The 1,153,433-nt window shown below is 41.3% G+C and overlaps 5 protein-coding genes, 2 non-coding genes and 1 pseudogene across 16 annotated transcripts; 3 read left to right on the top strand and 5 right to left on the bottom strand.

The window, feature by feature from the left end:
- Nucleotides 1-9,661: 9,661 nt before the first annotated feature.
- On the bottom strand, nt 9,662-60,267 carry MN1 (MN1 proto-oncogene, transcriptional regulator). The gene is made up of 2 exons (XM_049866273.1): nt 56,544-60,267; nt 9,662-11,298 (listed from the first exon to the last, which is right to left on the bottom strand). The coding sequence occupies exons 1-2, from the start codon at nt 60,265-60,267 to the stop codon at nt 11,117-11,119; spliced, it is 3,906 nt and encodes a 1,301-aa protein (XP_049722230.1). The 3' UTR covers nt 9,662-11,116.
- Nucleotides 60,268-106,630: 46,363 nt separating this feature from the next.
- PITPNB (phosphatidylinositol transfer protein beta) lies at nt 106,631-181,190 on the bottom strand. Of its 2 annotated transcripts, XM_049865441.1 has the most exons (12): nt 181,128-181,190; nt 175,077-175,107; nt 171,757-171,902; nt 159,577-159,668; nt 158,895-158,902; nt 158,330-158,404; nt 156,350-156,433; nt 129,684-129,761; nt 114,107-114,217; nt 112,245-112,367; nt 108,706-108,791; nt 106,631-107,476 (listed from the first exon to the last, which is right to left on the bottom strand). In XM_049865441.1, the coding sequence occupies exons 1-11, from the start codon at nt 181,145-181,147 to the stop codon at nt 108,744-108,746; spliced, it is 816 nt and encodes a 271-aa protein (XP_049721398.1). In that variant the 5' UTR covers nt 181,148-181,190; the 3' UTR covers nt 106,631-107,476; nt 108,706-108,743. The 2 variants fall into 2 exon arrangements, with proteins under 2 accessions (XP_049721398.1, XP_049721397.1); XM_049865440.1 differs by lacking the exon at nt 108,706-108,791.
- LOC126066165 (U6 spliceosomal RNA) lies at nt 125,063-125,171 on the top strand. Its single transcript, XR_007515020.1, has one exon. It is a non-coding gene; the product is annotated as a U6 spliceosomal RNA (small nuclear RNA).
- Nucleotides 181,191-311,513: 130,323 nt separating the features above from the next.
- On the bottom strand, nt 311,514-1,084,961 carry TTC28 (tetratricopeptide repeat domain 28). Of its 3 annotated transcripts, XM_049865174.1 has the most exons (23): nt 1,084,705-1,084,961; nt 1,038,420-1,038,698; nt 716,715-716,862; nt 706,949-707,221; nt 705,868-705,998; nt 534,272-534,779; nt 468,924-470,265; nt 467,114-467,637; nt 463,106-463,215; nt 461,195-461,324; nt 459,013-459,231; nt 456,882-457,047; nt 372,287-372,427; nt 346,706-346,850; nt 332,640-332,819; nt 329,951-330,671; nt 327,113-327,237; nt 325,230-325,461; nt 324,453-324,529; nt 322,974-322,997; nt 321,846-321,975; nt 318,148-318,255; nt 311,514-317,020 (listed from the first exon to the last, which is right to left on the bottom strand). In XM_049865174.1, exons 1-23 carry the CDS (start codon nt 1,084,804-1,084,806, stop codon nt 315,393-315,395), a joined length of 7,443 nt encoding a protein of 2,480 aa, XP_049721131.1. In that variant the 5' UTR covers nt 1,084,807-1,084,961; the 3' UTR covers nt 311,514-315,392. The 3 variants fall into 3 exon arrangements, with proteins under 3 accessions (XP_049721131.1, XP_049721133.1, XP_049721134.1); XM_049865176.1 differs by lacking the exon at nt 322,974-322,997; XM_049865177.1 differs by lacking the exons at nt 1,038,420-1,038,698; nt 1,084,705-1,084,961 and adding an exon at nt 850,076-856,065.
- Nucleotides 907,541-911,125, bottom strand: LOC126066053 (60S ribosomal protein L39-like; annotated as a pseudogene).
- Nucleotides 1,084,962-1,087,936: 2,975 nt separating the features above from the next.
- Nucleotides 1,087,937-1,135,233, bottom strand: CHEK2 (checkpoint kinase 2). Of its 2 annotated transcripts, none has more exons than XM_049866451.1 (16): nt 1,135,168-1,135,233; nt 1,132,521-1,132,911; nt 1,122,240-1,122,364; nt 1,121,974-1,122,121; nt 1,117,672-1,117,762; nt 1,114,243-1,114,351; nt 1,112,301-1,112,354; nt 1,104,538-1,104,599; nt 1,101,806-1,101,905; nt 1,101,246-1,101,329; nt 1,099,287-1,099,373; nt 1,098,254-1,098,417; nt 1,097,930-1,098,045; nt 1,096,692-1,096,777; nt 1,092,220-1,092,300; nt 1,087,937-1,090,523 (listed from the first exon to the last, which is right to left on the bottom strand). In XM_049866451.1, the coding sequence occupies exons 2-16, from the start codon at nt 1,132,903-1,132,905 to the stop codon at nt 1,090,434-1,090,436; spliced, it is 1,782 nt and encodes a 593-aa protein (XP_049722408.1). In that variant the 5' UTR covers nt 1,132,906-1,132,911; nt 1,135,168-1,135,233; the 3' UTR covers nt 1,087,937-1,090,433. The 2 variants fall into 2 exon arrangements, with proteins under 2 accessions (XP_049722408.1, XP_049722409.1); XM_049866452.1 differs by having other exon boundaries at nt 1,135,181-1,135,221.
- On the top strand, nt 1,127,852-1,127,958 carry LOC126066159 (U6 spliceosomal RNA). Its single transcript, XR_007515015.1, has one exon. It is a non-coding gene; the product is annotated as a U6 spliceosomal RNA (small nuclear RNA).
- A 247-nt stretch (nt 1,135,234-1,135,480) lies between the features above and the next one.
- HSCB (HscB mitochondrial iron-sulfur cluster cochaperone) lies at nt 1,135,481-1,152,146 on the top strand. 6 transcript variants are annotated; one of them, XM_049866497.1, is made up of 6 exons: nt 1,135,481-1,135,773; nt 1,136,946-1,137,042; nt 1,137,763-1,137,852; nt 1,138,446-1,138,587; nt 1,141,817-1,141,864; nt 1,147,069-1,149,686. In XM_049866497.1, exons 1-6 carry the CDS (start codon nt 1,135,535-1,135,537, stop codon nt 1,147,209-1,147,211), a joined length of 759 nt encoding a protein of 252 aa, XP_049722454.1. In that variant the 5' UTR covers nt 1,135,481-1,135,534; the 3' UTR covers nt 1,147,212-1,149,686. The 6 variants fall into 6 exon arrangements, with proteins under 6 accessions (XP_049722454.1, XP_049722455.1, XP_049722456.1 ...); XM_049866499.1 differs by lacking the exon at nt 1,147,069-1,149,686 and adding an exon at nt 1,145,114-1,147,061 and having other exon boundaries at nt 1,135,482-1,135,773; XM_049866498.1 differs by lacking the exon at nt 1,141,817-1,141,864.
- Nucleotides 1,152,147-1,153,433: the final 1,287 nt, after the last annotated feature.

The raw sequence follows: 1,153,433 nt of genomic DNA, 5'->3' as shown, positions 1-1,153,433 counted from the left end.
TTCAAACAACCTGAGCTTAAACCCAGCTCCTCTGTTCCAAATGACCTTGGGCAGCTTATATCAGCTCTCTAAGCTCTCTGTAAACCAATAGGTTTTAGGTGAGGATTTGGTTAAAGATGCACAGGTTTGGCACAGTGCTGGACACACAGCCAGATGGATAAAGAAAACAGCTGACATTTTCATGCAGGGATTCGGCTAAAGGACTTCCCAGGCTCCAGGTGTCAGGGAGAGAACAACTTCTCTCATTTTCCTCCACCCTCAGAGAAAGAAAGAAAGGAGGGAATAAGAAGGGAGAGATGATGGAGGGAGGAGGGAGAGGGGAGGGAGAGAAAAAAGGAGGGAAGGAAGGAAGAGAGAGAGAAAAAGAGAAGAGAGGAAGACTGACATATCTAGGCCATGAGCAGGGCCATCAGGAAGTCTCCAGCTCCTCGCCAAGAGCCAAGTTCTAAGGAGAAATCTTGGCTGGGGTCCTGGCCCAGAAAACTGATGGGGGTAGGGGGTGAGAGTTGGAGTCACAGGACTCCTGAGCATCTCCTTTGTGGGCTCTGGATCAAACCCCCACCTTTGCTTTCTCAAGGTTCTAGGCTTTGACAATGTTTCCCCAAAACCCTTTCTGACTCCTAAGCCTCTGCCCAGGCTGCACCTTTTTCCTGGAATTTCCTTTCTCTAACTGTTGAAACTCAACTAATTCACAGTCCATCTCCAATCACACCTCAGTCTATGCTGTCGTTAATGACCCACCCTCTGGCCACTAAGGCAGGGTCAATCAGAGTCATGGCCTCTGGTCTCAGGCTCTGGAAGTTTCTGGAAAGTGTGTTCAGGCTTGAAATGGAGGGCCCTGCCCACCAGACCAGGAGTCCTTGGGTGGTGCAAATGGTTAGCAGGCTCAGCTGATAACTGAAAGGTTAGAGGTTCAAGTCCACCCAGAGATGCCTTGGAAGAAAGACCTGGTGATCTACTTCCAAAAACTCAGCCATTGAAAACCCTATGGAGCACAGTTCTACTCTGACACATGTGGGGTCACCATGAGATGGAATTGACTCAAAAGTACTTGTTTACTGGCCCACCAGGCTGAATGTTCTTCAAGGACAAGGGCTCGGTCTTGCCCAGTACATAGTAGGTCCTCAACTAGCATTTGTTGAATGAATAAATAAGCAATGTTTGAACAGCAGGAGGCAGGAGAATGATCAGCCTCTGAAAATTCAATTCCACTTCTGTTCCTTCCCAGCATCACATCCCTGGGAGCCAAATCTTATCTTGAATCTAACCATCGGGAAACTGAGGTCCCGGGAGGTCCTGGTTTGGCCATCTGTGACCTTGTCTTAGTGCTGCCTCATTCTGTGACTCAGTTTCCCCATCAATAAGGAAAACAGTGCTCTTCAAACGGTGCTGGCTTCATAAACGTGCCACACATGCCTTCCCCAGGGCCCCAGGCTCACAAGGACCCTGTGGCTGGTTTAATGCTTTGCTGTCAATGTCTTGAAATTCTTAATCATTTGTTTTACCTTTGAAGACACTTTTGTAGGTGAAGTTCAATAGGACAGTGGAGCATGCGCTTAAGCAGAGAAGATACGGGCAATAGGCGTGTCTGCTGCTGGTCCTTGCTATCTCCTTCCCATATAGCTTCCGTGATGCCCTGTAAGCACAGAATCCTGGTGGTCCCAAGCAGGTTACATCTAAGAATAAGTAAGCGGGGGAGGGGGGCATTGAAAGCTCCAAGGGGCTCCACTTTTGGCCAAACTTACTTTTAATGCAGAAAGAAGGAAATGGCATTCTAAGAAACACCAACAACCTATCATGTCCTCTCTTATTCGTGTCTACTTACGCTGAAAACGATGACAGAGAAAGAAAGGGAGAGATAGGGCAGCCCAGGGTTCCTTTTCCTCTCTGTCTTTCCTCACGCATCAGTAAGTGGAAGGTAGAGAGAGCGTTGGTAGACTGTGCCTGCACCAAGAAGTAAAATAAACAACAGTTGAGTTCATACTGAGCAGCATTTCCACCGCTCCAGTAAAACCGAAATATACATACATGTGCTAACTACAAATACAGATCCTGTGATTTCAGTGAGCCCTCATGTGAGCTCAACGTGCTTACCTTTGCACTTCAAACTGGCAATGCACAATAGAAAGATGAGCAGTAAAATTCGTGTTCATAATGCAAAGTCTTAATTTTTCTTTGTTTAGAACGATGAATTAGCATATGACAAGATAAAGATCATGGAAGAAAGGAAAGGGTTTTCTCTTCTAGTACCTTTTACCCGCTTTTTGAACTAGGGGCCCCACATTTTCGTTTTGCCCTGGGGCACCGTAAATTCTGTGGGCAGCCTGCCCTGGAATGGCAAGAAGCCCTTGGGCCTCCACCACAACCCAAAGGCGGGCTGGCCACCCATCCTTCTCTCCCACTGCAAAGGGTTGGAAGTCACCAGGACAGGGCAGCTGGTGGTTGGAAGGGCCTCTTGATTCAGATTGCCCCAGAAGTCAGAATTCCAGACCCTACTTCTGGAGGTCAAGTTGTTTTTATTGTTGTAGGCCAGAGAGTCAGTTCCAAGTCATAGCAACACTATAGGACACAGTAGAGCTTCCCCATGGGGTTTCCAAGGTTGTAATCTTTCTGGAAGCAGACTGCCACATCTTTTTCGCTCAGAGTGGCTGGTGAGTTCAAACTGCTGACCTTTCTGTTAGCAGTTGAGTCCTTAACCACTGCTCCACCAGGGCCCAAGGTCTGGAGGTCCAGTCAAGGGTCTGAACTGTAGTCTTTCATCTGCGTCCCTCCCCAAGTAGTACAGCTTCTTGGAAGGAGGAAAAGCCCTGCTCCAAGCCCCAGAAAGAAAAGTCACTGGTTTCGGGGGGTTGGGCAGCTACAGGTGCCATCCATAGCCATCAGTTCAGAGATTTAGTCCTTCCAGAAGCCTCCTGGGGGGCTCATTGAGTGTGTTTACAGTTGAGGAAACTGAGGTCTGAGGGGCAACTTGCCTTGCCTAAAGTCACAGGTTGAGCTGGAGGTTTGGCAGGATTTGAACCCAGGCCTATCAGACACCTCCAATATCCCACACAACACTCCTCCAGCCTCAGGCTCTGGGGACCACAGGAGACCCAGTTCTTGCTTCACCCACCTGCGGGCACCAGTGCTGTCTGCCCATCTGCAAGCCAGCCACAGCCGTGGCGTCCAGTCTCAGAGGCTGATCACCCCCACCTATAACACAATAAACCAGTGGCCGTTGAGTCAACCCCGACTCATGGCACCCCCATGTGTGGGCAGAGTAGAGCTGTGCTCCACAGGGTTTTCAATGGCTGGTTTTTCAGAAGTAGATCACCAAGCCTTTCTTTCGAGGTGCCTCTGGGTAGACGCAAATCTCCAATCTGGAGTGTGTTAAGGAGTATACTAACCGTTCACACTTCCTTAACACAAAAGAGGAGGAGATTCCCAAAAAAGTACGGGCATTAAGGGCAGATTTAAAAAAAAAAAAACTAAAACCATTGTCATTGAGTCATTTTCAACTCATAGCTATCCTATAAGGACAGAGTAGAACTGTCCCATAGAGTGTCCAAGGCTGTAAATCAGCAGACTGCCACATCTTCTTCCCACACACGAGCTGGTGGGTTCAAAACGCCCACCTTTCGACTCAAATCCTGGCTGCACCAATCCTTAGCTTCTGACCATGGGCAGACCCTTCCCCTCCAGACGTCCCCTCCTCGTCTGTAAATGAGGTGTGATAACTCCACAAACCCCCAGTACATGTAGATGCGGGTGTAGACGTCACCCCAGGCCCCAGCGTAAGCTCCACTGGCAGGGACTTTGCTCTGCTCCCCACTGAGTCCAGCAGATCTGAAGCCAATTCTGGCATGTAGTGAATGCTCAATAAATATCGGCTGCATGAATGAATGACTGAAGGAATGATAACAGTAAAGGATCACACTCTCTTATCTGCAATCCTGCAATCCAAAACAGCTCTAAAATCTGGAAAGGTCTTCCCCAACTAATTGGGCAGCAAAGCCTATCTGAAGAGTCTTTCTTTATCCCACCTAATATGAGTATTCCGAGGGTTTCCTGTATTTGACAGTGAAAAAAAATTTTTTTTTCTCACCGTGGGGAGGGGAGGGGAAGGGTTACCCAGCACATGGTATAGATCCTACCTGGCCCGCCTTTCTATGTTCTCCCAAATTCTGGATTTGGAGACACAGCTGGCCCCAGGGGATTGGGTGCAAGATAGTGGCCTCTGTATCTACAGCAACAATATTTAGCCTGGACATTATAAATATAACAGTTGTGGGTCATAAGCAGCCACCTGGGACTGAGCACTGAGTACCCCCATCTGACAGATGGGTTAATCAAGGCTTCCAGAGACACCAAGGTTGTGCAGAACTTGAGTGGCAGAAGCAGGTTTCAGACCTGGTCCCCAGGGGCTCCAGCCTTGTCAACTCTTCAGTCGCTCTACCCTTCCCCCTCCCCCCACAGCCTAGCTTTGGCGCCTCAATGAGCCCTTTGTCCTCTGAGGGGCTCAGAGTTCCTGAGGGTCCCTCCTTGGTTGGCTGGGACAAAGGCACAGAGGGGTAGGGGCTGCTTGGGGTGGCCAGCAGGGGCTCCGGAGGCACTGGCCAGGAAGAATGTGCTTCTGTGGGTGGGATTCCTGCGCAGTCAGGCTCCCCCAGCCCATTGGGAGGGGCCGTAATCGTGGGGACAAAGGTGGTGACCACACCATGGGCTCACGCTGATCCAGGCGGGCCCCAGGATCCAGCCCCCACCCCACCAATCTGACCGTGGGGCAGCGAGTTCTTACCTCCCCAGGAGAGGGGAGGCTGCCAGGAGCTCCATTCTGGGCTCAGGCCCTCAGCCCCCTCTCAGGGATACACACACAGCAGGAGCCTCCTTCTCCCGAGTCTGTCCTCCTTGCCTCCTTAGCTCACAGCAGCCAGAGGACCAGAGAGGAGTTGGCAGTAGCTGGTCCCGGGAGGGGAACTGCGCATTTATCTAGCGCTAGCTGCATGCTAGCACAGACCAGGGCAGGGAGAGCAAAAATAACCAGATCTCTCAGACCCTGAAAGTCCTAAGATGAGCCATGCTCTGCTACTGGCCTGCTGTGTGGCCTCAGGCAAGCAGCTTCACCTCTCTGAGCCTCATTTGTAACATCCAGTGAGGGCTGGCTGTGATTCAGTTGAACCCTCACAGCCCTGGGAGGGGAAGCTGCCACCAATGCCCCAGTGACCTCTGCCAAGCAGCCTCACCTTTCTGTGCCTCAGCTTCCTCCTCTGTGAAATAGGACTGATGATAAAGTCTGCCTCCTATGACGTTATGCGACTCATCAGGGTTTGTAAAATGCTTGGATCAGGCCTTGGCACCAACACACAAGTGTTTCTTATTATTATTAATTACTAGAACCTTCGTTTGGCAAAGGGGGAAACTGAGGCACAGCCTCAGAGTCTGAGTCATCAGCTTGTATCCCCAGACTCAAATCCCATGTCTCCACTCACTAACTTCAACAGTGCCCAAAGGTGGGGAGGGTAAAGAGCATTGAGCAAGAAAGGGGGAACGACCAACGGTCCCTCTCATTCAGCCCACGTCTAGTGAGGACCTACTGTGTGCCAGGCCCTCTTCCAGCTGCTAGGGTTACTGAAGTGAAAAAAAAAAAAAAGATTTCCACCTGTGTGGAACTACCCTGCTCCCCAGTCACCTTGGAGCTGAATCTGAGACAAGGGACAGTTAGTAGAAGGGAGAGGCAGGGTATTTGACTCTAGCCCCTGCTTTGTTGCTGACCTGCTGTGTGACCTTGAACAAGACACTCGATTCTCTGAGTTTCAGTTTCCTCACATGGAAAATGGAGAGATTGAGCAGTATTTCTCAGAACTCTAGGGCAGGCTGGCACACAAGTGTACAAATGGGGCCTTAAGCAATTCCCAACCTCCTGGCAATTTAAGCCGCTCCTTTTTCAACTCTTTGCAAGCCTTTCTATTACTACAAGGAGAAAGTCTCAGTTCGGTGGTGTTAGGTCTTTAACACCTCTCTCAAACCTGTGAATCTCATTTTCCAACTAAGAGCAGGCATCAGACTGGGGCAATAATGACATTGACATGTTTTCCAGGTGTTCATTTGAGGATTGTTGTTGCTAATTGCCACCAAATTGGCTCTAACTCATAGCAATCCCATGTATAACAGAAGGAAACATTGCCTGGTCCTGTGCCATCTTCGTGATTGTTGGTATGCTCAAGTCCATTACTATGGCCATTGTGTCAATCCACTTCATTGGTGGTTTCATGTCCTTCTCCAGCAATCGGTCCCTCCAGATGATATGTCCCAAAGTAACCAAGTCAAAGTCTCAGACAATGTTTTGTTGTGATATATAGGGTTGTCACTGGCTAGTTTTTGGAAGGAGGTCATCGGGCCTTTCCTCCTAGTCTGAGTTGGGAAGCCCTGCTGAAACCTGTCCACCATGGGTGACCCTGTTGGTATTTGAAATACCCGTGATATAGCTTCTAGCATCATAGCAACATTCAAGCCACCACAATATGACAAACGGGCAGACGTGGTAGTGGTTTTTCGGACTGTCTTCAAAATCGAGTATGCATTTCATACTGACATGACATCTAAACTTGGACCAACAATTCAAATGCTCAAGAGCTGCAAGTAGCTAGTGGCGAGCGTATTGGACAGTTCCGGTCTAGATATTTAGTGGGCATTTACTGTATGCCTGCATCACCCCCTCTATATTCTCAGTGTCCAGCACACAGTAGGTGGTCACAGGAATTCGTGATGGCTGCTGTTACAAATGGCAGGTAGTCACTGAGTACCTACTGTGAGTGAGGCATTGTGCAAAACCCTCCACACGGTGACCTCAGTTGAGCCTCACAATATCCCTATGAAGGGGTTGTTACTGTGACCAATCTCCCCACTCAACAGATGAGAAAACTGAGGTGCAAAGAGGTGAGGGAAGCTTCAGGCTCCAGACCCTGTGCTATGGCCCATGCACTACCCATCCACCTCAGGAATCTGAGGCCCACCCTAGCTGGAGCCCACCAAGGGTCCTCGAACACATCCTGGTGATTCTCAACCAGAGTGACCTTAACAAACTTGCATTGAAGGCTCTGCTGGACCCCAAGAGGAGAAGCCATCTTTACTTCCCCACCCCCTTGCTTCTCTTTCTCTCCTAAGCAAAGGTTCTGATTCAGTAGTCCAGAGCGAGGCCAGAAATCTACAGTTGACAGGCGCCTTGTAGGCATTTCTGCTGCTGGGGTTCTGTGGAACACACTTTGAGAAACACTGAGAGGTGAAGGGTTAAAGAGAAGGGGCAGGGGAAGGTTCTGCAAAGACCTCGAGCCTCAGGCTGTAGGTGTGTTTACAGGGGCCGAAGAAGGGTAGTGCTCACAGTAGCCCTTCAAGCTAGATGATTTGTTTCATTTTAGAGACAAGAAAATAGAGGCTCTAGGGCTAAACCACTTACCCTAGGCCCACAGCTGTTAGGCAGGGGAGACAGATCCATGCCAGCCAGCCTGACTCCAGAACACTGCCAGCTGCACCACACTCCTATGATGGTGACAATATTAGCAGCTTGCCTATAAGGAGCCCTCCACGTACACTGCCTCCTGTAACAACCCCATGAGGAAGACCCATTTCACAGATGAGGAAAGGGAGGAGCTGAGAAGCTACGTGACTCGCAGGAGGTTACAAAACTCAGTTAGTGGTAAAGCTGGGATCTGAAATTGAATGTTGGTAAGCCAAAAGAATAACCGCCATATGACACGGTCACCTGGCAGCCTTCCCTTACCACCTCCCTCCACTAATCAGATACCAGGGGTTCTCAGAACAGGGTGATCTTGCCCCAGGGGACACTGGGCAATATCTGGAGATTTTTTTTATTATCACGACTAGTGGGGGAGAGGAGGTTCTGCTGGCATCTAGTGGGTAGAGGCAAAGGATGCTGCTAAACATCTTACATGCACAGGACAGCCCCACGACAGAGAATTATCCAGCCCAAGATGTCAATAGTGTCAAAGTTGAGAAACCCAGAGACAACCCCACTTAAAACAACACGGACACATGCATGAGCACACACACACACACAGAGTATCCAGACCTATACCTTCCTCCCCCATGGGAGCCATGGTGGCACAACCATTAATTGCTCTGCTGCTCACCAAAAAGGTTGGCGGTTCAAACGCACCCAGCTATCTGCTTCTGTAAAGACAACAGCCAAGAAAACCCTATGGGGCAATTTTTCTCTGTCACATGACACTGTGAGTCAGAATCGACTCGATGGCACCCAATGATAACCATGGAAAAGGGAAAAGTGGAGGAAAAAAATAATAAAGCCAGCCCCACCCACAAAAGTACCGCAGTCACCATTAACGTCATATTTATTGTTATTTAGCTGCTCAGGAAAACATATACAGGTATATACAATATGCATGAATACAGAAGACTGCACTTTACATATTTTTTTTTAAAAAAAGAAAGAAAAAAAATAACACTCAATTTCATGAGCTATTGTCACAGTCTTCCAACCAAGCATTTCAGAAATGAAATTTTTTTTTTAAGTCAAAAAAGGTTACAGGATTGCTTAACACACAGCAGAGTTAAGTTTTCATATTTTACATGTGCAATAAAGGTTTTCTTTTCCTTTCCAGAAGACTTTGCTATGCAGTACCGATTACCAGTGTTTGGATTCTCGTGTGGTGGGTGTGTTTTTAATTTGCTTTGATTCTTTCCATTAAACCAAATTTAATGAAATAACATCCTTTTGCTTAAGGCTATTTTTAAAGCTGTTCCATCCTGGGGTCGTGGGGAGCGAGAACGTTGAAAACATCAGGGGTTTCCGAGGTTGCTAGGACCATGAGCTGATGGCCAAATGGTGATAGGCTCAAACGCTGGGCAAGTCAAAGACAGAAGTCGGGACACTGTGCTCCCCAGCCTTAAGCAATTAAGGAGAAATCATTCCTGTTTCCAAAATAAAATGGTGAAGCTCTCAAACAGTTGTACATTGGGGAATCAGAAGGGGCGTTAAATTTCGCCTAGAATATGGCCGATTCCCCCATAGTCAATGGCGGGGGATTTTTCTCCTCTGTTCTTTCATTAGGTAGCAGAATGCCAGGAATCACATCAGTATACACCTTTGCGCTGAGAAATTCATGCCACCTGCTGGCTGAGGTCTGCCCCTGGTCAGACTGTCCCGGTAAGGACCACAGGCTGTCCAAACTCAGACCCAAGCCCAAAGGTCCAGCCAACGGAAAGAAGAGGCCGAAGAAGGGGAAAGAGCAAGGTTTCCCTGGAAGCTCCTCTCCCTCAGCTGAAAAGTTCTTTGAAATCAACAAGGGGGCACTGTGGGAGAAGCCCAAAGCCCTCAGGTCACTTGCTAAAAGATCTACGAACTTTGGGGCCTGGACAGAAAGGCGGGCTCGGAATGGACCATTCAGTAAGACATGCTCGTTAACAAAGATCAAAATAAAATCTCAGCGTTGTCAATTTGGTTGAAATGAGATCAGTCACTTCTTGTCTGACCCACCCTGAAACCTTCATGTCCCCCACTGCCCCCATGAGCCATCAAAGCCCTCTGCAGGCATCTAAAGCACCCAAAGGCGCCTGTCCCTGCCACCACTGGGAACAGGCCTTGACTGGGCCGCTGAGCCCCCCCGCCCCCGCAGCCCTGCTTGCCCAGCCACCCCCTCATCTCTGCTCCAAGCGGGAAGTTATTCCTTTTGTGAGACGCTGAGACGCGTGGGATGCAGCCTCTGGGTTTGCAAAAGGTGAGATTAAATCAAAGAGAGGTTGGGTAGGGAGGGGGGGAATTCCAGGTTTAAAAAATAAAAGGCCCAGGAAACCAAGTTATCACTTCTATTCCCTTTTTCCTTTCTCTGTCCCTCAGGAGTCTGCAAACCTCTACAAAAGAAACAGACCCAGGTTCCGAGGTAGGGAGCTTTGCAGGCTGAGCCCGGGGAACCCTTCCCCCAGTGAGCCCCTCGAAGAGACGGGTGCCTCTGCAGATTGCCCAGCTTGGGGTGGAATGGGAGCGGTGGAGGAGATACGCCCAGACCCTCCTTCTTCCCCAGCACTGCCTGGCCTGTAACAGCTGTCAGGAGAGGTCAAGGGCCAAGAATTCATCCTCCCCCCAACTTCAGGGCTCGAGATGGGAGCTGGGAGCCCCCAGAGACTCCCCAAGCTGGACAAACACCATGCCCCGTGCAGACCAAGGCTGCTCAGTGTAGCCTGAAAATTCAGAGCCCAGGCCTTTGCAAGGAGGCTCAGAAAAGGGACAAAAACACCACTGTCGAACATTCCGGCTCCTTCCCACAGAGCCAAAGGGCCTTGTCGTCACCTCCACTCCAGAGAGCAGCCGTCTCTAGCAGGAAAAGCGAGAATGGAACCGAAGGCTGTGCGTGTGTTCAGAGGAACGAAAATGTATCTATTTTCTTAGGGAACAGACAAAACAAAGTCCCAGGCGGAATACCTAAGGGGGGCATTCATTGTTTGGCTCCTGCCTAACTGATGACAGTTGGGTGTCAATATATAATATTGTGATGACAATTTTACTTTCACCCGGCAATATTCCAGAACTACTATTCTCCAGGATTTCCATTTTAATAAGCAGTGAACAAAGAAAAAAAAAAAAAAAAAGCACAGCGGGTAGGGGCTGGGGGTGGGGGGAGAAAAAGCTGAAGAATCAAAGAGAATAAAAAAGGAACGCAAGTCTTGTCTTCTTCTGAAATAACAATACTTGGACATACAGCAGCATGAAAATAAAACAAGAAGAGAGGTCATCTAAAAAAAAAATATATGCCCAGATACAGAAAAATGGGGAATTATCTGGCAGGAAAAAAAGCTTAAGCAAAAGTTTGCTAACTGCAGAAGGGTTAACACTGGTAACATACTGTGGCAGACAAGTTCCTTTTTTAAAAAAATTTTTTGAGGGGTTTTTTTTTTTTTTTCTTCTTTCCCCTTTAAATTAACCCTTTCCGGTCCATATGCCACTAAGCAGGTACCAACCTAGGGAAAAAAAAATCATCCACTCAGCAATAGTGGCCCTTTCAAATGAACAAGGGAGTGGGGGGTCAGGCTGGGATGGGGAGGGGAGGGGAGGGGAGGAGGGGAGAGAAGGGGAGGATTTGGTGGGGGATGGGTATTTCTTGTTGATTCAAGTCAGGGCAGCCACGAATGTCCCGAATCTGTTGGAGATGTCGGAGTGCAGGGACCGCCACGTGGGCACGGAGGTGCGGGCCTTAGCATCGCCTACGTCGTCTGTGCAGTGGACAGACAGACACTGCAAGTGGCTGCCGGGCTGGGTCGCCGAGGCCTTGTTCGCGGGGAGGTCGTGGGCTGCCGAGAGAGAAGGAAGAGAGGGCGTTAGCGGCAGGCTCTGCGCTAAGGGAGGCAACCATGGGGGTGAGAGGGGTGTGGAGTGGCAGAGGCAGGAGGAGAGAGGAAGTGTCCAGGCTTGCTTTTCATGGCTAGGGATGGTCTGAGGGATATAGAGATGCTTGGTTCAAATTCCCCTGCTGTTGCCTCTGACTTGGCTGAGAGGCCTCCACATCCCCCCTGGGTGATACGACAATTGGGCAGGATAAACTCAGGATCTGCCTACCTCTGATGGATCAGGGTTCTGGGAGACATTTCAAGCGCAGAGAGGGAGAGATGAACCAGATCTGAAGTAGGTCAGGGAAGACTTCCTGGAGGAGGGGCATCTAAGGTGGGTGTTGAAGGATGTGTAGGAGTTTGCCAGATGCAGCGAAATGAAAGAGGGCAAGCTTGTTCAGAGTGTTCTCTTTCAACCTCCTGCCAGGCATTTGCTGAGGGCCTGCTATGTGCTGAGAACATGCTCAGAGAGTGCCAAACCGCACACCAAACCCAGGAGGAAGGGATGGTCATCTTGACCTTAAGAAAACCTAGACCAAAGAGGTAAAATGTCTTGTCCCGGGTCACACAGGAAAAAGTTTGCAGTACCCTCCTCAGGGAACAGTGAGGGTGGAGAAGGAGCCTGTGGATACCCAGCTGAGCACAGTTGGAGGGTGGCAGGGGGCCACAGTTCCCCAATCCCTGGCTGAGAGTGCTTTCCCAACACTCCCCTTTTGGCCCCTTCCTGGCCCCAATGGTCTCTGCCTCTCCTTGGTGGACAGAGGCTGAGACTCAATCAGGGCAGCTTCGAGGGCAGGGGGAGCAGGAAGGTTGTGTGCCCTGGAGTACCTGCTTCAGTCTTTCACTCCCTCCCACCCTCTGAGCCCGGACTTCTAGTCCTTGATTTTATAGATGAGTAGCCCAAGGCCCAGAGAGGCACTAAAACTTTCCTAGGGTCACACAGCTCCAAACTGAGGGCCAAGAGAATTGAGTTCTAGCCTCACAAAGGGACCCAAAGGTCCACCAGTCCCATAGATTTCCTCATGAGGGTCAGTCAATGAGGCCATTAATGTGTATGAGGGTGTTTGTGTAAACTGTAAAGTGCTGTCCACATGAGGACAAAGGATGAAGTGCTCAGGGCAGAAAACACTAAGAGTCTAGACTCCCCAACCAGACCAATGCCCTTCGTTCACCCCCAGCTGTTGTGTGAAGGGACTTTGGGTGTTGGGTAGGAGGGAGTCAATTTTCTTCTCACTCAGTCACACAGTACCAGGAACACCTCAGGTCACAGTGATGTATGCATTGGACACCCTTGAGGGATGGGACTCTGACAACCATTCACACTTTAGTAAAATCAGACCAGAGGAGTGGCTGGCAAAGGGAAGGACTTCACTCCTCACGTCTGCAGGTAGCCAGAACTGGGAGTTTTGAGACATGGAAGAAATGGAACCATCATTTTGAAGGGCTTCAAATTTACTGCTGCGAAGGATACACTGGTTCCCTTCTCAGACCGACTATGTATTCTCTATTCTCATTATTCCTCTTTGTTGAGGCCAGACTCTCACAGAGAAGAGGTGACCTTCCCAAGGTCACACAGCCAGAAAGGGGTAGAGCAGTGTTTGAAGATGGACTGACAGTGAATTTCTGAATTGAAGGTAGGGGGCCCAGCTCCAGCCGAGGGAGACACCCAGATACTGAACTCCATGACCGGCCCACCCTTCTTAGCATACCTTGTGCAGGCCCAGCCAGGGCCCTGAGCCAGGCAGGAGCCACCCACCCACTCCACCCACTGGGATTAAGTGGGAGGCCTCCCCTGGGGAGCTGAGCCACGGCCTGCAGAGAAAATCCTCCCAAAGGGATGGGCCCAGGCAGCCACTAACTGGGTTTGGGGCTCCCACCCTGAAGCCAGAGACACCCAACTTTGGAACCTGCATGCTAGGAGGAACGAGGCTGAGGAAGAAGTTTGTCTCCTTCACACCTTCTCTCATTCATTCACTTAATAAGCCTTTATTGAGGCCTTACCATGTGCCTGACTACTGGCCGAAAGGTTGGCAGTTCAAACATACCCAGAGGCACCTTGGAAGAGAGGCCTGGCAATCTGCTTCCGAAAGATCACAGCCTTGAAAAACCGATGAAGCAGTTCTGCTCTGCACACATGGGGCCCCATGAGTTGGAATCTACTCAACAGCTACTAAGAACAATAACCATGTGCCGCGCGGCGCTAGCCCTGTGGACTCGGCAGGAAACAAGACAGGTGTGGTTCCGCCCTCTGTGGAGCTGACGGTGAGGGCTGGAGACAGTGTCAGAGCACTGTTCCTTGGGAGTCACACACTGGGGCTTGAATCCCAGCCCCAGCACTGTGTGACCAAGGGTCTACCACTTTCTCTCTCTGAGCCTCAGTTTACTCACTGGTAAAACTGGGATGATGCCATCACCCGTGGGACCTCGTCATGGTCTGGCAAACAGAGGGAGCCCCAGGCAGGGCTTCCGAGACTGTCATTAGTATCTGAGGGCCTGGGGGTAATTAGGAGTAATTGCAGGAGGCCCCCAGGCCATCGTAAAGCAGCCCCCTCCCAGGGACTGATCAGGTGGGCATGCTTCTACCCATGAAATTTGAGACTTTACCCCACTTCATGGAAGGGGAAACTGAGGGTTCAAAGTGGGGTTACAAGTGGTAGAGCTGGGATTCTATACCAAGTCTCTCTAGCAACGCTGCATCCAGGGCTTCCTGGGGTGAAAGTACCCCTAGGAAGCCCAAGTATCAGGTTCAGGGTCCCCAAGCAGACAGCAGGCCTTGGATTCTAGCAAAACTGACCTGTTGTTCTTGAGCCCAAGCTTGCCTCACTCCCAGCGACATCCCATTGCTTAATCTCCCCCAAAGGAATTTTATTCCAAACACTGCAAGATTGGCATGGGAGGGCTTTAGCACTGGCCAGAGAGAGAAATTCGGAAAAGGGGTTTCTTACTTTGTTTTACAAGAATTATCTCAAGGAATGGACACTGCGATACTTGTGCCCATTTTACAGATGAGAAAATGGAGGCTCAGGGGTATGAGATCCCTCGCCAAAGGTCACACAACTAAAGAGACAAGACTCAGACCCAGGAGGGTCTGACCCAAAGCCTGAGCTCCTGACGGCTGGTTCCTTGCACTGTTGCTGCAAACAGCAGGAAGGTGAGTGACATTGCTGGGTCAGGTGTCCCTGGATGGTGCAAATGACTAAACGCGCCGCTGCTAACTGGAAGTTTGGAGGTTCCAGTCCACCCAAAGGTGCCTTGGAAGAAAGGCCTGACGATCTACTGCTGAAAACTCAGCCACTGAAAACCTATGGAGCACAGTTCTACCCTGACACACAGGGTTGCCATAAGTTGAAACTTACTCCATGGCAACTGGAATGCTGGGACAGAGGCTGAGGGGTTTGCCTGGGAGCTGGGTTTGTTACGTGATCGTTACAGACAGGTCCAAGTAGCTAAATTCCCTAAAGATGCTTTTATTCACAAATTACAGACAACTGATAAACTCTTCTTATTTGGGGTGGATTTTATGAAGGCATGCCAGGCACACAGCTGAACGTTTCCATGTATTATCTGATTTCACCACCACCCCCCACAAATCCCAGCATCTGGGTGACCCTCTCTCCACTTTTGAGGGGGAACTGGGGGCTCAGAGAGGGTGAGGGGCTGGCCCCCCATCGCAGACCACAAAGGCAGGGCTCCCCAGCCTCTGCCTCTGACAAGCAGGAGAGCCAGACTGGCTGGTATCCACGGAGATTTTCAGAGAGAATATTATTCTCTGGTTCTTGACAACCCGAGCATGACCAAACTTATCCTCCCGCCGGATTCATTCCAGCTGGGGGGACCCAACACGCCCTGGGACTGTGGTTCCCTCAGGCTGCCGAGTCGCTGCCGATAAATCAGTCCCACGGAAGCTGGCCTCAAGTCAGGGCCTGCCCAGCTCGGGGGAGAGGCCCGCGGTCCCCCACATTAGGACCTAGTGATAAACACCCCCCTCCCCGAGCTCGTGGGGTGAGTGAGGGGGCCCTGGAGTGATTCAGCGCCCGGCACTGGCAGACACCACAGAACCCGGGCAGTGCTGTCTTTTTTTCCGCTTGTGAGGTGTCTGTCTCCCCCATCAGACTGTGGCTGCTGCGTGGGGGCGGGGTGGGTCTGCTCAGTGCTGCCTCTGCACACAGCAGGCACTCAGGCAGGGTGTGGGGCCTGTGCATTGCTGTGAGTGACCCTCATGCCTATTTGACAGACAGGAAAACTGAGGCCCCAAGGAATAGGGAGCTGCCCAGGTCACCGGCTCTGGGCCTATTCCTCTTCTTTCAGCACAGGACTTCAAGCTGGTCAGCTGGAAGTCAGGTCCCAGTTTCCCCATATGGGGGCATCTCACCCATCACAGCCCCCCCACCCTAGTCTACTGGACCTCCATTTCTTCATGGGCAGGTTTCAGCAGAGCTTCCAGACTAAGGCAGACTAGCAAGAAAGGCCTGGTGATCTACTTCGAAAAATTAGCCAAGGAAAATCTTATGGCTCACAATGACATTATCTGACTCACTTGCTTCAGACACATCATCAGGAGGGATCAATCGCTAGAGGAGGACAACACATTTGAAGAAGCAGAGGGCCAATGAGAGCGAGGGAGACCCTTGGTGAGATGGATTGGCACAGGAGCCACAACGATGGTCTTGAACATGCCAGTGATTGTGAGGATGACACAGGACTGGGCGATGTTTTGTTCTATTGTACATAAGGCTGTCATGAGTTGGAGTAAAGTTGACAGCGTCTCTCTCTCTCTCTCTCTCTCATCTATCAGTCTAACCTGGGAGTGGTGATTGCTGGCTGGTGGGCCCAGCTCAGAGCAGCTTGGGGGAGTCCTCAGGAGGGAAAGGGCTGCTGCTGCTGCTGCCATGAATGTGGGGGTCAGTCCCAGAGACTGCCACATCATCATCCCCAAAGGGACCCCGTCCGTGTGTGCCTCGCCCCATTCAGACACAGAAGGGGCCAAGGTGAGGGGTCTGTGGGTCACAGGATGGGATGGGCGTACCTCCTAGCGAGGAAGCACCACACAGCAGTTTTGAAGGACAACCTCTATTGGCCAGGACAGAGCAGCTCACTCCCACTGGGGCCGCCCTGCTGTCCCTTCTCCCAAAGGCCCTTCCCGCTTTTTCTTCTCATGCACAAATCCTCACTGATCCTTCAAGCCCCTTCCCGGTACCCTGCGCCACCCCCCTCTTTGAATGAGCACTCTATTCTGTCATCTTTTTGCACCCAACTTAGTATCATGCTACCAAGATACGTGCTTACCCCACTGGGAACATGAGACCCGCAGCAGATTTTGTCTTTGTGCTTCTCAATCCACAACAAGAATGATACATTCCATTTATGGAAGGAGAGAACCACAAGCGGATGCCCAAAAAGCGATGGTGTGAATAACGGATGTCACCTCACTTCTCTTACAGGGTTCAACGTGATTGTTAGAAGCCACTGAGTTGACCCCTGACTCACGGTGACTCCACAAAGCATGGAATGAAACGCTGTCCTGCGCCATCCCCATGATCGGTTGTAGATCAGATCGTTGTGACCCGTAGGGTTTTCACTAGCTGATTTCCAGAAGCAGATTGCCAGCTCTTTTTTTCTAGCCAGTCTTAGTCTGGAAGCTCCACGGAAACCTGTTCACCATTGTGGCAACACGCAGGACTCCGTGGACAGATGGATGGTGGCTGTAGATAAGGTACGTTGGCCAGGAACTAAACCCAGGTCTCCCACATGGCAGGTGAGAATTCTACCACTGAATCACTACTGCCTCCCTCCAGCTGCCCCTCCAACAATGATAGCAGCTGCCCCCTCAACAACGTAGCTACCATGTATGAAGCATGAGACTTCAGTTCATATCACTGCAGCTCTCAGAAACTCAGTTCTAGAAAACGGAAAGAGTAATAGGACTGGCCCGCATGGAGGCAGTTAGGAGGACTGAATGAAATGATCTGTGTAAAGTGCTTAGCATGATGCCTCCCACGTGGGAGGTTCCCGGCAATGCTGGCTATGATTACTGCCCTGTGTCGGCGATGTTGTTGACCAGCCTGCACAAGCAAATGAGAAGGAATTTCAGCCGGGACCCCTAGTGACCCTTTTGTGCCCCACGACTGGGGTGAAAGGCAAAGGAAAAAGATACGTGCGTTTGTTTACCTGGGGAAATTTTCCTTTTAATTTCACTTCTGCAGACGCTGCCCATGAAAGAGATCAAGTTTTCTGGATTTGTTGTTGCTGTTTGTTTGTTTTTTGTAACTCAGCAAACAGGCCTCATCACCACCCTGCTCTATACTGAAAACCTCCAAAACTGGGTTCCAGTTTCTCCAGAACTGAGATCTGATGTCATGGGCTTGGTAGGGGCGGCTGCTACCTGCTTCGGCAGCCAAAGTGCGGCCTTAGTGGTTTCTACCAGCCACCATTCTGCCTCAAGCCTTCGAGCAGGGGGCTTCTGGTCTGGCCACCTCATAGTCCCGCTGCCTACCAGGGGGAAGGCCAAGGACATGGGGGATAGAGGAGAGCTCCCTGGGGGTCCAGGTGGGCTCCGGCTGGTGCCCAGATCAAAGGCTTCCTGGGTGCTAGATCCCTCCCTCGCTTCAGAGCTGTGCTTCTTTAAGCAGGTTGCTTACCTCGACTCTAAAACGGGGACAAGAAGAAAGCCTACCTCGCAGGCTGCCATGAGTGTTATATGAATAGAGGCTTTAGCACATGGCGAGCCCTCAAAAGATTAGCTGCTCTTAAGATTATTTACGGGGGCAGTGGTGGTTCAGTGGTGGAATTCTCCCCTTCCGTGCAGGAGACCCAGGTTCAATCCCCGGCCAACACACCTCATGCACAGTCACCACCCATCTGTTAGCGAAGGCTTCTGTGTTTCTATGATGCTGAACAGACTAAGACAGACTAGGAAGAAAGGCCTGGCAATCTACTCCTGGAATCAGCCAATAAAAACCCTATGGATCACACAAAGGTCCAGTCCACAACGGATCATGGGATGGCACAGGACCGGGCAGCATTTGTTCTATTGTGCATGGAGTTGCCATGAGTTGGGGGCCGACTCAGTGGCTGCTAACAGGATTATTACTATTATTTAACATCCCAGGGATCTGGAAGTGGCCAGAGCTGATATACATAGGGGCAGTTTCCGGTATCCGTGGAGGATGAGTGGGGGTGCTCCAGGGCTGCCGAAAGGCCTCCCCTGTTCCATGCCCACCAAGGCTGTGGGGCTGGGGTGTGATCCCCAGCAAAGCAGGCAAATTAGAATTCCGTGCGTATTTTTAACTCGGAGCTTATATAAGGAACAGTGTGGGCCCCAGAACACAATAGCGAATGACTCTCGCCCGACTCACCCTCACGGGTTTCCGACAAAGGAAATGTATTTTGGTTTTTCCTTTATTTGGACCCGGTGCGGGGAGATGCTGGTTCTGTGACAGCTGCCGCTCAGCTGCTGAGCTGGGCCTGGGAGGCTTGGCCACCCTCCTCCTCTCAGTGTCCTTGTTCTGCAGCCCAGAGTCCCTTACATCCCCCCACCCAGATGCATCTGTGTCCCCCAGATCCTCAAGGCTCCTGTTCCCCAAAAGGCCTGGCCATCGTACCCAAGCTAGCATCCCAAACGAGGGAAGAGGCTGCCTCCAAAATCCACTCGCTTCTCTCCTATCCCCATGCCTAGCCCAATCCAGGCCACCACTGTCCCCTACCTGCAGAAGCCACTTCACTGCTCTCTCTACTTCCACACTAGCCCCTAAAGGCCATTTTCCCTATAAGCTGGGTGAGCTTACTGCAGCACCAACCAGAGCAGGCCCCTTCCGGTTTAAACTTTCCATGGCTCCCCAGTGCCCCCAGGATAAAGTCCTTGGTCTCGCATGACTTGGCCTGTTTTCACCTCAGGCCCGTGACCTGTCTCAGCACCCTCTCCTGTGTTGCGTGTGAGCCCCAGCTAGAGTCCCCCAGTGCGGCCAGGATCCTCCTTCCCCGCTGCTTCACACCTTTGCTGCTGCTGCTGCTTCGGCCTAGAACACCATCTATTCCTCACCCCTGCTGACTCCTACCATCCTACTTGGCTGTGAAGTTTCTGCAGGGCTCCTACTCTGCGTTCTCCTGTCAGGTGGGTGAGCTTACCACAGCATCAGCCAGAGCAGGCTCCTCTCCTGCTTAAACCTTCCATGGCTCCGCAGCGCCCCCAGGATAAAGTCCTTGGCCTAGAATGACCTGGCCCGCTTCCCTCTCCTGTGCTGTGAACCGCTCCTCCCTGCTTACAGATGGCATCCCTGACCCCAGCCACCATCCTGACAATGATGCCACTAGTTACCACTGGCTGGCTGCAGGGAAGAGCTGACACTAGCTGGGAAGGGGAGTCCTGAGTTCAGGGCCCCTTGCAAACAGGCTGCCAAGGATGGAAAACACCATGGAGAGACTCTAGAGTCAGGTGAACCAAGGTCTGACTCTCAGCCCCTGATATTCTTCCCAGCTGGGTGACCTTGGGCAAGTTGCTTTCCCTCTCTGTGCCTCAGCTTCCATCTCCGTGAAAGGAGACAAGAAGAGCATCCAGCTCCTCACCAAGTTATCATGGGTTATATGGTGCCTGGTAGGCAGGAGGTGCTTAGGAGATGCTGTCAGCTCTCAGAGCAGACGGAAGTCGCAGGAGTAGAGTCTCATAAGCAAAGTCACAAGGCTTTTGCCCACATGGGATCGGGGTGGGCATGGGGGGCTGCTTTTGAAAGGAGCACTAAGGCCTGTCTCCAAGAACTCACCACTAGGGATTTGGGGGCCTGACCCCAGTAGAGTTGGCCCTCCAAGAGGCCCCAGAATCCAACAAGAGTCCTCCTGCAGGGCTGCAGGGCCCCAAAGAGGACCCCACCTTGGCTCCCTGTCCATATTCAGCCCCTCAGCTGTGTCCGCTCCAACAGGGAGGTAGGCAGGCCTGGAGACTCACTAATTCTGGGCTCAAGGGTGGGGAACAGCAAATCTAAGACAGATACCAGGCGCCAGAGAAGGTCTCCACCACTGCCAAATGAGCAGGAAAACAGCAAACCCAAACCCTACGGCAGGCTCCCACCCCACCCACCCTCACCCTGGCAGCTTGGGGGAGCCCTGACTCTGAGCTCAGAGGCATGAATTCAAATCCCAACTCAGTTTCTCAACTCTGCCTCTCCTCAGCCCTATGATCTTGGGCAGGTCAACCTGCCAAGCCTCAGTTTCTCCAACTGTAGAAGAGGGTAACAATCCCTCCAGTGAAGGTCAGAGGGGCCCAGCCTGGAGGTCCTGAGGGCAGCCTTGCCTGTGCCAATCTTGGAGGCCTTGCCGTACCCCTGGGATACCATAGATGCCTGATAAGTGTTTGTTCGGTGTTTTAAGGAATAACTCACATTCTCATCCCAGCTTTCCTTGCTTTGTGGCCTTAGGCAAGTCACTTGCCCTCTCTGGGCCTATTTGCTTCTCTCTAAAATGACAGTGGTGGGTGGATGTACAATCTCACCACCCCCGGATCCCCTCCATCCATTTGGGGCAATCAAATTTTACATTGCATGTAGGCTGGGGCAGGAGACACTCCAGCTAAGCAAGGAGCCCAAGGAACCACCTCCACACCCCCTACTAATCAGGGACTGGGGACACTGGTGGGCAGCCTTAGTGACACTGCACCTAGCATCTTAGAAGTGCCAGGCAGAGGCTGAGGCAGCCCAGGGGAGTGGCTACTCTTCAGCCAGCTCTCTGCCCGAGACCCCTGACCCTTCTTTGCCATCTCATCACCTCCTGCCTTGAGGACATGGTGTCATCACAACAACTGAGAAAAGGAAAAGATGACTGTACACGTCTAAGCCCATCAAGTCCAAGGATACAAAAGCAGACATTGACCACAGGCTCCCCATGGGCCAGGCTTCAGCTGAGCTCATCAGAGAGGGAGAGAGGGAGGGCCCGACTCTTCAGCCCATTTTACAGGACAGGAAACTGAGGCTCAGGGAGGGAGCAGCACACAGCTGCCCAGCGGCACGGCCAGAGTCACTTCCAGGTCTGGCTGATGCCAAAGTGGTTTTATCAGAATCACACAGCAAACTCAAAGGCACCACTTCTCCCTCATTCTCTGTCTCTGTTGGAGCTCAACATGCTCACTGTTAAGAAAAGGACCCTGAGGCTCAGAGTAGGGACACAGCAGCTGAGACAACCCCCATGCCCCGTTCAATGCTTTCTCCACTGACTGTCAGAGAGTCCCAGGCGCACCAGCAGCCCATCAGAGGCATAGACAGGGCTCCTGGCTGGAAGGAGGACCAGCAGTCCCTTTAGCCTTCAACACTAATGATCTGGGGACGGGCCCCAAGGGCTGAGCCAGAGGGTGAAGAGGGGCTGGCCCCAGTCACTGCAGTGGCTCAGGCTGGTGAGAGGCTCGGCCGCCCACAGAAGCCTTTGGAAATTAATGTGAGCTGACTTGGCTGAGGAAGGCTGTCATTTAGATTGAGACCTGGCTGAGGGCTCCACTGAGGAGACGCAGCAAGGGCTTCGTTGGCACGCGACTGTGGAAGGAGCCGGGGTGGGACCAGGCGATGAGGGCTAGCTACATTATGGGGACTTTCCAGCCCCAAAGGACCCATCTGCCCCCAAGGACGAGGAGGGCTCTGTGCCCCCCAGCCTAAGCAGCTCTGATTGGTTCCTTGTCTTGGCACCTCTAGCCATGCAGCCAGTGACCTATGACAGACGCAGCCCTGTATGCCTCCTGGGCCACTCCTGGCCTGGGTACTGCTGAGACATGACAGGTCACAGAGGCTGGGGGTCGGCCCCTCAGCCTGTACTTCCTTCTGGCAGTATCCACAGTAGGGGCAGCAAGAGGGCTGTGGTCACAGCAGGAAGAGCTCTGGAATGCCAGTATCAGCCTCAGCTCTGGGGAAGTCACTGCACTCCTGGGCCTCAGTGTACTCAACTCTGAAATGGGGATGGGAATGGCACCATTCTCATGCGGCTGCTAGGAGCACCCACGTGATAATACATGCAGAACACTTAGCATGGTGCTGGCCACAAAGACGCACCCAATAAACAGTAGCTTCTATGAGTATTATTGAAGGAACCCTGGTAGCACAATGGTTAAGCACTCGGCTGCTAACCAAAAGATTGGCATTTGAATCCACCCAGCCGCTCCACAGGAAAAAGACCTGGTGATCTGCTTCCATAAAGATGGTAGCCAAGAAAACCCTAGAGGCAGTTCTACTCTGTCACATGGGGTCACTATGGGTCGAAAATCAACTCAACCGCACCCAAGAACAACATTAGTGTTATCAAGAGTCCCTGGGAGCAGCAAATGGTTAATGTGCTCAGCTGCAAACTGAAAGGTTGAGGCTCGAGTCCCCCCAAGGATGCCTTGCAAGAAAGCCTTGGCAATCTACTTCTAAAAAATCAGCTATTGACAATCCTATGGAGCACAGTTCTACTCTGACACACACGGGGTCTCCAAGAGTCGGAACTGACCCACCAGCAACTGATTTATTAGTCTTATTATATTATCATTATATTTGAGATTCTCTCCAGCTCTGTCTCAGATACAGCCCTTCCCACTCTCAGTTTTCTCACGTTCTCGCCCATAATTCATCACCATGGTGTTAGACCCAATGCTGGGTGGCCCTGAGCAAGACGCTACACCTCTCTGCCCCAGCATTCTCACCTGTACACTAGGTTGCTAGCTGCCATCAGGTCAATTCCGACTCATGGCAACCCCATGTAACAGATTAGGACTGCCCCATAGGGTTTCCTAGGCTGTAATTTTTATGGGAACAGATTGTCAGGTCTTTCTCCCATGGAGCAGCTGGTGGGTTCGAACCACCAACCTTTGGGTTAGCAGCCCAGCGCTTAACCACTGCACCACCAGGGCTCCTTGTAAAGGAGGTACAACCTAACAATGAGACCCACACCTTCCTGAGCGCCCAGCATTCTGCCTGTGGTACAGTAAGCTGTTGAACTAATAATTATTTTTATAAAATAACACATATATGCACATACATTTATGTAGGACGAGAAACTCATTGCTTTCAGCTTAATTAGAGGAAGGACTAGATTCAAGGATGCTATCAGCTGAATCCTAAAAAGGTGTACTGAAATCCTAACCCCCCCAAACTGCGAGAGTGATCCTGTTTGGAAACAGGGTCTTTGAAGATGTTATCAGCTAACATGAGGTTATACCAGCAAAAGATGGGTCCTAATCCAATCTGAGTGGTGCCCTATATAAGAGGAGAAGAGACACAGACTCAGAGGGGAGACCGCCATGTGATGCAGTTGCTGCAAGCCAAGAATGTCTGGGAGTACCAGAAGCTAGGACGGACAAGAAAGGATCTCCCCCTAGAATCTTCAGAGAGGGGATAGCCCTGCCAGCACCCTGAATTTGGACTCCTAGCCTCCAGAACTGTGAGACAAGAAGTTTCTGTTCTTAAAAGCTTGTGGTACTTTGTCACAGGAGCCCTAAGAAGCTAATGCAAGTGATAAACCTAAATTAAAAAAAAAAAAATTTCAAAACCTGACCCTTTGGGTGGAGGTATCGGGGGTGTTTGCCAGGAGCTTTGTGATATTTCTGGGCTGGAGGGGGCTGGGGCTGTGGGAATGGCAAGCAGCCTGCTTGATCACACAAGGTCTCCATAGTGCTGATCCGTCCCCAAAGAAAGGGTCTGTGTGAGGATCAGTTGTGGGGCAGTTGTGCATGTTGGAGACAGAGGCCTGGGTTGAAATCCCATGTGACCCTGGATCAGGTCTGACCAAGCCTCCATCTCTTCATCTGTAAAATGGGTTCAGTTCTTCCAGCCTTGCTGAGAGGGAAATGAAATGCCTGGTACCTAGCTGGTCTTTAATATCCTGTTACTATAGTCACTTCCTCAGACCCTGGGCCTGTTGCAGCCTAGAGGAGGGGGATCCTTGTGACGGCAGTAACAGCAGGGCCACGGGCTAACACATCACAACCAAACGTGTGCCCCCTGCCAGGTGCTGGGCTCAGAGATCCCAACACAGGCCTGGGGAAGAGATGGTCTGGTGAACAGGTAACTATAAACACAGCTCATCCCTGCCAGAGTTCAAGGCTGCCCTGTGCCATGGGAGCCTGGGGGAGAGGGTTCTGGAAAGACTTCACAGAGAGGGGGTGCTCAAGGGGACTAAGGATGAGTACACAGCTTTGTAAGGTCCCTGGGTGGTGCAAATGGCTAAGTACTCAACTCCTAACTGAAAGGTTGGGAGTTTAAGCTCACCCAGAGGTGCCTCAGAAGAAAAGCCAGGCAATCTGCTTCTAAAAGGTCACAGTCTTGAAAACTCTATGGAGCAGTTCTATTCTGCACACATGGGGTCGCCATGTGTCGGAATCAACTTGAGGGCAGTGGGCTTGGTTATTGGTTTAAAGCTTTGCACGGAGAGAAAGCGAGAGGGACACTCCAAGCCCTGGTGTGACTGTTTCGGAAGAATGATAAGAGGCCCAGTCCATGAGGCCCTGCTCTGGGGCCTGATAGGGGAGGGGGGTGAAGAGAGGGAGAGGAAGCTGCAAAGTTTGCACGTGGTCAGTCATGGGGGGACGCTGGAGGCCCCAGGAAGGAGTTTGGTCTTGTTACTGAAAGCAATGGGGAGCCAAGGAAGGCTTTTCAGCAAGGGAGGGGCACAGACATGGCATCACCAATCTGTCAACACTAACAAGAACCCAAATTCTCATAAAAAGATCAGACTTAATGGTCTGACTGAGACTAGAAGGACCCTGGTGGTCATGGCCCCCAGACCTTCTGTTGCCCCAGGACAGGAGCCATTCCCAAAGCTAACTCTTCAGACAATGGATTGGACTGGACAATGGGTTGGAGAGGGATGCTGGCGAGGAGGGAGCTTCTTGGATCCGGTGGACACTTGAGACTATGTTGGCCTCTCCTGCCTGGAGGGGAGATGAGAGGGTAGAGGGGGTTAGAAGCTGGCGAAATGGACACGAAAAGAGAGTGGAGGGAGGGAGCGGGCTGTCTCATTAGGGGGAGAGTAATTGGGAGTATGTGGCAAGGTGTATATAAGTTTTTGTGTGAGAGACTGACTTGATTTGTAAACTTTCACTTAAAGCACAATAAAAATTATAAAAAAAAAAAAAACTAACAAGAAGCTTGCACACCATCTATTAGCATAGGACAGCTGACTTAGAAACACTCCCTTATTCAGGACAAGGTCCCCATATTCCCCAGCTCCAAGCACGTGGGGGTGGGACGGGGTCAGTCAAAGTCCCACCTCCAAGGGAACAGCAGTCTGAGAGCTCTAGTCTAACAGACCCGGTCATTCATCCTGGACACACAGCTCCAGTGGGCAGCTGTGGGCCGGCCAGGTACCGCAGGCGGCTTCTGAATCTGATGCCTGTAACTCGAGTCCGCAAAAGACCTGCGCTCAGGACTGTGGGAGCACAGGCTCGGGTCCTAATTGCAGCCCTGCCCATCCCAGCCGGCGACCCCTGCAAAGCTCTCTGAGCCACCACCTCAAACCCTGCCCAGTGGACACGGTCATGGCGCCCTGTGTATTTACATCAAGTCTTCTGTGAGGTTACAGGTGGGAAAACTGAGGACTGAAAGGGGCAGTGACACATCTTAGGCCATCCAACAGTGAGCAGAGAGGGTGAGGGCAAGTCACTTAACCTCTCTGCACCTCAGGTTGCCATCTGTGAAATGGGACCATATACCTTCTGGGCTGGGCTGCTGGGAGAATGAAATATGACAATATTAACATTAATAATAAAACAGTTGCCATCAAGTCAGTTCTAATTCATGGCAACCCCATGTGTATCAGAGTAGAACTGTGCTCCATAGGGTTTTCAATGGCTGATTTTTGGGAAGTAGATCACCAAGCTTTTCTTCCAAGGCGCCTCTGGGTAGACTAGAACCATCAACCTCCCAGCTAGCAGCTGAGCACGGTAATTGTTTGCACTACCGAGGGACTCCAATATTAATAAGAACAAATAATAATAATAGTTAACACCTATCACATGTTCATTCTTTTGAACTCATTAATTCCTTACCGTAACCCTGGAGGGCAGCCCCATTTCACGGACGAAGAACCTGCCACCGGTGTCAGTTGATTCCAACTCACAGAGACCCCACATTTTGCTCCATAGAGCTTTCAGTGGCTGAATTTTTGGAGGTAGATCACCAGGCCTCTTCCAAGGTGCCTCTAGGTAGACTCGAACCTCCAACCTCTTGGTTAGGAGCCAAATGTGTCAACCATTTGTGCCACCCAGGGACTCTGAAGAACTTGCCAGGGCTGACCAAATCCAGCCTACCTCCTGTTTTTGTAAATAAAGTTTTATTGAAACATAGCCACACTCATTTGTTTACATTTTGCCTATGGCTGTTTTCATGCTACAATGGCAGAGCTGAGTTGTAACCAGGACCACAAAATCCACAAAGCCTTAAATGCACTATTGACCCCTTACAGGAAAAGTTTGCTGTGAGGTGCTATAAAACTCTCCAAGTCCACACGAGCAGAAAATGGTGAATGTTCCACCAGGTATGCAGTTGGTGCTCAACATATGCTCCTAGCAATGTGTTTCTAAGTGTAAACAAACACCACCAATCTGCGAAGACTTGCACGGTGACCCTTAAGGAACCAGAAATGTCCTCTTTATTCACAGCGGGCTAGTCTTCCATCTTAGGCTACTGTGGAAACTTCCCTGTCTTCTTACTAAAAATCAACAAAACATTAAAACATTGGGAGAGGGGTTGTTGTAAAAATATACATATATATTCCAGAAAGTGTCCACAAATGCAACGAAAGAGGAGAAAAATGGGTTCTCCAAGGCAGAGGTGAGGAGCTAGGTGGCAGAGCCTGGAGATCTCCCAGTGGTCACTCCTTTATGGCCTGAACAGGCTAACAGCAGCTTGGCCTCAACCCGTGGAAGGACAAGGTGATGGACAAAGTGCATAGTAAAGGCTGAGAGAACGGAGACCGAGCAGACAATGGAGGACAGAGCATCAACCCGACGCCTGACCCAGGATTCTCTCGTGGGTTAACCTCCTTTATCCTCTTGACAGCTCTGAGGCCCAGAGGCACATAGCCAGAAAGTGGCAGAGCTGGGATTTGAACCCAGGTCTGTGTGAGTCCTGGGCCTGTATCTTCTGAACCACCCCACGGAATCTGCCAGGCCTGGGGGAGAGAGTCGGGCGCAGCAGAAGAAGCTGGTCTGAGCTTGGAAGGAGCTGGTTGGTCACTCCCATTGAAACAAAGCTCCCAGCATGCCCTGAGCCTGGCACGCCCCATGCTCAGCTCCCACATCCTCAGGGTTCTGATAGGCCCCACCTGTGACCTTCTAGCAAGGGGTGCCCAGAGCTTCTGGAACAAATAACCTCCGACGTGCTTTCACTCCAGGTTGGGATCTTGTCTCCCACCCCAGGAAACTGGGAGCTGGCTGTGTGACCTCAGGTACGTCACTTGCCCTCTACTTTGTAAAGGCATGAGTCCCAGCTGCCAGGACTGGAACCCCACGACCTGAAGAGGCCACCAAACAGGTGCTCCCTACCCCAGGCTATCCTGTGGACTGATGGGAACTACTCCTCATCTTTACTTTGGGGGTGGAACTGAGCAACGCAGTTTGCTTCAGCTCTGGGTGCTCTCGCTGGGCCTACAAGGCCCACGGTGCGTCTCCAGCATTGACCTGGGGAAGGTGGGGTATGGGCACAGTCAGGCATGGGCATGGGGGGGTAAGTGACTAAGTTGACCCCGTCCTCACCTTCCACCAAATTTTCCTCAGACACAACACATTTTTTGCAACACTAACACCCCACCTCTCAGAAGGATTTTCTGGATTTGACCTGCGTCTCTGGTATGGAGGAGTGGGATTAAGACCCAGTACCTCTCCTCCTGGGGCAGAAGTCACAGTGCCTTGTCCCTGTGGGTTTCTGAGGAAGGCAGAAGTGGACCCTGGGAAGACTGGACTGGTGGGTGCTGGACACTGGGGAAACTGAGATCAAAGAGAGGCAAGTCAGGGGCAGAACTGTGACCAGATGCAAGGATTCTGGCCTGCCTACCCAAGACAGCACTTGATCCCTCCTTATTCAGAAGGCTTGCCCATGGAGTTTTCAGCATGCTGTCACCAAGGGGTGGTGACTCCATTCCTGCAAGCTGTCCCTCTTCCTGGACACTATGTCCCTTCTCCTTTTACCTGGCTAACTCTTACAATCCCCCTTCCTCAGGGAGGTCTCTCCAAGCCCCTCTGTGGGCTCCAGTATCCCCCATGCCCCTGTAACACCCACTGCTAACCCTGACTTCTTATAATTGCCCTGCTCTCTGCTATGGCCTCCAGAATGTGAGTTCCATAAAGTCGGGGGCCTAGTCCCTCCCATTCACTACTGTGGCCCTGGTACCTGGCACATAGTAGATGCTCAACCACTATGTGCTCGCTACATGAATTCCTAAAGGCAGGAACAAACTCCAAAGAATTTTAGCTAAAATGAGAAAGACTCAAACCCCATCACCTGGGCCTCCAGAGAGACCTGAGTTGTAACTTTGCAAGGCTTCCTGGTGCCACTGATACAATCTCTTCATGGGGGGGCTGCCCACTGCCTCATCCCAAAATTTACTGAGAAAGGCCACACCCCCCCCCCCACAGTGAATTCTATCCACTCACCCCCCCCAGGACCCAAAACCAGGCAGCAGACACCCTTCAAAGTGTGGGGGTAGAATTTTCACTGTTTATTTTAGCCCCTACCAATGCATGAACCCCCAAATGCAGGTGACTTTAATATAAGCCAACTCAGGGGGAAAAAAAGATACTTGTGGGGGAAGACCTTGAACTGTCTCAGCCGCCAATCCCTTACTGGTGACAAATGTCTGCAATTTCTTCCTGTCCAGGGATGATGACCCAGGAGGGCCCTTCTCCCATCTGACACCCCCATCCAGCCCACCTCTCCTCCCAACTGACCCCAGAGCCTGGGTCCACTAGAGTAACCACCAGGTAAGTTTTAAGTCAACACGAGGCACAGAAACGGGTTGAATTACCCTCCGACAGTCCAACACCATCTCTGTTTTTTTTTTTTCCTTCCAAAGAAGAGAACCATACTTTGGATGCCATGCTAAATGCTTCATGTATATATTGCCATATCAAGTCATCATGATAAACTTCAGAGGGAGGTGCGGCAACTGGCTTTCAAAGAGCAAAGGGAGAAGGGACAATAATGGTCCAAGAAGAGGGACAGCTGGCTGGAGTGGTATGGCCACCCCTTGGTGACAGCATACTGCAAACTCTATGGCCAATCCTACTGAATGAGGAGGGCACCAAGTACTGTGTGGGCAGGGCAGAATACTTATATCTGGTCACAGTTGGCCCCTGACTTGCCTCTCTTTGACCCTGGTTCAGAGCCATAAGGTGACCTGCCTGACACCACAGTTAGACAGCGGTGAAGGCAGGATGAAGCCAAAGCAGCTTCCAAAGGCCCCTCGGCTTTTCCCCGACACCAGGAAGAGAAGGAGGGAGAGCATGGGGGAGGAAGGGAGAGAGGAGAGGGGAAGGAAAGAACAAATGATTCCCACTCTCCCAAACACCCGTCACCCTGCTTTCCCTCTTGGCCGCCCACTTAGCGTCTGCAAACACCTGCCCGTTTTCCAGGGTACTGCAGGGTGACGGGGGCCCAGAACACACGCCATCTGATGGGGTGGGGATCTGATGCAGGCCAGGCCTCGGCCACTCGCAGGGTCTGAGCCCTGGGTAAGCAAGCCCCTGGGGAGGTGTGCAATGCAGAAAGGAACAGTGTTCACCCCCCTGTGCAGAGCTCACCCACCTGAGCAAACTCCCGCAGAGGTGGTTTCCAACTGCCTGGGAGCAGAGCCACAGAGAACACAGCCTCCAGCCTGTCACCAAGCAACATGCTTTCACCCACTGGCCCCAGCCAGAGTTCATGGCTTGGGGTTCAATAAGTCGATGATCTTGGGGCCTCACCAAGCTCAGGAGCTCTGAGTCTAAAATTGTACTGTCTACTACAGTAGCCACTAGCTACATGTGGCTTCTTAAATTTAAATGAATTAAAATGCAGTACAATTCAAAAATCAGTGTTCAACAGCCGCATGTGGCTAGTGGATACCGTACTGGATAACACAGGTACAGCATATTTCCAACGTCACAGAAAGTTCTATTAGACAGTGTTGGTCTAGTTTTAGGAGCCCTGGTGGCTCAGTGGTTACAGCTCTCGGCTGCTAACCAAAAGGTTGGCAGTTCAAACCCACCAGCCACTCCACAAGAGAAAGATGTGGCAGTCTGCTTCCATAAAAACTTACAGCCTTAGAAACCACATGGGGCCATTCTACTGTGTCTTATAAGGTCAATATGAGTCAGAATCGACTCCACGACAATGAGTTACAGGTCTCAATTTATGATCTACAAAGTCCCTCTCAATCCTTGTCAGCAGCCACCACAACTAGTTTTTTTAAAAAGGCCAGCCCCAACATTTTCACACAGAAAGTTCCTATAGACTGAGGTAGAATTTCAGCTGGAAGAAGCTGCAGGGTCATCTTTTCCAGATTTATCAACCACCCAGGACTTCCACCAAAATGTCTTTCCTTTTGAACCCATGGCAGACATTGCTAATCAACCACAGTACTCTCTTCCCCCAGACCCAGAGAGACCCTCAGAGTCTTTCTCAACACAATGCTCCAGGCAGCCAGCACTAATCAAACCAGATTAGCACTTGATATTGACCCTGCCAAGTCTGACCTACTCCAAGCACGGAGAGGAAGGAACTGGAACCCAGTCAAGTAAAGTGACTTGCCCGAGGCTGCCCAGTGGGTCAAGCCAAGGCCAGGACTAAACTCAGGTCTCCTGCCTCCTGTTCTCCTCCTCCTGCCTTCCCCATTAAAGCTCTGGGTGGTGGAAGTTCAGAATCCTCAGAAAAGAGCCCTAGAAACACAGTGACTGAGAACTCAGAAGAGAGGAAAATAACAATAACAATAACAACTATGACAATTTATTGATCACTTGCTATGTGCTCAGCCCCAAGCCTCGGTTTTCACCAGTACATTCCTTTATTCTCATGACAATATAAAATGTATGCATTTAGTAATCTCATTTTCTAGAGAATGAGTTAAGGGGGATTCATAGAGCCGGGGGTCTGGCCCATGGTCTCACAGTCGCTAACTGGTGATCCAAATCAGATGTCAACAAGCATCAGGATCATTCAACATGAACCACACAAGATTTCATGTAGTCGTCACTCACCAGGACCCAGGGAACAGTAATCCTAGCCTCACCCTACGAGAGCTACAGAGACTCTGGTAGACAGACGGGGGTTTGGAGGATGACTATCTCCAGATGGAGAAACTGAGGCTTGGGGAAGGAAGGACTCCAGCTCCCAGGCCAGTGTGCTTTCCAACACATAAGTTGCCAGAGGAGACCCTGTGACCCTCCCAGGCAGAGACCTACGTGGGCCCAGGTCCCACCTCAGCTGTTTCTCAGCTGTGTGACCTTGGACAAGGCACTTTCCCTCACTGGGTCTTGATCTCACTGCAGTGAGAATAGCTCCCGCCTTGGTCAAAGAACACAACAAAGTAAGGTGCTGTGTAAACAATAAAAAAGATGGCTATCACCATCATTCAACCTTCACGATGCAAACCTGTTTCTAGCTCAGGCTTAAGTGTACCCCAAAATGGTCCAGGAGTTTGAGTGCAACAGTTGTTAGCATGTATTGAGCCATTTTCCTGCCCGGCACTGTGCTAAGCACTTTCTATGCATTAACTCAGGGGTCGACAAACTATGTCCCACCAGCCAAATCTAGCCTACTGCCTGTATATTTTTGACACCCATGAGCTAAGAATTTTTTATATTTTGAAATGATTTAAAAAATCAGAAGAATGGACTTGATTTGTCAACTTGCACTTAAAGCACAATAAAAATTTTTTAAAAATTAAAAGAAGAATATTTCATGTCAAATAAGAATTATGCGAAATCCAAATTTCAGCGTCCACAAATAAAGTTTTATTGGAACAGAGCTACATCCATTTGTTTGTATGTTATCTGTAGCCACTCTTGCCCTACAAGGGCAGAGTTGGGTCAGTGTGACAAAGAACTTATGGCCCACCGAGTCCAAAATATTTACCATCTGATCCTTTACAGGGAAAGTTTGCTGATCCCTACAATAGCTCACTGAACTGTCAAAATTACACCCATTTTACAGATGAGGAAAACTGAGGCTCAGAAAGGGGAGATGACTTGCCTAAAGTTCCACAGCTGGGAAGGACAGTTGTTGGGATTTGAACTCCGGGGAGAAAAAAATCAAACCCTGGATTCCATCCCTGGAGGTCGACTGTTGGATCTACTGAAGAGGTTAGATACGCAGATCTAACAAAAGGCAAGATAAGGATCAGGTCACCTGCTGGAAAAACTGGGCCCAGTCCTGTTTGCTGAGGTTCCTCGAATATACAATGAGAGGAAAGGGGCTGTGGGTGTCCTTCTGCCCAAGCACTCTGTCTCGGGACGAATCGCTATGGCAGCTTTAAGTCCTGATGACAGGACATTCACAGACAGTGCACCCCCAGCAGCCAACACACCCAGGACCCAGCTCAGCGGGTGCCAACTCCACCTATTCTCACCCCACTGCCTCTCCGCCTCTTGGTAGAGAAATTGCCCAAGACTAATTGCAAGTGATAGTTAATTTTATCAAGGATAATTACATGAAATTAATTCGGCTTCTACCCGGAAGCACTTTGTTACCATTTGCCTTTGAAACTTAAGGCACGAAGGTGCCACTTGGGTGGGGGCAACAAGGGAGAGGGCCACCAGCCTTGAACTGAACAGGCAACAGGCGTTGCAACGTAATCAAGTAAAGATAGTGGCTCACACTTAAATGAGCGGTCCGCTATATGCCTGTGCTGAAGGCATGATGTCACTGAGCCGTGGGACAACCGTGAAGTGGGCATGTAAGCCTCCTCTCCCCATTTCAGAAAAGGTCACCGACCCTCAGTGGATCAAGGGCAGATGGCTGTAGCCTCAAGGAACACGCTGTGGTAGTGAGAGCCGAGCTGTGGGTTAAAACCCTGCTTGGCCACTTCCTAGCTTCATGATCTTCAACAAGCCAGCTCATCTCTCAGGGCCTCAGTTTCCTCACCTGTCAAATGGGAATAATGGTAGGAAATGGCCCCAGTGGTTTCAAGGAGTCAATAAGATAATGCAGAAAAATCCTTAGCACAGTGTCTTACAAATGCTCAGTGCTGCTAACATTATTGTTATTAGGGTTATTATTTTGAAACCTGGAGTCTCCTGCCTCTCCCCAGCCCAGGTGGAGGCTGGGTGTGGGGGAGGATCTGGAGAAGAATTTGGGGAAAGCCTAGCTTGCCCCAGGCCCTTCTCAGCTTTCCCATGGAGACCCCACACACAGAACCTCTGAGCCAAGACGCACAAACTAGACCCCGAACAGGCCAGAAAGCCCAGGCTGCCCCTCCCCAGGCCCTCCAAGGGCCCCATTTGGGGGCACAGGCGCCCCCAGGGAACCAAGAAGAAAAGGGGGCCCCTCTCCCACAGCTGCTGCTGTTGCCAGCCTCCCCGGGCCCGAGGGGGGTCCAAGGCGCTCTGAAAGGCCTCCAGGCGCTGGGGGTCCATTCAGCTGTTTTCGGGTAGCTCCAATGAGTTCATTTTACCACGGCAGAATATTAAACAGCTCCTGGGGAAACACGCTGGGCTTTGGTTTCAGCATGAGGGAGGAAGGAAAGCCTTGGGCCAAGCCTTGGGCCGGTGGGACAGATGAGAATTCAAGTTCGGTTTCAGGCAGCTCAGAAGCCCATTCTGCGGCCTGAGTCATCGCCATAGTGACAAGTGGCTTTGATTCAAGCAGTTCTCACAGCTCCCCCCCTCCCCAGGAGGTAGGCGCTCTGCTACACCCATTCTATAGACGAGAAAACTGAGGCAGAGTGGTGACATGACTAGCTCGGGGCGACACAAAGAGGGAGTTAGGATTTAAACCCAGGCCCCAAAACATCATCTTGTCCCTCTTATCTACTTGCATGACTATCTCTCACTGTCCCCATGGTGTTTTCTCAGGGGCAGACACTGCACAAACAGACCCCTGACAGACCTGGAACTGCCGATGGCTGTGCCCTCCATGTTCTCAGATGTCCCTGGGCTCTGCCAAGAAACGATCTCATTTTCTATTATTCTGTTAATGATCCCTGTCATCTGAACGTCTTTCTTGGAGGCTACAAAACATGTCTGGCCATATCACTTTCTCAAAGCCTTACCACAGCTCTGTGGGACAGGCAGGGGCCCCATTCCACAGATGGGGAAACTGAGGCCAGGCAGGATGCAAACCCAAAGCCACCTTCCAGTTAAAAGCAGTGAAGGCCATGACGAAAACCTCTGCCCCAGGCAGACTTGCAAGCCAGGCTCATCCCAAACCCTACTGAGGAAGCCCACCAGAGCACAGAAGTGAGGACACCTGCCCAGGGTCACAGAGCTTCGGGTTAGAGGCCACTCCTGGGGCTGTACTGGGGCAGAGCCTCTGTGCCCAGCTCTCACTGGGCACCCTCATGCTCTTGGCTATGCCTGGAGTTGCGGGTCATAAAAAGAAGCTTCTTCCCTTTGGGCCATGATCAGTGCCTACATTTTTTTCTCCATTAGAAATTGTTATTGTTGGGTGCTGTGGAGTCAATTCTGACTCATGGAGACACCATGTGAAAGAGAAGAACTGCCCCATATGGTTTCTTAGACTGTGATTGCCAGGTCTTTTCTCCCACTGAGCCGCCGGGGGGGATTTGAACCACCAGCTTCTTGGTTAGCAGTGCTTAACCATTGCACCACCAGGGCTCCTCTCAATAAGGAATAAATAATAACAAAAATGGCAATGGCAACTGGCGGTGGTGGTGGTGGTGGAATGTGTCTTGAAGCTTACCAGGTGTGAATCACTGATCCTAAGGCTTGATGTATACGAACAGGTTTAACCCCCACAGAAGCCCGTGAGGGAGACACCACCACCATCCTCATTTGGCAGGTGAGAACATGGAGGCTTGGAGTTAATAAGATTCGTGATAGCTCTGCAGGCACAAGTTTCATGCTCTTTTTCGAAGACCTACTCCCAAGACCTGGCATCGCCCCCAAGCCGAGGGCCACCTGGCCCAGTGGGCAGGAAGAGTTGGGAGCAGATCTGGCTTTCCCCACTGCTGGCCGAGACTGCAGGCAGGTAGCTTCCTCCCTGCACCTCACTGTCCACATCTATAAAATAAGTCTATAGCAGTAGCTGCTTCACCAGGGTGTGAGAACGTGGTGGGCGAGGCTCACTCTCCACCCTCAAAATGGTCCTGGTGTTCTTTTAACGGCTTCCGAGTGGTCTGAGAGTCCAAACACCAGACGTGAGTCTGCACTCCTCCTCGTACTGGACTCTGCAAGGCTCTGGTACACAGAAATCTAGGATTCGGTACAGGGAGAGCTGGACCTCAGTCCCACCCCTACCTGTTACCAGGTGGGAGATCTGAGAAAGTCACCAGGACTCTCTGAGCCTCAGTTTCCCCATCTGTAAAGCGGGCTGTCTCCTGAGATGTTGACAGAGTTAAAGCCGGTAAATGTGGCCAGGCCTGTGCCTTCAAATGGGTGGCCTCTTGAGCCCAGAACTCAGCACACAGTAGGTGCTTAATATATGCTGCTGGGAAACAAAAGTCCAATGTGACACTCCTTCTAGTGACGCTATCACTTAGACTGCCCCCACCACCATCACTGCGGCAAACTGGTTTTTAGGCCTCCAACCCTAAAAACAGAGTCCCCCGGGGGGCCAGAGTCCTACTCTGGTGAGGAGGGCGGGAGGAGGCGCCCGCAGACAGGGGCTGGGCCCCAAAGGGTTAACCTCAGCTCTGCTTTCTCCGAATGGCACCAACTGCACTAAGGCTGCCCCTGCTCCCTGCTGCCTGTTGTCTGACCCCTGACATTTCCACTCCCAGCCTCACTTGCCTTGAAAAAGGGGAAGGAAAAAAAATGTAACCATCCACACAGCACAAACAGGTTGAGGAGGGGGGATGGGGGCAGGCAGTAAGGAAAGAGGGTTCTGGAGATTTCCTTTAGTGGAGCTCAGATCACCCAAAAAAATTAAAGATGGAAAAAAAACAAAAAGGACCTAGAATGTTTGGCAGACAGAGGGGAACAGGAGAATGAAAAGGTGACAGGGAAGTTCTCCGGAATCACGGGCACCACTAAATGTTCTAATTAACCCTGCAAGAGGCCTCTCTCCCAAGCCCTTGGATGGGGGGGCGGGTGTTCCGGCTGGAAGAGCCCCGTTTACAGAGCAGGGGGCTTCTCTGGGGGGATTCACTTAGAGGCCCCCAGGGGAGCTCAATCCCATCTCGAGGACTCGAGCAGTAGTTAAAGCTGAGGATGATAAGAAATTTATCAAATGAGATTTACACAGGGAAACCCTAATTAAGAGGTTAGTCTCCAGTTTAATTGCCTTCAAACCTAGGCAGGCAGACGCAGGCAGATGGATTTTCAGTCTGACCTCATTAAAAAATAATAATAACCAAATAGAATACAGAGGAAAATACAAAATCTACCATGGGGCTAACAGGGCAGTGGGAGGGGGGATACCATTAAGAAGGGCCAGGCCCTGGGCTGACCCAGGAATCCGCTGCCCCCGCCAAGGCTGGCCTTGAGCCCCTCCAGACTTGTAGTCCTTCCCTTACCCTCTCTCTCTCCTCTCTCGAATTTGGTGGATCTGGGCTCCCCTCTCCTCCAGGAGGCTTTCCCCCAGCCCTCGCTCCCCTTGAAGCTGGCATAAAAAAAAAACCGGAATATAAATTGGAAGCATGCGTGGCCCTCCCCGAGGCGGACGCCACATACCAGACAAAACGACTGCAGGCTTGGTCATCTGGGGTTAAGAATGGTTTTTGTTTTTTGGCAGGGTATGTGGAGAAGCCCAAAGGAACTCGGCTGGGACGATTGTTCCAGGAATGAAAGGGAGAGAAGGAAAAAAGAGGAGGGGGAGACAGTGGGGAGGGAAGGGAGTCAAGCAAACACCTGGGGAACCACAGCTGGAGATATTTTTCTATCCCCCAGGGACTGGTGTGCTAAAAAGTTTTTTCAAAGGTCCTTAAAACACACACACAGACACAGTTGCCGTTGGGTCAATTCTGATTCATAGGGACCCTACAGGACAGATTAGAACTGCCCCATAGGGTTTCCAGGGCCTTCAAATATAAGAGGGGCGCTATTTATATACACCAGTCCCTGCAATAGGATTTTGCCCCTTCCACACCTTCCTCAGGAACCCCACCTTTGTTTGATTAAAACCACAAATTAATGCTCGAGGCTGAGAATCCCAGGAGGTTTTTTTCAAAGGGAAAATCCTGAGGAAACCTCCAGCCAGAGGGACTTGCTCCACATTGCAGGGACTTGGGGAGAAACAGAAGCAAGAAGAAAAGTCCTGCAAGGGACATCTTTATGTCCCAAGTCCATGACCCAGGCCAATGACAGAGAAGCAGGTGACAATTATTGGGGCTTCTTATGAGGCTGGCACTGTTGTTTTTTTTTTTTTTAATTTTGTGGGGTTTTTTTTTGTTGTTTAATTGTGATACATATATATGTAACAAACCATTTGCTTTTTCAACATTGTTCACGTGTACATTGGTTTACACGAGACACTGGTTACATTTATCATGTCGTTCAACCATTGCCATGTCCTTTTCCAAATTTTCCCATGACTCCTAACGGAAGCTCAGTGACCGCCTAAGCATCGAGTACCCCTCTTCCCCTCCCTCCCACTGCTTCCAATAGCCACAAACAAACTTTGGTCTCTATACACTCCAGACACCGTGTTTAAGGGCTACACACAGCTTGTCTCATAACTGCCCAGCATGGACATGTCACCTTCTACATACACAGTAGAAGGTAGCTGGTGTGATTAATGTTTTTTTTTTATAATATATCGGCATCACTGTCATTATTTTTTGAGAAGTTTCCTAACCTAGCAAGGGACTGACTTTCCAAAACTTACATAGAGTCTGAGAAGCTGTATACAGGGCCAGGGTATTTAAAGCGCTAAGGGGTTCTGGAAAATCCGCCACTTTCATCTCAGGTCCATGGTCTTTTAGACTTGCATTCTAAAAACATGGTCTTTTAGACTTGCATTCTAAAAACTCTCACTGTCTGGGGAATTTCTGCCAGATGCACCAGCCACCATCTTGCCCTCCACGGCACCTAAGACCACCCTTCGAAACTGGGCCAGGCCTGCCCACTGGGGACTGGCGATCAGTGAGGGGCACCTGCTCCCCTACTTTCTGCAACTCATCACCTCTCCCCTTGGAGGTTCTTGATTCCTCCTGCCCAGAAGGTGGAAACTACCCATATTCAGGCCAGGGCTTAGTGGCATCTGTGATATAACCAAGGAGTCCTGGTGGCACAGTGGTTAAATGCTCAGCTGCTAATCAAAAGGTCAGCAGTTCAAACCCACCAGCTGCTCCACAGGAGAAAGACGTGGCAGTCTGCTTCCGTGAAGATCACAGCCCTGGAAACCCTACAGGGCAGTTCTACTCTGTACTATAGGGTTGCTTTGAGTTGGAATCGACTCGATGGCAATGGGTTTGAATTTTCGGTGATATAAGAGATGTGGGCTGAGTGCTTTTCCTTATCTCCCTTAATCCTCAAATCCCAAAAAAGCAGATGGGTAACTGAGGACCAGAGCAGTGAAAGGATCTGTCCAGAGCAGCTACCGCTGCGGCCCTGACTTCCTGCACCATCCTCCTTCCGGAGGCCTGGGATGCAAAAGCCAACCTCAATGGCTGGCAGTCGGGAAACGGATGGAGGAAGTCCAGGCATTCTCTCGTAGGCCACCATGGTCAGGTGATGCCCAAGGTCTGTAACAAGCCTCAGATGACCCAGTGGATGTGTCTCAAGCCACTATACTGACAGGAAGGGACCTGCAGAAGGGAGAGGCTGGCCGAGGACCAGTATTGGGAATGGAGAGAGGCGGCAGGTAGAACTGGGACAAGGAATTCCAATGTAGAGGCGGCCATCTGTGTGCAGGGCACTTGCCCCCCCAGCCCTAGGACCAGGATCAGGAAAGGGACTCACTTTGCAGCTGACAATGCTCCCTCCTACATCCCTCAGTTGTCACGCACCTACTGGCCACCAAGCCAGTGCCAGACTCTGGGTAGAGCTGTACCTTCTCCTCATTCTGGTCTCAACTCATAAAGTAGAGCCACCCACCCAGGCCCTCTCTTCCAACTCTGGCCAATTTCCCATGCAACATTAACGCAATTATCCTTTCCAGCTATATGTTTACTGGTTAATGACCTCCCACCACTAGCAAGGTGTCTGTATTATTTACAACTACAGTCCTGGTATGGTGCCAGACACACAGGAGGTGCTAGATACATGGACAGACGCCTCCCTGCTCACAGGGGCATCCTAGGAAGTACCTGAATCATCCCATTTAACAGACAAACAGACCAAGGCTCAGAGGTGGCACAGCCTTGTCTCAATCACACCACTGGGCCTGTCTGGGTTTGGAGCTCAGCCCACCTGCCACTCCCGCATGATTTCCCAGCCCCCCGGCCTGGGGCTCTGACCACTGTCCCTTCACCAGTGGACACTGAACAGTGAAATGCCAGGAGGGCAAGGCCGGGAGTCAGTCTTTACCCTGAGCATCTGTGGGTGGAAACTGCAGCTTCCTGTTTCAGGTTCCTCAGTAGCTCAGGACACAGACTCTCGAATCACACAGGCTGCCCCCTCCCAGCTGGGTGACCTTGGGCAGGTCACTTTGCCTCTCTGAGCCTCAGTTTCCTCATCTGTAAAATGGGGCCTAGCATCGTTGGCACTCAATAAATGTGACCTGTTATTCCTTTGCACCTCAGGGAGTTGGGGAGGAAAGCTTCTAGAAGGTGGACACCAGGCAGGGGTCACCCTGAGGCCCAGCCCTCCACACCTCCTCAGGCTGGCCCTGGCTGGGCTTGTGCCTTCTTGTCAGGGTGACCTCTGTCAGGGCTGGAGAACAATGCCTGGGAAAAGGAGGAAGCTGAGTCTCCTTGGGCTGGGACATAAATCGTGACCTCTCCAGCTCAGGGAGAGGATGGACATCCCACCACACACGCCCCTACCTGTGGCAGGCCGAGCCCCTGCCATGGGGCCTGAGCACCCTGTCCTAGGGGAGGAGGACCAGAGTCTCTGGTCAGGTGCTGACAAACTATCCGGAGAGAGTTTCTGCCTCCTTGGAAGGGGCCAGAACCCGGAGGGACGGGAAGGGAAACACATTCTCTCACAAACTTTCGGTTCAGATTCAACTACCATTAATTGTTCATCTACTATGTGCCATCCAATCCCATTCCTCTGATGCTTGACACCCTCCCCTGGCTTCCTGCTATACTTAGAATAAAACCCAAACTCCTGACAAGCCCCACACAGCTGGGGTCCTGCCTGCCTTGGCAATGTGACCTACCACACTAGCCCCTCCCTGTTCCTGGAATGTGCCAGCTCACGGTACCTGCCTTAGAGCCCTTGTACCTTCTGTTCCCTCCACAGGGAACAGCCTTCCTGAAGATCTTGACATAGCTGCCTCCAGGGGTATACTGGAGCTGACTCATACCTCCTGGGAGCCCACTGTTAAACATTCAAGAATTTTGCATGTTTGCTGACGGCCGACATCAGGTTGGTAACTTGAAATTGGCTGCAGTGGGAGTATTTACACCATGGAAATGAGCAAACACTACAAATCAGAGCTGTCCTTCTCAGGAGTTGGTTGTTCATCAGTTACCAGCACAGCACTGGCTGGCTCCTTCTCGTCATCCATCTCTCACCTTAACCAGCACCACCTAGCCTAGAAACCCTCACGCACATCTGCTCCTTCTAATTCTCTGCCCAGCCCTGCTCACTTGTGACATTCTTGTTTGTTGTTTATCTCTTGGTCTGTCTCTTCTCCCCTAGAATGAGAACTTCATGAGGGCAAGGGGTTTTGTCTGTATGGTTTCCCACAGGATCGCAGAACCTAAAACAGTGCTGCCACATGGCAAGTGCCTGATACATGTTTGTTGAATGAATAGGTATTGAGGTGCTTTTAATTTAAATTTGGCTACAACTTTTTGATGATTATTTTGAACCTAACCTCAATCCTTTCCCGTATTTCAGGATTTTTTAATGCTGGTACTATTGACACTTAGGGCCAGTGAGTTCTTTGTGGTGGGGCACCATCCTGCGCATTGTAGGATCCTTTGTGGTGAGGGGCCGTCCTGCGCATTGTAGGATCCTTTGCGGTGAGGGGCCGTCCTGTGCATTGTAGGATTTTGCCGTGGGGGCCATCCTGTTCATTGTAGGATGTTGAGCAGCATCCCTGGTCTTTACCCACTAGTTGCCACTAGCACCCCCTCCCCAAGTCATGATAACCAAAAATGTCTCCAGACGTAGTCAAATGTCTCTTGGGGGGCAACATCAGCCCCACAATGGGCCCTGTTGGAGGTGTTTTACTCTCCCCATTTTGCAGCCAAGGACACTGAGGCTCAGAGCGGTGCCATGACTTGGTTGAGGTCCCACATGGGCACAGAGAATGGACTCCCCTGGTGGCTAACTCCAAAGCCAATGCTCCCTGCTGCACCCGGGGCACGGGGCAGGCTGGCCCTCACAGCAACCCTCTAAGATGAGCACAGTGATTATACAGGTATATATGGGAGTTATAGGTGAGGACACCAAGGCTCAGAGAGGCGAGCCACCTGCCCAAGGTCACACACAGCATGCAAATGGCAGAGCCGGAATTCGAACCCAGGCCTGCCCAACTCCTAAACCCTCCCTCTCTCACCTGGGGCCAGGGTGCTCATCTGTTCTCAAGCTCACTCGCTCTCACACTCTCTTCTCTGCTCAACCCAAATCTGCCAGGTTCCCAAGGCGCCAGACACAGGGGTTTAATTTTTCTATTGCCAGCTCCCAGATTGTTTATGGCTGGCGCAGGCTCCTGGCAAAGTGCTCAGAGGTCGAAGACCAGCTCATCTCATGAATTCCTTCAACGAGAAGGCTGACCATTACTCACGCATATCAGGGAACTGTTCCTTTGGAACGCAGGGAGAGCTGTCAGGCAGAAGAAAAATACCTCAGTGCTGCTGTCCTGCCACCAGTGACCTGTGCCTGACTACGCCTGACTGCACCTGGCCACACCAGGTGGATGGGCCCATCTAGGTCTGTGCAGGGCCTGAATGCCCCAAACAAGGAGAGGGTATGCACACGACCCTCAACCCCAGGCCCAACCGTAAGACTTAGGGGGGCCTGCTCTATGACACTGAAATATTTATGAGCAAGTCCTCAGTGCCAGACCCCATGCTAAAAGCCCAGCACATAGCCTGGCACAGTTCCACTGTAGCCTACAGTACTGTCTCACTGAGGACACGTTACATAGCCTCTGTGCGCCTCAGTTTCCCCATTCCTAAAGTGGGGCAAATAATAGCAGCAACACTATCATGCCTTCAAAGGTTCGTCAACACACCGCATAGGAAACGTTTGGCATACAGTAGGCAGTCGATAAAAGCTGATACTGGCATAACGTTTCTTCTGTGTCAGGCAGTCTTCTGAGTATTAACTCCTTTATGTATTAACTCTCTGGATCCTCCCAGTCCCATGTTGTAGAAACAATTATTATCCTCTTCCATGGGTGAGAAAATGGAGGCACAGAAAGGTTAAGTAACATGGCCAAAGTCGCACAGCAAAGAAATGGAGTTGCTGGTGTTTTAGCCCAGGTAGTCTAACTACAGAGCCTGTGCTCTTAACCACGTCATTATAATGCTAGCTAGTATCCTACTTAGTCCTCACAATGCTTCTATGGAAAAAAAAAAAAAAAAAAAGAACCCTTTGCCCACAAGTCAATTCTGACTCATAGCCACCCTATAAGGACAGGGTAGAGCTGTCCCCATAGGATTTACAAGTAGTGGCTGGTGGATTCAAACTGCCAACCTTTTGGTTAGCAACCAAGCTCTTAACCACTATGCCACCAGGGTTCCATATTTCTTTGAGGTAAGCATTATTCTTTTACCTTTTTACAGCTTTATGGATGAGGAAAGCAAGCTGTGGTAGCTTATCTTAAGGTCATACAGCTCCTCAGAAGCAAAGGGCCAGGCCTGAAACTCAGACCACCTGCCTGGTAGAATACGGTGCTGCCATGTCTTCCCCAAGGTCAAGCATTGTCTGTCTCCTGAACATGGCTCCACCCATCTCCATAAGAGGAAGGGCAACAACTGCTGCTTTCATCAGGGTTATCAGTATCATGGTGCTTTCCAAACGGTCTAGAAACTTCTGGTTTAAGGAAAACCCAACTCTGGGTCTGTGCAAGGCTTAGAGAGACAAAATCAGATCCTAGCTCTCAGGTGAGAGGCTCAAAGGGAAGGAACAGAAGACCAAGGTGAGGGTCCACTATAGTCCAATCCTTGCTCTGTGGCTGTGCTGTGTGACCTTGTCTGAGTTGCCTGCCCTCTCTGGGCCATAATTCCCTCAGCTGGAAAATGTTATGGGGAGGAGGCGCAAATAGGGAAGAAGGTCTTCCGCACTCTAAAATTTTACCTAAACTTTCACTTTGCTGCTACCTGGATGGTGAAAACTATAAGCATGTGTTTCTGAATGTTTCTGTGCTGCAACACTGCAGAATTAACTGCCCTCACGTCTGACACCTAAGTTGCCAGTGCAAGTCTCCCAAGTATCTCCACGTCCACATACCCAGGCAGGGAACACTAGGTCAGCAGACACTGGCCCACGGCAGCCAGCGCAGCAAGCTCCCAAAGTCTTTCCACAATATTCCTCCACTAGCTTCTGCTGGTATGCATGAAGTCAGCCTTCTAAGAAGTTTGGAATTTCTACTCCCCCCAAAATGACCACATATGTTCTGGCAGAGAGTCAGCCCCTGGAGCCGCCCCTCGATGGGTACTCAGGGGCTGAAAGAAACCCCTTCCCCAGCCATCGCGTAAAGGATAATGGGTACCTGGATTTCCCTGCAGCAGTGCAGGGGCCAGGGAGAGAGAGACACACCAAGAGGATTATGGGAAGTTCCCTGGGACAAGGGCAATGGGGTCCTCCCCAACCAGGCCCAACCAGTGCCACGCACATCTATTTGTTGAAACCACGGAACACCCCAAAACCACCCCAGAAAGAAGGAAGGAAAAACCGAAATGCGGGCAAACCCAGCCCCCTTCCCGATTTTAGGCCTTAACGTGGACAGTTCAGTAACAGAACCACCATTGACTATCCCCTGCGCAATCGAACTTCAAAAATCTTGGGCACAGAGCAGGACGGAGGGGTCCTCCTGCGGAAAACTGGGATACCAGCTTCTGCAGGCTTAAAAACAGATCAATTTTACCCTAAAGTTTAAAATGAAACATGCTTCTGTTTGGGAAAAGAATTTCATTAGGGGGAAAATATAATATAAAAATACCCATTTAGAAAGAATGTGCTATTAATTCTTAGCACTCTATGCAGAAAGGAAAATTGCATTTTTATCTAAATGGTTTTTCTGCTTAAGCCATTTACAATATTCTTTGCCTCTCTGTAATAGGCCCTGCTACCATTAGTACTGGGACAACCAGGCTGAGGGTTGAAATCGCCCTCAAACACATTTAATACATAACCCCTGAAAATCTATTCCAACCGGGACCTCAGCAAACAGGCCAGCATTCCTTTTTTTAAGGAAGAAATAAATATTGCTGAGGGAGGTTCGGGGTGGGGGCGGGGGGAGGTTGGAAGTGGTGTGCTGATCCGGGAGGAAGGGACAAGATGGTTTAAGTTAGAAGCAAATGCCCTGGGTCCCTTTAGCCAGCTGTAAAACTGCAACTGTTTTTGGGTTGCCGGGTTGCAACCATCTAACTGTATACATGTATAGAGATACACGTGATAGTATCCATCTCACTCATACACACACACACACACACACACGGGTTTCCATCAAACAAGGAAAGAATAAAATTCGGGATATGAAAACAAACTATTTTTAAATGCTAAGGCAAACACGCCAAGCTAGTAATACCGCTATTTTCCCATTAAATCGAGTTTCTCTCCATTTGAAAAGCGAGAGTAATCTAAACAATAGTCCCTAACAAAACGGCATGGAGTTGGGGTGTTGTGGCCTCCACTGTCTGTAACAACGGAAAAAAACCCTCCATGGAGAAGCAAAAACACAGGCTGGAATGGGGCAGGCAGCTCAGCCACGGTCTGCCACGTCGCACCAAACTCGTCCTCCCCCACAACAACGCAAGCCTGGACGCTGAGGCGTCGCAAACTTCAAAACGCATTACTTCTTTCTTCTAAAAAGTTAAAATAAAAAAATAAAAAAGCCTTCCAGCTCTTTCTCTCTTACAGTCTCAAAATAACCACTTACTTAATACCAAATGTCGGGGAGCTGAATTAATTCATTAAAGAAATGTAGGGGCTGTGTTGTGCACCAAGCGTGGCGCTCCTGTGATTTCTCTGCCCAGAGCCAGAACGCCGCAGGCCGCTCACTTCCGGCGTGGCCAACCCATAAATTCTTCCTTTAAAACCAGAAGTCCAGAAATGTCATAATTATAGCTGATATAGGTAACAGGTGTGCCCCTTTTCATGTCCCCTCCGCCATGGTCCTCCTCTGTAAGATTTAGTGGCCTGGCCTGGGGTGTTGTAATCACCGGAAACGACCTCGGTTTTAAGGGTTAGATAAAGACCCTCTCCAAATTTAAGGCCAGACACCAATATCCATTAGACTTTAACAGGCCCACATAAAAAAAGAAATTGTATCCTCATCTCTCCAAAGGCCTGTTTCCTCAGTGCCTCAAGTTCGTTTCAGGCTGGCTCAGCGCCGAAAATACCCAGGCCCTTGCTAGTAGAAATGGGTGTGCAAAAGAAATTAAGCAAATGGGGGGAAGGGGGGTATCAAGGAAACCGTTGGCTCTAAAGCTGTTAGGGCCAAACCCTGGTTTCTAAAATAAATAAATAAAGGTGGAATTTTAACCCATCATCTGGAAATAGAGACAAGAAGACTGTGGGGAGCCCAGAGAGGAAGAGAGGGGCACTGGAGAAGCCAGGCTGAAGAGCCTGAGCCGTCAAAATGACGCACGCTCCCCTTTTGAGACTCGGTACTAGGAAAGGCCAAGGCTGAGGGCTGCTTTGCTTTGTTGTTCCTTTTCCCTGCTTTCAAGGCTTACACATACTTTTTTCTTCCTTCTATGGAAGTCAAACCATGCGTTTCTCTAAAAGTTAGAACTCCTCCCGCCCCCCGCCATCCCCACCACCGCCATTTGTCAAGACGGTGGAATGGAAGGTGCTCCAAAGAGGTTTAAGATTCCCAGTTCTCCACCCTCCACTGGTGTGACGAGATGCTTCCCCACGTCAGCACTCAGCTCCCAGGCAACTGAGAATTAACCCTCGGAAAGTTTCAGGGGTCCGAAAAGGTAGGCTTCAGAAGGAAGCCCATGTTCTCTGGCTGTTGCTGAGGCTCTGGGAGACTGGGTGTGCTAACCGAGTGGGCTTTTTCCTCTTCCTCCCTGACAAGTGATGACTGGAGGCGCCATGCAACATCTCTTTCTGTCCTGGGGAGGTGGTGGGAACCACGTCTGGGGCCTTCATTCAGTGCCAGTGAGCCAGCCGTGAATGCACACACTCACACGCGTGCACGCACACACGCACGATCCTAACCCAAGCAAAATGTTTCATACACACTGAGCACAAAATAAATGCTTATTCACTAAACTGACCCAAAATAGTGAAATGTACAAGTAAATTAATCCTGTCTCTCCCGAGGGTCTAACAGGATTACAAATTCGGTGAAAATGAGCCACACTGAGATCAATAAACCTCTACTTAAAACTGAAAGAGGCCCAAACTTTATACAAGCTTCTTCTTGGGGGTAAAAAATATATATATATTTTTCATTTCTTCTCAGGCCTGTGTGTGCATGCGTGTCTTGTGCACTCGAGAGCAGAAACCAGCAAAAGGCATCCAAAGCTTCATGCCCGGACAATTTAGAAATAGTCACGGTGTAAGGATCGTGAAATTGCTACTGTTTAAAAAAGCCAAATTTTGGTCCATAGCCTCCTTCCCTCCAATACTAAACAATCACCGAAAGTTCCACTGCAGGAGATGAAAATGGTCCATTTGTTTTTAGCCAATTAAGCCTCGGTACAAAAGTATTAAGGGCTCCTGATGGGGAGGAAAGAAGAGACTAATTTCACCAGTTCCTTTCCGCACTTGGTTTCTCGTGAATCTGGGGAATCTTCCTTTTGCTAATTCATCATTTAACTTTAGTTCCCTTTTTTGCTTGCCATTCAGAAAAAGGAAAAAATCCTATAACTGTATGGGAGAGCACTTGGAGGCACACTGGCATTTCCAGGCAGAAGGGCCTGCCTGTAATGTCTATAAAAGCTGAGATTATCCCCCAAGGGGCTAGGGGCTGGGAGGGAGTCCTCAGGGGCCACCTTACAGGGTCACCAGGGGAATGGCCACTCCTTTTTCTCACCCCCTAGCATCCCTCTTGTATGGAAAGAGGTACATGGGGTCAGCGCCTCTGCAAAAGAAGTTGGCCACAGGCATGTTATTCAGCCTGGACCCATCCATTTCCTGTCTGGGTCTTCATCCCCTGTGCTGGCCACTAACTAAACGGAAACAGCCCCTGACTGTGAACAGCCCTACGATACATTCATCCCGTCTCAGGCTGGGTCCTCCATGTATATTTCTTCCATACATCTGTGGTCATCTGGGAGGCCCAGGCCCAGCAGGAAAAGCACAGCCAAGAACTTTCTGTCCTTGATGATGGCCGACACCCGCCCCCAAGCAATTCACTCACCCCCCAGCCTTCTCCAGGAGGTGTTGTTATAAATGACTTCTACATTTATAAATTATTTTCCACTCCGTAACTCCAAGAGTCGGTAAATAACATTTCAACCCATGTGGACGTACCTCTCCCCGGCTCTCCATCCATCCCCTTACCACCCCTCCTCCAAGAAAATAAACCGCACCCCAATCTCCATCCAGTCATCCTCACTGGGGGTGTTTCTCTCTCTGCCTTCCACCTTGTAGAAAAGGAGGGCAGGGTGCTCGTATCAGGAGTCAAACTCTAGAATTTTCAAGGACTTTTTCAAACAGCCCACATGGATAGCGTAGAACACACTGACTTCTTTGCAAATCCTCAATCAACCCTTGCTTTCTGCAGAAGTCTGGGCTTCAGGGATTTCGAAACCTGGCTAGGTTTTCTGCTGACTGCACCCTACCCCTCTCTGATGGTAAGATGGTCCCTCAGAAGTATCTTATTCCCTGTGGTCCTTGCCAATCATCCGACAATGCTTGTGTTCCAAGATCCAAAGGCGTCTGAAAACACCGCTTCACAATAACTGAAAAGGGTCATATCTTTTTGACACCTCACCCTGCACCGGACGAGCAGCTAGCGGTGTGCGTGCATGTGTGTGTGTGTGTGGATGGGTTCACTTCATTTACTGTCACCTCACACTCCCCAATCCCCCAAATACAACCAGCAGAACCAGACGAAGCACCCGATTACCCTCAACTTTGGGGCAGATGGCTGTCCCCAGTGACACCACACAAAAGCCAACAGCATCAGAAAAACAGCCGAGACTAGGTTGTTAAGGTGAAATTCTTGTCCCCAGCTTTAAGGTCAAATGAAAAACCCTTATGCCCAAACACTCTTCAAAATTAGTACCAGCAACAAGAAGGAAAAATGGATTTTTAAATCCTCAGGACTGAAGGCATCTGTAGGCCACCTAGTTCTCATAAGACAGGGTGCTGGGAGAAGGAGCAGAGGAGAAATCAGGCTGCAGACATGCCTTTGCACCAAAGTCAGTTCACGTTTCCTCCAAAGGCATGACAAAGGCAGTCTATTTCTGAGTAACTGTTGAGATCACTTTGAGAGAATCTACTTCCCTGCCGGGTGTCTTCAAAGCACCCAACTTCCCAAAGCCCTTCAACAGCAATGGAACCCAAATATGCCTTTACCAACGGGTCTTGCTGTTTCCCTAAACCATGTTCCAACACAGCTGCCTTCACCCAAACCATAGCCCACACAGATAAGTCAGACCACACCCATAAAGTCAGAAGCCACTGAAAGAACAGGAACCCCAAGGCCAAATGTTTTGTGAGGAGTCCAAGATTTTTCCACAGACATGTCAAGAACAGGCTGTAAGATGGAGATTTCAGGGAAGGGGGGCAACCTGAGCTGGCTGGATCTGTGAGCTTTAAAGATTGAAAAACCTGCTTCCTCTCCAATAATGTGAGTTTGTATTAGAGTGGTTATTGGGTTTTTCTCCAGTATTGAACAAGCCCCTTCCATGTAAGGTATTCCTTCTGGGACATTCAGAGAGAGCCAGATTGTTGGCATGGGTGTGCTAAGACCTCCAAATTGTTAAATTCAATTGCCTTGTGTTTAAAGGGCGTTTGGGTCCCTACGATGATGTATAAATCGTGAAAGGATACACACATGACCACTATAAAGTTTTCTCTCTGATCCAAGCTTCGCAAGCAAGCAGGGATTATGAAAATCTACCAGCTTTCTCAGCCAAGACAGAGCACGAGAATTGGGATGCTGTGGCTACCACAGACCCCCCACTCCACAGGTACCTGGGGGAGGGGGGGTAGTCCAATGTGGCTTTGTCAGGGCCAAAACTCACTGCTGTTGGTCACCTTCAAGAGCCGCCTTGGATTTTAAGAGGCAAAGAGGCCTGTGATAACAGTTTCTCCCCCGTGCCCTTTCTGGAAAAAACCACATTGGGCACAGACTCCCTCACCTGCCACCCGAACCTCTGAGGCTGGCTGATTAAAATGCAGACCAGTAAACAAAGGGGGCCACCGCAGCGCCCTATAATCATTACACCCCAAGAGAATGATGTCTTTCAAATGTCCCTCCCCACTGAAGTAGACCGAACTTAACTCGGCTTTTCTATCCTGGTCACAAAATAAGTTCGAGGTTTTTTTTCCCTTCTGAAGCCACATCCACAAGGCAGGCATCTTCTCACTAACATCCTACAGAATAACTGATTCCAGTGTGAGGCCACCAGCATGGCTGCTATGGGTGTGAGCTGGCGTGTTGGCCTGTTGGCAGAAGATGGCAGGGAACGATCCAGGCCGCCTCGGCACTGGGTGACCCATGGAGCGAAATGTGCCATGGTTCCAGGATCATCTCTTCCCCTCAGGTCCTGTTCCCAGCCCTTGGGGTGCCTGAGAGGCACTGATTTGGGGGCTGCCGGCTGAGCTCTTGTGCAACGGGACACAGAGGGTCCATGCAGCCTTGGCGGCCATGACTAATTTGAAAGCCCAGCGTTGTCTCCACATCGTTCGTACCAAAAGATTACAATAGAGGAGAGGGTTTTTCCATAAATGAGAAGCAGCGTCCGCTTCTCACAACTGGGGGGTGATGGGGGTAGACTCATTCAAAGATTCCACTCCTGGCTGGAAGGTGGTCTCAGCTGAACTCAGCCAGAGAGACACCTCCACACACCACACGCTCACACACAAAACCCAGCAAGGGGGAGACGCATGTCTGCTCCTTAAACACTCCCAATCAAAGTCACCCATGGCCTAGGAGGCCCGGGAGGCCAAGATTTTGTAATTAGGATCTTCAAAATCCTCCCTCTATTTTTAGGACTTGAGATCACTCAGCCCCTGACAAAACCAGAGCTTGTCAGCGAAGGCCACTGAGGAAGGTTTAGCAACTTCCCCACTCGCCTACAGAATGCAGATTGAAGGTAAACTACAGGAGTAATTTGATTATTTGGTGGAAATACTCGGGGCCATGCATATGTTTATGTGCATGTACTGGGGTGGGGAGAGGGGGCACGAGGGGGGCTCCGTCACATGCTGAATTGCACAGGGCCCTGCTTTCCTCCACTGCCGGCAACACGCTGAGACCTCACACCCACCCCACCATCCTCTTGCAAGCCGACCCCCAGACCACTTCATTTTGCTGCAGTATATGTGAAAAGGCAAGGAAACTTCACGAATGTCCCCCAACTGGCTCTCTTCTCAATCACACACTCCTGTATATATCAACATCTCCGCCACAAGCAATCAAAGCCCACACTCAAATCTGTCCACCCAAGACGCACCTAAAAATAGACAGCGTCCTCAAACAAACACATCCACAGCAAGGCAAAACCCTGACTTGACTCAAGAGGATGAAGTTGGGCGATTCCAGCCCCTCTAGACTAAAGAACTGGGGGGAACAAGCAAGAGGGGCAGTGAGGGAAGGATGAAAGGTACACCCCACTGGTTATAGGGGCCCCAATAAACCCGGGTCCCCTCTGACCCAAGGGAGTTTGGTGTTTTTCTGTCGGGATGCACTTGGGCGGCCTGCCTGCCCTCACACACTCCCCTGACATTTGATCCTATTACATAAAGCTGTGCGGCCTTTTAATCTCTAAAATTAACCAAAGAGAAGTAAATACAGTACTCCTTGCTAGAAGCATGTATCTCCCTAAATGCTGTAGGCAAAGAAGATCACTCCCTGAGCAAAGAACACGATCCTGCGTTACTGTTACCGGAGTGGAGTGAAAAGAGTCACCAGCGATTTTTGCTACATTTCCCAGCATGGAGGGAGTTTCAGTGATCCTGTGAAAACCCAGCTATACATTCAAGTTAGCCCTTGAACAGTGGGGAGAATTCCCCTCCTCCAGTTTCACCAAGCCCTCTCGGGCTGTTTATTAAAGGTGTATATTTTATAACAGCAGAGGGTATCAAGTAACTTCTTGGCGAGGGCAAGCTGTATTTTCAGTACCTATTAAGATTCTTGGTGGAAATTTAACTACCTCTGTCAGGCAAACAAAGTCGTATCAAGAATCATAGAACTGAATTGCTAGAAAGAGAAATTAGATGAATCAACCCTCACTCCTTCCCTAGAAAACGCCATAAAACAGAAGTAGTTTCAACAGTCTCTTACTTTGGCTGAAGGGCCCTACCAGAAATCTAAATGAATTTACATTAAAGAAAGTTATCCTCAAGGAAAGCCCTTTCATCTTTAAAAAAAAAAAAAAAAAAGTATATATCTTAGATAGGAATACAGAACTATCTATTACACACGAGAAGGCAATGGGTATTTAAAATCAAAAAATCAAAACAGCTAGGAAAAATCCAGGGGCAGAAACCATTACAAGTTCAACACCACTAAGCTGCAGCCCCCTTAAAACATCTTTGTCCTTTATTAATATTTAGGAGAAACGTATAATTGCAGACGTGGGCTAGGTTGGGGTTTTATGTGGGGAGGCGGGCAAAGAAGACAGGTTTATTACAGCCATGAAATATTAAACAAGCACCAAACAACAGTAGTTGTATGTCCTGGACTTGCCAGGGAGCAGGCAGCCCCGAATGTCAGCTGCACAAAGGGGCCCTATCTGTTTACATTACCCCTGATTAACACCTGTGAAGTTTTGGGTTACATCTTCCGGAGGCGCAAAAGTCACAAGGAGGCATGCATCCTGTGCTGGGCGATTTCTCCGGGAAACAGGACTGCAAGGATCCTTGCTTTCCCAAAACAAATGTAAGGGAGACTGGAAAATTCTCTTCACAGTGTGGGGAGAAGGGGAAAGCCAAGCCAGAAAATCAGTGCTTTGCTCTGAACCTAGGACCAGCCCACCACCCCCCGGCCAGCCCCATGTCTAAAGAAATGCCATGTTCAAGTCCTGCCTGCCTAGTATTTCTCAGCCCTGCTTACTGTGTTCCGACTGGAATACTGTGAGAAGCATGAAATTCCAAAAATTTCACCCACATCACTGTAAAAATATCATACTTCCAAAAAGGGTAGGCTTGCAGGCAGAGCATATACCGAGACCTAATCCCATGTCAGGGTGTGTGAAAAAGCATTTCTAGATTGCTCTGGATTTCAAGATTGAGAGCGACCCACAGGAAGTTGGGCAAGGATAAACTTATTACAGAATGAGGCTAATTCCAGTTTGGCAAACTGTAAGGGGCGGGAGGGGGGTAAAAACACTCTTTGGGACTTACTATCCATTATCTATAATTATCATTACTTCTTCTCTAGCTGTCTTGAAATTCCTTCATAGGCACACATCTATTACAAAGATAGGTGGCCAACTTTCCAAATTATTTTTAAATTCATGTAATCCTTACTGATTTAATAGATAGCGGAATAGGCCTAAACTGAGGCTAGGTTTTTTTTTTTTTTTCCCTTTCCATACCTCACGCTTTCCCCACCCCAACTTTGTGCAGATAGAGCACCCTGATCAGATGTAGAGTTTCATTATATAAAAGTTGCTTGGTGGGGTAGATGAAGTCAGGAGACACGTAATTTGGAGAGGCTCCTTTCCTCGTCAAAAACTCAACACATGTGACTCTGGCCTAGACTTTGCTGGGATGCAACTTGCCAGGCGAGTTCCCTCCCCACCAAAGGACATCTGAAGCCCATAAGACAATCAGGCATGTCCCAGTGGCTACATGCCTCCTGTAGTTCTGAAGACTTATCCCTTTCCTCCAATCCCAACACGGATCATTTTGTTAAATACCGACTAGTATTTTGTCATCAGAGCGAAGAAATTTCAGAAACAGTGTTAATATTTAATCACATTAGTACTGGCATGTTTTATGGCGTGACAAAATAAAATATCATTACCCCAACGGGCTGTGCCTGAAAGGGGGGAGGGAGGTTATGAAAAAAAGTGCTTGCTGGGACTGGAACCTGGAGAGAAGATAAATTTCAAGCCTCTGGACACCACGGGGGCCATAGCTAGTGGGACCCTGTGCGTTTGTTTACGGAAAAGCAGAACGTTTTACATTAAAAAAATCTTTCGACTGTTTCGAGGTGGTACACTTGACTCTGATTTTCAGCCAGGGGACTCGGGGGCTGGTAGAAGACTCTGTGTACCTATTTATACAACGTGTGCAGATGGAACCGCAGGGTGTTATCATAATGAAAAGTTTAATCATCCTTATTTACTACCAGTGAGGGAGCGGGCGTCAGATGCGGATACCTTATAAAGCCTTAACTAGCAGCCACGGGGCTGCAGCGTCTGCCAGTGACCTCAATTCGGGGCTTTATCTAGGAAACCGTTCTTCCCACATCACAGAACGGAAAACAAAGGAGGTCAAGTGAGTGTCCCTGCCTATGCTTATAAGGCGGCCAGCCCCTCCACCCTTCCCTGAAGGAAGTCCCAGGCCTCCCCTGTGCTTTTAGCTTGCAGGGGAAATCAACCCTGAAGTGGCTAGCATCTGCTCCCAAAATTATTTTCGATCATCTGACTGTGATAATGAAACAAACAAAACATTTCTTTAATGACATTTCTTCATTCACAGCCTGTGTCTTTCTTTTCATTTTTTCTTTTTTCCAGTAAAGGAAGATAAGCTGGACTGCTAAAGGGGTGGACAGACACGTTTAAAGAAATCCCATTAAACAAACACCACCCTGAATCTCTCCACCTAGTCTATGAAGGCCCTTGGAAAGAGTCAGCCTGCAAGCGCTACTGGCTTTTTTAAAAATTATTATTCATTTCCTGAATTGGGTCGGTTTGTTTGTTTTTAACTTTTCTCACTCCATTTAGGCCGATATATTCTTAATTATTTAGGGGAGGGAGGGTCAGGAAGAAGGAAGGTGGAGGGGTAGACAGGCCAAGCCAGGTAGAAGTGACAGGGGCTGAGATTTGTGCTAACCAGCTATCGATCGGGCAGGATCGAGATGTTGTGTACAAGAAAATAAAAGAGAAGGGGGGCCAGGCAAGTAGGATGCTGTGTCCAAGTCCATTTTAAAAAGGAGGGGGAAAAACAGGAGAAGAAGCTGAGGGTCCCAAACTAACCAATTTATGGCCTTCCCTGGGAGAAGCTTGGAGAATGCTGATGCAGGCCTGGGTGTCTGCTGTGCATGCTAAACACCCAGCTTCAAATGAGAGAGAGCATCCCAGGCTGGGCAGTAACCACGAACAAAGAGAAAAGCAGCGGGCCACATTCATGAATTAGAAAACCTAAGCGGGAAGGCTACGGGAGACTGGGAGCCTGAAAAAGCCCCTAGTTCTGAGCCACCCAACTCCTGCCCCATGCCTCCTTACCCTCCTCCTTCCTCCCCACCCCTACCCCACCCCCATGCCCAACACATTCTCCTAAAACCTACTCTCACCTTAAATCCAGGGTCAAGAGATGGTGGGACGTGGGGAGGGCTAGGAGAATCAAGGCAGAGGAGAGAAGTATCAGAGAGGACAAGAATCAGGGGACACATTTCTTAAAAGCCAGGGTTAAATTGCCAGCCAGAGGCTCCTAGTGAATTCTGCCTAGTGAAACCCAGGGAATTCAACTGTAGTTTATAAGAAAAAGGTAGGAAAGGGGGAAATGTTACCTAATTTTAAAAAGACATGAACTGCTCAAAAAAAAAAAAAAGCCCTTGATATCTTTAGGTTAAAAAGAACTGTTATCACTTTAACTGGAATGGCGGTCCATTTACTAACTCGCCCACACCCCTCCCACCTGAAAGGCCTCCAGGGTGCTTAGAATGCAAACGAGGGCTGGGACTGGACATCTGTCACCAAAGCCAAGCGAAATATTGACAAACGCGGGTCCTTTGTGTCTTACGAATATGTATCCATATTCCTGTACACAAATGATGCATGGTCTGGACTTTGTTAAGCAGACCCCTCCCAGTCCCATGGCCCCATGGCTCCCCTCCCTCAATGATTTGGAGACTCACCAGGGGAAAAGGCTGGTTGCCTCCTACAACCCCGACAGGTCTCTAGTCTTTCAATGAAACTCTAATAGTTAAGAAGAGACAAAACCGCTATTCATTAGGAACAAATGTCAAATCAGGTGTCGCCTCTGAGTGATGCTGCTGACACTGAGCCCGTAACTTTTTTTTCTAAGGATGCTCAGCACCTAGGAGAACTCAAGCTGAGGGATGGCGAACTAGGAATGGGGGATGGGTAACACAACTTCCCAGGTGTCCCTGCCAGGAAGGGGAACACACAACTAAAAGGTGGCAGTGGGTTGAATGTTGGGGTGGGGGGGGTTCTGAGTGTGAAATGCAGGAAGCCTAGTTTTCTGAGTGCTGCGCAGCGCCAGGAGACTCAGCTAAAACTCTGGGGAGGGGGGGAACACGGGTATAAAGCTCTACAATGACCACCCCCACCCCCACTCGGCTGTGCTACCATTTAAGTTCTTACTGTCCTGTAGAACTAGGATCTACCTGGCAGCACCTGCGGGGTGGGGGGAGGGGGCGTCCAAGTAGGGAATTAAGAGGGCCCCCAGGGCCCTCCTAACCCCAGGGGACCCACCCCTCTTGAGCCTTCAGTGCAGATGCTAAAGCCTGCCGTGGGGGAGGCGCGGGTCACGGGTGAGGTGAAAAGGAGGACGCGCGCACATATACCTTCTTTGCTGTTGGGGTTCTGGGGTTTGGCCTTCTCCCAGGGCGCCAGAGTCTTGTCGTCGTCCGCGCCGTCCACCAGGGCCTTGTCAGCGGGCATGTACCAGGTGGCGCTGTGCTCCGCCATCAGCGAGTCCAGGTCGATGGTGCTCATGGCGCTCTTGACGGCCTCGGAACAGCAGCTGCCCAGCTCGCTGTCACCATTCTGAACGCCCGAGGCCCCGACGGCGCACTCGCCCTTCTTGCTGCCCTTGAGTCCCAGGGGCTGGTCCTCGGAGATGCTGAACTGCTGCCTTTGCAGCTGGATCTGCGCCTGGAGAATCTCCAGGGGGTGGATCTCATCGGGGGGCGGTGCGCCGCTGCTGCTGGTTGGGGTCCGGACCTGCTCCAGGCCCGGCGTGCCGGGGTGGCCCGTGCCCCCGCCGCCGCCGTAGCTGTCCGGGGTCGAGGTAGAGGTAGACATGATGCCCAGGCCGAGCGGGGGCGGGGGGGCCTTCGGTCCGTGTTCCCCTGCACCCACCCCACGGGGCGGGAGTTTGGGCGAGCCGGTCACCAGAGGACTCCGGCTCGCTTTGGCCAGGGCTGGGGGGTTGTCAGAGCTGGAGGACACCTCGTCCTCATTGGCGTAGCTTGTGCTCACCTCGTCCGAGGCGAACTCTCCCACGTGCGGGGAACTACCATCCGACTTGGCCCCGCCGTCCAGGGACGCCATGAGGTCCGGTTGGTCCCCCAGGAGCAAGTCGGCCCCCTTCCCCCACGATGGCGATGTGAGTGCCTTCTCGTGGGCCGTTGGCGCCCCGCGCGCTTCGCTCGCAGAGCCTCCCCCGACGGCCGCGCCTGGTGCCTGCTGTTGCCCTGGGCTCACCCCTGGCGCGCCCCCGCTGTCTGGCGCAGTCGAATACTTGTCGAAGAAAGTCCCAGGGCTCACGTGACCACTGTCCCTTTTTCTGCGACCCCGTCCCCGGCCGCCGCCCCCGGGGACAGGCTTGCCATCGTTCCCCGACGTGGATTCCAGGGTGTAGTTGGGAGAGAGGCTGGTGCCGTCCCCCGAGGCGGGTGGGTTGGGCGGCCCCGAGGCTTTGGAGACGCTACTACTGGTCCCCGACGGGCCTCCGGGCCCCGGGACCCCAGGGGCAGTCCCTCCTGGGAAGTAATCCGAGCCCGGGTTGCCGGCCACGGCCGCGCCGTCGGTCTCGTTCTGGCTCAGTTTCCTCTTGCCCTCAGGCGGGTTCTTCTTGTTGAAGGTCACGTTGAGGTTTGGGGCCCCGAGGCTGGCGATCATGTTCTGGCAGGCGGTAGAGAGCGCAGCCAGGCAGCTCTGGCCGAACAGGTTGTCCTTGGAGCTGGGCTTGTTGAAGGAACCTAGCGAGAGCGCGCCCAGCTTGCTGGCGGAGGCGCGCTGGCTGGGCTGGAAATCCGGCTGCGGAGGGTATGCGCCCCCTCCGCTGCCGCCGCCCGCGCTGCCACCGCCCCCGCCAGTGCTCGGGGGCGAGTTCACGCCCGGGCCGCTGTGCGGCGTGGCCTGCCGGCTAGTCGCGCCAAACGGAAAGCCCGGCTGGCCCCCGAGCGCGGGAGCCGCGAAGTCAGGCGGCGGAGGCCGGCGCTCCGAGGGCGCGCTGGGAAGCCCCACCCCGGCCCCGGGCGACTGCAGCTGGCCAAGGCTGGCCAGACTGCCCCCAAACTGCAAGCCCGGCGAGGGCAGCGCGGGCACGTGGCCCTCTCCGGGCATCCTCAGCGGCTCCTGCAGAGGGCCCCGGAACAGCACCCCCGAGCCGCCAGGCGGAGGGGGCGGCGCCAGGCCCGGGTCGTGCGGACCGCAGTCAGCCGGCAGGCCGGAGCCGCCCATCCTGCGGGGCAGCAGGTCTCCTGGCGGCGGGTGCGGGCCTGGGAACCACGCGCTCTCCTGCGCCAAGTGCGGCGCCGGCTGCTCGAAGGTGCCCAGACGCCCAGAGCCCGCGCCGCCGCCTTCGCGCTCAAAGTTCGGCTGGGCCAAGCCGCCCACGGGGCTGCCGTGCACCAGGCCGCCCTGGCCCACGTCCCCGGGGTGGCCTAGCTGAGCCAGGTTGGGCTGGCGCAGCCGCTGTTGCTGATTCCGCGACGCCATCTGCTTGATCATGAGGGCCGCGTTTTGGCGCTGCTGCTGCTGCTGTTGCTGCTGCTGCTGCTGCTGCAGGGACTGGTGGTCCTGAGCCGGGTGCTGCAAGGGTGGCCCCGAGGGGAAGCTGTCGGGCACAGGCGGCGTGAACTCACCGGGCAGGCCCGGGTAGGCGGAGGGCGAGAGGTGGTTGTCCAGCGCTCCGTTGTGCATGCTGCCGTTCCACGAGGCGCAGCGGTCCACTCCCGCGCTGCCCGGGAAGTCGAAACGCGGCCTTTTGGCCACGTTCATGTAGGGGGGAGCGTCGAAATGCTGCAGCCGCTGGTTGGGCGCCTGCTGCGGAGGGGGGTGCTGCATATTGAACACAGGCTCGGAATATGGGTGCATGCTCCGGTTCTCCAACCGGTGGATGGGGTACTCGAACTGCGCGTGCTGGCTAGGCAGCATGGGGCCCCCATCCTGCAGGCCGCCGCTGGGCGTGCCTGCCTCGCCCTGCTGGGGCCGCGGAAGTGCAGGCGGGCACGAATTTTGTCGTACCAGAAGCCCTGGCGGCGGCGGCGGCGGCTGCTGCGGCTGCTGAGGCTGTGGCTGCTGCGGGGGCTGCTGCTGCGGTGGTGGCGGGGCCTGCTGGGGAGGCTGCATTAATGGGTGCCTGGAACCCACTCCAGGCTCTAGGCCCACAGGCATTTTGCGGGCCCCGCCGAACCTCTCAAAGAAAACGCTGTGTTGCTGCTGCTGCTGCGTTTGTTGCTGCGGTTGCTGGGCGTGCATTTTGGACAAGCCCACCATGCCCGCGGCTCTAGGCATGGCGGAGGCGCCCGGGAAAGCGCCCCCGGGAACCTGGCGGCCCGCCGCGTAATGAGGCAGCTGCCCCTCGGAGTCCGAGGGCGAAAACATGTCAAAATGTCCCGAAGGCGCCTCGCCCGGATAATTGTATTCCAGCGAGTCGACGGCTCCTTGGTTCGCCACCCTCCGAGGCTCCAGACTGTGAGAATCGGAGCCGCTGGAGGCAGGCAGGCCGTGGAAGGAGGCGGCCCGGTTGGGGCTCTGGTCCAGCGGCAGGCATGGGGCTGGCACCGCATGGCCCGAGGCGCCCGAGCTGTGAAAGTCCGGGAGGTTCCCCGGCCGCTGCGGGCCGAAGCTTTCGGGCCCCTGGCTCTCCGCCATGTGCTCGTAACCCTCGGCAAAGGGCGGCTGGCTGCCCAGGCCGCCAGCGGCGCCGCCGTAGCCTAGCAGGCGCCCCCCGTGCAGGCACGATGCCCCCGGGTCCGGGCCGCCAAAGTTGCCCCCAAAGTGGGGGTGATGCTGGTGCGCATGGTTGCTGCCGGGGTGGCCGTGGTGCGGCTGTTGGCCACCGAAGAAACCGTGCACCGGCTGCGCTTGCAGCCCCCCCGCGTGCAGCTCAGAGTGGCCGCGCGCGTGGAAGCCGTACGGCTCCATGTTCATGCCCAAGATCGGGGGCTCGCCCAGCGCGCTCATGGCAGGGTCCACCGGGCCAGAGGGCCCCCCCGCATGGAAAGCCGGGGCCTTAAAGTGGGCGTTCATGCTCAGTCCGGCCTCGTTAAAGTTCCTCTCGCCGTGGCCAGCGTTCCTGCTGTTGATCTGGGGCTCGAACTGGTCCAGCCCAAACATACTTGGCGGGGGGCGGGGGTGATCAATAGGGCATGACAGCCTGCTCTCCGCGGCGCGCCTCCGGCCAGCTACTCGTTCCGGCCCTGGGTTCCGCGCTCCCGGACGCTCAGCACCGCCGGGGCGCAGCGCGCACCGACACCTCTCCTGGCGTGGGGAGTCTGGGGGCTATCAGCACCTCTTCTGAAGCTCTGGCTCTGCCCAGCGCGAGCCGCTCTCACATCTTGCGGGGCCGCGGAACCTCCAGGAGCTGTACTGGGGGGCACATGCCTCCGGCAATTGACCCAGCTGAGGGTGGGTTTAAGGGGAGGGGACGAAGCCGCGGGTGAGTGGAGACAAAAAGTTAAGTAGCGGGAAGCGGACGGGAAGGGGAGAGGGAGAGCGGAGCGATCACCTTCTTAAGTCCGATCGGGTCGGGTGGGGAGCCCCAGGACGCCGCCCGCAGCCTCCCGGAGTCCGTGACGGAGCTGCGAAGGGGTCGGGGAGGGAGACCCTTCAAAGCCGCGGCTGGAGCCCGGGAACCGTCAGAGCGGTCCCTCCCCCCTCCCCCCGGAGTCCCCGCGCTCGGCAGCCCGAGCCTCCGCCGAGCACGATCCGCTCGCACAGTCTCCTGAGGCCCAAGGCGAGTGGCTGCTGAGGCTGCTTCTTCAGCGGGTCGGAGGACTGGAGGCTCCACTCGGCATCGCCCGCGCCGGCCTCTGAGCCAAGGGCGCAGCGGAGCTGGGTAGGCGGCGGGCGTCCGGGATTGAAGCGGAGGGTCCGGGGGAAGACGAGGCTCCCCCGCTCCCGGACGGGTGCGCTGCGCCCCCGGAGCGCTGCTTCGCGGCCACGTCCACCGGCTGCGTCTCCTGTCCTCCGCTGTTTGGTCTCTGAGTTAGCGGGAGACTCCGCGCCCTGTTCCAGGCGCCGCTGGGCAGCGAGACGAAGGGTTGGGTTGCTCCGAGGCTTCGGTTCCTTGCCTCCGCGCCGAGGTGCTGCGCGAGTCCCCTCGGACCCGGAGGAGGGGGGCGTCCGCGAGTTGGGAGGCCACGCTGGGCTAGCAGGTTAAGGCGTTCCAGCTGCGCTCTACGAGCCGGGAATGGGGGGGGGCAGCTCTGGGGGGGGTCCACGCACCCCTCTCCCGGCTGGCGGGGGGGGCTCCGCGTGGGGCGCTCCGAGGGTCTCGGCTCCCCTCTCGGTGTCTGCCTCTCGCCCAGCGCTGGGAGAAGCAGCAACAAGTTTTGCATTTCAGCAATCAATTTCAGCCATTACATTTGCACCAATCAGCGCTGCCGGAGCTCTGGGCCCGGGGCGGGGCTCGTTCTTAAGGTGGTCCTGGGGCCTGGCTGCTGAGGCCCTCGCCAAGATGCCGCACTTGCCCAGCTCCGGAGTCACCCTCGCCCGCCTCTCCTCGAAGTCCGGCGCCAGTGCTTTGGGGGCGCGCCCTGGCCTCGGGGCGCAGCGGGCTGGCGAGGGCGCCGGCGGAGGAGAGAGGCAGGAGCTCGGCTTTGTTCACCCCCCTCCCCACTCACACCGTCCCCAACTCCCCACCCCCAACTGGAGCGAGACCCGCCGGGTGGGCAGGGGGCGGGGAGGTGGGCGGTGAGCGGTACCGGGCGCTCAGACAATGGGGTAGCCAGGCAAAGCCCCTGGACTAGCAAAGGAAAGTAGCTAAGTGTCGGCGCGCTTCAGCCCTGGGGCGAACCCTTAGCTCTCCAGCTCCGTTTGCTTCTTAGCGGTGCCCAAGTTAGCTGGCCTTGGGATTTTCCTGGAGGTGAAAACACACTGGGAACCCTGGAGTTAGGGTTCTACCCTAGGGACCCGAGGGCTTGCTCGCTCCTCCCTCCGAAGGGCGCGCACGATTGTTCTTAATTCCGCCTGTCTAGGGTTCTCGGCTCGCGATCGCCGGCTTCCGCCCTGAGGAGCCACGACCACTTGGCCCCTTATGCGTGTGTGTGTAGGGGGTGGGGAGAGAGACTTCGGCTGAGCCCAGCGACAAGGCGAGGCGATTGGGAGCCCCGAGAGGATCCGCGCGCAGAGGGCGCACCGGGCGGCCAGAGCACCCTGCTCCGGGGACACCGGGCGCTCTGGCCAAGCCCCGGGCCCTCTGCGGGCGCGAGGGTGGGTTCCTTAAGAGATCAATTAAGCTGAAGAGGCCAAGAAACGGAATGGGGTTGTGATACCAAAATCAATAGGAGTAATTTAATATCTGCCCTGCTCTTTTATGAAATATTTATCCCCCATAATCTTCGTTAAAATGTTTAGATCTTCCTGATTCCCACCGAGGCTGAAATCTATCTTGCAATTAGAAGTTGAGAATTAGAGGTGCTGGGGTTTGATGAGCGTGAGTGTGTGTATTTTCCTCCCTAAAGTGTGTGTAAGGGAGGAAGGGGAGAAGGCCTTTAATTCTTTGCCATAAAATAGCGCGAGGCGATTTTGCTAGGGGGCTGGCATTCTTAGAAAGGGTGAAAAAAGAACTTTCTTTGAAGTGCCCCTGATATCGCTATTAAATCTAAATAAAATTAAGCATGGTGTATAAAAATGCCTTCCCCCCCCCAACAAAAGAAAGTGTTTATTGCCCAAGTCTGTCTAGCGTTTGCTAAATTGCGCATGAAATCTGAAATGAAATAAACGTTATAATAAAACCAACCCCTGAGCCCTTTTTATGTAAAAACCTCAGATTACGCACTCCACCGTCGCCGGCTCGAGTTAAAAAGTTACCACGTCGTGCGCTCGGATTCATTGCTCCCCGGAGTTGCTGCTGAGAAGGCAGACGCCGGATGTTCCCAAACCCAAGCGCCAGGAAAATGGGTTCAATTTAGGGCGAGGGGGCCAGGAAGAAAAGTTTTAAGGCACTTCGAAGAAACCATCTCTTCCCTCCCAGCGCCCCCCCCCCCCCCAAAAAGACAACAATAAAACCCAGCAACTTTAAAACTCAAGGAGCTGGAGCCAGCTCAGATCCTAGGTCCTTTCTGAGGCCCTTCCAGAGGCCTCTGTGTGGTGGATGTCTACAGATATATATTTTTTTCTTTTGAAATTAAAAATGAAAATTACTCCCACCAAAAATGGGGTCCATAAATAAACAGCAGGAAGAAGTATTTGTACAGGGCGGTGGAGTTTTAAAAGGATTTTTCTGCAGGATCAGGTTGTTGGTCTGTGATTAAATATTGATTTTGTGTAATTAGTTTTCATGTGAACTATCCTCTTGCTGATAGCTTAGAGGTTTCAGAACTAGAAAAGAAATGGAATTGGACATGGAAATTATTACTTAGCAAAGTGACAGGGAAGTGAGAGCTGGAGAAAAGACTGAGGCTTGGCTGATTTCAGCCCAAAGAAATGAAGGGCCAGGGTAAGCCCCCAGGGCCCCAGAGCTCTGGGGGCCTGGAGCAGGGGAGACCATGAGCCCCCCTGGGCAGAAAGGGGAGTTGGTGGGGGAAACGTTGGCCAGGCAGAGGACCCTGCATGGGCAAGAGCCTGTGACTCTGGGTCACATATATGGTCAGCCCTGCATCTCTGGACTCATGGACTGTGGGTGTTTCCAGAAGTACCCACGTGCAAGAGCCTGTGTTCACGTGTCTGTGGGGAATGGGGAAAGGCTTGGATGCACCTGGGGCCCTGGGGTGGGCACTGGGGGATGGAAAGAATGGCCCACAATCCTGCAGTCTGGGAGATCCTGGTTAGGGTGTGCACAGGGCTGAGGCATGACTTCACTCAGGGGTTGGGTGGGGGTCCCCTGCACACCTGGGCAGGTTTCCTGTGGAATACTTCTGTGCACTCCAGGTAGGGGGGTGTGGGAGTATTTTTCTGGGTCCGCTTCCAACAGTTAGGTCTACAAGGGGTGTGAGTGTCTGAAAGGAGGGTGTGTTTGGCCCGGTTGTGTCTCTGTTAAGGATGTGTGTCTGGTCACCTTTCCCTCACACTAGGCACGTTGTGCGGGAGTGTAGCATGTGCCTGTGTTCTGTCTTTGGCTGTGTGAAGGCAGCAGGGCAACTGGGTGTGTTTCTGCACGTGTGTGTGTGTGTGTTCCGGTTGGGGGCTATCTGTTCCTTCCACCCGCTTGTTTTTCTGGGCCTGTACGTTTCTGTTTGTGCCTCCGTGTGTGTGGTGGCCTCGCCCCGGCGTGCTTGCTTGCTTTGTGAGTGTGGAGTGTGCGCCTCTGCCGGGGCCATCCATACCCGTGCGCGCGTGGGTGTGGGCGCCTCTACAGTGCGGGCGCTCCTGCCTGTGTCGATGTGTGCACTCCGCCTGCACAGCCCGCCAGAGTTTCTTTGAAACAGACACACTGCCCCCTAGCGTTCAGACGAATTCAACGTCTCGGCCTGCGCGGAGCCAGAGCGGCGGAAGCCTCAGGGACCCCTCTGGCCTTTCTCCTTCCTCCTCCCCTTCTTTCAGCCCTCGGCACAGGGGCACTGAAGGTGCCAGTCACAGGGGGCCCCCTGGGCGACGGAAGGAGGGGACAAGCTGGACTAGATCCCCTTGCACAAGCCCTGGAGGGGGATGATCTGAGCTGGTGACAAGTGGGGAAGTGTCTGGAACGGCAACCCCTCCCCCGCCCCGTGAGCGGCCCAGAGCACCCCCCTCTGTCTGAGAGCCTGGCAGCCGCTGAACCAGCCCCAGAGGGATCCTGCCAGGAAGGGGGCCCCCCTATGAATCTCCCACTCAACAAAACACTCAACACCCAACGCCTCGCATAATGGACACAAGTGCCCATTACAACCATCAATCAGGCCCCAACACCAGCACAGGTGCACACAGTCACCCACACCTCCATAGTGGGTTATCAGCACGCTTGCACACACTCCTCCATAGTGGTTGTGTCAGCACACTCACACACAGGCCCCTGCATAGTGGTTGTGTCAACACACACACAGACCCCTCCATCGTGGCTGTGTCAGCACACTCACACACACACTCACACACAGACCCCTCCATAGTGGCTGTGTCAGCATATTCACACACACACTCACATACACAGATGCCTCTATAGTGGCTGTGTCAGCACACTCACACACACAGACCCCGTCATTGTGGCCGTATCAGCACACTCACACACACACTCACACAGACCCCTCCATAGTGGCTGTGTCAGCACATTCATACACACACAGACCCCTACATTGTGGCTGTATCAGCACACTCACACTCACACACAGACCCCTCCATAGTGGCTGTGTCAGCACACTCACACTCACACACAGACCCCTCCATAGTGGCTATGTCAGAACACTCACACACACAGACCCTCCATGGTGAGTGCATCAGCACATTCACACACACAGACGCCTCCATAGTGGCTGTGTCAGCACACTCACACACACAGACCCTCCATAGTGAGTGCATCAGCACACTGGCTCCCAGCATTGAAGGCCCCCCCACCGAGTCTGGCTCTGTGCTAGTAAATGCTTTACGTCCATGGTACCATTTCATCTTACAACAACTTCACAAGTCCGAGACTTAACCCATTTTACAGATGAAGACGTAGAGGCTCAGTCAGACTGGTCAAGTGACTTTCTTGAAGTCCAATCCTGGCAGACCTGGGATTCCAAACCAACCCACCTGACACCGAGGCCTGGCCCTTAACCACTGCCCACTCCACCTACATGTGATAGTTCAGGTAAAGGACACAGCACAATCCCGGGAACAGTGAGTAAGCACCCAGAAATGTTGGTTACCATTGTTACTGCTGTTACCATTATCACTGTTCATATTAGTGTGATTACCATTAGTATTTTTCCGTGTGTGTATCTCTCCTGCATAAACATAAGAAACTAGCGCACACACACCCCAACACCCATACCTACGATCACAGCAGTCTGAGCCCCTCCTGCAGGCAGAGTCCCCCAGGAGGGTGTGGGGAGCCCACGCCTGACCTTAAGGGGAAACTACTCCCCTGACATCTGGGCAGAGGGTCCATGGAACAACATTCCCCCACCAAACGAGTCCATGGTGGAAACAGTACAGCCTATGGCACCACAGACCAAGATTCAAAGCTTGTCTTTACCACTTAAGAGCTGTGTGACCTTGGGCAAGACCGTTTCCTTCTCGGCACCCGTTTCCACTGTTGGAAAGGTGAGTCACAGCCAGTTCATGTGAATTGTGAGGACTGGAGACAATGTTCATAATTGGCACAGAGTGTAGCATATAGCAGGCATTCATGAAATGCTAAACCAAAAACCCTACCCACTTGCTGTCAGGTCGATTTCCACTCATGGCAACCACGTGTGTATCAGGGTTAGAACTGTGCTCCACAGAATTCTCCATAGCTGATTTTTTGGAAGTAGATCACCAGATCTACTTCTTCTGAGGTGCCTCTGGGTGGACTCAAACAGCCAAGCACGTTAAACATTTGCGTCACCCAGGGGGTCCCATTAAATGTCAGCTCCTCTTACTACCATTATTATCATTACTGTTTCTTCTACGGAAACCCTGCTGGCGTAGTGGTTAAGAGCTATGAGCTACGGCTGCTAACCAAAAGGTTGGCAGTTCAAATCCACCAGGCACTCCTTGGAAACTCTATGGAGCAGTTCTACTCTGTCCTATAGGGTCACTATGAGTCGGAATGGACTCTATGGCAGTGGCTTTTGGGTTATTTCTTCTACGTTTGGATCCAAGGAGGTGAGAATAGAACAATGACCCCAGAGAAATCTGGTTTGTTTAACAAATCAGACTTGCCTCACTCTCTTAGATGCTTGCCTCAACCTCCCACCCCAGTGCCGGTGTAGATGGGTGCAGGCCCAGGGCCTGTCCAGGGAGCACCCTGGGCTGAAGCCTCTGGGGAAGTCCCAGGACAGGAGCGAGCAGTAGGCTGGGGGTTGAAGGGATCCAGGCCCTTAAGCAGCTACAGGCTGCTGATTGCTCGGCAACAGCACCTCTCCCTCTCTCTATGCGTGATGCCTGATACCTTTTGGGGTCTCACTTCCACCCATCCACTGAATAAGCACATATTGAGTGTCAGCCGTGTGCTAGGGTCTGGAATCCAAACTCATAAAAAAGCAGAAGCAGCAGGAACAGCACTTAAGCCAAATCAAAGAAACCTAATATTGGTGTGAAAGGGACACACCCATTCACGTGCAGGGGAAGCATGGATAGAGAAGGGTTCCCAGACCTGGGTTTTGAAGGTAAAACAGGAGTTTGTCAACCAGGACAAGTTCAAAGGACTTCCCAAAGAAAAGAAACAGGTCAGATGGGACATGAGAAGGTTCAGGCAGCAGTGAACTTAGGTAGGAGTGGGAGAGGGCAGGATCTGAAGCTCAAGAGGTCAGCAGGACTCAGATCAGGAGGACCTCAGAGGCACATGGGCATTGCTCTGGGAAGCTATAAAAGGGTTTTAAACAAAGCCAAGTGCATAGTCAGAGGCGAGTTTAGAGAGGACCCTGGAAACCTGAGACCTGAAGATCTCCCGTTTCTTTGCCCTGCTGCAAGGTGGCTGCAGAAGCCACCTTCACTTGCTTTCCCTGGAAACAGGGCCAGGGAGAAGCCAGCAGCCAGCACTAAGCAGAGCAGTGGGCTGCCTTGCTCTCCTGCTTCGGAGCTATTTGCGTGGATCAGGGTTCCCCCTTGCCTCAGCCACTACAGATTCTGCTTCCCATTGGGCAGGACTTCTGCCCATCCCTCAGCTGGGAGAGGCTGAGGGGCACTTACAAGAGAGACAGACAGACCTGGGTTCAAACCTCAGTTCTGGCTTAAGGCTAGAAGGGGGTCAGGGGATGAGGGTTGGGGTGATAGCTAAAGGGTATGTGATTTCTTTTTGAGGTGATGAAAATATTCTAAAATTGATTGTGGTGATAGTTGCTCATATCCGTGAGTATACTAAAAACCACTGAATTGTATACTTCCAATGGATGAATTGTTGGTATGTGATTTACATCTCAATAAAGTAAAAAAATAAAATAAAAGGAAAAAAAAAAGTTCCATCACCCCCTGACCACGTGACTGTTGGCAAGACCCAGACTGCAGCTCCAGCTTCTGTAGCTGTGGTAATACCTGCCCCCAAGGGTGTCAGGGAGGCTAAAAGGGCAGGGGAGCACCCAGTCCACATACTTATTATTACTATTATTTTATTGTATTTATTATATTATAAAGCTACCCTGTGAGGTAGAGTCTATTATTTTTCCCATTTTATAAAGAAGGAAACTGAAGCACAGAGGGGTAAAGGAAGTTGCCCAAGGTCACACAGCAAACCAGAGACAGAACCAGGGCATAAACCAGGCCTGGCTGACTCTAGAGCTCATGTGCACTGCAGATACCACACTGCTGCTGGCTACAGCTCCACCATCAGCCCACATCAGCTCCACCATTAGTCCTGTTACAACCCAGGGCTGCTGTCTGGAGGGAAGAAGCCTGGCCCACAATCTCTACAGCTTGGGCCTGGGTCTGAGCCCTGGGGGAGGCCAGGGAAGAGCCTGAGTAACATATCCCCCTGTCCCCTGGAGACTTCCAGCCTTAGGGGAGGGGCCCCCTCCTTCTCCACTGCTGCCTGGATTTCCCGATTTTCCAGAGGCCTCTGGGTCCTGACCACAGGGTTTAATATGGGAGAGCCATTGAATTTCTCCTTGGAGGACACCTGGAACATGAAGTGGCTGCTTCCCAGTTCATGTGGCTGGGAGAACCTGGGCGAGTCACCTGGCCTGGTGGGGATACCTGCACAGGAAAAGAGCTCTGATGGGGCCTAGGACATTTCAACTTCCTCTGGGAAAACAGAGTTCCAGAGACACCAAGGACCAGGGCTCCACAGCTGTGCTTCCAGCTTCAAGCTCTTCTCAACAACCCAAACTTCCCTTGGGCGTGCTGCATTTTCACCCTTCTTTTTAGGAGTGCCTAGGAGCCCTGGTGGCACAGTGGTTAAGTGTTTGGCTGCTATCCAGAATGTCAGTGGTTCAAGCCCACCAGCTGCTCCTTGGGAGAAAGATGTGACAGCAGGGACAGATTACCCAATAAACAAGGTACACACAGGTTGACTGGTGCTTACTCACTCATCTGTAGTGCACGAATTCACCTGTTTTTCACACTATGCTGCTAGCTGAAAGGTTGGAGGTTCAGTCTACCCAGAGGGTACCTCGAAAGAAAGGCCTGGCAATCTACTTCTCAAAAATCAGCCATTAAAAACCTTATAGAGCCGTTCTACTCTGACATACATGAGTCTCCTGGATGGTTAGCTGAGAATCAGCATCAGTGGTAAATTTCACACCAACATGCTTAGCTGTGACCTGGATGATCTGAAACCATTGCTTGAAAGTATGAATACCAACGCTGATGAGAGCTTCACCTTTCCTGAGCTTAGACACTCCCCTGTTGTTGTTAGGTACCATCACGTCGATTCCAACTCATAGCAACCCTATATGACAGAACAGAACTGCCCCATAGGGTTTCCTTCCTAGGCCATAATATTTATGGAAGCAGATCACCATGTCTTTTCTCCCACAGAGCAGCTAGTGAGTTTGAACTGCCAACCTTTCGGTTAGCAGCTGACTCTTAACCATTGCACCACTAGGGCTCTCATTTAATCTTGGAAACAATCATGGGAGGACGTTACCCGTTATTCTCAGGCGCCAAGAAGTGCAAGGGCTTGCTCAGGGCCACACAACTAGAACATTGCAAGGCCTGCTTTCAACCTTGGGTTCGTATGATCCTGAGGATACCCTGCCAATGTCTCCCTCCATGGATTTCCCTCCCCCAGATGACATCCAGCTATGCGCTTCTATTCTCCATTCTCTAACTGGAGTGTGCTGAACACAGCCACTGGTCCCACAATAACTCAAACCAGTCCACTGGCTGAAACCAAGGCCTTGGTGATTCCAGGGCTCCAACCAGCCTCCTCTTGAAAAAGTTCCCACTCAGCAAAAAAAAAGGAAAAAAAAGCATTACCCGCCCCACAATTAGTCAGAAAATGCAGAAGTTCGACAGGGTTCATAATTATTCAACGAACCTCTTTAGCAGGATCCCCCCCTCCCTCTTCCCACCGCCTCTTCTCTCTCCCTGTAGCAATCAGCTCTGCGGGCTCATCACCACCGAGAATCTAGCTGGAAAACCAGCCCCATAAGTGGAACCAAACTTGCACAGATGATGGGGGAACTTAGGACCAAATTCGACCAGATGGTGGAACTTTGGACCAGCCCATCATTAGCACAAGCCTTTCATATCATACCATCCATTGTCCTCGCCCCTCCCCCCCCGCCCCGGTTGCTGAAGGCTAGCTGGTGCTGGCTGTCACATGGGTTAAAAGGGCGTGCTAGCGGAACCCGCCCTCAAGGTAAGGGAGAGGTCACCCAGCTTGGCACCACAGAGCCTAGGGTTGAGGACTTGTCTCCCAAGAAGGAAGCCCATGTGGTCCTGGAATCTGAAGCTGGACTTCCCTGTAGAGCAGCATCCAGAGCAACACCTGGTTGGCACGCAGGTCCCTGTTTGTTCAGCAATGTCCCGTATCTCATTGCTTTCTACCACAGAGGTGGGTGCTGGTGTGGTGCAGAGCGTCACACAGATCTGAGACCTGTGACCTTGATCAGGCCAGGCTGTCGTCCCCCCCTCCCCCCCTCCCCCCACCGCCTCCCTACCTTGGTTTCTTCATCTGTAAAATCAGTTCACAGCATAACCTTCGACAAAGGGCATTTGTGGGACTGGGCTGAAATGAGGTAGGTTAAGTGCATACCACTGGGTTTGGTCCAAGTATGGAAGAAAGAAAAAAAACAAACCAGTTTTAATTGAGTTAGTTCCAACTCGTGGCAATCCCGTGTGTACAGTGTAGAACTGCTCCATAGGGTTTGCAAGGCTGGGGCTTTTCAGAAGCAGATCACCAGGCCTTTCTTGCGAGGATCCTCTGGGTGGCTTTAAACCACCAACCTTTCCAGTTAGGAGCCCAGCACTTAACCATCTGTGCCACCAAGTCAGCCCGGGGTAAATTTGTAGCTGCCAAGTATAATAAAATCATTATTATCATTACCATTATTATCACCCCTAGGAGGTGAGTACTGTAAACAAAACAAACCCATTGTCGCGGGCTTGATTCCGACTCATGGAACTGAGCTCCATAGGGTTTTCTTGATTGTAATCTTTACAGAAGCAGGTCTCCAGGCCTTTCTTCCGAAGTAGTGCTGAGTGGGTTCGAACTGCCAACCTTTTCGTTGCAGCTGAGTGTAAACTGTTCATGCTACCCAGAGACTTGTAGGAGATAAGTAAAAAAAATAAAATAAAATAAGTAGAGGGGGATTGGGGGGATTATTATAAGGAAACGGAGGTTGAGAGATTTACTCTTCCTGGGTAGGAAATGGGGGGTGCCTTCTGGGGTTCTGTGCAGCCCCATAGGAGGGAGGCAACTCCAGTTCCTAAGTGTCCACTGTGTGCTGGGCTTGTGCTGGGCATTCTGCATAGACTGTTTCTGGTTCTCACACCAACCTTACAGTGTGGGCGTATGTGCGCCCGCTATATGGAAGGGAACTTGAATGAGGACACACGGCTTTGGGAAGGATCGTGGGGACAATCATCCAAAACGAGAGCCGCACCTGTCACCCAAGGAACCCAGGCAAGGAACAGAGCTTCTCAGAAATGGCACAGGCCCAGGCCCAGGCTGTCCAAGGGAGTGCAAGGGGGTGGGGGAGGGCTTTGAATGCCCCCTCTCGCTACATAGGTGAGGAAACTGAGCCCAGAAAGAGAAAATAACGTGCCTGTTTGCTTCAGATCCTTGGAAAATTTCACAAATGATCACTGTTCAGCCCTTGACAAATACAACTGCTCTTTGTATAAACATTGTTTTGCATGTAGCAGGAAGAGAGTGTGGCCTACTGGTGAGCAGGCTCAGCCTCAGGCTCAGCCGCTCATAGTCACTTTGCTTTTCTGAGCCTCAGTTTCCCCATCTGTCAATGGGGAGTATAGTAGTTCATGGGCTTGTCAGGAGGGTGAACCGGGCCCAGAACACTTAGCACGTAATTAACACTCAATAAACGGCAGCTACTACATGAATCGCGCCTGCAGGGCGGGCCTGGCTCCCTCAGGGCAGCCTTGAGAAGGATTGATGAGGTGCCTGCATCATGTATTTGTTCCTCCTCCCAGCCTGGCTGTGCCGTCTCGTCTCGAGTCTCCCGGCTCTGGTCCGGAGGCCCAGCCATGCCAACACGCTGCCAGCCGGCTGGAGCTCCAAGCAGGGACAGAGGAGGCACCCCACCCCTGGTTCTCTGGGCCAGGCCCCAACTGGGCAGGGCCCACCCTCTCCAGCTGAGTCCCAGCCACCCCCGACGTTTGCCACCGGGCCACCTGGTGAGCTCATGGCAAGCTCCAGACGCCTGCTGCCCCCACCTCTGGCTCCGATGAGCTCATCTGGGTTTGGTACCCTCCAAAGCAGCCAGCAATGTTTGCTCAAATGTTCCAGACCCAGGGAATGGAAAGAGCAAAACGGTGCCCTCCGCCCCCCTTTCCCAGGCAGAAAGCAATCTGCTATAACTCAGACAGGCCAGCTTCACCAAGCCCAGGAGATGGATGCAGCGTTTTGGAATCTATATCACCCAAAAGGAACATGCCTCTTAAATCACAGGTTGCTGGGAGAGAGCAGGAGTGGGAGGTGCAGGGGCCTGATGATGCTCCAAAAGGGGGCCACGAGGAGGGGCCTCCTCCTGCACCTGAGCCACCAACACTCCTTCTCCAGGGGAGTCTCTTGAACACTCACTGGAAGTGCACACACATACATGCACACACACAAATGCACACATGTGCACGTGCACACATGTCCATGCACATATTGTGGGTGTGTATGAACATACATGCACACCCAATATACACACATATGTGCACCTGCATGTGTGCACACATATGCACCCCCATGTACATGCACACATGAACATACTTGTACACATATGCAAATGCATGCACACCCATGTACGTGCACACAGGTGTACACACATGTGCACACATACACACTGACACCAGCTCCTGTTGGAATCTCTCCCCAACCATCCCTCCCCTGGCTCTGGCCACCACCCTCCCTGTCTGGCTTGCCTGCATCTACTCTTGCTTTCTCTTGACAGCAGCCAGGATCTAAATCTGATCAAGTCAGGTCACACACATTCCTTCCCTGTGCACACATGCGTTGTTAAAGCAAGTCAGTGGATCCATCATTTGAGAATAGAGATCAAATTCCTCTCCACAGCCTGGAAGGCTCTGCTTGCCTGGCCCTGGCCAGCTCTACAGTCTTGCCTCACTCCAGACATCCCCAACTCTATCCAGCCCAGCCTCCAGCCGCCAATCTCAGATCCAACCGTTCTTGTTTCTCCCACCACAGGCCTTTCAGGCATGTGCCCATGGCTGGAGGGCTCTTTTCTGTCTGAACCTTCTTTGGCTGTTAAAGCACAGCCATCCCTCGGCTCAGCTGCCACACCCTTAGGGAACTCATCGCAGCCACCCCAACCAGATAACTCCAACTTTGGGATGCTCTTCCAGCCCCAAGGACTGGGTAGTGTGACATCAGCAGCATTATCTTGTGGAGCTCTTTAATGGCTCTGTCTATGCCACTCAATAGTGAGCATGGCTGTTTGCCAGCACCATGTAGGTGAACAATATAAATTTGCTACATGAATGGATGAGAATGAATGAAGAAAGGATGGAAGGAATGAAAATGTTGTGCCAGCTGGAAAAAGTGGCAAGGTTGGGAGTCTAAGACCTATCAGATCAAGCCCAGCAGTCTGCCTGACTAGCAAGGACCTTTGCAGTCTGGTCTTCCCTATCCAGTCCCCACTCCAGGGCCCTCATCTCTGGTCTCATTATGATTTGTCCTTCTCAGCCTGGTAAACTCCTATCCATCCTGCAAGGCCCCACTTAAACAATACCTTTTGAACTGCAGGTTGTGGCCAATTAGGAGGTTAAAAATCCATTTAGGAAGAACTCAACCAGAGTTTTATTAAAAAATGAAATCAAATAGAATAGTAAATATTATTGCACAGATCATAGTATGAAGATAAGAATTATCTGGCAAAACTTTTGTCTCATTTGTGTGTGTGTTAGTGTGTTTGTGTAAAATACATTTCCAGCTTTGGGTCAAGGTTAGCTGATTTTGAAAAACACTGCCCTCAGGGGTCATGGATCTTCAGAAGCCTGCCCCAACCTCAGGCAGAATGACACCTTCTCCGTCTCTATTCCCATTTCCCTTTGTGCCGCTCACAGCCCTCGAACAAATTCCACCTCATATTCTCACTTCAGGTTTATCTGTTTATCACCAGAATTAAACCGTAAGATCATCAGGAATAAGGTTGTATCCCATTCATCTTTGTGACCCCAAGGTGACAAGCTCCGTGCCTGGCACATGGTTGCTGTTGTTGCTAGCTGCTGCCAACTTGGCCTGTGACTCACGGTGACCCCAGGCACAACAGAGCCTGCTGCCCAGTCCTGCGCCATACCCATGATGGCCTGCGGATTGAACCGTTGTGATCCACAGGGTTTTCATTGGCTGATTTTTCGGAAGTGGATCGCCAGGACTTTCTCCGTAGTCTGTCTTAGGCTGGAAGCTCTGCTGAAACCTGCTCAGCATCATAGCAAACCTTCACTGATAGATGGGTGGTGACTGCAGATGAGGTGCCCTGGCCATGAATCAAACACAGGTCTCCCAGATGGAAGGCGAGAATTCTACCACTGACCTACCACTGCCTCCACTGGAACTTGGTAGGCACCTAGTATCTGTTAGAACTGATCAAGGTGTGAGAGTGAATCCAGCAATCCCAGATTTGGACTCACCCTGATTTCAAGCCCCAGCTCTGCCGCTGACAAGCTCTGGTAAGCTTGGGCAAGTCATTTCACCCCTTTGAGCCTGTTTCCCTTGAATAATTACAATATTGTTGTTATGTTATTATGTGCCATCAAGCTGATTTCGAGTCATGGTAACCCTGCGTGACAGAGCTACCCCATAGGGTTTTCTACGCTGTAATCTTTATAGGAGCAGATCACCAGGTCTTTCTCCCACGGAACCGCTGAGTGGGTTTGAACTGGCAACCTTTAGGTTAGCAGCCGAGCACTTAATCATTGCGCCGCCAGGGCTCCTAAATAACGATATTAACCACTGGCATTTATTGAGCACTTGCTATATGCTTTATAAACACTGACTTGTTCATTCAATAAATGTTTTGAGTATCTATTACCTGCCAGGGCCTGTTTGTCACAAAATTATTGCCTCATTCCTAAAACTACAAGGAACACCTGCTACGTACCAGGCACAGGGCAGCCCCTGGGGATTCAAAGCTGAGTAGGACCAGTGGGTCACTGCCTTCATGGATTTTTATCTCATGAAATCCTCAGCACACCCTTGCAAGTGGACACGTCACTCCATTGTGCAGACAAGGAGACTGAGACCAGAAAGTTCTGTCTGACTCTGAGCCTGCCCTCTTGGCTGCCTCCCATCACCCTAATGGGGGTCATGAGGTCGCAGTGCCCAGGACCTGCATCAAGTTCTTCCCTCACTCCACAAGGTTTCATGAGCCCTACTGTGCACCAGGCCAGCTCCGCCCTGGCTAGGGAGATAAACACAGGAACCATTGCTAAACACCTGTGTGTGGGTGTGGAAGCTCTGGGCCTACAACAACAGCAAAAAGGGGATCCTGGAGGGGAAGGAGTCAGGGCAGGCTTCTTGGAGGAGGTGACACCCAAACAAAGTGTTGCAGGAGAAGCAGGGAAGGGCATTCCAGGCAGTGGAATAGAATGCAAAGAGGGAAGAGCCCCAGATGGCTCTGGGGTTTCCTGACTGGGACACTGGGATGGCAGGGCTGGTCCCCCTCCCATTTTGCTTGGAAGAAAGGCCACATGTGTGTTCTAGATACTCTGGCTGGTCTGAAGACAGGAAGATACAAGGAGAGGTGGGTAAAGGGATGGAGACAACATGGAGGAGCCAGGGAAACTCAGTGGAGCTGGAGCGAGGCAGGGAGCCCCCAGGCCCCAGGAGACCCAGCATCTGCATCCAAGATGTCTACTGTCTGAACTGAAGAGAGCAAAGACCCCCTTCATGCCCATAGCTTCCTGTCCTCAGGAGGATCCAACATAGCCATAACTACCCATGGAGACCACCCTCAGGCTAGACGTGGTGTGACTTCCCAGGCACCATGCTAACTGGGTTTTACCGAGCCCCTGCACATGGGGAAATGGAGGCCCAAAGAGGGGAGGGCCCAGGTTAGGACTGCTGCAAAGGGCAGTTCATTTCAACAGACTTTAACTGAGTACCTACTATGTGCCAGGCACATGCTGATGAGGTAAAACAGATGTGGTCCCAGCCTTTAAGAAGCTCACAGTGCACTGAAGGAGAAGGGGATTCATGCAATAGTCACAGGACCAGCCCATGAGTACAAAGAGATCAGGGCCCAAAGGGGAAGAAGACAGCAAGAGCCTACAACAAAAGGTCTGACTAAAACTAGAGCACAGGGTGTGCCTAGAGGAGTTAAGCAGGCAAAGATTAGAGAAAGGGTGCTCCAGGCAGACAGAGCAGCAGATGCAAGGCCCTGAGGCCAGAAGCAGCATGGAAAGTGCAAGATCTGAAGTAGCCAGAGAGGCCACAGGTGGTGGCAGGGACCAGGCCTGCAGGACTTTGTTGACCAAAGAAAGGAAGGCTTAGGAGATTAAGGGACGGTGATATTCATTCATTCATTAAAAATAAATACACATTTTAGCAGCCACTGTGGGGACCTCTTCGCCCAGCTCTATTCTAGGCACTGGAGATACAGCGCTGAATGGCATTGACACGGGGCCATTCCTTACAGAGCTGATTCTCTGGAGATCAGACCTGTGACATCACCTAACTCTCTCTTTCCCTCCCTCCTTTCCTTTTTTCTTCCTCTTTCTCTGTATCTTTCTCTCTTTCCTTCTCTCCTTTCTTTCACCTAAGCCATTCTTCTCCACCAGTCTCAATCTTCATCCCCAACTCACGTCACCAGCTGGAGAAACCTTGTCTTCAAGCAGCTGAAGCAGGATGGGTAATGATCCTGGTTCTTATAAATCTACTGGAATGTATCCCAGGGACACCAGTTTTCCAAGATGCACTGGATAAAATTCACAAGCAAAAATTTTAACGGCATTTTTGTCCAGGTTCAGTGTGTGTTGTTCTATTAAGGGTTAAAATACGTTTGATCAGGTAATATCACAAAAGATTTCATTCCAGTTGCAGTCAATCTGCATTTCATCTCACACGACTTTTAATAGGTTCTACCACCTGCTAAGAGGCCAGCGGTGGTGGTTGAGTGGTAGAATTCTTGCCTTCCACGTGCGAGAATGGGTTCGATTCTTGGCCAACGCACCTCACGTGCAGCCACTACCCGCCTGTCAGTGGAGGCTTGCATGTTGCTATGATGCTGAACAGGTTTCAGTGGAGCTTCCAGATTAAGACACACTAGGAAGAAAGGCCTGGTGATCTGCTTCCGGAAATCAGCCATTGAAAACACTGTGGGTCCTAATGATCTGATCTACAACCAATGATGGGGGTGGCGAAGGACCAGGCAGCATTTTGTTCTGTTGTGCCTGGGTCGCCACGAGTCATGGGTTGAGTCAACAGCAGCCAATGACAACCACCACCACCACCAATCAACAAAATGTCAAAACAAAAATAGATGATACATTTGTATTTCTGTTGTTTTGATCGATTGTATACCAATGGTAACCCACTGTAACCATTGGAGTCTTATTATAGTTACAGAAAGAGACAAAAAAAATTTTTTAAATCTGTGTTGCAACAGTTTGTCTTGGAGAAGAGGAGGGCTGGATCTGGGTGGTGACAGTAATAAGTCTATAGCAGGTGACATTGGTTTAAAGAACAGGTAGAGATTATGCTCATCTTCTAGATCTTTCTAATGCTCTGGCCAGGACATGGCACAGTGGAGAACACGCAGCTCAGAGAGCTGAAGCAACTTCCAGGGTCACCCAACAAGTCAGAAACAACTCCCAACCTGGCTACAGCTTGGAGAAACTGACCCCTGATTTTGAGATACTTCAGTCCCAAAAAGGAGTTCTTGGATGGTGTAAACTCTTAAGTGCTTAAACCCGAACTTACGCAGAAACACCTCAGAAGACAGGCCTGGAGATCTGCTTCCAAACCCCTGTGGAGTAGTTCTACTCTGCACATATGAGGTTGCCATGAGTTGGAATCAACTTGACGGCAACTGAGGTTTTTTTTTTTTTTTAGTCCCAGAAAATGAGAATCCCCTTCTCCTGACCCCCCATGCCTCGATGTCCAGAGAAACGTGGATCCCCCAGGCCCAGACATCTGAGTGTCTCCTGGCAGTTAGAGGCACAAGTGAGGGCAGCTGATGAGGTAGAAATATGTTCCAGTAACAACAGGCCTTTCAACTTGATTTGAAAAGCTCCCCCTCCCCTCAACCTCCCTGGGGTCCTCATTCTAAGCTCACGAACAGAATACTGCACTCGCCCTGACCTTGGCCATTGGGGGAATCACACAGAGGCCTTGATTTGGACTTGGAGGTGATGCAAAATCCATTCCAAAGTCTGCTGCAGTGGAGCCTAGAAAAGATGGCTAAATAAACCCAGTGCCAAAGACGGCTAGCACCTCCCAAAACCTCTACTTCTTCATCTGTAAGATGGGGCCAACCAAGTCTGTAAGGGCGAGGCAACCCAATAGAGTTGCTGCGAAAAGTCACTTTTTTTTGAGCCAGGCCTGGTGCTGGACACTGGGAAGACAACAGAGAAGAAGTTAGGATCGTGGCTGCTACCTTGAACTCTGGGTCTGTGCAACACCACGTGCAATGATGCCTGTGAACTATGAATTGTTACCTCCTGTTGTTGTCGGTGTTAGCTACCATCCAGTCAGCAGTCAGACCCCAACTCATGGCAACCCCATGCACAACACAACAAAATGCCCCCTGGTCCTGTGCCACCCACATGATAGGTTGTGGATCGGACAGTTGTGATCCATAAGTTTTTCATTGGCTGATTTTTGGAAATAGATCACCAGGCCTTTCTTCCTAGTCTGTCTTAGTCTGGAAACTCTGTTGAAATCTGTTCAGCATCAGAGCAACCTACAAGCTTCCACTGACAGACTGGTGGTGGTTTACATGAGATCCATTGGCTGGGAATCAAAACTGGCTCTCCCACATGGGAGGCGAGAATTCTACCACTGAATTACCATTACCTCCTATGTAGCCCCTCTTTCAGTTCCCCAACTCCTAGTACATAGTAGGAGCTCAACAAATATTAGTTGAATGAATGAATGAACAAATCAAGTCTTTGTCTTATTCATTGCTGGATCGCCAGCGCTCAGAGCAGGGGTCAACACATAGTAGATACTCAACATACATTTGCTGATGATTGGACCTAAAGGGGTTAAGGCCCCGCCGTGTTGCGTGTCTGGTGGCCCTCCTTGACAGGACAAAAGGTCCAATTTAATCCAGGCGCTGTAGCTGCCGCCACAGCCGCCACCGGGGCACAATGCAGCAGGTTTGTGGCCAACGTCTGCTGATCGGATTTCGGGTAATATCCCCGCCCAGCTGCCCAACCTAGCAGACAAAGGCCTCTTTGTTGCAAATATATTTTTAAAATCCCTGAAGATATTAACAGGGCAGGGGAGTGCATACTGTGAAATGGCTCAGAAATCATTTAATGAACATGTTCCAAACTCAGGCGTGATCATTAAATGAAACCTGCCCCGCGCTTTCTTACCAGGAACAAGGTTAGCTCAGGGTAGACTTGGGCCTCGAATCTGGGCTGGGAAGTTTCCAAGGCAAAAGAATCCTGATACCCATCATAATAACAGCACCAGCTGCAATTTACAGAGCCCTCAGCGGATGCCAAATGGTATTTCTCACTCCTAACACTTACATTTAGACTAGGGCTCCCCATTCTACAGATGGGAAACTGAGGTTTAGGGATATATTGGTTCAAGTGGCAGAGCCAGCCTTGAACCAGGTCTGCTGGATCCTCTGAACTTCCTCCCACGGGCCTTTTTTCTGCTTTTGAGGACCACTAACTTTGAGCGTATTCTCACTTCTGAGCTTTTGCCCCATTGGGCACCCAGGAGGCGATCCTAGCATCACTTAGTCCTGTACACACCCTACTTCTTCAAGTTCACACCAGCACATCTGTCCATCCTACTAGTCTTCCGTCTTCTGAGTTCCACCATCCGTCCCAGACTGTGCCATACACTTGAGTTTTTAATAAACGATAGTGACAGTTCTTCAGAGCTATGTATTGCTTTGAAACACACAGACATGTTCATACCCTCCAGAATCAGAAGACCACTGTGGCAAAGAACCTGGACTTGAATCAGAAATAGCAGCTGTACCTTGATTTTCACAAGCTGTGTGACCTTGTTGTGTGTGTGGCCAAAGGCAAGTTCAAAGTTAATTCAGGTTCACCAACAAGTTAAACACAGAGTTACCATAAACCAAAACCAAACCAAACCCACTGCCGGCGAGCCAATTCCAACTCATAGTGACCCTATAGGACAGAGTAGAACTGCCCCATAGGGTTTCCAAGGAGCACCTGGTGGATTTGAACTGCCAGCCTTTTGATTAGCAGCCATAGCTAACTGCCCCACCAGGTTTTCCAGAGTTACCATACGACCCAGCAATTCCACTCCTAGATATATACCCAAAAGAATTGAAAACAAGTGCTCAAAAGAAAAATTATGCAGGTATGTTCATAATAGTTCAGAAGTGAAAACAATTCAAATGCCTGTCAACTAATGAATGGATAAACAAAACATGGTATATCCCTACAGCAGAAAGTTATTTGGCCATAAAAAGGAAAGAAATTCTGGTCCATGCTGCAAGATGGCTGAATTTTGGAAACATTATGCTGAGTGAAAAAAGCCAGCTACAAGAGGCTACACATTGTATGAGTCCATTTATACGAAATGTCTAGAATAGGCAAATCCATAGAGACAGAATGTAGATTAGTGGTTGCCAGGGGCTAGGGGTAGATGGGGAGTGACTGCTAATGGATACGGGGTTTCCTTTGGGGTTGATGAGAATGTTCTGGAAAGAGATGGTGGTTGCACAACATTGTGAATGTAGTATCACTGAACTGTACAGTTTAAAATGGATAAGATGGTAAATGTTATGTAAATTTTACTACCATTGTAAAGAAAAGTTGATTCACTTCTCTGTGCCTCAGTTTCCCCTGCTTCACACAGCTATCGTGAGAACCCAAAAAGATGACCTATTTAAAGAGCTTGATGTCGAGTGAATGGCAGCAGCTCTTTTTATTTTTTAATTCTCAAAAGCATTTTTTGGTCCCCTCTACAGAACAGGGAGCTGAGAATCAGAGGTGAGGCAGCTTTGCTGAAGTCACACCTCAGGCAGTGGCTGTGGCAGGCCTTGAACCCAGTCCTGTCTGGGTCTTAAGGGTGCCTGCCCATGTCAGAGTTTCCTGAAGAGAAGGGACTTCGCCAGGAAAGAGGACGTTCAAGTAAAAGTTTGCCGTCAACTCCCCACCTTTGCTGGGTACTTTATCAGGAGTTTGAAGCCTACAGAGCTTCAACGATGCATCAGATCTTGTGCTGGCCCAACGTAAAAACTTGCAGGTTCCTCACCAAGTTAAATGTAGAGTTCCCGTATGACCCAGCAATTCCACTCCTACGTATATGCCCAAAAGAATTGAAAGCAGGCGTGCAAACAAAAACTCCTGGCCTGAATGTCCAGAGCAGCACTATTCACAATAGCCAAAAGGTGGAAATAACCCAAATGTCCATCAGTGGATGAGTGGATAAGCAAACGGTGGTCTATCCACAACACAGGATATTGTTCAGCCATAAAAAGGAATGAACTACTGAAACATCCTATGACATGAATCAACCTCAAAAACAGTAGGCTGAGTGAAAGAAGCCAAGCTCAAAAGGCCACATATTGGGATTCCATCTATAAGAAGTGTCCAGAATAGTCAAATTCTGGACAATTAGTGGTTGCCAGGTGGGTAGGGGGCAGGAAATGGGAAGTCACTGCTAATGGGTATGGGGTTTCCTTTTTGGGTGATGAAAAAGTTCTGAACTAGATTCTGGTGATGCTTGTACAACATTTCAAATATACTAAATGCCACTCAATTGTACACTTTCAAATGGTTAAAATGGTGACTTTTATGTTATGTGTATTTTTCCAAAAAGCAAAACAAAACAACCCTGCCTGTCACTCCCCCTGTAGGCAAGCAGCAGTGTGGGGATAGAAAAGAGCATCCATCGGGAGACACAGGTTCCAGCTGAGCTCTACCCGACATGCTGGAGACTCTGGGCACAGTGGTGCACCTCTCTGAGTGGCTTCGTGCTCCTCTGTATAACGGGCCTCTTGGCTTTTGCCCTCACAGGGCTCAAGGGAGACTCGTGCAGGAGACCAAGGACAAACCATAAAGTGCTATATAATTAAAAAAAAAAAAGATAAAAACCCATTGCCGTCTAGTAAATTCTGACTCATAGTGACCCTATAGGACAGAGTAGAACTACCCCATGGGGTTTCCAAGGCTGTAATCTTTACAAAAGGAGGCCTGGTGGTGAAGTGGGTAAATGCTTGGCTGCTAACTGAAAGATTGGAGGTTTGAACCCACCAGCCACTCTGTGGGAGAAAGATGTGACTGTCTGCTTCCGTAAAGAGAACAGCCTTGGAGACCCTATTGGGTAGCTCTACTCTGTCACACAAGGTCGCTATGAGTCGGAATCGACTCAAAGACAACAACAGGTAATCTTTATGGAAGCAGATGGCCACGTCTTTCTCCCACAGGTTGGCCAGTGGGTTCAAACCACCAACCTTTTGGTTAGCCGCCAAGTGCTTGACCACCGTGCCACCAGGCCTCCTGTATAATCATTTAAAGAAATAGTATTAAGACAATGAGTGCAATGACATATGTCCTTGCTGAATACAATATTCTTCAGTGTGGAAAATCACCCTTGAGCTTATGCTGACAGCCCTGTCCCTCCTTGGAATATTCCTTAGATTTGTCAAGCTTTCCTCCTTTTTCTGAAGGGCCCTACCTCAAGTTGTCCTTACAGAATCCCTGAAAAGAAAGCAGGCCAGGGATGAGAGGAGGTTCTTGAAGTGCCAATGTAGCTGCCCTGGTCAACTTTCTAGAACCTGCCCCTGAGTGTGCAGATGGAGAGCCACAGGGAGCCTCAGGTGTCTGCCTCCAACAGTAAGTGCCGACTAATTGTTGCATAAGGGCAGGGAACAACAGCTATAGCACCAGCCTCAGCTCCCCCTGCTGTGTCTCTGCATAAAGTGCAGGCCATGTTCTTTCACCTCCAGGCCTTTGCACGCTCTGTTCCCTATGCCTGGAACTCTGTTCCACTGTATTAGTTCCCTATCGCTGCTGTAACCAATTACCACCAACTTAGTGGCTTAAAAAACACAGATTTATTATCTCAGATGTCTGTAGCTTAGAAGGTTCAACATGGGTCTCACTGGGCTAAAAGTGTCAGCAGGGCTGCATTCCTTTCTGGAGGCTGTAAGGGTGAAGCCTTTTCCAGCTTCTAGAGGCTGCCGTATTTCCTGGCTCATGGCCCACTTTCTCCATCTTCAAAGCTAGCTGTGTTACATCTTTTTGAACACTCCTCCATAGTCACCTCTCTCTCTGTCCACAGCTAGGAAGGGTTCTCTGCTTTTAAGGACCCATGTGATTACACTGGGCCCAGGCAGGTAACCCCAGATAAGCTTCCCCATCTCAAAATCCTTATCCTTAACCATGACTGCAAAAGTCCCTTTTGCTATGTAAGGTAACACATGCACAGTTTCCAGAGATTAGGGTGTGGACAGCTTTGGGGACTGTTATTCTGTCTAGGAGCCCTGCTGGCACAGTGGTTAAGCACTCAACTACTGACCAAAAGGTCTCTGGTTTGAACCCACCAGCCACTCTGTGGAAGAAAGATGTGGCAGTTTGTTTCTTTAAAGATTTCCTGCCTTAGAAACCCTGTGAAGCAATTGTACTCTGTCCTATAGGGTCCATATGAGTCGAAATCAACTCAACGGCAACGGTTATTCTGTCTACTACATCACCTTCTCTTACCTTGACTAACTCCTACTTGTTCAGTCATTCAGTGCATATACTTTGGATGCTTACAATGTCCCAGGCACTGTGCTGGTGACCAGGACAGACATAGCCACTGCTGTCATTGGTTTCTCAGGTTGGGAGATCTAAGTACAAATATCGTTGTTTCCAGGAAGTCTTCCCTGACTATTCAGGGGGCTCCTATTCAGGGGCTCCCCTGAACTTCTGTGTTGTCCCCATCTGAGCACTGTCACCTTGTGTGGCCACTGGCCCATCTTTCCAGCTAGACACGGTGAGGACAAAAGTGTCTTATTCACCTCCATGTTGCCCAGGCCCCTACCTAACACACAGTGAGTGCTCAGGACACCTCATTTGAATGGGGGAACCTGGGTTTGGATCCAGCTTCACTGCTCCCTGGCTGTGTGACTTTGGGCACCCATTTCCCAGTTTCCCCAGCTGAAAAGTGGGTATGGCAGCACCTGGCTTCTAAAGTTGTTGCAAGAATTAAACCAGACTAGGTCCATAAAGCGCATAGTAGGTGCTTGACCACGAGGTGGTTCAATGGTAGAATTCTCGCCTTCCATGCAGGAGACCAGGGTTCAGTTCCCAGCCAATGCACCTCACAAGCAGCCACCACTGGTCTATCAGTGGAGGCTTTCGTGTTGCCACGATGTGGACCAGGTTTCAGCAGAGCTTCCAGGCTAAGACGGGCTAGGAAGAAAGGCCTGGTGATCTACTTCTGAAAATCAGCCAGTGAACACCCTGTGGATCACAACGGTCTGATCTACAACCAGTCGTGGGGATGGTGCAGGGCTGGGCAGCATTTCATTCTGTCATGCATGGGGTCACCAGGAGTTGGAGGCTGACTCAACATCAGCAGCAATAACAATAGGTGTTCAACCAAATGGCGGCTCTTCTCTTCTTTGGATTGTTTTATGGAGGCACGTCCCGAGTTCAGCGACCCCTTGGGGTTGATCCCAGGCCTCAGATTTCTCCATCAAAGAACTAGGTTATAGGGATATTTGCCATAGGCCCACTTGTCCAGACAACACAGTGTGGCTACACATGGTGCTATCCCAAGCCTAACACCCACTTTTGAAGCAGTGGGTAGAAGACTGAAAGCTAGGTCTTAGCTGTATATTCACCCATTGCTGTTGAGTCAATTTCAACTCATAGCGACCCTACAGGACAGAGTAGAGCCGCCCCATAGGGTTTCCAAGGAGCAGCTGGTAGATTCGAACTGCTGACCTTTTGGTTAGGGCTATGCGCTTGAATCCAGTATCACATGGTGGTGAAAATCTGGGCTTTGGAGTCAGGATTCAAATCATCGCTCTCCGTTAATCAAGAAACCGTCCTGTGACAAGTCCCTTCAACTTTTCGGAACTTCATTTTCCTCCTCCATAAAATGGGGATAATACGAGTACCTTTTATGAGGAGGAAAGCAGAAAATAAAGTGCCTTGCCCAGCGCCTGGCACACAGTAAGGACCAGATCACTGTGAGCTATGACAGTCAGAGAAATGACCGTGCAGAACCCAACCCCATTACCATCCAGGAAGTGGCCAGGAGACAGGGCCGCTGGAAACCGTGCAAGTCCAGCCTCTGATTTCCCGTAACTCAGCGACTCCTACTTGCCTCGTAATTTTGGAAAATATTCTTGTAGTGTTTGCCATTCTTGATCTGGGCCCAACGCTGAAATTACTGCAGACTTTTTTTTTTTTTTCCTTCTCTCCTTCTTTTAGACAGCTTGAGCAAAAGGAGCTGTTTCTGAATTTCAGGGGGGGAGAAACACACAGGCGCACGCACACACCCCAAACAGCATCATTTTGCAGGACAAAATGTCCCCTGTCCTCCAGAGCAGGAGGCCCTAGCCCCGCTCCCCTGGCCTCACAAACACTTAGTGTCACTGCAGGTTATGTAAGTGCGGTTTGGGCCTGCAAGTTTGGACGTGGCCTTGGGTTTTGAGAGGCAGAGGAGTTTGGGTGAGGAGCCGTTTGGCTCAAAATAAATCCAGGAACTCAATGGAGGGAGAAAAATCCTTAAGACCAAATGGTGGGAACATTTAGATGTATAGTTTGGAGCGTCCAGAACTCAGGAAATGCAAACCAGAGTTTGGCCAATGTGGCTTTCTCGGCCCCATCATGCACACGGGTGGGGCCAAGAGGACAGGGGAGGGGAAAGTCACAATTTGACCCCTCTGGTGGGATACAAGGCATCGTGCAGACCACATCGCCACTGGAGGAGAAAACTCTGAATCTTAATATTTTCAGAAAGTGTGTTTAGTGATTCCTACTGGAAACCCGGAAACCTTGGTGGTGTAGGCTTAAGTGCTACAGCTGCTAACCAAAGGGTCAGCAGTTCGAATTCCCCAGGCACTCCTTGGAAACTCTATGGGGCAGTTCTACTCTGTCCTATAGGGTCGCTATGAGTCGGAATTGACTTTACGGCACTGGGTTTGGTTTTTTTTTTTTTGGTTACTGGAAACCCTGGTGGTGTAGTGGTTAAGAGCTATGGTTGCTAACCAAAAGGTTGGCAGTTCGAATCCACCAGGTGCTCCTTGGAAACCCTATGGGGTACTTTTACTCTGTCCTGTAGGGTCGCTATGAGTCGGAATCGACTCGACAGCAACGGGTTTGGTTTTGGTTTACTGGCTGCTGCCACCTACTTCCAAAAAAACCCATGGAGCCATTGAAAACCCCCTGGAGCACAGTGGTACTCTAACATGCATGGGGCGACTATGAGTTGGATTCAACTCGACAGCAACTGTTTTTGGTTTTTTTTTTACTGGCTACTGGGGCTGTGGCAGGCAAGCAAAGTCTTTGTCCCAGGGGAAAGAGAGCAAGTAAGGTAGGGTGACCAACTCATCTTGATTTGCCTGGGAAATTCCTGGTTTTAAAACACAAAGTCTCACATCCAAGGAAACCCTTCATTCAAGGGCAAACCAGGATGGCTGGTCACCATACAAGAGAAAATAATAATGATGATGGTCATGTCCAACTATGGAGCACCTCCTAAGTGTCCTGCCCTGCTGGATCCATTACTTGTTGCCATCGAGTCCATTCCGACTCATAGTGACCCTGTAGGACAGAGCAGCACTGCCCTATAGGGCTTGCCAGGCTGTAATCTTTATAGAAGCAGACTGCCACATCTTTCTCCCATGGAGCAGCTGGTGAGTCTGAACCACTGACATTTTGGTTAGCAGCTAAGTTCTTAACTACTGCACTACCAGGGCTCTTCTCTGAAGATTACAGCCTAGAAATCCTATGGGACAGTTCTACTCTGTCACATAGGGTCACTATAAGCTGAAATCAACTCAACAGCACCTAACACAACATCCTATAGATATTATTATTGCCACTTTAGAGATGAGAAACTGAGGCCCAGGGAGGTGAAGGTGTTTGCATAGGGTAGATGCTCTTGCAAACCCAGCAGTCAACTCTGAGCCTGCACACTTAGCCCCTGCATGGCCCTGTATGCAGTTCCCACCTAGGCCTACCCCTGACCACTCTGTGCCCTCTCACTGTTCCTCTAAGACTTGTTCTCAAGTTCCCCCATCACAGACGGAGACCAAGCGGCAGCTGGAGAAGCCTCCATGGCAGACAAGAATCGCCTGGAAAATATCTGCACTGCCGCCGCCTGACCTTTACATGGATCTCAGGAACAAAGGCCCCTGGGCTTACCGGGGCGGCACTGCCAGGCGGGCAAACAGAGCAATGTGTCGGAGCCGCCCGGCGTGGCCATCTGCTCTTTAGTATGCAATTAAATCTGACCCAGCAATTATGACTTCGCAGTATGTGACAGACTCATAACCGCAGTGCGTTCCCTAGGCTCCAGGCTCAGCGGAGAATTCTAGAGCCTCAGGCACTGGGCAGAGCCGCCTCTTTTAAGGAAAGTGAAAGAAGGAACTTCTGTCTGCAGATGGAACTGCCTTGTCTAGGCTGTTGAGTTAGATTATCTTATTTACTCTTCCTGACAACCTACTAAGGGTCCGGTTGCTCTACTGTTTTACAGGTGTGGGCAGCGCCCCCAAACTTGTAAGACTCAGAGCTGAGCTTTGAATGCAAGCCCGTCTGGCCCTACGTGTGGCCCTTTCCTCAATCCCAGCCAGACTAAACAGCTGAAGTAAACAAAACGTTTTTCCCTCACCCACTCCAGCCTCACATTCTTTGCTTTAAGTCACCACTTCAGGAGTTTTCTGTATACCCAAGCCCCCCTACTTAGGCATTCACTCAACAGCATTGACTATTTGCCAGAATCTGTGCTTGGAGATAGAAAAACTGTTGTGAACAAAAAGACATGGTCCCTACCCTCATGGAGCTTACAGTCTAAAGAGAGAGGTGATATCAACAAGCATAGGAAACTGTACACTCAGAGCCATGGCAAGCAGGTGTTGTGATGCCATGAAAACCTGGGAGCCCTGGAGGGCTTCCCTGAGGAAGTGTCACACAGGCTGAGAGCCGAAGGGGTAATAACAAAGCAAACAGAGATGGGAACAGCATTCCAGGCAGTGGAACAGCATGTGCAAAGTCCCTATGGTGGGACTGAAAGAGACCAGGAACATAGAGAGTAGCAGGAACACAGAGAATGTCCAGGGAATAAAATAAATTTTGATGAACTCCTGTTGTTGTTGTTGGGTGTTGTCAGTGGATTTCAACTCATAGCAACTGCATGTTACAGAGCAGAACTGCCCCAAAGGGTTTTCGAGGCTGTAATTTTTACAGGAGCAGATCACCAGGTCTTTCTCCCATGGAGCGGCTGGGTGGGTTTGAACGGCCAACCTCTCAGTTAGCAGCTGAGTACTTAACTGTTGCACCACCCAGGAACTCCATGGTGAACTCCTAACGCCAGAGATTCCAGCTTACATTTCCATCTGCCAAATGGAATATTTGCCATGCACACCAACTCTGAGCTTCTTGTACATAGTCTTTTTATATCCTCCCAACACCTCTGTGATGAAGATATTTTTACCCCCAGTTTAAACCCGAGAAGGAATGAAGGTGCACGAGGGTACTGGAAGTTACGAAACCTGGCAGCAGCCTCTGAGCCTATCCACTGAGCCACTGCGGTGGCGGGTTCTTCTGTACCTGGCTCTTTTCATAGTGCTTTGACACATTATTTCAATGAGTTCTCTCAGCAACCTGTGATGTGGGGACTCTCATTAACCCATTGTACAGATGAGGAAATTGAGGCTCAGACAGGATGGGACCGATCCAAGGTCACAGAGCTGGGAAGCTGCAGCACTTGGTTGGGAACCTGAGGGCTCTTTCCATGGTGTCACAGTTGCTGCGAGCTTTAAGTGTCTGCCGGGACTGGCACAGGGCTCGCCCTGGAGTGGGCCCCACCTGTGTGCATAGAAGTGGGCGAGGGATTCACGCTTGATTCCTGTCTTTTTGCTGCTGTGGCTTTGATCTGCGGCCTCGGCAGATCCATTGACTTATTAACCTCTAGCTGCAGGATTGGGAGTGCCCTCAGTGACCTACGGCATCTTGCTGTTCGTTATCTCAGGCCTGGCTTTTCCTCCTTGTGGTTTCCTATATTATCACCCGATTTCTTTGACACCCCAACACCTTGCCTGGCGTCAGGGCAGAGCCAGGTGAAGTCCACACCACCACTGCCTCAGTTTGGGTTTCCCTAAAAGCAGAGCCTGAGGCAAGGATTTGGGTGCTAGGCAGGTGATCCCAGGAGTCTAGTAGGGGAGAAGGGAAGTGAGAAAGAAAAAGAAAAAAGCCAATAACCACCATAGCAACTGGGGCACAGTCCTGCTGGGGACCTCTGGGAGACTGCGGATTACACCCCGGCTGCCTCAGCTGAGGGATGGGGAGCTGGGGTATGTATCCAACAACACCCATCCCTCTCTGGCTGAGGGTTGCTCCTGGGGTGGGGGTGGGGGCAGGGCTGGGGGTAGGGCTGGGGGTGTTAACTCTGCTAGCCAGCCTGCCTACTCACTTGGTCAGAAAACACAGGAGATGTCTGCAGGTGACGTGGGAAGGCTGAGATATGGCACATCAGTACGTTTGCTTCACCCACATGTACAGGTAGTTCATCCACCCACCGAGTCCCCCAGGCAGCAGGCAGTGTTTAAGCGCCCATGTGCCCACCAGTGCTGTACTTTGAACAGAGACAGCCTGGGAGGGTGGAGGGATCACACACCTAGTATGTGTCCGGCACTGAGCTTCCAAAAGAAATATGTTATTTTTTCAAAGAATGTGCCGTGTTGTAACTGTCAAAACCACTTCACACTTTGTGTCCCCTATTTACTCACTGTGGGACCTGGGGCATGTGAACCATCCCTTAAAACTGCAGTTTTTCCATCTGTAAAATAGGGATGAAAACAGTACCTACCTGATAGGGTTGTTGAGAGGATTAAATTTTAAAGTCCTTGAAAACAGCACCGGGCCCAGAGTAAGCACTCCATAACAATAGTAGCGAGTCTTCTCTTGTTTTCTTCTTAGCACCATATTCCACCAAATCTAGGATACTATCAGTTATAAGCTGCATCCCAGTTTTACCAGTACCAGTTGCTGTTAGAAGCCTGGGTGGTGAAAGCAGTTCGCGATCATCTGCTAACCTAAAAGTTGGTGGTTCAAATCCACCCAGGGGCTCTGAGAAAGAAAAGGCCTGGAGAACGACTTCCATGGGGATTACAGCCAAGAAAACCCCAGAGAGAAGCTGTACTCTGTAACACATGGGGTCACCATGAGCCAGGGGCTGGCTTTAAGGCAGCTAATAACAACAGTTGCCATTGAGTTAATTCCAACTCCTGGCGACTCCATGTGTGTCAGAATTATGCTCTGTAGGGTTTTCAATGGCTGTGATCATTCAGAAGCAGATTGCCAGGCCTTCTTCCAAAGTGCCTCTGGGTGGACTCAAACCTCCAACCTTTCATTTGGCAGCCAAGTACATTAACTGTTTGCACCATTCAGGGGCTCTGCATTCCAATTTTAGAAATGATAAAATGTGAAGAAAAAAAAAAAAAGAACTTCTTAAAACTGATGTAATAACTCAGTATTCCCATTTTCTAGATTAGGATATTGAGACTTTAGGTAGGGATACAATACATCTATTTTTCCCCTACATTCCCCACTTCCTGCTCCCAGGAAAGGGTCCTTACCAGGTCACCCCGGTGTCAGGTTCAGGCATATTTTGCTGTTAATGCCACACTGCAAGGGGAGCCTCAGTCCTTTTCCAACTGTGGATTAATGTTTTCTACTGTCAAAGGGAAGCAGAAGTCTGGAGCAGTTATCCTGATGAGGCCCCCACCCACCCAGCACCCTCCTCCTGGCCTCCTCCAAGATGACTCAGCCGAAATTATCCCCCTAATTGTCTCAACCTGTGCGGACTTCCAGCTGGGGCCCTCCTTTACCCAAGCCCGCGTTACTGGATTCATGAAGGCTGCAGACAGGCAGAGAGATCCGCTCTCTCTGAAATAGAATGTTGACTTCCAGGCCCTCCCATCATTCCTCATAAACCTGGTTTTCACTTCCATCTCCTTTCTGCCTCCTCTTCTCTGTACACACACCTGGTTATTGATAGAATTTTGTGAAAGTTCAGAATAGATCTCTCTCCTTGGAGATCCACGTACCTCCACCCTTGGACTTGCCTTACACTTGTTGACATATATGGGGAAAGGAGACCATTGAATTCTAAATCACTTGAAGGGAGAAACTATCTTGCGCTGACACCTGGATCTTATCTAACAGAGATGCCATTCAAAACAAGTGGGGTGAATGAAGAAATAAAAAATAAAAACAAATGAACCAAAGAAGAACTGTGGACATGGGAGAGAAAAGCAGGCCTCAGAGGAAGAGGAGTGCTATAACTAAATCAGACTCCTTTAGCAAGAGTAAGCAGACACAATGGTAAGAACAAGCAGACACAAAGATGTTTCATGCAAACCAAAAGATACACAGAAACTCTCTGGGGAGTGGACTTTTACATTCAGGACTCGGTAAAGAATCTTTTGTTGCCCAAGAAAGCTCTCCTAGTATATTGGTTTTATGAACGCAGATGTCCCATATATTGAAGACCCATTAGGGAGGCAGATTGTGACACATGGGACCCTGGCCCTGTCTATGCCATCAAGACCTGGGAGATACTGGAACCTCACTTATTTATTTTTAATTAGCAAGTGCACAGGAATGAATCGATTCTCTCAAGGACACTCATCCATGAGTGGTTCAATGTCATTATTGGTCTAGACACACACACACACACACACACACACACACACGTCTATTCCCTTGCACACGACCACATACATGGGCCATCACATATTTAATGTAGATTTGTTGTTCTGGTCCACCTGCCACTCCTTTGCTTGCGTATTTGTCTATCCACGAATAACATATAGCATTGCCTTGAGTATGTGAATTCCAAATGAACACAAGTTATATCATCCTATGTGGCTCATTTGCAACTTCCTTTCCTCATTCATTATGTTTTGAGATTCATCCATGCTGGTAAATTTAGATGTAGTCCATTCCTTTTAACTGCTGTATAATATTTCACCTTATGAATAACCCTTATTTTTTCTATCCATTCCCCCACTGATGGACATGTAAGTTGCTTCTAACCCTGCCCTTCTAGACGCCTCACTTTTCTTCTGTAATGACCTCATTTGTAAAAATGTGGTGCCACTAATTACCTCTACCTTTCCACAAACTGACAATCTAAAACGCAGACCTCACTCCAGGGAAATTCGAAGTCCAGTCAGAAGGGCGTTATTTGTAGATACACAAAAGAAATTTCACTACACAGCTGAATTGGGTGCCAAATGGGTATCTTAATTCTTGTCTCTGTGGTTGTCATCTAAATACTTCTCACCCTGCGAAAGCTTTGCACAATGCTTGGCACAACTGGAAAAGCGGCGAGGCCATGAGTCATCTGGCATGGACAGGAAAGAAGGGGAGCAGGGTGCAGCTCTGCTGTTTCCATTGTGGAGTCTGCCTGTTCCCTGCCTGGGCAACACTCTTTCCCAGACTAGCAGGATGCACTTCGTGTCACACTGCAGGAATCCTCTCGCCATTATTTATGTTGGTGGCAAAATCCAGGAAATTGCCACTGGATATATAGCCCAGTGTTTCCGGAGTAAATTCTGTTCCCGTGAATCTCATTCCCCAGTATTCCCCTGTGATCCAGACCACAGGGCCCGTTCGAGGGTAGATCCGGGTTTGGTGTTAGAGGAAAAAGGAAGAAACCAGAGCCCACGTCCGGGAAGTTCAGAATCAGATCTAGGGCCTGGTGGAAACACTGCCATATGCTTAATTGTGCTCCAATTATGCAGAATGCTCCAGAATCACTGCTCTGGGGTGGAGAGATGCTAATAGCCATTATTACATTTGGACAGCGCTGTTCAGTTTTATGTGATCTTTGCAACTACTATGTGGTTCACTGAGAGTCGTCAGCCTATTTTAATAGAAAAATGGTGGAGTTACTAATTTGCAGTGCTTACTGAGCCAAACTCCATTCCAGGCACTGAAGAGAGGCAGAATAGGGTCTCATGGAACTTCTAGTCCACTGGGGAGAGACAAGCAACACACACGCACAATAAGGGGTTAGTGATAAATGCTGTGACAGACAGATATGACAGGCTGGGGGGAAGCCAATTTACACAGGATGGTCCAGGAAGGTCATCCCGAAGAGGGGATATTTGAGCATCCAAGAGCTCTGTGGGGATCTAGTGGAAGAGTGCTCCAGGCAGAGGGAACAGCCAGTGCAAAGACCCTGAGGGGATGGTGTGCTGGAGAAACCGCCTGGTGTGTTGGAAAAAAATCAGGAGGCCAGCGTGGCTGGAGCACAGTGAAGGAGAGGAGGAGTCAAGAAGGCGAGAACAGAGAGGGCATCTAATGGTTCACAGTAAGAAGTCCACACTTCACTAGGAGTGAGATGGGCGCCACAGGTAGCCTTTGAGCAGAGGAGGGATGTGACCTATTAGATGTTTAAAAGAATTACTCTGGGCTTCTCTATGGAAGAAGGGGCCAGTTAGGAAGCTCTCAGGCAATGATCCAGGTGAGACAGGATGGTGGCTCAGCTGGGTCAGAGTCGTAGCAATAGAAGTGGTGAGAATAGTCAGACTATGCACATATTTTAAAGGCAAGGCTGACAGAACTTGCTGACACATCCAATGCGGGGCATGAGAGTGCACTTGACCCAGTCATGGAGCTGGGGGTTAAGCCAGGTCTCCTGCTCAGCCATCCCCAAGACTGACTCCACACCAGTCTGTCACTGGGGGTATTAGTTTATCCACTTGAACAAGCATGCTGACTGCAGCCAAATCCAGTAGGTTCAAGCCAGAGAGTTCAACGTCACGTGAAGGTAGTCACATGGCTCCTTTTTGCTTCCCTCTTGCCATCAAGGTGATCCTGAGCAGCATGTGGGACCAGAACCCTGGGCCAACTGCAGTGTGTTTCCATGGACAGATAAATCTCATATAGATTACACTTTATGACTGCACCTACTTTAAAGATACAATCCAGAGAAGGGAGACTCTTTGGCTGTCCATTGCACAGATGAGGCAACTGGACTCAGGCGGTAAGATCAGCTGCCCAAGGCCACAGGACAACTTGAGAGTAAAGCTGGGAGCTGAGCTCAGGGGATCAGGGAGACAGTAATCGCTTGACTAAACCCTACCCTGGCTGAGGAGTGAGGGGTCATGGTGCTAGGATCCAGCTGGGGCCAGACCCTGGTTCCCACTTCCTCCCTTGGCTTGGCCTGCCTCCCAGGTTCCATCGTCCCCACCACCCAGCCTGGAGACTTCGTATTTGAATCTGTCTTCATGCACAGATGTGAATATTTAGGGGAGCTGTGGATCTTAAATTCTTTAAAGTGCTAAGGGATTTTGGGCTCCTTTCCTCAGGTAGAAGGGGTCCAGCCTCTTGTTCTTTCTGCCTGCAGAAGCTCCCATGGCGATTAAGAAAGAACAATTCCATCTTAGCACGATCAAGGTTCTAGTCCATCCATTTTAGAATTTCTTAGATTTAATTCCTTATTTGTTCCATCTTAGAAGTTTCAATCCTTTAAAAAATATCCTAGATTGAATTCCTGCCTTACTAGAATTTTCTTGATCTAATTTTCCTCCCCCAATGTTGAAGGCTATGAGTCAGAATCGACTCAATGGTAGTAGGTTTTTGGGGTTTTATGTCGAAGGCTAGAGGGAGCTGGAGTTGGGTACTTCCCTTCCCCCAGGTCGGTTAGGCTCTGGTAAAGTAGTTTCCCTTGAGGCCAGGCCATTGATAAGGACAGCAGGGTGCTCCAGGCAGATTTCAAAATTGTTAGTCCCTACCCCACCCCTGGTGGCATAGTGGTTAAGAGCTACAGCTGTTAACTGAAAGGTTGGCAGTTCGAATCCACCGGGTGTTCCTTGGAAACCCTGTGGGGCAGTTCTACCCTGTCCTATAGGGTTCTTACGGGTCGGAATCGACTCGATGGCAACAGGTTTGGCTTTTTTTTTTTTTTTTTTTTTTGGTACCCCACCCCTAGAAGCATACGGGAGCCACCCTAAGACTGGGCCTCCAGGAGTTTTTATCTCTCAAACTAGTCCATGCTCAGTCTTGATCAATTAGTCAATGATCCTGTAAGTATTCCCAGCCCACGGTGGGCCCAGCAGCCGTGTCTTCTCCAGTAAACAGGGGCTGTCTGTATCTCCTGTCTCCAGTTTTCATGGTGGTGGTTTGCCCTTTGACTTCAATACTCTGATGAATCCAAGAGGCATTGTTGATTTTCAGCTCTTTTCTTGCTGTGACAATGGAAGTGACAACTTCCAAGCTCCGTACATGTTGTCCTTGATCTAATTTCTAACCTAGCGTACCCCAGAACTTTGGGTCACTTTCCCTTCCGTGAGTATCTGTTTTTATCTAACCATTCCTTTATTCAGGCTTTCCTGAGGGTTGACTGTAAGGCAGATAGAGCTGGGCACTGAGAATCCAAAAATGAATTGGGCAGAGCCTCTTCCCTTGAGGAGCTCAAGGTCCAGAAGAGAGCAAACTCTATACAGTTGTCCCTCTGTATTCATGGGGGATTGATTCCAGGACCCCCTAAAGATACAAAAAGATGCTCCAGTCTCTTGTATAAAATGGAGTAGTATTTGCATATAACCTAGGCAATCCTCCTGTATGCTTTAATCATTTCTAGATTACTTCCCATACCTAATACGATGTAAATGCCCTGTAAACAGTTGTCTCGTCACAATTGGAGACTTGCTCTGGAAGGCAGCCTTTCTCTTCCGGGAGTTTCTGGAGTTCTGGAAACGCTGATGCTCCCTGGGCATTTGCCGATACGATTTGCCTATGATCTTGACGTTCTTGAGGCTGTAGTGCTTTCCAGAGCTAAGCAGCCAACCCTTACTAGCCTGAGACTCCTTTCTACATAAACAATGTGTATACCTACCCATCGTTTCATTCGTAAGGATTCAGCAGAGTACTCAGCACGCAGCAAATTCAAGTTGTGCTTTTTGGATTTTTTTTTTCCTTGAATATTTTCACTCTGCGGGTCGTTGAATCTGCGGATGTGGAACCTGCCATAAGCAGGCCGACTGTATATAAATAAATGATGGTATTATATGCTAAATTCACCCAACATGTTCTATGGTTCTACTGTGTGCCACGCACAGATGTGAGATGGTATGGGTCCTGGAGGCGCTTAGAATTTAGTGCTATGGTTCCCAAGTTCATGCATCAGAATCACTCATGGGAACCGATCAAAAATGCAGATCCCTAGGCCTGAGCCCTCAGGGGTTCTCATTCTGTGGATCTGGGTCAGGCCCAGGTACGGTAACCAACTGTCTTAGTTTCCTTGGGAATGAGTGCTTTCCGGAGATGTGAAATTTTCAGTGCTAAAACCGGGATAGTCCTGGGCAAACTGGGTCAATAGGGCCCCTAGGCCCAGGAATCTGCATTTTAAACATATTCCCCTGGTGATTCAGGTGCAGGTGATCAACAGGGCCCCAAGGCACAGAGAGGAAGCTCTGAGTCCCAGTGGTCCCTGGGGCAGGCAGGGAAGCTGACCAGGCTCTGAAGTCCAGGAGGTGTTTGCAGGGGTCCAGGTAGCATGGCAGGGGTGGGGAATCTGGGCTGAGGAGACAACAGTCAGACTCCCTGGAGAAGTGGCAGTGGGGCCGAAGTCCTGAAATGCGCTGACCTAGATGTGCTTCAGAGCACTCCCATCATGACGGGTGAGTATGAGGAGAAGTAAAACTGAGGAAGGATTGATTAGCCCAACTGACAGGAGACGTCCGAGGTCGTCGATATTTGCGGGGCCAAATTTCCCAGCAGCCCCCAGCTGGGCACAGCCGAGCTATGGCTTCCATGAGCTGCAGGGTATTTGGAATAAAGGCTCAGCCTTGGAGAAGTATTAATGAAAATGTCACAGGCACTAAAGTCAAAGCAGATGCGGAGCCGGCTTCACAGGCAGACATAACTGATAAGAAACAGCCCAGGAGAGAACAAAACCTCTGGAGATTAGGTCAAGGGCAGACCAAAAAAAAAAGACATCCAAGGGTCCCCCATGGCAACTTGGAGGAACGCTGTCGCTCCTGTGGAACAAGCTGACGTGTTTGTGCTGCGGCATTATATATTGACATCCCGACAGGGCAGCGTTCAGAGGCCTCCACCTCAGCAAAGAAATATTACGTCTCCATCTTCAGCTAAGCAGAGCTGTGCTGCATTCCTATTACTTCATGTGGATTAACCATCTGGAAGTTGAATCAAGCCACAGAGTAAAGAATGGGATCCAATTTTACATTCACCAAAATAAGCCGTACTAGTCTCAATTTATGGCAGATGGTTATGCAGTCTCAGCGGGCCAAAAAATCTCTCCGCGAAAGAATAAAGTTTATGCCAATTACTGTAATAGGAACCAGCACAACAACTGTGTGGGGTTGACTAAGATCGCAGATATTGCTGTACAGCTCATAAACCGCGGGGGGCCGGGGGGAATGATGGGGGCCCAGTTAATTCATTAAGATAACGCGAGAGAAATGAGCAGCTGAGTTAGTCATAAAGCAGAAATATTTCCTCACAAAGGATGGGCGTGAGGTGAGGCAGAGTGGATGGGGCCTGGCCTGGGCTTCGCTGCAGACAGACTTGGGGAAATGGTGAACAGTCGCAGGGGACGCCGCCTGGCTGCTGGGTGGGAAAGGCACAGGAGGAGAGGGGTTAAATTCTGGGCTTCTCAGTTCCATTCATTCAGAACAGATCTGTTGAGGCTCTTCTGCTCCGTGGCAGACAGTGGGTGAGGCCCCCAGCCTACAATGGTTGCTGTCTTTTGGAGCTCTCAGCCTAGCTGAGAGACCAGTGAACAGTAAGGGCTCTGGCCTAGTCGGGGAGGTCAGGGAAGGCTTCCCCAAGGATGTAGCCCCTGGGCTGAGGTTGAAGAATGAACAGGGGAGGGAAGAGGCCTTAAGGACACCATGGACTTTGGTCTCAAGAGGAGCTGAAACAAGGCCAGTGTGGCAAGAGGGCAACGCATGAGCAAGAGGGGAGAGGGTGGCCAAGCCAGAGAGGCAGGTCTCCTGGCACAGAGAGGTTTGTGTCTGTCTGTCCCAAAAGCAAAGATGGAATGACGTGAGCCGCCTTCCTTTTGGAGAGACTTCTAGCTAAAGGAAGGCACTGGTTCTTCTCAGCTGAGGGCCTGAGGGTTAGGTTCTTGACCTCTGTGAGCTCGTTTCCTCAAGTAGGTGGGAGTATAACTCCCGCTCCCAGGTCTGGTGTGAGCAGCTTGGGTGGAGGAGGCACCGGCCCCTCCTTGACCAAACATCCAGCATATTCAAGCCCTGCTGGGACCTCCTGGCCAGCCAGCAGCTCTGAGACAAGCTTCCACACGGCCCACCCCTCCCACCCCAGGGCTGGAGAGAGGGGCCGCACAGGCAGCCAGTTTGGGGCACACCAGATTCCAAAGCAAAGTTGTCCATTTCCTTTGCAAAGTTGGCTCAGCTTTTATATTTGTTTTTAGATGAAAGTGGCTGGCTTAAAGAATGCTGACATTTGGGACTCACAATAGGGTGGCCAACCACCCTAGTTTGTCAGGGACTTCCTAGTTTTAGCACCGAAAAGTCAGGCTTCCTGGGAAATCCCTCCATCGTGGGTAAACCTGGATGAATGTTCACCCTAGTTGTCTAACAGGCCGACCTGGGGGCAGGTCCGGTGTTGTAGAGATTTTCACGGATTATTTACACATTTCTTGTCTCACGGCCACCTTCTGTGTTAGTATTATTACCCAACTTCCACTGGCAGGAAACCGAGGCTCGGAGGGGCTGAGGCTTTCTTGTGGGGCCGTTGCTCAGTCAGCTGAGGTGGCAGGGTTGGAATGCAGGCCTTGCATGCCAAAGACCCTCTGCCCAGCCGTGGCCTCTCGGAGTGTCCATTAGTAAAACCCGATGGTATCAAGTCATGACATTCTCTGGGTAGGTTCTGCATAAACAACAGTCACCCTACTGTTCCTAGCCTGGCCAGACATCTCTCCCTGCTCACACAAAGGCCTGAGCAAACACAGGGGTCGCATCTTATCCCTGTGGCCGAGAGCCAGGGCTGGGCCAGGCTGTCCCTAAGCCACCGACGGAGCTCCCCCAGGATATGAGTGCCATGTGGAGCACTAACAACCCTGATAAAGGGGCCCAACGTGGGACAAGAATTCCATGGCAAGTGGGAGAAGCCCCTGCTGAGGACCGACGCTCACACGTATGGGGAACTCACCAACAGGAATGCAGGCGTTGGCCTCAATCACACAAGTGGAAAATCTGAGCCTGTCGGGCTGGAAGGGGCCGAGGAATCCTGAAATTCCCCCTTCAGCTTGCTGGCAGGCGCCTAGGAAGAGAAGTGAGCTCATGTGCCTCCAGATGCCGAACCTAAAGATCTCATGTGGCAGAAGCTGGGCATTCATGTATGGGGAAGTGTTCTCAAGGCCTCGTGCGCTACAAAAATCATTCTAAGGTTCTCTTGTAAGGTAGAACATTGAAGATAATTCTGGGAAAAAATACCCACAATCTCAGCGTGATAGGCAAAACCAGTGGCTCCCTTCCAGGTGTCCACAGGCCTCAAGGTTTCCTGCGTTCAGAGCACCTGCAGTTATTCTGACTTCCTACCTTGACATATCAGACGTTGCTCATCTTTCCACATATGCCTTAGTGTTATCATTAAACCTTTCCCAAGTACTTTGAGGTGATCTACAATAGAAGGCATGGATAAAGAACCACAAACCCTCAAACTTCATAGAGCCATCACAAAAATCAAGAATGAGGGGGCTACGGTGGGGGAGTAGGCACTGGGGGCAGTGAAGGAGTTACTCCAGGAACCTGCCTGAGGTTGCCTCAGTTGGACATTAAATGCAACATGGGAGTTTCCTGATGCCAAGATGGAGGGGGAAGTTTAACATCGGCTAGGAGAAGTGTTTTCTTGGCTCTGAGCTCTAGGAAGAATCTGTCACAGGAGTTTGCTCCCGAGTGGAGCTTAAGAATGTAGGGAGCCCTCAATACAACTTTTTCAGCCTTACATCAACCTCAGTAAATGCCACAGGCATGGAACTTTGTGGTTCTGAAAGACAAGGCGGGCAGGACCAGCAGTGGGCCATTGGTCCCACCACTTCCAACAATATGACCTGGGGCAAATTTTACTTCTCTGTGCCTCAGTTTCCTCATCTGTAGAAGGGGAATAACACCATCTACCTCATAGGGTGGTTGAGAAGATTAAACAAGGCCATTGATGTATTGTGTTTACAACAGTGCCTGACACATAGTGTTACTAAGTGTTGGCTGTTATTTTTCTTGCATTCTGATATGAGGAATGAATGTGGGAAGAGTAAAGGAGGGGTTGCAAACTACGGCCCTCAGGCCTAATCTGGCCAGGCCCATGTTTGTGTAAATAAAGTTTTATTGGAATACAGCCATTCACATTCATTTATCATCTGCCTGCTTTTACGCTACAAAGGTGGCACTGAGTAGTTACCTCGGAGGCCTTACGTCCTGCAAAGTCCAAAACATTCATTATCTGGCTCTTAACAGAAAGTTTGCCCACCCTGATCTGAATGAACCGCTTCTGTGATGTTCACGTGTAACTGATCCTATGCCTCCTTCCTGCATTTCTCGGAAGAAGTCACTCATCTTACACAAGCGTCTCTCGACGGCATTTTTGGAGTGATGGCTATGAACACCTTGGCTGGAGAGCAACTCCAGCGCCTCTTGGAAGGCGGAGAAGCTGTTTTGGGGCCTCCTATGTGGGCCATGGGAAAATGAAGACGGCTGAGAGAACACACATCAGTATTCGAGGCTGCAGGGAGCCAGTGTGCAACGGGATGCCCAGAGGCAAACCTTTTGTTTAGCATATACATTAATAAACACTAAGCTACTCCTCCGTTCCACTTCATGAACCTCCCTCAGTCTGGGGCGCAGGGCAATGCTGTTATCGACTGATTAGCAGGTGGTGTCAGCATATATAAGGAATCAACAAGGAGGAGACATGTCACAGCACCTTAATGCTTCTCAGCAATCCAAGAAGCAAACACTCGGTGATTTAGGGACACTCTAGCCTTCCCAAACCCCATTAAGGAGGCAGGATGCTAAGCCCAGGTCAAAACATTAGCAATGGCAGCTACGGAGCCAAATTTCAATTGTGGAAAATGTACAGGAAATCTACACGCTTTTTCACAAGTACAGCATTTAGTCTAACAGTCACAAATGGTATTTTCTGGACAACAGACGTACAATGAAATAAAATATGCCAATTGAGAAGACTTTAAGCAGCATCATCTTCATTGTATTTCATACATCAACAGCTTTTGTTAGCACATCTTAGTTCTACCCTTCAGCTTTCAGTTGGTGTTAGTTTAGAGTCAGAGAGAATCATCTCCCTATGCTTCCCTATAGTTCTATGGACCACGCAGGTGTTAAGGGCAGCAGAGAGGCAGCACGATTCCTTTCACTTCTGCCTGACTCTCCAGAGGCCATGAGGTTGAAGGGCACCAGGTCTCCACTTCACAAAAAGCAGAATGAGGCTCGCATTGGTCACTGGCTTTGGTGACACCAGGTCCTTTGGGCTTCAGGAAGCCAGGCAGGGTTCTGTTCAAGCAGAAGCGCAGCATGATCAGGGATGTTCTAGAAAGTCATATGATTAAGGCGTTAGCATGCAATGCCCTAGACCAGGGGTTGGCCAACTATGGCCCCATGAGCCAAACCTGCCCACTGCCTGTTTGTGTAAATAAAGTTTTATTGGAAAACGGCCATGCTCATTCATTGTTTACGGCTGCTTTTGAACTGCAAGGGCAGAGCTGAGGAGTTGTGACTGTATGGCCTGCAAAACCTAAAATATTTACTATCTATTCCTTTACAGAGAAAGAGCATGGTTCTTCAGGGCATGGCTCAGACCAGGAAATACAAGAAGGGAAGGAGTTTATAGACTTCCTGTGATAAATTAGGATTTCTGGTTCAGGAAACCAGTGATGGCATTAACTAAGGAGAAGTTATCAGTTGGTGTCAGTTCCAACTCACGGCAACCCCGTATGTTGGAATGCAACTGTGCTCCACGGGGTTTTCAATGGCTAACTTTTTGTTAAGCAGATCACCAGGCCTTTCTTCTGAGATTCCTCTGGTTGGTCTCAAAACTCCACCCTTTTCGGTAAGCAGCTGAGCGTGTTAACCGTTTGCACCTCCCAGGGACTACAGTAAGAGGAGTATTTAGTATGTTTTGGGGGAGGAGGAAGAACTAGTAAGAGCTTGGTTTTAGACTCCTTCAGTTGAAGAGTCTCCAGTTTGCATGACTGGGAAGCAAGGAGGAAATCCGGACCTGGAGCTCCCTGCTCTGTCTTCTCATCGTACTTCATATCGATCGCTACCAGAATTACTACATCTTGTAGTTAGTTGCTAGGTTTTCATTCTCAAGGGAAATTAGATCTTACTATTTTTGGTTACCCTTCCCCGCTCCCCATCCCTCTAAACTCCAGGGCTCAAAAGAGAGCTTGGTACAGGGTAGGCAAATATCTGTGTGGGGAAAAAGTGGCAGTTTCAGAGCTGAAGCTTCCGTCAGGGGAGGTAATTTCTGGATACAACTGTGGCTCCTGCCCCAAGCAGTTCCCAAGCTAACTTGGGAGACAAAAGAGACATAAAGATAAGAACAACTATGAGCCAAGGTGGGGTAGTCTGTAAGAGCCAGAGGAGGGCACATCACTCCAGGTCAAGGAAGGTTTTGTGGAGTGGAGAAGTGGCACTTAGCCCCCAAGGCTTTGAAGAAAGGGTAGGAATCTGATTACTTGGAGAGAAGCCATTCATCTCAATGATCTTCCATGAAGAAAAGGTGGGAATTCTCTTAGCTTGCCTTTCCTGTTGTTTGAACAGGGGACACTGAAAACAAGCCACAGAAAGGCAACTGGTGGGCAATCAATATTTTCATAGGCTCACCATGTGACCCTAATGTGCAGCTATGGTTGAGAACTACTGGTTTACCTGAGTATGCGCACAACAGCACACACACTCAAGAGATCGCAACCCCAAGACAGTCTGGGGACAACGACGATAATCTGTTTGGAATGGAGGAGACATGCTTTTTTCATTCAGAGATAAATCTTAATTCATGATTTAACTCAATGGAAGAGAAAAAAATATAACTGCACACAGACATCACAAAGCAGTGGTTCCTGACATGTGCTGACCACCTCAATCTGCAGAGTGCAGACTATTCTGAGGGAAAGGGGAAGCTAACCAAGTTAGACCTAATGTGCTTCTTGAAACAATAAAGATGCCATGTGACATGGCACTTTCAGAAGGAAGAAAGACAGACATCAAAGAGTCAGGTGCTTAAATCGCTGAGCAGTGCTTCAAGTGCTTAGCTGGGCCTTATAACTTCTGTGACAGGCAGCTTGAGAACATCTGTGATTTCTATTTTTCCCAAACCAATCCTGTTGAACAACTGATTTTGAAGGCACCTGCTGTTGCTTAATATTCCCCAGTCAAAAAACATAACCCCAAGTGACATGGCAGGATTCCTAAGAAGCATTCCCTTTTGGCAGCAGACACTTCAGGCTCAGCAGGATAACCTTCAGGATGTTCTCCAGGCTCCCTCCCTCCTTCCCAATCATGCCAAGTCTCAAACTCTAAAATAGCCGAGTATAATTTGAAAAATCAATTTTGGACTCATGGAACTTTATCTCAAAACATTTGGTGCTTCTCATGATACTAGATTTGAGGGTCTAAGAACAATGTGAGAACCCCACACCATCCCCTTGCCAACTCAGCTGCTGACAGAATATGGGCAAAACAGATGTTAACACATGTCTCTTACTTCCTCAGAGATAAGATTTGAAGTGGCAGCAGCTGGGCTGCAAAATTCTACTACCTGGTAAGCTAAAGCAGGCAGAGAGGTGAACTTAGTAACAGCTAGGTTTTAGGTCTACAAAGACAGGGGAGCCAAATGATTTTAGATCAACTAGGAGACAGTTTGGTAAATGAATGAACAGGAAGGGAGAAATTACACTGAGGAGGATACATGATCTCAAATGACCCTGTCTACCCCTAAGCAGGGTATTACGGCTTCCACTTGCTAGACAAGGAGTCCAAGACTCAGGAGGAGACAGAAATGGCACCCAGGTGCTCCTGACCCCAGGCCCACACTCTTCCCGGCACTGGTCTGAGAGCTGGCACCCAACTAAGCTCCTCTTGTCCAACTGCCCAGGTGCCTTGGGCCTGGATGTTTGTTTTTCCATCTCTACAACGTGGAGGACATCCGAGACCCTTCTCAACCAACTCTCAACTCTTAAATGCTCTCACACTGAACTGTAATTTATCTGCCTGCATGTCTGTTTTCCACACTGGACTGTGTACAGCTTCTAGTTACCTTGGTACCTCCAGCGAGACTTGCATGCTGGGCATAGAGATGCTCAGTTTGCTGAATGTGTGCACAAATGACAGACTGTCAACATGGATGCAAACATTAAGTCTGAAATAAAATGCTGAGAACATTAGCTGAGAAAACAAACAAAAACATAATGTTGTATCTTCAGTTACTGAGTTTTAAAAAATCCTGAGTTTTCTACACTTTTCCCCTTTAAAAGTGATTAAAAAACAAAACAAACAACAACAACAAAAATCCTGAGACCGTATAATTCTTCTTAGTTTACTGTTTCGCCTTCAAAGACAGAAAATTATTTACAAAACCAAATCTAACACTGCAGCCTAGGTGGACTTCAAGAATAAGAATCTGCAATAAAAAATAAAAAACATTTTTTCTTTATTTTTCCCAGAGTGGTAGTGCTGCAAATCAGCAAATTCTTGAAAAGTGAGAATTAAGCCTGCAAAATTCTGAACCAGACGTGGCATCAGGAAAACAACCACTCAAGCACACAAGTGGCATTTTGTGATCAAATTTATTTTTTGTTTAAATTTCATTTACTTTGTTTTACTGTAATTTACACGAGAGACTGCCAAGTAAACTAGGTATTTTACATTCACCACACATTCCCTCAAATCTCCACAGTTGTTAGAAAAACATTAAAATCCATGTGCCGGGCTCTCATTTCCATGTGCGCCCGTGCTCCCAATGATGCTAGAAATGCCAGTGAGAGTTAAGTTCATTAAAGGGGAGGACTAGACTCTTCTTTTCACAGATTAGCAGTAATCTTCCTCGCACCGAACACGTTGCAGACAATGATTACGCTTTGACGAGACCTACCTCACAACAGTGCCCAGAGAGTAAACACCAGTTTTTACCCTGAGTACGCAGAGGACATATGAAACGTGGGGTTTGCTGCTGAGGATAACAGGCATCCCAGTGCAGCAGTGATCCTAAACATCCCTGTCCAAGTCACTGCCGTCACTTCAGTGGGGACACGGGACACGTGGGAAAACGAGCAGCAGGAAGGGGTGGGCGGTCAGTGAATCAGGTTACTAACGCGATTTGACCACAGGGGCTGGTGTGTCTTAGGAGGGACGAGAGGTTAAAGAAGACAGTTTGTGACCTGAAGGCTTCAAGAGTTATCATTCTACTCAAGCTTCCAGGACTGACAGGAGAAAAACTGGATCCAGACAGAGAAAGCCAATAAAAATCTTACCTAGCTATTGCTTCTTTCTTAAAAATAAAGAGAAGGTGGCGGCGGTGGCTTCTAACCAGCATTTCCACAATGCTTATCCAGGGTATATTCCATGGACGTCCTATTGGAGAGCACATCCAACAGGCAGGACGGAGGAGCATCAGCCCCTCGGTGAGGCCTCCTACCCGTGCAGGCAAGCCTTGTGCTGCGTCTTAAATTCTTCCTATCTCAAAGTCAGCATCTCCCCTTAAGGTATATTTTCAACATGAAAAGAGTGAAATGTCACCACTATATCCTATCGTGTAAGCTGTGAGGAATCTAGACCATTTGCATAGTTTCCAAACTATAATTTCAGAAGACAGTCATTTCAGAAACAAGACTCCAGAGATGTGCTATATGTCCAATTTTTCTACACAGCCTACAGTGCTATTAAGATTAATTTAATTTCCTTGTCTAACAGGTGCCTGAAAATTGTATAGTGTTTATTATAAATCACAAACTGTCATCTCCGTTTTTGCTAGGTCTGATGTAGAAAAATACTTGAAATTTAAAATACAAAAATCCAATAAAAACCAGAATTTTTTTTTTTTTTTTTTTAAAGGATTTTTCCTTCAGGGCAAACAAGTAAAAATTGGCATGTAAATTTACTCCTTCCTATTAGATATTGTCAAATTTGGCTGTAAGATAACGACCATCCAGAAATAAATAGTTATAAATACATTTAGAGTTTACATTCCAGATTCACTGGGTTACCAAAAAATTTAGACTATATTTTTCTGTGGGAGTCCATTTGCTGATGGGCCCAGAAGAGCAATTTCTAAGAGACTGATTCAAAAAAACAGAGAAATAATAAAAGGCTATATATATATATATATTGGTCCACAACTTGACATTTATGAAACATACCAGCTAGTATTACATTGCAGTCAATCTGTCCATTAATGGTATTACTCTGATAATTATTAAAATCTGTTCCAGGTATATATATTGAAAATATTTTCTTTTGCATTCTTGCTGAAGATAGGTACAGTACTTTGGAGAAATTGTACTAATCCCTTCAGTATGTTTGTATGTACATATATATACACAAGTGTGTGTACCTTAATCTGTAGCTCTACATGCATTTTATATACAGCTACAGATACACACACACATACATATATACACATGTGGCTGAGAACCTGTGCGTGTGTGGACATAATCACAAGCACACGTCTGGGAAACGTCAACACTGCAAGATACTGGTCAGATTCTTCACTCGTCACTGGCTGCACTTGTTCCCCTCACTTGACCTTGGTTACGTAACTGTAAGAAAGGGAGAGACAGCACAGCTTGTTAAAATACAAGGAGACACAAAAAATATTACATTTGTCATACATATCCTCCAGAAAAAAAAAAAATCCCAACATATCCAAACTTCCAGCAGCAAACATGCCCCAACGACGATACCGTAAAGATTTAATCTCTCTTTAAGATTCTGGTCTTACTAATGGCAGAGCGTTTTGTTTCACCAGAGGGGAAAGATAAACCATATGCAGAAGTAAGTCATAGGGATGCGGAAAAACTTAACCAAAAGTAACAATAACTTAAAAAAAAATTACAAGAACACTGAATTTAAAGAAAGGCCTTTAGAGGACTCTTGGGACAGCTGATTCACTCATAGTTGGTACAACTACTTCTCTTGACTACTGGACTCTTCATCTATTCCCATGTTCAATAATTAAAGAGCAGGTAGTTCATGTTAAGAGGGCAGCAAAGAACCACAGAGGAACAAGGGAGAGTGTAACATCTTGTTCTTTGCTAATAAACACCTTAGTTCTTTTTCAGTATTAACAAAGGATGACAGAATACACAGTTTACTGTTGATTTTTGGTTACTCACACTGGTTTCATTTAATATGTGGGGTAGATCTTCACACTCTTTTTTTCCCTCCAAGAAAATCCTTATCAGAGTACACAAATTTGTCTTAGAGAAATTTTAAGACCATAGAAATGTTTTATATTATAAATGAAAAGTGCATTTACACATATTAAAGCTAATTGTATGGATAACTGAAGATTCAACTTGAAAGAAGACTTTCGGGTGTATAGAAAAAACTTCAACTAAAATGGATTACTGAGGTTGGCCCTCATGGTACGGGATAAAGGCTTTCCTTCAGTGTGATTTAAAGTGCCTTTACATATTTCCTTAAACCACAAATGATCCTACTGAGAAATAGGTCAATTAACTGGCTATGGATGAAAAATCAGCTGGTGTCTAAGACAATGCTACATGATGAATAAGTACATTTGGCAGCTAGTTCCTAACCCATAATGCTAAGAACTGGCCTGGGATTACCAAATTCGACCTGTTCCACAGATAAAATTCTTACAGAATAATAATTCAAGTGTTCACTGTCAATTTCTAAAATACGTATCCTTTAAATTCTAAAAAATAAAACCACATTAACAGAACCTCTGCTCAGCAAGTTAACTGCCCATCACCAGAATGGTATTGGTTTGTAAACATTTCTTTTTACCCAAGTCTTCACTTACACAGTTTGATATTGTCTCTGACCCTACAGGGGACTCATCTAGACATCAGCAGCCGACGTGCCTCGGACGGAACCCTTCTTACGCATCTAAACGTAAAATAAAATCATGAGCTGCTGAAATCACAGACTCTATATAGGCGTTAGTAAGCAAGGGGAAAAAGAGATCTAAAAGAGGTTGTGAAGTGATGGCTGCCTGTTTATAACCATAACCACAGTGAGAATGAAGTTTGTAGGCCCCTTGGTCTAAAGACAGTCTTGCAAAAGGCTTTTCTTACACAGCATGAAAAATATTTCTTGAATCTAGGAAACAAGAGCCTACAGACTGATGATACAAAATTATCAAAGACAGCCAAGGGGTAAATGAACAGCTCCCCATATAATGTGAGGAGATAGCCCAATGGACTGGTCCATCTTTTCATAGTTCCTACTAGACCAGGACAGAGCCATGAGGTGTGGCCCTCTTGGCTGCTTCTAAAACCAGGGCCTCCCGGAGGAGTTGTTTAGAGAAGTTTACTGAAAACAGGGATGAAGGAAGAACGAAACATAGCACAGGAATAACGGAACAGGGAAGGACACAAGGCTATACCACAAAGGATGGGCATTCATAACAATAGCCTACAGACAATTTAAAAAACTCATTGAGAAAATCAAGAAAATAATGGAGAAAAGGAATAAATACAATGAATCTATTCTAAAACTCAACACCCCCTCTGCACCCAAGAGAAGTATCATTTGAGAACAAACAGGTATTGCACTTATCCCAAGCATGCCTTCGGCTGCTAAGCCGAACCCCAGGATTTCCCTGCAGAATTATAAGTAGGGGCAGTCCTCTCTGGCCAAACCTCTCAACAGGCTGTTCTTTCACTCCAGGGATAAAACCCATTTAAAAGAAATCCAATTTTTAAAATATTGGCAAACTGAGAGGAAAATTATGATGCATCAAATTCTATCCTCAGATGTCAGGAAGTGGGGAAATTTCTCAGTGGTTAAGAGGACTTTAACAGGAGGTGAGTGCTTTCTGGTAGGTGTTTGGCCCACAGGCATGATGCTGCCCAGATTCTGAAGATGGTCACAGACCGACTGTTAGGACTCAAAGCAGAAGCAATTCAATGTGGAATAAACAAAAACACCAAACCCGCTGCTATCCAGTTAATCCTGAGTCTTGGCGACCCTATAGGACAGAGTAGAACTACCCTATAGGGCTTCCAAGGGGCGGCTGGTGTATTCAAACTGCCCACCTTTTGGTTAGCAGCCTGAACTCTTAACTACTGCGCCCAGGGCTCCTCCCTAAGGACCTAGAGATCATGATAACCTAAATGGGATTTAACATCATGAGGACCAGCACTTAACACTAGAAATTTGTCTTAAATTTCTCTGAAACATTTAACAAAGAAGAGGCCATCTACTCGTAGCAAGAACCAATGACAGAGCTCTACCAACACTGTCCATTTATAACATGTGGGTACAGTATCTTCTAATAAAATGGGCTGCTGTGTAATAACTTGTCTATCTTCCATATTCTTACTGTGTGCAATTCCTAACTCATGAATAACTGATCTGTATGGAAAAGCAGCTGAGCCTCCAGGCCCAGTGCCATAGGTGGGACCAAGAGTCACCACTTCTGTGTCAGAGGTCTCTTCACGTTGACACTGGGACTGTTTTGTGTTCAGGGATCCGGAGAGGACAAATTGTTGAGGGAGGCAAGAGCACTTCCCTGCGGGAAGAAGAGGTCTCAGCCAAGTTCTGTCCAAGGGGTCCAGAAGCAGGCAGGGCTGAGTCCAAACCAGGAAAGGCTACATTCCCCACCAGATCAGCAGTGACTGCTCTTCCTCAGGTTATGGACAGTTCCTCGGCATAAAAATCAGAACCATGAGAAGGGCTCCTTCCTGAGGGTCTAACTAAGAATCTGTTTTCTGTTGTGTTTGGTAAATCCTTTTTGGAAATGCCAGCCTGTACCATGAGCCTAGTATGAATGAGCACAACCACGCTGCTGTCTTTTCAATGTCCAGCTGAGACCAGCTGCTGTGAGAGGCTGAAGGGAGAGCTGGCAGGTACCTCTGCAGCCTGAAGCACTTGGAGGGAGGGAAAACGGGCAAGGCAGGGGTAAGAGGATTAAAAAAAGGGGGGGGGGGGCGGTGCTTCTCAGAGAAGAGCACCTGGCTCTTGAGCAAAGGAAAACGGAAGTGGAAAAGAAGGCAAGAGGACCCACGATACGCTCTTGCCTATTTCTTTTGCCTGGGCGCTGCCTAAAATTAAGGAGGTGGAGGACAGTCTTCTAAGCTCCCCACTCCTAAGATCCAGAACTCAGAGCCATCTGATTAGTGTGAGAAATTGGGGTCAAAGAGGTTTCTATTGGCTGGCCTAGAAACTGAACCCCTATTTAGAATGTTGTTCCAAATTTCAAACAATCAACTTAATTTTTGGAACAAAATCCATTCATAAGTTGGAGACTGCCTATAGTTTACTTTATGTATAAGATAAGGTTAAAACATTTTATTATCTTATAAAGAAAATATGTCCTAGCTCTTTCAGAAGGTTTGTATAAAACTAATTAGAAGCAGATCTGCTGTAATCACCAAAAGTAAGCAATCTTAAACACAGATTCTTTACGATGCAATGTGCCAGAGAAATAGATTTCCTTCTGTGCCAAAGACCCTGATTGGCCGCCATCCTCCTGTGATTACATGGAGCTCCTGCCGCACACACAGGCATTCGTCAAACGCTTGCGCCTGCAGGCCTTCCGACACTGGGACTGCTGGCAGGACTTACGATGACTGCATGGAAACCGCTATCCTGTGCTGCACATTCCTCAGGTTCAGTCCCCCAGTGAGGTTTTACTGCCAACTGAAGAGAAGTGGGGCCCAGAGCAAAAGCAAAACCAGGCACGTGCAAGACGAAGTCAGAGAAGAACACATCCCTGGGAGAGAGACGGGAGAAGCCCCGTGCACACACACTGCGGGGTCTGCTCACTGTGGTGGTGTGGAGCTGAGGGGTACTTTAACTCTGAAACATGGCATGCTGACATCTGGCCCACGGATCACTGAACTTCTGCCTAAAGCTTGTGAAGAAATAAGGATTCATCACTAGTTGGGGGAGGGAGAAGGCATTTCTAGATCAATGACAATACCACTAGATTTAACAGTCCTACAGAAGAAGGAAAAAGGACTTACTGTGATAACGAGTATGACCCCTCAAAATGAACTTAAAGGCAGTTTGGTCTGCCACGGTGAGTATCTATAAAAGTACTGTGTGAACTAGGTAACATCGGAGAGAAATAGCTCATAAAAAATAATACAAAACCACTGGGCATTTTACAATGAACAAATTCTAAATCAAGGAAGCTCTAGTCACCTTTCACAGAAGATGTTCAGAAATCAGAAAGCAGGAGGTTAGTGTCTAAGAAGCTTGATTTTGATGAGGATAAACAGATCAGAGAATGGCTTTTAATAACACTTGTCTTAAATTCTAAGCCTACACTTACTAAGCGTGCAGTTTTAGAAAAGAACAATTAGAGAACTCCCATAGAATGGGAAGTCTTACTGTTTCTAGTTCTTTCTGAGTTTCATCTTCCATTCTCCTAATGTCTTCCATTGTCAGATCAATCCACTTGTCAATCCAACAAAAAAGCTGGCGATGAAAGTTTGTAAATATCCTTTTTTCTTGCTTTTAAAACAAAGAAGAAAAGCAGTATAAGATGGCAAAAATCTAAGATTAGTGACAGATTAACTTTAGTAGAAGTTAATCTATGTCCCAATTAATTCCATGAAATTTATACATACTTGGTTTGAAAAGACCACTCCACTATTAGTGAAAACCCTACTTCCATCCTATTATCATTTTGTCCAAGTAAATAAAAAGAAAAATTTCCCTCTGAAAAGTGAAACAATCTTATCAGGCAAAGGTAGCATGGTTTAGCAGAAACTAAAAAAATGCAGTGTATACATTCTGATCTAATGTAAATTCTTGCTGGACCTTATTTATTTTTACCTTCTTCTAAATGTCAATGACCAGAAGTCTACTTGATTTCTTCTGCTATAAAATCATACATTATCATTCTTAACTTCTCTGCAATTCCAAGGAACACTGTTGAGGTGGAATGTAAGAATTACTTAAAGAGTCCCAGGTTCTTTGGAATGTTTTGTTAAATTAGAATTATTACTTATTCTCACCTCCATTGTTTTTTCTACTCTACATGTTACTGCCACTGTATAAAATCATACTTACAATTAGTGGTTTTAATTGCTGGATTATTTAAGTATTACTAAACCTTCCCAAGAAGAGATAAAAGTGCATGGCATAGTGAGTACTTCTGGACAATCTTCAACTTTTTAATTTTTTTCCATGAACAGAAGGGACTTCATCAATTACATGTATGACTTCTATTTTAACAGAACTAGATTATGAATCTAATTATGATCCAAGAGGAAGGAAGGAAGCCAGTATTTACAGAGTGCCTAGTGTGGGCCAATTGCAAGCAGGCCCAAGGCTAATCAAGGCTGCCAGCACTCTGAGATCATTTTTTTCTTTTTAAAATTGTGGTAAAATATATATATATATCAAAAAGCTTGGTGTTTTGACCAACTTTTAAGTGTACCATTCAGTGACTTTACATTCGCCATGCTGTGCTACCATTCCCCATTTAAAAGTTTTACATCACCCCAAAAGGACTTATTATTATTTTTTAAATATTAATGCAGTTTAAAAGTTTAAAAGTAGAAAAGTTATGGTGAAACTCAGACATGACTAGCTGATATAATGGGGGTTTCTTTATGATGACAAAGGAATAAACGTTCACACTGTGGAAAAAGTAAACACCAAAGAAACGTGCATAGTCCTTGTATATTTATAACCATGTGTATTTATACAAGTGCAATCCTCCCCTCTTGCTAGATCTGACTACCCACGTTACTTTCACTTTAGTGTGAAGACATGAAAAAGAAGCAATTAGAATTTGGACTCTCAGATAACGTCACCCTAGGTTCAGAGTGTAGAACTATTCTCAGTGAGAGCCTTTAAAGAAGACATTCTGTGTGAAAGTGCCAGGTGTGTGTGTCACAAGAGATGTGTGTGGGTGTAAGGAGCCCCTCAGTGGGCAAGTCCTGGGGACCTGCTGAATGTGGAAAGGGCCCTCTACAAAAGAGCTGGGCAACCTAGCCAGGAAAGTACTTTGAACAACAACAACAACAAAAAAACTGCAAGGCCTTTTCCTCAAAGAAAGGCCCCTTAATGCTGCTGACATTTGTTTTTGCTGTGTCCAAGGAGAAAAAGGGTAAAAAGAAATTCAGCAGGGGCAGTAATTCTCACCTCACAAAGGAGAACAGAAAGTGGTAACACAGAAAATATTAATAGCTATCTTAAATCTGAATCTAAATTGAAGTCACCATGTTTTGAGCAGGTTTTACCTTCTGAATGAAGTTTTCTACTTTGCTCTGCAGTCCCCACCACTTGAATTTGATGGTCACCAGCTTATACGCACACATCTGAGGACCGTCTGGGTTGTTTGCCAGCTCCTTCTAGATGAGGAAAATTGAAAAGAAGAAATCGTGACTTAAATGTTTATGTTTTGATTAAAATTGACTGCTGTGTAACAACATCACAGACATACACGAAGAAAATTACAATCTCAGATGTGTTTAATTCAGATGTTTGGAAAATCTAAATCATTTTAGCAAAAGGAGCAGTGTTCCCCTGCTGCAAACCCTCCTTCCACAGACGAGGTTACTTCCTAGCTCTAAAGTTTAACAGACACATCGCTCTGCCTGAAATTACACTATTCAGATTTCATATTAAATACCAAATACTATTCACATCATATCAACAGTGAGTCTTTAATATGTAAGGGTTCTCCTAACACCATTACTGTGCTGCCTTTGTGGATCTGGCGAGGCACAATAAAAAATGACGAGGGAGTAGAGTCTTCTCCTGTGTCTTCAAATGCTGGCAAATGGAGTCGCACTGTTCATTAACTGAGGTGTTTTCCATAGAAGTGGGATACAAAAAGTAATGCAGTGGCAAAAATTATCTGCAATTTTCAAGTGCTCAAAGGAATATTCCATACATATCAACTTTAATTTCCACAACTGATTACACCTCATAGATTAAATGGTGTAGTCAAGGAATCAAGTCAAGACTTGTTCTGGTAAAAAAAAGAAAAATACTAAAAAAAGGAAAAAAAAAAGGGCGAGATGGAGAGGTGGGGGGACTATCCTAGATTAAAAGAGACTAAAAAAAGGACTAAATAATGTAACGTCTGCAATTTACTTTCAAATAACTCAACCTTTAATTAAAAAAATATTTATTTATGTAGATGGAATGAGGGAAAGAGGGAGACAGCAAAGAGGGAGAAAAGGAAAGCAAACACAGCAAACTGTTAATAGCTGTTGAATCTAAGTGGACGTACTCACTGTTACTTCAGTTTTAGGTATGTTTTGGAAGTTTTTGTTATATAAACTTGGGAGCGATTACAACCTATTACATTACTGACTGTAAAAATGGTGGAGTGGCGGGGATGTTAGACCTCCTCACCTAACTTCCCAAGGGGGAAGGAGAATCATCGCCAGGACAACATCCCAAGGCTGACTGCTACGGGGTGGAGGGCAGACATACCTCCACCCTCCAACCTTTTTACCAATTCTGACACCAGCCCAACCTCCTATGGCACTCTCTACTTCTCCACTGGGTTCGAGAATTTGTTGAAATGGCCACATAAAACTCACAGACCGTACTCACGATTATGGGCTTAATTAAGGAAGTAACAGGTTACAATTCAAGGTCAGAAACAAGTCAGGATACAGTTTTTTCATCAGGACAGCATCTTCTCAGCCATGCCCACAGGCAGGCCTCTCTCCAGCCCCTCAGGCCTCTTGGGCTGGCCCTGCCTCTGCCCTGCTCCACCAAGTGTTACAAAGCTCTTCAGCTCCACCATTAAGTGCCCAGAGGCACTCCACTCTACTAGTAAGCCTCGGCCTGAAGGTACTCAGCTCTCTCACTCTGTGGGTTGGCAAGCTTAGCTCCTACAAGTAGCCTGAGGCACCCCACTCCGCCAGGAAGCCTCCCACCTGAAGGTGCTCAACTCTCTTGCTCGGTGGGTTGGCACACCCACTGTAACCGCCTTACTCTGTGGGCCACGAACCCCACTGCACTTTCTTGTGCTGGTCTTCTGGTTCTGCCACCACTGTTTCTCTGCTGCCGCTTTTCGCCATCTTGATCTGTCTCTGGTGTTATGGCTCCCTGTCTGTCTCCTGGGTCTAGGAGGTTTTTAGACCAGGGATCCCGGGTCCAAAGGATGCACTCTGGTCCCATCTCTTCTTCTTGGTGGTAGTAAGGCCCCCCTTTCCACCTCTGGGATGGCTCATTTTAAGCCTACTGGGATGGCAAAACTGACCAATCCCCTTGTTAGGGCTCCATACACCTTATCTGCATGGTCCCGGCCCCGCACGGGTGCAATACACCTCATACGCATTATTAGCAAGCTGTCCAATGCCCTTGGTGGGCCACAAGCACCCTTTTGGCACAGTCCCACCCAATCGTTTGATGGGAGTTACAAGATCACGGCTAGAAAGGTCATATAAAAGTGATCCCTTGCACTGCACTATTTCTGTGCAATTTATCAGTGTAGGCTTCTGCACCTTTATTTTTGGGGAGAAGTGAGCGGGTGTGAACCAGGACCTTGCAGCACACCTCACTGTTTTCTCTATGGATCCACTTAGAATAGGGCTCTTCCAAGGTGATGTGTGCAGGAGACGGAAACACTCCTAACCTGACCCAGAACACAGGCTAGAACCAGTTCACAGTGGTGAACAAACAAAGGCATGGTCCCTGCCCTCGGGTGCTCACGGTCTAGCACTGAAAACAGCTGTCAAAAAATCACAGATAGCAGAGGGCTTAAAGCAGGTGTGGGTTAAGTGAGTCTCAATGTTCATGCTTATAAGATGATGATGAAGCTACTTCTTAGGACTGTGGTGAAGACTAAATAAAGCAGTATACGCCCTGTGCTTAGTAGATGGGACTAATACATACTAGTTTCCTCTCTCTCCTTTATTCTTTAACAGAGTTGTATTTACGACTTTGAATCTATAAAAAAATTTAAATAAATTTTCTCATAACAGTAGAAAGTCGTGCAACAAACACTATGGGGATCCCTTTTAAAAAAATTAAATCACTGGGCCAAAGGATAAAGTAGCCTTTTTAAGTGCTTGCCCCTTCTTCACCACTGTCCTTGGCTTCACACAGCATTCAAGACATCACAACACCAGCATCAGTCCCACTGTCAGCTTCCACTCATTTTCATAGCCCACTTTCAACAAGTTTGTTCTGTGTGAGCAAATATTCTTTCCACTGAACCACATAAACGAATTCAGAAAAATGATGAATTCCTAGGTCTTATTCTAAAACCTCAAGATTATTCTTCATTTACGCAATCACAACACCAGACCACTTTTTTTTCTGAAGTCTCTATAATATTCCAGTTTCAAGTGAATTCTAGGGATAAGATATATGAAAGAGTTCTACCTCAGTATTATTAATGAGACTGAAAGTTCTGTAGAGTCCTGCATGATTGATCAACTTTTCTCAGGTAATCTCTTCTGTAATAACATTTCATCTTCTGAATAATGGCCTGGTACATGGGTTACATCAACGAGGTAATACCAGCAAGCATTTAAATAAAAATATCACACCAAACTGCCCTTTTGCAAGTGAGTTTACATCCACTGAAGGACTTGGCTAGCTTAACTCTATTTTTCCATGATTTTCTTGTCCATAAAGGGTGCCAATGTGAAAACTTGCCATTCACTTCTCACTTATTGACATGGTTAGGTTCCAAAGACCAGGTCATTATGTAAAAATCAGGGTCATGCAAAAATGGACGATAGCCACATCAGATCACAAAAATGGAAGATGACCACATCATTTCATAACTGCCAAATTATACCATTACATAACTGCCAAACCACTGAGAATCATGGCCCAGCCAAACTGACACATAACCTTAACCACCACAGCCAGAATCACTCTTGCCTCGCACCCCAGTGTTCACTACTGCTAGACATACGTCGTCAACACAAAATAGTAGATTTTTTTTACTATTATTGTAAATGTGATATGTCAGATAACGAGACAGTCTCTAAGTGAGGAGTAAGTGTATACACATTAGCCCATACAAGTCTAATTCAGGAAGTGTTTAGTGGGTACCAATTACATACCCTAATTCTGTGCTAGGTATTGTCAGGGAACACAAAAGTGGCTGGTAGGGAGAAGAGTAATTACATACATAAGTAAGGATAAAACAATTGCTGTACTTGGGCCAACAGTCTCTTTCAGAAGGGACCCTTCTTTTGTGGATGCTGTGGTGCTATGCTAAAATCACATATTTATATACTGCTCTTCCCCTCCCTGACCTGTAGGCCCCTAGCACTTAAGCTGAGCTCCTGTGTGGAAGCCATCAACCACACTTCCACAGGATATAACTAGGTTCTAAGTGGCCAGCCTTACTGAAAAATGACAAGATTGGTCTTTCACAGTTCATTTTTTCAATAAGCAATAAGCCAGTGTTGAGGTACTCTCTAATCCAATGAACGTCACTGAGAAGCCCTCACATGAAACACAATTTGGGTATACGTAGAATATGGCACTTAAAATTGTCAGTTAAACTTGCCAAACAGTAGCGCTAGCCTAGGAGTAAGGGGACTTGGGTTGTAGCTCCCATTATGCAATGTAACTTCTTGTGTAATGTGTGCACGATCTTTCATTTCTCTTGGCCTTACTTCTCTATCTGTAAAAGGAAACACTAGACTCTACCAGATCTATTGATTATGGACTGATAACTGTTCTGAAACTCCCAATCACTGGACATCTAGTTCTAAATAAAAGCCTTGCCTGTTCCTAGTATAATGCCAACTCTTCAGAATTCTTCAACAGTTTTATAAAAACAAGATGATGAGGCATGGTTCTAATTAAAGGGTAAGCTAAATGTAATACAAACATGCTTACACCAAATTTGGGCTCCAAGAACAGAGTACATACATGTGCCTTCAACAATTAACCAAGTTTGTTTCTCACATTCTTTCCAGTGACTCTGTCAGGCTGCTCAAATCAATTAAGGTAACGCTGGTAATTTATAAGGAACAGTGGTCTATAAAACTATTTAAAAAACTGCAAACAATGGTACAAAAAGACAGAACTATCTCCCAGATCTAAAATATATACTCAGTCTATCTGTTTTCATCCAACTTGCAATTTAAGAAAAAAAAAAAAAAATCTTTCAGGGAAGAACAACAAGTATACATACAAACAACCTGCGGCATATATTTCTTGGCCTAATTCTCCAAAGCATCAATACTTCACAGTGTGAGGCACAGAAGGTGATCCTTATAGGAACGTAATCTCACTATCCCCAGGAGAATGCTGAGAACATAGAAGTTATATATTTCCTTAAAATTATTATTATTAACATATTATAATATTTAAGGCCTCTTCCAACTTTAAAAATGATTTATGTGATCCACCTCTTAATTTGAGGTATGGTCTTAAGGCCATATGATTAAGAAATGGCTTAAAAATTCTCTACTTACGATGAAATAAAAAATAGTGAAATTGCTTAGATGTATTAAATAAAACTAAAATAATCCTTTTGCTATCACCTTTCTAGAGTGAGATCTGACATTATGTAAGAAAAATCTTAAAGCTGTTCATATTCCGTGTGCACATTTAACCTGGTAATTCCATGTTCAGAAATTTATCCTTTTTATGGTATAAGAAAAAAACACTATATATTTACAACAGCAAAAACTGGGACTCCAACACCCACAAATTAGAGAGATTAAATATCTCATAGGCCTTCCAAGCAATGCATACAACCGTTAAAAACCATCTTTTCAAAGAAAATCAATAATGTGGGAAAAAAGAGTAAGTATTTACAAAATAAACTACATGAATCAGGGAATATACCAAAAAACAGTAATGATCTCTAAATGGTGGGACTATAACTGATTTCTGTTTTCTTCTGTGTACAGCTCTTTATTTTTAAAACTTAACAACAAATGTGTATCATTTTATAATCAGAAAAAGAACACTAATAGGCTTAAAAAAGTAGACTTTAAAAAACATTTTGCCCTCAGTTGAGTGTTTTGGGATAAAGATTTACTTTGTCCTACACTATCCAGATAACTATTTCAAATCTTCATTCTTCTTTGGCTATGAAGAGTCTAAACTTCCCTGCTTCTTTTCTTTTCAGTGTTTAACAGATCAAAGCTAAGCAAAGCTAAATAAATCAAGCTGTATGCTGAATTAAGACCTTTAATATATAACTTAAGTTCAGATCATATTTAATTTTTCCTAATCTTAAAACTTCTACTTCTTGTGGTGTCTGGGGTCTTAAACACTAACAAGCAGCCATCTAAGATGCATCAATTGGTCTCACCCACCTGGATCAAAGGAGAATGAAGAACACCAAGGTCACAAGATAATTATGAGCCCAAGAGACAGAAAGGGCCACAAGAACTAGAGACTACATCATCCTGAGACCAGAAGAACTAGACGGTGGCCAGCCACAACAGATGACTGCCCTGACAGGGAGCACAACAGAGAACCCCTGTGGAAGCAGGAGAACAGTGGGATGCAGACCCCAAATTCTCATAAAAACACCAGACTTAATGGTCTGACTGAGACTAGAAGAATCCCGGCTCTCATGGTCCCCAAACCTTCTGTTGGCCCAGGACAGGAACCATTCCCAAAGCCAACTCATCAGACATGGACTGGACTGGACAGTGGGTTGGAGAGAAATGCTGATGAGGAGTGAGCTACTTGCATCAGGTGGACACTTGAGACTATGTTGGCATCTCCTGCCTGGAGGGGAGATAGGAGGGTAGAGGGGGTTAGAAGCTGGCAAAACAGTCGTGAAAAGAGAGGCTGGAAGGAGGGAGTGGGCTGACTCATTAGGGGGAGAGTGAGTGGGAGTATGTAGTAAGGTGTATGTAAGTTTATACGTGAGAGACTGACTTGATTTGTAAACTTTCACTTAAAGCACAATAAAATTAAAAAAAAGAAAACAAAAAGACTTCTACTTCTAAAGCAATCATAAGGCATACATGCATGGTAAAATACAATTTAACTCCTCAGATTTATCAGAAACATTCTTGTGAAGGGATGCGTAACTTTCAAAAATGAGAAAAATCTCGATAGGATATTTACGACCTCAGACGCAGAGCAATGTTCTAGGCTCCACAGGACCCAAAGAAGTTCCAGAATTGTTGCCCCACCTCCAGAGGCTGACAGCCTGGGCTGGGCAAAGCTATCTCTTTGGACATCACAATACAAATGTTTTCTGGCTTTCCTCTTCATCAGGTAATATAACCACCACAGACTAAATAAAGCCAAAATGTGAATTAAAATCTTCCACGTATAACTCCAATCCAGTCCAAAACCTACCTAACATTTCCTAATTTAAGGCAAAACAGAATTAACTCTTGACTGGACTTGATCAAAAAAAAGGAAAAAGAAAATCGAAGAGTAATGGAAATAAAATTATTTTGCTGACGCACATCAGTTTCATATAGATTAAAGCATGATAATTTAAAAGGGCAATTAAGAAGAAAAAGAACGTGAAACCGGCTGGCTGCAAAAAGACAGTACAATCAAAGTTTTATAAGATGAGGGTCATGGGCTAACAGAAGAACCCAAAATTATGATTCATCTCTACGTAATTTAAATTTCATCTGAAATATACCAAGCACTAGCTATTTGTGAAATGCTTCCAAAATTTTATTTAAATAGCTTGTATATTCACGGAATTCCTTAAATTTCATGTTTCTAACTATATAAATGAAACCCCAAAGCCCAAATCATGTTTTTAATTTAACAATGCATATTAGGTTACTCTGAGGTATGTGGACAAGGCCTACGGGGGAGTAATGTATACTAGAGCCACACAACGTAACTAAACAAAATGGAGTGTGTTTAGCTGGAATGGTGAGCAATCAGTCCATGTTATCCACAAGAACTAGTTTCTTGTATCTGTGACAAACAAATATATACAAACGTTAAAAGAGAATTAAAGAAAGAAAAAGAAACCAAAGGCATTCTGGAAACTCATTTTCAAAAAATGTAGTCCTCTCATAGTCTCATGCTACATGTCAAGTCTACATACACGTTTTATATTGACAAACGTGTTGGCGTGAAGATGGAATAAGGCATATGCAACATTTAACTAGAGTTAATACTTTGGAAGGACATAGCAGTTTCTATAAACCTTGCATTCCATATTTTAATTTCTCAATTTTAGGCAATCTAAATGCTCAATTTCAGCTGCTGATTTTGTAATATAAGTTTCCAACCCAGATTTCACTAAGAGGGTTAAAAATAAGCACAGCACTGGGGCAGCTGCCAGTGCATACATCAGTAAATATCAACACAAGATTACAGAATATACGTGAAGTATGTGTACTAAAATTTCAAGCAAAACCCGATCCACTGACTTGCAGCCCGTTCTCTCAACTTTGGTAAAATTTTGGTACCGTTTGGACAGGTCTACACAGGACATTATATTCTCTTTAAGTACACGACAAGGTGAGTAAGTCCAACGTTTAAGTGATTTTTATTCGGCTCAAGATAGTTAACTTGAATCCAGTAAATGCTTATTAAGCATTTACTACGAGCAAACCTCTGTGCTAAGCACTGCCACATATCAAGGTAAATCAGACAGAGACCCTGTGGTTTAACATTCAGTGTCACAGAGGACAGAGGAGGTGGGGAAAGAAAAGCAGAGTGAACAAATAAACCACCACCCTAATGTGAGACACATCAAGTGCCATGAGAAGGTCAAGTACAATAGATGCTAGGTGGGTTCAAAGACGGGAGATTCCCATCTGGATGGGCAAATGGGAAATGCCAACTGGAAGAAGTACATGTGAGATCATGCTCAAAAGGTAAATCATAGGTTAACCTAATTTCACAAAAAGAGGCAAAATGAAATTAAGCCAAGAAAGCTTACTATGTGTGAGAGGATAACCAGTCACATTTTCCATGTGTCTGAACTTTATTTTTTGTAGCTCACACCCATTTACTAACTAGCACTATGACACGTACTCCACACTTGCCTCCAATCACTCCAGGAGTAACACTAGTACAAGTGACACCACAAGTTCACCTTCAAATGAAACACATGAAGAAAACTTTGTTTCCGAGTGTCAGTAGGACGCTCTCCAAGAGGCTCATCCTGCCACATCACTTATCCAACCAGAGTAAGACACTTCATTTGTCTTTTAGCTCTGCCTGAAAATACAGGCATTCAGAATCTACAATAAGGTTAGAAGTCATCACGTGTCGCTTCTGGGGCATTTAGTTCCTTCAAGACATGGAACTGCTCCTTTTGGGTCCACTATAGGAGTTAGCATAATTAATACATAAAACAAACAAACCTGTTGCCATCGAGTTAATTCCGGCTCATAGCGACCCTATACGACAGAACAGAACTGCCCCACTGGGTTTCCAAGGAACGGCTGGTGGATTCAAACTGCCAACCTTTTGGATAACAACCAAACTCTTAACCACTGAGCCACTAGGGCTCCAATTATTTTAAAAAAGAAGAAGGAAAAAAAAAAAAAAAGGTTGCCCTCAAGTCGATTCCGACTCATGGCGACCCTACAGGACAGAGTAGAACTGCCCCATAGAGTTTCCAAGGAGCACCTGGTGGATTCGAACCGCTGACCTTTTCTTTAGCAGCCGTAGCTCTTAACCACCATGCCACTAGGGTTTCCAATTATATACTAAGTGTTAAATAAATAAATAAATATTTTAAGTGTTAAATAGGAGCACTGGTGGCACAATGGTTAAGCACTCTGCTGCTAACTGAAAGGTCAGCAGTTCGAACCCACCAGTCACTCCATAAGAGAAAGATGTGGCAGTCTCCTTTCAGAAAAATCACAGCTTTGGATGCCCTATCAAGCAGATCTACTCTGTCCTACAGGGATGCTATGAGTTGAAATCAACTCGACAGCAACAAAGTGTTAAACATGTGCTTTTAAATGGAATTAAGAACCTAATCTGAGCCAGGTAACTCCCAAAAATCAGCCATGTTTTAAGGTCTGCTTTATTATACATAATCCAAAATGAAGTCTAACCAGATACTAATTATTAAGCCTCTTTATGCCACCCATTATGTGGTTTCAAATGTGAGGTTACAGGAAGGGAACATATCTTAAAATGCCTGCCCATGCTTTCTGGGACTCAGACATGTCTAGACTGAGAAGCAAGAGAGCACTCATCAGTCTTTCTACAAGGGTGGTTATCAAGTACAGGATACTGCTCATTAGGCATATGAGGATTTTCTGGGTCACTTTCTAGTCAGTCTCCATCTTGAAGAGGTTTCCATGGCTGGATTTCAACTTCTCCCTCTTGCCCCACTTCCATTCTTCTGATCCCTGGCCAACAGAGTCTCAGGAGTATCTTTACGTCAGGCAACTGACAACCAATGCCACCACCTTCTCTTCACAGTTGTGGGGTAGAAAGACAAGGGAACCTTGGCAGCATGGCAGTGAAAATTAGTGTCACTATAATCTACAATATGGCTGCCCTCCACTGGATCCAGAATGGTCCCTCTGGCTATTCTAGAATGACTCTAAAGCATGGACCGAGCAGGTAAATGGTACCTGCAAGATAAGATACTGCTCTTCAAGGCCAAGCTCCCAACTGCCAGAGCTTCTGCTCAGACTGGAGTTAATTAATATAGAAGACAAATAGGATATGCTTTTATGATAAGAAATAGTATACATACTTGTATGGATAATACAAAACCACCACAATTTCTGGATCAACTTCTTTATTCAATCTGATCACCTTATATCCATATATTTAGAGCCCTGGCTGAGACTCCAGAGGTACATCAAGCACTGTAAGGGATAGGCTTTGCCAAAGGCTCCTACAAAGACCTTTACAGGCCTAATTTTTAACTGCTGTACGTATGTAGACACGGAAGCTCAAGTATTCACAAGGCATCTGGCTGAAATGAGGAAAGAAATGAAGCCTTGCCATAGGATAAAAATGACACCATAATCTTTAAAGGCAGTGTTCCAATTTGTTAAAATGACAACTCCTCACCTAGATCAGAGGAGGCCAATCTGGAAAGCTAAAGGAATCCATGTGTAAAATGTTTCTGATAAACCATCGGAACAGTGAGTCATACCAGTGTCACAACACAAAGCCGCTCAAAACACAAAATGAAAACATGTACACATATGTACACATGTGTACACACACACACGGTGATACAAAGAAGCAAGACATTTCTATTCATGAGACAGTCACACTTCTATCTTGAAGCAAAAATCCTAGTCAGGTTCTAAATTGCTCTCCTATCACCATGTGTGCTTGCTTTGGCAGCACATATACTAAAATTGAAATGATACAGAGAAGATTATCATGGCCCCTGGGAGCAAGGATGACACCCAAACTCATGAAGTATTCCATATTTTGGAAACCCTGGTGGCATGGTGGTTAAGAGGTATGGCTGCTAACCAAAAGGTCGGTGGTTTGAATCCGCCAGGTGCTCCTTGGAAACCCTATGGGGCAGTTCTACTCTGTCCTTTAAGGTCACTATGAGTCAGGATCGACTCAACAGCAATGGGTTTTATCACCATGCAGTCAGTTGATAAAAGTGTTGAACCCTAAATATAACAAAATATAATTCATGTGCTCAGGTTTCAAAAATTCTTCAGAGGTAGGGTTTGGGTTTTTTAAAAATAAAAGGTATGTACCAGAGTTGGAACTGACTCGACTGCAATGGGTTTTTGTTTTTTTTTTTTTTTTAAATCATACTATAGGCTAAAAAAGAAGGTTCATGCCCCTAAAAGTGTGGAAAATATAAAAATTCCTTAGTAATTCTATCACCCCTGCCAGTGAAGGCTTTATGGTGGGTCTACTCAAGTCAAGCACTCATTAAACATACCACGACAGTTAAGGACAAGTGAGCCTAGACGTGTTTAACAATCCCCAGATACTAGAAGCAGGGGAATCCCGGGGACACTGGACAGATACAAGGAATAGCTGTGTCATAAACAAGGTCCCATATGTATAGATCTCATCAACCTCAAGAAATCATGAAGGCTGAAAATTCTTTTTACTTTCAAAGGAATTTAGACAAAAGAACGATTACAACAAGAGCTAACACTTATCATACGTTTCCTCTGTGTTGGGAACTTAATACTTACTCCTCACAATCACTTTCTGAGGTAATTACTAACATCATTCCCATTTTAAAGATGTTGAAACTGAGGCTCAGAGGGGTTAGAAGTCGCTTAAGTCACATGTACAACACTCAAGGGAGTCCTGGCGGTGCAGTGGTTAAGCATTTGGCTGTCAACTGGAAAGTTGGTGGTTCGAACCTACCAGCATCTCCGTGGGACAAAGATGTGGCAGCCTACTTCCATAAAGATCACAGCCGTGGAAGCCCTATGGGGCAGTTTTACTCTGACCTATAGGGTTGCTATGAGTCTCAATCAACTTGATGGCAACGGGTATGGTTCTGGTTTGGTATGACAGTTACAAGGGGTTTTTAATGCATCTACCTTAGTGCCACGTCATCTACAGATTCCCTGAACACTGGAAATGTATCACTGTTAATAGCACTAACTATTAAACTGTCAAATACCATGAACACAGAGAACCACACAACTCTCAATACAGCAGGGCATAAAAGATGCAAATCAGTGGACTACAGGCAATAACCTGCTATGTCTCCACACTGTAACACCTCTGTGACTAGCACTAATTGGGTGCTAAAAAACAGTGGACATGATGCTGTTTCTCCTACAAGTACTGTCTACATTTCTCCAGCCAAGTTTCTCATCTACAAAATGAGCCAGGTCTACTTACTCCAGGGGAAGAGTATGACGATTAACTGTGACCTTGCACAGTGCCTGGCACCAAGGAAAAGTTTCTTTTTGCCTATCCAGTCTGGTACAGACAAACAGTAAATACTGCCATAATTCAGCAGGACAAGAACACTGTGGGATAAGCAGGGAGAAGTTTCCAGGAGATTGCGGAATTGTGCACTTAGCCCTGAATATACTTTAAAGTTTGTACTGGTAAGGTGGGTTTCTGCAGAAGAACAATGGAAAACGAGACTGAGAGGCAAGGGAGGGATAGCTCAGAAAAGGCCTTGCGAGACTGTGGAATGACAGGCACCACTTATAAGATGCTTCCTTACACACAACCCTGGGCAAGTGTGTCCAGAACAGGGTATCTTCTTCCTTTTTTACAATTACCATGTATTTCTTCGCTATTCTCATATTTCATCATCCCTTCCCAGTGCTACCCTCAGTGCCATGATAAAAAATGTTTATTTACAAATACGGCCTGCTAACACATTTCCGGGGGGGGGGGTGCTGATAAGATCGAGTCCACAGATATCTATTTTTCTGTAAGCTGTTCTTATCAGCTACTGTCACCCTTCTTACTCTTTATTTTCCTTCGCAGCAGTAAGTGGATGGTTTAATTATTCTCGATTACCCTAGTTACTACCCCAGTTATGGTAATTCAATGGAATGCAGTTACGCAGTTGTCATTAGCTGCCGTCGAGTTGGGCCCAAATGCATGGCGACTGCATGTGCAACAGGATCAGACCATTGTGACTCACAGGGTTTTCACTGGCTGATTTTCAGCAGATTGCCAGGCCTTTCTTCCTAGTCTGTCTTAGTCTAAAGCTCTGCAGAAACCTGTCTAGCATCACAGCAATACACAAGTCTCCACTGACAAGACGGATGGTAGCTGTGCTTGAGCTGCACTGGCTGGGTATCGAACCCGGGTCTCCTGCATGGAAGGCAAGAATTCTACCACTGCCCTCAACAGCTAAGCAGCAACACAATTTATGAGAGTAGCCACACCCACCATCATTTGGTGAAAAGCAAAATACCATGGGAGAAATAGGTACAAAGGTATCAATACTATCCAGCATTCTACCAGAAAAATTATAAGCTATCATTTAACATACACACACAACAATGTGGAAAACCATGAAAAAGATGTAAAGTTCACATATTTCTATAAACTAAACCCGTTCTATAATTTTAAGGCGTTATAAATTGATAATATGTAAAGACAGAGCAATGTTAGTTTCAAAGATAAATATCATAAACATATATTCCAAGTTCCTGAAAGGCTGGCTATCAAGTAGAAGTCAGAGAGTATCAAACTACCTTTGCTGGCTGTTAGAGAAGTTCCTAGAAGGAGAGATTTGAGCCTGAATAGCCACCTCCATGGAATATAGCACTGTTTTTAAATTTGGAGCCCTCGTGGCTCAGTGGTTAAGAGCTCAGCTGCTAACCAAAAGGCTGGCAGTTTGAATCCACCAGCTGCTGCTTGGAAACCCTAAGGGGCAGTTCCAATCTGTCCTATGGGGTCACTATGAGTCAGAATCAACTTGACGACAATGGGGTTTTTTTTTTTTTTTAAGTTTATACTTGAAAAACTGATAATATGAAAGAAATCCAACATTTAATACACCTCTGGTGGTGCAGTGGTTAAGTGCTCAGCTGCTAATCAAAAGGTAGGCGGTTTGAACCCACCAGCCTCCGTGGGAAAAAGATGTGGCAGTCTGCTTTTGTAAAGATTACAACCTGGGAAACCCTGTGAGGCAGTTCTACTCTGTCCTATGGGGCACTATGAGTTAGAATCAACTGGATGGCAATGGATTTTTGAGTCTCAACCTCACGCCCTTCTATTCCCTGTCAAAATGCCATCAGCTAGTGAGTGACTACTTATTGGAGCTAAGTGTCCTTTTCCAAGTTAAGGCAACCTTAGAAGCAGCCTCCTGCCTCTCTCCTATCATGGTGTTCCCTTTTAGAAAGCCAATGTCAAATCTTAATGGAGAAAGACTTCCACTCTGACTCAGAAAAAGTTCTGATGTCCACAGCTAGAGATCTGGAAAAAGGTGGGGAGATGTTTTAAATCCATTAAAGCAAATTTAGGAAGATGCCTACTGATCCTTTGTAAGTGACAGATAGCACTTTCTGGGCATTAAAAGCCTCCTGCTATGGTCATTAAATTGGAAGAATTTTGAATGGAACAAATGTGCAAGCAAGACAACTGTGAATCATCTCTTACAAAACAAAGTCAGGCTCATTATTCCTTTTAGGTGATGTACAAGACAATCCTCAAAACAGTATGACATCCATGGAGAACCACTCAGTGAGTGTTTGTGGGGCTGTTACAGTGACTCCACATTTGCAAACAACAACTAGCACCTGGACACCATTTACAGATGACCTATGACTGGCTTCAGAATAAACAGACTGGTATCAAGTGAAACCCTGTTGCTGAAAAATCTGCTCTGGGCATGTTCAGGTTTGTATGTGCCTCTTCTGTCAAATTATCTGTTAACAACTTACCATCAACACATTAACCCTTCTGTAACAGTGTGTCACTTAATCTAGTGGATGCCTTTGAAATGTACTATGTTTCTATAACAGTTAAAATTGTTACCTTGACATTGCTTTTCTTACTTCCATGAATAAAGTAAGGGTGTGTTCTGTATTTGAAAATAATTACTTGCCACAAGAATTGCTCTCTGGTGCCTTACCTTCCAAAATATAATTATTATAAGTCCAAAAACACGGGCTTGTGTAAAGGGGACTTATTCAGTTTTTACTAAGAGTAAATTTAAACTATAAACCTTCTTTTAACATGAACTTTTGTACTGCTTCAAGTCTCAAAAGAGAACATTACAATCCCAAAAGACTAAATCACTTGCGTCTTTAAGAGTCACCTGAACCGCATTACGCTGAAAGTGACAGTCTGGCTATGTTCTGTTGTTAATGCAGCACAGACTTGCTGGCCAACTGCAACTGGCTTTAAGTCCTTATCACAAATAAAATTGTTTTTGTGCCATTTCTATTTCTCACTTAAACGTCACCAGCTCTTCAAGACTCAGGACCTGTCAAGTGCTCTGCTGCCAGGACTCTGCCTATGAGAGAGGTCAGCATCCAGTACCTTCCAGTTGGGTCCCAAAGGGCCTCTCTTGGTCTTGACTGACTGGAATAATGCTGGGTCTTCATCAGCTTTGTAGTCCTGCAAAGCAAAACAAAGTCAGAAGTAGAGAGGAAAACCAGAGAAAATTCTTTAACTCTACCAGAACAGCGCTCTGCAGCTACAGAAATGCACAACAAAAACTGATTATGCTTACTGTTTTTGCATAGAAGTATGAAAATGCTTCTACAGGACACTAAGCTTTCAGCTTAATTCTCTTTGCTTTAAACTTTTCTTTTAGGCAAAATGACTACATAATAATAAGTAATAAAGTCATGACTAGCAGTCCACCACGACTGGTTATGGGAAAGCTTGCTCCAAGATTAAATCTTCCAACATTTTCCAACACTTTCAGCATCTTGATATATATAACCACACTCAAGGAATAAAATGTACCCTTCCCAGTTCTGGCGATACCCGTAGATGACAGGAGACTATTAACGCCTGCTTCAGAGCGACTACTGTGACTGGGAGCGCAAATCAGAACCACTAATTTTGACCAGTCGTCAGGTGTCTTCTATGGTTGGATCTGCGGCACATGCCTTCATTTCTTGACCAGTTTCTCCATACCCTCCTCCAGAGAGCCATGGGGTCACAAACCTTGGCTTTCTCATGGAAGAGAGGGTGCACTCGGGACACCTGCACCATCAGGCTCAAGCTAGCACAACCATTCAGCCCCGCACTGTCAAAGAAGGTGAGAGAGGGGACTATAATTCTGTCATGCTACCAGGGAATGGCTCTAACATTTGAGTTTGATTCAGGATTCTGGAGTGCCTAAATTCTCTGCTTCCCTTAATATTATCCTCTTCCTGACAGGATGAAGGAAATGAAAGGAGTATATAAAATTCTTTTGTCATTACATGTATGCATACAGACAGACACAAAATCTACAGATAGAAATAAAAATATTACTTTTAAAGAACTGAAGTCCAGACTTAGGAAAATAAGAAATGCGTTGTAACGGTGACAGTGGATAGAGTCAGGTGGTCAGTTTAACACACTGCAGAGAGCATTCTGAACCAGGGGTTCTTCACAGTATTTGTGGAGGACCATATACTTTGGGAAAAACTCCCAGACAAGTCAGATATAAAACCCTGGCTGAAAATCACTGTTCTAGAGATAAGGGCAGTGCAAATGCAAAGCAACCACTAAATATATTCCAAAGTATAATAAAAACTTTCACAAATCAAAGGGAACACGCTGAGAAGCAGCCAACCCAGACTCAAGAGTTGGTCAGAAAAAGCTTATTACCCATTAATAATTCCTAAAAAGAAAGTTAGAAATAAATTAGGAGAAGAAGGAAAAATGTGAGGTTCAAGTAGAACACAAAACATTAAGGAAAGCCAATTCGGTAAATACGCGGTCCTCAATTCAAAGCTCTCTAAAAGTCATCTAAGAAGCTATGAAAATGCCCAATGACAGGCTAAAATCATTAAGCAAACCAACTCAGCCGACGACGCCAGGTCTCACTGCGTTACAATATGCAGCCTGGTGTAGCCCTAGGCATTGGGTCAGCCAGTATTATCCAGGGAAGTTGTGAACTAGAATGAGCCAGGATGAATCGACTGCAAGAAGCTGGACAATCGGAGTTATCTCATGCATCTGGGCACATCAGCAGAAAAGTTCAATTACTGTCAGTTAATATGAATTCTTATATTCCAATTGCAAACCACAACCTAAAAATGAACAATTTCACTTCTGAGAAAAAGAATCACCGCACAGATGGTCTCAAGGCCCGGATTCACGGTGAGAAATAAGCTACTCTACTAACATAAATAAACATGTAACTCCATAATACATTTTCCTCATGGTCAGAGGCTTGAGATTAAAACTCAAAGACAAGCACACTTTTCTCCAAAACTGAATACACTTTACATCATATCAAATAATCACTTTCTGCATCATTTCCTTCACTCGAAAATCTATTTAATGAACAGCCACCATGCAGAGGTAGTGCAGAGAGGTTAAGAGGTAGTCCAAGCAGTCTGAGGAGGATAAGGAGAACCAACAGATGGCCTGACTCCTAAAAAGTCAGAGTATGGCTGGGAGAGAGGCAAACAAAAAGAAGGTAACAAAAACCCACAGGAGTACGTGTTTAACTGCCAGGAGAGAATAGGGGGAAGAACTCTAGTCAGAATCAAAGTCAACAGCGTTCACCAGTTCATTCCATTTGAGGGTAACAAAATGATTTTTTTTTTCCTTTTTACTACTAACTGGGCTGTGACCTCAGCTGGGCATGACACTCAAATGTTTTGTATAAAGTCTGAGAGATTAGGGAGACTGGCCTATGTTGAACAGTAAAAAACACATTTCCTGGATATAAGAGGCATCAGCTATAGAATATTTCATTATTTTAATGTATTATTAAGAAGAAAAATACTCTGCCAATTAAACTATGATATGCTATAACTCGTAGACAAATCCTGGTTTTGGATACACGAAAATATGACAAAGGGAGGGGGGACATTTTAGAGCTCATGTAATAGAGCTAGCACAACTACCTCTGCAGATTCTAAACTTTCCCCCTCCAAGAGAGAGAAAGAAAAAACAAAATCCACAAAACAAAGTGTGTACACATATCACTAGGGCTAAAGGAATAAAACGGATGACATATAGTAACGTTAGTACACTTACCAAAAAACAACCAATTTAAGAAAAGAGAGCTAGGTCTAAATTGTGGCCACCATAAAGAATTTTCATGTGGGGGTAAACCAGGGAAGGGGTGGCGGCCCCAGGAGATCAGCCTAAGGATGATTAGGGCGCCTGCTGCTGCACCAGTAAAGGTGAAGTGTGAGCAGAGGGATTAGGTGGACTTCCTCCACAATACTCCCTCCCAACCCCGGCTCCACACCAGGCCACCAGCTTCAGGGACCATCAATACCTATTTGACAGACTGATGTCCCCGAGTGGTGCAAACAGTTAATGAACTTGGCTGCTAATAGATGCATCTCAGAAGGAAGGCCTGGTGACCCACTTCCAAAAAAACCAGCTGTTGAGAACCCTATTTAACACAATTCTACTCTGACACACATGGGGTCGCCATCAGTCAGAAGAGGCTTGGTGGAAACTGGTGAAAAAATTTAACAGATTAACTGACTGAAGAAAATAGAACACTTCAAAACTCTGCTCTGAACCTAATATACTGGTCTATAAAATAAACTCCCAGGTCCTCATTATCAGTGTTAGCTGGTCACTGAGATACTTTTCTGAATTGTAGATTCAAGAGGTGAGCTGGGCCTTAAAGACCATCCAAGTCCCTCATTTTATAGATAAGGAAACCATGAGGTGGCATGTCAAACCTCTCCTAGGATTTGAATTTAGGCCTTCTTAGTGCCTCCCTCCTAGGCTCAATCTAGTATACCACACAGGATGAAGGCCGAGGGTGTCCACAAATGCCAGATAAGCAAAACACACTGCAAAAACACCAAGAAGCTGCAGCACCAGACACCAAAGTGGGTTTTCCTATAAGGCATGAGTGTGACTATATATTATACACATACCAGACACACAGATAAGCCTTCCTTCTCTGCCTCTTTCTCTTGAATATAAAGCAGTAAACATTAAAGATTATTATGGTGAAAATGTAACCAAACCAAAACCAAACCCACTGCCGCCATGTCCATTCTGACTCACAGTGACCCTACAGGACAGAGGAGAACTGCCCCAGAGGGTTTCCAAGGTTGTAAATCTTTGTGGAAGTATATTGCTACATCTTTCGACTGCAAAACGGTGGTGGGTTTGAACTGCAGACTTGTGGTTAGCAGCCAAGTGCTTTAACCACTGCACCACTAGGGCTCCTGAAAACGCAGCAAAATCCAATTATTAACAATAGCCCCTTAACCCTGACAGGTGACGATAATGCATCTTGTCAAAACCTAGGAATTTTTGTGCTTTTAAAAATACGTAAATGTTTAATCACTTCAACTTAAGCAGCAAGATGTTAAAAAGCATGAGGCAGGTGGAGGAGTTTCAACAACCTCAATTTGTATCTCTATAACAAACATTTAATTTTTTGAGCCGTACCTTCTTTGCTACCATTTCATTGTTGGGTATCTAGTTTGGTCTTTCTGTATTTGAAAACTGGCCGATTTATATCCTTATCACAATGAACAAATATATTCCTTCATGTATGACAGTTTCAGCATACAGAATGCAACCTCAGCTACCAATTATAGCTGCAAATGAGCAATAGTGTGGAATAAGACAGCCTGCTGGCTTTGTTAGTATTCTGTCTCCTTTGGGATCCCATGGGGAAAGGGGAGGCTGTGATGAAGGGAAGCCCTTGGCTCATGGTTTATCGCGCTTGCCACCAGCTGCAGACTTCTCATCTCATTAGTTCTTTTAGAATACTGTGGGTGAAGACAGCTGTAGCCTACTGAGTCTTCAGCTCCTGGGTATTCTGAAGGCTGAATCTGCTATGTACTTTCTGTAATCCTTGGGAAAAAAAGAAAGCAAACTCACTAGGCCAAGGAAATGTATTTTTAAAAAGAGTTTTACAATCATGTTTAAAAGTAGAAAAATGTTATTGCTAAGGTGCATTGTGTCTAAATTTCTTTATGATCAAATTTTAATTATCTGTATAATGCCCAAAGGCCTGGCCAGGATAAGGGCTTAGTAAAATCATCATTATCAAGTTAGGTGTAATGTCCCCAGACATTACTTGCTGCACCAATGATAGTGCCTGAACAACAGAAAAATATAATGGTTATCAGCATAAGGTAGACTTAGATTATTGTTAATACAACTCTATTCAATTGAAAACTCTTATTTAGGTGAGAAAGAAGGCAAGGGAAAGTCAAGACACCCTTTGGAGAACAAGTAAAATATAACATGGCAAATAAATGGATTATTGAGTCTCCACACTGGAGCCACAGAATACATTCATTAAATTCTTATAAATAACTGTTTTCTGTCACTGGAATACAAAAGCTGTGCGACCTCTTGGGTGTACGTATGTTATCCACTACAGCTCTCAAGAAATTCTCAATAGAAACCAGATTCATTTTGAAAACAAAGAATATTAGTTTTACAGATCTTTTAGCACAGTGGCTGCCCCCCAGATTGTAAGTACAAAAGCTGTGCTGAGCCTAACCTAAATGTCCTTGAGCCTGGATTTAACTCATGATTATGAATAAGGAAGTGAGGAGGTGATAGGGACAGGCTGGCAGGAGTTTCCTGACAGCTAGTGGGAAAGTCAAGTTGGGCTCCTGCCACCAGAAACTGGTTAAAAAACTATGGCTGGGTTAGCACAGGTGAGGCTAAGTGTGAACCGAGGAAAAGATGCCCAAGCCACAAACACTAGCAACTCTTTGACACCTACTTATGAAAAGATCATTCTGGAAAAAGAGAAACAACTATACAGAGTAAAAATAAAAACTTGAGAGGGATAGTCAGATCCTACAACATGCTGTAAAATGTTTTCCTTTAGCATAAAATGGTTAATTAGGTGTGTACTCAAATAGCTCAAAGATAACCACTAAGTTTAAAATGCGTAGTACTGTTGCTCAGTATAGCAAAGCTTATTTCTCCAACCACATCCTAAAACTGAAGCCCTGGGTAGGGGGAAAAGCTGAATTACTTATGAAAAAAAGAAACAAACACCATTTATTAGCACTGCCCTGCACTTTTCAGTATTGTGGTAGTTTAAAAACAAGGAGTTCCTGGATCTTATCACCATTAACCTGGATGTCAAATGAACAACTGTCTGGAGCTGATGATAAAAGTCAACCCAGCCTCCAAAGGTGAAACTCGTTTAAAAAAAAAAAAAAAAGTTACATTACATTTTGCAATAGCAAATAACAGAGATGTAAAGAGAAATAACATTTATTAACTTGTTTAAGAACCTGACTTCAACAGTTATTTTCAAACAAGCAGCTTTCTTTTCTATAAAAAATTACATCTCCCCAATGATTCCTCACCCTTTCAGGTTCCCACAGAGTACCATTAATATAGTATAAGTAAATCTCATTAATTCAGGCCATACCACCTTGGAATTCTTAATAATTTGGACAGGGGCTGGGCTGAAGTTTATCTTTGCATGATCTATGAAAAAAAGATTTGCTACACAAATTAATAGAGTAACAAGATCTCAGGAGGGCTGTTTAAACAGTTCAGAAGTGTTTTAGAGCAATTCAGAAGCATTCATTTGCATATAATTATTATGCTAATTACAAATCATTCTTATCTATTCATTAAAGCAGATTCTCAAAGGACCACTAATTGTCAATAACTTGTTGGCCTAGTTTCTGTTACTGAATGTACCTCAGAGGAACAAAACTGCATTAAAAAATATTCTATAATTCACCCCTCTCATTAATCCTTACTGGCTTCCCACCAGCGAATCATAGAAGCTGAGTATTTAAGCAACTGTATTGAGAACTGAGAAATGCAGCCAGATCTGCACACCCACACAAAAGACACTTTTTTGTAATCTTTCTAATCTCAACCCTCCATAGAGATCTGCAGGTGAGGAGAGTGGAGGTGAGGGTGCCAGGCAGGGTGTGCAGAGGCGGGCAAGGGGGCTCCATGCTAAGCGTGGGCTCTCAGGCCATCAGCATTGAGGTGGGGCTGCAAGCACCATACTTCTCATTTTAGCCATACTGTAGCCAGAGATCACCAACGATGTCATGAGTTTGAGTGCAGGCCCCAGAGCCTTTAGAAGGTTACAAATTAATAGAGAGAAAGAGAGAAATTAGAAGACTTCAGCCACGGAAAAAGACCCAATGCCTGACATGACAGACAGCATATCCTACAACACAGCCAGGAAACCCAACAGCTGTGCTCCAGATGGAGATGGGCAGGTAAGGCCAAAGGGAGCAAGCCCTTGGAGGGTAGGAAGGGGCTCCTGTATAGCCCAGGGCTGGTGGGCTACCCTACTCGCTAGCACTCCCCTCAGGTGCGGGTATGTTTCAAGCACAAATATGCAATATATTTATTACTGTAACAAACTATTTAAACGAAGATACTCAAACTCCAAAGACCAATGACTTAGGTTTTAACATATTAACAAGTCGATTTCATTAACTGAGATGTTTCAACAAATGGATGCAGCACTGCAAGTGCTCACTCGTCTATACCAAGAAATTTTGAAGACAGCTACCTGGCCAACCGACTGGAAGAAATTCATATTTATGCCTATTCCCAAGAAGGTGAATGTGGAAATTATTGAACAATATTATCAATATCATATGCAAGTAAAATTTTGCTGAAGATCATCCAAAACCAACTGCAGCAGAATATCAACATGGAGCTGCCAGAAATTCAAGCTGGATTCAGAAGAGGACTCAGAACCAGGGATATCATTGCTGAAAGCACATGGATCCTGGCTGAAAGCAGATAATTCCAGAAAGATTTTTACCTGTGATTTATTGACTATGCAAAGGCATTCGACTATGTGGATTGTAACAAATTATGGATAACATTGTGAAGAATGGGAATTCCAGAGCACTGAATTGTAATCATGAGGAACCTTTACATAGATTAAGAGGCAGTCATTTAAGGAGAGACTGCGTGGTTTAAAGTCAGGAAAGGTGTGCATCAGGTTTGTATCCTTTCACCATACCTATTCAATCTGTATGCTGAGCAAATAATCCAAGAAGCTGGTCTATATGAAGAAAAACACAGCATGAGGATTGGAGGAAGACTCATTAACTTGCAATTTACAGATGACACAACCCTGCCTGATGAAAAGTGAAGAGGACTTGAAGCACTTACTGATGAAGATCAAAGACCACAGCCTTCAGTACGATTTGCACCTCAACACAAAGAAAACAAAAATCCTCACAACTAGACCAATAAGTAACATCATGATACACAGGGAAAGGACTGAAGTTGTCAAGGATTTCATTTTACTTGGATCCACAATCAACACCCATGGAAGCAGCAGTCAAGAAATCAAACGATGCATTGCATTGGGCAAATCTGCTGGAAAAGACCTCTTTAAAGTACTGAAAAGTACAGATGTCACCTTGAACACTCAGTAAGGTGTGCCTGAGCCGAGCCATGGTGTTTTCAATCACCTCCTATGCAAGTGAAAGCTGGACAATGCGTAAGAAGACCAAAGAAGAATTGACGCCTTTGAGTTGTGGCGCTGGCATAGAATACTGAATACACCATGGACTGCCAATAGAACAAACAAATCCGTCTAGGAAGGAGTACAACCAGAATGCTCCTTAGAAGGATGGTGAGACAACATCTCACTTACTTTGGACATGTAATCAGGAGGGATCAACCCCTGGAGAAGGACATCATGCTTGGTAAAGAAGATGGTCAGCAAAAAAGAGGAAGACCCTCGATGAAATGGATTGGCATAGTGGCTGCAACAATGGGCTTAAAGCATAACAACGACTGTGAGGATGGTGCAGTACCTGGCAGTGTTTCGTTCTGTTGTACACAGGGTTGCTCTGAGTGGGAATTGACTCAGTAGCACCTAACAACAATGGAACATAAATAGTATGTGTAGATCATCAAGACACATTTATTTCCTTAAACAATGGTAGATCCACGAACACTGTTGTTGTTAGGTGCTGTACAACAGAGCGAAACGCTGCCCGGTCCTGTACCATCTCACACATCCAACTCCTTATACTAAAATGGGGTAAATCGTCACACTGGAAATTCATGGGCTGTGCTCTCGCCAGTAAGAGGTACACACTGGTTCACGATTCAGCCTTCAGACACACAGCTGCTCTTAAGCCTCAGGATCCACTTTAACCCATGAGCACCAACTTAAACATTAAATAGGAAATAACTGCTAAAAAATATTAAGCCTTTTTTACAGTAAGAGCAAAACCACATAAGCAGCATCCTTCTTGCTTCTATTTTTGAAGCACCTCTGCACCAGGCACACTGTGTTCCCCCAGCGGAGCCTCACGAGCCTGGAGTAAAGGTACTATCGTCACCACTGGGGTTGGGACAGTGACAGTCCTTGTCCAGGTCTGCTGTTCCTAAACAGAACAGCAGGGACACAGACTCTGCTCTGACGCCAAAGCCAACCACAACTGTTTATTCCAAAGGTGTGATTTAAACCTAATTTTATAAGACTCGTATACCTGAAGTGATCTTTGCTCCCTCAGCCTACAGAACTTTCCGTAAGAAAGACTTTACATTGCTGAAAAAGGGCTTTTATAAACTATCACCACCAGCTGTCGCTGACTCATGGCGATTCCATGTGTGTCAAAGGACAACTGTGCTTCACAGGGTTTTCAACGATTGTGACCTTTCAAAAAGTAGATCACCAGGCCTTTCTTCCAAGGCACCTCTGGGTGAATCTGAACGGCTAACGTTTCAGTTAATAGACGTGTGCTTTACTGTTTGAGTCACCCAGGGACTCCATTACAAAAAAACACAACACTCCAAAAAACTTGATTTGGAGGTTTTTATACTAATTTAAGAGAAAATCTGCCATTAACTGCTCAAAAACATTTTCTGGCTCTTACCCAAGTATGGCGCCCTGGTGGCGCAGTGGTTAAGAGCACAGCTGCTAACCAAAAAGTTGGCAGTACGAATTCACCAGCTGTTCCTTGGAAACACTCACTATACGGCAGTTCTACTGTGCCCGATAGGGTCACTATGAGTAGGAATCGACTTGACCGCCACCAGTTTACCAGGGAATTTTCCCCCACTCAGAAACTGCAGTGATTCTATTTCATACCTCACCTCTTCCATCACCCTCCCCACTTTTTTTTTCTTATAAAACATGGTGGAAATTAGAAACAAACATTAAGAATGAGTCCTATAGTTAAGAATGTAGTTTGTGCCAAATATACTTACACATGTTGATTTTTAACAGAAAGAAAAAGATCCTTGCTGAGATCTGAGAGAGCACGATAATCAGTATGTTATTTCTCCACAAGAGGGCACTGCCATCCAACTGTATATCAGACTCTATAGTCCCTGCGTGGCGCAAACGGGTGACCAGAAAGTACTTGACCATCTAAGGCAGCAGAATAAAGTGAGAAACACTTTCACATTTTTTTTTAATACGAACTATGTTTATATTTATTTATATCTTCTTTGGGGACAGGCAAAAAACTTCTATACAGGCAGTCCCCTGGGTTAGACACGTCTGACTTAAACAAATAACTTGTACTTAAGAATGGATTGCTGTAAAGCCTGTTACATTAAAAATTTGAGTTAAATAAATACAATGGTTCCCAATAACAAACACATGCACAACTTTGTGACACTCAGGAAAACATTACAGGGTTTGGAAGTGTTTCATATGCACATCGTTAGGTGCCATCCAGTCGGTTCCAACTCATAGTAACCCTGTGTACAACAGAGTGAGATGCTGCCCAGTCCTGTGCCAGCCTCATAATCCCTGTCATGCCTGAGACCACTGCTGCAGCCACTGTGTCAATCCATCTTGATGAGGGTCTTCCTCTTTTTCGATGACCCTCTACTTTACCAAGCACGATGTCCTTCTCCAGGGACTGCTCCTTTCTGATAACATGTCCAAGGTATGTGAGATGAAGTGTCGCCATCCTTCATTTTAAGCAGCATTCTAGCTGTACTTCCAACACAGATTTGTTCGTTCTTCTGGCAGTCCACGGTATATGTAATATTCTTTGCAAATACAATTCAAAGGCATCAATTCTTCAGTCTTCCTTATTCATTGTCCAGCTTCCACATGCACATGAGGCAACTGAAAACATCACACACTGGGTCAGGAGCACCTTAGTCCTCAAAGTGACATCTCTGTTTTTTAACACTTTACACAGGTCTTTTGCAGCAGATTTGCCCAAGGCAATATGTTGTTTGGTATCTTGACTGCTGCTTCCATGGGCCTTGACTATGGATCTAAATAAAATGAAATTCTTGACAACTTCAATATACTCTGTTTATCATAATGTGGCCTATTGGTCCAGTTGCGAGGATTTCTGCTTTCTTTCTGTTGAAGTATAATCCATACCGAAGGCCGTGGTGTTTGATCTTCATCATTAAGGGCTTCAAGTCCTCCTTGCTTTCAGCAAGCAAGGCTGTTTCATCTGCACACCGCAGGTTGTTAATGAGTCTTCCTCCAATCCTGATGCTGCGTTTTTCTTAATATAGCCCAGCTTCTCAGATTATTTGCTCAGCATACAGGTTGAATAAGTATGGTAAAAGGATACAACCTGATGCACACCTTTCCTGACTTTAAACCACACAGTATCTCCTTATTCTGTTGGAACGATTGCCTCTTGGTCTATGCACAGATTCCTCATGAGCATGATGAAGTGCTCCAGAATTCCCATTCTTTGCAATGTTATCCATAATTTATTATGATCCACACAGCCAAATGCTTTTGCATTGTTAATAAAACACAGGTAAACATCTTTCTGGTATTCTCTGCTTTCAGCCAGGAGCCATCTGACATTCACAATGATATCCCTCACTCCACATCCTCTCCTGAACCTGCTTGAACTTCTGGCAGGTCCCTGTCGATGTATTGCTGTAAGCACTTTTGAACAATCTTCAGCAAAATTTTACTTGTGTGTGATATTAATAATATTGTTGGATAATTTCTACATTCTGTTGGACCACCTTTTTTTGGAATGGGCACTAATATGGATCTTTGGCAGTCAATTGGCCAGGTAGCTGTCTTCTCAATTTCTTGACATTGACCAGGGAGCACCTCCAGTGCCCCATCTGTCTGCTGAAACATCTCAATTGGCATTCCATCAATTCCTGGAGCCTGTGTTTCATCATTCCCTTCAATGCAGCTTGGACTTTTTCCTTCAATACCATAGGTTCTTGATTATACGCTACTACTTCCTGAAATGGCTGAGCACTGGCCAATTATTTTTGGTATGGTAACTGTGTATTCCTTCCATCTTCTTTTGATGCTTCCTGTGTTGTTCAATATTTTCCTTAGAGAATCTTTCAATGTTGGAACTTGAGGCTTGAATTTTTTCTTCAGTTCTTTAAGCTTGAGAAACGCCGAGTACGTTCTTCCCTTTTGGTTTTCTAATTTCAGGTCTTTGTGTATTTCATCGTAATACTGTTAGGAACTGAATTGTGTTCTCCCCAAAATGTGTGTCAACTTATCTAGGCCATGATTGCCAGTAGTTGTCCACCATTTTGTGATCTGTGATTTTGTGATTATCCTGTGTTGTAAATCCTAACCTCTATGACGTTAACGAGGCAGGACTCAATCAACAGGATTAGTTTGTATCTTGAGTCAATCTCTTTTGAAATATAAAAGAGAAAAGGCACCAGAGAGAAGTGCCTCCTACCACCAAGAAAGCAGAGCTGAGAGTGTATGGTCGCCATTTATGTTGTTGAAAAAAGGTCTCTGCAATGAAGAAGTCATTGCTCTTGCAGAATTCTATTATGCGATCTCCGCGTTGTTTCTATCGCCAAGGCCATATTTTCCAACTATTGTCTCTGTTTCCAATCACCAGTAATTATCAATGCATCTTGATTACATGCTTGATCAATTTCAGACTGCAGAAGTTGGTAAAAATCTTCAATTTCCTCATCTTTGGCCTTAGTGGTTGGTGTATAAATTTGAATAACAGTCCTATTAACTGGTCTTCCTTGTAGGTGTATGGATGTTATCCTACCACTGGCAGCACTGTACTTCAGGACAGACCTTGAAATGTTCTTTCTGACGATGAATGTGATGCCATTCCTCTTTGTCATTCCCAGTACAGTAGACCATGTGATTCTCTGATTCAAAATGGCCAATACCAGTCCATTTCAGCTCACTAACGCCTAGGATATCGATCTGTACGCAGTCCATTTCATTTCTGATGACTTCCAATTTTCCTAGAGTCATACTTTATACATGTTCCAATTACTAAAGGATGTTTGCAGTGTTTTTTTCTCATTTTGAGTCATGTCATATCAGCAAATGAAGGCCCTGAAAGCTTGACTCTATTCACATCATTCAGGCTGACTCTACTTTGAAGAGGCATCTCTTCCTCAGTCGTATTTTGAGTGCCTTCCAACCTGAGAGGCTCATCTTCCAGCACTATACTAGACAATGTTCCACTGCCATTGCTAAGGTTCTCACTGGCCAATCTTTTTTTTTTTTTTGTTGAAGTATACCACCAGGTCCTTCTTCCTAGTCTTAGACTGGAAGCTCAGCTGAAACCTGTCTACCATTGGTGACCCTGCTGCTATTTGAAATACCGGTGGCAAAGCTTCCAGCATCATATAAGCACACAAGCCATCACAAACTGACAGATGCATGCAGTTTTATATGTATACTCGTACCCATCGGTATTTTATATGTATACCTGTACCCGTTGCCATCACATCAAATCCGATTCATAGTGACCCTACAGGACAAAGCAGAACTGCCCCATAGGGTTTCTAAGGAACATCTGGTGGATTCAAACTGCCAACCTTTTGGTTAGCAGCTGAGCTCTTAACCGCTATGCCATCAGGGCTCATGGAAAGGTAAAATATATATTATACAGTAAAACAAACATTTGACTAACTGATGCTAAATAAGAACCATACGTATCTGTTCCAACTTAGCTACAAGTGTGATTTAAAGACAGGCTTTGGAACAGATCTCGTTCATAACCGGGGGACTGCCTGTAACTTACTCCAAAAAAAAAAAAAAAAACCTTGAAAATGGTTTGTTTCATAGCATGCCAAAGGTGAGATGAGGCTAGCATTTGACAAGTGGGGCTTTCTTAAGCAAAGGAATATCACTGATTGCTCCAAACTTGTATCTGAGTTGTTTCATCTTCACTTCAAGGAGGCTACTATTCCATGCATTCATCGTTTAAGTTAGGAGCTGGGTCACAATTCTCACCTCTTTATTATACACAGACTTTAATAATATGGTTCTGGAGCTCTTTCACTATACCAGTGAAAAGTTACATACTTTTAAGGTAGAAATGAATGCCCAGTTTATCTTAACAACAAAAGCAAGAGTTACTGTACTGAGAATAAATGGCTGTTCACGCCAAAGGGAGACATTCAAGCATTTGGCAACCATAGACCCTCCTAAGATGGCTGAATCTCAGCCACTAAATTCTAATAAAGTTCTTTTCAGAGCTACAGCACTGGGTGGCCATGGCTCTGAGAAGCAGAAAGCTCTTCTTAGGAAATAAGAGGCAACAGTTGGAACAAATATCTTAAATGCAGGAGCTTCCTGAAAGCTGATGAGAGAACAAGCTGGCACAATCATCAGTGCTGGCTATTTAGGGATTTGGAGGATATACAGAGAAACCCCGGTGGCATAATGGTTAAGTTCGAAACCACCAGGTGCTCCCTGGAAACTCCATGGGGCAGTTCTACTCTGTGCTATAGTGTTGTTATGAGTCAGAATTGACTCGATCGCAACAGGTTTTTTGGTAAAGGGTCACTATGAGTTGGGATCGACTTGACAGCAGTGGGTTTTTAAGTTGACTCGTAAGAAACTGTCATTTTTTCTAGGGCAAAAGCTAACAAGTAGTAACTATTTCATGTAATTTGATCTAATATATAATCTCTTCTAGTCAAATTTCATCATCTTTTATTTTGAAGAGGAAAAAATATTACAAAGTGTATTTTATGACTTTTACATTTCTTTAAAATTACAAAATGTTTTCTAAAGGCAGTGCAGTGAAGCATATGGTACCAAGACTATCTACTCAAATATACAACATCTGGGCACTGTCTAAAGAAGGAACGCTCAAAAGAAAAGACATGCCCAAGTCCTTCCAAGAGCACAAGAAACAGGCATTGCTTAAGGTGTGACCAAAACTTACAGGCCTCGAGGACTCAACCCAAAAAAAATTAAACCAGGTTTCATCAGCTCTCCAAGGCTGACATTTAGGGAAACATTTTTAAAAAGAACAATAACTTTCTTAAACAATACACACTTATGGTTTAAAACAAAGTGTCAGACTGTTCACTGAAACACTGAAATAATGGAATGATGTGTTCAAAGTGAAAACAGCTAAATGCAGGGAAAAGCAAATCATATATGTCCATTTCCAAAGGTGACCGGAACTGCAGAAAACCAGGTCCCGATTTAGTGTATTTCTGGCATCTAAAATGGGACATTGTTCTGCCTACCAAAAGGATACTCACTAAACGAATGGATCAGAACCAAAGAACAAACGGACAGTGGTACAAGCAACAAGCAAAAAAGCACACACTTAAAAACCAACTCATTTTCCCTGACATCACAATCCGTATCCTGGAACTTCTAAAGCTGCTCAAGCCATTTAGATGAGTTCTGCAATCCCATTATTTTCTTCTGATAGGCAGTTAAAATGGCTGGGGGCTGTTTTGTTTAGTAAAGTGCAGACTCCAAACCTCCCAGCTCAGGTTAATCTATGAAGCATGGGGCCATCAGTCTCTATTGGCGGTGAGAAAAAAGCCCCCTGGTAGTCAAACTTCCTGTGGTCTTTTTTGGAAGGACAATCAACATCACTACAGGTCCACCAACAACTGTTGGAACAAACTAACAAACACTTTTAACATGTTCACTGATTAAGAATGCTGCCCTCTCTTTAGGTAGATACAAGTATTTTTTTATCTGGAAAAATATTTACCACACCAACAAGGAGCAAAGAGCATGTCCCAATAAATATTTGTTAAATGAAAAAATGAGAATATGTTTGAGTGGTATTCCCTATAGGTACACCAAAACACATATTGGGGTCTGTAATCCTTTTATTCTATTGCACATATGGAAATTTCAAAATATGCCAGTGTTTAGCAGTTATGGAAAGAGTGACCAGGGCGACTGATGAAAACTGGTGTTTTAGGGGACGGGAGAAGGTGATTGGAAGAGCAGGCTGCTGCTTTTTTTTTTTTAAGTACATTAAGAATGCTCTTAACCAACATACTACAAAGGAAGGAACACCATACAGGAGATGTTCTAGAAAGGCAAAAACAACTCAGCTCAGCAGAGCTGTGTTTGAGTCTGGCTGCCCTGCCACTGGTGATGTGGCTCCAGAAAGTTACAGGACTTCTCTGCGCTGCAAATTCCTCAACAGTGAAAACAAAGGTTAGACTGAGTGTTGTTGAATCATGACCTCCAAATGAGACTCCTTCTGCTTCTGAAATCCTAACAGGGTGCCCATTCTGCAGCCATCACCACTTGTGGTGTGTGTACTAGGGCTGAGCTTCTGGAAACTGGGCCTGCCCAGGAATCACCTAGACAGCTTGATCCCTGAGCCCCACCCCAGAGATTCTGAAAGGGGCGGGGAGGGACACAGAGAATTTGCATTTCTAATAATGTGCCAATGGGCGGACTGAGCTTGAATGGAAAGGTTTTCAAGTGTTTAGGGCTGGGTCCTAGCTAAGGGCCCTGTGAGGCAAGGGTGGCCTTAGCTACAAAGTTCCCTAGAGGCCATCAGGGGCTAAACAACAACCTCTTAATTTCCAAGGAATGCTCAGAGAACATGAGGTTGAAGAAATCCACGGGCCAGATTCCAGCTGACAATTGGGAATCATACAGGTACAGATCAGCCTAAGAGCTGTGGCAGGGGTGTTCTCCAAAGGAGATCAAGCAATAGGAGTGGGACCTCATGGCAGAGACAGAAATCCCTAAGTGAGGTGGACTGAGCAGAACGGCTAGAGGGCCCAGGCAAGCAGGGATTCCAGGCACAGCAAGGGAGGCTGAGTTTGATCACCTGGCCCCACTCTCTCACTTGTGTCTTTTGGGGTATTAGGGAGAGAACTGTGACTAGTGGATCCACAGCTTTGCTGGAGGAGCTCCCTCTGACAAGAAATTTTTCTGCCAGAAAGAGATGGTACAGAGTGATCCAGAGTCCAGCAACAGCAACAAGCCAAGGGCCAAAACCCTTGTAAGTGTGACTACATGGGGCAGCCATCAGGGCTGCAGAGGGGGCTTTTAACACTCTGAGCTAGCACTGTGAGACGGTAACCCCCCTACCATGACCCAAAGGGGGAATGGGACGGGAAAAAAGGAGACTTGGGGTAAAAATGACATGGTAATTATTCCCATGGGCAAGTAAGGGCAAAGGGCAGGGGTGTAACAATTAGGGCTCAGGGGGGTTAACAAAGACAAAAAGAAGTATGAATGAAATCTGACCTTCATCTTATGAGCACAACAAGTTTACTGACTAACCCACAAAACAGAACTCCCAAAGCTCTGCAATGGTGTCACCATGAAGGACCCTCTCAATCACAGCACACTCTACACATCCTTACTGTGACCCAGAAACAATGTGGCACAGGAGTTTCTAGCTGTGTCTTCAAGAATACACTCTTGAGCTATGAAAACGTGCAACTCTTGGTTATGAAACGGCCTGTTTGGAAAAACTTTTCACCACAAATGAAAACATTATGCTCTGATATGCCAGAACACAACGAGAAAAAAATTCAGTCCCTCTTTAAACTTGCTGCATCTTAATATGGAATACATTTATATTTTAAAACTACACCTCTCAGTTTTTTATAGCATTAATATTTGCTTAGTACTGACGTCTAAAAAACAGGCAGATGTTGAGCTGTATCATTTTTAGATGTGTCAACCTTAAAAATTTTAATTAAACATCATCTGTACTTAAAAAAACAAAACAAAAACCCTTTGCAATTCTAAAATAAAGTCACACGGCATGTACCGTGGAGGAAGCACGTACAATTGAGGAAGGCTGAAAAAATCCTTTCTTGCTACACATAAATACCTAAAAATGTGGTTCCAATTTTTTTCTTTTTTAAAAAATGGTGCTCATTTTCTTTCAAATTACTTCCAAAAACGAAGGTTCCTCTGATGTTAAGTGTGTGTACACTTCGGCTTACACTTTAAAAGAGTCTTCCTCTCCTGGGAAGTGACTTTTGTATACAAATCATGGAAAGCTACTTAGACAAAGTGCTGGAGATGATTAAAAGGGGCCAAATTCAAATTTATACCTTAAAAAAAAAAAAAAAAAGCAGAAGCAGATGTCAACTGACTCATTTGTGTATGTTTTTTAAATGAGTTGGAGATACATGTGCATTTCATCAGGACATTTAAAGAATTCCCAACTTCTTATTGTGGTCAGGTATCAATGACAACTTTAGAAATTAACAACAACAAAAAAAAAACAAACAACTTTTAAACTTACATTCTGGTGTTTTATGATGGATACCTTGACTCATGTTACAATTTGATCCAACTCAAGTACATTTCAATCTGACCGAAAGGTACAACTACACTCAGAATTTTTAGAATTGAAGACACAGTATATATACTCCATCGTCTAGGGTTAGTAAAGAAGGAATTTACACAGCATTCTGTTCATTTAATAACTGAACGATAAAAACTTCAACTCCTCCAAACTGCCCTCCCCCTTTAACACTATAAAGAAATGTCTGTAATTCTCTTGGATTTACCAGACCTTCTCTGAGAAGCTCACTCAATGTCACAGTCTATGTCTTATTAGGTCCTGGAAACACACAGTTGATGAATACCATACAGTCCCAGCCCCAAAAGGACTGAGGAAGGCTTTTCAGGAAAGGTAACTACCAAAGGCAGGAGCAGGAGTATGGAAGGGATAGGGGAGATGAGAGGTTAGAGCAACAGCATGGTGTGTTCTGCTAGAACACAGTGTGCTCAGTGACTGCTGGAAGGCCAAGCAGAAGGGCTCTTCCTTCTTGAAGGAAATGATACCCTAATAATACTTTGGTACAAAACCTCTTTTTCCTGAAATAGGAAACCTGTTTTGTATGGTGGACACATTCTAATGGGCCAAAAGAAGTTGGGTAAGGGCATTTTTGCAGAATTCCAGACTCTTCGGCTTGTTTCATTAGGCAATGATACATCATCTAGAAAATTACAGAGGACTGTGTCTATAGCAACAGTTGTATACAGTCTTCCAATAAGTCATCAACAAAAAACCCCATAACTCATTTATTTAGACGTATGATTTCTGTAGCAAACTATTCTGTGACCCCGGGTCACATCTGACAGGTTTTTACCACAAATCCTTGATCCTAGAGTCATTCTGACAATGTCACCCTTCTTATACGTAGAAATGTCAAGCATTCACCCGAGTATTGAGTTACGCTGTGGGTCAAATCACATCCCTTTTATCGTGGTGAAGTGCGGTTCATACGCACAACCATAAAGCAGGAGGTCTACAACAAGACTGGCATATCCGTCTGACACCAGCAATCCAGCAGAGAAGCCCTAAGAATAATCAACAGTCACTCTGAATTAAAACGTTTGGGACTGTGTTTGTGTTAAGTCCACCAGCAGGGACAGAAAACCTCCACCAGGTGGAGTTAAACAATTCAAGACTCACTTCCAAACTGACTTCTTGAACTCCCGACTACTTCACATTTGTCCTAATTCTGAGAGGCCTTGGCTATTTGTCCACTGAAAATTACTAATTTAACCGTTTATTTTAAAGCAAATGATATTCAGAAAGAAACTCAGCAACTTAAGTAGTTAAGAACAAATTAACTTATTCAAGGAATACCAGAAGTACTGTTTTGTTGTTAGGTGCTGTCAAGTCAGCTCCCACTCAGAGCTACCTTATGTACGATGGAACAAAACACTGCCCGGTCCAGTGCCATTGTCACAATCGTACTAGAAGTACAGTTCATTAAAAACAGAATGAAAATCACTGAATGAAGACTGAGACTAATACCTCTAGAAGTAAAGGTGCCATCACACCTTTAGGTCTCCCAAATGAAAATCCACCTTCTCAGCTCATTCATTGTTACTAAGTTCCCAACTCCAGTGTCATTTCAGTTCTTGAAGAGCAGATTCTGGGTACTAAAAATTGACTGCTGGATGGCAGAGATACCCTAAGGTGACTCCCATGAGTCATACTCATCATACTCTTGTGCAATCCCTCCACCCTGAGTGCAGGCCGAACTTGTGACTTGCTTCTAACCAGGTAATGAGGTGCCATCCCTTGAATGGGTTACATTACATGACAATCGAAACTACTGATGATTTGTTATGCAGCTAAGAAAACTAACACAGTTAATAAGAGGATCTCCTCCCCACCTCTATCCTTTGCACACATCACTGCCAGCTCTCCACTCGTGAAGAACTGACTGATAATGCTGATGACTTGAGACTGGATGGGACGTGGAAAGTCCCATGAGCTGGAATGGAGTGCTAACAGGCCCATCATCTGTCACTCTGGGATTGGGGTAGAAGAGGCAGCAAACTAGGATAACATCTTCAACGACCTTTCTTTAACTATGTAATAAATAGTATAAATTTTCAAAAGCTACAGGCGGGTACACTGTCTTTCCTCCACCCCTGTTCCCCAGCCACCTAGTTTTCCCTCTCCTGAGGAAATCACTACTACTACTGTCTTGCAGGAAACCCTGGTGGCGTAGTGGTTAAGTCCTGTGGCTGCTGACCAAAAGGTCGGCAGTTCGAATCCGCCAGGTGCTCCTTGGGAACTCTACGGGGCAGTTCTACTCCGTCCCATAGGGTCGCTATGAATCGGAATTGACTGGATGGCAGTGGGTTTGGTTTTTTGGTTTTAGTGTCTTATGTGGAGCCCTGGTGGCACAGTGGTTAAGAGGTAGGCTGCTACCCAAAAGGTTAGCAGTTCAAATCCACCACCAGCTGCTCCCTGGAAACCAAATGAGGCAGTTCTACTCTGTCCTATAGGGTTGCTATGAGTGGGAATGGATTCGACAGCACATAACAATAACAACAACCCACCCAGTGCCTGATTAACAACAGTAATGTCTTATGCATTCTTCCAGAAGTCTCCGCGTAAATAAGCAAAAACACGCCTATAAATGAAGTTTTCTCCCCCTTTTAAAAGGCACACACGGAAGCACCTTATACGTACTCTTCTTTCCGTTCCTCCCTCCGTGCTATCTTGGAAAAGAGTCCCTATCGGTACAAACAAAGCTTACTTCCTTTGAACAACTGCATTACAGGTAGTCTCCAACTTACGATGGGGCTCTGTTTCGACCACTCTGCCTTAGGTCAACTCTGACTTAAATTGAATACTTCATTTTTTTTTTTTTTTTTTTAGTTTTCATTATTACTGCCTTTTATTATCAGTATCTTTTATTATCAGCATCTTTCTAAATCTGATCTTTGTATTTGGGGGTTGGAAACATTACATACAAATGTACAGATATATTTTAATATTGTATTTATTGTAGTATTATTAACAATAAAATGTATTAAAAAAAAAAGACAGTCGTACGTTTAGTTCATCATAACTCAAATACATCGTAAGACAGGGACCACCTGTATATGCCATCATATGGGTGCACCACAATGTTTTTAACCAGTTCCTGATTGATGGAGAAACATTTAAGCTTCAGACTGTTTCCAGTCTTAGACTTGTACACTTGTTATTTCACACACTGAGAATGTCTGTAGAATCAATTCCCAAAAGTGGAGTTCTGCTGAGTCAAAGGGCATATACATCTGTAATCCTGCTAGACTGGTTGTACCAATTTATACTCCCAAGGGGAATGTATGTGTGTGCTCATTTCGTCAACACTTGCCATCCTAGGTGTTATCAAATGGGTATCAAACCATTTTTCCAATACAAACTCTTAATTCACAGTAGGTTAGTTTCATCACTGTCCTCAAGCTAATCAGGCTCGTTCAACAAGTATTTATGAAGTACTCACTCTGTGAAAGGGGAAAAGGTTCCAGAACCTAGAGACCAAGGCACATCAATGAGATGAAAAAGAACTCCTGAAATTTAGCAGAGGGAGAAATGGATTCCAGCTTGGGTTAAACCTCCCTGGAGGAGTGGAAATCTGACCTAGACCCTAATGGGCAGGCAGGATGTGGACAGAGAGGAAGGAGCTCCTGGGACAGGAAAGAACAGGTCCTGGCCAGTGGTACTCTGTCTTCTTTTGAGGAAGATAATGCTCAAGTGGCAGCTGGAAGGGTGATAACATAGGGGCTTAGCTTGGAAGAAATCAAGAGTCAGTGGAAAGAACCTTGGATTGAGGAAATTTCCAGTTCTGGCAATTAGCTAAGTGATCGTGAGAAAACGCTAGTTTATCTGGGCTTCAGTTTCCTCACTTGAAAAACAGGGAAGTTAACCCTGAAACCAAACTTTCTATAGCTGTAGAACTGTGTGTTCAAAGCAACTCTTAGGATAAAGACAACGTGATGAAAGAGGGCAGCAGGGAGCAGGTCAGCTTGTGCTCTAGTTATTCCATCCTGACAACCTCCAGGAGGCTCCAAGAAACCCTTAGGGTGTGCAAAACACACTTGGAAAGCAATGACACCTAGGCAACTAAAGTCACTTTCATCTCTATAAACTGCTCCAACCTTTCCCTCACTGCTAGAGAATGCATCTGTACCTTCACTTCTATTCGGCCTGCCTACAATTTATTCGTTAATTTAACATGCATTCACTGAGTATCTAATATATGCCAGGCACTGCTCTAGGAGCTGGCGAGACAGTGGTTAACAGTACAGAGATTCTTCCCTCTGAGGTTCAATTTCTATTCAGGAAGGAGACAAAAAAATGTATGAACAAATGAATGGTGTGTCAGAACACTAAGAGTACGAAAAAAAGGTGTAATGAGGATGGGGTGGACTGCTCCACCCATCAATATCCTCCCCACCATCCTTCCTGTGACAGCTCTTCCATGCAGACTTTTCTAGTGTCCCCACAGATCATTTGTTCTCTGAACTCCTGTAGCACTTTGGACTATACACAACTCTGTCATTTGTTAACAATTTCACTCTACTGGCGTTATCTCACCTTGACTGTCAGCCTCTTGAGGGATACTATACCAATCTTCGATAGCTACCACAATGCTAAACTGGCCATACAGACCGAGCAAACACTCAATACCTGCAGACCACTTGACAACACTGCCACTTTTATAACTGCAAATGTGCTCTTAAAGTTTTCTTCTTTATCCCAACACTGTGGACTAAAATTTTCAAATAAGATTACACAGAACAGAATCAAATGAACAAACTAACTCAACAGAAGCTAAATTGGTCTTGGTAAAAAAGTAAGAATGGCCTGGTGAGGGGGAAGGAGGGGGAGATTCACTAATTAGATAGTAGACAAGAACTAATTTAGGTGAAGGGAAGGACAACATGCAATAAAGGAGAGGTCAGCACAACTGGACTAAACCAAAGGCAAAGAAGTTTCCTGAATAAACTGAACACTTCGAAGGCCTGCGCAGCAGGGGCAGCTGTTCGGAGACCACGGTTTCAGGGGACATCTAGGTCAACTGACATAATAAAATCTATTAAGAAAACATTCTGCATTCCATCTTGGAGAGTGGTGTCTGGAGTCTTTAGCAAGTGGCCATCTAAGATGCAACAACTGGTCTCAACCCACATGGAGCAAAGGAGAATGAAGAACGCCAAAGACACAAGGTAAGTATGAGCTCAAGAGTCAGAACGGGCCACATAAATCAGAGACTACATCAGCCTGAGACCAGAAGGACTAGATGGTGCCCGGCTACAACAGATGACTGCCGTGACAGGGAGCACAACAGAGAATCCCTGACGGAGCAGGACAGCAGTGGGATGCAGACCTCAAGTTCTTGTAAAAAGACCAGACTTAACAGTCTGACTGAGACTTGAAGGACCCCGGAGGTCGTGGTCCCCAGACCTTCTGTTAGTCCAAGACAGGAATCATTCCCAAAGCCAACTCTTCAGACAGGGATTGGGCTGGACTATAAGGAAGAAAATGGTACTGGTGATGAGTGAGCTTCTTGGATCAAGTAGACACATGAGAGAGACTATGTGCGCAGCTTCTGTCTGGAGTTGAGATGTGAAGCCAAGGTGACAGAAGCTGGGTGAATAGACATGAAAATACAGGGTGGAAAGGAGGGTTCTATCTCATTAGGAGGAGAGCAACTAGGAACATATAGCAAGGTGTATATAAGGTTTCATACAAGAGACTGACTTGATTTGTAAACCTTCAGTTAAAGCACAATAAAATTATATATATGGGGGAAAAAAAAAAAAAAAGGAATGGCCTGGTATCCAGCTGTTTATAACAGAAGCTAATCCTAAGGCAAACATTAAGTCCTCAAGGCCAAATCGGTGGGGTGGAATTTAAAGGGAAAGAGCGTCAGGGTGACAGTCTGTGCCAGGAGACTGGACACATGAAGACCTGAGGAAGGGCAGTCCCAGAGTCCCTGCCCCATGAGGTCTCCCTCTCACTGCCTCCCTGTTATGGGGACTTGGTTCCCCAGGACACCCTGCTCTCAGGCTCTCCTCCCACGCACCCCCCCCCCCCCGCCCCCCAGCCTTTACGCATCCAGGCAGCTGGACGCTCTGTTTCTATCACTGGCAGGCTTAAAAATCCACAAGGGCACCCTCCCCTCCCACCAGCCAGAGCCCTACTCCCGCCCCTCCCCCCTTTTATGGCAGAAAAATGTACTCACTGGAGTTCCTTTTTTAATGTCAAAGATCTGAGAATCTCTGTATCAGTTACACTTTTAGTATTCACAGCTGAGAAACCATATAGACAAAAAGCCACAATAAATTCAGTAGCCTTTATGATAAATTTATATTTTAATAATCTCTAATACGTAACTTGGAAAACAGGGGGTACAAACATTGAAAAACAAAACCACACATGTATATGTAAACATTTATTCACTCTCCAAACAAAGCTTGGTGTGACTGCAGATTGTCAGAGCTCCTGTGCTAACTGGAGTTAATAATAATAATAATGGCTAACATCTACTGAGCTAGGCACTACTCTAAGCACTTCCATGAATTAACTCATTTAATCCTGTGAGATGATTAGCCTCACTGTACAAGGGGAAACAGGCACAGAGAAGTTAAGTAACTTGTCTAAGGTTACATAGCCAGCAGGTGGCAGAGCCAGAATTCCAATCTGAGGCAAGTCTAGTTTCAGAATGTATGTTCTTAGTCACAGCTCCACAGTCTTACACTGCAGACCTTCCTCGTTTGGGCTGATCCATTCTCTCACTACCCACTAACCCCAAATGTCACACCACGCAGAGAACCACCTGCTCAGCCCTTGCACATGCCACACCTTCCACCTGGAGCACCTATCTAAAGTGCTGTCATCGTGCATCCTTGGGGCCAGCAGTGTCTGTTCTCTTGAAGGCCTGCTAGGGTAGCCCGCCCAGGAGCCAGGGCCTCTGAAGCTCTCCCAAGATCTGCCTCACACTGTTCTTTCCACGGGCATTCATGCTTGCAAACATCTACTGAATGCCCGTTTTAGCCTGAGAGCAGGAATAAAGAATTACTTTTATGCCTCCAGGAAAACCAAAGGCATCTTGTCCTCTGCTGGTGAGCAACATGGCTTGCAAACCTATGAGCCAAAAGAACTGGGTCAGTGGAACCATTCTGGTTGGCCAGCACAGCGTTTTCACCCACTGACAACATAATCTGAATGCCTTCTGGCAGGGCACCTGGTCCAGTGTCCTGTACTCCTACTTGGCTACTGTCTTGTGACCTGCTGCTTCTGGCAGGTAAGCTATCTGTCTGACCTAGACATTAGCTGAGTAACTCATTACTCACTCTCAATTATTTTTCTTCCTAACATCATTCTTTCACATACTGCAAATCATGACTAGAAAAGATACCAAGAAAAATAAAACGGTAAAAAAGACGTATCATTGGAATATTGTTTTTTTTTTAAACAAAGCATACATTCATTTTTTAGAATAAAAAACTTCCTATATAACTTCAAAGGTGGAACTACCCTTAAATTGGAGTAACCTGAAATCACAGCACAACTAAAATTTAAGATTATCTAGAACAAGGGTCCGTTATCAGTAAGAAAGAGCACAAAGACGGAGTCCCTAGCTTCCCAGGGAGGTAGCTGAGCCAGCTGCCACCATAGTACTCCCACTTCTAAGCGGGAAAGAGGCTCTGGCAGAGTGGTCACTGTTGGCAGTGCCACCCCTAATGATTTCTGGGAAAAGGTCAGAGATCTTTATTTTAGAAGATTTACCTTTAAATTTCAAAAGCAAAACCAGACACTTAGTGCTTGAGAGTTATTTCTGTTGAGCTTACAACATTGCTCGAGTTGAAGGGATAAATAAACACCAAAAATAGAAATGGAAGGGAATGCTGAGTGAACGTGCTCTGCCACTCCAGTTCCAAAGCTTTAGCTCTCTACACTAGCAGTAACAAGATCAATGGTTGTCTTAACATGTACAAGTCTACAGTTATGCCCTATAAGCCAAGGCAGCACAGAGCATATTATAAAGAACTGAATATTATTTATGAACAGCTACACAATAAGATGGGGGAAAAAAAAAGTAGTAACACTCTCTACTTTTGTGGGGGAAAAACCTTTAAGTCAAATGCCTGGAGTACAAATATTTGCATCTAGTAAGAAGCAAAATCAAAAGCTCCACGGCTTTTCAGCCGAGATAGTCTACCATCAACCATTTTCCACAAATGACAATTTCAGCCCTAGCTGAGCTGCTGTAAATTTGCATGCAAATTATATTTTTGCTTTCTTAATCACCCTTTAAAAGTACAAGGGATCACATTACTTAAAAAAGCTCAAAGAAAAATTTTTGTGAAACATTTTTTTCAATGAAAATAAACACCTATATACCCCCGTGTACCGGGATTCTGAAGAAGAGACAATTTGTACGAAGCTGAAATAGACACAAGAACCAATCAGCGTCTCTCCTACTCTGACGCACAGATCCAGACCTAAGCGCCAGGCATTACGTTTCCAGTGTAAAAACGCAGACCACACGGGAGAGAGAGAAAGTAACTTCTAGATGTTACGAAGCAAGAGATTAAAATGTCATCAAGCATTACTTACTGCTGGTTCAACTTGACTTCGATCTGCAATGTCTATGTGGACAATTTCAACAGTTTTCCACGTGTTAGGATCTAAACCATGTACCTATAAGTGACAAGGTAAAACAAAACAAACTGCGATTTATTCTTGTTAAGCAAAACTATTTCACTTACATATATAATATTTATTTTGTATCTCCTGGGGTACCTTATGGGGAATAAAAAATCCAAATTACTATTTCATCAAATTAGATAACTGGCTGAAAACTTGAGGGATCTAGAAATCTTTTGTTACCCCTTACAACCTCAAATAATGGGGGGAGGGAGGAGGAGGAGGCTGCCAAATGAACAGAAATCTGTCATTATCTTCTGGTTGTCCTTAGAGATGATTTATATGCCAAACATACCTACCCTACTGCAACTAAAGTGATACATAATAAAATTCTTGTAACCTGTAAGCCCTGTACAAACATAAAGTGCCATTATAATCAGGTTTCAAGAAGCTGTATACTATAAGGTCTAAAATCTCTCCTGAATTTGATTACTCTAAAGCCACTCAACTTCAGTATGTCAATCCTTCTCTATACCTCATGTTGGTCAATCATTTATTTCTGAAGCTCTACCTATGAGCCAATTAAGAATTGTTTAAAAACTGACAAAGCTACGCCCACTAGAAAGCTGAAGCATACCAAATCACCTCATTTAGACCCTCAATTTTAGAGAGTTACTATGAAAAGCAATACCAAATGTCAAACAATCACTGGGAAGAAAAACTCAAGTACAACAAATGATACTTCAGAAGTTAACTGACATCAATAATGTGAAAGCACCAAGAAATCTGCATACAAAGATGATTGCCACACAACTACAGGAAGAATACACCCTACTATAACTATCATGAACTGGCTCTCCTATAACAGCATATCAAAAGGTTGGAAGAGTAGTTCTCAAACTGAAGCAAGCACCAAAATACCTGGTGGGCTTGTTAAATCACAAATCACTGGGCCTTACCTCAGAGATTTTCATTCAGTAGGTCTGGGGCAGAACCTGCGAATTTGCATTTCTAACAAGTTTCCAGATGATGCTGATTGATGCTGCTGGCCCAGGACCACGCTTCTGTGGACCACTGGGCCAAAAGCAAAGGAGCCCTGAAGGCGTAGTGGTTAAACACTTGGCTGCTAATCAACAAGTTAGTGGTTTGAACCCACCAGCTGCTCCACAGGGAAAAAGATGTGGCAGCCTGCTTTCATAAAGATGACAGCCTTAGAAATCCTATGGGGCAGGTCCACTCTGTCCTGTAGGGTCGCTATGAGTCAGAACCGACTCAACAGCAACGGGTTTACGCGGCCAAGAGCATCAACCTGTAACAGATGCCCTTCCAAGTCCCCTGATAAACAGAAAGTTAGTGATGACAGTTCTTTGAGTCCTAGCTGACTTTCTTTAGAATTACTTTAGGGATAAATGTGTACCAACTTTTAATAATATAAATCGAGAGTCGGACTACCATTTTTTAAAGTACCTTCTTCTCCCCCCTGCCTTTTGGTTATTTCTCTGGCATTCAACAGGTATACGAGCAAAGTGAAATGGAGATAAAAATTAAAACTTAATTGTGCTACGTAAAGCAGCTCTGGTAAATACACAGAGATGAAAGCAATCTAAAACTAAAGGCTAAAATTAGGCTGGGCATTATCTGTGAATTTTGTTTAACTATGCTGTCCCTGTCCCAGTTACCATGAATAATGGGAGTTGCTCATAGAAACAGAAACCCCTCATCAAAGTCACTCAAGAGTCAAGGCAGAGGGAACTGATACAGGAAAACCCGCTGGTTTCTGGTTCTGGTAGGTGTGTTTGCTCGCTTCCTTGCCTCGCCTCAATCCCACGCAGCCAGGTGTGGCCAGGTACTACTCTCACGTGGATGACATCACTTTGCTAATGGCAAAGGGTACTATAGCACTCTCATTTCCAGGGGCTTCTACACTGAATGCACAGAGGTGAAACTTACATTTTCTAATGTTCCCAAGTCTGGTTTGTGCCATGTTTCAATTTTAATGAAGAAATCATCTTTCATATATTCATTCTGCAGAAAACACAACAGCAAAATGACAATGATCTTTCACCAGGTTCTTTGGGGCTCGTGTCTGCAGGAGCCTCCCCAAGCACAAGCATCCATGCAGACTAATCGCCAAGTGACAAAGTTCTCTGTTTTTACAGGCTTGTTGGAAAAACCAAATGCTGCATGCTTTTAAATAATTTAAACAATCCCACTTGTTATGCAGCATTCGGGGCTAATGTTAAAGAAGCCATGAGCAAATCCAGCACTCAAAGAAAGCAGCAGAAACAAAATAAAGTCAGTAGGGAGATTCTAGAGACAAAGCTGGAAGAAACATGCTAACACTGGCAACACGTGGTGTCATGTGGACTGGTGAAAGGAGCACAGGGGGGAGGAGCCATGCAGCGGTGGGCATTTTTCATACACAAAAAAAGCAAAAATGGTTGAAAACAGTAAGTGTAAAAACAAACTTTAAAGAGAAAGAGAAAGTATGGGACACAAAAATGGTTTTACTCACCGTTACAACTGAGGTACAGTGGAGAGCAGGCAATGAAAGGGGAAAAATTTCAGATTATTAATCTGAGTCAAAGCAATCTGTCCCAATATTTAATGTCACAAACATTAAACTACCTGAGAACACAGAACATTTAGCAGTTTCTAGCTGCAAAACACAGTGTACTATACAAGAACACTATAATTTGGATAATGGAGTACAAATAAAACACAAAAAATAATCTAACTTTTAAATGTTAAGAGGAATGTCACAAAATCAGAACATCATTTATAAAGCTTTCTTAGCAAATGACAGAAAATGGTTTCAGAAGTCGGTCACAGTCTTTCTCTATTATGTGACAATAGAAATAGAAATACTGTTGAGACCATACCAAAAGACACTTCTATAATAAGTGAGTGTGGGCAGTATTTTCTTAAGGTTTCTTTCTTTCATCTGTACACCCCCTGGAGCCAACATGGTCAGCACGGCTCTAAATGTGGCGTCTGGGAATGGACCTATGCCCTTCACAAAGGTCTGGGGGCAACAACCCAGGTAGCCTCTCCTCTGCCATCATTCAGGTAGTGACTATCCGAGAACCACAGAAAGGCCTTGTTGAGTGAAACCTTCCTCAAAGGCATGGACACCAGGCGTCCCTCCCTCATTAGTGGGGTAGAGGGGTGAAATGGCTGCTGGGAACCAGGCTTACTTGTTCTACAGTAGGGGTATGCGTTCCAGGCTTTTTCATGAAACACCAAGGAGCCCTCAGGAGCAATCATCCTCACAAATGCTGGAACTTTACTGTGAGAAGGAAAACATTGCACATATTTTCAACAGCACCAACTCTTAAATGGCATTTATTGGATTACTTCAGAGTCCTGTTATCAAAGGTGACCATGTTCCAAGCCTGATGAACTAGAATTCAAGGGTGTATCGAGTTTTATTTTCAATTCCAAAGTAATCAAGTGGAAAAACTAATGTAAAAACAGTGACATGATTAAAAATATGCTTAACTGTACAGAGGATTTTTAAAAATAGAAGCAATTCTTTCTTAGGGTTATCTTGCCTTTGATCCACTCTCCTAATTTGAAATCTAAGAGGCTGAAAATTGAGGCTACTCCACCTATGCATTAATGCAACACAGAAGTTCCCCCCTGTGGTTAACTGCACTGTTTCTTAACGCGAAACAGGGGCACCAGCGTAAAGAAACATACCTGAGTAAGATTCCTTTCATGCATTTTACAGAACAAACCTAAAGAAAAATGACAAGGAGAAGGACCCTGTAGAAAAAGAGAATTTAAACCACATCCAAGTGTAAAATCTTGTCGGTATGGAAGACGAATGGCATTCACTGCCTCAAGTATGATCAGTGGGGGCAAAAGGTTAAATATGATTAATATATGACCAGCTCATGCAAATTCATAAGATAATCACGACAGATCCCAAAAACAACCAGGAAAAGAACATCAATAGACACATTACAAACACAAAACACAACTGGTTAAAAAGCAAATGGAAAATTTAGTTTTATCAGTTCTCTAAGAAATGCAAATAAATGGACCACTTTAGCTGATTCGGGCCTAATACAAAGAAGAGAGTTTTACATGGACAGGCTCCTCACAGAGGCGTGGACTCAAATCCCAACATCACCACTTAGAAGTGGTGTTCCCTTGGACACATTACTTGGCCTCTTGAACTTCCTCATGTGTTGAATGGAGTTCATATTCCCTGCTCCGCGACAGTTCCTGGGTAATGCAAATGCTTGGCTGCTAACTGAAAGGTTGGAGGTTCCAGCCTACCCAAAGGTACCTCAAAAGAAAGGCCCGGACATCTACTTCCAAAAAATTAGTCACTGAAAACCTTATGGAACACAGTTCCACTCTGACACATATGAGGTCACCATGAGTCAGACTTGACTCAATGGGAACTAGTTAGGATTACTGAGAGGAGTGAATCAGGTAATGTCTGTAATGTGTTTAGCACACGCCCAGTACAATGAGAGGTCAATAAATGGCAGTTACTGCTTTTTAATTATAATCCGACATGGAGCTCCGTACTTCCACGTGCGTTTTTTTTTTTTTTTTTAATTTAAACCCCCCAATAACACTGGGGGGCATTATCTCATCATTTCGTACAACCAGCATTTAAGTGCCTCAATAACTGTATGCCAAAGTTATGTCCTCCAACTTCAAGCCCTATATGTATTTTTTTTTTCCAATATTATAATCAGTTCTCTGAGGACTATCAAGCACAACTTAATTTCCCAAACTAAGAGAAAAAAATAAAGAAATCTGAGACCAGAGGGCTTCTGAGCCCCAAATAAGAAAGAAGAGCTGGCCAGAGCTATCTCTATGTTGAATTTTGGAGGCTAGCAAGATAAATAGGTGGTAGGAAATCCCACATGGGTCAGCCGTGCACAACAGAAGAAGCAGTGCAGCATAGAGCACCTTCACCTGCCATCTCCATCCTCGGACCCACGGTTTGGGGCTTTTACTCTGGCAAATTAAATCACTGGAAAAGTAAAGCTGAAGTACTCCTGTTACATAAGGCAGAAGAAGTGTTAACTCCAAGGGCATGAAGAGATTTTCACTTGCCTTCACATCCTTAAAAGATAATAATGACGGAGGACTAATTATCTGAGCCTTATTTACTCTGTTCAGATCTTAGAAGATTCTTGCAGAGCGATATAACTTCAGAGAATGGAAGCTACTTATTAATAATGTAAAATATCACATTAAAAGTCAAAGAATATTTAGAAATCCAAACAATGTCTCCCATTACTAAAGAACTAGAACCAATATCCCTTTAAATACGGGTGAAGTCCAATCACAGTACATGTAATTCATATGGGTAATTTTTAAGACAAGACAGACTACTGATCTCTCTCAGAGTATGATAAACACATCTATCAACGGTTCAGTTAGTCAACTTAGAAAAGGCAGGAGAAAAAGATCTATGTACTAGCTCAGAAACATATTTTAACTACTGTGTGTTGCCAGAATGCTGGAAACTATAGCACTGGTATTTCAAATACCAGCAGGATCACCCATAGTGGACAGGTGTCAGCAGAGCTTCCAGACTAAGAAAGAGTACGAAGACAGGCCTGATGACCTACTTCTGAAAACTAGCCAATAAAAACCTGATGGATATCAAATAGATCATGAGGATGGCCCAGGACCAGGCAACATTTCCTTCTATTATACATAAGGTGGTCACAAGTCAGAGCTGACTCGATGGTAACTAACAACAACGTTTATTCCTACAGTGTGTAATATTCTAAAAACTTTCATATTCATAAAACAAAATTTGCTGACTCAAACAAAAGAAAACCGGCAGTCATTAAGGACCAGCAAGAGTTAAATCTACATAAAAGTTTTAATATTGCTTTATCCTGTTCCCAAATGCCTACTATCTTACTCCTACTATGTCAATTCCAACAATTCATTTTATGTTTTGACTTAGTTAATAAAGTCCAAACCTTTAAGTTAGTTAGTTTTGTTTCAAATTTACTAGAAACCCTGATGGCATAGTGGTTAAGTGCTATGGCTTCTAACCAAAAGGTCGGCAGTTTGAATTCGGCAGGTGCTCCTTGGAAACTCTGTGGGGCAGTTCTACTCTGTCCTGTAGGGTTGCTATGTGTTGGAACTGACACAATGGCGATGGGTTTGGTTTTGATTTTTTATACATTTATTGGAAGCCTGGTGGTGCAGTGGTTAAGCGTTGGGCTGCTTACCAAGAGGTTAGCAGTTCAAATCCACCAGACACTTCATGGAAACCCTATGGGGTAGTTCTACTCTGTCCTATAAGGTTGCTATGAGTTGGAACTGACTCAAACGGAATGGGTTTTTTTTTTCCTTTTTGGTTTTTACATTTATTTTGAGAACATTAAATACATCTCACCTCATGAACCTAAGTAACTGACTAAACTCAGGGAAGATGCATAAATAGAGTAAATAAAATTAAATTTCATTTCTATCTTAAAGGAGAGGAACTGTCATGAATGGCAACCTTTTTATGTCCCTAATAAGGCAGCTGATAATCCTTCCACCTCAGGAACACTTAAACCAAACCAAACCTGTTACCGTTGAGTCGATTCCAACTCATAGCAACCTTATAGGACAGTGCAGAGCTACCCCAAAGCAATAGAAAAAAAAAAAAACAGGTAAACTGAACTTCATCTAAACTAAAAACTTTTGTACACCTCAAAGGACAACGAAAGCCATGAAAATGAAAGCCAACCCACAGTACGGGAAAAAACATAAATTTTACGTATCTGATAAGGGACTAGAATCCAAAATATATAAAGAACTCTTGCAACTCAACAACAAAAAGACAATACAACTATGAAATGGCAAAGAACTTGAACGGACATTTCTCCAAAAGATATACAAATGGCCAATAAGCACATGAAAAGATGCTCGACATCACCAGGGAAGTGCCAATCAAAACCACAGTGAGATACCACTTCACACCTGCTAAGATGGCTATAATTAAAAGACAGATAATAACAGGTGTTGGTGAGGATGTGGAGAATTTAGAAACCTTTTACACGCACTCTGGAAAACAATCTGACAATTCCTCAAAAAGTTACACATAAGAATGCCACTCCTAGCTATATACCCAAGAGAACTGAAAACTAGCATCCACACAAAAACTTGTACACACGAATGTTCATAGCAGCATTAGTCATGATTGCCAAAATGTGGAAACAACCCAATTGTCCATTAACTGTTTAATGAATAAATAGTGGTATATCCATACAATAGAATGCTATTTAGCAACAAAGAGAAATGAATACGGATGAACCTCAAAAACAGTATGTTCAGTGAAAGAAGCCAGTCACAAAAGGCCACATATTTTAGCAGTCCCTTTATACAATATGTCCAAAATAGGGAAACCCTGGTGGCGCAGTGGTTAAGAGCTACAGCTGCTAACCAAAGGGTCGGTAGTTCAAATCTGCCAGGTGCTCCTTGGAAACTCTATGGGGCAGTTCTACTCTGTCCTATAGGGTTGCTATGAGTCAGAATTGACTCGACGGCACTGGGTTTGGTTTTTTGGCTTTGGTCCAAAATAGGCAAATCTATAAAACCCGGAAGTAGAAAAGTGCTTGGCAGGAGCTGAGGGGAAACAGGTATGGGAAAGTGACTTCTAATGGACATGGGGTTTCTTTCTGGGAGTGATGAAAATGATCTGAAATTAGGTAGTGGTGATAGCTGCACGACTCTGAATTTACTAAAAGCCACTGAAGCAAATACTTTAAAAGGATGAATTTTGTGGTATGTGCATTATATGTCAAGTTTAGGAAAAAAATAGAATGGATATCAAGATACCAGGCTAAAGGCAATTAGAGAAGTTCGAGAGACAATAGTCATTTGGATTAAGGCAGTGACGATGAAGATGGAGAAAAAAAAAGAAATGGATAGAACTAAGGGGAAACATTACAAAAATGATATAAAATCCCCTGACTTGTAGGAAGGGAATAAGATAACCAGACACAAATTGGCTAGTTGCAGAGAGATACAATAACGATCTAAAAGTACTGGAGTAGTAAAGAAACAAAAAGGAGTATTTTTCACACAACCAAAGAGTACCAATTGAGAAATAAAAGATAACACAAAGAGGAAATGATATATTTCAAAAAATCATTCTGACAGTCTACCAGAATAAAATAACTCTCAGTTTAGAAAACTCTGAACTGTGCAAAGCTTAAGATCTTGAGGTATATGCAAAGACAAGATGACATGTGTCCTATGATGGTTAATTCTTGTACTATGTTTGGTTAATATTTACTCATTTCTTACTTGCTCAGCATTAAGTATAAGCAATCTTTGTATTCCCAGGTGATTTAAACTTCTCATTTTCAAACATAAACATAACCAAAAAGTTCCTGGTAAATGACTCCTTTTGCTTACAAAAATGAGTTCTTACGTTGAACCACATGAAATCTCAAAAAGATTTTCAATAAATCCTCTGCTGTTTCAAACCCTTGGGAGAACAAGGCTGCTTGAGTTGGCAAAGGTGTTCTTTGCCAAAACTCTCTCCCAGATTTCTTAAATGGAGTAGAATATTGAACTTGATTAAACATTTCTCAATGACTCAGATCATGATGAATATTTGTTACAGATACAACAGCAGGGATACCAAAGGTTGGAAAGACACTGATAGTGGCTGTAGCCTGCTTGCTTTTAAGACCCCATGATCTCAACTTGCCTTTGGGTCATTTGTTTCTTTTCCATAAGTCAGAATCATGCAACTGTAGGTATAACAGAGCTACTTTTCAGCAAAAGCGGGGTACCAAGCTTTCCTCCACTTCTGGGAGGTGATCATCTTTGCCACTACTGCAGCCAGTATTCTTGACTTCTCACCCCACTCACAACACTGTCGGTGGTTTCTACATTACCAAGACAAGGAATTTTCGAGAGGCATCAATCCTCACTGTCCTGCACCCACTTGTTCATGGGGTATGAAAAAGTGGCATCCCTGACCATTTAAGGCATTTGCACATGGTGTTCCAGAGAGGCCTCCTCTAAAAGTGATAAATTTCCATCATCAAGGACTGAATGAAGATGGTGAAGATATGACGCTTATGAGGAGTAAAAGCGTAAAGCTGACCTTCCTCAAGAAGGGGGAGTAAAAAAAGAAAGAAAAAAAATTGGTTACTGTGTTCCTACAGTGAAGTCTCAGGAGAGCTGGACGTTCTGCTGTGAAATATTATCTCAGAAGTTTGAACACTTTTCCTTGCCTTGCTTCAAAACTCTTTGCCCAGTAAATTCTGTCCTCCCTCCTCACCATCTACTACTAAACCAAAACCCCATCGTCACTGAGGTGATTCCAACTCATAATGATTCTACAGGACAGTGTATTACTGCCCCATAGGGTTTCCAAAGCCATAAATCTTCAAGGAAGCAGACTGCCACATCCTTCTCCAATGGAGCAGCTGGTGAGTTCGAACCACCAATCTTTTGGTTAGCAGCTGAACACTTAAGCACTGCACCAGCCAGGCTCCTTCCATCCACTACCAGGTGTGTATCAAAGAGCTTAAGGAAACATACTCAAACTTTTGTGGAAAATGGAGTACAAGGCAAATATGATAGCTAATCATATGGAAACATACAATTTACTAGGTGTCAAAATGAGAAGAGGTGACAAAAAGTGATGGAGTTTAGAGGAGAGGGATCAATATGAATAGAAGCAGCCAAGGAATGCCTCTGTGCAAGACAGGTCCGAGCTGTGTTCAGGATCTGAGCAGGGTGGTAGACACCTAACAGACAAATAGTCTAAGGGGTTGAACGGAGGCTCAAGGTGGGCTGAAAAGGTCACTTCTGGAGAACAACAAAGGAACTGGCTTGCTGAGAGCCAAGTTTCCATGTTGGACAGTTATAACAATTGGGGTATTTTGAGTACATACCTCGTGAACGCTGGTGGCACAGTGCAGCTAACAGAAAGGTTGGCGGTTCACACTGCAACTAACAGAAAGTTTGGCAGTTCAAACCTACAAGCTGCTCCGTGAGAGAAAGATGTGGCAGTCTGCTTCCATAAAGATTATAGACCTGGAAACCCTATGGGGAAGTTCAACTCTGTCCCATAGGGTCACTGTGAGTCAGAATCGACTCAATGGTAATGGGTTTGAGTACTTTGTTAAGCTTAATGTTATTTTTGGAAGAAGACTTGAGACTTTAAAGACTAATGAGAAAATGGGATATGGTGAAACCTGTGGTTTTGGAAAAATTTCTCTATAAACTCCCTTGGAGTTCACTTCAGAAAATGGAAATGGAAAGTATTCTAACTCTCCCACAGGGCCCAGCAGTAGAGCAAAGTGGTCAAGAGCGCAGGTTCTGGAGTCAGAATGCCTGCCTGTGTTTGCGTCCTACCTCTGTTTACCAGTGGTGGGATCCAGGGCCAGTTACGTAAGTCTTTGTGGAATCCAGTTTCCACAGCGTAAGAAGCCGCTGTGGGGGATGAATGAGCTCCCACCTACAGCACTTAGCAGTGACTGGCACACACTAAGAATACAATAAGTACTAGATTCTCTGTTCATAATTACCACAGAAGACTAAGTTATCAAAGGGTATGCGGAGGCTCATTATTCCAAAAGGTCAGACATCTGAAATGTCCCTTGCAAGGGTCACCAACTTTTAGATTTTTTAAGAATACCTTGTCAAGATCACTTCTCAATCTTCTGGTTGAGATTAAGCATGTACATCTTAATCTACCCAACACATATGACCCAGAAGTACTCTGCTGAAATGGGAAAGTGTACTAGCCAGGAAATCTAGGGACCTTGGTTAGTTACACTGGCTAAAGTGGACCTCAGAATTTCAAGCATCTCAAATTCAAAATAAGGTGTTGGTGGCCTTAGCCAAGTTTGCAATTCTACTGATACTAACCTGTGATTAAATGCTGGAAAAGGGGACATATACACAAATTTAACTTCCTCAGGGGGGAAGAGCTATAAAAATCTCTAGGGACAACTGAATTGACACCCTTGCAGGATACTGAAGTCTGAAAGGGCTGTATTGCCAGCCCTGCCTTGTCATCAGGGTATCTTTCCTAAGGCACAGTGATGTCCTCAACACTTAACTGCTAAATGTTTCCTTGCACTTCCATAATATAGTCATATTATGGCTAATGTGCCTTCTGTGTGCCACTGATGCCTTTGAGTATGGATATTTGATTGCCCTTGCCCCAGGGAGGTTCTCTCCACCAGACTACAATGAGGATTGGTCCCTGTTTTGTCTTTATCCATGGACAGACTTTTGGTCATTTTTCATTACTAAATCTATTTGCCACACTGCCTGAGATCCTCTACTTCTGGTTTCTTTCCTATCTCATGCTTCTCCTGTGCTTCCACCCACAGTTCTCATCTTTAAGTGATAAGGCCTGCCTTCTATAGGCATCGCATAGCCCTCACCAACCAATGAGATACCCACCCTCCCTTTTCACGGGAGTTCTGTGCTCATCAGGCTCTGAGTGCTTCTGCTGGGCACCTGGGACTGCCTCTTGGTGACCAAAAGAGTGTAGGATTAGAAATCAGAGAACAGGAGTCTCAACCACCATTCTGCCATGTAATAGCTGTGTGACTTTGCGAAACCATGTGCCTCAGTGCTTTCTGATGTACTGTATGTATCTTACCTATTCTCAGGACTGCAATGAGGAGTGAAGGAGTGCAGGAAAGGGTAAAACCAAAGGGTACTGTGGAATGATTCAGCTAATCCGAGGAATGAACCTTTTCCAGAAGTCTGAGTGTGCTGGAAGGTTAGCTTCTAGGGAGCCAAGATTTTCTTTTATCTAATCCCCTAAAGCCAGGGACAAATTCTGAACCTCACCCCCCAAATAAGCTCTCAGGAATAAAAGTATCTTTTGCAGTAACCATATTTATACAGCATGCTTCAACTTAAGAGATTCAGTATTTATAGCTGGAGCATCACCTAAATCAGATGTTTCAAAAATAATATTTATTATTCTTTTTCTTCCTCATAATAAAACACACTTGCGATGTTTTAAAAAAAACAGAAAATACAGAAGAGCAAAAAATTTTAAGAATCACCCACAATCCTACTACCAAGTGCTAAATATTCTTAACATTTTAACGAGCTTCCTCCTAAGCTTTTTTGATTAATTTTTTTAAACATACGTAACTGAGATCGCATTGTACGCATTATCGAGCAACTGGTATTTTCCATCAGGCGCTCCTTGGAAACTCTACGGGGCAGTTCTACTTGGTCCTATAGAGTTGCTATGAGTTAGAATCGACTCGATGGCAGTGGGTTTGGTTTTGGTTTGGTGGCATTTTCCATTTAGTAATAATATGTTAAACATTTTCCCAAAGCGGAACAATGCTCTAAACAGGAATTTTTATATATCAAACCTTTTGGTTTATTTTAGAACCTGCAAAAAGAGTTGAATGTTTAAAATAAAGAGGAGCTTTTATGTGTTGGTAGCATTCAATTAATTGGTGAATACAAAATTATAGTAAAAGCTCTGTATACCAAAAAACCAAACCCAGTACCATGGAGTCAATTCTGACTCATAGCGACCCTACAGAAGAGGGCAGAACTGCCCCATAGAGTTTCCAAGGAGCGCCTGGTGGATTCGAACTGCTGACCCTTTGGTCAGCAGCCATAGCACTTAACCACTACGCCACCAGGGTTTCCAAAAGCTCTATATATACAGGTAAAATTTAATATTACCAGTATTAGACTAAATGCATCGTCTAGGATGTCAAAATGTTCTCTCAATTAACACATCTCTTAAATATATTTAGAGTGCTAACAAATTAACAGTCACAATTTATAAGACAGTCTCTAAAAGGAGACTGGTGGCACAATGGTTAAGTGCTTGAGTGATAAGCTAAAGGTCAGTGCTTTGAGCCCACCAGCTGCTCAGAGGGAGAAAGACCTGGCAATCTGTTCTCATAAAGATTTCAGCCTAGAAAAACCTATGGGGCTACTCTGTCATATAGGGTTATTGCCTTCATTATTTCTGAAATCAACCTTAGAACAGAAGCAAAGAAATACTATGTACTAAGAGAAAGTGATGATAAAAATTAAGATTCTGTACAACGATAGCCTATTTTATATTCACGTGCTACTGCAAACTAAGCAATAGCGGTAACCTCAGAACATATAAAAGATACTGACCAACATAGCTCATCTACAACTTTAAGTTCTACAGAACATGGGCGTGATTCATTTCAATTACGAAGAGAATAAAGACAGGAGTAAAGAATCACTCCCACGTTTAATGAACTGAGGAGACTACTGACTCTTAAAAGCCATTACTGGTCTTTTGCCCTTAGAGAAATACTGGTATGCCTTTTTTCTTTTACAATATTTACGCCAAGGATAAGATTAGACTGCCAGATTTAGGGAAACGTACAAAAGAACTTCTACGAACCAAAGAGAAAACAAAAACAACGAATAAAGGATTTGAACAGAAATTCAAATGGTCAATTAACATGAAAAGACATTCAACCTCACTAACAGAAATGCAAATTTCAACAAGAGTTTATCGTCTATCAAATTGACAAAAATTAAAATGAAAAATATGGGGAAATGAACACTCACAGAATCTTAGGGGACAATTTGGCAGTAAAATCAAAATTTAAAATAAGCATGTCTTCCCAGCAATCCTACTTTTACATGTTTCTCCTAGAGAGTAACCTAAGGCATAGACCTATGTACAACCATGTTTACAGAAATATTTTTTGTAAAAGACAAAAACTGGAAAAAAATGAAATGGAATTATCATCTAGAAAGTGATTAAATTATCTAAGCTAACGTCTGTACTAAGAAATTCTACTCAGCTTTTAAAAGAATGACATGGATATAAAATAATGACATGGAAAAATACTTATGACCTATCACTGAATAAAAAATAAAGCTAACTTATAAGACCACTATTATAAGATCTTGAGAAATAGTAAAAACTGAGAAGAACACATACTTTTGTGGTTACGAGGGGGGGAGGGAGGGAGGGAGGGAAAGGGTTTTTTATTGATTAATTAGTAGATAAGAACTGCTTTAGGTGAAGGGAAAGACAACACTCAATACATGGAAGGTCAGCTCAATTGGACTGGACCAAAAGCAAAGGAGTTTCCGGGATAAAATGAATGCTTCAAAGGTCAGCGGAGCAAGGGCGGGGGTTTGGGGACCATGGTTTAAGGGGACTTCTAAGTCAATTGGCAAAATAATTCTATTATGAAAACATTCTGCATTCCACTTTGAAATGTGGCGTCTGGGGTCTTAAATGCTAACAAGCGGCCACCTAAGATGCATCAATTGGTCTCAACCCACCAGGAGCAAAGGAGAATGAAGAACACCAAGGTCACACGACAGCTAAGAGCCCAGGAGACAGAAAGGGCCACATGAACCAGAGACCTACATCATCCTGAGACCAGAAGAACTAGCTGGTGCCCGGCCACAATCGATGACTGCCCTGACAGGGAGCACAACAGAGAACCCCTGAGGGAGCAGGAGATCAGTGGGATGCAGACCCCAAATTCTCATAAAAAGACCATACTTAATGGTCTGACTGAGACTAGAGGAATCCCGGCGGCCATGGTCCCCAGACCTTCTGTTGGCCCAGGACAGGAACCATCCCCGAGGACAACTCATCAGACATGAAATGAACTGGACAGTGGGTGGGAGAGAGATGTTGATGAAGAGCGAGCTAATTATATCAGGTGGACACTTCAGATTGTGTTGGCATCTCATGTCTGGAGGGGGGATGGGAGGATAGAGAGAGTGGGAAGCTGACAAAATTGTCACGAAAGGAGAGACTGGAAGGGCTGACTCATTGGGGGAGAGCAAGTGGGAGTACGGAGTAAGATGTATGGAAACTTACATGTGACAGACTGACTTGATTTGTAAACGTTCACTTGAAGCTCAATAAAAGTTAATAAAAAAAAATAAATAAAGCTAACTGCAGAGCTGTAAGTATAATGATCCCTTTTTTCTTTTGTAGAAAACTAAAAATGATACATGCGGTATCTCTCTGTTTTATAAATTTATTTGAACACGTACAGAAAATGATCTAGAAGGGCAAATCTTAAAGTGTTTCTGGCGTTTCTCTCTGAGGTTACAGGACATGGGCTGGCAAGAGGTAGGAACTAAGATTTTATTTTATAGTCTTCTAAAACTCGACAGCAGTGTGGATGTTGTTTCAATTTTTTTGTTAAAAGCTGTATTACTTTTATAATCTAAAAACATATAATACAGAGTACTCTCAAAAAATTAAACTGCAACATAGTATCACATTAAAATAAAAAATGTACCTCAGTATGTCTATCAGTAAGCCAAGCAGTTACAAGCTTAATAAGTAAGGTGGGTAGTTAAAGCATAATTATCCAATTTAACTGCTAAACGTCAAACGAGAACACCCTGCTTACCTCTTCAGGTGATAAATTTTATGTGTATACTGTCCTTTTTCTCCATCCTTCTCATAAGGTTCATTCTTTAAGACTTCGATTCCTTCGCCACCACCAGTTTCATTCTTACTAGCTTCTGCAACAGAGTAAAGCTGCCCAACCTGATACTGAAATTTCAAATAGTATAGAATTGCAAAGTCAGTAGTAACTCGGAAACTTCCTATGCAAAAAATCTTACTGATAGAAGATAGAAAAGCAGATCTAAACCATTCGGCACACAGCTTCTATACGGTAACATGACACAAATGATAAACTAATATGTTTAGGAAGACAAACACCAGATGATCATACAGCATTAGAAACTCTAAAATGTTTCACTGAATTTCCACTGTGCAAGAGAATTGTTAGGTACAAATAAATACCCTGGTGCTTTAATATGTACTATTCACGTACCATCAATAAAATGTCTTAACACTTGCTTCATCTTCTTGGACAATGAATATACATTCGTACTTCCCAAACCGATTTCACATCTATTGTTTCTCATTTAATCTGCATAAAATTCTGAGGTTATGACAGAAATTTTAATTGTCACTTTGCCAAATAGAAAAGTTTAGGCTTCCAGGGATTATACCGATTTTCCCTGGCCACACAAATAGCAGGTAAGCAACCAGAATACAGTTCTCAATAACAAAGACGAGAGACAGAAAAGTGTAATAACAAATGAAGATCCAAATTTTAGTAGACCCACAGGAGCTTTTTCCATGATCTATGTATGACACGCCCAATTTGGTCCTCGCCCACCTAATCAGAAACAGTCCTGGGAGCCCAGGATCAGAATTATCAATTGTGGAGTTCTTCAATCGAGAGAATCTGTTTTAAAAGTATTGTAAACACACATGCATTACCATAAAAGGTAGAAACTGCTGACAGTAGTTTCCATTTCATTTTAAAATGATCCAGAATTCTCAGTGGCCTGCACCAATACCTGTGAGTTGGCAGACTTGTCCTATACCAATCTGAAATCACTAACAGTTCCAACAGACGATAAAAATCAAAGATAAAACCGTGTGTTCTAATTTGTTCCAGTGACCCACCATGACATTATCTCCAATCTCTCGAACGTGGCTCAATTTCCTCTCTCCAACGAAGACAGGTGAAGAAGTTTTTTTCTTCTTGTAAGCATATTTTTCAAAGAAAAACTACAAAAATCTACTCCTAAAAACTAGCAATTCAAAACCAACATTCTAAGTATATAGCAAGATGTAAATAAATTTTTATATGAGAGACTGTAAACTTTCACTTAAAGTACAATAAAAATTAAAAAAAAAAAAACCAACATTCTATCTGAGGGACGAAAAATAGGGGTAGTTGTTAGCTAAGTAAATATTTCCATCTAAAAAGCTGACAGGAGTATAATACTACCTTGCAGGTTAATTTAAAAACACACATACCCACACACATAATCTTACTTAATTTGGAAGGGTTTAGAAAGCTGGAACCAAACGCATTTTGTAAATGTATCACAGGTTAAGTTTCTGTAGGAATTTTGGACTGTACAGAGAACTGTGTTCCTTTTTGGTTTTATGTGCTACAACACCCAGGGTTAGTCCAGTAATGCCATAATCCTTAAGTCCTTTAAAATGTAATGTTCAACAGTCAGAGCTCTGGTAGAGCAGTGATTAAGCATCTGACTGCTAACCAAAAGGTCAGCAGTTTGAATCTACCAGCATTTCCTTGGAAGCCCTATGGGGCAGCTCTACTCTGTCCTATAGGGTCACTGTGAGCTGCAATCAACTCGACAGCAACGGGTTTGGTTTTGGTTTTCAACACTCATATTTTAAAAACAGGATTAAAATGTGTCTAAGTCAAAATGTAAATCTGATCTTGGTCAGGAACACAGAAGTAATAAAAATTTACATAGAAACAATAGCGACCTCCAAAAAAAATAATGGACTGCCATTCTGTGGCAGGCTACTACATTTTCTCTCATTGTCATTTTCAAGAATAACTTGAATAGAAACAGGGAGCAAGTTTATTAAATCTGGACAACAAATACAAATTTGCACTTTCCAAAGTACTTCCAAAAGATCATTTTGGATGATAATACTAAGGAACGGAAATATTTTAAGAAGCTTATTTAGCCAGCTGAAACCAAAAGAAAAAAATTAACAAAAACAAATGTCAATTTGCCCATTTAAGTCCAAACGATCAACTGTGCGAGTAAGGGATGAAGGTGCCTGGCATGTCTGGAGTACATTTTAATATAGTAAAGCCTCAAGTACTACTACGCAGAACTCTGTTCAAGTTTACAATGAACAGTCCCAGACAGCTATGCTTTCTTAGTTCCTGCATTTTATTTTTTCTGTCTTTTGTCAGCTGTCACTTCTTAGGTTATCAGTTTGTTTTGTCCCACTTCCAATTTGCTGCTAGGAAAACCAGATAAATGAGTAAGTACAAACTGTGTATATGTTATGGAAGGGGCCAGAGGGGCCTTTGGGGTTTTGCTACATAAATCCTGATTTATTGAAAGCCTTTTCTTCTTTTATCCTCATTCTTGGCTACACTACAGATAGCTGTGACAGCAGGGAAGGCGAGGTCTGAATAGGTGAAGTATTTCTATATCATGTGTAGATCAAGGGAGACAATAATCTCCCACACGTTACGTGTGCTGGTCAGACCACGCCTGGAACACTGGTTTCAGCTCTGAGTAACAACCTACGGCACATGCAGGAGTGACACCAACTGGTAGGAAGTCTAGAGGTCATGTTATATTAGGGCAAATGAAAATGCTGGCAATGTTTAACCTTGTGACCTCATGTAGAAATAATGGAACAGAACGGTTTGGGGGAAGAGAAAGGACTCTCATCAGAAAACCTGAAGGGTTACCATGTACAAGACAAAGACAGAACACACTTACTTCCTATTGCTGAAGTGGGATGAACAATAAACAATGGTCAAGCACAACAGGAAAGCAGATTTTGGTCTAAAGTAAAGACAAATGTTTAAAATGTCTAACAGTAAAACAGGCTGCTTCTCTAAGCAGCAAGCTACCTGACCTTAAAATACTTAAGGCTGGAGCTTCATTTCTCAGGGATGATATAAAAAGAATTCCTGCACTGGGCAGGACACTGAATTACAAACGTTCCTCGGACCTTTGCAAAGTAAGGCAGGGTGTAATTGGAATTCACTTGTAATTAATTATCTGTAACACACCATAATTCATTATGTCACATACTCTGGAATGAATAGGTACACAAATATGATGAAAATAAAAGTTTAGATTAACATATCAAAATAAACTGTATCAGTAAGGTAATGCAGAAGCAAGCAAGACTTACCTCCTGAACAGAACATGGCAAAACCACACGGCTAAAAAGAAAAAAGAACATACATATGAAATACTTGGCTTTAAAACACAGATCTCTACACTTACAAGAACATTTACTTTAAATCCAATGATATCATAGAGAAGACTCTTAAATCGGAAATACAGGGATGTCATTTACGGAAGAAGGTCTTTGCAATAGCCACAAAAAAAAAAAAAAACCTGTTGCCATCGAGTAGGTTCCGACTCACAGTGACCCACAGAACTGCCCCATAGGGTTTCCTAGGAGCGGCTGGTGGATTTGAACCACTGACCCTTTAACCAGGGCCCCTTGCAATAGCTACAGCCCTAAATATGGATTTTTTAAGTGAGGAAATAAAATAACGGTTCCTGGATCTCAATGATCATTAGCATTTACTGTCCTCATTATGGAGCCCTGGTGTACAGTGGTTAAGAGCTATGGCTGCAAACCATAGTTTGAATCCACCAGGCACTCCTTTTAAACTCCATGGGCAGTTCAACTCTGTCCTATAAGGTCATTTCAAGTCAGAATTGACTCAATGGCAGTGGGGTTTTTTTTTTTTTGGGTCCTCATTGTACCAGGACCCCAAAGACACAGTTGTGGAGATTCCTGTGAGGGGTAAAGAAACAAGGGAAAACATGTAACTGAAATTGCAGGGCACAGGAATGTATTATAGGTAGTCCTCGATTTACAGCGTATTCGAGTTACAACGAACTGTACTTATGACTACTAATTTCATTACTTTGTATATCTTTAGTAACATGTACTACATACAATGTTGCATTGTGTAATTTGTTGATGTTATCATTCTCAGATGTTCACTCACTAAAAAATAAAGATCGACTTTATAAAGATACTAATAATAAAAGGCAATAACACTGAAAGCTAAAAAAAAAAACAGGGAAATAATTTACTTACATCGGAACCGACTTACATCTGAGTCGCCGGAACAGAACCCGGTCATAAGTGGGGACCACCTGTATTTGTAGATTGCTCTTGTAAAATTTCTAGTATGGTTTCATTTTCCTCCTATATAGTGTGTATTCTGTATTTTTATAATACTTCTCACAGAATACATGTCTTGGATCTCATGAATGAATGCTTCTCCACTGCTCAATTATTCCTCAATTTTAATAAGATAAAAATTACTAAGTAGTCTTTCAGGCTTAATAGAAAGAAAAAAATTTTACCATTAGAAAGCTACCTTGAACTTTATAAATATAATAACCCTTCCTGGGTAGATACGGGGTAGCTATGAGTCAGAATCAACTTGATGGCAAAGGGGTTTCATTTTGGGTAGATTCAATACAAGGTTGATATGTGTTTGAGCCTGTCCAAGACGGTATTTTTGGACACACCAAAAGACCTCATTATAGCTCCATTTACCTACAACACAATCCTGACAGATGAATGCCAAGGACAATATTATGGTGAATTATTTTATATGTGACTATTGCATTTTATCTTCAGATTTTTACAAGGAAGCCCTTTCATTTATTTTCACCATACGCTTTGAAAACCAAGGCCATCCCTATGTATCAACTGCCTCATGGTAACAGCTGGTTTCCAGGAGTACCAGACTCATTTTTTTTTTTAACCTGGTCCTTCCCTCAGGATTTTCCCTTCTAACCATTAAGCTACCATAGCAGTGCCATGTACAATCTGATTTCAACTCTTTCTATAATGACAGAAAAAAACAACTCACAGTGGACACCTCAATTTTCATTATATAGAAAAGTCCCAAGTAGTTTTCCTCATTCCAATTTTTCTTCAGCTGCACTTCTCACCTACTCCTCTCTCCGTATTCTCTTCAAACATCTATGCCTGGCTGTTCATATCACCTTCATCTCCAACACATGCAAAGCATACCTCCTATAATCTGCATCTGTGCCCTCCACTACCGGGCTAGCTCATCATTCTGTTTTTCTGCTTATGGAGATCTAAAGATGACCGACATTCTCAGAGTCACAAGGGTTACTAATTTCTAATCTCACCAAGAATAAACTTGTTATACAAGGTCCTTTGATACCTCATCGTCTTAGATGTCTCCTCAGGGTACACACTAACTTGCTCTGTCTCAATAAACAAAGACACTAAACTGCAGGGTGGGGATGGGGGGAGGAAGAGGGCAGGCAGGGGGAAAGGCTGGGAAGATACCGGTCGGGAAGGTATTTACAGGGCCTGGAATACTATGGTAAAAAATCTATTAAATTCATTACATAGTAAGGAATCCTGGAAGGTAACTGATATGACTACAAATGCCCCGTCCAGAGGCAGGAGAATGGGGAAAAGCTATCTTCTGGGGAGCTAGGCAAGGGTTAACAAAGGCCTGAACCAAGATGACATTTGGTAGAGGGGATGGAAGGAGGGGATCTGGCAACCAGAAGTGTGGGATAGAGAGGGAAGAGTTAAAGACTTCCCTGAAGTTTCACGAAACCAAAGAATCGCTGCTGAGTAATTTTAAAAACTACTCACTAGCAGGAAGATCCTGTTTTTATATAACAACACTTTCAGAAAGGCTTATTTCACGAAACGAAAGTTACTGAAAAAGACATTCTGAATGGTGAGTCAAGTAAATTCTTCAAGATTTGCTTAATAAAACATAGTAAAAGGGAAAGGGAAGAGATAGGTTCTGATTTCTCTGAAAATCCTCAGGAAAATAATTTTTCAAATAGAATTTGCAATTCCATTTGGTTCTTTAAAACCAGAATTTTACACTAACGGTAATGTCATCTATTGCTTCGTACTTGCACTGAACCCTCCCAATCATTTCTAACCTTTTTTTTTCATGGTCAAAAATAAATGGCATTTTGTAAAACAACAAACATTTGCCTAAGTAATTACAGTTTACCAACATCTTTACATAGAAATAACCCATTCATTGCTCCTGCCCAAAAACAATTTTAGAAAGTTGACCTGAGAGCAAAAAGAATCATTTTTCATTCAACAACACTGAGTACTTACAGTATGCTACACTAGATGTTGTGGTAGATACTGGGAATGCTTAAAGAAGCCCTGGTGGCACAGCGGTTAAGAGCTCAGCTGTTAACCAAAAAGGTCGGCATTTTGAGCCCACCAGCAGCTCCTCTGAAACCCTATGAGGCAGTTCTACTCTATCCTACAGGGTCACTATGAGTCGGAATCAACTTGACAGCAATGGGTTTTAAATAAGAGACAGCCGATGCCTTCAATAACTTGAAGGGTGAAAAAAAGGCATCGAGGAAAGCAGACTTGAGTGAACAGCAAATAATCTGATTTATAGCTCCTTAGGAAAAAAAGTTATACTCTGGGCACATTTCAAACATTTGTTATTTCAGCGCATTTTTATTTTTATGATAAAATTAAAGGATAACAAAAAATATAGTGTGCAAATTCACTACAGTTATAGCTTTTGGTGAGTTACTTTATACTATTCACATAACTGTCAAAAGATCCACTGAACACTTAACTCACCTTTTAAGAAGGAAAAAACTATTAAAAAAAGGTGACTACATAATCTGTAACCTAAATTCAATTCTGCAACTCAATTGCTACGGGACTTAGGACAAGTCAAATTCTTTGCCTCATTTCCTCCATTTGTATTAATATCTGCCACGTATCTACTTAACAAAGATGCTAGAGTAATAAATAAGACGTTTGCACAATAAGCTGTACAAATGCCCTGGTCTATATAAACCCAATTCAACACTGTTGTAAATAAGCTTTAACTGCATTGTCCGAAATGTCACTCTACAACAAAAGGCAACTGTGTCTTTTCTCAGGATCCCTATCACTGACCAAAGTTACAATTTTTCATTAATTCATTTAACAAATATTTACAGTACTGAGCATCTATTATATGCAATGGACTAATCTAAGAGCTAGAGCTATGGAAGTGAGCAAAAGAGAAAAAAAAGTCCTCGCCTTCTTGGAGCTCACATTCTACCTGGAGACTAGAAAAATAGTAACAAATTGTGTTATATTAGATGGTGACAGATTTCCTTTGGGCAAATTTGCTGCAAAAGGCCTCTTTGAAAAGCAAAGATGTCACTTGGAGGACTCAAGTGGGCCTGACCCAAGTCATGGTATTTTCAATTGCCTCATATGTATGCAAAAGCTGGACAATGAATAGAGAAGACAGAAAAAGAACTGATGCCTTTGAATTATGGTGTTGGCAAAGAATACTGAATATACCATGGGTTGCCTGAAGGAACAAATCTGGCTTGGAAGAAATACAGCCAAAATACTCCTTAGAAGGGAGGATGGCAAGACTTCGTTTCGTGTACTTTGGACATGTTATCAGGAGGCACCAGTCCCTGGAAAAGGACATCATGGTTGGTAGAGCGTCAACGAAAAAGAGGAAGACCCTCGACGAGACAGGCTGACAGAGCGGCTGCAACAACGGGCTCAAACACAGCAATAACTGTGAGGATGGTGCAGGACTGGACAGTGATTCATTCTGTTGTACACAGGATCGCTATATGTCGGAACCGACTCAACGGCACATAACAACATGTCCTAATGAGAACAATAAAGCAAGGACGGCAAATATGAAACGGGAGTTGCTATTAGGTCATCAGAGACGGATTCCCTGAGAAGGGTGTATTCTAGCAAAGACCTGAAGGAAAAAGATGAGTAGTGAGCTAAGGGGAGCACATCCTGAGCAGAGTGGAAAGGTTCATAACTGACCTTATTCCTGCATTGGTGGAGAAACAGCAAGGAAGTGGGGGAGGCTGGAGAGAAGGGCAAGGTAGTAAATGAGATTCAGAGCCGAAGAGAAGACAGCATAAGACCTTGTCAAACCCACTGCCATGCACACAACTCCAATGCATAGCGACCCCGCAGGGGAGAGTAGAACTGCCCCAGAGTTTCCAAGCCTGTAAATCTTCACAGAAGCAGACTGCCACATCTTTCTCTGTGGAACGGCTGGCTAGTGGGTTTGAACAGCAGACCTTTCCGTTAGCCGTCCGGTGCTTTAACCACTGCCCTACCAGGGCTCCTTTAAGACCTTGTAGGCATTGTAAAAGCTTTGGCTTTTATTGCCAGTGAGACAGTGAGTTTTTGGAGTTTTAAGCAGAGAAATAACGTGAATGACTTTTTAAAGGAGGTTTGAGAACTAACACCAAAATACGATGTCTTGAGATAACTAAATTAAGCCATAATACACATATTTTTTAAGAATTTAAAATGAAAAGAGCATTTGAGAAAACAAAGAATGGGCAATACCGGAAATCCCTAGCTGCCCAAAGGATGCTGACACCACCAACCAGCTGTGACAGCGGAACATTCCCCGCCAACCAGATTTCTTGTGATATTCAGTCCTTCCCGGCGTGAAACGCCCCAACTTTTCAACAAACCACTTCTCAGGTCTGATAACTCTGGAAATCCCTCTCTTTGGCAGACTACCTTTGAAGTAGGGGGTCCAGAGCGTCACCCATCTTGAAGATGTGAAAACTAAGACTAGGGATATGGCTCTCCTACTGAGTAAACTGAGCTCCCAGCGGAGCGCAGTTTTTCCGGTCTTAGGCTCCTGTACGAACTTAGGGCGCAAACGTCCCACCTCGTGTCCCAATACCAGGGCTGCCTTCAACTGGCAAGCCAATCTCCCGCCGGTTACGGGCAGGCTCCGACCCACAAGACAAACCAGTCGGACCCACAGCTCCCTCCAACCCTCGGGCCGTGACTTTGTCCCACCGGCGGGCCTGGGGGTGGGCCCAGACCCAGACTGGGTGGGGGGGGTGGGGAGAAGGCGGGTCCCAGCAGAAACTCCCGGCCACACCTTCCCGAGCCACGCGCCCCTATCGGGACCCAAGAGCTTCCGCACCAGGAGGTGGTGGGGGGGGGGGGGCGCAGGAGCGTTACCATGGCAACACCTGAGCGAATGGGGCCCGCAGCGGAGGGGCCTCGAGTGGGCCCGGGGCGCGTGCGGGGGGAGGGGGCGCGCGCAAGAAGCGGCAGTCCCGGGGTTCACTCCGTCTTCGGAATGATTCCGCCACTCCTCAGTCAATGAACCTCCCACCACCGCCGCCCCAGAGCCTCGCTGGCGCCCACCAACCCACTCACAATTCCTTAATCAGCACCATCTTCCCCTCACAGCTGCCGCCGCCGCTACCGCCTGTCACGGCGCCTGCGCGGCCCCGCCTCCCTTCACCGCGCCACACCGGCGCCTGCGCGTCCACGCTCTTCCGCCGCGGCCGGGCGCGTCAGCGCGCGAGGAGGCCTAGCTCCGCCCCAGCCCCGAGCCCCACCCGGGGCGCACGAGGCCGTCACGGCAGCTGCGCGGCCCGGCCGAGAGCGTGCACGTTCCACTGCGGCTGCGCGAAGCCCGCGCGCGCCCGCCAGACTACTTCCAAGTTCCCTCAGGGCGTTTTCGCAACCTTGCTTTCTCTTGGGGCTCCCAGTTAGTTCCCTGGAAGTCGTTTTGCCGTCACCAGTACTAAACTTTCCTCCACTGCTTGGAGGGGTGGGAGACCTGCCTCTTGACGGACACTTCATTTAAGAAGTCTACCTTAAAGGTTTATGACGGATTCGAGAGGCTGGTGACGCCCGGTCCCGTTACCCTCGCTGGTCCTTTCAGTTCAGGTTCCACAGGAAGATGTTCACCTGGTTCACGGCTCACGTGGATGTTCCAGAAACCCAGAACAGGAGAAGCCTCCTGAGTGCAGCCATCTGTTACCTTGCTGGAGCCGGCTGTGGGGCCACACGAGTTAAATCCCACCACTGCCCCAGAATCCTGAATTTCACAGTTGGATGAGCGCCCAAGACCCCTGAGAAAGACCCCCTTGGGGAGAAGAGGGGCTTGACCTTAAAAACCCAGGAAAGGGCCTTGTTCTGAGAAGATGTTTAGCCCTACTTGAAGTTGTCCCTACAGAATCCTTGAAAAGAAGGCAGGCCAGGGATGAGAGGAGGTCCTGGAAGTGCCACCTCTCAATGCAGCTACCCTAGCCGACTTTCCAGAACCTGCCCCTAGGTGTGCAGATGGAGGGCCACAGAGAGGCTCGGGTGGCTGCCTCTGACAGTAAGTGCGACTAATTGGTACAAGGGCAGGGAACAACAGCTGTAGCACCAGCCTCAGCGCCCCCTGCTGGGGCTCCCCATAAAGTGCAGGCCATGATCTTTGACCTCCAGGTCTTTGTACATTCTGTTCCCTCTGCCTGGACCACTCTTCCACCCTATTAGTTCCCTATTGCTGCTGTTATAGGAACTTAGTGGCTTAAAAACACACAAACAAACAAATTTATTATCTTAGAGGCCTGTAGCTTGGAACATTCAATATGGGTCTCGCTGAAATAAGTGTCAGCAGGGTCGCATTCCTTTCTGGAAGCTGTTGGGATGAAGCATTTTCCAGCTTCTAAAGGTCGCCACATTCCCTGACTCATGGCCCACTTCCGCTATCTTCAAAGCTAACAAAGTTACATCTTTTTGAATGCTCCTCCATAGTCAGATTTCTCTCTGACAACAACTGGAAAGGGTTCTTTGCTTGTGAGGATGTGTCTTATCTAGTGCCGCTATAACAGAAATACCACAAGTGGATGGCTTTAATGAAGAAAAATATGTTCTCACACAGTTTAGGGAGCCAAAAGTCCAAATTCAGGGTGTCAGCTCTACAGGAAGGCTTTCTCTTTGTGTCAACTCTGGGAGAAGATCCTTGTCATCAGTATTCCCCTGGTCTAGGAGCTTCTCAGCATAGGGACCCTGGTTCCAAAGGGCATGATCCCCTAGTGGCTCTTCTTTCTTGGTGCTGACGAAGTCCCTCTCTGCTCCATTCTCTCTTTTATATCTCAAAAGAGATTGAAGCAAAATACAACCTAATCCTATAGATTATGCCCTGCCTCATTAATGTACCTGCATCTAGTCCCTGCCTCCTAGAGATTAGGGTTTACAACACATAGGATAATTATATCAGATAACAAAGTGAAAGACAAACAATATGGGGAATCATGGCCTAGAGAAGTTGACACAAGTTTTTGGGGAACACAATCCAATCTATAAAATTCCACCCTTTGGCTCCCCCAAAATCTATGCCTTTGCCACGTGTAAAACACATTTACCCCATCCCAAAAGTCTTAAATCAACTCCAAGTGCAAAATCCATCCTGGAACATAATTCCTTTTCATCTGTGAAATCTAGAATACAAATTTCAAAGTACAACGGTGGTGGAACAGGCACAAGGTAGACATTTCTATTACAAATGGGAGAAATTGGAGGGAAAGAAGGAATGACAGGCACCAAGCAAGTCAAAAATCCATCAGAAAAATTTACATTAACTCTTAAGGCTTGAAAATAATCTTCTGATCTCCAAACTCTGGGTGTTGACCACATTCTGCAGATTCTAGGTGGAGGCCCTCGGCCCTGGGATGGCAACTCTGCTCCCGTGGTTTTGGGCGGCCCCATTTTCCTACACTGTCTGAGTGGCAAGCCTACCCCCTCGGCAGTGGCAGGCCTGCCCACTTAGTTTTGGGCAGCGGATCAGGCCCCATCTTGCTGGCACTCGTGAAAGGCAGCCCCACGCTCCAAAATTGAGTAGGTGAAGTCCTGACTCTGAAACCTGGGAGGCCATGACCCCACCCTTTAAGACGTAGCAGGCCATGTTACACCCTTTGAGGCCCTAGAGATTGTGGCCCTACCCATTGAGGCAGCTCTGCTTCCTGTGTCCCTTGTCTCTTCTGCTTCCTGGTTCCTTGGCCTCTCAGGCCCTTGGGCCCTCAGCCCCTCAGGCTTCTTGGGCTGGCCCAGCATCTGCCCTGCTTGGGCAAGTGTTCCAAAGCACTTTAGCTCTACCAGTAAGTGCCTGGAGGCACCCCACTCCACCAGTAAACTGTGGCTGAAGGCACTCAGCTGTCTTGCTCTGTGGGTCGGCTCCCATGCAATATCACGCTGGTCTCCTGGTTCTGCTACCGCCGTTTCTCTGCAACTGCTTTTCATCATCTGTACCATCTACTGTGTGACAGCTCTCCTTACTTCCTTCTGAGCCTTCACCAGAATTGTCTTTGATGTCCATAATTCCGCTAACAGTCTCTTGAAGGCAACCTAGGCTTTTACTGTTAGGCAATTTAAAACTCTTGCAGCTTCTACCCATTGCTCAATTCCAAAACCACTTTCGTAGGTATCGATTAGAGCAGCACCCCACTCTTGGTATGTTTTAGTTATCTAGTGCTACTGTAACAGAAATACCACAGAGGTATGGCTTTAACAAAGAAAAACTTTTCTGTCACAGTTTAGAAGGCTAGAAGTCCAAATTCAGGGCACCAGCTCCAGGGGAAGGATTTTTCTTTTTGTTGGCTCTGGGGTAAGGTCCTTGTCATCAATCTTCCCCTGGTCTAGGAACTTCTAAGCACAGGGACCCCAGGTCCAAAGGGTATGCTCTGCTCTGCTCCTGGCTCTTCTTTCTTGGTGATAATGAGGTCCTTTTCCTCTCAGCTCAATTTTTAATATCTCAAAAGAGGTTGACTCAAGATACGACCTAATCCTGTAGATTGTGTCCTGCCTCATTAACATACCTGCCCCTAATCCTGCCTCATTAACATCGTGGAGGTTAGGATTTGCAACACATAGGATAATGACATCAGGTAACAAAACAGAGTACAACTACACAATACTGGGGATCATAGCCTAGAGAAGTTGATGCCCATTTTGGGGGGAGATAATTCAATCCATAATAGGACCCATGTGATTACATTGGACCCATCCAGATAATCCCAGATAAGCTTCCCCATCTCAAAATCCTTAACCTTAATCATTACTGCAGAAGTTCTTTTTGCTGTGTAAGGTAACACATGTGCAAGTTCCAGAGATTAGAGTGTGGACATGTTTGGGAATCATTATTCTGTCTAGGATCCCTGGTGGCACAGTGGTTAAGTGCTCGGCTGCTTACGGAAAGATCAGTGACCTGAACCCACCAGCTGCTTTACAGTAGAAAGATGCAGCAGTCAGCTTCCATAAAGATTTACAGCCATGGCAGCTGTATGGGCAGGTCTTCTCTGTTTTATAGGGTTGCTGTGAGTCAAAATTGACTTGAAGGCAATGAGTATGGGTTATGTACAGTTTAACGAATAATAATATAACCAAAGCCAGATGTGTACAACCCAGCTTAAAAAACAACATACCAGCACCTTCGAAGCTTCCTGTGTGCCCAGACCTGCTGGCATCCTCCTACCACAGAGGTAGTGAATTTTGTAATAATCACCTGTTTGGTTTTTAGAGAAAGGCTTTCTTCGGAGGCCATGTTTGAGCTGAATGTTATAAGTAACCCAGCCCGCGATGACAATAGGGTAGAGGCTCTGAGGCTGGATTAAGCTGGAAATATTTGAGGTGCAGCTGGAGGATATGTATGGCTAGAACATGTCCTAGGTGAAAGGGGAGGATTATCTGGGATGTACTAAATCGTGGAGGCCATAGTGAAGAATTTGAATCTTACTCTAAGACCCATGGGAAGCTGTTGAAAGGTTATGAAAAGAACAGAAATATCATTAAAACACTTTGATATAATCCCATGATATATCTGATGCTGGAATCTAGTCTGTGGATTTAAGGTTACCTCAGTAAAGTAATAGAAGTGAAATATCATTTACCAACAAGCTAGAAACGTTCTCCTAAGGCAGTACCTGGGATTCCCTGAGTTTCTGCTATGTATGAAGCATTTTGCTAGTTATTGTGACGGTGGGATTCAAGGAAATATAGGCCCTTATTTTCAGGGAGTTTTAGAAGCTGGGAGTAACTCCCCCAACTGGATACGTGTTTTATGCCAAGTTCTATGGTAGGTAATGGAGATACTTTTTCTCATTTAATCCTTGAAACAGCATTATGAGATTGGTATATTAGCATGCTTTGTTGTTGTTGTTAAGTGCCATTGAGTCAATTTCAACTCATAGCAACCCCATGTGACAGAGTAGAACTGACCCATATGGTTTCCTAGACTGTAGTCTCTATGAGCCGCAATCAACTTGACAGCAACAGGTGTGGTTTTTGGTTTTGAATCATTACAGGAGCAGATTGCCAGGTCTTTCTCCCATGGAGTCAGTGGGTGAGTTAAAACTGCTAATCTTTAGGTTAGTAGCCATTTAGGTGTAGGTTTAACCATTGTGCCACCAGGGCTTCTTAGGAAAGGGGGGAGTGATGCTCAGACAGCCATGTTGAGTGATTTGTGCAAAAATCACTCTTTGGCAGAGCCAGGTTTCAAATCATGTGGGGTAAAGAATTTAACTTTCCCCAAAGAATTTGGTCTTTGTCCTTGGTTCCTCAAAGAACCCCTAAAACCTGGGTATAGAAGTGTCGTTAATGAGGCCCCTGAACCACACCTGAGGGTTTATTTGAATGAGGTACCTCTTGGGTGGGGGGCAGCCAGGCTAGAAAGAGCACCTAGTGATGTCAGGCAACCTCAGAGGAGGGGGACATGAGTCAGTCAATCATGGTTATAGAATGGGTCCCCAGTAAAGGCTCTGGATGTGAAAGTTCCATGGGCTTTCTGGTTGTGAAAGGCAATGTGTGTGGAAGGGTAGCATTGGAGTTCCACATTAGGAACCCTCCCAGACCCCGGCCTATGTGTCCCTTCATTTGTATAATTTTTGCAAGAATAAAACTACATTCTTAAGTGTAGGACTTTCCATGAGTTGTAGTGAATTATCTAACTCAAGGGAGTAATGGGAGCCAACAGGTCAGAAGTGAGAGGGCCCTGGGGACCCCCAAGCTTAAGGCTGGCATCCTGAAGGGGTATTGGGAAACTCCCAAGTTTGTAGCCATCAGTTCAGAAGTAATGGGGTCGTGGGGACTCCAAGCTTGTGGCTCGCATCTGAGGTTTTGGCCAACCTGGCAGCCTGGAAAACTGTGCACTTTGACTAGTGAGATTGGACCTTGCTCCAGTTGGTTAGGGTCAGAGGAAGAAATGCTGCTTGTGCAGCTGGTGTCCAAACAGAAGTGGAACAGAATTGGTAATAACTTGATTTGGATTGACGAACGCATTTGGTGTCAAAAATGGCACTGAATTTCCTGCTACCAGGCTTTAAAGACTTCAGAATCTGGTCTTTACGCTACACTGGTTTTTTTCTAGGTAAAAATAAAGTTGAGACATGCAGACATTATTAAGACAAGTAGTTGTTCTCAATTATGGAAAGAGGAGGATTATGGTCAAAATTTAGAATCTATTTAGAGATAAGAATAGAGAAATAACAGATATTAATGTAATAGCCCTGAACATTAGAATTAGAGGATGTACTTGAAGGGTGAAGAAGGTGATGTTAAGAAGGTTAAGTGCCAAATTTATATACTAAGTGGTCAATTTATGTCATTATTTCTCCCAAAATGTTATATACCCTGAAAATACAGTTTTTATACTGTTGTGGATAAATTTGTAGAGAGACTGTATCAGGCATTAAGAAAAATTAAGATATTTCAGAGTGAAGTCTTCCCATGAAGTGTCCACTGATTCCATTGTCTACATAGCACAATTTCTGCTCACAGTTAGCACTCAAAATGTTTGTAAAATAAATGGAGAGGCATGGTGCTGGGTGATTAATATGAGTCATTAATATAAAATGATTTATATTTAAAAACTCAATTGAGAACCACAAGGATAAATTAAGAAACTAACCTATTTTAAATGTATTTATTGAGAGAAAAAAACATCCTAATTCAAAATTAGCTAGGTTGGTAGAAAAGATTAAATGTATATAACTAAATTAAATAAAAGGTGTATTTTAACTTGACATTGTATCTACTTTCAGGGTAAAAATGACAGAATGACAGGGAATTATGAAGAGATTGGAGAGTAGAAAAAATGTGAACTGATACCTCAAAATGATAAGAAGGACATATAAAGAAAAAAATACAAATGAAAAATATAGGCTAATGGATTAACATCTCCATTGTGTGGCATTTACTTGTATTACAACTAAAAACGTTGAATCCTGTAGTACATTTTTGCAAATATATAATTTATTAGTAATTGTCTCTGAATATAGAAAAGACCAACCTCTTTTTAAGTCTAATGTTGCTTGTCCCTTGTTCTTTCAGCCCCCAACAAAGATAATCTTTACACACAAGATGTCCAGTTGAATTTAGCTAGTTATACAAGCCTCATATAGCCACCAGGCTCATTCCAAACCACTGCCGTTGAGTCGATTCTGACTCATAGCGACCCTATAGGACAGAGTAGAACTGCCCCATAGGGTTTCCAAGGAGCGCCTGGCAGATTCAAACTGCCGACCTCTTGGTTAGCAGCTGTAGCCCTTAACCATTACGCCACCAGGGTTTCCTCTCCCTTTATATATAGCTCTGAATCAAAAGACATCTCTGCTCATCACAGTAATAATGATGGTAGATTTTACTGAGGCAAACAAAAAGATTCTGAACATGAGTGAATAGAGTGTTTGGAGCACTCGTTTTATGCACTATATTACAACTGTCAAACCAGAACCTATAAATATTGTTGTTGTGTGCCACAGAGTTGGTTCCGACTCATAGTGACCCTATAGACAGAGTAGAACTGCCCCATAGGGTTTCCTAGGCTGTAGTCTTTCATGAGGAGCCCTGGTGACACAGTCATTAAGTGCTTGGCTGCTAACCAAAAGGCCGGTGGTTTGAACCAGGCAGTCTGCAAGAGAAAGACCTGGCAATACCCTATAAGGCCATTCTGCTCTGTCCTACGGGGTTGCTATGAGTCAGAATCAACTCGATGGCATCTGGGGCAAATCTTGTATGGGAGCAGATCGCCAGGTCTTTTTTCCCATGGAGCCACTTGTGGGTTTAAACCACCGACATTTTGGTTAACAGCCTAGTGCTTAATTTTTGTGCCAACAGGGCTCCTTTTTAAATATTAAGTTCTTTAAATATTAGGTTAACAGTCCTTTTAATATGATAGTTGAATTTGGGCTCTGCCTTTTTTTTTGTTCTTCCTAAAGCAGAGGTTCTTAACCTGGGATCTAAAGGTGGGGCTTCAGGGAAATTAATGAGCCACTGAATTTTTTTTTTTTTTTTCTAGTGCCACTGAAATTATATACATAATTTCATGTTTGTGTACATTTTGGGGGAAGAGAAGTCTGGTTTTTTTTGCCTTGTTACTCTGCATTTTGCCATCCGTTTAAAAAAACCTTCATTGAGAATATTTTCATGAAAACTGGAAATATTTGCAAGAGTGCTTTAATTTTATCAAATATAAGGGCATAGGTAAAGATATTTGTCTTAGGCTGGGTTCTCTAGAGAAGCAAAACCAGTAAAGCTTATAAATACGTATATACCCAGTACCATCGAGTTGAACAGAGAGATTTATACTGAGGAATTGGCTCACAGGATTGTAGAGGCTGGAATGTCCAAGTCCATGGATCAGTATCTTAGGCTGGGTAACCTTAACCATTATAATCAGGATAGAGGCTTCTCCTGATTCACGTAGCCGGACGGGCTGGCAAACCTGAGATCAGCAGGTCAAAGAGCAGAGCACTTGTTCACAGCCTGTGGAGATCAAGGAATCCCAAGATCAGCAGGCAGGACCACAAGGCTTCTTCTGATTCATGTAGCCGCGGGGGCTGGTGAAGCCAAGATCGGCAGATTGGAGAGCAGTGCTCTTGCTCACAGGCTGTGAAGATCAATGAATCCCAAGATCAGCAGGTAAGCTGCTGGCTCAAGTCCCAAGAACTGGAGGTCAGACTAACAGGAAGCAGCTACAGGAGCCTGAGCACGCAAAAGCCAGAACGTCTACTTGTATTTGGATGTAGGCCACACGTCCAAGGAAACTGCGTTTAAACTGAATGGCAGCTCACAGCAGATCCCAGATATAAACACTGAGAATCATGGCCCAGCCAAGTTAACGCGCAATCTTAACCATCACAATGTTGTACCGTGTAGTAGAGACAGGATTGGGCTGTGGAGTAGAAAGACCTGGGCCTGAATCCTGACTCTGCCACTTGCTCATTGTATACCTTGAGTAAGTGACTGAATCTCTCCGAAACACCGTTTATTCATCTATAAGAGGAGACTACTGATGTTTACAGCATAGATTTATTGTGAAGAATAAAAGACATATCTAATAGGTAATAGTAGATGTTAAGCGAGTGGGAACCATTTAAAAGCATAGGCTTCCGGAGCAGAAACGGTAACTTAAATTAAGACGTAATTAAATTCCTCCCCTTCCTTCCCTCCCACCATCTTTAGAGGTAACCACTATCGTAAATCACTGTTCATCATTCTAATACATGAATAGGAGTGTGAATATGTAGATACGCATTCCTATATGTATCTGTATATATATATATATATATATAAAATAGTGCTTAAAGGCACAGCCAAAGGGGTGCTGTGCTTCCTGCTCAGCCTAGAGAGCAATGAAGAAAACCTCAGTACGTGGAGAAAGAAAGACCAAAGCATTAGAAGCAACTGGTGAGAAAACGGAAGCAAATTTACATCCGTGAAAGAATGTGGAGGTGAGAAGTCAAAATCCCCTTTGGGAATTGCAAGGATCAGAGGAGAGTGAAAGGTGTATCTGCAGCATCCAGCTTCCAGGCTTCCAGAAGTCACTGACGTTAGGACTATCACAGCACATCCGTCTCTCACCAAGTGGTGAACACATCAGCCAAGCACCCAGAAGGCTCCCCTCTGTACAGGTGAGACAATTACCTTCCTTTTAGGCTGCTGCAAAATACACCACATTTTGAGAGACGTATTCCTAGGCAAAACGCCCAAGCCTGCATCCAAAAATCTGTTTGCGCTACCTACAGAGAATATCGCCATCAGAATTTCTCGGGTGCAGCAATGATAAATGGGCCTCTCGTTTGCCAGCTGTTTAGCTATAATAATTTCCCCTTCCACCTGTAGTACATAATACAGAATTACTGTTCCTCTGTATCCTTTCTGACATTTGGTATTGTCAGGATTTTAAAATTTTGCCAGGTTATTGGTTTTAAAATGCTATTTCATGTATTCAGTTTGCATTTCCATTATCATATGTTTACTGGCCAGGTTCTTATACTTTGCCTATTCTTTGCACATTTTTCCATTCTTTTTCTATTTTTAGGAGAAATATAGCATTCTAGAGTTCAATTCTGTGTTGATTATGTGAACTTTAAATATTTCTACCCTGTCTGTGGATTGTTTTGTCGCTTCGTTTCTGAACTTCTGCAATTTGGGGCCAGATATTTATGTGTTGTTTGGGACTGTTCTGTGCATTTTAGGATGTTTAGCAGCATCCGTGATGTCCCCCATTAGATGCCAGAAGCACCACTCCAGTTATGACTATCAAAAATGTCTCCAGACATTGAAGGGCAAAATTGCCCCTACTTGAGAACACTATAAACCACAGTTGGTTTATAGTGATTCTGTTGTACAGTTATTTATTTTTAAATTAAAATACATATATATCTCACTAACATTTTTTGAAACTTTTATTATATGCCCTAAATGTTTCACATGAGTTAATCCTAACCCTAGCTCTTTTAATCATCACAGCAACATATGAGGTAGATACTATTATTACTCCTGTTTTATAGAGGAGAAACCTTCTTTATGATGTCATCTGAAGTGCACAAGATGGTAATCAACTTTACTGAGATATAATTTATGTACAATAAAATGCACCCATTTTAAGTGTAAAGTTTGAAGAGCCTTATCCAACGTATACACCTGGTAGTATTCACAGTCAAGATGTATGACATTTCCCTCACTCTAGGAGGTATCATTGTGCCCGTTCCCTGTTAATCCCCCCACACTCACAGCCCCAGGCATGCACTGAAATAATTTCTTTGATGTCTTAATTATCTAGTGCTGTTACAACAGAAATACCACAAGTAGATGGCTTTAACAAAGAAAAATTTATTTCCTCACTGCAAAGTAGGCTAAAAGTCCAAATTCAGGTATCAGCTTCAGGGGAAGGCATTCTCTCTCTGTCAGCCTTCTTATCATTGTTGCCCAGGACTAGGAGCTTCTCTGCTTCAGGGACCCGCAGTTCAAAGGACGTGCTCTTCTGCTCGCACTGTTTTCTTGGTGGTATGAGGTCTCCTGTCTCTCTGCTTGCTTCTGTCTTTTATATCTGAAGAAATTGCCTCAAAACACAATCCAATCTTGTAGATTGAGTCCTGCCTCACTAACACAACCCTGCCTATCCTTCCTCATTAACATCATAGAGGCAGGATTTACAACATAGAGGAAAATCACACAATACCACAAATCATGGCCTAGCCAAATTAATACACACATTTTTTGGTGGACATAATTCAATTCATGACATTTGACTATAAATTAGACTTTCCAAGAGTTTTCCTGTCACTGAGTCATTGTATTTCTAGCTTCTTTCACTTAGCATAATATTTTTAAGATTCATCAATGTCATTGTGTGTATCAGTAATTCAATCTTTTCATTGTTGATTGATATTCCTTTGTGTGGCTATACCAAATTTTTTTATTCGTTTACCTGTTGATGGGCATTTAGGTCGTTTCCAGTTTTTGGCCATTATAAATAAAATGGCTATGATTATTTGTGTACAAGTCTTTCTGTGGGTATATGTTTTCACTTCTTGGGAAAATTTCTCTTGGATTACAAGGTAAGTGCACATCTACCTTTAAGAGAAACTGCCAAACAGATTTGTAAAGTGGCTTTACTGTTTTCCATTCCCACCAGCAATGTATGAGAGTTCCAGTAACTCCACATCCCCATTGACACTTAGTGGCCATTCTGGTAGATGTGTAGTGTTACCTCATTATAGTTTAATTTGCATTTTCCTGAATATTAATAATGTTGTAAACTTTTTCATGGGCCTTTTGGTCATTTGTATCTGTTATGTTGTGAAGTGTCTGTTCAAATCTTCTGCCTCTTTCTATATTGGTTTGCCTTCTTCAGTTGTAAGAGTTCTTTATAAATTCTGGATATAAATCCTTTGTCAGATATATGTATTACAAATATTTTCTGTCAGTCAGTGGCTTACTTTTTATTTTCTTAGTGGTATCTTTAAAACAGCAAAAGTTTTAAATTCTGATGAAGCCTAACATTTTTTTTATTTTATAGTTCATGCATTTTGTGCCCTAAGAAATCTTTATTGACTTCGAAGTCAAAAAGATTTTATTTTACTATGTTTTCTCCTAGAAGTTTTAAAACCAGCTTTTACATTTAGGTCTGTGATCCATTTCAAATGACTTTTTGTGTATGTGTGAGTTAAGGGTCAAGGTTCATTTTTTTTTACTACATATGAATATCCAGTTGTTGTAGCCCCAGTTATTGAAAAGACTTTTCCCTTACGCACTTGTTGTTACTTTTATTTCAATATAAAGATGTTAGTAAGCTGAAATGGATTGGTATTAGCCATTCTGAATCGGATGATCGTATGGTCTACTACACCGGGAATGACAAATTGAAGAGTAGTGGAGTTGCATTTATCATCAAAAAGAACATTTCAAGATCTATCCTGAAGTACAATGTTGTCAGTGATAGGGTAACATCAGTATGCCTACAAGGAAGACCAGTTAATATGATTGTTATTCAAATTTACACACCAATCACTAAGGCCAAAGATGAAGAAATTGAAGATTTTTACCAACTTCTGCAGTCTGAAATTGATCAAGCATGCAATCGTGATGCATTGATAATTACTGGTAATTGGAATGTTAAGTTGGAAACAAGAAGGATCGGTATTTGGAAAGTATGGCCTTGGTAATAGAAATGATGCCAGAGATCGCATGATTGAATTTTGCGAGACCAATGGCTTCTTCATTGCAAATACCTTTTTTCGACAACATAAAGGGCAACTATACACAGGGGCCTTGCCAGATGAAATACACAGGAATCGAATCGACTATATGTGTGGAAATAGATGATAGAGAAGCTCGATATCATCAATTCAGAGCAAGGCCAGGGGCTGACTGCAGAACACACTATCTATTGCTCATATACAAGTTAAAGCTGAAGAAAATTAAAACAAGTCCATGAGAGCCAAAGTACGATCTTGAGTTTGTCCCACCTGAACTTCGAGACCACCTCAAGAATAGATTCGATGCGTTGAACACTAATGACCGAAGACTAGACGACTTGTGGAATGACATCAAGGACATGATACATGAAGAAAGCAACAGGTCATTAAAAAACAGGAAAGACCCTGACAGGCAACAGGGCAGAGAGCCCCTGAGGGAGCAGGAGAGTGGTGGGATGCAGACTCCAGATTCTTGTTGAAGGACTGAACTTGATGGTCTGACTGGCACTGGAAGGACCCTGGTGGTCATGGCCCCTGGACCTTCTGTCAGCCTAGGACGGGAGCCATTCCCAAGGGCGACTCTTTGGACAGGGATTGGACTGGACAATGGGATGGAAAAAGGTGCTGGTGAGGAGTGAGCTTCTTGGTTCAGGCGGACACTTGAGACTATGTTGGCATCTCTTGTCTGGAGGAGGGATGGGAGGGTGGAGGGAGTTAGAGGCTGGTGGAATGCACACGAGGGGAGGGAGTGGAGGAAGGGAGCAGGCTGTCTCATTGTGGGGAGAGCCATTGGGAGTGTATAGCAAGGTGTATGTAGGTTTTTGTGTGAGAGACTGACTTGGTTTGTAGACTTTCACTTGGAGCACAATAAAAATTAAGAAAAAAAAAAAGAACCAATTCACTATTCTTATTATGTATGGAAATAGATATTGTTTGGCAGCTTGTGACAAAATCATTGAAGAATTTGTAAGAGCAAAGAAAGAAATGTTTTTAATTATAACATGTTAGAGATGAAAGATCTATCTAAAAATAAATCTACCGAATCAAAAAAAAAAAAAAAAAGGAAAGAAAGAGGAGACCAAAATGCACATCGGAAGAGACTCTGAAACTTGCTCTTGGATGTCAAGTAGCTAAAGCGAGTGGAAGAAATGATGAAGTAAAAAAGCTGAACAGAAGATTTCAAAGGGCAGCTCGAGAAGGCAAAGTATTATAATGAAATGTGCAAAGACCTGGAGTTAGAAAACCAGAAGGAGAAGAACATGCTCAGCATTTCTCAAGCTGAAAGAACTGAAGAAAAAATTCAAGCCACAAGTTGCAATATTGAAGAATTCTATGGACAAAATATCGAATGACACAGGAAGCATCAAAAGGAAATGGAGGAAGTACACAGAATTACTATACCAAAATTCAGCCAGTTCAGGAGATAGCATATGATCAAGATCTGATGATATTGAAGGAACAAGCCAAAGCTGCACTGAAGACATCGTTAAAAAACAAGGCTCCAAGAATTGACGGAATACCAAGTGAGATGTTTCAACAAATAAATGTAGTATTAGAGGCGCTAACCCATCTATGCCAAGAAATTTGAAAGACAGCTATTTGGCTAACCAACTGGCAGAGAACCTTATTGTGCCCATTCCAAAGAAAGGTGGTCCAGCAGAATGTGGCAATTGTCAAACAGTATCATTAATATCACATATGAGTAAAATTATGTGGAGAGAATTAAAAAATGGTTGCAGTAGTACATTGACAAGGAACTGTCAGAAATTCAAGCTGGATTCAGAAGAGGTTGTGGAATGAGCGAGAGCATTACTGATGTCAGATGGGTCTTGGCTGAAAGGAGAGAATATTAGAAAAATATTTACCTGTGTTTTATTCAACTGTGTGGATCATACAAATTATGGATAAGACTGTGATGAATAGGAATTCCAGAACGCTTAATTGTGCTCATGAGGAACCTGTACATAGACCAAGAAGCAGTCATTCGAATAGAACAAGGGGATACCATGTGGTTTAAAATCAGGAAAGGTGTGGGTCAGTGTTCTATCCTTCACCGTACTTATTCAATCTGTATGCTGAGCAAATAATCTGAGAAACTGGACCATGTGAACAAGAACAAAGCATCAGAATTGGAGGTCGACTCATTAACAGCCTTGCTTGCTGAAAACAAAGAGGACTTGAACCACTTACTGATAAAGATCAAAGACTGTAGTCTTCAGTACGGATTGCACTTTAACATAAAGAAAACAAAAATTCTCACAACTGGACCAGTAAGCAACATCATGATAAACAGAGAAAAGATTAAAGTCTTAAAAGATTTCATTTTACTTGAGTCCACAATCAGTGCCCATGGAAGCAGCAGTCAAGCAATCAAATGATGTATTGCATTGGGCAAACCAAAAAAAAAAAAACAAACCCGTTGCCATCAATTCCCACTCATATAGTCTCTATAGGACAGAGGAGAGCTGCCCCATAGAATTTCCAAGAAATGCCCGGTGGATTTGAACTGCCAACCTTTTGGTTAGCAGACATAGCTCTTAACCACTATGCCACCAGGGTTTCTGCAAAAGGCCTTTAAAGTGTTAAAAAGCAAAGATGTTTCTTTGAGGTGCGTCTAACCCAAGCCATGGTATTTTCAATCACCTCATATGCGTGGGGAAGCTGGGCAATGAATAAAGAAGACGAAAGAAGAATCGATGCCTTTAAATTATGGAGTTGGCAAAGAATATTGAATATACCATGGACTGCCAGAAGAAGAAACAACTCTGTCTTGGAAGTACAGTCAGAATGCTCGCTAGAAGCGAGGATGGTGAGACATACTTTGGACTCGTTATCAGGAAGGACCAGTTCCTGGAGAATGACATCATACTTGGTAATGTAGAGGGTCATCAAAATAGAGGAAAACGATCAATAAGATGGATTTATACAATGGCTGCAAGAATGGTCTCAAGCATAGCAATGATTGTGAGGATGGTGCAGGACCAGGCACCGTTTCATTTTGTTGTACATATTGTCGCTCTGAGTTAGAACTGACTCAGTAGCACCTAACAACAAAAACATTTGTTGAAAATCAATTGACCATATACATTGAGTCTATTTCTGGACTCTTTGTTCTGTTTCATTGGTTACTATATTTATCATTAAGCTAATACCACCGTGGGGTAAAGAACCTAGTTTTACTCTAAGTAAAGTGGCCTTTGTCCTTGGCCTCAGAGAAATAACCATTGGAATAATTGGGATGCCTAAGTGTGGAATATCCAGGCCACACCTGAGGATTTGTGCTGGCCAATGGGGGCTGGCTATACCAGAAAAAACTAACCTGTGAGGCTGATACCAACTAGGCTCAGAGGCATGATTTAGCCTATCATGTGAGACTGGCCAATAAAAGCCCTGAACACTATGGTTTGGAAAGCTTTCTGGTTAATAGCTTCCTGGTTGTCAAAAACATCTGCTCTTGAGAGGGTAACAAGTCCCTAAGGACAGGGAAGCTTTGCATTGAGAACCTTCCCAGACCTCGCCCTATATGTCTCTTTGTTTGTATCCTTTTTGCCTATAATGAATCCATAGTCTTAACTATGGTGTACTCTGTGAATTCTGTGAGTTCCAGCTAATTATTGAACCCAAAGGGGTAGTAGGAACCAGCAGGTCAGAAAGTCATGTGGATTCCTGAGCTTGCAGCTGGCATTCTTAAGGGATAATGGGAGATCAACCCTGAATTTGTGGCAAGCAGTTTAGAATGTTGGGGTGTAGTGTGGTGTCTTAGTTAACTAGTGCTGTTATAACAGAAATACAAGTAGATCACTTTAACAAAGGGAAATATATTCTCTCACAGTCTAGGAGGCTAGAAATCTGAATTCAGGGTGCCAGCTCCAGGGGAAGGTTTACTGTCTCTGTTGGCTCTGGGGGAAGGTCCTTGTCATCAATCTTCCCCTGGTCTAGGAGCTTCTATGTGCAGGGACCCCAGGTCCAAAGGACGTGCTATGCTCCAGGTGGTCCTTTCTTGGTGATATGAGGTCCCCCGTCTCTCTGCACACCTCTCTTTTATATCTCAAAAGAGATTGGTTTAAGACACAACCTAATCTTATAGATTGAGTCCTGCCTCTTCAGTTTCCAAATCCAACCTATTGCCGTTGAGTCAATTCTGACTCATAGCGACCCTATATAGGACAGAGCAGAACTGCCCCATAGGGTTTCTAAGGAGTGGCTGGTATATTTGAGCTGCCGACCTTTTGGTTAGCAGCCAAGCTCTTAACCACTACACCACCAGGGCTCTGCTGCTAATCCCATCTCATTAACATAGAGATAGGATTTACAACACATAGGAAAATCACATCAGATGACAAAATGTTCGAGTTGTAGCATTAATGTTTTTGATTTTTGGCCCTTTCTTCTTTTTGGATGTGTGTATTTGGCGGTGGGTTTGGGTTATTTATTGCTATAAATTGACCTCTGAGTACCAAAAATGTGTGTATCAGTTTGGCTGGGCCGTGATTCCCGGTATTGTGTGATTTTCCTGTATGTTGTAAATCCTGCCTCTATGATGTTAGCGAGGGAGGATGGATGGCAGTTGTGTTAGTGAGGCAGGACTCAATCTACAAGATTGGACTGTGTCTTGAGGCAATCTCTTGAGATATAAAAAAGAGAAGTGAACAGAGAGGCAGGAAGACCTCATACCACCAAGAAAGCAGTGCCGGGAGCAGAGTGCATCCTTTGGACTCGGGGTCCCTGCACAGAGAAGCTTCTAGTCTGGGGGAAGATTGATGAGAGAAAAAACCTTCCCCTGGAGCTGACATCCTTAATTGGACTTTTAGCCTACTTCACTGTGAGAAAATAAACTTCTCTTTGTTGAATTCCTCCATTTGAGGTATTTCTGTTATAGCAGCACTAGGTAACTGAGACAGAATTTGGTACCAGGAGTCGGGTGCTGGTCAAACAAATACCTAAAATGTGGAAGCAGTTTTGAAACTGAATGGGTAGAGGAGCAGAGGCAGTAGCAGCAGAGAACTTGCAGGGGCAGAGAAGCAGCAGCAGATGAAAAGCAGCAGCAGCAGAACCAGGAGACCAGTGCCAGACAGCGCTGGAGCTGACCCAGGGAAAAAGAAAGCTGAGTGCCTGTTCACTGCAGGCTTCCTGGCAGAGTGGGATGCCTCTAGCCACTTATCAGTGGAGCTACAGAGCTTTGGAACACTTGCCCTGGCAGGGCAGATGCAGGCATTAGGCCCAAGAAGCCAAGAGGCCAAGAAACCAGGAAGCAGAAGCTGAAGAGACAACATAAGAACTTGAGCTGCCTCAGTCTGAAAAGATATGGCTATGACCTCAGAGGTTTCAAAGGGCAGAGCCATCGCTTCTGGTGTTTCTAAGGGTGGAGTTGCCACTCAGATGGACTAGAAGAATTGTGTGCCTAAAGCCCAGGGAGCAGAGTTGCTGTTCCAGTGGGCCTGGAAGGCAGAGCTGAAGCCTAGAGCTGAGGAGCCTTCGCTCAGAATCTAGAGAGTGCAGCCAATACCTGGAGCCTGGAAAGCCGGGCCATTGTGTAAATAGTCTCAGAGAACAGACGATTGTTTTCAAAGCCTTGAGGGCTAATGTAATGTGTTTTGCTGACTTGCTTGGTGCCTGTTACCCCTTCTTTTCCTCCAGTTTCTCCCATTTGTAATGGAAATGTCTTTCTTGTGCCCGTTCTGCCATTGTACCTTTGGAAGCAGATAACTTATGTTCTAGATTTCATAGATGAGAGAAATTTTTGGATTTTGGATGTGGAGTTAAGACTTTTGCTATGATATGATAGGTTGAATATGTGATTTTCCTATATGTTGCAAATCCTGCCTCGATGATGCTAATGAGGGAGGATGGACGGCAGTTGTGTTAGTGAGGCAGGACTCAATCTACAAGATTGAATTGTGTCTTGAGGCAATATTTTGAGATATAAAAGAGAGAAGTGAGCAAAAAGACAGGGGGACCTCATACTGCCAAGAAAGCAGTGCCGGGGGCAGAGAGCATCCTTTGGGCTCAGGGTCCCTGTGCAGAGAAGCTCTTAGTTTGGGGGAAGATTGATGAGAAGACCGACAGAGAGAGAGAGAAAACCTTCCCCTGGACCTGACACCCTGAATTTGGACTTTTAGCCTACTTTACTGTGGGAAAATAAACTTCTCTTTCTTAAAGCCACCCACCTGTGGTATTTCTGTTATAGCAGCGCTAGATGACTAAGACAGTGTCTTTATTGAGCTTCCTTCTGCATGTTCTGTCCTTCACTGAAAGTGGCGTGTCGAAGTCTCCCACTATTATTGTGGAGCTGCCTATCTCTTTTTTCAATGCTGTCAGAGTTTGTTTTATGTATTTTGGAACCCTGTCATTGGGTGCGTAAATGTTTATGATCATCACATCCTCTGGGTGTGTTGACCCTTTGATTATTGTATAGTGTCCTTTCTTATCCTTTGTGGTGGATTTTAAAGTCTATTTTGTCAGATGTTAGTATCGCTACTCCTGCTCTTTTTTGATTGTTGTTTGCTTAATATATTTTTTTCCACCTTTAATTTGCATCTTTCAGTCTAAGGTGCATTTTTTTGTAGGCAGCATCTAGGGAGATCGTGGGTTTTTTTTTTCGTTTCTTTTTAATACATTCTGCCAGTCTCTGTCTCTTTATTGGTGCATTTTGTCCATTTACATTCAGAGTAATTACGTTGGGTATGAGTTTAGTGCTGTCATTTTGCTGTCTCTTTTTTTTGTCGTTGACAGTTTCTTTGTTCCACTTAATTTTATGTGCTGAGTCATTTTTCTTTATATATTTTCTTCTCTTTTTCATTGTTGTTGATTTTGTATTTGCTGAGTCTTTATGTTTTTCTTGTTTTTTATTTTGATGTGTAGGATTGTTAGTTTCCTTTGTGGTTACCTTAATATTTACTCCTATTTTTCTAAGTTTAAACCAGTTTTTCATTTCTTTATATTGCCTTGACTTCTTCTCCATATGAAAGATCTATGACTACAGTTTTTAATCCCTCTTTTCTGTTTTAATGTTGTCATCTTTTACGTAATGACATCTCTGTTTCCCTATTTTCAGTGTTTTAGCTTTGATTTATTTTTGTGATTTCCCTATCTGGGTTGACACCTGGGTTGCTCTGTCCTGTGTTCTGGTCTTGAGTTGTTATCTGATGTTATTGATTTTCTAACTGGTGGATTTCTTTTAGTATTTCTTGTAATTTTGTTTTGGTTTTTACAAATTCCCTAAACTTCTGTTTATCTGGAAATGTCCTGATTTCACCATCATACGCGAGAGTCAGTTTTGCTGAATATATAATTCTTGGCTGGCAATTTTTTTTCTTTCAAGGCTTTATATATGTGATCCCATTGCCTTGTTGCCCGCATGGTTTCTGCTGAGTAGTCTGAGCTTAGTCTTATTGACTTTCCTTGTAGGTGACTTTTTGTTTATCCCTAGCTGCTCTTAAAATTCTTTATCTTTGGTTTTGGTAAGTTTGATTATATGTCTTGGTGACTATTTTGGGGATCTGTCTTGTATTGGGTTCGATGAGTTGCTTGGATAGATACCTTCTCGTCTTTCACAATATCAGGGAAGCTTTCTGCCAACAAATCTTCAACACTTCTCTCTATATTTTCTGTTATCCCTCCCTGTTCTGGTACTCCAGTTGCTCGTAGGTTATTCCTTTTGATAGAGTCCCACATAATTCTTAGAGTTTCTTTGTTTTTCAAAAATTCTTTTATCTGATTTCTCCTCAGATAAGTTGGTGTCAAGTGCTTTATCATCAGTCTCACTAATTCTGACTTCCATTGCCTCAATTCTGCTCCTTTGACTTTGTGTTGTCTAATTCTGAAATTTTATTGTTAGTCTTCTGGATTTCTGTTTCCTGTCTCTCTATGGATTCTTGCAGCCTATTAAGTTTGTCTGGTGGGGGCTGTGGTAGATATGGTCCATTAGTCCTTTGGACTAATCTTTTCCTTGTATCTTTAGTTTTCTTCATTCTTTCTTAAGTAGCATTTTACATAGACCATTTTACATGTACATGTGTAACTGCAAGAGAAAGAGGAGCCTTTGTGGTGTAGTGGTTAAAGCCCTCGGCTGCTAACCCGAAGGTCAGTGGTTCTAACTCACCAGCATGGGAGGAGGATGTAGCAGCCTGCTTCCGTAAAGATTTACAGCCTTGGAAACCCTGTGGGGCAGTTCTACGCTGTCCTGTGAGTCAGAATTGACTCAATGGCAGTGGGTTTGGTTTTTTGGGTTGCTGAGAGAAATTCCTGGAAGTGGAATTAAGTAAAAGGGTGTATACATTTGTAATTTTTTATAGATTTTGCCTACTTGCCCTTCGTAAAGACTGAAGATGTACTTTTCTACCAGCAATGTATGAGAGTACCCATCTTCCCAAAGTCTTACAACATAATGTTTTCACACATTTAAAAAAAGAAACTTTTTATTGTAAAATGTAGTGTAGATACAAAGAAATATATTAAAAATAAATTACTGTAGGAGGAAGAACTCTTATAATCTCCACCCAGGGTAAGCCATAAAATTTTGCCAGTCTCCCCACAGGTCCCCCACATACCCTGTTTCAGTCACAATTCCCTCCTCTTCCCTAAAAGTAATCACCTACTTGGTTTTTACAGAAACCACTCTTTTATCTTTTTAATCATTAGGTATGGATCCCCCAAATTCTGTAGTTTAATTTTACTTCTTCTAATATACAAATATAACCCCTGTATTTTTTCTTTTTTTTCTCCCATGCAATTTGTTGAAGAAACTGAGTTGTATGACCTGTGGAATTTTCTACACTCTGGATTGTGCTGGTGCTAGACCTACAGCCTTGACCAGATTCAGGTGCAAGAGTTTTGGCAAACCCACTTCAGAGGTGGTAGTGTGTCCTTCCATCAGGAGGCATATATTGCATATTGTCTCTTTTTGCGGTGATGTTATTGATAGTTGCCGTCGAGTCATTGTGACTCACGGTGACCTAATGTGTTACCAAATAGAACTGCTCCATAGGGTTCTCATTGCTGTAATCTTTCTGAAGCAGATTGTTAGGCTTTTTCTTCTTCGGTACTGCTGGGGAGGGGGTGGGGCTCAAACTGCTAACCTTTAAGTTAGTAGTCAAGCACAAAGCAGCCATTAAATACATGTTATTGTTGTTAGGTACGGTTGAGTTGGTTCTGATGCAGAGTGACTCTGTGTACAACAGAACAAAACACTGCCCATTCCTATGCCATCCTCACGATTGTATGCTTGAGCCCATTGTTGCAGTCACTGTGTCAATCCATCTCACTGAGGATCTTCCTCTTTTTCAGTGATCCTCTACTTTATCAAGCACGAAGTCCTTCTCCAGGGACTGGTCCTCTCTGATAACATGTCCAGATTATGTGAGGTGAAGTCTTAACATCCTTGCTTCTAAGGACCATTGTGGGTGTACTCCTTCCAAGACAGATTTGTTCATTCTTCTGGCAGCCCATGGTATATTCAGTATTCTTCGCCAACACTGTAGTTCAAAGGTATCAGTTCTTCTTCTACCTTCTTTATTCATTGTCCAGCTTTCACAAGCACATGAGGTGATTGAAAACACCATGGCTTGAGTCAGACACCCATTAGTCCTCAGAGTGACATCTTCGCTTTTTACCACTGTAAACAGGGGTCTTTTGCAAGAAATTTGCCTGTTGCAGTGTGTCGTCTGATTTCTTGACTGCTGCTTCCATGGGCATTGATTGTGGATCCAAGTAAAATGAAATCCTTGACAACTTCAGTATTTTTTCCATTAATCATGATGTTGCTTATTGGTCCAGTTGCAAGGATTTTGTTTTCTTTATGTTAAGGTGTAACCCATACTGAAGGCTATAGTCTTTGATCTTCATCAATAAGTGCTTCAAGTGCTCTTCACTTTCAGCAAAGAAGGTTGTGTCATCACAGGTTGTTAATAAGCCTTCCTCCAATCCTGGTGCCTCATTCCTCTTTACATAATCCAGTTTCTCTGATTATTAGCTCACTCTACAGATTGAGTAAGTATGGTGACAAGATACAATTCTGACGCACGCCTTTCCTGATTTTAAACCATGCAGTATCCCCTTGTTCTGTTGAATGACTGCTTCTTGGTCTATGTACAGGTTCCACATGAACACAGTTAAGTGTTCTGGAATTCCATTTCTTCATAATGTTATCCATAATTTGTTATGATCCACATAGTGAAATGCCTTTGCATTGTCAACAAAACACAGGCAGATATCTTTCTGGTATTCTAGGCTTTCAGCCAAGATTCATCTGATATGAGCAGTGATATCCCTTGTTCCCCTTTTCTTCAGAATCGTGCTTGAATTTCTGCTATTTCCCTGTTGATGTGCTGATGCAACTACTTTTGAATGACCTTCAGCAAAATTTTACTTGTGTGTGATATTAACGATATTGTTTGATAATGGCACATTTCTGTTGGATCGCCTTTCTCTGGAATGGGCACCAATATGGATCTCTTCCAGTCAGTTGGCCAGGTAGCTGTCTTCCAAATTTATTGCATAGATAACTGAGCACTTCCAGCGCTGCATCCGTTTATTGAAACATCTCAATTGGTATTTTGTCAACTCCTGGAACCTTGTTATTCTCCACTGCCCTCAGTGCAGTTTGGACTTCTTTCAGTATGGTTCTAGATCATATGCTACCTCCTGAAATGGTTGAACGTCAACCAAATCTTTTTGGACAGTGACTATGTGTATTCCTCCCATCTCCTTTTTTTTTTTTAAATAATTTTTATTGAGCTTTAAGTGAACGTTTACAAATCAAGTCAGTCTGTCACATATAAGTTTACATACACCTTACTCCATACTCCCACTTACTCTCCCCCGAATGAGTTAGCCCTTCCAGTCTCTCCTTTCGTGACAATTTTGCCAGTTTCTAACCCTTTCTACCCTCCTATCTCCCCTCCAGACAGGAGATGCCAATACAGTCTCAAGTGTCCACCTGATACAAGTAGCTCACTCTTCATCAGCATCTCTCTCCAACCCATTGTCCAGTCCCTTCCATGTCTGATGAGTTGTCTTCAGGAATGGTTCCTGTCCTGGGCCAACAGAAGGTTTGGGGACCATGACTGCCGGGATTCCTCCAGTCTCAGTCAGACCATTAAGTCTGGGCTTTTTATGAGAATTTGAGGTCTGCATCCCACTATTTTCCTGCTCCCTCAGGGATCCTCTGTTGTGCTCCCTATCAGGGCAGTCATCGGTTGTGGCCGGGCACCATCTAGTTCTTCTGGTCTCAGGATGATGTAAGTCTCTGGTTCATGTGGCCCTTTCTGTCTCTTGGGCTCATAGGTATCATGTGACCTCGGTGTTCTTCATTCTAGTTTGATCCAGGTGGGTTGAGACCAACTGATGCATCTTAGATGGCCGCTTGTTAGCATTTAAGACCCCAGATGCCACATTTCAAAGTGGGATGCAGAATATTTTCATAATAGAATTATTTTGCCAATTGACTTAGAAGTCCTCTTAAGCCATAGTCCCCAAACCCCCGCCCTTGCTCCGCTGACCTTTGAAGCATTCAGTTTATCCTGGAAACTTCTTTGCTTTTGGTCCAGTCCAGTTGAGCTGACGTTCCGTGTATTGTATTCCCTTCACCTAAAGTAGTTCTTATCTACTAACTAATCAGTAAATAAGCCTCTCCCACCCTCCCTCCCCCCCCAACCACAAAAGTATGTGTTCTTCTCAGTTTAAACTATTTCTCAAGATCTTATAATAGTGGTCTTATACAATATTTGTCCTTTTGCCTCTGACTAATTTCACTCAGCATAATGCCTTCCAGGTTCCTCCATGTTACGAAACATTTCACAGATTCGTCACTGTTCTTTATCGATGCATAGTATTCCATTGTGTGAATATACCACAATTTATTTAACCATTCATCCGTTGATGGACACCTTGGTTGCTTCCAGCTTTTTGCTATTGTAAACAGAGCTGCAGTAAACATGGGTGTGCATATATCTGTTCATGTGAAGGCTCTTATTTCTCTAGGGTATATTCCGAGGAGTGGGATTTCTGGGTTGTATGGTAGTTCTATTTCTAACTTTTTAAGAAAACGCCAGATAGATTTCCAAAGTGGTTGTACCATTTTACATTCCCACCAGCAGTGTATAACAGTTCCAATCTTTCCACAGCCCCTCCAACATTTATTATTTTGTGTTTTTTGGATTAATGCCAGCCTTGTGAGATGGAATCTCATTGTAGTTTTAATTTGTATTTCTCTAACGGCTAATGATCGAGAGCATTTTCTCATGTATCTGTTAGCTGCCTGAATATCTTCTTTAGTGAAGTGCATGTTCATGTCCTTTGCCCACTTCTTGACTGGGTTTTTTGTCTTTTTGTGGTTGAGTTTTAACAGAATCATATAGATTTTAGAGATCAGGTGCTGGTCGGAGATGTCATGGTTGAAAATTCTTTCCCAATCTGTAGGTGGTCTTTTTACTCTTTTGGTGAAGTCTTTAGATGAGCATAGGTGTTTGATTTTTAGGAGCTCCCAGTTATCTGGTTTCTCTTTGTCATTTTTGGTAATATTTTGTATTCTGTTTATGCCTTGTGTTAGGGCTCCTAACGTCCCTATTTTTTATTTCATGATCTTTATCGTTTTAGTCTTTATGTTTAGGTCTTTGATCCTCTTGGAGTTAGTTTTTGTGCATGGTGTGAGGTATGGGTCCTGTTTCATTTTTTTGCAAATGGATATCCAGTTATGCCAGCACCATTTGTTAAAAAGACTGTCTTTTCCCCAATGAACTGACACTAGGCCTTTGTCAAATATCAGCTGCTCATATGTGGATGGATTTATATCTGGGTCCTCAATTCTGTTCCATTGGTCTATGTGCCTGTTGTTGCATGAGTACCAGGCTGTTTTGACTACTATGGCTGTATAATATGTTCTAAAATCAGGTAGAGTGAGGCCTCCCTTCTTCTTTTTCAGTAATGCTTTACTTATCCGAGGCTTCTTTGCCTTTCATATGAAGTTGGTGATTTGTTTCTCCATCACATTAAAAAATGTCATTGGAATTTGGATCAGAAGTGCATTGTATGTATGATGGCTTTTGGTAGAATAGACATTTTTACTATGTTAAGTCTTCCTATCTATGAGCAATCCCATCTCCTTTTGATGCTTCCTGTGTTGTTTAATATTTTCCCATAGAATCCTTCAATATTACAACTTGAGGCTTGAATTTTCTTTTCAGTTCTTTCAGCTTAAGAAATGCTGAGCGTGTTCTTCCCTTTTGGTTTTCTAATTCTAGGTCTTTACACATTTTATTGTAATACTTTTTCATCTCAAGCTGCTCTTTGAAATCTTCTGTTCAGCTCTTTTACTTCATTATTTCTTCCCTTTGCTTTAGCTACTCACCATTCAAGAGCAAGTTTCAGAGTCTCTTCTGACATCCGTTTTGGTCTTTTCTTTCTTTCTTGTCTTTTTAATGGCCTGTTGCTTTCTTCATGTATGATGTCCTTCCACAACTCGTCTGATCTTTGGTCATTAGTGTTTAATGATATAGATCTTTTCTTAAGATAGTCTGTAAATTCAGCTGGAATATACTCATGGTCATAATTCGGCTGTCATGGACTTGTTCTAATTTTCTTTAGTTGCAACTTGAGCTTGCATGTGAGCAACTGATGGTCTGTTCCACAGCTGACCCCCCTGCTCTTGTTCTGACTGATGATATTGAGCTTTTCCATCATCCCTTTCCACAGATGTACATGATTTGATTCTTGTGTGTTCCATCTGGCAAGGTCCACGTGTATAGTCCCCGTTTATGTTGTTGAAAAAAGATATTTGCAATTAAGAAGTCATTGGTCTTGCAAAATTCTATCATGTAATGTTCAATGACGTTTCTATCACCAAGGCTATATTTTCCAACTACCAATCCTTCTTTGTTTCCAACTTCCATGTTCTAATCACCAGTAATTATCAATGCATCTTGATTGCATGTTTGATCATTTTCAGACTGCAGAAGATGGTAAAAATCTTCAATTTCCTCATCTTTGGCCTTAGTGGTTGGTGGGTAAACTTGAATAATAGTTGTATTAACTGTTCTTCCTTGTAGGCATATGGATGTTAGCCTATCACTGACAACGTTGTGTTTCAGGATAGATCTTGAAATGCCCTTTTTGACAGTGAGTGCAACGCCATTCCTCTTCAATTTGTCATTCCCGGCATGGTAGACCATATATGACTCTCTGATTCAAAATGGCCAATACCAGTCCATTTCAGCTCATTAATGCCTGGGATATTGATGTTTATGCATTCTGTTTCATTTTTGATGACTTCTAATTTTCCTGGATTCATACTTTATACATTCCACCTCCTGATTACTAATGGGTGTTTGCAGCTGTTTGATCTCATTTTGAGTCTTCCCACACCAGCAAATGGAGGTCTTGAAATCTTGACTCCACCTACATCATTAAGGTCAACACTACTTTGAAAAGGCAGCTATTCTCAGTCGTATTTTGAGTGTCTTTCATTGTGCATGGGTCCATTAATTTATTAAATAAACCAGAAAAACCCAAACCCCTTGCCTTTGAGTTGATCGTGATTCATAGTGACCCTATAAACAAACAAACAAAAAGTTGCTTTCGAGTCTATTCCAACTCATAGCAACCCTATAGGACAGAGTAGAACTGCCCCATAGAGTTTCCAAGGAGCACCTGGTGGATTTGAACTGCCAAGCTTTTGGTTAGCAGCCGTATCACTTAACCACTGTGCTACCGGGGTTTCCAGTGACTCTATAGGACAGGGTAAAACCGCCCAATAGGGTTTCCAAGGCTGTAAATCTTTATGGAAGTGGACTGCCACATCTTTCCACCATGGAGCAGTTGGTGGGCTCTAACCACTGACCTTTTGTTTAGCAGTTGAGCACTTAACCATAATGCCACTAGGGCTCCATTAATTTATTAGGGACTGTAAAACAGTGATATTCCTATTCAATCATTTCTTCTTGATTTGTTGGCTGGAATACTTATATAAAGATAAACTGGTCACCTAGTGGTACAATTTACATAGGAAAGGCACAATAAACCCTCAGTTTTTTTTCCCATTATTTAAGTTTTCAGAATAAGCGTAATTTTCTGTCATTCTCTAGAGGTGATCATTTAATATTTTTTATTGTAGATTTAAACAAATTTGAAATACTGTTATCTGTCTCACTATTCATATTGTTGCTTCCATTGACCTATCTTTGGCTAGTCAGGCATCTTCATGTCATTTCCTGAGTCGTTTTGATGTGTCTCTAGCAGTCTTTGATAGCTTCCTCGGTATCTGGCGTGACAAGATCTAGCGTGAAAAGGCTGATGTTATTCATGTTTTGCTGCCCAAGACCAAAATCTGCCATTTTTCTGAGAAACCTTGGTTTCTTTTAGTGGTAAACGTGGTAAACAGTACTTCAAGAACACAACCTGGTGCTAGGTGTGTCATGGCTTTTGGGTTGGTTGTATTTTTAGGCATTTCTAGTAGTTAGAGCTAGAAAATTTTGTATATTTAAATATAGAGGTAATGTTTAAATATACAAAGTATATAAATATGGCATGAACATATAATTATAAATTATATGATTATATGATTTAACATATATATGTATTATTATTTTTTTATGTATTATAAAAAAAATTTTTATGTATTATGTATAAATGATAGAATTTCTATGCATACAAACTATAAATTATAAAGTGTAGGAAAAACTTTTTAAATGGACACTGTTTAGAGTAGTTTTAGGTTTGTAGATAAATTGTACAGAAATTACAGAGTGTCCATATACCCTTTCTTCCTCCTGCACACTGTTTCCCATGTTATTAACATCTTGCATTTATGTGGTACATTTGATACAATTGATGAACCAATAGTGATACGTTATTATTAACTAAAGTCCGTAGTCCCCCACATGTCTGTCAGTTTGTCGTGCTGTGGGGGCTTGCATGTTGCTGTGGTGCTGGAAGCTATGCCACTGGTATTTAGGGTTACCCATGGAGGACAGGTTTCAGCTGAGCTTCCAGACTAACACGAGGAAGGACCTGGCAGTGTACTTCTGAAAAGAATTAGCCAGTGAAAACCTTATGAATAGCAGCGAACACTGTCTGATATAGTGCTGGAAGATGAGCCCCTCAGGTTGGAAGGCACTCAAAAGATGACTTGGGGAAGAGCTGCCTCCTCAAAGTAGAGTCGACCTTAATGACGTGAATGAATGACGTGAATGGACTCAAGCTTTCAGGACCTTCGTTTGCAGATGTGGCATGGCTCAAAATGAGAAGAAACAGCTGCAAACATCCATTAATAATTGGAACCTGGAATGTACGAAGTATGAATGTGGGAAAATTGAATATTGTCCAAAATGAAATGGAATGCGTAAACATCGATATCCTAGGCATTAGTGAGCTCAAGTGGACTGGCGTTAGCAATTTTGAATCACAAAACCATATGGTCTACTATGCCTAGAATGACAAATTGAAGAGTAGTGGCATCACATTTATTGTCAAAAAGAACATTTCCAGATCTATCCTGAAGTATAACGCTGTCAGTGATAGGATAATATATCCATATGCCTGCAAGGAAGGCCAATAAATACGACTATTGTTCAAATTTACGCACCAGCCAGCCACTAAGGCCAAAGGTGAAGAAATTGAAGTACAACCAGAATACTCCTTAGAAACAAGCATGGCAAGACTGCATTTTACATACTTTGGACATGTTGTCAGGAGGGATCAGTCCATGGAGAAGGACATCATGCTTGGTAAAGTACAAGGACTGCAGAAAAGAGGAAGACCCTCAGCAAGCTGGATTGACACAGTTGCTGCAACAATGGGCTCAAGCATAACAGTGATTGTAAGTATGGTGCAGGACCAGGCCGTGTTTCGTTCTGCTGTACATAGAGTCACTATCCACTTGATGGTACCTGACAAGAACAACAACTGATGTGGGGGAAAAAGAAAATATTTGATGTAGCTCCCTCTAGCCTGCCTGTTTCACCTAAGGGGTGGAGGTGGGGTGGGGTGGGGAATAACCTGAGAAGTACTTGTGAAGGTCCAACCCGTGGGCACAGGCTCACCCAAAGACAGAGAATTATACAATTGTAGGAGAAGACAGACTGGAAAAACGGGCAATTCAATGGAGAAAGGATAGTCTTTTCAACAAATGGTACTAAATGGTACTAAAACAACATGGACACCTAGCGCTTCTATAACAGAAATACAAGTAGATGGCTTTAACAAAGATAAATTTATTTTCTCTCAGTCTAGTAGGCTTACCATTACCATTACCCATTGCCGTTGAGTTGATTCCGACTCATAGCGACACTAAAGGTTAGAGTGGAACTGCCCCAAAGGGTTTCTAAGGAAAGCCTGGTGGATTCAAACTGCTGACCTTTTGATTAGCAGCCGTAGCTTTTAATCACTATGCCACCAGGGTTTCCTCCGGTAGGCTGGAAGTCCTAATTTGAGGTGTTAGTTCAGGGGAAGGCTTTCTCTGTCAGCTCTGGAGGAAGGTCCTTGTCATCAATCTTCCCCAGGACTAGGAGCTTCTCCTCACAGGAACCCTGGATCCAAAGGACGTGCTCTGCTTCTGGTACGTCTTTCTTGGTGGTATGAGGTCCCCAATTCTGCTTGCCTCCTTTTCATTTTATCTTTTGTAAGATAAAAGGTGGTTCAGGCCACACCCCAGAAAAACTCCCTTTACATTGAATCAGGGATGTGACCTGAGCAAGGGTGTTACATTCCACCCTGATCCTCTTAAACATATTCCAAGCTTGCCTCATTAACCATAAGCAGAGATTAGCTTTTACAACATATAGGAAAATTATATCAATCTCAAAATGGAGGACAGTCCCACAATCCTGAGAATCATGGCCTAACTAGGTCAACACGTAATTTTGGGGGACGCAAAAGGATGATAATATCCTTTTCCAAGAACCAATGCCTACTGATAACATGTCCAAAGTATGTGAGATATGGTCTTGCTAGCCTTGCTTCTAAGGAGCATTCTGATTGCACTTCTTCCAAGACAGATTTGTTCATTCTTTTGACAGTCCATGGTATATTCAGTAGTCTTCGCCAACACAATTCAAAGGTGTCAATTCTTCGGCCTTATTCATCCTCCAGCTTTCCAATGCATATGAGGCAATTGAAAACACCATGGCTTCAGTCAGGCACACATTAATCTTCAAGGTGACATCTTTGTTATTTAACACTTTGAAGAGGTCTTTTGCCGCAGGTTGGCCCATGCAGTGCATCTTTGATTTCTGCACTGTTGCTTCCATGGCTGTTGATTATGGACACAAGTAAAATGAAATCCTTGACAACCTCAATCCTTTCTCCATTTATCATGATGTTGATTATTGGTTCAGTTGTGAGGATTTTTGTTTTCTTTATGTTGAGGTGTAATCCATACTGAAGGCTGTGGTCTTTGACCTTCATCAGTAAGTGCTTCAAGTCCTTTTCACTTTCAGCAAGCAAGGTTGTGTCATCTGCATAACGCAGGTTGTTAATGAGTCTTCCTCCAATCCTGATGCCCTTCTTCATGTAGTCCAGCTTCTCAGATTATTTGCTCAGCATACAGATCAAATAAGTAGGATGACAGGATACAACCCTGATGCACACCTTTCCTGACTTTAAACCAGGCAGTATCCCTGTGTTCTGTTCGAATGACTGCCTCTTGATCTATCTACAGGTTCCTCATGAGCACAATTAAGTATTCTGGGATTCCCATTCTTTGTAATGTTATCCATAATTTGTTATGATCCACACAGTTGAATGTCTTTGCACAGTAAATAAAACCTAGGTAAATATCTTTCTGGTATTCTCTGCTTTCAGCCAGTACCCATCTGACATCACCAATGATATCCCTTGTTCCACATCCTCAGCTTGAACTTCTGACACTTCCCTGTTGATATACTGCTGCAGCTGCTTTTGAATGATCTTCAGCAAAATTTTACTTGTGTCTGCTATTAATGATATTGTTCGATAATTTCCACATTCAGTTTGATCATCTTTCTTGGGAATAGGCGTAAATATGGATCTCTCCCAGTCGATTGGCCAGGTAGCTGTCTTCCATGTTTCTTGGCTTAGATGAGTAAGCACTTCCAGTGCCGCATCTCTTTGTTGAAACATCTCGATTGGTATTCTGTCAATTCCTGAAGACTTGTTTTTCGCCAGTGCTTTCAGTGCAGCTTGGACTTCTTCCTTCAGTACTATCGGTTCCTGATCATATGCTACCTCCTGAAATGGCTGAACATTGACCAGTTCTTTTTGGTATAGTGACTCTGTGTATTTCTTCCATCTTCTTTTGATGCTTTCTGCATCATTTAATATTTTCCCTGTTCTTTTTGACATTGAATGCCACCACATTCCTTTTCAACTTGTAATTCCCAGAATAGTAAACCATATGATTGTCCAATTCAAAATGGCCAATACCAGTTCATTTCAGCTCATCAATGCCTAGGGTATTGATGTTTATGCATTCCTTTTAATTTTTGACTATTTCCAATTTTCCTAGATTTGTACTTCGTACATTCCACATTCCGATTATTGTTGGATGTTTGCAGCTCTTTGTTCTTGTTTTGAGTCATATCACTTCAGCAAATGAAGGTCACGAAAGCTTGACTCCATCCACATCATTAACGTCGACTCTACTTTGAGGAGGCAGCTCTTTCCCAGTCGTCTTTTGAATGCTCATCTTCTGCCACTGTATCAGACAGTGTTTGCTGCTATTCATGAAGTTTTCACTGCCTAATTCTTTTCATAAGTAGACTGCTGGGTCCTTCTTCCTAGTCTTAGTCTGGAAGCTCAGCTGAAACTATCCGACATTTGTGGCCCTGCTCCTATTTGAACACTGGTGGCATAGCTTCCAGCATCACACGAGCCCACACAATATGACAAACTGACAGATACATGGGGCCACGTTAGGCTCTGATAAAATCCAGCTTGGTTTGGCTCTTGTTAAACAGACCACAATTTCAAAGTGATTACGTTTCCTGTCACCCTGCCAGAAGCATGAGGGAATTTTTCTCAGAGCTTCACAGTGAGAACCTGGTAGGGCTCCTGGAGTTGAAACCAGGAAGGTGTGGGTGCCCCCCCCCCACCAGGGCTGGGCCTGCTGGAGTTTTTATCTCTCAATGTAATCCACCTCCAACAATTAGTCCATGACCCTTTAAGTATTCTTAGGCAGTCCTGGGTCCAGTAGCTGATGTTTCTGCTCCATGTAGGTGGTGATTCTCTGTATCAGCCTGTCTGTCTCTCTACATTTTGAGGAGGCAATTTGGCCTGTGACCTCAATTTTTAGAGGAATCTAAGAAGAATTGTTGATTTTACATTTTTGAACATTTTTCTTGTTCTGAGGGTAGGAATGATAACTCAAAGCTGTTTACATACTGGACTGGAAAACCAAAATTTCAAAAATAACTTCTTTCGATAAAATACCTCGTGAATTTATGTTGATAACTTCTAACTCAAATTCAGGACCATGGAGTTTTTGCTAACTTCCTTTACCTTACATCTTTATCTCTTTTCCTCAACACTGAGAATGCTGGTTTCCACTAAAGAACTCATTACCTTCTGGGTTTCTTTATCCCCATCCTGATTACAGTTCTCTTCCAGCAAATTCTATAAATTTTCAGTTTCATTATTTTTGTGATTTAAAGGATATCAAATTTTTGTTGTGAAATTATTTGATTCATTTTAAATATATTTTGAGATGTACTGACTTAAAAAAATCATGCAGTTAGAAGTTATAAGAGCCTTGGAAATACCTGCCTCAGGTTTTCCCAATTTAGAAGAGATACTACTTAGAAACACCTGAGTTCAGTTGTCATATTTTATATGTATGCATTCATTTACTTTTTAATTCTTTAATTCAAGAAACATTTATTGAGACCTTCATGTATACTGGGTATGGATGATAGTCAGTGACAGGCAGAAATCTACAAAAACAGATGCAAATAACTCTATTAAGGGAAATTTTGTTATTGCTGTTGGGTTTTCCCCATTTCATCCTTTATTGCAGAATGTGGTTTAAGAAGATAACTGGTAGCATCATGAGATTCACATAGTGCTTTACAAAGAAGATCAAATAATACTTAAAATAGGAGCTTGAGAAGTTTTGTTGGCAGAACTATGCTGGGTTGAATAACTCCCATAATCTTGAGAATAATTGGTTGATGCTGGTTTTGTAACTAGATCCAGGTGAGGCCACTACCACTACTAGACTAAAAGACCATGGTATTTTTGTTATATGACAAACGTCTTTTAAAGACTATTTAATGATCATCCTCTTGATCAAGACGCAGCTGTTCAGATAGAACAAGGGGATACTGTGTGGTTTAATGTCAGGAAAGGTGTGCATCAGGGTTGTATCCTTTCACCATACCTATTCAATCTGCGTGCTGAGCGAGGAATCCCAGAAGCTGGATTATATGAAGAAGAATGGGGCATCAGGTTTGGAGGGAGACTCATTAACAACCTGCATTATGCAACCTAGCTTGCTGAAAGTGAAGAGGACTTGAAGCATTTACTAAATAAGATCAAAGACCACAGCCTTTAGTATGGATTACACCTCAACATAAAGAAAACAAAAATCCTCACAACTGGACCAATAAACAACATTGTGATGAACAGGGAAAATATTGGAGTTGTCAAGGATTTCATTTTACTTGGATCCACAGTCAGCACCCATGGAAGTAGCAGTCAAGAAGTCAAAAGACGCATTGCATTGGGCAAATCTGCTGCAAAAGACCTCTTTAAAATGTTGAAAAGCAAAGATGTCACCTTGAGGACTAAAGCGTGCCTGACCCAAGCTGTAGCAATTTCAATCACATTTTTTTTTCATATGCTTGTGAAAGCTGAACAATGGATAAGGACGACCGAAGAAGAATTGACGTCTTTGAATTGTGTTGGCGAAGAATATTGAATATACCATGGACTGCCAAAAGAATGAACAAATCTGTCCTGGAAGAAGTACAACCGGAATGCTACTTAGAAGCAAGGATGGTGAGACTGTGTCTTACATACTTTAGACATGTTGTCAGGAGGGATCAGTCCCTGGAGACGGACATCATGCTTGGTAAAGTAGAGGGTCAGTGAAAGAGAGGGCGACCCTCAGTGAGATGGATTGACACAGTGACTACAACAATGGCTTCAAGCATGGCGCAGGACTGGGCAGAGTTTTGTTCTGTGGTACATGGGGTCGCTCTGTGTTGGAACCAACTTGATGGCACCTAACAACAACAACGATCACCCACATATGTATTTGTACTAGCTTCCGTTGTGAACTATTTCTTTTAATTCCATTGTGCAATAATGGAAAGGGTATTGACTTTGGAACCAGGAGAGCTCTGGCTGTACCACTTACAGTATTGGAGCCCTATCTGTGATATAGTAACAAATACTTTCGAGTGTTCATGAAATTAAATGGAAGCTTTTTAAAAAAGTATATAGCAGATGGCAGGTACTCTGCAACGGTTGGTTTTCTTGCTCATCTTCTTAGGTTCCATATCTGAAGAAAGGTTTTTAATTATTCCGTTTACTCTACATTCTAACTAGGATTTTTCTTTGTTTCTCACATCCTGTCATTTTCCGTTTACATGGACACCATCTAATCCATTTCACCCTAATCCTTAATCTCATGATTGAACTGTTGTCATAGTGTATATTGCAGTAGTACGTATATGCGGTAGGACAAGTTTCCCCACCTAGTTCTATATCAAAATTGTCTTAATATAAGTCAGTTGTCTTGGTCCTTTGCTTTTCCATATGAATTTTGCTACATTTTGTCAAATTTCACATACACATACACACGCAAACACACACACATTTCATGTAATTTGCGTTGAATTTATAGATGAATTGAGAATTGACCAGTTCGCAGTTTTAACTGCCTCTGAACGTGTTTCTCTTTTGCCTTCTCTAATATCTTTTGACAAAGTTTTATAAATTTTGTTATGTTATTCTAAGGTACCTCATTTTTTATGTTCTTTTGTATTACATTTTCTTTGCTGTGTATAAGAATGCAATTTATATTTGAATATAAGTCATATTTGGCAACCCTATATACTCACTTGTGGAAGATAGTTGTAGCAGTCTGTGTCTGTAAAGATTTACAGCCTTGGAAACCCTATGGGGCAGTTATACTCTGTCCTATAGCGTCACTGTGAGTCAAAAGTGGACAATAGATTTTGTTTTGTTATATACTCAATTAATTTTAATATTTGACTATAGAATCTTTTGGATTGTCCAGGTAGACAACTATATCATATCTCGATATGAAAGTTTTATTCCGTGCTTTCTAATCTGTATAACTTGTCTTTCTTTCTTTTTTTTTAAGACCTACTTGTTGGCGAGGACTTCCAGTGAAAGGAGTGTTGAGGAGAAACAAGGGTGGTGAGCATCTTTATTTGTATATTTTAGGGGAATGTTTCTATGGTTTTACCATGAAAAATATCTGCTGTAGGTAACCACGAGATAACCTCTCAACAGGTTAAGGAAATTACAATCTCTATTTTGCGTGTTATTAGGAGGGACCAGTACCTAGAGAAGGACATCATACTTAGTAGAGGGTCAATGAAAAAGAGGAAGACTTTCAATGAGATGAATTGACACAGTGGCTGCAACAATGGGCTCAAACATAACAACGATTGTGGGGATGGCTCAGGTCTGGGCCATGTTTCATTCTGTCGTACATAGGGTTGCTATGAGTCAAAACTGACTTGACAGCACCTAATAGCAGAATAAGTTTATTAAAAGGATTTAAAACTTTTAAATGTTACTGGATGTTTTTTCTGCATCTGACTGCTACTTCCATGGGTGCTGACTGTGGATCCAAGTAAAATGAAATCCTTGACAACTCCAATATTTTCATAGGTTTTTCTACTTTAAAGTGTTTATATGGTTTTACCTTAGTAGACTTTGTTATGGCAAACTATCTTTGCATTCCTGAAACATATTTATTCATGCTTTTTAAAAATACATTGCAGGATTTACTTTACTAATATTATAGTTGGAATTTAAACATGTGGGTTCATAAATGAATTTAGCCAGAAATTTTCCCTTTTTTATATTTGTATTTTTTATACAGTTCTATGCCAGCCTTATAAAGAGAGCTGGAGAATGTTCTACTCTTTTATGTTCTCTGGAAGAATTTATGTAAGACTGGAATTGTCTATTCATTGAATGCCTGGTAAAACTCAACTGTAACCCCATGTGGGTCTACTAAATTATTTATGGCAAGATTTTTAAAATGCTGATTTAATTTCCTTAGTATGTTACAGAGCCATTCAGATTTTCTAATAGTGAGTCAGTTTAGATAAGCTGTGTTTTTGTAGGACTTTTATCTTTTGTATGTAATTTTTCAAAGTTATCTGAAATATTCTCGTTATCTTTTAAAAATTTCCGTTGTCTTCAGTGATGTGCTCATTTTTATTCCTGGTATTGGTTTTTCATTATATTTTTCTTCATAAATACTGTTAGATATTTGTCTATTTTAATTTTTTCAAAGAACCAATTTTTGACTTTGTTGGTCTCTATTTTTTATTTGTTTTCTATTCTTTATTATTTTCTTCTTTAGATTTATGGAATTTTTCTGATGTTCTTTTCCAGCTTCTTAAGTTTGTTGCTTAGATAATTAATTTTTAAGTTTTTCTTTTAAAGTGAGCATTAAAGCTATACATTTCCCTCTAAGTATTTCTTTAGCTGCATCTCAAAAGCTTTGCTGTCTTTTTTAAAAATCATTCTTTAGTTCTAAATATTTTGAATGTCAACTGAGATTTTTTTCTTTTATCTATAAATTATTTAAAAAAAAATTTTTTTTTTTAGGTGTGTGTTTTTAAGTTTTTCATCAAATAGTTTTTTTTTTTTTTGTATGTGTGTGAGCTTTAGGTGAAAGTTTACAGAGCAAATTAGTTTCTTATTCAAAAATTTATACACAAATTGTTTTGTCACATTGGTTGCAATCCTGCATTGTGGCAGCACTCTCACCCTTTTCCTTTCCATCCTGGATTCCTTGGTTCCATTCATCAAGTTTTCCTGTCCCTTCTTACCTTCTCGTCTCTGTTTTTGGGCAGGTGTTGCCCATTTAATCTCATATGCTTGATTGATATAAGAAGCACATTCCTCACCTGTATTATTGTTTGTTTTATAGGGCTGCCTAATCCTCGGCTGAAAAGTGAACTTTGGGAGTGGCTTCAATTCTGAGATAGAAGGATGTCTGGGAGCCATAGTCTCCAATTTCTACCAGTCACTGTCAGACCAGTATGTCTGGTCCTTTTTGTGAATTTGATTTTTTGTTCTACATTTTTCTCCTACTCTGTCCAGGACCCTCTGTTGTAATTCTAGTCAGAGTGGTTGGTAGTAGTAGCTGGGCACCATCTAGTTCTTCTGGTCTCAGGTTCGTGTAGGTTGTGGTTCATGTGGTCCATTAGTCCTTTAGATTAATTGCTCCCTTGAGTCTTTAATTTTTTTCATTCTTCTTTGCTCTGGACTAGAAAAGACCAATAGGGTTATCTTAGATGTTCATTCACGAGCTTTTAAGACCCCAGACGCTACTCATCAAAGTAGGATGTAGAACATTGTCTTTGAGAACTGTGTATCAGTTGATGTAGATGTCCCCTGAGTCTATGGTCCTGGGGACTTCATACTGTGAGCTGTTTAATTATGTCTAAGAGGTTTCCCTGCACATAATTTTGTCTGTATTAATATATGAGGAGTACCTACAGTCATGTATTTAGAAATTTCCACCACTGAACCTGTATCTGCTGGTCGGTGTGCTCCCTTACCCGCTCCCTCACTTCATGGCCTATCTATCTGTCTGTCTGTCTATCATCTATGTATCTATCTATCATCTATCTAATCTAATATATCTACCCATCTAATCTATGTATCTAATTGTGGATTATTGTTTGTTGATTCTGTTGTTACAGGATTGTCTGCTATAGTAGTAACCATCCAAAAAAACCAAACTCATCACCGTCTAGTCAATTCTGACTCATAGTGACCCTATAGGACACAGTAGAACTGCCCCATAGAGTTTCTAAAGAGTGCCTGGTAGATTCAAACTGGGGACCTTTTGGTTAACAGCCGTAGCTCTTAACCAATACGCCACCAGGGTTTCCTAATTGTCCTTTATTCCTGTGTTCCTCTCAGTGTCTTCTTTTGCCTTGGTCATGTTGTACTGACTGCTCCCATATTATGTATTGCCTTTTCCTTTACCAGTATTAACAAGTCTACTATCTCTTTGGAAACCCTGGTGGTGTAGTGGTTAAGAGCTACGGCTGCTATTCAGAAGGTTGGCAGTTCGAATCCACCAGGCACACCTTGGAAAGTCTGTGGGGAGGCAGTTCTGCTATGTCCTGTAGGGTCACTATGAGTTGGAATCGAGTCGACGGCAATGGGTTTGGTTTTTTGGTTTTACTATCTCTTTGGTAATTTCCCCTCCCTCCCCCCCATCCTTGGTAATCACCAAAGAATTTTTTCCACACTATGTGTAAACCTTTTGTTGTTACTGTATAATAGCAGTCTCATATAATATTTGTCTGATTGACTTGTTCTCTCAGTACAATGTCCTCCAGATTCATCCATGTTGTGAGGCGTTTCATGGATTCATCACTATTCTTTATCATTGAGTAATATTCTGTTATGAGTATGTACCACAGTTTATTAATCCATTGATGGGTGCTTACGTTGCTTCCACCTTTTTGCTATTGTGAATAATGCTGCAACGAGCATGGGTGTGCATATGTCTATTTGTGTCATGGCTCTTATTTCTTTAGGGTACATACCTAGGAGTGGGATTGCTGGATCATATGCTATTTCTATTTCTAGCTTTTTGAGGAAGCACCATACCGTTTTCCATAATTGTTGTACCATTTTACATTCCCACCAGCGGTGTATATGAGTTCTAATCCCCCCACATCCTCGCCAACATTTGTTATTTTCTGTTTTTTTTTTTTATTAGTGCTGGTAATTTTGGGGTGAGATGGTATCTCATTGTAGTTTTGATTTGCCTGTAGGTTAATTGCCAATGATTGCAAGCATTTCTTCATTTGCTTATCAGGAGCCTGAATGTTGTCTTTGGTAGTATCTGTTCATATCTTTTGGCCATTTTTTTTTTTTAATTTTTATCGTGCCTTAAGTGAAAGTTTGCAAATCCAGTCAGTCTCTCACACAAAAACTTATGTACACCTTGGTATATACGCCCAATTGCTCTCCCCCTAATGAGACAGCCCACTCCCTCCCTGCACGCTCTCTTTTCATGTCCATTTCATCAGCTTCTAACCCCCTGTACCCTCTCATCTCCCCTCCAGGCAGGAATTGCCAACGTAGTCTCAAATGTCCACCTGACCAAGAAGCTCACTCCTCACCAGCATCCCTCTCCAACCCATTGTCCAATCCAATCCCTGTCTGAAGAGTTGGCTTTGAGAATGGTTCCTGTCCTGGGCCAACAGAAGATGTGGGGGCCGTGACCACCAGGGTCCTTCTAGTCTCAGTCAGACCATTAAGTCTGCTCTTTTTAGGAGAATTTGGGATCTACATTCCCACTGGTCCCCTGCCCCCTCTGGGGTTCTCTGTTGTGTTCCCTGTCGGGGCAGTCATCTGTTGTAGCCAGGCACCATCTAGCTCTTCTAGTCTCAGTGTGATGTAGTCTCTGGTTTATGTGGCCCTTTCTATCTCTTGGGATCGTAATTACCTTGTGTCCGTGGTGTTCTTTATTCTCGTTTGATCCAGGTGGGTTGAGACCAATTGATGCATCTTAGATGGAGCCTCTCTCCAAGGTGGGATGCAGAATGTTTTCTTAATAGATTTTATTATGCCAACTGACTTAGATGTCACCTGAAACCACGGTCCCCAAACTCCCACCCCTGCTACGCTGGCCTTCGAAGCATTCAGTTTATTCCAGAAACTTCTTTGCTTTTGGCTTAGTCCAGCTGTGCTGACCTCACATGTATTGTGTGTTATCTTTCCCGTCACCTAAAGTAGTTCTTATCTACTATCAAATTAGCGAATACCTCTCTCCCACCCTCCCTCCTTCCCCCCCTCATAACCATCAAGGAATATTTTCTTCTTTGTTTAAACTATTTCTTGAGTTCTTATAATAGTGGTCTCTTACAATATTTGTCCTTTTGCAACTGACTAATTTCACTCAGCGTAATGCCTTCCAGATTCCTCCATGTTATGAAATGTTTCACAGATTCATCACTGTTCTTTATTGATGCATAGTATTCCATTGTGTGAACATACTATAATTTATTTATCCATTCATCTGTTGATGGGCACCTACCTTGGTTGCTTCCATCTTTTTGTTGTTGTAAACAGTGCTCCAGTGAACATGGATATGCCTATATCTGTTCGTATAAAGGCTGTTATTTGTCCAGGATATATTCCAAGGAGTGAAACTGCTGGATTATATGGTAGTTCTATTTCTAGCCTTTTAAGGAAGTGCCAAATCGATTTCCAAAGTGGTTGTACCATTTGACATTCCCACCTGCAGTGTGTAAGTGTTCCAATCTCTCCAGAGCCTCTCCAACATTTATTATTTTGTGTTTTTTGGATTAATGCCACCCTTGTTGGAGTGAGATGGAATCTCATTGTAGTTTTCATTTGCATTTCTCTAATGGCTAATGGTCGTGAGCATTTCCTCATATATCTGTTAGCTATGTGAATGTCTTCTTCAGTGAAGTGTCTATTCATATCTTTTGCCCATTTTTTAAATAGGTTATTTGTCTTTTTGCAGTTGAGTTTTTGCAGTATCATGTAGATTTTAGAGATCAGGCGATGATCAAAAATGTCATAGCTAAAAACTTTTTCCCAGTCTATAGGTAATCTTTTTACTCTTTTGGTGAAGTCTTTAGATGAGCATAGGTGTTTGATTTTTAGGAGCTCCCAGTTATCTGGTTTCTCTTCGTCCTTTTTAGTAATGTTTTGTATACTGTTTATGCCCTGTATTAGGGCTCCTAACATTGTCCCTATTTTTTCTTCCATGATCTTTATCGTTTTAGTCTTTATGTTTAGGTCTTCGATCCACTTGGAGTTAGTTTTTGTGCATGGTGTGAGGTAGGGGTCCTGTTCCATTTTTTTTGCAAATGGATATCCAGTTATGCCAGCACCATTTGTTAAAAAGACTATCTTTTCCTCAATTAACTGACACTGGGCCTTTGTCAAATATCAGCTGCTCATATGTGGATGGATTTATATCTGGGTTCTTAATTCTGTTCCATTGGTCTATGTGCCTGTTGTTGTACGAGTACCAGGCTGTTTTGACTACTGTGGCTGTATAATATGTTCTAAAATCAGGTAGAGTGAGGCCTCCCACTTTGCTCTTCTTTTTCAGTAATGCTTTACTCATCCGGGGCTTCTTTTCCTTCCATATGAAGCTGGTGATTTGTTTCTCCATCACATTAAAAAATGTCATTGGACTTTGGATCGGAAGTGCATTGTATGTATAGATGGCTTTTGCTAGAACAGACATTTTTACTATGTTAAGTCTTCCTATCCATGAGCAAGGTGTGTTTTTCCATTTATGTAGGTCCCTTTTAGTTTCTTGCACTAGTACTTTGTAGTTTTCTTTGTATAGGTCTTTTACATCTTTGGTAAGACTTATTCCTAAGTATTTTATCTTCTTGGGGGCTACTGTGAATGGTATTGATTTGGTAATTTCCCCTTCGATATTCTTTTTGTTGATGTAGAGGAATCCAACTGATTTTTTAAAAAATAATTTTTATTGTGCTTTAAGTGAAAGTTTACAAATCAAGTCAGTCTCTCACACAAAAACTCATATACACTTTGCTACACACTCCCAATTACTCCCCCCCTAATGAGACAGCCTGCTCTCTCCTCCCACTCTCTCTTTTCATGTCCTTTTCGCCAGCTTCTAACCCCCTTCACCCTCTCATCTCCCCTCCAGGCGGGAGATGGCAACATAGTCTCAAATGTCCACCTGATCCAAGAAGCTCACTCCTCACCAGCATCCCTTTCCAATCCATTGTCCTGTCCAATCCATGTCTGAAGAGCTGGCTTCGGGAACGGTTCCTGTCCTAGGGCAACAGAAGGTCTGGGGGCCATGACCACCGGGGTCCTTCTAGTCTCAGTTGGACAATTAAGTCTGGTCTTATGAGAATTTGGGGTCTGCATCCCACTGCTCTCCTGCTCCCTCAGGGGTTCTCTGTTGTGTTCCCTGTCAGGGCAGTCATCGGTTGCAGTCAGGCACCGTCTAGTTCTTCTGGTCTCAGGACGATGTAGTCGCTGGTTCATGTGGCCCTTTCTGTCTCTTGGGCTCGTACTCACCTTGTGTCCTTGGTGTTCTTCATTCTCATTTGATCCAGGTGGCTTGAGACTAATTGATGCATCTTAGATGGCTGCTTGCTAGCGTTTAAGACCCCAGATGCCAGTCTTCAAAGTGGAATGCAGAATGTTAATAGATTTTATTATGCCGATTGACTTAGGTGTCCCCTGAAACCATGGTCCCCAGACCCCTGCCCCTGCTATACTGGCCGTCGAAGCATTCAGTTTATTCAGGAAACTTCTTTGCTTTTGGTTTAGTCCAATTGTGCTGACCTCCCCAGAATAGTGTGCTGTCTTTCCCTTCACCTAAAGTAGTTCTTACCTACTATCTAATTAGTGAATACCCCCTCCAACCCTCCCTCCCTCCCCCTCTCATAACCACAAAAGAATGTTTTCTTCTCAGTTTAAACTCTTTCTCAAGTGCTTATAATAGTGGTCTTATACAATATTTGTCCTTTTGCAACTGACTAATTTCACTCAGCATAATACCTTCCGGGTTCCTCCATGTTGTGAAATGTTTCACAGATTCCTCACTGTTCTTTATCACTGCGTAGTATTCCATTGTGTGAATATACCATAATTTATTTATCCATTCATTCGTTGATGGGCACCTTGCTTACTTCCATCTTTTTGCTATTGTAAGCAGTGCTGCAGTAAACATGGGTGTGCATATGTCTGTTCATGTAAAGGCTTTTATATTTCTAGGATATATTCCAAGGAGTGGGATTGCTGGATCGTATGGTAGTTCTATTTCTAACTTTTTAAGGAAGCGCCAAATCGATTTCCAAAGTGGTTGTACCATTTGACATTCCCACCAGCAGTGTAGAAGTGTTCCAATCTCTCCACAGCCTCTCCGACATTTATTCTTTTGTGTTTTTTGGATTAATGCCAGCCTTGTTGAAGTGAGATGGAATCTCAGTGTAGTTTTGATCTGCATTTCTCTAATGGCTAATGATCGTGAACATTTCCTCATATATCTGTTAGCTACGTGAATGTCTTCTTTAGTGAAATGTCTATTCATATCTTTTGCCCATTTTTTAATTGGGTTATTTGTCTTTTTACAGTTGAGTTTTTGCAGTATCATGTAGATTTTAGAGATCAGGCGATAATCAGAAATGTCATAGCTAAAAACTTTTCCCCAGTCTGTAGGTAATCTTTTTACTCTTTTCTGGAAGTCTTTGGATGAGCATAAGTGTTTGATTTTTAGGAGCTCCCAGTTATCTAGTTTTTCTTCTACATTCTTTATAATGTTTTGTATACTGTTTATGCCCTGTATTAGGGCTCCTAACATTGTCCCTATTTTTTCTTCCATGATCTTTATCATTTTAGATTTTATGTTCAGGTCTTTGATCCATTTTGAATCAGTTTTTGTGCATGGAGTGACGTATAGGTCTTGTTTCATTTTTTTTGCAGATGGATATCCAGTTATGCCAGCACCATTTGTTAAAAAGACTGTATTTCCCCATTTAATTGTTTTGGGGTCTTTGTCAAATACCAACTGCTCATATGTGGATGGATTTATGTCTGGATTCTCAATTCTGTTCCATTGGGCCATATATCTGTTGTTGTACCAGTACCAGGCTGTTTTGACTACTGTGGAGGTATAATAGGTTCTAAAATCAGGTAAAGTTAGGCTTCCCACTTTGTTCTTCTTTTTCAGTAATGCCTTATTTATCCGGGGCCTCTTTCCCTTCCGTATGAAATTGGTGATTTGTTTCTCCATCTCATTAAAGAATGTCCTTGGGATTTGGATTGGAATTGCATTAAATGTATAGATCGCTTTTGGTAGAATAGACATTTTTATAATGTTAAGTCTTCCTATCCATGAGCAAGGTATGTTCTTCCACTTATATAAGTCTCTTTTGGTTTCTTGCAGAAGTGTACTGTAGTTTTCTTTGTATAAGTTTTTTACATCTCTGGTAAGATTTATTCCTAAGTGTTTTATCTTCTTGGGGGCTACTGTGAATGGTATTGATTTGGTGATTTCCTCTTTGATGTTCTTTTTGTTGGTGTAGAGGAATCCAACTGATTTTTGTATGTTTATCTTGTATCCCGATACTCTGCTGAACTCTTCTATCAGTTTCAGTAGTTTTCTGGAGGATCCCTTAGGATTTTCTGTATATAAGATCATGTCATCTGCAAATAGAGATACTTTTACTTCTTTCTTGCCAATCTGGCTGCCCTTTATTTCTTTATCTAGCCTAATTGCTGTGGCTAGGACTTCCACCACAATGTTGAATAAGAGCGGTGAGAAAGGCATCCTTGTCTGGTTCCCAATCTCAAGGGGAATGCTTTCAGGCTCTCTCCATTTAGGATGATGTTGGCTATTGGCTTTGTATAAATGCCCCTTACTATGTTGAGAAATTTTCCTTCAATTCCTGTTTTGCTGAGAGTTTTTATCATGAATGGGTGTTGAACTTGGTCAAATGCCTTTTCTGCATCAGTTGATTAAATCATGTGATTCTTGTCTTTTGTTTTATTTATGTGATGGATTACGTTAATTGTTTTTCTAATGTTGAACCATCCCTGCATACCTGGTATGAATCCCCCTTGGTCATGGTGAATTATTTTTTTGTATGTTGTTGAATTCTATTGGCTAGAATTTTGTTAAGGATTTTTGCATCTATGTTCATGAGGGATGTAGGTATGTAATTTTCTTTTCTTGTTGTGTCTTTACCTGGTTTTGGTATCAGGGATATCCTGGCTTCATAGAATGAGTTAGGTAGTATTCCATCCTTTTCTATACTCTGAAATACCTTTAGAGTAGTGGTGTTAACAATTCTCTGAACGTTTGGTAGAACTCTGCAGTGAAGCCGTCCGGGCCAGGGCTTTTTTTTTGTTGCGAGTTTTTTGATTACCTTTTCAGTCTCTTTTTTTTTTTTGTTATGGGTCTATTTAGTTGTTCTACTTCTGACTGTGTTAGTTTAGGTAGGTAGTGTGTTTCTAGGAATTCATCCATTTCTTTTAGGTTTTCAAATTTGTTAGAGTACAATTTTTCATAGTTATCTGATATGATTCTTTTAATTTCAGTTGGATCTGTTGTGATATGGCCCATCTCATTTCTTATTTGGGTTATTTGTTTGTTCTCCTGTATTTCTTTAGTCAATCTGGCCAATGGTTTATTAATTTTGTGGATTTTTTCAGAGAACCAGCTTTTGGTCATGTTAACACTTTCAATTGTTTTTCTGTTCTCTAATTCATTTAATTCAGGTCTAATTTTTATTGTTTATTTACTTTTGGTGCCTGAGGGTTTCTTTTGTTGCTCTCTTTCTATTCAAGCTGTAGGGACAGTTCTTTGATTTTGGCTCTTTGTTTTTGTACGTGTGCATTTATTGATATAAATCGCCTCTGAGCACTGTTTTAGCTGTGTCCCAAAGGTTCTGATAGAAGTGTTTTCAGTCTCTTTACATTCTATGAATTTCTTTATTCCCTCATTAATCAGGGTGCTGTTCAGTTTCCAAGTATTTGATTTCTTTTCCCTGGTTTTTCTGTTGTTGATTTCTACTTTTATGGCCTTGTGGTCTTAGTAGATATTTTATAATATTTTGATGTTTTGGATTCTGCACAGGCCTGCTTTATGACCTACTATGTGGTCTATTCTAAAGAATGTTCCATGTGCACTAGAAAATAGAGTATGCTTTGCAGCTGTTGGGTGTAGTGTTCTGTTTATGTGTGTGAGATCTAGTTTGTTGATTGTGGCATTTAAATCTTCCGCGTCTTTATTGAGCTTCTTTCTGGATGTCCTGTCCTTCACCGAAAGTGGTGTGTTGAAAGTCTCCTACTGTTATTATGGAGCTATCTCAGTTTTCAATGCTGATAGACTTTTTTTTCTGTACCTTGCAGCCATGTCATTAGGTGCCTAAGTATTTAATATGGTTATATCTTCTTGGTATATTGTCCCTTTAATCATTATATAGTGTCCTTCCTTACCCTTTATGATGGATTTTACTTTAAAGACTATTTTGTCAGAAATTAATATTGCCACTCCTGCTCTTTTTTGATTGTTGTTTGCTTGATATATTTTTTTCCATCCTTTGAGTTTTAGTTTGTTTGTGTCTGTAAGTCTAAGGTGTGTTTCTTGTAGGCAGCATATAGATGGATCGTGTTTTTTAATCCATTCTGCCACTCTCTGTCTCTTTATTGGTGCATTTAGTCCATTTACCTTCAGCGCAATTATGGATAGGTATGAATTTAGTGCCATCATTTTGATGTCTTTTTTTGTGTGGTGTTGACAGTTTCTTTTTCCCACTTGATTTTATGTGCAGAGTGGATTATCTTTAGGTATTGTCCTCTCCTTATATTCGTTGTTGTTGATTTTCTTTTTGCTGAGTCTCTATTTTTTTCTTGTATTTTATTTTGATGAGTAGGATAGTTTGTCTTCTTTGTGGTTACCTTAGTATTTACTCCTGGTTTTCTAAATTTGAATGTAACTTTTATTTCTTTGTATTGCCGTATCTTCCTCTCCAAATGGAAGATCTGTGATTACATTTCTTAGTCCCTCTTTATTATTTTAATGTTGTCTTCTTTTATATAATAACATCACTGGTGCCCTGTTTTGAGCTTTTTTTTAATGTTGCATTGTGTTTTTTATTTCCGTGTCTGGGTTGACTTCTGATTGCTCTGCCCAGTGTCCTAGTCTTGGATTGACACCTGATATTATTGATTTTCTAACGGAAGAACTCCCTTTAGTATTTCTTGTAGATTTGGTTAGGGTTTTACGAATTCCCTAAACTTCTGTTTATCTGGTAATGTCCTGATTTCACCTTCATATTTAAGAGACAGTTTTGCTGGATATATGATTCCTTGCTGGCATTTTTTTTCCCTTCAGTTTTTTAAATAAGTCATCCAATTGCCTTCTTGCCTGCATGGTTTCTGCCAGGCAGTCTGAGCTTATTCTTATTGGCTCTCCTTCATAGGTGGCTTTCGTTTATCCCTAGCGGCTCTTAAAATTCTCTCTTTATCTTTGGTTTTGGAAAGTTTGATTGTAATATGTCTTGGTGACTTTCTTTTAACCTCTACCTCATGTGGAGTTCGATGAGCATCTTGGATAGATATCTTCTCATCTTTTTCTGCCAACAAATCTTGAACAATTCTCTCTGTATTTTCTGTTATCCCTGCCTGTTCTGGTACTCCAGTCACTCATAGGTTATTTCTCTTGATAGAGTCCCACATGATTCTTAAGGTTTCTTCATTGTTTTAAATTCTTCTATCTGATTTTTCTTCAAATATATTAGTGCCAACTTATTTATCTTCGAGTCCAGAAATTATAGCTTCTACTTGCTCAATTCTCCTTCTCTGACTTTCTATTGAGTTGTCTACTTCTTTAATTTTATTGTTAATCTTCTGAATTTCTGATTGCTGTCTGTCTATGGATTTTTCCAGCTTATTAAACTTTTCATTATGTTCCTGAATAAACTTTCTAATTTCTTCAGTTGCTTTATCTGTGTGTTCCTTGGCTTGTTCTGTGTATTGCCTCATTTCCTTCCTGATGTCCTGAAGGGTTCTGTACCCTCAACCTTTGTATTCTGTATCTGGTAATTCCAGGAATGCACCTTCATGTAGCAGATCCCTGGATTCTTTGTTTTGAGAGCCTGTTGAGGTGATCAGGGTCTGTTTCTTTATGTAACTTGATATTGACTGTTTTTTCTGAGCCATTTCTATAAGTTATTGTATTAGTTTATGCTTGCTTACTGTGTCATAGCTGCTTGCTTTGTTTTGTTTTGGTATACCCCTATGGGTTGCTTGAGTGAGCTAGCTTGATTATTTTCGCCTTTGGAGCTGGCTAGAGCTGTTATCATGTATGTCAGTCTAGGAGTCCATTCAGTTTTCTTGTATGAATTCAGCTCAGGTTTCCAGTCTTAGAGGGGCAGGAGTGATTGGCATATATACTGGTATCTGATTGCAGCAGGGGGTCACGCTCTGAATAAGGCAGGGGGCTGAGAACTGACCCCCAAGTGTCTGTGAGGAAAATGCATGTCTGTTCTCTAAAGCGTGCTGGTGGGTGGTTTCTGCAGAAGGACCATGGACACCCAGTGTTTTTGGTTGTAAGGACTGGGAGGTACCAGTTATCTTTGGACCCCTGTCATGGGTGGCTGTGTGACTTGAGTGGAGCTACCAGTCCTTAGGTCCCTGATGTGAGTAGGCGAGGACCTTGTTTAATAGGCAAAGCAATGTCGAAATCAAATACCCACCTCTCCACTGTACAATTGAAATGGTTGGAGTTTGCCGACAAGGGCCTATTCTCCCGAAATAGGCCCACACAGGTCCATGCAGAAGGGAAAGGTGCTCAAGGTCCATGAACGGTTTATGCCTGGACAGGAGCTGCTTCTGTCCTGAGCTCCCCCACTTAATGTAGCTAGCAAATTATTTTTTCCCCCTAGTTGCAAAATTTTTCCTTCATCAAGGCCAGGAGGATGGCTCTAGGTGCTCGCCAGGGTCTATCTCAGGCCCAGGGATTCAGCTGCTGAAGCCGGCTTGGGGGTGGGGGGGAGCGCAGTAAAATATACGCAAGTACTTAGCTTTTGCCAAGAGCGCCATTCTTCTCAGGTTCCAGAGGTGTGAGTAGGCTGTGTGGCTGCCTGCTTCTCCCTGAGGAAACTGTAGCCGAATGCTAGTACCAGCCCGCTGCCGCCATTGCTCCGGGAATGGTGCCTGAGGGCTCCCCATGATTAAGGTCCGGTAACTCCTCTCCACTTCTGAACAGTCTCTTCCTCCCCCTGCCCCTCAGTTCATTGTCTAAGCTTGCCTTTGATGCTCAGGGCTCCCAGCTTGTCACAAATATACTCGTTTCAGTTGTTTTCTCAGGCCTTTGTTGTAAAGAGGGCTCACCGGAAACGTCTGTCTATTCCGCCATCTTGGCTCTGCCTAAAAAATCTCCATTCGCTTTTACTGTATGAATCCTGCTAAGGTGTCCAGGTAGCTGATCATCAAGTGTGTGATACAGTCTCTGTCCTATAGTCTTGGTGCGGCAGGGGTGATTAGTGTATGTACCAGTATCTGATTGAAGCAGGGGGTCATGCTGTGAACAAGGCAGGGGGCTGAGAACCGACCCCCAAGTGTTTCTGAGGGAAACGCATCTCTGTTCCCTAGAGCGTGCTGGTGGGTGGGTTCTGCAGAGGGACCATGGGCATCCAAAGTTTTTGGTTGTAAGGACTGGGAGGTACCAGTTATCCTTAGACCCCTGTCGCAGGTGGCTGGGTGACCTGAGTGGAGCTACCAGTCCTTAGGCCCCTGATGTGGGTAGGTGAGGACATTGTTTTATAGGCAAAGCAATGTCAAACATCAAACACCCGCCTCTCCACCGCACAGCTGAAATGGCTGGAGTCTGCCAACAAGGGCCTATTCTCTTGAAAGGCCCACACAAATCCATGCAGAGGGGAAAAGTGCTCAAAGTCCACAGACCGTTCATGCTTGGACAGGAACCGGTTTTGTCCTGATATCCCCTGGTTAGTGGAGCTGGCAAATTATCTTTTCCCCCAATTGCAAATTTTTTCCTTCTCCAAGGCCAGGAGGACAGCTCTAGGTGCTCAACAGTGCCCGTCTCAAGCCCAGGGAATTCAGCTGCAGAAGCTGCCTTGGGTGTGTGTGAAGCTGCCTTGGGTGTGTTGGGGGGGGGGCGGGGCGGTAAAATATATGCAAATACTTAGCTTTTGCTGCGAGTACCGTTCTTCCCTGTTTCTGGAGGTGTGAGTAGGCTGTGTGGCTGGCTGCTGCTCACTGAGGAAACTGGAGCCGAATGCTAGTACCAGCCCACCGCCGCTCCCGGGAATGGTGCCTGACTCTTCCTGGTGATTGAGGTTCAGTAACTCCTCTCTGCTTCTGAACGGTCTCTTCCTCCTCCTGCCCCTCAGTTCGTTTTCTAAGCTTGCCTTTGATCCTCAGGACTCCTAGCTTGTCATAAATATACTCATTTCACTTGTTTTTTCAGGTCTTTGATGTAAAGAGGGCTCACTGGAAGCATCTGTCTACTCCGCCATCTTGGCTTTGCCTCTCTTTTTTGGCCATTTTTTCATTGGACTATTGCCCTTTTTTGTTTTTGTTGAATTGTTGAAGTTTTCGGTGAATTGAAGAGATTAGATCCTTGTGGGATATGTTGTACCCAAACTTTTTTTCCCAATCTGTAGCTTCTGTTTTTACTCTTTTGGAGAAGTCTTTTGATGAGTAAAAGTCTAGTTTTTAGGAGGTCCCATTTATCTAGTATATCTTCTGTTTGTGGATTTTTAGTTATGTTTGGTATTCTATTTATTTCATACATTAGGGCCCCTAGCATTTTCTCTATTTTTTCCTCCATGATCTTTATAGTTTTAGGTTTTATATTTAGGTCTTTGATCCATTTTGAGTTAGTTTTTGTATATGGTATGAGGTATGGATCCTGTTTCATTTTTCCACAGATGTTGTTGTTAGGTGCCATTGAGTCAGTTCCGACTCACAGCAACAGTATGTACAACAGAATGAAACACTGCCTGGTCCTGCACCATCCTCACAGCCATTGTTATGCTTGAGCCTATTGTTGCAGCCACTGTGTCAAGCCATCTCCTTGAGGGTCTTCCTCTTTTTTGGTGACCTACTTTACCAAGCATGATATCCTTCTCCAGGGACTGATCCCTCCTGATAACACACCCAAAGTATGTGAGACGTAGTGTCACCATCCTTGCTTCTGAGAAGCATTCTGGCTGTACTCCTTCCAAGACAGATTTGTTCGTTCCTTTGGCAGTCCACAGTATATTCAGTATTTTTGCCAACACCACGATTCAGAGGTGTCAATTCTTCTTCTGTCTTCTTTATTCATTATCCAGCTTTCATATGCATGTGGTGATTGAAAACACCATGGCTTGGGTCAGGGGCGCCTTAGTTTTCAAGGTGACATATTTGCTTTTCAACACTTTAAAGAAGTCTTTTGCAGCAGATTTGCCCAATGCAATGTGTTCTTTTGACTTCTTTACTGCTGCTTCCATGGGTGTTGATTGTAGATCCAAGTAAAATGAAATCCTTAGCAACTTCAATCATTTCTCTGTTTATCATGATGTTGTTTATTGGTCCAGTTGTGAGGATTTTTGTTTTCTTTATGTTGAGGTGTAATTCGTACTGAAGGCTGTAGTCTTTGATCTTCATCAGTAATTGTTTCAAGCCCTTTTCACTTTTAGCAGGCAAGGTTATATCATCTGCATAACGTAGGTTTTTTTTTTCTCTTTATTTATTGGGTTTTAGGTGAAAGTTTACAAATCAAGTCAGCCTCTCATACAAAAAGCCATACCCACCCCACCATGCACTCCCAGCTACTCTCCCCTTAATGAGACAGCACGTTCCTCCTCTCCACCCTGTATTCCCCGTGTCCATTAACCCAGCTCCTGTCACCCTCTTCGTTCTTATCTCGCCTCCATACAGGAGTTGCCCACATAGTCTCATGTGTCTACCTGAGCCACAAAGTTAACTCCTGACCAACATCATTGTCTATCTTTTATAGTCCAGGCCAATCCCTGTCTGCAGAGTTGGTTTCAAGAATGGTTCCAATCTGGGGTTATAAAAGGGTCTGGGGGCCATGACCGTCAGGGTCTCTCCGGTCTCAGTGAGACCAGTAAGCCTGGTCTTTTTATGAGAATTTAAGATCTGCATCCCACTATTCTCCTGCTCCATCAGGGATTCTCTGTTAGGGCAGTAATTGGTGGTAGCCGGGTACCATCTAGTTCTTCGGGTCTCAGGCTGATGGAGTCATTGGCTTATGTGGCCCTTTCTGTCTCTTGGCCTCATATTTATCTTGTGTCTTTGGTGTTCTTCATTCTCCTTTGCTCCAGGTGGTTTGAGACCAGCTGATGCATCTTAGATGGCGGCTTGCTAGTATTTAAAACCCCTGACTCCTCTCACTAAAGTGGAATGTAGACATTTTCTTAATACATTTCGTTATGCCAGTTGACCTAGATGCCCCTGAAACCATGGTCCCCAGACCCCCGTCCCTGCTACTCTGGCCTTCGAAGCTTTAGGTTACTAATGAGTTGTTCTCCAATCCTGATGCCCCATTCTTCTTCATATAGTCTAGCTTCTCAGATAATTTGCTCGGTATACAGACTGAATAACTATAGTGAAAGGATACCACCCTGATGCACACCTTTCCTGACTCTAAACCACATGGTATCCCCGTGTTCTATTCAAATGACTGCCTCTTGATCTATGAGCACAATTAAGTGTTCTGGAATTTCCATTCTTTGCAAAGTTATCCGTAATTTATTATGATCCACACAGTCAAATGCTTTTGCATAGTCAATAAAACACAGGTAAACATCTTTCTGGTAATCTCTGCTTTCAGCAAGATCCATCTGACATCAGCAATGATATCCCTTGTTCCACATCCTCTTCTGAATCTTGCTTGAATTCCTGTCGATATACTGCTGCAGCTTCTTTCAAGTGATCTTTAAGAAATTTTGCTTGTTTGTGATATTAATGATATTAATAATTCCTCATTTGGTTGAATCACCTTTCTATGGAATAGGCATAAATATGGGTATCTTAAAAAAAAATTTTTTTTTTTTTTTTTACAGTTGCTTGGCCAGGTAGCTGCCTTCCGAATTTCTTGGCATAGACAAGTGAGCATTTGCAGCACTGAATTTGTGTGTTGAAACATCTCAATTGGCATTCCATCAATTCCTGGAGCCTCGTTTTTCACCAGTGCCTTCAGTGCAGCTTGGACCTGTTCCTTCAGTACCATCGGTTCCTGATCATATGCTACCTCCTGAAATGTTTGAATACTGACCAATTCTTTTTGGTACAGTGACTCTGTGTACTTCTTCCATCTTTTGATCTTTTGATGCTTCTTCCTGCATCGTTTAATGTTCTCTCCATTGAATCCTTCAGTATTGCTACCCGAGGCTTGAATTTTTTCCTTCAGTTCTTTCAGCTTGAGAAATGCCAAGCATGTTCTTCCCCTTTGGTTTTCTAACTCCAGGTCTTTGGACATTTCATTATAATACTTTATCTTCTTGAGCCAGCCTTTAAAATCTTCTGTTCAGCTCTTTTACTTCATTATTTCTTCCTTTCCCTTTAGCTTCTGGACATTCAAGAACAAGCTTCAGAGTCTCTTCTGACAACCCTTTGGTCTTTTCTTTCTCTTCTTTTGTACTATTTTGTTATGATCCTTTTTTATTTCAGTTGGTTCTGTTGTAATGTCACCCATCTCATTTCTAATTTGGGTTATTTGCATCTTCCGCTGTTTTTCTTTTGTCATTTTGCCCAGCGGTCTGTCAATTTTATTAATCTTTTCAAAAAATCAGCTTTTAATCTTGTTGATTCTTCCTGTTGTTTTTCCATTCTCTGTTATTTCTGCTCTAATTTTTATTATTTTATTTCTTCTGGTGACTGTGTGTTTCTTTTGCTGCTGTCTTTCTAATTGTTCGAGTTGTAGGGTAAATGTTTTCATTTTTGTTCTTTCTTCTTTTTTGATGTGTGTGTTTATTGCTGTGAATTGACTTCTGAGCACTACTTTTGCTACGTCCCAAAGGTTTTGGTATGTTGTGTTTTATTCTGATGTGATTCTAGGAATTTTTAAATTCCATTTTTGATTTCTTCCACTACCCAGTAGTTTTTAAGCAGGGTGTTATTTTAGCTTCCACTTATTAGATTTTTTCCCCCTTTGTCTTCCTGTTATTGATTTCTGCTTTTATAGCGTTGTGATCAGAGAAGATGCTTTGTAGTATTTTGAAGTTTTTGAGTTTGTTGAGGCTTGCTTTGTGGCCTAAAATATGGTCTGTTCTGGAGAATGATTCATGAGCATTGGAGAAGAATGCGTACTTTGCTGCTGTTGGGTAATGTGCTCTGTATGTGTCTATGAGGACAAGTTGTTTGAATGTGGTATTTAGACCTTCTTTGTCTCTGTTGAGTTTCTTTCTAATTGTTCTGTCCTTCACCAAGAGCAATGTATTAGTTTCCTAGTTTTATTGTGGAAGTGTCTGTTTCTCTTTTCAGTGCTGTTGGAGTTTATGTATTTTGGAGCTCTGTCATTGGGTGTGTATGTATTTATTATGGTTTTGTCGTCTTGGTGGATTGACCCTTTAATCATTATATAATGTCCTTCCTTGTCTTTTATAGTGGATTTTTCTTTAAAATCTATTTTATCAGAGATTAATATTGCCACTCCTGCTCTGTTTTGGTTATTGTTTGATTGATACATCATTTTTCCATCCTTTAAGTTTATTTATTTTATTTATATCTTTGTGTCTAAGGTGTGTCTCTTGTAGACAGCATATTGATGGATCTTTTTTTTTTTTTTAATCCATTATGCCACTCTCTGTCTCTTTACTCGTGCATTTAGGCTATTTATATTCAGTGTGATTATCAGTAGGTATGCGTTTATTGATGTCATTTTCTGATACTTTTTTTGTGGTGTTGATGGTTTCTTCATTCTGCTTAATTTTCTGTGCTGAGTTTTTTTTTTTTTTTTTTTCATAGTGGCTTGTCTTCTCATTTCCTTCATCATTTTTGATTTTGTGTGTACTTGAATTTTTATGATTTTCTTCTTTTTATATTTTGGTGAGTAGGTTTGTTGACTTTCTTTATGGTTACCCTGAAATTTACCTTTATCTTCCTAAGTTTAAAGCAGTAATTTATTTATTGATATCGCCTTGACTTCCTCTCCATATGGAAGTTCTAAATCTATACTGTTTATTCTCCCTTTATGTTTTGAAGTGGTTGTCAGTTATAGGTTGACATCTGTGGTTCCCTGTTTTCAGTCTTTTAGCTTTATTTTATTATTATTTTTTTTAATAACTTTTATTAAGCTTCAAGTGAACGTTTACAAATCCAATCAGTTTGTCACATATAAGTTTACATACATCTCACTCCCTACTCCCACTTGCTCTCCCCCTCTTGAGTCAGCCCTTTCAGTCTCTCCTTTCTTGACAATTTTGCTGGCTTCCCTCTCTCTCTATCCTCCCATCCCCCCTCCAGACAAGAGTTGCCAACACAATCTCAAGTGTCCACCTATTATAATTAGCTCACTCTTCATCAGCGTCTCTCTCCCACCCGCTGACCAGTCCCTTTCATTTCTGATGAGTTGTCTTCGGGGATGGTTCCTGTCCTGTGTCAACAGAAGGTCTGGGGAGCATGGCCGCCGGGATTCCTCCAGTCTCAGTCAGACCATTAAGTTTGGTCTTTTTATGAGAATTTGGGGTCTGTATCCCACTGATCTCCTGCTCCCTCAGGGGTCCTCTGCTGTGCTCCCTGTCAGGGCAGTCATCGATTGTGGCCGGGCACCAACTAGTTCTTCTGGTCTCAGGATGATGTAGGTCTCTGCTTCATGTGGCCCTTTCTGTCTCTTGGGCTCTTAGTTGTCGTGTGGGCTTGGTGTTCTTCATTTTCCTTTGCTCCAGGTGGGTTGAGACCAATTGCTGCATCTTAGATGGCAGCTTGTTAGCATTTAAGACCCCAGACGCCACATTTCAAAGTGGGATGCAGAATGATTTCATAATAGAATTATTTTGCCAATTGACTTAGAAGTCCCCGCAAACCATGTTCCCCAGACCCCCGCACTTGCTCCCCTGACCTTTGAAGCATTCATTTTATCCCGGAAACTTCTTTGCTTTTGGTCCAGTCCAATTGAGCTGACCTTCCATGTATTGAGTGTTGTCTTTCCCTTCACCTAAAGCAGTTCTTATCTACTGATTAATCAATAAAAAACCCTCTCCCACCCTCCCTCCCTCCCCCTCTCGTAACCACAAAAGTATGTGTTCTTCTCAGGTTTACTATTTCTCAAGATCTTATAATAGTGGTCTTATACAATATTCGTCCTTTTGCCTCTGACTAATTTCGCTCAGCATAATGCCTTCCAGGTTCCTCCATGTTATGAAATGTTTCAGAGATTCGTCACTGTTCTTTATCGATGCGTAGTATTCCATTGTGTGAATATACCACAATTTATTTACCCATTCATCCGTTGATGGACACCTTGGTTGCTTCCAGCTTTTTGCTATTGTAAACAGAGCTGCAATAAACATGGGTGTGCATATATCTGTTTGTATGAAGGCTCTTGTATCTCTAGGGTATATTCCTAGGAGTGGGATTTCTGGGTTGTATGGTAGTTCTATTTCTAACTGTTTAAGATGACGCCAGATAGATTTCCAAAGTGGTTGTACCATTTTACATTCCCACCAGCAGTGTATGAGAGTTCCAATCTCTCCACAGCCTCTCCAACATTTATTATTTTGTGTTTTTTGGATTAATGCCAGCCTTGCTGGTGTGAGATGGAATCTCATCATAGTTTTAATTTGCATTTCTCTAATGGCTAATGATCGAGAGCATTTTCTCATGTATCTGTTGGCTGCCTGAATATCTTCTTTAGTGAAATGTGTGTTCATATCCTTTGCCCACTTCTTGATTGGGTTGTTTGTCTTTTTGTGGTTGAGTTCTGACAGAATCATGTAGACTTTAGAGATTAGGCGCTGGTCGGAGATGTCATAGCTGAAAATTCTTTCCCAGTCTGTAGGTGGTCTTTTTACTCTTTTGGAGAAATCTCTAGATGAGCATAGGTGTTTGATTTTTAGGAGCTCCCAGTTATCGGGTTTCTTTTCATCATTTTTGGTAATGTTTTGTATTCTGTTTATACCTTGTATTAGGGCTCCTAGGGTTGTCCCAATTTTTTCTTCCATGATCTTTATCGTTTTAGTCTTTATGTTTAGGTCTTTGATCCACTTGGAGTTAGGTTTTGTGCATGGTGTGAGGTATGGGTCCTGTTTCATTCTTTTGCAAATGGATATCCAGTTATGCCAGCACCATTTGTTAAAAAGGCTGTCTTTTCCCCAGTTAATTGACACTGGTCCTTTGTCAAATATCAGCTGCTCATACGTGGGTGGATCTATGTCTGGGTTCTCAATTCTGTTCCATTGGTCTATGTGTCTGTTGTTGTACCAATACCAGGCTGTTTTGACTACTGTGGCTGTATAATAGGTTCTGAAGTCAGGTAAGGTGAGGCCTCCCACTTTCTTCTTCTTTTTCAGTAGTGCTTTGCTTATCCGGGGCTTCTTTCCCTTCCATATGAAATTGGTGATTTGTTTCTCTATCCCCTTAAAATATGACATTGGAATTTGGATCGGAAGTGCGTTAAATGTATAGATGGCTTTTGGTAGAATAGACATTTTTACTATGTTAAGTCTTCCTATCCATGAGCAGGGTATGTTTTTCCACTTAAGTATGTCCTTTTGAATTTCTTGTAGTAGAGCTTTGTAGTTTTCTTTGTATAGGACTTTTACATCCTTGGTAAGATTTATTCCTAAGTATCTTATCTTCTTGGGGGCTACTGTGAATGGTATTGATTTGGTGATTTCCTCTTCGGTGTTCTTTTTGTTGATGTAGAGGAATCCAAGTGATTTTTGTATGTTTATTTTATAACCTGAGACTCTGCCAAACTCCTCTATTAGTTTCAGTAGTTTTCTGGAGGATTCCTTAGGGTTTTCTGTGTATATAATCATGTCATCTGCAAATAGTGATAACTTTACTTCTTCCTTGCCAATCCGGATACCTTTTATTTCTTTGTCTAGCCTAATTGCCCTGGCTAAGACTTCCAACACGATGTTGAATAAGAGCGGTGATAAAGGGCATCCTTGTCTGGTTCCCGTTCTCAAGGGAAATGCTTTCAGGTTCTCTCCATTTAGAGTGATATTGGCTGTTGGCTTTGCATAGATGCCCTTTGTTATGTTGAGGAATTTTCCTTCAATTCCTATTTTGGTAAGAGTTTTTATCATGAATGGGTGTTGGACTTTGTCAAATGCCTTTTCTGCATCTATCGATAAGATCATGTGGTTTTTGTCTTTTGTTTTATTTATGTGGTGGATTACATTAATGGTTTTTCTGATATTAAACCAGCCTTGCATACCTGGTATAAATCCCACTTGATCAGGGTGAATTATTTTTTTGATGTGTTGTTGGATTCTATTGGCTAGAATTTTGTTGAGGATTTTTGCATCAATGTTCATGAGGGATATAGGTCTATAATTTTCTTTTTTTGTAATGTCTTTACCTGGTTTTGGTATCAGGGAGATGGTGGCTTCATAGAATGAGTTGGGTAGTATTCCGTCATTTTCTACGCTTTGGAATACCTTTAGTAGTAGTGGTGTTAACTCTTCTCTGAAAGTTTGGTAGAACTCTGCAGTGAAGCCGTCCGGGCCAGGGCTTTTTTTTGTTGGGAGTTTTTTGATTACCATTTCAATCTCTTTTTTTGTTATGGGTCTATTTAGTTGTTCTAGTTCTGAATGTGTTAGTTTAGGTAGGTAGTGTTTTTCCAGGAATTCATCCATTTCTTCTAGGTTTTCAAATTTGTTAGAGTACAATTTTTCATAATAATCTGAAATGATTCTTTTAATTTCATTTGGTTCGGTTGTGATGTGGTCCTTCTCATTTCTTATTCGGGTTATTTGTTTCCTTTCCTGTATTTCTTTAGTCAGTCTAGCCAATGGTTTATCAATTTTGTTAATTTTTTCAAAGAACCAGCTTTTGGCTTTGTTAATTCTTTCAATTGTTTTTCTGTTCTCTAATTCATTTAGTTCAGCTCTAATTTTTATTATTTGTTTTCTTCTGGTGCCTGATGGATTCTTTTGTTGCTCAGTTTCTATTTGTTCAAGTTGTCGGGACAGTTCTCTGATTTTGGCTCTTTCTTCTTTTTGTATGTGTGCATTTATTGATATAAATTGGCCTCTGAGCACTGCTTTTGCTGTGTCCCAGAGGTTTTGATAGGAAGTATTTTCATTCTCGTTGCTTTCTATGAATTTCCTTATTCCCTCCTTGATGTCTTCTATAACCCAGTCTTTTTTCAGGAGGGTATTGTTCATTTTCCAAGTATTTGATTTCTTTTCCCTAGTTTTTCTGTTATTGATCTCTAGTTTTATTGCCTTGTGGTCTGAGAAGATGCTTTGTAATATTTCGATGTTTTGGACTCTGCAAAGGTTTGTTTTATGACCTAATATGTGGTCTATTCTAGAGAATGTTCCATGTGCGCTAGAAAAAAAAGTATATTTTGCAGCAGTTGGGTGGAGAGTTCTGTATAAGTCAATGAGGTCAAGTTGGTTGATTGTTGTAATTAGATCTTCCGTGTCTCTGTTGAGCTTCTCACTGGATGTCCTGTCCTTCTCCGAAAGTGGTGTGTTGAAGTCTCCTACCATAAATGTGGAGGTATCTATCTCGCTTTTCAATTCTGTTAAAATTTGATTTATGTATCTTGCAGCCCTGTCATTGGGTGCATAAATATTTAATATGGTTATGTCTTCCTGATCAATTGTCCCTTTTATCATTATATAGTGTCCTTCTTTATCCTTTGTGGTGGATTTCAGTCTAAAGTCTATTTTGTCAGAAATTAATATTGCTACTCCTCTTCTTTTTTGCTTATTGTTTGCTTGATATACTTTTTTCCATCCTTTGAGTTTTAGTTTTTTTGTGTCTCTAAGTCTAAGGTGTGTCTCTTGTAGGCAGCATATAGATGGATCGTGTTTCTTTATCCAGTCTGTGACTCTCTGTCTCTTTATTGGTGCATTTAGTCCATTTACATTCAGGGTAATTATAGATAAATAAGTTTTTAGTGCTGTCATTTTGATGCCTTTTTATGTGTGTTGTTGACAATTTCATTTTTCCACATACTTTTTTGTGCTGAGGCATTTTTCTTAGTAAATTGTGAGATCCTCATTTTCATAGTGCTTGACTTTATGTTAGTTGAGTCGTTACATTTTTCTTGGTTTTTATCTTGAGTTATAGAGTTGTTATACCTTTTTGTGGTTACCTTATTATTTACCCCTATTTTTCTAAGTAAAAACCTAACTTGTATTGTTCTATATCGCCTTGTATCACTCTCCATATGGCAGTTCAATGCCTCCTGTATTTAGTCCCTCTTTTTGATTATTGTGATCTTTTACCTATTGACTTCCATGATTCCCTGTTATGTGTATTTTTTTTTTTAATTAATCTTAATTTGTTTGTTTTTGTGATTTCCCTATTTGAGTTGATATCAGGACGTTCTGTTTTGTGACCTTGTGTTGTGCTGGTATCTGATATTATTGGTTCTCTGACCAAACAATATCCTTTAGTATTTCTTGTAGCTTTGGTTTGGTTTTTGCAAATTCTCTAAACTTGTGTTTGTCTGTAAATATCTTAATTTCGCCTTCATATTTCAGAGAGAGTTTTGCTGGATATATGATCCTTGGCTGGCAGTTTTTCTCCTTCAGTGTTCTGTATATGTCGTCCCATTCCCTTCTTGCCTGCATGGTTTCAGCTGAGTAGTCAGAACATATTCTTATTGATTCTCCCTTGAAGGAAACCTTTCTTTTCTCCCTGGCTGCTTTTAAAATTTTCTGTTTATCTTTGGTTTTGGTGAGTTTGATGATAATGTGTCTTGGTGTTTTTCTTTTTGTATCAATCTTAAATGGGGTTCGATGAGCATCTTGGATAGATATCCTTTCGTCTTTCATGATGTCAGGGAAGTTTTGTGTCAGGAGTTCTTCAACTATTTTCTCTGTGTTTTCTGTCCCCCCTCCCTGTTCTGGGACTCCAATCACCCGCAGGTTATCCTTCTTGATAGAGTCCCACATAATTCTTAGGGTTTCTTCATTTTTCTAAATTCTTTTATCTGATTTTTTTTTCAGCTATGTTGGTGTTGATTTCTGGTCCTCCAGATGTCCCAGTCTGCATTCTAATTGCTCAAGTCTGCTCCTCTGACTTCCTAGTGCGTTGTCTAATTCTGTTATTTTATTGTTAATCTTTTGGATTTCTACATGTTGTCTCTCTATGGATTCTTGCAACTTATTAATTTTTCCAGTATGTTCTTGAATAATCTTTTTGAGTTCTTCAACGGTTTTATCAGTGTGTTCCTTGGCTTTTTCTGCAGTTATCCTAATTTCATTTGTGATATCATTAAGCATTCTGTAAATTAGTTTTTCATATTCTGTATCTGATAATTCCAAGATTGTATCTTCATTTGGGAAAGATTTTGATTCTTTTGTTTGGGGGGTTGGAGAAGCTGTCATGGTCTGCTTCTTTATGTGGTTTGATATGGATTGTTGTCTCCGAGCCATCACTGGGAAACTAGTTTTTCCAGAAAATCCGCTAAAAAAAAATGCAGTCAGATCCCTATCAGAGTTCTCCCTCTGGCTCAGGCTATTCGTATGTTAATGAAGCCGCCTGGGGAGGGTGGGGGAGGGAACAGAGAGATAGGAGAGTAGCACCTCGGAATATAGCCAGAGTTGCTTGTCTTGCTTGGAATGACTATTATATCTGAGATTCCCGCGGGGCGCGTCGCCTATGTGTGCTGGCTGTGTGGAGATTGCCCCCGGGGGGTCTGGCCCGCTGGAGTCACGGTCAGATCCTCCGCTTCCAGCCCCACGCCCAGCGTCAAGGCTCCCCTACTGGGACGGTGCACTCTCGACTCCAAAATCAGTCGCTGCCTCCCGGGGACTTCTCGTCCCTCCAGCCGTGTGGCCGTGCCACACCCGAGAGCCAGTTGGGCCTCCTCCCGGGGTTAGTTCAGATGGGTGGAGCAGCTCCCCGTGCTTGTGCCGTGACCGAGTGTCCCGGCTGGGACGCTGTTCTCCCCGCTCCAATACCAGTCGCTGCCTCCCAGGGACTTCTCCTACCGGCTGCGTCCCACGCCGCCCGCGCGACCCGGCTGGTCCCCTTCCTGGGGTTAGTTCAGGGGGGTGGAGCAACTCTCCATGTTTATGCCGTACCTGCGTCCAGTCCTAATCCCTGAGGGACGGTTCCCCGGCTCGGACGCTGCTCTTTCTGCTCCAAGACCAGTCACTGCCTCCCGGGGACTTCTCCTACCGGCTGCGTCCCACGCCGCCCGTGGAACCGGCTGGTCCCCCTCCCGGGGTTAGTTCAGGGGGGTGGAGCCGCTCTCTGTGCTTGTGCCGTACCTGACTGGTACGCTGGCTCCAGGCTCTGGAAACAATCGCTGCTTCCCCGTATTAGTTCGTTCTCCATCTCTAAATCTGTGTTTGTTGTTCAGGGTTCGTAGATTGTTATGTATGTGATCGATTCACTTGTTTTTCCGTGTCTTTGTTGTAAGAGGGATCCGAGGTAGCGTCTGCCTAGTCCGCCATCTTGGCTCCGCCCTCTCCATTGCTTTATTTTATTTTTGTGAGTTTGTTGCCTGGGTTGATACTTCAGGTTAATGTCTGGTGTGTTGTTAGTTTTCTGTCTGAAGGACTCCCTGTAATATTTCTTGTAAAGCTTATCTGGTTTTTAGAAATTTCCTTAATTTCTGTTTATCTGGAAATATCCTAATTTCACAATCATATTCGAGGGATGGTTTTGCTGGATGTATAATCTTGGTTGGCAGTTTTTTTTTCTTTCAAGGTTTTATATATATTATCGTATTGCCTCCTTGCCTGCATGGTTTCTGCCGAATAGTAAGAGCTTAGTCTTCTTGATGCCCTTTTGTAAGTCATCTTCTGTTTTTTTTCTGGAGCTACTTTCAGGGTTTGTTTTTGTCTTTGGTTTTGGAAAGTTTGATTATGATATGTCTCACTATTCTTCTATTGGAATCTATCCTGTATGGAGTTTGTTGTGCTTCTTGTATGGTTATCTTCTCATCCTTCACGATATTAGGGAAGTTTTCTATCAGCATATCTTCAGCAAGTCTCTGTGCTTTTTGGTGGCTCTTCCCCTCAGGGATTCCAATCACACATAAGTTACTCCTCTTGACGATGTCCCACATAATTCTTATTTTTTTTTTTTTAATTTTTCTTCATTTTTTTTTTTTTTTAATTGTTCCTCTAGCAGATTAATGTCAAAGGATTGGTCTTCTATTCCACTTACCTTGTCTTCCATTGTTCGGTTCTACTCCTATGACTTTCCATTGAGATGTCAATTCTGCAATTTTATCAGTAAACTTCTGGATTTCTAGTTGCTGGTTCCAATTGTCTGTTTTATCATTTTGTTCTTGTATAGTTTTCCTCAATTCTTCTAGTGTTTTGTCTGTGCTTTCCTTGGTTTTGTCTGTGTTTTCCATAGTTTTATCTGTGTTTTCCTTGATTCCTTTGAGGACCCTATACTTAAACTAAAAAAAAATTTTTATACTTAAGCCATTTTAATTCCTTATCAGGAAGTTCCATTACCATTTCTTCCTCAGGAAAGATTTCTGGTTCTTTATTAAGGTCACTTACTGGTCCCATCTTGCCTTGCTTCTTTAGGTGGATTGCTATTGTCTGTTGTCTCTGGGACATTAATGGGTTACTGTATTTATTTTTTATTTGTGTAATTGTTTGCTGGGTCCTGTTTGGCTTTGCTTTGGTGATTCCTGGCAGGCATTGCTGGAATGATGCTCTGGTCACTGAACGGGCTGTGCTGCAGCACTCTCTACCTGTCTTTGGGCAAGTGGAGTGGTGGGTAGGTGTGGGAGCTTGGGTCTCTGTTTACTGATCTTGTGGGGCAGCTGAGAGTGGTTTGGTTGGGCTTTGGCCTCCATCTGTCTTTGGTTTAGTGACTGAGGAGCAGAGAATTGTGTTCTTCATGCAGGTAGATGGCCGATGTGGTGAGTGTGGTGGGCAAGTGGGGGTGTGCTCCTTACCTCTCGCTGATTGAGGGGGAAGTGACTTACTATGTAAGGTGGGATAGCAAGCAGATGTTCACCCAGTCGCTTTACCTCCACCTCCTCCTAAGCAGGGGAAGGAGGAACGAATAGCAGGCAGATGTTCGCTTAGTCTTGCTACATCTATCAGTGGCAGGAAGAGGGAGGAAGTTGTAATGGGTAGATACGGACACACTCACTCCTCTTCTGCTCTGTGCTGGGCAGGGAGAGAGAGGAAAGGGCCTCGGGGAATATGTGCATGTAGTCATAGCTCCTCTGCCTCTTGTTGGGTGGTTAAAGGGATGGAGTCACGCCTGGCAGGTGCACGCACAGTGGTGCCACTTTGCTTCCAATGAGGGGAAGGAAGAAGGGGCTGCAGGAGGATGCACGTGTGATCATGTCTCCTCTCCCCCTTGTTGAGTGGGTTAAGGGTTGGAGTCGACCCTGGTGGATGCATGCACAGAGGTGCTGCCTCCCATCAGGTGAGAGGGGAGAAGAAGGGCCTATCGGGGATGTGCGCATTCACGGCTCTTCCACCCGTCCCTGGGCGCGTTAAGGGAATAAGTTTCACCTGGTGGATGCACACACAGTGGTGTCACCTTGCACTGGACAGGGGGAAAGAGGAGGGAGCAGTGGACAAGCTCTCTTGCTGTCCCACTGCCTCTGCCACTGCCCTCCACCAGGCCCTTGGCAGGGGGCACATACACAGTGGTGTGCCTAGTCTCACTTGTCAAGTGGGCAAAGGGGGATAGTGGATGGGGTTGGGTGGGGTAGGAGGGAAGAGGATAGGCTCGTGTTGTGATCGCCCAGTCAGGCAAGGCAGGTGGGGTATGGGACCTCTGCTGCCTCTGATCAGGAGGATGGGTTGAGGGGGTGTATATTCCTCTGGCTTGGATACAAAGGTGCCAGGTTACCTCAAGTCCACTGCAGCCATTGAGTGGGACTTATCTTCTTTTGAGTGCGAGGAGGGGGAGTTGCCGGGGGACCAGTTGGGTGAGAGAGCTCTCGCCAACACTCCGCGGTCCACTGCCTTGTGCGTGCTACTCACCCCTGAGGTCAAGGGCTGGCGCCTCTGAGTATCCCTCCTTCTGGACCTGGCACCCTTCCTGTCTCTGCTTCTTTCCATGTGCGTCTCTAGAGGTTTTCTGTCACTTTTGGGAAAATCGTGAAGTTGCCTTGCTGTTTTCTTTCATCAGCGTTGCTGCTGGCTTTGTCCTAAATTAACTGCAGTGGGCCAGACAGGTAGCTGAGCTCCTCTGTTCTGTGTTACTCGCTTTCTCTGCTTTCCTTATTCCTTGCAACTGGTGTTCGGTTCAGTTCTTAGACCTTCTTTTTTGATATTCGGGGTTCCAGGATTGTTATCTGCTTCTGTTTTGCTTATGTTTTTTGGGTCTCTGGTGCAAGGGGATATTATGGTACATGTGTAACTAAGCCATCATCTTGGCTCTGCCTCTCCTCAAATAGGGTTTTTGTAGAAATCTTATGTTACTGATGGTTAACTTAAGTGGGTTGTGACAAACGTAGTCTGTTGGATGCTGATGAGTTTGAAATTTGTTGAGTCTGGGTTTTGACCTAGTATGTAAGTCGTTTTTTGTAAACGCTCCTGTTCTTGAAAAATCTGTGTTTTTCCAGTTGGATGCAGTGCTTCATTTATGATTATTAGGTCAAGTTTATTAATTGTGTTGTTCAAATTTTCTGCCTTCTTTTTGTCTGTTTGATACAACAATTACTGAAGGAGATGTGCTAAAATTTCCCAATATAGTGGTTGATTTTTTTCCCTCTTTTTAGTTCTATCAATTTTTTGCCATGTATTTCTGAGGCTATACATACAATGGTGTATAAAAAAGTAGAACTTTTATATTTTTCAGGTGAATTGATGCTCTTATCATGTGTAATGTCTTTCTAGCAATGCTTTTACCTTACATTTTATATTCATATAGCTATCCCAAGTTACTTTGGGTTAGTATTCTCCTGAGATATCTTTTTAAAAAATATTTTTATTATTAAAATTTTTTTTTATCGAATGGAAATTTGGAAAAGTATAATGAACCCCATGAATCCATCACCTACCTTCAATAATTGTGAGTTTGGTAAACTTGCTTTATCTATTTCTTTTGTGGGAACATTTTAAAGCAAATCCAAGCCACCTATAATTTCTCCTGTGTCATTATTTTTCATCTCCTGGTTTTCAACTTTTTCTTATGTTTTAAGTGTGGCTCTTGTTAACAGCTTGTAGCCAGAATGTTTGTTTATTTTTTCATTCATCTTCTGATTTGTTTATATAGTCTGATACACTGCCTTATAACTGATGTATTTGTACATTTCATTTATTGTGGACTTATTTCTACAGTTACAGGTTCATCCTGCTGTTTGTATTTCTTTTTTTCACCTTGTCTGCTTTTAGTTTGAAGGATTTTTTGTTTTATTTTCTCATTCTTGTTTATCCCATTTTGCTCATCTACTTCTTTGGAATTTGTATGCTTTTGTCTATTCTATGATTATTATTATAACATTTATAACTTCTGTGTTTGAAGTTAAGCAATATTTTTACCTTCCCCATGAACAATAAGAGGACTTAGAATGCTCTAACTTTGAATAAGAGTTTGAACACTATCTTGAAGTTGTTTTATGTTGTTAGATGCCATGGAGTTGGTTCCAACTCATAGTGACCCTGTGTACAACAGAACAAAACACTGCCTGGTCCCGTGCCATCCTCACAATTGTTGCTATGTTTGAACCTACTGTTGCAGACACTGTGTCAGTCCATCTTTTTGAGGGTCTTCCTCTTTTTCACTAACTCTGTACTCTACAAAGCATGATGTCCTTCTCTAGGAAATGATCACTTCTGATAACCTGTCCAAAGTACATAAGACGAAGTCTCACCATCCTCACTTCTAAGGAACATTCTGGCTGTACTTCTCCCAAGACGGGTTTGTTCATTCTTCTGGCAGTCCATGGTATATTCAGCATTCTTTAGAACCACAATTCAAAGGCGCCAGTTCTTCTTTGGTCTTCCTTATTCATTGTCCAACTTTTGCGTGCATTTAAGGCGATTGAAAATACCATGGCTTGGGTCAGGTGCACCTTAGTCCTCAAAGTAACATCTTTGCTTTTTAACAGTTTAAAGAGGTCTTTTGCAGTAGATCTCCCCATGCAATGCATCATCTGATTTCTTGCCTTCTGCTTCCTGGGGTGTTGACTGTGGATCCAAGTAAAATGAAATCCTCGACGACTTTAATCATTTCTCCATTTATCATGGTGTTGCTTATTGGTCCATTTGTGAGGATTTTTGTTTTCTTCATGTTGCAGTGTAATTCATACTGAAGGATGTGGTCTTTGATCTTATTCAGTAAGCACTTCAAGTCCTCTTCACTTTCAGAAAGCAAAATTGTGTTATCTGCATATCTCAGGCTGTTAATGAGTTTTCCTCTAATCTTGATGCCATGTTCTTCTTCATACAGTCCAGCTTCTCAGATTATTTGCTCAGCACTCAGATTGAATAAGTATGGCAAAAGGATACACCCCTGATGCACACCTTTCCTGACTTTAAACCACTCAGTATTCCCTTGTTCTGTGTGAATGACTGCCTCTTGATCTACGTACAGGTTCCACATGAGCACAATTAAGTGTTTTGGAATTCCCATTCTTGACAATGTTATCCATAATTTGTTATAATCCACACAGTCGAATGCCTTTGCATAGTCAATAAAACACAGGTAAACATCTTGCTGAAAACATCGCTGTTTTCAGCAAGATGCATCTGACATCAGCAATGATATTCTTCATTCCACATCCTCTTCTGAATTCAGCTTGAATTTCTGGCATTCCCTGTCGATGTACTGCTGCAGCCTCCTTTGAATGATCTTCAGCAAAATTTTACTTGTGTGTGATATTAATGATATTGTTCAATAATTTCTGCATTCTCTTGGATCACCTTTCTTTGGAAGGAGCACAAATATGGATCTCTTTCGGTTGGTTGGCCAGTAGCTGTCTTCCAAATTTCTTGGCATAGATGAGTGAGCTCTTCCAGCATTGCTTCCATTTATTGAAACATCCCAATTAGTATTTCTTCAATTCCTGGATCCTTGGTTTTCACCAGTGCCTTCAGTGCAGGTTGGACTTCTTCAGTGCTATCAGTTCTTGATCATATGTTTTATACAATCAGTATTTACTTAGGAGTGTTTACTTAGGTTTTCCCACATATTTACCAATTTATTGATTACTTTTCCCTTTTCCATCTCAGCCGTACCATCTTGGATAATTTTACTTTTGCCTAAAATCATCTTTTAAAATATCCCTTAATCAGGATTTGTTGGTGGCAAGTTGTGTGTGTTTGTTTGAAAATGTCTTTTTTTGTCCTTGTTTTTAAAAGATACTTCGATATAGAAGTCTAGGTTTAGAGTTGTTTCCTCTCAGCATGTTTCAGATATTGCCCTGTCATCTGACTTTTTTAGTCAATCATCTGTCTAATTTCTGATCCTTTGTAGGTATTATATCCTTTCTATCTAGTTTTTTTAAAGGAAAGAAACAAAGTAAATATGAAAAGTGCAAAAATTGTAAGTATAACTTGGTGGATTTCAAATGATAAAAGTATTCATGTAACTATACCCAGATAAATAAATAGAATGTTACCAGGACCCAGAAGTTCCCTTTGTAGCCCCTTTTAGTAGTTACCATCTGAAGATAATCAGTGTCTCATCTTATGTAACTATTGATTAAATTTTTCCTGGTTTTGCGCTTTTACATGAATGAATAATACGATCCTTTTCTGCCTAGCTTCTTTTGTTCAATGCTTTATTTGTGAGATTCATCCACAACTCTGTTCATTTTCATTACTATCAAGTGTATTTTACTGTTAATAACTTTCGAGCTGGTTTCAATTTTTGTCTATTACAAATACAGTTATTTGTCTTTGAGTAAACATTTGCACTCATTTCTATTGTATATAAACCTAGATGTGGAATTGCTGGTAGTAAGAAACTGACAAATAGTTTTCAAAGAGGTTGTTATATTCTGCTCTCACCACAAATATAGGAGAGTTCTGATCACTCTATATACTCATCAATTTCGGTGTTCTTAATCTTTTTAATTTTAGCCATTCTGGTGGATGGATAGTGGCATCTCTCATTTTGGCTTTAATTTGCATTTTCCTGGTGACAAATGTGCTTGTTGACCATTCATGTATCTTCATTTGTGGAGTATATGTTGAAATCTTTTGCCTATTTTTTAATTGGGTTGTTTGTCTTCTTGAATTGAGTTGTAAGATTTAGAATATATTTATATTCTTGATATGAATCCTTTGTCAGAGATACATGTGCAGTATTTTCTGCCTATATATGTGGCTTGTCCATCATTTACTTCATGGTATTTTTTGGAGAACAAAAGTTTTTAATTTTGATGAAGCTCATTTCATTAGTATTTTTAATCTTACAGTCCAAGCTTTTTGTGTCATATTCTAATCTTTTCCTACCTCAAAGTTACAAAGGTTTCATCCAGTCTTTTATTCTGTAAGTTTAGTAGTTTTGCTGTTTTATTTAGGGCTTCAGTTGCTTTCAAGTTAATTTTTATCTATGGTGTGAGGTAAGGGTGAGGTTCATTTTGTTGCTATGGCATATCTTGTTGTTCCAGTCTTATCTATATGTCTGTCCTTACACCAATAAATGATGCACAGCTTTTATTACTATAAGTAAGTCTTGAAATCAGTCCTTTATCTTTGTTCTTTATCAAAAATATGTTGGCTATCCATTTCCACATAAATTTTAGAAAGAGCTTTCAGTTTCTACAAAATAAAATCTGCTGGATTTTTTTTAGTGAGATTGCATTAAATCTATTAATCAATTTTGGAAGAATTGACATCTAAACAATATCGAATCTTCCAATTCGTGAACACAGTATATTTCCAATATCTTAGGTCCTCTCTAACATCTTCTGACCGTGTTCTATACTTTCTGTGTAAGGGTCTGAAATATATTTATCACTAAGGATTATATGTTTTTGGGTGCTGTTATAAATGGTATTTTGAAATTTCAATTTCCAGTTTTTATTAGGCATATAAATGTTTTCACCTGTTATATCTTCCTGGTGAATTGACCTGTTAGCATTATGAAATGTTTCTCTTTATTTCTAGGAATAGTTTTTGTCTTGAAGTCTACAGATTCTGATATTAATATAGCTACTCCATTCATCTCATTCATACTTCTGCATTTTTGAATGATACATCTTTCTATCCATTTATGTTCTACCTATTTGTGTCTTTATATTTAAAGTGCATCTCTTACAGACAGTATATAGTTGGATCTTGCCTTTTAAAATCTAATTTGACAGCCTTTGCCTTTTGTAGTGTTTAGTCCACTAACAGTTAATGTAACTGTTGATATGGTTTATTGAGTTGTTGTTGTTCTTTATCTCATTTGTTTTTTTATTCTTCTGTTTCTGCTTTTTAACTATTGATTTTTTAACTATTCCTCTTCGTATTTTTTAAGTTGTTGCTCTAGGAGTTAAAATATATAAATGTATTTTTAACAATCTGTTTAGAGTTAAGATTATATACCACATCACATAAAATGTAAGAAACTTTCAACCAAATAGGTTCATTTACTCCATTCCCTTTATGGTATAGTTGTCGTACATAATACATATGGTATATGATTAACACTCCCATTATACAATGTTATAATTTTTGCTGTGTGATTGTTGTTGTGTGCCATTCCAACTAATAGGAACCCTATAGGATAGAGTAGAACTGCCCCATAGAGTTTCCAAGGAGCAGCTGGTAGATTCGAACTGCTGACCTTTTGGTTAGCAGCCTGAATTCTTAAGCACCTTGCCACCAGGGCTCCATAATTTTTTAAAATGATATTTCTGTTAATGGCAAATAGTAGTCTTCTTTATTTACCCCCACAATTTCTGTATGTGGTCCTCTTCATTTCTTTGCAAAGTTTTGTTTGTCTTTGTGGTATCCTTCCCTTCTGTATAAAGATTTTCCTTTAGCTTTTCTTGTAGTGCAGGTTTGCTGACAATGGATTTTCTTAGTTTTCATTTATCTAAAAATATCTTTATTTCACCTTCATTCCTGAAGAGTATTTTCACTGGATATAGAATTTTGGATTCATTATCTCTTATTATTTTAGTAGTTTTAAAATGTTGTTCCCTTGGTACTGGGCTTTGGACTGGGAGCGGAGGAACTGACCACGGCTTCTGAGACAGCACAAGCACAGGACACAGGCCTGACCCTCGGGGGCATTCTCGACCCAGCCAGCACGCCTTGGGAATCTCAGATAAAACAGTCAGCACCAAGCAAGATAAGTAACTTTGTCTATATTCCTGGGTGCTGCTCTCTCCTATCTATCTGATCCCTCACCTCCCTTCCCAGACAGCTTCATTAACATTGGAATTTCCTGGGCCAAAGAGTAGAGTGCTCTGCAGGGTTTTTTTGTTTTTGTTTTTGTCTTTTCCTAACCCATTCTCCTGGCCTGAGAGAAGCAGCTACAAAAAACCCAGGGACCAAAAATCCTTTCCTGACTTCCCTAAACTGGAATAAAAATACAGAACCAGCTCCAGCCAAGCATATGAGATCCACAGTCTTGGGCTTTCATCCCTACAGGGAACAAGGTGGCTACTATAATGCAAAGGCAATTCTGATAGTGATCTGACTGTAATTGTTTAAGGGGATTACTGGAAAGACAAGTTTTCCAGGTCTGATATCTCTACCTATTAAACAGAGCCCTCACTGACCCACAATGGGGAACTGAGGGCTGAAGCTCCACCCAAACACCTAGCCTCCTGCCATAGGTGTCTGAGGATAGTGACACCTACCAATCCTTAGAGGTACATGCATTGGGTGCCTAAGGTGCAGCTGGAGAGCCCACCCACCAAAGTGCTTTAGGAATAGAGACAGCGCAATCTAGTAGCCCATCTATGTATATTGAAAGAAAACAAAACAAGATAAGACTCAGTGAGCAAATATAAAATAAATCATTACATTATCTTATAGATGGCTTGGAGACAGCAGTCGATATCAAACCACATAAGGAAGCAGACCATGATTGCTTCTACAACTCCCCAAATTAAAGAATCAAAATCTTTCCCAAATGAAGATACAATCCTGGAATTGCCAGATGCAGAATATAAAAAACTAATTTACAGAATGCTTCAAGACATCAGGGATGACCTCAGAAATGAAATAAGGCAATCTACAGAAAAAGCCAAGGAACACACTGATAAAGCAGTTGAAGAAATAAAAAAGATTATTCAAGAACATAGTGGAAAAATTAATAAGCTGCAAGAATCCATAGAGAGACAGCATTCAGAAATCAAAAAGGTTAACAGTAAAATTACAGAATTAGACAACTCAATAGGAAGTCAGAGGAGCAGAATCGAGCAATTGGAATGCAGAGTGGGGGAGTTGGAGGATAAGGCAACTGACACCAATATAGTTGAAGAAAAATCAGATAAAATAATTAAAAAAAATGAAGAAACCCTAAGAATCATGTGGGACTGTATCAAGAAGAATAACTTGTGTGTGATTGGAGTTCCAAAACAGGGAGGGATAACAGAAAATACAGAGAGAATAGTTGAAGATCTGTTGGCAGGAAACTTCCTTGACATCATGAAAGATGAAAGGATATCTCTCCAAGATGCTCATCGATCCCCATATAAGATTGATCCGAAAAAGAAAACCACCAAGTCATATTATCATCAAACTTGCCAAAACCAAAGATAAAGAGAAAATTTTAAAAGCAGCCAGGGATAAAAGAAAGGTTTCCTACAAAGGAGAATCGATAAGAATAAGTTTAGACTACTCAGCAGAAACCATGCAGTCAAGAAGGCAATGGGATGACATATATTGAGCACTGAAGGAAAAAAACTGCCAGCCAAGGATCATATAGCCAGCAAAACTCTCTCTCAAATATGAACGTGAAATTAAAACATTTACAGATAAACACAAGCTAAGAGAATTTGCAAAAACCAAACCAAAGCTACAAGAATTACTAAAGGAAATTGTTTGGTCAGAAAATCAATAATATCAGATACCAACACAACACAGGGTCACAGAACAGAACATCCTGATATCAACTCAAATAGGGAAATCACAAAAAACAAGTTAAGATTAATTTTAAAAAGAAAAAAATGCTCAAAACAGGGAATCATTGAAGTCATTATGTGAAAGATCACAATAATCAAAAAGAGGGACTAAATACAGGTGGCATAGAACTGCCATATGGAGAGGAATACAAGGTGATATAGGACAATACAAGTTGGGTTTTTACTTAGAAAAATAGGGGTAAATATTAAGATAACCACAAAGAGGTCTAACAATTCCATAATTCAAAATAAAAACCAAGAAAAACATAACGACTCAGCAAACATAAATTCAACTACTATGAAAATGAGGAACACACAATTTACAAAGAAAAATGTCTCAGCACAAAAAAGTAAGTGGAAAAATGAAATTGTCAACAACACACACAAAAAGGCATCATAATGACAGCACTAAACACATACTTATCTATAATTACGCTGAAGGTAAATGGACTAAATGCACCAGTAAAGAGACAGAGAGTCTCAGACTGGATAAAGAAACACGATCCGTCTATATGCTGCCTACAAAAGACACAACTTAGACTTAGAGACACAAACTAAAACTCAAAGGATGGAAAAAAATATATCAAGCAAACAACAATCAAAAAAGAGCAGGAGTGGCAACACTAATTTCTGGCAAAATAGACTTTAAAGTTAAATCCACCACAAAGGATAAAGAAGGACACTACATAATGATTAAAGGGACAATTGACCAGGAAGATATAACCATATTAAATATTTATGCACCCAATGACGGGGCTGCAAGATACATAAAACAGACTTTAACAGAATTGAAAAGTGAGATAGACACCTCCACAGTTATAGTAGGAGACTTCAACCCATCACTTTCAGAGAAGGATAAGACTTCCAGTAAGAAGCTCAATATGGACACGGAAGACCTTTTTGCTACAATCAACCAACTTGACCTCATAGACTTGTACAGAGCACTCCACCCAACAGCTGCAAAGTATACTTTTTTTTCTAGTGCACATGGAACATTCTTTAGAATAGATCACATATTAGGTCATAAAACAAACCTTTACAGAATCCAAAACATCAAAATATTACAAAGCATCTTCTCAGACCACAAGGCCATAAAAGTAGAAATCAATAACAGAAAAATCAGGGAAAAGAAATCAAATATTTGGAAACTGAACAATACCCTGCTTAAAAAAGACTGGGTTGTAGAAGACATTAAGGAGGGAATAAGGAAATTCATAGAGTGCAACAAGAATGAAAACGCTTGCTATCAAAACCTCTGGGACATGGCAAAAGCAGTGCTCAGAGGTCAATTTATATCAATAAATGCACACATACATAAAGAAGAAAAAAAAAAAGAAAGAAGAAAGAGCCAAAATCAAAGAACTGTCCCTACAACTTGAACAAATAGAAAGCAAGCAACAAAAGAATCCGTCAGGCACCAGAAGAAAACAAATAATAAAAATTATTGCTGAATTAAAGGAATTAGAGAACAGAAAAACAATTGAAAGAATTAACAAAGCCAAAAGCTGGTTCTTTGAGAAAATTGACAAAATTGATAAACCATTGGCCAGACTGACTAAAGAAATACAGGAAAGGAAACAAGTAATCAGAATAAGAAATGAGATGGGCCACATCACAACAGACCCAACTGAAATTAAAAGAATCATATCAGATTATTACGAAAAATTGTACTCTAACAGATTTGCAAACCTAGAAGAAATGGATGAATTCCTAGAAAAACACTGCCTACCTAAACTAACACAATCAGAAGGAGAACAACTAAATAGACCCATAACAAAAAAAGGGGTTGAAAAGGTAATCAAAAAACTCCCAACAAAAAAAAATCCCTGGCCCAGACGGCTTCACTGCAGAGTTCTACCAAACTTTCAGAGAAGAGTTAACACCACTACTACTAAAGGTATTTCAAAGTATAGAAAATAATGGAATACTACCTAACTCATTCTATGGAGCCAGCATATCCCTGTTACCAAAACCAGGTAAAGATACCAGAAAAAAAGAAAATTACAGACCTGTATCCCTCATGAACATAGGTGCAAAAATCCTCAACAAAATTCTAGCCAATAGAATTCAACAACATATCAAAAAAATAATCCACCACGACCAAGTGGGATTTATACCAGGTATGCAGGTTTGGTTTAATATTAGAAAAACCATCAATGTAATCCACCATATAAATAAAACAAAAGACAAAAACCACATGATCTTATCAATTGATGCAGAAAAGGCATTTGACAAAGTCCAACACCCATTCATGATAAAAACTCTCACCAAAATAGGAATTGAAGGAAAATTACTCAACATAGTAAAGGGCATCTATACGAAGCCAACAACCAACATCATTCTAAATGGAGAGAGCCTGAAAGCATTTCCCTTGAGAACAGGAACCAGACAAGGATGCCCTTCATCACCGCTCTTATTCAACATTGTGGTAGAGGTCCTAGCCAGAGCAATTAGCCTAGACAAAGAAATAAAGGGCATCCGGATTGGCAATGAAGATGGAAAATTATCTCTATGTGCAGATGACATGATCTTATACACAGAAAACCCTAAGGAATCCTTCAGAAAACTACCAAAACTAAGAGAAGAGTTCGGCAGAGTTTCAGTTTACAAGATAAACATACAAAAATCACTTGGATTCCTCTACATCAACAAAAAGAACATCAAAGAGGAAATCACCAAATCAATACCATTCACAGTAGCCCCCAAGAACTTAGGAATAAATCTTACCAAAGATGTGAAAGACCTATACAAAGAAAACTACAAAGTACTAGTGCAAGAAACTAAAAGGGACCTACATAAATGGAAAAACATACCTTGCTCATGGATAGGAAGACTTAACATAGTAAAAATGTCTATTCTACCAAAAGCCATCTATACATACAATGCACTTCTGATCCAAATTCCAATGACATTTTTTAATGTGATGGAGAAACAAATCACCAACTTCATATGGAAGGGAAAGAAGCCCCGGATGAGTAAAGCATTACTGAAAAAGAAGAGCAAAGTGGGAGGCCTCACTCTACCTGATTTTAGAACCTATTATACAGCCACAGTAGTCAAAACAGCCTGGTACTGGTACAACAACAGGCACGTAGACCAATGGAACAGAATTGAGAACCCAGATATAAATCCATCCACATATGAGCAGCTGATATTTGACAAAGGACCAGTGTCAGTTAATTGGGGAAAAGGTAGTCTTTTTAACAAATGGTGCTGGCATAACTGGATATCCATTTGCAAAAAAATGAAACAGGACCCATACCTCACACCATGCACAAAAACTAACTCCAAGTGGATCGAAGACCTAAACATAAAGACTAAAATGATAAAGATCATGGAAGAAAAAAAAAGAGACAACGTTAGGAGCCCTAACACAAAGCATAAACAGAATACAAAACATTACTAAAAAGGACGAAGAGAAACCCGATAACTGGGAGCTCCTAAAAATCAAACACCTATGCTCATCGAAAGACTTCACCAAAACAGCAAAAAGGCCACCTACAGATTGGGAAGAAATTTTCAGCTATGACATCTCCGACCAGCACCTGATCTCTAAAATCTATGTGATTCTGTTAAAACTCAACCACAAAAAGACAAAAAACCCAATCAAGAAGTGGGCAAAGGATATGAACATGCACTTCACTAAAGAAGATATTCAGGCAGCTAACAGATACATGAGAAAATGCTCTAGATCATTAGCCATTAGAGAAATGCAAATTAAAACTATGATGAGATTCCATCTCACTCCAACAAGGCTGGCATTAATCCAAAAAACACAAAATAATAAATGTTGGAGAGGCTCTGGAGAGATTGGAACTCTTATACACGGCTGGTGGGAATGTAAAATGGTACAACCACTTTGGAAATCTATCTGGCGTTTTCTTAAAAACTTAGAAGTACCATACAACCCAGAAATCTCATTCCTCGGAACATACCCTAGAGAAATAAGAGCCTTTACACAAATATATGCACGCCAATGTTTATTGCAGCACTGTTTACAATAGCAAAAAGCTGGAAGCAACCAAGGTGTCCATCAACGGATGAATGGTTAAATAAATTATGGTATATTCACACAATGGAATACTACGCATCGATAAAGAACAGTGACAAATCTGTGGAACGTTTCCTAACATGGAGGAACCTGGAAGGCATTATGCTGAGTGAAATTAGTCAGAGGCAAAAGGACAAATATTGTGTAAGACCACTATTGTAAGATCTTGAGAAATAGTTTAAACTGAGAAGAACACATTCTTTTGTGGTTATGAGAGGCGGGAGGGAGGGACGGTGGGAGAGGGTCATTTAGTGATTAGATAGTAGATAAGAACTACTTTAGATGAAAGGAAGGACAATATTCAATACAGGGAAGGTCAGCTCAACTGGGCTGGACCAAAAGCAAAGAAGTTTCCAGGGTAAACTGAATGCTTCGAAGGTCAGTGGAGCAAGGGCAGGGGTTTGGGGACTATGGCTTACGGGGACTTCTAAGTCAATTTATTTTAATTCTATTAAGAAAACCTTCTGCATCCCACTTTGAAGTGTGGTGTCTGGGGTCTTAAATGCTAGCAAGCAGCCATCTAAGATGCATCAGTTGATCTCAACCCACCTGGATCAAAGGAGAATGAAGAACACCAAGGTCACAAGATAATTATGAGCCCAAGAGACAGAAGGGGCCACATGAACTAGAGACTTACATCATCCTGAGACCAGAAGAACTAGATGGTGCCCAGCCACAACCGATGACTGCCCTGATAGGGAGCACAACAGAGAACCCCTGAGGGAGCAGGAAAACAGTGGGATGCAGACCCCAAGTTCTCATGAAAAGACCAGACTTAATGGTCTGACTGAGACTGAAGAATCCTGGCGATCGTGGTCCCGAAACCTTCTGTTGGCCCAGGACAAGAACCATTCCCAAAGACAACTCATCAGACATGGAAGGGACTGGACAATGGGTTGGAGAGAGATGCTGATGAAGAGTGAGCTACTTGTATCAGGTGGACACTTGAGACTGTGTTGGCATCTCCTGTCTGGAGGGGCGATGGGAGGGTAGAGAGGGTTAGAAACTGGCAAATGGTCACAAAAGGAGAGACTGGAAGGGGGGAGCGGGCTGACTCATTAGGGGGAGAGTAAGTGGGAGTATGTAGTAAGGTGTATATAAGTTTACATGTGACAGACTGACTTGATTTGTAAACTTTCACTTAAAGCAGAATGAAAATTATTAAAAAAAAAAATGTTTCATTGTCCTCTGGGCTCCATTTCTGATGAGAAGTCAGAAGACATTTAAATCGCTGTTCCCTTGTGTATAATGTATTGTTTTTCTCCGGCTACTTTCAAGATTTTTCTTTTTCATTTTGATTTTCATCACTTTCACTATGGTGTGCTTGGGGATAGTTTTCTTCATGTTTCTTTTTCTTGTGGATCACTGAGCTTACTGAACTTATAAATTTGTATCTTTTATCATATTAGGACAGTTTTTTTTTCCATTATTCATTCTTTCAGATACTTTTCTTGTTGTATATCCTCTCTCCTCTCCTTCTGGAACTTCAAATACATATGTGCTATACCTTTTCATATTGTCCCACAATATATTCCTTTAAAAAAATCTTTTTTTCTCTCTACTCTCAAGATTGGTTACTTTCTCTTGATCTATCTTCAAGTTCACATACCCTTCTGTTATCTTCAAACTGCTGTTTAGCGCATACAGTGAATTTTTTTATTTCAAATCTTACACATCCACTTTGTGCGTGTGTGTGTAGTTTTTATTTATCTGCTGAGATTTTCTATCTGTTCAATCCTTACATGCATATTTTCTTTTATGTGCTTTGAACATAGTTTTAATAAAAAAAAATCCTTGTATGTGAATTTCAACCTCTGGGATCCTCTGAGGGTCAGCCTCCATTGAATGTCTCTTAAGTACAGGTCACGTTTTTCTGTTTCTATTTATATGGGAGTACTTTTGGATTATGTCCTAGACATTGCAAATAATACATTGCAAAGTCTTTGGATTCTGTTATATTCTTCCTAATAATGATTTTCTTCTTCTTCTTTTTGTTTTTAATCAGGCCATTCAGTTGGCTGAAGTAGAACTGGAAACTCTTACCTCCTCCATAGTAGGCAGGAGATGAAATTTTAACTTGGCTAAGCCTTAGCTGGGATACTTAGAGTCTGCCCTTTACATGTGTGCTTCAGGGACTAGCCAGAGATTTGAACAAAGTTCATAAGCACAATTTGGGACTCCTCCTTTCTGGTTTACTCATGTGCAGTATTTTCCTCCTTATCTGCTGCTATGTTGGCCCTGAAATCTCTCCTCTGGTTCTTCAAAAAAGTAAGACTATGTTTTGTTTGTTTGATCTAAATTTTAACCTTCCTGTATGGTATAGGGAAACCCTGGTAGTGTAGTTGTTAAGAGCTACGGCTGCTAACCAAAAGGTTGGCAGTTCATATCTACCAGGTGCTCCTTGGAAACCCTGTGGGGCAGTTCTACTCTGTCCTATAGGGTCGCTATGAGTGGGAATCGACTCGACGGCAATGGGTTTGGTTTGGTTTGGTTATATGGTATGAACTGGAGCTTGCCCACAGTAGAAAATGGAAAGCTCACCCCACTACTCAGCCCCTTTTCCCCACTGCAAAATCTTCCTGCTTTTGGTTGCTCTCCAGTATCTTTATGTAGTTGGTTTTAAAATATTTTTTCAAGACTTTGTAGTGGTTATATGTGGGATCGTTATTCCAATAGGAGTGACTCTACCATGATTAGAAGCAAAACATCTGGACTCTTTTGTAATGCGTGCAATTTTATGGCTACTCATCCTTTTGGGCCCTCATGAGTCCTTATTTTTAAATGTGAATCACATGATAGGCAGCAATAACATTAGCTATGACTTCACGTCAGGGTTTGGCTGTTAGATTTGGCAGTAGTAACTGGACCAGGAGCCTTATATTAGGGTTAGGGAGATTATGTCAAGGTATTCCTCTAATGTGTATGTAGTGAGTATGCTGCAAATATAGGCTGATAGTTTTTTTTTTTTAATAATTTTTATTGTGCTTTAAGTGAAAGTTTAGAAATCAAGTCACTCTCTCACAAAAAAAAACTTATATACACCTTGCTACATACTCCCAATTATTCCTGCCTTAATGAGACAGCCCGCTCCCTCCCTCCACTCTCTCTTTTCTTGTCCATTTCACCAGCTTCTAACCGCCTTTACCCTCTCATCTCCCCTCCAGGGAAGTGATGCCAACGTAGTCTCAAGTGTCCACCTGATCCAAGAAGTTCACTCCTCACCAGCATCCCTCTCCAACCCATTGTCTAGTCCAATCTATGTCTGAAGAGTTGCCTTCAGGAATGGTTCCTGTCCTGTGTATAGGCCAATAGTTTTAACAGATTCTTTGTTTCATATTAATGTAGAGCACAATAAGGGAAAGGCCCATTTCATGTGGTCAGTAAATGTTAAATAATTATGATTAACAGCTTCAGTCCTTGTAAATGAGTCCAAAAATAATATATAATTTAGAGTAGTGATGGATTTGGGTGGACCCGAGGAAAAGAAAATGGCCTATAATATTAGGGAGTTTAAGATCCTTAACCATCTGTGACTTGATGGAGGGGGGTTGTAACATAAAGATGTATGATGCCATTTGTAAAACTAATTTCTCTTTCCATTTAATCTCTTGTTGCCTAAGAAAATGCAGCTAGTAATTAAGATACCATTTTGGTCTTGCTTGTAAATGCTGCTGTCTTCATTAAATTTCAGGAGCTATTAAGAGACAGCCTAAGGTAACGCTTTTGAATAGCTGACTTTGTTAAAAAATACGTTTTCCAAATTTCTTGCAATAAAATGTAATTGCATTTTCTGTTTTCACTTGTGTAGGATCTTCTCACATCTTATTAGCGATAAGACTAAGTGCTAGAGGGAATATTCTGTTAAACTGGAGTAGTACAGTGACTTAATTTCTCCTTTCCTTGCTGTTCGTAATAAATAAAAGTTTTCTGGTTCCTCTGCTAGTTTCTCTTACAGTTAACTTCTCATGAAGTTAAGGGGTGGCAGGGGAGAGAGTCCAGAATACACATTATTTTGAAAGAGTGTCAAATTTTAATAGATTTGTCATTAAATTATCTAAAGTGGTTAGGTTAGTAAATAATTATTAAGCCTGTATTGCAACACCAGAGTGCTTTGGCACACCTGTAAATCTAAGAAAAAGAGAAAAGAAAAAAAAGGGGGTGGAGGGGAGAAGGAGAAAAAACTAGTCTTTTGTCGATAATCCTACAAGATGAAAACGTTCTACTTTGTACAAGTGGATGCATGGTAGAATTGTTTCTAGCGTGTGTGTGAACAGTGAATGTCTCATTATGACGTTTCTTTTTTATCGTTTCACGTATTGTGATTTTTTCCATTGAATTCTAAGTACTCATCTCTGTGATTGGTCTATAATGAGTGTGATATAAGCGATGAAAATATCTTTGGATTAAGTGTTAAGACAACCTTTAAGCACTTTACTATTTAAAACAGATCTTAATTCATATATCTTTATTCATAAGTCAGTCGTAGGCAGAAGTACTTACGAGTGCTTCTTTCTAGTTTTTACATGTTTTTACAGTATTTCATGCTTCTGAAGTTCTTTTTCCAAGCTGATACTGATAAAAGCATTCTCTTCTATTATTTATTGACTTTTACCTTAAAGGGCCATTTTGAAGAAAAAATATTTAGTTTTATCTTTTAAGTTTGATTTGTCCTTTGCCTCTTCCTAGGACCGTTAATAGAAAATGCAGTTAGTGTGAATCAATTTTGTGGTACAGATACTTCCTACAGAGAATAAGACCAAGACTCTAAACTTGCTTTGAACTCAAATGTAAAATGCTTTTGAATCCAACAAGTTTTAATCTAGACTGAAATCAAATTACTATAAACTATACAATCGAAACTGCTTTCTTCTTCATATTAGCACACAAAAAATCTATGACCTTCGTGTACGTACAAATAGTATCCTCCTCTTAGATATAATGGAAGAAAAATCTTCATTTTCAGTGACAATAAAAGAACATACCTAGGAATAAAGTTAATTAAAATGTTCAGAAGTTACATGAGGACACCCTTATACTCAAATATGGACTTGAACAAAAGGAAAAATATTCTGTGTCTTTGAAAAGGATATTTCAGTATCCCAAAGATACCAGTTTCTCCCTAAGTTAAAAAATAAATACAATCCCAGCAAGTTCCACCCCCCACCCCCGCCGGAGCCAGAAAAATTTATTACAAAATTCATACGGAAAAATGAATAAGGAAGAATAGCCAGGAAATCCTTGCAAAAGAAGAGCAGTGGGTGGAGTGTAATTACCCCATCAGTATGAAAAAGTACTGTAAAAAAAAAAAAAAAAGTTTTCTTCACATTATAGACAAGTCAGTGGAACAGAACAGAAACTTTGAAAATAGATTCATGTACACATGGAGATTTGGTATATGGATGTTGCCATCTCAACTCACTAGTGAAAAGATGACATTTTGAAATAAATGCTATTGAGACAACTGGCCACTTGGAAAAAAATAAAATTGGATCTAAACCTCGCACTGTTAGCCAAAATATATTCAGATAGATCAGAAATAATTATGTAAAACATGACACCATGTATGTCCTAGAAGAATAGAAAATTGGTGAATTCCTTTATAACCTGAGAGTGTCAAAAGCTTTTCTAACTCTGACTCAAAAATTACAGAAAATATTGATAAATGTGACTAAAAAAAAAAAATACATTAAAAAAATGTATACCAAGAATATTGTTCTTAGCTGCTGTTAAGTCAGCCCTAGACTCTTGTTGACCCCAGGCACAGTAGAAAATAATGCTGTCTGGTATTGTGCCATCAACATGATCAGTTGCAGTTTGGACCATTGTGATCCGCAGAGTTCATTGGCTGATTTTCAAAAGTAGATTGCCCCATAAATGAATAATTTCTTTTATAAGGATCAGCACAAAGCTGGTTCCTGTGAGGCAGAGGTAAAGATATCCCACATGTCCAACTTTTCCAAACTGCTATACCACTCCATTGTCTCTAACCTCAACTACTCTGTCTCCCCTCAGTGCTCTATCGCCCATCTTTGGGTTTGGTAATTCGCTGCAACATCTCACAGAACTCACGAACCATACGTACAGTTAAGTGGTTTATTAGGGAAGTAACAGGGTAGTACAACTTGGGATCGAAATCAACTTGGAAGTAACAAGAATAACTGAGGATGCAGTTCTTCCATCAGGACAGCTTCTTCTCGCCCTTTGCCTCCCAGCTGTGCTGGTGGCCTTCTAGGGCAAGTGTTACAACTCTTAGCTCTGTGGGTTGTCTTTCACTGTCTTCTGTGTTACAGCTTCTAACTTCTCTCTCTCTGTGTCTCCCTTCAAGGCTAGCCGGGTGGCAGAACTGACTAATTCCTTCATTAGTGTTCCATATACCTTATTTGCATGATTCCACCCCCACAAGGGTGCCATGTACCTTATTTACATTATTAGCAAGCTATCCAATCACCTTGGTGGGCCACAAGTACCTCATTTGCACAGTCCCACACAGTCATTTGGTGGGAGTTACAAAAACTATGGCTGTAAGGGCCATATTAAGTAATTAAATAAAACCTTTCCTCCTAGTCTGGAAGCTTTGCTGAAACCTGTTCAGCATCATAACAGGCAAGCCTTTACTGACGGGTGGTGGCTGCACATGAGTTACTTTGGCTGGAATCAAACCCCGACCTCCCATGTGGAAGGCGAGAATTCTACTACTGAACCATCACTGACCCCATGCCAAAAACACTATACGCAAAATCAGTAGCAAACTTGGAAATAGCATTTGCAACCTGTGTCACAGGATGTTAATCTCATTAATATATAAGAAGCTCCCTAAAAATTGAGAAGAAAGATCAAAAACCCAGTAGAGGACTGGGCAGAAACATGAAAGGTCAATTCACAGGAAAAGAAAGGCAAATGGCATTTGAACATACGAAAAGGTGCTCAACCTTGCTCGTAAAATTAAAGTATAAATTAAAACCACACTATGATGTGACAGAGCCCTGGTGGCACAGTGGTTAAGAGCTCAGGCTGCTGCTGGCAGTTTAAATCTACCAACTCTTCCTTGGAAATCCCATGGGGCAGTTCTGCTCTGTCCTGTAGGGTTGCTGTGGGTCAGAATTGACTTGACAGCAATGGGTATGATGTAATACAATAGAGTACCACTCAGGAATAAAAAGGAACAAACTATTGGTACTAGTATTATGCTAAGTGAAAGACACCAAACACAAAAGGCTACATACTGTGATTCCATTTATATGATATTCTGGAATAGGCAAAACTATAGGGTCAGAGATGAGTGGTTTTTAGGGGCTGGTGGTGGTGGGATGGGGCCCGAGGGAACTGTTTGAGGTGATGGACATATTCTATATCTTGGCTGTGGTAGTGGTAAAAGAAATACACAAGTTTCTCAAAGTTGATTGAACTGTGCACTCAAAAAAGGTGAATATTATTCATGTAATTTACACTTAATAAACCTGAATTTAAAAACAATTAAAAAGCACCCAGTAATATTATCTTTTAATAATCAGCTTAGCAAAAATCCAGAAACTTTATAGCACTCTGTTGGAGATGCTGTGGAGAAACAGGCACTCTCAGGCACAGCTGTTGGGAGCAGAATAGTGCAATCCTTGTGTAGGGGCACACGTGCATTCATGTCGTGACCTAGCAGTGCCATTTCTAGGAACCTTCTGTTTTTATTGCTGCCTAGGTCCCACCTCACCCCACAGAGTTAGTTGCTGTGTAACTCTAGAGATTTGGTGTTATGCATATACATGTAAGTAAAACTAAATACTCTTCTCCTTCCCCCTTTTACACAGATAGATGCCTGCTGTGCAGTGTTCTGTGCTTTGTACAGAAAGTACTTTTGTACTTTATTTGTATCTCAGAGATATTTATATATCAGTACGTAAAGAGCAGCCCCCCCCCCTTTTTTTTTAATAGTCTCAGTATATTCTATTGGGTACATAGCTTATTATTTAACTAGTCTCCTTCTGGTGGATATTAAGGTCATTTACTGTCTTTTGATATTGTGAACAATTCTGCAAGGCAAAACTATTACATACACTATTTCACATGTGTGCAAGTGTATCTGTAGGATAAACTCTGAGAATTAGGTGTGCAGGGTAATAAAAAAGCAGCTGGTCTTATCTTTATGTTTTAGGGAGATTAGTCCTTTTTTAAATGAGTTGCAAATATTTTTCCCAGTTTGTCAAGTGTGTTTTGAGATTGCCTATGGTGTTTTTTTTGTTTGTTTTATGATTTAAATGTCTTATATGGTTTGTGGATTTTGAATCCAGCTAGAAAGGCTTTTCCCACTCTCAAGCTGTTAAAGAACATTACCGTATTTCTTTTAGTGTCTTTATGGTTGTATTTTTTTTACATTTAATGCTTTGATTCATATGTTATGTATCATGATGTGTAATGTGAGGTGTAGATCCAATTTTATTACTTTTAAAAAGGATGAATTGTCCTCACACTATGTATTGAATAATCTGTTTCCCCCAATGACCTGAGATACCATCCTTACCATGTATTAACTTCCCATGTATTAGGGTCCATTTCTATTCTTTCAGTATTTTTTCATTATTTTGCCTATTTACATGTTAGTGGGACACCATTTTAAATGAAGCTTTTACTATGGTAGAGATATTCTCCCCGTTACTTTTTTTTTTTCTCTTCAGAGTTTTTCTAAGTTAACTTTAGAGTCACTCTGTGTAGTTCAAAACAACAATAAAATTATCCAAAGCAAACATACCTAGTATTAACCGAAAGCCTGTTTTTTAAATTAAAATTACCTTAAAAATATACATTTTCAGGAGAATTTATGTTTTCTTCCTAAACAAGAGCATAGCATGCTGTATATGTTGTATAGTAGAAATTAGGCTTTACTTTTAAAGGATTAAAATACTTACAATAACATTAGACAAAGCAGCAATAGCTACAATACGATCACTACTATGCTGTAATAGTGTCTCACAGTATCTGTAAAAGCATTCACAACTACATTCACTAAGTGTCCGTCTTTGGGTACAGCTATTTTCTGACTACACATGTTCTCATGAAGCAAATTATCTCTTCATAAGCACTCTTAAGTGTTGATATTATGATAAAACTTAACCTCCAACTTATAGCATATTGTATCACTTTAGCCCTTATCATACAACTTGTTTAGAAGAGACTGCATTACTTAAAACAAATGCTTTATAGATATTTTGAAAATCCAGGAGAATCAACTGAAAAATAGCCAGATATAAATGAAATTTTTTAAGAAATATACTTTCTGTATACCAGTACTAACAGTTTGGAAAATACCTAATTTACAACAGCAATACAACCGTAAAATGTCTAAAACCAAAACCAAACCCCTTGCCATTGAGTCGATTCAGACTCATAGCAACCCTATAAAATGTCTAGGAATAATAAATTTAACAATATTAAAGAATCAAAGATATATTTGAAGAAAATTATAAAATTTTAATGAAGGAAATGAAAAATGTTTGAATAAATGAAGAAACATACCTTATAGGAAGATAATATCATAAAACTTTACTAAAATCAAGTTTATGTTTAATGCATTTTCAATAAACATGCAAATAGGATATTTGCAAGTTTGAGTTTATTGTAAAAATTCACTAGGCTTTTTTTTTTTTAGCTTGATAAATTTATTTTAAAGTTCATCAAGAAGAAAAGTGCCTGGAAATGTTTGAAAAGAAAGAAGCATGAAAGGGACTTGCCCTGTAAGATACTAGAATGTACTGTAAAGCTGTAGTACTTAAAATAGTGTCAATCTGTGGCAGGAACACATTTGATTTTAAAAATGAAGAAACAACAAAAGTACCAGAAGAAAATGTGTTTTTTCCACCACTTTATCATGAAAATTTTCAAACATATAGAAAAGTTAGAGGAATTTTACAGAAAACACCCACATATTCAGCACCTAGATTCTACCGCTAATTTTTTAATGTTATTTTTTATCACATATCCGTCCATCTGTGTATCCCTCTATCAATCCACCTTATTTTTTTTTTAGTTCATTTCAAAGTAAACTGCACCTATCAGTGTTCTTTTCCCTAAAGACTTCAGCATATATAAAATTAAGTGGAGTTCAAGAAAATGTGGCTTTTACGTTTGTAATTTTGGAATAGAATAGACCTTTGTAAGCATATAAGAAAAAAATTAATACTTAAAGAAATAGAAATTCATAAAATGCTATCAGATTGCTAAAGATTTAATAGATGAACAAAATCCAGTTTGGGAAAGATTTGGGGGGAACCATGCACCTCCTATAATTGTTGGTAAGAGTATAAATGAATTGAACTTCCTTGGAAAGTAGTTTGGCAGTATTTATCAGTGTGTAAAATATGCAAGGCTTTTGATCCAGAAATCCCACTTGTAAGAATTTCTTTCATGGAAATAGATACATAAGGCTATATCTCAACACTCTCTATAAAAGTTAAAACTTTAAGAACCTAGGGGTCTTAAGAGCGTGTGAGCGGTCATCTAGAATACTTCACTGGTCTCACCCCTTTGGGAGCAAGGAAGAATGAGGAAAACTAAAGATACAAGGGAAAGATTAGTCCAAAGGACTAATGGACCACATCTATCGTGGCCTCCACCAGACCAAGTCCAGTATAACTAGATGGTGCCCAGCTACCAACACTGACTGCTCTGACAGGGATCACAATAGAGGGTCCCAGACAGAGTTGGAGAAAAATGTAGAACAAAATTCTAACTTAAAAAGAAAGACCAGACTTGCTGGCCTGGCAGAGACTGGAGAAACCCTGAGAGTATGGCCCCGACACCCTTTCAGCTCAGTAACGAGGTCACTCCTGAGGTTCACCTTTCGGCCAAAGATTGAACAGGCCCATGGACAAAATAAGACTAAAGGGGTGCACCAGCCCTTTGGCAGGGACTGGAAGGTAGGAGGGAACAGGAAAGCTGGTAATAGGGAACCCAGGGTTAAAAAGGTAGAGTGTTGACATGTCATGGGGTTGTTAACCAGTGTTGTGGAACAATGTGTGTACTGTTTGATGAGAAACTAGTTTGTTCTGTAAACCTTCATCTAAAAAAAAAAAATCTAAAGTACAATAAAAAAGAAAAAAAAAAACCAAAACCTTAGAACCTAAATGTAAAAATAGAGAACTGATAAAGTAAATTATGGTCATGAATATTGTGGAATTTGTACACCCATTAAAAATGATAATGTTAAGTCATATAGAAAACAAATAGAAAATTGGCAAATGTAAATCCAAGCAAATCAGTAATTACATGAAATGCGAATGAATTTAATACTCCAAAGAAAAAGTTCGTCAAACTGGATAAAAAGCAAAATCCAGATATATGCTATGTCTAAGAGATGTACTTTAGATTCAGACACAAATAGGTTGAAAGTAAAAGCATAGAAAAAGATATACCATGCAAACAGTAACCAGAAAAGAGCTAGATTAGCTATTTTACTGTCAAGCAAATTAGACTTTAAGAAATACTACTGGAAACAAAGAAGGACATTTCATAATGATAGGTCAAGAAATCAGGGAGATATAACAATTATAAATGCACTTAACAACAGAGCCCTAAAATATATGAAGCAAAAACTGGCAGAATTGAAAGGAGAAATAATTCAGCAGTTGTAGTTGGAGATTTCAGTACTCTTCTCTGAGTAACTGATAGAAAAACTAGACAAAACCATTAAGGACATAGAAAACTTGAGCAACACTATAACCAACTTGATCTAACTAACACGTATAGAACTCTCTACCCAACAACGGCAGATTACAGTTTCTTTTCAATTGCATATGGGGCATTCTTAAAATTTTTAAAGAATTGAAGTTATACAAATTTTGTATTCCACCCACAAAAGAATTAAAATTAGAAACAAACAACAAATTATATTCTCCAACCAAAACAGTATTGAATTAGAAATTAACAACAGAAATCTGGATAATCCCTAAATATTTAGAAATTATAACACACTGCAAAATAACCCGTGAGCCACAGAAGAAATCACAAGGGATATTAGAAAATATTTTGAACTGAGTGAAAATTAAAACACAACATAAAAAATTCTATGATACAGCTAAAAGTGTGTTTAGAAGGAAAGTTATAGCTTCAAATACTTATTTTAGAAAGGAAGAAAGATCTAAAAGTAATAATCTAAACTTCCACCCGAAGAAGTTAAAAACAGAAGAGCAAATCAAACCCATGTAACTAGAAAGAGGAATGTAATAAAATTCAGAAGTCAATGAAATAGGAAACATAAAAACAAAAGAAAATCAGTGAAACCAATAATTGATTCTTCCAAAAGATTTTAAAATATTGTTGTAAAGAAATGGCACCAACTGTAAAAGTGGCATGGCAGCATCTGACCTCCTCTAACTTCACGAGGGGGAAGGAGAATCAAGAACAGCACAAGGCCGATTCCTATGAGGTGCAGGTCAGACCTACCTCCTCTCTCCAACCTTTTTACCTGTTCTGACACTGGCCGTCTCTCCCATGGCACTCTCTACCTCTGCTAAAAAAGAGGTTCAGTAATTCATTGCAAAGGTCACACAGAACGTACAGACCATACTACAGACCATACTCACTGTTATGGGGTATATTTGGGAAGTAACAAGTTACAGTTCAGGATCAGAGATGACTCAAGATGCAGTTTTTCTATCAGGACAGCTCCTTGACTGTGCCTGCAGGCAGGCCTCTCGTCCCAGCTTCTGCCCTGCTCAGGCAGGTGTTACAAAGCTCTTTAGCTCTGCCAGTAAGTGCCCAGGGGCACCACACTCTGCCAGGAAGCCTCCTGCCCAAAGGTGTGCAGCTCTTTAGCTCTGTGGGTTGGCAAGCCTAGCTCCTCCACGAAGTGCCCTGAGGCATCCCAATTCTCCAGGAATTCTCTTGCTTGAAGTCCCTGAGGTCTCTTGCTTCATGGGTTGGCACACTTACTGTAACCACCTTGCTCTGTGGGCCGGAAAGCCTACCACACCATCTCGCGCCTTTCTCCTGGTTCTGTTGCTACTGTTTCTCTGCTGCTACTTCTCACTATCTTGCACTGTCTCCAGTGTCACAGCTCTCTACTCTGTCTCCTGGGTCAAGGAGGCTCTTAGCGCAGGGACCCCAGGTCCAGAGGATGTGCTCCACTCTCATCTCTTCTTCTTGGTGGTAGTGAGGTCCCCTTTTTCTGCCTCTAGGGTGGCTTATTTTAAGCCTAGTGGGATGGCAAAACTGACCAATCCCTTTGTTAGGGTTCCATATACCTAATTTGCATGGTCCCGCCCCAACAAGAAGGAGCCCTGGTTAAAGTACTTGGCTGCTAACCTAAAGGTCAGTAGTTTGAACCCACCAGGTGCTCCATGGGAGAAAGATGTGGCAATCTGCTTCCACAAAGATTTACATCCTTGGAAACTCTATGGGACAGTTCTACTCTGTCTTACAGGATTGCTATGAGGTGGAATTGACTCAACAGCAATGGGTCACCCCTACAAAGGTGCCATGCACCTTAGTTGCATTATTAGCAAGCTGTCCAATCCCCTTAGTGAGCCATAAGGACCCTATTTGCATAGGCCCACCGAATCATTTGGTAGAAGTTATAAGACCATGGCTAGAAAGGTCATATAAAAGTGATCCATTTCACTGCAATTGTCTTTAGCTAGATAAACAAAGAAAAGAGAAGACACAAATTATCAAAATTAGGAATGGAAGAAGAGGCATCATTACAAACCATACAGAAATTAAAAGGCTTGTAAGGGAATATTATGAACTTTATGTCATAAATTAGACACCTTATTTGTCTGATAATAGACAAATTCTTAGAAAGACATTTATTACCAAAATAATAGTTATATCTCACCGCAAAGAGAAACTCAAGCCTATATGGCTTCAATGATTAATTCTACCAAGCATTTAAAGAATTAATACCAAATCTTCACAAACTCTTCCAAAAACTAGAAGAGGGAATGAGTCCCAACTTATTCTATGAGGTCAATATTACCCTGATACCAAAACCAGACAAAAACATAAGAAAAGGCACCTACAAATCAATACCTCTTACGAATACTGATGCAAAAATTTTCAACAAAATACTAACAAACCGAATGCAGCAATATACAAAAAGGATTATACACCAAGACCAAGTGAGATTTATCCCAAAAATGCAAGATTGGTTAGACATCTAAAAATCAGTTAATGGTAATACATCATATTAATAGAATAAAGGACAAAAACCACATGATCATCTCAATAGATGCAGGAAAAGCATTTGCCAAAATTCAAAACCCTTTCATGATAAAAAACACTCAACAAATTAGGAATATAAGTGAACTTCCTCATCTGATAAAGGGCATTTGAGAAAAACCCACAGGCAACTTCGTACTTAATGGTGAAATACTGAATGCCCTCCCTCTAAGATCAGGAACAAGACAAAGATGCCCACTATCACCACTTCTATTCAGCATTGTTTTACAAGTTCTAGTCAGGACAATTAGGCAAGAAAAAGAAATAAAAGGCATCCAGATTGGAAAATAAGAAGTAAAACTATTTCTATTTGCAAATGACATGATCTTGTCTATAGAAACTCCTGAGGAATCCACTAAAAAACTATTAGAACTAATAATCAAGTTCAGCAAGATTGTAGGATACAAGCTAAATATGCAAAAATCAGTTATGTTTCTGTACGGTAGCAATGAACAAATCAAAAATGAAATTAAGGATAGAATTTACAGCAGCATCAAAAAGAATAAAATTTTTAAAAGGAAGTATAAAATTTTAAAAAACATTGTTGAAAGAAATTAAAGAAGACCTGAATAAACAGAAAGACATTCAATTTTCATGGATCAGAAGATTTAATATTAAGACGGCAGTACTCCTTAAATTCACCTACATAACTAAAATCCCAGCCAGTTTCTTTGCAGAAATTGTCAGTCTGATCCTAAAATTCATATGGAAATTGAAGGGACCCAGAATAGCCAAAACAATCTTGAAAAAAAAGAACAAAGATGGAGGACTCACATGTCCTGATTTCAACACTCACTACAAAGCTGCAGTAATCAAGACAGTGTTGTGCTGGCATAATGGTAGATACATAGATCAGTGGGATAGAATTGAAAGTCCTAGAATAAATCTGTAGTTCCATGGTCAGTTGATATCTTACAAAGGAGCTAAGTCCATTCATAATGGGGAAAGAATAGTCTTTAACAAATGGTACTAGGACAAATGGATATCCATGTGAAAAAGAGTGAATTTGGATCTCCTACCTCACATCACATAAAACGTCAACTCAAAATGAATTAAAGACCTAAATGTTAGCTAAAATTATAAAACCTCTTATAAGAAAACATAGGTGTATGTTTTTGTGACTTTGGATTGGGTAGTGGTTTCTTACATATGACATCAAAAGCATACATAACAAAAGAAAATAGATAAATTGGACTTTATCTAAGATAAAAACTTTGTACTTCAAAAGATGCCATCAAGGAGAAGAGTGTGGCACAGAACTCAAAGTCATGTAAAAAGACTGGACTTAATGGTTTGAGACTGAGGAACTCCCAAAGCCATGGCCCCTGGATGCTCTGTTAATCCAGAACTAAAACCATTCCCAAAGCCCACTCTTCAGACAAAGATTAAACTGGATTATAAAACATAAAATAATGCTCAGGAAGAGTGTGCTTGTTAGTTAAATCAGATACATGAGACCAAATGGGCGGCTCCTGTCTGGAGACATGATGAGAAAGCAGGAAGGGACAGGAACTGGTTGAATGGATATAAGAAACCCGGAGTGGAAAAGGGAAGTATGCTGTCACATTATATGGATTGCAACTAATGTCACATAACAATATGTGTATAAATTTTTGTATGAGAAATTAACTTGAGCAGTAAACATTGACCTAAAGCACAATAAAAAAAAAAAATGCCATCAAGAAAGCGAGAAGATAACCTACGGAATAGCAGATAATATTTGCAAATCATATGTCCTTATATATCTAAAATACATGAAGTACTCCTACAACCCAATGATAAAAAGACAACCAAAAAAAAAAAAAAATGAGGAAAGAATCTGAATAGACATTTTCCTAGGAAAAATATAGAAATGGCCAATAAGCACATAAAAAGATGCTCAACATTATTAGCCATTAGAGAAATGCAAACCAAAACCACAATGAGATACCACTTCACATCTACTGGGATGGCTATAATAAAAAAGACAGATAATAACAAGTGTTGAAAAGGATGTGGAAAAATCAGAACTCCCATATATTGCTGGTGTAAATGTAAAATGGTATATCACTTTGAAAAGTAGTCTGGCATTTCCTCAAAAGAGCTACCTATAATACAGCCCAACAGTTCCATGCCTACATACATACCCAAGAGAAATGAAACATATGTCTGCACAAAAACTTAATATGAATGTTCATAGCAGCATTTTTCATAATAACCAAAAAGTGAAAACAATTCAAATGTCCATTAACTGAAGAATGGATAAATAAAATATGGCGTATCTATACCAAAACCGAAAAACCAAACCCGCTGCCGTTGAGTTGATTCCGACTCATAGTGACCCTATAAGACAAAGTAGAACTGCCTCATAGAGTTTCCAAGGAGCGCCTGGTGGGTTTGAACTGCTGACCTTTTCGTTAGCAGCCATAGCTTTTAACCATTGCAGTCGAATATAATTCAGCAATAAAAAGAAATGAAGTACTGATATATGACACAACATGTTTGAGCCTTGAAAATATTATGCTAAGTAAAAGAAGCCAGTCACTAAGGATGACATGTTGTATGGCTCCATTTATTTGAAAAGTCCAGAATTGGCAATTTACAGAAAGTCAATGGATGGTTGTCTAGAGCATGAGAGGAAAGGGGCTGAGGGGAGAAGGCAAATGAGTGAAGATCTTGGTTACAAGGTTTCTTTCTGGGTGATGAAAATGTTTTAAAATTGATGTGACAGTTGCACAACTCTGAATTTAGTAAAAACTAATTGTCCACTTTAAATGGCTTAATTATTCGGCTTGTAAATTGCATTTCAATAAAACTCCTATTTAAAAAATCAATACATAAGTCACCATTTGTTATGGTTAAGGTTTTGTGTCAGCTTGGCTGGGCCACGATTCTCAGCGTTTATATGTGATCACCCCCACGATGGGATCTGCTGCAAGCAGCCAATCAGTTGAAAGGGAGTTTCCTTGGGTGTGCAACCTACATCTGAATATAAGTGGACGTTCTGGCTTTTGCACTCTCTGGATCCTACTGCTTCCTCTTGTTCATCTGACCTCCGGTTCTTGGGACTTGAGCTAGCAGCCTATCTGCCGATCTTGGGATTCTTCAGTCTTCACAGCCTGTGAGCAGGAGCCCGGCTCCCTGACCTGCCAGTCTTGGGTTTGCCAGCCCATGTGGTTACATGAATCAGGAGAAGCCTCTATCCTGATCCATGGACTTGGGACATTCCAGCCTCTACAATTGTGTGAGCTGTTTCCTTGATGTAAATCTCTGTCCATATATCTATACGCCTTACTGGTTCTGCTTTTCTAGAGAACCCAGCCTAAGACACCATTTTAATAGAATGAAGGAAAAAGAAACATCATCTCAGGTAAGGAAAAATTCTTTGACAAAATCTGATATTCATTTTTATTTTGTTGTTGTTGAAAATATTCACAATAGAACATAACGAATTCAACAATTTCTACATGTATAATTCAGTGACATTGATTACATTCTTCAATTTGTGCAACCTTCTCACCCTCTCTTTTCAGATTGTTCCTCCCCCATTAAGATAAACTCACCACCCTCTACGTTTCCTATCTAATCTTTCAAGTTGTTGTTGTCAATCCAATCCCATATAGATAGATCTTAAAAGAACACAGTGTTCAAGAACAACATTCTTTGCTAATTAAGCTAAACTATTATCGAAAGAAGATTTCAGGGGATACTTTCTGGAGCCATGGAGAGTAAATAAACCCCTGAAACTATTGCTCTGAGGTAATCTTTGAACCTTAAACCAAAAATATCCCCTGAAGTCTTCTTTAAACCAAACAATAGTTCAGCTCAACTAGTAAAAAAGGTCTGCCTTCAGCATTATGCTCTTTTAAGAAATACCTATATGGGATAAAATTTACAACAGCAACTCAAAAGATTAGATAGGAACCCTAGGGAACAGTGAGTTTATGTCAATGAGGGAGGAACAACTCAGAAAAGGAGGGTGAGAATGATTGCATGACTCAAAGAATGTAATCAGTGTTACTAACACGTACGTGTAGAAATTGCTGATTTGATATATGTTTTGCTGTGTGTATTCTCAACAAAATAAATAAAATTTAGAGAAAAAAGAATTCATCAAAAAAAAAAAACCTCATCAACCAATGTCACAATATGTGTATTAACTGCTTAATGAGAAACTAATTTGCTCTGTAACCTTCATCTAAGTACAAAAAAATTCTCATCAAACTGTGTGTGTTAAATGGGTGAATTTTATGGTTTTGAGGTAAAACCTATTACATGTCAATAAAGCTGTTAAAAATGATACAGGTAATCCCTGACTTACAACGTATTTGAGTTATGACGAACCGCACTACAACTGTTTATTTTTGTACATCTTATCATTAAGAGCATGTAATTTGCTGATGTTATCATTCTCAGATGTTCACTCACAGATGTTCAGTTTTATAGTTTACTGTTCAAAACACTGCCAGATTTATAGAGATATTGATGATAAAAGTCAATAATAATGAAAAAAATGAGGTATTCAACTTACGTAAGAACTGACTTAGGAGATGAATTTGTCGGGTCAGTTCCAACTCATAGCAACCCCCTGTACAACATCACAAAACACTGCCCGGTCCTGCACCATCCTCACAATTGTTGTTATGCTTGAGCCCATGGTTGCAGCCACTGTGTCAATCCATGTTGTTGAGGGAGGGTCTTCCTCTTTTTCACTGACCCTCTACTTTACCAAGCATGATGTTCTCCTCAGGGAACTGGTCCCTCCTGATAACATGTCCAAAGTATGTGAGATGAAGTCTCTCCATCCTTGCTTCTGATGAGCATTTACGCTGTACTTCTGCCAAGACAGATTTGCTTGTTCTTCTGGCAGTCCGTGGTATATTCAGTATTCTTCACCAGCACCAAAATTCAAAGGCATCAATTCTTCTTCGGTCTGCCTTATTCATTGTCCAGCTTTCACAGGCATATGAGGTGATTGAAAACACCACGGCTTGGGTCAGGCGCACCTTAGCACTTAAAGTGACATCTCTGCTTTTAAACACTTTAAACAGGTCTTTTGCAACAGATTTGCCCAATACAGTGTGTCATTTGATTTCTTGACTGCTGTTTCCATGGACATTGATTGTGGATCCAAGTAAAATGAAATCCTTGACAACTTCAATCTTTTCTCTGTTTGTCATGATATTGCTTATTGGTACAGTTGGGAGGATTTTTGTTTTCTTTATGTGGAGGTGTGATCCATACCGAAGGCTGTGGTCTTTCATCTTCATCAGTAAGTGCTTCAAGTCCTCTTTACTGTCGGCAAGCAAGGTTGTGTCATCTGCCTATTGCAAGTTGTTAATGAGTCTTCCTCAAATCCTGATGCCCCATTCTTCTTCATATAGTGCAGCTTCTCAGATTATTTGCTCAGCGTACAGATTGAATAAGTATAGTGAGAGGATACAACACTGACGTACACCTTTCTTAACTTTAAACCACGCAGTATCCCTTTGTTCTGTTTGAACTGCTGCCTCTTGGTCTAAGTACAGGTTCCTCGTGAGCACAATTAAATGTTCTGGAGTTCCCATTCTTTGCCATGTCATCCATAATTTGTTATAATCTACACAGTTGAATGCCTTTGCATAGTCGGTTAGTAAAACCCAGGTAAACATCTTTCTGGTATTCTCTGCTTCCAGCTATGATCTATCTGACATCAGCAATGATATCCCTGGTTCCGTGTCCTCTTCTGAATCTGGCTTGAATTTCTGGCACTGCTGCAACTGCTTCTGAATGATCTGCAGCAAAATTTTACTTGTGTGTGATATTAATGATATTATTTGATAATCTCTGCATTCTCTTGCATCACTTTTCTTTGGAGTGGGCACAAATATGGATCTCTTCCAGTCGGTTGGCCAGGTAGCTACCTCTAAATTTCTTGGTATAGACAAGTGAGCGCCTCCAGGGCTGCATCTGTTTGTTGAAACATCTCAGTTGGTGTTCCGTCAATTCCTGGAGCCCTGTTTTTCTCCAATGCCTTTAGCGCAGCTGAGACCTCTTCTTCAGTACCATCGCTTCTTGATCCTGAAATGGTTGAACATTGACTAGTTCTTTTTGGCGCAGTGACTGTGTGTATTTCTTCTATCTCTTTTGATGCTTCCTGCATCATTTAACATTTTCCCCGTAGAATCTTAATATTGTAACTCGAGGCTTGAATTTTTTCTTCAGTTCATTCAAGTTGAGAAATGCTGAGCATGTTCTTTTCTTTTGGTTTTCTATCTCCAGGTCTTTGCACATTTCATTATAATACTTTGTCTTCTTGAGCTGTCCTTTGAAACCTTCTGTTCAGACACATTGTGGTATAATGTCTTCAATAGATTGTTGAATTGAAAAAGTGGCGAATCAGCATATGCAGTTCCTCATTTATGTGAAAGTGTATATTCATATCTATACATATTCAGACAAAAAATGCTTGGAAGGATATTCAGCAAATGTTAGAAGTGGTTTTTATCTAGGCAGTTGTGGGATTTGGGGTGATTTTCCCTTTTCTGTGATTTTATGTATCATTTGTGAATAGAAAATATATTTTCTATGTAGCAACCCTAAAGAAGAGCAGTCCCAAGAACCCATTTCTCTTCATTCAAAGTTTGGACTTTAGTGGAAAAAGAAACCTAATGAGTTGTTGACATCTACTTTGATAAGACGAAGCTTGGTGGAACTTCTTCCACCCTGAAATGTTTCTTTTTCTTTTTAAGGTGTCTGGATGTTTGTAATTCAAAACTTTGAATGTTTAAAATCAATTCCTTCTTTGAAATGAGAAGAACCTTCTGCTAGATGTTAGTAGGGCTGCCAGTTCTATGGTCTAGTTTACTATGTTGAAAACTTAAACAACCTAAAGATCATTTCAAAATTAGGTTCTCTTTTTTTTTTACATTTAGGAAATACTGAGGGAAATGCCAAATTTCTTTCATTTTAGTTATGATAAATCCAACCTGTGGAACAACTACTTTGTGCTTGAGTGTGCTAGAGAAGCTTTACAGAAAAATGTTATGGTTTTCCATTGCCAATTTTTCAGATACAATTACGATATTATAATCAGTGGGTTAATGAAAATGTGACTTAAGGCAACATCGTTTTGATTTGATTAGATTGGTCTTTCTACATATGTTTATTTATAAATGCCGTTTGATTTTAAAAAAAAGGAGTAGATTATTACTTCAAAGGACAGTGTTATCCCTTTTCTTTTTCATGATCAGTTGAGGAAGATTCTCTTTTTTTTCCTGAAGTACTTAAGTAGTTTAGGTTTAAGTAAGATTTCTCCTTTATGTGAACTGTGGAGACGAGGCCAGCCAATCCAGTGTGCTTCTCAGGTTTAGGGATTCAGGCTCTCCAGGATGTTTCCTTAAGCCATGTTGAGTGTTCTTGTTGCAGATTATTCTATGATATTATGCTCTGAGAGAGGAATTCTAAATTTATCTGGAAATTAAAAGTAGGGAAATCTTCATCTATTAATCCTATTCTAATCCTGAGGAGTTAAAACTTTACCTTCATATCTCACGTTTAAGGTTCTGCTTAATTTTTAGAAAACGCAAAATAAAGATACTATTCATTGGCATTTTCCCCTTTAAAAACTTCTTAATACAAGAGTAGCAAGATATTAGGACTGTGTAATTGGATGTCTTTCAGGGCAATAAACCGTTAAAGTTTATGAGTCAAGTTAACAGAAAACGCTCTCAGTTCCACCATATCCCTTTGTCAGTTTATTGTACAATAAACATAAAACCCACTGCCTGGAGTTCAGAGCACAGTAAGGGAGAGGGAAAAAGCCAAAACAGAGAATCCAGAAAGTAATAAGTTGGAAATGTTCAGTAACCTTCTAATTCTTGAACTTATAACAAATGTCCAGTACATGGTGCAACTGATGGGCTCAATAGTGCTCAGCTGTGCTAAGATTTCATCTCAGGGAGGTAGCGACTATTCCGTGGTCTCAAGGATTTGTAGACTCGCCAGGTATGTTTTCTGGAAGTCATCTCAAAGCCTCCTTAGTAATAAAAATACAATAATAATACGGAGAAACACGCACATACACAAACAGAACAGAACAACCCTGAGGGCTCTGGCCCTTTGTGTGGGAGTCACTTGATCATCCCTTGATGCTAGGGGACTACTGTAGGACCCAGGGAAGGAGCAGGGCATGGGCAACACGCCAAATCTCTGAGCACAGAGTGGATGCCGCTTGCTGACACTCTTCCTTCCGTGTGGGCTAAAAGTGTTTCCCAGGGAGAACAGTACCATGTTCTGCCTTCCGCACTTCACTGCCCCTGCTAAGGAGCGTCCTGTAGAGGCCGTGGCAGCAGCTGTGTGAGAGAATCACAGACCACAATCTGATAAGCCCCCTGGTGTAAGTAACTACCTTATTTTCTTTCTTTGTCCTCATTACTTATCTTTGACTTTATTTTTATTCTGATGGATTTTATTCTGTACTTTTATTTTGAGCTCTTCAAAACCTTTTTGGAAGTTGAAGCATATATGTGTATATGTGTTTCTCTGTGTGTTATTATAACAAGAATATCAGAATTGATATACACAGATAAACAGGTTTTCCATGATGTGTGGAAAGCATTATGCAAAGCCTGTAGTATGTGGATTTTCTTTCAAAAGAAATTCTTTGATTACAAACTTTCAATGAAAAAAAGCCACCATTTGCTACTTGTTCTTTGGAAACAATGTGCTAAATGCCAAATGCTTTTTTGTGGTCAGGAAAATATATCAAAACACATCCTTCTGTAGAAACCGCAACATCCCTCCATGAATTCTAAAAGTTTGAAACGTCGCATATGCAGTTGTGTATGTGTCAGGTCTGGGTAGGAATGGAGTATAGAGGGCTGGGAACTCGGACGATACAGAAGGCCCTCTGGCATCTATTCAACTAGTTGCGAAGTCACTGGCATTTTCATAACTCTGTACACATAACCAATTTTACTGATTCTTTTTGAGATTAAAGTCAAAGTAACCATTCTTTAGCCTACTTAGCCAGCCTAAAGGAATTTTTCACTTCTCAAGGAGTTGTTTTTGCCCCTAGACTAAGAAGGGAAACAGCTATATCCTCTTACCTCTCCCAGGAAACCTTAGACTCCTGGCATGGAGAATATTTTCTTATCCTATACACTCGTCTCATGTGTGCATGACTTCTGGTTAAAAATACTGTAATTTTTAGGTTGATCAGCTAATTTTCTTTGATGCAGTTGAATATATAAAGTTGTCCACAACTGCATAGCAAATCACGTGGACGCAAGGCAGCACAGCACATTCATCCCTGGGAGAAAGGAAACAAATGAGGTAAGTCCCATGGTTGCCCCAACTGACTGACCGCTGGAGAGCGTTTCCAGGCCACAGCACAGAGTAGTTGTTGTTGGGTGCCATCAAGTCAATTCCAACTCAGCATCCCCTTGTGGCAGGGTAGAACTACCCCATAGGGTTTTCTAGGCTGTAATCTTTACACAAGCAGATCACCAGGTCTTTCTCCTGGCAGAGCCACTGGGTGGTTCCAACTGCCACCTTCTCGGTTAGCAGCCTAGTACTTAACTTCTGCCCCACCAAGGGCTCTTCACAGCACAGAAGGGGAACCCAGCAGAGCTCAGCAGTTTCTGTGAGTAGATGAGACAGCTGAGGATTTGGAGATGCCAAGGTGGCTAGAATTCACAGGACAGAGTATCAGAGAGGAGAGAGCAGCACAAGGAGTGAGCTCTGGAGATCCGCAAAGACTTCTCAAGTCTTCAGCACAGATGTGAGGAAACTACCTGAATTAGGGCCAGAACCAGCAAAAGGAACAAGCAGAACAATTTGTGGAGCTTACAGGGAGAGGAATAGTTCATGTTCCCAACAGCCAGGGTTCTCATAATATACAGCACTGGATAGAGTATTCAGAAAGGTATCATCTCAGCGGTAGGACTAAAAGCTGCTTGGGCCTACCTAACAAAAATTAAAAGCAAGCTGTGAAAAGATTATTTCCGAGTAACTTAATTATGTCCCAGAATTAAGCTGACAAATAATTAAGAGAATTAAAAAAAAAAAACCCAGCACCCAATAATGTAAAAATTTCGGTGTTCGACGTCAAATACATAACTACCAGGGTGCAAAGCAGTAGGAAAATATGACCCATGATGGGTAGAAAACTCAATCAAAACTGATGGAGAAATGATGAGGATGCTAGAATTCATAGACAAGGGAATTAAAAGAGCTATTATAAATATACTTAATATGTTCTAGAAGGTAGAGTAGAGGCTGAGCATGGTAAGGAGTGACATGGGAAATATAAAAAAGGCTCAAATATAATTTATGCAGATGGAAACTATTCTGTTTGTATCCAAACTTTTAATTTATTATATCAGTATGGACTCATGGTTTCCTATTTTATTCACTGGGCTATGTTATTAGCATTATTTTGATACTCAAACTGTACCTGATTTGGCCAGTAAGAGCCCCTTCAAACCACACTGTTACCTGTGCCATTTTGACACGTCCCAACATTCACAGAGCACTTGTTAGCCTTCTGGCACAAGAGATGCCCTGGAAGCAGCTGTTTTTCCAAGGAGCCCTGGTTCCTTTTAGTGGAGAATGATACTTGGGAGCCAATATGTGGATGTTAGGTGTTTTCATTACGGCAGGGGCATTGCTGCTGCCAGGCCTTCCTAGTCCATAGAGTTAAGGAATCTGTTAATGTTTCCACCTGCCTACCTACCTGCCTACTTATCTGTCTGTTGTTGTTGTTAGGTGCCATCAAGTTGGTTCCAATTCATAGTGACACTGTGTACAGCAGAATGAAACACTGCCTGGTCCTGCATCATCCTCACAGTCATTGCTATGCTTGAGCCCATTGTTGTAGTCACTGTGTCAATCCATCTCATTGAGGGTCTTCCTCTCTTTTGTTGACCCTCTACTTTACCAAGCATGATGTCCTTCTCCAGGGACTGGTCCGTACTGATAACATACATGCAGAAAAATACACAAATTGTAATTGTACCAACCAAACCCATTGCTGTTGAATTGATTCTGAATTATACAGTGTGATAAATTTTACCAAGTGAACCCATCCAGGTAAACAGTCACCCAGTTATTCACCACTCAGTAGTGTACTGTTGTTGTTGTTAGGTGCTGTCGAGTCGATTCTGACTCATAGCGACCCTATGTACAACAGAACAAAACACTGCCTGGTCCTGTGCCATCATCACAGTTGTTGCTGTGCTTGAGCTCATTGTTGTAGCCACTGTGTCTATCCATCTCATTGAGGGTCTTCCTCTTTTTCACTGACCCTCTACTTTACCAAGCATGTCCTTCTCCAGGGACTGATCACTCCTGATAACATGTTCAAAGTATGTGAGACATAATCTTGCCATCCTTGCTTCTAAGAAGCATTCTGGTTGTACTTCTTCCAAGACAGATTTGTTTGTTCTTTTGGCATTCCATTGTGTATTTAGTATTCTTCTCCAGCACCACAATTCAAAGGCATCAGTTCTTCTTCAGTCTTCCTTATTGATTGTCCAGCTTTTGCATGCATATGAGGTGATTGAAAACACCATGGCTTGGGTCAGGCGCGCCTTAGTCGTCAAGGTGACATCTTTGCTTTTCAACACTTTAAAGAGGTGTTTTGCAGCTGATTTTCCCAGTGCAATGCATCTTTTGATTTCTTGACTGCTGCTTCCATGGGTGTTGATTGTGGATCCAAGTAAAATGAAATCCGTGCCAATCTCAATCTTTTCTCCGTTCATCATGAGGAATCGGACAATAGTGTATTGAGTAAACAATAACTTTAACACCATAAATTTGTTTTGCCAGTTTTTAAACTTTAGACAGATGGAAACATGCAGTATGTACTCCCTCTGGCTTGTTTTGCTCAACATTATATTTGAGTTATCTATTTATGTTTTAAAAAATTTTATTATTTTTATTTATGTTTTAAGCAGCCCTGGTGGCACAACAGTTAAGCTCTCTGCTGCTAACCAAAAGATTGGTGGTTTGAAAACACCTACTGGCTCTGCAGGAAAAAGACCTAGAGATCTGCTTCAGCTTAGGAAACCCAGTGGGGCAGTTCTGCTCTGTCACATGGGGTTGCTATAAGTCAAACATCTACCTGACAGCACCTACCAACAACATCTATGTTGTTACATGTAGTTGCCACATAGCATTCCTTTTGTATGAATACAAAACCATTCATTTATTCATTCTGTAGTTGAGGGATATTTGTGGCTTACAGTTTGGTCCTCTTAGACACACTACTGTTGTGAGCATCCTTGTGCCTTTTGGTGAACATGTGTATGCATTTCCCTTGGCTGTATGGTTAGGAATTGGATCACTGTGTCATAGGGCATGCATTTCTTCAGCTTTAATTGATATTGCCAAATTGTACACAGGTATGAGAATTTCTTTTACTCCCTATCCCTACTCTTCATATGTTTATTGGCCATTTGGATGGCCTCTTGAATTGCCAACAGGCATTCTGGCATAGATTTATATTAACTAGACTCATTGTATCGTAGGCCCCCCAACCACACACACAGGTGCCTTATTATAAATTTATAAGTGTAAAGTGTGAAGGACTGTTTTAAGATTAGAGTCATTTTTTTTTCCCATTCAGTTGTAGTAGTTATTTCTGTATTATGAATAAGAGACCTTTGTTCAATATATGTATTGCAAATACTTTCTCCCACTTTGTGGCTTAATGGTTTATTCCCTTGGTGATATCTTTTTAAAAATTTATTTTTAGATCCATATTTTTAAATAATCTGAATGACTTGTATATTTTTTTCTTGCTTTTATTTTTTTCACTCCCCTTTGCCCTTTCCCACTAGCCCCTGGTAACCACTATCTTTTGTCTGGATAGATTTGTCTATTCTAGATAGATTTCATAAAAATGAAATCATAAAATATTTGATCTATTACGTCTGGGTCATTTCACTCAGCATAATGTTTTCAAGGTTTATCCATATAGTGGCATACACCAGGACTTCATTTCTCTTTGTAACTGAGTAATGCTCCACTGTGCGTGCATACCACATTTGATTTATCCATTCATCTGTTGATGGGCACTTGGGTTGTCTCCACATTTTGGCTGTTGTGAATAATGCCTCAATGAACGTTGGTGTACATGTGGTTGTTTGAGTCACTGCTTTCAGTTCTTTTGGGTGTATACCTAAGAGTGGAATTGCTGGGTCATGTGGTAGTTCTATAGTTAATTTTTTTAGGAACCATCGAACTATTTTCCACAGCGATTGCACTATTTCATGTTCCTATCAACAACGTACAATGTACAATTTCTCTGTATCTGTAACACTTGTTATTTTCCATTTTCTTGCTGTTTTTGTTTATAATAGCCATCATAAAAAAAAAAAAATTTTTTTTTTTTTTTTTTTTTTTTTTTAATAGCCATCATAGTGAGTGTGAAATGGTATCTCATTGTGGTTTTGATTTGCATTTCTTTCATGTCTAATGATGTTGGGCATTTTTCTTGTGCTTGTTGGTCATTTGTATATCTATCTTCTTTGGAGAAATGTCTGTTCAGGTCTTTTGCCCTTTTTTTATTGCACTTTAAGGGAAAGTTTACAAATCAAGTCAGTCTCTCATATGAAAATTTGTATACACCTTGCTATATACGTCTAGTTGCTCTCCCCTGATGAAACAATACATTCCTTCTCTTTACCCTGTAGTCCTTGTGTCCATTCAGCCAGCTTCTGTCCCCCTCTGCCTTTTCACCTCCCCTCCAGACAGGAGCTGCACACATAGTCTCAGGTGTCCACTTGAGCCAAGAAGCACACTCCTCACCAGTATCATTTTCTATTCCATAGTCCAGTCCAATCTCTGTGTGAAGAGTTGGCTTTGGGAATGGTGCCAGTGATTTTTTTTTTTTTTTTTGTGGTTGAGCCGTAGTACTTTATATATTCTGGATATTAAACCCTAAACAGTTATATGGTTTCCAAATACTTTCTCCCATTCTGGGGGTTGCCTTTTTCACTTTCTTTATGGTGTTTCTCGATGTACAAAAGTTTTTAATTTTGATGAAGTTCAGTTAACCTATTTTTTCTCTTGCTGTTTGTCCTTTTGGTGTCCTATCTAAGAATCTGTTGCTTCAAAGAAGGTCCTGAAGAATTACCCCTATGTTTTCTGTTAAGAATTTTATGATTTTGGCTCTTATGTTAGGTTATTAGTCCATTTGACTGAATTTTGCATATGGTGTGAGGTATGGGTCCAACTTCATTCTTCTGCATATGAAGATCCAGTTGTCCCAGCACCATTTGTTAAAGAGAATATTCTTTCCCCATTGAATGGATTTGGCAGAATTATTGAAAGTCATTTGGCCATAGATGTGTGGGTTTTATTTTTAGATTCTCAACTATATTCCATTGATCTGTATGTTCACTTACTAATACCACACTGTTTTGATTACTAGCTTCGTAGTGTATTTTGAAATTGGGAAATGTGAGTCCTCCTACATTGTTCTTTTTTTTCAAGATTGTTTTGGCTATTTGGAGTCCCTTTTAATACCACATGAATTTGAGGACTGGCTTTTCCATTTCTGCGTAAAAGTCTCTTAGAATTTTGGTAGGGATTGCATTAAATCTGCAGATTACTTTGGGTAGTATCAACATCTTAATATTACCTCTACCAATCCATGAACATAGGATGTCATTCTATTTATTTAGATCTCCTTTGACTTCTTTCACCAATGTTCCATAGTTTTCAGTGTACAACTCTTTTACTTCCTTGGTTAAATTTATCCCTAGGTATTTTATTCTTTCAGATGCTATTGTAAAAGGAACAATTTTCTTAATTTCCTTTTCAGATTTTTTATTACTGGTTGAGTTTTAGAAAAATTGGTGTTAATTTTTTAAATGTTTGGTAGCATTCGTCAGTGAAACCATCTGGTCCTGGATTTTTCTTTGTTGGGATTTTTTTTTTTTCAATCTTTTTCCTTTTGTATTTATATTCTTGAGTCAATTTAGGTAGTTCGTTCCTAGTATTTTTACCCATTTCCACATAGATCTTCTAGTTTGTTGGTATACAGTTGTTCATAGGATTCTTTTAATTTCTGTAAGGTCAGCTGTAATGTTTCCACATTCATTTAATTTTAGTTATTTCCTTGGTCATCTAGCTAGGGGTTTGTCAATTTTGTTGATATTTTCAAAGAACCAACTTTTGGTTTCATTGATTTTCTCTCTTGTTTTTCTGTTCTCTCTTCTGTTTATATCTGCTCTTGTCTTTAGTATTTCATTCCTTCTTGTTGTTTTGAACTTTGTTCTTCTCAAGGTGTAAAGTTGGATTATTGATTTGGGTCCTTTTTTTTTTTTTTAATGTAGGCATTTATGCCTATAAATTCCCCTCTGAGTACTACCTTCACTGTATCCCATGGGTTTTGGCATATTGTGCATTCATTCTCATTTCTTTCTAAGTATTTTATAATTCCCTTTGTGCTTTCTTCCTTGACCCATTTGTTGTTGAGTAGTGTGTTGTTTAATTTTCACATTTTTGTGAAATTTCCAGTTCTTCTATTATTGATTTCCGGTTCCATTTCACTATGGTTTAAGGAGATATTTTGTATGATTTCAATCTTTTTAAATTTATTGAGGCTTGTTTTGTGACCTAATATGGTCTATCCTGGAGAATGATCAATGTGTCTTGAAGAAGAATGTATATTCTGCTATTGTTGAATGAAGTGTTCTACAAGTGTCTGTTAGCCTAGTTGGTTTATACCATTGTTCTGATACTATCTTTCCTTGTTGATCTTTTGTCTAAATGTTCTCTCCATTATTGAAAGTGGTGTGTTGAAGTCTCCAGTTGTTATAGTAGAGCTGTCTGTTTCTCCCTTCAGTTCTATCAGTGTTTGCTTCACATGTTTTGGGAAACTGCTATTAGGTACATATATAATTTTTATCTCTTCTTGATAATCAATCCTTTTAACATTATATTACATCTTTCCTTTCTCTCAGGAGAGTTTTTTACTTAAAGTCTGTTGTATCTGGTATTAATATAGCCACCCCAGCTCTCTTGTGGTTTCTATTTGCATGAAGTATTTTCTTCCATCCTTTAACTTTCATCCTATTTATGTTTTTCATTTAAGATGAATCTCTTGTAGACAATATCTAGTTGGGTCATATTTTCTTATCCAGTCTGCCAATCCATGCTTTTGATTGAAGAGTTCAGTGCATTCTCATTAAAAATAATTACCAATAAAGAAGAACTTACTTCTCTATTTTGCTGTTTGTTTTTTTGTATGTCTTATGCCGTTTTTGTTCCATATTCCCTCAAATACTGCCTTTTTGTGTGTGTTTGGTAGAGTTTGTCTTTTTTTTTTATTAACTTTTATTGAGCTTCAAGTGAATGTTTACAAATCAAGTCAAACTGTCACATATAAGTTTATATACACCTTACTCCATACTCCCACTTGCTCTCCCCCAATGAGTCAGTCCTTCCAGTCTTTCCTTTTGTGACAATTTTGCCAGCTTCCAACTCTCTCTATTCTCCCATCCCCCCTCCAGACAGGAGATGCCAACACAGTCTCAAGTGTCCACCTGATACAAATAGCTCACTCTTCATCAGCATCTCTCTCCTACCCACTGTCCAGTCCCTTCCATGTCTGATGAGTTGTCTTCGGGAATGGTTCCTGTCCTGGGCCAACAGAAGGTTTGGGGACCATGACCGCTGGGATTCCTCTAGTCTCAGTCAGACCATTAAGTCTGGTCTTTTTATGAGAATTTGGGGTCTGCATCCCACTGATCTCTTGCTCCCTCAGGGGTTCTCTGTTGTGCTCCCTGTCAGGGCAGTCATCGGTTGTGGCCGAGCACCAGCTAGTTCTTCTGGTCTCAGGATGATGTAGGTCTCTGGTTCATGTGGCCCTTTCTGTCTCTTGGGCTCTTAGTTATCGTGTGACCTTGGTGTTCTTCATTCTCCTTTGCTCCAGGTGGGTTGAGACCAATTGATGCATCTTAGATGGCCACTTGTTAGCATTTAAGACCCCAGATGCCACATTTCAAAGTGGAATGCAGAATGTTTTCATAATAGAATTATTTTGCCAGTTGACTTAGAAGGCCCCTTAAACCATGGTCCCCAAACCCCCGCCCTTGCTCCGCTGACCTTTGAAGCATTCAGTTTATCCCGGAAACTTCTTTGCTTTTGGTCCAGTCCAGTTGAGCTGACCTTCCATGTATTGAGTATTGTCCTTCCCTTCACCTAAAGCAGTTCTTATCTACTAACTAATCAGTAAAAAACCCTTTCCCACCCTCTCTCCCTCCCCACCTCGTAACCACAGAAGTATGTGTTCTTCTCAGTTTATACTGTTTCTCAAGATCTTATAATAGTGGTCTTATACAATATTTGTCCTTTTGCCTCTGACTAATTTCACTCAGCATAATGCCTTCCAGGTTCCTCCATGTTACGAAACATTTCACAGATTCGTCACTGTTCTTTATCGATGCGTAGTATTCCATTGTGTGAATATACCACAATTTATTTAACTATTCATCCATTGATGGACACCTTGGTTGCTTCCAGCTTTTTGCTATTGTAAACAGCTGCAATAAACATGGGTGTGCATATATCTGTTCGTGTGAAGGCTCTTATTTCTCTAGGGTATATTCCGAGGAGTGGGATTTCTGGGTTGTATGGTAGTTCTATTTCTAACTGTTTAAGATAACGCCAGATAGATTTCCATACTGGTTGTAACAATTTACATTCCCACCAGCAGTGTATAAGAGTTCCAATCTCTCCGCAGCCTCTCCAACATTTATTATTTTGTGTTTTTTGGATTAATGCCAGCCTTGTTGGAGTGAGATGGAATCTCATCATAGTTTTAATTTGCCTTTCTCTAATGGCTAATGATCGAGAGCATTTTCTCATGTATCTGTTAGCTGCCTGAATATCTTCTGTAGTGAAGTGCATGTTCATATTGTTTGCCCACTTCTTGATTGGGTTGTTTGTCTTTTTGTGGTTGAGTTTTGACAGAATCGTATAGATTTTAGAGATCAGGCGCTTGTCGGAGATGTCATAGCTGAAAATTCTTTCCCAGTCTCTAGGTGGTCTTTTTACTCTTTTGGTGAAGTCTTTAGATGAGCATAGGTGTTTGATTTTTAGGAGCTCCCAGTTATCGGGTTTCTCTTCGTCATTTTTGGTAATGTTTTGTATTCTGTTTATGCCTTGTATTAGGGCTTCTAAGGTTGTCCCTATTTTTTCTTCCATGATCTTTATCGTTTTAGTCTTTATATTTAGGTCGCCACGCCGCCTGGGCGAATGGGCTGGGCCCCCTCCCAGAATGAGTTCGGGGGCTAGGGCTGGGCCCCTTGTTTGTGCCGTCTGCTCCCCTGGGCTCTGCCCTAAGTCGGGCGCCGAAGGTTACCTGACTGGTACGCTGGCTTCAGGCTCTGAAAACAATCGCTGCTTCCCCGTATTTGTTCGTTCTCTGTCTCTAAATCTGTGTTTGTTGTTCAGGGTTCGTAGATTGTTATGTATGTGATCGATTCACTTGTTTTTCCGAGTCTTTGTTGCAAGAGGGATCCGAGGTAGCGTCTACCTAGTCCGCCATCTTGGCCCCGCCTCCTCATTGTGGTTTTTGATTTGCATTTCTCTATTGGTTAGTGATCACGAGCATTTCCTCATGTGTCTGTTAGCCACTTGAATGCCTTCTCTGGTGAAATATCTGTTCATTTCATTTGCGCATTTTTAAATTGGATTATTTGTTGTAGAGTTGTTGGATTTTCTTGTAGATTTTAGGGATTAGACCTTTGTCTGATTTGTAATAGCCAATTTTTTTTTTCCCCGTCTATAGGTTCTCTTTTTACTCTTTTGGTGAACTCTTTTGATGAGTATAAGTGTTTAATTTTTAGAAGATCCCAGTTACCTAGTTTATCCTCTGGAGCTTGTATGTTGTTGGATGTGATTTGTATACTGTTAATGCTGTGCATTAGGGACGCTAGCGTTGATCCTATTTTTTCTTCTATGAACTTCATAGTTTTGGGCTTTATATTTAGGTCTTTGATCCATTTTGAGTTAGTTTTTGTATATGGTGTGAGGTATGGGTCCTATTTCATTTTTTTGCAGATGAACATCCAGTTTTGCCAGCACCATTTGTTAAAAAGTCTGTTTTTTCCCCATTTGATGGACTTTGGACCTTGTCGAAGATCAGGTAACCATAGGTGGATGGATTTACATCTGGGTTCTCAATTCTGTTCCATTGGTCAATGTATCTGTCATTGTGCCAGTACCAGGCTGTTTTGACTACCGTAGCTGCATAGTAGGTTCTGAGGTCAGGTAGTGTGAGTCCTCCTACTTTATTCTTTTTTTTTTTTTCAGTAGTGCTTTACTTATCTAGGGCCTCTTCCCTTTCCATATAAAGTTAATAATGAGTTTTTCCATCTCTTTAAAGAATGTTGTTGGTATTTGGATTGGTATTGCATTGTATTTGTAAATTGCTCTGGGTAGAATTGTCGTTTTTCCAATGTTGAGTCTACCTATCCATGAGCATGGTATGTTTTTCCATTTATGTAGATCTCTTTTGGTTTCTTGCAGTAGTGTTTTATACTTTTCTTTGTACAGGTTTTTTACATCCCTGGTTAGATTTATTGCAAAGTATTTTATTTTTTTAGGGGGTATTATAAATGTTATTGTTTTCCTGATTTCCTTTTCGTTGTTCTCTTTATTGATGTATAGGAATCCAACTGATTTTTGTATGTTTATCTTGTATCTTGCAACTCTGCTGAATCTTTCTATTGGTTCCAGTAGTTTTCTCCTGGAGTCTTTTGCATTTTCTTAGTATTATATAAAAAATAATAAAATTTTATTTATTTATTTATTTTTATATCATCCACAAATACGGACAGTTTAACTTCTTCATTACCAATTTGGATGCTCTTTATTTCTGTTTCTTGCCTTATGGCTCTAGCTAAGACTTCCAACACAACGTTAACTAGGAGTGGCAATAAAGGGCATCCTTGTCTTGTTGCTGTTCTCAGGGGGAATGTTTTCAGCCTCTCTCCATTGAAAACGATGTTGGCCTTTGGTTTTGCATAGATGCCCTTCATTATGTTGAGAAATTTTTCTTCTATACCTATTTTATTGAGAGTTTTTATCAGGAATGGGTGTTGGACTTTGTCAAATGCCTTTTCTGCATTGATTGAGATGATCATATGATCCTTTCCTTTTATTTATGTGGTGGATTGTGTTGATTGATTTTCTACTATTGAACCATCCTTGCATACCTTGTATGAATCCTACTTGGTCATGATGTATTATTTTTTTTTTTTTTTGATATGATGCTGAATTCAGTTGGCTAGAATTTTGTTGAGAATTTTTTTTTAATAATTTTTATTGTGCTTTAAGTGAAAGTTTACAAATCAAGTCTGACTGTTACATATAAACTTATATACACCTTACTTCACGCTCCCATTTACTCTCCTGCCAATGAGCCAGCCCGCTCCCTCCTTCCAGTCTCTCCCTTCATGACCATTTTGCCAGTTTCTAACCCTCTCTACCCTCACATCTCCCCTCCAGACAGAAGATGCCAACACAGTCTCAAGTGTCCACCTGAGATGTTCATCAACATCTCTCTCCAGCCCATTGTCCAGTCCCTTCCATGTCTGATGAGTTGTCTTCAGGAATGGTTCTTGTCCTGGGCCAACAGAAGGTTTCGGGACCAGGACCGCAGGGATTCTTTAGTCTCAGTCAGACCATTAAGTCTGGTCTTTTTATGAGAATTTGGGGTCTGCATCCCACTGATCTCCTGCTCCCTCAGGGGTTCTCTGTTGTGCTCCCTATCGGGGCAGTCATCGGTTGTGGCCAGGCACCACCTAGTTCTTCTGGTCTCAGGATGACGTAAGTCTCTGGTTCATGTGGCCCTTTCTGTCTCTTGGGCTCATAGTTATCGTGTGACCTTGGTGTTCTTCATTCTCCTTTGATCCAGGTGGGTTGAGACCAATTGATGCATCTTAGATGGCCACTTGTTAGCATTTAAGACCCCAGATGCCACACTTCAAAGTGGGATGCAGAATGTTTTCTTAATAGAATTTATTTTGCCAATTGACTTAGAAGTCCCCTTAAGCCATAGTCCCCAAACCCTCCATAGGGTTTTTTTTGTGTGTGTGTGTTTTAATAATTTTTATTGAGCTTTAAGTGAACATTTACAAATCAAGTCAGTCTGACACATATAAGCTTATATACACCTTACTTCATACTCCCACTTACTCTCCCCTTAATGAGTCAGCCCTTCCAGTCTCTTGTTGAGACTTTCTGCCTGTGTATTTATTCATGAGAGATATGGGTCTGTAATTTTCCTTTTTTTGTGGTGTCTTTGCCTGGTTTTGGTATCAGGGTTATGCTGGCTTCATAGAAGGAATTTGGAAGTATCGCTTCCTTTTCTATGTTCTGAAATAGTTTGAGTGGTACTGGTGTAAGCTCTTCTCTGAATGTCTGGTAGATTTCTCCAGTGAAGCCATCTGGGCCAGGGCATTTTTTTGGTTGGGAGTTTTTTTTTTTTTTTTAAATTACCTGTTCAATCTCTTCTCTTGTTACGGGTCTGTTCAGATTTTCAATGTCATTCTGTGTTAGTTTGAGTAGGTAGTGTGTCTCTAGAAATTTGTCCATTTCCTCTAGGTTTTCAAATTTGTTGGAGTATAGTTTTTCATAATACTCTGTTATGATCCTTTTTATTTCAGATGGGTCTGTTGTAATGTCCCCCATTTCATTTCTTATTTGGGTTATTTGCATCCTCTCATGTTTTTGTTTTGTCAGTTTGGCCAGTGGTTCGTCAATTTTGTTGATCCTTTCAAAGAACCAAGTTTTGGTTTTGTTGATTCTTTCAATTGTTTTTCTATTCTCTATTTCATTTATTTCTGCTTTGATCTTTATTATTTCCTTTCTGGTGGCAGTGGGCCTCTTTGGCTGTTCTCTTTTGATTTGTTCAAGTTGTGTAACTAATGTTTTGATTTTGTCACTTCTTTTTTGATGTGTGCATCTAGTGCTCTAAATTGACCTCTGAGGACTGCCTTTGCTGTGTCCCAAAGGTTTTGGTATGATGTGTTTTCATTCTTGTTTGATTCTAGGAAGTTTTTTATTCCATCTTTGATTTCTTCTGTTACCCAGTGGTTTTTAAGCAGGGTGTTATTTAGTTTCCATGTAATTGATTTTCTTTCTTTACACTTCCTGTTGTTAATTTCTACTTTGATGGCATTGTGGTCAGAGAAGATACTTTGTATTATCTCAGTGTTTTGGATTTTGTTGAGGGTTGCTCTGTGGCCTAAGATGTGGTTTGTTCTGGAGCACGTTCCATATGCACTGGAAAAGAATGTGTGCTTTGCAGTTGTTGGTTGGAGTGTTCTGTATATGTCTATGAGATCAAGTTTGCGGATTGTGCTCTTAAGCTCTTCCATATCTTTGTTGAGTTTCTTTCCAGATATTCTGTCCTTTACTGAGTAGAGTGGTGTGTTGAAGTCTCCTACAATTATTGTGGAACTGTCAATTTCTGTTTTCAGTGCTGTTAGAGTTTTTTTTATGTATTTTGGAGCCCTGGGTACATAGATGTTTATTATGGTTAAGTCTTCATGATGAATGGTCGGTTTAATCATTATATAGTGCCCTTCTCTGTCTTTTATGGTGGATTTTGTTTTAAAGTCTATCTTATCTGAGATTAGTATTGCCACTCCTGCTCTTTTTTGGTAGCTGATTATTTTTTTTCCATCCTTTGATTTTTAATAAATTTGCATCTTTATTTCTAAGGTGTTTCTCTTGTAGACAGCATATTGATGGATCCTCTTTTTTTCATCTATTCTGTCACTCTTTGTCTCTTTATGGGTGCATTTAGGCCATTTACGTTCAGTGTTGTCATTGACAGGTGTAAGTTTATTGCTGTCATTTTGTAGTGCCTTTTTTTGTGCTGCTAAAGTTTTCTTTGTCCCTCTTACTCTCCTGTGCTGAGTTCCTTTTGTTTGTGGATTTCTTTTTCATTTCTTTTGTTTTCGTAGATTTTGTTTTTATTGAGACTTTATGTTTTTCTTCTTTATTTTCATGAGTAGGTTTGTTAACTTTCTTTGCGATTACCTTGAAATTTACCCCTATCTTCCTAGGTTTGAACCAGCCTATTATTATTTGGTATCACCTTGCCTTCCTCTCCATTAGAAAGTTCTATACCTCTACGATTTATTCCCCTCTTTTATTGTTTAGATGTTATTATCATTTACAGATTAACGTCTCTGGTTCCCTGTTGCAATTGTTTTGGTTTTGGATAGTCCTTGAGAGTTAATTTCCTAGGTTGGTATTTCGCTGGTATGATCTTGTGTCCTAGATTCAGGCTGTGGTCTGATGTTGTTTGTTTTCAGACCAAAAGACTGCCTTTAATAATTCTTGTAAATTTGGGTTGTTTTTACATATTCTCTTAATTTCTGTTTATCTAGAAGTGTTCTAATTTCACCGTCATATTTGAACGAAAGTTTTGCAATGTATGTAATTCTTAGTTGGCAATGTTTTTCTTTCAAGGTTTTATATATGTCATCCCATTCTTGCCTGCATGGTTTCTGCTGAATAAGCAGAGCTTAGTCTTATTGTTTCTCCTCTGTATGTGACTTTTTGTTTTTCTCAAACTGTTTGCTGAATTTTTTCTTTGTCTTTGGTTTTAGTGAGTGTGACTATGATATGTATGCCTTGGTGTTTTTCTTTTGGGGTCTATCCTATGTGGGGTTTGTTGAATTTCTTGGATGGTCAGAGTTTCATCTTTCAGGATATTAGGGAAGTTTTCTGTCAGTATTCTTCAGTGATCCTCTCTGTGTTTTCTGTTTTCTCTCCCTGTTCTGGAACTCCAATCACTCACAAATTTTTGCTCTTGATTTTATCCCACATAATTCTCAGGGCTTCTTCATTTTTCTTTGTTCTTTATTCTGATTTTTCCTCAAGCAGAGTTGTATCCAAGTGTTTGTCTTCAATTTTGCAGATTCTGTCTTCCATCATTTCAAACCTGGTCCTGAGCCCTTCTATGACACTGTCCATTTCTGAAATCTTGTTCATGTTTTGAATTTCTTATTGTTTTTGTATAATTTCTAGTTGTGTGTTTATTTTGGCATTTTGTTCCCGTATTATTTTCCTGAATTGTTCATTTTTTTGTCTGTATTTTCCGTGAATTTGTCTGCCTTTTCCAAAAATTTTTGCTTCAACTCTTATATTGCTCTGAATATTAGAGAGATGAATGCCCTGTGAGGTAGTTCTAGTGCCTTTTCTTCTACTGGAAAGTCATCTGGTGTTTTATTTTGTATGCCTACTGGACCCATTTGTCTTTTTTTTTTTTTTTTTTAATACATGTTTTGGTATTGTCTGTCGTCTTTGGAACATTCAGTAGTTATTTTCTTCATTTCTTGGTTGTAGATTTGTTTGTTTCATCCAGGTTTTTTTATTTGGTTAAGTCTAAGCAGGCGAGCTGTGCGCTCTTTGCTTGTCTGAAGTCATGATACTTTTCACCTCCTTGTCCAATGGGCAGTGCCAGTCATTCAGTTATGGTGCAGCAGGCTGGTCCAGCTCAAGGGGAGCGGCTGGGATGGGTTGTTTGTGGCACGTGCTAGGGCTGACAGGTGGGTCAGGAATCAGTGCTGGGCAGGTTGCAGTAGGCTGTGCCTGAGCTGCTCAGGGGTGTGATGTTCAATGCACGATGCAGGTTGGCAGGAAGGAGGGGGGAGGTTGTGATGTGTGGAGCTAATAGGGGTATGGGAAAGAGGAGAGAGAAATAGGAGCCAAGAACAAACAAGCAAAGAGAGAGAGAAAAAAAAAAGAGTGCTAAGGGAGCTTGCTGTTGGAGTAGACAGATGAGAAACTGAGAAATGCAGAAAAGCAAAAAGGGAAAAAGAAAGAAAAAATAGATAAAAATTTGGAAAAAAAAAAAAAAAGCCCCCAAGAGTCCCAGAGACCCACCAGTGGGGCTGCTATGACTAGGGAAGTGGCTCCCAGGCTGCACAGTATAGCCTGACTAGAAGGGGTATGGATGTGACACAGCACCAGCTATTCAGGAGACAGGAAAAGAAGATAAATATAGAGAGATGAAAACTGAGGAATGAAGATAAACAGAAAGGGAAAAAGAGAGAGCAAAGAGAAAGAAAGAAGGAAGGAAAAAAGAAACGCCCACAGGGATCCCACCTATGTGGCTGCACAGATTGGGGGAGTAGCCCCTAAGCCATGCAGTGCAACCCGGCTAGAAGGGTATGCAAGCTGCAAAAAGAAAAAACAAACAAAACAAAACAGAAGAGAGCAAAATGGGGGGAAAAAAAGCCCCAGTGATCCCACCAGTGTGGTGTCACTGGCCGGGGGAATGGTTCCCCAGTTGAGTGTGGCTTCACAGCCTTTCAAGAAGGAGAGAGGGCACATGGAGCCAGGTGTTCCAGAGAAAGGAGGGGGAGGTGGTAGGAGGCACAGAAGAATCCAAAAGATACAGAAAGAACAAACACCAGCTCATGGGCCCGGCCAGTGTGGGCAGGGCGAATAAGAGCAGCCAGAGGCCAAAGCATTTGCCTCCCAGCCAAGAGACTGTGGCTGGTGGAAAGCAGAGGAGGTCAAACCAGGGGGAGTGGGGGTGGGGGGGAAGAAGGGGAGTTAGAGGAAGAAGGGGAGTTAGGAAAGTGTATATTGCTAGTTAACCGGTGCTCTGTCTCCTGGTGGGAACTTTGTGAAGCTGCTTTCCTGTACTCCCTGTCCGCAGATCTCTGACATGGGTGGGACGAATCCAAGCAGCATGGATGCTGCATTTCCTGGCCCGCCGAGCCACCGCAGTCAGCCAGGAAACTCAGAGATAGAGCAGTGGGGAGAGAACGGGGGATGGGAAAGTGTGTCTCGCTGGTTACTTGATGCTCTGTCTCCTGCTAGGAGTTCCATGAAGCTGCGTTCCTGTGCTCTGTGTCTGTCATCCCTGACAGGAGCCCAAGATGGCGGATCTGTGCTGTTTTAGTGGATGGGGCCATCCACACTTCTCTCTCCTTGCTCTCTGTTCTCTGTCAGTTTCTTATTCATTTTGATGCTTGGCTGAGTTCTCTTTCTATTCATTTGGCACTTAAGGTTACAGGAATGACGTTTATCTCTGTTTTTCTTGGTTTTTCAGGTCTTTGCTGTTCAGGGACAGTGTGGTGCTTCTATCTATCGTGCCATGCTGGCCGGAAGTCTTAAGTAAGTCTTGAAATCAGCTTTGTTTTTTTCAAGTTTGTTTTGACCCTTTTAGTTACTTTGCATTTCCAAATAAGTTTAGATTTAGCTTGTCATGTCTACTAAAATGCTTTCTAAGGTTTTTTTGTTTTGCTTTTGTTAAAATTTTCATTGCAATTTTTCATAATCTGTAGGTCAACTTGGGCAGAATTAAGAATTTAACAATATTGAGTGTTCTATCCATGAACATGGTCCATCTACATCTATTTATGTCATTTAATTTTTCTCAGCAGTATTTTATAGTTTCAATAAAGAAGTCTTGTATGTCTTTTTTTAAATTTATTTCTGAGTACTTTATATTTTTCATCAACCATATCGAGGTATGATCTACATATTATGAATTGCATCCATTTTAAGTATACAGTTCACTTATACTTTTTGTTTTAATGTGTTTTAATCAATTGTATGCTTATTGATTTTGCAATAAACAGAATTTCCATTTTATTTTTATAGTGTTTGTTGCTAGTATATAGAAATATAATTGCGTTTACATATCATTATAATATCTCTTACTTAAATTTCTTTTTTCATGATATCAGCTTGTTTAAGAGACCAGACCAGGAGTTCTGTTCACTAGGCACATGTGGGTATGTACATTTAAATACATTAAAATTTCAGTTTCTTAGTCACTCTAACCACATTTCATTTGCTCAGTAGCCACATGTGGCTTGTGGCTGCCATATTAGACAGCACAGATTTTCATCATTGTAGAGAGTTCTATTGAAAAGCAGTATGGGAGAGTGGGGAGTCTCTCACCTTTTGGATTTGTCTATTTCCTCATGGTGTTGTGTAACCCATTCTGATAATCCCTGTATTTGTGGTAAATTGAAAGTCCTGTATACCTAAAAGCTTAATTAGATGTGGATTAAATTCTTTTCAAGACTGCCTTGTAGGTGATGCTATATCTTTCGCACTACATTACACAGGACAAAGAGTTGACCACTATATTTTGCAGCATAGATGTAGCCTGTGCTGAGGGTAAAAACTTGATTTGAGGAGGTGGCTCAAGAGAGAAGGGGAAGAATAGAATTGAAGATACCAAGTATAGCCCAGCCTGGAGCTTTGTTCTGAAAGCAGAGGAGAGAAATGGAGTGCTAGCTGGAAGGGGATCTTGGGTTAAGTTGCAGAGATTATAGCATGGTTATGTGCTGATAGGAATGATTCATCAAAGAGAAAAAAGTGACAATGTGGGAAAGAGGGGTGAATTCTCACCACACCGCCCTTCAGTAATCAAGTGAAAATGGGTTCTGGATAAGTGGAGTTTTTTGCCACAGAGAGGGTCTCAACGCCTCCACTTACAATAATAGGAGGGAAGGCAGAGAGTGGGTGGTAAGAAGGAACATGGGATTTCTCTTCTGATTGATTCTGTTATTTATTTTATGGCAAAGTCTCCCCATCTACAGAGGGATGTTGTAGTGACCTTCATGCCAGTAAAGGGCTCAGTGTCTTCTCTTATTTTCCGTATATACCTCTTCTTTCTTTGCTGTCATTTCTGTCTTCAGTTTGCCTGACTTTAGAGCCTTCTTCCCTGCCTCATTCCTGACTTGCTTAATATGGCATGGATTCAAACACCCGTAATTAGGGCTATTAAATTGCCAAAAAGTTAGCTCCAATGGGAAGTAACTGCACTTGCAAACGTAGAGTGGCCTGGAACTGCAGCTAGGGTAGGGGTTTTCTTTGTCTCTTGCAGGGGTCTCTGCATTTGTTCTCTTCTCCTTTCTCTACTGTTGGTTTCCTCTACTTACTCATAAAGTTGTACTTTTGTAACTTCAGCCTGCACATGGCCAGCCACTTGTGGGGTAAAGAGCCTAGTTTTACTACAAGTAAGTGGCCTTTGTCCTAGGCTCTGGAGAAATAACCCTTGAAGTAATTGGGGTGTCTTGGTCTGGGACTTCCAGGCCACATCTAAGACTTGGTGTTGGCAAGCGGGGGCTGGCCAGACTAGAAAAGACTTACCTGGGAGACCATTATCAACTAGCAGGACTGGCCAGTAAAAGCCCTAAACACTAAGACTCAGAGAGCTTCCTAGTTGACAGGAACATCTGCTTTGGGAAGGTAGCAAATCCCTTGGAACATGGAAGCTCTGCATGGAAGTTGGGCACCTCACCCCCCAGACCTTGTCCTATGGGGCTGTTCATTTGTATCCTTTTTGGCAATAATAAATCTGTAGTCCTAAGTATGGTATGCTCTTCATGAATTCTGTGAGTGTTCCCCCAAATTATTAAATCCAAAGGGGTAGTAGGAGCCAGCAGGTCAGAAAATAAGGGTGTCTTGTGGAGTCTCGAGCTGGTAGCTGGCATTTTGAAGGGGTATTGGGAAACCAGCCCTGAATTTGTGGCCAGCAGATCAGAAGATTGGGGTGTTGTGTGGACTCTCCAAATTTGCAGCTGGGATCTGCCTATTTGGCAGTCTGAAGAATGGTACACTTTTAACTTGTGAGTTTTTACCTAGTTCCAGGTGGCTAGGATCAGAAAGAGAGAGTACCACGGGGGCAGCTGGCGACAAGGATGGAAAGTGGGAATGTGAGGACTGGATGACTTTCACATTTTGGAGTTTAGATTCATGCTGATCCTTACTGCGCACCACTGACCTCTCCTTACAGCATTACGTTTTGACTTTAGCTCTAACTGAGGAGACCTGATCTTGTCCGTATTTCCTAGATTAAATTCGTGAGAAAAGAAACCTGATTGGCCCAGCCTACAGGGCCTTCTCCTAAGGTACTGACCACCTGCAGGGCCGGCCTCCTGCAGCCATTGCCTTGCTCTTGTCTACTAGGAGAGAGTAGTGTCCTGTGGTATGAAACACGACCACCTAGTGCACCATCTCTGTCCTCAGGGCTGGGCCATGTAGTTCTTAGTAGGGCAGTGGGGCACAAGGATTATCATTTTAATTAATCAAGCTGTGGAATTGCGTGTAATACAGGAGAGAATGGCATCTAAGTAAGTGACATGCAGAGTTTTATTTTATGGACTTTTTAACACCTATTTTAACTTTCAGCTTATTTTTTATTGGCAGTGTTCTATGTATCATAACATAAACCCTCAGCAAATATTTGTGGAATGAATAACTTTTGAAGGTAGGAACTACCTTTTTTCCTTTAAATTTTATATCAATTTTATTTTACTTTTGCACTTTTGGTTCAATGAGAAAATTACTGTATATCAGAAAGCTCTGTATATGGGGGAGAAAAATCAGAACTTTTGATGAATTCTGCCAGGCAGATCAGAATTCCAATTCATTTATCTGTCTCAGTTAACTGAAGGGTAGACTTTGAGTTCTGATTCTGGGATTTACAGTTATTTTAGAATTTTTAAACTTTTTATTTAATATAAATATATTGAGAATATTTGTATATTTAAGGTTGTTATTGTTCCCTGAAGCCCAAATACACAGTTGCTACAAATTTAATAAATATTTTGAGATCGGATGCATATTCATTTGTGAGGCAAAATGTTTCCTTAATGCCAACGTGTCTGTTGATGTATTTGGATCCAGATGTTGCGGCCTTATTTGCTGGAGTGGATGCAGCATTAGGCTGTCAGTTCCCTGCTGTTGGCCATTATTTAGTGTTATTAGAGGCTGTAAGCATATGTACTCATTGGGAAAGTTGAAGAAAGGCTTTAAATTGAAAAAGTACTGAGCTGATGTTCCTGTCCAAAACATCTGAGGTTAAAAACAATGAAGCATTGTAATCCTAAAACTAAAAAAGTAGCTGCAGTAGCTAAGAACAGTTTTCCTTGTACCTGTCTTTTGTATGTTATCAACTGAGGTCCCTCGAGCACACAATCAAATCTTCATTTAGGGCCTTTCTCCTCTCCACGGAAGCACCCGATAAAGCATACAAGCCACAATTGGATATGCAAATTCTTTAGCATTAACAGAGAGCATAAATTCTATTTCCTAAGGTAATAGGGACTACACTCTAGTGTGCTTATAAACCCTTCCGTAATGCGACGTTAACCTTTCGTACTTAGATTTAATCTGTAGATTATTGTACTAAATTAAATTAATAGGAGAGTATAGTTCTTATATTCTTAAGAAATGCTTGAACAGCTTGGATTTTCCTTTACATTGACATACGTATTTTATTACCCCTATAATGGGAGTATAATAGATTGTACTTCTTGTGTAATTGCAGTCTAAACCATTAAATTCAGCCACTTTAGCTGGATTTAGGGTAGGAAGGCTCTCCACAGTCTTGTTGGTTTTCAATATATAAATGTGTTCATAGAGACCCCCTTAGGGCCATAGCTCTACATAGAAATGCCCATTGCGTTTACATCAACAAAGACTAACGTGCCTAAGTTGCTAACACATAGATCCCCTTTCGATCTAAATTTTCTTAATTAAAAACAAACAAACAAACAGATTTAATTGGCCAATCAGTATTTTATTTAGAATTTTTATATCTGCCAGGCAGATCAGAATTCCAATTCATTTACCTGTCTCAGGTAAATAAATAAATAAATAAAATGTTTTCATATTATTTTCCTTTCTTATACTCTGTTTGGAAACCCGGTGACATAGTGGTTAAGTGCTACAGCTGCTAACCAAAAAAAAGGTCAGAAGTTCGAATCCACCAGGCACTCCTTGGAAACTCTATGAGGTGATTCCACTCTGTCCTATAGGGTCGCTATGAGTCAGAATCGACTTGATGGCAGCGGGTTTGGTTTTTTTATATTGTCTTTATTGGTTTTAGAATTAAGAATAGCATCGTGAAGTAATTTCGATATCTTTTCTTATTTTTATATTTTCTTAAACAATTTGAAAAGATAAGAGTTATCTGGTTCCTGGAAGTTTGGTAAAACACTTGTAAAACCATCTGGGCCTGTGATTCTTTGGAGAGTTGGATAGGGACGGGGGGTTGTGGTGACCACTTTAGTTTAATGGTCATTGGTTTCTCTAAATTTTCTCTTTCTTGTACCAATTTTAGCATTTTATGTTTTTTTCTGAAACTTTTAATATTTTTTTTCTGAAAGTTTAACTTGTTGTATGCAATCGAGTCGATTCCAACTCTTAGTGACCCTATCACACTAAATAGAACTGCCCCATAGAATTTCCTAGGCTGTAATCTTTACAGGAACAGATCGCCAGATATTTTTTCCTGTGGAGCCACTGATGGGTTTGAACTGCCAACCTTTCAGTTAGCAGCCAAGTGCTGAACCATTGATCCACCAGGGCTCCCGCAAAAGTCCTACTAGGCTTTGTAAAAAAATTTATTATGTGGTACTGAATCATCTAACGAGCCCTAGTGGTGCAGTTGGTAAGCCCTCAGCTGCTAACTAAAAGGTCAGTGGTTTGAACCTACGAGCCGCTCTGCAGGGAAAGATGTGGCAGTCTGCTTCTATAAAGATTACAGCCTCTGGGACAGTTCTGCTCTGTCCTATAGGGTTGCTGTGAGTCGGAATTGACTTGATGGCAGTGGGTTTGGTTTTGGTTTTTAATAAATTACCTTACCAAAAATTAAAAAAAGAAAAACCACCACAACAAAAAAACTATTTGGCCTTTGTCCTTGGTTCCTGAGAGAGAACCCTTGGAATTTCCTGAGAAATTGAGGTGTCTTTATTACCTAAAACCTCCACACCACACCTGAGGATTTGTGCTAATGAATAGGGGCTTCCCAGAGCAGAAAGACTACCTGGTAGCCCAATATCAACTAACCTCAGGAGGCATGACTGTGCATATGCAGTGCATCCCAGTCATGACTGGCAAATGATTAAGGGCAATAAAGGCTCTGAACATGGAGGCTCCAAGAGCTTCCTGGTTAGGGAGGGGAGGGTGATATGCTCTCTTTGGGTCATGGAAGCTCTGCTCTGGGAACTCTCCTAGATATTGCTCATATGTCTTCCTTATGATGATCCTGATTTATTTCCTTTTGTTATAATAAATCTATAATTGCAAATATAGTCCTTTCTGTGAGTTCTCTGAGTCATTCCAGCGAGTTATTGAGACCAAAGGGGTAATGGGAATCAGGAAGTGAAAGTGAAGGCATGCAGGGGAGGCCCCAAGATTGCGGCTGGCATCCCAAAAGGGTAGTGGGAAAACTCTAAATTTGCAACCAGCAGGTCAGAAGTGAGGGTATCAAGTGGACTGTCAAGTTTGTGGCTGGCATCTGCCTATTTGGCAGTCTATAGGACGTGTCCTTTCAACTTGCGAGCTATGACCTAGCTCCAGATAGCTAGGGGCAGAGAGAGAGAATGTGCGTGGGCAGCTAAGATATCAGAGTGTCAGAGATGGTAGGAAAGTGGGGATTTGGTTAATCTCAACATTTTGGAGATTGAATTTATACTGATTCTTATCCACAAATTTATCTAATGTATTGGTGTGTAGTGGCTAATAATACTTTTGACTTACTTGTTCTTAAATTCATTATCCACCATGTGTCTGCCAGTTTGTTGTACTGTGGTGGCTTGAGTATTGCTGTGGTACTGGAAGCTTTGCCACCAGTATTTCAGATGCCAGCAGGGTCACCCTTGGTGGACAGATTTTGGCAGAGCTTCCAGAAAAAGACTAGGAAGAAGGACCTGACAGTCTACTTCTGAAAAAATTTGGCCAGAGAAAACCTTATGAATAACAATGGAACATTGTCTGATATTGTGCTGGAAGATGAGCCTCTCAGGTTGGAAGGCAGCCAAAAGATGACTGGGGAAGAGCTGCATCCTCAACGTAAAGTTGACCTTAATGATGTGAGTGGAGTCAAGCTTTCAGGACCTTTATTTGCTGATGCGGCACTACTCAAAATGAGAAGAAACAGCTGCAAACATCCATTAATAATCAGAACACGGAATGTACAAAGCATGAATCTAGGAAAAATTAGAAGTCGTCAAAAATGAAATGGAACACATAAACATCAATATCCTAGGCACTAGCTGAAATGGACTGGTATTGGCCATTTTGAATCCAACAATTATATGGTCTGCTATGCCTCTAATGACCAATTGAAGAGGAATGGTGTCGCGTTCATTGTCAAAAAGACCATTTCAGGATCTACCTTGAAGTACAGTGCTGTCAGTGATAGGATAATATCCATATGCCTACAAGGAAGACCGGTTAATATGGCTATTTTTCAAATTTACCCACCAACCACTAAGGCCAAAGATGAGGAAATTGAAGATTTTTACCAACTGCAGCAGACTGAAACTGATCAAACATTCAGTCAAGATGCATTGATAATTACTGGTGATTGGAATACGGAAGATGGAAACAAAGGATTGGTAGTTGGAAAATACTGCCTTGGTGATAGAAACAATGCCGAAGATTGCATGATAGAATTTTGCAAGGCCAATGATTTCCTCATCACAAATACCTTTTTTCACAACATAAACAGTGACTATGCACCACCCACCATATACTTGGGCCTTGCCAGATGGAATACAGGGGAATCAAATCAAATATATCTGTGGAAAGAGACGATGGAAAAGCTCAATATCATCAGTCAGAACAAGGCCAGGGGCAGACTCTGGAACAGATCATCGGTTGTTCATATGCAAGTTCAAGTTGAAGAAAATTAGAACAAGTCCACGAGAGCCAAAGCAAGACCTTGAGTTTGTCCCACCTGAACTTAGAGACCATCTCAAGAATAGATTTGATGCATTTAGCACTAATGACCAAAGGCCAGACAAGTTGTGTGATGACATCGAGGACACCATACAGGAAGAAAGCAAGAGGTCATTAAAAAGACAGGAAAGAAAGAAAAGACCAAAATGTATGTCAGAAGTGACTCTGAAAGTTGCTTTTGAATGTAGAGTAGCTAAAGTGAACAGAAGAAATAATGAAGTAAAAGAGCTGAACAGAAGATTTCAAAGGGCAGCTTGAAAAGACAAAGTGAAGTATTATAATGAAATGTGCAAAGCCCTGGAGATAGAAAACCGAAAGGGAAGAACACGCTTGGCATTTCTCAAGCCGAAAGAACTGAAGAAAAACTTTAAACATCAAGTTGCAATATTGAAGGATTCTACAGGGAAAATATTAAATGACCCAGGAAACACTGTACAGAGTCACTGTACCAAAAGAATTGGTTGATGTTCAACCATTTCGGAATCATATGATCAAGAACGAATGGTCCTGAAGGAAGAAGTCCAAGATGCACTGAAGGCATTAGTGAAAAACAAGGCTCCAGGAATTGATGAAACACCAATTTCAATGCTTCAGAAATGGTTGCAGCACTGGAGGTGTTCACTTGTCTATGCCGAGACAGCTACCTGGCCAACCGACTGGAAGAGATCCATATTGGTGCCCGTTTAAAAGAAAGGTGGTCCAACATAATGCAGAAAATATGGAACAATATCATTAATATCACACACAAGTAAAATTTGGCTGAAGATCATTCAAAAGCAGTTGCAGCAGTACATCAACAGGGAACTGCCAGAAATTCAAGGCAGATTCAGAAGAGGATGTGGAACAAAGGATATCATTGCTGATGGATCATGGCTGAAAGCAGAGAATACCAGAAAGATGTTTACCTATGTCTTACTGACTATGCAAATGCATTTGACTGTGTGGATCATAATAAATTATGGATAACACTGTGCAGAATGGGAATTCCAGAACATTTAATTGTGCTTATGAGCACCCTGTACATAGACCAAGAGATAATTGTTCGAACAGAACAAGGGGATATTGCATACTTTAAAGTCAAGTGTCAGTCAGGGTTGTGTGCTTTCACCATACGTATTCAACCTGTATGCTGAGAAGAAGCTGGACTATATGAGGAAGAATGTGGCATCAGGATTGGAGGAAGACTCGTTAGCAACTTGTGATATTCAGGTGACACAGCCTTGCTTGCTAAAGGGGAAGAGGACTTGAAGCACTTACTGATGAAGATCAAACACTGCAGCCTTCAGTATGGATTACACCTCAACATAAAGAAAACAAAAATCCTCACAAGTGGACCAGTAAGCAACATCATGATAAACAGAGAAAATACGGAAGTTGTCAAGGATTTCGTTTTACTTGGATCCATAATCAATGCCCGTGGAAGCAGCAGTCAAGAAATCAAACGATGCAATGCATTGGGCAAATCTGCTGCAAAAGCTATCTTTAACGTGTTAGAAAGCAAAGACGTCACTTTAAGGACTAAGGTGCACCTGACCCAAGCCATGGTGTTTTCATTTGACTCATATACGTGTGAAAGCTGGATAATGAATAAGGAAGACCGAAGAAGAATTGATGCCTTTGAATTATGGTGCTGGTGAAGAATATTGACTATACATGGACTGCCAGAAGAATGAAAAATCTGAAAAGAAGTACAGCCAGAAAGCTCCTTAGAAGCAAGGATGGTGAAACTCTGTCTCACATACTTTGGACATGTTATCAGGAGGACATCATGCTTGGTAAAGGAGAGGGTCATTGAAACAGAGAAAGACCCTCAACACGATGGATTAACTTGGTGGCTATAAAGATGGGCTCAAGCGTAACAATGATTGTGAGGATGTCGTAGGACTGGGCAATGTTTCATTCTATTGTACATAGGGTTGCTGTGAGCTGGAACCGACTGGACGAGACCTAACAACAACAACAAATTCATTATGAGATAACTCGGATATATGAAAAAGTAGAGTTGTATGTTATAGTGCTTTGTAGTTGACATCGCCTGTGTACTGCTCAGGATTCAATCCCATGGCCTCCCTTCCCTTCCCTTGCCTTCCCCACAGCGTTATGTTGTCAGGGGCCACAGAATCAGTTCCGACTCATAGTGACCCCATGTATAACAGAACAAAATATTGCACAGTGGTGCTACTCTCCTGCATTTGAGGTTTTTCACCTGCATTTCTAGATACCTCAACTATCTATGTATGCCTAAATCACATAAAGTGTTATTTTGCATTTTCACATCTTTTGGCATAAAATTATTCATAGTATTTTCTTACTTTTCTATCTCTGCTGCATCTTTAGTTATACCCTTTTTCTTCCCTTTCCTATTCTTTCTCTCTCACATGCACACACATACAATCAGACTTCTCAGAGATTAATCTGTTTTGTCTTTTCAGCAAACTTTTGCCCATTCTGATTATATTGTCCTCTTTCATTAATTTCTGATCTTTCATGTTCCCTTCTGTATTAGTGTCCTAGGGCTGTCGTAACAAAATACCACAAGTTGGATGGCTTGTAAGAGCAGAAATTATTGTCTCAAAGTTCTGGAGGCTAGCAGTCCAAATCAGGGTATCAGCCATGTTGATTCCTTCTGAGGGCTCTGAGAGAGAATCTATTCCATCTCTCTTTCCTAGCTTCTGGTGGCTCCTGACAATCTTTGGCATTCCTTGACTTGTACATGCATCTTCATGAGCCTGTCTTTCCCCTTTCTCCCTGTCTCTGTGTTTCATCTCCTCTTTTATGAGGATGCCAGTCATAGAGGATTAGGACCACCTTTACTCCAGTATGACCTCATGTGAACCTAACTGATAACATCTTCAAAGACCCATTTTCCAAACAAGATCACTTCAGGTACCAGGGGTTAAGACTTCAGCATATCTTTTTTGGGGACACAATTCAATTCAATTCATAATATCTTCTTTCTTCTCTACATTTGTTATTTTCTTCTTGACTTGGTCCCCTGGCTCTGTAGTGTTTATTCTTTCCTACGTATTCCAGTTCACACTAGTATCATAGTACTTGTTGCTTAGGACCAGCATCCCTCCTGGTTAGTTGGGGCTCATGCACTTACATAATTTGGTTATTACCCATAACTATAAACATTTGGGGCTGTAAATTTTTCTTTAAAATACCACTTATGGAGCTATAAATAAAATTCATTCTTAAATGAGTATGTAATTTACAAATTTCCTGAAAGTGGCATGTAAGCAGAAAAACAATAGAAATAAGTATATACTTCATTTACTCAGTGAACGTGAGATTGTTTATAGCCCATTGTGCAAACTTCTAGTCTTGAACAGAACAAATAAAAACACTTCTGTTATTAATAAAAGTAAACCCCAGAAACTCCCAGAGTGGCTCTAGAGGCATCCACCAATTTTGATATGTGCTCTTTATTTCTGTTATGAGTTCTGCCATGGCTCACACACTGTTCAGTGCATTCTAAAATATCCAAGTGATTGGGAATGTTTTGGTTATCTTCTTGTTATTGATTTCTAACTCAGTTATATTGTGTTCAGATTATTTGATGGGAACAATGATTCTTTGATGTTTGCTGTGACTTGCTATGTGGACTGTATGTGGTTATTTTCATAAAATATTGCCATGTTTGTGAAGAGTGTCTATTCACTAACTATCAGAGACTGGTTATTCACCAAGTGTCAGAGACTGGCTCTCCATAATTGTTTCATAAACCTGTTTGTTGTTTTGTCTAAAACTTCCATATGCTACCTTCTTTGGAAGTGTCTTTAGATATGGGGAACTGGTGGTAATGGACTCTGTTTTTGTCTAAATGTTCTTCGTCTTGCCCTCCCTGCCCCTATCTGGCAGGATATATAATTCCAGGTGAGAATTTTCTCAACACATTGAAAATTAATCCTGTCTTTCAGCTTCCATGGTCTTGTTGATAAAACTGCTGTGAGTGTGATCCTTGTTCCTCTGTAAGTAATATGCCATTCTCTGGTGGGGCATAAGACTTTGTCTCTGGTAGTCAGCAGTTTAATTAGTCTGTGCCTAGGTATGGTCTTTTTATTTATCCTATTTGGCATTCATTATCCTTTCTAATCTGTTGAGTTTTATCTTTCGACAAGCTGAAAAGAATCTATTATACTCTCCTTTCTTTCTGGAGTACGTTGGACCTTTTCATTTTATTTTCTGTGGCCCTTAACCTCTCTTTCATATTTTCAGGCTTTGTGCTAAATTCTGGATGATTTCTTCGGCTCAATCTTTAATTATACTAATTCTCTAGTCTGTTTTATTAGTCAGCTCTCTATAAACTCAATGGTTGTATTTTATTTTAGAAGCTCTTAGCGGTTCTTTGTCCAATTCACCATCCTTTTTGATACCATCTGGTTCTGCTGCTGCTTGGTCTGCTGTCCCCTTGCTGAGGTCCTGCGTCTCCTGCCGACGCACTGAGGGGCTTGCAGTGTAAGGGCAGACAGTGTTACACAGAGAGAGCTGTCCACCGGCCTTTGCCATCAGTAATATGATAGCACTTGCCAGTGAGTGGGTGGGAAACAGAAGCCAGTCCAGAGTGAGTGAGTCCTCAGGAAAGCAGTCTCCGGAGGGGGTGGCCCTGAGGTGTGCCCTAAAGGATCAGGTGAGGCAGCCTAGTGAAGGGGGGGGGTGTTCCAGGCAGAGGGAGGAGTACAAGGATTGCACAGCAGAGCCAGGTGAATGGGCTGCTGGCCATCCTGCAGGCAGGCTTCTCAGCACTGAGGCGCTCAGCCCTGGTCAGTGGTGGTTATTTAGTTGGTTAAATGCTTACGATCTGCCATCACACTCGGAGGGCCAGAAAATCCTGCAGTTGTGTGGGTGAGGAGATCCATGCTCATGAGTGACACATGACCACCGTGCTCTGCAGAGAACCTAGAAAGCGCAGGACGTGTATCGGAAGTGATTCAATGACACAGCACTTAAAACCCAGGGAACTCATGCTTTAATAGACACTGACATCACAAAGGAAGAAGGCCAAGTGCCTTAGCAATCTCAATAAAAATATGAAGTTCTTTTTACATGGTAAATTTTGTAGTATAAAAAGTTTTAATGCTGTCTGGAAACTGTGTAATTTACAAAAAAGTCCATGAAGGCCAAAGATGGCTAACACTGCATACAGGGCAGGGTGCCAAGTGGGGAAGGCGCCCGGGGAGGGGAGGGACCACGGAGGTCCTTGCATGAAACGTCTTTGAAGGATCTGGCACAAACAGCCTAGTTCACAAACCACATGTACAGTCATTTTAGATAAAACAACAAAGTATGTGATGAAAACTACACAATCTTTACTTTTTGCCTACTTATTAAAAGCAAACCAGATTATGTGGCATTTTTTTCCAACCTGAACTGAAACAAAGTGATAGTTCTCCTTGTGGGTCTGCCAGTGTGTGTGGTAAAGACAGTGGGACAGGTTCATGGTACCAAGGACCCAATAGGATAGTCACCGGGACAGATGAGTAGGCCAGGGCAGTGTGTGCAGCACTTGTCTCTGGCTGAAACCCAGCAAGTGTTGGTGGGGACCATTAATTTACTTTGAAGACTGGGCTGGAGGTGAGAACGCTTTCATTTTTCTACATAGCAGTGTGGATCAAAATGTGAGTGTTATACGCTAATTTTTTCTTGATGTTTTGACTGAGTTAAGCTCACCAGAGTAGTTGAGGAATTCACCAGTAAGAATCAGGACTGAGTCCAGCACTGTGCTGCGAGTCTATCCTGAGGGCTGGGGGGGATGGCGGCTTCGTTGCTCATATTCAGTGTGTTTGTGTCTGAGAGTCAAGGTGGGCGGGGCATGTCAGTTTCCTGAGCTGAAAAAGAAACGTATCCAATGCTGTCTGCAAATGGCAAATATTTTTATAAATTTTACCCACATCTATTCACTCTTCCCAAGTGAGCAGAGAGCCAAGGGCTAGGCAGGAGTCCCTTGTTCCTTGGCCCACATGGCCCAGGCATGCTCAGGGCTTCCCTGCAGGCAGGCTGACCCCAGTGTGCCACTCACTTGCCCTAGACTGGAGAAACGAAACGTTATTTCAATTGTGTTTTCTCCCTTCTAGGCCAGGAATCAGCCACCTTTTCCTAAAAGGGCCAGGTATTAAGTATTTCAGGCTTTGTGGGCCAAGAGGCAAAATCAAGAATATTATGTAGGGACTTGGTAACCATTTAAAACTGTGAAAACCGTTCTTAGCTTGCGGGCTGTAAAAAACTAGGCAGCCGGCCAGATTTAGCCTGTGGGCTGTAGTTTACTGACCCCTGACTTATACAAAGAAAATCTTAGTGAATTATAAAACCTCACATAATTTTAGATGCAGATTTTTTCAGCATAGCCTAAAAAATTGACTTTGATTTTATGATTTTACATCTATTCTACTCATAGAAACATCAGGAATGACACTCAGCAAACAACAAAGTGGCGACTCTACAGTGGTTTTCAAGTCGGTCCTATTATGTCGTCTTTGTTTTTCCCTTCATTGATGCTTGTATCTAGGACCTCCCCCCCAAAATCTGGGGGGAGGTCCTAGATACAAGTACCATTTTGGCTCTGCAATATGAAACCTAACACAAAAATGTACTTAAGACTAAAACCAGGTTAGAGTCCATGAGTTTTCCCAGCTGGCTTGAAAACCACAAGAAGATGTGTCCATGGGAATGGTCCGGGTGATGGCGGAAGTTGACTAGAAGGTGGACAGCCTCCTGGGGACAGCACTGAGCCCAGGCCTTTCCTTTATGATACCATGGCACTTGGGAAAGAGACTGGGACAGACTTGCTGAGAAAGGGCAGCCTAACTGTCGTGTGTGCTTTGCAGTTTAGCGTTTGTTGTTGAGGACCTGATTTTACTATCCAAATTAAGTGAACAGTGCTATAAATGTGGCTTTCATTTGCATCACTGGTACTTTTATTACCATTTATTTTTTTCTCTGCTCATATAAAGACATCCTCATAGTGGCTTGCTTCTTTATAAAGTATTTCTCTTCCAGTGTTGGGATCAGGATTGGCATGTGACATCCTTATTGTCTGCTTTCATCAACATGGCTGTTGGGTTAAAGGTATAAACCTCTATGACATAGCTCAGGAGACTAACACAAAATGGGTAAACATTCTCCTTTCAGAGGAGTATACTAAAGAACGGACAGGTGGTCAGTGTGTGTTTATAAAGTGAGATCCTACCCAAGGTTAAAACTCTACCTGGCTGTCTTGGTGTTAGTCCCCTCCCTGCCAGCTCCTCATGTCCTGGGCCAGGTGACTGCATTACCTTTGTGGGACATACCCTCACAGTTAGGATGGTCAAATCTCAATTTTAGAGTTACCTAAAAGATGCTTACTTAAATTCTCCAACTAAACTTAATACTAATACGATTTTCAGCATTTCATTTCTTTATTAAAATAAATTAATGTTTACCCCTAACTAGACTATTCCCTTTTCTTGTCTCAGCCAATGGCAGTGCAAGTACACTGTCATTGTATGGGAAAAGCCTGCCTTCATTTTTGATGAGTATCTGTTGCCCTGTTGAGCAGTAATTCAGAGGTACATCCCAGCAAAAGGCTACACCTGCATCTCAGCATATGGATATGAAAGTCTTCTGTGGTGGGGAGGGCCCTGTCTTTCAGACAGCAGGGGTAATGAGAGGACGGCCCCAGCTACGGGGAGGCTGCTGGGACTGCGTGAACCTGGCAATGGATTGAGATAGAAGAGGTGTTTGTTAGAGGCCCGGGGGTAGGAAAAGAGACTAAAATTAAGCAGCTGATAAAAGGGAATAGGAGCTGGAAGGCTAGATTCTGGTTAAATCTAGTTAACTGTGGACATTGCTTTCTTTTTTTTTTTTTTAATTTTTTGCTCATAAGGAAACTGAGTAATTTCAACCTTTCCCCCAAACTTGATAATTACTTGTTGTTGACTATTCAAAATTTGCCATTTTTAAAAAACTTTTGAGTTTTTAAAAATAATAGCTATAAATGCAAAGTACTATTGATAATAAAACCAAGTTGTTTATCTGTGTACAAAAAAGGTCGATAATGTTTTAAAAGCACAAAGTTGCATTTTAAATCACAATTGCATAGTTCTAAGATGCCTGGATAAGAGTTACACACATGTTTTTTTAAAAAATTCAAGTTTGGTTGACAGAGGGGCCCAAAAGGACATTTGTAGAGCCGGAAGAAGTGTTCAGGATGGAAGCACTGTTTCAACCTGAATTATTGCATTGTTACTGTGGTGTCACAATGTTATGAGATCAAAATTGCTACAATTTAATTACAAATCATTGGCATTTTCTAAAACCATTATTCTGTTTTTGGTGACTATAACACTTCCAACTTAGAGAAATTTTTTTATATATACCACCCCAACCAGCACCTGAAAGCTGTAAAAAAAAAAAAAAAAAAAGCTCTATTTGTATTTCTGTATAAAAGGTGCTGTATATCCACCTCTTAGCAAAATACCTGCTCCCTTTCCTCTCCCCACCCCACAACCATGACCGTTTTGTACAAAAATCCTGGCGAAGAATCACATCAGAGATGAGAATTGGGAGTTCAAAGGTAAACATTTGGTGAAGTGTGTGGAAAATTCCATGAGCTTCTTGTACCGACCCCACAGAAGTTCTGGCTTTTGGTGAATCTGGCCCAGAGTCCTGGCAACAGAGCCACTGGCTGTGTGCTTGGTAGCGTTTGGACACGGTGACGCCGGGGAAGGCATCCATCACGAGGCGGTGCTGACAGCGGCATGGCGGTGACTTGTGCGCTCAGGCAAGGCAAGTAGGCAGAGTGAATACTGAGACCCTCTCTGTGGGCTGCTGCTCTCGGATTCAATGGGTAGAAAAGACACTTAGCATTTGGAGGAAGGAAAAAATCTTCCCGGGGATAGAAACTTATAGCCGTTTCCAGAAGGAAGTCTGAGAGGGCGCGTAGGAGCTGCAGGAACGCCGGCAGGCAGCGGGAGTGTGCTCAGCCTGGTGGTCTGTGTGTGCCAGTGTCCATTGGGAGGGGGTTTTGGGGGTGCTTCACCATGCTGCTGCAAAGACAGCTCCTTAAGTTCAAGCTTATCTACTCCTTCATCCTTCTTGTTGTGCCGAGGTGACAAATTCAATAGACTGAGGACATCTCTTTTGGAAGTCATCGTTCCAGGGGTCCCGCGGAATATTTTCATTGGTCCTGTGGGATGCTGGGGTGTGCTCTGCCAAAACATCTTCAGGTTATGGATGGCCTGCACCTTCTCATCAATGGCTGCCATTTTCAGTTTGTCTATGTCTGGCGCATCTGCAGGGCTCGAACGAGCCGAACCAGCTGAAGAATATGAGAGAGCTGGGGATGGTGCACTACCAGCAGGAGACTGGTGGCCTGAGCTTGGGGACATGTTCCTCGGGGACTTGGAAATGTGAGCACTGTAAGGAGAGCTGGGGTACTTCAGTTTAAAGACAGGCTGGTCAGTCAGGGAAGTCTGGGAGTCAGAGCCGGGCGAGGGCCGGCCGCTGTGCTGGCTCTGGCTGTCTTTGATGGATGTCTCCGAGGTGGTGGGGCTGTTATATCCCGAGCTCACCTTGGGCAGGGATGAGCTTCTGGCTGGGGGCTTTGGCTTAACAGTAACTGGTGATTGTTGGCTCTTCTGATGGGAAAGGACAGGCCTGCTGAATGCACTCGTTTCTGACGCTCTGAAGACGGTAGTGCTGTTTGGCACGGAAATGCCATCATCTGAATTACTGTTCTTGCTCGCTTGATTGCCACTCCTCTGAAGACGCTCTACTGCAATGAGATGACTTTGCGTCTCCTCTAGAATTTTCTGGGCCAACTCTTGTGGATCAAGCTTTGGGTTGCTTTCTTCTTGGGATTTCACGGTACTATCTGTTTCTGTGCTAGACTGGTCTGATTCTCCTGTATCTGAACTTGCTAGTTTTCCAACCTTTTGGAAGGGTGAGTTTGGGCTGGGAATCAGAGTCATTTTAACTGGAGAGTTTGGAGTGCTGATGCTCCCCTTGGAGCTGACAGAAACTTTAACACCTCCAGGTGTCCCGACCCTGGACTGATTGTGATCTGGTGAGAATCGTGCCTTCTTGTTTTCTTGGTAGGCCGCCAGAGGCTCGGTGCTGATGATGGAGAACCCTTCGTACTCCTCCTCATCTTTGCTGCCTGCAGTGCGGGCCTGTGGGGACATCTGCCGCCGAGGCAAGGTGGATCTCTGCGGGTAAGCATTTTTGGACCGGTCATAGTCCTGTCGTCCTCTGGGGCCGCCACCTTCCAACCCAACCTCAGTCTTGGAGACAAAGCTCATGGAGGAGGCGATAGAGCTCAGGCTGTACACGGAGATGGCGTCCGAGGTGATGCTGTCTGCACCAGTGGGAGAGAAGGGAGGGTGCTGGTAGCCCAAAGGCAGGGCGTTGGAGACGGACTGAGCTGATGCCAGAGACTCGAGGGAGGACGAACTGTCAAGGCTGAGGCGCTTGGGCAGCTCCGTAGAATCTAAGCACAAAAACACAAGTGCCCAAAGGGCAGTTAGAATTCTGAATGGTTTTGATTTTCTTTCAAAAATCACAAGCATCCTTATATGCATAGAAGCTGGCAGAGAATTATGCAAGTGCTACTTAGATACAATTTGAATTAGCCTTACAATTCTGGAAAACACAGTAAATCTTAAACAGGGACAAAAGCACCCCAGGAGAGCTCCCGGACTCAGACCTCCACCTCAATGGCAGGGCCGTCTCCACTCTGCTCCCCATGGCATGGGCCAGCAACCCGCTTCGGCCCTCCTGCCCTTACCAGGGCCGACCCTCAGCTCGGGCCCAGGGCCTGTGAGTAGTCTGTGATATCTCCTGTTCTAAACTGCACAGAGACAAGTCACCTGCCCACAGGACGTCCCCTTGGGCCCCACTGCCCTGCGCTCCAGCAGACCTCTGCAGCAGAGTGGTCCTCACTCACCCTTCACGCTGTGCCTCTCTAGTATCTAATGGATGTTTCAAAACTGAGCATGTCTAAGATTAGACTCAACCCATTCTTCCTGCCACGTTCCTGGTCTTGGCTACCAGCGGTTCCATTAGTTGTTCTCCTCTTTTTCTGTGTCAACGCACATCCCTCAGCAGATCCTGTTGGTTCTACCTTCGAGCCATGACCACTATCCCAGCCAGCATTACTCTTCCCAAAGCAGTCAGCATGGGCCTTTCGGAACATTCCTCAGACCAGGTGTGTCCTCCAAGCCCTGACCATCGCCTGCCTATGGGATCTGGCACCTGCTCCTGTCAGGCCTCATCCCGCCCTTCTCCGCTCCCTCGCTAAGCTGCTCCGCTGCCACTTGTCTCACTTTCTTTTCCCTCCCCAGTTTTGGTTTTCTTCACAGCACTTGTCACTGTCCCCAGTTTTGGTTCTCCTCACAGCGCTTGTCACCATCTCACGTACACTGTATGTATCTCCCTCTACTGATTGCAAGCTCCATGAGAACAGGAGGTTTCACTCATTGCTATTGAGTTGTCCCTAACACACACGTTTATTTCCTTTTCTTCCCTTCATGAGAGTGTAACCAGGTGTGTGGCAGTGGCCTGCCCTGGGGTGGAGCATGCGGGAGGACGCATGGGTTGGCTGAGCGAGGCACCTACCAAAGAGGGACAGCAGGGACTGGAGTGCGAAGTGCATAGTCCGTCGGTTGGCCTGTTTCCCAGTTTTCAGAATGACTTCCTCCTGACCAACTTCACAGAGGTCAAAACCTAGAGGATCAAAGATGTAAACATGTTTTCTTAAGGAAGATTCTGTATCTTGAAAACAACTGGAGCTGTAGGGCTCCTCATACAATTCCATCGGCCCAGGCTCCAGGCCCCTCAGCACGCCCTTCTGGCTGGGAGCCTCTCACTCAGAGCCAGGCCTCCGAGGGCTGTTGATCAGTAGTGCCAGCTGCCTCACCCACAGCACCCTCCCTGTGGCTCCCCCTTCGCCTGGGTGCAGAGCTTGCTGCTGGGATCTCCTCTGTCCCTTTGTGGCTGCTCTACTGCCCTACATTGTGTCCTTGAGAGCTGAGGCCTAGGGCTTTAAAGGCCTGTTAACATCCTGTCATTGTTCTATTTTCTCACAGAAGAACAGCAGAAATGCACCTTTACTTAAGGAAGAACGTCCGGGGGAAAAACGGGCCACTCCATCTGGCATTGAGTCTAGTATTTAAAGTTGGTGTGTGGGAAGGTGGAAGCGTCTCAGGGCAAGGACAGCGTCTTGTATGTGGTCAGTGTCTGCCACCCTGGGCCTTCATAAATGCTGAAGGTTTAGTGAAGGCTTTGCTGGTGATGGAGAAACTGCTTTCTTGGCTGAACTGCCCTGCAGGGACTTCACTTTCCCAAAGCCCAGGGGTGCCACTCCCTGGTTCCGATGATTATAATGAGACTCAGAGCGAGTACAACAAAGGATGCAGAGCTTCCTGAGTGAGGGCTGGCTAAGGAGCTGTTGACACAGCACTAAGACTTGTTAAGAGCCATTCCAGAGGCACCCAGTAAATACACCTCCCAGGGAGGAGCTCAGGAGGAAGAAGCCACACACAGACACCACAGCCAGCAACGGCACCACATGCAGGAGCCACCGGGCGGGGATTTAGGGACTGCAGAGCCTTTAGCACTAATAGCCTCTCTCAGGGAGTCACTGCTCCAAATGGTGGCAAAATGCTTGATGCTGAAGCTCCCAGGGGACTGGCACCTGTGATATCACCCCCTCTCCTCTGAGATAGCACCCCCTTCTCCTGATCTCACCACAGGGAAGGTCAGGCCCAGCCACCCAAGGCCTGCTGTTGTCAGCATGTGCACCTCATGCCTGAGAGCGTTCACAGAGGAGAAATTATATATATATTTCTTTTTTTAACTTAAGGATTCTGGTACTGGTCTGAACACCCTCATTCCCTTTGGAATTAGATTCACTTGAGCCATCTGGCAGCTACGGGAACTCTCCCCCTCTGATCTTGAAAATAGAGAGTCCCCGAAAGCAACAGCAAGGCATTATATTCTGAGAACTCAGCATTTAAAAATGAATAATGAATAATAACATAAACCTAAGAGAGAAGCCTCCACTTTCACCAACGTGACTTGAATTGGTTACTCCAGCAGAACTGCAGCCCCTAAATACCCGACACCCCCGCGATTGCTTGTGATGCGAGAGCTCGCACTTAGGGCTGGGAAGGGAGTGTGGGGCCCTCTGGTAACCAGAGCCCGTCTTCCTCATAGCCTCACACGCACACGCCCGGCCTCGCCCCGTCGCGGGAGTGTCAGTGGAATTTGGAAAGTACAGAAAAGTATAGGAACATCAGTGAGAATCACATAATCCTCACACCAGAGACAGCCAGTCTAAGATGTTCTGGGTTCTCTTCTGGACTTTCTCCTTGATACACCTGCAAAGGGGCAGCAGACATCCAGTTCACGGAGGAGGACAGCTGGCCAGCACCCTCAAGCCCACAAGGGAAGGCCTAGGCCCTGCACACAGAAGTGAGCTTTTCCTGTGTAAGGAAAGGCCCTGGTGTTCTCACTGACTCACCACAGTTCACTATCGAAGTGGACTTGACCACCTGTGCCACTGCCCCCAAGGCTGGTCCCACTGCGTATCACGGAAGTGAGAGGAAGACCGTCTTGGGTATGGAGCTGGCATTTCCCACTTTTGCTTCCACAAAACATACAGTTATCATGTTTACACCAAGCAGACTGTGTTTTAAATCCACAGGAAAAAAACAAGTAGTACAAATGGTAAAGGAGTCCAGAAGTCTAATGAAAGGGCTTCACAGGTTTCCCCCTTTACCTTCAAAAGAAACAGACATGTCTGAAAACAAACGGAGCCAGCCCTAAGTTGAGGCGGGTTGGGAAGGTCATCTATAACACAGCCAGGAGAAGACGGCCCAATACTGAACACCCAGGCTGAGGTGACAGTTTGTAGTCAAATACTAACCGAAAGGTCGGCACAGTGGTACCATGGAAGAAAAGCCCTGGTGATCTGCTTCCCTAAAGATTACAGCCAAGAAATCCCTATGGAACAATTCTATTCTGTAACAGAAGAGGTCACCATGAATCAGAGTTGATTCAGAGGCAACAATATGCAGGCAGAAAAGCCCTTGATGAGGACTGACTGCCCTGTCAGATGGCTGGTCACTGTGACAGTGACAGTGGATCACGTCATTCCTCCAAAGGCTCCCCACTTCCTTCAGGTTAAAGCCACTCCCTCTGCTCCCCCTCACCTCCCTTGCTCTCCCCTCAACCCTCGCTTCCTCTGCTCCCTCTGCATGGCTGCCTGGATAGCTCTCTTGCTCAGCAAAGCCATGCCTCCAGGCCTTAGTCTTGGCTGTTCCCTCTGCTTGGATCACACCCTGTCAACATTTGCATTATCTCTTGTTTCTGAGGCCCGTGCTCCCTGCTCCCCACCCCTCCAGCCAATCACTTTGACCCTGATGCTTTTGTTGGTCAGAGTGCACCTGTGCCTTCTAAGATGTCTCCCTTGAATAATTTATTACTTACGGTATTTTTACGCAAACAACATGTACCTTCTACATTTGTTTGCCATTTGTAAGTGTGCTATGCTAAGTTTTTTTATAGCAACATGTAAAAAAACTTGGCATAGTGGAGCTCATGAAAATAGTTCGTGGGGGAGGGCACCCGTGGCAAACAAATGTAGAAGGCCTGTCTTATTTGCATAAAAATATGGTCTCTTGTCTCCTCCCCCCACCAACCAGTATAATGTAAACTCCAGGGGGGGCAGGGTTTTGTGTCTTTTGCTCACTGCTGTAGCACTGTGTTCGATAAAACATTTGTTGAGTGAATGGCTCACAAGCAAGTCACACGCACAGGTAGGGCATGAGGAGATTTCAAACGACTTCTGATCGTGTTTTATCAACAGAGGTACCTGTTGGAAGTAAATAGCAATTATGTCAGGAGCTGCTTTAGCCATGTTAACAATATGAAAAAGGGAAAAGTGAGTGTCCTGGCTTGAAGAGGATTCTGGGATGTGCCTTTCTAGATGCCCGTGGTTTCCACAGTACTTTTTATGCCAGTTGCCAGTAGCCAATGATCGAGCCCAGCACTGAACCCACCATTTGACAACTGTACTTCTAACTATTCTTTAGCTCTTCATCATGGCTTGGATCCCAGCAATACCGGAACCTAGCAGATTCATATAAAGATAATGGTTACAAATAAGAAAGATTAAATCATCATGTAGGGCAAATGGGTCGAAGCTGAAGGGTCATTTGGGAATCTTGTTAAAGCACTAGAACAACCAGGAGGAAAATAAATTTTAAAAAGTGACTGAAGGAACCAATTAAGTCAAGGATGCTTTGTCCTACCTAGAGCTGCCAGGAACTCATGACATCCCGGGAGCCGCCATAGCTGGACGCTGATGGAGACCTGGATGGGTGCTGATGCAAAGTCCTGCTCCTTCTCGCCAGCCTGGAGCTGAACCAGCACCTGGTGGAGCTGAGGGAGGGAGGGCAGAGGTGAGCACGCTCTTCTTCCCAGCATCTCCTTTCCCTCCGGCCCTCCTCAGGGTTTGTTCCCAGGTTATTCCTATGTCACCTCTTATTGTCATCACTAATGACTCTTTCACCTCACTGTATATAGCATTTGAGATTCTTTTTAAAGTGCCTTTCTACCTATTATCACGTTATCCTCACTCCTTGGGAAGGCCAAGCGGCAGTGGGCTCAGAGACGCTAGATGGTGTATTAAAGGTCATGCCTTAGCCACGTTAACAATGCGGAAAAGGGAAGCGAGTGCCCTGGATTGAACAAGATTCTGGGATGTGCCTTTCTAGGTGCCCAGGGTCAAATCAAAGATGGCCAGTAGCCATTGATAGAGCTACTTGGGCCTGGGCTGGCCCCAGTCTGGGTCTGCTGACTCTAGCCATTGCATCTTCCGTGGTACACACAGAGTACAGGAGAGGGCCTCAGGGAGCAGAGAGGGGTGAGTTCTAAGACTGGTCATCTCCTGCCTTTCTTTAAAAATTAAGGTCATTCCTTATGATCTTGGGGTAAATGGTGAAGAGGAATCTAATGTCCCTCAGCACTCGAAGAAAAGCCCATGTAACCCACTCAAAGGGTCTGTGGCGTTGCAGGTTTCCTGAGTCTGAGCTCTCTCAGGGCCGCTGTGCAGTTCACAGTGTTGCGTACTTAAAGTTGGTTCTGCCCTGCTGTGCAGGTGGCACTAGAAGGCCAAATCAAGAGCACAAGAAGGCTGGAGTAGGAAAGGGGGAGCCAGAGCAGAGGGGGACAGGCCACCAGCCAGCCAGCGGCCCTGGTCACCCAGCCTGGAGCTCTGTGGCCCAGAGCCTGTTGGCATGTGCCTCCGTCTCCGTTACAGACGAGAGTCAGTCCAGCAGCGCCTGCATGCTGAGTTCAAGGCACCACCAACGGTAACTCGGGAGTGTGGCGGGGTGAGGGCTCACCTGATGACAGCTGCTACTTAAAGTAGTACTCACCATTCCAACCATATTTTTAACAGCCTTCGGCCAGCAGATTATAAGAAAAAGAAAGAAAAAGAGAGAAAGAAGAGAGTTTAGACTCAAGCATAGGTTGTTATGCAACACGAGCTGACCACTGCTTTAGGAAGCGCCACACAGACCTGCGGCTCTGACCGGGAGGGGAAAGGAGCGAGAGTCAGCAGGGACACACAGGAAAATGAACAGCCATGCCAGGCGCTCTGGGGGTCAAGGGATCACGGCCAGGCAGGCCCTGCCCTTCCTTGAAAGTAGAAGAGCCGGGCAGGCCGGACCCGAGTGGGGAGGCCCCGGAGGGGTTCCAGAGTGACTCAGGAAATGTCCACCATCCGCCAGTCCCTGAGGCAGCCTCAGGACACTTCCCTGGGGCCAGCCAGCATATCAGGCAGACAGTCTTTGTGCTCCCACAAAAGAAAGAAGTTAAGCAGCTGGGACTCCCAGCCTTGGCCTGCATATGTCATTCTAGCTTTGTCTTTTCTTAGCGCTCAAATGTCTAGCCCTCCTTGCTCTAGGATGTTTTAATATGCAGTGCTCTGGAAGAGTCTTCCTGAGGGTATTCAACAAGCAGATGCAAAATGCTGATTATACACTGAGCAGGAACTCAGTGGGAGGGGCAGTCTCTGTGCAGGGCCACATTTCCAAATCTGGCTGGAAGCAGCCCCCGGTCAGAGGAGGGCTCAGGGTGCCACTCAGAGTTTCGGAGGCTCATCCTAGATGATGGGGCAGCTTTGTTTCCACCCAGAACTATGTCTGCTGAAAGTGAAAGCTGCTGATAGGCATCTCTAATAAGAATGAACATGGTTTTCCAGAGATTACTGTCCAAGATGACCAGAGAAAAGTGCTCTTCAGGGGTGGTTGGGCCCTTGCAGAAGCCCTGTGCAGCCAGGAGGATTGGTGGGCACAGTGAAGCTCTGAGTTAGAAATCCTCCAAGTCCCTGAGTTAGATCTAGTCTGCTAGAGGGAAGCACGCTTTTAAAAACTGCCATGCAACGTGACTTTCTGTTTTGTATTAGAGTTGACTTTGTGTTCACCACTATTTGTTTCAATAATTCCTCTCAGAGTATAAGTACTGAGACACCTGTCACCACCCTGGCGGACAACCTCACATTGGCTTGCTTAGAAGGGGTGGCTGGAATGCTTGCTCATAGCTGAAAGGCTGGGGGAGGACAAGGTGACAGGAGGTCACTGAATGGAGAGCCAGGACAGGGCCCCATGAGCATCATCTGCATCTAGAGGGCACTGCACTGCAAGGCTTGCCGCCTCCCCCAGCCCGCACCTGAGGACACAGGCCGGGGAGGGCTATTCTGTGGCTCCCCACCCTTGCCCTTCCCTTCTCGTCACAAAGGCTGAAGAAAGAAACGATGCTGCATCACTTGCAGGGTCCTATCTGGGGCCACACCACTTCTGTCTTTACAGCTCGGCAGAGCCTCAGGCAGGGCTCCGGCCCTGCTCAGGACTCACCCGGCTGATGAGCTGCTCGCCAGTCTCCGAGGCGGTGATGACTTTGCAGAGCGCCTGAAGGGCAGGGTTGGGCAAACCTAAACCAAGAAAGGGGGCGGGCATTATCCGAGAGGCCGGTGGGCCCCCGGTCCTGCCTTCCCCAGGAAGAAGCCCGGAAACACTCAGCAATGGTGGCATTCAAAAGCCCAGGATGCACAGGCATGTGCTTCTGGGCTTGACTTGGAAAAGGAGAGTGTTGTCTCCAAGAAAGGGAGGTCAGGGGCAGCAGGGCAAATCCTGGCCCTGCTGTCCTCCTCCAGGGGCGCGGTCACATTCCCAAGATGCAGTCTCAAGTTGCATCAGCCCCTCTGTGTCTTGCACAAAGGGCAGCCCCGAGCACCTGCACCAGCTTCACCCAGGGGCTGGCCCCATAGCTTTGTCAGATGGCAGCTGCCAGTTACACTGTGAATCACAGCTACTGTTGACCTGCATTACCTTGTGTTGTCCCAGGAAGAGGCAGAGCCAGGACCCCACTGCTGCTCTCGGGGCACAGGGCATGTGCCACCACAAATCAAGAGGTCGGGGAGAGTACTCTGTCCTCCAAATTCAGGAGGAAAAGTCTGTGCCTCTGCTTCCTTGCCCTTTCTCTGGACACTCCCTTCCCCTTCCCAGCTCTGAGGTCCTGCATCTCATTAATGCAGGGACCACGGCCACCAGCTGGGTTGTGCTTTTCCCCAGCCCCTCAGTTGGTGCCAGCTCTGCCCAAGCCTGCTGGCACAGGGCCATGCCCCAACTTACCCAGCAGGGACTGGATGGTGGTGCTGCACTGCTGGAGCCGATCACCTGGGTCGGAGGTTGGGAAGAAAACGGCCGCCGGCAGGCCGCTGGCTGGGGGGTCCAGTCGGAAGCCCACGGCGGTGAGGAGGGCCTGCCAGCCAGGAATGCCAGCTACTTTGTTGTCCACACTCTGCTGGGACGTGTACATGGCATTGCGCTGTCCAGTCTGGATACGTTGCAGGGACTTCTCCACCTGGAAGGTGACGAAGTGAGGCCACCACTCTGCCCACAGGTGCAGCCTGGTGCCCTCCATGTGTCAGGGCTGACTAGTGCCGCCCTCTGTAGACCACGTGGCCAGGCCTGAGTGCTATAGCACCCCCTCAGTGTGAAGGGAGTGTGGGAGGCTGCAGATGAAAAGGATGCACAGAGCCGACGAGAGGTGGCCCATCTTTGGAAAAGGCTCTATGCCTTCCCTAACCTACTGGCCCACTCCAGGCCCTCCTCCACATCGAGTGAGTTGTCTGAAAACAAAGCTCAGGGGCCTGCCCCAAACCATGGAATGGCTCCCATCGCTGCAGGATACACCCTTAGGCCTCAAGCCCCACTCAGTGCCCCTCAACTGCCCCACCCTCCAGCAGTGCCCACCCCCACGTCTGTTTGTGCTGGCCCCTTGGCCAGCAGTGCCTCTCCTCCCTGGTACCACTCCCCCAGCTTCCCTCTGCACTGGCCTCTGGAACCTACCTCCCTCCCAAGAGTCCCCCTGTGTTTCAGGGCCAAAACTGGTGCTTGGCACATGGGGGCTGAACTCGCCCAGAGAGCCATTAGTTTCCTGCCCGAGTGAGCATTTTTCCCAGTGCTTCAAACAGCTTCCAACAGGCAAGGTTTCTTCGGTGGAAACCTCGGCTCCTCCTGAGATGCTGCATGCCCTGAGGAGATGTACTATCACTGGAACGAGTTGTCCAAGATGTCACCTGAGACTTCTTACAGTAAAATGTTGGGGTGTTGGGGGATTGGATGTCACAGGCAGGAGGAAGTGCAGCTCATACTAGCCATGAGGAAAAGGCAGGACTGATCATAGGCAGGACACCCAACCAGCTGGCTGTCCCTCAGGCCAGAAGGGCCTTGGAGACACACTACCCACTGCGGCCAAGGGGCACCGACTATTGGGCCAGGATGGCACCAAGGTGCAGTTAGGAGTTAGGCGCTGTTGAACTTGACCTATGGCCAGCACACCCACTGAAAAAAACCAAGACGGACGAGAAAACCCTTACAGGTGCCTGAGGGGCCTCACGGAGGAATGGGGAGCAGCCCAGCAGTCTGGGTGCTGCAGCAAGGGAGGAGGGTGGCTTTGGGAGCTGACAGGCCCTGACAAGGCCCAAGTGCTGAGCTCCTTAAAGGCCCCTGGGCAGTTTGCAGACACTGGGTGGAAAAAGCTGAGACACTGTCTCCAAAGGCTCACCACACGCCAGCACATCCACCCTGCACAGGTGGCAGGAGCTTCCTCAGGTCCGGCCTGAACACAGGAGGGTTTCAGGTTACAGCCTTCTTCATTTGTTTGGTAATTTCCTTCAGGCCTGAGGAAGCCTCCTTCAAGCAGACCCTAAGCTCAAGAATTTATGTGACTGACCTACCGTCAGAAATGCCCTGAGAGCTACCACCCTCTGACCAGGCACAAGAGGTCTAGAGGGTCTGCTCTGGCTCTCCCTGTGGGCCAGACATCTGCAGGGCTCCCCGAGCATCATGTTCTGGATACCCAGGACCCTGATACCCACCCGCTGTCATCCCCTGTCCTATGCCAACCTGCCAGCCCCACCCTTCCCCTCCAAGCCTTTTTAGTCAACTCGGGGTCCATGCTTTTAGTGAAGCCCTAAGTAAGGGGCTCCCCGGGCTCCCAGGTCCCCTACCAGGTGCAGGAGTACTCGCAGGGCGTCCCGTGCACGCTCAGGGTGCTGCAGGATCTCTGTGAGGGCCTGGCCGATGAGGGACGAGGGACTGTTCAGCTTTACGTCGCTCCCAATGAGCAGGAAACCTGTGGGGAGCACAGGAAGGGCACCTCAGACTCTCAGCCCCACAGCTCCCAGCCGGTTCCACAGCCTGCCATCTCTGCCGCCCGCCTGGGAACACCGCTGGAGCTGGGGCGCCTGGCTGGTGAGCGCTGCATGGCAGGTGGGACTGTGCAGCAGCTAACTCACTGGGTGGCCGTCTGGTGCCCTTTGTCCCCTCTGTTTAGGACTCTATATTGTTCCGTTTTTCAGGTAAGTGCAGCTACAGGGGCTCCTGAGAGTGCCTCTGCCTTCCTCGTGCAGCAAGCGCCACCGCCCTAAGGAATGACTGGGCTGGTTTTCCCTGAAATCCATCCTGTATCTGTTTGTACTTAGGTATCCTTGAGGAACAAGCCCAGGGGCTCTCACCCTTGCCCCTGAGGGAGGGGTGTGTGTGCGGGGTGTTCACTGTGCTGGCCTGTCACCTGCTCTTGGCCTCTGGGGTGGGGAGGCGGGAAGGGGCCACGTGTCCAGTGCTGAGAATGAGATGGAGCCGGCCTGGTAGAGGTCACTGTCCATGCAGCACCGAGATCCTGGCTCCCCGTCCATGGGGCTCCTTGCCCAGCACTTGCTTCCTAAGCTGGGAAGCATAGAGAAGCTTCCCCCAGCCCCGAGCAGCTTTAGACCAGGCTGCCTCCGAGGGATAGGGAACCGGTTTTCTAAGAGTATTTTTAAGGGTAACTAGGCAGCATCGGAGCCCTGGTGGTGCAGTGGTTAAGAGCTCGGCTGCTAACTAGAAGGTTGGCAGTTCAAATCCACCAGCTGCTCCTTGGAAACCCTACAGGACAGTTCTACTTTGACCTATAGGGTTGCTATGAGCTGGAATTGACTTGACAGCAACGGGTTTGGTTTTTTTAGTTCTGACACAACATCATTAGAAAGTGTTTTCCCTAGCACAAAGTTACGACTTTTACGTTACTGTGAATAAAACTAAACAGGGCCCCTTTTCAAAACTACCATATCTATAAGCGCATTGGGAAGACAGTGGGGTGGGGGGCCTTTGGCAGTGGATGGCCAAGCGTGGGCCTATTCCCACAAACCCTGCACTATGTTCTGTGGGGCCAAACCCACTCCGCCTGCCAGGAGCTTGTGCGAGCCCGCTGTCACGTGAGGAGAACAGTGATGGAAACCACAAGGGTGTCCTCCCATCTCCGTATCCCTGGGAGCAGAAGCAGTTTAGTGCAGAGCGTGGCCAGAACCCCTGTGCCTGCCACCACCCTCCACCTCGCAGGATGAGGGAAATGGCCAGAAACAGGTTACACGTGTGCTGTGGGCACCACTGAAGGTTTTGTCCTTAGCTACAGGAGGAAACAGGATAGATCCCATTTGTTTTTTGAATAGACAATGTAAGAACACTACAGCTGTGTTGTCGATGAGTGAAGTGAACAACCCGTTTCCGCGTCTCAGCAATAGGCTCATCCATCACACAGATGGCAGGCAGGTGGCAGCACCGCCTGGGCTGGTACTGTAGGGCTCCACCACGGGGCTCCCCCACCTCTGAGAAACGACACCAGCAGCGTTGGGACATGCTAACTGAATTTATTTTTAAAAGGAGGAGCAAGTTGAAAGTCCAATTTTTAATATAGATGGATGTGTATATATCTTTTGCCATTAAAACAATAACATGTTTTTGGAAATGGCATTTCTGGTGTTTTTCTGATACTCTGCTTTATGGGTTGGCACTGTTGTTACAGCATTGGTGGGACTTTGCTTTGCCCTGGGGTACCTTGGGAGTTGTAGGGGTCATTTCTGAGAGAATGCCACAGACTGAAGGTTGAGACAGGATGGTGAGTGAGAGGCTAGGTGGGGGCAGGGCCTGGGGCTGGGTTTGGACTCTGGGAATCCTGGGCAGGGGAGGTATGAGTGCCAGGCTCAGCCTGTCAGGAAGGGCCTCCTGCACTGCAGTGTTCTCTGGGGGGCTGTTGTGGGCACGATGCACTCAGGGACCCCGGGAAATCAGGTGTGGTAGGGAGCTGAGACATAGGTGCTCTGCACACAGCTGGGTGCGTTCCTCTCCCCTTGCCCTGACCAGATGCCGAGGTTTCTCCCTTCTCTCCTAATGCTTCGTGTCTCTGAGGCAGACCCACTAAGAGCACACACTGTTGGTCTTCCAGAATGTGCAGGCTTCACACTTTGTAAGACATTCAGTCTCCTCCTTACAGATCTTCTCAACCGTGAACAGGACAAGCATCAACATCACCACCACCGTCTTGTTATTAGTGAGGCCATTGAGCTTCAGAGAGGGTAAGGCATTTGTCCCAGGCCACACAGCCAGGACAGGGAGCTAGATCAGCCCAAGCCTTCGGGTTACCAAATCTAGGGTCTTCCTACCCCATCGTTCGTTTTTAGAGTCAGGATTATAAAGGGGGGTGCCAAACAACAGACCACCCAGTCCGCACTAACGGAAAGATGAGCTTTACATTCACATTTTGATGGCAAATGGTTCGACTGCTCCCTGGTGAAAAAGACTATCTTAAAACCTGGTAAAAAAGAGTATTTTAAAACCCTCGTATTAAAAACTGATTTGGTGGAGCTGAGAGTCTTAGCAAACAATGTTCCCTCCCTGAATCAGCCCATGTCCTCCTCTTCCCAGTGCCCCTGGCCCCATCTCCCCCACCCCTGCCTGCAGAATGAAGTCTGAGGGCAGTGGGGACTGAGCCCGAGCCCACAAACAGGTGCCTGCTGGCAACCACCTCCTACCTGCCCAGTTGGAGGGGTGTGTGAAGGGCTTGCTGCTCTGCACCACCTTCATGGCCTCGCCTAGGGCGGCGCTGGCCTTCAGGCCATTCAGCAGAGATGAGTAGAAGGCATGGATGAACATCTTGGAAGCAGCCACTGGCACAGGCCACAGAGACACGAGGACACACTGTGCGCCAGCAGCCAGGAAGGCCCGTGTCAGCGCAATGACCCCGTCAGCTGTGACTTTGCTGTTAGACTCCTGAGAGGAGCCAAGGACCACCAGCTTCACAGGCAGCCGCAGGTCCAGGACATCTGCAGCCGTGAGCAGGAGCTCCTGGAGGGGCGGGCAGTCCGAGATGCTCTCCACATCACTGGCGTCGTCCTGTACCCGCAGGGACTCGGGGATCGTGTAGGAGTGGCCAAAGGAGCTCTTGCTGCTGGCAGGGTTGCCATCCACATTGGGCGTGAGGACCAAGGCTGACAGCTTCCAGGAGATGTGGGTGGCAAAGTGGACACACTCAGCCTGTGTCAGGGCACTCATGACCCTCTCCTTGGTGGCCACGCTGCCCACCAGGGGCTGGCAGCCCAGCAGCTCTGACACCATATAGGCTTCCTCCTCAGCCGACGGCATTGGCCCCCACAGCCACCTGTCCATCACAGCTGCTGGGAGCTTGGGGTTGCCGATGACGGCTGCCATGGACGTGGAGCTGGCATATGCGGGCGGGCTCTTCCTCAGATGAGACTGTGAAGGGAAACACAGGCACAGGCCATCAGTCAGAGCTCCAGGTCCCCAGCTGCGGGGCTTCTTAGAAGCATGGGCCAGCCTGCCCTCTGGCCTTCCCTGGTTTCCCAATAACGTCATTCTTGACCCAGGTGTATGATTTACTGAGACTCAATCTGCTGTGACAAGCTCTTGAAAAGAATCAGGATGGGATGGTAGGAGGACACTTCCTGTTGGTCAAACATTTGGGGGTGATGGGGGAGGAAGGCAAGGATAAGAGGAGCGAGAAGCTGTGGTGTCTGGGACGGCCCACCCTGGAGAAGGGAACAGTCTGCTCCCGGTGAGTCAGGGGCTTTGAGGGGTGGCTTTGATTAAAACTGTGGAAAAAGCAAGGCAATCTTGGCGAGACTAAGGCCAAATCATGTCCTTTAGAAGCTCTACACCCTAAAAGATTATACTCCCCTCATGCTTTCTGTACTTCAAAATAGAAACACCTCTTGAATACAAAGTCGGCCTAAAGAAGCCCAACAAAGTTCTGATTTTTCCCCATGATGGCTTTTGGTGCTTTTGGGGAAACATCAAGTATCGAATAATTTCAAGATAACTTTTGGGACCTCTGCTTGGTGGTGCCCTAAACGCTGGGTAAGAGAATTGCCACGTGCCTGCCAGGAAACGGGTTCCTCCAAGTCCTGGCTAAGGTGGAAACGGTTTATTGTTGTCATCAAAATAAAAGCTTTCTTACCACTGGCGATATCTAATACCCAGAGTGCCCCTGTTGGTGGTGTCGTGAGCAGCTGATGTGCAGTGGCTGTGGCCAGCTCACTTTGTGCCTGGGAGTCAGAGTCAGCCATGGAAATATGAGAAACTCGGAGAAGATAACTTCTTTCGCTTTGAACTGACTCTGTCTCATGAGAACAGTGATTCAGCAACAAAAACAGTCATAACTAAGATGCCCCAAAATCGGAGAGGCAGAAACCAACCCCCTTTGAATCAGCCCAATGACCAGTGTAGACAAAGAGGTCAAGGTGGGAGGCCGCCCATGCACAGGGCCAGGTGCTACAGGTCAACCCGGCTGTACCCTTCCTATGGGTTGTGAGGGGGCCCATCGGGGTGGAGGGCTCTGAGAACATGGGCGGTTGTTTGAAGACAGAGAAACCCAGGTCGTCTTGTAAAGATAGTTTTGCAGCCGGGGCAAGTGGGGATGCTGCAAGTAGAGTGCTAGGTGGTGGGGAGCCTTGTTTGGGGACCATGACGGGTCAGAAAGAACCAGAGCCTCGGGGTCTCTGAGAGAGTTTGGCATAGGGAAAGAGGAGTCAGGGTTGGCTCAAAAATCTCTCCATAGGTGGTCTGGGCCGCGAGTGGATGTGGGGTGAAATCACAACTCCATGGACGGTCTGTTGCCATCTTGAGTTATACAGGCCTTTCCATACTGAGTTTTCATGCTGAGTGAGACCTGAGACCCTGCCTGTGCCCTCAAAGCCACCTCATTTGCTTTCAGTTCTTTCACTGGCCTGTTGGGAATTTTTCCACTGGGCACTAGTCTTACCGTTTGCTGTCCCCCCGCCTGTGGCCCCTCAGCTATGCAGCATACATGGCCCAGGTGGGGTCAGCCTGATGGATGATGGTGAGCATGGCATCTGTGGTCTCCAAGTGCCTCGCAGAAGGTAGGGAGGAACATCACCAAATGGTGCTCCGCAGCAGCCCCCAGAGATACTCTCCTGGCCTGACGCCTGACTGAGTGCATCTGAGCAGCTCGCCACCCTGACGTCACAGCCAAGAAACTTCACGGGGAGAAACAACAAAAATCACGGCTGCCACAGGTCATGAGGGCCATCCCCCTGCCTCCACTCTAAAGTCACCCTACCCAGCTGCAAACTATAAAACATTTGTGAAGAGATCACATCGTATCGCCGAGTAGCATGGCCCCATCTCAGGCATGCTGTGCCTCAGGACCCCTGGAGCAGGCCCCTACATGTGCGTGAGCGTTACCTTGGCCTGTGGGCTGAGGGAGCGGATGGAAGGCACGGCGATAAGGGCGAAGCGCTCATACAGGTACTCGTTGGAGGAGCTTCCCTTCAGGAGGGCGAAGGGTATGAGGTACAGCTCCCCCTCCAGGACCAGGACCAGTTGCCGGTGCCGTCCTACGGGGCCGCTGGAGTGCATCAGGCCCTGCAGGGAAGCACAAGAGCTGACGCACGAGTCTGAAGAACACACTCAGGTAGTTGTAGGCCATGAGGCTGGGTGGGAGACCAAGGCCCCACGGCATGAAGGGGGAGAGCCCAGACAATTGCAGGCCCAGGTAAATCCAGCCAGTCTCTATGGGAGTGGGATTAATGCAATGGGCAGTACCCCAGAAAGACATCTACACAACTCACGTGTACCCCAAATGAAGGGCAGGGACGCTCTGTCATTGTGGAGAACCTAAGCACAGTGTAGAATAGGCAGCAAGCACTTGATCGGAGTGGGATACAGAGGCTGGAAAATCAGAGGGAGGATGGAAAGTTCTGGAAACCAGGATGACATCTCCTGGAGAAGTGTTTCCAGGAGGAGGAGGAGAAGCCGGCCCCAGGACCTTTTGTGACTATCAGGGCCTCTGGTCCTCCTCTGCGGAGAATGGCCCCTGGGCCCTGGTGGTGCTATCCCCACTGGCTCCCTCCCAGGATGTGGGGGACCTAACAGGAGGATGTGACACCCATCACTCCTGCAAGGCCCAGTGTGAAGACATGAGTCCTACAGAGGACAGACAGATGGAGACTCACTCCCTCCCGGTCTCTATACACGCATTTCTTTTAAAAGAACTACCAGTGAAGACTGAGGTCCTAGGAACCTTGATGAAATAAACAGACAAGAACTGTGAAAACTGGACTAATACAGGCTGAAGGGTGAACACAGAGATGCCGCAGAAGCTGCTGGCACTGAGGAGCTACAGCAGGGGACTCACTGCCCGGGGCCTGTGGGAGGGTGGCTCAGAGGGAGGTCACAGCAGCTCCCTTCCCTCACCCGTCTGTGGGCCGACTGACAAGTGCAGTCCTGCTACGCTGCTCTGCTCTGCTCTGCTCCAGGGAGCAAATGTGCACATCCGCTCGTCTGACCCACTGCTCTGGGCCTGGGGCTGTGGGTGGCAGAGGTGCTCCACTAACCCACAGTGACACTGCCTGGCGGGTGTTCAGTCTGTGCAAACCCTCTGTGTATTCATGTATGTATTTATTTTAATTTCAGCTTCCTCTAAAAAAATAAATAATTTTTTAAAAATTTATTTTAATTTCAGCTTCATCTAAAGCAAGCCAAAATAAAAATTATTAGGTCAGTTTGCTTCCTGTTTCCCTTAAGAGCAATTTTCCAAGAAGGGTGTTAGGGTACAATCCAAGAAGGAAAGACTTGGGGTGGTGTTGCAGGGAGCCCAGCACTGTCCATGGGTGACTTTCAGGTCAGCACAGGAAGGTGGACGGGCCAGGTGCTCTCAGCCCTGCTCCTCACTGGCCGTGGGCACCTGGACATGGCTTCACCCCTTGGGCCACACCTAAGGCCCCTGCCCAGCCTCACAGGTGGAGGGCAGCTCTGAAAGGGCCACTGTGGGAGCAGCTGCTATGCTGCCTTGGGTGTCTCAAGGGAACCTGGGAGCTGGGTGAGAGTGGCAGGGCTGATGTCCCCCAACCTCAGTGATGAGGTCAGCAGCTGTGACTGTGACGATCTGCTTGCTGCTCAGAGAAAGCCAGGCCACCAGAGATGTGGGCAGTGAGCTGCCAGCAACTACATGGGGGCTCAGGCCCCTGCCATGTGCAAAACTAGACACAGGCTCAGCTGACCCAGGGTCACCAGGTGCTGCTGTGACACGATGCTAGCCCATCCCAGGGAGTCCCTGCCAGCTGTCACCCCACAGGCACTGACTTCACAGGACACAAGTCCTCAGTCATGGCATCACACATCCATGTGATCAAAGGTGTTTGGCAAGGTGTGCTGGGTAAGGGAAGAGGCTAGAATCTACTCAGTCTTTGTAGGAATCTGTGATTCCCCACAAAACCTTCAGATCTGAGGTGCAGATCTAAAGTCTGGTGCTCACATGCCTCCTCTGCCATTATTTCTGATCACTCCACGAGGGATGATCATCTAATGGGACTTGCTACCTTCCTGTCGAAGTTGTTCTCCCAAGCCCCCCTCAGCTTCTCCCACTAGCTGTGTAACAGCGTCTATCATGTGCCTACCATGTACTGCTCAGGAGCCGAACAAGTTTAGGACGCCATCCTCGCTTGCAAGTATACGATGTGCATGTAAAAATACAGCATGCACAAGAAAATATTTAAAAAAAAAGTATTAGCAGGTATTAAATATAACAGCACCACATAAGTATAAAGTGTCAACCCCAGCCTGTGTGACAGCCTCCTCTGGACAAGAAGCTGGACCCTCGCCCAGGAAGCTGGCACATGTGGGAAAGGAAGACTCAGCCTGGGCAAAGGAGGCCCATCCTGTGGGCCTGAGGCAAGGCCGGAGCGGGCACGCAGCCAGGCAGTGGAGTCCTAGAGGTCAGGCAAGAAAGCGTGGGCCTCATGGCTGCAAGGCTCTGCCCTGCTCCAGGCTGCGGAAACACCTGGTGAAGGCATTTGGAGGCAGACACCCTCCCCTCCTGGGGCAGCACCTAGTGGTGGGAATGGAGCCTGACCCCTGCAGACCACTCTGAGTGAGGACCCTGAGGGTGGCCCTTGTCAGCAGCGTAAAAACAGGTAGTGCCACAGCAGCTGCCCTCTGTAGCACTGGGTTTGTGGGGAGACTGCGTTGAACGGTTCACTGACAGCTCCAGTTAAAGGGCAGAAGGAAGAACTGATTGAAATTGTGGGGAGAGAGGCCTTGGACATGATCTTCTGATTCGGCCTCCAGGGTATATGAGCCTTGCCCTTGTAATGAAAGAGATTAGCTCTAATCCACTGTGAACCTGAAAATGGAAAATAAAGTGATGTCTCCATCCAAATTACCATCATGGGTGAGATGAGAAAGGAGAGACAATCCAGGGACCCGCTACTCTGCGCCTCGGTGTGTCAGTCTAGGGAAGGTGCTCACTGCTGCTCATGTCCTGGGTTTAAAGATAAGAGGGCTTAGGCATCAGCCCTGCACTGAGAGTCCAACACGTTCCAGCAAAGACTCAGACTGTCTGACCCCTAAAGTTCCCAGACATGGGATCTTTTGAAGAACAACACAAGGAGGCCAGGTCCTCGGAAACCTGTTTATTCCCAGGGCTGCTTCCTCTCATTCTCACTGAGCAGCTGTGACCCCAACCACCACAACGTCATTCCAGGCACAAATTCCAGGCTTGAGAGCTTACTGTGAGCCAGACTTAGTAATCTGAAAGGAGAAGGCTGAGTGCCCCAGCAGGGAGGCCATCATGCCCGTGCTGTAGGCTGGGCTGTGGCCGGTGTGAAAGCCTCGCGGTGAAGGGACAGTCCTGGCAGAGAGGGTGGGCAGTAGGCACAGAGACAGCTGCACATGGGGTGGGTCTTGTGTTACCTTGGCCCCAAACGTAGTCTTCAGTACCCACACTGCGATCATGGACGGGCTCCTGTGAGCAGTGCTGCCGTGCACAGGTACAGCGTGGAGCTTTCTCAGTGGAGGGCACTGGAAAGGCCCAGTCATTGGAGTGTGTGAGGGCAGCCAGTGGAGCCTGACCCAGATATGGTCGCTCTGCAACCCTGCAGCCTTGGCCTGGTGATAATCTTTCTGCAGCCCTCTCTACAACGGAACCAGAGCTCCTGTGCAACCTGCGTGCTGAGGTCCCAGGCTCCCACCAGTGCCCTGCCTCCCACGACTGCCCTTGCCACCAGGAGCTCTCTGGAGGGTGGCCTACTGCTTTTCCAGCCACCCTGGACTTGCTCCAGCCTGGCCAAACCCAAGAACATCTCTGCTATCTGTGGGCTGGACCACACCCTCCAATGTTTGCTTTGTCTTGGGTGTGTTCCCTTAGCCTTAGAATATCCCAGAGTTTCCTTCTATCTTACAGTTCGTCTTTCATCAGAGTTAACAATCCTTTATGTTAAACGTTTATATTAAACGTTCCCTGGTTTCTGTCTCCTAACTGGGCCCAGACTCTCTAGTCTGAGCTGGGCTCAGAAGGATGGAAGGCGTGTCCAGTGGATGAGGGAAGGAGGGTGTGGCTTAGGCCAAGGCATAGAAGTTGGGGTCATCCTGGTGTATCAAGGGCTCTCAAGATCTGGAACTACTAGACCGTGAGGCGTGTGGTGAGGAGGCTGGGGCGGGGGGCTCTGAGCATGTCCACAAGACACTCATCTCCCCGTCCCTCAGCTTCTACACCCAGGAGAGAGCAAGAGTGCCCTTCGCCTCCCAGGGTGTGAAGACTAAGCAGTGCAGCAGACATGGAGCCGAGCACGTGCCTGGCACCCAGTGGGCACTCACTAAATATTGGTCATGTGTGAATTATGGCTGTTGTCAGGTGCTTGGGAATAAGTGGAACACAGCCCCTATTGTTTATACCATTCTTTTCTTCTGGGCCTCAATGATTTTTCCAGTACAACTCATTCCCTTTCCTGACAGTGTCAAACAGTCATGTGGCTAAAACATGGGAACACCCTCTGGAGCATCCCACTCCAAGCTGTGACCCAGGGAATAAGAGAGACAATGTCACCACAATCCTCCCACCCCATCTTCACATCACCATCACTCACAGCTGTTTACTAAGCATCCCCTCCACCTGACACGTGAAACATGCCACTGATGTCGAATGCTATGTGTCATGTGTCCTGCCTGAGTTTTGGCTCCATGTGCATCACCAACATTCAAAGGATCAGGCTGCAGCCTTGCACCCTTTCCTGTTGCACCGAGGGAGTCCCATTCTCACTGGAGGACACGGAGCCCTGCACCCCTTCCTGCTGCATCAAGGATGTCCCGCTCTCACTGGAGGACGTGGAGCCTCACACCCCTTCTCATTGCACCGAGGGTGTTCTGTTCCCACTGGAGGACACAGGAGGGCTTACACCCCTTCTCGCTGCACCGAGGGTGTTCCGTTCTCACTGGAGGACACGGAGCCCCACACCCCCTCCTGCTGCATCAAGGATGTCCCTTTCTCACTGGAGGATACAGGAGCCCTACACCCCTTCCCGCTGCACCGAGGGTGTTCCCTTCTCACTGGAGGACACAGGAGCCTCACATCCCTTCTCGCTGTACCGAGGGTGTTCCATTCTCACTGGAGCACACAGAGCCTCACACCCCTTCTTGCTGCACCAAGGGTGTTCCGTCCTCACTGGAGGACACAGGAGGGCTCGCAGGGTTCCACTGCATTCCCAGGCCGTGGAATGAAAGTCCCTCATCTCCTGGGTCTGGGAGATTTCAGACTGACTAGATTTGGAATGAAATTGCAAAGGACTGCTGGGAATCTGGATACTCCAGGGACATGTACGGGGCTTGGAATCATTCCTGACTCATATTTTTGACTGAGTGAATTGATCAAACAGAACCTTTTAAGGTGAAGGAAACTTTTCTGTGATGCTTCTGAGAAATCGTGTTGTCACAGATGCTGTATACAGTTTTAACAAATATCACATTGTTGTTCTTATTGTTTGCTGCCATTGAGTCAGCTACAGCTCATGGTGACCCCATGTACAACAGAAACAGATGTTGCCTGGTCCTGTGCCATCTTCATGATCATTGCTGTGCTCCACTGTGGCGACCACTACGTATTATTAATGCCTTCTAACCGAGGGGGCTCATCTTCCAGCACTGTATTGGACAGTGCTCTACTGTGATCCATAAGGTTTTCATTGCCTAATTTTGGGAAGTCAATCACAGTCCTTTCTTCCTAGTCTGTCTTAGCCTGAAGCTCTGGTGAAATCTGCCCACCATGGGTGACCCTGTTAGTATTTGAAATGCTGGTGGCATGCATGCATGGCTTCCAGCACCATAGCAACATGCAAGCCATCACAGTACAACAAACTGATAGATGAGTGGTGGAAATAATCATGCCCTATTGGACATAACCCTCAAATGAGGACTAAAAGCTACCGAGATTGTAGATACTATTTTCTAACCAGAAAGGGAAAAGTAAAAATTCAGTCTGTTTCAGCGTATTCTTTGGCCAGCAGACCGCATGGTCGGAGGGGCCTGTCTGACACTCAGTGTCTATCCTCAGCCAAGGCTGCCAAGAGGACAGCTGATGGGGCTACAGGAGCCTGCGGTGGGGCCCTCAATCTTGGTGGCCTGGTAGAAATGAGGCCACACACCGTCTGTGGCAGGAGTGCCTCAGCTGGCCCGGGACCCATTTGGGTGAGGCTGGGATGGCAACTAGAACAGAGCCAGCACCCAGCTAAAGCTCATCCCATAGCAGTGACCCAGGCGAGGGTGCTGCTTGGCTTGTGGGAAATGGCAGACCATTTTGTGCGCTTGCGCCATCAGATTCAATGGTACAGACCACTTGTAACTGCTGCCATTTTTCCTCCTTCTAAAATTTTTTTCTTTTTAATCATGGCGTAGTGGTTAAGAGCTAAGACTGCTAACCAAAAGATTGGCAGTTTGAATCCACCAGCTGCTCCTTGGAAATGCTATGGGGCAGTTTTACCCTGTCCTATGGCTATGAGTTGGAATCAACTCCACTGCAACGGGTTTGGTTTTATGAAATCAGTTATGGAAATGCTCATTGTCCTTGGGTGATGCTTGCCCTCAATTGAATATTACTACAGATGTCTCCATCAGAAATCAATTAGACAGCCTGGTGGTGGTACCATCAGCCCAAGCACGCCAGTCAAAAGGGCCTTCTCCTCCACTCCACACTCTGGAATCTAGGTCTGACTGTTCTGAGAGACGGACGTTCCCTGTTTGTCTCCGAACACTGTAGTCTATTCAGAAGACAGGTACCGGATGGCCAGTCTCATTTCACATTGCATCTGGTCTGGCATAAGCTGGTTTGCCATGCTATTTGATTTTGCAAAGTGCATTTTAAACAACAAGGGAGCCTATTTGCCCCAGAGTGGTAATTAAAACCATGACCCAGCCACACGCCAAGCTATCCTCTAAACCAAGCTTTAGAAGCGGTTTCAGGTGAAGTCCCCAGCTCCAGTGTTGAAGAAGCTAGCTCACCAACATAATTGACATGAACATCAAGTTTTCTAGATGTTTCTGGGTCTTAACCTGGTAACTCAGCAGCTTCATCCATCAGGAACACAGGTGAATGAGGAGTACTTTTCTTTCTGAGCAGCCACTCACTCTTGTCAGCTGTTTTATAAACTTAGCTTTTAAAACTATAAGTACAGGGAACCCATAAAACTATAAGTACAGGGAACAGAGAATTTAAATAAACAGAAAGAAAGACAAGGACTATAGAGACGCTATAACTAGGACAGGTCTAAACACCAACGATCCTACAAAGTCCCCAAATCTGGACCCTTGAAGAGGGAGTTGAACAAACCCTAGGGAATTTCCTACTTTAAATTCGGTTCCTTCATTATAGCAACTCCTGGCTTCTGACCAAGCCCCTGTCTGCACACAAGGGGGCATGTTGGGGTCTGAAGTGACAGAGCAGCTTCCCCTGAAACAGGCTCTGCAGTGCGCCTCGTCCCACGATCACCGCACAGGGAGCAGGAAATCAGAGCCGGCGCTCTGCTGTGGCTGGAGGAGCTCACCCAGAGGATGCTGCTGTGGGTATGTGGCTCTGTGCTTTCGGACTGTGGGACCGGACTGGTTCAGGGCCCGTCGGTGCCAAACAAGGTGAAGGTCCAGGCTTAGAGGCACGGTGACCATCCTTCACTCTGTTTCATGAACAATGAATGCCAGGGACACTCAGGGTCCCATCCCCTTTCACACAGGACACTTGCCACTTGTCTTGGATGACATTTTTCCTGTGGGTATCAGACAGGATTTGATTTAATGTTTGATGATTAGCTCATGTGCAGATGGAACAGGGCTCTCCTCAAAGACGACTGGACACCCTCGTTGCATCCTGACAGCAAAGGACAGCAGCTGTGAGGGAAGAGTCGGGTCATGCCCCCCTTCCCCGAAGCCAAATTAAATCAAACAGTGGTGCGAGGCCTCCGGTGAAATATTCTGCAGTTCCACTTTCCCTACTGTCTGACCTAGTCCCTTAGCAAGAGGACTGCAGCTAACCAGAGGCAGTTGTTCAAACAATTAAAAGCCTCATGTGACGAGGTTAATCATTTTAGTCTTGAAGTGTCAGTGACTCATAATCCTGGGCTTTTTGGCCTTGATCTGGATTTTCATGGAGATGTGGAGAAGGGTCTGGCTGTCTGGCAGCTGACAGTGGCACTGGGAGCTGGTTGACGGTGTCGTGTCGCCCTCTAGTGGCCCTGGGACAGGGTGAGTGTGCTGGCTGAGAGAAGAGGGAGAAAGGCCCAGGCTCCCTCTCCACCTGGCACCTGATTCACTCTGCAGCCCTGTGAAGAGCAGGGGCCACCCAGGAGACTCTTCACAACTCCACGTGGCCCACCCACCTCAGCACAGCCTGTGCGTGACTAGGACACTGCAACACCGTCTCCCGCTTCTCTGCTGAGCCCCGTGTTGGGGACAGGCTGCCCGGCACATCAGGGCTCCATAAATACTGGCTGAATGAGTGGATGAAACTAGGGATTAAAATTAGGGGGCTACTAATCAGATTGCAACTTTTCAATGAAGTGTTTTTACTGAAACACAACGGATCAGCTTAGCTAAGGGAGAGCGGCCGCTCTGAGCGTTGAAAAGGTCTCACTGTTTGTCTCACTTGAGGCCACCATGCTCCTTTACTGTGTTCAAACACCTGAGTCACAGACAGTATTTTTAATCATCAGGAGCTAAGGCTGGGCGTTTGAATGAAATGCCTCACTTCTAGATAGGGCCAGGCTGTGGGTTTCTGCTGCATTTGTTCAGACAGCGTCACTCCTGGATGGCGACTGTGGAGGGAACACGTGCGATTTTAAGAGGTCGCCACCCACATCTGGTGGCATGGCTTCTCCCGTTCTTTAGTAAACTTCATAAAGACCTTAATTTGGTCATTGTTCTAACTTGTTTAAGGCTTGAGTTCATAGACCGTTCCCCTTCCTAGCACCCTGAAGGAATGTCAGAATGTCCAGACACAAGCGAACACTGATCTATTAGCATATTTTTATTCTTTAAGTCACAGAAGAAAATCCTCAGGGGGAAAACCGTGTCAACATCAGCGCAGACTTGATAGAACCACAGAACTCCCTTCAGGGAGGACTGGTGTTGCTGTGGCAGCTTGGCTCCAGGTGGGGAGCAGGGCCTCCCCTCCTCAGCCCAGCTTCCTATTCTTGCTCTCTTACCCAGGGGATCTCTGCCCCTGGCACAGAGCCCCACCGACAGCCACCATCGTCAGCCTAGCTCCACGTGGAGGCATGGGCAGGTGTGACACCCTCAGGTGGGGGCCCTACCCCAGGCATGTCAATGGAGCTCCTGATCTTATCCCAACATAACCCAGGAAGTTGGCAACGTGCTGCTTGTCAGGGGACAGCTCATTTGCTGAAAACTCCTCAAGGGCAGGCCCAGCATCTTCCTTCTGCTTCATAACCTCTTGGAAACTTACAGCTTCTACCCAGAGATCTCTGGCTGGAGTTCTTGCCATGTCTCTGCTTTCTGTGCCCAACTAGGCCAGAAAAGCAAATGCAGGTCCACAAACTCTGCCAAGTGCCATCATGTACCACGCAGGTGCCAGCTGCGGGCACACAGAGAGAAGGGGCAGTGCTTGCCTTTGAGGGGGTGTGGTGGCAGCAAGGTGGAGAAGAAGAGCATGTAAAGCATTGGGTCCTGAGTCCCGCTCAGCTCAGCATCAGGTACCATGGACGCGGGCCAGCTGGGCAGGGAGAAGTGGATAAGGAAGGCTTCAGAGAAGGTGACACTGGAGAGTCCAGAGGTGGGAGGGACCTGCCGGCTCAAAATGGCCCAAGCCTCTGAGTGTATGCAGGGGTCATAGGGACTAGAGGCTCAGAGTCACAGGGAGTCCTCTGTTTCACTCCTCAAGCCCACCACCGGCTAATCTCTGTTTTTGCCTTCTGCTCCCCTCCCTCGACCCCTCTCCACCAGCCGATGTGACACTAATGGAGCAAAGTAATGGGCGGGGGCCCTGAACGCAAACCAGTGAATGCACAAGAACTCAGAGGGCCAAGTGATCGGGAGAACTGAGGTCCAAATGCCCTTCAGAGGAGCTGGGAGATCCATGGGAAACACAGCGGAGGAGAGGCGGGCATACGTCACCATAATGGTTTGCACGATGCTTAACGGCAGTAAAGAAACTGACAAGTCAGCTCTGAGGGCACAGGTATCTACTTCTTCCTCTGAGGAAAGGCACATGAACCAGGGTAAACTGTATGGCATCGGAGGCGCTCTGAGCCGAGTGCTCTCTGCAGACTTGGTCACCACGTTAAAGCAAGAAAGGTGGGGAGGACAGAGCTCCTAAGAAGGGCAGGGAGGCCGAGGGCAGCATGGACTCGCATCATGGGGTGGGAGGCCTCAGCCAGGGTTCTGCGTGTAGATATAACCCAGAAGGTCTGGAGTGCCCGGGGCAGCCTGGCCAGGGCAGCCACTGTGACCTAGCACTGGGGGAGCTGTCTGGATACAGTCCCTCTCTTCATACTCCACTAATCCATCCCTGCTCTGACCTGATGTGGTTGGCCGCATCACCCTCCACTCCAGGTGAGGAAACATATACTCAGGAAGGGGAGCAGCTTGGCCAAGGTCACCCAGAGAGGAAAGGGCAGTACCACGTGCAAGTTGGTCTGTGGCTCATGCCCCTATCCCCTGAGCGAGGGGAGGTTCGCGGGGGGCTAGCAGGCAGTGCAGCCTCTGAAAAAACCTCAGGCAAGTTGAGACACAGGCTCGGACGGCAGGTAGGGAAATGCATCAATATTTCCTAGAGACAAAGGAATCATTGTCAAAATGTGGTTTCCGGAGGGTGTGCTGTCAGCTGGCTGGAGCAGAAGGAAGGGCTTCTAAGGGGTGACTTCAGCGTCTGCAAGACAAATGTACTACAGGCATACCTCAGAGATAGTGCAGGCTTGGTTCCAGACCACTGCAATAAGGTGAATATCACAATAAAGTGAGTCACGTGAAGTTTTTGGTTTCCCAGTGCATATAAGTTATGTTTACACTGTACTGTAATCTATTCAGTGTACAGTAGCATTATGTCTAAAAAAGACAACGTACATACCTTATTTGAAAATACTTTAATGCTAAAAAATGCTAACCATCACCCTCTAAACCCTGCCGCTGCTTTATCGACTAAGTTTACGTAATATTCTAAATCTTCTGTTGTCATTTCAGCAACGTCCATTGCATCTTCACCAGGAGTAGATTCCATCTCAAGAAACTGCTTTCTTTGCTCATCCATAGAAGCAACTCCTCATTGGTTAAATTTTTCTCATGAGATTGCAGCAATTCAGTCACATCTGTAGGCTGTACTTCCAATTCTAGTTCTTTTGCCATTTTCACCACATCTGAAGTTTTGAACCCCTCAAAGTCTTCCATGAAAGTTGCAATCACTGTCTTCCAAATTCCTGTTAATGTTGCTATTTTGACCTCCTCCCATGAATCATGAATGTTCTTAAGGGCACCTAGAATGGTGAGTCCTTTACAGAAGGTTTTCAATTTACTTTGCCCAGATCCATCAGAGGAATCACCATCTATGGCAGCTATAGCCTTACAAAATGTATTTCTTAAATAATAAGACTTGAAAGTCAAAATTACGTCTTGATCCATGGGCTGCAGAATGGGTGTTGTGTTAGCGGGCATGAAAACAACATTAATCTCCTTGTACATCTCCATCAGAGCTCTTGGGTGATGAGTGCATTGTCAATGAGCAGTCATATTTTCAAAGGAATCTTATTCTAAGCAGTAGGTCTCAATAGTGGGCTTAAGATATTCAGTAAACCATGTTGTAAACGGATGTGCTGTCATCCAGGCTTTGTTGTTCCATTTACGGAGCGCAGGCAGAGTAGACTTAGCATAATTCTTAAGGGCCCTAGGATTTTCGGAATGGTAAATGGCATTGGCTTCGACTTCAAGTCACCAGCTGCATCAACTCCTAACAAGAGCGTTGACCTGTCCTTTGAAGCTTTGAAGCCAGGCATTGACTTCTCTAGCTATGAAAGTTCTAGATAGCATCTTTTTCTAATATAAGGCTGTTTTGTCTACACTGAAAATCTGTTGTTTAGTGTAGCCACCTTCATGAATTAGCTAGATCTTATAGATAACTTGCAGCTTCTCCATCAGGATTTGCCGCTTCACCTTGAATTTTTATGTTATGGAGACGGCTTCTTTCCTTAAACCTCATCAGCCAACCTCTGCTAGCTTCAAACTTTTCTTCTGCAGCTTCCTCACCTCTCTCAGCCTTTGTAGGATTGAAGAGAGTTAGGGCCTTGTTCTGGATTAGGCTTTAGCTTAAGGGAATGTTGTGGGTGGTCTGATTTTCTATCAAAAACTTTCTCCTTATCAGCAATAGGGCTACTTCGGTTTCTTATCACTCGTGTATTCACTGGAGTAACAGTTTTCATTTCCTTCAAGAGCTTTTTCTTTGCATTTACAGCTTGGCTGTTTGGTGTAGGAGGCCTAGTTTTTGGCCTTTTACAGCTTTCAACATGCCTTCCTCATTAAGCTTAATCATTTCTAGCTTTGGATTTAAAGTGAGAGAGGAGTGAGTCTTCCTTTCACGTGAACACTTAGAGACCATCATAGGGTTATTAATTGGCCTAAGTTCAATATTGTGGTGTCCCAGGGAATAGGGAGGCCCGAGGAGAGGGAGAGAGATGGTGGAATGGCGGGTTGGTGGAACAGTCAGGACACACAAAGCATTTATCCATTAAGTTCACCATCTTATATGGCACCGTTTGTGGTACCCCAAAACAATTATAATAGTAACATCAAAGATCACAGATCACCATAGCAGATAAAATAATAATGAAAAAGTCTGAAATATTGTGAGAATGACCAAACTGTGACACATAGACGAAGTGAGCACATTCTGTTGGAGAAATGGCGCTGATAAGATCTACTCGACTCAGGGTTGCCACAAACCCTCAATTTGCAAAAAAATACAATATCTGCGAAGCACAATAAAGTAAAGCACGATAAAATGAGGTATGCCTGTACCTGGCAACAGACAACTGCAAAGGCAGGAAGACAGCTGGCTGAGAGGGCGAGCGGTCTACTCCCCGCAGGCCTGCAGGGCACAGCCCCCTGCTGTGGCCCCAGCTTCCCACAGCCCATGTGCAGTGGCCTGGACAGTCTCCAAACTCAGATTCACAGAGATCCTGAGCCCTTGGCATTGCTCACCCTGTCAGAGAACAGTGTCTGTGTTGAACAGTGGTAAGTCAAGACCAGGGCAGATGAAATGCCACAGAAACCTAAAAGCCACAACTTCTAGCCTTCTCCAGAAATCTCAAATGCAAGAGTATCTTAACACTACACTCCATGTGATGAACTCTGATTCTGACAACGTCAGAGGCCAAGGAAAAGAGAGAGTTGGAGTTTGATTCTCTGAAACTCCCAGCCACCGTTCAAACCCTGGCTTGAGATGGCTGAGGCGAGATTCTGGAAGGAGGGGCAGAGAGGGGCAGCATGCAGCAGGTGGAAGTGCAGAGTCTGTGGGCTTCTGGGAATGGCAGAGCCATGGTCATGTCCTTTGTGGAATCTGCCGGGGGTGGGGAGCAGGGCAGCCACAACCACCAACAGCGTGGCTCCACCAACAATGGTTTCGATGCCCATGGCCCTGACCTCCTGAGCCTCCCAGTGAGCTGCTGTGCAGGCTGGGACGGAGCACCATCTCATTCATACATGGGGTGACTGTGGGCAGGTTTACCTGGCTAGTCAGGAGCAGAGTTAGGACCTGAACCAGATCAGCCAGCTTGAAGCTCAAGGCTTCACCTACTAGCCAGCCAAGACCCAAGTCCATTTTAGCTTTCACATGCACACTGAGAAACTGGACAGAGAAGACTCGTGTTCTGGAAAACGTCTGGTTGTCTCAGCAGCGCATGTGTGTATCTAAGGGGGACACAACTGGGGCACAGGCCAGGAAATGGTATATTCTGACATGAAGATACCCCATGCTGTGGGGAGGCACTTACCCCTTCCATGGGCGCGATGAGCAGATCGTACAGAGCACGGAGTGGGGGCTTGGCAAACGATGTCTGCCTCCTGGGAAGGGAGGAGGTCCCGTCCTTGATGGGCGACATGGTGTTACTGAACAAACTCGTCATGCTCTGGCAGCTCCTGGGGACAGAGGGGCCACACAATGAATCAAGGCACGATGGATGGGCAGGCAGGGCGCTCTCTGGTCATCCGCCAGCTGTGCTCCACAGCGGTGCCCTACCCAGCCTTCCTGCCCAGCTCTGTCCTCTTCACTTTCCTTTCAGGTAATTTTCACACTACAGTGAGCACTGACAGAAACCGCAGGGTAAACCAGCTGCACACAACAGCTTCCATTTCTATGGAGTTTTTCTACATAATCAAATGTCCCACAGTGCTGTTCACGGATTTAATTACATCCTCACATGGAGTGACTGTGCACAGGCAAACACGAGGACCATTAGGAATCAGCTGCAGCCACCAAGCTGAAGAGAAGACAGTGCACAGTGCCAAGTCATCTACGATGCGGGGCGCCACAGACAAAACAAGGAGTGCCTTGGCCCCAACCCTGGGCTCAGGTCTGCTACCAAGCATCCACCTGAGTCGCACACAAGGCAAGGCTCTGCTGCAAGGTACTGTTGGCCCCCAGCCCCGACGGCCAGGCGGTGGGTACTGCAAGAGGGGATGCTGGGGGCTGGACAGTACCTGTAGAGTGGTCAGTTCCAGCATGGCTAGGTTATTGTTTTTATGTTCCAATGTCTCCAAGCAGAGTTTTGTTAGTACAGATGGTATTTTCAACCCCAAAGACCACAGGTTTCACACACCCAACACAGGACGAGAACATTCATTCATTCATATATTCACTCACTCGTTCATTGATCTTCAGAGGACAAAGCACAGAGGAGAGCTGAGGAGCGTCAGCAGGCAGAGGACAAACTGGTTTCCAGTGCAGGGACCAGGCTGCCCAATGCTCTCTGCACCTGCCTGCCACCTGGCCTCAGCACAGCCTTCTTGTGATGTTCTTCACACAACTATTAAATAGAGATCTCTGAACCTTGATTTAGACACTGCATATATCCTTGGAGTTTCCGCCATGTATCCTAGGATCCTTGAGGGTAGAGACCATGTCTTATACCAGACACACTGCAGAGGTGGCAGCCTCTGAGTGTTGATTAAAAAAAACCAAGGAGTCCACTTCCTCTCCTGGGTGAGCCCAGGATACCTGACCATCAAGAGAAATTATTCAAAAGATCCATGTGTATTTTCTAGGTATGGCATCTCCTCCCTGGCCCTCCCTGACCCTCCCTGACCCTTTTTCTCTGTAGCATCCCACATAACCCAAATCCTAGGTCGCCTGAGCCTGAGCTCTGAGTAGCTCTCAGCCAGGCCCTGCCAAAGAAGAGCAGCAGGAGGGGACACCCGAGAGCCGCTCACTCAGGAAGCATGTAATCACCAGCGACGGGGCCGAGTTGTGGCTTTGCTGCAGAGACCCTGGGGTGACACTCTGAGGCTCACTTAATTCCAGAGAATGTGATGCAAAGAGCGGTTCTCCCCTGAAGGAGAGGTTGCTCTCCAGAGAAGCCATCTGGCATGACACGCAGTGTCTGTCATGCCGCTGTTTATGACACAAGCGCCTGCGTGCCCCGCAGACAGGGACCTCGGCCTCTCAGACAGCTGTGATTCAGGAGGCATGGCAACTGGCTGGGGGCAGGGCTGCCCTGATGCCCTTTCACTCCACACACAAGACAAGTCTGCCTGACAGAGTATCAAGGTTCCCTCGAGACCCTTTGGCAGTGGGCACCTGGGGGTGTCCCCAGTCAACACCGGGGCTGCAGGTGCGTACAGTGACTGGTGGGGGCACACCACAAACCCCAGGGCTCTTTGAACTGGAGAAAGAAACCCCAGCTCTAGGGCACTCCCCACAGTGCCCCTTCCTGCCTCCGTGGTACAAGGACACCTGGAGAACCCAAGCTGCACAAGGAAGGCACAGGGAGCTCCTCCCAGCAGGCCCAAGGCACAGCGCCTTCTCCACACACAAGAGCTCAGCACCCTGAGGAGCACGGCCCTGAGGCACAGGAGTCAGGAGAGGCCTGCAGGTCCAGGCGGGCACTGCTGTGGGCAGTGTGAGCTGCTGAAACATGGTTTCTGGAAGCAGCGTCCCAGGAAGGGAAGGGCTGGAGTCCTCAGTCTGACATCAGCCACCAATTCAAAAGAGGTGATGCCTGCAGGGTGGTGGTAGGAGGGCCCCAAGGGCAGAATCTTGATTTGGGCAAGCCATTCCCCTCTGGGTCTCACTTCGGAAGTGGGTAATAGTGTCCACAAGCAGTGAGTGTAAGGATTTGAGCACACGAGGCATTAGGAGTGTTAGCTAATGACCTGGGACAGGAGGGTGGGAGAGAAGCCTAGAACCCTCTTAGTGCCCAAGTGCTGAAGGCAGTAGTACCTTTGTATTGAATGCCATGAGGTGCCCCAGGCATCCAAAGGGCCCAAAGAGCTAACCTGTTCTGCACACATGGTGCCCGCACTGTGCCAGGCAGGGCCAGTCCACAGAGGGGCTTTCCATGGGTCCTTGCAGCAGGTCACAAGAAAGGGAACAGCTTCCACAGAGGTCAAGGGGCACAGTGGCTCCAGACAGGGACTCAATCTGGTTGTGAGGCTTTTGGGAGATCGCCGTTTGAGTTGGGTCCCAAGGGATGATTCGGAGTCAACCTGCCTTGTGGGCAGGGCGGGGAAGGTCATTGCTAGCAGAGGGCACAGCACAGGGAACAGCCCAAACAATGCTGGGGTCCTGGGGTCAATGTTAGGGAGCTTGTAGACAGAGGCCCGGGGGCTGTGTATGTCAGGCGCAAGCTCAGGTGCTCTGCTGTTGGGGGGAGATGAGGACCAAGGGCTTCTTTAGACAACCAGACTTGCCTGGAACAGGGAGCTCCTCTCCCTAGGCTACTAAATCCTTCCTAGGAGATAGCCAGAGGGAGGCCACCTGCAGTCTGCACCTTTCCTGACACCTGCCCCCATCCCAGGGCTGGGCTATGCAGAGAAGCTTCGATCAGATCCTGTGACACCATCCCCTGCCCCTGTTGTTGTTAGGTGTTGTCCAGTCAGTTCTGACTCATATCGACCTGGCCCCACGTACAACAGAACGAAACACTGCCTGGTCCTGCGCCACCCTCACAATCGTTGTTATGCTTGAGCCCACTGTTGCAGCCACTGTGTCAGTCCATCTCGTTGAGGATCTTCCTCTTTTTCAATGAGCATGTTGTCCTCCAGGGACTGTTCCCTCCTGATAACAGGTCCAAAGTATGCGAGAGGAAGTCTCTCCATCCTTACTTCTAATGAGCATTCTGGCTGTGCTTCTTCCAAGACAGATTTGTTTGTTCTTCTGGCAATCCATGATATAGTCATTGCCAGCACCATAATTCAAAGGCATCAATTCTTTTTCGGTCTTCCTTATTCACTGTCCAGCTTTCACGTGCTTGTGGGGCGATTGAAAACACCATGGCTTCTAATGGACCACAATTACTACAGCCTCCACCAGACTGAGTCCAGCATAACTAGATGGTGCCCAGCTACCACAACTGACTGCTCTGACAAGGAACACAAGAGAGGATCCCAAACAGAGCTGGAGAAAAATGTAGAACAAAATTCTAACTCACAAGAAAAGATCAGACTTACTGGCCTGACAGAGACTGGAAAACCCCAGAGAATATGACCCCTGAACACCCTTCTAGCTCAATAATGAAGTCACTCCTGAGTTTCACCCTTCAGCTAAAGATCAGACAGGCCCATAAAACAAAACAAGACTAAAGGGGCATACCAGCCCCAGGGCAAGGACTAGAAGGCAAGAGGGGAAAGAGAGTGTTGACATATCGTGGGGTTGTTAACCAATGTCATAAAAAAAATATGTGTACTATTTAATGAGAAGCTAGTTTGTTTCTGTAAACCTTCATCAAAAGTACAAAAAAAAAAAAACCATGGCTTGGGTCAGCCTTACCTTAGTTCTTAAAAATGGTATCTTTGCTTCTTAACACTTCAAAGTTGTTCTTTTGTAGCAGATTTGCCCAGTGCAATGTGTCATTTGATTTCTTGACTGCTGCTTCTATGGTCGTTGACTGTGGATCCAAGTAAAATAAAATCCTTGATAACTTCAATCCTTTCTCCATCTATCATGATGTTGCTTCTTGGTCCATGTCTTGGTCATCTAGTGCTGCTTTAACAGAAATACCACAAGTGGATTGGCTTTAATAAAGAGAAATTTATTCTCTCAAAGTCTGGGAGGCTAGAAGTCCAAATTCAGGGTGCCAGCTCCAGAGGAAGGCTTTCTCTCTCTCTTGGCTCTGGGAAAGTCCATGCCATCAACCTTTTCTGGTCGAGGAGCTTCTCAGTGCAGGAACCCCGAGTCCAAAGGATGTGCTATTCTGCTGGCTCTTGCTTCTTGGTAATATGAAGTCCTCCTGTCTCTCTGCTCGCTTCTCTCTTTAGTATCTCCCAAGAGATTGATTTAAGACAAAATCTAATCTTGCAGATTGAGTTCTGCCTCATTAACGTAACTGCCACTAATCTTGTCTCATTAACATCATAGAAATAGGATTTATAACACATGGGAAAATCATGTCCGATGAAAAAATCGTGGACAATCACAGGATACGGGAATCATGGCCTAGCCAACTTGATACACATATTTCTGGGGGACACAATTCAACCCACGACAGTGCAGTTGTGAGGATTTTTGTTTTCTTTATGTTGAGATATAATCCATACTGAAGGATGTAGTCTTTGATCTTCCTCAGTAAGTGCTTCAAGTCCTCTTCACTTTCAGCAAGCAAGGTTCTATTATCTGCAATATCACAGGTTGTTGATGAGTCTTCCTCCAATCCTGATGCCCCATTCTTCTTCTTATAGTCCAGCTTCTCAGATTATTAGCTGAGCACTCCGACTGTTAAGTATGGTGACAGGGTACAACCCTGACGCATACCTTTCTTGACTGTAAACTGTGCAGTATTCCCTTGTTCTGTTTGAATGACTGCCTCTTGGTCTATGTACAGATTCCTCATGAGCACAATTAAGTGTTCTGGAATTTCCAATGTTATCCGTAATTTGTTACGATCCACACAGTTGAATGCCTTTGCATAGTCAATAAAACACAGGTAAACATCTTTGTGGTAACTCTGCATTCAGCCACGATCCATCTGACATGAGCAATAATATCCCTTTTCCACGTCCTTTTCTGAATCCAGCTTGAAATTCTGTCAGTTCCCTGTGGATATATTGTTGCAACCGCTTTTGAATGATCTTGAGCAAAATTTTACTTGTATGATATTAATGCTATTCAAAAATTTCTGTATTCTGTTGGATTATCTTTCTTTGGAATGGGTACAAATATGGATCTCTTCCAGGTGGTTGGCCAGGCTGTCTTCCAAATTTCTTGGCATATACAAGTGAGCACCTCCAGCATTGCATCCGTTTGTTGAAACATCTCAATTGGTATTACGTCAATTTCCGGAGCCTTGTTTTTCGCCAGTGCCTTCAGTGCAGCTTGGACCTTTGCCTTTAGTACCATTGTGCTACGTCCTGAAATGGATGAATGTTGACCAATTCTTTTTGGTACAGTGTCTCTGTGTATTCCTTCCATCTTCTTTTGATGCTTCCTGTGCCATTTAATATTTTCCCCATAGAATCCTTCGATATTGCAACTCGAGACTTGAATTTTCTCTTCAGTTCTTTCAGCTTGAGAAATGCCAAGCATGTTCTTCCCTTTTGGTTTTCTATCTCCAGGTCTTTGCACATTTCATTATAATACTTTACTTTGTCTTCTCAAGCTGCCCTTTGAAATCTTCTGTTCAGCGCTTTCATTTCTTTTTTTTTTTTTGCTTTAGCTACCCTACATTTTAGAGCAACTTTCAGAGTCTCTTCTGACATCCATTTTCGTGTTTTCTTTCTTCCTTGTCTTTTTAATGAACTCTTGCTTTCTTCCTGATATCCTTGATGTAATTCCACAGCTCTTCTGGTTTTTGGTCATTAGTGCTCAATGCGTCAAATCTATTCTCGAGATGGTCTATAAATTCAGGTGAGATATACTCAAGGTTGTACTTTAGCTCTTGTGGATTTGTTCAAATTTTCTTTAACTTCACCTTGAACTTGCATATGAGCAATTGATGGGTCTCTTCCACAGTTGGCCCTGCTTTGTGATGACTGATGATATTGAGCATCTCCATCATCTCTTTCCACAGATGTAGTTGATTTGATTCCTGTGTTTTCCATCCAGTGAGGTCCACGTGTATAGTTGTTGTCATTGAAAAAAAGTATCTGCAGTGAAGAAGTTGTTGGCGTTGCAAAATTCTATCATGTGATCTCTAGCATCATTTCTATCACCGAGGCCATATTTTCCAACTACCAGTCCTTTTTCTTTGTTTCCAACTTTTGCTTTGGCCGGTAATTATCAATGCACCTTGATTGTATGTTTTATCAATTTCGGACTGCAGAAGTTGGTAAAAATCTTCACTTTCTTCATATTTGGCATTAGTGTTTGGGGCGTCGATTTGAATAAGAGTTGCATTAACTGGTCTTCCTTGTAGGCATACAGTATTATCCTATCACTGACAGCACTATATTTCAGGATAGATCTTGCAATGTTCTCTTTGACAATGAAAGTGATGCCATTCTTCTTTAATTTGTCATTCCTGGCATAGCAGGCATTATGATTGTCTGATTCCAAATGGCCAGTACTGGTCCATTTCAACTCACTAATGCCTAGGATATCAATGTTTATGCATTCCATTTCATTTTTGATGACTTAAAATTTTTCGAGACTCATACTTCCTACATTCTGTGTTCCTATTATTAATTGTTTACAGCTGTTTCTTCTCATTTTGAATCATGCCCCATCAGCGGATAAAGGTGCCGAAAGCTTGACTCCACCCACGTCATTAAGGCCGACTCTACTTTGAGGAGGCAGCTCTTCCCCAGGCGTCTTTTGAGTGCCTTCCAGCCTGAGGGGCTCATCATCCAGCATTATATCAGATAATGTTCTGCTGCTATTCATAAGGGTTTCACTGGCTGATGCTTTTCAGAAGTAGACTGCCGGGTCCTTCTTCCTAGTCTTAGTCTGGAAGCTCTGCTGAAACCTGTCCACAAGGGTAATCCTGCTGATATTTGAAATACCGGTAGCAAAGCTTCCAGTATCGCAGCAACACACAAGCCACCGCAGTATGACACACTGACAGACACATGGTGGCTGCCCCTGGCCAGCCTCAACTGAAGGGCATCAGATGTCTTGGCCAGGCTGGTAAATCTGCAACCATTCAAGGCACCTGTTTATTCTGTGGAGGTGTCCTGGGACACCCTCACTGGTCTCTGGGCATGTTTCCAGGTGATGCAGTGGGGGTGGGCAAGGCCCCCAGGGCATGCAGAGCCCACCAGTGGAGGCCCAGCATTCAGGTGTTGACTGAAGCAACTCTCTTCTGTACTGATCTCTCCCTGGTTGTCAGGTGCACCTGTGCCCCATCTGCTGTTCACCAGCCTGTCCCACTGGATGCCACACCACACACTGGCTCTCAGCTTCCCACTGGGCTCTCTTGCAGCCAGGCAGGTCCACAGACCTGGGCATTGAGCCCGGGCTAGCCTGGGAGGGGTGCACCAGGACCTGGCCATAATGGTCTCTTGCACTGGTCAGGCAGGAAGCCCCTCTGACCTGTGTTTCTATTCAGGAGAGGACACCTTCCCAGAGATATCTTTTTCAAAGTAAAAATAAAAGTCCAGAAATAATTTCAGACCAAAGTAAAAACACTCAAGGTTTTCCCTTTGAGCAGAAGGGCACTGGTTGTGAGCACCCCCCCTCCAGCCACACGGGAGTGGGACCCTTCACTGGCCCCCTGGCTGTGGAGACTGGACGGCCCCAAGTGCACACTTTTCTTCAGCAGCTCTTCAGCAGAAGCTGGCATCCTGTCTCTCCACAGTGGTACCATGTGCTCTGCTCTGCCTTGACACAGCTGTGCGCAGCCGGTTTCCACGGGGGTGCCATCCCAGGATGACAGATCCAAGGGCAGAGAATTGGAAGGCAGGAAATCAAAGCCAAGGGCATGGGAGGGTTTGTGTGGACTCAAAGTCCAGTCCATGCGTGTTTTCTTCAGAGACACTTGGGGGTCAGTTCTCAGCCCCCTGCCTTGTTCAGAGCTTGACCCCCTGCTGCAATCAGATACTGGTATATACGCCAATCACCCCTGCCCCTCCAAGACTGTAGGACAGAGCCTGTACCACACACTTGATGATCAGCTACCTGGAAACCTGAGCTGAATTCATACAAGAAAACTGAATGGACTCCTAGACTGATATACCTGATAACAGCTCTAGCCAGCTGGGGACAGGACACCAGAGTTCCAAAGGTGAAAATAATCAAGCTAGCTCACTCAAGCAACCCATAGGGGTATACCAAAACAAAAGCAAGCAAGCAGCTATGACACAGTAAGCAAGCATAAACTAATACAATAACTTATAGATGGCTCAGAGACAACAGTCAATATCAAGTCACATAAAGAAACAGACTGTGATCACCTCAACAGACCCTCAAAACAAAGAACCCAGGGATCTTCTAGATGAAAGTGCATTCCTGGAATTACCAGATGCAGAATACAAAAGTTTAATATACAGAACCCTTCAAGACATCAGGAAGGAAATGAGGCAATACACAGAACAAGCCAAGGAACACACAGATAAAGCAACTGAAGAAATTAGAAAGATTATTCAGGAACATAATAAAAAGTTTAATAAGCTGGGAAAATCCATAGACAGACAGAAATAAAAAAATTCAGAAGATTAACAATAAAATTACAGAATTAGACAATTCAATAGAAAGTCAGAGGAGCAGAATTGAGCAAGTAGAAACTAGAATTTCTGAAGTCGAAGATAAATCACTTGGCACTAATATATTTGAAGAAAAATCAGATAAAAGAATTTAAAACAATAAAGAAACATTAAGAATCATCTGGGACTCTATCAAGAGAAATAACCTACCAGTGATTGGAGGGATAACAGAAAATACACAGAAAATCGTTGAAGATTCAGTGGCAGAAAACTTCCCTGATATTGTGAAAGATGAGAAGATATCTATCCAAGATGCGCATCGAACTCCACATAAGGTAGATGTTAAAAGTAAGTCACCAAGACGTATTATAATCAAACTTGCCAAAACCAAAGATGAAGAGACAATTATAAGAGCAGCAAGGGATAAACGAAAAGTCACTTACAAAGGAGAGCCAATACGAATAAGCTTGGACTACTTGGCAGAAACCATGCAGGCAAAAAATTGCCTGCCAAGAATCATATATCCATCAAAACTGTCTCTTAAATATGAAGGAGAAATTAAGACATTTCCAGATAAACACAAGTTTAGGGAATTCGTAAAAACCAAACCAGAACTACAAGAAGTTCTAAAAGGAGTTCTTTGGCTAGAAAATCCATAATATCAGGTATCAACGCAAGACTAGAATACTGGGCAGAGCAAACAGAAGTCAACCCAGACAGGGAAATCCAAAAAAACAAAGCAAGATTATATAAAAAAAAAAAAAACCCAAAACAGGGTAACAGCAATGTTACTATATAAAACAAGATAACATTAAAATAATAAAAGGAGACTAAGAAATGCAATCATACACCTTCCATATGGAGAGGAAGATACGGCGATACAGAGAAATAAAAGTTAGTTAAAGTTAGTTTTAAATTAAGAAAAATAGGGGTAAAAAGGTAACCACAACGGAGACAAACTATCCTACTCATCAAAATAAAATACAAGGGAAAAATACAGACTCAGCAGAAACAAAATCAACAACAACAAATATGAGGAAAGGACAGTATATAAAGAAAATCTACTCAGCACATAAAGTGGGAAAAAGAAACTGTCCACACACAAAAAAAGACATCAAAATGATAGCACTAAATTCATACTTATCCATAACTACCCTGAATCTAAATGGACTAAACGCACAATAAAGACAGAGTGACAGAATGGATTAAAAAACAAGATCCATCTATATATGTTGCCTACAAGAGACACAAACTTAGAGACACAAACAAACTAAAACTCAAAGGATGGAAAAAAATATATCAAGCAAACAACAATCAAAAAAGAGCAGGAGTGGCGATATTAATTTCTGACAAAATAGACTTTAAAGTTAAACCCATCAGAAAGGATAAGGAAGGACACTATATAATGATTAAAGGCACAATACACCAAGAAGATACAACCATATTAAATATTTATGCACCCAATGACAGGGCTGCAAGATACATAAAGTCTATCAGCATTGAAAAGTGAGACAGACAGGTCCACAATAATAGTAGGAGACTTCAACACACCACTTTCGGTGAAGGACAGGACATCCAGAAAGAAGCTCAATAAAGACACAGAAGATATACATGCCACAATCAACCAACTTGACCTCGTAGACATGTACAGAACACCCCACCCAACAGCAACCAAGGATACTTTCTTTTCTAGTGCACATGGAACGTTCTCTAGAATAGACCACATATTACCTCATAAAGCCAGCCTTAGCAGAATCCAAAACACTGAAATATTACAAAGCATCTTCTCTGACCATGAGGCCATAAAAGTGGAAATCAGTAACAGGAAAAGCAGGAAAAAGAAATCAAACACTTGGAAACTGAACAATACCCTGCTCAAAAAAGAAGGGATTATGGAAGACATTAAGGATGGAATAAAGAAATTCACTGAATCCAATGAGAATGAAAACACTTCCTATCAGGACCTTTGGGACACAGCAAAAGCGGTGCTCAGAGGCCTATTTATATCAATAAATGCACACATCCAAAAAGAAGAAAGGGCCAAAATCAAAGAATTATCCCTAAAGCTTGAACAAATAGAAAGCAACAAAAGAGACCCACAGGCACTGGAAGAAAACAAATAATAAAAATAAGAGCTGAACTAAATGAAATAGAAAACAGAAAAACAATTGAAAGAATTAACAAGACGGAAAGCTGGTTTTTTGAAGAAATCAACAAAATTGATAAACCACTGGCCAAACACAAAAGAAAAACAGGAGAGGAAGCAAATAACCCAAATAAGAAACGAGATGGGTGATATTACAACAGACCCAACTGAAATTAAAAGAATCATATCAGATTACTATGAAAAACTATACTCAAATTTGAAAACCTAGAAGAAATGGATGAATTCCTAGAAACACACTACCTACCTAAACTAACACAAGCAGAGGTAGAACAACTAAATAGACTATAACAAAAGAAGAGATTGAAAAGGTAATCAAAAAACTCCCAACAAAAAAAAAAGCCCTGGCTTCACTGCAGAGTTTTATACCAAACTTTCAGAGAAGAGTTAACACCACTACTACTAAAGGTATTTCAGAGCACAGAAAAGGACGGAATACTACCAAACTCATTCTATGAAGCCACCATATCCCTGATACCACAACCAGGTAAAGACACCACAAGAAAAGAAAATTACAGACCTATATCCCTCATGAATGTAGATGCAAAAATCCTGAACAAAATTCTAGCCAATAGAATTCAACAACATATCAAAAAAATAATTCACCATGACCAAGTGGGATTCATACCGAGTACTCAATGGCAGTGGGTAGTGGGTTATGCAGGAATGGTTCAACATTAGAAAAACAATTAATGTAACCCACCACATAAATAAAACAAAAGACAAGAATCACATGATTTTATCAATTGATGCAGAAAAGGCATTTGACAAAGTTCAACACTCATTCATGATGAAAACTCTCAGCAAAATAGGTATAGAAGGAAAATTCCGCAACATAATAAAGGGCATTTATACAAAGCCAACAGCCAACATCACCATAAATGGAGAGAGCCTGAAAACATTTCCACTGAGATCAGGAACCAGACAAGGATGCGCTTTATCACCGCTCCTATTCAACATTGTGCTGGAAGTCCTAGACAGAGCAATTAGGATAGATAAAGAAATAAAGGCCATCCAGATTGGCAAGGAAGAATAAAAGTATCTCTATTTGCAGATGACATGATCTTATACACAGAAAACCCAAAGGAATCCTCCAGAAAACTACTGAAACTAAGAAAAGAGTTCAGCAGAGTATCGGGATACAAGATAAACACACAAAAATCAGTTGAATTCCTCTACACCAACAAAAAGAACATCGAAGAGGAAATCACCAAATCAATGCCATTTACAGTAGCTCCCAAGAAGATAAAATACTTAGGAATAAATCTTACCAGAGATGTAAAAGACTTATACAAAGAAAACCACAGTACACTTGTGCGAGAAACCAAAAGAGACTCACGTAAGTGGAAGAACATACCTTGCTCGTGGATAGGAAGACTTAACATTATAAAAATGTCTGTTCTACCAAAAGCAATCTATACATTTAATGCGATTCTGATCCAAATCCCAACGACATTCTTTAATGAGATGGAGAAACAAATCACCAACTTCATACGGAAGGGAAAGAGAGACCCCGGATAAATAAGGCATTACTGAAAAAGAAGAACAAAGTGGGAGGCCTTACTTTACCTGATTTTAGAACCCATTATACCGTCACACTAGTCAAAACAGCCTGGTACTGGTACAACAACAGAGACATGGATCAATGGAACAGAATTGAGAATCCAGACATATATCCATCCACATATGAGCAGCTGATACTTCACAAAGGCCCCAAGACAGTTAAATGGGGAAAAGACAGTCTTTTTAACAAATGATGCTGGCATAACTGGATATCCACCTGCAAAAAAATGAAACAAGACCCATACCTTACTCCATGCACAAAAACTAACTCGAAATGGATCAAAGACCTAAATATAAAATCTAAAACGATAGAGATCATGGAAGAAAAAATAGGGACAACGTTAGAAGCCCTAATACATGGCATAAACAGTATACAAAGCATTATAAAGAACGTAGAAGAAAAACTAGATAACTGGGAGCTCCTAAAAATCAAGCACCTATGCTCATCCAAAGACTTCCACAAAAGAGTAAAAAGACTACCTACAGACTGGGAAAAAGTTTTTAGCTATGACATTTCTGATCAGCGCCTGATCTCTAAAATCTACATGATGCCGCAAAAACTCAACTGCAAAAAGACAAATAACCCAATTAAAAAATGGGCAAAAGATATGAATAGACACTTCACTAAAGAAGATATTCAGGTAGCTAACAGATATATGAGGAAATGTTCACGATCACTAGCCATTAGAGAAATGCAGATCAAAACTACAATGAGATTTCATCTCACTCCAACAAGGCTGGCATTAATCAAAAAAACACAAAATAATAAATGTTGGAGAGGCTGTGGAGAGATTTGAACACTTCTACACCGCTGGTGGGAATGTAAAATGGTATAACCACTTTGGAAATCGATTTGGCTCTTCCTTAAAAAGCTAGAAATAGAACTACCATATGATCCAGCAATCCCACTCCTTGGAATATATCCCAGAGAAATAACAGCCTTTATACAAACAGATATATGCACACCCATGTTTATTGCAGCACTGTTTACAATAGCAAAAAGATGGAAGCAACCAAGGTGCCCATCAACGGATGAATGGATAAATTGTGGCACATTCACACATTGGAATACTATGCATCCATAAAGAACAGTGATGATTCTGTGAAACATTTCATAACATGGAGGAACCTGGAAGGCATTATGCTGAGTGAAATTAGTCAGAGGCAAAAGGACAAATATTGCATGAAACCATTATTATGAGAACTTGAGAAATAGTTTAAACTGAAAAGAAAACATTCTTTTGTGGTTACGGGGTGGGGGACGGAGGATGGGAGAGGGGCATTCACTAATTAGACAGTAGATAAGAACTACTTCCGGTGAAGGGAAAGACAGCACACAATACAGGGGAGGTCAGCACAATTGGACTAAACCAAAAGCAGAGAAGTTTCCTGAATAATCTGAATGCTTGGAAGGCCGGTGTAGCAGGGGCAGGGGTCTGGGGACCATGGTTTCAGGGGACATCTGAGTCAATTGGCATAGTGGGGTCTGTTGGAAAGGCGTTCTGCATCCCACTTTGAGGAGTGGCGTCTGTGGTCTTGGGCACTGGCAGGCGGCCATCTGGGATGCATCGTGGGTCTTGGCCCGCCTGGATGGGCGGGAAGGGGGGGGGGAATGGAGAGCACTGGGGCACGGGGCGATTGCGGGCCCGGAGGACGTAGGGGGCCGCGTGGACCGGGGACAGCATCATCCTGGGACGGGGCGGGGGGCGGGGTGGAGGCTGGATGGTGCCTGAGTGCCCTGACGGGGAACGCGGCGGCGGGCCCCTTGGGGAGCCAGGGAGCGGTGGGATGCAGACCCCGGGTTCTCATAGAACTGGACTTGGTGGTCTGAGTGGGGCTGGGGAGACCCTGGCGGTCGTGGCCTCGGGCCTTCTGTTGGCCCGGGGCGGGGGCCATTCCCGGGACGGCTCTTCGGACATGGATTGGACTGGACAGTGGGTGGGAGGGGGATGCTGGTGGGCGGTGGGCTTCTTGGATCGGGTGGACACTTAGGACTGTGTTGGCGACTCCTGCCTGGAGGGGGGAATGGGGGGTGGAGGGGGGTGGAGGCTGGCGAGATGGACGCGGGAGGGCGGGCTGTCTCATTGTGGGGAGTGTGGTTGGGATTGTGTAGCCGGGTGTGTATGGGGGACTGGCTTGGTTTGTGGACTTGGAGTACGGTGAAAATTAAAAAAAAAAAAAAAAAGTCTAGTCCATGGCCCTGCTCAGCGCAGTGATAACCCTGCGGTGTCCTCACCTCCACCACCATTAGGGCCACAGCCACCTGGTGCAGACCGCTACAACTATTTTACTGGGGTATGTTTGCCTAGAGACCTGTATAAAGAAACCCAGAAAAAGCCCAGTGCCGTCGAGTCGATTCCGACTCATAGCGACCCTATAGGACAGAGTAGAACTGCCCCATAGAGTTTTCAAGGAGCGCCTGGCGGATTCGAACTGCTGACCCTTTGGTTAGCAGCCCTAGCTCTCTTGTAACAATTTAAACAGCATAGCAGCACACTCCTGAGTCCTGGAGCCTGGGGACCAGCGGATGTTTACAGATGATGTGACTTAGCCAGCAGGCCACATCCATCACCAACTGGCTGTGTGACTCTGCACAAGGCAAGGCACTTCTTAAAACAAAAACAAAAAACACCAAAACCAAAAAACCCCGTTGCTGCGGAGTCCATCCCAATTCACGGACGCCTCCCTGCCAGCCCCGCCCCATGTGTGTCAGAGTACAACTATGCTCCATAGGGGTTTGATGGCTGATTTTTTGGAAGTAGATTGCCAGGACTTTCTTCCAGTGTGCCTCTGGGTGGGTTCAAACCTCCAGTTTTGCAGTTAGCAGCTGAGTGCAGTGACTGCACCACTCAGGGAACTCCTGTTTTCCTCTTGTGTAAAATGAAGAGGCTGGGCTAAAGTCCTCATAGATCTCTTCTTGTTTTAAAAAATAAAAAATCTATTCAAAGCAAAACACAGGCAAGCTATCAAAGCTGAGGGTTCTATCAACCCTCTGGCTGAGCGACAGGACCCTGCCACAGCTCTTCCCAAGCTGCCCTCCATGCACCTCAGCTGAGGATCAGTCCATGTGGGAGCAGTTTCAAGTGCTGTCAAGTGTTGTCACCTGCCTGGGGTACCTGGCACCCCTAACATATGCCTTGTGGTGAAGGGCTCCATGCCTGGGACTCACTCACAGGAGTGAGATCGAGGGTTTCAGGTCATGGCTGAAGGGCAGCAGTGTACTTGGCTGCAAGTCCCCAGGACCAACAAGTGGGATATGTGCAACAGACTGCTCCTCACAGGCACACCTGCCTGCTCCCTAGCACCGTCATTGTGGCCAGTGCAGCCACTGGCTGTAGAAGAACCGCATGATGGGGGCCGGTCCTCCATGGTGGGACCTCAGTTATGACATACAGTGCTTCCATTTCTGTGGCGCCCTCCAGCCTGGCACTGGACTGCTCTCTGCTTCAGCTGACTGTATTAGGAAGAATGGCACTTTTCCCTTCTCAGGATGGGCACTAAAGGGGGCAGAAAACATGCCCCCACATGGCAGGCTCTTGCTGCAAGAGGGGCTGCTCTATCCCTTTAGGCTGGAACCCGGAAAGGCACACGGCGTATGCCCCCTCCTGGGCACTTGCCAGGACCCACCTTGCCCCCTTAGGGGCCCGTTGAGGCGGCTGTTCCTTGTTTAAGATCAGAAACCGAGGGTCAAATAAGACAACAGACTTGCATGAGGTCACCAGGCCCCCAGATCAGGCCACACACTGCGGTCCCCCCAGCCCAGGAGGGGGCAGGCTGCTCCGGAGTTGGCCCTCAGGCTCCGGAGTTCACACGGTAGGTGGGCAGGGCGGGGGGTTGCACCGCCACGGGACGCCAGTAGGTGGTGCTGGCTCACTGTCCGCTAATCTGTCCCTTTACTGCCAGGGACGTGATGGCGCTAATTGACAGCGTGTTCTTCAGATGTTTTTTAATCTACTTCTAGAGAAATGTTAATTTTCTCCCTTGCACAGCAGCCTGTGAGGTAGCAGGAAAAGGAAAGACAGGTCGCCAGGTGGAGAGGGCGCTGTTGAGCTCTCTGAGCTACAAAGTGGACATCTCCAGGAGAGATGAAGGACTGCGGAGGCGACAGCGGCATCAGGGGCTGTAGTTTACGTCTCTGGAATGATGACAAACACCAGCCGGCCGGGGCTGCACGCGCTGCTCATGAATCTCCTCTCCGGGATGAAGAGATCTTTCCCCGTGGCAGGAGAGGATTTATGACGACCACAGGCCTGCCCAAGACGACACTGCCCGAGCTCGGTCAGGCTGCGTGCGCACATGCGCACGCGCGCACACATCCCGGCTGCACCGAGGCCGGTCGGGGGCGCGGCCTGCCGGGGGTGTGCCTGCCAGCGGGCCCTGAGCTAAGTCCACCAGGGGCAGCTTTGGGCGTCTTAGTCCAGACTGCAGCTTTGTAACCTTCCCGTCAAAGCTCGGGTCAGGTCACTGCGCAGACAGCAGCCGTGCCTCCCCGCCCCCCCCCCCCCCCCCCCCCACACATTGGTTTCTCACACTTTCAAGTCCAAGGATGAATCGGCTCTGCTTGAGCCAAAAGAGCTCTTTCTAGTAGCTGGGACTGGGATCCCTTCTTGAGTCGGCCCCTGCATTCTGGGGGATGGGCTCACCGCAATTTAATACGGCTCTGTTGTTGCCCAATTTGTCTGTCAAAGGCAGCGTATCTCAGTGTCTTGGCTTGAAGTCTCAGGTCTCCCAGTGCCGAATGCAAGACTGCACCACTGCGCCCACAGGGAAGTGTCTGGATATGGGGTTGGAGGATGGCTCTGAGCAGGAGCAGCGCTGAGACTAAGTTCCTTCCCACCTGTCTCCACAGCAGGCTGACTGGCAGGTGTGCAGAGAGAAACTTGCAATCTGGAGCTTGACACCATCCCAAGGAATCCCATAGGGACAGAGCTCGGTACACAGGCTGGTTGGGACCTTCCCCACGCTCCCACCCACAAGGGGCAGGCCTGTTACACATCCTGGTCTGGGAAGGGCAGGGTGTCCTGGCTTGGGGCAGGGTGTCCTGGCTCGGCACAGGGGAGCAGCCAGAAAGGGGGCCATTTTGTGAAGCACAACAAGGCGATCCAACTAAGTACACAGCCAGCTGTGCCTGGGGTTTGGTCCCTTGGAGTTTGATCCCCTGGGGTTTACTCCTCTGGGGTTTGCTCCCCCAGGGTTGCTCACATGGGGACTGTTCCCCTGGCACTGGGAAGGAATGCCTCAGGGAGAAGAAGTACCTGTTCACTCCCTGGCAGACACATTTCGTGAGGGCCTCCTATGCAGTGGTCCTGGGTGAGCTGCAGGGGAACACTAGTGAACAGAGATTTGGTGCTGCCCTCCCGGAGCTGACAATCTAAGGAGGATGAAGCGAGGTCTGAGAGAACATGTGTGAGCCCAGGACCGTGTGTGTCCTGAAGTGTGAACATAGGTCTGAGTCCAGGCCTCCTTGGAGGTCTTGTCCTTCCCTACCTCTCTCCTGTGTCCTACACTTTTGCTCCACTGGGACTCAACTCCCAGCAGGGACTCGGGTCCTCTCGGTCTACTCCGTCTACACACTGGCCGTAGGGTGAGCTGGGCCAGGGACACTCGCCTCCTCACACATGTGGCCATCATGTCTTCGTTGTTGTTGGGTGCTGTTGAGTCAATTTTCAATTCAAAGTGACCCCATGTGACACAGTAGAACTGCCCATAGGGTTTTCTAGGCTGTATGGAGGCCTGGTGGTACAACAGTTAAGCACTCCATTCTAACTGAAAGGTCAGTGGTTTGAACTCACCCAGCAGCACCACAAGAAAAAGACCTGGTGATCTGTTCCCATAAAAAATATAGCCTAGGGAACCCTGTGGGTCAGTTCTGCTCTGTCACATGGGGTCACTGTAACATCAGCAACAATCTATAGGAACAGATCACTCGGTCTTTCTCCCACAGAATTGCTAGGTGGGTTAGAACCACGAACCTTTTGGTTAGCAGCCAAGTGCTTAAGCGCTGTGCCACCAGTACTCCTTATAACATCTTTAAAAAAGATCCGAGAAAGGGCCACATGAACCAGAGACCTACATCATCCTGAGACCAGAAGAACTAGTTGGTGCCCGGCCACAATCGATGACTGCCCTGACAGGGAGCTCAGCAGAGGACCCCTGAGGGAGCAGGAGAGCAGTGGGATGCAGACCCCAAATTCTCATAAGAAGACCAAACTTAATGGTCTGACTGAGACTGGAGGAATCCCGGCGGTCATGCTCTCCAGACCTTCTGTTGACACAGGACAGGAACCATCCCTGAAGACAACTCATCAGACATGAAAGGGACTGGTCAGCGGGTGGGAGAGAGACGCTGATGAAGAGTGAGCTAATTATATCAGGTGTACACTTGAGATTGTGTTGGCAACTCTTGTCTGGAGGGGGGATGGGAGGATAGAGAGAGAGGGAAGCCGGCAAAATTGTCAAGAAAGGAGAGACTGAAAGGGCTGGCTCAAGACGGGGAGAGTAAGTGGGAGTAGGGAGTGAGATGTATGTAAACTTATATGTGACAGACTGATTGGATTTGTAAACGTTCACTTGAAGCTTAATAAAAATTATTATAAAAAAAAAAAAAAAAAAAAAAAAGATCCGGTTGCCGTCAAGTCAATTCTGACTCATAGCGACCCTACAGGACAGAGTAGAGCTGTCCCATACAGTTTCTGAGGAGCACCTGGTGGATTTGAACTGCCGACCGTTTGGTTAGCAGCCTAGCAGCCATAGTTCTTAACCACTATGCCACCAGTGTTTCTGTAATGTCTTTAGGGTCAACCAAAGGGAGGGGCAGAGAAGGGAAGTAATCAATATGGGCATCTCCTAGGGGTTGGCCAGAGCTAGGCTTTGGTGAGCCTAAATCATTCACATCCTCACCACAAGTCTGGGGGTCTGGTTACCTCACAGCCTCCTACTGCTACAGAGGAGGAGACTGACTGGGTTAAGCAACTCGCCTCAGGCCACGTGACAGGACAGGTCCTGCTGCTCAGTATAGTCAAGCAACAGGAAGCCTGCGGGGGGCCGGGGAGGGGGGGAAGGGCACGGGACCCTGAGGCCTTGCGCTGTCACATCAGGCCCCATCCCTGTATCTGGAAGATGCCTGCCCCCTCCCCAGGAGGGCAGACCCTGACAGAGCCACCAGTTCCCAGGGGCCTTAGCAAACAGAAGAGTTCAGGCCCTGCCCCGGGTCAGAGTCCAGAGGCGGGGTGGGAGGTGGAGGGAGCCAGCTTTGCTGGTGGTGGGCGCCCCGGATAGGGAACAGGCTGCAGCAGCCCATGTGAGGAGTGGCCCCTTCTCTCAGCCATGTCACTTCCTCCTTTCTTGACACCTGGCTCCTCACCTTCTCAGGATGCCTTCGCTATGCAAGGCCATGGTGTTGGTGGGATGGGGGTACACTGGGCTACACTACTGGGCCCAGGCGGATGGGGAACCCTACCTCTGCCCCTCCCTTGGCTCCCCTCGACTTCCCTCCCAGGTGAGGCTTGCCCTGGGGAGAGCCCCTGGCAGGCAGAGTGGAGCTCTCCCTTATTGGCATCATGCCGCTGTAGTACCACTGGGTGCCTTCCTCCCTCCTCCCCCTCGGCTGTGACCTTGATGCTCCAAATCCCCTCTGGGGTTTCTGGACTCAGAGCATCTTCCAAAGGCCAGGGAGCCAGCCCGTTATCTGAATGAGCCTGGGCTTTCGGGTACCAGCAGGAAAAATTAATTGGCAAAATCCGTTATACTCAAGTAGCCAGAGACGCCTCAATTCAATTAAAAAAAAAAAAAAAAGAATTCTGATGCCATTCAGTGAGTCTCCTCCATGAACATCCTTGTGCGAAGGGCTGTCTCCTCCGGGAGATGAACGCTGTCAAATGCTGCATTTAAGCACTTATTCAATAAGCTGTCGGCGCTCTCTGCCTGCTCACCTCCTTAATTACCAGGCGCCTGGCTCACTGGGTCTGGGGCTCCCTCCTCGGGAAGAACTGAGGCTTGGATAAGTCCCCACCCTTCAGAGCACCTGGCTGCTCCCAGGCTAGGGACGAGGGGGCTGCACATGCCTGCTCCCAGCTCCCAGCCTCTCCTGGGCTGGTGTGTGGGGTCACTGCCAGGAAATAACAGTGGTGAGGGCCTCACCAGGAGGGTCTGGCCCTGCCCTCCTGCAGGAACCCCGGCTTCTGCCCACTTGGGGCACCTTGCTGTGGCCAAGGCGCTCTCCTGTTATGTGGATGAGGCCTGGGGCCAAGCCAGGCCTGGCCTGAGCTTTTTCTGGTGATGCCATTTAGGGGTCAGGACCAACAGTGTGAGCTGGGCAATCAGTGGGGACAGCCTCATCATGTGCTCAGGAACGGAGGGAAGAAAAGACAGCTCTGGGGGTGGCAGCTTGTCCAGCAAGGCAGCGAAGCCCTTTCCAAAAAGCCTTGTATCCTCAGACAATTTGTGGGTCCAAACCTGTCCCCCAAACAAGCATGTGAGGTCTCACTCACTGGGTCATAGTCTCCAGAGCTTTACCAGCCAGAGCTGTCCAAAGAGAACACACTGCCTCAAGGGGTAGTGAGTTCCCTGCCACTGGAAGAGTTCAAGCAAAGCCTAGGGATCACTTGGTAGGGGTGTTAGATGTAGGGAAGTCAGGGAGCAGACAGACCTGGATCCTAATACTGGCTCTGCCACTTACTAGCCTTGTGACTGTGGGTAACCTTTTTTGAGCCTTCGTGTCTTTATCATTAAAAATTGGGTGGTAATAGATCCCTTCCCGCTCATTGTAGGAATTAGATAATACATGCAAAGCACTTAGCACAGCACTGGGTGCATGGTGAGCAGTCAATTAATGTCATTGCTATCATCATCACTGCTGTTATAATTAGTATTGAATGTCTCTCTCAGTCCTGACATTCTTTCCTTAATTCCTTCCTTCATTCAATAAATGGGCAAGTACCTGCACCTACTTAACGTGAGGCACTGTACTGGGCACCTCGGGGGCTAGAGAGAGATCAGAGGTGATCCAGACTCTAGCAAACACGCGGTCTGCGAAGGAACTACCATGCCAGGTGAAGGTGGTGGGTAGCCCTTTATGCAACAAACAAAGTGCCAGGTAAGCTGGGAGAAGGGAAGAACCATTTCTGGTGGGCAATCTAAGATGGGCTGGTGAACCAGTCTGTGTTTAAGCTGGATACCTCAGGGGAAAGCCCTCCTTGGCTGTGTCCCTGTGCTTAATAAAAGCCCCTGAGGTGGGCAGGAGCAGGGCAAGGAGGCCCTTTGGGTTAGGACAGGGGCAAGGTGGGTGGATGGGGAGCTGGAATTGCAGGGATGAATGCCAAGCTTGGTGACCCCAGCTTGAAGCCTCCAAGCAAGAGAGTGATGGGGTCATAATTATGCCACAGCCTAAGATGGGCACAGGAGACCAGAGGCTGGTGGCTGCTGGAGGCCAGGTGGGAGGTAAGCTGCAGCCCCATTGCTTCAGAAAGCAGTGCAGGGGATGGAGTCACCCCCGGCAAGGGGCAGATCCAAGTTGGGAGACCTCAGGCAATTAACCCCACTGAGCTTCTGCCACTGTGTAAGGCTGTTCCTGGGATTACATTAAATAATAACTCAGTGAGCACCACAAGCTCTCAAGGAATGGTTGCAGCCATGGGAACAGAAGGAATGTGGACCAAAAATATTCCAGGGCTGAACTGGCAGGTCTCAGCAGCCAACTGCACCTGGGGAGGGAGACAACAGGGAGTGGAGGTGCCTATTTTTGTAGATAAAATTTTATCAGAACACAGCCATGCCCATTCTTTTAAGTACTGTCTAGGGCTGCTTTTGTGCAGAGTTGAATAGTTGTGACAGATACCACCCGCCTGGTCAACAAACCCCTCTGCGGTGTACGCACACTCTGTGCCTCCCTCTACCCACACTAAACACAATGAGGCGCAGGTGGGAAACGAGGAAAAAGCCACCAGATGCCACTTTAAACGCAGGTGCATCGGGTGTTGACGCATTTATTCAAAATGCCAAATGATCCCCACAGGCTGTCTCTCAGTATCAAGCTGTAGATCACGTAGCTATACACACATACATACATCCACACATTCCCATACACGCATACACACAGATACACCCCCACACGCATCGGCCCTCCAGTCCTCAGCACAACTTCCAAAGGGTTCGGCGGGAGAAGTCGCCTCAGAGTTCAAACCAGGATCAGGATGCTAAAGAAGAAAAGGGTCCAAGTTTTTCATTTATGAGTGAGTGGTACTTGCCCTGGGCTAGAACTGCAAATATATTTTCTGCCTAAGTGCATAGGCAAGAAGAAAAATAGTGGCTGCAGAAACCCCCTAAAACTAAGGCAGAACAAGCGCATCCCTGGGGTGCAAGAAAAAAAAAGAAAACTCTGAAGCCAAGTCTCACTTGACTCACTTTGGCTACACTGCCTCATTGCCAGATGAGCCCAGCAAACTGCCCAGGAACAAAAGGGCCAAGGGATCCATAAAATCACTGAGCTGGGGAGACCCTGGAGATGGGCCTGGTGCTGCTCCAGTGAGCAAATGTCCTTGCACACAAGACTGCTTCTACTCCACCTCTGCGGCTCCTGGGGACTTCGCTCTGCGGCCGCATTTGGCATGAGGAGTGTGCAGGGAAGCTACTTACTAGGGGGTCTGCTCAGCGACAAGCCAGGACTGGTCTTAGCTGAGATCCCTGGTGTGGAAGGGGCAGAGCAGGCAGGGCAGCGGGGAGTCCTGGCCTGAGTCCTACTCTGGCACCTATGCGTGCACGGCCGGCCTAATGGCCGGATGGACGGATGGCTGGATGGACAGAAGGATCTCCAGCCCCCTGGAGTGTGTGCTCCATCTCTGTGAGATGTGAGGCACATGCCAAAGGCTCGAAATGTCCTAACTGACAAAGACACCTGAGCCTCTGAGGCCACCGCCGTGGTTTTCTCTGTGGAAGCCCTGCCCCCCCGGGGTGGACGCCAGTGCTCCCTCATCCTGGGCTTGTCGGGAGGGTGGCAGAGAACACATAGCCTGGCAAACTGTTTGGGGCCTCTGGGTTCACTGCACCAGAACTATGAGAAAGCAGGCTGTTTCCTCAGCAATCTACCCCTCGGTGGCCTCCAGAAGGTCAGGACTAAAGGGTCTGCAGAGACCACCTCAAGCCCCGTGGCTTTCCCGAGGCTGGGCCTCAGGCCCTGAATGGGGTCGGCCCTTGCCAAGGGAGCTGGGTGTAGGGCACTGGGCAGTGTGTCCACTACAGTGCTCTGGGTCTTGGGACCCTCCTCTGGGCCAGGCCCAGTGCTCAATACTGACGGGGGCACAGGCCGTGCTACTTAAATGAACTGACAGCATAATCCACAGCATTGCACTCACAGGCCTATCACAGGTGCTCAGAAGTTTTCCTAAGATGAGCAACTCCATGATGGAAAACTCATGCCATCTCCTGCCCGGGGCCAATAAGCTAGCATCTCAAGTGCACCTGACTTGACCCCCTTCCTTTTAGAGTGCCCGAGGCCCCAAGAGAGGGGACCCCATGCTGGCTACCCAGGCCTGGCCCCTGACTGCTGCAGCGCTGGACTGCGTCAGTCACAGATGACCCCTCCCACTGTGCAAAGGACTTGAGAGAGACAGAAAAATAGAGGGAGGGGCAACGTGCTACCCCAAGGTGGCCACTACCTTCTGCACGGGTACATACATGTTGCATCCACCCACGAGTGTGAGAACTCAGGTTTAGCACTGTCCCTCTCACTTTGCTTCAGTTGAAAACCACCAGGTGCGTGGCTCCTTCCAGCCGTAGCAAGCCTGTCAGGGGAGCCCTGCAAGGTGGGAAGCTGGCCCTATTTCAGAGATGGAGGCAGTAAGGCTGGCAGTGGTAAAGTCACCTGCCCAGGGCCCTGCAGCTAGAAGGAGGGAAGGCAGATCCGAGTAAGCTCATGCTCTGCTCTCTGGTTCACAGTCATAGACCCGGCGCATCTCCTGGCAGAGTCCGGAACCTTGTAGGCCTCACAGGCCAAGTAGCTACAGAGCCAGGATGTGACCCCAGACCTGATCCCCATGCCTCCTCACACCTGCTCATGTGAGATACTTGGCAGGGCAGTAAGGGAGACCAAGCTTTGGCTTCCTTTCAACCACAATGCCAGTTGCCCTGTCCCCAGCCTTGGCTCCCTTCCTACTGCCTTGCCCCTGGGAAAGTGCACACACGTTTGTCACTGTGACAGCACAGTAATGAGAGGAAGCTAGGCCCTGAGTGCAGGCAGATGGCACACACTGCTCCCCAGCAGGGCTGCCAGGCAGAGGCTGCCCCAACCCAGAGCGCGGGTCCTGCCTTCTCCCACCAGGTAAACCTGCTTCCCTTCAGAGCAGAGACCCAAGAGTCTGTGATGTCTTTCTAGGGAGGCCTATCACAATGTGACTTCCAGGTTTTCCAAGCAACAGCAAATGACAGAGGGACTGCTGCCTGCCCCACCCCCGCCCCATTTGTCTGGACCCAGGTTGGGGGGTAATACCCTTGAGACCAAGATGAAGGGTGGGCTGGCCTGGCAAGTTCAGCCCAATTGATCTGAAAACCGCTAAGGCCTACTTGGTAAATAGGGAAACAGAGTCTCAGGGCGGAAGGGTGAGCCTGGGTTTGGCTGAAGTCATTCCTAGGCTCAGTTTCCCTCTCCAACAGTGCTAGCATCTCCACTCTACATAATCCCTGAATTTCTGGCCAGGAAAGTCAGTGCATGTGCCTGGCCCACAAGTTACCTGCAGAAGCTGACAAAGTATGTAAAGCTACTGTGGCTGGCTTTTGGGAAGTTAGCTCTGAGACAATATGCAAAAGCAGCCAACGGTCCCCTGGGCCTCCTGTCCCAGCCACATGAGGACTGTCACATCAAGCCTGCCTATTGATTTCCTCACTTGAATGGGAGGTGCTGCTGGGAAGCTGGAGGCCCTGAGGAGCACCAGGCGTGGGAGCATCACCTCGCCTCCATGAACCTACGCCGCCAAGCCCGATCCTGACAGTTGGAGAAATGTCAACCAGAAGCACATCACTGTCACATGATTGGGGACTGGGCCCAGAAAACAGATCCCACACGCACCTGTTAAAGAGGTTATTGCGGCTGACCATCCGCAGAAAGCCCGTTGGGTCAGTGACCGAGTTGAGTTTGTTGTTCATCTCTTCAATCTGCTGATCCATGATGTCACCGGCCTCGCTCTCTGTCTCGCTGCTGGCACAGGCCCTGCAGGACAAGCATAGAAAAGGCCAATCAGAGAAAGAGAGTGCTGAGCTGGGGATGTCAACCCTGGGGTCTCAGGACATCCTGCCACCCAAGACCCTAAGTGAGTGCCACGTGTGCCAGCATCACCGCGCCCTCCTCTGCCCACAGTGCTTCTACGAGCAGCTCTGCCTGACTGGCATGGCAATGTCCCCATCAGCTGTGGTCTACAGAGGCGTGCTGCACACAGGCAGTCTCCAGCATGTGTCCCACACATTAGGTGCTCACAGAACATCGGCTTTAGGAGCATAGTTACCTGTTGTGTCTGATGAGCCAGGGGCACTATTCTCAGAGGAGGGCTAATGTGGACCTGGCTGTGTGGCAGCCCTCCCACCACTGATTCCAGCCCATTCCATTCCAGAAACTAAGGAATTAAGCGCCTACTAGGTGCAGGCACCATGCTAGGCATGGGGGTGGGGAGAGGAGGGTAGGTAGCCTAAAATGGCATTTTCCAGATGAGGTGACAAACACACACAGGGGCTGCCAGGCCAGGCAGAGCGGGCGCTGTGTGAAGTGCAGGCTGAGAAATGTGGCTGACCGGGCCCAGCTTCCTAGCTCAGCAGAAGGTTACCATTTTTGAATTAATTAACTCATATTTCCCCTATGTCAGATTGTACTAGAACATCTTACAATGGGTTTTAAATAAACAGAAATACCCAGGAGTGCTTTGATACATCGCAGTGGCAGTGATTAAAATGACAAAAGGCTGATTAAATGGAAAAGCTAAGCAATTGCCCTGAGGAGAGCAAGAAGGGTGTGGCAGGAGCCAGCATGTCCAAGGAGGGCCTCCTGCACCATCCTCCTCCTCCAAGTCACACCTCATAATCTATCATGGGAAAATATTCAGGCTCCGCAAAGAAAAACCTCCAACTGGAGCCCTTGTATTCCTTTTGCGTCATAATCACATTCAGGCTTAGTTGAAATGCTGAGTGATATCTAGTCCACAGATAAACCTCAGCCCACAGGACAACTTCTTGTCCTGTTTCCTAGTGATTAGAATCAGTGTGGGAGAGAGGAGAGTGCCAGGGAATCAAAGGCAGAAGACTCGCAGACACCAAGCCTCTCAGTGGCTGTGGACGGAGGCTCTGTAAAGGGTTAGACTTCCTGTCCTGACAGGGAAGAGGCTTAGGGCATCAAAGTTTGGGTTTAAGGAAAACATGAGCTGCTTCTGAAGGCCAGGCTGGTAAACCCTGTAACATCTGGGTTACATGGCAGAGAACTCAAGAGACCCCTCACTGGTAGTTATGGAACCAGATGAGACTTAGTGAGTGAAGCTGCTTGCTCAACTTAAATGCTCCGTGTGATGCCAACCCTGGTAATTAGGCACCAGCACCCCAAGATTCAGCCATGTTCCTTCCCGAAGGCCAAACGAATGCCCTATCACTGGGAAAGGTTCCAAGCAGTTGAAGCCCTGGAGCAGATGTGTCGAGAGTGGAGCAGTCTCCTGGGCCAGCACAGAGGCAGGACTTCTTGGCCTCCCTTTTGCTCCAGAACCATGCTGGATGGCTTGCAGAGGCCTGGCCATTAGCCTGCTTTTCTTCCTGGCCACACAGCCTTTTCTTCACACGCACATAGTAGCCAGCAGGCAGTAGGCAGGCAATGATGAATTGCTGAATGAACGAATGACTTATGTGTAAGGTATTTTTACACATATTTAATTTTATCTGTGCAACAACCTTGTGAGGTGGCTTTCATTATCTCCATCTTACATCTAAGGAAACTGGGGCATGGAGAAGCGAAGGAACCTGGTCAAGGAGCTCTAAGCGATGGAGGCAGGACAGAACCCAGTTTCTCAGGTCTTTGGTACCAACACTCCCCCTCCCCAAGGCGGTACCTTCTCTCAGATGCCAGGTCTTGCCCTGCTGGGGTTTGGTAGAGGGACAGAGGGATGCCTATGGGAAGCAAGAAAAATCAGGAAACTTCTCAGTGTCTAGACAAATCCCCACGCTGCCATCCCGTGGAGAGCAAGAACGAGGTTTATTCTTCTCCTTGCCCACAGGCTTCAGCTGAACAGGAGAGCAGCAGAACCTGGAAAATGCCCCCTGGGGAGCAGACACCCCTTGCAGAGACCCTGGTAAATATCACTCCACAAGCCCCCCAGTCCAGGGACACATCTATCATCCTGATGCAACGGCACGCTTGGCGCTGAGAAATCTGCTTGTCAGTCAGCGCCGCGCAAGGGGAGAAGAATCGGCTGGAACTGGTATCGGCTCCGTTATCTTGCAGCTCTACTCTGTTAGCCGTAGCCTGTGCCCTCAGAATCTCATGCTAAATGGGTTTGCTCCCTATTTCCTGACCCTCAAAGTCTTACTACTGAGGGGAAAACAAACAGGCGATGTCACAGCTAAGGGGCTCTCCCATTTGCAAAGCAGTCCTCACCTACAGAGCAGTGGTCCCAAGGGCACCTTGCTACCAGTTCTCATATCACAACCCCATTCCCCGCCGCCCCCCACACCGCATTCTGAGATTTTCTAGAGATGGCACATCACAACCAGAACTGGTCACCACAGGCTCTGGTTCAATTCACTTTGACTCGACAGGATTACTGAGTGAGACCTACCTGCAAGAACTGCTACAGCTGGCAGTTCTACCTGCCTTCACGGTCCTTACAACCTCGTACAAGAGACAGAAAGAACAGTGGTTACAGGCTACGGTGCATTAAGAAGGAGTATAAGGAGGCTGGCAGTTAATGACCAAGATTTGAACATACTCAGGGGGTGCAGAAAAGCTTTCCTGGAGTTAGTTGCACCATAGAAGGTACTGGAAGGATACAACTTTGACAGGTGGCTACAAAAGGGGAGGGCCTTCCAGGTAGAAGGAATGATATAAACAAAAGTGTGGAGACGAAACAGCGTGGTGTCTATTTGGGGGGCCCAGGGAGTGGCCCAGTAGAGTGGAGGGTGAGGAGGAGAGAAGGAGGAGGTAATGGTGGAAGGCCCTGAACTTGGAAGGCAGCTGGGAGCCATCTGTCCATATGAGCAGAGGGGAGGCAGGCTCAGGGCTGCTCTTTAGGACATACTAAAATGGCTGAGAGTAGAGAATGCTGTTTACACAGGGAGGAGGAAGAACAGGTAGGTGGCGATTACCAGCACCTGCTCAGAGGCAGCCCTGAAGACTCAGGGTCAGGTTCTGTGAAGCCTGGCCAGGCCCCCACACCTAATTGTAGCCCCATTCTGTCAGGAGTTATTGTCATCTTTATATACTGATGTGCATGGGTTTGAATACACCAGGTTGGGCAAGTTTTCCACAAGCACTTGGGCTCTGAGATTTGGAGAGTGACTCCCTTCACTGCCCTGACCCCCCAGCCCCTGGCTGGTGGCTATAATCCCACCTTCCTGATTCCTCCCTATGTTTTGTTCTCTATTGTCACCAACAATAATTCTGGCTTGTCCTGTGGTTGGGCCAACTATCCCACTGGACTAGGGTGGCAAGGCTGAGAGTGGAAAAGTAGAAACAATGGGATAAACATTACAGAAGAACTAATTTGCCTGGAAAACTCACTGAAGGGGAGGGGCAAATGACAGAGGTTCCTGCAGGCAACTAGAGGTCACGATGCAGCTTATGGGCAGCTGGTGGCAAAGAGAGAAACTAAGGAGAAGTTGGTCTTAGTGGAAGAGAAATGGGTTCAGCTTGGATATGGTGAATACGGGATATTTAGTTGGAGATGTCACGTGTGCAGATTGTTAATTCAATCATTTTCTACCCCTCCTTACAGAAGGCTTGGAGACTATTAGATATGCAGGTCTGGTGTTCAGGAGAGAGGTCAGGACCAGCTGCTCAAGTCTCATTCATTTGCTCTTTCAACAAATGTCATTGAGTACTTGTTATAAATACTCTCCTAGACCGAGTTCTGGTTCTGGTAAAACTCCACTCAGTTGTTCCCATTGAGTACAACTATAAACCCTGGACAGATCGGAATTCAAAGTGCCACCAAACTGATACTGAGTGTCCCATTCTTTTCCCTCTGGAACCCCTCAGACAGACCCCAACACTCCCCACAATGCAGAAGTGGGCATCAGTGCTGGCAAAGAGCTCCAGGAGAAAAGAGAGTAGGGAAAACTCCAGTTGCCTTTTTTTCTTTTCTCATGTTCAAGCACACAAACAATTCCATGGTGGTATTGTCAGTGACAGGAGCAGCAAGGACCTGAAGGAGTCTAAAACTGTCCCACAAAATAGAGACCACTATTACCCTGATACCAGATACAGACAAAAACAACTTGGAGAAAAAAAAAAAAAAAACCCTATAGAACAATAATTCTAAATGAAAACAGACACAAAAATCCTCGACAAAATGTTACCAAATAGAATCCAGCAACATATAAAAAGAATTATACACCTCAGTCAAGGAAGGTAGGGAGGGGGAGGTTATTCCAGGAATACAAGGTTGGTTCAATATTTTAAAATCACTCAATATAATCTACCACATTAACAGACTAAAAAACAAACAAGCAAACAAAAAACCCGTGATCATATCAATTGATACCAAAAATAACACCTGAAAACTCCAACACCAATTCATGATAAAAATCTTACAGCAAATTAGGAACAGAAAAGAACTTCATCAACTTGATAAACAGCATCTACAACAAACCTACAGCAAACAGCATACTTAATGGTGAAAGACTGAATGTTTTCTTCCTAAAACTGGGAAGAAAGGAGGTATGTCAACAGTCACCACTCATATTCAACACACAGTCAACAACTTGGGAGACTCTCAGAAGCTTTAGGTTGTGTGAAAGAAGCCAGTGTTAAAAGGTTATGTACTGTAGACCAGAGGAATAAAAATCTCGCCATTTTATGGACAAGTGATTTTCGACAAGGGGTCAAAGTCCATTCAATGGTGGCAAAAACAGCCTCTTTAATAAATGGTGCTGGCAAAACTGGATATCCACTCGCAGAAAAATGAAACAGGACCCATACCTCACACCATATACAAAAATTAACTCAGTGGATCAAAGACCTAAATTTTAAACCTAAAACTATAAAATTCTTGGGAGAAAACTATGGAATCTAATCTTTTGTAAAAATAGGATAAGAAACATAACAAATACATGAATAGAAGATAAAATAGATAAATGGGACCTCATAAAAATTAAAAACCTATGCTCATCAAAAGACAGCATCAAAAGAGTAAAAAGAACATACAGAATGGGGAAAAATCTTCGGAAACAACATAGAAGGCTTCAAAGACAGAAAGACAAACAGCTCAATTATAAAATAGGTAAAGGACATGAACAGAACATTTACCAAAGAAGATATCCAAGCAGCCAACAAACACATGAAAAGATGCTCACGATCATTAGCCATTCCGAAACCAAAACCAAACCCAGCGCCGTCGAGTCGATTCCAACTCATAGCAACCCTATAGGACAGAGCAGAACTACCTCTTTGCTGGTAGGACTGTAAAATGGTACAACCATTATGGAAAATAACACGGCGCTTCCTCAAAAAACTAGAAATAGAATTACCCTATGATCCAGCAATCCCACGCCTAGAAGTATACCCTAGAGACCTAAAAGTAGTGACACAAACAGATATATGCATTCCTACGTTCATTGCAGCTTTATTCACAATAGCAAAAAAAAAAAAAAAAAAACGGAAACAACAGAAGTGCCCATCGGCGGATGAATGGATAAGCAAAATGTGGTAGATACACACAATGGAATAGAACGCAAATCTACAGAACGGTGATGGGCCTGGAGGGCATAATGCTAAGTGAAATAAGTCAAACACATAAGGATAAATACTGTATGATCCCTCTTTTATAAGAAGACAAGAATAGACATAAATAGACTAATGTTCATTCGTGGTTATCAGGGGAGAGGAAGGGAGGGGGAAGTAAGCTGTAGATAGTAGAGAAGCACTCATGAGAAAACGATGCCTATACCAAAGAATGCGACAAATACAAGAGGGCAACAACTCCAACAAAGAACAAAAGAAACGAGTCTAGGATCACATATGGATGGGTATAGGCATATAAGTATGTGGTTAGGTATAGGTGTATTTCTATGGGAGAACAGATAGAAGTATCTATGTTGTTGTTGTTGTTAGATGCCGTCAAGTTGGTTCTGACTCATAGCAACCCTATGTACAACAGAACAAAACTCTGCCCAGTCCTGTGCCATCCTCACAATCCTTGCTATGTTTGAGCCCATTGTTGCAGCCGCTATGTCAATCCATCTCATTGAGGGTCTTCCTCTTTTTTGTTGACCCTCTACCAAGCATGATATCCTTCTCCAGGAACTGGTCCCTCCTGATAACATGTCCAAAGCATGTGAGATAAAGTCTCACCATCCTTGCTTCCAGGGAGCATTCTCACTGTACTTCTTCCAAGATTTGTTTGTTCTTTTGGAAGTCCACGGTATATTCAATATTCTTTGCCAACACCATAATTCAAAGGCAACAATTCTTCCTTGGCCTTCCTTATTCATTTGTTCAGCTTTCACACACATATGAAGTAATTGAAAGCACCATGGCTTGGGTCAGGCATGCCTTAGTCCTCAAAGTGACATCTTTGCAGAGGTATCTATAACCAAAAAAAAAAAAAAAAACCAAACCCAGTGCTGTCTAGTCAATTCTGACTCATAGCGACCCTATAGGACAGAGTAGAACCACCCCATAGAGTTTCCAAGGAATGCCTGGTGGATGTGAACTGCTGACCCTTTGGTTAGCAGCCACCAGGGTTTCCATAAGGTATCTATAAGTATGTGTAAATGAGAGATATGTGTGGGCAGGCACATATATTCATTGCAAACAACTACAGATACTCTTCCGACATAACCAAACACCTTCCAAGATTGGTTTTCTAGGCTTGAAAGTTTAGGACCATAGTCTCATGGGACAACTCAGTCAACTGGCATAATACAGCTCACAAAAGTTCATGTTCTGCATCCTTGTGAAATGTGTAGCATCTGGGGTCTTAAAAGCTTATGGCGGCAATCTAAGATACAACCACTGGTCTCTACTTATCAGGAGCAAAAGAGTAAGAAGGTATGCAAAAACACAGAGAGGAAACAAGTCTACAAGGCTGAAAGCCTACATGAGCCATAACCTCAACTACCTGTGACCAGAGGAAATAGATGGTGCCCAGCTACCATCACTGACCTATCTAACCAGGGGCAAATAGATGATCATGGTTAAAATGAGAGAAAAATGCAGAATAAAACTCAAATTCTTTTTCAATTTTAACTTTTTAAAAAGTTGCACTTTAGACAAAAGTTTATAGAGTAGATTAGTTTCTCATTAAACAATATACATATGGTTTTGTGACACTGGTTGCCAACCCTACAGCCTGTCAAGACTCTCCCCTTCTTGACCCTGGGCTCCCCATTTCCATTTATCCAGCTTTCTGTCCCCTCCGACCTTCTCGTTCTTGCTCCTGGGCTGGTGTGCCCATTTGGTCTCGTATACGTGGTTGAGCTACATGTATTAATGTTTGTTTTATGGGCCCATCTTTTTTTTTTTTTCTAGATTGGCTGAAGGGTGAACTTCAGGTGTGACTTCCGTACTGAGTTAAACGGGGGTCCAGGGCACACTCTTGGGTTTCTCCAGTCTCCGTCAGACCAGTAACTCTGGTCTTTTTTGTTTTTAATGAGTTTGAATTTTGTTCCACAGTTTTCTCCAGCTCTGTCTGGGACCCTCTATTGTCAGAGCAGTCGGTGGAAGCTAGGCACCTTCTAGTTGTGCTGGACTCAGTCTGGTGAAGGCTGTGGTACTTGTGGTCCATTAATCCTTTGGACTAACCTTTCCCTTGAGTCTTTAGTTTTCTTCATTCTCCTTTCCTCCAAATGGGGTGGAACCAGCGGCATATCTTAGATGGCCGCTCACAAGATTTTAAGAACCCAAACACTAGTCACAAAAGTAGGATGTGTTCTTGTTGTTGTTGTTAGGTGCCATTGAGTCGGTTCAGACTCATGGTGACTCTATGCACAACAGAACGAAACACTGCCTGGTCTTGTGCCATCCTTACAATTGTTGTTATGCTTGAGCTCGTTGTTGCAGCCACTGTGTCAATCCACCTTGTTGAGGGTCTTCCTCTTTTCTGCTGACCTGTACTCTGCCAAGCATGATGTCCTTCTCCAGGGACTGATCCCTCCTGACAACGTGTCCAAAGTATCTAAGACGCAGTCTCGCCATCCTTGCTTCTAAGGAGCATTCCGGCCGCACTTCTTCCAAGACAGATTTGTTTGTTCTTTTGGCAGTCCATGGTATAGTCAATATTCTTCGCCAATACCACAATTCAAAGGTGTCAACTCTTCCCTGGTCTTCTTTATTCACTGTCCAGCTTTCACGTGCATATGATGTGATTGAAAATACCATGGCTTGGGTCAGGCGCACCTTGGTCTTCAGGGTGACATCTTTGCTCTTCAACACTTTGAAGAGGTCCTTTGCAGCAGATTTGCCCAATGCAACGCATCTTTTGATTTCTTGACTGCTGCTTCCATGGCTGTTGATTGTGGATCCAAGTAAAATGAAATCCTTGACAACTTCGATCTTTTCTCCGTTTATCATGATGTTGCTCATTGGTCCATTTGTGAGGATTTTTGTTTTCTTTATGTTAAGGTGTAATCCATACTGAAGGCTGTGGTCTTTGATCTTCATTCGTAAGTGCTTCAAGTCCTCTTCACTTTCAGCAAGCAAGGTTGTGTCATCTGCATAATGCAGGTTGTCAATGAGTCTTCCTCCAATCCCGATGCCCCGTTCTTCTTCAGATAGTCCAGCTTCTCGGATTATTTGCTCAGCATACAGATTAAACAGGTATGATGAAAGAATACAACCCTGACACACACCCTTCCTGACTTTAAACCAATCAGTATCCCCTTGTTCTGTCCAAACAACTGCCTCTTGCTCTATGTAAAGATTCCTCATGAGCACAATTAAGTGTTCTGGAATTCCCGTTCTTCGCAGTGTTATCCATAGTCAATAAAACAAAGGTAAACATCCTTCTGGTATTCTCTGCTTTCAGCCAGGATCCACCTGACATCAGCAATGATATCCCTGCTTCCACGTCCTCTTCTGAAACCGGCCTGAATTTCTGGCAGTTCCCTGTCGATATACCGCTGCAGCCGTTTTTGAATGATCTTCAGCAAAATTTTGCTTACATATGATATTAATGATATTGTTCTATAATTTCCACATTCGGTCGGATCACCTTTCTTGGGAATAGGCATAAATATGGATCTCTTCCAGTCAGTTGGCCAGGAAGCTGTCTTCCATATTTCTTGGCACAGACAAGTGAGCACCTCCAGCCCTGCATCTGTTTGTTGAAATATCTCAATTGATATTCCATCAATTCCTGGAGCCTTGTTTTTCGCCAGTTACTTCAGAGCAGCTTGGACTTCTTCCTTCAGTTCCATCGGTTCCCAATCATATGCCACCTCTTGAAATGGTTGAATATTGACTAATTCTTTTTGGTATAATGACTCTGTGTATTCCTTCCATCTTCTTTGATGCTTCCTGTGTCGCCTAATATTTTCCCCATAGAATCCTTCACTATTGCAACTCGAGGCTTGAATTTTTTCTTCAGTTCTTTCAGCTTGAGAAATGCTGAGCGTGTTCTTCCCTTTTGGTTTTCCATCTCCAGCTCTTTGCACATGTCATTATAATAGTTTACTTTGTCTTCTCGAGAGGCCCTTTGAAATCTTCTGTTCAGTTCTTTGACTTCATGAATTCTTCCTTTTGCTTTAGCTGCTCGACACTCAAGAGCAAGTTTCAGAGTCTCCTCTGACATCCATCTTGGTCTTTTCTTTCTTTCCTGTCTTTTCAGTGACCTCTTGCTTTCTTCATGGATGATGTCCGTGATATCATTCCACAGCTTGTCTGGTCTGCAGTCATTAGTGTTCAATGCATCAAATCTATTCTTCAGATGGTCTCTAAATTCAGGTGGGATATACTCATGGTCATATTTTGGCTCTCGTGGACTTGCTCTGATTTTCTTCAGTTTCAGCTTGAACTTGCATATGAGCAATTGATGGTCTGTTCCACAGTCGGCCCCTGGCCTTGTTTTGACTGATGATATTGAGCTTTTCCATCATCTCTTTCCACAGATGTACTCAATTTGATTTCTGTGTGTTCCATCTGGCAAGGTCCATGTGTACAGTTGTTGTTTATGTCGGTCGAAGGAGGTATTTGCAATGAAGAAGTTGTTGGTCTTGCAAAATTCTATCATTTGATGTCTGGCATTTTTTCTATCACCAAGGCCATATTTTCCAACTACTGATCCTTCTTTGTTTCCAACTTTCGCATTCCAATCGCCAGTAATTATCAATGCATCTTGATTGCATGTTCAATCAATTTCAGACCGTAGCAGTAGGATGTAGAACATTTTATTTATAAACTATGCTATGCCAACTGGAAGCATGAAAAGAAGATGGAAGAATCCAAAGAAGATTTAAAGAATACAGAGTCATTATACCAAAAAGAACAGGTCAAAGTTCAACCATTTCGAGTGGTAGCATTATGATCAGGAACTGATGGTACTGAAGGAAGAAGTCCAAGCTGCACTGAAGGCACTGGCAAAAAACAAGACTTCAGGAACTGACGGAAATCAATTGAGATGTTTCACAAATAGATACGGCACTGGAAGCACTCACTCGTCTATGCCAGGAGATTTGGAAGACAGCTACCTGGGCAACTGACTGGAAGAGATCCATATTTGTGTCCATTCCAAAAAAAGATGATCCAAGAGAATGTGGAAATTATCAAACAATATCATTAATATCACATAAAAGTAAAATTTGCTGAAGATCATTCAAAAGTGACTGCAGCAGTATATTGACAGGGAACTGCTAGAAATTCAGGCCAGATTCAGAAGCAGATGTGGAACCATGGATATCATTGCTGATGTCAAATGGATCCTGGCTGAAAAAACAAAATACCAGAAAGATGTTTACCTGTGTTTTATTGACTATGCAAAGACAAATTATGGATAACATTGGGAAGAATGGAAATTCCAGAACACTTAATTGTGGTCATGAGGAACCTATACGTCAATCAAGAGGCAGTTCTTAGACCAGAAAAAGGGGATACTGTGTGGTTTAAAGTCAGGAAAGGTGTGTATCAGGGTTGTATCATTTCACCATACCTGTTCAATCAGTATGCTGAGCAGATAAGCTGAGGGGCTGGACTGTATGAAGAAGAATGGGGCATCAGGATTGGAGGGAGACTCATTAACAACCTTCGTTATGCAGATGATACAACCTTGCTTGCTGAAAGTGAAGAGGACTTGAAGCACTTACTGATAAAGATGAAAGACCACAGCCTTCAGTATGAATTACACCTTAACATAGATAAAATAAAAATTCTCACAACCGGACCAATAAGCAGTGTCATGATAAACAGAGAACAGGTTGAAGTTGTCAAGGATTTCATTTTACCTGGATCCACAATCAACATCCATGGAAGCAGCAGTCAAGAAATCAAAAGACCCAACGCACTGGGCAAATCTGCTGTGAAAGACCTCTTTAAAGTGTTGAAAAGCAAGATGTCACCTTGAAGACTAAGATGCGCCTGACCCAAGCCGTGGTATTTTCAATAGCACCATATGCATGTGAAAGCTGGACAATGAATAAGGAAGACTGAAGAAGAATTGACGCCTTTGAATTGCAGTATTGTTGAAGAATATTAAATATACCACAGACTGCCAAAACAACAAACAAATCTGTCTTGGAAGAAGTACAACCAGAATGCTCCTTAGAGGCAAGGATGGCGAGACTACATCTTACATACATGTTATCAGGAGGGATCAGTCCCTGGATAAGGACATCATGCTCGGTAGAGTACAGGGTCAGTGAAAAAGAGGAAGACCCTCAATGAGATGGACACAGTAGTTTCAACAATGGGCTTAAGCATAGCAACAATTGTGAACACGTTGAAGGACTGGGCAGTGTTTCATGCAGTAGTACACAGGGTCGCTATGAGTCAGAACCGACTTGATGGCACCTAACAACAACATGCCGACTGAGCTAGATGTCTCCCGAGACCATGGTCCCCCGCCCTGAACCCAGTAACTGAATCCTTCAGGGAGTTTGGGTGTTTCTATGAAGCATTTTTTTTTTTTTTTTATAATGAAGCTTCTATGACTTTGCCTTGGTCAAAATGTGCTGACTTCCCTAGTATTGTGTACTGTCTTACCCTTTAACAAAGTTACCACTTATCTATTGTCTAGTTAGTGTTTTTCCCTCCCAGCCCCTCCTGTCCCTCGTAACCATCAAAGATTGTTTCTTTCTCTGTGTAAATCTTTTCACGAGTTTTTATAATAGTGGTCTCATGCAGTATTTGTCCTTTTGTGATTGACTTATTTCACTCAGCATAATGCCCTCCAGATTCATCCATGTTGTAAGATGTTTCACAGATTCATCATTGTTCTTTATCATTGTACAGTATTCCATTGTGTTATATACTATAGTTTGTTCACCAATTCCTCTGTTGAGGGGCACTTAGGTTATTTCCATCTTTTTGCTATTGTGAACAATGCTGCAGTGAACATGGGTGTGTATATGTCTATTCGTGTGATGGCATTTATTTCTCTAGGATAGATTCCTAGGAGTGGAATTGCTGGATCACATGGTGTTTCTATTTCTAGCTTTCAAAGGAAATGCCATATCATTTTCCAAAATGTGTGTACCAGTTTGCATTCTTACCAGCAGTGTATAAGAGTTCCAGTCTCCCTGCAGCCTCTCGAACATTTGTCATTTTCTGTTATTTTTGATTAACGCCAGTAATGCCAGGGGTGAGATGGTATCTCATTGTGGTTTTGATCTGCATTTCTCTAATGGCTGGTGATCCCGAGCATTTCCTCATGTGTCTGTTAGCTGCCTGAACGTCTTCTTTGGTGAAGTGTCTGTTTATTTCCTTTGCCCATTTTTTAATTGAATTATTTGTCTTTTTGTTGTAGAGGTGTTGAGTTTTCCTATAGATTTTTAGACCTTTGTCGGATTTGTCATAGCCAAATTATTTTTCCCAGTCTGTGTGTTCTCTTTTGACTTTTTTGGTGAAGTCTTGATGAGCTTAAATGTTTAATTTTTAGAAGATTTCAGATATCTAGCTTATCTTCTGATGTTTGTGTATTGTTAGTTATGGTTTGTATCCTATTTATGCCATGTATGAGGGCTTTTGCAAAAACAATGCCATGTATGAGGCATTGGTGAAAAACAAGGCTCCAGGAATTGATGGAGTATCAATTGAGATGTTTCAACAAACAGATGCAGCACTGGAGGTGCTCACTCATCTGTGCCAAGAAATATGGAAGACAGCTTCCTGGCCAACTGACTGGAAGAGATCCATATTTATGCCTACTCCCAAGAAAGATCAAACTAAATGTGGAAATTATAGAACAGTATTATTAATATCACACGCAAGCAAAATTTTGCTGAAGATCATTCAAAAACGGCTGCAGCAGTATATTGACAGGGAACTGCCAGAAATTCAGGCCGGTTTCAGAAGAGGACGCGGAAGCAGGGATATCATTGCTGATGTCAGATGGATCCTGGCTGAAAGCAGAGAATACCAGAAGGATGTTTACCTGTGTTTTATTGACTATGCAAAGGCATTCGACTGTGTGGATCATAACAAACTATGGATAACACTGCGAAGAATGGGAATTCCAGAACACTTAATTGTGCTCATGAGGAATCTTTACATAGAGCAAGAGGTGGTTGTTCAGACAGAACAAGGGGACACTGATTGGCTTAAAGTCAGGAAAGGTGTGCGTCAGGGTTGTATTCTTTCACTGTACCTATTCAATCTGTATGCTGAGCAAATAATCCGAGAAGCTGGACTATATGAAGAAGAACGGGGCATCGGGATTGGAGGAAGACTCATTAACAACTTGCGTTATGCAGATGATAGAACCTTGCTTGCTGAAAGTGAAGAGGACTTGAAGCACTTACGAATGAAGATCAAAGACCACAGCCTTCAGTATGGATTGCACTTCAACATAAAGAAAACAAAAATCCTCACAACTGGACCAATGAGCAACATCATGATAAATGGAGGAAAGATCGAAGTTGTCAAGGATTTCATTTTATTTAGATCCACAATCAACAGCCATGGAAGCAGCAGTCAAGAAATCAAAAGACACATTGCATTGGGTAAATCTGCTGCAAAGGACCTCTTTAAAATGGTGAAGAGCAAAGATGTCACCTTGAAGGCTAAGGTGTGTCTGACCCAAGCCATGGTATTTTCGATCTCATCATATGCATGTGAAAGCTGGACAATGAATAAGGAAGACCAAAGAAGAGTTGACGCCTTTGAATTGTGGTGTTGGCGAAGAATATTGAATATACCATGGACTGCCAAAGAACGAACAAATCTGTCTTAGAAGTACAACCAGAATGCTCCTTAGAAGCAAGGATGGCGAGACTGCGTCTTAGATACTTTGGACACGTTGTCAGGAGGGATCAGTCCCTGGCGAAAGACATCATGTTTGGCAGAGAACAGGGTCAGTGGAAAAGAGGAAGACTCTTAATGAGGTGGATTGACACAGAGGCTGCAACAATAAGCTCAAGCGTAACAATGATTATAAGGATGGCTCAGGACCGGGCAGTGTTTCGTTCTGTTGTGCATAGGGTCACTGTAAGTCGGAATCGACTCGACGGCACCTAACAACAACAACGAAGGCTTTGAGTTGACCCTTTTTTCTTCTATAATCTTTATGGTTTTGGGTTTTATATTGAGGTCTTTGATCCATTTTGAATGAGTTTTTGTGTATGGTGTGAGGTATGGGTCCTGTTTCTTTCTCTCTCTCTCTCTTTTTTTTTTTTTTACAGATGGACATCCAATTTTGCCAGTACCATTTGCTAAAAAGAGTGTCTTTTCCCCGTTTAATGGACTTTGGGCCTTTGCTGAAGATCAGGAGACCATAGCTGGATGGATTTACATCTGGGTTCTCGGTTCTGTTCCATTGGTCTGTGTCTGTGGTTGTACCAGTACCAGGCTGTTTTGACTACCGTAGCTGTATAGTAGGTTCTGAGGTCAGGTAATGCGAGTCCTCCTACTTTATTCTTCTTCTTCAATACTGCTTTACTTATCCGGGACCCCTTTCCTTTCCATATAAAGTTAATGATTAGTTTTTTTCATCTTGTTAAAGAATGCTGCTGGTATTTGGATCGGGATTGCATTGGATTTGTAGATTGCTTTGGGTAGAACTGACATTTTCACAATGATATATTTTTCCATTTATGTAGGTCTCTTTTGGTTTCTTACAGCAGTATTTTGTAGTTTCCTTTGTATAGGTCTTTTATGTCCCTAGTTAGATTTACTCCTAAGTATTTTATTTTTTTAGGGGCTATTATAAATGCTATTGCTTTCCTGATTTCCTTTTTGCAGTTCTCTTTATCAGTGTGTAGGAATCCAGCTGATTTTTGTATTCTGCCACTCTACTGAATCTTTCTATTAGTTCCAGTAGTTTTCTTGTGGCGTGCTTTCTGTTCTTTACAAATAGGGATGAATTTTACTTCTTCCTTACCAATTTGGATATCCTTTATTTCTTTTTCTTGCCTTAGTGCTCTAGCTAGGATTTCCAGCACAATGTTAAATAGCAGTGTGATAAAGGGCATCCTTATATTGTTCCTGTTCTTAGGGGAAATGTTTTCAGCTTTTTTCCATTGGGAATGATTTTGGCTGTTGGTTTTATACAGATGCTTTTTACTGTGTTGAGGAATATCCCTTTTATTTCTATTTCATTGAGAGTTTTTAACAGGATTGAGTGCTGTACTTTATCAAATGCCTTTTCTGCATTGATTGAGATGATCATAAAACTCAAATTCTTAAAAAAAAAAAGCTCAGACTAACTCGAACACCTGAGACCAGAGGACTCCCTGAGACTATTGTCCTGAGACACTCTTTAAACCTTGATCCCAAACATCCCAAGATCGCCTGTTAGCAGAAAAGCAGAGTGACACAAAATAAAGGATATTACCAGTTAGATTGGTGCTCTACTAAAAAAAAAATCCGTATGAGTCCAAAAGGTCAACATTTAATCCAAACCAAAGATGAGAAGATAAAGGAGCAAGGAAATTAGAGTATTGGAAATGGAACAACCAAAACACAATTAAAGAGAATGTTGACACAATGTTGGAAACATAACTAATATTATTGATTAATTCGTATAGAAATTGTCAAATGGGAACCTAACTTGTTGTGTAAACTTTAACCAAAAACACAATAAAATATTATTTAAAAAAAAAAAAAAAGGTTATGTACTGACTGAGAAGTATACGAAATTGCTGAAGGAGATAAAAAACCCAATAAAGGAAAAGACACCCCATGTTCATGGATTGAAAACCTAATATTATTAAGATGTCAATACTGCCTAAGGCAATATACAGATTTAATGCAATCCCTATCAAAATTCCTAACAGCCTTTTTCTTTGCAGAAATGGAAAAGTCAATCCTCAGATTCATATGGAATTGCAAGGGCCCCCAAATAACCAATGCAAGAACAAAACAGAGGACTCACATATCTCAATTTCAAAACATACTACAAAGCCACAATAATCAAAACAGTCTGGTCCTGATGTAAGGATAGACATATAGACCAATGGAATAGAATTGACAGTCTAGAAATAAATTCATACATATATGGTCGAATAATTTTCAACAAGGGTACCAAGTCCATTCAATGGAAAAAGAATAGTCTCTTCAATAAATCATGCTGGAACAATAAGATGTTCACATGCAAAAGGACAAAATTAGACCCATACCTCATACCATATATGAAAATCAACTCAAAATGAATCAATGACCTAAATGTTATGAACTAAAACCATAAAACTGTTAGACCAAAGCATAGGAGGAGCACTTCAGGACCTAGTTTTTGACAATGGATTCTGAGATATGACACCAAAAGCATGAGCAGCAAAAAATAAAATAGATGAATTGGACTTCATGAAAATCAAGAACTTTCACACATCAAGGGACTTTATCAACAAAGTGAAGAGACAACTTACAGAATGGGAGAAAATATATGGTAAGCATATATCTGATAAGGGTTTAATATCCCGAATACATAAAGAACTTCTACAACTTAACAACAAAAAGACAAATGACCGAATTAAAAAATGGGCAAAGTACTTGAATAGACATTTCTCCAAAGAAGATATACAAATGGCCAACAAGCACATGAAAAGATGACATTCTCAAGAAACAAAAAGAAAAAAACTACAGTAAGAGAACTGATCAGTGCTTGGCAGAGGTTTGGGGTGGGAAGAGGTATAGCATATGACTATGAAGAGATGGGAGTTATACGGGGCGAGGGAACTGTTCTGTATCCTGACTATGGTAGCAGTCAGAGAAATTTATATATGTGTTAGAATTCACAGAATTGACATCAAAAGAGTAAATTTTATTATGTGTCAGTTACCCATTTATTGCCCCTCAGATCCAAATTTACCCCTCATTGCCTGTTCTGAGCAAATGAATCAGGACTCTTTAAATAGTATTTCTTTAGTAGCTGGCACGATGTTAAGCTTTTTTAGTAGAAAGCACTGGAGAGCCATCACAGAAGGAAGAGGCTTGCCTTCCTGGTTCTGGTGCACTTGCTCAGCAGGCTCCTGAAGCACTCAGCTCCCCAACACTGGCTCCTACAGCCCGTGGAGCTTCCCTAGTGCCTGGTTCCTATAGCTTTGGTAGCTTCTTCAGAATCCAGCTTCCGCAGTGCATGGTAGCCTGCAGCACCCAGTGGCCCTCAGCTTCCCATGGTACACCCTCCTTACGTGGTTATATAATGGAATGAGCGCAGATTGCCAATAAATTCCAAGGGTGGACTTTTAGTAAGTTCTACCAGCGTGATACCACCGTGACTTCTCTACCATTCAGTGAGCAGTGGTCATGCCTTCAACAAGGTCTGAACCTCATCCTTGTGGGGGGGGGGCATCTCCCTGGGGCATACTATCTCAGTTTTGGGGGTGATGGCTGCTCCTGATATCTGTTTCTCCCATATTTGTTAGAGTTCTCTTTAGTTCTTACTAGCTAATCCCTTGTTAGTCCAATCTCTGTTACAGTGAGCAATTCTTTATCTTAAACTAGTCCTGTTCTAATTACCACGTGGTTTCTTGCTCTTGATCGATCCTAATATATATGATATGCTAATTTAAAAATTGAAATAAAAAAAAAAAACACCCAAACCTGCTATTACCAAGCCCAGAGAGGGATTCTGAAAAGTAAGATAAACTTTGGTGCCACTCATTCATCCATCTGGTCACGTGGTCCACCAACTCTCAAAAACATGCATTGTGCAATCAGTATGTGTCAGGCCCTTGGCTGGGGCCAGGATTACTCAAAATGAGTAAGGCCTCTGCCCTTGAGAAGCTCAGAGAAGGTGCTAGATGGGGATACTAATGGCTGCAACACAAACAATGAATTATTACATAGTGGTGGGCATACGTGTTTACAGAGAAATTAAGTTAATAAATGGGGTGTCAGGGAGAAAGAGATGGGAGAGACAGAGATAGAGAGTAAAATGAATATGAGAAAAATGAGCGAATAAACAAACAGTGGTCATGCAGAAAGGCACCCGGAGCACTTGGACCTGTGGCCTGATTTTGACCATTCTTCTTTTGCCCGACAAAACTGGTAGTCATAGATGGGCAAAGAGGACACCGGAAGGCCTTGGAAAGAGACAGGATGTGAGCCGGGGGGCAGGTAGAAGGAGTGGAAAAGGAGGGCACTACTGACCCAGCACTGGTAAGCGGGGGATGTCCCAAATACTCCGGTCACGCCTGTCCATTCTCCCCCTCTTGCTCCCACTCCATCCCTGACTACCCAGCTCTAGGCCCTTGGCCCTGTCTACCATTTTCAGTACGTTCTGCCCAGTGGACTCGACCCCCACTTGGTTTCCCCTTCCCTCATGGCTCTCCAGTCTGAAGGATTCTGGCTTGGACCTGCCTCCCTGTCTCTTTCTGCTCCTGGCCCATTGGGGGCAGTAGAGGACCCTGTTCTGGCTCCCAGCCCCTGACTTGGCACTTGCCCACCTGGCCTGAGGCCTGGCTGGATCCACCCCAGCCCTCTGCATGGGGCTGATGGAGGCTGAAGCTTAGATCATTTCAGTCACAGAGAACAGTGAGGGCAGAAGAGTAGGATCAGGACCAAGCAGGCTGTGTTAGGGCAGCAGGGTCTGGGTCCTGGCAAGGGCCGAGAGGGGAGCTGGAGAGAGGGAGCCAGTCCCCAAGTGGGCTGCAGCTTCTCCAAGGCGCCCAGCTGCCCCACTAGCATCTGCTTCTGGGCCTGTGAACAGCCCAGCCCTCTGCTCTGGGGCATATCAATCATGCTGTCACCAGAGGCAGGCTCTAAAATGCTGCTCACAGGCAGCTTCCCCCGAGACAGAAGATGGCCCATGAATTAAGTGCATGGAGCCAGGCCAGAGCTCATCCTGTGCTGGGAAAAGGACTTGGCAAGAGGCTCCAGAGAGGATTTTTATTTGAAAGTGTGGCCTCCTGATCTCTCTGAGCACACGCTCTCTGTCATGCCTCTGACATTGAGACTCCGAAACTCCACAGAGGTGCGCTCTAATTTATGTCTCTCTGGCCCCTAGCCCCCATCTCTGGGCTTCTTGCACACTGATAACCAGTTGCTTGCTGAAGACCAGCCACTTGCAATCCTGAACCCAAAAACAATGGGTGATGAGCCCCATCTTTGGGATCAGATCAAGGATAGTCAAATGCCCCTTCTTGCAAAGCACAGGTCTCTTTACAATGGATGAAACCCAAGAAAGCAAGCGTTTATTTGCTGCCCACTGCAAATAACCATTTTGAGCCTGGTTATGAGAGGTCAGGTCAGACTGTGCCAACACCCTGGATTGTGGGATTCCAGAACCAGCAGTAGAGCACGGTGTGGAGGTATGAAAAAGGCACATATGATGAGACCATGGCATTTACTGAGCAGTGCCTAATCTGCAACAGCTGAAAGGGCCCCAGGGCCTCTTAGCGAGGGGGTCAGAAACTGAAGTCCTGGAACCTTGGGAACTCAAGATTTCCAAGACCTTTGAATTTCCCATGTGAATTACTTGCTAGCCTCTGTCTGTTTCTTCACAGTGATTAAACCAGTTGAAAAACCAGTTGCCATTGAGCCCATTCCAACTCATGGTGACCCCATGTGTATCAGAGAAGAACTGTGCTCCATAGGATTTTTCAATGCTGATTTTTTTGGAAATAGATCAGCAGGCCTTTCTTCCAAGGTGCTTCTGGCTGGACTCGAATCTCCAACCTTTTGATTAGCAGCTGAGCGTGTTAACCATTTGTACCACCCAGAGACTCCAGTGATTATTAGCAAAGCTTTAAAATGAAAAAAGCCTGGGGCTTACTTTTAGGGACAGCAAGGAGAGGGGACCTAGAAATAAAGATCCTTATATAGGAGAAGAACCCCAAGAAAGAAAGAGTTGATGTGTGCCCTTAAAGTAGGAAAGCAGACTTTGTCTTGGGGATGAGGAGAGAGGAGCCTAGTAGACACATCTTTGGGGCATCTGCCATATCATAAAGCTTCTGCTTCTAGAAACCGCCTCTCTGATCCACAAGGTCAAGGCCTGAGTCCTCAGTGCTGACTGGATTGGAGGTGGACATTTGCTGCATGTTGGGCAGATCAGAGTCCTTACCCCCAAATCTGCACACTGGAACTCAGAGAGAGCCAAAGCTAGCTCTGCAGGCTGTCTTTGAGCACAAGGGCTGCTTATGGGGCCGCCTCTCTCCTCAGGAGTGGGAGAAGAGAGGGCCAGTGTGTAGTTGATGGGGGGAGGAGGGGGTCGTTGGAGGGATGGCGGGGCAGTGAGAAGCCAGATTGCCTCACACGGCCCGGGGATCCCACAGCTTCCGCTTTCTTGCCCTTGCATTTCATGGGCTCCTTGGCTGTGTAACTTTGTTATAAATCTCTTCTTGGGTTTAAGCAAGCTTGACAGGCCTTCTGCTACTTGCAATAGAGTCCTGTGTAATGTAAGGGGAGAGGAAGTGGAGGCTGAGAAGTGTCTTTGGAGACCTGCCCACAGCTGTTCAGTTGCTCCAGGACCATTCAAACTTGGGGGACCCAGTAGAGAACAGGCCAGTAAGAGCCAGTGGATAGGAGACAGCAAGATGCGTACTACAGAAAGGTGTGCAAGGATCACCCACAAGGGCAGGCCAACGTGAAGGCTAGCATCCCTCCCAGGGAACTCACTGATACATGTCCCAGACTTCTCTACTGGAGGGAGATGGGTGCAGAGCACAGACTCTCACCTAAAGCCACTTGTTCAACCCCACGTCAGCAGTGGGGCCTCTCCCGCATTCACGGTGGACACTGCCCAGGGGGTATTACCGGTTCTCATTAGGAATTCAAAGTCACTGCCACACATTAACTTTTGTCTCTCTGGAAACACTTCCATTTGGATGAAACTAGATTTAATTCCTTGTGGTTGTGTATTACCCCAGAAATTGCCTTTCTCTCAAGACTGTAATCCCTACTATTATCTAACAGTTACCATTTATAGGACAAATCTTCTGTGGACCTGAAGTCAAACGATTACATTTCTCTGCCAGAAATGTATACACACAAACATACCAACAATGGATGTGTGTTTTGTTTTGTTAAACTGATAAAAGAATGAAAACCCTTTTCCAAAATGCCTTCTTAAGAAGTCTATTTGAATTTACAAAAAAAAAAAAAAAAAAAAAAAAACCGCCAGCCTTTCAGATCCAGAACAATTGTGCGATTTTAACTCCAAAGCATCTTGTGAGCACCCTGCTTATTTCCTGGCCTGGAATTATTTAGCCTGTATTTAAGTGCTTAGAAGAGGAACATGGTTTTTTTCCCTAGCATTTCTCCTTTCAGTAAACACAGTGATCAAACAAATGAGAAGGTTTCACTTCCGTTAGCTCAACAGCCTGTGTGCGTGAACACAGAACGACTGTCATCAATTAGAAGGCCCCATTACTTGGTCTCTTATTTTTCAAATCTTTGCTTCAGAAGTATTGGCAGTGGATTGGATCTCTGACCCTCTCCACCACAGACGTGGCTTGGCTGCATCAGTTAAGTCCAGTCCACCCATATAACACTAGGTGTTGTAGTAGAAAGAGCCAAAGCCCTGGTGGCTGGGAGACATGGTTGGAATCCCATCTCTCTGGTTACCACTTGGGTGATTTAGGCCAAGCACGCCTCTTGGAACACTAGTTTCTTCTTTACATGTCAAATAGGGATAGTTCCAGCCTTAATGGAATAATGTAAGTAAAACACCTGTGTAGAACATGGCACCTGGTAGGCACTCAGTGGAAATCTTTTTTCCAATACTATGAATATATGTGTAAGAGTAACTGAACACACACACACGCACACACACACACACGCACACACACACGCACACACACACGCGCACACACACACACACACACACAGAGGTATATGCAAACATGTAAGGAAAGTCATTCCAAAAACACAGGATTGTTTTGAAGATCAGATGAGAGCATATCAGATGAGGGTAAAAAAAAAAAAAAAAAAAACAGTGTAGCCGCTTAATCTTGTTTACTTTCTTTTAGTTCTAAAAAGTAAAATATACTTGTGGTAAATATTTAAATTGGTTCACAAGGTAACAAAGTGAAAAAGCCAAAGCCCCTCTGTCCTCCCCCAAAGTAAGCACGGCTACCACAGCACGAATATACACTTCTGTATGACAGATGGATAGATGTATGTGTGCCTGTGTGTGGACGTTAGTATATGTGTATGTACAGAAACAGAACATCAGAGGGGGACTTTTTTAACAGAAGCGCCAGTACAATAAGTATCAGGCGCTAGAGGGACAAGCACTCTCCCTGGCTCCCCCAGGTAGCTGCACAAAGGAAATGCTGTGGAGAGCCTGCTCTAGGGTTCTCAGCCAGATCAGGAGTCAGAGAGCAGGCAAGAGTACGGAGCCAGTAGACAGCTGAAGAGAGTACTTTGGAGAGCTCCCATCACACAGTGAGGCTCCCGGTCCCTTTTGGGAGAGCAGTGAGGGGTGCCATCTTCTACACCTCAAGCCTAGTGGTGGGGGAAGGGTCTTCGCATGTGCCACTCACAGCGTTTGGAAATGTGCACCCTCAAGCTGAGAGTGACACTGAGGGCTGGAGCTTGACTTGTGCTGAGTGGGGTCTCACCATCCCAGCCTTGTCCCTGCTTCACCAGGAGAGCGAGGCCAGGGAGGGACCAGCCTGCATTTCTAGAGTTTTCTGGGGTCAGAGATGCAACATGTTTCCTGTGGACCAGATGTGGCCCACAGGGAGGGCACTGCCAGTGTGGCTCCTACCCAGAGGCCAGAGGAGGTGTATCACTGTCTGCAAAGGGTGGCAAAGTCTCATCTCCCATCATTGTCTGAAACAAACCCACTCTGTTCAAACAGGGTCTTCTCTATTCCCAGAATACATCTCAAGGGAGTCCTCAGAAGAAAGATGCTGGACTAGAGGTGCCTCTGCCCAGGTCTGGAAAGCTGCAGGGAACCTCCAAAGAGCCCACGGAAGCATTAGCCACGGTTAGGTCCCAAGTTCACAAAGCCACCCGGCCAAGCAAGAACTGTCCTGTCTGCTTACCTGTCCTCCCTCCACCCTCTTGCAGGAGCAGTGAGTGAGTGGGGTAAAGAGATGGTCCGTCCCCTTCCCCACAGCAGGCTTCCAGCCCAAAGCAGACCCAAGGTGAGTAATGTTCTCTTCTCCTTGGCAGTGATGGGCCAAACCTTGGCTGCCCTACATGACCACATTCAGATCAATGTGAAGATGAAGTGAAGTGGTCTCATAATTTATCTGATAACAGGAGTAGGCCCGAGGCTTGGTTTGCCCTTACTGCCCTTAGGCCTGCAGGGAAAGGGACAACTATGTTGCCTCTCCTGCTCCCGGGTCCCCTGGCCTCTCTTGCCCCCAGCTCCCTGCAGCTCCTGACTGCATATCAACTGCCCCCCCCAACCCAGACTGTGAGCGAGAGAGGCCAGGGGACCCGGGAGCAGGAGAGGCAACACAGTCAGGAGAGACCACTGTCTGCTCAGGGTCGTGGCCCTTGAGAGGAGTCCTGAGCAGTGTTCCCGGGCGAGGGTAGGTGCGGACGATGGGTAAGATATTTTGGTGGTGGAAACACAAAAGCAAACGAATCAGCGTGGCGTGGGGTAAAATGCATAAGTAGTGTCAGATGACTCTTCTGGGAAACAGCACGCCGATGTGGCATAGCTGCCTGAGGGCTGTAGGAGCTGTTCACCACCCGGAAGACAGAGTGCAAAGCTGGGTGTCGAAGACCAGGCTCCTCTTGCTCCAGTGCCTTTGAATTCTCATCTCACATCACTGCCTGATGCACCGCGGCTCAGTCAGAACAAGGGCCTCTCCGTTCCAGGAACACCCCTGCCTTTGCTTACCTCTCTGCTTGGCTGTGGCCATGCCATGATACGGCACCCCCTTCACCTCAACCCTGTCCTCCTGCACATGAGGAAACTATGCCTCTCCCCAAGACAGCCAGAGGCCTCCTCCTCCAGAAAGCCTCCCCTGAAACGCCTGCCCTAAAGCGAGCTTGCCCTCCTCTGCACGCCTCCAGTACCTACCAGGTGACGGACGCCTAAGACCCTGACTTATCTCTGCCCCTTGCTGAATGGACAGGTGTGAGTCAGGGCCATGCTCACACCTCTTTGGTCCCCATGAGGCTGACCACAGGGCCTTGGCTACGGCAGAGCTCAGCACAGGCAGCTGGCTGTGTCAGGACTTTTGAGGGCTCCCTTGAGCTTATCACCAGTGCCTGGGGAGGTAACCGGTGATGGCCAACCAGGGGAGAGGTGCCATCGTGCCAGCACAGAACACTCAATACAGCAGTGAAATGGTTCTCCGGCACAAATTCCCACCACCCAGGGAGGTCTCAGTCCTCTCCCAGGAGAGCCAAATCCGGCCCCGGAGAAACAAAGCACGCGCCCTGAAGTAAGCACTGGTGTTACCGCAATTGTACAATGTCTTTCTTCCACTTCCTTCCTAGAATTCTGAACTTTCTTCTTGCGAGGTGAGCAGAGAAAGAGGATTGTTAAAGAAAGCTTTTTTGTTGTTGTTTTAAAGCAGGGTTGGGTTTTGTAACGGGTATCTGGAGGACTGAGAATATTGTATCCTTGGAGTCTGGCCCCAAATTCATACACTTCCTAGAACAACAGGGTGTGGCTACCCCCCACCCGGGGACTGTACGTGGGCTCAAGGTGGCCCTGCTTCACTCCATCACAGGGTCTGTGGGTGTGAATGTGCGTGTGCATAAAGTGAGGCTGTGTTAAGGGTGTGTGTTTGTGTGTGTGTGTGGGGGGTGTCTATGGTGTGTAGGAGTGAGGGCATAAGGTGAATGAGTGTGTGTGTGTGTGTGTGTGTGTGAGGTCATGTGTGAGCACATTAGTGTGAGTAGTGTGGGTGCAGTGGTGTGTCACACGAGAGCTGTACGTGTGAGGTATATGTAGTGTGAGGGGTGCTGGCTGTTTGAGGAAGAGAGACTCTGTAGACAAAGCGTTCTATCAGATGAGCAGCTCTGGGCCCTTCCACTACTGGGCATCTGAAATAAAGTGCCCATTCTGGCCTGTTGTTGTGTGCTATCAAGTTAATTCCAACACACAGCAACCCTATATGACAGGGGAGAACCGCCCCATAGGGTTTTCTAGGCTGTAATCTTTACAATGGCAGATTGCCGGGTCTTTTCTCTTGCAGAGTACCTGGTAGGTTTGAATCGCTGACCTTTCGATCAGCAGCTAAGCACTTAACCATTGCACTAATACGGCTCCTTGTCTTAGGTCTATACCCCAACCCCACTGCCATCAAGTTGTTTCCGACTCATAACGACCCTATAGGACAGAGTAGAACTGCCCCATAGGGTTCCCAAGGCTGTAATCTTTACGGAAGCAAACTGCCACATCTTACTTCCGCAGAGCAGTTGGTGGGTTTTAACCACTGACCTTTTGGTTAGCAGCCAAGCACTTAACCACTGCACCACCAGGGTTCTTGTCTTAGGCGTGTTGTTGCTTTTAGGTGCCATCAAGTCAGTTCTGACTCATGGTGACCCTACGTACAACAGAATGAAATGCTGCCTGGTCCTGCACGATCTTCACAATCATTGCTATGCTTCAGTCCATTGTTGTAGCCACTGTGTCAATCCATCTTTTTGAGGATCTTCTCCTTTTTTGCTGACCTTACCAACCATAATCACCTTCTCCAGGGACTGGTCCCCCGGTAACATGTTCAAAGTACGTGAAATGAAGTCTCGCCATCTTCGCTTCCAAGAAGCATTCTGGCTGTACTTCCTCCAAGATAGATTTGTTTGTTCTTCTGGCAGTCCATGGTATATTCAAGATTCTTTGCCAACACCATAATTCAAAGGCATCAATTCTTCTTTGGTCTCCCTTATTAACTGTCCAGCTTTCACATGCATACGAGGTGAATGAAAATACCATGGCTTGGGTCAGGGGCACCTTAGTCCTCAAAGTGACATCTTAGGTGCGTAGGGCACCACAATTCCAAATCCAAAGGGCAAGAGAGTTGAGATACATTAATTATAACAGCTGAAGATAATTACTTAGAACCAGGGCCCTCCTTTCATAGACTCATCAATCCTTGTGGCACAGCTAGGAGGTAGATCCTTTTATTTTTGTTAAAGAGGCTCAAAAGGAGACTCAGAGGACAGGCACCTGTCCAAGGCTGGACAGTAATAAGTGGCCAGACTGGGCTTGGGAGCCAGGCAAGCTTGAATTCACGGCCCGTGCCCTCTCCAGTCCACATTCCAGCTTTTCGGGCCCAGAGGCTGCCTGATTCAGGGCCATGTGTTCTACAGGCAATCAGGAGCTGAGAAGCTCAAGTTCATAGTCACAGCTTCCCTTATCTTAACGCTTTTATCCACTGCATCAGCTCCCATACGCATGCCTCTTAATTTCATTTGAGTCTATGTTCTTGTAGAAAACACAAGTCGGTATAATAGAAAATGGTCTTCAAAGCTGACCACGAGGCCCATTTCCCTTGCCCACTCAGTGGGAAGGCCTCTGGCAGGAGCACGTGCATAGTTTGTCTACCAGGGCGTATTGTTTAGGAGCATTTATACACCAAGGGGTCTGAGCTGCGTGCAGATGAGTGTACGGAGCATGTGCACACCTTTCACCAGCTGTTAAAGGGAGACACGCCTACGTCAGGATTTCAAGATTTTTGTGCCCTGTGCTGCACTAATATAATTTATATTAAAAAGCCAAATGACCCCTTTAACAAATGAAAAAGAGACAAGGTTTAGGAACGAGAATATCATAGCAAAGCACGTACTGGGCCTGCTTGTAATGGGAGTCCTGCAGCCAGACCTCAGTGGAGTGCTGTGAGAAGGTCCCCCCCAGAGTTGTTACAAATACAACAAACGCGGATGTGTCACAATGAAAGTGCATATTCCAATACAACATGATCCTTTAATGAGGAAAGCTGGGGGACGGGGTGGGGGTGGGGGGGTGCAGTAGCCTTATTGATAATCCTCTAAATCTAGGTAAATTGCACACATTTAAAATTTCTGTACAAATAATGTCACCGAGAGCTACCAAACAGTCTATTTGGTCTGGATAATGAGACCACTTAACAGAGAAACCTAAGGTGTGATCAAATGCTAGGCGGAGGCAGTGGGGAGGGGAGCTATTTCTCCTATTGGGTGTAGTCCCTGAAAGCTGGGGTGACTTCTGGAATTGCTCTTTTCCCCAGGGTTTGTGTGGACCATTTAAAAACAGACATGAGACTTGGCGGTGGGAGGAGCTTTGCTTCGAGGAGGACTCGTGGAAAGTCCTTTGGTTTCCCCCTCGACTGTGATGCTCTTTGCACAGTCAGGCTTGTAATTCCTTAAGCTGAACTTTGGGGGGAAACCGTACCTGGCTCGGTGTTTTTTTTTTTTTTTTTTTTTCTTCCTGAGAAGATACCAGAAACATTGCCTTACTTGAAACAGGTTAAGGTAATACAGTATTTTCCTTTGTTAACTTTGAAGTCTTTCACTTCCAGGGGAGAACCTGCTCTTTCTTCTCTCTCTCTCTCTCTTTTGTAAAGTAGCAAAGCATATTTCCTTCTCTCTGTAATTGGATTTTCTAAAAAGGATCTGTTTCCTCTCCTCTAGCCCAAAAGCTCTTGATGTAGCACTGTACAGAAAGCCGCTGGCTGGTGTCGTTCTTGTCGTTTTCTGCCGCATTAACCCAGTAGGGGGTTTAACAGCCTGAGATTTTGAAAAGCTGTTGTCAAGTCGTGAAAGCCCCCAAATGCAACTTAAATGGTTATTAGCTAGTGGGAAATGTCCCCTGCATTCTAATACCTGCATTTAAATAACAATAATAAAGAAAATAATAGCAATAAGAGTAAACTCCATGCCTTCACAGCCATGATTATACCCTACCGCCCATAGCCCATACAGTCTATAGCTCATTTATATAGGTCCTGGGGGTGAGGGTGTGGCTTTTGGTTTGGGTGGGCATGCCTGCTTTTGCAGGCAGCCAGCAGGGGTCGCCCAAGTCATCTAACAGCTAAACCGGCACTTCCAAGACATTGTGGCTAATCCAAGGCATACACAAAAGAGCCAAGGGGGTTCCCGGCTCTATTAAAAGCCCTGAAACACATATGTATTTGCCAAATGGAAAGGTGCAGAATTAATTGGAAAAGAGATGGAATTTGGACTCCTGAGCTCCCTTGGGGTTTTCTAATTAATAAATATTTGTAAAGGATTTGATAAGTAAGAAGTATCATATATGTGCTAAACAAAACAAGCTTTTGCAGGCATCAGTGTGTATTTGTGGTAACATCCATATCAGAGCAAAAGACAGAAGTTAAAAATAAGGGTAGCAATAATGACAACAGTGCCATATAATGGCTCTATTTCATGCCAGATATTTTCCCTAAATTATCGCTATTCCTCACAATAATCCATCAAGGTAGATATTATTATTATCCCCATTTCATAGTTTTTTTTTTTTTTAAGTCCAAAGCTCCGTGGGATTCAGTTACTTGCCCCAAGCGGCCCAGCCAATAAGTGGAAGAGCCCAGATTTAGACCAGTCATTAGACCCAACTGCCAAACTGGCGTCCTGTCTATAGTCCTATTGTAAAGTCAGCATAACAAAATTTATGAATTTCTTGTGCCAAAGATTCCCTAAAGGAAAGCCCACCACAAAAGACCAGCCATTTTCAAGAATAATTAATGAAGCACAATTGTGTAGGTAATACACAGACACAGACACACAGGGTTGGCTATGGGGCTTCTAAAATAATGTCTCAAGTGTTTTTATTTCCTTATGTATAGTCAATACTCTAGAAAATGTCTATAGATTTGAAAATTATAGTAAATATGTTCTGCAACCTTAATTGCTAAACGATTATGAAGTAACTAAACAAGAGGTGGCGGATTGCGCTGTGGCTTTATTCATCTTTTTCTGGAGAGCAGCAAAATCTTAAAGTCTTCTCTGGCCAACTGGTTTCTATGGTTACGTGAGACGTAAATATGTTATATGTCCTGAGCGGTGTGAAAGGACCAGCCTGGCACTGTGTATGCAGAGGGCCCCAGCGGGGGGAGCACTCATTGGATGGCACCCCACGACCTGCTAAATATTTGTTTCTAGGTTTACAACGAGGTAGGAGCAGAATAAAAGCTGTTGGTGTTAGAGCAGCCACCTCCGTACCTTGGCGAATGTGTTGGCTTGTTGGCCACAAAGAAATGAAAAGAACTAAATGGCTTCTGCGTGTCTGGTTCAAAATCCAGTGCTCAGTGAGCCATGCGGGGCAGAAGCTTTATCCACCATCCCTTCCGAAAGCAGCAGGGCCTAGCTTCTCCCTTGGGGCACCTACGCAGAGTCTACACATATCCAAATTACTCTGCTGGTGGGCTGCATTACTGGGGTTTTTCTTTTTTTTTTTTTTATTTAAAGAAGCATAACTGGATAGCGGCTGCTGAGAAATCAAATAAGAAAAGTAGCTTCATTCCATGTAGGAGGATAGGGTTGCAGACTGCTACCTCTGAACCCGGGATTTACAATTTGCATCATGAGAAGTGGGGAACTGCAATAATCTGCATTATTAAGACTCAGGATGAACACTGGAAAATCTAAATTTGAAGAGCAAGGGTAATAACGGCCTAGTTTTCGTCACAGAGTTCTTTCTATTGCATGAATGTCAACACCTGTAAAGCAGCGCTGACTGTTGCCTGTTAAAGGAAATCCCGAAAACCCTGGACTATGTCTGTTCTTTGCGTAACCCTGAGGTGTTTCACAGATCACCTGCCTCAACTGCACGTATTCCACGAGCCCTGGATTTCGGGAAAGCAGTTACTGGGGCTGCTACTTTTCTTTTTTTTCCTTTTAGTGATTAGAAAAAGGAAAGGAAGGACAGGCCAAAAATTCTCAGAGAAGAAAGAAGACAGCTGTTCTGAAGAGGTGGCTTTTACCCAACAAAGTGCTCATTGGTACCCTCTGGAACAAAAAGTAGTGCCTGCAGCTACGCATTTCTGCTTTTAAGGTTTTAAAGAAGACTTTAAGCAGTTCTTTTTTTCCTAATGTAAATGCATCTTGGTGCTTGTTAGCCAAAGGAACAAGCCCCTGATACATTACCCAGTCACAGGGACGATCTGGGTTAGGCAAATGGCAGAGAGGTCCCTTCAGGGAAAGAAAGAACATGTGTGCTGGGTTCTGGCCCTCCTGGAGAGAAAGCCAGGAAGCTGATTTCCTGCAGCTGCCTTTCAGGATCCAGAAGTGTGATGAGGGCAGGAATGGAGGGGGAGTGATGAGATGGTCCGAATAGAAGGCTGTGGTGTCCCTGGACAGGCCTGCATACAGCAGACTACTTGTTGAAACAAGGCTTCCTCCTAATGAGCAGCCTGGATTGATTGGAAGACAAGGAACTATCAGGCTGAGGCTGTGCCAAAGGTCCCTCCTGGGTTTGGGGCCAACTCAGCTGGCTGCTATGTACATCAAATACAACACAAAACCAACACTTACAGGCTAAAACATAGGGTTCCAAATGTGTCATTTGGATTTCATTTTAAAATAGGGGCTTAAGCTGTGTCTTTGGCCCAGATAAAAAGACGAAGAGGTCAGGACCAAATCCAGGATGAGATAGGGGTGTTGCAAAGGACCGGGCAGTGGGGGAATGGCAATGGCTTCCAACTCAATCTGCCCACTATTTTGTCCCCTTCATGTAATGTGATAATCCTGATGTGCAGCCAACACCCTGCTGTGGGCTCCCCTCCAGCACGTGGCCCACCTATCTGCTGCCATCTCCAATCCCTGGCTGATGTCACTCTACACTCTTGGAATGTTCCACCCTCTCTTTAGACAACCCACATCTCTCCTCCCACCAATAAGCTCTGCTTAATATTTACCTCTTCGTGAAGGCAATCTTCATGACTAATTCCAGTTGGCTTTGAACATCCAAATCCTTTCATCTATCTCTTGACATTCAAGGATTTGATTACATAAAGTCTAAGATCACTTCTAGCTCTAAAAATGGTCAGAGATTAATATTAATATCACCCATATTTTAACAGAATAGGTGAAACAGCACCCACAGTAAAGTCAGGGTCCCTGTCTTTGAGTCCAACATGTACTTGGAGCCATATCCTATAGCCAGTTTTGGTTGAGCTCATGCCATTGCATCTGTTTGTTTGGACAAGTTCAGCAAGGCTGGTAGTATTTGCAGGGTGGGTAAAAGCAATGATAAATCAGTGTGTTTATTACACAGCACTAAGTGACAAAAACAGTGAAAAACAGGTAATGTTTATTCTTTCATTCATTCATCAAATATTTGCCTAGCCTTTTCTTTGTGGAGACAAAATGGGAAGTAATACGGATAATGTCGCTGACTACTTGGAGCTATCAGTCAGGGTGGGGGGGACACACAAGTAACACACAACAATGTTCCTGGGTGACAACTGGGTAGAGGGACACTCAAAGATACACTTTGAGCCCTCGAGACACAATGGAATAGTTAGAAGGAAAGATAAGATATATAGATAAATACCTCAATTCTAAAGCAACTCTACACATGTGATATAAAATGGTATAGAATGGAAAGGGCTGTGAGTTCCAAAGACTTCAAAAAAGAAAAAAAAAAGTATGGTGTTGTGGAGTTAAAAAAGGCAAGCCCTCTAAAGGACGCCCCCCCCCCAAAAAAAACGAAACCCACTGCCGTCGAGTTGATTCTGACTCATAGTGACCCTAAAGGACATAGAGGATTTAAATGAGTGGAAAAAGAGAGGCGGGGCCAAGATGGCGGAATAGTCAGATACTTTCTGTGGTCCCTCTTACAACAAAGACCCCTCCCCAAAGAAAACAAGTGAATCGATTATATATGATAATCTAGGAGGCCTGAACATCAAAGACAAAGCTGAGTGGCAGGCAGAGGGACAGAGAGTTCAAAAGCAGTGCAGAAGTGCCAGGCTTGAGCTAGCTAGCACCCTGTAGGCTGGACCAGCTGGTGTAAGCCAGCTGAGGTAAATGGTAGCACTTGGGATGTATTTTTACCACATTGGGAGAGAACGGGCAGTGGAGAGCCTGCAAAAGCCAGGCGAAAGTGGCATTGGATCCGCGAAAGTTAAGTGCAAGCATCTAACCTACCACACAGGATCAAAATAACCCCTTCCCCTCTGGAAATTTTTTAGTGGAGAATACCTCTTTTCCCCTCACCTACCCCCTTTCCCAGCTTCGCTCCAATACCAGTCCAGCAGTATTCAACAACTGCCACGCTCCCTAGGCTGGAAACATGAGCTATCACACCCAAACCAGTCTCACGGCTTTAGGGAAAAAACAAACAAACAAAACCCCTTAACTCCCCTAAGCCAGGTACTCAGGACAAACTGTACCCAAACCAGTCTCATAGGTTTAAAAAAATTGCCATAGCCCCTAAACCAGGAACTCAGGGCAGGCACTGCCCCTTTGCCTAGGCACAGGCATGAAGAGTCCATGAACTTTGAACGCCTTTAACCCCTGCTTAGGCCTGTGGGGGCCCATTCGATAGTGTAGGCTCTTATTAGCATAGTACAAGAGGGTATATATCTGAAGCCTATTTTCAACTGCAACAGCTAAGGGGGAGTGGCAGATTGATGACATTTGACACTGCCCTATTCATTAAGTAGGGTCCTCAACCACTCACATCAGTGGCTGAAGGACTGGCAGCTTCACCCATTACACCTAGCCACCCAGGACAGGGGTCTGAGAATAAGTGGACTGAATAGTATAGTCATAGAACTTTCATATGGAGAAGTTAAGGCAATAACAAGAAATAAAAGATTGGCTTACACTTAGAAAATACTAGTAAATTTTAAGGTACCACAAAGGAAACTAACAAATCTACCCATTGAAATAAAAAGCAAGAAACACATAAAGACTCAGTAAATACAAAATCGACAATAATGGAAAAGGTAAAAAAAAAGTAAAGAAAAATGACTCAGCAGAGAAAATTAAGTGGAAGAAAGAAATCATCAACACCATACACACACACACACACACACACAATACATCAAAATGACAGCACTGAACTCATACCTATCAATAATTACTCTGAATGTAAATGGACTAAATATGCCAATAAAGAGAGAATGGCAGAATGGATTAAAAAACCACAATCCATCTATATGCTACCTATAAGAGACGTGGAAACCCTGGTGGCATATAGTGGTTAAGTGCTACGGCTACTAAACAAAAGGTCAGCAGTTTGAATCCACCAGGTGCACCTTGGAAATTCTATGGGGCAGTTCTACTCTGTCCTATAGGGTCGCTATGAGTCAGAATCGACTCAACCAGCAGCATACCTTAGACTCAAAGACACAAACTAAAATTCAAAGGATGGAAAAAATATATCAAGCAAACAACAATCAAAAAAGAGAAGGAGTAGCAATATTAATCTCTGACCAAACAGACTTTAAAGCAAAATCCAGCACAAAGGAAAAGAAAGTACACTATACGATGATCAAAGGGTCAATACACAAAGAGAAAATAGGCATAATAAATACATACGCACCCAATGACACACACAGTATGCCAGAGCTCCAAAATACATAAAACAAACTTTAATAGCACTGAAAAGAGAAATAGCTCCATAATTACTGTAGGAGATTTCAACACATTACTTTCGGTGAAGGACAGAATATCTAGAAAGAAGCTCAATAAAGACAAGGAAGATCTAAACGCCACAATCAACCAACTTGACCTCATAAACATATACAGAACACTCCACCCAATGGTGGCCAAGTATACTTTCTTTTCCAATGCACATGGAGCATTCTCCAGAACAGACCACATACTAGGTCACAAAGGATACCCTGGTGGCGTAGTGGTTAAGTGCTACGGTTGCTAACCAAAGAGTCGGCAGTTTGAATCCGCCAGGCGCTCCTACAGGGTAGTTCTATTCTGTCCTGTAGGGTTGCTATGAGTCAGAATCGACTCGACGGCACTGGGTTAGGTTTTGGGGGTAGGTCACAAAGCAAGCCTTAACAGAATCCAAAACATCAAAATATTACAAAGCATCTTTTCTGACCACACAAACATAAAAGTAAAAATCAATAACAGAAGAAACAAGGAAAAAAAAATAAATGCATGGAAACTGAACAACACCCTGCTCAAAAACTACTGGGTTATAGAAGAAATCAAGAACAGAATATGGAAATTCACAGGATCAAATGAGAATGAAAACATATCTTAACAGAACTTCGGAACACAGCAAACGCAGCGCTCGGAGATCAATTTATAGCAATAAATGCACACATCCCAAAAGAAAAAACGGCCAAAACCAAAATCAAAACATTAATCGTATAACTCAAATAAAAAAGAAAGCAAGCAGCAAAAGAAGTCCTCAGGCACCAGAAGAAAGGAAATAATAAAGATCAGAGCAGGAATAAATGAAATAGAGAATAGAAAAACAACTGAAAGAATCAAAAAGATCAAAAGCTGGTTCTTTGAAAAGATCAACAAAATCGACAAACCATTTGCCAAACCGACAAAACAAAAACAGGAAAGGAAGCGAATAACCTGAATAAGAAATGAGATGGATGATATCACAAGACACCCAACTGAAATAAATAGGATCATAACAGAATACTATAAAAAATTGTACTCTGACAAATTTGAAAACTTAGAGGAAATAGACAAATTTCTAGAAACATGCTATCTACCTAAACTAACACTGAGGTAGAAAAAACTAAATAATCCCATAACAAAAGAAGAGATTGAAGAGGTAATAAAAAAAAAAAAACTCTCAACAACAACAAAAAAAAACCCTGGCTGTGATGGCTTCACTGGAGAATTCTACAAAACACTCAGAGAAGAGTTAACACCAGTACTACTAAAGGTATTTCAGAGCATAGAAATGGAGAGAATACTTCTGAACTCATTCTATGAAGCCAGTTTAACCCTGACACCAAAGCCAGGTAAAGACACCACAAAAAAAGAAAATTACAGATCAATATCCCTCATGAATTTAGATGCAAAAATCCTCAACAAAATTTTAACCGAAAGAATTCAACAACATATCAAAAAAATAATTCATCATGACCAAGTGGGATTCACACCAGGTATGCAGGGATGATTCAATATTAGAAAACAATCGATGTAATCCATCACATAAATAAAAGATAAGAACCACATGGTCTTATCAATTGATGCAGAAAAGACATTTGACAAAGTCCAACACCTATTCATGATAAAAAAAAAAAAATCTTAGCAAAATAGGAATAGAAAGGAAATTCCTTGACATAATAAAGGGCATTTATACAAAGCCAACATCATCCTAAATGGAGAGAGTTTGAAAACATTCCCTTGAGAATGGGAACCGGAAAAGGATGCGCTTTATCACCACTCATATTCAACGCTGTGCTAGCGGTTCTAGCCAGAACAATAAGGCAAGAAAAAGAAACAAAGGGTTTCCAAATTGGTAAGGGAGAAGTGAAAAAATTCCTAATTGCAGATGATATGATCTTATACACAGAAAACCCCAAAGAATGCGCAAGAAAACTACTGGAACTAATAGATTTCAGCAAAAATCAGTTGGATTCCTCTACACCAACAAAGAGAACTTTGAAAAGGAAACCACCAAATCAATACCATTTACATTAGCCCCCAAGAAGATAAAATACTTAGGAATAAACCTAACCAGAGATGTAAAAGACCAATACAAAGAAAACTACAAGACATTACTGCAAGAAACCAAAAGAAACTTACATAAGTGGATGCTCACAGAAAGGAAGACTCAAAATTGTGAAAATGTCAATTCTACCCAAAGTGATCTACAGACACAATGCAATCCCCATCCAAATTCCAACTACATTTTTTGACGAAATTGAGAAACAAATCACTAGCTTCATATGGAAAGGGAAGAGGCCCTGGATAAGTAAAGCATTTCTGAAGAACAAAATGGCAGGCCTCACACTACCTGATTTTAGGATCTATTATATTGCCACAGTAGTCAAAAATCCTGGAACTGATACAACAACAGATACACAGACCAATGGAACAGAACTGAGAATCCAAATGTAAATTCATCCACCTATGTGCAGCTGATATTCGACAAAGGCCCAAAGTCTGTTAAGTGGGGAAAAGACAGTGTCTTTAACAAATGGTGCTGGCATAACTGGATATCTAAAAAAAAAAAAAAAAAAAAACGCAAAAAAATGAAACAAGACCCATAACTCACACCATGTACAAAAGCTAACTCTAAATGTATCAAAGACCTAAATATAAAATATAAAACAATAAAGATCATGGAAGAAAAAATAGGGATAATGCTAGGAACCCTAATATGTGGCATAAACAAATACAAACCATAACTAATAATGTATAAACGGCAGATGAGAAAGTAGATAACTGGGCACTCCTAAAAACCAAACACCAAAAGAGTAAAAAGAGAACCTACAGGCTGGGAAAAATTTTTTGGCTATGACATACCTGATAAGGTCTAACCTCTAAAATCTACAAGATACTGCAACACCTCAACAACAAAAAGACAAATAACCCAGTTAAAAAATGGGAAGAAGATATGAGCAGGCACTTCACCAAAGAAGGCATTCAGGGGGCTAACAGATACATGAGGAAATGCTCACAATCACTAGCCATTAGAGAAATACAAATCGAAACTACAATGAGATACCATCTCATCCCAACAAGGCTGGCACTAATCCAAAAAACACAAACTAATAAATGTTAAAGAGGTTGTGAAGAGACTGGAACACTTATGCACTGTTGGTGGAAATGTAAAATGGAACAACCACTTTTGAAATTGATTTAGCATTTCCTTAAAAAGCTAGAAACAGAAGTTCCATACGATCCAGCAACCCCACTCCTTGGAATATATCCTAGAGAAATAAGAGCCGCCACAGTAATAGATATAAGCACTCTTATGTTCATTGCAGCACCGTTTACAATAGCAAAAACGTGGGAAAAACCTAGGTGCCCATCAACATATGAATGGATAAACAAATTATGGTGCATATACACAAAGGAATACTACACAATGATAAAGAACAATGATGAATCCACAAAACATCTCAGAACATGAATGAATCTGGAGGGCATTATGCTGAGTGAAATTAGTTGCAAAAGGACAAATATTGTACGAGACCATTATTATAAGAACTCAAAGAAAGGTTTAAACAACAGAAGAAAACATTCTTGGATGGCTACAAGGGTCGGGAGGCAGGGAGAGAGGAATTCACTAACTAGACAGTAGACAAGAATCGTCTTAGGTGAAGGGAAGGACAAGACACAATACAGGGGAAGTCAGCACAGCTGGACTAAGCCAAAAGCTAAGAAGTGTCCTGAATACAACCAAACACTTTCAGGGACAGAGTAGCTGGGGCTGGGGCCTGGGGACCATGGTTTCAGGGGACATCTAGGTCAACTGGAATGACAAAGTTTATTAAGAAAATGTTCTGCATCCTACTTTGGTGAGTGGTGTCTGGGGTCTTAAAAGCTTACAAGCGGCCATCTAAGATGCATCAATTGATCTCAACCCACTTGAGGCAAAGGAGAATGATGAACACTAAAGACACAAGGAAAATATTAGCCCAAGAGACAAAAGGGGCACATAAACCAGAGACTCCATCAACCTGAGACCAGATGTTGCCCAGCTATCATCAGTGACCACCCTGACAGGGAACACAACAGAGAGTCCCTGACGGAGCTGGAGAACAGTGTGGAGCAGAACTCAAATTCATGTAAAAAGACCAGACTTAATGGTTGGACTGAGACTGGAGGAAACCCAGAAGACATGGCCCCTGGACTCTCCGTTAACCCAGAACTAAAACCATTCCCAAAGTGCACTCTTCAGACAAAGATTAGACTGGAGTATAAAACATAAAATAATACTCATGAAGAGTGTGCTTCTAAATTCAAGTAGATACAGGACACTAAATGTGTGGTTGCTGTCCAGAGGCAGGATGAGAAGACAGGATGTGACAGTAACTGATAGAATGGACACAATAAACCAAGGGTGGAAAGGCAGAGGGTGCTGTCACATTATAGGGATTGCAACTAATGTCACATGACAATATGCGTATAAATTTTTGTATGAGAAATTAACTTGAGCTCTAAACTTGTACCTAAAGCACAATAAAAATAAATTAATGAAATAAAATCTAGTATTTAGATGAAAAAATAAATGAGTGGAAAGAAAGGGAAAGAAGAAGAGTAGACATTTGCTGAATGTCTACCATAGGTCAAGCACTATGCTAGGAACTTCCTAGACATTATCCAGTTTTAAGGCTCACAACAACTATGTGAGAGAGAGATCATAATCCCCATTTTACAGATGTGAAAAGTGAGTGTATTGGACCCATACCTCACACTATATACAAAAATTAACTCAAAACAGATCAAGGGCCTAAATATAAGAATTAAAACCATAAAACTCTTTCAAGAAAATATAGGGGTAATGCTTTGGGACCTAGCTTTTGACCATGAGTTCTTAGTTATGACAACAAAAGGATGAGCAGCGAAAGACAAAACAGATAAAATGGACTGCATCAAAATTAAGAACTTTTGTACATCAAAAGACTTTATCAAGAAAGTGAAGAGACAGCCTACGAAATGGGAGAAAATATTTGGTAGCCATATATCTGATAAGTGTTAAATATCCAGAATATATATAGAACTCTGATGGCTCAACAACAAAAAGACAAACACCCAGATTTCAAAAAAGGAAAAAGACTTAAATAAGTATATCTCCAAAGATGGATACACATGTGGCCAACAAGCACTGGAAAAGATGCTCAATGTCATTACGGAAATGCAAGTCAAAATAACAATGAGATACCATTTCACTCCCACTAGGATGGCGATGATCAGAAAAACTAAAAATAACAAGTGTTGGAGAGGATGTACAGAAATCAGAACCTTATCCATTGAGGGTAGGAATGTAAAAGGGTACAGCAACCGTGGAAAACACCTTGGCAGTTTCTCAAAAATTAAAAATTAAATACAGAATTATGTGTCTCAGGCTGGATTCTCTAGAGAAGCAAAACCAGTGAAGTGTGTACACATAAAACACATACACACACACAAACACACACACAGAAAGAGAGAGTTATCTCAAGGAAGTTGCTTGTGCGATTGTCGAGGCCGGAAAGTCCCAAGTCTGTAGGTCAGGTGTCAGGCTGGAGGATTCTCCTAACTCACGTAGCTGCAGGAGCTGACGAACCCAAGATTTGCAGGTCAGATGGCAGGCCGCTGGCTCACAGGATGCAGAGGCCAGTGAATCCCAAGATTGGTGGGGAAGCTGCTAGCTGAAGTCCCAAAAACCAGAGGTCAGATGATGATAAGCTGGATACAGGATCCAGAGCAAGAGCCTTGCTAGAGCCTCCATTTACATACTGGAAGCAGGCCACATCCCCAGGGAAACTCCCTTTCAACGAATCAGCTGCTCATAGCAGATCTCATCATGGAGTTGATTACATCATTACATAACTGCCAAATTGCATCATTACGTAATAGCCAAAGTACATCATAACTGCCAAACCACTGAGAATCATGGCCCAGGCAAGTTGACATACAACCTTAACTATCACACCCTGTGAGCCAGCAATTCCACTCCTATGCATATATCCCAAAGAATTGAAAGCAGGGACTGAAACAGATACTTGCACACCAGTGTTCACTGTAGCATTATTTACAATAGGCAACAGGTAGAACCAACTCAAATGTCCATCAACAGATGAATGAATAAACAAAATGTGGTATACACACGGAGCCCTGGCGGTGCAGTAGTTAAGAGTTTGGCTGCTAACCAAAAGGTCAGTTGTTCGAATTCACTAGCCACTCCTTGTAAACTCTATGGGGCAGTTTTACTCTGTTCTATAGAGTCGCTGTGAGTTGGAATTGACTTGATGGCAACGGGTTTGTTTCTTTTTTTTGATTGGTACATACATGCAGTGGAGTATTATTCAGCCATAAAAAGAAATGGTGTTCTGATACATTTCATGAAATGAATGAACCTTGAAAACATTACGCAGAGTGAAATAAGTCAGGCTCAAAAGGGCAAATACTGTATGATTCCACTTATATGAAATACCTAAAACAGGCAAATACATAGAGATAATGGTTATCACAGGATGTGGGAGGGGTAAGCAGAGAGTTATTAGTTAAGGGGTACTGGGATTCTGTTTGGGGTGATGAAAAACTTTTGGAAATAGTGGTGATAGTTGTACAACATAGTGAATATGATTAATATCACTGAACTGTACACTTAAGACTGGTGAAAACACATTCTGCGTCCCACCTTGGAGAGAGGTGTCTGGGGTCTTAAACGCTAGCAAGCAGCCATCTAAGATGCATCAGTTGGTCTCAACCCACCTGGATCAAAGGAGAATGAAGAACACTAAGGACACAAGGTAATTGCGAGCCCAAGAGACAGAAAGGGCCACATAAACCAGAGACTACATCATCCTGAGACCAGAAGAACTGGATGGTGCCCGGCTACAACCGATGACTGCCCTGACAGGGAACACAACAGAGAACCACTGAGGGAGCAGGAGAGCAGTGGGATGCAGGTCCCAAATTCTCGTAAAAGGACCAGACTTAATGGCCTGACTGAGCCTAAGAGGACCCCGGTGGTCATGGCCTCCAGACCTTCTGTTGGCCCAGTACAGGAACCATTCCCAAAGCCAACTCTTCAGACAGGGATTGGACTGGACAGTGGGTTGGAGAGGGATGCTGGTGAGGAGTGAGCTTCTTGGATCAGGTGGACACTTGAGGCTATCTTGGCATCTTCTGCCTGGAGGGAAGATGAGAGGGCGGAGGGGGTTGGAAGCTGGCAAAATAGTCACGAAAAGAGAGAGTGCAGGGAGGGAGTGGAAGGTCTCATTAGGGGGAGAGCAACTGGGAGTATGTAGCAAGGTGTATATAAGTTTATACGTGAGAGACCAACTTCATCTGTAAACTTTCACTTAAAAAAAAAATTTTTTTTTAAAGCACAATAAAAATTAACAAAAAAAGTGGTTAAAACAAATTTTTTGTGGTACGTGTTTTCTACAATTAAAAAAAAAAATTCTAAAGAATGTTAAACAACTTGCCCAAACATAACTAGTAACTAATGGTGTCAAGATTTAACTCTAAGTTCAATGCTTTCCCATATACAAACCACCTCCCCGCTCTCTTTCCTCGTTATCATCATTAGGTCATGCAGGGCCTCTCTCTCTAACCAGCCATCTGTCACCCATCCATCCATCCACCTCCTGCCACACCCAGACACCACTCACATTCCTTTTCCCCATTGGCAACCATTCCTATTAGTTTACTGTATATCGTTTTGCCTGAATTTCTCTCCCCCCGCCCGAATCTGTTGTTGTTGCTGCTGTTGTTAGGTGCCGTCAAGTCGGTTTCGACTCATAGCGACCTATGCACAACAGAACGAAACACTGCCTGGTCCTGTGCCATCCTTACAATCCTTGTTATGCTTGCGCTCATTGTTGCAGGCACTGTGTCAATCAACCTCATTGAGGGTCTTCCTCTTTTCCACTGACCCTGTACTTTGCATGATGTCCTTCTCCAGAAACTGAACCCTCCTGACAACATGTCCAAAGTATGTAAGACGCAGTCTCACCATCCTTGCTTCTAAGGAGCATTCTGGTTGTACTTCTTCCAAGACAGATTTATTCATTCTTCTGGCAGTCCATGCTATATTCAATATTCTTCACCAACATCACAATTCAAAGGTGTCAATTCTTCTTCAGTCTTCCTTATTCATTGTCCAGCTTTCACATGCATATGATGCAATTAAAAATACCATAGCTTGGGTTAGGGCACCTTAGTCTTCAGGGTGACATCTTTGCTCTTCAAAACTTTAAAGAGGTCCTTTGCAGCAGATTTACCCAATGTAGTGCGTCTTTTGATTTCTTGACTGCTGCTTCCATGGGTGTTGACTGTGGATCCAAGTAAAATGAAATCCTTGACAACTTCAATCTTTTCTCCATTTATCATGATGTTGCTCATTGGTCCACTTGTGAGGATTTTTGTTTTATGCTGAGGTACAATCCATACTGAAGGCTGTGGTCTTTGATCTTCATTCGTAAGTGCTTCAAGTCCTCTTCACTTTCAGCAAGCAAGGTTGTGTCATCTGCATAACGCAGGTTGTTAATGAGTCTTCCTCCAATCCCGATGCCCCATTCTTCTACATATAGTCCAGCTTCTCGGATTATTTGTTCAGCATACAGATTGAATAGGTACGGTGAAAGAATACAACCCTGACGCACACCTTTCCTGACTTTAAACCAATCAATATCCCCTTGTTCTGTCCAAACAACTGCCTCTTGATCTATGTAAAGGTTCCTCAGGAGCACAATTAAGTGTTCTGGAATTCCCATTCTTCACAGTGTTATCCATAATTTGTCATGATCCACACAGTCGAATGCCTTTGCATAGTCAATAAAACACAGGTAAACATCCTTCTGGTATTCTCTGCTTTCAGCCAGGATCCATCTGACATCAGCAATGATATCCCTGCTTCTACGTCCTCTTCTGAAACTGTCCTGAATTTCTGGCAGTTCCCTGTCGATATACTGCTGCAGCCATTTTTGAATGATCTTCAGCAAAATTTTGATTGCGTGTGATATTAATGATATTGTTGTATAATTTCCACATTCGGTTGGATCATCTTTCTTGGGAATAGGCATAAATATGGATCTCTTCCAGTCAGTTGGCTAGGAAGCTGTCTTCCATATTTCTTGGCATAGCCGAGTGAGCACCTCCAGCGCTGTATCTGTTTGTTGAAACATCTCAATTGATATTCCATCAATTCCTGGAGCCTTGTTTTTCGCCAGTTACTTCAGAGCAGCTTGGACTTCTTCCTTCAGTACCATTGGTTCCTGATCATATGCTACCTATTGAAATGGTTGAACACTGACTAATTCTTTTTGGTATAATGACTCTGTGTATTCCTTCCATCTTCTTTGATGCTTCCTGCGTCATTTAATATTTTCCCCATAGAATCCTTCACTATTGCAACTTGACGCTTGAATTTTTTCTTCAGTTCTTTCAGCTTGAGAAACACCGAGCGTGTTCTTCCTTTTTGGTTTTCCATTTCCAGCTCTTTCCACATGTCATTATAATACTTTACTTTGTCTTCTCGAGCCGCTCTTTGAAATCTTCTGTTCAGTTCTTTGACTTCATCAATTCTTCCTTTTGCTTTAGCTGCTCAACATTCAAGAGCAAGTTTCAGAGTCTCCTCCAACATCCATCTTGGTCTTTTCTTTCTTTCCTGTCTTTGCAATGACCTCTTCCTTTTTTCATGTATGATGTCCTTGATGTCATTCCACAACTTGTCTTCTGTCACCGGTGTTCAATGCATCAAATCTGTTTTTCAGGTGGTCTCTAAATTCAGGTGGGATATACTCAAGGTCATATTTTGGCTCTCGTGGACTTGCTCTGATTTTCTTCAGTTTCAGCTTGAACTTGCATATAAGCAATTGACGGTCTGTTCCACAGTCAGCCCCTAGCCTCTTTCTGACTGATGATATTGAGCTTTTCCATCGTCTCTTTCCACAGATGTAGTCAATTTGATTCCTGTGTGTTCCATCTGGTGAGGTCCATGTGTATAGTTGCTGTTTACGTTGGTGAAAGAAGGTATTTGCAGTGAAGAAGTCGTTGGTCTTGCAAAATTCTATCATTCGATCTCTGCCATTGTTTCTATCACCAAGGCCTTATTTTCCAGCCACTGATCCTTCTTCGTTTCCAACTTTCGCATTAAAATCACCAGTAATTATCAATGCATCTTGATTGCATGTTCGATCAATTTCAGCAGCTGATAAAAATCTATTTCTTCATCTTTGGCCCTAGTGATTGGTGCATATATTTGAATAACAGTCGTACTAACTGGTCTTCCTTGTAGGCATATGGATATTATCCTATCACTGACAGCATTGTACTTCAGGAAGATCTTGAAATGTTCTTTTTGACGATGAATGCAACACCATTCCTCTTCAAGATGTCATTCCCAGCATAGTGGACTATATGATTGTCTGATTCAGAATGGCCAATACCAGTCCATTTCAGTTCACTAATGCCTAGGATATCAATGTTTATGGGTTCCATTTCATTTTTGATGATTTCTAATTTTCCTAGATTCATACTTCATACATTCCAGGTTCCTATTACTAATGGATGTTTGCAGCTGTTTCTTCTCATTTTGAGTAGCACCACAACAGCAAATGAAGGTCCCCAAAGCTTTACTTCATCCACGTCATTAAAGTCGACTCTACTTTGTGGAGGCAGCTCTTCCCCAGTCATCTTTTGAGGGCCTTCTAACCTGGGGGGCTCGTCTTCCAGCACTATATCAGACAATGTTTCGTTGCTATTCATAAGGTTTTCACTGGCTAATGCTTTTCAGAAGTAGACTGCCAGGTCCTTCTTCCTAGTCTGTCTTAGTCTGGAAGCTCAGCTGAAACCGTCCTCCATGGATGACCCTGCTGGTATCTGAATACCGGTGGCATTGCTTCCAGCATCACAGCAACACGCAAGCCCCCACAGTACGACAAACTGACAGACACGTGGGGGCCCGAATCTGTAAACATGTATTTTTAATTATGTAAATGATATTGTATATATAGTTCATCCTCCTTCTTACTCTTCTGCTGCGATCTGTATTTTTAAGTTCCATCTGTCCATGTTGCTACTGTATATTTTCCAAAAATTTTGTTATGAAAAAATTAAACATATAGAAAAGTTGAAGAATTGACAGGGAATACCCTTATGCCCAATGCCTAGATTATATCATTAAAATTTTAGTAAAATTATCTTACTACATATCTGTCCAAGTATTTTGCCTCTTTTCATTCATCTACTCATTTTGTTTTTTTGGATGCATTTCAGAGCAAATTATAGACTTCAGTTAAAGTTTCCAGAAATACTTCAGAGGAGGGGCTAACATGGCAGTATAGACAGAAGCGCCACACCATCCCTCCACAGCAAAGACCGAAAAACTAAGTAAGTATCAAATGAAGAGATAACTCAACCAAGCATCGAATGGAATAAGAAACTGACAGAGAACAGATGGCGAGGAGAGTTACGAGCAGAGGTTCCCTATGAGCCAACACATCACGAGTTCACCATCTTGGACTCCTGTCAGAGATAGCAGGCAGGGAGTACGGGAAAGCAGCTTCATGGAACTCCCAGCAGGAGACAGGGCACCTGGTAACCAGCGATATACGCTTTCCCATTCCCTGTCCTTCTTCCCCCTGCTTGGCCTCTGCCACTTCCCCATGGGCTGAGTGACCATGGCCTGGGAGACACTGGCTCTGTGCCACTTGGATTCACCCCGCCCACACCAGCCGGCTCCTTCAGTGCTATTTCATTGCTGCTGGCATTGGTTTTTTCAGCTTCTTTTGGTTTCTTGCCTGCCTCTCATATCCCCCCCCTCCTTTCTCTTGAACACCTGGCTCTGTGTGCCATCTTTGCTTTTTGACAGACTGTGAAGGGCTACTCATCTGGGGAACTGCTTCCCCTGATCCATGCCACCACGTTGGTGGGAGCCCCAGGGCCTTTTGTTTTGCTTGTTTTCTTTTTCTTTTCATGGCTTGGGAGCCCCTTCTAGCTGGGCTGTATTGCACAGCTTGGGAGGCATTTCCCTAATCTGTGCAGCTGCACTGGTGGGATCCCCGGGGCTTTTCTTTCTTTTTCCTTTTATTTTTTATTATTATTATTTCTTTTTTCCTTTTTTGTCCTTCTTCATTTCTCAGTTTTTTGTCTCTCTCTACTTACCTTCTTTTCCTATCTCCTGAATACTTGGTGCTGTGAGCCATCTCTGCTCCTTATAGATGGGCTTTACTACATGGTTTGTGAACCATTTCCCTGGTCTACACAGACGCCCCAGTGGGATCACTGGGGGCCTTTTTTTATTATTATTTTTTCTCTTTTCCTTTCTTCCTTTTTGTTTTTCTTCATTTCTCAGCTTCTCATCTCTCTCTGCTTTCCTCTGTTTTCCTGAATCCTGAATACCTGGTACTGTGTGCCATCTCTGCCTTTTTAGGCCAGCTGTGCCCTGAGGCCTGGGAGCCACTTTCCCAGTCACTGGTGGGATCCCTGGGGGCATTTCTTTTTTGTTGTTCTTTTTATTATTTTTTTAACTCTTTTTCTTTTTTCCTTTTTGTTTTTCTTCATTTCTTCGTTTCTCATCTCTCCACTCCAAAGGCAGGCTCTCTCTCAGTACTTTTTTTGTCTGTTTTTTTGGCTCCTGTTTCTCTCTTCTCTTTCCCATGCCCATCTTAGCTCCACACATCACAAAGTCCCCCTTCCCTCCTGCCTACCGGCACTGTGTGCTGAACATCACATTCCTGAGCAACACAGGCATGGCTTACTAGAACCTGGCCTGCACTGACCCCCAGCCAGCCCTGTTGGCCCCAGTACGTGCCACAAACAACCCATCCTAGCCCCTTCCCTTAAGCTGGATCTGCCCTGCTGCACCATAGCTGAGCAACTGGCCCTGCCCACAGGACAAGCAGGTGAAAAGTATCATGCCCAAAGACAATCAAACAACAAAGATAACGAAGAATGCACAGCCCGCCTGCTTAGAAATAACCAAATAAAACAAAAAAGCAGGATGAAACAAACAAATCTACAATTAATTAATGAAGAAAATAACTACAGAAGACAGGAGACAATATCGAAACATATTAAAAAAAAAAACAGGACAGGATAGTTCCAGTAGACATCCAAAATAAAACACCAGATGACTTTCCAGTAGAAGAAAAGGCACTAGAACACCAGATAGGGAATTCAAATCTAATATTCAGAGACATCTAAGAGTTGAAGCAAGAAGTAGACAAAAAATGAGGAAAAAATAGACAAATTCATGGAAAATACAAACCAAAAAAAAAAAAGAGGAAGAATTCAGGAAAATAATACAGGAACAAAATGTCAAAATAATCTCAAAACTAGAAATCATACAAAAACAATTAGAAATCTAAAAGATAAACAACAAGATTTTAGAAATGGACAGTGTCATAGAAGGTCTGAGGAGCAGGCTCGAAACAATGGAACACAGAAGCAGCAAAACTGAAGACAAATACTTGCATACAACTTTGAGGAAAAATCAGAAAAAAGAATGAAGAAAAATGACGAAATCCTGAGAATGATGTGGGATACAATCAAAAGCAAAAATTTGTGGGTGACAGGAGTTCCAGAACAGAGAGGATCATTGAAGAATTGCTGATAGAAAACTTCCCTGATATCATGAAAGATGAAAGTTGGCCATCCAAGAAGCTCAACGAACCCCATATAGGATAGACCCCAAAAGAAAATCACCAAGGCATATCATAATCACACTTGCTAAAACCAAAGACAAAGAAAGAATCCTGAGAGCAGCTCAGGAAAAATGAAGTCACCTACGGAGGGGAAACAATAAGACTAGACTCTGGTTACTTGGCAAAAACCATGCAGGCAAGAAGGCAATGGGACGACATATATAAAACCTTGAAAGAAAAAAATTGCCAACCAAGAATAATATATCCTGCAAAACTGTCCTTCAAATATGATGGTGAAATTAGGACATTTCCAGATAAACAGAAATTAAGGGAATACGTAAAAACCAAACCAAACTTACAAGAATTATTAAAGGGAGTCCTTTGGTTTGAGAACAAGCAACATCAGATGACAGCCTAAATCTAGGATACAAGATCACATCAGCCAGATACCAACACAGGAAATGAACTCTCAAGGACTATTCAAAACCAAAAGATTTACAACAGGGAACCAGCGAGGTTAATCTGTAAATGCCAGCAATGTCAGAACAATAAAAGAGAGAATAAACAGTGTAGGTATAGAACTTTCTAATGGAGAGGAAGGCAAGGTGATACCAAGTAATAATAGACTGGTTAAAACCTAGGAAGATAAGGATAAATTTCAAGGTAACCACAAAGAAAGTGAACAAACCTACTCATCAAAATAAAGAAGAAAAACATAAAGTCTCAGTAAAAACAAAATCTACAAAAAGAAATGAAAAAAAAAAAATCCACAAACAAAAGGAATTCAAAAATACTTCAGAAGGCATATTATTAGCTAAAGTAAAAAATGTGCTTATCTTTTAATGTAAAATTTACATACAATAAAAAAATTCCATAAAATGAACGTACAAATCTTAAACATACATTCAGTGAGTTGCGATGAAGGTATGCACTTGGGTACACAACGCCTATCAAGGTACAGAACATTACTTACACCCAGAAAGTTCCTTGACAACTCTTTCCACTCAATCTTTGAACATGTTATCCTAGAGGCAATGGCTGTTCTTTTTTCCACCATACATTAATTTTTTCCCAGAATTCATACCACCACTTGTCTGTCAGTTTGTTGTTCTGTGCTGTCCTGTGTGTTGCTGTGATGCTTGAAGCTATGCCACTGGTATTTCAAATACCAGAAGGGTCACCCATAGTGAACAGGTTTTAGTGGAGCTTCCAGACTAAATGACTAGGAAAAATGATCTACTTCTAAAAAAACTGGTCAGTGAAAACCTTCTGAATAGCAGCAAGACATTAGTGTTAAAAGATGAGCCCCTCAGTTGGAAGGGACTCAAAATACAATTGGAGAAGAGCTGCCTCCCCAAAGCAGAGTTGACCTTAATAACATGGATAGTGCAAAGCTTTCAGGACCTTCATTTACTGATGTGGCATAACTTAAAATGAGAAGAAACAGCTGATAATTGGAACGTGAAATATACTAAGTTTGAATCCAGGAAAATTTGAAGTTGTCCAAAATGAAAATGGAATGCTTGAAGACAGATATGCTAGGCATTAAACCCACCAATCAGTGAGCTTAAATGGACTGTTATTGACCATTTTGAATGAGACAATTATACACTCTACTAAGCCGGGAATGACAAATTGAAGAGGAATGGCATTAAATTCATGGTCAAAAAGAGCATTTCAAGATCTATCTTGAAGTACAACGCTGTCAGTGATAGGATAATATCCAAAGGCCTACAAGTAAGACCAGTAAATTTGACTATTATTCAAATTTACACACCAACCAATAATGCCAAAGATGAAGAATTGAAAATTCTTACCAACTTTTGCAGTCTGATATTGATCAAACATACAATTGATATGCATAGATAATTACTGTTGATTGGAATACAAAAGTTGGAAACAAAGAAGAAAAATCAGTAGTTGGAAAATAAGGCATTGGTGAAAGAAACAATGTTGGAGATGGCATGACAGAATTTTACAAGACCAACAACCTATTCACTGGAAATATATTTTTGAACAGTGTAAACGGCAACTATACATGTGGAACTCACCAGAAGGAATACATAGGAATCAAATCGACTATATCTGTGGAAAGAGAAGATGGAGAGCTTCTATATCATCAGTCAGAAGAAGGCAAGGGGCCGACTTCAGAACACACTATAAATTGCTCATATGCAAGTTCAAGTTGAAGCTGAAGAAAATTAAAACAAGTCCATGAGAGCCAAAGTATAACGTTGAGTATATTCCACCTGAATTTAGAGAACATCTCAAGAATAGATTTGACACACCGAACACTAATGACTAAAGACCAGACGAATTGTGGGATGATATCAAGGATATCACACATGAAGAAAGCAAAAGGTCATTAAAAAGAGAGGAAAGAAAGAAAAGACCAAAATGGGTGTCAGAAGACTCTGAAACTTGCTCTTGAATGTAGAGAAGCTAAAGCAAATGGAAGAAATGATAAAGTAAAACAGCCGAACAGAAGATTTCAAAGAGTGGCTCAAGAAGACCAAAAATATATATATATATATAATAATGACGTGTACAAAGACCTGGAGTTAGAAAACCAAAAAGGAAAAACATGCTCAGCATTTCTTAAGCTGAAAGAACTGAAGAAAAACTTCAAGCTTCAAGTTGCAACACTGAGAGTCTATGTACAGATACTGAACCATACAGGAAGCATCAAAAGAAAATAAAAGGAACACAGAGAGTCTCTGTACCAAAAAGAGTTGGTCAACATTCAGGCATTTCAGGAGGCAGCATATGATCGAGAACCAATGGTACTAAAGGAAGAAGTCCAAGATGTACTGGAGGCATTGGCCAAAAAAAAAAAAAAAAAGTTCCAGGAATTGACAGAATACCAATTGAGATGTTTCAACAGACAGATGAAACACTGAAGGGCTCACTCGTATGTGCCAGGAAATTTGAAGACAGCTACCTGGCCAACTGACTGGAAGAGATCTGTATCTGTGCCTATTCCAAAGAAAAATGACCCAACAGAACACAGAACTTATCAAACAATATTATTAATATCACACACAATTAAATTCTGCCAAAGATCATTCAAAAATGTTTACAACAGTACATGGAGAGAGAATTGCCAGAAAGTCAAGCCGGATTCCGAAGAGAGTGTGGAATGAGGGATATCATTGCCAATGTCAGATGGATCCTGGCTGAAAGCAGAGAATACCAGAAAGATGTGCACCTGTGTTTTACTGACTATGCAAAGGCATTCAACTGTATGGATCATAACAAATTATGGATAACATTGCAAAGAATGGGAATTTCAGAACACTTAATTGTGCTCATGAGGAACCTGTACATAGACCAAGTGGCAGTCATTTGACTGAAATACTGTTGAATGTATAAATCAACTTGGGGAGAGTTGACATCTTAACACTATTGAGTCTTCTAATATGTTAATATGGAAAGGTACATCGACTAACTTTTGAATGTTAAACTAACACTGCATTCCTGGGATAAACCCTACTTGGTCATGCTGCATTCGATTTGGTAATATTTTTGCACCTATGTTCATGACGGATATTGGTTAGTAATTTTCTTTTTGCCTAATATTGTTGTCAGGTTTTGGTATTAGGATTATGAGTAGTGCAAACAGTTTGACTCAACTACTAACCTAAAGGTTGGCAGTTCAAATTCACCCAGTGGTGCTGCAGAAGAAAGGCCTGGCAATCTGCTTTAGTAAAGATTATAGCCAAGAAAATCCTACGGAGCAGTTTTACTATGTAATACGAGGGGTCGCCACGTATTGGAACTGACTCAATGGCAGTGGGTTTGGTATTGGGATTTTAGCCTCATAATACAGTACAAAAGTGTTTCCTCGTCTTCTGTTTTCTGAGAGAGTTTGTATAAAATTGTTTTTTTTTTTTTTAAATACTTGACAAAATTCATCAGTGGAACCATTCAAGCCTTATGTGAGTTTTTCATTGTTGTTGTTCTTGCTAGATTTTTGATAATAAATTCAACTTTTAAAAATAGATGTAGGACAGTTTAGATTTTGTTTCATCTGGTGTCAGTTTTGGCAAGCTGCATTTTTAAAGGAAGTTTTCCATTTCATTTTAGTTGTCGAATTTATTGGTACAAAGTTGTTCATCATATTCTGTTACCCTCTTAATGTCCATAGTGTCTGCAGTGATAATGCTTCAGTCCTAATATTTATAATTAGTGCTCTATCTCTTCTTTTCTGAGCCAGTCTTGCTAGGGGTTTATTGATAGCTCTTTTCAGTGAACCAACTTTTAGTTTTGTTAATTTTTCTATATTGTTTTCTGTTTCCTATTTCACAGATTTCTACTTTTTATCATTTCCTTCTTTCTACTTACTTTGGGTTTATTTAAGGAGCCTTGGTGGAGTAGTGGTTAAAGCACTCTGCTGCTAACCAAAAGGTCAGTGGTTCATACCCACCAGCTGCTGCACGGGAGAAAGGCGTGGCAGTCTGCTTCCATAAAGATTTATAGCCTTGGAAACCCTACAGGGGCAGTTCTACTCTGCCACATAGGGTTGCTATGAGATGGAAGAAACTCAATGGTAGTGGATTTTTGGGTTTATTTAGCTCTTCTTCTACCTACTTTAGGTGTAACCTTAGGTCATTTATTTTACACCTTTTTGTTTTCTAATATAACCTTGTAAAGGTATGAATTTCTAAGTATTGCTTTAGCTATAGTCCACAAATTTTGATATGCTGATTTTCATTAAAATTTTTTGGAAAGATTTTATAATTTCTCTTTTGTTTTCTTCTTTGATCTGTGAATTATTTAGAAGTGTGTCAAATTTCCAAATATCTCGGTTCAAAACACGTACACTGTAGTATTTCATTTCTTTTAGTTTATTGAGATGTGTTTTATGGTCCAGCATATGGTATGTCTTGTTTAATGTACCATGGATACTTGAACAGAATATGTATTCTTCAGTTTTGTGATGCAGTGCTCTACAAATACAATTAGGTCAAGATGGTTATTACCATTTTTTGTAATATCAATGTGTTACTGAGGAGCCCTGGTGGCACAGTGGTTAAGCTCTCAGCTGATAACCAACAGGTCAGTGTCTGAACCCACCAGCTGCTTCGAGGGAGAAAAATATGGCAGTCTGCTTCCGTAAAGATTAAGGCTTTGGAAACCTTATGGGGCAGTTCTGCTCTGCATACGTGGGGTCTCTCTGAGTTGGAATTGACTGGATGGCAACTGGTTTTGGTTTATGTTTTGAATTTTGTTGTTGTCTGATTGTTCTATCAAATGCTAAAAGAACAGTATTAAAATTCCCAATTGCAACTGCAGGGTGTCTATTTCTCCCTTTAATTCTATCAAACTTTGCTTTCTGTAATTTGGTAAATTATGCAAATATACATTTGATTTTTATGTCTTTTGGATGAATTGATCCTTTTATTATTAAAAAATGTACCTATTTATCTTTGGTAAAACTCTTTATCTTGAAGTCTATTTTATCTGGCTGAAGGCATGTTTGTATGGTATATCTTTTTCCATCTATTTATTTTCAAGCTACCTGTAAAAAAAAAAAAAACCTGTAGATATCTATAAATACCAGATGGTTTGGTTCTCCTCTTCAAATTCATTTTGACACTGTCTGTTTTCTAACTAGCATGTTTAGCTTCTTAATATTTAATGTCAGTTACTGTGGGGGCTTGTGTGTTGCTGTGATGCTGAAAGCTATGCCGCCAGTATTCAGATACCAGCAGGGTCACCCATGGAGGACAGGTTTCAGCTGAGCTTCCAGACTAAGACAGACTAGGAAGAAGGACCCAGCAGTCTACTTCTGAAAAGCATTAGCCAGTGAAAACCTTATGAATAGCAGTGGAACATTGTCTAATATAGTGCTGGAAGATGAGCCCCTCAGGTTGGAAGGCACTCAAAAGATGACTGGGGAAGAGCTGCCTCCTCAAAGTAGAGTCAACCTTTATGACATGGATGGAGTAAAGCTTTCGGGACCTTCATTTGCTCATGTGGTGCTACTCAAAATGAGAAGAAACAGCTGCAAACATCCATTAATAATCAGAACCTAGAATGTACGAAGTATGAATCTAGGAAAATTGAAAATCGTCAAAAATGAAATGGAACACATAAACATTGATATACTAAGCATTAGTGAGCTGAAATGGACTGGTATTGGCCATTTTGAATGGGACAATCATATACTCTACTATGCTTGGAATGAAAACGTGAAGAGGAATGGTGTTACATTCATCGTCAAAAAGAAAATTTCAAGATCTACCCTGAAGTACAATGCTGTCAGTGATAGGATAATATCCATATGCCTACAAGGAAGACCAGTTAGTATGACTATTATTCAAATTTACTCACCAACCACTAGGGCCAAAGATGAAGAAGTAGATTTTTATCAGCTGCTGTAGTCTGAAATTGATCGAACATGCAATCAAGATGCCCTGATAATTACTGGGGATTGGAATGCCAAAGTTAGAAACAAAGAAGAAAGATCTGTAGTTGGAAAATATGGCCTTGGTGAAAAAAACAATGCCGGAGATCGAATGATAGAATTTTGCAAGACCAATGACTTCTTCACTGCAAATACCTTCTTTCATCAACATAAATGGCGACTATACACATGGACCTCACCAGATGGAACACCGAAATCAAACTGACTACACCTGTGGAAAGAGACGATGGAAAAGCTCAATATCATCAGTCAGAACAAAGCTAGGGGCCGACTGTGGAACAGACCATCAATTGCTCATATGCAAATTCAAGCTGAAACTGAAGAAAATCAGAGCAAGTCCACGAGAGCCAAAATATGACCTTGAGTATATCCCACCTGAATTTAGAGACCACCTGAAAAATAGATTTGATGCATTGAACACCAGTGACCGAAGACAAGTTGTGGAATGACATCAGGGACATCATACATGAAGAAAGCAAGAGGTCACTGAAAAGACAGGAAAGAAAGAAAAGACCAAGATGGATGTTGGAGGAGACTCTGAAACTTGCTCTTGAACGTCGAGCAGCTAAAGCAAAAGGAAGAATTGATGAAGTCAAAGAACTGAACAGAAGATTTCAAAGGGCATCTCGAGGAGACAAAGTAAAGTATTATAATGACATGTGGAAAGAGCTGGATTTGGAAAACCAAAAAGGAAGAACACGCTCGGTGTTTCTCAAGCTGAAAGAACTGAAGAAAAATTCAAGCCTTGGGTTGCAATAGTGAAGGATTCTATGGGGAAAATATTAAACGACACAGAAAGAAGATGGAAGGAATAAACAGAGTCATTATACCAAAAAGAATTAGTTGATGTTCAACCATTTCAAGAGGTAGCATATGATCAGGAACCAAGCTGCTCCGAAGGCATTGGTGAAAAACAAGTCTCCAGGAATTGATGGAATATCAGTTGAGATGTTTCAACAAATGGATGCAGCACTGGAGTTGTACACTTGTCTATGCCAAGAAATATGGAAGACAGCTTCCTGGCCAACTGACTGGAAGAGATCCATATTTATGCCTATTCCCAAGAAAGATGATCCAACCGAATGTGGAAATTATACAACAATATCATTAATATCACACGCAATCAAAATTTTGCTGAAGATCATTCAAAAATGGCTGCAGCAGTATATCGACAGGGAACTGCCAGAAATTCAGGACAGTTTCAGAAGAGGACGTAGAAGCAGGGATATCATTGCTGATGTCAGATGGATCCTGGCTGAAAGCAGAGAATACCAGAAGGATGTTTACCTGTGTTTTATTGACTATGCAAAGGCATTCGACTGTGTGGATCATGACAAATTATGGATAACACTGTGAAGAATGGGAATTCCAGAACACTTAATTGTGCTCCTGAGGAACCTTTACATAGATCAAGAGGCAGTTGTTTGGACAGAACAAGGGGATACTGATTGGTTTAAAGTCAGGAAAGGTGTGCGCCAGGGTTGTATTCTTTCACCATACCTATTCAATCTGTATGCTGAGCAAATAATCCGAGAAGCTGGACTATATGAAGAAGAACGGGGCATCAGGATTGGGGGAAGACTCATTAACAACCTGCGTTATGCAGATGACACAACCTTGCTTGCTGAAAGTGAAGAGGACTTGAAGCACTTACTGATGAAGATCAGAGACCACAGCCTTCAGTATGGATTGTACCTCAACATAAAACGAATCCTCACAAGTGGACCAATGAGCAACATCATGATAAATGGAGAAAAGATTGAAGTTGTCAAGGATTTCATTTTACTTGGATCCACAATCAACACCCATGGAAGCAGCAGTCAAGAAATCAAAAGACGCATTGCACTGGGTAAATCTGCTGCAAAGGACCTCTTTAAAGTGTGGAAGAGCAAAGATGTCACCTTGAAGACTAAGGTGCCCTGACCCAAGCCATGGTATTTTCAATCGCATCATATGCATGTGAAAGCTGGACAATGAATAAGGAAGACCAAAGAAGAATTGACACCTCTGAATTGTGGTGTTGGTGAAGAATATTGAATATACCATGGACTGCCAGAAGAATGAATAAATCTGTCTTGGAAGAAGTACAACCAGAATGCTCCTTAGAAGCAAGGATGGCGAGACTGCGTCTTACATACTTTGGACATGTTGTCAGGAGCGATCAGTCCCTGGAGAAGGACATCATGCTTGGCAGAGAACAGGGTCAGCGGAAGAGAGGAAGTCCCTCAACAAGGTGGATTGACACAGTGGCTGCAACAATAAGCTCAAGCATAACAAGGATTGTAAGGATGGCTCAGGACCGGGCAGTGTTTCGTTCTGTTGTGCACAGGGTCACTATGAGTTGGAACCGACTCGACGGCGCCTAACAACAATAACCACAACATCAATAGGCTTGGATTTAAGTCTACCATTTTATTTTTTTCTGTTTGTTCCCTGTGTTTTCCTTCCTGTTCCTAACTCTTTGCTTCCTTTTAAATTATTTTAATATTTTTTAGAATTCCATTTTAATTTATCTATTGGCTTTTAGGTAAACATCACTATCGTTTTTTAAGTGGGTGCTCTAGGAATTATAACATACGTCCTTAACTTTTCAAAGTATTACTTCAAGTTTAAAAAGAAGAAACCTTACTACCAATTGGTCCATTTACCACCACCTTCAAACTTTATTTTTCAAACTTTATTGTGTAGTTGTTGTATGTATTGCAGCTACACACATTAGAAAATCTGATGATCTTTGTTTTATGTAGTCTTATGTATTTAAAAAATGAAGGGAGAACTACTCCTTTGTTTTTATCCATACATTTTTAATTTCTGAGGCTCTTTATTTCTTCCTGAAGAGTCAAGTTTCCAGCCAGTATTTCCCTTCAGCCTATAAAAACGTCTGCTAGCACTCTTCAGTGCAGGTCTTCTGATGGTGAATACTCTGTTTCATCTTAAAACATCTTGATTTTGTCTTAACTATTGAAAGATTCTGTTGCTGTCTAGTGGGCTGATGGTTTTTTCTTTCAGCATTTTCAAGATGTCATTTCACTGTTTCTGTCCTCCATCCTTCCTGATGAGAAATCCAGTCATTTGAAGCATTATTCCCTTCTACGGAGTGTGCTGATTTTCTCAAGCCGCTTTCAAGACTTTATCTTACAGAAGTTTGGCTATGATATACCAAGACAGGAATTGTTTCTTATTTATTCTGCTTGGGGTTCTCTGGGTTTCTTGAATTTTTAAATATATGTCTTTCACCAAATATGTAAATGTTTTAGACAGTAATTCTTCAAAATTTTTTTTCGGCCTCATTCTTTCTCTCCTTTTTCTCCTAGACTCTAATTATATGTATGTTAGACCTTCTGATATTGTCCCACAGATTGGTGAGACTCTATTCATTTTTTTCCAATATTTTCTCTCTGTCCATAAGATTAGATACTTTCTATTGACCTGTCTTCAAGTTCATGGACTCTTTCTTCTGTCATTTCCATTCAGATGTTAAGCCCATCTTGTTTAGCTACTACATTTTTCAGTTTTAGAATTTTCATTACGTTCTTTTGAAAAGTTTCTAGTTCTTTAATTGAGATGTATTATATTTTCATTCATCATGAATATAGTTCAATGAGCATAGTTATAACTGTTTTACAATCTTTGTCAATGCTAACATCTGAGTCATCTCAGGGTTGCTATCAGTTAATTGCCTTCTATCTCAAAATTGAGTCACATTTTCCTGGTTCTTTGTATGTCAAATAATTCTGCAATGTATCCTGGATATTGTGAAGGTTATGGTGTAGATTCTGCTATATTCCTCTAAAGAGTATTGATTTTTTTTTTTTTTTTTTAAGCTGGCAATTAACTTGGTTGGATTCAAACTGAAAATGCTGCCTGTCAAGTGGCAATTCAAATATCACTTCAGTTTTTACATTTTTAGCTAGAATCTGTCGCACATGTTTGTGGTTTAGGGGTCAGTCAGAAATTTGGGCAGTTTATACACAATATTTGGACACTCCACTCTCTCATGCTTTCCATTCTGGGATATACACCCCCTTTTTCACTTTCCAGAGGCTGGGGTTTCCCCGAATGTTGCCATCTGGTTCTCCAGACTAGAAAGGCTGTACTTTTTTTATTGAAGCTTTAACTTTTACATGTGGCCACTGATGAGGCCTGACTCTAGCCTAAAAGCCATAAAATTGGGAAACTCACCCTGAGATACTTCCTTCTTCCACATTTTGACACCCTGCCAGAATATGCTGGCTTTTCTTTACTCTCTAGCACCTTTGGGTAGCTGGGTTTCCTTTGGTTTCTCTATTTTTGCTTTGTCCACAGTAGTTGTTATTTGCAGGACTTGCCTGGTTGGAGCTGTTTTCCCCACCAGAAGTGGAACCACTGCAGTATCCATCACTGCTGCCTACATTCCCTGGAGGGCATCTCCCACACCCCGCCTGTCCATTCTACCAGTGATGGGTGCTCAGGCTGCTTTCGACTTCCCTGAACATAGATAGCATGGCCCAGCACCCTTTCTACCACATCTCTGTGGTGGGAGGCATCTGGATGAAGAAACCACCCCAAACTAAAGCAAAGAGGCAGGCATGTGGAGCTGGTATGTGAGGAGATGGAGAGAGACTAGCACAGCTGTGGAAAGGCAGAGGAAGAGTGAAAATAGAGACCACAAAGAGAGCTGCTGCAGCCTCATCAGGGGAAGAACAGGAGCATTGTGGCTTAGGAGGGTTCTTGTGGCTACAGACTGTCTGTTTGACTAGAATATGAAGAGGCTGGGGTCCAGAAATCGAGTTTATTGTCCTTTTTTTTTTTAAGCCTAGACTTGATGAACCAGGATAAGCATAGTTGGTGGGGTTGAAGATAAATGTAGAAGAACTGGATGGGCTTACTAATTTTTCTGGGGATGAGGGAGAGGTGTGATATTGACAGTCATTTAAATTTGGTTTGCAAGGCTAGCTCAGGAGGCTGGAGATGAAGGAGTGGAAAGAATGTACTAGAACTCCATGTCTGTGGTTTTGGTGTCTTGGGAGGCTGGTGGTATCACTGACAGACAAATTGGAGAAAACGATGACTTCAGGCTTGGAAGAAGTTTCTAAATAACCTCCTGGGCCTCTCTAACTTCAAGCCTCCCTGATTCTATGTTTCCGAGTGTGGGTTTATGATCGTGTTATTTATGCTCTGATACTTATTTGTATTACTTCTTTGCCTTCAACTTGATGGCGATGTTTTGAAAGCAGGGACCAAGTTTTGACTTCTTTAGATAATGCTCCATGTTATTTTTAAGAGGGTTCAGCATTTGATTTTTACACTCTTTTAATAACTGCTAATAATTTTGAGACCCCTAAGCATTTTTTTTTTTAAGTATTTGCTAGATCTTTAAATACATGAAATATCTGAATTACGGAGATAGTAAGCATTTCTGCTTTGGACACCAAATCCAGGGAGGCAGCACTACTTCGCAGACATAGTCACAGATCTGGGTTTGAATCCCAGTTTCACTGCTTTCAAGTTGTGTGACCATTTCTATATTACTTCTTCTCTCTGTACCTGTTTCCTCAAGTGTAGAATGGGCTAACACCACCTATATCACAAAGGTTGACGTGATATTAAAAGGCTTACATAAGGTCCCTAGCATGGTCTTGGTACAGAGAAGGACTCTGAAATCATTTATAAGATATTTTTCTTGATATGAGTCTTCTTTAATGACCACCCATAATATTGTTTTCTTCCAATATTTTATTGAAGGTGAGAGGCAAAAGTATTTCTAAAATCAGAACAGATTCTATTTAAGACTCAAAATAGACAATAATGGAGCGTTCCCCCATAATCTCTACACTGGAGAGAAGTATAAATACAAGAGAAATCCCTAGAACACCTTTAGCCTCATTCTGCCACTAATTACCTATAGGACATAATGAAAGGCACTTACTTTCTCTTCACCTCAGTTTCATAATCTGTAAAATGGAAATAATAATATCTGCTCTTATCTATTTTCAATTGTAATAAAAGTAAAATGAGACATGGAATTAAAAAATTTTACTACTATAAAATATCATGTATAATAATATTTTATCATTAAAAAAATTAGGTAGGCTACATTACCCCTTCCTCCAAATACCTTTATTTTTTCAACATCAACTATGTTTAGAACAAGGTTGCAAAGCAGCTTTGCCATAGTTAATGTCAACCACAATCGCTGCTCACAAGAAGCAAGGAGACAGACATAACAAGAGTAAACGGGTGAGACTCCCTCTGGAAAGGTTCCCAGGAAACGTAACATTGGCAGCTCCAAGGAGAAGAATTGGGTGGTGAGAAAAGGGATGGAAGGGAGACTTTTCACCATCTTCTCTTTTGAATCTTTGAATTTTGTACCATGTGCAAATATCATTTATTCAAAAATTCAAATAAAAATGTAAATAGTGAATGAGTAGGAGACACATAGAAGACAGCTGTCAGGGCATCAATGTACCCTGTGGCACAATGGTTGCACACTCGAATGCTAATCAAAAGTTTGGTGGTTTGAACCCACCCAGCAGCTCTGCAGGAGAAAGACCTAGCGATTCTGCTTCTGTAAAGATCTGTCACATGGGGTTGCTATGAGTGGGAATTGACTTGACGGCACCCAACAACAACATACATACAAAGGAGTAGCTTTCCCTCTAGCTTCCAGAAACCAGCAATGCCTCTGGTCTGCCTGCCAGGCCACCTCCTTTGCAGGGCGTCTTGGAAGCAGCTGCTAACCCTTGCTAGGTCAGCCAGGACGGACTCTTACCATGCTAGGGTATTTCCATTCAGGGATTATGGGCACACATTCTCTTCCCAAAGTGGCATATGCAAGGATAATTATACTTACCACCAAGACGAGATTCTTCCAAAGAAGGAAGTGAAAACCCTTGGATGCTGAAGAAAGTGCCAGTTCCTGTGCCATAGTTGGCCATCTCCATACTTAACCCTCAATTCTTCTTTCCCCCTTGGCTTAGTGCGTGCGCCAAGGTCACTGAGAATCTTTAACCTAAGCAAGCTGATGTTCTTTCCAGACTGCTCTGCCATAATAACATTATTCTTTTTCAAAAAATGATTGGGGCAACAAGGGTCAGGCATGTTGACTGCGATCATTTTTCATTTAGGAAAATATCGTATAAGGCCAAAATAATGGAAAAAACATGTTTTCCTGGTTAAATCGAGGGCCAGCAAGCTCCTTCAACAACCCTGCTTCTGCAGTATTTATAGGCAGCTAAGGAGCCCTGGGGAGCCCTGGTGGCACAGTGGTTAAGTGTTCGGCTGCTAACCACAAGCTTGGCAGTTCGAATCTACCAGCCGCTCCTTGGAAACCTTATGGGGCAGTTCTACTCTGTTCTATAGGGTCACTATGAGTGGAATCAGCTCAACAGCAAAGGGTTAAGGAGCACTGGTGGTGCAAAGTTTAAAGCATCCAGCTGCTAACCAAAAGTTTGGTGGTTTGAATCTACCCAGCAGCTCCATGGGAGAAAGACCTGGTGATCTGCTCCCATAAATATTACAGCCTAGACAAGCCTACGGGGCAGTTCTATTCTCTCATGTGGGGTTGCTGAGTTGAAATCAATTCAATGATACCTAACAACAACAACGTGTCACAAGGAGCCCCTGGGTGGTGCAAATGGTTAAGCATTCAACTATTAACTGAAAGGTTGGCAAGTCGAACTCATCTAGAGGCACCTTGGAAGAAAGGCCTGGTGATCTGCTTCTGAAAGGTCTCAGCCTTGAAAACCCTATGGAGCAGTTCTACTCTGCACACTTGGGGTTGCCATGAGTTGGAACTTACTCCACGGCAACTAAAAACAACGACAATGTGTCACAGCCTCGTGTGCGCTTCGGAAATCAAAGAAGCACATTTCTTTCTACTGTTTCTTCTTCTTTTTTTTGTATTTATTTTCATTGACACCCTGACAAAAGTGTTGTTCTTGTTAGGTCCTGTTGAGTCGGTTCTGACTCACAGCAACCCTGCCTACATGCAACAGAACAAAACACTGCCCAGTCCTGTGCCATCCTCACAATCGCTGTTTGTCTTGAGCCCATTGTTTCAACCACCATGTCAATCCATCTCCTTGAGGATCCTTCTCTTTTTTGCTGACCCTCTACTTTATCAAGCATGATGTCCTTCTCCTGATAGCATGTCCAAAGTACGCGAGATGAAGTCTTGCCATCCTTGCTTATTAGGAGCATTCTGGTTGTCCCAGACAGATGTTTGTTCTTCTGGCAGTCCATGGTATGTTCAGTATTCTTCAAAGGCATCAATTCTTCAGTCTTCCTTATTCGTTGTCCAGCTTTTGCATGCATATGAGGCAACTGATAATACCATAGCTTGGGTTAGGCGCACCTTGGTCCTTAAAGTGACATCTCTGCTTTTTAACACTTTTCAGTGACAAACGTAGTTCAATTTTAATTCTAAAATGGGGTATAAAGAGAATTTGACGCCATTCCAGATTGTAGGCTTCCACTGCATTAGGCCCTGTCATGCCAGGTGGGATTAAAACAGAAAGGATTTTGGTTTGGACTGCACACAGCTAACACCTTGCTTGTCCCCGACAGTTTATTCCAAACAGGCAATTTTCTGCCAATACAATCAAAAACATTACCAGGAAATGTACATGCTTTATACTTGATTTGCTCTTACAGCGTTTGCTGGACCAAATCAGAGTACTACTTTTCTACTTTTTTCCAGGACTAGAAAGTAAGCCTTCCCCTTTGTAGGCACAGTGTTTCTTGCTTGATGACGGATGCTCAACATGACTTTTAATTGCCCAGCAGTTTTTTGAAATGGTTCCCTTAAGCATGCGGCTCTTCACCCCATACCTCTGTGTGCTGCTCCCTCCCCCTGCCCGTCTCACCACCTGGTAGGCTTGATTCCCGATGCAACTCAAGCAGCACCTCTTCCAGGAAGCTTGTCCTGACTGAGCACTCCCCAAGGCACAGTGGCCCCTCTGACCTAAGCGGACCTCACGGAAGCCCATACTTCTCTCATAATAACGAACAGTGGCAACTTCTTCAGGGCTTCTTATGTGCCCTGGCTCTGTCCTACTAGTTTCCGGCCATTATCTTTTTATTGTTACAAAAACCTCATGACATTAAATTGCTTGCCAAAGGTCATGTGGCTAGTAAGTGGCAGTCAGGATTGGGCATATTTGTGTATATTTTTCTGTTGGACTGAGAGCTCCTTATGGCAGGAAACATATTAGCTTCATCTCTGTACCTCTAGTCCTTAGCAGGGACCCAGGCACACAGCATGCATTCAATAAATATTTGCTGAATGAACAGATGAATCCAGTTCCTCACAAATTAGACTGATTTCAATAACTCTTGTAATATGAAATACTGAAAATTTCAGCTATAAGAAAATAAAAAAGATTTAATAGTGTTGAGGGCAGGTAAACTTGGGGCACATCGTAAGACGAATGTCATCCTTTGTAAAGCTTGCACTTGTGTGGTACAGTGTTTCCATCTGGGACACCTATTGGCCTCCGAGCTCCTCAAGGGCAGGTACTCTGCCTTTCTTCTGGATCCTTGGGACCCATACAGTGACTGGCAGGATGAGGGTACTATGCAAAGAGTTGCTGAATGAGTAAGTGGGTAAAAGGATGAATGGACAAAGTTTTCAAACTCTATTTGGACACAAGGCTGACTTCCTTTGAAAAATACTTCTAAAGTAGTCCACACTATTTTCATTCTAAATACTTCAAGCTGTTCTTTTAACCAGAGTTGCATTACACTAATGTTTATCTCCTCTTCACTATGTGCTTGTTTCCCCGCTTCAACTGAAGCACCTTCAGATTTATCCTGGAAACCACATACCCAAGCTGTGGAGAAGTGAATTACACCAGTTTGTTCATATAATTCTTGACTAACATTTAGCTCATCGGCAACCTTAGCTCTTCTGCAACCTCAGCATTACAGCAGAAAACAATTCAGAACTTCATTATAAAAGGTAAAATTCCATTTCCATCAGTCCTGTTACAAATCCCAGGCAACACCCACATATTTCAAGCATCATTTGATGGGGAAAACCCCAAGACTTTACATGAGCCATGGCAAGTCTTTGTAAAAAAAAAAAAAAAAAAGAAGCTAATCCACGGTAAATGCTTGCCTCTTAACACAGACAAATGGCTTGGTGGAAAGCCTGGAGACCTGAGTTCAAGTGCTGACTTTAGTTTGTGAAGTTACATAAGTTGGTTGTTTAGGGGTTCAATTTCCTTGTCTCAAAAAGAGGATCGTTGGAGTCCTTGGGTGGCACAAATGATTAAGTGTTGGACGACTAACCAAACCCACCCAAAGGTGCCTCAGAAGTAAGATCTGGCAATCTGCTTCTAAAAGGTCACAGACTTGAAAACCCTCAGGAGCAGTTCTACTCTGTAACACACGGGGTTGCCATGAGTTGGCACTGACTGGCAGTAATGGTGTAACAGGAACACTTTTACTGTTGAACAACAACAACAAAAAGAGGGTCACTATGAGTCAGAATCGACTTGACAGCAACGGGGTTAGTTTTTTTTAACAATTGTCCTGCCTACCTCAAAGGGCCACCATACAGATTAAGTGAGGCACTGTAAACAAAGATGTCTGGAAGGTGTTATTCAAAGCACCATCTATATAGTGGGTGGTACTATTATTATTAGAGCTGATGCCTCATTGCGTTCTTGGCTCCACACACTCCTCCTTCTCTTTTCTTGTTCCCAAGGGCAAAGGATTTAAACCTCCGAGGTCTCTATGTCTTTAAAATGGCTTCTCTTTTTCAAATGAAGTCAAACATACTGAACAGATCCAAGTCTGTTTCAAGGTTGAGCTAAAATCACCAAAGCAATTATTTAGGGAGAGTTCAGGGAATTGTATGTAAGATTAAATGATCACTTTAATGTTTGCATGGAAAACAGGAACATTCTGAAGGGCTGCAGAATTTTCTTTCATGGTATGGTTTGATATGAACTATTTTCAATTCAAGAAATACCTAGGGTAATGACGGATTTATTTTTTGAACATACTTCAAGCCAAAGCACTTTCATTTCTCAGTGAGAAATAACTCTCCTTGCTTTGCTCTTTAGCCATAGAAAGAGGGCTTAAAGGACGCGTCAGATTGCACTGACCGAGTCGCTCTACCTTTCCATGTTGTATATTTTCCTACATTTTTCTTTTCTCCATTGTACTACTGACCTCGGTGAGACTGGAGAATGCACAGTACTTGGAGACCCAATGGAAATTTCCATAAAGGGGGTGGGGAAGGCTACCAAAACTTCCAAAGGGATGGCAAAGGTCTGGAAAGGCAGCGTATGAGTCATTTTTTGTTGGTCTTGTTCTCATTCTCAAATAAAATTATTTCAAAACACAATTCTAGAGCCCCAGAAGGCATGTTGGCCTTCTCTGTTTTTGAGAGGCCCTTTCTAAAGCCCACTGAATTCCAGTTCTACTATTTAACTAGCTGTACATGTTGGGGCAAGTAGGCTGTCTCATATGTAAAATGAGGACCACACTCACCACCTCTGAGATGGTTGCGAACGTCTGGCAAGTTCACACGCCTATGTCTGGCACAGGAAAAAAAAATGCTCAGCAGAAGCCATTTCTCTTTTCTTTGTCTAAGAAGAAGCAAACCAAGGGGTCCTAACAGGAGGCAGTTAAAACGTGAGCGTTAACTTGGCATAAAAGTACCCAGCAAGGCATCTTATGTATTTTGGTGCTCATGCTGAATTGGTATTATCTATTTTTTTTTTTTTTTTTTACTATTGTAAAATGAAGTCAGAGTTGGGCCTATCTACTGAGAAATCTTATCTGTCATGGGAAACTGAAATGACTAATATTTACAGAATCTGGATTCTTTTGCCTGCTGGACTCATTTTCAAAGATAAGTTGGACAAACAGATTTTCCTCCTTGCAACTTTCTCTCCAGCTACAATTCTCTGTCTTCTGCATGGAGTCATTTCTAACATTCAAACACACCATATTCCAAAGGCTTTATTCATTATAAGCTTGGCTGAATTTTTATCTCAAGGTCTTAAACTCAACTTTCAACCAAAGTAGGAGGAAACTACAATTGAGCATTAGCTTAACCACTGATCAAAACAAAGTTTGTACACACACATACACACATACACCCACTCCCCTTGTTCTTTTTCATTTCACTCTAGTATTGGCCCACTTTGCTTACTCTGTGTCGTTCTTGGAAATAATGGCTTTTTCTTATACATAGCCAGACTGATTCTAGCACTGATCATAAACTTTCCTTGCTGAAGCTTTAACAGAATTATGAATACACAGTGTCTATATAGAAAAACAAAAGGTAGGCCCATTTCATTTAGTCATTCAATGAGCATCCTGAAAGTCAACCGTGTTCTGAGTACTGCACTGAGGGCTGTTGTTGGATGCCATCAAGTCAAATTCCAACTCACAGCGACTCCACAGGACACAGCTGAACTGCCCCATAGGGTTTCCTAGGCTGTAGTCTTTACAGGACAGATGGCCAGATCTTTTATTCTGCAGAGCCACTGGTGGGTTCAAACTGCCAACCTTTTGGTTACCACCGCAGTGCTTAATCACTGTACTACCAGGGTTCCTTTGTACTGTGTAGATGAGTATACGACGACAAATCAGACAGACCTAAACCCCATTCTCATTGCGCCTCCAGTCCAGTAGGGGAAAGAGACAGTACAAAACCAATCTCCACATAAATAAATAATATTGTGATTATGGACAGTTACGAGGTACTGAGATTTAAGAAAAACAAAAAACAGTGGAACCCCTCAACAGCAAAACTATCCAGACTGAACAAACTGGTTTTTTTTTTAAACAATCCAAAGAGATTTCCTAAGTTCTCTACAGGATGTGGCCCCTATAGGATCATTCATAAGCAAGCCTAAAAGAAAGAAGAGTCAGTTAGAAGTGACAGCTAAAGGAAAGGAAATCAATGCTGTGTATCACTCAGTCTTTCCATTTAATCTTCATCAGGAAAGGCTGTCTCCAGCCTCGAGGTCATAATCAACACAGGATGCATACAGCTTCAACCTCATCAGTCTAAATAAATAAAAACAGATATTAACTTACAGTGTGCTTTGAAAGCTACCCATGGCTCTGTCCTTTCATGGACAGGATATGTCACGCCAACTTCTAGTTTTAGGTGGAAGCGTCCATTGCGAGGCAGGGGGTTAGGGTGCAGGACATCTCTATCAGCAACAGGTTCCACGGAGCCCTGGCACTGGGGCGTGGGAAGGGAACAGACAAGTGCAGGCCAGCTATCTGCCTACTGCAGGGTGGGGATACTTGGTCCTTGCTAAAAGCAGAACTCTTTTATTAGGACTGCCAGAAAATGAAGTGTTATCTTCTGATGTCTCTAATTAACAGGAAGAAAAAGACAAGTTTATAATGATAACTTCGTCTTCATCAACCAGATCCTTAAATCAACGCTGCCTCTCTCGGCTGATCAGTGGCAACCTCCCGCTGTATTAGCATAAGTCTATCAAAAGCCAGGAAAGAACATCTCATTACTTCTGAAGCCTTAATGAGTCTGATGTGTTACGGCAATCAGAAGAGTTTCTTGTGCAGGCCTTGAGGTCAAGTTTTACAATGTGGATATCAGCTCAAGGTCTGTCATCAACCACCTGGTCTGGGTAAGCACACCTCTTTGAGCATCCAGAATACTCTACTTTCACGGTACTTCACAAGGGTAGAAATGGAGAGGGAAAGGCTTGAAAAATACAGGAAGTAGCTATCAAATATATGATATGACTTGTCACATGCTTTGTTACATCGATGACCTGTTGTCATCTAGTTGATTCTGACTCATGGTGACCCCATGTGTTACAGCAGACCTGCTCCATAAGGTTTTCTTGGCTGTATCTTTTACGAAAGCAGATCACCAGGCCTTTCTTTCACAGCACCACTGGGTGGGTTTGAACCATCAACCTTTAGGTTAGTAGAAGAGCGCAAACCGTCTGTACCACCCAGGGACCTTGATGACACACTCATCATACACTGATGGTGCTATACTGACTGTGTGTTCAGGAGTGTGGTTTGCTCTCCTTGTTCCCGGCAGTCTGTTCTTTCGCTCACTCATTCATCCACACATTGAACAAACATTCACTGAGTACCTCTTACATCCTAGGCACTCTGAAGAGCTGGTAATGTGGAGATGATGCGGGGTCATTGCCAAGGCCTTGCCCTGGCATTCAGGGACATTCATCATTGGGACTGAGCTTGTTTGACCAGTTGTATTATTCAATTCTAGATAACTAACAAGTGTACATCAGAGTGCTACATGCTGCACACCCAGACTTTCCTAAATTCTGGTTGGGAGGTAGAGAAGAGGGAAAAGCGTGGGTGGGTAGTTCAGCTCCACAGCAGGTATCCTCCATGTCAACCAGTCCAGCCTCCTTAACACCTGCCTCCAATTCTGGCTCCTACCCATCTGTGTAAGCAACTCCTGCCTTCAGGGTATGCTGAAGGCTTAGAAAAAGCCAGGCCCTGGGGAACAAACACCAGGGGATCCCCTGCTGGTGGGAGATCAGAGTGAATGCAAAGTCCCAGGAATGTACAGGTATGGAGGCTGGCACCAAGAAATAGAGCAGGCTGTACGGAACAATGAGGCTAGTGCCCGACTTCTTCCCTGGGCACTCCTTGGCCACCAGCATTCCCTGTGGGACACGAGGGGGTGGGAGCACTTGAACGGCAGTGGTGCATTTAGTAGCGGAAGGAGAGAAGGAAGCACAGGCTGGCTGGTCACTTGGACATGTGCTTGTAAGAACATGGCCCACAGTAGGAGAGAAGAAAGAGCGATTCCAGGAGCAAATGTGTAAGATAAACAGCGTTCAGTGGTTCATTAAACAAACAACAATAAAAAACAAAAAAGGGATATTTAAAGATAAAAGACTCAAAGACCTCAAAACTAAAGAAGTTAGGGGAAAAAATGATGGTGGCTTTCAAATAGGTTTTAAAAACGGGAATAAAGATGTACCCGATTGAGGAGCTGCCTGGGGAAAAGGTATGACTTTGGATGAGCTGAGTTTGGGTGAATTCCCTGGGAACAGCCTATGGAGGAAGAGGCCAGGCTTAGAAGTCACGCTACACGCTGGGCAGGGACTTTGATCTGGGTTGGTGGGAAGGTCAGTTTTCCAGGGAAGGTCAAACAGCTGAGTGGGAGCTACAAGGCAGAAGCCATCAGGAGGAGCGCTTGCAGAGCCAACACGGGCATGTGCTGGGTTGAGGGGGGAAAGGTCAGCAGAAAAATGATCAAAGAGCATGGAAAGCTCAGTTTCATCTCCTCCAGGTGGCCATGGCGGTGGGTGTGAAGCAGAGGTAGTATTATTGTTCAGTACACATTCACTCTCCCTTCCCCACTCTGTGAAAGAGCCCTGGTGATGCAGTGGTTAAGCGCTCTGCTGCTAATTGAAAGATTGGTGGTTCAGACCCGCCAGCCACTTCATGGAGAAAGATGTAGCAGTCTGCTTCCGTAAAGATTACAGCCTTGGAAATCCTATGGGACAGTTCTACTCTGTCCTATAGGGTCACTGAGTTGGAATCGACTTGGTAGCAATGGTTGGTTTGGGTTCCCCTCTCTGTGGAGGAATACATTCCTTACCTCCTGATGTTGGGCTTGAGATGTGACTTACGTTAGCCAATGGAATGTGAACAGATGAGAGCTGAGGCTCTAAATGTGCCTCCTGGTTTTGCCTGGTCTTCTGTGACCCTGACTTTGGCCATGTGAAGAGTATTCTCTGTAGCCACTGGTCACAGAACCATGAGACACATGGAGCTGACCTAAACCCAACTAGCAGCCTAAAGCGGATCCACCCCAAGTGACCAAAGACCCTGGACAAGAAATAATGCCTGTAGTTATACGCCCCTGAAATTCTGGTGTGCCACCTGGCATATCAGAGGGAAACCTGACTAGTCAGTGCGTTGCGTTGCGGGTCTGACACAGTAAAATGTGCTCCTTTAAGACTGGCACCCCTGCAGGACCTCCTTAACACTGTGCCACTGTGCTCAAGGTACAAAAGCATGAACAGAATGAAAAACAATGTCTATTTCAGCCAGCTCAGAAAGGGACTTGGTGACGATACTGGGGCTATTTTCCTAGAGCAAGAGTTGTATATTAAATCTTAAATATTGATTGTGGAGTAAAGCTGTACACAATCAGAAAGAAAAAGCAGAGGGAATTTCACCGGGGCAAAGGGCAGTATCTGTAAAGTCAGGGATATTGAAATTCGATTAGTTCAAAGAAATCTTACAGAAGTGGTTGTGGCAGCTGTCTGCTTTTTTTTCTTTAGGCTGATTCTGCCGTCTGCCAGATTACCCTTTCCATGTACAATGGGAAAACTCAAAAACAAAAACCAAACCTGTTGCTGTTGAGTCAATGCTGACACATAGTGACCCTGAAGGGCAAAGTAGAACTTCCCCATAGGATTTCCAAGGCAGTAATCTTTGTGGAGAAAAGACCATAGAGTCAGCAGTTCAAATCCGCCAGGCGCTCCTTGGAAACTCTACGGGGCAGTCCTACTCTGTCCTATAGGGTCACTATGAGTCAGAATCAACTCGACAGCACTGGGTGGGTAATCTTTACGGAAGCAGGCTGCCATATCCCTCTCCCGTGGAACAATTGGTGGGTTAAAACCGCCAACATTTTGGTTACCAGCTGAGTGCTTAACCATTGTGCCACCAGGGCTCCTTAACCCAGCTATTTCAAGAATTCTGCTATTGAAAGAAGTTCATGAGAAACACAAAAGGAGATTCTACTTAGGCTATCACGGAGGTCTTATATAAAGACAAACTATGGCGACTTTTCTTGCTAAGCTGTTGATTTACACTAAGAAGCTTACCAAAGCCTTCTGAACTCATTTTGGGCTCAGCCTTTTGGAAGGAATCCAGATTCAGTAATTAGGGACAGAAGACCGAGTCTACAGTGTGCTCCACTCATTCCTGCAACTGTGTCTCTTCAGTGCCCTAGTCCCTGATCCTCCATAATTTTTTTTTTTTTTCTTTTTCTGAAACGGCTACAGCTGAGCTGAAGGATTCACTTTGTGAATGGTTCCTCTTGGGATGCAGCCAAGTCAGAAGTGGAGGGCCACATCAAGACAGGATGTATGAAGGCTTAGCCAGAGCAATCCTGACTTTGGATCTTGACAAAGCTTGTAGAAAACCACAATTCTTGCAGCAAAGGACAGCTGGTCTACCTTTCACAGCTGCCAAGCATCATCTGGAAGCCCTTGGTCCTTTCTTTCCTCCATGTCCTCATGTGAGGAACCCCTCTGCCTAGAATGCTTTTTCTCCCCTCATCCTTCAGGACCCAGCTCAACTGTCACCTCCCTGGGAGCCTCTAGAACCACTGCCTTGCCCCAAGGAGGCAGACAGGGGTGCTGCCTTCTTTGTCCAGACCTTATCACAGCCCTTTTCACATGGTGGATTAATGATTTTTGCATTTGCTGCATGCTTCACACTGTGAGTGTAGGTGAGGCCAAGAAACCCAGCTATTTTTCATGCACATATCTCCAGGCTCAGCACCAGTTCTGGCACAGACTACATCCTCAAAAAATATTTTCAAAATTGTACTACCCTAATTTAGAATGAAATTCAAAGCTCTTTGTTTTAAGGGAAAAAATAAATGCCAAAAAAATACTGCATCCACTTTTATTCCACAGAGTTCTGGAAATGATATGAGATGAGAAAAAAATATTTGACTTGTAAAATAAAACCTTACTAGTTTGGATGCTTCAAAGGTCAGCAGAGCAAGGGTGGGGGTTTGGGGACTATGGCTTAAGGGGACTTCTAAGTCAATTGGCAAAATAATTCTATTATGAAAACATTCTGCATCCCACTTTGAAATGTGGCGTCTGGGGTCTTAAATGCTAACAAGCGGCCATCTAAGATGCATCAATTGGTCTCAACCCACCTGGAGCAAAGGAGAATGAAGAACACCGAGGTCACACGATAACTATGAGCCCAAGAGACAGAAAGGGCCACATGAACCAGAGACTTACATCATCCTGAGACCAGAAGAACTAGATGGTGCCCGGCCACAACCGATGACTGCCCTGACAGGGAGCACAACAGAGAACCCCTGAGGGAGCAGGAGATCAGTGGGATGCAGACCCCAAATTCTCATAAAAAGACCAGACTTAATGGTCTGACTGAGACTAGAGGAATCCAGGCGGTCACGGTCCTCAAACCTTCTGTTGGCCCAGGACAGGAACCATTCCCGAAGACAACTCATCAGACATGGAAGGGACTGGACAATGGGTAGGAGAGAGATGCTGATGAAGAGTGAGCTACTTGTATCAGGTGGACACTTGAGACTGTGTTGGCATCTCCTGTCTGGAGGGGAGATGGGAGGGTAGAGAGGGTTAGAAACTGGCAAAATTGTCACGAAAGGAGAGACTGGAAGGGCTGACTCATTAGGGGGAGAGTAAGTGGGAGTATGTAGTAAGGTGTATATAAGCTTATATGTGACAGACTGACTTGATTTGTAAACGATCACTTAAAGCTCAATAAAAATTATTAAAACAAAAAAAACCTTACTAGTTTAGATTAGGAGCCTTGATGGCACGATGGTTAAGAGCTTGGCTGCTAACCAAAAGGTCAGCAGTTCAAATCTACCAGCCACTCCTTAGAAACCCTATGAAGCAGTTCTACTCTGTCCTATAGGGTCACTATGAGTCGGAATCGACTTGACAGCAACAACAAAGGTTTGGTTTTAGTCTGAATTAGGAAGAGTCATTAACAACCTGTGATATGCAGATGACACAACCTTGCTTGCTGAAAGCAGAGAGGACTTGAAGTGCTTACTAACGAAGATCAAAGACTACAGCCTTCAGTATGGAGGACACCTTAACATAAAGAAAACAAAAATCCTCACAACTGGACCAGTAAGCAACATCATGATAAATGGAGAAGAGATTAAAGTTGTCAAGAATTCCATTTTGCTCAGATCCACAATCCACGCCCATAGAAGCAGCAGTCAAGAAATCAAACAACATATTACATTGGGCAAAACTGCTGCAAAAGACCTCTTCGAAGTGTTAAGAAGCAAAGGCTTCATTTTGAGGACTAAGGTGTGCCTGACCCAAGTCACGGTATTTTCAACTGCCTCATATGCACGTGAAAGCTAGAAATGAACAAGGAAGACCTAAGAATTGATGTTTTTGAATTACGGTCTTGGTGAACAATACTGAATATACCACAGACTGCCAGAAGAACAAACAGGTATGTCTTGGAAGAAGTACAGCCAGAATGCTCCTTAGAAGTGAGGATGGTGACGAGACTTTGTCTCACATACTTTGAACACGATATCAGGAGGGACTAGTCCCTGGAGAAGGACAGCATGCTTGGTAATGCAGAGGGTCAGTGAAAAAGACGAAAATCCTCAACGAGATGGATTGACATATTGGCTGCAACAATGGGCTCAAACAGCAATGATTGCGAGGATGGTGGAGGACCTGGGAGTGTTTTTTTCTGTTGTACATACGGTCACTGTGAGTCGGAACCAACTCTATGGCACCTAACAACACAACAACTGTTTGGATTAAGGTGCTTCGATGGCACAAATGGTTTGCACTCAACTACTAATCTACAGATTGGTGTTTTGAACCCATCCAGTGGTACCACGGAAGAAAAGGCCTGGCTATCTGCTACTGTAAAGATTATGGCCAAGACAACTCTATGGAGCAGTTCTACTCTGTCATATTATGTCACCACGGAATCGACTCAATGGCAATGGATTTTTTTTTTTAAGTTTGAATTAATTGAGAGGTCAAACTCAATTAGAAAAAAGCCAGAATTAGGAAATATCTCTGAAGATAGTTTTAACCTTTTGAGTACCTGCCATAACGTGAACTAGGCTGACGACACGGCAATGACGTAGCGGCCAGTGGAGGTGACGGGTGTCTGCTTTAAGGGACAGATACAAACAGTTTGAGTCAATCTATCAACTGACCACTTACATCCATAGCTTCAATACTTCTGCCCTATTTGCAATCTTGCTTTTGCAGTTCATTTGCTTAAAAACCCCTGCTTTTTTTCTATTTTTAGGGGGGCGGGCGGAGATCTCTTTGAGACTGGATCACCGTATTTTTATGTGAATAATGCGTGCCTTCTACGTTTGTCTGCTAACCCTGCCCTCTCCCCAGGAGGTATTTTCCTAAGCATGCTATGCTAATTTTTTTTTACAGCAACATGTAAAATAAAATTAGCATAGTGGCACTTACGAAAATACCTCACGGGGGAAGGTACAGTTGTCAAACATAGTAGAAGCACATTATTTGCGTAAAGATATGGTAATCATAATTCATGTTTTGTCACACCCTTTCATCCCTGGCCCAGGCATCACCTGCTTTCACTTATTTATTTAGTAATTTGTATGCCTGTGTGCTATGAGTCGGAATCGACTCGACGGCACTGGGTAAAAAGCCTTTACAAAACCATTACCCAAAACAAAAGCCAGGACAGTGAGAATAATGTACATATAACCAGAGGGCAGTGGTGATCAACAGTAGAATTCTCACCTTCCAAATGGCTGACCAGGCTTTGATTCCCAGCTAATGCACCTCAAGCAAGTCCACCACCGATGTGTCAGTGGAGGCTTGCATGTTACTATGATGCTGAACATGTCTCAGCAGAGCTTGCAGACTAAGATGGGCTAGGAAGAAAGGCCTGGTGATCTACTTCTGAAAATCAGTCAATGGAAACCTTATGGATCCCAATGGTCTGATCTTGTTGTGCGTGGGGTCGCCATGAGTTGGAAGCCAACTCGATGGCAGCTAACAACAATCATTTGTTATCTATCATCAAGCCCATCCCCTGGCTCCCCAGCTCCAGGTAAGCACCGTCTGAATCCCATGGCCATCACTCCCTGGCTGAACTTTCTATGTTTTATTGCATCTATCTCCATTCCTAGGAGCATATTTTTATTTTAGTTGTTTTTAACTTTATTAAAAAGATGTCAAGGAGCCCTGGTGGTACAATGGTTAAATACTCAGCTGTTAGAGCCCACCCAGCAGTCTGCGAAAGAAAGACCTGGCAGTTAGCTCCTGTTAAGATTACAGCTTAGAAAACCCTATGGGGCAGTTCTACTCTGTCACATGGGGTCTCTATGAGTTGGAGTTGACTTGACAGTACCCCTTCAAAAAAAGTGTCATGCCGTAATAAAATCTATCAACAAAACATTCTGCATCCCCCCTTGAAGAGTGGTGTCTGGGGTCTTAAACGCTAGCAAGCAGCCATCTAAGATGCATCAATTGGTTTCAACCCACCTGGATCAAAGGAGAATGAAGAACACCAAAGACACAAGGTGATTACGAGCCCAAGAGACAGAAAGGGCCGCGTGAACCAGAGACTACATCATCCTGAGACCAGAAGAACTAGATGGTGCCCGGCTACAACCGATGACTGCCCTGACAGGGAACACAACAGAGAACCACTGAGGGAGCAGGAGAACAGTGGGATGCAGACCCCAAATTCTCATAAGACCAGACTTAATGGTCTGACTGAGACTGGAAGGACCCCAGCGGTCATGGCCCCAGACCTTCTGTTGGGCCAGGACAGGAACCATCCCCGAAGCCAACTGTTCAGACATGGATTGGACTGGACAATGGGTTGGAGAGGGATGCTAGTGAGGAGTGAGCTTCTTGGATCAGGTGGACACTTGAGACTATGTTGGCATCTCCTACCTGGAGGGGAGATGAGAGGGTGGAGGAGGTTAGAAGCTGGCAAAAAGGACACGAAAAGAGAGAGTGGAGGGAGAGAGCAGGATGTCTCATTGGGGAGAGTAACTGGGAGTGTGTAGCAAGGTGTATATGGGTTTTTGTGTGAGAGACTGACTTGATTTGTAAACTTTCACTTAAAGCACAATAAAAATTATTAAAAAAAAAAAAAGTGTCATGCCGCAGATAGTATTTTGGGATCTACTTTTTTCATTATATTTCTAAGACTTGCTTTGGGTTCACTACGGATTATCTGTTTTGACTGCTGCATAATATTCCATTTTGTGAATATACGATTTATCCATTCACTCTCTCATTGATGGCATGGGGTTGTTTCTAAGTTTTTGTTATTGTTTACAATGCCACTCTGAACATTCTTGTTCATGGGCAAGAAATCTCTTAGATATTATACCTAAGGTGTATACCTGGATCTAAGGGTACGTGAATGTTCAGCTTCAGGGGGTAATGGCAAACTGCCTTTTGATGTGGTTATACTAATTGACTGCCCCATCAGCCACATATAAGATGGCCTGTGGATCCATACCTCCTCTGACATTTGTATTGCTAATATTTAATAATTAACACTTGCCACTTACAGTCAGCCTAGAACCAAATGGAGTCATCAGCATTTATAAATTAGTGTAATCAGTGTTTTAAAATAAAACATACTTGATTAGAAAATAACTTTCCCTGTAGAAAATTCAGAAATACAGGAAAACACCAAGAAAAAGTGGAAAAAAAGACCTAACAGCTCTAGTTGATCAAGGTTTAATGTTCATTTACATGAAGGAGCGTTTCTCCCACTATGAGGGTGGTCTACGATTGCAGTTTACTTAAAACCCTTTGGGAGACTCTGTCTGGACCTGACTGACTGGTGGACACTGCCTGCCAGTGTTCCATCAGTCAGCCCAGCACCCGCAAAGTGCCACTGCACACTCCCGGATGCCAGAGAGCAACCCACCTACTGCAGGACTCTGGCTAAATAGCAGAGTTAAAAGCTGAAGATGTGTTTTGAAATTCATAACATCACCCTTAAGGGAGGTTCATGTTCTATGTGGTGGTTTCAACCTACGCCTCTTCTGATGTGGGAGGAAGGGATGGGAAGTTCTTATTAAACGCTTAATAAAAGCAATTCTTTTATTTTTTAAATCCATTTTCAGAAACTCCTTTGTAGCATTTTACTTCCCTTCTGCAGCAAGATGCCATTAAGGGGAGCAAAAACAGTCTGCAGAATAACAAGGACATCACAGCCAGGCGATGGATAATTGAATGATGGCTTCCCCCAAGGCCCGGAGACTCAATTTCTATGGGCAGAGTGTATTTTACATCCACTAGAGAAAGAGAGGAAACCCTGGTGGTGTAGTGGTTAAGTGTTATGGCTGCTAACCAAAGGGTCGGCAGTTTGAATCCGCCAGGAGCTCCTTGGAAACTCTATGGGACAGTTCCACTCTGTCCTATAGGGTCGCTATGAGTTGGAATCAACTCGATGGCACTGGGTTTGGGTGGGTAGAGAAAGAGAGTCAGTAACCAGCCCTGCAGGAAACAGGACACTGCTCACATGGTACTTTCTGGTGACCATAGTTCAAATCCATGGATGTCTCACTAGGTGCCAGGCCTGGGTTAAAAAACAAAACCAAAGCATTGCCTGTTGAGTTGATTCTGACTCCTAGCGACTCTATGGGACAGAGCAGAGCTGCCCCACAGGGTTTCCAAGGAGAGGCTGGTGAATTTGAACTGCCGACCTTTTGGTTAGCAGCCGAGCTCTTAACCACTCTGCCACCAGGGGAACGCACATCTTGGAGAGACCCCTCTGGCTGATGGGGACTGGAAGGCCATAAGAGGACAAGTAGGAGCAGGGAGGTCAGAGAGGAGGCATAGCAATGGTTCAGATACAGGCAATAGTGAGTGACCTACACTGCACTCATAGCAGAGGAGACAAAAGTGGATGGATTCAAAATGGATTTTATTGGGAGAATCTGCATTTACTTAGGACTGAGGGAGAGAAAGGATAAAGGGTGATTCTTCAGTCTTTGGTGGAACCAATTAGTTATATGATGGTGCCATATACCAGGGTGAGGATTTGGGCAGAAATGAGGAAACTCAAGAGTTGGGCTTTAGATATTGTAGACTACAGATGCCTAGAAGATGCTCGGGCAGACACGTTTAATGGCCGGCTGCACACACAGATCCAGAGCTCAGACTCCCCAGATCCATTTAAGCTCGGAGGGGGAGAAGTTCACAGGGTATGCTTAGAGAGTGGAGAGGAAGGCACCGCAGCTGGAGCCTCTTGGTGTTCCCCGGGAGACAAGAATGTCAAATAAACACAAATGCCTTCCTGGAGCAGATGGTGATGCCAGGCTCCGAAATTTGGATTTTATTCTCCACAAGATGAAATTACAGAAAGAGATTTTTTTTTTTCCTTTCGAGTGACAGAGCTGTTTGTTTGTAGTTACTTATTTCTGATTAAAAAAGCAATATAGGCTCATTGTGAAAAAACTGAAAAATAAGGAAAAGTATAAAGAATAAAATAAGAAGCATCAATAATTCCACCATCCATCCACCTATAATTACCATCAACACTATGGCCTATTTCCTTCCAAGATTTTTTCTTACTTTTCACACAGATAATTTGCATAAATTACAAAATTATACTTCATACAATAATTCCATATCCTATTTTTTCACTTAATATTTTGTCACACATTTGGTTATGTGATTAAAAATCCTCTGTACACATAATTTTATTGATTGATTATATTTTAGATGAAGTTTTACAGAGCAAATTAGTTTCTCATTAAACAATTAATACACATACTGTTTTGTGACATTGGTTGCCAGGCCTACAGCATGTCAACACTCCCCGCTTCTTGACCTTGGGTTCCCCATCACCAGCTTTCCTGTCCCCTCCTGCCTTCTCATCCTTGCCCTTGGGCTGGCGTGCCCCTTTAGTCTCGTTTTATGGCCCTGTCTAATCTTTGGCTGAAGTCACCTCAGGAGTGACTTCAGGAGTTAAAAGAGTATCCAGGGGCCATACTCTCAGGGTTTCTCCAGTCTCTGTCAGACCAGTAAGTCTGGTCTTTTTTGTGAGTTAGAATTTTGTTCTACTTTTTCTCCAGCTCTGTCCAGGACCCTCTATTGTGATCACAGCCAAGGCAGTCGGTAGTAGTAGCTGGGAACCATCTAGTTGTGCTGGACTCAGTCTGGTGGCGGATGTGATAGTTGTGGTCCATTAGTCCTTTGGACTAACATTTCCCTCGTGTCTTTGGTTCTCTTCATTCTCCCCTGCTCCAGATGGGGTGAGACCAGTGGGGCATCTTAGATGGCCTCTCACAAGCTTTTAAGATTCCAGACATTAATCACCAAAGTAGGATGTAGAAAATGGTCTCCAGCCCTCAGCCCAGCAACTTGATCCCTCAGGGAGTTTGGATGTGTCTATGAAGCTTCCATGACCTTGTCTTAGTCAAGTTGTGCTGACTCCCCCAGTATTGTGTACTGTCTTACCTGTGACCAAAGTTACCACTTACCTATTGTCTAGTTAGTGTTTTTCCTTCCCTGACCCTCCCTTCCCTAGTAGCTATCAAAGATTGTTTCTGTGTGTAAACCTTTTCGTAAGTTTTTATAATAGTGGTCTCATACAGTATTTGTCCTTTTGTGATTGACTTATTTCACTCAGCGTAATGCCCTCCAGATTCACCCGTGTTTTGTGAGGTTTCACAGATTCATCATTGTTCTTTATTGTGCGTAGTATTCCATTGTACACCTGTATCATAGTTTGCTTATCCATTCATCCACTGATGGGCACTTAGGTTGTTTCCATCTTTTTGCTATTGTGAATATTGGTGCAGTGAACATGGGTGTGCATATATCTATTTGTGTGATGGCTCTTATTTCTCTAAGATATATTTCTAGGAGTGGGATCGCTGAATCATATGGTATTTCTATTTCTAGCTTTTTTAAGGAAGCACCATATTGTTTTCCAAAATGGTCATATCATTTTACATTGCTACCAGCAGTGCATAAGAGTTCCAATCTACCCACAGCCTCTCCAATGTTTGTTGTTTTCTGTTTTTTTTCATTCGAGCCAGTAATGTTGGGGTAAGATGGTATCTCATTGTAGTTTTGATTTGCATTTCCTTAGTGGTTAAGCGCTACAGCTGCTAACCAAGAGGTCAGCAGTTCAAATCCGCCAGGCGCTCCTTGGAAACTCTATAGGGCAGTTCTACTATAAGTCGGAATTGACTTGATGGCAGTGGGTTTGGTTTTTGGTTTGAATGGCTAGTGATCACAAGCATTTCCTCATGTGTCTATTGGCCACCTGAATGTCTTCATCAGTGAAGAGTCTGTTCATATCCTTTGCCCACTTTTTAATTGGATTATTTGTCTTTTTTGCTGTAGAGGTGTTGATTTTAGTGACTAGACCTTTGTCTGATTTGTCATAGTTAAAATTTTCCCCCAGTCTGTAGAATCTCTTTTTACTCTTTTGATGGAGTCTTTTGAAGAGCAAAAGGGTTTAATTTTTAGAAGATCCTAGTTATCAAGCTTATCTTCTGGTATTTGTGTATTGTTAGCCATGGTTCGTATCCTATTTATGCCATATATTAGGGCCTCTAGAATTGACCCTATTTTTAATTCTATGATCGTCATAGTTATTGGTTTTATACTTAGGTCTTTGATCCACTTTGAATTAGTTTCTGTGTATCATGTGAGGTATGGGTCCTGTTTCATTTTTTTACAGATGGACATCCAATTTTGCCAGCACTTTTTGTTAAAAAGACTGTGTTTTCCCCATTTAAGGGACTTTGGACCTTTGTCGAAGATCAGGTGAATGTAAATGGATGGATTTCCATCTGGGTTCTAGATTCTGTCCCATTGGTCAATATGTCTGTCGTACCAGTATCAGGCTGTTTTGACCACCACAGCTGTATCATAGGCTCTGAGGTCAGGTAGTGGGAGTTCTCCTACCTTACTCTTTTTCTTCAGTAGTGCTTTACTTATCTGGAGCCTCTTTCTTTTCCATATAAAGTAAATGATTAGTTTTTCCATCTTGTTAAAGAATGCTGTTGGTATACGGATTGTAATTGCATTGTACTTGTAGATTGCTTTCACTAGAATTGATATTTTCACAATGTTGAGTGTAGACATAATTTTAATTGCAACCTAATAGTATACTGGATAGATATAAAATAATATGTCTGCTATTCAATTAGCATTGAACATTTAGGTTGTTTTCCATTTTTTTCTATAATAAATAGACCTATGATAAATATCTCTATGTATAAATATTCCGTTTTCTAAAATGAGAATTTTCGGCTCAAAGGGCATGAATGTTTTAAAGGCTTTTGATACCACTGGCACATTATTTTCAGAAAATCCAAACCAATTTATAAGGCGCTCTAGTGGCACAGTGGTTAAAGCACTCAGATGCTAACCAAAGGGTCAGTCGTTTGAACCTAATGGGCACTCCATGGGAGAAAAGATGTGGAAGGCTGCTTCCGTGAAGATTACAGCCATGGAAACCCTATGGGGCAGTTCTACTCTGTCCTATTGGGTTTCTATAATGTTGTTATGAGTCAGAATTGACTCAAGGACAATGGGTTTCATTTTTTGGCTTTTATTCAATTTATATTTTTGGTATGTGATATTGCTCCTTCGCTGTATCCTTACCATCACTGAACTTTATGGCATTAAAAATTTTGCTAATTTTATGGATGAAAAATATCTGCCATTGAAAATTCTCAGTGTTTTCATGAAGCCATTAGGAGAGAAATCAGAGTCTCATAAAAATTGCAGTCCAGTAAATTAAAAGCATGCCACTAAAGTGTTTGATTTTAATATCATAATCAAGAACGTGGGTTTAAGCTCACACATACACAAAAAAAGAACACATTTCTAACAAGTCTTATCCAAAGCAACAGCAATAACCTTATTACTGGCGATCTGAGCTGGGAATCGAAGCTACTGAAGGCATCCCAACCACATGATGTTGAGTACCTGACCACACAGCATCCTAGAAATCCCCAAGGACTTGTCCAGGACAGAGCAGAAAGATTAACCTGGGGAACACAAGCAAGTGACAGTCCATCTCTCTCTCTCCACTAATGAAGAGATGAACTATAACCCAAGCACCGTTTTTCAATTCAAAAGGCATCTGGGAGCAGAATCACTCAGCCTCCAGTAGGACATAAAAGAACTGCTTAGGTGCGTGCAAGTGTTTGGAGTTAAACCACTGAGCCCAGTGAGGAGGGGGGCAGGGAAGAGTGAGTCAAACGGAAATCTCCTTCCTCTTTATGGTGAGTTTTAATCTAGACATACAGGCTGAACCCTATCCATGGTTGGTTTGGACTGAGATGACTTGGGTGTTGCTGTAAGGGAGATGGCGCACAGGGACACCACCTTTGCACATGCAGAGGTTTCAAGTGGCAGGTGCCTCACACTGGTTGCCTTTAGGATTTCATCTCAGTTCCAGCTCTGGACTGTGGCCTTACACACTTGAAAACCTGATGTTTTCAGCATGCCCTAAGAGGCTTTGTCTCTCTAGAGCCAACTTGCATTGCCCAAGCTTACAAAGAGTTATGCAAACTGTAACGCCAATTACATACATTTTCTACCTGCAAGTAGATTGACGTGTGAAACCAAATGATAACTGGAAAGGCTGACCAAGAAGCGTGGGGCCTTAACAAGGGAAGGCAGGAGGACAATCTAAGAGGTTGTCCAATCAGGGTTGCTTAAGGCTATATGAATACTGCCTAGGGTGCCCTTCATCTAGTTTATTTCTCGTCATGCTTCAGAGCTCAGCTCAAATATCCCCTCCTCACGGAAGCCTTCTCAACTCTCAGTATGGGTCTCCCTCCTCCCCACTCCGCTTATACATTCTCAATACACCCTGAATTTTTGTTTGAGCACCTATTGCAGTTTTAATTAAAAGAATGTGTAGACTCTGTTGGCTATCTGTCAGGTCCGTGAGAACATGGAGTATGTTAGTCTTGTTCATCACTTCAACCCCAATCTCTAGCAGAGTGCCTTGTACATAGTAGACACTCAAATACTTGTGGGAGGCAGGGAAGACGGGGAGGATAAGAGAATATGCTGACCTCATGTCCACTGCAGGAACAGCCTTGCCAGTGGAATGTCAAGATGCTTCGCCAAGATTCTCTCTTCCTCTGACAGTGTCAAAGATGGTACTACCAAAGTCTGCCTTGCCTTTTTGTGCTTCTGCTGGCCAACCATTCCCCTCTACCTCCTGCTTGGCATATGCAATACCCTCACTAAGGTTACAGTCTAATCACACTGGCCTGAGTGCCTGTCTCTTGAAGCACCTTTGCCTGCCCCTATTTTATGATCATCTATGCTTTAAATCACAGTGGGAAGACTTACTTACAAGTGCCTGGGTTGACACACCATCAAGTTCCTGTAACTGCCACACCACCACCTAGAGTTAAGGATGGGGATGCTCCAGGACGCACAGCAGTCATCACAGAAATAAGACAGCAATGTGTGCATGTGGCTGACGCCTGTTAACACTTCCTAAAAACAGAAGCTAGGGATGACATCCTTGTATGAGTTGGCTATTTTCTCAAAATATGATATTAATTTTGATAATTAAAAACAGAATGAGCACTGGCCTGGGAGTCTGGGTGAGATGTTTTTGATCCCGGCTCTGCCACTAATGTGGATGTCAGCAAGTCCCATGTCCGTGCTGGCTTCTGTTCAATGAGGGGCGGGACAAGACAACCACTCCAGCCCCTTTCAATCTCGGCATCACGTGATTTAATGATTATCTTCACCTAAGAACTCTCCCACCCCGACTTCATAAGCACCCCAAAGATTAGGCCAGCTGCTGGCGGGGACCATCAAACACTCAGGAGTCTGAGTTCAGCATCTCTAGAGAAATCATAGCAAGGCCTCAGGATTTTCATGATCACAAACAATATCATTCAGGAGATAAGCAGATGTTCTGAGGACTTGACACCCACTAACACAACAGATTCTCTGACAAACGGATATTCTCGACATTTGTTAACCACTGGATGAAGGATTGAGATGCCTGGGAAATCTGCTCATGCTCCAAGGTACCTTCTTCTCTCAATTTTCCCCAGAAGCAGGACATTTGCGGAAATTATTTCCTATGTGTAAAATAGTCAGCCACTATGATAAAATGCAGGCTGTTTTCCTAAGCTTATAACTTTAGCAAAAAGCAGTTCCCTGCTCTGTTCTTGATATTTGGGAGCTCAACTTCCTTTATCTCAGGCCCACAATGCACAGATCTGTGTCCAGATCCAGTCAGTAGTGCTAAATTAGCCTCTCAAAAGTGTGTTCAATTTTCGCATGAATCTGTTTATAACCAAAACCTAATCTCAATCTTAATTAACTGGTATATTAAATTCAAAATCATGCTTATGTTTAAACAGTCTATGAACCTCCTTAAAGAATGGGCATCTTTGGTGAGGCCCTTCCCTGTCTGCAGGGAAATTACCAGAAAGCATACAGACGGCCCACTAAGGGGCTCGCACTCCAGAGACACGTATCTATTTTGGCTGCAGAACTGTGGATAGACTGAGCACAAAAGTGTGCATTTCAAAAGATTTCTCCTATTAGTTCAAATAGAATATTCATATATATATATGTATATACAAACCCTCCAAGATAGCATCTAAAGATAGGCATGGGACGTTTAATACCTGGAGTAGTAAGACTCCACCCCCAGGGCCTCCCGGACGCTGGCGATGTGCTGCTCAAGGGCTGAGCTGGTTGCTGTCGGAAGGGTCGCACTGTTGCCGACCTGGAAGTCACCGGAGTTTTCCATCATATTATCACCCAGATGGTGCTCGTGAAACTTGAGAATTCCTGAAACACGACAGGCACAGCCAACATTATACACAGTTGGGGGGCAGGGACGCAAGGGTGGGAGTGCCAATGCTATACGACTTCTTTGACAAGCATGCCACTTCCCAAATGAAGAAACCCTGAAACACAAGGTCTCAAGGGGCCTTCCAGAAGTGTGAAGAAATCTTGAAATACAAGGTCTCAACAGGGCTTCCAGAAGCTTGGTTAGAATCCTTTTCACAGTTTTTACCATCAGCTTTGGTGCTTGAAACCAGGGAGCTCGAGATTCAGCTTTTGCCTTTGGCGACACATCCAGAAGCTTCTGGTATTGTGACTACTTCATATATATTTCAAGACAGATGCTTCTCAGAAGCATCAACTAGGGAAAGCCTCCTTTCAGGAACAGTGCATGAGCATGCCAACGTATATTCTTGCAGAAATAGAAATTCTGAACAAAAATATAATTAGCCAACTGGAAACTGTATGACTCAAACAGCCTTCATTTCCAAAAAAGTAAACCAAAATAAATAGGTAATTGAAAGGCCAGATAACATTTTAAACCATTTTTAAACAAGACTAACTAGTCAAAGATCACGAATGGATTAACCCAAAAACCCAGAATGGATTAAGGGAGCAAAAAACTGACGGCTGGATGAAACGGAGGTTTACTGGCAACAAACACAGGACATATTTTCAAATGGAAATGAGGTATGTCAGCCCTGGAAAAGGCTGGTCCTCTCTGATTGGATTAGAGCCTCAGCGAAAGCTTTCGAGCCTCATTAAGAGCAAAGAGGAATGGAAAGAGAGACAATAGAAGCCTCATTATACACAGCTCGTTATTACAGGGATTTGGATCCACCACCTGTCAAGTCATGTCCCGAAACGTAACAACCACAGCGAGAAAAAGCTTGATACCCCCCAGTTATCAACCTCGTCCTCACGGGTGTCTGTGCCATCTGTGGGAGCTCTGATAGTGATACACGGGGGTTCCACTGTGGCGACCATTAACCAAGTCCCCAGGAAAATCATGATTTAAAACCTTTAGCATAAGAAGGTAGAAACTAAGAGTATTCTTTGTGAGAAAGCCCACAGGAACATGAAATTGAGGGGGAAATGATTATGGCAAATAAATCGGAGGCACAGAATGCAGAGCTGTGAGTGCTCAGAACCTAAGAAGCATCTGGGAGCTGTCATCCAGCTGTCACTTTTTTTTCTTTTTAAATGAAAGAGACAGAAACATAATCAAGACAATCTTGTCAATTCTCTCTGGCAGTTGAACTTTGTGAAATTGGCTTACAGATAGATAGTCAAGGAGCCCGTTCTTCAAGATTCCCAATTATCAGATCCACTTCCCCAGTCAATAAACTCTAATTGGAGCTGGTATGTCTCCAAACATGGTAAAGCCATCAGCATTTTATTATGCAAAAAATATGGCCCTCACAGCTAATTAGTGGGTCCGAATTTAGTGAAACTCTTACAGCCTGAACATTTTAATGTCAATGTAATCAAAGGGGGTTTTTACATCTAAACTCGATTTATAACAGAACTGGTTAAAAAAGGGTTCTGTTAAAGCCAGAAATTTCCAACATAAGACTTCATTTAAATACTGAGAGAATGGCCATTATAATTTTAGTCTCTTTAACTTTAGCATGACAAAGGGTCACGACTATGAAATCATACACAGAGAGAACTCCTTAGGATTTGCCAACGTCACTTTATTAGCTAATGAACAGCTGCCTACAAACAGGGCTGCTAGTGAAATTAATCCCCCTGCTTTTAGTCTTCCTTCATAAATGCTTCCACACTCACCGGTAAGGCGCAGAGATTTCTCAAGGGACTGAGAAAGCTGGGCTGTCTTATTAACCGAATTCCCCACTACGGAACACCCAGGCTGATCTGTGATAAGGCGCCTCTTCCACCTCTATTCATTAGCAGTTCACAGGTCTGCTGTCTTAATTGCCCTGTTCCCACAGAGAGAGATCTCACCTGCCCCGGGAGCAAGCAGCCAGCTGTACAGGTAGCCTGCGGCCAGGGAGTAGTAGAGCACTAGGCCCCTCTGGCCATTAACCATCTCCAAGATTTGATCGATGGTGACCGGGGAGTAAGGGTCAGAGTCCTGTTGTCCTGTTTGTCGCTCCACCAGAAGGTCAGCAAATGCCCTTGTCCGTCCTCTCTCAGCCACGGCCAGGGCTTCATCATGATGGCCTAGGAGACATAGGCATAGACTGAGGGCCACGGTGAATGTGCCTACTCAGGATAGAGGACAGTAGGTACAGAGATCGCAAGAGAAACCTCGCTGCCGCCATACTCCTAAGTGTGACAGGTCCTGGTCCCTCTGTTCCACATTCAACTCCCTGTCTGAGATGAGGGTACAGTGTATACTCTCACAAAACCCACCTTTTTAGATCCAACAGGAATGACTTCGAGCCGCCCTGAGCCATCAGGCCTTCATCTTATCTGCAGCCAGCACCACGCGAGCCCCAGCCTGGTTTAGAGGCCTCCTCCTAAGCCTGCCCCATCTCTGCTTCACATCCTGCGCTGCCCCCAGACCTGGCCTCTGACCCACATATCCCCTTGGCTCGTTGGGCCCGACGCTTTGTACTGCTTCTCTCGTTACCTCACTTCCCTGCTCTACTTGGATTCTGACTGCATGGACAGATGGGAGCTATGTGGCGTGTCTCCTGGCTGTCTTTCCAGTCCCTCCACAATGCAGGCCCTCCATGTGTCACACTGTCCAGCCTACCCCACTCCACAATTCCCCCAACCACACCTCTGTGCCTTTATATATGCTGGCCTGCTGCTGGTCTGCCCCTTCCCCTTTCACTGACTGGCAAGCTCTGCCTCAGCCTTTCAATTCAGCTTCGAATCCCACTTCCTCGAAGAAACACGTCAGGAATCTAGTTTAAAGGCTGATACACAAATATAAAAGCACGAACAATACAAAACCACAGGGTCTAAAGTGAGGATGGTGTGTAAGTGCCAAACGAATGTAATGCAGAAGATTAATCCGTTTGCTTGTGTCATATATGGAAATACGGAAGAGGTGCTAGAACTAGGGTCAAAGTGGACGGCAGAGGCAGGGGCCGGATGCTGCAGCTCCGCCAGCACTTCCAGGGCGCCTGGCTTCCCTGCAGCTCTGGTATTAGGAGAAAGTGAGGATTTCTATATGTGTATGCAAATGTCTCCTTTTACTCTATTAAGTTATTAATTGAAACAGCAGGCACCATCTCTATGCACATTGGAAAATCGGCCCCAAAGTGTTAGACAGACTTAACACTGTGATTATAATAGATAATAAATTGTTATCTCAGGCAATGAACACATTTAATAGATACATTTTTCAAGGGGAAGCTTGAGTATTCACATAGATACTGAATAGGCCTTAGCATCCACCTTCAAAGACATCGTCGGTTCCAATGAGCGCCTCTGCAAGCCAGGCTGGGTCAGGGACAATGGTCTGGAGAGATGAGGAGGCCCAGAAAGAGGTGGAGGATGGGGGGCTTCAAGAGGGCAGCTTCAGGAGTGGAGGCCCAGATGCGCACTGTGCCAGGGCTGCTGTCACACAGGCCTGGGAGGGTCATCACAGACGATGTCACAACCCAGAGGGCAGGCGGCCTAGTAAACCCATTTACCAGACAGCAGTATGAGCAGATGTGCAGCTGAGGAGATAAAGAAGAAGCCAGGCGTCTTCTCAGGTATTCCTCCTTAGTCAGGGAGAGCTGATGGTCTCCTGCTTGCTTCCCCCTCCCCTGCCAGGTTCCCTCTCACCACTAACACCTGGCTTTATGCACCCCTGTCTCCGGGTCACCTTCTCTGCTTTCTGGGTCTGCCTGCCAGACCACTTTGCTTCCTCTGCGTTTGAGCTTACTTTACCCTAGCACCACTTGCACTGTTGTAGACTCAATGATCTATGTCTCTCGATAGGCTCAGAGCTTCTTGAGGTCAAGAATCAGGCCTTCCTGACTTCAAATCCCCAGGGTCGGCGTTTGGCATGTAGTAGGTGCTCTGGAGAGATTTACTGCACAAATGACCAAATGTTAATGACTCGATTGTGGTTGTGGCTTCTCAGTCTGTTGTAACGAGTCCTATCTCAACACAGCAACCACTGAGCCCCTGAGACACCCAGGCACACACGCACACACCAAGCCAGAACCCCAGCTGTTCTCACCGAGGCTGACCAGCACCCGCTGCAAGGCCTGGTAGGAGGACGTCTGCAGGTCGAAGAGGGAGAGTTTGTAGTCTGTGCTCAGCTGCACCTCATGCCGGATTGTTTCAAACAAGGCCGATGCCCTATAGAGCTGCAAGCAGGGGACAAAGAAAACCACCATTACCCAGAAACCTAGGTCCAGGTACTTACAGACTAGAGACAACTTTTGCTCACATCTTGGTGTACAACCCAAAGACTGTTGCAAAAGTTTTGAAAGGATTAATCTTTATTTTCAGATAAGTCTTTGTGGATCTGAAAAGATCATACCCCGCAAATTCTAGTTTATATAATCAGTTTTTGACAGACGTGGGGATCTAAAAGACAGAGGTTACAGACTTATGGTTTGAAAGACGGATTTAAGTTTTAAAAAAAACAAACCAGCTATTAATCCAGCCAAGTGCTAAGTTTTACTGGAACAAAAAAAGCCATCAAATGATCATTATTTACCAGCCCAGGCCTCACTACACCTGAGGAACAGAGTGCGACCCAGTGTGGTGGAGGCACTGGGAAATGGGTGAAGCTGGTGCGAAAGAGGACAGGAAGTCACTCTCAGGAGGGGAGGCTCTTTGTCGTAGGCAGCTCAGTGCTATGGAGCCAAATCGTAATTGGCCCTCCACTGCAGTGCACCACGGTCAGGTCTTCACTGGAAAAGCTCGACAGGAGCCCTGGCCACACTAGAAACTACAATGCCACCTCCACCACCACCAGCACCCCCAGGACTGGATGCTTGACATTCCTAATGGAGACACTCGCTGCTGTGCTAACTGGCTTCTCCTTCAGCGAGCACACCAGACTCTTCTGACTCTGAGACGTCTGTGCTAGAAGCACAGTGTCCAATTCTCAGTTTACGCAAATTAAAAAACAATAGAATTGTAAGACTGAGAGACTTAGACTAGGATCCAGGAGTCTATTCCTAGCCCTGCCACTAATTTGCTGTGTGACTTGTGGCAAGACTTGGAACTTCAGCTTCTTCGTCCCTAAAAGGGGGATGGTCGGCATTCTACCTTGCAGGGTTATGTCGAGGAATACGTGTAGTGAGTGAAAATACTTTGAAAATTGTTAATCACCATATTATTATAACCTGGACATTAGAGCGTTAATTTCTCAAAATGGCCTTTAATGGCTTAAAAAGTATGGTAAGATACTATAACTTTCTAGCATGCTATGGCACGAATTCAGTCATAGCACTCCCTAAATTCTCCTGAGCCAGGACGGAAGCCTTGATTTACTTCTCCTTGTTTCCCCTTTACCTAGCACCATGTCCTTTGCAGTAATTACCCACACACTGACTGAATGGACGAGTGTGGAATTTTAGAGGTCGCCATCTCAGAACTTCTCCACCCTAACAGAGCAAGCCCTTAGCTCCAGGTATCTTTCGAATCTCCAGAGCCAGCAGGCTAATGGACTGCAACTATTTGTACATATGCAGGAAGATGAACTTACTGCAAGAGAAAACCAGGGAAGGAGGGAGGAAGGCAGGGAGAGAAAAGAGAATGAGGTGGGAGAGGCATGTCTACTGATATAACTAGAAATGTACAAGAACGTTAAATGCAGTGATTATGAATTCTTGGATTACTTACTTCCATCATAAAATGCAAGTTATTTCCTAATAAGGTTTAATGAGCAACGGCAGCACGTAACACAGGAATTCCAGAGAAATTTTTGAAAACTCGATCAGACAAGTAAGCAAGAATCTTTCCTTAATGGTTCAGGACTTCTGGGCCTGGACTGGATGGAAACCCTGTACATCAGCCCAAGGGTGGAAGGCAGCACCCTCTGGCAAATGTCATCACCACGGAGATAGTAATCCCAAGTTCTCCCCTGCCTCTGGAAACACCACCGCCCACTGGGGTCAGGGCTTCTCCTGCTCACCTGGTGCTGGGCCTCCTCCAGATTTCCGCTAGCCCAAAGAGAGAGGCCGAGCCCGTGGCGGATTTTGGCCTCATCCTCTCTTCGGCCCAGTTGCTCAGCTAGCCGTAGACCTAAAAACAGATGGAGAAATTTTAAGGAAACACAGGAGACAGACAATTCCACTGTGCCAAGGAGGCCTGCAGAGTCCTTCTGCTTCAGGTGGATGTAAAGAAGGTTAACAACACGGCTGGATACAATGCAGGACGAGAGCTGAGTCAGCCCAGGCAGAGGAAGCATTCTCCTCAATCTCTGTGCTGGCGGCGACTTTTCCAGGCCGCTCCGGGATGCAGCAGCAAGCTCAGAGATCGCTATCAGCAGGAGACAGGTTTGCAGGGCAGGCAAAAAGGTGGAAACAAATGGAACGTAACCTGGCTGCCCTCCCTGTTGGGAAACCTTAGCTTCGCAAATGAAAACTCCTGGCCTATAAATTTATCAAACCTGATTCTCTGGCTGGCAAAATCTGTTCCCGACAGTTCCACAATGCAGAAGCCAAGATAATACAATAAAACCTGCAAAAGCCAGAATGTGTGTAAGGCAGCAACCTGTCAGAAATGGAAAACCTAAATATTTTCCACTAAAATGATCTACAAAAAAGCACTAAGACTGCACCCTGTCAAAGGCAGAAAACTTGCGAGACCCGGAAAAACAAGGCAGTCCCGTTGAATTTCAGCTCTCACGGGTTTAACTGCATTTTCCTCATCACATGCATGTGCACAACAGGCAATTGGTGTTGGTGGGGAGCACACGTGATGCCCTCCAGAAAGCAGAACACTCGCACTGCCTGACCCTGCTTTCTGAGGGAGGCTACTGAGGTGGCTCATATCCAATCTGCTTTTCCTTTAAGTCAGAGGCTTTGATCTGCCTCCATGGGGTTGCAAAGCAAGTGCTATTATGAGTCAGAAGCCTGACATGAGACTGTCCTCACTCTAATGGCCTTCAGATAGGCACCTGCCGTTTGGGTCACTTACCCACAGCAAGCTTCTGGATTTTGTGGCACTAGCAACCTCCGGGGTTTTGTGGGAGCCAAATCTGAGGGCAACCACTTATTGCACTGGGCCCTAAGATGCTCTCCGCATCACTTTCCCCTCATTATCTTTCTCTCTGCAGACAGACGTGCACTTGTGCAGAAAGGCAGCATGTGTGTTCCTATGCCACAACTGAACACGCAGGGAAAGGGCCTCCTTCTAATCCCATTCAGGGTGGACGGGACCCTGCCTCTGAGTGTGGTGGGCCTGTGCTATTTTAGACTCTGGAAAAGGAACTGAGTCAGTTGAGAGCATAATAAAAGTAATACTCTGGTCCAAGGCTCATGAAATATGCTTTTAAAAATGTACATAACTCAGAAATAGCATTTTAATTTTAAATCATGTCACCGAGTAACAAAAATAATACTTGCAAATTATTCATATTTTTAAATACCTCACAGAAAAAGAACACAAATGAAAGTAGACGGTTCTTGGGGAAAACCCAGGAGGATACTGGTTGTTTTAACCTTCAATAAGCTAGCCACATTAATTCTCCAAATCAGACAACCCTGCTGGTTTGGGGTCTGTGAGTCAGGAGGAAAACTCAGTGAGGTGAGCTCCCTTGGGATGTCTGCTCTGTGTGAGTGGAGACTTTGCTTTGCTCCTTGCTATCTCTTCATACTCAGGACACACCCTGGTCCACAGTCAGGGCTTCAGCAATGAACAGTTCAAAGCCCACTGGACAGACATGGCATCTGCCCTGCCCCAGCTTCTATTGGCTTCCGCCTCTTAGGAATCTAATCCACCCATCCAGCAATCCTGGAGCCTGGATTGCCAGGAACTGGTTGCATGTTGTTGTTAGTTGCCGTGGAGTCAATTCTGACTCATGGCAACTCCATGTGTGCAGAGTAGAACTGTGTTCCATTGCGTTTTCATGGCTGTGATCTTTTGGAAGCAGATTGCCAGCCCTTCCTTTGAGGCACCTCTGGGGATGTTCAAACCACCAACCTTTTGACTAGCAGTCTATGCTTAACTGTGCAACCCAGGGACCCCTCTTTTCATTTGGAAAAAGAAAGAAAGCTGAATAAGAACGGGAGTTTTAACCAGGAGTGTCCATCTGAATCCCTGGAGCACCTGTTCCAAAGACTCAGCCCCACCTGTGAGACTCTGTGGCACAGGGGCGGGGGCCATGCCGATATCAGGCCCATCTGAAAGCCAGGAGAGACAGCACTGGGTGGCTTCCGGCTGAACTGTTTGGTCATTTTGATTGGCTGCAGACCCAACTCAGAGCACTGGGAAGGGACCGGCCAGGTGTCCTGTTCCAGGCTCCTGAGAAGTGGGCATGGCCCACAAGAAAAGGTATCTGCTGCACACTGTCTGGTGGAGCCCATCCGTGAAACAGGCCCGTGGAGACACTACAAATCACATTTTAGACTGCTGCAAGACTTCAAAGAACAAGAAACAATAAAAATGAACTCCAGAGTTTTTAATAAATACAGAATTATGTCACAGTGTCTCAAGCAAAGCAGCTGCTTCCTGGAGACAGTATTGTAGGAATTAGAAAAGTACACAGCTGAGAGGTTGTCCTCTGCCTGGCCTGAGTTTTAGTTTTCACCAATTCAACTGAACACCACCCCTAGTCTGTTAGAATTTTACAACAGTCAAGTTTCAGGAAACTGAAAGCAAACAGTCATAGTTGATGCATTGAGGTAGAGCCCAGCCCAGAGAGAGCAGGAGCCAGATGAGGCCTGGGGAGTGGTTCCGGCCTCTCAGTAACTTCTCAGCCTGCAGGCCAGTCATCCCCGATTCGTGCAAAGGAAACAGTGACCCATCAGCTCCTCTCCCACTCTCCACCTTGCTTCCTGCTCCCCTGTCCCCCACTTCCCCCCTGGGGCTCAGGAGTAGTAAAGGATAAAACTGCCCCAACCCTGCTCTGTTCTTTTGCGGTTAGGACCCTGCATAGTTCCTGAGGTCAGAAAGCCCAGGTTGAGCCCACTCCACCACTGACCGATTACATGGCCACAAACAAATCACTGTGCTTCTCTGAGCCTCAGTTGACTGAGCTGCAAAATAGGGAAAAAAAGGTACACTTCTCAAGGTTATTGTAAGAATTCAGATTAAATCAATTCTATCTGCAAAGCTCCTTGGGAAGTATAAGTGAGTCTGTGCCTGAATCAGCCCCATTGCCTCTCACGGGTGAGCTGAGAGGCAGCCTCTCCATCCTTCTTCCCTTCCACTGTGGAAGGATCCAACGTGCCCAACTGAGCAGAAGTGCTTTCAGGAGCAAAAAGTCCTACACAAAGTAAAGAGGTGGACGATGAATGCATTGCTACAGGGACTTCTGCTTCAGGGGAAGGAAGCTTCAAAGGACTGCCTACACCCAGGTAACCGCATGGCAGAGAAGCAGCCAACTCCTGGGTCAGCCTGGAATAAGACTTCACCGTGGCGCCCACCCAAGCACTGTGGGCGATCAACCCTGGGGAAGAAGCCAACTCTGCTGCTTAGACTGAGGCTTCCAGATGAGACCTCCACTACCCTATCAGAATTGCTTTCTATATTTGATAGTTTTGATAGTTCAGATATCTTCTAGAGGGATAACTGGGCTGGGAGCACATAGCATTTTCCTCTGATTTGGACCCTGAAATTGTACATGATTAGCTCTTCCTTGATTCATCTGTGTGAGAATGTGTTGTTCACCCAGCAGAGGGCTGGGAAAAGCAAGGAAGGTATCAGCTTCTTGTGCATCTGGCTGGCAGCAGACACTGTCCCAGAAAGAGTAAGCCAGCCTGGGTCAAGAGAGAGCTAGGTAAGGCATTCTGGACAATGAAACACCTTAGCACTAGCAAGGGACACCCAGTGGGAGCACCATGATTTTGGGAGTTGGACTGCTGATGTGGTCTCAGAGGTACCCCTCAGTTCAACTCAAACTTGCATACATCCTTCTGAGTGGACCTGAACTTGATCTTGAGGAGACCAAAGGCCCACAACAGGCATTATGACCTACCTTCCTGTAAATACATGACTGCCTGGGAATAGTTCTGCAAGGCATGATGGGTCCTCCCGAGGCTGCTGTATGATACCGTCTTAGCCACCAGGTCATTCATCTGGGCGGCAATGCTCAGGTGCTGCTCTTGATAGACCACAGCCCTCTCAAAGGTGCCCAGCGATTCGTACGTTAGGCCCAGGTTCCCATAGGCTCGGCCCTGGCACGTGGGGTTGTTGGTTTCCTCTGCTATCTGCAGGTCGAGCTGGTGGTACTGGAGGGCTGTGTCATACTCCCCCATCTGCTGGTAAACGCCCCCCAGGCCACAGGCCGCGTCGCTCTCTAGGGCTCGGTCTTTCATCTCTCTGGCAATGTTCAGCTGGCGTTCCAGGCAGGAAATGGCTTGTTCATAATTCCCTAATTGGCTGTGCAGACTGCCCAGCTCTCCGTAGGCCTGGGCTTTATTGAAGGCCTCCCCGAGCTCATGGGCCACCACGAGCCTCTTTTCGAAGCACACGAGGGCTTGCTGCAAGCTCCCCATCGCCCTGTGGGGATGTAGACAGAGAAGCAATGATATTACTTCGTGCAGGTGCAGACACGCTAAAGCCCCTGAGAAAATGAAAAGCATTTGTCACTGTCACTTACTATAGAAGCTCTTAACTCCTCTTCTAGCTAAAATCTATCATGTGCCCTTAGAGTGAGATGCAGGGGAATTTCATAATCAGGGAAGCAATTCAAAAGGTATCCCTTAGTGACCTTCCCAAGAACTTGAGAGTCAATGGGATCTACACCCCAGAGGAAACATAAAATATATTAATAGGCACAATGATAGCAAGTGAGCTGTTTGGTTCTTTGGGCCTCCCAATTTCTACTACCGCTTAGATGATTTTTTTGAAATCACTTTACAATGACTGTAAATCTTTCCTCCTGTGCTTCTCTGAGCACTCTGTGGGTGATGATTTAGTCTGCCCCTTGCCCTGCCTCCACTCCTGGAGCCCTCATCCCCTTCCTGTCTGGAGAGGCCATATATCCTGCAGACACACAGGAGCAGACACAGACACCTTCTTGGGTTCCCTGCATTCAGGAGAAAAGCATCCCCTTGGCTAATGGTGTGTCTTTCTGTGCTAAGAAGTGACATGATAAAGAGTGGGAAGAGCGTGGATTCTGGCAGCAGACCAAACTAGCGCGTGGGGCACATGAACGCCTTTCCCCAGGCCTCAGTTCCTGGAAGGTAAATCCCACACCCGCAGCAGATGATAGTGGAGGCATGATAATAAAGGAGTACTACAAATATTCTGTGAGCTGTCTATGCCAGGCACCCAGCACGATGCAGGGTGCAAAGTATGTGCTTATCCATGCCCCCCATTACGGCTTTTCCTAAAGCATACAATGGGGTCCAAGTAATTGGTGGGTGCAGACGTTATATGAAAAAACAAATTCACATACTGTGGAAGGCATTCAGAAAAGATCAGTTCGACTGATTCATGCACCTTTCCTATTTCCTACTACCTCTTTTATCCTGTCTATTACGATGCAGTCAAAGGCATTATGTTTGGAGTCAGAGAGCCCTGGCTTTGACTCTCAGCTGCCCTTGTTAAGCTGTGTCATCTTGGGCATCAGTCTAAACTCTCTGGGTCTCAGTTCCTTTCTCCATAACCTAAGGGTAATAATACCACCTGCTTCATTCACAGAATTGTTGGAAGACTCGAATGAGATGACGTGTATGAAAATGCTCTGTAGTCAATAAACTACCACACAGACACAAGGTTGCCTTTACCATCACAACTGCTCTATTTGCAGGTTTTTCAACCACATTCGTCCTCTTTTTTACCTGTGTCCATTTCCTAGGCCCCGGTAAGCCTTGGCTTGGTCTTGCATGCGATTCAGACTCTGGGCAACAGATAAATACTGTTCATAGTATTTGATAGCTTCCTCGTAATCCCCCAGGGCCTCGTAGCAATCCCCCAGGTTGCCGTAGGCCCGGCCCCTGTCCAGCACAGACTCATTTCCGCTGAGCTGTTGCAACATGGCCAACTGCTGCTCGAAGTAGCCAATGGCTTCTTCCATCACATTCATGTTCATCTTTGTGATGCCCATGTTGCCATAGACCTGGGCTTCTAGACTTGGATCCTTCAACTTCTGCCCTAGATCCAGCTGCTCTTCATAACACTTGAAGGCCATCGTGTATTTCCCCAGGGCCATGTAGACAGCCGCCAGGTGCCCATGAGCTCTGCACTCCCCTGGCAAGTCGCTCAGCTCCTGATAGACCTCCAGTTCTTGTGTGTGATAGCCCAAGGCCTTATCATATTTCTGGACCATTCGATATGCAGTGCCCAGGGCGGCATATGCACTGGCCTCCAGTCTCCTGTCCTTCACGTGGTGAGCCAAGCCCAGTTGCTGCTCGTAGAATTTTATTGCACCGTTGATATCTTTTTTACAGACGAATATATCACCCAGGTTCCCTAGGGCTCGAAATTTCGCCTGGGAATTATTCAGGGATTGGGCTAGGGACAGTAGGTATTTCTGACATTCCTCAGCTTTGCCGAAATTCAGCAAAGCCTTGAACGCTAGGCCCAAGTTGCAGTAGGCTTTTGCTTGGCTCAATTTGTCATGAAGATCTTTGGCCAGTGCCAGATCCTGCTCATAGTACTTCACTGCCTCCTGGTAGTTCCCAAGGCAGTAGTGGGCATAGCCGAGATTGTGGCAGACCTTCCCTTCTCCTTCCATGTCCTGAAGGTCGGGAGCAAGCCGGAGGTACTGTTCATAATAGGGGGCAGCCTGGACATACTCTCCCCGGGAACAGTGGAAGTTGCCTAGGTTGCTGAGGGCCCGGGCCTCACTCTGGATGTCCCGCAGCTCTCGGGCGATGTTCAGGTGGTTCTGGTAGTGCTGCAGGGCCCGGTCGTGGGCACCCAGGGCCTGGTAGGCCACGGCCAGGTTGCCATGCGTGGAGGCCTGTGAGGCACGGTCGTTCACTTCCATGGAGATCTGTAGCTCCTGCCGGTGGTACTTGACCGCCTGGTCATACATGCCCAGAGCATTGTAGGCGTTGCCCATGTTCCCGTAGGCCCGCCCCTGAGCAGCGTAATCACTCAGCTCCTGGGCGATGCACAGGTGGGTCTTGTGGAGTTTCAGTGCAGTGTCATAATCGCCCTTCATCTGGTGTATTATTCCTGCAGAAGAGAATAAAAGAGCAGGAAAAGGTTTGAATACCTGATTAGGAGAACATTTTAATTTGCCACTCAATTTATACTAAAATACAACTCAGATGAATTAAAGAATTTAAAAGAACAGAAGGTAGAATTAAATATCTATCAGCTCTCCAGAGGGGGAATAGCTTCCTATGCCCGAAGCAACAGAAAAAAACACGGACAGATTTGATTACAGAAATAAAAATCTGTTACAAATACATACCTAAAATTAAAAGGCAAACACAACAGTGGGAAATACATGAAACACAGATGAAAAAGTTCAATAACTGTTGTATGTAAGGATTTCACCCGATTTGATTTAAAGCAGTCAAGACCCCAATTGACAGAAACAGGCCAAGAAGTGGGAAGTGGAGACAGACAACTCACATCCAAGGAAATACAAAGCGGAGCCACAGGGCAAAATGCTCATCTCTTTTACTAATCAAAGAAATGGAAAATAAAGCAACCTTCAAGTACCATTGTACATCTACTAAATTAGCAAACAACCAATCGAAATGATACCCTGTGTGAGGAGATTGCACTGAGATTGGTAAACACACAGACTGCTGGGGACGTAAACTGGGACAACCTGTCCAGGAGGAAGCAGCAGGGCGAGAGGCACAGACACGATCAAGACTCTGTCCTGCAGTCCTATACACAGGAGGGAATGCTTCCTGAGCAATCGTCAGCAGACACACAACTATACGCATGACAATCTCCACTGCAGGGGCGGATTAGTGAAAAATCTAAATGCCAAACACCAGGGGACTGTATAAGTAAATTTTGGTACATCAACTCAACAGAGGATTATGTAGTCATTAAAAATGTAATTATGAAGTCTACGCTGAAAATGGGAAAAAAATGTTAACTGGAAATAGCAGAAAACAACACTGTGCTCCCTGAGACAACAACATGGAAATCAGTGTGTACGCGGACAAGGCCTTGAGGGAAGTATGCAGAAGCAGAAAATGGTTTCCTTGTTAGATGATGCGATCTGAATGATCTTTGTTTTAAAACCTCTTTTAATTCTGTGATACTGTTTTACAGTCAACAACAAGAACACTTTAAACAATCCTAACAAACTCTGCTATAGTGGCTAAGCCGAGCTATCGTTTTTAGAAGCGGTTCAAAATAAGATATAGCATAAATAGAAAACCAAAAAAACCAAACCCACCGCCATCGAGAAATTCCTGAGGTGGTAGAAGTTAAACTACACGTAATTTTTCTGTGCATGTTTTTGCATGAGCAAAATATTTCACAATTTAAAAATAAATACATCTTGGTACATTCTATATAATGTAATAACATGGTGTCATTAAAAATGGTGAGCACAAGTTTATTAACATGGGAAGAAGCTTACAGCATATTGTTAAGGGGATACAGAGTTACAAAACAATACATTTTAATTAAAAAATAGGATCTGTGTATATGTACAGTTTACATTTATACATATACATATCATATAACAATTTAAAGGTTTACAGTAGTCTTTGGGTGGTAGAATTACAGTTTCTTTTTGCTTATCTGTATTTTATATATTTGTCTATGATGAAAACATACTCTTGGTTTAAAAGTTACTAGAAGTATTTTTGAACTTTGATACAATAAGAGAAATAACATTCCTAGGGATGGAGTCTGGTCACTTCCCTGGGTTGGATATGTCACTGGTATCCCAAGAGTCAGCTCAAAGAATTAGAGTTTTTAAGAACCTATCTCAAGATTAGAAACTCTGTGGTGGCTTGCATGTTGCTATGATGTTGGAAGTTACGCCACTGATATTTCAAATACAAGCAGGGTCACCCATGATGCACAGGTTTCAGTAGAGCTTCCAACTAACACAGACTAGGACAAAAGGCCTGGCAATCTACTTCTGACAATTAGCCAATTAAAACCTTATAGATAACTACAGAACATTATTCAACTTGCTTGCTTTAGATGCACCATCAGAAGGGATCAATTGCTAGAGGAAGACATCGTGTTTGGTGAAGTAAAGGGCCAATGAGGGCTTGGAGACCCTCGGTGAGATGGATTGGCATGATAGCCACAATGATGGTCTTGAACATGCTGGTGGCTGTGAGGATGATGTAGGGCCAGGCACTGTTTCATTCTGCTGTACATAAAGTAGCCACGAGTTGGAGCTGACTCAACGGCAGGTAACAAACCACTACTAATCTACTTTTGTCTCTATGCACTTGTCTATTCTAGATCTTTCAAATAAGTGGGACCCTACAATATTTGCCCTTCTGTGACTGACTTATTTTACTCAGCATTACATTTTCAAGGAGCATCCATGTTGTATCATATATCAGAACTTCATCTCTCTTTATGGCCAAATTATATTCAAATAATGGATAAACCACATTTTGTTGATCCGTTCATCTGTTGATGGTTGTTTCCATGTTTTGGCTGCAGTGAAGACTGGTATACAAGCAGCTGTTTGAGTTCCTCCTTTCAATTCTTTTGGGTATATATCTAGAAGTGAAATTGCTAGATCATATGGTAATTCTTTCACAGCAGCTGCACCATTTATATCCCCCCAGAAAAGCATGAGGATTCCAATTTCTCCACATCCTCACCAACACTTGTTATTTTCTGTTTTCTGTTTTTTTTTTTAATATTATTAACTTTTATTGAGCTTCAAGTGAACGTTTACAAATCAAGTCAGTCTGTCACATATAAGTTAATATGCATCTTACTCCTTACTCCCACTTGCTCTCCCCCTAAGGAGTCAGCCCTTCCAGTCTCTCCTTTCGTGAAAACTTTGCCAGCCTCCAACTCTCTCTATCCTCCCATCCCCCCTCCAGACAGGAGATGCCAACACAGTCTCAAGTGTCCACCTGATACAAGTAGCTCACTCTTCATCAGCATCTCTCTCCCACCCACTGTCCAGTCCCTTTCATGTCTGATGAATTGTCTTCGGGGATGGTTCCCGTCCTGTGCCAACAGAAGGTATGGGGACCATGACCTCCGGGATTCCTCTAGTCACAGCCAGACCATTAAGTATGGTCTTTTTATGAGAATTTGGGGTCTGCATCCCACTGATCTCCTGCTCCCTCAGGGGTTCTCTGTTGTGCTCCCTGTCAGGGCAGTCATCTGTTGTGGCCGGGCACCAACTAGTTCTTCTGGTCTCAGGATGATGTAGATCTCTGGTTCATGTGGCCCTTTCTGTCTCTTGGGCTCTTAGTTGTCGTGTGACCTTGGTGTTCTTCATTCTCCTTTGCTCCAGGTGGGTTGAGACCAATTGATGCATCTTAGATGGCTGCTTGTTAGCATTTAAGACCCCAGACGCCACATTTCAAAGTGGGATGCAGAATGTTTTCATAATAGAATTATTTTGCCAATTGACTTAGAAGTCCCCCTTAAACCATGGTTCCCAAACCCCCGCCCTTGCTCCGCTGACCTTTGAAGTATTCAGTTTATCCCGGAAACTTCTTTGCTTTTGGTCCAGTCCAGTCGAGCTGACCTTCCATGTATTGAGTGTTGTCCCTCCCTTCACCTAAAGCAGTTCTTATCTGCTAATTAATCAGTAAAAAACCCTCTCCCTCCCTCCCTCCCTCCCCTCCTCGTACCACAAAAGTATGTGTTCTTCTCAGTTTATACTATTTCTCAAGATCTTATAATAGTGGTCTTATACCATATTTGTCCTTTTGCCTCTGACTGATTTCGCTCAGCTTAATGCCTTCCAGGTTCCTCCATGTTATGAAATGTTTCACAGATTCGTCACTGTTCTTTATCGATGCCTAGTATTCCATTGTGTGAATATACCACAATTTATTTACCCATTCATCCGTTGATGGACACCTCGGTTGCTTCCAGCTTTTTGCTATTGTAAACAGAGCTGCAATAAACATGGGTGTGCATATATCTGTTTGTGTGAAGGCTCTTGTTTCTCTAGGGTATATTCCGAGGAGTGGGATTTCTGGGTTGTATGGTAGTTCTATTTCTAACTGTTTAAGATAACGCCAAATAGATTTCCAAAGTGGTTGTACCATTTTACATTCCCACCAGCAGTGTATAAGAGTTCCAATCTCTCCGCAGCCTCTCCAACATTTATTATTTTGTGTTTTTTGGATTAATGCCAGCCTTGTTGGAGTGAGATGGAATCTCATCGTAGTTTTAATCTGCATTTCTCTAATGGCTAATGATCGAGAGCATTTTCTCATGTATCTGTTAGCTGCCTGAATATCTTCTTTAGTGAAGTGTGTGTTCATATCCTTTGCCCACTTCTTGATTGGGTTGTTTGTCTTTTTGCGGTTGAGTTTTGACAGAATCATATAGATTTTAGAGATCAGGCGCTGGTCGGAGATGTCATAGCTGAAAATTCTTTCCCAGTCTGTAGGTGGTCTTTTTACTCTTTTGGTGAAGTCTTTAGATGAGCATAGGTGTTTGATTTTTAGGAGCTCCCAGTTATTGGGTTTCTCTTCATCATTTCTGGTAATGTTTTGTATTCTGTTTATGCCTTGTATTAGGGCTCCTAAGGTTGTCCCTATTTTTTCTTCCATGATCTTTATCATTTTAGTCTTTATGTTTAGGTCTTTGATCCACTTGGAGTTAGGTTTTGTGCATGGTGTGAGGTATGGGTCCTGTTTCATTTTTTTGCAAATGGATATCCAGTTATGCCAGCACCATTTGTTAAAAAGACTATCTTTTCCCCAATGTTTTATGTTTTTTAATACTTATCATCCTAGTAGGGGTGAAGAGGTATCTCATTATGGTTTTAATCTGCATTTCTCTAATGACTAACAATGTTGAACATCTTGCCATGTGCTTTTTGACCATTTGTATATCTTCTTTGTAGAAATGTCTATTCGAGTCCTTTGACCATTTTTTTAATTGGGTAGTCTTTTTGTTGTTGAGTTGTAGGAGTTCTTTATATATATAAAAAAAATATATATACTGGATGTTAAACCCTTTATCCAATATACAGTCTCCAAATATTTTCTCCCATTCTGTAGGCTGTCTTTTCCCTTTCATAAGAAATGCCCCTTGATACACAAAAGTTTTTAATTTTGATTAAGTCCAATTTATCTATTTTTTTCTTTTGTTGTTCATGCTGGAATCTTTTTAACGCTGAAAAACTGTTAGTGACAGAAACATTTCACTTCCAAAAACCTGAATTTAACATGTATTCTTAAACTGCTTTCAGCTAAAGAGAAACCTTTTAGATTTCAAATTTCCAGGTGTCCTGAGAGGAAATGAATCATTTACTCCCTCTCACCTAGGCCTCTGCATTTCTAAAATGGGGATCAAAGTGTCTGTCCAGCCAGGAGTCCATCGTTATGGACACAACCAGTGACGGCAGCAGGAATGTTCGGCAGCAGGAATGTTCGCGTGTCAGAGCCTCTGAGCACTTTCTTCCACGGGTGATGTCTTTGCATTTTTTTCCATAGATTTGCATTTTATTGCAATGATTTTTTTTTAAGCCAGTATGATCACTTGTTGGTTGTTAAGGTAAGAATGAGAAGAGATAAGATGCAGCAGCATGGAAGCTGGGCAGTGATACCCTCAGAGAAGGCAATCAGATAGAGCTTGGTTTTCATGTATGCCCCCTCCCACCACAGACACAGGCCTCCTGGCTATCGCCCTCCGCCCTCCTCGAGCCCCATTCTACAGGATGCTAGCTAAGCATCTGGAAAGCACACTATAATGGAAAAGGCACAGCATTCAAAGTCAGAAGTTCTGTTTTACAAGCTTGGAGCCCGCCTCATTCAGCTGAGTGTCTTTAAGACAGTCAGGCTCGGAGCCCTTGTTTGCTTATTTTTTTTAAATGGCAACTTTTTTGGTTTTTTTGTTTCCCTATTAATAAGCTTAGGTTATACTCATCTCAAAGAAAAGGTATGAGAAACATAATAGTGTACATCAACATACTTTGTAAACTATAACATGCTATCTAAACACATGGTATGAGCGGGTATTTAGAGAAAGGAAAGGAATTCTATCTCTTACTCTTATGGCCTAAGAGTCTGGGCTAGTTAATAGGGAGCAGTTGGGATGATAATGGCTACCCAGGGTTCATTGATTTGTGAAAGAAACTCCCTGCTGGGTATGACAAAATGATCTGAACTCCAGCCAGCTTACCCAATGCACTCCCCCCTTCTCCTCCTCTTCCACTTCCAAGGGCCTATAAAGAAACATAGGACAACTGATTATCCCAACAAAGACTTCTCCACACAGACGAGGGTAAGAAGAGCTGGACTTGGCTGAGAGGGGATTTTTTTTTTCACCTGCCCTTGTGTGTCTGCTGCTCCTGACACTGCCAGCCTGGAGGATTCTGAACAGAACATTACACTCTCTTGGCAGCCTTTCTCTTTGTTGAGACAACATAAAAGCAGCCCTGAGAGCTGCCAGCAAAGTGAGTGCACACGCTGAGGAGATAATCTGCAGATCCTCCTTCCCTTTTGAGACCACAGCTTGATTTTCCAGGGCCATCACTCAGATGAAGACTTACAGAGGGCCTGTCAGCAGAGGCCCACTAGGTGACAACGTGCTGCAGGGAGGGGAATTAAATGAAGATTAGTGGGGCAGAAGATCCTCACAAAGCCTAGTTCTCACAGGACGTGTGGAGAAGGGACACACGGGTATGAATTTATACATCACCACAGGAGGCCTCCACCTAGGGGTCAGGAGTGGCCACCGCCATGGGAATAAAGACACCTACTTCAAAGGGCTGTTATGAGGGCCAAACGAGATCATGCTTATGAGAAGTTGGCACAAGTGCCTGGGACATAGTAACTGCTCAGTACGTTTTGCTTTTATTATTAACCATCACCAACCAAGACCAAGGGAGCTGTGGACAGGAATTAGTAACACAAGCCAAGCAGAAGGAATTCTATTAAAACTAAAAAGTTGAGCATTTTAGCAGTGAATTCTTGCTGCCTTTCATTTTGTGAATTCTCTGAGAGTAGGGCCTCAGCGTAACTCCACAAATGATGGGAGCCCTCTTCTCTTTTATTTAAAATATTATTGTTCTGTTTATTAACACTATAATATTAGTAGTGCGCAATCCAAACGGGGCTTTAAGAGCTCATCTATTCTTTCCCTGTTTTCAAACAAAGTGAGTTCTGCTCCATCCAAGCCAAATCACTAGCTATTCTCAGAGAAAACATAGGATGTGGGAACTGGAAGAGGCCCTCCCACAGGCTGACTTTATAAATGACACAAGCAAGGTCCAGGGAGAGGAAGTGAGGCATGGCAAAGCTGAGGCAGGGATTTCTCAACCCCAGTGCCCTCAGCTGCACAGTCCACCTGCTTTCAAGATAAGCAGGAGACATGAAGGATTGTTATTAGTCTTTTTAGGTGTGATATGGGACAGTAATGATGCTGTAAAAATTTCTTATCTGTTAGAGATACATATGGAAGTATTTACAGATGAAATGGCACGGTGGGAGGGGGTAGGGGGAGTGCGAGTGTGTTTATGAAAATAAATGAAACAAGATTAGCAAAATGTTGATAATTGTTGAAGCTTGGTTATGGGTATGAGGGGGTTCATTTACACTATTCTCTCGACCTGTGTATGTGTGTGTATGTATGTAATTTTCCATAATAGAAGATTAAATCAATTAATAAAGAATATGGAGAGAGGTTTGCACTGAGTAGTCTTCAGTAGCCCCTTCTGGAATCAGGAAACTTCTCATAGCTAAGTCCTGACTATGCTAGTGTAAGTCCTTATTTCTGTCTTTGGGATCTAAGTAGAGAAAGATCTATAGCTCTACTTATCCCTCTCAAAATTGGGAGGTGACATGTGTAGACTGAAAACAACACAGCACTTTGTTGCACAACTTTGATTTGTTAATAGTCATGATATCTAGTTTGCCTTTAATAGGGTGGTATTCTATGTCTTACAAAGAGGCAAGGTGCAAGGGGATGGTAAAAACAGCTGAGAAAACTGCTCCATAGAAACAGCATTGCATAATCTTGGCTGCTTCTCCCAATCTTTGTCCTCACTTGGAAAAGTGGCCCCAGTTCTTGCCAGAGGGCCCATTATTCCAAGCCTAGAACATCTTTAGGTGCCCTGGATCCTCTCCCTCTCAAGGATATATATTTCACACATACTTCTTCTACATTGTACTTAAAATCTTTCAAAGCTTGGGACGAGGAAGAGCCGACATATCTGTTCAGTAAACAGATGGCTGCAGTCAAAGACATGAGAACAACTCTACGTTAGAAGCATAACCAGTTGGATGTCTTTTCTAATTCATTTTCAGGTTACCTGACATTTATGTACCATTATTTTTGCCAGTGGAGGACAGCAAAGGTTCAGATATTTTAAAATGACTGATAATTTCAAAATTACTTATCATATGACGTCAGCTACAAGCATTTTCCTGAAAGGTAGGGTTTTCCTGAGAAACTCTCTGTGCCTGGTTCTCTACTCAGTGATCTTATTTATGCCTGGAAACATTCCAGTGAGGTCAGTATCATGGTCTCAGAGACCCAGAAGCTTCAAGGATTTACTCAGGCTTATTGTTGTTGTTGTGTGCCGTTGAGTCAATTCTGACTCATCGTGACCCTATATGTCAGAACAGAGCTGCTCCATAGGGTTTTCCAGCCTGTAGTCTCTATGGGAACAGATTGCCAGGTCTTTTCTCCTACAAAACCCCAAAAAAAAACCAAACCCACTGCCGTCGAGTCGATTCGTGGGCTCAAATTACCAACCTTTCAGTTAGCAGCTGAGTGCTTTAACCACTGCACCACCAGGGTTCCTTACGCAGGCTTACATAGCTCTCAGTGGCAGAGTTGGTACTGGAAGCCAGGTTCATCTGACTCAGCGGTCTATACTTCCCTTAGCTGGAACATCTATTGAAAGGCAGATGTGATTTTGTGCCCATTCTTCTTTATTAACATTAGTATACTTTTGTGACAAACCAACCTCATTGCAGCTATATAAGAATGATCGATGGTCTGGCTAAATTCATATCTAGAGAGTAGAGAAGTATACATTTGAGGCCAGCAAATCCTGAGAGCCTCAGCAAGGTAGTAGAAGGAACCAGATGTAATCATCTATGTGGGCAACACCTTTGGAGAACTCTTGGGCGATCACGCATCTTGTCTTCAATCATTTATCTTAATTACATCTGTCTACTTTTTCTGCCAAACCTACCAGGCTCTTCCTGCTCCTCCAAAGGATAATTGAAGTTACTAGCCTGTTATCTTCTTTGCTTCAATAGCAATTTAGGATGTCTTCAGTGACATTGAGAGTTCAGTGGCTCTTCTGTCCCAGACCCCAATTAGCCCTCCCCTTCTGTTGCAATTCTAAGAAGCTCCTGTAATAAGGTTGTGAGGAAATCCCTGCCACATCACCCCTCTCTCCCACCAACACACTCCTCTGGAAACTGTCTTTTTAACCTAACTTGGCGGGAATAAAGTACATTCGACAGAGAAATAGGTCTTAATTGCTCAATCCCTGGACCCTGGAGACACCCCTTGAGGCTACACGGAACCAGACTAGTCCTCCTCTGCCACCAACCAAAGCCCTGGGTAAAATGAGTAGTGATAAGAAGCCAGTCTGGAGTCCAGGAGCCTATGGGTATTTCACTGCTTTCATTCATATGTAGCCCCACTTTCTCTTTGTCTTGGATAGATAGTTAAAGACCAAGTCTGCAGGTAAGTAGTTCAGAAATTCCCTGGGCCTGTGCCGCTGTAAATCCTGAGGCAGTGGGAAAGATTAATTGTGCCATGAAGTAGGGGAAGTAATAATTAAAACTATTAAAAAGGACGTGGCTAGAAAGAGAGCCCTGCTGATGAATGAGGTAGGAAGTGCTAGCCACAGCCATCCCTGATGGCTCAGGCCAGGCCACTGTGAGAGAACTTGGGGGGAAGCCCAGAGCAGAGTGAAAAATACGCTGGGCCTGCCTGGCCAAGCCCCGCCATTAGTCACTGTTTGGAAAAGGCACAGTGTGCCTGGTTTTAGTCCTGGACCACAATAAGAGAAGGGAGGCACCCTCATATGTTCACAGCACAGAGAATATAATAGGGGGTTAGATTCAAAGTGAAACAAACATTTCTTTTGTTCCCAGTGCCTGGGGTTAAATCACTGAAATGCCGAGATAGCTGCTTCTGCTCCTCCCTGGAGCTGAGACTTGGAAGGTGGGTAAGTCCCTCCTCCCCAGAGCACCTTCTGAAAGTTATTCCAGCCTGCAGGGTAAAGTGTAGACCAAATAAAACAGCATTTATGGACTTTCAGGATCCAGCCACCATCACAGCTGCCCCCTCTTGCCCCATGCTCCCTCTACTGCTCCAGCCAGGCCCGAAACAGCTGGCAGCTCAGAGGCATCCTGTCCTTTTCATCCTGTGGCTGTCTCGTCTCACTCAATCGGCTTGCCTTGCCTTTCTGGCCCTGACTGGCAGACTGTACTAATGTTCCCCACTATCTGGTTCTCTTCTACATCCAGATATGTAGGCAATGTATTGCCATATGTCCAAAAAGTCAGGTATGGCCAAGTGACTTGTTTCGCCCAATCAAATTTGAGTAGAAGCGAAATGTTATATCCAGGCAGAAGTGTTCATGAACTGGAATGCAACATCCTATGCTCTCTCTTCCCTTCCCCATGGACTGCAGAAGCTGTGGATTCCAGGTGGTGCAGCTACAGGAAGATGGAGCTACAGCATGCCTGGATCAAATTGTTGCCCTGAGGGTTGCATGAACCCACCATGGGCTTCGTATGAATATATTATTTTGTTGTTTTAACAACCACTAAGATTTGGGAGCTGTTGTTACTGCAGCAGAACCTAGCACATCCTCACATCCAATCAATATCAACCCTCCAAGCCCTTGTTACAGCCTGCATTTCAAAAACTGTGTCTCACCAAAATCTGCGGGAGAGGAAAGACATTAGCTAACGGAAGTTTCCTGAGCCATCTATGCCCTGGATCAAGTGAGACCACTAAAACCTGTAAACCTGAACCAAATGACTCTGGACCCACAGAAAACAGGTTTCAGCAAACTGAACTTTGTCATTATGTCCTAGGTTTTGTTTTGTTCTTCGTTAATACTTTATTTTTTAGAGTACTTTTGAGTTTATAGAAATTGAGCAGATAGTAGAGAGTTCTCATATAGCCTTAAATGACAGATTTTAGATCTCTCTTCTAATACATGCATGCGATGTTATAAATTTCCCTCTAAGGACTGCTTTTGCTGCATCACACAAATTTGATAACTTGTATTTTCATTTATTTCAAAATATTTCTAAATTTTTCTTGAGGCTTCTTCTTTGACCCACGTGTTAACGTAGAAGTGTGTTGTTAATCTCCAAATATTTTTCTGCTATTGATTTCTAGTTTATTTAATTCCTTTGTGGTCTGAAAGCAAACTTTGTATGGTTTCTATTATTTTAAATTTGTTACGGTGCACTTCATGTGGTCTGTCTTGGAGAATGTTACATGTGAGCTTGAGGAGAATGTGTGTTGGATGAAGTATTCTATAAGTGCCAATTAGATCCAGTAGACTGATGGTGTCGTTGGCTTCAACTATATTCTTACTGATGTTTGCTTCACATATTTTGATGCTTTGTTGTTAAGTGCATACACATTCAAGATTGGTATGTTTTCTTGGAGAATAGACCCCTTTATCATTAAGTAATGTCTCTCTTTATCCCTGCTAATTTTCCTTGCTCTAAAATCCGCTTTGTCTCAAATTCATATAGCTATTCCACCTTTCTTTTGATTTGTTAACATAATATATCTTTCTCCATCCCTTCAATTTTAATCTATTTGTGTCTTTATATTTAAAGTAGGTTTCTTGTAGACAACATATAATTGAGTTTTTTTTTTTAATCTACTGTCAGTCTCTCTCTTTTAATTGGTATATTTAGACCACTCACATTTAAAGTGAGTGATTATTGACATAGTTGTATTAATATCTACCATATTTGTAACTATTTTCTATTCATTGTACATGTTCTTTGTTTCCTTTCTAGTCTGCCCCTCTTCTTCTGCCTTCTCGGGTTTTAATTTAGCTTTTTATATAATTCCATTTTTCTCTTCTTTCTTAGCATATCACTTATACATCTTTTTAAAAAAAACTTTAGTGGTTGCCCTAGAGTCCACATATACATTTATAACTAAGTCCATTTTAAAATAACACTAGCCTACTTCATGGGTAGTGCAGGCACCTTATAATAGAGTATCCCCTTTTCCTCCCTCCAGTCCTTTATTACATTTCTGTCATGCATTTCACTTATCCATAAGCTACAATCACCCTACTCATCATTGCTGTTATTATTTTGAACAAAGTTATCTCTTAGATCAATTAAGAATAAGATAAAAAGGCTTTACCTTCGTTTTTTCTTTCTTGTATGTCCTTCCTTTGTTTATGTAGATCTGAATTTCTGACCTATACTATTTTCCTCTGTCCGAGGAATTTCTTTTAACATTTCTTGAAAGAAGTCTACGGGCAACAAATTCCTTTGTTTCCATTTGTCTGAAACTCTTTATTTCTCTTTCACTTTTCAAGGATAATTTTGATGGATAAATAACTCTAAGTTTGTGGATTTTTTCTTTTAACATTTTTAATATTTCACTCCACTCTCTTTTTGCTTGCCTGGTACCTGAAGAGAAAAAAAAAAACCAAACCAATTGCCATCGAGTCGATTCCGACTCATAGCTACCCTATAGGACAGTGTAGAACTGCCCTCATAGGGTTTCCAAGGAGTGCCTGGTGGATTTGAACTGCCTACCTTTAGGTTAACAGCCGAGCTCTTAACCACTGTACTACCAGGGTTCCACTGTATTAAAGGCTGGGCTGAATGACCTACAATATTTTTCCTATTTCTAAATTTCTGTGATTTCTTATTCTATTCCCAGAAAGAAATAAGTCACCAAACTATGCAGAAATTCTGGCTTCTAGTAAAAAGAAAAAGCAGTTGGATTTCTATCTCTTGATGGTAAGGGAGAGCAGAATGGTCTGGGCTTATTTCAAACAGGTTACTTTTCCCCTGTGTGTGTTTCAGAATGATTACTGTCCTTCCCCCTGCTCAAGGCATGTGAGAATTTTTCTCTTATTTCTCTGATCTTCATCATGAGAACCCGGTAGGGCTCCTGGAAGTAAAAACTCATGAAAGTGTGGGGGCTCTCCTAAGACTGGGCTCCCAGGAGTTTGTGTGTATGTATGTGTGTATGTGTCTGTGTGTGTCTGTGTGTGGTTTAGGTGAAAGTTTACATAGCACATTAGGTTCCCATTCAACAATTTGTGTACAAATTGTTCCATGACATTGGTTACAATTTTTGCAATACGTCAACATTCTCTTTATTTCCATTCAGTTTGTTCTGTTTCCATTAATCTAGCTTCCTTTTCCTTCCTTGCCTTCTTATCTTTGCTTTTGGGTAAATGTTGAACATTTGGTCTCGTATAGTTGATTTTTGAAGGGAACACATTCCTCGTGGGTGATATGGTTTATTTTATAAGCCAATCTATTAGGAGAACCCTGGGAGTGACTTCAGTTCCAAGTTAAAGGGGTATCTTAGGGCAATAGTCTCAGGGGTTCCTCTAGTCTCTATCAGTCCAGTAGCTCTGGTCTTTTTTAGGAATTTGAATTCTATTCTACATTTTTCTCTCATTCTATCAGGCACCTTCTATTGTAAATCCTTCGTCAGGATGGTTGATAGTGGTAGCTGGGCACCGTCTAGTTCTCGTGATCTCAGGCTAGAGGAGGCTGTGGTTCATGTGGGCTATTAGTCCTGTGGACTAGTTTCTTCTTTGAGTCTTTGGTTTCCTTCATTCTCTTTTTCTCCAGATGGGAAGAGACTATCTTGGATGGTCGCTTGCAAGCTATTAAGACCCCAGATGCTACTCACCAAACTTTAAGAACTATGTTATGCCAATTGACTGAGTTGTCCTATAAAACTATGGTCCCAAGTCCTTTAACCCAGTAAACCAACCCTGTGAGGTATTTGGTTATGTCTAGGAGGTCTCTGTCTCCCAGGAATTTTTAACTTGCAAGCTATATCAAGCTCAGCCTCCAGCAGTTCATCAATTACTGTTTTTTTTCCTATCAATTCCTGGCATCAGTTGCTTCTGTAAGCTGTAATTCTCTGTATTTGCCTATCTTTATAGTTTTCAGCATGTTGGTTTGCTTTGTGACCTCGATTCTCTGATGCAGCTAAGGAGAATTGTTGATTTTTAGTTTTAGTTCAATTTTTTTCTTGATGCTAGGACAGAAATGATGATATCAAAGCTCTTTACATGATGCATCAGAAACAAGAAAGTTGGTTGTTTTTATTAAAGGTTACTGTTAGAAAAATCACACAAAAATCCATTATAATCTTTGTTTTAACATTTTTACTGAGGAACCATGCATTTTGTCACCAGAATCCTCTATAAAAAAATCCCTCTTGAAGACTTTCTTTAGAATTCAGCTTTCCTTCCTCTGAGAAACGCTAACTTCTTCCATCTTTTGGGTAATGAGAATTATGTATTTTTCTTTTTGCTTGAGCCACCAGGAAACTCTGAGTCAAATATGAAACGCTACTGTAACAACTACATTAGCCTTCTGAGCTGTATATTTGGGCTCTTTTCCCTGGTCTTGGTTTCCTATTTTTATTTGTATTTTCCTGGTCTTGATTTTCTATTACATCATCATTTGACATTGTAGGTAAAATAAAATCTCTTATGGAATGAAAGAAATTATAAGCAAGCAAGCAAATAACCCTGAAACATCTACTGCATGTTCAGCTGATTTTGCCTTAGTAATCTGCCTACCACGTTAGCCTGCCGCTTCTCAACTTTTCTGCCTAAGCTCTGTAGTTTGTTTAGTGGGCTCTGTTCAACCAGCTTACTGACCCAGAAGTGCCAGTTACTTGCAAGTAGTAGTCACTGCTTTATGGTAGAAAAGCAATGCGATCGAAATCAGAAGATCATTATTCCTAGGTCTACCACTTCACCATCATTTGCTCTTAGGAAAGTTACTATTTCTCCTGGCCTTGTGTTTTCATCTATCCTAGAAGGTTACTATGGAGATCAAATGCAACAGTGAATGCCAAGGTGTGATGCTCAGTTTTCTACGGTACTGGAATTATTCCAAATAGCTTCAATTACCATAGTCCTTGATATTACAAACAACGAAATCTAAATCTGCTTCTCCCTCTAGCATTGTTTTGCAATAGAGTGGAATTCACCATAGGTCTTAGAGGTCATATTTCCTAATAGAGTACCAAAAAGAACTCAACACTAGATCATCTCACCTAAGGAGAGTGCCAACTTATGGCCTCTGAGAATATTACACCCAAACTCTGCATGTGATGTGAGAATGGGGCCCATTTCCTTAAATGTGTCCTCAAGTGTGTGTTTAAGGGGTGGGGGAAAAAAGGCCCGCCTAAGGGGCATTTGTAAATGTAGAGGAACAGTAATGTCTGGGAGATTAAATGGCAGTTTATGGGTGAGGCCAGAGATATTAAACAGCATGTACCATGTGAGAAAACAGTCCCACTAAATTAATTGCTTTTGTATACACACACACACACACACACACACACAGAGGAAATACACTAAAATGGGTGGTAGGATTATAGGTAATTTTCTTTTCTTTATGCTTTTCTTATTTTTCCAAACTTTCTACCATACGCAGGTATACTTATAGCACAGCATGATGGTTAAAAGCACAGACTCTGGAACAGATGGCCTGGTTCGAATCCTGGATCTACCACTTGTTGTTAGTTGCTGTCAAGTCAGTTCCGACTCATAGTGACTGCATGTGGACACAGTAGAACTGCCCCCATAGGGTTTCCAAGAGTGTAATCTTTACTGAAGCACACTGCCACATCTTTCTCCTGCAGAGTGGCTGATTGGTTCAAACCACTGATCTTTTGGTTAGCAGCAGAGCATTTAGCCAGTGCACACCAGGGCTCCTTAAATAATAAAAATAGTAGTAGTAATAATTGTGACAATAATATACAACTCCTCCTGTGGTAACCTCATTGAATACTATCACACCAAGAGCTGTGTGACTACCAAATATACAGTTCCAGCTCAGATTCCTCACCTAGGTTTTAGTCCTATAAATTCAACTGTCACTGGATGAATCTTGCCGAATATACATCAGATAACCTGAACCTCAATGCTTCTAAAATATGTCTGTTGAATTACTGAGCCAAATTAAGTCTTATATTTATGGCATTGGTCAGTTTTCAAAGTCCTTGGACTTCAATTAAGGCAGGGTGGCTGGGTCTGTTTTGGAGGACATACACAGAGGACATGAGGCCACTAAGTTACAGAACTTGGGCCTGACCTCAGGCCCACCACTTCCTGGCCAAGCATCTTCCCCCTGAGTTACTTTGACCCTCCCTCTAAGAGCCCGAGGCACAGTAACTGCTGTAGAATTCAGCTGCACAACCTGGGACGAGGACAAAGCTCATCCGACAGGGCAGCAGCCTTCCAACCAGGGAGGATGAGAGGGTGGCACAGCTTGCACAGATCAACAGGGCGCCCTGGAAATGGACAAGAAAAGGGAACAGGAGCAAGAGATCGCCAAATGGCCCTTCAAAAGCATTTCACTTTGCAAATTCAACTGCAGTGACAGATGGATTTTCTAGCAAAGCTGGAGCACAAATTATGAAAATCTGCTTTCTTGAGGCAATTAGGTCTGAAAAGCTACATTTTAAAAATTTACATTGGGTTGAAAACTCAAACTGTGTGACTGTGTGAAGGGTTCTGGCTAGATTAAGTGTAATGCTATCAAAACAAGTGATTCACATATTCTGCTCATTTTTCTATTAGCACGCGGGCTTTTGGCTAGGGCAAATCTAAAAACATGGAAAAGAGCAAAACGGGATCGAAACTGTGAATCCACTTACTGTTCTCAGCTTTTAGTCCCTTTTTGTTTAATTGAGAGGGATTCTCTTAGGAAATTGGAGGCTTCTGAGGCTGCTTCGCTTATGCACATCACAGAGATACTTTTTAAACATGTCTTTCTAGAAAGCTCCTGTGAGCCACTTTAAATCTGAAATTCCATTTTCCTCCTCTATTCAAGCTGTAGACTCACAGGATCAGAGAAACCTAGAGAAATCACCTAAACTTGGGCTTCCCAAACATTTATTGATTCATGACACATCTCAACCTATTTGTCTATCCTGCCAGCCTAGTCACCTGTCCATCTACACTCATGTCTCAACCAGCCACTTCTTCCACATATATATAAAGGAACCACCCAATCTCTCTGCCTCTGATCACATACAGCAGCCAGTGGGCAATTCTAATGAGGAATACCATTAGCCTCAAGACCCAGAGCAGACAACTTCCGTGTTTGAGTGGCTTTCCTTTAGTCCTTTCACTGCATGTATTTTCACATTGTTGAGATCTCATAGTAGATTAAAAAATTACATAATAATCTTAAAAATATTTTTCAATTATAAAAATAGTACATGCTTATGGCAAACAGGAAAAGTTGGCTTACCTAGCACTCATTTTCAACCCTCTTCTCTAGTGCCTGCCCTCTGCTTACAGGAGCTGGAAAGCTAAATATTCACTTTCCCTGCCTCCCTTGCAGCTAGGATTAGTTGAGTGACACTATTCTAGTCAACGAGACAAAAGCAAGAGTCTTCTGGAATTTCAGGGAAAACTTTTGTTTTTCTGATAAAAGGATACAGAAGCAGCTGGCTCACTACTGGCTCTGTAACTCAGTAACCACATGCTGTCTGTGTGTAACCTCCACATGCCCTTCTCCTGATTTGAAAAAGTCATGATGTCTGGAGCTTCAGTAGCCATACCTATGAGGTATAAGGGCCCAGCAGGAAGGAAAGGCCAAGAGGATTGCAGAGACATAGTCCCTGTATCCTTAAGCCACGGAAGCAATGTCAGGTGCCTCACACTTGATGTTTTGTGAGAAAAATAAACCCCTATCTGTTTAAGCCATTATAAACCAGATTTTCTGTCACATATAGCCAAAGATTCCTGTTAGAATATTCAGTGTATAAAATAAGAAAAAGTCAGAGAAAACTATATCTATCTTATCTAATCTCACCTAGTAACTGTCTGAAATAATCATTGCTAACACCGTAGTATAGTTTCTGGCAATTTTTTTAGTTTGTTTACATTATTTAGACCATACGAAATATGTGCAGATTTTAAAGCATAATTAAAACAAGACCAAGTTACTGAAGGAAGATAATAATAAAAAGGATTTTGATGACAGACATCTGCCAGTAGGTATTTGATTCAACTGTCCTAATTAAAAGCTCAATGGTTTAGGTCATACAATATGAGTTTAAGGGATATAGACAACCATTTTAAAGCTCTTAACCAGTGCACTCAATAGCATTTAAAGACATCTGGACAATAAACTAGAATATAGGTAGAGGAGGTGGAATTTAAAGTAATACGATCTATGTCCAATGACTTCAAATCATCTCTACATTGTTCAGCTGAGATCTAGTCATGGGTCTCCGGTTGTCTCAAGCTATTACTTCATGTACCTGGGGTAGGGTGAAGGCAGAGGTAACTCTTTAGGACAAAGTCCCATCAACTTCCCCAAACTGAACAACTGAGCTCTAAACTGGGCTCACCCTGCCTAGTCAACCACATCTTCCATGTTTCACCAGTATGAACTCTCCACTCCAGCTAGTTCTCCTCTGTGGATGTGGTAAACTGAATACATTGTACACCCTAGAGAAATAACAGTGGTAATTACGATGAGTGAGTACTACAGACTATTCCTCTAAAGAGCTCACCATGCTCTCATCTCTCTTTTCCCTTTATAGTATTACTTGAAGGGATGAAAAGTTATTAATCATTCATTTTCCAGATGGAGAAATTGAAGTACAAAGTGAAGCAACTTACTCAAAGTCAGACCACTTGTTAGTGTTAGTATGTACCTATTTCCTGTATCATCTCCTTAGGATCAGGTTCTCTGAGCCCTCCAGAGTGAAGAATCCTTGGATTTATTAATCTTTGTTGGTTTGGACACACTTGGCTAAAACGCCCTTATCATTCTCTCAACAAACATTTACTGTAGGACTCTAGTGCGCATGAGGGATAAAAGATGATGAACTCAAGGTTCCTGCTCACAATCTGGTGGGGGAGGTACAATCCCAACATGGAGCAGTAGGGCAGGAGGTATAGGAATGGAAGCCTGCAAACGAGACACAACGTCCCCTAGCTGCTACATGCTCTAATGACCACCAATGCTGCCAAGGCCTCCTGTCAGCAGGACAAAAAAAACACTTTCACACCTTAAACTTTGATAAGACAAAACAGTACAGATCAATACGATGTAAGCTTGCAACAGGAAGATGCATATTTCTTTTGATACCGTGCTTCTTATCTGCAATAGTTAATAAAGGTCTGTTTGAAAAAAGGATTATCACCAGTCACTAATAAGAAAGGCCAACTGGCTTAACAGTGATTTAAAAAAGATCATTAATAAAATTTATTCAGTGTAAGAGTAAAGTCATAAGTAATTTACAAATGCTTCAAACATACCCATCCGTTAAAGAAAATGTTGGGTAGCTAGTTACAAAAAACTGGGTATGGGACAAAAGGATGAGTTTTCTCTGATGAGGCATCTGCATAAATTAGGTGGAAAACAAACACCACACTGGAAGATTAGAAACTGTGCGTACCCATCTACAATTCTTAGAGGATCTACGGAAATGGAAATTAGAAAGCAGCAAAGTCACTGCATTCTCTATTACTGAAACACACTGTACCCCTGAGGTGAAAAACAACATATGATGCAAGAGAGAACACTTTGGTCTTAGAATTGCAGAGGAGTGAAGAGAGAGAGAATGAATGAGTTTGGCTTTCTGCTCCAAGCAGTTATGGAATGATTTACTGTAGCACTCAGTGGTTTCAACAGTGGCCAGAGCGCCCCAAGGGAATGAATATCCCACCCTGAGAACAGTTCCTAATCTACATGGTGCCAAGGGTTGCCAGTGAAGGACAGGCAGAAGAACAACTGACTGTTCCTTAAATGATAAGGAAACTGTTTAATTCTTGGGCTAGACCCTGGACATTCAGATTGATCAAAATCAAAATGGATTGGGCTTGGCCATGGGAACTCTGGAGTTGCTAGTGTTTTGTAACCCAAGGTTGGTGAGCATTTCCACCATCTTGTGGTATTTGAGGTCATTCCATGCCCTGCATTCCTCTTCCAGTGCTGCTGTCTATAACGGTTCACTTAAATACAGAGTGATCTCAGTTTAAGAAGGTGCAAAGACCACAAAAATAACACCAGTTCTCAAGGCTTGAAGAGCCACTCTCTAGTCCCCACTGTACGAATTTAGGTAGAAAGAATCAGCTCTATCAGCTAGCTCCTCTAGTGGGAAGAACAGCCATTATGGCAAAGTAACAGAAGTAATCATCTAGTTTCATATTTTCCAAACAAATGAAATGCTAAAAATAGATGTCGAAACACATGTATTTCCCATGGTCAAGTGAATGTGAAACATTGGGTTAAACAAAGTTAATACAGGATTTCTCCCAGCCTTTCATATCGTAATGTGCAGGATGGATTTCATAAAAGGAATCTAGTATCTGAAATTATTTGACCACAGACAGAGAGCCTTGCTCACATCTCCTGGAAGAGGGATTCTGTAGAAGACAGTTCGTGTTCTATTTTTTTAAAATATCCTATTAAAGGGAAACCCTTATTGTTTAGATAGACTCTTAAAAGGTTCGATATAACTACTATCATTACAAAGTCAGGTCTATTAAGTAAAAGTATCTGTTACTGACAGAAGGAATCAGTAGGTCATGGGGCCTGGGAGAGACAAGTAGCTTTTCTCTAGGTTGGGCTGGGAAGTGCTCACTGTCAAGAATTGAAATCTCAGTTGTTTTGTTGAAATTTTGATACATGAAAGCTTTTGCAACAGGGATCTCTAAGAAGCACAATATATTAATTCACAGAGCACAGGAATACACCCTGAGGAACACAGCATTAAACTTACTCCAACGTGAGACTTTTGTTGTTGTTAGGTGCCCTCAAGTCTGTTCCAACTTATAGCGACCCTATGTACAATAGAACGAAACACTGCCCGGTCCTGTGCCATCCTCACAATTGTTGTTATACTTGAGCTCATCGTTGCAGCCACCATGTCAGTCCATGTCATTGAGGTCTTCCTTTTTTTAGCTGACCTTCTACTTTACCAAGCATGATGTCCCTCTCCAAGGAATAATCCCTTCTGATAACATGTCCAAAGAACTTGAGAAAAAATCGTGCCATCCTTGCTTCCAAAAAGCACCCTGGTTATACTTCTTCCAAGACAGATTTGTTCATTCCTCTGTCAGTCCATGGTATATTCAATATTCCTTGCCAACACCATAATTCGAAGGCATCAATTCTTCTTCCATCTTCCTTATTCATTGTCTGGCTTTTGCACACATATGAGGTGATTGAAAATACCATGGCTTGGGTCAGGTGCACATTAGTCCTCAAAGTGATATCTTTGCTTTTCGACACTTTAAAGAGGTCTTCTGCAGCAGATTTGCCCAATGCAATATGTCGTTTGATTTCCTGACTGCTGCTTGCATGGGCGTTGATTGTGGATTCTTGTCAACTTCTATCTTTTCTCCATTTATCATCATGTTGCTTATTGGTCCAGTTCTGAGGATATTTGTTTTCTTTATGTTGAGGTGTAATCCACAATGAAGGCTATGGTCTTTGATCTTCATCAGTAAGTGCTTCAAGTTATCTTCGTTTTCAGTAAGCAAGGTTGTATCATCTGCATATCACAGGTTGCTAATAAGTCTTTCTCCAATCCTGATGCTGCATTCTTTTTCATATAGTCCAGCTTCTTGGATTATTTTCTCAGCATACAGATTGAATAAGTATGGTGAAAGATACAATCCTGGCCCACACCTTTCCAGATTTTAGACCATGGCAGTATCCCCTTGTTCTGTTTGAACGACTGCTTCTTGGTCTATGTACAGGTTCCACATGAGCACAATTAAGTGTTCTGGAATTCCCATTCTTGGCAATGTTATCCGTCATTTGCTATGATCCACAAAGTCGAATGCCTTTGCATAGTCAATAAAACACAGGTAAACATCTTTCTGGTATTTTCTGCTTTCAGCCAGGATCCTTCTGACATCAGCAATATGAGGATTAAACACTTATGTAAAGCACATGGCCAACTCCTGGCTCCAAATAACGGTGCAAGGTTAGAACTTTGGCATCCATTTTCAACCATTTCTGTGCCTAATTTGCAGACCTACACATAAGAATTTAAGTGAGTGGTACTTGAAGATGGGGCCACAGGCTATGTAGAAGTAAGACAGCTGAAGAAGTCATCACGCTAGGAGAACTGTATTCATCATGAAGAACGCAAAAGATGCCTCTCTGCCCTGTAACATTTAGTCAGATCTGGATGGTGGTAATCAAGTTCTCTCTCCCTGAGCTCAATGCAATTGTTTCATGTAACGATATATCAAACGCTTTAGTACTCATGCCACTGCTTCCATCTCTGGCAAGCCCAATGACTGCAGTCAGCCATCTCAAAGTATGCCCATGCACCATGTCAACCGAGGCAGATGAGTTGTTCCCAACGGAGGTCTTGTTAACAGGACCGAAGAGAGAGACATTTAGTCAGTCGGTAAACCTGCTAGTCTGTAAACCAGCGATTCTCAACCTTGGGGCACACATTAGAATGTCCTGGGGAGCTTTTAAACATCCCAATGCCAGGGCCAGATCCCAAGCCAATTAAATCAGAATCTCTGGGGGTAGGCACAATGTTTTCTAATGCTCCCCCGGTAATTCCAAAATGCAGCCAATGCTAAAGTTCACTGCGGTCATCTCTTCCTCATTCTCATTCTACCATTAAATCCTTAATGAGCAGGGGTTCTGAGGTCAGGGAACTGTCCTGGCTCTAACATTTCTCAGCTGTATGATCTTGGCCAAGGTGCTTAGCCTCTTGAGCTTCATTTTCCTTAACTGTAAAATGGGGATAATACCTCCCTCAGGAGGTATGTGTGGTGAGGACAAAGTAGGCAAGACTGCCTACATAGAGTGCCTGGCACGCAGTGGGTGCTTATGGAATGGCATTTGCCATCATTATCATTATGCCTCTCAGCTCAGGAGCAATGATTGATGTGTGCAGTATAGTTGCTAACACTTTCTCCTAAGCTCATACTACACAGGCAAGGGAGATGATGCATGTAAGAGTGCTCCTCAAACGTTAATGTGCCTAAGAATCACAGGGGATCTTGTTAACCTACAGACACTGATTTCCTAGGTGTGAGCTGGGGCCTGAGGGTCTGTTTTCTAACAAAATCCCAGGGGATGTGGATGCTGTTGGTTCAGGGGCCACACTTTGAGTACTAAGACTGTGAACGATAAAACTCTTTACACAAATAAAGTACTACTAGTATTTCCTTCACATATTCTTAACAAGTACCAGTCCATCTTGTTGGATTAACACAGTGGCTGTGAAAATGGGCTCAAACACAGCAATGCTTATGAAGGTAGTACAGAACCAGGCAGGATTTTGTTCTGTTGTACACGGGTTTGCTAAGAGTAGGAGCTGGCTTGATGACACCTAACAACAACCACCACCTACTTTCTTTAACTCTCTGCATGTTTGGAATTATTTTGTGAGATTTTATAGCAAAATTAACACCTATAAAGCAACCCGTCTGAATCAGAAATCCTACATAAAAAACCCAAAAGTTTTAAGCTATTTTTGCCTTGTTATGCTTTTTATGCATGTGAAAGCTGAACAGTGAATAAGGAAGACTGACGAAGAATTGGCATCTTTGAACTATGGTGTTGGAGAAGAATGTTGCCAAAAGAACAAACAAATCTGTCTTGAAGGAAGCGTGACCAGAGTGCTCCTTAGAAGCAAGGATGGCAATGCTATGTCTCACATACTTTGGACGTGTTATCTGGAGGGACCAGTTCCTGAAGAAGGACATCATGCTTGGTAAAATCGAGGGTCAGCAAAAAAGAGGAAGACCCTGGATGAGATGGATTGGCACAGTGGCTGGAACAATGGGCTCAAACGTAACAACAATTGTGAGGATGGCGCAGGACCGGGCAGTGTTTCTGCTGTACATGGGGTCGCTATGAATCGGAACCAACTCGAGGGCACCTAACAACAATGACAATTTTTCACCTTACAGTCTTTTCCTTTTTGAATCAACATTTGATTGAAGTCAATGCACATATGTCTGAATCACAAGAGTGTGGAAAACACACTTGCCCTACTTTACCCTAAGAATTAAAGACATTTCTCATGAGGAAGAGCAAAAGATCTATCACATCCTGTAAGTAGCTCTGGGTTTCTTCCACCACTCTAAGAAAATAACAATAAGCTGCACTCCAGAAACTTCCCTAATTTTAAATTCATAATAACAATAGTGGTGCTCCACAATGTCAGTAGCTTTATTTTAGCATAATAATCTTACTCCTGTGTGCTCCCTATCAGAATGATGGAGGGGTTTTTGTTTTATACATATGGATCCAGCTTTACATATAAATATGTTCCTCAAAAAAACTGGGTATGATAAACTTCTGGGCCAATGAGACCCTATTTTAGATGCAGAAAGATAACTGGCTATATAAAGTTTTCTATGGAAGATAATTTTGAAAACCCTCCATGAAAGTCTAATTTGTCTTTTGGAAAATCTGGATTTTCATTTTGCTACTTCAGTGGGTTAGGTCACTTTAACTGGTGATCATCTCTACAAAGGTTCCTTCTAGCCATGTGGATTCTGATTTGTTCGTTTTTGCGTTCTTGGGCAACAAAACTTTATCTGTCACCAGAGAGGAACAAACAAGATAGAAATACATTTAGATGCAATTTGCCCAAATTACAATATGTAATTTTAAAACACATAAAGATTTTGCCTGCGGAGCCAAAGGTCCTTTCTGTCAACCTCTCAGAAGATGCTCAGTGGTCCCCTTGATCAAGCTCCTTATACCAGGCACTTGGGTGCTTTTGGATACCAATGGCAATAGCCAGAATGCCCAACAAACACTGGCAGTACCTACTATGTAAGTATGTAACTCAATGCTAGGTGCTGGAGGTGCTCAGGAAAGGACTGTTAGTCAAAAATCCAATAAGGCCTTTTTTATTTGAAAGATTTACCTAATAGCTGGCTAAAATGCTGAGAGGCTAGGTTCTACTTTTAAGCTAAAAAACTTTCCTAAGGTAAATACTTTTGGCTGAAGATCAGTTCCCTGGTCAATTTTGTGCTAACTATATCTACCACGTCCTAACTCTGTGACCTTGGGTAAATTGTGTACCCTTTCTAAGCCTCGGTTTCCTCACCTATAAAATGGTAACACAGCTACCACAAAGGGTTGCCATAAAATTAAATGAGATAGTGCATATTAAGACTTAGTACAGTGCCTGGTGTGGAGTCAACGCTCAACAAATGGCAGCTATTAGAATTTATATTATGTAACAACAAGAAGAAGAAAACCTGTTGCCACGGAGTCAATTCTCACTGCATAACAACCCTATAGGACAGACTAGAACTACCCCAAAGGTCTTCCAAAGCTGTAAATCTTCACAGAAGCAGACCGCCACATCTTTCTCCTGTGGATCAGGTTGGCAGCTGAGCGCTTAACCATTGCGCCACCATGGCCCCTGTCGCTTTACATAACACTGAGTATTTATTTCATTTTTTTGTTCTGACTAATTTCTCCTGTCCCTCAACTAATCCCTAAAATAGCACTGGATGAAGACACCATCCATTAGTCAAGAGATTCAGAAAATTTGACTTCAGAAACTCGTGATCATTATGCCAAGCAAGCTAGAGGCAAACCATTGGTGTTGTGACATCTTTGTGAGCACAGTCTCCAAGGTTCACACTTGAGGGAAAAGGAAAATGCTCAGTAATATGCTATATAAAAAATCTAGAAAGACAGGAATGAGAAGATATATAACAACCAACTATAAAAAGTTGGGATCTTGGAGTCCAATGTATGAATGCCACAGATATACATCCCTGATACCCTGGTAGAAGTAATCACGTGCTACCAAATTTGATGCTCCATAAAATGATACATTATAATAAGACATGCCATTTGAGATGGAAAGACTGAATGGAGAGAGGGGTTCATAACAGCCCATGTAGCAATCTCAATATACTTTATAAGCACAACCCTCAGCCTGGTGACTTCAACAGGGCCTTACAGTACAGTGACATACTAACAGCCAGGAGAAATCTGTTCTTCTCTTGGCTCAGCCGTGAGCCTGTTGTGTGATCTCAGAACAGTCAACAAATCTCTCAAAATGTAAGTTTTCTCATCAGTAAAGTGAAGGCATTAGACTGAACACTATCTGATAGCTTTTTCAGCTCTAAGATTCCATAATTCTAAGATCGTTTTAACTCTAGGAGGCACGGATGTTCTGGTCTTCTAACACGACTCTGACCATGTTAGGCGGCATCCCACTGACAGTTTTATTCAAGTTACAAGCTAACTGCACCAAGGGCAGAAGCCACCTCAAATCTTTCATTAAATACAACTGTAGTAAACTATAGAACATACCATTGGCTCCAGGTGCTTCTGGAGGTCAAGTAGGTTGAAGAACAAGATGTGTCCCCCAGATTTGGCACCTAGATTTTGTATTCTGAGATTGTAAAAGCAATCTCAGTCAGGCTTATTGAGGGTTCAGAGTGGCAACCAAGCTTTTGACCTTGTTCTCAGTCCTCACCTTGATGTTAGCTGGTTGTGCCATTTCATTCAACTGTGATGATAACAAATTATGGATAATATCGTGAAGAATGGGAACTTCAGAACACTTAATTGTGCTCAGGAGAAAGCTGTATGTAGACCAAGAGGCAGTCGCTCAAACAGAACAAGGGGATACTGCATGGTCTAAAATCTAGAAAGGTGTGTGTCAGGACTGTATCCTTTCACCATACTTATTCAATCTGTATGCTGAACAAATGATCCAAGAAGCTGGACTATACGAAGAAGAATGGGGCATCGGGATTGGAGGAAGGCTTATTAACAACCTGTGTTATGCAGAGGACACAACCTTGCTTGCTGAAAGTGAGGAGGACTTGAAGGACTTACTGATGAAGATAAAAGACCACAGTCTTCAGTATGGATTACACCTCAGCATAAAACAAAAGTCCTCACAACTGGACCAATAAGTAACATGATAAAAAGAGAAAAGACTGAGGTTGTCAAGGATTTCATTTTACTTGGATGCACAATTCAACACCCATGGAAGCAGCAGTCAAGAAATCAAAAGACGCAATGCATTGGGCAAATCTGCTTCAAAAGACCTCTTTAAAGTGTAGAAAAGGAAAGATGTCACTTTGAAGACTAAGGTGTGCCTGACTCAAGCCATGGTATTTTCAATTGCATCATATCCATGCGAAAGTTGGACTATGAATAAGGAAGACTAAAGAAGAATTGATGCCTTTGAATTATGGTGTTGGCAAAGAATATTAAATATACCATGGGCTGCCAGAAATATACTTGGAAGAAGTACAACCAGAATGCTCCTTAGAAGCAAGGATGGCGAGACTTTGTCTTACATACTTTGGACATGTTGTCAGGAGGGATCAGTCCCTGAAAAAGGACATCATGCTTGGTAAAGTAGAGGGTCAACGAAAAAGAGGAAGATCCTCAACGAGATGGCCTGACACAGTGGCTGCAACAATGGACTCAAGTATAACAATTGTGAGGATGGCACAGGACCAGGCAGTGTTTCATTCTGTTGTACATATAGGGTCGCTATAAGTCGGAACTGACTCAAGGGCACCTAACAACAAAAGTCTCACATTGGAGTAAGTTTAATGCTGTATTCCTCAGGGTGTATTCCTGTGCTCTGTGAATTAATATATTAATTAATGTATAATTAATAAGGTGATTCAACTGAATGTGGAAATGATCAAACAATATCATTAATATCACACGCAAGTCAAATTTTGCTAAAGATTATTCAAAAGCAGCTGCAGCAGTATATCAACAGGGAACTGCCAGAAGTTCAAGCCAGATTCAGAAGAGAATGTGGAACCAGGGATATCATTGCTGATGTCAGATGGATCCTGGCTGAAAGCAGAGAATACCAGAAGGATGTTTACCTGTGTTTTATTGACTGTGCAAAGGCATTTGACTGTGTGGATAATAACAAATTATGGATAACACTGCGAAGAATGGGAATTCCAGAACACTTAATTGTGCTCAAGAGGAACCTGTACATGGATCAAGAGGCAGTGGTTGAACATAACAAGGGGATACTGCATGGTTTAAGGTCAGGAAAGGTGTGCGTCAGCGCTGTATCCTTTCATCATACTTATTCAATCTGTATGCTGAGCAAATAATCCAAGAAGCTGGACTATATGAAGAAGAACAGGGCATCAGGATTGGAAGAAGACTCATTAACAGCTTGCGTTATGCAGATGACACAACCTTGCTTGCTGAAAGTGAAGTGGACTTGAAGCACTTACTGATGAAGATCAAAGACTACAGCCTTCAGTATGGATTACACCTCAACATAAAGAAAACAAAAATCCTCACAACTGGACCAATGAGCAACATCATGATAAACGGAGAAAAGATTGAAGTTGTCAAGGATTTCATTTTACTTGCATCCACAGCTGCCCATGAAAGTAGCAGTCAAGAAATCAAATGACGTATTCCTGCAAAAGACTTCTTTAAAGTGTTCAAAAGCAAAGATGTCACTTTGAGGACTAAGGTGCATGATCCAAGCCATGATATTTTCAATCACCTCACATGCCTGAAGAAGCTGCACAATGAATAAGGAAGACCAACGAAGAATCAATGCCTTTGAATTATGGAGTTGACGAAGAATATCGAATATATCATGGACTGCCAGAAGAATGAACAAGTAGGACTTGGAAGAAGTGCAGCCAGAATTTTCCTTAGAAGTGAGGATGATGAGACTTTGTCTCACGTGCTTTTCTCATGTACTTTCGGCATGTTATCAGGAGGGACCAGTCTCTGGAGAAGGACATCATGTTTGGTAAGGTAGAGGGTCAGCGAAAAAGAGGAAGACCCTTAACAAGATGTATTGACACAGTAGCTGCAACAACGGGCTCAAGCATGACAACAATTGTGAGGATGGCACAGGACTAGGCAGTGTTTTGTTCTGTTGAACAAACGGTTGCTATGAGCCGGAACCAACTCAACAGCACCTAACAACAACAACAATTTTAAAATAAAGATTCACGGGAAGTTGCAAAGAGGATACGGAGGGTTTTTATTTCTTTTTTTTTTTTTTAGGCTAAGTAGGGTAGTAGGGTAAATACCTAGCAATTGCTGGGTCATAGGTTTTCCAGAGTGGCTGCACAGTTTGCATTCCCAGCAGCAATATATGAGTTCCCATCACTTGGCATCCTGACCGGCACTTGGCACCCTCATTTTGGGTGTTTTTACCCTTCTCTGTCAATTAATATGGTCGTTTGAATTTCTTCCTTATGCTGTTAATATGGTGGTTTACACTGATTGATTTCCAAATATTGAGCCAGCCCTGCATTCCTGGTATAAACCCCACTTGTTTCCATTTTTTTCTGAATCTCTTTAAGGTTGTTTTATATGTAATGTCCAGGACTTTTGGTTGTACTTGAGGGGGACGAACGCCTTGTTACTGTTGGATGGGGGTGGAAGCCCAGGCTCCCCATGTGGTGTCCACTGACACTGTTGGGGGATGGGTGGCCTTGTTACTGCTAATCAGTGATCAAAGTCCTGACCTTCCACTATGTCTTCTCTGACATGACCTCAGCAAGCAGGGGAAGGGGTATTCTGTTACCACCAGGTGGAGGTGGAAGTCTAGGCTCTCCACGTAGGCTCTGTTGTTATAGTGGTGGTGGGGGGGACTCATCAGTGCTTCACAGGCATGAAAGTTCCTGCACACTACCCAGCCTTCTGTGACACTATGCCAGCAGTGAGTTGGGGTACCTCATTACAGTCTGACAAGGGCTGAGAGTTTAGACTCTCCGCTTAGTCTTTGCTGGTGGGGATGGGGATGAGGTCACTGTTTTTTTCTGCAGCCTTAGGAGTTGAGAGGTATTGTCTGAAAGTTGTCTGTCCTGCTAGGTTGTCTTTTCCTTATTCCTCACTAAAGAGTAAGCTTTTCTTGGAGTTTTTTTTTTTTTTTTTTTTTTTTTTGCCTGCCCCCATTGGTGTTTCTAGGGTGCTGGCTTCTCTAACAGCCAGTCTGGGATAGGTGAGGCAAAAAGAAAATGCAGGGAACTCACCACCATGTTGTTCCTTGGGTCCTGAGGCCTCTAGCTAGTCTGTCTTCTACTTTTCTGAATATTATGATGTTTGTCTTATGTACATATGTGTATATATATGTATATATATTCCAAGATTTTTAGCTGTATTTAGTGGGAGGAAGAGGGAAAAGTACACTTTCCCAAAAGTGGACATTGGCTGTGCAATGCAATCTTAAGCAAGTCACTTCACCTCTCTAATGGACAATTATTGTGTCCAGCGCTTAACAAAAGGAAAACACACAGTAGATGATGACCAAAATGAAATTGAAATGACTTGAAGACACAGTGTCATGATGCTTTGGGAGACATTAAGAGTGAATCAGCTCATGTTACTCTGCGTGTGTGCTTAATTTCCAGTATTACCTCTTTAAGAAAACAAAAAAAAGCAACCTAGAAAAAAAAAAACCTTCCCTCTTAAAACTAAGAAAATGTTTATTCACATTATAAAAGGATTCTGTATAAAATAAGCTCAACGGTTTATGAATTCATTAATTAATTAGATCTCAATAACTTTACTCTCCAAATAATTCATACACACTTTTCACTAAGCAGGGTCTTTGAGGAGTAAAATCCCAGGGCTGCGAGAAGCACCACCCTCCGTCAGTTTGTTATACTCCGAGGGCTGGCACGTTGCTCTGAAGTGATGCTGGAAGCTACATCAGATCTACAGCCGAAAATTAGCCAGTGAAAACCCTATGGACCACAACAGACTATTGTTCAATATCATGCTAGAAGATGAGCCCCCTAGGCTGGAAGGCACTCAGAATACACAGTGGCTGCAAAAATGGACTTGAGCACCCCAACAAATCATGAAGATGGTGCAAGACTGGATAATGTTTGGTTGTGTTGTATGGGGTCACCAGGAGTGGGCAGCCGACAACAAGAAAAGTACTGGAGGTCAAGTGAAAGAGGGACCCAAGGACGGGTGGTTAGGAGGGGGCAGACAGGGCAGGGAGTTCAAGTAAATGAAGTATGAAGAGAAGCCAAAGGATTTGGCATTTAGAAGATCACTGTGACTTTAAGAATTTAAAAGAGTGGTGGGGTTGGGGGGGTGGGGGGTGGAGAAGAAGCCAGATTTCAGATGGTTGATAAGGAAATGGGAGGTGAGGAAGTGGAACTTTGGAGAGGAGGATCTAAGAGGAGGAAGCCTGAAGAGGTGAAACCAAGTTGGAAAATGAAGGGGAGGAAATACAACGAATTTATACCTAATGGCTTCTATTATAGCTATTGTGATTGTTATTATATTATGGTCATTCCAAAAGAAAGATTAAGACACCTTGAAAACAGAATGCATAAATGGAGTAAATACAAAGAAAAACTAATTCCAAAATTGATTAACTTTTTAACATGACCTCACTAAGAATTATAATGGATTGAATTGTGTCCCCCCAAAATATGCATCAAATTGGTTAGGCCATGCTTCCCAGTATTGTGTGGTTATCCTTCATTTTGTGATTGTAATTTTATGTTGAGAGGATTAGGGTGGGATTGTAACACCACCCTTACCCAGGCCTCCTCCCTGATCCAAGGTAAAGTGAGTTTCCCTGGGGTATGGCCTGCACCACCTTTTATCCCTCAAAAGATAAAAGGAAAGGGAAGCAAGCAGAGTTCGGGACCTCATACCACCAAGAAAGCAGCACCAGGAGCAGGGCGTGTCCTTTGGACATGGGTGGGGGGGTGTCTCCACACCTGTGAAGCTCCTTGACCAGGAAAGATTGAGGACAAGGACCTTTCTCCATAGCCGACACAGAGAGAAAGCCTTCCCCTGGAGCTGGCACCCTGAATTTGGACTTGTAACCTACTAGACTGTGAGAACATAAATTTCTCTTTGTTAAAGTCAACCACTTGTGGTATTTCTGTTATAGCAGCACTAGATGACCGAGACAGACTGATCTGAATACACTCTAAAGCGGTACTTCTAAATCTATCTTGGTGAAGGGCCTGTTTTTTGCTTTTCACAATCCATTGCAGGCTAATATTATTGTAATATACAAATGAAATATCACAGCAATGTCCAGTTGCTACAAAGACTGCGGACTGCTTCTTCTTGATTTCTGTACTGATCTTACCATGAGAGGCAACAGATAGTTCACTGACTGGAACTGGCCCACAGACACCCTTAGAGCAGCACTGCTTCCTAGAGCTGAAGGCAGGCTGTACAAACCTCAAATTCAAAACCTGACTTCTCAGCGGAGCCACAGATGTTCTGGGAAGCACCTGGCATGAAGGCATCGATTTCCACTGTTCGTGTTAATCAGGGTAGGCTGGGCTATGCTGCTCTTGCTCACTCTGCATGTCCAAGGTGAGTCAGCAGTGGGCTCTGTTCTACACACACCCCCACCTCAGTGGCTGCCACAAGGGAACAAAGACTGAAGAACTGCACATGCCCTTTCAATGGCTTCATGTTTTATTGCCTAGAATGAGTAACATGTCCCTAAGGAGGTTGGGAAACTTGGACACTCCACCTTAACCATAAGCAACACAAAGGAAGGGCTACCAAAGCTCTACTGCCAAACAACTAGTAGAGCTACTCTCTTTCCCTCACTCCTCCAGTGTGTTGGAGTAAGGGATATGGAAAAGGATAAGTGACTCCTATTTAACTGGTAGTCTTTTGGCCATTGCTGGTTTTTCCCTCAAGACTGGCTACTGATGCTGCCTTTGTGGCAGTATGCCTCTGGCCTCATTTGTGGGAAGCTTGTATAAGTTCTTTGGGCCCCTGTGGGGAGACCTCCCCATTGCACAATCCCCTGATATGGGAACCCCTGTCTCAGATCCTTTCCCTAAGGTTATACTCCACAGCCTCGTGCCCTGGGGTGTCCTCATCCAGAGGCAGTCCTCTTGTGAGGGGTTCTGAGAACCGTCTCAAGCCAACTTCCATACTGACTATTTGGTCCACAGGAAATTCACGCATCCTTGAATTGCCATACGGGGAAGTGCCAGTTCTCTACTCCTGGCCTTTCTTTCCACCTTTCTCCTCTCCCTGTTCAGCAGGATACAGGTTGGAGACCAGCAAATTCACTTCATAATCAAGTCTGTCTGAAGAATGAGGCTCCTATTCCTTTTGTTTTGGAAGGGAGTACCCACTTCTGTCTCCCACTGGGAGGTTAGGCACAGGCCAGGCCAATGATTCACGACTCTAAGAAGTCCCCTCTCCCTTGCCCACAGGACATCCTTCCCCTTCCCTCTGCCTATCTTTGGCTCACAGAGGCAGGAGAGAGGAACACTAGACTGACGGATGGAGGACAACCAGTTTGCTGCCTTTTAATAAGCTCTGAAGGAGTGAGTGCCTGGTCCCAACTGTTAGTGCTCTCTTTATAATATGGAATACATAATATCTCCTTGCACTCAGCATTGGGCCCAAAGTTGCTGACATGGACTGAATTATGTCTGCCAAAAATATGTGTCAACTTGGTTAGGCCATGATTCCCAAAATTGTGTGGTTGTCTTCCATTTTGTGATTTTCCTATGTGTTATAAATTTTGTGATTTTCCTGTATATTATAAATTATAATCTCTGCCTGTGGTTAAAAAGGATTAGGGTGGGATGTGACACCCTCATTCAGGTCACATCCCTGATCCAATGTAAAGGAAGTTTCCCTGGGGTGTAGCCTGTGCCACCTTTGATCTTACAAGCGACAAAAGGGAAGCAAGCAGAGAGTGAGGGACCTCATACCAAGAAAGCAGTGCTGGGAGCAGAGCGCATCTTTTGAACCTGGGGTTCTTGTGGGGAGAAGCTCCTAGTCCAGGGTAAGATTGATGACAAGGACCTTCCTCCAGAGCCAACAGAGAATGAAAGCCTTCCCCCGGAGCTGGTGCCCTGAATTTGGACTTACTAGACTGAGAAAATAAATTTTTCTTTGTTAAAGCCATCCACTTGTAGTATTTCTGTTATAGCAGCACTAGATGACTAAGACAGTTGCCAATTCTAAAACAATAGGAAAATCCCACTTAACATCACTGTACTGGCATCTTTTCTTCTCTGAATGTATCATAACCAATGACTTTGCAGATATCACATTTCTCTCTTCTTATATGTTATCTATTGCTGTGTAACAAATTACCCCCAAACTGAGTACCTTAAAACAATCGGTATTATTATTTCTCAGTTTCTGTGGGTCAGGAATTCAGAAGTGGCTTGACTGGGTGGTTCTGAAGCCTCTACCCAGACTCCCCCGCCCCCCCCACACACCCTGCACCGGTTCCCTGGCCCCCTCGCAGCCTGCCAAGCTACAGTTTCTAACTGCGGTTGGGCCCAACCATGCTGTGGCCCTAACGGTTTGAATTTGGTGCCAGAATCCTGCGCGTGCATGAACCAAGATTTTGGCGCATGTGCAGGGCCTGAAGAGCTGTGTCCTCAATCTATCCTTGTACCTGAACATCACCGACATGATTCAACATCAGGACCTCCAAAGGTGGACATGGGAAGGCTAAGGGGGGAGAGTTCCAGGCACCAAACCCAACCCCCACCTGCCACTGGAAATAAAAAGCTCCCCAACCCCCTCAGATGGTGAGCACATGGTCTTATGGTCACTAGACCCCTCCTTGCTCCTTGTCTGCGCAGACAATAAATTGCCACTTTCTGTTTCCCCTGCAACTGGTGGTGTGGCGTCCGTCTTATTTCGATCGGCTAATAGGACAGGACAAGAACCCTCGTTCGGTTACAGTTCTGGCTTGGGGTTTCTCATGAGGTGCTGTCAGATGCTGGCTGGAGCTGCAGTCAGCTGAGGATTTGACTAGGGCTTACTCATATAGTTGGATGTTTGTCAGTGGCCTCAGTTCCTTAGACCAGGGCCCCAACAGAGGGCTGCTTGAGCATCCTCACAACAAAGCAGCTGGCTTCCTCCAGAATGAGTGATCCAAGAGGGAGACAGCCAAACAGAAGCTCTTGCCTTGGGAGTCACATAGTATCATGATTAGAAGGGAGTCAGTAAGTCTGGCTCACATTCAAGGAAAGGAGAATCAGGCTCTACTTTTTTGAAGAGAGGAGAATCAAAGTATTTGTGGACATATTTTAATCCACTACACCCTTTAAATACATCCTAAATCAGCCTGTGGGATGGACTATAGTATCAATCAGTCAGGGCATGAAGCAAACAAGTATCTGACACTGAAATCATTATAATCTCAAGATACTATCAAAAGCTGTTATAACTCTTTGCTTTTCTAAATGTTTAATAATGGGTAAAGACATGTACTGCTAGACTCTTGGGGAATGAGATCCAAAAATCTGCAAATGCTCCAATAAATCTCTTTCTGCCACAAATTTCAGAAAACAACATCGAGCAAATGTTTACAAGAGAAGCTTTTATAACTAATAAAGTAAGGGAGTTGAAAGTGTGAGATTTCATACCTTCCTCCTACCTGATATCATCATCAAGATGCCTACTTTGGCAGAAGCCCATCTCTCCATCTTCATCAATGATCAGAGCAGAAAATAATCCAGGAATATTTCGTTGCTTAGAACTGTAATCATACTGATTTGGTCGATATTACTCTGGCTTTAGCAGTTTGGGAAAATCCTGAGGCTTATTAAGGACAAACAACCTGCCCAGCGGTAACCCCCACAGGCAAGATGTGACTGTGCCCCTCTGACTCCAAAGGCTGAGCTCTTGGTCACTAGGCGGCGCTGTCCCTCCAAAATGCCAACCCATAATTCAATATGCAGGAAAGATCTGAGGTGACTTGTATTCCATTAAAAGGAAATCAATATTGTTGAGCTGAACTCAAAGATATGAACAAAGAATAGAGGACAGTTCAAATGAACGCAGAAAATAACAATCACACTATTCCTCAAAACACAGACACTTAAAAAGACAAATAACGAACATGAATCATGAGGCTCCAGATTTTCTTGCCTGTTAACTATCAGGGTTACAGAGCAACTGTTTTCCTTCTGAGTTTGGGGAGGAGTGGTGGAGTCGAGGGGATTGAGGAAGATGGAGTGTAAACATGCTACCAAACCGAACACATTTAATGAGTGCTTTCTGTGGGTCATACACTGTGCTAGGGGACATGTCCCAGAGTTGAAAGGCCTGGTACAGGACTTCAAGAACCTCATAGCCTCGACAGGAAAAGACATGGAAAGAAATAACAATGCGCTGTGGTAACAGGAAACAACAGAAAGCAAAACAGAGTTATATGAAATGAGCAACGGTCTCTAATCATGCTGGTGAGCTCCATTTCTGTAGTACATTCTCAAATCAAGGAGGATAAACCCACAGTAACAAGGACAGGATGGACTTCATTCTTGTTCTTATTCTGATTAAGGCCATTTTATTCAGAACTGCTTTTAGGAACCATAAGCACTAGATAAAATTTTAAATGTGAATCAATCAAAAATTGAAGAGCTTTCTATGACAGGAGGGAGGATAAGGAGAGTAAGTCTGATAAAAAAAAGTCTGATATGAGAAGGAAAATACTACAGAAACCTGCTTGCCTGGGCATTAGAGACATCAGGCCCCCACAATGCTTCACCAAGAACCAGCTTTGTGACTTGGGCAAATCCCTTAACTTCTCTGAGCTGTGGTTTTGTTTCGTTTTTCTGAACATTAAGGGGACTGGACTGTACAGTCCCTATGATCCCTCTCTAGCTCTAAAATCTGTGACCCTAATATTCCAAGGAAAGTCTCTTTCTACTCTTAGGTGTCACCTCTCCCTGCACAGCTGTCTTCAGCTTCAGGCTCTGAGTCCAATCTCCTGTCTCTTCTTTCCTGGTTCAACGCATACAAATGACTAGGATCACAATACCAACTATAACCACCCTGATGATTTCTGTAGAAAGGAACTGCCACATGACAACACCTCCAAAGTAAGAAACATGGTCTTTCCCAGTGGGGTGGCCAAGGACATACCCTTGTTCCTGGCTGTGAGCCTGGGTACAGTCTTGGCTTCCTGGTGATCATAGATGTATAAATTCATCACCCATCAGGGAGAGAGGGTCTGCCCTGACTTTCCACAGGGTGTCGTGTGGACAGAAACCCTGGTGGTGTAGTGGTTAAGTGCTATGGCTGCGAACCAGAGGGTAGGCAGTTCGGATCTGCCAGGCGCTCCTTGGAAACTCTATGGGGCGGTTCTACTCTGTCCCTGTAGGGTCGCTGTGAGTCGGAATTGACTCGACGGCACTGGGTTTGGTTTGGTTTGGTCGTGAGGACAAAATGAATTGATTTGGAAAGCACTGTACAAACACAGAGCATCATTATGATGGCTGTGACGACTGAACAGTTGGCTTTAGAGGCTTCGTCAGCTGGAAGTCTTGTGAGGACAGGGCTGTGTGCTGTGTTGCTCCCTGAAAGGAAACCTGATGTAAAACAGACACAGCCTTGAGGTTGATGTGCCTCTGAAGCGCTCCCCTGAGCACCTGACAGTTCTAGAACTAATAAGGTCTCAGTGGACTATTTCTCTAAAGAAGCTTTTAATGTTACCAGGAACTGACGGCAACAACGTCCCCATCAATCCCACTCAGATCACAGTCTTTGGTACACATTGGCTTAGAAACTCTAACTGCAACTTTTCCATCTTTACCACTTAGGACAACATTAACGCCACCCACCGTCCCATGAAAAAGTCCAAGAACTTAAAATAGAGTTCTAGACTCCTAAAAAGCACTGATTCAGAGTTGACTTGACAGCAATGGATTTGGTTTTTTGGTTTAAGGTATTCATGAGCCTGACATGGCCAATTTCATGTAACGTTCTACTCAATAAAGGCAAAGATTAATTATATTTATAACTAAATGTTACTGATAATAATTAACCTGTATAACTCTTGGACATTTATTCATATAAATAAACCCATAAATAGAAATAAGTACTTTTTCAAATCAGATTCTAGAGTCTTGACTTTTTATTTTGAAAATACATAAGTATCATAAACTCCAGGTTAACCAACATGATCAGAGAATATAAAGTTATATTTAATTTAAAAATGCAAAAGAAGAAGTAAAAGAGAAGAGGAGGAGGAGGAGAAGTAATAACAATAAACACCAAACATACTGATGTGAGTAGGTTGTTTTAACCTTGAACAGATGAAGAAAAAGATTCAGTGAGGTCTCACAGAGCAAGTAATTTAAAGTGTCTGAATCTGAACCCAAGCACGGCTCTTTGAAGCTCATTCCCTTCTTCCTTCAGGTTATCTGCTCAAGTGTTACCTCCTCACAGAGGCCTTCCTTGACCAAAGCCAAAAAACTGAAGCATTTGAGCAGATTCTGACTCACTGTGACCCCGTGTATGTCAGAGTAGAACTATGCTCCATAGGTTTTTCAGTGACTAATTTTTCAGAAGTAGATCGCCAGGCCTTTCTTCCGAGATGCCTCTGGATGGACTCGAACTGACAACTTTCCAGTTAGCAGCTGAGTGTGTTAACTATTTGTACCACCCAGGGACTCCCTTCCTTGACCACACCACCTAAGATATTCCAGCCATCACCCATCCACTTGCTTGGCTTTATTTTCAATCATATCACTTATTTGTTTGTTTAAAAACATGCCTCTTTAGAATAATTTTTGTCTTAAGCACTGCTTTATCTCCAGTGCTTAAAATAGTGTTTGGGACATAGCTGGTGCTCACTACATATTAACTAGACAGATGAATAAAAGGCCCTAAAGTGCGTGCATTTTTCATTCCACCTCATGAAAGAGTATAGTGAGAAAGCAGATACACACATATGTACACGGCCTGGGTGGTATGATCATAGACTAAAGGTTCAAATTAGTCGTTGAGATGACTCATCAGTATTTTCACATATGTCACACAAATCGGAGGCACCCCTTCAACTGCAGCAGCACGCTCTTCTCCACGCTGACACTCTGTCTTCCCATCAGCTCTGGCGCAAGAATGAATACACAGGACTCTCCGTGAAAAGTCCAAGAATTCAGTCAGATGATCTTAGTCTTATTTTTACCAGCTGAACAACAATTTAATACCAAAACAATCCTCCCAGATCCTTTATACAGTTAATTCCACCACCACTAAGCCTCTTCTGACTCACCAACAAAAGCCACGTCAACACAGGGACCAGGGATTTATTATTACACCAAAACAGTCTCTTTAATGCTTCTGAAATAACTGCAACTTTTGGTCCTTTAAATGATTCAAATTTAAAGTAGATTTTATTTCCAGATCTTTCTGAAACAGTTGGGAGATGTGCCTGATAAAAGGCATTTTGACAAAAAGGAATTAAACAGATTATGGAGTTTTTAGAGAGCCCTGGTGGCGCAATGGTTAAGTGCTCAGTAGCGAAACAAAAGGATGGTGGTTCCAACCCACCCAGCAGCTCTGTGGGAGAAAGACCTGGTGATCTGCTGCCATAACGATTGCAACCTAGAAAACCCTATGGGGTTCTACTCTGTCACATGCGGTCCCTATGAGTCAGAATTGACTCAACAGCACCTAACAACAACAACATGGAGCTCATCTGGGTTTTTGTGAGACTTGCTATTGACTATCTCATCAGACATTTGCCCCAGGAAAGTAGCACTTTCATCAAAAAAAGCAATAGCCCCAAGGGTACCCCATGAGACCAGACGCCATGCTTTATAGGTCCCCGACGAATACTGCGGCACCAGAGCGTGCGTAACTTTCCCATACGTGAGCTCCGAATCAACACGGAATATTCAGCAGTTCAGCCCCGAGCAGGGGGGTGAAACCACGCCTGTGGGAGGGGGAAACCACGCCTGTGGGAGGGGGACGGCTAGAGAGGAGGCAGGCTCTTCTTTCTGATACGCCTAAGCAGAATACCGTTGCACCGACCCATTTTGTGTTTTTATAATTAGTCGAATTCTCTCCTTTTGTCAGAATTCATTCTCAGTAACAGCTTGAGCAGTGTAGCAATCGTGCTCTGAAATGACTTATAAACCACAGACACAAATATTTGGGCCAAGAATGTGGAATCCATTGCTGTCACATTCCATTATTTCTGGCGGAGCAATTCAGTAACATTTTGGAATCTAGATCATAAATTATGCAGAGCCTCAGCAAAAGAGCTGAGGACACAAACTGCTGTAATAAAACTCCTGTTCCTGGAGCCATAAAAACAGAACAAAGGAAAAGCAAAGAAGAAAAATCATGGCTGGACTTTCTGACATGCCTTGTCCACCATGGTTAATACTGTCACAAAATGGAAATGTAACATCCTGGGAACCATCAGACAGGTCAGAAATTATATGATGAGCACGCTGTCACTCATAAACACCATTACATCATGAGACTAGCCCAAATAAGATGAGCTTTTTGAAGAATGCTTGAATGCTGACATAAAGTCCTAAATATACAACAGAGCCACCCGTATATTTTTCATGATTCTCAAGGGTTGTGAAATGCCTTTCAGCCATGGCACTTGGGCAGTGGTCGCATTTACTACTGGGAGGTATTACCAAATGTCAGAGGAAGAAAGAGCTCTGTGTCACATGTGACCTGGAGCAAGACACTTCCCCTCTCTGCAGAAACTGAGTTAATGGCAGGCTGGGGCCAAAACCCACATCTTTTGAATGCCAGCTCAATGGGTTTTATCTTGTAACGTGATGCCTCTAGAATGGTAAGTGTTCAAAAATCCTTTGATGGATGGAGAGATGAGTGAGTGGGTAAATGGACAAATGAACAAACAATAGAACCATCCTTTCTGGGTCAATGTTCATAACCAGAAAAGGTCAAAGAGGGCATATCACTGAAATACTTTAGAAGTTAAATACAGAACTGAAGAGTCAGATGGACTATGCATAGCAACCATTTCCCCAAAGCCATTATTTGATTCTCAAGAATTCTTTCTTGTCAATTATAACTTTGTGTTGGAGAGCAATGGTAGACACCAAAAGAATAACGAGTGTGGGCACAGACATGGGCTAATTAACATGTTTCTTAAATCAGGACTGCTACTATTTGACGTCTATTTGGGAGGATTCCCTTTTCTAAAGGTGCACCATAAATGAGGGAGAACAGAGGTGCTGAGGGGCGAGCCTCAGTGAAGAGATGGGACTCTAAGTAGGGCATGGACTTTATGAGCACACCGCTGCTTCTGCAATTTTTACAAACACATTTAGAAGAAAACAAAACGCCCTTCCAGATCGCATACGAGGTCTAAAATGTTGAAATGGGAAAAATGGCAGAGTGAAAGTGAAAACCATATAAGGGAAGAAAGCTATTTTTTCACCAGGAGAGGAGGAAACTTTTCCTCCAGGGAGTCCACAGCACAAAAGGAATGAGTGGCAATCATCTGTCTAGGTCGGGAGTCTTCAAGTGTTCTATGAAGAGAAACGACTTTAGACTTCTCCAGAACCCTGGCATCACTCAGAGAGGAGGGAAGGGAGTAGAAAAGAAAGAAGGAAGAGAATGTGTAGTGCCAGCTGTTTGCAGAAAATTCTCAATCCACTACCAGCACTGTTTCCAGAGCCTGCACTGTGTGCCAGGCACTGTTTTAAGTGCCTTAGGCACTGTCTCATTGAATATTCACAATAGTCTCCCCCTAGCCATCTGCCTCCACCTTCTCCCTCCACCACCAGTACCAGGTAGGGTCTCTTCTTAACTCCATTTTACAGATGAGGAAACTGAAGTTTAAAGAGCTTACATAACTTTCCCAAGGCCACCCACTCAAAAAGGAAGAGCTGCAATTCAAACATAGGCTTGTCTGCCACAAGACTGGCTTTGCTGTCTCCTCGGAGAGGCTTAATAGTGGAAGACGGTTTGGAAATCTACTGGGCACACACCTTCAAGTTCTTCCAAACTACGATCTAAGATCCCTGGCCAGAGTTTCAAAAATCTGGGCTTGCCATTATAAAACAACTAGCAGTTGTCTTCCTTGGTTTAAAAAAATAGCTTCTGGAAAGCCAAAATTGCTGTGCTATGGTCATTCCTTACCCAAGTCTGCATTTTAACACTAGGCTAATTGAGATGAGTGGAGACATCTGTAAGCTTATGTTAAAAGAGACAAATCTCTGCAGTATAATAACAGCAGTCCCCTTTACTGAGTGCTTGCTATATGCTAAGCACCACTCATCAGTTCACAAGACATCAAAGATCAACAAGCAGCGAGCAAAGCACTGGGAATTCAAATGCATTGGATGGGGAGCCTGGAGCTTCTCCAGGGGCCTATAGCCTGAAGGAGAAGCCAGATAAGCAAGTCAATCGCTGCAGGACAGTGGAGGGAGCCCATGAGGTAGGCACAGAGTACCTCAAGAGTGCAGAAGAGCCCTGATTTGGAGCCTGAGAAAGCTTCTTAGAGGAGATGGTGTCCCCTATTGGGTGTTTTCCAGTCCTCACAACAACCCTATGAAGTTGGGATGAAACATGGCGGGGCGGGGGGTGGGGGGCAGTGTCAAACAGATTAAGTAGAGCAAAGGTACACAGCTATGAAGTAGATTTAGTCCGGGTTTGCCTCACTTTAAGGCCATACTGTGTCTCTCATACACTGTGGCCTCACAGGAAAATATCTTCCTTGCAGCCTCTACCACAGGCATACCTTTTTCTTATAGGGAAAAGCAGAAAACCACTTTAACTCCAAGGTACTTGGCAGAGTCATATTAGTATGACTCTTATTTGTTTAATACCTAACAGTCATCAAAGCATTTTCACATTCTCATTTGGGCCTAATGCTCTTGTGATGGAAACCCTGGTGGCATAGTGGTTAAGTGCTACAGCTGCTAACCAAAGGGTTGGCAGTTCGAATCCACCAGGTGCTCCTTGGAAACTCTGTGGGGCAGTTCTACTCTGTCCTATAGGGTCGCTGTGAGTCGGAATCGACTCGACGGCACTGGGTTTGGTTTTTTCATTTTTACTCCTGTGAAAAACAAATATGTTATTATTGCCATTTCCGTTTACACATCAGAAAACTGAGGGCTTGGAAGGTGAAGTGATTTGCCCAAGGTTACATAAAAGGTAAGATTCCGAGCTCAGTTTGGGGCTCTTGAATGTCTAACTCCCAGTCCAGCCATTTCTGCTCCACAGGGCTAGATACAATACCTGCTTGGGTTCCGCCTTTCTTGGTATCCAAGACTGATGACCTTACTCCAAAAATCACCAAACCGTGGTAGCAGAGGTGGAATCTGGGGTGAGTTCCCCCCAGTCAATGTTTCGATTTGAAAGTTTTTTATGGGTCTCTTTCATTTGACATATTTCCTGTCAGAAGGATTTCAAGTCAGTGATAATGAAGAGTTTGTTGGTAAGACGAGATCAAATAATATCATGTATTGCTGGCCCCCGATAATCACTTTCAACTTTCAAAGGATCAGAATATTTTGGAGAGTAAGAAAGGCTACGTATTTTAGTAGCATTTTCATCTTTTTTGTTTAGTATCTTAGTTTGTATTAACAAATGATATATTCCTTCCACACATGATGCAAAACTATAATGATGAAAATCTTTTTTTAATGTTTACTATGTGCCAGGCACTGTTTTTAGTGCTTTTTCCATACATGAACTAATTCAGTCCACACAGTCATCTTATGAGATGGGTATATAAATATCCCCACTTAAGAGATGAAAGAATAGTGGCAAAGAGCCATTAAGCACCTTGTCCAAGGTCATAAAACCAGTAAGTGGTAGAGTTGGATTCGCAGCCAAGCCTTTTGACGCCGGCACCCATATTCATTATAATTATGCTACACGTAGGGTGATCCTATATCCTAGTAGTCACTGGGGCTGTCCCAGTGACAAATTGTATGGTCACCCTAATGAAACACCACTAAAAAGCTCCTTGGAAACTCTATGGGGGCGGTTCTACTCTGTCCTATAGGGTCGCTAGGAGTCGGAATCGACTTGATGGTACTGGGTTTTTTGGAAGTGAAGTTAAGCCATTCATGGATGAGGCTTCTTAGTGATCAAAACAGAGGGAAATTAGCACAGATCAGAGTGGTCTCTTTAGCATGAGAAGGAACTAGAACAGCCCAACAGGGAAGAGGAGGGCAACGGGGGCAGGAAGATGGCAAAAATGGTCAGTAAAGGATTTGGCACATAGATGCTTCTTATTTCTTTTGTCATACACAGAGCGTGCAAGTTCTTCAATGCTGACAAAGAGATGTCTTTCTCCATAAGGCACTTAAGAAGTACCAGGAGTTGTAAAGACAGACATGCCAGCTCGCCTGATGGTGCCTCGAACTGAAGAATGCCATCTGTTTTGTTAAGGTTGACAGTCTGAAATTTCTGGTTAAACTTCAGATCTCCTTGTGATGGGCTTGATAACTTTTAGTTCATTACCTTCTGCTTACTGAGTCTCAGAGCATATTATATCTCCCTCCAGAGCACTCCAACAGCTGGGCCATGTTATAAGCTGTCTCTGTCTTATTCAGTATTAGATATAATGGATTTGGAAGAAGCTTCCATGTGAATCAGGGAAACAGAATTACAGAATTGCTGTTGTTTCAAGTAAGTGGCTAACTCTGACTTTCTGGCTCAAGAACACAAATCAATTACTTTTTGCCACTGGGGTTGTTCTGATGAAGGGTTTGCTTTACAAGCACCTTGGACACGTAACAACAAAGCATTTGCTTCACTTTTTAATTGCTCTTGGAAACATTTTAAATGGCACCAGTGCAATTTTTACTAGAAAATGCAAGTGTTCATTTCCCAGAGTAACTTAACTCTTCGGCAGGAGGGTAGAAAGGGCGGCTTTTAGAAATCAGCTGAAAACTGAGAGCCCGTATTCAGGAGCTAACAAAGCTGTTTGAAAGTCAGGCAGGGACAGGCTGAGTCGGCGATGCCAGCCGACAGCTGCGTTCGGGCTTTAATCCAGTTCAACAAATGCGTTTTCTGCTGTGTCAGAGGCAGCCTTAAGAAGAACTTCTGGAACAACATGCTGCAGACGGTTCTCAGTGAAAAGCTACTCTTTGAAAAAAAAAAAAAAACTCTTTGAAGGTGCCATGAAATGACTAATTACTAAAGATAGTCTTAACACCTAAGCTCCTTGTGTGACCCTCCTGTGGATGTCATGTGGGAAAATGGGGGACCCTTGAAGTTGTGGTGTGTGTGGTGTTTTGGTCCGCACCCGGTCTGCATGTACTCCTAGTGCTGCCTGGTGTGAGACGGGGATGAGTGTATGAGGGAGGCAGAAGGTGTGGGTAAAGAGAAGTGTCTATTTCCAGTTTTCTCCAGTTACAATGTCAAGTCGTCCTTGTCACTATGAGATGCTAGAGCATTAGCTCTTTTCAAAGTACTAGTTTCAGCCACTCTCTTTAGGGAGGCCATGTGACACAGTATAAAGAGTGCGGTGGACTCTGGATTCAGACAGTTCTGGGCGCAAATCCCAGCTCTGCCACACACTTCCTATAGGACCTTTGCTAACTTCTCCATTCTTTAGGGTTGTCACTTTTAAGTGGAGATAATAAGCCTCATCTTTTGGAATTTCTTAATGAAATAATGAAACAATGCCCAAGAAGCTACACCGAGGCATACTGTGGCATTCAGTGCCATTCCTTCTATTGTTATTTTCACTTCCATTCCACTGCAAACATGTGGAAGAGATCACAAAAACCTTTTCACACATTCTCTATGAAACCTGTTATTTGAATAACTAGAGAAGCAAAGCTAGCATCAGTTTTCTAAGGCTACAAGTTAAATGCAGAGGAGAACAGATGACTAAGTTCATGTGCTTAAAAGAAAAAACTGTGATATCCTGGTGATTCTCTTGTTCAAAAGTCATAAATATAGGGGTTCTTCAAACCAGGGCAAAGAACCTCATTTTAGTCATGCTTTGTAAGCTTCTTGGATAAATATCCAAAAAAAAAAACCAAACCTGTTGCCACTGAGTCGATTCCGGCTCGTAGCAACCTTATAGGACAGAGTAGAACTGCCCCCATATGGTTTCCAAGGAGTGCCTGGTGGATTCAAACTGCTGACCTTTTGGTTAGCAGCTGTAGCTCTTAGCCACTATGCCACCAGGGTTTCCAAATATCCAAAAAGGTTAATAAATGATTTAGTTAGGCAGCTAATCAGACTGTCTCATTTAGCTATAGGGCAAAGGATTGTACAAAGGAAGGACAATAAATTGCTCAATTCAGTATTCCTACCCACTATAAGGATGAAAGTTAAAATGGTATCATAAAATCTAATCACTGCCCGCTAGTTTAACTATTTCTCAAGCAGATTATATTTTTGGTTCATTTAAAAAGTTTCAGGAATCAAGTTCCAGCCTCCATATGCATTGTCTTTCCATGGAAAAATCATAGAATCTCAGATTTTTAGAGTAGTAAAGAGTCTTGGTGATTGCTTACACCAATGAGCATGTCAAGATACATTATATGGTCTCACTGAGACTGGAGGGACTGACAGTCATGGTCCCCAGACCCTTTGATAGCCCAAGATTAGAACCATTCTCCAAACCAACTCTACAGACAGGGATTGGCCTGGACTGTAAGACAGACAATGATGCTGGTGAGGAGTGAACTTCGTGGCTCAAGTAGACACATGAGACTATGCAGCGACCCCCGTCTGGTGGTGAGAGGAGAAGGAAGAGGGGGACGGGAACTGGCTGAATGGACACGGGGAATACAGGGTGGAGAGGAGGAATGTGCTGTCTCATTAAGGGAGAGCAGCTGGGAGTGCATGGTGGGGTGCGTATGGCTTTTTGCATGAGAGACTGACTTGATTTGTAAACTTTCACCTAAAGCACAATAAATAAATTTAAAAGAAAAAAAAAAACATTGTAAATTTGAAATAGCAGAGCTAATTTCCCAAGGCTCTGGAATCAGAAGCAGCAAGAATGATGTCTGCACTTAAAGAAAAGAGAAGGTACAAATGGGTAAAAATAACAAATATGAAAGAGGTTAATAAGGATGGGTCACATAAAATAATTATTGGAAATTTGTCATTGTTGTTAGTTGCTGTCAAGTTGATTCCAACTCATGGTGACTCCATGTAGACAGAGTAGAACTGCTCCATAGGGTTTTTAAAGGCTGTGACCTTTCAGAAGCTGATCACCAGGCCTATCTTCTGAGGTGTCTCTGGGTGGGCTCAAACTGCTAACCTTTCGGGTAATAGTTGAGTGCTTACCCGTCTGCACCATTTTGTTGTTGTTGTTAGGTGCTGTCGAGTTGGTTCTGACTCAGAGTGACCTTATGTACAACAGAATGAAATTCTGCCTGGTCCTGCACCATCCTCACAAATCGTTGTTACACTTCAGCCCACTGTTGCAGACACTGTGTCAATTCATCTTGTTGAGGGTCTTCCTCTCTTTTGCTGACCCTCTACTTTACCAAGCATGATGTCCTTCTGTAGGGATTGGTCCCTCCTGATAACATGCCCAAAGTACGTGAGATGAAGTCTCGCCATCCTCACTTCTAAGGAGCATTCTGGCTGTACTTCTTCCAAGACAGATTTGTTCGTTCTTCTGGCAGTCCATGGTACATTCAATATTTTTCACCAGCACCATAATTCAAATGCATCAATTCTTCTCTGGTCTCCCTTATTCATTGTCCGGCTTTTGCATGCATATGAGGCAAAAGAAATACCACGGCTTGGATCAGGCACACCTTAGTCCTCAAAGTGACATCATTGCTTCTGAATACTTTAAAGAGGTCTTTTGCAGGAAATTTTCCTAATGTAATACATCGTTTGATTTCTTGACTGCTGCTTTCATGGGCATTGACCGTGGATCAAAGTAAAATGAAATCTTTGACAAATTCAATACTTTGAAAATGTTGAAAAAATGTTTTCACCATAAAAAAGAAAAAAAAATTTTTTTTTTCACCATAGACTAAACTTATTAGTTCCTAGCATTTTTCATGGTGCTTGGCTCTCATCACCCTTCCTGCAGTCAAGATACACTGACCTACCGTGGCCCAGGCATTCCAAAACCAAACACACTGCTGTTGAGTCAATTCCGACTCATAGCGACCCTATAGGACAGAGCAGAACTGCCCCATAGTTTCCACGGAGCGCCTGGTGGATTCGAACTGCCCACCTCTGTTTAGCAGCTGTAGCACTTAACCACTACGCCACCAGGGTTTCTAAATTTAGCCACTAGGTAATATGGACATAAAAAAGCTAAGATACAGACCCTACTGATTTTCCAAATTTATGATCTAGTTGGTAAGTACTTATAATATTTAATAAGTACCATGTACAAAATGCTAAGGGAACACAGATGAACCACTAAATCTGTTAGAAGAGTCTGAAAGGCTTCAAAGTAATGTGACATTTGATCAAAGTACAAAAATAATAAGTAGGACCTCAATGGTTTGACAGAAGGAGAAAAAACTCAGGACAGAATAAATGGCATGAGGAAAGCCATGGGGGGTGAAAAAGCCCAGAGGTTTGGGCAACTGTCAGTGTGAGGGGTGAGAGTGGCAGAAAATAACATTAGTCAGATAAACTGGGGTGGTGCCTCAGAGAAGAGTCCTCTGATTCACAATTTAAATGACACCCATGTTATACTTCCTGACATCACTAAGTACTTTTCCCTTCAAGCACATAAAATGCCTGTTTCGTCCACCACTGTAGGTAGGAACAGCTGTTTCTGGCATAGTTCCCAGCATATAGTAAGTGTTCAATAAATCTTTTTTGAATGTTGAAGGTTACTGACAAATATGTATGCTAGGCCAAGGATTTTGAACTTTATCCTGAAGGCAATGGGGAACCACTGCAGGGTTTTCAGAATAGAAATGATATGATGAGACTGAATACGCTGGGGTTTCAAAAAGGTTGTCAGGGAAGCAATGTGGAAAAGAAACTGGAGGAGAAGCTGGGAGACGAGTATGGAGGAAGCTGTTGCAATGAACCAGGCAAGAAATGACAGGGATGGAGCGGGTAGAGTAAGCAGCCCTGCAAATACAACTGAACTTGATGTGGGAAGCAGGATTTTAAGGACTTTTGAGCAACTAGATCTCGGATGTTAGCAAAATAGGTGATGACCCCAGGATAATTTTAAGGTTTCTAAGTTGGGCACCCCACCACTCGTTTGTCAGTTGGTCATACTGTCGTGGCTTGCATATTGCTGTGATGCTAGAACCTATGCCACTGGTATTTCAAGTAACAGCAGTGTCAACCTCACTGGACAGGTTTCAGTGAAGTTTCCAGCCTAAGACAGACTAGGAAGAAGGACTTGGTGATCTACTTCTAAAAAAACTGGCCAGTGAAAACCTTATGAACAGCAGCGGGACACTGATAAAGTGCCAGAAGATGAGGTCCTCAGGTTGGAAGGCACTCAAAATATGACTGGGGAAGAGCTGCCCCCTCAAAGTAGAGTTGACCTTAACATGGATGGAGTCAAGCTTTCGGGACCTTTATTTGCTGATGTGGCACAACTCAAAATGAAAAGAAACAGCTGAAAACATCTATTAATAATTGAACCATGGAATGAAGCGTGAATCTGGGAAAAATTGGAAGATATCAAAAATGAAATGGAATGAATAAAGATCGATACCCCAGGCATTAGCGAGCTTAAACGGACTGGTTGGTATTGGCCATTCTGAATCAGACAATCATATGGTTTACTGCTTAGAATGACAAATTGAAGAGGAATGGCATCACATTCATCGTCAAAAAGAACATTTCAAGATCCACCCTGAAGTACAATGCTGTCAGCGATAGGATAATATCCATACGCCTACTAGGAAGACCAGTTAATAAGAGTATTACTCCAATTTAACCACTCAGGCCAAAGATGAAAAAATTGAAGATTTTCATCAACTTCTGTTGTCTGAAATTGATCAAACCTGCAATCAAGATGCATTGATAATTACTGTTGATTGGAATGCGAAAGTTGGAAACAAAGAAGAAGGATCAGGAGTTGGAAAACATGGCCTTGGGGATAGAAATGACACCGGAGATCGAAAGATAAAATTTTGCAAGATCGACAAATTATTAATTGCAAATACCTTTTTTCAGCAACACAAACAGCAGCTCTATATGTGGACCTTACCCGATAGAACACACAGGAATCAAGTTGACCACATCACATCTGTGGAAAGAGATGATGGAGGAGCTCAAAATCATCATTCAGAACAAGGCTGTGGGCTGACTGCAGAACAGACCATCAATTGCTCGTATGCAAGTTCAAGTTGAAGCTAAAGAAAATTAAAACAAGTCCATGAGAGCCAAAGTATGACCTTGAATATATCCCACCTGAATTTAGAGACTGTCTCAAGAATAGAGAGAACGCACTGAACACTAACGACTGAAGACCAGATGAGTTGTGGAATAACATCAAGAATATCATATATGAGGAAAGCAAAAGGTCATAAAAAGACAGGACAGAAAAAGACCAAAGTGGATATCAGAAGAGACTCTGAAAGTTGCTCTTGAACATAGAGTAGCTAAAGTGAATGGAAGAAGCGAAGTAAAAGAGCTAAACAGATTTCAAAGGGTGGCTTCAGAAGACAAACAAAAGTATTATAATGAAATGTACAAAGACCTGGAGTTAGAAAACCAAAAGGGAAGAACATATTTGGCATTTATCAAGCTTAAAGAACTGAATAAAAAAATTCAAGCTTGGAGTTACAATACTGAAGGATTCTATCAACTAAATATTGAAAGACGCAGGAAGCATCAAAAGAAGATGGAAGAAATACAGAGAGTCACTGTACCAAAAAGAATTAGTCTATATTCAACCATTTCAGGAGGTAGCATATAATCAAGAAACAATGGTATTGACGGAAGAAGTCCAAGGTGCACCGAAGACACTGGCAAAAAACAAGGATCCAAGAATTGATAGAATTATCAATTGAGATATTTCAACAAACGGATGCAATGCTGGAACCGCTCACTGGTCTAGGCCAAGAAATGTGGAAGACAGCTACCTGGCCAACCCAGTGGAAGAGATCCATATCTGTGCCTATTCAAAAGAAAGGTGATCCAACAGAGTGCAGAGATTATCAAGCAATATCATTAATATCACATGTAAGTAAAATTTTGTTGGAGATAATTCAAAAATGGTTGCAGCAGTCCATTGAAAGGGAACTGCCAGAAATTGAAGCAGGATTTACAAGAGGATGTGGAACGAGGGATATCACTACTGATGTCAGATGAATCTTACCTGCAAACAGAGCACCAGAAAGATGTTCACCTGTGTTTTATTGACTACACAAAGGCATTTGACTGTATGATCATACAATTATGGACAACATTGCAAAGAATGGGAATACCAGAACACTTAATTGTGCTCATGAGGAACCTGTACACAGACCAAGAGGCAGTTGTTTGAACAGAACAAGGGGATACTGCATGGTTTAAAATCAGGAAAAGTGTGCTGTCAGGGGTGTATTCCTTCACCATACTTATTGAATCTATATGCTCGTCAAATAATCCAAGAAACTGAATTATATGAAGAAGAACGAGGAATCAGGATTGGAGGAAGACTCATTAGCAACCTGCGATATGCAGATGACACAACCTTGCCTGCTGAAAGTGAAGAGGACTTGAAGCACTTACTGATAAGGATCAAAGACTACAGCCTTCAGTGTGGATTACATCTCAATATAATGAAAACAAAAATCCTCACAACTGGACCAATATGTAACATCAGATAACAGAGGAAATGTTGAAGTTTTCAAGGATTTCATTTTACTTGGATCCACAATCAACATTCATGGAAGCAGCAATCAAGAAGTCAAATGACATATTGTATTGGGCAAATCTGCTGCAAAATACTTCTCTGAAGTACTAAAAAGCAAAGATTCACTTTAAGGACTAAGGGTCGCCTGACCCAAGCCATGGTATTTTCAATTGCTTCATATGCATGTGAAAGTTGGACAATGAATAAGGAAGATGGAAGAAGAATGGATGCCTTTGAATTATGGTGTTGGTGAAGAACATTGAATATACATATTATGGACTGCCAGAAGAATGAACAAATCTGTTTTGGAAGAAGTACCAGCCAGAATGCTCCTTAGAAGCAAGGATGGAGTGACTTTGTCTCACGTACTTAGAACATGTTATCAGAAGGGACCAGTCCCTGGAGAAGGGCATTATCCTGGTAGAGGGTTAGCAAAAAAGAGGAAGACCCTCAATGAGCTGGACTGACACAGTGGCTGTGACAATGGGCTCAAACATACACTGTTTTGTTTTGTTGCACATAGGGTCACTATGAGTCAGAGCTGACTGGACTGCACCTAACAACAACAAGAAGTTGGGAACTGAGGGAAATGTGCCACCATTTTCAGAAATGGGAAATACAAAATGTGCAATCAGAGACTCGGAAAGAGGACCATCTGGGACAGATGGAGGTGTTTAGAAGCAGGAGTACAGATAGGTATTTCAAGGAGAAGTCAGGTCTGGGTTTGATGGGCTGGTATGTGGTGGTGGAAGCCATGAGCATTGAGAAGATTCAGAAAGGCCTACCATTCCAATTCTACTCTGCAACACAGATTACAATGTATTTTTAAATGTAAACTTTTAACTGACGTATCACCTATATTCAGAAAATTATAAAAATCATAAGCATACAGCTCAATAAATTTTCACAAAGTGAATACAGCTTGGGTAACTACCCCTCAAATCAAGAAGTAGAACATTACCAGAACCCCTGCAATGCATTTTTTACTATCGAAGGCATTTACTGTCACAATCATGATGCTTCAAGGCTTAGAATCTTCACTTCTAACAGTAACCCATTGCCATCCAGTCAATTCCGACTCATAGAGACCCTATAGGACAGAGTAGAACTGCCTCGTAGGGTTTCCAAGGCTAAAATCTTTACAGAAGCAGACTGTCACATCTTTCTCCCATGGAGCAGCTGGTGGGTTCGAACCACCAACCTTTTGGTTAGCAGTTGAGTGCTTAGCCACTGCACCATCAGGGCTTCTTTTTCTAACAGCTATCCTTAAATAGAATTCACCATGAAGGAAAACCACAGAGTTGATACAAATAATCACTCGCTATCATCTCAAAATATGTATCTGAAAATATAATTCTGGTGCTTTGCATTTATCTGCTGTTATTTCGATTTTCTTAAAGAAAAAAAAAACTCAAAAGCAAATTCCTCCAAAGTCACCTTAAAACAGATGGATTCTTTAAATAAGGGCAGTTTAAATAAGGAACATGAGACTAAAAGCAGAGCCAGATGATTCCAAAAGAAACACCCCAAAGCTCAGGCAGTCACATGGAATAGGTCCAATGTGCCGTGTCCCGCACAGATGGCAGAACCCAGGCCACACCTGCACCCACCATTACTGGCAAATCAAGGGGCTACATAGGAGTTGCTGCAAATGGATGGACAGGGACAGGTGTGGGAGGTGCCAGTGCCAGGTGTGGGTGGAAGGAGCCAGTGACTAATAGCATTGTGAGGCTCCTACTATCCCAGCATGGTGCCAGGCAGCACTGCTCATAGAAAATGGCCATGGAAGAGGGCCTGATGGCTGGGCAAGTACCCAGGTGATGGTACCCCCAGCAGGAGTGCCACCAAAGTCTGGGGGAAAAAAATTGCTTTCAGAAATCAATTTTCTCTGAAGTTCTCATTCAAGTGTTCCTTTCTGAAGTCCTAACAGAAGTGTTTTCAATGCTCAGGACGGGGCTGCCTAATGGGAAATGCCCCCATGGGGGCTTCTGACTCATAAACCTATTCAGCCTCACATGTTCATAATCATTTGTGTAAAGAAGAAAAAACCTCTGAACACTAATTAGAAAGATAGAGCTGTTGTTTTCCTCCTGATCACCTTATCTTCTTTACTCAGTTCTTGAAGACTCAGCTATTAAAAGAAATTAAGTAATTCATCAAGCCCATTTCAATTACCTGCTGCTGATAACATCAGATTACAATTAGCATCTACAAATGAACCAAGTGCCAACTGCCAAGCTGAAACATAAGCTAATTTACTGCTAGACTCTGCCTGCTGGAGATGGAACTCTGGGACCTGGCAGCCAGCACCCACTTCATTATTTCAGCAACAGTTTTGCTGCCTCTCCTACAGGACCCCACAGTGCAGCTCTGACCGAGATTGACTGCCCTGGCTGCCTCCGCAAGCAAATCAGAGCTCCTCCTAAACAGCAATGTCTAGACAAGCCGGCTGACAAATCTTGACCTAAAGGAGAGAATAAATATTATTAATATTTATTAGGCACTGATGGGCATGGGGCACAGCATAGGATGTGCATGTCATAACCTTAATGAGGGTCTGAATCATTTTCTGCAAGGCCCCTGGTGCTTGATCAGAACAATCTCCTGCTTTGGTTGATGTGCTCCATTCCTCATGTCTCCTTTCAAACAGGGAAAGGACATTCTTGTTACTTTCTTCTGGATGTTGGGAAAAATTTGTTTCTGGCTCTAGGGCAACATTAATTTTTTTGCATCTATATTTTCCCTTGTTGTGAAAGGCAGAGGTATGTGGGTATGTGGGTTGGCTTCCTATATCATGGGCATTATTAGACTTTGACAATCTGTGTAGTTTCGTCTGACTCCCAAGCAGAAGAGCTAAGTGTATGATAAATGTGTAAGGCTTAGAATGGGGCTGTGGGTGGGGGCAGAAGGAAGCGTGCAGATCTGGGTTTAGACCCTGCCTCTGATGCCTAGAAACAGTATGAATTTGGGCCAGTTTCTTTACTTCTGTGCCTACCACATATGTTTGGAGTGAGAATTAAATGCGATAATCCATGCAAAGTGCCTGGTTCAGTGCAAGTCATCAATAGCTTCTCAAAGAAAAGAGAAGGGTTGCTCTGTCCTGATGATGCCCACTTCTCCAGGAATGTTTGCTATCCTGTACCTGGGCACGATTAAGGAGCATTGCGTCAAGAAGGTCTATAACCCTACTTTTGGTGCTCTGTCTTGAGGCCCTTGGGTGGTGCAAATGGTTTGCACTTGACTACCAACATAAAGGTTGGTGGTTTGAACCCACCCAACAGCTCTGTGGAAGAATGGTCTGGTGATCTGCTTCCATAAAGAGTGTGCAGTGTCAAGAAAATCTGCAGCCAAGAAAATCCTATGGAGCAGTTTTACTCTGTAACATATGGGGTCACCATGAGTTGGAATCGACCTGACGGCAATGGGTTTTTTGGTCATGGATGGTGGATGGGAGCGTCTTTAGCTTTTAGCCCTTAGGCCAGGTAGTCCTAGCACGGTTCCCCCTTGGATCCACCACACTAGTGGGAATGTTTCCTAGTGGAAGGTTCTGCGGACATGGAACCACAGACCTAAATTCCAGTCCCAGTTCTCTTACTCTTGGGTAAATCACGAATGTTCCTTAATCTCTGGATCTTTGTCAGTGAAATGGAATGATAACAGTTTACCTCATAGGGTTGTTGGAAGATCAAATGAGTACTGTAAAACACAAATGTAATGGATTCACATTGCTATACCGAGAACTTCTATGTGAGCTCTCATAGACCTTTTAACATCTTGAGAAGTTATCTTAAATATGGCCACATAGATCACTCACAGGATTTCCAAAGCAAAATACTCAGTTAGTGCAAATTGATTACTACCTACAATTACACACATTTTATCTGTAAAGCTAGACCTTTCTTCACTTAAAGAAAACCCAACATATGAAAACAGAAATGTATAAAACAGATAAAAGAGTGACTGTTCTATTATAGAAATCTTTTTTTCTTTTGCAAAAGGCATTTATTATAAGATTCTTTAGTATGCCAAGTTTCACATGCACTCCCAGTAATGGTTTAATATAATTAGAAATAATAAATGACTAAGGTGTGAAGAGTATGTGTGTGTATTATATATATAGTATGTAATATTGTTCTACCTTTCCTTGGGAATTCAGAATTTCTGATGCAAATTGCCAGAATTTAATTTTCAAATATGATTTTTATAAAAGCTATTGAGGTGACAGTTCTTGGATCCTAGAATTAGAACAGCTTAAAGCCACCACTTCTGGTGACTCTCATTTTGCTGCACTGTAAATAAGAGGAGTGATGTAAGCTCACTACAACTGCTAAAAAACTTTTACTCTGACACAGGACTCAAGGATGGTTTGAAAACACTGGGGAAAAAAAAGGTCAAGCATTATTTTATGATATTAATGAGTCTTCCATGCTTTGAGTCTCAGGAGACTCAAAGCATCAAGTTTTTTAACCCACCTGGGCTTCAATTTTCTCATATTAAAATCAATTAATACTCTCTTCCTCAAAGTTTTGTGGGGATAATTAAATGTGAAAATGAATATAAACATGTGGCACAGAGCAGGTCTCCATATACACTTGCTGAACAAAAAACTGTAAGCTCCTCGGAGGCAGGTACTCTGTTGGTTTTATTCATTAAAAGATAGCACAGTGCCTATCACATGACTGATGTTTAAGAAATATGTGTTATGGAAAAGAATGAATGATTAAGTGAACAGATGAGTTAATAAACACTAGTCCCATTCTCTTCCCTTTCCAAATAGGCTAATTTCTAGATTTAAAACATCTTTCTGACTAAAAAGGAACAACAGTTTTTAACTTTCCAATTATTTTTCATATATAATTAGGTATCTTGAACCCAGGCCTTGGTGGGAAGTACTTTCCATCTCTCATATTTGGCCCGATACTTGAAACAGAAGGAGCCCTGACACTGATGTGAGTTGGAAGTAGTTCCTGACCTGGATCTATTCCAGGGGTATGTAGCAAACTAAGTGGTTGCCTTCTACTCAAAATCAAAGCAAGGAAGGAAAGATTGAACAAATGAATGAACAAATGAAACTGAGCCATCCTTCTAACTGTCTCTCCTTCTCACTTTAATTCCAGTTTATCTCCAGCTGAGATGACAGGCAAGTCGGCCTGGTTTCCTGGTGAATAAGAAGATGTGGTATTATTGGAGTGAGAAGACTGTAACTAAGCCTTTAGTCTAGAATATTATTTTTATAAGGAAGATGTACTTAGAAAATAGTTAAACTATTCTTTATTGTTCATATGAAACCTGAAGAGTCTAAATCATTTCTGTTTATTTTATTTTAAGATTAGTAAAAGGTAAATAACAAATATTGGACCACCCTGGCTACCAAAAGACAATGATCATCTATTGCCATCTTCACTTTCTCCCTCTTTCCATCTCTAAAAGTTCTGTTCACTTCGCCTTCAGATGTGCACAGGAAACTTCTATTGTCAAAAAACCTTAGTGACCCAAATCTTACTTCTTTTGGCTTCTTTGATGTAGGTCTTCCTATATCCATGTCTTGAAGCTCTCTTCTCCCTGAGCACCACCTATATCCCTTCTGCCCTCTGTGAGCCTGACTCAGTCTCCTGGCTGGCTTTCCTTTGTCATCTCATAGATGACATTAGAATGATGTCATGCTAATATGTGTTTCCAGTTCTAATTACGTGACAGAAATACATATTGTGAAAAATCAAACTTATCACCTCCTTCCCCAATCTAGTTTCTCCTCCCAGCTTTCCTGTTTCTTTCTGATCACTGGGTCACAAACCTTGGTAAAAGCTTTAACTTGTTCAATTTAGCCACACATTTATTGAGTACCTATTACACTGGTGCAGCAGTTAAGAGTTTGGCTGCTAACCAAAAGGCTGGCAGTTCAAATCCACCAGCCACTCCTTGGAAACCCTGTGGAGGGGTTCTTCTCTGTCCTATCGGGTCACTCTGAGTCAGAATCAGCTCAATGGCAACAGGTTTGTTTTTTGTTTTTTGGGTTTATTATGTGTAAAGGGTTATACACACTGATACAGAGTAGGATGTAGTTCATACTTCCAATGAGTTTTAATCCAGTACAAGTGACAACACCAGTATACAAATAACTATAATTTATGATCATATATGGAAACCCTGGTGGCATAGTGGCTAAGTGCTACGGCTGCTAACGAAAGGGTCAGGAGCTGGAATATGTCAGGCGCTCCTTGGAAACTCTATGCGGCAGTTTTGCTCTATCTGTAGGATCGCTATGATTCAGAATTGACTCGATGGCAATGGGTTTGGTTTTGGGTTTATGATCATATATAAATAGAATATGAGAAGTTTTAAAAGTGTTACATGGTTCAGACAAGGGGAAGAACTTGTTATTAAGAGGGGCTTCAAGTAGTGAATGGTATTTGAGATAAGCCTCTAACAATGGGTAAAATTTAGGCAACCCAGATGGGAGGCACAAGGGTTCCAAGTGGAAGAAATACCTTGGTGAAAAATGAAAGCAGAAAATCATGGGCTAATGTGGTGAGATTAGGGAAGGTGGAAAAGGGCAGTTTCAGGTAAAGAGTATGCACACAGGAGTACTGAAATTAAAGAATGAAAAGTTAAGTGTGTCAGTAATCATGACCCCAAGCCTCGGACTCATTGCCTTTGAGTCGATTCCTACTCATAGTCACCCTACAGGACAGGGTAGAACTGCTTCACAGGGTTTCCAGGGCTGTAATCTTTATGGAAGCACACTGCCACATCTTCTTCCCACAGGGTGGCTGGTGGGTTCAAACCACTAACCTTTCAGTTAGCAGCTGAGGAATTAACCACTGTGCCACCAGGGCTCCTCTGTAGTCATGGCAGGCCTTGGTTATAAGGTGAGGACTCTGACCATAATGTGCTATGCAATGGGCGGCTACTAAACTTGGCTACAGCTTTAGGAAGATCAGTCTAATATTGATGTGTGGGATGGAGGAGATACAGGAGGGGACAGAAGGGTGGTGAGGGAAAACCCAATTAGTAGGTTAATGCAACAGACTGGACAATTAAGATGAGGGCAATAGAAAAAAAATGTCTATGAGAACATTTATTTGGCAACAATTATGTTGGAAACTACTAAAAAAAAAGAAGAAAAATCAATGATGACTTTAGGATTCTAAACCAGGATGGTATGGGAGGTTGAATAATGGCCCCCCAAATATGTCCATGTCCTAATCCCTGGAACTGTGAATGCTACCATACATGTTAAAAGGAACTATGTAAATGGGATTAGGTTAAGAATCTCAAAATGGGGAGATTATTCTGGATTATCTGGGTGGGTCCTATGTAATCTCCGTGGTCCTTGTAAGAGAGACTCGGGGGAGTCAGGGGCAGAGGGGAAGGTGATATGATAATAGAAGCAGAAATTGGAGTGATGCACTTTGAAGATAGTAGAAGAGGCCACAAACCAAAGAACACAAGTAGGCACTAGAAGCTGAAAATGGTAGGAAACATTTCCCAGTGATAGCCTTCAGAAGGAACCAGCCCTGTTGGCACCTTGACTTTCACCCAGTTGATTTCAGACTCCTGACCTTCATAACTGTAAGAGAATAAATCTGCATTGTGTTTAAGCCACTACGTTTGCTAATTTATTACAGCAACAATAGAAAATACAGCTGGCTAGAGGAATGGTGACATCATCAAGAGAATTAGGAAATCCGGGAGAAGCAATTAATTTAAGAAAAAGATATTTCATGTTTAGTCTTATTAAATCAGACAGATCAGCATGAGAATCAGATGGGATATCCACTAAGGAAATGTGAAAATGATGCTTAGGCAAGAGGTCAGAGCTAGTGAATACAGATTTGGAAAGAGTGTGCACTGAGGCAGTAGTTGAGGGTATGGGAGTAAAAATGATAAAGGCAGAAATACAAACAAAGAACAGAAAAGAATCAAGGAACAAAACCCCGAAACTCCCACATTTAACAAGTGGCAATACAATGGAACGGAGCCATTAAAAATAATGTAGGATATCTGGATAATGGCAGGGAGGGAAGCCCTAAGGGAAGGTGAAGTGGAAAAAAAGCACACTACAAAGAAGTGTATCTTTTAGGAAAGAGGTAAATATCTATGTCATGTGTGTGCATATTCACATACAAGTCCACATTGGCATGTATTTAAGTACATAGCAAAAAGGTCTGCAAAGATTCTCATCAAACTGTAAAAGGTAGTTAACTCTGAGGAGGGAGACAAGGGGAAGGTAGTAATGTGAAGAGGTAGACCTCCTTTTCCTATATACATTTTTGTACTGTAAGAATTTTTTTTTTTTTACAAAAGAAAGTACTGTTTTTGTAACTTCTATGAAGTGGTGCTTTATAGAAACCAAGAGAGGGGAGAGCCTCAAGAAGTTAGCATAAAGCATGTCAAATGCTGTAAAATGACCAGGGAAATTTAGGACTGTCAGAGGATCTCTAACTCAGCTGTGAAGAGATCACCGTTGCTTTTTTGTCAGGGGACTAAGGATGCAAGTTGAATTGCAGTGGTTTAAAAATGAATAGGAAGGATTCTGCTTCTAGAAGTGAAGAAGTAGAGTAGCTCCTTTCAGACCAAGCCTCGTGCAGATAACAGCTATATAAACACTAAACAAAACCAAAAACTGAAGGACAGAGTAGAACTTCCCTGTAGGGTTTCCAAGGCTGTAATCTTCACAGAAGCAGATTTTCACATCTTTCTCCAGCAGAGAGGATGGTGGGTTTCTCACTGCAAACCTTTCGGTTAGCAATTGAGCCTTTAACCACTGTACTACAAGGGCTCCTTAGGCTCCTTCTAGGGAGGGAAAAGCCGACTTAAAGGCACTAGAGGACAACCAAAGGCAATGAGAAACCTTACGAAGGCTGGAGTTGGGACTTTGAAGATGGGGGCAACATTGGATGAGCTTCCCATTTTTCAAATGCCCTTGTGCCAGAGGACAGGCCCCAGTTAGTGCCAAGTGATAAGGCTAAAACTCACGGAGAAACACCGTTTTACTGGCTTAAAGAACCAGAGGAAAAAATGCCAGAGAGAGCCACGACGGGTGCCTCAAATCCTGCGTACCAATTCTGTCTGACTCCTGAAACACGTGTGTGTAAAGAATTTAAGCAGCCCAGTTAAAGCTAAAAGGCCTGAACATAGATTTCTGCTGCTACCCATCACAGTGAAGACTGAGTTTGAGCTTAAATTTAGCCAAGTTAACTTCCTGGTAAAACAACAAGAAAAAATTAATTCCTTTCAGAAATATATCAGAATCCAGAGTCTCCATAAAGCGTAACTCACAATGCAGATATAACCCCAAATTATTGGACATATGACAAAAAAAAAAAAATTAAAATGTGACCAATAGTCAAAACAAAAGGCGATCATTGCACAACTTGGTGAATATACTAAAAATCACTGAATTGTACATTTTAAGTAGATAAATTGTGTGGAATGTAGATTGTTTCTCAATAAAGCTGCTATTGGAAAAAAATAAAAGGCAAATAAGAGGTCTAATGCTAAAATGACCCACATGTTGGAACAAGCAGACAAGGTTTTAAAAATAGCTATTATAACTAGGCTCAGCTATGTAAAGGAAAATATAATGAGTAAACAAACCTTAGCAGAAAAACTGAAATAATTAAAAGAATCAAATGGAAATTCTCTAGAGCTAAAAAAAAAAAAAAATCTGAAAAAAAAAAAAATTCATTTGTGCAGAAAAGAGTTAATCTTGTCCAAAGAAAGGTCTAGCCTTTGCCCTCTCCTCCTAGGAGATAATCTCTAAACCCTTGGAATGTCCTACCGGATAAGAGTGTCTTTGTTTACCCGAGAGCGGTGGGCCATGCCCGCTAGTCTATCCTTACGATGTGATTTACTGTGGGGGCTTTGAACTGTCAACCATGTTTATGCGACTGAGCCCCAGTAAAACTCTGGATACTAAGGCCAGGTGAGCTTCCCTGGCTGGCAGTACTCTATGTGTATTTTCATCCATCATTTCTGAGAGGTGTTAATGCTGTCCATGACTCCACTGTGAGGACAACTGGAAACTTCAAGCTTGGAAATCTCTTGGACTCTGCCCTATGTGCCTCTTCCCTGGATGGTTTCAGTCTGTATCCTTTAGCTGTAATAAACCACAATTGTGTGTGTAATAGCTTTCAGTGCGTTCTGTGAGTCCTTTTAGTAAATTATCAAACTTGAGGGTGGTCTTGGAGACCCTTGAACTTGGAATTGGTGTAAGAAGTGAGATTGGTACTGGGGACTCCTGAACTCTGCCTCACTGGAGTTTAACAGCAGATTGCAGATGACAGAAGAGTTAGTGAACTTGAAGACACATTAAAAGAAATTATCAAATCTGAGAAATACAGAGAAAAAATAATAATTAACAGAACCTCAGTAATATATAAGACAATATCAAAAGCCATCCTTTAGATATGCCAAGCTATTATATCTTAGCACCTTCTTTCATAATTCTATCAATGCCATTCCATTCTTGACCAAATCTCACCTAGTCCTCAAGTTCCACCTGGGTCTAACCTCCTCCAGGAAACTAAGGTCAGCCAGGCCATTCACAGCCTTCGGGGTCTCCCTTCTAGGACTTCCATGGCAACACAGCATCATTAACACTGTCTTGGAGGCCACTGCTGTCTTAAGTATTAGTCTTATTTTCTCAACTAAAGTAGAAGCTCTTTGGGGGCAATGATTTTTTTTTTTTAACTTCTGTATCTCTCAAAGCAATCATTCAAGGTTTAAGCACAGAGTAAAGATTCAGTAAATACTTATAACCTGCTGAATGAATACAGAAAACCAAGAGCTTATTCCTATGGGTCTTGTCAGACTCTCCAGGCTCGCATTCTGATCATACTCATCTTCAGAGCTACCTCCAGGGATGTGCGAGATTTTCGCTAACCACCGTATTCAAGACACACATGGTGAAAATAAGCACTGAGGGCAGAGGGGAGAGGGGGTAGTGCTAAAGCATAAATAGAGATGGCTGTGCCTTGGTGTGGTAAGTTGCACAGCAGAAGGAAACTGAGTTTTATATTCTGTTGCTACTAATATCTGATACCGAATACCAATAAGGCCATCTTCTCCTTGTCCTCTCCCCACTCTGAGTTTCTGTGGGCACGGACCCAACCTTGGGGCTCTGGGGCACAGGGGTGAGTTCAGTTTGTACTTGCAAACACATCTGTACCTTCCACTCATTATGGTTACCCACATCTGTTACACATATTTGTTGGATACAGACTCAAAATAACAGTATCTTCTAAAAAGTAGCCAAAGTTACCAATTACATATTGTCTCCTACCATTACATATAAACATCCCCAAATTTATAAATGTCTTACTTGTAGCTAAGTACTATCAAAAACAATGAGTGAACCCCTGAGGGAGCAGGAGATCAGTGGGATGCAGACCCCAAATTCTCACAAAAAGACCATACTTAATGGTCTGACTGAGACTAGAGGAATCCAGGCAGTCATGGTCTCCAAAACTTCTGTTGGCCCAGGACAGGAACCATTCCCGAAGACAACTCATCAGACATGGAAGGGACTGGACAGTGGGTAGGAGAGAGATGCTGATGAAGAGTGAGCTACTTGTATCAGGTGGACACTTGAGACTGTGTTGGCATCTCCTGTCTCGAGGGGGGATGGGAGGATAGAGAGAGTTGGAAGCTGGCAAAATTATCACGAAAGGAGAGACTGGAAGGGCTGACTCCTTAGGGGGAGAGCAAGTGGGAGTATGGAGTAAGGTGTATATAAACTTATATGTGACAGTTTGACTTGATTTGTAAACGTTCACTTGAAGCTCAACAAAAGTTAATAAAAAAATAAAATAAAATGGAGTGTGCTAAAAAAAAAAACAATGAGTGAAAAATCGGTCTTATTTAAATACATCTTTCGCAAAAATAATCTTGCATTTATACTGAAATCATCAATATCATTGGTGATATCATAATTTCAAAAGAAAAAAAAAAAACACTTCCTGTGGGGTTAAATTCACCAAGAAAAGAAATTCCTTTAAATAAAAACCCTCTCAAATTTCCTTCCATTGATGACTTCTTAGGGGCTTCTCTTTCATTTAAACCAAACATAGCTTTCTATCCTCATTTCCCTTCTCTCTAATTAGATAAATCTGGTAGCTCTTCTCTCTAGACAGATTAAAAGGTTGGGGTGTTTTGTTTTTCCAGTATTTCAGAGTTCTAATCGTTAGAGTACTGTGATGACAGGAAGGACTATGTGATTCAGAGCAGGCAGGCTCCAAGGAAATTTATCTGAAGGGAAAATATAACACACACGATGAGGCGAGTCTTGTGAATACAAACACACAGATGCCTGTAAAACAGTGGGCTGCCCCAGCTATTTCCAGCCCACGGCATGGGCTCTGGATCTTGCAAGCAACCCTGTTCTTACCCAGGTTGGAGGACGCTCGCCCCTCAGCAGCCCGGTCCTTGAGGTTCTCAGCAATGCTCAGCTGCTGCTCATGGTACTGTTTCGCTCTCTCTAAATCCTGCATGCACCTGGCAGCATGGCCCAGGCCGGCATAGGCCCTCATCTCAATGGCCTTCTCCATCAACTCCTGGGCCAGCTCCAGCACATAGTTGTGGTAAGACATGGCCTTGTCAAAGTTCCTTCGGTAGTGATAGGCACTGCCCAGGTTGCTGTAGGCCCGGGCCTCTTCTCGCTTGTTGCCCAGGTCCTTGGCTATCTTCAGGTGCTGCTCGTGGCACTGCACAGCATTCTCAAAGTCACCCATGGCAATATACACGGCTCCCATGTTGCCAAGTTCTCGGGCTTCCGAAAGTTCATCTTTGGATTGTTTGGCGAGGAGAACACACTGCTTGTGACTGGCCAGTGCATTGGGGTAGTCTCCGATGGCCGTGTACACATGGCCCAGACTGCTCAGGGCTGACGAAGCTGCCTGGGGAGAAAGGATAAGGCAGAGAAATGGAAGCATATCAGAAAACGGCTTTTGGTTTGTTTCTGCAGATAAAATGTTACAGAGGTTGCCTGGAACTATGCAATCCAACTCCTAATGGTGTTTCTATCAGTGGTCCACAGACCTCTGCAGAACTGATAAAGAGCATGCCCAAACCAGAAGCTTCTAATAAAAAACAATGGTAAATTAATCAATAACTTTCACTACCTAATCTCATAGGAACAGGCTGTATTCTATATAACCATCACATTAGTTTAAAGATGTGTTGACATTCCTAATAGTAATTATGATACTGTATCTCCGTGAACATCTATTAACTTCTGTGGTATAAGAAAATGCTGAAGAGAAATCAAAATAAATTACTAGATGTAATATGGTACAGGAAAATCATAGGAAAAACCCATGTTTGGCTCTTGGCATTCCTTGGCATGTCTTCTCCCAAAACAAATGGATACACTGATGATAAGGGAGAGGCTTACAATGCTAACTGATAATTTTGTGACCCAGGACCCATTGGACGGTCATGTTCTCTTATCTTTGTTCTCACAATGTGACTTCATCAGTGCTGGCTACTGAGGGGGCTTAGATTTGGACAGGTTCCAGTGGAAAAGAATGGGTGGGTTATACTCTATACCTGTGAATAGGGTGGTCTCCATTAAACCTCACCACCCCTTTTCAGGGCTTATCTTGGTTCTTTAAACTTTTCTTGCCTAGAGGCTCTTCTGATCCCAGCCTCTCTTGGAGGGAGATGCTGTCTTCCCAGGCCCCTCATACTGCTTGCCACTCATCCATTTCTTGCCCAAAGAAAAGTACACAGGCCCTTTTTGTCTGAAAGGTTTTAATGAAAACAACTCTGTACAGGTGTAACCAACCAAACAGGAATAACAAAGATGTCAACATGGGTTCTAGAATCTTACTCAGTGCACACAGTCTTAGATTCTAATCTTCAGTTTATAATAGGGGAGTTATGCTGTGCTTTTTCTGCCCTTTTTATTCTAGAAGTTGGAGGCTTGCCTGCCCTTCCGCTCCTTTATACTGTGCCTATAGTTACAGCCACGTAGCCCCTTTTTTCACGCTCTCCCTCCTCCTAAGGTGAACATGCGGTCCTAGCAGAACAAAAGGTGTGCCCCCTCACAAGGAGGTAAGTTATCTATCTTTCCAAGGGCCCCCAGGCTAGGGAAAAACAACAGAGCTGCGGTCCCTCCAGGAGTAAGGGCATTTCTTTATGAGATGCACTCTGCGTCTGTGTGCTTCAGAACATTTTTATTAATATTTTATAGATGTGAGTGATTTGCTACCTTATTTCTTCGCCTGTAAAACAGCAGTCCTTGATCAAAATAGCTGAAGAATGACCATCTTTATGGTGCTTGGAAATAGTGTATTTTAAGTTGCTTTTTTTTTTTTTTTTTCATTTCACAGATGTTCTAACAAAAGATTTAGGAAAATAGAGAGGAAATAAATGCCTAGAAATGTACTTTTTTGTTCTGTTTTTCTGAGTGGTGGAGCGCAGAAACCATTCCTAGGATATCATGCGGCTGGAGCAGTGTGATTCTGGCAGAAGCAGCAGTGATGTCACCTAAGAGCATGCTTCCTGGACATGTCCCAGCCTCAGGTTCCCACTTGACAGCCTCTTTGGGGCTATTTGTACATGGGCCTTTCTACTGCCCCCTCATTTGCTTCCTCCCCTGCCCCCCAGGCCCCTGTTGACAATCTTTTCCTCCTTTTCTGCAGCCCCTGTGATCCAGCCTCTTTTCTCTGCTTCAGTGGCTGTCTCTTCCCACCTCACTCTTTGGGGTTCTTCTCCACCCAAGCCTGACTGGAGCACATAACACAGTCCACAAACCCTCCCACGCACACAGCTTTGTTGCCTTCAAAGTAGAACATACAGGCTCTTCCACAATGGAGTGAGTGTAGCTAAGAGTCAGATACACCTGTCAGGACTGCATTGCCCTTTACCAGCTCTGTGAGCTTTAGCAAGTTACTTAACTTCTCTGAGCCTCAGTTTCCAGACAGACATTTCTAAGTTCCAGTGGCAAGCCAGGAATAGAGTGTTTTCAAACCCAGTCATGAGCCCCTGTCAAACCATAAATAATTCACTAGATAATTTCAAATAGTAGATCTGGTGGAGGCAATGAGCCCTTGAACACTGCAGGAGATGGATTTATAAGGTTCACACAGCGCCCCAGGCAGTGCTGTTCTCAGGAACTTCTGGTTTATGGCAACTCCCAATGACAGCCCTGGGATCTTCTGCCTCTGGTTTTTTCGTTTCTCTAAGTGCTAGGGAGACGTAGGAACCCGGCTTCTGAAGTGCTCTGAACTTAAGGAAAGGGAGTATTTGGGCATTTCCCTTGTGGGTGCGGGGAGGAGAGGGAGACTGCTGTGCTAGCTCGTCCCTGGCTTCCTCCCGTTACCAGGCAGCGCTGTCAGGCAGGACTGCTCATGGCGGGTGCCCTGGAAACCAACATCTCTAAAAAGGACGGTGTAATTTATGGTGCATACACCATATCCTCTGAAATTCAAGAGGCAGCTTGATGCCGTATAAGAGCAGAATAGAATTTAGAGTCAGAGGCTCTGGCTGTGGAACCTTGATAAGTCATTTTACTTCTTCACCCTCCTTTTCTTTATTCTTTTATTCTGATGATAATATTGCACACACTTCACAGGGCTGGGATGGGGTCTGATGGAGCAGTGAGTGTGAGGGCCCTCAGTAAACTGTACAGTGCTCTATGAATGCATTGCTAAATTGTGGATGGATGTTCTCTGATTGCAAACTGGCTGTGCCGAGCTCTGTTACACCAAGAAAAACCTAGTAATGGCAACTGAAAATATCAGTCATCATGACCAAACGTCTATAGTCCTATCAGTTGCCACAGGAAATAAAGTCCAGTGTTTTCCAGCCCATTGGCAAATAACACGTGATGATATTTATCAGCTAAGTGAATTACAAATTAATCCCTTGTCTTTGTTCCTGTAGAATAAGCTTAGATCTGAAACATGGTTTCAGGCTGTTAATGAGAATCTGAAGAACCGCTCTCTGCGGGGAATGGCAGGCCCCACCTCAAGCAGATGCTGCATTTGCCACTGAAGTTCACGCTGCCTTTGTATATTAATCTCTCCGAGATTTTTGTGCTAGAATAGCAGCAGCTGCTTCCCACAGTGGAAACATTCCCGAACATCTGTATTTGAATACTAAAATGCACACAAACAGTTATGACAACAAACTATCTGGTTGGAGTAAGACAATGCTCTTCTCTTTCTAAAAGATATATATTACTGGAGTTCTCGCCAAAGTGTAATTTTCAGTTGCAGACTTAGACACTGAGGAGTAGGTCACCCCTTGTTCTGTTGCTCGGATATTTGCAGAAGAACTGCATCTGACAAGTCAGTTTCATGGGACATGGAATTAGGGTAGGAAATTTGCTCATATTTCTCCAAACCACCTTTAAGAGTTTTTAGTTTGAGAAATAAAAGAGAAGTTTAAAACACCCAGAGTATATTATTATATTGATGACATTACCATTAAACATTATGCTGCAGATGGGAAGTGTACCTGTAGCTACTCCCAGAAATACTGCTTTTCTTCTTTACTGCTCCGAATTCACATTCACCTTGAATCCCCTCCCAGTTCAGTGCCGTGAATCCAAGATCTGCGTTCACCACCCACGACCCAGGAGGCAGAGGGATGTAGGAAAACATGGATGGGCTCTGCAGTCAGGCATGCATAGGTTCAGACAATAAACTGTGATAGTGTACAAGATATAGAATGTCTTGAAACCTCAGTTTCCTGGTCTATAAAATGGAAATTGTAATATCTGACAGAGCCTTGATGAATACTAAACAAGATAATACTTATAAAGAACCTGGTTCAGTGCTTGGCACACAGAAGGTGCTTGAAAATTTTAGATTTTCGTTTCTCTACCTGCCCCAATCACCAAGATAATATACCTTTAGCTTTATTCATTTCAAATATGTGCTAGAGAAATGGCAGGAAATAGAACATGAAGTTACATCATCACAACTAGAAAAAGGACACAAGAACCTTAATGGCGAGTGTCATCGTCTTCATATACTAAACCAAGAAACCCATTGCTGTCGAGTTGATTCCGACTCCTAGCAACCCTATAGGACAGAGTAGAACCGTCCCATAGGGTTTCCAAGGAGCACCTGGTAGATTCAAACTGCCGACCTTTTGGTTAGCAGCTGTAGCTCTTAACTACTATCCCACTAGGGTTTCCTCATATAATAAAGACCAGCTAATTACAAAAAAAAAAAAATTTTTTTTTTTTTTTTAATTACTCATGTTACTCTTCTGCAAATGTATTCATAAGAAAATTTCACCCTTCACTGAGGGACATTTTAGAATCATTGATTTACCCAATATCTAATATTGTTAGTAACACTTTGCTTCAAGTGGTAAAAGCTTATACAGACAATGAAGTTTATTGGTTGATTCATTTGCTCACTCATTCATGCATTCAAGAAAATTCTCTAGAGACTTCTATGTATTAGGTACTATGGAGAATACAGACCAGAATACTTCATGTCCGCCTTTGACGAGGTCACAATCACAGAGTGCACACAGAAAGACAGAAACCAGTCCATTCATTGTCAGTGCTACTAAAGAATTACGTACGAAGAGTTTGGGAAATACAGAAGAAGGTGAGATTAATTTTGGCTGGAGGTGTGGGAGTGGGAAGGCCTTATAGAGAATGTGACGTTTGATCCTTCGAACTGATTCTAACGTTTATACGGTAAGACAATAGATCCAAAAGAGCCAACAAAATACTTAAGAACAACAAAGTAAGACAGACTTTAAGACTTACTGTAAAGCTACAATAATCAAGATGTGTGGTGATTATGAAAGAATAGACAAACACATCAGTGGAGCAGAACACAGAACACAGAAATAGACCCAGGCAAAGGTAGTCAACTCATCTTTGACAAAGCAGCAAAGGCACTTCAAAAGAGGAAGGACGGTCTTTTCAAGAATGGCACCCAAACAACTGGACGTCCACATGGAAGAAAAATAAATAAATCTAGACATCAACCTTATACCTTTCATAAAAATTAACTCAGAATGGATCATGGACCTAAATGTAAAATGCACATTTATGAAATATCTAGAAGAAAACATAGGGGAAAATCTAGGTGACCTTGATTTGGTGATGAGTTTTTAGACAAAACACTGAAAAAAAGAAAAAAAAAGTCCCACTAAAGAAAAAAATTAATAAATTAGACTTCATTAAAATAAGAAACATCTGTGAAAAGACAAGCCACAAACTGGGAGACAGTGTTTGCAAAACACATCCGATAAAGGATTTGTAACCAAAATATATAACTTTTAAAACTCAACAATAAAAAACAAACAGCCCAATTACAAAACTGGCAAAAGATCTGGACACCTCACCAAAGAAGATAAACAAATGGAAAATAAGTATATGAAAAGAGGTTCAACATCACATGTCATTATGGAAGTGCAAATTAAAACAACAATGAGATACCACTACACGCCTATTAACCAAAACCAAACCCATTGCCTTCCAGTTGATCCTGACTCATAGTAACCCTATGGGGCAGAGAAGAACTGCCCTATAGGGCTTCCAAGTCTGTAATCTTTACTGAAGCAGTCTGTCACATCTTTCTCCCATAGGGCAGCTGGTGAGTTAGAACAGCCAACCTTTTAGTTAGCAGGCAAACACTTAACCACTGAGCCTCCAGGGCTCCTATACACGCCTATTCCAGAAAACCAAAAACACCTATTAGAATGGCTGAAATCCAAAGCACTGACACTACCAAATGCTGGTGAGGATACGGAGCAAGAGGAACTCTCATTCATTGCTGGTGGAAATGTAAAATTACAAAGCTAAACATAGTTTTACCATAGGGAGCAGCAATCAAACTTCTAGGTTAAATACCCAGATGAGTTGAAAACTTACGTCCACACAAAACCTGCGCACGAATGTTAACAGCAGCTTTATTTATAATTGCCAAAACCCAAAGCAACCAAGCTGTCCTTCAAAAGGTAAATGGATAAACAAATGGCACTAATCCATACAATGGAATGAATATTATCCAGCAACAAAACAAAACAAGCTATCGAGCCATAAAAAGACATGGAGAAAGTTTAAATGTATACTGCTTATACAAATCTGAAAAGGCTACATACCATATGATTCTAATGATAGGACAATCTGGAAAAGGCAAAACTGTGGAGGTGGTAAAAAGATCAGTGGTTGTCAGGGATTGGAGGAGAGGGGAGAGTGAACCCTAAGGTAAACTATGGACTTTAGTTAATAATATACAATATATTAATTGTAACAAATGTACCACACTAATGCAAGATGTTAATAACTGAGGAAACTGTCAGTGGTGGGCAGAAGGGGTTTGTGGGAATTCTCTGTGCTACCTGCTCAATTTTCTGTACACCTAAAACTGCTCTAAAAATTAAGACTATTAATTAAAATACAAATAAATACATTGGAGTTGTCCTCATGGGAAGGAGATAATTCTAGGAAATGGTTACAGCATGAGCAATGACACCAAGTATGACAGAGCATGGGACCAGGTGTAGGGGCTGGGGAGAAATTTGGATGTTTGAATGAGTTCTATCTGTCCCTCAATTTGTAAAATTTTAAACATTATCCATACATGCTGTTTCATTTGATCATTATAACAACCCTCTGAAATGTGTACTATTATCATACCCATTTGTGAAATGAGAAAACTGAGACCCAGAGACATAAAGACTCAAAGAGGTAAAGTGGCATGCCTAAAGGTGCACAGTTGGTAGCAGAGCCAGGGTTCAGATCCCTATGCATCACTCTAGCTTGTTTGACTACATACAATTTAGCGTCTATGGTGAATGTGGAATCTACCCAGGTGGAAAGGGAGCCACAGAAGGTTTAAGCAGGGGAGTGACATGATCCAATTTGTACTGCAGCAAAAACAAAATGCTTAACTAAAATAATGATTAATGAGAATTCTGTCTTAGTCACCTAGTGCTGCTGTAACAGAAATACCGCAAGTGGATGGTTTTAACAAGGAGAAATTTATTCTCTCACAGTCTGGTAGGCTACAAGTCTAAATTCAGGGCATCAGCTCCGGGGAGGGCTTTCTCTGTTGGCTCTGGAGGAAGGTCCTTCTCATCAATCTTCCCCTGGACTAGGAGCTTCTCCGCACAGGAACCCCAGGCCCAGAGGATGTGCTCTGCTCCTGGTGCTTCTTTCTTGGTGGTATGAGGTCCCCAACTCTCTGCTTGCTTTCCCCCCACACCCCATGGAAACTCCCTTTACATTGAATCAGGGATGTGACCTGAAAAAGAGTGTTACATCCCATCCTACTCCTCTTTAACCACAAGCAGAGATTATGATTTAGAACACACAGGAAAATCACAAAGTGAAAGACAACCACGCAATACTGGGAATCATGGCCTAATCAAGGTGACACATATTTTGGGGGAACACAATTCAATCCATGACAAATACTGTTAGGTATATTTTTAGCATTAATGATACTTGGAATAGTCTTTAGGGCTGTACACAAATATTCTGGCTTCTCTCTCTCTAGGCAGGTGAGATTACACTTCCTTGCCAGCCTGAAGTCAGGTGTAGGTGGCTATGTGGCCTGCTTTGGCCAATGAACGTGATCATATCCAGGTGAAACTTTAGGAACCAGTGCACACTTCACAACATTTTCTCTTCCCTTTGCTACAGGTTGCTCTATCAGAATTGATCCTCAAGTGACAATTACGACAATGTGGAGCAGAGCCTGTGGCTGTCCTATCATGAACACACAGTGGTTGTAAGAAACAAACCTTTTGTTGTTTTAAGGCACTGAGATTTGGGGATTGTTTCTTATTGCAGCATAACCCAGACTATCCTGACCAATACAACACTGAGCATTAAAATTAATAACTTCATGTTTCAGTCAAGACCATAGTTATACTTAACACTATCTAGTGGTTCACTTTTGTGCCAATTACTATAGGTTTCTGGATGATAAAATTTTAGGCATTTTTTATTCTAAAAAATGCATTTGAGGAGAATTAGGTAAAAATTGGATACTTAACTAACCTTTAAAAAATCAACTGCTGTCGAGTCAATTCTGACTCACAGTGACCCTACAGGACAAAGTGAAATGGCCCAATAGGGTTTCAAAGGTTGTAATCTTTACAGCCACCACTTGTCTGTCAATCTGTCATTATGTGGTGGCTTATGCGTTGCTGTGATGCTGGAAACTATGCCACCAGTATTTCAAATTCCAACAGGGTCACACATGATGGACAAATTTCACCAGAGATTCCAGACTAAGAAAGGCTAGGAAGAAGGACCTGGCGGTTGACTTAACCTTACGAATAGCAGAAAACCTTACGAACGTTGTCTGATACAGTGCCAGAAGATGAGCACCTCAGGTTGGAAGGTGCTCAAAATACAACTGGGGAAGAGCTGCCTCCTCAAAGTAGAGTTGACCTTAAAGTAGAGCTTTTGGGATGTTCATTTGCTGATGTGGCAAGACTCAAAATGAGAAGAAACAGCTGCAAATATCCATTAATAATTGGAACGTGGTATGTGCGAAGTGTGAATCTAGGAAAATTTGAAGTTGTCAAAAATGAAATGGAACGCTTGAAGATCAATATCCTAGACGACGCTGGTGAGCTGAAATGGGCTGGTATTGGCCATTTTGAATCAGAATCATATGGTCTACTATGCTGAGAACCACAAAGTAAAGAAGAATGGTGTCACATTCATTGTCAAAAAAAACATTTGAAGATCCAACCTGAAGTATAACACTGTCAGTGACAGGCTAATATCCATACGCCTACAAGGAGGACCAGTTAGTATGACTATTACTCAAATTTACTCCCCAACCACTGGAGACAAAATGAAAAATTGGAGATTTTCACCAACTCCTGTAGTCTGAAATAGTTGGAAAATAAGATCTTGGTGATAGAAACAGTGCTAGAAATTATTTGATACAATTTTTCAAGACCAATTATCTATTCATTGGAAATACTTTTCAACAACGTAAATGGCAATTATACACATGGACGTCATTAGATGGAATACAAAAGAATCAAATCAACTACCTCTGTGGAAAGAGAAGATGGAGAAGCTCAATGTCATCAGTTAGAACACGGCCAGGGGCTGACTGTGGACAAAACCATCAATTGCTCATATGCAAGTTCGAGTTGAAGCTAAAGAAAATTAGAGTGAGTCCACGAGAGCCAAAGTACGACCTTGAGTATATCCCACCTGAATGTAGAGACCATCTCAAGAATAGATTTGACACATTGAACACTAATTACTCAAGACCAGATGAGTTGTAGGATGACATAAAGGACATCATACATAAAGAAAAAAAAAATGTCATTGGAAAGACAGGAAACAAAAAAAAAGACCAAAATGGATTCCAGAAGAGACTCTGAAACTTGCTCTTGAACATACGTAGATAAGAAAAACAAAGAAATGATGAAGAAAAGAGCTGAACAGAAGATTTCAAAGGGTGGCTCCAGAAGACAAAGTATTATAATGAAATGTTCAAAGACTTGGAGTTAGAAAACCAAAAGGGAAGAACATGCATTTCTCAAGCTATAAGAACTGAAGAAAAAATTCAAGCCTCAAGTTGCAATACTGAAGGATTCTATCAGCAAAATACTGAATGATGCAGATAGCATCAAAAGAAGATGGAAGGAATACACACAGTCACTGTACCAAAAAGAATTGGTCGACATTCATCCATTTCAGGAGCCAGCATATAATCAAGAAACAACAGTACTGAAGGAAGAAGTCCAAGCTGCACTGAAGGAATTGGTGAAAAGCAAAGCTCTAGAAATTGACAGAATACCAACTGATATGTTTCAACAAACAGATGCAATACTGGAAGCACTCATTGGTCTATGCCAATAAATGTGGAAGACAGCTACCTGGCTAACTACCTAGAAGAGATCCATATTTGTGCCTGTTCCAAAGAAACATGATCCAACAGAAAACAGAAATCATCAAACAATATCATTAATACCACACACAAATGAAGTTTTGCTGAAGATACTGAAAAAACCATTGCAGCGGTACATTGACACGGAACTACCAGAAATTCAAGCGGGATTCAGAAGAGGGCACGGAATTAGGCATATCATGACCTATGTCAGATGGATCTTGGCTGAAAGCAATGAATACCAGAAAGATGTTTACCTATGTTTTATTAACTATGCAAAGGCATTTGATTGTGTGGGTCTGTGATGGTTAAGGTATGTCAACTTGGCTGGGCCATGATTCTCAGTGGTTTGGCAGTCATATGATGCTGTGATCACCTCCATGATGGGATCTGCTATGAGCAGCGAATCAGTTGAGAGGGAGTTTCCTTGGGTGTGTGGCCTTCATCAAATATAAGTGAACATTCTAGCAAGGCTCATGGACTTTTCGCTTGCGCTGGATCCTGCAGTTGGCTCCTGTTCGTCTGACCTCTGGTTCTTGGGACTTGAGCTAGCAGCTTACCTGCAGTCTTGCCTGTCGATCTTGGGATTCATTGATCTTCACAGCCTGTAAGCAAGTGCTCTGCTCTCCAACCTGCCGATCCTGGGTTCACCAGCCCCTACAGCTACATGAGTCAGGAGAAGCCTTTATCCTGACACACTGACTTGGGATGTTCCAGCCTCTACAACCGAGTGAGCCGTTTCCTTGATATAAATATCTCTATACGTATATTTGGAAACACTGGTGATGTAGTGGTTAAGTGCTATGGCTGCTAACCGAAAGGTTGGCAGTTCAAATCTATCAGGTGCTCCTTGGAAACTCTATGGGGCAGCTCATAGGATCACTATGAGTCGGAATCAACTCGATGGCTGTTGGTTTTGGTTTTATGTATATGTTTATAGGCTTTACTGGTTTTGCTTCTCTAGAGAACCCAGCCTAAAACAGGATCATAACAAATTATGGATAACATTTCGAAGAATGAGAATCCCAGAACACTTAATTGTGCTCATGAGGAACCTGCACATAGACCAGGAGGCAGTCATTTGAACAGAACAAGAGGATACTGCATGGTTTAAAATCAGAAAAGGTGTGTGTCAGGGCTGTCCCTTTTCATCATACTTATTCAATCTGTATGCTGAGGAAATAATCCGAGAAGATAGACTACATGAAGAAGAACGAGGCATCAGGATTGGAGGAAGACTATTAATAATCTTCGATATGCAGATGATACAACCTTGCTTGCTGAAAGTGAATAGGACTTGAAGCAAGACTACAGCCTTCAGTATGGATTACACCTCAACATAAAGAAAACAAAAATCCTCACAAATGGACCAGTAAGCAACATCATGATAAATTAAGAAAATATTGAAGTTGTCAAGGATTTCATTTTACTTGGATGAACAATCAATGCTCATGGAAGCAGCAGTCAAGAAATCAAAAGACGCATTGCACTGGGTAAATTTGCTGCAAAAGACCTCTTTAAAGTGTTAAAAAGCAAAGATGTCACCTTGAGGACAAAGGTGCGCCTGATCCAAGCCATGGTATTTTCAATCACCTCACAGGCACGTGAAAGCTGGACAATGAATAAGGAAGGCAGAATTGATGCCTTTGAATTACGGTGTTGGCAATGAATATTGAACGTACCATGGACTACTAGAAGAACAAACAAATCTGTCTTGGAAGAAGTACAGCCATAACGCTTCAAAGAAATAAGGATGGCAAGATTTCATCTCACTTACTTTGGGCAGGTTATCAAGAGGGACCAGTCTCTGCAAAGGATATCATGCTTGGTAAAGTAGAGGGTCAGAAAAGAAGAGGAACTGAAAGATAGACTGACGCAGTGGCTACAACAATGGGCTCAAGACATAACAGTGACTGTGAGGACAATGCAGGACCGGCAGTGTTTTGTTCTGTTATACAGAGGGTTGCTGAGTCAGAACTGACTCGATGGCAACTAACAGCAACAATAATCTTTACAGAAGCACTGCCACATTTTTATCCCACAGAGCAGCTTGTGGGTTCAAACCACCAAACTTTCATTTAGCAGTTGAGTGCGTACCCACTGTACCACCAGAGTTCCTTTATTTTTAAAAATTTTATGGTGTTCTTGGTGAAAATTTATACAGGAAATTAGGTTGTCATTTAACAATTTCTATACATATTTTTCAGTGACACTGGTTACATTCTTCACAATTTATCAGCATTCTTGTTATTACCATTTCGGTTGTTCTGTTTCTATTAATCTAGTTTCCCTGTCCTCTGTTGCCTTCTCATCTTTGGTCTAGGGTAAATGTTAACCATTTTGTTTCATCTAGATGATTATTTTGAGGAGCACGGTACTCATAGGTAATATTTGTTTTATGGACCAATCTGTCATTTGGCTGAAAGGTAGCCTCTGGGACTGCTTTGAGTTTCAAGTTTAAAGATTATCTCAGGGCAACAGTCTCGGGAGGTCATCTAGTCTCTACTGGTCCAGGAAGCCTGGCCTTTTTTTAGGAATTTGAGTTTTGTTCTACATTTTTATCCCATTCTATCCAGAACCATCTATTGAGTACCAAACCTCCTTTACAAACCTGTATTGATCCAGATACAAAGGACTGTTGTTAGGTGCCATCAAGTCAGTTCCCACTATAATGAACCTACATAAAATAGAATAAAACATTGCCTAGGCCTGCACCATCCTCACAATCATTGTTATGCTTGAGCCCACTGTTTCAGCCACTGTTCAGTCCATCTCGTTGAGGGTCTTCCTCTTTTTCATGTCACCTCTGCTTTACCAAGCATGATGTCCTTCTCCAGGGACTAGTCCCTCCTGATAACCTGTCCAAAGTAAGTAAGACGAAGTCTTGCCATTCTTGCTTCTAAGGAGCATTCTGGCTGTACTTCTCCCAAGACAATTTGTTTGTTCTTCTGGCAGTCCATGGTATATTCAATATTCTTTGCCAACACCATAATACAAAGGTGACTATGGTACAAAATTTCTATACATATCTATACAAAAGGTATCAATTCTTCTTATTCTTGTTCCTTATTCACTGTCTAGCTTTCGCATACATATGAGGTGACTGAAAATACCACAGCTTGGGTCGGGCATAGCCATATAGGATCCTACGATGTGTACAAACTCTGCCCTGGCTTCAGCATACCATCTGACCCCAATCCTCTCATTACTCTGACTTCTTCCCCTTTAATGCTGTTTCCTAGTCCCACAAATCCTTCTCGGATTACAGAGAGAGAGAGAAAAAAGAAAGCAAGTTGATAAAACAGAAACAATAAAATAGTTAAATACTGAGGATCTTGGTAGAGAGATCTCTATGAGTTGTGAACTCACAGTCACAGCCTACAGAGAAAGAAGAGGTTTAAAAACCACACAAACAGGGAAAATTTTAATTATGCAGTCTTTAATAGTCTTAAATCATTTCCATGTTGTACATGCTCAATAATTGGTATCACGTTTGTTATAATCAATCTAACCAGTTTGTCCCAATGCCCAAACCTAGGGTTGGAGGAATATTCTGCAGTTGTTACCGAAAAGGAAATGATTTGTGTACATCTGAATTCTTTTCTACCATAATAGTTGGCAGAGTTTAAAGAGCTGTTAGTGATAGCTACAGCTTTTCCATGGTAACTTGTCAGCCTTTCTAGTAACGTGGGGACAGAGAAGCTTTCATAGTAATTATTTTTAACAAAATTATATTAGGGTTGGAAGAATAATGTAATGGCAGAAGGATCTATTACCTAGACCTAAGAGTTGCTATCCCAAGAGTTGCTATCACAGGTGATAAATTATTTATAATGCCCAGCACTAATACAGCAAGGTTTTTTCAAACCAAGAATCTGTAAATGTCTTTTGCAGATGCAAATTAACAGATTAATAAGGAAACAAGCTTTCTGGTATGAGAAGCTGGGATGACAGATTAGCTATTAAGAGCAATTTATAGGTCATAAGATATGAAAGTTGGCAAGAAACACTACCTCTGCCAGCTCTATAAATAGTAAAGCTGCATTTAGTTTCCCAGGGGTATCCTGTTAGACATTTTAATTATACCATAAAAATGGCCAGAATTTATAATGATTTTATTTTTAAGAAAACTTGATGCTCTGTGTAAACTTGATGCAATACAACAGGCATCTGTGCTATGTGCTATAACTGCCAAGTTGCAGCCAGTGGAAGAGTGCTGTCTACTTCCTCGTGAAGGATTGTAAACGGTGGAGCCAGGGCTAGACATCAGAGGAAAGAAATGTTACTCTCTTAAGATCTCTTCCAGGTTACTTAAGGATTCGTTTCCCTCTTTTGCATCCTAACACTTCCCATGGCAGCCGCATGCTATCCCTCTCTGAAGACTTTTGCAAAGAACATCATTCTATGTAGTTCTTTGGTCAAAAAATAATGACAAAGTTAAAACCCTAGAGTCTTATTAGAGAGTTGAGTTTGACTGGAGGTAAATTCACTCAATTGATTTGAGTTTCTTTCTTAATAATTTGACCTGGATTAGGAGATACATTCTACCATAGTGATCAAAACTGTTCCATTCCACACTTGCCAGCCAACCCGAATTTCAGTGGGCTATAAAAAATTGTTCTGTAGGGGGTTGGGATGTAGTCAGTCACCCTTTGAAGACAGTATTTACACTGAATCATAAAATCTGGCTTTGACAGAGCAGGATATAATGGAGAAACTCAGAGAAGGAGACAGAAAACATACAGATTGTGCACACGTATGCATACATACAAGAGGCAGAGGAAACATTTCTACAGGAAGAAAAGGACAGTTTATTTGCAGAGGACAGCAGAGAGCAATTTAAACAAGAAATCTCTAAATGCTGAAGTTCCACACAGGGATGGACGGAAAGGAATTCTTAAGGATCTTGGAGAGATGTTAAGGAATTAAGAAACAACTAAGAACTGCTTCCACCCATGAAGGAATATCATTATGGCCCTCCTGCTGCAAAAGATAGGGCCTAATGTAGGCTGCGACCTTCTGAAATTCATGAATTCTGAATGTGCAGGAACAAATGACCCACAACCTCACTTCTCTGTACTTTGACTCATTCCAGCAAATTCATCCTCAATCCTTGTTGGATAATTCCAAACCCAGATCTCAGAAAAATAGAGAGGATTTTAGAGCTCGAGAAGGCCTTATAGATCACCTAACCCACTGGTTTTCAGACTTCTGTTTAAACCAAGTATACACGTGATTAAAAAGTACACCTGTTTAGGTTAACTTGGACTGGGTCCACTTTTCTCCCCGAGGTGGCCCTTGGAAGGACTCAGTGGCCAAGTCTTTCCTCCGAGGCACCTCTGGGTGAGTTTGAACCACCAGCCTTTCATTTAATAGTCCAATGCCTAGCCATTTGTGCCGCCCAGGGATTCCTCCTGTAGGACTCTGTAAGGCAGAGGTTGAAAAACACTTGCCAGTATAACCCCGTCTCAATTATCTAGACCTGCTATAACAGAACTACCACAAATGGATGCTTTAACATACAGAAATTCATTTTCTCACAGTTCAGGAGCTGGAAGTCTGAATTCAGGGAGCTGGCTCTAAGGGAAGGCTTTTTTTCTCTGTCAGTTCTGGAGAAAGGTGTTTGTCTCTTAAGCTTCTGCCTCCTGGTCCTTGGACATCTCCATGTGTCTTGGCATCTGTTTTACCCTATCTCTCTCTCTGCTTGATTAATTTCTTCCTGTATCTCAAAAGAGACTGACTCAAGATACATCCTATACTAATCTGGCCTCATTAACATAACAAAGACAACCCATTCCCAAATGGGAGTATAACTACAGGCATAGAGGTTAGCATTTACAATACATATTTTGGGGGACATAATTAAATCCATAACAACCTCTCAATGTCTTCAGACATAGAAACTAAGGCAAAGAGAGGTCAAGTACCATGGATGAAGGTCAAGCCGCTAACGACCAGTGAAGGCAGAACTAGAGCCCAGGTCTTCATTTCCCAGCTGGTACCTTCCTCACTCTGCTTTGCCGACATTCCATCCGGCCATGTCACAGTCACCTCAAACGTCTTTGCCAAGTCCCCCCTACTTCTGTGATCTCCATGATTAATACAAGAAGCAAATGCTATCACTGTTTCTTCTAACAAGCAGTCAAAAGCTTAACATCATCGCTGCCTTTTCCCTGTCCTTTGGACTCATATTCAGCAGCCACCCAAGACCAGTTTTATTAGACTCTTGAAATTACATTTATTTTTATTTGATAATATTTTATCTTAATGCTAATTATTTGTATATAGATCTATTTAGAATTAATTTCTGACAGTTTTATTTTAAATAAGTATAATTGAATATTTTTACAATGAAGGTGGCAACGTTAACAGATGAGATTTGTAATACATTTTAGATACGCACTCCTTTTATCTTTAAAATACTAGCCAGCTATTCAGTGACAAATTCAATGGCAGACTCTGATAAAGTCATGTAGCTTTTCTAAGGCTATTGGTTTTGTCCTCTGAATAATAATGGAGTTAACAATCTTAGGGTAATACAGTGATTAGAACTGCCTAGCTTTGAATCCAATCTCTGCTGGTTATGTTCCCTTAAGGAAGTTACATATTCTCTCTGTCTTTGTTTCCTTATCTATTAAAATGGGGGCAATAATATCTACCTTATAGGTTTGTGATAAGCATCCACTTAAAGAGCTAAATCTGTGCCTGACACATAGCAAGTACTCAGCTCTGCTTACTATTACTATGGATGTTAAATACCGATAACACCGAGTAAATTAAGTAATTTTTAAAGTCATATATTCATTGAACCTGTCCTGTATATTTATTTAATTTAAATGTACCATATTAGTGCCCTCCTTTCCCTCCTTCATTACATTAATTTAAAAACCTGAAAATGCCATTTCCCTTGTATGACACTTGTCACTGTTCCTTTGGAACAGATATTATTTGGGCAAGCAAGCACAATGACATTCCTTTTTGGGAATCCCCAAAGAAAGATAGCATTACACGAAGATCTAAAAAAGGAACCTCATATTTTCACTGAAGAAAGATTAAAATTTTAATTAATACTCTAAGTTATTTTGTAAATCTTAGCTCACCATAAAAATATCCAAGCTGACATTAAATATAGTTTATACTGATAGATAAAACTTCTAATTTCAAGTGTGACCAAATTAACTCACTACTTTTTATCGAGTCAGTTCTGACTCAAAGCAATCCTAAAGGACAAAGTAGAATTGTCCCGTTGGGTTTCCAAGGCTGTAAGTTTTATGGATGCAGACTGCCACATCTCTCTCCCCTGGATCGACTGGTGAGTTCGAACCACCAGCTTTTCAGTTAGCAGCTAAGCACTTGACCACTGCACCACCAGGGCTCCTTCATCATGTTAGTCTTTTAAATTTATTTTTCATTGGTATGTTTGTTTTGGATAAAAGTGAATATAGAAAATGTGCTAGTTTCAAAGAAAATATGTCTAAAGCAAAATGAGATGATTCATATCTTTTTCTATTTGAAGGGAAGAGACAAGACACAGGATAGGGGTGCAGGGAAGAAGAGCTTGGCATAAGAAAGGTTAGACTGGGAGCTTCTGGAAGGCAAGTAGCAGGTGCTCAAAAAACACCTGAAGGACCAAATTTATGGTCAAGGGATTTGGGTCTCCACAGGATATAAAAGCAGGAACTCCATCCTCCAAGGTAAGAATGCCATTATGAATGTGGGGCACCAATACCTATGAAGCTGTAGTTTTCCTTAAGCAAAAGTCTGGTACACTCAAACTCACTTCTGTTTACTCCTTTCTAGAGCTGCAAGAACATGACACCCATACTGTCTGTCTATATAGAACTCGTGGTGCCCCGTATTTGTCCTTCTTCTTACCTGATGCCCCTCATCCAGTCAAGCACACTCTTGTTAAGCCTTATGAAATCTACTCCTTTTTATCTTTATATTGCACACACGAGGCATGAAATGATTAAACAGGAAAGACTATTATTTTTTTACAATAGTATTTTTCCTAAGAATAATTTTAATGGTACCAAAATCAGAACCTCAGAAATTTGGTAGGGTATAGAGTGTTTCTTAGAAAAAATATATTAGAGTAATAAATACGACTATTATTCATCGAGAGCCAGGCATACCATATTTCATCAAATCGAAGTTGCCATCAATTATAAGACACTTTACAATGTGTACCACTAATAAAGAAAAAAAATGTTGCCAATTAAACACTGACAGGATGCTGACTTATCGATTGTAAGACCAACTTGATCTCAGAGATATTAAAATGTGAAAAATGTGTATCATAGAGCCCATGAATTATGATATATCAGGTGCTATATTCACATTCTCCCAAATCCCCACAGGGCCCTCCCTACGAGGTAGAAATGTTTACTCTCATTTTGCAGATGAAGAAATAGATAACATTAAGCACGGGTCCAAAGTCAAATAATGAATGAATGGCAAGGGTGGGATTTAAACCCAGGTCTACCTGAATGCAAGGCTATGCATTTAACATTACACTGCACTGCCTCCCAGAGAAATCTCAAACACAGAGAGAGGAAGGCAGCAAAGGACACTTGCTCTGAAAAGGACTCTTTATTATCGCTGTTTACAATTAAGTGCTTAGAACAGCTTAGCAGGCAGGTGTTTCTAATTTGCAATATTTAATAAAAATGGCTATTGTCAAACTACTTCACGAGCTGAATACAGACTCAGAATTTTATTGAGACTGAGGAAACCCTGGTGGTGTAGTGGTTAAGTGCTACGGCTGCTAACCAAGAGGTTGGCAGTTCAAATCTGCGAGGCACTCCTTGGAAACTCTATGGGGCAGTTCTACTCTGTCCTACAGGGTCGCTATGAGTCGGAATCGACTCGACGGCAATGGGTTTGGTTTGGTTTTGGGGATGAAGAAAAAAGCTGGAACAATTCTACTACACTAATGTTTCTTGGTCACCTTGTGATTTTTTACTCCCTCCCCCTGTTCCCTAGATATCAATACTACCTTTGGACGTCTTCAAGTTTGCCAATCTATCCTTGAGTCTAAAAAGATGTATTTGATTTAATATTATTCTCAGGATTATACAGAAATGCAGAGGTATGAAGTGGAAAGTTTACAGAAAATGACTGAAGACTGGATAATGGTGTGGCATGCCTGACAAATCCCAGAAAGCTGCTCCTGAGTGCCTGTAATTACAGACATTCAAAAGATGGGTTATGATTCAGGTATAAGTTTGTTCCACTGAGGGATACAGCTGGTTTTCAACAATGGTGCTGGGCTGTGAGTTCAGATGGAACCAGTTAAACGTGCCTTAGTAAGGCATGTGTGCTGTGCAGCTGAACAGGAAGGAAGCCCCGCTCCAAGAATGGCAGGGCCCATTTCACGAAGGTTCCATTCAAAGTATCATGGTGTTAAGCACAGACTGCTAGAAATTGTGTAGTTTTATGGGAACCTCAGAAGCCTCTCTCTGAAAAAGTCTGGGAGGAAGTGGATCGGTTTACCTTGCTTCTAGTAAATGGTGAAGTGGGTAGTGATGATTGGCGCATTGCTGAAGAGAGAAAGCAGTGGGAGGGAGGTGAGGTGCTGAGTGATGACACTGTTGATGATACCCCATTCCAGATGCGGTGGGATATAGCCCTTTCCTGCTCTGGCTTCGTCCCAAGAAAGTAGCAGCACATTTTCCCCATAATAAAGCATATGCTGTGTCATATCTGATTACACCTAAAGCTTAGTTTTCCAAATTTTATAGTTCAGAGCAGGAGAGGAAGGAAGAAAACGCAGGAGAAAGGAGGAGGGCAAATAAGTAAGCTTTGTTTCCCCAATTCTAAGATGACTTTACTGGTAGTAACTGCACTCTGTGCTTGTTCATGTGCCTGGACTCTAAGAAAAATAGGGGGAAATGCTAAAGAGAGGGGAGAGTTACGTGAAGGTATGAGGTTAAAGGAGAAGGAGCCCTGGTGGCGCAATGGTTAAAGCACTCAGCTGATAACTCAAAGGTTGGTGGTTCGAACCCACCAGCTGCTCTATGAGAGAAAGCTGTGGCAGTCTGCTTCCATAAAGTTTACAGCCTTGGAAACCTCACAGGGCAGTTCTACTCTGTTCTACAGGGTCACTGTGAGTCAGAATCAACTCGATGGCAACAGGTTTGATGGGTTTAAGAGGTTAAAGTATAGAAGGAATGCAAAACAAGAAACGGAAAGAAGTGAAAAATAGTAGTACTAAAACATTTATATATCAGAAATAAGTTTTTTAAAAATGTAAAAGTGCGATAATTTGAATTTCACTTAAAAGAAACATGGGAGCTTGATTTGCATTTGATGAGTTGTCAAAAAGACACAACTTTGGTATTTTTAACTAAATTTTTTATTGTTGTAAAAAATATCTAACACAACATTTGCCAATTCATCATTTTCTACACTTAGAAGACAGCGACACTGATTACACGAATCATGTTGTACAACCATCACCAGTATGTGTTGCCAAGCTTTCCATCACCATAAACAGATAACTCAATGTTTCCTAAAAAATTATTCTCCTCTTTGCTCCTCCCTTCTACCCCTGGTAACCACTAATAAGCTTTGATTTTTTACTCAATTTTTGGTGTAACAAAATTAAAATTGCTGAGCCAGTGCTAAGAGGCAGAGAGGCTACTACATATAACCTGTTCTCTGGACTCCAGTCAGGGGTTTGCCAGTCTGCTACACCTCAATCAAGATGTGCCCAAGTGGCTTGCATACCCCTGGGATGCTTTTCCAACACCTTCTAACAAGAGAAACAGTGGTCCTCACACTTCTCATGGGTGCCATCAGAGACAAAGCCACAGTAGTGCATTAAACGCGCATTAGGTACTTGAGAGCAATGTGGTGATTAAGTCAGCTAGAGGCAACAAGGATGTGCTTCAGGGGTTTGGTAATAAGAGTCTAGGAGATATATTCATCATTGGATACTTAATAAAATCCTCTGCATAACAATGTCCACTGGGAACTCTAAGTGACTCATGCACACTGTGAACACCAGCTGCATTCAAAGGAGGCTGGCCTTGCCACGGTGGCAGAATCTGGATTCTGTTGTAGGCACTTTGCTTCAAGAAAGATCAAGAAAATACATGTTCTGCAAAACGGACAAGTGATGCCTACAATGTATTTATTCACTCATTCATTCAACAAACACGTGAGTGCCTACTATCTGCTAGGCCCTGGGAATACAAAAATTAATGTGACGAGGTGTCTTCCCCAGAGCCACTCACAGACTGGGTGGAGGAGACAAATTGCAACCAACTTCTGGGTAAATAGAGCAAATGGAAATCCCCAAGGATCTCAACTGTTGCCAGAAACCCACTAAAATAACAGTGAAAGAAAAAGAAAGAAAGCAAAAAAGCTATAAGCCCATAAAAACAGAAAGATTAAGAAAGATGACAGCAGATGAGAGATAACCACAGAATTTTGGAAGATGGAAAGCAGATGGATAAGCAGTAACTGATTTAGTAGAACAGGGAAAGCAGAAACTAAACTGCCTGCAAGGAGGGGTGCCAATACGAGGCAAGCCCAGTCCAGCTGCACAATCCAGGAAAGGCAGGTAACTGAGGTTCTGAGGGCTTCTGAACTTCAGAGGAAGGGGTAAGGCTGAAAAAAGAGGATGGGATACAAGCTGTTTAAGAGGCAATGTGACCCACAATCTGTTCCCCTAATCTGGCAAAAGATGGAAGCCTACTTTCTGGAGATGTTTAGAGGCTAAGATACAAACAAAAGGCTAAAGTCTGCATTCTGAATACTGAAAGTCTCTTCACCCAGTGCCCCTCTCCCCACATTGCAAGCCCATTTGCTCTGCTGTTTCCAGAATGCTGACAGCTACATGTATATCTTCTGGCAGCAGACTGGTAGTTTCTGGAGTAAACTGATCTGAAGAAAAGATGTGTGCATACTAACATGAGAGAATCCCCCAAATAAAAAAGCTCATTGTCTTTTCAAACTGCATTGAAACTCATCTGTGGAAAAGACCCACCTAATCATACAGAGCCTTTAATGAGCTTTAGTACCTCCCTCCTAATATGAGCAGTCAGCCAAAGATTACCAGACATTTGAGAAAAACTTTAACTTAAAAGACAGCAACCAAAATGAACAAACTGGAAAAAATAACCTAGCAAGAACAGACACCATGAAGGGAGGGGAAAAAATTAAGAATTATGAAAAACTGTAAAATATTCAGAGACATAAAACAACACATTGCAGCCATGAACCAAGAATAGGGTACTACACAAAACGAACATTCAGAGATCAGGAGAGAAGCCTTTACATTTTTAAATGAGAGCAGAAAACAGCATGAAGAAAAATTGAAAAAGAATATTACTTCCCAGGAAGATTTAAAAACAAACAAAGAAATGAAAAAGAGGGAAGGAATGACAAAATTAGAGGATCAGCCCAGGAAGTCTAACATCTACTAATAAAAGGTCTAGAAACAGAGAATAAAGAAAAAAGAAAGAAATTCTCTAACACCTAAAACAAAACAAATTCCCAGAAATTAAACACATGAGACTTCAGATTAAAAGTGTTTAATTCATTTAAAAGAGAAAGAGAGACTCACCAGGGATAAAGATCCCAAAATATTCCAGAGAAAAATCTGGTAATACACAAATAATTAGGAAACAGTGTAGTATTGGCCTTCTTAAGAGCAACTGAAAGCTAAAAGACAATGCATCAGATGCAATCAAAATTCTGGAAGAACTGCATTCCAATCCACCACTCATTTGTCAGCTGCCATACTGTGGTGGCTTACATGCTGCTGTGATGGTGGAAGCTATGCCACGGGTACTTCAAATATCGGCAGGGTCACCTATGGTAGACAATTTTCAGCAGGGCTTCCAGACCAAGACAGACTGGGAAAAAGGACTTGCAATCTGCTTTTGAAAAAAAAATTGGCCTGTGAAACCTTATGGATTGCAGTGAAACATTGTCTGATACACTACTGGAAGATGAGCCTGTCAGGTTGGAAGGCATTGAAAATACAACTAGGGAAGAGCTGCCTCCTCTAAGTAAAGCTGACCGTAATGATATGGATGGAGTAAAGCTTTTGGGGCCTTCATTTGTAGATGTGGCATGACTCAAAATGAAAAGAAACAGCTGCAAATATCCATTAATAATCAGAATGTGGAATGTACGAAGTATGAGTCAAGAAAAATTGGAAGTTGTTAAAAATTAAATGGAATACTTGAAGATCGATATCCTAGGCATTATTAGTGAGCTGAAATGGACTGGTATTGGCCATTTTGAATAAGACAATCATCTGGTTTACTATACAGGCAATGACAAATTGAAGAGGAACAGTGTCTCATTCATTGTCGAAAAGAACATTTCAAGATTTATCTTGAAATGCAATGCTGTCAGTGATGGGAAAATATCCACACGCCTACAAGGAAGACCAGTTAATACAACTATTATCGAAATTTATGCAACAACCACTAAGGCCAAAGACGAAGAAATTAAAGATTTTGATCAACTTCTGCAGTCTCAAATTGATCAAATATGCAATCAAGATGCATGGATAATTACTGGTGATTGGAATGCCTAAGTTGGAAACAAAGAAGAGGGATCAACAGTTGGGAAATACAGCCCTGGTGATAGATGTCAGAGATTGCATGATAGAATTTTGCAAGACCAACAACTTATCCATTGCAAATACCTTTTTTCAACAACATAAAATGGCGACTATACATGTAGACCTCCCCAGATGAATTACACAGGAATCATATCAACTATATCTGTAGAAAAAGACAACAGAGAAGCTCAAAATCATCAGCCAGAACAAGGCCAGGAGCCAACTGCAGAACAGACCATCAATTGCTCATATACAAATTCAAGCTGAAGCTGAAGACAATTAAAACAAGTCCACCAGAGCCAAAATATAACCTTGAGTACATCCCACCTGAACTTAGAGACCATCTAAAGAAGAGGCTTGATGTAGTGAACACTAATGACTGAAGACTAGACGAGTTATGGGATGACACCGAGGACACCATTTATGAAGAAGATAAAAGGTCATTAAAAAGACAGGAAAGAAAAAAAAAGGCCAAAATGGATGTCAGAAGATACTCTGAAACTTGCTATTGAACATAGAGAGTAGCTAAAGTGAATGGAATAAACGATGAAGTAAAAGAGCTGAACAGAGGATTTCAAAGAGTGGCTTGAAAAGACAAACTGAGGTATTATAATGAGATGTGCAAAGACCTGGGGTTAGAAAACCAAACGGGAAGAACATGCTCACCGCTTCTCAAGCTGAAAGAACTGAAGAAAGAATCCAAGCCACAAACTGCAATAGTAAGGCATTCTATAGGCAAAATATTGAACAACTCAGGAAGCATCAAAAGAAGGTGGAAGGAATAACCAGAGTCACTGTACCAAAAAGAACTGGTCATCATTCAGCCATTTCAGGAGGTAATATATGATCAAGAACTGATGATACTGAAGGAAGAAGTCCCAAGCTGCCCTAAAGGCATTAGTGAATAAGAAGGCTCCAGGAATTGATGGAATACCAACTGAAATGTTTCAACAAACGGATGCAATACTGGAAGTGCTCACTTTTCTATGCCAAGAAGTTTGGAAGATAGCTACCTGGCCAACTGACTGGAGGAGATCTATATACATGCCTATTCCAAAGAAAGGTGATCCAACAGAATGTGGAAATAATATCATTAATATCACTTTCAAGTAAAATTGTGCTGAAGATAATTAAAAAACAGTTAGAGTGGTACATCAACAAGGAACTGCCATAAATTCAAGCTGGATTCAGAGGAGGACCCGGAACAAGGGATATCATTGCTGATGTGAGATGGATCTTGGCTGAAAGTAGATAATACCAGAAAGATATTTACCTGTGTTTTCTTGACTATGCAAAGGCATTTGATTGTGTGGGTCATAACAAATTATGGATACGTTGTGAAGAATGCGAATTCCAGAACACTTAATTGTGCTCAGGAGCCCTGATGGTGCAGTGGTTAAGACACTGGCTGCTAACCATGAGGTTGGCAGTTTGAATCTACCAGTCAGTCCTTGGAAACCCTATGGGGCAGTTCTCCTCTGTGCTATAGGGTCGCTGAGTTGGAATCGACTCGATGGCAATGAGTAACAGGTAACTGTGAGCCTGTACATAGACCAAGAGGCTGTCTTTCGAACAGAACAAGGGGATACTGCATGATTTAAAGTCAGGGTTGTATCCTTTCATCATACTTATTCAACCTGTATGCTGAGGAAATAATCAGAGAAGCTGGACTATATGAAGGAAAACATGGCATCAGGATTGGTGGAAGACTTATAACAACCTGCGATATGCACGACACAAACCTGCTTGCTGAAAGTGAAGGGGACTTGAAGCACTTACTGCTAAAGATCAAAGACTACAGCCTTTAGTATGGATTACACCTCAACATAAAGAAAACAAAAATCGTCACAACTGGACCAATAAGCAACATCATGATAAATGGAGAAAATATTGATGTTGTCAAGAATTTCATTTTACTTGAATCCAAATCAACACCCATGGAAGTAACAGTCAGGCAACCAAATGATGTATTGCACTGGGCAAATCTGCTGCAAAAGACCTCTTTTAAGTGTTAAAAAGAAAATATGTCACCTTGAGGGGTAAGATGTGCCTGACCCAAGCCATGGTATTTTCAATTGTCTCATATGCATGCGAAAGCTGGACAATGAATGAGGAAGATGGAAGAAGAACTGAAGCATCTGAATTATGGTGTTGGTGAGGAATACTGAATATACACCACGGACTGCCAGAAGAACGAGCAAACTGTCTTGGAAGAAATACAGCCAGAATGTTAATTAAAAGTAAGGATGCCGAGACATTGTCTCAGGTACTCACAGGACTTGGTCTCACAGGAGGGACCAGTCCCTGGAGAAGGACATCATGCTTGGTAAAGTAGAGGTCAGTTAAAAAGCAGAAGACCTTCAACGAGATGGACTGACACAGGAGCTGCAACAATGGGCTCTAACAGAGCAATGACTGGGAGGATAGTGCAGGACCAGGCAGTCTTTTCCTCTGTTGTACACAGGGTCGGAACTCACTCAAAATACCTAATAAGAACAATAGCATTTCAATGTACAATTCTGTTTCTAGCCAAACTATCAATAAAGATTGAGGGTAGATTTAAAGAATTTTGAGACATTCAAGGTTGTGTACCTTTTCTTAGGGATCCAAAAGGGGTATGCACCAGCAACATAAGGCTACAAACCAAAAAGAAGACATAATCCAGGAAAGAGACTACAGCACAGGAACGAAACAAAGGGAACTCTCAGAATCACTGAGGAGGGGAGCCTCAGAATGGCAGCTTTGCAGCGTTGCCTAGGGAAAAATGAGTCAGGTTGGGAGCAGGACACAAGGGCCAGCCAGAAGGATTTCTCTGGAAAGGAATGAAATGTAGTTTCCTTGCTACATCTGAAACTCTGCAATAGTTGGGAGGGTAACTTCTTCCTATGCAAGCTCAATCATAACCTTAACCACAAAGAGTCTTGCTGATGAAGGGATGAGACAAAGGAAAAATTTTAAAAGGAGAAAAAAAGGAATGTTATCATAATCACAGTTAATTAACTGGGTGTAGCACTCAGCCTTGCTTTTCTCATTAAGAAGCTTAAGTAGTTTCAAGAGGATTCAGCAAATCTAGTTATCATTAGACCATTATGCTGGGTACTTTATAAGCATTATCTCTAATCACAACAATAGAATTAGGAGGTATTATTACTCCCCATTTTACAGATGGGGCAAAGAGAGGTGAAATAACATGCTCATGGTCACATAGCTGAAAAGTGTTAGAACTGAGATTCAAACACAAGCCATCTGTCCCCACAACCTGTTCTCTTAACCACAGTGTTCATTCTAATACTACGTAAAACGGTAGTTATCACCTACTGTGTGTCAGGCACCGGCTAAACGTTTTACATGTATTAACCCATTTCATCTACACAACAATCCTGTGAAACAGATACTATTATCCCCATTTTACAGGTGAACAAACCAAGGCACAGAGGTTAAGTGACTTGCCCAAGGCCATCCAATTACTGAGTTGCAGTGCTAGAATTCAAGCCCAGGCGTTCCAGTTCACCATCCTGTTCTGCTGTGTATGCTGCCTCATATACCACTTAACCATATCACCTTCCTGAAGTTATTTTGAATCCTCCAAATCTCCTTTTCTCCCGTGCCCAATAATGGGCCAGTCCTACTGAATCCACCTCTGAGGTGTGTCTAATGTAGCAAAAGGCAGCCAGCAAACATGTTTTATTTGGTTTACACAATGTTGGTTTGTTTTTGTTTTTTAATTAGAAAATTTCACATTAAAATCCAGATTTCCAACTTTCTTTAAAAAACAAACAAAAAATCAGATCTGTCGGCATTGGCCCACATTCCCACATAGGAAAATCACTGACTTGAACAGTGGCTGTCCATGTAAGACGGTGTATGTGTATGCATGCATTTTCAAGTTCCCCACAGAATCTACCTCACCCCCTATACCTACACACACTTCCCTCCTGTACAGTACATGCTTGGCTCCTGCTGGCATTTGCATTTGAGACCCCTGTTCTTACATGTGACCTCTCCCATTCTGACCTTCTTTATCTCTCCCCTGAGTTGCTCTAACAGCCTCTTAACTGATTGTCTGGCCTCTCTCCTCTCCATTCTATTAATCTATTAATTTTCCTAAGGTATAGCTCTGATTATGCCATCCCTTTGCTTAAAAACCTTTGATGACTTCCCTATACATATTAATTCAATCCCTAGGTCTGGCAAGTAATCATTTGCACAATGTGATTCCAGCCTTTTTTTTTTTTTTTTTTTTACTATTATTTCCCTCCTTATAAACCCAGAACCCCTGACAGATTGTGGTTCTCTAAACATCCACTTCATTTCCTGCTTCTAGATGATGGATCACATTTGTGTTAAATTTTTAATCATAAATATATTTAAAGGCAGGATTTGTTTCAAATTATGCTAAAACATTCTTCCAAAAGTCTGTAAGATTAGTGGAGTATATACAAGATTATCAAGTAAATAGAGGTGGAACAAGTGGCTAAAATGTACAGTTCTTCAAAATCAGTATCAGATGGGTAAAGGAAACACACACACACAAAGCTAGAAGTATATTTGTTATATTTAATCTCTGAATGGGGAAGGACTTTCTAAGCCTTAGAAATCACAAATAAATAGAAATCATAAAACATAAGATCAAAAGATATGACAGTATAAAAATTTTAGATTTCTTTGTGTCAAAAATATGGCAAACATCATGAAGGAAACTGAATGGCAAAAAAAAAAATCCTGAAAAAAGCGTGTGCCACAAATAAGGGAGGGAGTGGAGAACAGGACAAGACACAATTCATCAATAGAATGTAAACAAATATACGGAGAAACTCATCCTCATTAGTAATTAAGGGAACATAAAATAAGATTCCATTTCCCTTTTGAAATAGCAACATGTAAAAATATAATAATCTGCATTGGTGAGAATGGGGACAGGCAGGCGCTCTCATGCACTGTTGGTAGGAATATAAACTGGTGAAGCCTTTCTCAAAAGCAACTCGATAGAACAAAAATCCTAAAAATATCCTTTGCTCCAGTAATTTTCCTTCCAAACTCAAGACTAGGAATTTTCAACTTCGGCAGTATCGACATTTAGGGCCAGATAATTCTTTGTTGTGGGGGCTACTCTCTGCACTGCAGGTTGTTGAGCAGCATCCCTGGCCTATACCCACTAGATGCCAGTAGCAGGCCCCACTCAGCTGTGACAACGAAAAAGTGTCTCCAGACACTGCTAAAATGGCCCCTAGAAGAAAATTTTTCCCGGTTGGAAACCAATGCTCTATACAAAGAAAATAATGAGAAAGTTAGATGAAGATTTTTGTAGAAAATTCTCACATCTAACAATATAAACATGTGAAATGTTCCGCAATAGCAGAATGGTTAAATAAATTATGACAAACCATATTATGAAATACCATACAGTTATTTAAAATGGTGTTTTCAAAACACATGTAATGAAATGAAAAAATGCTCACTCTATTAACTAGGATAATGCTAGCTGCTGTAACAAACACCAAAATTTCACTGACTTATCACAAAAAAAAGTTTATTTCTTGCTCATGGAACAGTTCAGGGTGTTGCCAGATTGGCAGCAGCAACAATGGGGTGGGGATGGGGCTCTGATCCACATAGGTGTTCAGAGGCCCAGGCTCTCCCCTTTCACTCCATGGCTTCCAAAGATACCCTCAGTGTCGACATCCATTTTACAGACCGAGAAGAGCACAGAGGATCACAAGTGGGGGTTCTTCATGGGCCAGCCTGTAAGTAGCACAGATCACTTACGCTCACATTCCATTGCCTAGAACTGAGTCAGAAGCCACAACTAAGTAAAAAAAACCCAAAAAAGAGGTTGGGAAATGTAGTCTAGTTGTGGCTCTGGAAAGAAGAGAAAGCAGGGTTTGTAAATCAACAGTCCAGCCTCTGCCAGAGTTACGGTAAAACGTTACATGAAAAGATTGGTACAATGCATTGAAGCCCTGGTGGCACGGTGGTTAAGTGTTTGGCTGTGAACCAAAGGTTGGCAGTATGAATCCACCAACTGCTCCTTGGAAATCCTATGGAGCAGTTCTACTCTGTCCTATAGGGTCACTATGAGTCGGAATTAACTCGATGGCAATGTTTTTTTTAGATGCATAATACAATCCAACCCTAATCTATTTTTTAACAGATTCCCAGAAACAAGAGTGATATCCTGCAACCCAGGAACTCCACTTCTAAACTTAGCCTCTAGAGAAATACACACAGAGAAACATGGACAAAGATAATAAGGAAAAAATTAAAAATGGCCTAAATAAGAGATTGATTGGCGGGTTGGAACACTACGCATAAAAGAAATTAGGTAGAACTATATGAACTGAGCTGGAAACATCTCTAAGGCATAGTGTTAAGAGCAATACCAAATCCATCGCCGTTGAGTTGATTCTGACTCACAGTGACCTCACAGGAGAGAGTAGAACTGCCCCATAGGGTTTCCAAGGAGCGGCTGGTGGATTTGAATTGATGCCCTTTTGGTTATCAGCCAAGCTCGTAGGCACTATGCCACCAGGGCTCCATTTGCATATATATGTGTCTGCATATATGCATACACACAGATATGTATGTGTGTGTGTGTATATATATATATATATATACATATATATAGATTCAAAGAAAAAGATCTGGGACAGGGTTTCTCAACAGTTGGCATTATTGACATTTTGGGCCAGAAAATTCTTTGTTGTGGGGGCTGTCCTGTGCACTATAGGGTGTTTAGCAGCATCTCTGGCCTCTACTCACTAGATGCCAGTTTCATATCACTCCCGCCCACCTTTGGAAAGAGACACATTAAGCATTACTTCGTATGGTGGGGTGAAGGATGGGAAAAGGAGTAAAAGGTACGTTTATTTTACATGTTTAAAAATTTACTATGAAAATCTACCCACGTATTAATTTATATACTTTTTAATTTTGAAAATATCTTAAAGAATATACACAAAAACATGAACAGTAATTATCTTTGCGTGGTGAAACTACAGGGGACGTTTGCTGTTTCTGTATTTCTTTTCTACAAATACGTATTATTTTAGAAAACTGAAAATAAAACCAACTTTACTTTTGAAGAAAAGAACAAAGACTAAAACACTCCAAAATGTTAACAGTGCTTGTAGGTGTGTAGAAAATGAGATAGCATATCATTTTTGTTTGTCTTTTTGATCTTTGCTTTTCAAATTTTCTACAGCAGCTATTATTAATTTACAATTTTAAGAAGTTGTGTTTGCTTTTTAAAAAAATCCTAGTCTTATCACCTCTGAATTAAGATTGAATAAATGAATAAATTAGAACCAAATGGGGTCAGAGACAGTGTTGGTACTTGGCTTCCCTTTACAAAGCAGTTCAAAGTCCTAGCTGGATAGATCAGGCATCAGGCTAGGAAAGAGCAGTTTAGAACTGGAGGCCCAGGAGGGTAGCCTCTCAGGGAACTTAAGAGCCATGGGAAGATGGTTAGGGGACAGAATGGAGAGCAAAAGGGTATTAATGTACTCCGGAACACTCCTGCTCTAACTAGCAATTAAGCAGCAGCAGAAACAAACAGATTTGCTGGTGAGACCGCTGGAAATGGCCTGGAGCCACCGCTAGGTAAGAGAAACATTGCAAACCTCCCCTGAGCTAAGCAGATGATAACAGGTTCACAAAGACTTGCTCTATTTGATTACAAGTAGGAAGTTACATTGTGTTGTTATCTGAACAAGTAATATTTTTTGTCTTTAATTTTTTAAAAAGGACAATTACATTTCTTAAAAAATTTCAATTCTTTTGGCTTACCCATTTACGAAGGAAAATAGTATTCTTTCGGCATCCATCTACGTGCCAGGCAATTTGGCCCATTTGCATTTCACAAAACAATAGAGTTGGGTGTTTTTTTCACTTTAAAGGTAGGAAAACAGTGGGTCAGTCAGGCATTTAACCAGGGGCATACAGTGAGTAAAGTATAGGTGCAACATTCAATCAGTCTCAAAATTAATTAATTTGTTCATTCATTTCTTCAAACAATCAAACCAGTATTTACTGAGCATCTATACTGCCAGCTATAAGGAGCCACGGTGGTGAAACGGTCAAGCTCTTGAATGCTAACCGAAAGGCTGGTGGTTCAGACTTACCAGCGGCTTCAATCTGCAATCTCCTTCCATAAAGATTACAGCCAAGAAAACCCTACGAGCTGGAATTGACTCGAGGACCCCGACAACAACATACTGCCAGCTAGGCTTTGGGGCCATAACGACAATGATGTGCTCTGCTTCCAATGAAGTGTGTAGGGATGGAGTACAGCACAGACTTCAAACAAGAAATTACAATGTTTGATGAAGACTTGGAAAGTGCCAATGTTGAGGTGAAAACATGGCTTTGCAAGAAGGGGCTAGGCACGCAGTCGTAACCTCCTGTAGGGGACAGGGAAGGCCTCCCAGAGATACAGATTTAAAAGGAAGCCTGAAGAATGAGAATTAGGAAGGTAAGGTGGGGGAAGGTACTGGGGGTGGTGGAGAGAAGGACAAGGAGAGAGAAGGAAAGAGGCCAGAGAGGCTTCAGTAACGTTGAAACTTCCAAGCTATTGAAAAAACTCAGTATGTGTGAGGCATGGAATACAATAGAGAAAAGTGAGAGAACAGATGACAGAGGATGGCAGGGGCAGCCCAAGGAGTGCCCCACAAGAAGCACTGAAAGGTAAGCAAAGGTGTGGTCTGATTTGGGCATCTGAAAGCTCTAACTACAAGAAAGCAAAAAAGACTGGAGAGGAGCCATGTGGCTACAGAGAGATCAATTTCAAGGCTGTTTAACAAGTTCAGAGTCCCTGGGTGGTATAAACGGTTAACACACTTGGCTACTAACCAAAAGGTTCGTGCTGCTAGTCCACCCAGAGTCACCTCAAAAGAAAGGTCTGGCAATCTACTTCAGAAAAACCAGGTGTTGAAAAAACTCTATGGAGTGCAGTTCTACTCTGACACACATGGGGTGGCCAGGAGTCAGAATTGACTTATCACACTGGACTGGGGGTTAACAAGGCCAGGTGAGAGATGACTGTAGCCTGAACTACGGTGATGGCCCTGCGATTGGAGGGAAGTGAAGAGATAAGAGAAATATTTAAGACATAGAATTGAAGAGAATTATCATTTGTACTGAGCTTCAGAGGCTAAATGAAATAACCTACTATGAGTACCTATTATGCGCTCGACTCTTTACACACATCATCTCTAACTCCCACGATGGTCCTACAAGGCAGTATCGTCCCCATTTCACAGATGAAGCACCAGAGGCTCAGAGCAGTGTAGTAGTTTGCCCTTGGTTTCACAATTACCAAGTGGCATGGCTGGGATTCAAGCCTAGGTCAGTATGACTTCAGAGCCCAGGCGCTTCTCAAAATACCACAATCCATCTGAATGGATTTAGAAACTTCAAACTCCTACGTCTATTCGACAGCTTAAAAACTAAGAGAAACAAGAGTAGGTAGAAGAATTGTCTTTGCATCATCATTCTGTACCTTAGATTTATAAAGCTATAAAGATTTCAGACTAACGGAGACTTTGGTCATCAGAGAACCATAGAGTTTTACTGCTGCCCTAGGGGGACTTCAGAAGTGTACGCATTGCTTCGTTCTTCCCTCCATCCAATGCAAGCTCCACCAAGCTTTCTACACAGTAATTTAGGCCTGACTTACCTTTTGTTTCAAAAACGTTCAGAGAAAAGTAAGAAAAATAGTATCATGAATACCCATGACCCAGCTTTAAGAAATCTTAACATACTCCCATATTTGCCTCAGATTTTTCCCTTTCTTTCTTTTCTTTATTTCTTAAGAAAAATAAACATTATAGATACAGTTGACCCCTCTTTCCCTTTTCACAGTAACCACTATTCTGAATGTGGTGTTTACTGTTCCCGTGCACATGTATATATTAGAAATCCAAAAAAAACAGGTTTCTATATTTTCAAATTTTGTACGAATGGTAACATACTGCACACATCATCCTGTAGATTTGATTTTGTACACTTGTGCATGTTTGTATTTTTTGGTGAACGACAACATGGTGAAGTGAGGTAAACGTGGGCTTAAGGGTCACTTAGGCCCATAGGTAAGTTACTAAACCTTCCAGAGCTCAAGCTTCCTGATTTGTAAAATGGTGTTAAAGGTCTACCTTGCAAGGCTGTTGGGAAGTATAAGATAATGCCTATCTTAAGGCCTACACAAAGCAAATATTTAATAAATGGTAACCATTCTTTGTCACAATAGAACAAAAAATAAATAAATCAATGGTAGCTATGTTGGGTGGTGTAAATGGTTAACACACTTGGCTGCTAACTGAAAGGTTAGAGGTTCAACTCCACCCAGAGGTGACTCAGAAGAACTAACTGGCAATCCACTTCCAAAAAAATCAGCCATTGAGAACCCAACGGGGCCATGAATTGGAGTCAAGTCAATGGCAACTGTTTTTTTTTTTTTTAATAACCCTTAAGAGTTCTTCACATTGTTCAGGAATCCCAAGTCTTAGAATGGCTGCAAAGTCCCCGGTACCTGACTGTGCTCATATAATTGGTGACGTGAGTTTTCCAGGTCAAGTGTCCATGAATTTTTATGTACTCCCCTACCAAACTGGGCTGGGCTTGTTTATTTTAATGCCAGAATTAAACTGCTAATCCTTTGATCTCTACCAAATGCCATTCTATGTAACTACAGGACTCTAACTTGCAGAAGTCTTTTAAAGTCTAATCCTGTCCCCCAGTTCCCCTGCCCACCCACTAACATCATTCCACTACAATTCCATGTTATTCATAAACTTAATAAGCATTCATCTGCATCTTCAATAAAGATGCTAAAATCGGGCTCAGGACCACTGCCAGCAGAAGCACGGTGGTTTCTGTCATCTCTGCCTCACCCATCACAAGGAGGCTGATGTGGTGCCTTTCAGAGCCCTTCTTCTGCTTATGTTATAGCTCCATAAAAAAAAAAAAGAAAAATATGTTTTGTTCATTGCCTTATTTTTAATGCCTTGATCCCACTTCTTATACCTACCTCTTCCTGTCAAGACCGCATCTATTCTTCATGATTCCTCTCAACTGCCAACTTTCATAAAATCCATCCTGAATCCCCTCTCCTCCTAAGGCATCGTGTTTCTCTTCTGAAGGCCAGAGCATGCATGTGCCTGTTGCACAGAACTCAGCAAGAAATTAGCCCTGGGTAGCCCTGATTAAGAAGGATCCCTAGTGGTGCAGCGGTTCAAGTGCTCGGCTGCTAGCTGAAAGGTCGGCAGATTGAACCTACCAGCCGCTCCATGGGAGAAAGATGTGGTAGTCTGCTTCCCGTAAAGATTATAGCCCTGGAAACCCTATAAGGTAGCTCTATTCTGTCCTATTTACAGCCTTGGAAACCCTATGGGGCAGTTCTATTCTGTCCTATAGAGTCGCTTTAAGTCAGAATTGACTTGATGGCAATGGTTTTGGTTTGGTTTAGACCTGATTAAACTGAAAGCTCCCCCAGGGAAAGACATCCTACCCAGTTTTCTCATAGGCACCCAAAATGTCCGTTAAAAACAATGCAGGATTCATGAGTTCTTATGTATGACACCAAAAGCCAAGAAATAAAAGCAAAAATAGATAAATTGGACTTCATCAATATAAAAACCTTTTGTTCATCAAAGGACATTATTAAAAGAGTGAAAAGCCAACCTACAAATAGGAGAAAATATTTGGAGATCACATATTTGATAGGAGCTTAATATCCAGAATATACAAAGAACTCCTACAATTCAACAACAAAATGACAAAGAACCCAATCAAAAAATGGTCAAAGGACTTGAATGGATGTTTCTCCAAAGAAGATGTCAGCACGTGAAAAAATGTTCAACATCATTAGTCATTAGGCAAGTGCAAATTAAAACCACAAGACACCAGTTCACATTCACTAGGATGGCTATAAAAACAAACAAAAAGGGGAAAATAACAAGTATTGGCGAGGATATGGTGAAACTGGAGCCCCCTTCTGAGCCCTGGTGGTGCAGTGGTTAAGAGATGGGCTGCTAACCAAAAGACGATCAGTTCAAATCCACCAGCTGCTCGTTGGAAACTCTACCAGGTATTCTACGCTGTCCTATAGGGTCACTATGAGTTAGAATTAACTCAACAGCAATGGGTTTTTTTTTTGGCCCTGTGTTGGTAGGAACGTAAAATGTTGCAGCCTCTGTGGAAGAGTTTGGTGGTTCTTCAAAAAGTTAAATGAAGAATTACCATATGTCTCAGTAATTCCACTCCTGGGTATTTACCCAAAATAACTGAAAGCAGGACTCTACCAGATACTTAGACACTAATATTCATTGCAGAATTATTCACAATAGCCAAGAGGTAGAAACAAGTATCCATCAAAATGGATAAACAAAATGTGGCATATAGGTACAATTGGATGTTACTCCACAATAAAAAGGAATGGAGGGCAGTGGTGGCTCAGAGGTAGAACTCTCGCTGGGTTCGATTCCTGGCTAATGCACCTCATGCATAGACACAACCCATCTGTCAGTAGAGGCTTGCATGTACCTGTGATGCCAAACAGGCTTCAGTGGAGCTTTCAGAGTAAAATGGACTAGGAAGAAAAGCCTGGAAACCTACTTCTGAAAATTAGCCAATGAAAGCCCTATGGATTACAATGGCCCACTCAGAAACTGATCATGAGGATGGCACAGGACCAGGCAGCATTTAGTTCCACTGTGCACTGAGTCAGCTTGAGTTAGTAGCTGACTCAATGGCAGCTAAAAACAACAGATAAAAAGGAATAAAGATCTGATACATCCTACAACATGGCTGAACCTTGAAAATATTATGCTATGTGAAACAAGCCAGACACAAAAGAACAAATACTATATGATCCCTTTTATATGAAATATCTAGAATAGACAAATGCATAGATATAGAAAGTAGATTTGTAGTTACCATGGGCTGGGGGAAGAGGGGAATAGGGAGTTATTGCTTAATAGGTATAGAGTTTCTGTCTGGGATGACAAAAAAATTTTTGGAAACAAATGGTGGTGTTGGTTACTCAACACTGCGAGTGTGATTAACGTCAATGGATTGCATACTTGAAAAAAGTTAACATGGCAAATTTTATGTTGCATATATTTTACCACAGTAAAAAAAAAAATAAATAAAATAAAACGAAATGAATTGAGCTCAGTAACTATTAGGAGTTGGTACACACACTATGAGTCCTGGTGGGGCAAAGGTTAAGTACTGGGCTGCCAACCAAAAGATTGGCGGTTTGAACCCACCACTGTGCAGGAGAAAGACCTGGTGATCTGCTCCCATAAAGATTACAGCCTAGAAAACCCTATGGGGCAGTTCTACTCTGTCACATGGGGTTGCTATGAGTAGGAGTGGACTCCTTGGCACCTAACAACAACAAGAACACTATGATGGGATATTAGCCAATATACAAGCCATAACTGCCACTAAGGGTAGGCAACCTGCTTACGGTAATGTTCACATGAATTCATATCTCTGACCAAAGGGTAATAATAATAGCCATCATTTACCAGGAGACTCTGCCATACCTTGAAGATCAAAGACCACAGCCTTCAGTATGGATTATACCTCAACATAAAGAAAACAGAAGTCCTCACAACTGTACCGATAAGCAACATCGTAATAAATGGAAAAAAGACTGAGGTTGTGAAGGATTTCATTTTACTTGGATCCACAATCAACACCCATGGAAGCAGCAGTCAAGAAATCAAAAGACGTATTGCATTGGGCAAACCAGCTGCAAGAGAGCTCTTTAAAGTGTTAAAAACAAAGATGCCACCTTGAGGACTAAGATGCCCCTGACAGAAGCCACGGTGTTCTCAGTTGCCTCACATGCGTGTGAAAGCTGGACAATGAATAAGCAAGACTGAAGAAGAATTGATGCCTTTGAACCATGGTGTTGGTGAAGAATACCAAATATACCATGGACTGCCAAAAGAATGAATAAATCTGTCTTGGAAGAAATACAACCAGAATGCTCCTTAGAAGCAAGGATGGCGAGACTTCGTCTCACATACCTTGGACATATCATCAGGAGGGATCAGTCCCTGGAGAAGGACATCATGCTTGGTAAAGCAGAGGATCATCAAAAAAGAGGAAGACCCTCAACGAGATGGTTTGGCACAGTGGCTGCAACAATGGGCTCAAGCATTGTGAGACTGGAGCAGGACCAGGCAGTGTTTTGTTCTGTTGTGCATAGGGTGGATACGAGTAAGAAGTGACCTAACAGCACCTAACAACAAAAACTGCCATGCTGGTCCTTTATATATGTCTTATTCTCATATCAATCCTACAAGGTAAGTTAAATTTCCCCCATTTTCTAGGTTGCGGTAGGACCATGAATCGAGTCTAGAACCATCTAACTCTGAAGCCCAGACTTTTCTTGCTCCATGTGTTCAACGTAATAAAATTAACCCAACTCTCATTGCTCTTCGAAGTGACTACCCTGCCACACAGAACTAGGCTTGAGGCATGAAACGCAATGAATAAGTAAATCAGAATGCCCTCAGACACAACCGAACAGTAACTCATAAAAAGCACACTTAATCTTTCCCACAGACTCCCAAGCCTCTAGTCCTACTGTCCCCCTGAGAAAATCCCAATCCATTTGGGATATTAATTATGATAAAAATTTATTAAACACTCAAAATGCTAGACACCAGAGGGAACACTAGAAAAACACAGCCACGCATCTACGCTCTCATTCAAAGAAAATTAAGTATCTAAATGATGAGAACTCCTGGTAGCAGTAAACAATATTTTATTACTTGCATTTTCCCTACCCTTCTCTTAAAACTGTTTATTACTTATTTAGTCTCTTGGATTTCAGACCAAATGCTAAAAACTAATACGCATTCCAGGTAAAATATGATCTTAGTGGGGAGTATACAACCAACTCACTATCGGCCTTATCTCCATCAGAAGGGTCCTTGTGAAATATTACCTATTGAGTTTTCATTTTGCTTTGCTCCCTCTTAGACTGAAACAGGGAATAAAAAGGGCTTAAACCTTTTAGATGAGTAAAGAGATGTTCTTTTATTTTTTATTTTAATGCCAGAAACACACACACACAGAGAGAGAGAGAGAGAGAGAAATGACTGTTCAAACTCATTTACTTCTCCATGGTAGATGTGGACATTTTTTTCCTTATAAATATCCTCAAATTTCTAAGACCCACTTTTCTCAGAACCTCTGTTCAAGGTGGCACAGCACAGTAATTAATACACGTGACAAAATGAAAAAGACCATGTGCACCTGAAGCGCAGGCTACAATTTACACCTGATGGTAATTCTGCCTGACTGCCCACACTCCAGGGTCAAATTGATATTAAATTTTAATAAAATGACACTTCCATCTAGTGATTTTCAAAGGACTGAGAGAATTGAGATTAACGTAGAAAAATACCAGACTAGTGAATGGTTGACCTATTTGGCTGTATGAATTAAATAAGAATTTTCAATGATGAAGATGTTAAACAAACAACAGAATCAAACATTTGAAGGGATAAATACATACGGATTAAACTTTTGAGAGCAGTGCCAACTCTGAAATGAAGGTATGAGATCCTCAATCAGGGAAGGAGTCCACGTAACCCCAAATCTTTTTCCTTTGCCCATGCATGAATTCCTTTAACAAGCCACAGACCGACTTATTTCACCATGAGCAATCAGGCTTAAATGGAAATAACCCCTTGGAAGAAGTAGTACATTGATTTTCATGAAGTAACACTGATTTTTCCCCCCACTGATTCACACTGAGTTTTAAGTATCTGATCAGCAGAAGAGGGGTACTCTTCTTGCAGACCTTGTGTACACAAACCACTTAAGGAGCCACGGGGTGTCAAAATTTGGAAAGAGGGAGATGGGAGTCCTAGAGTCTAAAGCAAAACATTACTTTAAATTTGTACCTAGGTTCCCTGGGAGCCAGCTTGCAAAACTTCCCCCATGACTATTCTCATTTTGCATTGGATCAGCTGGAAGATACTTTGCAGTAATTGCTAATTAAATACAACAGCCCATGATCACAGACTGGTAAGTGATGATAAATATATGCGTTTAAAGAAGGGAGGGAGAAGTCTAAGATTTTGGTCAGCAAATGCTCTATCCCGCTCCGATTTCTCTGTACAATGTAAAATATTTGTTCACTGTGGGCTCTGGAACAAGTTATGGTCCTACAGCCTCCCCAGGTCTTTTACTATTTAATTCAATGAAGAAGTGACAAAACGTGTCCAATTTCAAAACATCTTTCAACTTTAATAACCTTAGATGCTAATTACAGTATTTGTGCTAGCCCAAGCAGCAGTTAAGTGTCCGAAGCCAGTGCAAGAGAACCTAGTTTATCATGTGGCTCAGACATTAGGCCATAAAGGAAAATTTAGCCTACTCTGCTGATACACAAATCTGGTTAATATGTCCCTTGTAGTAGATGAGCTCTGATTAGTATTTTCTCTGTTAAATCATTTAAGACCTGGGAGCTGTATTTTCCCTTAAATGGCACTGAGCTTCATAAACAAACAAGATGGGTCTTCTCATCAGGGGTTTGAAACGTCATTGAATTTTGGCTATGGGGCAGCGAGAGAAAGAAAAAGAACACATTTCTACCCTGGGAACCACACTACATTCTAGCTGCCATCCTCATTAGTACTTTACTCAGCACTATTGCAAGAAAACAGCCACTCGAAAGTAATTTAAGTACAACTGACTCGTGTTGTTACAGATAATGGGGGAAAAGTCTGTACTCTGGGCAGAAGAGGGGGAGGACAGCAATAAAACTTGAAGGACAAAGAGAAGGACTAGTCAGGACAAGGAATCCATTTCAACATTTTAACAGTGGATAATATGAAATGTTATTAGAAAGATAAATTTGGGATAATCTCTGAAATGTGAATGACATTCAGATTGTTCCAGCTGGGCATTATCTATCACCGAGGTTATCTACAATTTGAATGTATTACCCTTAAAGGGAAATTTTTGACTGCAAGCCACTAAGGCCTTTGAAGAGGATGCTACTTGATTTCTTTGGGGCTGAGGAGCACCACTCATCTGTCAGTTTGTTGTACCGTGGTGACTTGCTTGTTGCTGTGATGCTGGAAGCTATGCCACTAGTATTTCAAATACTAGCAGGGACACCCATGGCAGACAGGCTTCACCAGAGATTCTAGACTAAGACAGACTAGGAAGAAGGACCTGGCAGTCTACTTCTGAAAAAAATTGGTCAGGAAAACCTTACAAATAGCACGAGAACATTATCTGATATAGTGTCAGAAGCTGAGCCCCTCAGATTGGAAGGCACTCAAAATACAATTGGGGGAGAGCTGCCTCCTCAAAGCAGAGTTGACCTTAATGACATGGATGGAGTCAAGCTTTTGGGGCCTTCATTTGCTGATGTGGCATGACTCAAATTGAGAAGAAATGGCTACGAACATCCATTAATAATCCATTAATAATCAGAGCATGGAATGTATGAAAATATGAATATAGGAAAATGAGACGTCATCAAAAATGAAATGGAACACATAAAGATCGATATCTTAGGCATTAGTGAGCTGAAATGGGCTGGTATTGGCCATTCTGAATAGGACGATTATATGGTCTACTATGCAGGCAATGACAAATTGAAGAGGAAAGGTGTCAATGTCATTGTCAAAAAGAACATTCTGAAGTATGATGTTACCAGTGATAGGATAATATCCACACGCCTATAAGGAAGACTAGTTAATATGACTATTATTCGAACTTACTCACCAACCACTAAGGCCAAATCTGCACAGTCTGAAATTGATCAAACACACAATCAAGATGCATTGATAATTACTGGTGATTGGAATGCAAAAGTTGGAGACAAAGAAGAAGGATAAGTAGTTGGAAAATATGGCCTTGGTGATAGGAATGATGCTGGAGATTGCATGGCAGAATTTTGTAAGACCAATGACTTCTTCATTGCCAAAAACCTTTTTTCAGCAACATAAACAGTGACTACACATGGACATCACCAGATGGAATACGTAGGAATTAAATCAACTACATCTGTGGAAATAGATCATAATGAAGCTCAATATCATCAGTCAGAACAAGGCCAGGGGCCAACTGCAGAACAGACCATCAATTGCTCATATGCAAGTTCAAATTAAAGCTGAAGAAAATTAAAACAAGACCACGGGTGCCAAAATATGACCTTCAGTATATCCCACCTGAATTTAAAGACCATCTCAGGAATAGATTTGATACACTGAACGCTAATGACTGAAGACCAGAGAAGTTGTGGAATGATATCAAGGACATCACATACAAAGAAAGCAAGAGATCGTTAAAAAGACAAGAAAGAAAGAAAAGACCAAAATGGATGACAGAGGAGATCATGAAGCTTGCTCTTGAACGTAGAGTAGCTCAAGTGAAGGGAAGAAATGATGAAGTAAAAGAGTTGAACAGAAGATTTCAAAGACCTGCTTGAGAAGAAAAAAATAAAGCATTATAATAAAAAGCGCAAAGACCCGGAGTTAGAAATCCAAAAGGAAAGAACATGCTTGGCATTTCTCAAGCTGAAAGAGCTGAAGAAAAAATTCAAGCCTTGAGTTGCAATACGGAAGGGTTCTATGGGCAAAATATTGAACAACGCAGGAAGCATTAAAAGAAGTTGGAAAGAATACACAGAATCACTGTACCAAAAAGAATTGCTCGATGTTCAACCATTTCAGGAGCTGGCATTGATCATGAACCGATAGTACTGACGGAAGAAATCCAGGCTGCACTGAAAGCACTGGTAAAAAACAAGGCTCCAGGAATCACGGAGTGCCAATTAAGATGTTTTAACAAACAGATGCAATGCTGGAAGTGCTCACTGGTCTATGCCAAGAAATGTGGAAGACAGCCACCTGGCCAACCAACTAGAAGAGATCCATATTTGTGCTTATTTCAAAGAAAGGTGATTCAACAAAATGTAGAAGTTATCAAACAATATTATTAATATCATACACAAGTAAAATTTTGCTGAATATCATTTCAAAGCAGTCGCAGCAGTACATCAACAGGGAGCTGTCAGAAATTCAAGCTGGATTCAGAAGATGACCTGGAACAAGGGATATAATCACTGATGTCAGATGGATCTTGGCTGAAAGCGGAGAATACCAGAAAGATGTTTACCTGTATTTTACTGACTATGCAAAGGCATTCAACTGTGAGGATCATAACAAATTATGGATAACAATGGGAAGAATGGGAATTCCAGAACACTTAATTGTGCTCAAGAGGAACCAGTACATAGACCAAGAGGCAGTCATTCAAACAGAACAAGGGATTACTGCATGGTTTAGAGTCAGGAAAGGTGTGAGTCAGGGATATATCCTTTCACCATACTTACTCCATCTGTATGTTGAGGAAATAATCCAAGAAGCTGGACTAAATGAAGAAGAGCTCAGTATCAGGATTGGAAGAGGACTCATTAACAACGTGCAATATACAGATGATACAACCTTGCTGAACGTGAAGAGGATTTGAAGCACTTACTGATGAAGATCAAATACTAACAGCCTTCGGTATGGATTGCACCTCAAAATAAAGAACAAAAATCTTCACAACTGGACCAGTAAGCAAAATCATGATAAACGGAGAAAATACTGTAAGTTGTCAAGGATTTCATTTTACTTGGATCCACAATTAATGCCCATAGAAGTGGCAGCCAACAAATCAGACAACGTATTGCATTGGGTGAATCTGCTGCAAAAAAAAAAAAAATTTTTTTTTTTTTTTTTTAAGACCTCTTTAAAGTGTTCCAAAGCAGTCACTTCGAGGACTAAGGTGTGCCTGACCCAAGCCATTGTGTTTTCAATTGCCTCATATGCATGCGAAAGCTGGACAATGAATAAGGAAGACCAAGGAAGAATTGACGCCTTTGAATCATGGTGTTGGCAAAGAATACTGAATATACCATGGACTGCCAGAAGAACAAACAAATCTGTCTTGAAGAAGTACAGCCAGAATGTTCCTTAGAAGTGAGGATGGTGAGACTTTGTCTCAAGTACTTTGGACATGTTATCAGGAGGGACCAGTCCCTGAACAAGGTCATTATGCCTGTTAGAGGGTCAGAGAAAAAGAGGAAGAGCCTCAACCAGATGGACTGACACAGTGACTGCAACAATGGGCTCAAGCATAACAACGATTGTAAGGATGGCACAGGACTGGGCAGTGTTTTGTTCTGTTGCTGGGAGTTGGAATCGACTCGACGGCACCTAACAACAACAAGGGGTATCTGTAAAAAGGGACACAAAAAGAATAGGCCTTCAATAAATAGTCCTTTACTACTGGGACATCACTATGGGTTAATTCATCCTAAAAAACTATTGTAGCATTTCACTATAGCTCAAAAGGATTCAGAAAACACTGATCCCAAAACACTATCCTTGTCTGCGTGGTATACTGAAAAGGACAAGCGGCTACCTTTAGAAAGATGTGGAAAGAATCATGGTTCTATTACGTAATATGCATGACCTCCAGCAAGCTACTTATGCCTCTGGGCCTCAGCTTATTCAGGCTATAAATGAGGTCAACAATACCTCGGCTTGCAGGTTCTTAATTACGTAAAACTTAGCAAAGCGGCTAAAACACAGTAGGTGTACAGAGGGAAAGGATTTTTCTAAACTCTCTGTTGGAACCATCAAGGTAACAGGGTATTAAATCAGCATCCAAAGGTGGACTTTGGAGACGCTAGAAAAGCTGAAGGCGGAGACATGGTTCAGGGACTTGGGAATATTCTCTATTTTCTCTCCCTCAAGAAGGAGTTCGCCTTGCTGACTCTGTGAGGACCCCGAAGAGCCCTCCTATGTTTGTAAACATCTCTTCAAATGAAGCGCATAGGCTGTAAGTGTAAGCTCTTCTGGAGCAGTGATAATAGAAAAGTGTGGAGCAGGAGGTACTCAGCTATTCCCTCAACCCTGGCAGAACTTGACTTGCATGGAGATTGTCTTGGGAAGCTGTGTACCCTTTCTGCAACCAAGGGAAATGCTGTGCTACTGTGTGTGGACATCCTGCTTCTACCAGTCCTAAGCCCGTGACTCCCAATAAACCTAGAACTAGAAGAGGTACATGCATGTGTGTGTGTACAGTCTCTTCCCTCCATTTTGTAACCTGCCTAAAATGCTGCAAGATGCTTTAATATTTGCTGAATAAATAAAGGATACACAGATTTCCCAAGAAGCATCTACTGACATCCACAAATCCTAATTTCTTAAGGGCTAAACACAAAGGAACTTAGTATTACTCAAGCCTAATGGTGCTTTGCTGTAGTTTTCATTGTCCTCCTTTGCCAGCCCTGGTCATAAAACTCCACAGCACATTAGGCCCTTCATCAATATTACATATGACTGAAACAACAGAGACTGATGCAACTGCCACAAACTTGCAGGGTGCAGTGGTGAAAAGAACACCACGCTGGAGGAATCAGAAGCCCCAGCCCCAGCTCTGACCGAGTTTGAACAGTTTCTAATCTCTGTGCCAGGAGCTGGAAAACAAGGAAGTAAAAGATGCTGGGAATCTAGGGGGAAGAATAGCCACACAGACTTCCATATCATTGCTCCTACTTTGCCAGGCATAACTCTAGCCCACACTTACACAATTATAACTTACCATTCCCTGTATAAATTAATATCCTATGGATTCAAGCTATCATAATCCATGGTCTTCTAAAATATATTATTTTAGCCTCTAACTAAAAAAAAAAAAAATCTTTTTTTTTCTTCAAACCTCCAAAGATGCAGAAAGGCTATAGTCAATACCTGGAGCCAACGCTGAGACTTGACAGAACTGAAACCAATTTCAGCCTCTGGGAAGAGGTCTATCCCAAAACAGATTTTAGGCTGAGGCGTTTATCATCTACAGAGGGGTCAATCTTCAACCATTCAGAAGAGCAATTGTTCATTAGAATCATCTGGGATCTGCCAGGGAAAATTACTTTACAGTCACTGACTCAAAATAGGTCACCTGAATTAAAAGCCTTCTCAGACATAAAGCCTTGTAAACAAGCTCAGAACACACCAAGAGGCCATTGTTCTCGCACTTTCATGTTTTCCTGCCAAGTGAGCGGCAGGTAGGCTATCACTAAATAAGCTGAGTGCACTTAGGTATGTCCTTTTCCTTCTCTGTACATCAGTCCCTTTGCTATAAAAGGAGGGGACTGGTTAAGGTGGCTCATGAGGTGCCTTCCTGACAGAAATACCATGCTCACTCACAGCTGCTACCACCATGCTACCCATTTCACACACTACAAAAAGAAGGCAGAGGTTCCAACGATGGAGTACACTAACTGGGTTTTGCTGTAGAAAATAATGCCTTCCCTGCCCTCGTTGTACTCTGTATCCTTACTTGGCAACGAATTTGCTTCCCCATATTAGCGGCCTCATTATGGAATCATCGCCATGGAAATAAAAGCAAGCCCAGCTCAAGTTGACAAATCTCTAAACTGACTTTAAAGCACACACGTGTACATGTATGAGGGTGGGTTTGACAGTGTGGGTGTGTTGGGTTTGAATGAGAAGCTTAGGGTGCTAGGATGTTTCACCTCCTATCAGCTGTGTACCAAACGGGGATAACACCATCTTCTCTACTTAGCTTAGGGATACTACAATAATCAGATGAAATAGTAACTGTGGAAAAGGATTTATAAATTATTAGGCATAGTGCAAATTTAAAGCATTTTTTCATAAAGCATGTTTGTATTAACTTTTCTTACTCTTAGATACAAAGGGTACCTTGGAACTAGAGGGAAAAAACCCAGACTTGCACAGAGTAGAAGCTCATTAAATTTTAGCTGGCTAAAAAGTTAAGTACCAGAAAGGTCCGTGAACAAAAAGCATCCTACTATTCAAAAGACATGTAGTATTTACTGTTAAGCACTTCCTACATGGCAGAGCCTATGGGGGGACGAGGTGCCTAAGTTCTGGAAGGGCAGGCACTTTGGGTCACTGCTGCCTCCCCAGTACCCAGTGTAACACCTGAGACAAAGAGAGAGAGAGGCACTCAACATCTTTGGAATGCATGAATGGGTCAGACATGGACTCTGCCACTGAAAGGCTTACAATGTAGCGCAGTTACAAATGCTGTAACTATCACAGCTGATTTGAAAGAAGTCTACATAGTCAGGGCATGAAGGGGGAGGAAATCAACGCAACTTGTACTGGGGTTCAGTGAGTGGGGGTGGAGAGGAAGTCAGAAAAGGCTTTGAAGAGGAGGTGGACTTGGACTGAGTCTTCCAGCATAAAGTCATCAATGAGTCTAAGTCTCCTTTAGCCATAGGTGTTCTGGAGTAAGATACATGGTAACACATGAGTTGTAAACTGGGATGCAGCAAGGAATAGACTGTATCTATGTCATCTTTACCATGTGTAATCCTACGGAGCTGAATTTATATGCCTTACACGGCCTCATTTACATGTGGGGGAGAGTTGAAAACACAAAGCAAGATGCAGTCACTGAGAAAGAAAGGCTATCGGCAGCTCCCACAAAGGTCCAGCAACAGCACAGTCACTATTGATCCTGAGGTCCATGAATGATGTTGATGACAGTAAATATTATTTTCAATAATAAACTTCGTGTGCTGAAAACATTTAGCTCAAGTATAGAGAAAACATTAAATATCCTCAGATACAGGTAAGAGGGTAAGGTACTAAGAAGGTCTGCTATACTCAGTTCTAGCATACACATTCAGTGTTATTAAATAGTTCAAGTCAGAGAACTCATTGGTGCTAATAAACTGAGTGCTAATGATTAAACAAGATACACACCATCCTAAAGCTGTGGTCCCAAGATTGACTCTACCTACTATAAAAGGAAGACGGAAAGGGAAGCAATTAACAACCCCAATTTATTGCTTTCAGACTGCAGAGTTAAGGAATTATTTCAATGGCAAGTTTCATTGCAATCTATACTTGCCAGAAAAAAATGTACAAATAACCTAACGAAAAATTCAGACATGAAAATAAAATGTTTCACCATATACCTGTTTATATCAGTAGAGCCAAGTCATGTCTAATTTATGGATTCCATTTAGTAAAAATAAATTACAGTCATGGAGGAAAGTGATAAACGTATGTAATCTAATATCATTAGAAGATTTCTCTCTCAACTGCAAAATCAAGGGTAATAGTTAAAATAATGGCGAAAGAAGCTCAGCCTCATTAGTGACAAGAATACACATCTTTAACTGCCTTATGAGTTATCAAAGTTTTCTGCTTATAATATTTCATTTTAGCTTCAGAATAGTTATGTAGGAACAGGAAACAACACAGAATAAAGCAACAGTTCTAAAAACACTTTTTGGTCTCAGGACCCCTTTGAATGTTTAATAAGTACCAAAAACTCCAAAGGGCTTTTGTTTATGTAGGTTATATAAAAAAAAAAAAAAAATTTTATTATCCATATTTAACATACAAGAAATTAAAATTGAGAAAAATCTTAAATATTTGTTTACTAACTTAATTAAAAATTATAAAACCCATTACAGGTTAATATAAATAACATGTTCTTGTGAAAAATAACTGTATCCTCCAAAATAACAACAAAATAATAAAACAGGGTCATCGTCCTGCATTTTTTAACATCATGAGTCAGAATTTACTCCATGGCAACTAACAACAACATTGTTTGCTTCACAGAAGACAGCTAGAGTTCCATAGCTGCTTCTGCATTTAATCTGTTGTGATATGTTATTTTCATTGAAGTATATGAAGACAAACCAGCCTCACACAGATGTATAACTGGACAAGGGATAATTGTAGATATTTTTCTTTGGTACTACCCCAAAACTCAACAAGTAGCCTTTTTTTTTTAGGCTGTCATGCGGGATCTGAGACCACAGCAATGAACTTTCTGTACTCTATTTTATTAAAAAATCCTTTGTCTCACGTACTTTGGACACGTTATCAGGGGAGACCAGTCCCTGGAGAAGGACATCATGCGTGGTAGAGGGTCAGTGAAAAAGAAGACCCTTAACAAGATGGATTGACACAGTAGCTGCAACAATGGGCTCAAATACAGCAACGACTGTGAGGATGACGCAGGGCAATAGGTTCAAATACAGCAATGATTGTGAGGACGGCGCGGGACCGGGCAGCATTTTGTTCTGTTGTACATAGGGTCGCTGTGAGTTGGATTGGAAACGACTCCACAGCACTTAACAACAATAACAACATCTTGCACTTTGAATAGATCTTTTGCCCATTTGTGGTTGTGTAACATCATGCATTGGTTATTTGGAAAATATTGTTCACTGAGTCTACAGATCTTCCGAATGTTGACACATTTCGTTATACAACGTCAAAGACTCACCAGCAACGTCATCAGGAAAATCTTTGTGTGGGGAAGCTGTCAAGCTCCCAGTGGCAGATGTAGGTTTTCCAAAATTCTAACATACTCTTCAAAGCTTGATTTGGCAACAAATAGTGTTTTCCTTGAAGCGATAGGCTCATTCATTCATTTTTGATAAAATCTCTGCCAAATACCCAAGTCTGGATAACCAGTTATTTTCAAGTAAAAATTGTGTTCTGTGGGGACAGAAACTTCAGACAGTAACTCCAACAATTGTACAAGTGCTCTTGCTTCACTGAGAACACTCTTAAGTCAAACTGGCTTTTTTTTTCCTTTCGACTGTGAGTTTACAGCAGTGAAGAACACAGTGGCTTCCAGTACAGGCTGCTTCCACTGCCCGGATTCACGCTAAGGCACCAGGAGTTTTTCCCACCATTGCTTTTGCACCATCAGTGGAAATGTCCACACACACACACAAACATACACACACACACACACACAAAATAACACCTTAGTATTTGTATGAAAATAGTTTTGACCTCATGGACTTCCCGAAACGATGTCAGGGACGCCAAGGGGCCCCCAGACCACACTTTGAGAACCACTGGTGTGAAGAAAAGGCAGTTTTGAAATCAGTACTGTTTAAGTCCTGCCTCTGAAACTGCAAGGTCCTGGGCACGTCCCTGAACATGCTCCGGCCTGAGTCTGCTCACTTAACAAGACGCGGGTAAGACGTCCACCGCGTAGACCTGTGCTGAAGAGGATCCTAGGAGATGTGGAGACCACTCGGTAAGTGTTCACAGAACGTTATTTTTGACTCTCTTCTGCCCACTTCAAGTAGAGATTATCCCATTTTTACAGATATGCAAAGGCCAAAAGAGGTTAAGTGACTGAAGATCAGAAAAACTAACAATAAGTGGGGAAATTACTGTAAGAATAATCTGTAAAATACATAAATTAACAAATCATTCTAATACTGCTATAAAACTGAGAATTTTTACATGTTTTGGACAAATGTTTATATGTTCTGCTAGGAAACATCTGCAATTGTCTCAATTTCAAAAGCAATTGAAAGTATGCATCTGAACTATTCATTACTGCAAACTCTATCACAGCACCAACACCTTCCCCAACATTCTCAAGAAAATCTTTAAGAATTCTTGTGTTTTTTCTTTGTTCTCTGCTACACACAAGGTTGCAGTCAACACAATCTCTGTGATTTCAGAGTTTTCTACTCCAGCTGCTGGATCCCATCTGGTATCCTTTATATGGACACCTGTTTCATGAATGAGACAATTAAGGTGATGAACCAGTTCCTTGTAGAAAATCAAGACTTCCCATTTCCTTAGGAATGTTGGAAGGAGAGAGGAAAAACGTTTAATAAAGCATAATTACACACCTAATTGCCAGATATCAAGTATTTAACCAGAACAGATACTGTAATTGCAGAATCTTGTTTTCCTCCACTGAAACACTGTATTAGTTACCTATTGCTGCATAACAATATTACTACAAACTCAGTGGCTTAAAACAACACACGCTTATTATCTCACAGTTCTGTGGGTCAGGAGTCCAAGCACAGCTTAGTTGAGTCCTCTGCAAGGCCACAAGCAAGGTGTTGGCCAGGCCCAGGGTTCTCACCTGGAGGCTAGGCTGGGGAAGGAGTTGCTTCCCTGAGCGTGCAGTTGTTAGCAGCATTCAGCTCCTTATGGTTGCAGGACTGAGAGCTTCAGTTTTTGATGGCTGTCAGCTGGAGGCTGTCCTCAGCTCCTCAAGGACACCTGCAGTGCCCTGCAATATGGGGTTCCCCAACATGGCCACTTGCTTCCCCACAACCAGTAAGGGAGAGAGAGACTCCAGCAAGACAGGCGATACAATCTTATATAAAACAATCACATACATATGAGTATCCAATCACATTTGCCATTTCTACTGGTTAGAAGCAAGTCACAGGTCCCAGCCACAATCAAGTGGGAATCACACAAGGGCATGAACGCCAAAAGGTGGGATCTTTGGGACCACCTTAAGAGCGTATTTGCGACAGACATGCTAGGACAGACACCGTGCCTAGTGAGAAAGAGAAAGGATTTGAGAAGAGGCAAGACCAGAGTGAAAAAATTTAATGAACTTGACAGTTATGGATAACGAAGAGTGGAGGCCTGTTACCAATCTAAATCTATATCCACAGGGATGCAACAAATCCAGGTGAGATAGTACTGATATATTAAGAAAGTCTGATTTAGTGAGTTGGGTACAACTGTAAGAGTTAACAGGCACTGGCAACAAGCAGGTAATAGCATTGTGGTTCCAGGAAAGCTATCAGCTAGGAGCAGGATCCCAGCAAGTAGCTGGGATATGGCAAGAAGAATCTAGGCCTGAGGTGGTGGTTGTTAGGTGCTGTCAAGTTGGTTCCAACTTATAGAGACCCTATGCACAACAGAATGAAACACTGGCTGGCAGTGCACCATTCTCACAATCATTGTTATGCTTGAGCCCACTGTTGCGGCCACCATGTCAATCCATCTCATTGAGGGTCTTCCTCTTTTTTGCTGATGCTCTATTTTACCAAGCATGATGTCCTTCTCCAGGGACTGATCCCTCCTGAGAACGTGTCCAGAGTATGTGAGATGAAGTCTCACCATCCTTGCTTCTAAGGAGCAGTCTGGCTATACTTCTTCCAAGACAGATTTGTTCATTCTTTTGGCAGTCCATGGTATATTCAATATTCTTCGCCAACACGATAATTCAAAGGTGTCAATTCTGTGGTCTTCCTTATTCATTGCCCAGCTTTCATATGCCTATGAGGTGATTGAAAACACCATGGCATGAGGAGGAGGACTGATAAGCCATAGACTCAGTATCTGGGCTCTTGTTGAGTGGGTAGAAGCTTGAAACAAGTTATAGTCCTGGGAACTGAAAGGCTAACCAAGGAAACCAAGCAAAAGCCTAGTGATAAGGATCAGGTAAACAAGGATAGAACAAAGGTCCAGTTAAAGAGCTCAGGGTGCTTGTGGATGTTTGGACATATCATAGTTTAGGGCAGCCGAACTAATTCTGGATTTCATTTGTAATGACCCAGGGCAACTTTTGCTCCAGAGACTGACTCTGGAGCTTAGGTGAGGCTGAACTTAAAAGTTATTGCTGTTGGGAGGTGAACAAGAAAAGACAGGCACTGGCACTGAGTAGTTTCCCATTGCCCAGAGCACTAGATGGAGTCTAAATCCACCGTATGGCCTGGAACTCCATACTTAACCAGTCTCCATTTGCCCAGCTAGTCTTGTCTCCCTCCATGCTTGACATTCCTTACACTGGAACCACTGAGCAGTCCTCCTGTGTCCTGAGTGTGACATGAACTTACATGCCTCCATGACTCATCCTCTGCTAAGTCTGCTTGAAGTGCACTATCTCCTCCATCTCCTTCCTGGAAATTCCCACTTTCCTTTCAGGACCTAATAAAAATGATACTTTCTTTGTGATATGTGTCCACTGTTCCTTGTGCAGGCCTCTACTGGAGCACTTACCATCAAGTTGTAATAGTTTACTCTGTGTCTCTTTACCCTAATAGACTACGGATACGAGAGGGAAAGGGTATATCTATCTACTCAACATTGTGTCCTTAGCACTGAGAATAGTGGCTGGCATCTAACGGATACGCAATAAAAGTTATTGAAACAACAAACCTAGGAAGCATTTATATCGTGCTTTATTGATCTTGCCTTGGGATCCTGATTTTGTTCCACCCCTCCCCACTACACACCCACTCTTCGTGATATTAATGGGAGCTCTGTCTATAGGCCTGGGTTCACAGAGCTGCCTGCTCTTTAACGAGCATTAACGCAGGTGAAGCCTGACAGAGGACTGAAAAAACAGCACTAAATCTTTTATGGACAAACTGCAAATCTGCGTGCACAGTCAGACATTTCCCCTGTTGACCCTGAGCTCTGATCACCAGATGTGAGAGGTAAAGCAGAACACAACACCCACATGTTTTCAAAGAGAAAAAATCCCAGGCACAGTCCACAGCTTCCACTGTGGGTAACCCAGAAAATCCACGTGACCCGAAGGTGACGTTCAGTCCCCTTCCCTCTGCAAACAGGAAAAACATAAGCCTTGGCGCTTGGTGTCTTCAGTGTCTGCGGCTACGGCAGAGCTATTTCCTCTTCGGAATGCGTTCTGCACGTAAGGACGGCTTCCTCCTGCCCTTCCATGTGATGCTTTAACGACTAAACCTCATGTCCAAGCCCAAAGCTGGACTGCAGACCCAGTGATTACTGCTTCCAGGGCCGACTGCTGAATCCAGCGATAGGCAATGCTCGGGAGCTGTCTGCCTTCCACCAGGCCAGCGAGAAAGGGGTTACTCATCATCCCCAGACATGCACAGCGGTTATCAGTCCATTCCGTTCTGTGGCGAAAGATTTTAAGTTGAAATGAATCCTTCAAACCCAGCTGTTAATGCTCAAGATGACCCTACCCAGAGTGGCTGGAAGCAAGGCCTCGGCTAATCTACTCAGCCCTTTTTCTGCCTCTTAATATGGATATTACATGGATATTAAACCCTGGGAATTGGAACAAATTATGCACACATATTTTCATTTTATTTTAAAATATGCATGGATCCGTGTTCTAAAATGGTCCTTTGGCCTAGGATGACAAAAGAACTCCATTTATAAGGAGGGACAAGCATTAAATATGCTGATAAAAATAGAATTAATTTGCTTAACATATCCTTAGAGTCTGATTGTGGAGCAAACATGACCAGTAACTGGAAAGGCTCTTCTCTCAAGATACTCTCAGTGCAACACTGAAAACAGCAGGGGCCACTCCACAGGGAAGGCCTGTCAGAGCCTGCACTGCGTGTAGCATCTTGGCTTGAATGCTCACTCTTCGATCCTTCCTTCTTTCCAGTCAAGTATTCATTGACAGCCTATTCAATGCTCGTACTACGATAGGTTCCTTCCTCCAAGTAGGGAATTTAGATAGTGGCTGTTATGGGTTGAATTGTGTCCTTCGAAAATGCATATCAACTTGGCTAGGCCATGATTCCCAGTGCTCTGTGATTTTTCACCATTTTATGATTATCCTACGTGCTGTAAATCCTAACCTCTATCATGTTAATGAGGCAGGATTAGAGGCAGTTATGTTAATGAGGCAGGACTCAAACTACAATACTAGGTTGTATCTTGAGTCAATCTCTTTTGAGATATAAAAAAGAGAATTGAGCAGAGAGGAGGTGGACCTCATGATACCAAGAAAGAAGTGCTAGGAGCGGAGCGTATCCTTTGGACCCAGGGTCCCTGCCCTGAGAAGCTCCTAGACCAGGGGATGATTGATGACAAGGACATTCCCACAGAACTGACACAGAGACAAAGCCTTCCCCCAGAGCTGGCACCCCGAATTTGGACTTTTAGCTTCCTAAACCGTGAGAGAATAAATTTCTGTTTATTTAAGCCATCCACTTGTGCTATTTCTATATAGCACCACTAGATAATTGAGACAGTGGCATAAGTAAGAAATGAAAAAAGTAAAAAAGTAAAAAAGAACTTTTAAACCACATTAGATGAAGCCAACAAAGTCCCTTTGGTAAGCATATTTTGCTTTCTTCTTCTTAAAAAAAAAAAACAACTGAAATTTAGAAAATATTTACTTCCACTGTTCATCATTAAAAGTTTAAGAAAAACTACTATAATGATTCCAGCTTTTATAATCTATTTCCATGAGCTTCAAACATCTGTGCATTAGAACTTAATTATCAGAACTGGATTTGATCTGTTTTCACATCTCCACAGTTGGCCACAGCAGTGGAACTTCCTGACTGAACTTCCCAAAGAGATTTCTTTGCAAAGGGCTCATAATTCAATGACAAGAGGCATTTCATAGAAAACAAATATAATTAAACAGGTGGCTAGGTTCACGATTTAATGTGTACATGGCATCTATGGGAATCAACATTTTTTATCACCGTATCAGAAAACAGGAAAAAGCGAAGAGGCTAATGGAGGAAAGTTTACAAGAATGTTATAAAACCTAACGTTATGAAAAAATAAAAACTCACCAAAAGAGTACAAGGGCAAATGTCTGATAAGAGACAAATATGAGAAAGTAACCTCGCTTGTTTCCAGTCCACCCCCACGCCTCACTGACGTCCTGCTCCAGAACTCACCATACATCTCTAGATCCTTTGATTATATTCCCTCCTTTTGGGGGTGGGAGTGGGCTTCAACTAGTCTAAGAAGGTTTCTTCACTTATAACAATTGATTCCCAACCAAAATGTGATCATAATGTTTGTCCTCAACCCTGAGATGTGTAACTATAGCTCAGACATTAAGCGATTTTGCTAAGGTTAGTAAGAACCGGTAAGCAGCAAAGCACAAATCCTTTGCTTCCAACCCCTGTGCTCTTTCAACTACACAGGCTGCCCTTTAACAAGCCTAGGTAATGAGCCTAACTACCACCATACCTCACAGAAAAGCAAGGGTGCCTCAAATTTTTATTCCATGATCCCAAGTTACCGGTTCCTGCTTCCACCGAGGGAAATGTCTCCAATCAACTCTTAAAATCAGTATAAACTGCCTTCAACAGAAAATAACACAAGTATATATATTTAAAACAATGACCTGAAGAACAGTATAATCATAAAAGTAATTCAAAATAGCATGTATATTTTTTACTGGGCTGATATAGAATAGCATATATTTGAATGTAAAATTTGATAAGCTTTAACACATGATATGTATAGGAGCCCTGGTGGCTCAGTAGTTAAGTGGTCAGCTGCTAACCAAAAAGGTCAGCAATTTGAACCCACCAGCTACTCGATGGGAGAATGACTGAGCAGTTGCTTCCATAAAGATTTACAGCCTTTGGAAACCCTATGGGGCAGTTCTACTCTGTCCCATTGGGTCACTATGAGTGGGAATCGACTCGACGGCAACAGGTTAACATATATATACACCTGTGGAACTATTACCACAAGCAATGGAGTGAACATATTCCATCACTTCCAGAGGTTTCTTTATGCCCCTTTGTCATCCCTACCTTTGGCCCCTCCCCACCTGCCATCCCCATTGATTTCCTTTCTGTGCCTACAGGTTAGTTTGTATTTTCTGGAGTTTATATAAGTGAAATCATACAGTATGTACTCTTTTTTTATTTTTTTATCTTTAACTTAATTATTGGAGATTCATTCATGTTCTTCCTAAAGGCTGCTGGTCGTGAATCTATTGGCTCCCATTCCCACGGTCCCCCTCACCTCATTTGAATCAGGAGTTAAGGATGATCATCTAGGGTTGGTTATAATAACTCTGAAGCCCTATCCTGAGCATCTCCGGGTTAGACACAACAAAGCTTCTCAGAAATATCTTCTTCTGCCCGATAGGAATGATAACTTTGTCCCTTCTCCATGAGAGTATTTTGAGAATTACAATTCTGTAAAATATTTTGAGATCTTAAAAAAAAAAAAAATCCAAATACGGCCAAAATTCTATTTCTAATGACTACCTGATGATGTGGTAATGAGTAGGATGCAGACACACATAATGTGTCTGGGCTCCAGACGGTATATTCAAATAGTGGGAACCTGCTCTCCAGCCTGGTCACCAGCTGACAGACATCAGTTGGAAATGAAAGAATGGAAAAAGCCATTGTAGCAGTAGCCTGCATCCTGCAAGGGCACATTCTGACTGGAATCACTGCCACTGTGAAAGGTAACAGAATCTGACAAAGAAAAATGCAGGCTCCTTCTCCACTTGCAATGGTGACATCCGGCCAAATGGCAGGAAGGTATACAAAGGAGACGGCCGGAGAACAAAAGCAAATACCCTGGGGCACAGAAAGGGCCCTTCCAGTTAAGCTGAGGCAGAATTCCTTGCTAGTAGGCAGCAGTATGCACAGGCTTCTGATGGCTGTAAAGGGCTTACTGATCCCACTGAAGCTTTTTGCAGGTTATTAAATCCAACTCAAGAGATTTAGACAAGACTTATTACAATCCTTTCACAGGTGACTGCAACATAAGACTGCACCTTCACACCAGAGGAGGTTCTTTGTCTTCTCATTGCCCCGACAAGAAAACAAGAGAGTATTCCCAAATGGGGCCTGGACATCAGAAGAAATTCTTCAAAGGAGACTTCCGCACAGCATTTCCTTCTTATATGAAATTCATCCAGGGCTTTTCTTGTATTATCCTAATGTTTTAGGGTACAGAGAGAGGCTGAAAGGGGTTCAGGAAAAATGGGATATTTTCCATTGGAAATATACCCTACAGTGCCAGCTGGGAAGGGATTGAACATTAAGTCAAGTGTGAGTGGAACCAAAATTTTTTCTTTATAAGGAGGAAAAGCTTCCCGTAACTGGAAAATCTTGAGCTCTCATCCATTCCAATCCTAGGATTCTAATCCTCCTCAGCCAAAAGGAATGACCTAATAGGAAGTCTAACCTCATTACTCAACTCTGTGTGTGAGCTTTAGGCAAAAATGTTTAAATAAGAGAGATGTGTGTGCCTATATGAGAAGCATGTGCTGGTAAAAAAAAAAAAAAAAAAAGGTATTAAGTATCCTACGGGTATTTCAGTGAATTATAATAAATGAGGGTATAGAACACTAGTGATTCTTCTATTTGTACTTCGGTGTGTTCTAAAGTCAACAGCTCTAGCTTTGCTATCAACAAACTGTTCATGGCACAAGTACTGACTAAAGAACCTAGCACATATGGGTACTGTGCTAGAGACAGAGACGGGGCAAACACAAATAAATAAAACATGGTCTTGGAGCTCGGAACAGATAGACATAGAAACAAATAGTTACATAATATATAAAGTGCTTTATATAAGTCTTCAAGGCCCTGGTGGCTCAGTGGTTAAGAGCTTGGCTGCTAACCAAAGGTCAGCAGTTAGAATCCACCAGCCACTCCTTGGAAACACCAGGAGGCAGTTTTACCCTGTCCTATAGGCTCGCTATGAGTTGGAATTGACTCAACGGCGACTTAAGGAAATGCAAAGGTTATAACATCTGAGTGTGGGTTTGAAACATACAGAGGAGAATTTTAAGTCCAAATCCCTGCAAAGGTCAAAATGCACAGCTTGTATCTATAACTCTTCTAACTCCTCTTTGAGTCACAAGATAAACCAATACGAGAGTGGCTGGTGTCTGCAGATCACAGCTGGGAACAGCTCCGGTTGTGTTTGGTTTAGAAGTCCTATAGGGGGGTCGCGGAATGTTAGCAGTTCACACATGGCTGATGGGGAGACGCTATGCAAGAGCCACCAGGAACTCAGCTTTAACCAAATAGGCATGGCCATTAGAAAAGCCCTATGAACACAAATGCCTGGAAGAAAAGTATCTGTTGCTCCGAAGAATCAAAGAGGCAACCATCAGGTCATTTACCCTTCTAATCACACATTTATTTCAGCTTTATAACAGCAAAGAAACAGTAGAAAATGGTTTAATTTACTTATATGAAACAAAGAATCAATGGCTTGCAAATTTAAGAGAGATATTCTTTCTAATTTGATATGAGGCTTAGATATTTGCTCTAGACTTATGTACCTAGGGATGTCACTGTAGTTCACAAGGTCTGAGAAGGTATCTGGTAGAGAATTATAAGCTGTGGATAATTTCTTAAAGTATTAACCTACAACTCTATGTGGCAGGTATTATGTTCACTGTACTGGACAAGCCGATAATGGAGAATGCCTGTGCACTAGCCCCTTTTAAGGGAAACTACAGAAAACCACAGGGGGCTATGTTTACTACCACAGGACTGCAACCACCCTGTCACAGATGACAGAACCAGGCATGGGCGTCTGACTGAGAGACAGCCAATCACTGGATAACCAATGACCTACTTTGTGGCCTGGAATGAAAAAAGGAGCTCCAATCAATATGATTAATCCACTTTCAGGAGCTTAATAAATATTAAGAGAATGAAGTGGAGCTAGGCTTGCGGACCCACAGAGCAAGAAAGCTGAGTGCCTTCCAGCTGAAGTTTAATGGCAGAGTGGGTTGCCTCCAGGCACTTATCAGTGGAGCTACAGAGCTTTGGAACACTTGCTCCAGCAGGGCAGATGTGGGCATGAGGGCCGAGGGGCCAAGAGGCCAAGGAACCAGGAAGCAGAAGCTGAAGAGACAAGGAACACAGGAAGCCAAGCTCTCTCAGTCTCAGAGGGTATGGCCAGGACCTTTGGGGTTTCAAAGGGTGGAGCCATGGCCTCTAGTGTTTCTAAGGATGGAGTTGCCACGCAGATGGACTAGGAGAATGGTGCATCTAAAGCTGAGGGAGCAGAGTTGCCATCCCAGTGGGCCTGGAAGGCAGAGCTGAAGCCCAGAGCCAAGGGCCTCCATTCAGAATACGGAGGAGTGCATGGCCAATACCTATAGTCTAGAAGGCAGGGTCATTGTGTAAATTGTCTCAGAGAACAGAGGATTATTTTCAAAGCCTTGAGGGCTAATGTAATGTGTTCTGCTGACTTGCTTGGTGCCTGTTATCGATCCCTTCTTTTCCTCCAGTTTCTCCCATTTGTAAAGGAAATGTCTAGCTTGTGCCTATTCTGTCATTGTACCCTTGGAAGCAGATAACTTGCATTCTAGATTTCACAGATAAGGAAGGATTTTTGGATTTTGGACTTGGAGTTGATTTAAGGCTTTTGCTATGATATGATGGGGTAAATATATTTTACATGAGGCAAGGACATGAATTTGGGGGAACCAAAGGGTGAAATGTCATGGATTGAACTGTGTTCCCCCAGAATATCTGTCAACTTGGCTAGGTCATGATTCCCAGTATTGTATGATTGTCTACCATTTTGTCTTCTGATATGATTTCCCTATGTCTTGTAAATACTATCACTATGATGTAATGAGATGGATTAGTGGCAGTTATATTGATGAGATCTACAAGATTAGATAGTGTCTTAAGCCAATCTCTTTTAGATATAAAAGAAAGAAGTGAGCAGAGAGGCACAGGGACCTCATACCACCAAGAAAGCAGTGCCAAGAGCAGACTGTATCCTTTGGATCTGGGGTCCCTGTGCCGAGAAGCTCCTCAACCAGGGGAAGATTGATGACAGGGAACTTCTTCCAGAGCCAACAGAGAGAGAAAGCCTTCCCCTGGAGCTGATGCCCTGAATTTTGACTTATAGCCTACTCAACTGTGAGAGAATCAACTTCTCTTTGTTAAAGCCATCCACTTGTGGTATTTCTGTTACAGCAGCACTAGGTGACTAAGACAACAAAGTAGCACCTGTTTGTTACCACTGTACGTACCTCAAAATTTTAATACAGTAGGTTTTATGGGGGTTGGTTCATAACTGCGAGTCGCACATAAGTTGGGCATTTGTAACTGCAGGTTACACATAAATTGGGCATTCATAACCCAGAGACTGCCTGTAATATGAACAGATAAAATATTTTGACTGGTTTTTCTTGCAGGTTCATGAATAAATGTTGTTTCTTTAGTTATTCAGGATTCCTTTGATGACATTACATTGTTTATGTAACTTTTAACTTCCATTTTAATTTTGAAATGTATTTGCTTTACTTCTTTATATTAGTACCACAATGTTATTTGAGCTTTAAAATCTTGGACTTTTTTTCAGTGATAATTTTGGAGAAAATCAAGTACACTGGTGGAAAGGGTAATTTAAACTTCTCCCAACCAATTTATATTTAAGTTTTGTATAATTTTTTCCCATACTTTACTACTTTTAAATTGAACCATATATTATCACATAACTTTACCCATATTTTATTTTCATTTTCTTTAGGTATAGGGAGATATCTCTAAACCTTACAAAATCATGTATTTTTATTAACATATTACTTCTATGATCTTCGGAAACCCCAGTGGTGTAGTGGTTAAGAGGTACAGCTGCTAACCAAAGGTCAGCAGTTCAAATCCCCCAGGTGCTCCTTGGAAGCCCTATGGGGCAGTTCTACTTTGTCCTACAGGGTCACTATGAGTTGGAATTGACTCAATGGCAGTGGGTTTGGTTTGGGTTTTCTACGATCTTCTAGAATATTCCGTTATTAGTTAACATGTAAATATTTGTCCATTATACAACTAGTGAAATAATTAAAAATAAGAATAAGAAACAACCCAGAGGTTGATTCCCTAGTTGAACATATGTACTTCAAGTTGTTCAGACATTAAAATTTCACCAGTGATACATCACACCACTCAAAGCCATGTGGTGTATTTGTTACATGAGCACAAGGAGCCATAACTAATGTGCGTTCTACAGCCTATTACATGACTGGTTAAATGACAATAATAAGAATTGGCTAAACTTGTTAGGGAAAGGGAAATTCACCAGGATCCAAAAGGTCTCCATTTTCTATCATGCTAGCTTCATCTTGTAACGTAAACATTGCCCAGAGTTAGGGAAAAGCTCAAGTGTTTGTCCTTATATAGTGAAACAAAAGGGTGAATAAAACCCCTGAAAACTCAGAGATGTGGTAAAAAAAAAAAAAAAGGGGATATACTTCTTAAATTAGAACTAAAATTGTCCCAAGTGGTGTTCTGAACTTGTACATAATAAGCTTTTAAAATGTACTCATTGAAAGGCTAATCAGTCAGCCAATGATTACCTTCAATTTGAGTTGTAATATCTTACATTATCTCCAAGGAAAGGGCTAATAGGTATTACAAGTTCCTCTTATCTGCGGCCTGACTGATATATAGTATTATTAGGTCTAGTCATACTACAAGGTCCTTGGGTGGTACAAATGGTTTGTGCTTCACTACTAATTTAACAGTTAATAGTTTGAACCCACCCTGTGGTACCACGGAAGAAAGGCCTGGCAATCTGCTTGTGTAAAAATTATAGCCAAGAAAACCCTATGGAGCAGTTCTACTCTGTAACACATGGCATTGCCATGAGTCAGAATCAAACTAACTCAACAGCAATAGGTTAGTTTTACTATATTAGAAAAGGAGAGATTATTTGAGGTATTTAAACTAGCCCACTCATACTGCAGATTGGCAGTTAAAGCCTAAAGAAGTTAAATGACTTTCTCATAGTCACAAAGAACATCAGGGCAAAGCCACCACCAGTCCACAAATCGCTCTACTCTTAGTCCAGACTTAACTGCTATTCCAGTTATTCTCATGATATCCTCATTTTTTTTCTTCATTCTAAATGGGCTAGACCAAGAAACTGGGGAAACAGCACCTGTACTAGCATTTGATTTCTGGTCTATTGCCTTCACTCAACTCCATACAGGAAAGAACAATCACATTTACCCCTCCTGAAACTGCACAGTGATCAATGCAGAGTTGGCTTTTAAATCTCCTCAAACTTTTCCTTTCCACTAACAATTTCTAACATTCAAGATGAAGTACTGGCTTAAGTGAGGTCCTAGCTAAAATGAGATAAGAGTGGAGTTTAAATATGGGCTTTCAAGCTATAATGGAAGACTAACCCTACCAAGTATAAAAATATACAGTAAAGTTTCTAGAATAAAAAGAGATAAGAAAAAACTAGTGGAGTTTAAATATGGGCTTTCAAGCTATAACAGAAGACTAACCCTACCAAGTATTAAAATATACAGTAAAGTTTCTAGAATAAAAACAATGTGATAGCAGCACCTAAATGGGGGGGGGGGTGGGTAAAACAAAATACAACACAAGGACAACAGAATAGAATACAAAGTTCAGAAACAGAACCAAGTACATAAGGAATGGGATGATATAAGACAGAATAAAACTCAGATATCTCAAATAACTGAGGCAGAAATGGGCTTTTTAATAAATGCTCATGGGAAAAACTAGATAGCCATTTAGAAAAAGATAAAAAATTATATCCATACCTTATACCACACTCAAGATTAAACTCAAAATGGATCAAAATTAAAAATGTAAAAACTAAAACCATATGTGCTGATTATTCTATTGTTAAGTTGGTTTAACTTGGAACTACATTTCCTAGAATCCCTTTCCTTGTATGGTTCCAGGTTAGAGTAGGCCAAAAGAGGAACTTTTAAGAAATCAGGGAATAGAAGTAAAGTAGCAGCTATTGTTCTCCGAAAGTCTTCATTCATATGATGATGGGCAGATACAGAGAAACCTGGGAAGGTCCATCTTGTCCTCCTCCTCTGCTTCACATCTAGGTTGTCTCGTGATTGCTGGTCTTGCTGACCAACAGCAGTCCTAGGTCCAATACCGGATACTCGGCAGTAGTTACAAAGAGACAATGGCTTCGCCACAGACACCTCCACAAGCTCCCCTTCACAATCCTATTTCAATGGCTAGACATGCTTGGCTTCCAACTTGTCCATTTATACCAGTGATTCAAGAGGATGAGTCAGCAACGTTCCCAGTGATCCTCCATATATCCCCCTTATAGAGCTTTATTTCACTAGCTCCTCACACAACTGTGTAAGATCTAATTCCTACAATAGCTCTTAACCTCATAAGTGCATCTGCTTGCATGACTGATAAAATTACTGGTCCTAGAAGTGGGGTTCCAAGGAAACAAAATGCAAAGGATGGGAATCTGGAATTGGTTCTCTGATCTGACCAGATGTAAAGGCATTAATGTCCCTGTTGGCAGCGATAAATGGGACACTGGCAGTATACAGCATACAGTAGCAACACGGATCATAAATATATTACCTGTAGTCATTTGAAATCAAGTGCCATAAAGAGCAAGTCTTTGGGTGACCAAGAAGCTGCTGCCATAGTACATGTTTGTGGAAATACAGTATAAGGGCTGTGGATGTGGCTGGCTGCTTCTAAGTGTACTGGAGAACTTGAAGAAAGAAAATGACAAGCTCAGCATTTTAAATTCTCGCCCCAGGGTCAGCATAAGAAATCAGAAAGCTTCTATGATTACCCTAAAAGAAATCCTTATATTCTGAAGCCATAGGATCAAGATTTCTGAAAATTAATTACAGCATTTATTAGAAAGGAATGGAACCCTGAAAAAAAAAAAGGAAGAGATATATGGGCATATTCTGATGAAGCTGAGGATCTTGAACCTCCAAAGGATAGTCTTCTCTTGCCTGAGAACCTGTAATGGCCTCCTGAAGTCACTGCCTTGAAAGAGATGGTCATCTCCTTGAGAACTAACCCCTCTCCTATCATCTCTCACTGCTTCTAGATCAGGGTTTCTTAGCCATGGCACTATTGACATTTTGGGTTGGATAATTCAAATGTGGGGCTGTCCTGTTAACTATGGGATATTTAGAAGCATCACCGACCTCTTCACTAGATGCCAGCAGCGTTATGGCTCCTCCACTCCCACCCAGTGTGACAACCAAAAACATCTCCAGACACTGTCATATGTCCCCTTGGGGGCAAAATCACCCCCACTTGAGAACAACTGTTCTAGACCAAGAGGATCAGGTACAAAGAGTGATCTTTGAGGTGATACCAAAACACCAAAATAGACATTTTGATTTTGCCAATTCATTTCAACAGAAACTTGAACACTATATACGGAAATGGATCTTAATGGTGTTGTATTAGGGTGAAAGGAATACAAATTTATTCACAGGAGTTGACTGAGCTTGAACAACTGGGAGTGGCTCTGATGGTTTGTTTGGAGGGTTCACTAAAATCTGGTACTCCCATCTCTCCTTTGTTTCCTTTTTCCCTCTTTATCCCGTCTTCTTAATCAAGTATTTTTAGGATTTCATTTTATCTCCTCTATTGGAGTATTAGCATGTTCACCTGTTTCTCTCTGTGTGTGTGTGTCTCTCTAAGTGGTTGCGCTCACAGTCCTCTTTAACTGTGATTCTATGACAGAATTAAGTCATAATGCCTTAAGGCATCAGGTGTGTATAATGATTTAACCTCTCTCCTATGCATAGTAAAATGGTACTAATTACATTCCATTCTTGGGAGAATTGAGCCAATAGTCACTCAAATAATTTTCTGTGGTTGGGATGAGGAACTCCATTTGAGAAAGGCTGATAGGGTTTACGATACATATTTTTAACTTATTACAGTCTATCTTTAAATAATATTACACTGCTTCAGGTAAGAAATATAAGAATCTTAAAACAGTATTCTTTCATTTCCCCCTCCTGTACTATGGTGTTACTATTATAATACACTTCACTTCTATATGTATTATAAGCCCCATAATACATTGTCATTATTTCTGCTTTAAACAATTATCACGTAAATAAAAGCCCTTACATAAATAAGAGATTTAAGCAAAGAAGTAATTTATATTTATCCACAAATTTACATTTCTGACTCTTCTTTCCTTTGTGTAGATTCAAGTTTCCCTCTGGTATCATTTTCCTTTCACCTGAAAAACTTCCTTTAACACTTCTTTGGTGGAAGTCTGCTGGCAAAATTTTTTCTTAGTGTTTGCCTGCCTGAAAATGTCTTTATTTTGAAGTATATTTTTGCCAGATACAGAACTCTAAGGTGACAGTTTGCTTTTTTTTTTCTCTCAACATTTTAACAATGCTATTCTATTGTTTCCTGGCTTACACTACTTCTGATGAAAAGTCAGCAATCATTTTCACCTTTGTTCCCCTGTATGGAATGTCTTTTTTCTCTGGATGCTTTTCAGATATTCTCTTCGTTTCTTTTCAGCAGTTTAATTATGATGTGCCTTGATGTGATTTCCTTTATGTTCATTGAGCTTCACTGGATGCATAATTTTCACAATATTAGGAAATTCTTGGTCATTATTTCTTCAAATATTTGTATGCCTCCATCCTGGGAACTCAATTACACATGTGTTAGACCACTTGACAGTATCCAAGGGACCATGAGGCTCTATTAATGTAATCAGTTTTTTTTTTTTTCCTTTGCTTTTGTTTGGATGGTTTCTATTGTTCCATCTTCAAGTTCTTTGTTCTTTCTTCAGCTGTGTGCAATCTACTATTAAGCCCATCTGTTTTTTTTTTTTTTTCATTTCAGATATTGTATTTTTTCAAACTAGAATTAATTTGGTTCTTTCTTATAGCTTCCATTTCTCTCTTCATCAAATGTTTTCTTTTAAATCTTTGAACATATTTATAATAGCTGTTTTAAAGTACTTGTCTATTAATTCTATCATCTCTATCACTTAATTTATTTGCACATTAGCTTCTTGTTTATTTTGAGGCTTGTTTTTAAGTTCGTTAGAATGAATCCAGCACAGCCTTTACCAGGGGTATTTAGCCCTGTTCCTAAGATGCGGTCTTTTTAAGGTCCTATTAAATGCCCTGGCATTTAACAAGGTCTTCCATTCTGGCCTTGTGGTAGTTCTAGTAGTTGTTTGATACAGCTCTCAAATAGTTTTTTCTCTCAACAGCTATTCTTTTCCTGGCTTCATGGGATATAAACTTACGCAAGTACAGTTTAGAAATCATTCAAACTCAAAAAGAGACCCATATGTAGATTCATGAAGTGCTTTCTCTTTGTCATCCCTTCTTGTATCTGCTCCACAAATTCCAAATACTTCAAACTCCCCAAACTATGATCTACTTTTCCTCAACTCAGTTGAGGCCACTGTGCCCTGTTTGGGTTCCTCTCCCTGCATTACAACCTCTAAAGTGGTTTTAGGTGGAACCAGGGTAATTGTTAAGACTTAATTCTCTTATTTCCCTTCTCTCAGGGATCACAATCCTACACCCTGTCCAATGGTTAAGACTTAATTCTCTTATTTCCCTTCTCTCAGGGATCACAATCCTACACCCTGTCCTGAAACAGTCTTCTATGTATATTGGCCAGTGTTCTCATTGTTAACAGTGGAAGGACTGGCCTACTACCAGTTATTCCATCACATCCAAAGCAGAATTTTATTCCTTTTCTTTCTTTTTCCTCTCCAATTTCCCTTTTACCTAATACAATGTTATCTAGTAGAACTTAAACCAATGATGAGAAATATTCTATAATCTTTTCTGTCTAATATGGTAACCACTAGCCACAAGTGGCAACTGAGGACTTAAAATGTGGCTAGTGACTTTTCATTCCAGCTCAGAGATGTAGAAGGCTAGAAAGAGCATCACTACTACTTACAATAGGAACAAAACTGGACAAAGTACAAATCAATGACTTTCTAGGACTAATCAGACAATTGAGGTCACAAAGCAAACAACTAACTCATTTAGCAAAATAAGAGAATAAAACAGGAATTCATGAGATCATACTGATATAGGATATACAGGCAGATGGCTAGAAAGCTAGCTGGCTAGCTAGCTAAAAAAAAAAAAAAACCTCTTCTTTCTGATAAAACCTCAACTAATAGATAAGAACAAAATTAATGCGAAATGAACACGGTATAATTTTAAGGTATCTCCCCCAAAATTACTTATCAATTACAAAAGAAAAAATAGTAATTTAACAGTGGAGAAATCTGGCAGACCCCACCTGAACTAAATGACTCAAGCTCATCTCCCAAAGGATGAGGCATTCCAACACCATGTGCCTCCTGATCGGACGCGCCAAGAAGAATCATCACTTCTGCAGTATTCCTGTCACTAAAAATGTATAACTGGAATCTAATCATGAGGAAACATCAAACAAATCTGAACTGAGGAATATTCTACAAAATAAATGACTTGTACTCTTCAAAAGTATCAAGGACAGACAAAGGCTGGGGAACTGTTCAGGTCAAAAGAGGACTATGGAGATATGAAAACTAAATACAATGCATAATCCTAGATTAGATCATGGACCAGGAAAAAATAGCCAGGTTAAACATTATTGGGACAATGGACAAAATTTAAATATGAGCTATGGATATGAAAATAGTGTTGAATCAATGTAAATTTTCTGAATTTGATAACTGTACTATGGTTATGTAAGAAAGTGTCCTCATTCTCAGTACATACACACTGAGGTACGTAGGGATAAAACGGTGGGACAAAATAATGAATCTGTGTAGAAAGTACATGGGAGCTCTTTGAACTACTCTAACAAATTTTTTTAAGTTTGAAATTAGGAAAAAATAAAAAGTTACTCTAAAATGAGCTTCTCTCCCCTCTCATGTTTCAGGTATGAAACATAAAGCAGTGTGGTTATAACAATGTAAGAAAGTGATAATAAAACCAGAGAACAAGAAATTAAAAAATCAAAAGAATTGGTACATGTCATGTGGGTATATACCCTAAAAATGCCACGTTCTTCTTTAACTACAAAAAGCTAAGTGAGGACATGAATGAAGTATTTATAATCATGAGTAGGATGGCTGAAAACTGATTCATTCAACAGAAATCAAGGAGTGCTATTAGAAGCTTGAAAGTTGTACTTTGAAGGTAAGATAGGAAGCATTGATTAATAAAATGGCATAGCACAAACTCGATTCCAAGTCATTTTCGAATCCACATACTAACTCGCCAGATTACCTGCACTTTCCATTCCCTCTGTAGAACACACTGCCTGGTGCCACAGCGCATGGATCACCTGTGATCACTCTCCTGAATTCCCCTGCACCTTTGCTCCTTCTCGTGGAATAGTACACTTACCAAGAGCTGGGATGACTGCTCCCAAACCAGTTTACGTCGCATTTACTTGTTATAGTAATTACATAATGTAGTGTAAACTGATGAACTGTGAGTGCAAAAGAGAAAGCAGTTATTTCTCTAAAAACTACATTGAACACTTTTAGAATGACAATGAATTTGGGGTGAATTGAATATAGGCAAAATAACTACGAAAATTAGAAAAAAAATCATAAAAATGTAGAGGGGTTGTGCATCCAGATTTCTCTGTAAATATTTTCAATTCTTGCATCTCTTTGAAGAAATTGAGAACATCAGTGGGTAGAGTTTGTGCAAGAGCAACTCAGTAGAACTCTAAGGCCTGCATTGAAAGGGAAGGTTTAGTAGGTCAGTATTTTTTATGTTTATTTTAGTTAATTATTATAAAAAATCATTATTCTAATGATTTTTCCCATTAAGCAACCAATTACTGGAGCTGATTGGGTTAGGTAAGAGTTTCAACTTTATTAACATATATGACCAATAACCTATACCCAGAAAAAACCAAACCCATTGCCTTTGAGTCAATTCCAACTCATAGCAACCCTACAGGACAGGACAGAACTGCCCCATAGGGTTTCCAAGGAGCAGCTGGTAGACTTGAACTGCCAACCTTTTGGTTAGCAGCCAAGCTCCTAACCACTACACCAATAACCTGTAAGAAACTGGAAATAATAATAAGCAGATTCATTTTAGATGTCATCCTAAATTTGAATTGACATCAAGTTGGGCAACGATGCCCTGGCATGGTGCTTTTCAATCTCAAACTGTGGTCTGTGGACCAGTGCTCATCTGCAAACTGTTTGGTCTACAAGGAAAGATGTACAGGAATTTAGAGTAAACATTTAGAAACTTTTATCAACCTGACAGAGTAATTTTATGTCTGTTTAATCTATTAATAAAATCCATGGACTTGTAACTCTATTTTTTACATTTTACTTCATTTTTTTTTAACAAAAGTGTCAATCAGACAGACTGACTTGATCTGTAAACTTTCACTTACAGCACAATAAAAAAAAAAAGTGTCAATCAGTGACAGATTAGAAATTTAAGCCTGATCCTTAACCACAGTTAATTTGAGAAGCACTATTCTCGACGGCAGTGGGTTTTTGGATTCTAATACAACGTGAGCTTTGATGCCCCTATCATGTACTACAGACTACAGGGCTAGACAAAGTCTAGTTCTGACCCAGCAGGGTCAGTCTTAAGAGTTTTAAGCTTGGGTTTTAGTGAACAGAAAACAGACATCTACTGTAAGCCACAGCTCACTGCTTTAGTGACCCCACAAGGTATGTGGGGTGGGATGTGATGGGGGCCAGGTATAGTGACAGTGTCCTCTGGCACAAAGAAGACAAGCAGGCTAATATAAAGGTAAATAGGAAAGGGAGAGGCAAGGATACAGGAGTAAACGTAGAATAGCTTCTGCCCACTCCCTTGAACCCAGACAGCTCATGCAATTCATTCAACAAATATTTATTGAGCACCCATTATGTGCCAGGCACTGTTCTAGGCACTGGAGATAAAGAATGCACAACATAAAGAAAACGTTTTGCCCTCATGGAGCTTATATGCTAGAAGGGAGAAAATGACAATAAAGAAAGCAAATATACATATTTATATGCCATCAATTGTTAGACAAATCCTGGTTTCAAAGATGTAACAATTAGGATATATATATATACACACATATGCCAAGAATCAATAAATACAGCAATAAGTTAGAGAGTGATAAACTCAGTGTGGGGGGTGTGGATAAACCAGGGATATAGAAAGACAGAGCTGGGGGCGGGTTTGAGGAAAAGCCTGGGGCGGGGAGGAGGGGGGAGGTGAGGGAGTGAGCTAAGTTGCTATCTGGGAGAAGAGCGAAGGCAAAGAGCAGAGGTTGGAGACCAGCCACTTCTTCGACACTCGAAATGCTTTTACAAGGACAGCCACCACATTTGTCGTTGAACTTCCTCCCTTGATTTCAAATATGGGGAAGAGATTTTACTGAGTTAAAATTTAGCTTGATTTTCTAATCAAAAGAAGGCAAAGGGTGATTTAACTACAGAGAGGAAAAACACTCAAGTAAACACACCACTACACATACATCAGTGAGCAGGGATGTACTACTGAATGACCAGAATTGTCTTCTTCCTAGCAGGGCATAAAGAAGGCAAATGAAAATCTGAAAAAGCCTCAAAAGAGAAACAAAAAGCTCTACATTTTCTTCTCCCCAAGTACTAAGTGCCTGCTCTGAATTCTCAGCACCTTTGCTTCCAGGGGCTCTTGATACATTTTTCAATGTTTTTAATTCATGACAAATTCCATCTAAATTTTCTCACTCGTGTTCATTTGTGGGACATTTTCATCTTGTCATCTTTTTTCATGTACCATGCAAGCAAGAGAACATCCAGCACAACGTACCCTTCAGAAACAAGCTAATGGCACAATTTGGTGTCAATTTCACAGCTCAGTGAAGTGAAAGTGATCTAGCTGGCCGTTCGCACACACCTAGAAGGAGGTCTCCTGCGAGTGCCTAGCCTTGATGTTGCTGGTATCATGCCTACAAGCAAGATATGTTCAAGTGGAGTCATTATGTATTAAGAGAGAAAGCAGTTATCATTCAGATGCCCTTAGAGCTAACTAGAACAGAATACAGAGACAGACAGCACAGCCAGACCTTCACTTTTTTATTGTGGAAAGTTATTTTTCAGAAGTTATACTTACATTCACAAATGGCAGGGAATAGGAACTTCCCTTTGGGGCTTCGATAACGTTTAGAAGCAGAAATTTTCTTTATAGATGCATGACAGCTGAGTAACTATTTTAACCCTTTTTTTATGCCTCAAAATGGGGGAAAAATCTCAGACTTCCAACTATATTTAATAGAAACCAAAATGCAGTAAGAAGATATGTTGTCATTCTGCACCACAAAAGAAGATTGTATAGCTCCTGTTATTAACCAATAAAATAATACCAGTATCATTTGCTAGCACATGATAACCCCATTTCATCCCAAGACGGATTCTGTAACGTAAGGGATACCTGTTAATGATTTTCTCTGTTTTATAGACGTGGAAGCTGAATCTGTGGTCAGATAAATGGTGTAGTCGGAACTGAAACTCAGTTTTTTACAGGGGACTCAAAACATCACAAAAGAACACTTCACCTACGCTGGAAACTCACAAACTATAATCAGACTATTCTATACCATAGTACTTGCCTGTGCTAAATGCTTCCATATGACACACTGAAATACAAAAAATACAATTAATAAATAAATGTTAAAAGGGGGTAGCCCTTCTCGGCATTTTCGTCTTTAGAACCGGATCAAGCTGGAGAGGCTGCTGTCTGTCTCTCACTGCCCGCCTTACACCTCAGACTACAGACAGATTCTCACTTGCCACTGCCTTTAGAATGAAGGTCAAGCTCTTCACCCTGGCCTGTAAGAGACCTTTCATAACCAGGCTCCTTTCCTATCTCATCTCCTGTGTAAACCTTCCAGCTCAATCAAAGGGCACTAGTAGATATTCCTGAATAAGCCTTGAGTTTTTTCACCTGTTTCTATTTTATGCTATCTCCCCATCTGAAATGCCTCTTATATCCGTCTCCTATCAAACTTTTCGGAAACCCTGGAGGTGTAGTGGTTAAGTGTGATGGCTGCTAACCAAAAGGTCGGCAGTTCAAGTCCGCCAGGCGCTTCTTGGAAACTCTACGGGGCAGTTCTACTCTGCCCTATAGGGTCGCTATGAGTCGGAATCGACTCGACAGCAGTGGGTGGGTATCAAACTAACACCTATCCTTCAAAGAGCACTTTAAATCCACCTCTTCCATTAAATTTTTCTACTGCAAAAGCTAAAAGTAAATAGCCAGTTCTGTTCTCACTCTTCACCTTTAGCTTTGTTGCTGTTGTTAGCTGCTGCCGAGTTGGCTGCGACTCACGGCAACTTTACGTATAACAGAACAAAACGTTGCCCGGTCCAGTGCCATCTTCATGGTCATTGGTATGTTTGAGTCTATCGTTGCTGCTAGTGTGCCAATCCATCTCATGGAGGGTTTCCCTCATTTTCACTGACTCTACCAACCATGTTGTCCTTTTCTGGCAATTGGTCTTTCCTGTTGATGTGTCCAAAGCAAGGAACCTGAAGTCTTGCCACAATGGTAGAAAAAGTTCACCTATTTGCTAAATGGAAGGACTATGGTGTAATAGAAAGAACTTGGCACCTAACACAAGAGGTCTGGGTTTGAACGCTGCTTTGCTACTCGAGCAGACCATTTGACCTCATCTATAAAATGGAGAATAAAAATATCTACCTCAGTGCTGCTCTGAGGACTTGCACACCAGCCCCAGGTCTGGCACAGAACAGACATTCAACAAATGTTTACAGAATCTGTACAATAAGGACGTAGACGAGATGGTCTCTCAGGCTCTTTTCCAATCTAACATTCTGTGATTCTTTCAGGAGCTAGTCTTGCCATTTTTAATATCATACGTTATACTGCTACATACTTGTTTCCTGTGTCTTTTTTTTTATATAACCCACATAGACCCTGGCATAGATGCATATGGTAAGCATCACAGTAACCAAGTATTTGGCACTTTCTATGTATGAATTATCTTATTGAACTTGCACGCCAATCTAATGACAAAGTAACTATCCCCATTTTCAAATGAGAAAACTAAGGCTCAAAAGGGTCAAGTAATAGGGCAAAGATCACAAGCCCTTAAGTGGTGGTGTTCATCTTCTGCCCCAGGTCTCTAACTTCAAAGATCCTGTCATTCTCACTGTGCTCTGTGAGCTTTTGAAAAAATGCTGAAGAAGATAGATCAAGTATCGAAAACTAGTAAAAGTTAGACAGAATATAAGCCAGGGATGTGCTATACATCAATGGAAACGTTCTACAAAAGGGAGGAAGACAGGATCTTTTCAGCTTGTACACACCCAGAGCCTGGTTAGGAAGAAAATGCATCTCCTGAAAGTAAACAGTATGCAAGCACACACTGACGCAGTGGGAAACTTTCCTAGCGCCCGGCTGGGGGCAAGATCTGTCCAACCCTGGACAGTATGCCAGATAAAACAGGGCAATGATTAAGATCATCAAGATACCAGGCACTCTCTCCAAGATACCGCTTTCCTCTTAAGTGTAAACAAAGGAGGATGCAGCTGCTGGGTGCCTGCTAAGACCGCCCGGGACAACACTCAATAAAAGGGGTCTCTAGCAACAACACTCATGAAAGAAAACAGATTGTACGGTTTGTATATCTGGGCTCTTCAATCATGGAAAACTGAGGGAGGCATGCTGCCGGCCAGTGCTCAGTATGAACTTTCTCAGGGTGAGGGTGTGTAATTCACCGGGATAAGAAAGCTAATGAGAATCGTATGTGACTGCGCCTGAGTGGAGCTCAGAGTTGCTCACAAGGCAGCTCGACTCAGTTCACGAATCGCTGCCGGCTGCCCGAGCTGCTCCAGGCACTGGGCGGGGCACCTGAGGTTGAGTGAGAAAACAGACAGCAATCCAGGCTTCAGGCTGGACACACCACGAGGCAAAGACAGAAAGGATTGTATCAAACAGTGGGGTAAGAGCTATTAGGACACAGGACATCTCCCCATTCTCTGAGCACACAGAGGAGGACACGGAACCCAGATAGGAGGAAGAGAAAAAGGAAAGGCACGCAGGAGGTGTCTCATAAGATGAGGAAGCATTGTCTTGACAAAGAAGGCAGAAAAGGCTCTTGTCAGCAAAAGAAACAAAGAAGCAAAGGAAAGGGAAGGCCAACAATTGTGTGATACGTGCAGAGAACTAAACAGCAGCAGTTCAGCTGTCTAGAGGTCCTGCCGGAGAATGAGGCTACAGAGAAGGTGGAACCCAGTCTTGAGGGGTTTTGACTGTCATGAGACATGGCTAGGTTTAAGCAAGGTAAAGACAGGGTCAGGTTTACATTTTAAATATAGTTTCCTGTAGAAGCTGCTAGTACAACACTGCTTCTTTGCAAATGAATTTGAGAATTGTTAAGAAATGCTATCATTGTACGATAAACATTCTAAGGGAACTAAGGCACACTGTTTGCGGCTTACTTTTGTAGCAGGGCTTGAAGCGCCAGTCAGTATCGGTAAGTGGCCTATGATAAATGACCCATTCATCGCTGCAGTGAGGCTGGGGACAGAGAGGGGTCTGAAGTGTCCCTAATGGAAACAGCATGTGTTCTTGTATTTGTATTCACCGAACACACCACATGTGGTGCCCACACATGGCTGCAAACTCCAGGAAACCTTAGAGCCCCCATCTATCTCCCTGACAGTTCTCACTGTAGCCAGCCTGGAAACCAGGGGCTAGGCTGGGTGCATTTACTCTCCATCACTTTTTCACCACGGAAAAAACAGAGTTAATTCCAGAGCTGCTCTTAAATTACGGAGAATATTAGAATTTAAAATAGAACACAATTCTCAACACTGCCAACGACAGCAATACTGTGAAGATAACCGATATACATCCTGCAGCATGCACTACCAAAATAAGTCGGTTATTGTTGTTGTTTTCAGTTCAACAGTTAGAAGGAAAGATTCAGGATATAATTTGCTGGTTGCAGCTCTGTCCACCATAATGCGCACCCACTGAAGCCACGGGAGAGATGGCTCTCCACTGACGTTTACTTAGAGAGAAAGGATCTCACCCAAGTGCCTTGTGAACCTATAGGGCTACCAATCCACGGGACCAAGAATAAAAGCCACACTCATATTTTAAATCATAGCTCTCAGGTTTACTTCCTAATGTTTTCCATGATGCCTTGATAACTCACCAGACTGACTTGTCTACTTTTTCATACAGTAAGAGCTAAAATTTAATGCAGTATGGGGCAGTTAGCAAAGGAGGAAAATGCAGAGCAAAGCACTATCTCCTTTTACACCAGCTTTACCATGTCAGTAAATACTGCCTTCCAACCACAGATACTGCAAATTAATAACAGGTGGGACTCATAGGAATACCATTAATTCCTTAATCCCTCAAATCCTTCAATTTGTACTATATTATATAATTCTTCACGTAGCCTAATAATTTACCCTAGGAAGAGAAGCACAAAAAGAAAACAAACTAAGCACTGTAACCAGGGAAAGCGGAATAACAGAGGTTAAAAGCACAGCTTCTGGAGTGAGACAGACTCGGGTTTCATATCCCAACTCTGCCACTTGGGAGCTCTGAACCTGAATTTTCTCATTTGTAAAATGGGGACAAGAACAGGATCTGCTCCATTGGGTAGCTGTGATTACATAAGCGAGTGCACAGAAAGCCTTTAGTTCATACATGCCTCACAGAAAAGGTTCAACATATGTGAAGCCTAATTACCTTTTTGGAATTCCTGGGTGGCGCTAACAGAAAAGCTGGAGGTTCGAGTCCACCCAGAGATGCTTCAGAAGAAAGGCCTGGTGATCTACTTCCAAAATAAAAAAATCAGCCATTGAAAACCATCGTGAGTTGGAATCCACTCAAAGGCAACTGGTTTTGGATTGCTAATTATCTTTACCATCATTACTTCTCATAGCGTAGCAAGGCAACTCGCCATCCCGGCAGATCTTAGGAGTAGGTAAAGCACAGTCCTCCACAGTTAAATTAAAAAAAAAACAAAAACAAAAAACTTTGAAATTGATTTTTAATTATTCAAGCAGTACATGAAGACATTCTCCTTGGCAGAGATAATTTAAGTGAATTCCTGCTTGGAGTCAGAGGGCTGAATGAGATAACGTCTTGCAATCTCTAGCAGCTCTAGGAACTGATGAATTTCCCAAGGACGAGGGCAAAAGGGCAGCACCTCCACCAGGACTTGTAATACGACTGGGATTCAGGCAAGGTTGCGTGCCCTCCATGGCAGCCTTGAGCCTAGAGCTCTCACTGAGACAGGCAGGTCCTTAATGGTAAATACATTGTCCAGCAAAATGAGAAGATGGATGTGTTTTCAACTCAGGAAACTTAATAAAAATTCTTTATCTATTTTGTTGAAAACTCAGTTCTGAGACATTACCTCAGAGGTCAGGCTTGAAGACGAGCCACTCACTCTGTTTGATGCTGGGACCAATTCACAGCTCCTCAGAGCAGCATCTCAGCAGATTTCACTCCTCTTGCGGTTAAAACAAGAACTCTCAGCTACTTAAATATAAAATTACAATTAACAGTCAACTAGGAAGCTAACTTTACATATAACAAAGGTGTCTAATGTAAGTAACTGACAAAATCATGGTCTTAGAAGACAGTCATGGAGAGTCATGAACCATTTCCAATATTTCAAAAGCCTCTGGAAACTGTAAATGGTACGATCTAACTAAAATGTCACGTTTTGTTGCTGTGCCTGGAATCCCATCAACCCAGGACAGTCACACTGATTACTCACACTGATCACTATCAGTGTGAGGGTTTTCTTTGTGACGTGCTAGAGGATATAAACAGAAAAGACTGTTCAGGCACCTGTTGCCTTATTTATCAATTTGTTAGATTTTAAATTTCAAAAAAAGGAAGAAAGAAAGAAACTTGCTCCTTAGAAGCAAATATAGGTCCTTAGAAGTAAGGATAGTGAAACTTCGTCTCAACGTACTTTGGACATGTTATCAGGAGGGACCAGTCTCTGGAGAAGCACATCATGCTCGGTAACTTAAAGTGTCAGTGAAAAAGAGGAAGACCCTCAACAAGATGGGACTGACAGTGGCTGCAACAATGGGCTGAAGCACAGCAACGATTGTGAGGATGGCACAGGACCAGGCAGTGTTTCGTTCTGCTGTACAGAGAGTTGTTATGAGTTGGAACCAACTTAACGGCACCTAACACACACACACACACAAAATTAAAAAGCTGTGCCTTTCTTAAAATCCTTAGTTTTCTTATTAGTCTATTAATATTATTACATTCAAAGAGAAACTGATAATAACTTAATGAAACTCACTTAAACACTTTAAACTACATTTATAAATTCAATATAATCAGTTTTCTTTTTAAGCACTCTAATCATCTGACAAACAAACCCTTTCAAAAAATACAGGTAATTCTTGCAATTAAACATTCAAATATGATAATTCTTACAAACTTAGTAAGAGTTCTAACTCAAAGCCACAAGTCTAATCAATTACTCAAGTACATGTTAAGAACCACAAGGCTGAACCGTTAGTGCAATAAGCCAAATTCTTTTCAACATTAAAAACATATATTCCCTAACACAAAAATGGGAGGCCCGGTGGTGCAGTGGTTAAGCGCTACGGCCACAAACCAAAAGGTTTGCAGTTCGAATCCACCAGCTGCTCCACGGAAACTCAATGGGGCAGTTCTACTCTGTCCTATGGGGAGCTATGAGTTGAAATCACCTCGATGGCAATGAGTTTAACACAAAAATATCAATATTTGGGTTTGAGTCACTTGCATATTTCAATATAATTCTAAAAATATGCTTACTCACTAATGAAATGGTTATGTCATCCCAAACAAGAGGATTATCTCCACAGGCAATCTTGGGGTTAACTTCTCAGCTTGATGAGTTTGCACAGTGACTGAGGAGAATAGCTACGGTGTGAGTTTAGAGATGAAGACATCAGGGGATTGTTCTCACAACCCGATGGCAAGGTGGGCCTCTTTCTGTGGTCTGTATGTAACAGGCTACAGAAGCTAAAGAAGGGGGTGGTCAACTAGTCCAGGACCCAGGGCTTGAGTTATATCATCATATAATTTTCAAGTCATCACGTAGGTGGCAGTGTTCCTGATATGCAATTGGTTTCTGGGTATCACAAGGCTATATCTGTCACAGTTTTTAAGAAATGTGGCCGTGATAAGATTTGATTGGTATTTATTTATGCCTTTAGTTAATTAAAAAGTGGGAGCATGAACTCATTATTACTCAATATTAAATTTGTTTGAAAGTACAAGTTGGGGGGCTGGAACAAGGCCTAGATGGCAAACATAGAGGCTCTGAGTAAGGAGAAGTTTGGAAGCTACTGGCTTAGATCAGGAGTTGGACAAACCTGGATCGACACCTATTTCTTAAAATAAAGTTTTATTGGAATGCAGCCACACCCATTTGTTTATTATCTATGGCTGCTTTCGAGCTACAATGGCAGAGTTGAGTAGTCATACAACCATCTGGCCCCGAAAAAGTAAAATATTTACCATCTGGCCCTTTACAGAACAAGTTTGCCAACACCAGGTTTAGAGGTAGTCACAGAACTAGAAATAAGAGAGCTGGACTCCATACCTGACTGTGACACTGTTCGATGAAACAGAAATATAATATGTATGAATAATTAACTCAAATGTAAAGTGATTTACAAATATGGTGGTATATGATTAGTAATTAACTGTGTGATCATAAATAATTTATTTAGCTTTTTTGACCTTGTGTTGCACAATCTGATATATTCAAATGGTAATATTTATCTTAATCAGTGATGTGAAAACATGAGAAAATGTATGCTTTTAAATATTAGAATGGCTATGAGATAGGGTAGTTCCATTATACTAACCATAAAAAAAAATCCTGACTTACAAACTGTATTTCTCTAACAATATTACATATCCCATGTGATTAAAAATAAAATGAAGCAAAACAAACATACATCAGGACCATAAGCATTTATCCTAGACCCTCAAAACCCCTGGATATTAGCCATGTCAGCTAGCCGCAACACATTCTCCATTCAGTGACTAAATTTATTTAGAAAAAACTAAGTCGTATCATATGCAATGAAGACACAACTCAGAAATCACCATAAAATTGAGACCATAATTTGTGCACATGAGATAGCTACATGGCAACATGCTACGACTCTTTCCAGAATAGCCCCAGGCCAATATGGACTAATTTTATTTCTATCTAATGCTCCAACTCATTTCGTAAGGCAATTCCAAGCATATTTTCAACAGTTCCTGTCCCATCATCCAGGACTGGCTACAGCCATTGGAAAGCATCAGCTACAGCTCCCTAGCAAAAGCAGAGTTCCGGTATATCACTGTAGGAAATAAGGGAATGTAGGCGCCAATCATGTTTTTTAACCTGCCACACCTGCTATTCGCTAGATTCCAACTATTGGAATGTGCTGATTTGAGAGCGGCTGCAAGATCAAGAAAAGGAAAAAGGAGAGGAAGAGGCAGATGACGATATGTACTTCTACACAGCTGAAGCCAGATAGTTAAGCTGTAACTGCCATGATTAAACCCATAAATGCAAATGGTGTTTTCTCATCTTCCTAGAAGCATTTATCTAAATGAAACAGCTGAAGCCAGAGAGTAGCTGTTCACTTGCCATAAGTTAGATGTTGGCAGCTCTTTTTTTCCCCCTCATTTCCGACTGCCAGGTTCATCTCCATCAGCACTGCTGGAGTCATTTAAAGATGTGGACATCAGGGGAAAATCTCAGGTTTGTGTTCAAAGGCCAGAAAAGGTCTGGCACCATCCTCTGGCAGAACCTGACTACGGGGACAGATGTGATAGTAGCTAACTCACTCAACAAGCCCAAAATGTTCCATCCCTCCCTCGATGGGAGTTATTAATTACATGGTTCAGTTACTGGTTTTAGAAACATGTTGACTGATTCATCATCAACTATAGCAAGCCAAGGAACATAATATGGGTAAAGAGACACCCAAATATACACCGCTTTTGTTAAATGCCACGATACGATTTGAGTAATCCCATGCCTGCTCATTCAATAGCTATATATATATTTTCAATCTTTCTAAAAATTTCACATCATTTCAAAGACATCCACAAAAAGTGTGCACAGATATCTCAGAGAACGGACTGAAAAACAAAATATTACATGGAAATAAAATTATAAATATTCTCATGAAGGGGTATATTTCTACCATGGGGAAATTTTCTAAACACAGCTTATGAAATAATGTTATCTAGATAATCAAATGATTTTTTAAAAGGAATATAGTTCAATAACCACAATGGAAACAATTGTTCAGATTTCCAAACCAATTTAAGTAAATGTGTATTTTTACACATAAAAGTCAGAGAATCAAAGGAATTTTCTGGCATTTAACTTTAGTTAGATATAGAATCTTCAAGAGAGATTTTATTCACTTTTCAAAAAACTAAACCTGCAATTTGCCTAAATCACCACTAGGTGACAATAGAATGCCAAAGCCAAAGTCCCCAACAGTATCTGTGATAGGTGTGTTGAGACCGAAATAAGCATGCTTAAAACCTGTTTTTAAAATCATTATTAAAAATAGAGAATCTAAATACATATTTAAGGTAAAATTGTTTTAATGTATTGGCCATTTTAATAATTTGAAGCGCCCTTAAGTATTTTTTTTAGTTTTAAAATATTTTCCAGTTTCCAAAACAACTAAAACTAAAAAAAACATAACGATACATGAATAGTTGCATTTCTTCTCATTGTTAAGGCCCATCTTTACCATAAAATACTTAACTTTCTATTACAAATGAAATCATTTTCTATATTTTTTAAATGACCATTTACATGAGCAACTTCTTTATTAATTCGTGATAAACCTTCCTACCTCAACCAAAAACAAGATTTTGTTTGTTTTTCTTCTCCCAATTTTGGGGGAATGTTTTTGTGTGTGTGTGTGTTTTTTTTTTTTTTTTGTCAATTGAATATTTTTTACATGTACAAGTCAGTGACATTGATTACATTAATCATGTAAAAACTAGCTCTTTTGATATAAATAGCTGAATAATTGTGCCAAATAATTTGAGTTTCTTATGAATGATAACCAAAAAAAAAATTTTTTTGAGGAAAAAAAAAAACATAAAGAGCAGGGAGAAAATCGCTCAAAATTGCTAAAAGCCCCCAGTCCAGGAGGTACACATTGGTCTGGGGCATAGTTTTCATTATGGGAGAGTGTGATACAGCTAGTAGCCTCACAGTGTCCCTCTGTCATTGTCCATAGTCCCTAAAGGAAGTTGTTTCTTCTTCCTGATTACACAAAATTAGCTTTGGTAAGCTTTAAGAAGCCCCAAAGCACATTGAGCTGGTTCATTTCGAGGTGAGAAGAAAATTGCCAATAACTCTTTTGAGTGGTAGGTTCACATGAGCGTTCTCTTTTTGATGAGGCACAACTCCCACTTGGGGTTGTGTGTTCCCTCATTTAAGTCCTCACAAAGCTGCTTGGTCTTTTCGTTGTTAGCTGCAGTCGAATCAGCTCTGACTCAGGGCAGTCCCACGCACAACATAACAAAATGTTGCCCGGTCCTGTGCCATCTTCACAATTGTTGGCATGCTTGAGTCCATTGTTGCAGCCACCGTGTATTTTGAGTGTCTTCCAACCTGAGGGGGCTCATCTTCCAACACTATATTGGACAATATTCTGCTGTGATCCATAGTGTTCTCACTGGCTGATTTTCGGAAGTAGACTGCCAGGCTTTTCCTCCTAGTCTGTTTAAGTCTGGAAGCTCTGCTAAAAAATTTGGTTATTTATTTTATTTATTTTGCAATCTCCTTTCAAATAATCACTTAGATGATCAGGAAGATCTTTTGACTATCTTGCATTTTTGAATTTGGTTGCTGTCAAACTTTCTTTGTACTCATTTTTTTCTCTGTGGTTGGCTATAACATTTGTCTTAGTGAAATTTCACTCAATTCTACAGAACTTCATTGGGGGAGTCTACTGTGCGATATACCTGTACTAAGCTAATAAACGAAGAATAAGATGTAATTCCTCCCTTAAGAAGCTCAACCTAGTGGAGGAGTTAGAATGTGGAAGAAAAGGTAATTTAAATATAACCTCTTAAGTGCTAAGAGCAGGGTACTGACAAGGTGCTCTCGCAGCACAAAGGGGGCCTTTACCTCTATTTAGGTATTCAGGAAAGAGTTCCTGGGAGGGATGACAGATGGCACCTAGGCTGAGTGTTAAAGTAACAAAAAAATTTAGACACGCGTATAATAAGGGTAGGAAGAATCTTTTAGGAAGAGGAACCTGCATGGGGAATATAAAGGAACACACATATCCCTCCTCTCTAAAAAGTGTAAAAATAGGAGTATAAAAAATCACTTCATTCTTTCTAGAGGGTAAAATGAGAGGGAAAATCCAAACCAAAACCAAACCCACTGCAGTCGAGTCGATTCCGACTCATAGAGACCCTACAGGACAGAGTAGAACTGCCCGATAGTTTCCAAGGAGCACCTGGTGGATTCAAACTGCCAAACTCTTGGTTAGCAGCCGTAGCACGTAACCACTACACCACCAGGGTTTCCAAATGAGAAGAAAGGAGTAGCCAAATAAGGTTGGAGAGGTATGTGTAAATCAGATCACTTATCCATCTAAACACACACATACACATAAACACACGCACAAGAAATTTATTTATTATCTGTCTCCTCCCACTAGCATGCAAAGTTAACAAGGGCAAGGACTTAGTTTTATTCACTGATGTCTCTACAGTGCCTGTAATAGAACATAACAGTACCTACTGGCTATCAATAAGATTTGTGGAATGAATAAAAGATCTTACAGGTCATGCTTAGGAGCTTGGATTTTATCCTGAGAGCTATAGAAAAGCATTGAAAAATATTAAGCAGGAAAGAGGCATGGTAATACACACACACACACACACACACACACACACACACACACACACACACACACTTTAAGTCATGTGGATTTAAGTGAGGCAAGTCTTAAAAGGCAAGGAAACAGGATAGGATGTTATTACAAATAGTCCAGACAACAGATAATGGCACCTCCCCAGAGAGTCTTCTTGATCGCCCTATCTAAATGAGCTCCTCCCATCAACCCCCATGACACTCTATCCTCTACCTGTTTACTTCATATCTCTTACATCATATAGCCCTTAAAACGTATATGATGCTGCCTGACATCATCTTGTATATTTATTTGTTCATTGTGTCCTACATGTGAATAGAAGCCCAAGGGGGCAGGGACATTGCTATAATCTCAACACCCAGCACACAGTACCTGAGATAAAGTAGGTATCCAATTATATATTAGTTGAATGAACAAATAAAGAGGACTTATCAATATATAGTGATAGAGATAGAGAGGAGAATACTGATTTTAAAAACATATTGAGGAAGTAAAAGAGCGAGTCCTGATATCTGACTAGACAAGGAGAGAGGCCCAGGGTTTCCTGTTTGAGAAACCAGGAAGATAGTGGTACCATAATATGATATCCAGAATTCACGGAGAGAAATAAGTTTTGAGTGGATGGTAATGAATCCATGTTTGAATAAGTTTAATGTGGACAACCTATATGCATATGTCTAGCAGGTCACTGAATATATGAGGAAAAGAAAGAATGAAGCTGGAAATATACTTTTGATAATAGTCATAATCATAAAAATATATGGGATTATACAAAGAGAGAATTAGTGAAAAATAACATAAACTTGAGGAGTATCAATGTTTGCTGAGTGGGTATATTTGGGAAATCTAGGAATGAAAGTGAAGAAATAGTTACAAAGTACTAAAAGAATCAGAAAAGAAAAGCCAAGGAAGAATTTCAAAAGGAGTGTTTATTCAGGAATACTGAATGTCACAGAAAAAGTTTGATGAGAGACTGAAGCGTCCATAGCATTTGATAAAATGGAAGTCAATCAGGAACCACTGGGGAAAAAAGTTCAGTACTTTTTGTAGATGAGAGAGGCCAGGTGAGTTCTTTCCAAGCAACATGTGTCAATTTCAATGTGAAACCCTCTAGAGCTCTTTTCTTTCTGGTATAGCAATCAGCGTTGTTTAATACGGTGGCTGATATCTCAGCCTGGGTCCTTGACTGACTACAATAAGCAGAGACTCTCTGAGGACCTGCAAAGGAAATACAATATAAAAAAAAATATGAACCTTTGTTCTAAACCACTGAGATTTTCGGGTCAGTTGTTAACTGCAGCATAACATAGCCTGTTCTGTCTGATATAAGAATAATTTAGAAAAACTTTTAAAATGAATTTATTTAAAATGATTAAAAAAGGAAGGCCCACTAGGAAGTGAAGAAGTATCAGTACTAAGTGTAGATTATGTTTTTAAAAAATGTGGTTGGCACTGGTAGTAAAGAAGTAGCACAGTAGCTAAAAGTGGACACAAGGTTGAGGCAAAAAAAAAAAAAATTTTTTTCCAATATAGGAAAGACCTGAAGATACTCATATAGCAAAGAGGAAGAGGTTAAAATAAGGTTAAAGACAGAAAAGAGAGGCTACATAGAGTTTATTTACTTCACCTATGCTCTTCAAGTAAACCTTATAGAAAGTCTTAGTTGAATTTTACCACTATTTCTTAAAATGCTCCTTAGAAGGAAGGATGGCAAGACTTTGACTCATGTACTTTGGACATGTTATTAGGAGGGACTAGTCTCTAGAGAAGGACATCATGGACCCTCAACAAGACAGAGAGACACAGTGGCTACAACAATGGGCTCTAACATAGCAACAATTGTGAGGACAGCACAGGACCAAGCGGTGTTTTGTTCAGTTGTACACAGGGTTGCTACGAGTCGGAACTGACTTGATGGCACCTGACAACAACTCCTCATAGAAATTCTACTTCCTTTCTCCGTACGAATTAAAAGCCATTGAGAGGATAATCAGGACCATAATAGATGGACCCTGATAGAATGGGAGAAACATGTGGAACAGAACCTCCAGTTCCTTAAAAATATAAACAAACCAGACATACTGGACTGGTTGAGGCTGAAGGACTCCCTGAGGCTACTGTCCTAAGATACATTGCAGACTTTGAACCAAAACTAACCCCTTAAGGTCACCCTGTAGCTAATTAACAAATTGGCTCAAAAAATAATGAGTATCACCCATAAGTACAGTGCTTCTTTAAAAAATCACCTATATGAGACCAAATGGTCAACAATTACTTTAAAACAAAGATGAGAGGCAAGGAAACTAGGTTAATGGAAACAGAACAACCAGAATGGAAATAATGAGAATGTTCGCACATTGTGAAGAATGTAACCAACGTCGCTGAACAATTTGTAAAAAAAATTATTGAATGGGAGCCTAAAGTGCTGTGTAAACCTTCACTGAAAACAAAAAAATATATTTTTTTAATGGGGGAAGATGGTCAAGTAGGAAGCTCCAGGAATCAGTCCCTTCACTGAAACAACCATTAAACTAGCAGGAATAGTCTGAATCAACTATTTTGGAACTCTGGAGCCTAGGGAAACACTTATAGCCTCCAGGAAAGAGCTTGATGAAAATGCTGGTAAATGTTGGAGAATTTTAGCCTTTTGCACAGCTGTTACCATGTCCCATCCCCATGGCAGGCAGTTGTGGGGACTGAGGCTGAGTTTCTGTTGCACATTGCTGGTGCCAGAATGAGTAATAACGGCCTTGTCCTTCAAAAATTGGGATTGTGTGTTTTGATTGTTAATGGTTACTTTTGATTGTTACAGGGCCAGAACAGAAAGTGACCACTGTTTCAACCCCATGAGCATTTAAAGAGACAGTACTTTTTTATTTTCTTTTCCCCTTTTGAGAGCCAGGCATTTAAAGAAATCATTGCCAGGTACCAGCCAACCAAAGAAATAACAGAACAGAAACTTCAGTGACCAAACACAACAAAGAATACACACTTTGTAAAAATAGTTTGGAAAAGTCACAAATAGATGGTTCCAACACTCAGTAAGCAAAAATCAGCAATCTCTGAGGAGTGGGAGAATTACATTTTCAGAGTCACCACAACATAATACTAAGGATGTTCAGCTCTCAACACAAAATTACAAACCATATAAAGAAACAGGAAAGTACAGTCCATTCACAGGAAAAAAAGAATTTAACAGAAACAAAAAATCAGGTGTCTTAAATATGTTCAAATGAGCTAAAAGAAACCTTGGACAAAGGTAAAAGAAACCACCAGGAGAACAATGTCTAAACAAATGAGAGCATCAATAAAAGACAGAAATTATTAAAAGGAATCAAACAGATATTCTGTAGCTGAAAAGTACAATAATTAAAATGAAAAATTTACTAGAGGGGTTCAACAGCAGATTTGAGCAGGCAGAAGTAAGGATTAGTGAACTTGAACACAAAACATTTAAAATTATCCAGTCTGAGGAGAAGGAGAAAATAAGAAAAGTGAACAGAGACTGAAGGATGGTGGGACACCATCAAATGTACTGACATGAACTATACGAGGCCTAGAATGAGACTATAAAAGGGCAGAAAAAAAAAATTGAAGAAATAATGGCCAAAAACTTCCCAAATCTGTTGAAAGATATACACATCCAAGAAGCTCAACAAACTCCATGTAGGACAAACTTAGAGTCACACCAAGACAAATTATAGTAAGTTGTCAAAACCAAAGACAGAGAATTTTGAAAGCAAGAGAGAAGCAACTGTCACAAACAAGGGATCCTCAATAAGATTAACAGCTGATCGATCCTCCTCAAAAATCATGGAGACCAGCTGGCAGTAGGATGACATAGTTAAAGCCCTGAAATAAAAAATGGTCAACCAAGAATTTTATATCCAGCAAAACTATCCTTCAAGAGTAAAGGTGAAATTAAGACATTTCCAGATGAACAGAAGCTGAGGGAGTTCATTACCAGTAGACCTGTCCTACAGAAAATATTAAAGGCTGAAATAAAAGGACATAAGACAGTAACTTGAAGCCATAAGAAAAATAAATAACACTAGTAAAGGTAACTTCACAGGTAAAAGTATTATCATACTTTTAATTTGGTTTGTAACTTCTTGTTCCTACATGATTTAAAAGGCAAGTGCATAAAATAATAATTATAAATCCATGTTAATTGGCATGCAAGCTATAAAGATGTAATCTGTGACACTAACAATACAAAAGGAGAGGGATGGAGATGTGTAAGAGCACAGGCCCTCTTCCTCTCCTAATCTATTCTCTACAATTAAATGCATTTCTCTCTCAATTTTTTTTTTGGGGGGGGAGAATATACACAACAAAACATAACACCAATTCAACTGTTTCTACATGTACAATTCAGTAACACTGATCACATTCTTTACGTTATATAACCATGTTAACCCTCCTTTTCTGAGTTGTTCCTCCCCTATCACCATAAACTCACTGCCCCCTAAGGTTCCTATCTAATCTTTCAAGTTGTTGTTGTCACTTTGATCCCATATAGATAGTTCTTAAAAGAGTATAATGCTCAAGGAGGGCATTCTCTTACTAGTTTAACTAAACTATTGTTTAGTTTTAAGGAGATTTCAGTGGACATTTTTGGTTTAAGTTTTAAAGATTATCTCAGGGCAATAGTTTCAGGGGTTCATCCAGCCTCCATGGCTCCAGAAAGTCTGGAATCCATGAGAATTTGAAGTTATGTTCTGTAAATGCATTTCTTGAATCTAGTTGATCATCCTATTCCCCTTCCTTGCAATATTTTCGGGGGTCCTCATTGAAACCAGAAGGAAATACACAATTCCTTGGTGAAATGAACAAATTTTTTAAAACCCCCATCTTAGTTATCTAGTGCTGCAATAAGAGAAATACCACAATTGGGTGGCTTTAACAAATAGAAAATTATTTTCTCATAGTTTAGGCAGCTATAAGTCCAAATTTGGGGCACCAGCTCTGGGGGAAGGCTTTCTCCCTCTCTTTAGGCTCTTAGGGAAGGTTCTTGTCTCTTTTAAGCTTCTGTTTCTTGGTGATCTTCATGTGGTATGGCATCTATCTTTCCCCATCTCTGCTTGCTTCTCAGTACCTAATCTGTTAATTTTATATCTCAAAGGCTTAAGACACACCCTATACTGAAGTGGCCTCATTAACTAACAAAGAAAGCTCTATTCCCAAATGGGATCACAACCACAAGTATAGGGGTTAGGATTTACAACATGTATTTTGGGGGACACAATTCAATCCCTTACACCCCTGTTGCTTGACATTCTGTTCAGTTGATGTCCTACCACTTCCAAACGATTCAACTATATAGCTTGAAGTTTCCCAAAAGCATAGTGTTATTTTTGTCTGCCTTTGTACGTGCTATTTTCATTCCCTTGAAAACTCCATCTTCTGACCACACCAATTGGAATTATTAACTCCTATTCATCATCTTTCAAAACTCAATTCGAGTTTAATTCCTGATGGTACTGAACTCTTGGTCCATCTCCACTACCCACCCCTGCCCGTTAGGTCTCTTCCCCAAACTTGTACTGGCTTCTATAATACCACTTTTCACAATATGTTGTAATTATCTGTTAATTTGTTTGTCTCCTTGACCATACGTGAGCTTCTTATCTCTGCAGCACTAATATTTGTCACATGAGAATTTTTATTAGTACTCGTTAAATAAATGGGTCAATAACACATGTGAAAAAAATGGTTACTTTTAAGAATCAAAAAGAATGATGATGGGATTAGATAATTTTCTAATTGCATGGACCTTAAAAATTGTTTACCAATTCCTTTGTTTTAAAAGAAAGGGGAAAAGAAAGTATCCACATTAAGGAATATAGAATTGTTTACCAAAACAAACAAAAACCTGTACTTGGAGTCAGATAATTTTGATTCAAAATCCATCCCTGCAACTTGATAGCTTGTGTCCTTGAGACAAGTAATTTAACCTGTTTTAGACAGATAAGGTCGCTATGAGTTGGAATCAACTCAATGGGAATGAGTTTTTTTTGTTTTGTTTTGTTGTTCTAAGTTTAGGGCCCTGGTGTTAAGCACTTGGCTGCTAACCAAAAGGTCAGGGTTTTGATCCATCCAGCGGCTCCACTGGAGAAAAGACTTGGCAATCTGTTCCCATAAAGATTACAGTGTAGGAAACCCTATGGGGTAGTTCTACCGTCTCTTACAGGATCACTGTAAGTCAGAATTGACTCAACAGCACATAACAACAACAATAAGCATAAGTTTATCAGTTAAAAGAGATTTAACAACCTCACAGGGTTCTCAGTCTCACAGGATTGTCAACCTCTACTGGTAGTCAGGCTTAAATAGGATACTCTTTTAGGAAGATAATTTACGGTCTTCATTGCTTTCCTCAAATACTGGCTAAAATTTTGAAGCCCCAGGCCATAAGCTACTGAAAAGGCAGAACCACAACCAGAAACCCAGGTTTGTTCACGCTCAGTTCTACAGGTTTAGTTAGGGCCTGGTACTGCTTAGATCCCCTAGTTTTCCTGTGGGGTCAGGTGTAGCCTAGAGTGGTCATGTAATCAGCCTTTACCATTTCCCCCAATGCACTGTACAAATTATAACCCTTTGTACTTGTGCTGTGACCAGAAGAAAGTTAGAGAGCACTAGTTTATTAAACCTGGCTCCAACCTCCTCTAGGCCCACTGATGGTCTGTCCTGTTTACCAGGCACCTGTTTGAGTCAGAGACGGACCACTCTTAGCGTTCTGGACAGGTCGTTGCAATCCACAAGCCACTGGTGAGCGGCAGAGCTGAGGTATCTTTTGGAGCCATAGAGAGCCTACTGACAACCACAGAAAATGTTTTTTCCAGTTGATCTTATAGCATCTGTGTAGTGTTCTGACAGTGTTCTCCAAATGATGGACACAGGTTCAACTCTGTTTGAGTTTCCCTTGGAAATTTTGATATGTGCTACTTTGATCATTTTTACAGTAAAAAGCTAAAGAACTTGTAGAGAAAAAGAGCTAGCCAAGGGATTTTCTGCCCAAGTTGAAGAGTAATGTAAAATCAGTAAGAGCGTAAGACAGATCATGGATTCCTCAGAAGCCCTCAAGTCACTTGCGGTGCAGGCCAGTCCTGTGAATTTACAAACTGTGTCTGGCAGCACTTAGTAAAGATGCCAGTAGGTTCACCTTTTCATTGGATGAGACCGTAGACCTTTACAACAGAAAACAGAAAAGCAAACCCCCTAAAATTTCATTTCATGCAGCGATGCTGGCTCATCTTAAAGAGCAGACACAGTCACTCAAAGAAGCATCAAACTCCCTCCAACCCTAAGTGACAGGGGCAAACGTATATATTAAAGGCATCTCAGAAGAATGTAGAACAACATCAGAGCGAAATACATAATGGTTTTGATGAAAATGCTTGGCTTCAGGAAAGCCTAAAGCTGCCTGTCCAAGAATACGCTAGATGGAAGAGTGCAGAAACTAAATAAGCAGAAAAAAATGCTTGAACATGTCAACACACAAAAGGAACAGGTGGTAAATGGTAAAGACAGTCAGGTAAAATCTCTGCCTGAAAAACTCTGGTGAAGATGATAAATTTACCTGCTCTCTCTAGAGAAGATTACACAGATGGTGGTAGATTGGAATTAGACAGAAAGAGTGAATCAGAAAACGAAGACAAAGATTATCAGAACTAAATTTGCAGAAACTCATTGATGCTGTTAAATGTCTCCTTAAAAAATCATGAAAGAGAAAAATGAGAAATATTTTTAAAGGTAACAGAAGAAATCTAATGACAAAGAGCTTACAGTTCAAATCAAACGTCTCCTATCAGTACGAGCATCTTTATAGTATGAAAATGCAGTTTGAAAGTGAGATTCAAAAGCTTCAGCTGAAACTCCAGATACTGGCTGAACTACATGAAAAACATAAAATGCAACTTCACAGAAAATCAGTGGAAGAAGGAAATGACCACTTAGAAGTAGAGATGAAAACATTAGCCTTTTATACATTAATGCCTTGACTCCTTCAGAAAGACAGCTGAAATCCTGGACAAACAATTGGAAAGTACCATTTCCTTCAATCAGAGGTGGATTAGCTCTCATGAGAAAATAGCTCAGGAAAGTGGGTTGGCAGTTCTGTTGACCAAGATAAAGCTCAACAATCTAAGAAAACAGTCAAATTAGGCAAAACTTGGCAGAATTAGAGTTTGAAATCCAGGTTTTTCCAAGGGACCCCTTTGTGCTTGCTATTCCACTGGCAGCCCAGGGCAACAGCCCAAGAGGATCAGGACACCCTCTGCATCCTCAGGTGCGCACGGGAAAAGGAGGGGTGATCTGGGAAGGCGCAGGCATCTAGGTTAACGTGTAGGTTTGATTCAGGTTTACCACAGCTGACCTCTGAACGATAAGCACAGCAGGATATGTGACGTGATTTCTCTCTTTAAATTAATTCGGATTGATGTCTTTTTAGTTAAACCTCTGTTATTTAATTCATGCTGCATTTACTCTTATCGAAGTTTTATATAAATAAAATTCCTAAGATAATGTTTGGAAACCCTGGTGGCATAGTGGTTAAGTGCTACAGCTGCTAACCAAGAGGTTGGCAGTTCAAATCTGCCAGGCGCTCCTTGGAAACTCTACGGGGTAGTTCTACTCTGTCCTATAGGGTCACTATGAGTCAGAATCGACTTGACGGCAATGGGCTAAGATAATGCTTACAGAATACAGATTGATTTAAGATAATTCTTAAGAACATGTTTCATTTCATTGGAACCTCTAGAATTAGATCATATAAGTATTGCATTTTAATTAATTAGCTGATCCACAATTACTTAAGCCATATTCAAAGGTCTGACATAACTAGGTGGAGAAATTTGAAACATTAAAGACAATTTCTAAATGCTTTGAGTTGTGATTAGAAATCCGTGCAAGTAACCTCATATTTACCCCAGTAAATGCTGATTGAATTTAAGTGCAACAACCAAAAAACAAACCAACCACAATCACACCCCTAGCTGAACTTGTTTTTTTTTTTTTTTTTCAGTTTGTCCCTAAATTCACAGAGTATCTTGCAAAGTTGACATTTGGCAAGAATTTGTTTCTTATTTTTTTTTTAAATCTTTGTTGCATTGTTTATAATATTCTTTCCCATTTAAATGTTTCTAAATTTTATGCAGTCAAAATAAAGAATGTTTGTATGGAAAAAAAAATGTATATTAGCAGACTAAAGTCTCTGAGATGTGCTGCCGTGTAAAACCACCTGCACCTTGTTAAATCCTGTGTTCCCCAAACTGTAATTTCCTATAAAAACTACTGTTGCTGAAAAAAAAAAAAATTGAGTAAAAGACTTCCAGTCCTTCCCCCAAAGAGTAAAATACTTGCTGTCTATACTCTTTCTTCATCCCCCTGCCTTCCACCTTCGCTAGTAGAAACCAAGTATAATTTTATAAACATACTACAGTTGGGATTAGTCAGTACCCCAAAGTAGTGGATATGACTTAGCAATGCCCTTGTAACTGGTCCCTCAGACACAGTTGAGCCCTACTTTTCATGCACAATAAGCTCTTGGAAATGTAAACAAAGGCTGACTGTGCGCAGGTTAAACGTCGAAGCTGCATGTTATAAACAAACTTATTGTTCCACAATTATATCCAAGCTGTTAGACAGGATCTTCAAGGATGTATTTTCAGCATTTTACATACGTTCTTAAGTCTTGTTCTTTTCCTTTGTCATATACTAGCAGAAGTGAAAAAAAAAAATCACATTGAGGCTAAAGATGTACTGTTTTTGGTAGGGCCAACATTTTTCCATCTTTATCTTAATTGTATTAGTTATGAGACCTACATATCTTTTTGTTAGTATTAGTACTTTTATATTTCAATTTCCCACTCATTTGGATAAAATAAGGGCAAATGCAATAAAAACCCAAACCAAACCCATTGCCATCGAATCAATTCTGGCTCATAGGGACCCTATAGGACTGGGTAGAACTGCCCCCATTGGGTCTCCAAGGCTATAAATCTTTACAGAGGCAGACTGCCACATATTTCTTCCACAGAGCAGCTGGCAGGTTTGAACTGCCAACCTTATGGTTAGTAGCCGAGCGCTTAAACACTGTGCGCCACGAGGGCTCCTTCCCAAATGCAATGAAGTGTCCAAACAATTGCACATATTCACAAGGATGACAATAAAAGAAGACATTTGACAATGGCCAAAACTGGCAAGTGACCTAAACTCTAAAGCATACAAGAAATGCTTGTAAATCAACAGAACAGTAACCCCAATTAAAAATTGGTAGCAAACAATTTATAGAAGAAGGAACTCAAAGGCCAACAAGCACATGAATAGATGCTCAAATTCATCAGTAATTAAAGAAATGCAAATTCAAACAATGAGGAAGCATGTTATACTTCTTAGACCAACAAAAATTAGAAAGCTAAAGAATGCCAAGTGTTAATGGAGATGTGGGACACAGGAACCCTCATGCACTGTCGGTTGGTGGAGATGTAGACTGATACAGCCACACCAAGGAGGACTCTGGAAGGAATTAATTAAGTCAAGTATATGTATACCCTATGACCTCACACTCCCACTCTGAATATGTATTTCAAAGAAATTCTCACAAATACAAAGGTAATCTTTCAACTGTTGTGGTGGCGGCAGGAAGCTAGAAGCAATCTGATTGTCCGTCACTGGTCAGCTGATAAAATGCAGTGGATGCACACCCATTATTAACTACCACGCAACAGTTCTTTAGAAGCAAAAGGAAACATGCATAGATCTTAAGAAATATGGTGGTAAGTTTTTTAAAAAGGAAGAAATAAAGAGATCTAATAAACACAGTGGAAACTCTGGTGGCATAATGGGTAACCAAAAGGTCGGCAGTTTGGATCCACCAGGCACTCCTTGGGAATTTTATACGGGGCGGTTCTACTCTGTCCTTAGGGTCACTATGAGTCAGAATTGACTCAAAGGCAATGGGTTTGGTTCTTCTGGATGATAAACAAAATGGCACTTGTTCCTACTGGCTGCCTCGGAGTCAGCCCCAGCTCAGGGCAACCCCACGCACAACACGATCACACGCACAACACGATCACACGCACATGATCACACGCACAACACGATCACACGCACAACACGATCACACGCACAACACGATCATAAGCACATGATCACACGCACGACACGATCACACGCACGACACGATCATACGCACATGATCACACGCACAACACGATCACACGCACGACATGATCACACGCACGACATGATCACACGCACAACATGATCAGACCGTTGTGGCCCGCAGGGTTTTCACTGGCTGGTTTTTGGAAGTAGACCACCAGGACTTTCTTCCTAGTCTTAGTCTGGAAGCTCTGCTGACACCCGTCCAGCACCACAGGGACACGCAAGCCTCCACTGAGGGATGGGTGGTGGCTATGCTGGAGGCGCATTGGCCAGAAATCAACCCCAGTCTTCCTCGCGGAAGGCCAGAATTCTACCACAGAACCACTACTCCCCTCTTTGAATGCTACATACATAAATTTACAAAGTATCTACACACACAGCAACAACATACATTTTATAAGAACGCACCCAAAACAAAAGGATACACATGCAATAAATTTGCTATGGGGGAAGAGGAGTGAAGAATAGGGGTAAAAATAAATGAAAAACAACTAAAGGAAGAAAAGGGTCCCTGAGCAGACCAATGCCAGAGTGCCATGAGCTGAGTAAGAAGAGTAACTAAACCCTCTGTAGCTGAGATTCAAACAAAAAATGTTTTATATTTGCTAAAAACAAATTCCTTAGTAAGTAAAAGTTATACTCAGTTTATAAATTGATCCTGACATTTCCCCAAGTCAATGTTTACATAAAAGAATATTTTAAATCCTACGGAATATAAAAGTAGATACACATAAAGATGTTCATATCCCTTGACACAGCAAAATCACCACTGGGTACTGAGTTTAAGGAAAATGATTCAGTAGATAAATTAACTTATCCATACAAAGACGTTACTTGCCATATTTAAAACAATAAAAATTTGGAGGCAACCTTTAATCCCAAAATAGAAGTACAGTTCAACTTTGGCATAGCGGTCTATTATATAACCATTAAAAATGCTAATATAATGGCTTTGTAGAATGGAGAAGTGAGTTATATAATGTTTACTGAAAGAAAGAAAAAAAAGACAATCACTGTTTTATTCATACCGCTTTTCTCTCTGTACTGTGAGCTCTTCAAGGGTAGGGACTAAATTTTGTTTATCCCTATACACAAGTTATCATATACTTTCTAGCCCGTAGTTGGTGTTCATTAAATATTTAACAAATGAATAAAAATGGATTTAATAAAACTTTTAAGATGCAAAACTAAAGTGTACACAAAGTTTCATAACATAATTTTCATTTCAATATGAAACAACAATTTGACAGTAACTGCGTAATGGTGGCAATGTAACATTTTAGTTGGTCGCCCCGCCCCCCTTGGACTTGGAGTACTAGACATAACAGAGTAACTGATGTTAGTTCAGAAATACTTAGGTATGTCACAAACTATGAGAAATGGCTGTATCTTAAAATATGAGACGAACTCTAGAAAAACCCAGTTCGGACTATTGTAGATATCCTTAGATCAAATCACATTTCTAAGGAAAAAAAAATGTGTTGCGAGTTCAATGGATGGAGCATCAAATATGAAAAGACAGCTCAATGGGTTTGCATCATGATTTTTTTTTAAAAGTATCAGCTAGCCACATTTATGTCTGATGTCTAGAATCCACTAAGAGCAGCTGTAATGGAAATGTCAGATGAAACGACTTCACTATTTCCCTTTAAAAGTGTTGTGCTGCATTTTAAATACACTCAGATATTTGGCATTAAAAACTATGGTGACAGGGTCACATGTTTGCTCTCAGAAGAAATCGCGAGGAGAGGGGAAAAGGGCAGAAGGAGACACTGTCTGGCAGGAGAGGCAGAAAGTCCATTTCAGCCCCAAACCCTCTACTCGTAAGGTTTTCCTCTAATCACAACAAGTCAATGGTCTATACATTTATCAGAGAAATGTCTTCCTTCAATTCCTGTCTTTTCAGTGACTGCTGTGTTCCCTTGGACGAATGCTTCAGAGAAAAGACAGGAACAGATGTAGAAGACTACTAATAATTTATTAGGAACTAGCGGAGCTGCTGCTTTGTTTAGGGTGATCACGTGGCCTAAAGCATAATCTCACGGGACATAAACATGCTCTACACAATTCTCTTTTTATGAAGCAGGACGGGAAGATGTAGAAATCTAGTAGTCATGATCTTGTACTATAACATTTCGCATTAAAGGGGAGACATTTTGGGTTCTCTCTAGGACACTACTGTGTCTATTCTATTTAGCTAATGCCATACAAAGGGTGTGTTTTACCTATCTGGCAAAAAATGCTGGTAAAACTGCTCATTTCTTTTTGATCCCAACAAACCCAACAGCTGGAAAATAACCTCCATTTCTTTGTGACAGCAACTAGAATTATCATTATAACACTAAGACCTAAAACCAAGCCTTCAACTGTTTTTTGTTTTTTTTTTTAATTTTTAACCTTTTTTTTTTGGGGGGGGGGGTTCTTTTTAAAAAAAATTTTTTATTGTGCTTTAAGTAGAAGTTTACAAATCAAGTTAGTCTCTCATACAAAAATTTATATACACCTTGCTATATACTCCTAATTGCTCTCCCCCTAATGAGATAGCACACTCCTTCCCTCCACTCTCTATTTTTGTGTCCATTCGGCCAGCTTCTAACCCCCTCTGCCCTCTCATCTCCCCTCCAAACAGGAGCTGACCACATAGTCTCAAGTGTCTACTTGATCCAAGAAGCCCATCCCTCACCAGTATCATTTTCTATCTTACAGTTCAGTCTAATCACTGTCTGAAGAGTTGGCTTTGGGAATGGTTCCTGTCTGGGGCTAATAGAAGGTCTGGGGACCATGACCTCTGGGGTCCGTCCAGTCTCAGTCAGACCATTAAGTCTGGGCTTTTTATAAGAATTTGAGGTCTGCATCCCACTGCTCTCCTGCTCCCTCAGGGGTTCTCTGTTGTGTTCCCTGTCAGGACAGTCATCAGTTGTAGCTGGGCACCATCTAGTTCTTCTGGTCTCAGGCTGACGTAGTCTCTGATTTATGTGGCCCTTTCTGTCTCCCGGACTCATAATTACCTTGTATCTTTGGTGTTCTTCATTCTCTTTTGATCCAAGTGGTTTGAGTCCAATTGATGCATCTTAGACGGCCGCTTGCCCCAGATGCCACTCTCCAAAGTGGGATCCAGAATGTTTTCTTAATAGATTTTATTATGCCAATTGACTTAGATGTCCGCTGAAACCATGGTCCCCCCCAAACCCCTGCCCCTGCTACGCTGGCCTTCAAAGCATTCAGTTTATTCATGAAACCTCTTTGCTTTTGGTTTAGTCCAGTTGTGCTGACCTCGCCTGTATCATGTGTTGTCTTTCCCTTTACCTAAAATAGTTCTTGTCTACTATCTAATCAGTGAATACCCCTTTCCCTCCCTCCCTCCCTCCCTCCCTCCCTCCCACCCTCCCTCCCTCCCTCCCTCCCCACTCTCGTAACCATCAAAGAATATTTTCTTCTCTGTTTAAGCTATTTCTCCAGTTCTTATAATAGTGGTCTCATACAATATTTGTCCTTTTGCAACTGACTAATTTCACTCAGCATAATGCATTCCAGATTCCTCCATGTTATGAAACATTTCATGGGCTCATCATTGTCTTTTATCGATGCATAGTATTCCATTGTATGAACATGCCATAATTTATTTATTCATTCATCCATTGATGGGCACCTTGGTTGCTTCCACATTTTTGCTATTGTAAACAGTGCTGCAGTGAACATGGGTGTGCATATATCTGTTTGTTTAAAGGCCCTTATTTCTCTAGAATATATTTCAAGGAGTGGGATTGCTGGATCGTACAGTAGTACTATTTCTAGCTTTTTAAGGAAGCGCCAAATTGATTTCCAAAGTGGTTGTACCATTTTACATTCCCAGCAGCAGTGTACAAGTGTTCCAGTCTCTCCACAACCTCTCCAGCATTTATTATTTTGTGTTTTTTGGATTAATGCCAGCCTTGTTGGAGTGAGATGGAACCTCATTGTAGCTTTGATTTGCATTTCTCCAATGGCTAATGATTGTGAGCATATCCTCATGTATCTGTTAGCTATTTCTATTGTTTTTTTGAAAGACCAACAAGAACTCATTTTTAACATGATGGTTTCAGAAAAGAAAAGGTGAAATATCAAAATCCAGAAACTAAAATGAACAAGTTTGCAAAAATAAAACAAGCAACAATACCTGTTACTGGAAAGCAGCACCCACAAAATGAATCTGCCCTGTGGACAACTTGTTTAGCATGATTTGGCATCCATAAAGATGAGCTAAACGAGTGATAGGCAAGTGTTTCCTGGACTCAGGACCAATTCAGCTCTAGACTGAAGGGTCCTTGTCAGGCCAAGACATAGGGCTGTCCTTGCCCCTTCATGTGACACTTACATTTTTTTAGCACCAGTCAGATAAGCGCCATCACCTACTCCTATTTCAGAAGCATCATTCCCTAATTTCCTCAGATTTCCCCTTCTCACTCTTGGTCCTGGGAAAGAAATGGTCACCACCTTCATTGTACGAGGCGATAAGACTCCTCTTTTCTGATACAGAGACTTCCTGGAGGGGATACTCCTTTTCTGCTTATGCTGCTGCTCTCCTGCTGGGCCCACTTGGTAAAAATGTGTACCTTTCTTCCTAGTCTCATTAATATCATCTTAATTCAAACTCGCTTGATATCTCCCAAGGACAGTTAGCTCATTCAACAAAAAGTCATTGAATGGGCAAAGCACTATTCTAGATGCTGGGGATACAGCAGAGAACAAAACAGACAAAAAATTCTGCCCTCACAGATCAACATTCTAGTAGAAGGAAACAGACAATTAAAAAAAAATATTTAGTCAATGATGCAGTTCGTATAGTAGAAGGCAACAAGTGGTATGGGGAAAAAAAGCACACAAAGGAGGAAAGGGAACTCTGGCTGGGGTTACAATTGTAAACAGGATGGTCAGAGCAGGCCTCACTGAGAAGGTCCAGTGTGCCTGGAGCAAAGCGGAGAGTAGCAGGAGAGGAGGTTAGAAAAAGAACAGGAGAATCTGGCCTTGAAGGGCATTCTAAGGATCCTGGCTTTTATTCTCCATGGGATGGGAAGCTATTTTGATGGTTTCAAGCAACAAAGAGGCGTATTTAGTCTCACTATTTTAACCAGATCCTTCTGGCTACAGTGTAGAGAAAGGACTGTGGTGGTCAGAGTAGAAGCAGAAGACCAGTTTGGGAACTTTTGCAATAAACCAGGAGAGGGATGATGGTGGCTTGGACCAGGATGGCAGTGGTAGAGGTGAGAGAAGCACTCTGCTGCATATATTATGAAGATCAAGATGAGAAGATTGCAAATAGTTTAGATGTGGGGGGCGGGGGGGAAGGAATCAGCAACTAGGATGAAATTGCCAATAACAGAGATGAGACGACTGCAAAGAAGAATGGGTCAGAAGGAAGATGAAGAGTTTGGGTCACTCTTTTGGAGCTCTCAACTGGTCTCATGGCTTTTCATACCGCCTGAATGGGGGTGATGCCCATGTGTATATTTCCCTGAACTCTAGAGCCATATTATACTGGTGTCTACTGCACTTTTTCTCTTGCTTGTCAAATTGGTATCTCAACCTTATCTTCTTCAAAACTATTGGACTTAACTCTCCGCATATTAATTATTTCCAGTAGTATAACTCAGAAGGTGAGAAACCTCTGCCCATTTACCCACTCACATGTAGGTAACTAACAAAGCTAAAACAGTCTCCCCAACTACTTGTCCATGATTCCATCATTCTCTCTCTTAAATTTCTTGCTCTATTAATCCTCAAATATATCTTTACTCAGACTCTTCACTCTCTGAGCATATGGCTTGAGAGCAAACCTACCTTAAGAGAGGGATCTGATTCTAATCCTAGTTTTGTCAGTTTCAGGACTTAGCACAGGTCACTCAGTCACTCTCTGGGCCCCAGGATCTCATGTATAAAATGAAGGGTTGGGCCAGGTCTGCTGTTTCCTAAATATTTATGATATAGATAGAATAATACTGTTCTGATAGGTGTTAATAAGTAATCCACATAAAAAGGATCTAAATAAATTTCAGTAACCTTCCCTTGTACTTAATAACCCTCTTTATAATTGACAAAGTGCCTCAGAACATTGAAGGCACTGAACATTCTTGCAGTATAGAAGCCAACTAAACTTCCTTTTAACTTTGGATTTCACACGCCTACTAGCCCTGGTGGTACAGTGATTAAGAGCTCGGCTGCTAACCAAAAGGTCAGCAGTTCGAATCCACCAGCTACTCCTTGGAAACCCTATGGGGCAGTTCTACTCCGTCCTATAGGGTTGCTGTGAGTTGGAATCAACTCAATAGCAAGAGGACTAGGCCATAAACCAGTTGCCCTCAAGTTGAATCTGACTTATGGAGACCCCACGTGTTATAGAGCAGAACTACACTTCATAGGGTTTTCATGGTTATGACTTCACAAAAGCAGGCCGCCAGGCCTTTCCTCCGAGGCATCTCTGGGTGGGTTTAAACCGCCAATCTTTCGGTTAGCAGCGAGAGCTTAACCATTTTGCACCACCCAGGGACTCTGAGGTCATAGAACCCTTTTATTATTGAAATACCTTCTAACATTTCTAATATCTCACAGAACACAGTCAGAACCCAGTCCAGGAAACACTGGCTAGTTGACCATTAAGGCCCTTTGAGATCTAATATTCTAAGACTGTATCAGAAACATTTTATAGAGGACTCCTAACTAAACTGACATAATACAGGGTCAACAAAGTTTGTTATATAAAATAGATGAAATGACTTCAGGCTTTAGCGGCCTGTCCTTTCTCTCCCTTGTTACAGTGAAATAACAACAAGGGAAAGGGAACCAGGAGTACTTGGAAGCAAAGTCAGGGGTAAAATCTCCCTCAACATATTGGGATATTAGGCAAAATCAAAGTAAAGGTGAGCACTTCAAGCCTAGACCCCTCAGTGGCTCTTGTTTGTCACATAAGGGTAGTTCTACAGCTTGAACTATTACAACAACCAACACAATCTTTCAGGCATTTATATCTGACATAAATGTTTATTTCTCTCAGCTACTGATTTTGTAAATTAGACTTCATGTTCTGAGCCACTAAACTAGAAAAATAAAGGTCTCCACACTGCAGCAAGGCTAAATTAAAGTTACATCTCTCAGAGCAATATATTCATTATCCACTTTGTATCTTTGATCTTCTCTTATTCACATCAAAGTATCTCAAATAAATCTCATATGCCCACAATATCTCTCAATCACTGTAACTTAATAAAAACTAACAGCCTCTTTCTACAGCTTCATCCCTGATACAATCGACTATGAGATTTCCCTCTCAAAGAAAAAAAAAAGTATGAAATAAAATCAGTGTTAATAACCAGACCCAGACTGACAGATGTAGGGATAAGACTGCTGTTTGCTGTGTATCCCAATCAGCAGTGGCTCACTCGCTCATGTGCTCATATACAAGCCCCGGGGCAGGGACTGGCCAAATACTGGCCTGATGGGTCTGAGTTTTCTCTCTTCAGGGCAAGTAAGGATGCCAGATGTGTCATCCCACAAGCCCCAAGTGACAATAGAGAACCAGGGCTTTCCTTATGGGGAGGGTGGTTCACGACACCAGAGAAGCCAGGCCCTTCTGAGGCTGCTCCTCAGCATCACCCAGGCCACTTTAAAAGCGCAGATTCTGGGCGCCCCATAAACTTACCAGGTCCAAATACTCGGGCCCCTCAGATCATGCTTGTGATCTGGGCCTAGTATCCAATTAATCTGCCACTCTTGCAGAGTTTCCTCTTGTAAAATCAGAATGAAACTAAATTTGGAACATATGCTCTAAAGTCTTGTTGTATGGAAAATATGTCTGCTTTATCAAAGAGGTCTCTAGAAAGAATCATTACCTACACTGCAAATGGAAAGGGGTGGAAGGAATGATTTGCTAGGAAGGGCCACCACAGTTAATTATTTGTGAGGAATCTTTTAAATGAACAAATTCAGTAGCAAAAGGCACACACAAACAGGCCCCATTTATGCAACTTACAAATGCCCCAGCCAAAGGAAAAGCAAACCTCGTATTACTTCATCCTACTGGTGCTGGACCTACCTTATCCCTTCAACTACACCTTCTGCATCCACTGTACTATGCCACCCTCTCCTGTAGAGGGCACTATTTGTTGCTGTTGCTAGTTGCCCTCCAGTCAATTCCGACTCATGACAACCCCAGGTGTGCCGAGTAGAACTGCTCCATAGGGTTTCCAAGGCTGTGACCTTTTCGAAGCAGATCGCCAGGCCTGTCTTCTGAGGCACCTCTGGGTGGGTTTGAACTGCCAACCTTTTGGGTACTAGTCGAGCAATTAACCATTTGTGCTACCTGGAACTACCCAGAGAGCACTTGTGAGGTTCCCATAACCAAGCCTCATTCTTCTCTCTGTCTAGCTAGCTCTTGATCTCTGCTGCTAAATTCTTTCTCCTAAACGGACTATCAGTTTATTAGGCCTTACAAAGGACTCAAGGCTCAGGCAGGCTCATGCCTCCAAGATGCTCAGAGCTCCAGCAGACTGGCAGTTCTGTCTTCAGAGGCTTGGAGTTCAGGTCTTGTGGCACCAGACAAGGCATTATTATGATATTACTATTAGTTCAGTCCTGACAGCTGACCTAGGATGCCAGCCACCATTTCCAATATGGTCTGCCTAGGGCTGAAATGTTATAACCAACCAATTCCCAAATCAATTTTTAAAACACAACTTATTTTTAAGACTGGGATATTAACTTTAATTGAAAACTGATATAAGAAAAAGCCATTTGGAAAACTTTCTACGTAACTTCTGTAAGCTAGAATCTGTTCATATAAAGAAACAAGAGTATTTGAGATGACTTTTTTCTGTATTATTATAAAATTCAGAGATGGTTTAACAGTGGTATCTCCATGCTCTAGACAGTGTGCAAATGCAAAGTAGATGGGTTTCATAAAGTGGGGCGTGAGCCCCGGCCTTAATTCTCTCCTATTTTCCTCTAAAAGGTTTGCTTGATATCAGTGAATAATTTTATGCTGAAAATACCCAAGTCTCTATTTCCAGCACTGCCTTGAGCTCCATTTCTACATTTCTAACCACCTACTATATACCTCCACTTACAAAAACCACCTCCAAAACATCATGTTCAAAATTTGCTGAATTGTCTACCCCAAAGCTGACTTCTTTCCCCACATTCTTAATTCCACAGTTTTGCTATGGTATTCCATTCTCCCAAATCACTTTTTCTTTTTTACTGAGGTAAAATTCACGTAACACAAAATTAATCACTTTAAAGTGTACAATTCAGTGGCATTTAGTGCATTCGGTGACATTTGGTACTCTTAGAGGCATCACCTCTATTTAGTTCCAAACATTTTCATCACCCCAAAAAGAAAGCCTGCACCCATTAAGCAGTCACTCTTCATTCCCTACCCTCCAGCCTCTCAACAACCACCAGTCTGCTTTTTGTCACTGCAATTTTACACATTCCTGGGTATTTCATATAAATGAAATCACACAATATATGACCTTTTGTGTTTGGCTTCTTTCACTTATAAATCACTAATTTTAAGTTACTAAAATCTTCTCTTGCATTTACCACAAAAAATCTAAACTATTGTCAAGTCCTGTCATTTCCTACTTCAAAATGTCTCTCTGAATCTCTCAATTGCTACTACCATCACGTTAGTCTAGCGCCTCCTCATTTCCTGCTGGAATCTTTGACCCAACTTAATTCTGTTTATCTGAGGCCCACTACTGATTGATCTAATCCCAAACTACACTGTAAACTCTGGGAGAAGAGAGGCCACGTCTTCAGTTCTGTAGATTACTTGAAGAACATATTAGGTATAATAAATACTTAATGCTTGTTTGATTTACTGAGTTTCATGGAATATGCCTTTTACGAAGTTACTTTCCCGGACCAGGAATTTACAATGGCTCTTAGTTATTTATTACATGAAATACATTTTCTTTTATTCTTAATTTGCATCACCCCTGCTTCTAATTCCTCACTATTACCCAGTATGTGGAGTGCTAGAGGCCCAGTGGTTACGAGCTATGGCAAACTACAGTGAGCTACAGCTGCTAACCAAAAGGTCATGGTTCAAATCCGCCAGCCGCTCCTTGGAAACCCTATGGGGCAGTTTTACTCTGTCCTATAGGATCATTATGAGTTGGAATCAACTCAGTGGCAACAGGCTACCCAGTATGCACTCTCTTTGACGGTACTTTTGCCTCTTTTGTGTATTGGTTCAGAATGCTACCTCCACTGGAGCTGCCCTCTCTTCCCTCCCGTTCTGCCAATCAAATCCTACCCAATCTTCAAAATAAATCTGAAATTCTATTAGAATTATAGAATAATATAAATAAGCCCAGCGGTTCTCAAAGTGTGATGCTTAGGCCAGTTGCAACGGCATCACCTAGCAACTCATTAAAAAAAAAAAAATTCTCAGGCCCTACCATAGGCCTACTGAATCAAAAACTCTGGGGTGGGGCCCAGCAGTGTGTGTGTTAACAAGACTCCAGGTGATTCTAATGCAGCTAGTTATTGCCCAAGAACATTGCTTTATACACCAGGAAGCTGAGATGTAAAGACAGATCAAAACAAATGATTTGTCTAAGATCAAGAGTTAAAACTAGAGTCCAGGTTTCCTTACTCACTGTGCCATTCTCTCCCACTACAACATAAGACAGCAATTTCTTCAGCACTTTTAGTTCCTACTGTACTTTCTTCAAGGAGCCCTGGTGCCTCAATAGTAAGCACTTGGCTGTTAAAGGAAAGGTCAGCAGTTTGAACCTACTTGCTTCTCCACAGGAGAAAGATGTGGCAATTGCTTTTGTAAAGATCAGAGCCTTGAAAACACTATGGGGCAGTTTTACTCTGATAACTCTTTAAAGTCTTCATAACTGTTCCGGTGTGAAATCTTGCTAAAGATTTACTACCATACGTAAATTTATTCAACAAATTAATGACCTCCTACTAAGGGTGAGGGGTACTGATGGTGCAGTGGCTAAGCGTGTGGCTGCTAATCAAAATGTCAGCAGTTAAAATCCACCAGCCACTCCTTGGAAACCCTGTGGGCCAGTTCTAATCTACTCTGTCCTGTAGGGTCTCTGAGTCAGAATTGACTTGGTGGCAATGGGTTTGGTTTTGGTTACTAAGGGTGAATCTTTACATTAGGGGTCAAATGGGATGAATAACAGAATAATAAAAACCATTTCTGACATCAAGAGGTAAATAATAATAAAAATAGCTAACATCTAAATCCTTACTATGTACTATGCTAATGTATTTTAAAAAATGTATTACATTCATTTAATTGCTTTAACAGCTGTATGAGGTATGTTATGTTTTTATCCCACTTTTACAGGTGGGTAAAAAAAGGCTTAGAGAGGTTGAGCAGGTAACTCACATTTTTTAAACACAATAAACCTGTATTACATTTGTGCTTCAAATATTACAGTATATCATACACAATAGTCCAAAATAAGCGTCTCATGCCAAGTGACACAAATACGAATAGTAGGCAAAAAAAAAAAAAAATCAGTGCATACACTAGTTATTTCCTTAATAATAATAAATACTCAACTCTGACCTGGGGCAATTTCACAATATAAAAAAAAAAAAAAAAATTTTTTTTTTTTTTTAAAGATGCAGTCCACATTTCAATCCATATAACCATCCTTTGGTATATCTTTGCTAATCAATAGGTTCCTGTGTCAATTGTTACATACATATGGAACAAAAAACAATGCAGTGCTTTATATTCTTAATGAAGTGATGTTGATAGATCAGTGAACCTGAGTTGCATAATGTTCTTTCACTAAATTTTTTGAGAAAGCTGAGCTAACAAGGCTCCCTAGACAGATGCATCATGTATCCCTCTGCAGCAAAGACTCAGAAAACTAAAAAAAAAAAGATACAAACATGAATCCTGGAAGCCTAGGCATCAAATGATGGGATAAAGAATTAGCTCAATAATAAAACAAAGCTAAAAGACTTAAAACAGGGAAAGAGAGATGTCAGTTAGTAAATGATGACAACATCAAAAAAGGGAATAAATCGTGTAGGTTTAAAACTTTCAAATGGAGAGGAAGACAAGGTGATACCAAATAATAAACAACTAGTCCAAATTTAGGAAGAGATGGTAAATTTCTTTTTTGTGTGTGTGCTTTGCGTGAAGGTTTACAGAGCAAATTAGTTTCTCATTAAACAAGTAATATACATATTGTTTTGAGACATTGGTTGCCAACCCCAAGACAGGACAACACTCCCCACTTCTCGACCTTAGGTTCCCTATTTCCATCCATCCAGCTTTGCTGTCCCTTCTTGCCTTCTTGTCCTTGTCCCTGGGCTGGTGTGCCTGTTTAGTCTCACATACATGGTTGAGCTACGTGTATTATTGTTTGTTATGCGGGCCTGTCTAATCTTTGGCTGACGTGTGAACCTCAAGAGTGACTCAGGTACTGAATTAAAAGGGTGTCTGGGGGCCATACTCTCAGGGTTTCTCCAGTTTCTGTCAGATCAGTAAGTCTGGTCTTTTTGTGAGTTTGAATTTTGTTCTGCATTTTTCTCCACCTCTGTCCAGGGCCCTCTATTGTGCTCCCTGTGACAGCAGTTGGTGGTGGTAGCTGGGCACCATCTAGTTGTGCTAGCCTCAGTCTGGTGGAGGCTGATGTAGTTGTATTCCATTAGTCCTAGATAAGGGTAAATTTCAATGTAACCACAAAGAAAGTTAACAAACCTACTCATTGGAATAAAAAAGAAGAAAAACAAAGTCTCAGTAAACATATAATCTATAATACTGAAAGAAAAGAAAATCCACCAACAAGAGGAATTCTGCACAGGAAAGAAAGAGGAATAAAGAAAACACCAGCACCACGAAAAAAACAAAAACAAAAGGACAACAACATGACAGCAATAAAACTCATACCTGTCGATAATCACACTGAATATAAATGGCTTAGGGGTGCCTATAAATAAGACACAAAGTGGCAGAATGGATAAAAAAGCACAACCCATCAATATGCTGTCTACAAGAGATACACCTTAGACACAAGGACATAAATATATTAAAAATCAAAGGATGGAAAAAAATATATCAAACAAACAATAACCAAAAAAAGGGCAGGAGTGGCAATAGTAATTTCAGATAAAATAGAATCTAAGGAAAAATCAACCATAAAAGACAATGAAGGACATTATATAATGATTAAAGCAACAATCCACCAAGGAGACATAACCTTAATAAATACCTACACACCCAATGACAGAGTTCCAAAATACATCAAACAAATTCTAACAGCACTGAAAAGAGAAATAGGCAGTTCCACAATAACAGTAGGAGACTTCAACATACCACTCTTGGAAAAGAACAGAACATCTAGAAAGAAACAACAAAGATACAGAAGATCAACCAACTTGACCTCATAGACACATATAGAACACTCCACCCAACAGAAAAAAGAATACATTCTTTTCCAATGCACATGGAACATTCCCCAGAATAGACCACATTTTAGGCCACAAAGCAACCCTCAATAAAATACAAAACATCGAAAAAACACAAAACATTCTCTCTGATCACAACGCCATTAAAGTAGAAATCAATAACAGGAAGAGCAAGGAAAAAAAATTGAACATATGAAAACCGAATAAATGCCTTGCTTAAAAACAACTGGGTAATAGAAGAAAACAAAGAGGGGATCAAAAAACTCCTAAAATTAAATGAGAATGAAAATACACCATATCAAAACATATGGGACAGCAAAGGGCAATGCTTGGAGGTCAATTTATAGCAATAAACTCACAAATCAAAAAAGAAGAATCGCCCATAATCAAAACATTAGCCCTATACTTCGAATAAACAGAAAGAGAACAGCAAAACAACAAAACAAACTCAAAGTCACCAGAAGAAAGGGAACAATAAAGAATAAAACAGAAAAAAATGAAATAAAGAATAGAAAAACAGTAGAAAGAATCAACAAGACAAAAAGTCTGCTCTTTGAAAAGATCAACAAAATTGACAAACCACTGGACAAACTGCAAAAGATAAACAGGAAAGAAAGCAAATAGCCTAAATAAGATATGAGATGGGGGACACTAAAGCAGACCCAACTAAAATAAAAAGGATCATAACAGATTACCATACCACAAGCTGACGGAGAAAATCTGAACAGACACATAACAAGAGATTAAAGAGGTAATTTTGAAACACCTGCAAAAACAAAACAAAACAAAAAAAACCCTGGCCCGATAACTTCACTGAAGAATTCTACCAAACATTCAGACAAGAGCTCACACCAGTGCTACTCAAACTATTTCAGATCATATAAAAGGAAGGAATATTCCCAAATTCATTCTATGAAGCCAGCATAACCTTGATATCAAAGTCAGGCAAAGGCACCACAAAAAAAAAAAAGAAAATTACAGGCCAATATCTCTTACGAATACAGATGCAAAAGTTATCAACAAAATTTTAACCAATAGAATTCAGGATCATTAAAAAAAAAAAAAAATACACCACGACCAAGTGGGATTCATACCAGGTATGCAAGGATGGTTCAATACCAGAAAATCAATCAACGTAATCTACCACATAAATAGCACAAAAGTAAAGAATCACATTACCATTCCAATCGATGCAGAAAAGGGCATTTGATAAAATCCAACACTCATTCCTGATAAAAACTCTCAACTAAAACAGGAATAGAAGGGAAATTCCTCAACATAATAAAGGGCATCTATACAAACCAAACAGCCAACATCATTCTCAATAGAGAGAGGCTGAAAGCATTCCCCTTGAGAGCCGGAACAAGACAAGGATGCCCTTTACCTCCACTCCTGTTTAACACTGCTGGAAGTCCTAGCTACAGCAGTAAGAGAAGAAATAAATAAATAAATACAGGGTGTCTTAGTCATCTAGTGCTGCTATAACAGAAATACCACGAGTGGATGGCTTTAACAAACAGAAGTTTATTCTCTCACAGTCTAGTAGGTAGAATTCCAAATTCAGGGTGTCAGCTCTCGGGGAAGGCTTTCTCTGTCAGCTCTGGAGGAAGGTTCTTGTCATCAGTCTTCCCCGGGGCTAGGAGCTTCCCTGCACAGGAACCCTGGGTCCAAAGGAAGCATTCTGCTCCTGGTGCTGCTTTCTTGGTGGTATGAGGTCCCCCTGTCTCACTGCTCGCTTCTCTCTTACATCACAAATGAGATTGGCTTAAGACACTATATAACCTTGTGTTGTTGTTGTTATTAGGTGCCGTCGAGTCAGTTCCGACTCATAACGACCCTATGCACAACAGAACAAAACACTGCCCGACCTAACCTTGTAAAGCTCATCGATAAAACTGCTGCTAAAAAAAAAAAAAAATTTTATTTTTATTTTTAATCCATCTTATTACATCATAGTGATGAGATTTACAACACACAGGGAAATCACATCAGATGATAAAATGGATAATACTGGGAATCATGACATAGCCGAGTTGACAGATATTTTGGGGGGACACAATTCAATCCATGACAAAGAGCATCAGAATTATAAAGGAAGAAGTAAAACTATCCTTTTTCGCAGGTAATATGTTTCTATATAGAGAGAACACCAAAGATTCCATAAAAAAAAACTACTGGAACTAAAAGAAAGATACAGCAGAGTAGCAGGATATGAGATCAACCTACAAAAATAAGTTGGATTTCTATACGACAGCAAAGAGAACATCAAAAAGGGAAATCAGGAAAACAATGCCATTTATAATAGCCCTTAAAAAGATAAAATACTTAGGATTAAATCTAACCAGGGATATAAAAGGCCTATACGAAGAAAACTACAAAACAATATTGTAAGAAACCAAAAGAGACCTAAACCAAAAAAAACCAAACCCACTGCCATTGAGTCGATTCCGACTCATACCGAACCTATAGGACAGAGTAGAACTGCCCCATAGAGTTTCCAAGGAGCGCCTGGCAGATTTGAACTGCCGACCTCTTGGTCGGCAGCTGTAGCACTTAACCACTACGCCACCAGGGTTTCCAAAAGAGACCTATAAATGGAAAAACATACCATACGCATGAATAGGAAGCCTCGACATTGAAAAAATGTCAGCTCTACCCAAAGCAATCTACAGATATAACTCAATCCCAATGCAAGTATGAACAGCATTCTTTAACGAGAGAAAAGCTATCCACAGAGAAATAAGAGCCATCACATGAATAGACATACGTACACCCTTGTTCACTGCAGCATAATCTACAATAGCAAAGGAATGGAAACACCCTAAGTGCACATCAACAGATGAATGGATAAACAAATTATGGTACACACACACTACGGAATACTACACAGCAATAAAGAACACTGATGAATCAGCAAAACATATCACAACATGGATGAGGCTGGAGGGCATTATGCTGAGTAAGGTAAGTCAATCACAAAAGGACAAATATTGTATGAGACCACTATTATAAAACCCCAAGAAAAGGCTTACACACAGAAAAAACAATCTTTGATGGTTACGAGGGAGGGGAGCAAAGAGGAGGGGAAGTCACTAATAGCAGACAAATTAACTTTGGTGAAGGGAAAGACAACACACAATATAGCCGAAGGCAGCATAACCTGACCAAGGGAAAGTCACAGAAGTTTCCTAGACACATTCAAACACCTTAAGGGACCGAGTTACTAGGGCTGAGGGCTGGGGGCCATGGTCTCAGGCGACATCTAGGTCAATTGGCATAACATAGTTCATAAAGAAAATCTTCTACATCCTACTCTGGTGCATAGCATCTGGGGTCTTAAAAACTTGCAAACGGCCATCTAAGATACATCTATTCGTCCCATCCTATCCGTAGCAAAGGAGAATGAAGAAAACCAGACACAAGGAAAACATTAGTCCAAAGGAATAATGGGCCACATGAACCACAGCCTCTACCAGCCAGAGCCCAGAAGAACTAGATGGTGCCATGCTACCACCCCAGATCCTCCGACAGGGATCACAATACAGGATATAGAACAGAGCGGGAGAAAAATGTAGAACAAAATTGAAATTCACAAAGAAAGATCAGACTTACTAGTCTGACAGACTGGAGGAACGCCCAAGACTATGGCTCCCTGGATACCCTGCTAACTGAGAACTGAAGCCACTCTGAAGTCTACTTTTCAGCCAAAGATCAGACAGGCCTATAAAACAATGACATACGTGAGGAAAGTGCTTCTTAGTTCAATCAAGTATATGAGACAAATAGGCAACACCTACCCACAAGAAAATACGAGAAGGGAGGAAGGAACAGGAAAACTGGACGAACGGACACAGAGAACCCAGGATAGAAAGGGAAAGGGGGAGAGGGTTGACACATTTCAGGGATTGCAACCAATATCACAAAACAATTTATGTATAAATTTTTTAATGAAAAACTAATTTGCACTGTAAACTTTCACCTAAAAAAAAAATTAAAAAAAAAAATCTTGGAAGGCTGATCAGAGAGGAGGCAGCTTGATCTAAGCCCTGACCTCAGGACAAAAGGAGTAGGGGCTTATTCAGGCTAGGGGATAGGATCAAGGAGCAGAAGATAGTGTATGATAGTAGACTGACCATGGCTCACGAATTTAGAATATGATTTTTGGACTACGTAAGTCATTCATGGGTTTGAAACAAGGAAATGTGTTCAGACTTGTACTTTGAAATTCTGCTCTGAAGTCTTAGGGATAATGTAGCCAAAAGGAGAAAGTAAGGAGGCAGAAACGTCAATTCAGAGGCTTTTGTCATGGTCAAGCCTCTTCCATCATTTGTGAAACAACATGAAACATAAATAAAATATTGAAAATGCATTCAGAAAATGATGAGCATCTCCATGATGAAGGTTCTGAGTGGGAGAAAAAAAGATGTTTAAAAGACATATAGAGATACATATATTTAAGGATAAGTATATATACACAAATATATACATACATACATATGTACATATACACACACACACACACTACAGTGGTACAAATGGTTATCACACATGGCTGCTAACCAAAAGATTGGAGGTTCAAGTCCACCAAGAGGCGCTTGGAAAAAAAACCTGGCAACCTACTTCCAAAACATCAGCCATTAAAAACTCTATGGAACATAGCTCTACTCAGACATACATGGGGTTATTTATGAGTCGGAATTGATTCGATGGTAACAGGTTGTGTGTGTGTGTGTGTGTGTGTGTGTGCCTGTGTGTGTGTGTAAAAATAAAGAAAAAACAAACCCATTGCCATGGAGTCAATTCTGACTCATTTGTGACCCTACAGGGCAGAGTAGAACTCATAGGGTTTCCGAGGAGTGGCTGGTGGGTTCAAACTGCCAGCCATTTGGTTAGCAGCCATAACTCTTAACCACTACACCACCAGGGCTCCACGTATATACAAACACACACACACATATGTATTAAAAAAAAAAAAATTGCAGTCGAGCTGATTCTGACTCATAGCGACCCTATAGGACAGAGTAGAACTGCCTCATAGGATTTCTAAGGAGCAGCTGGATTCAAATTGCCCATCTATTGGTTAGCAGCTGAGCTCTTAACCACTGTGCCACCAAGGGCTCCATACATATATGCATATATATATTAACCACTGTCGTAAACAAGAAATATTGGATAGCGAGACACTCAACAAGTGAGGGGTAGGTATATATCTATAAATACGTATGAATGTATATATGTACTCAAGATGGGATATACTCAAGGTCATACTTTGGCCCTCGTTGACTTGTTCTAATTTTCTCCAGCTTCAACTTGAACTCTCATATGAGCAATTGATGGTCTGTTTCATAGTCGGCCCCTGGCCTTGTTCTGACTGATGATAGCAAGCTTTCCCATCATCTCTTTCCACAGATGTAGTCGATTTGATTCCTGTGTATTCCATCTGGCGAGGTCCACATGTATAGTCACCATTTATGTTGTTAAAAAATGGTATTTGCAGTGAAGAAGTCATTGGTCTCACAAAACTCTGCCATGCAATCTTCAGCATCGTTTCTATCACCAAGGCCATATTTTCCAGCTACCAAGCTTTCTTCTTCATTTTTAACTTTCACGTTCCAATCACCAATAGTTATCAATGCATCCTGATTGTATGTTCGATTAATTTCAGATTACAGAAGTTGTTAAAATCTTCAATTTCTTCATCTTTGGCCTTAGTGACTGGCGGGTAAATTTGAATAACACTCATATCAACCGGTCTTTCTTGTAGGTGTATGGATATTATCCTATCACTGACAGCTTTGTACTTCAGAACAGATCTTGAAATGTTCTTTTTGATGATGAATGCAATGCCATTCTTCTTCAATTTGTCACTCCCAGCATAGTAGACCATATGATTGTCCAATTGAAAATGGCCAATACCAGTCCATTTCAGCTCACTAATGCCTAGGGTATCGATGTTTATGTGTTCCATATCATCTCTGACATTTCCAGTTTTCCTAGATTCATACTTCCTACATTCCATGTTCTGATTATTAATGGATGCTTGCAGCTGTCTCTTCTCATTTTGAGTCATGCCACATCAGCAAATGAAGGTCCCGAAAGCTTGACTCTATTGATGCCGTTAAGGTCAACTCTACTTTGAGGCAGCAGCTCTTCCCTAGTTGTCTTTTGAGTGCCTTCCAACCTGAGGGGTTCATCTTTAGGCCCTTTATAAGACAATGTTGCGCCGCTATTCATAAGGTTTTCACTGGATAATTTTTTTCAGTAGACTGCCAGGTTCTTTTTCTTAGTCTGTCTTAGTCTGGAAGCTCAGCTGAAACCTGTCCACCATGGGTGACCCTGATGGTATTTGAATACTGGTGGCATAGCTTCCAGCATCATAGCAACATGCAAGCCCCCACAGTACGACAAACTGACAAGACATATATATACATATGTACCTAGTCCTCACTTGCCAACTCCTCGTTATCTGAAATTTCTCATTTACAACAATAGTAAATCTACTATAAAATTATTTTGCACATTAGTGAAGTACATCTGGCAGTAACGAACACCAAGCTGCTCCCTCATAGCCCTGCATGTCCTGCTGTATACCCCTCTGGTAACTACGGGTATAATAAACTTAACTTTTCATGGCCTCCCTGACTCATCTTTCCTGTGATGCCCCTGATCTGCCATCTTACACTCATGTACCACCACTGGTACAAGCAGTCATTGGCCAAAATTGCTGTCTGTCTCTGACATCTCAAGTTTGCCAATTCCCCGCCTCTGAGTTGCCAGGAGACAGGATTTTTGCCTAGTAATGGACGGCTCTCACCTGCCATTGTCCACAGTACCTGGAACCTTCTCCCTAGAGTTGGCCCAGGAGATTAGACCTCCATTTCCACAGCTGGAAATCATGGCAGTTCCTGTGACTGCTGCTTTGGCCACAGTCCTATTCAGGTGTCTGCAGAGGTGGAGGGTCAGGGCTGGTGCAGAGGGTGGAGGACGTCCCATGGGACTGGCTGGATGCTGCCCAGAGTTATCTGGTCCTGTAGAGCTGAAGGAAGAGTCCCTCCTTTGAGCAAACTTTGGAAAAGTGGGTGCCCACGGCAGAGCTCCTGCCAGGCAGGGACCCTCAGAAGTATAGTGAGGGGTGATGGGACCTTGGGACCAAGTGCATCTGTTAAGTGGGGGCACATGGGGACAGGTTAGGGCTGGGGTTCAGAACCCACATTTTAAACCTCAAGATAGCACCTGGGGTTGTGCTGCTAGGGGTCTCTGTGGTTTTCTAATGTCTTCCTCGGGCTCAGGTTACTAACGGGAATGCTTATACAAGTAGAAACCTTAGAAATTGGTGGGGAGAGGGTGGTTAGGGCAGGAGGCAATGGGCAAGGTAATAAAAGGAAGGTGGGTTCCTTGGGAATGTGCCAGTAGAGGGGACAAAGGATCCATACAGGCTTTTAAAACTGCATTTTTGCATAATGCCAATTTTTGCATAATGACCTGGTCTTTGGAAACTAACCGTGTTGATAACTGAGGAGTGGATGTACCTACATACATATACATATGTACACACATTTATACATCTATGTTGTTGTTAGTTTCCATCAAGTCAATTTTGATTCATGGTGACCCCACATGTGCAAAGTAAAACTGCTCCATAAGGTTTTCAAGGCTGTGATCTTTTGGAAGGTGATAGTCAGGCCTTTCTTCTGAGGTGTCTCTGGGTGGATTTGAACCTCCAACCTTTCCGCCAGTTATTGAGCACTTAACTGTTTGCACCATCCAAAAACTCTTTATACATTTATACAGTTATATATTTATACCTATATAGATATTTTTCTATTTCCTTCTATTAATTTTTTTTTTTTATTATTATTAATTACCATCAGACTGGACAGGGCCTGATGACTGCCTTGGATGTAAAGAATGTGACAGGTTAGCATGCTGCCAAGTGACAAAGAGTTTACATTTAAACCTGATGAATTGAAGGTGTGTGTGATACACATTGGCAGAATTACATGGAAAAAAGTCTGAAATATGAGTTTGAAGCTTAAGAGCAAGGTCTAAAGCAAACATACATCTCTACTTATCTCTGAGTGATTCCTCATTTTTCCTCACAGACAAGAGTACTAAGTATTAGGTTGAGCCATATGCAACTGTCGATACTCAAATCTTTTTTGACCTACAAAAGTGCCAGTTTCAACAAGATATTCTACTTTATCCATGAGCACTTCGTAAAAAGACATTATGTAAATACTTAAGTATTTCTTAAATAGAATTTGGAAGAGCTATTTTTTTCTAGTATTTCATAAATAGTCTGGGAGAAATAAAGTGATTAACATACATTTATGTATCATGTTATCTTTTTTTTTAATGCGGTTTCGTGAAACTTTATTTAGAAACTTGAACAAATTACATAATTAATGGAACTATAAAAATCGATGGGTTGCTTGATTGGAATTTCAGGCAATTTCTTATGTGGGGTCACACATACCATATATCCATTCCATGATTTTCTGCCTATGTGAGGAACTATTAACTGTATTTTTTCAAAGATAGCTTCTCAGTGCTCATTAATTCACTGCCACCTAATAAGTCTTTGTAGAGGAAGAAAATGAGAAGAGGTGGATACCAGGTCACTTGCTAAAATGTACTCCTATGTAAAACCTGCCTCTTTGATGAGTTCTAGATAGAGGTGAATGCTCACTAACCCTCCACTGATCACAGGAATGGAGAGGTAAGAAGCTAAGGAAGCTGCTCTGGTGTTTTTTTAAAGATGTTTCCAGAAATGTTCTAAAATACTGCACATCTCAGGAGTCACATCTTACGTTAATAATCTGATTTAACTTTGAGAGAAAAAGAATTCTGGGAAGACTGTGGCGTGGGAAGATCTAAGATCCTGACCCTCGCCACACGAACACCAAGAAAAGCAACTAAAAGTCTGTACTCAGCCCTGTGAGAAGTCTGAAGAGGTGAGCAAAGGATCTCAGCAAGGAGCTGCAAACTGAGTCAAGACAGGGATGAATCTCATATGGTAGGAAAAGTACTTCTTCCACTGTCCCTGCTCCTCACCCTTCTATCATGGCACACAGACAGCTGAATCAGAGCCACAGTTGTACCGGTACCCCCAGCCAACACACAGCTTTCCAGTACACTGGGAAGTTCCCCCACTTTTTTTTTAATTTATTGCGCTGTAAGTGAAAGTTTACAGTTCAAGTTAGTTCTCATACCAAAATTTATACACACATTGTTATGTGACCCTAGTTGTACTCCCTATAATGTGACAGCACACTCCTCCTTTCCACTCCAGATTTCCCACGTCCATTCAACCAGCTCCTGTCCCTTTTTGCCTTTTCATCTCACCTCTGGACAAGAGCTGCCCATTTAGTCTCATGTATCTACTAAAGCTAAGAAGCATTCTCTTCAAGAGTATCATTTTATGTCTTAGAATCCAATCTAACCTTTGTCTGAAGAGTTGGAGATGCCCCAATTTTTACCTCCAAAATAAATAGGACAGATCTTGCTAGTGGACTGATCGGGGTATACATTCCAACTAATCTGAAGGCAGCCTGAAAGACTGAAACCTCATTGTGGCTGGAATTGAAACCCTAACAGAGCGCAGAAGGGAGCAGTGACCAAGGACTGAGGACTATAGTCACTTGAAGGTGGATTAATCAGTGTGTGATTTCTGATCAGTTTGGGGGCAACTAAATTACTGAAATCTTGGTCTAGCGGAAGTCAGAAACCCACCAGAGCTGGAGAACGTGCGGTAAACTGAAGGCTGCATCCTCCCTGAGGGTGGATTGATTAGTGTATGTTTTATGATCTGTCTCGGAGTTTGTGAGGGAAGTACTGAAATCTCCGTCTGGCCTGAACTAGAGATATCACAGGCAGCAAGAGAGAACAGTAAGCAAAGTATGAAAGCTGTGCCTGCCTAAGTTTCTTGCAAAAATTAGCACTGCAAAAAGCACCATATATTCAGAATAATTGAGAAAACTAACACGCTATAAAATTTTAATGTCCCAGCTTCAACAAAAATGAGAAGGCACACAAAGCAACTGGAAATTATGGCCCATTCAAGTGAAGGCAAGACCAGAGAAAGAAACTATTTATGGAAGTCCAAATAATGAAGAGATTGAAATAATATAATTTAACAGTACTAAACGAGCTCAAAGAATCAAAGGAAAACACAAAGAGCTGAAGGAAATCAAGAAAATGATGTATGAAAAAAATGAGAATAAAAAAGAAAGCAAACAGAAATACTATAACTGAAAGACACAATTACTGAAATAAACTTGTTGAAAGGACTCGACAACAGATGTGAGCTGTCAGAAGAGGGAATCAGTGATCTAGAGGATAAAATAATCAAAATTATGGAGGCTGAAGAGCAACAAGATAGAAGACTACTGAACAAGCAAACTAACGTACCCATCATGGGAATCCCAGATGGAGGCAAGAGAGAGAAAAATGCAGAAAGACTGTATGAAGAAATATTGGTAGAAAACTTCCCAAATCTGATGAAAGACATGAATCTACAATCCAAGGAAGCTCAACAAACTCCACGTAGGATGAAGTCACTGTAATCAAGCTCTCAAAAAATGAAGATAATCCTGAAAACAGCAAAGCAGAAGCAAACCAAACCACTTGCTGTTGAATTGATTCCGACTCATGGTGGCTGCATGTGTATCAGAGTAGAACTGTGCTCCATAGAGTTTCAGTGGCTGATTTTTCAGAAGTAGGTCACTAGGTTTTTCTTATAAGGCAATTCTGGGTGGACTTGAACCTCCAAGCTTTTGGTTACCAGCCAATCATATTAACCATTTTTGCCATCTTAGAGAGAATCATTTACAAAGAATCTCCAATAAGATTAAATGCCAATTTCTCCTCAGAAAGCTTAGAGGCCAGAAGGCAATAGAATGACAAAACTAAAGTGCTGAAAGAAAAGAACAGTCAGCCAAGAATGCTATATCCGGCAAGACAGTCCTTTAAAAATAAGGGTGAAATTAAAACGTATCCAGAAAAACAAAAGCTGAAATAGCTGTGTCTTAGAACTCTAGAGTTCTAAGACAGAACTATAGTGCTGCGGTACAGAGATACCACAAGTGGATGGTTTCAACAAACAGAAATCTGTTCTCTTACAGTTTAGGAGGTTAAAGTCCAAATTTGAGTCTTGTTCACTTTAAGGCACCACGAATTCCTCTATCAGCTCTGAGGGAAGGCCCTTGTCATCAATCTTCCCCTGGTCTAGAAGCTTCTCAGCATAGGGACCCTGAGTCTAAATGTTGCACTCTGCTCCTGGCTCTTCTTGCTTGGTGGTAATGAAGTCCCTCTCCTCTCTGCCCGATTCTCTCTTTTATATCTTAAAAGAGATTGACTCAAGATACAGCCTAATCCTGTAGATTCAGTCCTGCCTCATTAATATAACTGCCTGTAATCCCATCTCATTAACATCATAGAGGTTAGGATTTACAACACATAGGATAATTACAGCAGATCACAAAATAGAGGACAACCACACAATACTGGGAATCATGGCCTAGCCAAGTTGATGCACATTTTTGGGGGACACAATTCAATCCATAACAAGGTCATAACCACTAGACTGGCCCTACAAAAAATGATAAAGGGAGTCCCTCAGATGAAAAGGAAAGAACAGCAGACAGTAACTTAAAACAAGACTTAGAAAAAGAAGATCTCCATTAAAGACAATCGCATAGGCAAGTATGAGGGCAAGTTTTAAGATATTTTTGCTTGGTAATTCTAGTTATTCTGTCTTTCATGCTTTATAATGAAAAATGTACAAAAATAAGTATAAATTTATGTTACAGGGTGACTTAGGCTGGGTTCTCTAGAGAAGCAAAACCAGTGAAGCATATATACACATACGCATATACATATGTGGGAAACCCTGGTGGCAGAATGGTTAAGTGCTATGGCTGCTAACCAAAAGGGTTGGTAGTTCGAATCTGCCAGGCGCACCTTGGAAGCTCTATGGGGCAGTTCTACTCTGTCCTACAGGGTCGCTATGAGTCGGAATCAACTCGACGGCACTGGGTTTGGTTTGGTTTTTTATACATATGTGTACGCATATATGTACATAGATATGTGTATATATACACACACACATACACACACACACACATATATATGTATGTATATATATATATATATATATAAAAGGGAGGGGAGGGAGGGAGGGAGAGAGAGAGAGCTTTATCTTAAGGAAATGGCTCACATGATTGTAGAGGCTGGCAAGTCCCAAGTCAGTAGGTCAGGTGTCAGGCTTCTCCTGACTCACACAGTTGGAGGGGCTGATGAACCCAAGATCTGCTGGTAAGCTGCTAGCTCAAGTTCTAGGAACTGCGGACAGATGAAGATAAGCTGGATGCAGGATCCAGAGCAAAAGCCTTGCTGGAACATCCATTTATATTCTAGAGGCAGACTACATCCCAAAGGAAACTCTCTTTCAATTGATTGGCTGCTCATAGCAGATTTTATCATGGAGTTGCTTACACCATTACATAACTGCCAAACTACATCATAACTGCCAAACCACTGAAAATCATGCCCCAGCCAAGCTGATATGCAACCTTCATCATCACACAAGGCATATGATTTTTTTTTTTTAACTGTGGTTTAAGTGGAAGTTTACAAATCAGGTCAGTCTCTCATACACAAATTTACATATACCTTACTATATTAAAAAAATTTTTTCTTTTTTTTTTTTTTGCTATATGCTCCTAGTTGCTCTCCCCCTAACGAGACAGCACACTCCTTTCCACGCTCTATTTCAGTGTCCATTCAGCCAGCTTCTGTCCCCCTCTGCCTTCTCATCTCCTCTGCAGACAGAAGCTGCCCACATAGTCTCATGTGTCTACTTGATCCAAGAAGCCCACTCCTCACCAGTATCATTTTCTATCTTATAGTCCAGTCCAATCCCTGTCAGAAGAGTTGGCTTTAAGAATGGTTCCTGTCATTCCCGAAGCCAACTCTTCAGACATGGACTGGACTGGGCAATGGGTTGGAGAGGGATGCTGGTGAGGAGTGAGCTTCTTGGATCAGGTGGACACTTGAGACTATGGTGGCATCTCCTGCCTGGAGGGGAGATGAGAGGGAGGAGGGGGTTAGAAGCTGGCGAAATGGACATGAAAAGAGAGTGAAGGGAGAGAGTGGGCTGTATCATTAGGCGGAAAGTAATTGGGAGTGTGTAGCTTTTTTTTAGCAAGGTGTATATGGGTTTTTGTGTGAGAGACTGACGTGATTTGTAAACTTTCACTTAAAGCACAATAAAAATTATGAAAAAAGGAAAAAAAGAATGGTTCCTGTCTTGGGCTAACAGAAGGTCTGGAGACCATGACCTCTGGGTTCCTTCTAGTCTCAGTCAGACCATTAAGTCTGGGCTTTTTATAAGAATGAAAGGTCTGCATCCCACTGCTCTCCTGCTCCCTCAGGGGTTCTCTGTTGTGTTCCCTGTCAGGACAGTCATCAGTTGTAGCTGGGCACCATCTAGTTCTTCTGGTCTCAGGCTGATGTAGGCTCTGGTTTATGTGGCCCTTTCTGTCTCCTGGACTCATAATTACCTTGTATCTTTGGTGTTCTTCATTCTCCTTTGGTCCAGGTGGGTTGAGACCAATTGATGCATCTTAGATGGCCATTTGGTAGCGTTTAAGACCCCAGATGCCACTCTCCAAAGTGGGATGCAGGATGTGTCCTTAATAGATTTTATTATGCCAATTGGCTTAGATGTCCCCTGAAACCATGGTCCCCAAACCCCCACCCCTGCTACGCTGGCCTTCAAAGCATTCAGTTTATTCAGGAAAGTTCTTTGGTTTTGGTTTAGTCCAGTTGTGCTAACCTCTCCCGTTTTGTGTGGTCTTTCCCTTCACCTAAAGTAGTTCTTATCTACTATCTAATTAGTGAATACCCCTGTCCCTCCATTCCTTCCTCCCCCCCGCCGTAACCATCAAAGAATATTTTCTTCTCTGTTTAAACTATTTCTCAAGTTCTTATAATAGTGGCCTTATACAATATTTGTCCTTTTGCAACTTACTAATTTCACTCAGCATAATGCCTTCCAGATTCCTCCATGTTATGAAATGTTTCACAGATTCATCACTGTTCTTTATCGATGCGCAGAATTCCATTCTGTGACTATACCATAATTTATTTATCCATTTTTTCGTTGATGGGCACGTTGGTTGCTTCCATCTTTTTGCTATTGTAAACAGTGCTGCAATGAACATGGGCAGCATATATCTGTTTGTGTAAAGGCTCTTATTTCTCTAGGATATATTCCAAGGAGTGGGATTGCGGGATCGTATGGCAGTTCTATTTCTAGCTTTATAAGGAAGCGCCAAATCGATTTCCAAAGTGGTTGTGCCATTTTACATTCCCACCAGCAGTGTATAAGTGTTCCAGTCTCTCCACAACCTCTCCAACATTGATTATTTTGTGTTTTTTTTTTTTTTTTGGATTAATGCCAGCCTTGTTGGGGTGAGATGGAATCTCATTGTAGTTTTTATTTGCATTTCTCTAATGGCTAATGATCGTGATCATTTCCTCATGTATCTCTTAGCTACCTGAATGTCTTCTTTAGTGAAGTGTCTGTTCATTCTCTTTTGCCCATTTTTTAATTGGCAGAATGTCTTCTTATTAGATTTTATTATGCCAATTGACCTAGATGTCCCCTGAAACCATGGTCCCCAAACCCCCCGCCCCTGGTACGCTGGCCTTCGAAGCATGCGATTTATTCAGGAAACCTCTTTGCTTTTGGTTTAGTCCAGTTGAAGGCACATGATTTATAAAGATGTTAATAGTTGATAACGACAACATAGAAGGTCGTGGGGGAAAGGTTTAGTTATAAAGTTTTTGTATGTTACTGAAGTTGATATGCTGAACCCTCCGTATCCACAAGTTAACGCATCTGCAGGATTCAACCAACCAAGGATTGAAAATACTTGGGGAAAAAGGAAAAAAAAAAAGAAGAGCTCAAGGGCCTGGGGGCAACGGGAAGGCAGCACAAGGCAAGACAGCCCTGAGGAATGGTATGTGAAGGTAGAAACTCCCAAAAGGACAGAGGCAGCAGCTCCCTGACACAATCTGGAAAAGTGAGTATACTAGATGATGTCCTGAGCTCATGTTCAGGTGCTTCTTGGCCTGACTGAGAATCTGGCAGACCGTGTTTGTAGCAGAGGTCTTGAGTCTAGCGCAGGACCTAGCACTTTCTGCACTGTGTATGTGCAGGCATCCAAAGTCACCCAGGACCTCCTACCCAAAGGCCACCTGGCTCAGAGGGCAGCCTGTGGCAGGAGGGCCTGGATGTGGCTGTTCTTAAAAGTGCCTGGTTTGATCTAGCGCCTCACATGTCTACCCTTACCTGGCCCGACCATCACTATTCCACTTCAAGGCAAAATACCACTCATTCCTGTGATATGAAAAAATAATAAATAAAAATAAATGGTATACCATTTTATATAAAGGACTTGAGCATCCACGGATTTTGGTATTGGGGGGGGGGTCCTGGAACCAATCCCCTGGGAATACCAAGGCAAGATTGTACTAGTTTAAACCAGGTTGTTATGAATATGAGATGTTAAAGGCAATTCCCATTGTAACAATAACAACAATAAATCTAAAAAATATACACAAAAGGAAAGGAAAAGATAATCAAAATGGTTTACTTAAAAAAAATCAACAAAACCCAAAAGTTGCCAGGATTGAAGGAAATGAGCAGCGAATTATAAGACACACAAATATAAGAAAATGGCAGCAGTAAGTCCTTTCTTATCAGTAATTATCATGACTGGAAATGCACTAAATGCTCCAATCAAAAGGCAGAGAGTGGCAGAATAGATTTAAAAAAAAAAAAAAAGATCCAACTATACATTATCTACAGGAGGCATATTTTCGGCTCAGAAACACAAATAGGTTGAAAAAGAAAAGATGGGAAAAAACATCTCATGCAAATAATAACCAAAAGAGAGCTGGAATAGTAATTTTAACATCAGACAAAATAGAATTTAAGCCAAAATCTGTTACAAGAGACAAAGAAGGACATTGTCCAATGATAAAGAAGTCAATTCATCAAGATACACTAAGTATAAATATATATATACCTAACAGCAGAGCCCCAAAATATATGAAACAAACACTTTCAGAATTGAAGTGAGAAATAGATAGCTCTACAATAATAGTTGGAGATTTCAATACACCACCTTGCAACACTGGATAGAACATCTAAGGATGATCAATAAAGAAATTAAGGGCTGAGTGACACTATCCATCAATGAGACCTAACAGACATATGCGTACCACTCCTCCCAAACAGCACAATATACATTCTTCTCCAGTGCACATGGATTATTTTCTAGGATAGACCATCTGTTGGATCACAAAACAAGTGTCAATATATTTAAAAGGGCTGAAATCTTACAAAGTATCTTCTCCAACCACAATGGAATAAAATTAGAAATTAATGAGAAAGGAAACTAGAAAATATAAACCACACACTATTGAACAACCAATGGGTCACGGAAGAAATCAAGAAAGAGATCAGAAAATACTTGGAGTAAAATGAAAATGAAAACACAGTGAATGCAGTGCTCAGAAAGAAATTCATAGTGGTAAATGATTATATTAAAAAAGAAAGGTGTAAAATCAATAACCTAACTCAACAACTCAAGGAACGAAAAAAAGAATAGTAAACCAAACCCAAAACTACCAGAAGTAAGAAAATAAGGTCAGAGGAGAAATAAAGGAAATAGAGAAAAGCTATAAAATCAGAAGACTTTTTTTTTTTTAAGGCAATAAAATCGACAAACCTTTAAAAACAAAGAGAGAGAGAGAGAAAATTCAAATACCTAAAATCATAAATAAAAGTGAGGACATTACAACCAATCCTTTAGAAATAAAAAGGATTATAAGGGAATACAATGAACAAGTGTATGCCAACAATTAGATAACCTAGAAGAAATGGAAAAATTCCTAGAAATAAATAAACTTCCTACATTTACTCAGGGAGAAACAAAAGATTTCAACAAAACCATAACAAGTGAAGAGACTGAATCAATAATCGAAAACCTTCCCCCCTCTCCCCCAAAAAAAGTCCTGGACCAGATGGCTTCACTGGGGGTTTCTACCAAACATCTATAGAAGAAGTAACTCCAAGTCTTATTAAACTTTTCCAAAAAATAAAAGAGGAGGTAATATTCCCTAACTCATTCTATGAGGCTAACATTACCCTCATACCAAAGCCAGACAAAGACACCACAAAATAAGACTAAAGACCAATATCTATTACCAATCACTACTGTTGGTAGGTGCCATCGAGTTGGTTCTGACTCATAGTGACCCTGTATATAACAGAACAAAACAGTGCCTGGTCCTGCCATTCTCATAATTGTTGCTGTATTTTAGCCCGTTGTTGTAGCCACAGTTGTCAATCCATCTCACTGAGAGTCTTCCTCTCTTTTGCTCACCCATTACGTTACCAAGCATGATGTTCTTCTCCAGGGACTGGTCCCTCCTGATAACTTGTCCAAAGTACATGAGATGAAGTCTTACCATCCTCACTTCTAAGGAGCATTCTGGCTGTATATCTTCCAAGGCAGATTTGTTCCCTCTTCTGGCAGTCCATGGGATATTTAATATTCTTTGCCAACACCATAAATCAAATGCATTAATTATTCTTCAGTCTTCTTTATTCATTGTCTGACTTTCACATGCATATGACCAAACCAAAAAAAAAAAAAAAAAAAAACCAAACCCAGTGCCGTCGAGTCAATTCCGACTCACAGCGACCCTACAGGACAGAGTAGAACTGCCCAATAGAGTTTCCAAGGAGCACCTGGCAGATTCGAACTGCCGACCCTTTGGTTAGCAACCGTAGCACTTAACCACTACGCCACCAGGGTTTCCACATGCATATGAGGCAACTGAAAATGCCATGGCTTGGGTCAAGGTGCCCCTTAGTCCTCAAAGTGACATCTTTGTTTCTGAACACTCTAAAGAGGTCTTTTGCAGCAGATTTGTTCAAGGCAATATGTTATTTGATTTCTTGACTACTGCCTCCCATTGGCACTGATTATGGATTCAAATAAAATGAAATCCTTGATAACTTCAATATTTTCTTCATTTCTCATTATGTTGCTTATCATTCCAACTGTGAGGATTTTTGTTTTAATACAAATGGAAAAATTCTCAACAAAATACTAGCAGAGTGAATCCAAAAGCACATTAAAAGGATTATACACCATAATCAAGTGGGATTTATCTCAGGAATGCAAGGGTGTTTCAACATAGAAATTCATAATCAGTGTAACACACCACGTTAACAGAACAAAGGAAAACGACCACATAATTATCTCAATGGATGAAGAAAAGGCCTTTGACAAAATTCACAATCCTTCTTAAATAAAAACACTCAACAAGCTAGTAATAGAAAGAAAATTCCTAAATCTGATAAAGAGTATTTATGAAAAGTCCAAAGCTAACTTTATACTCAATAGAGAAAGACTAAGCTTTCTATTTAAGATCAGTAGGAAGACAAGAATACCTACTCTCACCACTGCTATTCAATATTGTACTGGAATTTCTAGCCAGAGCAATTAGGCAACAACACCAACAAAATGTATCCAAATCGGGAAGGAAAAAGTAAAACTATCGCTTTTCACAGATTATGTGATCCTATATGTAGAAAACCCCAAAGAATCCATGAGAAAGCTACTAGAGCTAACAAATAAATTCAGCAAAGTAGCAAGATACAAGGTCAACACAAAAATCAGTCAGGTTTCTATACACTAGCAATGAGCAATCTGAAAAGAAAATTAAGAAAACAATTCAATTTACAAAAGCATCTAAAAGAATAAAATACCTAGGAGTAAATTTAAGCAGGTAGGTGAAAGACTCGCACACTGAAAATTATAACATTAAAGAAGACCTAAATAAATAGAAAGCTATTCTGTGTTCATGGATTGGAAGACTTAATATTGTTAAGATGTCAATACTACCCAAAGCAATCTAAAGATTCAATACAATCCACATCAAAATTCCAACAGCTTTCTTTGCAGAAATGGAAAAACCAATTCTCAAATTTATATGGCACTGTAAGGGGACCTAAATAGCCAAAGCAATCTTAAAAAAGAAGAACAAAGTAAGAAGACTCACACTTCTCAATCTCAAAACAAAGTTGTGAAATGCTGATTGGAGTAATAGTGTCAGAACCTGTCTAACTTCACGGGGGGTAATGGCCAGGATCAGCCCAAAGCTGATTCCCATGAGATGGAGGTCAAACATACCTCCACTCTCCAACCATTTTACCTATTCTGACACCAGCCACCCCTCCCATGGCACTCTCTACTTCTCTTCTGGGTTTGATAATCCATTGCAAAGGCCATACAGAACTCACAGGCCATGATTACAGTTAAGTGGTTTATTAAGGAAGTAACAGGGTACAACTGGGGATCAAGATCAGGGAGCATGTAAGCCTAGTCTCCCTTCTTCAGTGCACGACAGCTCTCTCAGCTACCTTGGCTGTGCAGGCCTCCTCTCAGCCCCTCAGCACAGGCCTCCTCTCAGTCCCCTAAATACAGGGCTCCTCTTGGCCCCCTCAGGACGAACTCCTCTAGGCCCTGCTATCTGTCACCAATGGCTATGCCACTGGGCCCCTTCCAGGCCTGTTACTGTCTTCAGTGCTACAGCTCTTGATCCATATTATAGCTCTTTTAGGAAGGTCCTTGTCTCCTCTCTCTCTTCTTCTTCTCTCTTCTTTCTTCCTTCTACTTCTGTCTGCTTCCTGCTTCTTTCTGTCTCAGAAACTTCTGTGGGGTTGGCTGTTATATACACAAATTCTTGCAATTTCAAGCCATGGTTCTTCCCAGTGAGGCCACAAATTGACCAATCCCCTCTCTGTAGGTCACAGGACACTTCATTTACATAATAGGCTTGCTATGCTTAAATCTCATCCCCCAAAAATGTGTATCAACTTGACTAAGCCATGATCTCCAGTATTGTGTGTTTGGCCTCCATTTTGTGATCTGATACAATTATCCTATGTGCTGTAAATCCTAACCTCTGTGATGTTCATGAGGCAGGATTAGAGGCAGTTATGTTAATGAGGCAGGATACAATCTACAGGATTATGTTGTATCTTGAGCCAATCTCTTCTGAGATATAAAAGAACAGAGCAGAGAGAGAAGAAACCTCATACCACCAAGAAAGAAGAACCGGGAGCAGAGCACGGCCTTTGGAACCAGGGTTCCTGTGCCAAGAAGCTCCTAGACCAGGGAAAGATTGATGACGAGAATCTTCCCCAAGAGCCAACAGAGAGAAAGCCTTTCCCTGGAGCTGGCACACCGAATTTGGATTTCTAGCCTCCTAAACTGTGAGAGAGAATAAATTTGTTTGTTAAAGCCATCAACTTGTGGTGCTTCTGTTACAACAGCACTAGAAAACTAAGACAAATATATAGTCACCTCATTTGCATCATCTATGGACCAGTCCCTGCAAGGTGCATACCAATTACAGGGCAGGCTACAGCCCAGGGCCAGACAAAACATATTAAAACCAAGGTGTTTACAGCTTGCCCAGGAAACGTCAATCAACCTGGACAAAAGTAACAAACCCTTTAGGGTAAAAAATTAGGAACCTCCTCAGAATTTAGGGAAAAAACCTCTCAAGATGTTTTTCCAAAGAACCAAGGCAAAAGGCCACATAAAGGAACTTATTTCACTACAAAAGTATAATGCTATAGTAATCAAAACAGCCCGGTACTAATACAATGATAGACATACAGACCAGTGGGATAGAATTAAGAGTCTAGAAAAAACATGCACATACATGGTCAACTGATTTTTGACAAGGGTGCTAAGTCCATTCAATAGGGAAATAATAGTCTGTTTAATAATTAGTACTGGGACAACTGGATTTCCACATGCAAAAGAATGAAGCTGGATCCATACCTCACACCATATACAAAAATTAACTCAAAATGGATCAAGAACCTAAATGTAAAAACTAAAATGATACAATGCTTAGAAGAAAACAAGGAGTAATGTTTCAGTATCTAGTTTTTAACAACGGATTCTGAGATATTACACTGAAAGTCTTAGCAACAAAAGACAAAATGAATTGGAGTTCATCAAAATTAAAAACTTTTGTTTATCAAAGGACTATATCAACAAAGTAAAGAGACAACCTACAGATTGGGAGAAAGTTTTTGGGAATCATATAGTGATAAAGGTTTAATACCCAGAATACATAAAGAACCCCCACAACTTAACAACAAAAAGACACACAACCTAATCAAAAAATGGACAAAGAACTTTAATAGACACTTCAGCAAAGAAGAAATACAAAGGGCGAACAATCACATAAAAAGATAGTTAACGTCATTAGTCATTAGGGAAATACAAATCAAGGCCACAATGGCATATCACTTTATAACCACTAAGATGGCCATGATTTAAAAACAAACAAACAAAACAAAAACAGGAAACAAGTGCTCATGAGAATGTGGAAAAGTTGCAGCCCTCACTGTAAAACTGAACAGCCACTGTGGAAAACAGTCTGGCAGTTTCTCAAAAAACTAAACATAGAATTATCATATGACCCAAAATAATTGATAGCAGAAATGCAAACAGATAGTTGGACACCAATATTCATTGCAGCACTATTTACAATAGCCAAAATGTGGAAACAACTCAAATGCCCATCAACGGATGGATGTATAAATACAATGTGGTACATTCATAGATTAAAGAAGTCCTGATACATACTACAACATGGTTGAACCTTGAAAACATGCTGAGTGAAATAAGTCAGTCACAAAAGGACAAATATCGCATGATCCCACTTACATGAAATATCTAGAACAAGCAAATGTACAGAGACCAAAGTTTATTAGTGGTTACCAAGGGTGGAGAGGAAAGGGAAAGGAGGAGTCATTGATTAAAGGGCACTAAGCTTCTGTTAAGGTTGGAAAAATTTGGTAACTAATAGTAGTGATGGTTGTACAACATGATGAACTAATTAATGTCACCAAATTGTACATGAAAAAATATAGAAATGGCAAATGTTTTGTTATATATAATTACCACAATTTTTTAAAAAAGAATCTCTGGTATTAATTAATTATTAGTCACCTAAAAAAAAAATTTTTTTTTAAGGGTGAAAAACAAAAAACGGTAGAGTCTTGGGAATGGAGAATCGAAAGAGAGAACGTTGAAACCTTTTTATAGAGATGATGATCTTGTATAGAAATTATGAGCTCTGAACTCTTAAAGACTCAGGTTCCAATTTCAGCTTACAAGGCGTATGATCTCAGTCAATTTTTTAACCTCTTTGAACCTCGGCTTCACATCTGCAACTTGTATTAAGGATTAGAGCTGATACTGCATGTATCCCATGGGACACAAGGGGGATTTAGTAAGGGGTGGCAGGGTTTTTTTTAGCTATTGTTATTATGTCAGTTTTGCGAAGTGGCCAGCATCACTGCTCAAACATAATCTCTTATGCCATGTTGCTGCTGATTAACCTATATCAACCTATTTATACACTTAAACTTTGGAGGATAAGACAAATACTAGAGATAGCGAAGTTGAAACAAAAAGACAAAGTAATTTGGCCAAATCAACAGAGTAAATGAGGCATATACTCACAAAAGCTACGTAGTAATCAACAAAACTTAAAAATATTAGAGTAGAAAGTGGCCTTTAAAAGCTATCAACATCCCTTCAACAACACCCAAAGAGAGGTGAGAAAGCCCAAACACTTCAGGATATCAATAATCATTAGAATTATTATGATTAGAATTATTCTTGTACGTTTTTGTGGGGATTAGATTAAAAAAAAAAAATCAAAGTGCTGGGTAAGCTGATTCTAGTTGCTATTTGTCCCATTCTTTTTTCTGAGGACTTGGACAGCAAGTTTATTACTTCCTCAAAAGGAATCCTATTGAAAATAATACACATTAAGGTATCTGCCACCTGGGTGTCCCGTTTTCAGTCATGCTCATGTACCAGATAAATGTAAGCCACCACACTGGTAAAGTGATTGCACTGTTGGTTCCAACTCTTCATTCCTTCCATTGGAGGTGTGGTGTTGACTCTGGGCTCCGGCATGTGACTTGCCTAGGCCAATAAGATGTTAGCAAACTTGATGCAAGCCAGAGGCTCGACAAGTACTAGCTCCTCTGACTTCATCATAAGAACGTGCCTAGGCTGACCTTCTGAAGGATGGGACGTGTGGACAGAGCCCAGTCGGAGGACTCAGACATGTGAGAGAGGTTGGCCGAAATCAGGGAAGTTGTCTAGTCATTGCCCAGCTAACCTCAGTCATTGCTGAGACATATAACCAAGCCCTATCAAGCCTAGCTTGGATCAGAGATACGTAAGCAAAAATAAATATGTATTGTTTTCTGCCACTGAGGTTTTGTGGTTGTCTTGTCACGTAGCATTACGGTGACAACAGAAAACTGATTTATACGATTATTAAGCATTTGAAAATTGTTTCTTCACTAACCCCATAAAAGCCCAGACTCCACCAGAAAGACTACATGACAGCATCTCAACAGTTGTATGGATTGTGTGTGCATGCTCGAGGATTTGGGAAACCATTTATCTTCAGGTGTTTGTGAACAGTTAGACTTTGCTACAGAGTTGCAGCAAATATGGAACCTTTCCTATTACGCTACTCTTTAAAGTCAAAATCAGAAGATGGCAAGGATACTTAATTGCCAAGATTTTTGTACCTATTTGGGAACATAATCTTGTATAGTAGTGGACTACCTAGGTGCATGTGAAGGAGTAGCAGGGTATTGTACTAATCCCAATGCCACTGAGTCAATTCTGACCAAGGATCAGGTGGTGGATTCGAACTACTGACCTTTTGGTTAGCAACCAAGCTCTTAACCACTGCACTCTCAGGGCTCCATTGTACTAAGGGCTGGGCTAAATGACCTACGGTATCTTTCCTATCTCTAAATTTCTGTGATTTCTTATTCTATTCCTGGAAAGAAATGAGTTACCAAACTATGGCAGAAATTCCGGTTTCTAGTGAAAAGAAAAAGCGGTTGGATTTCTATTCCCATTTCCTGGCCCAGCTTGTCCAGAATCTGAGAGTCTCAGCAATCTCGGCATATCAACCTGGGAGAAACCTTACAGGCTGGGGAATACATTCCTTTTAATAGTCACACTAAAACTGCTGGGTGCCAGGGTAAATCATGCTGTAGCAAATGGGAACAAGGCAGAGCAAAATATCTATTTCTGGAATTTGGTGGGAGGAGGACCCAAGTCATTGCCTTTTTGTGATCTTTTATCTCTGCATAATATTCTCTGTCCAAAAGCCAAACCTGCTGCTGTCGAGTTGATTCCAACTCACAGCCATCCTATAGGACAGAGTAGAACAGCCCCATAGAGTTTCCAAGGAGCGCCTGGTGGATTTGAACTGCCGACCTTTTGGTTAGCAGCCTTAGCTCTTAACCACTATGCCACCAGGGTTTCCATAGTCTCTGTAAGCAAGAGAAATAAAACAGAACAAGAAGAAAACATGGATGCCTGAAGAGTCACAATATTAAATGTGGTAATGTGTATAAAATATTTTGAGTTCTTCAGAGTAATACCATTGTTTAAATTAAACTTAGTACTATTAACCCATTTAATACCATGCATGAGTTAAACCTGCAGTGTGTAATCAGAAGTGGGCATTCCCTAGACATATTAAAGCCAATAACTTCAATTAGAGCATTTCTAAGTTCAAATGTCTTTGCTCAAGGCTTCAGTAATTGTTTTTTGCAATCTATCTAAAATGATTTATATCCAACATTCCTATGTAATCGTACAGGGCAGAGGTCAAGTCCTTTGGGACCAAGACTGGTCAGCTGCAGTGAAATCCTTTTACTGACATTTTCAAAGTTTAATATCAGGCATTTTATCTTATTTAAACCTAAAGGGCATATCCAAACCTAGTGTGCCATCAAGAACAAGCTCCTCATTGTCCATTTAGAGTAGAGACGTATACTCCATATACTCCACTCAAAGATTAAAACCAAATGGAGAATATGAACCAGACTAATGGGCTGCCCCTGCAACCCTGCTGGAGAGTTTACTTAAACTGAAAGCCTTGGATACCGATCCAACTTTTTAGATTTAACCAAGGTATTCACTGGAATGGCCCTTGTAACAGTATTAGTACTAAAATCTCCAGCTCATTCTTTCCAAGGCTGCTAGAAACAAGAATACTGCAGAGAAATGGGATCCAGACTACCACCTACAGTGGGTGAAAGAAGGGAGTGCCACAAGTTCAACAGCAGAGACAGTGTGGAGGGTGTGCCAACAAAAGTCCTTTTAAAAGCCTGATTCATGAGGTTATACAAAATCTTTTCATCCAGGTCACTGAAAGACATCCTTGAAGGCAAACTGAGTTCAAGGCTCATCTATGTTTAATGATATACGTGGGAAGGAAAGCCCATCGTCAGGGTAATGTATACTTAGTAGCAAGAATCACTGAACCAGAGCAGGCTCTGTGATATACTAGTTTAAAAATATCTGATTCTAAGAGAGAATTTGTTTTCTTTCAAGCGGTAATGAGAATTCCAGATCTTCTACAAGAACGCATTTAATGGGAAATGCAATGATCCTCGCCATACCTTCATGTCTAATTCCTGCATTTTTCCCCTTTACAAGTTACGAAGAGTTAGTTTTTTGCTGTTGTGGTTCCTTAACTAGACATCTACTTTTTCTCCATGTGTTAGTTAGCACTTTGTCACCTTTCACTTAATCATGGGCTTTTTGAAAAACAGCAGTAATATTTATGCTTCAGTCAAAGTTATTTATAATTTCTACTTTTCCCTATTTTGGAGAGAAAGAGTAACGCAGTTATTTAAAATGCAACCTATTTTTTTTCATTCACTGTTACTTAAAAAAAAAAAAAAAAACCTCTTTACACTCGTGACCATAAAGAAAGAACATTATATCTTTAATAAAAAGCCTAATTCGGGTCTCAAAGTGCTGGCCAGTGAATGGTTGAATACTGCCAACACCCAGCAGCCTTCTGGCAGCACTGGGTCTTCTAAAAGCTGTTCTCTGGCAATAGTCTTTCACGCAAGCACTAATTTTTTTTATAGCTAGTTTATGATTTTCTCTCATTTCTCTGCTATTTTTAAATGTGGGGCTGTAAGAGGAGGCGATTAGAGGCCCAGGAGATGAAGGAACCATTACGCTCTGTTGGGTCTCTGTGGTATCAGTGGCCTTTGGAAGTTAAGGATTCAAATGCAGTGTCAAAGAGTATTTGAACACAGGGTCCCCCAAGGGAACTTTGCCCAACAAGAAACACATTGCTTTACTCTCTTGATTTTCTTTTTAATTTCTGCTTTCAAGTACTTGTGGTCTCTCAACACTCTTCTCAGTTTTGTTCTTCAAAGTTATTTTTGTACATTGTCCATTCTAGCCAGACCTATTTCACTGCAACATTTAACAACACTGTCTTGAGTTTTTTACTTCTAGCATAATATACCAATACTGATTTCTATGGCACAATAAAACAGCTCATTTTGTGAACAAGAGCTTTCAAGAAGGAATGCCAAATTTACTTGATGTTATTCCATATGTAACTCTGGGATGCAAGCTTTCAGCAAGACTGGCTCTGAATTTATGCTAATCAGAAAAACGTTTGAAGAAGTAGAGTGGTTTTTAAGTATGGCTTATTAAGGATGAAGTAAAACACGTATGAAACGGGGAAAAGCCGTGTGCCTTTCTAAAAACAGGCTTACTCTGAGAACTGGAAGAAGTAGAACTCTCACTTAGGAAAGTGACAACTAAATTCCTGCCCCTAAAAGGAAGCTTAAGGGGCCGTAAGCTCATGTTACCGGAGAAAGAACAATTCAAAAAAGGAGGTTGAGAATGGTTGCACAACTTGAAGAAAGTTATCGATGTCACTGAATTGGACATGTAGAAATTGTTGAATTGGTGTATGTTTTGCTATGTCTGCTTAAAAAAAAAATCCCTACCCCCCCCAACCTGTACTACCCCACCTCTATAATCAGAAAAGTGGGGTAAGCCCAAGATACTGCCCAAACTGCACAATGATGATAAATACCAAAGCACCCCGACTTTAAATTGGAAGAAAATGCATCTGGATGAGTGGGTACAGACGGTAAGAAAATTGACTTGGGAGTCAGAGGCCTGAAGACTAGTTTCAAAACTACTCCTATCCAGCTACCTATGGACCTTAAGTGGTGCAAACAGTTTGCAATCCATTGCTAACATCACGGTTGGCAGTTCAAACCCACCCAGGGGTAACACAGAAGATAGTCCTGGTGATCCACTTCCATTATGATTACAGCCAGAAAAACTCTATGCAGCAGTTTTACTCTGTAACACACGGGTCACCACGAGTCCGAATCAACTCCATGGCAACTAACGACAACAACCAACGACCTAGACGACCTGTGCACTTTGACTTCTTCATTTATAAAAATGAGAGAAGTACTATACCTGATATCCCAAAGTCATTTCCACATTTAAAATTCTATTTTTAAATAATTCTTACATGTCCCCTGGGCCTAGATATAAAGGAATCACTGATTTATATCCTGTTGATTAATTTATTCATTTTCATTTATTATTCTTTTTATTCTTGTGAATAAAGCAAAAGGCAAAAGACAAAAAGTGACCCATTAGGGAAGCATTTGAATCCTAAAACCTCATAAAAGAAAAGCGAATACTTCAAATGTGATGTTCAAGGTTAGATTCATTCTAAAACAAAATAGGGAAGATGAGAAAAGTCACCAACACATAAGATGACGGCTCTGGCAATACTACTAAATATTAACGATCCTGGATCAGACATTGCCTAACAGATGTATTTTGTCTGAAGAAGCTGAGACCCCAAAGCAACACTAGAGTTTTTTTCCAGACTGTTAGTGTCATTAAAAAAAAAAAGAAAAAACATTTTAAGGTAGCATTTATATGTACACAGAGGTCAAATGCTAAGCAATATTTATTCCCCCTTAATGTCCTTTTCCATTTACCTATTTCCATTACCTATGTCTCACTTTTCCTAACATAAAAATTAAAGGCCAAACAGATATGCAACACAATTGCTACTTTACATATCCTTGTACAGTACTAGAAACTATGTAATCAAGCTATATTACCATATAAGCCACTGTCAATGGTTCCTCTGTGAAGTCCCTAAACCATTACCAAATTCTTTAGCCAGGGTCAGCTCTATCTATTCAACAGTTTATCCTCTGAATTACATATAAATTTACCCTCTGTGAGATAAACTATCAATTTGACTGATAAAAGAAATAAGATTAAGATTATCCAAACATTCTGAAAGTAAACTGATTGCAAAAGTCCAAGACAATATTCTTTGGTTTAGCACCCTTTGACTGTTTATGATTCCATAATCACATACTTTGTTCTTCTCTGGCATGCCCACTCTAGCATGGGAAGCCTCACTGAACTGAGCTAATGGAGATAATAAATACTTCTCTGCACTACAGTTGGGCATAATCTGGTAGTACTGTTTACAAATTATAATCTCTAGATTGTGAAACAACTGATTTAAATGCAGAGACTAAAAAGGAAAAAAGTAAACTTCATATTCTCAGACATGGGTGTGTTGTCTAGAATAGATATAGCTTTAGGGATGTCTCTGAAATTTCGGCAATGATATCACAACGCCAAAATATAAGCTCCTTTCTCATATTAAGATGTCAGAGCACTATAATCACTCAACCAGTAATGGTTGACTTGGTTTTATAGAACACTGGTTAGACATGGTTTATAGCCTCATGAAGTAGAGTAAAAGTAACAAATACTAAATTACCAGTGATGCAGTATAAAAGCCAATGGACTAGAAGTTGGGAGTCTCTAACATTAGAATAGCCATCAATTGGCCATGTGTCCTTGGGTAAGTCTCTTTGTCCCAGGGCCTCAGCTGTCTCAGCTATAAAATGAGGATCCCTATTTCATCCAAAAGTCATGATTCTCAGTAAATAAATATCAAGAACCAAAATACTCATTAACACAAAGCACATATTAAACTACTTCTAGCTATGTCAGACTAGTTTGTATCAGAAGAATCCATTTCCCAAGAACAGTTAGAAAAATTTTGATAATTAAAAAATAATAATTTAAAGTCACTAGAGAGGTATCAAGGCCTCCAGAACTTAAAGGACCAAGATCCTGAACAAACAGAAACTCACCGAGGTGACCCTGACATCCTCTGGAGGAATTTTCCAATTTGAAAGGGTCATGGGAAAACTTAGGAGAGCTTGCAGTAATCACATGGCACTAGGGATTTATTTTTATATATATATATAAGTAAAAGGTATATAACTTAGGTGTAACTGGAGTCACAGAAAGGGAGGATAGAAAAAAATGAAGGTAGAAGCAATATTTGAAGAGAATTTTCCAATACTGATGAAGAGGCATAAAGGCACAAATCCAAGAGGCTCAGTGAAACTCATGCAAAATAAAAACAAAGCAAACTACAGCCACAGCAGTCAAAACAGCCTGGTACTGGTACAACAACAGGCACATAGAACAATGGAACAGAATTGAGAACCCAGATATAAATCCATCCACATATAAGCAGCTGATATTTGACAAAGGCCCAGTGTCAGTTAATTGGGGAAAAGATAGTCTTTTTAACAAATGGTGCTGGCATAACTGGATATCCATTTGCAAAAAAATGAAACAAGACCCATATCTCACTCCATGCACAAAAACTAACTCCAAGTGGATCAAAGACCTAAACATAAAGACTAAAACGATAAAGATCATGGAAGAAAAAATAGGGACAACATTAGGAGCCCTAATACAAGGCATAAAAAGAATACAAAATTTTACTAAAAATGATGAAGAGAAACCAGATAACTGGGAGCTCCTAAAAATCAAACACCTATGCTCATCTAAAGACTTCACCAAAAGAGTAAAAAGACCACCTACAGATTGGGAAAAAATTTTCAGCTATGACATCTCTGACCAGCGCCTGATCTCTAAAATCTACATGATTCTGTTAAAACTCAACCACAAAAAGACAAACAACCCAATTAAAAACTAGGCAAAGGATATGAACACGTACCTCACTAAAGAAGATATTCAGGCAGCTAACAGATACATGAGAAAATGCTCTCGATCATTAGCCATTAGAGAAATACAAATTAAAACTACGATGAGATTCCATCTCACTCCAACAAGGCTGGCATTAATCCAAAAAACACAAAATAATAAATGTTGGAGAGGCTGCGGAGAGATTGGAACTGTTATACACTGCTGGTGGGAATGTAAAATGGTACAACCACTTTGGAAATCTATCTGGCGTTTCCTTAAAAAGTTAGAAATAGAACTACCATACAACCCAGAAATCCCACTCCTTGGAATATATCCTAGAGAAATAAGAGCCTTTACACGAACAGATACATGCGCACCCATGTTTACTGCAGCACTGTTTACAATAGCAAAAAGCTGGAAGCAACCAAGGTGTCCATCAACGGATGAATGGATAAATAAATTATGGTATATTCACACAATGGAATACTATGCATCGATAAAGAACAGTGATGAATCTGTGAACCAAACACTTCATAACGTGGAGGAACCTGGAAGGCATCACACTGAGTGAAATTAGTCAGATGCAAAAGGACAAATATTGTATAAAAAGCACTATTGAGAAATAGTTTAAACTGAGCACATTCTTTTGTGGTTACGAGAGGGGGTAGGAGGGAGGGTGGGATAGAGTTATTTACTGATTAGATAGTAGATAAGAACTACTTTAGGTGAAGGGTAGGACAACACTCAGTACACGGAAGATCAGCTCAACTGGACTGGACCAAAAGCAAAGAAGTTTCCTGAATAACTTGAATGCTTTGAAGGTCAGCGGAACAAGGGCCGGGGTTTGGGGACTGTGGCTTCAGGGGACATGTAAGTCAATTGGCAAAATAAATTCCATTAAGAAAACATTCTGCATTCCACTTTGAATTGCGGCGTCTGGGGTCTTAAATGCTAACAAGCGGCCATCTAAGATGCATCAATTGGTCTCGACCCACCTGGAGCAAAGGAGAATGAAGAACACCAAGGTCACAAGATAATTATGAGCCCAAGGGACAAAAAGGGCCACATGAACCAGAGACTTACATCATCCTGAGACCAGAAGAACTAGATGGTGCCTGGCGACAACCGATGACTGCCCTGACAGGGAGCACAACAGAGAACCCCTGAGGGAGCAGGAGAACAGTGGGATGCAGACCCCAAATTCTCATAAAAAGACCAGACTTAATGGCCTGACTGAGAGTAGAAGAATCCCGGCAGTCATGGTCCCCAAACCTTCTGTTGGCCCAGGACAGGAACCATTCCCGAAGACAACTCCTCAGACATGGATTGGACTGGACAATGGGTTGGAGAGAAATGCTGATGAGGAGTGAGCTACTTGTATCAGGTGGACACTTGAGACTGTGTTGGCATCTCCTGTCTCAGAGGGGAGATGTGAGGGTAGAAAGGGTTAGAAATTGGTAAATGGTGACGAGAGACTGGAAGGAGGGAGCGGGCTGACTCATTGGGGGAGAGTAAATGGGAGTATGTAGTAAGGTGTATATAAGTTTATATGTGAGAGACTGACTTGATTTGTAAACTTTCACTTACAGCACAATAAAAATTATGTAAAAAAAAAAAAAAGCAAACTATACCTAGGCAATTTCATGGTAAACGTGCAGAAAACTAAAGACAAAAATAAAAAAGCAGCAGTGGGAGGGAAAAAAAGGCATATTATCTGTAAAGGAGCAGCAAATAACACTAAGAATTTTCAATAGAAAAAATGGAAAGAACCCAAATCCATAGTGTATGTCCTCATATAACAGGATACAGAAATACAATACAAGAACTACTGCTACATGCAGCAATGATCATGAATCTAACAAGCATAATGTTGAGTAAAAGAAGAGATACAAAAGAGGATATACTATATAAATTCATTTGTATGAAATTTAAAAACTGGAAAAACTATGCTGTTACAAGTCAGAATAGTGGTTATCCTTCAGGTGTAACTATTCTGGAAGGAGGAAGAACCAGGCTCCTGGGCTACTGGTAATGTTCTAGTTCCTGATCTGGGCAGAAGTTAGACAAATGTGTTTATTTTGTGAAAAGTCATAGAAAATTCATTTTAAAAATGATTTGTGCACTTTTCTGTATGTTATGTTATACTTCAATAAATGTATATATACATTAACACATAACAGTAGCCCTTTAATTGCAAATCCATTTTATAAATTATTCATACAAAATTTTCTTCCTCCTTTCCACCTACTGTTTAATGTATCTTCCAACTATTCCTTCTTCGGGCTCAAAAGAGGCTCAAGAATGAGGTGGTACCAGAGACAGGACCTTAGTACATACACACAATGGAACACTACTCAATCATAAAGAGAAATGAAGTCCTGATATATGCTACAACATGGATGAAACCTGAAAACATTATGCTGAATGAAATAAATCAAACACAAAAGGATAAATATTTATCATTTCCCTTATATGAAGTAAGAAGAATAGGCCAATGAATAGAAACCAATGTATCCTAGTGGTTATCAGTGGCAGGAGAGAGGTAGAAAAGGGGAGCCATTGTTTGGGAAGCAGTGGGTTTTTTATTATGACGATGGTAAAACTGCCAATGATAGATGATGGTTGTACAACATGATTAATGTACCTGACATCACTAAAACATACACCTGAAAAGTGTTGAATTGGCAAATGTGTTAAATATTTTTTACAATGAAAAAACAAGAAAATGGATCAAAAACCTAAATATAAAATCTAAAATGATAAAGATCATGGAAGAAAAAACAGAGACAATGCTAGGAGCCCTAATAAATGGCATAAATAGAACACAAACCATAACTAACCATGCACAAATACCAGAAGAGAAACTAGACAACTGGGAGCTCCTAAAAATCAAACACTTATGCTCATCAAAAGCCTTTACCAAAAGAGTAAAAAGACAACCTACAGACTGGGAAAAAAATTTGGCTATGACAAATCTAATCACAGTCTAAGCTCTAAAATCTACAAGATACTGCAAAACCTCAAGAACAAAAAGACAAATAACCCAATTAAAAAATAGGCAAAGGATATGAACAGACACTTCACAAAAGAAGACATTCAGGTGGTTACCAGATAGATGAGGAAATACGATCATTAGCCATTAGAGAAATGCAAATCAAAACTACAACGAGATACCATCTCACCCCAACAAGGCTGGCATTAATCAATAATAATAATAAATGTTGGAAAGGTTGTGGACAGACTGGAACACTTATACGCTGCTGGTGGGAATGTGAAACGGTCAACCACTTTGAAAATCAATTTGGCGCTTCCTTAAAAAGCTAGAAATAGAACTACCATATGATCCAGCAATTCCACTCCTTAGAATATATCCCAGAGAAATAAGAGCCCTCACACAAATAGATATATGCACTCTCGTGTTCATTACAGCACTGTTCACAATAGCAAAAAGATGGAAACAACCTAGGTGTTCATCAACAGATGAATGGATAAACAAATTATGGTATATTCACACAATGGAATACCATGCAAAGAAAAAGAACAAAGACGAATCCTCGAAACATCTCATAACATGGAGGAATCTGGAGGGCATTATGCTGAGTGAAATTAGTCGCAAAAGGACAAATATTCTATGAGACCACTATTATAAGAACTGAAGAAAACATTTAATCACAGAAGAAAACTTTCTTTGATGGTTACCAGGAGGGTGAATAGGGAGGGAAAGGCATATTCACCAGCTAGATAGTAGACAAGAATTATCTTAGGTAAAGGCAAGGACAACACACAATACAGGGGAAGTCAGCACAACTGGACTAAACCAAAAGCTAAGAAATTTCCTGAATACAACCAAACACTTTGAGGCACAGAGTAGCAGAGACAGGGGTCTGGGGACTGTGGTTTCAGAAGACATCTAGGTCAACTGGCGTAACAAAGTTTATTAAGAAAATGTTCTTAATCAGATAGTAAAAAAAATAGATAAGAATTATTTTAGGTGACGGGAATGACAACACACAATACAGGCCAAGGTCAGCACAATGGGACTAAACTAAAAGCAAAGAAGTTTGCTGAATAAACTGAATGCTTCAAAGGCCAGTGTAGCAGGGGTGGGGGTTTGGGGACCATGGTTTCAGGGGACATCTAAGTCAATTGGCATAATAAAATCTATTAAGAAAACATTCTGCATCCCACTTTGGAGAGTGGTATCTGGGGTCTTAAATGCTAGCAAACGGCCATCTAAGATGCATCAATGGGTCTCAACCCACCTGGAGCAAAGGAGAATAAAGAACACCAAAGATACAAGGTAATTATGAGCCCAAGAGACAGAAATGACCACATAAACCAGAGACTGCATCGGCCTGAGACCAGAAGAACTAGATGGTGCCCGGCTACAACCGATGAGTGCCCTGACAGGGAGCACAACAGAGAGCCCCTGAGGGAGCAAGAGAGCAGACCTCAAATTCTCGTAAAGAGACCAGACTTAATGGTCTGAGTGAACATTAATTGGACTGGACTATGGGATAGAAAATACTACTGGTGAAGAAAGAGCTTCTTGGATCAAGCAGACATATGTGAAGACGTTGGCATCTCCTGTCTGGAGGGGAGCTGAGAAAGCAGATGGGGTCAGAAACTGGTGAATGGACATGAAAATAGAGAGTGGAGGGTAGTATGCTACCTCATTATGGGGAGAACAATTAGGAGTATATAGCAAGGTATATATAAATTTTTGTAGAAGAGACTGACTTGATTTGTGAAGTTTCACTTAAAGCACAATAAAAATTAAAAAAGAAAATGTTCTGCATCCCACTTTGGTGAGTGGCATCTGGGGTCTTAAAATCTAGAAAGTAGCCATCTAAGATGCATCAACTGGTCCCAACCCACCTGGAGCAAAGGAACAGGAAGAATACCAAAGACACAAGGAAAATATGAGCCCAAGAGACAGAAAGGGCCATATAAACCAGAGACTCCACCAGCCTGAGACCAGCTACCACCAGTGACCGCCCTGACAGGGAACACAACAGAGAGTCCCTGATGGAGCAGGAGAAAAGTGGGGTGCAGAACTCAAATTCTAGTAAAAAGATCAGACTTAATGGTCTGAGGCTAGAGGGACTCCCGAAGAAACCGCCCCCAGATTCTCTGTTAGCCCAATATATGAGACATAAAATGATTCTTGTGAGGATTGTGCTTCTTAGTTCAAGCAGATATCTGAGACTAAATAGGTAGCTACTGTCCAGAGGTGAGATGAGAAGACAGAAAGGGACACGGGCTGGTTGAATGGACACAGGAAATCTGGGGTGGAAAGGAGGAGTGTGCTGTCACGTTAGAGGGAGAGCAATTAGGGTCACATTACAATGTGTGTATAAATTTTTGTATGAGAAACTAACTTGAACTGTAAACTTTCACGTAAAGCACACACACACACAAAAGAAATAGGAGCTTAATTTACAGTTAATCTATATATTAGGAGATAAATAAGGAACCGAGGGCACGCTAGGAACTTGACTTCATTTAAGATGTTTCTACGGGCAACTAAATTTTAGAGATAAGCAAAACAAAAAAAAAATCTAAGATAAAAGGGAAAAAAAATGTACATGAAGAGTGACAAAAAAAAAAAAAAAAAAGTGTCATGGATTGAATTGTATCCCCCCAAAACATGTGTCCACTCGGCTTGGCCATGATTCTCACCATTCTGTTATCTGATACGATTTTCCTGTGTGTTGTAAATCCTTCCTCTGTGATGTTAAAGAGGCAGGATTAGAGGCAGTTATGTTAATAAGGCAGGATTCAATCTACAAGATTAGGTTGTATCTTGAGTTGATTTCTTTTGAAATACAAAAGAGAGAACCCAGCAGAGAGACAGGGGGACCTCACAATACCAAAAGAGAAGCTCCAGGAGCACAGCACGTCCTTTGGACCAGAGGTCCCTGCATTGAGGACCTACTAGGCAAGGGGAAGATTGATGACAAGGACGTTCCCCCAGAATCAACAGACAAAGCCTTTCCCAGGAGCTGGCACCCTGAATTCCAACTTCTGGCCTCCTAGACTGTGAGAATAAACTTCTGTTTGTTAAAGCCATTCACTCGTGCTGTTTCTGTTATAGCAGCACTAGGTGACCAAGACAGTAAGTACAGATTGCAAGGAAGATGCTAGTAAGAATGCAACAGGAAATGAGTACAACTGGATGGGACAGGTCAAGAAAATAAATACAGTATCTTGAACCCCAGATTACCAGGTCCATTTGTGACGGAATAAACATTTACCAATCACCAATCGCTAGAAGAACCTGCAGGACTTTAAAGTAGGAAGAACTATTCAGGCTGCATTATATACACTAGCTAGCCCTGTTATGTTCCATAAGAAAATCTGTTTTTAAAGCAACTTTCAGAAAGTTCACCAGTCTGGTGTAAAAGCTTTAGCAAAGCCATTCCCAACCTCATGCATATTTCACTCACGACAAGGAGAAAGGGCACTTAAATCCTCCTCCCCCACCACGAGTTTGCCTCAAACAATGAAATCAGTACATGATTCATGATGTAGACTGCTAATACATTGTTATAGAAACAATCCTATTGATTTGGCAGTTGTTTTTTCCTAATAATTTTCTTACAGGATCTCTTATGCAGTGAAGGTGGATTTAAAATAAACCAGACAATATTAAGAACCACAAAACTATTCTAGGCTTTACAGGAACTGAGTATTTTTCCATTTCAGTAATTTATCAAAGAAAAATCTTATCAGACACTGCTAAGTCTTGGGCAAGACTGTCACTGATAGAAATATGCATACTTGAACTTAAAACTGTTCATACATAAAAATTCTCCTTTATGAAAGAAGGTACTTCACAGTTTTTTTTTGGAGAGATTTAAAATGTTCTTTGATAGAGTTCTTAACTCGTAGTGGGGGGGAGAAATAGAAAAGATTTTTTTTTTTTTTTTTTTTTCTTTTTCAAACTATGCCACCTACCCCTCCATTCTAATACTGGAATGGTGAGGAAGGAGATCGAGTCAGTTGATAGAGGTGGAGGGTAAAAGTTGGTACGTGTGGTCTGGAAAGGCTGGCCTCAGCTGCAGCAACATTAGATTACAACAAGTAAGATAACTGATCTATAGAGGAAAGTGGCAGGCTTTAGAAGATGGTTTTATTAATGGCTAATATATCCACAAAATAGGGTCTGATCATCAGTATTTTTTATTACGGGGACCCTTCAAATTTATCAACATTCAAATCTTGGCTAGCCTAAGCCGCTGGAATCATGAACATATGGCTAAAGTGACAGTAAAATTGCATATCAAAAGAAAAATAGTGTCTCACCAATTTGGATTAAGAAGAAAAATGAATCTAAATTAGTAATAAGGTCTGATTAGATAGGCAGCATTATGCTATTGTGAAGTATACATAGTAACTAGAAATGTTCTAATAGCTTCCAAGCCTAGAGGAGGAGGATGAAGATGATGATGATACAGCAGCTAACACTCGCTGACCACAGGATGTGTGCTGATCAATGTGCTAAATATTGCATAATCCATTAACCCACTGCAGCTGAGTAGATTCCAACTCAGAGCGACCCTATGGGACAGAGTAGAACTGCCCCATAGGGTTTTCAAGGAGCGGCTGGTGGATTTGAACTGCTGACCTTTTGTTTAACAGCTGAGCTCTTAACAACTGTGCCACCAGGGTTCTGAACTTTATTGCATATTACCTATTTTATGGATTAGGAGGCTGAGGCTTAAAGAAGTTTAAGTAACTTAACTTAAGGTCACACAGTGAGATAGGTGTCAGAGCAAGGACTTCGCCAAAGTCTATTTTACACAAGAGCCATGATCTTAATGACATTCTGCTTATCAATTCTGGACAGCATCATTATCTCCTTAACTATCTAATATTTTTAGAGACTTCTGGAATGCTTATTGTCTTCAGTGTTTTATTTCTACTGTAATCTTTCATTAGCCTCTTAGTTTGCTTAGTAAAACCTCCCAAAATATAGTTACAACATAAAATTTAGGCCCAACCAATCATCACAAATTCTAAAAAAAAAACTTTAATTAACTAATTAGGTGAAGTGTCATCAGAGACTGGAGTAGTAAATTATTTAGAAGGCATTCTCTAGCTGTTTTTTCTAGGAAAGGCCCAAAGATATGCTCTAACATACTTCCAGAAACGAGAGGACACCTGATTACCTGGTTAGTAAGTCCAGAGGAGTATGTGAATTAAGGAATAAAAACAATAAGCGATTCAATGGTGATTTCTTTGGGATGTGATTTCTCTATGGAATAGGAGAACTTTGGGATTCATGGGCGTTTTACGGTAATTAGAGAAAAGTGCTTTTATTCAGGGAGAATAAAAGATCCTGATTACTGCTTTGAAAACAGACTGTTTTTCTCCTCTCCCCCTCCAATTGTGAACTAAAATTGAAAATAAGAAAAAATTTCTAATTTGGATCATCTGTAGTAGTGGGTGGGGAAGGGCACTGTTCTTACAATCTATTCTAATCAGATTTTAATTGTTCTTACCCACAATGCCACAAAATTGAACAAACCTCAGCGATGCCCTCAAAAAATTAAAATGGAACTGTAGGAAATTATTTTTGTTTTGGACGTTGTCTTTTTAAAAACTGGATACACAGGGTAGATATCATTTCAGCAGGAATTATTGATTTTGTACCCCTTCAAAAAAAAAAAAAATTCCAAGTAGTTAGCAGAACATATTTCATGTTGTTTTCCAAAACCAGGGTTCTAACACTTATTAACTATGTGACCTTAAGGAAAATCACCCACCCTTTGTAAAGATCTATAAAACTAGGGCTCACCCAGACCCACCCTAATATCATTAATTTGCTTCAGCTTCTCCAGCAGGGTCCCCCAGAATAAACAGGCCCAAAGTTAAAAATCAAGTTAAGTGCAAGGTTATCCAGTAGCTGTTCTGTTGGGACAGTCTGCTACCCATCATTCCAGAATGACAGCTTCTTGACCACAGAAATCACATTCCTTGGCATTACAGACTGTCACCAGTACCTTAGGAACAATAGCAGTCAAATTCCTCTTAGTCCCTGGATGATGCTGCAATTTCCAATATGTCAGATTCTATCAATTTCTGATCCCTAATATTAGTATCACACGCACTACCAAGTAAAAGACTTTTGGGATAGGCCAGGGAACCTGTCTCTCTGAGAAATTATTCAACTCTATTAAACTGTATAAAAATTGATTCCTGAAATCCAAATACAACATAAGATAACGTATAAGAAAATAAGAAATCTATTTGGAAGTGGTAAAGATTAATCACAAACTTAAAATAATTTATTATCAATGATAATCATTATTTGAAATTACTAGGTCTGAGCTAACATTATATAAATTGTATCTGTTACAGAGAAAATAAACAGCCCTGGAGGCGCAGTGGTTAAGCGCTTGGCTGCTAACCAAAAGGTCGGCAGTTTGAACCCACCAGCTACTCTGGGAGAGAAAGGTGTAGCAGTCTGTTTCCGTAAAGGTTACAGCCTTGGAAACCCCATGGGGCAGTTCTACTCTGTCCTATAGGGTCATTAGGAGTCAAAATTGACTTGATGGCAATGGGCATAGAGAAAATATTTGGCTAATGTAAGATTTTTAGAAGCAAAGTGCCACATTCAATATTGAGAAAAATTATAAATCGCTTCATTTCTATAGGCTTCCTATTTCTCAGGGTAAAATGAGAGGGCTGGTCGTGGTCACCTCTATTAAATCATATGAAGTACCATAGGACCCATATCTTACCTACCCTCTACCCTCTCCTGCCATCTTCTTGTAAGGAAGAGGTGTATCCCCACAGCCAATGCTGTAAGAAAACGACAGTGGCCATGCAATTAAGGTGAACACTTGCAGCATCATGAAAGCAGAGAAGATGAGGCTGCCTCTCCCTCCTTCCATTCATGCCACCTGAAATGCCCTTCGAGGCTAATATTCAATTCACTGATTTCTGCTATTTAGTTGAAACTGGTTTCATCTATATTCGAACATTTTGCTGTTATGCTGCTTCAGGATGTGCTATGTATATACAGCCAGAAAGGGCAAAGGAGCGGCAAGTGGTTTTGTTTTCTTGGCATGTGAAAGTTATTCCACATGGGTCAGTTCCCTCCATGAAGTCTGATCACTAGAATTACTGCTCATCCCGCTTTTACCACCAATCCTGTATTTTTTTCAATAACATTTAATAATGAAAAATAAAAAACATACAGAAAAGGTGAAACAATTGTATCATTAGTTCACCATCATGATTCTGCAATTACTAAAATTTTTTTAAATGGGGTTTGCTAAGTGTGATTTATCACATATCTATACATCTTGTTTTTGATATATTCTAAAGTAAGTTGCAGACATTAGTATTCTTCAGCATGTATATCATTAACTAGAATTCAATATTTATTTGCCTTTTCATGCATAATTTACATACATTCATACGTACAATTTTAAATGTATCATCTGATGAATTTTGACATACATCCTATGTTATTCAAACGCATATTGAGGTAAAACATTCCTATAACCCAAGAAAGTATGCTCGTGCCCCTTCCCAGTCAACCTTTGCCCCCACCCCTGTTCCAAAGACAACCATTTTTCTGGTTTTTTTCACCTCAGATTAGTTTTACTAGTTTTACAACTTCTTATTAATGAAATCATAAAATATATTATTTTTCTTGTGTGTGACTTTTTTTTCACACAACCTGATGTTTTTGAGATTTATTCATATTGCTGCATGTACTTTACAAATATATAGCAGTTTATATATCCACTTTCTTGTTGAGGAACACTTGGGCTATTTTCAGATTTTGCTATTATGAATAAAACTGCTAGGAACATTCTTGTACAAATTATTTCATGGGCTTATATTTTATATTTTCTAGGCTAAATACTTAAGTAGAGTGCTGGGCCACAGAGTAAGTGTATATTTAGATTTTAAAGAAACTGAAAAATCTTTTTCTAAGGTGGCTGTAGCATTTCATTCTCCCAAAAATATACGAGAATCAGATATATTACATTTATGCATACTATAAACACTACAATTCAATGTTAAAGTTTTTGCTTTAAGCAGTCATATGCATTTTAAAGAAAGAGGAAGAAACTAGCCTTTTATATTTATCAACATATTTATTATCTCTTGTGCTCTTCCTTTTTTTCCTAAAGATCTGAGGATCTCAAAGATTTGATATCATTTTCCTTCAGGCCGAAAAACTTCCTTTAGCATTTTTTGTAATGCAGATCTGTCATTAATTTTCTTGGTTTTCACTTATATGAACATGTCTCTATTTTGCCTTTATTCTTGAGAGCTATTTTTGCTGGTTATTCAATTCTGGTTGACAGATTATTTCTGGTTTGTTTTTTCTTCCAGCACTTTAAAATTTTTGTTCCACTGTCTTCTGGCCACCATTGTTTTTGATAAGAAATCAGCTGTCATTTGTACTGCTGTTCAATCTGAAGGTCATGTGCCATTATGCTTTGGTTACTTTCAAGATTTTCTCTTTATATCTGTTTTACAGTAGTTAGGCTAGGAAGTACGTAGTTGTGCTTTTCTTCATACTTACTCTGCCTGAAGTTTGCTGAGCTTTTAAATCTGTAAATTTTTTTTTCACTAAATTTGGCAAGTTCCACTGTTATTTCTTCAAACATTCTTTTGTATTGTTTTTCTTTTTCCTATATTTCTACAACATATATATAATACATATATTTACATAGGTATACATATATTTACATGCACCCATTGCCTTCAAGTTGATTCTGACTCATAGTGACCCTACAAGACAGGGTAAAACTTCTCCATAGGTCTCTCAAGGAGTGGCTGGTGGATTTGAACCACTGACCTTTTGGTTAGCAGCCAAGTTCTTAATCACCATGCCACCAGAGCTCCATGTTTACATATATACATATATTTACATACACATATATACACATACACACACATGTATATACACACATGCACGGAGCCCAGGTGGCACAAGCAGTTTGTAATTGGCTGCTAACCTAAATGTTGGTGGTTCAAACACACCCAGCCACTCTGCAGAAGAAAAGGCCTGGCAATCTGCTTCTGTAACGATTATGGACAAGAAAATCTTATGGAGCAGTTCTATTCTGCAACACATTGGGTTGCCATGAGTTGGGGGTGACTCAATGGCAGTTAACAACAGGAGCCACATTTTTCTACTGAGGACTTAAAACATGGGTATAGGGAACTGAATTTTTTTATTTTATTTAATTTTAATTAATTTAAAATAATCACGTGGCTAATTGCTACGATGTTTGGCAATATAACTCTAGAGATAATCTAATCTGGTCTTACTGTTTTACAGATGGTGAATTGGCAGCCCGGAGAGCTTCCAGAAGAGGGCTGACCATAATATATGGACTCTAATGGCAAAACCAGGATTCAATTTTAGATCTCCTAATTCCTAGTCTGAAGTTTCTTCTATTCTGTATAAGAACAAGCTAAAAAATGCTATGACTGGAAGAGGAAAAGTAAAAATACAGTATGTGGATTGATGATACAGTAGAACTTGAAAAATACAGTTGGGAAACATAGAACAGCTGAAGGATGACTTAGCAGACATATCATACATTGCACAAACATGTGCACATATTCACTGGTTGTGCAATTTCTTTTGATGTAAAAACTATTTTATCAGCAGGAGAAAAAGAGCTTTTTATAATTCATTACAAGCCCAAATGGGCAGCTGATTTATAACACAAAATAAAGAGCACACTCAAGAAGCTGAGGTCCTGTCTTCATTCTTGGCAAGTGTCTACTTTCCAAGCCCTACAGTCTTCAGTGATTTGAAGAGTTAGAGCTTAACAATTCTATTTGTTTCTCAAAAGCCTGTAAGATACACGCCACTGAAAAGATTGCCAAGCCTTCCCCTCCTGAAATTAATATTCCCTATGAGGATATGATTCTCTGCTAAAATGGAACACTTTTTACCTTTTAACCAATATCTCCTGTACTACTGGAAATAAAATAATTACCTCACTACATTCACATTCATTCACTCATTCATTCTCTCCTTCTTGCTCTCTCCTCCTTCTCTTTTTCTTTTTCTCTTACACATACACACACATGCACAAACCTTTGTGTGGATTTGTATTAGCACTGGTGCAAATCATATAATAATATACATGGCGTACAAAACGTCTCCATAAAGGTCCAAGAAAAATAACATTGTTTTCAAAGAAAGTGCTGTGGTTTAGATGATGTCATCAAAGATCATCTAATTAATTTCCTGTAGCCACTTCCTAAAGGAAATCCAGAAGGCTCAATTTTCTCACAAACTCAAGTAGTCTTTTTTTTTTTGTCAGTAACTGTTAATGTGAACCTACAAGTTTTAAAAACTGATAACAATTATGATTTATTCTTTAAAATCACAATTAATGAAATTTCATTTTAAAAGAGCTTTTATATGAGAGGCATTATGAGAATATAAAGAGTACCCTCACTGAATGTAAATTTTAGGTTTTAGTTACTTACAACAAAGCAATTGCAGAAAAGAAAAGAAGACTAAATTTTACTTGGTATTTACTATTGGGTTTCATAAACATTCCTCTTTTTTGTCCAGCTCAGAGTAAAACAAAGATGACCACCCGTAAAAACCAAGGAGAGTAGAACATTCGTTACCTAAAAACCTTCAGTGTTTTTCTGCCAGGCCAATAAGCATTTATCAATACCAGACTGTAACTGAAACACTGCAGTAGGGTTGGCAGGAGATTTGAGCTCATCAAGGGAAAGAATGATGGCATATTTATACCAAAAAGCATACAGTTCCTGACACACAGTAAGCACCAAGCAAATGTGTTAAATGAATGAATGATTGATTGTGATTATGCTCCTTTTCCTCCAGGAGCTCCCAGTTACACAACCTGGAGAAGACCAGCATTACAAACAAATGATAAATGCTACAACTGAGGTATCGCTCAGTGTTATGGTTTGCCAATCAATCTAGAAAAAAATCTAAAAGATTAATATCAAGTACTTGAGCATTTAGAACAGGTTTTTTAACAAAAAATTTGGGAGAATCTATTAAATTTAATTGCTATCCAAATTCTCAGAGCCTATGTCAGCCCTAAATGTATACAATGAGACTTGTATGAGGTCTTTTTTTACTGCAACAATATTTGTAATAGCAAAAAAAAAAAAAAAAACCCAAGATATTGAAAACTCCCTGCATGTCCATCAGCAGATGAATGATACCTCCATTATATATAGTACTACAGAGAAGTTCAAAAGAATATGGTTTATCTACATGTTCTCATATTAAAAAAAAAAAATTCAAGACTATTAAGTGAAAAAAGCTTTTGGAGGAGAATGTCATATTGCCACTTAGGAAAAACAAAATAAAACCATACATTTTTATACACACATATATTTTAAAACACACAGAAAATGGGCTAGAACCACATTGTCTACTAGAAACGTAATGTCAGCCAAAAATTTAATTTAAACTTTCTAGTAACCACGTGGAGCTCTGGAGGCACAGTGGTTAAGAACTACAGCTGCTAACCAAAAAAGTCAGCAGCTCAAATCCACCAGCTGCTTCTTCGAAACCCTATGAGGCAGTTCTACTCTGTCCTATATGGTCGCTATGAGCTGGAATTGACTCGACTGCAACAGGCTTGGTTTTATTTTTGGTATAGAACCACATACATTTTTTTTTAAAGAATGAAAGCAATTGTAATGCATTTTCCAATGTATCCAAAATATTATCATTGTAATGTAATCAATACAAAAACTTCGCAATGACATATTTACATGTTTTTTTCATTCTAACTTTTGCTTATTTTACACTTGTAGTGTATCTCAAACAACCCATATTTTAAATGTGCAATAGGCACATATGGTAGCGGATACCAAGTGTAGGTCTAGGAGGATAGAAAGAATAGTGTTTCAAACTTTTACATCAATAACTAACTCACATACTACTTATGTAGTGACTGTTGTTAGTTGCCATCAAGTCAGTTCTGACTCATAGCAAACTCACACATCTGTCAGTTCGTCATACTGTGGTGAATTGCATGTTGCTGTGATGCTGGAAGCTACGCTACCAATATTTCAACTACCAGAAAGGTCACCTAGAGTGGACAGGTTTCAGTTGAGCTTCCAGACTAAGACAGACTAGGAAGAAGGACTTGGTGGTCTACTTCAGAAAAAAATTAGCCAGTGAAAATCTAATGAATATGTAATAACAAAAATGGGGAAAAAAAAAAAAGTACTATTGGAATACAGATGGCAGAACAAATAATCCCATTACAAGGACTGCTGAATATCTGGATGGAGGAGGTGGTACTGGGGAAAGGAGTTACACTAAATTAAAGATGATTCAGCTAAGCGTAAATGATTAAAATTGTGCTAAGGAAAAAATGAAACTTTAAAATGTCATATACAATAGTACACACACACCAAAAAAATACCTAGGAATGAAACTAAAGAAAGATATGTAAGAGTTCTACATTAAAACTATAAAACATTGCTGGAAGAAATTTTAAAAGGCTTAAATAAATGAAGGGATATATCATGGTATACCATGTTCATAGACTACAAAACTCAAATTTATTTATAGATTCAACATTATCCCAATCAAAAATTGAGGAGAATATGTAAGGAGGCAAGGAACAAGAGGGAACTGAGAGTTAATTCTAAAACACACACACACACACAAATACAAACATACACACACACATGAATGTAAATGACCTAGAACTGCTAAATCAATCCAGAAGAAAAACAAAGCTATAGATATTACATTATTGGATATCTAGAGTCATTGACTGTTTGACTCGACGGCACTGGTTTAGAGTCATTGAAAAGCTACGGTAACTAGGTAATATGCTATTGGTATAAAGATAGAGACAAAGAGAACAACAGAACACAATAATTAGCTGTTGTTAGGCACCATCGAGTCAGTTCTGACTCACAGCAACCCTATGTACAACAGAACGAAACACTGCCTGGTCCTGCACCATCCTCACAATCATTGCTATAATTGAGCGCATTGTTGCACCAATGTGTCAATCCATCTCATTGGAGGTTTTCTTCTTTTTCACTGACCCTCTACTTTACCAAGCATGATATTTCCAGGGACTGGTCCCTCCTGATAACATGTTCAAAGTACATAAGACAAAGTATTGCCATCTTCGCTTCTAAGGAGCATTCTGGCTGTATTTCTTCCAAGACAATCTTGTTTATTCTTCGCCAACACCGTAATTTAAAGGCATCAATTCTTCTTCAGTCTTCCTTATTAATTTGTCCAGATTCACATGCATATGAGATGACTGAAAATACCATGGCTTGGGTCAGGCACACCTTAGTCCTCAAAGTAACATATTTGTTTTTTAACACCTTAAAGAGTTCTTTTGCAGCAGGCTTGCCCAGTGCAATACGTCATTTATTTCTTGACTGCTGCTTCCAGGGGCACTGACTGTGGGTCCAAGTAAAATGAAATTACTGACAACTGCAATATTTTATCCATTTATCATGATGTTCCTTATTGGTCCAGTTAGGTGGATTTTTGCTATTTTATGTTAAGATGTAATTCATATTGAAGGCTGTAGTCATTGATCTTCTTCAGTAAGGGTTTCAAGTCCTTTTTACTTTCAGCAAGCCAGGTCATGCCATCTGCATATCGCAAGTGGTTAATGAGTCTTACTCCAATCTTGATGCCACATTCTTCTTCATACTGTCTGGCTTCTCAGATTATTTGCTCAGCATACAGATTAAATAAGAATGATGAAAGGATACAAGGCTGACATGCACACTTTTTTATTTTGAACCAATCAGTATCCCCTTGTTCTGTCCGAACGATTGCCTCTTGGTCTATGTACAAGTTCTGCATGAGCACAATTAAGTGTCCTGGAATTCCCATTCTTCACAATGTCATCCATAATTTATTATGATTCACATAGCTGAATGTCTTTGCATAGTCAATAAAACACACGTAAAGATCTTTCTGGTATTCTCTGCTTTCAGCCAAAAATCCATCTGATGTCAGCAATGATAACCCTCATTCCACATCCTCTTCTGAATCTGGCTTAAATTTCTGGCAGTTCCCTGTCAATGTACTGCTCCAAATGTTTTTGAATTATCTCCAGCAAAATTTTACTTGTGTGTGATATTGATAATGTTTGATAATTTCTGCATTTGGTTGGATCGCCTTTCTTTGGAATGGTCACAAATATGGATCTCTTCTTGTCAGTTGGCCAAGTAGCTCTCTATCAAATTTCTTGCTATAGCTGAGTTAGCACTTGCAGCGTTGCATCTGTTTTTCCGAAACATCTCAATTGGTATTCTGTCAATTCCTGGGGCCCTGTTTTTCACCAGTGGCTTCAGAGACGCTTAGACTTCTTCCTTCAGTACCATCAGTTCGTGATTATACGCTACCTCCTGAATGGCTGCAGGACCACTGTACCAATTCTTTTTGGTACAGTGACTGTGTATTCCTCGAGGCTTGAATTTTCTCTTCATTTCCCTCAGTTTGAGAAATGCTGAGCACATTCTTCCCTTTTGGTTTCCAATTTCAGGTCTTTGCATATATCATTATAACACTTTACTTTGTCTCTTGAGCTGCCCTTTGAAATCTTCTCTTCACCTCTTTTACTTCATCTTTTCTTCCTTTCACTTTAGCTATTCTACGTTCAGGAGCAAGATTCAGTGTCTCTTCTGACATCCATTTTGGTCTTTTCCTTTTTCCTTGTCTTTTTAATGACCTTTTGCTGTCTTCATGTATGATGTCCTTGATGTCATCCCACGACTTGTCTGGTCTTTGGTCATCAGTGTTCAGTGCATCAAATCTATTCTTGAGATGGCCTCTAAATTCAGATGGAATATATTCAAGGTCATTCTTTGGCTCTCATAGACTTGTTCTAATTTTCTTCAGCTTCAACTTGAACTTGCATATGTGCAATTGATGGTCTGTTCCGCAGCTGGCCCCTGGCCTTGTTCTCACTGAGGATATTGAGCTTCTTCATTGTTTCTTTCCACAAATGTAGTCCGTCTGATGCCTCTGTATTCCATCAAGCGAGGTCTACATGTGTAGTTGCTGTTTATGTTGTTGAAAAAAGGTATTTGCAAGGAATAAGTTGTTGATCTTGTGAAATTCTATTATGTGATTTCTGGCACGGTTTCTATCACCAAGACCATGTTTTCCAAATATAGACCTTTCTTCTTTGTTTCCAACTTTTATACTCTAAGCACCAGCAATTATTAATGCATCTTGATTGCATGTTTCATCAATTTCAAACTGCAAAAATTATTTAAAATCTTCAATTTTTTCATCTTTAGAATTAGTGGTTAGTGTGTAAATTTGAATAATATTCATAATAGCTGGTATTCCTTGTAGGCATATGGATATTATCCTATAACTGACGGTAATGTATTTCAGGATAAATCTTGAAATTTTTTTTTTAATAATTTTTATTGAGCTTTAAGTGAACGTTTACAAATCAAGTCAGTCTGTCACATATAAACTTATATACACCTTACTCCAAACTCCCACTTACTCTCCCCCAATGAGTCAGCCCTTCCAGTCTCTCCTTTTGTGACAATTTTGCCAGTTTCTAATCCCCTCTACCCTCCTATCTCCCCTCCAGACAGGAGATGCCAACACAGTCTCAAGTGTCCACCTGATACAAGTAGCTCACTCTTCATCAACCTCTCTCTCCAACCCATTGTCCAGTCCCTTCCATGTCTGATGAGTTGTCTTTGGGAATGGTTCCTGTCCTGGGCCAACAGAAGGTTTGGGGACCATGACCACTGGGATTCTTCTAGTCTCAGTCAGACCATTAAGTCTGGTCTTTTTATGAGAATTTGGGGTCTGCATCCCACTGATCTCCTGCTCCCTCAGGGGTTCTCTGTTGTGCTCCCTGTCAGGGCAGTCATCTGTTGTGGCCAGGCACCAACTAGTTCTTCTGGTCTCAGGATGATGTAGATCTCTGGTTCATGTGGCCCTTTCTGTCTCTTGGGCTCATAGTTGTCATGTGACCTTGGTGTTCTTCCTTCGCCTTTGATCCAGGTGGGTTGAGACCAATTGATGGATCTTAGATGGCCGCTTGTTAGCATTTAAGACCCTAGATGCCACATTTCAAAGTGGGATGCAGAATGTTTTCATAATAGTATTATTTTGCCAATTGACTTAGAAGTCCCCTTAAGCCATAGTCCCCAAACCCCCGCCCTTGCTCCCCTGACCTTTGAAGCATTCAGTTTATCCCGGAAACTTCTTTGCTTTTGGTACAGTCCAGTTGAGCTGACCTTCCGTGTATTGAGTATTGTCCTTCCCTTCACCTAAAGTAGTTCTTATCTACTAACTAATCAGTAAATAACCCTCTCCCACCCTCCCTCCCCCCACCCGTAAAAGTGAGTTCTTCTCGGTTTATACTATTTCTCAAGATCTTATAATAGTGGTCTTATACCATATTTGTCCTTTTGCCTCTGACTGATTTCGTTCAGCATAATGCCTTCCAGGTTCCTCCATGTTATGAAATGTTTCACAGATTCGTCACTGTTCTTTATCGATGCCTAGTATTCCATTGTGTGAATATACCACAATTTATTTAACCATTCATCCATTCATGGACACCTTGGTTGCTTCCAGCTTTTTGCTATTGTAAACAGAGCTGCAATAAAAATGGGTGTGCAAATATCTGTTCGTGTGAAGGCTCTTGTTTCTCTAGGGTATATTCCGAGGAGTGGGATTTCTGGATTGTATGGTAGTTCTATTTCTAACTGTTTAAGATAACGCCAGATAGATTTCCAAAGTGGGTGTGCCATTTTACATTCCCACCAGCAGTGTGTAAGTGTTCCAATCTCTCCGCAGCCTCTCCAACATTTATTATTTTGTGTTTTTTGGATTAATGCCAGCCTTGTTGGAGTGAGATAGAATTTCATCGTAGTTTTAATTTGCATTTCTCTAATGGCTAATGATCGAGAGCATTTTCTCATGTATCTGTTAGCTGCCTGGATTCTTCTTTAGTGAAGTGCGTGTTCATATCCTTTGCCCACTTCTTGATTGGGTTGTTTGTCTTTTTGTGGTTGAGTTTTAACAGAATCATATAGATTTTAGAGATCAGGCGCTGGTCGGAGATGTCATAACTGAAAATTCTTTCCCAATCTGTAGGTGGTCTTTTTACTCTTTTGATTAAGTCTTCAGATGAGCATAGGTGTTTGATTTTTAGGAGCTCCCAGTTATCTGGTTTCTCTTCATCATTTTTGGTAATATTTTGTATTCTGTTTATGCCTTGAACTACGGCTCCTAATGTTGTCCCTATTTTTTCTTCCATGATCTTTATCGTTTTAGTCTTTATGTTTAGGTCTTTGATCCACTTGGAGTTGGTTTTTGTGCGTGGTGTGAGGTATGGGTCCTGTTTCATTTTTTTGCAAATGGATATCCAGTTATGCCAGCACCATTTGTTAAAAAGACTATCTTTTCCCCAATTAACTGACACTGGGCCTTTGTCAAATATCAGCTGCTCATATGTGGATGGATTTATATCTGGGTTCTCAATTCTATTCCATTGGTCTATGTGTCTGTTATTGTACCAGTACCAGGCTGTTTTGACTACTGTGGCTGTATAATAGGTTCTAAAATCAGGTAGAGTGAGGCCTCCCACTTTCTTCTTCTTTTTCAGTAATGCTTTACTTATCCAAGGCTTCTTCCTCTTCCATATGAAGTTGGTGATTTGTTTCTCCATCACGTTAAAAAATGTCATTGGAATTTGGATCGGAAGTGCATTGTATGTATAGATGGCTTTTGGTAGAATAGACATTTTTCCTATGTTAAGTCTTCCTATCCATGAGCAAGGTATGTTTTTCCACTTAAGTAGGTCCTTTTTAGTTTCTTGTAGTAGTACTTTGTAGTTTTCCTTGTATAGGTCTTTTACATCCTTGGTAAGATTTATTCCTAAGTATTTTATCTTCTTGGGGGCTACTGTGAATGATATTGATTTGGTGATTTCCTCTTCGATGTTCTTTTTGTTGATGTAGAGGAATCCAAGTGATTTTTGTATGTTTATCTTATAATCTGAGACTCTGTCAAACTCTTCTATTAGTTTCGGTAGTTTTCTGGAGGATTCCTTAGGGTTTTCTGTGTATAAGATCATGTCATCTGCAAAGAGAGATAATTTTACTTCCTCCTTGCCAATCCGGATGCCCTTTATTTCTTTGTCCAGCCTAATTGCTCTGGCTGGGACCTCTAGCACAATGTTGAAGAAGAGCGGTGATAAAGGGCATCCTTGTCTGGTTCCCGTTCTCAAGGGAAATCCTTTCAGGCTCTCTCCATTTAGAGTGATGTTGGCTGTTGGTTTTGTATAGATGCCCTTTATTATGTTGAGGAATTTTCCTTCAATTCCTATTTTGCTGAGAGTTTTTATCATGAATGGGTGTTGGACTTTGTCAAATGCCTTTTCTGCATCAATTGATAAGATCATGTGGTTTTTGTCTTTTGTTTTATTTATATGGTGGATTACATTAATGGTTTTTCTAATATTAAATCAGCCTTGCACACCTGGTATAAATCCCACTTGGTTGTGGTGGATTATTTTTTTGATATGTTGTTGAATTCTATTGGCTAGAATTTTGTTGAGGATTTTTGCATCTATGTTCATGAGGGATATAGGTCTGTAATTTTCTTTTTTTGTGATGTCTTTCCCTGGTTTTGGTATCAGGGATATGGGGGCTTCATAGAATGAGTTAGGTAGTATTCTGTCCTTTTCTATGCTTTGAAATACCTTTAGTAGTAGTGGTGTTAACTCTTCTCTGAAAGTTTGGTAGAACTCTGCAGTAAAGCCAACCTGGCCAGGGCTTTTTCTTGTTGGGAGTTTTTTAATTACCGTTTCAATCTTTTTTGTTATGGGTCTATTTAGTTGTTCTACTTCTGATTGTGTTAGTTTAGGTAGGTAGTGTTTTTCTAGGAATTCATCCATTTCTTCAAGGTTTGCAAATTTGTTAGAATACAATTTTTCGTAATAAACTGATATGATTCTTTTAATTTCAGTTGGGTCTGTTGTGATGTGGCCCATCTCATTTCTTATTCAGGTTATTTGTTTCCTTTCCTGTATTTCTTTAGTCAGTCTGGCCAATGATTTATCAATTTTGTTAATTTTTTCAAAGAACCAGCTTTTGCCTTTGTTAATTCTTTCAATTGTTTTCCTGTTCTCTAATTCATTTAGTTCAGCTCTAATTTTTATTATTTGTTTTCTTCTGGTGCCTGATGGATTCTTTTGTTGCTCACTTTCTATTTGTTCAAGTTGTAGGGACAGTTCTCTGATTTTGGCTCTTCCTTCTTTTGGTATGTGTGCATTTATTGATGTACATTGACCTCTGAGCACTGCTTTTGCTGTGTCCCAGAGGTTTTGATAGGAAGTGTTTTCATTCTCATTGCATTCTACGAATTTCTTTATTCCCTCCTTAATGTCTTCTATAGCCCAGTCTTTTTTCAGGAGGGTATTGTTCAGTTTCCAAGTATTTGATTTCTTTTCCCTAATTTTTCTGTTATTGATTTCCACTTTTATGGCCTTATGGTCTGAGAAGATGCTTTGTAATATTTCGATGTTTTGGATTCTGCAAAGGTTTGTTTTATGACCTAATATGTGGTCTATTCTGGAGAATGTTCCATGTGCGCTAGAAAAAAAAGTATACTTTGCAGCAATTGGGTGGAGTGCTCTGTATAAGTCAATGAGGTCAAGTTGGTTGATTGTAGCAATTAGGTCTTCCGTGTCTCTATTGACCTTCTTACTGGATGTCCTCTCCTTCTCCGAAAGTGGTGTGTTGAAGTCTCCTACTGTAATTCTGGAGGTGTCTATCTCACTTTTCAGTTCTGTTGAAGTTTATGTATCTTGTGGCCCTGTCATTGGGTGCATAAATATTTAATATGGTTATATCTTCCTGGTCAATTGTCCCTTTAATCATTATGTAGTGTCCTTCTTTATCTTTTGTGGTAGATTTAACTTTAAAGTCTTTTTTGTCAGAAATTAATATTGCTACTCCTCTTCTTTTTTGCTTATTGTTTGCTTGATATATTTTTTTTCCATCCTTTGAGTTTTAGTTTGTTTGTGTCTCTAAGTCTAAGGTGTGTCTCTTGTAGGCAGCATATAGACGGATCATGTTTCTTTATCCAGTCTGAGACTCTCTGTCTCTTTATCGGTGCGATTAGTCCATTTACATTCAGCATAATTATAGATAAGTATGTGTTTAGTGCTGTCATTTTGATGCCTTTTTATGTGTGTTGTTGACAATTTCATTTTTCCACTTATTTTTTTGTGCTGAGACTTTTTCTTTGTAAATTGTGTGTTCCTCATTTTCATAGGATTTGACTTTATGTTTGCTGAGTCATTGTGTTTTTCTTGGTTTTTATTTTGAGTTATGGAGTTGTTATACCTCTTTGTGGTTACCTTAATATTTACCCCTATTTTTCTAAGTAAAAACCTAACTTGTATTGTCCTATATCACCTTGTATCCCTCTCCATATGGCAGTTCTATGCCACCTGTATTTAGTCCCTCTTTTTGATTATTGTGATCTTTTATATATTGACTTCAATGATTCCCTGTTTTGAGCGTTTTTTTTTTTTAAATTAATCTTAATTTGTTTTTGTGATTTCCCTATTTGAGTTGGTATCAGGATGTTCTGTTCTGTGACCTTGTGTTGTGCTGGTATCTGATATTATTGGTTTTCTGACCAAATAATTTCCTTTAGTATTTCTTGTAGCTTTAGTTTGGTTTTTGCAAATTCTCTAAGCTTGTGTTTCTCTGTAAATGTTTTAATTTCACCTTAATATTTGAGAGAGAGTTCTGCTGGTACACGATCCTTGGCTGGCAGTTTTTCTCCTTCAGTGCTCTATATATGTCATCCCTTTGCCTTCTTGACTGCATGGTTTCTGCTGAATAGTCTCAGCTTATTCTTATTGATTCTCCATTGTAGGAGACCTTTCTTTTATCCCCGGCTGCTTTAAAAATTTTCTCTTCATCTTTGGTTTGGGCAAGTTTGATGATAATATGTCTTGGTGATTTTCTTTTTGGATCAATCTTAAGTGGGGTTCGATGAGCATCTTGGATAGATAGCCTTTTGTCTTTCCGTGATGTCAGGGAAGTTTTCTGCCAACAGATCTTCAACTATTCTCTCTGTGTTTTCTGTTATCCCTCCCTGTTCTGGGACTCCAATCACACGCAAGTTAGTCTTCTTGATAGAGTTCCACATGATTCTTAGGGTTTCTTCATTTTTTTTAATTCTTTTATCTGATTTTTTTCCAGCTATATTGGTGTCAATTCCCTGGTCCTCCAGATTTCCCACTCTGCACTCCAATTGCTCGAGTCTGCTCCTCTGACTTCCTATTGCGTTGTCTAATTCTGTAATTTTATTGTTAATCTTTTGGATTTCTGAATGCTGTCTCTCTTTGGATTCTTGCAACTTATTAATTTTTCCTCTGTGTTCTTGAATAATCTTTTTGATTTCCTCAACTGCTTTACGAGTGTGTTCCTTGGCTTTTTCTGTAGATTGCCTTATTTCATTTCTGAGATCATCCCTGATGTCTTGAAGCCTTCTGTAAATTAGTTTTTTATATTCTGCATCTGGCAATTCCAGGATTGTATCTTCATTTGGGAAAGATTTTGATTCTTTAGTTTGGGGAGTTGTAGAAGCAATCATGGTCTGCTTCTTTATGTGGTTTGATATCAACGGCTGTCTCCAAGCCATCACTAAGATATTGTAGTGATTTATTCTATATTTGCTCACTGAGTCTCATTTTGTTTTGTTTTCTTTCAATATAAGTAGATGGGCTACTAGATTGTGCTGTCTTGATTGTTGTAGCCCTTGAATAACTTATGTCCTATTACCAGCTGGTTTGGGCTGTTACCAGATATATAAGCCTAAGAGTCCATTCACTATTCTTGAGTAGAATCTGATTAGGGGTCATCAAGTGTGTGGTGCAGACTGTCACCTATCCACCTAGAGAAGTGGTGGTGATAGTTGTGGGCACCAGATTCTAGTAGCAGCAGGGGTTCACACTCCAGGGGGGGCAGGATGCTGACAGGCTTCCCCCAAGTGCCAGTGACATAGGTGTGTCTCTATTCCTAAAGCACCTTGGTGGGTGGGCTCTGCAGCTGTACCTTAGGCCCCCAGTGCAAGTACCTCTACAGATTGGTAGGTGTCACCCTCCTTAGACCCCTAAGGCAGGAGGCTAGGTGGTCTGGGGGGAGCTTCAGCCCTCAGTTCCCTGTTGTGGGTCAGTGAGGGCTCTGTTGAATACGCAGAGATATCAGACCTGGGAAACTGTCTTTCCAGTAATCAACTAAAACAATTACAGTCAGATCCCTATCAGAATTGCCTTCGCTTTATAATAGCCACCTTGTTCCCTGTAGGGATGAAAGCCCACGACTGTAGTTCACATATGCTTGGCTGGAGCTGGTTCTGTGTTTTTAGTCCAATTAGGGAAGGATTTTTGGTCCCTGGGTTTTTTGTAGCTGCTTCTCTCAGGCCAGGAGAATGGGTTAGGAGAAGACCAAAAAAAAAAAAAAGAAAAGAAAGAAAAACTGCAGTGCAGTTCACTCTCTGGCTCAGGAAATTCCAATGTTAATGAAGCCGCCTGGGAAGGGGAGGGGAGGGTTCAGATAAATAGGAGAGAGTAGCACCCTGGAATACAGACAAAGTTACTTATCTTGCTTGGGATGACTGTTTTATCTGTGATTCCCGAGGGGGTGCATCGACCGTGTACGCTGGCTGGGTAGAGATTGCCCCCGAGGGTCAGGCCCGCATCCCGTGCTTGCGCTGTCTCAGAAGCCGCGGTTAGTTCCTCCGCTCCCAATCCAAAGCCCAGGGCCAAGGTTCCCCAGCTGGGACGCCGCACTGCCGGCTCGAAAACCAGTCGCTGCCTTCCGGTGACTTTTCCTCCTGTCAGACGCGTCGCTGCGCTGCCTGCGTGCACTGGCTGGGCTTCCCCCGAGGTCAGTTCAGGGGGCCAGGGCTGTGCCCCGTGTTTGCGCCATCTCAGAATGCCGTGATCAGCTCCCCTGCGCCTAGTCCAAAGTCTGGCGCCAAGGTTTCCTGACTGGGACGCTGGCTCCAGGCTCCGAAAACAGTCGCTGCTTCCCTGTAGTTGTTCATTCTCAGTCTCTGTCACTCAGGTCAACTCTTTAGATCTGTGTTTGATGGTCAGGGTTCATAGATTGTCATGTATGTGATCGATTCACTTGTTTTTCCGAGTCTTTGTTGCAAGAGGGATCCGAGGTAGCTTCTACCTAGTCAGCCATCTTGGCCCCGCCTGTCTCGAAATGTTCTTTTTGATGATGAATGTGACATCATTCCTCTTCAATTTGTCATTCCTGGCATAGCAGACCATACGACTGTCCAATTTAAAATGGCCAATACCAGTCCACAGAACATATTACAGAGTCCATATTTACTTTATGGAGCCCTGGTGGCACAGTGGTTAAGCATTCAGCTGCTAACCACAAGATCAGCAGTTTGAATCCACCAGCCGCTCCTTGGAAACCCTATGGGGCTGTTCTACTCTGTCCTATAGGGTCGCTATGAGTCAGAACTGACTCAACAGCAACACTTTTTTTTTTTTTTTAAATATATATATACCTTATACCTGATTTATGACAAAAGCAGCACTGCCGTGTAGTCTTGTACAGATAGGGTAGTGGGTCACTTGTATACTCATATGGGGGGGGGATGAACTTTGATCCCTACCTCAAACCAGACACAAAAAAGTCAACGTCAAGCTGCAGTAGACCTAAATGCAAAAAGTAAAGCAATAGAGCTTCATAGGAAAATATCTTTATGACTTTAAACCAAAAAACCAAACCTGTTGCCATTGAGTCAATTCTGACCCGTAGCAACCCTGGAAGACAGAGTAGAACTGCCCCATAGGGTTTCCAAAGAGCATCTGGTGGATTTTAACTACTGACCTTTTGGTTAGCAGCCATAACTGTTAACCACTATGCCACCAGGGTTTCCTTTATGACCTTGGCATGCACAAAATGTTGTTAAACAGTACACAAAAAGCACTAACCATAAAACAAAACCCTGGTATATTGGACTTCACCCACATTTGGTATGATGTTAGGTAGAGAAGTTGGGAGTTGAGAAAAGGAGTTTCAGTGAGGCAGAGATGATCAACTCAACCTGAATAAGGAAAACACTGCTGACAGGTCAAAGATCAGGCCTTCTACACAGAAGAACCGGAATGAATAAAGACACAGAAGGGCAAAAGCATAAGGTATGTTTATCAAAGTAGGTCATGTAGTCTTATATGAAAGATTATAAGGGATACGACACACGGAGTAGTTGAAGAAGTAGTATGACATACAGAGCAGAAAGAAGTTATAAAGCGGTGTGTCAAAGGTTTTTAAGCAGGGAAATTATATGATTAGAACTATATTTTGAAAGGGTAACTCAAAGAGCTCCGTAGGAGATGGTCTGGAGAAAGAAGAAACTAGAATCAGGAAAGAGTTAAAACAGGATTTCACATATCAGAATATTTATATACCCAGTGTGACAAAAGGTATACAAAGCTACCTAATACAATAAACAGCAAATTTTCCAGGAGTTTCAATTTACTTGAATATTTGAGGAAAAACAATTTTACACTAAAATAAACACTGATATATTACATAGTCATATGTAACATTCACATGAATTTCTGAATGCTGATGACAATGATAATGTCAATAACAGCATCATCTTCTTTTGTAATCATTATTATGTCTCAGGCACTGTGCTAAGTAAGCATTTTACATGAATTAACTCATTTAATTTTCACAACAATAAACAGGGTAGACAATATTAAAATCACTTCCTCCATCTAAATAGTTATTTGCTTAGATATCTGTTTTTGTTTTTACTTTTCATTTATTTTTTATTATGATTTAATAATCCCTTACACTACTGATGATATAACTTGGTACTAACACTTTGAAAAACTGGAAAAAAGCTACTAAATCTAAATACATGTATGATTGGACACTTAACAGAAAGAAGCGCTTATGTTCACCAAAAAACATGTACAAGAATGCTTATAGAAGCATTTGCATTATAGCCTATAACTGGAAACAATCCAAATATCTACCGGTACACTTAGAGGAGATATGCAATTTTTAGGCTCACATGGTAATAAGTGGCAGAGCCAAAATTTAAAGCCAAGTTCGTCTAATACCTAAGTTCACACTCTCAACCACTATGCTATACTTGAAAGAAATGATGTGCTTGTGGCAACAGCTTTGAGGTATGCTCTTAGACCCAAGTACTATCTACCTTCTCTCCTCTGCTTGTAGGAGCATGTCTGTTAAAAAGTGCAAAAAGTTCTAAGAGAAGGCTACTGCAATAGTCTAGGTAAAAGATGGTAAGACAGAAGGGAAAAGACAGAAAAGGGATTTCTGCGGCACAAAGAAGAGAACTCAGTAACCAATCAAACAGAGAGTGAGAGGAGGAGGTGGCTTGGGCAACAGGACAAACAGTGAATGCGAAAGTAGACCCAGACTGAGGTTCCACGTTAGGCACACGGACTGGGAGGTGGGTGTCTGGGAGACAGCTGGAGAAAGAAATATGATGCTCAGAAGAGAAATCCAGTCTGACAAAAACTCTGTGGAGTCATCAGCACATTTGCATATCAAATTCCCTAAATAGAGAACATCTCCAATATAATGTAATTGAAGCACTCTTCTGACAATTAATATTAGTTCACAAGCAGAGCTTCGGTTCAAATGGCTTCAGTCATGGCTGACGAGGCAAAACCGGAAGAGACTCAAATGTTTACATTTTGGGTAATCCAGAACGATCACTGGAATGGGAAAAATCACAGGTTGAAGCCCTGGAATAAGCCCATTCAGGAGCCTGATGTGTGAGATTGGATCATTGCCAGGACTGTGGAGAGCGACACAAATTCAAAGCTTCGCGGTTGGCTGCCATCTTTGAGCAGGACATTGCTGTTTCAGCCTCTGCTCAAAATCCAACAGCAAGAGATTTGGTCGCTATGCAATGTGCATGCTGCCCTTGTTTTCTAAGAGGGAGATTAGGTTTCTAGCACGGCTTTGACCTGTAATTTTTCCCATTTCAGTTACCATTCCGATTTCCCCAAATTTAAAAAATTCAGGTCTGTTCCAGTGTTGTTCCCATGGCCATGACTGAACCAGGAAGAACCAGTTCTAAGCCCTGCATACAAAAAGGTGTCTGTGCGCACCTGCAATTAATGTTGAAGCCATTAGAGTAGACAGAAGGTAAGTCTGAATGAAAAATCCTGTGCACAGGTATCATCTTTCCTATTTAGAAGCTGAGAGTAATCGCATAAAGGAAAAGGCCATTGCTTTTTAAGGTAATTGGACAATTTTGGTTTCAGGCTACTATCTTGATACTTGGGAAAATTTATTATAGCCAAAGATGGAAAAGGCAGAAAGATACAGTTTGTATTCTCATCGGTCATAGCATCCATCACTCAGTAACACACAACGGGTATGCTGACCAGGTTTTGGAACCCCATATGCCGATTTCCACCACTCATTCATTGTCTGGCTTGAGTTGCACCTCTTTCATAAAGCTTTCTCAAGTCTACATCATTCTGTGTTTCCTCTGGAATTCCAGAAGCTTGGTAGCCATTCAGAGAGAGCTCGTTAAGCAGTGTTTTAACATGTTCATTGTGTTGAAACTTTGTCTCAAAAAGAATATAAGCCCTTCATGGTGAGTGACCCCATACCACACCCTAGACCCCAAACCCTCAGCACAGTACTCTGCAAATCCCAGAAGACTAGCAAATTAAAACTTCGAACATAAATAAAAGACCTGCTATTGAAATAATTCCCTTTAGATATTTTGTGTGTTCTTGAAGGTCTGAACTAGTATTAATTGCACTCTTAACAACTGTGGCTGGTTTCAAGAATTCAGGAATAAATATTTCTAGTCAATTGCAGGCAGGTAAGAAGGAGCAAGATTTCCTGAGTGGTGCAAATGGTTAACGCACTTGGCAGCTAATCGAAAGGTTGGAGGTTCAAGTCCACCCAGAGATGCCTCAAAAAAAAAAGCGTTTGGTGATCTACTGCCAAAACTCAGGCATTGAAAACCCTATGATGTACAGTTCTACTCTACACACATGGGATTCCCATGAGTTGGAACAGACTCAACAGCAACTGATTAAGAAGCAGCACTGGAAAACAACCTTAAAAATTAAGAGAAGTAGTAAGAAAATAAAATTAAATTTGTCAAGAAAATGAGTGATACCCTATGATTCCAGAGGCAAACACAAGAGAAAAGACACACAGTGAAAGAAAAGAGAAAATCTATAGGTCAATTTAGGCATCAGACAAATACGGTTGGGGCAAGAGCATGAGCCAGTAGATAGCAGGAACATTTCAGAATGAGGCTTCTGCTGTGCTCGTGCTACGGTAAATGGGCAATCCGAGTGGGCCAGAGTGAAGGGGAAATAACTAGAAGACGGTCATGCCAATTATTGAAGTTTTGACCATCAGAAACCTTGAGGAGAAAATGAATTGCACTACTCAACCTAGAAAGAGGCCACAGACCGTTGACAATCGTATTGGACATTCTGTATCTACCCACAGAGAAGAAAAAGGAAGTAGGTTTAAAAAACAGCCCCGGGGTCTCCCACTTACATGTAAAGAGGATTCCCCAACAGGCAGGCTGTGTGAACTACTGCAGTAGTGGCTATGCAGAGGTCAGCGGAAGAGGGAATGAGGGTGTCTGGGGTAGGAGGCAACTCTGAGATGGGAGGGCTTAGGGGAGGGAACTGGTACCAGTGATATCTCAGGGTGCCCTCCATCTTCATAGCCCAACGATTTCTTAAGAACATTGTCGTAGTGGGAAAACTACGAGTCTGTTTAAGTTTAGAAACGGAGAGTTTTATTACAGTGAAAAAAAAATTTGCAAAACAGAAAACACTGTGGCAGAATAATCTGAACAAAGTGCTTCAGGGGCTGCAGTGACAGAGAAGCTTATGAAGGAAAAAACCGCAAACAGAAGGTTAAGCTAAAACATTTCTGATCGCTTAACATTTACAAAGCTGCAGGTGACAGAGTCTCAGTTGACACCTTTGTAGGAGTTGGCCTCCTTTGCAAGGGTGGCTCTAGGTGACAGGATTTGGCTGACCATTAAAAATCATGTATTTCCTGGCAGCTAGGCATCTGCAGTCTGTGGTAAACGGAGTTACTTTAGCATTATGATAGTGCGTTCTGTTAAAATATAAAAGCGATGAGTTTGTAGAAGGAACGAGATGACTATAAGTGAAAATGCTAAGTATTTTAATGCTTAAGGAGAGAAAAAGGATTTTGATACAGAAAAGCTTTGTCAGAACAAAGATGTGGGAAATTACAAGTATGGCTGAAGGGGTCTAAGGGGTGGGTATCTTAGAATCAACTTAGCCACTTAAAGTCACATGTTTAACACTATGTCTAACACCTATATAAAGTTAGATAATCTCTTCTTAGAATCAGCCATTTTTAACTACAAATTTCAAAATAAGCAGAGCAAGGCAGACAAAACCATATCTTTCTGTATAACTGCTGGTACCTAGGTCAGAGGAATGGTGGGAAATTTTACAGAAGTGACAGGCTGCATTATAGGGCAGAAGCTGCATTTAGAAATCTAAGATGGAGTCACTTAGCACGAGGAGAGATTTGGCCTAGATCTTAGCCAGAAGTCCTAGTCTGTCAGGAGCCTTAATTCTTATAATGTTCTTCCTCAACATATACTACAGCAAAAGTTTATAAAACCCAGATAATGCCAGCAAAAGAAAATTACACTATTGAGAAGAGGAAGGCAGAAAAATTTCACTTCTCCTTGTTAATACCTATGACATTCCTATGCCCCTAATTAAGTCTTTCTACCCTAACCAGTCAGTAACTGAGCTAATGCACACATCCAGAAGATTAGAAAAATAGAGTATGAATGCAGCTCTTAATGTATTTATAGCTATCTGTCCCTTTACTAGGGGTCCCTGGGTGCTGCAAATGGTTAACGTGCTTCGCTGCTAACAGAAAGGCTGGTGGTTCAGATCCACCCAGAGACATCTCGGAAGACAGGCCTGGTGATCTACATCTAAAACATCAGCCATTGCCAGCCCTATGGAGCATAGTTCTGCTCTGATGCACAAAAGGTCATCATGAGTTGGAATCAACTGTACTGCAACTAATAAAACTGGTCCCTTCACTAAATGGTACTATCTAAACATTTTAGTTCTGAAACCTGGCTCTCACTTCTTAATGCCATTTATCATATATAATGACCATCAGTATTTCTGCCTCTAAAAGTCTGATCCTTTTCATTCCTGTAACATCAAGAAATCAGATGATCTCGTTTATAAGAACTGTTATTAAACTACGAGTTAAATAGGCAAGGAGGAAAGTGTTTAAGCAACTTCCCTAAGAATAAAATTGCCAAAAATCCATGGCCTTTGAATGGTTTGCACCTGTACCCCGTTTCCCTGCACCCTCCTCCAGGTGCCTGGGCCTTGGGGATCCCCACATGTGGGCTCCAGCTCTTCATACCAGGCTGGGCGCTGAGGCGAGGGGCTGCACAGAGCTCCAGCCCGATGGGTGGAAGGAGGCAAAGGGGGTGAGAGGTGGGGTGGTGCCCCCAGGGTTGGGGGCCAGGATGGCTTCAGCCTGACATGGGAGGAGGGGCAGGGGCGCTCGGGGTTCTGTCCTGGGAGGCCCCGGTGAGGGACAAACGGAAGGACCAAGAGGGGTGGGCTAGGTGGGGAGAAGACCCCCCAATTACTTCATAGTGCCTGACCATGTTTCAGAGACCTGATGTTGGATCATTTAAATAATGTAATTAATCTTTACAATGTCCCATAGTGAAATTCTGTGATATAAATGTAACTAAATATGTTTCCCAATACATATATTGATTCATAAACTTATTTATTGCCTCTGCTATTAAACTTCTCTTCCCTATTAATAATACAATAAAAGCTACCATTTATGGAATGCCTCTTGCATGTTACTGATCGTGCTAGGCACTTTACATGTATTTTTTATAATCCTACCAGAATCATTATGAAACAAATAGAATCACCACATCATCACTTCCTAAACAAGAAAACAAAAGCCAAGAGGAGTTAAGTAATAACTTCCCTAAGATCCCACAGCCAGGAAGTACTATAACTGAGAGTCATATCTGGGTCTGTATGACGCGAATCCCACCTTCTTTCCACCCTAAGAGCACTTTCTCATCATGTCGCAGCTACTGGATATCAAGTCTGAGAATATTACATTTCTTTTCTCTAATCAGGTCTAGGATGATAATTCTTTCTCATTATAATTCAGGTCTCTCAGACTTACTATGTGTCTACCACATGAGTTAATAATCCACCAAAGAAATATCATGAAGGGTTTGCAGTAGCAATTTTTGATCTCAAGCAAAGTATAATGTTTGCTCCTTACAACCTCATGTCTATAGCATGATGATATAGCTTTCTGCTAATTTTACATATGTCTACTTCATGCCACATATCCCACCAAGCTGTTAGCTCCTAGAATCAGGGACCATATCTTATTTATCTCTACATACCTAAAGTCTACACATGGTAGACACCCAACATCTGAAGTATCTGAAATGTTTTGAACAGAAAAAAAAAAAAAGACTCCAGGTTTCAGAGAAAAAAATTTTTTTTGGTGGCAGAGGCGGGGGCGTCTACAGGTAAACTTCCTACCTCTCGATCCTTGAGTTTCATGGCGAGCACCAACTGATGCCTGTGGTTAGTAAGAGCCTCCCGGTAATTTCCTTTGGAGAAGAATGCGGAGCCCAGATTCCCATGAGCTCGGCATTCCCCTGTCTGGTCACCTGAGTTGTTTGGAAAAAAAAAAAAAAGATAAAACTTCTTTAAGTTATAGTGTAATTTATAATGCATAATGGACATCTCAATTTAAGAACCACAGGTTTACTACCAAAGATTTCACTTGACTTCTTTTTGAAAAATATTTTTTTCCTTCCACAAGACCCTATGTGGGGAGTTACGGTCCTAGAACTTAAATCTCTGGACAAGAACTGTCGTTTTAACATGAAACTGTAGTCGGGGATTTAGGTGTCTTGGAAATGAGAGGTTAAAGACCTTGACACAAACCAGCTGCTGTTAGAGTCTCCTCATTGCTCCGCTAATGACCCTTAGTGCTGAACAGCCATCAGCTTGTTGGTTCAGTCACTTGACTCCAAAACTACTATAATAAGTTGCCTCTTTATGAGTACACTGATAGTAGATTCACCATATCCTTTCTCTTAACTGCAATCCTACATGTCCCTTAAATAATCACTATAAATGACAATCATAATCATAGGCCACACTTATTTAACCAATGAGGAAACTGAGGCACTGAGAGTTTAGGTACCTTGCCCAAGATCACACAGCCAGGATCCTAAACCCAGCAGTCTGGCTCCATAGTCCATGTTCTTAACCACTGCACAATACTGTCTCTTCCAATAAAATGATGCATGTTAATGGGGGCAAAAATGAAAATTGAGATGAAAGATTCACCTGCCAATACTATCTTTTGAGGTATTAAATCTGTGAGTCTAAATCTCTGAGGAGGGCAATAAGTGTTAATTCACACCTCTTAGCTTTTTAAGAGCCGTGGTACCTTGTTATCTGAAAATTCCTAAAGATCTGAGTACTCTAAAACAGAGATTGTTCTAGGATTACAATTTTCATTGCATATGTTATCCCCATTCATGTCAGGCTAATCAGCTTTGTTAGCTTCCTTTCTGCACTAAAATAAAGGAGAGAAACATAACTCTACCTAAGGTCTTGGCTACATCCAAGTCCTGTTGCATGTATCCAGTGCTCTTCTCTGTGTTCCCAAGAGACCAGTAAGCACTGCTCAGGGCAGAGAAAACGGAACCTCTCAGCTTGAGGCTGCAGGTGCCAATCTTCAGAGCAGCTTCTAAGACAACCACAGAGGCCCCATGATGGCCAGCCGTCAGGAGTTCCTGCCCAACCACAGATACGACCACGAAGGGACTCTTGTCCAGTTTCATTTTCTGAAGCTGCTGGTAAGTAGGTTCCAGGGAATCTGACGGAAAACAAAAGAATACAGGAGAATGGAGGAAGATTCACAGAACCATATTTTCTAATATACTGTAGAAACAAATGCTTATTATACTTTTTATGGCCAATTTCAAGCACAAACTCTTCAGCCTTTAATCCAGCACCACCCTAACTCTCTACTTATCCCATATGACTCCTTGTCCCCAATCCCCAGTCCAGTATTTCCTTTTCCTCACTCTCCCATTCATAAGCCAAGGTCATTCTTGGATCAGGATATGCCACTTTCCCTAAATGATTCCCTAGTCCCCCACCCCAACCCGCTGGCCTCTCAAAATACCACCTCTACCAGGCAGCATTCCCCAGGTCCTATAACCAACATTAATCTTTGTATCTAAACTCCTACTGCATTTATATAGTTAGTATCACGCAGTTTGGCCCTTGACTATTTTAGAATTGTTTCACATGTGTTAAATTTATTTTTACCTTCCCTCGGCTAAATGTGAAGACAACATAGGACTCTTTTATGTTGTTAGGTACCGCTGAGTCGGTTCTGACTCATAGCAACCCTATGTACAACAGAAAGAAACACTGCCCAGTCCTGCGCCATCCTCACAATTGCTGCTACGTTTGAGGCCGCTGTTGCAGCCACTGTGTCTATCCATCTAGTTGAGGGTCTTTCTCTCTTTCACTGACCCTCAACTTTACCAAATATGATGTCGTTCTCTAGCAACTGGTCCCCCCTGATAACATGTTCAAAGTACTGTTTTATACCTTATCAGAACTCCACAGTAATTGGCAGAATGTAGGCACTCAATAAAAAACTCGCCATTGTCACACAAGTGAAAGCCGTCAATACACTGCCAACTCAATAAATATTCATTTAACCTGAATGTGAATGACTAAGAAACCCTAGAAGATGCAGTAAAAGAAGCTCTTACAACAAAGTATCTGTCATCTTCAGCAGCAGCCCAGTGTACATTACTGTTTCTGTGACCCTCATGCCCAAATCAAAAAACATTATCAATTTTTGTTGTGGTCGTGACAGAAACCATAAAAAAAATCATCCATGTTGACTAAGGTAAGATGAAAGACAAAATTAATATTGATCTCATTTTATTTTATGTGGTATTTAGAAAGCACACAGATTTAGAGTCAGGAAGCCACAGGGAGATTCTTTCCATCTGAAGCTAAGTTTGAATGTGGATGACCTCCAAACTCTTTCTCCCCACCCTCCCTGTATTTTTTTTTAAGACAATTGCAGAGCTATTGACTGTAGCCCTACAATCAAGCGACACTTAAAACGCTTTTGTTGTTAGCTTTCCTGAAAAACTATTTCACATTAGTTGTTCTACTGTGCATATGTAAAAACTATAAAAAGCTTGGTCTCTTTAAATTTTGACTCTCCTAGCCAACAGTACTGCATTAAAATGTAATTTTTACAATTTATGACTTCAAGCCTCAACTCTCTACTAAGGAGCTCTCGCCTGAATCAACATTACCACAGAAACCTCAAAACCTACTGGTGCCTGAAGCATTTTTTTCCCTTCAATCAGCTCACTAAACAGAGAACAAAGAACATTTTTACACCTGCCAAGATGCAAGCGAGAATTTGCAGTGCACAGTACCAGTAAACACTAGCCAACCAGTAGGATTAAATGCAGGCACAAGAACCCAGGATTGCTAATATAGAGAACAACAATACCATACAGAAATAGTCTAAGCAGAATTTTGGTGGTACCCAGTGATGGAGCTGACAGCAACGATGATCACATCAGCATCTCACTGGCCAATTAGCAGCAACAAAAATTAGGCAATAGGAATAGAATAGAATTTTAGAGCTGAAAAGGTCTTGAAAATCCTTTAATAGCCTCATTTTAGAAATGAAGAATCTGAGTACTTAAGTGATTTGCCCCCGGCCAGCTTGAGACAGGGCCAAGACAAGAATCTACTGTAGGGCTCTAATACCATACCAGGCAGGATTCTTAGTTGCTTGAAACAGAAACCAATTTGGGCTGGTTTTAAGAGAATAGAAATGCACTGAGTACCACTGGGAAGAGTGGGGAACCAGCTCTCCAGGCCCACAGTCAAAACCACGCCACAAAGGCTGCCTGGTGAAGGTAAGACAAGCGTTGCAACTAAACAGAGGACGCCACAGCTTGCAATGCTGCCCTACCACCACTGAATGCCACCCTTGGAAAATGGATATCACTGTTGCCGCCCACTCCCACAACAAATTCTGGGCTGTCCTTTAGCTCTTGATTTAAAGTCAGAGCCCAGCTGCAAAGGAGGATGTGAGCATGAAAATCTGGTGTTTTCAGCTTTATAGTGGAAGGTACGAGGCAGGAAAAGATAGGGAATTCTCCAAACAGAGAAAGAGTGTTCAGACACTGCCATCCCAACCTGACTGATAGTCAGCAAAGAGACTATGCTTCAGCTGGTGACTTTTTTCCCATAGCAACCATGGCTAAGCTAGGGCAAGAGCCACTGACTGAGCCTCTAAAATTATTCAAAAATGGTAGAAAGATGAGAATACATTGCCACAGCTAGAGGGCTGAAGGAAATACCCGGAAGATTTCCAAATGAGAAATAAATTGTCAACTGTATAATTTTTCACTAGATGAAAATGAAATTGAAGAAAACAGAGGTAAAAGATCAAACTTCCATTTGCAGTATATAGGAAAGAGAATATAAATGCATTAAAAGGTAAATTACAATGCCAGTAACATTCATGTTTTAAGAGTTGTAAGAGGAACTGATTATCAGGGGCAATAGGAAAGCTTCATGGTAAGTCTGTTTCTTCCTAAGAGTGGAAGGCATGTTAGGCAGAAGGCCTGCCTTAAACAAAGGTGCCTGAAGAAGAGAGGTACACAGAATGACAGGCCAGCTTGAATGGACCAGAGATTATTTGTAGGGAAGGATGTTAATATGGAATAATGGCAAAAATACTGAGCTGAGCCGTTCAGCCAAAGATTAGACAGGCCCATAAAACAAAATGAGACTAAATGGGCACACCAGCCCAGGGGCAAGGACTAGAAGAGGGCAGGAGGGGACAGGAAAGCTGATAATAGGGAACCCAGGGTCAAGAAGGGATAGTGTTGACATGTGGTGGGGTTGGCAACCAATGTCACAAAATAATATGTGTATTAAATGTTTAATGAGAAACTAATTTGCTCTGTAAACCTTCATCTAAAGTTCGAAAAAAAAAAAAAAAAAAAAGCAAGCTGAGGATAAAGAGACCTGGATTTCAAAGCCACATACCCTTAGTCTCCTCATTTTGTCAAATGTTTACGTGTGACTGTGGTGGTGGTTACACAAAACTATACATGTGTCTATACACACATACAGGAGTGGTACGAACAGTTACTGGCTGCTAACCAAAAGGTTGGAGGTATGTGTCCACCCAGAGGTGCCTAGGGAAAAAGGTCTGGTGATTTACTTCCAAAAAATTTGCCACTGAAAACCCTGGAGCACCATTCTACTTCAACACACACTGGGTTGCCATGAGTTAGAGTCAACTGGAGAGCAACTGGTTTTCATATTTAAAAAAAAAAAACAAACCTATTGCCATCGAGTCAATTCCAACTCCTAGTGACCCTACAGGACAGAGCAGAACTGCCCCATAGGGTTTCCAAGGAGCAGCCAAGGTCTTAATCACTACACCACCAGGGCTATGTGTGTAATTATATTTCATTTGAACACACCCCCAAATCAGATGCACTGGTTAGCAGTTATACATGCTTCTGATGAATGAAATTGGTAAGAATATATATATATATCAATATATATCTATATATCTATATATATATATATATATATATATATATATATATAATGTATAAGTTAGATTGGGTGAGCTCTAAGATTCCTTCCAATTCTATTTTTCCATGATTCTAACTCCTATTCTAGGATAAATTTAGGAAAGGGAATAATTTTTTTTTATTAGGCCAGGTGAAACAGAGTTTTGGCAACCTGTAGCTGTTAAGATGTTTTTCTTTTAGAATCTATGCATAATATATGGACTAGCCAATGTCAAACCAACTCTATAAGAATACAAAAGCCCTTTGCAAAATTGACTAGCACCTGTTAAGTGCTTTCTAAATGTAAAAAGCTTTTAAGAATTCAAAGATGAACAAAATCACATTTCTTGAAACTTGAAGAGCTTGTAGGCTGTATGAAACTAACACGTAGACAAATAATCACAATGCACTAGGTTAAGAGGGAGACTGTATTTCATAAGACTGAGATGCACATTTATTCACATATTAACATCTCTGAAGTTGGGATTTAATGTATCAGAACTTGATGGTGCCTCACAATGGTTCATTTTCTATATCTAAAGAGGTTTAAAGGAGCTCTTTCAGTATGTATGTATGTACATATATGTATAAAATAAAAAGTGATATATTTTTTTTTAGTACCTTATAAAATAATGGCCTGTGTATCAATCCATAATTCATGGAATTGCTAAAAGGTACTATGGGAGCCAAAGGAGTTAGCGTTCTCCCAGAGTAGGACTGGCAAGGTTTCCCAGAAGAAGTGACATCTGATTAGATATGAGATATGAGAAACCACAGTGTTTTCCAGGAGCTACAGGTGGTTTTAGTTGGAAGTACCTGGAAATGAGAATGAAAGGGAGGCAAAGTCTCATATACTAAAGGAGGCTGGCCTCTACCCTGTGGGCAATGGGGAGGGAATTCAGAATTATAAAGAATAGAGTGGCAGATCAAACTTACATTTTAGAGAGTTCATTCTGGAAGGAAAGCAAAGCGTGAACTGTTATGGAAGAGATATAAGCCAGGAAAACCAGTTAGAGGGACGATATGATGAAGTCTTATATTTGGCAATGATAAAAGAAATGGAAAGCAAGGCATAAATTTCAGACATATTTAGAAAATAAAATTCACAGAAATTGAGGAATAAATGAATTTAATAGAAATAATGCCTTAGTCCAAAATAAATGATACTCTACTGACTATCTCCTATGAATTGTCTTCAAGGTAACTAATATTTTTACAGACATTACTCTGTCTTAGGCACTGTAGAGGCCTTATATTGCCTTCCAAGGGGGCCTTATGTTGCCTTATAACATCCCCCTCTAACATAAAAAAATCTCTAACATACGTGACCAAAAAGGCCTCAGCTTTCCTAAAAATCTGATAGTACCAGTGGCAATTATTCTTGGATACATCGCTAAAATATAGCACTGAATGGCAAATCCAGAAGACTGGGAGAAACAATCCTAGAACAAATCTCTAAAACAAGGTGCCAAAGAGTGGACAGCAACTATAACAAGTGTGGTAATATTGACAAGATAAGAAGGGGAAGTATCATGAGAGGAAAGTATTCCCCTAAAAAACAATTGAGTGATAAAATTCATATTTAATTTTTAATTTTAACCATTTATAAGGCTAAATGATAGTTTTCAACATTCCCAGAACCTTTTAGGTAAAAACAGAGCAATACTCTGGAGAAACAGAGCTCTTTTCCTGTGAACAGAAATAAGATAGAAAGATAGAGTGAATGGAGAATAACGGTCAAACAATAAAACTCGAGCAGCGGACAAGGCAGCACACAGACAGGCAGACTATAAGGCCCAGCATAATTCCTAGAGGCGGCAGGACACTGGACTCTAAACTTCATAGCAAAAGGATACAGGATCGCTTTCAAAATTCTCAGAACATTTTAGATAAAAATACACCAACACTCAGGAGAAACACAGCTTTTTCCAGCAGCGAGGCCTGAGAGAGCCTTCTCCAGTGAGTGCTCCTAAAGAGGACATGGGTACTGTGCAATGCTACATCTCCGCAGCACTGTGCTGCCATAAATACGAGAGTGGGACCAGCACTGTGGCTACGTTCAGTGAGAGTAAGGGCAGAGACGAATGCATACCACCAGGGGCCTGCCTTCCCATTCTAGTGCCTGATTCTTAAAGCAACATGAGGAGATAGATAATACCATGTCCCTTTGACAGGTAAAGGCTGAAGTATGTAGAGAGAGGAAGCAAGCTTACTCAGTCACTGAAATGGCAAAGAGCAGAGCTGGAATTAGGTCCCAATCTTTTGGAACAAAAGCCTATGTGTTCAACATAACATTGCATAAACAGGCCTCCTGTGAAAAGTGACTACCACCCAAAAGAGAATCAAAGGGAAAGAGTGCACGGAGCGTGGACAATAGGTAAATAAAAGGTGAACCCAATTGGACCCTGAAAGAAAAGCTTATCCATTCAGCAGCCATTTTCCAACAGCAGTTCATAAAATCAGCTTCCCTGGGTTCTCTGGAGCTGGTAGAACACCATGACAGGTGATAGCCCATAAATGTAATAGTCTTTAGATTACTGAATTAACAGTAGGAGAGAGACTATACACAAGAGAACCCTAAGCAAGAAACAGTCCTGGCATCTTTAGAGGAACAAATAAAGGTAAATTCAATCTCAGTTTGTAATTATATTATGAAATCCATGGTTGGCAGTAGTAGGACACTACAGCATACAAATTTGCTACAACGTTTATAAAATACAATGAACTAGAATTGCTGAAAGACTATCTAAAAAGAGAAATGGAGAAGAGTAAAAGGATAAATTAATTAAGTCATGAAAAAGAGAGTACCATTTTATACTTACACTTGTTTTAATATTTGCATTAATGATATACATTACATATAATGACATAAATATATCCAAAATAGATTAACTAATATCTGGTTTCTGAGCACAAGTGAAAGCATAAAAATAAGGCAAAACAGAATTAATTCCACTAGAAATATAGAAACAATAAAAAAAGTACAAATGAGTTTCAATGTGGATAAATACAATGCACATCTAGGGAACAAGGGTGTATTAATACAGGTGGGCCTTGCCTTAAAACAAAACAAAAAAAGCCCTGAAACTTCCAAAAAGGCCAAACCACAGGAACACAGCGCACATTGTGGAGGCTTTGTTTGCGTATAGACACACCTAGGAGTCTTCTCTATTGCAATTAAGTATTATACAACAAAAACAAAAAAACCCACAGATCAGACCTATATGTAAAGTGACCCTGACTGCACAGCTATGCAACAATGGCAGAAACTTGGAAAGCTGCAGGAGGCTCAAAGAAACAGTGGGGAAAAAATGGGTAGCAGGTGATGATGGATTTTGAGAATTACAACCATATGACAAGAAGGGAGGTCATTAAGATGTCGGATGATGCACAGAACAACATCCTGCCAAGCAACAGGTTCTCTAGAAGACCCTGATCAGAGAAGCCCACCCAGAATAGGACATTGGGGGGGGGGGGGTGGGGGAGGGGGCGGGAAACCAAACCCAGTGCCGTCGAGTTGATTCCGACTCATAGCAACCCTATAGGACAGAGTAGAACTGCCCCATAGAGTTTCCAAGGAGCGCCTGGCGGATTTGAACTGCCGACCTTTTGGTTAGCAGACGTAGCACTTAACCACTATGCCACCAGGGTTTCCAGTGGGAAAAGCATGCTAAAAATAAATGAGATAAATTAAATTGCCTTAAGGGAAGAGAAGAAAATAATGAAATGCTGCAGGCACCTGTAAGCAGCTGCTTTCTCCAGGGTCAGCCTTAGGTCACTCACCATAAGAGTGCAAAGAAGGTGGCATGGAAAACCCTAAGGGTGACAGCAGGTCTGAGCTGTTTCTCACAGCGCAGAGAAGATTTTCTTACATTTATTTAAACAAATTGTATCAAAGGCAAAACCGGTAAGTATGTTTCTGCTGATCTCAACACGTTCACTCCAATATTCTAAGCAAACAGCAGAAACACTTCAGAATAAAGAGGGTAATACCTTCATAAACTAAAAAATGTTCCATGTAAATTCCTTGGAGAGAGGGCAGGAAGGGAATGAGAAAATACTAGAAAAAATGGAAAGGAGAAACAGATTGATTTCTTTTTGTTGTCCATTTCCCCCCAAGCCCTGGAGCTCCAAAGAGCATCTGCTCCAAGCCAGAGTTTATTAACAGCAGGTCCCCCAGTGGGAGAAGCCATTAGGTTCCTCCAGCAAAGACTCAGCTTTGTACTAGGTTATAAAATGGCATGAAAGAGGTTTCCTCACCACTTTTTTTCTAAAACATGAAATCCCCAACTTTGAGGAAAATATTTTTGTAGAGCTATGAATTGTCCAGAGAGCATATGAGTACCATCTAGTTCACCAAGCTTTGATATAGCAGATATTTAGAGCCAAGTACAGTACTAGCTACTATATTAAAACTATCAAACCCTGCAAACATTTTCAAAACTAAAATGTATAATGATACGTCCATCAAAAATTTTAGGATCATTCCCCTTTTTCAGAAATTCGAAAACTTACCAGTTCAGAGCTCTGCTTGACATAACTAATTAGAAACATTAAAAAGTCTACTATTTGCCATGAATCTGTCTTAGTCTCTACATCTCCCCCCAAAGATGACAACTGGTGTACACTTCCAGCCCAATCTTCCCAAGAGTTCACTCCTCAAAATCAGTGAAGCCAATATGTTTTGGGCTTTAAATGTCCTTTGACCTCCACAGTACTGTTTTTCAAGAATACCAATTGACATACCCACTGCTGTTTCCAAATCACAGCGACCCTATGTGTCAGAATAGAACTGTTGCATAGGGTCTTCGTGACTGTAAATCTTTATGGAAGCAGACTGCCACATCTTTCTCCCGTGGAGTGGCTGGTGGGTTTGAACTGCCAACCTTTCCATTAGTATCTGGGTGCTTAATCACCGTGCCACCAGGACTCCTCAAATTGGTATAAGGTGGAAGTAATAACAGGGAGAACAAATGTAAAAGTGTATCTGTTTGTTTTCTCTCTCATCTTTTAATCCCACAGATTCTTTTAATGTATCTCTGAAAAATGTTAGACACAGCCTATAGTTAGATCCACATCTTTTTATAAAATATTAGAATATGTAATGCCTTCTCTGAAGGTCCCTGGGTGCTACAAACAGTGTGCATTTGACGACTAAAGGTTGGCAGTTTGAATCCACCCAGCAGCAGCACAGAAGAGAGCCCTGGTGATCTGCTTCTGTAAAGACTACAGCCAAGAAAGGCCAACGGAGCAGTTCTACTCTATGACACACAGGGTTGCCGTGAGTCAGAATCAGCTCAACCGCAACAGGTTTAGTTTTGGGCTTTTTAATGTCTTCTCTTACTTGATTATTTCTAGAAGGCATATTGGTCCACCTGGGCAAATCAATTTACTATTGAGGTATTGTGGTTTCGAATTATACAATCTTAAAACTAAGAAAAATATACAGATTATTTAAATAGCCCGAAAATCCAGAGAGGTTGAGTCATTGGTTAATGAAAATTCAAGAACATAATCTCGGTCCACCAACTTCCAAGGGTCTTTCCGCCATCCCATTCTGCCTCACTATTTCAGCTATCAACAGTGATGCTTGATCTTCCTTTGTCTAAATGTCAGATCTTGGCAAATTTGATAATCAGTTCTCAGTGCCCAAGTCGAGAGTCTTGGAAGACTTGAGACGTTCTACTTTAATGTCAGACCATGTACTTTGATCATATTCACCTCTCATGGGAGATTTCATGGCGGCTTCCACCATCCCTACCAGAAGCTGGAGGCTCTTGGGGTCCTGAGCCAGCCCGGATGCAAAGGCAGCCAGGGCATCGGCATGACGTCCAAGGTACTGGAGGGCAACGCCCTGTCGGAAGTATGCCTGGAAATAAAGAAAAGACAATGTATGTTTTACTTATTACGATGTGTTCCCGCAAGGGTGACAGTGATTCGGTATTAGAACCACAGGCCAGGAGAACTGAGATTAAAGATATCTTCACTCAAAAAACTAGTCAACTATCGGTAGTCAAATCTAATTTCTCCTAACACTGTGGAAGGCAAACATGCTTCTTCCAAGCAATTTTTATTTAATATTTTCACTTAGTAATATTACTATATTCTTTGGCACTTACTCACATGTTGCTTTTATTGTTTGTCAATGATCTTAAAAGTATATCTTCTCCCACCTTTAAAAAAGCATAAGCTCCTCGAGGACAGGAGTTTGGAGATTTTTCATCTCACCAAAGCCTCTGCTATAGTGCAAGATACATGAGAAATACTCAATTTCATATTTTCCCTTTATATAATTCAGGGGGAAAAATCAATGTATGATTATCATTAAGGTAATTTTAATAATGAATAACATGGTTACATGCTTTTAATTTTGTCTTTCAAACACAATATTTAAAAGCAGTTATCTAAAATATGTGTGCTTTGTTTAAAATCAAGATTGTTGTCCTTTTTGTTCTTTAACTGGATTAGTTTAAAAACAGTATTATCATCTGTGATTACAGAAAAACATCCTTCCTTCTGGCCAATTGCAGAAAAGGCCAGAGAACTAACAAAATACTTAAATTTTATAATAGTTTTAAGAAAGTACAGTTTGTTTTCAAGTACACAGAATAAAGCCAAGTAAATAGACTAAGTGTTCCTAGTATGTTACCTGCAAAGCAGTTTGTACCTGATTAAATAATAAATAAAAACGGTATATTATTAATGAATTAATTGCTTATACGACAACATCTGCTTCAGAAATACTTGGCCTCCTGTTTAACTTAAATACTCTTAGAATACTGTTTATAACACAAACTTGACTTTTTCGGACCAATATACTTTGAAATGATCACAAACTGTATTCAAAGGATCTCAATGAACTCTACTCCTAATTCAACTTCATATATAATGCCATATTATACACACTTGTACACACAGAGTGAGAGAGAGCACCTTTCACGTTTACAAAACATAATTACATACCTTATCTTATTTCATTTTTATAACTACCCTTTGAGGTGATTTAATATAGGAAATACTATTCAGTATTTCTATTAAGAAACAATCCATAAACAGAATGAGTACTCTGATTACTATGGGCTATTCAGGCTTCTATTAGTTTAAACTACCAGCAGCTGTTAAAACTCAGACCCCAGTAAGACAATAACCTGTAAATGCACTTTCATTACTAATTCATAAGATTACTTCTTTTCACTGGACTCAGCCACTGTTTTAATCTTTAATGTGTTTACAGGCAATTTGCACTACCCTTTTCATTTCACATTTTAGGTGGTTTCTATAACCCAAGAGGCAGTATACGATACATTGCAACTAAAAATAACTGTAGTTTCCATAAGTCTAGAAATGCTAAAGCTAAACTAAAAAATTATATTTATTTATATAATGCATATACTTATGCCAAATATTTGTAAACTGTAATTATCATCAATGGAAAGAGACAAAAAAGTAATGTCAGTAGCTATATTGATTTTAGGTACATATTAAAAAAAGCACGAGAATCTTAGTCTCAATGAATTTTTATAATTTCTTATATATTTAAAGTAAAATTTTATCATTAGTTAACTTCACTGAGACAGCATCTGATTTCCCTGTGTGCCAAAATGAAATCACCAAAAAGTATGATTTATCTACCCTTTAGGAGGTAGGCAAAGGTCAGTATCAAATGAAAGCTACGGTATCAAATTCACACAGCAGCTCTAGAAAAGTGTACATGGTTTGCTTTCTTAGAATACCCAGAATTTACAGGAGAAAAGGCAAGACTGGGCAATGCCCCCCACAACCTTTGGTTCCATTCTTCAGGAGAAAATATTAAAAAGAGATATAGAAGAGGGAACTCAAATGTTTCCTTTGGTCCTCTTGTATATCCTTACACAACCCCTAACCCAACGTTACAAGATTTTCTCAGTTAAAAGCTTAGAGCTGTCTCCCTGTCAAGACAGCATGAGTCCAGCTGTGCCAAACCCCTGCACTAAACCCGGAGTGGAACTCTCCCAACTTTTTTCCATGCAACATTCATTGAATGTACAAACAGCTGCTGAATAAAAATTACTTGATACTTTTGTGAGAGATATGCCACTATGGAGTTCAAGTTGATGATGATAAAACCTAGATTGTGGGTTACTGTGATAGCATCAATAGCATTTAGCAGTGCCTGACACAAAGCACTCAATAAAATTAGCTATTTTTATCACTTTTAGTCAATGTGAAAAGAAATCATTGGCGATTTAGAATATAACAAGACATAATTATAGACTAACCAAATACAAGGGAAGTCCAGTAAATGTTTTAAATATCTTATCATTCAATGTAACATCACTCCGTATCTTATCATTGATTCCTTCACTCCTCCCCTTGCTCCTTCAAAGACTGGAGGCAACTTGGAAAGTATATAATTGAGCCTCCTCATTGCTGTAAGGCTCTCAGACAAAATCTGAACCACCTGACTAACAGACATGGGTATTATCAGGTATTGGGAAATATGGCAGCCACTCACAGGATCCTTTGCCAGCCTCCTCCAAAGCAAAGGTCAAGATGTACTGGGATTCATGGCTGTTTACCACAGCTTCAAGGAAACAGACGTGACCTGCTGCATCCTGTCTGCTTCTCTCCTACTGGTTCCTGATACTAATTGTTCTCATACCCACCATCCCAGGTTTCACAGGAAGCTGCTTCATCTGGGAGACAGGCAGACCGTGATCATTTAGGATTGTGCAGAGGCAGTGAATGTACAGCATGCCAAGGCAAGTTGGGGCCTATGAATGGTAGCGAACATTCGGTACCCATCCAAACTCAGATCATATACCCTCCTGTCACAGAATACCCCAAGCATATACCACAATCCGGTCACTGGATATGTAGTATGTAGAGGACAAAGGACAACACAGATTGACTATTGACTATATTGATGTTACCCTGAGAAGAATGGTTTTAACCTGAAGTTTTACCCAGAAAGAAGAGAAACATACAGGGAGCTACTTAATACACCGGAATAAACGATGGGATGCCTGGATTATCAAGTGTTTCATAGTCATTTATACTTTGTTGCTCACCACAAAAAACCCACAGTGGTTATTCCACAATCCTACTAAATGACCTCACAAATAATATAAAGATGACTGGTTATAGGAATAAGTTTCCATCCCTTCCTTCAATTAACATTCCCTAAATATCTGCAGCGCCAGGTACTATGATGTACCTAACAAATACAAAGAAAAAAAAAAAACAAGAATGGTACCCTCAAGGTGCTCACAGTCTAGAGGAAAAGAATGCAAAAAGTTATAAATGCCCTGATGGTAGCATAAAGATCTAGACTGACAGCTGTAGTAACTGCTTACTTGCAGTAAGGATTGTAATACTTCAGCAAGGACAAAAAATACATCACTAATGACCAAAGTATTCACACTCTGCTATTACAATTCTTGGAGCCCTGGTGGCACAGTGGTTAAGAGCTTGGCTGCTAACCAAAAAGGTCGGCAGCTCAAATCCACCAGCCACTCCTTGAAAACCCTATGGGGCAGTTCCACTCTGTCCTATAGAGTCACTGTGAGGAACTGACTCAGGGCCAATGTTTTTTTTGTTTATTAAAATTGTTACCATTATTTGCATTTGCTTTTTAAGTGGTCATTCCTCTCAAGCCAGAGGGTTAAAGTAAAAACACTCAAGAACTAAATATGTGAGACAGCATTTTTTTCACCCATCAAGTACCCCTGGAAGCAATGAAGAACGTGGTCTTTACTTTCAATACTCTATTGCTGGTTCACAACTCCAAAACGTCACTGGATTCAACAGCAACCTATTGCACTACTGTTCCTTGGTCAAATGAATGAAGAGGTAAACTATTAAATTCATAGATGCATGTGTATATTTATAACACAGCGTAAAATATATAGCAAAAATATGTTATACGATTATATATAAAATTAAGAGTGTATATTCACATGTACAGAGCCCTGGTGGTACATTGGTTAAGAGCTCAGCTGCTAACCAAAAAGGTCAGCAGTTCGAATTTACCCCATGGGGCAGTCGGAAATCCCTTGGGGCAGTTCTCTTCTGTCCTGTAGGGCTGCTATGAGTCAGAATCAATTCAAAGGCAACAGGGTCATTTTTTTTTTTTTTCTCCACTCGTAAGTATAACACATAATCTATTAGTTCAAGCAGTTCTCAAAGATTCTATTTTTGATTTTGATTTAATCTTTGAAATGGTACACTTTAATATTCTTAACCTGTCTTCTGTGGTTTGAATTTGTACTTTTTAACATCTTCTGAAGAATAAATGTCTCTAACTATAAGGAGCTCTGGTGGCACAATGGTTAAGCTCTCGGCCGCTAACCAAAAGGTCAGCAGTCTGATATCACCAGCGGCTCTACAGGAGAAAAGACCCAGTGATTTGCTCCTGTAAAGATTACAGCCTAGGAAACCCTATACTCTGTCCGATAGAGTCGTTATAGGGTCACTGGAAGTCAGAGTCAACTCCCCTGAAAGTAACAACAACTATAACGTGGCAGTATACCTGCTAGCCAACCTACACTTTCCACATTGTCATCATCTTTTTTCAACAAAGTTTGTAAATCACAAGATCATTTTACTGAATTTTGTATTATTATTTCATTAAAAATGAGTGGAAATGGGGAAAATCAAAACGCTGATTTTAGTTTTTCAGAGAGCAGCAGCACTGATCTCTAATTTCACACAACTGGGTCAAAAACGAAAATGATTATAAGGTGTCAAAACCAACAAACTTTTAACCTTATGGAGTTACAAAGAACAACTAACCATTTCACTGTGACAGAAATGACAGAATTAGAGAAAATGCAAAAGTTGTTGGAAATACCAAAATTGATTCTAAAGGGAAAGGCATGATTTGAGATACTTTTTAGTTCTCTAGGAATTAATACTCTCCACTCCCTGAACATGTCAGTCTTCTGTTTGATGTCTGCGTGTTTGATACCGTGCATATTTGACTTTCATATACCCTCTCAAGACTGCGTTATGTGGGAAAAGAAAAGACTGGGTTATATTACTTAAAATAGATATCCATCATATGAGTAAAATGTAAATACGCCCATATTACCTATTATAAAACTTATTATATGTTACATATTATACATTGTCACTTCGTTTGCACATAAGCATGAAAGCACAGGATCCATGTCCTCAGTAAGTTTTCACAGTCTTGCATCAAACATGCACCTACCTAGATACACACATGCAAATTATTTTTATTATGTATTTGTTTTATTTATTACAAGGGAGAAATTATCTAGAATAGCACTTTCTGCAACGAGGGAAATGTTCTCCATATGTCGTAGATGGTAGCAGGTAGTAGCCACCCACAAGCTACATGTGGCCACTGAGCACTTGAAACGTAATGAGTGTGACTAAGAAGCTAAATTTTAAATTTTGATCTCATTTTAATTACTTCGAACTTAAACAGTCACAAGTGGCTAGTGGGCACTGTGCTGGGCAGTATAGGTCTAGAGTCTGGTTTTCCTCCAACTCTAAACCTCCAAACACAAAGTGAGATTGGAAGAAAGTGAAAAAGAATATATCAAGTAAGTGAAATAACTACCCCCAAGATAGCTGCAGTAGAAAAGAAAGGACTCATAAGGCTGACATTGGAATCTTGTCCCAGTTACTTTTTACCTGTGGGTATTTGATCAAGTCATTTAACTTCCCCAAACTTCACATTCCATTTCTTCTTACAGGAAACCAAATTAGCCCATTGCCTTGAGCTGATTCCAACCCATGGTCCACTTACAGAGGAGGGTGATAATGACCACCTCAAAGGCTGTAGCAATGGTTGCTAATTGAGATCATATGTGAAAGGTAAAACACAGATTTAGGCTGTTTAAACAATGAATAGAAGTGTATTTCTCACTGACACTGTTTGGCATTTGCTATTTAATCAGGTGGAATCTCCGGATGGTGCAAACGGTTAAAGTGCTCCGCTGCTAACTGAAAGGTTAGAGGTTCAAGTCAACCCAGAGGCAGCTCTGAGGGAAGGCCTGGCGGTAGAGCACAGTTCCACTCGGACACAGGCTGGGCTGCCGTGAGTTGATATCGACTCAACAGCAACGGGTTGCTAGTTGGCTGGTTTACTTAATCAGGTGGCGTATTTGCTTCACCAGCCTGCACATTAGAAATCATCTTGGGTAATGTAGATGAAGGGCTGACAAAATTAAGCACAAAAAAGAAGTGATACCTGGCAACTTGCTGTCAAAGAAATATAAAACCTTTTGGAGAAATGGACACAAAATTATAGCCCATGACAAAAACGAATGACCGTATTGATCACGTTGAATTATCGAGGAAATAGTTAACTTATGACCGGCATCTTCAACTTCGAAAGCCTTTAAAGTAAGTAATACATTTGAGGGAAACTGTTCAATCATAATTGTTTTTAAGTGTTTGCATTTTAGCATTTGATTGGGCAGGCTTCAGTTATCAAGTAAATTCATTATTTGGAACAAGCATTATACGCAAGTCACTTCGGTTGGGTGGAAAAGAAGAAAGCGGTGGTATAAAATGGAACACCAAAAATCTGTTTATAGGAACATGGAACAGCCCTTCCTCTTAGCCACTCTATCCTGATACAATGATTTTAGAATTGTTACAGGGTTTACTGAAGCCAAAGCCTGACACACATTTCAGAATTAACAATAGCCCAGTCTTGTTACATCAGTGCTGCCACCACTCATTTTCCCATTTTTACTCCATATATGTAGATGTTTTATTTTCCAACGCTTTTTCTAGTTAGCATTTGTTGAACAGCTACTAGGTGCCAGACACTGTGTTGGGTGCTTTCCATAGTTTCTCACTAACTGTCACAACGTCCCACAAACTGTTCTCAGAATGTCCATTACACAAAAGAGGGTGGTTACAAAATGTGCCCCAAATCAGAGAGCTATGAAGTGAGACAAACCTGCTGCCAGACTCTTTCTCCTCCTCCTATTCCATGCTACCTCTTTGATAAAAGAATTAATGGTGTGCAATTAACCTCTAAATCAGGTTTTTGTCTAGAAATTCTTGTACTTGCAAAACTCAACATATGAAGGCAGAAGCAGAAGAAAATCAGAAATAACAGAAAATTTATGAACATGAATATTTAATTTCTATTCCATTAGCAACCACTGATTGTGGAACAATTTTTAATGAATCAGATGGAGAGAAAATTCATTTCATTAACCTTTCATATAAATGTATCATTATTGAACCAAACAGGCCACTGTACTTGCAACTCAGTTCGATATTAATTAGATTACAGGCATGAGGCTTTAAATCAAAGGGAAACAAAAGGAGCCATCAGCAAGCACCTCCGCCAATGCTTGTTTGTTTGCTGGCTAAAATGGATTTTTACCTGCACTACAATTTGCTACGCTGCTTTTATTTCCTGACATTTTCAACTGAATTTTCTCTTGCTTCTATTTGCTGACATTTTGTATTTAAAAAAAAAAAAAAAAAACCTTGAGAATCAGCAAAGAACACATTCTTCATGTGGCAATGTGTTTTACCTGCTCAGCTGGGAGTAATCATTCCTATCTCTCCAGAAAACTACACTTCTATTTTTTACTAGTCTGTCTTCTTGTATGCTGAAAGCACATGCAAGGGAGTGGAAGCTATTTTAGAAAACACAATTATTTAGTTTGGAACCCAGAGTCAGAGGTCCAAATGGCCTAAACATAATGTTCTAACCAAATCTGCAGCTGTGAAGTGTTTTTCTCTCCAACTTTGGCTTTTGGTGCAGCTATGGAAATCAATCAATTTCTAAAGGGAATCTGCTCTCAGTTCTGATTATTTCATATCATATAAGCTTTCTTTTCTTCAAACTAATTTTAAACTAATAGTGTCAAAAGTGCTAAGGTAACAAATTTATGGAAAATCATATTTTTAAAAAGAATTAGATTTGATAAAAAGCCAAAGGAAAGATGAAATGCCAACCAAGAGTTAAATAACTAACCCATTACCCAGTGCCCTCAAGTCAATTTAGACTCATAGCAACCCTATATGACAGAGTAGAACTGCTCCATAGGGTTTCCAAGGCTGTAATCTTTATGGAACCAGATCACCAGGTCTTTTTTCCCACACAGCTTCTGGTGGGTTTGAATTACTGACTTTTCAGTTAGCAGCTGAGTGCTTTAGCCGCTGTGCCACAAGGTCTCCTTTTTCTAGCACTAAAGGGATTCTCAATATTAGAATTTATGTCAGATTCTAAAATGTATGTACCATCATCTGGGGTTTCTCTTCCAAGTTTTAAAAATAAACAGTGAAAAAAGTCTGCAATCCCTCAGAGCAGCAGTTCTCAACTTTCCCTATCTTGTGCCTTCATTCAATGGGTGTGGGATGTTCTTGTTGTTGTTAGGTGCTGACTCATAGTGACCCTAAGAACAACAGAAAGAAACACTGGCCCGGTCATGCACCATCCTCACAATCGTTGCTATGTTTGAGTTCACTGTTGCAGCCACTGTCAATCCATATCGTTGAAGGTCATTCTCTTCTTCACTGACTCTCTACTTTATCAACCATAATGTCCTTCTCCAGAGACTGGCCCCTCCTGATAACATGTCCAAAGTACATGACACAAAGTCTCACTATCTTTGCTTCTAGGGAGCATTCTGGCTGTACTTCTTCCACGACAGATTTTATTCATTCTTCTGGCAGTCTATGGCATATTCAATATTCTTTGCCAACACTGTAATTCAAAGAGATCAATTCTTCTTTGGTCTTCCTTATTCACTGCCCACCTTTTGCGTGCATATGAGGTGATTAAAAATACTGTGGCTTCGGTCAGGTGCACCTTAGTCCTCAAGGTGTTATCTTTGCTTTTTAAAACTGTAAAGAGGTCTTTTGCAGCACAGGAGGCACATAAAGTCAGGCCAAGAAGAAAACCAGGGAATTTCCTGAACATTCTCCAAGAAACATCTGGCTTCAGCATAGGCTTCTGTGCCCCTGTCCTGCCAGCACCCTCACCCCACCCCAGAGCACAGAAGCAAGTGTGCTTCCACATTCATAGCCTGGTCCTGGGTAAGTGGTAAGACCAGAAGCAAAACGGAAAAAAAGTATTGGTGGACAAGGAGAATGGTAGATTAAGAAAAACACTGAAGCCAAAAATGTGGTAATTAAAGGAGCCCGAATTCTCACTGACTATTGAAACAAACACTTGGCATCTTGCCTACCATAATGTAGCTATACCCAAACCATGCCAGATTGATGGAAATCCACTCCCTCCAGAAAGCAGTCTATGGGAAATTACTGCTATGAGCAGCTATATATTGGGATATAAAGGCTCTGCACAAGGCTTTCTTGGGCAGCTGAAATTCCACCATTAGTGACTTACTCCTTTGATAATTCCTGGCTATCAACTCTTGTTTTCTCTTAGAATTGTTATACAAACTGGAGTCCAAAGCATTATGCGAGGGAGAATGGCAAAGCCATATAATAAACATGATCCATCTTCCTGAAATGTCAGTTTATTTGAAACTTTTGGAAGTAAATTATTTTTATATAAAAAAATTATAAAAGAAAATGAAGAGTTCACATAATTTTTAGAAACAGAAAATATAAGAAAATTACCATCTCCACTTCTCTTATACCCACCCCCCCCCCACCCCAAATCGTTAGAATAGTCCCTCTCTTCTGACTTTAGAGGTTTGGAAAAGTAAAGTTTGAGAAGTACTACCTAGACCACTGTTAATTAACACCTTTTTTAATTGCTTCAATTGCTAGTTAGAAGTAGGGGTATCCAGACAGGAATATGCACTTGGGAGAGTGATATGAGGAAATAAAAGACATTAAGAAAAGTCAAATGGTAAATTTATAATGGAAAAAAATAAGTGTAGAAAAATCTTTTTGGGATGGGTTCAACAGCAGAATGAAGACCCAGGAAAGAATCAATGAATTTGAAAATAGATCAATAGAAGTGATCTAGCCTAAAGCAGTGAAGAAAACTGACAAAAAAAAAAAAAAAGGACAGAGCTTCAGAGATATGTGAGGCAGTAACAGAAGTTTTAACATTTATGTCATTGGAGTTCCAGAAGAAGAGGAGAAAATTGGTGGTGCAGAAAAAGAAATTTTTTGAAGAAATAATGGCTGAAAACTTTGCACATTTAGTGAACGAGCTAAACCTACAGATTCAAGAAGCTCATTGAACCCCAAACAAGATAAACCCAAAGAAATCCATGCCCGTACAGATAATAACCAACCTGCTGAAAACTAAAAACAAAGAAAAAATCTTGAAAGCAGCCAGAGAAAAATACCACATCACATATTTAAGTATAAATCTAACCAGAGCAGTATAAAACTACATATGTTGAAAACTACAAAATGCACATGAAAGAAACCAATGAAGATCTATATAAATGGAGAAACAGACCATGTTCATGAATTGGGAGACTAAACAGTTACAATATCAACTGTCCCCAAACTGATCTAACATAAACAGGTCCAACAGGATTCCAATCAAAACACAAACTGGATATTTTGTAATATGGACAGTTGAGTCTAAAAATTATATGGAAAGGCAAAGGAACTAAAACAGTCAATATAACTTTGAAAAGAAAAAGTTGGAAGACTCATAAAACCTAATTTTAAAATTTGCTATAAAAGTTACAAAAATCAAGACAGTGTAGTACTGTTAAAAGAATAGACACATATATCAATGGAACAGAATAGAGAGTCCAGAAAGAGACCCACATAAACATGGTCAATTAATCCTTTCACAAAGGTGCAAAGGGCATTAAAAAAGAAACTCCTTCAACAAATGGTATTGGAACAACCGGACATTCTGATGCAGAAAAAGAACCCAAATATTTGTGACTTAGAGATAGACAGAGTTCTTAAATATGACACTAAGGAGGTTGGGCAAAATGGCAGAGTAGGTGGTTCCAAGGAACCATCCCTCCACAGAAGTATCGAACACTCCAACAAAAACTTTCAGAGTCAATTTTGTCAGGACTCTAGAAAACAGTCACATATTTATAACAACCAAGCCAATGCCAGACCAAGAAAAAGGCAAATCAAAAACATTAGGAAAGTTTGTGACATTTTTACTTGCCCTTGCCCCAGCTCTGCAGTAGTCTTAAAGATGGCAGCACACATTTCCAGTGTGGGAACCTGGCCCCTGGTTCCACAAGGAGCAGAGCAGAACTTATTTTCAAAGAATTGTGCTTGTGTGTTCAAACCTGACTGGGGCTACCTGAAGGAGGGATGCAAGGCACTTGCCTTTGTTTCTCCCAACTCAAAACTTACTGAGGGCAGGAATGTGGAGAGCATTCTTTTAAAACACAGTAAGGTAAACAAACAACCCACAGTTGCCTGGTACAAAAGATTACAATTTCGGTGTAAAATAGAGTGCTGAAAACTTAGGAGGAAAAGCTGGAGACATAGTTTCTTTGGGGAATTAGGACATTCAAAAGTGCCCATGCATACTTAGGAAGTTAGAAAGCTATGTGCATGCCCAGGGCAGGACACACATGCCAAAAACACCAGAGAAAACCGTAAGCTTTCACCACTGGCTAATATCTAAAGTCAGTATAAGTAGAAAGTGAATGCTAAGGCAAACTTGTAAACAAGCTAGCTAAGTACTGAAGGACTGCCACAGCATAGAGCCCATCTGTAAAGACTGGAAGAGGAACTTTTTTTTCTTCCTTTTTTGTCTTTCTCTCTGGTTCCTGCTGTTCAAGGAAATCTATGTCAAAACATTAGCTGATTGCTTAAAAAGTGCTGAGTTTCTATTTGGGGGGATAGTGGTGATAGTTGCACAACATGATAAATGCAATTAGTATCACTGAATTGTACACTTAAAAAAATGGTTAAAATGGCAAATTCTGTTATACATAATTTACCACAATAAAATTTTTTAAACCCACTAGTTGAACACGAGCTATAGAAACAGACTTCAGAGACCACACACGACAAAGAATACAAACTTTATAAAAAAAATTTATAAGTCCTTAAACAAACAAACAGCTACAGTTCACAGAAAGAAAAAACAGCAACGAAAGAAAACCCTGAGGAGTGGGAAGAATCTGATTCCATAATTACCATATTGTAATATTCAAAATGTCAGGTTTTCAACAAAAGAATTATGAATCATGCAAAGAACCAAGAAAGCTGCCTCATTCACAGAAGAAATTAGAATAAATTGCCCCTGAAATCAACAGAAAAAAAGACAAACAACTCAATCAAAAAATGGGCAAAGGACTTAAACAGACATTTCTTCAAAGAATATATACAAATGGCCAATAAGCACATGAAAAGATGTTCAACATCATTTGTCATTAGGGAAATGCAAATTAAAACCACAGTGAGATACCACTTCACATCTACTATGATTATATTTTTAAAAAAGAAAAGAATATAACAGATGATGGTAAGGATGTGGAGAAATTGAAACCCTCATGTGTTGCTGGTGGGAACATAAAATGGTACAACCACTGTAGAGTTTGGTGATTTCTCAAAAAGCTAAACATAGAATTACCATATGACCCAGCAATCTCACTTACCGGTATATAGCCAAAAGAACTGAAAGCAGGGACTCAAAAGAGATACTTGAACACCAATATTCATTGAAGCATTATTCACAATAGCAAGAGTTGTAAACAACCCAAGTGTACATCAACAGATGAATGGATAAACAAAACATGGTACATACATACAATGGGATATTATTCAGCCATAGAAGAGAATGAAGTTGTAATACATGCTACAACATGGACACTTTGAAAACATTATGCTAAGTGAAATCAGCCTGATACAAAAGAACAAATGTTGTATGATTCCACTGATATGAAATATTCAAAATAGGTAAATCCACAGAGACATAAAACAGATAGATTGGTTGTTGCCAGGAGCTGTGGAGCTGGAGTGCAGGATTTTTTCCTGAGGTGATAAAAGCGTTTTGAACCTAGATCGACAGAGTAGTTGTACAACATTGTGAATGTACTAAATGCCACTGAAGTATTCATTTTAAAATGGTTGATTCTATGTTATGTGAATTTCACCTCATTTAAAAAAATAAAAATATGACAACAAAAGCACAATCCATAAAAAGAAAAGTTGATAAATTGAGGTTTATCAAAAGTAAAAGCTTATCCTCTGGGAAAAACATCATTTGGAGAGTGAAAAGTCAAGATACAGACTAAAAAAAAAAAAAATATTTGCAAATTATATACTTGAAAAATGACACATACCCATCATATATAAAGATCTCTCATAACTTTACAGGAAGAAAACAGGGCAAAAGATTGGAAAAGACGCTTCAAAAAGAGGATACTCAGATGGCAATTAAGTACGTGAAAAGATGCTCAACATCGTTAGTCATTACCAAACCCAAAAACCATTGCCATCAAGTCAATTCCAACTCACAGCGACCCTATAGGACAGAGTAGAACTTCCCCCATATGGTTTCCAAGGCTGTAATCTTCATGGAAGCAGGCTGCCACATCTTCTTCCCACGGAGCAGCTGATGGGTTCGAACTGCCAACCTTTTGGTTAGCAGATGAGCACTTAACTACTGTGCCACCAGGGCTCCTTCATTAGTCATTAAGGAAATGCAAATAAAACCACAATGAGATATCACTACGCACCTGTTAAAATGACAGGGAAAAAAATGACAATACCAAATGATGGTGAGAATACACAGCAACCGGATCTCTCATTTATTGCCGGTGGGCATGCAAACTGCTAGAAAATAGTCTGACAGTTTCTTATGAAGTGAAACGTACACCCACCATATGACCCAGCAATCCCACTCCTAGGTTTTCCTCTAGGAAAATAGCATGTTCAGATAAAATCGGTATGTGAATGTATATAGCTCTATTCGTAATTGTCCCAAACTGGCAACAGCCCAAACGTCCTTCAACAAGTGGATGGATATAAACACGTTGTGGTCCATCCACACAATGGAATAGTACTAACAAAAAGGAACAAATTACTGATGCATCCAACAACATGGGTGAGTCTCAAAAGCATTATGCTGAGTGTAAGAAATCAATCTCAAAAGGCTACATTTATATCACCACTTGGAAAAGGAAAAAAAAGAGCAATCAGTGGTTGCTAGGGTTTCAAGACTGGGGGAAGGTACTACAGTGGGGCAGCACGAGGGAGTTTTTGGGGTGATGGAACTGTTCTGTATCTTAATTCTAGTGGCGGTTACATGAATCTACACATATATTAAAATTTATAGGACTATAAACACACAAGTCAATTTTACTGTTAAAAAGGGGAAGGGGCCAGAAAGAATACATGTATCAGCCCAAGGACTGGCATGTAAACTTGTTATTGTCACGAAATAAGTCAGTCAAACTGAGAACGTTGGTTAAAATGAAGGACTAAGAGTGAAGACAGTCACCTTTTACTGGCCTGTACTATCAGAAGAAAGTATTGACGGTTCTATGACAGCAAGGCCAGAGAGACTGGTAAAAACGTTATGAATGGATTAAAGTTGTTACATTTCTTTGCGAATCTATTTTAACTTTTGATTTTTCAATTCTGAGTTTTATTACTAGAATTTAGCTCATTCACCAATTTTTCCAGACTGGGTCAAATTACAGCCCAAATAAAGTTGAAGGATAAATCTATAAAAATTGATTCAAGATTGTGGCCCCTGTAGATGAGAAAAAAAAAAAAAAAAAATTAAAGGTGTTTTTAAAAGTAAATGCTACTTTGGGGTCTTAATGAAAAGTACATGTGGCCACACACTGCATGCCCTCTTGTGAAACAAAAAGAATATATAAAAATGAAATCATGTGATTTGTCTAAGACAAATAACAAAAACCACTGTGGAATAAAAGTTATATTTATATAAATGTGTATTAATTAAAGCCAAAAATATTAAATTATGAGATTATTAAATATAAATAATGGAGAGAAATAGATCTTTTTTTTTTTTTACATTAGAAAAAAGGAAAGCATTTTCCCTTTGGCTCTGACTCCCAGTGAAAAGGCAAACGCGCAGGTGTTCATTACACTCTCCTGGAGCTCCAAAAAAAAAAAAAGGCAGGCAACAAAGAATGAATACCTACATCCGTAAGTAGAGGTACAATCACTAACAACAACCATATTAGCTCCTATTCAAAAAGCGCCTACTAATTTACCCAGCACTTTTCTAGGTGATTTACATTCATGCACTCATTCTTTAAACAAATATTTGCATGATAGCTCTGTGCTAGGCACTGTGCCAGTGAAAATTCAAGGGGGAAGAGACAGACATGGTCCCTGCCCTCCTAAAGCTCATACCTAGTGCAAGAGACAGGTAGGAAACAAACACACAGATCAAAAAAAAAAAAAAATGTGAAAGTTCAATAAAGAAACAAAACATGTTTGTAATAAAGAACAGTTGGTGAGGAGAGAAGCCTGATTTATAAGGTGCCATTTAAATGGAGAGCTAAGGATAGTAAAAAGCCAACAGAGGAAAAGAGCACCGGAGGAAGGAGCCCTGAGACTGGAAAGAGCTTGGCATGCTCATGGAATCCAAAGAAGTGTACTATGTTGAGAAAGAATGGCATGAGACATGTCATTTAGCCCCTGAAAGGACCTTGGAAAGTAAACATGATTATCTTCATTTTTAAAATGAGGCACCTGAGTTCAGAGAGGTAAAGAAACCTGCCCAAGTCGCACAGCTGTGGTTGTTGTTAGTTGCTGTTGAGTCTGACTCATGGCGACCCCAGGTGTGCAGAGTCAAAATGCTCCCCATAGGTTTTCAAGGTTGTGACCTTTCAGAAGCAGATCACCAGGCTGTCTTCTGATGCCCCTCTTTCTGGGCTTGAACTGTCAATCCAGGGTGGATTGATGCCAAAATCCATGGTCTTCCATCTCCATCACGTTACCTCTCACTTTCTTCCTGCTGCCCTATTACCCCAAAAATTCTCCTGCAAATTCTATGTACTGATATAAACCAAAAAAACCCAAACTCGTTGCCATCGAGTCAATTCTGACTCATAGCGATACACTAACATATAAAAAAAAAAAATTTTTTTTTTTAATAGATACATATAAATCTTAGAAAGAATGAGTAAGTCACAGAAACCCTAATAAATAGGACTTGATGTCAAGGAGTAGAGTTGATATATGCTATGTTTCTATGTCTGTGTAAATCCCAGGATCTTATGCACTTCTAAATAGTCACATCACGCTGCTGACACATGTTCGGTAACGATACTATTATCCTCATTACATCTCTCTAACCCCTTGATGCCAGGGCTTTTTTTCAATCACAAGTTAATCTAGCTTTCCCCTATGAGTCATGGAAAGAAAATGACTTTGATTTTATAGACGGAAAATCCAAGGTAAAGAGAGGTTAAAGTTTACAATGTCTTCCTTTTAGCACATTACAGTTATCCTAAACACGCGGTTCTGTTGTGCACAGCCTAGTTACAGAGACTTTAATCCTGAAAGGTCTATGCCACCAACTCAGGTTTCCATTCTCTTGCTTTGTTTTTGTTTTCTTAGGTAGTTATTTATGTGACTGTCCTCCTAACTAAATGGACCAATCTGGGCATAAACCATTTTCTCATTTTCTCTGCTTATAGAAAGGAGTGGTTTATTTCAGCACTCCAGACAGCATCTCCCGGTCTCAGGAGGATGACAAATTGAAACAGTCTCTTTCTTGCCTAACACTTCTTACCCAAGAGTCAAGTGATGATGTTAAAGAACAAATCTCTCTTCTCCTGCCAATTTGCACTTATTTTCTTAATAGCTCTGCTAAGATTCAATGAATTTCAGTTTGCTTATAGCCTTTATAGCCTACTTGGTGCCTGCCAGCAGAAGTGGGACACCCGTTCATCAATCTAATAAGCCTATTGGTGATGCATTCCTATGAAATCATGGTAGCAATTCTAAAAAAAGAAAGAAACAGCAGGAATGGGGCAAATGAATTCTCTTCCAAAAAAGCCATCAGAGTGGCATAACAATTTCTATAGAACAAGGAACTTAAATTATTTTGATTGAGAAATTTTCAGAAATTTTATTCAGGTATAATATCAATGTAGTTAAAAATGACCTATTTCTTGGAATTATCTACATTTTACAAAACCATTTGAAAATGAGCATAACCACCAAATACAACTGTAACCAGTAACCTTACAACTATATAACTCTATTAATAAATCCAGGTCTTGGTAACACTGCAGAAAGATTAACATTCACAGACAACTGGTGCCTCAATTGGTTAAAGAGCTCCAGCTTTATGCACTTCTTTGACCTCTTCCAGTCCCTTGTACCACATAATTCAGGTGTGGCAATTGTCAGGTATCTTTTGTGCAGCACTGATGTGATTCTGTATCTTTTCCAAAGATCACAAATTGCTAACATTGGTCCCTCTGTCACTTAAATTTCCTTTTTATGAAATTTACAAATGGAAACATCTTCTAGTATTATTTGTTGACAAGTTTTAAATTGCAGAATCAAAATTGTTTTATATTTTTCATAAAATGCACCTTTCGCAATTTTTTTTCTTATTCTTTCCTCTTTCATCAAGAATGTGTTCTCTACCTACTGTATACAAATGTATTCAGTTTTACAGGGGTGTATAAGAAGAGATAGTTAATCTCACCCTTTAAAAAGGATATAATCGAGTTGGGGAGATATGTAAGAGCCACACATGAAGTAATTAAAGAGTTGTTTCAAAGCAGTGTATGAACAAGTGCATGCAAAAATTCAATATGAGTTTTCCCCAAGTTACAAATGAATTGTGTTCTAAAAGTTCATTTTCAAGTCAGTTGTTTGGAGTGTTATAAGCATTTTTTTCTGTTAAAAAATTATGCCATGAAGGATGGTTACACACTCCAGCCAGCTTACAACGACCTAGTTCATACAAAATGTCACTGAATTATAGACAAGCAATATTACAGAAAGTGGAAGAAATGGAACTGACATTTGTTAGTGTGTGACAGGCACTTTCACAGAAGAAATCTTATTTAATCTTAGTAACCCTGCAAGGTAGATTATTATGTCTTCCTTTAAAGATAAGGATCTTGAGATTGATAAAGTTTAAGTAGCTTGCCTAGGGTAATAAGCTTTTAAGTGTCAGAAGAGAGATTCAAACCCAGGACTGCAGGCTCCAAAGCCAGGACTCCAATCCCACAGCATGAAGCTCCCCTTTTAAAAAGAATTTGTAAGGGGACATCTTTTCTGAGTTCCAAATGGGAATGTCAGGAATATGTTTCACACCCGAAAGCTCCCAGAGTACAGAGACAAAGTCTTCATCTTTGAATCTCCTGTATGGTGTTTGACACAGAGAAGGTTTCCAATGATTATTGAATGAATAAATGAACAAATTAACTGGAAATTTTAGTTCTTCAAAGGCAGGAGTCATTTTTTATTCCTATCTGTACATATAGCCTATCACAGATTAACCTCTCTATCACTAAGTGTTTATTAACTGAAGAATTCTACTCTACTAGCAAACTGCTCATTCTCCTCTTCCTAAATTTGCAGTCTTGTTTCCAAATTCATTCCCTTTCAAACTCTCAATTTCCTCCTCCTTTTTGCCTTTCACACTGCAATCCAGAGATTAGATCCATATTTACTTCTTTTATGTGGTTGAGCATGCTCCCCAGCCAGGACAGATAAGAATTTAACCTAGGAAGCTTTACCCACGGTGCTCGTGGATCACTGAGTTTGAAAAAGATTCACAGCTCCTTGGGGAGAAATTATGCAAATATCAATGAAGTGGATTTATCCCGTCCAGAGGAAATGCAAATGAAACTCAGTTGCATCAACTTTCTGAAACTACACTTCTAAAGCAAATTAAGAAACTCATTTCCAGTTGTTTGAAAGGAATATTGGCTGACACTTGCAAATAAGTCTTCTACAGAGAAGTAGCTTTGATTTTGCAGCTTATTTCAATCGGTCTTAGAGATGAATATTCAGATCCCACATCAATTTGTAATGTAATAGCTAGAACCCCAAAAGCTTCAAAACTAGGTTCCACTCAATCTGTCATCCTCTCTACCTTATTTCAAGATACGTTCATTTTTAATAAATATTTTAACTAGCTCCTAAGATACATTTTTAATCACCACAAGTTCAAAAAATGATGTACAAGGCCCCAACTTTAATTGATATCTTATGTAAATAATCCTGGTTAAACACAAAATTTCACCATAATTAAATAAAAATATACTAGTGATGGGTATGCTATTGTTAGGTGCCGTCAAGCTGGTTCCGATTCACAGCAACACTACATGCAGCAGAACGAAACGCTGCCCGGCCCTGCGCCATTCTCACAATCGTGGCCCTGCTTGAGCCCATTGTTGCAGTTGCTGTATCAATACATTACAAGTTCTTGAAAAAAAGCCAAATCATTTTACTAAGCTTCCAGATGAGTGCATTTAATATTCTATGCCAACTGCATTATTTTCAAAATTATCCTGAATATTATTAATGGAAAATGTTCAACTCCCACATATCTTGTAATATTGATGAGTACTTTCTGCAGACATGGCTCAGCAGCTTCAGTGCGTACATTTTGTGAAACAAGAGAACCAGCATTACTCTCAAACAGCAACAAAATCTTCATTCCTTTCAGCACAAATGGCTCAGAGCAACGAAACAAATACTTGTTTTTAAAACATACTTTACGTCCACATTTAAATGCCTAATTAATCCTAATAATTAAATGCAACCACTAACCACTTTCTTCCCATGATCTCTTTTTTATTTCTATAAACTCTAGAATTTAATGGAAATCATTGTGTCATTATGGCCAGGGCAATAAATGCCTATTGGTCAATAAGCCCTGAACCTTAACAGGCAGTTAACTAATTCAGTTGGAAATAAGACCAATAGTTCTAATGGCCTCTAATTTCACTGCAAGAGTCCAGCCTTATGAACTATAGATGCTTTCCATAAGCTGTTCCTGCGGCAGAGAACCGCAATTTAAATGTAAAAAGCACGCATTTGAAATTCGAGTGCTTACACTGATTTCATATGCCAGAAAGGACGCAGATCAGAAGAGGTCCTTCTGGGAGAAATATTTAAGTGCAATAAGCAGAGCCAATGCAAACAAAAATAATACAGTTTTAAATTACAAGAGCCGATTTAGTCTATCAAAAATCATTCAGACTTTTTTGTGTGTATTTCAAACAATCTGAAATGTTAAAAAAAAAAAAAAAAAACCTGGATACAAGTAACAACTGTAAATACACCTTGTAATAAAAACCAAAAGGGAGGCTTGGAAATGTGATCTCTTCCTGCTGTATCACTCAGCCTCCAGAGTGAACGCTTCTTGATTTCAACATAAATAGATATAACTTACTATACAGATAACAGTATACTTGAAATCAAAATAGCCTGAAGACATCAGTAGCCACTCAAAACTTGATTCTTTTCAGCTGTTTTGTCTCACATAGCAACAGCAGAGAAAGCACAGCAAATGATGACGTACAAATGTCCCCTTACCCGGTGATGCCAAGGGGAGACTTCTATACGAAAATGAACTAGGTTATATCCATTGTCCTGCCCATACTCAATTCTGACCTGATCATTCTGTGTCTCTATCCACACGTCTGTAGCACATGCATCTACTCCCAAAAATGTCTCTTAATTCCCCCTTGGGTTCCTCATCCCAAATAGCATTTTATTTAAAAAGCATTTTACGTGCCAAATATAAAAATCCTTGTGCTTGTTTATCATTTATTATGTTAATTTTGGTGAAAGGAATTAAAACAAAGTTCTTTAGCATAATTTTCTACCAAACATGTGACAAACCTAAGGACAATACATCGCTCTATTTTCCAGCCTCTGGTTCAACCACAATCACATTTCCTGCAAACCGTTTAGACTAGATGAGTCTTTCTGACGGCAGTCATTAAGACAATAACAACCTATGAGAGTGAACTGCAACATTGGACAGGGAGGACGGCAACCCTGGGCTGGTCCTAGCCCTGTTACTCACCAGCTGTATGAACTTGAATTACTTTCCCTCCTGGGCCTCAGTTTCGTCATTTCTAAAGTGTGGGATTGGGGTTAAGTGACCTCATAAGCTACTGCACAACTGTAACATCATAAGCCCCTACTCTACGAAATGTGACCTTCCTTGCCTTTAATTATTTATAGAGTGGTTATCTGCTGAGGCATCCCAAACTTCTCCCTCAAGTCTCCAAATTCACTATCATTTGGACCCTCAGGATTACCACATTTTCTTTCATTTCAGTGTCAACTTCTTTCCTTTGCAAACACCTTTTTCCTAAATATGAAACCTAACGTAAGAGCCTTGGATAAGAAGTCTGCCTCCACCATCCCCCCAAAGCAAGCTTTTCCTTTTAACAACAACAAAAAAAGCCTTGCAATTGGCAAGAAGGGTGTGAGCCAGTGTATTTCTTCCCATGTGTTAATGAACCACCTATTGCCAAATCCAACTATGTCCTTAATTCCAGACCAGCAAACACTATTTTGTGATGATGTAAAATGACAAAGTACTAATTAAAAGGAACGTAATCTGAAGTCACGATTCTCATTAATTGGAACTTACTACAGTAATTATTAAAAGTGGCATTATCATTAGACCAAAGAAAATGTCAAAACTGATTTATGCATACAAGAGTCTTTAATAAACAGAGTCTATAATCAAGGTCCTCTATAAAATGACCGAAGTAGAGAAAATAACATTTTACAGATTTAATGAATGCTTCAAAAATATCACTTTTTTTTATTGCTCAGGTGCCTTTTTCCAGCATTAACTACACTTTGAAATACTGGATTAAATTAGATTACTAGAAGGGCACAATATTTTAAAGTCACCAAAGAGTACACCATGTAGCATCTTCCAGAAGCCTAAAACAATCCCAATGTTGACCAATGCCCTGAGCGTCCTAAAATGCATCAATCTCTAAAGTCAGATGGGTATTGCCTTTGTTCCAGGTTCAACTGGCTTAATTAGAATGAATTGAAGAGAAATGCAAACAGGAATTGTGGGTATTTGGAGACCAGTGCATCAAAACGATGGAGGAAGGAAAAAAAAAGCTGCTCACTTAATTACAAAGTCATAATAACGCGGGTAAATTTTGTTTCTTTTGGAATTTATCAGCTTTCTTGATTCTTTTCTTATGAGGTCTTTGCATTTAAAAAAAAAAATCTTTTTTGTGTGTGTGTGCTTATGTCATATAAGCCACTCGAACAGTAGTAAATTTTGGTATGTGCTATGGAAACCCTGGTGGCATAGTTGTTAAGTGCTAGAGCTGCTAACCAAAGGGTAGGCAGTTTGAATCTGCCAGGGGCTCCTTGGAAACTCTGTGGGGCAGTTCTACTCTGTCCTATAGGGTCGCTATGAGTTGGAATCGACTCGACGGCACTGGGTTGGTTTTGGGTATTTGTACTGTGGATATGGTTAAAAACTTTACAATAAAAAGTAAACTCTCTTTGGTTTCTAAGAGCTAAAACTGTTTTGTGTGTTTGATTTCTTTTTTAATCGTAGTGGAAATATTCACCAGCAACTCACAAGAAAACACTCACCAATTTCTACATTTACAATGCAGCGACATTGATGACATTCAAGTTGTACACCCATTCCCCATATCCTTTACCAAATAATTCCACCACCATTAACATAAACTCAGTATCTCCTAAGCAAAAACTCCCCCTATCCCTCTCCCTCCCACCTCTGGTAACTAATAATTTGTGGTTTCTATACACTTGCTTATTTCATATAAGATCACACAGTATTTATCCTTTTGCAACTGGCTTATTTCACTCAGCACATTTTCAAGGTTCATTCATGTTGAGGACTTCATTTCTTTTTACGGTTGAGTAATATTCCATTGTATGTATACACCATCTTTTGCTTATTCATTCTTCTGTTGATGGACATTTTGATTGTTTCCAAAGTTTGGCTATTTTGAAAAGTGCTGCCATTGGATATTGGTGTAAGGTTTCTGTTCCTATTCCTGCTTTTTGTGTGTTGAATTTCCTAATTGCTATATATGGTATGGCTTAAAAAAAACTATGTTCTTGGTGGGTTATTATCATGCTATTATAATGGTGGAATAAAAAGGTAATAGTACTTAAAAGTTATTTTACAGTTAAGTTTGAGACTACCACTTTTAAGTATTTTTTGCTAAATGTATTTATCACATTCATTAATCAAAAAAAAATAGGTATTTTTTAACCAAAAGTTGAAATAAAAAGTTTCTTCCAAAAATTTAAACTCTATTTTAAAGATTTATATTATTTTGATTAAAGCATAGTTGTTCATTCTATCAAACTTTAAAAATATATAAAAGCCTAACAGAAACTAAAACAAACCTCATCCTTTAATCCCATCACCCAGAGGCCATCGCTTCCATTTTAGTTTATATATCACCAATATTTTTCTATTCAGACACACACTTTGACAAAATTTGAAATTTCTCTCACTCTGTTTTTGCCTGAAATTGGTTTAAGATGGTTATTTGGTTACACAATCCTCACAGATAAAAATGGACGAAGCAGAATGAGGTTAATTTGCAAGTCACTAAGATTTTATATACGCATGTGTATGTACTATATAGACACACAAAAGTGTGTATAATATATAGTAACCCAAGCCTACTCCCGCCAATTTTATTTCAATTCATAGTGGCCCTATATGACAGAAAATTGCCTCACAGGATTTCCAAGGCTGTAAATCTCTGCAGAACCAGACTGCTACATCTTTGTCCTACGGAACAGCTGGTGGTTTTGAACTACTGACCTTTTGGTTGGCAGCTCAGCACTTTAACCACTGTACCACTAGGGCTCCTAATTTATACTATATACATAAAATGCACATACATGTGTATTTATGTGAAGTCATGTGTTAAGAACTCACCTTTCATACAAATCCAACCAAATTTACATTTCATAGCTTAAGTCTTAGATTCTATCAAAGTGTATTCATATGGCATATCTAATATGTAAAATATTGATCATATTGCAACTATACAGTGGAGACTAATGACCTAAGAGAAACTAGTATCTTTTACTAAGATACAGCTATTGGTTTCTTCCCATCTGGAGCAAAGGAGAGTGAAGGAAACCAAAGACTCAAGGGATAAATTAGTCCATAGGACTAATGGTCCACTGGAACCACAGCCTCTTTGATCTTGAGACCAGAAGAAATTAGATGGTGCCCAGCTACTACCACCAACTGTTCTGGCCAGGGGCACCATAAAAGGTCCTGGTTAGCATGAGAGAAAAATGTAGAACAAAACTTAAAATACATAAAAAAGGCCACACTTAGTCTGGACTGGTAGAGCCTAGGGGAACCCCCAAGCCTATTGTTCTCAGATATCCTTTTAACCTAGAACTGAAGCCACTCCCAGAGGCCATCTTTCAGTCAAATAATAAACTGGACTAAAAAATAAACAATATTATCTGTGAGGAATGTGCTCCTTTAAACAATTAACTATATGAGACTAAACAATCTACTACATGAGACCAAACAGTCAACATTTATCCAAAAGCAAAGATGAGAAGGCAAGGAGGCGCAGGGAAACTGGATGGATGGAAACAGGGAAAGCGGGGTAGAAGTGGTGAGAGAGCTGACATATTATGCAAATAGTAACCAATGTCAAGGAATAATTCATGTATGAATTGTTGAATGGGAATCTAACTTGCTGTGTCAACTTTCACCTAAAACACAATAAAAACATTTTTTTGTCTCCATTTATTTTTTTTTCTTTTTATTGTATTTTAAGCAAAAGTTTACAGCTCAAGTTAGTTTCTCATACAAAAATTTATACACACATTGTTATGTGACCCTAGTCATTGTCTCTATAATATGACAGCACACTCCTCCTTTCCACACCGGATTTCCCATGTCCATTCAACCAGCTCCTGTCCCTTTCTGCCTTTTCGTCTCACCTCCGGACAGGAGCTGCCCATTTAGTCTCATGTATCTACTTGAACTAAAAAGCACACTCTTCAAAAGTACTATTTCATGTCTTGCAGTCCAGTCTACTCTTTGTATGAAGAGTTGGCTTTGGGAATGATTTTAGTTCTGGGTTAACAGACAGTCCGGGGGTCATGTCTTCTGGGGTTCTTCCAGTCTCAGTCAGACCATTAAGTCTGGTCTTTTTACTAGAATTTGAGTTCTGAATCCCACTTTTCTCCTGCTCTGTCAGGGATTCTCTGTTGTGTTCCCTGGCAGGGTGGTCATTGGTGGTAGCTAGGCACCATCTAGTTCTTCTGGTCTCAGGCTGATGGAGTCTCTGGTTTATGTTGCCCTTTCTGTCTCTTGGGCTAATAATTTCCTTGTGTCTTTGGTAAAACAGTAATATTTTTTAAAAATTAACACATGAAGAAAATAAGGTCCAGACCTGTTAATTGTATTTCTCTCTCTCTCTCTCTTTTTTTTTTTTTTTTATGGTACTTTAGATGAAGGTTTACAGAACTAGCTTCTCATTGAACAGTTATACACATATTGTTTTACGACATGGGTTAACAACCCCACAACATGTCAACACTCTCCCTTCTCAACCCTAGGTTCCCTATTACCAGCTTTCCTGTCCTCTCCTGCCTGCTAGTCCTTGCCCCTGGGCTGGTGTGACCCTTTAGTCTCATTTTGTTTTATAGGCCTGTCTAATCGTAGGGTCGCTATGAGTCAGAATCGACTCAACGGCACTGGGTTTTTGGGTAATCGTAGGATGAAGAGTAAACCTCAGGAGTGACTTTGTTACTGAATTAAAACGGGATCCAGGGGCCATATTCTTGGGGTTTCTCCAGTCTCTGGCAGGCCAGAAAGTCTGGTCTTTTTTTTGTGAGTTAGAATTTTACTCTACATTTTTCTTCAGCTCTGTCCGGGAACCTCTATTGTGATCCCTATCAGAGCAGTTGGTGGTCGTAACCAGGCACTATCTAGTTGTGCGGGACTCAGTCTGGTGCAGGCTGTGGTAGTTGTGGTCCATTAGTCCTTTGGACTGATCTTTCCCTTGTGTCTTTAGTTTTCCTCATTCTTCCTTGATCCTGAAGGGGTGAGACCAATGGGGTATCTTAGATGGCCACTCACAGGTTTTTAAGACTCCAGGCGCAGCTCACCAAAGTAGAATGTAGAACTTTTTTTTTCTTATCAACTATGCTATACCAGTTGAGCTAGATGTTCCCTGACACCACAGTCCCCACAACCCTAAGCCCAGTAATTCGGTCCCTCAGGGAGTTTGGATGTGTCTATGAAGCTTCCATGACCTTGCCTTGTACAAACCGTGCTGGCCTCCCCAGTACTGTGTACTGTCTTACCCTTCGATTAAATTACCACTTATCTATTGTCTATTTAGAGTTTATCCATTCCCACCCCTCCCCTCCGTAGCCATGAAAGATTGTTTCCTTTTTTGTGTAAACTTTTCATGAGTTTTTATACTAGTGGTCTCATACAATATTTATCCTTTTTTGATTGACTTATTTCACTCAGCATAATGTGCTCCAGATTCATCCATGTTGTAAGATCCATAGTCTGTTTATCCATTCACCTGTTGATAGGCATCTAGGTTGTTTCCATCTTTTTGCTGTTGTAAACAATGCTGCAATGAACACGGGTGTGTGTATGTCTATTCCTGTGATGGCTCTTATTTCTCTAGGATATATTCCTAGGACTGGGATTACTGGATCATATTGTATTTCTATTTCTAGCTTTTCAAGGAAGTATATTATTTTCCAAAATGGTTGCACCATTTTGCATTCCTACCAGCAGTGTATAAGAGTTCCAATCTCCCTGAAGCCCCTCCGACATTTGTTATTTTCTATTTTTTTGATTACTGTGAGTAATGCCGGGGTAAGATGGCATCTCATGGTTTTGGTTTGTAGTGATCACGAGCATTTCCTCACATGTCTCTTAGCTGCTTGAATGTATTCTTTGGTGAAGTGTCTGTTTGTTTTCTTTGTCTGCTTTTTAAGTGGATTGTCTTTTTTTTGTAGAGGTGTTAGGTTTTCTTGTAGATTTTAGAGATTAGACCTTTGTTGGATTTGTAATAGCAAAAAATTTTTTTTCCAGTCTGTAGATTCTCTTTTTACTCTTTTGGTAAAGTCTTTTGATGAGCATAAAAAAAAAAAAACCCAGTGCCATCGAGTCGATCCCAACTCATAGTGACCCTATAAGGACAGGGTAAAACTGCCCCCTGAGCATGGGTGTTTAATTTTTTTGAAGATCCCAGTTATCTAGCTGATCTTTTGGTATTTGTGTGTTGTTAGTTATAGTTTGTATCCTGTTAAAGCCGTGCATTAGTGCCTCTAGAGTTGATCCTATTTTTCCTTCTATGATCTTTATAGTTTTTGGTTTTATACTGAGATCTTTGATACATTTTGAATTAGTTTTTGTGTGTGGTGTGAGGTATGGGTCCTGTTTCACGTTTTTGCAGAGGGACATTCAGTTTTGCCAGCACTATTTGTTAAAAAGGCTGTCTTTTTCTCATTTGTTGAAGTTTGAACCCTTGTTGAATATCAAGAGACCCCAGGTGGATGGATTTACAACTGGGTTCTCAATTCTGTTCCATTGGTCAATGTAACTCATTGTACCAGCACCAGGCTGTTTTGACTACCATAGCTGTATAGTAGGTTCTAAGGTCACTCAGTGTGAGGCCTCCTACTTTATTCTTCTTCAGTAGTGCTTTACTTATCTGGGGCCTCTTCCCTTTCCATATAAAGTTAGTGATTAGTTTTTCCATCTCTTTAAAGAATGTTGTTCATATTTGTATCGGGATTGTACTGTATTTGAAAATTGCTTTGGGTAGAACTGTCATTTTCACAACGTTCAGTCTACCTATCCATTAGTATGGTATGTTTTTCCATTTATGTAGATCTCCTTTGGTTTCTTGCAGTAGGGTTTTGTAGTTTTCTTTGTATAAGTCTTTTACATCTCTGGTTAGATTTACTCCTAAGTATTTTATTTTACTTTTTAGGGGCTCTTATAAATGGTATTGTTTTCCTGATTTCCTTTTCGTTGTCTCTTTACTGGTGTACAGGAATTCAACTGATTTTTTTATGTTTACCTTGTATCCTGCAAATCTGCTGAATCTATTAGTTCCAGTAGTTTTCTCCTGGAGTCTTTTGGGTTTTCTATGGATAGTATCATATCATCCGCAAACAGGAACAGTTTTACTTCTTCATTACCAATTTGGGTGCCCTTTCTTCTTCTTGCCTTATTGCTCTAGCTAGGACTTCCAGCACAATGTTAAACAGGAGTGGTGATAAAGGGCATCCTTGTCTTGTTCCTGTTTTCAAGGAGAATGTTTTCAGCCTCTGTCTATTAAAAATGACATTGGCTTTTGGTTGTGTATAGATGCCCTTTATTATGCTGAAGAATTTCCCTTCTATGCCTATCTTACTGAGAGTTTTTATCAGGAATGGACTTTGTCGAATGCCTTTTCTGCATCAGTTGATTGTGTTTTTTTCTTTGGTTTTATTTCTATGGAGGATTATATTGATTGATTTTCTAATGTTGAACCATCCTTGCATACCTGGTATGAATCCTACTTGGTCATAGTGTATTATTTATTTATTTATTTTTAATATGATGCTGAATTCTATTGGCTAGGAATTTGTTGAGAATTTTTGCATCTATATTCATGAGAGATATTGGTCTATAATTTTTTTTTGAGGTGTCTTTCGTTTTTTGTATCAGGGTTATGCTGGCTTTATAGAATGAGTTCAAAAGTATTCCTTCCTTTTTTTTATGATCTGCAATAGTTTGAGTGGTTCCAGTGTAAGCTCTTCTCTGAATGTTTGGTAGAATTCTCCAGTGAAACCATCTGGGCCAGGGCATTTTTTTGTTGGGATTTTATTATTACCTTTTCAATCTCTTGTTATGGGTCTGTTCACATTTGCAACATCATTTTGTGTTAGTTTGGGTAGGTAGTGTGTTTCTAGAAATTTGTCCGTTTCCTCTATGATCCTTTCTGTGTTTTTTATTTTCTCCCCCTGTTCTGGAAAGCCGATCACCTGCAAAGTTTGCTTTTGATTTGATCCCACATCATTCTCAGGGTTTCTTCTTTTTACTTCGTTCTTTTTTCTGATTTTTCTTCAAAGTGGTATCCAAGTATTTGTCTTCAATTTTGCCGATCCTGTTTTCCACTGTTTCAGACCTTCTACGGCACTGTACATTTCTGAAATCTTGTTGTTTATCTTTAGGATTTCTAATTGTTATTTTTGTATGATTTTTAGTTGTGAATTTATTTTTACACTTTGTCTCTATATTATTTTCTGGAATTCTTCCATTGTTTTGCCTGCATTTTCCATGAATTTGTCTATTTTTTTTTTTCCTCATTTTTGTCTGCTTTTTGCTTCAACTCTTGGATAACTCTGAATATTAGAGATTTAATTTTCCTGTCAAGTAGTTTCCAGTGCCTTTTCTTCTACCATAAAGTCATTTGGTGTTTTATTTTGGACCCCTATTGGAAGCATTCTGTCCTTTTTTTTTAATATGTATATATTTTGATATTGTCTACTGTCTTTGCGACATTCAGTAGTTATTTTCTTCGTTTATTGATTGTAGATTTGTTTCGCCCTGTTTTATTTAATTATGTCTGAGCAGGCAGGCTGTGTGTTCTTTGTTTTTTGCTTGCCTGTGGGCATGATACTTTCACCTCCTTGTCCAGTGTGCAGGGCCAGTAGCTCAGCTATGATGCAGCTTGGCAGATCTAGCTGAAGGGGAGGGACTGGGGTGGGTTGTTTGTGGCATGTACTGGGACTGACAGGGCAGGCTGGGGGGTCAGCGCAGGGCAGGTTTCAGAGGCTGTGCCTGTGTTGCTCAGGGGTGCAATGCTCAGGTACAGTGCAAGTAGGCAGGGGTAGGTTGTGACGTGTGGAGCTAAGAAGGGTATGGGCAGACCTGTTAATTGGAGTACCCAGATCACACAGCCACTTTGTGTCAAATGAAATCACCTCGAAAGGCTGTAAGAATGTCTTCGGCACATGATCCAGCAAGAGGTTTCTTATGGATTGAATCATATTCCTCAAAAATGTGTGTTGTGAATCCTGGCCCCTATACCTGTGGTTGTGATCCCATTTGGGAATGGATTTTCTTTGCTATGTTAATCATGCAGTATTAGTGTAGAGCGTGTCTTAAGTCAGTCTCTTTTGAGATATAAAATCCGTAGACTGAGCAAGCCACCAAGCAAGTGAGCAGAGATGAGGGAAGATAGATGCCATGACATATGAAGATCACCAAGGAGCCAAGAAGCAGAAGGTGAAAAGAGACAAGGACCTTACTTCAGAGTCAACAGAGAGAGAAAGCCTTCCCCTAGAGGTGGTGCCCTGAATTAAAACTTCTAGTCTCCTAAACTGTGAGAAAATAAACTTGTTTGTTAAAGCAAAAATACATGTATGTGTGTGTATATACACACATATATATTTTTCAAGCAAATGTGAGAAATGAACACATGCTCTAACAGGGATCACAATAGAGGGCCCTGGATAGAGCTGGAAAAAAATGTAGAACAATATTCAAACTCTCAAAAAAGACCAGACTTACTGGCCTGACAGATACTGGAGAAACACTGAGAGTTTGGCCCTAGACTAGGTAGGGCCTAGACTAAAATTTTTTATTAGACCCGTGAGAGGAAATTCCAAACACCTTTTAATTCACATCAGCCTCTGCTACTACAGAACCAGGCTATTCTCACCAAAAAAAGTTAAGCAAAAAGAAATATTTTCACCATGACAACTTGAAGTTGGTGGCTGAAGGGAACAAAAAACACATGACATTTAGTCTCGTGTACATGATCTACGTGTATTATTATTATTTGCATTTTTTAAAACTGTCCTTTAAATGAAGGTCTACAGAGCAAATTAGTTTCTCATTAAACGTGTAATACACATATTGTTTTGTGACATTGGTTGCCAACCTTACAACATGTCAAAATCCTCCCCTTCTCAATCTTGGGTTCCCCAGCTTTCCTGTCTCTTCCTGCCTTCTTGTCCTTGCCCCTGGGCTAGGGTGCCCAGTTAGTCTCATTTTGTTTTATGGGCCTGTCTAATCTTTGGCTGAAGGGTGAACCTCAGGAGTGACTTCAGTAGTACTGAGTTAAAAGGGTGTCCAGGGGTCATACTCTCAGCTTTTATCCAGTGTCCGTCAGACCAGTAAGTCTGATCTTTTTTGAGAGTTTGAATTTTGTTCTACATTTTTTTCCAGCTCTATCCAGGGCCCTCTATTGTGATCCCTGTTAGAGCATTTGTTGGTGGTAATTGTACTGGACTCCGTCTGGTGGAGGATATGGTAGTTGTGGCCCATTCGTCCTTTGGACTAGTCTTTCCCTTGTGCCTTTGGTTTTCTTCATCCTCCCTTGCTCCAGACGGGGTGTGAAGTATCTTAGATGGCCACTCACAAGCTTTTAAGACCCCAGATCCTACTCACCAGAGTAGGATGTAGAACAATAGAGGGTCCTGGACAGAGCAGAAGAAAAATATAGAACAAAACTCAAATTCACGGAAACAAAAAAAAAAAACCAGACTTTCTGGTCTGATAGGGACTGGAGAAACCCCAAGGATATGGTCCCCAGATACCCTTTTAACTCAGCTCTGAAGTCACTCCTGAAGTTCACCCTTTAGCCAAAGATCAGACCAGTCTATAGGGCCAATGATAACACACACGAGGGACATGCTCCATAATTCAATCACATATATGAGACTAATGGGCACATCAGCCCAAAAGCAAAGATGAGAAGGCAGAAAGGGGCAGGAAAACTGGACAAATGGAAACAGGGAACCTGGGGTGAAGGGGAGAATGTTGACACATAGTGGAGTTGGCAACCAATGTCACAAAAACAATTTGTGTTATTAGCTGTTTAATGAGAAACTAATTTGCTCTGTAAACTTTAACCTAAATCACAAAAAAGTATTTTATTTAAAAAAAAAACAACACATGCACATAATGAAAAAGTACACTACCTTATGATGTTTACAAAATTTATAGATATAACCCAGTAGTAAGAACTATGTCCAAAATGTATAATCCAAGAATAAATATAGAATAAAGTAAAAACAATAAGAGATTGACAGAAAGATCTGGATAGGTAGATCAAATGTAACAAAAAAATATTTTTGATGCAAAAGGATAACCTTGTCCTCTGTCTAATTCAACAATTCCAAAGGATTGCTTTATGGAGCGCAGGTAAAACCTTCTTGTGAGATTTGTGAACTGTGGTGCTGGAGATGAATATACTTTAATTTGGAACATGTGCAAACAGCTGTTGGAGCCCATTCTGTTTGTAGCAATATTTCCAATGAGTTATGTATTCTGCACACCAGATACAGCTGCTCTACACCTTTCAAGTACTGGTATAAAACTAGCTTCTACCTATTTAAAAAATTACACAAACAATAAAAACTTGAATTAACCCAATATTCTGGTATTTTTAATTCCCTTGGGAGCTTGGAAAAAGGACAAAGAAAAGGATTCTTTATTTCAATATTAGATATATGTTATTGTTTATATATGAAAATAATCACATATGTATACACCCTCTGTTACTCTTCAGCAATGTTATAAAATTCAACAGAAACGAATAGCACTTAACTATTTTACAAGTCTCAGTCATTCTACTAGTGATTTGGTGTCTAGTCTATGCCTATAAAATGACATGCTAACCACACACATCTTTTTTTTTTTTCCCCCTAGTTGCTGTCCGTCAATTCCAACTCATGGCAACCTCGTGTGTGTCAGAGCAGGACTGTGCTCCACAATGGTTGATTTTTCACAAGTAGATCGCCAGGCCTTTTTTTTCCGAGGTGTCTCTGGGTGGACCCAAGCCTCCAACCTTTGGGTTAGCAACTGAGCACATTAACTGGTTGCTCCACCAGGGGACTCTAACCACACATACACCAATCCTGCAAACACTGGCCCAGCAATCTAGTGTGGTGTCTCACAGCACAATTCAGAAATTAGGCTATATTCAAAACAAATGCCTTCAAGCTTTGTCCTGAAGAGGAGCCACTGACCAGCCAGGATTAATGAAACATACACTCCCTGAAGCAACATTACCAAGAAAATCACAGTTAATTCAACCACGTTTTCTTTAAAATTATCTCAAGTCAATAAAAGGTCTTCAGCTTTCCTTCCTGATTTGTATCATCAAGATCTTTTTGAAATATGCTTAAAACTAAGACATAACAAATGCCTTGTTATTAGTATTGAACCATCAGTGATACCAAGACACCACTAGCCCAAATTCAAGAATCTGAAAGCCTTAACGAAATTGTATGAATGATCCTCCAACATGCTGAAATAGCTGGGATGTTTAAAAGATATATTAACTAAAAAATATGATTAAATTATTAGAAATATTATTAGCAGTAAGAATTATGACAACTAAGAATTACACAGGCACTCCATTTATGTCCCAGTTCCAAAGTTTATTTTCTAGTCATCCTACTCCTGCAATCTGCATGTAAAAAGGGAAAATCCACCATCAGGATAGGAAAATTTCCCAAAGGGATAAGAAAAATAAGTCCCTTCAGCTTTAATTAAGAAGCCCTGGTGGTGCAGTGCTTAAAGCGCTGGGCTGCAAACCAAAAGGTTGGCAGTTCAAATCCACCAGCCGCTCCCAGGCAGGAAGGTATGGCAGCCTGTTTCCATGAAGATTACAGCCTCTGGAACCCTATGGGGCAGCTCTACACTGTCCTCTAGGGTTGCTATGAGTCAGAATTGACTACAGCAGTGGGGTTTTGCTGTTGTTATTTCGCCTTAATTAGAAGGAAACAGAGAGGATCTTTCTCTCCTTCCTTCATCAGAGGAATTCCTAAGGCTCTGGTACCATGTAAAGCCAGAAGTCGAACAATCCTTTTATGAATAATGAGAGGAAGAGGAAGAAGAAAAAGGAAGAAACTAAGATGTGCAGATCTTTACCTGTTAGCCACTTTATATAAATTTATGTTCTCAAACATCCTAAAACTAAGAATTACTAATTCAATTTTTCCAGTGAGAGAAATGAGCCTCAAAGAGGCTGAGCAGCTTGCCCCACGTCACACACATTCCTTTAAGCAACTGAGTGAAGATTCAAACTCTGAGCTAACTTCAAAGCCCATGTACTTTCCACTGTAGTGTGCCACCTCTCTGACTGAACTTTGGTTCAGCGTGGTTTAGTCATAATACCTTCCCGTATCAAAAATAAAGAACTTTAACCAGCTGGTATTAATATCACAGGAACTAAAATTAAAAAGGAAAACCCACAATAGCCACAAATATTTTGACCCACAAAGGAATATGTCATACTACAGTCAATAAAGTGCTGGTTCACAGAACCTCCAAAGCTAGACCCCCGAAATAAAAACTCGCAGGAAGGAAAAAAGTAACTGCTGCCAAAAAGCTAATAATCACCCCCTTAAAAATCCCTATACAGTGCATGGGGCTATTGAATCCTCAAGTCCAAAACCACCTCCTTTCTCAGCCCTCCTATCCTGTTTCCCTACTCTTCTCAGAGAGTTAAGGAGACTGGGTAGCTGAGGTGCTTGCAATGACCTTTTATGGATCCGCTTGAGCTTGTTCCCAGAGCCCAAGGCAAAGCAACTTTGAGGGTTTGGCAAAGAAACTCATTTTCAGTTGTTTTTATTTTTAACAGAAAACATCATCACAAAAACATTAATGCTCCGGTTACGTAAACAAAAAATATTTCTTGCGAAGCTCCGTCTCCTTTTCAAAGACTTTTACTGCATAGAAATCAGAACTTAAAACCCAGCAAGGCACATTATATTGGTTTTGCAAAAACAACAAAGGATCATAAAACTTGGAGGGATTTTGAACAGTTACATACTCTACCGCTTTGTTTCAAACAAAACTATATTAACATATTTAAAATAAATGGGAATTTATTCAATATTAAAAACTTCTCTTAGAAAAAATGTCAACATTTGTAGGCAAGAAATTATTCTGCTTGAATTACTCTCTGCCTTATAAACTTATAACTTTTCATTCAATCTCGGGGGTGGGAACTGGGAGAGGGGGTTTTCTGGGGAGAAAGGAAGAAAAGCATTATTACAGTATTTTTACTCAAATAACATGAGCCTTCTACATTTGTTTGCCCACCATGCCTTCCCCTCTCCCTGGGAGGTATTTCTGAAAGCATCAATATGTCAATTTTTTTTTTTACGTGTTGCTATAAAAAAATAGCATAATGCAATTACAAAAATACCTCGTGGACAGGAGGGCGAGGCTGGCAGACAAATGTAGAAGGCTCATGTTATTTGCTTAAAAATACGGTAAATGTCAGGCACCAAGCTCAATGCTTTTCATATATATCATTTAATCTTTACAGCCACCTGTGAAACAGGTACTATTATCCCATTTTACTGAGAAAAAATTGAGACTCAGAAGGGTAAGTAAATTGCCGGAGGCTATAAGCTAGTAGGCGGCAAATATGGGACAGGAACTCAGGTCTTTCTAACTCCCCACACAATGGATCATGCGTCATCCTTCTTCATACCAAGATCACCAATCTTGTCAAAACGGGGTGCCAAAGTTTCGTATCACTTTCCTTCTAAGGTGTCAGACTGGATTGGGGCAGCGAATTAAATAACTGGGTGATAAAGACATGTGCTAGCCAACAGTTCCTATTGAAACACTAAGACTACTTTATGCTCACTGGAAACTTCTAAAAGCCAGGAGGAGTGGACACCAGCTCCAAACTCTCACCAGAGTTTCAGTGCAGGAAATCTAAGATATCTGGCAACAGGCCAAAGAATATGGGAGAATGATCCAAATGCTGCCACTTCTTTGGGCAGGTGGCCGATGACAGCTCTTGCAACTGACAAGGAATGAGACTTGTGGCCATAGCCTTCTTATGTGACCAGGAAAACTGCCCAACAGCTATCCTTGCTGTACCCTTCGTGGGTTGCCAATCTCTGCAACACACAGTAACTCCTTACAGACAATGTAGGGGGTTTAGAGGAAAGCAAGCAGGGAGAGGATATGGTGAAATTAAGATGCCCGATCCATTGTTCTGGGAAATAGGGTGAGGGGTGAGGGACAGCAGTGGACAACACACTGCATGCCAAAGTAACAAAGAAAATACTTGATTCTTTGATACTTAAGTCAAAAGAAAACAAAAAATTAAAGCAAAAAACAATAAGCAAACAAACAAAAAAATACTCAGTGAAATGATCAAGGTAGAAAACAAGCTAAAGATTTTAAAAGAAAAGCTCTAGAAAGTTACTGCTCTTTCTCCTTAGTACCTGCTCCTTTAGGGGGCATTGGTGGTTCAGTGGTAGAATTCGCTTCTTCCATGCAGGAGACCCAGGTTTGATTCCCAGCCAAAGTACCTCATATACAACCACCCCTCATCCTTCAGTGGAGGCCTGCATGTTGCTATGATGATGACCAGGTTTCAGCAGAACTTCCAGAATAAGACAGACTAGGAAGAAAAGCCTGGAAATCTATTTCTGAAAAGTAGCCAGTGAAAATCCTATTACTCACCATGATCCAATCCATAACTGATCATGGGGATGGTGCAAGACTGGGCAGTGTTCCATCCCATTGTGCCCCATTGTGTATGCTGTCACCACCAGACAGCAACTAACACCACCACCTGCCCCTTCAGTTCCTTCTACTACCACACTTTTCTAGTTACAGGATACTCTGTTAATTTCATTCCTAGGGTTTCTTTCATATACTTTCACCACAGGTAGCTTGAGAAGCAAGGATCTACATTTCACTCAGTCACAGTGCAGATATGTAGATATATAAAACACCCAATGCCACGAGATCATCAAATTTACTCCAAATTCATTTCGGGTGAGTGAGAGAAGGGCAGCAGGAAGAAGTGCATGATGCTATCTCACACATTTCAAGGGCGACCTCTCCCTTCAGATGAGAGCTACGGTATTAACCAATCAAAACCAAAAGCAGGCTTGCCACTCATGTATGACGCAAGCAGGAAAGAGCCAGGCACATGCCCTTCCACTATTCCAACTGGGTCTAGAAAACTCTGTGCCTTGGTTTCACAGTTTACCTAGTGCTTGAGGGCTCTGATGGGAGAAGATTCACCCTTGGTTAAAGTTTATAGAAGAAAACAGCCATTACTGTCTTGGATACTAGGAGCAACTACAGAATTCAAAGTTGTGGACTCAGACTGTAAAGAGAAAGGATGAACAGAAGTAGGAGATGCAACCTAGCCTCTCACGTGCACTGTGCCTTCAAGTCCGCTCATGTGCCTTCCACCCTTGAAATGTGGAATGTATCCGAGGGGCCAAGGGAAACAGCTGATATTCAGGACTCACTGGTGCTCCCACCGGGTACTAGGAACAGTCCTAGCCTAGCTGGCTTCCACAGTTTAATTCAGGGGATCCTGGCAGGATCCTGGAAGGACCACGAGGTAGGTAATTCCAGTATGCTGAAGAACTGAGCCCAAGATGAAGCATACAGACTTCCTAAAGTTCTCACCTGCATTGAGGTGAGGCTTCCCTGAACCCCAGTTGAACTGGATCTACTTCTCTGTGTTTGAACCAGAAGAGGACAGACCCCCAGGGGCTGCAGATATACCCAATTGTTTGGGGGCTGACTTCGAAGCATGCAGAGCTTTCATTCACAATCGAATGCTACTTAAGAGTTATAGACTACTGCTAACCAATCGATGGCTTCTGATCCCATGCTCCCTGCTCAAGTGAACACAGAGAAACGAAATGTCAGGCTCTTTAAACATGCCAACTGGAAATCAAAGTGAAATGCTGAAGGAGAAGTGACAGTTCAGGGTTTCTCTCAAGTGTAAATTCCCTGATGTTTACTCTTAAAAGAATCATCCCAGTCCTTTCCTGTTTGACATTTCCTTCCCTGCTCAAGCTAAAGTGGGCCCTCTGCATAATCACCGATGAACTAAATGCCCACAAGACTGCCTCAAGTGACACATACAGTGCTCTGACACAGAAAAACAAAATCAATAATCCATTGCTCTATGTCACATGGAAATCCCGACTGCTGTCAGCAGACAGGAGGAAAAGGCTCGGGGGTCGGAGTAGAGACAATTAGAGCCCTTGGAAAAGCAGAGCAAAAAGTAATGAAACCTCCCCAAGTTCACCGGATACACACACACACTTTCGTGAAATGAAAAGGCCATGTAGCCAGAGGTCGTATTTTTCCAGCATGCTAAATTAAAGCAACTCAAAACCTCTGTAATTACATAGAAACAGATGAAATTGTTATCTTAACTAAATTGTAAAAGCACTTTAAATGTCATAAGTTTTGATGCAATTTAATATTTTAAATGGACCTTGCTCAGTATAGTCACTGATTTTCTATAAAGCAGACAGGAACATAATACATGTCCATTACCAAGACTGAACAAATGCCCATCTATCTGCTTGAGCAATACAAGAGGATACCACAGAAAAAGCAAAGGGCAAACCCTCCTCGACTGAAGTTACACAAAAGAGCATGCGAGAGAAACCAGAAGACTGAGCTCCCATCTCAGCTCCACCACTTACTTACTCTGTGATCTTATGTAAGTCTTAACCTCTCTGGGCCTCACTGTCCTCTTCCGTATAATAGCGATAAATAATCCCTGTTGTATCTGCGCCCTGCAGTTAACATACTGGGCTGCTAATCCAAAGGATGGAGGTTTGAATCCACCTAGAGGCATCTCAGAAGAAAGTCTGGCAATCTGCTTCTGAAAAAACAGTCACTGAAAACCCTGTGGAACATAGTTCTACTCTGACACACGTGGGGTCGCCATGAGTCAGAGTTGACTCAGTGGCAACTGGTATCAACTGGTATACCTGTGTCACAGGTTACCGTGAAGATAAAACAAGACAAAAAAAAAAAACCTAAACCCACTGCCATTGAGTCAATTCCAACTCATAGCAACCCTATAGGACAGAGCAGAACTGCCCTATAGGGTTTCCAAGACTATATAAATCTTTGCAGGAGCAGACTGTTCCATCTCTCCCATGGAGCAGCTGGTTCAAACTGCTGACTTTTTGGTTGGCAGGTGAGTGCTTTAACCACTGTGCCACCAGGGTTCCTCAAAAAAAAAAAAAGACCAAGTAAATGAAAATCTTTTGTAAACTGCTCAATGCAACTAAAAGTACTTATAATCTATATCACCACGTATGGGGGTAAAACATAAAAATAAATTATTTCTCACTTAGCCTAGAAAACATTTGAATTAATTTTCCACTAACAAGTCAGTTAAAATAAATAAATAAAATGGATGAATGATATCATCTCACGGTTAATCCCCAAGAATGTCCAATACTTCTAAAAAAGAACCAAGATAATATTCCACTGAAGACAGTGAGTGAGATCACCATCAGGTACAAAGGCAACACACCTGTCTGGTATGTATGTGCCTAGAAGGCTGAAAGAGGAAATGTACTTCCTTGTGTATCTAACTCGTTAGCAGACAGGAACATAAGCTCTGGAGAGAAACAGGTCCATGATCTTTTACCCTTCTTTGCCCCTTCCTACACATATCCTATATAAAACAGCAATTAAAGAAAACTTTGGCGCAGTCTTGAAGTAGCAAATTTAAACATTAGCCACATTCCAGATAAAGTGCACTGTTCTCAGCTATATCGACTTATTTTCCTATTATACATTCTGTACATCTAGCTGATTCACTGGCAGTTAGGGAATGGAACATATTATATGCAGAAATGAATGTTATAAGAAAACCTGGATCTTTATTTGTTTTGAGTTTCTAGTCTTCTTAAACTACTAATAATATTTAGTTATCTGTTTATAGGGGGCCCTGGTGGTGCAGTGGTTAAGCGCTCAGCAACCAAAGGGTCAGAGGTTCTAACCCACCAGTCACTCCTCGGGAGAAAGACACAGCGGTTTGCTTCCATAAAGATTTACAGCCTTGGAAACCCTATGGGTTTCTAATCTGTCCTATAGGGTCTCTATGAGTCAGAATTGACTATATGACAGTGGGTCTGGTTTTGGTTGGTTTATCTGTTCATATAAACAACAACAACAAAAAGTATTTTTTTGTTGTTGTTGTTGTTGTTTTTTCATAGTTTAACGTGTTTAGCTCGAGCTCTCCAAAAATTTGCTCTCGGGTTAATCACATGAACGGAAAGTTTTAGCATTGATGGAATATATTTTGAGGACTGGATTAGGTTAAACTAGAAGATATTTCACCCTTGGAGTTCTACAAAACTCCATGGATGGAACTATATTTCTACAATTGGTTTCTTTTGTACTGCTAAAGGAGTCTCTCTCTCTCTCTCTCTTCCCCTCCCTCCCCCCTTCTCCCTTTGCCTCTTTCTCTCCCTCTCTCTCTCTCTCTCACACACACACACACAAGCTCAAGCATCCCCAAGTTAGTGGGACCCCATCACAACAATGCAACCAGAAACAAAGAGGACTGGAGTTAACACACTGATGGTGAAGAAACAGGAAAGGACTCAAGAGATATTTAAAAGACTTCCTCGCTTGACCATAGATCTTAAAAAGCCACTCTATGCACACATAAGAAACAGGTAATTCTTTAGAGTAAATAAAGTTTGAGAATCACTGTTATAATCCTCCAAAAAACATTTCTCAGTGCTCTCAGGAAAGGACTGGCAACACTGCATGTGAGAGCATCTCTTGACAAAGTGTATCCCGCAAACAAAAGAGCTCGCTCACACAACAAATGGATCTCAGCTTGATATGTGTAGAGAAATGGTTTTTTAGTCTACCTAAGAAGAAAATACTACCAAAACAAAAAGCAGAAGATCATGTCTTAATACAGTCTTCCATTGGTTCAGCCTTGGGCTCACTTGATCTCAAGAATTCCATATATGCTTTGAGAGGTGAAGAGCCTTTGTGAATAATTGAAGACAAAATAATGAAATCCTAGATTGTCAGAGACATAATATAGTTTTGTAGAATTCATCACGGACCTTTGAAATTCCCAAATACTACATGCTGAATAATTTATTCCTGTGTCAATACAGGGCCAGCAGATGTTCAGAGTCAATATTAACCCTCCTCAAGCTCAAGAACGGGAAAGCAGACTCTGTCCAAGATGGAAAAAGGCACTTAGCTTAAGCGAGATTATCCTGGTGTTGATGAGGAAATTAAAGTAGCTTTGCAAATCAGAAAAACACACTACTTAGTGGGCAATCTTTTATCAAAGTCTGCTTATAAAGATAAGGAGGAGGATTTCATGAAAAAATACAAATGGCTGGTAAGGGGGAGCCGATAACCCTGCTCTCTCCTTTCAGAAGGGTCCCTGGGGACTTTTCACTGATTCTGTCTAAGAATATCTTTTAGTGGCTTATTGATATTTACCTCCCTTCACTGGGTTACTGATTCCTGGAACAGTTTTGAACACTCTATTGTGCTCTAATTCCTGGATGTTCCGTCTACATCCCACCTCTAACGTCAGGTTCGCTTTAGTTAAAACAGGCTATGTCATTCATTTAAAAAGAAAGCATGGTAGAAGAAATCTGCAAAATTAAGCAACGATAAAATTTAAAGTGTCACCAATGGTCTGGAAAACCGTAAAACCAGAAACCAATGTGTTAGACGACCTCATTCATTCATTCAACAGCTAGCTACTGAGTACCAACTCTGAACAAACTACTATATTAGGGCTGAAAAAAGGGGGAGATGTTTAATCAAGCATTCTAAACATTTATGAGATAGGGACATATACACATACACATCTAGATATGTGCACAGGCTTCCAGTCAATACAGCCAATATGGTGAATTGGGCTACTCTGGAAAGACACAGCTTCCAATATGAAAACACAGAAATACTGGATAAAACCAAACCCACTGCCGTCGAGTCGATTCCAATTCATACGGACCCTATAAGATATATGAAAATAATTTTAGGCTACATGTCTGAGCTCATATCAAAGAAAGGGAAATAAAATCAGACTGGTGAGAGCAAAGCTGAAGGCAATCAGTGTCTCAGAAAGGTAAGGACTAGAAAGCAGCGTTACCTTCTGGGGGAAGCACAGACGTCCCCTGAGCAAGCGGTGCCCAGGCTGCAGGCCTCAGGCATGCTGCACGGAAGACATAAAAAAAAACCCATTGCCATTGAGTCAATTCCGACTCATAGCAGCCCTACAGGACAGAGTAGGACTGCCCCATAGGGCTTCCAAGGAGCACCTGGTGGATTCAAACTGCTGGCCTTTCAGTTAGTGGCCAAGCTTTTAACGACTACGCCACCAGGGCTCCAACCAGTGGACATGAGCTACCTGAGTAAAACCAAGAGAAACCAAGGTCTGTCCATGAAATAAAGACTGAAAAATTCCATCCTCCATCCAGGGTGGTGGAGCAGATGGGAGAATTTGTACCTCAAGAGTTAGAGACAATTTAACAGATGAAATGAAACTATAAAGCAACTATTTAAAATATTAAAGGAGATAAAGGAAGAGAATATAGTAAAAACATGACAGTATGGAAAATGACCAGGCCAAGTTGAAAAATAATCAAATAGTAACTCTAGAAATAAAAGAGTTAATCCATTTGGGGTAGGGAGGTAAACTCAACAGGGAGCCTAAGTAATACAAAGCTGAGAAGCAATTATTGGGAGTGGTGGGGAGACTAATCCAAGGAAACTACCGAAAATGCAGGGCAGACAAGGAAATAAATATAGGAAAAGAAGTTGAGGCAAGACAATAAAGTAAGATGGTTCAAAATCCATCTAACAAGAGTTCTAGAAGAAACAGAAAGACATATTTGAAGAGAGAATGGCTGAGAATTTCTTAGAACTGATGAGAGTCTGTGAGCCCTTGGATGAAGGCACAAGCAGGCACGTACGGAATGTACGTTATCTGTCCCTCTAGCCTGTGGCAGGTCATAAGGACACTGCAGATAGAGTTACAGGTACTCAGAAGGGAAAACAATTACTTCTGCTGGGGATGACCAGGGAAAGCTTTTGGGGAAATGGGGCATTTCAACTAGGGGTTTTTGATTAGGCTTATAGCAACGGAGGAGTGCATTCCAAGTAGAAGATGTGGCAAAAGCAGAGGCAGAAATGTTTAAGCTATGGTCTGGAGGATGGAGACTTGTACAGGAAAGTGATTTCCAGCAAGTTAGAGCTGGAACAGACCTTACTTCACAAAAGAGAAAATCCCAGCCCAGAATTGTCTTCAATCACATGGCTTGTTAGAGGTAAATCTGGCAGAATACAGATAACCAGCTGTCTGCTCTTGCATTATCGAATGTCCACTCAAAAGGAGAACCCCATTAAAAAGGAACCACATGAGCTTAAAAACATTTTTTTTAGCTCTTCACATATTGAAATGTATCTGGCATTGTGCTAAAATCTTTCTGTGTTACTACATTTAATTTTCAAAACAACCTTATTATTTTCATCTTACAGATAAAGAAACTGAGGCGCAGAGAGACCTAACATGCCCAGAGTCATACAAGCAGTGAATGGCAGAGCCAAGATTCAAACCAACGTGACTCAGATTCCAAATCCTATACTCTTAATCACTATATTATAATGCTTGCATATACAGATTTAGATTAAGAAGGCATCCCTAAGAGTTATACACAAAGACCAATTTTCATTACCTCACAGCTTCACTGTACACTTAGAGTATGATTTTTTTTAAGTAGTATAGTTCAATTTAATATATTTTGCATTGCCTTACATGTTGGCAGACACAGGAAAGTCTTGAGGAGTTTATTTGTTGGAGTACTGACAAACTTTTTCAATCTGCTATTTTTTTAATTTAAATGACTATATGTATTAAAAGCAGACAGAACTGGAAAGTGATTCACAGTCTGCTTCTGCCTAATGTAACTGATATATACTAACATATAACTAACATATAAACATCTTTAAGGGTAAATACTACTGTACTAGTACAAACATGGGTAGGAGGATTTAAAAACATATGATCCCCAATAGTTTCAAAATAACATGCCATTGAAGAAAATAATAATTATTGCTAATATTTACTGAGCACTTAAAACGTGCTAAGTACCATTCTTATATAATCTTCGTAACAACCCTATGCAGTATCATTATTATCCCACCTTTACAGATTAAAAAAAAGTGGGATAGACAGAGGTGAAAATGCACTTGTTCTTACTTAAATAAATACCATATGGAAGAAAATATCTTCAAAAGATTAATTGGAGATATTTTCTTTACAAAGTATTTTCCTCCCTTGAAAGAGCAATTATCACTGAAAGCTTTCTTTCAATGGCAATTTCACTGAGTATATTTTAAAATTTTAGACTGATTTTGCCCATAATTTCTGCGACCACCTTTATTGCATTAAGAAAGATATGTCTACATAACATTAATTAAAAAAAAAAGACGTTATTTTCCATACTGTCATGTTTTTACCTTATTTCTTCTATTTCTTTGTTACCTCCTTTAACATCTATCAGATGCTGTACTAGGTATTTTACATATCTTTTAATCCTCTCAACAATTTGTGAGGTAGATATTCTTATTCCCATTTTACAGATAAGGAAACAAAAAGATCGCAGTCCTAAATATCCTATTCATTACATTCAAATTCTGATATTTAATTGGAGTGGCAGCCAATTCATTCCAAGTCCCCAGGGAGTCAAAGAATAGTTGTCGCAGCCAAAAGCTATCCAGGATACCTGAAGGAGCCAATATGACAGCTGCCTCAGTATGCTGCAAGCTTGAGTATTCAAAAGCTCAACAGACCCCACACCCAAACACAGTAAGCAAGGGCAGAAGGTCACCCTGCCTTACTGTCAGTTGCGAAGAACGGATTGCATGGCCTTCTGCTCCAGCAAGAGCCCACATCTGCTGAAAAGACAGCCAGATATGGATGGCCCGGCGCCACAAAAAGGGGCTCACACTGCCCTCCCCTATTTGAGTGTAAAGAATAGAAGCTAGCTCCTTCTGTTGCTCTGAAAAACGAAAACTTTCAAGCCTCAGAATTCATTGCTAATTTAGAGTAGATAACAAGAACTATATGAGAAAATTTCAGTAAATATTTTAGAAGTGATTATATTTAATATTTCCTTTCAACTAACATTATTAAAATTTAAATACACTCCAATCAACCAACCAACCATTTGCTGTTGATTTCAACTAATGGTGATCCCATGGTGTCAGCGTAGAACTGTGCTCCATAGGATTTCCAATGGCTGAGTTTTCAGAAGTAGATTGCCAGATCTTCCTTCCAAGGCACCTCTGGATGGACTTAAACCACCAACTTTTTGGTTAGCAGCTGAGGGCGTTAACCGTTTGCACCACCCAGGGGCTCACCTCTCTTTAAAAAAAATCCTTTCCTCTATTTTGTCTCTTACTCCATCTACCACTTTCTTCCCTACTCTTCAAGGCCAAGCTTTTGAAGAAGTTTATTTCAATTGCTGTCCATGCTTCCTCATCTTTCATTCACTCCTCACACACTCCCAGTCTGGCTTCTCACTATTCCACCACAATCAAACTGCTCTTGTCAAGGCTCCCATGGGAGCCTTGAAGGAACCCTGAGAAATCCTAGAGCTCTGAAGAGCAGAGTTTGAGAATTACTAAGCTTAGAACCAGTTACACAATTTGCAGGGCAGCTACAAAATCTGTGGGGCCCAGGCAAAATGGAAATGTGGGGCCTCTTGTTAAAAAAGCAGGAAAAAAAGCTTTCTCCTTCCTTCTCTGTTCTCTCTCTTAACCTGTTACCACACTTTTCATTTGCTACATACAACTGTTCCCTCAGGCATGAGGATGGCGTGAGGCAGGGGCAGACTCTCACAGGTACCCAGGGCCCAGCCTGCAACTCAGTGTGCAGGGTTCCAAGCTCTTGCCAGGGGCAGAGGGTGGCAGCAGTTGTTGGGTAGAGACAGCTAAGAGCCCATCTCAGGGAAGTGGCGAAAGGCAGGACTCTGCACGAGAAGAGGCTCTAAGCCCCAGCACATGCTCCATTGCCCCATCTGACTTCACTTACAAAACACAAATTCAAGATAAAATTATTCAGAATTTCCAGATGGCAACCACAGAGCACTAGCAAGCACAGGGTCCCCTTCTGAGCACAAGGCCCTGTGTGACTGCGCTGGTTGGGCACCCATGGAGCCACCCTGGCTGTGTTACATAATAATAATAATATTTTGTAGCTGCATAAAACATCCTAGTCCACAAAACAATTCCAATTTCATTTTAGTCTCACAATAAACCTACAAATAGAGATATATAGGTATCTCCATTTTACAGTTCAAAAATTAATTCAGAAAAGCAAAATTCATTGCCCAAGGCCAGGAAGAGCAGATGTTAAACCCATGCCTCCTGACTCCAAGTCCAGGATTCTTTCCACTGAAATGTACTGTGACTGACGACAGTACCCAGTCGTCTAATCAAACATTAATATAGGTGTTAAAAAAGAAAAAAAAAATTTTTTATTTTATTTTATTTTTTTTACCGTGAAGGTATTTTGTGGATATAGTAAACATCTACAATCAGTTCACTTTAAATAAAGGAGATTACTCTCAATAACGTGGGTGGGTCTAATTCAATCAGCTGGAGGCCATAAGAACAAACACTGAAGTTACCAAGAGAAGAAATTCTGCCTCAAAACTGCAGCATCAACTCCTGCCTGAGTGTCCAGCCCACTGGCCTGCCTGACATATTTTGGACCTGCCAGCCCCAACATCAGTTGAGTCAGTTCCTTAAATTATACACATACACATTTATATATAAAAATAATTTTTTTATTTTATATACACATAAATAAGTGTGTATATATAATTAAATATATATATACACATACATATATAAGTATGTGTGTATAAAATCTCCTCTTGGTTCTGTTTCTCTGGAGAACCCTGACTGATTCACGTGCTTCCTAACCAAAGGGCAGAGGGAGAGGACTAGTACACCTGCTGCCTGTCTACATGAGCCACTTTGTCATTAAACCAAAAAACCCGTTGCCATTGATGCTGACTCATAGTGACCCCATAGAACAGAATACAACTGCCCCATAGGGTTTCCAAGGAGTGGCTGGTGGCTTCAAACTGCCGGGCTTTTGGTTAGCAACTGAACAGTTAACCACTGCATCACCAGGGCTCCACTTAGTCATTAGACGAAAATTATTTGTCAAATTTCTGTTAATTCCAGCCAGATTTTTTAAAAGCTCAATTGATCGTTTACATTCTATAATTCAATGGCCTTAAGGAATAAAAAACAAGAATAACATCTGAAAAGTGAGATTTTTTTTTCCCAGTGTACCTCCACTCCAATATACACTTGGCCCCGTCAATCTGGACTGCCCAGTCACTAGGAGTCAGTCTCAAAACAGTACACAGCCAGGAAGTGAGGCAACACAATACTGAGATACGGCAATTCTCTTTACAGGAGAGCTGATTCCTCGATTTAGTTGGGATAAGTGTCTCAACATGCCAGGTAGATAGTAAAAACGGGGAAGATGGGAAAGTACTTGGCCAGGAGATACCTAAGTCAAGGAATAAAAACAAAACTTATTTCTGCTGAGTTGATTGCAATTCACAGTGACCCTACAGAACAGAGTAGAACTGCCCCATAGAGGTTCCAAGGCTATAATCTTTACAGAAGCAGAATGTCACATCTTTCTCCTGCGGAGCAGCTGGTGGGTTCAAACCGCCAAGCTTTCGGTTATCTGCCGAGTGCTTAACTAACCACTGCACCACCAGGCTCCTTTTTAAGTCAAGTAGGGAGCTCTTTTCTTCAACCTGGCCTCTACTTCATAGAATTCAATCTTTCCAGAGGATGAAATTGCTGCTCAATTTTATGTTAACATAAAGTACCTTATTTTGACAATTTAACTCTGAACGCATTCAAGTTTCCTAATTCAGTTTCTCAAAATTCTCTCCCTGAAACCAAGAATAGAATATTTTTTTGGTTGAACTAATATACATTTGTTACAACCATTCACAGTGTCGACCCTTCACATTGCCTGATCACCCAGAAAATATCCAGGGAAAAAGAAGTGCAACTGAATGTTAGATCCAAATAGCACAATCTCTCAGCTCACTAGAGCAGAATCTCTCTCTAATACGCTGGTCACAGGCTATATTACTAGCTCTTTTTATCCTATCTCCAGGTAGAAGCACCATAATTTAAACTGACAGCATTACTTGTCAGGAAGTCAGTGGTTTCACAATTTCTAAACAACAGTTTGAACCTCTGACTAGTTCCTTAGAGCACTACTGTTTGTTTCTAAAAGAGGCACCTTGTCACCTCTGTATACATAAAAGTAGTTAATCAGCAATTTGCAGCGCAACATGAGAGGAATCGGCTAGTATGCTAATAATGGTCCCTCCAAGCACCTTCAATTAGGAAAGAAAGCCTCGTCCTAAGCCAATAATATTCTCACAGATCACCAAATTCATTTCTCCTCTTCAGGTGATGAAACATTTCACGCCAAGAAACTTATTATTTTGAATTATCTGCCTTCAGCCTGACGTAACCATGTGCCCACTGGTCTGTAATGGTGGAGCTGCAAGGAGGGAATGAATGAGGTCCACTATGAAGGAGCCCTCGTGGTATAGTGGTTAAGAGCTTGGCTGCTAACTGAAAGGTTGGTGGTTCAAACCCACCCAGCCACTCTGCAGGAGAAAGACCTGGGGATCTGCTTCTGTAAAGATCATAACCAAGAAAACAATATAGGGTCACTATAATTTGGAATCTACTTGACAGCAAGCAACAACATGATTCCTGACACTCCTTGCTTGCGACTTCCAGCCAATTCCCACCAGATTATTTTTGACTGTGCCGCTGTTTACTGGCTTGCTCCTCCCTTGTCTATGTGGCCTTCACATCTGCTTTCTTCAATTAAAATAGCATAGTATCTTACCTGAAAAGTACACTAATCCAACTGGAATTAAAGGGATCCTTTTTTTTTTTAACAGAATACTATGAAAAATTGTACTCCAACAAATCTGAGAACCTACAGGAAATGACAAATCCCTACAAACACACTACCTACCTAAACTAACAAACTGAGATAGAAAATCTGAACAGACCCAGTACAAGAGATTGAAGAGGTAATAAAAAAAAACTCCCAACAACAACAACAAAAAACACCCCAACAATGGGTTTTTTGGTTTAATGACAACGTGGATAATGTAGACAGGCAGCAGGTGTACTAGTCCCCTCCCTCTGCCTTTGCTTGGGAAGCACGTGAATCAGTCAAGGTTCTCCAGAGAAACAGAACCAAGAGGAGATTTCATACACACATACTTATATATGTATGTGTATATATGTGTGTGTATGTATGTATGTGTGTATATATATACACATACATTTAATTATACATATACACTTATTTATGTGTATATAGTTTTTTTTTTATATATACATATTTTTATATATATATACATATATATATGTGTGTGTGTGTCTGTGTCTGTGTGTGTGTATAATTTATTTTAAGGAACTGACTCAAATGATGCTGGGGCGAGCAAGTCCAAAATATGTCAGGCAGGTCAGTGGGCTGGACACTCAGGCAGGAGTTGATGCTGCAGTCTCGAGGCAGAATTTCTTCTCTTGGTAACTTCAGTGTTTGTTCTTACGGCCTCCAGCTGATTGAATGAGACCCACCCACATTATTGAGGGTAATCTCCTTTATTTAAAGTGAACTGATTGTAGATGTTTACTATATCCACAAAATACCTTCATGGTAACACCTATATTAGTGTTTGATTAGATAACTGGGTACTGTTGTCCATCACAGTACATTTCAACATAATAAAGGGCATCTATACTTAACCATCTTTTTTTTTTTTTTAAATATATAACCAACAGCCAACATCACTCTCAAAAGAGAGAGGCTGAAAGCATGCCCCCTGAGAACAGGAACAAGACAAGGATGCCCTTTATCACTACTCCTACTTAACACTGAGCTGGAAGTCCTAGCTAGAACAGCAAAAAGGCAAGAAAGAGAAATAAAGGGCATCCAAATTGGAAAGGGAGAAGTAAAACCATCCCTATTCACTGATGATGTGATTCTATAGAGAACCTCAAAGATTCCAAAAGTAAACTACTGGAACTGATAGAAAGATCCAGCAAAGTAGCAGGATTTAAGATCAATACACAAAAATCAGCTGGATTCCTATACAAAGAGAACTTCAAAATGGAAATCAGGAAAACAATACCATTCATTAAAATAAAAAAAAAAAAAGCCATTGAGTCAATTCCGACTCAAAGCAACCCCATCAGACAAAGTGGGACTGCCCCAAGAGGTTTCCAAGAAGCTGCCAGTGAATTTGAACTGCCGACCTTTTGGTTAGCGGCTGTAGCTCTTAACCACTACTCCACAAGGGAGCCCCTCAAAAGATAAAACATTTAGGAATAAATCTAACCAGGGACATAAAAGCCCCACACAAAGAAAACTACAAAACATTACTGCAAGAAACCAAAAGAGACCTACATAAATAGAAAAACATACCACGCTTTTGGATAGGAAGACTCAACATTATGAAAATGTCAACCCTACCCAAAGCAGTGTACAGATATAACACAATCCCGATGCAAATAACAACAGCATTCTTTAATGAGATGGAAAAACTAATCACCAACTTTATATGGAAAAGGAAAGAAGCCCAGGATAAGCAAAGCATTATTGAAGAAAAAGAACAAAGTATGAGACCTCACACTACCTGATCTCAGAACCTACTATACACCATGGTAGTCAAAACAGCCTGGTACTGGTGCAACAAGACAATAGACCAATGGGATAGACTCAAGAACCCAGATGTAACTCTATCCACCTATGGTCAGTTGATCTCTGACAAAGGACCAAAGTCCACTAAATGTGGAAAAGATAATCTTTTTAACAAATGGTGCTGGCAAAATTGGATGTCCATCTGTAAAAAAATGAAATAGGACCCATACTTCACGTCATACATGAAATTAACTCAAAATGGATCAAAGACCTAAATATAAAACCTAAAATGAAAAAGATCATGGAAGGAAAAATAGGGACAACGCTAAACAAAAAAAAGCCCAAACCCATTGCTGTTGAGTTGATTCCGACTACATGGCTCTAATACATGGGGTCCTGATACATGGCATAAATACAATACAAACCATAACTAACAATGCACAAACACCAGAAGGTAACTAGATAAACGGGAGCTCCTAATTTTTTTATGCTCATCAAAAGACTTCACCAAAAGAGTAAAAAGAGAACCTAGAGACTGGAAAAAAAATTATGGCTACGACATATCCACCAAATGCCTAAACTCTAAAATCTGAAGAATACTTCAACACCTCAATAACAACAAAAAAAATCCAATTAAAAAATGGGCAAAGGATATGAACAGACACTTCACCAAAGAAGACATTCAGGCAGCTAACAGACACATAAGGAAATGCATGCAATCTTTAGCCATTAAAGAAATGCAAATCAAACCTACAATGAGATACCATCTCACCCCGACATTACTGGCTTGAATAAAAAAAAAACAGAAAAAAACAAATGTTGGAACGGTTGCAGGAAGATTGGAACTCTTACACACTGCTGGTAGGAACATAAGATGATATAAACACTATGGAAAACGATATAGTACCTCCTTAAAAAGCTAGAAATAGAAATACCATATGATCCAGCAATCCCACTCCTAGGAATATATCCTAGAGAAATAAGAGCCATTACATGAATAGACATATGCACACCCATTTCATTGCAGCATCATTCACAATAGCAAAAAGATGGAAACAACCTAAGTACCCATTAACGGATGAATGGAAAAACAAATTATGTTACATACACACAATAGAATACAGCACAATGATAAAGAACAACGATGAATCCCTGAAACATAACACGATGAATCTGGAGGGCATTATGCTGAGTGAAATAGTCAATCACAAAAAGACAAATATTATATGAGACTACTATTATAAAAACCCTAGAAAAGGTTTACACACAGAAAAAAACTTTGATAGTTATGACGGAGGAAAGGGGTGAGGAAGGGAAATCATTAGCCAAATAGTAGACAAGTGTTAACTTTGGTGAAGGGAAAGACAACACATAATATAGGGGAAGTCAGCACATCTTGACCAAGGCAAAATCATAAAAGCTTCCTAGACACATCCAAACACCTTGAGGGACCGACCAAGCTACTGGGGCTTAGGACTGGGGGCCATAGTCTCAGGCGACATCTAGGTCAATTGGCATAACACAGTTCATAAAGAAAATGATCTACATCCTATTTTGGCGAGTAGCATCTGGCATCTTAGAAGCTTGTGAGCAGTCATCTAACATTGGTTTCACCCCGTTTGGAGCAAAGAAAAGTGAAGACAACCAAAGACACAAGGAAAATATTTGTCCAAAGGACTAATGGACCACAGCCTCCACCAGCTTGAGCCCAGAAAAACTACATGGTGCCCAGCTTCCCCCACCTACCACTCTGACAGGGATCACAATAGAGGGTCCCAGACAAAGCGGGAGAAAAATACAAAACAAAATTCATATTCACAGAAAAAGACCAGACTTACACTGGTCTGACAGAGACTGATGGATGGAACCCCAGAGACTATGGCCACCAAACACCCTGATTCCTAATCGAAACACTTACCACTAGACCACAGTCTATTTGCCGGCCTCTGTGTGTGTGTCTCTTTCTCTAATTTTTAAGCAGCCAAGCTCTTTCTTCAAACAAAATCTTAAGCAAAACTCCAATTTAAAAACAAATTAAAAAGGTGGGCCTGCTTAGACGCAAACAGGGAAAGGAGGCAGAGCATTCACCCACTTAGCTGAGCGTGCCACCTCCTATGCGATCCTGGACAGAACAAGGCAAACAAGGTACCTGCAATCACACAACCCTTCTCGACAGCTTACAATATAGTTAGTTTTAAAACACTAATCAATGGTTTGGGCTTTTTAAATAAAATTAATATTTTCTAAAAATTTTAGATAAAATTATTACTTTCCATAAAATTAACTATTTTCTAAACATTAGTAAAATATACGTTGGATGGCAGTTGCTTTTAAAAAAGTTTTTTTGTTTGTTTTTAGAAAAAAGTCCAACATTTTCAAAACTGGGTGCAAGTGTACCATTCTCACTAAGATAACGGTATTAAATCTGAAAAGAAGAAACATTAATTTTCTTTCAATACCATCAGTACATCTGAACAATTCTGGCGTGATAAATTTATTTAGTTGATATTCAAAATTAGGAAATGAGGTCATGAAACGATTGATAGTAATAAAACGCGTCATTCCTAACAGCTTAGCTACAACGAAAACGGCACATGAATGTGGAAACACAGAAGCAAGCTTTGGGAAATTGTTTGCAGCAGAAAACATACATGAGATTACCACATGCAAACACGAGACATCCATCTTATTCCCTTGGGTGACTCTTTTCATTAGTGCTAATGGGCTCAGGGACCTGTTTAGAGGCTGTTTCTGCAAAATGCTGGAAGAAGACAAATCTTGTTCTCTTTGGTGAAGTGCCTTATCATAAACAAGAAAAGAATAAAATCTATGTAATACACATTACATATGCATATTTGTCTGTGTATTACTTTTAATTTCTTCCTTTAATTTGAATTAAATTTCTTTCATTAGAATTAGGAATGAAAAAGAAACTAGACTGAAGCATTAAATGTCACTCACCACAAGTGGCTTCAAAGCACTAACACAAAATATGACACATGTCAATCAAATATTTATTAAACACCCATTCGCACATGCCTAAGTGCTAAACACTTTGTAAAACTGAACCCAAAAGGAAATCCAGTGCCACAATCCAGCAGCTGTTAGTTCAGCAACTTCCTCCCTCTTCCTTTCTATGTATATATGTTGAAAATACTATTCTCAGCATACCTTTCTTCATTAGTCTTTTAATATTTCCCTCTGTAATTTACTGTGTTTAACTGTGTAAAAAGACAATGCCAAGTTTCAACCAAGAATCCTGTGAAATTGATGAAGAAGCCTTTCCTTTAGCCCATATGACATTGTATCCATAAGGACAAATCAAATCTAAACACAAGGAGCTTTTTCTCTTAAAATGTTCACTTCTAATTCTCTCTCTCTACTCTCAATTACCCATTCCTCTAACATTTTCTAAGTACTTAGTGAGTTCTAGCCACTGGGATACAAAGATTAATTAGTCATTATCTCTGTCTTCTTAAGAGAGCATAGTCTGATAGGAAGACAGACATGCAGATAATCACGATAGAAAGTAATAAGTACTCAACGGAGTGCTTCAGAGTGCTTCAGAGACACAAAGGAGGGAGCAATTAACTTTGGCAATGGGAGGTTTCTCACGGGTGGCATTTGAACCAACTTAACAGAGAAGTTGATGCCCTACTGGGGAAAGAATATCGCAGCTGAGGGAAGAGCTTGCGCACAAAGGCAGAGGCAAGAAAATTCTCAGGGAAGAGAGAGCAGTTCCACACAGCTACAACAAGGGGCGATGGAAAAAGACCAGTTATGATAGGAGATAAACAGCAACAAAGAAAACCAAACCCATTGCCATCGATTCGATTCCAACTCATAGCGACCCTACAGGACAGAGTAGAACTGTCCCACAGGGTTTCCAAGAAGCACCTGGTGGATTCGAACTGCCAACCTTTTGGTTAGAGCCAAGTTTCCCCTGGTGGCATACTGGTTAAGACCTCAGCTACCAACCAAAATGTTGGCACTTCGAATCCACCAGGCATTCTTTGGAAACCCTGTGGGGCAGTTCTATATAGAGGACTTATATTCAGAGTAGAGAAAGAGCTCTCAAAATTAAACAACAAGAAAATAACCTAATTTTTTTAAATCAGCGAAAGATTTGAACAGGCCCTTCACCAAAGAAGTTACACAGATGGCGAATAAACCCATGAAAAGATGTTCAACATCATTAGTCATTAGAGAAATGCAAGTTAAAACTATAATAAGAAACCACTGTACACCTATTAAAATGACTAAAATTAATAAGATTGACCATGCATCATACCAAGAGTTAGCGAGGATGTGAAGAAACTGGGACTCTCATAAACTGCTGATGGGAATGTAAAATGGCATGACCATTCTTGAAAATAGTTTGCAGTTTCTTAATAAGTTAACCATGCACCTACCATAAGATCCAGCCATTCCATTCTTAGGTATTTACCCAAGAGAAAAGGAAATATATATTCATACAAAGGCTTGTACATGAATGCTTATGTTTGTAATAGTCCAAAAACTGGAAAGAGCCCAAATATCCACTAACAGGTGACTGGATAAATACACCATAGCACATCCACACAATGGAATACTACTCAGCAACAAAGAGAAATGAACCACTGATAGTATACAACAAAATAATTATGCTAGGTGACAGAAGTTCCAACTATATAAAAATCTAGAAAATGCAAACTAATTTACAGTGACAGAAAGTGAACCAGTGGTTGCGTGGGAAGGGGTTGTGGGGAGGGACAAGACTGAGTGGTTACGAAGGGCACAGGGAAACCTCTGGGGGGCAGTGGATATGTTCACTAACTTAATTGTGATGGTAGTTTCATTAAGTGTATACATATGTCAAAACTTATCAAACTGTACACTTTAAATACGTGCAATTAATTGTACGCCAATTATACCCCAGTAAAGCCATTTTTTAAAAAAAATATGAAAGGGTTATATTCAAGCATTAACAATCATTTCATTTCCATCTTTCATTCTTCTTTGCAAGAGAAGTAAGTAGCTAAGACAGTACAAGAAAGGCACTGTCTAAGGTTTGAGTTTTCAGGTAGTTTGCCATATCTTTGACAAGGTCACATAAGATAAAGTGAATAAAGTAGGCAAGGATAGAATATGCAAGTTGGTAGAGATCAAACTTTTCAGATACCTCCATAAGAAATCTGATTATCTAGAAAGACCTACTTGTGCTTATTTTGTGTTCCCTTAAATTATCCAGAAAACTTACTTGATTCACTATTTTTCCTATACTGCAAAAACTTACTGACATTCAGTAGTGTTATTTAAATTTTTTTTTTACTACAATGGAAACAGGACACTGCAGTAGTACTGTGAAATCACATTTGGGTGTGCACACTACAACATGTAAATGCTCTGTCTAGTAAGATGAGTGTTTAAACTGATACAGCAGGGGGCGGTGCTGAAAGAATAAGCAAAAACATTTAAAACAGTGAAAAGACTTTAAAATTTTCAACAACACACGTTTCAAGAGTTTATTAAACTATGCTAACAAAATAAATACCCTTCAATACTTGAGCTTTCTCACTTATGTGCCCTGAAAAATTATGTTCTAAGAAAGACAACTATCAAACAATATTAGATGGGAAAGAGATTCAACAGTCCTAGAGGGAAGTCATGTCCTGGCTGGGATGCACGCACTTGAAGTTACCTTCTCACACTACAATGGTAAGCTGACAAATAGTTCTGAATCAAGGGCTAAAAAGTGTTTCTGGCCTTTCAAGGAGTTACTAAATATTTATAGTATCCTACGTTTGTTGTCTGTCCCAAACCACCATTGCCAAACAAAGCAAAAAAAGATCTTTTCTTAAAAGTTTAGATTTGAAAAGTTCAACACTATAGGAGTGTAATGATCAGGGGCTAGAACTGAACCAAAAGGATTGGCAAGTGTCTGACCCCCTTTTCCCTTAGAATTGACTTATTAGAGGTAGCTGCCTCCAAGGAGATAGTACAAGACTGTTGCTGTTGTTAGAAACCGTTGAATAGATTTCGACTCATAGTGACCCTGTGTGACATAGTAGAACTACTTCACAGGGTTTTCCAGGCTGTAATCTTTACAGAAGCACATAGCCAGGTCTTTCTCCCTCGGAGAGGCTGGATGGGTTCAAACCACCAACCTTCAGTTAGCAGCCAGGCACTTAACCATTGCGTGCCACAAGGGCTCCTTAATATAAGACTAGCAAGGCTAAAGAACTCTCATGTCTTAAACAAAAAAGTGCTTAAAGGCCAACTGAAGCACGTAGTTGCCTGTAAGCATACTGAGAAGTTGGGATTTTTTTGTTTTTGCTTTTTTAAACACAGAAATCTCTGCTGGAGTCTCATGGCACAGCATGTGACCCTAGTACCTCTCTCTGATGAGTCACAAATAAAATGGGCCTTGTAAACCTTATGGTTTCCAAGATGGGGAGATCCAAGCTGTATCACGAAGGTATATAGGCTACAGAAAAATTTGAAAAGGCTTATTCTCGTCTGTGATCAGTTGTGACAAGTACTATAATTAAATTAACAACAGATCACTCAGAAGAAAAGACAGGGTGCTGAAACAGAAAAAAAAAATCCTTTCATCATACAAACCATGTATTTCATAGAATTGGTTATATTTTTAAAATGAACTACCAGGCTCTTCAAAGAGTTATGCTTAATTTAAAGTAACTTACATCAGCTTTGGAAACCCTGGTGGCGTACTGGTTTAGCGCTGTGGCTGCTAACCAAAGCGTTGGCAGTTCATATCCACCAGGTGCTCCTTGGAAACTCTATGGGACAGTTCCACTCTGTCTTACAGGGTCGCTATGAGTCGGAATTGACTCGACGGCACTGGGTTTGGTTTTGGTTTGGTTTACATCAGCTTTAGGAGCCCTGGTGGCACAGTGGTTAAGGGCTCAGCTGCTAACCAAAAAGTTGGCGGTTCGAACCCATCAGCCCCTCTGCAAGAGAAAGATGTGGCAGTCTGCCTCCGTAATGGTTACAACCTTGGAAACCCTATGGGGCAGTTCTCCTCTGTCATATAGGGTTGCTATGAGTCAGAATCAACTCGACTGCAAAGGGTTTGGTTTCTTGGTTTACATGAGCTTTGAAGAAAATGTCAACACTACCAACTAGCTCAGCTCCTTTTCTTGTACGTAATAAAGACTCATAGACGTAAACAAAATCTACCAGTTTTCACTGAGTAGATTTCATCTCATGGCAACCCCGTGTGCATCAGAGTAGAATCATGCTCCACAGGGTTTTCAATGGCTGACTTTTTGGAAGCAAATCCTTGGCCTTTCTTATGAGGTACCTCTGGGTAAACTCAAACCTCTAGCCTTTTGGTTAACAACTGAATATGTTAACCATTTGCACCACTCAAATAAAATCTAGAGAGCTTGAATTTGGCATTTAGTATTTATAAAGAATTCACAAGGTACAGTGAAATTTAGTATATGTAAATAACTTAAGAGATAGATGATTTTATATATATAACAGGAATATATAGTGGGCATAACATAAAACCATAGATGTGCTTCATTTTACAGAAAGGTTGTATTCTGTCTGTAAATCAAAATGTAGCCTTTCCCAGAGGATTATTCTGTTGGCTGGCCCTACCCCTCCATATCCACACCCTGCCTTCTCTTTTCTCTCTGTGCACCAAAAGGCCAATCTCTATAGACAAGCAAGCTCCCCTGCCTTTGGCTTCCAGTTGGGCTCAGCCAATGAGAGGTACTGGCAGGAGAGTGGAATGCAAGAGGAGAGAGGTATCAGAGTATTCTCCATCCCTCTCCCAAGACCTCTCAGTTCCTTCCCTGCCTTGCTGGCAGTCTTGCAGAGGCTTCGTTCCCCTGAATCTACAGCTTCTATGACGTAGCTCTTTTCATCAATCCAGAACTCATCAGGCTTCACTAACACTATTCCCTACCTCTTTCCTTCTGGCCTAGGGGCAGTGGTAACGGCTCCCCCCAGTGATGCTAGCCCTCGATATCTCACCACCCTTTGTCAGTTATCTTACCAAAAACCAAACCCGCTGCCATCAAGTCAATTCCGATTCATAGCAACCCTACAGGACAGAGTAGAACTGCCCCATAGGGTTTCCAAGGCTGTAATCTTTACAGAAGCAGACTGCCACATCTTTCTTCCACAGGGCGGCTGGTGGGTTTGAACCACCAACCTTTTGGTTAGCAGCCAAATGCTTAACCACTGTGTCACCAGGGCTCCTTTCAGTTACCTTAACCCTGCCATAATCTCTGCAAATGGCAACCTCATTAAGCTCTCTTCAGTTAAACCCTGACTTTCTGTATACTGCTTTTCTTTAAAGCAAGATATACCTATTTTGAGGGATACATGAACATTTTACATACTGACCATTCTAAATCTTGTCCGATCTCATATCCCCATCTATCTGAACCTTCATTCTGATACCGATGACAATTTGCACATATCATTACATTTACAGTTACATTTTTTTTTTTTTTTTAGTTACCAAAGGCTTTCCTGAAAAAATGAAAAACTAGAAATCTTATCACAGAAGATAATATACCATCTCTGGTTCCTTGGTAATTAAATAATTTGAGAGAAAACATATAATGTGTGATATTTTGGGATGTTTAATCCAAGGAACTAATACCAGTATATGAGTAGTACATCTAAAGGTACGGCAATGATTTATAGAAGAATAGACCCAGACACATAAGGAGCTCAGTTGTTTAGGACTCTACTCATTACACCTTGTAAGCTCATTTCTTCTCTACCAAAACCAGAGGCAAATACCATGGATGTTTCCAAGATCTATATAATATATTTATTAGTGTATCTCTGGCCAGTGATAATAAGTAATGAGTATCCAGAGCACAGAAAAGTAAAATGTACTCAGTTGAGGTTTTTCGGTTTCAGATTACCTGTTGAGATTTTTTTTATCATCTACCTACACCCAAATAGTGATGCTCCAAAGATACAAACTATGTCTAATATCAGCCCAAAGAAAACCAATTAGGAAGATAATCCTGTTGTGAGAAGAAAAATGAGTTCTAAAGTAAATGAAAATGACTTTTTTGTCTGTACTACCCTTCACTTCTGTTAGTATAGACAGTTGAGAGATGAATGTCATATATTTATTAATTCTCAAATTAAAACTAGAACCTACCAAGCCTAGCTCCATTTTACAGATAATGAAATTTCTATTTTGATGAAGAAATGATGCAATCAAGAATTTGAACAAGCTAACTGCTGATATTTGAAATGCTTTTTATCTAATGGTTTTAAAAATCACGGAATCTCTTTGCTAAAAGGAACCTTGAAGACCATCTGGTTAAACTCTCTCTTAAGATGAAGAACTTAATGCCCAAGGTTTAAGTAATTAGCTCAAAGACCTAGCTGGTCTGAACTCTGTCAGGATTAAACCCTGGGGACAAACAAAGTATCACTCTCTGACCTCAACCAGCTTCTTGGAGGGTGGTGATTAAATCAGGGGGAGGAAGTCAGCATATCAGCTACCAGTGCTGGATTCTGAATTAACTATTCTAGCCTCTGGAATGGCCTAACCAGCCTGGGGGATTTAAGCAGTTTTCCAATACTTCCGAGGGAACCATAATCAACTCCAGAAGGATGTCTCAGCTTAAGAATCCCAGCAGTGAATAGAAATCTGGACCCTTTTGGTATCGCACCTTATCTCTGAGAACAGGGAGGGAGAAGGCTTGACACAACAAGGGAAATACATCATTAACATCACTAAATACTGGTCAATGTAAGCAAATATTCAAAGAAATAATTCACCTAAACATATGAGAAAGACAGAGAGAGGAGGCTGAGAGAGGGGGTTGGTAGAGAGAAGGGATAGAAAGAAAAAGGGAAGGCAGAGAAGGGGAAGGCAGAAAGAGAGAGGGGAAGGAAGCAGAGAGAAAGAGAGAGGCAGAGATACCCAGAGTTGGAAATTCAGAGACAGAAAGAAACAGGTGCATACAAAGATCGAGGCACACAACAATCAAGAAACAGAGAGAAAAACTGAACTACAAGGACAGAGGGGGCACGAGGCACACAACAATCAAGAAACAGAGAGAAAAACTGAACTACAAGGACAGAGGGGGCAGTAAAATAGCGAAGCAATACCGTCAACCCTTGCTATAGAATGCGGTTGCTGGCCCAACAGCATTAGCACCACCTGAGTGCTTGCTGGCATGCAGTCTCAGGCCTTGCCCCAGATCTACTCAATCACCATCTGAGTTTTTAAGACTATCCCCAGGTGATTCAGCTGCAAAGGAAATTTTGAGAAGCACTGCTATATAAACTATGGTTGACTCTATATACTCAAGGTCCTTTTAACTGTCATTGAAGCAGTGAAATTGTTGTTCCTAGATGCAAAATCAAAGCTTCCGTCACTTAGAAATCCAGGATTAACGTCAACCTCAGGCCAAGTGTCTGTATAGATTCAGCCTAGTCACCCTCGCTGCCAGTTTTTTTTTTTTTTTTTTAAATCCCAATTGGTTCACATTTAAGGAGTCAGTGTAATACAATCTTTAATTTCACAGAAATTTTCTTTTAAGAATTCAGAAAACAGGAAAACTTCAAGCCTGAGAAAAGATAGATTTAATCAGGTGACTCAACTGGTCATTCACAGTTGGAAATTTTCTGAACAGATGTTACTAAAAACATCTAATTTTCTTTTTAAAAAATTTTAAGATGTAGCACCCATTCCATGATGACACATGCTTTTAAGATACTCTGCATTTCAGATACAGAGTAAATATATAGCAATTTCACTACAGGATGTTTTTATTAAATAGCCTGGCATGTAATTATAGGATTTTCAGTGTAAAATCACTACCACTTTGAAACTCCAGCATTTTACTCACCCACATGGCAACGTTTTTCTCTCCCTAGTCCCAGCCATGTTCCCTGAACTCTCCACCAGCTACCACTTTCTCCTCCACCTCCCTATTGTTCACACTTTGTCCTATTTAGCGTTTAAGAAATGGAAGAAAAGAAGCATAAGACATTGATGTCTATTTTTTCCAAGATTATGCTCTTTGTTCTAAGCTGCCAGTGGAAACAGTGTTTCCAAATGAAGGGTCAGACCAGGGACTCTTGAATGCCAATGGTCAGCTTCCCTTCTTCTTCCCCTTTCAATCAATCTCAGTGGTCCCTCATCCCTGCCAATATGGCCCAGCTAAGAAACATCTAAAGTGAGATGGGCAGCAAACACTAGAGTCAGGGGAAGAGGGCCATAGGCCACAAACTGACTGTGTTTGTGGCCTATGGCCCTCAACGTTTGGACAAGTCTTCTCCAAATGTAGGCCGCCTCCATCAGTAAAAAGAGGTTTAGCTAAGTACCTTCCAGATCAAACAGTATATATGTCCAGCTGAAGCAAAGGGTTGGGGGTGGGGGGTGGCAAAGAATGCCACAAAAGCAGGGTAGGTGAGCACAAAGAGAAAGAAAGAGAGAGTAGGAGGACATTGGACTAATAGCAGAAGACTTCACCCTAGAGATAAGTTTATACTTTGTAAGTACCTTCACATCATTTCCTGAATCCTTTCATTTATTTAAATAACAAATATTTATTGAGTACCTACTCTATGCCAGATACTATGGCCAGATGGTCAAGATACCAAAGAAATCAAAATATAAGGCAAGTTTTATTTCTATTTTACTCATTTCATAATAAAAAAAAAAGAACCTTAAAGTTTAATTGACTTTCATTTTAACTCCTTCAAATACTTAACGAGGCCCTGTTCAATTAAACACAAAGGCTTAATTGCTTATATGTATCCAATATTTTGTAAGACAAGAGCAAATCATAGGGATCTCAAATGCTCGGTACTACTTTACCTATATGGTAACATTGAACATCCTACCCCATTATGGGGCTGCTAACAGAATTCTTTCATTGCTGAAGAGAGGATGCAGAACACCAGAGTCTCTAAATTCTAATCACATCTTCAACAACTGCACTCACTAGGTAGGTATTTTAATTATAAGAGCAGGTACCATTGTATGTAGTGGGTTTTACTGTAAAAAAAAAAAAAAAGAAGAAGAAGCCTGTTTGGTAGGTAATCCTGAGGAATATAACCAGCAGTTAAGGAAATAAATAAGAATATTACAACTGAGAAGTAACTGTGCTGTGTACAGAGTGATTTGATCAAAACCAGGTTCTAAAATGACAGAAACCTCTCTACTATAGTCAATATAGATAAAAAAGACAAAACATTGGTCAAAATAGGTTCCTCAGAAGAAAACAACTATTCTTACACTAGGGGGGTAATGAAAAATCTATATAATTAATCAATTGCCACAAAAAGACCATGATAATTAACATGTAATTAACTACCTTCAAAAAACATTCTCTCCTTGTAAGGATAACTATAGTGTGGGTAAAAACCATGAAATGAATGTTGAAGATGATTTTTTGTTTCTGTTTTTTTTACAAAAGAAAACATGGAGGAACAGAGCCATTTTTCAAAATAAGGACTATTTTTTAAAAGAAACAGTTGGAAACGTCCATCATTTGAAACACCCTGCCTCCCTTCTTTGTTCTAAATTCCATAGAAGTTATTTTGGGCTTATTGCTTTGATCAGATTTAGCTGCAAATAAATATATTTAGTCATAGACATTTGATCTATAAGTGGAATCTACTAAAGGAATTACTGTAACTTCCATGAAATTGGTAAATAACAGCTCCATTTGATGTGATTCTAGAAAAGCTTTACCCTGAAAAGAAAATGCAGTAAATTCACCTACATGGAAGATACCTGCTTTCAAAATTAAAATCTCTCAAGAGTATAGTTCTGCAGCTACGTATGAAAGAATGAATTACTGTTAACTGTCTCCTGAACAAATATGTATTAATTGCTCAAGAATCACCTTTAATTTGAGGAAGAACAGAGTCAAAGACTATGTCTTCCCTTATATATTGAATGCTAGCAGGAAGCAAAATAAGCAGAGTAATACCCCTCGTGATCCTTGCCTTGAAAGAGCATAAAATCCATATTTGGTGACACAGTATGTAAATCTAGACACAAGTGAAACGTTTCACTAGAAAGTAGTATATATAGTGGAAAGAACACTTAAACACTTTAACAGGAGTTCTCAACACTGATCTAGTTGTGACCATCATTTACTAGCTGTTTCGTTAAGTTTGGAAACCCCAGTGGCGTAACAGTTAAGTGCTACGGCTGCTAACCAAGAGGTCGGTAGTTCAAATCCACCAGGCACTCCTAGGAAACTCTATTGGGCAGTTCTACTCTGTCCTATAGGGTCGCTATGAGTCGGAATCGACTTGATGGCAACGGGTTTTAGTTAAGTTTATCACTTATCATCTCTGACTCTCAGGTTCCTCATTGGAAAAGGGACACAAAGATTCAGGCAGCATCTCTGTTAGCCCAAAACTAAAACCATTCCCAAAGCCAACTCTTCAGACAAAGATTAGACTGGATTATAAGACATAAAATGATACTGGTGAGGACTGTGCTTCTTGGCTTAAGTGGACACATGAGGCTAAGTGAGCAGCTCCTGCCTGGAGGTGAGATGAGACGGCAGAGGGGGACAGGAGCTGGTTGAATGGACACGGGGAATACAGGGTGGAGAGGAGAAGTATGCTGTTACATTACAGGGAGAGCAACTAAGGTCACATAACAATGTGTGTCTAAGTTTTTGTATGGGAAGCTGACTTGTAAACTTTCACTTAAAGCACAATTTAAAAAAAAAGATTTAGGCATCAAATAAGACTGTGAAAACATTCTATAAACTCTAAAGACATATGCAAATATTATTAAGTTGTTTCAGTGGAGCTTCCAGACTAAGATGGACTAGGGAGAAAGGCCTGGCAATCTACTTCCAAAAATCAGCCAATGAAAACCTATGGATCATAACGGTCCACTTCACAACTGATCATGGGGATGGCACAGGACTGGGCAGCATTTTGTTCTGTTGTGCATGGAATCACTGTGAGCTGAAGGCCAACTTGATGGCAGCTAACAGCAACATATTTTAAAGAAAATGTCACAAAAAAAGAAAACATGCCCTAGCAAGTTGTACTTACATATGGTCATTTCAGTTTTTGACCTCTGGTATGAACTTTACCCCTAGTTAATAGCTTCCGTTTATTAAGCACTAACTCTGTGGCATGAATGGTTCACCACTGGAATACTAAAAAAACATTAGCATAGCACGCTTATGAAAATACCTCGTGGGGAGAACGCAGTTGGTAAACAAATGTAGCAGGCATGTGTTATCTGCGTAAACCCACCCACAGGTACCTTGGAGGTAAAGCTGGGCAATTTGCTCCTGAAAAGTCACAGCTGTAAAAATTCTATGGAGGAGCTCTACTCTGCACACATGGGGTCACCATGAGTCAGAATTGACTCGACAGCAATTAACAACTATGTGACAGGCACTATGGATAAAGGACTTTATATACATTTATTTATTTATTTCTCCAACAACTCTATGAAGTATGTGGTGTTGCTCCATTTCACAGATAAAGTAGCTGAGGATTAGGCAGGCAGAATAACTTTGCTGCAAATTAACAGGAGAGAAAGAAAGGAGTTCATCCCAGGTCTGACTCTATAGACTGTGTTCCTAACCACTGTATTATTCTAGCTTTAGATAAAATAGGTTTCAGAGAAAGTTACTACCTTCTACTTTGATCAGAGCACTAAGATTGAGGTTTTATACTAAACAGACAACGGATAAGTTGTAGCTTTGGTAAAGGGTAAGACAGTACACAATACTGGGGAAGCCAGCAAACTTGTACAAGGCAAGGTCATGGAAGCTCCAAAGAAGACACACCCAAACTCCCTGAGGGACCCAACTGCTGGGCTGAGGGCTACTGGGGTCATGGTCTCGAGGAACCTCTAGCTCAACTGGCATAACACAGGTTATAAAGAAAATGTTCTACATTCTACTTTGATGAGCAGCATCCGATTAGTCCAAAGGACTAATGGACCACAGCCACCACAGCCTCCACCAGACTGAGTCCAATGCAACTAGATGATGCCCAGCTACTACCACTGACTGCTCTGACAGGGATCACAATACAGGATCCCGAACAGAGCTCGAGAAAAATGTAGAATATTCTAACTCACAAAAAAAAAAGACCAGACTTATTGGCCTGACAAAGACTATAGAGAAACCCTGAGAGTATGGACCCCAGACACCATTTTAGATCAGTAATGAAGTCCCTCCTGAGGCTCACCCTGATTCAGCCAAGATTAGACAGGCCCATAAAGCAAAACGAGACTAAAGGAGCACACCAGCCCAGGGGCAAGGGCTAGAAAACAGGAGGGGACAGGAAAGCTGGTGATAGGGAACCCAAGGTCGAGAAGGGAGAGTGTTGACATGTCGTGGGGGTGGCAACCAATGTCACAAAACAATATGTGTATTAACTGTTTAATGAGAAACTTGCTTGCTCTGTAAACCTTCATTTAAAGTACAATAAAAAAAAAATAATTTAAAAGAAAGTTCAAAACAAATCCAAAAAAAAAAAAAGGAATGAGGTTTTATCCCTGGTTAAATAAATAAATAGGAAAGGAAACCAATAACTTCTACTTTTTAATACCCAAGTCAGAGAAAATCAGTCAGAATAAAAAGGACTAGCTCACGATCCTAGTTACCCAGGCTGGTTCAAGACATTTCCTCTGCTTTTTTTGTTTGTTTGTTTTTTGTTTTTTGGTGCCATTAACAACAACTAACATTTACTGAGCACTTAGTACGTGCCAGTCTAAGTACTTTACATACATTTCCTTATTTAACTGACATAAATCTATGAGGTAAGTATTATCCTCATTTTACAGTTGAGTAAACTGGGACAGGAGGAAATTAAATAATTTGCTCAAATTCTGCTTGCAGTTAAGATGGAGTAAAACAAAAACCAAACCCATTGCTGTGGAGCTGATCCCAGCTCATAGCAACTCGAAAGGACAAGAGTAGAACTGTCCCATAGGGTTTTCAAGGTGCAGCTTGTGGATTCAAACTGCCAGCCTTTTTGGTTAGCAGCCTCTCCATACATGGCTGCCCTTCCCAAGAAGGCCCTCACCAACCTGTCCTCCACCTGGGAGACGCCGCTGTTTGCTGAGCAAGCGACCTGTGATGCTGCAGAGCCTGAGCAGCGTCCTTGCATTCATTACTGCCAGATGTACATCGTTAATGCACAAAATAATCGAACGGTAGATTCTTTTACTACTGTCATAAATGCAAAGTGTCGGATAATGAGATAGTAAGTGAGGAGTAGGTGTACGTGGATTATCTGATAATCCATTTAATTCTTGCAACAATTCTATGAAGACTGTGCCATCATCCCCATTTCTATAGATGAATGCTCTGCACTGTCTCTTCCACTGTGTCACTGGGAAAGTTTACACGAATCACAACTTTTCTGGACTCAGCAATCAACACCCTTAAAATGTCACTTCCAGTATTTGTTTCATGCCTGCCTTCACTAGTCTACTATGAACTCCTACAGGACAGGAAGTAATCACCTTGGTATTAGGCACATACTGGATCTGTAGTTTTAAAAGAGTGAAAAGACTGGACTAGAAAAACCAACCAGTAAAGTGTCTTACAGTTCTGATTCCATTGTCCGAAAGTGGATCAGGAGACCCAGTGGAAGGAGCTGACAAGGGGATAAGGAATTTGGGGTCTGGTCCCAACTTTACCCATCAGTTATGCAGCCTTAGGCAACTCACAAACCTCACTCTAAGATTCCCATCCAGTATAAGAGAAATTATATCTGTCCTTTGTGATTCAGCAGATTGTTGTGAGGAAGTCTGCCTTATAGGCTTATTGCAAACCTAAAAAAGATAAAATATGTGAAGCTCTTGGCATAAGACCAGTGTCCAGTGATATCAGTTCCCTCTTTTTCAACACAAGGATTCAAGGATGGAACTACCCTATTAGTAGATGGTGCCTTCCTGTCTGCTGCATTTTGGTAACCTGACATTTTCACTCTGACAGTATTTTTTTGTGGTGTCCTACAAATGTTAATATAGGGAGTGATTCATCATGTAAACTAAAATCACTACTTGCAACTAAATGCAAACTGCAAATTATAGGGAAAACAGAGGTTTAAAAATGTACTTAAAAATAATAAAAACTCAACTGAAGTCACTTAATCCAATATTTTATTGGAAATTGGACTCATTCCAAATCTCTTAAGGGTACCACATTTTGGTAACCAGATGTTAACAATGTACTTCTGCCAAAGAAAACTGCAAGATTTAACAGCTATTTTTTTCTTTAAAAATTATGTTCTATTTCTATTTCTAGAACATATTTCTCTGATACCTTGATCGATTAGGTTAAAGGCTAAATAAATCCTCAATCATTCCTCTCTAAGACCGATTCGAGGTACATTAGCAGCGGGCACTGGGAGAGAAATGGTCTATTCTTCATTATTTGGCTAAAGAGTAAAACCACCACCAGGAGATGGGCAGCCCAACACTCGAATTTACAGCTAAAGGACAAGCATTGTGGAAGCAGCCGGACCTAAAAGTAGAACTTAATTATTCCATTGTAACAAGCAACACGAGCCTCATTAAAGGATGGGCACAGTAGTCATGAAGGAACGTGACTGCTGGTATGAGCCAAGCTATCCAAAGAAATAAACCATTATCCAAACCAACCAAATTTCAAAGTAAATTCTCTGCATTTTCCCTCAAGATACAAATATGAATATACTAATCTACAGTGTCACAGTAGCAATTATGACAACTATACTAAGGCATTTTATTACTATTAGACTTGGCAGGAGCTCCGAGCCTCTTTCTCCACATCATCTGTTAAGTATTCCCTGAACCTCAAAGCGGTTTCTGACATAAATGAGGCACAGCAAATATGATATTCACCTTGTGCCATCTTCAAAGTATAGATAACAGAGTAGATTTGATTCTTTGACAGGGTTATCTATGGACTCAACCTTTGGTAACTGTTTCTGAGTTTATCAGCTGTCCAACACAAGAAAATGATCAAACACAAGAGCCAAACTGACATTCCTAAGCAAGTGGCTATATTAACACTGGATATAAAGTTGGCTTCAAGGCAAAGTGTAGAACCAGAGGTAAGGAGGGATATTTCATGATACAAGGGTAAGTTCATCAGAAAGGCATTTCACCATAAATGTGTATGCACCTAATAACCTGTTGTCATCAAGTCAATTCCAACTCAGAGTGATCTTAGAGGACAGAGTAGAACTGCCTCATATGGTTTCCTAGGCTGTGATCTTTACAGAAATAGACAGCCACATTCTTCTCCCACAGAGCAGTTGGTGGGTTCAAACCACTGACCAACTTTTCAGTTAGCAGCCAAGCACTTAATCTTGTGCCACCAGGGCTCCTTGTACCTAATGACAAAACCTCAAAATAAAAAAAGCTGTCTATTCTTACTGTCACTATTTTATCTCCCATCCTCTTGAACCCTCTCCACCAAAACTTCTCTAAGATCACCAATGACCTCTGGTGCTGTTAAACAACGATCCATTCTCTATCTCATCTCACTTGACCTACCACTTCCTCATCCTTGAAATATTTTTCTCTTTTAGCTTCAAGAGCTCCGTTCTTCTAAATCACAGGCCTTGTCTTGTTCCTGGCCCTATCTTCCCAAATTCTAAATATTAGAGTAACCCAGACTTGATTTTCACAACTCTTTTATGTCTACTGCTTTATTCATACACTTTCTTTGATGAAAATGACATAGCTTAGTTTGAGATACTTTGCTCCACCCACAGTCAAACAACAACAACAAAAAAAGCCCACTGCCAAGTCAACTCATAGTGACCCCTTCCGTAAAGATTACATAGTGACCCCTTAGGACAGAGTAGAACTGCCCCCTTTGGATTATAGCATTGGCAAAGAATATTGACTATACCATGGACTGCCAGAAGAACAAACAAATCTGTCTTAGAAGAAGGACCGCCAGAGTGCTCCTTGGAAGCGAGGATGGCGAGACTAGATCTCACACATTCTGGACACGTTATCAGGAGGGACCAGAACCTGGAGAAGGACGTCATGCTTGGTAAGGTGGAGGGTCAGCAAAAAAGAGGAAGGCTTTCAATGAGATGGGTTGACACGGTGGCTGCCACAATGAGCTCAAACATAGCAAAGATTGTGAGGATGGCATAGGATCGGCAGTCATTCTGCTGTAGACAGGTTCACTATGAGTCAGAACCAACTTGATGGCAACTAACAGCAACAACAGAACTGCCCTCACAGGATTTCTAAGGCTGTAATCATTATGGAGCCCTGATGGTAGAGCCCTGGTGGTACAGTGGTTAAGGCACTCAGCTGCTAACTGAAAGGTCGGCAGTTTGAACCCATCAGCACTCCATGGGAGAAAGATGTGGCAGTCTGCTTCCGTAACGATTAAAAAAAAAAAAACAGCCTTGGAAATCCTATGGGGTAGTTCTACTTTGTCCTGTAGGGTCACTATGAGTCAGAATCGACTAGACAGCAGTGAGTTTTTTTTTTTTTTTTTTTTGGTTAATCTTTACAGAAGCAGACTACCACATATTTGTCCCATGGAGCCCCTGGTGGGTTTGAACTGCTGACCTTTCATTTAGCAACTGAGAGCTTAACTACTGTGCCACCAGGGCTCCTCACCCACAATAGTGATGTGTTTTATCCCAAATCATCCACATTCTCTCACCCGTCTCCACTTTCAGCTTGTTATTTCGGGGTAACTGGTCACAGTTATAACCTACAGCTCTCAAATTTATGACTTCCTTGAATTGCAAATGTATATTCAAGTCTCCACCTGGATGAATAATACCAAAAAACTGAACCCTTAATTCCAACTCCTTCCTCCCAAAATCTTCTTTATCCACATTCTGCCCCTTCTCAGTAAATGAAAATGCCACTGTATTCGTTGCTCAAGCAAAATACCTTAGTCATACTAGCTCCATTCATTCTCTCACATCCCACATCTAATTCTTTGCAAATCCAGTTAGTCTACTTTAAAAAAAAATCCAGAATTCAACCGCTTCTTACTACCCATCACTACCACCTTGGTCCAAGACATCATTTTCTCTTGCCTGGATTACAACAGCCTTCCAACTGGCCTCACAGATCTGGCTCTTGCACCCCTATAGCCTATTCACACAGCAGCTAGGGTGATCAAAGTATTAGTCTGATCGTGTCACTACTTTTCTCAGAACTCTTTGATGCCCTCTCATTAAAACCCAGAGTCACTGGCATGGCCTCTAAGACCCTACATGATCTGCCCCCTTCCCAACAACCTCTTTGACCTCATCTTCTATCACTATGTCCTTCATTCACTCCAGTCCAGCCACATTATTCTCATTGCTATTTATACTGCGAGAACATCAAGCACATTCCTTCCTCTGGGCTTTTACCCTCTAACTAGACTCTTTCCTCAGAAAGTCACATGGCTTTTTCCCTTACTTCCTTCAAGTCTCTGAGCATACATCACTTCACAAACTCCTTCCTGTTCTATGCAAGATAAAACTGCATCTCATCCCCTTCATCACTCTTTGCTTCTCCCCTTTATCTGCTTTATTTTTCTACTTAGCACTTATGATCATCATCTATACAATATACAGTGAAACCTGTGAGTGCTGGAACTCGACGGGACTGCCTTGGTTTCCTGGGTCTCTCAAATTTTCCACCTTTGACAAGGTGCAGTCACCACCTTTCTTTCACTCTCTATTTATATTCTCCTTTTCCTTCTTTGACAGGTTTCTGGCTTTCCCAGGTTCCAGCTTTTGCAGGATTTACTGTACATACGTATGGTCTCACTCCCCACATTAGAATATAAGTTCCACAAAAGCAGAGACTTTGTTTAGTCCAGTACCGAATCCCCATTGCCTAGAACAGTATCAGGTACATGGTAGGTACTCATTAAATATTTGGTGACAAAATAAAAGTATTCTCCCAGTTAACTGGTTATTTTTAATGTTTCCTCTCCCATGCCACTCACATCCCATTACTCTCTAAGTTCTTTCAGGTGTACATCCATAACATCTCTTTATATCTATTTCCATTAACAAAGGAGCCCTGGTGGTACAGCAGTTAAGCGCTCAGCTGCTAACCGAAAGGTTGATGGTTTGAACCCACCAGCTACTCTGCAGGGGAAAGATATGGCAGTCTGCTTCCAAAGATTATAGCCTTGGAAATCCTCTGGGGTGGTTCTACTCTGTCCTATAGGGTGGCTCTGAGTTGAATCAACTCAACAGGAATGGGGTTTTTTTTAATTCGTATTACCACTGCTAGTTCAGCTCCCCATCATCTATATTCTGCAACAGGCTTAAAATTGCTCTTTTGGCATCTAATCTCTTGTTTAAAGTACTTCCTAACTGGGAAGATGTCAGACTTTAAATATTAGGCAGGTATAGACTTTCCTTGAGCAAATGACCAGCTATGTGAGCTTGGGCAAATCATTTGAAATGTTCAGGGCTTAAGTTTGCCCATTTGTAAATAGAGATGTCATGGATTGAATTGTGTCCCTCCAAAATATGTGTCAACTTGGTTAGGCCATGATTCCCAGTATTCTGTGGTTTTCATCCATTTTGTGATTGTAATTTTATGTCAAGAGGATTAGGGTGGGATTGTAACACCACCCTTACTCAGGTCACCTCCCTGATCCAAGGTAAAGGCAGTTTCCCTGGGGCGTGGCCTGCACTACCTTTTATCTCGTAAGAGATAAAAGGAAAGGGAAGCAAGCAGAGAGTTGGGGACCTCATACCACCAAGAAAGCAGCACCAAGAGCAGGGCATGTCCTTTGGACACAGGGTCCCTGCACCTGAGAAGCTCCTAGATGGGAAGATTGAGGACAAGGACCTTCTTCCAGAGCCGACAGAGAGAGAAAGCCTTCCCTTGGAGCCGACGCCCTGAATTTGGACTTGTAACCTACTAGACTGTGAGAAAATAAATTTCTCTTTGTTAAAGCCATCCACTTGTGGTATTTCTGTTATGGCAGCACTAGATGACTGAGACAGATGATAATACCTACTTTTCCAGATTATTATGAACAGTAAATGGAATAATAAATATGAAGCATGTAACACCAGCCACACAGTACATAGGCATTCACCTAAAGTGAGTTTCTTTCCTTTCCACACTGATTGGGTTATTCTCTGGTTCACACCCTTAACTGACTTCTCACTCCGAAACAGAATAAATGAAATTCTTCAGTCTGGTATTTAAGGACTTTCACAGTTTGGCTCCAAATTTAGTTTCCAACTTTATCTTTCACTAAACTTTCCCAGACAGTAGCCCCCATGCAAACTCGACTCCTCCCATAAATTTCCTCATTATTTCTGATCACATTCAGCATTTTCTGACTTTTGTTCTTAGCTCCAGTGTTGTCTGCCAAATCTTATCCTTCTATGCTCAGTTCAAACCCGTTTCTGCAAGACTTCCTCTGTTTGAGCAGTTGGCATTTATCTCTCTTTCTCCTATACTTTTCTGTGCTGCTCTCTCCTGGTGGGCAGGGACAGCACCCAGTTTAGCAATTAGCACCATGCTGTGAAATCCCTGACGTTCAGAACAAATCTGTTGAATTGAATTGTACTTATGATATAAACACCAGCTATCCAACACTCAACCCTGGAAGAGAATATGAAAGATTCATCCTTAAAATATTTAAATTTGAATGGTACACAGTCAGGTATAGGTATTCTTTCTATATTATGACTCTATGAAGTATTCTTCCTTAAGGACTTTTAAAAAACGCTTTGGGGTGAGTGGGAGAAAGGCAGAAAGAATGAGGAAGAGATACACTAAATATCTAATAGCTATAGAATATTTTAAAATTGTATAACTCCTCAGAAGCATTAAGTTAAATGTTCTTATTCAGCTTCACCCAGAAGGTTAAGAGCATTAGACAAAGTCAAACTAACTAAAATCAACAGCCCCCCCATCCTAAACTGTCCCTGACCATCCCTTCTTTTTTTTTAATTGTGCTTTAAGTGGAAGTTTACAGTTCATGTTAGTTTCTAATACAAAAATTTATACACACATTGTTATGTGACCCTAGTTGCTCTCCCCATAATATGTAGCACACTCCTCCTTTCTACCCTGTATTTCCCGTGTCCATTCAACCTGCTCCTGTCCCTTTTTGCCTTCTCATCTCATCTCCAGGCAGGAGCTGCCCGTTTAGTCTCATGTATCTTTTTTTTTATCTACTTGAGCTAAGAAGTACTTTCTTCACAAATATCATTTTATGTCTCATAGTCCGGTCTAATCTTTGTCTGAAGACTTGGCTTTGGGAATGGTTTCAGTTCTAGGCTAATAGAGAGTCCGGGGACTATGTCTTCCGGGGTCCCTCCAGTCTCAGTCAGACCATTTGGTCTCCTGACCATTCCTTCTGAAGAGTGCTTTCCTCACTTCCGAATTCCCAGAGTAATTCCGTTTGCTTTAATCATTTGATAATCAATATTGCATTTTGTCATTTCTTGCATGGTTACCTTGAGCCATTTTTAAAACTCTCATCATTTGACTTTATTTCCTATATTCTTGACAAGATGAATAATTCCATGTAGGTGGAGTTAATATTTTACACTTTTACAGTCTGTTCTGCTACAACACGTGTTTCCAACACCACTGGTTAACTCATGTCACCAGAAAACGGAAGTCCTATTGGTTCATGTGTGATTTTTCCCAGGCAAGAAGAACTGAAAACAGAATTATAACCTTCAGAAGGAAACGTAAAAGGGCTTCAGCTGGGCTGGTGCACAGACAGGGGCCTTTTCACTCTAAAAAAAAAAAAATTTTTTTTCATGGAAAATTAAAAGTGAATGCCAGTAACCCAAGGCTCTCTTCCCAGAGAGGCTCAATTCTAGGTTCTTGGCTTGGGGCAATTCTTACTTCCTTCTGTGCGCACCTTATTGGCAGCCCCACTGGCTCAGGGATCCATTTTCAAATGGATTATCACAGGTGTCTGCAAGCCAGCATTTTTTTACTCATTAAAACCAATTTAATTTAGTTTTTCACTAAGTGGGTAACTATAGACAAGTCATTTGCTCCCCTGGGACTCCATTCTCCCAGCTGCAAAACAAAAATAACCAGGTTTGCCCTCCTCACTCGCACAAACTAAAAAAAAAACCCAAACCAGTTGTCTTCCAGTCGATTCTGACCCATGGTGCCCCCATGTGTTTCAGGGTAGAACTGTGCTCCACGGGGTTTTCAAAGGCTATGACCTTTCATTATCCCTTTAGAGGGTCATCCATACTTGATGTTACACTAAAAGTTTCCTGCTTCTGCAGCAAAAGTCAAAGGTGCCACTTTCTGGATTGTTGTCCATGTGTGATGAACTCTGAAACCCTTTGGCTGTACAGCTCAAGAACCTGTAAGATCCTCACCCCAGCTCCTGAATGCATGCTTGGCTTTGCTTTGGTATTTTTTAATCTCCACCATTTCTCTTCCAGAGCTACCAGCTTAATTTCTGCCTCTGTATATGTTCGTGTAAAGTTCCTACCTAATCAAAATTTTTGTGCATTTTTAATATCACCTATAGCAACCTCCAGCCATGTGAAGATGCCTGTCAGGGCTGTCCAAGCTATTATTCGCTTGTCTGGTTCCATGGCTCAAAGTTGCATGGATTTTGAATGGTCTGCACGTAATCCTACTTTTTCCCATAAACTCTGTTATTTTTAGTGTGTAATTTTATAAAATGTACATATATGAAATCATAGTAAAATGTCCAATTATCCAAAATCAAGAGCATGGTGTCTTGAACATAACACTTAAAGGTTATTACATTCAAGTTTAAAAACAACTAAAAACATTTTTTTCCCCACAGTTCACACAATTTTAAATCTAAAATCAATGTCTCATCTCCAAATCTCCGGATTCCTAAAACCCTTCAGCCGTACATAAGGAGTCCTTCTCTACTAAGGTTTTCACTCATCACACCAAAATCACTTACTTAAACACCTTTTGCTAATCCATGACTCACCTTACTGCTGTAAAAAGATCTTCTAACCTGCAAGAACATCAGTGTGACTCTCAAACCCCAATAAGCGATGTGACCGTTCCGTTTGGTGATGTTAAACTTCTGGACAAGATGAATTGAAAAGCCTAGACAAACAGGGACAGTTTTCTATTCACTTTCGCAGCTGCTTGGGCTACAGCCCAATCTCTGTAATGAGGGTGGTCTCTTGCTTTGTTCTTCTAAAACTTAGAGCATGTAGAACACATAGCATCTTAATAATGTATGAATTTCAGCCTTCCGGATATTACATTGGCCCCACCTGCTCGATATTTTGCTTCTCTCCTCCTCAGAATAGTCAGAAACACAGTTGATCTGTAACACCAGAACTTACAGAACCAGTTTAAATGATCTATTGTCAACAGGATAAATAGCCAACAGACCATCCTAAGTGAAAGTCTCCATACTTTTATCTTTAATTTCATGTCCCCAGGTGGGTTTTCAATTCAAAAACTCAGACAGCAGAAGCACATTGTACGGTATCCTCAATTAAGCCTGATAACGTTCCTTCAGCCCAATTTAGAGAAGTGGGCAAGTCCTGTGCGTAGCTACGTATTTTCATGGCGACAGGCACAGGATTTGTTTTTTAATGCATACAAATACCTGTCATACATAATTTTAAAAGGAAGAGCAAATTCCTTTCTCCCCCCTTGTCCCTCTCTTTCTTTCTTTCTTTGTGTGAGAGAGGTTATGGCAACCAGAAAACATCTTCCTTTGTAAAACAGCAAGCAATTCCAATATTCATTGTTACTGTGTATTTTATATAAACCCTGTGTAAACAACCCCCATGTCAGGGCTATTTCATCCCTGACATATGCTGCTGAACCAAATTATTTACATTACAAAATAAATTCAAACAAAAGCAACACCATTTTTAAACACGCTCCCAAGGCCTACTCACCATGTGGATATGAACCATGGCTTATCTTTCATCAAAACAGGCAAAATCAAGAAAGGCACTGATGAATTTCATATGGAAGCCTTTAGATTCTGAAAAATATTGACAACTATGGCTACTGCAGACAAATAATAAACTACCTTCAAGTTATGATTTTAGGCCCTAACCCTGAGAATTCTAAAATGTCAGACCTGAAGGTCTTTGAAGGTACTTTAAAGATCACATATTCCAACCAGCTCATTTCCACATAAGGAAATTACATCCCACAGTGAAGACGTGACTGGTCTAAGGCAACAATGCTAGATTTGCAGGCCTGATTCCTGAATACCGTGGTAACTCTTCTCACAGCTTAAGAAATGATTTTATAACCAATTTTAAAATTAACCAAGTGACTCGTAAAATATCACTGATAAGAACTTTTTGCAGGTTTCCAAAATATATAAGTTAATTCAGCAACTGTACTTATTGCTCCATATTTGTAACTCCAAGATGACATTCCTCTGCCATTCCAAAAAATTTTGACTGCCTTTTCCAACTGTTGGGATGTACTCAGAAAATATATGCTACATTATATATTTATTAAAGTAGAATCATTAGGGAGGCAGATTCACTGCAAAAACAACAAATTATAGTAATATTTATTAAGTATTTATACACCAGGCACTGTAATCAGTGCTTTTACATTTATTACCTAATTTACTCTTACTAACCCTAGGAGGGGAAAACCCTGGTGGCGTAGTGGTTAAGTGCTACAGTTGCTAACCAAAGGGTCAGCAGTTCAAATCTGCCAGGCGCTCCTTGGAAACTCTATAGGGCAGTTCTACTCTGTCCTATAGTATCGCTATGAATCGGAATTGACTCGACAGCACAGGGTTTGGTTTTTTTTGTAACCCTAGGAGGTAGGCACTACTATTACCACCATTTTTCAGATAATTAGACTGAGGCACAGAGATAGAACAGCTTTCTAGGATCAACTGGTAAGCTGCAGAGCAAGAATTTGATCCCAGGCAGTCTGGTTCCAGAGAGTGTTTGCTCTTAACCACTACAATACAGTCCAAATCTACAAGGAAACATGCATTCCAAAAGAAAATAGGTATTATTATTTGATTAGCTAAAGGTTGGAAGATTAACCAGACTAAACTTTATTTCATAGAATGGTAGCATTTTCAAACTCAAAGAGGCCTCAGAATTTATTAATTCAAGTCCTTCACTTTAAACACAAAGAAATGGATGCTCAAAGGGGTGAAGTGATTTGTCCAAGGTAACACAGCTGCTTGGTGGTGGAACACATTTGTCAGTACAGTCCAGTGTTCTCTTACTCCACATTGCTTCCCTCTGCTAATAGACAGACTACAGAATGTATAATTTAAAGCAGTAATGCTAGGTCTAGATAAATAACCCAAAAGGAAAACCTGACTTTGGGGAAATAGAATTTCTAAGGAGTGACACATCAAAGAACAAACTGTGTGTGTAATTTGGTGATTACATGTTCCACAAACAGGCAGAAGAGATTTCACTAGCTCAAAGAAAGCCAAAGCCAAAGGTTACATTCTCCGTTAGAAAGTAAGAGATATTTCGCTGGTATTCATTGGCCCTAACCGAGCAAGGCCCCAACTGACGCCTGGCAGTAAAAGCAGTCTGTCCACTGGCTGTGTGTTCACACTTGGCCACGTAGCTCAACTTGTAAAGGCTGTAATTCTGAGTTATCAGTTTGTGGATGCAAGTGTTAAACAAAGCCTACAGCAGCAACCCAGATCATTTCCTCCTCCCTTCCTTTTTTAATGAAGCCACAAATTCAGTGGAGTCTGGAGATTTAAATTCTAATCATTTTCCCTTTGCCCTTTCACACGGGTGCTCCCAGGGGAACCTTTACTTCCAAGCATTACTATTCTAGGCCCCTAAATCAATAACCCACAGCTCTGAAAGGCTAGAACGCCAAGTAAATGCTGTTCTCTCCCCACCTCCCCATCCCAATTAAAGAAAATGAAATCTATAAGGCTGTGGAAGAGCCTCCAATAGACGTGCTACAATAATAAAAACCACTCAGAACATCTCAAACCAGACTAAACAAAATGCTGCACTCTGCTTGCATGCAGCAGTCCTGCCATAATCCAGCTGACTACACTTAGGAAGAATGCTTCTCAAACGAGGGCACCTAAAATCTCTGATTGTTTTTGGTCCCTGCTCCCCATCCAGACCTACCAGAAGCGCCACTCACTCGCGCTGTTCCTTAGACCATGGGATGGGATCTACCAGGTCACTGCTGGGTCTCTGCATCTGTGACATCACTTTGCACGGAGAAGACTGGCTGCGTGGCACACCAATCCAATATCAGCAATAAAAATGAGAATTCAAAAATTCAATTTAATGAACATTTACTAAACACCTTTAATATGCCAAACATTGAGCCACGTGCTGGGGACACAGTGAAGAAAAAATCTAGTCCCTGGTCCCAATAATCTCTAGTAATAATCTTTGTCTAATAAGGCAAAGAGACAAGGGAACTAACAAAAACCTAACAAAAATTCCTTACATTTCTATAGCCCTTTCTAACTTCCATAAAACATTCGTATCCTTTATATCTCACTGATCTTCACAACAGTCCTGAGGTAGGTAAGACAGTTCCTACTACTCCCACTTAACAGATGAAAGCACAGAGTATAGCAGTGCTATGAATAAGAGGCAAGAGGAGTAACACACCATAAAGCCAGTGTCAAAGAAAGAGTGTGTTTAATGAAACCACAAATACCGTTGCCTCATAAACATAGGAGCGAGTGCAGCCAGGCAGAGACAGCTCTAATCTAACAGCAAACAATGCTGAAACGGTGACCACATAAACAGTACACGAACCAAGTACGCTCTTACAGGCACTGAGACTCTGTTACTCTAATTGTAACTGTACTCAACCATTACTGGTTTGTTCAGTGCTGTTTTGAGTCTTTTATTCCCTTGAATTGTGCCACCAAAATTCTATTATTAGAAAATATGCCACGAACATAAAAAGTTGGGAAACATTAACCTAAGAACACAGAGCTAATAAGTAGCGATACTAGAACTAGATCTACAGTTCTCAATCCCTCATTTGGTGCTCTCTCTACTATAAAATAAAACCTCCCAGAAGACTGCATAAAGGAAATCCAGGTCACATGAATTTAAGTTTGGAAAAGACTCCCTTAACAGTCCAGAGGGCTCCAGGGCTCAGGGTCCTGGAGTATGCAGCCAGTGGTGGCCTCCAAGTGGTGGCCTCCTCATTGACCCCTAGAATTCCACACAGGCTCTCATTTGTGAAGCAAAGCCTGAACATCTTAAGGGCACTTAGGCCAGACAGGATGCCCTGAAAGCCCAATTCAGACTCAATATGCATAGTGACACCAGTTGCCACAGGACTAAAGGGTTCCAAAAACATGGGTTAGGTGCAGTGTAAATCTGGTCAGGCTAGGACATGGGCCCCCACACCACTCCAAATAAAAGAGGATCTGGTAAGTGCCCGAAATAATCATCTTAAGATCTATGGAGCCCAAATGGTTACAGTGGCCCCACGGGTGTGCCCAGGAGAGACCAACAGAGAGACAGAAGAAGAAGATGAGAGAGGGATAAAGAATAATTTGGGAGGGGAAAGAAAAATGACAAGAAGATAGAAATGTGGGCATAAATACACAGTGGAAGAGGTAAATCTGCTCTTCTTTCAGTAACCTCGGTTCCCACGAGACTCTCATGGTGTGAACTCTTCACCATGTTGAGGGTGGTTCCAGTGCATGAAGTATTACTTTTTCCTAAACAAATGGACCCTAAATGCAAGCCAAGTATATCTGGAACTCAACCAAAGACATGCTTTGTTCTAACATTGGAGGAAAAATCTGCTGTATTGAATTTATTGATCTCTAACATGGAATTGCTAGAGGGATTTTTCAAGATAGTTTTGACTATTACTTTTTCAACTTATGGACTGACTTTGGTATCTATACCTCAAATAAAATGCAGCTTCATTGTAATAATTTTCTCAGGATAAACATAAGTTTCCTACTGAGTATCTCGTGCCTTTTGCCATTATTCCTTCCTCTGATTTCCAATTTATTACTTCTATATCCTTCTTCCTACTCCAATTCAGAAAAATCAGACTACAATAGCTAGTTGAGATATAATATGATTTTTTAAATTAAATATGAACTACAGAATCCAAAACTCTTTTTTTTTTTTCATTTCCAACTTAGTGAATTGGCAATGAAAATTCATTGCATTGCTGATGATCCTAATATATGATTGCACTTCAACTCTACCAGACTTTTTCATTTTCCAGCCAACTGTCTCCTGTCAGCCTTTGTTTGAAATTTCTTAACTCCTGGGGATTTCTGCCAAACTCTTAATACCATGAACTCTGCATTGTCTCTAAAATTTAAATCCCAAGCTGGCTTCCCTAGCTACCCAACTCATTTCTGAGCTCTTTCCAGTACTATATGTGTATAATCTGAGAATAGAGACTAATTTTTATGTCAGTCAAAGCCATAATTAGAAAGGCAAATTTCTCATAATTACACAAGTTGATAAACTTATCTTAAATATTGCTAGTTCAAAGACAAGTTTTTTTTTTTTGTTCTTGATATTTTGTATTATCATAGTCACCTGTCTTACTAGTCTCTATTTTAGCCTTTAAAACGCTCATCACTTGTCTTGCCTAACCTAGCCCCACAACAATCTGGTAAGTCAACTTTATCTCCAACCAAGAGGAGACTGCTAGATATTCTTCTTCAACATTTCCCTTTCTGTGGCCAATTTTTAAAACAGCATTCTATAATAATAAAAGTATGTGCACTGTAGAAAATTAGAAAATACAGACAAGCAAAAATATGAGAAATAAATACTTCACATTCCCATCACCCAGAGATCCGCACTAGCAGCACCTTAATGTATATTCTAGCAGGTCTTTCCCACTGTTCCAAATCCATATATTCATATACACATATTTTCATCAAAATAACATTATATTATATTCTATATAATCTTCTGCAATCTGATTTACAGTCAAGAGTCTTATCTTTCCATTTCAAAATATTTCTAGTTCATCTAATACTCAGACCAAATACTGATATCCCAGATGGAGCTCAGCTGTTTTGTCCAAATTAGTACCAAATCTAGAATGACTATCAATTTTTACTTAAAGCTATATGACCTGCCTTCTTCCCTCTGACACTCTGCACAACTCAAGTTCTTCTGCTCAATATCTCAGAAAATGCCAGGACTCCTCCCTAAGCCAAAATACACAGAGTTCTATATAGTAGTGACAATAGCAGAGGCAGCAGCAGCAGCAGCAAAAATACCACTACCTACATCGGGCCGAGTGTATGGCAGATAACAACTAACTGTTGGAAATGTTTCCTTATCACACACATATAAAGCTTAATCACCAAACCACAACCAAATCCATTGCCTTTGAGCTGATTCCAACTCACAGTGACCCTACAGACAGAGAAGAACCACCCCATAGGGTTTCCAAGGCTGTAATCTTTACAGAAGCAGACTGCCACACCTTTGTCCCATGGAGCAGCTGGTGGGTTCCAATTGCTGACCTTTCAGTTAGCAGCCAAGCACTTAACCACTGTACCACCAGGGCTCCTATAAAGCCTAATGCAAAGCAAAAATCTTTAAGTTAGTCAGCAGCTCACCCCAATCTGGAAAAAAATAACCTTCAAGCTAGCAGCCATATTGTCCAGACTGAGAAGATTTAAATGAATTCTGTGGACTTAATATGACTAAATACTGGCTAAAATATTTAGGACAGCCCAGATAATAACAACATCAATACTGCCCATCTCCAGGCCACTTATTAACACATCTCTAATATTTCTATTTCAGCCTTCTATATTCTAAACAATGGTACATAAGAAATCCAACAAGAAGACAATCTCATTTCTTCAACTCTTGAACCCTGAAACATCCTAAAAAATAAAAAGTACATATTCATCAAATACTGAAAAGGTACAAGTTTTATTGTTCTGTTAAGTTAGTGTTTTATCTTCTTTAATTCTTGTTTATATTTGAATTGAGGAAGAAGATAGGAGCAGTAAGGACAGGAAAAATGGGGATCAGGGAGGAAATGATAAAAAGGATAACAGAGCAATTTACAGTCAGAAAAACAAGCAGAAAGCTATGTTGGTGGAGGACCAGATAGAAGGGGAAACAAAGGGAAAATTCAAAGGCATATTATAGCCAGTCAAGGAGCCAATGAGAGAAGCCAATATATAATGGCTGAACTGGCCCTTCTACCTCCTTAGATTACTAGTCATGTGGCCAAAACAAAAATTCATCCATGTTCTGAAAAGAAATTCAGAGCACTCACATTCAGAAATATATTTGTATTCCGTCAATCATTTACCAAGCATTTGTTGAAACCCCGTGTAGAAAGTGCTATGTTGAGTAATAAAAACACATATGTCATATGTCCCTAATGTCAAGACAATTATCAAATTAATGTTGTCTCTTTATTAGCATATTGATAGGTCTTTTGGATTCTAAAATGTCCTTAAGATAACTAAAGAAGAAAAAGTAAAATGTATCCGTTTATCCAACTCAAATACTATTCTTAATGGGCTGAAGTCTCCTAATGAAGATCAGAGTCATCCCTTAAACAAACTAAATCATTAGACCCAGAGCAGAACATAGATATAATCAACTAATTCACTGATCCTGATGCCAACCCTAAATATCAACTCGTTGGAAAAGACTTGCACATGTAATTCACAGCTGTTATGTTTCAGACACGGAAGTTTTTAATTGACCCATTTCTTAGATAAAAGCCAAGATCTCCCACCCATCTGTTTACTGGTCAAGTTCCCCTTAGTCCAAAAGTCTGACTTCAGTACTAATTACACTTAAATATGGGCTCCCAAAGAGTACATCTCTATATAAAGGCTGATGCACTGAAGACTGAAATCTGTTTAACCCCAGAAATAGTCGAGTAGGCATAGCAAACACAGTCAACCACCTGCTGTCGAATTGATTCCAACTCACGGCAACTCCACGTGCATTAGAGTTGAACTGTGTTCCATGGGGTTTTCAATTGCTGACTTTTTGGAAGTAAAGTGCCAGGCCTTTCTTACAAAATGGCCCTGGGTTAGCAGCCTAGCATATTAACTATTTATACTGCTCAGGGACTCCACAAACACAATACCACCATTTATACGAGCTTGTCAGAGGGAGCACTGGAATGCTTAGGGGAACATCTGTTTGCAGTAGCAGTGGTAGACAGATGGAGAAAGCCAAGTTCCTCGTGTCCACACTGGTGACAGGAGACACAGTGCTTACTTACAAGCATTGCCATTTTTAAAACACAGAAAATCAGTTAATTAAGAGTCCTGTGGCAGTATATGCAAAAATAAGAGCTATTAGTACTTTCATTTACCTAAAATTGCCCTAGAGTGTTAGTTAAGTAACTCACTCCTTAATTCAGTCTGATCATCACATGTTGGTTTGTGATCTTTGACAGCATGCATTGAAAGCTCTGCTTTCTGGGCTTCTCCATCTAATGTTTTGGACTACTTCCTCCTAGATCTGTCTGTAATTCTAATTCATCTTAAAAAAATACAAGTGTAGAAACTGTGCAGCACACCTGTGTCACACAGATCCAGGTCCAAATCATAGATCATTGCATACTTGCTAGTTCCGTGATCGTAGGCAAGTTCCTGACCCAATCTTAGACTCCATTTCCTCCTCTGTAAGACAGCTATTCAAAAACCCTCTTGCAGTACTGTCATCAAGTGAAGTATGTAATGGATTCAGCACAGTGCCTAGCACACAGGAGGTACTCAGTAAGCGGCAGTGATTATTACCATTATTGTTGGCAATTTGTCTCCAGTTTGTCACTGCCTCTGTTTTAATTCCATCTGCAAAACTGGAAAAGAATTTCAAAAGTTTTGCCTCCCACCACCATCTGATAGCCAAGACTTCAGATAATCTTTTTATTGTAAGTCTAATTACTCTTGGGTCAGAAATTTGTAAAAGGTCTATATAACTCCTATATAATCTCCCAGTCCCTAGAAGGTAATTTATACTATAGAAGTAGTCAATATCAAAGGCTACAGATATTGTGCTTTTGTATCTCTTACCTGTTACATCAGTCTGTTCACCACTCAAACCACGAGAAGTCAAGTCTACCAACTGATTCTTGCCAAACTCACCCAAAGGAAGACAGGACACAAGCCACTGCTCTTTGCTACTGGCCAATTGTCTACTGCTACTGGCACTAGTTACCCAACATGACTATCTCCAAGGGAGAACAAGTGGCACAAAATATTTTCTTAACCACAAACAATTGGGTTCTGTACAAAGCTGCTACTCCCTTATAATAATACTAATCCCCATAGAAAGAAATAGCTTAGTAAATGGGCAGGTGGATTCCACAGCGACAGTTCAACACGTTAATCAGACATTTGTCCTGATCTAATGTTAAACATCATGCTGGCTTTGCTGCCATTTGTTAACAGTTAGTTCTTGGTATAGGCCCTTTGCACAGATCCTAACCTGAGCCAGCTGTCCTTCCTCTAGTCCCCTTATCCACGTGCTTCAGGAGATGCATTAAATCAGACCTCCTCCTCGGCTCCCAACATACCTGGCAGCCATTCAAAGCTGTCTCTTGACTGTAAATAGCATCCTGTCTCATAAATGCCCCATCTCTTCTGCCTTCCCTGTAACAAGGGTGTGAGAGGCTACAGGAGAGCATTAGGCAGGTTTTCCTTGGCTCCTTGCCATCAGAGGTAAATAGCTTTGTGTGGTTCAAAGCAGTCACAGGTCTCATTTCCTCATGAAAACAATCTCTGCAGCCACTCACACCGCAGGTCTGAGGAGATCAGTCAGAGCTGGAAAGGCAATGGGGAGGAGAGACATTTCTTTTAAGTAGAGAAACATCTGCCCAAAAGGGTGAATAAGCCTCCGTCTTCGTATGACTGTGGCTTGGCTTTTGATCCTTTTGCTTCCAAAATGACAGGCCCCAGAAGCAAAAATCACACAATCACTAACAAAAACACATCCTTAATATTAATAAAATGGGGTTGGGGGGGGACTAGATGCATTTTTTTTTTTTTTTAACAAAAAGGAAATGATATGGTTAGTGAATGTGGACCACTGCTTTCCTACTCACACTTGTTACCCTCTCCAAGGCACTCACCCGTCTGCCAGCCTGTCCTATTCCCCCCTCTTCCTGTGTCTCACTTACCTAACCTCCAGTTTCCTCTTTCTCTCCAGTCATTCTTTCTATCACCTCTCCCTATCCTGATTTTGTCTCTCACTATCCTCTCAGGTTTCTCTACATGACTTCTTAACAAACAAACAAACAAAAAACGAAACCCAGTGCCGTAGAGTCGATTCCGACTCATAGCGACCCTATAGGACAGAGTGGAACTGCCTCATAGAGTTTCCAAGGAGCACCTGGCAGATTCGAACTGCCGACCCCTTGGTTAGCAGCCATAGCACTTAGTTTCCTCTTAACAAACAGAACATTAAAAAAGAAAAAAATGCCTTTGAGTCGACTCTGACTCACGGAGATCCCCTGTGTCAGGGTAGAACTGTGCTCCACAGGGTTGTCAACGGCTGATTTTTCAGAAGCAGATCGTCAGGGCTTCCTTTTGCGGTGGACTCTGGTTGGAGCCACTAGTAACATTAACAATGGTTTTACCAATAGCTGTCAAAGTCCCAATTTTTAGTCTTTTGACAACTATCTAGGGTGGGCGTAGCTTTAAGGAAGACAGGGTCTGAGGAATTAAGAGTTCGCACCAAGGATAAGAACAGGTGTGAGACAGCAGGGGCAGAATTTGTTTTCATAGTCACACGGTGTTGGTGATGATCAATGCCTAATGGAAGCAGGACTTAGTCTAATATTTTACTTTCTAACAGCCTCCTGAAATACACGGTGGTTTTTCTGTTTGCCCATTAGATCGCCATTTAATAGTGTGCGTCGTCAAAACAAAGAGATTTCGGTGATAGCTCTGTACTCAGAATGAAGAACTCTATTCTCATACAGGGTTTTCCTGAAGGTGGTTCAACTGACTTGGCCATCAGTCTGCAAGATATTAATCCTGCTAAAAGGATCATATGTCAGTTTCTTCTCATATATAATTCAGCACACAGAAGTTTTTAAATGATTTTGACTTAGTGTTTTTTGAGATTTAAAAATAAAAACCTATCTATGTACTTAAGAACAGTTCTTTTTTTTTTTTTTTTTTTAATTGTGCTTTAGGTTTTTTTTTAGGTGAGGGTTTACAGAGCAAATTAGTTTCTCGTTCAACAATTAATACACATATTGTTTTGTGACATTGATTGCCAACCCTGTGACATGTCAACACTCTCATCTTCTTGACCTTGGGTTCCCTGTTCCCATTCCTTCAGCATTCCTGTTCCCTCCTGCCTTCTTAACCTTGCCCCTGGGCTGCTGTGCCCATTACTCTCCTTTTATTTTATGGCCCTCCCTAATCTTTGGCTGAAGGGTGAATCTCAGGAGTGATTTCAGTACTGAGTTAAAAGGGTGTTCAGCGGCCATACTCTCAGGGTTTCTCCAGTCTCCATCAGGCCAGTAAGTCTGATCTATTTTTTGTGAGTTTAAATTTTGTTAAGAACAATTTCTAAATCCCTTCTGAAGACTTTGAATATGATTTCATAAAGTAGATTAAAATCTATGGTAAATACTATTTCTTTCTATTGGTCATTCACTCAACGAATATTACTGAGCAAATCGCAATGTACAAGGCGTTGCCCCAAGTTCTGTGCGAAACAAGAGAATGGACAGTCATAGAGCCTGCCCTTCAAGGAGAATGTGCAAACAAACAGCTACAGCAGAAGGTAGAAAGCATAAAGCGCCATAAGAATGATAATAGATAAACCACTCTGGGAGTTCATGGGAGGAAGAGATCAACTTCAACTGAAGAACTAACTCATGGAACAAGATAGTGATGGTGAGTAGTTCCGACAAGAGCCTAACCATTTCATGGGCAATAGCATTTCCATTTCTGTGAACCTCTCTGGGCAGCCAATCTTCTGTGGAATTTACAGGTACTACATCTGCTGGGTCAGCAAAAAAGAGGAAACCCCTCCGCAAGATGGGTTGACAAAGTGATTCCAACAATGGGCTTAAAAATAGCAATAATTGTGAGGAGTCGCAGGACCGAGCAGTGTCTTGTTCTGTTGTACAAAGAGCCGCTATGAGTCGGAACCAACTCATCGGTGCCTACCAACAACATCTGCTGGTAGCATTCCTATCTGTAATGTCTCTCCACTTACCTCTTCCATTCACTGAAATGAAAACATGAGAAAAAAAACATAGGGATTTAACTTAAATTACAACAAATTAACAAAGAGACTAGAATCCAGGCATAATTCACTCCGCTAACCCTCATGCCCTGTGTATCCAATAGCGATAATCCCATAGCAACTAGAAAACACACTTATCTTATTAACGAGACTGGAATTATTTTAATTAGGTATCTCCACATGCACCAACTGTAAAAATCAGACTGTTTTGAAACAGTTGTTAATGACTTAACACGGCAAACGTTTTCCTGAATTTCAGGCTGAAATCTATGATTGAGACAGATGGGGAAGAGCCTGGCCCTGCTGTGTAGCAGAGGAACAGCCTTGTGGGCCGAGACATGCATTTTCCACTGAGAACCGGCAAAACAATCCTAGAGACACCAGAAAGACAATCATAAACTTGGGTAACATCTGCTAAATTAAAAGTTCAAAACCTGGCACCAATAAACATCTAATTATGGGAAGAAATGTTTTAACTCAGAAACCCGTCTCTAAACTTGAAAGTCTCACAACACTCAATGAGAACATCAGGAGTCCAAAGTCTAACCCTAGTCCTCTGGTTACCTTGGGTGAGTTTGTTCTGTATTTCTACTCGATCCATCCCTCAGACAAGAAACAGGGCTTTTTAAGAGTTCCATTCTGTGCTTCACTTCCTGTTGGAAATGAGGCTGTTTTCAGCTTATTATTAACTCATGAAAATGCTTTAAAACTTTGAAAAGGCTGCAAATAAATTTACAGAAAGATTTACAAGACCGATTTTGGCCCTCTGAGGAGGTGCGTGCCCTAGAAACACCAAACCGTGTTAAAGAAGTATGTGGCTTGATGAAGCAAGATGGAGATGTGTTGAAAAGTAACAACTAGAAAAGTTTTAGCAACTGGATAAGTACTATCTTTCTCTTCTACTTTTTAGAAGGTGTACTTTACTGCCCGTTCAGAGCAAACCTGTCAAGAACCGGCACATTTGACATTTAGCAGAAATACATTTATTCCAGCTTATGTTCTGGCCTGATTAAGAAGGAAAGTTAAGAGCGTTCTTTTCCAGCCTCTCTAGTCTTTTCCTAGACCTGGGACAAAGATGCTGCTGGAGGAAGTAGGAGGGAGGAAAGCAAATGCAAACACAGTAATGCCGATTTCCAAGGTTTATGGTATTCTGTGTCAGATATTCTCCAAGGCTGAGAGCTACAGCTGCTAACCAAAAGGTTGGCAGTTCAAATCCACCAGGCACACCAGGCACTACTCTGGTCCTATAGGGTCGCTATGAGTTGGAATCGACTCCACGGCAATGGGTTTGGTTTTTTGTTTTTTTTTCCTTTTTGGTGATGAACAAAAGCCTTTTCCTAGCTTGGCTGCAACAATGGGCTCAAGCATAACAACAACTGTGATGATGTCACAGGACTGGGCAGCGTTTTGTTCTGTTTTACGGAGGGTGGCTATGAGTTCAACGGCAACTAACAAGAAGCATGCTTATCCAGCATGCCCAGGCTACCTGGGCGCTAAGGTTTGGGGATATGGAAGAATTGCTATGTACACACACCACACACACACACAACCAGTATTTTATACAAGGTTTTGGTGTTTGGTCAGAATGTCCTGATTCTCTATAAGGGTCAGGGGAGGTGTCGTGTAGCAATCCACTTAATTGCTTTACCATCTGAATAAATTTTTCAGAGCTCTAATCTTATTTTACAGGAAAGAAAAAATTTACAGTTGGTAAGAGGTACAATAATATCTTTTGTCGAGGCACTTCCGTAGTATTGTACGCTTTGTGATTAACACATATAATGAATACAAGGACTGAATCATCCTGCTGACTAATTCTTATCTCTTCTATTTTTTAATTCTCACATAGCCAACCACTTCTATTGGTGCTTAATGACCAAACAGCAATTCTACTGAACCTGGCACAATGTCAAGTACACAACCCAAGGAAGTGAATGGAACACCACATAGTCAACATCCTCTCTAAGGAAAGTGAGCTGGGTAGAGGAGAAGCTAAGGCCACAGGGTGTTAACTCTCAGTAGGACAAATACAGGGATAGCTGGTTCTGTTTAATAACAGTATTCCAGAAAAGATGTTTGTGAATTCTTAGTAACTTCTCCTGTATTTCAGTAATCTCTTTTATATTTCAGTTACATTAGGGGAAGAATTACAGTAAATTTAAATATAATTGTTTTTCCTGTTTGGTAAACAGATCTTCAAAGAGTAGATTTACTTAATAAGACCTGAGGAATCTAACTTCTGAAAAGTTGCAAGGGATTGAAAAAATAATAATAAAAGAAGTTTCTTAAACATCATTATTGTATATGGTAAACAACAACTTTCCAGTCCTATTTCCCAATGATTTCTTCTGGTTTCTCAAGAAGAATAGGGAGATTGGACCAGGTGTCTTCTAACGCTCCTTTCACCAAGAAGATTTCATGATTCTTGAGGCAATATTTCACTTCATAACACACATTATCAACAAGCCCTTTCAGGAAACAGTCTCAACTTCCAAATTTAAAGCTAGTGCTTTTCTACATCTGCCCTGAAGTAACCGCAGGCCAACAACATGTGTTGGAAATTAACCTACAATTAAAATGAGTTCTTCAAGCAAATCCTAAACTACCTCCTTAAACTCTGAAGGAAAAGGTATACGAGAACTGCTTCTCATGTAAGGCAGAAGGTACAGTTTCTAGAAGTCACGTAAGAACTAGGCAACAGGGTGTTTCTTGCACAGAATTTCTTCAGACGATGTTTCATTATTCATTAAACTTGGAGCCGAATGCTTTCTGAGCTACTGCAGTGTAAAGGAATCTGTTCCAAGTTCCCAGCTGCAATTTATGACTCTTATCCTTGCTTCCTTGTCCTCCTTGCAATGTGATACCATATCCGCCTTCAAGATGTGGGAGTTTTACTCCGCCCTTCTCCCACTGTGAAAAATTGGTGATAATCACAGGGAAGAAACATAACAATTGTTAAATAATATGGCTCTAAACCGAAAGGGAAAAAAGAGGTCACTTTCACTCTCATAATCATGTCTATTGTTTATTGACTTTTATATTACTAAAAAGCTGAGAGAAGTGCATCCCCCGGAATCTAAGAAATTCTGTGGAGAGGTCACCTAATTCAACCCCTTCAACAGCAGCCCTTTAGCACACCGTTGAGCACTTTCAGCAACTGGAAACTCACTACTTCCACAGGCAGAGCATCATATCTTGAGGCTATTCTGTTTGAAAGGTCTCCCTTATAAAACAAATAAGCCAAAACATGTCCTTGTCATTACCCCCAAATGGTCCCTGCACTTTTCTTTAAAGATATAATTCACATACCATAAAATTCACTCCTTGTACTACTTCTTAAGATAATGCAGAGCAAGGCTAATTCTTCTTCCACATGATAATCCTTCCAGTACTTGAGACTGATAACATATGCCGCTTTCTCCTACTGTACATATCTATTACCTTCACTCATTTCTCAATTGAAAGAGTTTAAAGGCAACTCCTGTCATCCATTATCTTGGCTGTGGCTACCCTGAACATACCCAGGTTACCTATACTCATATTACTTATATTTTATTGCAAACATGCTAAATAATGAATAAGAATAAATTATGGAACTCAAGTAAACATTTCATTGAGAAGAAGGAACACAGATTGTATTCATGTGAGAGAGAACAGGAAATTGTGAATTCTAAGCACAAAACCCATTGTTGTCCAGTCGATTCCAACTCATCGTGAACCTATAGGACAGAGTAGAACTTTCGCATAGGGTTTGCAAGGCTGTATATCTTAATGGAAACAGATTGCTACATCTTTCTCCTGTGGAGTGGATGGTGGGTTCGAACCACCAACCATTCAGTTAGCAGCCAAGAAGTGCTTTAACCACCGTGCCCCAGAATTTCCTGGAATTTCTTAGACAGAGCAGGAAATTGCGAATTCTAAGCACAGACCTTAGTAATCAACAGAAGATGCCTGGGTTCAGAAAGAATGAGGTCATTTAAAAAGTAGGTTGGGAGGAGCCCAAAAGAGTATAAAGCAGTATGGGGATAACAAAACTGGTACTTAGTGAGATGCAATCAGAAAGGTAGTTAAAATGAAAGTTTAGGATATGCTTTTGAGGGTGAAAAGATCAAATGCCTAGAAATAGAAAAAAGTAGTTATCTAGTGAACGGGCAAAGTGAATAGATTGAGTAGAAGTCTTTATTTTTCAACCTTTTCAAAAGAAAAAAGGTCCTTAACAATATCAAATTCAATACACAATTTTTTTCATTATTAATTCTCTGTGGGATAAATTTTTTTTTTTTAAAACCAAAGATAACCTGAACAACTGTCTCAAAAACAATAATTTGAGTATGGTATGGATAACACTTAAGTTTTATTCAATTCCTTTATTTTCAAGTTTGTAAAAAAAAAAAAAATGATGAATTAAATTCTCTTGGTTTACAGGTAAATTTTTTAATATCTTAATGAAAATTTGTTCAGTAGACATTAGGGTTTTTGGTTTTTTTTAATTTAACATAATCAGCAATACTCCAGATCAAATTCTTCTAACAGATTTTAGATAAAAATATTACATTTTTATGATGTTTTGTCACTCTTAAAAACTCCTCTCAAATCCAGCTGCAGAGTCAATGACAGCAACACTTGCAGATCTTAGCTATCTGGAGCCAGGAAAAGCAATTGTACAGTTGTTCAACTCTTAAGAGACAGCATTCCCACTCGTAATACAACCATGTTTACTATATTTAGTAATCTTAAAGCAAGTTTCTTCCCATAGTCCATTCCCAAAACATAGTCCTGAAAAATCACCCTTCTCCATCCTCAGAAATTCAAAAAGAGGTTCTATGAAGGATTGTGCCCTTCTTGAAAGAGTTCATTAGAAAGCAATGCTAATGAGACAGCCCCACATTCCTTGACAACTAAACGAGAACCACAACCTTTCCAAAAAGGCATAGAATTAAATGATGCCTGCAGAAAGTACTAGCTTCATAGCAACAGTTATAATGTCAGTTTAATGGCCTTCACTATTGATGATCTGCGTGGTTGCAAAGGTGGTGAAAATAGTGCCCTAAAAAAAAAAAAATGGTTCCTGATGATTGCCCTGACAGGGACCACAACAGAGAACCCCTGAGTGAGCAGAAGAGCAGTGCGATGCAGACCCCAAATTCTCGTAAAAAGACCAGGCTTAATGGCCTGACTGAGGCTAGAAGGACACCAGTGGTCATGGCCCCAAGACCTTCTGTTGGCCCAGGACAGAAACCATTCCCAAAACCAACTCTTCAGACATGAATTGGACTCAACAATAGGTTGGAGAGGGTTGCTGGTGAGGAGTGAGCTTCTTGGATCAGGTGGACACTTGAGACTATGTTATGTTGGCCTCTCCTGCCTGGAGGGGAGATGAGAGGGTGGAGGGGGTTAGAAGCTGGCGAAACGGACACGAAAAGAAAGAGCGGAGGGAGGGAGCAGGCTGTCTTACTAGGGGGAGAGTAATTGGGAGTATGTAGCAAGGTGTATATAAGTTTTTGTGTGAGAGACTGACTTGATTTGTAAGCTTTCACTTAAAGCACAATTAAAAAAAAAAATGGTTCCAATCACTGTACACCTAGCACTATACAAGCAGAAACAAACGACACCTAGCACTATACAAGCAGAAACAAATGTTAATACCTGGATGGTTTAAGTTTTCCTTACGATATGAGAAATTAACCAAAACCCAAATTCTGTGTTGCCACTCTTGGATCTGGTATACAGAATTGTAACACATAGGTCTCCAGGGTTCTGCTCTCCAAAAGTTCCAGACTTGGCTGGAGTTTCCTAAAATAAATACCCTACATCAACGTTATGTCAACATATTCAAATATTTTTTAAAGTACTATCATTCAATGAATAGAATAGCATAGAACTCATAAGCAGAGAAGAGCAAGGCAAGTTCTCTAAGTAGGTTGACAAGTCACTGACCCTTATCCCCTGTGCTAGTTGGAGAGGGCAGCTTATACTAAGTTCCCCAAAATACATGCCTTCAGACATCTAAAGATCTGTCATATAGATGAATTAGGGCCAGGTGGTCAGAATCAACATCTTAGTCCAGACTTGTTAATTCTTGATTAGAACTACCCCTTCTCTGAGACATAGAAAGAGAGGATGAGGAGAGAGAAAGAGAAAGAGCAGGAGGAGAGACAGAATCATGGTTCTCGGCTAGATTTAGAAAACGTCTGTGGACTCTTTGCTGCCTCTTACACAAAACCAAAACTTCTTAGCCTTTGCATACAACGCCTTCACTCTATCTTTCCAGCCCTACCTCCTTACAACTTCCCACCAAATACACTAAGATGCTGCCACAGTGATCTCCACCTGCCAGACATGCCAGGTGTTTTCACAGTTCTGAGCCTGATGTACCCTTCCTTTGCCTCACAATATGTTATTCCTTCTCTAGAGCCAGCTCTGCTTTCAATATGTTACTCCTCCTCTAGAGCCAGCTTTGCTCTCAAAGTTTGCTACTCTCCTGCTCTTCAGTTTCTTTCACAGGTTTAGCATGTACTGTGTTTTTCCATAATTTTTTCTTTGTGTGTTTAGCTATAGTGATGCTTGGAGATTAAAGTAAGCAGGGAAAGGAGCAGGTGGGCTACAAGTAGAGAGGAGTGAAAAATAGGGGGATAGGAGCACCCTAAAGACAAATTTCTCCATTTAAGAGATTTTATCTAAATTCTTGGTTGTCAGCTTTAAAAAACAAACAACTCATCTCACTTGCTGCATTATTTAGACCTCCAGTGCCTTAAGAGAACATCCAGGTGGTCTTCTAAGAAGTCAGGCACCAACATGGTTAAGGCTCCTTTAAGATCAGACTGCTTCTAGTCATCTGATGTATTATTGAAAAACAATGTGAACTGGATTTTATTTTCATGAAATACTGAGAGATGAAAATTTAAATGCTGCAATGAACTCTGGTACTTAATACCAATACCAGAAGCAGCCTGGAAGGCGGCCACAGGGGTTAAAGAGAATCAACTTTGTTATAGGAAAACTTATTTTAAATTTATGATTCAGGAAGAATGTCTTATACTTCAAAATACCCTGTCAAAATTATTTACAATGCTAAAGAGACAAATTCATGTTTTTAGAAATTTTTAATTAAGGTTGATAGTTCAAAAAAACAATTAACTTTCCCCACCATTCCTATGAGCTGTGGTCCATATCACTTATGATGACACTGATAGCAAAATAAACGGAGGACTCCTTGTTTCTGTTTGTTCAGAAGCATAGTACAATGACAGCCAAATGATGTAAAACCCAATAGAGAGGGAACGCTATGTTATCTTTAAGCTTTGAAGGGGGTATCATAAACAATAGGGAGAGGAATGAACTACTAACTCAAATGCAGAAGCACTTGATTTAATTCACTAAGAAACCTAGACACATGTCAATGCTTAGATGAGCTTAGATATTCTTATTTTTACCTGTTTCTGTCTGTGTGTCAATCATGAATATGTCACATCATCATCTAATTCTGTGTGCTGTGAAAGGAGCTTCATTTCTCTACTAAGTAAAATGACTACACAAGAGGAAAAAGTCTGAACTGGCTTGATCTTCTTTGGTTGGAATTCACACCAGGAAATGACCTTTCAGAAACAAACACCCAGCACAGATGCAGCCGAGCTCTCTAGAGAGCAACAATAAATCTGAGGCTGATCAGATTGTAACTGGGGATTGTCTGCAGGAAGGAATATTTGAAACATCTGGGATGCTAACTGCAACCCTCAAAAATAATGGAAGGTAATGGAAAGTGTGGGGAGAACCCAATGTTATGATCTAGGGAGATGGTCCTTGGGAGGATTGTGAAATCTATCCTGAACTGAAAACTGCAGCAGGGCTGGCCTACAATGCTTTGAAAGTGTTCTAATGGGAGGTAGGCGACCCAAAGGCATGTGCTTCAAAGATGAAGGGACAATACAATCAGGAAGGAACAGTATCTCAAAAGCCAAAGTTGTCTGTCCAAATGTTTATATTAGTGGGCAGGGGGAATTGAAGAAGGGAGGGCAGGACAGGTATGCAGGCAAGTTTCTGAAGGAGGAAAAGTAAATACAAAACGATCTCAGCACCAAAAGTGGAGCAAAATTCTGCTAATTATCAGGTAAATTCAATCTGTTTACAGTTCAAGCAATTTCCAATTTTGTATAGAAACTCTAAGAAATACCTTCGAGACAAATGGAGTAATAAGCAAAAATCAGTACAATATTTACAACTTTAAAAAAACATGTAATCAGTTTGGACAGACTTGATCGATTTATTTTTAATATTTTAATTGCATAATTTGTTGCATTACGGCAAAACCACTGATCTAAAACTGTATTCTAGTAAAATATCTAAGACAGGTTCTCAGGGTCTAATTCACAAGCTTAATTAAAATTGGCCTAATATGAACACTGCCAGATGGATTGAAAAGTGGCTCTGAGATCACATAGGAAAATGATAAATGAAAATATGTCAAACGGGAGGAGGGTCTGCTGTATGTTGCCAGGGTTGGTACTGGGGCTGAGCTTAATTAACACATTCTTTAAATGGCAAGCGAAAAAGAAGACGGTATCAGATAAATGGAATTCACCTGAGATAAATATGAGACTTTCAAGCAAAGAGGCAATTATAAAAAAGTGGAGACTATCCTTTGGAGGCATGCAGGTAAACAATTTTACTTTTAATTAGAAAAAATACATATACGGTACTGATTTAAAGGGAAAATCTAAATATCATTTTAGAATGAAACATAAGTCCAAGGTGATTCTAGAACTTCACTGAAATTGCTTGTATGTGGAAATTGGTTAAAAAGTTTAAATACAGATCTACTTATAACAGACCACATCGACCAAATGGTAAATATGATTTGAAACAGTTCAAATCCGCCAGGCACTCCTCGGAAACTCTGCCGGGCAGTTCTACTCTGTCCATATAGGGTCGCTATGAGTCGGAATCGACTCGATGGCAGTGGGTTTTTGGGTTAACGACGCATTACTTTAGTTTCCCAAATGCCTCTAACCCAATGAGAGAAAAGGGATTGCATCCCTGGAAAAAAGCTCAGGCTACTACAGTTCTAAATCTTCCCTCAGTGCTTTATCAAGCATTTCCACCTCTCAAAACGGGCAAAATCCCAATAATGATGCAATGTATTAACAGGGCCAAATTAATGTCATAATTTTTAAAACACCAAAAGTATATATTTTCCACATTCTTCAATCTTCAGTAAAAAGTTTAAGGATGTATATGTCAGTGAAAGGCACAGAATTCTGGAAAAATCCTCGAGTAAGGAGAAGAACTTAAGCATTCTTTTAAAGAAGCTCCAACATTTCAAGAATAAAATTCAAATATTCCTAAACATCCTACTAACTATGAAAGCACATGCTAGAAAAATTGTTTAAGTTTTCTTTTTGCCAGTACACTGAGCTCTAAAAAAACACATTCAGGAAACCAATCTCAGTAATTATAGAGAGTACATTCAATAGTCTTATTCTTCATCTCTGGTTCCATTAATTGCAGTGTAGTAGATTTCACTATTCTATATGTTAATATTTTTTTCCTTTACCCTTTGAAAGATTTTCCCTTATCAAAAATATTTTTCACACCATATACAAGAAACAATTTAAAATGGATCAAGGACTTAAATGTGAAAACTAAAACCATAAAATTCATAGAATTAAAAATAGGAATGTGGCTACAGGGCCTAGTTTTTAGAGATGGGCTAACAGATATGACAACAAAAGCAAGAGCAGCAAAAGACAAAATAGATAAATGGGACCTCAAAAAAGTTAAATACTTTTGTTCATCAACGGACTTTATCAAAAAAGTGAAAAAACTATCTACAGATTGGGAGAAAAATTTGGGGAAACATGGAGTCGGACACTGGGTTTTTTTTTATGCCCAATAAAGGTCTAATATCTAAAATATATAAAATACTTCTACAACTTCACAAAAAGACAAAAATCCTAATAACAAAATGGGAAAACGACTTGGACATTTCACTAAAGATATTCAAGTGATCCACACATGAAAAGATGCTCAAAGTCATCAAAAACCAAACCTACTGCCATCCAATCAATTCCAACTGACTAATAGCAACCCTAAAGGACAAAGTAGAACTGCTCCATAGGGTTTCCAAGGAGCTGCTGGTAGATTCAAACTGCCAACCTTTTGGATAGCAGCCAACCTTTTAACCAGTGTACCACCAGGGCTCCACTCATTAGCTATTAGGGGAAATGGTAATGATCAAGAAATCGGAAAACAACGGTGTTGGTGAGATTGTGGAGAGACTGGAACACTCATCCATTGCTGGTGGGAATGTAAAATGGTACAGCCACTGTGGAAAACAGTTTGGTGGTTCCTCAAAAATCTGAACACAGAGCTACCATCTGCCCAATGATCACGCCTTATGTATACACCCAAAAGAAGTTAAAGCAGGAATGCAAACAAAAACCTATACTGTACACCAATGTTTGCTGCAGCACCTTTCAAAATAGCCAAGAGGTGGAAACGACAAAAATTTCCAACAACAGATGAATAGATAAAAATGGGATATTATGCACACAATGGAATACTACTTAGCCATAAAGAGAAATGAAGTCCTGATGCATGCCACAACATGGAAGAACCTTGAAAACATTATGCTGACTGAAATAAGTCAGTCACAAAAGGACAAATGCTATATGACCTCACGCATATGAAATAAGAAAATATATAGAAACCAAAGATTATTAGTAGTTACCAGGGGTGAGAGGGAGGGGCAAAGGGGAATTTTTTGCTTAGGGGGCAGTGAGTTTATGTCAATGGTGGTGCAAGAATCTGGTAAAGGACAGCGAGAATGGTTGCACAACTTAAATAATATATGTATGTCACTGAATTGTACATGTAGAAATTATTTTCTTTCGTATATTTTCACCACAATTAAAAATATGTATTTATAAACTGAGAGGCTATTAAAGTGAAATATCATACCCAGTCACAATTTGCTATAGAATTCTGAAGTCTCAGCAGGAACTGTCCTTGCACGTGTCAATCTGAAATGCTGGAAACCATGAGAATATCATGTGGTCATTACAAACTGAATACGACCCCCCAGCTCCACCCCTGGAGAAGTTTTACTTTGCTGGAGACATACCAGAGGAAGATTTGCCAGGCTGTGAAACAGAACTTTTTGTTGTTGTTGTTATACTGCTAGAAATACTCTTTTCTTATGTCCATCAATCTTATGGCTTCAATAAAACACGACATGTTAGGGTGAGCTCCACCAACATGGCTTGGCTCTGTTTCATCACTCCAAGGTTTTAGGTTACCTCTACCAAGCCTCATGAGCCATCTGGGAAGGCGCAGCACACAACACTGAAACAAAAGCCTGGATGAGATAGTAACATGCTCTGCAAAGAGAGCTGGGAATATTTAAACCAAACAGGAAGAGTGCAGTGAAAGGAAAGATTTAGAACTAACTTCATTAAAAAAAAAAAAAAAAGTCATTACATTCACTTAATCAACAAATAGTCACTAAGCACCTTCTCTCTATAGAAAGGACACATTCATAGAAAAATGGTACACCATAGCACAACCATAATATTAGTAACATTCCATAAAACAATTTTTCAAAGGAGTTTCTTTAAACAGTCATTTTTCCCCAGTTTGGACAAAGTTCAGAAACAGACATTCGCCTGCACAATTCCAGTGAGAACTACCTTATGCTGACATGGACCTTAGGAAAAAGAACAAAATCGGTATATTCTATGTTGGATAAAGGCAGACAACATATGCTGACTTAGTTGAGTCAGGATTCTACAAGATTTAGATTCTATCTACCTAACACGCACTGTGCCAGTCATGTTCTCATAGTTACATTACCAAGACATATGCATACGCATTTTCACTACATGACTGTTACAATACCCAAGTCAAGATTCCTGACAGAAAAATGGCACATTTGGTTCCTAATATACATCGAGCAAAGCTATGGAAACCCTAATAGCTCTGAGCCTAAAACCGCAAGTCCGCTCAAGACACAGATGAGGGCAGTTGATATGAGTCTTAACCCAGGAATCAAAAGCCAGGAATTACTGTGGCTTTTGAAAATATTAGCTATATCTTGCTCTGAATAGTACTACTCTGTGGTTTCTCTAAAGTACAATCAACTTCTTACAGTACTCTGAAAAGAACCCACTAAAATACAGATCTTTTACCTTTTGTCTGACTGTAACTAAGAACCCAGTTCTAAACAGCACACAAGTATAGTCTACAATGGGGGCAACCTGTCCATATTCGAGCAAAGAAGAATTAAGAGGAAAAACCTTGAGAAGACAGTAATTGGGCCACTGGAGCTTCTTCTCACTAATTATCCCAGGGTGGCCATTAACTATGTAACCAAGGAGGAAAGTGTGTCAGACTTCAGAGAAGCTGTGTCTTCAGCATCTTAGGGAATGCACCCTAAAGCCACTGTGTAATTAACTGCCAGGAAAATGCTGAGCAAGTAGAATAAAGAAGCTACAACAAATCAAACATACTGCACAGTTCAACCCCTAATGACAGCAGTTGAACTGCTTAGAACTTCAAAATACTCATCCACATACATTCCCTTTTCCAAATCTCTAGAAAATAGATTTTTCATTGAGTAAAGACGCAAAAATACAGGCTACAAAAGAGGCTTAAAATTATAGAAATTCCCAGCAACATGACTAACTTTATCTAGCTGCCCTTCATACTCTCGTAGGAACTTAACTACAACTGATACTCAGAGTGAGGGCCACAAGGAACCTGCAGGGCTTTTCTAAAATCTAAGAGCATTATATACTGGGGTCAAACACAGGGAGAACAGATTTAAAGAGAGAGAGGCCCTTAAAGGAATATTTATTGTGGGGTACTCTCCCATACAATCTAAAGATTTTTCAGTATACTTTTATCTATTTAGCAAATATTTATTGAGCACCTACTAGGCACCTATAGCTAACAACTCCAATCCCATTCTAACATTAGAATTTCAAGGATCAAATAACTAAATAATAGACTGAAGTATGTATATTTGTTTTGTTTGGATTTGGGAGCTGGGGAATGAGGAGAAAAGGTATTTTATATGAGTAATGAAAGCTCATGTGGAAGGTGATCTTCCAAACCTGGCCAAACAGAATCACAGAGAGCTTGTAAAATCAGAATCCTGAGCCCCACCCATGATCTGCTTAGACAGACTCTAGGAACAGAGTCCAGAAATATGTATGTTTTAAATTCCCTAGACCTAGATGATTATGACCAGCCAGGTTTAGGAGTCATAGCTCTATTGAATCTTGTGTCTCTCTTAAGAACTAAGATGCTAAAGAACCTTTATTAAACATGGAATCATAACCAAGAATTCTGTATAACTACTTAAAATCTTAATTTCTCATTGGGTCAAAATTCTCCTCTTTCAAAATTACTATTTGGAAAAAAACAAGTATCATGGTTTTTAAATACTTTCACCCCCTGACCACTTGTTCAAATTCAACCCACCTTTCATGACAAATTTCAATGTATTTCTTTAATGACTCCTTCCCTGATCCCCTCAACAGGAATTGTGCACTTCTCTGTTCCTATGGCACTTTATAATATTCTTCTTATATTACACTAGGTTGTTTGCATTGGTTACCCTGATAAAAAGTTAAACTCTTCAATGGATGAAACCTCACCTATTTAATCTCTGTATCTACTCCAGCACCTAACTCCTTGCTCTAAGTAGGTATTCCAGATATATTTAATTGAATTAAACATGCCTACGAGAAGAGAATTTTGCCTTTTCTTACTGTCTGAAAGCACTCTTAAGAAACACTGCTGACTTAGGACTCTTATTGAAAACATACAGCGTTGAACAGCAAGTCAACAGCCTAAATAAGAAAACAACCATCTTCTAAGCATGGTACATGGGCATTCTGGTTAACTGGAACACTAAATTATGAGCAAACTGACCATGAAAAAAGAAAATGTTTATTCCACTTTAGATAAGACCTCATGGTCATACTCTAAGATAGTACAGTTTCTCCCTGTTTCACTTCTTTCAAGTGATAAAAACATCCGGATAGCTGAGAATACTATTTTCCCAATGAAAAACAAACAAACAAACCCAAGGCTATCAAGTCAATTCAGACTTACAGCGACAGGATTTTCAAGGCTGTAGCAGCTGGTGGGTTCGAACCGCCAACCTTTCAGTTAGCAGCCAAGTGCTTAACCACTGCACCACCAGGGCTCTTTATTTTTCAAATAACAACTCCAAGGTGAAACTGAGACTCATTGCGTTCTCAAGAAAATGGGTCATAGATGATTATAAATAAAAGGAAACTGCTCTGAAACCCATACAACTGAATATTATTTTATAGATTTATTAGAAGTTAAGCATCTGAGTTACTAATCTTATCATGAAAAGAGAAGGCTAATTTATTTCATATTTGGGCAGTTTAATTTTGAAAAGTTACATCTTTGATTCTTTGACAGCTGCTACTAGTGTTTATACAGCCCTTGTCATCACCCCAGATGACTGCTGATTGACAGGACTAATAGATTTTGTTTTAATTGCAAAAAAAGACAGATGAAAGCTTTTGGCTGGGTGACTGAATGCTTGTCTTTAGCACTAAACTTGCCCATTTCTCTCCATGCTAAAAATCTATTTTTAATTCACTAGCCAAAAACAAAAACCAAATCCATTGTTGTCGAGTCAATTCTGACTAAAAAAAAAATAATAATAATAATTAGGGTTACAGTAAGAAAAGCATAAAAGTTTAAGCTTATCTCTTTGAAAAAAAAAAAAACATAATTTTTCTAACTTTGATACCAATGAGAAATAACTAAACATAAACACCAGAGGAAAGGTAAGTGCTGTCCTGGTAGTTTCTCTCCTCTGCAGCTGCAGTAATTCTCAAAATCACACACAAAAAAAGAGCCTGAACTCTTTGACGTTCTGGCTGGCTGTCTCTTTTTTCTCCCCAAGCAATTGAAGAAATTCTAATTCTGTTTTTACAGTTACACAACCAAGAAACACGCATTTTTAAACTCTATTTTAGCTGAGACACATCTGGAAAAGAACACAGTTGTCTTTCCTCTTTTCACTATATTTTATGCTTACTGATAGATATGCAAATGTATAACTTTACTTTTTATTTAAAGACTATGTATCTTAATTATGACTGGCTTAATATTTTCTTTACCATTAAAGTAGTATAAGTAGACCTTACTTTGCCATAGAATTGCAACCTACAGAGGCTAGCCTATTCGTGATCAATAACCAAGTAGTCAGAACACGCCATTTCTGGTTTACGTGACAAAGCAATCTACAAAAATGCCATATGACCTCATGTGTACCTCGATATATTTGAAGCATCTTTCCCACTGTCCTTCTTCGTTTTGTCCTATATCAGTTAACTACAGAAAAGGAGTCTGGCATGTCCTGTTCTGTTCCATCCTTATATGCAGTCAGTCAAAAAGCATACTCAGCAGGTACTTTGCATTACAAAATTTAACAGAGCTGCAACCCAGCGAAACTGATTTGTCTCAGTCTAGAAAAACACAACTAATAGAGTGAGGCCTTCAAAGGTTTGATTACAGTTTACATGGTAACTCATTGACTTTTTGGAGAAAAGTACAAATGAGAATATCATTAAAAAAAAAAAAGCATTTACAGAAGAACTGATGAAATTATATGATTAATAAGGCATTATCAAATGCCTACAGTTGCTATTTCAAATCAAGAAGAGGTATAATAAATATCTAATTAAAAAAAAAGAGCAGGAAATGTAACTGAATGTAAACTTTAAATAGATTTGAAGACGATGCTGTGGTCTTCCACTGTTTTGTTTTTTTTTTTAATTATACTTTAGATGAAGGTTTACAAAGCAAATTGTTTCTCATTAAACAATACACATACTGTTTTGTGACACTAATTGCCAACCCCATGACATATCAACACTCTCCCTTTCTCAACCTTGTGTTCCCCATTATCGGCTTTCCTGCCCCCTCCTGCCTTCTTGTCCTTGCCCCTGTTGGTTGTGCCCATTTAGTCTCATTTTGTCTTAGGGTTCTTTCTAATCTTTGGTGAAGGGTGAACCTCAGGAGTGACTTCAGTACTAAGCTATAAGGGTGTCTGGGGGTCATACACCAAAGGTTTCTCCAGTCTCTGTCAGACCAGTAAGTTTGGTCTTTTTGTGTGTGAGTTAGCATTGCTCCTCATTTTTCTTCAGCTCTCTCCAGGACTGTCTACTGTGATCCCTGTCTGAGCAGTCAGTGGTGGTAGCCGAGCACCATCTAGTTGTGCCAGACTTAGTCTGGTAGAGGCTGTGGTAGTTGTGGTCCATTAGTCCTTTGGACTAATCTTTCCCTTGGGTTTTTGATTTTCTTCATTCTCCCTTGCTCCAGATGGGGTGAGACCAGTAGAGTATGTTAGATGGCCACTCACAAGCTTTTAAGACCCCAGACAATACTCACCAAAGTAGGATGTAGAACATTTTCCTTATAAACTATGTTATGCCACTTGAGCTAGATATTCCCCAAGACCATGGCCCCCACAGCCCTTAGCCTGGTAATTCGGTCCCTCAGGGAGTTTGGATGTGTCTATGAAGCTTCCATGACCTTGCCTTTGTCAAGTTGTACTGGCTTCTCCAATACTGTGTACTGTCTTATCCTTCACCAAAGTTACCACCTGTCTATTGTCTAGTGTTTCTCCCTCCCCATCCCTCCCCATCCCTCCCCTCCCTCATGACCATCAAAGATTGTTTCTTTATGTGTGTAAACATTTTCATGGGTTTTTATAATAGCAGTCTTATAAAGTATTTGTCCTTTTATGATTGAGTTATTTCACTCAGCATAACACCCTCCAGATTCATCCATGTTGTGAGATGTTTCACAGATTCATCATTGTTCTTTGTCACTGCACAGTACTTCATGGTGGTCTGTACCATAGTTTCTTTACCCATTCATCTGCTGATGGGCACTTAGGTTGTTTCCATCTTTGTGCTTTTCTGAATACTGCAATTTACATGGGTGTGCATATGCTTATTCTCTAGGATATATTCCCAGGAGTAGAACTGCTGGTATATCTATTTCTAGCTTTTTAAGAAAGCGCCATATCATTTTCCAAAATGACTGTACCATTTTGCATTCCCACCAGCAGTGCAGAAGAGTTCCAATCTTCCTGCGGCCACTCCAACATTTGTTATTTTCTGTGTTTTTTGATTCATGCCAGCAATGTTGGGGTGAGTGTATTTCTTTTAAAATTCCAAAATTATTTTTAAAAGGAAAAGGAGAAAATGAATATAAGTATCCCTATTAAGTGATCAAGGAGCCCTGGTGGCAAAGTGGTTAAAATGCTCAGCTGCTAACCAAAAAAAAGGTTGGCGGTTGGAACCCACCAGATGCTCCATGGGAGAAAGATGTGGCAGTCCGCTTCCATAAAGACTTACAGCCTTGGAAACCCTATGGGGCAGTTCTAATCTGTCCTATAGGGTCACTGTGAGTCCGAATCGACTCAACAGCAACGGGTTTGGTTTGGTCTTAGGTTAAGTGATGAGAGCACAAAATATTACTCAACACATTAGTAATAACAATGTGATGTTCAAAATATGAAAGGAAAGCTGTCTTCCTCTCACTTTGTACTTGAATGGTCTACCTGCCAAACAACTTTGATGAGCTGTAAGGGATTCTATATATAAATGAGCAGAGTACACATCAGTTTCAGAGGTTAATGGTCAAAAGTATTTTTTGGCCCCACATAACACTGCAAACACTCTGGTCCTCATATCTTGTCACTTGTGATTTAACACCTCATTTTTTTTATACCCCTAAATTCCACATAGTCTGCGCTGCTTTCTATTCAACAACATTAGTTAATACCTTTTATTCTTGCCTCTACAAGAAGCTTAAAATCATTCTAAAAACCAGAGGAAAAGAAAGCTCTTATTCAATAAACACTAAAAATCTAATTTTTATTTAAAAAAAATCAATAATAGAAAAATGTACTGTTAGCATTAACAATTCATAACAATCAATGGATGATACAAATAGCAATTTTCTTATTTCTAGTTACCAACTTCTTCCCTCAAAACAGTGAAAGCACAGTTTGGTTTTTCCAATGAAGAAATCCAAATATTACATACCATCATCTGTCTGTCATGTCAAAGATTACAGATGAACAGTCAAAACCTTAGAAACTGCTGTAGATCCCTGACATTCCTAAGGATCTCTGGACCATTTTACATCCCAAATTTGCAAATGATACTACAGCATATACCCAAAGTACAACTGAAAATTTCAGGCAGCACTTTTCAGACCTTCCAGGTTTCTATAAACACTGAACTAAAGTAATTTATAATGCCATTAAAATAAATTCTGCCACGCAAATAAGCTGTAAAATCCATTAAGTATCGAGGGTCTCTATGAGTCAGGTTTGGTTTTGGTTTTAGCATCATTACAGTAGCTATGTTATCCATGTACATACCTGTCTGTGCAAAACCAAACACAACTGCTGACAACTGTATAATGAAAGGAGACTCGTAGGTGCTGCACTGCAGGGTGAAGTCAGATAGCAGTAACCCAAACGTGGGCATGCTTTTAAAGTGGTTTGATACGAGGCTGTTGGGTAGCCAGGTAGGCTCACTCATTAGCTAAGCAATTCACAGGTGGGCCTCAGAGTGCACGCTGTGCATCCCCAAAGTCACACATTTCTGCATCACGCTTTACAGTGACTAGAACAATTTAAATCTTGAATGTTGTATCTGGAAACACCAAGGTTCTTTGACTTACTTAACTCATGTGAATTAACCTTATGAAATAATTTGGAAAAGTACCTAGTATGGTACCTGCACATAAAAAGATACAATAAAAGTTTGTCCTTCCACTCACTTAACAGATGTTGCATTAAACATGAGGAAATGCTATAAAGACCCAGAGAAATCTATTTTCCTGGTTATTTCTCATTGTTGTACTATTTATATAAAGGAATAAAGGAAATTAGGTTCTTAAAATTCCTTGCTGCATCATCAGGGGTCACTCTCTCTAGTGAATCCCACCTTCTACTGATTTGTGCCAAATCTGTTCAGGGAAGCTGGTCCAAAAGTCTCAGCTTCCCTTCCCTCGTCAGTCCTGACACCAGCTGCTCCACACAGCCCTTCTTATCCCCAGCACCCGGCCACCAGCTCGGGGTCCACCTGACCGCCTCTACTTCACACCAGCTGGCCCTACTGCTCCCTTTAGGTCTGATAATTCATCGCAACGACTCACAAAGCTGCAAGGAAAGAGCCCTCTTCAAACTAGAAGGAAAAAGAATACAAACACAAAGCAGCAAGGTCTGGGAGAAGTCCAAGCATAGAACTTCCATGTCCTCCAGGTGACGTGCTACCCTCCTGAGAACAGAGAACTTCCAATCCAGAAGGTCCACTGAGCCCCTATCTTTCAAAGCCTTTATTGGCCTCACCATGTGGCCGTGGTAAAATACCTCCTGAGGCTCATGATGCTTAGTTAATATCTGCCCCCAGGTGAGCCCTCTTGTGCTAGTCAGCCCCCACTCATTGGCCTTGGGTGTGATCCAGCTCTCAGGAACCAGGACCAAGAGTCAAACTGTTTGCTGGAAGAAGGCTCCACATCTCGCACTTGCCCGTTACACTTTGTTGTTGCTGTTAGCTGCTGTTGAGTCCCCCCGATTCATGGTGACCCCATGCACTCCCACAATATCAAACCTCTTGCATATTAACAAATGCGTTCTGTTGTTTCACACCTTCATGCTTTTGCCTATGGTGATGCCCTGACTGAAATGAAATCCTCTACCCCGTCCACAGGAGTCCCTGGTTGGTGCAAATGATTAACATGCCCAACTGCTAACAGAAACCTTAGTGGTAGTTCAAGGCTGCCTCGGAAGAAAAGTCTGGCGATTGACTCCCAAAAAACCAGCCATGGAAAACCCTATGAACAACCTGGGAATTGGGAGAAAAATCTGGGGAACAATAATTTCAATAAGGGCCTAACTTCCCAAATATGTATTTTTTTTAAACTTCTGCAACTTAACAAAGAGACAAAAAAATTTAAAAATGGGAAAAAGATTTGAACAGACACTTCACTAAAGAGGATATTCAAATGGCCAACAAGCACAAAAAAAAAGGTGCTCAATGGCATTAGCCATTAAAAAAAAAAAGCTGCAAATCAAAACTATAATGAGGTATCACCTCGCCCCTATTAAAATGGCAATGATCAAAAATTGGAAAACAACAGGTGTTGGTGGGGTTGTGGAGAAACTGGAATCCTCATCCATTGCTGGTGGGAAGGTAAAATGGTACACCCACTGCGAAAACAGTTCAGCAGTTCCTCAAAAAGTTGAACATAGAACTACCATATGACCCAGAAATCCCAATTCTTGGTACATACCAAGAAGAAGTAAAAGCAGGAACATAAACAGAAACCTGTACGCCAATGTTTGTCACAGCACTTTTCACAATAGTCAAAAGACTGAAACAACAAAACGTCCATCAACAGAATGGATAAACAAAACGTAGTATGTCCACACAATGGAATATCAGTCAGCCACAAAGAGAAAGGAAGTCCTGATGCATGCCACATGGATGAATCTTGGAAACATACAGAAATCAAAGATTATTAGTATTTACCAAGAGTGGGAGGGAAGAGGAAAGGGAGAGGTTTTGCTCAGAGGGCACTGAGTTTACGTTAATGTTGGAGGAATGATATAGTAAAGGAAATGAGAATGGTTGCACAACATGAAGAATATAATCGATGTCCGCTGACACATAGAAATTGTTAAATTGGTAAATGTTTTGTTGTGTATATTTTCACTACAATAAAAAAAGAAAATCCTATGAAGTAAAGTTCTATTCTGACACACATGGGGTCTCTGTGTGTTGGAACCTACTCAGTGGTAGCTGGTCATCTCTGTCCACAAGGCAAACTCCCACACCTCTTTCAAGTATAGGAAACCTTCTCTACTTCCCTGGTGTTCCTTTCTGGGTGTTCCCATGGTTTGTACTACATACTTCCATTAGAATACTTAAAACACTGTATTATAATTGAATATTACCATATGCTTCCCAGCTATACACTGTCAGGGATCATGTCCTTTTAGAATCTTTTGAAGATTATCTCTTTATTCTGTCCACAGTATAAGTCTGACAACAGCTTCCTTTGAATATGTTGTTGTTACTTCTGTCAAGTTGGCTCCAACTCACGCCAACCTTATGTATAACAGAATGAAACATCGCCTTTGAATACAGTCCCAGGTAAAAGTATCTAGTACCTAATCCTGTGTTGTGTCATAGTTGTTTCCAGTAAAGTTCTTTCTCATCACTTGGCTTTGATGTAAGGTCATTTCTCACCTCTGGCTGCACCAAATAACCACATTTAGTCAAACATTTAAATCTTTGCTAATTTCCAGTTAGCTCCTATCCATATGTTCCCGTTTCACAAACCTCCTGGATTAGATCAGTTCGGAATGGCTGCTGGCAGCTGTTTGCCATTCAATTTTGCTACCACTAAAGCATGTGAATATTTCATTGTTTAGGCGTTGCAGAGACTCTCAGCAAACATTTACTCTGAGTTCTTGGATTAGAAGAACATTTGCGGTAGGCAAAAGGTAAATAATAAACCACAATGCTACTCAACCGGTGACCTAAAAGCCTTTTGACATCTGACTCTATTGCTTACTAAATCATAGTGCATATAAACAAAGGTCTAATCCTGTGTTTCTACTACAAATTATATTTCTAGAACACAGTTCTTCACTATTTGGTTTATTTAAAATAAGCTAAACTAAGGTACAATGGTTCAGTAGTTTACACACTAACATAAAAAGTATCAGATATGAATTCATCTGTCACTAACTTACTAAACCCAGCTGGATGAGTCACTGAATATAAGCTGTCAGAACTCTGGTTTTCTCCACTGTAAACCTATTATGCAAGTTTCAGTTATAATGGACCAGTATCTATGACTCTTCAGTTCTGTACGTCAGAAACAAACACAAATTCAATATACCAAAAAACACTTGCTTGAATGCCTTTTATAAGTCAGGCACAAAGCTGGGCACATGGGAGATGATGAATAAGAACCCATCGCTGCCCTTCAGGGGTTTGGGAGAAACCAATATAAACAAGCAATAAGCAGTACACAGTTTCCTGAAGACAGGGATGATTTTGATCAGACCCCTCCCAGGTACACAGAATGCCTGTAACGAATACATGTTGAATGAATGAATTAATCAAGTCATTGATTGATCAAAGTGCAATAAATGCTATAATAAGGGATTAATTCCAACTTGGCAGGTCATGGAGAGACTTATGGAGAGGAGGACTTGAGCAAGGTCTTGAAGGATGAGTTCAATTTGGGCAAGATGAGATGGGATGAGGGACTCTGAAGACAAAGTAAGGGAAACTTTTCCTCACTAAAAATACAGCAGGCTCGCTTCCCCCTGGGGTCTGTTCACTCTGATAGTGGCTGTCCCCATCACACTGGCACTGAGAGGTATGTTGCTTCCCTCACCAAAATTCAGTAGGCACAGGGTAAATATTTGTTCAATGAATGGCCCAACCAAGTGGGAGTGAAGGAAAACAACAACAAAACCTTACCTTGGTTCCCTTGAGTACAGCTGATGACATTTTCAAAAAGACTTAAAATGCCAAGGTTAACAAAACTAAGCAGAGAATATTGAAGAAAATAAAAATTAAAAGTCAGGCTTACACAGTTTTCTAAACCTACCTTTGTATAGTTAGCTGGTTTGCCCCAAGAGTTGCACCAGGCCATTCTAATTCTAATTAGCTAAAATAACTACGTTCCAATTCCAAAGGGTTTCTATAATGTTCCAAGTTTCTTACTTCCTACTTCCTTAGTCAAACTGCTTTGACGTAGGGGACCACTTGGTGGTCTACCATGCAAGACAGCCAATATTTTGACAACGCTTCGTGTGTTTTCCTCCCACCCAGTTCCTGTTCTTATCTAAGCTAAGTTCTTGGACTTCACAGGCTCAATGACTCTTCCTGGTCTCCCCTCCAATCAAGTTTAGAAAATGACCCTCCCCCCTCCCCACCCAGTTGTGGTCCAAAAGAATAACAGCATTCCAAAAGAAAGAAGTAATCAAACAGAACTCCATACAGTCATTTGAGACCTAGAGATGTTCTACCGTAGCCCACACTATCACAGGCAGCATCACACTTAGAGATTCCTTTCATACCACCTCAAACTTATCTGCCCTTCAACAGACAGGAAGGGAAAATATCAATTGTGAAATTTATGAAGGGAACTATGCCCTCTTATCTAACTTTACATTGTTCAAATTTTCAGTCCTTTAATTATAAAGTGAAAACCACAGATAAAATTTTTCAGGAAAAACAGTAGGGAAATATTTCAAGCATTGTAAAAAATTAAATGTGAGGAAATATGTTGGCACTTAGCAATATTTTCATATCTCTGGGGAAATACTACATCCAGAAACCTGATAAATGGATTTCACCATATCACATTTTAATAACTTTTTGTACTTTACAAGGCTGTTGTAGTTAGACACCATAGAGGCAGTTCCAACTTCTAGTGACCCCAGTACAACAGAATGAAACACTGCCCGGTCCTGTGCCATCCTCACAATCATTGCTATGCTTGAGCCCACTGTTGCAGCCACTGGGTCAGTCCATCTCATTAAGGGCCTTCCTCTTTTTCACTGACATTTTTTATCTTTCTGTTGTTACCAATATTTTTCTCTCATGTCTCTCTCTTCCTATATTCTTCTCATTTTATTCCCTTCTCTTTTTCCTGTTATTTCCTTCTAATTAATTTCAGTCATAAGGAAAGAATATATTTATTTAACTATGTGTACGAATCCTTACATCTCATCCAAGAGGAAATATGTGTTAGGAACACAGTTCCCAAAACATATATATTTTCGTGTTATCCATAAAAAGGGGACATATTTTGGCAAATATTTGGCCGAATAAAGGTTAAAAAAAAGTCTCTCCCTCCCTTCCTCCCTTCCTTCGTTAATTGCAGGACTTCTCAGAGCCCTCACACGTGCCAAATGAACCTCCAGGAGTAAGACGATGTGTATGTGTATGTCAATTCTTTCTTCCTCAATTAATCATCCAAGATATACTTTCAGAAGTGCTTTCCTAAAAAAAAAACCAGGAAAAACAAATCAATATAATACATTCAAAAGGTCTGTATTTTAAGGATTGGAAAAAAAGGAAGGTAAGACAAAACAACACAAAACAAAAAGCTAGAGGTTAGCCTCTCTTTTTATTAAGAATCCAGCTGTGAAAACTAATCTAATCAGAGGCTAACACATACGGAGCGCACATTTATCTTCCAGAAGTACCTAAGAGGAGATCAAGCTATGAACGATATGATACCATGGAAATATAAATGAAATCATGATGACAAAGCCTTTTAAAATTAGTTTAATTTCGCTCCTTTTGAAAAATCACACGAATGAGCATGAAGAAATAAATGATGAGAAAGTCCACAGTATGGAAATACATCGTGGTTATTAACCTAGACAACTTCTATACATAGTTCAAGGATTAGCTCACTTCACCTCCTCCTCCATATTTCTCCTCTTTCCAGCGTTTCCATGGCGCCCTGTGTGTGGAACCACTGTTACACTGGGTCGCAATAATTTATCTTCTCAGCTGACTTCCTTTATAGAATGGGGATGATAGTACATCTGAATGTGCAGCCTCAAGGTCTAGCACACTTCATGGATTACAAAAGACTGTTTGTGGTTAGTAACTTAACTGGTGCTCTTAAATTCATTAATTACCTAACTCAGCAAACATTCATAAGGGTAAACTGAAATATCCTAAATTTTGAAACAATGGAGTCACTATTAAATGTAACTCACTTTTTCTTCCTCATTGTGATAAAAATAGCTAGCACCTTGCATATAGTAGGCTCCCAATAAATGCATATTGAAACGATTATCAATTAATCCAAGTCTGACTATAAGGTCAGGCCTTAGTAGAAAGGGCTGGACACTTCAAAAATCACAGAACAGCTATTAAGTCACTTGTGACTTCTGTGTCTCAGTAGCTCTGTCTGATCCTACCTCAAAGCTGCTCTGTTCAAGGCATGGCTTCTGACCACTGCTGAGAAGCAATGGCCAGGGCTACCTTCCCTCCACCAGACCTCAAGCACAGAAGTACCTCCACGATGCAAAGCACTGCAGTTGGCATAAGGAGAGAAAAATACCAGCACTAAGGTACTAGCCTGGACTCACTTTGCCAAAATGAATTCTGATATGATATGAAGAATAGGTGATAAATGAAAAAAAAAATTTTTTTAAGCACCCTAGCAGCTATGAAGACTGAAATAACTTATTTTTTAGACAATCATAGACTAACGAGTGAACTTTTCCAAACTTATCATGTGTCACCTGCCTAGACAGATGTCCATCATTTCTTTTTCAATGTTCTTTCCAATTAATTATATTCTACTAGAAACCATTCTTCCCACCCCAATTTTCTCTCTGTCTTAACCGACACATGGGTTACCTTTCCCAGATGGTATAATTAAATACTTTAAAAACAAAAAAAAGTAGCCAGAACTCTGTCTTCACCAAAATGCCCAGGACACAGCCTTCTTTTTAGACCACAGCAATTATTCATCAGCCTAAAGGCCAGCTACATTTTAAAATCTGCAGGGAATAGCAGGACAGGAGAACGCTCCGAGTATGTGTTAAAGACTCTTTTCACCATGCAGGCTGATTTCTTTGTGGGTTTATTCTCCCAGGAGAGATGATAGACTATTCTTTTAGAATTTGCTTAGGATGGGTGTATAAGTTCTCTCCAACAAGGGCTCTCTGGTTGTGATTTTTTTTTTTTTTAAGCGAAAACTGCATTTAACAGAAATTCAAACAGAAGAGTGAATTAAAGGGGTAATTTCAGAGGTACTGAAAAGCTGTAATGTCCATTCAAAGTAATGAAGGCACACAGCATTAATCTCCTAAAAAGATTCAAATGCTGTGAGTAGAGCAATTCTGTTTCTTAGTAGGAACAAATTAAGATGATTTCCCTTACAGAAATTGACATAATTACAAGTAATTATCTTGTACTCTCTAAATTTACCACTATAGCACATTCTGCAAATATCATTCCCTTCGAATACTTTATTTGGAAATACAGGAGGGATTGTTGCTTCGTGAATTGTGCTACAGACCTCAAACTGATTGTTTAACATAACGCATGTACTAAACAGATGACATTCACAAGTGGGAAGAGCTTGGAATTCCAAATTTATGATAGTCCCCTCATCAGGTAACTCATACTACCCAAAGGAGTACAAACAAAATGAAAATGGCAAACATTCAAAGATAATGTTGAGTCAAATGTGGGCTTATGCATGAAACAATGGGGAGAATCATTCTGAAATGCATAGGGCAATCATGAAAAACACGTAAACAGCTGCTGTAGTATTTATAAAAATCCTTGCAGAGCCAAATACAATCCCACCATTTGCAGTCTACTCAGTTTTTCATTTTCCTTTTATAAGAAAATGTGAGAAAAACCAGCTACTCATTGGGCATTAGTAGGCGAATAAGCACGTGAAACCTATTTTCACCATCTTTGGGGCCAATTATCATCTGGATTTCAGCTGATATTTGAAGTCTGTTTTCCAGCGAAACTGGGAATCCTTACCATCATAAAAACATGCCCAGAGCTTGCCTTTCCCTGCATGCTCCTGACTGCCTGGAATGGCTTCCACATCTCTGCCTGGTGAAAATCGGACACCTATCAAGTCTAGTTGAAATGCCACTCTGCCTTGAAGATCTCATTCCTACCCCAAACTCCAAACCCTTACCCTTCTACTCAGCTATGACATCTCCTTTTATTCATTCACCAAAGAACACTCTTTCTGCTTCTATGATAACGCTTAATATATGCCACCTCACATTTCAGATATTTGTGCACTTGTCTTATCCTGCCTTCTAGATTCTTTTTTGGCAACTTGTATCTTACTGGTATTTGCATAGTAGTGGTTAAGAACTTACCTGGTAACCAAAAGGTCAGCAGTTCAAGTCCACCAGTCGCTCCTTGGAAACCCTATGAGGCAGTTCCACTCTGTCCTATAGGGTCGCTATGAGTCGGAATTGACTCGACGGCAATGTGTTTGGTTTGGGGTTTTTTTTTTTTTTTTTTCTTTAACAGCTATAGTAAATATTTAATGATTTTTCATCATCTGAAATAAATGCTATTTTTAAAATTATTCCCATTTATAAACACGTCATTGAAAAAGCCTCTAAAATGGCTAGAGTCCATTAAAAAAAAAAAGATGCAGGTTTTAAACTCTGAGCAAATATCTTGTTTTACTTAACCAAAAGTTGAGTATTTTTATATTTTTATATTAGTGTTTAAAAACCATCCATGCTGAGATTACCAACTCTGTGCCTATTAATCTTACCTAATTTATTTGGCCAGTATGAATGTTAACTATACTTGCATATGAAATTACAATAACTTGTAATTTAAGATTCTTTCTTTAATTATATCTCTTAAGGTTAGAAGTTTTGTTTATATTTAAATTTTCATCTTGTTAACAACTTCTAAATGTCAGCAGTATATTTTATAGGTTTATAATACTTTCAAAAATAGCATTAGGAATTTTATATCCTCACTCATAATTTCTTTTATTAATATTTTATTGTATTTTGGTGAAAATATACACAGGAGAACAGATTCCCATTCAACAATTTCTACACAGAACGTTCAGCGACATTGGTTACATTCTTCACATTGTATCAACATTCTCATTATTTCTGTTCTAGCTGTTCCATTCCCATTAACTTAGTCTCACTGCCCCCCAACCTTCTCATCTATGCTTTAGAATAACTGTTAGCCATTTGGTCTCATACAATTTTTCAAAAGAGTGCAATACTCAAGGGTGACATTCTTTACTTTTTGAGCAAACCTCTTATTTAGTTAAAAGGTGACTTCAGGGGATGGTTTTGATTTAAGGTTTATTTAAGGAGTATTTCAGGGCAATGGTCTCCAGGATTCCACCAATCTCAATGGATCCAGTATGTCTGAAATTTTTGAGAATTTGGAAGTTCTGTTCCACATTTTTCTCCCTTTCTGTCAGGATCCACCTATCGTGACCCTGATCAGAACATTTGGTAGTGGAAGCCGGCACCATCTAGTTCTTCTGGTCCCAAGGTGGAGAAGGCCGTGGTTCTTGGAGACAAATGGTCCTATAGTCCGGCTCCTTCTTTGGTCACTCATTCATTCATAATCCAGTACAAGGCAATGCAAAAACATACTATGGATTCACTTTTAAAAAGAAAGTCAGAGAGTCCTGACCAAATTAACATGGATAATTTGCCCACAGTGACAGTTATTTACTGGAAACACTGGTTACATAAGAGTATATGTCTTCTAAATTGTTATTTCACGACCACTGTAAATAGGATAAAAAAGTTCATAAAAATTTCTTGAGAACCATAGCTAGTAATTATAACAGTGATAAGTATATTCAGATATGATTTACTTATCAGTGTGGTCTACTTTATATTCCTGTAAACCTTTATAAACTGTGTACTTCTCAGACTGGTTATTCTACCTTTACTGATATCAAACCAAACCCACTGCCATCGAGTCGATTTCAACTCACAGCAACCCTATAGGACAGAGTAGAACTGCCCCGTAGGGTTTCCAAGGCTGTAAATCCTTACTGAAGCAGACTATCCCATCTTTCTCCCATGCAGCGGCTGATGGGTTTCAGCTGCTTTAACCACTGCACCACCAGAGCTCCTACCTTTATTGATCCAAAAACCAAACCCATTGTCACTGAGTCGATTCTGACTCACAGTGACCCTACAGGGCAGAGTAGAACTACCCCATAGAGTTTCCAAGGAGCAGCTGGTAGATTTGAACTGCCGAACAGCCTGAGCTCTTAACCACTGTACCACCAGGGCTCTTTCTCCCCTATTCCTGTTCCATCTGCATCATCTACTCTGACTTAGAGCTGGTCATCCCTTGAAATCATGAAGTATGCGAAGTGTGTGATCAAAACCCTCTCTCTATCATCCCTTCTAAGTACTTCTCCTGGCCCCCTGAAACACAGACCCCCGAATGCTGCTTCTTGGTTCTGCACAATAGTGACCCTGTACTCCACCTCAAACCAGGCCTCTCAGTAACTATGACTTCAATGTTTCACAAATCCTTCTGTCCCAGCTATATCAACAGGTTATACGAGTCTCATTTCTCAAGGTCTTCTTAGATGACAGACTAGCAAAGCTAACAGAGTAAACAAATGCTGTTATATTTGCATTTTACTATAGGTGTTTAAAGCCTTCGCACAAAAGAATTGGCGGTTATTTCAGGAACCAAAATGAGTTATAGAAGAGGTGTCTGAAAGCAAATAGATCCCTTGGTGTCTTCAAAATATACCATCTATATAACTGTGTTTTCTTATAAGCTGGTCCAACCATTGATTCCAAACTAGAAAAGTTGAAGCAGCGCAGCCCAATGGATACAGCCCTCAGAGTACCCAAGTCCAGGGCCAGCCTCTGAATAGCTAGGTGATCTTGAATGAGCCAGTTCACCACGCTGGTACTCGGTTTCCTGCAAAATTAAAAGCTGTTTGAGGTATGTTTCATTTCTAAAACTAGTCTAAGCTCTATAAATGCTGTCTAGAAAAATCCTACGCTAGAAGAAAAAGGCTTATTTAAAATAAATAATATTAATGTATAGAGAACAAAGTTTATTAGTGGTTACCAGGGGCAGAAGGGAGGGAGAAAGGAGGGGTTAAAGGTAATGAAAATATTGCATTGATTAAGGGTAGGGTTGCACAGCAGATTACTGTAATTGCTGTCAATAAGTTATACACCTGTAAAAAGTTGAATTGGCCAAAGTTGTATGATAGATATATTTACAACAATGACACACACACACACACAAAAAAAAAAGTAGCTGCTGAGGCTGCTTACATACAACCAGAAACCTCATGGGATTTGGTTTCTTGGTTTGGAGGTTTAGGGTCACAGTTTCATGGGACATCCCAGTTAATCAGCCTAATAACGCATTTAGTGCTTTTGTTCTACCTCCTAGCTTGTGCCTGAGGTCTTAAAAGCTTGCAAGCGGCCACCCAAGACACAACATTTGGTCTCTATTTGTCTGGAGCGACAGAGAAAAGAAAGTCAGGAATAGGAATACGTGGAGGAAATGGAATGCGTGGCTAATTGCCTCCATGAATAACTGCCTCCTTTGCCATGAGACCAGAACTGGATGGTGCCCAGCTACCATAGAAGAATCCCCATCAAAAGGGGGGAAATGCAAAACAGAATCTCAAATTCTCATGGACTCCAGACTTCCTAGAGTGATGGAGGTTGGATGAACCCCTGAAACTACTGCCCTGAGATAATCTTTAACCCTTAAACCAAAAATATCCCCTCAAGTCTTCTTAAAACCTAAGAACGGTTTAGCTGAACTACTAAAAAATATCTGCCTTACGAATTACACTCTCTTATACTACTTATACGGAATCAAATCGACAACAACTCAAAAAATTAGATAGGAACCTTAGAGGCAGTGAATTTACATTAACGGGGAGGAACAACTCAGAAAAGGAAGGTGAGAATGGTCGTACAACTCAAAGAATGTAATCAATGTTGCTAAATGGTACATGTAGAAACTGTTGAATTGGTGTATGTTTTGCTGTGTATATTCTCAACAACATCAACAAAATAAAATAAAATAAATAATATTGGTGTGACTAAAAATGGTATAGTTAATTAATTGATACGTAATTAATACTTACATAAATCCCATGTTCCTTGGTTATTTCTTCTCAAAGCACTCACATATACTCCTTAGGATACGCGACTCTACTCTTCACATAAATCAGTAATACTAGTTCCTTCCACCATAATTTTTTGTTATGTGTATATGTCTGAAAAAATTATTGGGGGAAAAAACGCCAAGCCAGATACACTAAAGCAAAATGAGAAAAAGGAAAACTATTCTACAATGGTATTTATCAAATCACTCAAAATATTTCCAGTCCCTGTGACCATGCACACTCAAACATATAGAATATTTAATAATCAACAACATGTTTTCGTTGTTATTTACCAAAAGTTGGATTCCAACACATGGCGACCCCATGTGTCAGAATAGAACCGCTCCATAGGGTTTTCAAGGCTGCGAGATTTCTAAAGCAGATTACCAGGCCTGTCTTCCATGACCCCTCTGGCTGGGTTTGATTGTTGTTTGCTTGATATATTTTTTTCCATCCTTTGAGTTTTAATTTGTTTGTCGTCTTTGAGTCTAAGGTGTGTCTCTTGTAACAGCATATAGATGGATGGTGTTTTTTTTTTTTTATCCATTCTGCCACTCTCTGTCTCTTTATTAGTACATTTAGTCCATTTACATTCAGCATAATTTTCTGTGCTGAGTCGTTTTTCTTCATGTATTTTCTTTTTATCTTTTTCACTGTTGATTTTGTGTTTGCTGAGTCTTTATGCTTTTCTTCTGTTTTATTTTGATGTGTGGAACTGTTAGCTTCCTTTGTGGTTACCTTACTATTTACCCCTATATTTCTAAGTTCAAACCAATCTTTTATTTCTTTATACCACCTTGACTTCCTCTCCATATGAAAGATCTATGACTACATTTTTTAGTCCCTCTTTTTTGTTTTAATGTTGTCATATTTTATATACTGATGTCTCTGCTTCCCTATTTTCAGTGTTTTAGCTTTGATTTATTTTTGTGACTTCCCTATCTGGGCTGATATCTGGTTGCTGTGTCCTGTGTTTTAGTCTTGGGTTATTACCTGATGTTATTGATTTTCTAACCAGAGGATTCCCTTTAGTGTTTTTTGTAATTTAGTTTGGTTTTTTGCAGATTTCCTTAGCTTTTTTTTCTTTTGGAAATGCCCTAAGTTCACTATCATATTTGAGAGGCAGTTTTGCAGGATATATAATTCTTGGCTGGCAATTTTTTCCTTCAAGTCTTTATATATATCATCCCATTGCCTTCTTGCCTACATGGTATCTGCTGAGTAGTCTGAGCTTGGCCTTATTGACTCTCTTTTGTAGATGACTTTTTGTTTATCCCTAGCCACTCTTAAAATTCTCTCTTTATCTTTGGTTTTGCAAGTTTGATTATAATATGTCTTGGTGACTTTCTTTTGGGATCTACCTTGTGTGGGGTTCGATGAGCATCTTGGAGAGACACCTTCTTATCTTTCATGATATCAGGGGAGTTTTCTGCCAACAAGTCTTCAACAATTATCTCTGTATTTTCTGTTATTCCCCCTGTTCTGGTACTCCAGTCACTTGTAGGTTATTCCTTTTGATAGAGTCTCACATAATTCTTTGGGTTTCTTCATTTTTTTAATTCTTTTAACTGATTTTTCCTCAAATAAGTTGGTGTCAAGTGTTTTATCTTCAATCTCACTAATTCTGACTTCCATCACCTCAATTCTGCTCCTCTGACTTTCTACTGAGTTGTCTAATTCTGAAATTTTATTCTTAATCTTCTGAATTTCTGTTTGCTGTCTCTCTATGGATTCTTGCAGCCTGTTAAATTTGTCATTGTGCTCTTCTATAATCTATTAACTTCCTCTACTGCTTTGTCTGTGTGTTCCTTGGCTTGTTCTGCATTTTGCTTGATCTCCTTCCTGATGAGTTCTATAAATTAATCTTTTGTAGTCTACCTCTAGTAATTCCAAGAAGTTATCTTCCTCTGGAAGATTTCTTGATTCTTTGTTTTGGGAGCTTGCTGAAGCCATCATGGCCTGGCTCTTTATGTGATTTGATATTGACTGTTGTCTCCAAGCCATCAGTAAGTTCTTATATTTATTTTATATTTGCTTACTGTGTCCTAGCTTCTTGTTTTGTTTGGTTTGGTTTTGATATGCCCAAATAGGCTGTTCATGTGAGCTAGTTTGATTATTGGCACCGTTGAAGCTCTAACATCCTGTCAGCAGGTGGTCAGATTTGGTACTAGGTGTGTGAGCTCAGAAGTCCATTTACTTTTCTTGTGTAGATTCAGCTCAGGTGTCGAGATAGTGGGTCATCACGTGTGTGGTGCAGGCTCTTACCTATAGTCTTAAATGGGCAGGGATGATTGGCGTAGGCACAGGCATCTGGCTGCAGTAGGGGGTCACGCACTGAGCAAGGCCGGGGGTTGACAGCTGCCCCTGAGTGTACCCTACAGTGTGAGGTGGGTGGGTTTTGCAGCTGGACTATGGGCACCCAGTGCTGTTGGCTATAAGGACTGGGAGGCACTACTTATTCTTGGACCCCTGTTGTAGGTGACTAGGTGGTGTGTGTGGAGCCACCAGTCCTCAGGTCCCTGATGCGGATAGGTGAGGACCCTGCTTAATGGGCAGAGCATTGTCAAATGCTACAAACCTCCCACTCCACCATATAGCTAATACAGTGAAGTTAGGCTTCAAGTATATACTCTGTTGTATTGTACTAATGAGGGCCTATGCTCTTGAAATGGGCCCACAAAGTCTATGTAGGGGTGAAAGGCATTCAAAGTCTGTGGACCCCTTGTGCCTGTGCCTAGACAAAGAAGATATGCCTGCCCTGAGTTCCCAGCTTCGGGGAGGTGGCAGATTATTTTTTCCTGTTTGTTAATTTGTTCCCTCTCCCAGGCAAGGAGAATGGCTCAGGGCACATGACGGGCCCTATTTCCGGACCAGAGAAAGTGGCAATTGCTGAAGCCAGCCTGGAACGAGTGCAGAGCTAAGAGGGAGCAGGTAAATGGGAGATAGGTTCTTCCCAAATGGTGTTTTTTGATCTGCTTGGTAGGATATATATGCATGCACTTATATTTTGGTGATTGAGGTCCGCTTCTCACTGGTTTTGGAAGGTTGAGCAGATTCTCTGCTGCTTGGTCTCTCCCAACGTGGAAAACATGTCCCAAATACCACTGCTTGCCTCACTGTGCATGGCCGTTGATCCAGCCTGCAGGGTGCCAATTCCTGCTGGGTCAGGTCTGGCAATGCCATGCTGCTTCTGAACCATCTCTCCCTTCCCCTGCCACTCAGTCCAATTCCTCAACTTTTCCTTTGATGTTCAGGGCTCCTAGGCTATCACATATAATCGATTCACTTGTTTTTTCGGGTCTTTGCTGTAAGAGGGACCACTGGAAGTTTCTGACTACTCTATCATCTTAGCCTCACCTCCTTTCTATTCTCTTTTATCACCGGGTGGGTTTGAACTGTCAACCCTTTGACTAGTAGACAGTGCTTAGCTATTTGCACCGCCAGGGACCTTCAACAGTATAATAAATAATATTATCTAAAGCTCACTTATTAATATCAGGATACAAGATAAACATACAAAGATCAGTTGGATTCCTCTACACCAACAAAGAGAGTGTTGAATAGGAAATCACCAAACCAATGTATCATTTACAATAGCCCCCAAAAAGATAAAATACTTAGGAATAAATATAACCAGAGATGTAAAAGACCTATACAAAGAAAACTACAAGACACTACTGCAAGAAACCAAAAGAGACCTATATAAGTGGAAAAACATACCTTGCTCATGGATAGGAAGACTCAACATTGTGAAAATGTCTATTCTACCCAAAGTGATCTATAGATACAATGCAATTCCAATCCAAATTCCAATGGCATTTTTTAATAAGATGGAAAAACAAATCACCTACTTCATATGGAAAGAGAAGAGGCTCTGGTAAGTAAAACATCACTGAAGAAGAATAACAAAGTGGGAGGCTTCACACTACCTGATTGTAGAACCTATCATACCACCATGGAAAACAAAACAGCCTGGTACTGTTACAATAATAGATACATAGACCAGTGGAACAGAGTTGAGAATCCAGATGCAAATTCATCCGCTGATGAGCAACTGATATTTGACAAAGGCCCAAAGTTTGTTAACTGGGGAAAAGACAGCCTCTTTAACAAATGGTGCTGGCATAACAGGGTATCCATGTACCAAAAAAAAAATGAAACAAGACCCATACCTCACACCATGCACAAAAACTAACTCAAAATGGATCAAAGACCTAAATACAAAATCTAAAATGATAAAGATCATGGAAGAAAAAATAGGGACAACACTAGAAGGCCTAATACATGGCATAAACAGTATACAAAGCATTACTAACAATACACAAACGCCTAGGAGCTCCTAAAAATCAGACACTTATGCTCATCCAAAGACTTCATCAAAAGAGTAAAAAGACAACCTACAGACTGGGAAAATTTTCTTGCTACAACAAATCCAATCAGCATCTAATCTCTAAAATCTACAAGATATTGCAAAACCTTAACAACAAAAAGACAAATTACCCAATTACAAAATGGGCTAAGGATATCACTGGGCACTTCACCAAAGAAGACATTCAGGCAGCTAACAGATACATGAGGAAATTCTCAGGATCATTAGCCATTAGAGAAATGAAAATCAAAACTACAATGAGATACCATCTCCCCCCAACAAGGCTGACATTAATCCAAAAAAACACAAAATAATACATGTTGGACAGGTTGTAGAGAGACTGGAATACTTACACATTGCTGGTGGGAATGTAAAATGGTACAACCACTTTGGAAATCGATTTGGCACTTCCCTAAAAAGCTAGAAATAGAACTACCATATGATGCAGCAATCCCGCTCCTTGGAATATAACCTAGAGAATTAAGAGCCCTCGCACCAAAAGAAATAAGCACACCCATGTTCACAATAGCAAAAAGATAGAAACAACCTAGGTGCCCGTCAATGGATAAATGGGTAAACAAATTATGGTATATTTACGTAATGAAATACTACGCAACAATAAAGAACAACAATGAATCCTTGAAACATCTCATAACATGGATGAATCTGGAAGGCACTATGCTGAGTGAAATTATTCAGTCACAGAAGGACAAATATTGTATGAGCCCACTATTATAAGAAATCAAGAAAAGGTTTAAACACAGAAGAAAACATTCTTTGATGGGTACAAGGGTGGGGAGGGAGGAAGAGGGGTATTCATTAACGAGATAAAAAACCAAATTAACTAGATAGTAGACAAGAATTATTTTAGGTGAAGGGAAGGACAACACACAATACAGGGGAAGTCGGCACAACTGAACTAAACCAAAAGCTAAGAAGTTTCTTGAATACAACCAAACTCTTCAAGGGACAGAGCAGCAGGGGCAGGGATTTGGGGACCATGGTTTCAGGGAACAACTAGGTCAACTGGCATAACAAAGTTTATTAAGATGTTCTGCATCCCACTTTGGTAACTGGCATCTGGGGTCTTAAAAGCTAGGAAGCAGCCATATAAGATGCATCAATTGGTCCCAAACCACCTGGAGCAAAGGAAAATGAAGAATACCAAAGACACAAGGAAAATATGAGCCCAAGAGACAGAAAGAGCCACACAAACCAGAGACTCCATCAGCCTAAGTCCAAAAGAACTAGATGGTGCCCAGCTACCACCAATGACTACCCTGACAGGGAACACAACAGAGAGTCCCTGATGGAACAGGAGAAAAGTAGGGTGCAGAACTCAAATTCTAGTAAAAAGACCAGACTTAATGGTCTGACTGAGACTGGAGGGACCCCAGAGGACATGGCCCCTGGACTCTCTGTTAAACCAAAACTAAAACCATTCCCGAAGCAAACTCTTCAGACAAAGATTACACTGGACTATAAGATATAACATGATACCAGTGAGGAGTGTGCTTCTTAGCTCAAGTAGAAACATGAGACTAAGTGGGCAGCTCCTGTCTGGAGGCAAGACGAGAAGGCAGAGGGGAACAAGAGCTGGTTGAATGGACACGGGAAACACAGGGTGGAGAGAAGGAGTGTGCTGTCACGTTATAGGGAGAGCAACTAGGGTCACATAACAATGTGTGTGTAAGTTTTGTATGAGAAATTGACTTGAATTGTAAACTTTCACTTAAAACACAATAAAAAAAAAAAATCACTTATTTAACCACCTCAATTCTCTAAAACCGGAAAGGACGTATAAAAAGAAAACCTCTAAGTAGTCAAAACAGAAAGCTACAATCTACACTCTAAAGTTCATAACTCATAAGAGAAACCCTCGCTCTGGGTCGACAGACTTTCATCTCAAGCTAAAGCTCAGCTAGCTGCATTTCTTACCACAGACTAGGAACAGATACATAAATCACAACTGCAAAAGGCAGGCACATGACAGCAACGTTAGTTTAGGGAGCATAGAAAGAAGAATAAAAACTGTACAAAGTAGGTGTAAAATTATTTGGGGAAAAAAGAAAAAAAACTGCAATCTGGGGTCATCCAGTATAGGAACATATAATTCTACCTTCCTTAAAAGATCCTGTAGGATTACTGTATTATAAAAGAATAGAATAATTCATTTTTTTTATGACAATCTGAGTAGTCAGAAGTTTAAATCATGCTTAATGCCTTCTGTTTAAGAAGGCAGAAAACTCATGTTTCAGAAAATTTTGTATCAAAAAATAGTTTAACTTAAAGGGCTACCAGTTAATGAATTAAGTTCGAGTTACCAGAGAAAGTCACAAGAAGAACACAAACAGATTAATTATTAGCATGGTGATTTTCCATAAAGACCATGGTAATCATGGAATACTAAAATTCATAATCCCCCAAACATATCTTATTCATTAATTTCAATATTTATCACCACCATTTCTAAACCCCTCCCCTAGCATTAAAACTATAGTATATTTCTATTTTTGCAGGTCAAAAATAGCCAAATACCAACAGTTTCACATTGTTCAACCTAATATTTTTAACAAAATTATCAATAAAAATGGTTTGCATCTCATCTTTTCTTTCTCTAGCTCACACTCTTTTGGAAAAAACTAATTATGATGTATAAAGACCCAATATCTACCAAGAGGATGGTGAGTCCATCATCACTCATCATGAGATTGCCTTTTTATCCCTCTATCAAAAGCATAACAATCTTATTTATCCTGAGAATCTCAACTCCATAAACACAGCTCCCAAAATACCTAATAATTCTGGGCTTTAGCATTACAGCTCTTCACAGATACCCCAGTCTAGCATAATTTTGGAGACATATACATGTATTTCTGTTATGTTCATTAATAAATATTAGAAATATAAAACATGTACTTAACGATTAATTGTCAGATGAATGAACTAATGATCCAGATAAATCTAATGAACACTCAAGGTTTTCGGTTATATAAAACAAGTGAGCACTCAACCTACTTTGAAATTCAAAGTATTGTATTTTGAGTTTCCTTAAAAAAAGGAATGCCTATATTGGGCAAGTCAAAATAAGGAATTACTTGACAATAAAAAAAATAATTTCTAATTCATACCAATAAAAGATATAACAAAGTTATACCAGGGTGTGCAACAAAGTTTTTTTAGAGGTTTCTTCCTTCCCTACTCCCTACTGCTTCCTTTCTAGAGTCAAGCCTATGCATATTGTGTGTTTGGAATATTACATGCCCATATGGAGTGAGCTCCCTACAATGACCTCTCCTGGATCTTCATTCCACCATGTACGTATTCTCTAACCCAGAGTAGCCTTAATTAATAACTGTGCTTTCCACAAGTCTCATCACCACAAAATATGACCGGCACATTCATGAATGGACATTGGGCCTACATAACCAGATGCACTGTATGTAGGCTAGAGAATTTGCAGTAATAAATAAACTATGAAGTAAAGAATACCTGCCTTGAGCACTGCGTTCTTTTAAGAGCTATCTATATGGGATCAAACTGACAACAGCACCTCAGAAGATAAAACACTGAGTTTAGGAGGAAGTGAGCTTATGTTAATTATGCTAAGAGGAGGAAAAACTTGGAAAAGTAGGGAGAGAATGGTTTGTACAAGTTGAAGAATTTACTAATCAATGTCACTGAATTGTACAGGTAGAAACTGTGTATATCCTCAACAATAAAAAATTAATAAATTTAAAAAAAAGCTTATGTGCAGCTTTGGCAATTGTCATCAAGCTTATCTCATGAACCATCTCTACAAATGCCAAGTTTATTACACAGAAGGTGTAAACCAAAGGATACAATTTATGTCTTTTCTTAAAATGCAGGCAGAAATATTCAAAATAACAAAGAATACTTTAAATAACAGAATAAATAACAAAGTGTACTGAAAAAGAAATACAGTTAAAGGGCTTATCACGTGAGAATTGTCCTATTAGCTACAAAAACCTAAGAAGGGGTACCTAACAAGAAAGGGTCGCTATGAGTCAGAATCGACTTGACGGCAATGGGTTTGGTTTTTGGTAATAAGAAAGTTCAGGACAAAAGCTTCATATAAATCCTGAAAATGTCAGTTAAATGATACAATTTTTATAGCTTTCAATAAAACTACATAGTTTTAGCACATCAATAAAAGCAAAGTCTTAAAGCTGAGACATACATTGTTATTACCGATGTAATGAATTCACTGCGGAAGCTGAAGCTGACAGGACTGGTCAGGATTTCAGGCTTTCTCTTGCTTCCGCTGTGTTTTCCACAGCATGTCATCGCTGTGACTGACTGGCAAAATGAAGGTGGCTGCTGGTGCCCTTTGTTGAAGTTGGGCCAATTAAACTCTATAGCCTCTCACATTGGCCATGTTTACTGGCTACCCCTGAACAGTAAAGGTGCCAAATCAGATTTTCTCATCACTGACTTGCTTCCCTTCTTATCAAGTCTACCAACTATCCTCAGCTTCTCACAGGTTCCTAGAAGTTGTTTTCTACAGATGTTCCCTACCAAATTTACTGAATAAAAAATACTTGGGGCTGAGGGAATAAAGATTCACCCTGGAGGTTTACAACCAAGCATTGTTGCACTGATGTCTTGCGATCAGCTGTGAGATGTGTCCCAAATAACTGTGACTTTTTTTTCTTTCTTTTTTTAATTGAGGTGAAGCTGACACAGTATAAAGTAAACCATTTTAAACTGTACAATTCAGAGGCATTTAGTACAAGCACAATGATGTGCAAACAAAAAAAAACAAACCCATTGCCATCAAGTTGATTCCAACTCGTAGCGGACCCTGTAGAACTGCCCCATAAGGTTTCCAAGGAGTGGCTGGTGGATTTGAACTGCAGACCTTTTGGTAGAAGTCGAGCTCTTAATTTGGAAGATTAGTAAAGTTTAATTTATTTCTTACTCTTTTAGATTTAAAAATCCATAGAAATAGACATTCTCCTATTTTTCCCACACCCCAATGCTTTTCTTGCACACCCCCTAGCCTAGGGTGTGCTTGCCCCATTTGGAGACAACTGAGATACAGTGCAAGGTTTTAAGAAGGTGAGTAATGTGATCAGATGTGTGTTTTTTAACAACTACTCTGGAAGCAGTAAGAAGGAAAAAACAGAGAGAAAAAAGATCAGGAAAAGAAAAATCATTAGGGTCCCATTTGCAATAGATTCAGCAAGTGATAATGCGGTGCTAAACTACAACAGCGGGGAGTCAGAAGTGAAAGGTCAAATGACTTGCCCAAGCACACGTCAGCGGAGCCGCCAGAACCAAAACCTAGGCCTCTAGGTTGCACTGATTTGCGAAAGGTATACAGAATGAATTTGCAGAAAGACCTCTGTTGTGGAATTTCCAAGACTTCTCTTTCTAACAACTTTTGTCCACGATGCCTGATTATTTTTTGCCTGATTTTATATTACTAAACAAACTGTGGCCCCAAATGAATAATGTAATAATATCAACGAGCACAGCATTCAGGCAGGTAACTAAGTAATTTCGTATCCAAAAAACCCACTGCTGCCGAGTCAATACCAACTCATAGCGACCCTATAGGACAGGGTAGAACTGCCCCACAGGGTTTCCAAGGAGCACCTGGTGGATCTGAACTGCCGACCTTTTGGTTAGCAGCTGTAGCTCTTAACCACTATGCCACCAGGGTTTCCATTAAAATCTGAGATTTAGCTTTCCTACTCCAGAACCAAGATACTTCATTGTACAGAAAGTATAGGGATTTGAAATACACTCTTCTGTAAAAGTAATAAGCTATTCCAAGACTCAGATTTACAGGATGTAATCCTCGCAAGTGAGCTTCCAAACAAGCTTTTGAAATGAAGTTCCGTCGGAGAAGTCATTTAAGAAGCCAGGTTCACATTATATTAATGTGACAAGTATAACAAGATAAATATATCATATGATTCTTAAATGACATAATTAATGTAGCTTATGTGACATACCCCTATTAATGATCTTTTATTATGTGTGAACAGTAATGTAACATTAGATAAGCAATGAAAAATCCAATCAGCAGCAGCTTTCCTGAAGGCTTGGACTGCAGTCTTATTTACACAGTATTATCCTTGGATTTTAAAGAGCAGAAATCCTTTCAGAATTGTAAACAAACATGGTCCTATGAGATGAGCACTTTAATTACAATCATTTCTGCAAATATAAGATAAAAATGACATGACACACAATAGCCTCTCAACTTTAAGGTGAAAAGAGGGGAAAGTACATTCTGCCAGACCAATAACGTTATGTGAATAAAAGGGTAGTGACACTGGCTCGGCAGCCTGGTCCATGGAGCCTGGTAGCGTGCCTTAACCAGGACCTCCACGGACATTTTGTAGGAGAGTGTGACTTGCCCCCTGATGTCATCTATAAAAAATCGGGAGTGCCAACATATCCTGGTTGTCTTTAATAATCCACTACAGTCTAATATCTATGAATCAATTAAAATATTTTGAACCTTTTTACATTTCAAGTTCATACCACATCTTAGAATAAGAAAGCCTAAAAATACAAGTTTTACAAAGTTCTTATTTACTCTTATATCTAACAAACACTTATTGAACAATTAGACCATCCTTGCTGTTGTTGTTGTGTGCCATCGAGTCAATTTGGACTCATAGCGACCCTATAGGACACAGCAGAACTGCCCCATATGGTTTCCAAAGAGTGGCTGGTAAATTCGAACTGCCAACCTTTTGGTTAGTAGCCTGAGCTCTTAACCACTTCCTTAACACCCGAGATGAGGTGTGAGAATTCAAGTAACTTAAAGTATAATTGGGAGATTGGGTATATACATAAAGAGATTAAAAGATTACCATCAGTTAAAGATTCAGAATTGGGTAAAGTCACTCTGCTTCTCTCCAAGACAGGACAAGAGGAAAAGGAGTGAGGAAAAGCATGTTGGTGCTAGTACAGAGGAGTCAGGGAACAAAGCTGTGGCTAACCTTCACATATTGGGATCAGCTCAGCTGTCAGACTTTATCTTTCTTGGATAAAGCACCTGGTTATCAAAAGTCCCAAGTACAGTGGAAAGCATACATTTTGAAGTAAAAAGGGCCTGGTCTAATCCTAGCTGTGTCCTTGTCATGCTGTGTGACTCTGGGTAAGTCCCTTCACCTTTACAAACCTCAGTTTCCCCATCTGTAAAATGGAAGTTATAACACCTACCACCTCACTGAATAAGGAGTAGATGAATGCATACGGAAATTAAAGATGCTTAGCATAGAGCAAGTGCTCAAAAAATGGCAGCTCCTCTTTCTAATACTAAATGCCATTCTTGCCATAATGAGATCAGGACAACTGCTCAGAATCCCGCTTTTCAGAGAAATTACAGAGCTCCTAACAAACCCTTGTGGAGCAATAGCTAAGTGCTCGGCTGCTAACCAAAAGGCTGGCAGTCCGAAATCACCCAGCGGCTCTGTAGAAGAGAGACCTGGCCATCTGATTCCATAGATGACAGCCAAGAAAACCCTATGGGATCACCAGGAGTCAGAATCAACTCAACGGCACCCAATAACAACAACACGGGGCTGTTGGTGGGAGGCCTGCTGTGCTCTGGAAGATTTGGCCCTAAGCTCCTCACTGGTCCTGAGTGGCTTCTTTGTGAAAAAGTTGCTGCTGCTGTTGTGGGCCGTCAAGTTGGTTTTGACTCCTATAGACCCTATAAGACAGAGCAGAACTGTCCCAGAGGGATTCCTAGGCAGAAATCTTTATGGGAGCAGATCGCCTGGTGGGTTCGAACACCGGACCTTTTGGTTAGCATCCCAGTGCTTAACCACTGCGCCACCAAGACTCCTGTCAAAAAGTAGCAGCTCGAACTGAATACACCAGGGCCCCACAACTTGAGTTTTAGTATTTAGTTTTACCCTGAAAATAAAAAAAGCAAAGGAAAAAAGAGGAAAGAGCTCCCCCAACTCCCTTCAGTCAAGCACCCAGCTGCATACTCAGAAACAAAGAAATCTAGAACCTATGGTCGTTTTCTTACAGTAAGCCCAGAATTTACAAAAGCCAGCACTAGTAGTGGCCGACCGGGCACCATGATAACACATTACTGACCGATCCTGGTCAGGAAGCCCAGGTGTAGATAAACCCTGCTTGAGGCAGCATTCTACGTACGCTCTTCATAGCTTTGTTAAAGCCACATCAATGCAGTATCACTTTTCATCTGTAGTGTAAATGGTTTTTATGAAACAGTTTGGTAAAACACATGGCATGTGACTGTACCACTACAAATGTGTTAGCAGACCCAGCCAGAAACCATGGCAGCAATCTGATCATGTGAGTATTCTGGCAAGAGAAAGAAAATAAACCGAATCTTTGCAAAGACTTACTGGTGCCCTACTGGAGTTGAATACTGAATCTCTTCCAAGGCAGCTTCCACTCCCAAAAATTGTTCTCAAGCAACCACCAAATCATCATTCAGTATTTGATGGCTCAGCTTATTTTTTAATCTTCTATGAACTCTGCAGAATTAGATCTGATCCTTTATAACATGATGATTTGAGATTATGAACACAGAGAATAAACACAACCTTCTGGTATAGCAATTTAAGCATCACAGAATGAGTAAATACTGCAGAGTGAATCCTAACACTTGAAACAGAATCTTCCAGAGTCCAGAAGTGCACCTGACTGCCAAGAATAATACTTCCGTGGTTCAAGCAATACCAGTACCCAGAGGGGTTTCCATAGACATAACCACATGAGTTACTGCATATTGGGCAAAATAGAAAAAACAGACATTTATGGATGTACAGTTTGCAGACATCTTAAAGCTGCTTATAAATATGCAATTTACTAATATAGAAGAAATGGAGGACTTTCGGAATATGCAGCATCTGTTTAAATTGCTTAATTATATGGTTTCTTTTATGGGCTTTCCTCATCCAAACTCTGATTTTCATTGGGGGAGAAGGGGAGGTTATATGGATCCCTCAGCCAAGATAAATGAAATCAATCTCGCTGAAAGAAGCTTATGATGAGAACTAATATTCGAGAGATTCCGATTTTAGGATGAGGGAGAAAAGATACAGTATCAGCCGACAAAATCGCATGATTTAGATATCAGAGAAAATCCTTCAAATCACCAGACTCTACTGAGGCACGAATCTTTAGATTATCTAGCAATAAAACAAATGCACAATATCCTCTCATACATTTCACATATGATTTCCATTTCAGCTCTGATGTAAAACACGGTTATCACACATTATGCCACAAAGAAAGTCAGTTTAGCTAGTTCAAGTAAAACACCCAGCAGCTGCTAACAGAGACAGGTCACGGCTGGGGAGGGGCACAGCACATCCACTTGCTATGTTTTCTTTCAGGAGAACGTCAATAAAAGCTAAGGCCAAATGAGGTATTTGGAAGGGGGGGGTGGGGGGAGTCCTGCCATGCAGTGAACCAGTAGGTTCACCTAACAGTTAACACCAGTCAGACAAGTTAGCAAAAGGGAGCCCTCGCCAAAGATACAGCCACCAATAACTTGAAGAAAGCTGTCTTTCTCCCTCAACGTGCCAGAGTAGGTACCAGTCCTGCATTTAGAAACGTTATTTCTAGGACCAATAGCAATTTATTTTGAAAGAACTACTAGATTTTTTTTTTTTTTCTTTTTTGAGTTCTCAACAAAGGAGCCATATTAGGAAATAATCTCGCAAAAAGCAAGGGGCCCCTTCCCCCTTTCCCCCACGATCGATCGATGCACACACGCCATGCACGCGGACACGCACAGACACACGCCGTGCACAATGGCCGGCGCGCACTCGCGCGGGCCCACGCTGTCCTCGGAGTCCGCAGCCCCGGCCGGCCCCAAGCGCTCGGCCTGAGGCCCCGAGGCCAGGAGCTGGGCGGTTGCGCTGGGGCTGCTCGCCCCCCAGTGGGGCCCTGGGGAAGCGGCTGCCAGCGGCTGGGAGCCTATTAACCCCTTGGGGAAGTAGGTGCTTCAGCACCCACCTGCGGGGCCAGCAGAGTATGTCAGGTGGGTGCAGCCCCAAGTGACCCCCCAGAAACGGGGCGCCGCCGAGTCCTTGGACTCTGGCAACCCTTGCTGGCTTGCACAAAGCTAATCTTGTCGCTGGCTCCACCGGGCTTCTATAGCAAACGGGTGTTTCTGAACTGTCACCTCTGCGAGTCCAGGCACACACCCAGAGGGAAAAACTTAGAGGCCAGTGGACACAGACCAGACTTGGGAACTCGTTCTTAAAGGACCAGCTCAAGTCCCTAAGGGGACGCAGCTGCTAGCTGCTTGAACCGGCCGGCCCAGCAAACTACGGAAGGGGTGGAGGGACCTGAGGGCCACTGCCCCTGTCACCCTTCCCTGGGTCGGCGTCGGGGCCCCGTCCCCACTCCGGGACACTTACCTTCTTCCGGGGCTGCCATTTCATCATATTTGTACAGCCGATACGTGGAACATCAAGATGCTGGCTGGGGGCTGGGGGCAGATGCAGGGCAGCGGCGACTGCAAGTCATGCTGCCTCCCTCCCACCCCCTAATTCTTTCCCATGTTCACTGCGAAGGGAAAAAGCCCCGGAGAGTCCAGTCTTTTCGCCTTCAGTTCAATGAAAAGTATCCCCACACAACGAACACACTTCCCACCGGGCTAGGAAGTCCCAGCGGCCACCAGCGTGCTCCTGCCAGAGCGGGGCATCTTCCCGGGCGGGTGAGCGCCAGCAGAAGGAGCCTGCGGCAGGGGGTCTCCAGACGGCTGCAGAGACCCTCCCTCAGAGAAGAGACTGAGACCGCGAGCTGCTGCGGAAACCCAGCCGGGCTTCTGCCATCCAAACCCCTTTTGTCGAATTCTCCTCTTCTCAAAGATTAGACAAACAATCAACCCCTCACGCGCAGCCTGGAGCAATTCCCAAAATTCTGGGTGTATTTCTTGTTTGTAAAATTTAGCAAAGAAAATTCCAAAGATCTGGAATCTGACCTTCTTTACGCTGTTTTCGCTTCCTTCTTGGGTAACTTGGGGAAAGGATCTGCCCTTCCCGAAATGCCTACCCCTTCCCTGAACACTGTAAATAGGAAAACTTGGTTTGTGCGTTTAGAAAAAAAAATTTTTAATTCCCGAGAACCTTAGTGGGGAAAGGCTGGAAGGAAATCCTGCAAGAACCCAACTCCACAGCTCAGTCTGCACTAATGACTTCCTTCCCTTCAGTGAGAACACAGCCTGCCCAGCTCCAGCCACACAGAGCAAATGGTTTCTGGGTCTTAGTGCCACGACATCTCCTCCAAAGCAAGTAAAGCATATGGTTTCAGAAGTACTCAACAGCTACTAAAGAAATCAGAGCCCAAAGAGACCTCAGAGGTCAGGAAGCCTGTTCAAAATATATACTTAGATATATAGGTGAGTTAGCGAGAGAAAAGGGATAGGAAAGGACTCTAGATCAAAGGCTACAAAACTTTAATTCCTGATACAAACCAAAAAAATAAAAGATCTTTTAAAAAAAAACGAACCAAACCCTCTGCCATCCAGTTAATTCCGACTCATAGCGACCCTTTAACAAAGTAAAAAAAAAAAAAAAAAATTAGTAATTTTGCCCCCAAATTAACTTTATAGGTTCTATTTGCATCTTTAAAAAACATTGCTGTGGGAATTGAGTTTCACTCATCTTCTGTGGAGTGATTCCATTCTATTTGAGATAAGTCTGTAAATACAAAATACTATGCGGGTCTACTATTATTTACTACCCAACATGTCTATCAACTCCTATCCTACCATGAGACTGTCTTGGTAACTAGGAATATAACGGACAGTGTAAACTACTAGAATACCAACTGATGTACATAATAATACCAACTGATATACTATGAGTCCAGTGTTCCAACAATGTTTAACTTATTACTCTCAGAAGTCTGTATGCACTGCCAGGATTGGTTAATATGGGTGGTTATATGCAGACTGATCACTATATCAGATTATAAGTAAGTCATTAAAACACCCAAAACAATAAATTAACTGAATCAGATTATTTGTGAGATCCCGTCTAAGCCTTAGAGTCTGAAATTCATGATACAAGCATTAGCTCTTTGATAATTATATCTGAATGAATGGATTAAAAAAAAAAAAAAAAAAAACATTGCCTTCAAGTCGATTCCAACTCATGATGGCCCTATAGGACAGAGTAGAACTGCCCCATAGGGTTTCCAAGGTGCAGCTGGTAGATTCAAACTGCCAGTCTTTTGGTTAGCAGCCAAGCTCTTAACCACTGCACCACCAGGGATAAAAAAAACCAGGTACTATTTATTGAACACCAGTGTGTGCCAGGACCTATGCCTATGTTCTTTAACTCACAGCTCTGCAAGGAACTTCTTACTTAATGTTCCTTTTTCCAGATGAGGGCCCTGAGATTCAGAGGGTCACCTACACAAGTAAGACCACACACATAAAATGTGATGGAACTGGAATTCAGACACACAGTGATCGGAATCCAGACCCTATGCCCTCTCGATGACATGCTTCATAGCTATATGTCAACCTTATCTCTGATCCCAATAAACCTATTATGTGTCTATGACTTAAAAAAAAAAAAATGACTTAAGCATCTGTTATTTGCTAGCCTCTGTTTCAGGCATCAGAAGTGCCTGGGTGGCGTACACAGCTAAGGGGTCTACTACTAACCAAAAGGGCAGCAGCTCAAACCCACCCAGCAGAGCCTTGGAAGAAAGCCCTGATGATCTACTTCTGAAAAATCAGCCATTGAAAACCCTATGGAGTGCAGCTCCACTCTGACACTCATGGACTCACTACGAGTCAGAAATGATTCAACAGCAACTCGTTTCTCGTTTTTGATACAAGACATTTGACATGAGTAAGACTGTGTTCCTGCACTTAAGAATATTACAGACTGTAGGCAGCAATCACAAATCTAATATTCTATATATATCCTGACATACCATATCATTCGGGATGGCCTCACATAGATGTTCTACTACCATGAAAAGTTCAATAAATTTCAAAACAAATTCCTTAATCTACCCCCAAATCAGCTTCTCTTCCCAACTTTTCTTTTTCTGTCCGTGATTCTTCCAGGATCACAAACTAAAACCTTATCATCATTCCCCTATGTTTAATCTATCACCAAGTCTTCCTACTTCTTTCTTAGAAATAACTTTCAAATTACTACTGCTGACATCTGAGGCGAGAGCCTCATAAAACAAACTAGGTGCAAAGCATTGTGTAGGATAGAAATAGGTGTAAGACCAAGTCCCTATGCTAGAGAAAGTTACAAAGAAGATAGAACAGAACAAAAGACCTATAAGAAGGCAAGCTAGCACAGCCTTAGTTAAGTGACAAATGAGCGGGTGATCATAGGTATTCCAGGAGTGGTCAAGGAAGTGGTCAGAAAGAAACTTGAAGTAAGCTTTGAGAAGGGATACAACTCATTCCAGAGCCAAAAGGAAAGGTTACCACGGCCCCCAGGATCTGGACCCCTCTACCTTTCTGAGCTCACCGCTTATTCCTCTCCCGCTCCCTTACTCAGCCCCTGCCATATTGGCCTCCTTGCTGTCCCTTAAACATGTCAAGCAATGGACTTGTTGCCCGCTCTGCCTAGATCACTCTTCCTCCAGATATTCTCTTGGCTCCCTCCCTCAGTTCCTTCAGGTCTCTGTTCAAATACCATCTTAGAAAAGCTGTCTTTCACCACCCTACCTAGAACAATAGCACCATGACTCTCACGCTGTTATTTCCCATCCTTACACTGCTTCATTTTTCTTATGACATATAATTTTGGTTTACTTATATAATGTCTTATTTCCTTCTCAAGAACATAGATCCCAAGGGATCGGGGACTTTGCTCTGTTAAAATACCAACACCCAGAAAAGTGGCTGACATATAGCAGGCAACGAATATTTTTTCAATGAAATACTCAAAAAAGAATAGTGTGAGCAAAGGAGGCAAGAATATGTGAACTGCTTTTACAACACAAAACATTAGCCTGCCTAAAATATAAACCTTGAGTATGAGAACATTAGAGGCAGAAGCTTTGTCTTGTTCAACTTTATAATCCCTGATGGCTAGAATAGTGCCCTGCACAGAAGAGGTACTCAATATTTCGGGGCTAAAAAAATGAATGGTGAATGAATGAAATTCCATTCTATTCAATCCAAAGTACAAGATATTTGGCAAGGTATGTTGGAACCAAATGGCTGGGAACATTGAATATAAGGGAAGAAATCTGGATTTTTTTCTTATAGAACACAGAGCACTGAAGGAGTTAACAGTAGGAAAAGAGCATGGCCCAAGCAGCATTTGAATCTATAGACTATGTAACTAAATATTAACTATGATTTTTATGGGGCTATTTTTTATAAGTCCGGAGGTGAATATTTTTTAACTATGTAAAAACAACAAAAAAAAATTTTTTTAACTATGTATATAATTAAAATACTTATCATAACCATTCGACAGATAACAAAACCGAAGTTCAGAGAAGTTAAGTGACCTCCTCAATTCCACACAGCTCAATAATGGTGATGGAAGGCCGAGAACCAAAAGCTACCTCTCCTTATGAACCACTCACTGCCTAAGTGGTGATGGGGTAGAGGGGAGAAGTTTCTCCTTCCTGCTCCGTCTCTGACTTGCTATATAATAGAGATTTTCAGATGGGCCAGGCAGGTAACATAAATAAGTGAAACAGAGCCAGGAATAAAACAAAAGGGAACTGTGAGGATGGCCAACCTGGAGGTGGACACTCTACGTAAAACGCTAGCTGCTACTCAGTGCTAGTCAAATTACGTCATGTAAGAATACCAACCCAATGGAGCCAGATCTTTTAAATTTTCAGGAGCAACTGAAATTTTCTGATTTTTAAATCTTTGCTCAAAAATTTTTATGCATCCTAAACAGACCAAACAAAACATGCCTGTTGGGCTAAATTCCGTCTGTAAGTTATAACTTGTGACTACTGACTTAAACCACTCAAGGCTTCACTTTTCCATATATAAATGAAGGGTCCTACCTGGTTCCTAACCTGTGGGGTGGTTCTCCAGAAGGCCTCTCTGACTCCCTCTGCATATGCATGCCACGCATGGCCTGCAGACTGAAGGGCATCCCTTGCTCGGACGTTGTTGGACTTAAAATACAACTCACTGCCCTTGAGTTGATTCTGCCTCATAGCGACCCTGTAGGACAGAGTAGAGCTGCCCCACAGGGTTTCCAAGGAGTCAAAACGCCAGTCTTTTGGTTAGCAGCTGTAGCTCTTAACCACTGTGCCACCAGGGCTCCACAATAAAATACAAAGTTATTTAAATTGAGCCAGCAAGGGTGAGTTAAGCAGGAGGTCTGGGAGCAAGTGAGCTGTGGCAGAAAAAAAGACCAAGAAAATATGTTTCTGTAGAAAGACAGAATCAATCTAAAACTTGAAAGTAATACAAGACTTTAAACTGTTTTTCCATTTTTAAGGTATATTTCCTTTGAGTCACTTAGCTGTAATTTGTAGGGTACTTCTTCCCCTGCTGCTTGGTGTGTGCTTCTGCTTTCATTTAATAGGTACCACACAATAAGGACGGTTCCCTAGCCCATTGCCGTCGAGTTGATTCTGACTCTTAACCACCATACAGAGCTGAGTAGAACTTCCCAATGTGGGTTTCCAAGGTTTGTAATCTTTATGGAAGCAAACTGCCACATCTTTCTTCCATGGAGCTGCTGGGTGGGTTCGAGCTGCCAACCTTTTGGTTAGCAGCCAAGCACTTAACCACTGAGCCACCCAGGCTCCTTGACCATTACCTAGATGCTTTTAAATACCAACAATGACTTAAATCACTTTTTGTTTTTTGCTTCTTTGTGTCTTGAATTATTTATTTATTTTCCTTAATCCAAACTGAATCTGCAATTTTATATGAAATATTTACAGAATTACTACTGTATTAATATACTTTCTCCACCAGGAATTATTTCAGTAGTGCTACCAAGCTAGCACCATTGTAATTTACCATTATTGTTTCAAAGATCCAACATCAAACAATAAGAACACATTTTCAGAGATCCGCAGCTACTAAAAGGCATTTTTACAACGCCTTCATTTTTTAACACAGCACTTTGCCAATCACTTCCTTAAAAGCAGATACTGTAAAATAGTATTTTCCTCAATAACTACTTGTCTATTCCAATCTGAACAAAAGCAAGAAAGAGGAAATGAATGGAGAAAACATACCGTTTTCCACTGTTTTGGATTTCTTCAAGATTTCCTAAGGTGTGTGATATATCTGACATTGATCACAGAGTAAATGCCTGGAAAAGCTAGCCTCATACTTATTTACATTTATTGTGTTTTAGAAGTAGAATAATAAACACAATGTGAAACAGTATTTGGAAAACATATTAATTTACCTAAAAACCTCTAAATTATTTTCAAGTATCTAAAGAGGTTTTTTTTTTTGTTTGTTTTTTTTTTTAAGAGGTATCAGGAAAGTAAAGGGACAAAGGTAGAAGTATATTTGACAGCAAAAATTTATGCCTCATTTGTGAATATTTCACACAGTTGAGTGCTTTAAGAACATAAAGGTCTTGCTTTGCTAAAAAAAAAAAAAAAAAAGACAACTAAAGTATCTATTACAGTAGGAATTCTGTCACACTGCCCAGTTGATACAGGACCACGCTTCCGTTCCCTAGCAGGAAACTCTAGGGCAGATTGCTCTACAACCTCTAACCTTACCCATCTCACCTCCTTCCACTATCAGGCAGCCCTAGAGAGGCTAAAGCCAGTCCTTGTTTCTTTAAACTAAACACACATTTACCGAGTACCTGTTATCTACAAAGAGCTGTACTGGGCACTGTGCCCTTGAGGAGAGAGCAGTCTCATAGAGGTTCAAGGAGAAGACAGATACACAACTAATGAAAAGAACAGTAATAATAGCAGCCAACACTTACTCATCTTTTACTATTGTCTGTCGCTCCAGAGCCCAAGCTCTTAGCTCAAGCTAAGTGCTAGAAGATGGAATAACTAGTGACATATTCTCTCATTAAAACTATGGAAGCCCTAAAGAGTAATTGTGACTGTGATAACTGAGAACAGTTTCACAAGAGAGGTGGCACAATAGTCTTCCAGCAAGCAGATAAAGGGCTTGGGGAGGAATGTTCCAGATTCAAGGAACAGAGCATAAGCCAAAACACAGAGGTATGGGCCAAATTGACAAAGAGCAAGTCATCTTATAGATCTGAAACCTACAATGCAAGGCAAGGTATAGTGGAGTCAAGGTTGGAGAGCTGTGAATACTCTTTTAGAAATAATGGTAATAGCTACCATTTATCAAGCATGTGCCAAGCCACCGAACTGTTTTATATATATCGTATTTCATTGAATCTTCCTATCAACCTTATGAGAAGGAGCAATTATCATGCCCATTTTATGGAAAAGGAAATTAAGGCAAAAGGGTTAAGTAAATTCCCCAAGGTATCTTAGCTAGGAAGGTAAGAGGAAATTCAAGTCAGGCTCCAAAACCTTGCTCTCAACTCCTGACTTCAAGGATGAGGCAAAACAGGATTTTAATCAAGGTAGTAGCAAATCTACTTGAATTTTGTGCTACTAACTTTGGAAGTACTGCGAAGGATAGAAAACAATAGAACAATAAAGACAGGAAGGCCAAATAAGTCTATGTTGCAATAGATCAGTAAGAGATGATGAAGCCTTAAATAAGGGGAGCAGAAACGGAAAGAGATGTTCTTGAGAGATATTTTAAAAGTATAACAGGTTCTAAGAACCTACTTCATGAAAGGGACAGAGAAGGAACAAATTAAAGGTGATCTCAAAATTTTTCATCGTCTTTTAGAAAAAGAGTCACACCACTAATTGAGTTATGGATCACAGAAAGAACAGGTGGTGAACTCAGTTTGAGACTTCTAGAATTCGAGATACTGGTAAAAGATACACAGGGATGTGGAGCAGGCAGGTGGAGGTATGGTCTGGAGTAAAGAACATGTACGTATGTATATATGAGAACAGAATCAACTCTTGAAATATGCTACATTTCTGAATACAATCTACTTCCCTCACGGATGGGACAGAGCCCCACCCAGCTGACTGGGGCAGCAGTGTTTATATGTTTAATACTGCCTGCAAGCAAACTTCAGCTCCACCATTAACTAGCTGTGTGACCTTGTGTTACTCCATTTTTCTGTACCACAATTTTCAATGCCATAAAATGGAGCGAATAATAGCACCTACCTAAATATGATTGTCGGGAAGATTAAATTACACATGGAATGATACATGTGCATACATACGTCATATATCCTGTACATAGAATAATGCTACGTGTTTAATCCTGTTATTGCATTAACATTTGATTTTACTTAAATTGGGAAACAAATTTTTCTTGCCTGATATATCCACAGCTATGTACACTGGTTGGCTCCAAGGCTCAGTCCTCTGCCCACTTTCCTGTCTATAATCACACTCTCAGAGATCTCATCCAGTCCCAAACCTCTACAGCACATCTTAGCTGATGACTCCCAAATTTATACCTCAAATCCCTACCTCTCCACTGAGCTGCAGACTTGTATAAACAACTGCCTACTCAACATCTTCACTCAGATGTCCAACAGACATCTTAGACTTAGACAGCCAAAACAAAATTCTAGATTTCTCCCCAAGAATCTGGTCCTTCTCCAGTCTTACTTTATTTTAGTTAATGGCATCTCTATTTACCCAGCAGCTCAGGCTAAAAACTTTCAACTAACCTTGGATTTCTCCCTTTTCCTTGCCCTCAACATCCAATCCATTCCAAGTCCTTGACTTTCCCTCAACATCCAATCTATTATCAACTCCTCAATTAGCTACCTACAAAATCTAATCCCAATCCAGCCGCTTATCACCTGGGCCACTACAATAACTTCCTCTTTGTTACCTATGATTCAGTCTCTTCCAAGAGCCAGAATGATTTTTGCAAAATGTAAATCAGATCATGCATTTCACCTGTTTAAGTCTTCCCTTTGCACAAAGAATAAAATCCAAAGGCTTTACCATGGCCTACATAATCTAACCTCTATCTTTGACCCTCATCTCTTACCATAGGTTCCCTTATGTGCTCTAACCACACCTGCCGCCTTATGCTTCCTTCATGTCCTAGATACCTGCAGTTGTCTGCCTGTAATACTCTTCCTCCAGACTAGGTGTTTCCTTCTCAACATTCAAGTTTCTTCTCAGAAAGCAAGTCCTCAGAGAAACCTTTCCCAACCAAAATTAACCTCCTTCCCCACCCAAGCACTATCTATCCTATTACTTTTCTTTGTTTTCTTCAAATCACTTATTATAATTTGAAAGTACATTGTTTACTCATTTGACCTTATGTCCCCCAACAGACTGTAAACTCTATAGAGTGGTAACTATATTCTTCACCACTGTAACTCCAATATTTAGAACAGTTCCCAGCACTTATTAGGTACTCATTAAATGTTGAACAAATGAATGAGTTTAATGTTGGTTATATGATAAAATTAAATACAGAGAATTTTCTTTTGCAATAGTTTTCAGCAAGGTATTTATTCACTAATCAAGGGATACTTGTAAATATCTTCAATACTGAAAGACATGCTCCTAAGTGATCCAAAAGGGGGCCATCCCCATAAATCAGTGCTATAGCCAGGCCTCAGTCTGAGGATGTTGAACTGAAAGAAATAAAAACAAATTGTCTACTAACGTCTTTTTAGAACTCCAGTACTATCACTTTCTACATTCATTTGTATTAAGTAGAATCTTGCATTATCCAAAGATGGGTAGATAAAATGATCTTTAAATAGTTTAATAAATAAAAAATTAAGAACACTTTGAAATCCATAGATAAAGTACAAATCACTTGTCAAAAACACAATCTCATCTGTCAAAACATGAAAATGAAAAAAGAGAAGACACAGAAATAACAGACTCAGAGCTGCCAAACTGACAGGCTGTCTTAAGTGAGACAGTCAAAACATTCATATGCTAATTTTAAAAAGTGCTGTCTGTCTGGCCATTCATATAAAAACATGAGAGGGCTTTTTCTTCCTAACTATTTCAAAAGTATATGAATGGGTCAGACAGTGGACTTTAAGCAACAGCAATTAAGATCATAAAAATTTTCTATTTAACTCCTACCCGGAAACAAAAAAAACCTGGTGCCGTCGAGTCCTAGTGCACATATAAGACAACTACCTGCCAAAATAAAAAAAAACCCACTGCCATCAAGTCGATTCCAACTCACAGCAACCCTGTAGGACAGAGAAGAACTGCCCCATAATGTTTCCAAGGCTATAAATCTTTACAGAAGCAGACTGTTACATCTCATCTTTCTCCCTCGGAGAGACTGATGGGTTTGAACTGCTGACCTTTCTGTTAATAGCCAACTGTTTAACCACTGAACCACCAGGGCTCCTCTTCAACTACCTGCCCAACCCTCACAAAAATATGCTTATCACTAATACAATGTAACAATAACTGCACTGGAAGTCCTTTGTATTTATAAAACACAGTGCAAGAGATAACATTCCATGTTAGCTATATGTTGTTGTCTGTTGCCATCAAGTAGATTCCGACTCCTAGCAACCCTATAGGACAGAGCAGAACTGCCCCATGGGGTTTCCAAGGAGCAGCTGGTGGACTATATAAAAAAATATATTTACCATAAATGGCAAAAATTTAACCTCAAACAACCACCAAAATAGTGTCAAAGATTAACAGACTTGTATAAATATTATCTTTAATTATTTTCCTTCTGCATTTTATACCTTAAAGGGTTTTCTTGCTCACATTTCTCTTAAGCATTCCCCCCTCCTGCAACACTAATAACTCTAAACAGAAGAGCATCTCCTTGAAACATTCCCTCCATTGTGTTCATGAATTCGCCATCATTATCTATGCTCTCATGTCTCACCCCATCTCCTAGAATGTTGAATCCAGTCAAGCTATAAAACTAAAGTGTTGCTAATATTTGCTTTGGTAGGAATGCTGGTGTTTCTAGATTCAGATATTCTGCTGCTAAAAAAGAATGTGGCTCAATAGAACAAAAGAAAAGAACCATATGATCATTTCAATTGACACAGAAAAGGCATTTGATAAAATCCAACCCCTGTCTTGGATAAAAACACTCAACAAGCTAGGAATAATACAAGGTAAATTTCTCAATTTGATTAAGGGCATTTATGCAAAAGGTTTTTATGCAAAACTAACAGTCAACATTATACTCAATGGAGGAAGATTGAGAGCTTTCCCCTTAAGATCGAGAGTAAGACTCTCACCATTGAATATTGTACTGGAAGTTCTAGCCAAAGCAATAAGGCAAGAAAAAGAACTAAAAAGTATCCAAATCAGGAAGGAAGAAGTGAAAGTATGCTTCTTTGCAGATGACATGATCCTACATATAGAAAATTCCCAAAGAATTCACAGAAAGCTTCAAGAGTTAATAGAGGGGTTTAGCAAGGTTTCAGGGTACAAGGGCAACACAAAAATCAGTTGAGTTTCTATAAAATCAGTTGTGTTTTCCTAACTCATCAGACCAGAATCACCTGGGGTGAAGTGAAGAATTTACACATCTAGCAAATTTACATGTAATACTGATGCTGCTGATCTGAGGAACACATTTTGAAAACTTCTGGGTTAGGCACTGAATAGTTCATCTATCCTGAAAATTTGAGAGAGCTGGCAGAAAGGGGGAGAGCAGCAAAGCAGCTTAGACTCCCGACACGCGAAATGGCAAATATGCATGAATCTCCAAAATGCAGACTTAGAAGATAGCTTTGGACACCTTGCTGGTAATTCATTCAAAAAGGCTGCCTGTGGGGTGGAAAGGGGAACATGCTGTGGGGATTCTAACCAATGTCACAAAACAATATACTTATAAATTTTTGAATGAGAAAATAACTTGAGCTGTAAACGTTCACGTAAAGAACACACACACACACAAATATTAGTCAACAGAGTATTCTTACCCATTGCCATTGAGTTGATTCGGACTCATAGCAACCCTATAGGATAGAGCAGAACTGCCCCCACAGGGTTTCCAAGGAGCGGCTAGTGGATTCGAACTGCCTACCTTTTGATCAGCAGCCAAGCTCTTAACCACTGTGCCACCAGGGCTCCAACACAGTACTAATAACCAAATGTGGATGAAAAGTTGTAAAGACAAAACAGAATAAAATTATTTATCTTTTTCAAATGAGAAAAAGGGCGGGGGGCTGCCTGGAGGCAAAGGGATTCCAGTAACAGAAGGGGGTACCACTAGCAGTGGATGCTGAGAAAGACTGGAAGACACAGAACTGGAACTCGTATCAGGAAACTGCAATGGGGGGGGCTCCTAAAGAGTTCTCCAAAAAGTTTATACATGCGCCCCCATAAAAGAACTAGCATTTGCACACCTACCAATGTCGACCAGAGAAACTGGAACAATCAACAGCAAGTGAACTACAACTGCACATGTAAAGGAAGCGATATTTATCCCTTTCCTTCTCCTACTTTCGTATACAAACACATTAAAGAGCTACAGCGCCAGAAGGAAGGGAGAAGGGAAGTTTAAAAATAAAGTCCCCGCCTGATGAAGCCACTGGCTCCGGAGAAATGGGAAACCAAGAATTTCAACTGGATAGGATATTAGAGTTTTAGTTTGGATCAGAATAAATTTTTTAATGGCCAAAAGTACACAAAAATTATGGAATTAGAATCAGTCCAGAAAGGGGGATTTGACAGAGCATGTTTCAAGGAAGTGACAGTAGGAAAATAAAACTTTTTCGTGTTTGTATTCCTGATGAGAATGCAGATGCTAATCTATCATATTGAAGCCCTAGTTTTCCTGGTTATATGCATATCTTGCTTGCTGAAAGTGAAAAGGACTTGAAGTACTTATGGATGAAGTCCAAAGGCTACAGCCATCAGTACTGATTAAACCTCAATGTATTAAAAAAAAAAAAAAATTCCTCACAGCTGGACCAATAAGCAACATTATGATAAATAGAGACGAAATTGACATTGTTGGAGATTTCATTTTGCTTGGATCCACAATCAATAATCATGGAAGCAGCAGTTAAGAAGTCAGACAACGTATTGCATTGGGCAAATTTGCGGCAAAAGACTTCTTTGAAGTGTTAAAAAGCAAACATGTCACTTTGAGGACTAAGATGCACCTGATCCAAGCCATGGTGTCTTCAATTGCCTTATATGCATGCAAAAGCTGTACAATGAGTAAGGAAGACTGAAGAAGAACTGATGCCTTTGAATTATGGTGTTGGCAAAGAATGCTGAATGTACCATGGACTGCCAGAAGAATGAACGAATCTGTCTTGGAAGAAATGTAGCCAGGACACTCCTTAGAAGCAAGGATGGCAAAACTTCACCTCACATACTTCGGACATGTTATCAGAAGAGACCATTCCCTAGAGGAGGAAACCATGCTTGGTAAAGTAGAGGGTCAGCAATATGAAGATCCTCAATGAGATGGATTGACACAGTGGATGCAACAATGGGCTGAGGCGTAACAATTGTAAGGATGGTGCAGGACCCGGTAGTGTTTTGTTCCATTGTACATAGCAGCACTATGAGTCAGAACCGACTTGAGAGCACCTAACAACATAATAACAACATGCATATTTTTTATAATCTCTTGATGATGCTTACTTTTCAATTTTCTTTAGAAAAAGTTTCTCCTATCTGTAAAAAATACTAAATTAGATGGTGATTAGATCTTACTGGTCTTTACTCGCTCACTTCAGAAGGGAAAAATCCTCAGATTTGAATCTTCTTTGAACATAACTTAAAATTAAACATCTTCTTTCTCTCTCAGTATTGGGACTTATATTTATCTCTACTCTAAGATTTTTATCCCTGTTTTTACTTTACTTTCAATACTGGCAAAGATGATACTTACCCAGTGTTAACCTTCCTAGGATCTTTACATTCACCTAAACTCAACTACTGTATTTTTTTACTGCTTTAATGTCCTCTTCCAAAAGAAAAGGAAGCAATGCCACTTTGAAGCCATTTATATTAAGCTAAATTTCAACTCACAAAAAAACTGGAAATGACCTGATATTATGGTCTTTTATAGACTTCACAACAGATGATTTCCATTTTATAGACTCTCCCCAAATTTCACTTCTTTACTACATTCTCTGTGTCTAATGATCATATATAACTAGCAGAACTATAAAACATCATAGATTTACAGCTTCTGGTTACTGAGTGAAAGGAAAAAAACCAAAAAGCTTCCCACTTGAAAGAAAATTATTTTCTTTAGCTGTCTTCTTTAATACAATTATCAGGGTAAACTCTGCATGTAGGAAAACTGCAGAAGTACAACAGATTAAATCTAGAAAACGAGAAGAGAATCAAAAGCTAAATTTTAATTTTAAAAAATCATATCCAAATCATATAAACTATAAATTACCCAACTGTATAATAGGCATAAAATCTTATCTTGGGATGATTATATTAGTTAGGGTTAGGTTAAGCTGCAAATACTAGATAACTCAAAATAACAATGACTTAACTAAGAGAAGCTTATTTTTCTCTGACATAAACAAAATCCAGACATCAAGAGTCCAAGGCTGATATATCACCTCAACAATATTTGAGTCCCATTCTCTTTTTCTACCCTGCCCTAATCTTCAACACTTAGCTTTCAACTACAGTCCAAGATAGCTACTTAAGCATCAGCCATCAGATTGTCTTTCCAGCCAGTAGGATAGAGAAAGGAAGGCAGGAAAGCACATCCCTCCCTATTAAGACATGTCATAGAAACTTAAGACTCCTGCTTACATCCCACTGGCCAGAATTTAGCCATATGACTAGGCCCTACCTATGAGGAAGGGAAATGTTGCCTTCTTTCTAGGTGGCCAAAAGTCCAGTTAATAATGGCAGAGTTTATTGCTCAGTAAGAAAGGGAAATGAGTATTGAAGAACAGCTACTAATTTCTGCCATGCTAATAATCACATTTTGCTGTTTCTCCAGCACCAGGCCCTTAACTTGTGACCTCAGGCATGTCAGTTTTAATTTTCTTACTTCAAAGTCTCCCATCTCTTGTCATAAAGAGTACCAACTTGGAAAATGCCAAAAAATACGGGGTTATACTGAGAATGCCAGAGATTCTTAACATACAGACAGCAGTAAATTTACTAAGGATTTTAGGTAGCATTTGAGCAATGAAAGGAAATAGAACAATGATGGCCTGGTGCTCTGTTTTCCTCTTAACCCTGAGATTCTCCCTCCCCTTTGCAAATACAGGTATCAAATATTCCCCTGCATAGCATTAATACTGTATAAAAGATAAGCCAAAAAAAAAAAAAAAAACCAAACCCAGTGCCGTTGAGTCGGTTCCGACTCATAGTGACCCTATAGGACAGAGTAGAACTGCCCAGTAGAGTTTCCATGGAGCACCTGGCAGATTCGAACTGCCAACTCTTTGGTTAGCAGCTGTAGCACTTAAGCACTACACCACCAGGGTTTCCAATGAGTACAAAAGATAGTATACCAAAAAAAGGTAATAAATCTAAAGAAATCATACAGAGTTCCAAGAATGTGAAATGTGATTTGGCACTGAGACTAGCAAAGAGCAGCACAGTATGTGATTAATCCTGCGTGGCCACATTTACATCTCTAATTTGCTCATATAAATGCATTAAGGCAGATGGTTTTAGAGACTAGCATTCTACATATACTTGTGGGTCAGCACCCACATTTTCTGTTCTTTATGGGTGCCCAGGCTTAGGTAGTACCCTTCATTAGTTTCCTAGCATAAATCCTTTTATTCTTATTTTCCCCAACTTCCCATAATCAGCCTTCTCACATCCAATATACCTAAGACAATATTTACTGTGACCTTGCTAAGAAACATATTAGAAAAACATGAAGTAGTAACCATTACTTTAACTTTGAACACATTAGGAAGACAATTTTGAAAATGGGCACTTTATCCTATTTGTAAAAAATGAGAACCCTCTAACAAAAAAGCAGGAATCATATACTTTGCTATTATAAATCCTACTTCATCTATTAAAGAATAATACACACTAAAAATTGGAATTCTTGAAAATTCAATAAAAATTACAAAACCAACGCTTTTATTTGTTAAATTTTACACTGATTTTCAATTATTACAATAATTCTTCATGTATTGATCTGTTGACATCTAGCTTCAACCAGATATATCATGTGAGCCTCTTCAGGTCTTTATCTCAGCAGCTGTGGTAGCAATTTGCTTCTAGACTAATCTCAAGTGCCATCAATTAATGGATCCTCAGTCTTCACAATGTTGTATTAAGAATTGGACACGACAAGCAAATACAAAATAAAGACATCTCTCAAGCATTCATTCATAAGCTTAGAACTTTAATTATATCCTGAAAGTGAAAGAAATCTCAAAGATCCCAGAAGAGATCTGTTTATTTTAGAAATACAAGATACAAAGTAAGAACAGTATGAAAATACAGTCATGTGTTCCAGAAGGAAAACACCCTCAAAGGAAGTGAGCATGAATCTGGGCAATAGGCAATCCTCTCTGGGAAGAAGTTGAAAGGATCCCCCTGGCAAGTCTGCAGCTGGAGGGAGCAGTTAAGGGAGCATATCCTCAGGTTCATAATACAACTGAGAGAGGCCAACTTCTGCAATCCCCTGAGCCACAGCATCTATTTATTTGAATGACAGCAAAAGTTATTTAAATAAAAAATCTTAGAAACAGAAAAGACACACAACTATCTAATTCTCAGTCTATGATTTGTCCTTTTCTAAACTCAGATTATCTTTTTTTCCTTCTACATTTCTTTCTTACATATAAGTGGTTACCTCTTAGGATGCTATGTTGAGAGTCTCAATTGCAGGATTGACTCTCATTTGGTTTTGAAAGCAAAAGGATAATAACCATTAAATGTCTTATCACTTCAACCACACCCTTTCTTGCTAGATTCATCTTACTTGGTTCAGTCAAAACACTTCAATTTTTATTTTCAAGAACATGCATTTATTCTGTTTCTAAAAAAAAAAAAAAAAAATTTTATTATTTTTTTTAATTCTGTTTCTAGTTAGGTTAAATTAACAACCTCATCGCCTACTCATCTTTCCTTCTCTGAGAAAAGAACTTCCCTAATAGGATTAAGAATCTGAAGCTGTGTTTGTTCTGCGTAAATTGCCTCCTAGGTGCAAGAAACTGAACCAGGGTTGGACACCTGACCACATTAGGCCTTCAGACTACCTCTTGTAGGAATCTGGAATTGATATTCAACTATTCTACTGGCCTGGACTACTCAGTTGTGAACTCAGGACCTAAGGCTGATATTGTGGGTTAGGTACGCTTGGCACCTGTATGTCCAAACAGAGGACACTGTCTTAAGAAAAAAGAGAAAAATATGAACAACTGCAGAGAAAAGAGCAGTGATGAGAGGCCGTGGTGGGTTGAATAATGACCTCCAAAGATATCCAGGTCCTAATACCTGGAACCTATGAATGTTACCTTTGCAGATGCGATCAAGCTAAGGATCTTGAGATGGAGATATTATCCTACATAATCCAAGTGGCACTAAATATAATCACAAGTGCACTTATAAGAGGAAGGAAGAGGGAGATTTTGCTACAGGAAAAGGCAACATAAGACCTGAAGCAAGATGCCATGCTACTGGCTTTAAAGATAGAGTCTGGGGCCATGAGCCAAGGAATGTAGCTCTAGACACTGGAAGAGGCAAGCAAAGAGATTCTTCCCTAGAACCTCCAGAAGGAGTGTGGTCCTGCTGACATCTTGATTTCAGCCTCGTGAAAATGGATTTCGTACTTCTGAGCCTCTAGAACTTTAAGGGAATAAATTTGCATTATTTAAGGCACTAAGTTAGTAGCAATTTGTTATAGTGGCAACGGAAAGCTAGTGCAGAGACAATGCGGTCCTACAGAAAGACTTAGAAAATAGCTGCCAACGTTCCTGTTTTCTGCTTCATTCCTTGATGAGAGATAGCTTGCATGGCTTGCTACTGGGTTCCACAAGCTACCAGTACTTCATTACAATAAACTCAACATTTTTGCTTAGGCCAACCAGAGTCTTAGCTAAGATGCAAAACCAGTCCAATAAAGTGGAATTATACGTCATTATGCAATATAATTTGAAAAGCACCATAACTCATGATCTCCAGAAAAATAGATATATATATCTGCCCTCAAGGTCTGAAACAATACCCAAAATTTCTACCAGAGCAATCACCCTTATAGTTTTAGGTATTGTATCCAGACTGCCCAGCCTTGAAATGCAATTCTATCTTTATTCCAGAGTGGAATTCCTCAATATAATTGCATGAACTGAGCGTATCAGCATGGATTCATTGACAAACCTATAATGTAACAAAGTTTTACATTTTGCCCTAAGGAAACAGGACAAAGAAAAGGTATATTTGAGAAAAGAAACTGGAATAGACTTCAACATAAAACAGCCATCTGAAAAGACAAAATTTGGCAAGGCAGCATGAAAACGGGGGAAGTTTTAGTAGGTAGAGAATGGTATAAAAGAAGAGGGTACCAAAAGAAGGTTAGATTCAAAACTTGGAGATATTAGGAACAGATTTTCCCTACATTTTAGCCTAAAGGTACAGAGTTAGAGGATCAACCAAAAAAACCAAACCCACTGCCATCGAGTTAATTCCGACTCATAGCGACCATATAGGTCAGAGCAGAACTGTCCCATAGAGTTTCCAAGGAGTGCCAGGTGGATTCGAACTGTTGACCTTTTGGTAAGCAGCCATAGCTCTTATCCACTATGCCACCTGGGTTTCCAGGGAGACCAAAATATGTTTCACAAATCAAACCTATTTTAAAAGCTCAGTACAGAAATTACACTCTCCTTTTTTGGCTATGATATACTCAACAAGGGCCTAATCTCCAAAGTTCACAGAAAACTTCAACACCTCAACTACAAAAAGACAAACAATACAGTTAAAAAATGGGTAAAGTCTATGAATGGTAAGACAGTACACAATGCTGGGGAAGCCAGCACAACTTGCCCAAGGCAAGGTCATGGAAGATCCATAACCAAAAAAAAAAAAAAAACCAAACCCATTATCCTCAAGTGATTTCGACTCATAGTAACCCTATAGGACAGAGTAGAACTGCCCCATAGGGTTTCCAAGGAATGCCTGGTGGATTCAAACTGTCAGCCTTTTGGTTAGCAGCTGAATTCTTAACCACTACACCACTAGGGTTTCCAGAAACTCCCTAGACACATCCGAACTCCCTGAGGGACCAATTTACCAGGCCGAGGGCTGTGGGAATCATGGTATCAGGGAACAACTAGGTCAACTGGCACATCATAGTTTATAAAGAAAACATTCTACATTCCACTTTGGTGAGTAGGATCTGAGGTCTTAAAAGCTTGTGAGCAGCCATCTAAGATATGGTCTTACCCCGTCTGGAACAAGGGAGAATGAAGAAAACCAAAGACACAAGGGAAAGACTAGTCCAAATGACTGATGGACAACAAGTGTTACAGCCTCCACCAGACTAAGTTTACCACAACTACATATACACGGCTACCACCACCGACTGCTCTGACAGGGATAACAATAGAGGGTCCCAGATAAAGCTGGAGAAAAATGTAGAACAAAATCCAAATTCACAAAAAAAGACCAGTCTTACTGGCAGACAGAGACTGGAGAAACCCTGAGAGTATGGCCCCTGGAAACCCTTTTATCTCAGTAAGGAAGTCACTTCTGAGGCTCATCCTCCAGCCAAAGATTAGTCAGGTCCATAAAACAAAACAAGACTAAAGGTTCACACCAGCCCAGGGGCAAGGACTAGAAGGCAGGGAGGGACAGGAAAGATAACAGGGAACCCAAGGTTGAGAAGGGGAGAGTGTTGACATGTCGTTGGGTTAGTAACCAATGTCACAAAAGAATATGTGTACTAATTGTTTAATGAGAAGCTAGTTTGTTCTGTAAACCTTCATCTAAAGTACAATAATTAAAAAAAAAAAAGATTTTTTTTTTTAAATGAGTAAAGAACGTGAACAGACACTTCACCAAAGAAGACATTCAGGACACTAAAAAACACAGGAAGAAATACTTGCGATCATTAGTCATTAAAAAACCCAGTGCCGTTGTTAGACAGAAGCAAATCAAAACTACTGGGAGATACCATCTCACCCAGGCAATAATGGCACTGATCAAAACTACAGAAAACAACAAATACTGGCAAGGTTGTGGGGAGATTGGAATTCTGACTCACTGCTGGTGGGAGTGTAAAATGGTACAATCGCTATGGAAAATGGTATGGCACCTCCTTAAAAAAAAAAAAAAAGAAATTTTTTTCTTTTAAAAAGCTAGATATAATTGCAGCATTATTCACAATAGCAGAAAGATGAAAACAAACTAAGTGTCTTCTATCAACAGATGAATGGATAAACAAATTATGGTACATACACACAATGGAATACTATCTAACGATAAAGAACAATGATGAATCCACAAAATATCACACAACATGGATGAACCTGGAGGGCATTCTGCTGAGTGAAATAAGTCAATCACAAAAGGACAAATATTGTATGAGATCACTATTATAAAAACTCAAGAAAAGGTTTATACACAGAAAAAAACACTTTTGATAGCTTCAAGGGAGGAGAAGGGTGAGGGAGGGAAATCACTAACTAGATAGCAGACAAGTGTCAACTTTGAAGAACGGAAAGACAACACATAATATAAGGTTAAGTCACCACAATTCGACTGAGGAAAAATGATAGAAGCTTCCTAGACACATCCAAACACGTTGAGGGACTGAGGCACTGGGGTTGAGGGTTGGGGACCACATCTAGCCGAACGGGCATAACATAGTTTGTAAAGAAAATTTTCTACAATCTACTTTGGTGAATAGCGTCTAGGGTATTAAAAGATTGGGAGCAGCCATCTAAGATACAGCTATGGGTCCCATCCCATCCAGAGCAAAGAAAACCAAAGACATAAGGAAAATATTAGTCCAAAAACTAATGGACCACATGAACCATAGCCTCCACCAGCCTGGGCCCAAAAGAACTAGATGGTGCCTGGCTACCACCACCGACCATTCTGACAGTGATTACAACAGAGCAGGAGAAAAATGTGTAACAAAATTCAAATATGCAAAAAAAAAAAAAGACCAGACTTACTGGTCTGACAGAGACTGGTGGAACCCCCAAGAGTATGGCCCCTAGACACCCTGCTAACTCAGAACTGAAGCTATTCCCAAAGTCCAACTTTCAGCTAAAAATTAGATAGGCCTATAAAATAAATAATAACATAACGTGAGGAACATGCTTCTTAGTTCAATCAACAATATGCACAGCCATGTTCACTGCAGCATTATTCACAATAGCAAAAAAATGGAAACAACCTATATCACACAACAATTTGTGTATAAACTACTGGATGGGAAATTATTTTGCTCTGTAAACCTTCACCTAAAGCACAATTTAAAAAAAAAAAAGTTACACTCTCCCAACTTGAATCACTAGATCTCAGGAGAACAAGAGAAATTTTCCTTTTTCAGTAATGAAGAATGGACATGTCTGCCAATTCTTTAATCTTTCAAAGCTTTGGAAGTAGCATTTCTGTGAATAATTATTAAAGTTTAGCAGCCTTTTCTTCTTCTTCTTTTTTTTTTTTTTTTTTTTTTTGCCTTAACTTCTTAACAGTATGCAGCATAGCCCTTTAAAAAAAAAAAAAAAAAAACTTATCCTCCCATGTAGTGTCCTTATGGGATAAGTTATTATAGTACTGGAACTCCCAGTGCCTAAATCTTCAATTCATGTCAAAAGAGAAAATGTCATTAGGAACTGTTTGATTAGTGATGCAGAAAAAAACCCAAGTTAACAGAAACCTAATCCAGGCTAAAATGCTACAGCTAAAGTCATGTGAAATAAAATTACGCTTATCTAGAAAAGTGTCTGGGACAAAAGAAAAGATCTAGGGGAAAAAACTCGTGCTTAACATAAATCCGAAGATATCGTTATCATTTAGTGAAGAAAAAGCAGTGTGTCCTATACAAGAAACACAAGAGATAACTAAAATGCCCATTTATCACTTGGAAACAACAGGGAGCATGGGAGGTTGGAATAAGGAGCAATCACCCAAGCAGGATTATCCGTGAACTCTAAATGCTTGTCACTAATCACAAATTATCCAATAATACTGTAAAATGATCAAATAGGTTAATACAGGATTTGAATTAATCTTCCTGGGTTGAAGATTTTCCTCCAATCCACTGAACCTTGGAATCAGTGAACTGCGATTTCTGTATAACATGACAAAGAACACTGGGAACATCAACATAACAGTCTAATCTCTCACCAGGCCAGTCTCAGATACATCGCTTTTCCTCGGGTAAAAACTTAGTGCTTTTTTTTTTTAAAAAAATAATTTTTATTGTGCTTTAAGTGAAAGTTTACAAATCAAGTCAGTCTCTCACATATAAACTTATATACACCTTACTACATACTCCCACTTACTCTGCCCCTAATAAGTCAGCCCGCTCCCTCCTTCCAGTCTCCCCTTTCATGACCATTTTGCCAGTTTCTAACCCCCTGTACCCCCCCATCTCCCCTCCAGACAGGAGATGCCAACATAGTCTCAAGCGTCCACCTGATGCAAGTAGCTCACTCTTCATCAGCATCTCTCTCCAACCTATTGTTCAGCCCAATCCATGTCTGACAAGTTGGCTTTGGGAATGGTTCCTGTCCTGGGCCAACAGAAGGTTTGGGGACCATGACCACTGGGGTCCTTCTAGTCTTAGTCAGACCATTAAGTCTGGTCTTTTTATGAGAATTTGGGGTCTGCATCCCACTGTTCTCCTGCTCCCTCAGGGGTTCTCTGTTGTGTTCCCTGTCAGGGCTGTCATCAGTTGTAGCCGGGCACCAACTAGTTCTTCTGGTCTCAGGATGATGTAGTCTACAGTTCATGTGGCCCCTTCTGTCTCTTGGGCTCATAATTACCTTGTGACCTTGGTGTTCTTCATTCTCCTTTGATCCAGGTGGGTTGAGACTCATTGATGGCCGCTTGCTAGCGTTTAAGACCCCAGACGCCACACTTCAAAGTGGGGTGCAGAATGAAAAACTTAATGCTTTTTCTTTGGACTTTTATTAGGATACACCTTTTAAAGAAAGGTCCATTGGAAGCCAGAAAGCATTTTGAGTTTTTGAAGGGCAGTGACTGTGCTCAATGCATCTTTGAATCTCCAGTGCTAAATAAACCATGTATGATTGCTTCATAAATGAATGACGCAAGGTAATATCACAAACCTTTCCTCAAAGATCATGCCTTTCCGTATCCCTAAGCCCCATATACAATACCATACTCTAACAAAGAAACACAAACAGACATCTATTTATATCTATCACTCTTCTATTTATTTACATCAAACATCGTATCTACCTTAAACATTCCACTTTTCCACCCTGGAAAATTTTCCCCCTAAGGTCCCTATCACTCTTTTTTTTAATACAATGACCTTTCTTTGGCTAAATGGTTGCTATTCTCTATTCAAAGAATAATGGTAAAGATTCACTTGTTTAGCTGGAGTTGTAAGCCTCAAGCAGTGAAGAAACAGTTCTTGAGGGATGGGAGGTGAAAAGGAGAAAGCAGGAGAACTGTATTCTATTACTTGTTCTTAGTGGTAGTTTTACAGGTATTTGCGTAGTGATAAATCATTGAACTATACACCTTGTTTTGTGTACCTCTGTGTTTACAGGTTACATTAAAACAAAAGTAAAAATGCATATAAATATCCTTAAAGATATAAGGAAACTGTAACCATGAAATAATTACAGATTACTTTTTAAAAAAATTGAGAACCAAAAAGAGTTCTTAGAAACTAAAAATATAGTAAAAGGTAAGAACTCAATAGGAAGTTAGTAAGATAAAGCTAAGGAAGTCTCTCAGAAAGTAAAGGAAAAGGAAAAGAATTTGAGAGCAAGAGAGAAAAGACAGGGAAAAAACTCAGGGACCAGTTCAGAAGGGCCAATATCTACATAACAAGCATTCCAGCAAAAGAGAAGAGAGAGAAAGGAAATCATCAAAGAGATGATTCAAGAAAATTTGCAAAAGACATTAATTTCCAGATTGAAAAATCTACCAAATATCCAACATAATGGATGAAAATACACGCACATCAAGGCATAGTATCAAGAAAATTCAGAACACTGAAAATAAAGAAATCTTACAAGTTTCTAGAAAAGTAAAGATATTAAAGGTCTGGAATCAGAATAGCTTTAGACTTCTAAATAGTAACACTTCTTTCTATTTAAACTAGATTAGGTAAGTGTCTATTTCTTGCAACCAAAAAAAGTCTTAGCTAAAACATTACTAATCTCATTGTATTGGAGAAAATAGAATTCAATAAATGAACAGAGAAAGTGACCATAATTATTTCTATAAACACAGAAGATTTATTTACACTTAATAAAATGAAAAGGTATACAGGTGGGAAAATAGTAAAATCAACTAAATAAATTCAAAAATATTATCTAAATGCCCTGCTAAAATAATTACTCCTAGTTAAACATAGTGGATTAAACATGTATTTTAGCTGTTCTCTCTTCCACAATGACATAAAAAGATTTTATAAATGGCAAAAGACCAGGAAAAGAGGCAATAACAGCAAAGTTTTAAAAGCTTGAAAACAGATGGACAAGTGGTAACTGACTTAGCAGAACCAAAGAACTGAGTTAGCAGAAACAAAATTTAAGCCAGTGAGGAAAATGAGAAGCAATCCAATTTATATTGCAATCCGACTTCCCTAAAAGGCTCTGGAAGTGGCAGCATCATGTACCTCTGGAAAGAGAGATGAAGACAAAGCTAGAAACAAAAAGATAGGTTGAAGGTTCATTTAAGAAGTATTTATACTCCAAAATGTTCTCCTGCACTGAAAGCAACCAGATGACTGCTCCTCCCTCTCTGGCAGGAAGATTGAGAAGGGAAAACAGAAGGTCTCTGGACTGGAAAGTACTAGCCGTGGTTGGAGGGTTCCATACCAAAAACGTGTGAATGAATTAAAGGTTTACATGTTTGGCTCTCAGAACACTGACAGGCAGCCAAAGATATAACCTCAGACAGAAAATTAGAAGAGTTAGTGCTGGAGAATCTGATTGTACCCAAGGGGGGAAAAAGACCCAAAGGGATTCTAATAGAAATTCCCCAAGGAAATAGCCCAGTCAGATCACCATATGATAAAAAGCATAGCAAACCAGTGTCATCCTTGCACACTGACCTTCCATTACACCCCACTCTTAAACACAAGCAGAAAAAATAAGGCTGGAAGATGTTTTCTGCAAAGTATCTAATATGAAAGGCAGACAGCAAAACAAACAGAAAAGAAGTAACTTGGGGAGAACAAAGAATACGAACATAGACAAAAATTTCAAAAACCTAACATTAATACCCTCAAACGTAGCAAAAGAAAACATTGCGTGAATGAAACAAGAACAGTGCACACTAAAAAAGAACACACAGAAAACAAAAGGACATACACAGTACAACATGCATGAACCTTGAAAACATTATGCTGAGTGACAGAAGCCAGACAGAAAAGCCCATACATCCCATTTATATGATCTAAGTGAAACAGAAAAACAAGTCAGCTATAACTTAAGAAAAATAAAATTATATATAGAAAAGTATTCATAGAACATGGCTTAATTATGAATAGCACTTACTTGTAATAAAGTAAATGCTGTACATTGATTTAAACAAAATTATTAAGTAAATACATTAGTGGCATGGTAGGGACAGAAAACGGTGTTGTGGAGGAGAGAATAAGGGAGTGGGAAAAAAGTTAAATCCTCATCTTTCATTGTGTTAAGTCAATAAATGATGCCTAAAATTAAAAAAACCCACACGTCTGTCAGTTTGTCACACTGTGGGGGCTGGCATGTTGCCGTGATGCTGTAAGCTATGCAACTGGTATTCAAATACCAGCAGGGTCACCTATGGTGGACAGGTTTCAGCTGAGCTTCCAGACTAAGACAGACCTGGCTATCTACTCCTGAAAAGAATTAGCCGGTGAAAACCTTACGAATAGCAGCAGAACAATGTCTGACATGGTGCCAGAAAACAAGCCCCTCAGGTTGGAAGGCACTCAAAAGACGACTGGGAAAGAGCTGCCACCTCAAAATAGAGTCAACCTGAATGACGTGGATGGAGTCAAGCTTTCGGAACTTTCATTTGTTGATGCAGCACAACTCAAAATGAGAAGAAACAGCTGCAAACATCCATTAATAATAGGAACGTGGAATGCATGAAGTATGAATCTAGGAAAAGTGGAAGTCGTCAAAAATGAAATGGAACTCATAAACATCAATATCCTAGGCATCAGTGAGCTGAAATGGACTGGTATAGGCCATTTTGAATCCAACAATCATATGGTCTCCGATGCCAGGAATGACATCTTGAAGAGGAATGGCATTGCATTCATCATCAAAAGACACATTTCAAGATCTATCCTGAAGTACAGTGCTGTCAGTGATAGGATAATATCCATACACTTACAAGGAAGACCAGTTAATATGACTATTATTAAAATTTACACACCAACCACTAAGGCCAAAGATGAAGAAATTGAAGATTTTTCCCAACTTCTGCAGTCTGAAATTGATTGAACATGCAATCAGGATGCATTGATAATTACTGGTGATTGGAATATAAAAGTTGGAAACAGGAAGGATCAGTAGTTGGAAAATATGGCCATGGTGATAAAAACGATACCAGAGATTGCACCAACGACTTCTTTCTTCAAAATATCTTTTTTCAACAACATAAACGGGGACTATACAAGTAGACCTCACCAGGTGAAATACACAGGAATCAAATTGACTACATTTGTGGGAAGAGACAATAGAAAAGCTTGGTAACAGTCAGAAGAAGGCCAGGGGCCAACTGCAGAACAGACCGTCAATTGCTCATAAGCAAGTTCAAGACGAAGCTGAAGAAAATTATAACAAGTCCACGAGAGCCAAAGTACAACCTTGAGTATATCCTGCCTGAATTTAGAGACCATCTCAAAAATAGATACGATGCACTGAACACTAATGACTGAAGACCAGACGAGTTGTGGGATGACATGAAGGACATCATACACGAAGAAAGAAAAAAGTCATTAAATATACAAGAAAGGAAAAAAAGACCAAAACGGATGTCATAAGAGACTCTAAAAGGTGCTCTTCAATGTAGAGTAGATAAAGCGAATGGAAGAAATGCTGAAGTAAAAGAGTTGAGCAGAAGATTTCTAAGGGTGGCTCGAGAAGACAAAGTATTATAATACGAATGTTCAAAGACCTAAAGTTAGAAAACTGAAAGGGAAGAACACGCTCAGCATTTCTCAAGCTCAGAGAATTGAAGAAAAAATTCAGGCCTCAAGCTGCAGTTTTGCAGGATTCTATGGGCAAAATATTGAATGCAGAAAGCATCACAAGAAGATGGAAGGAATCCATGGAGTCACTATACCAAAAAGAGTTGGTGAATGTTCAACCACTTCAGGGGGTAATGATAACACAAATCCTGGAATTAAGGAGATGACAGTCTGATGTTGAATAAATGATGAATTAAATGCTATAAATCAATGTTATAATTATAATGCTATAAATATATACTTATAAGTAAATTATTTCCAAGTTTCTAAATGTCACCACTGCTTACTAATGGGAATTTGGACCTATAAACTAAAGTGCTGATGGGGGATCGTTAACCCAAAAACCACACTGTACGGGATAGATTTACAAACCTGTCCACTCCTGCCACACACAGAATTATCTTCTAAGGAAATGGCCTGAATTAGTTTTTTCCTGCATTAGTTTCAACAGCTCTGCTTTGAAGGAAATCAGTCCCTCTTTTGCCTGATGGTGCAGTGGTTAAAGGTGATTGACTGCTAACCAAAACGTTGGCAGTTCGAAACCAACAGTGGCTCTGCGAGAGGGAGATGTGGCAGTCTGCTTCTGTAGAGATTTACACCTTGGAAACCTTATAGAGTCGCTACGAGGCAGAATCAGCTCAATGGCAGTGGGCTTTTTGCCTCATTGGAATCCATTCCTCCCACGAAAGCCAAAGCAGTTTTTAAATTCTTAGCCTCTTTTTAAATATAATACTGATATACCAAGAGAATATATTTATGATTATGTTTAAGATATAAAACAATCCAAGACCAGAACATTATCAGTCACTTGGATCTACCTTGCTACCAACAGGCCCCTGCCTCCTGCCTGAGGAAATATTATTCTTAATGTTCTGTTTATCATCTCCTTGCCTTTTGTGACATAGTTTTATCACATTATGCCTCAACAAAATATTATTTAGTTTTGCTTTTTTATTAACTTTATCAATGATGCATGTAATTGTAGTTCACTCATTTTCCCTGATGTATAATACTGTAACACATGAATATGCACAATGTATAATATTGTAACATGTGAATATGCACAAATTATCCATTATCCTGTCAATGGACATTTGGATAGTTTCCAGTTTTTTTGCTATAAAAAAACAGTTTATTGCTCTTAAAATTCTAATATATATCTCTTAGTGAGCTTGTACAAGAGCTTCTCTGCCTAGGAATAACATTGCTAGGTGGTAGAGTATGGCAAAAGTTCAGCTTTCAAGATATTGTCAAATTGTTTTCAAAATCAATTACACCAATTTACATTCCCACTAGCAAGGCATAAGAGTTCCCAGTGATAATTGTGCTCCCCAATACCTATGTTAAATGGCATTTCTATAAACCTAGTATACTAACAAATTACAGATAAGATTGTGAAAAATATGAATCCTAGAACATTTAACTGTGCTTATGAAGAACCTGTACATAGATTAAGAGGCAGGCATTCAAAGGGAACAAGGGGATACTGAATGGTTTAAATCAGAAAAGATGTGCATCAGGGTTGTATCCTTTCACCATACTTATTCAGTCTGTAGGCTGAGCAAATAATCCGAGAAGCTAGACTATATGAAGAAGAATATGGCATCAAGGTTGGAACAAGGCTTACTAATAACCTGCAATATGCAGTTGATACAAACTTGCTTGCCAAAAGTAAAGACAACTTTAAGCACTTACTGATGAAGATCAAAGACTACGGTCTTCTATATGGATTACACCTCAACATTAAGAAAACAAAAATCCTTAAAACTGGGCCAATAAATAACATTGTGATAAACAGAGAAAAGGTTGAAGTTGTAAAGTATTTCACTTTTCTCGGATCCACAATCAATCCCCATGGAAGCAGCAGTTAAGAAATCAAAAGACTGCATGGTTTAACATTAGAAAATCAATCAACATAATCCACCACAAAGAAAACAAAAGAATCACATGATCATCTCAATCAACACAGAAAAGGCATTCAATAAAGTCCAACATCCATTCCTGGCAAAAACTCTCAGTAAAATAGGAATAGAAGGGAAATTCCTCAACATAATAAAGGACATATATACAAAACCAACAGCCAACATCATTCTTCACAGAGAGAGGCTGAAAACATTCCCCCGAGAATGAGAACAAGACAACGAAGCCCTTTACCGTCATTCCTATTTAACATTGTGCTGGAAGTCCTAGCTAAAGCAATAAGGCAAGAAAAAGAAACAAGGGTCATCCAAATAGCTATCCCTATTTGCAAATGATATACTATACATAGAGAACCCTAAAGACTCCACAAGAAAACAATTGAACTAATAGAAAGATTCAGCAGAGTAGCAAGATACAAGATAAAAATACAAAAAAGATGGATTCCTAAACACCAATAAAGAGAACTGCAAAAAGGAAATCAGGAAAGCAGTACCATTTATAATAGTCCCTAAAAAGAAAAAAACTTAGGAATAAATCTAACCAGGGATATAAAAGACCTATACAAAGAAAACTACAAAACACTACTGCAAGAAACCAAAAGAGACCTACATTTATGGGAAGAAATACCATGCTCATGGATAGGGAGACTGAGCATTGTGAAAATGTCCATTCTACCCAAAACAATCTACAAATACAATGCAATCCTGATCCAAATACCAATAGCATTCTTTAACGAAATGGAAAAGCTAATCATTAACTTTATATTGAAAGGAAAGAGGCCCCAGATAAGTAAAGCATTACTGAAGAAGAAGAACAAAGTAGAAGGCCTCACACTACCTGACCTCAGAACCTACTATACAGCCTGGTACTGCTACAATGACAGACACATTGACCAATGGAACAGAATCGAGAACCCAGATGTAAATCTATCTGCCTACAGTCACCTGATCTTTGGCAAAGGCCCAAAGTCCATTAAATGGGGAAAACACAGTCTTTTTAACAAATGGTGCTGGCAAAACTGGATGTCCACTAGTAAAAAAAAAATGGAACAGGACCCATACCTCATACCATACACAAAAACTAACTCAAAATGGATCAAAGACCTTAATATAAAACCAAAAACTACAAAGATCACAGAAGAAACAATAGGGTCAACGCCAGGGGCCCTAATAAATGGCATAAATAGGGTACAAACCACAACTAATAATACACAAACACCAGAAGACAAGCTAGATGACTGGGATCTTCTAAAAATTCAATGCTATGTTCATCAAAAGGCTTCACCAAAAGAATAAAAAGAGAACCTACAAACTGGGAAAAAACTTTTGGCTATGATAAATCCAACAAAAGGTCTAATCTCTACAGTCTACAGGAAAATCCAATACCTCTACCAAAAAAAGACAATCCAATTAAAAATTGGGCAAAAGATAAGAACAGATATTTCACTAAAGAAGTCATTCAAGCAGCTAACAGACACATGAGGAAATGCTCATGATCGTTACCCATTAGAGCAATGCAAATCAAAACCACAATGAGACACCATTTCACCCCAACATTACTGCCACGAATCAACAATACAGAAAATAACAAGTGTTGGAGAGGCTGCAGCGAAATCGGAAATCTTAACGCACTGCTGGTGGGAATGCAAAATGGTACAACCATTTTTCGAAAACAATATAGCACTTCCTTAAAAAGCTAGAAATGGCAAAACCATACAATCCAGCAATCCCACTCCTAGGAATATATCCTAGAGAAATAAGAGCTGTCACATGAATAAACATGCATGCCCATGTTCACTGCAGCATTATTCACAATAGCAAAAAGGTGGAAATAATCTAAGTGCCTATCAACAGATTAATGGATAAACAAACTATGGTACGTACAACACAATGGAATATTAAGCAACAACAAAGAACAATGATGAATCTGCAAAACATCTCACAACATGGATGAATGTGGAGAGCATTATGCAGAGTGAAATAAGTAAATCACAAAAGGACAAATACTGTATGAGACCACTATTATAAAACTCATGAAAAGGTTTAGACAACGAAAAAAACAATCTTTGATATTTACGAGGGAGGGGTGGGGAGGGAAAAACCCTAACTAGGCAATAGACACGTGGTAACTTTGATGAAGGGAAGACAGTACACAGCACTAGGGAAATCAGCACAACTTGACCAAAGCAAAGTCATAGAAAATTCCTAGACACATCCAAACTCCCTGAGGGACTGAGTTACTCGGCTGAGGGCCGGGGACCGTGGTCTTGGGGCACGTTTAGCTCAATTGGCATAACATAATTTATAAAGAAAATGTTCTACATCCTACTTTGGTGAGTAGCATCCTAAAAGCTTGAAAGCGGCCATCTAAAATACATCTACTGGTTCCACCCCATCTGGAGCAAAAGGGAATGAAGAAATCCAAAGACACAAGGGAAAGAGTAGTCCAAGGAACTCATCGATCACAGCTACCATAGCCTCCGTCAGAAAGAGTCCACAACAACTAGATGGTGCCTGGCTACCATCACTGACTGCTCTGACAGGGATCACAATAGACAGCCCCAGACAGAGTGGGAGAAAAAATAGAACAAAATTCAAACTCACAAAAAAAGAACAGACTTACTGGCCTGACAGAGACTAGAGGAAACCCCAATAGTATGGCCTCCGGACACCCTTTTAACTCAGTACTGAAGTCATTCCTGAGGCTCACCCTTCTGCCAAAGATTAGACAGGCCTATAAAATAAAAAATAATACACATAGTTCAACCATGTATACTAAATGGCACACCAGGCCAAAAGCAAAGATGAGAAGGCAGGAAAGGACAGCAAAACTGGACAAATGAAAATGGTGAACCCGAGGTCAAGACGGGAAAGTGTTGACACATCATGGGTTTGACAACCAATGTCACAAAGCAATTTGTATATTAATTGTTTAATGAGAAACTAATTTGCTCTGTAAACTTTCACCTAAAGCACAATAAAAATAATAAAATAAATACTTGTTCTATGCAAAAAAAGAAATCAAATGACATATTGTGTTGGGCAAATCTGTTGCAAAACCCTCTTAAAATCTTAAGAAGCAAAGATGTCATTTTGATGAGTAAGGTGTATTTTCAATTGCCTCATATACATGTGAAAGCTGGACAATGAAAAAGGAAGACCAAAGAAGAATTAACACATTTTAATTATGGTGTTAGTGAAGAATACTGAATATACCACAGACTGCCAAGAGAACAAATTTGTCTTGAAAAAAGTACAGCCAGAATGCTCCTTAGAAGCGAGGATGAAGAGACTTCCTCTTACTGATTTTGGACACGTTATCAGGAGGGACCAATCCCTGGAGTAGGACATCATGCTTGATAAAGTAGAGGGTCAGTGAAAAAGAGGAAGAAGATCCTTAAAGAGATGAACCGACACAGTGAACTCCAACAGTGGGCTCAAACACAGCAACAATTGTAAAGATGGCACAGGACTGGGCAACATTTTGTTTTGTTACACACAGAGCAAGCTACGAGTTAGAACTGACTCAACAGCACCTAACAACAACAGCAGCAGCAGCAATAAAAACAAATGAATTTCTAATACCTGAAACAGCATGGATGAATCTTGCAGACACTTCGTTGAATGAGAGGAGCCAAATACCCAAGAATATATACAGTATGATTCCATTGATACAGAATTCTGGAACAGGTACAACTAATCTACGATGACAGAAATCAGATCAGTGGTTGCTAGGATCGGGGAGGGGAGGCTAACTAGAAAGGATCGTGAGGACACATACTGGGGTAATAAATATGTTCCATATTTTGATTGAGGTAATAGTTACATGACTGTTTATATTTGTCAAAACTGATCTGTGTATTGTGCTACATGTAAATATACCTCAGTAAAGATAATTTATCAAAAAAATTCATAAATATAAATATTTTTTTATATAAATAAAAAGCAGGTCTTGTCATTCCCTGCTCTAAACCAAGTACTGGCTTCCCAACTGCTCTTAGGAGAAAACCCAAACTTCTTGCCGTGACCCACAGACACTGAATTGGCCTGCACCCTCCCAACTTCACCTACCTTTCTACCCCTCATTACTATATTCCAGTTACACTGGCCTTCTCAATGTTTATTAGAGATACAAAATCCTCCTTTAATAAATACAAGGAAAAATAAAGAAACGAGGGAGGAAACTAAAAATAGCAACTATTCACAATATGTGGACTTTATTTGGATTCTGATTCAAACTGCAAAAAAGAAAAAAAAATCATCTATAGCATTCGTAGTAGATTGATTTCATTAACAGACTCAATAGAATGGCTTTCCTGAATTCACTCCCCTATGTCCTGCATCTCTGTGTTCCCCTTCTGACTTACTTTGGCCAATGGAATGTTACCCAATGAGAGGCAAGCAGAGGTTTGAAAAGCACTCATTCGCTCCCACCTGCCATCTTGCACGACTGAGTTTTGCTCTTGTTCCTCTGTCTTCACTGTAAAAATCTGCCCAAGACAGCCTGCCGGAGGAAAAGTCACATGGGGCAGAATCAAGTCTGCCCAGTGGTAGTCCCAGATACGTGACAGAGCCCAACCAAGATCAACAAAATTACCTAGTCTACCCACAGCTGATCACAGATTCATGAGTGAGCCCCTCCATGCATAGCCTAGAGCAGCGGAAGCAGTGAGACGACCCACAGACTCCATGTTTGTTGTATATCCCTGAAGTTTTGTGGTTGTTTGTTACGGTATAATTGTGACAATAAATAACTGATATAACATTTATGAGGCAATTGGAAGTTTGAACACTGACTAGATATTTCATAATAGCAAGGAACTATTGTTAATTTTTTCCTAGTTGAGATAATGATATTATGATCATATTTTTTAAAATCCTTATCTTTTAGACATACATACTGACATATTTATAGAAAAAATAATATGATGTCAAAATAACATGGGGAAGAGGTGGGAAGGCTATTAATAAAACAAGTTAAGTCATGTGTTGAACATGAGAGTTCATTACACTTTCTCTTAATTTTTGTACATGTTTGAAATTTTCCATAATAAAAAGTTTTGTTTTGTTTTTTTTAAATCCATTCCACGTCAGGGCATTTGCACTTGCTACTACTACTTCTGCCTCACCTTATTCAAACCTCAGTTAAAATATTATTTTCTCAGAGAACACTCTTTGACCACCCTGTCTCTCTAAGTCACTCTGTATCTTATTACCCTGATTTACTGTAATTCTCAGAACTTATCACCATCTGAAATAGCCTTTTTTATTCCTTTGTTTATTTTCTGCCTCACCACCACCACACTTCCAAAATGAAAACTCCATGAGAGCAGGGGCTTTCCTACCTTGCTCACTTCTGATATCCCAGCATCCAGCACACTTCTGGCTCATGGTACGTGCTCAAAAAAGAAAGAAAGAAATCAAGCCACAGCTGAATAGACTAAGTTCCAAACACAAGTCAAGACCATGTGCTTGGGCTAAGCACAAAGGAAGAGAAACATCTCTGCAATGTCTTCACAGAAATACACCAAAACAGGCATTCAGTGCAAAATGGCAGTCTGACTCAATCATACTGTTTCTCTTGAAAACATACAAACAGTAGGAGAATCACTTTGGCTTAGGTTGTTATCTACGAACAGGCTGGTTTCCCCATAAAACCACTGCATTTCCAGTGCTTGCATCAGGGGTGGTTACAGCCCATTAGGGTGATTCCAGTGCTCCACACATATATCCTCACAATATGGCATATACGTCAAGTCAATAAGTGTTTTTTTTTCCTGAGACTTTAAAGACCTGTCTAAATCACAAGAGGATGACAAATACGACCTTACTATGATTTTATACTAGTCACTAATGTTGCATCTAGGAGAATTTCCATTCTAATAGGCTGTTCTGATTTCCCCATTCAAAATGAAACCTCTAATGATTTAAGTATTAGTGCTGGTGAATTATATTAATAAACATTTTCAAAGGGCAGTAGATAATAGGTGACAATCAGAATTTCGAAGCTTAAATGAGCAAAAAAAAAACAGAAGTGTATAAATTCTCACTGACATTAACCTCAAAATAATCTTCCTTGTTCTCACTCCCTGTTCTCCCTCACCATTGTAACTTTGCCATCCTGCCATCCATTCGCAATTTACTCTGCCTTTTCCTTTCTCCTTCTCTTGTCTTCCAAGCCCATTCCAATCCCTTATCTTATCCTCTCTTCCTTCCCTTCCTCTCCAAGCGCCCATTAAAATGGAACTCACCATGTTTTTAAAAAATATTTATTGCATAATATAGGAAATGAAAAAACTATAAAGAGATATTTTTACCTATCAGGCTGAGCTTCTTCTTTGCTCTTCTGAGGGAGAGAAAAAGGCAAACAGCAAGCTCACATTACAGAGGATGAGGCAAGGCCAAATGGGGTTATCAATATGCAGATTTTACAAGTCTCCAGATGTGAACTGTCAGTCACAATGATTACCCCAGCCATCTCACAGTGGCTGTATGTGAGAAACAAGAGCGCTGCTAGAAGCATTCATTCTGAAAGCACTTATTTAATGAGAGTTGAGAAAATTTTTGCAAACATATTCCACAATTTTTTCTTTCTCTTGTTTTTCAGACACTTGTTTCTCACATAACTAAGCTATACATAGATGCTAAGGTTTTATGCCAACCATCCTTCCATAAAACTAGATTTTTACACCTGTGATCTCACCATCAACTTTCTGGTAAAAATCTCAGATCCCAGGCTTACAGAGAGACTCGGAATATAAACTCGGTAGGAATCTTGAAATGTTCAGAAAATTAATTAGTATTTGGCATGCCGTTTAAAAAACCTTTCATTCAGTTCTGTCAAAAGCAGTCTGGCACATTTTCTCTAGAGTACTAACAATCTGAGGATTAGTAAACCGATGTTTTATTTAGGTCCCCTCCACAGTTCTTCAGTGTTTCATTTGCATACATACATAAGAACGAAGCCAAAAGCTGAGGTTTTATAAGCGAGAGGAGCGAAGGGCATTTCAATAGGAGGCAAATGCTCTCTAAGACTGTTTCTTATCAAATAAAACAACAGTGAGAATAGTTAGGAAAGAAAGCAAACCAAGAAGGAGAAAATGCAGCAAAATATTCTTAGCTGGAATAAAAAAAAGAGGAAGAAGAAGGTACCTTGCAAATCTTCTTATTCTGTTTTCAAAATCATTAACTGAAAAGAATAATCACCTCTGACTACATACCAGAACCTATTTTTTAAAGGGCTTTACATACCAGCAAGGTGGGTTGATCATCTTCATTTATAAATGGAAAAACTAAGATTATCAATGTTAAATGATTGATTCTCCAAAGTCACAGCTAGAAAACAGCAGAGACGGGTTGCAAGTTCAGCTCTGACTCCAAAACCCGGAGCTCTTCAGCTCTGTGCTGTTCTGCTTCGCAGTTTCATCTTTGTTATACACTGCATTACATCTATAAAATTTACTCCACATAAAAATCTCGCTATTTCAAGGCAGGTACTTTTTTTAAAAAATGAAATGTTTCTTTTTAACTTGTATTTCTGTCATTTATATGACAGGTAACACACCACAAAAATTTTGGTTGTTTTTTTTTTATTATTATTAATTTCCATGGAAAAGCAGTTACCTTCTACATTTGAGAATAACCCTGGGCCCCTGAGCTTACTGATTAGATATTTCCCCATTTTGAAAGATGCCTATAATAGAGAAACCATTGCTAATAATTAAACACAGGGGAATATAAACTGAAAATGGAACAGGAGTGAAAAAAAAAAACAAGCACGTCGTGAATTTTGTGGGACATGCATAAAAGGGTATACTTTAGTATAGAAAACACCAAGTCTGGACACTTGGCTATAATATATAATAATCAAAATTTATCTAGATTTTTTGATCAGCAAAGCATAGAAGGTCTATGTGACAGACAATCACTGTGGAGCCCAACAAAGCTATCGACTGAAACTAAATGAATAGATGGAAATAGGAAATTTGTCCCATTCTGAAGAAGGGCAAGCTTTTCTAGCTGCTTGCCTAAAATAACTAGATTCAAATGTTGAGATAGGATTTGGACTAATTTCTTGGTACTGTTCTCCTTCATTTCCTACGAAGAAAGATAATGTCATTCAACAGTGATACGTCTAGTCAATTAAAGGACAGTTTTGTGCTGCAATGCTTCCACTGCACCCCCAAGGTGAAGGGATTTCAGTTGTGTTGTAGGATCCACAATGGGGATAGAGTAAGAAGAGTCAGTAAAATTAGCTCTGACATACAGGCAGTCAGTCCCATGGGAAGAAAAGAGCCAAAGAATTAGCATTTCTGAACTCGACAAGTGAACATCACATTCACACAGACTGCATATGCACCAGCAATCTTATTCTGCTCTGTCCCTCATGTTACGTCCAGTTTTAAGAACTATTTCTAAGTGTGTTCCATGTCAATCAAGTATCTCCCTTCTACCATCTGAAGCAAATCATACTGTAGATATTTTAGTCTAATCATTGCTTATTCCCACCCTTCCTATTTAGTCTTTTTGTTCAGATCAAAGAGCTAGTAATTGGCAATCTTACAAACAATACCCTACACACAGCAGGTACTCAATAGCAACTGACCACGTTCTTATATTCATTCATTCAGTCATTCAGCAAGTAAGCATTTTCAACACCAACCATGTACCAGATAAAATCCCTGCTCTCATAGAGTTTACATTCTAGTGAGAGAGATACATAATAAGTAAATCATTAATTATTCTTGGATCCACAATCAACAGCCATGGAAGCAGCAGGCAAGAAATCAAAAGACGTATTGCATTGGGCAAATCTGCTGCAAAGGACCTCTTCAAAGTATTGAAGAGCAAAGATGTCACCCTGAAGACTAAGGTGTGCCTGACCCAAGCCATGGTATTTTCAATCACATCATATGCACGTGAAAGCTGGACAATGAATAAGGAAGACCAAAGAAGAATTGATGCCTTTGAATTTTGGTGTTGGCGAAGAATATTGAACATACCATGGACTGCCAAAAAAACGAACAAATCTGTCTTAGAAGAAGTACAACCAGAATGCTCCTTAGAAGCAAGGATGGCGAGACTGCGTCTTACATACTTTGGACATGTTGTCAGGAGCAATCAGTCCCTGGAGAAGGACATCATGCTTGGCAGAGTACAGGGTCAGCGGAAAAGAAGAAGACACTCGACGCGGTGGATTGACACAGTGGCTACAACAATGAGCTCAAGCATAACAATGATTGTAAGGATGGCGCAGGCCAGGGCAGTGTTTTGTTCTGTTGTGCATAGGGTCGCTATGAGTCAGAACCAGCTCAACGGCACCTAACAACAACAACAACAAAACCAAAAAACCAAACCCATTGCTGTTGAGTCAATTCTGACTCATAGTTACGCTATAGGACAGAGTAGAGCTGCCTCATAGGGTTTCCAAGGAGCAGCTGGTAGATTCGAACTGCTGACCTTTTGGTTTAGCAGCTGAGCTCTTAACCACTGTGCTCCCAGGGCTCCAATTATTCTATATGTGCAAATTATTTATATGTATATACATACATACATCATATCAGGTGGTGGTAAGTGCAATGGAAAAATTAAGCAGAGTACAGAGAGTGATGGGAGGGTACTATAGGAAGGTCAGGAAAGACCTCTCTAATACATGGACACTATGAAATATATAAATGAGATCATTAAATACTTTTAGACACCTGAACAGTCAGTGAAACATTAATTTTTTTTATGAAACATTATTTCTCATATGACATTTTTTCAAAGCACTTTCATCTTTCTGGCTTGAATAATGTTCCCTCTGTGACTTTTTTCTGAATGTTAATTTAGACTGGTAACTTTATATAAAGGTTCGCGCTTTTTATGTTGTACAACAAATAAAACCCATCTGGTGAATTTTGTTGATAACCAGTATGCCCTGTGGCAACAAACTTACATCTCTGATATGATTAAAGTTAGAGACAATCATCAAATAAATGTCATGGAATGTCAGGAGTCTATAATCTAAAATCATCAATTCCCCAAAAGAATGTAACTAGCAAATCATGAATAGCTCAGATAAAATATGAAACCCCAAATGTGGGACAAATACACTTGGCTAAGGGTTAGGAGTTCAAGTTCTAGTTCCTGCTCTGTAAGACAGTTGCTGTTTCTCTATCTCAACTTCCAGAAAGTGTATGTTGGGGTTGGGGGAGGGAGAAGGAGAGATGACAACCAAGCCCCCTTCCAGTCCAAAGTTAGTAAGTACATTTTGAATACTACATCTGGAAGCCTCCAAGGGCTGGTTAAAGGAACTGCAATGACACAGTAGCTTGGTTGTCTTTAAGTAAATTTAGTTGAATGAAGAAGTGGCTATCCAACTAGCAAGTAGCAGAGCTGAAATTTAAACCTAGATATTCGTCTTCAAGGCAAGTATAATATCGACTACATTAATATTCTAAGACAGAGTTTACAATTTTACCCATTTGAAGTCATGACTTTTTAGAAAATTTGAGGTTCTTCTAAACTTACATAAGCAAAAAACATGTCTAGACCACAGCTATAACATAATCCTACCTACTCATCATTTGATATCAGACTCTTCTAAAATAGTTTTCTCTACTATGAGCTCCAGGGCAATGGCAGAGGATCTTTGAGCAATGAAAGAACTGTATAGCATGAACTTAATTCATAATCACTGGAGGGGGAAATTGAGCTTCCTCTTAAGTATATGATCCAATATGAAATTTAACAGGATACTGAAGAGGTTTAAAAAAAATCAAAATATTTAGCTACACATACAAAATGTAGTGTGAGATATGCTACTTTTAGATATATAATTTGGAGATATATATATAATATGGAGTTACATTTTTCATAATATGTAACTCAACTTTGAGGTAAATACTGTTAAGCAACAGCCTTTGTCCTTGCTCCTCAAAAGCTCTGCTACAGTCATCACCCACCAGCCCCAAAGTTTTGTTAAAGATTTATGATTCAACAACTTCAGAATGTCAAACATACTCTAATAAACAGACAAACTTCATAGTTGGTCATTTTTAATAGCTGAAATTCCTCTGATTCCTCCCTGGAAGCTTCAAGGGTAGCCAGTCTCCAAAATGCCCCTAGACTCACGCCGTAAGTCCAATTATAATTATTCTCTCCCACTGTTCCCTAGGTCTTCTCCCGAAGAGCTCTCCCTTAGATACTAAACTCATAATAGACCATAGTCAGAAAGGAAAAGCCCCCATAAGTCCAACCCCAAAAGAAACTGTATCGATTTACATTGAAATAATTCAATGGCAGCAAAAAAGAAGAGGAGTGGTAAAGGGAAAAAGAATTGTAGGTCACCCTCACAACTATACTCTGAAGACTAAAGATTCTTCTGGGTTATCTCTAGAAACCTCAGACATGATTTATATGTCTGATCTGTCTCTTCAGCTTGACACTAAGTATACAGAGACTAGCATCTGTAAATCTCCTTAATAAAAATATCTGTAAACTACTCCCCGTAGAATGGCCCTCAAAGTCCAGTATACTTTTACAATCCTGTCAGTTTTCTGCCATGATATTATGACAGGGTTATTTCATTTTAAAGGTTATCATCCCTTCAACTGCCAGATATCAGCTAGAGCAGGAGCAAATAATAGAATAATATTTCCGTAATCTACATAGAGCCAACATTTTAAAAGGTTATGAGTGAATGAAATGATCACTAAAAATTCTAAAACAGTCTAATGAGAAAATTAGAAGAGACTACCAAGTCTTAGGAAAAATAAAATCCTTCCCATTGTTAAGTTGGTAATTCACATCATGAATGAATCAAGCCATTTCATTTTTAGTTACATGGAAGTCAATATTTTATGTATCTTATGATATAATCTGGAAACCAGAATAATTTATAGCAGTGATTTTTACATTGCCTTTATGTAGTTTTAATATAAATATACAAACTGCTATCGTAACACAAGGTATTTGCTTAATTCCTAATTAACTTCACTTCCATCCTTTCTTGCCCATATATCTTTTTTCATTCAGTTGGCTTTAAATATATTCATGCCAATTCTCCATGTTCTCGCTAGCACGATTAAAAAAATTTTATACCACATTGCTATGGAAGATGATTGATAACAATCTTATTCTTCTCAGATTCCTTGCTGGGTCTGTGGGGTGGAAAAAAATGCTTAAAGTGATTTAAAAGCTAGATTTTCTGAAATCCCACTTCTTCAGATGAATATCAAAAGAAAGAAAATGAGTATGTAGTCATTCTACCTTTAAAATGAGAAGTCCACACTGTGAAAATAGAGAAAAAATATATTCACAGAGACTGAGTAAAACTGCTCAGAGCATTTTCTGAAAAGAAATTACATTTCTGGTTGTAATTGTTAAAATTATAGAAAACAACCCCCTGTTTTTCAAAAAACACTAAAATATGAGCCTAAAACCATAGTTATTATAACAAAAATGTAAAGGTATTAAAAGCAAAATTATGGTGTTGATAAATTTAAATAATGAGATGCAAGTTGGGTAAGATACACACAATACTAACCCATCTTGTCCAAAAGAAGACAAAGCATAATAAAGACAATTATAAGAGAAAATTGATTAAATCACTTTAAAAGAGGGGTTAGTGCCTGTGAAATTCCTGAGTATGGAATTTTCTTCCTATGGGATATAGCGCAAATGTCTTTGTCTTGTCTAAAGTATACTAAATTACAAATACTCATACTGAGGAAAATTGCTTTTACTTATCAGGTTGAAGTTAACAAGGAAACCCTGAAAAACAGATATTTGCAGGGAAGAAAAGTAAAGCAGGAAAGTGAAGGCATAATAAAAGGACTATAATCAGAGATATGGGAGGAAGACAAACTGCATTAATTAATATTCTTTAAGAAATGAGATTAGCTGCATAGTGAGATGAATTGTCTCATTTGCCAAGTGTCCCAAGTGGCAAAGTCAAACAAATAACTCTGTAATTCTTCATTAGTATTTCATCAAGTTTAACCGTTTGTAGACTGCAAAAAAACCTCAAATCTTACGTGAATTACAACTAGTCAACTTTTTCTGTACATTTTTCAGTACCTTCATTTGTTGAAATAACCAAGTACCAAATGAAGACGGTATAAATACCTACTTTCCATGGGTGGCCATGCAGTAATGTGGAAAGAACACAGCCTTTCAAAGCATTCAGAACTGGGTTTAAATTCTGAGTCTTCTACCTTCTAGTTAAATGACTTTGCCCCATGTATTTAATTTCTCCAAGTCTCAGTTTCCACATATGAATAAAATGGAGTACTACACCAGCACTGCAGGGTTACTGTGGGATTGAAGACCACTGTGAGATTAAACATTTTTTTATGTAAAGTACCAAGCTCTTAGTTCAACAGATGTTAATTTCACCTACATAAATGGACTCAACATTGTGAAAATGTCAATTCTACCCAAAGCAATCTACAGATATAATGCAATCCTGACCCAAACACCGGCATCATTTGTTAACAACATGGAAAAACTAATTAACTTTATATGGAAGAGAAAGAGGCCATGGATAAACAAAGCATTATTGAAAAAGAAGAACAGACTAAGAGGCCTCACACTACCTGATCTCAGAACCTACTATACAGCTATGGTACTGAAAACAGCCTGGTAATGGTATAAGAGCAGACACACAGATCGATGGAACAGAATTGAGAACCCACACATAAATCCATACACCTATGGTCAACTGATCTTTGACAAAGATTCAAAGTCCATTAAAGGGAGAAAGGAGAGACTTTTTAACAAATGGTGCTGGCAAAAGTGGATGTCCAATTGTAAAAAAAAAGAAAGAAAGAAATAGGACACGTACCTCACACCACATGTCAAAACTAACTCAAAATGGATCAAAGACCTAAATATAAAACCTAAAACAATGAAGATTATGGAAGAAAAAACAGGGACAACGCTAGGAGCCCTAATACAGGGCATAAATACAATATTGTCTTAGTTATCTAGGGCCACTATAACAGAAATACCCCCAAGTGGCTTTAACAAAGAGAATTTTATTTCCTCACAGTCTAGGAGGCTAGAAGTCAGAATTCTGGGCGCCAGCTCCTGAAGAATGCTTTCTCTCTCTGTCAGCTCTAGAGTAAGGTCCTTGATATCGATCTTCCCCTGGTCTCGGAGCTTCTCAGCACAGGGACCTCGAATCCAAAGGATGTGCTCTGCTCCTGGCACTACTTTCTTGGTGATATGAGGTCCCTCTTGGCTCTGCTCGCTTCTGTCTTTTCAATCTCAAAGGAAACTGACTCAAGATACAACCTAATCATGTAGATTCAGTCCTACCTCATTAACATAACTAACTTTAATTCTACCTCATTAACATCATAGAGGTAGGATTTGCAACACATAGGGAAAATCACATCAGATGACAAAATAGTGGACAATCACACAATACTGGGAATCATGGCCTAGTCAAGTTGACACACATTTTGAGGGGAACCAATTCAATCCATAACAAATACAAACCATAAATAACAATACACAAAAACCAGAAGATAAAGTAGATAACTGGGAGCTCCTAAAAATTAAACACTTATGCTCATCAAAATTCTTCACCAAAAGAGTAAAAAGAGAAGCTGACTGGGAAAAAATGTTTTGGCTACAACATATACAACAAGGGTCTAATCTCTAAAATCTATAGGCTACTTCAACACCTCAACAACAAAAAGATAAATAATCCAATTAAAAAATGGGCAAAGGATATGAACAGACGCTTCACCAAAGAAGACATTCATTCAGCTAAGAGACACATGAGGAAATGCTCATGATCATTAACCATTGTTTTTATTGTGGGATTTTTTTTTTTAGGCGCCAATAGGGTCAGTTCCGACTCACAGCAGCCCTACGGGACTGCCCATGAGGCAGTTCTACTCCCTCCTACAGGGCCTCTGAGTCGGAACCAAGTCGATGGCAACGAGTCTGGTCATTAGCCATTATGCAAATCATGCAGATCAAAACTACAATGAGATAACATCTCACTCCAACATTACTGGCATGAATCAAAAAAACACAAAATAACAAATGTTGGAGAGGCTGCAGGGAGATTGGAACTGTTATGAACTGTTGGTGGGAATATAAAATTGTACAACCACTATGGAAAACGATATGACGCCACCTTAAAAAGCTAGAAATACCATGTGATCCAGCAATTCCACTACTAGGAATATATCCTAGAGAAATGAGTGAATAGACACACGCACGCTCATGTTCAATGCAGTATTATTCACAAAGCAAAAAGATGGAAACAACCTAAGTATGTTTCTTAGGCTGAGTTCTCTAGAGAAACAAAGTCAGTGAAGTGTGTGTGTGTATATATGTAGAGAGAGAGAGAGTAAACCCTGGTGGCGTAGTGGTTGAGTGCTATAGCTGCTAACCAAAGGGTTGGCAGTTCAAATCTGCCAGGCACTCCTTGGAAACTCTATGGGGCAGTTCTACTCTGGCCCATAGGGTCGCCATGAGTCAGAATCGACTCGACGGCACTGGGTTTGGTGGTTTTTTGGTTATATATATATATATATATATATATATATATATATATATATATATATATATATATATATACACGCACATAAGCATTTATATGCACATATATATATACACACACACACATAAAGAGAGATTTATATCAAGGAAATGGCTCACACAGCTATAAAATCCAGTGCCGTCAAGTCGATTCCGACTCATGGCGACCCTATAGGACAGAGTAGAACTGCCCCATAGAGTTTCCAAGGAAAGTCTGGTGGATTTGAACTGTCAACCTTTTGGTTAGCAGCTGTAGCACTTAACCACTACACCACCAGGGTGAGAGATTTATATCAAGGAAATGGCTCACACAGCTATAGAGGCTAGAAAGTCCAAAGTCCATGAGCCAGGCTGGAGACTTCTGACTCACGTAGCTGCAGAGGCTGGTGAACCCAAAATATGCCAGTCAGAGAACAGGTCTCTGACTCACAGGCTGTGGAGGCCAACAAATTAAAAGATCAGTAAGTAAGGTGGCAGACCACTGGCTCACAGGCTGTGGAGGCTGACAAATCCCAAGATTAGCAGGTAAGACAGCAGGCCACTGGTTTACAGGCTGTGGAGGTTGACAACTTCCAAGACTGGCAAGTAAGATGGAAGGCCGCTGGCTCACAGGTTATGGAGGCTGGCAAATTCCAAGACTGGCAGGTAAGACAGTAGGCCGCTGGCTCACAGGATTCGGAAGCTGATGAATTCCAAGGTCAGCAGGTAAGCCGCTAGCTTAACTTCCAAGAACCGGAGGTCAGGTGAGGAGCCAGCTGCTGAATCCAGAGTGAGCAAAAGCCAGGGAGCTTTGTCAGGAAGTCTACATATATTGGATGCAGGCCACACCACCAAGGAAATTCCCTTTCAACTGACTGGTTACTCATAGCAGATCTCATCATGAAAGTGATTACATGATATCAGATCTCATCATGGGGGTGATTATATCATTACATAGCTGCCAAGCTAAATCATAACTGCCAAACCGCCAAGAAACATGGCCCAGCCAAATTAATACACAACCTTAACCATCACAGTGCCCATCAACAGATGAATGGATAAACAAATCATGGTACATACATTCAATGGAATACTATGCAATGATTAAAAAAAAAAAAAAATGACGAATCCCCAAAACATCTCACAACATGAGTGAATCTGGAGAGCATTATGCCGAGTGAAAAAGTCAATCACAAAAGGACAAATATTCTATGAGGCCACTATTATAAAAACTCAAGAAAAGGATTACACACAGAAAAAAAACAATCCTTTATAGTTATGAGGGAGGGAAGGGGTAGAGATGGGAAATCACTACGTAGATAGTAGACAAATATAAATTTTGGCGAAGGGAAAAATAATACACAGTATAGAGGAAGTCAGCACAACTTGACCAAGGCAAAGTCACTGAAGCTTCTGAGACACAGCCAAACACCTTGATGGGCTGAGTTACTGGGGCTAAGGGACCACTGTCTTGGAGGACGTCTAGGTCACCCGGAATAACATAGTTCAAAAAGAAAATTTTCTACATCCTACTTTGGTGAGTAGCAGCTGGGGTTGTAAAAGCTTTTTGGCAGCCACCTAAGATACATCTATTGGGCCCATCCCATTTGGAGCAAAGGAGAATGAAGAAAACCAAAGATGCAAAGAAAATATTAGACCAAAGCCCTAATGGACCATATGAACACAGCCTCCACCAGCCCAAACCCAGAAGAACTAAGTGGTGCCCGGCTACCACCACTAACCACTCTGACAGGGATCACAATAGCGGGTCCTGGATGGAGCAGAAGAAAAATGTAGAACTAAATACAAATTCACACACACACACACACACACACAAAAGACCAGACTTACTGGTCTGACAGAGACTGGAGGAACCCCTGACATTCTGCTAATTCAGAACTGAAACCACTCCTGAAGTCCATCTTTCAGCCAAAGATTCCAAAAAAAATCCCACTACCATCAAGTCAATTCTGACTTATAGCAATCCCATAGCATTTCCAAGGCTATAAATCTCTACCAAAACAGACTGCCACATCTTTCCCCTGCAGAGTCACTGATGGTTTTGAACTGCCAACCCTTCCATTAGCAGTTGATCGCTTTAACCACTGCCCCACCAGGGCTCCTAGCCAAAGATTAAACAAGTCTATAAAACAAACAACCCATGCAAGGAAGGTGCTTCTTAGCTCAATCAGGTATATAAGACCAAATGGGCAACACTTGAACAAAAACAAATACGAGAAGGCAAGAAGGGACAGGAAAACTGGACAAGTGGACATGGGGAACCCCAGGTGAAAAGGGAAGGGGGAGAGTGTTGACACAATGTGGGGATTGCAACCAATGTCACAAAACAATTTGTGTATAATTTTTTTGAATGAGAAACTAATTTGCACTGTAAACTTCCCCTAAAGCACAATAAAATTAAAAAAATGAATGTTAATTTCTCTAAAAAAGTATACAAGTCAGGCAGATGATTATTTGAATGTTTGAGATTTACTGTTAAAAAGCAAAATTTTGGGAGGTGGGGCCAAGGTAATGGAGTGACTTCAGACACTTCCTGTGGTCCCTCTTACAACAAAGACCTGATAAAAACAAGTGAATCAATTATAGATGGCAATCTGGGAGCCCTGAACATCAAAGGCAAAGCTGAGGAATCAGACTGAGCAGCAGGCGGATGGAGAGACGGTTCAGAAGCAGCGAGGAGTTGCCATACCTGACCCAGCAGGAACCGGCACCACGCAGGCCAGATCTACTGGCATAAATGCAGTGAAGCAAGCAGTGTCGTTCAGGATGCGTTTTCCACAATGGGAGAGACTGAGCGGCAGAGAGTCCACTCACACCTCCAGAATCAGTGAAAAGTGGCATTGAACTGGCAAAAGATTAGTACATGCATCTAATCTACCACACAGATAAAAAAAAAATCCCTTTGGGAAAAACTCTCTCCCATTTACCTGACCACTCCCCACTCTGCGCCAGGTCCTAAGCTGGCTAAAGTGATAGCCGCATGCCCTGGGCCAGAAGTAGAACCTGTCACATGCCCTGAGCCATTCTCTCAGCCTTGGAGAGAGAAGAAATTAGCAAACAGGGAAAAAATAATCTGCTGGCTCCCCTAAGCCGGGAACTCAGGGCAGAAACAGCTCCTTTGCCAAGGCACAAACATAAGGGGTTCATGGACTTTGAATGCCTTTCACCCCTGCATAGGTCTGTGTGGGCCCATTTCAAAAGCGTAGGCCCTCATTAGCACAGTACAACAGGGTATATACCTTAAGTCTAACTTCAACTGTTAAAGCTATATGGTGGAAAGACAGGTTTGCTACATTTGACACCACTCCACCCACACCACCTAGCCGCCTGTGACAGGGGTTCCAGGATAAGTGGTCCCTCCCAGTCCTTACAGCCAAAAGCATTCGGTGTCCATAGTCCAGTTGCAAAACCCACCTACCTAAGCACTCTAAAGAACAGTGACATGATTTCCTCACAGACACTCAGGGGCTTGCTCAGCATATGACTCCCTACTGCAGCCAGATACCTGTGCCTACACTAATCACCCCTGCCCGTCTAAGACTGTAGGTGAGAGCCTGCACCACACATTTGGTGACCGACTACCTGAACACCTGAGCTGAATCTGCTCAAGAAAAATAAATGGACTCCTGGGCTCACACACCTAGTAAAAGCTCTAACCACCTGGTGACAGAACGTTAGAGCTTCAAAGGCAGCAAAAATCAAACTAGCTCACTCGAGCTGTCTATTTGGGCATATCAAAACAAAACCAAACAAGAGTAAGCAAACATAAAATAAAATAAATAAATACAATAACTTATTGATGGCTCGGAGACAACAGTCAACATCAAATCACATAAACAGGCAGACCATGATGGTTTCAGTAAGCTCCCGAAACAAAGAATCAAGAAATGTTTCAGATGAAGAGAATTTCCTAGAACTACCAGAGGTAGAATACAAAAGATTATATACAGAACTCTTCAAGAAATCAGGAAGGAGATCAAGCAAAATGCAGAACAAGCCAAGTAACACACAGACAAAGCAACAGAGGAGAGCATAATGACAAATTTAATAGGCTGCAAGAATCCACAGAGGAGAGCATAATGACAAATTTAATAGGCTGCAAGAATCCACAGAGATAGCAAACAGAAATCCAGAAGATTAACAGTAAAATTTCAGAATTAGACAACTCAATAAAAAGTCATAGGAGAACTGAGGAAATGGAAGCCAGAATTAGTGACATTGAAGATAAAGCACTTGACTTCAACATATTTGAGGAAACATCAGAGGAAAAGCAAAATTTTGATATAGTATGAGATCTTCTGAAGCCAAATGATTCTTATTCAACATTTAGTTGAGAAATTTAATGGATGTAGTTCTCAATTTTTATGTACTTTCACCACAGAGGTACATTTTATGGAAGGGTCCATTGTGTATTTCTTTTTTCCTTTGCACATTAGCTTTTTTTTCCCTCAACCTCACTAAAAAATAATTTTTTTAATCAAAGCCTAGTTTTTATAACACATGGGGATTTTTTATCCAAAATGAAAATAGCTTCATTTTTTATCATTATGAAATTAATAAATTATTCCTGTTTAAAAACATTGGATATCACAGAAAATCAATAAGAAATACAACCACCCAGAGATAACAGTGGTTAAGATTTTGAGATATAAATAAACACACTCACATACAAACACATATCATCCTAGACTTCTTTCTCTGTATAAAAATACATATTCAGATTTTAATAAGAAATGGGAGATTAACACCCTTTGGATGGATTTTGAATGATTTTTATTAATTATACAGTATCATAAGAACACTAAAAAAAAAAAAAAAAAAAACATTGCCATCGAGTCAACTCTGACTCTAGAATAAAACAAATTTCCACAATCACAACACCCTAAATCAATTATTTTTTGCCACGTCCAGTTATAATGCTTACCCACATGAATGTATAATTGACAGAATTATATTAACAGATATAATTTTTTTTGCCCATTGTACTATTTTCTTTAAGCATGTACTATGCTACTGCATAAAAATACTCAGCATAAAAATACTTAAAAAAAAAATACTTAAGTCAAATGAAATGCTTTGTAGAAAGAACCAATATCAAAATATTCTGCCTGACATTACAATTTATGAAGCCAATGCCTCATTCTTAGAAATGAAAACTTTAATAACATACCCATCTTTGTTTTTAAGGTTGTTATATTTTGTTGCTGTGGAGATTAAATAAGGTGAAAACTCTTGGTAAACCCACATTATTTGACTGTAACTTATCATAATTATCAATAAACTGTAATATGTTATGAATCAATATAGCAAGTATACATGATGTCTTTAATTTTCTTAGGAATGACTTTTCTAGGACTTTTGCTTATGGCAGACAAAACAAAATCCAGGATATTATACAACTAGATCCAGGATAGGCTATTAAAAAAAATATTTTAATGTATTTCTGGGCTTGCAAGTAAGTAAAGGAAAGCGCTAAGGGAGTGGGGGCCAAACAATGAGCTGAAAGAGAGTGGGAGGCATGGGAGAACTAAACCTATTTGAATTGAGTGAGATCCCCCCCAGCTCAAAGTAATCCAAGACTTTTAATGTTACTACAGTGGTCCCAGGTCTATAAAACCTTTACTGCCACAGGCCTTTGCTGACCCTCTCACCAGAAAGATGCTTACTCTAGATATCTGCGTGGATAACTCTCTCAGGTTTCAGGTCTTTATTCAAATGTCACCTTCTCAATAAGACCCTTCCTGATGACCCTATTTGACACTATAACCCCACTACACCCCCAATATTCCCTTATTTTCTTTTCTTGCTTTATTTTTCTCCACAGAACTTTGTCAACTGTATCAAATATACTAAAAAAAAAAAAAATTTTTTTTTTTTTTACTACATATTTTAATTATTTATTGTGTTTATGAAGGTCACTAGGTGGTGCAAACAGTTTGCACTCAACTACTAACCTAAAGGATGGTGGTGTAAACCCACCCAGAGCCATGGAAGAAAGGTCTGGCTATATCTTCTTCCATTAATATTACAGCCAAGAAAACCTGATGGAACAGTCCTATTCTGTAACACATGGGTCATCATGAGTCAGAATCAACTCAATGGAAAAGAGTTTTTTAATTGTGTTTATTGTACATCTTCTACACTAGAATATAGACTTCAGGAGAACAAGGATTTTTACCTATTTGTTCATATCACAGAGTAGAAGTTCAATACACATTTACTGAATGCATAAAAGGGAACATAGAAAATTAAAATGAAAAACAAAGGATTTCTTAACACCAAGGAAAAACTGTGAGCAAGAAATGAAAAGCAATCATGGCATACTATATAGCTCAGACATGGAAAGTATTTTCATGCTCATAATAAATAAAAACTGATATAATTCAGTGGTTCTTAAACCTGACTACACGTTAGAATCACACAGAAAGCTTTTTAAAGGTACTGATGCCCAAGACCCTCCCCAAACCACAATAAGTAGAATGTGCAAGGGTTAGACTGAGGCATCTGTATTTGTTCATTCAAGTTGCCCAGCGATTCTAATGTGCAGTCAGGATTGAGAAGCACTCACCTAACGTAAATCACGATGTAACTATAGTGGGACGCCTGGAGATGAGAAGCAGGTGTTAGACATAAGGGGTGTGAAAAAAAAACAGTTTAATATTCATCTTCTATGACTAAAGGTCAATATACAATTCCTAAAACTGAAAAATCAATAAGTAACGTTATAATTCAAAAAGAATCAGCTAGAAGAGTTGAAAAATGTTTGCTTCTGGGAAGTAAGAAATGCAGAATGGGGCTGGTGATGGCTGCTTTTTCTAATAAGCCAGGTAGAATACATGACTTTTCAACTCTGTATTCACATAATTTTGATTTTTAAACACTAAATTAAAAATTTTAATGGAAATGTTGAAGTTGGGGGAGTTCCCAAAGGAAGAGGAGAGAGAAGCTGAGTAACAAGGGGGCAAGTCTAGAGCCCATAGAGACAAATTCCCAATGGCAGAGTGGCTATGACTTTTGTGAAAGAATGATTAACCTTTAGTTTTAAGCTGGTTGTGTGGTTATAGTTGTTGACCTAAGCCTCCAGTTTAAAAAACAAAACCAAAAAACAGAGTGGTGGTAGTAGCCAAAAACTTATGGAGATTCTCCTAGCATCAGAAGCCTATCTCCTTTAATTAAACAGAGAAGAAACGAACCATAAGGCAGTTCAAATCTATAGAAAGTAACGGTTTTGGAATTCTAAGAACTTCTTGGGCAACCATGAATACAATAAATGCAGTTTGCTTTATTTTTCTTTGTCTTTATACAGGTGGCATGGGGAATATAGGAAAATTGAAATTATAAAATCTCAAGCCCAGTCTGAAATGTGTTCAAAAGTAAACAGGGGTACTCAAAGTTAAGTAATTTCTAAAGGAGTTTTAGGTAATAATAAGCTGGGAGTCAGAAATCCGTGTACATACTTAAGAAACCATTTTTAAATGGGTATTCCCTGAGCAAGACTTAACATAGGGAAGATCACAGCATCTTCAAGGTAGGGCCTATGTATGTCAACCCTTTATTACTTCTGGATTTGACAGAATCTGAACTCAGGCTTCTCTAAAATGATATGCAATGTTCACCCAAAGGTGACTCCCTTGGTTTCACAGTAAAACTATTATCTTGTAAAAGTCCTGTTTTATTGTTCAAAGCTCTTCTCCACCCAAGGGAGCATGAGCATGTCTGAGCATCTAATTGAGCTTCTAGACTACAAAGAGCCCCAGAAAAGTCTCTGCAATATTGAAGGATGATGGGCATAAACGTAATGGGAGTTCATTCTCATTGACTTATATATGGGCAGTTCTAGCTGTGAACATTTGTAAGAAATATCCACAGAGACAGAGAGCAAATTCACGGACTCTCTTTACCTATAAAGTTGGGCCAATATAAATAAAATATTGACAATTTATTCATACTTAATGAATGCTTTTCTCTATCCCTTGCAAGATCACTGGACAGGAAGATGTTGTGGAGAAAGGTGAAAATGGAAGGGAATTTCAGGACTGATTCAACATTTCAGAATATCTAAAAGAAACATCAAACTTTACCTGTTGTTGTTGTTGCTAGGTGCCATGGAGTCGGTTCTGACTCATAGTGACCCTAGGTACAACAGACTGAAACACTGCCCGGTCCCGCGCCATTCTCACAATTACTGGTATGCTTTTCTACCTATAGCTACAGCCACTGTGTCAATCCATATTGTTGCGGGTCTTCCTCTTTTTCACTGACCCTCTACTTTACCAAGCATGATGTCCTTCTCCAGGGACTGATCCCTCCCGAAAACATGTCGAAAGTATATGAAAGGAAGTCTTGCCATTCTTGCTTCTAAGAAGCATTCTGGCTGCACTTATTCTTCTGCAGTCCACGGTATATTCAATATTCTTCGCCAACACCATCATTCAAAGGCATCAATTCTTCTTCCATCTTCCTTATTCATTGTCCAGCTTTCTCGTGTATATGAGGCAATTGAAAACTCTATGGCTTGGGTGAGGCGCACCGTAGTCCTTAAGTGACATCTTTGCTTATTAACATTTAAAGAGATCTTTTGCAACAGATTTGCCCAATGCAATGGGTCCTTTGATTTCCTGACTGCTGCTTCCACGGGCATTGATTGTGAATCCAAGTAAAATGAAATCCTTGACGGTTTCAATACTTTCTCTGGTTATCATGATGTTGCTTATTGGTCCAGATGTGAAGATAATTTTGTTTTCTTTATGTTGAGGTGTAATTCATTCTGAAGGCTATGGTCTTTGATGTTCATCAGCAAGTGCTTCAAGTCCTCTTCACTTTCAGCAAGCAGGGTTGTGTCATCTGCGTAATGCAGGTTGTTAATGAGTCTTCCTCCAATCCTGATGCCGTGTTCTTCTTCATATAGTCCAGCTTCTCGGATTATTTGCTCAGTAAAAAGTATAGTGAAAGGATACAACCCTGATGCACATCTTTCTTGACTTTAAACCATGCAGTATCCCCTTGTACTGTTCAAACAACTGCCTTTTGATCTAAGTATAGGTTCTTCATGAGAACAAGTGTTCTGGAGTTCACATCCTTTGCAACATATCCATAATTTGTTATGATCCACACAGTCAAATGCCTTTGCAGAGTCAATAAAACACAGGTAAACATCTTTCTGGTATTCTCTGCTTTCAGCCAAGAGCCATTTGACATCAGCAATGATATCCCTGTTTTCACTTCCTCTTCTCAATCTGGCTCGAATTTCTGGCAGTTCCCTGTCCATGTACTGGCCACAATCACTTTTTGACTTGATCTTCAACAAAATTTTACTTGTGTGTGATATTAATGATATTGTTCGATAATTTCTGCATTCTGTTGGATCACCTTTCTTTGGAATGGGAACAAATATGGATCTCTTCCAGTCAGCTGACCAGATAGCTCCCTTCCAAACTTCTTGGCAGATGAGTGAGAGCACTTCCAATGCTGCATCCATTTGCTGAAACATCTCAATTGGTATTCCATCAATTCCTGAAGCCTCGTTTATCACCATTGCCTTCAGTGCAGCTTGAACCTCTTCCGTCAGTACTATCAGATCTTGATCATATGCTGCTTCCTGAAATGGTTGAATGTCGACCAATTCTTTTTTGTAGTTACTCTCTGTATTCCTTCCATCTGCTTTTGATGCTTCCTGCATTGTTCAATAATTTTCCTGTAGAATCATTCAATATTTCAACTCAAGCCTTGAATTTTTTCTTCAGCTCTTTCAGCTTGAGAAATGCCAAGCGTGTACGTCCCTTTTGGTTTTCTATCTCCAGGCCCTTGCACATTTCATTATAATACTTTACTTTGTCTTCTTGAGCCATCCTTTGAAATCTTCTGTTCAGCTCTTTTACTTCACCATTTCTTCCTTTCGCTTTAGCTACTCTACATTCAAAAGCAACTTTCAAATTTTCTTCTTTCAAATTTTTTCATCCATTTTGGTCTTTTCTTTCTCTCCTGTCTTTTTTAATGACCTCTTGCTTTCTTCATGTATGATGCCCTTGATGTCATTTCACAACTCTTCTGGTTTTTGGTCATTAGTGTTCAATGTGTCAAATCTATTCTTGAGATGGTCTCTAAATTCAGGAAGGATATACTCAAGGTCATACCTTGGCTCTCATGGACTTGTTCTAATTTTCTTCAATTTCAACTTGAACTTGCATATTAACAATTGATGGTCTGTCCCAAAGTCAAGCCCTAGTCTTGTTCTGACTGAAAATAGTCAGCTTTTCCATCACCTCTTTCCACGGATGTAGTCGTTTTGATTCCTGTGTATTTCGCCTGGACAAGTCCACGTGTATAGTCACCATTTGTGTTGTTGAAAAAGGTACTTGCAATGAAGAAGCCATTGGTCTTGCAAAATTCTATCATGTGATCTCTGGCATCATTTCTATCACCAAGGCCATATTTCTGACTACTGATCTGTCTTCTTTGTTGCCAACTTTTGCATTCCAATCGCCAGTAATTATCAATGCATCTTGCTTGTGTGTTTGATCAATTTCAGACTGCAGAAGATGGTAAAAATCTTCAATTTCTTCATCTTTGGCTGTAGTGATTGCTGTGCAAATTTGGATAACAGTCATATTAACTGATCTTCATTGTAGGTATATGGATATTATCCTATCACTGACAGCGTTGTACTTCAGGATAGATCTTCAAATGTGCTTTTTGACAGTGAACACAATGCCATTTCTCTTCAATTTGTCATTCCCAGCACAGTAGACCATATGATTGTCTGATTCAAAATGGCCAATACCAGTCCGTTTCAGCTCACTAATGCCTAGGGTATCAACCTTTATGCATTCCATTTCATTTTTGACGACTTCCAGTTTTCCTAGATTCATACTTTGTGCATTCCACGTTCCTATTATTAATGAATGTTTGCAACTATTTCTTCTCATTTTGAGTCATGCAACATCACCAAATGCAGGTCATGAAAGCCTGACTCCATCCACATCATTGAGGCTGACTCTACTTTGAGAAGGCAGCTCTTCCCCAGTTTTGAGTGCCTTCCAACCTGAGGGGCTCATCTTCTGGCACTATTTCAAACAAGTTTTCATGGCCAATCCTTTCAGAAGATTCATAATGTTTTCATGGCCAATCTTTTCAGAAGTAGGCTGCCAGGTCCTTCTTCCAAGTCTGTCTTAGTCTGGAAGCTCCACTGAAACCTGTCCACCAAGGATGGCCCTGCCGGTATTTGAAATACTGGTGGCAAAGCTTCCAGTATCACAGCAACACGCAAGCCACCGGAGTACAACAAACTGACAGACATGTGTGAAAACTTTGCCTAGCACTTGAAAATTAGTTAATGTGAACTTTAAAAAGAACGTGAATTAGGAGAAACAATGCAATTTTCACATCCTTCATTAAATGAGTCTGTTGCCTAAAGTTTGCTCTTACTCAGGGCAGGGAGACTAGTCAACTAGCCCTTAACGCCATCTTGCAATTACTACTTGTATTACAAAAAGAAAACACTTTTTTCCCCACACGAGAATGCAATTTTTTGTAATACAATAAATTAATGTTCATCCCCATTAAACAAATGTTTCCTGAAAAACTATAACATAGAGAGAGATGGCTATGCCCTAGATATTAAAGAAAGCACAAATGATGACTCCTGTCCTGAGGGAGGTTAAAATACAGTTGTGGAAACAGCACAAATGGTGAAGTTCTAAACCAGTCTATTAGATAAATTTCAACACTGTGATTTTTTTTAAATAATAACTTTATTAAGATACGATTCACATACCATAAAATTCACCCTTTTAAATTATACAATTCAGTGGGTTTTAGTATATTCACAGAATTGTGCATCCATCACTACAATCAATTCTAGAACATTTTTATCACCCCATAAAGAAACACCGTACCTATTAGTAATCATTCCCAATTCCCTCCTTCCCCAGTTCCTGTCAACCCCAAATCTACTTTCTGCCTCTTTGGATATGTCTGTTCTGGACATTTCATATAAATGGAATTAAACAATATGTGGCCTTTTGTCCGTCTTCTTTCACTTAGAATAATGTTTTCAAGGGTCATCCATGTTGTAGCATGTCTCAATACTTCATTCCTTTTTATGGCTGAATAATACTCTATTTTATGGATATACCACATTTGTTTATTCATTCATCAGTTGATGAACATTCAGATTATTTCCGCTTTTTGGCTATTATGAAAAATGCTGCTATGAACATTCTTGTACAGGTTTTTTATGTAGACATATGTTTTCAATACTCGGGTATACACATACAAGTGGAATGGCTGGACCATGTGGTATCATTATGTTTAACTTTTTGAGGAACTGTCAAACTGTTTTCCAAAGTGGCTGTGCCATTTTACAATCCCACCAGCACTATATGAGGGTTTCAATTTCTGCACATTCTCACCAATACTTGCTACTGTCAACTTTTTTATTTTAGCCACCCCGGGGGTCCAATACTATGATTTTTGAGAAAATAATATACCTCAATTCTAAAACCCTTCCAAACGATACAAAGAGTATTGACTGAATAAATATTTGTTCAATTGATATGTTAAGTGTTAAATCTTGAGAAAGCCTGGAAAAGTGAGAGAAATCTCTAAGAAGGAACCATCACCACCTTAACCTAAAATACTATGGCTGCAGCATGTGTCTATTATCATCCATTAATACTTTTTGCAGTTAGAATTATACTGTCAGTGTGATTAAGATCAGTTATTTCACCGTTGTATCCATATGGCTTTACCCAGTTTGCTCACAAAACAGGGTGTGAAGAATTCAGAGGTGATATCAGGTACACATAATAATCTATAAAAATAATTTTCTTATAGAATGATCCATCCTTACAGAAAGAATTTGATTATAAAGCAGTAACAGCAGAAGTCATCTAATGTAGGTCCAATTTATCTTTAATATTCAAATCTTATATTTTGAATAATATATATTTTTGCTAGGACACTGGTAATTACATTTAAATCTACAACATGCAGAAACCACAACATTTATAACAGATAATTCCTTATCACAGTAATCCCATAATTTTCATTAACAGCTACAGTTTCTATTTGTTAGCAATAACAATCTTCTGCATGATTCCTGATAAGTCAAGTTTCATAAAGCTGTACAAAGAATAAAATAAAGATTTAGTTAACTATTTCATAAAATGAGACAAGAGGAAGAGAAACTAGAAGCAGATCACTTGAGACACTGCATTCTGTGGTTAGAACAAAAAACATTTTGACTAATTATACTGGCCTTTAATTTCCTTGCACACTTGCAAAACACAGCATCTTTTCTGATAAAATTTCAGAGGCCTGAGGGATTTTTTAATGGTGCAATATCTTAACATTTTGAAGAATATTCCTTGGTGTCATTTCTAGAGCTTTTGCAAAAACTTATAAAATAAGCATTTCTAGAGCACCTACTGCATGCCAAGCATTGTTGTTAGGCATTAGGCGTACAAGGAATGAATAACAGTGGTAACTATTCGCAATGGGTTCAAGCTAATGGATGTGGTAAACGTAACCACATAAAAGCTAACATTTTTTGAGCTCCTACCATGAGCCAGGCAGCATCTTAAAAGCTTTATATGGATGCAAACTCAGGCTGTTTGACTCCAGGGTCTGTTAGTAATCAAATGAAGATGGGAGATATAAGATGTTTCAGGTAAAGGAAATCATATGCACCTCAAAACATGAGACAGCATGGTGTGTGAAGGGAGAGGAGTGTGAAGTTCAGTGTATGTGGAAAAAAGAAGTTAGACGCAAGGAACGGCAAGAGTTAGGACTAAAAGTTCTAACAAAGGTCAGATCACAGAGAGTGTGGGATACCATCCTGAAGAAAACTTAAAGACCTAAATAAACGGAGAGGTATACCATGTTCATCAGTTGGAAGATTCAGTATTATTAAGATGTCAGTTTTCCCCAAAACTTATCTACAGTTGCAATGTAATCCCAATTAAAATCCAGTTAGCTTTTTTGTACAAGGTAACAAGTTGATTCTAAAACTTATGTGGGCATGCAAAGGACCTAAAATAGCCATAACAGTTTTGAAAAAAAAAAAAAAACAAGTTGAAGGACTCACAGTATCTGACTTCAAGATTTACAATAAAGAGAGAGTAATCACGATTGCGTGATGTTGGTGTAATGATACCTTTATAATTCAGTGGATAAGACTGAAGAATTCACACATAGACCCAGGTATACAGTCAACTGATTTTCGACAAAAGTGCCAAGTTAATTCTGTGAGGAAAAGATAGTTTTTCAACAAATGATGTTGAAACAATTGGACAGATATCTGCATTAGAAAAAGAATCTCAACCCTTACCTCACAGATCAAACATAAAAGCTAAAATTATAAAAACATCTAGGAGAAAATATTCACAATTTTGAGGTAGGCAAAGATTTCCTAGATATAACACAAAAAGCATGAACGATTTTTAAAAATTTCAGTAAGTTAGACTTCACTGAAAGAAAAAAGTCTGCTCTTTGAAACATTTCATTAATAAAATGAAAAGGCAAGCCACAGACTGAGAGAAAACATTCTCAATACATATGCCTGATGAAGGACATGCATCCAGAATATATAAGAAACTTGGTTACAAAAAGAAAACAATAAAATTAATTAATAAAAATTTGAACAGATACTTTAAAAAAAATATACTAACAGTAATAAGCACAGGAGAAGATCCATAATATCATTATTCATGACAGAAATGGAAGTTAAAACACTATGAGATGTTGTGTTTATATATCCACAAAATGGCTAAAATTTAAAAGACGGACCATACCAAGGGTGGTTAAGGGTGTGCCACAAACACAATTCTCATTCATTGCTATTGAGGGTATAAAATAGTACAAACATTTTGATGTTTTTGAATTAACTTAGCACTTCATTAATTGCCAGCTTCTTATAAAGTTAAGAGCACCATTTGAACCAGTAATTCTACTCCTAGGTATTTACCCAAGAGAAAAGAAAACATATGTCCACACAAAGACTAATGCTCATAGCACCTTTATTTGTAATAGCCAGAAACTAGACATGGCCCAAATATCCATCAACAAATGAATGAATAAACTAATTGTGATACAATTATACAATGAAATACTACTCAGTAATAAAAAGAAACAAATTACTGATACATGCAACAACTTGTATAGATCTCAAAAACATTATGGTAAGTGAAAGACAAATACAAAACAGTACCCACATTCTGTATGACTCCATGTATATAAATGTCAAGAACAGTAAAACTAATCTATGCTGACAGCAGATCAAGTGGTTGCCTGGAATCAGGGGCAGTAGTGATGGCTGATGACCACAAAAACATGAGGAAACGTTTTTGAATGTTGGAAATGTTTTATATCTTGATTAGGGTGATAGTTTCTTGGGTATATGCATTTGTCAAAACTCATTAATCTAAAGGCTTAGAATGAGTGTATTTTATTTTGTGTGAATTATACATCAATAAACTTGACTCTTTAAAAAATTGACTACAGACTGGACTATAAAACAAATCTCAATACATTTCAAAGAACTGAAATCATATAAAATATCTGACAGTGATGCAATTAAGCTAGAATCAATTAAAAAAAAGGTAACTAGAATATTTGGAAATTAAGTAAAGAATATTTGGAAATTAAGCAATGAATTCCTAAATAACCCTCAACTAAAGAAGAAATTACAAAGGACAGTAGAAAATATTTTTAAATAAATGATAATAAAAGTACTACATACAAAAACTTGTGGGATACAACTAAAGCTGGCTCAGAGGAAAATGTATAGTCTTAAATACATACATAGAAAAGAAAAAGGCTGAAAAAATCAATAATCTAAGTACCCATCTCAAAAAGTTAAAAAAAAAAAAACACAACAGCACATTAAGCTCAAGAAAAGTAGAAGAAAGAAAACAGATAAAAACAACGTAATAAACATTCAACAGAAATTATCAACAAAACTAAGACTGATTCTTTGAAGAGACAAAATTTATATTCTTCAAAAAACTAATCAAGAAAAAAAAATGCAAAAAGCAGGTCCAGGTAGTCAACATTATGATAAAAAGGAAAGTAATCACTACAGGCCCTACAGACATAGATTTATTATTATAAAAACCCGAATTCTCCCTAGTTTGATCTATCATGTATTTAATACAATTCTAATCCAAAATCCCACATATGTGGAAACAACTAACTGATTTTTCAATGTATACTGAAATGCAAAGAACAGTCAAGAGAACTTTGAAGAAAAGAACAAAATACAAGTACTTACTCTGTTGGATATTAGGATAGTATAGTTTTTTGTTTTTTTAAAACAAAAGGTCTCACATATCTATTACTAAGCTAACCTATTAATGCAGGAGCAGAAAAACAAAAACAGAATTTTCCCAATAAAACATGTTCCACTGTTGGTGGCAAATTTTTCAGCTTGATATAGTAAAATGCTAGCAAACCTGATAGAGCATAAATACATGTGCCATCATATGTGAGACTCCTTACTGAACCAGCTTGGTTCATCTCCAATTTCTCCTCTTGGAACTGTACCTGATTTTATTACCAGTTTTCGTTCAAGTCCATTGAGGAATGGGATGATTTTGCTTTTGTATCTTTACCAGGAATCTCTTGATCCTGAAAGTCTAGTGAGAAGACATGGCGAGAATAAAGTTGACCAAGATAGCGTAGTTTTGAAGCAAAATCAGACAAAAAAGACCAGCACAACGAAACACATATATAGTAAAACCTGTGAAAACCAGTACCTGTGTAATATGGAAACCTGCCGAAGAAGGAAAACTCAAATATTTTCCACTAATATAGAGAAGATAGAAAAGTGGTTAAGGCTGCACCCTGACAAAGATGGAAAACTTGAAAGACCTGGAAAAACAAGGCAGTGCCATGAAGTTCTGGCTCTCAAAGGTTTCATTGTATATAGACACTGGATTTATGACAATGCTATCACTGCAGAACAGTGGGAAAAGGATGGACTTTTCAATAAATGGTGCTGGGTCAATTGATATCCACATTGGAAAAAAGAAACTTTACCCCTACCTCTTACCATTCACACACACACACACACACACGCACAAAATCAATTCAGGTGAATTGTAGAACTACGTGTAAAAGGCAACATGACAAAGCTTTTAGAAAATAACATAAGAGAATATCTTCATGACCTTCAAGTGGGTAAAGATGTCTTAAACAAGATACAAAAAGCATTATCATAATGGAATAGTACATGACTACATTAAAATTAAGAACTTCTGTTTATCAAAAGACACAATTTAAAAGAATGCAAAGGAAAACTCCAGAGTGGGAAAAATACACACCATGGCTTGACAAATGCTTGTATCCAGATTATATAAAGAACTTCTCTAAAATTAATAAGAAAAGGGCAAAAGATACAAATAAGAAATCAAGAGGAGATTTCAACAGGCACTTCACAAACGAGTACATCCAAATGGCCATTAAAGAAAAAGTGGTCAAACTCATTAGTCATCAAGGAAACACAAAGGAAAGCCAGGATGAGATATCACTACATGATAACTAGAATGGCTAAAATTAAATAGGCTAACAATATCAAGTGCAAGCAAAGATATGGAGAAACCAGAATTCTCATAAATTCCTTGTGGGAGTTCAAATCAGAGCTTCAAACCGGTTCTTCACAATCCAGTCACAGCCGAAAAAGCAACACCAGAACAGACTCGAATTTTTAGCATCTGGGTGAGCCGGAACCATAATTGGAATGGGGAAAATTATGGGTTGAAGCCCTGGTAGAAATTTAATCTCCCTCATAGAAAACAAGGACAGCATACTCATTGCATAGGAACCAAATCTTCTGCCCCTCGGATCTTGAGCACAGTTGAAAACAGCAGTACCTGCCTCCAAGACAGCAACCTACCACGCTACTTTGAATGTGTGTCACTCTTTATAGTACTGCCAATAATCCAATCTCACGCATCAGGTTCCTGAAAGTCTCACTACACCTCTTCCATGTCTCCCATTCCAGGGATTCTGCCCGTAATTTTTCCCATTCCAGTTGCCATTCTGGATCACCCAAAATCTAAAAATTTGGGTCTGTTCTGGTTTCGCTTCAGCCAGGACTGAACCAGTTCCAACCAGTTCAAAGCCCTGGTTCAAACTGGTACAACTGCTTGACTTTACCTACAGCATTGAACATACACTTACCCTATGACCCAGTAATTGCATTCTAAGGTATAGATACCTAACAGAAATGTGCACTCATGTGCACAAAAAGATATACCCAAGAATGACCATAGCATCATTATTCATAATAGCCATAACTTGGAGACAATCCAAATGTCCACCAACAACAGAATGAGTAAGTCAATTGTTGTATATACAGCAATAAAAGTGAACAAACTACTGTTACACACAACACAAATCAATCTCACAAATGTATTCTGGCAAAAGAAGTCAGAACGTACAGAAGCCACAAAAGAATACATGTTGTCAGATTCCATTTAAAGAAAGTTCAAAGTCAGTGGTGTTAGATGTGAGGGTAATGGTTACCTCTGGAGAGGAATAAGCGGTTAATGATTGGGAGGGAGCTTCTAAATGTGGTAATATTCTATTTCTTCAACCTGAGTGGTGTTTACACGGGTGTGTTCACGCTTGTACATTCATGATTTGTGTGCTTTTCTGTGTATATATTATAAATGAACAAAATTTTTTTAGGTTCATGTGGGTCAGAACTAGGGTAGTATTAGTGGGAATGGAGAGGGAAGTTCTTTTTTTCATTGCAGGATACAGACATGAAATAAATATAAGATCAGGATGCTACTTCAAAACGTATGTAGCCTACACAGAAAGCAGCTTTACACTTTGACTCTCAGAATACCTGTCCTCCAGATTTGATAAAGCCAGTTTAACATATATGATATTTATTTTACTTCTAACAAGACCTCCTGCTAGAACAACTTTCATATAAATTTCAATAAATCCTATTTGTTGATCCAGATTTTTAAAAAATGAATTAGCAATTTATTGAGCAATTCTTTTCCAAGTAAATTTCAAATTTTTGGCTTTTCATGACAATGCAAATAAACACTACAGGAATTTCATATTGCTATTCCTCTTGTCATTAACATAATCTCTGCAATGTTAGAAAATATTTTAAAAACCTAAACTTTACCTATTCACATTTTCAATGCCTCTTCTCTTTTGATGCAATGAATTTTTGAAATGCCATTCAACTTTGAGTTTTATTTATCGTGTTCTGATGTTTTAAGTGGAAAAGTTGATTGGAATGAAAAACTTTCTCTAGTATTTATAAAAGCACGTGTTTTTTCAGCACATCTTTTAGGAAATGCATACATGGTTAATAAACTATCCCTACATGTATTTCCAAAATAGAACGGAAAAGAATTACTATTTTGGGTGATGGTCTATAACCAAAGCCTGGAAAATCCACCTGATTACCCCCAGTTAAGAGATATAAGCTGTTTCTACAATGGAGTACCAATATCGATCTAATACAGCTTAATCCCCATTGTCCCTGTACTGGAGAGGGTTGCTGCTTGGAAAATGTTCATCAACTGATTTCAGTATCACTAGATACCACTTAAGAAGCCCTGGTAGTGCAGTGGTTAAGCACTAGACTGCTAAAAAACACATCAGCTATTCAAACCACCCAGCTTCTCCCAGGGAGAAAGATGTGGCCGTCTGCTTCCATAAAGACTGCAGCCTTGGAAATCCAATGGGGCAGTTCTACTCTGTCATATAGGATTGCTGTGAGTCCAAATCAACAGAAACTTATTGACTAGCAACATAGTATGAATTGTGTGGACTCCTTTCTGAAGAAATTATGAATTAGCTAAGATCTTTAAAAAAACTTACAGACTATCAAGATGATAATAAATAATAGAACTATCTGATAAAAATTAATAAGTAGTCATTAGTTCCACTCAGTAGCAGCCTGTGACAGATTCTAACCACCAGTCTAACGACTGCTAGTTTCATAATAATTGTCCATCTCACATGAAAGTCTGACAGGCCCTCTGTGATTCATGCTTCAGAGGGAAAGCATTTCCTGTGGAGTCGGGCTCATGAAAAAATACACCAGATAAAGCGAGGATCAGTAGTGGAAAGATGAGCTTCTCTCTAACTCACTCACAACTACACTTGAGTCTATAGACTCATGTAAATCCATAATTTGTTATATTTGCTACATTTACAGACTTTGATCTTTAATATAAACCTGGCAATAAAACACCACACATTTCTATTCCTGTGTTCTACAGCAACTTGATGATGAATATGGTAAAGGTAAAAAAACTATTTTCCTGCTCATCTGTGTAATAAGTAGAAACCAAATTGTTCTCAACCCCTCTCTGGTATCTCCTCCTGGTCTTCACGAGGACAGGACTTTAAAAAAATTTTTTATATAAATAACTAAAAGCTAGATACACAAAGAATAATTATTAATCACATGTACTTTTACACCCTGGGTTAGGTAATTCTCCTAGGTATTCCTATAGCAGCCTATACATATGTGTGGGTACACATAGATTAGATAGATAGACAGACAGACAGACAGAGCTCGGCACTTGCTCTATTGTATTACAGTTATGTAGTTCTTACCTGTATCCTCCCCCAGAAAGTGAGCTCTGTGAAGGAATGGTCAATGTCTTTTAAATCTGTATCTTCAGCATCTAGTACAGTGTTTCAAAAGAATTTTAGTCTCTCTCCATCATAGTATTTTTCTGACACTTGACTACAGAAGAGTCAACTTCTGGGGTTGTCCATCCCAGCTCTGGAGAAAGGCCCACTCTTAATAAAAAGTACTTTCCTGATATGATGTCTAGTATTTGCTTCAAAAAGAATCCAATGGGAGAGGGTAGGGAAATTCAGAGGTAAAATAAGATTGTCTAAGAGCTGATAATTTTTTAGGCTGGGTAACAGGTTCATTATACTATTCTCTCTACTTTTTTGAGTTTGAAAGTTTCCATAATAAAACATATTTTAATGGAAAAAATTATTTTCCACATGAATTTTGTGTCCTGCACTTCACTTTTGAATATTTTCACCTGGATATGCATTCTTAAATATTCATACTCAAGACAACACAGTAAATAGTGGTTTCTAACCAACGCACACTTTGAATTTCCGATGCAAAATCAGGAAGATATTAGCTCTTGTTTTTTATCTGCAGGAGTCATACCCCAACACAGAATGAAAAGGGTTAAAGTGAGAGTGAATGTGTCATAATGACAGCACCAACTACCTCAATATTTAATCCTCCCTGTCGGATCCTTGGCTGAAACTTTAGAAGTTGAAAAGGAAAACAACACATAGTCCAAAAGGCAACATTTCCTTTTTAAAACAAAAACATTTCTCATTAAAAATAGGATTTCCAGAAATATTTTACTGACATGAGAATATATGATATAATATTAAGTAAAAACAGTCTAGAAAAAGTCTCTAAATTTTGCAAAAATAAAAATATACACGTATGTCTATGTGGAAACCCTGGTGGCGTAGTGGTTAAGTGCTACAGCTGCTAACCAAAGGGTCGGCAGTTCGAATCTGCCAGGCGCTCCTTGGAAACTCTACTGGGCAGTTCTATTCTGTCCTATAGGGTCGCTGTGAGTAGGAATCGACTCGACGGCACTGGGTTTGGGTTTTTTGTGTGTGTGTGTGTATGTCTATATGCACATATATGTCACGTATGTACATATGTGTATAAATACAAAAAAACTGGAAGGAAATATAACCAACCGTTAACCCAATTCTATTATACTAATATTTTTATTTTCTTATTTGTATTCACTTTGTGTTCTGGTGCCCCATAATGGGCAAAATTTGCTTTTGTTTTTACAAATATTTTTAAATCAGGGCCAAAAAAAAGACCAACAAAAAACCAGTTGATGTAAAGTCAATTACGACTCACGGTGACCTCATACGTTTTAGAACAGCACTGTGCACCCTAGGGTTTTCAAGGCTATGACCTTTCAGAAGCAGATTGCAAGGCCTTTCTTCTGAGGCACCTCTGGGAGGGTCCAAACCACTAACATTTCAGTTAGTAGTCAATAGCTTAACCATTTGTGCCAAACAGGGGCTCCATTAAAATCACACTGTTTATTATGTGAGCTGTTTTTTACATATAATACAAAACAGTTTAAGATCTTAAGATGGCATATATCTGAGGTTAGAAATATGCCACTGTACTTCTACTAAGGACAGTGTAACTTGCTAACAAAACCTTAAGAATAAAATAACTGGGTACTTCACGTTTTTGCATTTCTATGTATTCTATTTTATAGGCTATAAATTCTAAATAGGAATCAATTGCTTTATTTATTTCATTTATTTAACATATCCATTGCTGCCCTGTAATGTGTTAAATAATAGTAGTGAGAATAATTAAAATACAACAACTATATTCTTTCTGATATATTAATGAGAGAATAATGATTAGCAGTAGGAATCTCTCTGAGATAACCCTGCTCTACAGGGAAAAAGAGAACAATTTGGCAAGTTCACTAAATCAATTAATCATTTCCATCTGCTGAGCTTTATTTCAATGGAGAAAATGAAACTTTCATTTGGTGTTCGTACTATATCAAGGAAAAGAACATGCTGAATAAGGCCTTCCGAATGGACAACTTCTGAGAGGCAACGGGCGGAAGCTGGAGAATTAAGAGGAAAACTTACAAGGAGCATTCGTACTTGGCAGCTACTGGTGATATGATCAGACCCAGGACAGAACATTCTTGTTTCACTTCTCTGTATTTTCATAAAAATGATTTTTCCATTCCAACACTTACATATGCTTATGCACAGCAGTGAGAATAGTATTCGCTCTCAGTACATATGGTATGCATTCAATGACATCATTCGGCACTACACTTGCCAAGTTGAACCTCTCCGATAGACCACCAAAACACAGTTTCACAGTCCCTGTGGGGCTACGAGAGTAGTTCCAAAGCAACAGGTCGATCCTGCAGACTGGAAAGGTTATTAATGCTTTATCCCATATACTCCGTACCCTCCCTATCCCCTAATAAATAAAAATCTTTGTAATCTTGTAATGTATTCAGCCTTTATTAACTCTTTCACGGTTGTTTTGCATAGTGAAGTGAATACACATTTGATGGCTCTTATTGCTACAGCGCTTTGGCAGGTGCTGTTTACTGTCTTTTTGTGGAAGAGATTACATGGTGAATTTTTATTACGAAGATGGATGAAAATTACTGTGTGAGCTGTAAATCATAATTCTTGTAACTGATATTTTTAATTAATGATTATGAAATAAAAATCAAAGCAGCTTTTCTATCAAAGAAAAGCTTTCAATAATATTCTGATTTTTCTAATTGAAACATCCCATTTACAGAATTAACAAATGACTATATAATGGGTTCCATGATCTTTCAAGATAGTGAAAACCTTGATAATTATTTTCAAAGATGAATTAAAGGCTCTGCTTACTTTTCAAATCAGTGAAAACTTGAGGAAAAAGCAACATTACTCACATCAGACTATTTTTTTTTCCATTGGTCTATAATATTTATAATATACAACCACACATGTAAGTGTAAGAACTCTAAAGTAAGAAGACATTGCTGAAGGATTTCCGATGAGGTCTTGCTCCACAGTATTTTGGTTACTAAAGTAGTTTAACAAACACCAGAACTCTTTAGCACAAACTGTTCAGGGTTTTGAGGTGAATGTCAAGAGACTTACTCTACTTTTTCCACAAATAATGGGCCCACATAAATAACACGCCCGCATATATAAAGCACTGAAACGATGTAATTAAGTAAAACGGTTCTGGCATAATGCTTGCATTATTTGTGTAAAAATAGGTAATCCTTGGGCAACGCGACAGAGTCCAGCACTCTTTTCTGAAATGCCTTAGCACCTCTTCATTTAGCCCTTCACACAAATGGTATACATGGTGGGATCTGAAATTTTGTAAAATATAAAAATTTCTATCATATAGCATATCTATTACATCTTTTTAAAAAATTGAATAGTAACATTTCCTTTATAAGAACGTTTCAGTGAATTCATATGATTTGGAAAAGAGATGATTTTATTATTCATATTTTAATGTAAATAGTAAGTTAAGACAGTGACGCTATGAACTTTTTCTGAAGCATGAATATGTCTTCTAGACATGTGATGCTTCTTAAGAAATATTTAAGCATATTAAAAACAAAATCTATTTAGAAACATAAGACACAAAAATAGTTCTGAAAAATCAATGATTAAATTGTAAAATATATGCCAGGATAATACTTTTCACACACGGTCAATAGCACTAACTCAAACCCGTTGCATGAAGTCGAATCCAACTCATAGCAGCCCTGTAGCACAGAGCAGAACTGCTCCATAGGGTTTCCAAGGAGCGGCTGGTAAATTTGAGCTGCCGACCTTCTGGTTAGCAGTCAAACACTTACATCACCACGCCCCCAGGTCTCCAATAACACTCACTACAACTCTAAAGTTATATTCATTTTATGAGTGAGGAACTTGGGCTTAGAGGAGACCTTGTCCAGGGTGGCACAGTCAGTAAGTGGCAGAGTTAAGTTTTCAAACCAAGTGTTTCTGACTCTGAAGCCCACCAGATTTCCTCTACATCTAACTGATGAAGTTTAAAGAGACTTACGATAAAGGTATAAATCTCAAAGTTCCCCAAGGACCAGCCAGATAACAGAGGAGCTTGGGACCAAAATTGTAGTTTCTATAGGATGAAAGCAAACAGGATAAAAACAGAAATCTTCTACCATTCTTTGAAATTCAAAGGTAAATGATAAACCTGTATAACTAAGATCAAAGATATGGAATAACTATTCAGTTTAAAATATATATAATTCTTAAATTACTCAGCACACTACTCCCCAACCCCAGTATTTACTAGGCTCCCTGGTACATTCCATTTCTAATTCTGTTCTATTTATTGTCCAGTATCCGAGGACAATGGTCCCCTAAAAACAGGACACAAGAACTGCCTTCTTAAATGTAAAAATTGATGGGTCCTAATAATTAAAACTATTAAGTCTAAATAAACCAAAAACCAAACCCATGCCCATTGAGTCAATTCTGAAAATAAATGTCTTCCAACCAGCTCTTGTGCTATTCTAGGCAAAGTAGAGCTTCATCAAAGGTGTGACACATCCAACATAATTACCAATTTAAGGATAAAAAAATGTTTCCACAAGAGATAGGCAAATAGCTTGCAATACAAAGTGCAGAGAATTCTAGACAAATCCCAGACAGCCAGAATCATGGCAATCAACCTTCTAGTTAAGCCCAGATGGAGGCGAACGGCAAGACTGTTTGTCGTGAGGAAAATACTCATAACCTCTTAGCTACAGAATGTCTCAGACTTCAGGCTCAAGAATTTCCATTCCCAAAAGCCAGGTTAATCTAGGATCCCACAATTCTTCCTAACTGAAAAAAACTTCATAAAGTCATTTAGATTACTTAAATATTGGATATATATTTATTTAAAGTGACATTGTGCCTATTTTAATTATGACTGTAGGGAGAAAATGCTTTCAACTCTTTACTTCCCCAACATTGCTTCAATACTTTGTAATATATTAAATGTGAACCCATTCAAAGTGGATATTAAGCAATTTTTCTTTTCCTGAAGTTTTTAGACAGGCTGTTTTTCAAACATTTATTAGGCATCTATACTTATTACACTCAGCAACTTTTAGCAGGAATTGTAAAATATTCCCATCATTGGCTTTCTCTGTCTTCAGCATGGAAATTTCAGATTCAAGTAAATGAAGACTGCTTTAGCATTTCAGCTGCATGAGTTTCGGTAATCCGAGATGTTAACTGGTTTGTTTATATTAACAGGTACCGGTTCTATGATTACAGATGATTGGCTTATGTTTTTCAGAATTAGTATTAAGATTAAATAAGTATAAAACACACACACACACACACACACACACACCGAACTTATATTGAAGTAACATGTCTGGCAGAATTAATCTATCAATCAGTAAGGAAGCAGAAAAAGGTCCCTGAACATTCAAAACGGACGTGCTTTACTCATTAGAGTCACCTAGCCCCTCGTTCAGGACCCAAAAACTAAAGTTAAGGGGAAATTGAAGAGTATTGTACAGCACATAGCAAACAAAACTCAGTTCTTCTTGTCCTGTGTTAACTAATTTGCTATGCCTTGGGCAAGGCATTTCACTTTTCTGGGTCTCGATTTCATTATTTATAAAATAAAGAAAAGCTACTCTGTCTGTCCTCTAATGTCCAAAGATGATATTTTTTAAAACAATTTTGACATTCTTGTTATCTGATTTTCCAATCAAATCAAAAACCTTAGAAGGAGAGTAGGGAGGTATAAACAAGAAGCAAATGATTGATAATAGCACAAGAGACAGCTGACAAATATTTTAAAAACCACATCGAGGAACTCAAACCTCACAGTAACCTGGGACCGCTAGGAATCGACTAAAACAGTTCATCAATGTATGGATTATCCAAGGATCTTATTTCTCTTCTGGCACTTAAATTTTGCTTTGGTAATTTTACCAAACTAGAGAATGAAGAAAAACTGACTAGAAGAAAATTTATCACTTTTAAGTGTTGACAGTTAAAGCAAAACAGTACTATTTGTGAGCTCTGTATTATACTTAAAAAAATTAGAGAAAAAAAAAAGAATTATTTGAGTATACCTGTAAGAGATATACTACTTTACAGTTCTTCTACTTCATATTGTCTCTACTAGTCAGTCAGACAAATTGGTTTACAGAAAAATCAGTTTCTACAGTTCCAAATGGACACAGGTGAGAAAAAATATACAACCACTCCTCACTTATCAACTATCTCGTCATGTGACGTTTTGCATCTATACCAATAGTAAAAAATCTACTATCCAACTATTCTGCACATTAACTACACATAGCTGGCAGTAAGAAGTATCAACATGCAAGGCAAGAGTAACGATGGCAATGGTGGTCAAGCTTATGTGTCAATGTGGCTGGGCCACAATTCTCAGTGGTCGGCAGTTTTGTAATGATGTAATTTGACAGTTATATAATGATGTAATTTGGCAGTTACATAATGATGTAGTCATCTTCCATTTGTGATCTGATGTGGTCATCCTCCATTTTTGATTAATGCCGATTTTCACCTAATGGCCTGGTCATTGGAACCTAACCATGTTGATAAGTGAGGAGTAGGTATTGTATTTGGTGCCATATGATCTGAATTTGAGACCTAACTGTACTCAACAGCAGCAAAGGAACAACAAATAGGAAGTCATAGTCTTTCCAAACTCAACTCTTAACTGGAAAATTGAAGAAGATAAAAATACTAATCCTCACAAAGTTGAAAAGACCAAATGAATAAAATCTTGAAACTGATAATTATACAAAAATTTTTCATAAACTAGTGTCTCATATACATACACATCTCCAGGGTCTGGAGCAATTTGTACTAAAACTTTGCCTTCTTACAGTGAATAACTGAAGGTCAACAGCACAGATAGGAACAAAATTATAAAAGCTAGTATATTTCTCTGACCAACAATGCTGGATTTATTCGTAAGAAAAAGCAGCAAAATTATCCAGTTACATCAGATTTCACATAGAATGGACTAGCTTGTGGCAGACCAACTCTCCCAACAAAAATATCCCCAAAACTCCAGGTAATATGTATTTTTAAGACTCTTTCTTTAAAGTCATCAGAGAGAGCTGACGAAGCAACTGGGATTAGAGGATCCAAGATCCCAGAGAATAGAAAAGAACAGAAAGGCAAGCACATCTTCTGCTACTCCTCTTTCTCTGGAGCATTGCTAATTCTGGGCAAAGATCAAGAGGCTAAGACTCTATGCAGACTTTCCCGCATGCGACAGGTTGGTTGCTCCTGGAAAACACAGAAACAAGCAGAACTTTTGACGGATTTCTTGGACTACCCATTGCCATCGAGTCAATTACAACTCACAGCGAACCTATAGGGCAGAACAGAACTGCCCCATAGGGTTTTCAAGGCTACAATCTTTATTGAAGCAGTCTGCCACATCTTTCTCCTGTGGAGAAGCTGGTGGGTTTAAACCGCTGACCTTTTGGCTAACAGCCAAGCATTTAACCACTGCACCACCAGGGATCCTCTGCTGGGGCTAGTAAGATAAAATTAGCCCCAAACTTGAGGGGCTAAGATCCCATAGAGAAGAGAGAGGTACAGAACTAAGCTGACACACAGCCAGTTTCTCCTTCAAAACATTTGCTGAATTGTACAGGAAGGAAGCTAAAAAGCTAAGCAAAAAGTCTCTGAAAAGCTGGGGAAAAAAATTTCAGCACTCTCGTAATGCTGGAAAGACAAGAATTAGAGTTTAGAACCCATCAGGGAAAGGAGCCTCGGTGAACGCACAGCGGTCTCAGTTGAAAGCTCTAGAAAGCTAGGCTACCCTAGCCTCACCTCAATCCCTGATTGGATTAAAATGATCAGCTTTTATTCTATCTCTCTAGCAAAGAAACAAGTAAACTTCTCTTAGAAGATGACATTATTTGTAGACTTGCCAATTTTTATACACAATGTCCAGCTTTCAATCAAAATATATCTCATATTCCAAGAGAGAGGATCATACGGTAGATAACCAAGAGGAAACACAGGCAATTGAATCCTAAGTGATTTAGAAATTGGAGTTAGCAAATGAGGACTTTTAAGCAAGATTAGCAGATTTAAGAAAATAGGAAAAACAAAATATTGACGAAAGGTTGAGCATTTCAGCAGAGAATTTTAAAATTTAAAAATAGAGAATTAAAATATTATAGTTAAAAAACAACCACTGAAATTAGGACTCAATAGATGAGTTGAATAGCAGACTAAATACAGCAAAAAAAGAGGATTGATGGACTGGAATGCAGGTCAAAGCAAAATACCAAGTTGAAGCACACCAAGAAAAGAATACATTTTTTAATTCTCCGGAATGCAGATGATTTGCTCCATCTCCTTCCCTAGTCTGATCCTTCCCAACAATTATCAAAGACAGGAACCTCAAAGTCAGCTCTGTTTCTTCCTTTTCCTTATACCACGTTTCATCACCAAGTCCTATCAATTCTATCTCCAATATATATCTCATATACCTCCGCTGCTTTCGGTCTTTACTGCTATTACCATAGTCCAAGGTATTCCCACATTTCACTTAGATACTAAAGTGAGCCCCTCTATCAGTAGACAGAACACACAGAATTTGTTTAACCTCAGTATTTGTGCTCCAGGACTCCTCATAGAACTAGATGCTTCTTAACTTCCAGGTAGCACTTTCAAAGTCATCTTCTCAGAAATGTCTTCCCTGATTTGTTTTTGTTGCGGGTTGCCTTCGAGTCATGGTGACCCCACACGTGCACAGTAAAACTGCTCCATAGGATTTTCAAGGCCTTTTGGAAACAGATTGCCAGGCCTGTCTTCCAAGGTCCCTCTGGGTAGGTTCAAATGGCCAACCTTTCAGTTAGTAGTTGAGCACTTAACACTTTGCACCATGCAGAGACTCATCTTCCCTGACTACCCTATCTAAAATAAGTCTCTCCTATTATTCTTTAATACTCTGTTTACCTCTTTATGTTTATCACAATCTGTACTATTTTATTTATTGTCTTTCTTCTCAATTAGTATATAAATATGAAAACTCTGAAATCACAAGTTGTAATTCTGCTTTTTCACTTCTGTATCCCCAGTGCCTAAAAGACAGACAAAACATAGCAAGCACACTGTGAAGCTGGCGTCATTAAAGAGACCCAAAGTTTCCCTTTCTCAAGTATTAAAAAAAAAAAAAAAGTATTTAAGATATTATTAATTTAAAAATAAATCATTCAATTTAGCCTCATGACAGATTCACCCAGCTCTTTTCTCACTATAACTCTAATGAGGCTTACGCACACATGCGCTCAGTGTTGTGGAGTCAACTGTACTTATAGCAATCCTATAGGACAGAGGAGAACTGCCCCATAGAGTTTTCAAGGCTGTGATCTTTATGGAAGCAGACTGCCACATCTTTCTCCCAAGGAGTGGCTGGAACTGCCGACCTTTTGGTTAGCAGCCGAGTGCCTTAAAAACTGTGCCACCACGGCTCAGCAACCCTAAAATCCAAAGGGGAGTTGATCAGGAGACACTGAAGCCTTCTACTACATTTGTCAGGAAACCCCACAGTTCAATCTTGATGTGTTTGATCTCTTTAACTCCATGCTACTGAAAGCCAGGTCATCTGGGTGTTTACTGTTGCTGCTAACAGAAATTTTTCAAGAAAAAGAGCATGGGCTTATTTAAAAAAGAAAATCTGCACAGCCTGAATCAGCTGCCACCATTACTGGGGTAGGGTTGGACTCACCCCCCTCCCCCTTCCAAATAGGACTGAGGTCATCAATAGTCACCCTGGGCAGTCATGGGGATACACTCTTGACGTACCTTAACAAGGCAAAATCTGCTCTAGTTCTGCTCTCTCAGATTGCCAAAGCAGAATTGGGGGAGGCGGAGGCACGGAAAGAAAGTCAATATCTGAGAGTTTTCTGTGTGCTGGGCACTTTACTAGGTTGTCTCATCTCTCCTCGAAACAGCCCAATGAGGGAGCTGCATCATTACTTCTATTTTATAAACGAGGACACCAATCCACAGAAAGATTAAGTGATTTGTTCTCAGTCACACAGCAAGCAGAGGAAATAGTAAAGCTATGGTTCAATGCCAAACCTGGCACTGAAATGACCACATTCTTTTCAGAAAACTTAAGGGAGTGAGGAAGAAAGATAACCAGCCTCAGTATGGTACAATACACATGCTAGATAAAGCCTTTGCAAAGGATTCTCTATAACCTTTCAGCAGACCCTCCATCTAAGTTGGGTTTTATCCAAATGGCAGAAACAATAGTCTCAGTAATATGTGAACCTCTGGCAAAGGGACAGTGATGGAGAGGGAACCCAAACCACAGAAAAAACATGGTGCATCTTCCTGCAGCATCAATTTTGCTCACTGGAAAATAATCTCGATCATCTGGTTTTTTGCTCATTTGTTTTTAATAATATTTTATTGTCTTCAAGGTAAAAGTTTACACAGCAAATTAGGTTCCCATTTAACAATTTCTACACAAATTATTCAGTGATATTAGCTTCATTTTTCACAATCTGTCATCATTCTCACTTATTCCTTTCTGATTATACCATTTCCAGTACTCTCGTCTCCTTGCCCCCTTACCTTCTCATCTTTCCTTTTCAGTAGCTTTGGACCTTTTGGTCTCATATAGATGGTTTTTTTTAAAGGACTGCATTACTCACAGGTGATATTCTTTATTTTATGAGCCAGTCTGTTATTTAACTAAGAGGTGACCTCAAGGGATAATTTTGGTTTAAGGCTTAAGAGTTGAATCATCTGTTATCAAAACCAACATCAATATGTTATGGAGTAAGTAAAATGCAAAATTCACATGAATTACTAAGCTTAAAAAGAACTCTCCCAGTCACAGTGGCCCGCTCTGGCCAAACTTCCCAAGAAGCAGAACAAACTTTGTCTTTAGGGATACTTTTATAGAAAATTTTGAGAAGCACTTAAGCACTTTATCATAGGTGAAGTAACAATTTAGGTAAAGTGAGGAAAAAAGAACAATGGTTTCCAATTTTTTATTAACTTCTCAACAAAAAATTCAAGTATTAAAAGACTGGCTGATACAGAGTAATGACCTCTCCCTCTACCCCTGGCTTTTTTTCCCATTTGTTTCAGTTTCTTATAATTTACCAAAGCCTTAAGTCTGTTGAATCTCAGGAGAAGTAGAATTACATAACTAGCCAAATATTATTTATATGACAGTCTCCAATATACTTTTGGAAATTTCTATCAATAAAAGCTTTTAAGCCTGTAATACTACATGGCACTAATCATAATCTATTATATTAGAACCTCGATTAAGACAAATCAGCCCTTCTGGCTTCAATAGCAAGTTACTTCCCTACAGGATTTGCTTTAGAAAAATGAAAAGCTAATGATGCTGTTATTTAATAGTTTTTTGTCCTCTCCTATCAATCTATGCAGTGATTCTTGATCACATGTTTTCACCACTCAAAGTGGACCACAACAGAGAGCTTCAAGCTTAATTATAGCTGACTTTTCATATGTAATCTTTCTCTAAATTAGTGAATTCTCTTCTTACTTTTCAAAAATATAATTACTTTCCCATAGGCTACCTCCTTCCCACAGTGCACAGAAGGAACAGCAGGACATATACCAAGTAAGAAGCACCAAAATGTGTTCCTTGCTCAGACAGCTTTCTCCTTCCACCTGTCACACCATCTCACCCCTATCACTGAGATTATTTCTTGATGGAAGCATGCATTTCAGAAAGATCATAAGAAAGCATATAATTGGTAAGATCTAGACCATTAAATCAACAATACCCATTAACACATGAGCACTGACTGATCATTTAGTATGTGCCAGCACTGAGCTAAACACTATTTTCTTGTTCTCATATAACTCTCACAAGAAACCTATGAAATAAATCCTATTAGTTCCATTTGAGAGAGTGGAAACTGAGAATTACAAAGATTCAGTAATTTGTTCAAAATCATACCTATAAGTAGTAAAGCAGTGAAATGAAGCCAAATATGTGTGACTCCAGAACCCAAAGAGCTAAAATCTTAAAATAAAAATTTTAAAAATGGGGGAAAGGGGTATCCTAAAGAAATCCAATAGAGAAGAGGTAAGTTGTTTTAATGGTAATAAAAATAACAGCAGTGACAATAAGAATAATTTTTATAAAGTGCTTAATAAATGCCAAGCACAATACTAAGAGATTTACATTGCCAATCTCATTTTATCCATCCTTCTGCCTCCCCCTCCTTTTCCACTCCTCTCTTAAAACCTACATGAAAGCTAAGTAGTGCTTACTAGAGGAAGAAGAGTGTGAAAAACTAAATTCTGAATAATTCATCATTTTATCAAAATTCACAACTATTAAAAACTATTTTTAACAGAGCCTGTTTGAAATTTTAAAAACTCATTTCTGAGAGATGATGAATGAACATGAATAAATAATTTACCATCAATAAATGACTAAGTAGGGGGCAGAGCCAAGATGGCAGACTAGTCAGACACAATAAGCCATTCTGCTACAACAAAGACCCAAAAAACCAAATAAAACAGATACAGACATCAGTCCTAGAACCTAAACCTTAAATGAATGGATAAAGTATTAGATTGGAAGTTACTAAGTAGAAGAAGAAGGCAACAGAAGATGGGGAAGGAATAGAGATACGGTTTGGAGGTTCCTGACCAAAAGGAATGACTCAACACTGCCATCTTGGAATAAAGCCAGCAACCCTGCATACAGAAAAGCACCTGCACAGAATTATATTTCCAGATAAACAGAAATTAAGGGAATTTGTAAAAATCAAACCAAACTTACAAGAATTATTAAAGGGAGTCCTTTGGTTAGAGAACTAACAACATCAGACAACAACCAGAATCTAGGACATAGGTCAGTATCAGCCAAACACTGACCAAGGTAATAAACTCTCAAGGATAAAACAAAACTAAAAGATTCAAAAATAGAGAACTAGAGACATCAATCTGTAAATGACAACAATGTCAGAACAATAAAAAGGGGAATGCACAGTGTAGATACAGAACTTTCAGATAGAGACGAAGTCAAGGCGATATCAAGTAATAAAAGACTGAATCAAACTTAGGAAGATAAGGGCAAATTTCAAGGTAGCTACGAAGAAAAATAAGAAACCTCATCAAAATAAAGAAGAAAAACATAAAGTCTCAGTAAACACAAAATCTACAATAATGAAAGAAAATTCACAAACAAAAGGAACTCAGTACAGAAAAGTAAATGGAAAAAAGAAACACCAGCACAAAAAAGAAAAAAAGAAACTGCAAAATGACAACAACAAACACCTAACAATAATCACATGGAATGTAAATGGCTTAAATGTACCCGTAAAGAGACAGTGAGAGAATGGATTAAAAAAAAAAAAAAAAAAAAAAATGACCCTCTCATTAGAGGGAGAGTAATTGGGAGTGTGTAGCAAGGTGTATATGGGTTTTTGTGTGAGGGACTGACTTGATTTGTAAACTTTCACTTAAAGCACAATAGAAGTTATTTAAAAAAAAAAAAATGACCCATCAATATGCTATCTACAAGAGACACACATTAGACACAAAGAAAAAAGTATATTAAAAATAAAAGGATGGAAAAAATATATTTAACAAACAGCAAACACAAAACAGCAAGAGTGGCAATACTAATCTCAGACGAAATAGACTTTAAGGCAAAATCCGCCATAAAAGACAGGGAAAGACATTATACAATGATAAAAGGGACAGTCCACCATGATGACATAACCATAATAAATACATATGCACACAAAAACAGGGCTCCAAAATACATAAAACAAACTAACAGCACTGAAAAGAGAAATTGACAATTCCACAATACTATTAGGAGACTTCAACACACCACTCTTGGTAAAGGACAGAACATCTAGAAACAAATTCAGCAAAGATAAAGATCTTAAGGCCTTAACCAACCAACCTGACCTCATAGACATATATAGAGGGCTCTTTTTTTTTTACCCAACAACAGCATAGTATACACTCTTTTTCAACACACATGGAATGTTCTCCACAACAGACCAATTCTTAGGCCACAAAGCAACCCTCAGCAAAATCCAAAACAATGAGAGAATAAAAAGCATCTTCTTTGATCACAACGCCATCAATATAGAAATAACAGGAAGAACAAGAAAAAAAATCAAATATATGGAAACTGAATAACACCTTGCTTAAAAATCACTGGGTAATAGAAGAAATTAAAAAATATCTAGAATCAAATGAGAATGAAAATGCATCCTACAAAAACCTATGAGACACAGCTAAGGAAGGCAGTGCTGAGAGGTCAATTTATAGCAATAGGCGTAAATATAAAAAGAAAGGGGGGGACAAAATCAAACCATTAGCTCTACAACTAGAACAAATAAAAAGAGAACAGCAAGAGAAGCTCACAGCCACCAGAAGAAAGGAAATAATAAAGATTGGAGCAGAAATAAATGAAATAGAGAATAAAAAAAAAAAATAGAATCAACAAAACCAAAAGTTGGTTCTTTGAAAGGATCAACAACCCCAGTCCTAGGAATATATCCTAGAGAAATAAGAGCTGTCATATGAATCAACATATGCACACCCATGTACACTGCAACATTATTCACAATAGCAAAAAGATGGAAACAACCAAAGTACCCATCAACAGATAAATGGATAAACAAACTATGATACAGTCACATGATGGAATACTACGAAACGATAAAGAACAATGATGACTCTGCGAAACATCTCACACCACAGATGATTCTGGATGGTGTTGTGCCGAGTGAAAAAGTCAATCATAAAAGGACAAATACTGTACGAGACCACTATTATAAAAATTCATGAAAAGGTTTCGACACAGAAAGAAACAATCCTTGATGGTTATGAAGGGGGTGTAGTGGGGATGGAAAACCACTAACTGGTAAATGGTAACTTTGGTGAAAGGTAAGACACTACACAATACTGGGGAAGTCAGCATAACTTGACCAAGGCAAAGTCATAGAAGCTTCACAGACACATACAAAGGCCCTGAGGGACTGGGCTGCTAGCCACTGGGTATGTAGCCACTGGGGTTTAAAAGCCTGTGAGCGGCTATCTAAGATACATCTACTGGTCCCATCCCAGCTGGAAAAAAAAGAATGAAGAAGACCAAACACACATGGGCAATATCAGTCCAAAATACTAATGGACCACAACTACCACAACCTCCATGACTGGACTGAGCACAAAACAACTAGATGGTGCCTGGTTACCACCACGGAATGCTCTGGGAGAAATCACAATAGAGGGTCCCAGACAGAGCAGGAGAAAAAGAACAAAATTAAAACTCACAAAAAAAAAAACAGGCTTTCTGATCTGACAGAGATTGGAGAAACCCCAAGAGTATGGCCCCCAGACACCCTTTTAACCCAGTACTGAAGTCATTAGTTCAAATCCGCCAGGCGCTCCTTGGAAACTCTATGGGGCACTTCTACTCTGTCCTATAGGGTTGCTATGAGTCGGAATCGACTTGACGGCAGTGGGTTAGGAAGTCATTCCTGAAGTTCACCCTTCAGCCAAAGATTGGACAGGTCTATGGGGCCAACAGTAACACACATGAGAGTCGTGCTTCATAGTTCAATCATGTATATGAGACTAATGGGCACACCAGCCCAAAAGCAAAGATGAGAAGGCAGGAAGGGACAGAAAAACTGGACAAATGGAAACAAGAGAAGCTGGGGTACAGAAGGGGAGAGTGTTCACACATCTTAGGGTTGGCAACCAATGTCACAAAACAATTCGTATATTAGCTGTTTAATGAGAAACTAACGTGCTATGCAAACTTTCACCTAAATCACAATAAAAAAAATAATAAATTACAAAGGTGGCCAATAAATATATGCAAAATGTCACCCTCACCAGAAATCAAAGAAATGCAAATTGACAAAGAAAACGTTCTTTACCTCAAAAAAGTATGAGCTTTATTTTTAAATTGTCACTTTCAGCATTGGCAAAGCCATAGTGAAATAAGCGCTCTCATACCTGCTGACAAAGATAGAAATTAGTATAGTTTTTTTAGAGGGAAATTTGCAATTACATTCACTGGACCCAAAACATACAACTCTTCAACCATGCAATTCTAATTCTGGGAATTTATATCAAGGAATTATCATAGTCGAAGCTTCATGCAAGCGTTATATTAATGTTGAAACACTGGAACAATCCTCATGTCCCCAAATAGAAAAATAGCTAAATAAATAAATCCTATAGGGTCGCTATGAGTTGGAATCGACTCGACGGCGCTGGGTTTGGTTTTTTTTGTTTATGATTTATTTATGATATCTCCATACACCTAAATATTATTTAATCGTTCCAAATCATGTTTTTCAAAATACCTATAGCTATGAAAAAGCATTTCCATATTAGATGGAAATAATGTTCTGTGGGCTTGTGATTTTTCTTTACACTTAATGCATTTTTCTCTTGGAAGAAGGACAGCCAGAATGCTCCTTAGAATCAAGGATGCAAATTGACAAATTTAGGGCATGTTATCAGGAGGGATCAGTCCCTGGAGAAGGACATCATGCTTGGTAAAGTAGAGGGTCAGCAAAAAAGAGGAAGACCCTCAATGAGACGGACTGACACAGTGGCTGCAAAAATGGGTTGGAACACAGCAACAATTGTGAAGATGGCCCAGCACCGGGCAGTGTTTTGTTCTTGCTATGAATTGACAGCACCTAACAACAACAATGTATCTTTCAAATGATCTACAGTTAAAATGTGCTGGTACTGTATTAATTTTAAGTCCAAAGTTTTGTTTCTATTATTCTCTAGTGTATATATTTCAGGCAGAAGCACCTTCATATCCTTTTAAACTAGATAATTAAAAGTAGGACCACTCCAGGAAAAGGAAAAAAATATTTCAAATTACATAACAGAACTGCATTTTTCCTTTTATAAATACTTCTGTTTAAATAGCCTGATTATCTATATGCCATAAAATCTCCAGGAAAAAGAACATAAAATTCTACAAAATGGAGTCTTTGCAGGTGCCATGAATATAACAATGAATTCACTCTCATACCCTGAATATTAATTAAAGCCTCATATAATAACTCCATAATGCTGTACTTAAAAATATTTGTATGGCTTTTTTAATTGAAATAAATCCAATTCCGCGGATATCCAGTGAGTATCTACTATGTTGCACGTACGTATGAATTCAGCACAAAAATAAGATAGCACACCATTTCTGCACTTAAGCTACTGTAAGCCAAAACAATAATTGCAGAACATTTTTTTTTTAGTTCTTATATTAGCAATATAAACAAAGTTTGTTTTTTTTCTTATACCTATAATTATGGCACACAGGACACATTTGCATTCAAATACTAGCTCTGTCATATGATCTTATTAAATAAGGACCTCTCTGAGCTTCAATATCCTCATCTGTAAAAACTACTATGGAAAATAACTACCTAGTATTAGAGTTGAAATAAGATAATATTTCATTTGATACTTGATAAATGTTCAATAAATGTTAGATATTATTCAAACATATCTTTAACAGCTTTAAATTTCTCTTTCAATGTTAAAAATGGAGGTTCCACTTCCAGTAAAGGCAGAGTAGCTGATACAGAACCAACCCTCCCAAAGATAAACAGTATAAAAGCTGAACAAAACATTTAAAAAACTACTATTTGAAAGCAAAGAACAACCAGAAGCAGATAGAAAATGTCAAGGAGCCAAACTGAAAGAATGGAACTGCAGTAGGTAAGAATTCCATGTATATGGCTTTTTGTATGAGAGCACTCCCCAGTTTACACAGTACAGGGCAGCTAGAAAGAACTCAGGGAGAAAGCCACATTCTTACTGGCCTGAGGAGTTAAAGGATGGGTGTGCCAGTTATCCATGTATTGCTTCTTAGCTCCATATTCACCCTTCAATACCTGCTCTGTGATAATGAATGGAACTTCCCTTCACAGTGCACATGATATTGAGCTTTCTCAGTATAGAATACTGGAAGACCATCCTGATTTTTTCTGGCTGCTCTACAGCAGATGAGTGGTATGGGTGTGAGTACATCTAGTGGCTCTCTACCCCAGCCACATGCTCAGAATCTGCGATCCCTGAGCAACCCCACAGGCTCAACTCAACCTGATGATAACCTCCCTTCAGCCCACTCAACACAGACACTGCATGCTCCAGACCTCCCACCTATACCAGCACCCCAATTCCTCTGCACACCCCTTCCTCCAGGGTTTTGTTTCCTGCAGCCCTCTTGATGCCAAAGCCCTACCAACACAAACACAGTGCACTTTAGGCCTTCTATCTACAGTAGTGCCCCCCACTTTCTCTGCACTCTCATGTGACTGGTCACCAGCTGAGGCCTGCCTGTGTCCCATAGAGTTGCTCCTTGCTTTCCTAGCAACTTCAGAACAGTTCTGGCCAGGGAAAACCAGCAAACTTCTCTGCCATCCAGTGAGCTACAACTACACGTCTCAACAAGGTCTCCAGCCTCGGGGAGGGGGTATCCATCCAAGTTTGTCCTTCTTGAATACTCTTCCTAAGCTCTAAGGAACCCTAGAGAGTTCTTTTATATCTTACAGATACACTTTTATCATAGCTTAGTAATTCTTTGGAAACCCTGCTGGCGTAGTGGTTAAGTGCTACAGCTACTAACCAAGAGGTCGTCAGTTTGAATCCACCAGGTGCTCTTTGGAAACTCTATGGGGCAGTTCTACTCTGTCCTATAGGGTCGCTATGAGTCGGAATTGACTCGACGTCAGTGGGTTTGGTTTTTAATAATTCTTAACAGTAAACTTCCCCTGTTTGAATAACTGTGTGGTATCTGTATCCTGAGTAGACCCAGACCGATACAGAATTGTTACAGAGTATGGCTGCCACTGGAAATAGACCCCTAAAGATGAGATTTGAGGACTGGTTTGGTTGTATCCTTGAGTTTGACGGAAGTCTGAGCTCCTTGCCAATGGGATGCTATACCGCATGGCATGCAGTGGTATCACAATTAATCAAACTATCACCTGTGGCTGGTTGATCATGATAAAGTATCAACTGAAGAAGTGCCTTGGGGCTCAAGTGACTGCTGTACTTCACCATTATGATAGTAATGATAACTATAAGGACTGTAGTGTGGCATGACTTTTCTTGAGTACACTTCAGTGCTTACAGAAAGAAAAATGACAAGTTTAAGTCTGACTGTTTAAAGCAAAAATTAAAACACGATATTGTGGAGTTTATAATGTATGATGCAATATATATGACAACATTATCACAAAAGGTGGGGCAGTAAATGGAACTATACTGTTGCAAGGCTCTTAACCATTTATATGAGGTGGTACTATATTAACTCTCAGTAGACTGAGAAGGATACATATTGTAATCCCTAGAGTAGTTTTTTAAAGAGGTTTAGCTTAAAAAGCCAATGTAGGAATAAAAAGAGTTATTTAGAACTCATATGCCATAATTCTGAACATTTTTAACATGATGCAGAAACATTCTGATTCACACTATAGTGGTGATTTTATGAATCCATTGATCTATTTCCAATAGACACAAATTTTATCTGCTTTCCAATTTCTGTAATATCCTTTATTTATTTATTTATTGCCTCATTTGCAAACAAACAGACCACTATAAACAGAATACAGTTATGTGTCGCTTAATGTCCACGATCAGTTCTGTGAAACAGTATGTTACATGATTTGGACATTGCACCAACACCATATTGTATATACAAGCATTCCCCGGCTTATGAATGTGTGACTTACGGACAATTCATACTTAAGAATGGACTGCCATAAAGCCTATTATATTAAAATTTTGAGTTAAATGCTTACTACATTCATAATAATGAACACATCCACTACTTCGTGATGCTCATGAAACTACTGTGTGATTTAGAAGTATTTTTTAAGTGTTACATCCACTATGTCCCATTCTTCAATCAGGATTTCTGAACTCTATTTTAACTTTATGGGACCATGGACATATATGCTGTTGGACGTTGCCCAAGTGGACATTATGTAGGGCATGACCGTAGTTTAAACACATGTCTAAAGTATCCATGGCCATGAAACTAAAATACATAAATAAGCAAGCTGACACAAAAATAAAGATACCAATAACATGTAATCAACACAAAAGGGTGGAGGCTTGCATTTAAAAATTAAAAAAAAAAAAAAAGCTCTTCATAAATTAAAAGGACATAGTTACTCCCTTAACAAAACAAAACAGAAATACAAGTAGTGATATAGATTCTCACCCCAAAACAAGCATCACGCTTAACAAGGAAACTCTAGAAGTATTCCCACCAAAGTCAGAAAAAAGCCAAAATTATTCCATTTAGAGGACCAACAAAAAAGATGAATGACCTAAAAATAAAGCTATCAAGAAAAGTGCAAAGAAAGAAGAGAGTAGAGAGAGAGGAGAAACTTCATATCACCAATAAAGCTGCACCAGAAGCAGGGTGCATCCTTTCGATTTGGAGTTCCTGGGCAGAGAAGCTCCTCCTAGTCCAGGGAAAGACTGATGACAAGGACCTTCCTCTAGAGCCAATACAGAAAGCCTTCTCTTGGAGCTGACATCCTGAATTTGAACTTCTAGCCTATTAGACTGTGAGAGAATAAACTTGTTTGTTAAAGCCATCCACTTGTGGTATTTCTGTTACAGCAGCACTAGGTGACTAACACAGATATTCACTATAGCACTGACTGCAACAGCAAAAGGTTGGAAATAATCCATTAATGGGGGACTGTTAAGTTATATATATTTGTGAAATATCAAGCAGCTGATAGAAAGATTGCAATAGTTCCCTATAAACAGCTATGGAAATTTTTTTTAATATAGAAAGAAGAAAAGAACATGGGTCTGAACAATGAATATAGCATGCTACCCAGTATGTGTGCATATGTATTTATGTATATAAGTCAATATACTAAACCAAAAACCCAGTGCCATCGAGTTAATTCCAACTCATAGCTATCCTATAGGACAGAGTAGAATTGCCCCCATAGAGTTCCCAAGGAGCACCTGACAAATTTGAACTGCCGACCCTTTGGTTAGCAGCTGTAGCACTTAACCACATCGCCACCAGGGTTTAGATATACTTTTATATGCACAGACTATCTGTGGTAGTACACACAAGAAACTGGTAATGAGTGTTGCTTCTAGGAAGGAATACTAAAAGGAGAATTGACTGCTGAAGGTTAGGTGGGTTGACAAGGAAATAAGTTTATATTTCACTGAATTCCCTTTAGTATCTTTTGAATTTGGCACTATGTGCATAGAACATATAATCAAAATAATTAATATTTTAAAGTACTTAGGTGAGACTTTTTAATGGGGATTAAGAATTTAATACCTACACATAGTATTCAGTTATGTCTCTCCCTGCTGGAAGTTGTTTCTAAATGAGATCCTATGCAAACCCACAATATAACAAAAACACTTTACCATCTATTTGCATAAAATGCTGTTCGGACATGCAATATTTATGAACAAATGTCCTTTGTACCATAAAATCCAATACTTTAATACTGCTTTCAATCTTGATTTACTGTCTAACTAGATCAAATTGCAAACTTTGCCAGAACCAGGACCCAGGTTCCTTGTTTTTAAAAAATGCATAGATGGTTTCAGAGCTTGGTATTTAACCATCTGTGACATTTATATACATAATAGAGAATTACAGAATTTGGCAACTGCATAAGACTTCTGATATTAGGGACAATCTAATACACTTCCTTCATTTTACAGAGGAAGAAGTGGAAATTCATTACCAAAGAACATGGGGAGACTAGTTAGAAGCCAACAGCAAAAGATGTTACTCAGAATGAATCTTTATAAAAACTATATTTAGGGGTGGGAGGGAAAAATACTAACTAGACAATAGATAAGTGGTAACTTCACTGAAGGATAAGGCAGTACACAATACTAGGGAAGCCTGCATAACACAGCTAAGGCAAAGTCGTGGAAGCTTCATAGACACATCCAAACTCCCTGAGGGATTGAATTACTGGGCTGAGGGCTGGGGACCATGGTCTCAGAGGACATCTAGCTCAATTGGCATAACATAGTTTATAAAGAAAATGTTCTACATCTGACTTTGGCGAAGCGTGTCTGAGGTCTTAAAAGTTTGTGAGTGGCCATCTAAGATGCTCCACTGGTCCCACCCCATCTGGAGCAAGGGAGAATGAAGAACACCAAGGACACAAAGATAAGATTAGTCCAAGGACTAAAGGACCACAACTACCACAGCCTCCACCAGACTAAGTCCAGCACAACTAGATGGTGCCCAGCTACCACCATTGACTGCTGTGACATGGATCACAAAAGAGGGTCCCAGACAAAGACAGAGAAAAACGTAGAACAAAATTCTAACTCACAAAAAAAAGATCAGACTTACTGGTCTGACAAAGACTGGAGAAACCCCAAGAGTATGGCCCCTGGATGCCCTTTTAACTCAGTACTAAAGTCACTCCTGAGGTTCACCCCTCAGCCAAAGATTAGACAGGCCCATAAGACAAACCAGACTAAATGGGTACACCAACTCAGGGGCAAGGACTAGAAGGCAGGAAGGGACAGGAAACCTGGTAATGGGGAGCCCAAAGTCCAGCAGGGGAGAGTGTTGACATGTCGTGGGGTTGTCAACCAATATCACAAAACAATATGTATATTAATTATTTAATGAGAAACTACTTTACTCTGTAAACCTTCATCTAAAGTACAATAAAAAATTTACATCTATTAGGAAACTGTATTTGATATGAACAAAAAAAAACCCACTGCTGTCGAGTCAATTACAACTCATAGTGACTCTACAGGACACAGGAGAAATGCCCCACAGAGTTTGCAAGGAATGCCTGGTGGATTCAAACTACCATCCAGTGGATTCAAACTACCATCCTTTTGGGGAGCAGCTATAGTTCTTAACTACTACGCCACCGGGATTTCCATATTTGATATATACCTATGTTATTTAGCACACCTTCAAAAGTGTTATGAACTACATCAAACCAGTGGGTAACTTCCACTTCTGGCCATGATGAAGTAACAGAGGCCACATTTATGCTCTGCTATAACAACCAGAAAGCTGAATAAAATACATGAAACTGATTTTAGACATTGAACAAGAAGCACAAAACTGGGATCTCTAAGATGAGAGAAGGGAAACAAATGAGGTAAGCCCTTATAATTTCCCTGGCTCTCTGATTAAAGGAATATTCTAGACCACACAGCACAGAGGAAAATCCAAAACAAAACAGAGAAGTCTCGCTGAGCTGGGGTTTCAGATGTTAGAGTTCAGGGAGACTAAGGCATTTGGAGGTAGCAAGGCACAGTCTCAAAGAAGGGGTAACTACACAGTAAAAGAGATCCCAAATCTAGAAATAACTGCCTGCCAGAATACAACCAAATACTTTTTAAAGAAAGAAAACAAAATCTAATCACTCAACAGAAAATCACTAACAATGTCCAGAATTCAATCAAAAAATGTCAGATATATGAAAAACCAGGAGTGTGAAACATAACCAGAAGAATAATTAATAAAATATATATATATATATATACCCCAAAACCACAGAGATGGAGGAATTAAAAGACAAAAATACTTTCAAAATCTATCGTAAGTCAGTTTAAGTGTTTTTAGAAAACATAAACATAACGAGGGAAAAAACAGAAGACATAAAAGAGAACCAGGCAGAACTTCCAGAAATGAAGCATGCAATATCTAAAATAAAAAATTCACTGAATAAGATCAACCACAGAACAGACGCTGCAGAAGAAAAGATTACCGAATCTGAAGATACAGCAATAGATTCTATCTAAATTGAAGCACAGAGAGAAGAAAAGACTAAATAAAAAGGAACAGAGCACTGAGCTATGAGACAATATCAAGTGGCCTATACATATGTATAATTGGAGGTCCAGGAGAGAATTCAGGAGGAACAAAAAAATTAATCTGAAGAAGTAATGGCTGAAATTTTTCCAAATTTGATAAGCCTATATCTTAAAAGCTGAATGATCCCAAAGCAAGATAAACACCAACAAACCCACACTAATGAACACCATAATCAAATTGCTTAAAGCTAACGACAACTAGAACAAGAAGTTTTAAAAGCAGTCTGAGGGGAAAAAAAAAAAAGATATATAGACAGAAACAGAGATAAGAATGTCAGTAAATTTCACTTGAGCAACTCTTCAAGTCAGAAGACAGTAGAACAAAATCTTCAAAGTGCTGAAAGAAAGAAATAATTCTCAACTTAGTATTCTATACCAAGCAAAAGTACCTTACAATAATGAAGATGAAATAAAGGTATTTATTAAATAAACAATACCGGAGAGAATTCATCACCAGAAAATCTGTACTATAATAAATATTTAAACAAAAAAAAAAAGTCTTCAGGCAGAAGGAAAATGATACCAGATAGAAACATGGATCTACAAAAGGAACGAAGGAGTGGGAGGGAGGGGGAAAAAGAGGACTCTTTGCTTAAGGGATGCTGAGCTTCTGTTAAAGCTGACAGAAAAAATTAGAAACAAATAATGGAGATAGTTCAACAACATGTTAAAGCGAACCCATTGCCATCGAGTAGATTCCAATTCATAGCAACCCTACAGGACAGAGTGGAACTGCCCCATAGAGTTTCCAAGGAGCGCCTGGTGGATGTGAATTGCCAACATTCTGGTTAGCAGCTATAGCTTTCAACTGCTATGCCACCAGGGTTTCCAACAGTATGTTAAACATAAGTAACGTCGCTAAATTGTATATATGAAAAATGTTTAAATGACAAATGTTCTGTGAAATGTACATTTACCACAATAATAAATAAAAAATTAAGGCTAAAAAAAAAAAATGGAGAGCACCAGAAATTGTAAATATGTAAACAGTAACTATAAAAGACACTTTCTCATTTTTAATTGCTTTATAACTGAACATTTAAAGGAAAATAACAATTTATTCTAGAGTTTATAATATATATGGAAGTAAAACTTATGATAACGATAGAACGAAGTTTGGAGGCCCTGAGTGGTGTAAACATACATGCACTTGGCTGCTAGCAGAAAGATTGGAGGTTCAAGTCCGCTCAGAGGTGCCTCAGAAGAAAGGCCTAGCAATCTACTTCTGAAAAATCAGCCCTTGAAAGCCCTATGGAGCAGTTCTTTTCTGATCCGCATAGGGTCGTCATAAGTTGGAATCAACCTGAAAGCAACTGGTTGGTTTAGAATGAAGTTTGGGAAGTAGAAAAAGAAAGTATCACTGTTGCAAAGTTATTGTATTACATATGAGGTGGTATCATTTCGGTAAACTGTGGTAAGTTAAGCAGGCAAACTGTAAACCCTAAAGCAAACCCTAAGCAGCCTTGGTGGTGCAACACTTAAGCACTCGAATGCTAACTGACAAGTTGACAGTTCAAAGCTATCCAGCCGCTCTGTGGGAGAAAGATCTAGAGATCTGATGGCATGAAGATTACAACCTAGAAAACTATGGGGCAGTTCTACTCTGTCATGAGGGGTCACTATGAGTCCAAAATTGACTTGATGGTACCTAACAAAAACATCAAAGTAAAGCCTAAAAATAGTAAAACAAAGACATATAGGTAATTATCCAATAATAGAGATAAAAGCAAACCATAAAAATATTCAATCCAAAAGAAGGCAGAAAATACAATAATTAAAAAAAAAAAAAAACTGATGGGACAAATAGAAAACAAATACCAAGGTGGTATGTTAAACTCAACCATATTGAAAATGACATTAAATGAGAATAGTCTACAGTCCAGTCCAATAAAAAGGACTGTCAGATTGGACAAAAGAGACTATATATAACGTGAAAAAAGATATATCATGCAAAAGCTAATCCTAACAAATCTGGAGATGCATATTAATATACTAATTATGAATTAATTATTCAAAGTACAAATTATAATTATCAATTTACATATTAATATCAAAGTATACTTCAGAATAGAAAATATTATCTGAGAAAAAGGGGAAAATTACAGACTAATAAAGGGAACAATTCACCAAGAAGACATAACAATGCTAAATGAGTATATGTACGTAACCACAGAGCTTCAAAATAAGAAACTAACAGAACTGAAAGGAAAAAGGGATAAATCTATAGTTTTGGGATATTTCAACCATTCTCACATAAACGAGATCAAACAATCAATATGCATTGATATTACTGGTGATTGGAATGCCCAAGTTGGAAACAAAGAAGAAGGACTCTGGTAGTTGAAAAATATGGTCTTGGTGATAGAAATGATGCTGGAGATGGCATGATAGAATTTTTGCAAGACCACAACCTCTTCTTTGCAAATACATTTTTTTTAACAACATAAACAGTGACTATACACATGGACTTCACCAGGCAGAATGCACAGGAATCAAATCAACTACATCTGTGGAAACAGACAATAGAAAAGCCCAATATCATCAGTCAGAACAAGGCCAGGGGCCAACTGTAAAACAGACGATCAACTCCTCATATGCAAGTTCAAGTTGAAGTTGAAGAAAACGAGAACAAGTCCATGAGAGCCAAAGTATGACCTTGAGTATATCAAACATAGCTAATAATGCACAAACAGCAGAAGATAAACAAGATAACTGACATCTTCTAAAAATTAAATACTTATGCTCATCAAAAGACTTCACCGAAACAGTGAAAAGAGAACCTAAAGACTGGGAGAAATTTTTTGACGACGACATAACTGACAAGGACCTAATCCTAAAATTTATAGAAAGCTTCAACACCTCAACTACAAAAAGACAACTCAATGAAAAAATGGACATAGGACATGAACACACACTTCACCAAAGAAGACATCTGGATGGCTAAAAAACACAGGATCATTGAAATGCAAATCAAAACTACAATGAGATACTATCTCACCCTAGCAATAACGGCACTGTCTTACTCATCTGGCGCTGCTATAACAGAAATACCACAAATGGGTGGTTTTAACAAACAGAAATTTATTTCTTCATAGTAAAGTAGGCTAAAAGTCCAAATTCAGGGTGTCAGCTCCAAGAGAAGGCTTTCTCCCTCTGTCGGCCTTCTCAACAGTCATACAGGTCATACAGGAGTACATCCATATGCATGTATAGGTATGGCTGTGGATATTTTTGCATACATATTTGTGTGTGCTACATGTATATTTACATACATAACAGAGCACACAGGAGGCACAGTTATGGAAACTTCTTAGACATGACCAAGGGACTGAATCAGCAGGCTTGAAGGCTAAGGACCATAGTCTCAGAGGACATCTACATCAATTGGCATAACATAGTTCATAATGTTCTACAACCTAGTTTGGTGAATAGAATCTGAGGTCTTAAAAGCTTGTGAGCAGCCATCTAATATACAACTACTGGTCTCTTCCCATCCAGACCAAAGGAGAGTGAAGATAACCAAAGACTCAAAGAGCAATTACTCCAAAGGACTAATGGCCCACGTGAACCACGGCCTCCTTTAGCCTGTGACCAGAAGAAATAGATGGTGCCCAGTTACAACTACCAACCACTCTGACCAGGATCACAATTGAAGGTCCCAGTAAAAAGTGAGAAAAACATAGAACAACAACAAAATTCAGGAAAAAGACCAGATTTACTGATCTGATAGAGAATGAAGGAACCTCTGAGACTACTGCCCTAAGATACCCTTCTACCTTGGAACTGAAGCCACTCCCAGAGGTCACCTTTTAGTCAAATAGTAGACCTATAAAATTAATAATAACACCCATGAAAAACGTGCTCCTTAGAATTATCAACTACAGAGACCAAAAGGGCAACATCTGCCCAAAAGCAAAGACAAGAAGGCAGGGAGCAACAAGGAAACCAGACAAATGGAAATGGGGACAGTGCTGACATATTAAGGGGACTGCAACCAATGTTACGGGACCATCTGTGTATGAATTAATGAATGGGAAACTAATTTTCCCACCTTAACAATAAAATGTTTAAAAAGAAAACAGGTCTGTTGTTGCCTCAGGTGGAGGAGTGGGCATGGACTGACTGGGACGGGGCATAAGGGAACTGTTAAGGGTCAGTGTTCTATATTCTGACTATGCTGCTGATTACAAAGATTTATACATTTGTTACTCATTGAACTATACACTTAAAATAGGTAGACTTTATTGTATGTAAATTATACTTCAATAAACTGATTTTTTAAAGACAGATCACACGCACACATGCTCTCGTGCAGAATATAGGCAGTTATGTTACAGCCTTCTATGGCTGTACAGTCGGGTGATTTGGGACTGCCAAGTAAGTGGTCCCTGCACAAATACAGCCTGAGTTTAGTATAAACCGCAAATCTTACCTCTCTACTCTAGCTGAATGAATGAAGGTGAAATAGTACAAGCCTCTACACTTAATTCATTTCAACTAAGTAGTACCACCATTAATAAATGATGTAAAACTATGCTTAAGGTTCTCAACTTGTCTTTCTCTTATAAATATGCAAAGCATTTTCTGCCTTTTAGGCTAAGTGTCCTGTCTCCTGTCTTTCCAACCCCGGTCTATGAATCTAGTGTTCTGAGTCTCAATTTTACAGTGTAATCAAATCCAAGAAGCTGTCATTTTTTATTTAACATCCCTGTGCTATAATCATGAAAAATTTACTCACTGTAATATGGTTTCATTCCTTCCACAGTCAGACTTTTATGATACAAGGCAATATTCTTAAATACATTCTAATGTTGAGACATGTTTTAAGAGTATAATAATTCTAGAGACATGTATCACTTAACTTTCTCTTGCCAAAAAAAAAAAAAAAAGTGAATTGTGTAAAACACTAGCTAAAAGATTAAATAATCTTAAGTAAGGATATCTTCATAGTTTTATAACACTGTAATCACGCCATTATTCCATCAAGAACACTGTAAATGAAAATTGTAGGTCTCTAATGTACCTCTATTTCTAATCACTCAATACCACTAGTCTCCTGAAATTCTCTTTTATATCACATAATTTTAAAATAACTAGTTTTTATTATTACCTAAATATTGTCTAACAAAGAACAAAAGCTCTATCAAGTGATATTTGTTTTCTTCCCCCACTCAGCACCCCAAGTCCTTGACACCGATTTACAGGGGGAGAGAAGTATACAATTTGTAGTCACCTGGAGGGATCCAACCCAACCCTGGGTTATCCTAGACGGACAAGGTGCCCCAAAAACTAATCTGCGGATTGAACTCTGTTTTGAGGTAGGGCAGAGGTAGGCTCCAGCATCAGTCTTTGGTCATCACTCCCCCAGTGGCATCATTCGGGGGTGTGGGGGCTATGGACCACACCCTCTGACACTGTCAGAAGGGTGACAGCAAAATGAGCCTAGGGTCTGTGGTGGCAGCGGCAGCAGTGCATGTGGCACGCTGCCGAGAGAGTTTCTGCACTGGGTTGTACCAACCCTAGTGACACCGCTACAATCCCCAACAAAAACATCTTCCTGGGGATCTAACCAACCAAAAAACCCAGTGCCGTCGAGTCGATTCCGACTCATAGCAACCCTATAGACAGAATAGAACTGCCCCATAGAGTTTCCAAGGAGTGCCTGGGGGATTCGAACTGCCGACGTTTTGGTTAGCAGCCATAACACTTAGCCACTATACCACCAGGGTTTCCCAACCAGAGGCCTCTAAAGCTAGATCGAGCACCCCAGACCTATTCTACCATGAACCAACATTCTCTGCCAAATCAGGAGACCTTGTAAGAGGTATCTGTTCAAGGATGTGTTTAGTATTAAATTGTTACCATGTCTACTGTTAATCATTTACAGTCTAATTCCACTTGTAGTGGACCAAAAAATATTACTGAGGAGCTAAAATTAATCAACAATGCTTGCACCTTGACCACTTATATACACTGTATAATTTTTTAATATAATAATCAATAAAATTACAATACAAATACAATAAAACTAACCAAGAAGTAAGCAGCACAATAGAAAGATATAGGCTTCTGGCTTGTAAAAAAGAAAGTATATACCCTGGGAGCTCTCTCAGAAAATTAAATACGTTTCTCAATTAAATATTTTTACCCAAGTTGTAATTATCAAGGGTTTTATTATACATGTATATGAATTTTATTCATAGCCAGGTTGTTCTGTTGCCCACAGAGATTCACAAAACTTTAGAACTAAGAGGGTGTCCGAAGATTACCTCACCTGTCATTAAGCTTCTTTGTTTAATATTTACAAAGTACGCAGACCTCATTCCTGCACGGAAGTGCACAGTGTATTCCTAGGCTCTGGTGCCCCACGTAGCTGGCGACTGGCTTTTGGGAGAACATTTTATCTTCAGGCTCTAGAACCCTCTGTTGCATGAGCACATAAGCAGAATTCTTGGCTTTAACAGAAGGTGTCAGAATTTAAATATTATATATATTAATATATATATATATTAAATATAACTTTAACTCCCTGGGACTGCTGCTTCATGATTTCATTTTACCTCTATGAACCTGTGTTCCTGACCTTAGAATGAGAACTTTGGTTGCAGTGGCAAATAGCTAGACCTCCTTGTAATCCCTAAGAATTTTAACAACCCATGATCCCAAATATGGCTAGCAGTTTTGTGACCAGAGCTATTTTTGAGCCCACTATTCTCAGAAACAGCTTTGGTTTGGAGATTTGGAATGGCAGACCAGGCAATCCGGCAATCATGTTTGATTGTTGTTAAATTAAAAAAAAAAAGGCATGGGGGCGGAATCTAACTTCCTTTCTTCACAAGGGGCAAGGAGAATCAAGATCAACAGCCCAAGGCTGATTCCTATGAGGCAGAGGTCATCTGTACCAATTCTGACACCAGCTCTTCTTCCCATGGCACTGCCTACTTCTCCATTGGTTTTGATAATTCATTGCGATGGCCAGACAGAACTCACAGACTATATTCACAATTATAGGATTTATTAGTGAAGTAACAGGTTACAATTCAGGTTCAGGAACACTCAGAATACAGTTCTTCCATCAGGACAGCCTCTTCCCACCTGTGCTCAAGGCACACCTCTCCCTGGCCCTCTGCCTCTGCCCAAAGGGTCTCAGCTTTCTTGCTGTGTGGGCCCGGAAGCCCACTGCGCAGTCTCTCCTGCCATCACTTCTCTGTCACTGCTTCTCATTGCCTTCAGTGTTACAGTTCGCTCTTTGTCTCCTGTTTTCAGATTCTCAGGGCAGGGATCCTGGCACCAAAGGATGCACTTTCCACTCCTGGCTGTTTTCCCTTGATGGTGGTGGGATCCTTTCTTTCCCACCTCTGATGTGGCTTATTCTGAGCCCAGTAAAAAAAAAAAAAAAAAAGATGGCAAAACTGATCAATTCCATTGGTGAGCCACAATTATCCTATCACACAGTCCCACCCAATCACTTGAACGGGAGTTACAAAACCATAGCTGGAAAGGCCACACAAAAGTGATCCATCGCACCACAACCATGATCACATGGATTTTAATGATTTTTGTTATTTGTGGTGGAAAACTGAAATTATCAAGATTTTTTTTTTTTCACTTAGAAAAGCAAATATTGTGCTTTTGTAATAAATACCTTTCAGCGAAATTGTAGAGCATAGCTCGTCCAGTAGGGACCCACCCTGAGTCACACCACTGATTCCTTACATTAATATTCAGCCATCTGTAAACAAAAGCACCCCTAACTGGCCCAAAATGTGATAAGACTCACTGATTTCCAGGCAAGGCTAGGCCAGGTCCTTCTGTTCTGCATGCCAGTTTCCACCTAAAGCGAAGCTGATGTTCTGAGTAGGTTTTTGACTTAAGAAAATGGTAATTTCACAAAATTATGAATTTTTTTTTTAATAGTAAAACTTTAAATAGACAGAAGGAAATTTAGCTTGGTTAAGTGACTGTCACAAGTGTCATTAATTATATGCAGTTAAAGCTGCAGTTCCTAAGAGCTACAGGGTAAAGAGAGGGTTTTTAAGCCTTGCAGTAATGATCGGGGTTAATTTATCAGACCCTTAGCCTTACAAAGGAGAGATCATGCAGATCCATACAGCAATATAAATCATGTCTTCCTGATCTCCCTCAGGTGTTACCACCTACTCTTCATTCACTATTATAGTTGTATGGTGTGGAGGTTCGATGAATACTTTAAAAACTTACTGTGGTATCTTATATCTAACTGTGTTATGTTTACATCTACTGAAGAGGAATGTCTGCATCCAACGGGAAATTCAACCATCCTTTTAGTTACACTCAATATCTCTATATAACATACAAATTAAGTGAATATTTTCTTATGTTTTCAAGCCTATAATACAGGTAAGGGGGAAATTTGATAAATATGAGAATTCAACTTGAAAAAAGATTACCTCCTCTCGTTCTCTTAATCTGGCTTCCTCAATAAGGAAAATGAACAATTCTATTCAAAAATCATATAATTAACAGGCTAGAGTAGAATAGGAACTCAATTCGTCTCATTACCAGTCTGTGCTATACAGTTCTATTCAATTACTAAATTAAATCCTGACTGATACACTGCAAGCATCCCTAAGTAACATTAAGCCAAACTGTGATGACCTCCGGGCAAAGCTCTGGGCAAAACTATACTGTGGGTAAAATTTGTCATTGGTTCTTCAAGCCTCTTTTCTGCCCTTTGTTCCTCACTCTTAATGTTTTTCCTACTTCACCAGGCATTCAATGAGCTTCTGCTCTTTCTTCCCTCCTCTCTACTAAATCCTGCTCATAGGGAAAAGACTGAGAAATAGATTCATGGTAAACCTCTCTAAAGTAGGCAAAGAAAGAATTGATTGATTCTGGCATAATCAGGATGTTCAGGAAACAGGAGGTAGGGTGAGCAGAAGGGCCTTCCAGCCCAACATCACACCACAATGGTAACCTCTGAATAATCAGGTAAGCCCAGTCTGTTCAATGCCATTTAAAGTTTCCAATTTTGATTTAACATCACCATGAATCATCCGTCATAAGGCTCAAAGTCATGCTGGTTTGCTAGCTTTCACAGAGGGCAGCTTGTACTGACACTAATAACACCATTCCTTGCCACCTATGCATCTGTCAAACCATCTGAGCATATAGCTAAGAGGCAGAATGCCAGGCAGGCTCCTGGCAAACAGATACAGCTAAAGGCACTCAGCAGATCCATTCTGGTGGTGAACGGCAAACCTGCCATTCAGGAATCTTAACCTTAACTCTGCCGAAACACCCCTACCAATCCAACCTTATTATGGTTTAATGTTTCCCAATAAGGTTACTTTTCGTATTGGCCCATAAATGTACTTTCTCATTCCTACGTTGGTCATGATGTTCTCCTCACCTATGATGCCCTCGCATATTCACATCTAATCCTTCCAATTATTTAAGGGTTTGTACTAGCTCCACTTTCTTCAATAAGACTTCACCTGACCTGTAAGTTCCATATACTCCAAATACCATTCTCAAACACTATTTCAGTGTTTCCTCCAAATTCTGGTATCTCTAAATTCAAATTATTTTTTTTTAATTTAGCACATAATTATTGATCATCGTGTATAATCTGGTGTTCTGTGTACTCATCTTACTATACCTAAGGGCAGACACCAAGCCTTTCTCATTCATCAACTAACATTTAGTAAATGTCTACAGCTGCCAAGTACTGTGTTAGGTACCAGGAATATTTTAAAAAAAAAAAACCCTATTCTCAAAATACCCTTTTTGTTTTTAAGCCTATCTTAATTCATCTGTACTCATCACAGTGCCTAGTATAATGTTAATGTTAGTGTGTACTCATCACAGTGTCTACTAATGTTAAATACACAATAAGTAATCAAATATTTGCCAATTAATTAAATGAGAACACTGTTATGGATTGATTTGTGTCCCCCCAAAACGTGTGTCAACTTGGCTAGGCCATGATTCCCAGTATTGTGTGGCTGTCTTTCATTTTGTGATCTGATGTGATTATCCTGTGTGTTGTAAATCCTAACTTCTATGATGTTACTGAGGCAGGATTAGAGAGTTACGTTAATGAGGCAGGATTCAATCTACAGGGTTAGGTTGTATCTTCAGTCAATCTGCTTTGAGATATAAAAGACAGAAGCGAGCAGAGAGGTGTGGGACCTTATACCACCAAGAAAGAAGTGCTGGGAGTGGAGCACGCCCTTTGCATCCAGGGTTCCTGCACTGAGAAGCTCATACGCCAGGGCAAGACTGACGACCAGAACCAACAGAGAAAGAAAGCCTTCCCCAGGAGCTGACCTCCTTAATTTGGATTCTAGGCTCCTAGACTCTGAGAGAATAAATTTCTGTTTGTTAAAGCTATCCATTTGTGGTATTTCTATTACAGCAGCACTGGATAACTAAGACAAACACCTTTAAATTAAAAAATATATATAATAACTGCATTTTACAGTTTAGATCCCTTTTCAAAGGAAAAGATATGTGGTTGCGTGTTTATTACAGCTGGGACATTTGCAAAACAAAAAACATGCTTGATTTCCTAACTGGAAGAAGAAAATAACTGTAGATGTTGTAGGCTTCAATCCCCTTCTTCAATCTAAAGATTGGAGATGACTGATTCTAAAAAACACAACTGAAAGTTATTATATCATATCTCAAATCACCAAACTTCTATATTAAACAAGACAAAGCTTTGAAGTTTCTTTTGCTCACAGTCAAGGAAGATCTGCACTTTAATTCCCAAAATTTGTAACGCAGTGTGGAGCGTGATAAATCTCTTTTAAGATCAATGGTAATTATCTTCTCTAGAGTCATTCAGTGAAAAGATATTTGCTAGTGATGAGATAAAGAAGTTTAACAGATAAATATTTTCAAAGAAACAACCCTCACTACATCCCTGAAAAAGAGGTAAATAATATTACTGACCTTTTCCAGTAGTACACAATAAATTATTTTAAAGAATTCCTTAGGGACAAAAAGAAGTATGATGCCAGAATTGGGGCTAAAACTGATTATTAAAATTTTGGCCAAAGCAGGTTAAGACTTTCATTTCCCTTCAAAAGTATAAAATGCTAGTAAGGTTTTTCTGTATTACCATGGCTTAATTATCCCTCATTTAAATTAAAATATTCTTTAACAAGATTTAAAATATTTTTTAAAGACAAGTTCATTTGATCAGCCATAAGAATTCTACACACATATTCAAATAACCTGGTATTCACAAATCGACTGTAACAGCAATGTACATTTCCCTGTAACTAACACTGCTAATGACTAATCAAGGTTCTGTGGCCTTCTTCTATCAAGAGTGCACCTTTCCTACCATCATTGACAGCCCTGACAGGGACACAACCAAGAATCCCTGATGAAGCAGGAGAAAAGTGGGATGCAGATCTCAAATTCTAATAAAAAGACCAGACTTAAGGGCCTCTGGAATCTCTGTTAGCCTAAAAACTAAAACTATTCCCAAAGCCAACTCTTTAGACAAAGATTAGACTGGACTATAGGACATAAAATGATACTGGTGAGGACTGTGCTTCTTAGCTCAAGTAGACATATGAGGCTATGTGGGCAGCTCCTGTCCAGAGGTGAGATGAGAAGGCAGAGGGGGACAGGAGCTGGTTGAATGGACACCAGAAATACAGGGTGGAGAGGAGGAGCTGTGCTGTCACATTACAAGGAGAGCAACTAAGGTCACATAGCAATGTGTGTATAAGTTTTTGTATGAGAAACTGATGTGAATTCTAAACTTTCATTGAAAGCACAGTTAAAAAAAAAAAGGCCCAAAACCATGGAACCAAGAAAATAAAAAAATAAAAAGAGTGCACCTTTCTCATCTGTGTAAGTAACAAAGCTAATAGAAAACATGTTCTCTAACATTATTGTGCTCTATGAAAAACTATGAAAAGAAAAGACTTAAACATTACAAAGTACTCATGTTGTATAAATTCTATTTAATAGTATAATGATGCCAATGGAAAGATGTAACGTGCTTGCACCTCCACAAAGCATCTGATGTCTTAACAAAGTTCTACCTACTACTCCCTCCCCCTATTAAATTGTTTTTAACTAGCAAAAAAATCACAACGGAGTTATTTAAAGTTATTTCAAAGGACAACCCTGGATGTATTCAATAGTCACTCACTTAAAATAAATAGAATTTCCTACATTGCTATCAACCAATTAGATCCATGATCTGCTAATAAAGAATGCCATAGCTGCCACAGATGCTGGTGAAATGCACTGAGATCTAGATAGCTATGCTACCTAAGGGAAACCCTGGTGGCACAGTGGTTAAGAGCTACGGCTGCTAACCAAAAGGTTGGCAGTTCGAATCCACCAGGTGCTCCTTGGAAACCCTATGGGATGGGGCAGTTCTACTCTGTCCTATAGGATTGCTATGAGTCAGAATCGACTTGACAGCAAAAAAAAAATGCTACCTAAGTAGAGGGAAAATGGTAGAACTGTTCACTTTACCTCACACCTCACAACTTGCCTTTTACCAATGTTAAAACCTGTTTGGATAATCTTGGAGAATTCCAGTCTAAAAACAAGGAAATGGGTTAAACTATTTATAATACTCCAGCATGTTCATCAATTCAATTACAGAAGGCTAGACTTAAAGCAAAACCTTAGTTCAAACTCCTAACTCACACTTACTTATGTGACTTGGATGTCACTTAACTTTCCTGGACTATTTCCACATCTGTGAAAAGTTTTGTGAATTCTAGCATGTTACATAAGTTCAGAGAATTTCTAGATGACACCAGGTATCATTCATATTTCCCAATCAGACAAAAAAACAAACAAATCCTAAAAAGGAAACTACATGCCAGTGTATTTCAAACAGTAAATATAGGCAATCTGTCAAAGAATATTTAAGAGATAAAATATATTTACCATAACCAAAACCAAACCAAACCCGTTCCCATCGAGTCAATTCTGACTCTTAGCAACCCTATAGGACAGAGTAGAACTACCCCATAGAGTTTCCAGGGTTTCCCTATATAACATATTATTTAATATATTAATAGTTAATATACTGAATCTCTTTCATAAATGTTAATGTTGCTGTTGTTATTGTTGTTGTGTGCCACTGAGTCGCTTCCAACTCACAGCAACCCTATAGGACACAGTAAACTATCCCATATGGTTTCCTAGGCTGTCATCTTTATGGGAGCAGATCACCAGGTCTTTTCTCCTACAGAGCAGCTGATGGGTTCAAACCATCGGCCTTTCCATTAGCAGCTGAGCACTTAACCATTGCACCAGCAGGGCTCTTATTAATACATGATATAAATGAATATATAAATATACATCCATTTGATATTTCAATGTGTCTAATATAAAAACCAGTATATATTTAATAAATAAATGTTGACAAATGAAATATATCTATATTTAGTGTTTAAAATATATTGGCATATGTTTTCCACATGCAGATTTGTTTTTGGGGGGTCTTCTAGAAGATATTCCCCACATTTATATACCTCTATTTAATGCCTGACATTTTAGAATGTACGCAATGCATATGAGGCATATAATTATTCTGTTCATCATACATTAGTCTTGGTAGTATTTTCACTGTGAAACAAACACAAATATACTTTTTACTGTTCATTTCCTTGATTAAACTCACATTATTCGGAGAAAAGTCAAGGTTACTGGCTTTGTAAAAGTTGTTTATCCACAACTGAATTTATATTTTGACTATAAATAGCATTTGGCGGTACATTCAAGGAATTCATTAAACTTACTCCTTACGAAAATATTCCTTTTTAATGGATTAAAGGGTTTCTTTTTTGTTTTCCTGATTCCCTGTCTCCTGCACTAATTCTACTATTTAGTTGTTATCTTTGAAATTTTACCATGCATACATAATTTAAAAGACTCTAATGTTACTAGCTTAACCAACCCTCCTCCCAAATAATTTAAGAACCTAGAACCTCCTCCTTCAACTTATACACTATTTCAATTACCACTGGAATGTGAGATTCATTAGAAAAAGGATCTTTGTCTGGTTTTTTACTATGTCTTCCCAGCACCCACGTTTCAGCAAACTATGGCCCATGAGCCAAATCTTGCCCCTGCCTGGTTCTGTAAATAAAGCTTACTAGTCACACCTATCATTTCCATATTGTCTATGGTTGCTTTACTGTTACAAAAGAGTTGAGTACTTGCAACATAGATCATATGGCCCACAAAGACTAAAATATACACTATATAAGCCCTCTACAGACAATATGCTGGCCCCTGGTCTAAAATAATTTCTGGTATACAGCAGGCACTCAACAAATGTTTGTTGCATAAAACAATATAATATTTTAGCTATGTCTTTTTTTAAATCCACAAACTAGACATTACTATTTAATACAGATAACTCTTGTTTAGATTTACCTACATGTTTGCTAATTTCTTTGCTCACCATTCCTTCTTTTTTTAAAACTGTGGTAAAATACATGTAACAAAACATTTGCCATTTTATCCATTTTTAAGTGTACAAGTCAGTGACATTAATTACACTCCCCATGTTGTACAACAACCATCACTGTCCATTTTTAAATGTTTTCATGCCCCTAAACAGGAACCCAAAATCCCATAAGCAATAAACCATTTCCTTTCCCCTCAGCCCCTGCTAACCACTAATAAACTTCTGTCTCTCTGCATTTCTCTATTCTACATAAGTAGGGTCACACACGCTATGGCAACGGGTTTATTAACAGGTAGGGTCACATGGTGTTGGTCCTTTTGTGTATACCTATTTCACACAGCATAGTGTTTCCAAGATTCATCCATCCATAGTATGGATCAGAACTTCCGTTTTCTTTATGGTTTAATAATATTCCATTGTATGAACATACCACATTTTGTTTCTCCATTCATCTGTTGATGGATACTTGGGTTTTTACCTTTTAGCTATTATGACTAATACTGCAATAAACACTGGTGTGCGAGTATCTGTTTGAATCTTTACTTTCAAGTCTTTTGGGTATATACCTAGAAGTGGAATTACTGAGTCTTATGGTAACCGTAAGAAGACCTGGTGGCACAGTGGTTAATGTGCTCAGCTGTTAACCAAAACAGTCAGCAGTTCAAACTTACCAGACACTCTGCAGGAAAAACATGTAGCAGTCTGTTTCTGTAAACATTACAGCCTATACAATCCCACGGGGGAGTTCTACTCTATCCTATAGGGTCACTATGAGTTGGAATTGACTTGACAGCAACGGCTATGGTAACCGTATGCCTACCTTTCTGAAGAACTGTCAAACTGTTTTCCACAGCAGCCATACCATTTTACATTCCCACCAACAACACATCAGGGTTCCAATTTCTCTACACTCTCACCAACACTTGTTATTTTCTGTTTTTTTTTTTTTATGTCAGCCTTCTTAGTGAGTATACAACGTTGCAAAGAGTGGGAATTCCAGAACACTTAATTGTGCTCATGAGGAACCTGTATATAGACCAAGAGGCAGTTGTTCAAATAGAACAAGGTGATACTGCATGTATTAAAGTCAGGAAAGATGTGTGTTAGGGTTGTATCTTTTCACCATACTTATGCAATCTGTATAACCCAAGAAACTGGACTAAATGAAGAACTCAGCATCGGGGCTGGAGGAAGACTCATTAACAACCTTCAGTATGCAGATGACACAACCTTGCTTGCTGAAAGTGAAGAGTACTGAAGCACCTACTGATGAAGATCAAGGGCTTACAGCCTTCAGTACGGATTATACCTCAACATAAAGAAAACAAAAGTCCTCACCACTAGACCAATAAGGGACATCATGATAAATAGAGAAAAGATTGAAGTTGTCAGTGATTTCATTTTACTTGGATCCACAATCAATGCCCATGGAAGCAGGAGTCAAGAAATCAAATGATGTATTGCATTGGGAAAATCTGCTGCAAAAGACCTCTTCAAAGTGTTAAAAAGCAAAGATGTCACTTTAAGAACTAAGGTATGCCTGACCCATGCCGTGGTGTTTTCAATCACCTCATATACATCTGAAAGCTGGACAATGAATAAGGAAGACTGAAGAAGAGTTGATGCCTTTGAAATATTGTGTTGGGGAAGAATTTTGAATATACCATGGACTGCCAAAAGAACAAACAAATCTGTGCTGGAAGAAGTACAGCCTGAATGCTCCTTAAAGGCAAAGATGGTGAGACTTCATCTCACATACTTTGGACATGTTATCAAGAAGGACCAGACCCTGGAGAAGGACATCATGCTTGGTAAAGTAAAGGGTCAATGAAAGAGAGGAAGACCCTCAGCAAGATGGACTGACACGGTGGCTGCAACAATGGGCTCAAGCATAACAACTGTGAGGATGGCACAGGACCAAGTAGCATTACGTTCTGTTCTACATGGGGTCGCTAAGAGTAGGAACTGATTCAACAGCACCTAACAACAACAATAAACCCACTGCCGTCGACAACAACAATAAGAAAAAAAAAAAAAATAGTGAATGCAAAATCGCTAAATTCTTAATCTCTATGCCACCAGGGTTCCCCACTGCCAAAATGAAGTATTATTACTGGAGTGACATCGACAAACAAGAATGAGCACGGACCTTCTCCCACTTCCTGATCTCCAGTATCCTCCTAGCACCTGACGTTGGCAGAACCTAACAGGGAGCAGCTGGCAAAAAAAAAAAAAAAGGAATGTAGTCTTTAGAGTTCAGCCCCAGCATCACAAAGTAGAGCATGCAAGGGTAGGTTTGGAGCTGAGAAACAATACCTGAACAACCAGCAAACAAACTTTACTGCCAAAGATTGCCCAAAAACCCCTAAAGAAGTCATGCCTTCTGACATTAAAGTCAACCACTTCATCAGAGGAAGGCTTTTCAAGTGTTTCAAGAAAAGACAGAAATCTTTTAAAACGAATGTTTTGCTCAACGACCTAAAATTTGAAATATATATTTATCATCCTTTTCTTACTAATGAGGACAGCATCAACAATGCTATAATGCTGCTAAACATAACCTTACTGGCTTGTGGGTAGAGGAAATAACATAAGATGAATTTAAATCAAAAGTCTTAGAACTTTCTGAGATTCTTTGACATGTTGTTTTTGTTAGGTGTTGTCAAGTCCATTTCAACACATGCCTACCCTATGTACAAAGGAATAAAACACTGCCCAGTCCTGCACCATCCTCACAATCATTGTTAGGCTTGAGCCCATTGTTGCAGCCACTGTGTCAGTTCATCTCGTTGAGGGCCTTCCTCTTTTTCACTGACCTTGTACGTTACCAAGCATGATGTCCTTCTCCAGGGACTGGTCCCTCCTGATAACATGTCCAAAGTATGTGAGACGAAGTCTTGCCATCCTTGCCTCTAAGGTACATTCTGGCTGTACTTCTTTCAAGACAGATTCGTTCATTCTTCTGACAGTCCGTGCATGGTATATTCAATATTCTTCACCAACAAAATAATTCAAAGGCATCAACTCTTCTTTAGTCTTCCTTATTCATTGTCCAGCTTTCAGCATGCATTATGAGGTGATGGAAAACACCATGGCGTGGGTCAGGCACACTTTAGTCCTTAAAGTGACATCTTTGCTTTTTAACACTTTAAAGAGATCTTTTGCAGCAGATTTGCCCAAAGCAATGTGTCATTAGATTTCTTGACTCCTGCTTTCATTGGCATTGTGGAACCAAGTAAAATGAAATCCTTGACAATGTGAGTATTTTCTCAGTTTATCTTGATGTCGCTTATTGGTCCAGTTGTGATGACTTTTGTTTTCTTTATGTTGAGGTGCAATCCATACTGAAGGTTGTAGTCCTTGACCTTCACCAGTAAGTGCTTAAAGTCCTCTTCACTTTCAGCAAGGAAGGCTGTGTCATCTGCATATCACAGGTTATCAACAAGTCTTCCTTCAACCCTGATGCCAAATTCTTCTCCATTTAGTCCAGCTTCTTGGATTATTTGCTTAGCATACAGATTGAATATGTATGGTGAAAGGACACAATCCTGACACACATCTTTCCTGACTTTAAAGCATGCAGCCTTGCTCTGGTCAAACAGCTACTTCACAAGTCTATGTACCGGTTCCACATGAGCAAAATGAAGTGTTCTGAAATTCCTATTCTTCACAATGTTATCCATAATTTGTTATGATCCACACGGTCGAATGCCTTTGCATAGTCAATAAAACACAGGTAAACATCTTCCTGGTATTCTCTGCTTTCAGCCAAGATCATCTGACATCAGCAATGCTATCCCTTGTCCCATGTCCTCTTCTGAATCTGGCTTGAACTTCTGGTAGTTCCCTGTCGATGTACTACTGCTGCAACTGCTTTTGAATGATCTTCAGCAAAATTTTACTTGTGTGTGGTATTAATGATATTGTTCAATAATTTCTGAATTCTGTTGGATCATCTTTCTTTGGAATGGACACAATTATGGATCTCTTCCAGTCATGGCCAGGTAGCTGCTTCCTGGCATAGATGAGTGAGCACTTCCAGAGTGACATCCATTTGTTGAAACATCTCAATTGGTATTCCATCAATTCCTGCAGCCTTGGTTTTCGCCAATGCCTTCAGTGCAGCTTGGACTTCTTCCTTCAGTACCATCTGTTCTTGATCATATGCTATCTCCTGAAATGGTTTAACATTGGCCAATTCTTTTTTGTACAGTGATTCTGTGTATTCCTTCCATCTGTTTTTGATGCTTTCTGCACAGTTCAATATTTTCCCCCTAGAATCCTTCAATATTGCAACTCGAGGTGAGAATTTTTCTTCAGTTCTTTCAGCTTGAGAAATGCTGAGCATGTTCTTCCCTTCTGGTTTTCCAACTCCAGATCTACGCACATTTCATTAAAAGACTTTATCTTTTCTTTTCAGCTGCCCTTTGAAATCTTCTGTTCAGCTCTCTTATTTCATCATTTCTTCCATTCGCTTTAGCTACCCTTCTCAACTGCTTAATAGTTATGGTGATTCTTTCTGGGGTAATGAAAATGTTTTGGAACTAGATAGAGATGGTGGTTGCACAACATTGTAAATGTACTAAATGACACTGGACTGTTTGCTTTAATACAGTTGATTTTGTTATGTCAATTTCACCTCAATTTTTTATAAGTGTAAAAAAAAACCTTTTTTTGTCAAATGAATGACAAAAAAAACTTAGAAGATGCCACATCAAACATGTGGACTATTCAGACTTTCACCACTTGTCTGTCATTTTGTCATACTGTGTTGCCTTGCATGTTGCTATGTATGATGGTTAAGATTGTGTGTCAACTTAGCTGGGCCATGATTCTCAGTGTTTATATGTGATCACTCCCATGATGGAATCTGCTGTGAGTAGCCAATCAGTTGAAAGGGAGTTTTCTTGGGGGTATGGCCTGTATCCGAATATAAGCAGACATTCTGGCTTTTTTGCTCACTCTGGATCCTGCAGCTGCATCCTATTCATTTGATCTCCGGTTCTTGGGACTTGAGCCATCGGCTTATCTGCCGATCTTGGGATTTGTCAATCTTAGCCTGAGAGCGGGAGCCCTGCTCTCCAACCTACTGATCTGGGGTTCACCACCCCTGAGGCTACATGAATCAGGAGAAGCCTTGCCATCTTGCCTGACAATCTTGGGATTCATTGATCTTCACAGACTGTAATCAAGAGCCCTGCTCTCCAACCTACCAATCATGGGTTCACCAGTCCCTGAGGCTACATGAATCAAGAGAAGCCTCTGTTCTGATCCACAGACTTGGGACATTCCAGCCTCTACAATCGCATGAGCTGTTCCCTTGATATAAATCTCTCTATGTACATTTATATGCTTTACTGGTTTTGTTTCTCTAGAGAACCCAGCCTAAGACACTATGGTATTTCAAATACCAGCAAGGTAACCCAGGGTGGAAAGGTTTCAGACGAGCTTACAGACTAAGACAGTGTAGGAAGAGAGGCCTGTCAATCTACTTCTAAAAATTAGCCAATGAAAACTTTGTGGATCACAACAGAACATTGTCTACCTTGCTTGATGGAACATTGCTTGGCATCAGGAGGGATAAATTGCTAGAGGAGGACATTACATTTGGTGAAATAGATGGCCTACAAGGGAGAGGGAGACCCTCAGTGAAATGGATTGGCAAAATTATAGACTCAAGTATGCCAGTGATCATGAGGATGATGCAGGACCTGGCAACATTTCATTTCATTGTATGTAAGGTTGCCATGAGTTGGAGTCAACTCAAGGGCAGCTACGTATCTATTTATGTATCTATCCATCTATCCACCTACCTATTCAGACTTAATTATTTGTCCAATTTGGTTTTACTTCACCTTTTTAACAACCTATTAATTTCACATTAAAATGACATTAATGTAATGCTATATAGACAGTTGTTATATATTTATCCATAATAGTAGTTACCCATAGTTATTCCACTTCAATACTCTGAACATCTGAACAGTACTACACAATGTACTGAGAAAAGTGACTCACTTTAGCAGTAATTATCAAACAGCTAGACATACCCACTTAACAACATATACTAGAATATCTCAAAAGAAAATGAACGAGTATGTATAAATTTCAAAATATCCCAGATCATGCTGATCCTTCTCCCCCACATTCATCTCCCTTGTCCCACCTCTGCTACCAATCCTGAGAACCACTGGCCTACAAATTATATATACACATAGACAGAGAGAAAGCCCTGGTGGCGCAGTGGATAAGAGCTCAGCTGCTATCCAAAAGGTCTGCAGTTCAAATCCTCCAGCTGCTTCCTTGGGAACCCCATGGGGCAATTCTATTCCGCTCTATAGGGCTGCTATGAGTAGGAACCAACTCAACAGTAACGGGTTTGGTTTCTGGTGTGTGCGTATACATATATATATGCATATATATACACAATATCCATAACAATTGTATTATATAAATACAATTATCTAAAATTTTATTTTATATTATATATATACACACAATAAAATATTATATTTGGTGAAAGTTTACACAGCAAATTAGGTTCTCATTTAAAAATTTCTATACATGCTACTCAGCGACATTGGTTACATTTTTCACAATATGTCAGCATTCTCATTATTTCCATTCTGCTTGTTCAGTTTCCATTAATCTACTTCTGTGCCCTGCCCCCCCCCCTTTACCATCTCATCTTTGCTTTAGCATAAACGTTGACCGTTAGGTCTTATGTAGATGATTATTTTAAAAAGCACAGTACTCATGGGTAATACTCTTTATCTTATGAGCCAATCTATTATTTGGCTGAAAGGTGACCACTGGGAGTCGCTTCATTTTCAAATTTATAGCGTACCTCAGGGTGACAGTCTCCAGAATTCCAATATTTGAATGCAAGAAAAAAAAAAGTAAAAGCAAATGTGTTTACATTCTATTTTGGAAGAAAGGGTTAGGAATATGACCCCTCCCCCTTCAAAGGTGAAGAGCCCTCCTATATTCAATAAACCTCATTCATATGTCATATAGTGCATGAGTCGGAATCGACTCGACAGCACTGGGTTGGGTGGTTATAGTGCTCTAGGCTGACAATTTAATAATCTGCAGCAGAAACAACTATTACTCATTTCAGCGGGGAAGACAAGAGAAAAAATATACCTGGGTAATACGTGGCTATGTTCTGTTTGTCTCCAGAAAAAGAAAATTAAGAACAATTTTAATCTACTCAAGTTTCCATGCAAAATTAAATTGCCTCAAAATGTACCAAAGAGGACACTTTATGATACCTGGAAGGAATATTAAAGAACTAATAAGATATGGTTCTTGGAGTGGTTAGTCCTAAAGTGCTGGAACACTATCAAAAGAGATTCCCTGATTATATTTTGATACACTTTTAAAACACACTTATATTCACATAATCCATCTTTTGAAAAATTGGATCTAATCCAAGAGTTCTCAAATGAAAAGCAGCTATAATGGAATCTGCACATCCCAGCCAACTTCTGAAAATGCCATAAAAGTTTAAAAATAGTTCCTTACAAGCTGTTTACTAATTTCAAATTTTGTTTCGAGATAATATTTCACAAATCATGACTGAGAGTCACTGATTTCAGATTTGGAAAAGTATGTTTACTATCAAAGAAAGAAAAAATTCAGAAGTGCTGAAATCATTTAAAAAGGAGAAGATAAAATTTCCTGTGCTATGAATGAAATAATTAATCAACATATAATTGGGATAATCATTTCTGGGTTTTCCCTTCTTGGTAAACTCTCCCTACACCCCATCTGTCATTATGGCTCTAGTCAATGGGGTAGGACACATGCTACTTTGGGAAAGAAAAGGCTATGAAATAAAGGACCTTCCAAACATCAGGAGAAAATAGCCCATACATTCTGCCCCTAGTACATAAACAAGAGAAAAATAAAAGGTAGGGGGGCTTTTGCCTAGCTCCCCATATAAAACCCTGAAAGGAGATCGTCATATAGGGTGGCTCTGGGACAACGCGGTTTGGGGGAAGGAATAGAGCAGCCTTAGCAGAGAAGGAAGCAGGGTAGATGAGCTTGAGGCAATGCTCCTGGCTCCTCATGGTTTGCATGTATCAGGAGGTCCAGATGTTCCATAAGTTGTAGAAATATCATTTCCAAAGGATAGAGAGACCTGTCCCATCTAAGCAGTCAAATTGGTCCAGGATAAGTCTAGTAAACGTCCCCACAGCAGGTACCAGTGAAAACCAATGATCAGTGCAAAGACACTCACTATCACTTCACAAAATCACATAAAGACCACCCCATAGCACTTAAATAACATGTTGAGAAAAAGGAAAGAGAGGATATCTGAAACACTAAGAATATACCTAAGTGAAGATGAATTACCTAAAGAGATACATTAATTGGCAAGTTTAAGTTGTTTAACGCTCTATCCCACTCCTTGCCTACCACTACTGTTAGGTAAGAAGCTTGTGAGAAAAACTAAAGCCATCACAGAAAAATGAAAAACTGTTTATTTTCTTTGAACATCTGAACATAGGATGAGAAATTCTCAACCTTGTTATATTAACTATAAACTTACTCTTTTAGCTTTCATTTCTCTTTGAAAACCAATCAAGATTCAGAAACATTATCATTAATACCCTCAGAAAGATAAGACACAGCATCCATGAAGCAACATTTTATTAAAAAATAAAATAAAGAGAAAAGAACATATTCTTAGAAATTAGAAATAGGATAGCATAAATTAAAAAATTCAATAAAAAAGACAGAAAGATAAAATAGAAAATATCCTATAAGGCAGAACAAAAAGATAAAATCATTAAAATAGAAAAAACAAGGAGACTAGAGATTTAGTCCAGGGGTTCCAACATCTATATAAAGAAGTGCCAGAAAGAATTTTGAAAAATAAATATAGTGTTTTTTAATAGATCACTTAAGAAAGGAAAATTGAGAATTTATTAGATGAGTTTCTAGACTGAAATAAATCATCAAAGATCCAATATAAATACTTGAAATAAAATAGATCATTAACAAATTTCATAACACTATGAATAAAAAGAAAATACAAGAAGCTTCCATATGGATTGGGATTCAGAATGGGATTCAGAATGGCTTCAGATTGAGAAAGCCTGGTAGAAGAGCAACCCAGGCAGAAGATAAACAAAACTCTGAGGGAAAATTATTTCTAACCTAGTATTCAAAATATCAAGTATAACAAAATTAACAGCCAACATCAATCTTAATGGAGAGAGGCTGAAAATATTCCACTTGAGAACAGAAACAAGATAAGGATGTCCTTTATCACCACTCCTATTTAACATTGTGCTGGAAGTCCTAGCTAGAGCAACAAGGCAAGAAAAAGAAATAAAGGCCATTCAAATTGGTAAGGAAGAACTAAAACTCCCCCTATTTGCAGAGGATATGACACTATACACAGAAAACCCAAAAGACTCCACGAGAAAACTACTAGAACTAACAGGAAAATTCAGCAGAGCAGCAGGATACAAGATAAACATACAAAAATCAGTTGGAGTTGTACACACTGATAAAGAGAACTACAAAAATAAAATCAGGAAAACTATACCATTTATAATAGCCCCTAAAAAAATAAAATACTTAGGAATAAATCTAACCAGGAATGTAAAAGACCTATACAAAGAAAACTACAAAACGCTACTGCAAGAAATCAAAAGAGAATACATAAATGGGAAAACATACCATGCCTTTACGCTGAGTGAAATTAGTCAGTTGCAAAAGGATAAATATTGTATAAGGCCACTATTATAAGAACTTGAGAAATAGTTTAAACTGAGAAGAAAACATTCTTTTGTGGTTACAAGAGGGGCGAGGGAGGGAGGGTGTGAGTGGGGCATTCACTAATTAGTAGATAAGAACTACTTTAGGTGAAGGGAAAGACAGCACACAACACAGGGGAGGTCAGCACAATTGGAATAAACCAAAAGCAAAGAAGTTTCCTGAATAAACTGAATGCTTCAAAGGCCAGCGTAGCAGGGGCACGGGTCTGGGGACCACGGTTTCAGGGGACATCTAAGTCAATTGGCATAATAAAATCTATTAAGAAAACATTCTGCATCCCACTTTGAAGAGTGGCGTCTGGGGTCTTAAATGCTAGCAAGCAGCCATCTAAGATGCATCAATTGGTCTCAACCCACCTGGATCAAAGGAGAATGAAGAACACCAAGGACACAAGGCGATTACAAGCCCAAGAGACAGAAAAGGCCACATGAACCAGAGACAACATCATCCTGAGACCAGAAGAACTAGATGGTGCCCAGCTACAACCAATGACTGCGCTGACAGGGAACACAACAGAGAACCCCTGAGCGAGCAGGAGAAAAGTGGGATGCAGACCCCAAATTCTCATAAGACCAGACTTAATGGTCTGACTGAGACTGGAAGGACCCTAGTGGTCACGGCCCCCAGGCCTTCTGTTGGCCCAGGACAGGAACCATTCCCGAAGCCAACTCTTCAGACATGGATTGGACTGGACAATGGGTTGGAGAGGGATGCTGGTGAGGAGTGAGCTTCTTGGATCAGGTGGACACTTGAGACTATGTTGGCCTCTCCTGCCTGGAGGGGAGATGAGAGGGTGGAGGGTGTTAGAAGCTGGCGAAATGGACACGAAAAGAGAGTGGAGGGAGAGAGCAGACTGTCTCATTAGGGAGAGAGTAATTGGGAGTGGGTAAAAAAAAATTGGGAGTGGGTAGCAAGGTGTATATGGGTTTTTGTGTGAGAGACTGACTTGATTTGTAAACTTTCACTTAAAGCACAATAAAAATTATTAAAAAAAAAAAATACCATGCTTATGGACAGGTAGACTCAACATTGTGAAAATGTCAATCCTACCCAAAGTAACTGACAAATACAAGGCAATCCCAATCCAAATACCAAGAGCATTCTTTAAAGAGATGGAAAAACTAATCATTAACTTGATATGGAAAGGGAAAAGGCCCTGGATAAGTAAAGCACTAGTGAAGAAGAAGAATAAAGTAGGAAGACTCACACTACCTGACCTCAGAACCTACTATACAGCTACGGTAGTCAAAACAGCCTAGTACTGGTACGACAACAGACATACTGACCAGTGGAACAGAATGTAAATCCATCCCCCTGTGGTCGCGTGATCTTTGACAAAGGTCCAAAGTCTATCACATGGGGAAAAGACAGTCTTTTTAACTAATGGTGCTGGCAAAACTGGATGTCCATCTGCAAAAAAAAAATGAAACAGGACCCATACCTCACACCATACACAAAAACTAATTAAAAATGAATCAAAGATCTCAATATAAAATGAAAAACTATGAAGATCATAGAAGAAAAAATAGGGTCAACACTAGAGGCCCTAATACATGGCATTAACAGGATACAAACTACAACTAAGCAAAACAAAACCACAATGAGATACCAGCTCACCCTGACATTACTGGCACCAATCAACAAAACAGAAAATAACAAATGTTGGAGAGGCTTCAGGTAGATCAGAACTCTTATGCACTGCTGGTGGGAATGCTAAATGGTATAACCAATTTGGAAAATGATATGGTGCTTTCTTAGAAAGCTAGAAATAGAAATACCATACAATCCAGCAATCCCACTCCTAGGAATATATCCTAGAGAAATAAGAGCCATTGCACAAATAGACATACGCACACCCATGTTCATTGCAGCATTGTTCACAACAGCAAAAAGATGGAAACAACCTAGGTGCCCATCAACAGATGAATGGATAAACAAACAATGGTACACACACACAATGAAATACTACGCAAAGATAAAGAACAATGATGAATCTGTGAAGCATCTCAGAACATGGATGAATCCGGAGGGCATTTTGCTGAGCGAAGTAAGTCAATCACAAAAGGCCAAATATTGTATGAGTATCACGTTTTAAATCGCGTCCCCCAGAAATGTCTGTCAACTTGGTTAGGCTATGATTCCCAGAGTTGTATCATTGTCCACCATTTTGTCATTTGATAAAATTTCCCTATGTGTTGTAAACTCTATCACTATGATGTAATAAAATGGATTAGGAGCAGTTATACTGATGAGATCTACAAGATTAGATAGTGTCTTAAGCCAATCTCTTTTGAGATATAAAAGAGAGAAGCGAGCAGAGAGACATGGTGACTTCATACCACCAAGAAACAGTGCCAGGAGCAGAGCACATCCTTCGGACCTGAGATTCCTGTGCTGAGATGCTCCCAGACCAGACCAGGGAAGGCTGATGCATCACAAGGACCTTCTTCCAGAGCCACCAGAGAAAGCCTTCCCCTGGGGCTGACACCCTGAATTTGGACTTGTAGCCTACTAGACTGTGAGAGAATAAATTTTTCTTTGTTAAAGTCATCCACCTGTGGTATTTCTGTTATATAAGCACTAAGTGCCTAACACAATGAGACCACTACTATAAAAACTCTTGAAAAGGTTTACACACAAAAAGAAACAATCTTTGATGGTTACAAGGTAGGGGAGGGGTAGGGAGAGAAAAACACTAAATAGACAATAGATAAGTGGTAGCTTTGGGGAAGGGTAAGACAGTACACAATACTGGGGAAGTCAGAACAACTTGTCCAAGGCAAGATCATGGAAGCTCCATAGACACATCCAAACTACCTGAGGGATCAAATTATTGGGCTGGGGGCTGTGGGGACCATGGGGACCACCTGAGCATCTAGCTCAATTGGCATAACATAGTTCATAAAGAAAATGTTCTACATTCTACTTTGGTGAGTAGCATCTGGGGTCTTAAAGGCTTATGAATGGCCATCTAAGATACTCCACTGGTTTCACCTCGTCTGGAGCAAGGGAGAATGAAGAAAACCAAAGACACAAGGGAAAGATTAGTCCAAAGAACTAATGGACTACAACTATCACAGCCTCCATCAGACTAAGTCCAGCACAACTAGATGGTGCCTGGCTACCACCACTGACTGCTCTGACCAGGGATCACAATAGAGGGTCCCAGAAAGAGTTGGTGAAAAATGTAGGACAAAACTCTAACTCATTAAAAAAGACCAGACTTACTGGCCTGACAGAGACTGGAGAAACTCCAGGAGAATGGTCCCCGGACACCCTTATAGCTCAGCAATGAAGTCACTCCTGAGGTTCACTCTTCAGCCAAAGATTACTAAGAAAAACCAAACCTACTGCCATCAAGTCGATTCTGACTCATAGTGACCCTGTAGGACAGAGCAGAACTGCTCCATAGGGTTTCCAAGGTGGATTTGAACTGCCGACCTTTTTGGTTTGCAGCCGTAGCATGCCATGGCTTTTAACCACCGCACCACCGGGGCCCCCAGCTGAGAGAGAGAGAGAGAGACAGAACCAAAGATTAGACAGGTCCATAAAACAAACAAGACTAAATGGGCACACCAGCCCAGGGGCAGCGACGAGAAGGCAGGAGGGGACAGGAAAGCTGGTAACGGGGAACCCAAGGTCGAGAAAGGGAGAGTGTTGACATGTCTTGGGGTTGGCAACTAATGTCACAAAACAATATGTGTATTAATTGTTTAATGAGAAACTAGTTTGCTCTGTAAACCTTCATCTAAAGTACAATAAAAATTAAAAAATCAACTGTAAGGCAGAAGAACATGGTATTTTTCAGACTTGAAGGGTGTCAGACAATTCACTTCCCATCCACTCTTCCTCAGAAAGCCACTGGAGGAAGTATTCCACCAAAACAAAGGAGTGAATGAAGAATGAAGACAACATGGAATTCAGAACCAGGATTCAACAAAAGATATAGGCAAAGGGACAGGATCCCAGGATGCAACTGTGCATGAGAGGTAAAGAGCAACCAGTCCTAACTCAAACTAGTCAGAAGGGATATATCCAAGAAGAAGATGAAATTGACAGAATACTCAATGTGTTTAAATGTAATGAGCAATTTACAGACCTGAGGGATAGTTTAGAAATGAATTTGTGATGAATACATAGAAAAAAAAAATGGAGATGAAAACCAATTTTCAACTCAGAGGTAAACAAAGTTTTACAACAAAGAAAAAGTAATCATAGTATACCAAATGACTCAGCTGTAAATTGCTTTTCAGAGTAATACTAACACAAACAATCAATTCTAATCTATATAAAATTATGATATAATTATATTGGGAGAATAGGAGCAAAAGAATAATGCACATGTGCTAGAAGGAAGGAAAAGAGTTAATCTTCATCTTTCACTGCAGGAAGTTAATAGATAAATAGTCCTCGACTTACGACATACGCAAGTTACAATGAACTGCACTGACGACCATCCATCTTTTGTTTTCTTTTTTATACATCTTATCATTAGTAATATGTACTACATGTTGCAGTGTGTAATTTGCTGTTATCATTCTCAGACATTCACTCACAGATGTTCAATTTTATGATTTATTAGTCAAACACTGCCATATAGCAAGCTATGACCATGTCTACAATAAAGTTGGTGTTGGGAGTCATAATGGATAGAAAGTTGGACAATGTTCAACTCTAATGACATAGGACAACTGGACTGTGCCCGTGTCCAACAGCCATTGCAATTCCAACTTCATTGTTATGACACTGATGCCCACTTCATTGCAGACCACGCCTATAAACCAAAAAACCAAACCAGTTCTAACTCATAGTGGCCCAAAAGACAGAGCAGAACTGCTCCATAGGGTTTCCAAGGAGTGGCTGGTGGATTCAAACTGCCAGCCTTTCGGTTAGCGCCAAACTCTTAACCACTGTACCACCAGGGCTCCGACCAGGCCTAGAGCATGATCTTATCCAGTGTTTCCTACCATAAGAAGCATCGGTTTTAATCTGAACCTGAGCTGTTCAAGTTTCTCTAACACCCGTAACACCTGGACTGTTTATACCCCCCAACAATATGTCTGGCAAAAGAAGTCATGCCGCTGAAAATTCTAATCCAAAAAAGAAGGTAAAGAAGGCTCTAGACATGGATAAAAAGATGAAGATCATTAATGCCTATGATAATGGAAAGAAAAAGTCCAAGAAATTGCATGTGAGGAAGGACTTCTCATTCCAACAATCATTAAGAGTAAGAATATGATTTTGGAAGCAGTTAAAGGTGGAACCAGCATAAAATCTGCAATTTTAACAAATAAGAGGTAAGGGCCAATGCAACAGAGGGAGAAGCTCTTGATGATTTGGATAGAAGACCAAATCCAGAAGAGGATTTCTACAAATTTACTGACGATTCAAATGAAGACATGCAGTCTTTTTGAAAACTTGAAGCAACAGCCATGTACTTTAATGCCAGCAAGGGCTGGTTTCATCACTTCCAACGCAGATTTGCCTTATGAAATGTGCATAAAACTGGAGAAACAGAAGTGTTGATGTTGAGGCTGAAAAAGAGGAAGGAGAAAAGTTGTCAAAAAATTTTACAGTGAAAGGATTACCTGAAATTTTTCCTAAACTAAATCAAGGACTTTGGTTGCTTGAAAACATGGCCCCAGACACTGATCACTTTGCTAAAGTCAATAGGAAGATTCAGAAAACAGTGAGATATTACTGTGAAATATATGAAGAAAAAGAGAGAGGACCACACAGACAACTCTCACTAATTTTCTGACTGGAAATGCCATTCCCATTCCCAGGAATAATCCAGATGATCCAGGACCTTCCACAAGTGGAGCTATTACCACAACTGACAAAATCCCAGCATTGTCCAACTCTTCTTCATCACAAGAGTAAATTTTTATAACTTGTGTATTTGTTAATATATGTATGTATTAAAACATATCTGTAAGTTTACATGTAATGTTTCCAACCCCAAAAGACAAAAAAAAATTGGATTTATAAAGATATTGATAATAAACCCATTGCCATCAAGTCGATTCCGACTCATAGCGACCTTATAGGACAGAGTAGAACTGCCCCATAGAGTTTCCAAGGAGTGCCTGGTGGATTCGAACTGCCAACCTTTTGGTTAGCAACTGTAGCTCTTAACCATTACATGACAAGGGTTTCCACTGACAATAAAAGGCAATTAATAATGAAACCTAAAAAAAAAAAAAATGAGGTATTTGACTAACATCAAAATTCACTTAATGACACAATTGTCAGAACAGAATTCCACTGTAAGACAGGGACCACCTGTACTTTAAACTTAAGAAGTAATGGCAAAAGCATACAGAAGTAAATTCCAAAACAAACTACTAAAAGAGTTGAATGTTGTTGCCTCTAAAGAGCAAGAAAGCTAGATGGCTGGGGGAGGATGGGCAGAAGCAGGCCCTTTAAAAGGCGTATACGTACAACTTTGATAAAAATGAGAATTTAAAAATTAATCAGAAAATTTTAAAGCTGGCATTTTTTTCCTGTCTGTACAGATAATATTTTAGACCGTCGTTTTCATTTTCTGTTCAGTTAAATAAAGCGCAACATACAAAATGAGAAATCATGACACGCATGAACACTTGAAGAAAGCGTATGTTCTAAACGGGTTTGTGCTCATAAAAACATGTCTATGCCCATCAATCAACGCCAAGTATACGAGGCTGCTTGCAATTTGGGGCCATAGTCAAATTAAGCAAGATAAAATTGTGCTAAGTAAATCTTTAGCGCTACCTCTTCCAACTGACTTAAATTTCTATCATAACTGAAGCCCTATAAATCTATTCTTATTGAAAGAAACAATCTGGATAAATGAATTTAATATGAAATTACACAAATTCTCTATTGTAGCCCCTCTGCAATGTGCACATCACTAATTCAGAATTTATAATTCAGAAAAAGCATAAATTCTTCTTGTTGGAAACATATTTAAAATTTAAGGAATAATTTACTGTGCTTTCACATCAAGACCCAGCCATAAATTTTAATATTTCAAGCACTTAAAAATGCACGGCAAATCATTCAATTAGCAAGAAATTTAAATCATGATAACCAAGCATTGGCAAGAATGTGGAGCAATGAGAACTCTTAAATTTATCCTGCTGGTGGCAACGTAAATTGGGACAAAACTTTGAAAACGAATTCAGCATCAGGTGGCAAAACTAAATATATGTAAACTCGGCAAAATAGCAATTTAACTCCAAGGTATGGTTCATAGCAATATTAAGAATATTTACAGTAGCACTAATCACAATAGCAAAAAGAAACAATACAAATATTCAGATTACATAATTGTAGCATATTTACGGCAATAAAATTCTAAACAGGAGTGAAAATAAACAAATTACAATTACGCTCATCATTGTGGATGAATGTTACAAACATGATGTTGACGTAAAGAAGGAAGTCCCAGAGGAATAACTTACAGGATCATTCCATTTATAAAATATTTCAAAAACAAGCAAAACTGGATAAGATATTGCTTAGGGATCAACATATAGATAGATGTCAAACTATAAAGAAAAGTAAGGGAATGATTTATTACGAAAGTCAGAAGAGGGTTTACTAGGGGAGTGGAATGCTACAGGGAACAGCACACTGCGGGCATCTAAGGTATTGACAAAGGTCTATTTTTTAAGGTGGAGGTTACTGAACTGTACATTTTATAATTAACCTTTAAAGGTATACATATATGTTTTATGTACAGCTATATAACATTTCATGAAACTTAAGAAAAATTTATTCCTATAAAAAGAGAAATATTACAAATAAAGAAGAGAAAAAACATACGACAATTAACGTGAGCTGATTGTGAATGGTACCTTTTTCATTAGCTACTTCATTTTACTTCTTAGCACTTATATACGTTATATACATATGGTTCATAATGTGTGCTGTACCTGAAAGTAATAAACTTCACATTCCTTTATTTCTTCATTTCTTGCATCTTTTTACCTTTAGTTAAATACTGACTACTAGGACCCTATTATGCACCAGGCATGGATTAGGCACTGGGGACACCATGATAAAGAACTCATAGGCTACTGCCTCTGCCCTCGATTGACTTGGGAACACAGACACAAAAACAAATAAGTATTTTATTTAATAGCTACATTTTCCTGATGATTAAAGCAACGTTAGCTCAGTATTTAAACCTTCTAAACTACAGGAAAGTAAAAATAAGGTCATAAAATGCATCTATTAATCCCATCACATAAATATAACCACTCTTAACATTTTGTGTATATTGGTGTAGCAGTCACTGTCGTTGAATCCTCTCACCATCAATCCCATCATCTTGTCAGTGCCTGGCCTAGAACGGCGCATATAACCCAATCCTAGGCTATGAGAAATAAGGGGAGGTCAGGTGGGAACTTCGGAGAAGATTTTCACACTCCTAAAGGAAACAGATAGCCCCTCCCTTCCTCTGGGCATTGTTGTGTTAGATGTGATGCCTGGAACTGCTGTGGCCAACTTTCCACTAGTTCAAGGACATGGCCAACATAAAACATAGTACATTTCCTCATGCTCATTAACTGAAACTTACATGACCATTTACCTAATATAAAGACTTAGATTATTCTCACTTTTTCTTTATTTTTAAATAACGCTGTAACAGACATCTTTTTTTTAAACTTTGCTGGTACTATACATTATTTCCTTAAAATATGTATCTAGGTAAACAGATAATTTCAACGTATTATGTGATGAAGTCGGCAATAAGGACACAGGCAGAGTTAAAAAGGAAACACAGAAAAGGGACATTCTGTACAACCATAGGCCGTTTTGACTTATCATTCCTTCCCCACCAAATAATAGGTAATTATATAGGCTGAATGAATAACTGTACCTTCCTAATTTTCTCATTACAGGACTCTGGCTTTTAATTTAATTCTTCTGGAGATGTTATTAAGGTACCATGTTATCTTGCACTATCTCTTTACCTCTCTGCAGAGAGTCCCTTTATGCTGTATTTGTTTTTCCAGGACTCCCATGAATTTATCTATCTGGTTAGAACTAATGTCGTTTTTACATAAATTTTGAACATAGCTATGTTTAAATTAAGCATTTATTAGAGAAATCATAAAATAATATTTAGCAAATACCAGTAACATACTAAACACTGTACAAGATATGGAGTTAAATATTCTTCCTACTAAATGTAGAAATATAACTGTTTTTACTTAAATCTATTTGCTTTTCCTTGACAGATCTGGTGTTCACTCCCAAAGTCATTCACAAAATACAACATTTTTGGAGAAAACAACTAGATCTCTAAGTTTCAGCTAACTCATCCTGAAAGCACTATAAAGGCTGTCTTAGGATGCTAAAATCCCACCGTTTCCAAACTATGTTCTCTGGGACTGAATGGAAATTAGCATTTATTTCAATCAAATACTCCCATTCGATCACTGTTTGACTCTGCAATAGCTCTCTTCCTCAAAGAATTTTTTTTAATGTTTATATAAAATAAGTTTATTTTAATTTTATATCATCCCTTGATGTAACTAAGACAGCCTAGAATGTCACAAAATACGGATTTGTTTAATTAAGTAATATCAGAAAGTTTCAAGGAACAAATAAAGTGCAAAAAATTTAAACAACTACTAGAAGTATTTAAGGAAACTAATAATCATTAGGAATTATCAAACATATACATACAATTGGAAATTTCAAAAGGTAGGTGCATGATACCACTAACAAATAGAATTCAATGATTTTTATCTACAGATACGACTGCAAGAACATTTTTTCCTTTTGTCCCATGGTTTTGTGTCTCATGGTTTATATTCCCATGTATCTATGTTACCTGGAAGAATCTTACTAGCAGATCATGTACCTTTAAGCTGACAAATAATACAGTCATGTAGGTGTCACCTCAAGTCCCTGGTACAAGGCCTAAGACAGAGTAAAGGTTTTATGAATTTTTTGAAAGAGCGTATTATTTAAAATGTTTTGACAAGCGCGATGTTTTTATCTCAAAATATCAAGTGGTTCCCATTCTTTTTTTTTAACAAAGCTACATTATTAGAATAATTTCGTCATGTATAAAGCAAAAATTCATATCTATAATCACTACCCATTTTTCTCAGCTAAGTATAAGTAGAGATGATTACTACATAGGTTTTTGGATTTATCTTATCTGAATATATTAGGATGGCCAAGTTCTGTCCAGTGTCGGGACTTAGAATGCCTTAAATATTTGCTACAGCCAGTAAGCTACAGCCATTAAGCAGGTAAAGGGCAGAGGAAGATGTCAGAAAACAGGGGGAAAATTATTTGTTTCTTAATGCTACTAAGAAGATACAGTAGAGTAAAAAAGTTCCATGTTTAAAACACAGAACAGCCTTAAAAGTACATACAGATTACGTCTCACAGAGGATAAGTAAAATGAACTAAATGATCCAAGATGCTGAAAATTCTTTCGTATTTCTTTCAGGGAAGACCTGGTTGGTAACAGCACTCTGTAAGAACACTCTAACAGCTGCAACTGTATACTATTTAAGGAGAATTAAGGACAGATGCCATCTAATTATTTTTTAATATCTAAGTAGTAAATGTAAACGTGCAAATGAGAAAAGGAGATTGAAATCTATGAAATGGTATATGTTGAATTTCAGGATAACCTAACATGACTAGAGAGCTAGCGAATCCAAAAAAATCCATTAAACAGTTTTATGTCTGAAAAAATTGGAATGCATCTTTTTTGCAAATTAAAGACAGATTGTAAAGAGAGGGTTAGAGTTGGAAAGTTCCCCGCTCATCAAATTAAAAACAAGAGCTCTATTCATAAAAATTAAAAAAAAGAATATGAATGTGGTCAAGTCACATTCTTTGTTTTAAAGTTTTTATATGCAATTTGGGGTGGGCATTTTACTTGCGATTCATAAAGAAAAATGATCAGTGTAGCAGGGGTCCCTAAAGCACATGGGTACATTCCAGGTGATATGTAAGTAGCCATTTAAAATAGGAAAGGAGAAAACACAGCCTTAATAGCCAGAGGAAAGAGTGTGTTCACATGATCAACAGCTGGACTTGATTAAAAAGAAATACCAGGTTAGGCTCTATGGTGCATTCTTCCATAGTTACATGACGACACAAATGAGAAATGTTACATTTCTCACAGCCCGTTGCCTAGTGATCTCAACGCTGCTGCTATATCCACCCCGGCAAATCAACCTCCTCTTCTCCCTTTCTTCTTCTACAGCCTTTCAGTATTCTTCTCATTTTACAAAATCATTTTTAAAAAGGCCACGATGAGGAAAATAAAGCAAGTGTAAATTAAAGGTCAGTTAACTTATAAGCCATGATTCTTTCACACTTTGACAAGCACAATAAAATACAAAGTGAAGTTTCCTCATCAATAATTAAGTAAAAGTTACAAATGTGCACAATACTACTTTAAATAGATTAAATTGTGCTTGAGACAGTGGAATTTCTGCCTTCTGAGGACAGAAATTTAAAATGCAAGATAGGTAGCAGATGACCAATGTAACACATCTTTCCTCTTTAAAAGTTAGCTGTGGAATACAGCAGGAGGCTAGCACAGAATGTAGTACTATGGCAACGAAACAGTTTTATTGACTGTGAGCTAAAGAGTTACATTAAATACCCACAATTCCTTGTGAAATCTCTTTGTTTCTCTGCTTGTCAGCATCTGCATTTTACAGCTGCCTCCTTCAATATGGACCTTGTCTTGCGGAAGTTCAGGAACTTAAAATATTAATATCCAGAAGCTTTAAAAAATCACAGCATTAATAACTTACACAGATGGAAGTAAAATAGTCATAGTATTCCTGACTATAAGCTGAAGAGAAAATAAACCAAAAGACTGTAGATTACTATTTACAGAATATAAGAATAAAAATACCTCTTTTAGTTTGGCAAAAGCACTGATGCCTACAAAACTCCTTTAGCCAAAAAAAGGCAGATGGGTAAGTAAGTATCAGGTCTGAGGTATCATTTACCAAAAGGTTAAAATCCCAAGAAATTGTTTCCCTATCATTTAACCTTTTCTCTTAATGTTAAACATTATGTTTTTTCTGAGATAAATGCTCAACCTGATGCAAAAAGCAAAATTCCCAGCAGTATTCTACTTCCTTCTCTCATTTAATCCATGTGCTTCTTTTTCTTCCTCATCCATAGTACAACATCATGGCAGAAGTAGCTCCTCCTGATCTTTCAAAGTATTCCTCCTTTTAAGGCAGCTCCAGCTATTCCCCCAGAATCCTTGACTCTGCCGGTTAACAATATGAACTCTCTTGGCCTCATCACCTCTGTTCCCTTGACCAACCCAGCTAAGTCTGGTGTAATGCCTAGAGTCTAGATCAGTGCTGTCCAAAAGAGCTTTATGTGATAGTGGAAATATTCTATATCTGAGCTAACTAATACAGTAGCACTAGTCACATGTGGCTATAGAGCACTTGAAATGTGGCTAGTGTGACTGAGGAATAGATTTTCTTAATTTCATATAATTGTCATTAACTTGAATGTAAATTGAAATAGCCACCTATGACTAGTAGCTACCATACTGAACAGTGCAGATCTAGATCAAGAGGGCTTTTATTGTACCAGAAATAATTTACTTTATCTTGCAGATGAAGTAGAGACTAAAAGCTTTCTCTAGTTGCTGGTGGGAAAATGAATTTGGGGGTTGGAAAAGAAAGAGAATGCTGAAAGTCCAAAAAGCACTCATTGGATTTGGCATTTAGGAGATCATGGTAAATTTCAATTGAGTAGTTACAGTAGCGGGGATGGAAATCTAGACTGGAAGTGGAGACTGCAGCTACAGACCATTCTTTCAAGGAGCCTGGCTCTGAAGAAAGGAAGTCAGGAACAAACATTATGGAGAACCTGTCGGGTTTCAGAATTTGAAAGAAGGACCTTCACATTGATTACTCCATCTAACTTCACAAACCTCAGAACAAACTTGTGGTAAACTTTATTTCCATTTTATAGAAATTAAGCTTCAGAGGGGTTAAGTGATTTGCTCAGGGACAACATGGTAGGGCTGGGAATATAAAACCAGGGTCTTCTTCACGACAAAATTCATTCTCTTAAAAGTCAATGTAGAATTGAGGAAAGAAATGAAGGACTACAGCAGAAAGGAATCTGTGGAAAGATTAAAGATATAAGAGAGTGGGAGTATAATTGATGGGGCAAGGCCCATAGAAGGTAAGTAAAAATGAGACTCAGAAGCAAGAGACATTAACCCTGGACAAGAAGTGAAAAATCACTTCCTCTTAGATTGAAGGAAGTCAAGAGAGTGTGAAAGTAGATATGTTTATAGTTTAAGGGATGACAGGAAATGATGAAATTAAAACTCAGGGATCTCTATTTCCCTTTAAAGCAGAAGGCAAGACTTTGTGTGAGAGGACAAGGATAAAAACAAAAATTTAAAGGTGATGGTTTGACACAGCCACTGTGGGAAACAAGGGAGGAATGGACCTCAGACCAGAAAAACCACTTCCTTTTTATCATCGGTCCTTGGATCTTGATGTTTAGTTAAAAATGCTGGGTACCTGAGACATTCAGTGCATATAAAACACTTCCTTACATGAGATCAAAATTCTTTTGATGGTTATACTATTTTCAGCTAACATATTTTTAAAAATAATACAAAGGTATGAATCTTCACTTTTCATTAGATTTATTACATATTAGCAGAAATTAAATGTTAAATCTCTGGATGACACAAATAGTTAAGCACTCAGTTACTAGCTAAAAGGTTGGCAGTTCAAACCCTCTGACACTGATACAAAATATTTGCTTATGCAATGAGTTAACAGGATCAATAAACTTTTGCAAAATAATTACAGAAATCAACTATTTTTTATTTCAATTAAAAAACATTTAAATAAAGTTAACAGCAACCTCCACACCCACTTAAACTAAACCATCTACTTTCAGAAATGAGAGTCACAATACATTTTCAGTACCCTGATCATGTTCATAACCCAATTATGAGACATAATATGGCTTCCAGGATATCAATTCTTTTGCTTTTTTTCTGAATTGTTTATCATTCTTCTCAATTTCCTTTGCTTGTGGTTTGCCTTCTCCCTGACTTCACAATGGTGGTACACCTCCAGACTCAGTCTTTGTCTTCTCCTTTCTGTGTACCTCCCCTTAGTAACTCCATCCAGTATCATGGTTTTAAACACAAATTTGTATCTCCATCTCAGACCTCTCTCCCAAACTTCAGACTTACAAATTTAACTGCCTGTTCAGCATCTCACTTTGATGTCTTTTAGATATCTCAAAAACTCAACATTGTGCAAAATGAAATCCTGATCTTCTTCCCAATCCAGCTCCCACAACCTTGTCCGTCTCAGTCCATGGAACTCTATCCTTCCAGTTGCTCGGGCAAAACACCTTGAAATCATCCTTGACTCCTCCAAACTGTCACACACACACACACACACACAAAAAAAAAACCTGTTGCTACTACTTCAAATTATATCCAGAATCTGACTACTGTTCACTACCTCTATACTGCCATCATCTCTCACATGGATTACTGCAAAGGCTCCCAGACAGCTCTCTGTGCTCTTATCCTTGCCCTCCACAGTCCAGTCTCAACCACAGCAGCCAGGGTCATCTCAAAGGTAAGTCAGATCATGTCAATTACCTGATTAAAAACTCTCTAATGGTTCCACAATCCCTGAATAAAAGCCAGTCCTTACAATGGCTTACGATGATCTACATGATCTGGTCCCCCATTACTTCTTTATTCATGTTCTCTTACTTTCCCCTGCTCTAACTCCACTCCAGCCATATGAAACTCCTTTCTCAAATGTGTCAGGTACTCTTCCGTCTAAGGGCCTTTGCTTTAGCTGTTCCCTCTGCCTAGAGTGCTCTTCACCAGATATACCATCACAGTTAACTTCCTCACTTCTTTTAACTCTTTACTCAGTAATTGCCTTCTGCATGAAACCTATCTGAACCTCACCCTTCCCACCACCATTACCTTTACTTTTTTTCTACAGCACTTTTTTCTCCACAATACTTTTCACCTTCTAAAGTACCATATATTTATTTTGATTATTCCTTATTTCTATCTTGTCCCACTAGAAAGCTCCATCTCATTTGACGGCAATTTTTTCTTTTGGTTCTCAGATATATCCCAAGGACCTACAACAGTATCTGGCATGTGGTACATAGGCAATTAACATATGTTGAATGAAAGAACCAAACCACGTATACAAGTGAACTGTCATTAGCCAAAGATCTTGGCATTACTAAGAGCCATGAGATGCTTTTTTTTGTTTTGTCCAATCTAGACCAATAAATAGATTACAAAACCTACCAGCCCTGTCAATGATGGCTTCAGCTGTTGTTCCTAAGACAATAAAAACATTAATTTAATACAGAAGGGACAATACCCTTGCAAAGGATTGTTGTTGTTGTTGTTGTTATCTGGTTCCAACTCATAGCGACCCTATGCACAACAGAACAAAACACTGCCCAGTCCTGCACCATTCTTACAATTGTTGTTATGCTTCAACTTATTGTTGCAGCCACTGTGTCAATCCAACTCGTTGAGGGTCTTCCTCTTTTCCGTTGACCCTGTACTCTGCCAAGCATGATCTCCTTCTCCAGGGACTGATCCCTCCTGACAACATGTCCAAAATATGTAAGACGCAGTCTCGCCATCCTTGCTTCTAAGGAGCATTCTGGCTGTACTTCTTCTAAGACAGATTTCTTTGTTCTCTTGGCAGTCCATGGTATATTTAATATTCTTCGCCAACACCACAATTCAAAGGCATCAACTCTTCTTCGGTCTTCCTTATTCACTGTCCAGCTTTCACATGCATATGATGCAATTGAAAATACCATGGCTTGGGTCGGGCGCACCTTAGTCTTCAGGGTGACATCTTTGCTCTTCAACACTTTGAAGAAGTCCTTTGCAGCAGATTTGCCCAAGGCAATGCGTCTTTTGATTTCTTGACTGCTGCTTCCATGGCTCTTGATTGTGGATCCAAGTAAAATGAAATCCTTGACAACTTCAATCTTTTCTCCGTTTATCATGATGTTGCTCATTGGTCCAGTTGTGAGGATTTTTGTTTTCTTTATGTTGAGGTACAATCCATACTGAAGGCTGTGGTCTTTGATCTTCATTAGTAAGTGCTTCAAGTCCTCTTCACTTTCAGCAAGCAAGGTTGTGTCATCTGCATAACACAGGTTGTTAATAAGTCTTCCTCCAATCCTGATGCCCTGTTCTTCTTCAAATAGTCCAGCTTCTAGGATTATTTGTTCAGCATACAGATTGAATAGGTATGGTGAAAGAATACAACCCTGACACACACCTTTCCTGACTTTAAACCAATCAGTATCCTCTTTTTCTGTCTGAACAACTGCCTCTTGATCTATGTAAAGGTTCCTCATGAGCACAATTAAGTGTTCTGGAATTCCCATTCTTCGCAGTGTTATCCATAGTTTGTTATGATCCACACAGTCAAATGCCTTTGCATAATCAATAAAACACAGGTAAACATCCTTCTGGTATTCTCTGCTTTCAGCCAGGGTCCATCTGACATCAGCAATGATATCCCTGCTTCCACATCCTCTTCTGAAACCAGCCTGATTTTCTGGCAGTTCCCTGTCGATATACTGCTGCAGCCATTTCTGAATGATCTTCAGCAAAATTTTGCTTGGGTGTGATATTAATGATATTGTTCTATAATTTCCACATTCGGTTGGATCACCTTTCTTGGGAATAGGCATAAATATGGATCTCTTCCAATCAGTTGGCCAGGAAGCTGTCTTCCATATTTCTTGGCATAGACGAGTGAGCACCTCCAGCGCTGCATCTGTCTGTTGAAACATCTCAATTGATATTCCATCAATTCCTGGAGCCTTGTTTTTCGCCAATGCCTTCAGAGCAGCTTGGACTTCTTCCTTCAGTACCATCAGTTCCTGATCATACGCCACCTCTTGAAATGGTTGAATATCGACTAATTCTTTTTGGTATGACTCCGTGTATTCCTTCCATCTTCTTTTGATGCTTCCTGCATCATTTAATATTTTCCCCATGGAATCCTTCACTACTGCAACTCGAGGCTTGAATTTTTTCTTCAGTTCTTTCAGCTTGAGAAACGCTGAGCTTGTTCTTCATATACTTGACAATATATGAGTTTATATGAATACAATAGAGAATATACTCATTGTTTGCAGCTATAGCCAAGTTTAGAAGAATTATAACTTAAAAAAGAAGTAATGTTCAAGTGATTTTGATGAATTTTTAAAAGTCCATTTGAAAAATAAGATAAACCTTGATAGGTATACCAAATAAAACTCATTGCCATCGAGGCAATTCCAGCTCATAGCGACCCTATAGTACAGAGTAACACTGCCCCATAGGGTTTCCTAGGAGCACCTCATGGATTCAAACTGCCTACCTTTTGGTTACTGGCTATTGCTCTTAACTACTACACCACCAAGGTTTCCTTGATAGGCATAACTTATTCATAATATCAAAAATGAAAAGTTTACTTTAAATCTTACAATTTTAAGTAGGATTCACAAAGAGCTATGCTGTCTACAAACTGTTTTCATAAAAACTCTTATTTTCTCATTCATTCATTCATTGAGGTATCTATCCTGTGAGAGATATATGATCATCAACCCCATTTTATAGATACGGTAACTGAGATTAACATAAGTTAGGTTAATTTTCCAAGGACACTCAGCTAGTGCATAGAGACTCCTGGATTCAAACATAGGTTCATGAACTTTTTTTTTTTTAAGTTTTTGTTTTGGAATAATTGTAGATACACAGGAAGTTGCAAAACAGTATGGAAGTCCCATGTACATTTCATTCAATTTCCTCCATTGGTTACACTTATATAAGTACAGCACAATACCAGAAACCAGTAACTGACATTGGTCATGTACTTTTTATTATAGTCCTGGGAATCATAATGGACCACAAACGATATGACTCAAAGATTTTTTTCGAACTCAAGAGAAGATAATATACATAAGTGAGCTAAGAAGCAATTTCTAGGTATATACAATTTTGCTCTGATAATTACGGGAGTATTACATTCCACTGGCTATTTATATTTAGTAATATAAATTCATATTTATGTTGGTAATATAAATATATAGATAAAAAGCATCCAATATATGATTAAAAGATGGTAACATTAAGCAAAAGTTTATCTGCTAAACTTTTCTTCATTTATATGAGTAGTTATTATGGTGATATTGACCAATCACCAAGACATCTCTGCTCTGGTTAAGGCACAAAAGCTACTCTCGAATCCCACTAATAACCATCCTTGAATTTCAAATCCAGTAGAATTCTTTTTCCCCCCTCCCTTTTGTCCTCAAGACAGTAATGTTTACAATTAACTGCTTCATTCTTGGGGAAACTTTTTCCTTCATTGGCTTTCAACACAATACTCCCTTGATTCTCCTTTAATCTGTCTTTTTTGATGTCTATAACCTATTATCTTTCAACATAAACCTCAGACTCCTTCCTTAGTGCACAAGTAAGAACTGCAGTCCTGTTTGGGATACAACAGTTTTCCCAGGTCAAAAATCTTACTGATGTTTGTCTGGTCAACTTGGCATAACTATCCACCATTCTAAGGTCTCCTCTACATTTCTCAGAATCCCTTTCCCTTTATAGATAGGGTTAGATTTTCCCATGAGAAGAACTCACGTAAGGTTCGCAAAGAGTAGAAGCCATTATTCTTTGGACATTGCTAGAGGCAGAGAGAGATAAATGTTAGACTCTCAGCAGCCTCTGGGAGAGTGCTTGAGAATCACCTACTTTACTACTGCAGCCCAAAATACATGGCAGAAGCTTTGTCAAAGACACTTGATAATTGCAGCACTTTCCCAATCAGTTTTTGAGAATTCTGATGTTGTCCTACTTGTCTGGTTCCCTGACCTTCTAGGTGTAGCTTCCCTGACTTTCTAAGATAATCTCCCTGACCTTCACACCCCAACTCTTCCAATATTTGGGTAAGCCCTAATTACCATAATTCCTAGATCAAACTTTTATTCCCAAAATATTTTAAATGCCTCTATTTTCTTTACCAACCTCAGACTGCTAACAATCATATATGTATATGTAGATATTTATACATTCATCTGATACCTCTAGAAACATACAAAACAGCCTAGCAGTGGTAGTTGCCTTTGGAGAAGGAAAGTGGATGGCTAGAGTATGGGAATGAAAGGAAAACTTACCTTTTAATATTTACCCTTTGGTGCGTGAATTCTATACTCTGAGCATGTACCATCTATTCAAAAATGAAGTATTTAACTTGAGGAAATGCTCACGATCATTAGCCATTAGCCATTAGAGAGATGCAAATCAGAACTACAATGAGATTTCATCTCACTCCAACGAACCTGGCATTAATCCAAAAAACACAAAATAATAAATGCTGGAGAGGTTGTGGAGAGACTGGAATGCTTCTACACTGCTGGTGGAAGTGTAAAATGGTACAACCACTTTGGAAATTGATTTGCTGCTTGCTTAAAAGGCTAGAAATAGAACTACCACATGATCCAGCAATCCCACTCCTTGGGATATATCCTAGAGAAATAAGAGCCTTTACATGAACAAATATATGCACATCCATGTTCATTGCAGCACTGTTTACAATAGCAAAAAGATGGAAGCAACCAAGGCACCCATCAACAGATGAACGGATAAATAAATAATGGTATACTCACACAATGGAATACTACGCATCGATAAAGAACAGTGATGAATCTGTGAAACATTTCATAACATGGAGGAATCTGGAAGGCATTACACTGAGTGAAATTAAAAAACGCACTGCTGTCAAATCAATTTCTACTCATAGAGACCCTATAGTACAGAGTAGAACTGCCCGATAGAATTTCCAAGGAGCGCCTGGCAGATCTGAGCTGCCAACCTCTTGGTTAGCAGCCATAGTACTTAATCACTACACCACCAGGGTTTCCTGAATGAAATTAGTCAGGTACGAAGGGCCAAATATCATATAAGACCACTATTATAAGAACTCGAAAAATAGTTTAAACAGAGAAGAAGATATTCTTTGATGGTTATAAGAAGGGGGAGGAAGGGAGGGAGGGAGAGGGGTTTTCACTAATTATATAGTAGATAAGAATTATTTAAAGTGAAGGGAAAGACAACACACAATACAGGGGAGGTCAGCACAACTGGACTAAACCAAAAGCAAAGAAGTCTCATGAATAAACTGAATGCTTCGAAGGCCAGTGTAGCAGGAGCAGGGATTTGGGGACCATGGTTTCAGGGGACATCTAAGTCAATTGACATAATAAAATCTATTAAGATAACATCCTGCATCCCACTTTGGAGAGTGGGTTCTGGGATCTTAAACACTAGCAAAGGCCATCTAAATTGCACCAATTGGTCTCAACCCACCTGGAACAAAGGAGAATGAAGAACATCAAACATACGAATTATGAGCCCAAGAGACAGAAAGGGCCACATAAACCAGAGACAACATCAGCCAGAAGAACTAGATGGTGCCCAGCTACAACCGATGACTGCTCTGACGGGGAACACAACAGAGAACCCCTGAGGAAACTGGACAGCAGTGGGATGCAGACCTCATATTCTCATAAAAAGACCAGACTTAGTAGTCCCACTGAGACTAGAAGGACCCCAATGGTCATGGTCCCCAGAACTTCTGTTAGCCCAAGACAGGATCCATTCCCAAAGTCAACTCTTCAGACAGAGATTGGACTGGACAATGGGATAGAAAATGATACTGGTGAAGTGTGAGCTACTTGAATCAAGTAGACACAAGAGACTATGTTGGCATCTCCTGTCTGGAGGGGAGATGAGAGGGTAGAGGGGGTGAGAAGCTGGCTGAAAGGACTAGAAAAGAGATAGTGGAGGGAATGTGCATACTGCCTCTTTAGGAGGAGGGCAATTAGGAGTATATAGCAAGGTATGTATAAATTTTTGTATGAGACTGACTTGATTTGTAAACTTTCATTTAAAGCACAATAAAAAAATTTTTTTAAATGAAGTATTTAAAAGGTATATACTCATATGTCGTTGTTAGCTGTTGTCTAGTTAACTCCAAATTACGGCAACCTTATGTATAACAGAACAAAATATTGCCTGGTCCCGCATCATCCTCACAATCACCAGCATGTCTGAGTCCATCGTGTGGCTACTGTGGCAATCCATCTCACTGAGGTCTTCCCACACTCTCACTGGCCCTCTACTTCACCAAACGTGATGTCTTCCCTTAGCAACAGATTCCTCCTGATGATGTGCCCAAGGCAAACAAGTTGGACAATGTTTTGTTGTGATCCATAAGGTTTTCAGTGGCTGTCAGAAGTCGATCACCAGGTCTTTTATTCTAGTCTTAGTCTGGAAGCGCCAATGAAACTTCTCCACCATGGGTAATCCCGCTGTTATTTGAAATATGAGTGGCACACGTTTTACCATCAAAGCAAAACATAAGCCACCATAGTAGGAGAAACTGACAGAACGGTGGTGATACACTCACATAATGTTTTGTTTTATGTCTCTGAGGGTCACATAGGCCTCGAGGTTTTTTCTGTCTATGGTCATTTACTAGTTTTACTACATTTGAAATCTCTGAGATATAAGTAATAGTGGAATAAGGAAGGGAAGAATGACTTCTCAGAAATGACGTTTTATGAGGTGGGGCCAAGATGTCAGCGTACTCAGACGCTTCCTGTGATCCCTTCTACAACGAAGACCTGAAAAAACAAGTGAATCAATTATATATGACAATCTAGGAGACCTGAACATCAAAGGCAAAGTTGAGGAATTGGACCGAGTGGCAGGGGGAGGGAGAGACAGTTCAGAGGCAGGGAGGCATTGCCAGAACTGACCAGGCGGGAACCAACACCCTTCAGGCCAAATCGGCTGTGCGTTGTGAGGCAAGCAGTGACACTTGGGACACATTTTCCACAACAGGAGAGACCAAGCAATACAGTCTACTTATGCCTCCAGAACCAGTGAAAAGCATTGCTCCATTGGCAAAAAGTGCACCTTACCTGCTGTGCAGAACAAAAAACACCCCTCTGGGAAAAACCTCTTAACCATTTACCTGACCCCTCGCTGCTCCACACTGGGTCCTGAGCTGCCTTCAGTGATAGCCACATCACCTGGGCCAGAAGTATGCCCTGTCACATGCCCTGAGCCGCTCTCCCAGCTTTGGAGAGGGAACAAATTAACAAACAGGAGGGAAAAATAATCTGCCAGCTCCTCTAAGCTAGGAATTCAGGGAAGGCACAACTCCTTTGCCTAGGCACGTGCATAACGGGTCCACACACTTTGAATGCCTTTCGCCTCCTATTTCAAAAGCATATGCCCTCATTGGAAACCCTGGTGGCATAGTGGTTAAGTGCTATGGCTGCTAACCAAGAGGTCAGCAGTTCAAATCCACCAGGTGCTCCTTGGAAACTCTATGGGGCAGTTCTACTCTGTCCTATACGGTAGCTATGAGTCGGAATCAACTTGACAGCAGTGGGTGGATGCCTTCATCAGCACAGCAAAACAAGGTATATACCTGAAGCCTAATTTCAACTGTTCCAGCTATATGGTGGAGAGGCAGGTTGGTGATGTTTGACACTACTCGGCCTATTAAACAGGGTCCTCACCTACCCAAATCAGGGGTCTGAGGACTGGTGGCTCCACCCACACCACCTAACCACCCACGACAGGGGTCCAAGAATAAATGCTGCCTCCCAGTCCTTAAAGCCAACAGCTTTGGGTGCCCATAGTCTAGCTGTAAAACCCACCCACCTATGTGCTCTAAGGAACAGGGACATGCTTTCCTCATAGACACTCAGGTGCTGTTGTCAGCCCCCTACCCTGCTCAGCGTGAGACCCCGTACTGTAGCCAGACACCTGCGCCTACACCAATAACCTCTGCCCATCTAGGACTATAGGTGAGAGCTGGCACCACACACTTGGTGACCAACAACCTGGACACCTAAGCTGAATTCATACAAGAAAAGTAAAGGAGCTCCTGGGCTCACATACCTAGTAACAGATCTAACCTCCAGGTGACAGGACGTTAGAGCTTCAAAGTCACCAAAAATCAAACTAGCTCACACGAGCAACCTATATGAGCATATCAAAACAATACAAAACAGAAAGCTAAGTCAAAGTAAGCAAACATAAAATAAATATAATAACTTATTGATGTCTTGGAGACAAGAGTCAATATCAAATTACATAAAGAGGCAGACCATGATGGCTTCAACAAGCTCCCAAAACAAAGAATCAAGAAATCTTCCAGATGAAAAGAACTTCCTGAAATTACTGGAAGTAGACTACAAAAGATTAATATACAGAACTCTTTAAGAGATCAGGAAGGAGATCAGGGAAAACACACAAGCTAAGCAACACACAGACAAAGCAATACAGGAATTAAAGAAGATTAGAGAAGAGCATAACAACAAATTTAACACCTGCAAGAATCCACAGAGAGACAGCAAACAGAAGTCCAGAAGATTAACAATAAAATTTCAGAATTAGACAACTCAATAAAAAGTCATAGGAGCAGTGTTGAGGCAACAGAAGTCAGAATTAGACTGAAGATACAGCACTTGACATCAACTTATTTGGGGAGAAATGAGATAAAAAGAATTAAAAAATTAAAGAAACCCTGAGAATCATGTGGGACTCTATCAAGAGGAATAACCTACGAATGATCGGAGTACCAGGATAGGGGGCAGGGGGATAACAGAAAATACAGAGGTAATTGTTGAAGAGTTATTGGCAGAAAGTTTCCCCGATACAGTAAAAGATAAGAAGACATCTATCCAAGATGCTCATCAAACCCCATACAAGGTAGAACCCAAAAGAAAGTCACCGAGACATATGATAATCAAGCTTACCAAAACCAAAGATGAACAGAGAATTTTAATAAACAAAAAGTCATCTACAAAGAATAGTCAATAAGACAAAGCTTGGACTACTCAGCAGAAACTGTGTGGGCAAGAAGGCAATGGGGTGACATATATAAACCCTTGAAGGAAAAAAACTGCCAGTCAAGAATTATATGTCCAGCAAAACTGTCTCTCAGATATGATAGTGAACTTAGGGCATTTCCAGACAAACACAAGTTTAGGGAATTTGCAAAAAAACAAACTAAATTACAAAAAACACTAAAGGGAATCCTCCAGTTAGAAAATCAATAACATCAGATAACAACCAAAGACTAGAGCACAGGACACAGCAGCCAGATATCAGCCTAGATAGGGAAGTCACAAAAATAAATCAAAGCTAAAACACTGAAAATAGAGACATCGTTACGTAAAAGATGACAACATTAAAACAAAAAAGAGGGACTAAAAAATGTAGTCATACATCTTTCATATGGAGAGGAAGTCAAGGTGATATAAAGATATAAAAAAGATTGCTTTAAACTTAGAAAAATAGGAGTAGCTGCAAAGGCAACTAACAATCCTACACATGAAAATGAAAAACATAAAGACTCAGCCAGTACAAAATTGACAACAATGAAAAAGATGAAAACAAAAAACATCAAGAAAAACAACGCAGCACAGAAAATTAAGTGGAACAAAGAAACTGTCACCAACATTAAAAAAAAAAAAAAAAAAGACATCAAAATGACAGCACTAAACTCAAACCTATCAATAATTACACTGAATGTAAATGGACTAAATGTACCAGAACGGCAGAATGGATAAAAAAACAATCCACCTAGATGCTGCCCACAAGAAACACACCTCAGACTTAAAGACACAAACGAACTAAAACTCAAAGGATGGAAAAATATATCAAGCAAACAACAATCAAAACAGAGCAGGAATGGCAATATTTATCTCAGACAAAATAGACTTTAAAGTAAAATCCACAACAAAGGATAAAGAAGGACATGATATAGTCATTAAAGGGTCAAAATTCCAGGAGGACATAACCATAATAAATATTTACAAACCCAATGACAGGGCTCCAAAAAACATAAAACAAACTCTAACAGCATTGAAAAGAGAGATAGGCGGCTCCACAATAATAGTAGGAGACTTTAACACACCACTTTCAGTGAAGAACAGAACATCCAGAAAGAAGCTAAATAAAGACAGAGAAGATCTAAATGCCACAATCAACCAACTTGACCTCATAGAAATACCAGGACACTCCACCCAACAGCAGCCAAGTATACTTTCTTTTCCAACACACATCGAACATTCTCCAGAATAGACCACATATTAGGCCATAAAGCAAGCCCTAAAAGAATCCAAAGCATTGAAATATTACAAAGCAGCTTTTCTGACCACAAAGCCATAAAAGTAGAAGTCAATAACAGAAAAGGCAAGGGAAAAAAAATCAAACACATGGAAACAGAACACCACCTTACTCAAAAACTACTGGGTTATAGAACAAATTCAGGATGGAATAAAGAAATTCACAGAATCAAATGAGAATGAAAACACACCCTACCAAGAACCTTTCAGCCACAGCAAAAGCAGAGCTCAGAGGTCAATTTATAGCAATAAATACACACATCCAAAAAGAAGAAAGGGCCAAAATCAAAGCATTAACCCTCCAACTCGAACAAATAGAAAGAGAATAGCAAAAGAAGCTCTTGGGCACCAGAAGGAAGCAAATAATAAAAATAAGAGCAGAATTAAATGAAACAGAGAATAGAAAACAATTGAAAGAGTTAATAAGACCAGAAGCTGGTTATTTGAAAAGATCAACAAAATCAATAAACCACTGGCCAAACTGACAAAAGAAAAACAGGAGAGGAAGCAAAAAACTCAAATAAGATCGGCGACATCAAAACAGACCCAACTGAAATTAAAAGAATCATAACGGAATACTATAAAAAGTTGTACTCTAATAAATTTGAAAACCTAGAGGAAATGGACAAATTTCTAGAAATACACTACCTACCTAAACTAACACAGAGGTAGAACAACTAAATAAACCTACAACAAAAGAAGAGGCTGAAAAGGTAATTTAAAAACACCTAATAAAAATGTTCTGGCCCTGATGGCTTCACTGGAGAACTCTACCAAACTTTCAGAGAAGAGTTAACACCACTATTACTAAAGGTATTTCAGAGCACAGAAAAGGATGGAATACTCCCAAACTCATTCTATGAGGCCAGCACAACGCTGATGCCAAAACCAGGTAAAGACAGCACAAAAACGGAAATTACAGACCAATATCCCTCATGAACATAGATGCAAAAATCCTCAACAAAATTCTAGCCAACAGAATTCAACAACGTATCAAAAAAAATAATTCACCATGACCAAGTGGGATTCATACCAGGTATAGAAGGACGGTTCAACATTAGAAAAACAATCAAGGTAATCCATCACATAAGTAAAACAAAACATAAGAAACACATGATCTTATCAATTGATGCAGAAAAGGCATTTGGCAAAGTCCAACATCCATTCATGATAAAAAATGCTCAGCAAAATAGGAATAGAAGGGAAATTCCTCAACATACAGCCAACACCGCCCTAAACCCCTAAACGGAGAGTCTGAAAGCATTCCGGTTGAGAATGGGAACCTGATAAGCATGCCCTTTATCATCACTCTTATTCAACATTGTACTGGAGGTCCTAGCCAGAGCAATTAGGCTAGAAAAAGAAATAACGGGCATCTAAACCTTTTTTAAATTGGTAAGGAAGAAGTAAAAGTATCTCTATTTGCAAATGATATGATCTTATACATAGAAAATTCCAAAGAATCCACAAGAAAACTACTGGAACCTACAGATGATTTCAGCAAAAAAGATAAACATACAAAAATCAGTTGGATTTCTCTACACCAACAAAGAGAACTTCAAAGAAGAAATCACCAAATCAGTACCATTTACAATAGTCCCCAAGAAGATAAAACACTTAGGAATAAATCTTACCAGAGACATAACCAGAGACATAAAAGACCTATGCAAAGAAAACTATAAGACACTACAGCCAGAAGCCAAAAGAAACCTAAGTAAGTGGAAAAACATACCTTGTTCATGGATAGGAAGACTCAACATTGTGAAAATGTCTATTCTACCAAAAGTGATTTACAGATACAATGCAATTCCGATCCAAATTCCACAGGCATTTTTTAATGAGATGGGGAAACAAATCGCCAACTTCATATGGAAAGGGAACAGACCCTGGATAAGTAAAGCATTACTGAAAAAGAAGAACAAAGTGGGAAGCCTCACACTACCTGATTTTAGAACCTATTATACCGCCACAGTAGTCAACAACAACAGATACACAGACCAAAGAAACAGAATTGAGAATCTAGATGTAAATTCATCCACTTATGAGCAGCTGATATTTGACAAAGGCCCAAAGTCCACTAATTGGGAAAAAGACAGTCTCTTTAATGAACGGTGCTGGCATACCTGGATATCCATCTGCGAAAAAATGAAACAAGACCCATACCTCACACCATGCACAAAAACTAACTCAAAATGGATCAAAGACCTAAATACAAAATCTAAAACGATAAAAATCATGAAAGAAAAAATAGGGGCAGCACTAGGAGCCCTAATACATGGCATAAACTGAATATAAAACATTATTAACAATGCACAAACACCAGAAGAAAAACTAGATAACTGGGACTCCTAAAAATCAAACAATTACACTCATCCAAAGGCTTTACCAAAAGAGTAAAGACAACCTACAGGCTGGGAAAAAATTTTTGGCTACAACAAATCCAATCAGCCTCTAATCTCTAAAATCTACATGATACTGCAAAAACTCAATAACAAAAAGATGAATAACCCAATTAAAAAAGGGCAAAGGATATGAGCAGGCACTTCACCAAAGAAGACATTCAGGCGGCTAACAGATACATGAGGATATGCTCATGATCATTAGCCATTAGAGAAATACAATCAAAACTACAATGAGATACTATCTCACCCCAACAAGGCTAGCATTAATCCAAAAAACAAAATAATAAATGTTGGAGAGGTTGTGGAGAGACTGGAACACTTATACGCTGCTGGTGGGAATGTAAAATGGTACAACCACTATGAAAATCAATTTGGCTCTTCTTTAAAAAGCTAGAAATAGAATACCATATGATCCATCAATCCCACTCCTTGGAATATATCCTAGAGAAATAAGAGTCCTCAGACAAATATATATATGCACTCCCATGTTCACTGCAGCACTGTTCACAATAGTAAAAAGATGGAAACAAGCTAGGTGCCCATCAACGGATGAATGGATAAATAAATTATGGCATATTCACACAATGGAATATCACGCAACAATAAAAAACAATGATGAATCCACAAAACATCTCATAACATGGATGAATCTGGAAGGTTTTATGCTGAGTGAAATTAGTCAATCACAAAAGGATAAATACTGTATGAAAGCACTATTATAAGAATTCAAGAAAAGGTTTAAACACAGAAGAAAACACTCTTTGATGGTTTCGAGGGTAGGGAGAGGGGGAGAGGGATATTCACTAACTAGATAGTAGATAAGAATTATCTTAGGTGAAGGCAAGGACAACACACAATACCGGGGAAGTCAGCACAACTGGGCTAAACCAAAAGCTAAGAAGTTTCTTGAATACAACCAAACACTTCATGGGTCAGAGTAGCAGGGGCAGGGACCTGGGGACCATGGTTTCAGGGGACATCTAGGTCAACTGGTATAACAAATTATGAAAATGTTCTACATCTCACTTTGGTGAGTGGCTTCTGGCATCTTAAAAGTTACCAAGCAGCCATCTAAGATGCATCAATTGGTCCCAACCCACCTGGAGCAAAGGACAATAAAGAACACCAAAGACACAAGGAAATATGAGCTCAAGAGACAGAAAGGGCCACATAAACCAGAGACTCCACCAGCCTGAGACCAGAAGAACTGGATGGTGCCTGGCTACCACCAATAACCACCCTGACAGGGAACACAACAGAGAGTCCCTGATGGAACAGGAGAAAAGTAGGGTGCAGAACTCAAATTCTAGTAAAAAGATCAGACTTAATGATCTGACTGGGACTGGAGGGACCCCAGAAGACACAGCCCCCGGACCCTCTGTTAGCCCAAAACTAAAACCATTCCCAAAACTAACTCTTCAGACAAAGATTAGACTGGACTATAAGACATAAAATGATACTGGTGAGGAGTATGCTTCTTAGCTCAAGTAGATACCTGAGACTAAATGGGCAGCTCCTGTCCAGAGGCGAGATGAGAAGGCAGAAAGGGACAGTAGTTGGTTGAATGAACACAGGAAATACAGGGTGGAAAGGAGGAATGTGCTGTCACATTATAGGCAGGGCAACTAGAATCACATAACAATGTGTATATAACTTTTTGTATGAGAAACTAAAGTGAACTGTAAATTTTCACTTAAAGCACAATAAAAAAAAAAAAAAAGGTTTTTGCGCTCACCAGGAATAAATTAGCTATGGAGCTATTGGTCAAGACTTCCTGAGAGTTTAGAAGAATTTTTCTCATTCATTCACTGGTATACTTATGAAAGGTAAAAACACAAAAAAACAAAAAGCCCCCAGTACTATAATCAAGGTACAGAGAAAGTACTGTAAGCTGTTGAACAGGTCAACATTGACGTTCGATCTACAACTTTAGAGGCAAAACAAATTTTAGAGACCATTTCATTTCTAGCATTATGTTTTAATTGCTAATAAGCTAATCTTATCTTTCACCCTCAATGAAAACTATAGATTTTTTAAACCATATTTTGAGATATGGATAATTTCAACATTAGAACCATAATTTGGGAATTTCCATAAATTGAGGAATTTTTAATAAGGGATTAAATAAACTACCACACTTACTAGACCCTTCAACCTAATTGGTACATTCTGGAGAAAACTGGTAAAATGAAGCAATAGAATATTTTTCCTAATTTCCAGTATCAAAGCCACTAAGAACTAGTATTATCTCTTTCTCAAAGAATTCAGGATTTCTATCCACCTGCCAGTGTTGCTACGATGCTGGAAACCATGCCACTGGTATTTCAAATACCAGCAGCATCACCCATGGTAGAGAGGTTTCAGTGGAGCTTCTAGACTAAGAGAGACTAGAAAGAAAGACCTGGCAACCTACTTTTGAAAATTAGCCAGTGAAAACCCTACTGATCAAAACAGAATATTGTCCAATATACAGCTAGAAAATGAGACCCCTAGGTTGAAAGGCACTCAAAACACACAGTGGCCACAACAACAAACTCAAGCATACTAACAATTGTGAAGGCCGTGCAGGACTGGGCAACATTTGGTTCTGTTGTACATGGGGTCGCCACAAGTCAGAATCAGTTCAACAGCAACTAACAAAATGACAACTTGTGTTGGGGAAATGAGCACAACTTGACCAAGGCAAAGTCATCGGAGCTTCATAAATACACCCAAACTCCCTGAGGGACCAAATTACTGGGCTGAGGGCTGGGGACCATGGTCTCGGGGAACATATAGCTCAACTGGCGTAACATAGTTTATAAAGAATATTTCTACATCCCACTTTGGTGAGTAGCTTCTGGGGTCTTAAAAGCTGGTCTCATCCCATGTGGAGCAAGGGAGAATGAAGAAAACCAAGGACACAAGGGAAAGATTAGTCCAAAGGACTAATGGACACAACTACCACAGCCTCCACCAGACTGAGTTCAGCACAACTAGATGGTACCCAGCTACCACCACTGACTGCTCTAACACGGATCACAATAGAGGGTACTGGACAGAGCTGGAGAAAAAAGGTAGAGCAAAATTCTAACTCACAAAAAAGACCAGACTTACTGATCTGACAGAGACTGGAGAAATTCAAAGAGTATGGCCCCTGGATACCCTTTTAACTCAGTACTGAAGTCATTCCTGCGGTTCACCCTTCAGCCAAAGATTAGGCAAGTCCACAAAATGAACAATATTACTCATAGCTCCACCATGTATATGAAACTAATTGGGCACACCAGCCCAGGGGCAAGGACAAGTAGCCAGGAGGGGACAGGAAAATTGGACAAATGGAAATGGGGACCCCAAGGTCAAGAAGAGGAGAGTGTTAACACATTGCAAGGTTGGCAATCAATGTCACAAAACAAATTTGTGTATTAATTGTGTGATGTGAAACTAATTTGCTCTGTAAACCTTCATCTAACCCATCTAAAGCACACTTAAAAAAGTTGTAACATAAAGCCCTCTGAGATCTAGAAGAAAATTGCCATAAAGTGAGAACTGCTGGAGCAGTAAGTCATTGATTGTTAGGGTATAAGTGTATCTTATCCATCAGTACTTTAAGGCTGAAACAAAGGTTGAGACTCATTGCCATAATATACTTATAGGAAGATTTAATTTATAAAAGTCTCAACTGATTCATAGCTTTTAGGAAAAAATCTATAATATTATAATATAGCATAATAAACAAACAATTCGATTCTGACTCATAGCGACCCTATAGGACAGAGTAGAACTGCCCCATAGAGTTTCCAAGGAAATATAATATAGCATAAAATATATATACATAAAGCAAGGTACTTCGGTGTATATAACAAGTATCATTACATTTCAAGTACTTAAGTAGGTAAGATCCTTCTTGGGGGGGGGACCCTTAAACACAAGATAACACGATTCTATAGGAAAACGACAGTTAAAAGGTCTGCTGAAATCTTCACTATCTGCTTAATAAGAAGGGAAGTTCCTGCATGTTTTATCAAGCCACTAATCACTAACAGGCTTTTCTGCTACTTAGCATTTTTTTTTTAAGCACACAATCTTGGTATACTACTGCCTCCTGGGGGTTAGAGTAAATCACTACTCTTCTGATAGAGGAAACAGAAAATGCAGACATTATTTTCTACTAACAACACAATGCAAAAAGTCCATGTCAAATAACAAGTAGGCTTTTCCTAAATAATCTCTTTGAGGGGAAAAAAATCTCATCTTTATTTCTATCTGAATAATCGGGGACTAAGTACATAATAAAACTTAATTATAGAACCCGTTGCTGTTGAGTCGATCCTTAATTATAGAAAGTGGTTGTTAATATGATTAAGAATGGCAAGGCTTACGTCGCATTTTGCACTTTCAGAGCACTTAACCAACATTAAATGATTAATCTTTACAACATTCTTGAGGTCAATATCACCACTATCATTTAACAGAAAAGTAAATTGCAAGGTTAAGTATTAGAAATTCAAGAACTAGGCAGTACCTAATAAGTAAAGTGCCTCAGAAGAATGGTTTTATGTAAAATATGAAGCACTAATACATTTACTTATCTCTAATACCCTCTGACCTACCTTGAGGAGAAATTAATTACTCTTTAACTAGGGCCCCAAAGTGTTTTCTATTTTTCCCTAGTATAGGACTTACCACTTTCGTACTATAGTTATTGAATTGTCAGTCTCCCTAGCTGAGCTCTGTACCTTCACAGCAATTTGCACAGTGTCTCATACATAGCAAGACATAGCAACGAATCATTCTAGTCATCTGTTCAAAAAACTATTCAGCTGCTACATGCCAGGCACTGTTCTAGACACAGGAAATACAGAGGTTAAAAAGAATGCAAGCTCCCTGCTGTTATAGAGCATATACATTCTAGGGGGTAAAAGGAGATGACCAAAAAAAGAAAGAAAAAAAAAAAAAACTGTAAGGTAGTAAGAGCTATGAAGAAAATTAAAATAGATCAATGTGATTACCAGCTTCTAAATGATTAGATTAGGCAGTGGTATTCAAGCTGATGTCTGAATACAAGAAAACAGCTAGCTTTAACCATATGGGGGAAAGACAATTCCAGGTGGCAAGTGCAAAAGGCCCAAGGTGGGGAAGAAATGTAAATATTCATGGAACAGAAGAAAAGACTGTGGTTAGAGTACAGTGGACCAAGGAATGACTGATAAAAGATGAGATCAGAGAGATGGGCAGAGGCTAGACTGGGGCCTTCTTGGGCCACAATAAGAATTTTATTCTAAGTGAGATGGGAAGTTATTTAAGGCTCTATGTGTTTGTTGATCTGAATTGCTGTACATTTTCCTAGTAGGTGGCACTAAATGGAAAATTATGATGGTACTGGTTAGGGAACCTTTCTAATTACTTTTTAGTAAAAAGTTACTTATAATTAAATCTTCAGACTGTAAGATAAAACAGCAGTGTCTACTAACATTTTAATAGAAGTTAAAATAATGAGATTTTGACAGTCATTATTGGAAAAAATTGAAGAGCTCCTGCATAAGCTACTGTACATTATAGATGATTACAGTTGGATCTTATGCTAATCACTTACTAATTTTGCAAAGCCTAAGATATCTCCAAATAGCTCACGGCAAGTGCCAGACATCTGGAGAGGAGGTTCCGGAGTGAGAGTATGAAAGTGCCATTAAATATAATAAATCTCTTTCTCTTACTGAGAAACCAGAATGAAAAAAATAACATACATTAGGAGAGAAAACCTCTCTGCATCCCAGTTTACTTCATCTGTAAAACAGGAATAAAAATATTCACCATGCTGACTTCATAGGGTTAAACAAAGAAAAACATGAAATAATAAATGTAAATGCTATTTGAAAGTTATAATATGAGTAAATTACCTAAAGATAAATACAAAAATGTCTTACCTATAACCAAGGAATAGATGATATGGTGCTATGTATGCAATGACTATTTACTAAATATTTGTCAAATAATTTCAGAGTATCCTGGACATGAAGAGGCAGCAAAACTTCCTCTATCCATTTGGGTTTTAGAAAACCAACTCACTTAGTTCTGCTAATGGTGAGGTCAAAGTTAAAAGAAGATCAAAATATAAATTCACATAAAAATAAACTTACTATGTTATTTTTATTAAGAACAAAATTAACAAGAGTGAACAGGGAGTGCACTTTATTCCCATTACATTAAAGGGGCAGGATTACAGGTGTGGCTACTTAGGATACTTAACAAATATTTAGAGAAATATGCTGTATGTAAGTAATTTTACTTTTGGAATTAATGATTTGGTAGATTGCAAAACTACCAGTGAAATGCTAATTCAATGAAAATTACAAGGGTACAAGCACAGTATGATTCTTTACAAGGCAAATGAACACTAAAATAAAAAATAAAGCTTCTCTGTGGCACTATTTAATATAAGACTATATGGGTTTTACGTGAAGAATACTACATCTCACTTTAAAGGTAGGTTGTGCTAAATTTGAGAATATAATCAAGAAAGTCATATGCAAACCTTCCTACTATTTAGGATAAAAAGGGAAAAAGAAAACCCATGTCTTATAAGGACAGGTAAATGGCAAGTCCTTCATCTCCATCTTTAAACTGTATAACATAGTCTGCATTTCACTTATACAAATCAAATGTAAGAGGGTTTTATTGCTATTTAGTAAACAGACAAGGCATTCTCAAGTTGTGAGCCTTTGGTAACTCTTTATAATCATCTTTATAATACCATCTCCATCTTACTGCTTTGCTATGACACTTCTTGCCAAACTTCTATGATTAGCTTGGCACAATGGCTTGTGAACCTGCACAAAGGCCAATCTGATTCTAATGGGATTCACAAAATCAGTCAAAAGTAACTCAGTCCGTGAAGGGTCCAGTTAAGTGGGGCCCCTCGTCTCATGTCCATTAGACAAAGGCTCCAGATTGAGATTTTAATATGCTCACAAGCACCATGAGGTCTCTACTCAATTAAATACTAATCCAAAGTCAGAAGTCATTTGTTCCCTAGGTGTCTTTGGAACCAGAGTAACAAAGTGGTCCTTAGAATATAGCAAATTGACAAACATTCAATAATTTTAACTCTCTTCTAGTCAATAACAAAATACAGGTGATCAGCCCTGATTTTTGCATTCTTCCTTTCAACAAATATTTATGGAAAGTCTACAGTGTTCCAGGTACTTACTATCTTGATCACTGAATATGATTTACAACTGTCACAGAACCTTCCTATAAAAATAATAGTATAATTAAACCTTCCTTCTCAGCCTTTTAAAAATAATCTACTTTGAAGGATATATACCTCAATCGATGCATTAATTAAATATAATTAAGACTGATGAAGAGTGTGAAAGTAGACATATAGGGAATGAAAGCAGGGAAACACTTAACATTCATTCCAACTACACAGTCTACAAAGATATTATAAGACTCTTACAATAATTACACAGTTAATATATATTGAATACTTATCATTATGCACTTGAAAATCCACAATTTCTTAAAAGAAAAAAACATACACCAACAGCCCATCAATCTACACAAGACTAATAAAAACACCTCATGTAGGACAGCCTTAACTATAAGTTAAACACAAGAGGGCGCACAAGTCTGAGAAATTCTTCATGAAACCAAAAGCAAGTTGCATTTTTCTTAACAATTTACAGCTGACCACACTGCATGGTCATATGGATTTATAAGGATTGTTCCTTTATTAAGTTGAGGCCAACTGCACTGAAAGTATTTCTTTTTCTCAATATACTTTCCAGAATTCAAATGACTGTTTCTCTGATAACCTAAATTCCTAATCTAAATTGCCTTTAAATCTAAATGTATTATTATTTTATCATTAAGGAAAACTATGACTTTCAATTAGAAGTGTATAATCTTAGTCTACCTTCTCCTTGGAAAACCTAATATTCTGAAGCTAGCTAATTCTTAAAATATTTATTTTAAAGTATCCTTAAAAGTCACCCATTGAGAGTGAGGTGGAGGCAACATGGTGCCCTAGACAGACGCAACATGCCGTCTAACAAATGCACACGTCAATCCTGGAACTCTAAGCACTAAATGAAGGGATGAATAACTAGATCAAACACCGAACATTAGAAGAAAGTGAAGGAAAAAGAGAACAAGAACAGATACAAAATGGAGGAGGTCCACGACCTAGATAGCATAATGTCGCCATCTTGGAGCACGGCCAGCAGCAACACAAGACAGGGAGCATGGGAAGCAACTTCACGGAGCCCCCAACAGGAGACAGAGCACTCACCCTGTACACCAATTCCCCTTCCTGCCGGCCCTCACCATGCCACCATGGCTAGAATGTCCCCAGCTCAAGCCCTACACAGCACTGATCCCACATTGCCCCTTCCCTCCCAGCACTGATACATCTCCCCATCTGACACCCCCGCCTATCTGGCAAGGGGCTGTGAATGCTCCCACACCTGTGGGCTAACATCAGGAGGGAGACGGAGCCCACCAGGTCAGCCCTCAGACACCTCACCATACAAGTGTCCAGTGAAGCGAATGCTTGCTGCTGCTGGGCCACCCGGACAAGATGACGAGAGCTATCATGCCGCCAAATGAGTAAGCAGCTAAACACACCTGATCCACCTGCCTTAATGTATCAAAACAAAATAAAGAAGCAGGACGAAACAAACGAACACACAAACAATAAGTATAGAAAATAATGTTTTAATGTCTCTGAGACAGCAGACAATATCATAACATATAAAAAAGCAGAAAATGGCTCTAGCAAGTGACCAAAGTAAGAATCAAATGACCTTCCAACAGAAGAAAAGACAGTAGAACAACCTAATATGGAATTCAAAAGGCTAATATTTAGGACCCTCTAAGAGATTTTTTTTTAAGAGATTAGGAAAGAGATAAAGGAAAACACACATAAGACCAAAGAAAAATAGACAAAATCATGGAAGACACAGACAAAACTAATTAAAACAGGCAAAATTAAGAAAAAACAGACAAAACAACAGAAGAATTCAGAAAAATAATATAAGAATACCAACATAAGTAAGCAATTAGAAATTATACAAAAACAGCAGCTAGAAATCCAAAAGTTAAAAAACTTTCACAAATGGACTACTCAAAACAAGGCTTTAGGAGCAACTTTGAAACAATGGAAGACAGAATTAGCAAAAATGAAAGACAAATCCTTGGATACAACTTTGTTTGAGAAAAAAAATCAATGAAAACATAAGAGCCTTGTAGGACCCAAGAGAAAAACTGGTGGACTTCTGGCCAACGTGGTGCCATAGAAAGCAGCACAGGCTGTCCCTCCACAGTGAAGACCCAAAAAACTAAGTAAAACAGAGAAAAACGTCATTCTTGGAACCTGAAGTGTCAAATAAATAAAGAACTCAGTCAAACACCGAATGAAATAAGAAACTGACAGAGGACAGAGAGCAAGTAGAGATACGTGCTGAAGGCCCTATCACCTAACACAGCACAGATCCACCATCTTGGACTCCTGTTGAGGATCGGCAGACAGGGGGAATAGGAAAGCAGCTCTGCAGAACTCCCAGCAAGAGACGGAGCATCCGGTAACCAGTGATACACGCTTTCCCACTCCCTATTCTCTTCTCACTGCTCTACCTCCAAGATTCCTAGCTGGCTGCGGTGGCTCGGCCGGCTGGGAAGTGCAGCGTCCATGCCACTTGGATTCGTACCACCTATGTCAGAGATTGGTGGGCAAGGAGTACAGGAAAGCAGCTTCACGAAGTTCCCCGCAGGAGACACAGCACCCCGTAAGGAGCGATATATGCTTTCCTAATTCCCCCTTCTTCCCACCGCCAGCCCCTTCTGCTTCCCACCAGCTATAGTCTCTTGTCTGGAGGCAACTGCTTTGGCCTCAGGCTGCTTGGATTCACCCTGCCCACACTGGCCACTGGCCAGGCCCCTGAGCTGGTGTTGGTTCTTTCCGTCTCTTTTGGTTTCTTCTGTGCTTACCACCTGCCCCTCCTTTCTCTGGAACACCTGGCTCCATGTGCCATCTTTCCTTCTTCTTGAAAGGCTGTGAAGCCACCCTCAACTGGGGAACTACTCCCCCAGTCCACAACACCACACTGGTGGGATCCCTGGGGCTTTTTTTCCTTGTTTTGCTTTGTTTGTTTTATTTTTCTTTTCTCAGCTTGGGAGCCCCTTCTAGCAAGGGTGCACTGCAAGGCTTAAGAGCCACTCCCCCAATCTGCGCAGCCACATAAGTGGGAACCCTGGGGGCATTTCTTTCTCTTTTTTTCCCCTCTTTCTTTCATTTTTTTTTTTCTTTTTCTCTTTTTCCCTTTCTGTCTTTCTCCATTTCTCAGTTCTCATCTTTCTACGCTTATCTTCGTTTCCTGTCTCCTGAATACCTGGTGCTGTGTGATATCTAGACCCCCTCTAGCCAGGCTATACTGCACAGCCTGGGAGTCACTTCCCCAGTCTTAGCAGCCCCACCAGTGGGACTCTGGGACTTCTGGGAGTTTTTCTTTTCTTTTCCAAATTTTTATCCACTTATCTTTTCTGTCTTTTTTTCCTTTTTGCTTTTCTCCATTTCTCGGTTTCTCATATATCCACTCCAACAGCAAGCTCCCTTAGCACTCTTTTTTTTAATTTCTTTTCCTGTTTGTTTTTTGGCTCCTGTTTCTCTTTCTCTCTCTCCTCTTTCCCATAGCCCTATTAGCTCCATACATCACAACCTCTCCCCTCTTTCCTGCCTTCCTGCACTGTGCACTGAGCATTACACCCCCGAAAGGCACAGGCATGGACTACTGGAACCTGCCCAGCACTGATTCCTGGCCTTCCCTGTTGGCCCTAGTACATGCCACAAACAACCCATCCCAGCCCCTCCCCTTCAGCTGGATCTGCCCTGCTGCACCACAGCTGAATGACTAGCCCTGCCCATTGGACAAGGAGGTGAAAAGTACCATGACTAAAGATGAACAAGCAACAAAGAATGCACAGCCTGCCTACTCAGACATAACCAAATAAAACAAAAAAGCAAGATGAAACAAACAAATCTACAATCAAGAAATGAAGGAAAAAACTATTGAATGTCCCAGAGACAGCAGCAGACAATATCAAAACATATTAAAAAAAAAAAAAAAAAAGGACAGGGTGGTTTCAGTAGGCGTCCAAAATAAAACACCAGATGACTTTCCAGTAGAAGGCACTAGAACTACCTGATAGGGAATTCAAATCTCTAATATTCAGAGCAATCCAAGAGTTGAAGCAAAAAGCAGACAAAAATAAGGGAAAAAATAGACAAATTCATGGAAAAGGCAGACAAATTCACAGAAAATACAGACAAAAAATGGAAGAATTCAGGAAAATAATACTGGAACAAAATGCCAAAATAAATTCACAACAAGAAATCACTAAAAACAATTAGAAATCCAAAAGATAAACAACAAGATGTCAGAAATGCACAGTGTCACAGAAGGGGTGAGGAGCAGGTTTAAAATGATGGAAGACAGAATCAGCGAAACTGTAAGACAAACACTTGGATACAACTCTGAGGAAATATAAGAAAGATGAAAAAACACTGGGAATTATGTGGGATACAATCAAAAGCAAAAATGTGCTAGTGATCGAAGTTCCAGAACAGGGAGAGAAAACAGAAAACACAGAGAGGATCATTGAAGAACTGCTGACAGAAAACTTGTCTAATATCATGAAAGGTGAAAAGCTGACCATCCAAGAAGCTCAATGAACCCCATATAGGATAGACCCCAAAAGAAAATCACCAAGGCATATCATAATCACACTCCCTAAAACCAGGACAAAGAAAAAATCCTAAGAACAGCTTGAGAAAAACAAAAAGTCACATACAGAGGAGAAACAATAAGAATAAGCTCTGATTATTTAGCAGAAACCATGCAGGCAAGAAGGCAATGGGATAACATACGTAAAACCTTGAAAGAAAAAAATTGCCAACCAACAATTCTATATCCTGCAAAACTTCCGTTCGAATATGATGGTGAAATTAGGATATTTCCAGATAAACAGAACTTAAGGGAATATGTAAAAACCAAACCAAACTTACAAGAGTTATTCAAGGGAGTCCTTTGGTCTGAGAACAAACAACATCAGACCACAGCCTGAATCTAGGACACAAGATTGTACCAGGCAGACACTAACCTAGGAAATAAACTCTCAAGGACTATCCAAACAAAAAAAAAAAAAATGCAACAGGGAATCAGGGAGGTTAATCTGTAGATGATAATATCAGAACAATAAAAGAGGGAATAAATGGTATAGGTATAGAACATTCTAAGGGACAGGAAGGCAAGGCAATACCAAGTAAGAATAGACTGGTTCAAACCTATGAAGATGAGGGTAAATTTCAAGGTAACCACAAAGAAAGTTAAAAAACCTACTCACCGAAATAAAGAAGAAAAACATAAAGTCTCAATAAAAACAAAAGAAATGAAAAAGAAATACACAAACAAAAGGAACTCAGCACAGGAGAGTAAGAGGAACAATGAAAATTTTAGCACCACAAAAAAAAAAAAGCACTACAAAATGATAGCAATAAACTCACACCTATCAATAATTACACTGAATGTATATGGCCTAAATGCACCCATGAAGAGACACAGAGTGACAGAATAGATTAAAAAACAGGTTCCATCAATGTGCTGCCTACAAGAGACACAACTTAGAAACAAAGATGCAAATTTATTAAAAATCAAAGGATGGAAAAAGATGCGTCAAGCAAATAACTACCAAAAAAGAGCAGGACTACCAATACTAATCTCAGATAAGATAAACTTTAAAACAAAATCAACCATAAAAGACAAAGGAGGGCACTATATAATGATTAAAGGGGCAATCCACCATGAAGACTTTACCATGATAAACATCTATGCACCCAATGGCAGGGCTCCAAAATACATAAAACAATCTCTAACAGCACTGAAAACAGAAACTGACAGTTCCACAATAATAGTAGGAGACTTCAACACACTACTCTCAGTAAATGACAGAACATCTAGAAAGAAATTCAACAAAGATACAGAAGAGCTAAAGAACACAATCAGCCAACTTAATCTCATAGGCATATATAGAACACTCAACCCAACAGCTGCAACGTACACATTCTTCTCCAATGCACATGGAACGTTCTCCAGAATAGACCACATCTTAGGCCGCAGAGCAACCCTCAACAAAATCTAAAACACTGAGATAATACAAAGTATCTTCTCTGACCACAACTCCATCAAAGTAGAAATTAACAATAGGAAGAGTAAGGAAAAAAAAATCAATTACATGGAAACTGGATAACACCCTGCTTAAAAAACACTGGGTAACAGATGGAATCAAAAAGTTCCCAGAATCAAATCAGAATGAAAACACATCATACCAAAACCTTTGGGACACGGCAAAGGCAGTCCTCAGAGGTCAATTTATAGCACTAGATTCACACATCAAAAAAGAAGAAAGGGACAAGATCAAAACATTAGTTACACAACTTGAACAAATAGAGAACAGCAAAAGAAGCCCACAGCCACCAGGAGAAAGGAAATAATAAACATCGGAGTAGAAATAAATGAAATAGAGAATAGAAAAACAATAGAAAGAAATCAACAAAACCAAAAGTTGGTTCTTTGAAAGGATCGACAAAATCCACAAACCACTGGCCAAATTGACAAAAGAAAAACAGGTGAGAATGAAAATAACCCAAATAAGGAATGAAATGGGAGACATTACAACAAACCCAATTGACATAAAAAGGATCATAACAGAGTATTATGAAATGCTCCAACAAATTTGAAAACCTAGAGGAAACAGACAAATTTCTAGAAACACACGACCCACCCAAATAACACAAAATGATGTTGAAAATCTGAACAGACCCATAACAAGAGAAGAGAATGACAAGGTAATAACCCCCCCCCCCAAAAAAAAGTCCTGGCCCAGATGACTTTACTGGAGAATTCTACGAAACATTCAGAGAACAGCTTACACCAGTACTCCTCAAACTATTTCAGAACACAGAAAAGGAAGCAATACTTCCGAATTCATTCTATGAAGCCAGCATAACCCTGATACCAAAACCAGGTAAAGACACCACAAAAAAAGAAAACTACAGACCAATATCTCTCATGAATATAGATGCAAAAATTCTCAACAAATTTCTAGCCAATAGAATTCAGCATCATAAAAAGAAAAAAAAATACATCACAACCAAGTGGGATTCATACCAGCTATGAAAGAACAGTTCAAAACTAGAAAATCAATCAATGTAATCCACCACAGAAATAAAACAAATGAAAAATACCACATGATCATCTCAATCGGCACAGAAAAGGCATTCGACAAACTCCATTCTTGATAAAAACTCTCAGTAAAATAGATATAGAAGGGAAATTCCTCAACATAATAAAGGGCATCTAGACTCAATGGCACTGGGTTGGGTTTTTTTTTTAATACAAAACCAACAGCTAACATCATTCTTAATAGACAGAGGCTGAAAACATTCCACTTGAGAACAGGAACAAGACAAAGATGCCCTTTATTACCACTCCTATTTAAGACTGTGCTGGAAGTCCTAGCTAGAGCAATAAGGCAAGGAAAAGAAATAAGGGGCATCCAAATTGGCAATGAAGAAGTAAAACTGTTCGTGTTTGTGGGTGATATGATACTATACATAGAAAACCCAAAAGTCTCCAGGAGAAACTACTGGAACTAATAGAAAGATTCAGCAGGGACTGGAAGGTAGGTAGGAACAGGACAGCTGGTAATAGGGAACCCAGGGTTGAGAAGGGAGAGTGTGACATGTCGTGGGGTTGTTAACCAATATCATACAACAATGCGTGTACTGTTTGATGAGAAACTAGTTTGTTTTGTAAACCTTCATCTAAAGTTTAAGATAAAAAAAAAATTTTTTTGCGTGTGATCAAAGTTCCAGAATGGAGGAGAAATAGAAAAACACAGAGAAAACTGTTGAAGATTTCCAGGCAGAAAACTTCAAAAATATCATGAAAGGCAGTAAGTGACCATCCAAGAAGCTCAAAAACCCCACAGACCGCAGAAGAAGGTCACCAAGACATATCATAATCATACTTGCCAACACCAACAACAAAGAAAGAATCCTGAAGGCAGTTAGAGAAAAATAAACAGGTAAACAATAAAACTAAGCTCTGATTACTCCAAAGAAACTATGCAGGCAAAAAGGCAATAGGATGACATATACGAAACCTTTAATGAAAAAAACTGCCAACCAAGAATAATATATCCTGCAAAACTCTCTCACAAATACAGTGGTAAAATTAACACATTTCCAGATAAACAGAAAATAACAGAATTCATAAAAGCCAAACCAGACTTACGAAGGGAGTCCTTTGGTTAGAGAACCAACAACACTGGACAACAACTGGAGTCTAGGACAGAGGATAACATCAGCCAGATACTTACCTAGGTAAAGAACTCTCAATAATAAAAGCAAAAAGGCTTAAAACAGAGAAACAAAGATGTCAATCTGTAAATAATGACAATATCAAAATAATAAAAGAGGAATAAACGGAGCAGGTATAGAATGTTCAAATGGAGAGGAATTCAAGGTGATATCAAGTAATAAAAGACTGGTTCAAACTTAGAAAGATAAGAGTAAATTTCAAGGGAACCACAAAGAAAGCCAAAAACAGATATCAGGAGAGACTCTGAAACTTGCTCTTGAATGTAGAGTAGCTAAAGTGAATAGAAGAAATGATGAAGTAAAAGAGCTGAGCAGAAGATTTCAAAGGGCATCTCAAGAAGATAAAACACTATAATGAAATGTACAAAAACCTGGAGTTAGAAAACCAAAAGGGAAGAAAACACTCAGCATTTCTCAAGCTGAAAGAACTAAAGAAAAAATTAGAGGCTCAGATTGCAATTTTGAAAGATTATATGGGCAAAATATTGAATGACACAGGAAGCAGCAAAAGCAGATGGAAGGAATACACAGAATCACCGTACCAAAAAGAATTGGCCAATGTTCAACCATTTCAGGAGGTAGCAAATGATGGCTAACCGACGGTATTGAAGGGAAAAGTCCAAGCTGCACTGCACGCATTGGCACTAAACACAGCTTCATGAACTGATGGAATACCAATTGAGAAGTCTCAACAAACGGATGCAGCACTGGAGGTGCTCACTCATCTATGCCAAGAAATTTGGAAGACAGCTACCTTGCCAACCAACTGGAAGAAATCCATTACAAAGAAAGGTGATCCAACAGAATGCGGAAATCCAGTTTTGCTAGCTCAATTTGTTAAAAAGACAGTCTTTTCCCCGTTTAACGGATTTTGAGCATTTGTCAAAGATCAGCTGACTGTAGATGGATGGATTTAAGTATGGGTTCTCAATTCTGTTCCATTAGTCTATGTGTCTGTCATCGTTATCAGTACCAGAATCAGGCTGTTTTCACTAGTGTGGCTGTATTGTAGGCCTGTGAGCACACTTTAAAAATAAATGTAAATCTGTAAATAAATGCACTAAAGGAAAGAAAGAAAAGAATCATTTCCATCTGGGGCGTATTTTGTGCCAGCTCCACTAGGATATGCTGGTGGACACGTTCATGAGAAAAAGCTCGCTTTAGACCAGCAATTCGCAAAGTTCATTGAGCATCAAAATCCCCTGGAGAGCTTAGTTTTTTAAACGAGACCCAGGTCCGATCCCAACCAGTGCACTTCATGCGCAGCCACCGCCTGGCTGTCAGTGGCAGTTTGTGTGTTGCTATGACGCTGAACAGGTTTTAGTGGAGCTTCCCAACTAAAACGAAAGTCCTGGTGATCTACTTCCAAGAGTCCAGCCAACTATTGGCAGCTAATAGCAACAACATCAGAGAGGAGGATCGAAGAAAAAAACTTCATCACGGATAGACAGATTTCTGTCAGTCTACCCTTCCTAAGATGGTGGTGGGGAAGGGTAGGAGTTGGCACTGGTGGTCAACCTTTAAAAGAGGTCGAGAGAGAGGCTTCACCAGCAGAGGGCTAAGGAATAAGTTTGGGTAATTGTAAATATTACTGAATGTTATCTTGCAAAGAAAATACAGGGACTTCCTCTTTTTTATTATTTAATGGTTCTGAATCTCTGATTTATTAGACAACACAGAAATAACGGGTCAGACTATGGTACAAAAAGAGCTCAAGCTGCTCAGAAACAGCATTGGACTTCTTGGGGGAAAAAACAATTCTTTAGACTCCTGCACAAGAACACAAAGACTCTCGATCATAAACAAAGTAAATATTAAATGGTACATAGACAAGTCTCTTTCAGACAGAAAGCAGAGAAATCCACAAACTAAATAGCGTGGGAGAGGGTCAGCAATGTCTAAAGTACGTGAGATGAAGTTGGATTTTCCTGTAGATTTCAGAGATTAGACATTTGTGGGATATGTCATAGCCAAATTTTTTTCCACAGTCTGTAGGTTCTCTTTTTACTCTATTGGTGAAGTCTTCTGATGAGCATGTTTAATTTTTAGATTCCAGTTATCTAACTTATCTTCCGGTGTTTACATATCACTAATTATGGTTTGTATCCTATTTATACCATGTATTATGGCCTCTATCTTTGATTCTATTTCTATTTTTTCTTCCATGATCTTTATCACTTTTGGTTTTATACTGAGGTCTTTGATCCATTTTGAGTTAGTTTTTGTGTATGGTGTGAGGTATGGTTCCTGTTTCATTTTTGTACATATCACACTCAAGTAAAATTTTGCTGAAGATCATTCAAAAGCAGTTGCAGCAGTACATAGACAGGGAACTGCCTGAAATTCAAGCCGGATTCAGAAAGGACATGGAACGAGGAATACCATTGCTGATGCCAGATGGATATTGGCTGAAAGCAGAGAATACCAGAAGGATGTTTACCTGTGTTTTACTGACTATGCAAAGGCGTTAAGACTGTGTGAATCATAACAAATTATGGGTAACATTACAAAGACTGGGAATTCCAGAACATCTAATTGTGCTCATAAAGAACCTATAAATAGACCAAGAAGCAGTCGTCTGAACATAGCAAGAGGACACTGCATGGTTTAAAATCAAGAAAGGTGTCGGGGTTATATTTTTTCATCGTATTTATTCAATCTATATGTCAAGCAAATAATCTGAGAAGCTAGGCTATATAAGGAAGAATGCAGCATCAAGATTGGTGGAAGGCAAATCAACAACCTGCGATACGCAGATGACACAACCTCGCTTCCTGAAAGCGAAGACAACTTGAAGCACTTACTGATGAAGACCAAAGACTACAGCCTTCAGTATGGACTACACCTCAACATAAAAAAAAAAAAAAACCCTCACAACTGGACCAATAAGAAACATGATGATAAATGGAGTAAAGATTGACGTTGTCAAGGATTTCATTTTTGTTGGATTCACAATCAACACCCATGGAAGCAGCAGTCAGGAAATCAAATGACATAGCGCTTTGGGAAAATCTGCTTCAAAAGACCTCTTTAAAGTGTTAAGATCTCACTTTGAGGACTAAAGTGTGTCAAGCCATATTTTCAATTGCCTCGTATGCATATGAAAGCTGGACAATGAATAAGGAAGATGGAAGAATTGATGCCTTTGAATTATGGTGCTGGGGAAGAATATTTAATATACCATGGACCACCAAAAAAAGGAACAGGTCACTTCACCAAAGAAGACATTCAGGGGGCTAAAACACACATGAGGAAATGCTCACAATCATCAGCCATTACAGAGAGGCAAATCAAAACTACAGTGAGATACCATTTCACCCTAATGTTACTGGCACAAATCAAAAAAACAGAAAATAATAAATGTTCCAGGGATTGCAGGGAGACTGGAACTCTTATGCACTATTGGTGGGAATGCAAAATGGTACAAACACTATGGAAAATGACATGGTGCTTCCTTAAAAAACTAGAAACTGAAATACGATCCACCAGTCCCACTCTTAGCAATATATCCTAGAGAAATAAGAAGTGTCATATGAATAGACATATGCACACCCATGTTCATTGCAGCATTATTCACAACACCAAAAAGAAACACCCTGAGGGCTCATTAACAGATGAATGGAAAAACAAATTATGGTACCTACAGGCAACAGAATATTATGCAACAATAAAGAACACTGATGAATCTGTGAAACAACTTACAACATGGATAAATCCAGAGGGCATTATGCTAGATGAAATAAGTCAATCACAAAAAGACAAATATTGTATGACACCACTATTACAAAAACTCAAGGAAAGGTTTACGTACCTAAAAAAAAAAAATCTTTGATGGTTACAAGGGAAGGGAGGGATGGAGAAGTGAATTCGCTAACTAGATAGTAGACAAGTGTTAAATTTGGTCAAAGGAAAGACAAGACATAATATAGAGGAATTCGCCACACGTGACCAAGGTAAAACCACAGAAGCTCCCTAGACACATCTAAACACCTTGAGGGACAGAGTTACAGGGGCTGAGGGCTGAGGACAATGGTCTCAGATGACATCTAGATCAACTGGCATAACATAGCTCATAAGTAAAATTTTGTACATCTCACTGTGGTGTGTGGTATATGGGGTCTTAAAAGCTTGCAAGCAGCCACCTAAAATACATCTATTAGTCCCATCACGTTTGGAGCAAAGGAGAATGAAGAAAGCCAAAGACGCAAGGAAAGTATCAATCCAAAGGACTAATGGACCTCATGAACCATAGGGTCCACCAACCTGAGCCGAGAAGAACTAGATCGTGCCCAGCTACCACCACCAACTGCTCTGAAAGGGATCACAATAGAGGGTTTTCTGGACAGAGTGGGAGGAAAATGGAGAACAAAATTCAAACTCACCAAAAAAAACCAGACTTACTGGTCTGACAGATACTGGAGGAACCCCTGAGACTATGGCCGCCATACACCCTGCTAACTCAGATCTGAAACCACCCCTGAAGTCCACCTTTCAGCCAAAGATTAGATAGGCCTATAAAATAAACAATGGCACACACAAGGAATGTCCTCCTTAGTTCAATCAAGTACACAAGACCAAATAACCAACCCCTACTTTTTTACCCAAAAGCAAAGACAAGAATGCAGGAAGGAATAGGACACCTGGGCAGATGAACACGGAGAACCCAGAGTATATAAGGAAATGGGGAGAATGCTGGCATGTTGCAGGGATTGCAATCAATATCACAAAAAAATTTGTGTATAAATTTTTGAATGAGAAAGTAATTTGTGCTGTATAATTTCACCTAAAACACAATAAAAGAAAAATTAAAAAAAAGAATTTGAATGAAAAAAAATTATCTATTGAATATTGCATTATATATATTTTTACAATTAAAAACTTATCCATTGAGTGATTAGAATAATAAAGGTACTTGCGGAAAATCTCCAACTTTCAGAAATTTATGTAAATCTACATCATATTAATATAAGCTGTTTAATTCTTGAGTAGTGAATGTTCTATCTATAAAGTCCTATTCCAGGAGTAGCCAACCAATCCCAAATGGTGAGCCACTATCTGAGAAGCTCCTGTGTGTGAGACAACTAGGCTAAGATTACAGAGCCTATAGGCTGAGGAATAATCCAAAATAATTCAGAAGCACATCCTGCCTCAGCCAAAGATTCACAGCAAAGGAGGATACTCTACTACTCTCCACACACACACATACATTCTGGTCCAGGTGTACAGACAGCTCTCTTCAGCTTTGTTGTTAGTTGCCACTGAGTCAATTCCAACTCATGGTGACCCCAAGTGTGCAGAGTAAAACTGCACTCCAGAGGGTTCTCTACAGCCCTGATGCCCTCTGTGACACAGGAAACTATTCTGAATGCCAACTTGCTCATATTCTGCCTAACCCCCTATACAGAAGAGGCACCTGGCACGATGACCCGTGGCAGACATAGGCACAAAAATATACAGTGAAACCTGCGAAGCTGGAACTCGATGGAACTGCCTTGTTTTTCTGGGTCACACATGTTTTCTGCTTTGGACAGGGTACAGCCTTATTGCTTTTCTATTTCTCGTTTTAGTGGAAAATATTTGAATTTTCCTTCTCTGATAGGTTTATGCTTTACTCAGGTTCCAGATTGTGCAAGTTTTACCGTGTTACTAATCTCTTACATACTATCACACTAAGGAAACAAAAGAAAGAGATATGCCAGCTATCAGAATCAAGACAGTCAGGGAGTAGTCCCAGTTAGTAGTGTCGAGCTACAGGATAGGTAGAATGAGCAAAGGCACACAGTGCAAAAAAAAAAAAAAGGATAAAAAATACATTATTTTAGTAATCAAAGGTCAGGACACACAGCTAGGAAACGACAATCAGGAACCCAAAAACAGTCAAAATCCAGCCAACCACGTTACTTGTAATGTGAGCAGGCAATGCAGACCTGATACTACAGAGCTAATATACTTTTTGCCAGGTAATTAATCTTGGACTAGAAAGAAAAGGGTGTTTATAAAGCACGTTGCTGAGACAATCCGTGAAATTTGAATGGTATGGACTGGACAGCAGTCCAGAGTATTGTATCAATGTTCAAATCCTGACTTTGACGGCTGTATTGTGGTGAAAACAGTTAATGCACTTGGCTGCTAACTGGAAGTTGGCGGTTTGAGTCCACCCAGAGGTGCCTCAGAAGAATGTCCTGGCAATCTACTTCCAAAAAATCAGTCACTGAAAACCCTATGGAGCACAGTTCTCTGATACACCTAGGATTGCCATAAGTTGGAATTGACTAGACGGCATCTGGTGGTACTGTGATTATACATCCAAGCATTCTCACACTGAAGGATTTAGAGATGATGGGACACCATGTCTACAACTTATTCTCAAATGGTTCAGAAAGTAACAATAGGTAGAGAGAAAATTATAAGCCAAATAACATAGTTTATAAAGAAAATGTTCTACATTCTACTTTGGTGAGTAGCGTCTGGGATCTTAAAAGCCTGTGAGCAGCCATCCACTGGTCTCACCACATCTGAAGAAAGGAAGAAGGAAGAAAACTAAAGGTACAAGGGAAAGATTAGTCCAGAAGACTAATGGACCACATCTACCACAGCCTCCACCAGACTGAGTCCAGTATAACTTGATGGTACCCGGCTACCACCACTGACTGCTCTGACAAGGATCACAATAGAGGGTCCCGGACAGAGCTGGAGAAAAATGTAGAACAAAATTCTAACTCGAAAAGAAAGACCAGACTTGCTGGCCTGACAGAAACTGGAGAAACTCTGACAGTATGGCCCCTGGACATCCTTTCAGCTCAGTAATGAAGTCATTCCTGAGTTTCACTCTTCAGCCAAAGATTGGACAGGCCCAAAAACAAAATGAGACTAAAGGGGCACAGCCCTGGGGCAAGGATTAGAAGGCAGGAGGGAACAGGAAAGCAGGTAATCGGGATCTCAAGGTTGAGAAAGGAGAGTGTTAACATGCCATGGGGTTGTTAACCAATGTCATAAAACAATATGTGTACTAACTGTTTAATGAGAAACTAATTTAAGTACAATAAAAAAAGAATCTGAATTAAAAATGATACTTTATAAAACAAGAAGAAAAAAATATAAGCAAAACATGATAAAATGTTAACCACTGGTGAATCTAGATGAAGGGTAGGAGTCCCTGGGTGGCGTAAACAGTTAAAGCACTTGGCTGCTAACTGAAAGGTTGTCAGTTTGAGTCCACCCTGGGTGTCTCAGAAGAAAGGCTTGGCAATCTACTTCCAAAAAATCAGCCACTGAAAACCCTACGGGGAACACTGTTCTACTCTCACACAAATCAGGTTGCCATGAGTAGGAATCAATTCCACGGCAACTGGTTGGTTAGACAGAGAGTATACAGGAGTCTTCTGTATTAATCTTACAACTTTTCTCTCTTTTGCAGGGTTTCAAAATTAAAAATTTTTAAATATATGAATAAGACTTTAAAATGCTCTGATAATGGCGTATACTATAATTCAAAAGAAATGTCTAATAAACACATGACATTACTTCTAAATAAAAGGTTAAAAAGTAAAATAAATAAAATGCTTTCACAACAGAGCATAACGTTGTTGTTGTGAAGTGCCGTTGAGTTGATTCCAACTCATAGCAGCCCGTGTATAACAGAACGGTCCTGCCGTCCTCACAATTGCTGTTAGGATTGAACCCGCTGTTGCCGCCACTGTGTCGATCCATCACGTTGAGGATCTTCCTCTTTTTTGCTGACCCAAGAGTATGCTACATCTCATAAATTACCCAAACTAATAAACACATGAAGGAATTCTAACTTCAGTTCTTAAAAGTCTCTTTGGGCTTCGATTAGAAAGAAAAAATATTTCCCTTAAAGTAGAAGGTTCGCCTTCCAGAGAATTCACAAGAAATAATGTAAACATTTGAGAAAGTTATCTATAGTTACTTTAAAAACGATAATGTAAAAACAATGTTTTTAACATACCTCTTAAAAACTGAAACAGTAAAGCTAGCACATTGAAAGATTTAGTCAATCTCCTGTAAGAAAAAAAATCACTAAATTTAATAATAAATGTATTCAGTGACTTTCAAAGTTGGTATAATAACACAAAGACAGGAAGAATGTTACAATTTTGGTATTAGTAATACTTCCATTTTCAAAAATGATTAATTTTATTTAAGTATACTGGTCATCTACCAATCCATTTACAACTACGTTTTGGAAAAAACAGATTTCTTTATCAGTATTTCTTGAGGTGCTTTCAAAACTTCTAATCTGAAATGCTTTTTTGAGACTATTGAAAAATATTTTTATCAAATGACTCTGGAAACCCCAAAATAGTTTCTTCTTTGTATTAAGATTAAAAAAATGCTAGCAAATTTTTATTACAGGAAACAAGACCAATAAAAAAAAAAATAGAAAGCTTTAAAAGTTGAGTGTCCTAATAGATTTTAAATAATATCACCACAAAGCACATATCTTCATTTTAATCAATGTCATTGTCAAGAATAAATGTTAAAACAATGCATTCACACTCCTTAGTTATAAACACATACAATCTTGGAGCTAAAAGTGAAACTTGTTACTTATATGTTTATAACTGGTCATTAGGACTGAACTTTTTTTTTAATAAATTACAAAGAAAAAGCCTGACGACTGGAATCACTGGGATCCAGTCTGCTGAGTTTCCTCTACAGCAACACTTTTCTTCTCGCCAGACTTGTTGAATCATTTCCTAAAGACCCAGCATCCATCTTAAAGTAGCTGGCTCTATCTCACAAAACCCTGGTTTCCAAGGAGATGCTTTGGACTCTGTTATTACCTCAGTCTGACATTGATAAGAAAAATTTCTCTCAGTAAAAATTCATAATTTTCCTCTAAGATCAACAACAGAAAATAAAAACTAAATGTATAAATAAATAAACAATGCTCAGTGGCCTTATGGGTGACTCACTTCAACACCATATACAAGCTGCCAATCAAACAGTAGCAACTAGAAAATGTATTTTTGTTTGTAGCCTTTTCTTGAATAACAAAGAAACGAAGACTATTTTATATCTTCTTACATGTACCCAAAAAAGACAGAAAACTTTGAACCACTTTTTACTTCATCTCTTAGCATAGATTTTTTTTAATGTTATTTATTTTGTTGTTGATGAGAATATACATAGCAAAACATATACCAATTCAACCTTCTCTGCATGTACAATTCAGAGACACTGATTGCATTCTTCAAGTTGTATAACCATTCTCACCCTTCTTTTTCAAATTGTTCCTTCCCCACTGACATAAACTCACTGTCCCCTCAGACTTCTATCTAATCTTTCGAGTTGCTGTTGTCAGTTTGATCCCATATAAACAGATGTTGAAAGAGCACAACGCTCAAAGTGGGTTTCCAACATTCTTTACTAATTAAGCTAAATTATTGTTTGGTTTTTTTAGAAGACTTCAGGGAATATTTTTGGTTTAAGGTTTAAAGATTATCTCAAGGCACCAGTTTCATCTCTTAGTAGAGTTCTTTTTTTTTAATAATTTTTATTGTGCTTTAAGTGAAAGTTTACAAATCAAGTCAGTCTCTCACACAAAAACCCATATACACCTTGCTACACACTCCCAATTACTCTCCCCCAAATGAGACAGTCCACTCCCTCCCTCCACTCTCTCTTTTCGTATCCATTTCCCCAGCTTCTAACCCCCTCCAACCTCTCACCTCCCCTCCAGGCAGGAGATACCAACATAGTCTCAAGTGTCCACCGGATCCAAGAAGCTCACTCCTCACCAGCATTCCTCTCCAACCCATTGTCCAATCCAATCCATGTCTGAAGAGTTGGCTTCGGGAATGGTTCCTGTCCTGGGCTAACAAAAGGTCTGGGGGCCATGACCACCAGGGTCCTTCTAGTCTCAGTCAGACCATTAAGTCTGGTCTTATGAGAATTTGGGGTCTGCATCCCACTGCTATCCTGCTCCCGCAGGGGTTCTCTGTTGCGTTTCGTGTCACAGCAGTCATCGGTTGTAGCCGGGCACCATCTAGTTCTTCTGGTCTCAGGATGATGTAGTCTCTGATTCATGTGGCCCTTTCGGTCTCTTGGGCCCATAATTGCCTTGTATCCTTCATGTTTAGTTTTTATCTTCTTTTGAAAACTCAAAAATATGAAATAGATTTAATCAGAATATAGAATATTATATAGCTGTCAAAAATAATTAGATGTATAAATTGTCATCGGAAAATAAACACACTGCAAATCTAACATTTAAAAACGATCCTTTAAAAAGAAAAAAAAGCACATGGGTGTGATAGCTAATGCTGTGTCAACTTTGCTAGGCCATGATTCTCAGTATCGTGTAATTATCCTCCATTTTGTGATTTAATATAATTATCCTCCATTTAGTGATATAATATCACCTCTATGATGTGATCTAATGTGATCAACCAATCAGTTGTAAGAGGAGTTTCCTCGGGGACGTGGCCTGCATCCAATATATATTTGGACATTCTGGCAAAGGTTGTTTGCTTGTTCTGCATCCTGTTTCTGGCTCATCATCATCTGACCTCCAGTTCTTGGGATTTGAGCCAGCAGCTTACTGCTTGATCTGCCAACTTTGGGATTCACCAGCTCTGCAGCCCTGTGAGCCAGCAGCCTGCTATCTGATCTGCCAACTTTGGGATTCGCCAGCTTCCATAGCCCTGTGACCCAGCAGCCTACCATCTGACCTGTGGATTCTGGGTTCATCAGCCCCTGCAGCCACTTGAGTCAGGAGAAGCTTCCAGCCGATGCCTGACCCACGGACTTTGAGACTAGCCAGCCTCTACAATGGTGTGAGCCATTTCCTTGAGATAAATCCCTCTCTCTCTCTCTGTATACACACACACACACACACACACACACATGCTTCACTGATTTTGCTTCTCTAGAGAACTGAGCCTAAGACAATGGGCTCACGTGTGAATGCATGTGTACATGCATGTAGAATTGCAGTTGTATTACAAAAGGGCTCAAGAAATATTCAAGCTGGATAAAAATAGTTAACAACAGGGACTACAAAGGCGAGAGAGGTAGACAAGAAATACAGTTTTTATTGTTTGAGATTTTTCCAACTAGTGTGAGTTACTTTTATAATTTAAAAATATATAGATAGATACGCACATACACACACACAATTTACAGATTGGCCAAAAAGACCTGAACAGAGTTTCATATGCATACAGACTATAATCATGTAATACAATTGTGTACATTTAAGACACAAGAAACAATGGCCTATATTAATAACAATAAACCATTTATTCCTAACAATAAAATGGTAATAACGTTTGTTTTGGTAATGAAATCCATACCACTAAAAGAAGTGACAGCTGGCTGGGGTGGATTTAGCTTATGGTAGACAATAAAGTGTCACATAAATTTAAGGGAAGTGTCACATTCTTGCATAGGAAAAATCCCCTTTCCTGTTTAACATTGCAACTGTCTACAAAAAGCTTCTGAATAGCTGAATCTCACCACCTTACAACAACAATAAAATTAAGCAAAAGAAGAATGTAAGAATGGCAGTGAATTTCACTGTAAATATTTGTTGAGAATTCAATATTGGGTTCATAACTTTGTTTTCAATGTCATGAGGCAGTATGCACAGGTGTTAAGAAAATTTAAAGTCCTGTAAATTGAGGTTCCAATTCCAACTTTTTCCTTACTCTATTGAGACAGAACCTCCACAGTGCTGTATACTTTACCTGGCTTCCCTACGGTGTTGTACTGCAAAATGGTTTCCTTTACTGGGCTCCCGCCTCAGCTTTGCGTTTGCATCCTGCTTTTGCTTGGAGGTTAGAGGTAAACCCCACTCTGCCTGTGTAGTATGATTAAGAATGTTGCTGACATAACTTGTATGAACTCTACTTGTAAACCCCTTTAAAAGTAACCTGCCTGCCTGCCCTTAGCGAGCAGTCTTGGCAACAGTAAGCACCAACCGGCTCCATTTCCTTGTACAACGAAATAAAGGTACCTTTCTTGTTCTCCCCCTTCGGCCTCTCATTTACTGGCCAGTACGAGTCATGCCAAGTAAGAAGAATCTAGGGTTTCTACCCCATAACACTATGACCCTGAGCCAACTACTTAATCTCCCTGAACCTCAGTGTACATATAAAACAGCGACAGCACCACCTATAACAGATGACTGTTCTGATGATCCATCTGCAAATTCAGTCAGCCTTTCCAAAGCATAGCCCAGATCCCTCGACTTTTCTCTATTTCTATCACTGCTACTCTGGTGCAAATTAAATCATTATTGGTTTCCCTGAGTCTGCTCTCACCCTCCTACTTTCCATTCCCCTTGCAAACTTTTTGTTTTTCTGTTTGTTTTGTTTTACCATAAGTTAAATTATGGAGAAGCAATACCAGAATGGCTGAGTAACGACCTCCAAAACTCTGTTCTTCCATAAAAGCAATAAGAACACTAGCAGAAGTTTGTCAAAATCAACTTTTTGAGAACTCTGGAAATTAACCAAAGGCTAGCAGCAAGCCAAGAAGTATTTCTTCAAGAAAAATGGCTGAATCTCAGAAACAATAGTATGCTTTGTGGGGTTTTAACTTGCACTATTTCCATCTCCCTTGCTACAGCTCTGCAACAGCCTTGAAAGCCAGCAGTCTCCCAACCAGCTGTGATAACCAGCAGCCTAATACTCACTGGAGGGAGAAGATAGTTTAGAACTTCCCAAAAAGCCTCATCCTAGAGAATCACTACTATTTGGCATATCTGGCAGACCCTGAAAAATTTCCATTCATAGGACTTGTCTTTATTTGACCTGACTCAACGCAAACAACCCCTCTCCCCAGGATGTTTGTCAAACAAAATCAGCAGCAATTGCTTACCACTGCAGCTACCTGCAGCAACAATACCAGTTGTGCAAACAAAAGGCTGACCAAAAAGCCCAAAAGAAAAATCTGGAGAATAAGATGTCCATAGCGGACTCTGGAAAAACTGCAAAATATTTCTGTGAATCTAGGAATGTGCAGGGCTGGGTGCATGCCCAGGAGAGACCTGAAAATGCCCTAATCACTCACCTCTGGCTGACCTTAAAGATCCTCACAAGCAGAAAGAAAAGGCTAAGACACAGTTGAAAACTACCAGAGCATTGAAGGTATTTCCCCAAAACCCACAGGAAGTCCCTTAGCAAGGACTGGAAGAGTTATTGACTCAAAGCATTTAAGGAAATTTCTGTCTAATCGTTAGCTGACCAGTAGGCTAACTGAAGAGCCCTGGTGGCGCAGTGGTTAAGAGCTACAGCTACTAACCAAAAAGGTCAGCAGCTTGAATCTACCAGCCACTCCTTGGAAACCCTATGGAACAGTTCTACTCTGTCCTATAGTGTCACTATGAGTCAGAATCGACTCAACGGCAATGTGTTGAGTTTGTTGAGTTGAAGCTAACTGAGCAGAGACTTCAGTGGTCACACATTATAAAGAATACAGACTTTACAGAGTCAGTCGAGGGAAGTCACTAAATCAACCAAAAGCAATAAGAGCAAACTCTGGGAGAGAGGGGGATCTGATTTCCAAAGTAGCCACATTATTTTAAATGTCCAGTTTTCAACAACAAAAATATATTATGAGACACACAAAGAAACAAATAAGTTTGTTTCACAGAGGGGGAAAAAAAGCAGTCAAAAGAAACTATCCCTGAGGAAATTCCATTGTTGGGCTTAAAATTTTTAAAACGACTATGATAAACATATGCAAAGAACTAAAGGAATCATGTCTAAATAATTAAAGGGAAATATGAGAACACTGTCTCACCAAGTACAGAATAAACACAAAGATGCAGAATTTATAGCAAAGAACCAAATAGGAATTCTAGAGTCAAAATATATGACTATAATGAAAAATTCAACAGAGGGGCTCAACAGCAGATTTGAGCTGGCAGAAGAAAGTATCAGTGAACTTGGTCAAATGAGATAATCCAGTCTGAGGAAGACATACACACACACAAAAAAAAAAAAAAAATGAAGAAAATAAACAGATCTTCAGGGACCTGTGGGAAAACACCAAGCATAAAATCATATGCATAATGGAGATCCCAGAAAGATAAGAGAAAAAGAAAGAGGGAGAAAGAATATTAAAAAGAAAAGGCTGAAGACCTGCCAAATTTTATGAAAAGTATTATATGTCCAATAAACTCAACTAACTCCCAAGTAGGATAAACTCAAAGAAATCCACATCTAAACACATCATAGTCAAACTCTTGAAAGACAGAATATCTTGTAAGCAGCAAGACAAAAGTAACTCATCATGTACAAAAGATCCTCTAAAAGACAACAGTTAGCTTCTCATTAGAAACCAAGAAGACAAAAAGGCAGTAGAATGACATATTCAAAGTACTGAAAGAAAAAGACTGTCAACCAAGAATTCTATATTCAGCAAAATTATCCTTCAAAAACAAAGAAGAAATTGAGACATTCCAGAAAAACAAAAACTGAGAGAATTCCTCTCTAGCAGACGTGCTCTACAAGAAATACTAAAGGAAGTGCTTCAGGCTAAAATAAAAGGACACTAGATAGTAACTTGAATTCACATGAAGAAATAAAGAGGCCCAGTGAAGATAAGTATATATAAAAGACAGTATAAATGTATTTTTGTTTGTAACTCTTTTCTTCTTCTATCTGATTTAAAAGACAGCAGCATAAAGCAATAACTATAAAACTGTGTTGATGGGTTTCTAATGCATAAAAATGTAATTTCTATGACAATAATAGCACAAAGGAGAGGAGAGGGAACAGAACTATATTGGAACAATTTTAATTTTTGTATACTATAGAAATTGATATTAAGCCAAACTAAAAAAAAAAAAAAGCCAAACTAGACTGATTTAAATTAAGATTTAGTCAATTTAAAGCTAAACTCCCAGGGAAACAACCAAGACAATAACTTTAAAAAATAGTAAAAGAAACAATTATATTAAAATGGCACACTAGAAAATATCTTCTTAACTTAAAAGAAGGAAGTAATGCTTAACTTAAAAGAAGGAAGTAATGGAGGAACAGAAGAACAAAAGACACAAAAAAACATATAGAAAACAAAGAGAAAAACAGACATAAATCCTACCTTACCAGTACTTACATCAATGTAAATGGTTTAAACACTCCAAGTAAAGGGCAGAGACTGGCAAAATGGATAAGAAAACATGATCCAACTATATGCTGTCTACAAGATAAGCCACTCACTTTAGTTTCAAAGTCACAAATCAGTTAAAAATAGAAGTATGAAAAAAGATATTCCATGCAATCAGTAAGCAAAAGAGAGCTGGAGTGGCTATATTAATATCAGACAAAATAGATTGTTATCAGAGACAAAGAGGAACTTTTTATAATGATAAGTGAGCCAACCTTTCAGGAAGACATAATTATAAACATATACACCTAACAACAGAGCCTGTAAAAATTGACACAATTGAGGGGTGAAATAGAAAATTCAACAATACTCCAGTAGAACAACTAAGATATAATAATAGATAGAACAACTAAGCAGAAGATTAACAAGGAAATAGAAGGCTTCAGTAGCACTGTAAACTGACTAGACCTACCAGATATCTACCACTCCACCCAAGAGCAGCAGAATACACATTCTTCTCAAATGCACATGGAACATTTTCAATGATAGACTGTATGTTAGGCCATAAAAAAAAAGTCTCAATAAATTTAAAATGAATTATACACAAGCATGTTTTTCAACCACGATGAAATTAAAACTCAGTAACAGAACAAAACTCAAGAAAGTCACAAATACGCAGAAATTAAATAACACAGTCTTAACCTTAAAGTGAAGCCCTGGTGGCACAGTGGTTAAGAGCTTGGCTACTAACCAAAAGGTTGGCAGTTTGAATCCACCAGCCGCTCCTTAGAAACCCTATAGGACAGTTCTACTCTGTCCTATAGGATCGCTATTAGTCGGAATCAACTCGACAACAACAGTTTTAACCTTAAAGTATGTCATTCCTCTAGTTAAAACCATCCAATGGCGTCCCATAGGTCATAGAATACAATATAACCTCTTTACCCTCACTTAAAATGCCCTGCATGACCTGGCACCTGCCCACCTCTCCAACCTTACCTACCATTCCCTTTCCACTCACTCACCGGACTGTGCTCCACTGGCCTTTGTGCTGTTCCTTCAATTAGCCAAATCGAAACTAGCTATTTACTCTGCCTAAAATGCACTTTGCACAAATCTTCACATTTGGTTCTTACAGATCTCATCCAAAACCTCTCCTCCCATGATCTCTCCCATAACCCAGTCATTCTTTATCCTTAGTACTCTCCTTCCCTTTATCCTGTTTTAAACAGAGCACTGATTACTTTAGAACATTTTCATACATATTTATTACTTTATTTTTTGCTTTTCTCCACTGGAAAGTAAGCTCCATTACCTCTGGGCCCTTGTTCCTGGCTGAATTACTGAGACTTAGAACAATGCTTAGAACATAGAAAATGCTTGATAAATATTTGTTGAATAAAGGAATTGAAATTATAACAAGCATTTATAACCAAAAACTGTGTAATTAATACAACAATTAAAAATATCTACAAGAATTCAGCTTAAAATATTATTTTATGTATGTCTGTTAAGCTCCAAGGCATTTAAAACATTTTGTGTACTTATTATGACAAGTAAAAGGCAAATAAACTGTTAAGTTCAGACTCTGGTTTACATTATAGGAAACTGAAATTGCGTAGTCTCTTCAACATCCTATGAACATATCAGTGTGAGAACTTCAAAGAGAAATCTGAATTCCTAAGAGTTCTTAAGGAGAGTTCTTAATTGACGGACTCCTTTGTCCAGGGAAGTAGTATGATTAATTAAGGATGAATACTGTAGAATCGGACAGAACTCGATGAAAATCCAACTCTCCCAGTTACAAACTGCATGTACTGGACAAGTTAATTTATTTAATCTCTCACTAAGCAAAAATGTGATCCTTTCAAAACTGCAACAAAAAAATCTACTTCATAAAATTATTATGAATGTTAAATCGATATTACACATAAAACAATTCAGATAATCATGTGTAAATAAGCATTCAATAAAAGCTATGTTTTTATTACTACAGTGAAATGTGTGAAAGCTAGAACCTGAAGTAACTGCCTTGTTTTCTTAGGTCTCACAAGTTTTCCACCTTTGACAGGGTGCAGCCTTACCACTTTTCTATCGCTTGTTTTAGTGAAAAATATTTTAGTTTTCCTTCTCTGACAGGTTTTCATCTTACACAGTTTCTGGCTTTCACAGGTTTTACTATAATACTAGATAAACCAAAGGGGAACATGATGCCTAGGTGTATTTAAACATTTTTTTTTCTTACATATAACACTTTCATCAGGTATAATATCTGACAGATCAGGTATGACATTCAGTCATCAGGTATTATTAAACTGTCATCAGGAATTATACTTGATAGGATACTGTCATCAGGTGTAATCAGTGAATGAGAATATGGAAAGAACTTTAAATCTAGGCAGAAAGAGGAGGTACTTTTATGGTATGCATTAAAATTAATAGGGAAGTCCCACTGTGAAACCGTTTCTTACACAGTGTTACACCATATGAAAATCCAACATTCCTTTGGGTTTCTCTTCCTACCTTTGAAGACGGAACTAATTCTGTAACTCATAATTCACATTAAAATCATAGTAACTACTACAAAACTGACTTGCTTGAAACGATGTGATTCAAGAAAATTTCAGAACAGAAAGATAAAGGATAAAAAGTCAAACTAAAATAGACAGAATGGATATGTTCTAGGAATAAAAGTACATGATATGTAGCATATTGTACATATGGTGAAGAATACTGCAAAAATGGCCATGAATTTTTTACCCTTCAAGTATATACACTCTTGGGTAATACTCTCCTACTGTCAGTGGTTCTGGGCTTGGCCATGTGACTTGCTTTAGCCAATGGGACCATACCAAACGTGACAATTTTTAGGCACACTTATGCACTGGTGCTTGCACTCCCTTGCAGCTATTGAAATCCTACAACTGCCATGTAAAGAAGCCCAAGAAAACCTGCTGGATGATGAGAGACACATGGCCCAGTTCCCCCTGTTGCCCTGGCCAACAACATAGAAACTAATAGAATTGTGAGTCTGTCCTAGATGGCCCAACCACCAGCCAAACCTCTAGCTGACCTCATACACATAAGCAAGCCCAGCAGACAGAGGTCAGCTGGGCCCACCCACACCAGAAGAGCTACCCAGATGACCTAAAGAATCTCAAACTAAATAGATTGTTATTGCTTTAAGTCACTAAATTTTGGAGTGCTTTTTTACAGAGCAAAAGCTAATGGATACAAATAGTTGCTGTCAGTTGCTGTTCAGTCAGTTCCAATTCATGGCAAGTCCATATGCGCACAGTAAACCTCCATAGATCTTTCGAGGATGTCACATTTTGGAAGCAAATCACCAGGCCTATCTTCCAAGATACCTCTGGATGAGTCTGAACTGCCATACCTTTGGCTGGTAGTCAAGCACTTAATCAATGTACTTGTATACATGCACCCAGGGACTCCCATGTATACAAGTACAGATCAACAATACATTCTTTTTTAACGTACTTATTGTATTTTAAATATTTCCTCAAGGAGAAGAATCAGGACACTAAAACAATGACAAAAGGTCAATATGCCAACCAGAGACTACTTCATCTTGAGACCAGAAGAACTAGATGGTGCCCAGCTACAACCAATGACTACCCTGACAGGGAACACAACAGATAACCCCTGAGGGAGCAGGAGACCAGTGGGATGCAGACCCCAATTTCTCATAAAAAGACCAGACTTAGTGGTCTGACTGAGACTAGAAGGAGCCTGGTGGTCAGGGCCCCCAGACCTTCTGTTGGCCCCGGATAGGAACCATTCCCAAAGCCAACTCTTCAGACATGGATTGGACTGGACAATGGGTTGGAGAGGGATGAACACTCCACACAACAGCAACCAAGTATACTTTCTTTTCTAGTGCACACAGAACATTCTCTAGACTAGACCACATATTAGGTCATAAAGCAAGCCTTAGCAGAATCCAAAACATTAAAATATAACAAAGCATCTTCTCTGACCATAAGGCCAAAAAAGTAGAAATCAACAACAGAAAAAGCAGGTAAAAGAAATCAAACACTTGGAAACTGAACAAATACCCTGCTCAAAAAAGACTGGGTTATAGAAGACATTAAGGAAGGAATAAAGAAACTCATAGAATCCAATGAGAATGAAAACACTTCCTATCAGAACATTTGGGACACAGCTAAAGCAGTGCTCAGAGGTCAATTTATATCAGTAAATGCACACAAACAAAAAGAAGGGCCAAAATCAAAGAATTATCCCTACAACTTGAACAAATAGAAAGACAGCAACAAAAGAAAGCCTCAGGCACCAGAAGAAAGCAAATAATAAACATTAGAGCAGAATTAAATGAAACAGAACAGAAAAACAATTGGAAAAGAGTTAACAAGACTAAAAGCTGGTTCTTTGAAAAAAATAACAAAATTGATAAACCACTGGCCAAAATGACAAAAGAAAAACAGGAGAGGAAGCAAATAACCCAAATAAGATAGGAGATATCACAACAGTCCCAACTAAAATTAAAAGAATCATATCAGATTACTACAAAACACTATACTCCAACAAATCTGAAAACCTAGGAGAAATGGACAGATTCCTAGAAACACACTACCTACCTGAACTAACACAAACAGAGGTAGAACAACCAAATAAACCTGTAACAAAAGAGGTTGAAAACGTAATTTAAAAACTCCCAACAACAAAAAAAAGGCCCAGCCCAGACAGCTTCACTGCAGAGTTCTACCAAGCCTTCAGAGAAGAGTTAACACCACCACTACTAAAGGTATTTCAGAGCATAGGAAAAGACGGAATACTCCGTAACTCATTCTATGAAGCCACCATATCCCTGAAACCAAAACCAGCTAAAGACACCACAAAAAAGAGAAAATTACAGACCTATATTCCTCATGAACTTAGATGCAAAAATCCTCAATAAAATTCTAGCCAATAGAATTCAACAACATATCAAAAAAATAATTCACCATAACCAAGTGGGGCTCATACCAGGTATGCAGGGATGGTTCAACATTAGAAAAATAATTAATGTAATCCATCATATAAATAAAACAAAAGACAAGAATCACATGATCTTATCAACTGATGCAGAAAAGGCATTTGACAAAGTCCAACATCCATTCATGATTAAAAAAAAAAAAAAAACTCTCAGCAAAATAGGAATAGAAGGAAAATTCCTCAACATAATAAAGGGCATTTATACAAAGCCAATAGCCAATATCATCCTAAATGGAGAAAGCCTGAAAGCATTCCTCTTGAGAATGGGAACCAGACAAGGATGCCCCTTATCACCACTCTTATTCAACACTGTGCTGGAGGTCCTAGCCAGAGCTATTAGGCTAGATAAAGAAATAAAGGGCATCAAGATTGGTAAGGAAAAGTAAAAGTATCTCTATTTACAGATGACATGGTCTTATACACAGAAAACCCTAAAGAATCCTCAAGAAAACTACTGAAACTAATAGAAGAGTTCAGCAGAGTATTGAGGTACAAGATAAACAAACAAAAATCAGGTGGATTCCCTAGGCCAACAAAAACATTGAAGAGGAAATCATACCATTTACAACAGCCCCCAAGAAATAAAATACATAGGAATAAATCTTACCACAGACGTAACATAAAAGACTTATACAAAGAAAACTGCAAGAAACCAAAAGAGACCTACAGAAGTAGAAAAGCATACCTTGTTCATGGATAGGAAGACTCAACATTGTAGAAATGTCTATTCTACAAAAAGCAATCTGTAGATACAACGCAATTCCAATCCAAATTCCAACGACATTTTTTAATGAGATGGAGAAACAAATCACCAGCTTCATATGGAAAGGGAAAGAGGCCCTGGATAAGTAAAGCATTACTGAAAAAGAAGAACAAAGTCAGACACCTTACTCTACCTGATCTTAGAACCTATTATACCTCCACAGTAGTCAAAACAGCCTGATACTGGTACAACAACAGATACATAGACCAATGGAACAGATTTGAGATTCCAGACATAAATCCAACCACATATGAGCAGCTGATATTTGACACAGGCCCAAAGTCTGTTAACTGGGGAAAAGACAGTCTCTTTAACAAAGGAGGGGGGCATAACTGGCTATCCATCTGCAAAAAAATGAAACAAGACCCATACCTTACACCACGCACAAAAACTAACTCAAAATGGACGAGAGACCTAAACATAAAACCTAAAATGATAAAGATCATGGAAGAAAAAATAGGAACAACGCTAGGAGCACTAATACATGGCATAAACAGTATATAAAACATTATTAACAATACAGAAGAGAAACTAGATAACTGGGAGCTCCTAAAAATCAAACACCTATGCTCATCCAAAGACTTCATCAAAAGAGTAGAAAGATTACCTACAGACTGGGAAAAAGTTTTTAGCTATGACATTTCTGATCAGCAGCTGACCTCTAAAGTCTACATGATACTTCAAAAACTCAACAACAAAAAGACAAATAACCCAATGAAAAAATGGGCAAAGGATATGAACAGGCACTTCACTAAGGAAGACATTCAGGTAGCTAAGAGATACATGAGGAAATGCTCACGATCATTAGCCATTACAGGAATCCAAATCAAAACTACAATGAGATTCCACTCCAACAAGCCTGCCACTAACTGAAAATCACAAAATAATAAATGTTGGAGAGGTTGTGGAGAGACTGGAACACTTACACACTGCTGGTGGGAATGTAAAATGGTACAACCATTTGGAAATAAATTTGGTGCTTCAATGAGAAACTAGAAATACAACTACCATATGATCCAGCAATCTCACTCTTTGGAATACATTCTTGAGAAATAAGAGCCTTTACATAAACAAATATATGCACACCTATGTTCACTGAAGCACTGTTTACAATAGCAAAAAGATGGAAGCAACCAAGATGCCCATGAACAGATGAATGGATAAATAAGTTATGGTATAGTCACACAACGGAATACTACACATCAATAAAGAACAACAATGAATCTGTGAAATATTTCACAACATGGAGGAATCTGGAAGGCATTATGCTGAGTGAAATTAGTCAGTTGCAAATATTGTATAAGACCACTATAATAAGAACTCAAGAAATAGTTTAAACAGAAGAAAATATTCTTTGATGGTTACGAGAGTGGGGAGGGAGGGAGAGAGGTATTCACTATTCAGACAGTTGACAAGAACTAATGTAGGTGAAGGGAAAGGCAATACACAATACAGGAGAGGTCAGCACAACTGGACTTAACCAAAAGCAAAAAAGTTTCCTGAATAAACTGAATGCTTCAAAGGCCAGCGTAGCAGGGGAGGGGGTTTGGGGACCATGGTTTCAGGGGACATCTAGGTCAACTGGTATGATAAAATCTATTAAGAAAACATTCTGCATCCCACTTTGGAGAGTGGAGTCTGGGGTCTTAAACGCTAACAAGTGGCCATCTTAGATGCATTGATTGTTCTCAACCCACCTGAAGCAAAGGAGAATGAAGAACACCAAAGACACAAGATAATTATGAGCCCAAGAGACAGAAAAGGCCACATAAATCAGAGACTACATCAGCCTGAGATCAGAAGAACTAGACGGTGCCCAGCTACAACCAATGACTGCCCTGACAGGGAACACAACAGAGAATCCCTGAAGGAGCAGGAGAGCAGTGGGATGCAGACCTCAAATTCTCGTAAGAAGACTAGACTTAATGGTCTGACTGAGACTAGAAGGACCCCAGGGGGTCATGGTCCCCAGGCCTTCTGTTAGCCCAAGACAGGAACCATTCCCAAAGCCAACTCTACAGCCTGGGATTGGAATGGACTGTAGGATAGAAAATGATATTGGTGAGGAGTGAGCTTCTTTGCTCCAGTAGACACATGAGACTACGTGGGCAGCTCCTGTCTAGGGGGGAGATGAGAAGGCGGAGGGGGACAGAAGCTGGCTGAATGGACACCAGAAACACAGGATGGAGAGAAGAAGAGTGCTGTCTCATTAGTGGGAGAGCTACTAGGGGTATATAGCCAGGTGTATGTAAATTTTTGTATAAGAGACTGACTTGATTTGTAAACTTTCACTTAAAACACAATAAAAATTTAAAAGAAAAAAAAAGCAAGACATAACTACATGCTATCCAAAAGAGATGAATTTTACACGGAAAGACAGAGAGCTTGAAAACATACTGATAGAAAGTGATATATAATGAAAAGAGTAAGGAGAAGAGGGCTGGAGTTACTTTGCTAATATCAAACAAAATAGATTTTATTATAAATAGTACTGCCAGAGATAAAGAGAGACACCATATAGTGACAAAAGTATCAATTCATAGAGACACGAAAATAATCAAGGTGTATATATTTTTTTTTATATGTTAACAACAGGTCTTCAAAATACATGAAGCAGAAATTTTACAATATTAAAGGAATAAACAGCCAATGCCAAAATACTTAGTTTGAGATTTTAACTTTTTTTATTCCTGAAGATGATAGGAAAAACTAGACAAAAAAAAAATCTGCAAAGACAAAACTATCAACTACCTTGACTTAACCGATACCTACAGAACTACACCTCACAAGTGCAGAATACATACTCTTTTTGAGTGCTCATAGTATTTCATCAAGATAAAACATAGTAGGCCATGAAACAAGCTTCAGTAAATTTAAAAGCACTGATACCATAGAGAATACGTTGAAGGAAGACAGCTGCCTTCCAGCAGGAGATTAGCTTCTCCATGACCACCTATGCCCACTTAATTGTACTGAGACAGAAACTTCACAGTGCTGTATTCTTTACCTGGCTTCCGCCCCTACAGTGTTTTATTGCAAACCCCCTCCCCTATTTGCATTTTAATTCTGCTTTTGCTTCGAGATTATAGGTAAACCCCATCGCCTGTGTAGTAAGTATGATTAAGAATGGTGCTGACGTAACTTGTATGAACCCTCTACTTGTAAACCCCTTTAAAAGTAACCTGCCTGCCAGTCCTTGGTGAGCAGCCTTGGCAGCAGTAAGCACTGACAGACTCCATTTCCTTGTGTAACAAAATAAAGGTGCCTTTTTTGTTCTCTCACCTCAGTCTCTCGTTTATTCGCCAATAGGAGTCATGCCAAGTAAGATCTTGGGGTTTCCACCCAGTAACATTTCTGGCAAGCCAGCCAGTACCCATCTGCTCAGTTCCTGAGGTGGATCAAAAAACAGAACAGCCCCAATGTCTGTCTGGCACCACCACGAGGTTTCTCCTAGAGAGCTCTGAAAGCCGATTCCCTTTCCCGGGGACCCAAACAATGGCTCTGTGAAAGACATGAAATGCACCTGGGTTGTTTGATAAGTGCCTAGGTAAGGCCTTGGAAGAATTCCAAGAAGCAAGAGAAATCGTCCTTTGAGGGTATTAGGAATCTGAGGCTATTTGGTAAATGACAGGGCAATTCCTAGGTAATGCCCCAGAAGAGTCCCAAGAAACAGGAGGAACTGACTGCTGAGGGCATAAAAGCCTCCCCCAAAACCCCAGTGCCACTGAGTCAATTCCGACTCATAGCGACCCTCAGGTACCTGTTAATTTAGTGCACTGGATTAGGTTGTGTAAGTGTGTATATCTACAGAATGGAAAATGCTCAAGGGATACATCAAGAACTGGGAACAGAGGCATGGCTCTGGCAGCATGCTTGTCCGCTTCCCACTTTTGCCTTTTTGAATATATGCCGAATAAAATCTTTCTTTTTGCTTTACTAAACTCTGTGGTGTTTTCACCCTACAAGAGTTACTTGCTGCAGGGATTCTAAAATCACGAATCCAGATGACCTCGAGGAGAACTAGCCTGCGGAGCAGAACCCGGCAAAAAGAGAATTCCTATCTTCTGGACCCAAGTATTCGCACCCCACTTCCCTTCCATACCCACGAGGTGAGCGCTCTCAGAAAATGAGCCTTTGCTTATTCTTTTTGTTCTTTTTCTCATGTCTTCTGAAGTTTTGTTCAACGTATTTGTTTGAAAAAAACAGTTGTTTCATTAAGGAGAGAAACCCTGGTGGCCTAATGGTTAAGTGCTATGGCTGCTAACCAAAGATCCATCTTTCTTAATTTTTGCTTGATTGTTTTAAGAGAGATATCGAGTTTTAAGAGTGATATCGAGTAACCCCTGGTGAACTGCAGTTTAGGTCCAGGTTTGGGCATTTGAAACATTAAAGAGGTAATTCTATTTTCAAAGAGTTCTGAGCCACTATAAGCCGCAAAAATTCAGGCACTGGTCAACCAGTAAAAGCCATTAAGGTGGTCGCCCGCGCTCATCACAACTGTTAAAGACTCCCGTAACAGGATAGAGCACTAGACTGTCTGCCACCCACGAGAAAATGCTCACACAACGAAGGTACACATTGGACTAAGCCAAACACCGTCCAAACCCCGTGGCATTCCTCGTTAGGGTTCTCCCTGTGACTCAGAGAAAACCTGGAAAATACTGCTTTTTTGTCAAATTTGCAGGGGGAAGTGGTAGTTTCGTACTTTTTTTTCTGATATAGTTTCTCAATAAAGAATCATAATGTTAAAATTAAAATCATCAGTAGATATTTTACTTTCCAGTTGGAGGAACTAGTATATTTAAGGTCTAAAATAAGAGACTAGGTCTCTAGCCATCAGAATGAATTAAGTTAAAAAAAAAAAAAAAAGGAAACCAAAAGCTTGAACCTTAGAGCTTAACATCTTTGATAAATGAGCTTGGCTTTTCCTCCCTACTACCAAGACGCTGGTGTGGGGTTTATATTTAAAAACACTATAAACTGAGTATAAAAATTTCAGGGACTACTTTGGGAAAATAAGCTTTCATTTGTGTTGTCTTTTCCTCTTTGGGGAACTTGGTTTGATGCTCACGTTTTCCTCCATCTGAGGCTCTGGCAAGTTAATAAGTTTTGTCCACTAAATTGAGTCAATCTTACCAGAAATTCCTGTATACATACCCTTGTTTTGTGTGATACTGTTGGGTGATTTTACGTGGTCTTTCTGTCTTCTTTTGTTCTGAGAGCTTGCTTCTCAGAACATTCCTTCTCAGAGCATTGTGTCTAAGTTTCTGTCTTGTATCAAGTTGGAGGCTATGGCTGAAAATTGCTGGATTTTTTTGTAAGGCTGTCTTAGAACCTCAGTTCTTTCCTCGTTCAAGAAAAACTGTCTTGCGTCTGTCTCATGGTTTAGATTTTTAGTAGCTATATTGAAAAACTTTGTTTAAGTCAATTATAAGAATAAAGCCTTTCTAAGTAACTTAAGCTAGACTTTATATGAAATGTTTTATTTATAGAAAAAGGATAATTTTGTCTTAAAGTAAAACTAACAGTTCAGAGTATGAAAAAGGAAAAAAAAATTGCTAAAAGGCTTTGGTATTTACTGCGTAGATAAAAGCTTGTGATAAAGAGGAAGCAAAACTGCATAGATCAATTTAAACATATGTAAATGAATTAGAACGATCCCCCCTAGCCAAGAATTGATGGATTCATTTACAAAATTGCTAGAGCTTTGGTATTTACTGAGTAGACAGCCTTTCAAAATGCCTCCATCAATTTAAACATATATAAATGAATCAGAATGGCCTAATGTTATCTCCTACCATGAGTCAAAAAGAGAGAGGGTGGGACAACATCAGGTCTCCCCAGGTCCCAGTCTCCAAGGTCAATAAGAATCACAATGAGACACACCTGAAATGCCCTGGGAGAATGCTTCCAACCTCAGCCAGACACTTAAAGTTACATCCATGTCAATGAACTGGTCAGTTGAGCAGAGACTTTGTGATTTCTCTAGCCAGTGGATAAAATCTTTAAGGGCAAAAATTAGATTGGGAAAATATGAGAAATAGTAAAAGTCGAATGAAAACTTAGAATGTTTAAACAGGCTTTCTTTCAACCACAATTTTATGGTATACAGACTTAAAATAATTTCTAAGACCATTTAGGTAACTTATTGATGTTAAATGGAGTTCTTATATACTTTCTTTTTATGCCACAAGAGAAAGGATATGTATGTGTGTATATTTGGGTATGCTAATGAGTATGTTCATTTTTGCCATTTAAAGGGATGCAACATAAGAGGTATACAACAAAGACAACATTTCAGAGGTTTATTAAAAAGAAATTTATTTCATATGGTCGAAAGTTTTATCTGGCTGACTAAATTAATGGTTTAATTTATGAGATTTTTAGAAGCTTTAATGTTAAATAAAATATAAAACAATGAACTGGATTTCTTGCTGTTAAAATAACAAAATTTTCTTTGATTTCTGAGTTGAAGGGTTAATTTATTCTTTGTGTAATCTGGCTCAAAGGCAGAGGTTCGGCCTCTCGTTAGAATAAAATTCCTGAGCTGAAAACCAAGCAACATGGCTTTTAGAAAAAAGCCAAGGTTTTTACATTAAGATCTTTGGTTAAATAACTTAAGCACTGTTTCACAGTGACCTACAATAAACTCCTGACAACTCTGAAACTTCATGGAAAGCCAAAAAACAGCTTTAAAAAAAAAGTGCTAGAAAGTTTTATTTAATAAATTACATGAAAGGTTTTGTCAAAAAAAAAAAAAAAAGCCTGATTCTCTTTGGGTTAAGATTTATATGTTAGTATTTCCTCTTCTGTTTTTGCCTAATGTTAGATAGCAAACACATAATGTTATAATTTTATTATTATTTCTTAATTGCTAATTTGGTCACAACTTTATCAAAGCCAATGGTTTGACTGAGAATTCACATTATTTACCTGTGTTCTTTTATTACTATTCAGGTATTTACAGATTTGATAATCTTGATACATCTAAAGTTTTTTTTAACTGATTTTATTTGGCCTTTATAGTATACTTATAATTAATTTTTATTAGGTCTTTCACTATAGGAGTATTATTTTCGTAAGTTAATCATGGCCATGTTAAGTTTTTACTTTGCTGATTTGCTGAAAACGTTTGACCAAAATATCTCAACAAAAAGATGGACTGAATTGAACTTTCAAAATAGACTGTGACTAGATTGAATAAAATTTCCAGAACTCCTATACAGAGGCTGACTGTGACTGATCCACAATCACGTTGAACAAAAAAATTAACTACGTAAGACTGAGTAAATGAAAAGAAACTATGGGTTTTATGTGGGAATGCTGCTATGTTTTAAGGTCCTACTTTTGATATATAACAAACCATTTTCCTTTCTCCTATATTATTTAACTAATGGATTTAGATATTGAAACTCTTGAATTAGAACTTCTCTAATAAAAACAGCTATGTGACACTTTTAAGAAAATGACCCAAGACTGTTAATAGGGACAGCTTGCCCTTCAGAAGAACACTTAGTATGTTTTAAACAGATTAACTGAAGACCTCCAGCAGGAGGTCCATCCTATATCATCTTGTTAATCATTTATTCTCTAATGAAAATCTGGTTGTCACATGTGAATTTTTCTATACCTTCTGTTTCCTCTAGACGAATTTTGTGTGGTGAATCCAACTACATTGGTTTTAAATGATCCCTTTCCAACTGACAGTGAGTTTATGTGAACAATCTCTTATTAGATTCCCAGTGAACACATGGACAATGCAAGTTGAGAATTTTAAGATTACCTTTAGATATTCACACTAATGATACGGGCAACTATTGAAAAGGTAACGTTAAATTGTTACGTACTATAAAACGAGAGTCAAAAAGAAACCCATTGGCCCAATACTCAGGGTATGATTGGTAGCTTTAATTCCTAGTTGTGGTACAGCTGAACTGGAAAAATCTTTAAGAAATTTCTCAATCCTTAGAGGACAAATAACAAAGTTGCTAACGGGATAAAGACACAACAGTAATCTCTGACCTCATTAGCGAAGGTGACATGAGATAACAAAATTGCCTTAAGATTTTTTTAATAGCCCACAAAAGTGTAGTCTGTGCTGTAGAAAATATCTCTTGCTGCATTTGGATAAATAACACAAGAGAAGTCAAACAGGATATATGCAGAATTAGACAGCAAGCTACTTGGTTACACACTGTCACACCCTTACAAACACCAGATTTATTTGGTTGGTTACCATCAAGAATAAGTACATGGGCTAGATCACTACCACAAGGGATAGTAATATTCTTAATCTGCAATAGTATTAGGCATAATAAAATTTATCTTCCATTGTCTTACACATCTAAAAGAGCAAAAGAAAGCCTCAGGCTAAAATGTTGATGTACATTGAGTCTGCTCACTCCAGCAAAGTGATAGAGAATATCGCTCTTACTTAATATCCTGGTAAAGAACCAAATGGTATCGAGTGGAAAACCAGCACGGTGAGCTTAAAGATCCTGCGATGCCCGCCATTTAGGAACTCGACTAACTCCAGGTATTGATCAATGATGTGTTATCTCCAATGTCTGATCAGCAAGAGGGAATGATTTAAAAAATAACAGTGAAATTACTATTCTCTGTCCTTGAGCAGGAAACCCTGGTGGTGTAGTAGTTAAGTGCTATGGTTGCAAACCAAAGAGTCTGCAGTTCGAATCCACCAGGCACTCCTTGGAAACTCTATGGGGCAGTTCTACTCTGTTCTATAGGGTCGCTATGAGTCGGAATCAACTCAGTGGCACTGGGTTTGGTTTTTGGTTTGGTCCCTGAGCATAGAAAATGTGACCCAGCTGGAGCTGGACTCACAAAGACTCATAAAGACACATCAGCTGGGCCCTGAGGTATAAAGACAATAGCTAATGCAATCTGAAAGAAAAAAAGAGAATCTTTTAGGGAGACATTCACATAAACAGGGCATAAAAGCCGCTCTTTTTCTTTTAATATTTAGTAAATAGTCATAAGCGAACAAGAGGTCAGTAGCTACAATGAAAGACCTAGGTTCATATATTTGCCCCTCTCTGAAAATATGCCAAACAATTCCAAGCCTGGCTATAGTTCAAAATGGACAATGAATGACAAATGTCCAAAATGAAATGGGAGGATTGAGACAGAACCCTACAATGATGTATTCTTCCCCTGGCTTCCTCCCTGACAGTGTTGTACTGCAAAATCATTTCCTTTGAATTCTGCTTTTATTTGGAGGTTATATGTAAACCCCATTGTGCCTGCATAGTATGATCAAGAATGTTGCTGATGTAAAATAACTTGCGTCAACTCTCTCCTTGTAAAACCCTTTAAAAGTAACCTGCCTACCCGCCCTTGGTGAGCAGTCTTGGTAGCAGTAAGCGTTGACTGACTCCATTTACTTGTACAATGAAATAAAGGTGCCTTTTTGTTCTCTTGGAAACCCTGGTGGCATAGTGGTTAAGTGCTATGGCTGCTAACCAAAAGGCTGGCAGTTTGGTCCACCAGGCGCTCCTTGGAAAATCTATGGAACAGTTCTACTCTGTCCTATAGGGTCACTATGAGTCGGAATCAGCTCGACCGCAATGGGTTTTTGGTTTGGTTTTTTGTTCTCTCACCTCGATCTTTTGTTTATTGGCCAATATGAGTCATGCCAAGGAAGAACCTGGGGTTTCCATCTAGTAACAGTACTAAAGTATGCACCCCAGGGAACGTAGTTTCTCCGCTGACTTTTAACCCCCTATGTCATTAATCAGAAAATACAGGTTTATTTTAATAGACATTTCACCAGAGAGAACATTCAAGTGGCCACCAAACACATGAAAACATGCTCAGCATCATTAGCCACCAGAGAGATACAAATCAAAACCATGATGCGATACCATTTCACTCCCACAGGTATGGCTAAGATAAATTTAAATAAAAAAAAAAAAAAACAGAAAATAACAAATGTTGGTGAGGATGCTAGGAAACTGAAACCCTTATGCATTGCTGATGAGAACGCGAAATGGGATAGCCATTGTTGGAAACAGTGTCGTGGTTCCTCGAAAAACTAAAAATAGAACTACCATATGACCCAGCAACTCCAAACCTAGGTATACACCCAAAAGACTTGAAAGCAGAGACTCAGACACTTGTACACCAATATTCATTGCGGCAGTATTCACAATAGCCGAAATGTGGAAACAACCTAAATGCCCATCAGCGGATGAATGGATAAACAAAACGTGTTACATACATACAATGGACTACTACTCAGCCAGTAAGACAAACGAAGTCTTGGTATAAGCTATAATATAATTGGAGTTGAAGAGATTATACTGAGTAAAATAAGTCAGTCAGAAAAGGACAAACATTATATGACTTCACTTATGCAAAAAGACAAAAACAGACAAATGTAGAGACACCAAAGTTTATTAGTGGTTACAGGGGCAGGAGGGAGAAGGAAAGGGGGGTTTGTTTATGGAGTACTGAGTTTCAGTTTACAGTAACGGTAGAATCACATTGGTTAAAGGTAGGGTTGCACACCTGATTAATATAATTCCTGTAAATAAGTTATATACTTGTAAAAAGTTCAATCAGCAAAAGTTGTGTCATACATATATTTAAAAGGACAAAAAAAAAAAAAAGAATAGCTGCTGAGGCTGCTTATGTACAACCAATTACCTCAGGGAATTTGGATTCTTGGTTTGGAAGCTTAGGGTCATGGTTTGATGGGACATCCCGGCTCACTGGCCTAATAGCATGTTCTTCTAAAATAAAGTGGGAGCTGTAAACAATGGGTAGGTTCGCTGAAAATAAACTATATACAAAACAAAGATAATAACACAAGTCTTGCACTCTTTAAGGATATATAATTACAATGATTTATTAGGGAAAAGAAGTTTCCCTGAGTAAATAACGTTCTGAAAATAAGCAGTTATTGACAGGGAACTAATGTTAATTATTTTCAGTTGAAGGAAAGAAACAATCATCATATCGTATCTAAAACACCTTGGAAAAAAAAAGCAAGGTCCAAAACTTAGGTAAGTAACTACAATGAATTCTATCAAGAAGTAGAGTAAAAAAGATTCAAATCTGAAAAGTACAGAAAAAGAATTGAACTTGGATATGGAAAGCACACTTCCACCACACAAAAACAGAAGCCATTCACTAGTGATCCACTCAATAGAGCCATTCCACATTCTGCTGAAGTACATATTATTAAAATATTAATAGCTGCACCGAATCAATAAAATGTTACATTGAAATGAGAAATCAACACAGAAGATTCTGTGAAAGTAAATGAAATTTCTACCTTCGGCCACTTGGGATTGAGAAGTCGGGCTTTGATGGCATCGTCCAGTGCCTTGTCATACTGCTGGATTTTCATGTAGGCTGCAGATCTATTGCTGTATAAGATGCAGTTCTGAGGGTCAACAGCCAGGGCTTCATTATACAGAACAATAGCTGTGTGGAAATCTCCATCGTGACAGGCCTGGTTACTCTGACGAACTTTCTCAACAAACTCAGCTTTGCTCAGCACTGGTCCATCAGGACTTCTTCGGCCAATAGTCTTAGCACCAAAGAAAGGAATCTACAAACAAAGAAAGTTTGTCAGAGAAACTTCAGATAATCCAGAGGGGTTCCTTGTCTGAACCTCAAGAGAACTTGGACATTCTTCATAGTCTGCTTTACATTATAGCTAAGTTTTGTGCCTTGAAACACAATAAGCTTCCCATGAAGCAGCAAATACAGTTTCTCAAATATATGTGTGTGAATGCACACATATGTGTATGTGCTGACTGACTGACTGAAATAACAAATGAATGCCGAAGAATACTCAGGCTTTTCCTTGGTAACTTTTTTTTCCCCTCTTGGCAACTTACTATGACAAAAAAGGGACAAAACAAAATACAAACATATGTAGACTGTATGATCTCAACTATGTTAAGACACCTGCACTGAAAAAATAATGAAAGGAACAAGACGAAAACATACTAAATTATTTCTGGATATAATATTATGGGGTATTTTCTTAAACTTTCCTCTTTTATCCAAATGTTACATAATGAGTATAGTCAAATGCAGTGTGATTAATTACTTTCGTGCATGGCCTTTCTAGCCGTGGTCTTGTAACTCCCACCCAGGTGATTGGGCAGGACTGTATGATAGGGTAATTGCCACCCACCAAAGGGGATTGGTCAGTTTTGCCTTAAAAGAGCCAATTTCAGAGCAGAGAGGAGAATCCTACCACCACCAAGAAGAACAGCCAGGAGTGGAGAGCACATCCTTTGGACCCGGGGTCCCTGCACTGAGAAGCTCCTGGAAGCAGGAGACAAAGAGAGAGAGAGAGAAACAGCTTAATGCTAAGATGGTAAGAAGCAGTGGCAGGAAATACCCGGCAGCAGAGACTAGCAGCAGGAGACCACGCTGTAGGCTTCCCAGCCCATGGAGAGAGAAAGCTGAGTGCCTTTGGGGAGAGGCCTAGGGCCAGGGAGAGGCATGCCTGCGAGCACAGTTGGGAAAAGGCTGTCGTGACCGAAGAGCTGTATCCTGAGTGTTCCTGAGCCTGAATTGTAACCTGTTACTTCCCTAATAAATCCCATAATCATCAGTATGGTCTGTGGGTTCTGTGTGGCCATTGCAATGAATTACTGAACCCAGCAGAGAAATAGAAAGTGCTGTGGGAGGGATGGTTGGTGTCAGAATTGGTAAAGATGGCGGAGAGAGGGTACATGTCTAATCCCACTCCAACCACAAAGGAATCAGCCTTGGGCTGTTAGTCTTGGTTCTCCTTCCCCCTTGTGAAGTTAGAAGAGGTCAGACACTGTACCCAAGCTGCTTTTACATCAAGTTTTTATAAAAATAAATAAACTGTTAAAAATAGGTTTAATTTACTATTTAATGTTTTTTAAACTGGCAATATTTGGTAACTATAATTTGGCTACTGCCATGGAATTTCAAAGACAAATACCAGTTTTGGGAGACAACCCCCCACCAGAAAAAATCTGTAAATTGCATCCTAGCAATTTAAGACCTGCTTTCATTGTTGATTTTTCAGAGTCACTAAGTTTTCTCTGATTTTATAGAAGTGATCTCAAAACGAAAGGGAGCTTGAAACCAAAGAAAAACCTATACGGCTACGGCCAACTGATTTTCAACAAGGATGATAAGTTTATCCAGGGAGGAATGAATAGCTTCTTCAATAAATGGTGCTATGACAACTGGATTTCCATATGCAAAAGAATGAAGTTGGGCCCATACCTCACAGCACATACAAAAATTAACTCAACTGGATCAAAGACCTGAAAGTAAGAACTAAAACCATCAAATTCTTATAACAAAACATAGTAGTAATGCTTCAAGACATAGTTTTCAGCAATGGATTCATGGATATGACATCAAAATCTCAAGCAACCAAAAACAAAATAGACAAATTGGACTTCATCAAAATTAAAACCTTTTGTGCATCAAAGGACTTTTATCAGCAAAGTGAAGAGACAACGTACAGATTGGGAGAAAATGTTTAAGAACCATATATCTGATAAAGGTTTGTTGTGGATTAAACTGTGTGCCACCAAAATATGTGTTAGAATGCTAACCTGTGGATGTAGTCCTGTTTGGAAATAGAGTTTCCTCTGTTATGTTAATTAAATCATACCCAAGTAGGGTGAGTTCTAAAGCTAGTCATTTCTGAGTTATAAAAAAACCAGATTAGACACAGAGAAATGCACACGAGGGGAAGAAATGCCATCTGTGGATCACCAAGGAATCAAGGAATACCTGGGGCTACAGACAAGGAAAGAATCAACACAGCCAAGACCCCGATTTGGACTGTTAGCCTCCAGAACTATGGGGAAAAAAAAATTCTGTTCTTTAAAGCCACCCACGTGTGGTATATCTGCAATAGCAGCACTAGAAAACTAGACAGGTCTAACATTCAGAATATATAAAGAACTCCTATAACTCAACAACAAATACACAAACAACCCAATTTTTAAAAAATGGGCAAAGAACTTGAATAGACACTTCACTAAAGATAAACAAATGGCCAATAAGTACAAAAAAACAAGGTCAACGTCATTAGTCATTCAAAACCAAACTTGTTGCCATCGAGTTGATTCCAACTCATATCAACCCTATAGGAGAGAGTAGAACTGCCCCATAAGGTTTCCTCGGCTGTAAACTTTATGGGAGCAGATCACCAGGTGTTTCCTCCCATGGAGCAACTGGTGGGTTTGAACCTCTAACCTTTCAGTTACAGCTGAGGTCTTAATCACCGCACCACCAAGGATCCTTTTACAACTACCTATAACCCAGAAATTCCACTCCTAGGTATATACCCAAAAGAATTGAAAGCAGGGACTCAAACAGATATTTGTACGTCAGTGCTCACTGCAGCATTACTCACAATAACCAAACGATGGAAACAACCCAAGTGTCCATCAACAGTTGAATGGATAAATAAAATGTAGTTGTTGCTGTTAGGTGCCATTGAGTCAGTTTCGACTCATAGCGACACTATATACAACAGAATGAAACACTACCCAGGCTTCCGCCATTGTTGCAGCCACTGTGTCAATCCATCTCATTGAGGGTCTTTCTCTTTTTCACAGACCCTCCACTTTACTAAGCATGATGTCCTTCTCCAGGGACTGGTCCCGCTTGATAATATGACCAAAGTATGTAAGATGAATTCTCACCATCATCCCTTCTATGGAGCATTCTGGCTGTACGTCTTCCAAGACAGATTTGTTCATTCTTCTGGCAGTCCACGGTATATTCAATATTCTTCGCCAACACCGTAATTCAAATGCGTCAATTCTCCTTTGGTCTGCCTTATTCACTGTCCAGCTTTCACATGCATATGAGGTGACTAAAAATACCAGGGCTTGGGCAGGCACACCCTAGTCCTCAAAGTGGCATTTTTGCTTTTCAAAAAATGTGATATATTCATACAATGGAATATTATACAGCCATAAAGAGAAATAAAGTTCTGATACAGGCTAAAACATGGATGAATCTTGAAAACATGTTGAGTGAAATAAATCACACATAAAAGGAAAAATATTGTATGATCCTGCTTATATGAAGCGTCTGTAATAGGCAAATGCATAGAGACCAAAGTTGGGAGGTGGAAGGGGAAAGGGAGGGAGCGGGATGTTTTGCTTAAGAGGTAGTAAGTTTAAGGGTGATGAAAAATTTTGGAAAAGGGTAATGATGACCATTGCACAACATGGTGAATGTAGTTAATGTCAGTGGATTGTACATACAGAGCTTGTTGAAATGTTTTATTACATAAACTTCACCACAATAAAAGTTAAAAAAAAAAAAAAAATGCACCATGGGGCTTAGTATACCATAGCAGCCAGGATGGAAGAAGGGTAGCATGAGACAGCTGGAAAGATGAGAGATTGAGAATTCCAACAGCTAGAAAAATATTCTGGATTTGGCAATGGAGAACAAAGGATATTGAACCTTTTTCTTTGCCCTCTATATTAGGAATAAAGGAAGGAAAAATGAGAAGCCTACACGGGGAGGAATTTCAAAGGAAGTAGTATCATTAAAGGGAAATTCAGTTTCACTTACAAAAGGGAGGCAGAAAAAAACACTTGTGAGAAAGAAATGGAGGATACAGGAAAGTTTCATAAAAATGGGAGGGGGGAATCACAGAGAGTAACAACAGGACCTGGTGGCACAGGAAAGCAAATGCTACCTCTAGTACTCATGAGGATTGTTCACAAACTTTCTGGTTCACAAAACGGACACAGTATGGATTTGCTTTGGCCAATGAAATATGATTAAGTAACATATGGCACTTCCAGGTGAAAGCTTTGCAAACTGGTACACAACGCACCATATTCTCTTGCCCTAAAGCAATCTAGAAACGTGTCATAGTGGAGCTTTAGTCACTGCCCCTGAGTGACTGAAGAGCAGCCCCCTTGTTAACCCATGGTAGGCATGTTACATGATTGAAACATAAACCTTTGTTGCTTTGAGTCATGGAAGGAAAAGAAGAATGGGAGTAAATGAGTCAAGTGTTATTCATTTTTAAAGCAGAAAAATTATAAATTGCATTAGAGTCCCAGGAGAAGAAATTTAACACAGCAGTTTCAGGAAAAACCAAACAAAATCATACCCACTGCCGTCGAGTCCATTCCAACTCATAGCGACCCTATAGGACAGAGCAGAACTGCCCCGTAGAGTTTCCCAGGAGCACCTGGTGGATTTGAACTACCGACCTCTTGGGTAGCCCCCATAGCACTTAACCACTACACCGCCAGGGTTTCCAGTTTCAGGAAAGGCAGCTTGCAATTCTAAGCAGGGCATGCCCTAAGTGAACTTTTTTTTTTTTACGTGTAATTTTCCTCTCCAGCTCTTCCTTACATCTCATAGCGACCCTATAGGACAGAGTAGAACTGCCCCATAGGGTCGCTATGAGTCGGAATCAACTGACAGTAGTGGGTTTGGTTTTTTTTTTTTTTTTTAGCTCTTCCTAAAAAAATTTTTTTTTTTTTTTTAAGACTTAGCTCACTCCATTTAAAGAGGGTGGATCTGATTTGATTTAGTATAAATATCCCAACACGTACAAAAATGACAGACTTAAAAATATATTTTTTAAGTGATAAACTGCTCACAGAGGTATTTGCATAGAAAAAAAAAAATTCCACAGAAAGAGAATTCCACAGAGAGGAGGAGGAAAGGCAGCTGTAATCTCCAACACAGGCAACCACTATATTCCGCTCCTTACAGAGATACCATGTCCTAGATTTCCAGGACAATTTAAAACATTAAAATATCCTTGAAGCTTCGAATATCAGTGTCCAAATTATATCCCCCAAATTCCTCATACCAGAAGTGGCTAACCAATAATGTATTCTGATCAGTTTTTCAAAAATAAAAAAATATGATCATGCAATATATTGCCTGAAAGTGCATGAAGTGTGTAATTACCAAACAACCAGGGTTTTCCTGAATAGTCTTGATTTTTAATTATTTTATCCCATCATCGAAGCAATGTATAAGACACTGCAAGATTTCATTTTGAAAACTATGGTGATCATGACTCTGCTTAAAGTCAGTACTAAAAATACTAGCCATTAATAATAGAGACATATTCTATATTTGAAAATGCATGAGTACAACATAAAACTAGCAATAACAGCCTTTAAAAGTAAAATGAATTGTTAGGTTCCAAACCTGTTGCCTTTGAGTCGATTCTGACTCATAGCAACCCTATAGGACAGAGTAGAACTGCCCACCAGGGTTTCCAAGGAGTGGCTTGTGGATTTGAACTCCTGACCTTTTGGTTAGCAGCCAAGGTCTTAACCACTACGCCACCAGTGCTCTACTGTTAGGTTCATAGGTAATCTAAAAGTGAAAAATTCATGATCCTACTATTACAGCATTCCCTATTTCTCATTTAACAAAAAAAAAAAAAGGCAGAGTAATAATTTTGGCTTAACACCAATATAGAAAAAAATTACATTAAATTAAGAAAAGAATCCACATCTACTACTTTCATCACAGTAATATAAAGCAACATTTCCCAAACTATGTCCCAAGGAAGCCCTATTTGCTCAGGATACTGGGATGAACAAAGTTAAACAGGTTTCTTCCTTAGTGGAAGATCTCTCAGGGCTTTCACTTCGCACACTGTGATGTGAATCTGAGATGGGAGATATCGTATATTATGAAACCAAAAGACCTTTCTGGTGGAGCATCTAGATAAACTAGCGATTGCCTGAAACACTGGGTAAACTATTCAATGTCTCTGAGAGAGAAACACACACACACACCATGAAAACGTTAGTGCTAACACAAGAACAGAAAAAGGCAGCATCAGCAATTCCAAGTTCCCATCTTCCCCAAAAGAAAAACAACCAAAAATTGGTAGAATCAACTTTGTAAGAACTCTGAAAGGCTGTTGAAGGGCTGCACTGAAACGCAATATAATCAAGCTCTCAAAAAAAAAAAAAAAAATACAAAGAGAGACTCTTGAAAGCAGCAAGAGGGAAGCAAATTGTCACATAAAAGGGATCCTCAATAAAATTAAGAACTGATTTCTCCTCAGAAACCCATGGAGGCCAGAAGGCAGTGAAATGACATAATTAAAGTGCTGAAGGAAAAGAACTGTCAACCAAAAATTCTATAGCTGGCAAAACTGTCCTTCGAAAAGGAAGGCAAAATTGAGACATATACAGATAAACAAAAGCTGAGGGAGCTCTTTACAACCAGACCTCCCTCCCCTACAAAAAATGCTAAAAGGCATCCTTCAGAGTGAAATGAAAGGACACTAAACAATAGCACAAAGTTGAACAAAGGAAAAAAAAATTCTCCAGCAAAAGTAATTTCAAAGGCCAGTTTTATGGTATTTTTGGTTTGTAACTCTTGTTGTTATGTCCTACATGATTTAAAATTACAAATTCATAAGAAAATGATTATTAATTTACATTATTGCACACATAATGAATAAAGATGTACTCTGATAACAGCAACATTGGGGGGAGTGGCACGGAATAGAGTTTTTGTATGTTATCGAAGTTAAGTTGGTATCAATTTAAACTAGGTTGTTATAATGTTAGGATTTTAAATGTAATCACCATCATAAACACAAAGAAAATATCTCAAAAATATACACAAAAGGAAATATTTTAGAAGGGAATCAAAATAGTTCACTACGAAAAATCAGCTGAACACAAAAGAAAGTAGAATTGGAGGAAATGAGGGATAAAAAGGGATAAAACAGACAAAAAACAAATAGCAAACTATCGGAAGTAAGTCCTTCCTTGTCAGTAGTGACTTTATAAATGGATTAAACCCTCCAGTCTAAGGTACAGGTTGGCAGAACGGATGATTTAAAATAATAATAAAGAAGAAAACCATGGTCCATCTACATGCCATCTACAAGAGACAAACTTTAGATCTAAAGACACAAATAGGCCAAAAGTAGAAGAAAACTGTAACCAAAAGAAAGCTGGGGTGGCTATATCAGTATCAGACGAAATAGACTTTACGTCACAATCTGTTGCAAGATACAAAGATGGGCATTATATAATGATAAAAAAGGTTCACTCATGAGGAAGATATAACAATTATAATATATATGTACCTAACACCAGAGGCCAAAATATATGAAACAAATATGGGATAAAAAGGAGAAACAAACACTTCTGCATCAACTGTTGTAGACTTCAATACATCACTTCAATAATGTATAGACCATTTAGACAGAAAATCAGTGAAGAAATAGAGGATTTGAAGAACACTATAAACCAAACAGACATAACAGACACTCCACCCAACATCAGCACAATACATATTCTTCTCCAGTACACATGAATTATTCTCCAGGATGGACCATATGCTAGGTCACAAGTCTCAATAAATTTTAAAAGACTGGAATCATATAAAACATCTCTGACCACAATGGAATTAAATTAGAAATCCATAGCAGAAGGGTACACAGAAATCAAAAAACATACGATTAAACAACCAATGGGCCAAAGAAATCAAAAGGGAAACCAGAAAATACTTAGAGACGAAGATCAAGAATAAGACAAGGATGACTGCTTTCACCACAGCTTTTCAGCATTGTACTGAAGGAGCAATTAGGCAAGAAAAAGAGATAAAAGACATTCAAATCAGAAAGGAAGAAGTAAAACTATCTCTTTTCACAGATGACATGATCCTATATATAGAAAACCCCAAAGAATCCGCTTTGAATTCTAGACTTTTTCCCACTTCTCATAATTTATCCTACAGACATACTTACATGTGTACACAAAGTCACACATGCAAGGATATTCATAACAGCATCACTTGCATGAGGCTGGAAATAACCTAAAGTTAAACAATAGGAAAATGGATAAATAAATTTGAACAGTTCTATATAAATTTTTTTTCTTTATATAAATATATAAATAGTACTATAAATCCAGCCAAAAGAATTAGGCAGGTTTTATATACTGATCTGGAAAGACAGAATCACGATGCAGAACAGATATGCATAATATAGTATCTTCCATGAAATAATACATACATGTATACATATTTACTTGTTTCAATATACATGAATTTATTTATGCCAGGAATAATATATGAATCATTACATGCCTCATGAGCGACTGGAAAGCAGAAGTAGGAGGGAGACCAACTTTCACTTTTATACAACTCTTGATTTTTTACTGTATGCATATATTACCTACTTTTTTTAAGATTAAAAAAGTGCTTAAAGCAGAGCACAATTTACTTATTTATCAGGGCAGCCACATATATTTGTAGAATCTATTCACTGTCTAAGGGTGTTTGGCTAAGAAGACAAATGGGAGTTAAAAACCAACCTTTGCATCCTGGCCCAGAGCTGCATAAGTCTAGAGGAAGGGCTACCCTTTTCTAAAACTCAGAGATGCTATCCACTCACCAAGCCATGCTTATGCCTAGAAGGTAGAACCTTTTCAAATTCACACAAAGGTGCCGTAGGGACTACCAAACGTCATGTATTAGTTGTGAATTTAAAAAATAAACAAAATAGATGAAAATATGAAATTTCACCAGAGAATTATCTTTGTAATAAAGAACCAAATGTACATTTCAAAACTAAAATATATACGAAGTTAAGAACTACATGAATGGGTTTAACAAGGTTTCACACAAAGACAGAATTAATAAACTGGAAGACAGCACAATAGAAAATACCCAAAATGAACCACGGTGGGGTGGGGAGATGAACACAGAAGAGGCATGGGGAACACGCCTAAGAGGTCTAATACACATATAATTGAAAGCCCTGAGAAGAGAGAGATGAGGCTAGAAGCAATATCTGAATATTTAGCGTCTTAGTCATCTAGTGCTGCTATAACCGAAATACCACAAGTGGATGGCTTTAACAAATAGAAATTTACTTCTTCAAAGTAAAGTAGGCTAAAAGTCCAAATTCAGGGAGCCAGCTCCAGGGGAAGGCTTTCTCTCTCTCTGTTGGCCTTCTCATCAATCTTCCCTCAGACTAGAAACTTCTCCACACAGGGACCCTGGGTCCAAAGAATGCACTCTGCTCCCAGCACTGATTTCTTAGTGGTATGAGGTCCTCCTGTCTCTCTGATCGCTTCTCTCTTTCGTATATCAAGAGATTGCCTCAAGACACAATCCAATCTTCTACATTGAGTCCTGCCTCACTAACACAACTGCCACCCATCTTCCCTCATTAACATCACAGAGGCAGGATTTACAATATATAGGAAAATCACACAATAACGGGAATCATGGCCCAGGCAAATTGATACACACATTTTTGGTGGGACATAATTCAATCCATGACAGTTAGTGACCAAGAATATCAACCCATAGAATATTGAACCCATCACTTTAAGAATTTCAAAACCCCAATATATCATGAAGAAAAACACACCTACACACAACATAGTCAAACTGCTAAAGAATCAAAAACCAAGAGAAAATGTTAAAGCAGGTGGGAGGAGGCAAGGAGCGGGGGGAGACACATTACCTTCAACAAAGCTACAATAAGACTGACAGCTGCCTACTTAACAGAAGTCATGAAAGCCGAAAAAGCATCCAACGTAAAATTCTATACCCAAAAAAAATATTCTCCAAATGAAGGTAAAACAGAAACCCTCTTAAGCTCTCATACATTGCTGATGGGAATGTAAAATGCTGCAGTTGCCGTAGAAACGATTCGGTAGGTCTTGAAAAAGTTTAACATAGAGTCACCGTATGTCTAGCAATTCCGTTCCAGATATCTACCCAATTGAATTAAAAACATATGTCCACACAAAAACCTGTACGTGAATGTTCATAGCAGCATTATTTGTAATAACAAAAAGTGGAAATAACTCAAATGCCCATCAACTGAAGAATGAATAAATAAAATGCAGCATAGCCATACAATGAAATATATTCAGCCATAAAAATTAATGAAGTTCTGATACACACTACCACACGCATGAGCCCTGAAAACACTGTACTAAGTGAAAGCCAGACACAAAAGGCCACATCCTGTATGATTCCCTTTATATGAAATGTCCAGCACAGGTAACCCATAGAGAAAGAAAGTAGATTAATGGTTGCCAGTGAGGAGGGGGAGGGGAGAATGGGGAATGACAACTAACAGGTATGGGGCTTCTTTTGGGGGTAATGTAAATGTTCTGAAATTACATAGCGGTGACAGTTGCACAATCTTGCGAGTATACCAAAACTATTGAATTGTACACTTTAAAATGTATGTGTGGTATGTGAATTATACCTCAATAAAAAACAAAGGTGAAATAAAGACATTTGAACATATAAAAACTGAGGAAATTCATCCTAGACAGAAACATGGAAATCTAGGAGGGAATTAATAATACTGGAAAGGTAAATACATGAGTAAATATAAATAAACATCTACTGTACAAAATAATTGTAATGTAATGTGAAGTTTAAAATATACATAACACAAAATGCAGGAGGTAATAAATGGAGCTAAAGTTCTCTAAGAAGTATTTCCCACACCTTAATGTAAATATAAATCACCTGGGAGGGAATCTTGTTAAAATGCAGATTCTGATTCAATAATTTTGGGATAGGGCCTGAAAAAAAAAGGACTCTGCATTTGTAACAAGCTCCTGATTAGGCAATGTTGCTGGTCTACATGCCACACTTCAAGAACCAAGTCCTAAGGTTCTAGCAGAATCAAGTAAGTTGTGAAAATATTTTTATTACACCACATTAAGTTAAGGATGCATGCTCCAATCACTAGGGGAATCATAAATAAAGAGTTGAAAAAAAAAAAAAAGGCAAAACTAGTAAGTTAATAGAAGAAAAAGAAAAATTTTGTATTAACTGAAAAGAAAGCCAAAAGGTAGAAAAAAGGAATATTTTTTAAAAAGTAGTTCATAAATGTAAAAGATAAATCTCCTAAAAGAAAAGATAGCGGTAAAGCTTTGTAGCCTTAAGTTAAGCAAAGATTTCTCATCTAGAACACAAAAAGCATGATTTCTGCACAATTAAAAACTTACACTCTCCAAAAGGCGCTGCTGATGAAGTGAAAACACAAGCCACAGACTGGGAGGAAATATTTTCAAAACAGGTATCAGATAAAAAAAAAAAAACTCGTATTCAGAATATATCAAGAACTTTTTCTCAAACCCAAGACAACAACCTAATTTTTTTTAACAGGCAAAAGATACGAACAGATCTTATGTGGTAATAAGCATATGAACAGATACTCAACATCATCAGTCGTAAGAGAGATGCTCATTAAAAAAAAAACCACAATAAGTTACCACTGCACATGCTCTAGAATGGCTAAAACTAAAAAGACAATACCAGGGGCTAACAATGATGTGGAACAAAGAGAACTCACGCACTGTGCTGGTGGGAGTGCAAAATGGTACAGACACTTTGGAAAATAGTTTGGGAGTTTTTTATTAAGTTAAATATATAATAAGACCCAAAAATGCCATTTCTGGGTATTTGCCCAAGAGAAATGAAAATATATGTACATATGAAGATTTGTAAATGATAATAGCCCCAAAACTAGAAACAACTTTATAAACAAATTGTGGTATATACATACAGTGGAATACTACTAAGCAAAAAAATTTTTTAAAAAGGAACAAACTAGTACTTACGTGCTCCACAACACTGATGAATGTCATTACACTAGTCATAGGCATTATCATAAATGAAAGAAGCCAGACACAAAAGACTATTATATGATTCCATTTATATAAAATTCTAGAAAAGACAAAACAATAGTAACAGAAAACAGATAATGGTTGCCAAGCCAGGGGTGAGGTGAGAGAACTTACTGCAAAGGGCCAAGAGGGAACTTTCTGGGATGATGGAAATGTTCTCTATAATGATTGTGGTAGTGATTACATGATGATTACATATTTTTTAAAACTCAAACTGTATACTTAAAATGGGTGGACTTTATTCTATGTAAATTATACTTCAATTAAGCTGATTAAAAAACAAGGGGTTGAGTAGAAAAAGAATAGTAAAGTGACAGATATAAACCATGCCATCTCAGTAAACAAACGAAATATTCCAAGTAAAGAACACAGAGTTATTTACTCTGGAATAGAGTTTCTCAAGTCTCAGGTCCCTGAGAATACAACTGCAGTGTCAAGAGGAAGAAAAACTGTATAAGTTAAATATTTCGGGTAATCACATGGCATCGTTGTGACCATATATACAAACACAAACCGGTGGCCAAAGAAGTCATGTTACAAGATAATTCAGAAAGTGCTTTTAGATGAATAGCTAGATTTTTTTTTTTTTTTACTACCATCAAAATGAAAATAACAAAAATTTCTCACAGACAATTCATCTCAAGAACGCAGACTGAGAAAAACTGAAAGAAGATTGAACATAAATTTCTTTTTCGTTCTTGGATTTTGATCAACAAATTCTATTCCAAAAATATTTACTGATTATCTACTATGTGCCAGGAACTCTGCTAGGCACTGGAGATAAAGTCCGTACACAGAGAATAATAGTATAAACTGCTTGCCAAAAAGCACTTGTCCATCTGTGAATGAAAGCAGGCTCAGGCAATATTTTATGCCTTGCAAAGTCCTGTGCTTCTAGAGGGGAAAAAAATCCTCCTAACCGGGTGTCACGGACTGAATTTTGTCCCCCTAAAATATTCTGTCAACTTGGCTATGCCATGATTCCCAGTATTGTATAATTGTCCACCATTTTGTCATCTGATATGATTTTCCTATGTGTTGTAATTCCTATCTCTATAATGTTAATGAGATGGGATTAGCAGCATTTATGCTAATGAGGCAGGATTCAATCTACAAGACTGGGTTGTGTCTTAAATCAATCTCTTTTGAGATATAAAAGAGAAGCAAGCAGAGACACATGGGGACCTCATACCACCATGAAAGCAGTGGTGGGAGCAGAGCGCATCCTTTGGACTTGGGGTTCCTAAGCACAGAAGCTCCTAGACCAGAAGAAGATTAATGACAGGGAACTTCTGCCAGAGCTGACAGAGGCCTTTCACTTGAGCTGACACCCTGAGTTTGGACCTCGGCCTACTAGACTGTGAGAATAAACTTCTGTATGCTAAAACCATCCACTTGAGGTATTTCTGTTATAGCAGCACTAGATAAGTAAGACAGCTGGCCACAACTGATGGGACCAGTGATCACTGGGTAGGTACCCAAAAGAGATCCCCCAGATCAGAGAATGACTAATCAGAAGAAGGTAAAGAAGTTAGTCATGCAGCTAAATATGGAATCAGATGTCGAGAAGGAATAAAACAAAGACCCTAAGGACCAAGTATGTTTAAGAAACAGTAAAGAGGCCAGTGTGGATGAGGGAAGGGTGATGTTAAAGGTCAGAGAGTTAACTGGGCCCAAAATTGTTTAGAGCTGTATTCTCCAATTCAGTAGCCACTTGCCACATGTGGCTATTTACATTTTTATTTTAATTAATCAAAATTAAATAAAAATAAAGATTTTGTTCCTCAGATGCACTAACCACAGTGCAAGTGTTCGACAGTCATGTGTGGCTTGTGGCTATAAGATTGAACAACACAGATATAGAACATTTTTATCTTCACAGACAGTTCTTTCTGAAGGTTGGTTTAGACCTTTGCAGGTTATCCTAAGAGTCAAAGGGAAAAGTAGATACACCACAAGAGGTCATCAGCTCTCAGAATGGCTTAACGTTTACCTTAAAGTAAATACCTAGTCCTTAGGGCAATTAATTAAAATATTTCTCTTATGGGTTGCATTGTGATTCCCAAAAGGATACTTTGAAGTTCGTGTGAATTTATTTGTGAATAGGGTCTTTGCAGATATAATCAAATTAAGATGGGGTCATAATGGATTAAGGTGGTCCCTAACGCAGTATGACTGGAATCTTTGTAAGAAGAAAAGAGACACAAAGAGTCACAGGAAGAGCATTGTGTGAGGACAGAGGCAGAGTCTGGAGTGATGTATCTATAAGCCAAGGTATACCATGGATTGCCAGCAACCACCAGAAGCTAGGAAGAGATGAGGAAAGATCCTCCCCTTGAGCCTTCAGAAAGAACATGGTCCTGCCAACACCCTAATTTCGAACCTCCAGCCTCCAGAACTAAGAGAGAATAAATTTCTATTGTTTTAAGCCACCCAGTTTGTGGTAATTTGTTATGGCAGTCCTAGAAAACTAATATAACTTCCCAAACTCTTCCTTGAAATGCTCTTAGTAGGCATCCTTGAAAAGGTTATTCAACAATTTAGCAGAAATTAAATAATCTGGGGGAAATTATTCACCTATTTCTTAAAAAAAAAAATCCAATACCTTCAGATTGGAAACCTCTTTTTGCTGATTCTAGATCAACAGTTGTCAATAATTTCAATAATTTGGAGTAAAACAGATTTTGTGACTTCAAGCTCTCTTTGTAACATAGCCTTTAGTATGCTAATGATACTATGAGTCACCAAGAAAAATAGAATACACAGTGTTTCCAAATAATAATTATTATTATAAGTATTGAGCACTTACTACATACCTGGCACTGAGTGGCACTATATTAACTCATTTAAACTTCATGAAAAACTTATGAAGTAGGTATTACTATTATCCCCACTTTTAGATGAAGAGGCAAGGCACAGAAAGATTACATAACTAGTCCTTCAAAAAAAGGAGGGTATGCCATTTCCTTGATAATCCTATATTTTTGTCATACATGTTTAAATGAAAATCAAAATAAGAACCAAAAAAAAAAAAAAAAAAGAGGATATAAAAGTAATAAGCTAACAAGTAGAGGTGCTCTGATTCAAACCCAGGCCATCTGGCTCTAGAGTCCAGGCTCTTAACCAGTATATATTTCCTCTCAAAATTATTTGAAAACAATCTTTTATTTACCCCCTAAAATATCTGCTAAGATCTTGAAAATTTTATCCCTGGAGTTTGTTAAATGCTAAAAGATTACTTAGGTCTGTCTCTTTCTTGTAACCTGAATCAGCCAGTCTAGAACTATGCCGGAAATTGCTTTTGTTCATTTTTAAATGTTCCAGTTCCCAGTATACAGTCTTTGTAACCTGCTGAGGTTTTATTTGTTTGTTTTGTTTTAAGGATGGCTAGGTCAATAAGCCCGCAAACTACATCTACTTGTTAATTCCCATAGTTTCATGCCAGTGAAAAGGAGAACCACAAACCATCAATATAAACTCTGATTTGGAGATTTATCACAACATAATTCTGGTATTCATAACCTTTGTACTTCCACGCTGTTCTATTCATTTGAGATGGTTATAAATAAGTCAATACCATGTTATTAGATGAATAGAGCCAATATCCTTCTTTTAAGGCTAATGGTAAAAATAGTTTGGCTTGTTTACTTATAATAACAGATATTCAAAAGAATGCACAAATTCAAAATTAATTATTAAAATTTCATATACATCCAAGTTACAAATGCATGCAACTTAAACATTTAAAACACAGCATGAATACTTTATATTATCACATGCCATTAATTTTTAAAAGCATTACTTTTCAGCAATTATGGCAAATAATAAAAATCCCTAAGGCTATTACTCAGCTCTGAACTTATTGGTACTTTCACACCCTCCTTTTTAGATAGGCACTTTGGGAGAGATGAACCAGTGAATAAAAATCACTAAAGGACTTTGTTCCTGTTAAAGTATCTACTTTTTAAAAGAAAAAATCATGACTCACATACAAATATAAAATGAACACACACCAAAGACTTTATTTAACTCATTAATTAATGAATAAAGCAGTAAAACAGAGATTTCAAAGTACCATCCATGTAGAGACAATCAAGAAAGCCGAAATGAATTTCCAATAGATGCAAAACTGGCTTTTTCTGGGGAGAAAGGAAATCAATGGTCCCTTCTTCCAAAATGAATTCATTTGCATAGGTATATGGACTAGAATCAACTGCCTTGCTTTCAGTTACCTACAATGTTACCAACCCAACCAGCCAATCCAGTGCCATCAAGTCAATTCCAACTCATAGCGACCCTATAGGACAGAGTAGAACTGCCCCATAGTCTTTCCAAGGAGCGCCTGGTGGATTCGAACTGCTGACTCTTTGGTTCACAGCCGTAGCACTTAACTACTACGGCACCAGGGTTTCCCTACAATGTTAAGGGTTATAAACTACTTCAAAGGCAATAAAAGGTACAAACCCCATAGGATCTGGCAACCCAGCAGTGTGCACTGCATGTGAGACAACCTAGTTATCCACTGAAGACACCCAGTAATCTTTTTGGTCCATTTCAAGTCTTTCACAATTTTTCCTGACAATCCCAAAGTGAAGTACAATTAGATTAGATAGATTGATCAAATAGATTAGATATGCTGGTGATTAGATAGGTTGATTGATTTAGACAGATTAGATAGACAACCAAGATAGATGCTGTCAAGTAAACTCCAACTTATGGTGACCTTATGAATCATTGCCCAGAATGAATCATTGTCCAGTCCTGTGCTATCCTCACAGTTGCTGGCATGTTCAAGTCCATCCTTGCAGCTATTATGCCAATCCATCTCACTAAGGATCTTCCTCCCCTTCTCTGGCCCTCTGCTTCACCAAACACGATATCCTCCTCCAGCAAGTGACCGCTCCTGATGACATGTTCAAAGCAAGCAAGTCAGACAATGTTCTGTTGTGATCCATAAGGTTTTCGTTGGCTAATTTTTGAAAGTAGGTTGTCTTAGTTATCTAGTGTTGCTATATCAGGTATATCACAAGTGGATGGCTTTAACAAACTAATTTATTCCCTCACAGTCAAGGACACTAGAAGTCAGAATTAAGGGCGCCAGCTCCAAGGGAAGGCTTTCTCTCTCTGTCGCCTCTAGGGGAAGGTCCTTGTCATCAGTCTCCCCCTTGTCTAAGAGCTTCTCTGCACAGGACCCCAGGTCCAAAGGATGCACTATGCTCCTGGCACTTCTTTCTTGGTGGTATGAGGCCCCTCTCCTCTCTGTTTGCTTCTCTCTTTTATGTCTCAAAAGAGATTGACTAATCCTGTAGATTGAGTCCTGCCTCATTAACATCATAGAGGTTAGGATCTACAACACAAAGGATGATCACATAAGATCACAAAATGGAAGACAACCACACAATCCTGGGAATCATGGCCTAGCCAAATTGACACAGATTTGGGGAAACACAATTCAATCTATAACACAGATCATCAGGCCTTCTTAGTCTATCTTAGTCTGGAAGCTCTGCTGAAGTCTGTCCACTGTGAGTGACCCTGCTGGTATTTGAAATATTGGCGGCATAGCTTCTAGCACCACAGCAACACAAAGCACCTCAGTACCACAAATTGATAGATGGGGTGATAGAAATACACTAGAATCAGGGAACAGAAGCTACTTTTTAATGAAATAAATATGATCAAAGGAATCCTACCATGAGATAATTAGAAGGACGTGGTGTTGGAAATGAGCAAACACACGGCCCAGCAGGAACCTAGAAATGGATAATTAATGAAAATATAATTCTCTCTGTATTCAGCATCATCTGGCAGAGAGAGAAAACCAGGTCAAAGAATAGAAGTACGGTATTCTAAATTTCACAGTCACCAACATTCTTAAAAAATACATTTTAGTAACAACATAAGAGTTATGGCTGGCAGGAATGATCTCCAGACAAGGTTCTATGAGGTGGCAATGAGGATTGTAGTCTAACCCCTCATCTCACTGCTGTCTTTTTAAATTTAATTGTTAAGATCAGAAGCCACTTTTAAAGATCTAGATTAGGGGTCAAAAAACTACAGCATATGAGTCAAATCTGGCCCACCATCTGTTTTTTGGAAATAAAGTTTTATTTGAATACAGCTACATCCATTATTTATGTATTGTCCATGGCTGCCTTTGCAGTACACCAGTAGTTGCGACAGGGACCATATAGATCACAAGGCCTAAAACATTTACTATCTGGCCCTTTATAGAAAAAAATTTCCAACCTCTGATCTAGAAAGTATTGGCTCCCAATACTTTCAAGTTACTTTCAAGTCTCTTGACCCTTTTTAAACATCAAAAACTTTTCCTGATCCATTGTTTGTACATTTTAAGACAGCTAATTGAGAAAATTTGCTTGCTGAAAATGAAGAGGACTTGAAGCACTTAGTAACAAAGATCAAAGGCTACAGCCTTCAGTACTGATTACACTTCAAAATAAAGAAAACAAAAATCCTCACACTAGACCAATAAGCAACATCATGATAAACAGAGAAAAGGTTGAACCTGTTGGAGATTTCATTTTACTCAGATCCACAATCAACACCCATGGAAGCAGCAGTCAAGAAATCAAATGACATATTGCACTGGGCAAAGCTGCTGCAAAAGACATTTTTAAAGTGTTAAAAACCAAAGATGTCACTTTGAGCACTAAAATGCACCTGCCCCAAGCCAGGGTATTTTTAACCACCTTATAGACATGTGAAAGCTGGACAATGAATAAGGAAGACCAAAGAATTGATGCCTTTGAATTATGGTGCTGGCGAAGAATACTGAATACACCATAGACTGCCAGAGGAATGAACAAATCTTATAATGAGCAAGAACACTCATTAGAAACAAGGATGACGATACTTCATCCCATGCACTTTGGACTTGTTACCAGGAAGGACCAATCCCTGGAGAAAGACATCATGCTTGGTATAAGCAGAGGGTCAACGGAAAAGGAAGACCCTCAAGGAGATGGACTGACAGTGGCTGCAACAGAACACTCAAACATAGCAATGATTATGAGGCTGATGCAGGACGAAGCAGTGTTTCATTCTGTTGAACATGGGGTTGCTATGAGTCGGAAGTGACTCAATGGCACCTAACAACAACAATTGAGAAATCACAAATAAATAGCAAAGGGCTAATCTGAATTCATTATTGCCTTTAAATACATTTGTATTTCACCAATAAATATAGTATCTATATATACTTGAAAAAGCAGAAGCGTATGTGTGAGCAAGTTATTTCTTTGTTATTATCTGCTACTCTACAGATAATGTTTGGTGTACATGTGAACTGAAGCCTGGACTCCCCTTGGAGTCCACTCAACAGTAGGAACCACTGATCTGGTACAAGTTTCTTTGCAATAGAGAATAAAAGTTTATACTAGTGAATCGATTGTGCTATCTTATTACTATCAAAAATAATGACTTGATAGCAACTCCTCTATCATTTTTTCATAAGATAACTTCCAAAACTTAATTGGCTTATATTCAAAACCTCAATAATCTTAGTCTATTTATTTTGTTATTTTTAAAGGAACATTTTATAATAATCTGACCTGGCAAGTTCAAAGGGAAGTTATATTGCTCAGAAGTAAATGTCCACAAAAACATTTCTGAGACTTTGTTCTATGGTTAATGTGGATATCTGGTACAACCTGCTTAGAAATTTTTCTGAACAAAATCTTCTTAGCTGTATTCTGTATCACAGAGCTTTGAGAACATCACTTGTTCTAAGAATGAAACAAAAACTTGTTCAGAAAATACTTTTGCCTGCAAGTACCCCCTCAACCTGCTCCTCAGGCCATCAGGATGGTCATTCAATCAGATGAGACACCAGGTAAAGCACCTCAATATTGAAAAAGGTAACCAACAGCATCTTTACTATTTGCCCATTTGAACCCTGTTGTAAAAATAACGCCCTCAGTGTGCACCACAGAATACCTACACTCCAAGCCCTTACCAGAAAATACAACTTTGTATCACTTGCTGCCCAAAGAGGTTTTCCTTTCACTAACCTCCCTAAAAGCTCCACCCCATTGGTCTGGGTTGTGTGCCCTAAACAAAATATTAAGTCTTCCGCCCTCAGATATTATGCACAGCCCTCACATATCTCTATAGCACCTGTGGTTTAGGACTACTGTGTGATAAACTTCTGTCCTTGCAACAATTCCTTTTCACTTGAGAGAAGGAGGGGTAAGTACACTCTAAAGAGACTGGTTAGACAAGCTGATCAAGGTGCCTACTCATTTCTAGTTGAAAAGCTGCAGCTCTCCTACCACTTCTTTATTTAAAAGTTCAAGCACTCTCGGAACCTTGTGAGGACTGAGAGACAGCAACCTAGTCCTTAATTAAGCACTATGTACAACCAAGCTGAGTCAGAATCGACTCAACGGCACTGGGTCTGGGGGTACAACCAAGCAGGCTTATGCCTTCATAGAACTGAGACCTTCATAGGGCCTGATCAGGAACTCCTCAGGGATGACACAGGGACTTTAAAAAGAAGTCATAACATCTAGTCCTACTTTTCCCTTCCCTCACTGTAAAGTGTTTTTCTGGGACACGCTTTAAGTAAACAAGTAAATCATCAAAAGTAAATGTCACTTCAACCATTCCCAATGGAACAGTAAATCTTTACTTAGGGAGTGGGAGGTGCTATTCCCCCTTTAAGTCAAATACCCAAATTCCCTCAAATGTTCATCACATGACCAAGTCACTTTTTAGGATACTCTCTAATTAACCTATATGTTCCTACAAAAATACAGTTCCTAAAACTGGACTTCAGCTCAGAATGAAGGAAAACCAATAGGTTTCTAGAGTCCAAAACTCTATTTTCATTAATGAATATTAAGACTGCATTCTTTAGCTTCTCTACGACTGAGGATGGTTAGTTCATGTTGAACTTATAGTCAACCTCCAAACCTTTTCCCACAAACTACAGATAGGTAATGTTTGTTCATATGTATTTGAATCCAAATGCAGAACCTCATTTATAACTGATGAATTTTCCCTTAATTTATTAATATATTCAACTCTTGAACACATACCCTGTGCCAGATATTTACTAAGAAGTGAAGGTAAAAAAAGAAAACAAAATAGACATAGTCCCTGCCCTCAAGAATACAGAATATCTTGATGGTTTCATTTTATTGTTCTACTAAATCAATAGCTCTTTGAATCCTAATCCTTTCAGGGCATTATCTGCCCATCTCATATTTATGAAAACCATAAATCCAATAAACATGCCTGTTGTGGACTGAATTGTGTCCCCCCAAAATGTGTGTCAACTTGGCTAGGCCATGATTCCCAGTATTCTGTGGTTGTCCCATTTCATGATCTGATAGGATTATCCTATGTGTTGTAGATCATAACCTCTATGATGTTAATGAAGCAGGATCAGAAGCAGTTATGTTAATGAGGCAGGACTCAATCTACAAGATTAGGTTTATCTTGAGTCAATCTCTTCTGAGATATAAAGGAGAGAAGTGAGCAGAGAAGAGAAGGATCTCCTACTACTAAGAAACCAGAACTGGGAGCAGAGCACGTCCCTTGGATCCGGGGTCCCTGTGATGGGAAGACCCTACACCAAGGGAAGTTTGGTGGCGAGGACTTTCCCCCAGAGCTGACAGGGAAAGAAAGCCTTCCCCTGGAGTTTGCACTCTGAATTCAGACTTTTAGCCTCTTAAACTGTGAGAAAATAAATTTCTATTTCTTAAAGCCTTCCACTTGTCATATTTCTGTTATAACAGCACTAAATAACTAAGACAATGCCTTTCATGCTTTCATCCAGGAAACAGTACAGTTGAATAAGACTAGATAAAAAAAATAGAGTCCTGTGTCTTCGCGCAAACTTCCTACAGGTTTATATCAACTCTATTGATTATCCCAACAGCTACAAAATCAACAACTTTATCATCATTAAACCTACAAGATTCTTGTTATCCATAAGATTTTCAAGAGATACCTTATCAAAATCTTTAGGAAAATCAAGATACACTATGTCATCTGAGAGTCATCCCCAATAAAAGGGGGAAAAAGATAATGACAAGTTCTTATGTGAAGCCATGTTGGCTCCTGGTCACTGTCATCTCTTTATCAGTCAGGCCTCATCCAGAAGACAGAAACCATATTTGAACAGATAAAATTTAATGCAAGATGTGTTATCTAAGTACAGTTTTTAATTAAATAACTGAAAGGGCAAAAAGAGAGCTCTGAGGTATCATTCAAATAGCAGGAAGCAGCTACCATCCAGGGCTGGGCTAAGAAAAAAAACAAACTCACTGCCATCCAGTCAATTCTGACTCACAGCAACCACATAGGACAGAGTAGAACTGCCCCAAGGAGTGCCTGGTGGATTCAAACTGCCAGCCTTTTGGTTAGCAGCCGTAGCTCTTAACCACTATGCCAGCAGGGCTAACAAAAGGAAGACACTTAAAGCATTAAAACTTAGAAGCTTAGAAAAGGCCCCGGGGAACTTAAGCTTAGAGTGTCTCTGATTTGCAATAAGAGGCCTGGGACTCATACCTCTGAAACAGGGAAACTGGTGGACCGCTAGTGTCTCAGAAGGAAGTGTGATAAAGCTGGTCCTGCAAGCACTGGAAAAACTGCAAAATGGATCCAACGACTGCTACAGGAAGGTGGTCCTGTTGCAGGGATGAAGAAGCGTTGTTAAGGTACCCGCAACTCAAAGGAACAGCAAGCAGCAAAGAAGGTCACGAGACACAAACCAGAAAGAGCAAGTCCCTCCTTCTTCTTCTAGCTCTTTATCACCCCCTATCTGCAGAGCCTAACAGGGAGCAGAAATGTGGTTTGCAGAGTCCCAGCCATAAGATCACAAAGCAGAAGTAAACAAGGATGGAATTGGAGGTAACGGATAATAACGACTGGCAAAATATCTTCTATTCTAAGGTCGCACAAACTATCTGTTAATAATCTACAATTTTGTGCAGAGCATCATATAATGACACCAATCTGTATCCAATATTCAATCATCTCCCTCTACTCTGTAATAACAATAAGCATTAAAAAAAAAAAAAACTTTTTTTTTTTTTTTTTTAACAATAAGCATACCTAACATTTATTTAGCACTTACCATTGGTTGACGTTCAATCTTTCAGGAGGTAGCATATGATTAAGAACTGACAGTACTGAAAAAAGAAGTCCAAGCTGCACTGAAGGCACTGGCCAAAGGAAAAAAAAAAAAGCTCCAAGAAGTGACAAAATACCAATTGAGATGTTTCAACAAACAGATGCAATGCTGGAAGCGCTCACTCGTCTATTCCAAGAAATTTGGGAGACAGCTACTTGGCCAACTGACTGGAAGAGATCCATATTTGTGCCCATATCAAAGAAAGGTGATCCAAGAGAATGAGGAAATTTTTGAAAAATATGATTAATATCAAAAGTAAGTAAAATTTTGCTGAAGGTCATTCAAAAACAGTCACAGCAGTACATCAACAGGGAACTGTCAGAAGTTCAAGCCAGATTCAGAAGAGGACGTGGAACGAGGGATATCATTGCTGATGTCAGATGGATCTTGGCTAAAAGCAGAGAATACCAGAAAGATATTTACCTGTGTTTTACTGACTATGCAAAGGCATTCCACTGTGTGGATCATAACAAATTATGGATAAAATTATAAAGAATGGGAATTCAGAACACTTAATTGTGCTCGTCCAGAACCTGTACATAGATCAAGAGGCAGTCATTCAAACAGAACAAGGGGACACTGCATGGTTTAAAATCAGAAAAGTTGCGCATCAGGGTTGTATCATTTCACCATAATTTTCCGATTTGTGTGCTAATAAATAATTTTAGAAGATGGATTATATGAAGAAGCACGCAGCATCAGGATTGGTGGAAGACTCATTAACAACCTGCGATATGCAAATGATACAATCTTGCTTGCTAAAAGCAAAGAGGACTTGAAGCGCTTACCGATGAAGATCAAAGACCACAACCTTCAGTATGGACTATACTACAACATAAAGAAAACAACAATCCTCACAACATCATGATAAATGGAGACAAAATTGAAATTGTGAAGGATTTCATTTTACTTGGATCCACAATCAACGCTCATGGAAGCAGCAGTCAATAAATGAAACAACATATTGTATTGGGCAAATCTGCTGCAAGAGACCTCCTTATAGTGTTATAAAGCAAAGATGTTACTTTGAGGACTAAGGTGTGCCTGACCCAAGCTATGGTGCTGTCAATCACCTCAAAGGCATGTGAAAGATGGACAATGAATAAAGAAGACTGAAGGAGAATAGATGCTTTTGAACCATAGTGTTGGCGAAGAATACTAGATACACCATGGACTGCCAGAAGAACGAACAAATCTATCTTGGGAGAAGTATAGCCAGGATGCTCCTTAGAAGCAAGGATGGCGATACTTTACCTCACGTACTTTGGACATGCTATCAGGAGAGACTGGTCTCTGGAGAACAACATCGTGCTTTGTGTAAGTAGAGGGTCAGCGAAAGACCCTTTCTTGAGAACACCCCACCTGGCAACACACTTCTATTAGTACCATAAGCAACACAGGATAAAATAAGCAAAATAAAAACAATGACATAATCTTTCACACTGCAAATCAAAACTACTACTTTCACTACTGTCCCACTCAGCAATAAGAAATTAATTAACTCATGGTAGATATGTACAACTTATTTTATAAATTTTAGTTCTACTGACTGAAGCTCATAAATATGCTGGAGTTGAGAATATAAATTAAAAACAGTCCTTGACTCTTAATATTACATATATGCTTTATATACAAACTTTTTATAAATATATTTCTTTTTCTTAAAGTATTCTTAAACATAATGATATAGGTGTTTAGTGTCATAATTAACGATTCAGGGTTACAGAAAGCCAAGGTTAAAATACTGTTCACAACTCACAATTGCCAAAAGGTAGAAATAACCTAAATGCCTATCGACAGATTAATGGATAAATAAAATGTGGTATATACATACAATGGAATATTACACAGCCCTAAAAAGAAATGAAGTCCTGATGCATGCTACAACATGGATGAACCTTGAACACATACTGAGTGAAATAAGTCTATCACAAAAGGACAAATATTGCATGATCTCACTAATATGAAATATCTAGAATAGGCAAATGTATAGAGACCAAAGTGGTTACCAAGGGTGGACGGGGGGGAAAGGGGAGTCATTGTTTAGGAAGCACTGAGTTTCTGCTTATAGTGATGGAAATTTGACCACAAATATTGGTGACAGTTCTACAACATGATTGATGAAATTGATGTCACTGAATTGTAAAAAACATCAAATTGGCAAGTGTTGTTACATATTTACATGCATGTTGTTGCTAGGTGCCGTCAAATCAGTTCCAATTCATAGAGACCCTACGTACAACAGAACGAAACACTGCCTGGTCCTGCATCATCCTCACAACTGTTGCTATGTTTGAGCCCATTTTTGCAGCCATGGTGTCAATCCATCTCATTGAGGGTCTTCCTCTTTTTCATGGCCCCTCTACTTTATCAAGCGTGATGTCCTTTTCCAGGGACTGGCCACTCCTGATAACATGTCCAAAGTACATACATAAATATAAATCTAAATATATACAATAAAAAAAAAATACTGCTGCATCTTAAGTCACTATGCACAAAAAGTAATAGGATACTACACAGCAAGAGGCACTTTTTTTAAATGTTGGAGCCAAATTGATACAAATATTTTCACAAATCCCTCTATAAAACTAATCAAATGGGATAACAGTGGTGGGAAACCTAGCATATTTGAGAAAATTTTAACTAGTAAAAACTTAATTCTAACTCTTCTAACTTTAGAAAAAAAAATGTACTCTACAGTATAATTCTTCAAGAGAACTGAACTGAATATGATCATGTAAACACCAGGAAATATTATATCCAAGTACCTTCAAATTTTCATAATGTAAACAAAAAGTGGTTTAAACTGGATAAATCCGAAAAACAAGTACGTGGGAATTTCTTCGATCATACTTGCAACTTTTCAGTATGTTTGAAGTTATATCAAACAAAATTATATCAAAATTAAAAGTTACCAAAAAACTAATTTATGCACTCAGGGGCAGCCGTCAGCCCCCTACCTTGCTCAGCACCTAGTGCCGTACTGCAGCCGCTTGCTCCAATCACTCCTACATAGTCCTGCCTGTCTAGGACTGTAGGTAAGAGTCTACACCACACACTTGGTGACAGACAACCTGAACACCTGATCTGAATCCACACAAGAAAAGAAAACGGACTCCTGGGCTCACACATCTAGTAGCAGCTCTAGAGCTTCAAAGACACCAATAGCCAACGTAGCTCACACACCCAGCCTATTTGGACATCTCAAAACAAAACAAAAGGCTAGGACACAGTAAGCAAATACACAACAAATAAATATAATAACTTACTGATGCCTCAAAGACAACAGTCAATATCAAATCACATAAAGAAGAACAAGTTGACTCCAAGCAACCAAAACAAACAGCCAGGAAATATTCTGGAGGAAGAGAGGGTCTTGGAATTACCAGAGGTAGAATTCAAAAGATTAATATACAGAACTGTTCAAGAGATCAGGAAGGAAATTGGCAAAATTCAGACCAAGCCAAGGAACACACAGATAAAGCAACAGAGGAATTGAGGAAAACAATACAAGATCAGAATGACACATTTAACAGGTTGCAAGAATCCATAGGGAGACAGCAAATAGAAACCCAAAAGAGTAACAATAAAATTTCACAATTAGACAACTCAATAGAAGGTCATAGGAGCAGAACTCAGGAAATGGAAGTAAGAATTAGTCAGACTGAAGATAAGGCACTTAACACCAACATATTTGAGGAAAAATCAGATAAAATAATTTTAAAAAATGAAGAAACCCTAAGAATTATGTAGGACACTCTAAAGAGGAATAACCTATGACTGATTGGAGTACCAGAATGGGAAGGGATAACAGAAGACACAGGGAGAATTGCTGAAGATTTACTGGTAGAAAACTTCCCTAATATAGTAAAAGACAAGAGGATATTGATCCAAGAAGCCCACACATGGTCACCAAGACTTACTATAATCAAACTTGCCAAAACCAAAGATAAAGAGAGAATTTTAGTAGCAGCTAGGGATAAACAAAAAGTCACCTACAAAGTAGCGTCAATGAGACTACTCGGTAGAAACCATACAGGCAAAAAGGCAACGGGGTATCATATATAAAGCCTTGAAGAATAAAATTTCCAGCAAAGAATTATGTATCCAGCAAAACTGTCTCTCAAATATGAAGGCAGAATTAGGGCATTTTAGATAAACAGAAGTTAAGGGACTTCGTAAAAACCAAATTCAAAGTACAAGAAATATTAATGGGAGTCCTCCAGTTAGAAAATCAATAAAATCAGAGAACAACCCAAGACTAGAACACAGGACAGAGAAACCAGATACCAACCCAGACAGGGAAGTCACAAAAATAGGTGAAAGCTAAAAAACTGAAAATGGGAAAACAGATGTCAATATGTAAATGATGACAACGTTAAAACAAAAAAGAGGGACTAAATAGTGCAGTCAAAGAACTTCATATGGACAGAAAGTTAAGGCGATATAAAGAAAAAAAATATTGATTTAAACATAGAAAAATAAAGGTAAAATTTAAGGTAACCACAAAGGAAACTAACAAATCTACCCATCACAATAAAAAAGAAGAAAAACATAAAGACGCAGCAAATATAAAATCAACAATAATGAAAAAGAAGAAAAGAAAATGCATAAAGAAAAATCTCACAGAAAATTAAGAGGAACAAAGGAACTGTCAACAACACACAAAAAAAAAGACATCGAAATGACCGCACTAAACTCATGGTATTGTTGTTAGGTGCCGTTGAGTCGGTTCCGACTCACAGCGACCCTACGCACAACAGAATGAAACACTGCCCAGTCCCGCGCCATCCTTACAATCGTTGTTATGCTTGAGCTCATTGTTGCAGCCACTGTGTCAATCCATATCGTTGACGGTCTTCCTCTTTTTCACTGACCCTGTACTTTGCCAAGCATGATGTCCTTCTCCAGGGACTGATCCCTCCTGACAACATGTCCAAAGTATGTAAGACGCAGTCTCACTGTCCTTGCTTCTAAGGAGCATTCTGGCTGTACTTCTTCCAAGACAGATTTGTTCTTTTTTTTTGGCAGTCCATGGTATATTCAATACTCTTCGCCAACACCACTATTCAAAGGCATCAATTCTTCTTCAGTATTCCTTATTCATTGTCCAGCTTTCACATGCATATGATGCGATTGAAAATACCATGGCTTAGGTCAGGCGCACCTTAGTCTTCAAGTTGACATCTTTGCTCTTCAACACTTTCAAGAGGTCTTTTGCAGCAGATTTACCCAATACGATGTGTCTTTTGATTTCCTGACTGCTGCTTCCATGGCTGTTGATTGTGGATCCAAATAAAACGAAATCCTGGACAACTTCAATCTTTTTTTTTTTTAATGATAAACTCATACTTATCAATAATTACACTGAATATAAATGGACTAAATACACGAATAAACAGAGGGGCAGAATGGATTTAAAAAACATGATCCGTCTGTGTGCTGCCTAAAAGAGACACACTTTAGACTCAAAAAAAAAAAAAAACTAAAACTCAATGGATGAAAAAAAAATATATCAAGCAAACAACAACCAAGAACAGGAGTGACAATGTTAATCTCTGACAAAATAGAATTCAAAGCAAAATCCACCACAAAGGATAAGGAAGGACACTATATAATGATTAAAGGGTCAATATACCAGGAGGACATAACAATAATAAATATATATGCACCCAATAACAGGGCTCCAAAATACAGAAAACAAATTCTAACAGAACTGAAAAAGAGAAACAGCTCCACAATAATAGTAGGAGACTTCAACACACCACTTTTGGTGAAAGACAGAACATCTAGAAAGAAGCTCAATAAAAACACGGAAGATCTAAATGCCACAATCAACTGATGTGACCTCACAGACATACACAGAACACTCCACACAACAGCAAGCAAGTATACCTTTTTTTCCAACGCACATGGAACGTTCTCTAGAATAGACCACATGTTAGGCCACAAAGCACGCCTTAAAAGAATCCAAAACATCAAAATATTACAAAAGCATCTCCTCTGGCCATAAAGCCATAAACGCAGAAATGAGTAACAGAAAAAGCAAGGAAAAAAATCAAATACACAAAAACCGAACAATACCTTGCTCAAAAACTACTGGGTTGTAGAAGAAATCAAAGATGGAATAAAGAAATTCATAGAACCAAATGAGAATAAAAACACATCTTACCAGAACCTTTGGGACACAGCAAAAGCAGATCTCAGAGGTCAATTTATAGCAATAATTACACAGGTCCAAAAAGAAGAAAGGGCCAAAATCAATACATTAACCATACAACTCAAACAAACAGAAGCAAAAGAAGCCCTCGGGAACCAGAAGAAAGAAAATAATAAAGATTAGAGGAGAAATCAATGAAATAGAGAATAGTAAAACAAGTGAAAGAGTCAAGAAGACCAAAAGCTGCTTTTTTGAAAAGATCAACAAAATCAATAAAACACTGGCCAAACTGACAAAACACAAACAGAAGAGGATGCTAATAACCCAGATAAGAAATGAGATCAGCAATATCACAACAGACCACACAGAAATTGAAAGGATCATAACAGGATATTATGAAAAATTGTACTTTAACAAATTTGAAAACCTAGAGGAACTGGACAAATTTCTAGAAACACACTACCTACCTAAGCTAACACCAACAGAGGTAGAAAAGCTAAGTAAACGTATAACAAAAGAAGTGATTGAAGAAGTAAAAAAAATTCCCAACAAAAGACACCCTGGCTCTGACGGCTTCACTAGAGAATTCTACCAAATTTTCAGAGAAGAGTTAACACCACTATTACTAAAGGTATTTCAGAGCATAGAAAAAGATGGAATATTCCTAAACTCATTCTATGAAGCCAGTATAACACTGATACCAAAACCAGGTGAAGACACTGCAAAAAAAGAAAATTACAAACCAATATCCATCATGAACATAGATGCAAAAATTCTCAACAAAATTCTAGCCAATAGAAATCAACAACATATCAAAAAAAAACAAAAAAATTCATCATGATGAAGAGGGATTGAACTGGGGTATGAACCAGGTATACATGGATGGTTCAACATTAGAAAAACAATCAATGTAATCCATTAAATAAATAAAACAAAAGAGCCACATGATCCTATCAATCCATGCAGGAAAGGCATTTGACAAAGTCCAATATCGACTTATGATAAAAACTCTCAGCAAAACAGGAATAGAAGGGAAATTCCTTGACACAATAAAAGGCATTTACACAAAGCCAATGGCCAACATTATCCTAAATGGAGAGAGTCCAGACAAGGATGCCCTTTATCACCACTGTTATTCAACATCCTGCTAGAGATCCTATCCAGAGCAATAAGGCAAGAAAAAGAAATAAAAGGCATTTAAATTAGTAAGGAAGAAGTAAAACCATCCCTACTGGCAGATGATACGATCTTATAGACAGAAAACCTCAAAGAATAACAAGAAACAACTGGAACTGAGAAGATTTCAGCAAAGTATCAGGATACAGGAATCAGCTGGATTCCTCTACACCAAAAAAAGAACTCCAAAATGAAAAGAACCAAATCAAAACCATTTACAATAGCCCCCAAGAAGATAAAATACTTGGGAATAAACCTAACCAGAGACATAAAAGATCTATACAAAGAAAACTATAAGACACCATTGCAAAAAAAAAAAAGAGACCTACATAAGTAGAAAAACATATCGTGCTCATGGATAGGAAGACTCAACATTGTGAAAATGTCAACTCTACCCAAAGCTATCTACAGATCCAATGCAATCCCGGTACAAATTCAAATAGTATTTTTTAACAAGATGGAGAAACAAATCACCAACTACATATGGAAAGGGAAGAGGCCTCAAACAAATAAGCATTACTGAAGAAGAACAAAGTAGGAGACCTCACACTACCTGATTTTAGAACCTATTATACTGCCACAGTAATCAGAACAGCCTGGTACTGGTACGACAACAGATACACAGACCAATGAAACAGAAACGAGAACCCAGATGTAAATTCATCCACCTATGAGCAGCTGATATTCAACAAAGGCCCAAATGGGGAAAAGACAGTCTCTTTAACAAATGGTGCTGGCATAACTGGATACCCATCTGCAAAAAAAATGAAACAAAGCCCATACCTCACACCATGTACAAAAACTAACTCAAAACGGAAAAAAGACCTAAATATAAAATCTAAAGCGATAAAGATCATGTAAGAAAGAATAGGGACAACACAAAAAGCCCTAATATAAGCCACAAACAGAAAATAAAACATAACTAACAACAACACACGGCATAGGGGAAGTCAGCACAACAGAATTAAATCAAAAGCTAAGAAGTTTCCTAAACACAATCGAACACTTCAAGGGACAGTGCAGCAAGGGTGGGGGTCTGGGGACCATGGTTTCAGGGGACATCTAAGTCAATTGGCATAACAAAGTTTATCCAGAAAATGTTCTGCATCCGACTTTGGTGAGTGACATCTGGGGTCTTAAAATCTAGTGAGCAGACATCTAAGACGCATCAATTGGTCCAACCCCCCTGGGGCAAAGGAGAATGAAGAACATGAAAGACATAAGGCAAATATTGTCCCAAGAGATAAAAGGGACCACATAAGCCAGAGACTCCAACAGCATAAGACCAGAAGAACCAATAACCACCCTGGCAGGGAACACAACAGAGAGGCCCTGATGGAGCAGAAGAAAAGTAGGGTACAGAACTCAAATTCTAGTAAAAAGACCACACTTAATGGTCTGAGACTGGAGGAACCCCAGAAGACATGACCCCCGTACTCTGTTAACCCAGAACTAAAACCATTCCCAAAGCCAACTCTTCAAAGAATAGACTGGACTATAACACACAATGATACTCATGAAGAGTGTGCTTCTTAGTTCAAGTAGATGCAGACTAAATGGGCAGCTCCTGGATGGAGGTGAGATAAGAAGACAGAAAGGGATAGGAGCTGGCTGAATGGACACGGGAAATTCAGGGTGGAAAGGAGGAATGTGCAGTTATATTACAGGGATAGGAACTAGGACCACATAACAGTGTGTGTACACATTTTTGTATGAGAAACTAACTTGAGCTGTGTCATGGGTTGAATTACGTCCCCCCAAAAACGTGTGTATCAACTTGCTTAGGCCATGATCCCCAGTATTCTGTGGTTGTCCTCCATTTTGTGATTGTAATTTTACGTTATAAGGATTAGGGCGGCATTGTAACACCACCCTTACCCAGGTCACCTCCCTGATCCAAGATAAAGGGAGTTTCCCAGGGGTGTGGCCTACACCACCCTTTTGTGTGTGTGTGTGAAAGTTTACAAATCAAGTCAGTCTCTCATACAAAAATTTATATACACCTTGCTATATACTTCTAATTGCTCTCCCCCTAATGAGACAGCACACTCCTTCCCTCCACTCTCTCTTTTTGTGTCCATTTGGCCAGCTTCTGACCCCCTCTGCCCTCTCATCTCCCCTCTAGACAGGAGATGCCAACATAGTCTCATGTGTCTACCTGATCCAAGAAGCTCATTCTTCTCCAGTTATCATTTTCTATCCCATTGTCCAGTCCAATCCCTGGCTGAAGAGCTGGCTTTGGGAATGGTTCCTGTCTTGGGCTAACAGAAGGTCTGGGGACCATGACCACTGGAGTGCTACTAGTCTCAGTCAGACCATTAAATCTGGCCTTTTTATGAGAATTTGGGGTCTGCATCCCACTGCTCTCCTGCTCCCTCAGGGGTTCACTGTTGTGTTCCTTGTCAAGGCAGTCATCAGTTGTAGCTGGGCACCACTAGTTCTTCTGGTCTCAGGCTAATGTAGTCTCTAGTTTATATGGCCCTTTCTGTCTCTTGGGCTCATGATTACCTTGTGTCTTTGGTGTTCTTCATTCTCCTTTGCTCCAGGTGGGTTGAGGCCAATTGATGCATCCTAGATGGCCGCTTGCTAGCGCTTAAGACCCCAGACGCCACTCTCCAAAGTGGGATGCAGAATGTTTTCTTAATAGATTTTATTATGCCAATTGACTTAGATGTCCCCTAAGCCATGGTCCCCAAACCCCTGCCCCTGCTACACTGGCCTTCGAAGCATTCAGTTTATTCAGGAAACTTCTTTGCTTCTGGTTTAGTCCAGTTGTGCTGACCTCTCCTGTACTGTGTGTTGTCTTTCCCTTCACCTAAAATAGTTCCTATCTGCTATCTAAATGGTGAATACCCCTCTCCCTCCCTCCCTCTTCCCTCTCATAACCATCAAAGAATATTCTCTCCTCTGTTCGAACTATTTCTCGAGTTCTATTAACAGTGCTCTTATACAATGTTTGTCCTTTTGCAACTGACTAATTTCACTCAGCATGATGCCTTCCAGATTCCTCCATGTTATGAAATGTTTCACAGATTCATCACTGTTCTTTATCGATGCATAGTATTCCATTGTGTGACTATACCATAATTTATTTATGCATTCATCCACTGATGGGCACCTTGGTTGCTTCCATCTTTTTGCTATTGTAAACAGTGCTGCAATGAACATGGGTGTGCATATATCTATTCATGTAAAGGCTCTTATTTCTCTAGGATATATTCCAAGGAGTGGGATTGTTAGATCCTATGGTAGTTCTATTTCTAGGTTTTTAAGGAAGCACCAAATTGATTTCCAAAGTGGTTGTACCATTTTACATTCCCACAGCAGTGTATAAGTGTTCCGGCCCCTCCACAACCTCTCCAGCATTTATTATTTTGTGTTTTTTAGATTAATGCCAGCCTTGATGGAGTGAGATGGAATCTCATTGTAGTTTTAACTTGCATTTCTCTAATGGCTAATGATTGTGAGCATTTCCTCATGTATCTGTCAGCTACCTGAATGTCTTCTTTAGTGAAGTGCCTGTTCATATCTTTTGCTCATTTTTTAATTGGGTTGTCTTTTTGCAGTTGAGTTTTTGCAGTATCATGTAGATTTCAGAGATCAGGTGCTGATCGAAATATCATAGCTAAAAACTTTTTCCCAATCTGTAGGTAATCTTTTTACTCTTTTGGTGAAGTCTTTGGATGAGCATAAAAAGAAAGTGTTTGATTTTTAGGAGCTCCCACTTATCTGGTTTCTCTTCTGCATTGTTTAGTAATATTTTGTACACTGTTTATGCCATGTATTAGGGCTCCCAACGTTGTCCCTATTTTTTCTTCCATGATCTTTATTGTTTTAGATTTTATATTTAGGTCTTTGATCCATTTTGACTTAGTTTTTGTGCATGGTGTGAGGTATGGGTCTTGTTTCATTTTTTTTCAGATGGATATCCAGTTATGCCAGTACCATTTGTTTAAAAGACTGTCTTTTCCCCATTTAACTGACTTTGGGGCCTTTGTCAAATATCAACTTCTCATACATGGATGGATTTATGTCTGGACTCTCAATTCTCTTCCATTGGTCTACGTATCTGTTGTCATACCAGTACCAGGCTGTTTTGACGACTGAGGCGGTATAATAGGATCTCTACACCACCTTTTATCTCTCAAGAGATAAAAGGAAAGGGAAGCAAGCAGAGAGTTGGGGACCTCCTACCACCAAGAAAGCAGCACCAGGAACAAAGCACATCCTTTAGACACAGGGTCCCTGTGTCTGAGAAGCTCTCGACCAGGGGAAGATTGTGAACAAGGACCTTCCTCCAGAGCCTACAGAGAGAGAAAGACTTCCCCTGGAGCCAACGTCCTGAATTTGGACTTGTAATCTACTAGACTGTGAGCAAATAAATTTCTCTTTGTTAAAGCCATCCACTTGTGGTACTTCTGTTATGGCAGCACTAGATAACTAAGACAAGCTATAAACTTTCACCTAAAGCACGAAAATAAAATAAAATAATTAACAATGCACAAACACCAGATGAGAAACTAGGTAATTGGGAGCTCCTAAAAATCAAACACTTATGCTCACCAAAAAGATTTCACTAAAAGAGTAAAAAGACAACCTACAGACTGGGAAAAAATTTTGGCTACAACGTATTCAATAAGGGTCTAATCTCTAAAATCTACAAGATCCTGCAATACCTCAACAACAAAAAGACAAACAACTCAATTAAAAAATGAGTAAAGGAAATGAACAGGCACTTCACCAAAGAAGACATTCAGGCAGCTAACAGGTACATGAGGAAATGCTCACAATCATTAGCCATTACAGAAATATAAATCAGAACTATGAGATACCATCTCATCCCAACAAGGTTGGCACTAATCCAAAAAACACAAAATAATAAATATTGGAGAGATTGTGGAGAGACTAGAACACTTAAGAACTGCTGGTGGGAATGATTTCTACTTTGGAAATCCATTTGGTGCTTCCTTAAAAAGCTAGATGTACCATATGATCCAGCAATTCCACTCCTTGGAATGTATCCTAGAAAAATAAGAGTCGTCACAGGAATAGATATATGCACACCCACGTTCACTGTAGCACTGTTCAGAATAGCAAAAAGACGAAAACAACCTAGTTGCCCACCAACAAATGGATAAACAAATTACGGTACCTACACACAATGGAATACTACACAACAATAAAGAACAATGATGAATCCATGAAACATGTCACAACATGGATATATCTGGAAGGCATTATGCTGAGTGAAATTAGTCAGTCACAAAAGAGCAAATATTGTATGAGACCACTATTATAAGAACTCAAAAAAAGTTTGAAACACAGAAGAAAACATTATTTTATAATTGAGAGGGCGGGGAGGAGGGGAAAGGGGAATTTACTAACTAGACAGTAGACAAGAACCATCTTAGCTGAAGAGAAGTATTACCAATCACCAATCTGACATAAAGGGTCCTTGTCTTTTCCCAAGTAAGAATACATGCGAAAGACAAACTTTATCTTCAGCAAGCTTTATTTTGCTTGAGTCAAGCAAAAGGAGTCAATGGGGGAATAAGCCTCTCCAAGAGGCTGACTCAAAATAGGAAGAAATGCTAGGACTTATACGGGTTCAGTGGAGACAACAGTGTAATGAATATTTAGTGGGTTTCTTTCAAGAGCTGGGTACTTCTCAGAATGGCAGTGCATGTTAATTAGGTTGCGTGCGCATCTGGAATCCAATATGGAGCTCGATGATATTCAAGATGGAGTCCTCTCATCAGCCCTTGGCATCACTTATTAAGGGATATAGCACAAGCACACTGATCTCTGGCGCTACGTCGCCATCTTCAGACGGCTAAGGAAGGTTAAACAGCAGTCACGCTATTCTTCTGCACATGCGCATGCGGTAGCCTAAAAAGGGGGAAAAGAACTAGAAAAACACTAAGAAGGAGCTAGTAATTCATGGGTTGTTTCAATCTTATCTCATGTTGACAGGCTGTGGTTCCTGTTTACCCAACTTCTAGATGGTAGTCTTTTAACCACCCTTTTGGTCTGCCAACACAGTTAACACTATCTGTCTCAGAAGGGCAACACAATACAGGGGAAGTCAGCACAAGTGAACTGAAGCAAAAGCCAAGAAGTTTCCTGAACACAACCAAACATTTTAAAGGACAGGGTAGCTGGGGCTAGGGCCTGGGGATCATGGTTTCAAGGGACATCTAGGTCAATTGGCATAACAAAGTTTATTAAGAAAATGTTCTACATCCCGATTTGGTGAGTGGTGTATGGGGTTTAAAGCTTGTGGGCAGCCATCTATGATGCATCAATTGGTGCCAATCCACCTGGAGCAAAGGAGAATGAAGAACACCAAAAACATAAGGAAAATATTAGCCCAAGAGACAAAACAGCCACATAAACCAGAGACTCCATCAGCCTGAAACCAGGAGAACTAAATGGTGCTTGGCTACCATCAATGACTGCCCTGACAGGGAACACAATAGAGCAGGAGAAACGTGCAGAGCTGAACTCAAATTCGTGTAAAAGACCAGACTTAATAATGGTCTGACTGAGACTGGAGGAACCCCTGAAACCATGGCCCCTGGACATTCTATTAACCCCAAACTAAAACCATTCCCGAAGTCCACTCTTCAGACAAAGATTAGAATAGAGTATAAAACATAAAGTAATACTCATAAAGAGTGTACTTCTTAGTTCAATTAGATACAGGAGACCAAATGGGTGGCTCCTGTTCGGAGACAGGACGAGAAGACAGGAAGGGACAGGAGCTGGTTGAACGGACACAAGAAGCCCAGGGTAGAAAGCGGGACTATGCTGTCACATTATAGAGACTGCAACTAATGTTACGTAATGATATGTGTATAAATTTTTGTATGAGGAATTAACTTGAGCTGTAACCTTTCACCTAAAGCACAATTAAAAAAAAAACAACAAACTCATTTACTTTCTTTGTAGAAATGGGGGCAAGGGGGTGGGAAGGGGGAGGGACAAAAAACAGAAAAGCCAAAAAGAAAAAATTATTCATTATCCAGTGAGAGCAACTGTTAATAACTGAGTGAACAATTTTCTTGCCTTTTTTCTATGCCAATATACTATTTTTTTATAAAAAGAAGACTGCACCATACATATTAATTTGTAATTTTATTTTTTGAGGTAACAAATCATGAAAAATCTTTCCATGCCATTATTCTTTAGCAGCATCAAAAATTTATTTAGATGCTGAAATAGTGTAATTGCACATGTGAAATAAATCATTTACAATGGAAAATCACCATCTCAATGTTTTAAAAAGTGCTTCAAAGCAAGGCAATTTTTAGGAGCATGAGAGTTTAAGAAATCTTACAGGGGCTTCTCAGAAAGAAATGAGCTTTATGATCCCTATTCATAAAAGGTGTCCAAATAAAATCTATTTGAGATTCACCTCTCTTTCCTTCCCTTATTTAACATGCACTCATTCATTCCTTCATGTGGAATATGAACATGATCCCCAAGGGAACTGCCTGTGTTACTTTCCAGCAATAAGACTAACATTCAGTAGCAAAAGGCAGTCATAACCGATCACTATTTGATAATGATCATCCAAATCAAAGATCGTCTAGTACTATGGTTACAATCAGACTGTAGACTCCAGAGCCAGAATGCTCAGTTAGAAGCCAGGACACCTCCATTTCCTAGCTGTGTGATCTTTAGGAAGTTATTTAACCTCACTGTGTCTCAGTTTCTGTACCTGTAAAATGAGAATAATAATAGTATTTAACTCGTAAGGCAGTTGTGAGGAGTAGATGAGTTAACATATGTAATCTGAACAGTGCCTGACACAGAGTAAGCACACTATAAATGTTAGCTATTGTCATGGATTGAATTGTGTCCCTCCAAAATATGTGTTGGAAAGCGAGCCCCTATACCTGTGGATGTAATCTAATCTAATCTAATCACCTTCCATAATGTAATCAATCAGTTGAAGTCATACCAGTGTAGGGTGGGTCCTAAACCTAATCACTTCTGAGTTATAAAAAGAGCAGAATAGATAGAGAGACTCACAAGCATTTATGGCCATGGTTTCCTGGGCCATAAATGAAGCTCCGGTGGCACAATGGTTGAAAGCTCAGCTGTTAATCAAAAGGTCGGCCGTTTGAATCCACCAGCCACTCCTTGGAAACCCTATAGGGCAGTTCTACTCTGTACTATAGGGTCGCTATGAGTTGGAATCAACTTGACGGCAACGAATTTAATCTTTATGGAAGGAGATTGCCAGGTCTTTCTCCCACAGACCTGCTAGGTAAGTTCTAACTGCCAACCTTTTAGTTAGCAGCCGAACACTTCACCATTGCATCAACAGGGTGCCTTGGTTTAAGTGACATTAATTAAGGCATTGGTCCTAGATTATATACTTATTTAGATACAACTTTAAAAGACATTCTGGGGTCAATTGGATAAATTTGAATATTGTCTGAGTACTTAATAACAGGAATATTTAGCAAAATGTTAAGTCAGGGGGGATGACTTACTGAAAAAAAAAAGCGAGTTTTAAAACAGTATCTATATATGTTTGGAAACCCTGGTGGCGTAGTGGTTACGTGCTAAGGCTGCTAACTAAAAGGTTGGTAGTTTGAATCCACCAGGCACTCCTTGGAAACTCTATAGGGTCGCTATGAGTCAGAATCAACTTGACGGCAACAGGTTATATATGTTCACCATACAATCCAGCAATCCCACTCTCAGGTATTTATCCAAGAAAAAAAGAAACCTATGAACACACAAAGACTTGTATGTGAATGTTCATAGCCGCTCTACTTATAATTGCAAAAAACTGGAAACAATCCTAATGCCTATAAACTCCCAAATGGCTAACAAATTGCACAATGAATAGCGACCCTATAGAACAGAGTAGAACTGCCTCATAGATTCGAACTGCCGACCCTTTGGTTAGCAGCCATAGCACTTAACGAATGGAATAGCACTCAGTAATAAAAAGAAATGGCCTTTTGATACTGCTCTTCACTGTGGTGATTACATAACTATATACATTTATCAGAACTATACGCTTAAAACCGGTAAATTTTACTGCATATATAAAAAAAAGTATACCTAAATTCAGCTGATTTTAAATATAATAAAAAAATTAAGACAGTTTGAACAGTTTAATCTTATTTTAGTTAAAATACCTATGTACATTTGTGGGTATGTATGTAAATACTTTTTTAAAAAATGCACAGAAAAAGTCCCAGAACAATATGTACTAAGAGTCATGATCACTGGGTATTGGCAATGTTATGGGGAAGGGGGTAGGGTGGCTTGTCTTACAGTATTTTTTAATTTTACGCTATGTGCAGGTGAAATTTCTGTATGATAAAAGGTTATTTTTTAAGTAAAGATGTACTTTGATAACAAAAGAAAGTTTTCTTACATAAATGTTTATGGATTGTCAGTTATATAATTACAGTTATAATTGTGGAGGTAAGATGTTATTGCTAAAATAATATTTACAGTGTAAAAAAATTATTTTCTTTGGTTTATAGTCGATACACATTCAGTGAACACAATATGTTCCAGGCATCATATTTGGATCATATTCCATCTCTGGTTTCTTCCGGTACAAAATAATGATCTATCCCAGCTATTGAAGAGTCACCAAAATAAAAGTACTATTAAGTTCAAATAGTAGGCTTAAAAAAAAGAGCAATCACTCAAAGGAAACAAGAATTTTAACCATCAATTTTAATGAAAAAACATTGCTTCTGCTTTTAGGAGAAATAGGTAGTGAAAGAACAGCACACCAAATAAGAACTACGGAGCAAAAATAAAGAGCTCTGAATTACACTTTTATTATTTTTAATAACACAAAAACACTGTCAAACACTCTAGATTGCAGCCTAGATTTAGCAGGTTTTTACAGTACAACTGTGTGGTGTGAAAAAGTCTGTCTTTTTAAGTTCCTTAAGCACTCACAGGGATTTCGTGGGTCATAGAAAAGTGATGGGGACGGGAAGAGGTTTGTGGTTCCTTATTTGTGGGTTTGTGCATACGTGTGTGTGTCTGCGGTTTGGGGGTATTTCCTCTTTCTTTTCTTTTTTGGCTTGATTTTTTTGTTGTTGTTGTATTTTCTTGGCTTTTTTTTGTTTGTGTTTGTTTGATTCGTCTCTGAGGTATTTTGGCTTGTTTTTTTTTTTTTAACCAGACTTTTTAACAGAGGAAGATAAACAACAGATATCAAATACCTACCACATTCAAGGCATTGTTCCAAATGTCTACGTATGTCCTCTTTTATTTAACAATTCTTTGGAATGGATATTACCCTTCACATTACACCGATGAGAACACAGATGCATAAGAGTTAAAACGTGCTCAAGCTCAGGCAGCTAGTAAGTAGCAGAGCCAAGATTTAGAGATATGAATCCAGATCTGCATCCAAGTCCATACTTACATTTTCAAAGATTATTCTTCCTCACTTTTTTCAGGGAAGATTTGAAACAAAAAATTAGAATAGGCTACCACTAAACGATGAGTGCTCCCTAGACGCGAGGAGGCCAAGATTTGGGCTCGCTTACTTAGGACACATCATCAGGAAGAGCAGTCACTAGAAAAGGACATCATGTTTGGTAAAGTGGAGGATCAGCAAAAACAAGGGAAACCCTCCATGAAATGGACTGACAGGACAGCCACAACAACGGACTCAAACCTTCCAAGGATCATGAAGATAGCACAGGACCAGGCAATGTTTTCACTCTGTTATACATGAAGCCGCCATGAGTCAGAGCTGACTCGACAGCAACAACAAAATTATGAAATTAAAAGATATATCCAAAAATCGACTGTGTTTCTAAACACTAGTAATAACCAATATGACAATGTTTTTTTTCAAATTCCACTTGTAACATCAAGAATAAAACGGCAATAAATTTTAGAAAGAAGTGTAAGATCTGAACACAGAAAGCTTGAACATTGAAAGAAATTAAAAAATCTAAAGTGAAAAGACAACTCATGTTCATGGATCAGAATACTTAACGTTATAACATTATGATGAGAGGGTTCACACTTTCCACTTTCAACCTAACACAAAGCAGTGTGGTACTGACATCAGGACAGACATGCAGATCAACGGAAGAGAATTGAGAGTCCAGAAATAAACCCTCGTATATATGGTCAATTGGTTTTTGACAAAGGTGCGCTTATGGGTTGATTTGTGTTCCCCAAAAGATATGTTCAAGTCCTCACCCCATTACCTGTGAATGTGATATTATCTGGAAATAACATCTTTGCAAATGTACTTAGTTAACAAGAGGTTATAATGAAGTAGGATGGGCCCTAATTCAACCTGACTGGTGTCCTTATAAGAAGAGACACAGAGGGAATACCACATGTGAAGACAAGGCAAAAGTTGGAGTCATGCTATCACAAACCAAGAAATGCTTGGGGCTATGAGAGCTGGAAAAGACAAGGAAGGATCTTCCCCTATTGTCTCTGGAGAGAACACAGCCCTGCCAACTCCTTCATTTTGGAGTTCTAAGTCTCCAGAACTGTGAGAGAATAAATTTTTGTGTTTTAAGCCACCAAGTTGGTGTTACAGCAGCCCTAGAAACCTAATACAGATGCCAAGACAGTTCAATAGGGAAAGAAAAATCTTTTCGACACCTGGTAATGGGACAGATGGATATCCACATGCCAAACACTGAATGTGAACCCCTAACTCACATCATACACAAAAATGGATCAAAGATTTAATGATAAGAGCTAAAACTATAAAACTCTTAAAAACAGAGGAGTAAATCTTTGTGACCTTGGGTTAGGCAGTGATTACTTAGATATGACACCAAAAGCACAAATAACAAAAGAAAAAATAAATTATACTTCAAAAAAATCTAAAAAAAAAAAAAAATTTGTAACAAAGGACATAGTCAAGAATATGAAAAGATAACATAGTTCATAAAGAAAATGTCCTACATCCTGCTTTGGTGAGTAGTGTCTGGGGTCTTAAAAGTATGCAAGCAGCCCTCTAAGATACATCTATCAGTTCCATCCCATCCAAAGCAAAGGAGAATGAAGAAAACGAAAGACACAAGGAAAATATTAGTCCAAATGGCTAATGGACCACATAAACCATAGCCTCCACCAGCCGAAGCCCAGAAGAACTAGATGATGCCTAGCTACCACCACACACTGTTCTGACAGGGATCACAACAGAGGGCCCTGGACAGAGCAGAAGGAAAATGTAGAACAAAACTGAAATTCACAAAAAAAGGCAAGGCTTGCTGGTCTGACAGAGACTGGAGGAACTCCCAAGACTATGGCTCCCGGACACCCTGCCACTTCAGAACTAAAGCCACTCCTGAAGTCCACCTTTCAGCCAAAGATCAGACAGGTCTATAAAACAAACAATAACACACACAAGAGGAATGTGCTTCTTGGTTCAATCAAGTATACGAGACCAAATAGGCAATAACTGAGCAAAAGCAAAGACAAGAAGGCAGGAGGGACAGGAAAAGTGGATGAATGGATACAGGGAATCCAGGGTATAACAGGAAAGGGGGAAAGTGCCGACACACTGTAGGGATCGCAACCAATGTCACAAAACAATTTGCGTATAAATTTTTGAACGGGAAACTAATTTGCACTGGAAACTTTCACCTAAAGCACAATAAAAATTTAAAAAAAAAAGAATGTGAAAACACCCACAGAATGAAAGAAAATATTTGCAAACCATCAGGAAAATACAAATCAAAACTATGAGACACCACTTTACACCTACCACCAAAAACCCGTTGCCACTGAGTCGATTCCAACACATAGCAACCCTATAGGACAGAATAGAACTGCCCCACAGAGTTTCCAAGGAACACCTGGTGGATTCGAACTGCCGACGTTCTGGTTACTAGCTAAGCTCTTAACCACTACTCCACCAGGGTTTCGGCGAAAATTAGAAAGACAGATGATAACAAGTGTTGGCGAGGATGTGGAGAAACTGAAGTCCTCATAGATTGTTGGTGGGAATGTCAAATGGCACAGCACCTTGGGAAACAGTTTAGCAGTTCCTCAAAAGGTCAAACAGGGTTATCAAAGGAGTCTGTAATTCTGCTCCAAGGTATATAACTAAGATAAACTAAAACATATGTCCATACAAAAACTCATTCATGAATTTCATAGCAACATTGTTCATAAAAGCCAAAAGAGTGCCCCAAAAAAAGCCCTCATGTCCATCAACCACTGAATGAATAAATAAAAGGTAGTATACAACTGCTGAATGAATAAATAAAAGGTAGTATATTTATATCATGAAATAATATTCAGCAATAAAAAAGAATGAAGCGCTGATAATGCTACATGAATGAACCTTCAAAACACTATGCTAAGTGAAAAAGGCATTTTATTACAAAAGACTACATATTGTATTATTCCATTATGTGAAATGTCCAGAATAGGTAAATCACAGAGACAGAAAGTAGATTATTTATTGCTGGGGGCTGGAGGAAAGGTGAATGGGGAATGACTGCTAATGGTTAGGTGGTTTCTTTATGGGGCACGAATACGCTCTAAGTAGATAACAGTGAGGGTTACACAACTCTGTGAATATACCAAAAACTACTGAATTGTTGGTGGCTCAAACCCATCCTGTGGCTCAGCAGGAGAGAGATCCGTCGATCTGCTTCCATAGAGATTACAGCCAAGAAAACTCTAGGAGACAGGTCTGTTCTTTCACACGGGGTTGACCTGTCGGCACACCACCACCACAACTGCAGCAAAAGGGTTAATGTTATGGCAGCTGAATTATATCTCAATGAAGGTGTTTCGTACAAAGAAGACATAGTTTAAAAAAGAAACAAACCATAAGCTACAAAAATGACACAATAATAAAAAGCACCAAATTTTTCAATTGTTCTTCAGATGCAACGTCAACTCCAAGTCTTATCTTCCTATACATGCTTATTTTGCCCAGTGACCAAAAAGAAAAAACTAAGTGAAACCAACTAAATGAAATTCAATTTAATGAAAACAACAGCCCTTGAAATATCAAATAACTTTCAATCAAACAATTCTATTTTAGCATTGACTTTGAACTAAACATAAGTCTCAATTTCAAAATATCACATAAAGACTACAAATACTCAGAGGTTTAAGCAAATTGCCAACTTTCCTGAATAGAGAAACAGCAATTCAGATTTGCTTTGATGAAAATATAAATATTTACCTGCCTGGAAGGAATCAAATCCTATAGCCTAGGGTTCCCAAATGGTGAACAAAAAGAAACATGCATTTTTTTGTTTCAGATTTTTGTTTCAGAATTAATTTTAAACTAGCTAGAGTATACATAGTTGATTTTTTACACTAAGCAATGTACACCCTGCTTTTGCCTAGAACATACTGAAAATATGTCATTATAAAGACACACAGAAGTTAAGTCTGGGGCTGAGAAAAAAATCACATATACAGGAAATCTGACAGGTATTAATCCCAAGAAGCTCCTGAAAGTATCTCAAGAACTCCTACTTCGGCAACTCCCTAGTCGTTTAGTCTTCCTACAAGTATTTACTGAACATCTACTATGGGCCAGGCACTGCCTCAAGCACCAAGATGAACTGCAAACAGAACAGGACCCTACTGGCAGGAAGCTTACTCTCTAAAACAGTGCTTCCCAAACTCACCTGATCGTAAATAACAACTTCAAGAGCTTGTTTAAAAAATTAAAAATGTGCTCCTCTGCCTCAGGGAATCTGAGTCCGTAGGTCTGAGGTGAAATGTGAAACTTGTATTTTTATCAAGCCCTCCACATTATTCTTATGCCCTGGCTGGTCTAGGAGCCTCAAGAAAAGCTGAGACTCCAATGCTGGGGGCCATCCCATCCCATCCCATCCAGTTGGGCGCCCCACCTCCAAAGTTCACTTAGCTCAGCATTCTTCACCCTGACCGATACCTCAAACACATCACAAAGCTGGGGTGGATGCAACGCTTTCCAAAATCACTCAGCTGAGCCACGGACAGACTTGCTCCCTTCCAGAGGCGGGCAGCTCACTCCCTATGTGGCCCTCCGGGAGCTGGCTGCAACTGACCCCCCTCCGGCTGCCCGGACACCTGCCTCCTCGAGACCGCCGCCCCCTTCTCCCATGGGCCCCGGGTCCCAGGCAGCCTCCACGGCGGGGTCCGTGACTAGGGGGGCGCGCCGCGCGCGATAGATGCCGACTGTATACCGCGCCGCCCCCCCCCCCCGCCCCGAGCGCGCGCGCACACACACTCCCGCGGAAACTGATGAGGGCGAGTAGTGGACTCGGTTCCGCCGCCTAAGGGCGCGAGGCACTGCTGGAACTCGGGCAGCTGGGCGGCTTCCGCCTCCCGGGCACTCGTCAGCCGCGGAGGCCGGGCCCGCACCGACGGAGTTTCACAAAGAAAGTCTCCCGGCCCGCGCCCCTCGCGCACTCACCGGAGCCGGCGCCGGCGGAGACTCGGGCTCCCGGCGCCTGCGGCTCCGTGCCGGGGTAGGCCCGGGAATCGGCTCCGGCGCGGACGGCAGCGGCTGCTCCATCCCCGCGGGACCTGGGCCGCGTCCGCCTCGAGATAACGGTCCCGCCAGCTAGGCGCGCGCACCGGCCCCGCGCGCCATGTTCCCGCCGTGCCGCGCGCTGCCGCGGCACCCCCACCACCAGCACCACCGCGCACGCGCTCACTCCCCGCGTCCGTTCTCCGCGCGTAACCGCTGCGCTCCCCCCGGCAACGGCGCACGCGCGCACTCGCCGCGCCCCCAGCCGCGCGCCCCGCCGCGCGCCCTCCCGAGCCGGACGCTGTTCTCGGCGCCGCGCCCACCCCCTCCGCGCCTGCCCCGCCCCGGCCGGCCGAAGCGCACGCCGTTACCAGCTCGGCGCCGCCGCCTGCCGCGCTGCGGACGACCCCAGGCCAGGCCCGGCCCGTCGACCCATCCCCTAGGCTACCACCTTTTGCTTCACCCGCATCACGAGGCCTGGGGCGAGGGTCCGGACCAGGAGGGACTTTGGCCACAGGAAGCGCCGACGGAGGGACGCTGCTAAGGTGGTGAGAGCCCCGTCGCGGAGGTGTGCAAACACGTGCGGAAGGTGTAGGTGACAGACTGAGTGCCCGCATCCCCAGGAGGGCCAGGCTCAATGGAGAACCTGAGATCAAGTCTCAAACCTCCACTAACCCCTGCGTGATTACCGCGAGGTCTCCGGGACCTCATTTTCTCTTTATGTTGGGAGGACTCAACGAAATAATCCACGTGAATCCTCAACACCGCACCTAGCCCTTACCAGGGCTCTTAAGTAGTTTTGTTTAATGGGTAAGAACCAGGGCTCTCGGGAAAGGGCCATCCTGGTTTCACTTCTTACAAACGGTGAAACCTTGGACAAGGTACTTAAGAGGATCAGTTTCTACATCTGCAAAATGAGGAGACCAGCAGTACTATCTCACAGGGTTGATGCATGTAAGCCCCTGAGCCCAGTGCCTGGCACACACCCATCTCCACTGGTATAATTTTCCTTTCGAGACTCCTAAAAGTTTAATGAAAGGGGCGCTGCTCCCAAAGCCTGTGGTATAATTAGCTGGGAGTTCACCCAACCTCGGGGCTAGAGGGACTGTTACTTCCCACATCTTCACTTTCCATTCTCTGCTCCAAACCTCTCTGAAAACCCTGAAGTTGGCAGAAAAACAACAGCTGAGAATGTTTTCCCTGCTAGGAGAGAGTCTCCAAGATTCTCTTGGAGTTTGTAAATGGCTGCAAACTCTCCTAAAGGACATTGTATTAATCTGGCCTCTTTCAGATACAGTGACACAAAACCTACTTCACGCTGGAGTAAACAAAGAAGAGAACGTATTAGACTGCAGGCATAGCTGAACCCAAGCACTCAACAAACCACCTCAGTCTTTCTCTAATCTCAGCTCAGCTTTCGTCTGAAGACTTCATTCTCATGCAGGTCCTTCCCACATAGTAGTTCAGGCAGCTCCTACCTCACATCTAACCAGACTGGCCACCAGAGGAAGCAGGGACTTTTCCCCAGTAGTTCCAGCCAAACTACCAAGGCTCATTCTCATTGGACACAGTTGGGTCACATGCCCTTGCCTGAGCCAATCACCACAGCCAGATTGGCCAGACCTGGCTATATGGAACCCCTCCGGGAAGGGGATGGGGTCATCCTCTCAAGAAAGACATGGGTAGGAGAAGTGGGAAGAAGGATGCCTACCCCAGGAAAATAGGGAAAGATGCAATTACCAGAATTGGCATCAGGTGCAGGTTGATGCAGACAAGAGCTGTCCACTGCACCATTGTCCTGGCATACAGTGGAGTTTACCATGGAGCAACCTGCCCATTCTACAGAAAGGAGGAAGTGGAGCAGCAGTGACTGCAGCCGCTGGGAAAGCCCCTCCACCTATGTTCCCAACACCCTCCCCAGAAGTGTCATTCCTCAGATCTACTTGGTCCAAAGCATCCCAGTTATCCATTTTGAGTCCCCAAAAAGGAGCTCTTGACTGAACAGATGTCACTTTTCTGCTCAAGAACATCCTATGGCTCCTTCTGGCTACTTACCTAGCATTGGTAGACATAGTGCATCTAATTACTTTTGTGCATGGCCTTTCTAGCCATGGTCTTGTAACTCCCACTCAGGTGATTAGGTGGGACTGTGTGATAGGGTAATCATAGGCTACCAAGGGGAATGGTCAGTTTTGCCTTAAAAGAGAGCCAATTCCAGAGCAGAGGGGAGGAGCCCACCACCAAGGAAGGAGAGACCTGGCAGCAGGAGACGGTGCAGTGGGTTTTCCGGCCTATAGACAGAGGAAGCTGAGTGCCTTTGAGCAAAGGCAAGCACTGCTGGGGAGATATCCTGATGAAAGAACTGTATCCTGAGTGTTCTTGAGCCTGAATTTTAACTGTTACTTCCCTTAAAATAAACCCCATAATCGTTGAGTATGGTCTTTGAGTTCTGTGTGGTCATTGCAATGAATTATCGAACCCAAAAGAGATGTAGAGAGTGCTGCGTGAGGGACAGTTGGTGTCAGAATTAGTAAAGATGGCAAGGAGAGGAGGCTTGTCTGGCCTCCACCTCATGGAAGTCAGCTTTACAGTGTTGGTCTTGGTTCTCCTTACCCTTTGTGGGGTTAGAAGAGGTCAGACACTGCCCTCACACCATTTTTACAGTAGGGATCCAACATCCAACGCTCATGGCTGCCATACCATATGCCGAGCATGGTAACAACATATGAGGTTGGTACTCTTATTGTGTCCATTTTACATATAAGGAAACAAAGTCTTAGCAAGGGGAGGTAACTTGCCCAAAGGCAGTTGGGAAGTGCAGAGCTCAGGTTAGCACTGTTGTCTCACCACTAATGCTGCCCTCCTGCACCATTTGCTCAGAATTGGAAGCTCACCTCCAGCTAGGAGGCCAATGGGAGGAACCATATGGCAGAATGATCTCTAGGGACCCCTTCAGCTCCTGTAATGGGGTACCTAGCTTATCATATCCCCACCCCACCCCCACCCCCACCCCACTTCACAGGGCAGGGAAAAGAATTCCTCCAAATTAGAATGAGGTTACGAAGAGGAATGAATACTGGGTGGCCTCTGACCAGGAGCTGATGTCTTCCCCATTGGTGAGTATATTCATTTCCTATGGCTGCATAACAAATTACCTCAAACCAGGTGACTTGAAACAACACAAATTTATTCTCTCACAGTTCTGGAGGTCAGAAGTTCAAAGTCACTTTCACTGGGCCAAAGTCAAGGTGTCAGCAGGGCTGGAGGTTCTGAGGGAAGAACCTGTTTCCTTTTCCTTGTTCAACTTCTAATGGCTACCTGTATTCCTTGGCTTTGTCCTCTTCCTCCATTTTTCAAAGCACATCACTCCAGTCTCTGTGTCTATCATCACATTACTTCTCTGACTCTGACTTCTCCGGTGAGCGAGACCCTCTTTTAAGGACCGCTGTGATTGCATCGGGCCTACCAGATTATCCAAGATTACCTTCCCATCTAAAAATCCTTAATCATACCAGTAAAGTTCCTTTTTCCTATGTTGTTGTTAGGTGCCATGAAGTTGATTCTGACTCACAGCAACCCCATGTGAGACAGAACCACCCCACAGGGTTTTCTAGGCTGTAATCTTTACAGAAGCTGATCGCCAGGTCTTTCTCCCACAGAGCTGCTGGGTGGGTTCAAACCACCAACCTTTTGGTTGGCTGCTGAACACTTAACTGTTGCATCACCAGGGCTCCTTCTTTTGTTGTGTAAAAAGTAAGATATTCACAGGTTCCAGGAATTAGGAAGAAGACATCTTTGGGGGCCATTATTCATTACCACAGTAATGCAGCCCCAACAGGGAAAATGCCCCAGGAAACCATTAAATATCCCTGTCAGCTAATACCCATCTAATTTGACAATCTCAGCTTCATTATTTAAATATGGAAACCACCTAAATCTCCATCTAGCCCCCTGCATCAGGCCAGCCAGGCCTCAGAATGTCTGCATACCCTTTTAATTGACACTGCCAACCACTATGCCCCCACTGCCAAGGGCAATGGGCTTTGTGCCCTTGACCCCACCCTGGCTGGATCACAACTGGCACCTGAACCATGGCACTCAATTCATGGCATGGCCAGTGAGTTCCAATGTGGCTGAACCAGGCAAAGTCATAAGAGAAGCAGAATCAGTGGATCAGAAAGAGAGAAGAGGAGCCAGACATTAGAACAGCCGGGACTCCTGATGGTTCCCAGGCCCAGCCATCTGTAACCTTGAAACACATCCCCTTCTCCACTTCCATGGATCACAGCTGTCCCTGAGGCCAGCGTGCAGTGACTGAATACTCTTAATGGGCAGACAAAAAGAATATTTGATCCCCTTGGCAGTTCACCACTCATAACAATTGAACATACTGGCATTCAAGATTCAGACATCAGTCTCCTGTGAGTTTTGTCAGTGTGAGTCCATATTCCAAGTCTGTTCAAATACAGGACTAAGGAGATGAGGAGAATTAGTTTTAGAGTCAGAAAGACCCAGGTTGGGACACAGTTCAGCCACTTACCAACTGTGTGATGTTGGACAAGTTGCCTCACTCCTCCCCAAGCCTGGGTTCCTCACCTTGCACCATGAGCATAGTCAGAGGACCAAGTTCACAGGATCATTGGGAAAACTAGATGAGACCAGCCACAGGCAGGGCTTTGCACAGGGCTTTTTTTTTTTTTTTAGCCATTACTAGGTCGACATGACCTTCTGAAATCCAAACAGCTCTGAAAACCATAACTCACTTGGCAGAAAACCCTGACCTGAACTGATATGAGGCTACTTAAAGTCTTTCTCTATTCGTCTTACTGTAAACATCTGTTGCAGAAATATTAACATGTCTGATTATCTGCTGGGGGTGTTATACAAAATACATGTAGAAGCCATGTCATTCTTTCTAAAATTGGAAAAATTTTAAATTTTACAACTTTTCTGCCCCGAGGTTTCAGAGACTGTGGAAGTATATCTTCATGAGAGTGGGGAGGAGAAAGAGAATGTTGTAAAAAGTGGCCTACGGTAAATACACCCAGGTGCCTGGCGCCTCAAGAGGACTTTGGAAGCCAGCCACTCTCTACACAGCCTACCCCAACCTTGCTGCACCCTTTTCCTGCAACCTTCTAAAGGGCCTTTAGAATTTGTACACAGCACTCCCCCGCTGGGAAACCCTGATGGCGTAATGGTTAAGTGCTACAGCTGTTAACAAAGAGGCTGGCAGTTCAAATCTGCCAGGCGTTCCTTGGAAACTGTATGGGGCAGTTCTACTGTGTCCTACAGGGTCGCTATGAGTCGGAATGGACTTGTCGGTGGTGGGTGTTTTTTTTGGCTCTGCAGCTGAGACAGGGCTATGTCCGGATAACCTGCCCAGTAACAGCCAAGGTGGAGCTCCATACAAAAGGCACACAACTTCAAACAAAAGAAACTGACATACAACTTGAGAGCTGGCTACATATCATCCTGTCCATCAGGCAGCAGCATAAATCCCACATTCCAGAGGGTTTTAATTGTGCATCAATGATTGTGGAAAAACAACTGTTCTCATAATTACCATAGAAATTCTCATAATTACAATAGAAATTAAAAAAAAAAAAAAACGGAATGAAAACGGCAGCAGAATTCAAGAAGACATGCTTCTTTGACTGCTCACAGCACAGTGATCACGAGACAGCGGCACACACAGCCAGGCGCTTTGGGGTGTCAGTATCCTCCACTTCCCCTTCAAGGGGTCGCTTTCGGCTAGTGCTAGGCTGGAAATAAAGGACAGGGGAGCAGTGTTTAAATCATTGGCTTCTATGAGATTATCAAATTTCCCCAATGTGCTTCTGCTAAATTTTGAGCATTTCATGGGAAACTTCTAATACCAAGAATTTCTGTTTCTTGTTAATATCTGAATTCTCACCACACCCCCTCAATTTGGACATGTTTATCCAATGGACATTTCTCTCTCTTGTGGCTTCTGACCACTCAGTGATATATATTGAAAGTTAACAGCATTTAACCGGCCTCCTCTTGGCCTTCTCCTAAATTACGATGTTTAAAGGGACTATTATACCTCTCACTGAGAGCCCCAAGTCTGGCTTTTTTGTGGGAGGACAATCCTTTTTTGTATCTTTGTTGTTTTTCCATTTATAAAACTGGGAGGGAGTGGGGAAGAAGAGAGACATCATTCACCCAAAGAAGGCAGGAAACGAATTAAGAGATACTAACTTAGGAGCCCTGGTGGCGTAGAGGTTAAAAGCTACAGCTGCTAACCAAGAGGTCAGCAGTTCAAATCTACCAGCCGCTCCTTGGAAACCCTATGGGGCAGTTCTACTGTGTCCTATAGGGTCACTATGAGTCGGAATCAACTTGATGGCAATGGGTATTTTTTTTTTTTTAACTTACACTTAAGGAGCCCTGATAGCGCTCGACTGCTAACCAAAATGTTGGCAGTTTGAACCCACCCAGCCACTCCTCAGAAGAAAGACCTGGTGATCTGTTCCCATAAAGACTACAGCCTAGAAAACCCTATGGGGCAGTTCTACTCTGTCACATTTGAGTTGCTATGAGTCAAAATTGTGAGTCAAAATTGTAACAACAATTTACACTTATAAGGAACATCAGAGGAATAAACTTATAAACCTTAAATCAACTGCTTTCCCAAAATTTAAATTTTTCAACAAACTTAGAGCCTAGAACCTTTTGACTGACAATCCCTAGGTATGCTCCTCTAGTGCATTATAAATGCAGTCTGTATTTTCAAATCTTCTAAGGGTGCTAAAGTAGATCAAGGGAAACAAAGTATCTACTACATTATTCCTAAGAATGTTACAACTGCTACTAAGGAGAGTTTTCAAATTTATCCTTGTGAAATACATCATTTCTTTAAACTTTGTTGATGTTAGCTGCCATGCTGTGGGACCCTCAACTCATGGCAACCTCAGGCACAATGGAACAGACTGCTGCCCAGTCCTGCCCCATCCCCACAATCAGCTGGGGATCTGAATGTCATGATCCAGAGGGTTTTCATTAGCTGATTTTTGGAAGTAGATCGCCAGGCCTTTCCTCCTAGTCTGTCTTAGTCTGGAAGCTCTGCTGAAACCTGTTCACCATCATAGCAACGCACAAGCCTCCACTACAGACGGGTAGTGGCTGCACATTAGGCACACTGGCCAGGAATCTGAGTCTCCTACATGGAAGGACAGAACTCAACCACAATGCAGACGCTGCTGAGTCGGCTCCAATTCATGGCGACCCCTTGTGTGGTAAAGTAGAACTGTGCTCCACAGGGTTTTCAACGTCTGGTTTTCCAGAAGTAAATAGCATGACCTTTCTTCTGAGGTACCTTTGAGTAGACTCGAACCTCCAATCTTTGGGTTAAGAGCTGAGCACATTAACCATTTGCATGACCTGGGGACTCCCTCTTTAAACTTAGCCTATATTTAACAGCCATCACCAAATAACCTGCGTTGGGACCGGGGGTACAGGCGTCGATTTATTTTCTTCCAAAAGCAGGTCTTCAAACTTTCTCTTCATGTCCTCATCCTGTGAAGAATTCAAAAACATAGGTAAGCTGTGCCTGAGGGAGAGAAAGCTCCAAGAAAGACTGGGCTAGGATGCCTCACCCCAGGAAGCAGGGAGGAGGGCAAAGATGCCCTGGTCTACCCATCAAGAGGCAACCCCTTGCCGAACGTCCGCAGCCACTCCTTGTCTCTGTACTCCCAGAACCCAGCTTGTCATCTCATCAGCAGTCAATGCTCTGTCACCAGCGGTGAAATCAAACCCCAGTGCCTAAGAGCTCGCAGTAGGTCAGAGAATCACAGACCTCAAACCTCAGCAGCCCAGATCCCGAGGGAGCTGGCAGCAATCGGGAAGCCAGAGGCAGGGCTGGCTCTGTCCTCACTGGGGCTGGTTCCTTGCAACTCCCTAAATCCCTCCAGGAGCCCCCACCTCCCATCAACAGTGAGGCCAGTTAACTAGGCCATCTTGACAAAGCGATCCTAGCCCCCTAGGAAAATCCACCCAGCAGGTGCTATACAAGTCACCAGAAGGCCTTCAAGCCCACGATCTCCAAGAGCTCAGGTCTAAAAAAGAAGGAAGACAAACAGGCTATGACTTTACAGGTGGCTCCTGCCGCAGGAGAGGGAATTATGAGGGAGGGGGAGGGGCACAGAGGACTCCTGCCTAGATGTGTATGAGGGTAGCACCTACCTTCCCAAGTGCTCACTTCTACAGGGCTCAAGGATCTGGGAGCCCTGAGAGGTGGCCTGGCACACCTCTCCCCACCTTCAGGAAGGCAAAACATCCATGACTAGGAATGTGGGCTTTGAGACTGGCCAGAATCCCAGCTGGGCCACTCACAAGCTGGGTGTGCAGAATTCAAACCCAGACCTATCTGATTCTAAAGCCCCATGTATTTTCTCCCCTCTCCCCACCACTCTAGCCAAACGTACCATGGGGGGAGTGGGGCACACAGGAGCAAAGGCCTCCATTGTTCATCAGCAATTTGCTAGAGGATCAATGACAGGTTCATCTATCCTATATTTGTAGCTAGATTTACCTTCTTCAACCAGTCTGTTCCCTGAGTCACTTGGTGTAGCTCCCCCATTGCCCATTTTAAGGGCACCAAGTTGGTCTGGCTTCCACTCATGCTCTCCCATGGCCTTAGGCTCTCCCTTCTCATGCGGTGTCACTTTCAAAGGCCACCCCCTTCCTTCCCCCGTACCTGCTCATGCCACAGCCTCCAAAGGCATCCCCCTTGCCTTCCTGCCCATTCACATCATCTACCTTCCTCAGTCACTAAGTGAACAAATATTTCCTGAGTTCTCTTAAATGCCAGACTCGAAGGCAATGGGTTATAATAGGCACACACACAAAAAAAAAACTGCAAGCCTGTTGCTGTCGAACCCATTCTGACTCATAGCGGCCCTACAGGCACAGTAGAACTTGCCCCATTGTGTTTCCAAGGCTGTAAACTTTATGGAAGCAGAGTGTCACATCTTTCTCCTGTGGATTGGCTACTGGGTTCAAACTGCGAACTTTTCGGTTAGCAGCCAAGTGCTTAACCACAGCGCCACCAGGGCTTTTACAACAGGAACAGGGGCCTCCATATCAGAGGGGCTCAATGTTTGAGAATGCTGACCTACCCAACCCCCATGTCATCCCCAGTCCACTCTTCACACTGTGTGAACCTGTGGGTACCTGAAGCCCCATAGACACTGGTCCCACCTCATCCTGAGGGTCCTCCATACCCTTCTCCTCCCTCTTACCATGGGTATCACACTGCACTGTAATCACCGTGGTCAGGATTGTCTCCCCATCCAGACTGCTAGCTCCCCAAGGCAAGGACTTATCTTCTTCTTCTACGCATCCACAGTGCCAAGAAGGCGGCACACAAGCTCATTAACTGTGCTCTGAAGGAATAACTATACGAACAAATGAAACCAGGCTAGCAAGCCCTTCACATGACAGACATTCAGTACTGCCAATAAGAGTTGACCACACACCTATTTACACCTATATTTAAAGCAAGGCATCAATTATCAATATTAAAAAAGGAGCTAATTAGATACCACAGGTAGCAATGTGTATCTGTACATACCTTTCCTTTGAGATGTGTACAATCTATTCAGAAATATTAAATTATAATACACCTGGAAAGCAGGCAAAAGGAACCTTCTAATTCAGGTAATGACCCTGAGACAGCAAGTGGGCATAAGGAACACTCTCCAAACTGGACAGTCTATTAATGAGAAAACAAAGACCAGAACCCATATCCCCGATGCTCAGTCTAGTTCCAGGCCCACAAAACCACTTGGTTTCTTCAAAAACACTGAATTTTCCCAAAATCAAATCTAAACTATCAGTAGGCGATATTTTAAATGGACAACCTAGATCCCTGTTCTCATTAGTGTTCGCTTCACCTTTTGCTGCAAAAGAAAAATGGGGACAAAAGAATGTTGAAGCAAGACCCCGTGGCAGGGTTGAACTTCACCTTTTGCTAGTTTTCTTTTATAAGAAAAATAGGCCATGCATGTTTGTCAACTTCGGGTAGAGACAAACCCCGTGTCCAGGCCTAACTGCAAACAAGCTCCGGTTTTGTCAAGACCAACAAGGCTCCTCTGCCTCAGCGTTTGGCCCCCAAGAGTTTCCCTCTGAGGACACATTAAAACAGCCAACAGGCATGTTTCTTTTTGTCATCCAAATTAAATCCCCACATGCAAAGACACCCTTTGTTTCCAAACTCCTTTTCTCCAGGTTCCTGCTGTTTCAAATCTGTGTGGTCCATTAAGTGCTAAATCATCTGACAGGCTTCTTGGGGGGGGGGGTGGGCACTACTGCTGTTTCCAGGGCAACATCCCAAACACATATATCTGGCCTTTTTTTTTCTCCCTCTTAAGGATCTGTTCTCAACTTGAGTTGGCCTGAGCAAAACTTAGGTGTGGTGGGTTGGAACTGAGAATGGGGACAGCCTTCCCAGAAGCCCAAAAGCACGATGCTAAGGCTAGATCCACTCAGGGGCTCCTGGACCAATGTGCCCAGAGGAGCAGTCTCCAGGCATCTCTCAAGCTAACTGGTTAAATTTCCCATCCCCATAGGAAACAGAGAGACCAAAATAAAGTCAAAAAAAAGTGGCATGGCCCTGCTGAATGTAACTGCACATAACATAAGGTCTGCCATCCATCAGAAAACCTGCCCGACGCGGTAGTTGATTTCAAAACCAAAGATTAGCCCAGCAAAGCCACAAAGGACTTCCATCTCTGGCAATGGGAATGCGGTTAGCACATAACCTCACAGCAGCCACAACCCCCAGCGGGAACACAGAAGTATGGCAGACTTGAAAGGCACAGGTGACAGCCTTCACTAATGGCATGCTTACCGCGAACAAGAAATGGGGCCTTTCATGCCCAAACACTTGCACTTGAGAAACAGTACTTTCTCTCCAGGGAAGCTGCCCTCCTTCTCCTCTTCCCTCATTTCCTGACTGAAAATGAAAGATGGCTGGAACACAGCCCACCCCACCTGGGGACAGCTGGGATGGAGGTACAGAGGGATAAACATACTCTCAAAGGATTGAGCTGAACTGCAGACTTAGAGCAGCCACGTGGAACCAGGACAGGCCATAATGTAAGCTTATTCATCCAAGATCACACGTAATGTCAAAGAATTTGCACCCCCTAAACACACAAAGGAAACCCTGGTAGCATAGTGGTTAAGAGCTACAGCTGTTAACCAAAAAGTCAGCAGTTCAAATCCGCCTGGCACTCCTTGGAAACCCCATGGGGCAGTTCTACTCTGTCCTATAGGGTCGCTATGAGTCGGAATCGACTCGATGGCAACGGGTTTGATTTTTTGGAAATACACAAAAAAGCCCTGGTGGCGCAACAGTTAAGACTCAGCTGCTAACCAAAAGGTTGGCAGTTCAAACCCACACAGTGGCTCCATGGGGTGATCTGTTCCCGTAAAAGATTCTCCCATGGCCACCGAGTCAATTCCAACTCATAGCAACCCTACAGGACACAGTAAAACTTCCCCGTACAGTTTCCATGGCTGTAATCTTTACAAAAGCAGACTGCCACATCTTTCTCCCACGGAGTGGCTGGTGGGTTTGAACAGTCAACCTTTCAATTAGCAGCCAAGTGCTTAACCACTGCACCACCAGGGCTCCTTGCGTAAAGATCTCAGCATATAACCAGATGAGGCAGTTCTACTCTGTCACACGGGGTCACTAGGAGTCAAAATTGACATGATTACACCCTAACAACAACAAATACACACATATACATACAATACACCTAAAAACTCAATTGCAAACATTAAACAGACCCAATGAAGCAAACGTGTTTCCATCTTCTTCCTCCTCTCTCTGAAGCAGAGTTCCAGACACACAAATCACTCCCCATACTTTATGCTAACAGGCACTGCCCCACACCCACCTGAAGCCATGGGTGTCTTAAGGCATCTTCTGTGGTAAAACGCTCCTTGGGATCCACTACCAACAACTTTTTGACAAGGTCGAGAGCTAAAGCAACAAGAGAATTTAGTTAAAAACAGTGCAAGGAAAAACACATTAGAATAGCAATATTAAAGGATGCCAGAAGCATAGGCCAACATCCAGAGAGAGAGGAGAAGTTCTGAGATGGTGGTGGTACCACTGGAAACAGCAGGCAGGGCCCCTAATTCTCCTCACTTCATTCTTCAGTATGCTAGAGCTCTGCAACCTCTTGGCTCTCTGTTCCCACTCTCCTTGCTGGCCTCAAGTTCAAACCAATTAAAGCTGAACTTCCACCCAGTTCTAAGCTAGATATGCTTAGCCAGAGTTCCTCAGCCAGAGAGAAGCTCCCAGAACTGCAGGTTTGTTAGAAACAAAGCTTGACTGCTCCAGCAAGAACTACTAGAAGGCAGCTTGTACACTCCAACCATAGTTTTCCTTAAATAAACATTTTGACATTTAACACAATCATCTATGTTACACTGTTTGGCAATTCCTTTTAGCTGTCTACTTTCTTCTTCTGAGAATTACAAAGTTGCAGTTTTAATTTATAAAACACAAAGTAATTATTTTAGCTCTTATATGCTTGCTTAAAAGAAAACTTGTAACTGAGTTACTCAATATCGGGCATTTTTTTTTTTTTTTTCTTTTAAATAGGTACCAGGTACTTGTGTACATTATACTTGTTAGGTGCCTTCCAGTTGATTTTTGACTCCTAGCAACCCCGAGACAGAGTAGAACTGCCCCACAGGGTTTTCTTGGCTGTTATCTTTACAGATTGCCAGGTCTTCCTCTTGCAGAGCAGCCGGGCAGGTTTGAATTGCCAACCTTTCAGTTTGCAGCCAAGCACTTAATTGCACCACCAGGGTTCCTCACAAAAACCATGCGAGGTCGGGGTTACTGAGCCCCTTTTACAAATAAGGAAATGGAGACTCAGACAGCTTAAGTAACTTGTTCCAGTTCACACAGCTAGCAAGTGGCAGACCCAGGAATGAAGCCCAGGTCAGCCTGGCTTTGAAGCTTAGCTCTTAAAATCTGTCTGCCTCTCAAATGGTGCAGAACTAACAACAGAAGAGGAGAACAGAACTGACAGGAGAAATCACTGAATTTGAAAAGAAACTTCCACCAAAGCACACACACATTTTAGCAAACCACAAATTCTTAACCCTTTCGTATCCATACCCTTCTCTGAGACCTCTGCCCAGACTTCAGGAATGAAGTTGTATTTTCCACTGGTGATCTGATCCTTCAGTGACACTTGAGTCTTATGCTCAGAGAAAGGTGGATACCCACTAAGGCTTAATATTGGTAGAGAAAGAAAGGAAAAGAAATCAAGAGGCATTCTCAGTGGCATTTGGATACACAGATTTCTTAATCAGCATAATGAAAAACCAGAGTTTTCTTTACATCGGTGACCTAAATTAGATACAAGCTCTCTACCTGGACACATTTTGGATTTCATCTTACTACCTCCAACCAGACTGTGAAACAATGAAATTTTCTTACCAAATAAAAAGGATAACTCCTAAACTCCAGCAGTCCACAGCACGGTTATACCCGGCAGTCCCAAAGGAAACAAGAACCTCAGGAGCCAAATAGGTGGGGGTACCACATAAAGTTCTCATGAGAGAGGTCTCCCCCAGAATCTTGGACTGCCCAAAATCAGTAATCTAAAATTAAGGACAAAAAGGAAAAATGTTTAAGTGATGTCATAAAATAAGAAATGAACACAGTTGCCAGCACCAAAAGACACGCTGGCTACATTGGTTTCCATCTTACAGTTCATAAAAAAAAAAAAAAAAAATTTTTTTTTTTTTTTTTTTTTTTTTTTTTTTAATGACAGTTCATACCTGTCATTAATCTAGAATCCATAAGCCCCCGTCTTTGCATTGAAGGTATGTATTTAATTTTGCTTTAATTTTTGTTGCTGAGCCAAGGAACCTCAAGGCCCACATTTTCCAACTTATCTACATTCTCTGTAACCTTACAAAAGATTTATAACCCTTTTGTAAAGACAAAGACCCTCTAGAATTCTGACTGGTTATGCATGGGTCTTCTAAGACCTGCGGTTTTCAACCTTAGCAGCACAGGAGAATACCTGAAAAGCTTGGAAAAACTCCTTATACCTGGGTCCCACCTTTGTTCTTGTTGAGTGCCACTGAGTCAATTCCAACACACAGTGACCTCTGTGACAGAGCAGAGCTGTCCTGTAAGGGTTTTTTGGGCTATAATCTTTACAGAAGCAGAGTGCCAGGTCTTTCTCCCGCAAAGCAGCTAGGTGGGTTCAAACTTTTGGTTAGCAGCCAAGCACTTAACCATTGTACCAAGAGGGCCCCTTGGGTCAACCCTTTAGTGATTCTGATTTAAGCGGTCTGCGGTGTAGCCTGGGTACTATATGATTTTTTTTTTTTAATCTGAACAGGAGATTCTAAAATGAAGCCAGACTTGATAATGCTCCCATTATTTATCCGGTCATTTAAACGGCAGTTTCTTAACAGAAACTACTAGAGTGGCCACATACAAAACATAAATTTCTTACCTTTATAAGACAGTCCTCTTTCTGTGATGAGAGTAGAACATTCTCTGGCTTTAAGTCCCGATGTATAATGCCATTTTCATGAAGGTACTATACAGAAAGGAGGCATGACTAAGTACATGAATAGAGACAAGAAACAGCACCACATATCTCTTAGAACTGGATTGAGCTGAAAGTCATGTTATTCAAACCCATATTCCCAAAATTTCAAGAACACTGCTGAATAAAGGGGCTGTTATTGTCGTTATGTGCCACTGAGTCGACTGTGACTCATAGCAGTCCATGTGAGAGAGCTGGATTGCCCCGTGGGGTTTTCCTGGCTGTAATCTTTAGGAAAGAGATTGCCAGGTCTTTGTCCTGCAGTGCAAACCACTAACCTTTCAGTTAGAAGTCCAGCACCTAACCATTTGTGTCACCACGGCTCCTTGGATAAAGGGGTTACTGTTGACAAATTTGTTTTCAAGATAATTTTAAAATAGCACAAAAAGTTAAAAAAGCAACTTATGTCAATAAGCCTTTTATTTCACTTTGCAAGACAATAAATATCCCTTTATACTGGCAGAAACATAAGGTGTCGATTTTAATAAAAATGTAAATGGTTACATAAAACATTTTGTGAGTGTATTAAAGTAACTATAAAAAAATCTACCAAAATGATATATTTAGTTATTTCGGCCCTAAGAATAGTATTTTAAAAGAGAATTTTTTAAATATATATATATATCTATAAATATCTGTTAAAATACCCAGTTAACATATTCCTCGATGCAAAGACCAATTAACGTACAATGCCAAATTTCTTTAGAAAAAAAAAATTTCTCACATCCACTGGTCTGCATACCCAATCCATCTTAATATTCTTTTTTTTAATTGTAGTAAATATAAAAGTAACAAAACATTTGACATTTCAACAATGTTCATTCATGTGTACACTTCAGTGACATTAATTACACCCATCGTATTGTTCAACCATCACGCTATCCATTTCCAAATTTAATAGAAGTTCAGTGTCCTCTAAGCTTGGAGTCCTAATCCTAATATTCTTAGTCATTCAGTATTTCAAAAAAAACCACATTGCTATCATTATTATTCGGTGCCGTCGACTCAGTTCTGTTGCCATCAAGTTGATTCCAACTCAGGGCAACCCCATGTGTTACAAAGTAGAACTGCTCCATAGGGCTTTCTTGGTTGTAATCTTTACAGAAGCAGATTGCCAGACCTTTCTTACATGGTGCCACTAGGTAACTTCAAACTGCTGACCTTTAGGTTAGCAGCCAACTGCAAAACCACCTGTGCCACCCAGGGACTGTTATGTACAAAAAAAAAAAAAAAACCCAAATCAAATCTGTTGCTGTCCAGTCAATTCCGACTCATAGCAACCCTACAGTACAGAGTAGAACTGCCCCATAGGGTCTCCAAGGCTATAAATCTTTACAGAAGCAGGCTGCTACATCTTCCTCCTGTGGAGCAGCTGGTGGGTTCAAATCACAGACCTTTCAGTTAGCAGCTGAGCACCTAACCACGGTGCCACCAGGGAAGGAATAAACCAATAAGAGAGTAAAGCACTGGTTAGGTGACAGCGGCCACTAAACCATGACACCTGTGTTCATGGACTTCAATCGTCTCTGGATGACCCTCTGCCCTAGAGCAAAAATTCTGCCCAAAAACTTCCACTGGGAAATGGACCTGGTAAAACCCTTGAGGATGGCAAACCCAGGTGGAGCAGCCTTAGGAAACCCTCCCTCAGGCCTCACTCAGTGAACTGCTGCCCATCTGTTTCAAGCCTGCAGTGGGTACCCAAGGGAAGAAAGCTCGGCAGGGAGTCACCACAACCAGATTTGGTTTGAGACTGACAGCGGATAGTGGCGATGGCTGCACAACATGATGAAAGTAATTAATGCCACTGGACTGTATATGTAAAAAATGTTGAAATGGTAAATTTTTTGTTATATATACACTCACCACGATTTTTTTTTTTTTTTTTTTGCTTAAGAAATGGTGATGCTCCTCGAAGCAGGGCCCCATCGGCTGTTCCTTCATGTAGCCCTGTCACCGAATGGAGACGAGAAGGCAGTGCACATGTCCCGACCACCTACCGGGTACAGTTAGCAGGACCCTGCACCCGACGGGAACACCTAATACTGTCCCATCTGTCCAAATAGCCCCAAACTGACAGCCTGACCCTCGTAAGTATCAGGTCCCACCCTGAAAGCTAAAGAGGATTTCTACAAGGATCAAGCAGAGGTGAGAGGTCAACCTTCTTCCAGAAACATGTCCAAGCTAAAGAGATGAAAAGTGGGGACTCTATTTTTTTCCCAGTCCCTTTCTTACTATCTCTTAAGCTTCACAGTGACAGCTTTCTCATCTGAATCAAACAGGTAAGATGTTTTTGCCAAGAAGAGAACAAACACAGACTCTCTTCTCTTTGAATTTTAATCCACAGTTCCGCAATTTCTGCCTAACTCAAGGAGTAATTCACCTAAAAGAAAGCAGGCTGTCAACAGAATTCAGGGCTTCTCTACCTGTACAGCCAGAAGCATCTGGTAAAAATAGAGTTTGCAGGTAGCTTCTTTCAGGCGTCTGTTTCCCACCACCCTGTCAAACAGCTCTCCTCCTTCCATCCTGAAATACACAGGCAAAGCAGGTGACTCATTCCTGGAGGGAAACTCACTTGGATGGAGGTTAATCATACAAACACAGAAAAGTCATTAAGACAAGCATGGAGTTGCCATTTTTATTCACTCTTGGCTCCTAGTTTTAAAGTCAAAGATGTAAAAAGCCTCTTCCATAACCAGATGTCCCAGTAGGAGACAAAGGAACCAGGGAAGACAGAAGCAGCATGCAGAGGGCATTGGAGACACTTGGGGAGCTTTAAAAAGCCTGACTCAGTAGATTCGTGGCGGCGCCAGGGAAGGTGTATTCTCACCACATAGACCAGATGATTCTCAGGCCAATGCAGAAGAGCAGGGGTAAGCCTGCACCCAAACTGGGGTCTGAACCCCAGCCCTATCACCTCCCAGCTGGGGTCTGAACCCCGGCCCTATCACCTCCCAGCTGGGGTCTGAACCCCGACCCTATCACCTCCCAGCTGGGGTCTGAACCCCGACCCTATCACCTCCCAGCTGGGGTTTGAACCCCGGCCCTATCACCTCCCAGCTGCGCGACTCTGGGCCAGATGCTTTACGTCTCTGAGCTTGTTTGTGCCTCTTTACAAATGGGGATGATACCACCTACCCTGATGGTTGTAAAAATTAAGAGATAATTGGTATAGAGATAAAGCACCTGGCACAGCAAGGCCGTTCAATTCCTCCTTTTCTGGAAGTGGAGCTAAAAATAATAACCCAAATGTAAGGCTGTCGTGAAGGTTAAATGATCCATGTAAAGTGCTTAAAGCAGTACGCAGCTCAAGGTAAATGCTTAATAAATATTGGCTGTTGTTGTTACAGCAAACCCGGGTGGCGCAGTGGTTAAGTGCTACAGCTGCTAACCAAGAGTCAGCAGTTTGAATCCACCAGACGCTCCTTGGAAACTCGATGGGGCAGTTCTACTCTGTTCTATAGGGTCGCTATGAGTTGGAATCCACTCAACAGCAGTGGGTTTGGTTTTGGTTTTGGTTGTTGTTACATGCCATCAAGTCAATTCCAACTCATAAAGACTCCATGTGACAGAGTAGAACTGACCCACAGGGTTTTCTTCATGAAAGCAGATCACCAGGTCTTTTTATTCCATGGGGACCACAGGATAGGATCAAACTGCTGACCTTTAGGTTAGTAACCAAGCACTTAACCACTGTGCCACCAAACCAAAAACCTGTTGCTGTTAAATCGATTCTGACCCATAGCAACTCCACAGGACAGAGGAAAACTGCCCCCTAGGGTTCCCAAGGCTGTAACCTTTACAGAAGCAGGGTGCCACAACTTTCTCCCACAGGGCGGCTGGTGAGTTCAAACCACCGAGCTTTTGATTAGCATCTGGGTGCTTAACCACTGTGCCACTAGTGCTTCTACTGCACCACCAGGACTCCTTAAATGTTGGCTACTGTCATTTTATTATTATAATTAAACTGTGTGAACTAGATCAAGTCAGGTAACAACCTCCTATTTAACAGCAACAAATAATTCCTTTAAGCATCACAAGGACCATCCAATCACTCCTGGTGCTGTAATTTACTAAACAATCTTAATGGTCGACCTGCACAGCCATTTGAAAACCAGGAGCAAAGTATTCCCTTCCTGTCATGACAGCCACTCCCAGAAACACTGTACATTTATGCATGAATGGCCATCAAGACAGGCCTCTTCCAAGAATGAGACAGGAAAGTATTCTGGTCACACCAAATAAGACAGGACTTCATGGCCATCAAAGTAAAGTAGCGAGATACTGAAAGATACTCAGGTGCCACCAGGTCACTTGGGACTTTGATCCTGAGCAGAAAGGGTCTATTTGAACAGGTGTTTCAGAGTGATAATACTGACACATGGTTGAGCACCTATGTGTGCCTGGTACTGTGCCAGGGCTTTCCATTTCTCAATGCATTTGATCCTTACAACAACCCCATATGTGGTGGTATCATTATTATCCCCATTTAACGCTAGGAAAACAAGACTCAGGTGAAGTAAACTCACCCACAGGCAGACAAAAGGCTTGTTGTTTTGGTTAGGTGCTGTTGAGTCGATTTCAACTCATAGCAACCCCATGTGACAGAGTAGAACTGCCCCCTAGGGTTTTCTTAGCTGCAATCTTTACAGGAGCAGATCGCCAGATCTTCCTCCCACAGAGCAGCTAGCAGGGTTCGAATCGCCAACCATTCAGTTAGCAGCCAAGACTTAATCATTTGCACCACCAGGGCTCCTACAAAAACCAAAACAAAATCCATTGCTGTTGAGTCAATTCCGACTCATAGTGACCCTACAGGACAGAGCAGAGCTGCCCAATAGAGTTTCTAAGGAGCGCCTAGTGGATTCGAACTGCCGACCTTTTGGTTAGCAGCTGAGCTCTCTCCTAACCACTGGATTCAAACCTAGACCTCAGACTCCAAACCCACGGCCAGGAAGCCCTCTGCCGCCTGCCTTTAGAAACCCAACAGGGATTTTAGAATTTTTACTAATGCTCCACACACACTTTGTGGGCCTCCACCACCACCACATACATACACTGAAGACTCTCAGGATAAAAAATGTTACTCAGCACTGGAATCTCTGGTGGCTTATTAGGCATTTAAATGGAAATTAAAATTAAAAAGTTTACTACTTACAATTCCAAAACAATATAATAGTCTTCTGCATCAAAAAAGTTTTTAATCTTGATGATGCAAGGCTAAAAAAAGAGAAGGAAAAAGGAAAAGCAGTGAGAAGCTCCCTAGAGGAAAACCACAACAGCATGGAACTTGGGACATCTGCCTAGAGGGTCAGGGAGGCCAAGACCAGGCACATGGCCTCCTGCCTTGGGACGCTTTGAAGTTACGTGCAGGGGAGAAGGCAGAACAGAATCTAGCTGGTTCCTCAGAAAGGACATGCAAGAAACTCTCCACCCCTCACCCCCTCCCAAGGAACTAGCTCATATTTCATACACAGGGATGATACCCAAGAAGGAAGGCAAGATCTCTTCCCCAGCCCTCCTCCCCACTGCCCAAGAGCATAGGTACAAAGGGGCAGCCTAAAGAACCTGACAAGTAAGTTAATAAAAGCAGTCCAGGTGGGGACTCTGGCCACGCCTCCAGATAGGGGCGCTATTCAGCTCCAGGCAACTGGAACCACTGGTGAATGGGGACCCCGCGTGACAAGATCCTTACATTTTTTAAGGGAAGAAGAAAATCCTAATTTTATAAGAACTCAAAGCACACCTGTATGTGTGTGTGAGGGGGAAGTCTCACACACACATACACCTATGGCTGACAATTTGCAACCTCTGATCAACATGAGATGCATAGCAGAATCCTGCAGGTGAAGGAGAGCAGGACTGTATAGTTCGACCTGCACATTTATTATGATGATTTTATACCTAGAAAACATTCCTACTATTTTCACAATACAAAGGACTGACAGTAAAGCTCAGTGGTGGTGCTTGTATGGTTGTTAGCTGCTATTGAGTCAGCCTCTGAATCACGGTGACTCCAATGACAATGGAACAAAATGCTGCCTTGTTCTGTACCATCCCCATGATTCAACTGTTGTGATCCACAGGGTTTTCAGTGGCTGATTTTCAGACATAGACTGCCAGGTCTTTCTTCCTAGTCTGCCTTCATCTCAAAGCTCTGCTGAAACCTATTCAGCATCATAAAAACACGCAAGCCTCCACTGGCGGATGAGTGGCAGCTGTTCACTGGCTGGGTGGAAAATGAGAATTGTACCACTGAACTACAACTGCCTCCATAAAGCTCAGCACTAGGAGTAAGTAAAAGAGACACACAACCCAGCAGAAAAGGGAACTATAGTTATATTAGAACTGAAGGGGAAGAAAGCTGCAAGATTTTTAGGTTTTATGTTTAAGAGTCCTGGTGGCGTAAACAGTCAAGTGCTAGGCTGCTAATCAAAAGGTTGGAGGTTCAAACCCACCCATCAGCTCTGCAGGAGAAAGGCTTGGCAATATTCTTCCATGAAGATAACAGCCAAAAAATAAATTCTATTAAGAAAACATTCTGTATCCCACTTTGAAGTGTGGCATCTGGAGTCTTAAATGCTAACAAGTGGCCATCAATTGGTCTCAACCCACCTGGATCAAAGGAGAATGAAGAACACCAAGGTCACAAGATAACTATGAGCCCAAGAGACAGAAAGGGCCACATGAACTAGAGTCTACATCATCCTGAGACCAGAAGAACTAGATGATGCCCGGCCACAACTGATGACTGCCCTGACAGGGAGCACAACAAAGAACCCCTAAGGGAGCAGGAGAACAGTAGGATGTAGACCCCAAATTCTCATAAAAAGACCAGACTTAACAGTCTAACTAAGGCTAGAAGAATCCCGGTGGTCATGGTCCCCAAACCTTCTGTTGGCCCAGAACAGGAACCATTCTCGAAGCCAACTCATCAGACATGGATTGGACTGGACAATGGGTTGGACAGAGATGCTGATGAGGAATGAGCTACTTCCATCAGGTGGACACTTAAGGCTATGTTGGCATCTCCTGCCTGGAGGGGAGATGGGAGGGTAGAGGAGTTAGAAGCTGGCAAAATAGTCACGAGAGACTGGAAGGAGGGAGCGGTCTGACTCATTAGAGGGAGAGTAAGTGGGAGTATGTAGTAAGGTGTATATAAGTCTATATGTGAGAGACTGACTTGATTTGTAAACTTTCACTTAAAGCACAATAAAAATTATTTAAAAAAAAAAAAAAAGGTAACAGCCAAGAAAACTCCATGGGGCAGTTCTACCCTGTCACTTGGAGTAGCTAGGAGTTGGAATCGACTTGACAGCACGTAACAACAACAACATTTAAAACAGTGGCAAAACTCACCAGAGTAATCTTGCTATAAAACAAATTCCATCACACCCACTGCTTTGATTAGGAACCTTCACGTGGTACATTCCTTCCCATGATGAACTCTTATAAAGCAGTAAATAAACACATCACTGCCCCCCTCACACAGATAGATCCTGGAAACATAATGCCGAGTAGAAAAGGCAAGTCACAAAAGACTTCATCAAGTAGGATACCATTTTCATAAGGCTCAGAAACAAGCTGTTAAACACTATACTGTTTGGGGATGCATATATATGTGGCTTTTTAAATAAGCATAGGAAGGATAAACGTAACATTCAAGATAACAGGATTCCTGCCGGGGAGAGGCAAGAGGAACAAGTGGGAGAAGCACACAGGTTGCCGCTTTAAGCTTTCATTTAAGTTGGATGGTGAGTGCAGGGGTGTTCGTTTTACTAGACCACTTTATAAAATATGCTGCTGTTGTGTGCTGTCAAGTTGATTCCAATTCCTAGTGACCTCATGTGTCAGAGTACCACTGGCCCATAGAGTTTTCTAGGTTGCCATCTTTACGGGCACAGATTACCAGGTTTTTCTCCTGCAGAGCCACTGGGTGGGTTCAAACTGCCAGCCTTTTGGTTAGCAGATGAGTGTGTAACCATTGCACCACCAGGGTTCCCTGTAATATATATAAAAAGAAAAAAACCTGTTGCCATCGAATCAATTCCAACTCATAGCAACCCTACAGGACAGAACAGAACTGCCCCATAGGGTTTCCAAAGCTGTAAATCTTTATGGAAGCAGACTGCCACATCTTTCTTCCATAGAGCAGCTGGTGGGTTCAAATTGCCAACCTTTCAGTTAACAGCTAAGCACTCAACTACTGTGCCACCAGGGCTCCTCTTATAATACATACTTATCATATACAATTTTATGTATGTCACATATCATATAATTTGTAAATGACTGACAGAAGGGAGAGAAGGAAGACAAGAAATAAAACCTTTGGCTCCTTGCTGCCCAAAAGCTAAAATCCAACTTCTCAACAAGGTTTACCATGCCCTGCACAATCGTATCCCCTACCTCCAACTCCAGCTTCATCCTGCCCTCTACCCACCATCCCCACATCAATCTCACTTCCTGCTCCTACTCCCATGCATCCTGTCCAGACCACAAAACACTGCCCTGTCCCCTTTCCCAACGCCACACCTCTGCTCACACTACCTCCCACCTAGTGGCCAGTCCTGTAAGCACACTTGGCCTCATGCCTTAGGCCCCTGCTCAAAGGTCCCCTCAGAGTGTGTCTGCTCACCTTACAGGGATTCTGATGTCTGTCAATCCACACTGTACCTTAGGATCTGTCTCCCGACCAGGCTCTGAGATCCAGGAGTGCAGAGAAAAGAAACTAATACCCACCACAGGTCTCCTTTCCCACCAGGTGCTACGTGAGCTGACACAAGCCTTACTGATTTTTCTAGGCCCAACACTCAGCACAGTGACTGCACACAGGAGACTCATATGCTGCTGGATTAATGCCAATAATAACAACAGCTGCACTGCTTACTGAGGGTAAAGTTCTGTGCCAGCCTCACTGCAGTCATGGAACACACAGCTATGGGGGCCAGGATGAGAACAAACCAGTTCTATCCCTCCTTACTTAGGATCATAGTACACTGCTTGGCTCGGCAGTGAACAACTTTTCTGTCACAACAATGAAAACACTGAATATGCATTGTAGTATTATATTAAAAGAATTAGAAAAGAAATACATGCACACCCAATGTTCACTGCAGCACTGTTTACAATAGCAAAAAGATGGAAGCAACCAAGGTATCCATCAATGGATGAACGGATAAATAATTTATGATATATTCACACAGTAGAATACTATGCATCAATAAAGAACAATGAATCTGTGAAACATTGCATAACATGGAGGAATCTGGAAGGCATTATGCTGAGTGAAATCAGTCAGTTGCAAAATATTGTACAAGACCACTATTATAAGAATCCAAGGAACGGTTTAAAACAGAGAAGAAAATATTCTTTGATGGTTACAAGAGGGGGGCAGAGGGAGGGAGGGAGGGGGAAGGGGATTCATTAATTAGATAGTAGACAAGAACTAATTTAGGTGAAGAGAAAGACAACACATAATACAGGAGAGGTCAGCACAACTGGACTAAACCAAAAGCAAAGCAGTTTACTGAATAAACCGAATGTTTCAAAGGCCAGCGTAGCAGAGGCGGGGGTCTGGGGACCATGGTTTCAGGGAACATCTAGGTCAACTGGCATAATAAAATCTATTAAGAAAACATTCTGCATCCCACTTTGGAGAGTGGCGTCTGGGGTCTTCAGCGCTAACAAGTGGCCATCTAAGATGCATCAATTGGTCTCAGCCCACCTGGAACAAAGGAGAATGAAGAACACCAAAGACACAAGGTAATTATGAGCCCAAGAGAAAGAAAGGGCTACATGAACTAGAGACTACATCAGCCTGAGACCAGAAGAACTAGATGGTGCCTGGCTACAACCAATGACTGCCATGACAGGGAACACAACAGAGAACCCCTGAGGGAGCAGGAGAGCAGTAGGATGCAGACCCCAAATTCTCATAAAAAGATCAGACTTAATGGTCTGACTAAGACTAGAAGGATCCTGGAAGTTATGGTCCCCAGATCTTCTGTCAGCCCACGACAGGAACCATTCCCAAAGCCAACTCTTCAGACAGAGATAGAAAGTGATGCTGGTGAGGGGTGAGCGTCTTAGATCAAATAGATACATGAGACTATGTGGTTGGCTCCTGTCTGGAGGGGACGGAGGCTGGCTGAATGGACACGGAAATACAGGATGGAGAGAGTGTGTTGTCTCATTGGGGAAGAGCAACTAGGCGTATATAACAAGGTGTACATAAGTTTTTATATGAGAGACTGACTTGATTTGTAAACTTTGACTTAAAGCACAATAAAAATTAAAAAAAAAAAGGAAATACATGGGGTAAGAAAGCTAAAATCCTCATATATCGTAACAGGAAGGCAAGAGACTATCTAAAATCAGTAAATCCAAAGAGAACAATTTATGTATACATGGAGACAAATTCTAGAAAAACAGCTAAAACAGTTTCAAATGTTTGTGGGGAGGAGGATTAGAAGGGATGAGCAACTGCTGGTTTGTGTAATGAATCTTTTTGCACTATTTGACTCTAAATAACATACATGTGCTAACTTGAAAAAATTTTTTTGAAGAGAAAGCACACATGGAAAAGGAACAGAAAGAAAGAATGGGAGCTGTTTGGTTCTGCTTGGCAGCACCTGCTCTCAGAAGAAGTCCCCAAAAGTCTGAGCTGGCACGGTGAGCTGTCTCTTCTCGTCTCTGCTGTCTCTAAGGTTACTGACTGGGGCTGTCGCAAAGGAAAAGGCCCTCTGCCAGGAACCGGAAGCTCCTAGCCGAGATCCTCCACTTAAGTCAGACAGGGAAGAGAATTCGGGGGACTGCATATTTACCAAAGGTGTTCTCTGTGCCAAAAGCTTTATTTACAAGCATGTCTCACAGAATCCTCACACTGACTTTTAAGGTACAAGTACCTTTATTGTCTCCATTTTACAGATTAGGAAACAGAGGCTCCGAAAGATGAAATGAAGGTCTTCCCATGAGGTCAGGGCCAGGAGGTGAAGGAAATAGGATGGGAAGCCAGTCTGTGTCCCCACTATGATGAAGCTACGTGAGATGGCTGGGGAGGGAGGGGTGTCAAGTCTGTCTGTGCTCACTGCTGCCCCGGCCTAGAAACAGCCCAGCACCATGGGTGTTTGACAATTGACCAAATCAATGTTCAACTCCAAAGGCCAGGCTCCTGGCCACTGGGCTCTAATCACTGTCCCCAAACATCAAAACACACCCAGGACCCCACATTTAATTCCCAAGGGCACCACATACCCTTGTAAATTGCTAAAAAAATACCTCCAGGGAACTTTTTTAGGGCTCTAAATTCCTCTCTCTTGCAGTGGACGTTGCATCGCATTTGAGTCTGTGACATCAGTGAAAATTCTCTAGAAATTCAAAGTTTTTACCTTAGGGGTAGATTAGACGCAGCAGCACCTTAGAAAGTTACAGGGTTCCTATCTTTAAGGAGAGACTCCAGGTCCCTCAGAAACAGAATTTCAAAAGGGAATTAGAAGACAGTCAAGAGGAAAGTCAGTCATTGAGATTCTCGTGGGTTTTCAGGTCCCGCCCACTGAGCTGTATGAATTACCGTGCCAACGGGGATAATTGTGTTCTTAGTTTCTATTTGTTGATTGGGCAGTTTGAGGAGGTAAGAGAAGGGAGAAGAAATATTTTGTTGTTTAGGGGTTAAATACCTGAATAAAATAATCCTTATCTGGGCAGACTGGATGTGTTATTTCAAGTTTAACTCCAGTGCTTACCTAATTAGGTCATGGTTTCATGTGTGTTTGTGAATTAATGAAACTAAAAGAACCAAAAAAAAGGAAAAAAGGAGGATGAAATCAATCCTATGACTCTATTTTTTCCTTACTGTTTTAAAGTTAGACACTTTCCACTGAGATTACATTGCCACTGCATAGCAGAGATACCAAAAAAAAACACCCACTGCCGTCGTAAAAACCACTTATATCCAATAAGGCCACATACACACACACAAACAAAAAAAAAACCCAAACCAGTTTATCAAGTTGATTCTCACTCATGGCAATCCAATGTGTGTCAGAATAGAACTGTGCTCCATAGGGTTTTCAATGGTTGTGATCTTTTGGAAGTAGACTGCCAGGCCTTTCTTCTAAGGCACCTCTGGGTGGACTGGAACCATCAACCTTTCAGTTAGTCGCCAAGCACTTAACCATTTGTGCCACCACAAGGCCTTCAATAAGGTCGCAGAAATCATTAAATCAGATATAAGGGCAGGAAGTTCTCATACTTATTGGATACCCTTGGATTTATGCAGTTTACTCCAACTAAAGTAAATGGAAATCGGCATCCTTAAAAAGTAAAGATGTTAAAACATCAGGTAAAATTAAAACAGATTTACTAAAATTAGCACTGTCTTCCCAAACAAAATTGTTTGATCAAATTTCAGATAAAGCTCTTCTCAGCTAAGGAACAGACAGACACACACACACAAATTAAGCAACCCAGATTAACACTGGCTTTATTATACTGAAATGCTTTGGGCTCTTCTCATGTATTGGCAGTCCCCAGCTTTGAATGAGTGCCATTCCTAAATCTGCCTTTAAGTTGACTTTGTAAATAAGTCGGCACAGTTAGGGACAGTTTGTATCTAACGTCAGTCAAATGTTTGTCTTACTATATAGTACATGGCGTACATTTCTATGCATAAAAATCTTTAAAGAAACATTTTCAGATACACTAGAACATCTGTAACACAATAATACATAATAACAATGTTTTGATGCACACAGCAAAGTAGCACCCATTTGTTATTACAAACCATTGTATGTACCTTGATTTTCAACATAATGGGCTTTACCGGAGAACAGTTCCTAACTACAGGTAGGACATTCGTAGCCCAGGGACTGCCTGTATCGAAACTGAATTTAAATATGAGTCATATTTTACAATGACACTTACATGATTTAGCTTTTTCAGTATTTCTATTTCTGTTTCAACATTGAGAGCTGGATCCTTTGATAAACAAAATTAGAGTTCATTAGTAATAATAATAGCCAGTATTTTAAAAATATTTACAGTTAAATTTAGAGACCCAGAAAGGATAATGAATTAAATAACTCACCTAAAAACATTATGCAAAGGGCTTGGCAAACAGTTAAGCATTCAATCAACAGTACTAGCACTACATGCCAGGCCCCATGCCAAGCTTTTCATTCACAAAGATCATCTCATTTAGGCCTCACAATCCCCAAGTGAACTGGGTTCTATAATCATCCTCATTTTATAGGCAGGGCAACTGAGGCTCAGAGAAAAGACGTCACTTGCCCCCAGTTCCTACCACCAGAAGCAAATCTGTTTCCAAGCTAAACTGGTAAGGTCTACTTGTCTCATTAGCTGTGGACTGTTTATATATGTAAAAATGATATGCCAAACAAAAAACTCAGACAAGAATGTATTTGCTTAGGATGCATGAAGAAAATGTCAAGTCAGATTTCTAATAATACAGTAGGCACAGGTTCCAATTTCAGCTGCAGGCTAACATATTTACACCCATTGTGGGGAAAAGAAAATGCCTACCAGATTCTTCTGAGGAGAGAATGCTTCAGAGAACTGAAGCTGCTCTCCACTACAATTCCAAAAGGACAAATCCAGTAATCCAACCTCCCGGGCTACACACTCCACAAGCAAAGAGGATATAGAATTACATATTTATGTAGAAAGGATTTTGGCTCAGAAACTCAGATGTTTAATTTTAAAAGCCTGCCTCTTACTGTAAGCCGTTAAACTCATTACCAAGTCAGGGTGTAGTCTGATGATAGAGAGGTCTAAAAGAGTCCAGCATAATTTGTAGAATGAAATTAAAAAGGAAAATTTTGTTCCAAGTCATTAAGACTCTGGTAGGTATTTTCTTTCCCCCCAAACGGGGAACAAATCCAAAATCACAGGGGGAAAATCTATAACACAGGGAACGCAGAAAGGAAATTCCTCTTGCCCCGTGAGAATGGCATTGTCTAGGGAGAAAAAAAAAAAATTGATCTTTGAAGAATGAAGTATAATAGCCAGAAACAGCTGGCTGCAAAGAAAAATGTGATTAGGGGCTGCATTTTACATTACTCCGTCAGCTCCTGTGCGAAAAGGCCAAAACATTTGGCTGTTTCACCAACCCAGTAAATGTGGACCACAGAAAAAAATAATAAAATGAATGGCTACTATATAAAAAGACTTTTAACATAATGTAATTAAAATGAAAAAGCCCATAAACGCTAAGATATGCACTGCCACATTACCTAGCAGAGCAAAGAATTCATAATTACCTAAAAGATCAGCCAGTGAAACAGGTGAATAAATTACGACAAATGAAGTTGATGAAATAGAGACCCCATCATTAAAAAGGATACTTTAGGAAAGAGCTTATAATATAATGTGTATTTGGAAAAGCAAAATACAAAATTGTATATACAATATGATTTCAACCATCTAAAAACATGAATTCATATGAACAAAGACTAAAAGGAAAGAGAAAACTGAAAACAGCTGTCAGGGTACAGCGGTGGGATCACGGCTGGATTTTTTTTTTTTTTTTCCTAATTTCCTTTCATTCATTGTAAAAAAGTCTCGTAACAACTTTGAACTCGGAAGGAAAAAATTAACTTCCTGCTATGTACATTGTTAAGCACAACCCAATATTTTTGGAAACAAATAATTACAAGTGAAAGTTTCTATATTAGTTGAAGATACTAGAAATTTTTAAATATTCTACGATACTCACAAATTCATATATCTGAGCAGTAGGTTCTTCCTGAGATTGAAAATCACCACTCTAAGGTTATTTTGGGAAGTTAAGGAGTGTCAAGGACAGCTGAACAGCTGAGCTGAGCAGTCACAAACACAGGTTACTTACTGCCTCTCTCGCAGAGCCAATAGCAAACTTCCTTTTGCTGATGATCTTTATAGCTACTTTCTTACATGTTTTCCTCTCAAAAGCGAGCTTCACCTCTCCACAGGCACCACTATAGAGAAAAATATAGTGAAAAACACTGTCAGGATGTGTTTAATCACCAGAACTACCCCTCTTGAGTCTGCCTCAACTATTACAAAATAAACAGTCCATAAAACAACCCTTCCATTGTCTCCGTTTTCAGAGAATACAGTGAAACCTCAAAAGTGTAAAATTTCAAGAGCATAAGTGGACCATCCGACAACTCTGCATCCACTCCAAAGTCCACTTTTTAAGCTGAGTGACACACACTTTAGACTCACGGTCACCCCAGATTGTGAAATGCGCAGAAAGACACTAAGAACAAATGAAAGCAAAATGACTTAGTGCATTTTTCCACAAATAACATGCCCACGTAAATAGCACACCCACAAATACAACGCGCAGCAGAGCTCCATCACGAAAATGGCAGGGGACGGGGGCTGCGTGGTTGACAAAAGACATGTCACGTGTGCATTATTTGTGTAAAAATATGGAATCCTACAGGTCTGGGAGAAATCAAATAGAGCAAGGTCTTCCCTGGTCAAAAATGAATGTCCAAAACAAATAGCAGGAAACAGAAACTACAAAGGAATTACATTCATTGATACACTTCTCTTTCCTTATCCTCTATCTTCAAAGGAAACGCATAAGCAGTAGATTCCATGAATTATACCACAAATAAAATCACAATACCTAAGAACAACAGAATGAACGTAATTAATGTCACCAAACTGAACATGTAAAAAATGTTGATATGGTAAATGTTTTGTTTCATATACATATATACTTTTCATTTAATTTACCACAATTTTAAAAACCTGTCTAAAAAACACAGAATATGCATGTGAAAAGAAAATTCAAATAACATAATCACCCAGTCTATAAATATGCATATTTGAAAACGAAATATCAAGACAAAAAAGTAAACTTTTAATAAATGTATTAGTATCATATAAAAAAACAGTACTACAGAATTAACCTGCTTGGAGCAAACTCTTACACAGATTTGCAATTTATTAGGACACTACTACTAAGGTAAGAATACTATCCAGGTTACTAACTAGCACAGGTTAACCCTAAGTGTGCCCTGTTTTCCAAAGCATGGTCAGCCCAAAGCAGTAACTACTACAGTCTCAGCCATCCATTACCTGCCTGAAGTCAACTGTTAAAACTGTTTCTTTTAAGTTGTGATAAATATGTAACATTTTTCATTTCAACACTTCACATGCACAATTCAGTGACATTAATTATGCCTGTCTTCATCGTTCAACCATCACCACCATCTGTGTACAAATTTTTCCATCATCCTTAACAAAAGCTCAGTCCCCTGTGTGATGAGTTCCCCTTTCTCCCTCCCTCCCACTCGTCCCTGGTAATCACTAATAAACACTTATCTCTATAAACCTGTCTACTCTAGATATTTCATATAAATGGGATCACACAATATTTGTCCTTTTGTGACTGACTTATTTCACTCAGGATGTTTTCAAGGTTCATCCACGTGGTAGCATGAATCAGGACTTCTTCTCTTTATGATCAAGTAATATTCCATTATATGTATGTACCACATTTTATTTATTCATTCAGCTTTTGGTGGACATTGAGGCTATTTCAATCTTTTGGCTATTGTGAATAGTGCTACAATGAACATTTTTGTTGTAACTACTGTTCTTTAAATCTGCTCAAAACACTTTCTAATTCTCACCTTTAACTTGAGAAATCCTCCCAGACTTCATGCAGCTCTAGTGTCTACCATGGTACAACCCCCACTCCTAGTGCCATGGGGTTGATAAATCAAAACCAAACTAACTCACTGCTGTTGAGTTGATGCCGATTCATAGCAACGCTATGGGAGAGAGTAAAATTGCCCTGTAGGGTTTCCAAGGCTGTAATCTTTATGACAGTAGACTGCCACATCTTCTTCCCGTGGAGCAACTGGTACGTTCAAACTGCCAACCTTTCATTTAGCAGCCGAGTGCTTAACCATTGCACCACAAGGGCTCCTTTAATGGGGTTGATACATGACCAAAATTGAGCCAGTTAGGGGTAAATCTTCATGACCTTAAATTTGGCAATGAATTTTTAGATATGACAATAAAAGCACAAGCAAAAATGAGAAAAATAAATCGGATTTCATCAAAATTAAAAACTTGTGCACTTCAAAGGACACCATCAAGAAGGCAAAAAGAAAACCCACAGAATGGGTGAAAATATTTGCAAATCACGTATCAGATAAGGGACATGTATCTAGAACACATAAAGAACTCTTGCAACTTAATAACAAAAAGACAAACTAATTTTAAAAATGGGCAAAAGCTTTGAATAGACATTTCTCCAAAGAAGATATACAAATGGCCAATAAGTATATATAAAGATGCTAAACATCAGTAGTCAACAGGAAAATGCAAATCCAAACCACAATGCAATAGTACTTGATACCAACTAGAATGATTACAATAAAAAAGAAAAATAACAAGTGTCAGTGAAGATATGGAGAAACAAAAACTCTTATACTTTGCTGGTAGGATAATAAAATGGTTCAACCACTTTGGAAAACAGTCTGGCAGTACCCTCCAAATGCTAAGCATAAAGTTACCATATGATCCAGCAACTGCAATCCTAGGTATATAACCAAGAGTAATGAAAGCATACGTCGACACAAAAACTTGTAAGCGAATGTTCACAGAAGCATTATTCAGAACAGCCAAATAGTGGAAACATTCCAAATGTCTATCGATTAACAGATATGATGATAAACAAAACATGGTACATTTAACATAATGGAACATTTGGCAATACAAAGAAATAACATGAATGAACCTTGAAAACATTATGCTAGTTGAAAGAAGCTATAAAAGACCACATATTGAATAATTTCATCTATATGAAATGTTCAAAATAGGCACAGGCATAGAGACAGCCAGTAGATTTGTGGTTGCCAGGGGTAAAGGGAGGGGGTGATGGGAACTGAGAGCTAATGAGCACGACACTACTTTGGGGGGTGATAAAAATGTTCTAAAATTGATTGTACTAATGGTAGCAAAACTCTGTGAATATACTAAAAACCATAGAATTGTACAGCTTAAATGGGGAATTGTATGGTATTTAAGTTATATCTCGGTTATATAAATCTGCTGGAAAAAAATGGTCACTTAAGATAAAAGTTATAAGGAAAAAATCATTAATTTCCATTGATCATTATCAAATACATCGATAATACGCCTAAAACAAGTAACATCCTACTGATATTTTATGAATAGATAATGAATGATAACCAAAAGCTAACCAATGATAAATGTTCAGTAAAATATAAATAAAGTACAGTTTTGATAAGAAAAAAAAAAAAATTACCTTCCAAGGGTTTTTGACATGATGTATTGGTCTCTCAGTTCTTTAGGATAAACTGACTGGTCATCTACAGTCAGATCAAAAAATACAAAAACTAAGGAGAAAAGGGCAGAAACAGGTATTGTTAACTCATTCAACAAAAAAAAGATAATTGAGCCTATAATTTAAAAAATTCATGGAATGTAAAAAGATTATTTAAAATCACATTTAATATGTAACCCTAAATGAATTATTTAGCTATGTTAATGCACATTGTGAAACCCTTGGGAAATAATAGTCAAATTTCATCCTTCAATGGAAATATACAGCATTGCTCTCACTACTTTGCAGGAAATTCATAATATAAATGCTATTCTTATTCCTTGACCTCAGAATATTAATCAACTGTACTAATCTAAAATACTCATGCAGATTAGCCCAGCCCCAGAACCAAAAAGCAATTAGTCTGGGCCTAGAAATAAAGTTCTAGGTAAGAACACATCTCAAGAAAAATTAGAACACAAGGCGCCACACCAAAAAAAATAAAAAAAAATAAACCCATTGCCATCAAGTCGATTCCGACTCATAGCGACCCTATGGGACAGAGTAGAACTGCCCCACTGGGTTTCCAAGGAGCAGCTGATAGATTTGAACCGCCTACCTTTTGGTTAGCAGCCAAGCTCCTAACCACTGCGCCACCAGGGCTCCCTAGGCAAGTACATATCTCAATAAAAATTAGAACACAAGTCACCATACTTGTACAGTAAAATCTGCGAAACCCGGAAGCTGGGTAAAGCAGAACCCTATTAGAGAAGGAAAACTCAAATATTTTCCACCAAAATGAGTGACAGAAAAGTGTTAAGACTGTATCCTGTCAAAGGCGGAAAACTTGCAAGAGACCCAGAACAAGGCAGTCCTGCCAAGTTCCAGCTCTCACAGGTTTCACCATATTATTTTCTCTAAGCCATTTATACATGTACATATCTGGTATTTTATACTGCAAACCATCTTGAATCTATGTGTAAAGCTAGATAAATAGCATTTTCCAAACAAATCCCTTTCATCTCTCTACTATTTGGCCTGTAACTAAAAAAAAAAAAAATTTAATAATTTAACCACGTACCTCAGCCAAGCTTATAATCAGTTACCAAGCATTTAAATCTAAAGAGTCATCTATAGTAAATTTACAACTGCTTATAATATCTACAAAAGAGTGAAATTTATTAAGGCACTTGAGCTAGTCAGGTTTCACGTGACAGGCTTTGGCCTCCCCGGTGTAACCTAAGGTTTTGGTCTCCAGCACAAATCTGAGCCACCTGAGTGTGCTTTATTCCACGTTGATATTCAGAGCGTAGACATTCGCCTAGAGAGTGAGACGTGTTAGCCTCCCACGACCTAACTCTTCTGTGCTTGTGGATATTTATGAAGCTATATGTTCCAGTGGCATCCAAAAATCTGGGAATGTGAAGGGCTGTGGGGATATATGTCTCCTAAGTGTCAAGAACTGCTTCAGGGATTACAATCGTGGTCATCCACACAAGCCAGGGAGGTAATCTACATGGGTGAGGCCGGGTTGAGTGTAACACAGCATGGAATAGTGGGTACTTGAACCGGAAACCATATCTCCCACCTAAGGGAGGCACTCCCCCGCACCCACCACGTGCAGATCCCAGAGATACGGAAACACAGGATCTGTGTGCTCAGGTATTCTAACTTTTCAAACAAATCTGGATTTTCAGGTTAAAGTTACAAATATTAGAAAATGCCCAATAAAATGTCAACAGGTTGAATGCAGCCCACAGAGTATTGGTTTGGTCCACTATAATCAGGCACCTTTGTCCAAATTTAAAAAGGTGCTCCTTAGGAAGACCAAAGAGAAAAAGGTGCCCCACATGGGCAAACCAATTAGAAAAAGGCAGCACACAGCTTGTCAGGTGGAAGACAGCCCAAATTTCAATGCCCAGTTGCCCCCTCGACCAGGTGCTCACAAATAGTGGAACATTATGAAGCTGCCGTGACTATAACTATCAGGCAGAAACAAGGAAAACGAAGTCAATCATAAAATGCCCTTGAGAATGCCCAGTATAGTCACTGGAAACCCTGGTGGTGTAGTCGTTAAGTGCTACCAAAAGGTCAGCAGTTCAAATCCACTAGGTGCTCTTTGGGAACTCTATGGGGCAGCTCTACTCTGTCCTATAGGGTCGCTATGAGTCAGAATTGACTCGATGGCAAAGGGTTTAGCTTTTTTTTTTTTTTTTCGGTACAGTCATGGTTCCCAGATGCCAGTGTTAAGATGAGCTGCATAAGAGCCACCCAAACAAAACCAAAACCAAACCTGTTGCCGTCGATCAATTCCGACTCATAGCAACCCTACAGGAGAGTGGAGCTGCCCCATAGGGTTTCCAAGCCTATAAGTCTTTACAGAAGTAGACAGGAACATCTCTCTCCCACGGAGCAGCTGGTGGATCAAACTGCTGACCTTTGGGTTCACAGCCAAGTGCTTTAACCACTTCGCCACCAACACTCCATCACCTGGACAGGACACTGCAAATCCTCAGACCTACTGGATCAGAATGTGTGGTAGAGTGCCTGAAAATCTGTATTTTTAAGATGATACCCCTCTCCCAAATGCACCTACCCCTCCAAGTCACTATGACTCTCAGGTAGGTTTAGAAAGCTCTGGGTTTTTTATATAAAAGAAACAAAAGTATTCCTCTTGTCTAAGGAATTAAAAACACTATGAGCTGTCTTTAGCACTCTAGGTTATTTTTGTCAGTTATTCTTTCTAGGGAAACCCTGGTGGCGTAGTGGTTAAGTGCTATGGCTGCTTGGAGATTGGACCAGAGGGTCAGCAGTTTGAATCCACCAGGTGCTCCTTGGAAACTCTATGGGGCAGTTCTACTCTGTCCTATAGGGTCACTGAGTCGGAATTGACTCAACAGCACTGGGTTTGGTTTTGGTTTATTCTTTCTAGACAACTCTGAATGACAGATGTTCATTTTTAAATGTGAGATTCATGAAGTTTTAGGAGTGGATGCTTACAAGACGATACCTGATAATGACAATAAATGTCTTCACTTGCACAGGGTAATAACCATGTGGTACTTAAGAAGTTTTTTTTACTTAAGAAGGTCGAAGGTGTACATTGAGCCTCTTATGGAAAAAGCCATAGTCTAATGACTGGCATATAACAAGTGCTCAATAACTGTATGCAAAGATGGATGTACAGATGGACAGGTAAGGAGGAGGGAGGGAGGAAGTGAAGAATAAAGGATAAATTAATGGCCTAAAACAACAACTCAGACGTATCTAAGACTGATGTGGTATAAACTGAGTCAATTAATGAACTATAATTTATCTTAAGCAATGTGTTAATTCGCATGACAGGATACAGCTTTAAATAAAACCATCAAACCAATGAAACCTAAGAAAATCTGCCTTGCTATAACTTCTTCATAGTTTAAAAATGCAATTAGGTAACATGTTTGGTGCTTCTGTTCTGCCTCCTAGTTTGCTGCATAGTGCCTGAGGTCTTAAAAGCTTACAAGCTGCCATCTGAGGTGCATCAACTGGTCTCTATTCACCTGCAGCAACGGAGGAAAAAGACTCAGGAGGAGGAGGAAATGGAATGTGTGGCTAATTGCCTCCACAAACATCTGCCTCCTTTGCCATGAGACCAGAAGAACTGGATGGTGTCCAGCTACTATTGCTAAACACTTTGATCAAAAATTCTATAGAAGAATCCTGATCAAAAGGAGGAAAATGCAGAACAGACTTCATATTTTCATGGACTCCAGGCTTTCTAGAGCCATGGAGGCTGGATGAACCCTTTAAGCTACTGTCCTGAGATAATTTTTAAACTTTAAAACCAACAATAGTTTAGCTTAACTAGTAAAAAAAAAATGTCTGCCTTGTGCATTATGCTCTTTTAAGATCTATCTATATGGGATCAAACTGACAACAGCAACCCGAAGATTAGAAAGGAACCTTAGAGGACAGTAAGTTTATGTCAATGGGGGAGGAACAACTCAGAAAAGGAGGGTGAGAATGGTTGTACGACTCGAAGAATATAATCAGTGCCACTGAATTGTACATGTAGAAACTGTTGAATTGGTGTATGTTTTGCTGTGTATATTCTCAACAACAAATAAAGTTTTTTTAAAAAAATGCAATTAAGACTGAATTGAATCTTGAATGCAAACTCTCTTAAACCATAATCTACAAAGACAAAAACGTCAATCTTCCTTTTATATAAAAAAAACCCAGTGCCGTGGAGTCGAATAGGAGGGGAAAAAAAATCCAGTAACCACAACATCATAATATTACCTTTATTATTCCATACTGAAAGTGCAATTTCACAATTGTTATTCAACGGAAGGCGTCTTCCTTTCCCTACAAGCTCTCTATTTACAAAGGTTCCATTCCCACTGTGATCTTCTATGTATGCGATGTAAGAGTTTTTAGGACCCATTTCCTAAAATAGAGAACATTTTATTTCAAAGTTTTAACAGAGGGGATTTATAGAGAAACAATATCTAAGAGAAATGACTATATTACCAGCTCTCCCAAGTATATGGATATTTGTCACCTACTCTGAAAATCCGAAAGTGTTTCTTGCTATATGTCCGGTATTTGTCTGTTCTTTTCAGCAGTGGCTCATCGAAGCAATATTCACAGCTTCTGTCTCTCCCAAACCAGTAGTTGTCATTAACACACTCTGTAACACAAAAGCACAAACCACAGGGCTATTGAATTTAATGTAGCAAACACCTCGAAAAAAAAAGTTCATAAATTCTACTTGTAGGAAAATAGCCTAAGAAGGTGATCAAAATTATAGATTTGTTTGCGAAAGATTTTATAGCATTCAGTTAAGGGGGAAAATAAAATTTTCCAACCATAGGTTCAATATTTAATTATGAAATAATAAGCAGTCATTAAAAGTCCTCAAATAATCTTCATGACTTATAATAATAGTTACAATATTAACAAACTCCTGCTTAATACTCACCAAAGGTTTCCCACTAAATATAAAAATTGTACTCCTCCTCATGGCCTGCTAGATGCAGAATCTGGCCTCTGCCTCCTTTCCAACCATACCTTATACCCCTACCCCGTTGCTAATTATATAGCAACCCTGAACAGGCTGGGCTCACACCTGCTTCAGGGCCCTTGCGCTTTCTCTCCCCCCAGCTACGTGAATGGTTCATTCTATATTGTCTTTCAGGGTAAGACTCAAATATCATCATCTCCCACTAGACTTTCTACAGAAGCAAATCCCTACCTCGCCATCCACCTCTCATCATAATGATATCCTGTTTTACTTCCTTTAATTGTAATCATCTTGATTATCTGTATATTAGCACCCCTCGTTAGAACAAAAACTCCAGCCTTGGCTCAGTTGTTTAAGAGTACAGTGCCAGTACCTAGGAAAATTCAAATGGTAGGCAATTAAATGTTCAAAAGACAAACCAGAGAAAATATTAGTAACTTATAGCACAGATGATTAATTCCCTTAATATAGATAAAATGCATACAAATCAATAAGACAAACAACCCAATTGAAAAAGAGTAAAGAATATGAAAAGATAACTTACAAGGGGTGGAAACACAAATGGCTCAAGTATATGAAGAGATATCTGAGGTAACTCAATACAAGAAACTTTTAAAAACAAAACTATATTAGCATTCCCTGTTTCACCTATCCAATTGATAAAGATCAAAAAGTCTCATATTACTCCATTGTCCATCAAAAGATAGACGAACAAACAAAATGCAGTGTATATATGCAATAGAATAGTATGCATTATATAAAATCCAACACCTCTTTATGATAAAAGAATACTCAAAAAACTAGGAATAGGAGGGAACCTGTCCAAGCTGATAAAGCGTATCTACCAAAAACATAAAAACAGCTAACATCATACTAACCCTATAGTGCAGTTCTACTCTGTCTTACAGGGTCGCTATGAGTCAGAATCAACTGGATGGCAATGGGTTTTTTTTAACATCATACTTAATGGTGAGAAACTGTAACCTTTCCCAGTAAGACAGGGAATAAGACAAGGATGCCCACTGTCCCTATTTTTAGTCAACATGTACTAGAGGTTTTAGCCAGGACAATTAGGAACGAAAAAGAAATAGGAAGCATCCAGATTGGAAAGGATGATGGCACAATCTTGTATACAGGAAATTCATAAAAAGGAATAAGGTTCTGATATATAATACAACATGGATGAATCCTAAAGAAATAAGCCAGAAACAAAAGGAAAAAATATTATCCCAACTATATGAGGTACCTAAGAATAGGCAAATTCATAGGGACAAAAAGGAGAACAGAGGTTACCAGGGGCTAAGGGGAGAGGATAAATGAGAAGTTATTATTTAATGAGTATAGAGTTTCTGTTTGGGATGATAAAAAAGATATGGAAATAGACAGTAGTGACAGTTACACAACATTGTGAATGTACTAACACCACTGAATTGTACACTAAAAAATGGTTAAAATGGCAAACTTTACATTATGTATGTTTTATAACAGTTAAAAAAAAGTCTCAAACTGTGTTGGCCATCGATGTGGAGGAGCAGGCACAGTCAAACACTACCAGTAGAAATGTGAATTTGTACACAGTGTAGGAAGCACAATTAGGCAAAATCAATCAGAATTACATATGCACACACCCTATTTTGGATTGAATTGTGTCCCCCCAAATATGTGTTGGAATCCTAACCCCTATACCTATGGCCTGACCCAAGCCATATCGTTTCAATCGCCTCATATGCATGTGAAAGCCAGACAATGAAAAAGGCAGAAAAAAAACTGACACATTCTGACTGTAGGTGAAGAATATTGAATATCCTGTGGACTGCCAGAAGTATGAACAAATCAGTCTTAGAAGAAATACAACCAGAATGCTCCTTAGAAGCAAGGATAGCCAGACTTCAGCTTGCTTACTTTGGGCACACCATCAGGAAAGACCAATCACCAGAAAGGGGCTTCAAGGTTGGTAAAGTAGAGGGTCAGCGAAAACAAGGGAAGCCTTCACTGAGAGAGACTGACACAACAGCTGTAACAATAGACTCAAATACTGCAACCATCATGATGCGGGCTCAGTGACAGTATTTCATTCTGCTGTATATAAGGTCTCTGTGTCACAGCCAACTTGAGGACACCTAACAGCAACAACATACCTGTACACGGAATCTAATCTAATGTAATCACCTTTCATAATGCAACCTAATGTAATGTAATGTAATGTAATCAATCAGTTGAGGTCATAGGGTGGATAGGAAACCTAGTCATCTCTGAGTTCTAGAAAAAGCACCATAGACACTGGCATGCATGCACATACAGAGGAAGAGAACATGTGAGGACACTCTACAAGCCAAGAACCAAGGAACACCCGGGGCTACCAGAACAGTGAGAAATTAAGTTTCTGTTCTTTAAAGCTTGTTACAGCTGCACTAGCTAAGATACATCCATTGACTTGGAAATTTCACTTGAAAAAATTTATCCTGTACCCAGTTACCACTGCCGACTGCTCTGGCAGGGATCACAATAGAGGGTCCAAACAGAGTGGGAAAAAAATGTAGAACAAAACTCAGAATTCACACACACACAAAAACTAACCAGGTCCTCTGGTCTGACAGAGACTGGAGAAATCACAAGCGTATGGTCCACGGATACCCTTTTAACTCAGTACTGAAGTCACTCCTGAGGCTCATTCTTCAGACAAAGATCAGACAGGTCTATAAGGCCAACAGAGCCCTATGATGTAGCGGTTAGGAGTTCGGCTGCTAGCCAAAAGGTTAGCAGTTTGAATCCACCGCTCCTTGAAAACCCTATGGTGCAGTTCTATGCTGTCCTATAGGGTCGCTATGAGTCAGAATCAACTTGACAGCAACAGGTATAAGGCCAACAATAACACACATAAATGACGTCGATTCATAGCTCAATTATGAATATGAGACTAATGGGCAAATCAGCCCAAAAGCAAAGGTGAGAAGGCAGGAAAGGACAGAAAAACTGGATGAATGAAAACAGAGAATCTGGGGTGGAGAGGGGGAGAGTGTTGACACATCACAGGGCTGGCAACCAATTTGGCAACAAAACTATTTGTGTATTAACTGTATAACGAGAAACTAATTTGTTCTGTAAACTTTGACCTAAATCACAATAAAAAAAAAAAAAAAAATCCTGCAACCTTCACCTAAAGCACAATTAAAAAAAAAAAAATGGTGAAAGGGAAAAAAAAATTTATCCTGCAACACTGTCCTCGTACGGACAGGTAAAGTGAAGCTTGCCTCCAAAATGTCTCCCTTTGATTCCATTCTGTTTAGACCTTTGGCCTGTCTTCTTCCTCTTTTCTTTAACATTATTTACCCATTTTACAAATGAGGACTGTGAGGTTCAGAGAAGTAATATCACCTACCTGAGGTCTCACAGCTAGCAGAGGACAGAGCTAAGACTTAAACCCAAGTCTTTCTAACTGCAGGACCCTCATCCTTGCCCCCTTAACAATTATACACCCATATTTATTTTTTTCCTTTTTTTTGTTTTTTTCCTCCTCTCTCTTTCTCTACCAGTTTCTCTCACTTTCATTTCAAACAGGAACAAGCCTCCCTTGGGCTCCACAGTTACCTTGGCTGCTAATTTCTTTACCCTTCATGGCGAAAGTATATCCCAAAACACTCTCACCCCATACTCACTTCTTTCCCATATTATAGGTTAAGAACATAAGCTTAAAGTCTTAAAGTCCCTGGTTCAAATCCTTCCTCTACAACTTCTGACTGTAATACTGTAGACAAGTTACTTAATTTCTTTCTAAGCCTCAGTTTGCTATTCAGTAAAATAGAGCTAAGAATAATAATTCTCACTCATAAGATCATTGTAAGGTTTCAATAATAGGGTTCAACTACTATACCCAACAACTGCTGAATACCCATTCTTCTCAAATGCACATGGAACATTTTCCAGGATAAACCCTAAGCTAAGTCAGAAATTGCCCTCAGAAAGACAGCACACAATACAGGGGAGGTCAGCACAGTTGGACTAAACCAAAAGCAAAGAAGTTTCCTGAATAAACTGAATGCTATGAAGGCCAGCGTAGCTGGGGCAGGGGTCGGGACCATGGTTTCAGGGGACATCTAAGTCAACTGACGTAATAAAATCTATTAAGAAAACATTCTGCATCCCACTTTGAAGAGTGGCATCTGGGGTCTTAAACGCTAGCAAACAGCCATCTAAGATGCATCAATTGGTCTCAACCCACCTGGATCAAAGGAGAATGAAGAACACCAAAGACACAAGGCGATTACGAGCCCAAGAGACAGAAAGGGCCACATGAACGAGAGACTACATCATCCTGAGACTAGAAGAACTAGATGGTGTCCAGCTACAACTGATGACTGCCCTGACAGGGAACACAACAGAGAACCACTGAGGGAGCAGGAGAGCAGTGGGATGCAGACTCCAAATTCTCATAAGACCAGACTTAAATGGTCTAACTGAGACTAGAAGGACCCCAGTGGTCATGGCCCCCAGACCTTCTGTTGGCCCAGGACAGGAACCATTTCCGAAGCCAACTCTTCAGACATGGATTAGACTGGACAATGGGTTGGAGAGGGATGCTGGCGAGGAGTGAGCTTCTTGGATCAGGTGGACACTTGAGACTATGTTGGCATCTCCTGCCTGGAGGGGAGATGAGAGGGTGGAGGGGGTTAGAAGCTGACAAAATGGACATGAAAACAGAGAGTGGAGGGAGAGAGCAGGCTGTCTCATTACGGGAAGAGTAAGTGGGAGTGTGTAGCAAGGTGTATATGGGTTTTTGTGTGACAGACTGGCTTCATTTGTAAGCTTTCACTCAAAGCACAATAAAAATTATTTAAAAAAAAAAAAAAGAAAAGAAATTGCCCTCAATAATTTCAAAAGGATTAAGGTCATATGAAGTATGTTCTCTCATAACAATGTAATGAAATTAGAAATCAATAACACAAAGAAATTTGGGGAAGTCACAAACAGGTGGAAATGAAACAACACACTGCTAAATAATCAAGGAGTCAAAAAAGAAATGACAAAGAAAATTAAAAAAAAAACTTTGAAATGAATGAAAATGAAAACACAACCTAACCAAATTTTATGGTATGCAGCTAAAGCATTACTTAGAGGAAAATGTGTAGCTGCAAATGCCTACATGAAAAAACAAGAGTGCTCACTTCAGCAGCACATATACTAAAATTGGAATGATACAGAGAAGACCAGCATGGCCCCGGCGTAAGGATGACACACAAATTCATGAAGCGTTCCATGTTTTTTGGTAAACTTTCACTTAAAGTGCAATAAAAATAAAAATTAAAATAAATAAGTACAATGACAGAGAAAGAAAAAAAAAGAATTAAGAGTTCAAATCGATTACCTAATTTTCTGCCTTAACACACTGAAAAAAAAAAGAGCAAATAAAACCTACATCAAACAGAGGGTCGAAAATAATAAAGATTAAAGCAGAAATTAATGAAATAAAGACTAGAACAATAATAGAGAAAATCAATGACACCAAACGCTCATTCTTTGAAACAGAATTTCAAATTCTCATGGAATCTAGATTTTCTTGAGCCATAAAGGCTGGATGAACCACCAAAATGATCGCCTTGAGATAATCTTTACACCTTAAACCAAAAATATCCCCTGAAGTCTTCTTAAAACCAAACAATAGTTTAGCTTAGCTAGTAAAGAATATCTACCTTGAGCATTACACTCTTTTAAGAACTATCTATATGGGATCAAATTGACAACAGCAACTCGAAAGATTGGATAGGAACCTTGGGGGCAGTGAGTTTATGTCAATGGATGAGGAACGACACAGAAAAGGAGGGTAAGAATGGTTGTACAACTCAAACAATGTAATGAATATCATTGAATTGTACATGTAGAAACTGTTGAACTGGTGTATGTTTTGTTGCATATCTTCACAACAACAGATAAACAAAAATTTCTAAAAAGTTGGTTCTTTGAAAAGATCGACAAAATTGACAAACCTTTGGCTAGACCGGTCAAGAAACAGAACACTCAAATACTTAAAATCAACAGAGAGAAGACTCAAATATTAAAATCACTAAGAGGACACATCATGACTGTCCCTACTTAAATAAAAAGGATTAGAAGGGACTATTATGAACAACTGTATACCAGATGACACAGATAAAATGGACAAAGTCCTAGAAAAATATAAATTACCAAGAAACAGAAAATCTGAATAAACCTATAACAAGGATAAATATTGAATTAGTAACCAAAAAACTTCCCACAAAGAGAATCCCAGGCCCACATGGCTTCACTGTATCTTCCTCCAAACATTTGAAGAAACAATAATAGCAATTCTTCACAAACTCTTCCAAAAAATACAGGAGGAAGAAATCTTTTCCAACACATTCTATGAGGCCAGTATTACTCTGACACCAAAACTAGACAAAGACATCCTAAGAAAACCACAGACCAATAACCCTTATGAATACATATGCAAAAATCAACAGAATACTAGTAAATCAAATCCAGTAACATAAAAATGCCATACATAATCAAGTGGGATTTATCTCAGGAAAGCAAGGTTGATTTAACATCAAACATGAGTTAATGCAACATACAGTAACAAGAGAATAAAGGACAAAAACCACATTATCCTTTCAATAAAAAAAAAAAAAATTGATATAGGCAAAAAAGCTTTTGACAAAAGCCAACACCCCTTCATGATAAAATGACACTCAAAAAACTAGAATAGGAGGGAACTTCCCCAACCTGATAAAGGACATTCTACCAAAAAAAAAAAACACAGTTAACATCATACTTAATAGTGAAAGACTGAAAACTTTCCATGTAAGATCAGGAATAAGACAGAGATGTCCATTCTCCCTATTTCTCTTCAACATTGTTCTAGAGGTTTTAGCCAGGGCAATTAGGCAAGAAAAAGAAATAGAAAGCATCCAGACTGGAAAGGAAGATGACACAATCCTGTTGTCTTAGTTATCTAGCGCTACTGTAACAGAAATACTACAAGTGAATGACTTTAACAAAGAGAAATTTATGCTCTTACAGTCTAGGAGGCTAGAAGTCCAAATTCAGGGCAGCAGATCCAGGATAAGACCCTCTGTCAGTTCTGGGGAAGGTTCTTGTCATCAAATCTTACCCTGGTCTAGCAGCATCTCAGGACAAGGACCCCGGGTCCAAAGGACACACTCTCTCCCCCTGGTTCTTCATTCTTGGTGGCATGAGGTCCCTCTGTCTCTCTGTTCACATCTCTCTTTTACATCTCAAAAGAGATTGACTCAAGATACAACCTAATCTTGTAGATTGAATCCTTCTTCATTAAGGTAACTACCTCTAATCCTGCCTCATTAACATCACAGAAGTTTTACCACACATAGAATAATCATATCAGATGACAAAATAGCAGACTATCACACAATACTGGGAATCATTGCCTAGCCAAGCTGACACACATTTTGAGGCACACAATTCAATCTCTAATACTTGTATATAGAAAATCCTAATAAATCTACAATAAAACTATTAAAAACCCATTGCCGTCAAGTCGATTCTGACTCATAGCAACCCTATAAAACTAACAGAGCTAATAATTGAGTTCAATAAGGTTGCAGGATATAACATCAGTATACAAAAATCTACTGTATCTCTATACACCCACAATGAATAATCAAAAACAAATGATATTAAGAAGACAATTTCATTTATAATAGCAACAAAAAGAATAAAGTACTTTAGAATAAATTTAACAAAAATTTAACAAAAGAGATATAAGACATATACACTGAAAATTCAAAACATCAATGAAAAAAATTAAAGAAGACATAAATAAATGCAAAGGCATCCCATGTTCATGGATTGGAAGACTTAATAATGTTAAGATGGCAATACTCCTCAAATTGATCTAAAGATTCAATGTGGTCACTGTCAAAATCTGAGCTGGTTTATTTCTAGAAATTGACAAGCTGATCCTAAAACTTATGTGGAAATAGAAATAATTCACAATAGCCAAAATATCTAAACAGGAAGAACAAATTAGTATTGAGACTTACACTCCTCAATTTCAAAATTACTACAAAGCTTCAATAACCAAGAGTGAGTAATACTGACATAAGGATAGACATGTAGATCAATGGAATCTGTTAAGAGTCAGACATTTTGTCATGGATTGAATTATGTCCCCCAAAAAATGTGTATATCAACTTGGTTAGGCCATGATTCCCAGTATTCTGTGGTTGTCCTTCATTTTGTGATTGTAATTTTATGTTGGGATGATTAGGGTGGGATTATACCACCACCCTCACTCAGATCACCTCCCTGATCCAAGGTAAAGGGAGTTTCCCTGGGGTGTGGCCTGCACCACCTTTTATCTCTCAAGAGATGAAAGGGAAGCAAGCAGTGAGTTGGGGACCTCATACCACCAAGAAAGCAGCATCAGTAGAGCGCGTCCTTTGGACCCAGGGTCCCAGCGCCTAAGAAGCTCCTCAACCAAGGGAAGTTTGAGGACCAGGACCTTCTTCCAGAGCTGACAGACAGAGAAAGCCTTCCCCTGGAGCTGATGCCTTGAATTTGGATTTTTAGCCTACTTTACTGTGAGGAAATAAATTTCTCTTTGTTAAAGCATCCACTGTGGTATTTCTGGTATGGCAGCACTAGATAACTAAGACACATTTATAGTCAATTGATTTCCAAGGAGTGTTCAATTCAATGAGAAAAGAACAGTCTTTCAACAAATGTTGCTAAGACAAATAGATATCCACATGCAAACAATGGGGCTGGACCCCTCCCATCTCATACTATATATAAAAATCAACTCTATATGGATCAAAGACCTAACTGTAAGAACTAAAACTATAAAACTATTGTAAGAAAATATAGGTGTGAATCAACAGCATAACAATAATGCTTCTATTTATTGAGTACCATTATGATGATTATCCTACCTGACTTCATACACATGTTCTCACTTTTAAAGATGTGGCATCCCACTTCACCTTTTCCCAGCATTTTCCTGTTTTACACTCACCATACATAAGCCCTAAGCCTATTTTAAACATATGGCTTAAATGTGTAAAAAAGAACACTCCAAATGTTAAGTTCTAAGTTTAAAGTTATACAGGGACCTAGCGAACACATGGAATGTCTACTTGTTACTATTGTTTCAATTCATGAAAGTGGACATTAAAGGGCTAACAGCAAGGTACAAAATGATACATTAGTCATTCATTTCTTTATAATATTACTTTCTATTCTGTTAACTTCAAGTTCATGTTTTTAAACATAGAGGTCATTTTAATCTAAGCAGGAAGAAAAAAGCTATTTCAAATATACCCATAACAAAGCCTGATTACTGGAACTAGGAGCTATCAGAGAGAATGAACATACTTAAATTGCAAGGTTGGCTGCTCTGAAGCAAAAATCAGCAGCAGGTAACTAATAAATAGCCTTCCCTCTAGTCTCCAAAACTACAAAACTGATGCTCTGAAATCATCACAAACCACCTCAGGGTTATTAATTTGCAAAGCTTCCAAGATTCAATGAGAAATGTTTACAAGTTTGCATGAAACTGCAGTTTTCTGGGGAGAGTCCACAGCTCTGTTCAAGAACCTCAGCCCAACAGCACAGCACAAATGCCCAAAAAGTATCTGCTGTAAGAATAAATAAAGGGAATCCAAAAGGGGTTAAGAGCTAATGTACGACCCAACACTGCTTCCTCAGTTTCATCTTCCATCACCATCAAACTCCAGAATCACTCCAGGAGCGACTCGAGCCTTCTACTACAACTTACTGTAGTTGTCTTTCTGAATGAAACATTGCATCATATAACAAAGACGCTTACCGAGATTGGAGAATCCATCCTGAAGGGCCCATAATCGAGCCCAGGGGGCCGGGATGGGCTCCTCTGGTTCTTGGTCCTCGGGAATAGAGTAGAGTTCCTGAGTGGACACTGTGTCTACGGAACTCAGCGTCCCGGAGCTGGAGTGAGAGGACTGACTGGATGTGTGTACTGTGCCAGAGGAGGAGCCAGATGTGTTCTGGGACTGCGAAGAGCCGTGGGGCTGTGAGGAAAGGCCAGGGGACTGCAAGGAGCTGCTGTGCGACTGCCAGGAGGAGGAGAAGGCGGGCTGAGAGGAGGTGGCGGACTGAGAGGAGGTGGCGCCTTGAGACTGTGAGGAGGTGCCGTCTTGGGACTGCTGACAATCCATATCTGCCTCTCGAGACATCAGGACCTCAAAAAGCAAGTGTTCACCAATAAGATAAGTTTCAAGGAACAAAACTTAAAGTTCAAGAGTGAAAGGTGGGCAAATTACAATGGTTTTAAATTAAAAAAAAAAAAGACAGGATACACATGCTCTGCAAAAATTAAAATGCTACGTCTGCTGTGAGCACTATGCTCTTTTAAGATCTATCTACACGAGATCAAATTGTCAATAGCAACTTGAAAGGTTAGACAGGAAATTTAGGAGGCAATGAGTTTGTTAGTGTGGGAGGAACGAAAATGGCTGCACCACTCAAAGAATGTAATCAATGTAGATTTGTAAATGTAGAAGCTGTTGAATTGGTGTATGTCCTACTGTGTATATTCTCCACAACAAAAATAAGACAAATTATTTTAAAAAGTTAAAATGCTAACAATTTAGACCAATAGTTTTTGAGTTGGGGGGAATGGGGTCAAAGGCTCAAAAGCTTACATTCCCTCAATTTTTAAAAATTAGAAATGAAACCTAAACCCTATTCATTAATACAACTAACACTACACTTAAATTTCATATATATTTTGAGAGGGAAAGAAGGCGGGGAACTGTCAGGTGGACAAAGGTAGAAGCTGAGCAAAGAGAAACCATACAATGGCTAGGGTTGTCATTGACATAAAACACATCGGATGTCTCTCCTTCACCCTGACCCAGGCCTACTCCAGAAGGACAGAGACCATATCCAGTTTGTTCATTCCAGATCCCCTGGCACCTAACTTGGGTCAGGCCACTTAAAGAAACAGAGCACAAACCAGACTGCTCTAAACAACTCCACCTAGCTCTTCTGATGCTAAGTAACTATGGGTTCATCTTTTCAGCATCCCAAAAGGCCTTCCATTCTGGACAGAATTCTGAACCATTCTCTGAGTCACAGATACCATAACAGAGGCTCCCTTTCTTTAGAATTAACTTGATGGATAGTTATACTCAGACAACAGAACCTCCTGTAAAATCAAAGTAACTTGCAAGCCTGATCCAATTTGACTTTTTTTTTTTAATGGAAGTATTTCCTTTCCCCACATTCAGGTTAATCCTTCAGGAGAATGTTGTAAACAATGTTACTGCATTTACACAGCTTTCAAGATACAAAGGTCCTGAGGAGCTTTTCTTAAAACACAACAGGAAGGTGATGCCAGAGCTGAGTCTGCCACTCCAGAACCTGCTGGTCTAAAACTGCCTCAGCCAGGTTGGGTCCTTCTGTAGCTTTCTGAACAAGACTTCTTCGTCTGCATCTAGTCCCCGCCCTTGGTAAGTGGAGAAAGAAAGAGCGTGTCAAGAGGTGGCAGCCATCATTTGCTTAGGACAAGGGTCCACCCACTCAGACAAAAATAAAGAGCTGGGACCACCCCGGCCTCAGCAATAGTGAGAAGGTATGGTGGAGTTGCTAGAGGTGTAGAGCCTTGGAGTCAGAGGCCTGCCTCAAATCTTTGCATGACACTGGGCAGGTCCCAATCTCTCTGAGTCTCAGTTTACTCATATGAAAAAAGCAAATAAATAGTGAGGATTAAATGAAGTGATGCATGTAATGCTAGCCCTCTGCTCTCCCCACCTCCCCCTCCACCCCAGTAATGCATGATAACTGGGAGCTACTTATATCAGCAGGCCATGCGGAGTGGGGTGTGAAAGGCCACAATAACCACAGCAAAACCCATGACTGTGAACAGACTTCCAGTCCCGAAGAATCCTACAGCGAGAAAAAAGCCTCACATATGCAACACAATCTTTTTTCATATAAGAAACTGAGTCTCAAAGACGTCTCGTGCTGGCTGCCCATTCCCTGCCACCCCATCCCTCACACTTAAGGCCACTCGCAAGGCATCCGCTACACACACACACATAGGGCAGTGGGTTTCTTGTTCCTGCAGCGCATAGCAGCTAAAGTGGGTTCGCCAAAAATACTTACGATATTGAATTTAAATCATGGCAGTGATCATTAACATTCATAGAACTCCTTACAAAGCAACTTCGCTGTGATTTTTAAGAGCATAAACTTTTTAACTTCCCACCTTCTAGGTCTAGGCCAGTAGCAGCTTGTAAGTCACGAGGGAATGTAAACTTCACCTCCAAGTTTATCTACAAAGAAGGAAGAGTCGCCCACGTACTCGCCTCCCCCCCCCCCCGGGAGCTCAAATTCGGCAAAGCGGAAGCTCCAGAGATTCTGCTCGCATAAGACCCTGAGGACGGGATTCGAACCCCTAAAACACCCAAAAAAGTTTCCCCACTAAGACTCACCCTGCGAGCCCACCTGGAGTCGCGCACACTCGCCGCAGCCGACTCGCGCACACTCGCCGCAGCCGCAGCCGCAGCCAGCGGAGTGGCGCTAAAGATGTAATACAAACTCCTTCCTCAGCCAATCAAAAACACCCTCCGCCGCCCTGGGCCAATGAGGAGAAGCGGATGGGACCTTGGAAGTGTAGCCTCATTGCCTGCTGGGAGTTGTAGTTTAGATCTCAAAGCGGGACACAGAATCCAGGTTCCCCCCCTCCCCAAGGTGATCCCGCCCCCTCAGTTCCCACAGCCAATCAGCAGCACTAGTTAGGTCGCTCGCTAACTCCCCTTTCCCCCACAGGTGACCCAGGCGAGATAGGCCGTGGGCCAGATGTGGGGCGGGAGAGCTGGGGCCTTGCTCCGGGTGTGGGGGTTGAGGCCAGCATGGAGCCCCAGGAGGAGACCACTAAGCTGCAATGCTGCTTCGCAGGCCCGAAGCAACTCCCCGCGATGTTGGAAGTGCGGCGGCAGCCCAGGGGGCCCCACAGGGGAGGACATACTCTTCTGCCCGCAGTGCCGCGCGTTGCAGCCACCCGACCCCACTCGAGATTACTTCAGCCTCATGGATTGGTACGGGCGGCGGTTTTGGGAAAGGGGTCGAGACCATCGAGACGTGACGAACTGGTCAGCTAGAATGGTGGGCCGACCAGGCTTGGAGAAGAGGGGCCCTGAAAGATGGTTGGGGGCGGAGCCTGGGAGAATGGAGGTTGGGAAGTGGCCTGAGGGAGAGAAAATTAAGGGGCGGGGTCTGAGGGAAGGGCCGGAGAGATGAGGGATGGAGACTTGAGGGGGGGACTTGAGGTGCGAAGCCTGAGAGGAGAAATTGAGGGCTGGACCTAGGACAAGGGAGACCTGGGGAGCAGAGTAAGAAAGGTTAAAGTTGGGTTGAAACTCTTAAAGAAAGGAATACTAATGTATAGTCCAAGTTAAGGGAGTAAAAACCAAAAAAACACTTGCCATGGAGTGGATCTTGAATCATAGTGATCTTACAGAGTAGAACTGACCCATAAGGCAGTTCTGCAAATCTTTCTCCCACAGAGAGGCCGGTGGGCTTGAACCACCAACCTTTGGGTTAGCAGCCAAGCTTTTAGCCAGTGCACCAATAGGGATCTTTAAGGGAGTAAAAGCACAGAAAAACTAGTATTGTGGGCAGGATTTAAAGGAAAAGTGGGAATTGAAGGTGGAGGGTCCCAGAAATGGGTGTTTTTTCCCATTTTCCTCTGAAATTGAGCTTGGAGAGGTGATGAAATGTGGGTGGAGATGGACTGGTTAGGTGATAAGGCAGACTCTAGGAACTGATAGCTAAAATGAGTTGGATTAAAGGAAAGTGGGAGATCTAGGAGAGAGAAAGTTTGGGTGAAGTTCAGCATTGCCCCTTCCCTCAACTCCAGGATCTGCCCCCACAGGTCACTGAGCACTTATTATGGGCTGCAATGACACTACCCTTTAATTTCTTCAGTGTGCCAATTTTGTTCCCACTCCAGGGCCTTTGCACTTGTGGTTCCTTTTGACTGGATGGCTCTTTCCTTTGATATTTGAATACTCCTCCACAAATTCAGGTCTCCCCTCAAATGTCATCTCTTCATCCACTCCATTCACCACTCTCTTTGACCCAGTTCTGTTTTCATTCATAGCACCAACCACTATTTGAAACCATCCCCCATGAGAGCAGGAACCAGGCTTATAGAAGACAAATCTTTAATTATTTGTTCCATGAATTTCATCTACTGGTTTTCTTCCAGCAACCGTTCCTTCAGAGTTGACACCATGAAGCTCCAGCATAGGTACCAGCAACTACAGCGTCTCGTTCATCCAGATTTCTTCAGCCAGAGGTCTCAGGTAGTCTATTGGCTACCCCCAATCATCCCAAACACACATGTACACACTAGATGGGTGGCAGTGGCCTTGTGGTTATGTAATTATCACGGAACAAGCCGGACAACCAGCTCTACCCTATGGCAGCCTGACCTCAGCCAGCCAGGCCTTGGAGCTGTCATGCACTCACAGCTTTTATCTAACTTCCCAGCAGACTAAAACCAATCAGTTGAAAATTAAGACAGCTCATCCGACACCAGTTCTATTTTGGCTACTTCCTGAGGTCTCCACCCATCAGCCTTTTTTTTTTTTAATTATGGTAAAAATATACATAATAAAACATATGCCACTTCAACAGTTTTTACATGTATAATTCAGTAACACTGATTATATTCTTTATGTTTTACAACCATTATCACTATCCTTTTCCAAATTATTCCACTACAATTAACATAAACGCAGTGCCCTCTAAGCAGTAACTCCCTTTTCTCCCCTTCCCTCCCACCTCTAGTAACCACTATATTTGCCTCTTTCATATAAGTCAGATCATACGGTATTTGCCCTTTTATGACTGACTTGCTTCACTCAGCATAATGTTTTCAAGGTTCATCCATGCTGTGACATGCATCAGGACTTTCATTTCTTTTTATGGCCCAGTAACCCATCAGCCTTTTTAAAACAGTTTGTGAATGTAAGATGGTTAATTTGGATGATAATAAGACTGCCTTCATCTCCCACTAACAGACTGAAAAGGACTTCTCAGTGAAGCATTCGACCCTGGTGAATGATGCCTATAAGACCCTTCTGGCACCCCTAAGCAGGGGACTATACCTTGTAAGGTGATTTCCCAACTCTTTTATGCGTGACTGCCTGGTGCTTATTGTGTTGTGGGACACCTGCTCCCCTCTAATCAGAGAAAAGCGCTTGAGACCTGAGCTGATCCAGAGACCCAATATTTAGCCTCAAAGATACTACACGAGTATCATTTTCTCTGAGTATTCTCTGCAAATGTTACTTGCCCCAGTTGCTTTTTTTTCTTTTCTTTTTTTTTGACACCATTTTCTATAAATTTCAAAGATTTGATGATGACTTTTAATGAAGGGTAATTTTTGGTTTCTTTTGGGAGAAGTCTTAAACTCCAGAAAATTTTAGAACTTAATAGAATCTTTACAAACATTTAGTTCAACCTCTGAGTAGAAGAGTAACTCCCCAGGGTCACACAGGTCCAAGGAGCACAGAGAGGGATCCTGTCCCAGCACTCTGTCTCGGCCCAGGCTTTTGGCACCTACTCTTAACGCTTTCGTTATTAGGACAGCTCGAGTTTTCCCCATGAGCGATATTATGTTCTAAGGTGTGAATAGGAATTACAGGACTCTGGCCATAGTTTCCTAAACAGAACTTATTTTGTCTGCTTTATACCTCAATAGCTAAAACTCCGTGGAATAGAGATTCCCGAAGGGACAGATGAAATGGACAAGCAATTCCTCGTGGAAATAATGGAAATCAATGAAAAACTCGCAGAAGCTCAACATGAAGGTGCTGTCAATGAGATTGAATCCGTTGTCGCAGGTAAAAGATGAAACGGTGCCAAGGCACTTTGTTATGGATATATACCTAGGGTTAAGTGAAAGACGAGTATAGAGAGAAAATTACTGGTTATCATGATGATTCAGGGAATTTTTTTTCTTGACCATACAGAAACCAATGTTGTCTGGAGGTTAAACTTGCAACGTCCCTCTGGAAAAAAAATACCAAACCCTCTGCCATCAAGTCAATTCTGACTCATAGTGGCCCTATAAAAGGCAGCCTTAAATCAAGAATGTAATACTATCGGCTGCTAAGCAAAAGGTTGGTGGTTCAAACTCACCCAACCGCTCCACAGGAGAAAGACCTGGAAATCTGCTCCCATAAAGACTACAGCCTAGAAAACTCTATGGAGCAGTTCTACTCTGTCATATGGGATCACTATGAGTAGAAATCGACTCTGTGGCACCCAACAACAACAGTATTTTGCAGATTGGAATGTTCCTTCCCACCCGTGATGTCATTTAGATACTGTGATTATCTCTGACAGGGAAAATGTGTCTTAGAATTTCATGGAATTTCCCAAGGTCACACAGCAGATATGTAGCAAAGCAAAGATTGAGACCCTGTTCTTCAGACCCCATATAGCTTCGTTTTCTACTTTATTCTGTAGAAAAGACTCCAGGGTTCTCACTCAGACTGGATGCACTTACAAACTTTCCCAAATGTTTACGTAGTGCCTACTATGTATCAAGCACTGTGCTTGACACTGAGGATATAGCAGTGAACAAGAAAGACATGGCCTGTGCCTTCTATATATTTCAATTTAACACGTCCAAAATGGAATTCATGAGTGGCCTCCCTTTCCTCAATGGGAAAAAAAAAAAAGAGCAACCTGTTGCTCTTCCAGGGTTCTTCTCTAAGCACATGGCACCATCCAGTTTTATAAGTCTAAACACTGGGGAGCCATCCTTAACAATTTTATTCTCCCTTACCATCCATCTCCAAGTCTTACAGAGATGACTTTTTTAATGCATCTCAAATCTATCTACCCATCTATTTTCACTGCCGCTACCCTGTTCCAAGCTATCATTCTCTCTTACTTGCACACCTACAGTAGCCCCTGGCTGGTCTGTCTATATCTTCTAGCTCCATGTATAATATTCCTACACTGTCACTTGTGTGATCTTTTTGAAACTCAAATCTAATCATATAACCCCTCGCTTTGCTTATAAACTTGGGGTAGTTTCCTACTGCTCTCAGGTTAAAGACCAAACTCCTTAGCATGGTTAAAAGGCCCTGCATGGTCTGGCCTCTGCTTTCTTCCTCTTTGCCCCCTCCACTCCAGCCAGACCAGCCACTTCCAATCCCTCATCTATACCAGGCATCTTCCTACCCCAGGGCCTTTGCACGTGCTATTGCTTCTGTCTGAAACCTTCTCCTTCAGCCCATCGAGTTAACTCCTCCTCTTTCAGATCTGGGGGATATTTTCCTCAGAGAAACCATTCTTGACCTCTCCATTAACACCTTTTGGCAATGTGTACCCCACCATTGTAGGAATAATCACAGTTAAAACTTTACTGTTCTGTGTGAGATTATTAGATCAATATCAGCTTTACCCATTACACTGGAAGTTCTGCAGAGGCAGAAATTGTGTCTGCTTTTTGCTTCCCTCGCATCCTAAGCACATAACACAGAACTGAGAGCATAGTAGGGGCTTAGTAAATGTTTGTTAAATGAGTGAATAAATGATAAACAAATTAAAAGCAGTAAAATAGAAGTTGTGGTGGGGGGACTGTCAGCTAGGGACATATGGACATTAAGTCCAGTAGTATAGGTAGAGGAGAAATTCAGGATTGCAGTCAGAGCCTGGCTGCTGCTTGGGAGGCAGGGGAGCGTGAAGACCTGGGGGTGAGGTGGATCTGGGTTCAGTCCCAACGTTGCCACTGCCTCTCTACATGGCCTTGAGTAAGTGACTTCACCACTTTGAACCTCAGTCTCCTCATCTGTAAAAGGAGGACAATATTAGTACTGGTTGTTGCAAGGATTAAGTTAAATGAGATTAAGCATGTAACACACTTAATACAGTGCCTGGTGTGAAGTAAGTGCTCAATCAATGGCAGTGGTTATTCTAGCTCTATATTAAATGTTTGACTTTGACCAGGTCACTGACCTTCACTTGGATTTATTTCTAAACTCCCTTCCAAAAGGTACCTGCTAAAGCCCAGGTAGAGTGAATGTTCAAGGGTATAAATCTAGCATTGAAGCGAGAACTTTGGTGCTTCCAGACTAGTAGGCCGGTGCTCTTTTTGTCCATACCATACTGCCAGCTGAGTAGCAAGTTTTCAAACACTGGACTGGGAGTCAGGTGACTTGGGGTCTGTTCACAATACCTCCACTCACCAACCATGAGAGCATGGGAAAATCCCCCAATACTGATCATGTCAACCTTGGGATATAAAAAATAATAATATTGCTGTTGAGTCGATTCCAACCCAATAACCTTGTAGGGCAGAATAGAACTGCCCCATAGGGTTTCCAAGACTGTAATCTTTATGGAAGCAGACTGCCACATCTTTCTTTTGTGGAGCAGCTGGTGGGTTCAAACTACTGACCTACAGGTTAGCATCCAAGCATTTAAACACTGCACCACTAGGGCTCCTTCCGTAGGATATAATGTAATTGAAAGTGCTTTGAAAACAGGCAATATAAACATGATTGATACTAGTCATATCTTACTGAGAAAGTCTTCATTCCCTAATGAGGAAACAACAGGAATATGAGGTAGCTACTCGTTTACTTCAGTGAACATCTCTTTTAAGGCATAGTATGATGTAATGTAAATGTTTCATCTTCCTGGGAGGCTGTATAATTTGTAAATGGTTGCCTAAAACACTCTGTATTGCTCTGCTGATAGACAATCCAGGTATATTAATTTTCTTCTTGCTGAAATCTGAAGGAGTTAGACTGCTTGATAGAGAGAATCAGGGCATTTGTCTTTTTTTTCCCCCCAGTGATTCTACAGCCATTTTATGAGCTTTGGTGATTGCCCCCGAGACCTTTCATAGGATAAAAAAAGATGGTGTAACTAGGGTCAGGCAGTGCTGTACTAAACAGGAGCTGCCATCCTAGAACATGTAGAAACAAGGGTTATGAAGACTTACCACAGATCCAAACTTCCTGCTTTGCCATGTTCAACCCAGTATGATTAAAAAGTGTTGTCTTCTTATCAAGAGTCTATTTAAATAGAAAAATTAATGGTTTTCTCTTTCAGTCAAACAGAAAGAATGTATTGACAGTGCAAGCAGAGCTTTTGAACAAGGTATTTTCTTTGCTTCTTGACTTTCTTAGGTATGGAAAGAAATTGTAAGCAATGAGGTATAACCATTCATTCAACAAATAGCATTATATACCCACCTTATAACAGGCACATAACCCATTGCTGTTGAGTCAGTTCCGACTCAGCAACCCTATAAATAAAACCAAACTAAACCCACTGCCATCGAGTCAATTTTAACTCATAGTGACCCTATAGGACAGAGTAGAACTGCCCCATAGAATTTCCGAGGAGCACCTGGCAGATTCTAACTGCTGACCTCTTGGTTAGCAGCCATAGCACTTAACCACCACACCACCAGGGTTTCCGATACATAAACCAAAAAAAAACAAACCCTTTGCCATCAAGTCGATTCCGACTCATAGCGACCCTATAGGACAGAGTAGAACTGCCTCATAGAACTTCCAAGGAATGGCTGGTGGATTCGAACTCCCAACCTTTTGGTTAGCAGCCGATCTCTTAACCACTGTGCCATCAGGGCTCCCAACAGATACATGGAGAAATATAAAATATACATGAGTCTACACTTCTGCCTTCAAGGATTCAGAGCCTTACTGGAAAAACAAGCTATGTACCAAAAACAAAGAAATGCCAATTAAACATTATAAAGGATAAAGTACAGTACTTCATTACCCTTTGGCAAGTAGAAGATAAGATGAGGTATGTGGACTGAAGCCAACAGGGCAGGGCTCTGAAGGCAAAGCTGAAGGGTCAACATTTAGCAAAGCCAGCATACCGTTTTCTTTTGCAAAGCCCTGGAGGGCAGATGCCCAAGGCAGAAATGTGCCTAAATTGTTGTTGCAATTGTTAGTTGCATTGAGTTGCCTTAATTGTTGTTGTACTGTTACTTGCATGGAGTTGGCAATGACTCTTGGCAACCCATGGAACACTGCCCAGTCCTGTACCATCTTCACAGTTGTTGATACGCTCAAGAATAGTCCGTTGTTGCAGCCACTGTGTATTTTGAGTGCCTTCCAACCTAGGGGGCTCATCTTCCAGCACTGTTGTTGTTAAGTGCCATCAAGACAGTTCCAATTCATAGTGACCCGGCACTATATTGAACAATATTATATTGTGATCCACAGAGTTTTCATTGGCTAATTTTTGGAAATAGATCACCAAGGCTTTTCTCCTAGTCTGTCTTAGTGTGGAAGCTCCACTGAACCTGCTGGGTGACTCCACTAGTATTTGAAATACTGGTGGCATAGTTTCCAGCATCATAAGCAACACAAAAGCTACGTAGTATGGTAAACTCACAGACAGGTGGTGGGTACCTGAAAACAAGTATGAAATTTTCATCCTGGTCCCTATTGCCCCTGGCTCTCAGGCTGAAGAGACTGGATCTAGCTATTTTTAAGCAAGAACAACCTTTCTCCTCATCCCTGATCTGTGCTATCCCTTTAAAAAAAGGGAATAATGGCACTTTGGCTTAGGAATCATTTGAATGCAAGAAGAAAAAGCCATGTAAGTTGATCCAGATAAAGGGAGCTAGTTATACGACATAGGGCTATCTCCCAGAATCCAAAGGGAAAATACCAAAGATGATTATAGCATAGTGAGATAAGCACTTTTCTGGGGCAGGACCTGGAAGCCAAAAAGCAGTCTGGAACCAAGACAGCTCTGGTCATGGGTCCAGCCCTCTAGAAGTCCACCCTGACCTCCTCTTCATTAACTAGACCCATCCACTTGCTCCAAAATGGCCTCCCCCACAGTATGACTCCTGGGTCCTCTAAACTCTATTACCTTTTTAAGAATAAGGCCTTTCACCATCGGACTAGAGTCTTCTAGACCCAAGTCTAGATTCCTGGGAGAATTTGATTGGCCCAGCTTGAGCCAGATGTCCACTCTAGTCCAATCAACTCAGGCCAAGGGGGTAGGTTTACACAGTACACTGCCCACTTTTTAGGGACTATAGGTGTGGATTCTGAGAAGTGGGCAGAGGCAGATTTTCTAAAAAGAGTAGGGTAAATATAGGTTGACAGCAGGATAGATAGGAACCTGGCCCAACCTAGCTGTCTGAAATGGAATGTTCTTAATGCACTGGTTAACATGGGTAGGATGTGTTCCAGCAGGGCCCACCCAAAAAACCCTGTTATACCTTTGTAGGTGTATACTTTTATTTGTTTAGTTAGAAGGAGCCCTGGTGGCACAGTGGTTAAGCAAAGGTCGGTGGTTCAAACCCACAAGCTACTCCACGGGAGAAAGATGTGGAGTCTGCTTCTGTAAAGATTACAGTCTCAGAAACCCTATAGGGCAGTTCTACTCTGCCCTGCAGGGCAGCTATGAGTCAGAATCGACTTGACAGCAGTGGGATTTGTTTAATTATGAAATACAATACAAAAAAGAATAAATGATGTATAAGTACAATTGAAAGAATAATAATAGAACAAACACTCATGTCCCCACCACCAGGCATAAGATGCAGAACATGACCATTACCTTCCAAGCCCCCATGGGCCCTTTGCCATTGTATCCCCTTCCATGGTAACCACTCCCTTGACTTTTGTGTTAAATCATTCCCTTGCTTTTCTTGACAGTTTTAATATGTGAATATAAATTTATTATTTAGTTTTGCATAATTTTTGAATTTATATAAATGGAATCACACCTCACATATTTTCTGTGACTCGCTTTGTTACTTAATATCACATCTTTGCAGTCATTGGGTTGATGCAGGTAGCTATCTATTCACTGGATGCTGGTCTGACACCCCACCCTCCTGTTATGATAACCAAAAATGTCTCCAGACATTGCCAAATGTCCCCTGGAGGGCAAATAACACACACACACACACACACACACACACACGTTGAAAACCACCAGTGTAAAGGCGTCTGTCCCAGGACTGTAAGCCCCTTGAGCGTAGCCTGTACCTGAGCATGCAGCACAGAGGAAGCACCCCGTGCTTCCACATCCTCTTCAGGGTTATGACTGCCACGGGTGGAAAACTTTTAAAACACAACCTATTTATTACTTTGGGACTGTCCTGAACAGAGTCGAACTTCGCTTATTTGAAATCTGAATCCTGTAAACAAGTCTGCTCTTGCCCCTGGTTAATCCCTTTGTCCCCTCAACGACCCAGATGGCATCCCTGTCCATTGCTCAGATGTACTGAGTGATGGATGGGCCTTCCAGAGCCCAGGGCCCAGCTTTGGCCTAGCTGCCTTGGGCAATAGAGTTGGTTTGATTCTTGACTGAAATGAAGCCTGACATCAATGTCTCTGTTTATTTCAGATGACTTTGAAAAAGCCAAGGAAATTTTAACAAAAATGAGATACTTGTTAAATGTAGAAGAAAAGATCAAGTTAAAGAAGATTCCACTCTAATTGTTGCTAGTTTAAACCTTTTAAAAATAAAGCTGCTGTATATTTCTTTTCTGGCTTTTGGTAGTTGAGAAGGAGCCCTGGTGGTGCAGTGTTTAAAGGGCTCAGCTGCTAACCAAAAGGTCGGTGGTTTGAACCCACTAGCCACTCTGTGGGAGAAAGATGTGGCAATCTGCTTCCGTAAAGATTTACAGCCTTGGAATGTGTCCTGTAGGGTTACTGTGAATCAAAACCAACTCAACGGCAGTGGGTTTTGGTGGGTTTGGTAATTGAGAATAGATATGTTTTAACTGCTTATACCATCTTTATGTATGTCATGCTTTAGTGGTCATTTCTTCATCTGACACTTTACACAACACACACACACACACACACACACACACACACACGGGCTGATGGATGAACAGGTGGGTACAAGGCCAACCTGAAGCCCAAGAGCAGGGGTCAGCAAACTTTTTCTGTAAAGGGCCAGAAAATATTTCTGGCTTCGTGGGCCATAGGGTCTCTCTCATAACCTCTCAACTCTGCCGTTGTAGCACAAAAGCAGCCATAAGCAATGTATAAACAAATAGACAAGCTGTGTTCCAATAACGTTATTTACAAGAGTACGCAGTAGATTGGGTTTGACCATGAGATTGCCAGCCTCTGCCCTACAGCCACATCTTTTTTCTAATGGAATGACTACATTAAGATAGTCACCATGTTAGATAGTGTGACAGTGGGACTTTCTGTTTGGTAAACATGCAAATTATCATGAATTAGTCTGGTGGAGGAATCCCCGAAGCCTTGAAGCCATGGCTTCCCGAAGGCTCTGTGAACCCAGAACTAAAACCATTCCCAAAGCCCACTCACTCTTCAGACAAAGATTAGACTGGACTATAAAATATGAAATAATACTCATGAAGACTATGCTTTTAGTTCAAGCAGATATACAAGTCCAAAAGGGCAGCTCCTGTCCAGAGGCAGGACAAGAAGGCAGGAAGGGACAGGAGCTGTTTAGATGGACACAGGAAACCCAGGGTGGAAAGGGGGAGTGTGCTGTCACATTAAGGGATTGCAACTAGTGTCACATAACAATATGTGTATAAATTTTTGTATGAGAAATTAACTAGAGCTGTAAACTTTCACCTAAAGCACAATTTAAAAAAAAAAAGTCTGGCATTGAATGCTAACCACATTTTCCCCTTCACCTTGGTGAGGTAGATAGAGCACTTTTAATTTCTCTCTGGACACTTCACACTGCCTTGTCACAATTTCCATGCTCCTATAATTCAGCCCAAAGCAGTTCCACTTACCTTTCTGGATCTTTTGGGATTCAGTTTAAGTTCTTCATTAATTTCCAGATAGAAGAAGAAGAAAAAAGTATTTTAAGTCTCTGGATCAAGGAAGATTAAAATAGCAAGTAGAAAATTCTGCTTAAAAAAATTCCAATTCAAATTCTTCCAGAAGAAATCACTTGTTTATAATTTTTAAAAGTCAGGGGTCTGAACCAAGGGCTTAAATACTACTACGAGAGCTTAAAAGTGCAGCTCCTTTGCATTCTGCCTGATCGTTCTCTGAGAATTTACACCTTGTGAATCTTGATCCAGTAATAGTTATCATTTTAGCATTTACCAATCTTCAGAAGGCCAATTAACCACAGCAGCTGTCTATCCTAACGTTAGTTGGGAATATCAGTACAATCTCCACCCCCGTCACAGTTTACAAGGAGAGAGAGTTACATGTCTGGAAGCACACTGGGAGTCCTTTAAGAAGATAATTACAGTGTGAACATTTGTTCCGTTTAAATTGCCTACCTCTCCCAAGAAGCAGGAGATGAAAGGAGTGTTTGAATACTTCTGTGGATAATATTCATTCATTCTTCAGGACCAAAACAATCTGACCACAAAAAGAAAGCAGATAAATATTGCCTGATACAACATCTTTGGAGGAACTTCAAAAAAAACTTTCTCCTCACCTGCTTGCAGGCTGGACCTCAGCAAACCATTTCTGACTTGGGGAATAAATAAAAAAAGACATTGTGAGTCATGGCTTCTGAGGTCAGTGTGATTACTTTCTCTTTTTTCTCTTCCCAATTCTTTCCCTTTTAGTCTAAACCCTAAATTTATCTGGACTCCTAAATCCAGGAACCTTTTCAAGTGTTCCCTAATTTATGGATTAAAGTTTCTGGCCAACAGGCAAACAAGTTAAGCATCTGTCCCAGCCCCTAAAGATCCTTGGTGGTGCAATGGTTAAGTGTTCAGCTGCTAACCTAAAGGTTAGTGGTTCAAACCCACCCAGTGGCTCCATGGGAGAAATACCTGGTGATCTGCTTCTGTAAAAATTACAGCCTTTGAGGACGGTGGGGACCAGGGTCTTGGAACATTTAGCTCAATTGGCATAACATGGTTTATATAGAAAATGTTCAACATTTACTGTGGTGAGTAGTGTCTGAGGTGTGAAAAACCTGTGAGTGACCATCTAGGATACTCCACTGGTCTCATCCCTTTGGGAACAAGGAAGAATGAAGAAAACTAAAGATGTAAGGGAAAGATTAGTCCAAAGGACTAATGGACCACATCTACCACAGCTTCCACCAGACTAAGCCCAGTACAACTAGGTGGTGCCTGGCTAGCACCACTGAATGCTCTGACAGGGATCACAATAGAGGGTCTCAGACAGAGCTGGAAAAAAATGTAGAACAAAATTCTAACTCAAAAATAAAGACCAGACTTGCTGCCCTGACAGAGACTGGAGAAACTTTTACCGCCAAGGGAATGGAGGCCCTCCGGACTCAATGGGTCCTTGTAAGAATACACAGAGGAGACAATTTTGGGTTCATCTCTAACAGGTTTATTTTACTTGTGACAAGTAAAATGAGTCTTTGGGGGCTTATACCTCTCCAAAAGACTGGCTCAGAAAGGGGAGGCAAGGCTAGGGCTTATATAGCTTTGGTGGTGACGATAGAGTAATGAATATTTAGTAGGTTTCTGTCAAGGGGCAGGTACTTCTCAGAACCGCAGTGCTACGAAATTAGGTTGCACATGCATTGGAATCCAAGATAGAACCTGCTGATATTCAAGATGGAGTCCTCTCCGCAGCCCTTGGCATCACTTATTACGGGGTATAGCGCAGGCACACTGATCTTCGGCACTACATCGCCATCTTCCCGTTCTAAGGAAGGTTAAACAGCTGTCGTACTTTGTTCTTCTGTGCATGCAGAGCCTGTAAAGGGGAAAAGGACTAGAAAAACAGTAAGAAGGAAATAGTAATTCTTGGGTTGTTTCAACCTTATGTTGACAGGATGTGATTCCTGTTTTTCCAACTTCTAGATGGTAATCTTTTAACAGCTCTTTTTGTTCTGCCAGCATGGTTAACCCTATCTGTCTCAAAACCCTGAGAGTAAGGCCCCCCTGACACCCTCTCAGCTCAGTAATGAAGTCACTCTTGAGGTTCACCCTTCAGCCAAAGACTGGACAGGCCCATAAAACAAAAGCAGACTAAAGTGGCACACCAGGCCTGGGGCAAGGACTAGAAGGCAGGAGGGGACAGGAAAGCTGGTAATAGGGAACCTAAGGTTGAGAAGGGAGAATGTTGACATGATATGTTGACATGGGGTGGTTAATCAATGTTATAAAACAATATGTGTACTATTTAATGAGAAACTAGTTCTGTAAATCTTCATCTAAAGTGCAATAAAAAAATATTACAGCCTAGAAAACCCTATGGGGCAGTTCTACTCTGTCACATGGCATCACTGTAAGTTGGAATACACTCAATAGCATCCAATCCATAGTAGCCTGTGAATATCCACTGCCATCCAACCTGAGCATCAATGCAGTGACTGGGAGTGGCACTCTTACCTTAAAATTTGATCACATCTCTCAATGAACTAAGAGTGTGACCAAACAGGGAGAAATTGAAAGCCTGACTAAATTAGGCCCAAAATGGAGTCGTTCCTGCTAAGCTCCCCCCAAAAAGGAAAACCCCATTGCAGTCAAGTCAGCTATGACTCATAGTGACCCAACAAGACAGAGTAGAACTGCCCCATGGAGTTTCCAAGGAGCGGCTGGTGAATTTGAACTGCTGACCTTTTGGTTAGCAGCCCAGGTCTTAGCCACTGTACCACCAAGGCTCCAGTGCTGAGCCCCAGGCCAGCAAATCAAAACCTAAGTTTTCATTTCACGTAAATGCCTAACTTTCCCAGGAGCTAAATCTAAGACAATCTATTGACTCTCCTGGAAATGGAAACTTAAACTAGCCAATCAGTACTTGCCTACTATATTTAAACTAACTCAAATTTTTACCTTATCCCAAATAAGGAAAGAAAATGCCCACCAGCCAATCCTAAATTTACCTAGTACAAGCTTCCTTGTTAGAAAACCCATTCACACTGTACCTAGCTTCTGACTTTCAGACCACACATTCCCTGGTTCATAAACTGTAAAATAAAGCTAATGAATTTATGCACAAATTTAGTATTTAAAAATTTTATTTTTAACAGTTCTGGCAACAACCCCCAGCCTCTACCCCAACTTCTACCCCACCCCCCACCCCCAATATTCCTTATACAGTAACAAATCAGAGGTTTTGACTAATTTGTGACTATTTCTTCCCAGGTTCTGGTCTCTGTCTTGAGTTTGAATCCTAGTTCCCCCACTTATCTGCTATGAGCCGGTGATTGTGCTAAGCCTCATTTCCTCATCTTTAAAATAATGATAATAATACCTATCTATACAAATTGCTAAGCACAGTGCATGGCACATGCAGAATAAGCACTCAAATGTGACTTTTTTTTTTTATAATGACTATTTACTTTGGTAACAAAGTCATGCCTTTTGTTATTGAAGAATAAATACCCTTTCAACAGTTTCAAAAAAAAAAAAAGTTTCAAGCACCTACTTTATTCAGGAGAATGCTCAGCCTTGGGAACAATACACAGTACTATTAGACGCTTACTATCTATTTGGGGAGATGACTTTTATACCAAGAACCAAAATAATAATAAAAGCTCCTATCTGTTGAACGACCACTGTGTGTCAGGCACTGTGTACAGTGTTTTACATGTATCCCGTCAAATTATACCCAAGTGGACTCATTTTGAGGTGAAAAAAAAGGCTTCGAGAATCCGAAGAGCTGGGCTTCAAACCCAGGTCTGTCTGCAAAGCCCATGGACTCAGGCTGAACCCACCAGCTGAGAGGATTAAACAATTCATAATGGGGATTAAAAATTTCATGACAAGAGCTGCCATGTATCAGGACCTGCATCATGCCCAGCAGAGGCAGAATTTGAACCTAGTTCCAATTTCCAAAGCCTGAGTATATGGCTTCACTAGGCTTAGGGAGGGATCACTCCCAGGTGTGGTAACGAGGGAAGATGGCTTCAGGAGAAGTAGAATCCAGATAGTAGAGAGAAGCTGTGTGAAGGATTCCCAAGATTACCCACAGGTTTGATGATTCACTAGAAGAACTCACAGGACTCAGCATGTAGTCCTACTCACAGCTATGATTTATTACAGCAAAAGGATACAATGCAAAATCAGCAAGGGGGAAAAGGTACATAGGGTGAAGTCTAGTGGAAACCAGGTGCAAGCTTTCCAGAGTGCCAGCAGAGTCACACAGCAACAAGGTATGACAATACTGGACGCTCATTAGAGACTCAATACCCAAGGATTTTTTTGGGAGCTAGTCAGGTAGACAACATTTGTTGAGCACGAGCTCATCAGGTGGACTAAGGAAGGAAGAAGGTAAATCACAAATTGTATTTGCTATACTGTTTTTTTTTTATACTGCAGATTGAAAACCCTGGTGCAGTGGTTAAGAGCTATAGCTGCTAGTCTGAAACTAGAAGAACTAGATGGTACCCAGCTACAACCAATGACTGCCCTGACAGAGAACACAACAGAGAATCATTGATGGAGCAGGAGAGCACTGGGATGCAGACCTCAAACTCTCATAAAAAGACCAGACTTAATGGTCTGACTGAGACTAAAAGGACCCCGTAGGTCATGGTCCTCAGATCTTCTGTTAGCCCAAGACTGGAACCATTCCCAAAGCCAACTCTTCAAAGAGGGATTGGACTGGACTATAAGATAGAAAATGATACGAGTGAGGGGTGAGCTTCTTGGCTCAAGTAGACATGTGACACTAAGAGGGCAGCTCCTGTCTGGAGGGGAGTTAAGAAGGCAGAGGGGGACAGAAGCTGGCTGAATGGACACGGAGAATACAGAGTAGAGAGAAGGAGTGTGCTGTCTCATTAGGGGGAGAGCAGCTAAAAAAAGGCAAGGTGTATATAAATTTTTGTATGAGAGACTGACTTGACTTGTAAACTTTCACTTAAAGCACAATAAAAATAAAATAAAAAGGGCTACAGCTGCTAACCAAAAGGTCAGCAGTTTGAATCCATCAGGCATTCCTTGGAAACCATATGGGGCAGTTCTACTCTGTCCTAAGGGGTCGCTGTGAGTCAGAATCGAGTCGAGGGCAACGGGTTTGGTTTATACTGCAGATGACATGGAATCAGACAGAACTGGGTTTAACATTTGGTACCTCCCCTTTTGTTTTGCATTTGGTTTTTTGCATTTGCATTGGGTAAATCTGCTGCAAAATCTCTCCTTAAAGTGTTAAAAAGCAAAGATGTCACCTTGAGAACTAAGGTGCCCGTGACCCAAGCCATGGTGTTTTCAATCACCCGGTATGCATGCAAAAGCTGGACAATGAATAAGGAAGGCCAAAGGAGAATTCAAGAAAACCAAACTTGTTGCCATCAAGTTGATTCCAACTCAAGGCTACCCTATAGGACAGAGTAGAACTGCCCCATAGGGTTTCCAAGGAGTGGCTGCTGGATTCAAACTGCCGACCTTTTGGTTAGCAGATGTCATGGATTGAATTATGTCCCCCCAAAATATGTGTATCGAGGCCATGATTCCCAGGACCCAGAGGCACCCTGCTCCTTCAGCGAGCCACTGCCCAAAGGCGCTCAGCTCTCTTGCTCAGTGGGCCTACTGCGCTGTCTCATGCCGGTCTCCTGCCTCTGCTGCCACCCTTTCTCTGCTACTGCTTCTCATTGTCTACAATGTTACAACTCTCTCTCTCATTGAGCTGGTTCTAGGTGCTTCTTGCCACAGGGATCCCAGGTCCAAAGGACACAGTCCACTCCTGGCTCTTCTTCCTTGGTGGTGGTGAGACCCTTTCCTTCCCACCTCCAGGAAGGCTTATTTTAAGTCTAAGGGGATGGCAATACTGACCAGTCCCTTCGTTAAAGTTCCATAGACCTTATTTGCATGGTCCCACCCCCAAACGGGTACCCTGAAGTTTATTTGCATTATTAGCAAGCTATCCAATCCTCTTGGCAAGCTACAATTACCTCATTTGTGGACTCCCACCCAATCACTTGGGTAGGTGTCGCAAGACCGTGGCGAGAAAGACCATATAAAAGTGATCCATCGCACCACATCGCTGAATCCTCAAACTGGCGCTTTCAGGCAGGAACTATCATCCCCATTTCACAGATGGAAAAACTAAGGCTTTGAATGGTGTCTTAGTTATCTAGTGCTGCTATAACAGAAATACAAGTGGGTGGCTTTAACAAATAGAAATTTATTCTCTCACAGTCCACGAGGCTAAAAGTCTGAATTCAGGGCACCAGCTCCCGGGGAAGGTTTTTTCTCTTTTGGTTCTGGGGGAAAGTCCTTATCATCAATCTTCCCCTAGTCTTAAGAGTTTCTCGGCGCAGGGACTATGGGTCTAAAGGATGTGCTCTGCTGTTTTCTTACTGGTACAAGGTCTCTCTCTTCTCAGTTCCGCTCTGTCCCCCACATCTCAAAAGAGATTGACTCAGGATACAATCCAATCCTGCAGACTGAATCCTGCCTCATGAACTCAACTCCCTCCAATCCTGCCCCATCAACACCATAGACGTTAGGATTCACAATACATAGGACAATCACATCAGATGACAAAATGATGGAGAACCACACAATACAGGGAATCACGGCCTAGCCAAGTCAACACACATCATTGGAGGACACAATTTAATCCAGAACAAATGGCAAAGTAGCTTTCCCAAGACCACACAGTAATAGTTTGGGGGCAAATCAAAACCAGGTCCCCAACTTCAGAAAATGCTTCTAAGCACTCTCTATATTGCCAAGTGTTGGCCATGGAGCCATCGCTTCTCTCTCTGCTGCTTTTATATATTTTCAGTTACATTGTTATAAGAAGGCCTAGTGGCACAATGCTATGGCTTGGGT

Source organism: Elephas maximus, chromosome 22 (genome assembly GCF_024166365.1).
Source record: "Elephas maximus indicus isolate mEleMax1 chromosome 22, mEleMax1 primary haplotype, whole genome shotgun sequence".
In the NCBI taxonomy this organism is placed as follows: domain Eukaryota; kingdom Metazoa; phylum Chordata; class Mammalia; order Proboscidea; family Elephantidae; genus Elephas; species Elephas maximus.
This window is presented reverse-complemented; position numbering and strand designations above follow the sequence as displayed.

Excerpts from the sequence above, each read along its gene's own strand:
- TTC28 (XM_049865174.1), bottom strand. The coding sequence starts at position 1,084,806 with ATGGAGCAGCCGCTGCCGTCCGCGCCGGAGCCGATTCCCGGGCCTACC. Across the intron at positions 332,820-346,705 it reads TCATCGCGCCCATGGAAGGG|GGCCTGATGCACTCCAGCGG; the intron begins GTAAGTGCCTCC and ends GCTTCCCTGCAG. Across the intron at positions 330,672-332,639 it reads CCCTCAGCCCACAGGCCAAG|TCTCATCTGAGGAAGAGCCC; the intron begins GTAACGCTCACG and ends TTCCCTTCACAG.
- PITPNB (XM_049865440.1), bottom strand. The coding sequence starts at position 181,147 with ATGGTGCTGATTAAGGAATT. Across the intron at positions 156,434-158,329 it reads ACTTGGGAACATTAGAAAAT|GTACATGGTTTAGATCCTAA; the intron begins GTAAGTTTCACC and ends TGTCACTTATAG. Across the intron at positions 112,368-114,106 it reads TAGAAAACTTCATTCAGAAG|CAAGAAAAAAGGATATTTAC; the intron begins GTAAAACCTGCT and ends TTGTTTTAAAAG.
- CHEK2 (XM_049866451.1), bottom strand. The coding sequence starts at position 1,132,905 with ATGTCTCGAGAGGCAGATATGGATTGTCAGCAGTCCCAAGACGGCACC. Across the intron at positions 1,114,352-1,117,671 it reads ATGTCAAAAACCCTTGGAAG|TGGTGCCTGTGGAGAGGTGA; the intron begins GTAATTTTTTTT and ends TTTTCTCTATAG. Across the intron at positions 1,101,906-1,104,537 it reads TATTATATTGTTTTGGAATT|GATGGAAGGAGGAGAGCTGT; the intron begins GTAAGTAGTAAA and ends TGTGTATTTCAG.
- MN1 (XM_049866273.1), bottom strand. The coding sequence starts at position 60,267 with ATGTTTGGGCTGGACCAGTTCGAGCCCCAGATCAACAGCAGGAACGCT. Across the intron at positions 11,299-56,543 it reads GAACCCCAACAGCAAAGAAG|CCCACGACCTCCCCGCGAAC; the intron begins GTATATGTGCGC and ends CTCTCTCGGCAG.
- HSCB (XM_049866497.1), top strand. The coding sequence starts at position 1,135,535 with ATGTGGGGCGGGAGAGCTGGGGCCTTGCTCCGGGTGTGGGGGTTGAGG. Across the intron at positions 1,137,043-1,137,762 it reads TCTTCAGCCAGAGGTCTCAG|ACTGAAAAGGACTTCTCAGT; the intron begins GTAGTCTATTGG and ends TCCCACTAACAG. Across the intron at positions 1,138,588-1,141,816 it reads GATTGAATCCGTTGTCGCAG|TCAAACAGAAAGAATGTATT; the intron begins GTAAAAGATGAA and ends TTTCTCTTTCAG.